The sequence below is a fragment of the Lissotriton helveticus genome, chromosome 11, assembly GCF_964261635.1.
Source record: "Lissotriton helveticus chromosome 11, aLisHel1.1, whole genome shotgun sequence".
In the NCBI taxonomy this organism is placed as follows: domain Eukaryota; kingdom Metazoa; phylum Chordata; class Amphibia; order Caudata; family Salamandridae; genus Lissotriton; species Lissotriton helveticus.
The window spans coordinates 1,007,307,776-1,008,263,929 of NC_136072.1; the positions used below are offsets into that span (position 1 = coordinate 1,007,307,776).

At 46.0% G+C, this 956,154-nt stretch overlaps 1 protein-coding gene across 2 annotated transcripts; it reads left to right on the forward strand.

The window, feature by feature from the left end:
* Positions 1-158,065: 158,065 nt before the first annotated feature.
* On the forward strand, positions 158,066-700,683 carry SSH1 (slingshot protein phosphatase 1). Of its 2 annotated transcripts, XM_078667402.1 has the most exons (15): positions 158,066-158,396; positions 261,945-261,982; positions 426,319-426,422; positions 473,382-473,446; positions 500,660-500,781; positions 514,970-515,038; positions 561,421-561,486; positions 576,621-576,815; positions 593,185-593,278; positions 594,138-594,266; positions 617,366-617,412; positions 629,348-629,494; positions 678,631-678,831; positions 679,375-679,990; positions 696,082-700,683. In XM_078667402.1, exons 1-15 carry the CDS (start codon positions 158,331-158,333, stop codon positions 697,291-697,293), a joined length of 3,171 nt encoding a protein of 1,056 aa, XP_078523528.1. In that variant the 5' UTR covers positions 158,066-158,330; the 3' UTR covers positions 697,294-700,683. The 2 variants fall into 2 exon arrangements, with proteins under 2 accessions (XP_078523528.1, XP_078523529.1); XM_078667403.1 differs by lacking the exons at positions 158,066-158,396; positions 261,945-261,982 and adding an exon at positions 424,735-424,947.
* The last annotated feature ends 255,471 nt before the right edge of the window (positions 700,684-956,154 follow it).

Sequence of the window (956,154 nt, forward strand, 5' to 3'; positions counted from 1 at the left end):
CCTATGTGTATTCCACCTAGACCGCGAGAAAGGGGAACTAGATGTTTGCAGGATGGCCAATCCTGCCAGGATGGAAGGGGTGGAGCTGTTCCCTGCCCTTACATTTTAAAGGGGTGCCTCCAGCATAATCACAAAGGAACTTGACACCAGCCTTTTGTAATCCTAGACTGCTTGGAGCCAGGAAAGGGGAATGGAAGGAACATTCCATAACCAGATGTGGGTGTGGACCAGAAGTTTATCAAACTTCAAAGACTGGCACCATGTATGAATTGTTGACCCTCAGACCAACTCTTCAGTACACTCTTGGACCTGCAGAGTACCCCCCATGCTTGTACTTTGAAGAACTTCCCTTTTGTTGAGGTCTACCTTGATCCCTCAGAGGACTGAGGCCTGCCTTGCTGCTTGAACCCAGGCCTACCAGACTGACAGCAAAGACTAGTTGGGTAGCCTTCTGTGTGAGGTACAGGGGCATAAAAGTTCCAGATACCTTGAAACATGCACCTGGCTTCTGTCTGGACTGAGTCCTGACCCCGCCCTAAGTGGTGATCAACCAGTCCTGGAGCCTTGGAGGGGGCACTTAAGGTGCTCCTCTTGCCAAAACTGGAACTTGGGACTGAGAACTGGCTAGAGACTGGGATGTACCTGTTCGCTGATCCACCCGAGGTGCATCGTCTGTCTGCCTGACTTCGCTGCAGCTCCAGAAACGTTCTTCTCCACAGCAGCAAATCCTGTTCAGCGGGACCTCTTGAGAAGGGTATCGGGCCTTGTAGAGTCCTCGTTGGCTACAGCCTGCAGCTTCATCTGGCTGGAGATTTTCGACTTTCGAAAAAGTGACATAACGTGGAAATCTTTACCGTGACTTCATCCCAGACAATGACCTCTCCTTCTAGGAAAGCGCTGGCAGCCTTGTCCCGTTGAACATTACCTTTTCTTCTAAGACCAAATCTCAAACTAGGCCCAATCCACCTCATGTAGCCAAACCACGCTCCATCCCAGTTGGCCTTAACTTTTAACTTTGCCCGGGTCTGGCGCAACCAGATACCAGCAGTTGGCGCCTTGATCTTTTAGGCAATATTTTTTACTCAAAACCTTAAAAATGTATTACTTCGGTTCTACTGATTGGATTTAATGCATTTTATTATTTCTTAACATGTACTATTTTTCTAAATTGTTTTGGGATTTGTCTTTTCTTGTGTTTTGACATTATTACTGTTTGTGTGCTGCATACATTTTTTAAATAGAACCTCTAAGTTAAGCCTGACTGCCTTTGTGCCAAGCAACCAGAGGGTTAAGCACAAGTTAATTTAGTGACTTTTGTGGTTCACCCTGGCAAGTACTGTGGTTGTAGCTTGAGTAGGGTTTCACACCTTTCTGCCAATAATCTAATTTCTTACATTAATAAACATCTACGACATTCAGGCACCCCACCTTCCACTTCTCACTCTTACCATCTCAGACAGCCTCCTCCAACCTAATCTACAGACCTCCAGGACACAACAAGAATTTGAAGAAGAAATCTTAGACCTCATCATCTCTGCCTCCGTTCAGCACACCAAAATCACATTTATCTGAGACTTTCCCTCTGTTAAAAAGACGTAACACTGTGTAGAACAGGAGTAGAGCTTTTTTAGTCTAACACGACCAACAGGTTCCAGCAGCTGGAGTCAGCTGTAGAATCTTCGTTCACCAACAGTAAGAACATTCCAAGAGGGAGAGGGGAGGAGGGAGGGACACAGGCAGGGATGAACCATGTAGATTACAACACACCTCCCTGAGCAGGGACGCTAACAATGCAAAAGCTAAAGAGGAGGGGGAAGGAGAAGAATGATGGAGAGGTAGAACAAAGAAAATCACAGCATATCATTAAATATCAATAACCTTCCGGTATATGCAAGTTAAGAACATGAAACAACTGAGGATAGACAATACCGATACAGCATAACAAAATGTTACCCAAAAATATAATCCATATGCCATTCAGGGTGAAAGTTATTTCTCAGTAAGCTCCTAGGAAGAACCGTTGTCCTTCCCAACTGCATACCAAAGGTACTGGATTCTACCAAAAGAGTGCTCTTATTTTCCTAGTTATGTCCCCCTCCATCCGGAGCGTTACTTCATATAACTTATGGGGTACACTAACCCTGGTATCGGCAGTTTCAACTTGGATGTACTCATTCAAGTCCACTATCTCCAGATTGTCCTTCAAGATCTTGCCAGCTATGGTGACTTCTGCTGCGCTGTCCGGCATTGTCTGGGCCCACTCCCCGTTTTGAGTTGTGTCCTCAAGATCCTCGGCATGTCTGATTTTTAGACCTGCTACCTTCTTTTTGGTGAATTGAGTTTTCTTATTTTTTGGAACGTGTTGATCGTCTTTGGACTTCACGCGTTCTTCCTTGTGTTCTGACCGTCCTCTTCTTTCCGATTATTGTGAGGAAGTCTGAAAGGTACGAGAGGAACGTGTATCAGTATCTTGATATCTATCAGGTTTTTTCAAATTATCCCTGTTCCTGAGGTTATACCTCTTTTCAGAGTGCTTCTTTTGAGCAGACCTTCCTCGGGACTGAGAACGCTTCGCTTTAGAAGTTTGTTTAGTATTCTCCCACTTCTTTTTGGGAGTAGTGAGAGTGTTTTTAATAAAGACCTTTTCAGGTCTTTCTGTTAGTTGGGTCTTGGCTGGTTTCCCACCCAAACTATCTCTACCTAGTTTTCATAGGATTTTTCAATTATTCTGGCCAGTTCATATGGTTGCTTAGTTACATCAAATTCTCTTAATTTTTGGTGGATCGCCACGGATACTGCCTCACCTTTAATATTATCTAATATTATAGCTGAGACCTGTTTGAAATCTCTCAGTAATTTCATACCCAGATTCAAAGCAGGCTCTACCCCGTATTCATTTTGAATCTGTTTCAGGACATCTGGTATAACCGCCATAGACGGAACACCATGTGTTTTTGTGTAGATTGCAGCAAAGACTGTACCCGAGTGTCACAGTCCTCCAGGTGTGGTGCGATCCCCATTGGTAAACAAATTGTTAAAATTCAGTGTTTCTCATGAGGGGTAGTATCCGAAAATACTGCCTCGATTTGAGTAATTTTTTGAGCTATCCAGAATGGAATTTGATCCCTTTTTGCGGCAATTTACCAATGACCGATTGTATAGTCTGTGGTGTGATTTTATTTGTGTTCCCCTGTTGAGGGGTTTGTTGTGGAATCCTTATAGGAGGTTGGACTGTCAGAGTCCGCATGACATATTGAACCAATTGTCTATGTATTTTGATTAGTTGTTTTAGTTGAACTAATAGTTCCGCACCCGTCATTTCTTCAATGGCAGGGTGTGGTGTATAGCTGGCTACTACCGGCCATGTTGCTCCTGGTCTACCTAGTGGACCAAGCCTGGTAATGTGATTTTGATGTTGTAGGGCGCCTTTAAACCAGAGCGCATGCTCCTGGTAAGTTAGTGGAATTTCAACATCCTCAAAAGGAGTGTATTCCGTTGGAGGTTCCTCTTCTTTGTAGAAGTGAAACACATGTGTTACTGAATTTGCTTCAGGGAAGAACATCTATGAATGGAATATGTTATGGTTTTCCTTAAGTTTTTCCGGGATGATTATAGCATCCGAGTCGTCTTGTTGGAAACCTGTAATGGCTAAGCCTGGTTGGGTTGCAGTTCCTGCAGCTCCACCGGTCGTGCTATCGTCGCTGTTAGGCGACATTGTTTTATGAAAGTTTGCAGAGCAAGTTTCAAGGAAGCAAAGATAAGGTGCACAATATTTTGGAACACTGTATCCTTCAAAGTTGAACAAACCAAAACCTAATAGATAGGATTTTCGTCCTACTCAGTTATGGCGGATATTTTATCCTTTCACCCACTCCAGATGTCTATTGGAGTATTTTAAGGGAAAAAAGAGGTTACTCTGGTATCTAGCGTTAAATTAGTGCCTTACCAAACGTTGGGCGCCATGTAGTGTAGTTCCTATATTCCCAATAGGCTCTGCGCATTGGAATAATATATCCTATAGATTAGACGTAGGACAGAGGTCGACTAGGTCTCTATCGAATATATTAGACTTAATTGTGAGTGCCAGCTAGCTCAGAGGTCACTAGAAACTTTCTCGAATAAACAAGAAGGGATTAGTTTCTGACAACCGCATAAACATGACAACTTTGTTTTCCCAAGAATAAACGTATCTTCAGAGTCGTGGAAACAATGGATATTTTACTCAGTCAATCGTGCATGCTTTGTTTCATCAGAGGTGCAGAGAAATAGAGAGACGGTCGTTTTCAATAAACGGATTTATTGAACAGTCTTCTTTCTCATGTAAGTAAAGTGAACTGCTACAATCGTAATACAGACTGCAAAGTATAATGCGTACAGCATGAAGAGTATTATAAAATAATACTGTAAAAGCATTGTATGATTTCTAAACCATAGATAAATACATACATACATACATAAATATCAAAGGCTAAAAGTTCTCAACTGGTGCTTTTAAAATACGACTACCCCAATGTACCTAACCTAAGTCTAGTACAAGGGAGGACGTAAGTGTGGTGTAGCATAGGTTTAGTTTCTTTGCCAAGAATCTATCCAAAATTTCTCTTTAGGGTCTAATCAGCTCCATACCTTAGTTTAGAATGAAGGAGGTCTGGTATCTCTGTCTCGGAACTCGATTTCCCAACACCCCACAAGGGGAGCTTGGAAACACTGTAGCTGGATTCTCAGCGAGAGAAAAGGACAGCTTCTCGATCAGTGCGTCAGCTGGAGGGTCGGCTTCCTTCGGCACTTGCTGTAGCGAGCTGCGTCGGGCAAGTAGATAGTCAAACTGCTCCGACCCACCGTGTCCTGGCTAGAGCAAGTGAAGGCATATTTATACCTTGAAGGTGCCTAGTTTGACGTAAAGTCGGGCATAATAACGTCAGTCAAGAACCCCAAGGGAATGGTAGTTCTTTGTAAACTCCATGAGTTCTTGGACAAATCAATATTCAAGGGGATCCGAGAGGTCCCCTTGGGGATGATTCGTTTGCACTCTACAAGTCTACAAAGTAAAGTAAAGCAAGGGGATGTCCCAGACTGCTTAAGCCGATTTTCCAAGGAATCGTTGTGGCTTTTTGGTACGGGTGGAAGTAGCCATGCCTGTATTTGGACTGCATGGGCTATGTCTAAATATGGGTATGATTTCTATGCCTATATTAGGGCAATGTGAATTGTACGTATATAAGGATATGAATCGGGAAATTTTGCTCGGATCCTAAAACGCCATACAACAGTTCTTGAAGCAAAAGCTACTACTTACTTCTTTTCCCCAACCCTCTGAGCAAAGCTGGCTCCCAACCCTTTATTACTGGCATCCGTAGACAAAAACGTTGCTTCAGTGGGATCAAACCTGCCTAAAAAATATGCAAATGGGTTTTTTGCTCTGAGCAGATTTTGTAAATGTTCCACCATACTGGCATAATTCTGTACAAACTTGGGATAGTACTCAGATAGGCCTAAAAAGGATTTAAGTTCATCTACATTGGTTGGTGCAGCAGTATTTATGATGGCTTCCCCTAAATTCAATTTTGGTTTGATGCTATCAAGGGAAATAACTTGCCCAAGGTATTCCACGGAGCTCACTCCAATTTGGCACTTCTCTTTCTTCAGTGTGAGTCCTGCATTACTCAACTTGTGTAGTACTTGCCTAAGCATTTCATTGTGATCTATAATGTCTTTCCCATGTATGAGAAAACTTCAGGGAAATCATCACAAATTGAGCAATCAACAAGAAGTACTTTATCTGGACTATTAGGATCTTATTTGATGCCCAGCTCCTTTTGGTGTTTCCAATCCAACAGATTAGAACATTTCTCTGTGATATAAACTTTACCCACTGGGTTCCTCCCCTTGTAACTGAAAGCTTTGTGGTCATTCCCAGTAACTGAATAGGGTCCCCATTATACCCACCCGGCTTGATGTCTGCAGTTTGCTTAAATTGTTAGGAAACATTTCTTTGAAGACGTTACAACTAAGCAGAGTATAAAGTGAACAAGAATCAGCAAAAACAGTAACTTGTTTGATGTCTAGCATGATACAGCACTCAGGAAAACTAACTCCCTCATCCATGTTTTCAAGTTGAAATACCAATTTGGTTTCTACTGGAGTTGCGGGTTCTATCAAACACAAAGTTCTCTCACGCATGTGACAGCAAACCCAGGCTGAATGTCCCCTCCGTCCACACTTGTGATATGTCACACTTCTAGCTGGGCAGGATGGACTATTTGCCAAGTGCGCTGGGTTACCACACCTATCACATTTAGACAGGATGGACTATTTGCCAAGTGCACTGGGTTACCACACCTATAACATTTAGACTTGGCATTCATACCACTCTGATTTTTGAACTTGCCATCCCTGTCTAGCTTGTGAATGTCTTTACTGTCTTGCTTGGAAATGGCATTTACCCCAGGGAAAGATTGTCGGTTTCTGCTGTTGGGCATCGGGGCTCCGCCCCCTTTACTTTCATTGCCAAGGACGGAGTAAATAAATGCAATTTGTTGGCACATAAATATTTTTTTTAAATAAAATGTGCACACATTTCGTGCTTTCTGGCTTTGGGGCTGATGCACCCTTTCACTCACTGTGCTTGCTTCCGTCTGTGACAGAAGCAAGCATTCCTTAAATGCTGCCCCTGGGCATGCCCAAAGTGTAGAGTATTTGCTGGGCTGAAGCTCTCACGGCCCTGAGGCCTGTGAGGTCATCAGCTCGGCAAAGACTAAGGGCCAGATGTAGGTAATTCGGTATGTTAGAATCGGTAAATGAGATGTAGGTATCCATTTGGTATTTTTTACTGAATCGGTAAGATTCGGTAAATACCGAATCGGTATTTACCGATTCGGTATTTCCCCAGCATCCCTATGGGCCTCCAGGCCCATAGGAATGAATGGGAATTACTGAATCGGTAAATACCGATTCGGTAAAATGGTGAACACATTCAAGGGGGGCAGGGTGTCACATTGACACCCTTTTGTAACCCTGAATAGTGCATGGGTACACATGTGGCACACATACATGCCCTAAGGGCATGTATGTCTGCCACATGGCACTGTTAAAAAAGCACAAAATTGCTTTTTTAACGGTTTTCGTTATTTACCACCAACTTGTAGTTGGTGGTAAATAATGAATCCTTACAAGCGAAAAGCACTCACTTGAGTGCTACCTACATTAAGGATTCGGTAATTTACCAAATCGGTATTTAAGAATTCGGTAATTTACCGATTCCTTAAATTAGGCCCCTACATCTCAAATGCCTAATACAGGTCGGTAACGGCCTAAATTCGGCAATTTCGGCTGTTACCGACCGGTATTAGGCTTCCTACATCTGGCCCTTAGCCTTGTCGACAAGTCTCCACCCTCTGATGCCCTGGCGATAAAATCAGCCAGGGCGTGTTTCAGGGAAGCCCTGTATCTCTGGGGCTTCCCGTCAATCAGGGAGGTGAGAGTATGGTCACCACACCTTTTCCCAGCACGTCACAAGGTGGGCTGGCCCCCACCCTGTGATGTACATGGAAAGGGTGGAGTTAAGGCTATGGGCATCGAGTCTGCCTAGTTTGTCCTCATGAATTTTGAAGACACACTTCGCAGACTCGAGGTGTCTCTTCCTTAGCTGCAGACATTTTTGGACGCCTTTTCCACCACCTGCAGACTCATGGATATCAGACACTGCAGTTGTCTAGTGCAGTGAAAGGATTGCCTTGAATTCACTTGAAGATTTCACCCGAGTCAGCCCTGACGATGCTTCAGACCGGCAGCCAAATGAAAAAGAAAAACTTTGCAGCTGGGGAAATGAGAAAATGAGTGACTTGCTCGGGCCCGGCCTATTTGAAGAAAGTAAAGTAAGCAATTCCATCAACCATCACTGCTGTATTATAATCTCAATAAAATGTATAAATGTATTGTATTTGCATGTTGAAATGGACACCTCGTTTTCATACTTTCTTAAAGTTTCTTTTTAGGATCAGGAGGGAGGAATTTTTATTTTATAAATGTAATGTAAATATAATTTGTAAATACAAGGAGGAACGTATGTACAATTCTTTTGAGTTTAATATGGGGTGCTATTTTAAGTAGATGGTTATCCTTGTAAACAAAATGATCCTGTGAGGTGTGCTTGTGACATGTTATGACTGGCATATTTTCTTTATGGGACTGGAGACAATGTGACGTGAGAGCGACCGATTTTTCAGGGCTGAGCTAGGATCGAGTCCTGGTGTCAGATCAACATCCTTGGTTCTGGGCAAATAACTTAGTCTCCCTGTCCTTATAATATGTCCTTGTCTCGTGCAACTGATGCTCATGTAAAGTGCACCAGTATCTTTGGTGGAGTTTGGCCTTTATAAAAGCTGCAAATAAAATACAGTGTGAGAATGTCAGAACTGACAATAAAAACGCATTTACTGAACTCAACAAAACAGTGAATGAATTAGCTTTGCAGAGTTGCCTTCTCTTTTTAGAGCAAATAACGTTGCATGTGTTTTCGCCGCAAGGTACCTTTGATTAATAGTAACATTAATTTACATATCTCTGTTGAAGCTTTTACCTATGCCACCTGAAGTGCAGAGCATGCATGATTGTTTTTTTTGCACTTGCATGACTAGTCAGCAGGATGATGGTACCTGGCTGTTTGAACAGTCACCTAATTAAAAATTGTGTCTCAAAAGAATTTCATTTCAACTGAGCTTTTTCTGCTTCTGCTCACCACAACATTGTTGTGCTCAATTCCTTGCTAATTTCCTTTATATATTGCTGCAACACAAAAATATGCCAAAACAGGGCCGGACTGGCTACCGGGCAGTTTGGAATGCTGCCGACCTGCTGCCTGATTTTACTGCAGTGGGGGCTGATTTCGTCCATGGAGACCTGCGTGTGCTTCGAAATACTGAAAGCAAAACGAATTTCGTTTAGCTCACGCAGGTCCCCATTAACTAAATCAGCCCCCAGCTCAGCAGCATTCCTAACTGCCCAGTAGCCAGTCCGGCCCTGTGCCAAAATAATGACTTCCATTAAACTGGGAACCATTGAAGTTAAAAACAGCTATTGTTTTTTTGCTCTTTTTATTTAAAAAAATGTTCTTGAAAATAAAGTATTTAAGTTTTAAAACAAGATTTGCGCAGGGAATCACGACTGTCCTCGCAAAAAAAATCCAGTGATACCCTAATGTTATGTTAACTCATACCTTTGCAACCTCACCACTCTCAAACTTCACCAGCCGCCACTGAGATTTGTTACTCACTTCCATTTCTTTTATGCAATCAGTGGTATGTTCTACTCCCAAAGCTATTTCAAAGGCCTGTTCGAGATTAGGGTTAACAGCTAATAATTTCTCTTGTATTTTGGGATTGTTAGTGCATCTCACTAATTGGTCCCTGATAAGTGAATCAGCTAAACTTTCAGACTAACAAGTGTTTGAAAACACCCTTCAATGCAGTAATATAAGTTCTCATTTTTTCATTTTTACCTAGAACTCTTGAGAAAAATATGTGTCTTTCTAACACCCAATTAATAATTTGTCCCAAATGCATCTCTAGTCTGTTCATACTTACCGGGTACACATTGGCATCAGCATCCCCCTCCTCAACTTCTTGTACAGACTCATTTAAGTTGTTGAAGGTTTCATGACCTTCTCTCCCCAAGTTATGCAATAACATGTGTTGTTTTCTGAAAGGAGAGACTTTGTCCCCCCAATAGCTATATGATAGGACTCAAATAAGTCTTTCTATTGTTTCCCAGGACTATTTGGTTCACCAACCTCATTTAGAAATGGAGGTGGTGAGGACATATTGATCGCAGCCATGGTTTAGAAATGAAACACACTAAAAAGAAAAGAATCTAAAAATATAGAAGTACAAATATTGGAAAGATATACATACGCACAAAAAAACTTCCCTGTGTATATTTAACTTTGCCAGAAGACAGACAGTAAGGTTGTTAACCTGTAAATAGGAATACACAAATAGTTAAACCCCCTTTTTTAAGAACAACCAAGCGCTTATGATTCAAACATAGAAATGGAAGAGATAGCTTGAGGAATAAAGGTTTCCTGGAAATGTTGTTTTCTAACTAGTAATGATGTAGGCAAGCGAGCTGTGCCCATCAGCGAAAGAAATGCGGCTGCCCGAGGCCACCGCAGGAGGCCAATCAAGAGGGCGGCCCTCTAGTGCCATCGGGCATTCCACACCCCCTTTCCTCCCAAAGGGGCAGGGACTCCCGGGGAGTCCCCTCCTGGGCACGAGCAGCTGACTATTGCACAGGAGGATGGAGGGTGATTCAGGGGACACAGGTGGGGTGTCGGCAACGCTATGACTGGGTAGGAAATTTCGCATCACCCTCCAGAAGGGTGCCATGTGGCAAGAACCAGTAAATAGGTTAACCCATGGGTGCCTTTGGCCTTGCGGTTTAGATCTTTTCAAAGGGAAGAGATAAGTTAGGTACCCAATCGCTTACAACATAGCATGTTAAGGTAGGCGGTGTTGTATGGTGATGCAGCAAATGGGTAACATATACCGTCTATTCAGCGACAGAGGGCCCCGGGGGCACGCGCGCTACAATGAAATGCAGTGCTGCTACCGGAAAAGTGGCAAGTGGCAACAACCAGTAAATAGGTAAGAGGTAGCTCTATGGCCTTACAGCTTTGGGAAGCCATCCTCAAGTTTGAGGTATGCGCAGGTGGGATTGGGTGCTTTTCAAGGTCCTTATGACCACTGTGGCTTACTGTGGCACGCCAAGCAGACCGTCCAAGGTCACCCTGTACCGCTGTCGCAAGAAATGGGGAAGCAAGGTGTCATGCACGAAAGACTATGTAATAGAGCATGTGGCTTGTCCAGTGTGCTACAAGAATTTAAATTAAGCAGGGCAGGTTATATTCCACCCCCGGGGCTGCTAAGTGTGTTCAGGTGAAGCCCCCGAACCCTATTGGGAATATGCTAGGGAGGGGGTAAGCAGGACTTAGTCAGTCCTTAAAGGTAGGCACCACCATTTGACCAGCAGTGGGCACGGCATAATTCAGACATTCTGTGAGTCGGTGGGCCCAGGGGGATCCACCACAGAAGGAGCTGAATTGGCGACCCCTTGCTCCTTGTCACATACTTATGTTATGGACAACCAGGTGCGGCATGATTTCGAAAGCAGAATTACTGTGCAAATGCTAAAGTATATTCCTTTTCACCTTACTGCCTAAGTGGGCAGGCGGGGGTGGGAGCGGTCAGCTATTTAGTGGGCTGCTGCCCCCTTAGATGTGGGGCACAAGTGTGCAAGACACACGGTGCAGCCAGGTGCGACCAGCATATTCAGGGGGCCATGTGAACCAGAGGGCCCGAATCTGCCCCGCCCGAGTGGCACGGGGCAGAGTCATGTGAAGCAATGCAACTTTCCCATGGGAGAATTAGTTCTTGGCACAAGTTCAATTGCCAGAAAGGCCTCCGTCATAAGACTCTGGCGTTCCAACATCAAGGGTCACTGGGATATAGATTGGGTCTCCTGACCATTTTTGGCAGGGGGCCTGTATATGACAAGTCGCAGGTGAGAACGGAGCTGTTTTGGTGGGGGGCCTTGTCGGCGACGGTGGCCGCCGCCAGAGCTGTGGCGGAGTTACAGGGCGATCTGGAAGCAAATGGGTACAGAAGGGTACCTCTGCACGGCACATAGGGGTGCCAGAGCGGCAGGTGTCAAGAATGCTGCCTGCCCTTGGATCGCCCGTAAGATAACCCACCATATTACATAGTGTTGTATGTAATAAACCTGTAGCAGTTTTTCCCAATAACAAACTTGTGTGGAGTGTATTTATTTGCATGCATGCTATGTGCTTGGGGGTGGGGAGTGTCGCCATGATGGTACTATGCAGAGATTTACATGCAGCTTCGACATCTTCTGTAACGCCAATTTGCAGCCAAACCCTCGCGACTGACGAGCATGCAGTGCCCCTCAGAGAAAAGGAAGGTAAGGCACCCAGAACGCCTCGCAGCTACAAAATAGAGATTTGACAGGCTTGCTGTGCCTGTCAGTGTGAAGAGGAGATGGAGAGGGGGCAGGACTAGCTCTCACACGACCCTTCTCCTACAATGCCTGGAAGAGACGCCTTTCCGCTTCAGAAAATCGAGTTGACAGGCTTGCTGTGCCTGTCAGCGTGAAGAGAGGTGGAGAGAGGACTGGTCCCACATGCCCCTTCGCTTCCGAAGCCTGGAAGACTGTTGGCCAGAGAGAGCGAATTGACAAGCTTGCTGTGTCCTGTCACCTTGAGACGGAAAAAAAAGAGGGCTCCCGGAACATCCCCCCAGAAGGCACCGGAGAGCGGAAAAGCTTCCCTAGTAGACGTGCTGTCCTGACGGAGCTGTTCCAAAGAGTATCGGCAGGCCGCCGCAGGACCCGGAGAACAGACCACAAACTCAACGAGGAGGTCATCTTCAACGGCAAGAACAGCTTGTCTCACATGTCGTGGGCACGACACAAGAAAAGGCCCCACTTCCACAAAGAAGATCAAGAGAGAGACTGAACCCGAAGCAGCACACAAGTGGGGCTACGCGAAAGTCAAACAGTAAATACAAATGAAGCAACCGCTTAACCCACCAGACAAGAATCCAATAGGTTGCTCAAAATTTGAGCAGGACAGTACCTTAGAAATCCTCAACTTTTGTGTAGGAATTGGTAATGAAGATGCCTCTCACCAAGGAGTATGTAGTAATTCACTGCCACTGGAGTACAGCTGTATACAGTAGGTAGAATACAGTTGGGGATGGTGGTGTGGCTGCCCCCACCCAAATGGTCTTCACCAGTGTTAAAAAAGATGCAACACTTTGTACAACTCTGTATTTGTGGTTACCCTTACTGCCATTTGATTCAGAGGGCATTTTACAAAAAGTGTTCTTTCTTGCACACTTGCTTACATTTGAAAAACCAAAATGGAGAAAAATGTAGTTGATATGCTGTGTCTCTAACCCTCCCCTCGTCTTTCCCACCTACATTCTCTGTCTACTTCCCCTGCTCCTACCCCCCCACTCGCCGGATTATCTCCCCTTACCTGCTTTTGCCCTTACCTATATGTTCCTTTTTGTTTTGTCTCAACCTTACTTGTCACTCTGTTGCCATGCTCTAATAACTGTGTAACCTTTGTAAAGATGTAACCTGCAATTATTGTCTGATACTCATGTAAAGTGCTCTGATACCGCCGGGTCTAGCCAGCGCTATATAAAACCTTTAAATAATAAAAATAATAATAATAATGACAAATATTCTACTATGTGGGTTTCCACGCTTATCCAATAAACGATATACATATCTTTTATGGGTGAGTCCGTGGCCGCAACCGGAAAGGCCACAAAACAAGGAAACATATGTGGGGCATCTTGGGAATGGAAAAGATTTCACTTTCTCCGACTCATCCGGAGGCCTCTTTTCATGACCTGTGGGAACTTTTCCTCACACTATTGACACACGGAGCTTACTTGTCCTAAATATCTGCGACTCCTGAGACTTGCAGACCCCCCCAGGCTGCCAGACTTAAACACTCCCGCTACCTAGTGTATTCCTTTTTACGGGCCCTTCCTAGCTCGACCTTAATGTTACCAACTCATGGAGGTATATTCTTTATCTGGAGGGAGGAGGGTGTGTTCTCTTCTTTGTTAATTTTGTCATTTATTTGGCCAAATATAGTAATGCAATTGCCGGGTTGCACCCCAATGACCATAGAGCATATTGGCTCGTTCGCTGTTTCCTTTGTTTTGAAAATCAATAAAAGAAATTTAAACAAAAAAATAAAAAGATGCAACACTGTGTAGAAAATGAGTAGAGTATATTTAGTCTCTCTGACTGCTGCCAGCCATTCTAATATTCTTAAACAAACAGTTATGAAATGTCCGACAACCACCCTCACCTTACTTTTCTCCATTTCATACTGCTCGAACCTTCAGTTTCTTAAAGCAAGAGGGCTGCCAATCAATATCCAGATCCTTTGGTTCACTGGTCAGCCATTAGCCTTCGGCAGAGTGCCCGACTTCGAACACCTCAATAAATCAAATGTTGGGGTTTTCTGCAGAACACAAGTCCCCGCCCAGGGTAGCCCTTCAACTTCCAGAGCTGAAAATGTGCTGTTGCTTCTCTCCCATACATTTGCCAGGGGCGGCCTTAGGCATGTGCAAGCTGTGCACCTGCACAGGGCCACCAAACCCCAGGGGCCACCACACCAATATATATCCTTAATATAATAATCCTCTGAGGATGGATACATATTTGCGTGGTGGCCATGGCAGGGATTTGGCGCCTCCGGCTCTGTTCCACTTCCAAACACCCTGACCCCCCTGTCCGGGGGTCTCCGCCCCACCCGGACCCCCTCTTCCAGGGCCCCCTACCTACGCTCCCTGCCCAGGGCCGCCATGAGCCTAGAGCCACCCCTGCATTTGCTGTTATTCCAATGTAGTGCTCGGGGGCTCCCCAGCCTTTAACAACTTCACCCTGGGTTTGTGAATCCACACGTCGAAAGGCTACCCTTGGCATGGACTTGTGTTCTGCAGAAAGCCCCTACGTTTGATTTATTGAGGTGGTCGGAGTTGGGCACTGTTGAAAGCAATGAGCATCAATCAGCAATTAAATCATCATGCAGCGTTTAAAAACATTGCTTTTGTAAAAACACTGCAATTATATCATCATTTATCCAAGTACACACAACACTCCTCGAACAAAGAAGTACATCAAAGCCTGATTCCAGGGATTCAAAGCACTATGTAGGATTGTGGGACACCCCCGCGCCGCACGGCCACCATCTGCTGCGTGTGCCCCCAGTGCCTGCCTCTGCCTCAGCGCCGGCCTCGCTGCCGCCCTGAGCGCTCTCCTTTGGTTTCCCCCGTTTTTGTCCTGAATTTGTGCTTGTTTTTCTAGATCGTGTATCACTGTCTTTTCCCCCGCTTTTGTCCTGAATTTGTGCTTGTTTTTCTTCCTGTGCCCCAGATCGTGTATCACTGTCTCTTTCCCCCGTTTTTGTCCTGAATTTGTGCTTGTTTTTTCTTCCTGTGCCCCAGATCGTGTATCACTGTATTTTCCCCCGTTTTTACTTAAATTTGTGCTTGTTTTGCTGTATCTGCCGTTTCTCGTCGTTTGCCCACCTCGCCGCCCCCCGCTCCCGCTTCCCGCCACCGCCTTTAGCCCCGCCCCTTTTCTCTTCTGTTTCCCTCCCCGCTCCCGCCTCCCAGCTGCTCCGCCCACCCGCGCACTTGGCCTTAAATGGCGACCGTGCGACGCAGGTGAGTGTGACCCACTTGTGGGACACCCCCGCGCCGCACGGCCACCATCTGCTGCGTGTGCCCCCAGTGCCTGCCTCTGCCTCAGCGCCGGCCTCGCTGCCGCCCTGAGCGCTCTCCTTTGGTTTCCCCCGTTTTTGTCCTGAATTTGTGCTTGTTTTTCTAGATCGTGTATCACTGTCTTTTCCCCCGCTTTTGTCCTGAATTTGTGCTTGTTTTTCTTCCTGTGCCCCAGATCGTGTATCACTGTCTCTTTCCCCCGTTTTTGTCCTGAATTTGTGCTTGTTTTTTCTTCCTGTGCCCCAGATCGTGTATCACTGTATTTTCCCCCGTTTTTACTTAAATTTGTGCTTGTTTTGCTGTATCTGCCGTTTCTCGTCGTTTGCCCACCTCGCCGCCCCCCGCTCCCGCTTCCCGCCACCGCCTTTAGCCCCGCCCCTTTTCTCTTCTGTTTCCCTCCCCGCTCCCGCCTCCCAGCTGCTCCGCCCACCCGCGCACTTGGCCTTAAATGGCGACCGTGCGATGCAGGTGAGTGTGACCCACTTGTGGGACACCCCCGCGCCGCACGGCCACCATCTGCTGCGTGTGCCCCCAGTGCCTGCCTCTGCCTCAGCGCCGGCCTCGCTGCCGCCCTGAGCGCTCTCCTTTGGTTTCCCCCGTTTTTGTCCTGAATTTGTGCTTGTTTTTCTAGATCGTGTATCACTGTCTTTTCCCCCGCTTTTGTCCTGAATTTGTGCTTGTTTTTCTTCCTGTGCCCCAGATCGTGTATCACTGTCTCTTTCCCCCGTTTTTGTCCTGAATTTGTGCTTGTTTTTTCTTCCTGTGCCCCAGATCGTGTATCACTGTATTTTCCCCCGTTTTTACTTAAATTTGTGCTTGTTTTGCTGTATCTGCCGTTTCTCGTCGTTTGCCCACCTCGCCGCCCCCCGCTCCCGCTTCCCGCCACCGCCTTTAGCCCCGCCCCTTTTCTCTTCTGTTTCCCTCCCCGCTCCCGCCTCCCAGCTGCTCCGCCCACCCGCGCACTTCGCCTTAAATGGCGACCGTGCGAACGCGCAGCGGTCACGCGCAGCGGGTGCGCCGAAGGCGCGCCAAAGGTAAGCCCGTCTGCGCCCGTCCGCGCCTGGACCGCGCCCAGTGCCAGGACCCCTGGCCCCCACCGACGGAAGCCGACCCGACGAACCTACAGCGCCACCGACCTCATCGCACTCAACACCGGCCACATCCCAGGATGTCACCGAGCCGCCCCGAAGCACACCCACGGACCCTTCAGCTGCCACGCCTGCAAGTTCACCTGCATCCGGACCTTCCCTGCACCCGCCAAGCCGAACTCCAGCAGCACCCACCTCAAGTGTATCCTGCTCAACACCCGCTCCGTCCACAGACACGCCGTAGAACTCTGGAACCTGCTCGACACCACCGCCCCCGACGTTGCCTTCATCACCGAGACCTGGATGAACGCCTCCTCAGCCCCAGACATCGCCATCGCCATCCCAGAGGGCTACAAGATCACCCGGAGGGACCGCGACAACCAGACCGGAGGAGGCATCGCCATCATCCACAGAGACACCATCCGCATCACTACCAACACCGATGACACCCTCACCACCGCTGAACACCTGCACTTCCAGATCCACACCAACCCGAAGACCACCCTCAGAGGCACCCTGATCTACCGACCCCCGGGTCCACGCACACGATTCAGCGAGGACATCGCCGACTTCGTCAGCCCGCACGCTCTCCCCTCCGCCGACTACATCCTCCTGGGGGACCTCAACTTCCACCTGGAGAACAACAACGACCGCAACACCATCAGCCTGCTCGACAACCTCGACAACCTCGGACTCAAGCAACTGGTAACCACCCCCACCCACCTCGCCGGACACACACTCGACGCCGTCTTCTCATCCAGCAAAGACGTCACCTTCAGCCACGCAACAGGACTCCACTGGACGGACCACAGCTGCGTCCACTTCACCTTCAGAAGAACGACGATCCACCACCACCAGCAACAGGTTGCTCGAAGAAGCTGGAATAAGATCACAGCCGACCAGCTCACCGCTTCCCTGAGCCAGCACCCTCCCGCCAACTCAGCGAACCCCAGCCAGGCCGCCGACAACCTCACGAAATGGATCAACGACTGCGCGGACGAACTCGCCCCTCTGAGAACCCCACCCAGCAGATCCTGCAGCAGAAAAACACCATGGTTCACCGACGAACTCAAGAGCTCCAAGAAGAACTGTCGAGCCCTCGAGAAAGCCTGGAGAAGGGAACCAACGACGGACAACATGACCACCCTCAAGCTCGCCACCCGGAAACACCACCAACTGATCCGCGCCACCAAGAAAAATGCATACAAGGACCGGCTGGACAACAACGCACACAACTGCAAGGAACTCTTCAACATCGTGAAAGAGCTATCCAACCCCAACGCCGGAAACAATGACATCACCCCGTCGCAAGAACTCTGCAACTCCCTCGCGTCCTACTTCCACAACAAGATCACGGACATACACAACAGCTTCAACAACCAACCAACGCAAGCCACAACCGCAACGACGCCACCCACCACCACCCTCCGCACCTGGACCCCGATCAGCACCGAAGACACCATCCGCACCATGAACTCCATCCATTCCGGATCTCCGACCGACCCCTGCCCTCACCACGTCTTCAACAAAGCCGACGCTGTCCTCGCACCCCACCTGCGGGACATCATCAACACCTCCTTCGACTCCGCCACCTTCCCCGAGAGCTGGAAGCACGCCGAACTCAGCGCTCTCCTCAAGAAACCCACAGCAGACCCCACCGACCTCAAGAACTACCGTCCCATCTCGCTTCTCCCGTTCCCGGCCAAAGTCATCGAGAAGACCGTCAACAAACAGCTGGCCGCCTTCCTCGAGACGAATGGATCCCTCGACCCCTCACAGTCCGGCTTCCGAGCGAACCACAGCACCGAGACCGCCCTCATCGCCGCCACCGACGACCTTCGAACTCTGATGGACAACGGAGAAACAGCGGCCCTCATCCTCCTGGACCTCTCCGCGGCTTTCGACACTGTCTGCCACCGCACCCTAGTACAGCGCCTCAGCAACATCGGAATCCAGGAGAAGGCACTGGAATGGATCACCTCCTTCCTCGACGGAAGAACACAAAGAGTCCGCCTACCACCGTACAAGTCAGAGGCCACCAAAGTCATCTGCGGCGTCCCTCAAGGATCCTCACTGAGCCCCACCCTCTTCAACGTCTACATGAGCCCCCTCGCGACCATCGCACGCCAACACAACCTCAACATAATCTCCTACGCTGACGACACCCAGCTGATCCTCTCCCTGACCAACGACCCCGCCACCGCCAGAGCCAACCTGCACGAAGGGATGAGAGACGTAGCCGAATGGATGACGACCAGCCGCCTGAAACTGAACTCAGACAAGACGGAGGTCCTCATCCTGGGCTCCACGCCCTCCGCCTGGGACGACTCCTGGTGGCCCCCCGCCCTGGGCACCGCACCCAAACCGACGGACCACGCACGCAACCTGGGCTTCATCCTGGACTCCTCCCTCTCCATGACCAGACAAGTCAACGCCGTCTCCTCGTCATGCTTCAACATCCTGCGCATGCTACGGAAGATCTTCCGGTGGATCCCCACCGAGACGAGGAAGACGGTCACCCAAGCCCTCGTCACCAGCCGACTGGACTACGGCAACGCCCTCTACGCCGGAACCACTGCCAAACTCCAGAAGAGACTCCAGCGGATCCAGAACGCCTCGGCGAGACTCATCCTCGACATCCCCCGACGCAGCCACATCTCCGGACACCTGAGAGATCTGCACTGGCTCCCGGTCAACAAGAGAATCACCTTCCGTCTCCTCACCCACGCGCACAAAGCCCTACACGACCAAGGCCCGACCTACCTCAACAACCGGATCAACTTCTACACTCCCAAGCGCCTCCTCAGATCAACCAACCACGCCCTCGCTGCCGTCCCCCGCATCCGAAGAGCGACAACAGGAGGAAGATCCTTCTCCTACCTGGCCGCCAAGACCTGGAACTCACTTCCGACCAATCTGCGCCTGACCCGAGACCACCTCTCCTTCAGGAGGAAGCTCAAGACCTGGCTGTTCGAGCAGTAGCGGCACCCCCCCCCCCCAGCGCCTTGAGACCCTACGGGTGAGTAGTGCGCTCTACAAATGACCTGATTGATTGATTGATTGATTCATCGCTGAATGACGTGTCAACATTTAGTCCTATTTCAATGTCTTTGCCTGTCCCGGTTTTTGGTTCCAAAATCTGGTCACCCTAGTTGATTGTCCGAATTGTGTATTTGTCTTTGTTTACTCTATTGCATCTGGAATGTCCAACCTTTGAGGACAGGAGATGTTTAGAGGTTAGACACCTTACTTTGGAATATGGGTACCTTGCCTCAATCCCCCTTCTATCCTTGAGTGAGAATTGCGTGATTCTGGACACTTAATCACCCTTTTCTTAAATATGAAACATGTAGCTCTTAAATCTAACGCGATTTTGTATTTGAAATATGTGAAGAGCAATTATAAATGTGCGTCATGTAAATAATTTTGTAATACCACGGTGAAAACCTCAACTTTTGATCAATGATTTTGTTTTGTTTCATGGCGTTACCATTGTGCCCAGTGCTCTATTCCCCTCGGCTAGGTTGACGCTATATAAGTATGGATACATACAAGCAATGGGCAACTTCCTTGAATATCTCTAATAAAGCTGCCAAAGTTCTACTGCTTAAAGGACACTCTCACCCAAACCTTGTCAATTAGTATACCTTTGTACCTTAATATTGCAGGTTATAAAGTAATCTGAAATTAGTGGATTATGACTGGTGAGAGGGAGTTCATGGTCTGATATTACTGTAAGATAAATGTGCTGCTCCCACTGTGGTTAGTAAAGTACTCACCCATAATGTAGAAGACTCTAGGGGAACTGAAAAGGGACAATTGTTATTACAATTGAAAAGACTGGAAGGAAACAACATGGCAGAGAGAGACAGACCCCATTCAGTGACTGTACATTGTATTGTTTTATAGAATTAGTACAGCACTAACTAACCCAATATGGGACACTAATTGCTTACGTACATAGACAGGAATACACAGCCTAGGATGTGAGATTGGAAGGTTGCTGTTTTTGTTTTAAACCTATGTAAGAAGTGTTTTCATGTTGTGTATTATGACTAATCTGCTCCTACACTGCTGGCTTTCAGAAAGCAATTAAAAACATGGATTTTGAACAATTAAATTAAACAGGGTTCCTTCCGTTGGGTTTCATCCGTTACCGCAAAGGCACCTCAGGGTAATAATGCGCTTTAAAAAACTGGTTACATAACTACCAAGATACAGTTATCATGCTAAGGGATGGGTAAGGGTATGTGAGAGATAGACGTGCAAATTGTAATTGCAGTAAAGACTAAAATGCAGGAAGCTACACACCCATAAGGGAAAGGGATGGGGTGTGTGTGTGAGTATATATATATATATATATATATGAGAAACCACAATCCTGAAGCGCCGAACAGCAAACGGACACAGCCAGGTACAGACCACAAACCAAGGATTTAGAAGAAAGTAATATGCTTTATTCCATCAATGGGGATGGCAGCATGACGCGTTTCGTCTGGGAAACCCGGACTTGATCACAAGTTCCGTTTCAGGTGCATGATGGACTAGCTTTGAACCTTACTATAAGGAATTAACATTTTGCTAAAAACTTTCTTCTAGACGCTGAACTCACAACTACAAGACTATAAAGTCCATCATGCACCTGAAACGGAACTTGTAAGCAAACGCCCACCTATGCGAGCATGTCAATAAAAAGGAAAATTCTACAGGTGTGCGTTCAGCGTTTTGATGTTGCAAGCCCAGGAAGAAGCGGCGTGTAGCCGCGAAACGCGTTGGCACATACAGTAAAACAAAAGCTGGAAGGCAGGTTGCTTTGAATAGCCGGATGGTGGAGCAGTGCGTGTGACCTCTCAAAGCTGGGGCATTTGTGAGGAAATGTTTATAACGCGGCCGTCCTGCCGTGGAGAGGAGCACCGTCCCTTGCAGGTAATGAAACGAGGTCCTGCAGGGGAAAGCTTGTTTTGCGAACTGTTCGTGAGTACTCAAGTGCACTGCTCAAGGAGCGATAATTGGCCTGCTGAAAAGCTTTGAACCTTACTATAAGGAATTAACATTTTGCTAAAAACTTTCTTCTAGACGCTGAACTCACAACTACAAGACTATAAAGTCCATCATGCACCTGAAACGGAACTTGTAAGCAAACGCCCACCTATGCGAGCATGTCAATAAAAAGGAAAATTCTACAGGTGTGCGTTCAGCGTTTTGATGTTGCAAGCCCAGGAAGAAGCGGCGTGTAGCCGCGAAACGCGTTGGCACATACAGTAAAACAAAAGCTGGAAGGCAGGTTGCTTTGAATAGCCGGATGGTGGAGCAGTGCATGTGACCTCTCAAAGCTGGGGCATTTGTGAGGAAATGTTTATAACGCGGCCGTCCTGCCGTGGAGAGGAGCACCGTCCCTTGCAGGTAATGAAACGAGGTCCTGCAGGGGAAAGCTTGTTTTGCGAACTGTTCGTGAATACTCAAGTGCACTGCTCAAGGAGCGATAATTGGCCTGCTGAAAAGCTTTGAACCTTACTATAAGGAATTAACATTTTGCTAAAAACTTTCTTCTAGACGCTGAACTCACAACTACAAGACTATAAAGTCCATCGTGCACCTGAAACGGAACTTGTAAGCAAACGCCCACCTATGCGAGCATGTCAATAAAAAGGAAAATTCTACAGGTGTGCGTTCAGCGTTTTGATGTTGCAAGCCCAGGAAGAAGCGGCGTGTAGCCGCGAAACGCGTTGGCACATACAGTAAAACAAAAGCTGGAAGGCAGGTTGCTTTGAATAGCCGGATGGTGGAGCAGTGCGTGTGACCTCTCAAAGCTGGGGCATTTGTGAGGAAATGTTTATAACGCGGCCGTCCTGCCGTGGAGAGGAGCACCGTCCCTTGCAGGTAATGAAACGAGGTCCTGCAGGGGAAAGCTTGTTTTGCGAACTGTTCGTGAATACTCAAGTGCACTGCTCAAGGAGCGATAATTGGCCTGCTGAAAAGCTTTGAACCTTACTATAAGGAATTAACATTTTGCTAAAAACTTTCTTCTAGACGCTGAACTCACAACTACAAGACTATAAAGTCCATCATGCACCTGAAACGGAACTTGTAAGCAAACGCCCACCTATGCGAGCATGTCAATAAAAAGGAAAATTCTACAGGTGTGCGTTCAGCGTTTTGATGTTGCAAGCCCAGGAAGAAGCGGCGTGTAGCCGCGAAACGCGTTGGCACATACAGTAAAACAAAAGCTGGAAGGCAGGTTGCTTTGAATAGCCGGATGGTGGAGCAGTGCGTGTGACCTCTCAAAGCTGGGGCATTTGTAAGGAAATGTTTATAACGCGGCCGTCCTGCCGTGGAGAGGAGCACCGTCCCTTGCAGGTAATGAAACGAGGTCCTGCAGGGGAAAGCTTGTTTTGCGAACTGTTCGTGAATACTCAAGTGCACTGCTCAAGGAGCGATAATTGGCCTGCTGAAAAGCTTTGAACCTTACTATAAGGAATTAACATTTTGCTAAAAACTTTCTTCTAGACGCTGAACTCACAACTACAAGACTATAAAGTCCATCATGCACCTGAAACGGAACTTGTAAGCAAACGCCCACCTATGCGAGCATGTCAATAAAAAGGAAAATTCTACAGGTGTGCGTTCAGCGTTTTGATGTTGCAAGCCCAGGAAGAAGCGGCGTGTAGCCGCGAAACGCGTTGGCACATACAAAAAAACAAAACCTGGAAGGCAGGTTGCTTTGAATAGCCGGATGGTGGAGCAGTGCGTGTGACCTCTCAAAGCTGGGGCATTTGTGAGGAAATGTTTATAACGCGGCCGTCCTGCCGTGGAGAGGAGCACCGTCCCTTGCAGGTAATGAAACGAGGTCCTGCAGGGGAAAGCTTGTTTTGCGAACTGTTCGTGAATACTCAAGTGCACTGCTCAAGGAGCGATAATTGGCCTGCTGAAAAGCTTTGAACCTTACTATAAGGAATTAACATTTTGCTAAAAACTTTCTTCTAGACGCTGAACTCACAACTACAAGACTATAAAGTCCATCATGCACCTGAAACGGAACTTGTAAGCAAACGCCCACCTATGCGAGCATGTCAATAAAAAGGAAAATTCTACAGGTGTGCGTTCAGCGTTTTGATGTTGCAAGCCCAGGAAGAAGCGGCGTGTAGCCGCGAAACGCGTTGGCACATACAGTAAAACAAAAGCTGGAAGGCAGGTTCCTTTGAATAGCCGGATGGTGGAGCAGTGCGTGTGACCTCTCAAAGCTGGGGCATTTGTGAGGAAATGTTTATAACGCGGCCGTCCTGCCGTGGAGAGGAGCACCGTCCCTTGCAGGTGATGAAACGAGGTCCTGCAGGGGAAAGCTTGTTTTGCAAACTGTTCGTGAATACTCAAGTGCACTGCTCAAGGAGCGATAATTGGCCTGCTGAAAAGCTTTGAACCTTACTATAAGGAATTAACATTTTGCTAAAAACTTTCTTCTAGACGCTGAACTCACAACTACAAGACTATAAAGTCCATCATGCACCTGAAACGGAACTTGTAAGCAAACGCCCACCTATACGAGCATGTCAATAAAAAGGAAAATTCTACAGGTGTCCGTTCAGCGTTTTGATGTTGCAAGCCCAGGAAGAAGCGGCGTGTAGCCGCGAAACGCGTTGGCACATACAGTAAAACAAAAGCTGGAAGGCAGGTTGCTTTGAATAGCCGGATGGTGGAGCAGTGCGTGTGACCTCTCAAAGCTGGGGCATTTGTGAGGAAATGTTTATAACGCGGCCGTCCTGCCGTGGAGAGGAGCACCGTCCCTTGCAGGTAATGAAACGAGGTCCTGCAGGGGAAAGCTTGTTTTGCGAACTGTTCGTGAATACTCAAGTGCACTGCTCAAGGAGCGATAATTGGCCTGCTGAAAAGCTTTGAACCTTACTATAAGGAATTAACATTTTGCTAAAAACTTTCTTCTAGACGCTGAACTCACAACTACAAGACTATAAAGTCCATCATGCACCTGAAACGGAACTTGTAAGCAAACGCCCACCTATGCGAGCATGTCAATAAAAAGGAAAATTCAACAGGTGTGCGTTCAGCGTTTTGATGTTGCAAGCCCAGGAAGAAGCGGCGTGTAGCCGCGAAACGCGTTGGCACATACAGTAAAACAAAAGCTGGAAGGCAGGTTGCTTTGAATAGCCGGATGGTGGAGCAGTGCATGTGACCTCTCAAAGCTGGGGCATTTGTGAGGAAATGTTTATAACGCGGCCGTCCTGCCGTGGAGAGGAGCACCGTCCCTTGCAGGTTATGAAACGAGGTCCTGCAGGGGAAAGCTTGTTTTGCGAACTGTTCATGAATACTCAAGTGCACTGCTCAAGGAGCGATAATTGGCCTGCTGAAAAGCTTTGAACCTTACTATAAGGAATTAACATTTTGCTAAAAACTTTCTTCTAGACGCTGAACTCACAACTACAAGACTATAAAGTCCATCATGCACCTGAAACGGAACTTGTAAGCAAACGCCCACCTATGCGAGCATGTCAATAAAAAGGAAAATTCTACAGGTGTGCGTTCAGCGTTTTGATGTTGCAAGCCCAGGAAGAAGCGGCGTGTAGCCGCGAAACGCGTTGGCACATACAGTAAAACAAAAGCTGGAAGGCAGGTTGCTTTGAATAGCCGGATGGTGGAGCAGTGCGTGTGACCTCTCAAAGCTGGGGCATTTGTGAGGAAATGTTTATAACGCGGCCGTCCTGCCGTGGAGAGGAGCACCGTCCCTTGCAGGTAATGAAACGAGGTCCTGCAGGGGAAAGCTTGTTTTGCGAACTGTTCGTGAATACTCAAGTGCACTGCTCAAGGAGCGATAATTGGCCTGCTGAAAAGCTTTGAACCTTACTATAAGGAATTAACATTTTGCTAAAAACTTTCTTCTAGACGCTGAACTCACAACTACAAGACTATAAAGTCCATCATGCACCTGAAACGGAACTTGTAAGCAAACGCCCACCTATGCGAGCATGTCAATAAAAAGGAAAATTCTACAGGTGTGCGTTCAGCGTTTTGATGTTGCAAGCCCAGGAAGAAGCGGCGTGTAGCCGCGAAACGCGTTGGCACATACAGTAAAACAAAAGCTGGAAGGCAGGTTGCTTTGAATAGCCGGATGGTGGAGCAGTGCGTGTGACCTCTCAAAGCTGGGGCATTTGTGAGGAAATGTTTATAACGCGGCCGTCCTGCCGTGGAGAGGAGCACCGTCCCTTGCAGGTAATGAAACGAGGTCCTGCAGGGGAAAGCTTGTTTTGCAAACTGTTCGTGAATACTCAAGTGCACTGCTCAAGGAGCGATAATTGGCCTGCTGAAAAGCTTTGACCTTACTATAAGGAATTAACATTTTGCTAAAAACTTTCTTCTAGACGCTGAACTCACAACTACAAGACTATAAAGTCCATCATGCACCTGAAACGGAACTTGTAAGCAAACGCCCACCTATGCGAGCATGTCAATAAATAGGAAAATTCTACAGGTGTGCGTTCAGCGTTTTGATGTTGCAAGCCCAGGAAGAAGCGGCGTGTAGCCGCGAAACGCGTTGGCACATACAGTAAAACAAAAGCTGGAAGGCAGGTTGCTTTGAATAGCCGGATGGTGGAGCAGTGCGTGTGACCTCTCAAAGCTGGGGCATTTGTGAGGAAATGTTTATAACGCGGCCGTCCTGCCGTGGAGAGGAGCACCGTCCCTTGCAGGTAATGAAACGAGGTCCTGCAGGGGAAAGCTTGTTTTGCGAACTGTTCGTGAATACTCAAGTGCACTGCTCAAGGAGCGATAATTGGCCTGCTGAAAAGCTTTGAACCTTACTATAAGGAATTAACATTTTGCTAAAAACTTTCTTCTAGACGCTGAACTCACAACTACAAGACTATAAAGTCCATCATGCACCTGAAACGGAACTTGTAAGCAAACGCCCACCTATGCGAGCATGTCAATAAAAAGGAAAATTCTACAGGTGTGCGTTCAGCGTTTTGATGTTGCAAGCCCAGGAAGAAGCGGCGTGTAGCCGCGAAACGCGTTGGCACATACAGTAAAACAAAAGCTGGAAGGCAGGTTGCTTTGAATAGCCGGATGGTGGAGCAGTGCGTGTGACCTCTCAAAGCTGGGGCATTTGTGAGGAAATATATATATATATATATATATATATATATATATATATATATATATATATATATATATCTATATCTATATATATATATACATGTGATCAAGTCTGGGTTCTCCGGACGAAACAAGTCATGCTGCTGCCCATTTTGGAATAAAGCACTTTTTTTCATCCCTCCATTGCTGTGGTCTGTACCTGTTTTGTGCTGGTATTCGTTTGGATCCGTGTACTGCAGGACTGTGGATTCTGCAGAAGTATTTTTTATTGCTCCAGGACCTCTACAGCCATGATGCGTTTCAGCCTTCCTTGATCATATATATAAGGCTGTTCGAGCCAGTGTGATGTCGCCACCCCCCCCCCCCCCCCCCCCGAAGAAGGTCGAAGCTCTCCCGGCGGCTGGTCTGCCGCTTTTAACATCAAGCTCACTGGGGTAACCACAGATTGAGAGGCGCGCAAGCACAAACCATCCTTTCCCCATTAAAAGCTTTATTCAGGACACGCAGCTTTGCATCTTAGTCCGCACTGCCACAGCATTCCGCCTGACGGAAGGAGGCCGAGGGGCTACATCTTAGGAGCTCTGTCCGGAGCACTTACCCTGGAGTTGCACGCTGCTGAACATCTTGGTGCCCATCCAGGGTTTTCGATTGTGCCACGGCAGGAGCAACGATTCAGGACTGTAAAGGTGGACTACGTCTCCCAGAAATGCGGAAATAGGCGTATAAGGGATTAAATGGGTGTGGCCAGCACTGCTCCGTGAGCTTCTGAGGAAGTGATTTCATCACGAAACGCGTCAGGCGGAATGCTGTGGCAGCGCGGACTAAGATGCAAAGCTGCGTGTCCCGAATAAAGCTTTTAATGGGGAAAGGCTGGTTTGTGCTTGCGTGCCTCTCAATCTGTGGTTACCCCAGTGAGCTTGATGTTAAAAGCGGCAGACCAGCCGCCGAGAGAGCACCACTCCTTGTAAAGGGAAGGAGGCCGAGGGGCTACATCTTAGGAGCTCTGTCCGGAGCACTTACCCTGGAATTACACGCTGCTGAACATCTTGGTGCCCATCCAGGGTTTTCAATTGTGCCACGGCAGGAGCAACGATTCAGGACTGTAAAGGTGGACTACATCTCCCAGAAATGCGGAAATAGGCGTATAAGGGATTAAATGGGTGTAGCCAGCACTGCTCCGTGAGCCTCTGAGGAAGTGATTTCATCACGAAACGCGTCAGGCGGAATGCTGTGGCAGCGCGAACTAAGATGCAAAGCTGCGTGTCCCGAATAAAGCTTTTAATGGGGAAAGGCTGGTTTGTGCTTGCGTGCCTCTCAATCTGTGGTTACCCCAGTGAGCTTGATGTTAAAAGCGGCAGACCAGCCGCCGAGAGAGCACCACTCCTTGTAAAGGGAAGGAGGCCGAGGGGCTACATCTTAGGAGCTCTGTCCGGAGCACTTACCCTGGAATTGCACGCTGCTGAACATCTTGGTGCCCATCCAGGGTTTTCAATTGTGCCACGGCAGGAGCAACGATTCAGGACTGTAAAGGTGGACTACATCTCCCAGAAATGCGGAAATAGGCGTATAAGGGATTAAATGGGTGTGGCCAGCACTGCTCCGTGAGCCTCTGAGGAAGTGATTTCATCACGAAACACGTCAGGCGGAATGCTGTGGCAGCGCAGAATAAGATGCAAAGCTGCGTGTCCCGAATAAAGCTTTTAATGGAGAAAGGCTGGTTTGTGCTTGCGTGCCTCTCAATCTGTGGTTACCCCAGTGAGCTTGATGTTAAAAGCGGCAGACCAGCCGCCGAGAGAGCACCACTCCTTGTAAAGGGAAGGAGGCCGAGGGGCTACATCTTAGGAGCTCTGTCCGGAGCACTTACCCTGGAATTGCACGCATCTGACCATCTTGGTGCCCATCCAGGGTTTTCGATTGTGCCACGGCAGGAGCAACGATTCAGGACTGTAAAGGTGGACTACATCTCCCAGAAATGCGGAAATAGGCGTATAAGGGATTAAATGGGTGTTGCCAGCACTGCTCCGTGAGCCTCTGAGGAAGTGATTTCATCACGAAACGCGTCAGGCGGAATGCTGTGGCAGCGCGGACTAAGATGCAAAGCTGCTTGTCCCGAATAAAGCTTTTAATGGGGAAAGGCTGGTTTGTGCTTGCGTGCCTCTCAATCTGTGGTTACCCCAGTGAGCTTGATATATATATATATATATATATATATATATATAGAGAGAGAGAGAGAGAGAGAGAGAGAGAGATATGTATATAGAGATATATACACACTTCATGTGGTAAGGCAGAGATACTGTTGAATGATTAAAGGATGCCAAAAGTGTAAGAATGGGAATTGTTAGGCTTACAAATCGGTGACATCAGCAATAGCCATGCAGCATTTTTTTTCATTATTATTATAACTGTTTTACTTTTTTTGTGGCAGTGATTTTGCCAGCTGCTGAACACATATACCATTTGAACGCGAAAGGAAGTGTAAGAACAATTGAGAGTGATAACTTGAGGAGAAACCACACCATCTTTATTTAAATGGCCAGATTCCACCTATTCCTAATAGGCCGAAGGAAGCAAACATTTTGAAAGGGGGTTCAAATCCCAAGCTCCTTTCGGACTCCTGAAGGCTCCTTAAGGCAGATGAGCATCAGTCGGGTGAGCCTAAGTCAGGTTGTGGTGGGTAAGACCTTATCCACATCGGATGGTGAGAGATGAAGCAATTGTTAGGGGGCTGTGCTGAGATACACCCTAGGCTGAGACTTAGCAGGAGCGGGAAAGGGGGAAAAGGATCTTAAACAGAATGTGGGTAAAGTTTCAAATTCACCCAGGGAACCTTCTATGCACAATTCCCCTGGATACTTGGAAAAACAACCTGCGAATTGTGAAACTAACTTTAGTGACTGTTTATTGTGATAGTGTCAATAAAGATCCACATCATTAAAACAAGTTTACTAAAATAAATTGCCCTCTCACTTGTAACCTGTTATATTTAATTGTTTGCCTTTGAAGCAATCGCTCTGGTGCAAATATCAGTAGTGGAGCAGGCACAGTGGCACCAAGTCCCAGGTCAATGAGAGTCTCTCTACACCACAATTAAGACTGTTTTATGAACCTACGAGGAAGTATCCACTGGAGTAACTATCATTAGTGCAGTATATGTAGTGATGCTAAAGCTTTTCTTTATGCAAAATTCAAGGCCCTTAAAGCACTATTGGATGAATCAAAATTCACAACTGAGCTTGGTCAACAGAACAATACATTCAATAATTGTGAAGGACATTAGGTTTCAAAAGAAAGACAGAGAATGTTTAATTTCAAACCATAAAGGTTTATTAAAGGTTAAAAGATTACAGGAGGCAAAAATCAGAATTAGTGCCTATCAATAATCAAAATACAAATCAGATAATATGGAGTTCAAATAAAGTCAGTCTTACAAAACAGAGTACAAGCCAGTATGGAGTTGCCTTAAAGAGAAAAGGGAAAGGGAACGCAGTTTTCTCACTAAGAAAGTTTCCCAAAACTCTTACTCTGCTCTTCTATAAGCAACATCGAAAAACAGTCTGACCTATAATCTCCCCATGCATGCTTGCAAACAATGCCTATGACCTTGAGTAATGTAACTGGTGCTCAGGTAAAGCTTTCCAATACCTTTGGGTCGAGTTTGCTCTATATAAAAACTGTAGAAAAATGCATAGAGAGGTAAAATCAAACCGTTAACATAAAGAAAAAGAAATAGATACTTATTTAGTGCTTGATTAGAACAAAGTAAAACCTGAAAAAAAAACGATTGTGGCTTCCCTGCTTGAAATGGTATGATCTTAGGCAAATATTTTATTCCATCAAAACTCCTTTTTCTTCATTATCACGTATGAAAGCACTTTAAGATATGTGAGTTCAGGATACCAGTTGTACAAAACAAATTGTATTTGTTTTAAAAGACTATGATGCTGCTCTATAACAATCTGGGCCACATATAGGGTTTACATGACAACTGTCTTGCCTCTTAGTTCATTAATGGTTTATATATAAAAACTATCATATGAGGTGACATATTCAAAGCTTCCACATGTTAAAGAAATATAATTGTTTTAAATTTTTAAGCAACGTTATCTTATTTTACACAATGTTTGTTTTGTGCTTTACATAGCAAACATTTTCAGGGCTCGGCTTGTGCACGGCTTTAAGAACAGAGCCATACATTTGGCTCGACGCTCCCTTTTAATCTGTTGACCTGCCCACACCTCATGCAGCAAGATGAGATACAGGGACCAGCCTATACTGCAGGTGAATGCGCTACTCATAAAAACATTCCATGATTATCACAAAGAAAAGAAAACATTTCTTCACATAGGAAAAAAGGCAAAAGAACATTGCATTCGATAATAAGGACCCCAGCTTCACCTAAAAATAACATTTTCATGCGTCACAAAGCAAGATGGCAGACTACAGCAGCCATTTTAAAATGTAGGCTTACATTAGCTATGGTCAATCTAAACAGAAATCAACATGTTTTCTCTACAAATAATATCTGTCTATGTAAGTGTTAAGGCAGAACGTTTAATAACAGTAAAGCGTCACCATTGGCACCGAGGACTGAGGCATCAGAGCCCCCATGCCCTAAATATAACTGTGTGTATTGTCCCACAAGGGGGAAGGGGACAATGTTTCTTTTTTGCTTGAGGGTTTATGGCTCCTTTGCTATGCCACCACACAATCTTGCTGCTTTTGGCATTTCTGCTGCTTGGGTACGTGCCATTGCATAATTCCTGAAAAGAGACAGTGTGTGCCAAGATGTCTCTCCTTCACTTCCGGTGCTATGACGTCTGGCAGTCCCACTGCAGGGCAGCCCAGAAGATGCCGACAGTTCAGTCTTCACCCACTGACTGATGTATTAGCTTTGACACTCGGATCTACTGAACTGCCAGTGCTTCTCGAAAGAACCCGCAGGATGTGGAATTATGTGATTAGGAAGAGAGGTGCTCTGAGGCCTTGGGGAGCTTATTTTACTACCATACCAGGGGCCATTTCACTTGCCTGTATTACGGCCCATCTTGGCACTCTTGCTTCGCTACTGAACGCTTTTTTTATTTTTTTGCATATTTTTGTTATATAGCGCGAACTCGACCGGAAGGTTTTGGAGCGCTTTACATAAGCACCTGTTGTTACACAAATACACATTACTTTTATTTTTTTTGGTAGGCACGAGGAAATTAAGAGGTAGATTTACAAGCCCCTTGTGCCTCTTTTACGCAGCTGTTGCGTCACTTTTGTGACGCAACGGCGGGGCAAAAGAGGCGCCATGGTGCGTAGTATTTACAACGTGATGCATCACGTTGTAAAGCCCTGTGCCAGAAGTAGGTGTTCCGGCGCAGGGGAGGGTATTCCGGTGCAGGAACGCCTCCTAAAAGTGACTGAGTGAAATCTACAAGATTTCACTCAGTCACTTTTAAGCCCATGCTGCGTCAAAACCCTGCGCCTGCTTGAAGCAGGCGTAGGGATTGACGCAGCATTGTACAGAAAGGGCACCCTGGAGCCTTGCTGGAGCTGCGTCGCGCTTGCGGTGACGCAACTCCAGCAATGCGCTGACTTTACGGCATAAATGCGTCATGCATCTGTCCGTTTTTGCCCCATGGTGCGCCGCATTGTAAATGCGGCTCATCCATGGTGGCGGAGCCCTGACAATAACTGGTGCATCCCTGCTGATATGCAGGGATGCGCCAGTTATTGTAAATCTGCCCCTCCGTGATTTGCCAGAATCACAACCAACGCCGAGACTTAATCCTGGTCCGCCTGTTCCAAAGTCGGCAGCTCTGACCGTTATGCCACATCCTCGCCCCCTTTGCCAGATATCAGGGCTGTCTTGTGTTGATTCTACTTCATGTCATTTTCTTCCCTCCTCACAGCACTTCCTGTGTCTTTATCTCACTCTTGCACTTACTGTTTTCATCCCTGTGCTCTCCATGTACATTGTTGTCCTATTTTGCTATTCACCCTTTCTCCCTCTTGCTTTGGGTCAAAGTCGGATTATGAAAACTAAATCCTGGTCCCCAAAGTGAGAAAATCTTTGAACCCTGAGAATTATTATATTTTTTTTCACAAATTAGCCTAGCTGACCACAGCCTCTGAATATTTTGCCACCCATTAATGAGTAAATATTCAACTATGGACCGCACAGCTCAAGCCCGCCATAAATCTATAGGTTTGTGGAATGACTGCTGGCATATAAACCTTTCACGGAAAGCACCACTATTACTTGGAAGAAAGGTCCAACGTTGTTGCAATAAAGTCAAATCCATGCCATATTTTGAGGACAAACATTAACTGTTTCAAATTATTCCCATTTATATGTATGTACATGTACTGCACGTGGAAATCCTGAAAATCAGGCATGGATCCGGCTTTTTTTTTGGTCTAATATAGGACACTCACAATTTAGAGAATGACCCAAAAGCTATAGGGCTAATCAAGAGACATTGTATTTAAACATAAGGAAATGCATCACATGTATCAAGAAGTCATTTTGCGATTCTCAAATAGCGATTTTTTGTGAATCGCTATTTGAGAATCGCAAAATGCTATGTATGTAGGATTTGCAATAAATTTTGCGAATCCTACATATTCCTTATTTGCGAATCGCAAATTACGATTCGCAATTAAGGAATACTTCCCATTCATTCCTATGGGCCTAAAGGCCCATAGGAATGACTGGGACTTTCATGGGCCTAGAGGCCCATAGGAATTACTGGGAAGACATTCTCAATTTGCGATTCGCAATTAGCAAATCGCAAATTGAGAATGCAATTTCAAGGGTGCAGGGGTGTCAAAAGGACACTCTGTTGCACCCCTGAAATAAGCATGGGTGCACATGTGGCACACATACATGACCTTAAGGGCATGTATGTGCTTCACATTGCACTTTGAAAATGCAAAAAAGTGAATTTTTCACAGAAATCGCAAATTATCACCAACTTGAAGTTGGTGGTAATTTGCGATTCCTTAAGGCCAAATTGCACTTTTTTAGTGCTTCTTACATTGCATTCAAGGAATCGCAAAATTTGCGATTCCTTAAATGCAATCGCAAAATAAGGAATTGCAAATTTTGCGATTCCATATTTTGCCTTATTACATACCATTTGGCAAAATTGCATTCGCAAATGCCAAAATTCTGCGAATTTCGGCGTTTGCGAATGCAAATTTGCTTGAAACATATGGCCCTAAAATGCTGATTTCTGCAGAAAGGAAACATTTTTCTTTCCATGGTAGACACATACATTATTAAACACTTCTCAACTCATGTGACAGACAGATAATGATTAACTTTCAAAGTTAGGTATAATAAACATTTATCACATTACTTTATGGTGTTTATAAATGGATTAGTAATTAAACTGAAAATCTGTGCACCTGCTGCAAATAAACCTCTACTCATTGGATTTAGAAACCTTAAAGTAAGTTAGATTACATAGGTGCTAGATAGCATACTTGGAAGAAAGAGGGGCAGATTTACAATTTTTTCACGTAGCGCAGCATTTGCGGCTGCTGCAGTGCGCTATGTGAAAAAATTGTTAATAGGAAAAGGAGAGTGCCTTATTTACTAAAATAAGGCACTCTCCTCCCCTCTCACTAGTGCCGGCGCTGAAATCAGCTGCGTGCGCCACGGAGACACCTTCGCGCCATGGTGCAAGGGTGTCTCTGTGAGTCTAGCATAGGGTTTGCACTGGAAGGAACCCTTCCAGTATAAAATATTATGCACAGACTCACTTTAACCATTTTCCCACTTTGTATGTGTGCTGTAAAATGCAGCACACATGCAAGGTCGGAAAAGGAAAGAGAAATTAAAGCATTTCTCCTTTCCTGCACCTACTTGAAAAGGGCGCAGTTTTCTCACGCTCAACCCAATCTACTTTATTTAGTAAATTAGGTTTAGCATGAGAAACCTTGGATGGCTGCATGGGAATGCCCATGCACCACCCATGGTACACCCCCATGGTGCAAAGTAATGCAAAGCAGCTTCGCATTACTTTCTCATTATTTCCAGCGCTTAACAAGTTTAGTGCTGCAAAGCAAATTAGGGAAAAAAAAGATTTTGTCGCCGATTTGCGACACTTTTGTGATGCAAACACAGTGCAAAATCTTTGTAAAACCCCCCCATGATGTTATCGAGGTCAGAGATGCCTAGCAGTGGTCCAGAAGGGTGAAATCCATCCGAGACTTTTGGGGAAAACCCCAACTATGGAAGGGATTCATATTTAGATTTAATGTAAACACATTTATCTCATGTTATTCTGAAGATGTAAGTCAAAATTCACCTTCTCTGGCCTAAAAGGCCAGTCAGTCTTTTACAGCATTTTCCGGCCATTAATCCTTGGGGATCGTTTGGAGTCACTGTCGCTCAGCCAAGTGAATTTTAGGGGCGGTGGGTGGGGCTCACATTAGGCCACAGACTTAAAAAATATATACTTCCAACGGAAACTCTGACTCACGTGTATAATTACACAGTGAGTGACTACTGCCAATGTGTAATGTATACATATGTATATATATATATACCAAACAAAAGTAACTCCTTCTGGAAACCAGGGACCCAAGAGGGTTGGTGCATGATTCGGCGGAGTGCACCGGCTTGACAACCTCCACAAATCCGAAACAGTTAACGTACATTCAGGACACAATCCAATGTGCAAAATGACATTTTTACTGTATACCCTCATTATGCGTTTTGACCGTCATGCGGTATTGATCCCATGAGATGCAACAGGAACTGCAGATGTTTATACAACTTTATAGTGTCAAGCACCGCTGCTGCTTTTGTTACTGCGGGCTGATATTGCAGCACTGCTGCAAAACGGTCCCACACAGGTCAAAAACCGCCCCCCACCCTTCCGGCCCACCGAGAAAACGCCCAGTGCCTGATACGGCCAGTCCGGCTCTGGACATAGCATCCACAGATGGGGTGCGGGTAGACCAATGGGATAAGCCATGGCTCAAGGGCACAGGTGGGTAATACCATGACTAAATCATAAATCGCAAGTGCAGGAGAAGAGTTCACAGACTCATCCAGGATAATGCAAATTGAAAGAGGGACAAAAGGTATTGTTCATGTGGAATGGACTTCACACAAATGTAGAGGGAACCAGGTGTGAACACCCGTCCACCAGAGGATGGGGGTGCCGGGTGGCTAAGAGGCAAGGTGGAGATTACCATATCAAGATGTCTCTAATCACTCCCCTGTGGGCAATCACATCACCCAGACAAGGGCCCAAAGTCAATTTAGATGCATTATCAACAACAAAAAAAAACAACAACTAAGATCAAAACAGTGAAAAACAGTGCTAGAGGATTTGCACTTGTGAAAGTGTGCAACCCGACCCATGCAATTGAAGAAAAGGGTAGGGGAACCTGTCCAGTTGCCTTTGTGTATCACATTCGAGGACCCCTTCCTTTCCTTCTGAAATATAAAATATAACAATAGTTCATTAAAAGATAAAACTTCGAACGTCCACTGTAGAGACAGTAACATGGATGGTGGCCAGCTGTGATAGTAAAAGCGAAAAAACTATAAAACGGAGAGGAAGGACCAGGCTAATCATGGTGTAACACATCAATACCCGGTAACAGCCTAATTCTCTTGGTCTCGAGATTGAGAAAGTATTTATTTCTTCTAGTAAGTAAGTAAGTGACTTATAGAGCGCACAAATGCCCAGGCGTCTTGGCGCAATGTGTTGCAAAAAAGAAGGTAGTGGATGGGTGCAATGGCTTCATTCCCTAGCAGGGAAAAGCCAGGTCTTTAGCATTTTTCTGAACCAGGTGCGGAATTCTGAAACTTTATAATGGTCGGAAGTTTATTCCACAGCTTCGATGCTCAGCATGAGAGACTTCTACCACCTATCTAGCCTTATGGATCATAGGGACCTGAACTAATCCTTTGTTGGCTGATCTAAGATCCTGATTTGGTAAATATCATTGAAAGAGTTTCTGTAGGTCCCCTGAACCACCCCCGTACAGTGCTTTATGCACCAGGCATAAAGCCTTAAACTCAATGCGCTGCTTGATTGGTAGCCAGTGCAGCTCCCTAATTCAGATATGTTGGTATTTAGGAATATTGAGCAGCACTCGAGCTGTTGTGTTTTGCAGTGATTGAAGTTTTAACAGTTGGCACTTGTCAACACCCAGGAAGAGTGCATTACAATAATCTAAACGTGAGAGGACTATAGCTACTATAACCAATTTCCTGAGGTCTAAAAGGATGAACGGTAGAACTATACCTAAGATTTTCAAACAGGAAGAAGCAGGATGATGTCAACTGATTAATCTGTCCGGCAAAATTTAGATGGACGTCAAACAGGAACTCTAGGTTCCTAACCTTTGCCGAGGAGTTTGGGCAGCGGTCTGCTTCTGTCGGCCACCAGGATTGGTCCCAACGTGGAGGCCCTACCCCAAACTCCATGACCTACATTTTGGTTATATTCAGTTTAAAGTACCTCTGATGCATCCATGCCATAATTTGCTTTAGACAGCTATGGAATCTCCTTGCCACCATTTCGGCATTTGAGGAAATGGAGATGACGATCTGCTTGTCATCGGCGTAAGTTACCAGCAAGAACCCATGGGCCCTCGTTAACTTGGCCAGCGGCGTACGTATATGTTAAATAAGGTTGGAGACAAGCCTGAACCCTACACAACTCCACAGGGAAGGGAAAACCTCACTGATGTCAAACTGTCCCAACACACCCTCGGTTCTCTTGTAGCAAGGAACGAGGTGAGAAGGGTTAGAGGCCCCTCTTTGATTCCTATTGCCTTCAGCCGCTGCGTCAATACCAGATAATTCACTGTATCAAATGCAGCTGATAGGTCAAGAAGTATCAGGATGTTCTACCACCTCTGTCCAACTGTTTACGTATTTCCTCCGTTGCCATGATTAGAACTGACTCAGTGGAGTGCCTAGGTCTAAAGCCATGCTGTGTTGAATCCAGAAGATCATTGGCATCCAAGTAACCAATTAGATCTTGATTAATTGATTTTTCTAGTTTTTTTGCTGCCAGTGGCAAGCAGGATATAGGTCAGTAGCTATTCACACCTAGTGGATCAAGAGAGGGTTTCTTTAAAATTGGTCTAATACAAGCTTTCTTCCAAGAGACTGGATAGGTTCCTGAACTGATGACGTTATTTATAGGCGGAGTTAGTATGGTACAGATCCTATCAGAGACCAGGTGTATTATTGCAAGGGGACAGGGATCAGTCGGGGACCCAGATTGTGTCACTAATAGCAGCTTGTTAACTTTGACCACCGTTAATGAAGAAAAACTGATCAATGGACAGATCGTGGTGCCCAAATGGACTCCTTCGCTTGTGGTAAGGGGGCTCCAATTGCTGCCGGGACCTTGCCAGCAACTTCATCATAAACCGTTTTGACCTTCTCCTGAAAGAAATTAGCCATTTTATCACATAGGGATTGGTCCGGTGAAAATTGATTCACCTGTTGCAGTTTGGACAAGGCGGTGATGGTCTTAAAAAGCTCTCTTGAGGAGTTTTTGGCAGCTTCAATTTTATTTGTAAACTAGTTTGTTTTAGTACTTATAATAGCTGTCTTATACTCAGCTAGTGCAAAGTTAAAGCTATGTTTGCCTTTATCACTATAATCTGCTCTCCATGCCCTCTATGCTTGTCTACACTTAGATTCAATAAGTTTGAGTTCTGAATTATACCAAGGAGATGACGTTCTCTTATTCCAGACTTTGGTTGTTCTTGCTGGGGCCAACAGGTCCATGGCTGATCGAATCCAGCCATCAAAATTGACTGCCGCCTTGTTACTGTCTGCCACTAACAAAGGCACGCTGTTAATTAGCGTATCTACAAGGTCTTCTTCCTTAATATTTTTCCACTACCTTATTTTGGCAGGAGGCAGTTTGTTTGACTGCAATCTTCCATTATCCACAAAGGACAGGTTAAAATGGATGGCCATATGATCAGTCCAGGTGAGGGGTAGCACTTTATCCACTGAAATATAATGTTTGTTCGTGAATATACCATCAAGTGTGAAGGGCCTTATGTGTAGGCTCTAAGACTAACTATGTTAGTTAAAAACCTTCAATGTTGTCTAGTAGAGTGTAAGTATCCACATTCTGATCACTCTCCAGGTGAAAGTTGAATCCCCAAATATAGTGAAGATAAGATATTCCAAACAGGATTCCATAAAGTCTGTATTCCTTGGATAAACGGGGCTTTCGGTCCAGGCGGCTTGAATATAAGTAGACCGGAGAAAGATATAGTATTAGACATTTTAACATTAAAGGACATATCTTCTGCTCAAGGCAGCTGAATAGGCTCAAAAATAGCTTTGAGCCTAGACCGGTAGATAATTGCTAAGCCGCCTCCCTTTTGCCCCAATCTATCCACGTTGGACAGTGCGTATTCTGTTGGTACAGCAATGATCCAGTCGGGCTCTGACGTTTCGTTGGCCCAGGTTTCTGTTAAAAAGACCACATCCGGGTTTGGTGTTTCTACCACCCATCTAGCCTTATGGATCATGGGAACCTGAATTAATCCTCTGTTGGCCGATCTAAGCTTCTGATTTGGTAAATACCATTAAAAAATGTTTCTGTAGGTCCCCCAAACCAACCCCGTACAGTGCTTTATGCACCAGGCATTAAGCCTTAAACTCAATGCGCTGCTTGATTGGTAGCCAGTGCAGCTCCCTAATTGAGATATGTTGGTATTTAGGAATATTGAGCAGCACTCGAGCTGCTGTGTCAACACCCAGGAAGAGTGCATTACAATAATCTATGCTTGAGCGGACTATAGCTACTATAACAATCAATCAATCAATCAATCATGCCATTTTGTATAGCGCACTACTCACCCGGGAGGGTCTCAAGGCGCTTGGGGGCAGGGGTATGCTACTGCTCGAACAGCCAGGTCTTGAGTTGTTTCCTGAAGGCGAGATGGTCCTGGGTCAGCCGAAGGTGGATGGGGAGGGAGTTCCAAGTCTTGGCAGCCAGGTAAGAGAAGGATCTTCCTCCGGCGGTGGCTCTTCGGATGCGTGGTACGGCTGCGAGGGCGAGGCTGGTGGACCGTAGCTGGCGGGTGGGCGTGTAGAAGGTCAGGCGGTCGTTGAGGTACTTGGGGCCCAGGTCGTGGAGAGACTTGTGTGCGTGGGTGAGGAGCCGGAACGTGATCCTTTTGTCGACGGGGAGCCAGTGCAGGTTCCTCAGGTGGCTGGAGATGTGGCTGCGTCGGGGGACATCCAGGATGAGTCGGGCGGAGGCGTTCTGGATGCGCTGTAGTCTTTTCTGTAGCTTGGCTGTGGTTCCGGCGTAGAGGGCGTTTCCGTAGTCCAGTCGGCTGGTGACGAGTGCCTGGGTGACAGTCTTCCTGGTCTCGGTCGGGATCCAGCGGAAGATCTTGCGAAGCATACGCAGGGTGTAGAAGCACGATGAGGAGACGGCGTTGACTTGTCTGGTCATCGAGAGGGAGGGGTCCAGGATGAAGCCCAGGTTGCGTGCGTGGTCGGTTGGCTTGGGTGCGGTGCCCAGGGCTGGGGGCCACCAGGAGTCGTCCCAGGCGGAGGGCGAAGATCCCAGGATGAGGACTTCCGTCTTGTCCGAGTTCAGTTTTAGGCGGCTGTCCTTCATCCACTCAGTGACGTCTTTCATCCCTTCGTGTAGGCAGGTTCTGGCGGTGTCAGGGTCTCTGGTGAGGGAGAGGATCAGCTGGGTGTCGTCGGCGTAAGAGATGATGTTGAGGTTGTGCTGGCGTGCGATGGCTGCGAGAGGTTTCATGTAGATGTTGAAGAGGGTGGGGCTGAGTGAAGATCCTTGCGGGACGCCGCAGATGACTTCGGTGGCCTCGGAGCGAAACGGGGGGAGGCGGACTCTTTGTGTTCTTCCGGCGAGGAACGAGATGATCCACTCCAGTGCCTTCTCTTGGATACCGATGTTGCTGAGGCGCTGGACTAGGGTGCGGTGGCAGACCGTGTCGAACGCAGCGGATAGGTCCAGGAGGATGAGGGCCACTGTTTCCCCCTTGTCGAGCAGGGTCCGGATGTCGTCGGTGGCTGCGATGAGGGCGGTCTCGGTGCTGTAGTTGGCTCTGAAGCCGGACTGCGAGGGGTCGAGGGATCCGTTCGACTCGAGGAAGGCGGTCAGCTGTCTGCTGACGATCTTCTCGATGACTTTAGCAGGAAAAGGGAGGAGCGAGATGGGGCGGAAGTTTTTGAGATCGGTGGGGTCCGCTGTAGGTTTCTTCAGGAGGGCGCTGATCTCGGCGTCCTTCCAGCTCTCCGGGAAGGTGGCGGTGTTGAAGGAGGCGTTGATGATGTTCCGGAGTTGGGGTGCGATGGTGGAGTCGGCCTTGTTGAAGACGTGGTGTGGGCAGGGGTCGGTCGGTGATCCGGAGTGGATGGTGTTCATCGTGCGGGCTGTGTCTTCGGTGGTCACCGTGGTCCAGGTGCGAAGGGTGGCGGTGGGGGGCATTGGTTCGACGGTTGGGTGCGTGGGTGGGGCGCCGAAGCTGTTGTGGATGTTGGCGATCTTGCGGTGGAAGAACGAGGCGAGGGAGTCGCAGAGGTCTTGTGACGGAGTGATGTCGTTGGTGCCGGTGCTGGGGTTGGAGAACTCCTTGACGATAGTGAAGAGCTCTTTGCTGTCGTGGGCGTTGTTGTCCAGTCGTTCCTTCAGGGATTTCTTCTTGATGGTGCGGATGAGCTGGTGGTGCTTGCGGGTAGCGTGTTTGAGGGCGGTCATGTTGTCGGTGGTCCGGTCGAGGAGCCAGGCTTTCTCGAGGGTGCGGCAGGTCTTCTTGGAGTCCTTGAGGTCGTCGGTGAACCAGTATGCCTTCTAGCTTCTGGGTCTGCTGGGAGGGTTCTTTAGTGGCCTGAGGTCGTCGGTGCAGGCGGTCAGCCACTGTGTGAAGTTGCGGGCTGCTTCGTTGGGGTCCGTTGTGTTGGCGGGTGGGCTCTGGCTGAGGGAGGTGGTGAGCTGGTCTGCGGTGATCTTGCTCCAATTCCTGTGAGGTACCTGTTGCGGGTGGTGGTGATCGTGGATCTTTTGAAGCTGAAGTGGATGCAGCTGTGGTCGGTCCAGTGGAGTCCGGTGGCGTGGCTAAAGGTGATGTACTTACTGGAAGAGAAGACGGGATCAAGCGTGTGGCCGGCGTAGTGGGTGGGGGTGTTGACCAGTTGCTTGAGTCCGAGGTTGGCGAGGTTTTCCAGCAGGGCGGTGGTGTTGCGGTCCTGGTTGTTCTCCAGGTGGAAGTCGAGGCCCCCGAGGAGGATGTAGTCAGTGGAGGGGCAGGCGTGCGGGCTGATGAAGTCTGTGATGTCTTCGCTGAATTGTGTGCGTGGTCCCGGGGGTCTGTAGACGATGGTGCCTCTGAGGGTTGTCTTAGGGTCGGTGTGAATCTGGAAGTGGAGATGTTCGGCTGCGGCGAAGGAGTCGTTGGCGTCGGTCGTGATGCGGATGGTGTTCCTGTGGACGATGGCGATGCCACCTCCGGTCTGGTTGATGCGGTCCCTCCTGATGATCTTGTACCCGTCCGGGATGGCGATGGCGATGTCGGGTGCAGAGGAGGCGTTCATCCAAGTTTCCGTGAGGAAGGCGACGTCCGGTGATGTAGCGTCGAGGAGGTTCCAGAGTTCCACGGCGTGTCTGTGGACGGAGCGGGTGTTGATCAGGATGCACTTGAGGTGGTTGCTGCTGGTGTTTGTCTTGGCGGGTGCGGGGCAGTTTCGGAGGCAGGTGAACTTGCAGGTGCAGCAGGTGAAGGGTCCGTGGGTGCGTCTCGGGGTGGCTCGGCAGCAGGCGTGGGTCCGGCCGGCATTGAGTGCGTTGAGAGTGGCGGGGTTGTAGGTCAGTCGGGTCGTCTTGCCTCGGCGGGGAGGGCCAGGGGTCCTGGCGCTGGGCGCGGGCCAGGCGCGGACGGTCGCAGACGGGCTTACCTTTGGCGCACCTTCGGCGCTCAATCGGCGCCCCCGCTGCGCGCGTCCGTTGCGCGGTCGCTCTGGGGGCGGTATAAGTAAGGAGCCGGGAGGGAGGAGCAGCTGGGTGGCGGGAGCGGGGCGGCGAATGGAATCACAGGGGGGCGGGGCCGCAGGGAGGCAGCGGCGGGAAATTCCAAGAAGCAGCGGGCAGCGGGAAATTCCCAGGAGCAGCGGGAAATTCCCAGGAGCAGCGGGCAGCGAGCGAAGGAATCTGCAGGCAGGAGGCGGCAAAGGCAGGCAGGAGCGGCAGCAGTGAGTGGGGCGACCAAGCCCTGTGGAGGACTGAGCGGTCACACTCTGTGGTCCCCTACGGTCCCCTTAAGTAAGGAGCCGGGAGGGAGGAGCAGCTGGGTGGCGGGAGCGGGGCGGCGAATGGAATCACAGGGGGGCGGGCGGCAGGGAGGCAGGGAGGCAGCGGCGGGAAATTCCAAGAAGCAGCGGGCAGCGGGAAATTCCCGGGAGCAGCGGGAAATTCCCAGGAGCAGCGGGCAGCGAGCGAAGGAATCTGCAGGCAGGAGGCGGCAAAGGCAGGCAGGAGCGGCAGCAGTGAGTGGGGCGACCAAGCCCTGTGGAGGGCTGAGCGGTCACCCAATTTCCTGAGGTCTAAAAGGATGAAGGATTCAAATTCAAACTTGTGCTTAATCACTGATCTAGTGTTAAGCTGTATAGCCTTTAGCACATTAGCAGCAGGTCTAGGGAGGTTGTTTTTCCCTAATGGGGTGTTATGTGGAGGACCAGGAGGGCGAGGTAACTCAATTGAGTACGTTTTTGTTCCTACTAGAAGGACTCTGGTCAGGTAAACTTGAGGGAAGGTTCATCACCGTAAAGGGAAAGTTGCATGCTGTATTGTGAAAAGGAAGCTGATCCCTCCTCCCAACCAGAGTTGAAAGATTACCCTGCTTAAACTTATTCCATGCCATTAGCCGCTCCCTAGTTTAGATCTGGTGGGGAAAAGGGGCATTGATCCTGGATCAAGGCGCTTTCCAGGCACTGATGGGCCTGCCTTTGGCGCACCCACGGCGCGGTCGCATCAGCATCCTGCTTATATCCCGTTTTGCGCTAGAACAACTAGCACACAGACCTTGCTATGGGCGGGCCCGCTCTTACATACGGGCACCACAGGTCGTCGAGAAGCGCACCGCAGAGGTGGTCTGGAAGACTGAGTCCCCTTCGGTAAAGTACGAGGTGCAGTGTCACAATTTTAGTACCTTAAAAACAATAACAATTCTTCTCAGCCATAATGTTGTATTCCCACCTCTGGAGTTGGGGGGATTTATTCAATGGCAAAGAAGGAGAAAATAGAACTATCAAGGTAGTGTTTCTCCTGAAAGTTTCTTGCTACTGGGTAATTTGGGTCCCTATTGTTGATGACACTCATATGTTCGAGAACTCTCTTCTTGACCAAGTGAAATGTGCTACCTAAATATCTGAGAGTAGTAGAGACAAAAGGTGGTCCTGACTTCCCTTCTTAGAAGGACCAAAGAGGCTGTGACTCCTGAAATAATTGGCTAAGTCACTGAAACGGCTGACACATAATTGCTATACCAGAGAGAAACAAATACTCTTCATGACACACCAGAGAGAAAGACACAACTACTGTATTATAGAGACAAAATATTTTATATATATATATGTGTGTGTGTGTGTGTGTGTGTGTATATATATATATATATATATATTCACATAATCTCTTATTAGGAAAATAGCAAAGTCAATAAAACATATAAAGGTATATCAATAAATGGTCACTCTAAGAAGGAATTCAAAGGAAAAGTGCTTGTGTGCGAAGTGAATGAGAGAAGGGGAAATTGAAATAGAAACAATTGAAGAACATAGTATCATAGTTTTACAGAGTGGACACTGGCTGCAATGATGCTGGGAACCGTAAACCAGTGTTCATGGGCCTGTCTACAAAACAGTCTTATTTAATTCTTCCATGTCCTTTTCTCAAAAAAGCCAATTCATTTCAAGAGTCACAGCCTCTTTGGTCCTTCTAAGAAGGTACGTCAGGATCACCTTTTGTCCTTACTATGTTGTACCCAGGTCCTTTGACATATTATGGGTTACCCCATTAGTTTGTAAAGGGTACATATCTGAGAGAGCAGGGGCATTCAAGTATGTTCACCACATAGGGGGAACTTCACTTGAGAAACTACATTATCATTATGGTCTGGCCTTGTCTGGGAGTAGAGTATTCCTTTCACATGGTGGTCTTCTAATAAGCTTTACAATGACCACATGGAAATAAACCCTGGAGGTTGTCTTCCGTGACCTGATTGTTGATTGTGATATCACGGTGGACCAATATGTCTCTCAGACTGCATCCCTTTCTATAGGTTATCCTGGGTCTGTCATGGATAGTGTGCTAGATAATCCAATTACTTTTGAGTATATCCCAGTTCTTGGCCACGATTTTGTGTATGTCCTCAGAGTTATTGTTGAATGTCATGATAACTCTGGGCGTCAATATCTAGGCTGGGGATAGTATCAACAAGGGTTTGTTCTCTTGTCACAGTCTTGACTTTGTTATTGGCTCTGTAAATAACCCAATGGTGATATCTCCTCTCCCTGAATCCTTGGGGTGACCATCTGCGTATTGCTCTGGAGAAACTAGAGATCTAAGAAGCATGGAATAGCAAGCTGGAAAGGTCCGCATTTAACAAAGTCTGTAACAACAGGGCAAAGGCATTATCCTTTGTGGAAGATAAAAGGAGATTGGCCAAACGCCGCCATGCATGGGTTGCAATAAACTAATATATAAGCTTGAAACCACAACCCTACCTAGCAGCCCACTTCCGACTATCATTAAAAAGGAGGTCCATGGCATTTAGATTTGGTGATCACTGCTCGAAGGACTTGGTTCCCACCTGGAAAAATAAACAGCAAACAAAGGCATGTTGTTTATGTGGGTACCATATAGAAACTTTAAGCCATCTATTGTGCGTCTGTGAATCTGTAAAAGTAGAAAGAAGAAACTTGTTGAAAACAGTCTTAATTGATTTAAACGTTCGCACTTGTAGACATGCGGTAACAAGTTGGATGGGTGCCTCATCAAATATTGTAATATGTCGGGGGTAAAATTCATGATATTAGTAGAAAATTTACTCACGAAAGCTGGAAAAGACAGCTCGGGACAGAAAAGGACCTTTTTTTACAGAAATTGTAAATATTTTAACAGAGTGAAAATACGCTTCGCTTTTCAATTTTTCATGTAATAGATTGTGTTTTATAGGCTTTATGGTTATGATAAACCAAATAAAGTTATCTTTGACTGACTGACTCTCCCTGAATCTATTAACCATGGTGGATTGCTCAGCTAAAAAAAAGTTTCTCTGTGTTGCAGTTGCGTCTGTCCCTCAGCAGCTCACTGTATGGAATGCTCCATTTGAGGGTGTCAGGGTGGCTGATGAGGGCATGGAGGAGGCTGTTGCCAGCCGTGGATTTGCGGGAAAGTTTAGACTGTATGATATCGTCAACAATCTCTATTTTAATGTAAAGGTATTCTACTGTGGTCTTGCTTATTGTGTGAGAGAAGATGAGATTATAGGTGTTACCATTGAGTTTGTCAATAAACTGGACAGCTTCACCTTCAGTGCCGCTCCACACAGAGAAGTTTTAAGGCATAGGCAAAATGAGCTCTGTCCGAGGGTGAGGGACCCAGTTTTTTAGTGTGCCCCTTGATAGAGCGAGCTCTGTTCTGCAGAGTCTTGCCCTGATGACTGTTAATAATTCTCAAAACAATTGTTTTAAATACCATTTTTCTTTCATTTTTTTAATGCAGGAGATGTGTGAGATTGTTACAGACATTTTGCAGAGAAATGTGTTAAGGTTTCATACAACATTCATAAAAAAGTTTGTTTAGATTGAAACAGGACCTCACATATTAGAAATAGGATGGTGTCACATAGATTATTTGCAGTAATATTCGTGAGCTGCTGCTGTGTTACAATATTGAAAACAGACATCACTTTTCCTGAATATTGGATGTAAACACATTTGGAATTTGGACCTGGCCAAAGAGGGCATGAAAGAGCTGAAACTGGATCTTAATTTCAAAGTTGTTCTGAATAGGGCCCCCAAATATGTTTGGCCCAGGACCCCCAAAATCCTTAAGACACCCCTACTTCTAAATGATGAACAGGATGTCAAAGTATTTCAACCATATTATGAGCTACTCAAATTCAGTGTTGTTGAAGAGGTCCTCCTCCCACCACCCAAGGAAGAGATTAGCAAAACTCAGAGCAAAGCATGTCCCCATCGTGGTCCTGAGGACTTGTTTGTACAGAAAAGAAAGATGTTGTGGGAGATGCAGTGTTTGATCATCTCCAGAATCATGAAAACACAAGGAGTTGATGGATGTAGCACTGAAACTTTTCAGACATTCAGCCCCAGTCACAGATCTGGGTTGAATCCATCATAGTTCTTTAGCTCACTTCGCCACCGTAGTTCAGACCCGGCTATATTCAAATCGGTCTTTTTCTTTTTAATTTTCCTTTTATTTATGACAGGTTGTGAACAGTACATAGTAATTCTTTGGGCATACAGAGTAAACACATTTTCTCCATGAAATTCGAGGGTCATTGCTTTTACCACTTTCAGTGAATATATTTATCACAAACTTAAACTGGTGCAGGTTCATCAATCGAAGGAAGGGGGGAGAAGAGGTGGAGTACAAATATTTCCCCTATGTTCAATGCACTTACCTCATATTTGCGTCCATTTTTTGGGGCATCCTCTAGAGACATACACTGTCTTTTCCCTAAATATACACCAGTCCTTAACTTTTATCCGCCATCTATAACTGGGACCTCCTGTGCCCACCACAATCTAGCGATGTTACGCTTGGCGATCATCAGTCCTAAGGCTGCCCATATTTTCTCTTTGCTGCTTAAGTCGGACGGCCTCCAGACATCTCTGCAAATCAGTCTTGAGCCTGTGCCTCATGGTAACAGTCCAGCATGAACTGCCAAGCCAGGTCTTCCCTGGACCGGAAACAAGCATCCTGGGACCCGTTCGGGGTAACACCTCTCATCAGCCAGGCTAGTTTGAATTCAGTGGCAAAGTGAGCAAGAGACCCACGTCTGGGCATACCCTGCCAATTTAGGGCGAACAAAGGAAACACAAGGACATGATGGACAAATCACTTAAACTTTTCAGACACTCACCCCACTCCTATATCTGGTTGAATCCATCATCATTCTTTAACTTAACACAGATCCCCACATTAACCATGGCCAGAGTGTGTACACGGACCAACTAACTCTAACATTGTGGAACATGGCGGGATTAAAACTAACTGTCCAGAACACAGACTCACTAAACTTCCTTAAGACAGGGGATGTAATTTGCATCCACGAAACTTGGAGTCAGAGCTCACGGTCATTAGATGGATATCAGGGACTATTCCAATCAGCAGAGAAAAACAGCATATACGGAAGGCCATCCGGAAGTTTAGCAACTTACATATCGACTCCCTTAAAACATTAAAGCAATTCCTCTTTTGAGGGAGTCAACGTCACTCGCAAATCCCCCCCACGTCCTCCTTATCCTGACATTTAAATCAATAAAAAATGTCCCTGTCAATGCATTTTGTGCAGAGGTCAAATGATGAGCACATCACTGAGGGGAGTGGGTGCGAGGTAGGCACACAGTGCCATCAATTATGGCCATAAAGTGGTCCAGCTGCTACAGCATGTTTGGTGTTAAAACTGCGGTGTATATTGGATGGCAAATGAGGAATTAGTGCCACATTGGCGGAACGTTCTATGTCACGTTTTAAGTCTAGAGAGTAGCATTTTGGAGTGAACCACAAACAAAGAAGTTTGGTGTACAAAGCAGGCAGTGTCATCGCAACGTGGGATGACGGAGGTCGCAAAACAGGGCTCTTCCTAATCATGAATGAGGGCCTCTCAGTGTCTTAAATTATGAACATATAGAGTTTGAACTGCTGGGTGATGCGTGCCCTAAATATGTGGTGTTGTGGCTCACAGAGGGTCTGAAATCCAGTACCATTTTAACTTAGAAACTTGTAAAATGCAGAAACATTTCTTCAGGGGTGAGCTTTTAAAATCGAAAAGGCGCGGAAAAACTCCCCAAGATCCTGCTGCCTGGTATCTCTCCCGGACGAGCCGGAAAGGGAAGAAAGCTGGTTAACTTCTTGCAGAGAATCCAACCAATCCTGGAGCTGCTGTCAGCATGAGATGCCATGTCATTCTACAATCCGAAGGAATGAGCCCCACACCCACCATCACAATCGCACTACAACACGGGCCGTTGGCACACAGGCACATAGAATAATAACAAGCATTTGCAATGCAATGGGTCCCCATTAATTAAGTTTGAGCTATTGGCATTGCTAAATATTGCAACACCAATTGCAACAAAAGTCTAAATTGTAGGCCCAAAAAAATGTGTATTTATATTTGTACTTATAATCAATTGTGGAGGGAGAAGGAAAGTGTGATCCATTCAACTTCCTTGTTTATAGTATTTATAATCAAATGAGAAGGGATCACTTGTCCTGCTTTAACCTGGGTTTGCAGGTAGCGTACTTCTGTCCCAATTAAAAAACCCTCATGCACGCGTCTGATGTTAAGCGAGAGCGGTATATCTTGATTCTCCGCTTTTTAGACTCGTGTGTGCATAATCATGGGGTTAGTGGTTTATGCACCCTCCACCAGGAGGAAAACCCTTGGTTACAACAGTAGTGATTAGTGATAGGGAAGTGTTGTGCCGTGAGAGAATAAAAAGGCTCGTATACCCTGTATCTCCAATTTTAATAAAACAGGGTGCGAGACTATTAAAATTGTGGGTGTGTGTATTGAGACAATTGAGGTATCTCACACACTGGTATTCATTGTTCTAAAAAGGTCGACATTTTCAGCCCTGATTCGCCAGCAAGGGTCGATTGGGCTTTCTTCAGGACCAAGTGAAGATGGAGACCAAGGGCGTCTCTGTGATGGTGATTACACTAGAACAGGATTGTATGTTCAGATGTAGTGAATGGTGAAGGGCATATTAGTCCTTCTCTATTGGTGGTCCCATAGGTACCTGTAATGAGTAAACACACGTGAAAAAACAAGGGTATTGGGGGTTCTCTGTGTAGGACAAACACAAACATAAAGCTGATTTTGCTAAAAATTGCTGTACTTCTTTGTAAAGCAACTAGAAAATGGCAATACTTTTCGTTCCACACACCGCTGTTTTTTTAGGTCAACTCACTCTTACCTTTCGCAAAAACACAGGTGTGTTGGTCTGCTTGGCAAAATTCACACTTATTCTGTGACCGTTATTCATTGTACAAATTTATTATCAGTATCATCTGTATTTATTCATTTTCACACTGAGAATTTATGCAGTAGTTTTCCCTTTTTACATGGGCAGTAGCTATATGGTGGTATATGCTCAATTAGCTCAGGAGCTAAAATGTGTCTCCTCTATTTGGTAATACTTGGAGCGTCTTGCTCTACCTCTTTGTTAAAAGATTCGGTATTAAACGTGTAACAGGTTTACCAAATGGTATCTCAAATGCCCCAATGGCGACTAACACACTCATTAGTGCAGCCCCTTTCTTATCGGATTGTCGATAAGACCCCCGTATTAGTTATCGGCTTAATATGTAGAAAATAACCGCGTCATACGGGACCCTGAAAACACATTCGTAATTGGCACACTAACGTTTTACCTTAAAACGGTCCGTGGCGTGCTGTCCACGGAGCCCTCGATGGTCTAAGGAGCCTTCTACAAATAAGCGATACCAAAAAGAGGTTTTGTTTAGAGATTTAGATACTTTACGGTTTTGTAGCAGTCTCTCGGTCTCTCGAAAGTGCCCACGTGCTACCTGCGGTCCGGTCAGTACTGTGCTGACTCTGCCATCGGGGTCCCGGTTCCATGGCTCGGTTTCCGGGTCACGTTTAACAAATGTTGGTATGGAAACGGAAAAAAGACTGTTTCTTGTCCCGAAAGTCCCGAATTGATTAAAATAGTAAGGGGACGTGGTGATAAATCTATTGGTATTAAAAACCTTACCCTCACAATTTATAGTGCGTTATTCTAGTATTTGGCTCTCATGATGAAGTAAAATTGGAAAAAGTTGGAAAAGAGGGGGATTTTTTGCCGAGTGTCTCGATTATTTAAGATAGACACAGGGGACGTGGTAGTATTTCTGTTAATGTTGAAAACATACGTCAACATTGTCCTCACAATTCATTGTGCATTTTTTGGTGTTTTGCTCGCATGGCGATATGTATTGGGCATGTGATTCGCATATCATATTGCACCTAACAGGGCTTCGTTAGTTTGTGAGGGAGAGAAGTAAAATAAGTGTATGCAGTCTTTGATTTACAGTTAAAGGGATATTTTTCAGATGGTACATATATATTAATATATTGGCTGCATGTACTTCAGAGGCAGTGTTGTTAACAGTCTAACGGAACTCAATTCGGTTTAGTGGCAGAATTACCATCTGTTAAGGCTGTGCCAGGGGATATTGTCATTTAGCCCTTCGCTATCTGTCTTCAATCTGTCCACCCATCGCTGTTCTTTTTCGAACAAGACTTTTTCGGCATTGTGACCTTTATTTACTAGGGTCTCCAATACTATCCATTGTAGATCACTAGTCGTATGTCCTGCTTCACTGTAGTGAGTGGCCATTTTTGTGGTTCCTTTTCTGCATTTTATGTTGCTTCGATGTTCTCCTATACGTAATTTCACCTTCCTGCAGGTCATGCCAATAGAACGTTTGTTACATTGACATGTAATCATGTATATGACATGGCTTGTATTGCAATTCGTGTGATTGCGGATTGTCCATGTCAGGTTTGGCAATAGTTTGATTTCTTTTGTTGGTTTTGTGAGTCCACACACAGAGCACGACCCGCAAGGGAAATGTCCTGTCACTGGTTGGAGGTCTCAGAGTCGAGGGACTTGAGTTTTTTTCTCTATTGGTCTGGTATGGACCAGCAGGTCTTTGAGGTTACGTGTCCTTCATTTGGTAAAGCATGTTTAGGCCACATAATGTTGGCTGAAGTGACAATTTTAAATTTTTGTTAATGATCTTCTTAAGATCATTTTGGGCAGAGCTGTACGTAGTCACACATGTCAACAGGTATTTTTCTTGTTGTCTTTCCGTAGGTTCCAACAGACTGTCTCTATTTTGATTTCGTGCTCTTTTCTTGCATTTGTTGATGATTTCCTGAGGGTAATCACGATCTTTTAATTTACCAAACAGGTCTTCAGCTTGTTTTTTATATTCTCCAGTTGTACTACAATTTCTACGTAACCTCAAAAATTGGCTGTAAGGCAGGTTTTCTCTCAGTGGACGTGGATGGAGACTTTTGAAAGATAGTAAACTGTTTTTAGCTGTGGGTTTGAAAAAAGTTTTGGTTTGCAACTTGTTCTGTTCTGCATAGATGGTGATATCTAAGAAATCTAGCTTGGTTCTATCTGCCGTGTATGTACATTTGAGCCATTCATCTCTGCTGTTGATCCACATGTGAAACTTTTTCAGGCTTTCAATGTCTCCTTCCCAGATCAAGGTAATGTCATCTATGTATCGACGCCAGAATAATATCTGGCGGTGGAAGGGGTTTGCGGTGTTGTTCACATGTTGCTCCTCGAAATTGCTAACGTAGAGCCCTGCTACGCTCGGAGCAAACGTGCTCCCCATAGACGTGCTGTGACGCTGTCTATACATTGTGTTATTATATTGATTTTTTTTTTCGGTCAATGCTAGTCTACAGCACTCCAACACTAAATGTCTCAGTGTTTTGTGATGCCAGTCCTGGCTGAAAAGTATTGTTTCCAAGGTCTCTAACGTTTTTTGCTGTGGGAGACTAGTGTAGAGACTCTCTACATCTAGCCCCACTAGTATCATGGTTTCCTCAGAATACTCGATGTCCTTCAACAGATTTAAGAGATCTCTTGTGTCTCTTAAGTAAGTCGGTGTCCGTTGTGTGATTGATTTTAGATATTCATCTGCAAATTGCGACAGGGGTTCTAGTACAGAACCGATGCCGGACACAATAGGTCTTCCAGGGGGTGGGACTCGTGCTTTATGGGTTTTGGGGAGAGAATAAAAGTAAGGAATTCTCGGTGTACTTGTCTCTAAGAATTTGGCTTCTTTTTTCGAAATCGAGTTATTTATCTCTGCGAAAAAAGAAGCCGAATCAGCAAAATCAGCTTTATGTTTGTGTTTGTCCTACACAGAGAACCCCCAATACCCTTGTTTTTTCACGTTTGTTTACTCATTACAGGTACCTACAGGACCACCAATAGAGAAGGACTAATATGCCCTTCACTATCCACTACATCTGAACATACAATCCTGTTCTAGTGTAATCACCATCACAGAGACGCCCTTGGTCTCGTTCTGCACTTGGTCCTGAAGAAAGCCCAATCGACCCTTGCTGGCGAATCAGGGCTGAAACATGTCGACCTTTTTAGAACAATGAATACCAGTGTGTAAGATACCTCAATTGTCTCAATACACACACCCACAATTTTAATAGTCTCGCACCCTGTTTTATTAAAATTGGAGATACAGGGTATGCGAGCCTTTTTATTCTCTCACGGCACAACACTTCCCTATCACTAATCACTACTGTTGTAACCAAGGGTTTTCCTCCTGGTGGAGGGTGCATAAACCACTAACCCCATGATTATGCACACACGAGTCTAAAAAGCGGAGTATCAAGATATACCGCTCTCGCTTAACATCAGGCGCGTGCATGAGGGTTTTTTAATTGGGACAGAAGTATGCTACCTGCAAACCAGGACAAGTGATCCCTTCTCATTTGATTATAAAAAATATTTATATTTGTAGCAATGGTGGCATGCTGCGCTTTAGATGAATATGTTTAAAAGTAAAGTGCGCCATACTGCGATTGCTACAATAGTTAATTGCGGATGCGTTAACAATTGATGTGTGCACTGATGGCTGGTGGTGTGTGTGCCTGTAGAAATTGTGCACTGATGGCTGGTGGTGTGTGTGCCTGGTGAAAGCATGCACTGACTACTGGTGGTGTGTGTGTGCCTGGTGAAAGCGTGCACTGACAGCTGGTGGTGTGTGTGTGCCTGGTGAAAGCATGCACTGACTGCGGGTGGCATGTGTGTGCCTGGTGAAAGCGTGCACTGATGGCTGGTGGTGTGTGTGTGTGCCTGGTGAAAGCGTGCACTGACTGCTGGTGGTGGGTGTGTGCCTGGTGAAAGCGTGCACTGACAGCTGGTGGTGTGTGTGTGTCTGGTGAAATCGTGCACTGACGGCTGGTGGTGTGTGTGCCTGGTGAGAGCTTGCACTGATGTCTGGTGGTGTGTGCCTGGTGGAAGCGTGCACTGACGGCTGGTGGTGTTTGTGCCCGGTGAAAGCGTGCACGGACGGCTGGTGGTGTTTGTGCCCGGTAAAAGCGTACACTGATGACTGATGGTGTTTGTGCCTGGTGAAAGTGTGCACGGACGGCTGGTGGTGTTTGTGCCCGGTAAAAGCGTACACTGATGACTGATGGTGTTTGTGCCTGGTGAAAGTGTGCACTGATGGTGTGGTTGTGTGTGTAGTTGTGGTTGTGTGTGTGGTTGTGTGTGTGTTTGTGTGGTTGTGCGTGTGTGGTTGTGTGTGTGTGTGGTTGTGTGTGTGGTTGAGGTTGTGTGTGTGTGGTTGTGTGTGTGGTTGTGGGTGTGGTTGTGGGTGTGTGGTTGTGTGTGGTGGTGTGTGTGTGGTTGTGTGTGTGGTTGTGGGTGTGTGGTTGTGTGTGTGTGGGTGTGTGTGTGTGGTTGTGAGTGTGGTTGTGTGTGTGTGTTTGTGTGTGTGTGTGGTTGTGTGTGTGGCTGGTGCTGTCATGTTCTCTGTCTCCCAACCGTCTACATGGACCGTCAGTAGATGGTGGATTTCTATCATACTCATCATCAAGCCATTGTAACAGCCACTGAAAGTACTATGCCTGCTCACTATACTCTCACAGAGAACAAAAGCACAGCCCTCATAAAGGAAGGAGGAGACACACCCAGACAGAAGTGGGTAGGAGGCAGGAGCTACCTCAGATATATCTTGACGTTCTGGGAAATGTACGGTGAGGGAAGACTTACGATAGGTGGGTCAGTGTGGCAGGGAAATATGTATATTTTGAAATATATGTGCAAATTGGACCATGAAAGGGATTGGAGTGTGACACTAGACTAAGTATCTTGCTTTCATGAATAACAAGAACAAGAACGACAGAATAAGAGCTGGGAAGACGCCATACACACAAGATGAAATATATAGGGGCAATGTGCGCTACATTTCACTAAAGAATGCCAGCAACAAAATACACAGAGCCACAGGGTGTTAGAAGGGCGGTCGGACAGTGGAACAAAGAAATATAGCAAAGAAAGTGAACTGAGGAATCGATGTAGAAAAGTACGAATGAAACGCTGCAGTAAGTCATGGGAAAAGACAGAAAACGTGCATGGGAAGGGAAGGAAGCAAGCTGAACGGCAGGGGTGTAAAAGGAGGAGAGAGGAGAGTAGAAGGGAGGGGAGGCAAAGTGGCGGGAAGAAGAGAGAGGGCATGAAGGGATCGAAGGCAAGGGAAAGAAAGGGAAGATGGACGCGATTAAGAGGAGCCACAGATGGACTTCAGAAAAAGATGGGTCTATGACGAAGGCCTCAATCAAACAGGGCAGTAAATACTTCCTACTTGTTGCCACTGTAATGTTGTGCACCAGGCCAAATACAAAGTGGCAATAACACCTTGAACTTAATAAAGGAAAGTAAGAACAGTATTGACAGCATAAAATAGTGTTTGAGGAGACTGATGGGTGCAGCACCTTCCTCTTCTGGAGAAAGCCCACAAAAACGATAAAGTGCCTTTAAAAATGTGAAAAGCTTTGAAATAAAATGAACTAGTATCCAAATAAATACTTAAGCAACACTGTTGTTGCTGGTGGGAACCAAAATAAAACATCAAAAGGCAGGTGGATTCGTATCACCCTTAACAAGTGGAAACCCTAGGTGACGCTCTGTAATGAAAGCATATATACAGGTTGACTTGGTATGTCCATGTAAAGAAACCTTGTGGCATGAAAAGTGACTGCTTGAATGGTAGGTCAAAAAAAAAAAGTAAAAAGGAATGATCCAACTACACTGTGACTGTAGGAATCGAAGGACCACGCGGCACAAATTGACATAAACCACACAATGGTGACTGGTGGTGCTGACGTGGTCTAAAAATAGTGATATAATCCAAACACACAAAGTTTTCACTCAAATATATACAAACTCCAGCAGTACAAAATCAATATTGTAATCAAACGTCCCGTAGGTAGATGCAGCTGCTGACCAGTAATCCTGGTCACAACTAGAGAAAAGAGGGATTGTGACAAGCCAAGGATAAAACCTTATGAGAGACATGGTGAAGGGACTGTCCAGCATGTGTATGTTGGTAGATATGAACATATGAAAATACCAGCCTCTCTAAAGGGAAAAGGAAACCGAGTACCATTAAACATGAAAATGTGAAAAACTGGAGAAAAGTGGAGAAAATGGAGATGGCGGAACATTACCTGTATGGTAGTGTGGCAACACACTTTGTGGTTGAAGCCAAAAACGGGTCAGAATTGGCCTCTGTATCTAAAGTGAAAAGATGGTGAAAGATGAAGCAAAGGCAGTGTAGAGCCTCAGGTGAACTGAACCGGAGAACGAGTGGTTCCTGCAGAGGAGTGAAATGGAGGACACGGTGGAGAAAACCTGTCATCCATGCAATCATGTTAAAAGGGGAGGGAAAAAGAATGCTGGCGCTGGCAGAGGTCTACCTTAATGATGCTCCCTCAGGGTCGGTCTGCGATGGGAGGGGTGTGCACCTAGGTGGGGTGCGGCAAGCTGGCGGGAGGAATCAGGAGGTGGGATAAGGGAGGGGGTGGCAAATGGTGAGCACTTTCGCGGCCGCTTTGATGTTCTCAGTGACCACGCGGCTCATTGAGAACATCAAAGCGGCCGCGAAAGTCCTCCCAAAGTCTGCAGGGGGACAAATGGTGCGCGCGCCCGGCGCACATGCACTGTGCCCGATCCGCCTGCAGACTTTGGGAGCATTTTTGAGAGCCCTTACTTAACTCTCGCAGGTCTCGCAGAGCAACACATACGCATTGGCTCAGCGAGACCTATAAAGATAATGACTATTTCATTAGTCTGAGTTTACCTGTTGTGCCTGCAGCAGGCAGGGCGATGCTCCTCCGCCCATTAGGAGGAACCGCTCCTGCAAATGGAAGCTGGTGGCCTCAACTGAAGTACTGTTATGCACCGACAAAAAGAGAACATGTATTAAAAGCAAAAAAAGGTAAAGCGATATTGCAGTCTAGCATACTGCTTCATCTTTAAGAAATAAAACTATATTTCAAAATGCTGGTACCTTCTCATTACATTTAAAATTTAGATTTTTACTTGTCTTTTTGCTTGTATAGTAAATTAATACATATGTTGACTGTTCTGAGCAGTAGGACAGTTCCCACAAGACAGACCCAGACAACCAGCCAAAGGAAACGGGCCCGGTACACAGGGACAGCTTTGGAAAGTGTGTCAGAGACAGGTACAGCTTTATGTTCAGGCTCACTTTGGGTTGACTTGGAACCATGGTGCTCCATAGAAGCTGGTGTATGTAGGGAAAACAGCACCCACAACAGAGGCCACAATGTCAGTGACCAGGGTTGTCTTAGACTGGATCAAGGCTATGGACAAGATTAAGTGAGGGAGGTTGAGGCACCACTATGAGGTACCTCCATACATTTTATATTTGACTGTGGAAGGTGGAATCCAAAAAGCATCAGAGCATTGCACAGGGAAAATACCAATAGTATATATAAAATCGAAACAAGCATTCTGAAGCCTGTAGCACTTGGAGAGAAAAAACTAAGGGTGACGGCGTTATGTTGTATTGTATTGTGTAATCTACAGCAGTTCCTGAACCTCTTGTCAAGGCCTCAAAGCGCTTTCCAAGGTTGGCGATCAATAAGGACCAAAATTGTGTAATGCATGGGAAAGGCAGCGTGGTGTTAGTGGTGTCATAAGCTTTCATGTTGTATGTGTAGTGCTCCATACTTGTCGCAGCAGGGCTCAATGAGTGGCGAGGATAGCCTTGTGGCCGCTTGTAAACACTAGCGTCATTGAGGTTGTCTGTGGTACATTCTAGCTATGTAGCAGGGGAGGGAAGTCATTCAAGAATGAGGCAGTGGAGAAGAGAGACAGTTTAATTGAATTTATTTATAGAACTCCAACAGTGGAAAATGATTCGGGGCACAAAACAAGCATCAGGGTAAATTTAAAAACCTCTTTTCCAATAAAAGACCGTTCTTACACCAGATTCACAGGTTTTCTCTGAAATTAACTCTAGGCCGAAAGAGGAACATGCAGGGCCGGACTGGCCGTTGCGGGCACTGGGCGTTTCCCTGGTGGGCTGCCAGGGTGGGGGCCGGTTTTGGGCTGCATATTGGCCCCTTGTAACAAAATCGTCTGAAACCGGCCCTAGCAAACAGCTCGCCCCCCACCTCCCACCGGAGCCTGCCGAGCAGTTTGCCAGGGCTGTTTTCAGTTCCCAGTTTGGCCCTGGAGACAGGGCATGTCAGCTGGGATTTAATGGGGGTTTCCGTCAGTCGCGGCTGCTCCCGGAAAGCAGTAGTGGAGTACGAAGGGGAGGACGGGGTGTTAAAAATAAAATTAAAAAAATCACTTACCTGCTGGCCACTGACTCTCTTCTGTCCTCTCCATCCTTTTTTTGTGGCTTCTGTTCAAACAGGAAGCAGGAAGCACCCAAGTCAATGCATCGTTGTGATTGATCTGAGCTCCGGTGCTCAGGCAGGGAATGGGAGCCTGGGCATGTTCTCCATCCAAGATGTTCATGAATGTTTAGCTGGCCCGAGAGGGCAGACCAAACATTCATGAGCACTGAGGAGGGTGCCACCACTCTGCCCAACTGCTGCCCAGGCCGCCCCACAAAACAGCCTCAGCCTGGAAAAATAAAATGATAATACCCCTGCGTGATTATTTTATTTTTCCTTTTTTGCAGTGCTGAAAGGCAGTGAGGTGACGCTCCTCCGCCTTAGTGGAGGAGCTGCCCTTGGGTTTCTGTATCACATTCTCATTGTAATGCATCAACTGTGGAAAAGGATGAGGAAAGGGCAGAAAGAGCAAACGCGCTATAGATGTGAAGGCTTTGAATCTGTGGGTTAGAATTGTAGGGTTAATTAGTGTCCGATGTGGTGCAGCCTTTTAACATAAACTATATGTGCATCTGTGATACCTTCATTTACCAGCAGTAACATCCCAGGGGCCTTTGCCAACGGGAAGCGTGTTGCCATCTTTCAGGTCTCTTGTCCAGCCTGACATTCTGTATGGACTTTCATTACGTCATAGTGCTGGAATCTATGTTGCTAGGCACTGCATTTCCCAACATTCCTACGGATGGGATGAGGCAGCGCCCAATCAGACTCAGTCCCAGTTGTCCATCCTGTCTCCGCACAAGGACTCAGGTTATATTCCATCTTCTGATCTGTCTGAGCCCTCTTGGTCTTTCTCAGTTACAGAATTGGCTAGAGATTGTCACGTGGGAAACCTCCATCATCCTTCCTTTCCGATATCCTATCCCCTTTGCACGCAGTCTCACCGAGGAGAAATCCTATTAATCTGGTGTTAAGGAATTTCATTTATGAGAACTGCCTCAGGTTCCTTATGGGGTCTGCTTGCCTTTTTAGAATGGGGGAACCCCTGTAAGTCACAGTAAGACCCGGCGTTTATGTTTTCTTCGCTGCTTTTACTGGAATCATCCCAGGTAGCGCCAGCCGCCTTTAAGCACCATCTTTCCCAGACCTTTCCAATTTGAGGGGATGCTCCAAGGAGGCGGTTGGAGACTGTAGGCGGCTGTTACTTGCTGGAGCTCTTCGCCTGCAATAGTGTGAGGAAGAAGGAAGGCATTGTTCACATAGTTTAGGGAATCTATCCGCTTTTCCCTAATGTTCTAGGAGACCCATGGGAAACTTTGAAGGGCTGGAGCATCTGCCATTGTCTATTCCTGGTATCTTGGTTCCCAGAAAGCTCGATTTCCACAGCTAGTGAGGAAGACCTTTGGACTGTGCGAGGAAGAAACTAATGGTATGGAACCAGGTCATCACCCACAAGGCTTGGCTAAGAGGAAGGCTTTGCTCCTCCTTAACTCCAGACAGTCTCCAGGAACATCCTGGAGAACAATTGCTAGCCATGTCGAGTCCAGTTGACTTCCCTCTCTGGTGGCCTCCGGGGCACAATCCCCACTAATATCGACCCTGCACCTCTAGTCATCTTATTTGGAACTGTCTGGTGACATTATGACATAATGCAAATACGTCACTGGTGCTCCTCGAGGAGGCGCTTCTAACCCATTGGAAGGAGCCGCTCTTCCTCGTCAGTGATTGGCTCTGCATCCTGACATTCATCCGAGGTAAGACTTCTGAGGGTGGGTCATGTGCACTTCTAAGGGAGGAGGGAGTTCTGATGGTGAGAGAATGCTGCGACTGCTGAGCTAGCATTCTATATGCTTGGTTCCAATTCTGACTAGATATCCTGCGAGGACTCTTGGGGGAACAGGTCTTCCTGAGCAAACAGTGCTCCTCTAAAGATTGTGCTTCTTGTAATCTGAACGTCACAGGCAATCTGCCTCCTCATATAGACTGCACTTCCAGCTGATATTGCACTTTTCTTTTTCAGGCCTCGCCTGAGATAACGCATATGCTGTCACTTGCAAGATATTTTGTTAGCTTACAGATGGCTTAGAACTCGTCCTTTGTTTAGCATTGGTTGGCTTCATCATACCTCTCATTTCCTTACTACTCTTTGGTCAGCGTGTGCCAGCTTCACTTCTTTCTTCAGCGTTTGTCCTCCCCTGGACCAGTACTTGTGGACTTGCTGCTTGTGCTCTCAGAGCTACTTTTTTTCTCTTAGTTGAGGCACTCTATAAAACTGCATGTGCTTGTAGGCCATATCTCTCATGTGCTCTTCCCCGGTCATGCTGTGTGTTGCTGCTTGCCCACACCCACCCTTCCCTCCCTCTCCATGTTGTTGCTTTCCCCCCACAAGCCTCTTTATGTGGTTGTTTGCCTTCTCCAAACCCTCTCTGTGTTGTTGCTTTCCCTTCCCGTGTTGATTTCCCTCTTCCTCCCTCCTGTCTCTTTCCGTGTTGTTGCTTGCTCCTCTCACAAACCCGTCCCTCTCTGTGTTGTTGCTTTCCCCCTCACACCCTCTCCATGTTGATGCTTGCCCCTCCCACCCTTCTTCCTCTCTCCAAGTTGTTGGTTGCCCTATTCTATACACGTTGCACTTACCCCCATCCCACTCTGTCCCATTTCTTGCTATCTCATGCCCCATCCCGTGTTGCTGCCTACCCCATCCCACGTTATTCCTTGCCTCCTCCCGTCCTGTTCTGCATTGGTGTATGCCCCCTCCGACTTTCCTACCCCATTCTCCACTGTTTCTTGCTCCTTTACACCCTCCTGCTCTAACCCGCATTGATGCTTGCCTCCTCCCACCGCGTGTCACTTTGTTTCTTACCCCCTCCCACCTCCTATTGGAAAAACTAGCATTAGAAAAGCAAATAGGTCTCTTCTACCAGACCCATTGTCTTTGTTAATGTTTTTAGCCATGCTGCACAGCAGCTTGGCGGAAAGCTAGCCATGTCATAGCAATTTTCTTACTGCTGGCAAGAGGGTGAGGTGGGAGGCACTTACACCCTCCGTGTTGCATGCCCTCTCTCCCTCCGAGATGCCTCCCAGCAACAATTAAGAAAGAAAGTGCTGCAGTGTTGGTCGCATGATAGCATTTTTTTCTTCTTTCAGCCATGCTGCGCTGCTGTGCAAAATGGCTATAAACATTGACAAAGCCAATAGCTTGCAAAGGCAAGACCTATTGGCTTTGCCAATGCTTGTTCTCATCTGTGTTGGGATGACCTAGAGGCAAGCCTGTTTTCACCAGGTGGGAGGACAGAGGAGTAGGCTGTAATTTACTCCCTGGAACCCTACTGATGCTCTCTTGCACAGAAAATGTATGGTTGCGGTCTGCCCAAACATAATCCTTGACCTCATCTGCAAGTCCTTCCGCAGTTCATTGTGGGCTGTTTTGTCATCCTCCAGGAGTGACCACAGTATTGCAATCCTCAACGTGGAGCTCAAGCCGTACAGCCCTTTGGAACATCTTTTTTTGCTACTGAGGCGAAGCATACCACCGGAACACCAGATTATCCTTTACATGTATCACTTTTGTGTGCCAAAGGGATCAGGCATTGAAGGTAAGCTTATGGCTAGGGTAATATTGGTAAAGATGGAGTTTTTTATGCTGGTACTAAGAGTGTCACTGTGCATAGCTGTTTATTGCCTGACCAAATAAATTTTTAGGGCGCCTGGTATAAACCTGTGTTAGTATTCTTCTGTACAGGAATGTTGTTACCATCCGAATAGTGCTTATAACAGAAGTGGCATCACCAGAATGATACCCTAATGCAGCCAGGAGTGAGACAGCCATGGGAATTCAGGGGAGAGACAAGATGAACTGGCAGACAGGGTCAGAATCTGCTAAAGATGTGTATGACATGGATATGGATATTGCATGATCAATTGTCCCAACCTTGTAAACCCAAGACTAGTGGCTGGGAGCTTCAGGACTTGCTACTCATCATAGCTTCAGAGAAACGATTCAGAAGTCTTGGAGAGGAGCATTAACTACCTCTAAAAGACACCATGCCCCCCAGAGATGTTAGCAAACATGTAAGCACTATGTCCCCTGAAACGCGAGAAAAAGCCTCATGAATATAGAGGATTTACAAGAGACTTGGCAAGACCCAGAGTGAATGTGCAAGTGAACCTGAGTGGTATGGACTGCCTCACTCAATGGACAAAAGCTCCCAGATCACATGCATAATACGATACAGATGATATGTACACATTTTAGCTTACAGCCACTGAAGATCTCATTATAAATAGCCTTTTCTTTCAAATCTCGGCAAACGCGTATTTGCGTAAGAAATTGCATATACCTTACATGTACCTGGCGTATGTAATGGTCTGTTGTGGGGTTTACCAGGGCCTTAGCACAAAATCACCATTTTAGTTACACGTTTGAACTTGACATCTTTTTCAAACAGTAGCTTTCTACATGATGTGCATGTACATGACCGCATACTTACAAATGGTTCTGCAGGCAGTACATTTCCTGGTAGGCTCATTATCAGGAGCCTAGTACACTCCGTCCAAGGCTAGGAACATTGAGCATGGTAATCTTGTTTTTAGTTGTGCAGCTGGAAACAGCTCTGAGTCGCAAAGACAAACACATCAGTACTGCACCTCTAACATAGTGCGATTGCAACAGTGGTTTTTATTATATCAACCACCGTGGAGCCAGAGGAGCACTTCCATGGATTATCCTGGGCTTCGTGACTGAGATACAGGTCAGCTGATTCCAGTCCCTATCCGGCCGTTGGCCGCCAAGTCTACATCAGACTGGCTGCCTCATACATCTTACACAGGTATGGGGTTTGGTCATCACAAGAGATCTGGCAGAGGGTACTCTCACTATGCTCTCGATAGTATAGGTAGGATTAGGGTAGGAGTATTCATATATTTACATATGCATTAACATATCCTATAATTACGCAATATTGTCATGATGGTTGAATTGTTAATCTTTTTCACCATTCTTATAATACTGGTAACAAAGCTTTGTTTTCTCCTACTAATAATTGCAGTTCATATTTTTTTACACAAGAATACAATTGCTTTAATACATGTTTGAAAAGCCAATCCGTATATTTCTTGTGTCTCTCTCTGAGTATGCAAAATTAACAAACAAAAGGGTAGACTTGTTTCCATGATTTCCTTGAGGATTGAGAGTGGTCATGTTCTGAGGTTGCAGATACCATCTGGTACATTGTCGTGGTTACAGGGCTGGATGGGGCACTGGGAGATAGCCAGGAAGTGGGACAACATACTCAGATGGTATGGATGGACTCAGTCCCTATATTCTGACGTGTATGTTGTTCTAACACACAGTCCTACTTATTTCGTAGGAACCGTATCATAGGTCTACCTACACATGACAACGGAAATCATGTCGCCCAAGAACTGATCACTCAGGCTCTTATCTGCCTCTTGAAAGGACGAGACAATGGAGACCATTGCATCTTTGGAGTAAGTTCCTCCTTGATAAATTGTGCCACTGATGATCTTATTATCTTCCTAATGATAGTGATGGAACAAGAGCAGAGATTGATGAAGGTTCTCGGACACCTGAAGGACCAATGTCTCAAGCTGACTCTGGACAAAAGCCAGTTTTGTTGCTCCATTTTCAGTTTGTTTGTCTTACTGTTGACAACTGTTGTCGAAGTGAAGGCAGATGGGCTCACAATATAACCTCATCCAAACACCAACCATGTTATATAGCTTCTTCTGTAACTATTATCGATTCTTCATGTTCAGCTTTGCCAAGCTTAGCTGTAAGCTGACCAAACTGATAAAAAGATAATTAAGTGCTACACAGACACGCCGTCGAACTCTGGAACCTCCTCGACTCCACATCTCCTGACGTCGCCTTCCTGACAGAAACATGGATGAACGCCTCCTCAGCGCCTGACATCGCCATCGCCATCCCGGACGGATACAAGATCATCCGGAAGGACCGCGTCAACCAGACCGGAGGAGGCATCGCCATCGTCCACAAGAACACCATCCGCATCTCGACCAACTCCGACGACTCCCTCACTACCGCCGAACACCTGCACTTCCAGATACACACCAACCCCAAGACCACTCTCAGGGGCACCCTAATCTACAGACCCCCAGGACCTCGCGCACAATTCAGCGAAGACATCGCCGACTTCATCAGCCCGCACGCCCTCCCCTCCGCTGACTACATCCTCCTAGGAGACCTCAACTTCCACCTGGAGAACAACAACGACCACAACACCACCACCCTGCTGGACAACCTCGCCAACCTCGGACTCAAACAGCGGGTGACCACCCCCACCCACTACGCCGGCCACACGCTTGACCCAGTCTTCTCCTCCAGCAACGACATCTCCTTCAGCCACGCCATCGGACTCCACTGGACAGACCACAGCTGCGTCCACTTCAGCTTCAGTAGGACCACCACTAACCACCACCCGCAATAGGTTCCCCGCAGAAGCTGGAACAAGATCACCACCGACCAACTCACCTCATCCCTGAGCCAGAACCCTCCCGCCAGCTCAACGAACCCCAACCAAGCCGCCAACAACCTAACAAGATGGATCACCAGCTGCGCAGACAACCTCGCCCCACTAAACCCCCCCCCACGTCAGACCCGGCTGTAAGAAAGCATCCTGGTTCACCGATGAACTCAAGAGCTCCAAGAAGAACTGCCGAGCCCTCGAGAAAGCCTGGCGCAGAGACCCGACTACAGACAACATGACCACCCTCAAGCACGCCACCCGAAAACACCACCAACTGATCCGCACCACCAAGAAAACCTCATTCAAGGAATGACTGGACAACAACGCCCACAACAGCAAGGAACTCTTCAACATCGTCAAAGAGTTCTCGAACCCAAACGCCGAAAACAACGACATCACTCCCTCGCAAGACCTCTGCAACTCGCTCGCCTCGTTCTTCCACAGCAAGATCGCAGAGATACACAACAGCTTCAGCACACAGCCAACGCACCCTACTACCGCACCAACGCCACCCACCATCACCCTCCACACCTGGACCCCGGTCAACACGGAAGACACCATCCGCACGATGAACTCCATCCACTCTGGATCACCAACCGACCCCTGCCCTCACCACGTCTTCAACAAAGCCGACTCAGTCATCGCACCCCATCTCCGGGACATCATCAATGCCTCCTTCGACACCGCCACCTTCCCAGAAAGCTGGAATCACGCCGAGCTCAGCGCCCTACTGAAGAAACCATCAGCGGACCCCACCGACCTCAAAAACTACCGCCCCATCTCGCTCCTTCCTTTTCCCGCCAAAGTCATCGAGAAGACCGTCAACAGACAGCTGGCCGCCTTCCTCGAGACGAATGGATCCCTCGACCACTCACAATCCGGCTTCCGGGCCAACCACAGCACCGAGACCGCCCTCATCGCAGCCACTGACGACATCCGAGCCCTGCTGGACAATGGGGAAACAGCGGCCCTCATCCTCCTGGACCTCTCCGCAGCGTTCGACACTGTCTGCCACCGCACCCTTGTGCAGCGCCTGAACAACATCGGAATCCAGGAGAAGGCACTGGAGTGGATCACCTCCTTCCTCACCGGAAGAACACAGAGAGTCCGCCTTCCCCCATTCAGATCCGAGGCCGCCGAAGTCATCTGCGGCGTACCGCATGGTTCATCACTGAGCCCCACGCTGTTCAACGTCTACATGATCCCCCTCGCGGCAATCGCACGACAACACAACCTCAACATCCTCTCCTACGCCGACGACACCCAGCTGATCCACTCCCTCACCAACGACCCCGCAACCGCCAGAACCAACCTACACGAAGGGATGAAAGACGTAGCCGAGTGGATGTTGAACAGCCGCCTGAAACTGAACTCAGATAAGACGGAAGTCCTCATCCTGGGATCATCACCCTCCGCCTGGGACGACTCATGGTGGCCCCCTGCCCTGGGCAGGTCACCCAAACCAACGGACCACGCACGCAACCTGGGCTTCATCCTGGACTCCTCCCTCTCGATGACCAAACAAGTCAAAGCCGTGTCCTCGTCATGCTTCAACATCCTACGCCTGCTACGCAAGATCTTCCGGTGGATCCCCACCGAAACCAGGAAGACGTCACCCAGGCCCTCGTCACCAGCCGTCTGGACTACGGCAACTCCCTCTACGCCGGAACCACAGCCAAACTCCAGAACAGGCTCTAGCGCATCCAGAACGCCTCAGCACGACTCATCATGGACATCCCCCGCCGCAGTCACATCACCGGACACCTTAGAGACCTGCACTGGCTCCCCGTCAACAAGAGAATCACGTTCCGACTTCTCACCCACGCACACAAAGCTCTCCACAACCAAGGACCCAGATACCTCAACGACCGCCTGACCTTCTACACCCCCACCCGACAACTACGATCGACCAGCCACGCCCTCGCCGTCGTTCCACGCATCCGGAGAGCCTCAACGGGAGGAAGATCCTTCTCCTACCTGGCTGCCAAGACATGGAACTCCCTCCCCATCCACCTCCGCCTGACCCAAGACCACCTCTCCTTCAGGAAGCAACTCAAGACCTGGTTGTTCGAACAGTAGAGGACCCCCCCCCCCAAGCGCTTTGAGACCCTCCGGGTGAGTAGCGCGCTATACAAATGTTTGATTGATTGATTGATTGATTGACACAGTAACCATGGAAACCAGGCAGGAGGATGCAGGCTCAGTTGGCAGGGAATTACTGATTTTTCCAGCAGCAAGTTACACACAGATCTTATCAGCGTGGACGTTAACCCACTGAACTATCTTCATCAATTGTCGCCTCCTCAAAAGTCAGGTCATGCAGGCTGTTGCAAATACATGTCAGCTCACCATGTCTCTATTTTTTAATAGAGTCTCATTTCTCAAAGTATCAGTACTTTCTACTTAAAATGACTCTAACACCAGAAGCAAGATGAAGAGATAAAGGGCCAGATGTAGGTAATTTTAATTTACCACCTCTTAAATACCGATTCATACCGAATCGGTATTTAAGAGGTGGTAAAATAGAGGGGGGGAGATGTAGGTATTTCAGGTTCGGTAAATACCGAATCGTTAAGATTCGGTATTTACCGATTCTGTAAATACCGAATCGGTATTGCCCATTGATTCCTATGGGCATTGCAGCCCATAGGAATCAATGGGCAATACCGATTCTGTAATTACAGAATCGGTAAATACCGATTTTAGCAAGGGTGCAGGGGGTGTCACTTTGACACCCTCTGGCACCCCAAAAATAGGCATGTGCGCCATGTGGCACACAGACATGCCCGCTGTGCCTTTCTCAAGGCCGGGTCACCCCCTTGCTCCCCACGCCTGCTGATCGCCAGCCTCCTTGCCAGCCTCCTTGCCTCCTTGACGCCGACACCGTCGCCCCCCCAGCCCCCCGAGCGGCCGAGCCACTGCTGGGCCGGCCGCTCGCCACTTTTCCCGCCGCTGGCCCACTGCGGCCCCGCCCACCACCGGCCCATTGGCCCAGACGCTAGCCCAGCCCAGCTGACCCGCCCTCCCGTCCCCCTTCTTATGACGCCCCCAGAGCGACCGCGCAGCGGACGCGCGCAGCGGGAGCACCGATTGAGCGCCGAAGGTAAGCCGAAGGTAAGCCCGTCTGCGCCCGTCCGCGCCTGGACCGCGCCCAGTGCCAGGACCCCTGGCCCCCGCCGACGGAAGCCGACCCGACGGACCTACGACGCCACCGAACTCTACGCACTCAACGCCGGAAGAACCCCGGGGTGCTACCGAGCCACCCCGAGACGCACCCACGGACCCTTCTGCTGCAACTCCTGCAAGTTCACCTGCATCCAGACCTCCGCCACACCAGCACTGACCAAGACCAAGCCGAACACCAGCAGCACCCACCTGAAGTGCATCCTGCTCAACACCCGCTCCGTCCACAGACACGCCGTCGAGCTCTGGAACCTGCTCGACACCACTGCACCGGACGTCGCCTTCCTCACGGAAACCTGGATGAACGCCTCTTCAGCGCCCGACATCGCCATCGCCATCCCAGACGGCTACAAGATCATCCGAAGGGACCGCATCAACAACACAGGAGGAGGCGTCGCCATCATCCACAGGAACACCATCCGCATCTCGACCAACACCGACGACACCCTCGCACCCGCCGAGCACCTTCACTTCCAGGTCCACATCAACCCCAAGACCACCCTCAGAGGCACCCTCATCTACAGACCCCCGGGACCACGCACACAATTCAGCGAAGACATCGCCGACTTCATCAGCCCGCACACCCTCTGCTCTGCTGACTACATCCTCCTCGGGGACCTCAACTTCCACCTGGAGAACAACAACGACCGCAACACCACCACCCTGCAGGACAACCTGGCTAACCTGGGACTCAAGCAGCTGGTCACCACCCCCACCCACTACGCAGGACACACACTCGACCCCGTCTTCTCATCCAGCAAGGACATCGCCTTCAGCCACGCCACCGGACTCCACTGGACGGATCACAGCTGCGTCCACTTCAGCTTCAGAAGGACCACGATCCACCACCACCAGCAACAGGTTGCACGCAGAAGCTGGAACAAGATCACAGCCGACCAACTCGCGACCTCCCTGAACATGAACCCTCCCACCAGCACACCGGACCCAAGCCAGGCGGCCACCAACCTCACCAAGTGGATCAGCGACTGCGCAGACGACCTCGCCCCCCTGAGGACCCCGCCCAGCAGACCCGGCAGCAAGAAAGCCCCATGGTTCACCGACGAACTCAAGAACTCCAAGAAGAACTGCCGAGCCCTCGAGAGAACCTGGCGCAGAGACCCAACTCCGGACAACATGGCTGCCCTCAAGCTCGCCACCCGAAAGCACCACCAACTCATCCGCGCCACCAAGAAAACCGCATTCAAGGAACGACTGGACAACAACGCACACAACAGCAAGGAACTCTTCAACATCGTCAAAGAGCTCTCCAACCCCAACGCCGGAAACAACGACATCACCCCTTCGCAAGACCTCTGCAACTCCCTCGCCTCCTACTTCCACAACAAGATCGCGGACATACACAACAGCTTCAGCACTCAACCGACGCACGCCACAACCGAACCACCGCCCCCCACCACCACCCTCCGCGCCTGGACCCCGATCAGCACCGAAGACACCGTCCGCACGATGAACTCCATCCACTCCGGATCTCCGACCGACCCCTGCCCCCACCACGTCTTCAACAAGGCCGACGCTGTCATCGCACCCCACCTGCGGGACATCATCAACACCTCCTTCGACACCGCTACCTTCCCGGAGAGCTGGAAGCACGCCGAACTCAGCGCCCTACTCAAGAAGCCTTCAGCCGACCCCACCGACCTCAAGAACTACCGCCCCATCTCGCTGCTCCCGTTTCCTGCAAAAGTCATCGAGAAGACCGTCAACAAGCAGCTGGCCGCCTTCCTCGAGACGAACGGATCCCTCGACCCCTCGCAGTCTGGCTTCCGGGCAAACCACAGCACCGAGACCGCCCTGATCGCAGCCACCGATGACATCCGTGCCCTGCTCGACAACGGAGAAACAGCGGCCCTCATCCTCCTAGACCTCTCCGCGGCCTTCGACACTATCTGCCACCGTACCCTAGTACAGCGCCTCAGCAACGTCGGAGTCCAGGATAAGGCACTGGAGTGGATCATCTCCTTCTTCGCCGGGAAAACACAGAGAGTCCGCCTCCCTCCGTTCAGATCGGAAGCCACCGAAGTCATCTGCGGCGTCCCTCAAGGCTCCTCGCTCAGTCCAACCCTCTTCAATGTCTACATGGGCCCCCTCGCTGACATTGCACGCCAGCACAACCTCAACATCATCTCCTACGCCGACGACACCCAGCTGATCCTCTCCCTCACCAACGACCCCGCCACCGCCAGAGACAACCTACACGAAGGGATGATAGAGGTAGCCGAATGGATGAAGAACAGCCGCCTGAAACTGAACTCGGACAAGACAGAAGTCCTCATCCTAGGATCCTCACCCTCCGCCTGGGACGACTCCTGGTGGCCCCCCGCCCTGGGCAACGCACCCCAACCCACAGACCACGCACGCAACCTGGGCTTCATCCTGGACTCCTCCCTCTCCATGACCAGACAAGTCAACGCCGTCTCCTCGTCGTGCTTCAACATCCTGCGCATGCTACGTAAGATCTTCCGGTGGCTCCCCACCGAGACCAGGAAGACGGTCACCCAGGCCCTCGTCACCAGCCGTCTGGACTACGGCAACTCCCTTTACGCCAGAACCACCGCCAAACTCCAGAAGAGACTCCAGCGGATCCAGAACGCCTCAGCACGTCTCATCCTGGACATCCCCCGGCGCAGCCACATCTCCGGACACCTGAGAGACCTGCACTGGCTCCCGGTCAACAAGAGAATCACCTTCCGACTCCTCACCCACGCACACAAAGCCCTACACAACCAAGGCCCGGGATACCTCAACAGGCGCCTCAACTTCTACGCTCCCAAACGCCAGCTTCGATCGACCGGCCACGCCCTCGCCGCCGTCCCCCGCATCCGAAGAGCCACCACAGGAGGACGGTCCTTCTCCTACCTCGCCGCCAAGACATGGAACTCCCTCCCGACCCACCTCCGCCGGACCCAGGACCACCTCGCCTTCAGGAAGAAACTCAAGACCTGGCTGTTCGAGCAGTAGCGGACCCCCCCTCCCTAGCGCCTTGAGACCCTTTGGGTGAGTAGTGCGCTTTATAAATGCCGTGATTGATTGATTGATTGATGGCACAGGTGTGCATGCACACATGTGCATGCACACCTGGATTCGGTATTTTACCACCCAATTGGATTGGGTGGTAAAATACCGATTCTTAAAGCCCTGTGGCACTCTGACATGTGCCAGCTACATCTGCATTTACAGAATCGGTATTTTACAGAGTCTGTATTTACCGATTCGGTAATTTTACCGAATCGGTAAATACAGAATCGGTAAAATACCGATTCTGTAAATGCATGCCCTACATCTCAAAATCCAATTACCGGTCGGTAACGGCCGAATTCGGCCGTTACCGACCGGTAATTGGCCACCTACATCTGGCCCAAAGTCTTCTCTTTAAATCTAGTGACTACTTTTGCTGGTTCTCAAGAGACTGCTGCAAATCCCTGCTCGTAGGAGAACGCGCTGTGGAAAGGATTGCTTGAATGGGCGGGAGCACGGGGCAGCATGAATTGCAAAAAATTAGAGCATCATCAAAACCAATAGGTGTGGCTATATGAAAGCGCTTCTTTACTCCCTGCTGTATGTTTGATTGTATAGATGGGTGAGTTGGTAAAATGAGTGAATTTTTGGATGGATAAGTAAGTGCATGAATGGATGAACAGGTAAGTGACATGTACTGTTAATCAATAGGTGAGGGGTACATGAATAAGGACATGAGGGAAGGGTTCAATTATGAGAGCAACTGTAAAATGTTCACTGGATGAATGGGTCAGTACATCAATGAGGGAGGGAGGGAGTGTAACGAAGAACGCAGAAAGGTAGCAGTTCAGATAATACATTGTGACAGTGAAAAAACTGAATAGTAAAAGCATTTGGGACAGGACTGTTTCCAGGCAGACAGGAAGGTGTAGGGGTGGCAGAGGTACCTGTCCCAATCTATAGGTCGGTGCGTGACCTCAGCTGGGACAGGTCTTTGGAAGGGTGGGCGCCTTGTAGTGGGGTCAGCTCATGTGTGTCAAGCAGTGGCGTAGAGTGATGCAGAGAGTGCAATAGAGTGGAGTGGCAAAGAGTAAAGTGGAACAGAGTAAGGCGAAATGGCGTTGAGTGCAGTGGTGCAGAGTAGAATTTTTTTTCAGGGAATCAAAAATTGTCTAGCATTTGTGAATAAATTCAAATCTATTAGGGACATCGAGGCAAGGATTATGCAATGTAATCTCATTCTTGCTTTAGTCAAATAGTAACCAGACTGGAACAATAACAGTAATCATGAATCACAATGAACTACAAAACCCATAGTTCATAGACAAAAAACTACCACCCAAAGGGATCTCATCTACCAATCACACCCTCTTATGATGCATAAACCATGTCAGCTACAGTAAGATCTCCTCTTTGTTCCTACGAGGGGACCTTGGTAACTCCAATAAGAAGTTCATTCTTGTTTCTGATCTGTGATGAAAGAAGGAGAAGAAAACTACCTATCCCATTGCGTCGACAAAATACGATACAAATCAGTATAAACAACACATAATAAATTGCACATCACAGCAATTTTTCCAATAAATTACAGGGTGAGATAATCAATGCCTTTGTGTTTGTTAATAATGTTCTTGTTCACAAATACTATGCTTCTATGGTAGGATTGGAGGCTTCAGAATATGGAAGTTTAAAGATGATTAACAATATTTGAGAAGGGATTACTTACTGGTTTATAGTAAAATTGTTTACATGTAAAATCTGAAGATCAGTCAGCCATGCACATAATATCATATCAGTTCTTGCATAACTAGAAATATTTGAAGGCTATAACATCCTGCACTGAATAGGCCCTGCAAGAAATTGGGTTACTTGCTGAAGGGGTGGAAGCCCCACTAAAGCAACTTCCACAATCCCTGTTAGGGTGAACCACAAAAGTCACTAAATCAACCTGTGCTTAACCCTCTCGTAGCCTGGTACAAAGCAGTCAGGCTTAATTTATAAGCAATGTGTAAAATATTTATGCAGCACACAAACTGTAATAAAGAGAAAACACAAGGAAAATCTCAAACCAATATAGAAAAATAGAGTATTTTGTAATAAATAAAATGATACCAGAACAAAAAAATACAATCAGTACAACTGGAGGTATTGAGTTTTATTTTTTTTGTAAAAATAGCACCGCTAACACAGAGCACCAATTGTGGTTAGCTGGTGACACTAGGACGAGGTCTGTATTCAGGCTGACCGTGTAAGAGTGTGGGCCGAATACAGAGATCAAGATAGTCCCACTATGATTTGTACCTTATGTCCTTGATGCAAAGCTTTCAGTCCACTCCTCCAGTCCGGATCTTAATTCAGCTGCGAGAGCATAGCCCCTAAGCCATGCTCTGAGGCTTTCATCTGGACAATTAATTTCTTTGATCAGGCAGGGGCCTTGATCACAGGTGCTGTGCACATGACCTCCTTCAAGGTGTCAAAAGTATTCTGGCACGCCTCTGTCAAGATCACCTTTCTGGGGTGTGTCTTAGAATTCAGTTTGGTCAAGGAGGCAACAATGGTACCAAATATCCTGTAGTATCCGGTGAGGCCTAAGAAGGATCTCACCACAGTCTAGGTGTTGATAGGCTCCCAAACCAAAGTGCTCTGAATGTTGGCCTGGAGAGGCTGCACCTTTCCCCCACTAACCCCATGTCGAAGACCGTAGATTCCTGCCCTATCTGGCACTTACTTGACTTGATAGTCAGACCTGCCTTCTTAAAAGGCCTGAGGCACTTCCTGGAGCTGGAACAGGTGGCCCAACTCATTTGACCTAAACACAGCAACGTCATCTATATATCTGGAAAGGTGGCATTGAAAGCCTCCATACCAGCCAGGGCCCAGTCGACCAACTTCTGGAAGTTGGTAGGGGCGTTTCTTAACCCAAAGGGCATCTCCCTAAATGGGAAGTGGTCCTGTGGGGTGGAGAATGCAGACCTCTCCATTACCCGCTCAGTTAAGGCAATCTACCAGGACCTGGAATTGAAATCAAACATGCTTAGGAACCAGGCAGCTCCTAACTGAACAATGAGCTTGGGGTGAGTATCAGTTTTAATGACTGAGTTGAGCCCTCTGTAATCCAAACAGAACCTAAGTTTTGGTGTGACACCTGGTGCTACGGCCTTAGGTACCAGTGCCACTAGACTGGAATATGGCCTGTTGGAGTCCTCAATCACCCCTAGCTCCAGCATCTTGGACACCTCTTCCTTGGTGCTGGATCTTACCTTGTCAGACAGCCTGTAAATTTGATTCTTAAAAGGCATGCTATTCCCAACGTCAATATTGTGAGTGCACCAAATGGCGAGCCCTGGGGTTAATGAGAAAAGCAAGGTAAACTGCCCCAGCAAGTGGCGACAGTCCCTCTATTGTTTTGGGGGTCATGGAAGAGGAGAGGACAACATCTTCCACTGACCCATCCTGCTCCTTGGAAGATAGGTCGAGGAGAGGTTCACTCTCCTCCTCCACCCAATCATCTGTCACAAAGAGCATGGTTACCTCTGACCTCTCAAAGTGGGGCTTGAAGCAAAATACCCTTAAGGGGTTCCTTAGAGTCTTCAGATCTACCAGGTAGGTAGATTGCATTGCTTCACTTGAGAGGGCCCGGTCCACCGGTCCTGCAAGGCCTGGGGTTCCACTGGCTCGCTCACCCACACTATTTGATGATGCTAAAACTCAACCAGAGTGGTCTTCTGGTCATGACAGAGTTTCATTACTTCCTGGCTGGCTTCCAAGTTTATATTTGGCTTTATTCTTCTAAACACGCTTCGTCTGATTCCTGAAAGCCAACATGTGGCTGTTTACATCCGGGGGGCTTTCTGGGGAGCTTGCTCACTCCCTCCTTAAAAAGGCTGAGAGGACCTCTGACAGGGCGACCATACAGAAGCTCAAAGGGACTGAACCATATTTCCATCACTGGCTCCTCCCTGTTAGCAAAAAACAGGCATAGTACGAGAATGCAAAACAAACAAGATGATGGACGGAATGTTGCACAATGGCAAAACATTCACCCCCAGTCACAGATCTGGGTTTAATCCATCGTTATTTTGCTCACCAAGCCACCCCAGGTCAGACATGGCCATATGCACATCAGTCTTGACCCTGTGCCTCATGGGTACAGTCCAGCCCGAACTGCCAAGCCATGTCTTCCCTGGACCGGAATCAAGCATCCTAGGACCGGTTTCTGGCTATCAGCTGTCTTCAGCCAGGATAGCTTGACTCCAGTGGCGTAGTGAGCAAGGGACCCACGTCTGGGCATACCCTTCCCACATAGGGTGAAAAGCAAAAAAAAAATAGTACGTGAATGCCCCACCTCCGCCACAAAGGCTCTGACAGGCCCAGGCACATGCTTTTTTGGGGCTTGTTGAATCTCCAAGCAATCCAATTGACCTGGGGATGATAGGGAGTGGGGAACGTGCATGTTACTCCACACTCATCCCACATTGACTTCATGTACACTGACATGAAGTTGGTGCCCTGGTCAGACACCATCTTTTAGGGAAATCCCACCCTGATATACATCCCGACCAGTGTCCGGGCCATTTAGTCACCATCCTCTGAGGTATAGCCTCCAGGTACCAAGTGGCATGGTCCACCAAGATGAGAATGAACCTGTTGCTTAGGGCAGTCTTGTGGTCCAGGGGGGCAAACAATGTCGAAGCTACCCTCACAAAGGTTGTGTCTACAACATGGAAGGGGAACCAGGTGAGCCTTCCACTTTCACCTTTACTTCCCACTGGCCTGGCAGGCAGGGAAAGACCAAAAACATGCACCTGAGGTCACTCTTATCCCGGGCCAATACAAGTGGGTTACACACCTGACAAAGGTCTTGTCTTGCCCCAGATGTCCTGCTCGAGGGTACATCATCAGCCAAGCGCAGTATGAAGGACATGCAGCACCAAAAACACATGAGTTGCATCACATTCAGAAACCTTAGTCTCACTATACAGGAGATCATTTTCCCAGTAAATCTGGTGATCACTAGAGGTGTTGACAGCTTCCTGGGCCTCAACCTGCCACTGTAGGCCCTCCAGAGTTGGGCACTGTTTCTGGGCTTTGTAGAATTCTCCCCAGGATGGCCTCCCTTCAGCTTGCCAGCCAGCTGCTCGGGTAGGACCCCGAGGGTGATAGAGCGCGCAGGTCACCCAACCAAACAGATTTACCATACACGTATCGGGCCCATATATTTCAATTCACCATTTTTATTAATCGGGCGACCTTACACTCTACTACCAGTAACCCAGTTCCTTCCTATATATTTTCTATTGTACCCGACTTACCAATCCACCGTTACGGGTACCTAAAGACCACGATGAATCAGGGAGCTAGCTGTGAAGAAAAGGCAAACAACACCAATACAAATGTTATATTCTTTATAATTTTATAAAGACCACAGGCTACGGGAAAGTTTTAAAACCTTTATCTAGATTTCAGATTCAGATAACATGAGATTTATTACACATAGGCAATCAATAACCAAGATAATGAAGAGCACATAACCATAAAGGAAATATATCAGGCTGATCATTTAGGGGTCTACAGTAAGGTGAAAATGAGGAAACAGCTAGGCAAATAATTTTCAGACTAAAGGACGGGGAAGAATAAAGATCATACTAGAAACTTCACAGTAAAATATTTCCCCATAATGAGGAACTACAGGTAAGGTGAAAATAGACTGTACTAATAAACTAGTGCAATTACTTTGAATCAAAAGATGGGTAAAACAAAGGACATCAGTATATCATGACCTGGAAAGGAAGTGTACTTAAGGGGTGGGTAGAAAATGGAACATACTAGAATAACGACAAATAACGTATGAGCTTTTCATTCAGTGGATTTGCGAAAAAAAGCATGGAAATTCAATATATGCAAAGATATGTCTTTATTGAAGCAAAAGACAGGAACATAGAAAGGTGCAGTATAGAGTTTCAGCACTATATTTACCTATAATGGTGTGAAGACCAACCCTGGCCACAGGTCAGTTAAGAACAGGAGGGACCCCAAAGGAAACCCGTCATCAGCAGGACAGCAGGTGCAGAATGGACACCCCAGGACAGGACAGGAAACCCAGATTAGGATCAGGACAGGACCACCAGGATAAGACCAGCACCCGCAGTTTGGAAGAAACGCCTGCGCTCCACCCTCTCTGCAGTTATCGGCCAGAACCCCGATTGGGTTATCGATTTCCCAGAAAAGTGCTCCGCCAGCACTTAAGGTTTGAAACCTCTAGAGTCTATGGAAAGTTCGGACAGAGTGCTCCGCAGCCCTCTGTATCAAGTCACCTATTGAGTGCGTTGGGTCAGTGACAGGTCAGCTATTCGGACAAGTCGGACAAATTCTCTAGCTAAACCTAGGCTAGTTATACTGTTTTCGAGTCAGTGTACCACCCCCCAAATGTTGCAAGTGTCAGAATCCCCAATTTCGATTGGTCCTCAAGTAGGATAGGTCAACACACCAATCACATTTTACTTCTACAAGCCTACATTTACATGGTCTGGGACCGCCTAGTGAATTTGGGGTTCCCATGACAAGCTCTACAGAATACAATGGATAAATTACAAATGTATCATTTGCAGTACAGTTCGGCTCCATGCTGTAGGGTCGCAGGTCACTTTCTCAGGAGCATCTTGACTGTGGCTGCCAGCTGGCTGAGTTCCACTGTTCAAGGTTGTCTTCCCTCTGCCAGGGTGACATGCGCAGTAGAGATTTTCATGATGGATTCATGAGTGTCTCGCAAACCCTCAAGAACGCGGTACATGAAAAGTAAGCGAAAACAAATTAAAACACAGAAATAAATTAATACACTGTATACCATGAATTGCTATTCTATACCCCTTACTTCATATAAACTATTTGTATTAGGGTTAGTGCAAATAAACGTACAACACGAAAACATTAGCGCAAGCTTCACCATGTGAGGATGCACAACGGCCATCTTAATTGCATCTGCGCAAGCGCAAAGGTTCCCACCAGAACTGCAAGTACGTCACGTCACGTGAGTGTGACTAACGCATGCGCAGAAAGAAAACCCGCCAAGCAGCGGCCATTTTAGGGACAAGCGTTATTGAGTTAGTAAACACATAGGCAAGCGTCTCTAGGGCATTCCCAATGTAAGATTATAAAGGAAATTAGTAAGACAAACAGGTTGGATTACTTTGTTACATTATTTGAGGTTCATGAATTCAAGCAAGGCGCGTAACGTGCGAATCCTTGCTCCATCAATCCCCTCTTTGATGATATTTACTATCATCACAAAACAATGGAATCAGATGCCAACTTTTCTCACACTTTATTCATTTCAATTTCTTCTAACATTCTGTTCAGTTTCTCTTTGGTTTCTTTGTTAGGGTGTGAATTCTTCACCCTTTTATAAATCTGATTATTCAGTTCCTCCAATTCAAGTTCATCCACACTCCGTTTCACACCTCTTTTATTCACAGTATACTTCTTCTGGTGTTTGCGACATTTGCAACAGACAAATATAAGGAATATGATAAAACCTACTACTGCAATTGGCATCAGTACCTTGTACAACAACCCTTTACCTAAGTTAGAAAACCAATGACCTACAGAGGAGAGACCATCAGTGAGTCTCTTCCAGGCGCTATCAACCTCCAGTGGTTTGAGTTCCTTTTCCAAATTTGTGATGTTCCTCACATACTTTTTGATTTGTACACTTTTATCCGGTATGTAAGTGCAACAATGTTGCGCTTTCAACATCCGGCAGACTCCGCCCTCTTTTGCTAATAAGGTGTCAAGAGCAAGTCTGTTCTGTAAAACCATAGATCTGATCGCAACCATTTCGGTATTGACCATCAGAAATCCACTTGCCGTGTCAGTAGACAACCGATCCACTATGGTTGACAATTTGCAAATTCTATGTGTGTTCAGAACCACTCCCACTGCAGGTATCAATGCACTAAAAATACTACCCATTATTTCACCTACACTTTCCCTTTTACTACGCACTAAACTATTTGTGTTTTCATTGCTTCCACCAATTTCATTCACGTGGTATATTTTCGGGAAGACAATGCCAAAATAGCAGCTTCCATACCAGTGATCCGGCAATTTGAAATAAGCCTTGTTTCCACATATGTAATAAATTCAGGGAAACACAGGTTCTGACCCATTTTTGAAACCCCAACCTCCAATTACCTTGTAATTGTGTTCACATTGACTGGAACCAATGAAAACGTTATTATAATAACTAGTCTTTTCTCAGTGAAGACAAAGCTTCCCTTTTCTCTCGAAATCCAGCAACAAAGCAGGACTAACCCCACCATTTGAGGTGCTTCCCATGTTTTCAGCCCACTTAGGAGTTTTCTGCCTTTTATCATTCGCCTTTCTTTGGAAACTTTCTCTTCTTTTTTCTGCCATGTTTAGAAACATTTTCTCTTGTTCATGTAATGAACAGGTCAAGTTATCTCTATGTGCTTCACCTAAATCTATAGTACCTATAGTCAGGAATTATTCTCCCATATAACGTGTCACGTCACTTTTTGTATGTACAGGGTTCAGATTTCCACGTATAGGAAGTTCAGAAAATATCACGTCTGAGTTAGAGTAATAGTACTGTAACTGTCCTCTTTTGTAAAATAAACTAGCTAGAATACTACAAGAGATTCCATATGTTAGTGGCAAGTGATGGTAGGTCACTCCCTCAGCTACAGAAGTAGGTAGCTTCATGCAAATATAGCAATCCTCTATCTCCATAGTTTCTACGTAATGCACTAAAAGATTAGCGAATACATTTAAATGAGTCTGGTTCTTGATTCCGTGATAATGCAGTCCTTCCTCATCTGATGTTTCTAAGTCCAGTTTTGTTTGTCTAATGCCAAGTGCTTTCTCATGTCCTTCTACGTTTTGTGATGTCGTTTCTCTTGCATTTTTCGTCACAGTCTCTGTGGTGTCAGTAATAGTACTTTTGCTCATCATATAAGGAATAGTAATTGTTAGTCCTATCCATAATATTAACACTAATGCTACACTACATATACATACGTTACAGCATGTTTAACAGCAATTACGTCTAGGTCTTCCATTCACATTTGAATCAGACATTTCTGCTCAAAAGAAGCTTCTCTCAACCCCTCTTTGTAACTTTGCACAGGTAGCTTACACTGAGCAATTTCAGGTTGGCTCTTCTTCTTCGGCAGACTGGTCAGCTGTCTGTTCTTCGTCACTTTCGTCAGTTATCCCAAGCTCCTCAAATTCCTCCAACACCAGGAAAGTCCATTCAGGATCTTGATACTTTTCGTTCTGTCTTTTTACTCGGGCACTTCTTCGCTTGGTGTTTTCTCCAGGTAACTCTGTTCTACTTAAAGCTTGTTTCCTTTGCTCAAGTTTTTCTTCTACCGTTTTCAGTCTCAGTCTCAGTCTCTTAATGTACCTGGGTTCTGTATTTTTCTTTTTCTTGATCTTTTAACTGGCACTGTTGTTGGGCTTTCGTCTAATGCTCTTTTATTTTCGTTCAGTTGCGGCACTTCTACTTCTGCTTCTTCCCTTCCTGTCTGACTAGTCCCAGGTCTTACTTCTTTTTCTTCTGCCTGGTCACTAAGCTGGCCTTGTTCAGGTGTAAACGGAGTTTGACTTTTGGGTGTTTCACTTTCAGTATCCTGAACACATTCGTCTATTTCTATCTGATCCTGTACAAGCACTTTGAACTTTTGATTTTCTTCCGCTTGAACTTTCGCCCTAATATCTGTCTGTCCCTTTTCGATTTCAGGTGTTCTTGGAGGTGTGTCGATCACCTGTTCTGTCCCTATCTGATCTTCTTCTTCTTCAGATTTTACGTGGATTTCGATAATCTGATTGTCTCCTTCTATTTCTGTCTCATCCTCACTATTCCACTCTCTGTCTGCGTAGGTCTGACTTCTTGTTCTGATTGGGTCATCAGTCAGGTCGATTATGGGTATCCACTCATCTTGACTGGTGCTCGGTTGTTCTGCATCAGATACTTCGGAACCCACGTCTGGAGACTCCTCAGCTGGACAACCTTCAGCGTCAGTCTTCTTTTCGTCCTCTGTCACTCTCTTGGTGTGGCTGGCATGGATCCACTTTGGTACTCATGCACACTTCACCGCTGTTGTGGTCACCAGGATCACTTGTCTCGGTTTTCCCCACTTCGGTGCAAGGCAATTCGAACGGGTGTGCTTCTTGAGCACCACCCAATCGCCTGGAATCAATTTTTGGGCTGGAGTTGCTGGACTGGCGACGGCGTCTTCCCCAATCTGGCGAGAGATAGAACGCACTTGGTCACCCAGTTGCTTTCAGTACTCAAGTACCAAATCATCAGAAATGCTTATCAGTTTGTATCCTGGTACCCATGCTTGTCTCATCACTCTTCCCATCAGGATCTCATGGGGACTCAGGCCTGTATTTCGGTCTGGAATACTTCGGATTCCCATCAGAACAAGAGGTAAAGCCTCTATCCAATTCATGTTAGTAGATTCACACATCTTTCCTAGTCTCGACTTGATAGTGCCATTAATCTGTTCCACCACTCCAGAAGCCTCTGGACGATATGCACAGTGCAGCTTTTGTGTAATCTTGAAAGCTTTACAGAGCTGATCAATTACTTAATTCTGGAAATGCCCACCTCTATCTGATTCAATTGTGACCGGAACCCCGTACCTAGGTATTAGTTCTCGCAGTAACAACTTGGCTACAGTGATGGCATCATTCTTTTTGGCCGGGTAAGCTTCTACCCATTTTGAAAATAGGCAGACAATAACAAGGACATATCTCATTCCTTTACAAAGGGGCAACTGAATAAAATCAATCTGCAATCTTACAAAAGGACCTCCTGACTTCCCAATTTTACCTATTTCAACTACTGTTTTCTTTCCAGCGTTGAACTGCTGACATGTCAAGCACCTCTGGCAGAGCGACTCCGCTACCTTCCTGAACTTCGAGCTGTACCATGCCTGTTGGAAAACACGAACCATGGCGTCCCTACCAATGTGTGCATCTCCGTGTATGAGTCTGGCCATAGAAGCAAGCAAGCGATTAGGCAACACAGGCATACCATCAGGGCCAACAATGACACCATCCTCGCTTCTTTGGTAACAACCAAGCTTTCTCCATTTTCCCTTTTCCTTTGGTGTCGCAGCATGCTGGCAATCTTTCAATTCATCCCATGTAGGCACATCCTCAAACACCATAAGTTGGCAGCTGTTTCCGTATCCCCCCAATTTGATATTGACAGACATTCTATGTCTGGCACAATGTTGGGCTACTTCGTCAGCGTATCGGTTACCTACTGTCACATGGTCATTGCCAGATTTGTGAGCAGCACATTTGACCACTGCCAATTCTTTTGGTAACTGGATTGCATCCAGCAATTCTTGTACAACTTTTCCATTTCTGATAGGAGTACCTGAAGAAGTCAGAAACTCCCTTTGCAGCCATAATTGGCCGAAGTCATGCACAACTCCATAACCGTACTGACTGTCAGTATATACGGTTACTCTTTTATTTTTCCCAATTTTACAGGCTCTTTCCAACGCAACCAATTCAGCTACTTGTGCAGACTTCACTCCAAATAGACAAGATGCTTCTATAGTGCGTGATACCGTGACTACAGCATAAGCAGCACTTAGGCCTACAAGTTCGTGTCTCAGACATGAGCCATCTACAAACAGCTCGTAATCTTCTACAGGCAGGGGCATTGTCAGGTTTAGTCAGAAAGGTCGTAGCCACATATAGACAAACTAGCCACTAACCTTAACTTGTCTGGCCTGCAGGGACCACTGCTTGAAGAGAGACCTCCCAGTTCCCGTAAGCGCCAACTTCCCCACAGTGAGGCATACCACTAGGAAAGAAAGCACTCTGGGGAAAAGGGAAGGGGATAAACAATATAAGTCTGGTCGGGACACCCCTCTAGGTCTGGTCTCAGATGAACGGCCTCCGTACCCAGAACAGCTATTGAGAGAAATAAAGAAGAGTTTGTTTACCACACACAGTGAGGTATCGATGTATCAAGATACAGTAACAATCCAAAATGCACTTACTCGAGGTCCCTTTATTTCTGCACAAGTGACCGGGTCTCTAAGATCAGATTTACCCACGAACTGTTGAATCACAGTTCATCCTCAGATATGGCACTGTTACGACTTATTAGTCTCAGCCTCAGTTATAGGAAAGAAAAATACTGTGGGAGGGTTCTCGTAGTTGACTTCACTACTGTTCCCTAGTTTGAAAAGATACTGTGGGGGTTATGCACTGCTTGTATTACACAATGCTACCAAAGTCTTGCTAGCACAGCTGCGCGATACCCCAACCTCAATCCAGCGGGCAGGCAAGCGTCCGCGGCTCTCCCACGACGTCCTCCGAATGCGGGCAGGCAAGCGTCCGCGACCCTCAGCGGCGTCCTCCAATGCGGGCAGGCAAGCGTCCGCGACCCTCAGTGGCGTCCTCCAATGCGGGCAGGCAAGCGTCCGCGGCTCTCCCACGACGTTCAGCCCCGGCGGAACACCCTCTTGCACCAGGCTTGTTCCGAGAAACAGGAAGGATTGACAAGCACCCTCCCCTTCCTGGGAGGTGCTTATGTAGCCCAGCCGCCACTGATCTCCGGACCGCCTGAACCCAGGGGTTTCTGGGAGATGTAGTGCGGCTGTGTGCCTGACGCCAGTTCGTACATGCCGAAATCGCTACAGGCATTTCCTTGATATCTGGGCGTGGTTTAGTACTGAACTCAGTCAGGTCAATGCAGTCATGCTCGACCTCTCCCTCTGCTTCTGCAATTAGTGAGTCTGGTCATAGGGTAGCTGGATTTAATATGTTACACCGAGTAATAACCACATTTGCAGCACCTACAAGAATTCTCTCATATTTAGTCAGCCGACTAGGGGTGAGATACTGAGTTTTAGTTCTGGTCAGTAAAATTACAACTGCATGTGGAAAATACACAGTTACTGGATGTCCCATAACGATGGATTCACTCTGTTCTAGACTCATGCAAGTTGCGGCTACTGCTTTCAGACATCCAGGTAATCCAGCAGCTACTGGATCCAAGGTAGCAGAAAAATATGCTACTGGACGTCTAGTCAGACCATGCTCTTGGGTTAGGACAGACAGTGCACAATTATCTTGTGTATCACAAAACAGTGCAAATTCTTTCGAATAATCAGGCACCTAAAGCAGGGGCTGTACAGAGGTATTCTCGTAATTTTGTAAATGCTATCAGGCTTTCCTCGTCCCATTCACCTGGGTCTTTTGCTCCTTTCTTTGTCATTTTGATTAATGGTTTTGCTAGGACTGCAAATCCCACAATCCATTGCCTGCAATAACCTACGACTCCAAGGAACATTCTGACTTCTTTCTGAGTATTGGGTAATTGCATGTTTCGAATTATCCTAATTCTTTCTGAAGTAACTTTCCTGATACCTTTCTCTATCTGGTGCCCCAGATATTTTACTGATTTAGTACAGAACTGTAGTTTGTCAGGTGATACTTTATGTCCTCCTTCACCTAGATGGTTCAGTAAGGCAATGGTGTCAATAACAGTCTTTCTGATTTTTAGACGCCACCAAGAGGTCGTCTATATATTGCACCAACTGAGTTTCCAGGTAAGACTAAAGATTCAAGGCACTTTTTCAGAATCTGATTAAATATTGAGGGGCTTTCGGTGTACCCCTGTGGGACGCGATTCCAAACGAACACGTGACTGTCGAATGCAAATGAGAAAAGAAATTTGCTGTCTGGATGCAATGGGATTGAAAAGAATGCGTGACATAGGTCAATCACAGGGAACCACTCAGCCTCCCAGGGAATTTGATACAGGATCACTGCAGGGTTCGGAACAATAGGACAGCAAGGAACAACAATTTTGTTTCCCTTTCTCAGGTCCTGTACTACCCTGTATTTGCCGCTAGGTTTCTTGATTCCAATTATGGGTGAGTTACATGGGCTACTCATCACTTCTTGTATGATGTTGGCTTCTAGCAATCTTTTTATTTCAATGGCCACTCCTGCTCTCACTTCTGCACTCATTTTGTATGGCTTAGTATTGGGGTAAACTGCATTTTCTTTCATGGCTATTTTAATTGGATCAACATTTGCCATTAGCCCTACATCCTTTCCAGTAAAATCCCATACTTCTGGTTTCACCGTTTGTTGGAGTTCTTCAGGTAAGTCTTGTATAGTCAGTCGTTTAATTTCTGTGTCAGGTCTGATTAACATTAATTTGTATATTCCATCTTCGTCTGGGGTTTGAATTTCGACACCTTTTGGTGTGCAAAAGATAGTACAATTCACTTTGCACAGCAAATCACGTCCCAGTAAGTTTACAGGACTGGTGTCACAAACTACAAATGTATGCATTTCTTTGAAATTCCCTATTGTAATCTCCATAGGCTCAGTAACTGGGGTACTAATCAATTGATTAGATACACCCACTACTTGGATTGCTTCTCCCGAGAGGGGTAGGTTTGGAACGTCTGCTGTTCTCACAGTAGAACGGGTAGCACCAGTGTCCAACAGAAAGGTGACATCATTGCCTTCAACCTTTCCTTCAATGTATGGCCCTGACTGGTCTACCGGCAAGGAGGCGCCAAGTACGCACTCCTCGTCCTTCCCCCTCAGGCCCGGTCAGTAAGGTTCATCGCAGAGGAAAGTGTCATTCAACAGAAATTGCGAAGTTTCTGCATTTCTATCCTCCCTTCCTCCCCAAATTTCTATGTCTTCACCTTGCGGTGTCTTTCCCTTATAATTCGGTTTAGGTGCACGAGGCAACTGACTCGCCTTTACCTGTTGCTGGGTCTTTCTTGGTTTTTCATTCTGCGTCTGTGGATTTAAATCAGGGGTTTGGGGGTTATTATCTTGTGCATATGGACACTCGTCTCTCCAGTGCCCTATCTCTCCGCACTGGTGACAGGGGAACTTCTTTTTGGCTTCCTCTCGACTCATTTTCATTCTGGGCTTCCCTCCACCCCCAGAACCTTGATTTTGGGATTTTATTGTCTTTGATCCACTGGCAAATTTCAGGTCTTAAACCGTTTACAAACCTGTAAATGAAGTGGGTCATATCCTTCATCTCGATGTTATCTATACCGCTGTACATTGTGAACACCTGTAACAGTCTTTCATAAAAGGCATGCACAGTCTCATCTCTTTCTTGTGTAGTTCTATCTATTTTGGTCCAGTCAGTTTCTTTTGCAGGCACCTTTCCCTTCAGGTATAACATTAGTTGCTGGTATTTTTTCATTACCTCATCAGAAGGAGCTCCTGAAACAGGATCCCTCGCGTATTCCTCACTAGGCCAACCAATGGCAATTTTACATTCAGTCCACAAATCCACAGGAACGACTATGTCAAAGAACTCATCCAGATCTTTCCACAGGCATTTTTGTACTTTCACAAACCTCTCTACAGGGCTGTACCAATCCACCTGCTTCTCTCGCAATTTTGGGAAATCATTTGTAAAGGACACAATATCCTGTCGGGACCATGGAACGTGCACATACTTCCCACCTGGCACTTCTCGCATTGGGGTATAACTGTTCTGGCTTGTCAATTTCCCTTAAAGCAAACTCAGAAGTCGTTTGTTTGGATCCAACTTCTTCCTTCTTCTTTGCCCACCTGGCATTCCACTTTTCTACGTCTCCCCATTTTTGCAACACGGTCAACAATTCTTTGATCTGCACCTTTTTCCCTGACACATTCATATTTTCCAGATCTTTGTCTGAAAAATCAGCTCTATAGGGTTTTTGTAATGGCTTTGATTTTGAAATATCTATTCCCATACTAGCTGCAGTGTCTGTTAATTTCTCATGGAGTACTCTGGTATTACGGGTAAGACTCTTGCCAATAAACAGCAGCTCTTCCTCGGAATAGGTATTTAATCTGTCTAACCCCACATTTCCGGCCGTCAGTTCTTCCATTTCAATTCTCAATTTGTAAATATCTAATGGTTTGGTCTGAGGAGTTTGTTTCTCTAGTTCTCGACTCCATCTCTCAATTTCTTCAGGAGTCACCAATGTGACACTCTTGGTACCTGAAGTTGATTCCATTTGAATCTCTCTCGTATTGAAAGGATTATGTCTCTTCTGTATACTCCTTCCTGAGTTCCTAATCGGCAAATCCATTAAAGAAGCTTCAGATTCACTTCACTCGTCTGATCATCTACAATTAAGGGCTCTTTTCTTGGCTGCACTATAGTTGGGGTAATGATTGGGGCTCCTGGACTCCCTTGTCTATCCCCATACAACGGAACAACTGGTCCAATAGTTACTGGGATTGTTAAGGCTTCAGGGCTTGTATTTAGCTGAGAGAATTTCTGAATTATTTCGGGTCTTTGTTTTGCTAGAGCCTCTCGCTCCTTTTCCTGCAGCATTCTTTCCAGGCTTATTTCAGGTATTATTTGCGGACTCAATGTTGGGGCAGTTGGATGCGCCATACTTGGTCCTTCACCATAATTAGGTTTTGGGAACAGGCTTCCTGTGTTTACGGATCTCGGTCCTTCCTCATAAGAAGGTCTTGGACAAAAGTCTCTTTCACCTGAATATCTTGATTCTCCACTAAATGGTGGTCTTAGACAGGTGTCTCCGGCACCTATGAGTCCTAGGCCCTCACTATAGGAAGGTATTTGACAGCTATCTCTTGCATTTACAGATATATTCCCTTCCTGGCACTGGGGTCGTTGGGAAGTATCCTCTACACTAGACGATCTGGGTCCTTCATTATAAGGAGGCGGATTTTTCATAAACATGTCATCCAATAAATCATCATCTGAATCCCCACTGGACACCCAATGCCTGGTCTTTTCTGTCTTTTTCTCTCCCGCAGGACCACCCATTGCCATCATTGGATATAGTCCTTCTACAATCATGTTCTGTCTCCACTGTTTCATCTTTTTATCTCGGGTCTCTTGCTTTAATTTCGGATAAAATTTTGTTAACCCTTTATCCATTCGGGGCTTATCCCTCTCAAAAGCCTCGATCTCCCATTCCTCTAATGCTTCGTACTGCGTTAATCTAGGTCTGGGATGTAAATCATTCATTCGCGTTCTTAAATTAAAAAGGATTCTTCCATTAAATGTACCTTCTAATGGAAAAGCTAAAATTCCGTCATCCTTTGTGTACTCCGCCCAATTTTCCAACCATACACACGAGTGGTACCCTTTATCAAACATCATGAAAGATGCGGGGGTATTAGGTGGCGGTATGACAACACCTTCTCTGGTTTTAATAGGTTTGTCCTTTTTGAAATAATTCTTTACTTTGCTCATTAAAGTCATTTTTCTCTTATTTCCATACATAATGTCGTATCTATTACTTTTCACGAATGTGGCCCTAGAAGATCTCTAGTGCCATCCCTTTCACAGGCACACAAGTCTTTGTCTTCCCACACAAAGAAGACTTTCAATCCAATGTTTCGATTGTTCATAGAATTTATTTCATGTTAGTGGACAAATTAATCATCATTGTTTCATATTGTTCATTCATTATAATTCATGCGTTTGTAGATCAGACATTGTCATAATAAAGCATCCAATGCATTTCGGGCATTATGTAGCATGCCCTTCATCAGGGACATAGACACTGTAAAGCAAGGAATAATAAAATCAAATCAAAAAATCCAATGAGTCTTGTTTACATCAATCATGACTTTCACTGTGAAACATCTGCATTATGTGTACATATAACAGTGTGTGAACTGTATGTTAACTCCAAGGGATCAGAGATTTACATGTTATGGTTAATACGAGTAAAGGAACAAAAGGAATTTTCAAAAAAAGAAAAAAAGTCGTAACTCACATGGCTGAGTTTGTAGCAATGCGTGTAGTTCTGCAGATTTAAAGAAAAAAGCGGTGTTACAAAAGCAGCCTCATCTGGTGGGGCAGACCATAAGGCAGAAGTCATTCTCTCAAGAAGACGGTCTAAAAGGTGTTTCAAAACTAACCTTGCTCGTGAATAGATACGCGATTACGTCCTTCTCTCTTCGTACTCCGCGATGGCACAATGAAATGCCGATCGCGTTCACCATTTACCTAGAGTTCCGGTCATGTGACGAATCACATGACATAGCCATAGAAGAAAGACTATTTTCCTAGGGTGGGGCGCCACCTACTCCTTTCTAAGGTTCGGCCCTATCACTACGGGTGGTTATGAAGCTGAATTATCGTAATGAGAAATATCAAAAGCCAGTTGCAAACAAAAATAGAAAAATAAGCGGGCGCAAGTGCATAATTGAGCATAAGGAAAAATATCAGGAATAGAACTCGTCACTGTTGGGGTGTTGGATGGGCTATTCTGTAGGTAGAGCTATAGTAGAATGTGCAAAATAGAAAGGGATATTAAGAATGTGAGGTGTATTAAGAATGTACAGTGTAAGTGTCAAAAATATATATGCGCTCACATAGTATACACAAGCAACAATCAGGGGAGCAATTGATTATAGGTAACATGCAAGTTCAATTCTTTCATTTAACCCAAGGGGTTTCTGACAGGATAAATTTTGAATCCAATGGTTCTCTCTCTGCAACAGGTATTTAGAATTGTCTCTGCCTTCTGTTTTCTGCACTGTTTCAAGAATGATGAATTTAATCTGGGAGATGTTATGATGTTCCTCAACAAAATGAGAGGATAATGCAGATTTCATGTTTTTCAAACGGATGTTTGACTTGTGTTCGGTTAAACGTACTTTGATCCGACGTTCCGTCTTCCCTACGTACATTTTGCCGCATGGACATCTAATCCCATAGATAACATTGCTTGATTCACAGGTGGCATTTACCTTAAGTTTAATAGGGTAACCTTTTGAAGGATGACAGAATATGTTACCTCGGATTACATTATTACAGCTTCCGCAGTTGAGACACGGTTTCGTGCCAGAGAATTTCTTTACGGGTGATGTGGTAGTAGGTGTTTTTTGTTGAAGAATTTCTCCAAGGTTCTTTGATCTCGTGTAAGCAAAGATGGGAGGTTGAGTAAATGACTGTTTGAAATCAGGTTCAAGATTGAGTATAGACCAATGTTTTAAAATGGTTTGTTTGTATTTCCTACTGGATGTTGAGTATCTAGATACCACCACTGTACGTGTTTGTTCAGATTTAGTTTTTGAGGTTAGGAGTTTCTCTCTATCCAGTGTATCAACCTTTTTCTTTGTTTCCTCTAGTAAGGGTTCAGGATAACCTCTGTCCAAAAATTTCTTTCTGACTTCACTTAACTTGACACCTAGATCATTTTCATCTGAGGTAATTCTCTTAACTCTTGTCATTTGTGAAAACGGCAAATTGTTAATCAAGTTGGGTTGATGAAAGCTCGAATATAACAACATGTTGTTTCTATCCGTTGGTTTGGTGTAAACATCTGTTTTGAAACCTTCTGGAGTTCTGGTAACTTTTACATCTAAGAAATTTACTGATATTTCTGATGTGGTCCATGTCAGTTGGATTCGTGCATCCAAGTTGTTAAATTTGGTAAGTTCTGTAATTAGTTTCTCCTCTGTGTTGGACCATAGAATGAAAAGGTCATCTATGTATCTGATCATTGTTTTGAGATTGCGAGACCATTCTGTGTTCAGAAAGATGTGTTGATTTTCATACCATTGCATGAATATGTTCGCATACGTGGGTGCCGCCGAATTGCCCATAGCCATGCCTGTTAGTTGTAGGTACCAGTCTTCATTGACCTTGAAGTAACTATGGTATAGAATAAAACACATCAGCTCCATGAGGAAAGTTTGAAATTCTTGATCAAGATCTGTGTTTAAAAGAGCAGATTCTATTGCCTCTAAGCCCATATCATGGGGTATGCTGGTGTATAGACTACAAACATCTGCAGTGCACATGATTATTTTTTCAGTTGGATCCAACTTGATTTGTTGAAGTATTTGCAAAAATTGTGATGTATCTCTGACATAAGTTTGCATCGATTGTACAGTCGGCTGTAGATACCTATCAATAAGTTGGCCAATCGGTTCATGTAGACTCCCTCTCGTCGATACTATAGGTCGCATCGGTGGGTCATAGGTGTTCTTATGTATTTTTGGTGTCATCCGCAATGTAGGACTCTTGGGATTAAGTGTAACCAAAAAATTCTTTGTACGATCTGAAATAGTGCCTTGTTTGTATGCGCCATCAATGATGTTTTTTAAAACTTTGGAATACTCCTGTGTGGGATTATTATCCAGCTTACAGTACGTGTTTGTATCACTGATGTGTTCTGTCACTTTGTTGTTGTACATATCCATGTTCATGATGACGATCGCGCCGCCTTTATCAGCTTTAGTGAATATGATTTTGTCATTTGACGCCAATTTTTGCAAGGTATCAAGATCCTTTTGCGTGGTGTTTCTTTTTTTGGGTTTGTGGTGTTTGATCTTGCGGAGGTCTTGTTTCACCAAATTTTCAAATAAGTCTAGCGTTTTGTGGCTGGTTGGAGCTTGAAAGGTACTATGAGGTCGTAGGCCTAACAGTTGGTCTTTCTCAATGCTCGGTCGGTCCGGTATTGTATTTTCGAAGAAATGCCTGAGTCTAAGTTTCCGCATCAATTTAAAAAAACTGACTTCAAGTTCCAGATTGCTCGTAGTGGTGGTGGGGACAAATGATGTTCCTTTTTGCAATAAATTTAACTCATACGGGCTCAAAGTTTGATCACTAATGTTGATTACTAGATTCTCTGAGGCTACGTCTTTTTGGATCTTTTCTCTTTCTCCTTCTCCTTGGATGTGGCTGACGTGCTGCGTGTGGTGGGCGGGTCCCTTTCTTTGTCCTTTTGCTGTTCCTTTTCCTGACCCTCTCCTGGGTCTCCTTTTTGGGTTTGGCCCTGTTCTAAAAAAGGACTAGTTACTGTGGTTTTACTGGTGGTAGGTTGGTCAGTTGTTGTTTGCTCCTGTGGTACCGGGATTGATTGAGGTTTCCTTGGTCTTTGGCTAGTGTCACTATCTGAAGAAGATGTCGCTGTATTTGAATTGTAAGGACGATTTTTGCGTTTTTGTGCATATACCTCAGCCCATGTGTATACTTCTCCTAGGCGGTAATCCAATGTATCTCTTTTGAATTTACGGATTTTCCGTTCATTGATTTCCTTGGAGTGTCGATCTATTTGACTTTTGATGTCCTCCAGGGTAGTTTTTAATTCGTCTGCTGTCAACATCTTTGATAATTCAGATTGTGTTTCCTCAATTTCCATGGTTAATTCTTCCAAAATAGAGGATAATTCTTGTATGATCAAGAGAATTAAGTCTAAAGAACATTTATTCAATATTTCATACCAGCGTTCCTGGAATTTTTTGGAATGTTTGCAAAGTGATGGTTTAAGTGCAATTCTGAGCCCCCTAGGTATGCGTGAATTCCGGTGATATTTTATAAGAGTACTAGCATGCAGTTGCTGATTCGTTTTCCTTTTTAGTAGATAGATTAGTTGTCTTATATTTTGCTCTTTTGACCGGCTCGTGGTTTCCTGCGTGAGTTCATCCCTGATTAGGGAGTAAATTTGATCAACATCCTTTGTTTCAAACGCGAAGGTGGAGGCTCTAGCCTCTGTGCTTTTGGAGATATCCTCATAATTACTCATGATTCAGGTTATGATACTTTTTAATGCGTGCTATTGATCCTTGGGACACTGAAGTGAATACAATAACAGAATTGGATAAATGCACAGCGGTTTGTTTTATCATAAAGTTCAACAGTTAATCGTTTTTATGGTGCACCGTAAGGTGGCGTCGAGGGTCCTGCGACGTCAAGCTACATATCACGAATGTGGCCCTAGAAGATCTCTAGTGCCATCCCTTTCACAGGCACACAAGTCTTTGTCTTCCCACACAAAGAAGACTTTCAATCCAATGTTTCGATTGTTCATAGAATTTATTTCATGTTAGTGGAATCAAGCAATGTTATCTATGGGATTAGATGTCCATGCGGCAAAATGTACGTAGGGAAGACGGAACGTCGGATCAAAGTACGTTTAACCGAACACAAGTCAAACATCCGTTTGAAAAACATGAAATCTGCATTATCCTCTCATTTTGTTGAGGAACATCATAACATCTCCCAGATTAAATTCATCATTCTTGAAACAGTGCAGAAAACAGAAGGCAGAGACAATTCTAAATACCTGTTGCAGAGAGAGAACCATTGGATTCAAAATTTATCCTGTCAGAAACCCCTTGGGTTAAATGAAAGAATTGAACTTGCATGTTACCTATAATCAATTGCTCCCCTGATTGTTGCTTGTGTATACTATGTGAGCGCATATATATTTTTGACACTTACACTGTACATTCTTAATACACCTCACATTCTTAATATCCCTTTCTATTTTGCACATTCTACTATAGCTCTACCTACAGAATAGCCCATCCAACACCCCAACAGTGACGAGTTCTATTCCTGATATTTTTCCTTATGCTCAATTATGCACTTGCGCCCGCTTATTTTTCTATTTTTGTTCGCAACTGGCTTTTGATATTTCTCATTACGATAATTCAGCTTCATAACCACCCGTAGTGATAGGGCCGAACCTTAGAAAGGAGTAGGTGGCGCGCCACCCTGGGAAAATAGTCTTTCTTCTATGGCTATGTCATGTGATTCGTCACATGACCGGAACTCTAGGTAAATGGTGAACGCGATCGGCATTTCATTGTGCCATCGCGGAGTACGAAGAGAGAAGGACGTAATCGCGTATCTATTCCCGAGCAAGGTTAGTTTTGAAACACCTTTTAGACCGTCTTCTTGAGAGAATGACTTCTGCCTTATGGTCTGCCCCACCAGATGAGGCTGCTTTTGTAACACCGCTTTTTTCTTTAAATCTGCAGAACTACACGCATTGCTACAAACTCAGCCATGTGAGTTACGACTTTTTTTCTTTTTTTGAAAATTCCTTTTGTTCCTTTACTCGTATTAACCATAACATGTAAATCTCTGATCCCTTGGAGTTAACATACAGTTCACACACTGTTATATGTACACATAATGCAGATGTTTCACAGTGAAAGTCATGATTGATGTAAACAAGACTCATTGGATTTTTTGATTTGATTTTATTATTCCTTGCTTTACAGTGTCTATGTCCCTGATGAAGGGCATGCTACATAATGCCCGAAATGCATTGGATGCTTTATTATGACAATGTCTGATCTACAAACGCATGAATTATAATGAATGAACAATATGAAACAATGATGATTAATTTGTCCACTAACATGAAATAAATTCTATGAACAATCGAAACATTGGATTGAAAGTCTTCTTTGTGTGGGAAGACAAAGACTTGTGTGCCTGTGAAAGGGATGGCACTAGAGATCTTCTAGGGCCACATTCGTGATATGTAGCTTGACGTCGCAGGACCCTCGACGCCACCTTACGGTGCACCATAAAAACGATTAACTGTTGAACTTTATGATAAAACAAACCGCTGTGCATTTATCCAATTCTGTTATTGTATTCACTTCAGTATCTATTACTTTTCCACTTATCTTTTCCAAACCCTAGATATCTCTGATCAGGTCTAGTCTCTGGAGTATACGTATGCCACATACAACTTCCTACAAGCGACTCTGTTTACAAAATCACTCCCAATCCAAATGCGGCTTTTAGTTTCGTGCAACCAATCAAATGCACGGTTTCAAATAATCTCGACCAATGGGTGCGCGGCCTTTCGCGAGACAGGTTCTCACGCTTCGGCACTCACCCCTCCTTTACAATTCCAGCTCCGCTACACACCCGCTGTTTCGAACAATACCAGCGCGGCACAGAGTGACGTCAGAGCAGCTCCGCAATTGACTCCCTCCCTCTCAAGGTAACGGAAACTTTTATTTCTTTCTTAAAGTGCAAGTGCTTTAGTTATTTAACAACGTGAACACATTCGCCACTGTACTCGAGTGTCTAGACAGGAAAGATTTGTTTCACTGCAAGTAAACTCCTTCTGTCTACTTTTCAAATACTACGAGTAGATCTCTTCTGCCTACCCTTCACTCAAGCATTAGAGAACCTGCTACTTCTTCGACTCATCCACTTCTTTTCGGGATATATACTGAGTCTAAAGTTTCACTAGCGAACCCTTTTGCTGTCATTCAAGCTCCGATGAACCTACTACTCCTTTCCCGTGTGACCCTTACTTGGTTATATCACAACTGAAGTTTCATTAGCGAACTCGACGCTATCATTTATTCAAACATACATTCAGAAAAAAAAACTAACTAGTGCTTCCAGTTCTGCCTAACCTGCGCCAATTTTCCTTGAGCCAGTGACCTCAAAGCGAAGTGGATTCTCCTCACCACTCGCTATTCAATTCCCCGGGGATTCTAGACAACCACGCAACAATTTATTAACGAGTGGGTTAGTACATGTATCAATATAACAATAGGAAAAACAATTTAAAACATTTCATAATTTTCAAAGCAATAACACATTTGTAAATACGTTTGAACGTTTTTAGCAGCAAAATTTTCACAATTAGCAGCAATAACTTTTTAGCAGCATCCGACCTACCTACCTATCTTAACTAGTCCTACCCAACTTTAACTAGTCCCTAACCATTTCTTCAACTAGTCCCTAACCATTTCTTCAACTAGTCCCTAACCATCCTCTGCCTACCAGAAAATTACTGATAGAGCGCGCAGGTCACCCAACCAAACAGATTTACCATACACGTATCGGGCCCATATATTTCAATTCACCATTTTTATTAATCGGGCGACCTTACACTCTACTACCAGTAACCCAGTTCCTTCCTATATATTTTCTATTGTACCCGACTTACCAATCCACCGTTACGGGTACCTAAAGACCACGATGAATCAGGGAGCTAGCTGTGAAGAAAAGGCAAACAACACCAATACAAATGTTATATTCTTTATAATTTTATAAAGACCACAGGCTACGGGAAAGTTTTAAAACCTTTATCTAGATTTCAGATTCAGATAACATGAGATTTATTACACATAGGCAATCAATAACCAAGATAATGAAGAGCACATAACCATAAAGGAAATATATCAGGCTGATCATTTATGAGTCTACAGTAAAGTGAAAATGAGGAAACAGCTAGGCAAATAATTTTTAGACTAAAGGACGGGGAAGAATAAAGATCATACTAGAAACTTCACAGTAAAATATTTCCCCATAAAGAGGAACTACAGGTAAGGTGAAAATAGACTGTACTAATAAACTAGTGCAATTACTTTGAATCAAAAGATGGGTAAAACAAAGGATATCAGTATATCATGACCTGGAAAGAAAGTGTACTTAAAGGGTGGGTAGAAAATGGAACATACTAGAATAACGACAAATAACGTATGAGCTTTTCATTCAGTGGATTTGCGAAAAAAAGCATGGAAATTCAATATATGCAAAGATATGTCTTTATTGAAGCAAAAGACAGGAAAATAGAAAGGTGCAGTATAGAGTTTCAGCACTATATTTACCTATAATGGTGTGAAGACCAACCCTGGCCACAGGTCAGTTAAGAACAGGAGGGACCCCAAAGGAAACCCGTCATCAGCAGGACAGCAGGTGCAGAATGGACACCCCAGGACAGGACAGGAAACCCAGATTAGGATCAGGACAGGACCACAAGGATAAGACCAGCACCCGCAGTTTGGAAGAAACGCCTGCGCTCCACCCTCTCTGCAGTTATCGGCCAGAACCCCGATTGGGTTATCGATTTCCCAGAAAAGTGCTCCGCCAGCACTTAAGGTTTGAAACCTCTAGAGTCTATGGAAAGTTCGGACAGAGTGCTCCGCAGCCCTCTGTATCAAGTCACCTATTGAGTGCGTTGGGTCAGTGACAGGTCAGCTATTCGGACAAGTCGGACAAATTCTCTAGCTAAACCTAGGCTAGTTATACTGTTTTCGGGTCAGTGTACCACCCCCCAAATGTTGCAAGTGTCAGAATCCCCAATTTCGATTGGTCCTCAAGTAGGCTAGGTCAACACACCAATCACATTTTACTTCTACAAGCCTACATTTACATGGTCTGGGACCGCCTAGTGAATTTGGGGTTCCCATGACAAGCTCTACAGAATACAATGGATAAATTACAAATGTATCATTTGCATTACAGTTCGGCTCCATCCTGCTGGGTCGCAGGTCACTTTCTCAGGAGCATCTTGACTGTGGCTGCCAGCTGGCTGAGTTTCACTGTTCAAGGTTGTCTTCCCTCTGCCAGGGTGACATGCGCAGTAGAGATTTTCAAGATGGATTCATGAGTGTCTCGCAAACCCTCAAGAACGCGGTACATGAAAAGTAAGCGAAAACAAATTAAAACACAGAAATAAATGAATACACTGTATACCATGAATTGCTATTCTATACCCCTTACTTCATATAAACTATTTGCATTAGGGTTAGTGCAAATAAACTTACAACACGAAAACATTAGCGCAAGCTTCACCATGTGAGGATGCACAACGGCCATCTTAATTGCATCTGCGCAAGCGCAAAGGTTCCCACCAGAACTGCAAGTACGTCACGTCACGTGAGTGTGACTAACGCATGTGCAGAAAGAAAACCCGCCAAGCAGCGGCCATTTTAGGGACAAGCGTTATTGAGTTAGTAAACACATAGGCAAGCGTCTCTAGGGCATTCCCAATGTAAGATTATAAAGGAAATTAGTAAGACAAACAGGTTGGATTACTTTGTTACATTATTTGAGGTTCATGAATTCAAGCAAGGCGCGTAACGTGCGAATCCTTGCTCCATCAAGGGCAGCAATATCTTCCGCTGTATGCCCAGGGGTGTCAATCTCAGGGTCAGCTTCCTTCTGGACAGTGGGAGTCTCAGGAGCGTGTTTCCTGTGCCTCCTGCCCTTCCTCTTTTTGGCAGGTATCTGGGTTGTTTGTCCAGGCTCCAGGTCTTCTGATATCCCACTCAGGCAACCATGGATCGTGTGGTCAGGCACACCCACTTAGGTAATACTAACATCTCCAGATGGAATGCAGTGCCACCTCCTTCCAAATAGTGGACTTACAACTTTCCTTGAGGAATTTGAGACCCCCTCCCATTTAAAAGGAACCAGAGCTACAGAATAGTGACACTCATGGTTGTCCACTACTACAACCAGGTGGAATATACTAAGAATTACCTGCTCTGAGGACATCAGATGGCACCTGACAGTAGTTATACTGGTGCCTGTATCTCTCAGAGCCTCCATCCCTTCCCCCTGATGGTGAACCACTGCTTATATTTGGTAGTATTGTTATGCATGTGGGACTTTGGCAACCTTTCTCTGTCACCCTGGCACTAGAGTAACCTCTGCACTTTCCCCATACTAAATGGGGCAACTTCCTTCCCAAGGGCTATGTAGCCATCCACTGTGTCTGTGCACCAGTGGGGGGGGGGGCTGCGGCATCTTAGGGCAGTGGGGATCTCCCTTGATGTGCCTGTACCTGTAGCACTCACAGCCTTTAGGGAAAAAATGTTCAGAGGATTTTCTCTCAGCATAACCACCTTTTTTTGGTCTGTTTGGAACTGCAGATCCTTCCCCTAAGAACTGTTTTGGGGGCTTTTTGAGAACTCTTTATTTATCTGCCCCCTCTTTTTTTCTAGTGGGGACACTGCCTAACCTTTTGGCGACTCCCCCAGGTACCTTCCTGGACACTCTAGTGCTGACTCAGAGGTCCGCCTCCTTTGCAAGCTGTTTGGGTGAAGTGAGCTTGCTGTCAATCAGGTGCAGCTCTGTAAATGAAGTATTGAACATGTGCGCTCTCAAAATTCGATCATATAACCCATAAAAATCGCTAACTTTACTGTCTTTCACCTAACCACTCCATGCCGTACTAAAGCAATCAATGAAATCCACCCACGACTGATCAGTTTGTGGCTGTTCTTAACCTGTATTTCTCTGGGGTGAGACCAAATTTACTGACACAAATGGCTTTCATGGGGGCATGCCTCATCTAGTAATTTAATTCTAATGTCAGTAGGGTCGGGTATCCCACCCAATATTTGCATATGCTTGCAGAAACTAGCTCCCCAAACCTCTTCTATGACCCTATACATTGTCAGGGCTATCTCATAGGCTGATTCTTCCTCCCCACCACACAGCTAGGCACCAGATCTTTAGGGATGTGGACCTTACTTTACCCACTGGAGACATTGTGCTGTTGCTGCCACCATTGCTGCTGGACCCTTTGACTTGTTTGGCTTTCAGGTCTTTTAGACTCTCTTCATGAACCTTTAGAGGTTTAATATCCTCCAAGGACCTCTGGGCCGCTTCCTCCTCTTTGACAGGCTCCTTTTTTGTGGCCTCCTCCTCCTCCATTTTGATTTTGGCAAGCCACAGAATGAACTCCCTTTCAGCCCTCCTGTCCTCCAGTTCCTCAGGGGGACATGCTGCTCTCGGATCAGGCATGGGACCTTACTTCTGTGGGCAAGTTGTCCTCAGAGGTCATGGTCAGAGGACTTCCATTCTCCTCTATTACTTTTTCCTTCTGCTCCTCCATATCCTCCTCTTGCTCCTGTGTTATAGTAAGCAGCTGCTGGGACTCCCTTCCAGGCCGAGAGCTTTCTGGAGCACGTGTCTTTTTGAGCTCCTGGTTACTGGTAGCCCCCTCTCCCTGCAAACTCCTTTCAGCTCAGCCACAGTATAGCTCTCCAGGTTGCTGAGATCCATCTCCATGCTTGTAGGCAAGAGTTGCAGGTGCAAAATTCAGGTGAGAATGGGATAGCTTTTGAAAAAAAAACGAAAAATAACCAATTAAGGAGAATTAAAAAAGGGGTCAAATCTTATGTTAGATTACTTATATGGGTTTTTAGTTTTGCACAAAATCTCTGAGTAGCACTGCACAAACACAAGTACTGGATCCCACTGCTGGATACCAATGTAAGAAATTGGTTGAGATGGGTGGAAACCCCACTCGAGCATTAACCACAATTCTTGTTGATGTGAACCACAAAAGTCACTAAATTAACCTGTGTTTAACCCTCTGCTAGCTTGGAACAAGGCAGTTAGGCTTAACTTACAGGCATTGTTTAAAGTATTTATGGCACACACAAACAGTAATAATGTGAACACAAAACCCAAGAAAAATCCCAAACCTATTTAGACAGATAGAGCAATTTTTCATAAATAAAATTATGTAAGAACAACAAAAATCCAATTAGCAGAGCCGGAGAAATTGACTTTGAATTTTTTTTGTAAAACTAGCACCAACTGTAGTTATCTGGACGTGCTGGACCAGGACAAAGTCACAAGTGCAGGTCGACTGTAATAGAGTGTGGGCTGGATACAGGGACCAGGTTAGTCCCACAGAGAGTTATACCTTATGTCCTTGATGCAAGGCTTCATGTTGCTTGTCATCGGTTCTGATCAGAAGCTGTGCGGTGAAGTCTTGCATTTAGTTTCATCATGCTATGTCCGTTCTTATCAGGAGTAGCGATGCTAGGTCCTATGTCAAGTGTCGTCGCAATCGTCGGTTCCAATAAGGAACTTTGAGGGGTTGCAATGTGAATTCCTGTTTCGAGCTGCATCAAATTTGAAAGAGACCACAGTTAGGTAGGAAGGAGTACACTCTGACGCCAGCCATTGCCCAGGACCTGTGGGCACCTATCGGGGAGCAGGACTCACTGCGGGCAGAGGCCACCAGCAGGGCTCAGGCAGGTCCATGTGCAGGTCCAGTGCAGCAGGTTAGCTGGGCAGTTGCAGGGCAGCCTCTGAAGCTTGCTGTGTCCCAGGAGCTCAAACAGGGGGTAGGTGAACGTACCCTTGGAGTCACTCTAGTTAGCCTGGAAATAAGGCAAGCAGGTCGTGTCTTCTCTCTCAAACAGAAAGGCAGTACCCCAACATGTGGTTCTGGAAAGGTTTTGCCCATCATCTGTCACAGCTCTACACTGTCTGGGTCAAAAAAGACAGGACAGGCCTGGTGTCAGATTACTTTGACTGTGCATGAAGAAAAGATGTTCCACATGTAAGTGGGGCTGGGTAGAGCTCCTCCCATTCATCATGCCAGGATGTCCACACCTAAGCCCGCTTTGTGTTACTGTCTGAAAGCAATACACAAACCTCAACAGCAGAGCCATGTACAGTTATGTGACCTGGGACACTGGCAGAATGCACAAATGGTTAGGACAAGAAAATGCCAACGTTTTAAAAGTGTAATTTTCAGAAGGTGACTTAAAACCCAACTTCACCATTAAAGAGGATTGTAAATTAAAATTAATTTGAGTTTAAACAGTATATTTCTCCTGTTCCCAATCTAATGTTATCACTTATTAAATGTAACAAGGTAACCCATTGTTAGTCAATGGGAGAGATAATGGGTTAATGGGAGAGATAATGGGAGAGGCCAGGCAAAAGTGAAAAATGACTTTAGGAGTTTTTCACTGCCAGGATATGTAAAGCTTCAGCAAACATGTCCTACATTTGACATACAATGCACCCTGCATATAAGCCTTTAGGGCCTACTTTAGGGGTGACTTATAAGGATTAAGAAGGAAGATTTAGACTTGGCAAAAGGTGCATTTTGCCAGGTCTAAATGCAAGTTTAAAACTGCACTACATGCTGCAGCGGCACGCCTGAGATATGTTTTAACGGGTTGCTTTAGTGGGTGGCACAATGAGTGCTACAGGCCCAATAATAGCATTTAACTTACAAGCCTTGGGTACAAGTAGTACCAGTTACTAGGGGCTTAAAAGTATATTAAATGTGTCAAATATGTGTATGTCAATCTTACCTTGTTTGAAGGAGAGAGCACAAGCAACTTAGTACTGATTAGCAATGGTAAAGCCAACAAAAACAATCTCAGCAAAAAAGAGGAATTGTAGCTTAAAGGTTTGGGGGAATATCACACCAAGGATATCAGGTATAACAGGCTCCATATTTAGACACATCAATGACAGCCTGAGATAGAATCCAAGGGACCCACTTGGCTAGCAGGGCCTTACTGGGGCTACCAGGCCTTTTTGTTTCTGACCGGGTGGGAGCCTGTTTCACTACGAGTGGGGGCCCTTTTTGTTGCTGGAAATCATCACGCAGTGTTTCTACTTTTAGCTCTCTAAACTATGCAAAAAAAATGGTTTTAAAGCATGAAGTGCAGTGAAATTAGCCCCCACAGTTATCAAACAAAAATGCCCAGTAGCCCCAGTATGGTTCGCTTGGCTAGCGTAGGTACTAAAACGGGACTGTGAAGTCCTAGAGGCGAAATAAAAAGAGGACCAGACAGAGAAGGTCTGAGGTTCCTCAAGGCATTTGCATAAGCCTGTAAACAAGTGACAACACAAGTTTGGAATCTGTGCAGAGAGATTGATAAGTGATCTGTTTTGAATCAGTTTTTGTTTTTTGGAGATTATAAAGTCACTTCTGGGGGAAAGTATCTACCAGCAAGATCAAGAGCATTAACAGCATAGGCTATTTGATATAATGCAGGGCACAATAGTATAGTTAATTTGACTGACAATGTTTCCTGGATAAAAAATAAATTGGGAACTGTTGGAGAAATCAAAGAACAACAAAAACATCCCAAAGGACTGAATACTTGGCTTTTGAGGTAGAAGAAGATATTGTAATTGCATTCATATAGTGCTTCCAACACCTGACGAGATGTTGAAGAGCTTTTTTTCGGTGAATAGCACACTACTCCGGAATCCAAAAAAGATTAGTGGGGAATTAGTATAGGTAAATATGAAATTAATTTGAGTGGCGGACATGTAAGACTGTTATTCGTATTGAAAAAGGAAAGTGGAGAGATAGAAGAAGGAAGGTTTTGTATTTGTATAGCACTGGGTACCCCTGATGATGCGTCAAAGCGCTTTTCGACGAGTAGCATGGTACTTCGGAAACCAAACAAGATTAGTTGTGAATTACTAGAGGGAAACATGAAATTCATTTGCAAGGTGGACATGTTAGTCTGTTAGTTGGATTGAGAAGGATAACAGAGGGATAGATGAGGGAGGGTCTACAAAGTGTTTATTTGGATATCACAGCAGCAGGTTGAGGTTTGGGATGAGTAAAAGAGTCAGAGGGAAGTGTTTAGAAGGCTTATTTGGGAGAGCTGAATAGTAAAAAGTTTGAGAAGTTCCAAGGAGCGGCAGATGAGGGAGGAGTCAAAAAGGATAATTTTGAGGAACATAGTAGTAGAATTGGGTTTGAGATGAGTCAGAGAGTGGAGGTAGAGGATATATTGAGATAGGTATAGGGAGAGAAATAGGGTTCTGGATTGGAGAGAGTAGTAGGCTGAGGTTTGAGAGTAGTCAGAGAGTGGAGGTAGAGGATATATTGAGAGAAGTATAGGGTGAAATAAAGGGTGATGCATTAGAGAGGCAGAATTAGGGGTAAAATAATAAATATAAAGATACATAAATACATTGAAGGTATAGATGTAGAAGTACAGTAATATATCTGGATTTAAGTTGTATATAATAAACAGAGACTTTTCAAGCATTACAGTAATATAATCACATTTATTTGTTCTTATAAAAAAAAATTCAATAGTGAGGCAATTGTAGCTGAATGGTTATGATAAAAATGTATTTATTCATGCAGTGACCTTTATACATGTTAAACATAGAATAATAAAACCAGAAGTAATATGTACATTTGTTTGCAGAACTAACGAGTATCTATATATTTATAAACATGATTATTATACACATTTATACAAAGGAATAGACATATCTAGGTACAAATATATAATCCAAATAACTGCTTATATACACAGATACATGCTGTATATATACACAGATGCATGCTGTATATTTATATTTGAGTATGGTGATTATGTGGGGAAGAGCCAACTCTTGAGTAGTCTTCTGCAGATAAGGTCGTTGGGAAACGTCCTTTCGGATGAAGCTGGATTTACTCTGTGCCAACACAGTGCCGGCGAAAGAACGAATGCAGCATTAGCAGGCATTCGTCCAGCAGCAATTCTTAACAACTACTTGATTTTTGGAAGGCACATTGGTGGAATGTTGTTAGATTTAAAGTTCAACGGGGGGCGTGGCTTGCGCGCCGCGTTGATATGGCGGTCTGCGCTTGAGCTCCGTGACGATCAGTGGCCGTCGGAGCTTTTTCAGCTGATTCCAGGAGCCCCATCTCTCGGGAGAGAGGTCTTTGCCTGCATGAACACGCTGGGTGTATTTTACGATCTTTCTCCGTTTGTGACAGCTGGTGAAAGGATGTTTTTTTCCGGCTGGGTGCAATGCTCGGTATTTCCGGAGAGTGGCAGCCATCTTGCATTCCTGTGACGGAGATTGGAATTTCTCCTCAGCTGACAGCGCGCTTGTCATACACTTGACAGGAATACGTCGGAACAGACTCTGGTTGGGTATTTATGACTCTTTTCGTGCTTTTTACGATGATTTTTCATCTGGTTCATGACTTTTTACCTTTTCAATATTAAAGTGTGACAGCGCTTTATTTCACTGCGCAGTGGCTTATTTTGGAGGAGTTCTGCTATATTTTATTTTTTCCTCACATATGTTTGGCAATATTTTTTGCTTGGCCCTTTTGGTTGTGAAGGCGTTTTATTATTGTTTTTGACTGTCAATTTACTAGCGTGTTGTGGGCTTCCTCCCATTCTCCTCATTCTCTGCTGTTCTTGAACACCTGCAGTGTGTGTGGCTTTGTCGCTTTTTGGGACGTTACCTTTATGGCTGAGAGTATGGGTTTGCCCTCAAATGCCAAGGATACTAAAGCCTCCTTAAAGAGATTGAAACAACCGTCTCCCACGCCTGAGTCTTCTCAGAAGGACACTGCGTCCACGCTAGAGACTATTCTGACGCGCTTGAATGATGTCCATGACATTGCTCAGTCAACCAAAACAAACACGGATATGCTGCAAGTTGAGGTGTCTGCCATAAGGAATGAATTTAAGGCTCTCTCCCTGCGTGTCTCCGCCACAGAGACACGTATTAGCGGTGCTGAAGATGTTGTGCAGAAACAATCTAAATCTATGGGCCAACTAGAACGTTCCATGGCGGCATTGAGGAGAGACCTCACTGAGCAAGAGGATCGCAATCGTAGATCCAACCTACGCATTTTTGGCCTTCCTGAGGAAGTTGAGAAAGAGGATTTCTCTATGATTGATTTTATATCCAATTGGCTTCCTGCTACGTTGCAAATTTCTTTCCAAAGGGACTTTGAGATAGAGCGGGCACATCGTGTCCCCACCTTCCGCTCCAAATCGGCCTCACAACCAAGGGCTATAATTTTTAAGCCACTGCGCCATCAGCATACAGAGCAAATTTTGGCGCACACGAGGAAGGTTAAGAATGTTTCCTGGAATGGCAATCGTATTTCCATTTCTCAAGACTTTGCCAGAGATACCGTGATAAGAAGGAAGGGCTTTCTAAACCTACGGAAGCGTCTATCTGAGATGAATATCCCTTTTTCCTTCTCTGGTCCCTCGAAGTTTCGAATTACCTTCAAAGGCCGTTCTAGAGTTTTCGATGAGCCTGCGGACCTGGTATCCTTTTTGGATAATCAGATGGAGCTTCAGATGGAGCTTCAAATGGACGCTTCGCGTACTTCTAGTACTTCCGGCACTTGAGATGGATGTCCAGGCCTGTCATGTGTTTGTTCTTCCTCAGATCTCTTAAGTGTGTCTTTTTAGATCTGGATGGTGGCATGATGGTCCACCGTTATTACTGCCTCTCTGTGTTCTGATGTTTTCTGTTTGATGTTGCCAATTATATGTGTGAGATGTTCTCTTTCTTCATTCTCACTACTCTTACTCCCTTTCTGCGGTTTCATTCGATACCACGTTTGAGCTATTCTCTCATTATTCTCTCTACTCTTCTGTGGGTTGCTTGTTTTCTATAGTGACTCTATTGTGTTGGTTAGTCCTGTACCTCTTTTTTCTCTTGTTGCAGACGATTCTGTAATTAGAGGTGTCGTTTACATCTGTTGCCTCTGTGCCTGTGATAATATATGTCCGAGTAATGTGTTTGGCCTTTCTATGAGCTGTTAGGTTTGTCTCTTTCATTGGTGTAATGGTGTCTGTGTACACGAATATTGCTCTTTTTTTCGTCACTTAGCTTATATGCGATGTTTTAATTTACTACGATGATGTGGTTCTTCTTCTTTTTCTTCGTTCTTTTCTTTTTTGTTACCAGTGTTTTCTTTCAGTTTTCTTTTTCTTTCTTATCTTCATTCATGTTTCGGTTCTTTCCTTCTCTACAGTTTCCGTGATATTTCTTTGTCTTCCTGTTTATAATTGGCCTTTCTTTCTCTTGGTTCCATCCAATGTGAGTTTGATTGATATATTTTTGTGTGCCTTTTGCTGTTATGTATTTTGACTCTTCCATCACTTATTTCTTTCCGGTACTGTCTTATGGATTGTTACAGGTATTGCTACAATGATCCCTATTCTTTCCAGTTATGTATCTAGTGCTTTGCTTCCTATACCTGTCTAATTCGCTTATTTATTTTCTGTTTGTTCATTTACTAAATACTTATTTCTTTCCTTAATGTATAATTTTACTAGATTTAAGGTTTCTATCACTAGTGCAGTTTACCGTTCTCTAGTATTTTAATGACTCTTCAGTTACATTTGCCATATTCTCACATGAATTCCTACATCACTCATAACTGCTCTACGAATTTTACGTCCATTGATTGATTTATTGTTTTTTATCGCTTTTTCCATAGTGCATATATGATTTACCTCCTTTTATGTATTGTTCCCCGATAGATATATTGCTTCTTCTAGATGTACTTTATTTACTCTTCACATGTCTATATACCTATCCATTATATTGTTACATGCATATTATACACAGGTTGTTCTCATGGAATTTCATATTGATATAGCTTTTAATCCTCTACTTTATCGTTATTCCATAGTCATGTTTTCTCTCTTCCCTATTAAGTATACTTCGTCCTGCTATACAGTGGGCTGTAGATTGCTGATTTCTATTATATTTGCTCCTTATGACGGCTCCCCTGGTTGCCGGTCCACGTTTCCCCCTAGTATGACTTTGGTCTTTTTCAGACCCTCTCTGCTGGCTCTTCTCTTTCTTCTTTCTTCTTCTCCCTTTTCTCTTTTCTCTTTTCGGATTTCCCCAATGGTTTCTCCTTTTTGCACATTGTTGTTGAATGCTTGGATGTTTGTCTTCATATGGGTTGCTTTCTATCTATTATTTTTAACCTATGTTATTGTTTTCTATACTAGTCGATGCCTGGCTTGAATGTGTTATCCCTTAATGTTAAGGGCTTAAATCACCCTGTGAAACGATCCAAGATCTTGGATTATTGCAAATCTCTCTCTTCAGATTTAGTCCTATTTCAAGAAACAAAAATATCTGCCAAAGAAGCATTATTCTTGAAGAAGGATTGGGTTTCAGATGTTGTTTGTTCTGATGCGTGTGGCAAAAGAAATGGGGTTGTCACTTTGGTTTCCAGGAACTCAGGATTGTCCATTGTTTCTTCTGACCATGATTCTGAAGGTCGTTGGTTATTAACTAGATTGTCTGATGGTTCTTCTGATCTTTATGTTATGAACATCTACGCCCCTAATAAGGATGATCCGGCCTTTTGGAAATCAGTTGCCAAAAAATTGAATGATACACCTCACTCTGGTAACCTTGTTGTTGGGGGAGATTTTAATTTGGTAATGGATCCTATTCTTGATAGGAATTCAGCTTTTCAATTTCGTCCTCCAAAATCCCATAAGCAAATGCTTAATATGTGCTCCCTTTCTCATCTGCAAGACAACTGGCGCCTCCATAATCCTACGGGTAGCGATTTCTCTTTCTTTTCTTCGCCTCATTCTACCTTTTCTCGTATTGATTACTTATTAGTTCATTCTTCTCTTGTTCCTGCTTCCTCCTCTCCGATTATTCATCCTATTTTGATTTCTGATCATGCCGCGGTTACTTTTAATCTCTTGTCCTTTGCTCCCAAATCGAAAGCTAGGTCTTGGAGGTTAAACACAGAATTTTTATATGAATGAAGGTTCAGTTTCTTCCCCGATTGTTCTCTGGGACTCGTTCAAATGCACTTTCCGAGGCCAGGCTATTAAGTGTATGCTAAAAGGAATGCTGATATTAAAAAAGAACTTGCAGATCTCGCTACCGGCATTAAAACTCTGGAATCTTCCTTTCGTCACTCTAAAGATACATCTTGCCTGCAGTCAATTAAGCTCCTAAAATACAAATGCAACACCATAGTTACCAAGAGAGCCTACATTGGGGTTCAAGCTCAGAAATCCAAGAGATTATTGTTAAAAAATAGAGCTGGAAAGATGCTCGCAGCTACGTTAAAATTCCAAGATTCTTCCTTTAAGTCTTCCCAAATCTCTTCTATTACTGATCATCTAGGTGCTAAAAAATTTCAGACCGGGGAAATTCTTGAGGTTTTTCGTGATTTTTACAATAACCTGTACTCACCTTCTGATCAGGCCTCATTTGAACAATGTCAAGAATTTTTAAAATCTGTTCCTATGAAATCGGTTTCTCTGGAAGATACTACTCTTTTGGGTGGCCCTATTACTACTGATGAAATTACCTCCGCAATTAAGGCTACTCGTTCGGGAAAAGCTCTAGGGCCTGATGGTTACCCTATTCTTTTCTATAAAACCTTTCTTCCTGTGATTGTTCCCAAGCTTCAGTCTGTGTTTGATGCTTTTATTCAGAATGGATCTGTCTCTGGTACTGCGGCGGATGCTACGATCGTGGTCATCCCTAAAGAGGGAAAAGACCATTCAGATCCCAAAAATTTTCGCCCCATTTCCCTTTTGAATATGGAAGCTAAGATCTTTGCTAAGATTTTGGCCAAGAGATTAGAATCCCTCATTCCTACATTGGTACATTCCTCTCAAACTGGTTTTGTGAAAGGCCGTCTTGCACGTGACAATATTCGCACATTCTGTCACATTCTTGGAGCTGCCAAACGTTCTACTCTCCCAGCTGCGGCCTTGGCGCTTGATGCTGAAAAGGCCTTTGATAAGGTTTCCTGGCCATTTCTGCGGGCTGTCTTATATGCACATAATCTTGGTGACTCCTTTATTAACATGGTCATGTCCTTATACGCCCAGCCTAGAGCTAATATACGAGTTAATGGTGCTACGTCTTCTTTTTTTAATCTTCGCCAGGGTACCAGACAGGGATGTCCCTTATCCCCTCTTTTATTTTTGTTATCCATTGACCCTCTCCTTAAATTGATTGAGCTGAATCCGGATATTAAAAGTTTTTCGTTTGGTCCTCACTGCATTAAAACTGCTGCATATGCAGATGACGTCCTTATTTTTTCAGACGATATTGCCGTGGCTATACCTGCTATCTCAGATACGATTGCACTTTTCTCAAAGGTTTCTGGCTACACCTTAAATAAAGAGAAAACAGAGTTGTTTCCCTTGAATGCCTATTGCTTCCCCACACATATGGGTTCTGCTGGCTTCAAATGGCAGTCTAAACACTTAAAATATTTGGGTATTTATTTCTGTTCTACTTTATATGACACAATTGCCTATAATGAAAACCAGACTATTCTTAAAGTTCGCCGTCTTTTAGATACCTGGTCACCGAAACACATTTCTTGGTGGGGTCGTCTTCAGACTCTTAAAATGATGATTACACCCATTGTTAACTTTGTATCCTCCATGCTTCCGGTGAAACTTTCAGATTCCTTTTTTCATGAAGTTGACGTTTTGACGTCAAAATTTTTATGGAATGATAAACGAGCGAGAATGGCTTATAAATTCTTACGGAAGCCCTATGATATGGGAGGGGTTAATCTGCCTGACTGGGATAAATACCAAACTGCCTTTTTGGCTTCCCAAGGTGCTCTTTGGTTTTCTTGTCCCTTTAATCATGTGCCTTCCTGGCTGTTCATAGAGCAGGAATTGGATTCTCCATTACCGACTGCATCTTTTGGCACCGCGTCTACCTTATCTATCCCTTTTTCCCGCTCTATCGTTTTAGACACTCTGTCTGCGGTTCGAAAGGTGGACAAGCTGGTAGCGTTTCCACTTCATAAATCTAGATGGTTGTCTATCTGGCGGAATTCTAAAATTAAAATTAATATTGATCCTTCCTTGATTTCCTACTGGGCGACTAAAGGGATATCGTTGGTTAAACATCTTTATGGTCCTAACGATGAGCCTCTACCCTTTTCCTCTTTAGCTCAACAATTCTCCTTAACTAATTTAGATTTTTATACTTTTCTTAAAATAAAGGTGGCACTTGCTAAGGTACGTCTTCATCCCACTTCTTCTACGGTTACTCTTTTTCATATCTGGTCATGTAGCCTCAAAGATTTATAAATTTTTATCTACGTCTTCTTCTTCCTCTCATACGGTTGCTCAACATAAATGGCTACATCATTTTGACCATAGTGTCATTGAACATATTTCTTCGGATACATGGCAGATGATTGGTAAACTTTCTCTTCGCAACAAAATCGCCCCATCGTTAATGCAATCTAAATTTTTCTCTATCAATCTTCTTCACTGGACACCTGTGCGCCTACATTCGCTCAATCTCAAAGATGATAATCTATGCTGGAGTTGTGGCTTATCGCCAGGAGATTTTTCACATATGTTTTTTAACTGCTCTTTACTCCAACCCTTTTGGGACCTCATTCATAAGCATATTATGCTCATCTTTGATATTAAATTTCAACTTTCTCTCCCATTAATTTTATTGGGCCCTCTTGCGGCTTCATCTCCTCTCCCCTTGGAGCACATGGAGCTACAATTATTGGATCTTCTATTGTCCGTTGCTGTGAAAGTAATTCTTATGGACTGGAAATCCTTCTCCTCTGTTTCGTATCATACTTGGTGGGCTTGGGTTTCCTTCCTACGCAGTGCTCATACTTCGGTTGACCAAGCTCATCTCTCCCCGTCGATTGCTAATGGGGTTTGGACTGCTCTAGACAATTAAATGGATTTGTCATCACAAGGGTTGGTTGACCAATATCCCTTTCGTATGTCTGGTTGACTGGCGTCTTGGTTGTTCAGATTTACTTCCTATTTTTAAGGGTTATTCATTGGGAAATCCTTCTTTCCTTTTTCCCCTCTTTCTTCTCTGTCTCCTCTTTTTTCCATCTGCTTCCTCTTAATCTCGCTTTTCTTCCTTATTTTTCTGCTTTCTTCTTCTTCTGATTCGATCAACTGATAGTGATACATTTGTGAATGGTTTCCATATATGCTAAACTGCTTGGTCTTCATGCATGCCTATTTTTATTTCTGGCAGATTACTTTTATTTACTATATATGGATGCATTTCATATGTTTTATTATTGGATTTCATCTTCTGATGGTCTGTTTTATTGCTCTCAAATGTATCACTTTTTTTAAATTCTGTATCTTCATTTGTTTATTTATAACAATAAAAGCGTTTGAAATCAAAAAGATTTAAAGTTCAACACCTTCCCTACTGTTGTGCAGACTGGAGTGGTAATCATAAATTAAACTATTCCAACATCCAACACCCCCCCTAAGGCAAGTAGTTAAAACCGCTTGAGTACTGATCAAATGCATCCTAAAGACGTCTTTGTTCAAAAGACAGCGTTCGCAATGCATGCGTGCTAAACTTATGCGGAATGCCATCATACATTTAAGGTAGTTATCCATGGATCTTATGTTTGGGGTAAAGAGTTCAATAGTGTGGCTGCTAGAGCAGAGAAGGATGTGCCACCTATGATTTCTTTTTCTTGTATGGTGGGATTTTGAGGCGAGGTGCCAGTCTAGAGCTGAGGCTCCTTTGTTGAATGTATTTGGTAATTTTATTCTGGATTCCTAAAGAGTTAAGTAACCAGATGATGTTCTCCCACTGGGTGATCGGCTACTGGACTGTGTCCAGCAGAGATGGCTCCTCTGTAGGTTTTGACCGTTCTTTATGATAAACCTTCAGCAAACAGATTTGTTAAGAAGTTGACAACAAAAGTTACCTCTTCTCCCAAGGGATAAAGATCCTGTTCAGCGCACCAGTGTGTTCACATGTCTCATGCTGAGTGATAACGTTTGTGGGTAGACTCTGACTAGGGCTTATGGATATTTGAAGAGAGCTTGGCTGGAAAAACCTGGCATTTGCCAGCAAAACCAGAAAAAATGAGGAATATGCCACCGGTTTCTTCAATGTGGTGGAACACCAGTAGGACTCATGACAATCTAAAAGAAGCATATAATTCATAGGTAGAATTCTTCCAGAGAAATTAGAGAAAGGATTTTTGTGGATGGAAAATGAGGAACTGAGAGGTAGGCAGCTTTTAGGTCTAGTCTGTGGAAGCTACTAGCAGGGAAAAGTGGTGGCAGCGCGAGGGGCAAAAAGGTTCTCAAATAAAACATACCTGCCGCCCGCCATCTTGCTTCCTTCAGCTCCCACCAACGCACACACAGGCTCTCAGACTATTCTACACCAATCCAGACACTGCTCTCATACCGGTATTACCCAGCATGAGAGAAGCGCCAAAATTGGGTAGAGCGGGCTGGTTTTACGCTCCGGCAGGGACTGGGAGCCTGTGCTCCTGAGCCCTGCTGATATCTCCCAGCAACAGTCTGGGGATATCCAAGTGTGAATGTTGGTTTGGCCATCCCAAGACAGCCAGCCAAACTGAACTGTGCATTTGAAGTGCCTTGTGTCCACCACTTCTCCTGCTGCTGTCCCTCAGTGGATGGCCCTGCCCTCAAGACTCTGTTGCGGCTCCGGTGTAAAATAAAATTACAATAAAGCAATTTTATGAAATACTTATTGTCACTTTATTTTACATGCGTCTGCTGGTTCCAGCAGCGGGGGACGCTCCTTTGCCATAACAGAGGAGCCACTCCTGGGTCTAAATGGACCATAACATTGCCTTCTTTCAACAGATTTCTCTGGAGATGACTACCCTCCATCTCGAAGTGTCTGATAACTAACTTGTAGTCTCTTTTATTGTCTATTAAGCATATATTGCTGAGGAAGCGACCGTTGGGGTGTTGCATCATGTTGCAAATCACTTCCTTTTAAATATAAGTTTGGATTATTTATTTTTATTTTTTTTTGTTTTTGTTTAAATGTTTTTATTAATTAACAGCAGAATCATGTGCATTAAAAGGACGATACTTTTGAAATTACACAAATTCCATAGCTGGACAATTAGTAAACTAGATTCATACATTACTCACAATCTGCACTTTCTGTACGTTTATGCATTTCCTATTCCACCATTGGGGACACCACCAGGTCACCTCGACATTTATTCCAGTTCTGGTCCCATTTTTGGAGGCACCCCCTTGCCACGAAGACTTTCATTTCTGCCAGCATGCATCTGTCCAGCTCTATCGCCCACGTGTGGACGCGTGGTGTGGTTGCTCCCCCCAACCCTTTCGCTATCTCCAGTTTAACAAGTGTGTATCCTAGCGTCGTGAACTGTTTTTCTACTTCTGTAAGGTCAGTTGCCTCCGAAATATTTAACAATTCCAGTTGTGATGTTAAGACAATCTCTTTATGTAAGGCCTTCTGCATGTGGTCCGAGGGCCTCCTCACATAGAACATGTAGCTTTGGGCAGCTCACAGAGTGTGGTAAAATGTGGCCTGCTGGCCACACCCCCTCAGACAAAGATCATCAGATCTGGAACCTATTTTCACTAGAGTCTGTCCTGTCATATATGATCGGTGCAGTATCCTAAGTTGGATCAACCTAAATGTTAGTGAAATGGCTTCCTCCCGAGGGGACATCAGGGCCTCCTGCCAATCCTCGTCACTAATCAATCCCAAATCGTCTTGCCATCTCTCCCTGAGTCTCGGAAAGGTATCCGGGAGGTTATTTCATAATTTCTTATATGCGAGAGATATTGCTTTTGAATTCAAGGGCCTGTCTAACAGCCTATCTTCAAGCGGTGAAGATTCTGGTATGTCTGTAAAAGATGAGAAGGCTCTCTTGAGAGCATGCCGAATTTGCAGATATCTATACGTTTCTCCCCGAGCCTGGTGATATTGTTCCTGGAGTTCCTCAAATGTGAGTATAGCCCCTTTTCTAACCAGATCTTTTACTGCTGAGATACCTATAAGGTCCCACTTATCAAACCTGGGCTGGTAGCACAACATACCCAGTTTCTGCGTATACCAGAATGGCGTTACCTTTGGGAGGATGCCAGCCCTCCTTACTAATCAATCCCAAATCGTTTTGCCATCTCTCCCTGAGTCTCGGAAAGGTATCCGGGAGGTTATTTCATAATTTCTTATATGCGAGAGATATTGCTTTCGTATTCAAGGGCCTGTCTAACAGCCTATCTTCAAGTGGTGAAGATTCTGGTATGTCTGTAAAAGACGAGAAGGCCCTCTTGAGAGCATGACGAATTTGCAGATATCTATACGTTTCTCCCCGAGCCTGGTGATATTGTTCCTGGAGTTCCTCAAATGTGAGTATAGCCCCTTTTCTAACCAGATCTTTTACTGCTGAGATACCTATAAGGTCCCACTTATCAAACCCGGGCTGGTAGCACAACATACCCAGTTTCTGCGTATACCAGAGTGGCGTTACCTTTGTGAGGATGCCAGCCCGTGTGTAGGGTGGGCCCAAAGAATTGCCCCTTGTTTTTTTTTATCACAAACATACAAGGCCCCCAAATAGCCAGAGAAAGATTGGATTCTTGATTGATGAAGGATTGTCTCTCTACAGTAAAGTGATGTGGTTTTGAGTAGGAGTTCTGACAAGAAGTGCCGAAACCTTCTAGGTGGAAACCTTGAACCATCTGGAGGACCATGTGCCTTTAGCAATTTGAAACTAGAAAATCAGGCTTATTCTGACTTCAAATTTGTTAAGGGAAACAATGTAATTACTCACCTCAAAAATAGTGGGTACATGTTCCTCAGGGGTGTTCTCTTCCGGGTAAACCCTGCCCCTGTATGGTTTAGATTGGGATGGAAAAAGACTTCTCACTGCTGGTAGTCTCCCCAAGTGCTTCATCTCCTAGGGAAAAGTCTAAAAAACGGCTAAGAGGGATTTCAGCCACCAGAGTTCAACCCTGTTCAACATTTATGTTACCCCACTTGCCAAACTCATCCGTTCACATGGATATACTGCTTTCTGTTACGCGGATGATACATAAATAGTGGTGTCATTATCATCAAAGCCAGATGATGTGGAGAAGAATTTTAATAACTGTAAGGCCCACATCATTAGATGGATGCAGGACAAATGCCTACAATTAAATACAGAAAAAAACTGAGTTACTACTATTGGCAAAAATATCTCATTCTGGAACGAGTGCCCAAATGCTGCCGGACAATTTCCATCCCCAGTAAGGAAAGTAAAAAGTCTGGGAGTCATGCTAGATGATTAACTAACTTTTACGGACCAGTTTAATCTCATTACATCATCTTGCTTCCATACTCCGAAGATTCTAAAAAAGCTCTTTCCGTTCATCCCGATAGATCTAGAGGAAACCGTGATCATAGCCTTGATATCATCAAACATAGATTACTGTAACGCCCTTTGCTCTCAAGGCCCTCTACGGCCTCGACCCTACTCATTTTAACAAATTCATCAGATGGTACATCCCACGACGTAACCTTAGATCACCGACTGCTTACTTCCTGGACATCCCTAGGCACATACAGTAAAATGGGGGGGTAGAAGCTTCTTTCATCTGGCCTATAAAATTATGGAACATGTTACCTTTTACATTGAGGACCTAAACCACTAGACAGATGTTTAGAAAAACCCTAAAAACATGGCTATTCCTACCCAGGTTCTAAGCCAGCGCTTGGCCTCACTATACGATCACACTGGCAGTCCCAGAGCTAAGACGCCTAGGCATTCACACGCTTTATAAACCTTTTCATTCAGTCATTCAGTGTCCTCTGCCTCTGCGGACCCTGTTAAAAAGCTCCTGGCTGAAGATTCTCTTGAGAGCAGCTTGAGCCTTATCTAATGAAGTAAAGGTGATGGCAAACTTTGTAACTTTATTTTTCACAACTTTTATTGAGTTTTGACAATGATCCATGGGCTTTTGGGTTGGCGAATATACACAGGATGATCATGTCAATATACCCCAAAACAATAACAAGAACCACCAAGTCTGACCACTCCCTACCGTCAAGCGCAACACAGCGAAGCATAACATAGAAATCAACTTTATCATTGGTCAGTCGCCTTCCCACCCTTCCCCATGCCTGTTTTTAAACAAACACCATAGACACACTTCTCAGTCACAAACCAAGCACTGCTCCACTCTGTGACAGTTTCAAAGCAGGGCCTGGCCTCTGAGGTTACTCCAAGTCTTCACCACGCGTGCTACTCACAACAGAGGCCACAGACTGAATGGCCACGAGCCAGGTGAGTTGTATCTGCTAGGCCGAGACAGTTTACGCATTATGTAACGTTTAGCAAGTACATTATTGGGATACGACAACATTGCCTTGTCTCATTTGAGCCATGTTTAAATAGGCCCTGCCATTACAATAACAAGAGATATCCAGCAATCAAAGCTTCCGCAATGCTGCATGAAGTGCTTTTTTGTTTGACCAAGATAGCAGACAAAAAGACCGACCCCTACAAACCACAGCACATTTCAGCACCGATACCACTCAAGAGAAAGGCCATGAGAATATGGTTTGAATTGTTGGCATCTGGCATTAAGTGGCGTAGTGATGTTGCAAACCTTTTTTTAAAATATCGACGATTATTCAGTTTGAAAAAATTAAACGTGTAAGAAATACTCCGATTCATAATATTTGCTTTTAACACACTTGAGAATGCAAATCATACGGAAACTTAGTTGACCACCTTCTCTACTGAGCGATAATTACTATGTGTTTTTCACGAGACAACCAGGAAGATCATCTTCAACATTTGTCTATCACATGGGCAGGTATTTGATTACACTTTCACTAACGCCATATAATCAACATATTCTTCCCTCATTGGGAACCCAGCTACCATGCACTCCCAGCAGTGGAGATTTGCCTAAACAAGCCTTTACGGTTACTTTTCTGTGGTAAGGAGACAACAAAAATGTCAAATGTTGTTAAGACCCCACGGGTCTCCATTGTAACAATGTTTAGCTCAGTTGAGAAATTACAACGTTAAGTTAAGTAACAAAATCTAGAATGTAATCAATGACGCCTTCAATAAATATAACAGTCCAGCTGGTTATTTTTACAACAGGGTTAAAGTAATTTACAAACCCCACGACGCGAGACAGAGAAGGAGTGATGTGACACCAATAGACTGTCGTGATACAACGCTCAGTTTTGGCTGAAACAAAGTACAACACTGCCGGTCGAGCCTACTAAGTTACTTTCAACAGGATGAAAAAAAAAACAAGCACTGGCATAGACAATAGGTTTCGCCTTTGGGACCTTATAAGTGTTTAGCCATGTAACAGTTGATATTGTTGCACCAATGATATTGTGCTGGATAACTAAACACTTATAAGGTCCCAAAGGCGAGACCTAGTGGCTATAACAATGCTTGTTTAATAAATGATTTGACAAATAATAGTTGTTAGGGCTCTTGACTTGCCTCATTAGTGGCCAAATCACATAGTTTTGGGTCAGTGAGGAGGAGGATGGTTCTACGCCTTTCTGTGGCGATAGCACAATTTACATTTCCTAATCACCAAATGGTCCATTGGGCCCAACCAGCTAGAAGGTCAGGGTTGATATGCATCCCTTCCTCCTTGGCAGAGAATGCGTAGTCCAAGATTTTGGAGAGGGGTCCTGAAAGGTCAAGATGTTTACCTTGACAGGTTCGTCAGGACTTGGCAATATAATTTTTTACGTCTTTTACATATTTACCCAGAGAGGATGACAGTTTGGGATCAATCTTTGGGATCTCTGAGACTTTTCAATCCAGCAAAAGGCAGAGACATTCCGCCTTAAGGCGGTTGCGGACATCTTTTGCAAAAGGCTTTCCGAGTCTTGCTTATACATAGGCTGCAGTTTTTGTAGAGGGGAGTCAATCTGAAGAACGAGGGTGAATAATGCTACTGGATCATAAGTGTTCAGGAGGAGATCACTAGTATAAGGAGGAGGCTTAGAAAAACCTTCCCTGGCACCCTTCAAAAGCCTAGGGTGTTTCTGAAATGGGCACAACAGGTGTTCTACATGGTTTTTGGAGACATCAGAATCACCCTTACCCAGGACCTGCTTCCCAGAATCCTCCGAGTATACTTCATCTTTGTCCCAAATGTGCTAGAGAGTAAAGAATCGAAATAGGCCTTTTTTAGGTCTCGTCTGAGACAGCGCATGTGCTATCTCTTCGAGACATTTAGTATGTGGCTTTTAAAAGTGCCACCAGAGGCTTTTGCTGGCCTACAGCTTGCGTTCACGAGCTCGTGCACGTCATCATTGTTTTTATTGCTGTAATCAGGCTCCTCTGCTAGTTATTGCTGTGAATCATGCTCATCAGCTCGCACTCCCCCTCCCTTCTCCCCCTCCCTCTTCGTCAGTTTCATTTGTGTCTTCTATCACTGTGAATGCTCCTGCTTCCACCAGGTACACACACCATCAGTCGTCAGTGCACGCTTTCACCAGTCACACACACCATCAGCCTTTCACCACCAGCCGTCAGTGCACGCTTCCACCAGGCACACACACCACCAGCCATCAGTGCACGCTTCCACCAGGCACACACACCACCAGCGGTCCGTGCATGCTTCCACCAGGCACACACACCACCAGATGTCAGTGCACGCTTTCACCGGGCACACACACCACCAGCCGTCAGTGCACGCTTCCACCGGGCACATACACCACCAGCCATCAGTGCACGCTTCCACCAGGCACACACACCACCAGACGTCAGTGCACCCTTTCACCGGGCACACACACCACCAGCCGTCGGTGCACGCTTTCACCAGGCACACACACCACCACCTGCCGCCGGTGCACGCTTTCCCCGGGCACACATGCCACCAGACGTCAATGCACGCTTTTACCAGGCACATACACCACCAGCCGTCAGTGCACCCTTCCACCAGGCACACACACCACCAGCCGCCAGTGCACGCTTCCACCAGACACACACACCACCAGCCGTCAGTGCACGCTTCCACCAGGCACACACACCACCAGCCGTCAGTGCACGCTTCCACCAGGCACACACACCACCAGCCGTCAGTGCACGCTTTCACCGGGCACACACACCACCAGCCATCAGTGCACGCTTTCACCAGGCACACATACACCAGCCGTCGGTGCATACTTTCCCCAGGCACACACACCACCAGCCGTCAGTGCAGCAGGCAGGCTCTTCTCAGAGAATCTTGGTAAAGATGCCTGGGAGGGAGTGGGTTGGGTTTCCTTAAACCATGCGGAGTATGCAGGTCCAGTGCATGAACTCCTGTGTGAGTGAGTCAGGCTGCCTGGGGCTCACTCACTCCACACTTGTAAATTGCGCTTGCACCAGGCTTTTTCTCATTTGCAAAGTTCGGCGCATGCGCACAGCTAGGCAGCCCCGACACCCCCGGGAATGACTGCTTCCTACAACCAGGATGGAAACAACATTCAGAGCAATGAAAACAAGTTCATTTGATGCAAAGAACTGTTAACAAAAACCAAGTCCAGCTACTGAAGATTTGGCAACTTAAGCAAAACAGCAACAAAAAACAAACAAGCATTGGCATAGCCAATAGGTCTCGCTTTTTGAACCCTATAAATATTTAGTTATGCAGCAGAATATCCTTGGTGCCACAACACCAACTGTTGCATGGCTAAACACTTATAAGGTCCCAAATGCGAGACCTATTCGCTATGCCAATGCTTGTTCAGGCTAGCTAATGGGGATGCCTCAGGGGGTCTTTTTTGCTTAGCAATGCCTGTCTTTGCCAAGGGGGGTGAGCCTTGGGAGTGGGGCGCAGGGGGTCGGGGTTTTCTGGCACTGGTAAAAAGGCAAAGAAGGTCTTCAGTTGTTGGGATAGTGGACTCAAGGATGAGGAAATCGACTTATTTATGTAATTATGATCATATAGTACTCAACTTCTTCTGGAGTAAGGTCAATGGCTTTATTATAGTTACTATGTGATATCTTCACACTAGGAATAAATGTGTCAGTGTCAACTTAAATTCCCCTCATTACAAAGCACCCACAATATTTATTGGGTACCTGCCTTTACCCATCTAAAGGTGTATCATGGGAGGGGGAGTAGGCCTCAGTGACTGACGCAGACTCAGGGTGAATATGTTGTTACCAAAGGTATTATAGCCAAAGGTTTTCGTGAACATAATAATTGTTGAAGCATTGTTCTACAATGAACAGGGGGTTAATTGTTGGTAACAATGTGTTAAGAATACATGGGGAGTGACAATGAAGCTCACAGACCACCTTCTGGGGTATCCTGTATCGCTAAGGGATGCGCTGAGCTATGCACTACAAATGAGAGTGGTCAAATCAGAGGAGGGCAGAGGAGGCTGAGAGGCAGCAATGGTGGGACCAACCAGAGAGGAGCCTCGGGGTGTAGGAATGCAAGGACCCATGCCGGTAGAAGCAGTGAGACAAGTAGGAGAGCTACTTTAACAATCAATTAATCTTTGAATAGTAACTGAAACCTTGAGTGCATGTTCTTAAGATAGGGAATATTTTAAAGAAATCTTTTATGACCAACGATGATACATTAATTTAAAATATTATTTGCACAATGAATTGTAGATTTTTTGACAACATTATTTTTAATAAATATGAATTTCCTCTTGCATTTGATACTTTTTTATATTGCACCTTTGCTTTGTCTTTAATCATTAACAGTGGTTTTTTTTTCTGAAATTGTAAAGGTATTTTGTCATAAGCAGTAGACAGACACAGGTAAGTCTCATTGAAGAGTTCATTTCCAACTCTCATCAACGGACTGCCAGTGGCACATACCGTCCAGTAACTGCCGCACACCGAATTCCCGGCTCGTGGAATGCAAGTTCTATTACATCATGGATTCCATGAGAAGACTCGCAGAGTAAACTGGGAGAACACTACATGGCTCTTCCCTTTCCAAAACGACAATTTAGAATTGTGAAAAACACAAATGTACATCATGTATGATATAAAAAAAACAGAAGACTTATTAAACAAGAAGACCCCATAGAGAGAAATAAAACAAAAATGAAACTTAACCACAACTAATATACCTACAGCAGATAAATGCAATAGCATTGGAAAGAAGGTGGAAAACTGCACCATACTAGTTAACCTGCAAGACAAGATCACTCTGTAAAACGCAGAGGAAGATTCTTCACTCTACCCCCACGCCTCAACTGAGTGTCTTGGTTCTGGGGTGTTAAATCTTCCTTCCTGTAAATACCTAACCTGTTAACTCCCCTGTCAGATTCCTCTACTCTCACCACATTCTTTCCATTCCACCACTTACCATCTTGGACTTTCACACTATCACCATTGAAATCTACAACTTTAACGGGAGCACTAAATTTGCTCCCACCCTTAGCTACATGTACAGGTTTCCAAACCTGAACCAAATCTCCCACCTTGCTATCTAGTGATCTGACCCTGTTTCTTGCATCGAAATATTTTTTCTGTTTAGCTTATACTTTAGTCACTCTATTCCTGACTTTGACATCCAAATCTTTGCTGTCACGCGCCTTCACCCACTTGTTCATCCACGCTGGTCAAAAGCAAGTAGTAGCTTCACCCACTTGTTCATCCACGCTGGGCAAAAGCAAGTAGTAGCTCTTCTTCCCCACAGTAATTCAAAATGTGAAACCCCAGTTGTCGCATGGGGAGTGGTGCGATAGAACCACAACATACTACTTACAGCATTAGCAACAACACACTTGTTGGCGATAGCCCACTGAATGCACTCCCCCAACACTCTCTTCATCCGCTTCACCAGCCCATTTGTTTGGGGATGATACAGTGAACTCTTAAGATGCTTCACATCACTGGCTTCCAAAAACATTTCCACTTCCTTGGCAACGAATTCGACACCATTGTCCGATACAAGATTTGGCTGGGAAGCCTTCCTTCAAAAAAGAACTTCTTTAAGGAATTCAACTACAACCTTAGATGTCACTTCACTGACGAATTTCAACTCAGGCCATTTACTATAAGAGTCCATCATGACTAAGGTAAATTGTGATGTATTGGCCAAAGCATGAAAAGGCCCTAAAATTTAAATTCCAACTTTTTCCAAGAGCCCCCAGGCAATTTAATAGGACATAAGATGGGAGGGGTGCTCCTACTTTCATAGACTTGTCACAACTCAAGCAAATCACACACTATTTGAACATAAGATCGACCTCACCATCCATGACTGGTCACCAAAAGCATGAACAAAAACTTTTTTTGGTCATGGTAGCACCTAGGTGACCTTCATGTGCCCCTACAATTATGTGATTCCTCAAAGAAACGGGTCAAACACATTTTTCCATCCTCATGAGTAAACCATCCTCCACAGACAAGTCATCTGCAACTTTTACAAAAGGTTTAAGATCAAAGTGCAGGTTACATTCTTTTGGCCAACCGAGCCCAACATAACTCATGACTAAACACAAAGTAGCATTGTCTTGCAATGCTCTTCTCCACTCTAGTTCAGAATAGGTCCGGGATAGAGACAGATCCACAGACACTACAATAAAATCCTCCTTATCATCATCAGTACACATATTAGATACTTTATCTTCTTGGATAGGTGAGTGGGACAAGAGGTCTGCACACCCATTCTCCTGGAATGTACACAACTGCAAAATCAAACTGTAACAATTTCGTAGAAAGCCTAGCAATGCGGGGTGTGAACCCTTTAGAGTTCCTCCCACTCAGGATATACACTAAAGGCTTATGATCTGTACAAATAACAAAACGTTTACCCCACACAGTTTCTGAACTTCATGACTGCCCACCAGCATGCCCACAATTCCCTTTTAATGACGGAGTACTGCCTTTCAGTATCTGAAAAAACTCGAGAGGCATAACCAGTAGTACTGGACTGCGCCCCTTTAAATTGAGTAAGTACAGTCCCCAAGTCAACATTGCTTGCATCAACTGTTACAACACAATCGAGATCAGGATAAAAAGTTCTTAAGACTTCTGATGATAACAATGTTTTTCTTTACCCAGTTAAAAACTTCTTGACACTCTTCACTCCATACAAAAGCAACTCCTCACTTCGACATGCAGGACAAAGGCCGTAACTTCGCTGTGTAGTTTTTAAAAAACTTTGAGTATAACTCACAGAACCAAAGGAACAACTTCAAAGGTTGCTTTATCAACAGGGGTTATGGCTTGTGCAATACTGGTGTCAACTAACGCAGGTTTGGGAGCAATTCATTCACTTGAGATGCAGTGTCCCAAATACTCAATTTTGTCTGTCAAAAAAACCACACTTGTCCCTCCTGAGTACTACTCCATTCATCTCAAACCTTTTCAACACATCATCCAATGTCTTGTCACGAGAGTGCCGATCTTGGGCACAGATCAGAATGTCATCCTGAAATATGGAAATCCAATCCATCACTGTTTGAAAGACCGAAGCTGCGGGGGCCAAACCAAATGGCATCTGACAATACTGAGATGTCCCATAAGGAGACACAAATGCTGTAAGATGCCTTGATTCAACCACAAACTCAACTTGATGGTATGGTGAGGCTAAATCAAGTTAGGAAAATATTTTAGCTTCTTTTACCCCGCTAATAATTCTGAAATGTTGGACAATGGATGGGAATCAACTCAGATCTCTTGGTTTAAGCAACGGAGGTCAACACACACTCTCAACTTCCCATTGTGTTTGTGAGTGACCACTAAAGGTGACAACCAAAATGAGGAATCAACAGGCTCAATGATCCCCTTTTTGCACAATGTGTCTAACTCTTTTTCCAGATCAGAGCGAATGCTGAAGGGTACATTTCCAAGTTTATGTTTCACGGGCCTGGCTCCCTACTTTACAACTATTTTATGTTTGAAGTGTTTGACCTGGCCCAACTCACCAGAGAATACATGGGGGTACTTGTTCACAAGGTTTTCTAAATCTTGATCATCCCTGATGGCCAACTCTTGCTAACTTGTGCCAGGTTTCAAAACCATCCCGAAAAGGCCCTGGTGAAACCAACCTAATGTATCTAGCCCCTTCTGTGCTGCGTAAATTTTATCAGCAATCTGACGCCCTTAAGATTGAACAATATCATCAATATAACCACACAAGTCTATACTATGCCCTTCATAGGATACAGTCTTGCGATCAGGTGGTAACAGCAGCCTCTTGGGCCACTTCTTGTTGAATAGAGTTTGAGTGATCATTGATATGCATGCTCCAGAATCAACAAGTAGCTTCAAAACTCTGTCACCCACCTTGATATAAACATATGGGACAATGTATGTAATAAGAAGAGAGAGATCCCTTGTTGTAGCCAAGGGAGTAGTGTACTCTTGACAAGTAAAACAAATATTCCCTTGGGTTATGGAAGGAACAGGATACAAGGTTCAACTCACAACTAGGTCGTACCTCACAAGGCGCACAATATTACAATTCGTCAAATCCCACCTAATATTTGAAACAATTGCTAAATAGTACTGAAGTTTTACAAAAATCTTTTATTATTAAAAAACTGGTTATAATGTTAAAATTTCAATACACTTCCTATCTATCACATTTTAATGCAAAACAATTTATAAAAACAATTCATAAAAGCAATAAATGTAAAATCCCCAATTACAATCAGTTTACACAATATACTATGATATAAAAAGAGAACAATGGTTAGACAGTATACTTTGTCTTTCGAAAGCCTATGGGGCAGTTTAGAAACCTGGCCTGGATACACTCATTTTCGTAGCTGCAGGTCCAAATTTTCCCTTGGATTATGTACAATGATATGTCGACTCGCTTCGATGGATATGATTATTATTTCATCTTTATCAAGACAATAGTTAGTTTGTTTTTCTCTGTACTCCATGTAGCACGCTTTCAACCCGGTTTGCCGCACAACAGCAAAGGTGCCCTCTTGAATTGGAGCCGGCAAAGAGGAAAAAGGCACGTCGGTCCGTGTGGGCAGACCACCAGTGCTCGTGGCCAAACAGGAAGTCTGTTGTAAGCAGTAGACAGACGCAGGTAAGTCTCATTTAAGTTTATTTCCAACTCTCATCGACGGACTGCCAGTGACATAGACTATCCAGTAACTGCCGCCCACCGAATCCCCGGCTCTTGGAATGCAAGTTCTATTACATCATGCTTTCCACAAGAAGACTCAAAGAGTACACTAAGAGAACACTACATATGTGTTACTATGCAATAAATTAAATAATAACATCCCTGATATAGAACTGCATTTTGAGGGTATCTGGTGTCACAGAGATGTAAGAAGATAGAAAAAAACTAGAAGGAGGCAATGTATAAAATAGCTGGTGAGACTCTTTGTACTACTACATGGAGCATGTATGAATACTTGTGCAAAGCATGGAGTGTCCAATATAGGTTTAAGGAGAATTGATCCATATCGGATTTTCTGGATGTTCAACGTAACTAAATCTACTCTTTTACATAGCAAGTGATTACCCTGAAACTTTCAAACAGATGCAGCACTCAAGAATCTGCAATGACCAGCCCTCCTGTTGCAGTTCATCACAGTCCAGATACTCTACTTAGGCAGGGCAAGATTTTTCTCCTAAACGTAAAAGACACATGATAGGCAGCTTGATGGTCATCTTTAAATGTTTATCTCCATCTCCATCAAGATATCATTGGATGAGATTAGTTTAGTATGAATTGGATGAACAGGGTGACAGTTTAATTTTAGTAGAAACATGCGGGGAAGTAATGCTTCACCCTGGATTTTATGGAAGGGGCTCCATTTTTCCAAATTTAAATGGCCCTTACAAACCTTCAGCCATTCCTGCCTATGGTTACCCAAATATGTGTATATGTGTCCCAGCAAGCCAATGGGCGCTGTTTCAGCTTTTAACTCATCGCTAGGGCTCAGATGTGTGTTTCTGCACCCAAGCAAGGACCCAGAAACTGTTTGGATTTGTTCTTAGGCTACAGAAAACCCAAACAAAGTCTGCCCCCTTGCTGGGGAACAAACAGAGATGTCCTTCATCTCCCAATGCTTCTCTTGGATAAAAGAGCGTGGGTTGAAAAAGAGTGGGACTAGGGGAAATCCTAGTCCATTGCCTGCCAATCCCCTCCTCCTGCTTTGTTTCTTCTGACAGTGGGGTGAGAACGATGGGGGAGGAGCAGAGCTGTTCATCCCTCCCTCTCTCCCACCTCCGTCACTACAGTCAGTGACCAATTACACGCTGTGAGAAGTTGGCCTGGTATATGATGTTCACTATTCTAGTGAGCACCTTGCACCAGTCCAAACAACCCTTATGGTGATTGTTGTAAAGTCAACCTTATAGACCAGCTATCCTAGTGGTAGCATGGACAAAGCAGTCTTAGGCTAAACTCAAGAGGGCATGTGAAGCCAGCTGTTTTACCATATGCAATCCCTTTAATACCAAGTGAAAGGACACCACACAGGTGGTATATCAATATATATATGTATTTATTTCTAACACAATCCTCTGAACTCTTTAGGAGGTCAGAGGCACCAGCACATAACAAGATACTTAATCAAAATACAATAAGTTGCACAAAATACAGTAATGCCCTAGGGGCACTTCGAACCATATACTAAAATAGTGGTATAAGAACCACGTCACGAACAAAGGAAAGGCCTATGGCCTTAAGAATTGCTGGGGCTACACTGTACTACCAATGGATGGACAGCAGGAGGCCCACGGGATGCGCGTGCAGTGTCTTTACACGCACGCGAGTTACCATAGAGTTAGAATGGGAACGAAAGCATTGGAAACTAGTTCTTTTAGGATACTTCCGGATGGACTAGGGAAAAGCTACTTGAAACTAGGACACTAGGATAGTCAATTCCCACAGGAGTACCGAAATACTCGCGTTACCTCACCCACAGGAAGCGGGTGCATAGGTGTCAAAGTGTGTCGGGTTTCGTCGCTGATTCCTATGGAGCATTGGAGAAAGATGCTGCAGGCGACCAGGAGAGAAGTGTCCGGGTGGATCCAAGGGTGGATCGAGGATGAAGAGTACCTGAAAGCTGAGGGGACAGAGTCTGGGTCACTTGCCATTGACCAGGATGGAACCAGGAAGGAACCAGGCGATGTCGCGACGCAATCAGGTGATGTCGTGAAGCTGGTCTCTGCAGCCACGTGGACCAGGAGGTGTCGACGACGACCAGGAGCTGGGCACAGACTGTCCCACGAAGGATCTCGCTGTCAGCGGTGTCGGCTTCCGGATTGGAGTCAACAAGCCTTGGCAAAGGCAACCCATGCAGAAAAGGAAGATGGCTTCTTAATCAGACCAGCAAGGTCTGATGGGCTGCTCCTTTTCAGGGGAGCAAGGGCCAGTCTAGAGCAACCAGACCAGCATTGTAAATCAAAGGTTTCGTCGTCACAGAGGCCACTAGCCAACGGGCAAGTGACCGGACAGACACGTCGAGCAGGAAAATGCAGAAGGGTCCCACGCAGAACTCGTGGAGTGTGGAGGGCTGATCTTCGGTGCAGTTGGTGCTCGGGGCTGGGGCTTCTCAATCCCCAATGCAATACTTCGAGGGTGCCTCAGAAGTTGCACGGAAAACAATTTGCTGGCTTTCCAAGATGGCCGGTCCCACGTCTCACGTCGCCTCCACGGGTCTCAGCTTTGCTGTGGCTGTGGATCAGGCTGAAGGAAGTCTGGAAGTCCGGGTCTTGTCAGGCTCTGTGCTCGGGCTCCGGCAGGAACGTCGACAAAGCAAACCGTTGATCGCTTGATGGTGCCTGCTTGTGCAGGGTGGTCACTCCTTGACCACAAGGGAGATTCTTCAGTCTTCTACGTCGAGTAGGATGTCGAAGGTCCAGAGTTTCGTATCAGAGTTTCAGTCAGGATAAAATCTAAAGTCTTGGGACTCAGCTCCTACCTATATACCAAAGTTAGGGGCTGGATTACCTGCTAGGTCCCTCCTATGGGTGGGACCGAGGAAGGGGGTGGTTACCCCCCTTTCCCTTTGTCCAGTTTCGTGCCAGAGCTGGGACTGGAGTGCCCCAGCACCGGTTTGAACTGGACAATGCATGGGACACCTTGTGTTCCCACAGGCAGTGTCTCATTTCATTCAGCCCTCCCTGCCCCAATACACTATAGCATGTCTGGGGTGGTGCTAGCACCTCCCAAGACAGGAAACCTATTGTCCGAGCCTCTCTCGCTGGAAGGACTCCCAGCAGCAGGAGGTCAGACTTGTGTCTGTGGCAGCAGCATCCATTTTGTGATGCTGAGGCTCTGGTTAACTTTAAACGGGATTAGTGGAAGTAACATGTCTTCTCCCTCTAGAAGGGTGGAATGCTACCCCCGTCACCAGAACTGGCGAGGGGGTAGTATTCCAAAGCGTAAGACACCTTACACAACATGTTTTGATAAAGCCAACCAAAGTTAGCATTTAACCGCGAGGTTCATAATGCACTTAAGAGTATATGGTATGGCTATATCATAGAACAGCTATAAGGACATGGTTCCGAAAGCTGCAGACAGGCTCAGCTCATGCTAGAGCACCATCTCACATAAAACCAAGCACTCTGCCTTCAGGATTGTTTTTTTTTAATTTTATTTTTTTTTAAATTTTAAACAGAGCTTTATTCATCCAAATAAAATTTTACACAGCTTGTTGCCACAACCCAGGGGCCGGCAGCGAACACTTCTGTTGGCTAACCTCAGAGAGCTAGTTGACACAGCCATTCAGCCGACATCCCGGGGGACCGGCGGCACATAAGCAAGAAAATATACATAAGCAACAGATTGTCATTCGTTCCTCCCCCATCCCATATGTAAAGACTGGATGTTCATAGCGCTGCCCGTGTTCCCCGTACTGGGTTGCAAGTTGCCACATCTGGAAAGGCCTACTCTGTGTGTCCTTTGTTAACTTCCCAATTAACTAAACCCCTAACAGTCCGACTTCCCCCCGCCTTCCCATCACACCCTTTACTTTTGTGTACCCCTGCTCTACACTACACCCAACCGTGCACCCCTATGGCCACAGGGAGGTCCACTATCCTGTAGAAGTGACCTAGTTCTGTAAATGCGCCTGAGCCTCTCCCTCCTCCACACCAGCCTCCCCTTCTACATCTCGCAATCTCAGATATTCCTGATGTAGGCCCCAAAATTTTTTAGGGCGCTCACAGGGGGAAGAAGTGCACTATAGCACTCCGTTTGTGTGCAGCAATATAACATGTCGTGCGCCCATCTTTTCATGGTGGGGAGTGGCCCTCTCATCCAACACATTACAATTACTCGTTTGGCCATCAGCATGCCCATATCTGTCAGTCGTCGCAGGGCCTTCGGTAGGCCCCTGGAGTGGCCCAGTAGTGCCAAGGCTGGATCAGGCGACAAGTCAGTAGCCAAGACCAAACTCATTTCGGCAAACACACCGTCCCAAAACTTGCGGATTCCGGGGCACCACCAAGCGAGATGCATAAAGTCTGCGAGCGGTGCGCGGCACCTATCGCAAACCGCCGACAGTCTAAGGCCCTACCTATGGAGCCTCTCCGGTGTATAATACACTCGTTGTAGATATTTAAAATTAATCAGCCTGTGTCTGCCGTTTAGTGATATTTTCCTGGTGCTTGAACAGCAATAGGCCCACATACCATCATCTATTGTGATCTGCAGATCACTCTGCCAGTTCATTCTTGCCTTCGAGAGCGACTGCTCCCCCTGCACTCTGTCCATTCTATATAGATTCGCCACCAGCCTCCTGGGGGAAGATGTTTTAATAACATATGTAAGCTCCGGGATCTCCTGTGGCTCCGCTAAGTCCGGGCCTAAGAGGTCCAGCAAAGCACTGTGGACTCTGTGATATTGGAAACGGAGTAGGAGGGAGGCCCCTTCCAGGGTCGACACGGCTTGGGCACAAGTTTTCACTGTGCCCTCAAGGAACAAGGCGCCGGCAGTGTGTATGCCCATTATGTGAAGTGCCCGTACCACTCCTCTCTCCGCTATGGGAGACAGCCACATTGTCCATTCAATAGGCATTAGGGGCGAATACAGCAATGCTCCGTCTCGAGCCCGCAGTAGTGCATGCCAAGCATGATTGGTGGTCGTGATCGAGTCCAAAATGCCAACTCTGCGGTCCACCGGTTGGAAGATCACGGCAGGAAGCGGTAGGGGGTCTGCGGACAGTCGTTCCATTCTAACATGAGGTATTGCCTCTTGCCCATGGATCCATGTGTGTAGGTGCGCGGCCTGAGCCACTCTGTAGTATCGTTCCATGTCTGGGGCGCCAAGTCCCCCTAGGTCGTAAGGGAGCATGAGCGTCGTCCATTTCACCCTGGGCTGTTTGCCACCCCAGGCCAGTCTGATCAGCAGTTGCGTCAGATTTTTAAAGAAAGCCTTCGAGAGCACTATTGGCAGGTTGTTAAATAGGAATAGCAATCTAGGGAGTATCACCATTTTCATGATGGCTACTCTACCCATCAAGGATAACGGCAGTTTACACCATACCTCCACTTCGTCTTCCAGTTTGCTGTACAAGACACCGTAGGTTTCGCGTATAAGAGTTTCCGAGTCAGTGTGTAGCATAACACCCAGATATCTAACTGGTTCGGTCGTCCATTGTAACGGGTATTCCATCTTGAATTGTGTCGTGCTCGGAGTCAGTGGAAACGCCACTGACTTTGCCCAATTTATCTTGAGACCTGAGAGGGCCCCGAAGCGCACCACTTCCCTCAGCAACGACGGGAGATTCATGTCCGGGTTTCGAACGTATAGTAATGTATCATCCGCGTATGTTGATATGATTATTTTGTACGTTGGGAAGCTAATCCCCTCGTGACTGTGATACTCCCTGAGGGCGCAAACCTGTGGTTCAGCCACCAGCGCATATAGTAGCGGCGATAGCGGGCAGCCTTGTCTGGTGCCTCTGCTGATCGAAAAGGAGTCAGATACTCGATCTCCTATGCGGAGTCTAGCCGTGGGGTGGTGGTACAGTGCCCCTATCATTTGCAAGAATGGCTCGCCCAGCCCTAGTCTCCGCAAGACCCGTACCATGAAGGGCCATTCCACTGAGTCGAAGGCCTTTTCCATGTCGAGGAAGATGGCTATAGCTTTCGTGTCCTGTCGGACATGCTGCATAGTGCCTAGCACCGTCCTAATGTTATAGGTAAGATTCCTGCCAGGTACAAACCCTGCCTGCTCCACTAATTCCGGAGCTAGTAGTGCCAGTCTTGTCGCCAACACTTAGGCGTAAATCTTGGCATCCACATTTAATAAGGACAATGGCCTGTATGAGGTACATGAGGTCGAGGGTTTGCCAGGTTTGAGGATAGTTACAATCAGTGCTTCCCTCATTGATCGCGGCATATTGCCCTCGACACACACTTCAGCAAACAGCGCAGACAGGTGTGGAAGGAGAATATCCTTGAATGCTTCATAAAAACCTACAGGGAGCCCATCAGTCCCTGGTGCACTGCCCGATCGCATGCTCGCCAGCGCCTCCACAATTTCATCCTTGTGTATTGGTTGCATCAGGAATTCCCGATCGGAATCCCTCAGAAAGGGTAGCTGTATATGGCTCAGATAGTCATCAATATCGTCTTCCATATTCCCGTTTTTGGAAGTGTTTAGCCCCGAGTAGTATGTTTTTAACTCGTTAACTATCTCGGCCTCCTCCGTAAGTAGTGTTCCGTCTGCCGTTTCCAGCTCGGATATCACCTGCGGTCGTCTGGAGTTTTTCAAGATCCGGGTCAGGAGGGAACCAAGGCGGTCCCCCTCACCGTATGAACGGGCCGTGGCATATTTCCCCATGTGCCGCACCTCCCTGTCTGCTTCTTCGTTGTATTCCACTATGAGAGACTTGATGTCTGCCGCCACGTTGGCGGAGGCATCGCTCAGCTGTCGCCTTTCCAGCTCTGTTAGTTGCTCTTCTAAGTGTTTTAATCTCTGGCGAATGGACTTGAGGACACTCAAGTGCTTCGACATCGCTATGCCCCGAATGTATACCTTGAATGCCTCCCAGACTGTGTGGAAGCTATCAACCGACCCAATGTTAGTGTCAAAGTACCTCTCTATTTCTTCAGCCATGTCCCCCCTAAACTGGTCATCTAATAGAGAGTACGGTGGGAAGCGCCATGTGAAGGGTGGGATTCTTTTCGCAGGAGTCTCTAGGGTCAGGAGAAGTGGCGAGTGGTCTGAGAGCGTACGCGCCAGCACCGTGCAGGATCTAACGCATCTAGCCACAGAGGAAGTTATAAGCCAGTAATCAATTCTGGTATATATGTTATGATAGGCGGAGTAGTGTGTGAACCCTCCCTTCCCAGTATGTCTACTTCTCCACACGTCTACCAGATCTAGTGTGATGAGTTCCGACTGAACCTTCAGTGCTGCGGCCGAGATCCTACGAGGCGGGCCTGATGACCTGTCCAGTTCTGGGTTTAGTACTAAGTTGAGATCTGCTCCCCAAAGCATCTGTGCATTAGTGTATGCACGGCAGTGTTGAGACAGAGTGTCGTAAAAGTCCGGGGAGTCATAATTAGGACCATAAACATTTACCACAATGAGATCGTATCCCTTCCCCGTGCATCTAGATATTAGATATCGGGCATCTGGGTCTGCTATCAACAACGACAATCTCAATTTGGCTTTAGGGTTTACCCATGTCAGCACCCCTCTAGAATGTGTTGTGAATCCAGCCACCGTGATGTTACCCTCAAGCCCCCTACTGTGGAGCATTTTACTGGTAAGCAGTAGGTGTGTTTCTTGGATGAGTGCCAGGTCCACATCATGGCGCTGTAAGTAGTTAACTACCTTCCTAAGTTTGCGGTGATCATTCAGACCTCTCACATTCCATGTCATTGCTTTGAGTGGCCCCATCTCCCCCTTCATAGTTACCCTGCTAGTTGTAGACATCGTATCAATGAGACTAATCTATGTAGGACAACAGGAAGCGCAAGGCTAGCATAGGCAGTGTGAGCAGGCATTAAGCACAACATTGTACCAAAAACAGTCCTCTGCCCCCCTCCCCCCTCCCACAGCAGACCCTCCCCAACTTGGCCTTGCCGGTACCCAACCCACCCATCCCACCCCCGCATCATACCACCTAACACGGTGACTCAAAAGTCAACAAAGCATTGCGCTCGGGGCCCAAGGTCGCCTGACTGCTCATGAACCTCTATATTCTCGGAGTGTTGTGTCAGGCCCCCTCCTCCCTCCGCCATGCACTCCCTGAGTTGTGGTCAGAGCTCTGCATATACCACCAATTGTCATTCAGGGAAACACATTTCCTCCCCCCGCCCCCCGTACTTCAGCATACCCCACACTTATACATCTCAATGAGGCATTATGTATATATGTCCCCCTCTGGCTTGAATTTGCAGTCTACAACATATGCGTCCTGTACAAGTCCCTTGAGACTCATCTTTACTTATCTGTAAGGTGTCTGTCAGTTCGCGGAGTGAGCCGATCAGTGATCTCCACAACGTCAGCTCGGCTGGAATTTCACTGCAACCAGCAAGTGTCCGCCGCTAGTCCAACCTGCAGCAGAAGGCCAGGGCCTTGGTCACTCCTGCTCATCCAATCGGCTATTATCACCATCAGCCTGACGATCCGTGTCACCGTTCCTCTTTTCTCTTGACCAGCTCTTCAATGCCTTCTGCAATTCGTTAGGGTCCGTGAAGATGTGCGAATGGCCCTGTTTGTTGATGCGCAGTTTGGCAGGATACAGCATTGCGTAGTCCAGTCCAAGTTCCCTGAGGCGTTTCTTGTGGGGCGCGAAGTGTTTACGTGCTTCCTGCACTCTAGCCGTGAAATTTGGGAATATTGATATCGCCGAACCTTCAAATCGTAGATCCGCTTTGGCTCCAGCCAGCCTGAGTGTCGTGTCCCTGTCTCTGTAGTTGAGCAGTTTCGCTATAATTGGGCGGGGAGCATCCCCGGACGCGGCTGCAGGCACAGGGATCGGTGCGCACGTTCCACCACGAACATCGTCGAGAACACCCACTCACCTAGCAGAGTAGTTAGCAGCCTCTCGATGAATAGTTCCATCTTGCCGGTTTGAGTGGACTCCGGCAGGCCCGTTATGCGAAGGTTACAGCGTCGCAAACGCGCCTCCAGGTCTTCAGTCTTGTCTTGGAGAGATCTCATCAGGTTCTCTACACGCTTGTGGGCCGTGTCCAGCTCTGTCTGCGCCTCTTCGACTGTTATTCTCCTTTCCGCCATGTCGTGTTTCTCTGCGTCCTTGTCCATTCGCTCGGCCATACGGTCCATCCTATACGTCATGGCGTCCATTTTGGTGCCCAGCGCAGAGATGCTGGATTGTAGGCTCTGTTCCATAGAACGGAGCATGGACTTAATGTCGGAGTCCACCACTTGCTCCTCCTCAGGACGCTCGTTCTCCCTGTGCTGTGTTGGAGAGCTCTGTACTTGCACTTGTCTCTGCGCAAAGGGGAGTCTGCTTTGCGTCTGGTCACCCTTCCCCATCGTGATGGACCAGACGATTCCAGAACATCAGAATTTAGGAGCAGGCCTTACCAGGGGCACCCACAGAGCGTCCAGGCTTCACCTCCAGGAGCAAGATTCCCCCGGGTTCAGTGCGGTGTCTAACTCTATCAATTTGGCTAGGCAGGTCCAGCAACGTGCAGGGGCCAGCGCCCGTTCGTCTCCGTATGTCAAGTTGTGCTAGGCAGTGACGCACCTTCACACCAGGCCAGGCACTATGAATGCAGACTTCAGCTCTTCAGCCTCTCTCCCACGTACTCAATGCTGCCGCTCGTGTGTGCTAAATGCCATTCCCTCCATTTGTACGTGCACACCGACAGCGCGTCCGTCCCAAGGGGCATTCACTACAGACCCCCCATCTGCAGCACCTACCGGGCCTCGGCTTGGAGGAATCACCAATGGGATTTTCGGGCTAAGCAGATAACTCCCCACGCTGCAGACGACCCACCGGTGCCTATATATGTATATAAGGGTACTATGTGATGCCCAGTTGCCTTCAGGCGTGTCCCCGTCCCGGCTGCGTTGCCCCCCAGCCTTGTCAACATGAAGCCTCCTTCACCGCCGGGCCTGTCTTCAATATGGCGCTCCCTCACGGCGTAGCACTTTCACCGCCACTCGGGGCTAAAGAGCGCTTTCTGATGCGGGACCGGCCCGGTCGGGACCGCGCCACAGGCCTCTCAGTGTACGTCCTCGTTGGGGGTGCTCCGGGCCGGACAGCGCAGGGACCGTTTCCCAGCTCCCGGGGCAGACCCACACTCCGCGGCCAGATGCAAGTGCACGTCGCGTGGATCTATGGGCTGCTGGGGACCGCGGCTTGCGGCCTATCTTCGCACGGCTCTACTCAGTGCGACGCGCACTTCCCCCGGTGTCGGGCTTACTCCGCTCCGGGACCGCCAGAGTCACGATCCCCTCCGACGTCCAATGCTGGGGGCGGGGGGCCAAATCTGCAGCTCAGAACCAGGATAATGGAGGATTATTGTTAGTGCCGGCGGAGCTAAGGAATTAGGTGGCCATCATCGCTGCCGGCAAGCTCCGCCCCCCCGCCTTCAGGATTGTTAAGGCCTGCCATAGGAGTGACTTACAGTTGCATATGTGTCTATATATAAGGGTAGGTATAGGAATACTATACCTAAGCAAGGGGTGATTACACGACCTTGCCCCAGCTGAGTGATCTGCCAGTTGTGTCAGTTTGGATGGCCAGCCAGGGGTGGCATAAGATATGCTGCAGCCCCTGGTAGGCCTTGGGTGCACCTATGCCCTGGGTACCTATACTACACTGTACAGGAACTCACAAGAGTGACCCAAATCCCAATTGGTGATGTACCTAAAGTACATGGTGTGAAATTTAGAGAGAGAACAGCAGGGCTGTGGGTCTGATTAGCAGGCCCACAGCCACATTAAGTCGAAAACCAGTGAAGCAAAAAGCAAAAGAATGGTCTGACCATAGGAAAGCAGACCCTACTCTCCTACATAACCCACCCCCAACGCAGGGACATTAGACTAACCTAACCAGTTGTGTCTTCATGTTCTAAGTGGAAGTACCTGGAGAGACGATCTGCATTGCCATGGTCAGTCCCGGGTCTGTGCTCCACTGTAAAGTCCATCCCCTGTAGGGAAATGGACCACCTGAGCAGTTTGGGATTCTCACCCTTCATCTGATTTAGCCACAAGAGGGGCTTATGGTCTGTCTGAATTTTGAAGTGAGTGCCAAACAAGTATGGCCTCAACTTCTTCAGGGCCCAAACCACAGCAAAGGCCTCCCTCTCAATGGCTGACCAACGTTTCTCTCTAGGGGTCAGCCTTCTGCTAATAAAAGCAATGGGCTGGTCTTGACCGTCTACATTAAGTTGTGAAAGCACAGCTCCCACCCCAACTCAGAAGCATCTGTTTGGACAATAAACTCTTTGGAGTAGTCAGGACTCTTCAAAATAGGTGCAGAGCACATGGCCTTCTTCAGGTCATCAAATGCCTTTTGACAACTAACTGTCCACTGAACCTTTTTTGGCATCTTCTTTGAAGTCAGGTCATTAAGTGGTGTCACAATGGACCCATAGTTCTTAACAAACTTTCTGTAGTAATCAGACAGGCCCAAGAAAGCTCTGACCTGTGTCTGGGTGGTTGGAGGATCCCAGTCCTTGATGGTCCGGATCTTACTCTCCAGTGGTTGAACCTCACCCCCACCTACAAGGTGGCCCAGGTACACAACCTTCCTCTGCCCTAACTGGCACTTTGTGGCCTTGATAGTTAGGCCTGCCTTCTGCAGGGCCTCTAAAACCTTCTTCAGGTGGATCGGGTAATCCTCACAGGTGGAGCTGAAGACAGCAATATCATCAAGATAAGCTGCACAAAAGTCATCCAACCCAGTGAGGACTTGGTTCACCAACCTTTGGAAAGTGGCAGGTGCATTCTTCAAACCAAAGGGCATTACCACAAATTGATAATGACCTCCTGGGGTTGAGAAAGCAGTTTTGGCCTTGGCATCCTCAGCTAACCTGATTTGCCAATAGCCAACTGTCAAATCGAATGTGCTCAGAAACTTGGCAGAAGCCAATCTATCAATTAGCTCATCGGCTCTTGGAATTGGGTGAGCATCTGTCCTAGTGACAGAATTGAGACCTCTATAGTCCACACAGTACCTCATCTCTCTCTTACCATCTTAGGTGTGAGGTTTTGGTACAAGGACTACTGGGCTGGCCCTGGGGCTCTCTGATGGCTCAATTACTCCCAACTTAAGCATTTTCTGTACCTCAGTCTTTATACAGTCCCTGACATGGTCAGCTTGCCTGTAGATCTTACTCTTCACAGGCAGACTGTCACCAGTGTCCACCTCATGGGTGCACCAGTTAGTCTGAGTAGGTGTCAATGAAAACATATGTCTAAAGGACTGTAGAACTTGTCTGCAGTCCTTTTGCTGCTGGTCAGTGAGGCTGCCAGCTAAGGCCACACCATCAACTGAACCATCATCAGGGTTCTGAGTCAACAGGTCTGGGAGAGGGTCACTCTCTTCCTCCTGTCCCTCATCTGTAGCCATGAGCTAGCCCATGTCTGCCCTGTCAACATATGCTTTGAGTCCGTTGACATGGAGCACCCTGTGGGGGCTCCTAGGGGCTCCAAGGTCCACCAAGTAGGTGACTTCTCCCTTTTTCTCAAAAATGGTGTGGGGTCCAGACCATTTGTCCTGGAGTACTGCTGGGGCCACTGGCTCCAACACCCACACCTTCTGTCCTGGCTGGTACTCAGTCAGCACAACCTTTTGGTCATGCCAAGCTTTTTGAAGTTCTTGGCTAGCCTCAAGGTTTTTAGAAGCCTTCTTCATATACTCAGCCATCCTGGAGCGGAGACCAAGTACATAGTCCACTATGTCTTGTTTAGGCTTTTTGAGAGGTAACTCCCATCCTTCCTTAACCAGACATAGGGGTCCCCTTACAGGATGCCCAAACAAAAGCTCAAAAGGGCTGTAGCCAACCCCCTTTTGTGGGACCTCTCTGTAAGCAAACAGAAGGCAGGGTAGAAGGATGTCCCATCTTCGCCTAAGTTTTTCAGGTAAACCCTTGATCATACCCTTGAGGGTCTTGTTGAATCTTTCAACAAGCCCATTGCACTGTGGATGGTAGGGTGTAGTGAATTTGTAATTAACACCACACTCCTTCCACATAGCAGTCAAGTACCCAGACATGAAGTTTGCACCTCTGTCTGAGACAACATCCTTTGAAAAGCCCACTCTTGAGAAAACTCCCAGGAGTGCTCTTGCCACAGCAGGTGCTGTTGTGGTCCTTAGGGGAATAGCTTCTGGATACCTGGTGGCATGACCCACTACCACCAGTATAAATCTGTGCCCAGAGGCTGTTTGGGGATCCATTGGTCCAACAATGTCAATCCCAACTCTTTCAAAGGGTACCCCCACCACAGGTAGTGGTATGAGGGGGGCCTTTGTTGTGCCACCTGATTTGCCACTGGCTTGGCAGGTCACACAGGAGCGACAAAACTCCTTAGTATTTTCTGACATGTGGGGCCAGAGAAAGTGAGGGACAAGCCTGTCCCAAGTCTTGTTCTGGCCTAGATGTCCTGCTAAGGGAATATCATGGGCTAAGATAAGAAAGAAACCCCTAAAGGCCTGAGGTATGACCAACCTCCTGGAAGCACCAGGCTTGGGGTCTCGACCCTCAGAATAAAGGAGTCCTACATCCAAATAAACACTATGGGTACCTGTAGCATTCCCAGCAGCCTCAGAAGCAGCTTGCTGTCTGAGGGGTTCAAGAGAGGGGCAGTCTAACTGTGCCTGCCTCAAGTCTGCCCTTGAAGGTCCCCCTGTCCCAAGAAACTCGACCTGGTCAGGTTCAAGTTCTTCTAGGACAGTTCCTCCAGGAGTCTCAGAATCAGCTTCCTGAGAAGGCTGATCCTCACTTGTAGGCAGGGGGGAAGGCACTGCCTTAACCCTACTGCTCTTTCTCTTGGATGGCACTTAGTCCATAGTTTCAGGATCCAAGGCCTGTTCAGTTTGGCACTTTTTGGCCTGTGAACTGGTCACAGCAAGGACATGTGCTGATATGCCTAACATCTCTGCATGAGTCCTATACTCCACTTCTGACCATACTGAGGATTCAAGATCATTGCCCAACAGTCATTCAACTGGTAGGTCTGCACTTACCACAACTCGTTTGAGGCCAGTTACCCCTCCCCAGGAGAAGTTAACAACTGCCACACTATGGGTAGTAGTGACATTGCTAGCATTGGTCACCAGGTAATTATCACCCAGTACAATCTGTCCAGGGTCCACAAAGTTAGGTGTCACCATAGTGACACTGGCACATGTGTCCCTGTAGGCCTGAGCCACTTTGTCATTGATTAAAGATGTGTGCCTGTACTTGCCCGGAGTACTGGGACTCACAGTTGAGGACATAGCCATGTCCACATTACCGACAAGAACAGCCTGGGTTGGTATCCTGACTAAGCCAGAATCCACCTCAGTACCCATGGTTAACCCCACTATAACCTTGGGTTGGGAACTACCACTGTTAACTGTACTAGGGGGTGCCGATGCCTTAGGGGCTACAGTGGTAGGGGCTGTACCTTTCTTGGTGCACTCACTAAACCAGTGAGAGGCAGATTTACAATAATTACACCAAGGTTTCTTTGGACCTTCTTTCTTCTTCTTCTTAGAAGTTTGGGACCCCCCTTCATTAGAAGTTTGGGGGCCTGATGAAGACTTCTGGTCTTTTGGTTTCTGATCCCCACCTTTTTGGTCTGCCTTTTTCTGATCACCACCTTGGTTCTGGGGTTTCTGCCTAACCCTGGTTCTGACCCATTTGTCTGCCTTCTTTCCCAATTCTTGGGGAGAGGTCAGATCTGAGTCAATCAGGTGTTGGTGCAACAACTGGTTTTGACAATTGTTAAGTATTTGTTCTCTCATGATCAAATTATACAATCCTGTATAGTCCTTAACTTTACTTCCCAGCAACCAGCCTTCCAGAGCCTTAGTGGCACAATCAACAAAATCAGTCCAGTCCTGAGTCTGTATCTTCTGGGTATCTCTGAACATCAACCTGTACTGTTCAGTGGTTAGGCCAAACCCATCAATTAGAGCACTCTTCAGGACAGTGTGATTGTTAGCATCATCATCACTAACTGTGAGGAGCTTGTCTCTTCTTTTTTCTGCAAAGGAGAGCCACAAGATTGCTGCCCACTGACTTTGGGGTACCTGCTGTACTTTGCAGGCACTCTCCAAAGCAGTTATCCATTTGTGAATGTCATCCCCAACTTTGTAGGGGGGGACAATCTTACTCAGGTGTCTATTGCCATAGGACCTGTCTTTATCCTTAGGGATATTGCTGCCACCAGTAGAATCTAATCCACTTAACTTTTGCTCCCTTGCCAAAGCAAGTTTTGCTTGGGCTAGGGCAAGTTCTTCCTTTTCTATTCTGAGTAGGACTTCCCTCATCCTAGCCTCATGTTCTCTCCTTTGAGGGGAAGTCATTCCCCTCTGAGAACCTCTAGAGCCATTGGAGTGGAGAGATTCACCTGAGTGAGATCTGTCCCTCCTATACCTCTGGTTAAACCCACTTGGAGGCCTGAATGGGGCTACCCCATGCTCAGCCCCAAATTGGCCTGGCTAAGTCTTCTGACTTCCCCATCTTCAGAGTCATCTGCCTCCTCATCATCCTCATTATCTATGATAGTAGGATCAGTGGTATCCTCTACTGAGGGCAGGACCTCATCTGCATTCCCTGTAAGACTTGAACCAGATGCTTTCTGAGCATCATACTATTCTAGGATTTCCATCAGGTGCTGAAGGGTAGGGTTGGAACCCTGTTTCAACCTCCTTGTGGTACACAAGTGTCTCAGCTCTTGGAAGTTGAGTATTTCATATCTATGGGATGCCCTTGGAGGGTCACTCCCCACAGGTAGAGTTACACTTGGCTCACCTGTGGCAGACATGATCTAGTGAGGTGTGGTGTGTGCACCTACCTACACTAAGTGTTTCCTACTGAACCTCCCTAGGAGTCGTAGTCAGGGTGTGCTAGGCCCTTTGGTCTACAACAACTAAGTTCAGTAGAACTTAAGTCTTCTAAGTCTTGTTTTATATGTACCTATAGGTACCTGTATGATCTTTCAAATGATATTGCAAAGATTACAATTGGTAAAACAACAGCAAGCTCAAATCCCAACCGCTGCACACCAATGTGAGAAGTTGGCCTGGTATATGATGTTCACTATTCTAGTGAGCACCTTGCACCAGTCCAAACAACCCTTATGGTGATGGTTGTAAAGTCAACCTTCTAGACCAGCTATCCTAGTGGTAGCATGGACAAAGCAGTCTTAGGCTAAACTCAAGAGGGCATGTGAAGCCAGCTGTTTTACCACATGCAATCCCTTTAATACCAAGTGAAAGGACACCACACAGGTTGCATATCAAAATATATATGTATTTATTTCTAACACAATCCTCTGAACTCTTTATGAGGTCAGAGGCACCAGCACATAACAAGATACTTAAACAAAATTCAATAAGTTGCACAAAATACAGTAATGCCCTAGGGGCACTTCGAACCATATACTAAAATAGTGGTATAAGAACCACGTCACGAACAAAGGAAAGGCCTATGGCCTTAAGAATCGCTGGGGCTACACTGTACTACCAATGGATGGAGAGCAGGAGGCCCACGGGATGCGCGTGCAGTGTCTTTACACGCATGTGAGTTACCATAGAGTTAGAATGGGAACAAAAGAATTGGAAACTAGTTCTTTTAGGACACTTCTGGATGGACTGGGGAAAAGCTACTTGAAACTAGGACACTAGGATAGTCAATACCCACAGGAGTACCGAAATACTCGTGTTACCTCACCCACAGGAAGCGGGTGCATAGGTGTCAAAGTGTGTCGGGTTTCTTCGCTCATTCCTATGGAGCCTTGGAGAAAGATGCTGCAGGCGACCAGGAGAGAAGTTTCCGGGTGGATCCAAGGGTGGATCGAGGATGAAGAGTACCTAAAAGCAGAGGGGACAGAGTCTGGGTCCTAGCCAGTGACCAGGATGGAACCAGTAAGGAACCAGGCGATGTCGCGAAGCAATCAGGAGATGTCGTGAAGCTTGTCTCTGCAGCCACCTGGACCAGGAGGTGTCGACGACGACCAGGAGCTGGGCACGGACTGTCCCATGAAGGATCACGCTGTCGGCGGTGTCGGCTTCCGGATTGGAGTCAACAAGCCTTGGCAAAGGCAACCCACGCAGAAAAGGAAGATGACTTCTTAATCAGAACAGCAAGGTCTGATGGGCTGCTCCTTTTCAGGGGAGCAAGGGCCAGTCTGGAGCAACCACACCAGCATTGTAAATCAAAGGTTTCGTCGTCACAGAGGCCACTAGCCAACAGGCAAATGACCGGATAGACGCGTCGAGCAGGAAAATGCAGAAGGGCCCCACGCAGAACTCGTGGAGTGTGGAGGGCTGATCTTCGGTGCAGTTGGTGCTCGGGGCTGGGGCTTCTCAATCCCCAATGCACAACTTCGAGGGTGCCTCAGAAGTTGCACGGAAAGAAATTTGCTGGCTTTCCAAGTTGGCCAGTCCCACGTCTCGCGTCGACTCCACGGGTCTCAGCTTTGCTGTGGCTGTGGATCGGGCTGAAGGAAGTCTGGAAGTCCGGGTCTTGTCAGGCTCTGTGCTCGGGCCCTGGCAGGAGCGTCGACAAAGCAAACTGTTGATCGCTTGATGGTGCCTGCTTGTGCAGGGTGGTCACTCCTTGACCACAAGGGAGATTCTTCAGTCTTCTACGTCGAGTAGGATGTCGAAGGTCCAGAGTTTCGTATCAGAGTTTCAGTCAGGATAACATCTAAAGTCTTGGGACTCAGCTCCTACCTATATACCAAATTTAGTGGCTGGATTATCTGCTAGGTCCCGCCTATGGGTGGGACCCAGGAAGGGGATGTTACCCCCCTTTCCCCTTGTTCAGTTTCGCGCCAGAGCTGGGGCTGGAGTGCTGGCGAGGGAGTAGTATTCCAAAGCGTATGACACCTTACACATTATGTTTTGATAAAGCCAAACCAAAGTTAGCATTTAACCGCGAGGTTCATAATGCACTTAAGAGTATATGGTATGGCTATATCATAGAACAGCTATAAGGACATGGTTCTGAAAGCTGCAGACAGGCTCAGCTCATGCTAGAGCACCATCTCACATAAAACCAAGCACTCTGCCTTCAGGATTGTTAAGGCCTGCTATAGGAGTGACGTATAGGTGCATATGTGTCTATATATAAGGTTAGGTATAGGAATATTATACCTAAGCAAGGGGTGATTACACGACCTTGCCCCAGCTGAGTGATCAGCCAGTTGTGTCAGTTTGGATGGCCAGCCAGGGGTGGCATAAGATATGCTGCAGCCCCTGGTAGGCCTTGGGTGCACCTATGCCCTGGGTACCAATAGTACACTGTACAGGGACTCACCAGAGTGACCCAAATCCCAATTGGTGATGAACCTAAAGTACATGGTGTGAAATTTAGAGAGAGAACAGCAGGGCTGTGGGTCTGATTAGCAGGCCCACAGCCACATTAAGTCGAAAACCAGTGAAGCAAAAAGCAAACAAATGGGGTGACCATAGGAAAGCAGACCCTACTCTCCTACACACGCAAATAAGTATTTTTCCCACCTCAAAGCAAGAGACCAATCCAAACTGCTAGGACATGTCTCCTCTATTTTTTTTTTAATGACTTTTTATTGTTTTCTTATTCCAACATACCATCACACCATTATCGTATTCTAGGCCATTGCGCAGATGGTCCCAAAATCAATCCGTAAAATCAGGAGATGCGACTCATTCTTCCCCTATCAACCCTGCCCACCTCCCTCTCTACCCCCACCCCCCTTGTCAGTGTGCCCTCGCCTATCCCCCCTCGTCTAAACATGCAAACAAGGATTCAATTTGTCCAACACGGGTTAACATAGAATAACACCATCCCCCGGTCTCAATGAACAGGAGGTTCCTTTTAGTTACTCCTGTGTGTTCTGAGCCCTGCCCTGAATCCGCAGTACTTCTTAACCTAGAGTGCATGCTGACCCGTCTCGTTGTGCGTTGAGGTATCCCCCTCCCCATCAGACTCTCCAGTGTTCCCCATTTTGGTCTCCGTGTTCTGAGCCATTCCTACATCCCCTTCGTCCTCCCCATCCTCTGCCATAGGTGACTGGAGCTCCGCTACCAATGCCCCCCACGCTCTTGCCGCCTCCAGTGCCTTATCATTACCGGTACGCCTGGCTAGCTGCAAACGAAGCGTCCCTTCACTGCCCGCCCAATTCAAATAACTCACCCTCCACCTGTGAAAGTTAGATCCCGCTCTTGCTTTCCAATGCATGGTAAGCTCCCTTTTTGCCATTATCAACCCCAAATCGTAAAATTGCTAGTAATTTTAGTGTTAGGGGTGTGCGGGAACCAAAGCAAAAGGCAAGTTCCCATCTCCACCTCCAGTGTACGCCCCGTTAATCCGTTCAAACATGCTACCACTTCCGTCCAATAGGATCCCAGTCCCGCACAGGCCCAAAACATGTGGCCAAAGTCAGCGCCTTCTTTATTGCACTTAGGGCACTGCGATGGAGTGCCCCCGAAATACTGGTGAATATTAACCGGTGCTAAATAGGCCCTATGTAAAGTAAAAAATTGGACCAGCTGGAACCTGGCGTTGCGCGTGCCCTTCCAGGTCCTCCTCAACAGCTGCGACCATGTCGTCTCGGGTATGGACCTGCCAAGGTCCTCCTCCCATTTGCCCTTTGGCTTATCCAAAGGTTGGAGCCCTTCCGTGGACAGTCGCCTATATAAGCAGGTGACGGCTTTGAACGTACCCACCGCCATAGTAACGTATTGACAGCCCAAAGAAGTCGGGGGTTCCGTCACTCCCATCTTCCACTGTTTTTGGATTCCCGCTACAAGGGCGGCGTGTAATAAAAAATCTCCCCTCGGCAAATCGAAGGCACTCTGCAAATCGTGGAAGGGTAACAGGGTACCGACCTTGTACAAATCTCCAATCATGTGAAGCCCGCACTCTTCCCAGCCGGCCAGTGCCAACCAATCCCCTCCATGTGGGAGGGCGGTGAAAATACCCAGGGGAATTTCCTGAGCATACGGAATAGTAACACCTGCTCGTTTCTGGCTTCGCAGCCAGCACAGTCGGAGGGTGAGCTCTTCAAGGGTGAGCTGCTCCAGCCCAATTTTCTGCTTAAGTACTATGAAGGACAGAACGTGGCGGGGAATTACTCTACCCTGTGGTCCGTCTGGGCCTCTAAACTCTCGGGCTATGGCTTGTGTGAGCCACTGCAGCCTTGCCGCTAAATAATACCACTCAAAGTCTGGGACCGCCAACCCCCCTTCCACTCTAGGCCTAATCAGGGTGTTCAGCGCTACCCGCCTTCTACCTGAACCCCAAATAAAACCCGTCACCAGTGCACGGAGCGTCTTGAAGAACGACACAGGGATCCATATCGGTAAAGTACGAAAGAAGTAGAGCAACCGTGGGAGTGCCACCATCTTTAGAAGCGCTATCCTCCCAGCAACCGAAAGAGGAAGGGTTTGCCAAAACCCTATACTACCTCTTAGCCCCCTCATCGCACCGCCCACAATTCCCTCCAAGAGGTCGGAGGGAGCGTGGTATACGCTGACACCCAGGTATGATAAGCACTCAGGCTCCGATCGTAGGTCCCCTAGCGCCAGTGGTTGCTGAGCGCCCGGAGTCAAGGGAAACAGGCAGGTCTTGTTCCAGTTCACCTTTAATCCTGACAAGTGGCCAAACTCCTGGAGCAGGGCCCGAGCTGCCCGTGTGGAGTCCTCTGCATCTGCCAGGTACAGTAAAAGGTCATCCGCGTATAGGGATATGTAATGAGTCTCACTGCGTAGCAAGACACCCTCATAAGATCGTCCCTGTCGTGCATGTGCTGCCAGAGGTTCAATTGCCAGTGCGAACAGCAGTGGTGATAATGAACAGCCCTGGCGGGTACCTCTCTCCACCAGGCACGCCGCTGATATTGCGCGTCCCGTACGTACTCTGGCTGTGGCTGAATTGTACAACAGCCGGGTCCAGCGTATAAAAAGATCTCCTAAGCCGAATTCCTTCAGTACCCGGAATAGATATGGCCACTCCACACTGTCGAAGGCCTTTTCGATATCCACCGATAGCACCGCTGCTCCCGAGGATCCCTCACCTCCTTCCCCCATAATCCGTAGTAACCGCCGTATACACGTCGCTGTATTCCTGGTGGGGATGAAGCCCGATTGGTCTGGGTGTACTAAAGAGCACATGTGATCTACGAGTCGCGTGGCTAAAATCCTACTCAGTATCTTATAGTCTACCTTGAGCATCGATAGCGGTCTGTACGCCGACCTAGATGTGGGGATTCTGCCCTTCTTCAGTAGCTGCACTATGATCGCTTCTCTGGTGGACAGGGGCAGCCTGCCCAACTCCCACGCCTCATTGTACACTGATTGCAATTGCGGTGCAAGGAGATCTATATATGTTGCGTAAAACTCCACTGGGAGACCATCTACCCCCGGCATCTTTCTTTTGGCCATGTGTTTAACTGCTGCTCTGATCTCTCCCAAGGAAATAACTGCTCCTAATTTGGCACCTTGCTCTGGTTCCAGTCGCGGCAATTGTGCTGCTTCTAGGAAATCTGTTATGGACAGAGGAGTCCCGGACTTGAAAGAAGAATTTTTTATTTTTTTTATTTTTTATACAGTGCGAAGATTTTGTAGCAATGAAAAAAAGAAAGAAAACAAATGAACCGGTACAATGTTTGTATTCACAAAGCACCTATATCAACCTTTTCATGGTTATATGATATGTATCCAAGAGAAACATTAGTATCATCAAAATATTTTTGTGCCCACATACGAGGGGAGGGAAGTGTTTGTGAGGGAAATCGGTGAACAAAATGGAATTTAGAACACAGTATTCATTTATATACACCAGTGGTCAGTATTTCTATATACATTCCTGAAATGATCCCCTTAAATCGGAGCCACACGGAAAGGCAATTGTCACTGTATTTTTACAAAGAACCAAATACTTTTGAGTAGCTGTACATATCTTGATTAACAATAGGAGTTGGTAAACGTAGTGAGAATAGTCAACGTTTCGACCCTCGGTGTAGGGTAGGTCGCCCTTACATACGGGTCTTCATCAGGACTGGGGGGACGGTGGGCAAGCCTCTTAGGGTAAAGGGATAGAAAACTAATTAAAAGAACAGGTCTAAAAAGGATCCCAAAGATTGTCATCGCGGGGGCACCCGCTAGACAATTTCATTAAAATAACTACACTGGGCGAGGACTTACAATCATGATCAATTTATTTGCTGAGCAGAATGAATGGCCAACATGGCGTTTACCTTCGAAAAGGAGCAAGTAGGCGGGCATCGGGATTGTCCCAACAGGCCTCGTACTTTAATCTAGATCCATGAAAGAGCCATAGTTAGGGTAACGTGTGCTCAGAGGGTTAAGCATACACAGAACGACATGGTACGTTCCATTCATAGTTAATTACCTTCGTTCCCAGGAGTCCAGGTCAGGACTGGTCCCAGGAGTCCAGGTCAGGACTGGTAGGGATTGTCCGTTTCCATAACAAAGGAGAGGGAGGACTAATCATTAAACATTCGGGATCATCCCATTAGGAGATGAGGTTTCTCGAAATGGGGCCTAACAGCAGCCGGTTGATGGCTTACCTATTACGCTCGTTTGTTTGGCAAGTTCAAGGTCCCGAAGCAGTCAATGCACGCGTTGTTCGTAACCAGGAAGCGAAACCAGCAGTGGGCGTGGTTACGTTTTATATCGAGTGCTACTGAAACTGAAAGCAGACTCGCCGATGGGTTGCCAAGTAACAGTGAACGCTATGCGTCACCCCGTGAGCCCAACGATAGTGTTTTCATCAAGTGCCACTAGAAAAAGACTTGCGGATGGGTTACCGTGAACACATTGTTGTGGGACCAAATTGCTATTATAAGTACCCAGTACGTGGTTACACGTTCATGGTTTACTGAGGCTAAAAACACTGACGATGCTAGTATAAGCATAGGATCTTGTAGTTTATGGGAATCGATGTTATTACTATGCAGAATCGGATCACAGGGCGGACAAATCTGTGTTTTCAAAAGAAGGCAAGGCTGGTGTACCTAACAAACAAGTTGGTAAAGACACAGCCACACATTGATATGCAGTTATTGACAGGATTAGTTGGGAAAAAGAACAAGGATAGTAATTTCAAAGGAAAAACAACAGAGTTGGTAAAATCTACATCATTGTGCATGTACCTACCCAACACGGTGGTAAAATACACGTCTCCTTGTTGTGTCATTGAGGCGTTGGCAGAGGCCAAAGAGTAGTAGATACGATAAGCTGGTTCAGAGTTAGAGAGATTTACAAAACAGCCAGTTGTGCGAAACTACTCTCAGACTCATTGAGGCCATTCTGTACAGAATCGAAAAAATCTATCCATTTGAGTTCCCTAACATTGAGGATAGGGGCAATGTTTCCGCCTCTTGGGCCAAGTTTCACTTGTTCGAGTACAAGTCACTTATGGGTTTCAGGAAGATGATTTTCTTTTGTACAGTGTTCAACTAGGGACGCCCCACTCACTTTACATCTCACCCTGCTGCAATGTTGTAGAAAGCGCATTTTAACGCGTTGTTGAGTTTGGCCCACATATATTAGGTCACAAGGGCAAATTATGCAATACACCACATCTGTGGTGTTGCAGTTAGTATGCGTTTTCAATTTGATGCGGTGATATTTGAAAAGGAACTCCTTCGTTTGAATAGTTGAGGGACATGCCTTGCAATTGCCACACTTAAAATGGCCCACAATGGGTGGAAGATTCCAGAGTGAAGTAATGGTTGGTGTGGATGTACTGTCCAAGTATGAGCATACCACATGATCGCGAATGTTTTTTGCCTTCTTAAACGAATGCAGGGGTAGACTATTGGACCCAAGATCTTCTGAAATTATTGTCCAGTGTTTGTTTACTGCCTTTTTAATTGCATGGCTCTTGGTTGAAAAAGTGGTTACACATATTAGACGTTGGTCTTCATTTTTGGTTCGTTCATTCGGTTGTAGCAGAGTCTCTCGGGGGTTGAACCACGCTCTCTTCCGTGCCTTCTTGGTTAGACGTTTCGGATAACCCCGTTCAATGAGGCGATCCATGAGGTTCTCTGATTGTTCCATGTAATCCTCCTTCTTGCTGCAATTACGGCGGATCCTCAAAAATTGCCCAAAGGGCAAATTGTCCCTAAGACCCCTAGGATGATGACTGGAGTAATGAGTTCCGTTCTGCTGGTTTTCTAAAAAGGGTCGTGTGTAGGACTTCGTCCTCTGCAATGATGGAAAGGTCAAGAAAGTCTATTTTGGTCTTATCGAATTGAATGGTGAATTAATCGAACAAAGGAAATCATCAAGATCACTTGGCGGTACCCTTAACCTACTCTGGTAAAGCAACGTGTAATAGTCCAGAAATTGGTCGTTGACCTCCTTCTGCAAGTAAACCAGGTTCCCTTTTGGCGTAGTCAGCGACACTATTGGGGTTCCTCGGACAGCTGGGTTGGCCAGCCAGGCTAACAGCGATCCTACCCTATCTCTCTCAGCGTGAGCGCGTACCATATACTTCTTATAATTAAAGCAGCGGAGCCGCTCAACCTGAACAGCCACCTTCTCCGGCGCCACCATCACCTCCTACTGATTGCCCACATTCACGTGACTATCTTTCTCCGCTTGTCGAAGGCAAGCCTCTTCCCGTTCTATTTCGTGCAGCAGCGTCTTACGCGTCCCCTTGGTGGACGAAATGCATACCCCTCTCACTATAGCTTTGAAGGCATCCCACTCATAGGCTCTACTCGTCGCTGTCCCTAAATTTTCTAAGAAGTATTGTTCTCTGCCCTCCCTGACCTCCGCACTGAATACTGGGTCCTCTAGTGTCATTGGGTTCAATCGCCATGTCGGGATCGCTTGTCGCAGTCACGACCAGATCACCGTTATCAAACAAGGGTTATGGTCAGAGAGTGTTCGTGCCAGATATCCACTGTGGTGTGTGAGCTCTAGGGCCCCGGGTGAACACAACACACTGTCAAGTCGTACATGTAAATCATGCGGGACTGAATAAAATGAGTAGTCCCTGTCCGTGGGATGATGTGCCCGCCAGGCATCCAGAAGGCCCCACGCTTCCTGCCATTCCCGCCGCGCCTTAGCCATTCTGTGCACCACTGATTGCACCAGTGGTGGGTGAGAACGATCCAACTCCACATCCATAACGGAATTAAAACCCCCCCCATGAACACAGTGCCAGCTAAAAATGACGCCAACCTCCCAGAGAGCCTCGCAAAGAATGCGGTTTGTTCAGAGTTCGGGCGTACACACTACAGAGCGTTACATCTCTTCCATCTAGGCGACCCAATACCGCCACAAACCTCCCCTCTGTATCTACCACCGTGTCCATGGGTTGGTAGGGAACCCCTGATCGCACCCAAATTAAAGTTCCCCTGGCAAACGCAAAGTAAGTAGTATAAAACAATTGTCCCCTCCATCTCCTCTGCAGTGCCCGCCCCTCAGTCTGATCAACGTGCGTTTCTTGTAAGAAGGCCACATGGATCCCCCTACAGACTAAATATGCATGCACTTTATAACGCTTCCTCAGGGAGTTCAGCCCCCGCACATTCCAGGTGATACATTTTAACTCAAGTCGGGTCGCCATAGGAGAGCACACAACATAGCACAACCCCGTACAGCCTAACGGGCACACTGACAAATCCCCAAATTTCAAAACATCCCCAACTAACCCTCATCCCACCCTTCCCCAGAACAGGCGCCAAACCGTTGCTACCCATCCAAACCCAATCCCCACTTAGGGGAATACTCTGGGAGCTACCAGAGTCTCACAGGTAATGTGAGGTAGAGGAGGTGACCCTGCACCAAACCGAGCCGGACAACGATCACACCGTCCCTGCGTGCCGGCTGTGCCTCGTACATGGAATCTCCCTCTTCTTGACAGTGCCACGCCCCAGGCGAGACCCCCCTCTCATGGATCTCCCCCCCCCGCCAGCCCCCACCCCGGAAGGAAACCAGGCCGCCCGCCATCTCCAGCAAGGCTACGCCCATAATCCTCATTAGTGTAAGACAGCACCAGATGCAAACCCCCTTACTGTATACATATCTGTGTCCAGCATAGTCACTCGTCCAGTAGGCCATCAGCAGTTCCCGGGGTGACCTGAGGCAGGCCTCCAGTGTCCTCCTCGGAACCCTCCGACATCACCTCTTCCGACCCCTGCCGGGATCCTGAATCCACCAACGAAGCCGCTTTCGCAGCCCCCGATATGGCAGAGACCGCCTATAATGCCGCCTGTCTCTCCAGCTCCGTCTGCGAGGTCGGTGGTGACTGTTTGTTCAGGATGCGTTTCCTATTACGACGGCCCCTACGAGGTTTCCCTTGAGTCTCGGCCTACCTTTCCCATTTTCCAGCACCGTCTGTTCCCGCACGATATTTCTCAAGCTAGTGCCATGCGTCCTCCGGCGTGTCAAAAAAGCTCGTCTTCCCGTCCATCATCACTTTCAAGTGTGCCGGAATTAACAGAGAATATTGTATGCCCTCCTCGCGAAGGGCCCGTTTGACTGTCAGGAAGGAAAAGCGGCTCCGTTGAACCTCTTGAGAGTAATCGGGGTAAAGAGAGACCATGGCATTGTCCACTCGATATGGGCCAGAAGTCTGGGCACTCTGTAATATAAGGTCACGGTCCATGTAATGCAGCAGGCGTACGACCACCGGTCGAGGGGAACGGCCCAGTGCTGGCAGGCGGGCAGGTACACGATGGGCCCTCTCCAACGTATAGAACTGCGTCAGGCCTTCGGGGACCACCACTTCACACAGCCAGGTTTCTAGGTAGGAGACCATGTTGTCCCCCTCGATTTTTTTCGGGTAGGCCCACCACCCTTATGTTGTTGCGCCTGTTGCGCCCTTCCGCGTCTTCGGCCCTCCTTTCCAGCTGCTGTACTCTACGCAGTAAGTCGCCTACCGCTCCATCCATCGTCTTTTGGGCCGGTTCCAGCTTTTCCAGCACAAGTTCCGTGCTTTTGACGCGATCCGCCAGCTTACCATGATCGGCCCGCAGTAGTCCCAGGCTCGTCGACACCTGCGCTATGTCGTGGCGTAGTGCCTCTTTCGTGTCCGATATAGCTTGGAGGATCTGGTCCATCTGCTGCTGCTGCAGCCCTGCAGCTGGGCTGCCGGTCAAGCCCTGGTCCTGGCTTTCAAGGGAGTCCTCAGTATGGTCAGGTGGTGCCGCCCCCGGCTGTCGTCGCGTTTTCCCCATGGTCCAGCCCCAAAAAACGGGCCCTCAGCGCAGGGTGAAAGGGATGGGCGCCTCCAGCTGTGCTCTCCGGGGGTTAAGATATGTGTTCCAGTCCCCTTCACCGTTTCCGCTCTCCCTAATGGTCAGCGGCACACAGGATAACATCTCCGTCCGCTGGGTGCAGAAAAAGGGCCAGAGTCGCCAGTTAGCGCCGGCCAGATAGGCGACCCCACCAGTCACCGTCCCTGGGGTCACCTAGGTTGGTTCTTCTCAGTTGTGCCGGTTCCCTGCCCGCTGCAACCTCTCCTGCCGCTGACCGGGCAATCCGCTCCCAGATGCTATCACCATTCCTCCAACTTCTATGTCAGTCGTACCGAGGCCATCAGGGCTCCCTGCTTACCACCAGGCGGTTACTCCAGACCCAACGCTGTCGAGCCGGGCCGGGCCCCGAGATGGCGTCACAGAAGCCAGGGGGGAGAGGGGGGGGGGGGGAAAGCAGCCGCTACCACACCACCCCCAAGCTGATGAGTGACCGCCTCATTCGCTTCGGGGCATCTCTGTCCCTCCTGTCCCTCCGAGGGCTGGGCCTCCAATGCCAGACGGGACTTCTCCTCTCGATTTCGCCCCACTGTGGGTCAGGCTCCCCGCTATCCTGGTGCGTAGGGGGCAGGAGCGCGAGGGGGGTTTCTCCGAGTCCGGCCCCCACAGTGCATTCACAGTTCAATTGCCCCCGCAGCTGCTCGCCCAGTCCACTTCAGCCTGCGGCCGATCCACGTCACCAGGCTCACACTCGGTCACCCGCCGGGACCGGAAGGGCCCCCGCGAGCTCCGACGTCAAGCTCCGCCGTCAAGGCACCAGCGCAGCATGTGTACCGCTGCTCGGAGTCTCTGACTTCCTCCCGCGCGGGCAGCCGCCACCCGGATCAGCAGTCCCCGGGCTGTCCTGTGCGCCTCGCCCCCCTGGGACACCGTCCGCAGCCCTCGGTCTCTTGGGCCCGGTCCAGACAGGTCTCAATTGCACAGCTCCGTCCGCCTCCTCCGGTGAGTCCTCTCTCCACGCGGCCACCTACCGCGTCCCACCTCGGCGCTAGACGCTGCTGTCGTCAGGAAGTCGTTCCCCCTTGATGGCCGGGTACTCGAGGCCGGGGATAGCAGTCCCTCCACAGGCCGCAAACAAGATGGCCGGCCCCCTCCGGACAGTGCGGCCGCAATCAGCGGGCATGCAGCCGCCGGAACCCCGGATTTCAAACTTCGAGGAGCGTGCGGGCACCCCTCAGCCCTGGGGGGTCCCCTCCAGAGTCGCAAACACCGCCACAGGAGCCTCTAATGCAGGATAAATAACGAGGCCGACACGGAGCTCCCAGCTCACGCGTCCATGCCCGATGGTGCTCAAGCCACGCCCCTCAGGACATGTCTCCTCTATAGTAGAGAAGGAGCATGTTTGTCGCCTGTTGGGCCCTATCAATGATGTAGCTTGAGTCTATGAGGCAGCAAGCTACAGGACCCAAGTTTGAGAATACCTATTCTACGTAGGGTACCTCACTAAGAGAAACAAACATTTTAATTTATGGACACTTTGAATTAATATGAGCCACAGGTAATTTTCTCAGGGATGAATTCTAGACCATTGTTGACAATCATTTCAACCTTGCTGGGAAGCCTTGCTGGTTCACATAATGAGGTGCAGCCTGAGTACTCTGCCATAATGGGCTACAAGAATAACAAAAATGTGATTGACAGAAAGCATTTAAGCACTATTCCAGTCCATTGTTTTTTTATTTTGCTCATTGTACCACTGCATATATGGACCATCGGCATGCAAACCATAATTGGTTCCACCCCAGCAGTGACTGACCTCCCTGAACTGCTACTCAATGTCTTATCTGTACAGAGACTCGAGCAACCCCAGGCATATTTCAACCATTATAAGCCTCACTAATGAGGTGTGGCTTTAGTCCTGTACAGTGCTTAATTTGAGCAGGTGTTTGCCAGTGCTCAGCACCAGCACTTAATTCTCAACACCAGCACTTATGACAGCTAATCACTTTTTGGCACTGTGTGTCTATTTTTGAGGTGAGCACATCAACAATATGTATATATTCAATATACATTAAAAATTGAGAATACCAGCTGTCCAGTGCATTTTTATAGCTTTCGGGTGGTCCAGAATAACCTGACCTGTCCCACTTGTAGGAGTGCGATAGTTAGTATTTGTGTTCATGGCAGGACTGGCCATAGCGGGGGCCGCCTCGTGGGGGCGGTTTTGGGCCCCTGGGGTGCTGTTTTTGTTACAGGGCCGTTTTTGCAGCATAGCTGCAATATCAGCCACTGTAACAAAATTGTCCGAAAGCGACCCTGGCAAACAGCTCACTGCACCCCCAACCCCCTGGGGTGGCCAGCCAAGCACTTTGCCTGGGCAGGTTTTGAATCCCAGTCTGGCCCTGGTTGTGTTGGTACTGGGATTGGCAGTGCTAACAGGGGCAATGGGTGGGGCAATCGGAAGTGGCCTTCTGAGAAGAGCCCTGGCACTTACATTTTTACAAAGCAATCACTTGTTCTGTGGCACAGCGATGAATGGCCCCAGGGCTGGACTGCGGTACCAAACCAGCCCGCTCCCTTTGTCTCCTCTCACAATCTGTCTACTTCCATCCACTCAGTCTCTGTATCTTCTCTCCTCTCCTTTTCCCTTCACCCATCCATCCTCTATTTCTCTCTCTTGAAGCTTCATCTAGGGAAGATTGAGAAAGTGACAGAGCGACCCCTCCCTTAAAAATCGAGTCTCAGGAGCTCCAGCCCCCAGATCAAAAGCCCGGTGAAATAAAAGGCATGTGCAGCTCCAAAAATCAGAATACACAGGCCCCACTCAGGCAATCCCACAGACAAAAAAAATGACGGATGACACATCAAAACAAGCATTTGCAATGCAATAGGTCTCGCATTAGGAAATGTAGAGCTATTGGTATTGTAAATGGCAATTTTTTTTATTTCTGTGTTGGTTTTTAAAATAGCTAAATTAATAGCTTTGACATTTACAATGCCAATAGTTATAACTTTTCGCAAATGTGACACCTATAGCATTTGTAATGCAATATGTGTTGTATTTACGTGACTTTGATGTATTGCTATTACAAATAACAATGGCTTTTAAATAATTAATACTTAAATAAAAGTTATTGTAATTTATAATAGCAATAGCTTAAACTTTTGTAAATAACTTTTGTGAAGATTATGTTCAGTGTATTTTATTGTGACGAAAATCCAAGAACAGAAGTGAAATAGTAACATCTTTCTGTGACATTTGTAATAAAGCTTGAAACATTGAGAGAACATATTTGAACCAGTTGTTGAATGGTTGCACCTGTAGGTTGATGTTGTGGTGGCGCCGAGTGATGGTGTTGCGTTCAGTGATGGTGATGCGCTTCCTCAATGTGTGTACAAGCTTGATATATATGCCCTCATTGCCCCGGTATCGCAAAGTACCGTAATGAAGTAACAGAAACTGAAATATGTATTCAACCTTATGTCTCCGATTTGGGAAACTGCGGGTGGGGGCAGATAAGTGCAGCATGCGCAGATTTACAAAGGAGTAAATTAAAGAACAGGACACGATGAAGCACGCGGCCTATTATAAATGTGAAATGCGCTGTGCTACAAAACATTTAAACGTTCCTCGTGAGTGTCTCTATTATTGAGCACACGGCTATAAATTGTAGTAGGACAAGCAACAGGAGACTCTGCAGACCTTTGTTGCATTGGGGATTGCTTTACTGTGTATAGAGGGGTAGGGTTGAGGTCGATGCCATTATTTGTAGCTGTAAATATTGGCCTCCTGATACTTAACAAAGTTTGTAGATGCGCAACGGTTAAATTAAAAGTGACATGCTAGAACTAAACAGTATTACTTGAAATAGAAAAGGCGCTTCCTGAATGTGTGTACATGCTTGATCTATATGCCCTCATTGCCCCGGTATCGCAAAGTACCGTAATGAAATAACAGTAAATGAAATATCTATTTAGACTTCTATGTCTGATTTGTGAAACTGCGGGTGGGGGCAGATAAGTGCAGCATATGCGGCTTTACAAAGGAGTCAATAAAATAACATGACACGCTGAAGCACGCGGCCTATTATAAATGTGAAATACGCTGTGGTACAAAATATCTGAACGTGCTTCGTGAGTGTGTCCATTATTGAGCACAGGGCCCATTGTAAGTCATAAATGCGCTGTCATTAAAAAAATGTAAAGGTTCCTGCAATGCGCTGAGTGAAAACAAAAGTTAAACGTACGGAAGGAGTAAACTTAAATAAATAACATACTATGATTAAACACGCAGCGTACTGCAAGTCTGTATTGCGCTGTGGTAAAAAAAAAGGAAATGTGCCTCTCACTGTCTCCATTAATGAGCACGCGGCTTATTGTAATTCTGCAATACGCTCATCTATGTTAATTGTAAAAAAATCCTGGAAAACTGGAGGTACGCTTTAGGTATGTACGCCTGTGAACATTAACAAAAAAGCTGTGTATGCTTAACATTACTAGTTGCTGCGCGGCTATCTCCTGATAATTCCCCCTACATTCCAATGTCTCCAAGTGCTGAAAAAGCGCGTCGAAAAAAATAAAGAAATCGCCGCATTCAAATGTCGTGACCTGTTCCCGAGGAGCGCGACTCGATCGCTGCCTCCCTGCCATGCTGTAATGATGGCATGCCTTAAGGTGTTAGCATTTCCTTTTTTTGTGAAAGGTGCAGCAATATCCCAATATCGGTGATATAAGACAACGAAACTTGGAAATGAAATGTATCATACTTTGTAAAGCAACTTACCCGGTGCAAATGGTCAGACGGAAGGTAATCCAAAACTTCTGCGCGGTGTAGATGAACGGCCGATATGTTTAGCAATGGGTAAAGGCTTCACTTTAAGTTCCGGTTGTAGATCAGATAGCTGTCTGTAACGGTCATAAAATAGCCGCGAACACATGCTAAGGGAACGTATAGGCAGTGTGTGAAAATGGCCAAGTGTTAATAACAAGTGATAAGATGTGCGCACGTACTCAGGGAAACGAAACTAAGCGTGGGGGCGGGACTTCCGTCTTGTGCGCGAATCAGCGCACAGGAGTTTGTTCAAGTCCCCGCCGGGCCGCCGCGCTGCCTGCGACGACCCGGAAGCGGTTGGCCAGCCGGCCAATCCCATCGCGGCCCCAACGGGAAGTCCAGCCCCATCGCGGCGACAGCGAGAGAGAGCTGCCCGAGGAGCCACGAGGGCTCCTGATTGAGTCCCGGTCCCGAGATGGGGGACCGGGTGAAGAGCGGCCGGGCGCATGGGGAAGGCGGGGCTCTCATGTGGCGAGAGAGCCCCGCAAAGCGCTACCGCCGCCCGAGAGGCAGAACCGCCGTCGAGCACCGCCAGAACCGGTGAGTGTGTTGAGGGAGAGGAGGGGTGAGTGGGGGTAGGGTGTATGTGTGTCTGTTTGAGTGTGTCTGTGCGTGCGTCTGTCTGTCTGTGTGCGCGTGTGTCCGTTTAAGGGGGGGTGCGTGTGTGTATGCAGTGCGTGTATGTGCGCATGCGTGAGTGAGGCTTTCTTTGTGCATGGGAATACGAGGCACGGCGACGTGCGCGCTCCCGAGGTACAATCTCGGCAAGAAAAAGCGTGTGGCACTTTGGTGTCCACATTCCCAAATACGGGCAACATTAGTTGTCGAAGCAGACTGTTACGCATTGAATGCAGGTCGTGCTTCCACCTAAAAACTGTCTACATTAAATGGAAAAAAATTGCCTGCACTTTACTATGGACGGATTATTCGAATAAGGGCATGATGACATCTAAACTGAGCACATCACAAAGTCTCGATACGCTGTAAACTTTTAAACTGGAGGTTTTCTGTGCTGGGTACTTGTGCAGAAAACCTGGAGCAAACTTATGTTTTCATTTCAGAAAATGTGTGTTGGGTCACAAAATTGAGACTGAATAAAAATTAAATATAATAAATGTCGATAAAAGTAGATGATTAAAAAGAAGAAATACACATTTGAAATTGCCGAAATAAAGTTTGTAATGCGGTGTTAAATGTACGTAGTTGCCGAACGTGCACAGAAATTAGTGGGGCGTTTTGGTAGTGGAAATTGCTGTTTGCTGCTGGTGTCTCAGAGAAGTGCATGTCCAGCGCCAGTGTCTGCAGCAGGCAATAAAGCCTGTTTGCTTCTGAGAGGAGGAGGATGGAGCAGTGATGTATGTTCACCTGATGAGCTCTGGCGGGGACCCTCGGGGGAGTGAGGAAGCCGCAGCGGCGGTGTGAGCTTCTGCCAGGACCCGTAGATGGAGCCCCCCAAGTGGCGGCGGTCTCCGGCCCCCGGCCTCTGAGACGGTGATAATCCCGCGGCCAGCGCCCCGCTCCTCCTCCCGGACTCACCATGGCCCTGGTGACGCTGCAGCGCTCGCCCACCCCGAGCGCCGCCTCCTCCGCAAGCACCAGCGAGGTAAGCCGCGTAGGCGGACAGGATGCCGGTAGGGGAGGCTGGGAAAGAACGGGGACGAGGTTGCCGGGTAGGCCGCGTGATGAATGATGCGGCAGCCGGCTCCAGGGCAGGGAAACTGAACCGCCGCTCCGCACTGCCCGGGGATCTGATGCGGATCAAGCCACCTGGAGACCCATATTTCACAATATTTATGTACAAGTGTCAGGGTGTAAAAAAACGTATACAGGAGTCGAATACAGCCCTACCGGGAAAGGACAGGATATTCATGTGTTGTGTCTGACACAAATGTGCTATCCACTGTCGTTAATGCTCTTTTCTCTTCATATTTGCAAGGAAGTAAGCATATAGTACTATGATTTAGTTTCCCGTTTCGCTTAAAAACGAAGAGCTGTTTGCATAAACCGTTTCTGCTTCTGTCAGTAGACATGCTTCTACTGTAAATGTAGAAAGAAACCAGTCCTTTCAGCCCAGGCGGAAGGTGAGAGTTGGACAGCCTCAAAAGGAAATTAACCCCCTGTGCTGCTACCGGGTGGAAGTGAGCTTGTCTTTGATGCTTACATCCCAGGCGAATTGTATTTGTCAACCTTTCTCTATTGGGGTTTATTTTTGCTAGCATGGATTGCAGTGGAACGGGACCGCACATACATGTTCTCATTTAATATATGTATTGGTAAACATCCATCAAGGGCATGACACAACACTCCTGAAGTTGATCACAAATCTTATTTGTATAACATACCTTTTGAGATCAAACGTAGCAGAATTTTCAATTCGCAGCGGTAGAAACAGTCTTTGACTCAGCAGTGTACACACACACTCACTCAGTTCTGTACGTAACTATCCCAATTCGTACAGGCTGCCTCCCGTTCAGGTCCTGTGGTTTGTCAAGAAATAAAATTTGCTGGGAAATGTAAATTATAAGTACAACTTTAGTTTAATAACAAAACATGTTTAGTGTAGTTCACCACCTCTGGCTAGCTATATCCCTAGTTTCACAGTCATCACTTCTGCCACACAATACCCACTCTGTTTTGCATCACATGAAATATTGAGAACAATTATAACAAGCATTTGCAATGCAATAGGTCTCGCATTTACTCGAATTTGAGCTATTGGCATTGTAAATGACAATGCCTTTTATTTACGTTTTGCGTTTAAAAATATAAATAAAAGGCATTGTCATTTAAAATACTATTAGCTTAAACTCTCGCAAATGCGAGACCTATTGCATTGCAAATGCTTGTTATTACATGGGCTGGGCAAAATGAGAATAGCTCGCTCCTTCTCCGAGACTCCCTAAAGAGGAACTGAGGCAAGTGCAGGTTCCATCTGTGCCACTCCCACCACGTGGCACCCAGGCAGCCTGAAATACTTGTCATTAATACTGTTTCGCGAGCGAGTAAACCTGTATAAAGCACCAACACAAACTGTCGCCTATACCCACATCCAGATTCAATATGCAGCGCTTGTCAAAACTGTGTGATCATCAGCAAGTGATTTTATTTTCTTGTCTCTGTGTTCGCTTACCTGTCAAATCTTAGCGTCCTTACTGGTATTGCAATATATATATTCTTTAATACTGGTGGCAAACCTGTATTAATAAGCATTCCTAGGTAAGGGGCTAAGGGAACAAGATCACAAAGTAACATTAACCAACAGTGATTGAAAGGTGATCCTACGCATCCTACCCCACAGACTAGCATGTGATTATGTGAACTGCTTGTGAATGGATTCATTTATTTGTACAGCACGGGTGGAAACTGATTCTAATCAAGGTGTTTCTTACTGACTGCAAGTGACTTGTGCACCAAACACGTACAATTCATGACGTATTTAGGGAAAAACGATAATTCTAGACTCCCAACAAACCAGAGAAATAAAACTGCAACTTTTATGAGGAGAAAGCCATGATAACAATCAGACCACCCCCGAGCTAGTAATGCGTCTGAAGCTGCACAAAACACCCTCTTTACACATTAAGTGTGTCCTCATGTAACGTAACTGGTGCTATGTAAAGCGCTCTGATAACTGATTCGGTTCGGTTCTAGTTCGCGCTATATAAAACTCTGCAAAAAAATAAATTAAAAAAAACATGGATACACTGAAAGCTCGTAATCTGACAACACGGAAAGATGTCCCCTGTGCGACAGCGACAGCAGAATGATATACATCATCACCCTGTCTGCAAACATTAGAATGCCCACGGCTGACCACAGCAGAGCCAATACAAACAGACTGGTGGGCTGGTGTTGGAATACGACAACCCGTCCCAAAATGCATAACAAAGACAGGGGTCTGGCTGAGGGAAACTTGGGGAGCTCTTAAAATGTGGGCAAGTGACACAAAATAGGATAGTCATCTCGGTTTGGAAGGCTCGCTAAATTGGAAATACATACAAAATAAGAAAGTGAAAGGTAGGTAGCGAAGGATACTAAAAATCGGTAGCAGCAGAGATGGGACAAGCAGGACAATGATTACTTGGTCTTGGAAGTGAACTTCATCAGCAGGGTCTTCTTTTTGGAATTCAAGACTGGGAAAAGATGCAGGCATCTGCGACTACAGGAGGTGGCGCCCACCACTCGCAGTGCTGCATGAGACCAGCTCATCGCCATTCTACTCCTACTGCGCGTGTCTGTCGTGCTGCTCGTGCAGTGCTGGGACAAGGATTGACATTGAAGAAGGACTGAAGAAAAGCTCACTGTTACCGAGCCAATCACTAGAACCACGATGATAACAACAAAAGAGGGACGAGCCGAAGGAGTAGCTACAGTATCAAACTGTTCCGCTTTCAGGGCAACAAAAATGCTTTAGGGAATGCGAGTTGATTAAAGCTTTGAAAAAATGAGACCGAATTTGAAGTTGGTGATATTCCACAAACTTTCCTCACAACAAGTGACGTGGAATTGTATTTTCTAATCGAAATTATAGACAACAGCTAACTTTTTATATACATATATCTATGCAAACATGCTTAATATTATAGGATAGAGCATAATACTGTAGACCCATAGTGAAAAAAGATACCTGGTAATTTTGCTTAGAATAATTAAATACGACACAGTCTAATATGGCCACCACTGTAACATGCGATCCTCCCATTAATTTTCACCGGCAGGTTCCAATTTTCGGTTCTCTGCTGGCTATATCTGTCATTCAAAGCAAAAGATAAGCTACTGCTCGCTAACGAAAGGGTGATTGACTGAATGCAGGTCACGATTTGCCACACGTTTAGTTAGGATGGCTTTCCATGCGCGAAGGTGTTTTAATCCCATGAGTCTAATGAGAAGAAGAAACCAGGAAGTCAGGCATCATTGCCCGTGACATGGGCGGGGCCTGTGACGCGGCTGGAAGAGGCCGGTGTTGCTCGTTGATGCGGGGCTCCCATCATGGAGGGAGAGCCCCGCGGTAGCGTGAAGATCCAGAGAAGTGCCCCGCGTGTGGAGATGCGCCGGAGAAAAGGAGCTCAGCGAGGAGACAAAAGAGCACGGTGAGTGGAGGGGGGATATGTGTGTCTGTGTGTGTGCGCGAGCGCGTGAGCCCCGTGAGTGGTGGGGGAGGGGGTGCGCGTGTGTGTGTGTGTGTGTTTGTGTGTGTGTGTGTGTGTGTGTGTGTGTGGGTGTGTGTGGGTGTGTGTGCGTGCCTGCCTGTGTGTGTGTGTGTGTGTGTGTGTGTGTGTGTGTGTGTGCGCGTGGGAATGTGTGTGCGCATGCATGACTGTGTGTGAGAGAGGCTGCGAATGCGAGGCAGGGGATGTGCACGGCGCCGTGCGCGCCCTCGAGGAGGAATCTGAGACAGCGAGGCTCGTGCCTGAACGCTGTCTCACATTCCCCCGAACACGCCGACAAAAGGTCCTTCGCTACGCTCGACCTAAAAATGAATGGAAAAAATCAGTTAAAAAATGCACAAATAAAGTAGCTTCAAGTACAGCAACACTTGAAAGTCTGAGTTGATACAACTTTAAATATTGATGCAGTATCTTCCTAATTCACAAATACCCTTTCAATGTAGTTCTGTATCTATAGATGTATTACTTTACTTCTACTTTAAAATAAAATAACCTTTGACCATCTCCAAAACAATTCTCTTTGTCTCTCCCTATACATCTCTCATTATATCCTCTACCTCCACGCTCTGACTCATCCTACATCTCTTTCTACTTCAATATACCCCCAAAATAACCCTTTCTAGATCTTCCCTCATTGGCTCACCCCAAAACTCATTTTACTGCTATGATGTTCCAAACGACCCTTTCTATATTGTTCCCTCATGTATACCTCCTTTGTCTCATCCCAAACCTCATTTTACTACTATGATCTCCCTAATATATTTCTAGGGAGACTTCTCTTCTCCAGCTCACCTTTTAATCATCCCAGACCTCATCTTATTACTATGATCTCTCAAATAACACTTTCTAGACTCTTCCCTCTCCATTATTCTATTCAATCCCACTAACAGACTTGCATGTCTACCCCTCACATTAACTTATATTTCCCTTTACTAATACACCACTAATCCTTTTTCGGTTCCAGAGTAGTGCCTTGATGCCCCATGAGGCACAGGGTCAGACTGATTTGCATATAGCCATGTCTGAAATGGGGTGGCTGAGTGGGCTAAAGAATGGTGATGGATTAAACCCAGATCAGTTGACTGGGGGTGAGTGTTTGATTTGCTCAAACGCTCCGTCCATCATCCCCTTTTGTATCGCTTCATCAGGGGTAGTAAGCACTATATAAATATAAATATAATTGCACATTTCATAAGATAAAAATAGACGCAAATCAAAATTTAAAACGGGAATATAGAAAGAATAACGTATCACTTCCTATTAAAAATTAATAATGTAATTATATTTATACATTTCAGTCATTCACAATTGACTCCAATACACTTAGAGAAACAAGTCACTCAATAAGCAAAACATCTGTGGTAAAGGGATAGCAGGTACACAGATGTACTGCAGAATTTAACTGACATCATATTGGTTGTGGAAGTGACATCAGACCGCTTTTTAAGTTGGATAACATTAGATGAAGTGACATCACATTATGAGGCCTTTGCCCCAGGGTTGTTATCCTTTGATCTAGCCAGACCGAAAACAATGTAGCCACACTCCAATATGATATAGATTACTTTGACCTATATATTTCCTTTAGGGAGAGGCTGTCCAAGATAGTAAAGCTTTAGTATTGTTTTGCAGATTTCTGAATAATGCAGCATTTTATGATATCAAAAGGGCATTTTTGGATTGGAAGTGGTATGTTAGAGGTTTAGTTTCTGGACAGTGTTTGGTTTTAAGAAGTCGATTAAAGGTGGAGACTGAGATACACTCTTTTTGATAGGGCATGGCAGCATCTTTGAGATGATGAGTGGAATGGGGAGGCAAGGCCAGACAAAAGGGACCGCGGCTAAAGTGCCCTGAAGGCCTGGGACGTACGGGCAAAGGGGATGAAGAGTGGAGGAGGGGTGGGGGCTTAAGACTAGGAAAGGTTCAGCCGGAGGGAGTGGGTGGCGGCGTGTGGTCAGTTTAGATTACGGAAACACAGGAAAACCTGTGTACGACATTGACAGGTTTCCTTTAAGGGGGCCGAAGTCTGTGAAGAATGCGTGACCTTCTGCAAGGTCAAAAGAGAGACTGGAAGGCTTCGGTCAATTCTGAGGTCTGAGATCATTGCACACTTTCAGTGGAGAGGCGCAGAGAGCCACAGTACTATTCAAAGCTCCAGAAGGAAGCTCAACAGCTTTATGAGCAAATTCTGCGGGGCATAGTTTAGGTGTTTTATAAGACACCGGCTCATCAATCTAAAAAGTGCCAGGCTACTACTTAGGGGACAGGGTGCACCTTTTGGGTACATATTTTTCTGAATATTGCAGATGCTTTTGAATTACCAGAATGCTCCCAACAAGGGCGAGCTGCCAAGGGTCAGAAACCACTGGCAGTGTGGCCGAGGCACCACCGTTATTAACCTGCATCACCAACACATAAGGGCTGCCGGTTGGCCGCTGGATGGTAAAGAAATGCCATAATGGTGGTCTTTGGGATTTCTGAAAGCAGGGACACTGATGGGCAAAAGGGATAGTTGCAAAGCAGGCCCTGCACTTGCAGCCCAAGCACGGCCGCAAAGCGGTCAAGAAGCTGCCCAGATGTCACGCAGTGGTAGCAAACCAAGCCTAGAAACTAAGGCGCGCAACCCGAAGAGCCAGCACATCAATCGCACAGACCTGAACTTGTGGCGGATTGTACTGTCAAAGATGAATCATGGTATGACAGATTAGGACTGGATTCACTGATGTATGATTGATTTATGGCTGTCTTAAGGAATGATTAATGGTGCATATTAATAACCAATATCTGTTGTGATGATTTATGACCCCAAATCTTGTGTTTGACAAATGTTAATGAACTGCAGTCTTGTTACCACCGCCTGGTAGTTGGTTTTATGGAGGGACAGGAGGGTGGAGGGAAGAATGGCTTAGAGGCCCGTGGGAAGACCAACTAGCGTATCTAGGGCGGATTGATGAGCAGGCCGGGAGGGAAATCCGGACCCCAAAGGTACTTGGGCTAACACCACTCGAGGTCCTGGGACACTTAGGCAAAGGTGACGGAGAGAGAAGAGCGGAGGAGACTGGGTGGTGTGAAACGAGGAAAGGGCCAGCTGGCCCATTAGGGAATAAAGGACATGTCTCCCCCCAGTTTATCCCTTTCTCTTTGAGCCCGGGAAGGGAGGGGGCAGGTAGCATTACGGCAGCGCAGGAAAATCTGCACACAACATTGGCTGGCTTCCTTTAAAGGAGACAATACCTGTGAGGAAGGAGAGACCTCCCATGAGCAGGGACATCTTAAGGAGTTAGGGGACCGAGGCTAAATATTTTTGGGAGCCTCTGTTTCTAACCACTTTGATTTTCTTATCCACGTTTACCTAATTCACATTTATTGAATTATACATTAACATTTCAGAAACAGTAAAAGAAAAAAAATAAATGATATGCAAGTATTTCCAATTTACTAAAAACTGAACGGTCTCAACCATACCCTTTAAGATCCCTCCTTTTCTTGATCTGACCTAGCACACATAATGTACCACGAGGCAGCCCTCTATGATGATATACTGTGTTTGGCAACATTGTATGACCAAAAGAGGTAGACTTTTTCGCATTTCAAACATGCTAATTTGCATAACAATAACTCCACACTGGAGCCAGACCTCGCAACCACAACACACTCTGACAGTTGTCTCGACCTAGGACAGAACATTACAACACTTAAAGGAAACCCTATTGTGGGATAGCGATACACTCCGGAAAGTGGGGAACCTGCGGGATTTGGAAGATGGGACTTCATTGGTATCAGTAAGCTAGGGGATGTGTATTTGCACAGGGATTGGAATTAAGAGTTGTGTGATGATTATGACACATTTGCGGTTTTCTCCTGATAAATTCTGGCAGGTCTAAGTTGCTGTTATTTAATGGGAAAAAACTCCATGAAAAATGCCAAAGGTGCAAAATTATGTATGCTTAAAAAACGTTTCTGTATGTTATGCTCCAATCAGTCAATCAATCAATAAAAACTTTATTCGATCTACAGTTAGATTATATAAGCACAAATCACAGGCAAACAGTATGTAAATACACCCCAATATCAACCATCTTAATTTAAATATAAAAAACAATTGAGGAGTGAAGAGAGCAACCTTCATAATTGAAGAAGGGCGAATATTGTTCAGACACACTTAATGTGCAAAGTAAAACAGTGTCTTTTTCAAATTCTATCAGTGATCATACCCTGAATAAAATTCCCTTTATGTAAAAGCCTTTCTTCTCAAGTTACTCCAGTAATAAATTCTTTAGGTCTGTGCAATATTCAACCTTGCCCAACAGATTCTCTGTGCAGAAGACAAGAAATGAGCAATTGAATACACACTAAAATGATCATGAAGCATGTTTTTAAAAACCCATACAGCTGGTCGAACCTGGTTAAAACATTTCCTCCTGAACAAGGGTAGAATAAAATGCTTTTGAGGGACCTTAAAAAAACTGCTAAACATTACAAAATGTAAGTCCTCCTGAGGAGGCTTTCCGTCACAACCACAGGGACCTAGGGAACTATATACATTACCATCAGCCAAAATATCACTTAATAAAATAGGTAAGTAATCGGCAATGGGAATCCTTTGTAACTGTTGTTAAAATAGGGCTCCATTCCTTGAGTAGTTTAAAGTGGAATATACTTTCTAACCGGAGATATCAGGAGTGCTTCCTTAAGCTAGTACTTCACAGACAGTAGTTTTGCGGGTCCTTTCAACATCGACTTTGATCATGAACTTAGGGGAATCAAACAGCTCAACCCTACCCATCTGGTAGAAGCAGACCCGAACTTATTTAAACCATTCGATTTTCTGCCACCTATCTAAAGGCAGGTAATCCCACAGAATTACTCTATTGAAGATGCAGCTGGTCCTCAGCCAAATGTTGAGCCACGTCAAAAGGGGCAGTATTCCTATGAAGTTGAGTGAAACCTGAGCTCCAATTCTTCATGAACAATGTACGTGGGGACACTGAGCAATTTCATGCAAAACTAATTTTTAAACCCCTCAAGTGCAGCTATGTCCAAGTACCCCCACACCTCTCTCCCATAACCTGCTGAGGATATGCATTTTGATTCATAAAGCTTGACCATGGTTCCCACTCTCTGCTTTCCCAGTCTGGAGGCAAAGCCAGCAATGGCAGAGGTAAGTCTAGTCAGTGTGTTTAATATCCCCTCCAACAGCGGCTTCCTGGAGCCCCTAGTGTCATAATGCTAATCCTAGGTAGGGAACATAGTCCACTTTTGCAAGCAGATGCCCATTGGCCCGAATCTGCAGAGATCTAACATACTTGCAGCCTGTCCCATTACAAATGATTTGCATAGTTGGTAGATAAGTCCAAATTCTTCATGAAGGTGACAAATGAGTTAACATGCCGCTGCAAACCTAGTGTGGTGCTGGCCAACTGCAATGCATCATCTGCATATAATAATGCAGGGATAGCTCGAGAATCCAAACTGGGTGAATCAACCACACATTTCAGGAGATTCTGTTGTAGGTTGCTAATATACAAGGTGAAAATGAAGGGTGCCAGGATTTAACCCTGGCTCATCCCCATCCTCACCTTGAACCTTTCTATACAAGAACCTTCTGGGAGATATCGCACGACCACGGTCATATTTGTGTGCAGGTCCCTCAGGAAGAATACAATATTTGAATTTACCCCCATAGTTAACAGCAAAGGCCATAATTTATCTCTGTTTACCCAGTCGAAGACAGAAGTGAATTCCATTAATGCCAGATGGAGACAACCTAGCTACTTGTATTTATCAAGTGTGGTAAATACCCCACACTAGTACGACAAATTCATAATGAGGACCTTAGTATCTTGACATTGCGCTGTGATTAATTTGATTGTAATGTGCTAAGGTTATAGAACCTCCGGCTGTTGCTCTTCAGTGAAATGTCTGGAAACCGATGTTTCTGTGCATGGTACGCCTTCACTACCAGCTGAAACATTATGCTTTTTCACACTGTATAGTGCCACTGAAGGGTTCATTCTCAATACTTTAAGAATACTAAAACACTCCAACCTCTAAAATGATCTCTGAATGTGCTTAAAATAGCTAATTCATACATTACTGATGTGCAACACGTCCTGTCCACACGCTGAGATTTTTGGCGATACTTTCTTTTAAACTATATATGCGAACACATCATTTTTGTGTTATTTTGTTTTTGTATATAATAGTGATTAGCTCGATCTTAGATTCCACCTCAGTCACTCTCTGTCACTGCCACTTACTTGTAATGTCTGCGGCAGTCACCATTTTCCAAATGCAACTTTATTAGTCAAGCACTCTAACACTGGTAGAATCGCTAAGGCTCCTATACAATAAATAACATAAAAACATTGTTAATGCTACAGTTCTACATATTGAGCCACCATTAGTTTGAAACTTTATATAAATAGGCCGCTGCAGCTAAACATTTTTTTAGATCATTCTGCACTTTTTTCTGACAACAGAAAACATTCAATTTTAATAGTCTGGATTGCATCTGATGAACCTTATTTATTTATTATTTATTTAACAAACTTATAAAGCGCAGCTGTCACCATTGCAGGCATCCTGGCGCTGATAAAATCTGTTGAGGCGGAAAGAGGAACACAAGGAATGAGGGCTTCAGACAGTTACCTTGGGGAATAGCCAGGTTTTAATCATTTTTCTAAAAGGCAGGAGTTCAGTGATGTGTCTAATCTCAACCGGGAGAGTATTCCAAAGTATGGCGGCTGCCACTTCAAAGGATCTCCCCCCAGCTCGGATCTTCCTGAATCTAGGGACCACTACCAGCCCAGAGTCTGAAGATCGAAGACGTCTGGTTGGAGAATACCAGGCAAACTTTGATTGCAAAGGGGCAGGGCCAGATCCATGAAGAGCCCTGAAGACTATGCAGAGGGCCTTGAATTGTATCCCCTGTGTCTGATCGGCAGCCAGTGAAGTTTGCCCAGGGCAGACGGTCCATGAGATCTTCTCGGAAGCCCTAAGGCCAACTTGGCCGCCACAGATGGAGCCTGTCCAGCAAAAAACCAGGAGAGCCAAGCAGGAGGGCATTAAAATAGTCCAACCTGCTGAGGATGGTACACCTAACCACTTGGGCACGAGTATGGATAGGTAGGAGAGGCAAAACTTTCCTCAAGGATCGAAGAATGGCAAAGCAGCAGGCGGACGTCTTTTGCACGTGCGTCTCCATACTAAGCCTTTGGTCCATCATGACCCCAAGATTACGGACTGATTTCACAGGTCTTACTTTGGACCCACTTTCCGGGGGCCAAAAGTAGTCTGGGAATGGCCGGGAGATCTTAGATCCGGTGCTAAAGAGCACCTCCGTCTTCCCAGCATTAAATTGGAGGGAGTTGTCCTTTAGACACCGAGACGTGACACGCAGGCAGTTGTGGAACATCTCCACAGATGTAGATTCCTCCCCTTGTTTAGCATTTACTTTTTTCACTGGTATTATGACTTGGATAAGGTACCTTTTTTCCAGAAAGATAACATTTTTAAAAAGCAAATGCAGCCAGGTAAATATTTGTAAATTTGGCTGAAAGTACTTGCTCAAATAATGTGAGGTCTTGGGACAGAGCCCACTTTTCCCATGTCTCTGCCCACGAGATCAAAAGAGAGGTGGGTCAATAGTCCAAGGATGACCGCAAGTTTTTTTTCCACACGGAACAGGACTGTGGGCCTTGCAACCGCTACAAACTAGGGGATAGGTTGGTGGAGCCACTACCATTAACCTTCGACCTAAGATACAAGTACGGCCGGTAGGCTTCTGGAAGATAAAGAGTTGACATAACAGTGGTCCTTGGGTGGCCCAATGGTAGGGACAATTGGGGGTAATGGTATGAGCCAAAAGGGATAATCGCAAAGAAGACTTGGGACTTGAAGCCTGGGCATGTCTGGAAAGTGGCCTCGGATGTCACACAACTGTAACGTGGGAAGCCCAGAAGCTACGGCGCGCAACCCAAAGGGCCATCACATCCAGCGCACAGATCTGAAATTGTGCTGGATGGTAGTGTCACGATTATTTACAAAACGAGAAATTAAATTAAGATTTGCTGATATATGACTATAAAATTAATTTATGGCTGTTTTAAGACATGATTTATGGCACACATTAATTACTGATCTCTGTTGTGATGATTTATAACGCAAAATCTTCTGTTTGACAAATGTTAAGAAACTGCAGCCTCATTACCTCCACCCAGTTGTTGGTTTTATCGAGGGACAGGCTTGTGGATGGAAGAATGGCTAAAAGGCTCCCAGGAGAACCATCTAGCCTATCTGGGACAGATTATAGCTCCTGGCAAAATGGACAAGGAGGGAAGGATATTTGTGAAGGGATGAAACTGGGTATTGTAAAAAAAATCCCTGCAGAATTATTTGTTTTGTGGTTGAATGGTGTGAAAAAACAAGAAATGTATTCACATTTTACATTAGAGTGCTATTGTCTGCTGTCAAATGTTTGTAGTTGATGGTATGAGGGAGGAAGTGGAGAGGTAAGGAATGAAGGTTGTGATAATTAATAGGTTTGAGTTGACAGGGTTGGTAAACTCTGAGTTTCGGTCAAAAATGAAGGCTTCATTGGACAATATAGGATGTTGGGAAGTGGACTTGGTTTTCCCCAATCTGAGGCCTAGTACAGAAATGATTATACCTTGCAAGTGCTATGACATGAGGGTTATGTTTGCATTTGGTTGGCTATTGAGTTACTATATTTGTAAAACTTACTTTACGTGTATCCCACATATATGGTAGATATGCCCTATTGAAGGGCATGCCAGAGAGGACTCTGATCAAAGTAATACTTTGCCAATCATAAGGACTTCCTTTACTTTGGTCTTCAGGTGAAGAGTCCCATAGAGGAGTTCTTCTAGGGACATGGACCCTGTATTCTGGGGACTGATAGATCATAGCTAAAATAAATGCGGTTTTTGTGTTGATTGATGGAGCAAGTTACGAAGTTCTTGAAGTATGAGTACAGAAAGTTAGGAACCATCATACACGTCAACTCTTTAGTGTGTGCCAGCTCCACCACTCTCTGCCTCGCTATTTTTAAGGACAATTTTGTTTCCCTGTGAAATACTTTTGATGATGATGTTGATTACGTTATTATCAAATATTGTTTCTCTTAGTGATACAATGTCACAACTTATATAAAGTATGCTTCTAGTCTGAGAGTGTGTTGGTAAAGCCCATTTTATACAAACGTTGGTTTCTACCGAAGATTTGACATAGAGTAAAGCATAGGGTCTAGTCTGTGATTATTTTGACACTTTGAACTGTTCTTTGTTCAGACTTTGAGAGGCATTCTTGAGCAGTTAGTATCAATCAGGTGAGTGTAGTTTTGTGGGAGATTAATGTGGTGAGAAGGCCCTTTTAGTTCATCCTTACAGCTTTAGTTCAATATTTTTGAATGCCATATTGTGTACAGAACAGAAATCTACAGTAGGCTATCATTGGTTGGCTCTCTGTTCAATCTTATTTCGTTGCTTTTTTGATGGCTTTCCTTCCTTTACTTGTGTTTGTCCCTTCCCTCAGCATAGCTTTTTAATCAGTGTTTCTGCCTGCTAACTGGATAAGTTGCATCCCTTCAATCCGAAAACGACTTCATTTTCTTTCAGCTTTCCATTAGAGTACATGTTTTTCCCTTTGCTTGTTTTTGTTTAATATTTTTGTCAGTTGAGCGTGAAAGGGTTAACATTTTTATTGTTTATTGGCTGTGTTAGTTAACTGACTGTCTGTGGGGAAGTCCAAGAAATGTCAGCTGTCTTAAAAAAAGAAAAAAAGAATGGGTACCTGTTGAACTAGGGAGCTTTGTTGGTCCTGTCCTCTATTTTGGGGCCACGGGCCAGAAGTAGAACTTGTAGACTGAAAGGCTATAATTGTCTGACCTCTAGCTGCATCCCGGAAAACAAGACCCTAGGGGGCAGGGTGAGCCCACCTTGACACCCAGACCCAAGCTGGAGGATTCCTCAATGGGCCCCCTAAACACTGAAGTGCAAAGAAAAACCTTTGCCGGTGTGCCTTAGTCTACAACTATTTTCTGGGGCACTGGATTCGATGCACCTAAAATCGTGTTGGTAGTCCGCAGCCTCAGCAACTAGGTTGCAGACTCCACATTTTAAGATGATGCCATGATCTTGAAAATTAGACCATAGACTGTTAGCACAATCTTAGTGGTAGTGAGGCCATAGACTACCGGCACTATGTTCAATGTGTCACATTATTCCCCTTAATAATATATGGACTACAGACACATTTGGAGCCTGCATATTCAGTATTCTTTTGTATGCACAAATGCACCCCTATATGTGTCTTTTAATCAGTTAGAATATGTAGAGAGTTGCTGATACTGAACACTGTTTTTCTCAGCGCACAAGATCCATGGCGTCTCTGACAAGACTTTGGACCCATCATGCTTAGCACACCTGTACTGTCCATGTACTGTTTTACATTATAAAGACAATTCTGAGTTTTTCACTGGTTGGAAACCCAGGTAATCCTCCTACACAACAATTAATGCCTTTTCATTAGCAACAGACAGCACATCCGCCATTTTGAAAAGTTTAGAAGGCTGGAACTCTTGTGTGAGGGTGGAACCGCTCCTTTCAAAGACTGACCTTGGCAGACAAAACCCAGACAAACTTGGCAGGACCATCACCAATATCGGCAGTATGTAATATAGATAAAGAGGTGGTCTCTTCAGGAGACGGAGGAGCAGAAGACCACGCCAAAGGACTCCCATTGTCTGGGAGTTCTTCACCTATCCTCCAAGCCGAAAAAAGCTCTACATTACATTGACCTGCAAGATCTGTAAGTTAATGCTGAGCTGTGGCCACCAAGGACTGTACTCCTTTGGACAACCCACCATATGACAACACCTCAAGGCGAAGCATAAAACAGAGCATATGAGGTGCCAGCTGAGGAGATCCAGGGCAAACTGCCAAAAGTGCCAGAAGACATGCTTGCACAGTCCATCGGAGAAGAAGGAGATCCTACATCTGAGTGTTTTTGCCCATCTTATTGTATGGAATGCATATCCGGTGTGGTGAACAGAACTAACTAGCATTTTCAGTTGAACAGGTCTTGCATTAGTGAATGATTGAGCTATTGGCGTGGCAGATGTTAATGTTTGTAATTTTTTTATTTTTGTCAAAAAAATATACTACTAGTAGCATAAGTAATAAATGAAAAGGCATGAAGCAACGAAAGGGTGCAGTACCATAGGCTGTTACTGGGTGCCCCTGTGTAGATGTAAAGGCACCTCTATTAGCCTTATAAGGTACTGCACCCATAATGTAATTATGTGGCTAATAGAGGTCCCTTTACAACTTCACAGGGACATCTAATAACAGCCAGTGGTAGTGCACTCTTTTGTGTACTACATCCTGGGAGTGGAATTTGTAAAGATTTAGAGGATGTGAATTGATGTTGATGCCCTGCATGCATGCGCTCTTAGGAAGGGAAGAGAGAACTTTTAAATTTAGCGAAGAACTTGAAAATAATTCTTCAGCTGCATGGTGGAACCTAAAAAAAGTTTTGGAATCCTGATGCATGGCGTTTGTGAAGCGAACGTGGGGCTGCTTTATTAAAAGCTGTGTGGGCTTCACAAACCTACAGCTTGTTTTTTAAAGTTTTTTTTAAAGCAGCCGCGTGGTGTTAGTGAAGCGTGCACAGTGCTGCTGTTAAAAAAAAAAAGCCATGTGGGCTCCAGATACCTGCAGCTCCATGGTAGGAGCAAATAAATGGATATTAAACAAGACTCGTGGCTTCTGTGAAGTGGGTGTGTTGCTGTTGTAAAGAAAGCCACGTGGGTGTCACAAACTTGCAGCTCCATAGTGTAAATAAAAAATAAAAATCAAACCAGACGCGTAGGGACGTAATCGGAAAGGCAAAGAAAAAAATTGAAGCTGATCTGATGCGTGGTTTTGAATCAATAGGCATGAATCAACACACACGGGTGCAGTACTATATGCTGTTACTAGGTGTCCCTGGGGAGTTGTAAAGGTACCTTTATTAGCCTTATAAGGTACTGCACCTTTAATGCAATTATAAAGAGAAAGATTACATTACGGCAGCAGTACCTTATGTGGCTGATAGAGGTCCCTTTACAACTCCACAGGGACACCTAGTGGTACTATACCATTTTGTGCACTACATCATAGAAGCTTACCTTCTAAAGATTTAGAGGATGGGAAGTGATGTTGATGCCCTGCCGGCATGCACTCTTAGAATGGGAAGAACAGACTACCCCCCGGACCTACTTAATGGAGGACACAGTGCGGTCACGCAGAGCGGGTATGCTGCTTGCATGCTGAAGTAGTGTCAAAGGCAGACCCGTCTGCGTCTTTCCGTGCCTGGAACGCGTCCAGCACCAAGAACCCTATCACTCCGGCCACCCACAGATATTCCTCTGCAGAACTCTGAGCCCTGGACCCCAGACCCGGCAACAACTGCTGCCTCACATCTCCTCAATCATAGGCAGGACTGTTCACCTGCCACCACTGTCGTTTCACCTGCAACTCAGGACCTCTTGCACTCAAGGTAGCCCGTGCCACTCCCCCCTTTGCTGATTGCGACCACCCCAGAACCACTCCGATACCTCCTGCTCAACTCCCGATCTCTCCGCAAACATGCCACCAAAGTCTGGGACTCCATCTCCATCCTTGCCCCCAAAGCGATCTTCATCACAGAGATCTGGCTCAACCTCTCCTTCGACCTCTCTACTGCACCCAAGGGCTACAAGACGACACGTCCCAATGCAACAACAAACCTCAAGGAGGCATTGCCATCATCCACAATGAAACAATCCGCTGCACCACCCCCTCAGACGATAACACACTGATCATGGAACACCTCAACTTCCAACTATACACCAATGACAGAACAACCATCAGAGGCACCAATCCCTACATACCCCAGGACTACGCACTGGCTTTTGTGATGTCATCATTGAGTTCAGCGCCCCACTAGTCATTAAGTCCAGGCCCTATATCTTACTCAGAGATCTCAAGTTCTACCTGGACGACCCCACTCTCACAAACTCCACCAAAAGTCCATAACGCATGGGCAACATCGGCCTCACCTAGTGGTCACCGACCACACACACAGAGCAGGAAATGCATTGGACCAGATTTTTATGGCCAGCGACAGTCCAATACAGCAGGGCCATAGAACTCTCCTGGACCGACCACTCCATCGTCTTCTTCACCTTCGCAGGATCACTCATGCTTTGCCACCAGCCCCTCTAAGCCCCCTTCTGCAGCTGGAACAAAGTGACACAGACCCAGTGGATGGACATACTCAGCCCCACCCCAGAACCACAACCCTATTCCACAACTGCACAAAGAAAGTCGCCAGCTGGATGTAAACCAATTGACTAAAGCTCAACACTGACAAGACCGAAGTGCTGATCTTTGGCAACAACTCCTCTCTTTGGAACGGCACCTGGTGGCCTGCTGAACTCTGATCTACTCCCACTCCGACATACCAAGCCTGCAACCTCGGCAACCTCCTGGACAACAGGCTCACAATGAAGCAACAGATCAACGCAGTCTCCTCCACCTGCTTCCACATCATCCACATGATCCAATCCAAAGAATCTTCAAAGGGTCCCCATCAGTACAAGGAAACCCGTCACTCAAGCCCTAGTTGCCAGCCGGCTGGACTAGGGCAAAGCACTACATGTAGGGGGGCTGGTGGCAGTGCATGAGTGATCCTGCGAAGGTGAAGAAGACAATGGAGTGGTCGGTCCAGGAGAGATCTGTGGCGTGGAAGTATTTGATTGTCGATGCCCCGTAATTCATTGTGTTGCACTTGTGACAGACTTCCTGTGCAATGAAATAAGAGAAGGCTTACCTGCAGCCCCATTGCCTGCCGCTTTGTTTTTCTAAAGGTTCATGAGGAAGGGAGGTGTTCCCGAAAAGCGTCGGACCGGATATATTTCTTTCCGGTTTTCCCAAAGGGAAGTTTTTTCCTTTGTGCACTCCCAAGCTTCAAAATATTTCCTCCACACGCTTTTCAGTAATAATTTCTCTTTAATTTCACAGCAAGCCAGCAACACCTTACACGTTTCGGTCTCTACGGAGACCTTGCTCACAGGAAATATTTTGAAGCTTGGGAGTGCACAAAGGAAAAAACTTCCCTTTGGGAAAACCTGAAAGAAATACAATCGCGGTTGGGTCCTGCCGCGCTTTGAGTGCACCGCCTGAGAGCACCCGGATGCTTGAAATTTGGATCGATTTGGTGTATGTATGTGTGTAAGTATGTGTATATGTGTATATATATATATATACACACACACACTTGCCGTGGTGTTAAAATGGGAAAAAACACTGTTAACCACCTCGGTCAGAGGGGACTCAGGGAGAGGCTTGGTGATTTCAGGACAGGCTTGGCTGTCATTGTATCCTGCTTTATTGGAGTCTGCAGCTGAGATTCCTACATTAACACTCCCCCCATTTCGCCGGCCCGAGTTGCTTTCAACATTGAGCATCTTAGGAGTTGCAGTCCGGTGATTTAGAACGTTCTGCAACAGGTGAGCAGCATTGCTTGGGGGAGGAGCGGACTCACGTCATCTACTAAAGAGGCAGCAGGGAGAAACTTACCGTGATGAGCTTGTCTGGTGTTGGGCGCTGAAGAAGGCGACACGCCGAAATGCGTTCGCCGCCACTGGAACTGTTTTGAATAATAAAGCTTTTCCGACCAGCTCCCCTCCGGGCTTCTGCTTCTTCATTTGGAGGAAGTGTCTGCTGATATTTTCTGCGCTTGCCAGAAGCGCAGTACAGAAGCCCCCGCAACCCAATAGGGTCCGGACCTCAACTGGCACGCTTCACAGCATATTGGTTTTTACAGGGATGGAATGTGTCCGGAACCCGCCTTTCCACCAGGAGGACCCGAGCAGTTGAGGTATTTTACCTCTCTTCGTGGCATTTTGCTTCCTGCATTTAGCTCCTGCTCATTGGCCTTCCTGTACGAGGGGCTGTGACGGTCAGAGAGGACTCAATGAGAGGAATGGTGATTTCAGGACAGGCTTGGCTGTCATTGTATCCAGCTTTATTGGAGTCCGCAGCTGAGATTCACTACATTAACACTCACTCCCATTTCGTCGGCCCGAGTTGCTTTCAATATTGAGCATCTTGGGAGTTGCAGTCCGGTGATTTAGAACGTTCTGCAACAGGTGAGCAGCATTGCTTGGGGGAGAAGCGTACTCACGTCATCTACTAAAGAGGCAGCAGGGAGAAACTTATCGTGATGAGCTTGTCTGGTGTTCGCCGCCACTGGAACTGTTTTGAATAATAAAGCCTTTCCGACCAGTTCCCCTCCGGGCTTCTGCTTCTTCATTTGGAGGAAGTGTCTGCTGATATATATACACATATGTGTGTGTATATATATACATATATATGCTCCTGCAGCATGCGTTGTGGATACCCCAGTGAGCACTACCCTGACTGCCCATGCACCCACGAGTATCCCCAAACCCCCTGAAGCCCCGGCGACGAAGTCTAGTAAGGCCAAGCTGCAGGGAGGGAAGGGTTCTGGCAATATCATGAGCACATCAAAGGGGAATGGTATTGGCAAGGGTCCTGTTGGGGCACGTCCAGTCTCAACCTCCACCAATCTATCCAGAGCCACTCATTCTGAAGCTTCTGTGTCAAAAACTGCCCCAAAGTGCCCCACGGTTAATTTGCCCCCAGATTGCCATCCGTATGTTGTCATCCTTACAAATGTACCAATTCTGAAGGATGAACAATACAAATCCCTTTCATTGGTTAAAGACCAACAGACCACTTCCTAGGGGTGTTGACGGGCTGATCTTGGGAGTAAGAAGAGTAGGGTGGGTGGGTTATGGCAATAAGCAATTTGAAGGGGACTGTGTGATTAGTTAATTTTAAAGACAGTAGAGTAGCACAAGTTATTTGCAACCACAGGGATATAATTGGAGGTTCCAGCATTGGTGTAGTAGATTTGACCTACTTCTACCCAAGGCCTGTTGCAATCTCTATTGGCCCTTATCCTGGCAGGGGTTGGAGTAATAGTTCATCTTTTCCCGACAATCCTGTTGGTCCCCAGTTTCACCCATGTGCTCCCTGGCCTGGGTTTGACTGGAGCCCTCCAAGATATTGAACCGATGTCCACCATGGGGAGGCTACTCGGGCACGGAGTACGGGTGTAGTTGCTGCAGCCCTTAAGTTATCTGCAGTCGGCGACATCCCGTCCGCTGGCTCGGTGGCCCCTATTATTGTACAGGGAGACAACGCGTCCCATTGGAGATTAAGCAGGGGCAGTGGAATAGGAACCCTGGATCAGTTGGAGGGTGGAGATGGTTCTGTATTCCGCGGCGAGCTAGCTGTGGCGGATCCAGTCCTTAGGATTCTCAGCTGGAACGTCGCGGGAATTGATAGGAAGTTGGGCTTGTCGGATTGGAGTACCCTTGTGGAGGGTTACTCCATCTGTATCTTCCAGGAAACTTGGTGCACGGAGCCTTGCTACAAGGTAGGATATTCAACCTACTTTGTCCCAGCTGTTCCCCCGGTGGCAGGGAAGGGACGCCCTTCGGGTGGCCTCCTTATCTGGGTCGCGATCTCCTTAGAGTGTAAGGTGGAGGAGCACCCCACCAACTCTCCCGACCTTCTTAAAATCACCTTAAAGGATTCCCGGGGTGTCCTGCTTTTGGACATCTTTAACATCTACGCTAGAGGAACGAAGGGTGGTACACAAACGACCACCATTGCTCTCTTGGAAGGACTGCTTAGGCAGCGCCCTCTTAAATCCCATATTTTGGTGGCGGGTGACCTTAATTGCACGTTCGAGCCCCTTGATACGGACGATGTACTAGGCACAGATGAGGAGGACTCAAGGAGGGGGATCCCTGCTCTGGCCTTGCCCCCCCTTAAGAGGTGGACTCCAGTGGCTCTACAGATTAACTCCCTCAATATGGAATTCGACCTAAGGGTAGTCAATGGGAGGTCCAAATCAGATCTGAAAGGGGCCCACACCTACAATAGGCCAAACCATACATCTAGAATAGACTACATTCTTCTCGATGTATGTTTATGGGGTGCCCTAAAGGATATGGAGATCAAGTCGACAATTGAGAGTTACCACAATCTCCTTTCTCTTGTCCTCTCCCCCCAGTGGTTTAAGGGTAGGGAGAAACCCCTCCCCCATATGGCCCCCAACCCCAGGCAGTTACTATTTCTAACTGTGGCCGACGGTTGAAGTGGGCTAAATTTACCTTATCCCCAGAGAAAGTGGCAGCCGTAGGGTCTCTCCTGATTGCAGCTTCGAATAAACTAGATTTATCATCCCAAGTGTCTGAGGAGGTCTCGTTGACCTTCTGTAACCTAACCAGGGAATTAAGTAATCTATTTATTCTCCCTGGTAGGTGCTTGGAAGCTAACACCAGGGAGAAACCGCCTATCAAACAGGGATGGTACACAAAAAAATGCAGGGCCATGAAAAAAGCCTTAGTGGGAGCAGTCAAATCTAAATCTCAGGTAGCTACCAGGCTCTCAAGGAAGGATTACTACCGGACCTTGAGGGCAGCGAAAAAGGAGTGGGAGGAGAAGTTTTAGGCGGACCTTTTGACAGCTAGCATAGGAAGGGACGCCAGGGGTTTCTGGAGCCTGGTCAGGAATAGGGGTAGGCCGGTTGCCACGCTGGTCACTTGTAACATTCCAGCTCAGAGTTGGTACAACCACTTTGAGGCCCTTTATTCCCTGCCTGATGGGGTCATCAGCGATTCCTTACCCCCGGTGATCGAGGCATTGGTTGGTCCCCTCGATGTCTTCACCGCTAGGGAGGTTGAAGCCGTAATAAAGACCCTGGTCCCACTAAAAGCTGCAGGACCAGATGGGATTCCCGGCGACCTGCTTCGAGCCTACCCCAAAGAATGGGGCCAGTTGGTTGCTTCTTTATTGAACGCAATTTTAGGGGGAGGTCCTGTACCCGACTCTTGGAAAGGGGCGGAGGTTGTCCCGATATTCAAAAAGGGATGTCGGGACAGCCCTGCCAACTATAGGCCCATAAGCCTTATTGACTCCTCAGGGAAGGCGATCCTGGGGAGGGTCCTCCAATGGGTGGACGACAATCAGATTCTGTCAGATTTTCAGGCGGGCTTCCGGTCGGGAACCGGGACTATCGAACAGGCTTTCAGACTAATGCTCCTGCACTGGAAGGTGGTGGTGCTGGGCAAGGGCAGTCTTTATTTGGCTTTTATAGACTTGAAGACTGCCTTTGACCTGGTACCTAGGGAGGATCTGTGGAGGGTCCTGCAGAACATGGGGTTGCCCCCCTAAATTCTGTCGCTCCTAATTAAACTGCACTCAGGGAATTATGCGCAGGTGCGGGGGGGTACGGGGGGGGGAAAAAGACCGATAGGATCCCGGTGTGCAGGGGTGTCCGCCAGGGATGTGTGCTAGCCCCCACCCTATTCTCTTTGTATGTGAATGGGGTGGTGGAGCACTTACAAAAAGAACCGGCTGATGCACCCTCCCTGGCGGGCATCCGGATCCCTACTCTGCTCTTTGCAGATGACACTCTCCTCATCTCAAAGACCCCCCAAGGCCTGCAAAAGCTTATTGACCGCTTCCATGAGTTCTGTTCCCTGAGGGGATTGGTGATCAACATTGACAAGACCAAGTATTTGGTCATGAATCCCCCCAGGAAATTAGGGCGTCCACCGGTCCTGAATGACTGTCCACTGGAGAAGGTAGCAGAGTTTGATTACCTGGGAATTCGGCTTAGCGACTCCATGAGTTGGACTCCGCATATTAACAAAATGCTTCTCAGCCATAAAAGGGTGGGCGGTGTGCTACTCAGGGAACACTGCTCTTCCCCCAAACATTGCATGGCCCCTGTTATTGATATTTATAAAGCTAGAGGGGTCTCCGCTGCACTATATGGGGCAGAGCTGTGGGGCACTTGTAACTTGGAGGTATTAGCCAAAGTGGAGAGCAAATTTTTGAAAGATCTGATGGCTCTCCCTTTGAGCACACCCACAGTTCCCGTACTACTGGACCTCGGATGTAGCTCGATTGTGGATCAGGCACGACTACGGCCCTTGTTGTTGTGGGCCCGCTTGTGGAGGGTCCCCGAACTTGCCTCATACGCTGAGGGCCTGTCCGAGGTGATGGCCATGGGGAGTTGGCACAGGGTAAAGTAGTTGAGGGATGTCAAAAGTCTCTTGGGAGAGTTGGGATTGGGCGAAGCATGGGTTACTCGCTCTGCCCCACCCAAAGCCACCCTGAAGAAACTGTATTGGGATTGGGTCTCCTTTAAACTCATTAGCAACCCACGACACTGTAATTCCACCGCAGCTTTCTTACGAATTAAAGACGTGGTGGCCTACGAACCCTATCTTGATTTCCATCGCATTTTATAGGGCACTGTACTTTAGGTTCAGGGTGGGTACCCTACCAGTAGACAATTTGCTATTGAGATGGAAATCGACCCCCCAGCATTCCCCTTATTGCGCCCTATGTTCCACGCGGGTGGAGACGGTTGCTCACATCCTTTTTGAATGTCCAGACTATTGCAACCCAAGGAAGCGTTGGCTCAAACCAGTGTGCAGATCATTTGGCACCCGCCAGTATTCGGTGGCCTTACGCATTTTATTAACAGATACTTCCGCCCTTGTAGTTTGTGGCATCTCAAAATTCTTAAAATGGTCTTGGTTGATTCGTTCAAATAGGCTTTCTGTATCAATGTAATTCTTTTTTTAATTGTATTTATTCCAATGTTTTTATCGCCTTTTTTAACCCTTTGGACGTATTGTTATGTACATTTGGTGAATGCCCTTTTTTTTAATAATGTTTGTTGTATGTACTGCTTTTAAGATATTTTTATGTATCGAAATAAAGCATATCAACCAACCAACCAATATATATGTGTGTGTGTATGCTTGCCATGGTGTTAAAATGGAAAAAAAACACTGTTAACCACCTCACAGATTGCATATGAATGTGAAAAAGGAAAACAACTTGGCTAACAGTCCCAAGGTCTCTTCAGTGTGATTTTTACCTAACTGCATCGTTTTAAACAGTTGCATCTTGGCTTTTGTGAAGTACAGTTTCTACGACAATTGTATAAGAAAAGTCCGATCCATTAACCATGTATGTAGATGCTTAGAATGCAACATGCTATTTATTATCATATTTAAAATTGAAGGAGGTAAGGAGTATAATGACGCACTCAAGATGTCACTACTGATTTATGGGCAGTTGCCATGCTCAGTAACAATAAATGGCATATTCCACTCTGTCCATCTGCGTATATATAACTTTCAGTTAGCCTTCATTGCCCACTGGTCTGCGCAGGTGTCATTTTTGCTTTCATATACTACAGCTTATTGCATGGAAAAATGGATCCGCCCGCTTTACCTATTGACTTTCTTCACTGCAAGCGCTGTTTGTATATGACTGGGAAGCTCAGCTGACTCTTCTCTTTTTACCTGGTGTGGTAGGTCTCCTATTCTTCCATTGATGAACTAACTCAATTGTGATTTGGCGGAGGTTCATCTCTATGAGGTAGCTGTTGTCCTCATCAAGAATGGGTGTTCAGCAAGTGTGTGGTATCAAGTTGTGGGTGAATTAGAGCTTAAATTGTGGAAGGGATTCACAGCAATGCAACCTGATCACTACATTAATGCAGTATTTACGGGCTGGATACTTGTCTGGTAGCACCCCCCCTTTCCCCCAGCGCCTTGAGACCCTCACGGGTAAGTAGTGCGCTCTACAAATTCACTTGATTGATTGATTGATTGATTGGTAGCGTTGGGTTAGCATCTGTCACTATTGGAGTGTTTCATAAGCTGGGATACTAAGAATGGGTTTGTAGATTTTGCTACACCTTCAGCCAGTGCACCCTCTAGCAATTATGGAAAATAGATATAACTTTGTGTATGTTTTGAGCTCCAATTTGGTTCCTTTATTTTAAGCTTATTTATTTGAATGGAGCTGGGGTTATTTATTTCTATTTATTGTTCAGGTATTTGTTTTGGTTCAAGTGTCCTTTTATAGAGTTAACTGGCCACATTATGCCAGCCTGCTCTAAAAGGCTTTAAACTGGGCTTTTGAGTCATTCGGTCAGCTGGATATTGAAGTATTTATTTACAGAGATGTCATAGAGAGAGTGTGTGTCATTTGTCCCCTTCTCTGGTCTACAAAGTGTTAATTGCAGTATTAACATTAGGTCTGTGTTTGAGAGTGTAATGACAAAGGCAGCTTGGTTTCTATTAATTTTGTAAAGTACTTGTATTTGGTTATCCCTTGCCACTATGTATAGTGTGTTCTTTGAGAGTTCCTAACCCAAGTATAACCCCAAGTATGTGCATGTGGTTGGACAGTATGCAGCTGCAAATTTAGGGGCTTATTAGGATAGCGGACTTTCCGCATCCTCTGGGCCGGCGGAAGCCACCGCCGGCCCGGAGGATGGGGAAAATCCGCTGCGGACCCACCGCCACATTAGGATGGCTGGTGGGTCCTGGTTTCCGTCCGCTGCTTTTCCGCCACGGTTGGCTTACAACCGCGGCGGAAAAGCTCTAATATGGTGACGGTGTCTCTCAGACACAGTCAGCCAGATTAGGATGGGATGTGAAACATGCTTTTCCGCGGCGGCTTTTCCGCCGTGGAAAAGCATGTGTAACTTCACTGCGGGGGCCCGTTGCGGGCCCCCTAGGTGAAGGGGGCGTGGGGGGTGCACATGGGGGATACCTATGGTACCCCCCTGCATTTGTATGCGGAAAGCGGCAGGCACCGCGCGGTGCCTGCCTCTTTCTGCATACAAATGCAACACCTGCATTTTTGACATTGCTGCGGGTGCAGCCAGGGTGGCGGTCACATCCTAATCGCACAGGAGGGAACGCCGCAGCCCATGCGGACGTTCCATCCTCCTCAGTGATCGCGGACGGACGAATTTGCCCGTCCGCGATCATAATCGGCCCCTTAGTCTTTAGACTCATTGAACTTTTTGGCAAGCTGCTGTGAGTATGCTAATGGAGGGGGGTCTGGTGGAGAACATTGACATGGAACCAACATGGGCCTCTTCATTCTGGTGTGGCTGAAGGTCTTGTTGATGGACATGGACCCTCAAAGATAGGTCCATTAGTAAAATGGGAAGGTTAGGATGATCGTGAAGACACACATAAGTTAGTGTTATTCGCTTCCGAAGGGGAGTATGTGACCTTTGCTTTGGCTTCTATAGTGGCTACACTGTGCAGGTTTCTGTAAGCATAGCCGGTGGATAGGCAGGTGTCTGCTCCTGGGTGCTAGGCTGAAAACGCTGATAAGAATAGACAAAGCTCCTGCTTTTCTACTCAAGACAATGTGGACATAGAAGGGGTGCTTGGGGATGATGTTGCTAATGGCCCTTGAGCTTGAAAGCTTTGAGAACTTCAAGAATGGGAGTTAGTGAGAGGATGGAGAATCCGTGTGGAGATCTGCTTCGTGAATATATGTGGGACTTGGGTGATTGAAGGAAACATGCATCGAACGGGTGCAAGTGTGGCCTTAGGGATGGCTTAACCATGTTGCTGGCAATAAAGCAACATGCTCCAAACACATAACCGACTAAATAAAGAGTGGGGTGAGGTGGACAATGGTGGAATGATGGTGTTCATTAGTAATCTGACCAGTGGGGCTTGTGGCACATGGAGCATATCAAGTCAGATTCTGGGCAACCGACGGATGTGTGAGGACCAGTTACTCACTTCAGTAGTTTACAATAACGTGGTTCAAAAGGAGCAAATGTAGGGCCCTGGGCAAGGTATTCCAGAGTTTGGCGGTCAAAAAGGAAAAGGAGCGACTACTCTTCTTACCATGCGAACCCTGGGTAAGTGCAGACGGTTTAGCATGTTAGAGTGCAATGATCTACCCTGATGGCGTTTGTCATTTGGAGGTGCAAAAAATGTAACAAGTACTAACATTTAGGATAGGATAATGTATATAAAGCGCACTTATACCCACTGGTGTCAAGGCGCTAAGCGAATATGGGAGGAGGAAAAAGTACCAACATCCAGCTAAGAGGCAAATAACCAGGTTTTCAAAGGTTTCCTGAAGACCGGAAGAGAGTCCTCCTTGGAAATGGAGGAGGACAAAGAGTTCTAGAGTTTGGCGGCCGCCACAGAGAAGGAGCGACCGCCCCATCTGGACCTGTGAAATCTGGGATTTTTTTTTTTTGTGAGGAGGATCTCCAGGTCCTCCCTGGATTGTACCACTGAAACATGTTTTTTAAGAGTGAAGATCCCTTGCTGTGCATAGCCTTGTACACCATACTTAAGACCTTAAAAGAAACGCGCTTCCCAATGGGGAGCCAATGCAAGGCTCAAATTCCTTCCCTGGCTGACTGATACTTCGGGATGTTAAAAATCAGTCTTGCTGCAGAGTTCTGTTCCACCTGAAGCTTGTTCAGGGATCCTGCATTGATGTTAAAGTACAGAGCATTGCAGTAGTCCAGCCGGGAGTAGGCCGATGCAGTTCAGATGGAATATACAACAGTACTTTCCTCAGGGCTTTTAAGATGTAGAAGCAGGTGCTGACTGTACGGCTAACCTGGGCATCAAAGGTCGGACCCTCGTCAAATATGACCCCCAGATTTTTTGCAGTTTTTACCGGGACACGAAGGGGACCACAATTTGCAGGCCACCAGGCATGAGACCAAATGGAATTCTGTGGTCTAAAAACTAGCACCTCGGCTTTGCCTGCATTGATCTTTAATGAATTGTCCTTCATCCAGCACATAATGCTGGACATACATTGATTAAACTTTCGGGCAACTGATTGCGAATCCTTTGTTATGGAAACTGATTTGTGTGCCATCTGCGTAGGAGAGCACCTGGAATCCGAAGGATTCCACCAACTCTGCTAGAGGAGTCACATAGAGGTTAAAAAGAGTGGGACAAAGCAAAGATCCCCGGGGGACCCCACAGGGAAGGCCGAAGGCCTTTGCTCTGAAGCCTCTACAACTGATGATGCGAGTTCTGCCAGTCATGAAAGAGTGGAGAAGCTGCAGGGCCCTTCCTGTAACTCCTGCTTCCCCAGTCGCTGGATCATGCGCATTGGGGAGATGGTGTTGAATGCCGCAGAGAAGTCGAGCAAAATCAGCACCGCAGATCCGCCTTGGTCAACCTGCGTGCGGATACAGTCGGAGGCTGCTACTAGGGCGGTTTCGGTGCTGTGACTGGCACGAACCGTTCTGAGAGCTGTCGGGGATTCCCTGGGATTCAATGTGTTTCATCAGCTCAACATTGATAAATTTCTCCAGGATTTTAGCCGGAGAAGGGAGATAGGTCGGAAGTTCTTCAACTCTGAGGGATTGGCGTTGGGTTTTAAAGAAGAGGTGAGACAATTGCTTCCTTCCAGGTGGCCAGGTAGTTCTCTGACATGAATGAATTGTCCTTCATCCAGCACATAATGCTGGACATACATTGATTAAACTTTCGGGCAACTGATTGCAAATCCTTTGTTATGGAAACTGATTTGTGTGTCATCGGCGTAGGAGAGCACCTGGAATCCGAAGGATTCCACCAACTCTGCTAGAGGAGTCACATAGAGGTTAAAAAGAGTGGGACAAAGCAAAGATCCCCGGGGGACCCCACAGGGAAGGCCGAAGGCCTTTGCTCTGAAGCCTCTACAACTGATGATGCGAGTTCTGCCAGTCATGAAAGAGTGGAGAAGCTGCAGGGCCCTTCCTGTAACTCCTGCTTCCCCCAGTCGCTGGATCATGCGCATTGGGGAGATGGTGTTGAATGCCGCAGAGAGGTCGAGCAAAATCAGCACCGCAGATCCGCCTTGGTCAACCTGCGTGCGGATACAGTCGGAGGCTGCTACTAGGGCAGTTTCGGTGCTGTGACTGGCACGAACCGTTCTGAGAGCTGTCGGGGATTCCCTGGGATTCAATGTGTTTCATCAGCTCAACATTGATACATTTCTCCAGGATTTTAGCCGGAGCAGGGAGAAGGGAGATAGGTCGGAAGTTCTTCAACTCTGAGGGATTGGCGTTGGGTTTTAAAGAAGAGGTGAGACAATTGCTTCCTTCCAGGTGGCCAGGTAGTTCTCTGACATGAGTGTGTTGTTGAAGACCTTATACAGGAAGTTGGCTATTCAGTCAAGAGCAAGTCTGAGTATGGAAGGCATACAAGGGTCTGAGGGAGCTCTGGACTTTAGGCCAAATAAGAATTCTTTGGTTTGCAGAGCTGTGATTTGTGCAAAAGAGGACAGGGCATACTTCCCAAGAACCTGGGTAAGCTTCCCCTTCGGCAGATCTTCACTTTCCCCTTTGGCTACCTCTGTGGTATGTTCATCATCTGCAGTCGGGGTGAACTCATGAGAGATCTTTGGGACTTTATCCTGGAAGTAGAGTGCTACTCTGTCACAGAAGTCTTGGGAGGGGTTCAGGAGCTGTGTCCCTGGTGGATCAGCAATCTCCTTTATGACTTTGAATAGCATGCTGGAGGAATTGCCTGCCGACACTATCTTTTCAGTGAGGAAACGAGATTTGGCCTGAAAGATGGTGTGTTTATATTCCCCCTGGAAAGATTTCTGCTTGGCTTTTTCCCGAGGGCAAGGGTCAGCACACAATATCCGCTCTTGCCTACGGCATTGGCGCCCGAGAGCCATAAGCTCTCCAAAAAATAATGGAGCCGAGGGTTTAGCTCTTTTAATGACACCATTTTAGAATGGAGAAACTATGTCTAAGGCCTCGGTGTTCCAATTACGAGAACCCTCTGCCGTGGGAGGATGAGCGATGTGGTTCCCATCAGAAACCGAAGCCAAGGCGGCCTTCCAGTTGGTGGCAGTAACCTTGTTCAAACCCCTGCAATGTATATGTTTTAGGGGGAACCCTTGTTTGATTTAGTGAAATGAGGGAAAATTATATTAAACTCGACCAGCTATTGGTCAACCCAGCTGGGAGGCTGAACTACCTCAATCTTTAGATTGTTGTGGTTAGCAAAAATGCCATCCAAGGTATGGCAGGCACTATAGGTGGGAGAACGGACGAGTTGCTCAAATCCCATAGATCTAAAAGGTGAGCAAAGTTTGTTTTCAAGATGGAAATTGAAATACCCTAGAATGGTGTAATGAGCTGTGGTGACAAATGGTTTGAGGGTTTGGCACATTGTGTCCAGAAAAGTGGCCCTAGGCCCTGGAGGACAGTAAACCAGAAGGCCTGAAAGATTAGTTTTCTAATAGCTTAATTCCGAACATGGCTGCTTACAGAAGAGAGCCAGGGGCACCTTCCACATAGCTAAGGGAACATCTAAGGGAGTCCCTGACCACCAGGGCTAGGCCACCACCTCTTCTGTCAGGGCGGTCGCATCTAAGAATAATGTAGCCTGGGGGCACAGTGTCTGCCAAGTCGGGACCTGAGTGATCCTTGGCCCAGGTTTCTGTGATAAAAAGACAATCCAGATTGAGTATCTGGATAGTTGGGGCAATCTCGGTCTTGTGTTTGGGCATATAGCTAGCATTTATCAACTCCCTCCTGATTGAGCTGGATCTAAGCCCAGTCTTGATTTTGGACTCGTATGCCTTTCCTACTCCCGGCTCCTGGGCCCATCCCAGGGACCCGGGATGGAGGCCGGACAGTTAATAGGGCAAAAGTTGCAGTGCCGGCATCGCTCTGCCTCCCCTGTGTTGAAGTTGATCCTATCTGTACACACCCATGTTGATTTTTAGGACGCAGCTCAAGCAGTTGTGTCTTAGAATAGGTTCTATCCGGTATACTATTGTCATCTGTGAGAATATGGACAGCAAGCCTGAACCCCGTCCAAGTGAGGGCGAGCGCAGACAGGCTTGCCTTTGGCACGCCTTTGGTTTTGTGAGGAGTCTTTTATAAACACATCAAGTCCTTTCGAGTCTCACCAGGTATGTAAGTCTTGTAGAAGCATCTCTTTCCTCATCAGGAAGTTACACTCCCCTTACAAAAGGATCTTGTAGTTGGACACTCAACTGATACCTGAGATCCTTTGCTCACTTGATATACCCTAACCATCCAAACTGTTCTAATTTCCCCTTTTTTTTGGCAAGAGGTGAGTTTCTTGTGCCAATGCGATGTCTGGATATTGAGCATGAACGAAGTGTTGTGCTTTCTTCCTTTTAATAAATGAATTAACCTATCAACATTGATTGAAATGATGTGAGGTCTCGTGGAATTTGCTTCACTCAGGCATATCAATTCATGAGAATCTTTTCTAAGACAGTAGGTCTAACAAAAACTCTTTGATGGATGGAGAGAGCATGGACAGAAACGTGTAGGGTGAGTAAGAGGTATATAAAAAACAACCTGTGGAAGTATAACAGGGGGGGTAGGAGGGATTTATTTGAAATAGTCTACTGCTGAGTTACTGTGCTAAATACAAACTGTCTCTGTACCCCAAGACTTGAGGTGCAGGACAAAACCACACTAATACACTCATGGGAGTTCAGGTTCTTGACCTGCCAGCTAGGAGATGTAGTATCATTGTTATCCCCTAAAAAAGGGGAAATTAAGGAGTCTCCATGTGGTACAGATCCAATCAGTAGCTTTCACATTGCCTGGCTAATTTTGTTTGACTTTTATGATCACACAGAACATTTTATACAGGTACCTCATGAGTCTTCTCAAGTTCACTCTGTATACACATCATGGAGGTCAGTGGCTTCTAGGACCCACACAGACACATCTGTATGGCCATAAAACTAAGAATTCTCACCCTGGGGTGTAGTGTAGTTCCTATTTCCCTTATAGGTTCTGCGCATTGTAATGACATACACGATAGGCTTGGCATGGGACTGAGGTCAGTATGCCCCCATCATGTATATTAAACTTAATTACTGTGTACCAGTTAGCTCAGAGGTCACTAGAAACTTCTTGAAGACAAGAAGGGAATAGCTTCTGGCAACCACATATAATAAAACCCTGATCCCTCAGGATCGCGGAAACAATATACTACTTTTCATTCAGTCACTCATCTCAGAGAAGTACATAGAAGAAACAGTCGGGTGTGTTTAGAATAACATTTATTTCACAGTTGTTATTCTAGTACTGGTTATATGTTCTGCGACAACTGTTGGACAGTAGCCGAGAATTATGGCCAGCAGTGCAGTTAAATAAAAAGGCATTGTATAGTTCTACCATTTTGCAATAGTAATGAACACATAAATGAAATACAGAATGCATTAAGATAAAGCCTATACCCCTATGATGCCTAACTAGATGTACCTAAGTGTACCTAGCATGTGTGTAGGTCTTAGAGAGCCAAGAATCCCCCTAGGATTTAGTCTAACCCCATTACCTTAGTGGGACTTCATCCTGGTCTCGAGCTGGACACTCCAGGATGTGTGGATGGACTCCTGCCAGCTGGAGCTGTGGCTTGACGCAGGTTGCAGCGCCTCCGGTCAGAGTGTCGGCATGGAAGTCTCGGTCTCTTCTGCATTTCTTGGGCAAAGGGAGGTATATTTATACCTGATAGGTGGATTGCAATGTTCGTATTGACGTAAAGTCAGTCAAAGGAAATCAACCCTTAGGGAATAGTGTTTCATGCATATTTAATGAGTTCTTGGAGAAATCAATAATCCTGTGCTAGGGAAAATCCTAAAAGCTTAAGGGTCTGTTTCTAAGAATTTGTTGTGACTTTAGGTTAGTCACTGTTGTACATGGAGATGACGTATTTAGGATGGACCTGTAGTGTAGTTCCTATTATCCCAATAGGCTCTGCGCATTGGAATAATATCTTCAATAGTATAGACATAGGACAGAGGTTAACTAGGTCTTCTACTGTCGATATTAGACTTAAAGTTTAATGTTTGCCAGCTAGCTCAGAGTTCACTAGAAACTTTCTCGAATAGACAAGGAGGAGTTTAACCTCCCTGGATAGACAAGAAGGGATTTAGTTTCTGACAACCATAGAACATGACAACTTTGCTCTCCCCTAATCAAGAGTGTATCTCTAGAGTCGTGTGAAAACAAAAGACAACTTATTTTACTCAGTCAGTTCAGTGCATTCTTAGTTTCACCAGATTGTAGAGAAAAGGAAGAGACGGGCGTGTTCAATAAAAAGATGTTATTTATTGATCAGTCTCTTTTCTCATACAAGAGAAATGAATCGCTATTATTGCAATACTTATAGTTAAGTAAAGTGCATACAGTAATAGAATTATAAAATAATACTGTAAAAGCATTGATATGGTTTCTTAGCCATATGATACTTAAAATGGATAAAATAGATACATACATATATACATTGACTAATCGTACTCAACTAGTGCTTCTAACTACGCCTACCCCAATGTACCTGACCTAAGCCTAATACGTGGGCGGGAGTAGATAAGTAGCAGTTTAAGTTAAGTTTGCTTTGCCAAGGGTCTGCTTCAAGAATTCTCTGCAAGGGGTTATTCAGTTCAGTACCTGGGATTTAGAAGGCTGGAGGGCTGGTATCTCTATCTCAGGTCTTGATATTCCAGCTGCCTGCAAGGGCGGCCGGAAGCGCCGGAGCTGGATTTCTCGGCAGGAGAAAAGGCAGCGTCTCTCTCTCAGCGCGTCAGAAAGGAGGGGCAGCGTCTGTGGGCTTCGCTGTCAGCTGGGCTCCTTGGCAAGTCTCGCTGCTCCAATCTTGTCACCACCTCGTGTGTTTGCTTAAGGCAATGTCGGTATTATTTATACCTGAAAGGTGCCGAGATTGACGTAAGGATGGACATAAATACGTCAATAAGGATGTCATACGAACTGGTCGTTCGCACATTCTTTACTGAAGTTCTCGGCTAAATCAAAACAATGGCTGTGGGGATTTCCCAGGTCGTGGTAGGTTTGATTTGTTTTGAGAACACCGTATGCATATTAGGGGGCTGGAGAAATAGTGCTTGCCTAATGAGATGGCATGCGCTATGACCTAATCAGATAACGGGTTTCTGTGCCGTTGTATGGCTAATCAGATAACGGGTTTCCGTGCAGTTGAATGGCTGCTAGTTAATTATTAACCAGACAAGGGTCAGAAATAGGGGGATCGATACAGTACCCATAGTAAATACATCACACCTACTCCACGTAATCTATGTCCATATTTACAAATCTAGGCATAGTAAACAAAACTAGTAGTGCATGTGTATACCGAACCACCCCAAAATACAATCAAATGCATTTTGAAATTTGGAAAATGCGAAATACACGAAAAGATGAATATAGTTACTATATGCACTTCAAGCAGTATAATAATGCTAAATCTAAACGCATATTTTGAAATCAGCATGAACGAAATGCGGAAATTACACATGAAATGGCTCTTAATACAGAAGAAAAAATTCGAGACCATCTCATCACAAAATCATAAATACCTGTGAACATGCTAGAGGGTAGCTAATGTCTCTAGAGTAGCTAAAAATAGAAATTTTGTTCTCTAAGAATAGTTTTACTTTAAGCAGAAGATAAGTGTCCCAAAAAATCGTAAATGTTTTTGGAAATGGAAGGGGAAAAAATGTCTCGCTCTCTGTAAAAACTGGTGAGAAAATTTCTTATTGCTTTATTTTCAAAGTTGAAGGCCAAATTCAGGGTGTAGGGAACGCCGTGTGCTAGTTTGCTCAAAGTCATTCTTTCTGCTCTGGTGAAAACATCATATTGTTGAGACTTTCGAAAAAACTGTCAACTGCTTCCTGCGAAAGTTCCACTAACTCGGAAAATTTTTATAACATGCATTCATGAGCATGATTGCCTTCATTGATGTTTCGATCAGCATAGCTGACAGAAGGTCGTACCTGATCGATGCTGCTTTTATCTTGTACTTCACTACTCTTCAATCGCAGTGGTGAAGTCTCCACGAATGCCGTCATCAGGATTGGTAGCCGCTGGGGACAGTACAATGCATGAGCCGTTACCGGACCCAACAAAGTCTCTGCATCCATTGGCACATCCGATTGTAGTGTCAGACAGGTGTCTAACACGCATTCTTCGCCGCATAGCAAGCACCTTAATACAGGCATAACACAACTTTGCCACATCGGTCTAAATGAAAGAAACCAAGTCATGTTCAGGTCTCTAAGCCGGGCTATTCCAAGGACTTTAGTTATGCGGTCCCTGTAGCGTATGGCTAGGATCGTTTCTTCCATTGTCGCTGGTGTCTTGTCTGTGACGTGGTTTGCCATAGCGAAGTAACAGGATCAAAAATAGGATGCCTGTCACTAGTCCCAAAAGGATAGGAAGTCCGCCAAGGATGGAATGGACAAAATCAGGAAAAATACCCAGAATGGCTTTGAATGGGGTTAAAGCTCCCGAAAACACTGTCTTAAATACACTCGAGATTCCACTTGTATCAGAAATATTTAAGATTTCGCTCAGTATTTCTGCTAAATGTATGGGGGAATTGGTTGATAACAGTGAATGAATCTCAGCAGTTGTCCTTGCAACTTGGAGATCATACGTTTCTTTTGATGACGTTAACTGGGTTGGCGTCTGTAGGAGCACAGTCTTCATTCTGCTTAAAGTATCAATTCGAATAGAAGAAATTTTCAAACTGGGCCATAACCTTGCCTCCCTATCTCGAGCATCGTTTGGGAACAATACCCGTTCACAGCACATGACCTTCGTAGTCACGGTTATGAGATAAGGTTTTCCGGGCAGCAGACTGCAACATCTGCGATCTACAATTAGAATTGTAACTCCCGTTCGAGAGTCTCCTAAAGAATGGTTCTATTTGTGTTGCAGGTGTGCCTAGCTGGTGACATGAAAGGTTATTTGTAGTCCCTTCACAGGCTCCATGCAAACTAATACCCTGACACAGAAGTGTACCGCTTAGTGATCTTGCACAATTATTGCCACTAAGAAACACATTCTGGCCTTTATTACTAACACATGTGTGTGTATAGGGCAGGTTCCATGTTGACTTAATGTACCCTTTACCCAACCTTTCATACTGGCCTGCCTGTATATATTTTTGGCAGTATTGAAACTGGAAAGTTGTTATCGGAATATTTATTATCCCATGTATTATCCATTCAATGACAGGTCGTTCTGACATTGTCAATGGTAATCTCTCAAGTTTTTCAATGCTCAGAATTGTATAGTCAGCACCCTTCTGTGCCAAACTGATTTGTTTATCAGTAAGGTTAAAGATATTAAATAGTGACGTTGTGTTGATTAAACGCCAAGGCACATAGCCTGAACGCAGATTTTGTAACGTCCAGCCAAGTTGTACAATAGAACGCAATTGGGACTGACCGTGTTGTAACATCAGTAAGTCTTGCGATATTATATCGATTGCTGAAGACACAATACTGTCCAGTGAATATATTCTGGAGGACAGAGTCATTAACCCATTGTCCACGACAGAAAGTGATTTTTCCAAATTAATACGGTCAATTTCCCGTATTTTTTCTGCTGTCTCAATTTGAGTTACTTTCCAAGCTTCATTGTAAGCTGCATATATAGAGGCCGCTATGAAACGTTTTTGACGCTGTTTGCGTGGTCCCATAATGAAATCACGCAAGTCAGCACCTTCTCGAAGTAAAGTTAGGTGTTGCTTAATTTCTGCCAGGGTGGATGTTTGTAGCCATTGAAGGCAGAGCTTGCCCACACTGTAAGTAGTTACTATCCCTGGATGTTGTCTTTGGGAATATCTAGGGTCTGGCCTGGTCAATTTGAACCCCTGTATTTTGTTAAGTAATCTGTCGTGACAGTTATTTGTATCAGTGGGCCAGATCAACCATTGTTTCCAATCAGGATGTGTTCTGTTTTGGTTTAAAATATGGTTCATGTCTATCTCAACATCTATAGAGCTATTACTGTTCGTTGTTGGCTTTGGAATAGACGGTTTGTTTAAGTCTTTGATTTTGGCTAAGCCAAGACAGGTAGTTTGTTGAATAGTGTCATTCAAAAATATAATTTGTTCTGGGATCATGCAGGCTCTGAACAATGATTCTATACCTTGTACTTGCCAATCTTTTGTACCCCAAACAGTTTTTGTTTCAATGTTATTGTTCCAGAAATCAAAACCAAATGTATTCATTTGCTCAAAAAATGAATCTGAATATATCAATTTTGTGTTTGTAAGCATGGTCTTCATACCTGTCTTATTCGACAATTTGAAATAAAATGTTTCTGCATTACTTGTGTTAAACCCTGAAAAATATGAATATTTATCATAAAATGTTTTAGAACTACCCTTTGGAGGAGTAGCACAATGTTCCCATTGGTTATAATTTAAAACATTTCTAGGTTGTGCAGATTTATGGAGATAATGGTTACCATAGTGGTTGTAGCAGAACATAATTAGACGAACCCTGCAAATAATCATGTTCTGTAAATTTAGCAGACATTACTAGGTCAGACATCATATCATTTATACTTTCAAAGTCCCAATCATCAGCAAATGTGCTTGGTTTTACAAAGTCACTTAACGAGATCTTAAATTGATGTGGATACTTCAGGATTTCAACCGGGCCATAGATTTCATAATCAGTGTTGTCCCATGCTACACCGCCTGGTATAGGATTGGCTGTGAAGTTCACTGAAGAAAGTTCTCTTTTCTTGACGTGTGAAGATGTGTGTGGTTTAAGGACCAAGTTGATTTTCTGGCTTGCTGTGTCCATTTTTGCATATTTTCCCTCAATGAAATGTCCCAAGCATAGTACCATGATGAGCCAAAGTATGAGGACCAATGCACCCAATGTCACCCAAATTTCAATCCATGGAGAAGTCAGATAGGTTCCCTTTAGTTGATGAAAAAGTTCCTTTGCTTTGTCTTTAAAAGTTTTTGTTGATGGCTGTACTTCTGGTTCACTTGGATCTTCAGAAAAATCATCGAAGTTGATGAAGTAGCCGGATGCCGTTCTGTCAATTGTTCCAATTGCTTCTGGATTACTTTTTACTTTTTGATTTTGCTTTGTTTCATTAGAAAATTCTGTAATTACATCATCGTAGGTCGGTGTTTCTTGATGAAAAGCTTTTATTTGGGTTTTAAGAGGTTCAAGTTCCATTGCTTTATTGCATAGTCCTTGTTGTTTCACTGTAGATTGTTCAAATGTGATCAGTCTTTCAGTTTGAACCTCTGTGGATGTAGCAAACTTTGGTGTTCTGCTACTTCTTGGGAGTCCACTTGGCCTACTATTTGTTATCGGCCACATGATTGTGGTTTAACCAGGTCGATGGATATGACTCGGTTCTCCTTTTTACCAGCAAGGGGCGGTAGTACTACTGATCTTGTCCCGTTGATAGACAAGACAGGAACTGCTTTTCTGTAAGAAGGCCCAAATTCCTTCTTTACCACGATCTTCTCTCTGACCAGATCCCCGGCTTTTGGAATCCAGACAGGCCTTGCTGGGACAGGTGGTTTTTCTTCAGTGGTTGTTGGCTGCTGTTTCAACTTTATGTTGCTCAGGTCTTTTCTTGTTTCATTTAAGTCCTGTAAAATAGCCAAGCGATCTTTGATATCAAAGCATTTTTCTTTAACCACTGAAGTCTGACTATCTAAGTCCTGGATTAACATTCTAGTCCCAAACAATAGTTCGTACGGACTGAGTCCTTTCAGAGAATTTCTTGGCAGGTTATTTAGACTACGTTGGACACTTATTAAATGTTTGACCCACCCAGCTTCTGAACCTAATATCTTTGCTGTTATAGATTGCTTTATGCCTTGGTTTTTTCTTTACACCATCCCGTTTCCCTCAGGAAGGAAGTGAGAAGAGTCCCGCAATGCAATGTTCATTCCGGCAATGCACCCCCCATAAGCTGTTTTAGAGCTAAAGGAAAGATTTTGGTCAGAACGTAACATGCTTCTAGCGTATATGCCATTCTAGACTCGCAAATCTTTGTATAACAGTTCCGACGTCAGCCGAAAGTTGGGGTCTACTATATAAGTGAAAATAGTCTCTACATGTTAATGTGACGCATTATTCATACTGGTTTTTTTTGTTGTTGTTGATTTGATACATTCGGGAGTGAAACGCCATGGTATTAAACCGTTTCTCACGCCACTGCGATCTCTGTTGCAGTCTGGGCAGTTTTTTACAAAAATGTGATGATGCAGGCTCATGCCTGGCCACCAGTACACTGATTGTAATTCTTCCAGAGAATCTTTTAGCTTAAGGTGTCTGAGACCCTCACCCATATGTGCGTCTACTATTAACAAGCCTCTCCTGTTCATGTTTGGAATCACTCTATCCCCCACTCCAGGGATTCGAGCAAAAGGAACGGAGTTTGCATCGATTATGTATGTATAATTGAGTGGGTAATTGATCGGTAGTGCTGAACAGTCGCCTTTTGATGACATTTTTACTGCCAGCACAGTTTCTCCGTCAATGTATTTTACTGCACGCTTTTTTGTAGCTACGGAAGCCGATTTAGTTGCTACCGCTGTGGCTGTCTCAGCCAATGAATTCCCTGCAACGTGAACGCCATCACGCCGATGACTCAGTGAATGTATCACGTGAGTTTTTGGTAGTTCTTTCTGTAAATGAACTACTTGTTCCCAAAGCACTTTTTGCTTTATTGTTGCACCTGTGTCATCTTTGTAACCGTTTTGAATCCATTTCTGTAAATCGTTATTGTATGATTTGACGCAGTAATACGAATCGCACACTATAAGTGTCGGGAATTCGCGATCGGCATTATCTAGCGCCATTTTTAACGCTATTATTTCAGTTTGTTGTTCTGAATTATTTTCCACTGAGTGTGTTTTTGTAAGTAGAGGTCTTAATTTAACTCCGCGCCACACTTCTTTTACAATTTCGCATTTGACGTTGTAAGCCAGCTCTCCCCAAACTGAGGGTTGAGCATGACCGTCTGTATATATTACACAGGCGTACTGTCGTAAAGGCAGAATGTCGATTGGCAGAGGGTATTCTCTCTCATATTCTAGATATTTTAATTCTTTCATTTCCGGGTCAAAATAGTATTTAATTTGTCTGTAGCAACATAATTTACCCATTGTATCCATTCTGGATTCAGTGCAGTTGTCGGTAAATTACATGGTGTTGTTAATGCCTCAAAAGCTGATTCTGCTGTTCTGACTGTAACCTGTCTACCGTCGGCTTGGTATTTTTCTTTTGCTACAGCTGTTTGAACCGCATGAACAATGTTTTCCTTAATGCTGAACCTTTTTTCAGCTTCTGTGTACAAATGTGATTTGTATGCAATTGGTACCTTCTCTCCTTCATTAGAGGTCAGGTATGTGAATCCGCATCTTCCTGGGATGACTCGAATCACAAGGTTGCGTGTGCTGTCACGTGTTTGTAATTTTGTTTTAACTAACATATCTGTTTGTAAAGATCTCAAAATTTCTGTGTGTTTTTGAGTCCAATTGATTCTTTTAAAATCTGGTTTTATAAGATCATAGAGAGGTTTAACTCTCTCTGCATAATTTATAATGTAAGTTCTTCCGAAATTTAGGAAACCTAGAATTGATTGTAAGTTTTTTAGTGTTCTAGGTGCTTGGATTACAGCACATTTCTCTAGGAAATTGTCAGCCAGGCTTTTGCCTTCACTTGATAGTTCATATCCTAAAAACAGGACTGTTAGATGGGCAATTCTTGACTTTTTAAAGTTGAATTTGTAACCCTCTGCTGCGAACCCAAGTATTATGGTGTTCACTCTCTTCAAGTGAGTATCCAAGTCATCATCTGTTAGATAGATGTCATCGACATAAGATAATGCCTCATCATCATATATTTGTAGTAACTCTGTTACTCTTGCTGAGAATAATCCTGGGCTGTTCTTGAACCCCTGGGGCAAACGACCGAAATTTTTTTGCGCGCCATTTATTGAGAACGCGGTCAAATATCTGCTCTCAGGTTGCTATGTTTTGACAGAAGAATCCATTAGAGATGTCTAATGTTGTTTTGTATTTTTTGCGTACTATGTTATTCATTAGTGCAGCACTATGCGAGTTTTGTACTGCAAAGGTTTTGCAACATGAGTTAAGGTTTCTGTAGTCCAAAACGAGACGATATGAATTGTATGGTTTGGAGACAGGAAACAAAGGATTATTCATTTGTGAGGTGCAAGTTTCAATCACCCCCTGGTATTCAAGTTGATCTAGGATCTCTTTTACCCGTTTTTAGGTTTCGCCCTGCAATCGATCGCGAAGCGATCGTCGCAGCGAAACCTATTGTGATCATTTCGCCTTTCAATGAGTCAAGGGAGACAGGAGACAAGTGATGTGCACGAGCAACCTTCCGAACTGGGATCAGGTCGCGCGCGCTTCCTGTCTCCCATGGCTCCTTGGAAGCAGGCACACACATGCACTCACATACACACATACAGACCCCCCCACCCCCCCACTGCCGTGCATACACACAGTCACACACACATAGAAATACCCCCCCCCCCCCCTGCCGCCGCTCTCACACACACACATCCCATACCTGGGCTCTGCGTATCTTCCGGCGTGTCTTCTCCTCACAGCTAGCGCAGGGACAGCCAACGTGCACGAGCACGGCGACGGCGTCTCCCTGCGCTACAACCGTGGTTTCGGTTTCGCGGCCGAACCTTTTGTTAACTAACTTTCGACACTTGCTTCTCTCGTTAAAATTCAATATCTTAGGTCGGTCATTAACACCGGCCCTGCTGGCGCGTGTGTGTACCCTGCGCCATCACCCAGCGCACGCCCAGCCGAGGCGGCCGCCGATGCCAGCTGGAGAGGCGCATCCTTGGGAGGCAGGAGGACTGCACGCGGGAAGGAAGGTGTGCGCGGCAAGAAGCAAGGTGTGAGGACGGGAAGAAGCAAGGTCTAGGACAGGAAGAAACAAGGTGTGAGGAAGGATAGGAATCTCCGCCTGACGAAAGGTGCGTGAATGTAAGAATCTCATCCAGCGGAAGGGTGCGTTTCTTGCGTGGACAGTAGCAATCTCCGGGAGAGGAAAGGTGTGCGGAGCGAGACTCCACAAGAGTGGTCAGATGGGGCTAGAGAAGGATTTCACGCACGTGGAAAGCGTGCAGACAGCATAATTTGAAGCAAGCAGAGAGGTGTGCAGACATTAACCTTTCTTGCAAGAGAGACGCCAAGAAATCAACATTTGCTGCGAGCAGAACGTCGTGTTGGCGGTAAGATTTTCCAGAAGTGAAAGGTGCTCAGACATCAGCGTTCTCCACAAGTGCAGAAGTGTGCGGAGGGAACGCCTGCAGTGCTTAATTTGTGCCGGTGCTTAGCACCGGCACTTAATTATTAGGGCCGGGTCTACAGGCATGTCACAAATTGCACGATGATAGATATATATATATTTAATTTACCCTGTACTGTACGGTGCAGCCCCAGCGTGTTTTTCACATCTCTGTCTCCAATCTCCCGAGTGAGTCACGGACCAGTGCTTAACAGTGCAACTTGGGACTGTGACCCTTCTCAGTCACTGTGACTTAGCCTTAGCCTGCCCTGATCTGCGAGTGAGCCCCCAAATCAGGGGAGATTCAGGCAGCGTAGGCAGATTTATTTCACATTGCCACACCCCAGGGCCCAGCATAACCACTGCAGCAGCGCAGCACGAGCCATCGTCGTTCGTTCAGCCCCACCCCGCCCGAGGACGACGTGGTTGAGCCTGAGGGCAGGGTCAGGACAGCGCAGCCTGAGCCTGGGCAGGCATAGACCAGCCAGAATAAGAATTGGAAGTAAGTTAAAAAGCCCTGCCCGCCCAGGCCAGCCCATGGCTCTCTGAGACTCTGCATTGACTTTTCCAAACATGGTGCACCCCCGCGCACAAATTAATTAATTTATTTCAGAAGCATATGGCATTATAATGCTAGTCTGCCTTTTTTATGTTGAAAACCTTATTATTAAGTTTTAACTTGGCATTTTTTCAGTCTGGTTAAAATGAGGTGTTCGTCTGACAGAGCCAAAAATTATTTGCTGATGCACACTTAATAAATTAGCATGACACAAGATCTGTGGCTGAAAATGTTGTCATCAAAACAAATGTAAGCCTGTTTCAATTTTTTCAACGGCGTTCATAGCAAACCATCAAAATGGTATTTTCATATTAATTTACTTAGTGTTGCAAACATTCAAAGCCTTCTGAACCTTGTTGAAAGCAGCCATGCAAAAAGGTTTTACTTACCATTGAGATATTTATTAGGAGAATAGCCATCATAAATGTTCTTGCCTTCAGGGATTCAAAGGGAGTACTGCAACTGGGTGCTCTCTGTCTGTCCACACCTCCAAGTCAGTATCCCCAACAATTTTACCACTTTCAAAGCATCGCTGAGGGTCTCACTTACAGTTATCGTCAAGGTACAACACCATAGTCCTTTTGGGCTCATGGTAGAGAATCTAGCAGACAATGCCCAGGACTGCAGGGAGAGCAAACCACCGAGCCCCCACTCAGCAGCCTCCAAGCTACTTTAGTTTGCCCTTAGTGTATATGTTACAAGGACATTCTTTGATGATTGAATAATGTATTGTTTAGTGATTGTTATTTTACATGATTTTGAGTTTATTAGTACGAATGCTAGTAGTTAATTTGAGAAGATTTTACAATTGTTTGTGAGGGCAACAGTGCACAGAGGCCAGTCTGAAAAACTTAAATTTATTTTATTTTATTTTATTTGTGCGTTTTTATATAGCGCACACTTTACCCGAAGGTGTCAGAGCGCTTCAAAATAGGAACAGAACTGATACATGAGAACATTACAAGTGAACAAAATACAAAAGCAAACGTTACATTAAATGAAGCAATAATGACAATCGTGAGCCAACAAAATACAAGAGGTAGCAAACGGTGCATTACAAAAGTGACAATCGTGAACCAACAAAATACTAGAGCTAGCAAACGGTGCATTACAAAAGTGACAATCGTGAACCAACAAAATACTAGAGCTAGCAAACGGTGCATTACAAAAGTGACAATCGTGAACCAACAAAATACTAGAGCTAGCAAACGGTGCATTACAAAAGTGACAATCGTGAACCAACAAAATACTAGAGCTAGCAAACGGTGCATTACAAAAGTGACAATCGTGAACCAACAAAATACTAGAGGTAGCAAACGGTGCATTACAAAAGTGACAATCGTGAACCAACAAAATACTAGAGCTAGCAAACGGTGCATTACAAAAGTGACAATCGTGAACCAACAAAATACTAGAGCTAGCAAACGGTGCATTACAAAAGTGACAATCGTGAACCAACAAAATACTAGAGCTAGCAAACGGTGCATTACAAAAGTGACAATCGTGAACCAACAAAATACTAGAGCTAGCAAACGGTGCATTACAAAAGTGACAATCGTGAACCAACAAAATACTAGAGGTAGCAAACGGTGCATTACAAAAGTGACAATCGTGAACCAACAAAATACTAGAGGTAGCAAACGGTGCATTACAAAAGTGACAATCGTGAACCAACAAAATACTAGAGCTAGCAAACGGTGCATTACAAAAGTGACAATCGTGAACCAACAAAATACTAGAGCTAGCAAACGGTGCATTACAGGAGGAAAAAATGACGTGTGCATTGCATTGGGGATTGACGCATGCATTGGGGATTCTGAATAGCATCCTATAATACCCAGGCCCAGCCCTCCTGACTGGCCATATTCCAAGTACTGCATATTACAGATTGAATCCTCAGGCTCACTGGCAGTGGCTCAGGCTTTAAAGTTGAAACCTTTTGCATGCACGACGACGCAGTCCGTTCTAAAACCACTTCTTGCAAAAAAAAGTTTGCAAGCATGCGACTTAGCATGGATGGAATATCTATGTTTATGCATGCAGCACAGAAACAGTACTGGTGCAACAGCAACTGTTGTTCCTTTGAGTTTCTTTCTGTATGAAGATCCAGGAGAATGCATTCTGTGGCTACATGTCTGTCTTTGCAGTGGAGCTCATAGCCTCTTTTGACAAGCTGCAGGCCATACTCCAGTACATGCTCACTTCTCGGCCACAGACCGCAGTTCAGGTGTCACGAGACCTAAGCAGGCAGCGGCTAAATCGTGGGGCCAAATTACATCGATTTGAGGCAGTAATGGCAATTGTGCAGCACAATTTGCAACAATTCAAAAGTGCATTAAAAGACATTTTCACCAACCGACTGCTACAAAAAGAAATATCCCTCTGGCTCTGTCCGATCTGTTGAAATGCAAATCCTAAATTGCCTATCACTGCTGGTGCACATTAATGCAATCTGCTGCCTCTGGCCTGTGCCTATGAACAATTGAATAACTGAATGGAAAGCCTTGGGATGGGAAGGAATGTATTATCTGACTGGATCAGTCAGTCTACTGATCAGGTTTCCTTTTCAGAATGATGTTTCGCCTACATAATAAGTTCACAGACACGACGCGTCACGCCGGCATCCTGGGCCAGTGACATAATCCTGTCTTGCTGCTCTGGATGGCACAGACAGGAAATTAGAACCTCCTACTGTGGGTGATGATGATGCATGATCATCCCTTGCTGAAATTCAGATCAATCGAGTATTACATCTGACATTTAGCCGTGCCAGTTGAGGATGTGGGTGGAGCCAGTGGAGGGGGTGGGGCCAGTGGAGGAAATGGGTGGAGCCGAAAAAAGTAGGTGTGCCCTCCAACAAACATTTGAGCACCTGTACTTCATATTTTACAAATTAAGCGGCAGGACGCGGGGGCACTCTGCTCGAAGGGAAAAGTGCATGCGAGTGTGACAGAACACAATTGTACGCAGCTGAGAGATACGCGGAATGCAGGATTTATGGCATGAAAAACATCTGTGGGATCGAAGCGAAGCTGTAACATCCGAGGACTGTCGGATTTACCACAAATGGTAGGATTTGCTGCAAGTGACGAGAGTCACGGAGAAGATATATTTCAAGAGTGGGTTTGTCGAGAAAGTAGGACTCACCTCGAGCATAAAGGTCTGCAACAAGTAGGATTTTTCACAAGCGAAAACGTTTGGAACTGTGGAATGCGGAAAGATTAGCAGAAGGTAGGATTAATTGCAAACAAAAATGTGTGTAGGGTTGAAGTTATTGAGGGTGTGTGGGTACTAGGATTCATTGCAAGTGAAATGGTGTCAAGTGAGGTCTGTAACCAACAAAGTAACTGTGGAATTGCAATAAGCCGAAATGTGTGCAGTGGGCAGGAGTGACTGGAAGCAGGATGTGTTGCTGAACTGGACTAAGCAAAAATATTGGTGACCAGAACGACTGGCCACAAATGAAAAGGTGTGTCGATGCCAGGATTCACCATAGTCGCAAACATTTTTGGACTATAGATTTTGCAAAAATCATTAGGGTGTCTTGGCAACAGAATTAGCAGTCCTCAGAAAGGTGCGTATGACAGGATTTGCCTCATTTCAGAAGATCAGTGGACAACAGAATTGATCATATCCATAGTGGCTTTTGAACGACTCAATTCACCATAACTGAGCAGGTGCATGGATATCAAATTCACAAGAAAAGGTGAGAGTAAGATCATTTGTCACCATTGAAAAGGTGATAAAAATACACAATTCACCTAAATCTAATAGTTGGGTGTATAACACAGTTTGTTCACCTCAAAAGAAAAGAGGAGTCACAACAAAAAGGTCTTAAGAGAGCACAGCAGATCTTTACTTGAAACGTGTACCGACAACAGAAAAAGAGTGTGGACAAACCAAGATGGAAAAGTTGTGCCATCTGTATTAAAAAATTGATTGGAACACCAAGTTCGAAACAATAAAGGCGTGCGCACCCCTAAAGGTATTTGGGACAATTCCATGGAAAGATTGTTTTGGAGATGACCTGCCCACTGGATATGGTCTTGGTTCGACTTGTGCTACGTACGAGCCACCAGAGGCCGTGAGTAGTGAACCTGGGCCTTACACACAGCAAGAACTGGAAGCAGGTGTGGCAGACGGCAATCTGGTGAACCGACCGCAGGAGACGAAGTAGGTACAGGAGCTCTCTTTTTGAGAGAAAAAGTACGGAAGGGAGTGTACATGTTGTCTTTAAGTGATGTTTCACTTTTCACTGCGATCTTATTATGTTAGGTTGGTTATGTGTACTGCACAGTATGGGCATACAAAGATAGGAAGCGTAAACTGGAATGAGAGCAAAGAGTGCTGCGGATGGAGTGGTCTTTTCTGAAATGGTAGTATTTCACCAAGAGTCTATGTGCTACTGGGGTATGACAAAAGAGGTTGAAGTAGGTGTGTGGAAGTGAGGGGTGATAGTGCGAAGAATCATGCTTGGCAGAGAGTTTCGTCACAGAGAGGTACCAGGGTGGATCACAATTATGTATTTTTTGCAATTTATATTAATTTTTACAATTTATTATACATACACTGATGTCAGGTGCTGTCAAGCTCTTGTGTGCTGTGCAGGATGAGCTGCTAATCTTCTCACAGGGTTGCAATACTATAAATGACCATGTGTCGAGACCCCACGCACCACACCCAACTCTTCCAACACAAGACCTTCTATAACAAGAAATACAGATCCAGAGTTCTGCCTGCACCCACTCGGGACACTTTGAATGCTACAATGCCACAAGAGGGGTACTGAGAGCTACACAAATGCTATATTGCATAATATCACGTGAACAGCCAGTAGTGACAATTTGCTACAGCACTACTCTCCCTTATTGTCATATCAGACAAGCACTTCTTAACACCTTCGGTGCGGGGCTGTTCCCCCCGCTGTGTTGTGGGGCGGGCGCGTACAGTGCCCCGGTGCTCATGACGAAGTCAGCTCGTCATGAGCCACGGCTACGCCCATGTTGTCAGTCATGCTTGCCTCCTACGCGCCCATGTTGTCAGTCCTGCTTGCCTCCTGCGTGCCCATGTTGTCAGTCATGCTTGCCTCCTGCGCGCCCATGTTGTCAGTCATGCTTGCCTCCTGCGCGTGTGTGTATGTGTGTGTGTGTGTGCAAATGCAATAGGTCTCGCATTTGTGAGAGATTAAGCTATTGGCATTGTAAATGACAATGCCATTTATTTATCTGTTTTCAAAACCAACACATAAATACAAAATTTGTCATTTACAATGCCAATAGCTCTAACTTTTACAAAGGCGAAACCGTTGCATTGTAAATGCTTGTTTTGCTTCTTGCTTGATTGGGTACTGCCTCTGTGCAGTAGGTTGTGATTTTAACTGGATTTTGTGAGGAGGAGAGTCCTCATCCCATCCCACATGGTTTTTATATAATGCAGGAGCTTGGGCTACTGCCCACTTTCTTGCAAGTGTATACTTTTTATGAATTGGAATATGATTTGAGAAGGCAGGCATAATTATTTCTTCGCCATGAGGGCACTCCCTGACAAACTCTGGTGGCCAGTCTCTTTCAGCTAGAAGGATGTCATAGCCCTTGGAGAGATTATCCCAAAAGAGACCCCTTATTTTCCTAGTCTTATCCCCTTCTATACGCAATGTTATTTCATATATTTTATGAGGTTTGCTAACTCTGGTATCTGCAGTTTTCACCTGAATGTATTCATTCGTGTCCACTGTCTCCAGATGATTCATCAGGATCTTGCGAGCTATGCTCACTTCTGCTGCGCTGTCTAGCATTGTCTGAGCCCATTCTCCGTTTTTCAGCTGTGTCCTCAGTATTCTCGGCATGGTTGATTACTTTAATACTGGCTACCTTCTTTTTTGGAAACTGTAATTTTTTATTTTGATGAGCAGGTTCCTTGTCTTTGGACTTGACGTGCTCTTCCCTGTGTTCTGACCGTCCTCTTCTTTCCGATTTCTGCAAGGAAGTCTGAAAAGATTGAGAGGGACGTGTATCAATATCTTGATATCTATCAGGTTTCTTCAGATTATCCCTATTTCTAAGGTTGTATTTTTTCTCAGAGGGCTCCCTCTGGGGAGACTTGTGTCCTTGGTCCGGAGATCTTTCTCTCCGCCGAGGAGACCTTCCTCTGGACTGGAATCTTTTTTCTTTAGGAGTGGATTGTTTATTTCCATCCCAGCTCTTTTTTTGAGTGTTTAGATTATTTTTAATAAATACCTTTTCAGGTTTTTCAATTAGTTGGGGTTTCACTGGTTTTCCACCCAAACTATCTCTTCCTAATTCTTCATAGGATTTTTCTATGATTCTGGCAATTTCAAATGGTTGGTCTGCTATATCTGTCTCTTTCAACCTCTGGCGGATCGCCACATTTGCTGCTTCTCCCTTTATATTGGCTAGTAATATTGCCGAGACCTGCTTGAAGTCTTTTAGTAATTTCATACCAAGAGTTAAAGCAGGTTCTGGACCGTATTCATCTTGAATTTGTTTTAGCACATCTGGTATTACTGACATGGATGGAACACCATGTGTTTTTGTGTAAATGGAAGCAAAGACTGTACCCCAAGTGTCACAGTCCACCACATGTGGTGCGATTCCCATTGGAAGACAGATAGTCAGAATCCTGTGTTTCTCAACCGGGGTGGTATCTGGAAATACCGCCTCTATTTGAGTGATTTTTTGTGCTAACCAGAATGGAATTTGTTCCCGTTTTGCGGGTACTTTACCTAGACAGGACTGTATGTTCTGTGGTGTAATTTTATTTGTGTTCCCCTGGTGAGGGATCAGCTGTGGAATTTTAATAGCTGGTTGGACTGTTGAAGTCCGCATTACATATTGGACTAATTGTCTGTGTATTTTAATTAATTGTTTTAGCTGTGCTAAAAGATCTGGTGCAGACATTTCTTCAATGTCTGGATGTGGTGTGTATCCGGTTAGGACCGGCCACGTTGCTCCTGGTCTACCTAGTGGACCGAGCCTGGTGATGTGATTATTATGTTTTAGGGCGCCATTAAACCAGAGCAGGTGCTCTTGGTATTTGAGTGGTATTTCCAACTCCTCGAAAGGAGTGTACTCATTAGGAGGTTCCTCTATTTTGTAATAGTGGAAGTCCTTTGTTACAGCGTTTGCTGCTGGAAAGTTTATCCATGAATAGAATACCTCTGTCTGCCGATATTCGTGTGCCTCAATTACGAATATGACTGTACCACCTCTCGGTGTCAGCCCATTTTCTATAAGTTTTAAAGTTATAGATTTCCTTATGTTGACCGGGATGAGTATTGCATCCGGGTCTTGCTGTAGGAGACTATTGTCAGCCGCTAGGAGTTGAGCTGCTATTCTAGCTGTCTCCTTTTCTTCTTCAGCTTGTGACATTCTAATGTCAAGAAAGTTATTTTATTTATTTGCAGATCAGGTTTCTATGGAAACAAAGATTAGATGCACAATATTTTGGAACAGTGTATCCTTCAACGTTGAATAAACCAAGAACCATACATAGGAGTCTCCTCCTACTAAGTTTGGCGGATATAACCTTTCACCCACTCCAGACGTCTTTGGAGTATTATGGGAAAAAAAGGGGTCTGTGTGAAAAAGCACGACTGAGTTACTCTAATGTCTTACGTTAGATTTATCGCCTATCCAAACAGTTGGGCGCCATGTAGTGTAGTTCCTATTATCCCAATAGGCTCTGCGCATTGGAATAATATCTTCAATAGTATAGACATAGGACAGAGGTTAACTAGGTCTTCTACTGTCGATATTAGACTTAAAGTTTAATGTTTGCCAGCTAGCTCAGAGTTCACTAGAAACTTTCTCGAATAGACAAGGAGGAGTTTAACCTCCCTGGATAGACAAGAAGGGATTTAGTTTCTGACAACCATAGAACATGACAACTTTGCTCTCCCCTAATCAAGAGTGTATCTCTAGAGTCGTGTGAAAACAAAAGACAACTTTATTTTACTCAGTCAGTTCAGTGCATTTTAGTTTCACCAGATTGTAGAGAAAAGGAAGAGACGGGCGTGTTCAATAAAAAGATGTTATTTATTGATCAGTCTCTTTTCTCATACAAGAGAAATGAATCGCTATTATTGCAATACTTATAGTTAAGTAAAGTGCATACAGTAATAACAGAATTATAAAATAATACTGTAAAAGCATTGATATGGTTTCTTAGCCATATGATACTTAAAATGGATAAAATAGATACATACATATATACATTGACTAATCGTACTCAACTAGTGCTTCTAACTACGCCTACCCCAATGTACCTGACCTAAGCCTAATACGTGGGCGGGAGTAGATAAGTAGCAGTTTAAGTTAAGTTTGCTTTGCCAAGGGTCTGCTTCAAGAATTCTCTGCAAGGGGTTATTCAGTTCAGTACCTGGGATTTAGAAGGCTGGAGGGCTGGTATCTCTATCTCAGGTCTTGATATTCCAGCTGCCTGCAAGGGCGGCCGGAAGCGCCGGAGCTGGATTTCTCGGCAGGAGAAAAGGCAGCGTCTCTCTCTCAGCGCGTCAGAAAGGAGGGGCAGCGTCTGTGGGCTTCGCTGTCAGCTGGGCTCCTCTGCAAGTCTCGCTGCTCCAATCTTGTCACCACCTCGTGTGTTTGCTTAAGGCAATGTCGGTATTATTTATACCTGAAAGGTGCCGAGATTGACGTAAGGATGGACATAAATACGTCAATTAGGTTGTCATACGAACTGGTCGTTCGCACATTCTTTACTGAAGTTCTCGGCTAAATCAAAACAATGGCTGTGGGGATTTCCCAGGTCGTGGTAGGTTTGATTTGTTTGAGAACACCGTATGGATATTAGGGGGCTGGAGAAATAGTGCTTGCCTAATGAGATGGCATGCGCTATGACCTAATCAGATAACGGGTTTCTGTGCCGTTGTATGGCTAATCAGATAACGGGTTTCCGTGCAGTTGAATGGCTGCTAGTTAATTATTAACCAGACAAGGGTCAGAAATAGGGGGATCGATACAGTACCCATAGTAAATACATCACAGACCGTCTTCTGCGCCCAGAGCATACATCAGATAAGGGACAGCCTCTGTTGCTCGTTATTGTGAAGGGAGGGCTAATGTAGGTGAAAGGTCCTTAAGTGGTTGAAAGGGCCTGCCTGTCTTTGTGGCATGAAGGATTTGTGCCTCTGAAACGGTGCACCTACGTTAGAGCCTCAATCTAACATATAACAGGGGTGCCTCTCAACTCACTAAATCCATACAAACATTCCAGTTGGTCCATGCACTCAAAACATGAATATTGAATTGCTTCAGGAAAAATCTATGGTTTGAACTCTGGACAACAAATTAGGATGCCTTCAGAGGCAAACTAGATTTGTCTCTGGTGGTGAAATGTTGGATGCTTAAACTTGGCCCCCTAAAGCCCACTTCTGAGTAACCCCTTAATACGGTCCTGTTCAACCTCCTAGGCCTTCATTTGGGTCTTCTCTGTTGGCTGCTGGAAGTGTTCATGTTCATCAGTTGGCTGAAACGTACCCATATCTGTTGTGTCTAGCATATCCAAAAAGACATCCAGTATTCCAGAGTCATCATATTCTGAAGTTTGCAAGTTATCCACATGGTATCAGGATCGAGGAAAGCAGATTACCATCTTCTTCAGCATTGGCATCAGAGTCAGAATTAATTTCCATTGTTGTGCATTGTTTCATGAGAAATCCTGGGAAAATAAATGTTTGTGTTCACTATATAAAAATAGATCATGTTTTTTCAGTGCCATAATGGCTTGTCGAGCCTGCTGGTGTCTGAGAAAACAGGCTATTACTAGCTTAGGTGCATCTCTCCTGTTTTCATCACTGTATATAATCCTGTGAGCCCTTTGCAGTTCTAGTGTTGGATCAAACACTACTTTAATAATGCCCGGGATAAAGCTAATGAAGAAAGCCATCCTATTACTATTATTGAGCTTTTCAGGAATGCCTTAAAAAAGGAAATTGGATTGTCTTTTCTGTCTTTTAAGATGTGTATGTTTTTGCATATATAGCAGGGATCCTTTTCCTGGTCCGTGGTGGACATCATTTTCCGCTCTATTGATGTAAGCCTGCCTTCAGCTACCTTTAGGCATAAATAAAGAGGCTATGTCTGTCTGTATCAAAAGGGCTTCATTAAAGGTCTTCCTCATGTTTTTCTCCACAGAACCCATGGTGGTTCTTGTGGCAGTCAGCACTTATAATATCATCCTAAGGTAATCTTTTGTGCCGATCTCTTGTTCTTTACTTGTTTTCAGGTCCTTGCCTCCCTCTGCCTTTGTGAACAAGAAGTACCTTACTGGTTTCAGCTCTGCATTTTTATGTTCTATATTGTGCAACCCGTGATTCTGATGATACTTTTGTATCAGTGGCATTTCAGTAGTCTGATTAATCGCAATATTGTGAATAATGAGAAAGAGAAAAGGAGTCTTGCCGTTATTGTCTCTCAGTTTTCAAAGATGTTGCGTAATGGATATGGGGCTATGGTCTCCTTGTAGTGGGTCGGTCCCTCCAGCTTTCGGTGTGAAGCCATTGTGCTGATCAAAAGCCTTATATATAGCCTTATATATTCCACCCATTTCTGGGATTTGAGTGCAATCCATAACCTCAGGACATTCTATTGGGCCCGCGCAGTCCATCACAGTGGCAAGCTCCTTGGTCAGTTCAGAGAGCAAATCTAATCAAAGAAGTTGAGTGTCCCTGTGTGTCTTCCTGACATGCCCCAAGGAACATAATGTCAATCCGTGTGGAACAGAGAGCAGTATAGCTGTAGCCTGCCCCCTGTGGCATGGTACACTGTACCATGCTGAAGCCTAAGTACGCAATCTTCCATAGTGTTAGTCAAAATGGCTGTCACCATGCTACCACATAGTTCTTTTTCCTTGGTACCACAATCGTATGGCTCTGGTTTCCACAGTCTTCCTCATGCTTCTCAGTTCTACCAACCTCTCCTACTATACAGGATCCCGACCTAGTGCTCTCCACCCTTGGCCGCATGATTCTTCTCTTATGCAGCTAAACATATCTCTTCACGAGGCAAGATTTAACCCTTGATTGTCTGCCAACAGTGCTACAGTAAGTGAACAAGAATCACAGTGAGTCTGTTTTACAGCCATAGGTACCTTTGTCGGGCCATAGCATTCCCTGGCTCTGCGCCACAGTTGGTCTGTGGTCAGCATAGTTGGATTTACGGCCCGTTCAATTGTTCTAAGCTAACCCCTACAAATCCCTTAATAGCTAGTTGCAGAAACAGCCCCCGCAGAACCTCAACTTTGATCTCCAGTGAGCAGGTTGTGGCAGTGCCTCATAGATGCTCCGCAATCGTCCTAGGCTCCACTCGCTTCCAGTATTGCCATCTGTTGTTACTAGGTGATGTTGTAGGGAGAGCAATGACAGTGGTTCCTATCTCCAGGAACATTAATTATTGTTTAGAAAAATAGACAGGCTTGGATTGTATGGCCTTTTCAGTTCTATGGGTAATCCTCTGAGTTACACAGTGATTGGTTGCAGGTGGCCCTACTAGTGCTCACACTGACACTTGGGAAATCTGTGATTTCCAACAGTTTACACACTTTGAAAACCCATTCTTCAGGCATATACTAGGTTTTTGCAATTTGAGAGGTAAAGCTATTGTCTGGCTTGAGAAGAATGTTAGATGGCCATGGTGGAGAAAATAATCCTCTGACTGTTATTCTTGGCGCAGCAGCTCCTTAATAAGTGACCTGCCCATGCACCAGCTAAGTGTAGGTACTGGTTGGGAAGTCTGTCACTTTACCATCTGTGACTTGCCTATGGAAGATTCGAATGACAACTTGTATGTAGTAATGGGAGAAAGGAAATATTTAACATACGTATTTAATATGTTCCGTAATGGAGACAATATCTCTGGTTCTCTACATTTGACTTTCTTTAAAGATGGTGCAAAAGCTCCTAGATTAATTGGCTCTTCTCTGTCTTCAGTGGTCAACTGTTTAAGTAGGCTTAAGTGATATATAAAGATAAAAAATGAAACATTGGGACCAGTAATATGTGTTGCTATGTTCCCTGCCTAATCTAATTTTAAGTTATCTCAGCCTTAAAGGTTTGGTCCCTCTTTCCTGTGGTGGTGTCCGAACCCTGTCTTGTGATGTGCAGTTACAGTTGTTTTCTATACTGACCTGATGCTTTTCGACAATCCGTTACTGAACGGTTTCTCCTTTACATGTATATTGGCTATGGTATGATAGTTGATTTGATGCACAGGACCCAATATTTTTGTTTTTGTTTTTCTGGATATCTACAGAGAGGATATAATCAATTATGATATTACTAATGAGTCTATCTCTGCAGGAGCCAAGACTAAACAAAGCCTTAGATAAAGGATATGAGGATTTAAAAATGCAACAGTGAGCTATTTCTCACGGTAGTGTAGATGAGATGGATTACAGATATGAAAAGTAAACTTGTGATTGGTAGGTCTAGATGATTTGTTTGTGGAGTGGCACTGGGGTGGTGCATTTAGAGGCTGACTAGAAATAAAAGTTGTATGGATAGTTAAAATTCAACAATACAGTCAGGCTTTATTGTAAAAGCATGTATATTTCTTTGTCCGGCATTTATGGAACATCCCCCCAATACTCTTTGGGTCAACCATCGTACATTGTTAGGTGTAATTCATACATTATATTGTGTGCTGCAAGTATCTAAACCAGCTTTCAGCCAGATTTAGTCTGAGAATCAGGGTGTCTCCATTTCTGACCTATATCTCTTTTGAATATACTGAGCCCTGGCCATATGAAAGTCCTTTTGTGTTTATTAACCCCCTTAGCATCTTTCACATTCAGTAGCACGATATTGAGGGTTAAATCAAGGGGGGCAACCTAAAGTCGTTAGTAATGTGTTTTTCATGGCATTCCAAAGTTTGTAGATAACTTCACAGTACCACATTGTGTGGAAGAAATTACCCACCTCTGGTTTGCACCTAAGGCAGGTATGTCTGGGCTTCTCTGCATTTGCTAGAGGCACAAAGGGATAGGATATATTTGGTGGAGATATTTAAAGTGAATAAAGCCATAGCGAGTAGATATTGCTGATTCTCTCAGAGCGTCAGTGCAAAGTTCAACTCCTCCTCGGTTGGCCCCAGGTCTCCTTCCCATTCTTCACTTAATTTGGTAAAGGTATCCGGAGTAATAATAATAATAATAGATCGTCATAATATTGATATCCATCTATGGTGAAGTAAATAAGCGATGGTGAGTTTGGCCTCTAATGGATTATAGTCTGGTAGCTCCGTATTATGTGTCAAGTATGGTTTGATTGCATGCCTTAGTTGCAAGTCCTTAAAGAATAGAGAATTTTCCAAACCAAATTTCTATCTTATTTCTTCGAAAGACTGAGTATATGTCCCCGATTGGATATACAGAGATACAGAGGCAGTCCCTTAATCCCTGCAAAGTACTGAGCCATGGAAAATGGGCACTGACCCAGAGATCAGCCTCAGTTGTGATTCTGTCATCCTATTCAATTTCTTTAAGTGATAGGTGAGGTTGAGCTAATAAATTGAATTATTTTGTATTTGACCAAATACCTGTTGATCCACATTTCAGTGAAGAGGTGTAGGTAAGCAGTAGGAATAAGGAAGTGATCTATGCAGAAGGACAAGTGGGCCATTGAGAAGAAAGTGCATCCTCAATCCTCTGGAGGACAGTGTAGTGATAAGTCACTAAAAGCCATCACAGTGGAGAATAATCCAACTGTGTAAGAGGACGGAGGGGTGTCCAAGGTCTAGCTTTGTCTCAAATTCCATCCATAAGAACGTCGGAAGTCCCTACCTATATTTATAAAACCTGGCATGGCTCCCATCACAACATTGCTACGGTGGCCTACGAAATCCTGGGATGTTATACTTCCAGATTTTAAATATCTATCACAAAACCTATTACAAGGAGTCCAAACTACTTGGAGAGATGCTGATACGGTTCCTCATATTTATGTCTCGCAAGTATTGCCCATATCTAGATCCCCAAATCTAAAGAATTTACCTGCCTGGACTTCATTTTATTCAGCTTTCACCTTAAGCAGAATCTCTAGTTTTTATAAATGCTTAGTGATACAAGCTTGTCGTGTAGTGATTATACAGGGCGTGCTGTAGCTGGGTGTTTATTACAGAGCCCTCCCACTGCGCCTTAATCATAGTGTTATGCAGCAGTTCCGAGTCAGCTTATTGCCCGAATCCTGGGCATAATCTCCACTGTCCCCTGTTGCTGTCCAGATTTTATTGTTTCTTCTTCTGGATCTTTGTCTCTGGGCCAATCGCTGGGTCCTTGGTCCAGCATCAGTTGAAGGTGTCCACTGCAGAGAGGGTCTTTCTTCAGCTCAAGACGACGTGTGAGCTGAGGTGTCAAAAAGAGAGTCTGAACCAGGAACCCTGGATCTCTGACCATCCATCGCTACAACACTACCACCCTCCTCGCACTCAACCCCGGAAGACTCAGAGACTGCCAACAGGCCTCGCCAACCACGACCCACAGCCCGTTCTCCTGCCTCCACTGCAGCCAGACCTTCACCACCACCCCACCTTCCATCACCACCATTGTGAGCACCAACAAAACCCTGAAATGCATCCTCCTCATCGTGCGCTCCATACACAAACAAGCCATGGAAATCTGGAGCTTACTTGACTCTCTCTCGCCCGACATCGCCTTCTTCACGGAGACCTGGACCAACACCTCCTCCACCCCGACATCAACACCGCCATCCCAGACGGATACAACCACCTGAGAGAAGGCCTCGCCATCGCACATAAGAGCGCTCTCTGCCTCACCACCTCCAGCGAAACCTTCCCCTCTGCCGAACACCTGCATTTCAAGATCCAGACTAGCCCCAACGCCACACTCTGAGAACCCTTCATCTACAGACCCCCCCGGCCCTCGGACACACTTCACCATCACCATCGCACCCCATCTCCCCAACAAACTAAATACTGATTGGAGACCTGAACTTCCACCTCGACAATCCCAACAACCCCGACTCCACCATCCTTCGCGACAACCTGTCCAACATCGGACTCAAACAACTCGTCAACCCACAGAGCAGGACACACCCTCGACCCCATCTTCGCTGCAGGAAACAGCGTTCGCTTCAGCCACACAACACAACCATCCTGGACCGACCACCACTGCGTACACTTCACCATCGACAAACCCAAGGCACCCAAACCAGCCCCACTCCCACCACGAATGAACTGGAGGAAAGTCACAGACGAGCAACTCCACGCCACCCTCACCTGAGACCACCACACCTGGGTACCCAACGCAAACATAGCAGCCAGAGGACTCCACACTTGGATCTCCAACTGCGCAGCCAAGCTCGTGCCGCCACGCAACCCCGACAACCCACGCCCCAGGAAAGCTGTCTGGTTCACCACCGATCTCCTTCTCCAGGCATCTGCAGGTGCGCCTGGTTTGTTGAACTGGAGAAACACCAAGACCACCGAAAACTACTCCACCTACAAGGACGCCATGACGGACTACCACAACCAAATCAGAACCACCAAGAGGAACCTAATACACAACAAAATCATCGCCAACTCCAAGGAACTCTTCAGTGTCATACAGGAATTCACCAACCCACTCAGCGAAGCCTCAGACATTACCCCGTTCCAAGATCTCTGCGACAAACTTGGAATCCACTTCCACCTCAAGATCAAAAACCTCTATAACTTCGTAGACCATCCACCAGACGCCACAGCCGGCCATGGCCCCCCTCTCCCCCAGGACACCAGCCAGCCCACCATCTCCAACTGGACACCGATCACGACTGAAGACACTGCCTCGACCATGAATGGTATCCACTCCGGGGGGGGGGGGGCACCGACCCCTGCCCTCCTCAAGTTCAAGTTCAAACGTCTTTATTTCGATATATTTAATCATAAAAGACATCATAAAACACTTTCTTCTTCTATTTACAACATTTACCATAAAAATAAATATTTAAAAGCTTAATTTAACCATAAATTCCCAACCACATCTCCTACCAGTACAAAATGACACATTTACACTGAGATACTAAATAGTTAATTGATTAATATACATAAAACAGGATTAAATTAGCATATACAGACGTTCCAAGAAATACATTACTGTTTAAAACATCAATTGATCAACAAACAAATGTCAGCTGGGTGCCTAGCTCTAATAACCCAAGTCCAGCCCAAAAATGTTCTTGTCCTCCGCAGCCATAAAGCCTCCTGTCCCACCCGTGTTCTCAGATTTTTACAAATTGGTTTTAACCATTTTCTCCGGGGGGCTAGGTATGCGGGACAGACAAAAAAGACATGGTCAGTAGACTCTATCTGATCACTACACCACGGGCAGGTGGCCATGGACTGACCGCCCCATTTCTTTGTTAAGGATCTTAGTGGTAACGCCCCGACTCTAAACTAGTGATACAGCTTCCTATCAATACTCTTGGTGATAACATCCCAGTAAATTTCAAACGAGGGGTCGAGCTTATGATTCAGGAACCTACCAGTCAGGGAAACTGAATCAGACTGGGCAATGAGCTGATTCCTTTGGGCCGCCCAATATAGATCTTTAAATGCCCTTTTAGGGGGGAATACGTTACTTCCGGGGTCCAACCACAGCTAACTAAGGCCCATATTCTCTAGTATGGATTTAACAGTCGTAAACCACGGGAGACTACCAGAACCCACTATAGATCTAACATCTTGGATTTCCTTCGCAAAGGATGCGAGTTCCGGGGTTGACCAAATCCTCCTCCACAGGGCAACAGTCCTGAAACGTGCAACTTCTTCAATTGGTTGACAGCCTAGATCCAGTAACAAGGGTGTCATAGGAGTAGATTGGGGCAAACCAACAAGACAGCGCAGAAATTTATTTTGTACTCTAACTAGGGGGGGACAAATCCGAGTAACCCCAAAGGTCCGCACCATACAATATTGCTGAACTTATTTTAGCATTATATATTTTAAGTGCAGGACCAATTCTTTTTGTTATTGAGGTTCTCTGTTCCTTGATAAGGCACCCAGTCAGATGGGCAAACTTCAGAGAAAGTACATCAATCTGAGCTTTCCATCTAACCCTGTTTTCAAGGACAACCCCCAGGTAGGTCATCACTTCCACCTGCTCTAACCCAGTACCATTCATACTGACATAACCCGCCAGCGGCCTATTTTTCGTTAGCACCATAAATTTGGTTTTGCTCACGTTAACCTGAAGATCATTAATCTTACAGAATTCCTCAAATTTATTCAGTGCTATTTGTAGCCCCTTTTAGTTTTGGAGAGGATAAGGGTATCGTCAGCAAAAATGAGGGGTGGGAACTTTGTGCCACCTAGAGCAGGTGCATCAGTCGGTGTGTCTGCAAAATACTGCACAACTCTGATGATAGATAATAAAAACGGGGTCGGAGCTAGTACACACCCCTGGCGGACACCACGAGTAACCGGAAATCTCTGGGTAACCTGCCCCTGCCTGCCCCATCTAACTTGTGCAAAATTTGCCTCGTGCAGTCTTATAACCAAATCCAAGAGATCACTAGGCATACCTATACTCTCCAAAGCCTCCCATAACTTGGCTCTAGGGACAAGATCGAATGCAGACTTTAAGTCTACAAACGCAGCATAGATTGTTCCTCCACCCAGGGACACCACCTTCCAGTAAATAAGGATAAATCTGAACACCTGGTCGATCTTGCAGACACAGGATCTAAAACCGAACAAAGACCAAAGAACAAACCCCGCCAGTGGATAGTGTGGTCCCAAGTCTGGGATCCTAGTGTACATGGGGTGATAAACCTAGAGGTTGGTACTGCACATTACAAAATTAACATAAATCAATTATTTGTAGGAGACAGTTTTATATAAGTTTTTTTATTTTAGTGTAGAAAGCATTTATGTACATCCATAACACATAATTATTTTATAAATATAATACACATAATCAATTTGAAAGCGAATAAAAAGTGGCAAAATTACCTACTTATTTCGAACCTACCCAGTAACATTTTCATACTTCAATCATACTATCATTCTTTCAGTTTTTCAAAACCTAATCCTACCTAAAAATCAAACATTCCACTCTCATTCTTCAATCAATACAGGTTGTTCTGTTGTATGCCACACAAAGATGGTCAATATGTGGCATAGAGCAGAATATTGTTCCAGACAATTGATCTTATCACGGCATCTAATCGATACTCTATAATGTGTCGTATTTCTGGAACCACGGGCCGACGCGCGTTTCGGTGAATGGCCGGGTGGGCCACACCTTCATCAGGGCTGGGAAATGTTGACTGGGCGAGAACAGGATAGTAGTCTAAAAATAAAACACAATGCCTTAGTATGTATCTACATCACAGTCCAATTTATCAAGGCATTTCTCATTCTAATGAATTTCTCTTTTCCAACATCGATAAAATTTGAGCACATAATTGTCTTTTTTCTGCTCATGTTTTATATATTTGTCACAATGACAGCGTGCAGTACCAAACAAAACTAGGGCCACTCCCTAAGTTAGTCTCCCACAAGGTGAGATCTATAAGAGGCAATTTGGATAACCTCGGCTGAGCAACCAAAAAGAGAGCATTTAAACAGTTTTAACATCTTTCATAACTTCCATTTACTCACATTGTATACCATACTCATTCTCGAACACATGTTGACCAAACACAAGAGTATTAGGGTTATTGTACTACAAGTTCGTAGTTCAGAAAAGCGACGTTTAAGGGCCAGACTTTTAGCATCTCTAGGACCTAACGTGTCTAGGATATAACATAAAGTAAAGTAGGTGGCAACAACTAACAACCGGATAGGATCGAAACTACTCAATTTAACTGCATATTAATGGTTTTTGTTTTAAAAAACAATACAAAGGCTAATGGCATGGTCTAGGTTTCAAATTTACCTGCAATAGTCCGAAACGGATTCCTTAGAGCAAAGGGCGCATAGAATGTTTTTTCACCCCTATTTCCGCAATGCAGGACCGCCCTATCTGCAAGTTATCACCTAGTCCGTTTTTGATTGCCCAACCCGCAAGCAGCTGATTGATTGCCTGTTCGGCGCGGGAACTTGGGCTATTTAAACCCGAGTAGGCTTAGTGCCCTTGCGAGTCCTGCCCCGTTCGAGGATAGGTCGCGTGGGTCAATCGACGGAACCCCATCTATGGACTCCCTGCCAAGAACACCGAGTAAGTACGCTTTGTTGAGGATCCCCGCTGACGCCAAATTAGAATGCGCAAAGAAGGTTCTTTCATCCTGCCTTTCTTCACTTTTAAACCCTAGGCGGCTCCCCCTAAAGACCTCCAGACTAAGCGCGCCTGCAACAGAACTCCAACGTAGGACGTTTGGTCAGGAATCCTGAGTAAGTGCTCTTTTTCCTAGTCGCCGGTCTTTAATAAGTAAAATGCGCGTAGAGGCTTTCCTCACTCTGCCTCTACCTTTTGTTTCTATTTTTAAACATTAGGCAGCTTCGTGCAAGGACGAATTAATTAAGGCAACTAGTGATATTTATCAGTCCAGTAAAATCAACAGAATTTAAACTACGGACAGCGTGCCCTCCAAGTTAAGTAAGTGTGATTATTTGATGGTATGGTCTCTCTAAACAAAATGCGCCAGCACGCCTGATTTATTAAATCACTGTTTTTCATTAGGCGGATATATGCCAGCTGTGTTGGGTGATGCAGATTTGTCCTGACTAGCCGCCCCTGATTCAATATTCACGGTGTGTATAAATTATAAAATAATGGCATCTCCGCATTAGGTTAATAATGGCTAGTATGTATATTTATTATAATATCCTTTTACCCTAGGGACTCATGCCTGATGTTCCGGGGGAAGAGGAAAAAACTTGCACTGTGTAGCAATCCTCAGGCCATTTTCCCATCTATAAATTCGAGTGTAGTGGAATCCTATCTTTGATAAAATAAATTTAAAGACTCAGGTAATGGAACTAAAAACATACTGACAGCCTGGTAGGAATTAACCAATGAGGATAATTTATAAACGGAAAGCATTTTTGTCATCTAACAGTGTCCTGCATTGCGGAAATAGGGGTGAAAAAACATTCTATGCGCCCTTTGCTCTAAGGAATCCGTTTCGGACTATTGCAGGTAAATTTGAAACCTAGACCATGCCATTAGCCTTTGTATTGTTTTTTAAAACAAAAACCATTAATAGGTAAATTATGCCCATTTGGGCATTAATATGCAGTTAAATTGATTAGTTTCGATCCTATCCGGTTGTTAGTTGTTGCCACCTACTTTACTTTATGTTATATCCTAGACACGTTAGGTCCTAGAGATGCTAAAAGTCTGGCCCTTAAACGTCGCTTTTCTGAACTACGAACTTGTAGTACAATAACCCTAATACTCTTGTGTTTGGTCAACATGTGTTCGAGAATGAGTATGGTATACAATGTGAGTAAATGGAAGTTATGAAAGATGTTAAAACTGTTTAAATGCTCTCTTTTTGGTTGCTCAGCCGAGGTTATCCAAATTGCCTCTTATAGATCTCACCTTGTGGGAGACTAACTTAGGGAGTGGCCCTAGTTTTGTTTGGTACTGCACGCTGTCATTGTGACAAATATATAAAACATGAGCAGAAAAAAGACAATTATGTGCTCAAATTTTATCGATGTTGGAAAAGAGAAATTCATTAGAATGAGAAATGCCTTGATAAATTGGACTGTGATGTAGATACATACTAAGGCATTGTGTTTTATTTTTAGACTACTATCCTGTTCTCGCCCAGTCAACATTTCCCAGCCCTGATGAAGGTGTGGCCCACCCGGCCATTCACCGAAACGCGCGTCGGCCCGTGGTTCCAGAAATACGACACATTATAGAGTATCGATTAGATGCCGTGATAAGATCAATTGTCTGGAACAATATTCTGCTCTATGCCACATATTGACCATCTTTGTGTGGCATACAACAGAACAACCTGTATTGATTGAAGAATGAGAGTGGAATGTTTGATTTTTAGGTAGGATTAGGTTTTGAAAAACTGAAAGAATGATAGTATGATTGAAGTATGAAAATGTTACTGGGTAGGTTCGAAATAAGTAGGTAATTTTGCCACTTTTTATTCGCTTTCAAATTGATTATGTGTATTATATTTATAAAATAATTATGTGTTATGGATGTACATAAATGCTTTCTACACTAAAATAAAAATACTTATATAAAACTGTCTCCTACAAATAATTGATTTATGTTAATTTTGTAATGTGCAGTACCAACCTCTAGGTTTATCACCCCATGTACACTAGGATCCCAGACTTGGGACCACACTATCCACTGGCGGGGTTTGTTCTTTGGTCTTTGTTCAGTCTTTCTTCCCCCCTCGACCCGCCAACATCCAATAAGAAGCCCATTGGGGAACCCCCTTCTTTTGCCACAGGATCTAAAACCGGCCTGCATGGGGGATAAGATATTCTCAGTATCCATCCAGACCTGGATTTTAGCCAACACCATCCTAGATATAATTTTTCGGATTGCGTCTATCAGACTAATTGGACGGTAATTCCCCGGGGCCGAACGATCCCCCTTTTTGAATATAGGAAGAATTTCAGCCCCCAACCAAGAGTCCGGAATCGGAGCCCCATTCGCAATTGCATTCGCAAGTATAGTAATGTACGGCACCCAAATCCCGTGAGCATATTTAAATAAGTCTGCCGGAATACAGTCCATGCCTGGGGCCTTACCGGCTTTTGTTAGACCCAGTGCAATCTCTGCATCTTTGGACTCAAATACTGCGGGAGGGCACCGCAACCTTGGCAATGCAGCAGTTATTATCGAGCCACCAATAACCACTAATTCAGGACCCCTAAACTGGGACTCAAAATATTCTACCCAGTCCTCCACAGCGACATGATTAGAGGGGGTTTGCAGTTCAAGGCTGCTACCCCATTTGACAATCTGCCAGAACTTGGTCTGGTTAGTAGACAAGCTTGCCTCATATAAGTCCTGCCAGTGACGATCCTCCCATTCTCTCTTTGCCTCTCTCTGGATCTTTTTATACTCAAGCCTTGCCTTCCTGGTATCTGCACTAACACAGGTTTTTAATGCAGTAATCAGGACACTATGTGCCTGCCTACACTGTTTGTTATACCATTATGTCCTGGTTTCACGGCCGAGATATCCGCGGGCTTGGTATATTTGGAGAAAAGGGCTTTCAAAGAACTAAAGAGCTGTTCATGTAGTACACTTATATGCGCCAGATTGTCCAAGGAATCAACCAATGCCTGCATGGCATGCAGAGTATTTAAGACTGTGTGGGAGATCTTATCCAAAACTGCGGGGTCTTCCACTATCCTGCTCCACCTCACCCTCCGCCTATCATTTGTTAAGATGGCCTCTGCTGTAGCACACTCGGTGACTATAGTACGTACTGAATTACTTTCAAGCTTCAAGCTGAGGACCAGAGGGTTATGGTCACTCTCCGGACGGGCAAGGACAGACATGTCCACCAAAGATGACCAACACTCTACTTGTATAAGGATATAATCAATTCGACTCGTTCTGATACCATTGTCGAATGTGGCCCTACCAATTTTATCAGAGAGTGATCGGCCATTTACTGCTCTCAGCCCCCATTCGAGACAAAATCCTAACCAGTGTAGTGCAGCCTCAGTCCCATTCTTAATAGGTTTTAGTTCAAGGGGTGGAACATTCCAGAACTTATCTTCTTCTATAGCAAAGTCCTCCCCACCCCCCACATAGGGCTCAAAAGTACAATTAAGGTCCCCGGCCACAATTACGATCTTGTCCCTCCCTATCGAACCAAGTAGAGAATCAAGCTCTTTTAAAATGATCACCGGACTCCGCCCTCCAGGTAAACCACGGGCATAAACATTAACAATAAGGATTTCTCGGTGGTTAGGTCTGGTGAGCTTTATCCCAACAATAACTGGGTTATACACAATCACCTCAGTGGGCCTGTATTTAACTAACTGCCTTACCCAGATAGTTAGGCCTCCTGACGCTCTACCCTTACTGGCCCTTATGGCAGGTTTATAAAAGTTGAGATATCCTAAGCGGTGTATAGGGTCTGTAGCCCAGGTCTCCTGGAACAGTAGGATATCTTGAATATCCACAAATTCAGCCCAATCGCCAATTGCTACCCTGCTTTTCAACCCTGCAATATTCCACGAAACTATTTTAAGGGGGGCGTCCTGGCTGGCCAGCTGAGGTGGAACTGCATTAGAATCTAGTGAACTCTCAACCACCAGCAAAGATTCTACACCTGGCAACTCTACGGTACTACCACCAGCAGAGACTTTCTCCCCCTGAAAACCCTTCTCTAGTTGTAGGCTACCGGGTTGCTTTGACAAGACGTTTCCACCAGATACATTGGGGAGTCAATCCACACCCTCTAAATCTGTGAGAGGATCGAATCTATTAAACACGGGAAAAAGATGCGCCACCTGATTAGAAGGATTTGCAGCATAGCGTCCTCCCCAACTATGTTTAGGATGGGGAATGTAAGGGCCATATTTTGTGCATGGATAAAAGTAGTCAAGGCCCAAAGATTGGATATCACCTTCTCTTCCAAACCTAGGTGCTCTTCGGATGTAGTCTACCACCCAGGGATCCCTAAAATTCACTACGATGCAGTCCCCCTCTAGATCCTTGGGATTATGGCCCACCCAGTTCACCCTTCTAACTCCCAAGATCTCTGTATTTGAAGAAGGTAGGAAGAGTTCTATTCCTGTTTAACCAGTAGATCACCCTATTTTTCAGCTCCATATGCGACTCTAATTTTTCCCCCCTATTGCTCGCACTCCCACCAATATAATCGTATATGGCGCAGACTGCTGGGGGTGATTTATACAGGGGAGACATTCTTTGCGGACCTCCTTCTCCTGCAAAGATTGGCCATTAGTCTTTCTACCAGCTTTCAATACACTCGATGCAGGCTGCAGCCTAGGCACCGCCTCCATCACCCTCCCCCCGGTCCTAGTGGTATCAGAATTTGTTTTACCTACTGGCTGTTTCTTCAGGCACGATGGTTCCGACTGACTGTTAGACTTTACGCTAATGGCCTGAATGGCCACCCTAGAATTATTATCAGATCCCGGACCCTTAGTAATAATATCTGGGACCTTTGTACTAACCATACTTCTTGCCAGATCAGCCAATGTAAGTGAGTGACCTGTGACCTGTTTCTCAATCTGGTCTAATTTGGAGTTAATCATTCTAGTTCTCTCTAAAAGTGGTAACATCAAAGATTTCACCAAAATTTCAATTTTACCCAGAAGTCCTCCATCATCAATAACACAGTGGGGGGAATGGTGGATAACTTCTATTGGAGCCCTAAGTGGGTTAGGGGGCTGGACAACAACTGGTGGTGGTGCCGAAATACTATTGTTCTTTTGTATTTTAGCCCGGGCACCCTTCAGAGGACCACCCCCTCTTTTCTTGTTGTTAGGCTTATTCTTAACTGATGTCCCCTGGTTCTGGGATGGGCAGGATGAACTATGAACCAAGGGAGAATTAGATACTCCTGTATTACTACTACTAGAGACCGGACTGGAAGGAGATAAATTTACAATAGGACAGCCCACATCATAATCAGCAATGTCCACAAGCAGGGGGCTAATGTCACAACCAGGTTGAATTGTAGGTACAGGGGAGACCACAGTCCCAATACGTCCTAAGGACGAACGCTTCCCCGTTATTAGGTCTAGGGACAAACGCTTCTCAGCAAAGGCAATCTCCTTTTCAATGATTGTGGTAGCCCTTTTGAAAAATTGGTCCAGGGTACCAGTAACTACCCCACCTGAGGAAGAAAGAGTTACATGTCTATCCTTTCCAGACCGTAAAGACATGATAACTTCTTCCTTAGCGCTTTAACATAGGTATACAATTCATACAATATCAATAGGATACTTAGCTAGCGTGGAAACATACAGGAGTTCATGAGGAGAATGCCAGTGATAGAGGGGGGGCCCGGCCCGACCTTGAGCGTCCTTGGACGGCCTTAGACGGCCCGCCCTTTGCCCGGGCTTCACCCGGCGCGCTCCCGCGACGCGGGAGTTGAGGCAATGATTTAAGCGCCTCCTGGCGCGACTGTCCCGGGTGTGGCTTCCGGCCGCAAAGGCAGCTGGGCTTGGTAGTTCTGCTATACCACCGGCCCCCCTCCACACTGCGGCCGCACAAAGATGGAGTTGGAGTGCGGCAGCGGGAGGTGGGCTAGCACGGCAGGTCAAGCAGCAGGGTCCGCGTGAATGAAGGGCAGCAGGTAAGAGCCCACAAGTTCGCCACAAGGTGAAGTGATTTCAGCAGTGAGCCCTCCTCACATCTAGGGGGGGGGGGCACCGACCCCTGCCCTCTTCACATCTAAGGTGGGCCCACCGACCCCTGCCCTCCTCACATCTACCACAGAGCCGCAGCCACCATTGCACCTGAACTACAATGCACCATCAACACCACCTTCAATACAGGCACCTTCCCAGACGACTGGAAGCAAGAAGAAGTCAGGCCCCTGATCAAAAAGCCCACAGCTGATCCCGACCCCAAGAACTACCGGCCCATATCGCTCCTCCACTTCGCAGTCAAAGTAGCAGAGAAAACAGTCAACAGGGAACTGACATGATTCATAGAAGAAAACGCCATCCTCTACCCGTCCCACTCCGGGTTCCGAAGCAACCACACCACCGGGACCGCCCTACTCACAACCACAGACGACATCCGCACCCTCCTGGACCAAGGCCACTCTTCAGCCCTTATCCTACTCGACCTATCCGCGGCCTTCGACAACATCTCCCACCGCACACTAGTCACCATATTTGCACAACGCTGTCATACAAGGAAAAGCCCTGGACTGGATCCGATCGTTCCTCACAGAAAGAAGCCAAACGATCAGACTACCACCATTTCTCTCAGATCCCACAAAAATCACCTGCGGAGTTCCACAAGGTCCATCACTTAGCCCGACCCTCTTAAACATCTACATGGCCCCCCTCGCAGCCATCGTCCGACAACACGGTCTCAACATAATATCCCACGCGGACGATACCTAGCTCATCCTACCCCCCTCACCAAAGACCCCACCACCACCAAACTCAACTTCCAGAAAGGAATGCAAGAGGTCGCAGTCTGGATGACCAACATCTGCCTGAAACTGAATGCCGAGAAGACAGAAGTCCTCGTCCTTGGAACCTCCTCCTCAGCATGGGACAACATGGAGGCCGTCCGCCCTCGGAAGCCCACCTATCCCCTCAGACCACGCTAAAAACCTCGGCATCCTACTCGACTCTTCACTCACCATGAACCGATAGGCCAACGCCGTCACCTCCAGCTGCTACAGCACCCTCCGCATCCTCCCCAAAACCTTCAAATGCATCCTCCCTCAGTCAAGGAAGACAGTCACCCATGCACTCATCACCAGCAGACTGGACTTTGGAAACACAGTCTACGCCAGCATCAACAAGCCCCTACTGTGCAAACTCCAGCAAATACAGAACACCGCCGCCAGACTCGTCCTCTGCATCCCCTGGCACGAACATATCAGCCAACACCTACGAAGAATCCACTGGCTCCCCGTGGAGAAAAGAGTCACCTTCAAAATCCTAAACTACGCCTACAAATGCCTACACAACACAGACCCAAATACCTCAACGACAGAATCAACTTCCATGTACCCCCATCCACAGAGCCAGAGCAGGCGTAAGATCCTTCTCTCACATCGCAGCCAAGACCTGGAACAAGCTTCTAGCGGACATCAGACTCTCCCCCTCCCTGAACACCTTCAGGAAGACCCTCAAGACCTGGCTCTTAGGCTGAACAGACCTGCGGACCCCCCCCCCTCCTATCCTCAGCACCTTGAGACCCTCACGGTTGAGTAGCGCGCTTACAATTCCCCTGATTTGATTGAGATTGAAAAATCACTTTTAGATTGATGGAAAATAACATTTGTACGATTGCAACTGTTTTTGGGCTTATTTAATATAATATGGAAACATTAGGATTTTCAGTGATTCAGACATGACATCACCCTTCTGTCTAGTCGTTCGAAGGATTAGATCTCAATCTTGGAATTTAAGCATGCTGGCAATGATGGGGTGAGGATGGAGTCCGCTTACTCTACTCGCAGTGCTCCCTTTCCTTTTCTTTCCATTTATTAAAGTATGGTGACAGTTCTTCCAGAATAATCGACCTGAGCAATTTCTTCAGAAAGTGTTCCAATCCCTGTACTCTGTCCTACCAGGAAGCGTCTGGATCGGCTCTCTGCCTCGTCCGCTCGTTGCATCAAATCTTTGGAGGATGTGACCAATTGGCAAGATAGGCATTCCCCTACTTCTGTGACTTTTTTGACCGCATTGCGTAGGTTTCCTCTCTGGAAGGGTTACACACAACCCCACCTCTCCAATTCTAGTCTTGATTGTGTCCCTTGATTCCTAGATTGTCTGAAGGATTAAGTCTGTTGATGCAGTGGAGCTCGAGTGTTGCAGGTCTGGGGATGCTTAGGCTAATGATGAGTCAATGGCATTTTGCATTGCCAGTAGTGGCTTGCTTCTACAGGTGGGGTTTATTCTTAGCCATGGGCTAAAGAGGGAGGGCAAGTTATTGCAACGGACAATATTTTAGTTCACATGTCAGATCTATTTGTGGGGCTCTAATATTCAAAGCGTTCAAACGATTACCATATTTGGGCTTGGGGGCAGTTGTTAGTCCCAAGTACCGTTATCCCTCATTCAATGAAAACTTGATGGCCGGCTCAGAGTTAGGGGGGAAGTTGGGATGGATTAGCATATGTAATCGTCACAAGTAGAGTTGATATAGCCCAGGTTTCCTGTAAAAGAATGATATTGTGCTTATTAATCAAAGATATCCAGGTTGTCTGGTTTAGTTTGTTATTAATTCCAGTTCTATTTCAACTGAGGATGTTAACTGAGTGCAAGATCGGTTTAGTTACAAAAGCTGGCCCAGAGGCAGAGCTCGCTAGAAGGGTCAACTGTAGATGCCAGATAAAGTCAGTCAACTGCCACTGATTTTTGTAATGCTTCAAACCTATTATGCAACTGCAAATGATTACCTGGAGATTCAATGGTATGTAATTGAAGTTCAGAGACGTATTGAAACGACCATAAGACCACAGTGCACACATTAGCAACTAATTGCTACATGACATATGTACAGGTTTCCATAACAACAGAAATATTTATCATCCATCTGAAGCAAGTCCCTTCAATCCTTCCATGAAAGATCCTGCTACTTCTGGTCACTAGAAGGGAACATTCTGTTCCAAGAGTTTCTTTCAGCCTAGCTGTATTCCATTTCATGGCTTAAATACCTAGTGTCACCAAATCCTTCAGAAGGCCTGCTAACTTGCAACCTCGCCAACTGGTCAACTCGCATCTGGGAGCAGGAGGATTGTTTTACAGGTTGGTTTCAAAGTCACACCCATTATCAGGACAGGTTTGCACCATTTTGAATCTGATAACATCTCCACAGTCTTTATGCTCTTCCTATCAAAGGCGAGCTGGCATGGTTGGAAGATTCTGTTGATCCAAAAAGGCTTGAAGGACTTTTATGATAAGCACTACTGGTGCCAAGGCAGTCCTCCTAGTGCTATGCAACACCTCATATTTCCCTTATATTGACACCAGAACATTAACGGCCCGTTGCCAGAATATCACTGTTTCTTAGCTTGCTTAATTCGGGGCACTGAAATCTCCCCTTGCTTTGTACATGCGTGCTTCTAACGAGAACTCTGCTTTCTCCACTCCAAATGTAATCCTTCAACTTTCCCCACCCTGGACTCCAGTGCCTCCAGTACACACATCTGTGTTCTCCTTCTCCTCTTCACCCTACCTTCTCAAGTATGGATACAAAAACGTGTTTAACTCTTTCTGATTACCTTTCTGTCATTATCTTGGGCCTGAAACTGTCATGCAGCTATCAACAAGAAGTCAAGCTCTAGGGTCCTCCGCCTCAAACTGCATCAGCCTGTCTGCCTGACTTCTGATGCTTGAGAGGGTACCAGTTATATCTGCTGTCTTCCTCCTCCAAGTGATCCGAACTCTGCACTGATCTAGCACTGACATGTTTACTTCTGGTAGACTCCTGAAAGCTGCAGCCACTAGCAGCTCCATAGCTCCAGATGCCTCCGCTGTATCACACCTACCATCTTGGATATCCCTGTGTGATGATTGGGAATCACTTAACTAATCTGCCTTCTACAACATCAATGGGGCATCACAACTTCAGGTGAGTTCTGCTGTTTTTGCAACCCTTACTACTGCAGCACAATCCAGACTGTGATCCATTGAGCTCCACCAATTTCTCTGGCCCACCTTAGAAGTTTAGGGAAGCAGTGCAGTCCTGCATGCCTCACTGCTCCATCCTGGTAAAGGTTCATTTTGGCTCCTCTGGTTTTTCTGCACTGGAACAATGCTGGTGATGAGAGTACAAGAAGACATGGATGAAGCAGGACTTGAAATTGGAGCTTAGATTTCCTATGGCCACTGCAGAAGACTTTGGTGAAAAGTGAGAGATTGAAGTAAGCATGCAATATGAGATGCAATGAGAAGAGAGAGTTTAGATAATGGGAAAATGAGAAAACAGAAAGTGCCATGCAAATTCCATGTGGGTTCAGGATATGGCATTGCCAGATTGCCGGAATCATGCTAAAAGATATTTAAGCCTAATTGGGACAACTGAGAATTCAACAAACCGAAAAGAATTTCTATAATAAAGTTATTGAACACCATACCAGCCTTTTGTTTGATTGTTGAGGTCAGCGAAATGTGTGCCAACGTTCACCACTCCAGACATTTTACTTTGACTCATATTAGCTTTGGGTGGATTGGTGGACAGAAAGTTCTATCAATGACCTCCATGTTGCCTTATCTTTTTTTTTTATCTAAACCATGAGATTAATTTATGTTGAACCCAAGATATAGTACAGCGAGGACCAACACTGTTACAAAGCATAATTCTATTCTTATTTTTTTTATAGCTAATTCAAATACACTATTTATATGTTAAATCATTATTATTCATATGTTGAATAATCCATAGAAACAATATACAATGCTATTAATCAAATACATTAAATTCAGACAAGTCACAAAATAAAATCAACTACTCATAAAAAGTAGTATTGAAGAATATTATAACACTTTTTTCATTGCACTCTACACTGTATTTATACAGGAGCCAGTTGGATCAGTTATTCACCAAAAAGGCAACATATTAAATGGGCCTTCTTATTAAAATCTGAACACGATTGTGAGATTTTCATTATACTTTCCCTGCAGGTTATGGCCCCACTTTGGTCGCTAGAGGCATTAATCTCAATGACAATAATTGAGAAGACCATGTAACTAAGATGCGTAATCGCAGTTGCATGCTTTGTTGGATACAAGCAATACACATTCCTGTATTCATTCTCTTTACATTGACTTAGGGATAGATACATATTGCCAAGCACTCTGATTTCTAATCACATCTATAGTTGTTCTTCTACTGTGACAATTACTATTACTCTTAATATTATTACTATTTTGGTAAGACAGAGAATCTTATTTTTCAGATTTGCAACAAGAAATCTTGCAAATTCAAACCTACTCATAATCCAGGGCGACTAAATCAATTCTTCCTTGAGGAAACTAGTATGCTTCCTCCTCTTTCAAACATTGCTTCTATCCATGGAAAAGCATGTCAATTGACTCTGCATGCAAATCCCTTTAAGATATTCACATTTACGATGCATTACATTTTTTCTTATACATTACAGCACAGTAGTGCTTTTGAGTACACTGTGTCCTTTCGGCGTTTATTGTTAATTTGTACCATATAATAAATTGTACAATGATGAGAGATGGTTTCAGATGCATGAATTTTAGAATTTAATATTTATATGAGTGAGTATGCTAATTGGGTAATTTGGAATCTGAAAAAGAGTTGTGCCAATAAAAATGGGTCTTTACTTGGTGCAGCAATTGTCAGCTTCTGCAAACTGGATAATGTTCGTAGCTTCCATTTACAACCCTCCTATCCCATGCGCCATATTTCCATCTTCTGGCATCTTTCTGCACTGTTCTGGCTTAAAATATTTTGTAGTATACTACAGAGCTCTCTGTAGCAATTGTTTCAAAAGCCTAGATGTGCTTAAAGTAGTCTTCAATGTTATAGTAGTGATAAGTTAACATAGTCACTGATTCACACTCTACACACCCCTAGGAACATTCTTACACATTACACACTCACTAAGCCATACCCTGCAGACTCGCCACTCTGCTCCGTATAACCTCATCCATGCTTTGTTCACCTCCATCAATGGAGAAATGTATAAACTCTAAATATAAGAGGAGGATCATCTGTCACATTCTGCAGCAGCTTAATAACCGAGTCTGTGGCTTGAGCAGGACCTTTCGCTCAAGACTCAAGCAAAAACGACTGCAGGCACTTGCTACAGCCTTCTCCGCTCCGCTCGCAAAATCCTCCCTCTCCTCCCGCAACACTCGAAAAAGCTATTGATTCAGGGTCTAGTTCTTTCTAGACTAGACTTCAGCAATGCAATCTTCCTGGGTGCTCCGGAAGCCACAATCAATAAGCTTCAACAAACCCAAAATGCGGCTGCTAGACTCTTAATGGGCGTCCCCCTCAGGTCATCAGCCAAACCTGCTCTCAGAGCGCTTCACTGGCTACCTGTGCGAGAGAGGATCATTTTCAAATCACTATGCATTGCCCATAAAATCATGCAAGGTAAAGGACCCCCGATTTATGAGAAGCCTAGTCACACCGTACAAACCCAATAGACTCGTGCGGTCTGATAACAGGTGCCTAGCCACGGTGCCTAGATTCAAGAAATCTCGCACCGGAGGTCGCCGCTTCTCTGTGAAAGCGGCCTCTCACTGGAACTCGCTGCCACTGCAACTACGTGCGGAGTCCGTCCATCTCTGCTTTCGAAAATCATTAAAAACCGTCCTTTTCCCCACATAACTGTCCTTCGCCCCCTCCCCGCCCCTCCACAGAGTCTTGTTCTATTTCAGCGCTGGGATGCCTCATGGTAACCACGCGCTCTACAAAAATGATATACAATACAATACAATACAATGTAGGAGATTTGACTCATTTTTGCAAACATTTTGAGAGCAGTACTGGTTATGTTTGTTCCCCTAGTCCTTTGAATGACAGAGGTGATGGCAGCTGTGTTTCCAATCCTTGTGTGTTAAGAGTTTTTGATACTGACATCACCAGTGGTGCTGGTGATTACAAACAACAAAGGAGTAGTTGTAGAATTAGCACTTATCCTATTCATTATAGAGATTATCTGTATTATTGAATTTACTTTTGCTGTATGTTGCAGTCATCTTTTACTTCTACACTCTTGTTCTTGTTTTTGGTAAAAAAAAATGTACTCTTATAAGAAGGGGTGTAGTATGTGGGTATGTATATTGTAGTTAGCTGTGTTGTGTTAGGTACTTGCTGTAAAGTTATGTTCCTATTGAAATGTATTAGGTCACTGTGACAGGGATTCTAGATTGTAAAGTGTTTTCACTAACTGACTCCCCTGCTGCCTATGTGAGCTGTCGTGGGTCTGCTGTACTGGAATAAACCTTCCTTTTCATTCGGCAAGGTGTTTGATCTTCATTTACTATCCACCTCACTAGAGTTCCCTGTAGTATTAGCATTTTCTGCGTATTAGCTGAACATGTTCTTCCAACAGTTGCATGTCTGATCATAAAGATAACTTCAACTGGCACCGTATTGAATGACCAATATCATTAACAAACTATCAACAGTGCCATCAGTAGTTTGCATTATTTACGTGTTTCATAACCCTCTCGTCCTTAGTCATGTGATAGAAGGGCAATTGATTGCCCGCCTTTGGACAATGACCTGATTGGGGTGATGTGGTTCAGGTCTCTATTTAAGCCATAATTGCCATGTTAAAAGGTTCACGTCTCAGTGCCATCTTTCTCACTGTGAAAGGGGATGGATGCATTTGTAGACACTATATTAAAATGAACTAAAACAATGGTGACCTTGCACTCAAGAGGCTTAGGTTGTTGTGTGAACGACAGAATAATTCCATTTTGGTAGATTGGATATGCCATCTAGGTTTGGGAGCCTGTATTATCCAGTATTGGGGTATCTTTCATAGATTCATATGCTTAGAATCTTCCCCGCCGACGAGGTGGGAGTCTCGCGGTATAACAAAACATATACATAATAGCCATAATAATATTATACAATAGGCTACTATAGACAGCAAAGTCACTACATTAGCCTAGCTCAGTCCTTTTGCAAAAGGAACCAAACTTGGAACACAGCCAATCAGGCTGCAGCACCCTCTCAGAACCTGCCACAGAGAGGCAAACCCTCAGATTTTCTACCGCACCTCGTGTGACAGGGAGTCTCCCTGAGCTCTGCTCAGTTTTTTCCTTACTTTAGCTACCTTTGTGAGTAGATATATCTGATTCTTCAAAGAAAAGCTTGTTCTTGCCTTGCTCTTTATGTGGGAAGAAAAGATTACATTTTGAGTATCCATATAAAGAATGTGTATATTGCCTTTATCCAGCTCACAATGTCAAGGATTGCAGGATCTGTAGAACCTTCCCTGACAAGACCTTGAAGGACAGAGAAGGGAGTCTTTTTGTTTGACTGGAAAAGCTTAAAGCTACATCAGAGGTGGTTTCTGGAGATGAAGGCAGCGTAAATCCTCAGGCGTCCACCCCTCAGGCCAAGAAGAGGGATAGATCTAGAGATCCCCCTGAGAGAAAGAGTAAGACAGTGAAGAAATCTCTCTCAGAGACTGGTCACTCTTCGCCTAAAAAAGAGAAGCCTTCATTCTCTTCAGAGGTAAAAATGGGAGAAAAGGTGAAGATTTCTCTGTAAACTGCCTCATAGCAGTAGAAATCCCTTTCTGAGCCTCAGTCGACGTCGAAATCTCCTCAGAAGGTGAGTGATTCCTCGACATCGCCCAAGAAAGTCCCATTGTCGACGAAGACTTCGCCGACGGCACCGTCGATTGATTATTTCATCGCCGTCGACGATGCCAATCTCGTCGACGCCTACGTCGTCATCGACATCCATGCCGTCGACGATGCCACCGCCTCCGACGATGATACAGCTTCCATTGACGTGTACACCGTCGAAGATGATACAGATCCCGTCGACGAGCCCACCGTCGACGACACTACCGTCGACAAGCCCACTGTCGACGGCGATACTACTCTAATTGACGAGCCCACTATCAACGACGGCAGCGACCTTGACGACGACATCGTCAGCAATGGTTTTTCCGTCGACGACCTCAATGATTTCAACGTCGACGGTCTCTTCTATAATGGCAATTTCTATGGACACTGACTCACCTTCCATGTACATTTCGTCAACGCTGAAGCGTAAAAGACCTACATCTTTGCATATTTACGCCAGTGTTAACTTCAAAATTGTCATCTTCAAGACAATTTTATCAGTATGTTTCCCATATCTCACCTTTACCTCCTAGCCACTATCTGGAGGAGTCAGATGATGAAGAACCCTTTGGCCCAGCACATGATCCTTCTCTGCGCCGAATTAAATATCAGGAGGACGAAGATGATGAGGAATATTATGAGCCCTGTGAATCTCTAAGAGGCCCTCAGGAATCTTTTCATCAGGAACCTATGGTTCAAATGCCTGCGGCTTTGATGCAAGATCTCACTGCAATATTGAGTGATCATAATGCACACTTCCCACCAATACCGGTTCCAGAACAACCTTCTGCGCCTACAGTTTTGCAGGTTGCGAGTCCTGCTGCCCCTGTCTTTGTGCCTCAGGTGGTTTTGCCTACTCATTTCCTTCAGGATGAGGATGGTGACACTGTGGCTGAAGGAGAGATGCCAAACTCACCCACAACGGTGGATGAATGGGATGAGTACTTAATTTCCACGCCATCCTCACCAGTCCCTCAGGCGGTTGATTCCCCTCCTGAGGATATTGGAGGTTTTCACGCTATCATGGAAAGGGCAGCAACTAGATTTCATCTTCCTGTATCAGTACAGAAAACAGAGTGTTTTCTTTATGATTTTAAAGATCAAAGGAGAAAATCGGTTCGTTCAATCCCTATAATAGATCATATTTGGGAAGAAGGAACGAAAATAATAAACTCCATTTTCGATACCTGCGATTCTCCCTAGAATCTATTTAAAAAAAAAATATATATATATAAAGCACCGGATGATGCTCCTGCTAAAAATATAAAGCACCGGAAGATGCTCCTGCTTGCCTATCTGAGACCCAAGACCAGACTCTGTTATTTCACAGGCAGCCCAACGGAAGTCTCGTAATCCATCTATTCCAGTAACTACGCCACCAGATAAGGATGGGAAACGCCTAGATAACATCGGTAAACGCTTTAACACTATGGCGGGTGCCTCAGTTTGTGCCACAAATTCTTTGGCGATTTTAGGCAGATATGGCCGCCAATTATGGTCTGACATTTCCCCTTATCTCGAATATCTTTCTGAGGATAAGAAACAGGAAGCAAGAAAAATACTTCTGGAAGGCGAAAAGGGCTGCGTCAGAGATTATTGATATCTCTATGGATATGGCTTCTTCGGGTTTTCGCCAACTTGCCGGAGCAGCAACCCTTAGACGTCAGGGTTGGTTAAAATCCACCAACTTTCGCCCGGAGGTCCAGACAAAGATTCTGGACATGCCATTTGATGGGGACTTATTATTTGGGAAACACATAGATGAGGCGTTACAAGAAATCAAAAAAGATACTGATACCGCCAGGGCACTGGGTACTTTACAGTACAGAAAGACGCCTTTTCGAGGAGCGAGGGGCAGAGGTTCATATTAATTTCGTGGAGGATATCAAAAATACCAACATCAGGGCAGTCAATGACGATATGGATACCAAAAGCAGCAACAGCAGCAGTTCTATAGAAATCCCCCAGCGGCCGCTTATAGACAACAGAGCAGAAGACGCCAACCTCAAGGCAGAGACTCTGCTAGAAAACAGTTACCACCTTTTTTTTTTTATTCAATGAAATTTTATTGAGTTTTCTTACAACACAAAAAACATAAAAGAGCGAGCGAAGTATTGTATGTAAATCACGTCATTCATGTAACCAATACTAGAAAAAACGAGTGTTGGAACGGACAACATATTTCAATCGGACCGGATGTCATGCACAGCATATTATCCACGAGTTTGCTGGTAGATCAAGTTCTAGCAAGGATCGAATTCTGCACAGTACAAGGCCCGCAGAATAAGGATAGAAAAACAGAAAAAGAAAAGGAAAGCAGAGAGTGAAGAGGTACAGCAGGAGGAGAAATTGAGAGGAGGTAGGCTAGAGCTCGGTGCCAAAGAACTAGAGGTAGTGAATAAAGTCAATCAAAAAGGTGAGAGCCTTCAATTAGATCCCACGGGAGGTCTCCAAGGACAGTGAGGGGTGTGAGATGATATGGAGCTTGATCATTTTGATCTAGCATCTCAAGGGGGTTTAAAAACCTGTGGGTTAGCGTCATGCGCCTTCCATAGTTTCCTGTGTCTGAGTTTCCAGGGGGAGGTATTTAGCACAATATTATCTTCTCCTCTTAAAAAAAATTAACAATTCTTGCCATTTCTTGAATGTGATTTTACCAAAGCTTTTCCAATTACAAAGGATTATTTTACACGCAAGTGTTAACATTAAGTCAAGCAGAAAGCGTTCATCTTTTCCTGTCAAGTCAGGGTCAAAAAAGCCCCAGGATATAAGATAGTTCTTTAACCGGGCGGATGTTAAAAGTCAGTGAAATGTATTTGAAAATTTGATTCCAAAACTTTTGTAGCATTGGGCACATCAGAAGCATGTGCGATAAGTCACCTGTGTGGGTGTTGCAGTTCCAGCAGAGTGGTGATTGGATTAGCTGTATTCTAAATAAACTAACAGAGGTCCAATATGACCTGTTTATGATCATACATTTTGTTTGTGAGAGAGTAGGGGAGATTTTGTGTTCGAAGGGCATTATGTGTATTTGCTTCAGTCCAGTGTAATTGTTTTACTGTTTGGTTCTGCTTCCCACTTTGCCACGTTTTTCAAATGTTGTTTGCGTGGCTCTCGGATCAGAAGTTTGTAAATCCTTGAGACAGACGGGAGTGAGGGGGTGTTAAATTAGAGGTAAGACCTGGACTTTCAGTTTCAGGAAGTTATAAAAATCTAACTCTGTTAATCCCTTACTTTTTTAAGTGTGGAGAATGGAATCGGACCCGCCTCATTATATAGGTCTTTAAGGAAGTTGATCCCTTTGTGTGACCAATCTTTCCAGTAAACAGTTTCTTTATGTTCGAGGCATGTGGGCTGCTAAATTCATATCTAGTGCATAGATCGCCGCCTAGTGTTGGGTCCGGATGATTGCACATTGTTGTCCTGGAAGAGTCTTCGAAGTATCACGAGATAGGTGGCTCCTCCCCTGGACTACAGTGCGCATGGGCATCGGCTCCATCCCCAGATTGTTTTTTTCCGCCATTGGGTTCGGATGTGGTTCTCGACGTCCCCGTGTCGGAACCGAATAACTTTGTTCTTAAGGCCAAAAGGCCTTCGTTACCAGCGTCGGTATTGTTTGCGCACGGTCTCGAGCGTCGTCCGACTCTCTGAGCCGGAAATCTACGGAGTCTAGTTACTCTTCGCACTTCGAGGCCCTCTCGTCGCAGCAAGACCCGACGACCTTAACATGGAGCGGAGCCCGTTTAAGTTCTGCCCCGTCTGTGGATCCAAATATCCACACATCGACGTGCATCCGGTCTGTAATAAATGCCTGGCACCGGACCACAACGAAGACGACTGCATGGCCTGCTCAAAATTCAGGTAAAAGAAAACGCTCAAGCATCGGCGCGCGGCGCGCCTCGAGGCCCAGCGAGAGACACCGGCACCCGACAACATATTCGACGACCCTGCGGAGGAAGGCGGTAGCCATCACCTCCAAATTTCACCACCGTTGACGGAGGTCCAGTCCGATCCCGAGGAACAGGTCAAAGGACAGGACCAGGACATTGAATACGTCGAGGAGGTAGGGGACGACGAAGAAGTTTTTGGGGCCGCGGAAGATAGCTCAGAGGAAGAGCTATGCCCCGACGTCTATATTACACAGGCTCAGGTCACGGGATCGCCACTCGGCCTTACCCACGACCCTGCACCGCTATCCCCGGCCCCGCATTCTAGCCCGGCCACGGACACTCAAGCAGAGCCACCATCCAAAGTATCGAAACCGAAACCGAAACCTTCGGTTTCTACAACACCCAAGATGGCCGACGTCTAGGCAAAATCGAAACCGAAACCAGCGGATTCGACAACACCTAAAATGGCCGACGTCCAGGAAAAAACGAAACTGAAACTAACAGACTCGACAACATCTAAGATGGCCGACGTCCCACAAAAAATATCAAAGCCTGCTCCTTCATCGACTCCGTCCACCTCCGGTCCACAGAAGTCGAAGAAGGTTATCGAGCCAACAGCGCCGCAGAAGGTGCACAAGGACTCATCCTCCAAGAAGGCCGTCCGTCAAGACTCGGCCTCTGTTGCTCCGGCACCGATGTCGAAGTCTGTTCACACGCCTTCAGACGCTCCTACGGCGCCGTCAACTAAACGCCCCGTCGAACAAAAGTCGACTACAGGCCACGACCCAAAGATCGCAGCCACTACGCATCGGCACAAAGATGTCGGAAATGCAGCATCGGCCTCGCCAAAGCCTACAACGCAGCCGCGCCACGTTGCAGCTGAAGAATCGTCGACGCAAATACCGTCGACACCGAGGGACTCCGACGCCACCGGACACCGAACGTCGGCTTCGACACCCTCCGCCTCCTTCACTAAACAAGTCACCGACTCACTGAAACGGATTCGAGAAAAGACTTTGTCGGCGACGGCTCCCACGCCATCGGCTCCGAAAGAGGTTGACACTCCTCAAAAGTCATCAACCAAGCTTATTTACACTCTTCCACCAAAGGTGCCACCAAAGGCCTTTGCACCTCAATCGGTGCCAAAGACTTCGGCTCCTTCGACGCTTCAAGCCTCAGAACAAGACTCTGAGCATTACATCAATGCCCAAACAGGGAAACTGACCCTTTACAAAAGGAAAATCACTTCCCAACCACTGGAATCCTATGTTATTCCACTGAAGAAAAAGAGGCCAGCACAGGACATTCCTGCCCTTATTGAGCCTATCCTACCACCACCCAGAAGAAGTCCATCACCTTCCCCAAACCAATCAGGGGGAGAGGATGATGAGGAAGACGACCAATACAATTTCCCAGTGGACAATGACCCTGATGTTCAGCAGGACACATATGACGACACTGGGGACCAAGGTGGCCAGCAGGTGGTACAAGATCCACAAGGTTTTGGCCCACGTACATCTCCAACGGAGGATTCTGCAGCATTTAATGCTTTAATCGAACGGGCAGCGGGAAATCATAATGTGGACATGCATGCTGACCCGGTGGAGGAAGATTTCCTGTTTGACACTTTCTCTGTCTCTGAAAGAACAGTTAAAATTCTTCCTATGCTCAAAGGTGTCCTTAAACATGCCCCAGAGATCTTTAAGGAACCAACCAGGGCACGAGTGGTGAACCCACGTATCGAGAAAAAATACAGGCCAGCACCTGGAGATCCTGCATATATTCGTGGACAGTTGCCTCTAGACTCGTTGGTGGTCGCCAATGCCCGCAAAAGGGCAAACTCCCAAACTACGGGTGAAGCTCCTCCCCCTGACAAGGAGTCGAAAGTGCTTGAGGCATCTGGCAAAAGGGTGGCTGCGCAGGCTGCCAATGTATGGCGTATAGCGAACACACAGGCACTGTTGGCGCGTTACGATAGGGCGCATTACGACACCCTAGAACAGCTCCTTCAACATCTACCTGATGAGTATAAAGAAGCAGCAGAAATGCTCATACAAGAGGGAAAGCTTATATCAAACGCTGCAATAAAATGTGCACTTGATGTGGCTGACACAGCGGCTAGGGGAATTAACACTAGCGTCATGCTGAGGCGACAAGCTTGGCTTCGTATATCTGGTTTTAAGCCTGACATCCAAACTACTATCCTCAACCAGCCTGTCAATCCTGACAGACTGTTTGGCCCAGATGTAGACACCACACTTGAAAAGATTAAGAAAGACAACGAGACTGCTAAGTCCATGGGGGCACTTCAGTCACAACAGTTCAGGGGCGGCACTTTTCGTCGCTCAGGAGCACGTGGTGTTACCAGAGGACACTTGGGTCAACAATCACAATTTTCAAAGGGAACTGCACAATCCTCCTACCCCAAGCAGGGTAGAGGAGGATACAGAGGTAACAGTGCCAAGGGCAGGGGCAGAGGAAACAACAACTCACGTTCCTCTGCCTCCAATAAACAGTGACTCTCTGTCACTGCCCCCCGACCATCCAACACCTGTCGGGGGGAGACTCCAGCAGTTCCTGCCAGTCTGGACATCCATCACTACAGACAGGTGGGTGCGAAAACTTATCCAATACGGTTACTGTTTGGAGTTAACGTCCACTCCTCCCAACATTCCCCCAAGGCACCGTCCTATGTCGGCAGAGCACTTGCACTTATTGCAGCAGGAAGTCTTGGTGATGCTGCAAAAAGGTGCAATCGAGCTCGTACCAGTGGAAGAGGAAGGTACAGGAGTCTATTCCCTGTACTTCCTCATCCCAAAAAAGGACGGATCCCTCAGACCTATTCTGGATCTACGCCCCCTCAACATGTACATACTGTCAGAACATTTTCACATGCTGACACTGCAACAAATTCTACCCCTGCTAAATCAAGGGGACTTCCTAGCAACCTTAGACCTCAAGGATGCTTATTTCCACATCCCACTCCACCCATCCCACAGACGGTACCTCCGGTTCACCATTCAAAACAGGCACTATCAGTTCAAAGTACTACCCTTCGGGGTAACTACTGCCCCCAGAGTGTTTACAAAATGTCTGGCGACAGTGGCGGCGCACCTCAGAAGGCAGAACATACACGTCTACCCGTACCTAGACGACTGGCTTGTTCAAGCAAAGTCGGAACAACAGTGCGCCGCGGACATGTCCCACACTATTCAACTCCTGCACAGTCTGGGGTTCTCACTCAACTACCCAAAGTCGCACCTTCAACCAGCCCATCTGCGGCAGTATCTGGGCGCGACAATAAACACCCTGACTGCTATGGCTCAGCCAAACCCAGCCAGGATCAACTGCATTCAGTCACTGATCCAGAGGTTCAGACCGCAACACTCCCTGCCAGCGAGAGTGTTCATGCAGTTGATAGGCATGATGGCCTCCTGCATTTTCATAGTCCCGCACGCGAGGTTGCACATGCGTCCTCTCCAAGAATGCTTGGCGAATCAGTGGACACAGGCTCGGGGACAACTGACGGACCTAGTGTTGGTGACCGGTCGGGCATACAACTCTCTGCATTGGTGGAATCCACACAACCTTTGCAAGGGACGACCGTTCCAAGAGCCTGTGCCACAGATTATCCTGACAACGGACGCATCTCTCCAAGGGTGGGGGGCTCATGTGCTCCACTACACGGTGCAGGGACTGTGGTCCACACCACAACAGAAGTTGCACATCAACTACCTGGAATTGATGGCAATCTTCATGGCGATGAAGTCCTTCAAGGTACATTTGTGCAACAAAGTCGTGTTGATCCGGACGGACAACATGACAGCCATGTACTACATCCAAAAACAGGGAGGTACTCACTCACCACAGCTGTCTCATCTGGCTCAGAACATGTGGAAGTGGGCCATTCAGAGGAATATTTTCCTCATGGCGGAACACCTCCCCGGCAAGGACAATCAGATGGCGGATCTGCTCAGCAGGTACAGCCATCAAATGCACGAGTGGGAGATACATCCATCAGTGCTCCACCCGTACTTCCAGCAGTGGGGTCTTCCAGAGATAGACCTGTTTGCCACAAGGGAAAACGCAAAATGCCAAAGCTTTGCCGCCAGGTTCCCTCACCCGGAATCGCAGGGGAATGCGATATGGATGAACTGGTCAGGCAAATTTGCGTACGCTTTTCCCCCTGGTGGCAAGAAAGCTAAAGCAACACTCGATGACTCTCATCCTGGTTGCTCCAACATGGGCACGCCAACCATGGTACACCACGTTTCTAGAACTTTCCGTGGTACCGCATCAAAGGCTGCATCTCACACCCAGCCTCTTGACGCAGAACCATGGCGACATTCAGCATCCAGATCCGCAACAGCTCAATCTGGCGATCTGGCTCCTGAGGTCTTAGAATTTGGCTACCTCAACCTGCCTCCTGAATGCATGGACATCATCCGGGAGGCACGGAAGCCCACGACCAGAGCTTGCTATGCTGCAAAATGGAAGCGATTTGTCATTTACTGTACAGACAACAATATCAACCCGCTAATGCATCCATTCCTAACATCATCTGCTATTTGTTACATCTTTACAAATGCAATCTAGCGTACGCTTCCATTCGGATCCATCTATCCGCCATAGCGGCTTATCTCCAGAATAGGCAGCACCTCTCTGTTTTCAGGGTGCCTGCCATTAAAGCCTTCCTAGAGGGGCTGAAACGGGTCATTCCTCCTAGAACTCCACCAGCTCCTGTGTGGAACCTCAATGTGGTCCTCACTAGGCTGATGGGCCCACCTTTCGAGCCACTGCACTCATGCGAACTTCAGTTTCTAACGTGGAAAGTGGCTTTTCTCGTTGCTATCACGTCGCTCAGACGTGTTAGTGAGCTGCAAGCGCTCACTATCCAAGAGCCATTCATCCAAATACATTCTAACAGGGTGGTGCTCCGCACTAACCCCAAATTCCTTCCAAAGGTGGTGTCACAGTTTCATATCAACCAAACTATTGACCTACCTGCATTTTTCCAAAACCCACAAACTGTAGCAGAAAGAATGCTTCATACATTAGACGTTAGGAGGGCGCTAATGTACTACATTGACAGAACACAACCCTTTAGGAAGACACAACAACTTTTTGTTGCCTTCTCCGCACAACACAAAGGCAACCCCATTTGCAAAGCAGGAATAGCCAGATGGATTGTTAAATGCATTCAAATCTGTTATCAAAAGGCTAAACGCACTTTAACAATACCCCCAAGAGCGCACTCCACACGCAAATTGGGGGCCTCCATGGCTTTCCTGGGGAACATTCCTTTAGAAGACATTTGTAGAGCAGCCACATGGTCTACACCACACACATTTACCAAGCATTACTGCGTAGATGTGCATTCCAAACAGCAAGCAGCTGTGGGACAGGCTGTTCTCAAGACACTTTTTCAAGCTTCTGCAGCTGGCACGGGCAACCGCCCTTAATGGAGGGACTGCTGTGTATTCTATGCACTAGATATGAATTTAGCAGCCCACATGCCTCGAACTGAATATGCTACTTACCAGTATGCATCTGTTCTTGGCATGTAGGGCTGCTAACATTTATATCGCCCGCCCTCCTCCCCGGTGCCCGTAGCGGCTGCAGACACTCTCTTGCATTCATCATTAGCATGGACATCCTTTACACTATTTCACTCCATCTCTGCCACAATGGCTAAAAACAATCTGGGGATGGAGCCGATGCCCATGCGCACTGTAGTCCAGGGGAGGAGCCACCTATCTCGTGATACTTCGAAGACTCTTCCAGGACAACAATGTGCAATCATCCGGACCCAACACTAGGCGGCGATCTATGCACTAGATATGAATGTTAGCAGCCCTACATGCCAAGAACAGATGCATACTGGTAAGTAGCATATTCATTATTTTTATCGCAGGATTGTTCCAGATCGCCTGTAAATTAGAGGCACCCATTTTTGTTGTGAGGATAGTCTCTTGTCGCTTTAGGGCTTTTTTTGTATTTGTTATGATGTATTTAGAGCGTTCCAATTTATTTGTCTGCATAGTCATAGCCGCTTGAGGAGATTCCTTTAGTGAGCTCTAATTCCACATCTACCCATTGTGGTTTGTAATTAGGGTAATCTAAGAACCATGTGGCTCCCTGTTTGCAGAGTAATGCTATTTGATAATTTCTGAAATTCGGGATGCCAACTCCTCCCATGCTCTTCCCAAGCCTTAATTTACTTGTGGAGATCCTTGCTTTTTTCCTTTGCCATAGGAAGTTACTAATAGCCTTGTCCACCTTATTTAAAAAAATTATCCGATAACATCATGGGGAGCATACTAATGAGATGAAGGATCATCATTTTGACCGTTTCAACTCTTCCCCACCATGTTAAGAATTGTGGGGACATCCCATCTAGAAGATTTGTGATTTTTTTTTAAAATGATGGATTCGTTAACCTCTAGAGTGGAGATGAGGTCGTTTGTGAATTCCAGTCCCAGATACTTTATTGGCCCAGGTTGCCATGGCAGTCCAGATTCGCCCAAGATCTCTCTGGAGCCACATAGATTGCGTAATTTTACTTTGGTCTTATTCCTATTGAGGGTATACCCTGAAACTTCGGCATAGGCTTGGATCGACTTCATGAGGGCCGGAATGGCGTTTGCTGCGTCCTTGGTCACGACAAGAATGTTGTCCGCGTATGCTGGGACCTTGAATGTGTTTTTTCCAAAATCTATGCCTTGGATCTCCTCATTAGCCCGTAGATGTTGGAGGAGGGGTTCAATCGCTAGTAAGAATAAGGAGGGCGATAATGGGCAGCCTTGCCTGGTGCCCTGTTTTAACGGGAAAGATTCTGAAAGCGTTCCTCCCTCTCTCACTCTAGCTCTTGGTTCATGATATAGTGCCATAATCATCTTGATCATGTTCTCACCTAGATTATATTTCCTGAGTGACGCCTCTAGGAATGTCCAGTCGACTTTATCAAACGCTTTTCCAGCGTCGAGCGTTATTGCGACCGTCGGTGAGTTTAGTAATTTGGCTTTCTCGATCGCATGGCAAAATATTCTGGTGTTCTCACTGGACAACCTGGTTTTTAGAAATCCTGTTTGAGAGGGGTTGATGAGTTTAGTTATATATTTTTGTAATCTGGAGTATAAAATCATTGCATATAATTTGCAGTCAAGATTTATTAGCGAAATTGGTCTATAGTTTTTTGTCAATTAATCATCTTTCCCTTCTTTTGGGATAACTGTCATTATGGCTTCCGATGGTGTACCAGTTATTTGGCCGGAGGTTGCAAACTTTTGGTACAGGAGTAGCAGAGGTTCACCTACGTGTTCCTCGAACGACTTCTAAAAGGATGCATTATACCCGTCGGGTCCTGGGGCATTACCAGTTTTAATTTTTTTAATGGCCAGTTTGAGCTCATCCATCGTGATTAATCCATTAATGGAGTCCCTCTCATGATCACTTAGTGAGTACAATGCTGCCTTTTCTAAATATTCTTGTGTTTTATTTATGTGATTTTATTTCGGTATTGGGACTATATAGCTTTTCGTAAAACTCTTTAAAAGTGTCTGAGTTTTTTGGGGTTCGTCTGAACTGTTCCTTTTCCATCCATGATACCTTTGATCGCGTACCTCTGAGCTTTGAATTTTAAATAAGAAGCTATAGATTTTCTGGCTTTGTTTGCTTCACACAGGCGAAGACTTTTTTGTTTGTTTACCCAGATACGTGCTAATAATTTTGTTATATTCGTTTTTTTTATTCTGGTTTTCTGCTAGAGTCCCGGGTTCGTCAGTGCTGATGTGTGTTTTTTCCAGTCTTAAAATATCTTCCTCTAGCTTCTGTAATTTCGACTTAGCCTCCTTGTTCATCTTAGATCTAAGTTTTATAATTACTCCTCTCACAGTTGCTTTTTGGGCCTCCCATCTAGAAAGATGAGAGGTGTCATTCACTTTGTTCTCAGCCAGAAAATTAATGATGGAATTCTCAATCATTTTTTTTGTGATCCAGTGAGTCTAAGACCTCATCATTAAATCTCCAGAGAGATTCTTTGGTTTGTGAGCATGTCAGTAAGCGTCAATGTAATGCAAGAGTGGTCGGAGACCACTCTCGGTTCAATGGTCGATTGGTCGACCCTGCTTATATCATTCCCTGATATCTAAAATAAATCTATCCTTGAATATGATTTATGGGGAAACGAGTAAAATATGTAGTCCCTCTCCGTGGGGTTTTGCAACCTCCAAGCATCTAGCATATTGAATCTTTTGCATGAGTGTATCAGTGCCTTGTGTGATGTATTAACTTTGAATTTACAAGAGGAGTTCCTATCAAGACAAGGATCCAAAGGTAGGTTAAAATCTCCCGCGATTATGGAGGGAGCAGAGTCCGGGATCGTGAGAATGTTATATTCCAGGTCTTCCCAGAATAAGCTGTCGTCATTAGTTGGGACATAGATGTTGGTTAAAAAGAGGGCTGAGTTTTCTCTCTGTAATTTAGCGGTAATCCACCTTCCTTGCTTGTCTGTAACAAATGATATTAATTCTAACCTAGATCTTTTTGTTATCATAGTTAATACTCCATTCTTCTTCCCTACTGCACCTGAACAAAGAACTTCTGAATAAAGGCTGCCTTTCAACAAATCCGCTAATTTATTATCTAGTTTTGTCTCCAGTAGGAGAATGATGTCAGCTCTCTGCTTGTCAATGTAGTCCATAATGTTCCTCCTTTTCACTGGGTGATTCAAGCCCTTAACATTTAAAGAGAACATTTTAATCTGCTTAAGTAGTGAGTTCATTTTTGTGTCTGTTGTGTTGGTAAAGAGGATCGTAGAAGACCATCTCCGCGAGTAATGTGTGTATGTGATCCTTTTTTTTAAATATTTGTAAGACAACATATTCTCATTGTACTTTGGCTACCAAGCGGAAGAAAGAAGAAGGAAAAGAGAGAGAAAAGAAGAAAGGGACAGGTGAGATAAAGAGATGCATGGAAAGAAACAACAAAGCAACGAAGCAACGAAAAATAACATCAGGAGGGACATATCTTGTCAAGGTTTCTAAGTCTGGCTTAACATATAGTAATAATCTCATTAAACCTGTCAACGACCCCATCAACTGCCTCCACTCCCCCTCACCCCCACCCCTCCCTCCCCACCCACCCCCCAAATGCGTGGAGTATGACGTGGTGATTGCAGGAAAATGTAAACTCCCTCCCAGAACAGGTAAAAACGTATGTTTTGCAAAACCCTATTAACATTTAACCCTATGCGCGACATCTTCTGGGTACTCTTTAAATGATGCTGAACCATAAGAGAAACGTACAATATCAATGATTGGGTTATATGAATTAGTGTTGTGTTGAATTTGTGTTGTGGTGTCTGCTTGACGTACGTATAAAGGAATTGGTAGTGTCCCACTAGGGCACAAGGTAAAACTCGAGTAATGTCTAAGTATTCCAGATCCAATACCTAAAACAATTGTTAGTACATTATCAGTTTAGTAAATAGTGCAGTAATGTAAATCATGGAGGTAATATAACCTTGGGGTAGTTCGACTAGCAAACAAGTAGTATTAGAGGAGTGTTGAATGTCATGAAAGGTGTTGTAAACTCTTGTTAATTCTAGTACACTCTTGCTAATCTCTTGTTAGCCAGAAATATAATGGGATCAAGTTAGTGAGTGTAGTTAGGATAACCATGTATAACAGGATACAACAAGAGATCATACAACCGTGATTCAAGCCTCAAGCCTCGGGTCTGCTCAGTTCACACTGTTGCCCCTCTGAACATGATTGAGGGTCTTAGACGTATCCATTGAGAGATCATCAGTTGAGAGGTCTTCAAAACTATCTAAGAAGTTTTGAGCCATCGCAGAAGACATGAGAAGATCCTTGGGCAATAACATGGGATCTAGCTGGGCCAGCGAAAGAATATTGGAAACCCAGTCTTTTCATTCTTGGACTGAGCGCTAGGAAGCTCTTTCTTGTTTCAACTGTTGCTTTCGAGTAGTCCTGTGAGATGAAGATTTTGTTTGAGTTCCAAATCAGATGAGTTTGATTCCTCATAAAAGCTAATATTATCTCCTCATGCTGATACCTTAGCGGTTTGCAGACAATTGGTCTGGGTTGAGACTAAGTAGGGTTTCTCCTCGTTGGGACTCTGTGGGCCCTGTCAAATTCCAGTGGTTTGTCAAATTTTATTTTTGTCATTAGTGGCAACCATTTCTCTAGGAAACCAATACAGGAGCCCGCTTCATCTTCACTTCCTTCAGGAATTCCAAAGATGCGGAGATTCCCCCTTCTATTTCTGTCCTCCAATTCTGCAATGTGCTTGTTAAGAGTCAGATTTTTGATTCACGCTTGTGATCATTTTTTTTGTTGTCACCATATTGTCTTCCAGCTGACTGATTCTATTTTCAGCTTCAGTAATTTTATTACTCGCCTCTTTCACATCTGCGGATTGCAGATATCTCATGTTTAGTAGACTTAGCAATTTCGTGAACTTGCGCAAGTTTTACTAAGATGGTCTCCATGGTAGTGTTGATGTCTGTCTTGTTTCAGTTTGAATGGAGAGTCTGGTGATGGCGGGTCCGATTTCACTCTTTTTAGGTTCGCCTTAGAGTCTTTGTCAGCCATGTCGGTACAGATCCTTCCTTTGTACTTTGAGTCTTTTTTTATTTTTTTTAATTTTTAATTAGCAAGACTTTATGACAGTTCCAACAACATTACATACTTGCGCCTACAACCCTGAGGCCGGCTTAAAGGGTTCCATATGTTTGATATGTACGCAGTCGTGCATGCCTTCTCCGGCCGGTTGCATTCTACGGATCAGAAAATTTGTTGGAGCTCCAAAAACAATTAGTATACGGACATTATAATCACTTGCATTTTATATTTTATGTAAAACAAAAAAGAAAAGAACTTAGTACGTGACTCAGTATTAACAGACACAATATTTCTTTTGCTTCTCGGTATCAGCTTAGCCCTGTTGGGTATCTCATCTGCAAGCCTCACTTGACTCCACCTCCCCTTCTGCCCAACCCCTCCCAACTATTCTTCCTGTATCTTATAAGGCATAAGGCCCTTGTGCATGCCTCATTCAATACTCCGTAACACTTAGACATTTTCTGTCTCATCCTCAGAACTATCGCTATCATCCTCCGGCAGTGGCTCGCAGATGTCCCCTCTGTAGGAGTTCCAATGCTGCCAGATCCCATTCCACTTGCGCGGGTTGGCTCTCACCTTGTATACCGCCCTCTCTGTTATCATGAGTGTGTCCATATTCCTGCTCCATTGCGCCAATGTGGGGAGCTCCGCCGTCCCCCATTTTTGCGCAATGTCCCGTTTGGCTGTCATGAAACCTATCGTGGCCCACAGCCTACCATAGTATGTTAAATCAGTAGGCCCCCAGACATTCAACAGGCTCACACGTGGGTCTAGTGTTAGAGTGGTTTTTAATGTCTGTGCGATGGTACGAAGTACTCGCTGCCAATATCCCACTAGACATGCGCAGCTCCAAAGTGTATGTAAGAAAGTGCCTTCTTCACCGCACCCCCTAAGACAATAAGGATGATCTGCCCTCTGCATTTTATGTAGAGTCATTCTCGTGTAGTAAATCCTGTGCAGGATTTTCAGTTGTACCAGGCGGAACCTAGCTGATATACCTGCCTCACGTGGGGATGCAATAGCTGCGTTCCAGTCAGATTCGTCAAAATCCCAGACGTCCTCCACCCATTTATCTTTTAGCTTTCCCTGTGGGTCAGGTAGATTATTGAGCAGTTTACGGTACGTTAGGGAAGTCGCACCCTCCTGCATACAGTCCGTAAGCAGACGGTCTTCCAGCGGTGAGGACTCTGGGGGTGTGGTGCCTGGTGGGATCACTGCCAGAAGGGCATGTCTAATTTGTATGTATCTAAACAGTTCTGTGTTTCCCAACTCATACTGCTGCTGAAGGGAGGCGAATGGGACCACCCCCTCTCTAGACCACATGTCTTACTTTGAGTCTTTAAGTGCAAGTGATCGAGCAGGTCGTGTGGCACGTGCACGTGCCAAGTTATTAATTGGTACACAAATGGCTTTTGGAGATAAACCAGATAAGATGTGGTGCGAGTTTCTCCTGGGTAGTGGCATGCAGGAAGATGGATAGCTGATGGTTCTCTAAGTTATTTGCAGACAGAATGCAGTTTATTTGCAGTTATTTGCAGACAAAATGCAGTTATTTGCAGTCAGAAAGCAATGGAATGAAGTCAGGATATGGTCAGATTACAGATAGATTGCTGGCAGTATTGCAACTTTCCTCCATTTTGAGGTCATTTGCAGTCAAAATATAGTTATTTGCAAATAAATGCAGTTATTTGAAGACAGAATGCACTGGAATGAAGTCAGGATATGCTCAGATTACAGTTAGATAGCTCGCAGTATTGCAACTTTCCTCCATCTTAAGGTCAGGCGCAGAGAAGAGGCATCGGCATTGTGTCATAACTGTTTTATTCGGTAACATTGCTAGTATCGCTAACGTTGGTTAGATATAGTAATTAATGCATTATGCATTTCCTTGAACCTCTTTTTCGTATGCCACTATTATAATCTGCTTATCTTGTAGTAATTGCTGTAAAAGAATGACAGCTTCTGTGACCAGTACATAAAATGGCTGCCACCGCTGCACGTATCTCTTGAAGAGCTTGCAGAGCTTAATGGAGCTTAATGGCTGCCAGAGTAGTGAAAGAACAATAGATAATGGAGCAGAGTAATTCAAAACTGATATTTAAAAGTCTCTTTATCCGGTTACATAAAATAATTTTATCCAGGATACTCAATTTACTCACTTCACAACTGTGAGGGTGCAGATTGCTGATCACTGTGGCAAAGCGGTGGCGTTTTTGTTTTTATGATTATCCGGTGGCACTTGATGTTTAAAAGACGTCTTTGATCTGTTTGATCTGTTTCCTCCGCCGACTAAGTTCAATGCCGGGTGACTAGAAAGGCTGCAATAATCTCAGCGGTGGTCTCGGGGTTGATCGCAGTGGTTGCGGCGGACCCGGGTGTCTGTCATCGGGCTTTTCGAAAGTGCCTCGTTGTTTTGGCAGCACAGCCTGTGCAGCTCCGATTCGTTGAGGGGTAATTGTGCCGTGCCGTACCATGTTCGAGATCGTGTCGGCAGCCTCATGCCGTGGGTCCGATGCGACTGTAGTGCATTCCAGCAGCATCACTGCGGTGTCACGGCGGACTAGGGAGCTTCACGGCAGCACCTGTGGGACCTTCCAGCACCACGTTACCGTTGGCAGCACCACGCCGACCCTTCAAGGAATGCTAGGGATCATTCGCATCGTTCACATCAGGAGCATCGCTTTTCGCCAAAGAAAACAGGTTTTTACTTTGATCACCGGTGATTACCCGTTCTGTTAATAAGGAGCTGAAGGCTTAAGCCGCCATCTTCTCCGCTCTCCAAGCCACGCCAACAGTGACAATCTTTTAACACCTGCACCAGATCTGCCACAACTAGTCTACAAAATTCCGGATGTATCCCGACATCTCAAAAATTGAAAGAAAATAACCACATACAAGTGGGTATTGGACATTATCAAATTTGGGCACACCCTAGAATTTATCCCCTCCTCATCCACCTCTAAAGAAGCATCCACCACATCTTGCTCTTCTCAGAAAGGAGGTAAAAACCATGCTTTCGAAAGGAGAGATAGAAAGAGTGCCTCGCTCTCAGGTGGGGAAAGGATTTTATTCCCTCTTTTTTCTAATAAAGAAAAAGTCAGGGGAATGGAGGCCTATCCTAGTTTTAAGAAAACTGAACACATATCTTCAAAGGAAATCCTTTCGCATGGTCACACTTCAGGAAATCCTTCAGCTTTTGGATCATGCGGACTTCATGACAACATTGGATCTCCAGGATGCGTACTTCCACATCCCACTTCATCCCAAACACCGGAAATTCCTTCAATTTATTGTGAAGGTGTACATTTCCAATTCCAAGTCCTCCCATTCGGCTTACGCTCAGCTCCGAGAGTCTTTACCAAATTCCTAGCTCCAGTAGCAGCTCATCTCAGACTGCATGGCATCCAATTATTCTCTTATCTGGACGATTGGCTAATAAAGGCTCCTTCATTTCTCCAGGCTTCTCTCGCAAAATCCACATGCCTGCAGGTTTTTCACTCTCTGGGACTGTCTCTGAACATTCAAAAATCAGTCCTCTATGCTTCCCAAAGGATTCAATTTCTTGGGGCAATGTTGGATACCATCCGAGACAAAGCATTCTTGTCCAAACAAAGGCAATCTCGCCTTGCTTCTCTGGCGTCAGACCTCCTAAAAAGAAAGTTTGCTTCTGTAAGGATGATCAATTCCTTTCTGGGAATACTACCATCAGCAATTCTGCTAGTATCCTCATACCCGTCTGAGAATGAGACCAATTCAGGAAGAACTAGACAGTCAGTGGCTGCAAATCTCGGGGTTGTTCGACGACCTAGTGCAAATAACTCCAATTATGCTAGAAACTCTTTCCTGGTGGATGCGTTCCAAAAATGCCTCTGTTGGGTCTCACTTTTCAGCCTTCCGTACTGGATTTCATCCTCACAACAGATGCCTCCCTAGAGGGGTTGGGTGCACATCTTCACGATCTCTGCATAAGAGGGAAATGGTCTGCTGCAATGGCAAAGATGCATATCAATTTTCTGGAGCTTCGAGCCATTTATCTGGCGTTGCAGTCTTTTCTCCCAAGACTTCAAGGGTCAATTGTTCTGGTCAGAACCGACACCACCACTTGCATGCATTATCTGAAGAAGCAAGGAGGTACCCGGCCCCACATTCTATCTCAAGAAGCTCAAAGCATTTGGGAATGGCTGCTTTCTCACGATATCAAAATCAAGGTGGAACATCTACCAGGCTTCCACAGGCTTCCACAGCACTTTAGCAGACCTGAAAGTCCTGTCACTTATGGGAGCTGGAGCAAACAATTGTGGAGAATATATTTCAGAAATGGGGCAGGCCAAATCTGGATCTCTTTGCGTCCAGGAACAATCAAAAGTGCCCATTCTTTGCAAGTTGGGAGCCAGAGAAGGGCTCTTTGGGGAACGCCTTCATGATGACATGGATGGGGATTTTTGCTTATGCATTTCCCCTTTTCCCGTATATCCCAAGACTTCTGCTCAAGCTCCAGATGGAACCATGCTGCATGATTCTCATTGCACCGAAATGGCCGCGTCAACATTGGTTCACCGAGTTTCTCCTACTATCCAAACGCAGACCATACCCTCTTCCAGCAATCCAAAACCTATTGTCAATGAGCAGAGGCCAGATTCTTCATCCTCGTCCAGTCCAGTTACAACTTCATGCATGGTTTCTGGATTCACGGAGTTTAAGGAGATACATTTACCTCAAGACTGCAGAGACATTCTTACTAGAGCAAGGGCTCCTTCTACTTTGAAAACTTATGCTTTAAAATGGAAACAATTCTGTTCCTGGTGTAGCAACAAGAATATACATCCTTTAAAATGTACGCCAGACAAGATTCTGCCTTATCTTTTATCGTTATCTAAATCTGGTCTTATGTTTGCTTCGGTTAAACTGCATCTAGCGGCCATTTCTACCTACAGGCGCTCTACATGAGTGGAATCCCTTTGTTCTAATCATCTGATTAAACAGTTTCTAAAAGGGCTTTTCAGTACTTTTCCACCTATTAGGGCTCCTCCTCCAGAATGGAGGCTTAATTTAGTGCTGCAACAGCTAATGAAGCTTCCATTTGAGCCTATTCACAAAGGTGATTTAAAGTATCTCTCATGGAAAACAACGCTCCTAGTGGCACTCACCTCTGCTCGAAGAGTCGGTGAAATACAGGCTTTCACTATCAAGCAACCTTATTTGAAATTTACCAATGACTATATCCTTCTAAGAACTAATCCTACGTTCATACCTAAAGTTCCCTCTTCATTCCATCTTAACAAGCCTGTTATATTACGATCTTTCTTTCCTAATCCATCCTACTCTGCTGAGAAATCTTTATATACCTTGGATGTCAAGAGATGTTTAAAGTTCTACATTTCACGTACTGTGTCCATCAGAAAATCCAACCAACTATTTATTTCCTATGGTGGTCAAAAACCAGGATCAGCTCTGACGAAGTCCACTATTGCAAGGTGGATTGCATCTACTATCCAATTATGCCATTTCAAAGCGGGACATCCTTTGTCAAACAAACCTAAGGCTCACACTACTAGGGCAGTATCCTCGTCTACTACTCTTTTTGTTGGAGTACCTTTGGAGAAGATTTGCCGTGCTGCAACCTGGGAAATTGTGCACACGTTTACACGGCATTACTGCCTGGATCTGGCAACAGAGGCTGAATCAGCAATGAGTCAAGCAGTGTTGCAAAACCTTTTTAAATAAGGTAAGCCTCTGTAAGGAGGTGATTATAGCTTTACAAGTTGAAATGTTCATTATTGTATATATTTATTTTGATGGATATGTTTATGAATTGCCCTTTATTAGGGTTAAAATGTATACTGCATTATTGTATGTTTGCGAGGTATCTATTGTGTTTTCTTATGATACCCACCATCCACTATGCAACTAAGTATTGTTTACTGCTAGCTATTCTGATTCTTAGCAAGTGACTCTAGGAAAGATACCCCAATACTGGATAAGAAAATGAGTTACTTACCTATAACTTCAGTTATCCAGCATTGGTATCTTTCATAGATTCACATGCGAACCACCCTCCTCCCCGGAGAGGCTTACCTTATCATCATGGCATACTTACTGTCACTTGTGCTACAAAAATCTGAGGGTTTGCCTCTCTGTGGAAGGTTCTAAGAGGGTGCTGCAGCCTGATTGGATGTGTTCCAAGTTTGTTTCTTTTTGCAAAAGGACTAAGATTGGCTAATGTAGTGACTTTGCTGTCCATAGTAGCCTATTGTATAACCCTGGGCGAAGTTGCCTACTTCGCCCGTTGCAAAGTAGGCGTAGCAGGCAACACTACGCCCACTCTGTGGGCATAGCGAAGTTGCCCGCCACCCGCCTTCCTCCCGCCCTTCCCTACATACCTAATTTGTGCAAATACTAAAAGAAAAGTAAATAAAAGGCACTTAGTATTTACACAAATTAGGTATGTAGGGGAGGGGGGCAGGCAGCGCGTAGTGGGGCTACGCGAAGTGCGTAGGTGGGCGTAGTTTCTCGCTCACTTTGCGTAGCTTCGCGTAGCCCCACTACGCATACTACGCCCTCCCTTACTATTGTATAATGTTATTATGACTATAATGTATATGTTTTGTTATACCGCGAGACTCCCACCTCGTCGGCGGGGATGATTCTAAGCATTTGAATCTATGAAAGATACCAATACTGGATAACTGAAGTTACAGGTAATTAACTCGTTTTCTTCTGCATTTGTGTGTTTGCAGATTTATCTTCTTTCCTTCATTCAAATCAAGTTACACTGTCTATGTGGGCATCTAAAAGTTAAATGATACCCTTTCCTTTGATTTTGGTGATTAAATATAGCCACCAACAATTAACAGAGGGTGCCAAGATCAAACACAACTTTAACTTTGATACTACTACCTCTAACATTTGTGGAAAGGGAAAAGCATAGTGGAAAAGTCAGTGACGTGAACGGGTTTTTGAAAAAACAGGCATGGAGTTGGTGGGCTTTTGATCTGTGCTAAAAACCTGACTCAGTGTACGCTGGAGATACCGTTCTTTATTTTCATGCTTTAATTTGAGTAATGCACATAGCACTTTATTGTTCAGCCGTGCAGTTTGTTTCTAATATTGCTTATATTCTCTCCTCTCTTGATGGTAAAGCCCTAAGTACAAATAAGCCATAAAAAGTGTAATAATCTGGGTTTTTAGTAACGCTTTTATTTGTACTGACACGAAATCAGTGGCACTGAAACTGGTCAACGACTACTCTTGAATGAACGTTCAAACCATCATCCTGTGTTCATGCTCTTGTTTTTATTAATACCCCAATTCTTGTTGTACTACACTGATGCGTTTTACTGTATGCTTTTACGTTATTTTTTATCTAGTCCTCTATGGTTTCTTAATTGCATTAACTGGTGATCTTGTTTTTGTTGAAATTCCCTGATTTGTATTGCACTTCTCTGGTGCGTCTTATTTTATGATGTTTTGCTCTTCGTGTTGCACGGTTGGTACCCCTAACTCTTACCTGAATGATTTCCACTATGTTGTAACTTCACCTACTTGCACATTGTGTTGTACCCTTACTGGCATCAACTCTGTACAGCACTCTGATACCGCTATGGGTCTTGTTCTCGATTTATAAAACTATTCAAATAAATAAAATAAAAATACCAAAAGCAAGCACTGGCAAAGCCAATAGGCCTGACATTGAATGCCAGTCCTTTGACTTTGTCAGTGCTTGTTTTCGTTTGTCATGGTTTTATGGTTTTTGCAAAACTATAGTTAGGGAATCTGCCTGGTCTGTGGCAACCCCAAAAACACTGAAGGAGGTGGTTCTCATGGAAGGGAAGAATGCCATCACTTACAGTGAATTTACCCAACTGATGAAGTGGGCTGACCCATTGCCACATGCTGTATTCTGTAGTGGGCACAAGAAAATTGCGAATTATGCAATATTAGATTAAAGGATGAGGATGGCTAGCTCAAAGCCCCTATTTGTTAGTATGGTATACATATAATTTTAGTAAAATGCAAAGGTCTTGGCTATTGCTAGACCTAACAATGGCGGGTTTCCTACACAATGTGATGTTAATTTTCTGTGATTCACACCAAGAGAACTGCAATTGTTGTTGTCCCCACTCACTCTGCAAAATTTATTAAGCAGAACTTCTTTTAAAATGCTTCTAATTACCCAACTGTGGTCTCCGAGCTCTTACATAGAGCGTGCATATGGCGCATAGCAAATTGCAGGATAGTGCTTTGTACAGTATGGTGGTAGTGGAACATAACCCATCTGCTCAGGATCGGACATGTCAAGAGCACCTAACTCAATGGGGACACAGGATTAGAAAATGTGGTGTAAAAGTAGTCCGTTTTTTTGTATTGAGCGTTTTTGCACACTGACTCCTTTGCACCCCCACTTTTATTTTGGGCTTCACTGGATGTATTAATCAGTTGCACATAATCTAGGGCCTCATTAATAATTATGAGACCGGCGTTCTTTTGTGACTCCATATGAATTAACATTTTGTGATACCGTTTATTAGCATATCAGATAGCAATTTGGGAAGGATAGCAGGCCTGCATTCACATTACCTGAATTCCCACATTGTTTTAAAAGCAACTCTGGTATGTTAAAGCCACAGAGACTGTTTAAAAAATATATATTTTAAAGGGCATTCACTGAATGAGTCTGGTAAAACATGCAATGGTTCCCTTGACCCCTGTCCTTTGTCTCCAAATGCCAAATCCACACATTTACAAAGTGAAAGCTGGTCCAGGCAGACACCATCCAGTTTCCAAATGGGAGACCATGGCCTTTAGTGAGTCAGTTTCAGGTCAATTATTTGTTTGTGATCACAATCGAGGTTGTAAGTCATTGGTACATTCAATTAAAATTCTTTTGAAGGAATGGGACACCCTTTTACTCTCCATCCTCCTATTGAATTAAAATGGGGTTAAAAAATGCATTTTATGGGTTAGAGAATGAATTCCATTGTTCAGTATGTAATGATGCATTGCATTGTGTCCATTTGCCTTCTCCAAGCCTGTGGTTTTGCGAATCGAATTTTTCGCATTCACAAAAAGGCATTGCACAATGGTTCTATAGAATGTGAGCCAATGACGGAGAAGGCATTTGTTCTTAGACATTGGACAAACAAGCTGAAGAAAAATGTATTGAAAAACATTTGGATTATGTGAGCTGTAAATGTCCATCTTTGTTACAATGTGAGATTTTAGGTTTAGTGTAATGTGGTCATGACATATTAAAGCGATCAGTAGGTTGGCTGCTTAATTTTGGACTGTGTGGAGCCTACATTTAAGCTATTTCAATAATCCAGATGAGACATGACCATGATGAGGATTAGGATGTTGTTCTGAGAACAGTGGACCATTGGCAGAACCCCTTTCGGTAAACATTGATGATGTTAAGCAGTTTTGGAGACCACATTTAATTGAGAGGTAAATGATATATCCATTTAAAACATAAATCCAAACTATCCATGAGGATTGGAGGAGACCCCCCATTTTTCAGGCCTAGGAACACGAGTTCTATTGGTTAACCATTAAGACACAGACAATTGTCCTACATTCAGGTATGAACTTGTGAGAAACAAAGGGACAAATTATGGAGATTGACAAATGTATCATCTAGCTGATGGTGAAAATACCTATTGTCTGCAGTAAAGGTGATCACTGGTATTACAGGAGTCTAAGATGTCCGGAAGTGAGGCTATGTAAATGTTAAAAAGGGAAGGTGACAGGACAGAGCTCTGTGGACCAGCATTGATAATGATGGCTGTTCTTGGGATTAATGTGTCCAGTTTGACTTGACAAGAGCATTTTTGTAAATTTACTGAAATCATGGCAGTGCGTGTGCTCTGATGTGAGCCTATGTGAACAATCATTCAGATAGCATCTGACTATCGATGGTGCTGATGGTAGCTGAAAGGTGCAGAGAATCAATGCACTGGGGCAGACCTGGTCTGAGTATAGTGGTTCTTCCCTGATGTTCAGGAGAGTGTTGCTAATGACAGTGGGCATCTCACGAAATTGCTTGTTGTTAAATTGTAGGGGTGGTTGGAAAATCGGGTTTTTACAAACATTTGATTTGTAATAGTGATCAAAACCTGAGAGGATATATAGGTCACTTTATAAACTGATAGCTTTTTTGGAGAGAGAGCGGTGAAAGTTCTCCCTCACAGACTTTTTGAATCAACTATGCCATCCCATTTCAACGCACATTGAACTAATACTAATGACACTAATGACTAGCACGTGATGGAACGTAAAACAAAAACATGACCATAATAATAATCCACATTTGTAAAGCGCACAAATGTGGATTATTATTATGGTCATGTTTTTGTTTTACGAAAGTTCTCCCAAAGTCATTGAATGAAAGTTCTCCCAAAGTCATTGGTATTCCTAGTTCCCACATTCCCATTAAGAGGCAGTCACAGTTTTCAGATGCCTTGTAAAAGATAGTGGCAGTTTTCATAAGTCCTGTAATGGGATGTATGCCACAAATTCGACCAGTTTTCTTGTGACCTACCATTACTTCCCTCCCTACTTTGAGTCAAATTAATCAGAAACAATCTAACTGCTTCTTCAACAATAAAGAACACCATTAAAATAAGCTGCATGAGGATCAGAAATGTTTGATGCAAGGGCTATGCAAATAAACATTTAATTATGTCCTGCTTTCTTTAAATATATTGGTATTACACATTAGAAAATGATTTATACATAAGAACACAAAAAGAGTGCAAAAAGACCCAAATATAATAGATCCAACACTGTGACAGAGCTTACTCCTGAGGAGACACAGTGCCTCAAATGCCAAGAAGCAAATGCAAAGATCAATCAAAATGAAAAGAAAATAACAAATCAAATTAGAAATAGCTTCACAGCACTTAAAACAAAAGCCTACTGCCCTCGTCATAACTTACCATAACAATCAGATCAGATATGTGGCAACAGAAATAGCATTTCCCAGTGCACCAATCAGGTCTACAGCTTGTCACTATATCCAACGCACGAGTAGTACATTCAAGATGAAGGTTTTACACAAAGTGACCATAAGGCCCAGTAATAAAATTAGAAAGATATACAAAATTACAGTTGACTAAGCAAAACACTGTTTCTCCTAAGATGGCCAAACCAGTTTTCTCAGAAAGCTAATCTTCTATATCTACGGTTTGTCACAGAGACTAACCAACACCAAAACCATTGCCTACCATTGTAATCTGTGAGATTCCTAGTAACAAAATACCTGGCTGTAGGCTTTAATATAGAGTAATTACAATTCGCCCTTAAAGGCCTTCTGACTCTAACATACGCTTTTCACAACAAATATGTCACACCTACTACCTTTATTGCAACATTTGATAATAAACAGATCAGTCCTTTATCCATGATTATTGGCTGGCCACCATAACCAAGCTTTGCCACAAGCCAATAATTGCAATACAAGTACTCTTTTTATTGGAAGTGCACAAATCTGTCTCAATCACAAATGACGAACCAACATGTGGGTGGAACCTAAGCCCCGCCCTCAGTAGTACTGTGAAAGCTCTATTTTGCACATCACATGAGGGCGTTTGACAGCTATGCTGTCAAGCCAAACCTAAACATGGACATACATTAGTGTAGCCCTTGGCATCCCATACTGCTCTCAAACACACACCTGCACTTTGAAGGCCAAAGTTAATGATGGAAACGAAAGAGCATGAGTAGAGTGCTGGGACTGGAAAACAGCAATACATTCCTAATGAATGCCCTCCTTCCATGTGTGGTGTTGCCACCAAAAGTCAAACAGAGCAAAATATCTACTTATCTATGATATTTTAACAGCATTGCAGTGACGTGTGTGCCCTTGAATGGTCAAGCTTTATACTTTATGCATATTAGTGAGATGTATCTAGGCAGCCATTCTGCTGCAGGCTCAGGTAGCTACACAAACAAAATAAGCACAGCTGATTAGAGGTGAAGCACACAACTTCTGCCCATGTACTCCTGTACACCAACATGTGTGTGGAACCTCTCTGTAGTATTCCTGAAAACTCATTTTTAGTTTGATCACATAAGGTTTAATAACAGCTGCACAATCAAGCTAGACCGACAATGAATTACAAGTCATAGATCTAACCTGCTGAATAATATTGATATATATATATATATATATATATATATATATATATATATATATATATATATATATATATATATATATATTTGATATCCTACCAACGTATAAGCCACAAATACAGTTGTTCATAAGTAAAGTAAGATAGCCTGGTTGTAGCAGAAGGGTAACGTATACCAGTAAGGAAAATGCAAAGAAAATTAATACAAGGAAAATATGCAATTCATAGTTATACAAAACATATTGTGGAAACAGTCTGGACTCACTTTTAACATGCGCAGAGTAGACCTTAAAAGAAAGCAGGGGACATGCAATGTGGATCCGTAGACCACTCACATCCAGCATCTGGACAGAATGCAGAACAATGTCATAAATTCACCCCAGTACAGAGATCTGGGCCTAAATCCATCGTTTTTTCCCTCAACATGCCATTCCAGTTTGGTCCAAACTGGGGTGGTGTGATAAGCAAAGGAATGATGGATTTAACCCAGATCCTTGTGACTGGGGGTGAATGTTTGCATTGTCCAGCAATCCGTCCATCAATTATTTCTTTTGCATATGACATTGACTCTGAATTGGGGCCTGCGTATTCAAGCCACAAAACCAATATTACATTTCTGTGCCCTCCTTCCACGGTCAAAAAACCGAGCAAAAGAGCATGCACCCGTACCTACAGAAGATTTCTAGATGTTTTAAATTGCCATTTTCACATTTTGAAACAATTTTCTTATTTTTTTCTCAGGAGGTTGGAAGTGATGAAGAGCGTAGGTCAAACCTAAGGTAAATTAATCTTTGTTTCTAAACAAATATTTACAGCTGTCAAATGTTTTGACCACAAACGTTTTTATTGTGCATTTTAACTGACGTTCTGGTTGTATAAAAGTGACTGCTTGTTAGTAATAGTAACATATTTTTTTCTGCCAGGATGTTACCAGTGTAACTTTAGTGCGCTTCAACAGGAGACAAAGTATAAGCAAGCCAGAAGGCTTTGGTAAAGATCACGGTTTTCAATAGCTTGCGGAACGACCCATGATCAAAATGTGGACCACCACGTTTCTGTGGGATTGTTCCAGTGGTGGGTGTCAATCCTTAATGGACAGCGGGCATGACCGGTGGATTGTAGCAGTCTTATTAGGCTGAAAAGCAAATATGAGATGCATAGCTTGGGTGATAACGTCGCCAAGTGTTCCTACGATAAACATAGATTTGTGAAAGGCAAAGAAGCCTTATGAGAAGCTACTAAACATGTAAGGCCAGGTGGAGTGAGGTCCTGGCGTGATCGACAGTCGAGAAAGACAGCTGTAATATGTTGTTCTAGCTGAAGTTTGTTAACGTGTCCTTTAGCTATTCTGGGGGCATAGGTGATCTAGTCTTGCCTCTGGATGATGAGGGAAAATGTTGGTGGGAAAGGACATTTTTAATGGTTTGATTTTACAAATCTTCTACACTTGGCTTTAGTGATCAGTAAAAGGTTGGCACCTTCATCTCAGACAGTTGCACCCAATAAGTGAGACAAATGTGAGACGAATATGATACTTAGACCCCTGAACATTATCTTCCTAAATGTTAATGGTCTGATAAACTATGTTAAACGAAAGACCATGCTAACCTACCTAACCTGTAAACAAATGGACATCTCCCTCTTACACCTTCTGAGGTCTGAGACTGAATATCTCAAGAGGGATTGGCTTAGGGGGGTTCTTTTTAGCTGCTGAGACCCCTAGCTGAAGTCCACCACTAATACCTCTCAGGCCAGTTCAAAGAGATGTGGGATTGCAATCTTGTTGAAAACAGCCCTCCTGTGTATTATAATGCTATCCTGGATGAGGGAAGATGCTTATTTGCTAAGCTGAGGCTGGGCACCAGAGTGATCAGAGTGGGCTGGATCTTAGCCATGAATGTGAACAAAACTACTTTCCTCCTCTAACTCAAAAGCGCATAACTGAGCTGGATACCACACGTTATCCTTGGGGGAGACTGAAATCTGGCCCTGGACGGAGTTATGGAAGGGCCAGGACTGTTTGATATAGCCAATAACAAAAAATAGGGGTTTTCGGAGACGTTCTGGAAGACCACTGACTCCTTGACAACTGGCCTCTCCTAACCCCCTCAGACATGGAATAATACTACTTTTTGAATGCACACAGTGCTCATTCGAGGTGAATTCCTTCCAGATCTCCCAACCAGGGATCCCACTGGTGCTAAACTGAGACATTTTTGAGTGATCCTTCAATGGTCACATGCCTGTCTGCATGTGTATTGAATGGAGCTCAAGTAATTCAACAAGCAATTCACGATGTCTTAACAGCTCGTACTACCGAAGGTTCCAATGCTAAGTCCATCTGAAATCGCATGTAAATTATTTGAATGATAACAAAGACTCAATGAGCTCAGCACAAATCTTAAGGGCGGCAGCTAAAGCTACTTTAAGAGAATAACTCGTGAGGGTTTCCACAATAGCCAACAGATGCGGGTTGGATCAAGACAGCCCTAGAAGAGCATATCAAATCCCTAATAAAAAATGACACTGCCACCCCGACTGAAGTGGTCAGGTGGAACCTTGAAAGAGCAAAAATGGATCTGAGCTACGTATATGCTGCCACACTTAAAGCAATATATGAGGAAGGGGAAAAAGTGGGCTGACTTTTGGCTGTGCAGCTCAATAGATGGGAGCAATGGTAGCCATCCCTGCAATTAGGTATAGTAAGAGCCAACTGGTTATAGGACTTCAGGATATAGCTATAGTGTTTGCTATATATTACAAAGGGCTCTATTGCTCTGTACTAGAGGAAGACTGGGACCAGGATCCTTGCTGGTCTGGCACTCACTCGTGTTAATGCAGAAAGCAGGGCGCGTCTACAAGGAAGGATTACTGAGGATGACATTGCACAAGTTATCTCCAATCTTCCTTATAATAAGGCCACAAGCGCTGACGGCTTCCCAAATCAATTTTATAAATAGGTCAAAGATGAAACAGAGTTGCTCTACGAAGCCTATAAGGAGGCGAAGCAGTCTAGAAGCCTATCGCCCGTTTCCAATAGAGCACTGGTTGCAGTCCTCCCAAAGCCTGGTGGGATCTGTTGCAATACTGTAGTTATTGTTGGATCTCTCTACGTTATGTGGATATTAAGATCCTGGAAGGAATATTGTATAACCGGCTTAAAAAAGTAATTCCTGGTCTTATTCATCATACACAGGTGGGTTTTGTAAATGGCATAACGTCCTGCAATCCTATGCACACCTTGTCCCATCTATTCTGGCTTTCTAAAGACTCCCATAAGAATACTCTAGACTTGTCACTCGACACTGAAAAAAAATTTGACAAAATCGAATGGAAATATGTTTCACACCCCTGAAAGACTGGGGCTGGGTGTTGACCTTATTACCAAGGTTAAGTGGTTATATAAGGCTCCTACCACTCGGGTTAACTGAAGAGGATTTCTGTTGGATCCTTTGCCTGTTCGCAGGGCCCATGCCAGTGGTTCCATTTGTCACCCCTGCTCTTCTTATTGGCTCTGGTACCTTTGGCCGCAGCCATCCATCAGTCAGCTGCAGTGATAGGGATCCCTACCTCAGCGGGCCCCTCAACACTACTATTGTATGCAGACAAAATATTACACTCAACGATTAATGTGGCTCCCTTTCAGCCACTATGTCCGTCATTTAGGTCTTCCCAGAAATATCAAGATATAAAGTCAACGAGGACAAGACTGAGGCATTTCCTACATCTAGTGTCACAGTACAAGCTGCCATTGCAGATTATAAATGTCAGTGAAAATCTTAGCATCCTAGGGGTATACATCAACAGAGGTCTAGAAATAATGATACAAGATAATCGGAACTCTCTTGCAGTCAGTACTAATGCGTGTAATGCAAAGTTGTCAATGTAAAATCTGTCATGAGGCACAATAAGAGCTTTTATGATCGTTGCAATCCATTGTTAGCGGAATTAAGGGCTTTGTATAGGGTAACGTGAAGCCGAAGCTTAGAGTGCGCTGAATGTTAGTCCATATGAGATGTGAAGGCTTGAGTCTACCTTATGTTTTTTTTTTTTACAGAGTTTTATATAGCGCGAACTTGACCCAAATGTATTGGGTATCAGATCGCTTTAAATAGCACCAGTTGCGTTACATGAGGACACGTTCATATTTTACTTTTTTTTTTAATTAGGCACAAGGAAATTAAGTGATTTGCCCAGAATCACAGGATGTTCAGCGTCGTTGCTGAGACTCAAACCCAGTTCCCCAGATTCGAGGTCGACCGCCCTAGCCGTTAGGCCAACTCCTCTCCCTCTCTGTGTGGACAATCAGGATGTGACACAAACCAAATTTTATAAATTTTTCTCCAATTAGAAATTTCAAGTAATAGTTGTCTACATAGCAGGATATCACATAGTACATGGTGGTAGAAGAAATCGGATGCTATCACTTCACAACTTAACTGTGTGCCACCTTGATAATCTTGTTTTATTTGGGACTAGGCTGTACGTCCTACACCCTAATACAGGGCCGTTTCTACCATTAGGCAAGACTAGGCAGCCGCCTAGGGTGGAAAAAAGGCTAGGGCGGCAAAAGGGGAATTTTATTTTTTTATTTTAACCTATGAAAGTAAAGCTAGGCGGCCGCCTAGTCTTGCCTAATGGTAGAAACGGCCCTGTCCCCAGCAGATACAAGAAGGTGGCAGGGGATGGGGGTAATACAATGCTGAAGCAGGTTTGCAGGGCCGCGTGCGGCCCTATCTGGCTTACCAGCGGCACCTGATGCAGCCGGCTCCCGTCTGTTTGTGTCTGGGGGCCATCCACACCCCCTTCCAGGCGTGAGGCAGTTCTGAATAGGGCAGAGGCACCGTATAAAGAACAGAGCTCCGCAGTTCCCTGTCAGCGCTCTGCCCGCTGAGAACTAGCCTCCCTGTTTCTCCCCTGCATCAGCCTCACCTATCCTTCGTTTTCCAGCAATTGGGGCATCAGCCCACCAATAGCCCAAATGCCACCTCTCGGCACTCAGCGGAAGCTTCTCGCTGCCGGGAACTCCAGCCTGCCCCCGAGTAATGCCGACCCTGATAGTACAATGCAGCACCAGACTATACCTGCGGCCCAGTGTCAGGACCGTCCGCCGGCCTGCTGCAGAGGGCAGAGGCTCGTCCCTAAATGCAGGCGGGGTGCAGGGGTGTAATGCCACACTCTGCGGGGACTACTCTGCGGGGACTTTGCTCAACCAGGGCCGCCGGACACCGGATTGATCAGATAAACACGCATTCATGTGGCACGTCTATGCTGCCATATTCGTTGACCACGCCACCTTCACATGATTGTTGATATTTAAAACCTAACAGGAGTCTAGTTAAATCCTTGTTATGCATCGGGTATGGGAAAAACAGGCTCTAGCTTCTTGTAGGCGATTTTTTCACAGTAAGCACAAACTCTTCAGCAAATTCAAGGACTTCATGTGTTTGAAATGGGTAATTATTTTGTGGCGATATACATATGGTGAAAGTACATGCAAATGAGAGTGAATGTGCAGTTGATTAATTAAAAAACTGCTGGATTTATGGTGTGTTGGGTGGGTGGGGGGGCAGGGCTCAAGTTGAGAGTAGATCGTCCACTCCAGGTTTTCAACAGGACTACAAATCCCTGAGTGTAAAGCGAAAACTTGAACTGCGCGATCTACTCTCGCACGGACAGCTCAGAACTCCAAATAATTCCGCTATAAATAAACACATTTTGTTAATTTCAGCCAGCGTCTCTTTCAATATTACTAAACAAATTAGAATTGATAATAAAATAGAAGAGAAATACATTAGTTCAGTCCGTTATAAAACAAAAAAAAATCTATATATACACTAAAATGTAAACGCTCCATGGTGTATAGGCCATGCACGCTGCTGACTACCACTACCTAATGCGTCAGAAGAGGAAGTGTGCCTCAGCACGCTAAATTGATGAACTCGAAAAAAGTACTGGTGATACAAGACATCTCACAAACACACACATTCTGTCACTGAAAGAGAGGTGCTGAGGGGGTGCTACCCATGGAGAGGCATTGCGGACTGGCACTGTTTAAATGATAGTGAAGGGCACTGAGGACTGGCACAGAGGATTGGTACTCACAGACTGTCATGAGATTGGTACTCACAGAGGGGCCCTGTGGAAAGGTACTGAGCAAGGTGTACCGAAGACTGGCACTGAGGACTGCTACTAACAGAGGGGCACTAAGGACTGTCACTGGAGAGGGATTATGCAGACTGGCACTGAGGATTGGTACTCACCGAGGGTCTCTCAGGACTGATATGGACCAATTGAGCATTGAAGACTGTGTTGAGTGAGGGCTACTGAGGGTAGGTACTGATGGAGTGAGCCCTGAAGACTGTGTTAACTGAGGGGTCCTGAGGGCAGGTACTGATGGAGTGAGAATTGAAAACTGTGTTAACTGAGGGGTACTGAGGGCAGGTACTGATGGAGTGAGCATTGAAGACTGTGTTCACTAAGGGGTACTGAGAGCAGGTACTGACGGAGTGAGCCCTGAAGACTGTGTTCACTAAGGGGTACTGAGGGCAGGTACTGACGGAGTGAGCCCTGAAGGCTGTGTTCACTAAGGGGTACTGAGGGCAGGTACTGACGGAGTGAGCCCTGAAGACTGTGTTCACTGAGGGGTACTGAGGGCAGGTACTGACGGAGTGAGCATTAAAGACTGTGTTCATCGAGGGGTACTGAGGGCAGGTACTGACGGAGTGAGCAATAAAGACTGTGTTCATCGAGGGGTACTGAGGGCAGGTACTGACGGAGTGAGCATTAAGACTGTTCATCGAGGGGTACTGAGGACAGGTACTGGGTGAGTGAGAAATGCAAGTTACTATTTTTTTTGGTTCTGGTTTTGAAAACAAGGTGCACTTGACGCCTCTGTGGTATTTAAACACAAGGCTCTAATGGGCATCCGTGTACATAGTTCTGTGAGTGTATGGATACCGTAACGGTCTGGCTTGGGCCTTTCGTTGAGGTCGTTTGCAGGACTGACTATTGTGATTGTGTTTCCTGATAGTAAATGAGAGTAACATAGAAGTGTTCGGCAGTAGAGGGTGTGCCTCTCTAGCCTAGATGACAAGGGGAGAGAGTGATAGTAGCAAAAGGGAGGGGGGGCGGCATTTTTCAATTCTCGCCTAGAGTGGCAAAACACCTAGAAACGGCCCTGCCCTAATATGGCGTCTCTTCATGCCCTGCTGTTACATCAATTGTACCATTTTCCTGGATCAAGGTTTAGCAAGTAATAAACATTTTTGCAAACTCCCCGCCTCCCTCCCCTGCGGACGGCCGCTCTGGAATTTTGGAAACCTAAATCTATACGGTTGTAACTAAAACTTGGCTTCTACGTAGCGGAAAGTGAGATGTCTGTCCAGGTGGGTGGGTACTTCGTAAAGTGGGGGTAAATGGAGACCCAGCCCGGCCATCCCCTGATCTTGGCTGCAAGAGTGGGGGCTCCTATCCAGGCAGGGGATTAGTGGTGGAGTGTGATGACATTTACAGAGCTTCATGTAGCAAGGGTGTCGGCTGCTTTGAAAGCTTCCAGCAAGATGTCCCAACTCGTAGCGATCGGTTCCTTTCTTAGGCCTCTTTTTTCCTCACGTCGGATAGCTACACTTTCAGCCAGCCCCATTTTCCACCTCTTCCTTCCACCTGAGCAGTGTTGGGGCCACGGGGATTCCCAACTCCTAGTAACACCTCGCTTTGCAAGGAGTAAAACCATATCCGCGAATTTGGCTCGCACTTTGTGGTCTTTTCGCCTTCTTTTTTTTTTTTTTTTTTCTTGAAAATTTGTTTTTATTGTTGCCATCACAAAGTAAACAGTAACGAGTAATCATTGCATCATCGCAGCGTCAACATTCAGCTGCCTTCAATCAGTGGAGCAACTTTTCAAATTTTCATTTTCACCCCAACTCTGAACAAACTACATAAAAGGGTCAAGATCAACGATCCGCATCTTAAAACAAATACAGCATCAGCGTGAGTAGAGCCTCCATGTGCATTACTCCTAGTTCATGCCACTAGCTAATCTGCTTACGAATTCAGTATCTAGTTCCCAGACAACCCCCCTCTATAATGCCCACCCCGGAGTACATTATATCAGTCCATCTCACCCTCCTCCTCAGAGCTATCTACATCCTCATCCTCTGGTAACGGCTCACAAATATCCCCTCTATACGAGTTCCATGGCGTCCATATTTTATTCCACTTGCGCGGATTGAGTCTCTGTTTATAAACCTCCCGCTCCGTCAACATAAGCATATCCATGTTCTTACACCACTGCGACAGCGTCGGAGTAGTCGGTGCTCCCCAGTTCTGTGCAATATCGCGCTTCGCCAGCATCATACCAATGACCACCCAACGCTTCCCAGGCAGTGACAGGTCTGTCGGGCCCCACACGTGCAGTATGCATACCCGAGGGTCAGGTGTGAAAGGGGTTTTTAGTGTCTGGCTGATTGTGCGCGCTACGCGCCTCCAGTAAATTTGTAGATTGGGACATTCCCATAAAGTATGGAACAGTGTACCCTCCTCCCCACAGTTCCGTAAGCAATATGGATGGTCAGCCCTGTGTATTTTATGGAGTGTTGTGCGGGTGTAATAAACTCTATGCAATATTTTGAATTGGACCAGTCGAAATCGCATGGATATGCCTGCCTCTCTGGGTGACGCCAATGCCTCGTTCCACTCTGACTCATCCAAATCCCCAAGCTCCCCCATCCACTTTTCTTTCAGGTGCACCAGCGGATCCGGCAAGTTGTTCAACAGTTTACGGTAGGTGAGGGATGTAGCACTAGTCTCCATATAGTCCGTAAGCAGCCGGTCTTCTAATGGAGCCGACTCTGGGACCGACGCCCCAGTTTCCAACACAGACATGAGTGCGTGTCTAATTTGTATATATCTGTACGTTTCCGTCACTCCCAGGTCATATTGCGCCCTCAACGTGTCAAAAGAAAGTATGTCGCCTCCCGACCATAGATCGCCCACTGTGGATATCCCGATGGAGTCCCACCGATCAAAACCCTTACTGCTACGCAAATTACCAAATGCTCTGGAGTCCCATAGCGGTGTGAGTTTGGTAATCACCCCCTCCCATCCAAGCCGCCTCTGTGCCCCATACCATATAGTCACTGTGTGCTTGGTCGGACCTTCCAGCTTCCCAACCAAACCCTTGTTTTAGAGCGGGGCCAGGAGGGTAGCCGTGCCCAATTGTCTTCTATCCGCCACATATGCCGGGTCATCGTGGGTGCCATGAATCCATTGGTTGATCACCTTAAGGTGTGCTGCCCAGTAATACAGTTCAAGGCTCGGGAGTGCTATCCCCCCGCTATACCAATCTCTAATTAATTTCAGCTGTGCTACTCTAGCCGGCTTGCCACTCCAAAGCAATGTAGCCAGTTGTGCCGTCACTTGGCGGAAGAACAACAATGGAACCACCGTCGGCGTGTTCTCCAGGACATAAAGGAAGCGAGGTAGTGCCAGCATTTTAAAGAGTGCCGCTCTACCCAGCAAAGTCAGGGGGAGGGCCTTCCAATGGCGCACATCCGCCCTCAATCTATTCATCAGGGGAACCAGGTTTAGCTCTAAAAATGTCTCAGATTCCTGTGTGATTTGAATTCCCAGGTACCTGAAGGTACGTGTTTCTATAATCAACTGGCATCCCTCAGGCAGTACCGGGGGGTCACCCCGAATCATGAACAGCACGGACTTGGACCAGTTTAGTTTGTAACCTGATGCTGCACCATGGGTCTCACAGAGGGCCAGCAGGACCGAAATGCCAGTGTCGAGGTCCATGAGGTATACAAGCATGTCATCAGCATACAGGGAGACCCTGTCCTCCCAACCATCACCCCATTGTATGCCCCTCAGCAACTGGGTGGATCGGAGAATTGTGGCCAGGGGTTCCAACACTAATGCAAAAAGTAGCGGTGAAAGCGGGCATCCCTGCCTTGTGCCTCTCGCCAGTGGGAAATCCCTCGAGATACAACCATTGGCCGCCACCCTCGCCACGGGCTCGGTGTATAACAACCTGACCCATGAGATGAAGCCGGGGCCAATACCCATGTGTTCCAGGACTGCAAAAAGATAGCGCCACTCCACCATATCAAACGCCATTCGGGCATCCAAAGATAGTACCGCTGCTGGCTCTTTCAATCGTGGGGCGCGTGCCAGCACCCCGTGCAACCTTCTCAAATTCAGCGCCGTGCTCCGGTGTGGCATAAAGCCCGACTGATCCGGAGGGATTAGGTGCTGTAAGTGCGGTAGCAATCTAGTGGCCAGTAGTTTCGCCAGAATTTTATTTTCGGCGTTGAGGAGCGATATAGGGCGGTACGAGCCGCAGTCCTCAGGAGGTTTGCCAGGCTTCGGAATCGCCACTATGGTGGCCATGCGTTGGTCAGAGGGTAAGATCCCCCGTTCCCGGCTTTCCTCGTACATTTCGAGTAGGGGAGTGGAGAGTGACTCAGACATAATCTTGTACCATTCAATCGGCACGCCGTTAGGGCCCATTGCTTTCCCAGGGCGCAACGCCGCAATGGCTAGTTGTATTTCTTCGGACGTCAGGTCCGAATCAAGTTCGTCCCTAGCGTCCGGGAGGAGAGTACGAGTCGGCACCCCTAGGAGTGATCCCTCCACCACTTCCCGTGTGACTTCAGTTTCCGGGGAGTAAACTGACTCAAAGTGGTCAGCGAGGAGTTCCACTATCCGATCAGGCCTGGTCTGCAGCGCCCCTCTCGAGTCCCTGAGCTGTAGTATGGCCCTTTGACCTCCACGCTTCTTCTCTAGCCATGCCAAGAGTTTACCTGCCTTATCCCCTACGTCATAGATCCTACTTGCTGTTGCCGCCATCCCGCCCAACACTTTACGCCGTAGATGATCGGCGTGTCTTTGCTGACACATCCGGAGCGTGTGACGTGTATCCTCACTCGGGTCACTTTCATGCGCCCGAGTCGCACTGGCGAGTTGTTCCTCTAGGTCTAATAGCTCCCTGCTGTGCGTGCGTTTATGTTGTGCGATAACCGAGATCCCGCGAAGAACTGTTTTATAGGCTTCCCAGAAGGTTACATGTGAAGTCACCGATCCCTCATTTTCAGTGATGTAAGATCTTGTACTCGCTTTTAAAGCCTTGGTTATTACAGGCTCCTTAAGATACCCCGGGTAAATAGGACAGATGCGTCTGTGGGTCCTCACCTGGCCGGACAGAGTCAGAGTCAACGGGGAATGGTCCGAAACTCCTCGTGGTTTGATGTCAGTTTCAGTGATATTGAGAAGGCCCCCTCCCAATGTGAGGAAGTAGTCTATTCGTGACAGGCTATCGTGAACTGCCGAATAATACGTGTATTGCTGGTCTTCCGGGTGAAACTGTCTCCATATATCCACGAAACCCTGCGCTTCCATGAAGTCTAACAATTTGGAAGGCCCCGGTGTACGTGTGCGCACTGGGTAACGGTCTTGGGAACTGTGTGCCACTGCGTTGAAATCACCCCCCACTACTAGATCTCCTTCCGGGAGGTGTAACAAAAAGTTCCCCAGGTCTGGGAGAGCGATGGTGTGTAGAGCCGGCGGTATGTATACCGAGACCACATTAAGCGGCCTACCCTCCCATTGCCCATGGATCGCCGCAAAGCGTCCCTGCGTGTCTACGCTAACTGAGTGTACAATAAACCTGGAGGAGCGGTGCATTAATATCCCAGTACCCCGGGACCCCTTAGTGAACTCAGAGTGAACAACCATACTGTATCCTTTCCTATCCATGGCCCGTACGGCCGTTCCGGTCAGATGAGTTTCTTGTAACAGGACCAAGGCTGGGTTTAACCTCCTGATGTTCTGTAAGACCAGTCCCCGCTTTATTTTATCCCCCAAGCCCCTAACATTCCAAGACATTAGGCTCAATGGTGATGCCCGCCCCATGTTAGTGTCCTCCCCCATCGTAACAGATGAAGCGACAAGCCAGCCGGCTGCCGCCATACATGATACATCTTGTGAAGTGAATTTGCAGTTCGCGCAGTAGCACCTCTACTCTACGCATTCGCCCTACACGGTGCAGTGATTGACCCAGCGCAGTACTTAAAAACCAGAAACTTATCCTACCCCCAACTCCCCCCCTCCCTGCCCCCCTGCTCAACGGACTCAGAACTGCCCGCCCCCCCAACTCAGCAGAGTGCTTGATCCCAACCCAAAACACAGTACTTGCTCGCTGGGGTGAAGGACTCTCCGGTATCGGCGGCCCCCAACTTCTGCCGCGGAGGCCCTCAGCCCAGTATCCAAGGCGGCATTGCCGGTCTACAATGCAGTCAGGTCAGCCATCCAGCAACTGCGAATCACTATTCCTCATCAGCACCCTCTTCACGAAGATCAGACAATGGGGAGAGGGCCTCCGCTCCCTCCCCTGCGGACTGTGAGCTCTGTCGGGATCCTGCATTACGGTGTTTGTTCTGCCTGTTAGAGCGACGCGGAGGATCCACCTGTCTCCAACCCTCCAGCCATTCCTGCGCCATTTCCGGGGAATCAAAAAACCAAGTCTTATTGTCTGCCACAATCCGAAGTTTGGCCGGAAAAAGCATTGAGTACGGAATTTCCCGAGCTCTCAACTCCTTCTTCACCTCGAAAAAGGTCCTCCTCCTCCGTGCGACCTCAGCCATGTAGTCCGGGAAGAATGCCAAGGTAGAGTTCTGGATTTTGAGAGGGGGGGAGATTCTCGCCGCTTGCAGGATGGCATCACGATCTCTGAAATTAAAGAGTCTCGCTATGATCGGTCTGGGGTTCATGCCCGATTTCTGGCGCCCTCCAGGGACCCGGTGTGCCCTTTCCACCGTGAAGAAGGCCGAGAGGCCCTTAGGCTGCAACTTTTGCTTAATTAAATCCTCCACGTACAAGTCCATCGCTCTCGTGTCTTCCGACTCCGGCACACCTATAATACGAATGTTGTTCCGTCTCGAGCGCCCTTCCTGATCATCGAGCTTTTCACGCAGTACCTTATTTTCCTTCAAGACGCGTTCCATCCCAATCTGCAGCTCAGCCACATCTTCCACCAAGGATTTAGTCACCACTTCCATATTGCTCACTTTCTCCGACATCTTATGGAAGTCCGCTCTGATCAGCGTTATTTCGGCCGATATGGACCCAACTGTGGTTTGCACCTGTGTGAGTGCCCGCATGACGTCGTCAAGGGTGGCCTTCTTGCCCCCCACGGCCTCTGCAACTTTGCCTTGCTGCGATTTGGCGTCTGGGGGAGATGAAATGGGCTTCTCGTACGCAAACCGATCAAGGCGCGATTGCGATGCCCCAGGTTTTGGGCCCCTGCCGGTCATCACGACAGTGGTGTCCGCCTCACGCGGACGCAGCCGGCGTCTCGGTCCTCCAATACAGTGTGTCCTGAGGTGGGTACCCACACCAGACGCCGTCTGGTCTACCCCTCCTTCCTTGTTGCCTCGAGGCGTCACGCAAGGACCCACCTGATCTTCGTGGGTATACTCCAGTCCACCCAGGGCCCGGCGGCACCACTCTGTACCGGGTCCCCTCAACAGTTCACAGTGGGAGCAGGGGAATGTATCTGTCCGACTCCGCTGCAGGCCGGTTGTGTCAACAGACTCCCTGTACTGTGCGGGGGCACTGCCACCTCAATGTTGCATGCCTCGTCACCGCCCCGCGTCCCTCGGAGCACTTGGCCTGCACCCCCGTGAAGTCTCAGGGCCAGTGGCAATTGTATTGAGACGGACCGCGGCCGAAGAGCCAGGTCCGTGAGAGCGACTTCCAGCCCTCTGAAGCAAGTTTGAATGTGCCCCTGTATCTGTCCAGATGTACGGCGGTATTGTGCGTTCCTTTACAGCGGGAGGCCCCCCGCGGTTTATTATGCGCCGCTCGGCGATGAGTAGGCACCGCTGTCCCAGCTCCGCCTCAAGTGTGTGAGGCCGGGTGGTTGCGGATAAGGCAGAGCCGATTACGCGACCCCAAGATGGCGGCCCCTCTGCCGGAGCCTCCGCACCTCTTTCTGCCGCCCGACTCAGCAGGCCAGCCGGATCGCCCCTCTCGTCACCTCTGTAGCACGGCTAGGCTTCAGGGCACACGTTCCGTGCCAGTGAAGGTCGGCGGCGCTGTGCGGTGCAGAAATTTTTTCTCCGCCTCCGTCCGTCCCAGGCGAGCGTTCCCCGAACTCCTCCGCCCGAGGTGATGCACTTCCTGTCCGTCTCTCAGTGTAGGACAGTCCCAGGTCCGGACCTCGTGCACAGGCCCACACCGGTGCCGGTTGTAACTCGCGATCCCAACAACGGATCGAGGTGCCGGTTGGCCAGGATGTTGCCGCTTGGTCCTGGGCTTCGTCGCCTTCCCGCTTGGGAGCAATTAACGACGGATAAATAACCGGATTGTCTAGGAGGCCGCTTCAATCACGGAGCTCTCCTCCTAAGCTGCCGCCATCGCCGGCTGCTGGCCACGCCCCCCCTTTTCGCCTTCTTTAGAGATCTTGTATATTTGTCTCCACTGTGTGCCATCCCATGTCACCCTTAACCTCCTTTAAGGTAGCAGTTATTCCACCCCAGTATCGCCCTAAGCTGGGGCAAGACCAAAGCAGATATAACAGATCTGTGTCTTAGTCAGGATATCTTGGGCAGGACAGCAGAATGGTAGGAAAGATGGCATGTATTTTATGCGGAGTCAGGTATGCTCTCTGCGTTACCATATACTCGATTAATTTAAAATGGGTGTTACGGGATACTCGTTTTGGATATTCTAAAATCGTTGCCCATTCTGAATGTGACATAATACACATCCTACATGGCTGTCTAGACATAATCTGACTTTTTTCCCTGATTGGGAACACTTAAAGTATGACCTTGGAACTGCCCCTGCCCTTAACAAAGAAACTGGTTATGCTACATTGCACTACTGCCCTACCATCGCTAACATGCCCAGAGAGACACTTAGTAGCAAAGGCTCTGACCACTGCCAAGATTTCTATATTGAGACATTGGCGGCGACCTCAACTACCCTCTTGAATGGCTGATATAAATGTACAAGGCAGACTTCCACGAGCAGCTTATATATAAAATACTGGATAATGCATTAGGCTTTCTTAGTATTTGATCCCAATTCATTAGCACCTACCCATAATGTATATAGGATGGGAAATACTCTTAGATATGGGTGGGGCTTTTACACATGCCCGCCCTACAGCATATCTCCTCACCATCTTCCCCCGCTAAATTGATTGGAATCATGAACCGCCTTCATGGATTAATTCTCTCGCCTTCTTTCCTATTCCTTATTCTGTCCCCTTATTTCGCATAAGTTTTATAGTGATGAGAATTCTTACTCAAAACAAAGACCTGGCGAACCCACAGCAGCATTAATTCGGACTGACCATACCCCACTCCTCATCCCTCTCTTCTTCCTCCTTCCTTTTCAATTCACAGGGACAAGTTCCAGATGTTAACTCTGCACATGCCCTTTAATGCTTGGCTGCCACTAGTGTTACATCCTTCTTTCGCAGGGCAACGTAGATTGGAATGTCCTGTTAGACAATGGTGCTGAAACTTGAATGGTCACTGGTTTGCAGATACAGTGCTTAATTTGAGCCGGTGGTTTCCGATGCACGGCACTTGCACTTAATTGTCAATACCGGCTCCTATGATAGATAGTCTGCCACATGGTGGTGCTGTTTGTCTAATTTAGAGACGAGCACAACAACAGTTGTTTGTTCATTCAAAATATCTTAACACCATTGGTGCTCATGACGAGCTCAGCTCGTCATGAGGCACAGTGGCGCTGTAGTCATGACGAGCTCAGCTCGTCATGAATGCCACGGAACGCCCACGCGGGGATAATTCCCCAGCTGTGCTGAATGTTCCACGAAAACAGGCGTGGTCATGAAGAGCTCAGTTCATCATGCGCACAGCGCCACCGTGCACCGTGACGAAACAAGCTCGTCACAAGCACTGCCCTCGTGCCCCCTCCGAAGGGGTTAAAAATGACTAATCCTTGGCTGCCAAGCCATTCTTATAGCTGTGGAGGCCTGTTATAGTCTGAATTGTCGCACCTGTAGGAGTGTAATGTATATTGTTCTGTTGGTATTGTCACTGGCAACACTGGCAGGAGGTGCAAGTTGCAGTGGCCTCCGGACAAGGGGCCGGCACGTATTTTTTCACAAATGAAGCACTGCGGATAATATTCCCTGGTCTCTTGGTACCGCCTTGAATGCTTTATCGCCTTGAAGTCACCTCTCTCACTGTTACTGTTTCAAGTTTAATGATGAAGATGTGTATGACAGATGGATGTGTAGTGCAGAGTTCCTAGATTCTCTACTCCTTTCCTTTCTCACACCCTTGGTGTACTCCGCATTCTTATACTTTAGAGCTTTTCTGACCAGTCCGTTTGTCATATTTTTGTTTAGTTCAAAAAATATGTTTATTGAAGAAAAAGCAAATCTCAATACAAAAAGAAAGAAACATTGTATAATCACATGAAATACCTTTTGAATACAAGGAAGAGTTAGGTGTAAAAGCAATCAGAAATGGTCTATCAAAGCAAAAGAGATTGGTAACAATAGAAAAAAGAAGTCATATAATGTGTAAACTGTAATACAAGGGAGGAATAATTAAGCATACAAAAAATTACAATATCAGAAAATTATGGAGGTTTGAAGAATTTTTTGTTGTACAGGAGTTAGAGAAGATGAACTTCTGGCACTCGCTTCAATAAATGTTGTAAGAGGTAGCCACAGACCCAGACGTTTCGTGCCCATGGTAATAGGATACACAAAAGCTGTATCTAATCTGTGATTATAGCAAATATCATACCACCAAGCTTGATAAGATAATGTGGTGAGGTCTTTCCAATTTTTAGTCATTTGTTGAAAGGCAACTTCCAGTAATAGGTCTATAATTTGTATATTAGATGTTAGATCTGACCATATCGGGGATAAACTGCCTAAAAATATGTTAGACACGGAAACAGGAAAGTGAGAGTTAAAAATTTAAGTTGATTTGGGTCCAAACCTTTTCCCCAAAAATATGAACAGGCAGACATGTAAAAAGTAAGTGGTGAAGGTCTGCGTGAGGGGGGAACATGTCCATCAGCTTCTGAAACACAGGCATGTTGTTTATGCAGAACAACTGGAGAGAATAATATCCTATTGTAAATTTTAAAAAGTGTTTGCGTGGGGTGAGCAGATCTCGAGGATTTCCTAATCTTACTTCATATTTTATCCCAAAGAGTAGTTGGCCATTCAACTTCCAGGTCTTGCTCCCAGGAGAACTCTATCTTGAATTTGTCCCGTGGGGTGAATGAAACTTGTAAGAGAAACTCCCCCTAGAGCCCACCTCACATGTCCACCCAGCCCCGCCATCACGATTCCAGCACATGCCATCAGAAGCATGCCCTAACCCGTAACCTCCTGCTACTGGCCTACTGTGACACCCGCTAGGGATCACAACTCTGGTATGGAAACGCCTAATTTGGCCCACAACTCTGGCCAAGCTAGCCCCTACCATAGGGATGCAAATCAACCTAGCCGCCTTTACGCCATCCCAACAGCTTGCCTCCTACCAGCCCTCCGCCCACATGAACCCACCTCTAGACTACCTGCACATACCATCAGAATCGCTCCCTGGCTACTGGACCCCGGCCTACCAGCACATACCTCTCTTAGAGATATTGATATTCTCCACCGCAGATCCTCCGAGTTAACACTGAGCATCCACAGATTGATTCTGGACCTAAAGCACCTCCTTCACATCACTGAACTCTCCTTCTCTAATCTACGGCTCTCACAGAATGCAACCCACATCCCCCTCACAATGCCCCTCCTCCACCCTCTACCACTATCCCTGAGACACTTGCGCCCTCGTAAGCAACCCTGCCACCTCTCTGAGGAGAAAATTCTTGCTCTCTTCCACACCTACAAACCCACCCCTGGCACATTTAATCCTTCAGAACTCACGGAGGAAGAAGTGGCTGACCTCCTCAGTAGCTACAACTCGGCCCTGACAACCCCATGCCCCTTAAACCTGAGGGGAGAACACCCTATCTGCACGGTTGCAACCAACCCTAACAGATCTGCCACCCTCCGCATCAGAGGGGTGGTCAATAGCAACCTAGCTAAAGTTCCCATCTCCGCTTCTGCAATCGACACCCACTCTTACCCCTCCCTAGCCAGCCTCCTAATAAACTGCCGGTCAGCAGTAAAGCATGCATCTGATGTCGCCGACCTCATCCTGAGTCATAAATCGGACCTCGCAGTCTTGACTGAGTCTTGGCTCAAGGACTCCTCATCGCCCTACCTCGGCCTCCTAGTCCCGCCCAACTATAACATCGTAAGGGTGGACCGGCCCTCAAAGAAAAAAGGGGGTGGCATTGCCTGTATATACCGTTCTAACCTCCTTGTTACAGAACTGCTGGTGGTCCCCAAGGACTCCTGCGAATACCTTGCACTCGCCATCTCCAGAAACACCTCACAGCTGTGCAGACTTCACATCTTTAACCACCCCCTGGCAAGAACGACACCTTTACGGACCTTCTCATGAAAATCATCACAGCCAAGGTGTCCCCAAACTCTAACGACATTTTTCTTGCCGATTTTAACTTGCATTGGAACGATCTTAAGGACCCTCCGGCCAATGCCATCAGAGACTTCTTGGCCGACCAAGCCCTTACCCAAGCCTGCTCCCTCCCTGCTCATTCGAAAAGTGCCACCCTAGACTGGATCATTGCTAAAGAATCAGCGGTCAAACTTATCTCCATTGATCCTCGTGATTGGTCTGATCACCACGCCATCACCTTCCTCCTGCCCAGCACCCATAAATCATGGACACCTCAACGTGTGTGGGACACCAAGAACCTCGTCCACGAGAAACTGGCAGCGCGTTGTGAGTCTGACCTCCCCCACCCTCACCCCCCACAGTGCACATTGGTCACCAACATAGCGGACCGTTATTCCGCCACCATAACCGACATTCTAGATGACCGGGCACCTCTAAAATTAAAAAGAACCCAGATCAAGGATCGAAATCCCTGGTTCAACGGATCCCTTAACATGGAGAGGAGATCCCTTCGACAGACTGAACGAATCTGGAAATGCCCATCTGCAGCACATCTTAAATTCCTTCGACAGGCCAGAAATGCCTACAATAAGAAAATCCTTAACACAAAAAAAGAATTTTTCAGAACTGAACTGGAGAACGCCAAAAATCGACCTTGCAAGCTGTTCGACTTGGTCAAACACCAATCCAACAAACTAGCGAAAACCGCCAAAGAAACACCTAAACCCCTAATATCAAGCGAGGAATTCTCCACCTTCTTCTGTGAAAAATCTCTGTTCTAGGTAATGAACTTAAATCCGCATCCCACCACCAAAATCAAAATCAGCCAGCTCCACCTCTTCTCTCCGCATTGTCCTCCCAAACCTCACCAAAAAACCGAGCGCACTGGTCCAATTTTAAAGTCTATGACGATCACTCTATCTCAAGAATTCTTGCCTCCTTAAAACCAAACCATCACTTTAATGATCCTCCCCTCTAACTGCCTAGCTGCCGCCTCTCAGGCTATCATCCCTTCCTGGACCGCAATAATTAATGCCTCCCTCCTACAGGGCTCCATTCCTGATTCGCTCAAAACTGGCCAAGTTGTCCCCATCCTAAAAAAAACCTATGCTGGACCCTGCCTCCGCAGAGAACTATAGACCCATATCTAACATCCCACTCCTTGCCATAGTTCTGGAAAAATGTGTGCAACAGCAACTAAGTCTACATATCAACAACTTTCACCTGCTAGATGACTTCCAATCAGACCTGGGCACAGCACGGAAGCCACCCTCCTCCACATTGTGGATGACGCCCTCCAAGCCCTAGACCTAGGCAAAACCTGTCTCCTAATCCTTCTAGACCTTTCCTCCACCTTTGATACGGTGAACCACAAAATTCTCCTAGAACGCCTTAAACTCAGGATGGGATTGGATGGCACCGTCCTTGAATGGTTTAGATCCTTCCTCCAAAACCGCTCACAGAGAGTCCTCATCAACAGTGATATATCCGCCCCCTCGCCGGTTTCTGTTGGAGTCCCCCAACGATCAACCCTCTCCCCCACCCTCTTCAATCTTTACCTTGAACCTCTCACCGAGGTGCTTCGTGCCGCCAACATCTCCTACCTTACCTACACCGACGATACCAGGTCTTCATAAAAATCTCTTCCCCTGAGGACATTCTCTCCCTTAACGAGGCCCCGAAACTGACAGTTCATTGGCTCACTGCCAACCAGCTGAAACTCAACGCAAATAAAACCAAATTTCTTCTGATCTCCCCACCCAAACCCAATCCAGACATCCAGGAATGGATCAAGACCATCACGGCACTAAACTGCCCTCCTACCATTGTTGACTCTGCGAAATCCCTTGGAATAACCCTTGACGGCAGCTTGAATATGCAAGGCCATATAAACTCTATGGCCAAAACGGCTAGATTCCACCTGAGCTACCTAAGAAACCTAAAACCCTTCCTCGATGCGTCTGACCTTAAAACGGCAAACCAGGCCCTAGTCCTTTCCAGACTTGAATATGGATGCTCTACTCTTGCAGGGCTACCCAAGAACTCTGGCCCCATTGAAAGCCTGCCTCAATACCGCCGCCAGACTCCTAACGGGCTCAAACAAATGTGACCACATCTCTCCTCATCTCAAAGCACTGAACTGGCTTCCCCTTGAGGCCAGAATACAATTTAAACTGGCCTGCATTATTCACAAAGCTCTGTACTCGAATTCCCCCTCATTTCTCGCAAAAATCTTGTGATATCCGGAGGAGCCAGAAACCCCCGATCTGCCAAAGAACTGCTGCTGCAACCGGCACGCTTCCGGAAGAAAAAACCTACAATCAGGCCTTCTCTGAGGCCGCACCAAGAATCTGAAACTCTCTCCAACCCTCCATTAGAAGACTTCTGTCCTTGGCACACTTTAAAAAGGAGACCAAAACGTTCTTAATGGGAAAATATCTCATCTTATGAATACCTTTCAATCACCTCATCGACATGTTCCACCCTCCACCTCGGCATTATCCAAGGCCTCCATCGATGAAATGTTTTCCTGCACTCCGGGGCATCCCCTCAAGAACTGAGACTGCGTGTATATTATACCTTCCTGCTTTAATTTTTAACTACTTTAATATTGATCCCACACGTAGCTTGGACCTTTGACGGCGCGCACCTCCTGTATAATGCAGCCCCTTGTATTTTTTTATCTACTTGCTTTAATTTTTCCAACATGTAGCTTGAACTATATACTGCGTGCTACTCCCGTACAATGTATCCCTAGCTTTCCCAATGTGATCCTTCCCATCCTTACGCTTTGTATTCCTCCCCATCAATCCTGTAAAGCGCTCTGATACCCTCATGGGTCTGGTTCGCGCTCTATAGAACAATAAATAAATAAAGTAAGTAATTATAAATGGCAGAAGCTTTCGGATTGACTTGTAATAGGGAATGTAATATATCAACTGGAGAAGGAAAAGGAGTACTAAAGGAGGTGGATGATGTGCAGCGAGGGTATGCAACGGAAATAGCTTGCTTTAGAAGTATATATTTAGAGTGGAAGGAGGATGGAAACCCAAATAGACTTTTAATGTGCGGAAAGGACATGAATTGGTCTTGTTGATATAGTTGGTGAACCCATATTAGACCCTTTTGTCTCCACATTTTCCAGTAAAGAGGTTTATCGCGTATCGATATCAAATTATTATGCCATATCGTGGAATTGGAGAGAAGAGTTCCATCTATGGAAATATTGAAGCCCGCAGGTTGCAAAATCTTAGATGTAGATTTAATTGTGGGGGTCGACAGATGTGGTTTTCGCGAGAAAGAGAGATACTCTTGAAAGGAGAAAGGAGATAGAAAGGAGAGCTCAAGTTTAGTCCATTGGGGGTGATGTGCAGAGGATTCTGAGAGCCATCTAGATGATTGTTGGAGCAAAAAAGATTTTTGATATATGGGGAAGTTCGGGAAATTAACATTCTCTTCTGATTTTGGGCGAATCAGTTTGGATTTGGACATGCAAGATTTTTTATTGCACCAAAGAAAAGAGGATAACAAAGAGTTTTTTTTTTCCATCAAGGAATGGATAGTGGAATGTTAGCTATTGTATAAAAAACTATGGGGGACAACATGATTTTTATAATGCCAAGACGGCCCCACGAGGATAATTACAAAGGGTGCAATTTAGCAGTTAAAGTTGATATTCTCTGAATACAGTTATCCATGCATCTGGAGATTGTATTAGAGATGGAGGAAATAAAATTAAGTCCCAAGTACTTAATATATTGGGGACACCATGCAAAGGTTGAAAGGGCGAAATCATCTTTAAAGGTGTACTTTGTCAGGGGTAATATTTCACATTTATCTTTATTTATTTAATTTATACCCAGAGACAGCTGCAAAGGAATCAACTTCATTTAGAAACGCAGGAATAGGGGTTTGGAGTTGGGACATAATTAACAATAGATCATCCGCATATGCTACCAATTTAATGTGAGTGTCATTAAAGTTAAAACGCTGAATATCTTCATTCTGACGAATTCACAAGTGATACGGTTCTAAGGCCAGGTTAAATAGAAACTGAGACAGTGGACAGCCTTGGCGAACAGCTCTCCGCAAGGTGAAAAAAGAGTAGGACATACCATTGGCACTCACTGCTGCTTTTGGGTTAGAATACAGAAGCAAAATTAAGGAAATTATTTTAGGTCCAAAGCCGAACTACTTGAGGGTTTGAAAAAGATACGGCCACTCCACTCTACCAAATTCTTTCCCAGCGTCCAATGCTATGGCAGACAGAGAGTACTTAACATGGGAGGATTTGGATAGAATATCAAAAATGGGTGTTGTCTGTGATATATCGTCCATTAACCAAACCCGATTGCTCCAGTCCCAACAATTCAGGAAGGTGTGAATCTAGTCGGAAAGCTAAAGATTTAGAGAAAATGTTATAATTAACATTGACGAGAGAGATTGGTCTATAGTTTTTACAGTATTTCAAATCTTTCCCCTCTTTGGGGATAAGGCATATGAGAGCTTCAAAAAGTGCCGGAAGATTTACCCGAAGACAGAAAGGACATTAACAGTGAATGTCATTTTGGAATTAATAAGGAAGCAAAGCGTGTGAAAAATTCAACTGTACACCCATCCGGGCCAGGAGCTTTCTTTTTTAAAATTTTTATTTGCTTTGGAACAATCATCAGAAAGACAATTTTCAGGTATGACTATTAAAGGTACTGTACTTAGTAAGCCCACGATACATAGAAGGTCGACCTCCCCTATCCCACCCACCTTGATCAAAATGCAAACACGACAACACATCTTCCACCCCACCCTAACGGTCATCCCCAGACTCATCACTTGAGCTATCATCATCGGATTCGGGAAATGGGTCACATATATCTCCCCTGTAAGTATTCCAGTCCGACCATATTTTAGTCCACTTTCGGGGGCATTTTCGGCTCATATAGACAGCTCTTTCAGTAATCATGTTGGCGTCCATGTCTCTGCACCAAGTCTCCAGCGAGGGCAGATCAGTAGCTCCCCATTTCTGCGCCACAATCCGCTTGGCTACCATGAGGCCTAGTGTCGCCCAGGTTTGCCCATGCCGCGATAAGTCGTTGGGTTCCCAAACATTTAGGAGGTTTCTTCGTGGTTCAGGCAGTAAGGAAACATTTAGAGTCTGGGACATCGTTCGTAGGACTTTGCGCCAGTAATCCGTTAGTAATGGGCAATCCCAGATTGTGTGGAAAAAGGATCTCACATGACCACATCCCCTTAGGCAATTACGGATGTTGTGCTCTGCCTATTTTGTGAAGTGTACTTCTAGTGAGGTATGCACGATGCAGAATTTTAAGCTGGATGAGCCTCAGCCTGGCCGGAATTCCCGCCTCTTTGGGTGAGGCAAGCGCCGCCTGCCACTCTCTCATCCATGGCGCCAATGTCTGCCGCCCACTTATCCTTCAAGGCTGCCGTGGGGTCTGGTTGGTTATTAATCAACTTGCGGTATGTGAATGAAGTAGCACGTTTAGGCATGTAATCCGTGAGCAACCTATCTTCTAGGGGAGAAGCCTCGGGTATGTCTGCATTTTGTGGCAGGAGTGCTAGGAGTGTGTGTCTAATTTGTATGTAGCGGAATGTTTCTGTGGGTGCGAGTTCGTATTGTCTTTGCAGCTGATCAAACGGGATAACCGTCCCCTTGTCCCACAGGTCGCCCACTGAGGAGATGCCTATGTTAATCCAGTGTTCAAAACCTCTGCTGTTCCTAAGTGACCCTAGCTGTTTCGTGTCCCAAAGTGGAGTGAGTTTGGTGATGGTCTCCCTCCACCCCAAGTGTGCATGTGCCGCATACCACAGCAGGACTGTGTGCTTCGTTGGCCCCTCCAGTTTCATCGCCCGTATTTTGTTATATAAGGCGGCCAGCATACTGTCTATACCTAGCTGCGCCCTATCTGCCTTGTATGCTGGGTCGGTTTGAGGGGCGTGTATCCATTGGTTTATGACTTTAAGGTGCGTCGCCCAATAGTAAAGGCGTATGTCAGGGAGTGCAATGCCACCGTCGTACCAGCTGCGGTGCAATTTAGCTTGCGCCATACCGCCGGTCTATTGCCTCAAAGGAGCGTGGACACCAGTGTCGCTATCTGTTGGAAATATCGCAAAGGTACCGGAAACGGTGTGTTCTCAAGTGCATATAAAAAGGGGGGCAGGGCCATCATTTTGAACAAAGCTGCTTTCCCTAGCAGTGTTAGGGGTAGTGATTCCCAGTGTGTCACGTCTCTACGCAAGCGCTCCAGGGGAGGCGCCAGATTCTTGGAGAAGAAGGCTGCAGGGTCTTTCGTTATATGTATGCCCAGGTATTTAAACGATTCCTGGGACATTTCCAACGGGCAGTGAGGGGGAAGCCGAGGTATCGGCCCCTTAAGAAAATACAGCACTGACTTCGCCCAATTAATGGTATAACCCGAGACTGTCCCAAAGGCGTCACAGAGCTCGAACAGGACTGGCAGAGCGACCGTTGGGCCCGTGAGGTACACCAGAACGTCGTCTGCGTAAAGGGACACACGGTCTTCCCAGCCTTCCGCCCATGTAATACCACGCAAAAGAGGGGTCGCTCTAAGTCGTGCTGCTAAGGGTTCTAGTACTAATGCGAAGAGAAGCGGCGACAGAGGGCAACCCTGTTGAGTCCCTCTTGTCAACGGTATTGCGTTTGAGAGTCGACCATTCGCCGCTACGCACGCCTCTGGGTCCGCGTAAAGGAGCCGGATCCAAGCACAAAATTTGGGGCCGAAACCCAGGCGTGGGAGAACTGCGAAGAGGTAAGTCCATTCTACCATGTCAAAGGCCATTTTAGCGTCTAAGGAGAGAACAGCTGAAGGCTCAGACAAGACATGATCCCGTGCCAGTACACTATGCAGGCGTCGAAGATTAAGCGCAGAGTTCCTGTTAGGCATAAAACCGGACTCGTCTGGGTGAATTAAGTTGGGTAGGTGCTTTTGTAGCCGGTTAGCGATCACTTTAGCTAGTATTTTGGGTTCTGCATTAAGCAGTGATATGGGGCGGTATGACAGACATTCCGACGGGGGCTTCCCCGGTTTCAAAATAGCCACAATCATAGCCATTCTCTGGTCCCAAGGCAGTTTACCTCGTCCTAAACAGTCGTTATACATATTAAGTAGATGGGGGCAGAGAGCTCGTGTCATAACTTTGTAGAGCTCCAGCGGGATCCCATTGGGGTCCAGATCCTTTCCGGATTGCAATGATTTAATCGCAGGGCACACCTCCTCTATGGTAAGGTCTGCCTCAAGCTCCGTGGAGGCTTCTGGTTCAAGGCCAGTGCTTAGTCTGTAAAACCACCAATGGGGAATTCTTTCGCAGCATAATGCCTGTTCCTCTAGACCCAGTGGAGAATTCAGAGTGCACCACCATTTTGAACCCCCATCTATCCATCGCCTTGCATGCCGCGCCTGTGAAGTGGGTTTCCTGTAGTAGTACCAGCGCTGGGGCCTGACGCTTCAGTGCTCTCAACACTAATCCCCTTTTAATTTTATCCCCTAGTCCGTGGACGTTCCACGTGAGCAGTGTGAGCGGTGCTATCGGGATCATCGGGGTCTCCACCCGGGTACTAATATGGGGCGTGTCTGTCGTCACTGAAGGGTGGAGTGTCATTTGGGAAATGTAACTCTATTATGTCGTATAAGGGTCGAACCTGCGTCAAAAACCATGTCTCGGGGTCTTTTCCGATGCAAACTAAAACCAACAAACTGAAAATCTGAACTTTCCAATCCCAAAATTCAACCCCCCTCCCTGCCTCCCTGCCTCCCTGCCTGACGGACTTTGAACTGCCCGCCACCCCAACGTAGCAGAGTGCTCCATCCCAACCCACAACAGTGTACTTGCGTGTAGGGGGTACGAGGTCCGGCAAGAAGTAACCCTTCCCGTCAGGCCGGGCCCACTTCTGTCCAGTGTCCAGAGCCGGCTTGTAGACAATGTCTGTTACTAAACAGAAGTCTTAGTTACATTGCGTGTTTCTCATGTCCAGTTCAGCCATTGCCGAGGTCCTTCGCGTCCACTCCTTGTGAGCTGTCCTGCTCCGGCGTGAAGAGTTCCTGGCTGTCCCCTCCCTCGTTGTCGGTCCGTTGTCGCGGCTCTTTGTTTCCACATCTGGGTCTGCCTGCCCTTCTCCATCCCTTAAGCCAGTCATAGGCCTATTCCGGTGTCTCGAAGAAGAATGTCTTCCCTTCTGCTACAACTCGCAGCCTTGCTGGAAACAGCATCGAGTAGGGCACCTCTCGGTCTCGTAACGCCTTTTTAACTTCTAGGAAACAACGACGTCGTTTTGCCACCGCCGCCGTGTAGTCAGGAAAGAATGAGATTGTTGAGTTTTGCAAGCGAATTGGTGGGGAGACTCGTGCCGCCTGTCTCGAAAATTGAAGAGGCGCGTAAGCACCGGTCTGGGGGGTGCCCCTGACTTGGCTCTTCCGCCTGGCACTCTGTGTGCCCGTTCCACCGTGAAGAAAGCAGAGAGTCATTTTGGTTGCAGTCTGGTTTTTATCAATTCTTCCACATACAGGTCCATGGCCTGGGTGCCTTCACTTTCCGGGACGCCCAAAATTTTAACGTTGTTCCTGCGTGAGCTCCCTTCCTGGTCATCCAGCTTATCGGTCAGTATTTTGTTCTCCGATTCTAGGCGTGAAACGGTCTTCTTTAAGATTGCTGTTTCGCTGGTTAAAGTCTTTGTAGTCCGCTCCACCAGCTTTGTCTTTTTTAAGTGCCAAGAGTGCAAAGTGGAGTTCCTTTTGTGAAAGGTCTAGTTCTTGATTGGAAAGGTCGGGTTGAGCTGAGGAGGTTAGATTTATGTCAGATAAGAACTGAGAAATGTGCTGTTCTGTAGGAGATGCTTCTGAGGCGTAGAGGATTTGATAGAAATTAAAAGATTTGTTTAAAATGTCATCATCTTTATATTTCAATTCCTGTTGAGCGTTCATAATAGATTCTATATTTAATTTGTTATGTTTAACTTTCAAGTAATTGGCTAAGACCTTGCCAGCTTTGTTCTGCCCGCCTTAAAACTTTGCACTGGACTTCAGAAGGTAAGTAGAGGCGTTATTCATTGATTCTTTATTAAATTGAAATTTAACGTTAATAAGTTCTCACAAACATTCTTTTGATCGAGATGAATAGAAAGAGTGTTCAAGTCTTTTTATCCTAGCCAGAGGAGAGGTGGTGAGCTCTTTTGACTTTTTACGTTTTTTAGAGACCTAGCCAATAATAAAATTCCTGGCTGTTGCCTTGAAGTCGTCCCAAATCACATGAAAGGGAATGTCATCGGTCTGGTTGATGAGAAATATTAATTGAAAAATGAAGTGAAACATGTAGTTGAGGCAAGATGGCCGCTGTAGAGTTGTGCTGAGCAGTCACATTATTTTCCTCTCCTGCTCAATACTGAATTAATGGGATAGGATGCTGTGTTTCCCCTGATGGCCTACGAGTTTTTGTGGCAAGGTGGAGTGAAGGAGTACTGCTGAATTAAGAACCAGTTTCGTGGGGACAGCTTGACCTGGAACTGGTTAAAGCGGAAAGTTTTCACGCTGCTGAGAGCGATAAGCGGCAAAGAGAACCTGGTGATCGAGATGCCCCCCTGACCACCGCGGCAGGACCGGCCGAAAGAGGTGGCGGATTCAGCGACAAAAGGAGCGGCGACTGGGGAGGCAGGTGGTGCCTGCACTGCCGGTGAAAAAGAAGACTGAGCTCCGCGGAAAAACTGCTGTGCCCCCTAAAATTGCTTCTGACAGTCGCACAGCATCACGGAGCTTCAACACGGCGGATCTAACGCCGAAAGGAGGAGATGCGGGTGAAAGTAAAAGTAAAGACAAATATACAGGGATGCGGCAGCCTACCTTAACGGAGGTTTTCTCCACGAGGGGTCCCGGACAGCCTGATGATTTAGCGAAGACGCTGGAGCCGGGAAAGAGCGACCTCGTGGACGCTGCGGGAGCAGTGGATGCCGCGGAGAATCTAGTTGCCAAGCAACCGTGTCAGAGTGCAGAAGCGGCAGAGGCAGCAGAGACTAATGCGGCGGCGTCAGCAGGAGCAGCTCTCATGCCGGTGCAAGTGACGGTAGGCAGAGGCAAGGAGAGGCATTCAGATACTCCCCTGGGGAATGCTGATATGCTGGGGGCTCTGATGCTAGTGGAGGCTGAAATGAATGCAGGAATAAATGCCCAAAGCCAACCAATAAATACCTGGGGCAGCATGGAAAGCCTGGCAGAAAAGGATATGCAGGGAAGGAGTAAGACCAAGCACAACATGGAAAAGGTAGACCGTGGCTCAATTGAAGGGGAGTGCTTTTTTCATTGAATGAGGACTCCGAGTCAGTAATGTCGTCTGAAGGTAGTCTAGAAGAAGATGAAGATGAGGAGGATACAGACTCAGGGTCTAGCACATCCGGCAAAGAGTCCACGCAAAGGAAAAGGCCTTCAAGATCAAGGAGGTGCATCTCGGGGTCTCTCCCCCCCCCCCCCCCCCATCATGATAGGCGATTACTATGGGACTATTCGGCCACCTCCCAGGTCTATCAGGATAATGGCAGTAATGGGGGTCCTACTCCTGAGACCTTACCCCGACGAGACTCATTTGAAATACTATTCAGCACTCTCAAGCAGATGCAAGCAGAGGCGAGAACAGAAAGTCGCAGAGCAAGGCAGGCCTCAAAGAAGATTCAGGGCTCGCTGAGTAAAGTAAACAAGTTGTATAAGGAAGTTGAGGTCAGAGTAACAGAAGTAGAGGAACGCACAGGTAAACTGGAGGACGACGTGGGGAACTGGTAGGCATTCAAGTCAGAGCAAGAGAAGCTGGCAGAGGATATGAGCTGGAAGATGGAGGACTTCGAAAACAGGCAGAGACGGAACAATGTTAGACTTTTGGGTGTGGCAGAAGGGACAGAAGGGCAAGATATCAGACAGTTTGTAGTAAACCTGCTTAGGGGGGCCTTTCCAGAGGCAGTGGGATACAGAGGTACAGAGGGCGCATCGGTTTCCTTTTACACTAAAGAAAGGTCAAGGTAAAGGTGCGGGTGGCTCGCTTCCTAGGGCAATTCTCGTTAATATAGGGAATTTCTTGCTGAGACAGGAGATCATCGACAAGGCAAGGCCAGATAGTAGACGTACATTTGAAGATACCACGTTCTTCGCTAGGCCTGACTTCTGTCACGTCACTGTTGAGCGTTGATGGAAACTCAGGCAGATGATAGCACCCTTTCAGGCTCTCGGATCTGAAGCTTATCTCCTCTTCCCTGCTACGCTCAAGGTAGTAGTCAAAGGAAAAGTCTGGATGTTTTCCTCAGAAATCAAAGCCCAGCAATTTTTGGAAGAAATGAAGAAACAGAAGGGTGGGTAAGGGGCTGGACTCTGAGGTTGATTTGCTGACTTGGTAAAATATCTATCAAGTTCTTGCAGGATGAGGGGAGACAGGCTGTACTCATTCTGCTTGACCTAACTGCAGCATTTGACACCATCTCGCATGTCATTCTTATCAACAAAATGCGCGAGATTGGTGTGACAGATACTGTACTGACATGGATCATATCGTTCCTTTCCAATAGATCCCAAACAGTTTCACTAGGCCCCTACTCCTCCAGAGAAAGACCAATCGCATCAGGAGTCCCCCAGGGGTCCATACTTAGCCCTCTTTTTTTAAACATTTATATGACCCCCCTCCTTGCACTGATAGAATCCCACGGAATCCTCGTTACATCGTATGCTGACGACACTCAGCTTGTCGTTACCATCGATAAAAAATGCACGGACGCAGTCTTTAGAGTTAAGAACTGTCTCTCCGAGGTCTTTCTATGGCTAAATAGCAACCACCTCAGATGCAACAGTGCCAAGACTGAGATTATACCCCTAGGGAAAGACTTGTCCTTTTCCCCAAAAGATTGGTGGCCAAAAAACTCAGAAGCCCCTCCTAGTGCTGTCTCCTCGGCACGCAATCTCGGCATCCAATTTGACGCATCCCTCAGCTTTGATGACCATGTTCGCATCACTGCAGGGAGCTGCTTTAGCCTTATTAGAACTCTGAAGAAATTCTTCGACTTCCTCCCCATCTCCGCCAGAAAATCAGTCGTGGTTGCCTTAGTCCTCTCCTGACTCGATTATTGTAACGGATTAATGGCAGGAGTGAAGAAGTCCACCTTGAGGAAATTGCAAAGTGTTCAGCATGCGGCTGCTAGACTCGTTCTCAAACTCCCCAGAAGGTCCTCAGCCTCAGCTGCCCTCAACACCCTCCACTGGTTGCCTCTTCACAAAAGAATCTTGTTTAAACTCCTATTCACTGTATTTAAAGCCACTAGGAAAACTGGCCCCCTGTACTTTACCAAGCGCTTTACGTACTACAATCCTACGCGCTGCCTGAGATCCTCGGGAACCCACCTTGTCGTTATCCCCAGATTCAGGCTAAAAACGCGCGGGGGGAAGACTTTTTCTTTCCTGGCATCTAGAGCCTGGAACAACCTCCCCGTTAATCTTAGACTAGCTGCCACTGAGAGCCACTTCAGGAAACTCTTGAAAACCTGGGTATTCCAGCAATCCGACTCTTCAGTCTTCGCAGCCATCTGATCTGTTTATCACTATGTCTCTTTTCCTGCACGCTCAGCGCCAAGATGCTCCTCCCGGAGCGATAGTTGCGCTTTACAAAATCCCAAAAATATCAAATATCAAAATATCACGATCTTTCAGGGTGTAAGAATCGGGGGATGCACAGGGCAGTAGGGTGGAAGGCAGGGGAGGGAAGCGATTTGCACAATTCAAGGCGACCACACATAGGTCTCACGACCTATTTGCCTGTAAGGGGGTGGGGGGTGGGGGGAGGAGCGGAGTCAGGAGGGGGGGTGGGGGAGGTATAAGGGGGGAAGAGGGAGGAAACGGTACACAAAGACATGGTGATTGGTTGGCTGCACAACACACCTGGGTAAGGAGAAAGGTACAAGGTTTACAATGCATAAAAGATAATTCATGGTATCAACTGGTGTGGTTTATTCTTAATGAGCTAGCAGTACTATTTGTCGGATACAGGATGTATTTCGATGACATGTAGAATAGCCTCGATAAACGTCTGTGGGCTTAATGAGATAAATAAAAGACTCAGAGTGGCTGCCCTTCTTAAATCATTACATCTGGACTTGGTTTGCTTACAGGAAACCCATATTGAGGGCATCAAATCATATCTATTGGAGCAGATGGGGTATGAGGTGTTAGCAAAATCTAACCAGGGGACCAAAACTAGAGGGGTGGCAGTGCTTGGTAGGAGTAGGGATACACTGGTAAGAAGGAAAAAGGAAGATCAATGGGGGAGATGGGTCCTGCTGGAAATAGTGTTTAAAGGGGAGATAATCACATTGGTTTCGATTTATGGGTCCACAGACGATGATCCGGATGTTTTCCAATATTTGGATGCGGAACTGGCACAATGGCCGGAACTAATCATTTGTTGTGGTGATTTTAACCTGCATGACCCTGATAGTTCCTTTTTGTATTCTGGAGACAGTATTTAGGAAGGAAAAAGAAAACTTATAGAGCTCTTTCGAGTATGGTGGCTCATAACTCCTTGGAAGATCCATGGGTAAAGTGGCATCCGAATCTAGATGGAAGTACTTTTTTTTCAGCCCCCACCAGGTATTGGTTAGACTCGATTATTTTTTAATTTCAAGAAGCTTGCTTGATAGGTCAAAAATTGAAAGACAACCCCGTATTATCTCGGACCACAGTCCATTAATATTGACACTAAGAGTGGGGCAAGATCAGAGAAAAAATATACAGTGAACTTTTGAAAGAGCATTGCTGCAGGATCAGGAATACCGGGTATACATGATGAAGTAGATTAAGGACTTCTGGGATATAAATAGAGGGACAGCACCACCAGGGATAGTATGGGATACATTCAAGCCTGGGGTTAGAGGGAAGACATTGAGTTTTGTACTGTCCACTCAAAAAAAGGAGAAGTCGAAGGCAGAAGAGCGGCGGAAAAATCTTATGAAAGCGGAAGAAGAATTAGCTATAGCTATCCAGCAGCATTCTCCGCTTGAACAGTGTATGCTTAAAGTTATTGCACTTAAAGCAGACTCCCTGGAAGGCATGGCTAAAAAAACAGTTGAGAAGTACCTGGCCAAGAAGGAGAATGCTTACGAGCTGAGCGAAAGAGTGGGTCATATTTTAGCCATCCGGACTAGGCAAAGAGGAGCGACGTCTGATATTAAGGAAATAGTAGATGCGCAGGGTAATGCGGTTACCGAAATAGATCAGGTGAGGGAAGTGTTTAGACAATACTACTCGGATCTTTATTCAGCTGATAACTCTGGAGATGAGGTGGAAATAGATAGATACTTAGGGGAGGTGATGCCCTCAGAACATTTATTGGAAGATAAGGCGGGGTTAGAAGCTATATTCCCGCTAGAAGAATTGGTCTTGGCCCTGGGGAGTCTACCCTCAGTAAAGGCAGCAGGCCTGGATCAAATTCCGGTGGAATTTTTTAAAGTATTTCAATCAGTGCTTGCAGAAGACATGTTTAATATTATGCTGCTGGCGCAGAAGGGGGAGTCGATTCCGGAGTCCTGGGGAGGGGCGGATATCATTGTAATAGCAAGAAAGGTAAGCCTCTAACCACTCCAGCCTCATACCGCCCGATTACATTGATGAATGCTGATGTTAAGGTGTACTCCAAAATGCTTGCTAAAAGATTATCACGGGTGGTTGAATCTTTGGTCAGCTCCTCCCAGCATGGGTTTATCCCAGGTAAAGGGACGACACAACATATCAGGCAGGTGATCACGATGTTTGATGCAGCAGGTACCCTGGGAGACCCTATGGCAGCCCTGTTTCTTGATGCAGAAAAAGCATTTGATAGGGTCTCCTGGGGCTATCTATGGTCAGTTTTGAGGTGGAGCGGCATAGGGGAGGGTTTTATAAAGTCCATACAGACTTTATATAAAAACCCGACAGCTAAGATCAGGGTTAACAGGGGACACTCTACAGCAGGTATGATCAGTAGAGGGACCAGGCAGGGTTGCCCATCATCTCCCCTGTTATTTGCGCTGTATCTTGACCCGTATTTACGAAGGCTAGAAAGAAACCAAGAGATTCCAGCAATGAATATAAATGGCTGTTTGATAAAAACGCTTGCATACGCAGATGATGTGGCCATCTTGACACCCAACCCCATAGTCGCTATTAGGGCAACCGAAGCAGAGGCTTATCGTTTCGGACAGGTTTCAGGTATAGTCTGAATAATTCCAAGACGCAGATCGTGGAAAACGCCTACTCCAGTTGTAATGATGTTAGAGTTGTGGGGTCGGCGATATATCTGGGAGTGGCCATATCAGCAAGTTTGGATACGGTAGTAGGAAATTATATGGCCCCTTTAATGTCGCAAGTAAAAGCAGATCTAGAGAGGATGAACAATTTACATCTGTCACTATTGGGCTGCACTAATGTTATTAAGATGGTGATCCTCCCCAAGTTTCTTTATTTATTTAGGTCCATCCCTTTGTTTTTTGAAGCCAGTTGGTTTAACGCGCTGGAGGCAATGTGTAATAGGTTCATTTGGGCGCAGGGTAAGACCCGCAGGGCCTATAGGTTTATCTCACTCCCAAGAGAGAAGGGTGGATGGGGAGCCCCGGATTTCAGACTTTATTATATGGCAGCAGCTTTGCAATATATGCAGGGGTTGATAGGAGGGACCGACCTTGATGAAAGGGTTAACAATTTTTCTACAGAAGTTTATGTTGCTGTACTTGGGTCAAATGTTGGCAATTGTTTTTTAAACTGCATTGATTTTGGTTATTTCAAGAGAACAAGGTTCAAGACAATTACGGCTGCTGTAAAAATTTGGAATGCTTTTTTAAAGAAGTCTAAGTTGGGGAGATATAACAGATATGTCAGGTTGTATAATAACAGATCATTCCCTCCTGCAATATTTTCAGATCAAATAATGTTAGAATGGGCGGCAAAGGGGATTCGACAAATTGGTGACCTACTCAACTCTGAGGGGATGGTACAGTTTGTAGATTTAAGGAATACATATGGTATCAATAATAGAGGTTTTTTTTAAGTACCTTCAGATTAGGAGTTTTTTAAATAACAAAGTGGGAGGGCCAGCGGGTTTTGATAAGAATGAGATTTTGGAGAAAATAAGGCTCCTAGGGGATCGCACAATCCGGTCCTTTTACGCAAGCTTGGTAAAAGAAAAATCTGATGATATGGAAAAACATAGTAACAAGTGGGCGGAGAAACTAGGTGGGGAAATTGTTTGGTTTCACGAATCATTGGACCTAGGGCGAACAATTCTGTGCTCATCCCCCTTGCAGTCTCAACATTACAAAACATTATATTCGCTCTATTTTACCCCTGCTAGGATAGCAAAGTGGGGTGGCACTGCAGGGATTACCTGTCCCCGATGCAACTCTGGTGAGGCCGATAGTGTGCATATATTTGCTACGTGTCCCTAACTGCACACATTGCTTATGGACATAAAGAGTTTTCTCACGAGGTCATTGGGGATCCAAGTTATACTTACTCCATCTTGGATTCTTTTAGGGGTGGGCCCAGACGAGAATGAGCGGCAGCGGGAATTCTTGTTTGTTGCAATGGCAGTCTACAGACTGACCATCGCCAGGGCTTGGTTCGACAAAAATCCGCCGGGAATGCAAATCTGGTTGGCTAACCTGCTGGCTGCATATAATATGGAGAAGAATATTTATGCACTGGAAGGTAGGAGAGGAAGGATCCTAGGTTTGAGAATATGGGAGCCCATAAACAGATGGAAGGAGGGATTGGGGGTACACCACAGTTGTTAAAAGGATTTATGAACTTATGTCTTCAATGGAATGGTAATTGAGGAGGCTGGATTATCTATGGAAATGTATTGTATGTATATAAAAGATATGAAGTAAAGAATTATGAAGTTATAAATGTATAATGTATAAAGTGTGCTAAATGTTAAAAAAAGAAAATAAATATAATTAAAAGAAAAAAAGAAAAATGAAGTGAAAGAAGAAACAAAAGTCTTATCCAATAGGAGGGAGTTGTTAAGACGCCACTTCCGTGGGGTTCTGGGTCTTTGTAAAATGTCTAATTTCATAATGATTGGAGCGTGATCAGAAATCAGGATAGATGCAATATCTGCTGCCATTAATGACTGTGACATATTATGAGAGATGAAAAAATAGTCCAGTCTTGACTGGGTATGGTGAGCTGGAGAATAATAAGTGTATTCTTTAGTAGTTGGGTCCCATAATCTCCAGGCATCGATAAACTTGAATTGTTTGATAGTTTATACAAATGATTTGTGGGCTTTGTGAGGGACAAAGGAGATCATAGAATTACGATCTAGAAAGGGGTCATGTACTTGATTACAATCGCCTGTGAGTATGAAGTTTTCATCAATACAATCTGCAAGTTGATGTGCTAAGGTCGACCAAAAGGAGGGTTCCCCAGTAGTCGGTGCATAAAATTTAACAGGTAAATTGGAACTTTATCAATCAGAAGCTTAGTAAATATCCATCTACCATTACCCTCAGAGCTTTGTGATAGTTCTTTAACAGAGAGTGATTTACGACAAAGAGTAAGAACTCCATTTCGTTTGCCATCACCTGGCGAATAGAAAACCTCCCCAACCCAACCTCTCTTCAGCTTAATAGATTCTTCTGCTGTTAGATGAGATTCCTGTAAACATGCTATATCTGCTCCAAGCTTGGCCAAGTGGGTCAGGACCTGTTGTCTTTTAATGGGAGAGTGAAGACCTTTCACATTCCAAGAGACAATGTTTAAAGACATATATAGAATACAAAGAAAAGTATGGAACAAATAACCATAAGAATAAAAAAATAAAGAGGTATGAACCAGACGACAGAGCAACTAGCTGTAAAACAAACCAATTTTATAGAGAGGAAATATATACAAGAAAGGTAAAAAGGACTTGCATGTGACAAATGGAAAATGCAAAAAAGGAAAACATTTTACACAGTATCAAGATAAGCAAAATGAACTAGGAGTAAGCCAAGGAAAAAAGATAATAAGAAATATAAAGAGTAAAAGATAAGAAGTAGAAAGAAGAAACATTATGCAGATACAAGTTGAAGACGAATGTCAATGAATGAATAGAAAAGGGTACGTTTGTCATAGTTTTATAATTGACATGCGTTAACAAACCTCGTCAAGGGCCTTAATGCTTATTCTGCTTGTACCTTGCTATTAAAGAATGATTTTCCGTTGGATTGAAATCATTGTGAAGCAAGATATGCTGAAGAGTCATAACCACCCTCATATTTTCTTGCCCATGGATAATTATTTTTGATGGTGCATATAGATATATGTTTTTGTCATTCTCTATAGTGCTGCGCAGCCAACATTGACGATTGGTTCCTCGATCTTCGTTTCCTGCCTTTAAATCCTAAGTAAATAAATAAAAAACGTTGCTTTTGAGTCCAAAACTGTTTTTGCACCAATGCCTGTAACCTTTAACAGAAAGCTGCATAGGTACAAAGTTCTGTAGTAATCACATGTCCTAAATTGGCCAGCGTTTTGAATGAAAATTTGCCTTTTCAACTAGAAAGTGGCAGGACTTGTATTAGTCTAAAATGCTCGTGTGAGGAAAAGCATGTGCTTTCTATTTTTTCACCACTCTGACCTGCAGTTGCTTCAGGGAGTTTCTTTGCAGAGAAAGGTCTTTTACCCCCTTTCAAAATTGTCGAAACCGTTGCTGACTTATGCTGGATCAAATCTCGGTATTTTGTTGATTATTCTACTGCAGTGTATTGTTTGTAATTTAGCGTACACTCTTTTAAATGAAGTTCTTTACACAGCTAAGCAAGTGGCACAATTATCCTATTGTGTATAACGTGCTTGTAATAACCATAAGCCACTGCGAAAATGTCAATGCTTTTCTTGGCGAGTACTTAAAAAACCTTGGAAATACAGAATTCCCCTGCCTGCCAGCGAGTTGGTGCATGTCCGTGTTATGCTTGGTTACCATTTTCTGTAAGTAGAGGTGTGAATTAATTGATCCACTGTGGTTACCTACACAATTGATGCACGTGCATGCGTCCTTGGGAATGCATGGTATACTGAGTCCCAGTGGTGCACATACAAAGAACACTGAAGTTGCTTCCTGAATCTTACTGTAAGCGATATAACATTGCTTCTAATAAGTGAATACTTCCGATTAGAAGCTATACCACTGTTGCTTCGTGAAGTAAAAGAGAATACTGTTTTGTTGCAAATATTTTTAATTGTGCTGGAGAGAACTTTCACAATTTCACACACCTTGCGCATGGCTTTCTGTCAAAGGGCGTGGTTAGCAGAGTAACAGGGTTTCAGCGCACTTCGCCAAGGACTCCATGACCAGATATACTTTTAGAATCCTCCTGGCCAAATTCTGACCCACCAGCCACAGACACAGATCAGATGTCTTGGGATTCTGAGCCCCTGCGTGCGTGGAAATCTCAGTGGCATAATTATCAAGATTGCATCAGGTTCAGTGGCACCAGAGCACAGAAATGTTAGGGGCACGCTATATTTTGGTTATAGCTGTTACCCTGTTGTGTACCACCAAACCAAGGGATGGGGTCCAATTGTCCATTCTTGCATTAGGCCTGATGGCATACTTGCTACGACCCTGGGAAGTCTATGGGCCAGATGTAGGTAATTCTATTTTACCACTTCTTAAATACCGAATTTTACCGATTCGGTATTTAAGAAGTGGTAAAATAGAGGGGGGGGGAGTAGGTAACACAGACTCGGTAAATACCGAATTGTTAAGATTCGGTATTTACCGATTCTGTAAATACCGATTCGGTAATGCCCATTGATTCCTATGGGCATTGAAGCCAATAGGAATCAATGGGCATTACCGAATCGGTATTTACCGATTCGGTAAATACCGATTCCAGCAAGGGTGCAGGGGGTGTCACTTTGACACCCTCTAGCACCCCAAAGACTGGCATGTGACACAGACATGCCCTAAGGGCATGTCTGTCTGTCACATGGCTAGGTGTGCATGCACACATGTGCATGCACACCTGGATTCGGTATTTTACCACCCAATTGGATTGGGTGGTAAAATACCGAATCTGAAAGGCCTTTGGGACTCAGAAGAGTCCCACCTACATCTGGGATTTACCGAATCGGTAAAAATACTGATTCTGGTAAATTTACCGAATCTGTAAAATGATGCCCCTACATCCCAAATACCCATTTACCGGTCGGTAACGGCCGAAATCGGCCGTTACCGGTCAGTTAAGTCTCTTAATAAAACCCAGTTTAGGAAGATGCTCATCTGTATGGCCTTAAAATTAACCTTTTTTCAAAACATTTTTTTTTTAGCCCTCATCACCTTTGATCTGACTTAACCGTTTAGAAGTGATAAACACTGCAAGCTAGTTACACTTACATTTCTTCAACGAATTTTCCGAAATAATCTTGGACATTCAGAATGGGCATCCAGGGTGAAGATCATTAACACTTTGAGAGAGAAAGAGGCTGATGTAGACCCCGCGTCTGCCTCCAGTGATACATCTCAACACTCAGAGGTGCGGTAGTCAGTTGAATAGGTGCAGGTATGTTTTGTTAATACCTACTATAAGAAATTGTTTGTGCACCTATGTTATCTACCTACTTTAATTCTGGGCAGTTTTCAAGAATTAGATGAGGTGGGCTCACTCACGTAATGTGACGGTCTTCCGTCATATGCCATCTCATCCCACCCTGGTAAGATGGTACTACTAGGGCGGACTCGACCTCAAGGTAGATGGTCTTGAGCAAGTTCTTAGAAATTAATTATCTGGATATTTATCTTGGATCCAGTTTTCTCTCTCCAGATGTCGACTAGGTTCACTTCCTCCATAATACATTTATTGCCATTCTAGGAGTAGTACTAGGTGAACGACTAGTCGAGCGATCTAGGTCTTTATTCATCAGCGTATTGAACTCTCCCCTGCAGAAAATTGGTGCCTTGTAATCTAATAATGTCTCAACAGATGTCTTGGGGGGCGTATGTTTCCTGTATTTGGTCCATAATATCCTTCACACGTTACCAAACTTTCTTCCCAGGCTGCAGCAGTGCTATTAACCATCTCTCACCTCGAAAGCAAGAATTTTAATATCCTAGTTTGCCCTAATTAACATGGCAACCCACTTATTATGTGCCACTTGCGATGTGCACGCCACTTATTGGACCCACTCCTGATGCTTGAACACCTCTTTACATTCTACTTCTGTGAGGTGGGTTTCCTGTAAGATTATAACCTCAACCACACTCCCCCTTGGGTGTTACATTGTAACTCTCATTGTCTTCCTCACCCCCTCACTTTCCAAGTGACCAATCTTCCATTTTTATTTTGCACCCTGTTCAGAAGCCTTCCAACAAAAAAACACTTAAGCTGACCTGCTCTGTAGCATAAAGGATAAGAAGTTCCAAAATGCAAAAGACTTCGATTTGTTTTAATATTTACCCCTATGCTTGTGCATTCCCTCCTTTAGAGAACCCCCCCATTGATCACCTGACCAAATTCATCCATTGAGTTGCTTCTCACCACCATCATAAGGGCCGTGTAACAAAACATATCTACTGAATTGCCCCTTTCCCACCCTATTTCTTAAAAAAAAAAAGAAAAAACAGTATTACCTCCTACCTTCCAGCCGCTTTATTTCTTGGGTTAGTCTGTCTGTTTCCTCCTCATTTTTAATGATATGCATTCTGTTGTTCCACATAGCGTTTAATATTGTGGGGAATTTGTGGTTGAACATTTACCCCTAAAGTTTGCAGCTCAATCCTTTTCTTACCTACCTGTCATTGCCTTTCTTCTGTTACATGACAAAGGGTCAGACCTTATCTCACAAGCAAAATCCTTATATGTGAGCAATTTATTCCTCAAAACAGTTGCGAGTATTGCATCTTTCACTAAAAAGGTGCCAACGTTTACCAAAACTCTTTCTATGCCTGCTTCTCTTAGGATTGAATCTGAAAGGGTCTCTATGAACTCTCTGTATTTCCTGTGCCAAGTCTCCTAGCCGGGGGCAACCTTCCCCTTTAAACAAACACTTGTATCAAGCTAATCACAAAAGCCTGTATGTCTCATCCTACTGCACTTTCGGGCACATTCGTAATCTTAATGTTGTTTCTTCTTGCTTGGTCTTCCAATCTCTCAAGAGCTTCTTGTATAGTTTTATCTCTTTTTTTCAGACTAGCTAACTCCCTAGTATTGCTTTTAGCTGCTTTACTAGTACTCACAACGTGTTCTTCCAAGAGAGATGTTCTTTCAGACAGTTCATCTAGCTTATCACTCAAGGTATGACATGTCTCCTGTATGTCCTTCTGATTTGCCCATGAAATGGCAAATCCATCTCTGATTTCCTCCTAGACACTCCTCAATATATCCTCAATTCTCTCCTTATCCTTTCCTCATTCCGTCTCCTGGCAGATTCATGCTGCTTCCCTGGGTGTTTATGATTCATTCCTTCCAGCATGTTCAAAGAGCCAGGATCTACCTGGAGCATGCCAGCCTCCTTACTAAACGCTTGCGTCAAAATTGCAAATCTGTTAGTGAGTGGAATCAGGGGTCAACTTTCTCCAGCCCTTACATCTCCCCATACTTGATTTCCTCTAGTACCATTACTCAGCATTCTTGGAACACCTTCCATCTCACCTGTCTTCGACTACACCAAAGAACACCCAGCCTTCTCAGTTCTCAGGTATCACAGCATCTTTACCTACTATGCAAGGTCCCTCTTTATTCTTTACAGCTTGTGTTCTATCCACCATATTCCTGGTGTTCTGGGAGGGTGGGCTTATAAGCTTAAAACTGGTTCTCAGGGATGGTGTTGGGTTAGGAATGATATGACCCGTTACTATCACCATGGACGTTCTTGAGACAAGAGGGTGTTTTGATTTATTTGAGCGCTTTAAATCCTCTATATCAGCTGGCATCTTAGGTCGGCTACTGCCCCCTAGCAAGTTCACAGGTTTGTTTATTGTGTCTGAGACATCATTTGGCAGCCCATCAAACCTCAGTGGATATCTGGCACTCGCCTTTGAGACCACTTAGGTGTTACCCCCTTCTTTCACACCATACCCTTTGTCCGACTCCTTGCCCCAGCCCCTGAGGCCAGACTCATAGAGTACTTTAAGCCTGCTTCTCCTTATCAAGCCGTCCTCCGCATAAATTGGTGCTACTCTGTATGCACCTACGCACCAAGGAATCGAGTCTCTCCTGGTGAGCTCCGTCAATGCAGCTTGTGCTCTCCATATTCCCCTGCAGCCGATTGCCAATGCTGATGCTGTCACTTTTCCACGGAAGGAAACTCTCCTCACTGCCGCGTGATCCCTCGCCAGCTTCTTAGAAACTGGACTAGTGGACTCGAGGAGGACTGCATCATAGAAATATGTCCGACTGGCGGTTCAGTCCCATTCCCTCAGTCCTAACTCCAACAAACACTGCAGACTCTGTGAACTTCGATTTCACCAAGGTACTATTGCAGCTGATAAAGCTCTCTGAGTGCTTATCTAAGGAAAGGGGCATTTCTGTTTGAAGAATTGTCATTTCCCTAATGTGTGGTGGGAGTGTCTTGCGGCAGCTCTCAATCATCTGCCGCCATGTCCTCCTCTCGTCAAAAGTATGCCTTTTGGAGCAACCCTTCTGGTTAGCTAGATTGACTTCCACCATTGTTGAAAATAACCATCTTTTGTTTGGTATTGCACCAGATTTGTGCCTTCTTTTGCTGGTCATAGGACTCTGCATGCTTTACTCCGGCTAACCAGTGTTATAGTGCTTGTGCTCTCCTCTCTAAACCTGTAGATAATTGGTATACCTCCTAATTGACACTTTTAATTTACTTGTAAGCCCCTAGTATATGGTACCACTGCTACTGCAGTGCTGTTAGTGAGCTGCAGCACTCCTTGTTCCACCCACTAAATTAGCACTGTAAAATATGTCTCCCCACCTTCCCTGCCCTGCAGCTTGGAAGTGCAGTTTTAACTGCCATTTCGACCTGGCTAATCAAACTTTTCCCTGGCCTAAATCTTCCTTTTTATACTTATAAATCACTCCTAAGATAGACCTCCAAAGCCCATTGTGCAGGGTGCATGTTACTTAATAAACATTGGCATATGCGAGAGCTTTTGACTTTGCCAATGTGTTTTAGCCATGTTGTACAACAGTGTTGCTTGTGTTCAGCATGGCTGAATGTTAGAGGCGTAGAAGAGAGTGGTGTGGAGTGGAGAGTCTTAGAGTGGAATAGAGCGGCATAAAATGAAGTAGAGAGATGTGGAGTGGCAAAGTGTCATAAAGTAGACTAGAGTCGAGGCACGAAGAGTGGAGTAGAGTAGAGTGCAGTGCAGTGGCGTAGAGTGGAGTGGTGTAAAATGGAGTAGAGTACAGTAGAGTGGTGTAAAGTGAAGTGGTAAAAAATGGAGTAGAGTGTTGTAGAGTGGAGTTTTCTGGATTACTGTAGAGTGGGGTGACGTAAAGTGGAGTATATTGTCGTAAAGTAGAGTGGTGTGATGTGGTGTGGCGTAGCGTAAAGTATGCATGGTGTGGTAACACACTGCCATTATGGACAACACATTTTCAATTGAAATTACTATTACCTCTGCACAGACATACTGATGAAACGATGCCGCTATGCAGTGATAATGTGTGGAAATCAGCATCACCTAGTGCAATGATTTGTTTTAATAGTATCGAAGTATTTGTTTCTACCACACTTCAGAATTACAAAAAAAAATGTGTTCATAATTCTGACATATTCTGAAATATGTATACAGTTAATTTACAGGCATTTAAATTTTATTGTGTGGTAGAAAAAAATAACATCCTACAGCCTTTCCAAACCCATTCCCTAGCAAGATTGTCACATAAGTCTTCTCACTTTTCAGTCAGAGAAAGAAAAGTAAACACCACCCCCCTCAGAAGACAGAGCTAACATTTGACCTCTGTCATTGTCATTTATTTATTGTTCGAAACATAATGTTCCGTCATCAAACAATAGAACAAGAATAAAAACATTTAAAACAATTGCACTCTTTAAGAGCATTAAAACAATATTAAATATAAAAAAACTTTTTTAAAATTACATCAGACAGTTAAGATCAGGTAAAAAAAGAGTACTTCTAGCGCATGATTTTATGTGAATGCTGGCGCTTTACATTCGATTGACCAAACTATGTGCAAAAATCTGGAAACAGCCACCACCCTCCGATAATTAAAATCAGATAAGAGAAAAGCCGATCTGGATCATATTTCATACAACTTCCAACGTTTTATGTCAATTTAACCAATCTATGTGCAAAACTTTTAAAACACCCACAATCGAGGAGGTGTCGCTTTTGCATACTCTATATGCTTCTCCTCTAGCAGGTAGACCTAGGGCCCTGTACATTGGAACAATCCATTTAGACCTTGGTTGTGCATAAAGGGTGCAAAAAAACAAAGCATGCTCCTTGCTTTCATGTGCATTTTTACAATAAAAGCAATAATCAGATCCCTGGTTTGTCTTACTTCAATTGAAAGTATAGGTTGCCACAGGAAGAGACCCATACTTATATTAGAGGTACAGGGACCGAGCATGTGCTGGGTGGATGAAGTCCAAGAATTCCTCAGCTGTGAACAGTGATTTCTGTAGGAGAACGACACTCTTCAGACTCCCTTGTGAGGCTGAGTGGTCCCTAGATCTGATGTCTTTATCTTTCATAATTTTTTTAACTAAGGCGACATCGCTTTCTGGATGGATTGTTGCTCATTCCAGAATTTCCCCAGACCCAACTCGAACCAACCCTTCTTGAGTGCCCCTAGCCATCTGATTTTTCCCGCCCTATTTGCCAAAATAACATCCTGCGGGCCTTCCTCGAGATGGCGCAACTGATCAGTGCCCCAAATTCGAGTCCAAAACAATAGGGATCTCAACGCCAACAATGATGAGATCCACCGATCCAAACAGATCGGCACTAACGGCATACACTTTCGCCAAGCTCACCAGGATTCTAAGGAAGTTATTTTCTGTTGTGCTCAGGGGAATAGTGTTGCAATGGTACCATAATTCCACACCATATGAAGCAACCCCCCCTTACTTGGGAATATACATTTCCATTGCTGACCGTATGGGTGACTAGGCTGCTTTTGTAGCCATCTTGAGTATAGCTCCAGCCCGCTCCTTTACAACTTGTGTACTCTGAGATTTGTGAGTCCAAGGAACCGGACTCATCTAGCCTGATGCCCAAGTAATCAAACACCCAGACCCTTTCGAGTACTTCAGGCCCCACCTTAACAAACCCACTCGCCCTGCCTTTTTTAATGTATGCCATATTTTTGGTCTTAGAGGCGGTGATTTTGAGTCACAATAACTGCAAAAGTAGTTAAAGCTCTCCCTCAGCTTTTGAAGACCCCTCTTATGGCGCACAAGCAATTTTCCCCTGGCCAGGTCCACCGCCCTCCATTTGACCAGGAGAAACTGAGCCTGCTCAACTGCACTTACCGTATGCCTGAATTCTGCTTGGAGCCCTGCCAGAATCAGCGTATCCTCACTCCAATCCAACAAGTGCTCAAGGACCTGCTTGCAAAAGCTTTTTGGGAGATTGTCTAATAAGCTGATTGGGCAGTAGTTAGAGGGCACACCAGGCTCCCCTTCTTAAAGTTTGACACAATTTCTGCCCCTTTCCAGGATGGGGTAATTGCCCCTTCTGCTGCACTAGCATTGGAGACCACATTGATGTAAGGCACCCAAACCCTAAGGTCTGCTTTGAAGACATATGTGAGGACTTTATCAAGCCCCGGGGCCTTCCTGGGCTTAAAAAAGGACACAGCATCTCCGAATCCCATTGGAGCCCTCAGGTGCAAGGATAGGGGCGTACAGGCTCCTAAAATGTGCGACCCACTCACAGGGTAGGATGGATGTTTCTGTAGGGTTTCTTAACCTCCCTTCTTTGCTACTGACTAGGGACCAGAGAAACTTCTGGTCGTTATTCACAGCAGAGTTTAAGCAGTCAGCCCACAAATCAACCTCCCATGCTGCTTTTGCTGCTCTTAAGCTAGCCTGATAATTCACCCAATGCACACTTATGACTTGCCTGTGCCTTTTTACACAAGCCATTAAACCATCCCTTTAGAGGCTTTGAGTGCCCTCAGCCTCTTTGGTGAAAATGCTCTTCAGCTTATAAAAAAACATACAGTGCTCGGCAAGGATCAGATCGTTTTCCCCCCAATTAGCACATAAACTCTCCATATGTGTAGTCAGGATTGAGTATATGGCCCTAAGTACCTCTGAGGAGGAGGCCACTGCTTCCCATCTCAGATTCCTCCTGTTGTTTGTGGCTACAACCTGCCTATTGGCATGCTCTGGGGGTGTAGGGCATGGGAAAGTAATCCGGTTCTCATCTCTAGACATGTCACTAGCCAAGCTGTTTGGTTCAAAAGTGAGATTGAAGTCCCTTGCTACAAGCACACGATGGCTACTTGAATACTCCCCTATTACTCTATCCAGCAGTTGCAGCATTTTAGATTCCTGTCTATAACTGTTACCCCTAATACAAATATTGATAATCGTGAGGGGTTGTGAATTTCTCCTTGAGAAAATCAATCTTTGGATGTCGGGAGAGTCCAAATGAAAGGGCGTGATTTAATTGGATAGGGTGGCTCTGGCCAAAACTAGTAGGCAACCAGAAGGGCGCTGGGAAATTGACTTGATTGCAAATACTTCATAACTTTTATAGCCACACTTGTTTACTTGCTATAATGCTGTTTTCTGGAACAGAAATATATATTGTGGTTATAAACAAAACTGCTTCAGTCGGTGTCCCCTAATTTGCCCCTAATTCCTGCAATGTTCCAACTTAACAGGCACATCTGTGATAATGGAAAAGGTGGGTTGAACAGTGGGGTCTCAGCACCATCCCTGTGCAGGCCTCTGGGGTGCTAGGGGACACTGGTAAAATAGCTAATCCGGGACTGGTCGAAAAGTCTATGGCTCTTGTGGCCCTTAACAGGGATCCAGATCAAGATCTAGTGGCCAGGTAGTATAGATCCTATCGCTGTCACTAACTCTAACTTGGCTCACCGCCTCCGCGCTGGTCTCAATGCTAATGGGACCCTTCTGGATAGAAGTAGGTCAATAGGTCAGTCCACTTCGGTTAGGGTAGAGGGAAATGTTTGTGGCGCAGACTTTCACCTCTGTTCAAACCCTACTCCCCGCATCCCATTTTGCTAGCAATAAAGCACAGACTGCGCGGCAGACCCATTCCTATCCCTCAGGCGACGGTAGAAAAACCGCAGAGGGTGGAGAGAAGTACTGTGATCTGCCTGGTCTTGGTGAGGCCAGGGGGTGAGTAGGTGGTGAACAAGAGAGGGGGTCCCAAAAATGTATAACTACACCATCACCCCTAAATAACTTGGGTAAAGGCCTCACCCACGTGACTCTCTTGGCCATCGATATGTGCCGGGCATCCCAAGAAGAGAGGCTGGCATGAGTACACAACCAGTGCAGCATTTTATTTTTTCGTTCTACTTAAGTTTCCTGTGCTTTGGGCACATTGGACAGTGTAAAAACATAGGGGCAAGTGCCTGGAGGCAAGTTCAAGGTAACAGTTTCACGCCCTTGCACTGTGGCCCTGATTAAGCAAGGTACCTCTCTCGCCCCTCGAAACTCCTCTTCAGCACCCACTATTTGGACAGATGGGCAATGTTCGGGTCGTCCTTGCACACTAGGCAGGAGGTTAATGCTTGTAGCTGATGGTCTTGGTCCATGGGGCAGCTGCTGGCATGCGGCCCCTCCCTTGGAGTAATTGTTCTTATTAACAAGTGTCAGTAGGGGAGGATCAGATGTTGCCTGCTTGGCGACCACTTCATCCTTCATGTTCCTCATTGCAGACTCAATCGCACTCAGGCGCTGATAGATAGACTCTAAACCCTCCCTTACCAGTGCAATGAGTTTGTCACACGAATCCTGGGTGCCTTCAAGAGGCTTAGCTGGGGGTCCACCACCCGGTGCACCCACCTTCACCTGTCTCAAAAGACAGACTCTTGGCTTTCGGTATCATGGCTGTCCTTTTCCTTTTGCTCCCTGTTCCTTTTACTATTGCAAGGCTTCCATGGCTCAATCGGTAGGGCTGACTGGGTGCAGGTGTGACCTCATCTGGTTCTTCTGTTTGGTCGACAAACACACCATACGACAGGCTAGGCTCAGCTTCCGGATTGGGAGTGGGTGCTTTAGCTTCCGCTAGGAGCCCTAGTGCTAGGCTGATCGGGGACCTGGGCTTCCAGGAGTAGGCCAGACACAAGACTGGGTCAAGGAAATTCAGCGTTCCACCAAATCAATTTATTGACTAACCCCACTGCTCTCTTAGTAAATCCATTGAGTGTAGCACCCAGTAGCACCTTCACCCCAGACTCTGCTGCTCTCCGATTCCCCATGTTGGCCCACATAGTCCAGTAAGCTTAATACACGGGAAGAGTAAGAAATAGAAAAAAAGAAGTTACGAAGCGACATTATATTTGTTACGCACAGGTTGGAACAGAGCAGTCAGCAATGTTAGGTGATGGAGGGGCCAAGGGGGGGGGGGGGTGGGTGGCTGCCTATTCCCCTTCCTGGGCTGCAAAGGATACCTGCCTGGTCACAGCAAGGACCCAAGAAGTGACTGCAAGGGTCTGTTGGCTGACCTCCTGTTTGAGCTACAAGGACACAACAAGCTTTCAGTGGCCTATCTTCCAGCAACTGCCCAGCTGACCAATTCCAACTGGATCCGCCTGGACCCTCCTGCTTGCCTCTGTTTGATTGAGTCCTAACCCCCAGGAAGTTCCACCTAGCCCTGGACCCTTGGCTGCTGGTAGTGTGTACTCCTTCTGTCCTTCAATTGCAAGAATTGGAACTTAGAACTGACTGAAAATGGGATCACCGTCAAAGCTCTAGTTGTTCCATTTGAATTGCCAGTCCAACTCAGTTTGCTGGGTTGCCCCGCTAGGAGCCTTCCTGCCTTTGTCTATAATCACATCGGAACCCTGCTCTTCTGCAGTCAAGCCCTGCTTCGGATCTGTCTTGCAACTTGCTCCGTCAACAACGTGTCAACGACTGCTTTTTAGATCTCGCCTAGGCAGCACATGCGCTGTCTCTTCGAGACATGCTGTATCTACTCTGTGGGTTTCAAGCACGCCCATTGTTTTTCATTCATTCTTTTGAGTGCTGTTATGAAATCCTGGCTTTTCATTGGTGTATTGGTTGTATTTGTCCCTCCTTTTAGTGTTTGATTCCTCCCATGACTACTGCCCCTATTGCATGTACTCGTTCCCTCCGGTCTATATATGTTAGTTTTGGCGCACAATATTTTTTTCTTCTCGGCTTGTATTTTCAGAATGTGTTGTTTCTGTGCTTTTTGATCAAAAAGCGCCGAGCTGGTGGCATTTGTATTTTCCAAACAGAAGGTAGCATGTGTATGCATGTGTGAACAAATGTTGCTTAATTATATACTTTGGAGCCCACGCAGTTTTTGGTTGATCAGCAGGGCACCCTCTTCAATAGTCGGCACGCTTCATGTTTCAAATTATTATATATGTTTCCCGAGGAGGAGGCGTTGTGTCTGTTTTTGGAGTCGGCACGGATTTTATTTGGTTTAAATATATTTTTTGGGCCTGGGTTGCTTCCTCTTCACAAGTCCCCCTCCCCTCTAGCCCCCATCTCTCACCCCATCCTTGTTTGTGAGTTACTGTCATGTTGCACTCCTGCACAATCCCAGGCAAATTTTAGGATGAAAATGAAAACCGTTTTGTCTCGAATGTGAGAGCAGGCTGCTGCAGGATGGTGTTTTCAGCTCCGACCTTACCAAGGCATATTTTAGATTGAAAACAAAAGCTCCATGCTGTCTCTAATATGAGAGTAGTCTTCTGCAGGCTGCAGGGCGGGTTTTCAGCTGACCTTACATCATAGATGACGGACTTTCATTTTCACTGTGATAAATGTCCATGTGTTATCCTGCCGAGGGTGCATTTGGCCGCAGCAGCCGTACAATGCTCCCGCAGACGGCTTATCTATTTAAACACAGTTGCCTTTTTTTTTATTACAGCTTTTGTTGATGAAATGTTCTTTACATGAATTTTATTGGTAATACAGTATAACTTGTTTAGATTTGCCAATGTTTTTTTTTGTTCTTCAGCATTGTGGATGCTTCCCATTATCGGTGCTTACCCGATCTTTTACTTGCTTCATTGTTGCTAGCATAGATGGCTGGGGGAATAGCAGAATCATTCAGGAACTCATTATATGGACTGCCGGGCCCGCTGGCCAAGATTTATATAGTCCAAATCAGGAGTGCTATAATGTATGGGGCAGAAATTTGGGGTCATCTTCCTGCAGGGGGACTGGCCAAATCTGAGAATAAGTTTATGAGGCAGCTCTTGGGTCTACCGCTAAGTACCCCTCTCATCCCCCTACGTATGGATCTTGGGATTATACCCATAGAGGAGGAGATTGGACTGCAACCCTTGACTTTCAGGCGTAGACTATGGGTGACAGCCGAATTAACAGTCTATTAATCTGAACTTAAGGCGATTCTGGGACTCCCAGGGGTGGGAAAACTATCCTGGTTTGTACGCATAAGAGAGATGTGCTTCAGATTAGGCCGGCCAAACCTATGGACCCACCCTGAGGAAGTGTCTCCGACAATATCGCGTATAGTACTGGTTAAAGCTTACAGTCTGCTTAGACTGGCTGAAACTCGGGGACCACAAAACTAGGCCGCCTAACTTCTGACTTTCTTAATTTTAAAAAACAGTATCTATTTGAGTCTTTCCTTGATGTTGTTCAACCATCCATGGCAAGAACCTATATATACAGTACAGATTGGGATCCATGCCGGTTCATGCATTTCCAAACAAATGGTCAAAAGCTTCTCCCATTCGATGTCCTGCTTGTAACAGCCAAGAAGAGTCAGCAATTCATGTTTTCTTCTTCTGTACTGGCTATAATGTAGCCAGGAGGTATTGGCTCTTACCACTTTGCAGGAACTTGGGGTATAGGCAGTGTCTGGAGCCCTTTAGAGTTTTGAGAACTGACACCCATCCCCGATTGATTTTGCTGTGTCCCTTTTCCTCAGTTCTATGTGGCATAGGCGCCATAAGTTTTTAAATCTCCCCCGCTTATGTTAAACTCCCTTTTTGTATTTTCTACTGTTTTAACACTATTAATTAATAAAATCGCAGTTTTAACTTCTTTTTAAATTTTAACATCTTTGTAACTGTTATCAAACTTGATCAATTCATTTGCATTCGGGTTATATTTTATGTTTATTGATTGCCCAAATCCAGTGATGTATGTATTATAATCTCTGCTTTTATGGTCTATAATGACCGAAATAAAGCTTGGAAATGGCTATAATGGCTTATTTTTTAAATTTTCTTTTAGTCTCCCTAATGTAAATCTCTCCCTTGTTGCTATCTAAAGCCTTCCCCCTTCCTGTTGTGCTTGCCCTGGTGCTACGCTCCACAGGCTACATCCACCCTCCCCCATGTTGCTTTCCCATTAATCCTCACACCCTCCCTCGTGTTGCTTCCACATTACCCCGTCTTACTCCCCTGCACCATTACCCCCCCCCCCCCCCCCCCCCCCACATTGCTTCAGGAACACTGCTGTGCTGTAGGAAACAAATGTAAATAATAAAAGGAAATGTTGGTCTGAAGTAAACTTTTGGCTGCAATGCATTGCGTTATTTAATCCTTTAAAGTAAATTGCATCTAAATTGTCACTTTTGTTCCTCAAAACACTTGTGTGTCCTCACAGCAAGAGTCTCTTAACATGTACATTTTAATTTTGTTTCCTTGTACTGTCCGAAATATTCGCCTCGTGTGCTTGCGTGAACCCCAGCCATAATACTGGTTCTGTTATGTTCTGGCCAGCTTGTTTCTTCGTCCATGTCTACTGTTCCCTACTTCTGGTGGCTCCAGAGCATGCACCGAAGTAAAAAGTGAATAAAACGCTGCACATGTACCCAGCATCTTACAAAAAACATCAAAATAAGGACAGCATCAAATGGAAAAAAAACTATGTGCTGATAACTAAAAGTAGTATACTTTGATCCACACCACGAGGTGCAAATGTAATAGATACTCAAGCTATTCACATTCGAATTCATTTCATATAGTACAGTTGCTCCTTTTAATTAATTACAAATGCCTAGCAATATCTGCTTGGTGCTATAATATTTCTAAGGGAAGGTAAGGTATGTGATGTTCTTGCTGTTGTTGTTCCTTATTTAAACGAGCCATATTAATGGGAACTTGTTTTTATAGTGCCTTTTTCCTGCCCAGCACAATTCCTCTTGCATCATCATCATCTTGCAGAAAAAGCTTGCTTAATACATTGAGTACCAGCCACTCTTGGTACCTTTTCTCCTCAATTCTACACTGCTCAGTGTTGACCTACAGACGTTTGTGTCACTCTGTGATTTACCACGCCATGTATCTGTGAGCTGCATGGTTAAGCACTTGTATGGTTGCAAAGGCGAGACCTTTTGTTTATGCCAGTGCTTGTTCTCCATAGACATTTTTAAGTCCACAGGTATACTTTGCACTGGGACCAACCTCTTCCTTTCCTCTGACCAGCGATTCATTGTACTCAGCCTTAACATTTGACTTTGACCCGTTCTAGCACAAGCACATAACCATGGTTGATGCATTGTGCTTTTTGGGGCTACTTTTAATTCAAAAATTAAAAATTCATATCTCCAGTTCTACTCACTAATGTTTTGTCATTTTTTTTTTTAAACAAATTTTATTTGATAGATTGCACATATAATGCGACACCACGCTATTCGGGGGAGACAGCCAATTGGTAAAGGGCATCAGTGTCTTAGCAATCTTTACATCATTTTATTAGGCAACAATATCAAACTAAACAATGTAGATGCCCCCCCCCCCACCTCCCCCCCTCCCCCAACACACCTGTCCCCCGGAACACCCCCCCACACACAGTCACACAACTCTGTCTCCCTTAGTCAGCACATGGTATCTCTGGCCAGCAATGTATACATATCTGTAATGTTGGCTCAGCACACACTTCCCACCATAGCCTCCTGCTCTACTGGGGGTTCCAGCCACAAGCCCCTGTAGTCGGCCCACCTCTTCCAAATTCGATAGTGTTTATGCGGGCAGCCTCGAGCCACATAGATTGGCTGCTCCAATCCCATGCAATAGTCCAATCTCTTCTTCCACACCGAAACAGAAGGAGCCCGGGTATCCTTCCAAGCTCGTGCAATATCCCTCTTGGCAAGGGTCAAGCCCAAGACCAATAGGTGCTCTTGTACCTGTTCCCCCCCAACCCCCTCAATCACATGTAGGAAGCCCAGTCCTGCCGTGCGTGGGAGTTCCCACCCCAGAACCTCGGCCAGACAGCCCCACACCCCACTCCAGAATCTAGCCAAAGAGGTGCAATCCCACACCGTATGAAGCAGTGTCCCTACCTCCCCTCCACATCTCAGACAGTTCGGGCTTACAATGAGACCCGCCTTCCACAGCCTCACCCTAGTGTAGTAAAGTCTATGAAGATATTTAAATTGGATCAGTCGAAATCTCATCGCTATCGCTGCACCTCTAGGGGCCTCCAGTGCCTCCCGCCAGTCCTCCTCTTCTAGTTCTCCAACATCCCCTTCCCATGACTCCCTGAGCTTCTGCAATGTCGAGGAACAGTGTGTGGTGAGAGTCTGATAAATAAGCGAAATCTTTTTTTCACCCAAGTCTCCCATGAAGACCTTGGCCTCCACGGGGCTAAACTCTGGGAGGGAATCCAAACCTACCAGGCTCGGCACAATGGCGTGACGGAATTGTAGATACTGGAAAAACTGGGATCGAGGCATACCGTATTCCGTTTGAAAGTCCTGAAAGGATTTAAGGACAGTACCTGTCATAACATCTCCTAATCTCGAGAACCCTATATTGTCCCATCCCCTGAATCCCTGAAGGGACTCCAGAGCCAGAAGCCGTCCATTCTGCCACAACGGGGTTTCCGCCGTCAATTTGCCCCACCATCCCATGCGACGCAATGCCTGTCTCCAAACCCGAAAGACTAGTTGAGTTGCCGGCGGCAGCCTCCTGCGAAAGTGTGCCGCGTATAGTATCTGATGCAGGGAGTTGGCACCCATCAGATGACGCTCCAGTGCATACGGTGGATGGCTCCTGTCCCCGTACCACCATTCATTTAGAACAAGGAGAGGAGAGGCTTGATAATATGAAAGGACATCCGTGGATGCGAGACCCCCACAGTACGTTGAAAGAAAACATATCCGCAGCACCACACCTCCCTCCCAAAGGAATTGCCCCAACGCAGAATCTACTTGACGAAACCACTGGGAAAGTATAGGATATGGATGATTTTGTAGTTGGTAGAGTAATCGGGGGAGTGCAACCATTTTAAAAATGGCCAACCTGCCGTAAATAGTGAGAGGCATACGGGACCAAGTTTTCATGTCAGTCCGGACCCGGTCCCAGACCGGTACCAAGTTACGTTCCCATGAGACGGCAGGAGCCCCTGAGAGAAACACTCCCAGATATTTGATGCCTCCACCTGCAGCGCCGAGGCCCAGTCTCCCACCCCGGCCTGATCCCCCAGTACTCACAGGGTGGATTTACGGGGGTTTAGGTACAGGCCAGATGTTTCACCAAAGATTTGCATTATCTCCAAAATGCGGGGCCTTGACCTATTAAGGTTGTTCAGAAAGAACAGGACGTCATCTGCGTATAAAGCTATCCTGTCAGACGGGCCCAACTCCCACTCCAGGCCGCTAAGTTGTGCGTCCATGCGGACCCAGGCCGCCAACGGTTCAATTGCCAAAGCAAACCGATATGGCGAGAGGGGACAGCCCTGCCTGGTTCCCCGCTCGATCGCGAATTTAGTAGAAATGGCACCCGCTATCCTTACCGAGGCCGTCAGATCAGTGTACAGTAGCCGCAGGTAGGACAGGAAACGAGGCCCCAGGTTTAACCTTGGTAGTAGCGCAAATAGATACACCCAGCTTAGGGAATCGAAGGCCCTATCGATATCAGCTAGGAGAAGAGCCGCCTGCACCCCACGCTCCCGGACTGCCGCCACTGCCACATGCGCCCTACGAATGTTATGCCTAGTGGCCCTATGGGGCATGAACCCGGCTTGATCAGGGTGTACAAAGCCCGCAATATGGGGCAGAAGACGATTGGCCAAAGCCTTGGCCAAGATTTTTGCCTCGACATTTAATAAGGAGATCGGCCTATAGGAACCATGTTGGTCCGGTGGCCTGCCTGGTTTCTGAAACATCACTATTTCGGCATGTCTTCAATCTGCGGGTAAGCTGCCACAGTCACGTGCCTCCTCCAGTGCCGCCCTGTAATGTACTTCCAATTGAGTGTGGTATTTCTGGAAGAACTCGCTGGGAAACCCATTGGGTCCTGGGGCTTTCCCCGTATTCAATTCACTGAGGGCCGTCCCCAGCTCCTCCAATGTCAGCGGTAGTTCTAGATCCTCACGGACCTCGTCCGACACTGCCCGGGGCGGTAGGTTCGCTATGAACTTGTCCACCATCTCCGCCGGGAGACACTCGTTCGGGGAATATTGGTCCGCATAATATAGTGCAAAGCTTTCGGCCAATAGCTGTGGGTCTATGAGCGGATCCCCAGCAGCGTCCAGAAGCCCTGGCAAAGTCTGAGCTTGAGACGCGCCCTGACAAAGCCGGTGCAGCATCGTTCCAGACTTGTCCCCCCACTGATAAATTCTACTGCGCGTCGCCAGCCAAACCTGACAAGCCTCATCCCTGAGCAGCGACGAGTAGGATTGCTGGGCTAATATAAGTTGTCCCACCATCTGATTCTCTCCACCCGCACTACAGCGCCTATCCAGGGTCTCTACTTCTGCCTTGACATGCAACAAGTCTGCCTTTCGCCGTCTACGCGCAGCCTCGCACCATGCAATGTCCACTTCCCACATTGTGGGCTTCAGGGCCTCCCACACCCTCTCGGCCGCCAGGACCGATCCGATGTTTTCCGCCAAGAACTGAGTAATGGCCTCCCCTATATGCTTCCGATATTTGTCGTTGTGCAGGTGCCATGTGGACAGGCGCCACCGAAATGGCTGCCTCGCCCTACCCAGCTGGAGCTCTATGCTTACCGGTGAGTGGTCTGAGAGCCCCCGCGACAAGATGGCCGCCGAACCCACCCTGCCAATAACTGTTCTAGGGACAAATATATAATCCAATCTGGAGAAGGAGTTATGAACCGCCGAAACATAAGTGTATTCCCGCCGAGTTGCGTGCAGATACCGCCATGTGTCCACCCAATCCAAATGTGTAACCATGCCACCCAATCTAGTAGCTGCCACCGGTCCCCGTCCACCTCCCAACCTGCACCTGTCCATCAAGCCATTCATGACATCGTTCCAGTCCCCTCCCACCACTGCTAATGACTCGGGAATGTCGGCCCAAAGTGTAAATAGCTTCTCTATCAAAGACCACTGTAGAGGAGGGGGAGCATATACACTACCAAACACAAAGGTCTCTTCCCCAATCGTGCCCCGAATAAATATGTATCTACCCTGTGGTCTACCCACTGGTTGAGGTGGACGTACATGAGCCTGCGGTGCACTAATATGGCCACCCCCCGGGAACCTCTAGTAAAACCTGCATGAAAGACTTGTTGATAAGCAAAGCGCAGCAAACAGAGGGTTTTATTACCCATGAGGTGGGTCTCCTGTAGTAGTAAAATATCTGCGCACTCTCGCTTGGCCTGTCGCAACACAGCGCCCCTCTTAATTTGATCCAACATACCCCGCACATTCCAGCTGAGGACTCGAAGGGATGCTCTGTCACCACTCACGTTGGCTTCTGCTCCCCCCATCAATGAACTATGAAGGGGAAAACCCTTGTGCTGAGCCCCATGTGTACAGACAAAACTGCTAAAGAGACGCCTTTAGTGTCGTGTGACCCCCCCCCCGGCCCACCCCTCCTTGTGCAACAACAAACTGCCCCCCCCCAACTCCCGATCCCCAACCCCATACCTCAAGACCTCCGAAGTACCTGGGCATAGGTAGCCCAAGGCCCAAAACAGAGGACCCAAGCCCAGCCCCACCAATGGATCCCCCCCCACACTACCCACCATCTAATCTCCCCCTAACAAGTCCCAACCAGGGATAGGACCAGCCTCCCACAATTCCCCCCTCCCCCACCCCGCAAACCACAAATAGCACTCTACAACAAACTTTCGCAGTCCTTCTTGTCGAGGCATTCTACCAAAGCGATATTAGCCTGGCCCCGGCAAAGGAATACCCCGGCACAGTTGTAGCTTCTGTATCTACTGGACCTGCAGTCAGGGTACAACTATAGGTGGATCAGCAGCACTCTTAGAACTCCCCTCCGCCCCTTTGATTCGGAGCGCTTCCGGGACCTAGACCGCCAGTTCCCTTTACTCAGCGACTCCCGGACAGACCGCGGTTGTTCTCCGCCCTGCGAGGCGTCGGAGTCTTGGCCCGATGGGGTGTGTGCCCGCACCTTCACTGTCTCATCGGTCCATTGAAAAACCTCCTCGGGAGAATTGAAGAAATGTGTGCGGGACTGAAACACCACTCTCAGACGGGCCGGATAAAGTAGGCGTACGGAAGTTTTAGATCCCGTAGTCGAGCCTTGGCCGCCATAAATGATTATCGTTGCTGTTGCACCATCTTCGTATAGTCAGGAAAGATAAGAATCCGCTGATTCTCATAAAGGAGAGATTCCTTAGCCCGTGCCTGTTGCAGGATAGTGTCCTGATCATAGTAGTTTAGTAATTTGGCAATCACCGGTCTAGGGCGGGACCCAACCGGCGGCTTCTGAATCAGGGCCCTGTGTGCCCGCTCAATGATAAAGCAAGTTGAGAGGGAGTCTGGAGGGAGCCAGCTCGTCAGCCACCGCGTCAGAAACGCCTCCATATTGCCCTTTTCACAGCCCTCCGGGAGCCCCACAAAGCGCAGGTTGTTCCGTCGGGCCCGACCTTCCACATCCTCAGCCCGAAGCGCCAAGTTCTTCTGCACACTCTCCATGTTGGCAACTTTACGCTTCAGGGTCGCCACATCGTCCTCTACCCCCGATATCCTCGTTTCAGCTTCGGTGATGCGGGCCACTGCGCTGCGCAGATCTTGACGCAGCAGGGTGACGTCCGCTCCTACAGCCCCAATTTTTGCATCTAGAGCGTCTCGGGATTGGGTTATGGCGGCTAGCAGCATCGCATTGTCAGGTCCGGGGTTCGGGGACCCCCCCCCGCTGCCCCGGCGCCCCCATTAGGTTCCGTATACTTATCGATGGGCCCATGCTTCGTGGCACCCCCTATCCTCCCTCCACGTGTCATCACGGCCGGCACTCTGGGGCACTCACCAGCACAGATGGTCTGCCGACCAGGGCCCACACTGCTTACCTCCGGATGTGTCGGAGCGTAGGATCACCCCGCTGTAGTTATCGCCTGGTCCCTTTCCGATACCAGGGGCAAACCCTTCGTGCCTCTATCCTCCACTGTTCGGGCTACTACCACATGTATAGGCACCTCTCAGAAGCCAACTGCCTCCAGGGCTAATATGCCAGGCCCAGCAACCACACTGCGCCCCCAGACGCTCGGTCCCGGCTCACACCGCAGGCTCCAGCCCCCGGGGTCACTCCCCTTCCGATCAGCAAGTATTCTTTTGGGGGAGGGTCCCCCGCCGCTACCCCAGGGGGCTACACACCACGAGCGGAGAGCACAAGGAGGATGTCCAGTGCTCGCTATTCTTGGCGCTGCAGGCGCCTCCGGGGGCACATCCAGTCCAGGATCCCTTAGGCCCCAATCAACTACGAGGGCGTCTCGCAGCCCCGGCCCACCATCTGACCGCAGCTCTCCCCCATCTGCGTTCCGCCAAAATGTCTAGTGCCTCTTCCAGCCCCGCTTGTCCCGGCACCGCACCAGCAGTTGAGGGCCGACCTGCCCCCCGAGCCCTCACAAAGCCAAGGTTCTCCACACTGTGGGTCCCAGCTTCACGGCTCTCTTCCGGCCGGACGGCCTCCGGGTTCCAAAACAAAGCCCCAGGAAGGATCTAGCCCTCGGCGGCAGCCCACACACCTCCGCATGCCACCGGGGACGGCCTCAGGTCTCTGCCGACAACGGTCGGAGCGCCAGCTCACCAGTCGCGACCTCCAACTGCTGCCCCTAGTGCGCCGCGGCCGGGGACCCGAAAATCAAGGCCCCGGCTGCCGCGACGCGGACCAAGCCTCAGTCCAATAACTCTCGCAGCCAGCCGCCCAGACTCTCTCGGGATCCGCCGGACCACACCGGAGCTTCGTCTGCAGTCTATCCACCTGCGCCCCGCTTCTGGACTGCACAGCGGCGTGGGGGAGCAGGATAATTCGGCGGATATTCGGCAGGCGGGACGGAGCTATTCTAAGCCACATCCGCCATGCTAGCCAGCTTGGCCACGCCCCCATGTTTTGTAATTTTGGTGTCACTCTATTCATTAAAATATTCTCTATTTTTCTTGTGGGTTTTTTCACTTTATTTTTGTTTGAGCACTGCATAAATACCTAACACATTGCCTCTAAGTTAAGCCTAACTGCTTTTCTCAAGTTACTAAGGGATTAAGCGCAGGTTTATTTACTGACTTCGGTGGTTCACCCTGACAAGGATTGGGATTATCATTTGAGGTAGGTTCTCAGAAGCCCTCAACTAATACCCCAACTTCTTACAACCACAATTTGCACTAATATCAACCAACTACTGGGGACTGAACCTCTATGCTGAATGTTCATGTTTTGGTTTAAACCCCGTGGAGTACACAGATCAACCCACCACCCCCTTCGTTCTTTGAAGAGATTGCATCTGACTTTCTTCAGTATAGTTCCATGTCCCTCCTCAATCTCATACCACGTGACTGTCACTTTGTCCCTCCTGGTATGTTACCTTGGCTACCCTACACCATTATCTTCTGAATATGTCACCTGCTGGCACGCTGCTCAGGCTCCCTGCAGCCCATGACTGGCCAAAATTAAGTTTTCTCCTCTAGTTGATGAAACCCAGCTCTACACTGTGATTGGTAAATATTCCAGGTTCCAGCCCTGCCCAACCTGCAACATCTAAAATTGGGTTCCTTCCTCCATCATTATGCTATGTATGATATCTCTGCTGGGAGGGCCCATAGCAGAGACGTATCTTGGTCGTGGTGGAAGTTACAGGCATGTCACCTGAATTGTAAGGGATGACTATTGACGGGCACCCTTTGCAGATTTGGCAGACATACTACCTGTGTTCTGAATACTTTTCTTGTGAACAATCTTTTATTTTTTTAGGTCGAGCCTAGGCAGCGCATGAGCTGTCTCTCTACTGAAATCAGTCTGTGGGCGTCCAGTCCACCCCCCATCTTGCTATTAGCTGCATGCATTGTCAGTCATGCATTCTTTCGATTTGTTTAAGGCATGCATTTGTCATGCCTCTTTCACTGTTGTCCCTCCCCTAGTGAAGCGACGACGTACAATATTATCCCACAAGTTCGTTTTATAGCATCTGTTTGCCAAAATACTTGTTCGAGGCATGTGTGCTGTAGATACACATGCTTTGCATACTCCTGCCATCTAGTGTTTGGTCCGGATGTTTGCAAGTTGATTTTGAGAAGTCTTTACTAGTCATGAGGTAAGGTGACTCCTCTTTTCGGTAATAGTGCGCATGGGCATTGACTCCATTGTTAGATTGTTTTTTTCCACCATTGGGTTTGGACGTGTATTGCTGCGCTCCGTTTCGAAACATTTCCTCTGGTTCCCCTCGACATGGTCTTCTCTACCCTCAACGGTATTGTTTCCGTACACGTTCCCACTTCTCCGCGTATTGGTAGAACATCAGAATCAACCTTCTATCGGAAAGCTTCATGGACGGCCTGCGAGGCCTAACCGCGCCCGTTCAGCTCTCCCTTGATGCAGCAGACTCCGTTTAAATTCTGTTCTTGGTACCACGCAAAGTATCCGTGCACCATCTCACACGAAGTGTGCAACTTGTGCTTATATCCCGAGCACAAGAAAGAAAATTGTGACGCTTGCAAATCGTTGCGATCAATGGAGACTCGTTGCGATCGTCAGGCTCGACGTCGAGAGATGCAGTGTCAAAGCATCGAAGACACACTGGACATCTTCTGTGAAGACTCCAGCCAATAAGACATCGAGGTATCAGCTGCAGAAGAGTAGGAAGCCTTCTCCGAACAAGACTCAAACTCGGAGCTCGAGATAGACCTCGACACCGAAGAACTGTCATAGGGACCAGGTGATGTGAGTACTGAAGACCCCTTGCTCCCACAAAGACCGAAAAAACACAAGGCTTCTGCACCACCTCTGCCTTCTGGCCAAGGTCGGCACCGAGACCACGTTTCCGAAGCCCTGCCTTCGGACCCGGCTCTGAAACAGCCAGTCAAGCCTTCCAGCCCCCAGGTCGCCAAAAGTCCTCCTCGGAGCCAAAACCATCCTGTTGCAAGCGTAAGTCCAGCTCAGAGCCTTAATCCTCTGTGCTGAAACCCAAGCGACCTTCAGAGCCAAAACCTTCCGCGCGGCAAGGCCAGCCTCCGTCCGCACCGAAAACACTGGCACCGAAAACGTTTTTTTTTTGCAAGACGTTTATTAAGTACTGCCAAGTGCACACAGCGTCACGCCTACAACCCGGAGGCCGGCCGCTAATTGTACAGATTCTCAGGATGGTATGATGCATAGGAAAAACTATACATACATCGCTTCGTAGATGTTATCCGAAGACAATGACAGTATGCATATTTCATATGAACATTCAATTCGTCTTACTTTTTTACAGTTATTGTTAAACTTCAGCATGTGCGGGATTTAATCTATAAGTGGGAAGAGTTCGTGCGCCAGTATAACTCTCTCCCGCCCGAAACCAGGCTTATCTCTTCCACCACACTCTTTAAAAATGAAGTAAAAGCTATCCTCATGGCTAAATACACCTGAAATATTATCTTGACCACTGTTAGTACTCTGCACCGATCTATACTACATGTTTGACCCTTTTGATTATTTGTATGAACTGTCTTATTACTCACATGTTTGGCTTTGTAGCCACCTATTTGTACCATTCTGTACTCATGTCATGTTGGGCTTAGTTGCCACCTATTTGTATTAATTGACCTATTGATTTATCTGTTAACCATGCTCCCTCATGTACTTCTCTTTGTAAAGCGCTCTGATATCTGCAAGGATCTTGTCCGCGCTATATAAAACTTTCAAAATAAATAAATAAATAAATAGCGGTGGGCCTACATCAAGGTATGGTATACTACACACAGCACATTTCAACTAAAAACATAATAGAGCTGGAATAGGCTACTATCTCCTGTAAAGGGCACGATTTTGTCTACCATAAACATAGCATAGGACAATTAACTATACAGCGCCACTCAAGAGTGAACCCTCTACATTGATGGCAAGAGCGGCCCATAAAGTGAGGAAGGGGGAACAGTAATGTCAGCAATTGAGATCACATCCGCACACTACATCCTCCCCTTTGTCAGTGCCCATGTGGGCTTCAACAGTATACCATCAGCGCAATTCCCAAATCATCAATCACAGGCCTCCTCCGCAGACATCTCTAGCAAATAGCAGTTTAGTGGAGCCCATATGTCAGTAGGTCTAGAGGTGGCGGGTAACAGTTCAGAGTAGGTATGCAATTGTTCCTGACAGTACACCATGTCTTGTATCCAATCCTTGAATTTGGGGGCCCTTCCTCTCCTCCACCTGCACGCCACTCTTCGCTTGGCCAATAGCATAGCAAGTGCCACATACTTGCGGTGGGCCGCCTGGAGCGGTTCCACATAACCCAGTAGTGCCAAGATCGGGGACGGGACTACCAACGCGTGAATCATTTTGGATATGGCCTGAAAGACTTGATCCCAATAGTGGTGTACCTGATCACATCCCCATGCAAGATGCAAGAAATCAGCCCCCGGGACCCCACATCTGTCACAACTGTCAGTGGCCCTTAACTGGAATCTGTGCAGTCGTACCGGTGTGTGATATAATCTGTGTATGAATTTGTAGTGAATAATCCTGTATCTACTGCTGGATGATATGCGCTCCGTTTGCTGCAGACAGAAATCCCATTGCCTATCAGTGAGCGTTATGGCTAACTCCTGATTCCACTTGTCTCAGGCCGGCAAGGCTTCATAGTCCATATTAGCACGGATTGATTTGTATAGCGTGGATACCAGTTTGTTGGGGTTATCATGCAAAAGAATGTTTTGTAGTGGGACAAGTATAGGAGGTTCATGTGGGAAGTCAGGTGTAACCGCCTGCAAGCCGTGCCGGAGTCTAACATAGTAAAACACATCTAGCGGTGTCGGCTGTATCCCTTCATAGAGCTGCTCCCTGGAACGAAACTTGCCATTATGGTACAGATCCCCCCTTGTTTGAACATGTATCTTCTTCAATAGTTTCTGGAAGCCCGCTTCTTGTAAAAGCGGCAATTGTGGGTGATAAGCCAAAGGCAACAATGGGGCGTATAGTAGCTGCAAGTCTAGACTCGAGCCTATGTGTCGCCACGCAGTTACGGTGCTCAATACTGTGTTGGGGGTCTTATCTCTACCCTCTACCTCTGCCTCTACAAGGCACCTTCGATTGGAATTGGGTGGGCTAGCCAGTGTTCAGCTGTCAATTGAGGCATATATCTAGGTTGTCGTATCCAGAAGTAAGCAAAGTGGGCCTGGGCCGCGCGGTAATAAAGTTCGAAATCCGGTATTCCAAAGCCTCCCTGTGAGTAAGGTCTGATAAGGACCTCCCATTTGAGTCTCGGTGTTTTCCCGCCCCAGACTAATTTAATTAATTTGGTGCGTAGCAGCCGGAAAAAAAAAAGCACCAGGATGGAATGGTATGTTCAGAAAGAGATACAGGAGTTGGGGGAGTATCACCATCTTAATTAGGGAAGCCCTCCCAGCCATGGACAAGGGAAGGGTGATCCATCTGGAGATATTATCACTAATTTTATCCATCACCGTGCCGTAATTAGCCCGAATCAACGCCTCCCTATCTTTTTCAATGTGTATTCCCAGGTATTTAAAATCTCCCTCACACCAGGCAAGCGGATAGTCCAATGCAAACTGATGTGTCGAGGCGGTAAGTGGGAAAATACACGACTTCGTCCAGTTAATCTGGACACCGGAGAGGACTCCAAACCGTATGAACTCCCTAAGGATGGGATTCAGGTTCTCACAAGGGTGCGGAACATAGAGCGTAATGTCATCGGCATACATTGAGATTAGTATCCGCCTTTGAAAACAGCGCAACGCACTGTCCCGATGATGTTGACGCAGTTTAGCTGCAAGGGGTTCTGTGGCTATGGCAAATAGGAGCGGGGAAAGGGGGCAGCCCTGTCTGGTCCCCCTGGAGACCGGGAATGCCGAGGACAGTTTGCCATTAATGAGGACCTTGGCCACCGGGTTCGTATATAATAATCTAATCCAGGAAATGAAGATAAGTGGAAAGCCCATGCGCTCGAGTACCCGGAAGACATAATCCCACTCCAATGAATCAAATGCCTTAGTGGCGTCTAAAAAAACGGCCGCCATTGGCAGGTCCTCATGAACTGAATTATAGACTGAAAAAAAGGTGCGGAGGTTATGCGACGTCGCTCTGCCTGGAACAAACCCAGCCTGATCCGGGAGTATTAAGTCAGGCAATAGAAGGCTAAGGCGTGCAGCAACCAATTTGTCGAGAATCTTCACATCGCAGTTTAATAGGGACAGGGGTCTATACGAATCGCATTTATTAGCAGGCTTCCCCGGCTTGAGGAGGGACGTGATGAGAGTGATTCTCATGGAGGCAGGGAGGTGGCCAACCTCCAAAGCATCTTCATACACTTCGCGCAGTACCGGTGCCATGAAATCTATAAAGGTCTTATAAAATTCAATAGGAATTCCGTCCAACCCGATAGCCTTACCAGACTTCATGTGCATGATAGCCTCCCTCACTTCATCTAGTTCGAACGGGGCACTCAGAAAGGCTCTCTGTGAATCGCTCAGCCACCCCAATGATACATCTGCCAGGTAGTCATCTAGTGTCAGGTCCCCTGTTCTGGTTGAGGAATACAACGCACCATAGTGTCCTACAAATTCATTTAACATATGAGTGGTGTCCCTGAGCAGTAACCCTTCTGCTGTCTCCAATTCGAGTATGACAGTAGGCGAACGCATAAGTTTAATCGTTGCAGCCAAGGCCTTCCCAGGTCTCTCGCCCTCCCCATACCTTCTGGCCACCCAGTGTTTGTTCCTGAACTTCACCTCCCGTGCAGCTTCATCAGTATATTCCGACAACTTATCCCGTATTACCGTTAGTGTATCACTCCCAGGGCAAACTCGGAGTGTATCCTCCGCATTTCTAAGGTCTGATTCCAAAGTCTTCAATCTATTCAAGATACTCTTTAATACCCCGGAGCCTTTCGAAATGCATAGCCCTCTGAGCGTGACCTTAAAAGCATCCCATATAGTTTCAACATCTTTTACTGACTCTTTGTTACGTTTAAAAAAATCTAAGCATTCATCTCGAAGCTCTTCTTGGAATTCAGTGTCCAGTAGCATCTTGGGCTGCATACGCCAGGCTATAACAGGGGGGCCCAGTTCAGTGCCCCGCAACGTGACAATTACCGGCGAGTGATCTGAATATGTTCTGGGGAGATGTGCCGAGTGCACCAGTGATGTGTAAATTTGGGGCGTCAATAGTATATAATCCAGTCTGGCCCATGACCTCGCCTGAGCAGTGAAGTGTGTACCTTCCCCCTGTGTCCCATGCATAGATCTCCAAGCGTCTAAGAGATTATTACCTTCAATCGTTGCACGGAGAACCTCTCTCCCATTGGTATAGTGATGGGGAGCGGGGTGTGACCTGTCTAGGACAGGGTTAAGGGTCATGTTGAAATCTCCCCCCCAGATGAGGTGTTGTGGTCCAGTGTCCACAATTGCTGCCCACAGGTCAGTAAAGTTCTGCGGGTCATCTACGTTAGGCCCGTAGCAGCGGCCAGTGTCACAGCCATACGACCCAATCGGCCCCACATCAAGCAAAATCTCCCCTGTGGATCCGACTTAGAGCCCGCCAAATGGAAAGGTGTGTTTCTTTTTATCAAAATATCCGTACCCCGTGCATATGAGGAATATGAGGAGAATACAGTGTACGAGGCCCATCTTGCCCCAAAGGAGTGCAATCCATGCGGCTTGAAATGCGTTTCCTGGAGGAAAGCTATATGAATTGTATGCCGATCAAGATAGCCCAGTATTTGTCTTCTCTTCCTAGGATCACCCAGCCCTCTCACGTTCCATGTGATTATGTTCAAGTTTGTGTCTCCCATACGTGCAGGTGGATATATGAATCAGAAATCGAGGTAACCTGAATGGCGCATCCACCACCAGCAAGTAGCAGGCTCCGCTCGAGCCATGTGTGTCTAATACGCCCCAGGAAGAGCGGAGGACCTAGCACACGAGCAGTGTCTCCGCCCCCAGTGGTGTTTCGCTCAAATGTAGAGCCCACACATCGCATAACCGGCCCACTCACATCCTTGACGCATTTGTAAAATCCCATATCTAAACAAAGAAGCAGCTCTTCGATACCTGTCGCACATGCATTGAACATAAACCAAACAGTTTCCCCAACTCTGTATCCCTCCCGCCCACTCGCAAAAGATCCCAGCAAGCACATAGTGTGCGCAGAAATAGCAGTAGCAATCTCCTCCCCTCTCTTCTCAGGACATCTATGCAGCACATCTAGAAAGACCCAAATCTTTCTATCTGCATTCGTCCCATGCAAAACCTCTCGCCCGCCTCCCCCCACCCACTGAAGCATCCCCAACTCGCCAGCATCCCAAGCCCTCCCCCCACCCAGCAGGTGCCCAAACCACCCGAACATCAACAGAAATGGAACCAAGTTCCTTGGGGTACACCCATTAGGGGTCATCTGAGGGGCACGTCCGTCCACCTCCATTCCTCCCGCTCCGTGTAAGTCCGCCCCTGAAGTCCCTATTCAGAGGGGAACGGGAGTAGGGGGGGGGGGGGGGGGGTGTCCGGCATACATTACCGCCTGCAGTCCGGTACCCGTCCGTGGTACCCTTCAAATCCGTCGCAGCTTCCATATGCAGTAGTAACACCGAACCACGTAACGAGACAAGTGCCATGTCCCATCAGCGTGTTTAATCCCAGCAACAAAGAGCAGTCGTCCTTCTAGTCAGAACTCGAGTCACGTTGGCCATCAGAATCTGCAGGTTGTCTCCCATGTTTAGGCAAAGTTTTGATGTAATCCTCGACTTGCTGCGGGTTGACAAAAAAATGTTGTGTGCCCTGATGCGTCACTCGCAGTTTGGCTGGGTACAGAAGAGCATAATCAATGTGTAGGTCCCTAAGTTTCCTCTTAACAGTAAGGAATTTACGCCTTTGTTCTTGCACCACTGGGGTAAAGTCAGGATAGATAGAAAATGTCACTCCATTGTGCGTGAGGTTCTGGTTGGCCCGTGCTGCTCGTAGCGCCGCATCACGATCTCTATAGTTGAGCAGGCGCGCAATGATGGGTCTCGGCGCTGTTCCTGGCTTGGGCCTAGGCCCGAGGGAGCGATGAGCGCGCTCCACTATGAATTGGTTCGAGAAGGCCTCCGCCCCCACTGCCGCTATAAGTATCTTCTCAATGTAGAGTTCCATCTTCCCCGAGTTGGTCGACTCTGGAATGCCCGTGACGCGAATGTTATTCCTTCGACTCCTCGCTTCCAACTCCTCATTTTTGGCAGCAATTACACGCAGCACATTGTCCATTCTTGAGAGTCTCGAGGCATGTGCCGCCGTGGTATCGTCATTCTCGGATATTCGTCGCTACACTTCCGTAATACGTTCTTCGTGAACATCCATTTTCTGGACTATGCCGTCCATTCTGGCTGAGAGTCTATCAACCTTGTCGACGACAGTGGCAAAGCCCAGTCGCATCTCATGTAGCATTGTGGCAATGTCCGGCACCGTGGGGGCTGAGGTGGGCAAGTCTGTAGACGGACTCCGAGGTTGTCCGCTGTCCACCGCATTCCTCGTCACTTTTTTTTGCATCGTGGGCTCAAACTGCAGCTTGGGCTGCCTGCTGTCTGGTTTCCCCATAGCACCGAGGAAATAAAAGCGCTCCGCCGCAGATGAAGGTTGATTCTACCTGGCGCAGCTTGTATTCAAAAGGGCACCCCCTCGTCAGCGTTGTGGTGTTCTACAGTTGTGCTGCCTCCTTTGCACCAACAGTCGACCAAGGAAGCCCCGGATGCATCTATGGTAGGAGGTCGTAGGGAAAGAAATCACTACGTCTGGGCGGGCATCTGCAACGGAGCAGCGAACGCCGGTAGCAATATCTCCGAGTTCTGCAAAATACCACAGTGCAGCCGGCAGTGCCTCGAGGCCCCCCGCCGGAGCTCGAGGAGCAGGAGCGTCTCTCGTTTTCAATGCCGTGGGACTGTCAGGCACACAGGGGAGCCCGTCGCCGCAGTGCTCACCCGATGGCGGTATTCAGGCCAGGGTGAGACACACAGTGTGCGAAGGCGCTTATTGTACCGCGACGGTGCCCCAGCAACTCTCCAGCCGCAGCGGCGAATCCCAGTCCTTCAAGGTCAGAAGCGGTACTTTTAGCGCTAGGTTTCACCCACAACCACACAAACCGGATTCGCCCAGGGATCCTCACCAAATCACAGTCCTCAGTCCAGCGGGCTCCGAGGGGAGGGCAAGGAGAGGAGCCGCCACCCACCTCCACAGGTGGGCCGAGGAAAGCTGCCTGTCCCCACTCCGCAGGCCTGGTCGCCTCGTGGTGCGCCTCGGTGTCCCGTTATTCTCCGACCCGTTTCAGGGCTCCACAGCCGCAGGGTGCCTCCGGGCCGGATTTTCAAACTGCAGCAACTGCGCTCCCTTTGAAGGTGGAGCCGCCAAACTTTCACCGAGTGTTAAGTAACACTCACTCTCTCATCACGGGGATTTTCGGACGGGTGGGAGCAGGGTAAGCAGGATAACGAAGGATAAAAACGCCGGGCTGCCGGAGCCTCACTAAAGTGCGGCCATTCAGCTCGTGCGCCCTCTAGCGCCCCTCACTGGCACCGAAAACTTCGGCACTGAATCACAAAGAGACCCCTTCGGATCCGAAAGTGGACACTATTCCTTTAACACCAGACCCAAAGCAGAAGAGGCTAAATATTAACCCTGAGACTGGCCATATTTACACGAAACCACCTCAAAAACGCAAGCTTCAGGATGAGGACACTTCTTACAAGATACCCTTGGAGAAAAAATCGGTAGATGGAAAGGACTTGTAGCTACAATCACCTCCGTCTCCACCTCAGAATCCTTTACACATTACTCCTCAGTATTTCCCACAATCCCACGATGACGATGCAGATGATGGGGGGATGAATCTCCCAATAGATCCATGGACAGATTATACAATTGATCCCCCAGGTGATTCTGATCTAGACCTTTACCCAGCCAAACCATCTCCTCCAGACGACAATGCATCACACAATGAACTCAGTGTCAGGACTGCACGTTACCGTGGGGTTGAACTTCACAAAGAATCACTAGAAGAAGATTTTTTTGTTTGAGATTTAAGCTTCTACACACTGGTCATCACAGACACTTCCAATGCGTAAAGGCATGATGCAACATGCTGATGAGATTTTCAAACACCCAGTCAGAGCACGCATCTTGACTCCTAGAGTGGACAAACAATATAAGGCCTCTCCTACAAATCCTATATTTATCAAGGGACAATTGCCGTTAGATTCCCTAGTAGTATCTAATGCTCGTAAGCGGGCGAATTCTCAAATATCAGGAGATGCTCCTCCGCCAGATAGAGTCTAAACTAATTGAGTCTTCTGGTAAGCGCATAGCTGCTCAGGCTGCAAATCAATGGAGCATTAGCAATACGTAGGGCCTTTTAGCCAGGAATGACAGGGCACACTGATACGAAACTGAGCAATTGCTCCAATATCTCCCAGATGAGCATAAGGCTAAGGCACAGGACTTAGTAAACGAGGGTAAGCTCATTTCTAATTCCGCTATACACCGTGCTCTAGATGCTTCAGACACAGCAGCTAGAGAAGTTAACACCAGCAACCTGATCAGGAGACACGCTTGGTTAAGGATTCCAGGGTGTAAACCTGAAGTCCAACAATCAAACCTTAACCCACCCTTTGATAAAGAACACCTTTTTGGTCCTAACGTAGCTCAGACATTAGAGAAAATGAAAAAGGACACCGAAGTAGCAAAATCTATTGGAGCACTCTAGACTTCCTCCAGCAGAGGCTCCTTTCATCGCTCCTTTTACAACCAGTCCTCCCCCTCCAGAGTTTTTTTCCGATGAGGTTATAGAAGCAACAACTTCAAGGGTAGGGGTAAGGGCAACACATCCCGTAACTCCCCTTCTCCCAACAAACCGTGATTTGCCCATGCTTCATTCATATTATACCACACCTGTCGGGGAAGACTTCAACAATTTCTCCCCATTTGGTAGTCTATAACATCAAAAAAATGGGTGCTTGGAATTATCCAACATGGTTCTTGCCTGGTGCTTACCAGCAATCCCCCAAACATTCTACCTCGATCTCACAAGTTGTCTCCAGAATGTGAGAAAGTGCCCTCTTTCTCCATGGTTGTCCCCACTTTATGCTGAATTGCTGATGTACTTTGACTGAGTGTGCCCTGGGCCCCTGCTAATCAGGTACCCAGGGGCTAGGTTCTTTCCCCAAAACTGCATTGAAGCCTAAACCCAATTTGAATCTCTGGCCACAGGTCAGCCCCTGGTAAATGGTACCACAGGTACCCAGAGAAGCCCTCGAAGGGCTGCAGCACTTATTGTGCCACCCTTAGAGGTCCTGTACCACTACACCCACACACTGCCTTTGCAGGCTGTGTGCTTTGGTACAGAACAAAGTGAAGAGTCGACATGGCACACATCTCTGTGTGCCATGCCTGTAACCCACTGCCTTGGCATAGGTCAGTCACCCCTCTTGCTTGGTGCACTATACCAGTGGTGAGGGTACAGGTGCATGAGCCCTGTACCCCTACAGTCTCTAAGTCCATTCTTAGACATTGTAAGTGCAGTGCTGCCTTTAAGAGTATATGGTGCTGGGAGTTTGCCATTATGAACTCCTCAGCACCAATGGCTACACTGAAAACTGAGACGGTTGGTATCAAACCTCTCAGCACATTAAACCCACACAGATGCGAGTGTGGGATTTAGTGAAAAATGCACGCAGAGGGCTTCTTAGAGATGCCCCCTGAAAACTAACCTACCACTAGTGTCCAGGCTGAGTGGCTGCTTTCAGCTGCCACCCACCACCAGACATGTTACTCGACCCCTGGGTCAAGAGCCGGAAACAATGCACATCCTGGGACGAGCTGCCAAGTCTCCTCCCCCATATGGCTTAGTTCAAACTGGAATGGCCTGGTGAGCAAAAAAACGACGGATTTAGGCCCAAATCTCTCTACTGGGGTGAATGTATGACATTGTTCTGCATTCTGTCCATCAATTGTTCTTTTTGCATTCCTCCTCCAGGATGGGCAGGGTTCACGAAGGGGAAGCTTCAAAGGCTTGCCGCCTTTGTGAGCTTCCCCAGGCCACTTGCTGCTCTCAGCAACTGGTCCCCACTGGTTCTGACCCCACTTTGGGCATGAGAACTGGCGGGAAAAACAAGTTAGGAAGAGAGGTTTGCCCACCTCTGCCAACTCCATCCCTCAGGTGGGGGGGACGAGGTGAAGCACAACTCTCAGTCTACGCCATCTTGAAGATGGGTGACTGAGCTACCTAGGGGCAGGCTCATGACCCCCTCCCACTGGAGGGTGGCATAATGGGGATATACCCACTCCAGGGAAGGGACCTATTGGTCCCTGCCTTTTACCTACCTGTGACGCCCCAAAATCTAGTCCTTAGGGGCACCCCTGAACCTTGCTTCCTCAGACAAGAACCTGCAAGAAGAAGAAGGACCGAACTGTCGTACAGCAGCTAACAAGAGGAAGACGCCCACTGACTTGGCCCCAGCCCTACCAGCCTGTCTCCCCCTCGAACCTGCTCCTGCGAAATCCCGGTGTGTCCTCCAGCGATCAACCTCGAAAACCCCAGAGGACCTGCCTGCCTTCAACCACAAAGTCTCTGTCTCCCGTGAACACCAGATTTGTTTACCTGCAGCCTCTGGCTCCGGCCAGACACCGCAGTTTCGTCCCACTCTGCACTCGCCGTCCATGGCCCGAGCTTGTGTGGGCAAACACCACGAGAAGGTCACCCCGGCGATCCTGACCTGAGATCCGGTGACCCCTGACCTGCCTCAAGCCTCCAGCCGACGCCTGCTGCCTAAATCCAAAAGGTCCCCAACCACGACCAGGAGCTCGTAGGAAGATCCGACTGAAAAAGGCAGCCCTGCACCCGACGCCCCACGGCCTTGTGTGCCCAAACCGACGGTGACTAACCAACCCCTAACTTCCCAACTTACCTCTCGAAGTGGTGGTGGCATCCAGAAGACCTTCGTCCCTGAGCCTGCAGTGCCTTTGCAAACCGGAGGTTCCCCATTGAAACCAACAAGGCGCCCGACGTCGAAACAGCACCCTGCACCCAGCCGCCCTAATGCCGATGAGGGTGCTCCTTTGGTGCTACTTTGTTTCCCCATATGCCCTCAGGTAAAGTCCAGGAGCTTTTCTCCCAGAACCCAGTGTCCTGCTTGCAAGCAGCCCCCAACCGGACGCCCCCTATCCCCAATTGGACAACATTGGACCTTAGCACTCATCACCCAGTTGCCATAGTGCCGCTGAGGATGTAAAGAGAGTGCATTCTTGACCCTGCGAGAACCCTTGTTCTAACCCCAAAAGCTCAACTTCAAAGACCGATTACTTACCTGGTAACCATTAACTTCATTTCTCTCCATAGGAACCTATTAACTGTTTTTCTCTGAAAATTGTTCTAACTGTGGAGTTGAGTTGTTAGCAAACCTGAAAAATAGCAATTGTGCAAAACTGACTTTACTTACCTTTTCTCTAGGAAATGTCCCAGTCTGATATCTAGGCCTATCACACTGAGTAGAAAAAGTGATCTCAAACGTAACATAAAAGTAACTTACCCTTAATTCTCATTGCAAAATCGATACAAAGTATATGTACAGCATTTCACAGTATTGCATTACCAGTAGTTCAAACTATAACCATTTCAAAGTACATTTACAATTGCATTTCAAACTGTATATTTACTGCCAAGTATTTATCAACGTACCTGTGCCAGGCTTGCTTGGTTCTAGAAAATAAAATAACTAAAATAATATTTGTATACAAAATTAATTGGTCTGAAGTTCAGTCTTTGAGTGTGTGAATTCATTTGCTGACTGAGTGTGTACAGCAAATGCTTAACACTGTCCTCTGATACTGCCTTACAGATCGACCACACTACCACAAATAGAGAGTGAGGTGCTATCTAACTTTACCTCTGCCTACCATTGGGGATCCACTCGACTCTGTGCACACTATACCTTCCTTTGGTATAGTGTATGCAGAGACAGCTTCCTACACAGAACACATACACTTGCTGAAACAGGATGTCCAGTCCCTCTTACTGAAAGGGGCAATAGAGCTGGTTCCAATACAGTACCAGGGCTTGGGGGTTTACTCTGTACTTTCTCATCCCCAAAAAGGATGGTTCCCTAAGACCTAGTCTGGATCTCGGAGAGTTAAACCGTTATATACTGTCAGAGCATTTTCACATGGTGACACTTTAACAGGTACTCCCACTTTTACAAAGAGCAGACTTTATGTCTAACCTAGATTTAAAAGACTCATATTTTCACGTTCCAATTCATCTGGCTCATCGCAAATACCTCAGATATGTGATAGCGGGCAAGCAATACCAATTCAAGGCGCTTCCCTTCGGATTGACTACAGTGCCTAGAGTTTCTACCAAATGTCTGGCGGTAGTTGCTTCTCATCTCAGAAGACAACAAATTCATGTCTTCTCCTATATGACGACTGGCTTATCAAAGCTAGCTCTCGCCACAACGGTCTACAGCACTCAAAGATCACAACAGATTTACTTCATCAACTGGGGTTCACCATAAGTGCTCAAAATCTCACCTGCATCCATCACAGATGCAGTCTTACCTAGGAGCCAGTCTAGACTCAGACAAAGCTCTAGCTTCTCCCAATGTAGCCAGAATACGCAATATTCAGGCTATGATTCTACAATTTCAACCCAACTAAGCTGTACCAGCCAGAGTGTTCATCCAAATGCTGGGAATGATGCCGTATTGTATCGCAAGGTTACCCCATGCAAGGCTTCAGATGTGCCCCCTACAAGAGTGCTCAGCACGTCGGTGGAATCAGTCACAGGGTCCATTAACCAATCCAGTGTTGGTAGAGGGCCGTACCCATTGCTCTCTGCAGTTGTGGAACCCACAAAAAGTATAGCAGGCCGGCCTTTCATCGACCCTATTCCACAGATCATGCTCACAGCAGACACATCTCTAACAAGTTGGGGGGCTCATCTCAAAGGTTACACAATACAGGGACTGTGGCGCAAAAAGCACAAAACTCTCCACATCAATTATCTAGAGCCTTTAGCAGTTTTTTTGACACTCAAAGCTTTTCAAACTCACCTCATGACTAACACTGTCCTAGTGCGAACTGACAATGTGACAGCAATGCATTATGTCAAAAAAAGAGGGGGGACACAGTCTCTCCAACTGACAACACTTGCTCAAGCCATTTGGAAGTGGGCAATCCATCACAAGATTTATCTTCTGGCCAAACATCTCCCAGGAGTAAACAATCAAATTGCCGACCTCCTCAGCAGAAGGAGACCGCAAATTCACGAGTGGGAACTTCATCTCCAAGTTCTCCTTCCGTATTTTCGACAGTGGGATTTTCCACAGATAGACCTGTTCGCAACAATTGAAAACGCAAAATGCCCACGTTTCCGCTCCAGGTTCCCACATCCGCTCTCAAAGGGCAATGCCCTATGGATTACCTGGTCAGGGATATTTGTCTACACTTTTCCGCTTTGCCCGCTCATTCTGTGTGTGGTTCAGAAACTCAGCCAAACATCCCTCACGCTAATTCTAGTAGCTCCCACATGGGCCAGTAAACCATGGTACACCACCCTGTTGGAGCTGTCAATAGTTCCACATCAAAAGCTGCACCTTACCTCCAGTCTCCTCACACAAAACCTTGGAGAAATCAGACATCCAAATCCCAAGGAACTGAATCTAGCGGTCTTGCTCTTGAAGTCATAGAGTTTGGTTATTTGAACTTATAACCAGACTGTATGAATATGCTAAAAGAAGCAAGAAGGCTTACCACCAGAGCTTGCTTTGCAGCAAAATGGAAACAATGTGTTTTATACTGCAATAACAACGATATCAATCCTTTAGATGCTTCTATATAAAACATTATCTGTTACCTGTTACATTTACAGCGAACAGGACTGGCGTATACTTCTATTTGTGTGCACCTTGCAGCAGTAGCTGCCTATTTACAAAATAGGCAAAATCTGTCACTATTCAGAGTTCCAGTAATTAAAGCTTTTATGGAAGGCTTAAAAAGAGTAATACCACCACGGATTCCTCCTGCCTCAGTGTGGAATCTCAACATTGTTCTCACAAGGCTCATGGGTCCATCTTTTGAAACATTGCACAAGTGCCCTTTACAATTCCTCTCATGGAAAGTTGCTTTCCTCATTGCCATCACATCACTGTGGAGAGTTGGTGAGCTACAGGAAAAACCTTAAGAAGAACCCTTGCTTCAGCTACACAAGGACAGGATAGTTCTCCGCACCAACCCTAAATTCCTTCCCAAAGTTGTTTCTGCCTTTCAGATAAAGCCTGAAACCGGTCCTAGGATGCTTGTTTCCGGTCCAGGGAGGACCTGGCTTGGCAGTTCGGGCTGAACTGTTCCCATGAGGCACAGGGTCAAGACTGATTTGCATATGGCCAGGTCTAAACTGGGGTGGTATGGTGAGCAAAAGAATGATGAATTTAACCCAGATCTCTTGACTGGGGGTGAATGTTTTGATTTTTTTCTGCATTCCGTCCATCAATTGTGTGTCTTTTTGCTTTCAGATAAAACAATCGGTTGAGTTACCACTTTTCTTTCCTCTGCCTGATTCTGTAGCAGAAAGCGCTCTTCACACGTTTGACGTTAAAAGAGCTTAACTGTACTATTAATAATATCATGAAACTGCTTATTTCGGGCACAGCCCATAAAACACATTCAATCAGTACAACATGAGTGCTCTTAGGTACATTGTGAAATTATGCAATATAAAAACATAAAAAGATCCTAATTCAATTATCGTACTATAAAAACAGATTAAGAATCAATATGTCGACAGCAAACAGGGAAGAAAGGCCATCATCTGAGAGGATCATTTGATAGTCTGCGAATGCAAAAGATTGTACAATTTGTTCACCACTATCAGCATTACATTGTCGTATTTTTTAAATCGATGGAAAAATAGATACAATCAGTAAGGAATATGGGGCAATACTAATAAACGGACAAAGTGTCCTGCCCAAGTGAATGTGTATCAGCTCTCTGTCAAACTTTGAGATTAAGAATGGCCTTCCTTCTTAATACCCAGGTAATGTGCAAGTACCACAGTACTTGCACTTAGACCGCAAGAGCTAAACGTTCTATAGTGTCACTCCTCTTCCCAGTAATGTCTTACACCCACAAGATTACAAGTGGCCAACAGCCATTTTTTACGGGCCTTCCTATAGAGGGGACAGAATAACATAAAGTGGGTCTCTGTTTCCTCTACATTTGGACAGGTTGGGAAGGAATTAGTTCTTGGGAGATACGTTAGCCCGTATCTCAGGGGTAGAACCCCGCACCTATATTGGACATACAAGCATTTTTATTGATATGGGTGCATTTTATTCATACATGGTTCAAACCCTGGTGTACACGTAGGGTTCAAGAACTTGCTTGTAAGGGTGTTGGTTTGATGCACTTCCCACGTCTGAGCTAAAACTACGTCCCAATAAGACTTATAACTCTTGAGTCATCACCTTTTACTATTGAAACCGGGGATAACCATAGCTCACTCATGCATATTTTAATGTGTTGTTCCGTGGATATGTTTCCGCCATGGTGTACTCCAATTTCTATCCAGAGCCAGACCATCTTTCACAGACTCACTCTAGGCTGTCAATTCATGAGAGGACCATAGTCTGACCCAGTATAACAGAGGTTTTAAGACGGCTGTTAAGTGAATAGGGTTGAGAGCCAGATCTAGTCATACTGCGATGGAAGGGGAGCTTTGGGGACGTTTAAAGAGTGTTTTAATAAACCTATTTTCTACTTTTGTTAATTTTTCTCCGTCTGCATAACCCCAGATCTCTGCTCCATATAGTGCTGATGCTACGGCTGAGGCTTTTGTATATGGTTAGAACCGGGGAGACGGGTCCTCCAAATGCTGCCCTGTAAAGCCTCACTATAGCAGAGGCTTTCTGATGGAGAATGGATTGCTTTTTCCATCTGTGGGCTCCATGCTTGGGTGTCACTTAGCCTCATCCCAAGATAGTCGAAATGGTAGACTATCTCTAGGGGTAGACCCTCTACAGACACTATAACTCTGCTTAACTGTACTACATAGAGAGGACAAAAGACTTTCGCAAAACAAAATAACTGTTTGTTGCATTTGCTCCACCTCACAAAGGCCATGCTATCTCTAAATCTGGTATTGCCAGATGGACTGTAAAATGCATTCAAACATGCTATGCTAAAGCTGAAAGAACTTTAATTATACCTCCTAGAGCACATTCCACTCGTAAAATAGGGCTTCTGTGGCCTTTTTAGTTAACATTCCGCTAGCTGACATATGTAGGGCAGCTACATGGTCTACACCACACACATTTACCTAACACTATTGCGTAGATGTGTTAGCTAATCTAGGCAAAGCAGTACTTAAAACATTGTTCCAAACAACTACAACACCTACAGTTTAACCACCGCTTTTGGAGTATACTGCTTTGAAGTCTATGCAACGCATGTGTATCTACAGCTCACATGCCTTGAATGGATAATGTTACTTACCCAGTAAGCATCTGTTTTTGGCATATATAGCTGTAGATTCACATGCTTCCACCCACCTCCCTGGGTACCTGTGGTTGTTTCAGTTCTTCATTATGTGTTTATACGCATGGACATCTACATACAACACTTCCTTACTCCATTCTCACCCTCATGCGGGAAAACAATCTAACAATGGAGCCGATGCCCATGCGCACTATCACCGAAAGGAGGAATCACCTTACCTTGTGACTTGGAAAAACTTATTCAAAGAAAAAAAAGTGCAAACATCCGGACTCAACACACAATGGCAGGAGTATGCAAGGCATGGGAATCCACAGCTCTACATGCCAAGAACAGGCGCATCCTGGGTAAGTAACATTATCCTTTTTAGGCCGAGCATTTGAGACCTCTTGTATAAACTTTAGTATAAATGTGTATGTACTTTGTGGGCTCTGGAGATCAGCCCTAGGACTTGTCTGCTTCCGCTTAGGGACTTTATTTCTGTTCAACTGCCTCTATTTAACTGTCTTGATAGAAAACGACCAGCAGAGGTCAGTAAAATACCAGAATTGCTTTCTCCTGAGGGACTTTATTCTTTTTAATTTTTCTGGCAACTGCCTCTATTTAACTTTTTTTTTTAATAGAAAACGACCAGCAGAGGTCAGTAAAATACCAGAATCACTTTAGCATTCTCTAGATTCCAGTCCATAGAAATTGTCTTCCACGAGCACCTTTAGACAATAATTTTTTTTTTTCAAATCTTGTATTTTCAGTAATATAACCATCGAAGGGCCTGATTTTATATTAAAAACAGAGCTTTGGATCAAACCATTTCCTGCTGAAAGGCAATATTTCTCTCCATGTGTTCCTTTGCCTGGCAGGTCACGCAGTTTGGTGCTTACTTTCCCGCCATGTTAAAGAACAGTAGATGTTTCAGCACCCAGGCTAATGTGCTGCATATCTAAATACATATAAGGTCCTAAAGGGCGAGACCAATTGTATTGCAAATGCTTGTTGTTATTTGGGCTTGAAAAGGCATTCATACTATCCTTCGTGTTTGGTAGGAGTTTGTGTTGTTGTCGGACTTAAAAATGACTTGCGACCGTGTTTATTTTTTTTGGCTCACGTTTAAATAAATTTTTGCCTCGGGAAGGCATTTATATGTTTGTTCCCGGTCACATTGTATTTTTTGGGGGGTGTTTGGAAAGTCATTACGAAGAGTGTTGGAACTAGCCCTTTTTGCAGGGTTATCCCCAAACGTTTTGCTTCTTCCTCCTTTGTTTTTGGTGGCCTGTGGTTGTTGGCAATAGAATAGGACTCTTTACCACTGCTGATCAGTGCTAAAGTGCATAATATATATAAATTTGGTATTATGATTGGTTATCCATGATTGGCAGATAGATTTCATCAGTAGGTCCCTAGTAAAGTGCACTGAGTGTGCCAGGGCTGGTGATTCAAATGCTACTAGTGGGCCTGCAGCACTGATTGTGCCACCCACATGAGTAGCCCTAAAATGGTGCCTCAGGCCTGCCACCGCAATGCCTGTGTGCAGTTGCTAACTGCCATGCTGACCTGACCAGTGTGCACACTGGCCAGGCCTAACCCTTCCTTTTCTGTACATATTGGACACCCCTATGGAAGGCCCTAGGTACCCCCTGGGCAGGGTGCAGTGTATGTGAGAGGTAGAGCATGAACTAGTGTGGGTGACATGCTTTGGTAGTGAATTACAGCCATTTTCATTTTTCACTATTGAAAGGCTATCTTGCCCATAGGCTATAATGGGGAATGCTGTGTATAATGTTTATCTGCATACCTTCCCATAGGAGCAAGATAGAAAATTAAAGTATAGTATCCCCGAACTCAGAATTTAATAACACATCTTTTAGGAAGGATGGTTTTTAAATCCTGTGTTTGAAAACAGCCCTTTTAGAAAGTGGCTGCTTTCTCGTCTGACCTTTCTGTGTGCCTTGGCCTGTTTGTAAATTGACTATCTGGTTTGTGAGTGACAGGGGTTGGGTGGCTCCCAGAGGTTGAATGAGTCATCCCTGGGCTGAATAGCTCCATCTGCATCTTGAGTGGTGGGAGGGGATAGCACCTGGGCCTGAAAAGGCTTTGCCTGCCTTCCACAATGCTGGCTCCACCTCCTGCTGGGCGGCTGACGACCCTGCCCCTCTCTCTCAAAGGAAAGAAGAAGTCAAGTAAACAAAGTGCTCCAGGACTGACCAGAACTGGTTCTGACTAAGCCAGGGCCCCTCTGCCCTCAGAGAACAAAGAGAATATTGGTATAAAAATGGCTACCCAGACGTGAGATAGTTAGATCATCCTGAAATCAAGAAGGAACCTCTGCCAAGGAGAAATCTGGGAGACTGAACAAGGACTGACCTGCTGTAAGGCTGACCTGCAGTTGCTTTTCTGCCAAGGAGAGGGGAAGGACTTTGCTGTTGCTGTGTCCCCTTGCTTGAAGAGATCGCCAAGGGCCTGAGGAGAGCTGGCCTCCTGTTAAGAAGTCCCAGGAACAAAAGGACTTCACCCCCAGCTTCCCCCCTGAACTCTGCTACATGAGTTCTGCCCTTCCTAGAGTGTTTGAGCCATTTGTGGGGCCTCTGGAAGTTGTTGCAAGCTGTTTGGGGAGCTGGAAAAGAAGAAGAACAGAAGATCTACAATTTGCAAGCATCGCTTGCTTGAAGAACGCATCGTCGACAGTGCGAGAAAATTCCCGTCGCCGTGAAGGTCGTCGCTGAGCCTGTTGGCGCTGCAAGAACCGACACATCGTTCGCTTGCGGAGCGCATCGCCCCGGTGCGGGAAGATTCCTGTCGCTGCGAGTATCGTCGCAGAGCCTGTTGTCGCTGTGAGAAACCGTCGCATCGCTTGCTTGCGGATCACAGCCCGTCGCTGTGAATATCTTCGCAAAGCCAACGCATCGAGGGGACGCAAGAGGAGAAGATCAACGCTCCGCCACGCATTGTCGTCGTGCCGGAGGTCGTCGCCGTCTCGAAGATCGTCGCATCGTGCCTGTGCGAGGCACTTCCTACCGAACCTGCGCACTGGAATCCATACAAGGTATCGCATCCCTACTCATACAGACTGGATTCGTCGCAACACGCCCGCTGCGTGCAGCGGCGTTGTCGCAATGCCTCCCCAGGGTCACAGGAGTGACACATCGCTTTTTCAACGCTGCAGCTTCCACTTGGAACTTTTGTCGCATCTACAGGTACTTTGGGCTAAAAGTGACGCAACTGTGGATTATTTTGACGCAAACCCTAGAACTCTTTTAAACTCATATTCTGGAACTGTGTTTGTTGGATTTTTGTCGTTTTGGTCTTGTGTAGTTTAGATAAAGATACTTTATTTTTCTAAACTGGTGTGGAGTCCATTTGTGGTGTTTTCACTGTGTTACTGTCAGTGTTGGCACAAATACTTAACACATTGCCTTTGATAAGCCTGTCTGCTCGTGCCAAGCTACCAAGGAGGTGAGCAGGGGTTATCTAAGAGTGTATCCCCCTTACCCTGACTAGAAGCAAGGGTCCCTATTTGGACATTGGTACCTACCTCTGCCAACTAGAGACCCTCAGATCTAACAAAGAGCATCTGTGTTTCTTTAGAGGTTGCGTTTAAATATACTTTTTGCTTCATAAAGCATTCATGCTCTCTTTCGGTTTGTTTTGCGGTCGCGTTTTAATTCGGGGTGTGTTGTATTTTGCTCTGAAACTGTGCCTTAAGCAAGATGGAATAGGCCATGCGCTAAAATGATTACATGCAAACACAAGGAGATGATGGATGGAGCGCTGAAACTTTTCAGACATTCACCCCCAGTCACAGATCTGGGTTGAATCCATCATCATTCTTTAGCTCACTTCGCCACCTCAGTTCAGACACTTCAATATGCAAATAAGTCTTGACTCTGTGCCTCATGGGAACAGTCCAGCCCGAGCTGCCAAGCCAAGTCTTCCCTGAACCGGAAACAAGCATCCTGGGACCTGCTTCTGGGTAACACCCTTCATCAGCCAGGCTAGCTTGAATCTAGTGGCAAAGTGAGCAAGGGACTCACGTCTGAGCATACCCTGCCAACTTAGGGCGAACAAAGCAAACACAAGGAGATGATATTCGGAGCGCTGAAACTTTTCAAACACTCACTCCCAGTCACAGATCTAGGTTGAATCCATCATCATTCTTTAGTCACAGATCTGGTTTGAATCCATCATCATTCTTTAGCTCACTTTGCCACTGGATTCTAGCCTTGCTGATGAGGATTTTTATCCCGAAACCGGTCCCATCACATCAACTGAGGAGAGTTGGTGAGCTACAGGCATTAACTTTAGAAGAACCAACCCTAAATTCCTTCCCAAAGTTGTTTCTGCCTTTCAGATAAAGCCCGAAACCGGTCCCAGGATGTTGGTTTCCGGTCCAGGAAAGACATGGCTTGGCAATTCGGGTTGGACTGTTCCCATGAGTCATAGGGTCAAGACTGATTTGCATATAGCTGCGTCTGAACTGGAGTGGCGAAGTGAGCTAAAGAACGATGATGGATTCAACCAGATCTGTGACTGAGGGTGTCTGAAAAGTTTTAGCACTCCGTCCATTATCTCCTTGTGTTTGCGTGCCCTAAGTTGGCAAGGTATGCCCAGAGATGGGTCCCTTGCTCACTTTGCTACTGGATTCAAGCCAGCCTGGCTGATGAGGGCTGTTAGCCCGAAATCGGTTCCAGGATGCTTGTTTCCGGTCCAGGAAAGACATGGCTTGGCAATTCAGGCTGGACTGTTCCCATGAGGCACAGTGTCAAGACTGATTTGCATATAGCTGTTTCTGAACTGGGGTGGCGAAGTGAGGTAAAGAACGATGATGTATTCAACCCAGATCTGTGACTGGGGGGTGAGTGTCTGAAAAGTTTCAGCGTTCCGTCCATCATCTCCTTGTGTATGCTTTGTTCGCCCTAAGCTGTTCAAGCTAGCCAGGCTGATGTGGCCTGTTAGCCCGGAACTAGTCCCAGGATCATTGTTTCCGGTCCAGGGAAGATATGGCTTGGCAATTTGGGGTGGACTGTTATCATGAGGCACAGGGTCAAGATTGATTTGCCTATAGCTGTGTCTGAACTGGGGTGGCAGAACGATGATGGATTCAACCCAGATCATTGACTGGGGGTGAGTGTCTGAAAGTTTCAGCGCTCCGGCGAATGAATGTCTTAACACAGGCTAGTATTACATTTAGCCCGAAAACATAAGCAAACATGGACAATGCCGCTCCCCCGCGCTCGTTTTGTAAACTGTATTTTAGTGTGTTGTGCGCGCACATGATGTCAGAAAGCACATTGTAATAAAAAATGATTTATTTCTTATTTTTCATATCAGCACTATCCTTAAGGAAATGCGCTCCCCCACCCGCATTTTTTAAACTTAATTTTACTGTGTTGTGCTTGCACACGATGTTGTACATATTTACAACATATATGAGCAATTATTCCATTTCAACATATCAGCAGTAACACTACCACCATTTCTCTGTGGTGTATTCCCGGAAAACCTTTGGCTCAGATAAGAGACTTGGGATTCCTATTAATCTGCATGTCTGGTCAATAATATACTAGCAAAAAAAGACAACTCTGTCTAAGGATTCTACATAAATGTAATCCCATACAGGGTGATCCTTTCAGTTGGTGGCGGCCAGGGAGTTGCGGGAAAAAACATCCTCATTGTGTTTTCAATGAAGAGCAGCCCGGATTTTGGAAGACTTAATAAATAACACCTTTCTGAAGCTTGGCTTCAGAGGTCTCCAGGCTAGGGAGGTTAAGCTGATCTTCAAATCTATTCTAACGTAAACAAAAGGGGCTCCATAAACCCCCTGGTTCCGCAGACCACGATAACTGTGGCACAGCTAGCAAAAACATGTTAATGTTGTTGGTTACAACTACACACACTGGGCTCCGTTTCAGGGATACGATGCGGTTTCATTATTTTGAAAGTCACCCCCCCCCCCCAAAAAAAAACACTTATGTAAGTAATACTGTAGACAGGAGTTTTAGAAAGCCTAGTTTAAAATGCGCACCTTGAGGCGTCCTATGCATGCAAGAAAAGCTTTGCAAAAGTATATATGTTCACTGTGTGCTCATGTATTACATTTCACTCGAAAGCATATGCAAATGTGAAGAATGGATTGAATAGGGCATGTGCTAAAATTGTTAGATATGCAGGTGAACGAATGGCTGAACACAGGCAACGCAGATACAAATAGATCAAACTACTATTTCAATGCAAGGTGCCCTTAAAAACAGATTTTTTACCCTTGATTCCTCCAATACAAGTTTTTTTTTAAGTTTTTTTTTTAAATGTATTGTTGTCTCCATCATGTGCTTCTTTTAAACAAATATGAATGCTAAAATGAATGCCACCGGCTAGCCACTGCCCTTATGCTGTTTATGTAGCAAATGATCTGTGATGCAAGGTAGTTCACCTCAGTTAATATTGTTGTTTTGGGAGAGGCGATTCTGCCCTTTGTGACGTGGCGCTACGGGATGTCTGTCACCACGGGAGATCTACCCCCTCCCCGTCCTTCAGGGACACACGGGCCAATGCCTTGACTGACCATGGTGTCTTATATTCGACAATTATTGACTCAGCACAAAGTGGTGATCCTTTGGTGGCGTCGAGGGAGCAGCGGAAAAGGCGTCCTCGTTGCATTTTCAATGAAGAGCAGTCCAGTGATTACATTTCAAAGTTCAACACACAAAAAAACATGCTTTTCCGTCTTGGCGTCACCCTAACATATGGTGATCCTGGCCAATTTACATTGGGTACAGCCTGTTCTCTGTCGAGACTTTAGCAATCTTTATAGCACAAGATAAGATCTTTTCACATGGAAGAGCCAGACACATTGTGACATTACTTAAGAAAAAAGAAAGCTTTGTTTTCTCTTTGATGTCCTAAACATATGTGGTACTTACGTGATCTGGGTTTAATGCACTGTATGGGTGATTTCTGTGTCTAACTTACTAGGCGCTATGCACTTCACTTTCTTACCACTAATAAAATCAAGAATACAATAAAGAATACGGCGAATTTTGAGAAAACACACTGCAATGGATAAATGTAATGTCTTGCACACCTCACATTACCACAAGTAACAATTATAAGGCGGGGCTACCACCAAGCCCCTCCTAGTACTATTCCATGGCTCCCCAGGCTGTGCAACACTGCTTTGGGATTGGCCTCTCTTGCATTCACTATTTCAGGTGACTCGCATAGTTACGAAAGGTGGCGGCAATACAAATTTCAGAAACTTCAGTCTTCCAGGCAGATGGCAGATTAGTCACAAATTCGGGAGCAGAAACCTAAAACCAGCAGTTGGCATGTTTCTTGTAAAAGACAACGTATGGCCGAAGGGATTTACACCGACTTTGCAGAATTAAAATAACTACTCCACAATAAGTTGGTGAAAAGAATAGCAAACCACAAGTAAGTTGGAGGCTCTTTATTCTTGACCAGTCCCGACAACTCCCAGGCAGCAACTGCCAGACCCCTACATTCTGTGTTCCACACAGGGAACATGGACATAAAAATATTCTGTAATGACACAAAGGAAGGACCCAGCAGTTGGCTGGGTGCAAATGCTACTCGATGGCCTAAACGTTTCCAAATGTTTCTGCTGGCCAAGTTTCAGTGGGAATATAGATGTGTTGGATATAAGCAGTGCTTCAATGCATACTTTTTAAATGAGCTGGATTTCCTCAAATTCTTTGAGTCTTACTTGTGCACAAGACTTTGAATGTGCTAACGACCCATGTTTCGAACACACCTCATACATACAATCTACACCACATAATTCGACATCACACCACAAAATTAAACAGTACTCCACATGATTAAACTCTACTACATAACACTCCAAAACACAAAATACCATACCATATAATTAACCTCCATAACACACAGTCCCACCCCACATAATTCCTATTCACTAAAAATCACGTCATTTCTATCCCATACATCCACTTCAAAACACATTAGTTAAACACATTTCCATTTACAACGCCACTTCCTCTAACTCTCGCAAATGCGAGACCTATTGCATTGCAAATGCTTACTATTTCCTGATATTTGTGGGAGTCGCCGTGACAAATACTCGCATCCAAGAGCAATGCATGTTGCAGTATTAAGTAGCTTTCATTTCTTTCTTAGCTCATGATTGGAGACTAAGCGGATTTCTGTTATCTCTGAAGTTACAGAACGTTTAACTTGAATATAAATATCTCCAAACGGGGGCAGCAGTGTGCAATTTTTGAAACGGCGTATACCTATAGCAGTGGGAACAGTATGCCGGTAAGGTGCTATTCTGGAAGGCCCCACAAAATAACCGCCTGTTAGGAAAGCCCAATATATCTTGTAGTCTCGCAGAATCGGTATTTATAGAACTATAAGCAGTCTACAAATGTAAAAGAGGCAGTTGGTTAAAACGCTGTATAGGACCATTATGTCTGTACTAATCCCGTTGAAAAAAGTACATAAATAAAGAAATTACCATACAAGGAAGAACCATAAATGGAAGGTGACCACGCCACGGTGTAGGCAACTTTGGCATTATGTGTAGCTTTTTAGTTAACTACGTTAAATATGATTTTGAGTAAATTTCCTTTTTTTCCCTCAAGTGAGGATTTGATGGCATGAAATGAAAAACACGTTTTTTTTTCCAGTAAGTTTTATTGAAAATTATATTTACATGGTGCAGAGGATATACAGGATATACATGGGAGATAACTGGAGACAAGGGAAAAAGGACCCGATGGAGTGATGTTCTGTAGAAAAAAACATTTCCCTACGAATTATACGAATATCTATACCATTTTAATGTTTAAAATATGTTTTACTTTTCACATAAAGGAGAACAATTTTAAATCTTGCATGGATAGGTGTATGTCAATGCTTTTACCAAAACTGCGCTATCCATGTATGCCCTGCAAATATTGTGATAAGCTAGTATCCCATTTACAAAATCTACAGTGCAATTATATTACATTTGCAAAAACATTGTTTAATAACTTATTACTCAATTTAAATCCATTATATGGTTTTACTCAACATACGCCTGTCGCTGTGTGAGATATAGGAAAACAACATTCACGTACATGCATGTTCTTGTTCAAGAAGCATAGTTCAGAATGATGATAACTCACCTGTCTTCCAAATCATAAGTCGAAGGGCTGTGAACAATACATTACAAAACATTGATGAACTTTTCGGCGGACTTTTAAAATCATGCTTAGCACCTTCTTTAGGATCAAGAATGTTCATGAAAATGTATGATCCCTCTAATGCAATGTATGAGCCCGTTCTGGTGCTGTTTTCCCTTTTTAGTGAGAATTATCACCTTAGAGTCTGCATAGCATGCATACTTATTTCAGAGTCTCAAATCCCTACCGTAAAAATGTTTGTGAAACATCAGCAAATTCTTTCCTTGTATCCCTAGTTTTCTCTCAAAGTCATTACCACTGTCTGGCGAGCCATGGAGAAATTACCCTCCTGCCTCAGTAAACAGCAGCACTACTTTGTGACTCCATGAAAGCATTAAAAGCGCTCATAAATGCAACTCCATATGTAGTGCCCGTATGTGCCAGTAAAGTCTGAGACGCACATCCCACATGACTCCAGTGGCTCGTATGTTTCTCCTCTCAGTCTTGATGGGTATGGTTTCACAGCAGAATGTGGTTCGAGGAGTCATAGTAAACTATTCTTCAGGATTTTGGCTCGGCCTGGGGCTAGGATTTTGTAGAGATGTACTATTATGGGCATGCTGTGTCTGCCGATTCTAAAAGGTTGTGCCATTATGTCTTTAGGGAAGATACATTTCCCTGGTGTAGCTCGTAGCTATGTTGATGGGTGTCCTGGACTGTGTGGGATGAGTTGAGCCTCAACTATTTTTTCCCCAGAATTATTTGGGTATCATGGAAGTCGTCTGATAGTTCAATAGTTGTTGAGCCTGAGGAGCCGGGAGAGGCTTTCTTGAGGAGGACAAGGACGAGGAGGAGTGGCAGGGTGATGAGATAGTGTTTTAGTTCCTTTGCCATGGCTCCCCAGAGACCTGTTGATAAAGGCGGTCACTGGGCTAGCTTAGATGGCTGCAGCTATGGTGGTGAAAGGGTCTGACCTCAATGTTAACATGGTCTAGAGCTTTTTTCATGAGGGGCAGCTCTTGTGTTTGTGACAGATCTATTGATGTTGCTGGTACTTGGAATCTGGTGTTGCAGGTGGTTAGGTGACTAATACGTTTCCAGTGATGAACGTAAATTGGGTGTGGCATAGTTTTTGTGATTGGGTAACATAGAACATGCTGCATTGAGGAGACGTGCGTCTGTGTATCACTTTGCACAGAACTTTAGTATCACTGATAGCTTTCATTACCTTCTAGGAGAGCCATCTTTTTGGCTTCAATTATTTATTTTTTTAGTACAGGCTTGTTTTTATTCAAGATCTGGGTAGGAAGAATAGAGGTGTGTGTGTGTGTGTTTGTGTGTCTTGCGACAGACATGCTCCAACTTGTGGCGTAATTGTTTCAGCCAGCCCAGGTTGTTGACAATCGGGGGATCTGGATTCACCTTTCCAGATTTTGCCTCACCATACGATGCCTTTGGATATTTTTTTTTACAAAGGATACCTTTCCGAATTTCATAATTATTTATGCCTGCAATGGATTTTAGAACATATTGTGTTCAGTACTTAGTTTGAGCCGATGGTTGAGTGTGGGGTCCACCCTGTATTTTGGGGACTGGGGCAATTCATCTTTTGACTTTGAAGCAGAACAAAAGAGAGAAAACGAGCAAATGTGTGAAAGAAGGATGAAGACAAACCTGGAAATACTTACAAAGTGAGAAAGCAGGAATGAAAACTAACTTTCAACTTCATGAGGCATGAGGTGGAAACAAAACTAGACAGGCTTTGTGTTCGGGTGCTCTGACGTTCAGCAGTGCCACTGGTAAGCTTTGGAGGAAAACTTTGGGCCTCAACACTTAACTCTTTTACAAGTTAGGCACGGATTCAATTCGCTCAAATTGTATAAAGTCAAAGTGAATGAGCTATAAATAATTGCAATTTATTCTTAATGCGTCATCATAAATTTGGGATTGTCAGTGGTCTTGCAGTATTTGTTTTCCACCTGGAGGGAAATGTATTTTGTGTGAGTGCTGCAAGAGGTTCGTCAGTAGGGGAAGGAGCTTTAGTTGAGGTAGAAGAAGGTGGGGACATGTCTGACGTAAGATTATTTTGTGTATGACGAAATGATGTGAAGGGGGTAGTGAATTTTTCTGACATGAATGCTATATTGCTGATACTGTTAAGGAAATGGCCCTTGATGAAAGTGGCCAAAACCTTGAAAGCTGAAACTTTAGCAAGTTTCCAGGAACCCTCTAAAGGAGGAGGTTGTGTTTGTCTTCTAGCCAGAAAGTCCATTTGCCAGAGATTAGGAGAGGTGAGAAATTATTTTTGGATTTGTTATGCAGTATCTTTTATGAGGGTAATTTATGCAGTACTGTACAATGGAACAGATGGCTTTAAATTCTGAGTTTTGGAGGGATACACAGGGCGTTCATATTTTTAGTACCACAAATAGGAAGTTGCCTACCACCCCATTCACTGCAGTGTCATCATGAGCTCTCAAACATCGCACAGACTTATTGTGGGCACAATTCATTTTCACTCACGAGGAAGACTGGGTTTATCAGCAAAACGTTGAAATAGAGATGTATTATGAACTATGGATCTGTATATAAAAAATAACTGAGTGCGTGTCTGGGTGTATTTCCGAAGGAGCATGTGATCTGTGTGAAAGCAAGGAATGATGACAGACTAGAGCTTAATTTCAAATCCATTTGGACACTTAATATATACTTAGGTGGGCTAATGGCTTGTTTTAAAAATGTAAATTCATATTAAAAGTCATGTAATGCAATTAGACTTGAAATACGAATTGTGATTTACTACCCCATAAGTTTGCATTAGCAAAATGTTTTTTTTATGTCTGGAAAAACTAACAATTTGCTCAGAAGGACTATGAGTGTGCGTTCGTTCCCTGGATAAGATGGTTTTGAAAATAGGTGTAAACCCAAAAGCGTTCAGCAGTCATGTAATGTATCAAATCATATAACCACCGTAGATGATGTTGGAGACTTATCCCTATCAAGGGCAGGAGTAAAATCGTATTCATGGTGGAAATGAGGAAGGAAAATGTTCCGCATTGAAGGCAAACAGCAAAGCGATCAAAGTGCAAATTAAGTTTTGCAAAACACGTATACACATGCAGCAAGCATCGCAAAACCAGCAGGTCTTGCATTTGGGTCTTATTCGATGCGATCCATACTATACAACAGTAGCAAGATGTTGAGCAGCATACGAAAAGCTTTTTTTTTTTTTTTTAATTAAAAAAAAAGGCACAATGACGAGGCAATGTCATTTTGTAGGCACACTCATGTTCTACTACTCATGCAGGTGTAATTTTTTTTAATTTACCCATTCGAGATGGATCACTAAATAAAACAAGGAGTGGTAAAGCCATTTGGGACCTACTGGCTTTGCCAGTAGTTTCTAGCACTCCTGTGCAGCATGGCTATATACAAAAAAGAAGGGACTATTACGTGTCTGCCTGCTCCATTTGTAGGGGTGCACAACACACTTCCATGCAACTACACGATGACACTGATGCTTTTAAAAAAAAGTTATTTATTTACTGATCCAAGTTGGATACTAAATACAAAAAAAACGTTTTTCAAAAGCATTTTTGTCTTTGTTTTTGTTTTTAGGTGTGATGGGAAAGGAAGCAATAGAGGGACGAAGCAGCACAGGGTGGGCAGAAGCAACAGGGAGCTTTGGGGGTGGAAACAACACGGAGGGAGGAGGAAGCATCACAAACAAGAGAACGTAACATATAGTGCTGGTTGTAAGAGAAGTACACAGGCTAGTTAGCCGAACGTGGATCTGTTGGAGGGGGGAAGCGCAGGGGTGAAAAAGTAATGTGGGGCAGATGCACACTAGGGTGAGCACAACATGCGCAGGATTAGTACAAAGCAGAAAGAGAGCAACAGCAAGTAGTATTGTGGAGGGGAACGTGCAATACACGAGGGACACAGTTGGAAACCACCTGCACTCTCATGGAGTGCTTACTCAAAAAAGAAAAAAGTAGAAGGCAAAAGGTAATGCATCCCTGCTACAGGAAAGGGACAAACGCAAGACGAGAATCCCATACAAGCTGACAATAAAAAGAATGCAAAGGAGAGTGACAAAAAAGGCCAACCAATAGTAGGCATAGGGCTGGCTTTAAGTCCATTCTAAGCTGAAAGTAAGTCTTTTTGTCAACAGACCATTCGTGCAGCCTAGTAGGTGAGACCTAATAATGAAATCTAGGTAGCCCAAAAGGGCTTTTAAAGGTGACAGACCAGCATTAATTGCTGCCTGGTTCTCCTCCAGAATGAAAAAATACATTTAAAATAAGACCATTTGTATGGGTAGGGGTCAGCAAAGGGGAGGGAAAGGGTGTTCTGATGGAAACTGATAACGGCAAATGTCTTGCCCTGACTCATTCTCGCTCCTGGGGCTGTTCTCAGTAAAGGTCACCTTGTGGTTTAAGCCCTTGGCAGCATGTGACCCCTTTGGAGCCATTCTGGGTCCCTTACCGGCTGTGGGACATGGGTCTACCCCTGCTCCAGGATCTGCCTAGGCTGTTCGTCATTGACATCTGTACGGATGCGACGGGTGCCACAGGAGGATCTGGTGCTGATTCCAATGACTGATTCCAATGACTGATCCCAAGACGACTTCAACCCAATCTTGACTGATGTTACGGTACGAAATTACTCAAGCGCAACTGATTGCAATACAGCCTGACTCCACTAGCAGAGGCTTCATTATGTTTTTTGGCTCTCACTCTATACCATCAGGGGATAGGATGACTGTGGGGAGGAGGATGGCAACCTCCCCCCTCATCATGGCGATCACATTTTTACATGGACTCACAATAGGCCAGTGGGATTGCCACCTGGAACACTAGTGGAAGAGTGCGCATCATTTGCAGTAGCGGCCTAGTGGGCAACCGAGGTCCTGGAATTGCAGCTGCGTTCAGCATAGACCTAGACTAACCTTCGTACAGACATTTTGCAGCCTGGCTAGCCACGCTTGAACTCTTGCTTACCTTCAAAAACACCGTCGCTTATACCTTGATGGATTCCTAGTCAAAGACATGTTTTTACCCTTTGTGAAAAGACCGGTGACGAGACATCCTAGACAGGTACGTGGCGATTATGAATTTTCCACTAAATACTGTACCCCCGGAGAGCATGGTGGTTCAGGCTTCACCAGCAAGGTGAACCCCTGTTAATTACCTTCGGATAGGAAGTCCAGGACATTAAGGCATTTGGAAAATGAATGGCCTTAAGGCTAGGCTGACTGCTCAGATTGGTCAATGCAGTCTGTTTTTTGGATCGCTACACGCATACCCTCTGCAACATGGCCAGCAGGATATTGCTGTCAATCTTAGAAGACCTTGGGTCCCCTCTGGCTCAAACCATTCGTGATGGTCAGGACGTGGCCAAATACATGATTTGTGATGGCCTACATATTATTGATTACCTGGGAAGGGCATTTACCACAAGCTTTGTGCTACATGGCCACGCATTGATGCGTTCCACAAGATTTTCTGGAGATATACTAACGTCTCGCATGAAAGTGCACTTGGTTGGGTCATGTCTTTTCAGTGAAAAAGCTGATTCTGTCCTGGAACATTTTAAGAATTACAGAGGCCCTGGGTCTCTTGACCAATGCGCAGCAGTTAAAAAAAAATATATATATATATTGAGCTTACTCTAGGGGGCTGGAGTATAGACACCGATATTTGCCCCAACCACTGTAGCAATCTCCCCAGTTAATTCAAAGCCGAGGGGAGGCCAATCTGGCAGGCAACGCACAGGCCAGGAAGCGGACATGTCTTCTTCCCTGGTAGCAATAGCCACTTTAGTTAGCCCTTAGGGGCGCACACTCCTATTGTGGGGGGTAAGGTGCAGGGTGGCTATCAGTATCTTCCAACAGAGGGCTATATTTGATGGTTCACCATGGCTATGCCCTGCTCCTGTTTTTTGCTCTGCCAAATTGTCCCCCTACATCTGACGACTTTCAGAAGAGCACCTCTCCATTCTGTTACAGGACATGCAAGTGTTGCTCACCAAAGGCGCTATCGAGAGGGTTAAGGACTTAAAACGAGGAGTTACTATTGCTTTTTCCCTGTAGCAAATAAGAGCAGAGAAATCTGGTCTATACTCGACCTTCAACCTCTGAATGCCTTCCTGCAGAAGGACAAACTCGGAATTCTCATGCTATCCCAGATCTTGGCTGCTCTGATGACTGGATGGTTTCCTTGGATTTGCAGAACGCATATTTTCATATACCTGTCCTTCAGTCACACAGACATTACCTGCAGTGCTATATTGGCCAGGAGCATTCTTAATTTGCTATTCTCCTCTTGGACTAGACCAGCTTTCCTCAGGTGTTTGCAAAAGTGATGCTAGTGATCATGGCACTCGTTTGGAATACCAGTTTTCCCCTACCATGATGACAGGCTGTTGAAAGTGGGCTCTCCATAGCAGTCATACACCACCACCAGACGACAGTGAACCTCTTAACATTGTTGGGGTTCACTATCAGTGAACGGATAGCACACCTAACTCCTCAGCAGAGCCTGCCATTCATTGAAGCTATTATGCATACAGTGTAGTTCAAGGCCTTCCCTGTGCAGCAACAAGACATTTAGCTATGATCGAGATGTTTCAGTCTCAGTCCTGGATCTCAGTGAGAGCAGCTCTGAGGCTTTCTGGCATCCTAGCCTCCTGCATCTTCCCAGTTGACTGTGCCAGGTGGCACATGCGGGCTCTGTATGTGGCTCCAGCACCGAGAAAATCAATCAGATAAAATCCAACTTTCAGAAGAGATGATACACTATTTGCAATGGAGGCTGCTCGAACACAATTGGGACGGCAGCAGGTTCCTCTCCCTTCGCCCCCGGAGATGATGATGTTGGTGACTGATGGTTTACTACTAGGTTGGGGAGGTGATCTGGTGGACGTGGAAATCGGAGGATTCTGGTTTTCAACGGAGCCCCAGATCCATATCAGTCTTTTAGAGTTGTGGCATTCGTCCAGCACTGAAGGCCTTCCTGCTGTCCTTCAAGGAGACTGCTGCCATGCCGCACTGCAACAAGCAGCGCGTTGTTGGATCGTGTGACCTTTGCCAAGAATCACTGCGCCTCTGGAGTTGGCTGAAGCCACAAATTACATCTGCATCACAAGAAGAGAACCTGGCTAGATCTTTTCGCCATCATCGAGAACATGCTATGCCAATAGTTTTGCGAGTTGGAGTTTCCACAAAGACACTCGGTAGAAGATACATCGTGGCTGGAATGGAATATGAGACTCCTGTACGCCTTCCTGCCCCTGCCTTAAGTAATGAAAAAGATCAGGAACAGACGGGGCCAAGTCCTTCTTGTGACTTTGGATTATGCCAGGAGAGTACGGTTCCCTGAACTCCTGGACTTTAGCATCTACCCTCCAATCAGGCTGCCATATGGGGAGGATCTTCTGTTGCAGCAGCAGAGGGTCCTTCATCCGAACCTGCACAATCTACACATTGTCGTGTGTAGATTGATCAGTGTGAGAAGTTGGCCTGATGTATGATGTCTCCAGTTCTGGGTGCACCTTATATCAGTCCAAACAATCCCTTATGATGGTGGTTGTAAGTCAACCTTATAGACAAGCTATCCTAGGGGTAGCATGGACTAAGCAGCCTTAAAGGCTTAACTTCAAAGGGCGAGTAAAGCGAGCTGTTTTACCATATACAATCCTGTAATATCAAATGAAAGGACACCACACAAGTTATATATTATCAAAATATATGTATTTATTCTTAGAATAATCCCCACTACTCTTTATGAGCAATGAAGCACAAGCGTTTAAATAAAAGCACAGTTAAACATAGACAAGTTGCACGTTTTGGATGAGGCCGGTGGCCACTCAAACCATATATCAATAAAGTGGTATAACAATCACTAATCGATCTGGGGTATGGCCTAGGGCCTTGGGAATCGCTTGGACTACGATGCACTAACAGCAGTTAGGGCGGGAGTAGCCCGCGGAATTCGGGTGCAGTGCAGAAAGCACAGGCATGCATCAATGCAAAGTCAATGGTGCGTAAAAGTTATTGAGTTACAGTTTTAAGAGTCTTCCGACTGGCCTAGAAGGACAAAACTTTAGACTTAGACACTAGAGGTGTAAAACACTACAGGAGCACCGGCGTTCAAGAGTTACCTCACCCACAGGAAGCGGGTGCACAGGTGCAAAGGTGTGTCGGGTTTCGTCACGAAGATCTAGGGTGCCTGAAGATGAAGATGCTGCACGCGTCCAGAAGAGAAGTGTCCGGTGCGATTCAAGGGTGGATCGAAGTTGTAGAGTACCTGAAAGCAGAGGGGACAGAGTCTGGGTCACTAGCCAGTGACCAGGAAGGAACCAGGCAATGTCGGGCGCAATCAGGTCGATGTCGTGTAGCTTCTCTCCGCTGCCACGTGGTCTCTGGGGCACCGAGGATGTCCTGGAGTGAATCACGAGCTGTCCCACGAAGGCTCTCGCTGTCGGCGGTGTCGGCTTCAAAATCGGAGTCAACAGGCCTTGGCAAATGCAACCCACGCAGGAATCGAAGATGGCTTAACACTCGGACCAGCAAGGTCTGAGCGGGTGCTCCTTTTCAGGGGAGCGAGTGCCAGTCTGGAGCAACCTGACTAGCTGTGTAAATTCAAGGTTTCGTCGGTACTGGGGCCACTAGCCAACAGGCAAGCGACCGGACCAACGCGTCGAGCAGAAAGATGCAAAAGGGCCCCACGCAGCACTCGTCGAGTGTGGAGGGGTGAGCTTCGGTGCACAGACTGCTCGGGGCTGGAGCTTCTCAGACTCCAATGCACAGCTTCCAGGGGGCCTCAGATGCTGCAGGGTCAGCGCTTCGTTGTTTCTCCAAGATGGCTGCTCCCACGCTTCAGGTCGCCTCCACGGGTCTCAGCTCTGCAGGGACTGTGGATCGGGCTGTTAGAAGGCAGGCACGCTGGGTCTTGTCGATCTCTGTCGCTCGAGTTCCGGCAGGAACTGCAACAAAGCAAACGTCGAGGTGCTGGATGGTGCCTGTTTGCACAGGGTGGTCACTCCTTGACCACAAGGGAGATTCTTCAGTCTTCCACGAGGAGTGGGATGTCGAAGGGTCCAGAGTTTCGTTTCATAAGTTTCAGTCAGGATAATCTGATGTGCATTGGCACTGCTCCCACCTATATTCCAAATCTGGGGGCTGGATTACCTGCTAGGTCCCTCCTATGGGTGGGTCCTGGGAAGGGGGTGGTTACACCCCTTTCCCTTTGTCCAGCTTCGCGCCAAGACTGGGGCTGGAGTGCCCCAGAACCGGTTTGACTGGAATCTGCCCAGGGACACCTTGTGCGCCCCAGGCAGTGTCTAGTTTCATTCAACCCTCCCTGCTACAATCCACTATCTCCTGTCTGGGGTGGTGTGACACCTCCCTGTGACAGGAAACCCTTTGTCCAGGCGTCCTCGGCCGAGTTTCGGTCAGCAGCAGGAGGCCAGACATGTGTCTGTGGCAGCAGCATCCATTTTGTGATGCTGGGGCTCTGGTTAGGATTAACCACGTTTTCAGTAAGTAACATGCTTGCACCCTCTAGAAGGGTGGGATGCTATCCCCATTACCAGGACTGGCAAGGGGATAGTATTCCAATGTGTATGACACCAAACACGACATGTTTTGATAAAGCCAAACCAGAGTTGCAATAACCGTAAGGATTATAATTAACTTAAGAGTATATGGTATGGCAGTATCACTGGAACAGCATTAAGGAATTGGTCCCAACACTTGCAGACAGGCTCAGCTCATGCTAGAGCACCATCTCACATAAAACCATGCACTCTGCCTCCAGGACTGTAAAGGCCTGCCATAGGAGTGACTGAAAGGTATAGATGTATCCAGATATAGGTTTTGTATACTACATCTAAGCAAGGGGTGAGTACACCACCTTGCCCCAGCTGTGGGAACAGCCAGTTGTGTCGATTTAAGTACCAGCCAGGGGTGGCAAAAGATATGCTTCAGCCCCTGGTAGGCCTTGGATGCACCTATGCCCTGGGCACCTATAGTGCACTGGATAGGGGCTGACAAGGTGTCCAGTACCAAATTGGTTATGTACCTATAGTACATGCAGTCCATTTAAAGAGAGAGCAGATAGCCTGGGGCCCTGATTAGCAGGATCCCAGACCAACTAAGTCGAAAACCAGCTAAACACAAGGCAAAAAATCAGGGGTAACCATAGTCAGGTATCCACCTTCCTACAATCAGGCAGTTGACTGCTTATGATCTGTCACCTGATGTTGTGGATGTCATCCACGCTGTCCAGTGCCTTTTCACGGAGTCCATTTACGCTGAGCTCTTGGGCAAATTTGTGACCTGGTGTGGAGTCTGCAAGACACACCCTTTGCAATCCAAACTGTCTGATGGTTTATTGTTTGTTTTGTCTTTGGCCCAGCAACTCCTTGCTGTCGTCGCCACTAAAAGTTATTTGTCGGCCCTTTCAGCTTTTTTGTGTTTGCCGTTCCCACCATTCTTGTTTAAATCGTCTGTGATTCACATCGCTTTTGATGCTACAGTGGGACTTGGTCTTGACTTTACTGACGTGTCTAATGTGTATGCACTTCAAGCTGTTTGTTGCGTCTTCTAACCTTAAAGACTGTTTTCATCATTGCGATCACCTCAGCTCTTGTCTGAGTAAGCTTTAGGCCTAATTAGTGGAACCACCCTACTTCACCTTTTTTCTGGACAAACTGTTACTGAGAACACAGCGGTCTTCTTTCCAAATGTCATGACCCCTTTCCACGTTGGGCAATCTATAATTCTCCTGGCGTTTTATACTCCTCCTCGCCATCGGTTTGACCCCAAAAATACTTTCCGCTTCTACATTGATTGTACCAAGGACCATCGGGTGAACGGGCAGCTTTTTGTGGGGTTATCTGGGGGCAAAGAAGTGAAAGGTTGTGCAGAGGAGGGCTGTGTTGAGGTGGATCGTCCTCTGAATTAAGATCTACTGTGTACTGGCTAAAAAGCTGCCCCTGTGAGTACTGAGAGCCCATTCACGCAGGGCTAAAGCTGCTACCACTGCATTGACATGCAGAGTGCCTGACCATGAAATCTGCCAGGCTGTGACGTGGGCATCTCTGCACACATTCACAAAGCTTTACAGCCTTGATAACTAAGTTTGATAGAAATGAGATTTTGTTTGCTGGGTCTTGCAGGGCATTTTAGTTCACTCCACAGACCTTCCACCTTTGGGAGGTAGTGCTTTGGTATCTATTTGTAAGATGAAGAACAAATCACTTACCTTAGGTAACACTCTTTCTGGTGGATGCTCTATCTAACCGTAGATTCCTCGCCACCCTCCCACCTCCCCGTTCTGTGGAGTGGTCTCCTTTTACCATCTAGAAAGTTCCCAGGTTAGAGATCTGCACACTAATACTGACAATTGTTTTATGATCCACATCTGAGGGCACAGAAAGTGTCAAGCAAGAAACTGAGTGCCGCGTGAATGGACAGTGCTTATATGCAATACGAAGCCATTATGGAGCCACCCAAAGCCACTAGTAACACACTAGAGTATTGCTGAAAAAGCTTTTGTATTCATTCTAGCGCCTGGGGAATTTTCTTAAGGTGAAGAATCTGCAGATAGATATTGTATCCACCACTAGAAGTATTACCTAAGGTAAGTAACTTGTTAGTTTGTATAGTATTATTCGGGAGTCGCTGCGCCTTGGTGCCGACCCCTGCTTTTCACATACCTGCTACCATGATTGAATTGAGTACTCTTTGTATCATTTTACCCCATGACTGCTATTGTGTATGCAGTGTTCTGACTGTGCCATTTCGGATGCCTCTGCCAGGGTTCGAATGCTTGTGTTAAATCTGGATCCTTACCTTTCATTGGGGTATTGTCCCAGTGCAACTTTTACTCTAGGTTTGTTGTGCTACTTATGTTTTTTCAGATATCTTCCCAATCCAAGATGGCCTCAAGGAAATTCCAAGTCAAATGACATATCTAATTAATTAGGTAGAATCAAGGTGAGTTTCATCGTGCCACAATGGTAATTATGTGCTGATTGCTCTGGATCAGTATGAACTGTAATTTGGATCCAGTTATCCTTCCTTTTTCCAATGCCTATTCATGGCTTGCCTTCCGAAGTTTTTTAATCTGTAGACCTTTCCTCTGAGAACTGGATTTTTTAAATCTAGTTTTCCTGGACCCGGATTCTCGGAATCTTCTAGGAGCATCAGTCCCTGTATAGGAGAGTGAAGAAGAGCATCCGCATTCCACTTCAGAAATTCAGCATATGAAAAACATCACTGTTTCCATGCCTACCATCTATACTGACTACAAAACCACTAGCTCACTTCATCCCAACTTTATCTCCCCCATGCTCCTCAGGAAATTAAATCAGCCAACATAAATCTAGGTTATCACGACTGTAGGAGTAAGTCTGCATCACTCTAGGCTACAGCCTTCCTTTGTAAAACAAACTCCTGGTCTATTCCAGCAACACCAAAATAACAACACAATTTCTGACTCTCCACAGAAAAGACTTGGTGCAAGTCCATACATTTATGTGATCTTCCCTTTATCCTAAAGAAGTCTATTAAATGCAAACTGATTTTTGAATGGGTTTTTGATGATGGTTTTCTTGTTTATAGCAATGAGTAAAACCTGTGAAGTGTTATCAGTAAAGAAGGCTGATCCCACCTACTGGCTGTTGGTAGGTTGAGCCTTCTAGACAGTACCAGCTTACTGGTTGCAAAAGGCCTATTGTCAGTTTCCAAGAATGTATAGTGCGCTTAAAGCCCAACCAGTGATTACCATGATCACTCTCAATGTGTTTGCTTCTTATTTGGTGGCTTGCCTAGTTTATCTTGTGTTTGTCTCTCCTCTTGAGTAAAGCCTCTCTAGTTATGTCCTTTCAGTGCTCACTTTTAGGGAGCTCCTTTGAACTTTTTGGTGAAGCATCGTGAGAGTGCATGTACTTTCTGGCTTTCTCTCTACTGCTTCTTTACGCCCTGTGCTGCATATTGTTCTCTCTCGTCTGTGTGATTTTTCTCTTCCCAGTGCTCCATGTTGGTCTCTGATCCTTTCATTATACCTCCCGCTCCACCCCCCCCACCCCCGGAGCTCCATCTTGCTGTCACCCATGTGCCTCTGTCTTTGCCGTCATGCTTGCTCTTTGCTTCCAGTCCACCTACTTTAGATATAAAAGCGCCTCAGTGCTACTCCACTTTCATATTATATATTTTATTTGTTGATCCATCTCGGATCAGTAAACGAAAAAATTAGTCCTGCAAATGCATTATGACATTTGCACGTGCCTACAAAATAAAGTAGCTGCTTCATTGCCCTTTTCTTTAAAAAATCCTTTTAATCACGCTGTACATCATCGGTGTTTTTTCAGATGCTTTATGGCATGAACAAAATGTTTTGGCAGAGCCAATACGGTCTCCTAGGAGAGCCCTTTTGACTTTGCCAATGATTATTTTGTATTGGTTCTGTGTCTGTTTTGTAGAGATGGAAAAGGAGGAGGCAAGAGAGAGTAATGTAGAATTGGATTGACATTCAATTGCATTTCATAATTCTCATCATGGTTGTTCATAAAGCGCTACAAGCTAATATGCATCAGAGTGCTAAGGGTTATAGTCAATTAGCCCCTCAAATTGGATGGTTTGAAGACCTTTTTTGAAAATCATTTTACAATGTGCAGGTCCTATAGCCTGAGGAAATTAATTCCATATAGATTCTTTAGAAACTGAAAAATGTGACCTGTTCACTTTATATCATTCAGGGAAATTTCCAGTCCTGGTATTTTTTAATGTCAGCTCAATGCCTTCTGGGCATTTTAGTTTTAGTTTGCGTTCACTGATCCTACAATTAGACCAACACACCTGATAGTTATAATTTGTAGGTGAAAAGTTAAGAACTGGAAACACTAGCCGTAGTGACATGGAGTGTGGTGGTCATCCTAAACGCAAACAATCTACATCCTGTTCACTGTTTAATTTTAATAAAAAACAATTTACCACAGGAATGTAATAATCTTTTCAGCCTGTAAAGTTCTCCTTCAGGTATTCAGGAGAACCAAATAACATTTTCATGATTAAATTTGTCTATTTATGAGGAAATTAACATCAACACAAAAAGAAAATAGAAAAGCCCGACCCCCAGTTACCACCCACCACTCCCTAGACCATGCATATCCGAAGCATACATAGCACTTTATTTACCTATTCATATATGACTGTTAGGGTTGACTGTAACACTGCACTTGTTCCATTGAACTGTTAATTCACTTTTAAGAGCACAGCAACCATACTCCAGATTGAGGGAATCCCAGTATCACCATTTATGGGCAGCAATTGACCTTTACCACAAACATACTTTTTACCAACCTCGGAATGTCATTTTAATTTTTGCCAAGCTTTGGGCAATGCACAACAAACGTAAGTGATCCTATGATTCTGTACCTCCTCCAGCACTTACCTGAGCTCTCATTATGTACCACACGTAGAATATGCAGGTGTTAATAAAAACACATAACAATTTAGTGTAATGCCTGGTTTCCTGATACATTCATAAATATCCTGCAGGATCTCTCAAACACTTTCTCCCATTCGTCTTCAATCAGTTCACTTCCCAATTCTTTTTCTCACTTTTTCTGGAGCGGAGTCTTCACCAGCGGTATCATGGGTTAATCGAGCTCCTAACTATCCATTTAATGCCAGTAGTTGCGTAAATGCTCCATCCCTCACTGAGGGATGCAAGGACCAATGTCGTATTTATAAAAAAAAAGGAAATGTTTCCTTTTCGGTGAGCCCACGTTCTATTTTGATTGCCTCAAAGCTCTTAATCTGTCCTTTTTTTGGAGAGTGAAATAAACAAGCCGCTTTTTTTTGTTTAACCATTTTTGGAGCTCATCTCCTCTAACGTGGTGTAAAGTCTGGTTTATAGCAGATAAGACTGTAAGTGATGCAAATGAGGTAACACCCATAGCTGATATCACCTTAGTCTGAAATCCAGTAGTCGCTCTGGTCACAAGTGACGTGTGTAATTCCCATCTTCTATGATTTCTTGCCAGAGGCCTATTCACAGTGAACTAACTGAAAATCATTGTTCTATAAAGCACCACTGATTTTTTTCTTGTATACATTTTACCCCTCTCAGTTATTTACCTCAGCTGAGCTCTCGGAGTATAAAATCGAATTACGAGCTCCAGTCCTCCCTTCCTAGGTGGGAGGTAGGGAACTATCTGGACCTGCTTGGTCAATAAATGTCGTATTTGAAAGTGCATGCTCTGAAATAGGTATAGAATTATTGTGAGTGTGCATGTCATTCGATAGAAGGGAGTAATTCAAGGATATGATCTACCCTATTAAACACTTGGCTGCGGCGGTAATTCCTCTGCAGCGCTAGGGGGGGAGGAGGGCCGCAAGGCGCTCCCATGCTCGTGACGGAACCGCTCCATCACGAGCCTCGGGCGCGCTGTGCTTGAGACGGAGCGGTACCGTCACGGCCCCGACCGCTCAATAGAACGCACCGCGCAGGCACGAAATTAGCGGCGCACCGAGCGGGCCGTGACGAAACCGCTCTGTCACCAGCACAGCGCGACCGAGGCTGGTGACGGAGCGGTTCCGTCACCAGCTTGGGAGGGGTTAATAGACTGATTCAGATCCCTAAGTAGGTGATAGCTTTTTATGGCCATTTAATCAGCAGATTTGGACTTGAGGCTCTTGTTTGATTTGGGCGGCCAGTGCAAGTGCCCTAGATTTCTGTAAGTTGATTTGAAAGCCTGATGTTCTGCGGTAACATGCTTATTCTGGCAGCACTAGGGGCACTGGGTCTGTAAATGAGACCATGATACTGTTGGTGAATACTGCAAGCTTAAAAATGGTGTCTCTGTCACACACTTTTAATTTCTTTGTTGTAACAAATACACCCAGCAAAAGTTCCAGAGTAAGTGTGAAGAGCAGGGGTGACGGAGGAAACAAGTGCCTAGTACCAACTTCTAACTTAGAGTACCCTTAAAGATATGCCATTGATCCTGCTTATTGCCCTGAGCTCACTAATATCAGCCTAATATCACCCTAGTAACCCACGGTCTGAAGCCTAGTGTTTTCATCTAGGCATGAGGTAGGTCCAGTTGACTCTGTCAAATGCTTTTTCAGCATCCAGTGACAGGAGTACAACCTCCTGGGGTTTGTGCTGTGCATTTTCTACAACAAGAATAATTTCCTTTGTATTGTCTGTTGCCGTCCCAAATGAAGCCTGATGGATCAGGATCAAACAAATCTGACAAAAGAGAGTTCAGCCTTGCAGGTAAAATGCCTATGAAGATCTTAGCATGCAGGCTTATGAGTGATAATAGCACGTTTGAGCCACATCGTTCATATCCTTTCCCATCTTAGGGATAACTGTTATATTTGTGCCTGCACTGCAGATGTAATGCCAATATAGGTAATATATACACCAGTGTTGGACAGAATGTTGTGTAGAAACTTGTTGTATAACCATTAGGCTATTTTCCAAGTTTCAACCTGTAGAAACATGTTATAACCTTTTTTGTTATGGTGGCGTCTAGTGTCTTCGCATGAAAGTTTGAAATTCACCCTTCCTTTAAATGTAACCCGGATGTTTACATCTTCCTCTTCTACAGATTCTTCTGTATACAATGTTTGCTAAACTTCCCGAAAGGTGTCTGCTTTGTTCTACCCAAGGCATATTCTGCTGTACCAACATTAAGTGCTCATACGTGTATTCTGAGTGCTAAAATTTAGCACCATATTTTAGTGGACACGCTTGCTTTATGTTAATTCCTGAACCTATGAGGTGTTATTTTAGTTTAGTTCTGATCTGCCACTTTGTTCTATTTAAATTTAACGCCACAGAGATGAAGGCTCATTTGAGGACTTCTTTTAGCACATTCTATAGGATTGCCATCTCCATGCCCTCCTTGTCACTGTCTAACATGAAGTGTTGAATTGTGTTTGTGATCTCAGCTTTGTGAACACTGTCTGGTTAAGAGATTATCTTTCAGGCGCCACTTCCTTTCCAGGGTGCCTCAGTGTACCTGTCAGTGATAAAGCTATCAATATATGATCTGATAATACAACTTGGCCTATTGAGAAATCCATCACTCTATGCAGTATGCTATCACTAATCAAGACATGTTCTTTCCACCCGTTTGTTGTTGACTACATAATAAAATGTGTAGTTATTTTCTTCTGGTGGGGCTTTAATATATGAACTAATCCAAGCTCCTCCACCTGCTCTCCAAACCCCTTCAACACTGTTCATGTTCAGTTAAAGTTTTGCAAGCATAATAGAGCTACTCCTGCTTTTTTGATAGGCCCTAATTAAAACGTTTTATATGGAACAATCTTAACTTAAGTTATCCACATTCCCTCTTAACTAGGTGTGTTTCCTGTAACCTGATTATGCATAGACTATGTTGAGTAAAAGAGATTTAGAGTCTTGGCCGCATCTCAAAGCTTGATGATGGAGGTTTTCGCTGAAAAGCTGGGATATTTAACCTCTCTTTTCAAAGTATCTTCTCCAATCCAATTAGCAAAAATATGATCTTGTGTACATGAGACTCACTGGCTTTCCATTATTTTATTTTAGTGAAAGCATCCTCTACCATGTTAGAATCAGAATCTGATAGATTAACAAGACAGAATTTTAGATTTATGAAGTAGTTCATGAACGTTCATGAAGATATATAAATGAATCCATCCATCCGAGTGGCGGTCGCCACCGGGTAGTTCTCTTTAGGGCCATATTTCCATAGGAAACAGACTTGATAGTTTTCTCATAATTTTGGGGCTATTTGACTAATCTTAATATCAGCAAAGATGTTGCGGCAGACATTTTGGAACTTGTGGCCTTGGTCCCCTGTCCTGTAAAAATATTTTTTTAAACATATGAGCAGCAGGGTAGGGATACTATGACCCACCCTGTCCCTGAGGCCAAAAATGTAAAGAATAAACCTGCTGAATCTTCGGATCTGCAGAGCATCTGTGGTATCATTAAGAAAAAAGGGATGGGCGAGGGGTCGCAGCTATAATAAATTCATGGGAGGGGGCATGTGGCTCCTCCTCCCAAGGCATTAAAAGGCCCCACAGATCACAAAACCCCTGGGGCTGATATTATTTTTTTAGTGGAGTGGGATCGTGGGGCCCCCTTCCCCTAGTCATAATATGGCCCTGGAGACCACATCCCACAGTGCCTGATGACATATAGTGTCCCGGGACCCCTTCCCCTGGGCTAATGTGCTGTTCCCAGCCTGCAAGAACATGGGTAGGAAGAAAATAAACTCCCTGGCTACACTCTTGCGAGCAGTGAGCACAGGACTTCTCCTACCAGGTTAAAGCAGAAACCAAAGCAGCTCTAGCTCAACAGGAGCAACCCATTAGAGCCGGCTCCCACCATACCCAACATTTTTTGCAGGCAGGCCAGCCAATGGGGCAGCAGGGGCCATGGGCCTTCATCACAGCCCACAATGTTAAATGGTTGTTGAGGCCCTCATCTGGGACCTAGATACCCGACCATATACAAAATACGAAAATTAAAAGTGTGGCTGGCTTGCGTGCAGGAAGCCAGTGACCGTGAGGGACTTTCGGCTCCTCCCTCAGCCCCAACAAAGAAAGAAAACTGTGGGTGTCTCAGGTGGGACCTGGACACCTACAAAAATATTATTAAAAGCAATACAGAATGATAAATGAGTGGCTCATTTATCATTCAGTGTTCCTGATGAGGAGTATCCCATAATGCCCTTCATGGGCTTATTTACATATATTTTGTTGCATGGTGGTGCTCCAATCCAGGCAAGGCCATAACCAATATGCAATTTCAGTGTTATGAGGGGCTGCAGGGAGTGCAGCAGTCCTGCACAAAAATACTATACAATATTAACCTTATGTTTCCTAGGGTTTACATAACATTACCCTAGGAAACGTTGTTTATATTTCTTATTCCCAAAGCTGGAGATTTTGCACATCAGTCTGGAGATGTAAGGACTTCTTGTGGTCGGTCTCATGGCTGCCTTACGTGGCTTGAGAAGTGTAAAAGAAAGAATTTCACATTTTTTATGTTGTTTGGACTACAATTGCTTTATTTAAATGTGTGAAAGACTGTTGCACTGATGTCCTTACTTTACAACAAAGTATTGTCTTATATATTGATATAATCACTCCTTGACAAAGGCAATTACACTAGATATATAAAGCAACGGAAAAACTTCGAAATTCACTGAAAACAGCAAAGGTTAAAGTGATGTTAGGTCAAAATGTTACTGACTTACGACATGACATTTTAAACTCAACCACTGAATTCACCAGTTTTAGTTAAAACAAGTAACTAAAATTAACTCCATGTTGTAAATGGATCTCTCGCCTTCGCATGCACTGCTTTAGCCTCACATATTACATCGCTCATGACCTGTTCAATAACATCATCGATAATGCCACTGATGACATTTGAAATTACTTCATTTATGACAACAGTATGCTTGACAGAGGCGCAAGTTATTGTTACGTCATGGGGCGAGTTATAGTTACTTCAGTTAACTATAACTGGCTAATTTCATTGTTTGTTTTAGTTTAACATGTTATATAAAAGGAATCGGGACATTAACAAAGAATTAAATGATTTTTGGCTGGAAAGGGCCCAGTTCACACATAGTGGGGTTCATGGTAGCATTGACCTTAGAGCAGTGATGCAAAGTAGGGTTGGTTGGCCGCTTGCAGCCCTCTTTACCTTTACATGCTGCCCCCCATGTGAACAGCAAGACAAGCTGCTGTTTACTTGCTGAGCACTGATATTCATAAAAAAAGTTAAATAAGCACCACTACTCAGACTTTTTTCTTTTTTTAATAAACTGGCAAGCATTTATTTGCAGGTTAACCGAAGTTATGAAGTAACTTAGGTGGTGTCCTGCACCACTTAACTTTACTAACACTTTTATTTGTAAAGGCTGTTTGCAACTAATGTGTAAAAATATGATTGTTTCTTCAAAATTCAAAAAAGTGTATTTCATTAACATGCATAAGCGTTTTACCATACCACTGCATTGAAAGGTATTTTTTTTTAAGTGATAGTTTTCAAACATGTATTTAGAAACATCCATGCCTCCCTAATCCACCAACAATGGCAATAGTGAACTAAGAGGCAAGTCCGTTGTCATGTGCACCCTCTGGGTGGCCTAGGTTGCTCAAATATGTGGACACATTATAATCAAACACAGGAGAAGGTTTTATACAGCGCACATTCTGAAATCATGTATTTCAAGGCCCTTGTATATGCCATAATGAAGAAAAAAGAGGCAAAGTGAAAAATAAAATTGCCTATGGTCACGCAGTTTGGTCAAGGGGAAAGACGGGATTGAGCCTTCTACTAGTGCCATATCTCTAAATAAGAATGCGAGTTTCGTACCCTTAATATGTTTACTCTTTGCAATGCATGGCAAAGCTAATTCTCTCAATTACTGAATACTGCTCAGAGGCTTGTATTTTTGTGTATATTTTTCTTTAAAGAAATGTGTAGCCTTATGCACCATTCCCTAGATTTGTCTGTTTGTTTGGGTAATTTCTTAAGCTCATACCATCTTGAAAGATTTTGAATACCTCTGTTAGAGCTTTCTGATTTGTACTACAAGATAATTATTTACTTCTGCTATTGCTGTACTTCTCGCACCTAATTTGAGTTTGCTCATCTTTTATTCGATGTGTTTTGCCACACTGTCGCTAGTTGTCTTGATTTGTGTTGGATTTCCTTGAAAAAGATATTGTACGAAATACTTGATTTTATATCATAGCTTAGTTTCCTATTTTGAGGATGAATTCATCCATACATGATTTCAGTATATTATTATAAAATGTTGTAATTCATTCAAGTGATTCATCTTGGAGCATGGGTCAGGGTTTTTAAGCAGTAGTTGGAAATATTAATTCAGATTCTTAATCTTCTGGTGCTGTATATTTTATCATTAAAAGTGTCTTTATCTTACTTTCCTTGGGTATATTGCAATCCGCTAGTTTGTTGGCTAAGGTTCCTGAGGCCGAGATTTACATCGGCGCCTCGCTGCTGGTCGCGCTGGCCGCGCTCTCCCCAAGCGCCTAGAGACCACTGGGTTATAGTGCGCTATATAAATCAAATAAATAAATAAATAAATTGTACTGAAAGCTTTTAAAATCCCCGTTTTGGATTTAATTTAATTTAATTTTTTTCACATTTCCCTTGTTTTTATCACGCTCCTGCCCCTTACCTTGCACCATAATTGACTGGAAACACCACCACTGTTCGGCGGGTCCGGGTTACCGGGAGGTTGTGGGTGCCAGTGCCATCTTGGTTTGGGAAGGGAAGCGTGAGCGCCATTTTGGAGCGTCCAGGTGAGCTGGGACGCCGAGAGGACGCTATTTAGGGCGAGCACTAGGAGGTGAGAACCTGCTAAGGTTCCTGAGGCCGAGATTTACATCGGCGCCTCGCTGCTGGTCGCGCTGGCCGCGCTCTCCCCATTGTACTGAAAGCTTTTAAAATCCCCGTTTTGGATTTTATTTAATTTAATTTTTGTCACATTTCCTTTGTTTTTATCATGCTCCTGCCCCTTACCTTGCACCATAATTGACTGGAAACACCACCGCTGTTCGGCGGGTCCGGGTTACTGGGAGGTTGTGGGTGCCAGTGCCATCTTGGTTTGGGAAGGGAAGCGTGAGCGCCATTTTGGAGCGTCCAGGTGAGCTGGGACGCCGAGAGGACGCTATTTAGGGCGAGCACTAGGAGGTGAGAACCTGCTAAGGTTCCTGAGGCCGAGATTTACATCGGCGCCTCGCTGCTGATCGCGCTGGCCGCGCTCTCCCCATTGTACTGAAAGCTTTTAAAATCCCCGTTTTGGATTTTATTTAATTTAATTTTTTTCACATTTCCCTTGTTTTTATCACGCTCCTGCCCCTTACCTTGCACTATAATTGACTGGAAACACCACCGCTGTTCGGCGGGTCCGGGTTACCGGGAGGTTGTGGGTGCCAGTGCCATCTTGGTTTGGGAAGGGAAGCGTGAGCGCCATTTTGGAGCGTCCAGGTGAGCTGGGACGCCGAGAGGACGATATTTAAAGCTCGCCTGCTGCGCGCAGCGGTGACGCGCAGCGGTAGCGCCTTCCCTGCGCCGGAGTCGCGCCAGAGTCCTGCCCGTCTGCGCCCGTCAGCGTCTCGGAGGCGGACGAGGTGGGACTCTGGCCTTCATTCAGGTTCTCTTTTTGTATTTAGGGTATTCCCATTGTCTTGGTGAGTCTTTGCCCCTTTGCTGGGTTTTGTGATGATTGTGTACAGTGCTGCTGTGCTGCTGGCTTTGCGCAATCATTCTCCTATCTGTCAATGTGTGTTTCCCGGTGGTCGCCGCCTGAGGAAAGGCTGCCTTGCTTGTGGTTGGCGACCAGTGGTATCGCTCATAACAGTCCGGCCACCTCCTATTCAGCACTGTCATTGTGCTCTGTTGAACACCAGGTCCCTTGTCAGACACTCTACGGACATTTGGAATCTTCTTGCTGACTCCAATATATCCTGCCTGTTCTTAACAGAAACTTGGTTGGGGGAAGGCTCAGGACCGGTTTTGGCCTGTGCCCTACCTCCGAACTTTACTATCTTAAGAAAGGACAGAGCTGGGGGTAGGGGAGGTGGAGTCGCTCTCATTGTGGACAAGGCCCTTGTATGCACTTATTTTCCTGTGGAGAATATCGCAGGCTGTGAAGCCTTGGGCTTTACACTTGGCCTCTCAGCTTCTCAGACGTGCACGGCGATCCTCGTTTATAGACCACCCGGGACTATCGGCTCGTTCTTTGATGATCTGCAGGCCGCACTTTCCACACCCTGCATGCGATCAGCGCACTGTGTTTTGTTGGGGGATCTGAATTTGCACATGGACATGATAGCGGATCCAGATGCGTCTAAATTGCGGGATATTACTGCATTGCTTGGGCTTGTCCCTTTTATTGACAGACCCACCCATATTAAAGGCCACACTCTTGACCTAATTTTTTCTACGACACAGGTTAAGGTGTCCCCGATGCTCCCTGTATTATGGTCGGATCATTTTTTAATAAACTTTGATATCCCATATGAGACTAGGATCGGCCAGAGAGCACAGAAGGGTGTGATCCGACAGTCTAGATCCTTTCACCTAGTTACGGCAGAAATGCTGTCGGATCCCCTTTGTCGACATCCCTGTAAACTTACAGGTGATTTAGAGTCTGACCTGGATTCGGTGCAGAAATGGCTGAAAATAAGATTTGAGGAGCTAGCACCAGCTAAGTCAGCCAGATCAGCCCCCAGCCACGAGTCTGCCCCTTGGTTTACTCCTGCATTACGGAAAATGCGCCAAGACTGTAAAACGGCTGAAAGACTGTGGCGGCGTAAATATGAGCCAGAGGAAAAAATAAAATATCGGGATGCCATAAAACTCTACCATAAACATATCTCCGAAGGCAAAAAAGATTATTTGGAGCGGAGAATAGATCAAGCGGATAACATGAGTAGGGAACTTTTTAGAATAGTAAAGGAGTTCGCTGACCCTGCCACTTGCGCCCCTACCCATTCCCATACAGAAGAATGGATTAGACAGCTTGCTGACTTTTTTGTATCAAAAATCAAAGCTATTCAGAATTCCTTCCCCTCTGCTGATGCTGATGCGCTGGCATGTAGGCTGAGCTCCGTATCGTCAGCAGGAGCAGAGTCAGGGCCCAGACTATCGGTTTTCCCACCGATGTCCTGTGCCACATCTCACGATTTGATGTCCCGGCTTCAGTCTGGTTCACCTCTGGATGTATGTCCAGCAAAATGTTTGGGTAAAGTGGTTTCGGCAGTTAACATCTTGCTGAACCCCCTGCTCAATCTTTCCCTGAGTTCGGGAGTGGTGCCACAGGAATGGAAACACGCACTGATTCTGCCGCTTCTCAAAAAACCTTCTTTAGATCCCCTGATGCAGGCTAACTATAGACCTATCTCCCTGCTTCCTGCTCTGGCTAAGGTGGTTGAGAAACATGTACAGCACACACTTACCAACTTTATCGAGAGTAACAACATTCTCCATGATTCTCAATCCGGTTTCCGTGCGAACTATAGCACGGAGACAGCCCTCCTGGAAGTTACCGAAGCCATCAGAGAAACCCTTGATCGTGGAGGGAAGGCTATGTTAGTCCTGCTTGACCTGTCGGCGGCCTTCGACACCGTCCCACATGACGGTCTCCTTTTAAGACTGCGGGAGATCGGGCTGCGTGGGACGGTGTTGGATTGGTTTCAATCCTTTCTGTCGGGCCGTCGACAGGTGATCTGGGCACCACCGTTCTCCGCCGAAATGCCACTGCTAGATGTGGGGGTTCCTCAAGGGTCTATTCTGAGCCCCACCCTTTTTAATATCTATATGGCCCCTCTGGCGGAGGTAGCGGAGGCTTTTGGTGCCCAGATCTTATCATACGCTGATGACACCCAGCTCCTGTTTACTTGCAGGAAGGGAGAGGTTTTTGATGGCGAGAGAATCAAAGGCTGTCTGAGTGCGGTCTTTGCGTGGTTTCAGTGGCACAGCCTGAAATGCAACTCAGATAAGTCAGAGCTGCTTTTCTTTGGTTGTGCCGCAGACCCCTGTTGGAAATCGTGGTGGCCTCAGGACATGTTCCCACCGGAGAAGGCGTCTTCCCAAGTTAAGAATCTTGGGGTAGTATGTGACGATGTCCTTTCTTTTAGACCCCATATTATGGGGTTATCAGGGAAATGCTTCAGCATCCTTAAGATGCTTAGAACATTTCTTCCATTGCTCTCTCTGCAATACAAAAAAATTATTGTCCAGGCATTGGTAGGGTCCCGACTCGACTACGCCAATGCGTTCTATTCAGGACTGCCCAAATATCTGCTGGCTAGACTGCAAATAGTGCAGAACTCAGCGGCAAGAGCCATATTTGGCTTGCCACGGAGAGCAAGAGCTTCAGAGCTGCTACATAGGCTGCATTGGCTACCTATTTCGAAAAGAATTGTTTTTAAAATCCTCACGTTGGCTTTTAAAGCCCTTCACTCAGTGGGCCCGAATTACATCAGGAAGCGCGTCACGTTTTACACGCCTCGGAGGATGTTGCGGTCAGCTGAGTTGGCTAAAGTGGACGTACCGTCTTATCAGACGTGCCCGGTTGGGAGGACGATCCTTCCAATATGTGGCGGCATGCCGCTGGAATGAGCTTCCCATCACTCTCCGCAAAGCCAACAGTCTCCTTTCATTCAGAAAGGAGCTAAAGACTATGCTCTTTTTGGCATAAGTCCTAGGACCGCTGTGTTTCGCTGTTATTGTGTCTCTTTGGTTTTCAGGCTTCTTTGTCAAAGCGCCGGGACACCCCTTGGGGTAGCCGTGCGCTCTAAAAGAGCTATATAACATAACATAACATAACACTTACACTATTTAGATATGGTGGATCAGGTTCCCCTCCAATCTAATGCACTCCCTTTGTTTTGTTTGAGAGGACATGCAAATTAGAAGTCTAGTTCATTCAGGGCTTACCATAATTGTTCTACAACTAACTAAGATCAGAACACCCTTGTGGCCTTTATGTAGGTACCTAACGCTCACCAACACCCCACATTTGAGCGTGTTTCAGCAGTTTAGCCCATGCCTGTAGAATCCTTAATATTACACAATACTGCAGTATTTGAGGTTTTCCCTCATGTATGCCTTTGACCTTTTGAGAATCCACACCTCTGTCATCATATGAGTTCAGTATTTCTATGAGTATTAAAGTAGCCTGTATACACATCCGAAAAGAAATAAATGAATCGATGCAATTGGGTTGTGGTTCTAAAAAATTTGGGAAGCACTAGTTTTTACAGCTCTCGAAATGTTGTGATGCTTGTTGGGCATTCAAGGTATCTGCGGGTGCCGAGAGGTCTCACAATTGTATTGAGAAAATCTAGATTATTGGGTGGAAATGCCATGATGTAAAGTAGTTTCTGGTCCGCTGTGATTAAAACATGTTTAACCGTATTGAAGCACACCATAACCTCGAATATGATAGTCCAAAAGTGCCTTCATACTGAGAACAGTTACAGTGAGCACTGAGACTACTATTTTCAGAGGGTGCAAACAGAATCAGAAGTGGGAAGCTCTTTAACTAGAAATGATATTTGCACAGTTTCTCCATTGATGTAGCTCGATTCCTTTACTACTTCACCCCCACTTCTGGCGATGAAGTACGTGATAGTTAAATAAGTTCTAGCTTTTGAATTGAAGAATTTGCCCTAAATTAAACTTATAATTTCAGATCATTCACACCAAAGGTGACTATATTTTGGTAGGCGATAAGCTGATTCTTATTTCCTACATTTTGCTTCTAGAAAAAGAAAATGTTATCTTGACTGTAGTTTCCCTTTAAAGTTGCATTTTCGTTGCTTGAAGTTTTTTAATGGTCTTATGGATTCAACTTTTCTTAAACTTCCATTCGTTAATTCAGATTTCGTTTTCATGCTCTCTTCCAAGTTTCTTTTCCACGTAATCCTTGAAACAGCCAATTTAATGGAAAGTATCATCAAAGTGTTTCAAATACATACCTTTCCTTCGTACCCGCTCTGTGTTTCTGTCAGTCAGGTGCTAATGGAGACCTCCTGAGGTCCGCATAGACTGCACCTTCTCTGCTTCAGCTGCTAATGAGGAGAATGTGAAGTCTACGCGTCCAATTCCACCGTCCCCGCAAGCTCAGCTGCACATGGTGTCTCCACCCATCAACGCCTATAAACCTGGCAGTGTGCTATGTAATGACTTGGAGGCTGAACAGGTTCATGAAATGTTTGGCAAAAAATTAGAAGAAATCGATGTTAATTAATCAGTCTCTATTTAACATTTCAAACGTTGTGTATGCGCCATGTGATGGATCTTTGAATGGATATATTACTACTCTTCAGCTGTGTGGTCTGTCATTGTGTCCGTAATAATGGATCTAATCTAGTTCATTAAAAGTTAGCATTATCTTCTTTTCGGAGTACTGCGTGTATGGTGGCTCTGCAACTGCCCCCCGCCCCCAATTTATATTTATTAAATGGTGAAATACTGAACTACTACACAGAAAATTGAATAAAAAGGGAGATGACAAGAATCGCTGAGTAATAGTATCCATGAAAGGCAAATCTGCAATGTTAAATTATTTGCTAGAGATGAAAAAAATGGTATTGGCTGGGCAAGTTTGTGTGCCCACTTAGGTAGGGACACCTGGTCGATCAAGAAGCCAGCCCATTGCAGGAATTTCTCCTACGATTGTTTGCAGGAAGATGCAGATCTGTCAGAGTGATGTCACCCTTGCTTAGGACTACGGTACGAAAGGGGATGGTGATGGACGGAGCATCTGAACCAATCAAACACTCACACCCAGTCAACAGATCTAGGTTTAATCCATCACCGTTCTTTAGCCCACTCTGCCACCCCAGTTCAGACATGGCCATATGTAAATCAGTCTGACCCTGTTCCCTCATGGGAACAGTCCAGCCCGAACTGCCAAGCCATGCCTTCCCTGGACCGGAATCAAGCTTCCTAGGACCGGTTTCTGGCATTACAGACGTCTTCAGCCAGGTTTGCTTGAATCCAGTGGCAAAGTGAGCAAGGGACTCACCTCTGAGCATACCCTGCCAACTTATGGCAAACAAAGCGGTAAAAAAGGGGATGGACGGAGCATCTGAACCAATCAAACACTCACACCCAGTCAACAGATCTGGGTTTAATCCATCATCGTTCTTTAGCCCACTCTGCCACCCCAGTTCAGACATGGCCATATATATGGAAATCAGTCTGACCCTGTGCCTCATGGGAACGATCCAGCCCGAACTGACAAGCCATGCCTTTCCTGGACCGGAATCAAGCTTCCTAGGACCGGTTTCTGGCATTACAGCCGTTTTCAGACAGGCTTGCTTGAATCCAGTAGCAAAGTGAGCAAGGGACTCACGTCTGAGCATACCCTTCCAACTCATGGCAAACAAGGCGGTACAAAAGGGGATGGTGATGGACAGAGCATCTGAACCAATCAAACACTCAAACCCAGTCAACAGATCTGGGTTTAATCGATCACCGTTCTTTAGCCCTCTCTGCCACCCCAGTTCAGACATGGCCATGGAAGGCATGGCTTGGCAGTTCGGGTTGGACTGTTCCCATGAGGCACAGGGTCAGACTGATTTGCATTTGGCCATGTCTGAACTGGGGTGGCAGAGTGGGCTACAAAAATGTTGCATATCTGCGCTGGGATTTCTCACTTTTAATTAACTCACAAAACCATCAGATAAATTGCAAGCAAAAACTATGTTTTTTATGGTTTCCTTCCCTAAGTCTTTGGCCTATGCCACGGTCAGAGAATTTCAAAGCTGTACCCTCATATGGCATGCTCCATTTTTGTAGAATCTAGTCACTAGAAAGCAAGGGCCATTTGTAGAATGGCCAATCCTGGAGGATGCCCCCTGCCCCTTTTGGATGAGCTCCTCAGAACTATTCTATGGTGACTAGTATAGTACCATTTTAAGTGTTGCTACTTTGCTGCTCTTGAATGGACTTTGTAAGCATCTGCTATAGCTCTTTGTATAGTCGTCCATTCCTCCCCTTTGCATTTGCCATAATCATGGGTGGACTCAGAGCATACACTTTGGCTAGTTATGTAATGGCGGCTCCCCTGCGTCTCCTGGGTAGACATCTCAGAGCGGATACTATGACTGGCTGTATAATGCCAACTCCCTACTGCTGCTTTGAAAACTCTTCAGAGCATATACTGTTCCCCTCGTATTAAGGATGCGCCTGTGCTGCTTTTGGTTGCAAATTGACAGAGCGTTAACCTTGACTAGTTTTAGAATCCTAATTTGTATGGGTTGCTCTTTAGCCGCTCCTCTGTAAACACCTCTGAGCACTAAGACTTGTATTTTGTCCGTTCCTTTGACTTGCTTTTAAGCTGGTCCTAGGTCTTCTTCCCAGAGCATATATCATGGACGGTTGTATTATCCCCTTTCTTACGGGCTGTTCTTCGACTGCCTCTGTATGGACCCTCAGATCATAGACCATGGTTGGTTATGCACTTCCCTTTCCTATGGGTTGCCTCTCTGCTGCTCCTATATGTCATATTATTAGACCATAGCTGCCTTTATAATGCCCAGTTCTATGCTTTGCTTCTCTGATGCACCCAGGTGAGCCTCTTCGTTCACGTTCTATGGTTATTATAAGATTGGACCTCCCAAGAGTAGCGTCATTTACCTCCCAGCAGTTTCCACTGGTTCCTTCTCAGTGCAGCTTATATTCTAGAATACAGGCAACCCTAAAAACAGTTGGTATGTGCAAGTTTACTGCACCCATACTCTAATTTACACCAATGCGTATGCGCAGCGAAACGTTTGCTGCAACATCATGTTAGCTTTTCCGCCTTACACCTATGAAACCAATTTATATCCCCGACGACCATACTGCGTTAATAGACATTTTATTAATTAATGCACTAGAACCTAATGCTTCTACTAGTCTTTTTACCTTTTAATAAGTTTGAAGATGCAGTTACAAACACACTGGAAGAGGACAACCATAGTTGTCACACATTACATCAAAACACACACCTAATGGGCCACATAACAGATACGCACACTTGCCTCCAAGAAGTAGGGTTGTGCTAACTATCCGCAGCTGCAGTCCTGTAACTCGTCAGAGTTGTGAAGTGATATATAAATGCAACTGCATTGCAATACTCGTGGTGATTGTCCGCATGCAGAAAATCCACAGCCTTAGTGTTAGTGTCTTAAAGAGACACATGAGAAAGATGAGGCAAGACCTGAAAAATATATACGTGTGATTTATTTTTGAAGTTTGCAGAATTCCAATCATGGCCTGTCTTTCAGCCTGCCAGGAAGCACAGCAGGGTTGGAAATGGTGAGCCAAAGAAAGGGGTGATGGCGGAACTTGGAATTGCTCCTTTGGGTCCCCACCTATGTGATGTACCTCTTATGAATACTTACAAAAACACTTACATACCCACCCAGCCCTAGTATGCCCAGATTCTGCAGGATCAGGAAAGACTAGTAAAAAGAATGGATCTCTTAGTAAATTATCTTTGTTTCTTCCTAATGTTCCCTCACCCGCATGCCCGATCTTAGCCGAAGCGGACACTGCACTGTATTAAAGTGAAGTTGCTTAAGGCTGGCCAGTGGGTTTCCCTGGGTTCCACAGCATAACAGCTGCACTTATAACATGGAGCAACCTGCCTTCCTAGCGTCTTTAAATCATGTCCTTCAGCAATATGCGGGCTTGCCTTGGTTACTCGGGGGTGACTACAACATGGTGCTGGACGCACAACTGGACCGCTCTTACCCGCCTCTGCGCGCAGCGGCAGCGACCTCGCTGGCGCAGACATTTAGAGACTGGCTGACTCATTGGGGCATCCAAGACCTCTGGCGTACACAGCATCCCAAGGATAAAATATATTCCTTTTACTCGCCGGTACACAGCCTACACGTTAGACTAGATAGGATAGTGGGCTCCCAATCACTGCTCCCGCTCATAGCCAAATCGGATTACTTAGGCAGGACGCACTCCGACCACAACCCCCTGCTATTCCAAATTAGTTGGATGGCCGATAGACCCCCGGTGCCCACCTGGCGGCTACAGGCGGCAGCGCTGGAAGATGCGGAGTTCCGGTCCTCCCTGGGCAGCGCCATTCTCTCCTATTTTGAGGAAAACGGAGGCACAGCGGGTGACACTATGATGGAGTGGGATGCCCATAAGGCAACCATACGGGGACACTGTATAGGGACCGCGTGGAACATCCGGGCACAGGTGTCTGCGTCCCTGACCCGCATTGAATCTGAACTACAGCAGTACGAAAAAGAGGGGGAGGGAGCAGGCAGACATGCGCCTAAGTTAGCGGAACTGCGAGGCGAACACGCGATCCTAATGGAACGACTGCGGTGTCACAATTATGCAGCGCACACGGCCCGGACACACGCGAAGGAAGACAGGGCGGGTCGCTTGCTGGCCTGGCTGATACAGGCCACAAACCGCAGGACGCCGATTGGCGCCATTCGCTTGGATGACGGTACTGTGCTACACACACAGCGCGAAATACACCAGGCGTTTACCGAGCACTACAGGGGCCTTTATAAAACCGTGGCACCGGCCAGGCCCATGCGGTGGCTGACTTCTTAGGGTCGGTCGCATTGCCCAAGGTAACTGACGCGCAGAGGGAGGAACTCGGAACCCCACTTACGCTGGAGGAAGTTGGGGACGCAATTCAAGCATTGGCGACCGGGAAAACGCCGGGGCCGGACGGCCTGCCGGCTGAGTATTACAAGGCGAACAGAGAAATCCTGTCACCACTACTGCTCCAGATGTATCAGGAGTCGATAGCTGAGGGCCGACTCCCGTCGTCGTTGAGGGAAGCGTTTTTAGTGTCCCTACCCAAGCCTGATAGAGACCCGCTGTCTATGGGCTCCTATCGCCCACTGGCGATGCTCAACACGGACTGTAAAATACTGGCCAAGATGCTTGCTGAGCGATTGGCGCTGCTAGTCCCGCATCTAGTCCACCCGGACCAGAACGGTTTCGTGCCGGAGAGGTCCACTTCCCTGAACGTTAGGAAATATTTCCGAGTGGCGGCGGAGGCGGCAATGGTGTGGCCGAGAGCGGGTGCTTAATGCTGGACCTGGAAAAGGCCTTCGATAGCCTCGAGTGGGGGTACCTTCGAGCGGTGCTGGAGGAATATGAGCTGGGCGGTGACTTCTTGGAGATGGTTGGGCTTCTATACAGGAACCCTGTGGTCCGCGTTCGACTGGGGCCATATGTCTCGGAGGAGGTGGCGATAGGCAGAGGCACCCGACATGGGTGCCCCCTGTCGCCGCTGCTCTTTGCGCTGGCCATTGAGCCGCTGGCGGCGGCCATGAGGCAACAGCTGACTGCTGGGATCCCACTGGGCGATGGCGTGCACCAGGTGTCCCTGTATGCGGATGACCTCTTGGTCTTTGTCAGGGATGTGAATGATATGCCGGACCAACTAGCCCCACTGCTAAGCCGTTTTGCCGACCTTTCGGGGCTCAGAGTCAATGCGGGTAAATCCTGCCTCTACGCCTTCAATGCTGAGGCGCGAGATCCCGAGTACAGCCTACATGACACGAGAGTGCAATGGCGAGCGGATACGTTTAAGTACCTGGGGATCCAGATATACCGGCGGCCGGTGGACCTGATGGACGGGAATCTAGGCAGAGCAGTTACAGCGCTCAGGGCGCAGATGAGTTTCTGGTCCACGCTCCCCCTGACGACCACGGGCAGGGTCGCTTTGACCAAAATGGTGATGCTTCCCCGCCTCCTGTACTACTTCACGACTCTGCCGCTGTTTGTGCCTGCGGCCTTCTTTTCCAGGCTCAATGGGATCCAGCGTGACTTTGTGTGGGGCGCGTCCAGGCACCGACTGGCCCTGGGGAAGCTATTTCTCCCCACAGACAAAAGCGGCCTAGCTGCCCCCTGCTTTGAACATTACTATCTGGCAGCGCAGCTCCAATGGGTGGCACGCTGGTTGGCGGACAGGGGAAGGGAGGACACTGCCACAGGGGAGCCGCCTTATGCCTTGGAAAGGATCGCTGCACTGTTTCACCCCCTGGCGGACTAGGCCAAACCTGCCCCGCTCCTGCTAGGGGTGGCATACAAGTGCTTCCGTAGGGCACTCTACCTCACGAGGAAAGTGCTGCCATACGCGCCTGCAGTCCCGTTGGAGGGCTCTCCGGGGGGGCGAAGGCATCCTCACACATCGCATGCTTGAGCAGTGGCAGGCGGCGGAGGTGCAGACGCTGGGCGACCTATATCAGGAAGGCGTCCTGCTCCCCTTTGAGTCGCTGGTTGCGGAGGCTGGGCTCCCCCCTGGGGGATTCCTGATGCATAGATCGCTCACAGCCCGAATGACGGCGAGATGGGGCGACATAACGGAGGAACCGGCGCAACACCTGGTGATACGGTACCTCCATGTCATGGGTAGGGGCAGACACCTCATCAAATGGTTTGCTGCCTCCCTGCGTTTACACACAGAGCTGGACCTGGCTCCCCTTCGCGGGAAGTGGGAGCGAGACATAGGGAGGCCGCTGGCGGACAAAGAATGGGAGCGGATACTTAAAAGCCCGGTGCGCATACCCAGGAACATGCGCTTCCGCCAGATCCAGGTCTATATCGTCCACAGGGCCTGTCTCACTCCGGCTTTAATTAACAAATACTTTCATAGGATGGACGCGTCTTGCCCCCGCTGCGGCGAGCTCGCTGCAGACCTCCTTCACCTACTGTGGCGCTGCCCGCGGCTCAGCGATTATTGGACGGAGGTGCACGCCCGGCACAATGCACAGGCCGTGAGATCCCTTGCGACTGGCCGGAGTTCCTCTTACACCATTTTACACGGTCCCCAGCTACCAAGGTGTTGTCCCGTTTCCTGGACCTGGGGATGGTCACGGCGGTGAGACTCCTGACAAAGCGGTGGAAGGCAGGGGACCCACCCAGTGTGCAAGCGTGGACCCTCTCCCTACTCTCGTGGGGCCGCGCGGAGTGGACCGCTATCAGGAGGGAAGAAATGGTAGGACTCCGCAGGGAGCCCATGGCGGAGCGCTGGGAGGGCATGCTCAAGACACTGCAGGCAATAGGGACTGGCGAGGTGGAGGAAGGGACTGGAGAGATGGAGGAAGAGACTGGAGACAGAAGGTGAAATGGCTGACCAAGATAGGGGACACACAGAAGCCGCCGCTAGCGGCAGCAGCGACACTAGCAAGGCTGGCAACAGCGCGCAGGAGGGAGCCCGTGACCGGAAAGCGGCACGGGGGCCATAGGCAGTGGGAATACATGAGCGCCAGGAGCCGAGGACCATGGAGTGGGGGGTGCGGGTAGCCAACCGGACAGGATGGGAGAAGAGAAATGTATTTACTGTCTGTCAAGGGGGGAAGGGGACCTTGGGAAGGGGAAATGAGGAATTGATTTGTATTGTACCCAAAGGGCGCTGCTTCATCTAGTTATTACTGTTTATTGCAAATGTTTTGGTTGCAACTGAGTTACGTTTACACGAAATGGCACCCCGAGTGGAGAGGAGACGCAAAGACTTACACGAACTATGGCCATGCACGAAGGCCCGAGACTCAGTCGCCTGATGCTTATGTCATAATGCAGCGGTGTCTAAATAGAGAATGGTGATGTCGGGGTACTGATAGCGGAACACTGGGATAAACCGTTTAATGTGCATGATGCGTACAATATGTTGTTATTGAAATGGAATAGATAAAAATGCCAATAAAAAAAAAAAGAGTTGACAAAAAAAAAATAACAGCTGCACTTATAATCTCAGAAATCTAACACAGTCCGGCAAACCTAAAGGTTGGGCTTTGTTCTTTGCCACCTAGACCTGAATAGTAAAGCACATAATTTGAAAAGCCCAGAAGGTGATAGTGAGCCCTCTACCAAACACTTATTTGAATAAATGCTGCACCCATTGTATTGGAGCACTTGTTTAGCACTTCATACCGTGTTGTGGGGTTCTGAAGCATGGTATTCAACTCTACACCATTGGAGAGTGTGTGGTTGGCAGAATGTTTTATTTGTTTTAATTCTATGTAGGTTTAATATTATGCATGAATAACCAGAGAGGTGCTCCCATCTTGTCTTGGGGCACAGCACCTAGCAGTATGATGTAGGTGAAGGTATGTGAGATAGAAGCGCAACTTATATTTTAAATTAGGTGGCGGGTGTAATTAACCCTGCAAGTCCTGTGTTCTTTTCCATTGATTACAGCAGTTGGGTCTCCTTCTCTGAAGTTTTGAGAGTCTGGGAGTAGGATAGGTAGAGATCTTCCTCATTGTTCCGCTTGAAAGTAGTCCAGTTTAGTTACACTGCAAGGGGGACTAAAGAATATAGGCTGCTACACAGCACCAGGTTAGGCAGATGTGCAGCGAGATGTTATATGCATGTACAGAAAAAGACGAGAAATCCTAAAAAACACACTGATATATTTGGCAGCATGCGTAATGCAGAGATGCTGTCAAATGAGTGGAAATAGGCCAAATGAACAATGGAAGCTGATGACATGAGTAGTAGGCATGCAGCTTTTTTAAGGCAGTAATATAGCCTTGAGAAGCACTGGTAAAAATACTTTTATTTGATCTGTTAAAATCATAAAAAGAGTGGAACATACCACCATGATGAAAACGTCATAATTCAGATACAGATAAAAATTACATTAAAACATTTTTAGTATCGTAACCCTCGTGTGGGATGGAACCAAAGAGCAGTGGATTATCATAACAGCGATGTAAACGGGTCCATGCTTTCTGTTGAAATTAAAATGTTAATGCCAACGGAAAATGGAGAGGGAGCAGAGATCAAAACTGCTATACATAATTTTCAATCCATTTTCTTAGGTCACTATAGTTTCAAATCCTGGAACATTTACTGGTAGGATCATGTTTGTGCTTAGGGCATGACATAGAAAGGGGCTTTGGAAGAAAGGGAGTACAGAAACAGGTAAGAACAGTTGAGTTAGGTTGAGTTGAGTTGAGAGTTGAGAAGCATTGACCGCTCGAGCAAGGAAAGAGGTGGAATAGCAAGTAAAGACCGACAGCCTGAACAGAAGCCACACTAGCCCTAGTCTGGTCATAACTCAAATCCAAGCTAGGCTGACACCCTGCATGTCTGTGTGAGAGACAAAGCACTGGGTAGGTTGGTACCCTGATAGAACCACAACAAATTGGCTGACACTTCATTCGAGCCTAGTACTGTTTCCATGCCACTTGCTTCTTCCCGCCCACCTGAGAAGGCATTCTTATGCTGCCCTTGTAGAATATCCTCCTTACAACTTCCATTTTTCTATAGAAGGACATTTCCGGGTGAAGAAAAAAGCAGTTGCAGTTTTGGTGGAAGGAGACTTCAATTGTTTTGGTTAAGCTTGCCCATGTAGGTTACACTGAGAAGTGTAGGCATTGCGGTAAAATGTAGCTATTCATCCCTTTCCCACCCTCGTTTGTTGAGTGTCACCACTTTGGAAAAATCTTCACACCTGGTGGACCTTAAACAACTGTCACATCTATGCATGAAAAACTGGGCAGATTCTGATGCGATTCGGTTTCGGGAATGTATCAGCATAGAGGCAATGTTTACTGTAAGTAAGTTAAACCTGCTTGTGGAAAACGTTTTAGGACGTGGGCCCTGAAAGTTTTAAGTCCAGAATCTCCAGGAAAGTACAAAAAAAAGTAATCCACGAACCACAAAATAAAAATAATAATAATAATAATCTGATTTATGAAGTGCACGGTTGCGGCCAAGGGCTGGAGGAAAACCCAGAAACCTACAGCCCCTCAGTCCTCAACTATAAATAGATACCAATCCAGTGAACTACCACCACCCTCCCTTACCCAACATGACCTTGTTCCAGAGCAAATTGAAACAGCCATGTGTTGAGCTTCTTAGGAAATTTCTTTTCCGAAGGTTCCATATCCAGCTGTAAAGGCAGAGGTTCCACAACATCGCGGCTAAGAAACCAAAAGAGCAGCCGCCCCTCCTGGCCTTGGAATGTCTTCATTCTTTGAGAACGAAGCAGCCTGTTGCAGCTGGTGCTTACTGATTTACAAGGGGGAGTGGAAAAGGCTGAAATTGGAGCTAGTAACGCGCATATGTTTTTAAACGGACAATAGAAGAGTTGTGTGTTGGCCTTGCACTTGGAGGGTGTATTGCAGTGTGGTCGGTTCAGTGTAAGATGCTGAAGGCCAAGTTATTGATTGCACGAGATGTTCAAAACAGGAAACTGAATCACATCCTGGCAAGACTGCAGCTTCCTGGCTCCGCGTGCGCTGTACCGTAGGGAAGGAAGTGAGGAGGCCCGTGGCCCTGGCAGCCAGGCTGTAGGTGCATCACATCTGCCGGGAACTACTCCGAGAGTTTCCAGTGAATGTCTGCCACGCGGATGTGTTGGGTTTCATCACTGTGGTGTGCGTGACACGCTGATAAATAAAGGTGCTTTATTTTACCTGGAGCGAGGTGTGAAAGAACTGTTGACACAGACACTCTTCTGGGATGAGAGTGATTGGGAAGGGCAGGGGTTGGGAAGCGGGGACCATTGGCCTCACACACGAATGTACTTCTTTTAATCTCAGTAGTTTTTTTAACGTTTTTATATAAAGTAATTGTGTAATGTGAGGTCACACGAGGAACGCCTGCTTTGTTCCCTACCCACATGAGCGATTGTTTCATTGTGTATGCCAGAAAAACAACTTGAGAAGCTGAGCTAGGTGATGTAGGTGATAGATGCAGGGAAGGGTTCTTCACATGCTGACACATGAATTTAGAATGATGGTCCCCTAGAATGGCATTTTCTAGATGCAAGTGTTTTTTCAGTTTAAATGACCAGCTAGGACAGCTCAAAGAATTCAAGCTGGCAACTTCAAAGAATAGAGACACACGTCGACTCTTGAGTCAAAGTCAAAAATATTTATTGCATAATTAATTAAAATTATTACAATTTGCACATGCTAAAATATGAATTCGAATTTAATGCATTTTGCTAAAATTGTTTCTCCTCCCAGGATAGGAAGTATTGCTGAAGTGATTTTAAAAACTTGCTTCCTGGGATACTCCCCTGTCTAAAATTCTCAAATTAATTTTGCGAGTTCATGCGAGCTTTTGCAGTCCCTGGCGTTAAGGTGGCCGTGTGTCCCTTCTATTGGCCTGTCCCCTATTCAGCCTGACTCAAATGTTTTTTCACCTCTGCCAAAAACGTTGTCCCCTACACGCCATGATAATGGAACTCCCTCCCAGCCAACATGTTACAGCTTGTCTGCAGGAACGGATCTTTAGCTCATTAAAGATGGATTTCAGAAGTCTTTGCCTCTGTCCCTGAAGTGCCGGGCAGACGCACAGAAAATGGGCTAATGATTCAGATTTATACCCACATAGTCTGCATTTCTCAGTCTGATGGACTCCTTTCCAAGAAGGTAGTAGTTCCTTCGAGATATGCATGCCCATCCTATAGTCCATAAAAGCTCTTTTTAGATGCTCCTTGAATTGGGAGGATAAATAAGCTTGTGGTTTTCCTGCTGTGAAGGAGTTTATAATGGACCAGCTATGTCGCCGTTTTATCAGTGTACCTTTGTCTTCTTGAAAAGATTTCTTTTTTGCTGATATGTTGGCCATTCTGCTAAAGCAAAAATATGGGACCCCCTCTAAGACTTACTTTGGGCCAGGGAAAAGAGAGGACAGAATAAGCAAAATACAGAGAGATTCCCCTGTGGCCTTATATTTTCATATGTGACATAGTTCAGACTATAATTTTTTGTTGATAAAATCCCATTAGACACACAGATAACATAAAAAGCTATATTTCGTTAATTTCTTTTATTTCTTTACTTTTTTACACATAAGATACTTTCATTTTTTACTTTTTTGTTGAATATTTTCATTATATAAACATTTAATAAATACTATACATAATACAAGTATCAAAAAAGGATACAAACAATATTTAAAGAAAAAACCCTATTATCCACACATACAAAAACAATCACTCTCTATTCATACATACTTGATACTGTTAACCACACAACATACAATTCAACCAAAAATATTCTGTGTTTGAGGTAGTCCAGATGGTTTAGAGGACTGAGTACGCCAGGTCTACGCGTTTCGGTGGGTTGACACCACCTTCCTCAGGACCAACAGATTTTCTCCCTTTGACTCTTGTGGAAATAGGGTTTCTATAATATCTAAGGAAAGATATTGGCCAGGGATACAGGTGTCGCTTGAAGGCATCAATTCGGTCAATGGGTGAAAGATATTTTATATCCTGGTATCAAAAACGTCAGAGATATCACTTTAAGGTCTGCTTCTTTTTATGATTTCTTTATTTTAATAATGTAAGGACGAGATCTTTGTCACCTCATCAGAAGTTCATTAAGGGTCAAGGGGAGGTCGTAAAGGCGTTGTCGTGTTTATAAGTTAATGTCCTGTGTCCTCACCGCAAGGCTGTCTCAATGAGGTGTTGCGGTACGTGGCGGAGCATGACGACTCTTGACAGAACGATTAAAAGGACTTTAAATTGACAAACCAGAGGAATAGGACGGGAAGTAAAAAAGAAACAAACAAAGGGAAGGCGGCTTCATTGAGACGTTTTTGATACCAGGATATAAAATATCTTTCACCCATTGACCGAATTGATGCCTTCAAGCGACACCTGTATCCCTGGCCAATATCTTTCCTTAGATATTATAGAAACCCTATTTCCACAAGAGTCAAAGGGAGAAAATCTGTTGGTCCTGAGGAAGGTGGTGTCAACCCACCGAAACGCGTAGACCTGGCGTACTCAGTCCTCTAAACCATCTGGACTACCTCAAACACAGAATATTTTTGGTTGAATTGTATGTTGTGTGGTTAACAGTATCAAGTATGTATGAATAGAGAGTGATTGTTTTTGTATGTGTGGATAATAGGGTTTTTTCTATAAATATTGTTTGTATCCTTTTTTGATACTTGTATTATGTATAGTATTTATTAAATGTTTATATAATGAAAATATTCAACAAAAAAGTAAAAAATGAAAGTATCTTATGTGTAAAAAAGTAAAGAAATAAAAGAAATTAACGAAATATAGCTTTTTATGTTATCTGTGTGTCTAATGGGATTTTATCAACAAAAAATTATAGTCTGAACTATGTCACATATGAAAATATAAGGCCATTCTGCTAAAGCCTGCTTTGTCCATCCCGGCTTCCCATGCTGCTTCCAACTCCAGCTCTTTCACACAGACTTTCAGGTACTTTCCCCAAGTGCACGGGGTTCCAGACTCCTCTTGATTTTTTTATTTCTTCCCAGCTTAGCCAGTCCATGGAATCTGAATCTGCAGATCTAAGTTTGTAACACAGTTTTACGAAGCTGCTCATGCTCCTATATTTCTGGTTTTGCAGGCCAAATTGGAGCCTGACTTGCGAAGCTGAGGCACATTTTGGGAGAATAAAAACCGCCTTATAGATTTTAGTTTGTAGGTCGTTGAGTACATCTGCTTCCTTGCCACACCAGGTGACCAGACCATAGGACAGGGTGGGCAAGATTTGGGCCGACATGACTTCCAATAGATGCTTATAATTTGGACAATCCATTTTTACTTTTAATAAGCGGTAAGCGAATATTAGGGTTTGAGCTTTTGCACGTATGGCTGTTTTGTGCTCCGTTTTTTTCGCTCCCTGAGATATTATGATTCTGAGGTATTTGTAAGACCCTTGTTCTTCTACCTTTGCCCCGTTCGCTGTCCATGTATACCTAAGTTTTTTAGGGTCTACTAGGCGGACCACTTTTGTTTTTTCTTTGTTTAGGTCCAGACCTTCCTTTTTCAGGTATGCTGCTAGTTTGTTTAGTGCTCTTTGTAATCCTATTGGCGTTTTACTCAGCAATACTATATCATCTGCGTATTGCAGACAAGGAATACGATGATTGGACAGCGCTGGTGGGTGAACTTCGTCCGTCTCCTGCACATTTGAAAGGTCGGAAAGGAAAAGGTTGAAAAGAGTGGGCGCTAAAACACGGCCTTGTTTTAGGCCTTGGTGCGTTGGTATGCTTCTTGTTGTATGGGCTCCATTGCCCAGTTTCACTCTTGCCTAGGTATTTTGATATAGTGCTTTTATTGCCTTTAAAAGATTGGTCGGCACACCCCAGATCTTTAGTTTTCCCCATAATCGCTCTCTGGTGACCCGGTCGAATGCCGATTTGATGTCGACAAAGCAGGCGTACAGCCGAGCTCCCTTTGCTATCGCTCTTTCCATTAGCAGTGACAGGCAGGTCAGGTTAGTAATTGTTTCCATTTTCCGCCTGAAGCCTGTTTGGGTCCGGGGGATTCTATTTGTTTCTTCGATCCAATCTTGCAGGTTTAAAAGAATGCAAGAGGCGTAGAGCTTTGCCTCCACATCTATTAGAGATATTAGCCTGTAGCTTGTTGGTTTTCGGTGGTCACCATGTTTGAAAATTGGGTGGATGACACTGCCCTTCCAAGATGACGGGACCTGGTCTTCTTTATGGATGTGGTTGCAAAGTGGCGCTAGACTCTCTGCCCAGAAGGCCGGGTCGTGTTTAAAGATGGCGTTTGGCAGCCCGTTTGGGCCAGCTGCGCCTTCTGCCTTTAGTCTTGATATTATTTTACATAGTTCCCCTCTATTGGTTAATTCCGGAAGTAAGAACGCTTCCTTTAACCCCTCCTCCATCTCTGAGCCTTTGGTCTCTATGTTGTTTATTCTGATTGAATCTTCCTCATTTGTGTTTATTACCCTGAAAACATTTGTCAGGCCTGCAGCTGATGTGCCTTATAAGGTTTGTACATGCAGGGTCCAGGAATCAGCTCCCACTCCTGCTTCCTGATGGAGTTTTGATCCTTTATTTAGATCATTTATAATGCCCCAAAAGTCCTGACTGTTATGTTGTTTCTCTGCACTTAGAAGTTTATACCACAACATTTCCTTGTAGGAGGACTTTGCAGCACTCAGTGAATTTCTGTAACAGCTTCTGGCTTCGATCAGGTTTCCCTTATTTATCTGTAACCCCATTTTTTTTGTCAGGCTAGTGCTCGGACCTCTTTAGCAACCCTTCTTTTTTTTATTCTTAATTCCATATTAAACCAGGGCTCCTTCTTGAAGGTGCACTTACTCTGTTTCCCTGATGTTGCTGGAAACTTGTAAAGCAAGTCCGAAGTCAATTGCTCCCAATTTCTTACCAGGTCTTCATTTTTTTGGGACCCCAGATTGAGTAATCGGGCTTTTGCGGCAGACTGAATTTTTTCCAACCCTTCTCCTCGCCATTTTAATTTCTTTAAGTTGTATTTTGAAGTATGGTGTAGTAGACTGGGCATATTCGGTGCAGGGTGGGCACGGTGTTCAGGGTAGTTATTTGGGGGAAATTATCGCTTTCTGGCCGTTGAGTGATTTGAAATGTCTCAATGCCTGGGATGAGCTCATCACTTACTATGTTGTAATCAATTGTAGAGTTAGCCCTTCCACTTAGGTATGTGGTGCCTGCCGGCCTGTCTCCCCTTGTGTTTCCGTTCAAAATCGTCAGACCTAGTTCTCTTAAGTTGGTTACTAGCCTTGAACCACCCCTGGTCAATGGCACGTTTCCTTTTGCCCCCTTTTTACCAATTAGATCACAATTGAAATCCCCAGAGACGAACAGTGGACACCCTGAGTGTGTTCTTTGCAACAATTTTATCAGTGAAGTTAAAATTTCGTGCTTTTCTTCAGGTTGCTTCCTGTCTGGGTGGATATAAACGTTAACGATTAGAATTTGCCACTGTTCGGGCCCAACTGTCGGTGATTCAGAAATTTTAGTCACTTGGACCCAGTTAAACCCCACGTCCAGTACTTCCGCTTCCCAGTTGTATTTTTGTGCTATGTAGGTTGATAAACCCCCCCGGGGGTGCCCGAAGTTCGAAATTCTTTCTTCCAAGATATGGTGGTCCTTAAATCCTTATATTACAGTGGGTGATAGTTTCCATGACTCCTGTATCAGGATTACGTCTTGTTGATGGAAGAAGGCTTGTGTGTCATGGTCCAGCTCCATTTCAAGCCATGTACGTTCCATGAACAAAGTGAGAGGCTCTTTGGTTTGTTGACACTCTGCTTGTCCTTCCTCATACCGGATGTCATGGAAGATTTTTGCTCCGGGTTAGGTGGCCTTATTGCCCAGGACCGTAGGAACCCAAGACCAGTCCATTCGTTCCCGGCCACGCAGACTTGTTGTTTGCTCCATTTCTTTTCGGTATACCCCATCCCTTGTACTTGAAGAAACTGGTGAGGTGGCACGTGCGCCTAGCAGACAGGAAAGCTGGGATCCTCTTTTCCCGCTCCCCTTTATTTTGTTGTGAGAGTTGATTTGTAACGGATAGGGGTATCCTGCGCGTGTATGTTGAACGATCGATATACCCCATGTTTCAAAATGGGGTTTTGTGGAAAATATCTTATCTGCGATCGCCTTTGTGGCCCATGTTGTAACAGTGTCTTCGGTGTCTGAATGATGACTTTTTAAAAAAAAATTCGACAGCCAGAAGATCCTGTGTTGTTATCTCGCTTAGTGCTAGTGTTGCGTGAAACAATTTTAACAGGTTGCCTCGATTAAGGATATCCTGTGGTCCCTTTGTTGGGTATTCTGGGGTAAATATTAATTTGTGTTGCGGTGAATCAGGGAGGTAAGGGGGTTCTTTAGACCATTGTGAAAAGCCTACTTTAATCGAAGGAGGATTGATGGGTTCACAAAAATCGGATTTTATGAAGGAGGCTTCCTGCTCCTGGTCCATTTACACCAACTTCGTTGCGATTATGGTACTTTGATTTTGCTTTGCTTTATATTGCTCTTTAGGAAAGAATATGGGTTCCTTATGAAATGGCTCGCAGCTACGCTCATTTTCCAAAACTGTAACACATATACGTGATTGTACGATGTTCGACTTTTGTTCCGATAAATTTTCTTGTTTTCCGTTTATGATTGTTCCCAATTTTGCCGATATGTTCTGCTTGCTGGCAGTTGTTGGGCTGTGGTTTATGTCTGTTTTGGGCAAGCTTTGCTTTCTGGAATTTTCTCCTGATTCTCGTTTTGGCTTTATTTGCTCAGGGCCTCCGTTATCAGTAATATTGATAGGGTCAGTAATTCCTTGCCGCGTTTTATGGTCTTTCCTTAAGGCTGAGCTTGTTACTTTTTGATGGCTGTGGTCGGTGAGAAATTTGTAGTGCAGGGTTGGTTTGGGAGTATTTTTGTAATTTCTTGACTTAGTTCTCCCTCCCTCCAAGGGATTTGAGTGCCCCGCTTGTCTGGCGAGTGAATTTGTCTCTCCTTGTCGCCTTGCGGCATAGACAGCACTAACGCAGTGTTTGTTTTAAAAATCGGGAAGAATTCGCCTTGATCTATGTTTTGTTGCTGTTTATACTTTAATCTTGCTTTTCTGGCCTTTTTCTTTTCTCTTTGTTGGTTTTTCCTCCCTTATGGTTTTTTTGGGGTACTGTTTTGCTTCAAGGACTAATGCCGACCTTTCTGGACCTGCTTCCCCTAGGTTATATTCTGTGTCCAGTTGCGGGTTGCTGCTTATCTCTCTCGTCGTGTTAACAGAGGGTGACTTTTCCGTATTTAGGTCGTATTCTTTTTCCACCGGATAGCGGGAGTGTTTTACCTCTCCTAGGATGGCCGTCAGGATTGTCGGCAAACTTGATAACTTTTCGATAATTGTTCCGCATCCACAATTACACGGTTGTTTGTTGAGGCAGGTATAAGCATCTAATTTCCCCTGATTTGTTATTAGTGACGAAATTGCATCCAATTTTGTATTTATGCCCGCAATATGGCCCGCCACTAACGTAATAAGGTCTATCTGCACCTCCATTTTATTAGATTGGTAGTTCAGGACCTTTATGGCTTGATCTAGAGAGCTTAGTAAGGTCCTCGTCCATGGTGTGGAAGGGTGATCTCCTTGAGTCTTACTTAGGTCTTTGAAGTCTGAGCCCATCTTGCTGCCTGATGAGATAGTTATTGGATCAGTTGGATTTGAATGACTGTAGTTTATTGGCATGATGTTGCTGTCATTTATTATAAGGTTTTGATGGTCTCTTTTTTCCGCTGGGCATCGTGGGGTGGACATAGCCAAGCCAGGGCTTAGGTGTTGATGTTTTGCACTAGGTTCGGTTTGTGGGGCTCTGCCTTGGGTATCTAAGTACATAGAAATTCTCTCTGTTAGTTCCTCCAATTCGGAGTCGTTTGATAGAAACAGTGGTTTTTGCCATAGGTCCTCGTCGCGCGGGGATGTAGGGGCTGAGTTGCTGTGACTTGCTGGTCCGTCCTTTGGACTTATTGAGCCTTTAAGAGCCATTACTTCAACCGCTTTAGTGGACGTTAATTTGTTGTTCACCAACCGGCTGGTATCCTTTACAAGGGGATCATCCACAATATCCTTTGAGTTTTCGGTGTAACCTTTTGCCCCTGAATGGGGGTTTGGATGATGCACTTGGGCGGTGACGACCGTTGATTTCCCCTGTGGCGGAAGGCCCCTAGGCTGCGCGGAGGGATTTGACCCTTGTTGATCATTGGTCCTGTTCGGCCGGCTTTTGGCCGGTGAGGAGGGTGCATTAATTGGGGAAATGGGTTTCGGCAAGCTATTAACCTCGGCTGTTGGTGCGTAAATCGCAGCGATTGGATACTTTAAGCAAAATAATTTTAAGAGCCCCGGCTTTCGTGAGGGATTCTGTGTGGTTTCTGGTGTAGGTGCTTAGACCAACCTCTCCCTTGGACTCAATTGGGTCCCTTTCGTTTTGTCTTCCGCGTTTAGCTTCCTTGTTTTTTTTGGGGGGGGATTTTTTGCATTCTGCCGGTTGTCGCAGTTTCCCAGATCTCATTTCCCCAGCTAGAGCTGGGAGGTCGCTCCTATCACCTCCTTTTGCTCTTCCTTGTGGCTCTTTACCCCCTCCTTGCACCCCTATGTACCTTGGTGGAGGGGTACTAGGGTCTTGGCTTGGGTCAGTGCTGACGGACACGGGAGTGTATGGAGGATGAGCGGCGGTTTTATGAGTTTGTGAGCCAGCAGGTGGTAGGCTGGTTTCCCCTTCCTCCCACAGATGGTCTTCGTCCTACTGGCTCTTCAATTCGGTTTCCTAACTAACTGTTTGTCTGTCTTCCTTGGGCTGGGCTGCGGGCTGCTCTCCACTATTCGTTGCCCTTAACTCCCTCGTGACGCAAGGGTAGTAGCCACCTGCTGTCTTGGCTCTTACTTGCACCCCCTCAAGCCCCACTAAGTCCTGGGGGGTACTGGAGGAGGGCCGCTGCAGTCTACAGTCTGTCAGCAGTGCTCCGGGGTGAATACTGGTATGTACGGTGACAGGTCGGGCGGGGCCTTTGCACGGGGTTTTGCGCGGGTCAGCGCTCTCACCTTGCTCCTTTCGTCGGCACCCGTCTGCTTCTTGCCGCGGCTCTCCGCTCTCCGCTCTCCTCCCTCCTCCCCCCTCCGCTGGGGGTCTCCTGCAAGCCGATTACGAGCCGATTGCCTCCCCCCCCCCCCCCCCCCCCCCCCCCCCCCAGACCACCACACCCCCACCACTACAGGTCCAGGGCGCTTGTTGATTTTTGAGCCCGGTTCTAGCCCTGGTTCTGGGTTGGGTCTGGTTCGGCTCTGGCTCGGGTTGAGGGACGGCTTGGGCTCCGGCTCAGGCTGCTCGGCGGTGGTGCTGCACGGGGTGTGGCTCAGTGGTGTGGCCGGGTTCGCTCGGGTTGCTCTGGGCTCCGAGCTCGGAGCTTTTCTCCGGCGGCTTCTCCTACAGGCTCCCCCGCGACTTTTATTTTGCGGCTTTTCACGGCCTTTGCGTTTCTCACTTCTCCCGCCGTGCGGCCGCTCTCTCCGCTCTGTATGTCTGCTCGGCACCGGCTCCGGCGTTCCTCTGGCGTTCTCTAACTCTGGCTCTCTGTCGCCACCCGATTGCACTCCTTGCAACCCACATACAATCAACCAGTTATTGTCAGTCAGACTCGTCGTTAATGTGCGGCCTGCTTTTGCTGACTCAGCAGCCCCAGCAACCTAAGGTGGCCTGCTGCACTTAGTGCTCCATACATAGTATGCAGTTCGCACGCAGGTGCACAGAGTGGTTGAATGTGAGGAGGGGCAATGTCCTACAAGTGGCGAAATCTTGAGTGGACCATGTTGCCCTGCTGTACCTCAGTGATAACTCTAACTTGCATATTCCCGCCTGTGCGTCAACGTTTTCATATGTAGCAGTTATAAACATGCGGATTTAACCAGAGCATGGGCACAAGTGGTACATTAATGCTCTGAGATAGCATCTCTATGAAAATGATTCCAGTTTACTTTACGGAGTTTTTGTAACTTGAAACCTGTGAGGCAGTGCAGTCTTTCACATGTGCTGTGGCAACAACTGAGAATGTGAGCTTTGCACTATGATAATAAATAGGTGCATGCATGTTTATTGTTCCAGTTGTTTTAAGTAATATGTTTCAGTGGACTCCATGTAATTTCCCGGGCATTGCATATGTAGATGGTGTTATTACTGCTAAAAAAAGAAGAGGTTCAAACACTATAGTTCACAGGCAGATGTAATTTCAAAGATGACTCATTCCTGTGAAATCCAGATCCCACATTATGTATTTATGGAAAGGTTAACGTGTTTTACTTGTGAGTGTGTGGATGTATGTGGTGGATGAATGATCATGCCTTTGTGCTGTGTTTCAGGCTAGCTCTTATCTTCATGCCTTTGGATTTGTGCAAAGGGATTGGCTGGAGGGCCTGTCTCTGTGCAAACTCACCGTGCATCTAAACCCTGTTCTGGTATATGAACTGTCATGCAAATCCATTAGATGGTTCAAATGTTATTAGCAAATCAAAGGATTTTGTCCCCGCAACCCCCACATCTTTTAACTTTACCCCCTGTTGTAAAATCGGCATGAAACCTGTGATCCCTTCACTGAGGCTACCTTGACATGCCAACAGACATCCAAAACGGATGAATTTTGTGGGGATTTATTAACAAATGAATACTCCTACCTTCCCTTTAACCATGCCCTCCCTTATTGACGAATCTGCAAGAATATCAACTCACAATAAGTCAGTTAAATATGCGAGTATCAGCCACAATTCATGCATTACTATGAATTGGCTCCAAATTTCTAAGCAAATCAAATATTTTTTGCTCCCTCTTTAGCTATGACCTCCTTATCTGATCTCATAAAAAACAGAAATCCTTCCGCAGGGCTTAACTTGCTATCAGCCTGCAAACAATTGTGCAGCTTCATTAAAAGTACCAGAGTAATCAGCAAATTATCACTTTTTTAATCCCTCGATGGATTTGCATAAAACTCAGAATATCAAGTGTAAGCGTAAGATGCTAAGTGTCTGTGTCTGCCAAGTAGATTTGTTAAACTGCACCAAAGTTATTAATCAAATAAATAAACAAGCATTGGCATAGCCAATAGGTTTCGCCTTTGGGACCTTGGATAAGTGTTTAGTTATCCAGCACAATATCCTTGGTGCAACAACATCAAGTGTTGCATGGCTAAACACTTATAAAGTCCCAAAGGCGAGACCTATTGGCTATGCCAATGCTTGTTAACTGAGCTAATAGCTTGCCCAGTTTCTTCTAGACTAAACACTAGAGGGTTTGTGCTATATGCAGTTCTAGAGCAATTATCAACAGATGACTCCTTGTTTCCTGGGGCTTCATATAATTGGGTGAAATGATTGACCCAGGTTTGCTCATCACTAAACACATCTTCGGTTCTTTTATCTCTGTTTTTCTCATTGGCACCAAGTTTCCAAAATCCCACACTATCCTTAGCCTTAGCAGCTAATAACATTCTCCCAACATTCCTCGTCCCAAAGGGCTCTGGCGTTGAGCTGGGTCTTCTTATATTCGCTCCTAAGGGGCCTAATCACATCTGGTGTCTTGTTCTTAATAGCATCTATAAGTGAAATCTCTGATAAGCGACACTCCTTGTTGTACCAAGGTTTGGACCCTACAGCACTAATTTGGTGCATCAACCTTTTTTTTGGCATTTTCGACACGTAGGGTACAAGAGATGTAAAAAACCTGGTATGTGTATCTATAAAATCATTGTCCTCTACTGGATGGGATAAATGATTGGAAAATGTATCTGCAAAGAGTTGATAGATGCTAGACAATGCATCCCCATTTCCCAATATGCTAGACCATTTAAGGGAACGCCTATTATTACTCATTACTGAGGCATCATGGGATTTCTTCTCCAAGGGGAGAACATCTGACATTGGGCTACTACTAGGGAGCAATAGGTGGTTTATTGACAACTGCAACGGCCGATGGTCACTTTCATACCTTGCGACAATTTCAAAGTCCATCAGACAAGACCAAATATCAAGGGATACCAGCATATAATCTATACAACTATGGGAATTATTTTTAACAAAGGTGGGGGCCTTGGGGGAATCAGATTGGAAGCGGCCATTACAAGCCCTCATTCCATGTACTGCAACTAGTTTTGTCATTTGCACAGCTAGGGTCGTGCAGCGCACTCCCTCCGTGTAGGATAGAGAGGGGATATGGTTAGCACTGTCCTCATCTCCAAAGACATCACCAAACCCCTGGATTGGTTCGAAATTACAATTAAAATCCCCTCCGATCAGAATGCTTGGCGAGTCTACATTATTAACAAGGAGGCTGTCCAGTTTTTCCAGGATTGTTGACTCGACAGCCCACACGGTCGGTTGTATACATTAAAGACAGTAATGCGCCTACCATCCCTCAAGTTAACTTCCAGGCCCAGTATGTCGGCTGAATCTGTCTCTAATTGCTTAATATTTACCTTGAGAAACACTTTAATCCACACTAAGTCCCCCCGAGGGTCTCCCTCGGGTTGACGCTACCGCCTCTATATTAAAGGTTTTGTACCCTACTCTGTGTGGTACATCAAGGGCCCAAGTTTCCTGTAGCAGGCAAATATCACTGGAGTCTATATAATTAGACCAATCGGGATCGGAGAGATTTTTAGCCAGACACGCGATGCTCCAGGATATCACTATAAGGTTAGGATGGCTGATTGGGGTTTCCTCTACTGGTAGCAACCCCTTATTTATAGCATCACGGATACAATTTCTTGTAGCAGGGGTTGTGTCTAGAGTTGTAGTTAAATGGTACTCAACCACCTCATCATAGCTTATACTTGATGTGCTTGCTGCATGGCTATTAGCTCCCTCAAAGTTGGACCGTTCTATGGTCATAGCTACTCTTGCTTTATTGCTAGCAGGTAAAGATGTCATGGGCTCACCTGAGGATCCACTATCTGCAGTGGTATACTTATTGTGTGGGTTCTTCTCGACCTCAGGATCAGTGTTCCATCTAACAATAGAGGTACTCCCTGTGATAAAGTTTTTGAGGTTCTCCTGGACACCATTATGATTATCACCGTGTACAAGTTGGTCAACCTTAATTGCACCAGCATTATGGTCCTCAACGCACAATAAACGCTTGTTATTCACCCACCTCTCTTTAGCAGAGGCAGAAAGTAGACCACTTTCAATAATCACTTTAGTGGATTTATCCCAGCTTTGCTCCGAGTTTGTGCTTGTACCGCCTGAATTCTTTTCTTGGGCATTATGAGTTTTGAGTTATCAAGTTATGAGTTATGAGTTATCTAGTTGTTAAAATTTGGTCAGAGTAATTGGTTGGAAACCCACAGTGCCTATGTAACCATGAGACCGTTTTGTATTTGAGCGAATCATGTGATTCCAAAGGGGATTGATCCTGACTAACATATAGAGGGGGAACGTTAGAAAGGACAACAACATAGGGTGCACAATCTGGCGGGAGATTAATGGAACAACTTTTCTAGGGTACTAAGGCTCCAGGCAAACTTACAGGCACCGCTGTTGCCTTAGCGATTTCGCTTTCCACTGGCGGGACTGGTATATCTAATTTATTTCGACTAGGCCCCCCAGCATGTGGTTTAGGGACAGTATCATTACATGATACACTCCTCTCTTTGGACCCAAGACTGTCAATCTTACCAGTATGCGCATCTAATAGTCTACCTAACCTGGACACTTCAGCTATAAGTAGGTTTATTTTGTCTACCAGTGGTTTAACAATAGATTCAAGTTTTCTCTCTATAATACTAGCTAATAGATCCAGTTGCTCAGTGTTAACATTAGCAGCATTGTTCTTAATTAGAGTCTTGTTGTCACAAGCAGTGTTCTTTGGTGTATTTTCAACTCTTCTCTTGTTGTTATTTCCCCCACGCTTAGATTGTTGTTTTCTACAGGCCCTCATTGTTCTCAGGGCAGGAGATCGGCGTTGCGGGATATCATCAGAGACTATGGAAAAACCTGATTAGGGGCCGGTGTTGCTGGTAATTCTGTTGGTATGACATCAAGGTCACAATTTACGTCCACAATTACTTCGGTGTCATCGATGGGAGTTGTAAGGGGTAGGTCAGCTTGACTTTCCCGGCCCAGCGACTTTCTCCGGTCATTATTGATCTTATTTACCACTTTGACTAAATAATTGTCCATAGTGGATTTGTTTTTGGACATTTTGAATGCCGGTAGTTGGTCCCAAGGACTATGGGACTATGATGAACGGATAGTTAGTGACAAACAATACTGTTTTTAATCGGCACAGATACTCTAGAAGCGCACAAGGTACTACGTTAAAAATAATGTCATTTAAAAAGTTTTTAGTGTAAAACTTACTGAATAGTCGTTCACAACAGCCACGATGGGTTGCCCAGCCCAGCCTCGTCCTGCCACAGACTGCCCGCCCTTTGCCCGGGCTTAGCCCGCGCGCGTCCCGCGAGGCGGGAGGGTTACTGCGCTCTTATGGCGCAGCAGTAGCGTCAGAGGTGCAGTGGGGCAGCTGGGAGGTGTAGTCCAGTGAGCAGCGTGGCCGTCTCCCTCACGGCAGGAATAGCGCCGCTGGTGTCTGCAGCGCGGCCGTTTCCCTCACGGCCTCCGTGTGTGTGCCTGCTCTGCCCTGTGACCCTCCTTTTTAAGAGTCCAGTACGGGTTTTGTTTGGCTCATGTGCATTTATTTATTATTCCATATTCAACAGTACCTGAAGGGCCCAGAGTTACTTCTCATTCCTTCTCCTCACGGAATGAAAGCCTGTCACAGCCCTTCCCAGCAAACGAGCCTCTTAAAAAGGGACTTCTCTCAATTACTCCAAGACGCCCTGCTGCCGTTTTCGTTTGTCCCGGGATTTCACTGCATGTTTTCGGAATTTACCAGAGGATTCCTTTTCCGCCCCTCAACGTGCGGTAAAACTCGGCTTAGATACTCCAATTAGGCTTGCCTAGACCTCCGTAATTCCAGCGTTCTGCTGCTCTGCTGCTGCCGCCATTACCGGTGAAGGGGGTGCGGCCACCTACTGCTATCCAGCGGTGTGGTTCTCCTTGCTTTCAACTTCTGTGACATAGAACATCAGTAACTGCTTATTTAAAAGGTTCATAAGAGTCAAGATCTGATCCGGCAAAGGATTCTTCAGAAAGAAGTTTTCAGGATGTCTGTGTCGTGCCCAGACCAAGGGGCACAGGACCCAAGGTCAGGGGTGTGGGAAAGGGGACACCGGACACCACTTCCGGTCAGGGGAGCAGGGCGGGACAGAAGAAGACCGAGAAGGCAAGGGGCATGCAAAGATGAGACTGCATTTTGGTATGCAGCTGGCATACAAGAAAACTGCCACAGACAGACTTGATGCAAATCCTCCTTTGGCATACGTCAGGCTGATGACGTTTGTACGGTAGTGCTAGTGTTGCTAGGAGTCAAGCTCAAGGATGGTTTCAGTGTCAACACTGGAATCAATCTTGTTTTAGGGACCGGCTCCAGAAGATCTCGGCCTTAAGGCTTAGAGTCTAGGGGTGGAGGCTTTTTGTTCTGGAGTTCGAGGAGTCTTAGAAGCCAAAGGTACCTTTTGAGTTGATGAGTATCAAGAACAGAAGGCAGTGCCAACTTCTAGATCGTGCTTTTTGGGCGGTCCTTGCCCTGGAGCAAAGGCTCCCGTCGAGATGGAATCCCCAGGGATGATCCTTGGTGTGAGGTACGTGTGAAATCCTAGGTGAGTTTTTAGTCCCAGATGTGGGTCCTACAGGAGGACGCTGGAAAATACTGCTCTCAAGACTGAGCCTTTAGATGAGACATACTCAGGACACTACTTCTGGGAGGGGGGGGGGGGGGGGGTCAGCCCAGTTTGCCATACGAGTAAGGTTCTTCGACATCCTCAACGCCTTGTCCTAACAGAGACTCAGGAGAGCTGCTGCACTACAACTGATAACGCAACAACCATTTGTCGTGTACATGCCTAATGGTCTTCTTGAAGAGAAAGGCGTTACAAACCAAACATGCAGGCTGCACTTGGTTCCTTGAGAGAAAACGTTTGCAGACTCAAAGCTTGTTAAACCAAAAGGAATTAGCCGTTACAGTTGGGGCAGAACTTAAATGGTGTTTCCCCATGTTCCCAGACTCTAGAAGTCATTGTCAGATGACCTTATCCTAGGATAATCAGCATGATCTGGCGTCCAAGTATCTGATGGTCACACAAGGTCCTCGCATGTTGTAGCTTCAAGTTCAGCTTCAGTAGCAAAACAATTCTGGAACACTGAAGTAGAAAGTGTGTCACAAAGATCTAAGATGGAGTCTGTATCATAGTGCATAGTGAGTTTCAATACAGGTGGCACGTTATCTTGAAACCGAAAGCTCTTCTACGAAAAAAAAAAAGATATCAATTTGTAGAGTTATGACCCCAAACTAGATAGCAGGAGTGCACACAGCAAGTGACCTAGAGCAGCACATGCTGCCAACTTCGGGAAGCCGTGATCAGTTGGGGGGGGGGGGGGGGTCTATGATTAAGGCCTTGGAAACTGTGGGTCCAACAGTTTTTGCAAACAAAACAAATTACTAAAACTTTGTTTAGAACTGCAGAGGAATGGCCAGTGGGAATAGTATCACACTACCGATTTGAGACTTGTAATCATTATTGTAACTTACATTGCAGTCAAGAGGCCATCTCTGGAGACACTGATAGCTCAACATGGGAACAAGATACAATGACAAAGAAGTATGCTCAAAATAGAGGAATCACAAATAGGAAAACGTCCCAAATGCAGGTTTTGGAAAAGAACAATTAGCACTATGATGAAAGATCAACACAAGATTTTCAGAAACCAGTCCTAACTTTCTAGAAACCACAAACACTGAAGATTGGATAAGCACTTGTAAAGCTGCTTCAATTACCATGGATAAAAACACTGGTTTAAAAGAATGCATAAGAAAAATAGTTTATTCATCAGCATTAGCCAGTCTGTGCATTTTCCATACAAAAATAGCTTAAAATCCATACTAGATGTTTTATTATTGGCAGCATGAGCAAAGCAGATCCTGCTATGTTTCCATGCTAGTTGGTTAGCGAACAGCTAATAATATAAATTGTGCGCTTCTCTCAATTTGCATCTTTCTTCACATTAAAATTACAGAAAAAGTATCAGTCTCAATGTGTAAGAAACTCATAGGTAAGGGCCTCAAGTACTGGGCTACTTTGAGGCAGCATGCCAAAGTCAATATTTAAATATTTCCCACCCCAACCAGCGACTGTGGATAAGCAAAATTTGCCAAGGGAAAAATAAGCAAGAACGCCAGAATCTTCTAGGACCTCAAGCAAAGGACACGAGATGTTAACTGAAGAACTGAAATGGCACAACCAACCTTCAATGTATGGATTAGAAGAGCGAGGATTGCCAGCTCCATCACTGCTAAAGGTTTCATTAAAAAAAAAAACAGGCCCTCAGTCGCCGGAAAGTGCTCAGGTTGCCTGTCATAATTCAAGACCGGGTTTCACACACTAATAATTTTCTGTGAATAAGTGATTTTTTTTTACCTTCAAGAATACATATCTGCTTACTTGTCAGGTCTCCCTATATCAGAGAATCATTACTCCTTATAATCAAGTGTAGTTGGCAGAAGAGAAACGGTTTTGCGGATGAGTGATATTTTTCCTTGACAGATACAAATTAATTTGTGGTTGTTTACTACACAGACGCGCCTGATGCAATGGTACTGTAAATGTATGCAACTGGAATTCAACTGTAAGACACTCATTTACAGTTAGTTGGTTATTAACATGCTGTACACAAGGAGGTCGACCCCTACAGAAGTAAACTAAGTGGCCAACTCGACACAAACCATATAGCGATTGGTCACATTTCTATATATGAAAGAAGAAAAAAAAAAAAAAAAAGAAGACCATCCCCAGAACTCATCCTTCCTTTCAAACTAACACAAATGTACCAGCAGGGGCAACTGCTTCCCAATGGGAAAGCGAGCCGGGTCAGTACCGATATAAAAAGACCTTGGGCCATATGTACGAACACATTTTCCAATAGACACAGAATGGGTAAAACCCTTTGATACATCTGGCCCCTTGTTTCCAAACTGCTTGGTCCGTTAGCACTTATTCGAATTATATGCAACCTGCTGGTCCCAAAACGGGTCCAGCCTTTCTATGTGCAGAGGAGTGGTGGCTAGTTTAAAATGCGCTACGTTTAAGTATTAGCATTGTGTCACACCAACAGGCTGAAGTATTACCTAGCACAATGCTACTCGACCTTGGAATAAAGAGAGTCTTTCTAGACGGATCTTAACCTGCGGCTTACTGACTGCAAACAAATCGTACAGCAGCACGTACCTGCCACGGACTTAGATGATTGTCTGGAGTTAGGGAATCGTAGCACCTGTTACTTAGCACTACAAATCCAGGTAGCAGGGGCAAGCTACCTATTTAATCAGATATGTTTATGTGCTATTTATTACATTACCAGTGTTGATTGGAGTGGTAAGAAAGGAAGGGGAGACTTTGCAAGTCTCTTGTGCCATGATGACCATTAATCAACTATGGCACAAATAAAACGCACCACACTGCATCTATGGGTTATGCTGTGTAACTTTTTACCGTATGAAAAACGTAGAACATTGGAGTTTAATCAGTAAACAATAAGCTAAATACAAAAGGAGAAATGTTAATCTTTAAAGTTACTGCCACAAGCAAACTGAGGCAGTAAGCAGTCTTCCTCATTATTCCTGTACTTCGGCAATTTCCTCGATTCAAAGATCAGATTCAATTATTAACTGGTGAAAGTACGTTTACTAGTACATTTTTCACAAGTAGCATAGTCTACTGAGCCACATTTATTTTGACTTGCACGGCGTATATATAAATACACAATCTATTATGATGAAGGCTGTATCAAAATAAGTATTGAACGCAGACATCAGGAACACGTTTCAGTCAAAGAAATAAAAGGGTAAAAGTTCTCTCAAACGTGCCGCTGAGGCTTGCTCGGAATTTGCGAAAGCCCATGTTGACATCCTCGGAGCCTCTCAAGGTTGATTACTTTATTTACGTTGGGTAGCAGGATTTACTGAATATTTAAGATATTAGCAATGTGACTAAGAAAAACGAGGTGCCCCTGCAGTGCTAGCTCTGAGCATACCCCGAAACCTCAAAGCTACAACACGCTGTTTACTCAGCTCTAACAAAAGCTTGGTGTGGGTCACATATATGGCATTCCGACTCCAAGCTACACTGGCCTCTTAAGAACTATTAGAAGATAGACAGTTCACAGCTTCTATGGGGCTGGTTGGGGTGGTGTAAGTCATGCATTAAAAATAAAGTCACCGATCTGGAGGACTATGGCGTGTTGTTCTAACCCAGAAGTTTATTCCCGAAGAAGCAGTGTTCATCATAACAGTTTGGAATACATATATTGTGGCCCTTTTCCACTTAACACTTCTGCCAACAAGCCTTAGAACCATATTAAATAAGAGTGAAGCAGGAAGGTGGAAAAGTGCCCAGCTCACGCAGTGATAAAGTGTTAGAATCTCCTTAGGTGCCGAAAGCTATCTCTGTGGTCACCTCTTTCACACTTATGAACTAAATAATCGCATAAGTCGAAAGATGTCTTCTAAAACTGCTAAAACAATGCTACTGGTGACGGTAATATTCTGCTCAATTAAATAGTTAATTCACTTATTGCCCCACTATTTTTCTGAATCAGAGTCTATTGTACGTTTGTATATTCTATGCAGTGACCGATTTCAGAACTAAGTAGTAACGGGTAACATGTGCTCCTTTATATTTTCAATCAATCAAATGTTTATCATGAGAGCAAAATCCGATTTCAAAGTCCAACATAATGTCACATTCTCATATAAACAACCGTGCTAAGTACAGAAACGATACAAAACAAATGCCCAACCTAGTCAAACGATTATAACAGACTGAAAGAACAGTTTTAAGGGAAAACGCTCCTTTTGTTTTCTCCTGACAGCGGTTTAAGTTTCGTTTCCCGGGTTCCCTGCAAAGAGGTCAATCTCCAATAGGAAACAAATGCGTGTATCCAAAGAACGTACAGTGCTCCAGATAATTACCCTTTCGAAATTGTTGCATTAAGGGCATCACACGGTTGTGTCGTTAAATATAGAAAATAGGCGGTGCACTAAGACATTAACATATTTCAGGCATGAATGTAAGAAAATGTGTGTACAATATTAGGCCGTGCCAAAGGTGCCACGAGTATACTCAAATGTCTTTGCTGTAGAACATAAGAGCAATTTACATCTGATAAATGTATTCAGAATGCACAGAGAAACCATAGTCCAAAGGCAGGACTGGTCACTCACTGAGTTTGTCATTTTCAATAGCAGTCCAAAGAAATTCCATTCAAGCCAAAGTGCTGAATGCATCGTTTCTTTTACAATCAGGGCCAGGTCGTGCCTCGCAGCAATAACCGGGCATCACCTTCATACCTTCACCGACTGTCTTCTGGCGGGCGGGGCTCTCCTCCTCACACGGGAGCCTTGCTCCCTGCAGCACTCCTCCGGCGGTCGCTTTGGGGCCGCGGGCGGGGTTCCTCTCCTCCTGGGCAGCAGGGCTCCCTCGCATCACGGGAGCCCTGCAAACCGGCCGCCATGCTTCTTCTTTCTTCCCCCCGGGCTGCGGGGGCGGGCACTTCCGGCCGGCCGCGCTGGGATTGGCCGGCCGGCCAACCACTTCCGGGTCGCTGCGGGCAGCGCAGCGGCCCTTCTCCTTAGGTAGGCAGGCGGGGGCTGATTTTTACGGGCAAATGACGGGTGGGCACCGGCTCTAGATAACCATCAATCGGGGCGGGAGTGGACAGGGACGGCGGGAGGGGGCGGGAGTGGACACGGACGGCGGGAGGGGGCGGGAGTGGACACGGACGGCGGGAGGGGGCGGGAGAGGACACGGACGGCGGGAGGGGGCGGGAGAGGACACGGACGGCGGGAAACGTGCACAGGACAGCGAGGGGGGGGCGGAAATGGACAGCGCATCAGTGAAAGGGGAGGGAACGGGAAAAAACGTAACTCCGCCCTGGGAAAAAATCTCGGGAACGCCCCCGAATCTGGTCCGGCCTTGACGGACAGATCTCTGTTCCAATGGCTAGCCTCCATTTATGGAGCTAGCCAATGGGACAGGGGGGCGTATTCCATTCTCCTTACTGGAAATCAAGAGATTTCTCTGGAGGCGGAGCTAAGAGCTCCGCCCTCCAGCGAAACCTAAAAATCAAGAGATTTCTCTGGAGGCGGAGCTAAGAGCTCCGCCCTCCAGCGAAACCTAAAAATTATTTATTCAATGCATTTCTATAGCATAAAAGCACAGGTAGAAAGACCAATATACATTCATTAGCCTTTCCCGACAATAAATACCCCTTAGGCCACAAATACATTGTTTTAAGATTAAACGCGATGTCGCCTAAGGAATCATTACAATAAAATAACATTAATAAAACTTTCACTTACAGTACATTACGATCACCCAAAGCAGAACAAGTCATAATGTCTTTACAATCTGTCTACAACCACACAGCCTTTCAGCATAATACCCATCTTATTTTTAAAACCCGCCATATAAAAAGCACCATAGCATAACAAACCAGAGGGCAGTGTAAATGCTGCAAGAAGAACAGCGCTGGTCTACACTGTCTGAACCTAAACACCTTAAAAAGTGGCAAAATGATATATCTTCTAGAGCCGTTATAAAAGGTGCAAAAGAAGAGAATGTGTAAATTAGACTGGGCAGATGCAGCATCACTGGGGAAGGACCTAAATCTGATAGTGAATAACCTTTCGCTGGATAACCCTCCATAGGCTGTAGGCAGTTTAAACGAAATCTGGTTAAAACAAAACCATGTTGCAAGTTCTGAATTAAAGAAAAGTAGGTTTGTAGACCTTCTTGTATATTCATCAAATTGTAGGAGGTCACAAATATTTTTTTCTATCAGCCACCAGTCTTTTTTGCCACATTATTGGCTAAGAACATTTGATTTAGCTTGGCCTTGCAGTAACCAGACATAAGTTGGGAGAAGAAAATAGGAATGCGTGATGGTTTTCTGCAAGCCGAAGTCATGCTGTGCCTTCACAGCGACGTCATTAGAACAACTGTGTCTTTAGTACGCATTCGTTCAGCAGGATTTTGGAATAGGTTAATTTACCATTCCAACTCCAGTAAGCGCAACAGTAGGGAAGGTGTTGGACTTTAAATCCAAAGCTGCCCCCTCCCACCCCCCCAAGGCAAGTCGTCCTAACAACTTGCGCGCTGAACGAATGCGAACTAAAGATGTGTTTCTTCTTTTGCTGTTGCTGTAAACACAGCACAGTGGAATTCCGGCTTCGGGCCGAATGACGATTCCCGAAAATAGATCAGGGAGCCCAATCACCTCACATATCGATTTCACAAGCGCAAGCCAAGTAATGTCCAGGGCTGCGTGCAGTTTCAGGCAATCCTTTAGGACAAGCTGATTCAATAGAGCACTCCCCCGAGTCCAAATAGCATGCCAAAGCAAAAGTATTGTTAGTTTAATTTTGTCAACAATATAGGGGGAACCTAGTTCTAGTCCTTGGTTAGTAGCGTATCAGGGACCTTCTGCCTTGTTTCTATATCTGCCTTCTCCAGTTAGACCTGCGAGAAATTTGAGATTCTAGCACTTAGTTTAGCTTGCTAACAGCCTGCCAATGCATTAACCAGCACCAACGTTATTAGCCCATGAAAAATGTTTTAGCCCCTTTGGTGGATTTGCACAAAACTTGCTATATCCAGAAAAAGCACTCGACATGTAAGATGTCTGCCACATTGCATGCGACTTTGCAAAAGGATTCCATAGTTAGTAGGAAATGAACACTTTATTGACCCCTTTATTAACTTTTTTTTAATTCGACAACTTGGGATTATTCTATGTCTACCCTGAGTGCCCCTACCACTGGGCATGTTAACCTTTTGATCCCTCACATAAAACTCTGGGTAGATTTGTGTTTGCTTGACCCCCAAAGGACTGGAGGAGTATAAGAAAATATAAGGGGTATGTGATCTAATGTACAAAGAAAAGGATCCTAGGTAGCACTAGTCCAGAGGTAGGTTGTGAATCCTTATAACATCAGTAAACATTACTGTCATTTGTAATGTCCACCCAGGTGTACTTCAACAAGGAATACTCTGAGTTACTCAGTTCTGTTGGAAAAAATGTATGAGGTTTGCCCTCATGAGAAAAGGAATGCAGATTTACTTGGTTCCCCAGTAGATCTTTGTTTTTCACAGAACGATTATACCTTACAAAACCTATTTCATGTTGACTTTATACTTACCATTTCCTTGCCCAAGGCTTCAGTTGCTTGTTATGTTTATCCTTAACATAAGAAAATAATGGCAAAATGTTGTTCAGAGTCTCATTCCCAACCTACTCCTTATTCAACTCCAACATCCACTGTTGGTATGCTTAATGTATCTCCATACAGCGGATATGTTGCATACATGCAACACCTAGGCTTCCTGAACTGAACAAGTAAGATTAGGTACGGTATATGTTACCATTATATTGTGGCCTTAAAAGCTAATTGGGTGAATCTTTGATACTTCTCTTTTATGCTTTAGCAGTAGGTATTGGTAAGAATTGACCAGCTATGAAATCTGTTAATTGTTTTATTTTTAATTTTAGGCTGGCCGTGTTTTTCTATTAAAGCAGGACCTCATTGGCCTTCTGTAAATGTTGACAATTGGCCTTGGCTTGCTCCCGCAGTTGTTTTTATACTTTTTGCTGCACAGTTTATTCACGCTTCTGACACCACTTGGTGTTTTTTGTGTATAGTAGGTGATGAAGTTCTTATCCTTGTATGTGGAATAACATCTCATACCACTAGTTTTTTATTAAGTATTTTATGTTTACTTTCTTATAAATATTAATAGGTTCCTTGGCATCATGTAGCCTAAGCAGAAATACTCCATGTAAGTATATAAATTAGGTTTGAATCCTGAAGACCTTGTTTAACACAATGTGAGATCAGCATATAAAATTAAAACTCACAAAAGAGATACCAGAAGAATCTACTTTGAATGAAATTATATTAAAAAAGAGCTTTCTGTTTCCTAGTATAAAACACCATTGGTCAACATGTGACATTTCAAAGGCGACGGTGCAAAAGCATATTAGGTATTGGCAAAGGAGATTGGTATATGGGATAGTCAGGGTTATTGAGATAAACTCTTTCCATTGAAAGAGAGAATGTTCCATTGTAGTTTATCTAGAATATTTAACCTCCAAACAAGCAGAAACCAGAAGTATATTGCAGTAAGTCTCATAGGGGCCAGAGGAAAAAGACAGCTATAAGGAACGGAAGCGTACTCCACTACCCAACTTTAATTAGGTGAAGTAGCCCTAAATTGCAGAGTTGTTAGTTTTTTTCTGGTGTCTGAATGCTGTTGGGCCAGACAACCCTCTGGGTCTCCACCTGGGAAAGGTTTGGTATGTTGGTGCTAAATGGCTTTCGGCTAATATCACAGTTGTTCTGTGGCGAGAGCTCTACCCCAACAGTTTGTCACCCGCCACTTGTGTTTCTCTGTTATCTTTTTAGTCTTGTATAATGCACATAGAGTCTGAAGAGGCGAAAAAAGACTCAGGATTTGGAAATGGCTAAAAGAGAAAGGGCTAATCTCAGCAGTTCTAGAAAGGGGTAGTCAAAATAGTAATGTATTATTAATCAACAGGAAAAAAAGCCTTATTTGCTATTATTGATCACCCCTGGCCAAAAAATCGTGCCAAAACAATCAAACCTGCATCAAGCTTGACTTTCTGGCCCCTAATCATTCTACTTGTAGATCTTCACATCTATGCAATACTCATTTCTTAACTTTCTAACCTTTCATACGCACATTACCTCTATCTCCATTCCCAAATAAGAGTGTATGGTATTTGCCATATAGTCTTCAATTTGAAAAATATTTTCAAAACATTTCTTTGAGAGTGCCTTCGACAAACGTACTTTTTTTTGCTCTACACCTTTCCTCCCCATGTTCTTCGCTAACTTAAAAACCTACCGTAGGGCCAGGTGATAGTGTTGAAATGTGCTTTTTGTGAATGCAATGAATTAAGAGTATATTAATGCTTGAAAATTAAGCAAAGTTGGTTAATAGTGACATTGCAAACTGTGATTGTATTTGGTAACCATTATTTGTGTAGATTTTATAAACCATTATTGTGATAAGCTATGTTTTGTTATTAACGTGTGAAGTGAAGATTCCTCTATTTGCATGGCCAAAGAGTGCAATTTGCACTCTGCCGATTCTGAGGTTACCAATACGCACCGGAGTGTGATACAACTTGCGATGATGCGTTGATGGTAATGTGTTGTGGTCCTCTTCCTGTTTGTGCTCTGCTGTCATGCTCATTGAGCTCAGGCATAGGGCTAGAGGCTTTGCTATTTGCTTACATATCTTTTAGGTCGTTTATCAGCATCCGTCTGAGGGACAATATTTTTGTGTCTGTGTGTCAGATAGCATTGACAGCCTGCTGCAGAAAGCACTCCGAAAACTAGAAAATACATTTTCTTTGTTCCCCTACGGAAGCAGTGAACTGTAGTTCCCTTGTTTACTGCACGAATTTGAATGAATCTGTCAGCCATGATGTGGCAGTCTTTTGGGTTTGTGAAGTGCCTTTGAACACTTAATTCTGAAACATTCTGTTCATGTGTGTCGGGTTCCGGATGTGTAGACACACTGAAAGCCCCCGCAATCCCTGAATACCTACCCAGGCGAGCAGAATGGAACTACAACACGTGGTAGGGATCTGGCGAAAACAGCTAAGGTCAGCCAGAGAGATAGAAACAATCATCTAGAACTCAACCCCCTGCAAGGGAATTGTCTCAGTTGAGGAAGGGTAGACCTCTATCTTGATGTGGAGAAAGGGCTTACTGAACCGGCTGAGTGAAAGATATCGAGTATAACTGGTAAGTAAAACATACCTGACGCTTTGAACATTTACATGATCTCAGTGCTTGAGAGGCTTACTGGTTTTGGTAGCGGGTGTTGCTTTGACAAGTCTTAAGCAAAGCTGGACTTCTACTGAGAACCCTAAGGACGCCTCCACAAACTCAACAGTCATAATCTACGAGGCAAACAATAGAAAGAGCACATAAGCCCACCCCATTGAGTAAGGGTAACCTAACCGGGAATATACCAATTGGAATCAAAAAGGAGAACACAACAAATATGGGGGGAGTGAGAACTAGTGCCAACTGGTGTGTAAGTGAAGAGTCACAATAACGTATGACAGACACTGTGCCAGGCAAAGGCAAAAAGGCCATGTGCCATGCATACGTCGCTGCTACCAGTAACACGGAAATTACCTGAAACTAGGAAGTGATTAAATTGACTATGTGGCTGTTAGTAGTTTCCCCCTGACCCTCCATATACCATATACCCAACCCTCGTGCACCTAATGACTGATTGTGTGTCTGTGCTTAGCCTGTATCCAATCGTTGTCGGGCTGAGGATTTGTTCCATTTTTAACGTGATTTGTGTTTGAAAGAAGTGGTAACATGCTTTTTGAATGCCATGCCCTCTTTAAAGTGCTTTTCAATATTCTTATCTTGCAAAAATCGATATAGATGGTTTAGTCAAACAATATATGATTCCTTTGTTGCCGCAATGTTTAAAACAATCATTTGGGAGCTCGCCAATCCCACTTGCCCACTATTCTTTCTCAAGAAGGAATGGACTTTCTCAGTTTTCTAAACCCTTCGTTATTTACTTATTTTGTTTCTAAAACATATAAAGCACAGCCGTTCAAAGTCAAAGTTTCATGGTGCTTTAACAGACCCAGTGCTATAATTCGCAAAATACAACTTATCAGAGAAAGGCGATGGAAATATCTAACACTTCCTAAACTTTAGAAGAGATAATTGGGCTAGTAGCAAAAGAGAATTTAGGTTTACAGCTGCTACAGCTGAAAATGCTCTTTCACGAGTGGTTTTACCAATGGTGGAACAGCTGATCTTGGGTACTGGTACAAGAAAGTCATTATTGGATCATAGATAGCGATTATTTTTGTAAAGCCGAAAGCAATGTGTCAGCTGAGTCTGATGATAATCAAAAAGTGCTTTATGAACTACTTGGAGATTTAAACATGGCTCTCTGCTTCAGTGCAAAGATGCTAGAGAGGGAGAGACCTGATCAGTTCTCTTGAGTCTAAGAAGCACCCTGGCCCCTGAGCTCTGAGTAAGTTGTAGCTTATGCAGTGCACATGCGAGTAACTCAAGGTTAACTGAAGATGTTCAGAATTTAAATCTTGTGAGGAAAAGAGAATACATGCTTATTTAATTTCAAAAGACAAAGTTGGTACTTACACGAACTTACCACCAAATCTTTTTGATTAATCAAAATTAGCGAGGAGTGGAATTTTAGTCCTAGGTTTTTTACACCATTTGCCATTAGAAGTTTATCCCCCGGGAAGGACGACCAGAACAGAAGGTACCAAAATGAAAGGAACGAAAAGGTGAGGTTTAAGTGATTCCGACACATCCAGAACTCAACTTTTCCCAGACAGTTATGTAAATAGATGGCACATTGTTTTGGATCGTCAGTGGTCTTTCAAATAATATGGGTGTCCTCAGTATGCTTAAATAGGGAAAAACCAAAAGATTATGTAAAGTATGCCATTGGGATTATATACAGATGAAAACGTTATGGGGACATGACTGAGTGCTGGGGAAGTCAGCAGGCTGTGTTCTGAAATGAAAGAAAGAAGGGACAACAGCACTGCTCTCCCCAGAATACAACTGTGCCCTTGTAAGATCGTAGCAATGACTGGTGATCAATGGCATTGAGTGCCATCAAGAGATCCAAACGGGTCAGGGCATATGGTATGTTTTGATCAGCATACGGGCTGACTAGGTAATACAGCCAGCTCAGAAGTAAGACTGCATGGGAAGCATGATGATAGTGTTTTGTACAAATTTAGTTGGATAAATAGTGCTCACTCTAGTAGCAATGCATGGAACTGCAGTTGGGAAATGGGTGTATATTTAGACTTAGACAGACTACCCAGGTGATCAAAGCCGCGAGGCCAAAACATGTCTGTTACTCATGCTGTGCACAAAATAAACAGACATGAATGCAAGGCCCTGAGGGAGTGCTTCTTATTTTCTTTGATTTGGTGTATTTTTGCTGGCCTGTTTCTCCAGTGCAACAAGCATGACACCATCGCTGGGCCATGGGTGGAACGGAAGCACAAGTTAATATCATATATGTATATGCCTGTCTATCTGTCTGTCTGTCTATCTATATACCTTCCTACCAACCTAACCACCTACCTAATAGATATGTATATCAGACTTTACAATGCAGAGTAAAGGTTTAATTGTAAGTCCTGTGTGGTAATACAACCAAATGTAAAGGTCAGCAGCTTCTTAAATACCCACAGGGTGAAAGAATAGCGGGTAAAAACCAGTGTTGTTACGTCTGATACTCTATCACGAACGGTCTGCAAACCTTGCATCAAGAAATAATCATTTGATAGCCATTGGGAGCCCAATCTAGCCCAGTGAGGATGAGGAGGAACCCACAGGCATGGATGTCCCAAGGGTATGGGGTATTTGGGGCTCTACTGCCGGGCAGTTTCTTTTCCGAACCCTTCACTCCTACAGCAAAATTGATTTATGGAATAAAAAGCTAGCCTAATCTATTCATTCATAATGAGGATGATACAATTTTTTCTTCCTAGACTGATGTGCTCCGCCCCCCAACAGACATACTAAATGCCTACATATACATGTCTCAATATGTGCCACTGTTAATCAGTCATATCCACAAATCCTTCTTTGAGTAATCGATTAACACTGTGGTGTCCTGCATACAATATTCACATTTATGAGACAACCTTTGTTTTGGGCACCAACAAATAAATATACATTTCAACTGATGAAAATTCTTACGAATCTGATTGTTCTTATCGTTTTTTTACTCACTAAAACTATGATCTTATCCTTCTTATGAAAATCAGCGTCTTGGGTCCAGTGCTTAATTTGAGCCAGTGGTTTGCTGTGTTCTGCAACTGCACTTAATCAACACCACGGTTTATAGCACCAGTTAAGGACACACTCATTTTAGTAGGCAGGGGGAGACTAAGGGATTTGCCTAGGATCACAGGATGATGAGCCTCTGCCCAGACTCAAACCTGGCTTTTCACAGCCGAAATCGGCAGCTCTTGCCACTACGCCACACCCTCTCCCCACTTGCAGGGGGTTACAAGGTTACTAGTTGGTCTAATTTGTGTGCGGCAGTAACAGGAGACCGGAAGATAGTGCAAGCTTCCTCCTGACTAGGGCCCGACATTTACTTTTTAACCACTGCTTGGGTCTCAAAAGAATAGCGCCTTTATGTTTCACTCAGACAGAATAAGCCTTTTTTGTGTTGGTTTACTTTGTTATTTTGTCTGACAGGAAGATATGAACTATGCTAGTTAGTCATGTTCATGGATTTAGATTCCACAAGCATTGTAGAGTGTGGTGTGTTGTAGTTTCACTCATTGTTCTTTGTTCATGACATAATGTCTGTAATCATTTGATTGCTCAGACCCTAAATAAGGTGGTAGATTTGACTAATTATTCATCCTAAGGAACAATCAATGAAAGCCCAAACCAATTGGAATCAGTTTATTCTTTTGAGAGATTGGTGTTATGTAGCCTCATTGAATAATGTCTGTAGGTCATTTCAAAACCAAGCAAAAGATTTGCAGAGAAAGGCTATGTTATTTCTGTGTGAAGCTGTAAAGACAATCGTTATGTTAAGAAAACTATGTTCAGAAGCAACATCGGAGTATTCCAAATCAACTTTATGCTTTATGAACAGAATAGCACATAAGCTTTGTATTGTGAATGTAAGAAGAGGGGCAGCAGAGGGCTGGTATCACAGTAGTTCTTGGATATAAACGTCTACTAGATTTATTATCTAATTGCTTGTCGGAAGCAACCTATTTCGATGTGGTCTGTAAAATAAATTATGGAAAATAGGTTTTTGAAATGACCATAACTCTGAACCCAAAAAGTGAGTATGTTAAAGAACATTTATAAAGTGCACTGCTATAGCTGAGGCTGTAGACACTGGCTGTGGTGTTAGACAAGGCCTTTGCTGTAGTCCTGTCTCTTGTTTTTTGTCTAAACAAGACTCGTCTGAGCTAGGTTTAGAAATGGAGAGATGCTTAGCTTGTGTCTGAATTTCTAAGTCTGCATCTATCCATAGTTCATATAAAGTAACTTCCAAAGACTGTACACAAATGAGCCCAGACAAATAACTTCTGTGGTGGAGAGAACCTAATAGCTATGGGAAGGATGTGCTGTTTTGCAATATCTCAGGGGTGCTGTGCTTCCACTTGCAAAAACATTTTAATTTCATCATAGCCTCTACTGGTACCCAGTGACATGCCATCCTACAATAGGTAGAGTAGCTCCAAATATTTGAACCATATAAGCCATACTTTACTAAATCTTGAAGAAAATCATCCAAACTAGTCAAGTATTCCACTTGCTGAAGGTTCATTAAACAAAGCGGTGGATAAAAAAGTATTTTAGTGTAAGTACGTATGCTAGACCTTTAAATGTCTGTTTGTAATATTTAGTATGGATTAATGTTTTGACAAACAACCAGAGCTCACTCTGATACTTTGCCTTTTTCTAAAATGGTGAATATGGTGCTTTACATTTTGAGGGAAATTAGTTTAAATAGCATTAGTTGCGCTTGTACCTGCTACTTATACATTACATTATTGGGAGCTGAAATACTCTTGAACCATACTAAGACTTACATTGCAGAAGTGTGTGTTCTTAGTAGCTATAACATAAGTTGTGTTACTGGAGGAACGTTAGGTGATATTGTATCTGTGTCCCTGTAACCTGCGTTTTACTAATTGTGTAATAATCATGATTTGTTTTTAAAATACTGAGAGTATATCCCTTGGATGTTTGTAGGATGACATCAGCTTATCTATAGCATTCCCACTCTGTATTGTACGAATAGACTATTTTTAGGAGACTCGCTTATTGCCGTAGATTGTAGGGATAAGGTGCCTTGCAGAAATCACTACCTCTCTGCCAGGAAAATAGTTTATCATTGAGCAAAGTCATGCAAGTTGGTCATGACCAGTTAATAATCATCAGCTCACAAACATACATTAACCAAGTGTTAGAGTGGAGAACTTTTACATTTTCAAAGAGAGACACTGTGGTGTAAGTGGAGCTCTAAGCAATAGGTCACCATCTGCTGAGATGTTTGCAAATCTGTGATCCCTGATTTCTTGCCTAGATGGGAAGGACAATGCAGTGGAGCAAAGTTAGGATCTTTAGGGATCTGGAGTCCCTGTGAGGGTCAGGGCGTGACCATTCCCATCTTGGCTCATTCGCTGCTTTTAAATAGTTACTGACGGGACATTCTGTGTCGAGACCCCTCGCTAAATTTCTTTGGTTGACAGTGTTTGAGCATGTGTGCTATGGTAACTAACTTGCTAGAATAGAAAGGAGGGAGGGCAAAGGTGTGTCTTCTTGCTTCCAATTTAATTACTATACTGCAGAGTGAAGAGGATCCCTCTCTACTGCTTTTAAATGAGAACCCAAATACTGTTCTTATAGCTATGATACTTTGGTCTCCCTTTCTACAAATACAGGAAGAGAAACCATGCATTAATGTTTGCTCTTTCTGTTCATTATGTATAGTAATTTGGAGTTCTGAAAAAAATGAAACAACAACAGTTTATGTAATGTTGGGGATAATACTTGTAACATTCTTTTGCTTTCTTTGTAAAGTCAAGATATGTACTGTGGAATTGTTATTCTTATTTACATTTCATTGTAATTTTACAAAAAAGACATATTAAGATAGTAAAAGTATTTGGTAACACAAAAGGCATGAATGATGTTCCCCAGTTTAATAACTAGAAGATTTCTTCTATTACATCTAGTGTTACCACATAATATCAGTCTGCTCCCGGAAAGGGATTTAAGTTGATTTGAGGATTTAGAAAGCAAATAGATTTAGCTAATGTCATACACTTTCTAGTTTCCTCTCCTTATCGATAAACAACAGCTAAAGGATGTGTTTCTGCTTTTGACATGTCGATAGCCAAGAACGGACTCTGCTTCAACCTGGGTGAAAGGCAGATCATCTTACTTTAGCCCTCAACCTCTGCTGTTCCTCCTTCTACCCCCATAAAAAACAATTTTCTTCCTTCCTGATGTGGTTTACCTAAAGCTAAAGTAAATCATCCATGGCTCTCTCTAGACAAACACTCCTCTCATATCAAGGATAGGCGTGCCAGTGTGAAGGAAATCCTTGACTTGGAACAGGAAAGTGCAATTTATGTGCAAGCCTTGGTGTACAGACTCGTATGGTTTCCACTTCAGCATTCTTGTTACTGCCCTTGCGATGCAGGATGGGTCCTTTGCATGGAAGCTCATTGGTGCTTTCTAGTGTTTTCATTGCAATATTTCTATTTTGTGGAATACAGCCAAAGATCAAGAAGACTGTTCTTTCTGTGCTCTTCTGTGTCATGGCTCCAGAGATGGAAGTCATCACTTTCTAAGATTTGGACAGGAGCAATCAACATCCAATGAATGGAGGGGTGGCCTACCAAGATGGCTGGCAGAACGTGCTACTAAGGAGCTCTATGTCCCCGCCGCTAAATCCTTCACCATCCTGCTCCAACATACTAGAAATTTGTCCTGCCATGCTGCGGTCCCCCTTTCCCACTTCTTCTGAAAGAATGTGGAGAGCGTCAGCTGATTTGAAGCAGTGCCGAAGGAGTTTTCTGGGAGGCAGATCAGACGTTGTGGGCCACGTGGCTTGGGCCCAGCAATCCCGCACTTCAAGAAGCTGTAAGGGGACTTCCGGAGGGGACTGACAGTGTCCCCGGGAGATCCTGACTGGGGGCTTGTGAGAGTGCAATTTTTGGGGCCCCCTTAGATGACAGTGAGCATTGGGCTGCCTGTTCCGACAGCGTTGGCCAAACCCGTGGCCAGAGTGACGCTCGGGAAGTGAGAGGGGCTGCTGGAGGGACCTGACGCCTGTAGAGATCATGCCCGGGAGCCTATCAGTGTTCAGCAGCTAAGCCCTCGTGGACTATTGGATGCCACATGCTGAACGGTGTCTAAGCAGGCGGAGCGGGCTGCTTCATGGTTTGCGCTGGCCTGCCTGTAGCACGTGACTGTTCCCCCTCATTGATGGGCCATCGGGTGTTGGAGGACTTAGCCTGGTTATGTGGGGACTCCTGGAATACTTCGGGTCGTGCCAAGTTGACAATGAGTTGATTACAGGCCCTGAAGTAAAGGGGCTTGCTATCGAAGTGTTTTAAGGAGGAGCTGCCTTCCTGGTCCTAAGGGTGCCCAGTGACCGATAGTATGACGCAGGCAATCAAAACCCTGCATCCAACGCTGGGGAGAGCCTGTTAGCCTGTTATTCTTGGGGCCTGCAGGGGAAACTTCGAAGGGACCCCTTGGCAGCCTGGGAAAGGCATGGAATACCATGGCTGGACTGGACACGTTAAATACGCAGGCCTCGTGAGTCGATCCATCCAGGGTGACAAGTGTGGGTTGCCCTGGTGGTGAGTGGGTCCTGGACCAACCTCGCTGTTTGAGCTTCATGTGGGGACGTTGGGCACCTACCTACCAGGGCTTTCTGGACACTTGGACCTCTTGTACCTTTGGCGGGGCAGGAGGAGGAGGTGGAGCCTGGAAAGAACTTTCGGCCACTGGCTTGCCCTCCACAAATTGCATATGCCCTTTCAACATTAAGCTTTTCCCATAGCCTGCTGCTCCACTGGGGGTCACTGTCCTGTTGGGTAGCTCTTTCCTGGCCCTCACTATGACTCCTGTGTACTTGCGACTCCTGGGGTTTGCTGCATCTTGCCTTCTGTGCTTGGCCTTTGCCTACATGCTGGTTTGCTCCTATTTGTTGAGGGAGTTGTGATATGCTTGGGCATCTGGGATTGTACTGTACCCCCTATCTCTGATTCCTGCCTCTGACTGGCAGGGTGGACGATCGGAGGCCTTGAGACCTGATCTGGGTTGGGTGATTGTCGCTTACTGGTTGCAAGTCCACAGCGGCAGAATGGGGAGGGACAGGCCTCCGAGACAACAGCAGGGAATACAATTACCCAATATACTACCCCTCGCAAGGCCTCACATAGAATCTCTTTGTAGGAGTGTCCGGAGGCACTAGAGCGATCTCCGCAGCAGCAGGAAGAGCCCTTGCTGGGTGTTCTCTTGGGGGCATTTCAGGGTCTCTCTCGAGTGGAAAATGATGGGAGTGTCCATAGAAGTGAACTTACCGATAGCGGACCTCCGCAAAGTGGTGGACAAGGTGGAGAATAACATGTAGACAAAGGTGCAACAGCTCAAACAACAGGTCACCTGATTGACGAAGGTCTCCATTACCTTAGAGGGTAGAGTAGAGGATGCTGAGGGTTGCTCTTAGAGGAACAATTTGCACCTACTGGGCTCCCGGAGAGGGCGGAGGGTCAGTCTGCTGAGCGGTTTCTGAAACATTGGGTGTGGCACACTCTGCGACCAAGAAACTTGTCCCACTTTTTTGTTGTAGGGAGGGCATATAGGACACTGGTGCCGGATCTTCCCCCAGGTACCTGCACTCCCCGAGGGACCTCATTGCTTGAATACTGAATTACAGAGATAGAGATTCTATTTTGAAAATTGCCAGGAAGGTTCCTGGTCCTCAATTCGAGAACCAAAACATTACAATCTTCCCTGACTATGCGCAGAGGGTGCAGGATCTCAGTGAGTCATTCCTAGCTGTTGATTGATTTGATTTGATTTGATTTGGACTTATAGAGCGCATGGCTGCCCTGGAGCGTCCCAGCGCTAATCCTGATCTGAACCTGGTGAACTCAAGCGAAAGCAAGGTTAGAGGGTGGTAGGGAACAAGAAGGTTTTAAGTGCTCTTCTGAATTTCAGGTGATCCGGTTCCATTCGGAGTTCTCTAGAGAGAGCATTCCATTTGTTTGACACATTCAGTGAGAACCGTCGGCCTCCTGTTCGTGCTTTCCTCACTCGTGGAACAATGGCCAGATTAAGAAGAGGTTGCGAGTTATGGACCACAAATATATGCTCCTCTGCCCAGCTCAACTCTGTGTCATTGCAGCGGGAAAGTCTCATTCTTTGAATGCCCTGAGGACGTTTGGTCCTGGTTGGACATGTCAGATGGACCCTCGATTCGACCTTTGAGTGAGGCAGAGTCCTTTCATAAGTGGGCGGTTTGGGCGAAGGAGTCGAGGGAGCCTTTGTCAACACTTCTAGGCCAAATATTCAGGACGAGTTCTTTTATCTGAAAGTGCAGGATGTCCTCCTGCCTGCATTGGACTCGCGAGTGCTGGGAGACTTTAACTGTGTGCTAGATGGAGTCCTCAATTGTCGCCCCCCACATCCTAAAACTATGCCATGGATGACCACTTTGCTACGGGAGGTTACGACTCGATTCGCTTCCCACCCTGCCTTGAGGGAATGTACCTGTTATTCCCTGACTCGCGACACTTACAGTAGGCTTGCTCGTATATTACTCTCTGGCCCCTTTGCTCCACAGTCCTCGGGGTAGCGCATTTGTCCTGTTATATATCTGATCATGCTCCTGTCTGCTGCAAGCTTGAGTGGGTTGGTGGTGTTCGGTCGCTGTTAACGTGGAGATTCCCTCAAGAGGTGTTGCAGGACCATGTGGGCGGAGAGACCTTGACTGGTTCCCTGACTGACTTCTTTAAGATTAACTGGTCCTTTACACATAGTTGGTCTACTGAGACGATGAAGGCTGTGATTTAGGGGCAGTATATTGTTCTCTCTTGCAGGGAACGGTGATCTTTGCAGGCTAAGCTCACCGAGAAGAAAGGCAAGCTGGCACGTATTCAGCAGCTTCCCTCGGATGATCTGAAGGGGCGGCAAGGGGAAGTACTGGGTCAGCAGCAGGTTGCAGTTGTGCGAGATAGACTGGAGAAATACACTGAAATCTTATTGTCCGCAGTTTCATAGGGGGACGCACTGGTACAAGAAATGGCTCACTTCCCCATTCTTCACCTTCGATCTTCTTAGGTGTGGGAAGTTAACACACAAAGGGGCATAGTCGATGTCATAAGGTCCAACTAGGAACAGGTATACCATAATCTGCAGCCCCCTGGCTCTAAGCGCGTTGCTGCTTTCGTGACCACCCTACTTCCGCGTTTGGAGGAGACTGTTACCCAGGATCTGGATGCAGCTCTCACCTTAGAAAAAATGTTGACAGCTCAAGCCAGCCTGCCAAAGTGAAGGCTCCGGGCAGTGATAATTTCCCTCTGAGTTTTATCATTCATTTGTCCCTATGCTTCCACAATGATTGCTAAAGGTATACTTGGAGGCCAAGAAGTCTGGGATCCCCCCCCGACAGTGTGTGAAGGCTGCATCTCTTTGATCTTAAAACCTAGATCTGATGCGTTGAATCAACCCGCCCCTACCCCACTTACAATGATCAACATAGACACGAAGGTGCTTTGTAAAGCACTGCCACTCTGGTTGCGCCAGGTAATCTCACCGTTAATTCATGATGACCAATGCGGTTTCATATCCGGGCGTAGCACCACAATGAACTTTCCGCGGCTAATGCATGTGCTCCTCCAGGTGAAGTTTAGTGATCAGGAATTGCCAATAGTCTCCAATGATATTGCTAAAGCTTTCGACTGGCATGATCTTAGGAGTGTCCTGGAATAGATTGGGTTCGGTGTGGGTTGTATGTTGGTCACACGGCTAGGGTACGACTCAGTAGGGTATGCTTAGATCTGTGGAAGGTGAGTAGGGGCACTTGTCAGGCGTTATAGCCCCACCTGTTTGAAATAGCAGTGGAGCCTCTGGCCATTCAAATCCGACAGGTCATGGCTGGATGGGTGATCAGAGTGGGGCCCGTCAATCTCCCAGTGTCCCTATATGCAGACAACACCCTTTTCTTTCTGTCGACCCCTCAGAGTTCCCTTCCTATTATATTACTTAGATATCTTTAGATAGGGAACTATCGGGCCTTAGGAGTCATTACAGGAAGTCTTAGGTTTTTCCATTGGGAGCATCAGTTGGTTTCAAGCTGAACACGTTGCCGGAACTGCCCCTATGTTGGGAGATGGAGTGGTTCCATTACCTAGGGATTATAGTGGCACACATCCCCCAGAAACGCATGCAGTATAATATCGGGAGGGTCACTGAGGGCCCGGGGTCCACCGTTCAGTTCTGGAACTGCCTCCCACTCTCCCGCATGGGCCAGGTGGTAGTTTCCAAGAAGGTGTTTCTCCCGCGTTGTCTGTATTCTATTCAACATGTGTTAGATACTCTTGGACACCAGTAACGACAGAACCTATTGTTTGCATGTTGGGTAATGTTTGTTGGTAGAAGGGCTGCAAAATGGATTTTAAGTTTGTGCATTTACTGCTGCTCCTGGCAAAATGGTGGGTAGTGATTACTTGGGATGGGTTTGATGGGTCCCAGTGTGGAAAGATGGATAGCGAATGTGTCTGAGTGGACAATGATTGACGATACGCTTGAAAACATGTGACTTGAAGACAAGAATGAAGAGGACTTTAGGGTGTGGGCGGATCTTCTGACCTAGTTGTACACCCAGGGGACACTCAATTGCACTCAAAGACAGCTCCCTCTGCAATGAAGAGTAATTTACCTGGGTGGTCAAGGACCTAAGCTTCTAACCAAAAGACAAGGATAAAGTTCCACCCAGGGCTGCCATCCATTTCTGCATCAAGTAACACATCAAGCCAGAGCCAAACAACACCTACGCAGAGAAACAACCAACAGCTGACAGGTGAGCTATGACAGTAAGTGCAGCAATTGCAAGGCCATCGGTGAGGTATTTGCTGGAGCAGAATAAACGTGGATGCTCCAATGGCTACGATCAACTGCCCACCATCTTCCATGCTTCTCTTAACATAATCTTGACCCGAAACTTGTATTTTACCTGTATCCTCACCATAATGTTGACTGAAACCTTTAGTCTGAGTGTGAACTTGAACTTAGCCCCTTTTCTACCCTTTATCTTGACCCTATTTTTCACACTTTTTAAATCTAATTTCAATCAAATGTATTTCGCTGAATTGTATTTCTCTGATTTTGCATTTCAATTAAATGGGGTTTCAGTGATAGCCTTTGATTGGAATGAGTTTTCTTGGAAATGTACTGGTATGTGATTACAGGATGCTGACAATACCCTCTGTAGGACAAACTGTCCTGACCGTATGATGTTCATGGGGGACAAGCTGTCCTGCCAGTGTGATATGATGGTAAAGGCTGAAGGGATCGCCCCCGAAGGGTCACTTGATACACGCATGCACGCGTCATCCTTCGCCAGAAAGGAATGAAGTAATCGTCCTCTCGTGAGCAATTAAGTATTGTGAGGAATTTGTATGGGCCACTGTCCCTTGGCACCAGGGGCTTGAAAGCCCCATTCATTGTCATCACTTTGAGAAGATCTTGACACGTTGGGAATAAGAGCTGCCTTGATGCTGCTACTGCAGTGGGGATGGAAGGGGGTCTCGGTGGGCGGGGAAGTGGGCATCGAGTACTGTATACATTAAGTTTTGTGCCCCCAGCCCTCGGTTTCCCGTCAAAGACGTGTCTTCCCTTGTGATGTAGTGTCTTGAGCCCGGGCACGTGGGCTGAGGCTAGCGGGGAACAACACTGCCTTACTGTTTAGTTAAACGTGCCAAGCTTCTGCGTAGAAAAGTGACGCCCTTTTGCAGAAATGTTGGTTTTCATTTCGAATTCTGAAGCTGCCACTTTCAGCTGTAGGTCGCGCTACCTTCTGTGGCGCGAGAAGCGCCGTGGCGGTGAAACAGGGGCCGCCTCAGCTGCTTCCCATGTGAATGCCCCTTTCATCGGGAGGCGCTGGACGAGCGCCTTGTGCGAGCCCGGAGACAGGGCTGGCTGGGCTCACAGCACTCCCTCTGCCGCCTCTTCCTTCCCTGCTCCCGCCAGAGGCTACCAGAGCAGAGGGATGGGCGCGAACTCTCGGGTGTGGAGACTGGATTTCTGATCCGGATACCTGGGACTTTAGAATTTGGTCCGACTCCAGCGACAATATTTTCAGCACATTATAAGCATCATCTTGAACCGATATGGACGTAGAAGATCAGTTCTGCACAAGTTCATTGTATTTCTATTAAGGAGCTTCCATTGCTGAACTAGCATCTTTAAGGACAGCTGTATCTCCCTGCAGCGGATGACTTAGTTGTGGCCTCAGCGAGGTATGTACCTTAATGTAACGCGGCAGCAGAACTGGTGAAAAACTTAGAAGTCGTTTATACATCAGAATGCACAATTTGCACCCTTGTTGCCACGGTAGAAAGGAAGCTCTAGTATTGGATATACAATAGGCACAGTGCATGTTTGAGGAATTTTCGAAACACTCAAGGAAGACGCAAGACGCAGAATGAAAAGGAGAGGACCCTTCTACTGAAAACACTGGTTAATAATATATCGACTCCTGCAATGAGCCCTAATACAGGATAATTCATAAAGTGTGCATTGTTGTTAATGCGTCAAAAAGGTTAAATCCATGAACCAAGGGGGTCTGATTCAACCACTGTAATGCATCTGGGCTGAGGCCGCCCATCTGAGTGTTCAGAAGCGCTCCGAGCCCCATTGCTTCTATGTGTCTGTGTCACAACAGAAGCCACAATGCCGATCTAATTGACTCACTCTGCCGCTAACATGAGCAAGGGATGATCTCACAGAACTTGAACCGCACGCCAGATTGTTTTTTCAGCTTTTTGAAATGAGAGCATTATTGATGGCTTTTACGAAGACTGGATCGAGCTTCACAGATGCAGCAGCATCTTAAGCGCATGGACATTAGTGCTAGATAATGGGATGAAAAGGATGCTGTTTGGGCTTTGGATAACATCTCAGGAAAGGCTGAATCCGTGCAGTTCCTGCATCTGGAGATGTATTGGATTGGTGGTACCCCCCTGTTGGGATGCTTGCTGCTTTGTGGCTGCAGCTGGATGATCTGCATGTTCGCGTTTAGGTCCAGTTATAAGGCGCTGCACTTACCAGAGATTCATGGACCGAGTGGAAGCTGGTAACCATGCACATCATTAAAGATTGCACCCAGGACGCCCTGGTGAAGATGCTTCCATGCTTTCTAGGAAGTGACATCATCACACAGAATCAAAGATACCACCTGTAAGTAGTGTCAGAGTCCCTAACCCACTAACCTGACATTCGCAGTCAAGCCCTTTGAAAGGGGAATGAACTGCGACTTTGGGTTTAAGTATATAATAACGCTAATATGCTTCCATTTTGATGTTCCTAGAGCTTGTTGCATGCAGACTCTAAATAAAGCTTTAGGTCAGAATAACTTCCCACTTTGAAGGTCAGCTGTTTTTATAATTCAGTTGATGTATTCATTTATAAACGTATTTCAGAGGATTTCTTTAAATGTTGTGATTTTGTTTTGCTCAACATATATCTGTTTTCTGGTACTATGTACCTTTCAGTGTGCACTGATAAATGCTGTTTAACTTTATAAACATTAAGATGGATGTATGTGTGTCCCATTTATGTAAGTTTTATCAGATGTCTTGCACTTTAATAGAATATAAAAAATTGCCTACAGATGGCACTTTATAAAACTTTCAACAGATCAGTTTGAAATTGTGTGTGTCGTGTAACAATATATACAGTCATTCTTAATGTTCAAACTTTTAAACATTAACTGTACTATACCCCTATTACTAATGTGCAAAATAGATCATTAATGGTTGTTGGCACACTGGTAAAATGTTCTTTTGGCATGAGGTGCGCAGAAGGTTCCAAGACTCCCAGGGATTTTGATTGGTTTCTGTGAAGATGTTTTGATTCTAAAAAAAAATTCTTAATTTTACAGAGGAGCCGTGCCAATTTTGATCACGTCCTTTTCCTCGCTATCTGAAATTTAAAGGGTCTTTCTTATCCACCTATTTGCCAGGTTGTTTAGCCAATCATGTTCTTTGACCTGAAAGATGGTGATCATGTGTTTTTATAGGTTAGTTGATAGGTGCTCCAAAAACAAACTAACTTATTGACTTAACACTGTGAATGCCCCCAGGAAAGCGAAACATGTCCGAACCCACTGCACTGGGATGGCAATTTTAAATAGCATTTGAGGAAATTGAATGTACATTTTCCTCTCTGTCTAAGAATCATGGTTACCTTAATAAAATATGTCCCATTTGTTTCTGTGCCGCAATGACGGTAAAAAATAAATGTATGGAGCAAGCTAACAGTTCAGAGCATAAGATTGTAATGTGATAGATGCCGCTTGATTTCTTTTACTTTTACAAATCATTGTAATTCTAAAAAAACTACAGTTAAGCAATGACTGTTATGAAAACGTTTGTGCATCCTTCCATGAAATACTAATTAAGGATGTGAAGATCTTTCCGGTTTTTATCAGTGTTCTAAGCAAATCTGTGATTTTGTGGGCATAAGGTGTAGTGTTTGTTTGCATTAGTTTTTAATTGGATTTGTTTTCTGCCAATCTTTGTTGACAAGGCTTATGTGTATGTCTTTCAGCCTAAGCGAGAGCTTTTTTATGGTGAAAGGAGCCGCATTATTTTTACAGCAAGGGAACAACACGCAAGGACATCGGAGTCTTCTTCATCTTCATAAACATGCAGGTCAGTCATTGCTCCTTCTTGAGAAAGTTCACAAAATCATGTTGCTCTTTTTTAATATGAGATAAATTGTCACCACCATTGAAATGAAATAAATGAAATACCAGCATTTGTAAAGCGCACAGCTACCTCCGGAAAGGTGTCCCAGCGCTGGGGGCCGTCGGGAAGATTAAGCGAGCTAACTGCCCCTGGAGCCGGGGATCGAACCGTGAACCCTGTGGTCCGGTGTCAGGAACCCTGGCTGCTGCGCCACACCTCTTCCACGTTCCACCATTGCACCTTCCTAATCTGGATCCCACTTTGGAACCACGGTATACAATAGCATTGTAGCCTGTAGATGAGGCATCTACTAGTCTTTAAAGACCCTCTCTTTGAGTTGACAGCCTGTGTCACAGGCAAAACTCTATAACGAGGGAGAGAGTAGTAGGCTAAGTCTAGGATGCTATTAGAGTAGACCACCCTCTGACGAGAGCATGTTCTAAATTAAGCAGAGAGAATCAGAAAGACAAACACTAGGATGTTAGACACAAGGCCCACACTAGCTGTGATTCTCCTTCTGCCTCACTACTGTTTTCATGGCACTTCCAGCATTCCATTGTTCTAAGTAAGCAATAACAGCTGTTAACTGCTCACTCTTGCAAATATGGGTCTGAGCCTCAGGTGAAAACGCATAACAAGGGTTTGGTAATGAACATAAACATCATCTAATCAAGAATATAAAGTATTAGCATTCTAGATGGAACAATGGGACGCTACCAGCCAATCAGAATGCTCCCTTTGGAGCCTGGAACTAGCGTTGTAAGCCTCTCAGGGAGCATTCTATGTCTCCCAGCTACCTGTCCTATGTGGTAGCTGGTTCATTTAATACTCCATGGCAGCCAGGCTAACATTCTTCTTCAACAAAGCAAAAACTAGAGCTTATACAGTCATGTTTGAAAGGACAATTTTTCTGGAGGCTGCAGGAGGAGCACGCCCGGGGAAAGAAGACTTTTTTTTGTCCACTGTACAGGTAAGAAGCAGCTCCTGCATCTTGCCAGCACCATCAGGGCACTAACGGCTGTTAATTACCACTCCCCTTGTTATGCGTCCTTGCCGGTGTCTGATCCCCATCTTTGCTTGTATGGGCTCAGTCGGGCTATTACAGCCCCAGTGGAGGCAGAGGTAAAGGTAGTACTCCTGTGTCCCCAGCCACCGCCAGATCCGTGGGTCTCTGCCTAACGCTCGTCTATCTTCATTTCCCCTCGATAGTTCTGTGTGTGTATGTACGTATAAACTTAAAATGCAGCGTAAATATGCTAGCACGACTTCTGTCTATTTTAAAGGTGTGATGTGTGGATGCTTTATTACTAATTGCTCTGTCATTGAAACTCAATTTAAACCATCCTTACTCCGTTTCTGTGAGGTTTTTTTCTCCACTTGAAGGAGTGGTGTGTTGGACTCTGGGAGGCATCTTTTCCTGCTTGCATTATTCTTTAAACACATGCTCCATTCAGTGTCGAGTACAAGTTTCTTTTCAGAGGGAATGCTTGTTCTCGTTTCTTTCTCTGATATGACTAAGAATTCTTTGCATTCTTTCTCATTTCTGCTTAGAAAAGGGCCAATTGTTTTGTCTTGTGCTCGTTCTCTCCAGTGTCTGTGTCATGTGGCTCTCTTCCCCAGGGACTCACGTTCCTTTAGATTCACGCTTAGCAGAAAAAGATTTTGCTTCTGTATACATTAATGAAGTATTCCCTCTTGGCATGCCTTAGCCACCAAGACTGGGAGAAAGTCCACGTCCTTTCAGAAAATATCTTCACTCCAGTTAATTCATCATTAATATTGTGACCCCCGAGTACTTCCGGAACTACAGTTCTTCTGTTAGTGCTTGTAGGATAAGGTCCCCCTTGGCAGGGAACATCTACAGGGTAGAAGCTATGGCAGGTTTTTAGGATAACGACAATCTAAAACATTTCTAATTTAGATGTATTATATACACATATATCTTGTTAAGGAACAGGTCCAGTCCCGCTTTCCCTGACTGCCACCTTCAATCCCAGGCCTGACCTGTCAGTCGGCAAGCGGCAGCAAGTACTGGTGTTCCCCTGCCGCCTTGGACCAGCTCCAAGGTCTTCTGTCCCCCAGGAGCCTGGGGTACAACGGCGAAGGGGAGAAAGCCTTGCCGTTTCTCGCTCTCTCGCACCCTGCTCACGCTCTCCCCTTTATTCCCCACTCTCCTGCGCCCCACCCAGGACCTACTTTATGGAGGCCTCAGCGCAGCTCCATCGTGCAGGTCCAGTTCAGCTCTCCCTGACTGCTGCTAGCGACCGCAGGCCTGCCTGACCTGTCAGTTGCCCAGCAGCAGCATGTGCAGGTGTTCATCTACCCCTCAGGACCCAGCACCAAGGTCTCCTGTCACCTAGGAGCCTTGACTGCCTGGTTCAAGTTCTCCGGCACCCCTGTCCTGCCTCCCGTTTTCTTTTTTTTTCCTGCTCTCTTGTGCCTCTCTCCCCCTCCCAGGACCTACTTAATGGAGGCCGCAGTACGGCCGCACTGCCAGCTCGCCAAAGGCAAGCCTGTCTGCGCCTAAACCGCGCCCAACGCCAGAAGCCCTGGCCCTCTGGACTCCCACAGGTACTCCGCCACCGATCTTCATACCCTAGACCCTGGTTGCAACAACAGCTGCCTCCCACCCCCTCACTTCACAAGAGGACCGTTCACCAGTATCCACTGCCGCTTCACCTCGACTCCTGGACCGATCTCCTCTGCAGGATCTCGCACAATGCCGTCCGCACTGACCAAGACCCCACAAGACCAACTCAGATGCCTCCTGCTCAACGCCAGATCGTTCTGCAAGCATGCCACCAAAATCTGGGGTACTATCTCCACCATCACCTCGACATAACCTTCATCACAGACAGGTGGCTCACCCCAGCATCAACCTCAGATATCGCCACAGCAACACCCATTGACTACAAGGCCAAACACCGCAACCGACCGCACTAACTGGCACAGAGGCGGTTTAGACATCATGCACAAGGAGTCAATCACCTGCACCATCACCGTTGACCAAACCACGCCAATCATGGAACACATGAACTTCCAGCTCTGCACTGATGGCAACACCACCATCAAAGGCACCCTCACCGTTAGGACCAAGGACTGGACTGGGCAACGCCATCGCTGAATTCTTCGCCCCGCTCGCCATCAAATCTGAACACAATGTCTTCCTGGTAGACCTCAACTTCCACATAGACGATTCCACTGACACCATCTCCACAAATCTACTGGAGAGACTGGACAACATCGGCCTCAGGCAACTTGTCATGGACTCCACGCACAAAGCAGGACACACGTTGGACCCCATCTTCACGTCTAGCAACAGAATTCGATACAACCACACCTCAGAACTCACCCGGTCGGACCACTCCATCGTACACTTCACCATCGCCGGACATTGCCTGCACCAACCCCAACCAACACAGCGTCCCCTTCCACAGCTGGTCCAAGGTCACTCAGCAACAATTGATGCACGCCCTCTGCAGTCATTAGCTCATAGGCACCACCAACATGGACCACGCAGTACAGAACATCAACAACTGGATTGCCAGTGCCACCGACCAAGCCGCTCCCACCAAACCAGACAAAACACACAGACCCGTCAAACAAGCCAACTGTTGCACCCCAGCCGCCAACTCACCACCATCATCAACACCTTGCTAACTATGGCCACCTTTGCCGATGCCTGGAAACGCGGCGCGATCAGACCCCTTCTCCAGAAACCCTCAGGAGACCCCAACAAACTCAAGAACGACCGTCCCATACCACTACTCCTGTTCCCCGCCAAAGTAATGGAGGAGGCCTCAATCTACCACTTACTGAACACCTAGAAAGAAATAACTTGCTAGACCCCTCTCAATCATTCAGAACCAATCACAGCACTGTGAAAGCTCTGATCGCCCCAACAGACGACATCCGCACCCTACTCAACAGAGGAGAATATGCCCCCCTGATCCTGCTTGACCTCTCCGCCACCTTTTTACTAAAGACAAGTGATGCCAAAGGTATTTTACTTAAAGAAAAATTATTAGCAGGGACAGATACTAGAAATTATCTGTCTCGAAACATTATGAATTGTACAGAGTCAATCTATCATAATAATATAACGTTCATCTAGTGGCTATTAAAACCAACTGAAAAAAAGATACACAAACAATAGTTATGATTTGTAACTTTCTTTTTTTTAAATCCTTTTTCATTTTTTTATCATATGTACAAATCAACTAGTCACACAATATTTCATCTTGTGAGAAAACAATCAGCACAATCAAATTTTCTTTTTGTTAACCCTTAATCCTTGGGTTATATATGAAGCCCAATTAATTATATACAAGGAAAAATACTGGCAATGTCTCTTCTGGCCTTAATTCCTTTTCGAACACCAAGATATCAAGGAGCATGGGAAGCAATAATCAATGTCTTTATATCTTCAAATCAAATTGTACTCCTAGGGATTATGTCCATGAAATGTCAAAATCAAGAGGGTGTCGAGATTGGTGATAACTGTCGACGCGTTTCGGCCTGTCAAGCAGTTTTAGGCCTCATCAGGACAATGGGCATCAAAAAATCATAATGATTTACCTAAAACAAAAACCAAAATAACATAATAAGTAGATACATCCTTCTAAAAAACACGACCGTGGGCTTCACAGACACAGGCACCCAAGGGTGCCCCTACCACTACAAAGAGAGAAGGTTCCTCCTCTAGTTTATGGTATCTTGTTATATTTACACACCGAAAGGAAAAAAAAAGTATTCATAGTCACACCACCACCAAGTGAATCTACTCTTTTATACATACATTCAATACCAAAACTCATTCATCCCGTGCGTACACCAATAGTGTCGTGCTAAGCCAATTGCAACAGCTAAGCGAGGCAAGAAGCTATACATACCACAGCATAGTTTCACAAATTTCCCAGCCCAGTTCCAGCTATGGTATCACGGAGCTATGAATTTAAATCACTCCAGGTAGACAGCGAGTAAGAATTCCTCTGTTAAACACAGCCTGTGTTTGTCTGTATATCTCGCCACACTGGTAAATCAAAAACCTGAATGATCAAATAACACACAGTGGCATCGTCAATAACCCTAAGAAACTAAAAACAAATTAATAACAACATAAATCTACAGCACCTCACAAATGCTATCCTACTCTGCCACCCGCAAAAAACATCCACAGAGGGAATGAAGTCTAACTTGCATGTCCCTGAGGTTCACATGTACCTCCGTCAATACCCAAGCACACTAGTTGAATTCGGGCAAAAAGGAATCAGAGCGGTATTACTTCACCTTATTTAGAGCTCGTATTATTCTTCACGGTCCCATTGTGTTCGCCGGTTGATTTAAGACGCAAACACGCAATCCAAAGAAGCCCAAGTCTTCTAATGGTCGGTGCTCCTAAAGGCTTCCTAGAAATAGGTGCCGGACTTGGACCATTCAAGCCAATGAACCCGCCTTCCCAAATGCGGTAAAAATAAAAAACAGACTTCAACCCAAACAATCGGCCCAAGCTAACATGGCCGCCATCAAAATACGCTCGCCGGCGGGGGCGTGGCTACGCAAGCGGAGATGGCGGTCGCAGCTTGCTAGAGCTCCCGCCAGCCCGCCATTAATCCGACTACTTATCCTGGTCCCTGACCCCGAAAACCCACATCCAAAGCGGGGCGATTGTGGCCGGGGGTGCCGGGGACCCTCCGGTGTGCTCAGCGGTGGTCCCGCGCTCCGGAACCGGACTGGGCTGCGAGGCGAGAGGTGCGGCCTGGAGGGCTGAGGAGCAGCCAGGGCCTCGATTTTGGAGCTCCCCGGCCGGGGAGCCATGCAGTGAGTCGCCTGGCCTAGTGGCGGCCGCGACGTTCAGCTATCCGGGGCACCGAAGACGCGAAAGGATTGCGCAGGATTCCTCTTCCAGGGCCCAGCTGCATCGAGAGGAGACACAGGGGCAGCAGACGACCGGAGGCAGCCGAGACGGCCTGGCGGCCCAGGCGCAGCCGGGACCTCGATTTTCGCGGCCCCGCGTCTACCAGGGGCCTACGGTCTCGTAGGGGGTCGGACGCCTTGATGATCCCGCCCGGCGGTGGGTGGCCCGAGACACAGATGACCGGCGGGGTGACTGGCGGCAACAGTGAGTAGTGGCCCTCCCCATAACCCCCCCGGACCAGAGGAGACACCGGCGCTGTGGCGCAGGTTACACTTGGACTATCCACCTTTCAAGGGGAGGGTTGCTGGTCGTGGGAGACCCTGCTCGTTGGCGGTCATTGAGGCCTGCCCCGCTCTAAACTTGACATTGGGCCATACCAGAGCGAACCCTCCAGGACCCACCCGGGGGCCAGCGACAGGACATTGCTTTCCCCTCCCCCCCCCCCCCCTTCCATTGTATTGGATAGACTTCGACGGGGGCGGGCGGAGTCCCACACATTCAGCTTCATCTTGGGGCCCTTATAACCTCGCCAGTCATGACCAGAGGAGGCGGTGGCCCCACCAAGCAAGTGACAATCGATAAATTTACGGGGCCCGGTGGGGGCCCTGGACCGTCGGGGGGTGCTCCACCTGGAGGGGGGCCGGACAATGCAGCCCTTATGGCGGCCATCACCCAGTCAAGGGACATGCTAGACGCCAAGATAGGGGCGGTTGGCGCGGATGTGACCCTGTTGCGCCAGGACCTGAGGAATGCCGTGGCGCGAATCACCGAGACCGAATCCAGGGTGTCGGTGGTAGAAGAAGACGTGAATACCCTTAAAAAGAAAATGGCGGCGATGGAATCTGCGCAACGAAACACAGCGCTCCGGGTGGAAGATGCCGAAGGGCGGGCACGCCGCAATAACCTCCGCTTTATTGGCTTTCCGGAGCGCTGTGACAAAGGCAACATGGAACAATTCCTCACACAGTGGCTGGAGTCCTGGATGCCCCCAGGGACGCTATCTACTTGCTTCATTATTGAAAGAGCGCACCGCGCCTTGACGCAAAGGCCACCTGAGGGCGAGCGGCCTAGGGCGGTAATCGCTAGACTGCTGAATTATCACGACAGGGACGCCATACTGAGGGAAGCTAGAACCAAGGAAGCCCTCCTTTATGAAAACAGTAAAATTATGATTTTCCCTGATTATACTAAACTTGTGCAACAGCAGCGTCGTTCTTTCTTGGCCGCCAAGGCAAAGTTGAGAGGCCTTAAGCTCCAATATTCCCTGTTGTACCCGGCGCGCCTGAGGGTGATCTTCCAATCACAGACACTGTTCTTTGATACACCGGAGGACCTTTTCAAATGGACAGATGAAACGGTGCGGCTCAGACCGAATTCTCAACCAGGGCTCAATCCAGGCTCTCCTGAGGGATCACCACGGGCGCAGAGACACCGGACGACGAAGAATGGTCGGAACAAACGTTCCAACTCGCGCAGGCGCGCGGCCTCGGTCGATGGCACACAGAACAGTGGTAGAACCGAGGATTCGGAACAATCTGGGACAGATCACTGAGGGCTCCGGGGCCTCGGCTCCCCTGTGCTACTGTTAATGCTGTGAATTCTGGTTGGGCTCACCGGGTCGCCTGAGACCCATTGATTACCTGGCTATGTTTCTGCCCTGGGACAGTACTGCTTCTGTCTCCTGATCGTGGATAGAGTTGTGGGGTGGGGGTTCGGGGACTACGTGATGGGGGCTACCACTCTCCCGTTAGAGAGAGGGACACTGAGGGAGGGGGGGTGACTTTACTGTTCCTTTTTGGGGATGTTGGGATCCATTGGCATGGGTGGGCCCGGGCCCTATGTTTTGGTCTCGAGACCACCCATGCCGCGACAGGTACTTCATAGTTCATTGAGGAATAGGGCGGGGGGAGGCGGGATGTGGGCGGTCGGGGATGTGGCCGCTGAGTTGGGGATGGGGACTGTTTGGGGCTGTGGGACTGAGGGGTTGGTGGGTTTCTTTTTTGGGGTAGACAGTAGTATGCATGTGTGTGTCGCAATAATGTTCCACGTGGTGTGCGGTGGGTGGCGCGGGGATGGAGGGCTCGTATGGGGGATCTTGATGGACCATGGCTGAATCGACTCATAGACGCCCTGAAGACTCTATGCGGGTGATTACATGGAATGTTAGGGGTTTATTAGACAAATTTAAACGCGGGGCTGTGTTACGCTGGGGGAAGAAAGAAGCTGCAGATGTGCTTTTGCTTCAAGAAACTCACATGATGGGCACGAAGACTCTGGGCCTGCAGAGGTTTGGTTATCAACAGGTTTTCCATGCGGGATTTTCTAGGGGGTCCAGGGGGGTGGCCATATTGATTCACCGCAGGGTGGCGTACGTCCATGAGAAGCAGTGGGTGGATCCGCAGGGTCGCTACCTGTTTGTTAAGGGCATGGTGGGCACGGAATCTGTGGTATTTGGCAGTGTTTACGCCCCCCCCCCCTACAGTGGGCCCTGGCCGAGAGGTTGTTTGCAGTGTGGGAGGACATCTCCGGATCGCTGGCAGTGATTGGGGGTGATTGGAATGATGTGATGGATATATGTGTGGATCGCCGAAGGCGCCTAGAGGAGACCGCGATCCCCCCCCCCTTCCTCTCCACCCACCAGATTGCATGCAATGAGTGAGGGGTTGGGCTGGGTGGATGCTTGGCGACATATGCACCCTGCAGCCCGAGAATATACTTATGTTTCAGCTGTGCACGGCTCGTTCTCGAGGCTTGATTGTGTGTTTGTGCCTAGGGAATGTTTGTATAGGGTGAAGGGCGCTGACATCTTGCCGAGGGGCCTATCTGACCACTCCCCCGTCTCAATTAGGGTGGAACTCCTCCGGAGACGACAGCCGTTTAGATGGAGGATGTCCTCGTGGCATCTCCTGCAACCAGCATATACTAAACACCTGCGAGAAACCATTGACCACTACTGGCGAGAAAACCTGGTAGAGGGTACTGATGTAGAAGTGGTGTGGGAGGCTATGAAGCCTACCATACGGGGGGTGGATATCGCATGGTGCTCGGCGGCCCGTCAGAAGCATCGAGAACAGACTACCGAGGCGGCTGCGCGAGTGGCGACCCTGGAGCAGGAAAGCTGCGAGGGAGGTGGTGAAGTCGGGATGCGGCTGCTTCTGCAGGCACAGCAATCATACGTCCCTCTTGATGGATGAAGCCAGACAGGCATGGCTGGCCACCAGAAGTCGGGTGTACCAATGGGGGGACAAATCATGTTCAATGCTCCATAGACTGTGCCAACACAATTTCCAACCCCTCATGCTGCCAGGTCTCACGAATGGCGGTGGGGAGGTCCTGACCGACCCAAACGAATTGGCGGCGAGCTTCGCCACGTACTATACAGCCCAATACGCTCCACGCGACCAATTGTCTGAAGGCGACTTAACTCGTTTTCTCGCAGAGTTGCCGCCTGTACCGGTTTCAGATGAGACCAAGACGGCCCTGGATGCACCCCTCACAGCCGAAGAGCTGGGAGACGCACTGGGGCAACTCAATACTGGTAAGGCCCCTGGCCCAAATGGCTACCCATGCAAATTTTTTTTTAAATTTCATGTGCAGCTCGGATCTCATTATCGCCGGGTGCTTGAGGTGGCACGTGCACGGAGGGTATTGCCCCCGGACTGGCGCCATGCGGAAATAGTGGTCTTTTTGAAGCCGGGCAGACCCCCAGATAGCCATGACTCGTATAGACCCATTTCATTAATTAATGTTGAAGCCAAGATTTTGGCCAAGGCCCTGGCGAACCGTCTGGCTCCACATATCTCGGACTTGGTCCATTCGGACCAAGCAGGTTTTATGCCTCACAGGGCAACGCGACATAATATCCGACGCGCACAGGCGGCGATCGACGCTGTTGGGGTCTTGGGGGACCAGGCGGCGTTGTTGCTGGCCGACATCAACAAGGCCTTCGACTCTGTTAGCTGGTCGTACCTATTTGCATTACTGCGCTGTCTTAACCTGGGCCCAGTTTTCCTGTCATACGTCAAACTCCTTTATACAGACATCACAGCCTCGGTGCGGGTCGCCGGGGCAGTATCGGAGATGTTCCCCATCGGCCATGGGACCAGACAGGGATGCCCTCTTTCCCCCTATTTATTTGCATTGGCCATGGAACCTCTAGCTGCCAGAGTGCGCCAAGATGCGCTGATACGGGGCTTTCAGTGGAATGCCACCCTGTCGGATAGGATTGCGTTATACGCGGACGATGTCCTCTTCTTCCTTACCGACTTGCAGCACTCGGGCCCGCGTGTCCTAGAGGTTATGCAACTGTTTGGGGAGGCTTCAGGCTTATATCTGAACCTACATAAATCCACGCTGTGGGTACTGGGAGGAGGCACGGTGACGGATCCCTGGGCTTCGGGGTTGCGAGTGGCTACGACCGGTCTGAAGTACCTTGGAGTGTTTCTTTCGGACTCGGCGGACACTGCCTGGGAACGTAATCTAATGCCCGTCTGGGAGCGGGTACAGACGGATGTCAAGACTTGGTCTCGGATGCCCCTGTCAATCTTTGGCCGATCCGCTATTTTCAAGATGGTGGCGCTACCGCGCCTCCTATACCAACTACAGAATCATCCGTATCCTATCCCGCCTCAATGGTTTAAGCAGGTCAACTCAGTGTTGGGCCGCTTTCTTTGGGCTGGGGGTGCCGCCAGAGTGGCGCTGCATACGTGTTTTTTGTCCACTTACTGTGATCAGATTTACAGTCGTATTATCAAGCCGCGCATCTTCTCATTCTGAATGAATGGTGGTATGGTGACGGTGGGGATCCAGCCTATGCCCTGGAACGTGCTTTGATGGGCGATAACTCGCTCCACACCATCCTCTACTCACCCCGACTGCGTCGCTCGCTGCCGAGGGTTACTCGACTTGTCTTTGCAGTGTGGCGACAGGCCTTGCGTCGCATGGGCTGGTGGGGCAGACTGACCGCGGAAACGCCCTTGTGGCGTAACGGCATGCTGCCCGAACTGTCCAAGCTATCAGGCTTCGATGGCTGGGACGCGATCGGTATCTCGCAGCTGGGCCATGTGATGTCCGGAGCGACGCTCAAGTCTTTCCAGGCCCTTAGTACCGAATTCGATATGCCCCAATCTCAATTTTTTCGATATCTACAATTCCGGCATGCACTGATGCCCAGTCTTGCCAACCTTGACTCACTCCCGGAATTTAGCCCAATTGAAGCGAAGGTCTTTATGGGTGACCTTGGGGATAAAAAAGTTTCCCGCATCTACCAGACAATGGTCACCCATTGCTCCTCCACCCTTCTTCCACTGAAGACGGCCTGGGAGGCTGATATCGGTCAGCTGGATGAAGATGATTGGCGAGAGGCCTTGGAATCCCCGAGGGGAGCGGCTATTGCAATACGGTTTCGACTCATACAATTTAAAATTCTTCATAGAGCCTACTATACACGTGAGCGCCTGTGGAAGGCAGGTCTGATTGAGTCCCCGGAGTGTCTGCGATGTGGGGTGGAAATGGGTACGTTGCTCCACACAGTATGGTCGTGCCCCAGACTGGTTGGCTTCTGGAGGGGTGTATGGGACTGCTTGTCGGAGGTGCTGGGCTGGACCCTCCCCCGTACTCATCGTCTGGGCCTACTGCACATCCTGGAGGGGGTTGGTGGCAATGTCTACAAGAGACACCTGCTCCTTCTGGGGCTCGTGGTAGCCAAAAGAGACCTAGCCCGAGCATGGAAAGATGTGAGGCCCCCCCCCTGAGTGCATGGAAGGCTGGCATGGACTTCTGCATGGGTCTGGAGAGACCGATCTTTGAAGCACGGGGATGCCCCCGTAAGCACTTTAAGGTATGGAGGAGGTGGGCGGACTACAGGGGCTTGACACTGGACCCCCCAGCGGAACAGGAGGAAGACCCTTAGCCCCATGTGGCCCGGTGACCCCGTTTCCCACACACACAATTGCCACATCAGGACTTTGCATCGGCACAGTACGTACACACATGCTTAGGGTTAGGGTGGGTTCCAGGGAGGGTACTGGGAGTTGGGTGGGTAAGTAACCGAAAAGATAAAGAAGGGGAAAATGTTTCTTTGTATCCTTGAGTTACATTGGTTCCTCGACTGGACACTCAGTCCTATTTCATGATTGTATCGGTATGTTGGTGGTACCATCCTGACTGTGGGGTACCACTCTATTTCATATGCTCATCTTTATCAATAAAATTGTTGTGGAAAAAAAAAATACGCTCGCCGGCCACTCGTTCAAAAATTCTCGGTGCACTTTCATCTACTATTCTCATAATGTCAACGTGTTCGAAATTAAAAAGGGAAGAAAAAAGAAGGAAGAAATGTAAACAGAATCAATCCTCTCAAATGACCATAAATAAGTCACTAAACAAAATCAAACCAAAAGAAAAAAGAGGGGAAATCTTTAACCATTATCACCGTGAGATACCTAGCCCCTCTTCCATTCTAAAACCTATTGTACAATGTATGATACAAATAAACAATATATATATATCAAATATACATCATATACAAGTACACAAAAACACATAAAAAACGGCACATTTCATAATTACATAGAGTTACAAGTCTGTATTCACGCCAAAACAGATAGCACATTTCAGCCAATTAGAGACCATATCTCATCTTTATCGTTAAGCCCAGTTTTAGAAGTCTGATATTTCTCAATTAGTCTGGCCTCCAGATGGTTAAGCTTAGTCTCAGTGTCTCCTTTATTTCTATTTGTTACCACGCATAATACTGTCCAGTATATGTCGTTGAATGAGTGATTGTATCTCTGATAGTGACTAACCAAAGGCGCCCCTATGGTCATACACTTAATTCTTGATTTGTGTTGTAGGACCCTTGTTTTCACAGTCTGAGTCGTTTGTCCAATATAAAATCGATTACATGGACACATGATACAATATACAAGATTTTTCGAATTGCAATTGGAGAATGATCTTTGGGTGTGTGAATTTCCATTAATGTCAATCTCTTTTGAGTCCTTCGTCATCTCACATGCCACACAATTGTGGCATTTGAAATGGCCAATTATCGGGGGAAGTCCCAATAAATCCCTCGTAGTTTTAGGTACCTGTTTCACCGAGTTGGTCTTTGCTCTTACTAATTGGCTACGAACATTAGAACCCTTCTTGAATGCAAATAGTGGTTTCGGGATATCAATTTCACCCAGCAATTTCCAATTTTTTTAAATCACTTTTTTCACACTATTTGCTCTTGGATCATAAGTTAATACACATGTCAATGGGGTATCGCTTTTGTTTTTATCTTTAGGTACCAATAGAGTCTCTCTAGGTGTGTACCATGCTCTTTTAAGTGCCACTTTAATTAGTCTCTTAGGGTACCCTCGTGCAGTCAGTTTTTCTTTTAAATGATTGGCATGTAAAAAGTACTGCTCCTTGCTACTACAGTTCCTCCGAATACGGAGGAACTGTCCATAAGGTAAATTTTCCTTCAAAGACCTAGGGTGGCCACTATTAAAGTGTAGTAGTGTGTTCCGGTCTGTCTGTCTTCCTTCTTTTTTCTTCCCTTTTTTAATTTCGAACACGTTGATATTATGAGAATAGTAGATGAAAGTGCACCGAGAATGTTTGAACGAGTGGCCGGCGAGCTTATTTTGATGGCGGCCATGTTAGCTTGGGCCGATTGTTTGGGTTGAAGTCTGTTTTTTATTTTTACCGCATTTGGGAAGGCGGGTTCATTGGCTTGAATGGTCCAAGTCCGGCACCTATTTCTAGGAAGCCTTTAGGAGCACCGACCATTAGAAGACTTGGGCTTCTTTGGATTGCGTGTTTGCGTCTTAAATCAACCGGCGAACACAATGGGACCGTGAAGAATAATACGAGTTCTAAATAAGGTGAAGTAATACCGCTCTGATGCCTTTTTGCCCGAATTCAACTAGTGTGCTTGGGTAACGACGGAGGTACATGTGAACCTCAGGGACATGCAAGTTAGACTTCATTCCCTCTGTGGATGTTTTTGCGCGTGGCAGAGGAGGATAGCATTTATGAGGTGCTGTAGATTTATGTTGTTATTAATTTGTTTTTAGTTTCTTAGGGTTATTGACGATGCCACTGTGTGTTATTTGATCATTCAGGTTTTTTATTTACCAGTGTGGCGAGATATACAGACAAACACAGGCTGTGTTTAACAGAGGAATTCTTACTCGCTGTCTACCTGGAGTGATTTAAATTCATAGCTCCGTGATACCATAGCTGGAACTGGGCTGGGAAATTTGTGAAACTATGCTGTGGTATGTATAGCTTCTTGCCTTGCTTAGCTGTTGCAATTGGCTTTGCACGACACTATTGGTGTACGCACGGGGATGAATGAGTTTTGGTATTGAATGTATGTATAAAAGAGTGAATTCACTTGGTGGTGGTGTGACTATGAACACTTTTTTCCTTTCGGTGTGTAAATATAACAAGATACCAGAACCTAGAGGAACCTTCTCTCTTTGTAGTGGTAGGGCAGCCTTGGGTGCCTGTGTCCGTGAAGCCCACGGTCGTGTTTTTTAGAAGGATGTATCTACTTATTATGTTATTTCGGTTTTTGTTTTAGGTAAATCATTATGATTTTTTGATGCCCATTGTCCTGATGAGGCCTAAAACTGCTTGACAGGCCGAAACGCGTCGACAGTTATCACCAATCTCGACACCCTCTTGATTTTGAAATTTCATGGACATAATCCCTAGGAGTACAATTTGATTTGAAGCTATAAAGACATTGATTATTGCTTCCCATGCTCCTTGATATCTTGGTGTTCGAAAAGGAATTAAGGCCAGAAAAGACATTGCCAGTATTTTTCCTTGTATATAATTAATTGGGCTTCATATATAACCCAAGGATTAAGGGTTAACAAAAAGAAAATTTGATTGTGCTGATTGTTTTCTCACAAGATGAAATATTGTGTGACTAGTTGATTTGTACATATGATAAAAAAATGAAAAAGGATTTTTAAAAAAGAAAGTTATAAATCATAACTATTGTTTGTGTATCTTTTTTTCAGTTGGTGTTAATAGGCACTAGATGAACGTTATATTATTATGATAGATTGACTCTGTACAATTCATAATGTTTCGAGACAGATAATTTCTAGTATCTGTCCCTGCTAATAATTTTTCTTTAAGTAAAATACCGTTGGCATCACTTGTCTTTAGTAAACTGTATTCTACCCAGATGCCTATTGGTTTATCGGGTTCCCCCTGTTGTTAATAATGACTCCCCGCCGCCTTCGACACGGTCTCCCACCACCCAGCTATCGATCGCCTACACCAGATGGTAAAACAGACGAAGCGCTGAGATGAATGCTATCCTTTCTTACAGGAGGCACCGAGAAGGTGTGCCTCCCTCCATTCACATCGCAAGCCAAGAACAACATCTGTGGTATTCCCCTAGGCTCATCCCTCAGTCCCAAACTCTTTAACGTCTACATGACTGCACTCGGAGACATAATCGGATCGTGCGACATCAACATCATCTCCTACGCCAACAACACACATCTTATCCTATCTCTCTCTACCGACCCCTCTGTAGCGAAGACCAACTGCCACAACTCAATGAATCAATTATCTTATAAAGCAGGACTACTCACCCGTGAGGGTCTCAAGGCGCTGTGTGGGGGAGGGGGTGTCTGTGGTTCAGTCCAAGAGCCACGTCTTAAGGTCCTTCCTGAATTGGGGCAAAGATGGTGATTGAAGTGCAGAGGCAAGGAGTTCCAGGTCTTCGCAACAAGTTAGGAGAAGGCTCTTCCTCCAGCCATGATCTTGCATATCCGTGGGATGGCGGCCAGGGCCAGTTGGGCGAAGCAGAGATGTCTGGTGGGAGTGTAGATGGAGAGGCATGAAGGATGTCTCAGCATGGATGAAGGACAACTGCCTAAAACTTATCACAAACAAGATGTAAGTTCTCATCTTTGGTGGCCCTTGGAAGTCAGACCTACCCCCACGCTGAAAGACCATGCCTGCAACCATGGCTTCATCCTAGACCGTGAACTTACCATGAAACGTCATGTCAACGCTATCTCCTCAGCCTGCTTCCATACGCTACACAAGATTTTCAAGTGGCTCCCCATCAGCACCAGGAAGAAGAAATGCATGCCCTCATCACCACCGGACTGGATACGGCAACGCACTCGATGCAGGCACCATCACTGACCTCATGCAAAAACTCCAGACTATCCAGATTGCAGCAGTCAGACTGATATTCAACCTGCTCAAGAGAACCCACACCACCGAGCACCTTAAAGACCGCCACTTGCTCCTGGTCCTGCAGAGATGCCATTTCAAGCTCCTGACCCACAATACAAAGCCCTCCACGACCAAGACCTGCTTACTTGAACCTCCGGCTACACTTCCACCGTCACCCCAGGAACCTCCACACTGCACCCCTTGCCCTCGCGCAGATTCTTCGTATACACCACTGCTGGTGCTCCTCTTCCCATCTCACCACCAAAGGAGAGAACACCCTCCCCCTCTGCACCTCGACCTCGCTGACCGACTTTAGGAAGGGGCTCAATATCTGGCCTTTCAAATGAAACCTACAGCAAGTGCTTGGATACACTTGCGGGTGACAAGCTACATACTATAAATAACACTATATTGATTAAGAATATTCTTGAAAATCTGGCATATCTCTGGCACTCTTGGTCCAAGATTGAATAGCCCCAGGAGGAAGTGCTGCCTCAGTCATCAGTAAATTAGAGTAGCTGGTTTGTTGCACTGACTAATCAAAGTGTAGGCTAGGTGGGTAAATGCAGAGTACTGCACCTTACATAGTCTCTGACTTAAACAAGGCTGATTCAGAATTCTTCATAGGTTGTTGGCTTTTGATCTTCTTATTCTTTGCTGCCGATCACATTTGCTTATAATGAATGCATTTGCAGAGGACTGCATTTTGCGACCGACTTTTCAAGGAGGGGCTAATGGAAAGAATGGCCTTTGACACGTAGCCCTCTTACATGCGGCTGCAGCCGGTCATCCAACGCAGGGACCGCCAAGGTGCGGCTAAAGGTCTACCTACTTCACTAACCCCCAATCCCCAACCCACCATAATACCGGCTTTTGTGAATTCTGACCCTTCCCAGGGGCATCCTGCTATGGACGAGGAGCCTCATGTTCACAGTCTGAAGCTGCCTGTGTCGCCCTCTGTGTTCACTGGGGGCTGTACCCTTACGTGGGGCTACTAAAACTGGAGGGATTGGCGAGTTTGGGCCCTCCAGAAAGCAACCATGGAGGAGAGATATTAATGAAATGATGCTCGAACAGAGGTGGGAATGTTTCCTAATGGAGATTTCACACACAGTAAAATTGCACACCAGTGAAAGGAATGATATCCTTCAGTAAGCTCTGTCTGACTTGTCCTCACTTCATCTTGGAACCATCCAAAGCCACTTTCAGGCAAGATGTGAGAACCCAGCAGACTCATAAAATCGCCATTGAGCTTGTAGGAAGGGGCGACCAGGCCTGGCCTTGTGAGTGATTTAGACATGAGGGACTTAGTGTTTTTAAAGCAGGGTGGATTTATTTTACACAGTTCACTTTATTCCAGGTCTAGGGCTGCAACCCTGCTGAAGAAACTTGAAAGAGAAGACGAAATTCCTTTATTCCCACTGCATGAGAGACCGAAGACATCCTGATTGTTTTTTTGGAACGAGTCTTGCAGTTCCTTTGATATTTCCTGTTGCCTCTCATGCTCTTAGTTCTGGCTTAGGATTTCAGGGTCGCTCTCCCTGTCTCCCCCTCAGTCTCTTCCTTGTTTTACAGCATAAAAAACATTGCTTCCGTTAAGGCATTTATTGGACATTTTAAATGCAGGAAAGAGAAACATTGAGGAATCTAAAGCGCTAGATTATATTTCTTTTAACCACTTCTTCCAGTTTTGGATTCTCACGAGTATTTTAAACTGTCCTGCGCTCATTTCTTCACTTGCAACTCTCTCCACGTTTCCACTTCGCTCTCAGGACCAGCCTGGCCTCTTAATAATCCAGTAAACTGCTCTGCTTTAGTTTCTTGCTCGTGCTTGAAAAACTGATAGCAGTGGAATTCCTGCTGGCACTTGATACAGCTACTGACCTTGGTCATGGAAGTTATTTATTCCACCACTGATAAGTTTGGAAGTGGATGAGCTTTGAGAATCACTGAATGGCTTCCACCGTTTTAGAGATGACATTGTCTGCCACTGCTCCCAACATTAAACTCTAGCTGTTAGCTTTTTTTCACTCTTTCATTTTTATTTTTAACAATTACACGCATTCGGGGGTCTAGAATTCTAGCTGCCAAAGTGCATCCTCTGAGCTCAACATGTGAATATAAAAGAAAATGCTAGATTTTTTTGTGTGGCAGGACACTGTCCCAGCACGCCTCTTCTTCAGCACAGCAAACCATGAACTTCTCAGCCCTATTTAACAGTGATGTTTGTGGTTATTGAAAGTTTGTATTTTTGACGATGGGGAGAGTTGGAGATGGGGGTTTAATTGTGTGCATAATACAAACGTTAGAGATTTACATAGTTTTTTTTTTCACAACAACATTTTTATTTTGATTGATCAGGTAAGGCATGTACGCAGTGCTCCACAGTCAGGAGGGCCTGCCAATTGTCAACATTGGTATGAGTAGCACCGAAACCCAATCAAAGAAACAACCCCAAACAGCCCCCCCCCACCTTCCAGCCCACCCCATGGCCCAACTACCCACCCCTTATCCCTCCCTAACCCTGCGCACGTGATCTCAATAAGCCTCCAAGAAAATGAGTGTTCAGCCAGGAAACTCGTGGTCCCACGGGCCTATACTCCATTGTCCACATCTAGACCATCCTCCGGTTCCACTGGAGGCCCCAGAGTCAGTCCCCGATACTCCGCCCAACGCTTCCAAATTTTGTAATGTTTCCGGGGGCATCCTCTGGCCTCAAACACAGGGCGCTCTAGTCCCATAAAGTAGTCCATCCCTGCTTTCCACGCATTCAACGGGGGGGGCACGGTCCCTCTTCCATGCTTGTGCCAAGTCCCCTTTCGCCACTATAAGACCTAACAACAAAAGGTGGCGCTTGTAAGTATTCCCCCCCACGCCCTCCAGTACATGTAACAGGCCCAGTCTAGGGGTACGGGGAAGATCCCATCCCAGCACCTCCGAAAGGCAGCTCCACACACCCCTCCAGAATCTGGTCAGGCCCACACACGACCATACAGTATGCAACAGGGTACCTAGCTCAGCTCCGCACCGCAAGCACTCCGGGGATCCAATCAAGCCTGCCTTCCACAGTCGCTCCCTCGTGTAATAGGCCCTATGCAAATATTTAAATTGGACCAGCCTGAGACGCACCGCGATAGCAGTCCCTCGCGGGGACTCCAAGGCTTCCCTCCAGTTATCCTCATCCAGGTGTCCAACGTCCCCTTCCCAGGCTTCCTTCAGTGTGTGTAGAGTAGAGGAACAATGGGTGACAAGGGTTTGGTAAATACGTGAGACCTTCTTGTCTCCAAGATCCCCCATAAAGACTTTCGCTTCCAGGGGGCTAAACTCCGGTAGCGAGTCCAGGCCCACCAGGCTGGGCTCAAGCGCGTGGCATAGCTGCAGATATTTGAAAAATTGGGTATTGGGCATATGGAACTCGTCCCTCAGCTCCTGAAACGATTTGAGGGATACTCCGGACACAACGTTTCCCAGAGAAGAGATCCCTATAGAATCCCATCCGCCAAACCCTGCCAGCGCGGCCAAAGCGGGGAGCCGCCCATTACGCCACAGAGGAGTCTTCGCCGTCAATCTGCCCCACCAGCCCATGCGACGCAGCGCCTGTCGCCATATCACAAAGACCACTTGCGTGGCACGAGACAACTGCCTCCTCAGTGCAGCTGAGTACAAGAGCGTATGCAAGGTGTTAGCTCCCATCAAGGAGAGCTCCAATGCATAAGCCGGATCCTCCCTATCTCCGTACCACCAGTCATTCAACACCAACAAGTGGGAGGCCTGGTAGTATGACAGCACATCGGACGTTGCGAGGCCACCACAGTAGGTGGACAGAAAGCAGGTACGCAATGCCACCCTGGCTGCACCACCCGCCCACAAGAAGCGTCCCAGCACTGAATTAACTTGCCGGAACCACTGGGGTGCGACCAGGTGCGGATGATTCTGCAGCTGGTACAGGAGGCGCGGGAGTGCAACCATTTTGAAGATCGCAGACCTGCCATAAATGGTGAGGGGCATGCGGGACCACGTTTTAATGTCCGACTGGATCTTTTCCCACACCGGCAGGATGTTGCGCTCCCCAAGAGATCGCCATAGACTCTGACAGGAACACGCCAAGATACAGCAAGCCTCCAACTGCTACCTGCCAAGCCGACGCCCAAGAGCCCGCATACGCCCCGTCTCCCAACACCCACAGGGTGGACTTACGAGGGTTAAGATAAAGACCTGATACCTCGCCAAATACGCGCATAATTTCTAACACCCGAGGGCCCGATCTATCCACGTCCGTGAGGAAAGAGAGGACGTCGTCCGCATAGAGTGCGATCCTGTCGGTGAGTCCCCCACCCCACTGAAAGCCGCGCAGCTGTGCGTCAATTCGCACCCAGGAGGCCAAGGGCTCCATAGCCAGCGCAAACAGGTACGGGGATAGCGGGCAACCTTGGCGGGTCCCCCGACCGATTGGGAACTTCTCGGAAACCGCCCCAGAGACTCGCACGGACGCCGTGATGTCGGTGTATAGCAGCTTGAGATAGGAAATAAAAACCGGTCCCAGGTTAAGATGGGGCTGGAGCGCAAACAGGTAGGTCCAGCTCACGGAGTCAAACGCCCTGTCAATTACTGCCAGTAGTAGGGCTGCCCTCTCTCCCGTGGCCCCCATCGCGTCCACTGCCGTCTGCGCCCGCCGAATATTGTGTCGCGTTGCCCTGTGCGGCATAAAGCCCGCCTGATCCGGGTGGACCAGATCCGCCACGTAAGGGAGAAGACGGTTCGCCAGTGCCTTAGCCAGCAGCTTAGCTTCGATGTTAAGCAAGGAGATAGGGCGGTAGGAGTCATGGCGATCCGGCGGCCTACCCGGTTTTTGAAACACCACCACTTCAGCATGGCGCCAGTCAGCTGGCAACCTCCCCAGCTCCCGCGCCGCTTCCAAAACGTCTCTGTAGTGGGACCCTAATTGGAGGTGGAATTTCTTATAAAACTCGCACGGGAAGCCACTCGGCCCAGGAGCTTTCCCGGGATTGAGCTGACCTAGCGCATCACCCAATTCCTCCGCTGTAAGAGGGAGGTCCAGTGCCGCTCGCGTATCATCAGAGACGGTTTTCGGGGGAAAATCAGCAATGAATTTATCCACTTCAGCAGCCGGAAGAGAGTCCCGCGGCGCGTATTGCCCCGCATAATATCGAGCAAAGCTAGCCGCCAGCTCTACTGGATCCGTCAATGTAACCCCGGCATCATCCGTGAGTCCCGGCAGCGTCAGTGGCTGCAGGGTACGCTGGCACAGCCTATGGAGCATAGTGCAGGACTTGTCTCCCCATTGATAAACCCTACTTCGCGTGGCCAGCCACGCCTGCCGGGCCTCATCCAGCAAAACGGACGCGTAGGACTGCTGTGCCTGCAAGAGTAGCCGCACCACCACATCGTCTCCCCCACCTTGACACCGCCGCTCAAGAACCTCCACGCGTGCCGCGGCAGCTACTATGGCTTCCTTACGTCGGCGACGGGCCGCCGCACACCACGCGATGTCAACTCCCCGCAACGTGGGCTTCATGGCCTCCCAGACCACCGTCATGTCCACATCCGCCCCCAGGTTTTCTTGCCAATAATGGGCGATCGCCCCGCACATATTCAGCCTGCTGGAGATGCCATGAAGACATCCGCCACCTAAAGGGTTGTCTCTTCCTGCACAGCTCAACATCCACAGCCACTGGGGAGTGGTCAGATAGCCCCCTGGGCAAAATGTCCGCCCCACGCACTCTGCTCAGGAACGCACCGGGCACAAATATACAATCCAGGCGCGAGAAGGAGCCATGCACAGCTGAAACGTAGGTATACTCACGAACTTTAGCATGCAAGTGTCGCCACACATCAATCCAACCCAGCCCGTCCACCATTGCACTCAGGCGGGTGGGGGCAACCATAGTCTGAGTCTCCTGCGGTCTCCGATGGTCCATGCTCACATCCATAACATCATTCCAATCACCTCCTAGTACAGCCAGGGACTCCGGGATCTCCGCCCACACCTCAAACAGCCTCTCAGCCAGGGACCACTGCAATGGGGGAGGCGCATATATACTCCCAAACACAACAGATTCTGACCCCACCATTCCCTTCACAAAGACGAACCGACCCTGCGGGTCAAGCCACTGCCTCTCATGCACATAAGCCAGCCTGCGGTGGACCAATATGGCGACCCCCCTAGAGCCCCTGGTAAACCCAGCGTGATAGACCTGGTGGTAGCCAAAGCGCTGTAAACTAAGCACTTTCGTCCCCATCATATGAGTCTCTTGTAGCAATAGGACGTCTGCAGCTTCTCTCTTGCCCCAACGTAGAATTGCCCCCCGCTTGATTTTATCCAGCATCCCTCTGACATTCCAACTCAATATATGCATGGACGCCCTAGGGGGTCCCGGAGGGGATGCATCAGCCATAATCCCAGGGAACACCAAACCAGAGCAACCACTAACAGGCCCGGGTAAACCACACAATCAGAAATGAAGCAGTAGAAATCACGTGCAACCCCCACCAGCCCCCTCCGCCCCCCCACCCATCCTCCCCCGGAACGCCCCCCTCAACCCCCCCATCCTCCTCCCTCCACCACCCCCCCTATACCTCATAGAACACTGAAGTATCTGTCGCGGCATGGGTAACATCGGGCCCAAAACAGAGCGCCCAAGGCCAACCATACCAATGGATCCCAACTACCCACTCAACTAGGAAGAACCCCCCCTCCAACTCCCTCCCTCGTAGGAGACAAGAAGCCCCTGCATATAAGCTCCCCGAACCCCACCCCGTAGCCTCAAACAATCGTGGAGAGGCCATGCAAACAGTCATCATGTGCTCTGTCCTCGGCTGTCCGATCAGCGGAGGGCAGCCCTCCGAGCACCCCCGGCAGGGGCCTGAGACCCCAGCAGATAATCTCACACCCCAGCGTCCGTCAATGTTCCTTTCCGGAGTGATCAGAGTCGGCAGCTGTCCCATCCTGTGCTTCACTGCGAGAGGAGGAGCGCTTCCGCGACCTAGATCTCCTGTGCCGCTTGCTCCGGACAGTTTGGTCACCTCGCTCCTGTGACGAGCTCCGCGACGAACCCGGGTTCAAGCCCGGCTGGGCATGTGGCCGGACCCTCACCGTCTCGTCGGTCCATCTGAAGACATCCTCGTGGGTATCAAAGAAGTGGGTCCGTGACTGAAACACCACCCGCAGGCGGGCCGGATAGAGTAAGGAATACTGGAGCTTCAGGCCCCTCAGTTTCGCCTTGGCCGCAATGAAGGAGTGGCGTTGTTGTTGTACCATTTTTGTATAGTCCGGAAAGATCATGATCTTCTGGTTCTCGAACGTGAGCTGATCCTTAGCCCTCGCCTCCCGTAGGATGGTGTCTTTATCATGAAAGTTCAGAATCCTAGCAATCACCGGCCGGGGCCGCTCCCCAGCAGGCGGCTTTTGTGTTAGAGCCCTGTGCGCTCGTTCTATCACAAAACAGCGCGACAAAACATCCGGGGGGAGCCAGCTCTCCAGCCACTGGGATAAGAAGTGTTCCATGTTCCCTTTCTCGCAGCCCTCCGGAAAACCCACAAAGCGAAGGTTATTCCTACGCGCCCGCCCTTCGGCGTCCTCCACCCGGAGCGCCAGGCCTCTTTGAATGTTCTCCATCGCTGCCACTTTTTGCTTTAGGGTCCCCACGTCGTCCTCTACGCACGAGATTCTGGACTCGGCCTCCGTGATGCGAGTCACCGCGTTGCAAAGATCCTGACGAAGCAGAGTCACATCAGCCCCCACCGCTCCTATCTTGGCGTCCAGCATATCCCTGGATTGGGTGATCGCCGCCATAAGCGCTGCGTTGTCCGGCCCTGCGCCCTGGCCACCGCCAGACGCCCCGGGCCCCCCACTCGGCCCGGTGAATTTATCAATGGGCCCTTGTTTGGCGGACCCACTGCCCCCTCCACCTCTGGTCATGTCGGGGATGTATGGGGGGGCAGCTCCCAACAGTCCAGGTGCGAAACGTCTCAGGAAGGGCCTACTGCGCCACCAGGATCAACTAGGGCCACTCCACCGTATGGGCTCCACTGCCCCAAGGCACACGAGTCCAACACGCAGTCGTCTACTAATGAGCAGGGACGCCTCCGGCCTCCAGGCAAGTCCGGCCGTATGGCGGGGGGTATAATGTGGCTCCGGTCCAGCTATGCCTCTCCGTCCCTGTGGCACAAGTCCAGGCCCCTCAGCTGCCAGCGGGCCGTCTGCTCCCCCACACCACCGCCCAGAGTCTTGGGGCGGTCTACTGGCACACCAGCAGCTCCACCGCCACTAAGCAGCTCACACGGGGGCCCCGGGGACACTCACTGTTCACTTCTTGCCTCCGCCGCCACTGCTCACGGGCACACTCGGATCAGGGGGTCCACTGGCCAAGAATCCGGGCAAGCACTGGCACACCAGCCGTTCCACCGCCACTCGGCCGCTCACATGGGGGCCCCGGGGACACTCACTGTGCACGTCCTGCCTCCGCCGCCACTGCTCACGGGCACACTCAGATCAAGGAGCACCAAGCCGTGCAGACTGGGTAGGATCTCACCCCAGTGGGCCACAGAGCCGTCGGTCCCTCCGCTTCACTGCGCAGGCCTCCTGTGCGCACCACTATAAACTGCCGGGGACCTCCAAACTCGAGGCCCCGGTCTCCGGATCTCGATGTAGGCCGCAGTCCTCCTCTAGAGCCTCCGCAGCGTCAGCAGCCACACCTGTGCGTGAGGGCCTGGCCAAGGCCCCACTCTCCACTCCGCTATCGATCAAAGCCCCAAGGCAGGGGCCCAACAGCCGTAGCGGCCGGCCAGCTCCGGATGTCCCCGACCGGGGGTCGCCAAAATCAAGGCCCCGGCTGCCCACGCCGGGACTAGGCCTCAGGTCGCCACAGCCGCCAGCTCCACCGCCGAGAGTCCGGGAGCGCAAATCGCCGCACCGAAAGGCGCCCCCGCCGCTCACCACCACAGCAGCAATTGTGGGCTACAGTGCGGGTCCGGGGGCCAGGATAAATCGTCGTATCAGGATCGGGCTGGTGGGAGCTCTAGCAAGCTGCGTCCACCATCTTCGCCCGCGAAGCCAGATTTACATAGTTTTATAACAAGTTTCCCCACTTGCCCTCTGCCCCAAAACAATGTGGTATGAATGATCGTGAGGGGGGCCAGGTAACTGAGCATGTAAAACATAAAATCCCCCCCACATATTGTACTCTTAGTGGTGGAGGATGAAGTGCTGCATTATTTGAGCAGGTCTTGAGTTTGAAAACTTCAAGTCTGTTTAAAAAATAGATTTTTATTGTGATGAAAATCCATATTTTGACAAACAATGCCCCCTCCAAAGAGTTCCGCTTGAATAAAGGCTACAAGTAACAACTTCTCTTCATTGTCTCCAGAGATTAAATAGAAAGCTGGGCAGGGGCCGACAGAGCACTCCAGTTTGACATAGAACACAGAGGGCCTGATTCACAAAGGTAAACTTACACATTTGTGTAAGTTTACTCTTTTTAATATGTCTTCACAGAACTGCATTTTAATAGTAAGTTTATGACTCCGCAGCCAGGGCGGAGAACTCCGCACATACGAAGATAGGATATGCCTATCTTTGTATGTGCAGAGTTCTCCGCACCGACAGCGGAGTCACCAGAGCCACAAACCTATTATTAAAATGTAGTTTTGTGAATACCAAGAAGAGTAAACTTGCACAGACGTGTACGTTTACCGTTGTGAATCAGGTCCAGAGTGTTTTGACTGGTAGCACTGAAGTTGCTTCATGTGGTATACCGACCACACTGCTGTGAGGGCGGGTGCAGTGGGAGAGATTTTAAAGAATGACATCTCGTGGTACAATAGCTCTTGGTGCTGTTCATACACGACGAGGAAGGCACAGAGGATGAGATCGAAGATGATGAAAGGAAACGGTCTGCTAAGTTTGTGAACTTGGCTTTTGCTTAATTGAGCGAAATTTCAGGAAATTACACATAGCCTAACATGACAGCTTTGCATTTCAAATAAACTAAGTCTGAATGCAAAATGTATCCCTGTCTCAATATTTGCCACCAGGGCGAATTTTATGCTAAAAAAAACTGTGCGAAAAATGCAATTCCCACAGCATATAAAAGCTTGCACTCTGGTTGTTTGTGTTGTTCCTGATCTATCATTTTGGTGCTGTTATGCATCTTGGTGTAGTGACGTAATTTCTAACCGTGGGCGTAGTTTGCGAAGTAGCGCTATGCGTTGTGCACTTCGCGAGCTACGCGAACTGCGTAGTGCACTGTGCAAAATGCTGTTCGCACTGATTGCACAGTGCCGGATGCTTGTCCGCACTGTGCAATCAGTGCAAACTGCATCTTGCACAGTGCAAGTGGTCGTTTTCTGCCGCTCTAGTAGATTTCTGCTCGAGCGGCAGCTTTTTCAAGCATACGCGACCACTCGCAATGAGAAACCTGACCTCCCTGCGTTGAGAATCTCGCCAGGAGGTTTATTTTCCACGCTCGCGATCGGCAACTTGATGTTGCTGATCGCGAACGAGGAAATGGTCACACAGGGATATCATTTTGCTTGCTCGCAGTTGCCAACTTGACATTGAGGACCGCAAGCAAGCAAAAAATGACCGCTGCTCTACGCTACGCTACGTGTGTTTGCACTGTGCTACGTGCAATTCGCATAGTGCGAAGTAGCGGAAACAACGCGAGCGTAGCGTAGTGCTTTGCCCAGGGTTAGTAATTTCAGGCATTTCATGCAACAAGCATAATACAAAATTCCAGAGATTACGTGAATTATGCAAGCGTAGTTAAAATTTCGCCCCATCTAAAAGACACCCTGTGGGATTTCAGTGAGGAAGAAGATAACAAGCATTTGCCATGCAATAGGTCTCGCATTTGCGAAAGTTTGAGCTTTTGGCATTGTAAATGACAATGCCTTTTATTTATGCGTTTGAAAACCTGCAAGCTGCGCGTAAACAAGCACTTTGCACTTATAGTCCATGCTTATGAGAAGCAAGGCTGGCAGTCTCTTTTACTGCCAGCCTTGCTTCTCATAAGCAAGGACTAAACGTTCGAAGTGCGTGTTTATGCACCGATCGCAGGTTTTAAAATCAAATGAATAAAAGGCATTGTCATTTACAATGCCAATAGCTCCAACTCTTGCAAATGCGAGACCTATTGCATTGCAAATGCTTGTTTTCTTTGTTATGCTGGGCTTCAAAACGCTAACACTAAGGGGCACCCGAGATCTGGTTGCAGCAGGGAAATACACCAGTAACCGGTTTCTGCAGAAGTGAACTCATAACTTATAGAAGGGAAAGGCGCTCAGAAAAAAACAGCATGAGGGAGTTACGACTGGTTCAGTGGTAACCCTGACAATGGTACCACAAAGCACTAGAAATCTTCCCCTTTTGTGGCACGGGTGCTGCAGAAGGGAAATAAGAGCACAAATTCAGGTTTTTGTATGGGAAATGTTGCAGATGTTTGAGTGGATGACTGCATACTCCCAAGGTCCGAGGCTGGTTCATCTGCACAACTCGTTGCTTTGGTCATCGCTTTTTAGGTCTCGCCTATGCAGCGCACATGCGCTCGCCTACGCAGCACGCATGCGCTGCATAGGAGGACCTTTAGCCGTCGTTCTACTCTTTTTTTGAAGCTCATACTCGTGCTTGTGGCCGCATCCACCTTGCGGGAGCGAGCAGGCAAGCATGAATATGTGCTTCAAAAAAGTACACCCACCCACCCACACACGCACGCACCAATCTCGGGCTAGCAAACACATGATTGCAGTGCCTTGGATTTTGGATGAATATGCTTGCGAGGCGGATCTAAAGTTCTTTGAGGGTCAGACACTTCTCTCAAGTTCTCTAAATCAGTATTGTGCATTTTACATTGTTGGCCCATTGCTTTGGGTCACTGTTTAACTGAAGTCACTCCAGCACTCCCAGACTAATGGAGGCCCTTACACCGTCCCTCCGACGCTACTAGCTCGAGGGCACCCACAAACTCACCCATGCGCTCCAGGTGACCTCTTCGATTCTATTTATCAATAATTCCTGGATAAGTATGTAGTAAATATGAGGCGGAATGAATGTGGCCTCTGCAGACGCCATAGCATGGCGTAAGCACCTAGCCAGGCCGCTTTGAAATCTGGTATTAATTACGCCACCTAGAAGAAATTACTTTAACAATTAAATACAATCATTAATATTTACATTACATTAACAGGCGGCATAGAATTTAAAATTTAATAAATGCATATTTTCAGTGTAGTGTGCACTGACTGAAACGTGTAACGTATGTGAATGTAAAGGGAAGTCTATGTATTTTCCAAACAAGCAACTGTGCAGCTCCCACTAGTGGTGCAATGAGGCTCACAACACTTGACCTGAAGCAATTTACAGAGCAGCCCAGTTACAACAGAGGGCAGAGCTCTGCAGATCTCTTATTCCTGGATTTTATACATTTTTGCAGAAAGTTTTCATCATGTTAAAGGGCTAATGAGGCCATTACTCTCTTGTGTGGCTTGTTTGTGAATATCAGCTCTGAGAGCCGCCAGTCGCCCTTCACTTTTGACAGGATTTGAAACATGAGATATCTTCTACTGTAGCAGAACAGAGAGACACGCGGGTAAAAATACCAGAGCTATCGTAAACACGATTTTTTCTCTCATTTTGTGTAACAAAATAGTTCTCACCAAGAACTATGTAATAGTCTTGTGCACATAGTATTTTTGGTTTGAGACTGCTGGTGCTGTTACATTTTCTTTGAATTGCGTTTGTGGACGTGAAGCTGTCTTCAGCAATTTCAAGCTGTGAGAAAGCAAATATTCTGGACTAGTACACAGGCACTGTGCATGGGCAGTCACAGAGTACATTTGACATGTGCAGTCGTTGTTCGTCGCACGTCATCACTCTCGCTGTCAAACTCCTATTCGCGCCTCTCATAGTTTTGCCCCCTCCCTCGCTAGCCACAACAGAGATCCTTTCACCGCCACCGCCTCCCCCAACTCTTCCACTCTCTCGATTCACTTCCATCTTTCCAGTTTCCCTAGTCTCTTCTCCATCTCGATCTCTCTCACCATTCCACCCTATCGCTCCAAGAATGCAGTAGTGCGCGCTTGCCTGCTTTCTATATTAAAAGAAGTTGCACGCTCTACAAAAGATATCCTACACTTTCCAGTGGAAAAGCTTGAAGAGCAGTGGAAGAGCTTGTGTGGGGTATAGGAGGAGTTCTGCCGTTTCCAGGTGCTTTGTAAATACACTAACAGTCTATGCGAATTAAAACAAGCATTGGCATAGCCAATAGGTCTCGCCTTTGGGACCTAATACGTATTTAGTTATGCAGCACAATATCCTTACTGCCACAACATTAACTGTTGCATGGCTAAACACTTATAAGGTCCCACAGGCGAGACCTATTGGCTATGCCAATGCTTGTTAGGGACTGTGGTGGTCAGAGGGACCCTAAAATTGCGGGTGCTAAGAGGTATAGCTGAAGCACGTAAGCGTGAATCAAACGCACCAGCACACGGTTTCCTGGTCTGCGTTGGGGTTTTAATGAAGACAGGAGTTGCCCACCGTCCCTGTTGTTGCCTGTCACCGCACTCCATTCGCGCATGCTGGGGGGACCCTCTGTGTTCCCCGCCGTTCCACCGCACTATGTAAATGGGGGGATTTCAAGGAAACGCCAGCATGATGAGGCAGCTGACATGTGTTTGCCTGCGGCCATCTCCCTCTCCACCTCCAGCATGAGGCAGAGCCGCCAGTGCGCCAGGGCAGAGATCGCTTGGTGCCGGGGATGACGCAGAAGAGGCAGCTCCCCTCAAAAAGAGTTTCAAGACAAAAATGGTGCCACCTAGACCCGGACCAATGACTATTGTCGAGCCATTGGGAGCAGCTTAGCCCTGGCAGTGGAGTCCGCCCGGTCCCAAAATATGTGCTGTGGTCTTCTGGTGAGAGCGGTAACGGTGCAGGCTGGTGTGAGAAGTGACGTGGCGGATATGCGAGGCTGCGTGTGGTTGGTGGGCGGTGACGTACCGTGGGCTGCCACAGACGGGAACCACTGTATGGCCTGGGGAGGCGTGGTGACTGCTTACGTCAGCGCTTCCTGGTACAGCGGGTTGCAGGGCTCAGCGCTGGGCGTGTGAGCGTGACTCTGGCTGGTCCTAGCAGGCGGCGCGCGCTAAGTGCGGCCCGGCTCCGAGGGACGGTGCCTGCGGTTGAAAGGGCTAGAGGGGCACGCGAACAGGCTCATGTTCAGCTGGATGAATAAGGAGAGCGCAGAGATGCAGCGGTGGTGTGCAGCCTTTTCATGTTTGGTTGGTGCCGTGACCGTGCAGAATCTCCAGTCCGCTTGGGCGGGGCCTAAGGGTGACAGGGAGGACACAAACCCTGCTTCCAAAGAAGCGGGACACAAAAGCAATGACAATAGATGTCGCCGAAGGCAAACCGCGCATGTGCTGCAATGCAGGCGAGACCTAAAAAGGAAGGAGTGGGGGAGAATGATAAAGATCGAAAAAGAGAAAGAGAAAGAGGAAACTTGCCTCTAGTCCTTGAGAGCAAGTTCATGTTTTTGTTATTTTGGCATCTATCTGATGCAAAACATCTTAAAAAGACCAGTTATCTAGGATTTGATGTAGTAGAATTAACGTTTTATTGTGTAGCCAAATGTGAAAGACACGCCTTGGAAAAGTTTTGGCCTTAATCCTAATTGTTTACTTTGACGTTGCAAGTTTGTGTCTGTGAGACTTGTCATCTGTAGAATTAACTGCCTTGTTGAACCGCTGTTTACCATGGCTGCTGAGATACTAAGTGACTTACTCTTATCAGACATTTACCGAATTCATAGATACGGTTGAAGGGGTCCAATGCGTCAATACCCTGAGATTAATATAGTCTTGTTCAAAACCCTTGTAACATTTGAACAGACTCCAGGCAACAAAATCCAAGGAATTGCAGTGCTCCAGTCCTGACGGATCCAGATACTTCAAAGACCCAGACAAGGCTCCCGAAAGTATTAGTCATTGTTGTGCTTGGAACGGCTGTTTCTAACTTTCTTGAATTGATTGTTAACTCCACTAAAAGACAATCTGCACTGGGGCTGCTTAGGTCAAGCAAAATCCCTGAAAACACATTTTCTGGCTAGTTCGCTCTCTTTAGACAGGCCGAATCTCCTGGCCACCAGACTGGAGATGGGCAACAGTTTTATGTATGTAAAGTACACTTTTGTCGACAGGAAATTCCTGGGTGTTGCAATTCAGTTTCAAGTGCAATACGCCTGCCACAGGTTCGTGCGGCTGCCATGTTTATTTGCAAAAGTCGTTGAGGTGGTAGCACAAATCAGACCTTCAGAAGTGCATATGCACCTTTTTCCTGTCTCATCATCTGAACCATACTTGCCAAATTCACATTGTCCAGTCCCCAAATACTTCTGCTCACTCAGTATTCTAAAGGTGGTAACATCTGCCCTGCAATGATTTTAAATGTAGAATGTTTTATGGTAATACTCGGTACAAAAGGGGAATAGGGAGAATCAGTCCCAGAAACTGTGGTCTTTCATGTTGAGCTTGGGAGCACTCACTTGTCTGCAGTCCAAGGCTAGCCGGGTAGGCTCAATAAACAAGCATATGGTAAAGGCACAGTATGGTACTGTGTGTCTGCTGCTTAGTAAGCACATCGAAGCACAAAGACTTAGCTTCACTGCCAACACTGGGCTCTGGTTTCCTCTGAGTCAGCAGATTTGTAGACACAACAACAGGCATTTATCGAGTTTGATATTACTCCGACCTTGAAATCAGCCCCCCAACATGGAAGATATTATTATAATTATACAAAGTGGTGTACATTAGGCATTCCTTTATGTTTCTCAATTAATACACTGAAATAGATATTCATCCCGACCTGTAAGGCCCCCTACCTTCAATCACTTCGGAATTCACTATGCAAATGTTTAACCTTCAAAAATTGCTGGATCTCAATTATTAATAGCTCTCTCCATCCTATATTTGTAGGTTTGCTTCATTTATGTTCTGATCATTGGCCCATAGTATTTATGTCAGTGCCCTTGACTGGGGCTTGATAACACAATAACTTATTTTGTAAACGTACCACTTTCATTTATTTTCTTCTCAACCTGTTTCTCTCCTAGTGCTTTTTTAAAGCTCCCCCTTCACTTCATAAGAGGATGGTTCACACGGTGGATTTCAGAACGTTTGTCAATTTTCTCTTTAATAAGAAAACATATCTTAAGCAACCTAGACGTCTATTTTTTTCCTCTCTCATGGTTTCTGGGAACATTTCCTCCGAAATATTAGTTTCTAGGGGGTTGGTATGTTCTATTGAATTTAATTGTATCAAAAGTCTGTCAGTGGCTGCCGAAGAGGTGACTTTTTCAGAGCAGATTAAGTCTTGCTTTTATAGACATCTGCAGGATTTATGAATATTATTATTTGTGCATAAAGACCAAAACCCATGGATCTGGCACAAAAAGCGGATTACAAATTTGACAGCTTTTTCAAACCTATTCAGGTTTTTTTATTGCACCTTTGCTACCTGCAATCCTTGTTGGTGACGTTGATTTTTTATTCATAGTTTGGTGTAGAACTATGCAGGTAAAAATATTTTCGTGTCCTCATTTTTCTTTTAATGAAACAGAAGTCCAAAGGTATAAAGAGTGAAGGAAATGTAGAAAAAAATATGGTCAAGATGGAATAACAGGGAAAGGGAGCATACTTGTAACCGCAGATTCCTCACATGCAGAATATTCCCAGGTGCCAGACTGGGACCAGAGACTTCTTCCAGCAATGCTCATGCTTGCTGGTAGATTGTAGAGTTTCCGGAGTGGTTTTTGACCCTGCAGCAAGGAGCGTCCTTCATGGAGGCTATCCTGCAGATTTTGTCTGTGATTCCAGGTCCCTCTGGTGTGCCTTTAGGCCCCACAGAGCCGCAGGGATCGTGTTGAAAATTAGTACGTTTTGGTGAACATTATCTGCGCCATCTTGCCTCTTCCCCTGATGCCACACTTTTGTCGTGCGCGCCCGCCATTTTAAGATGCCCCGATCAGAACGGACCCTTTTGCATGCCGCTGGCCCCTGACATAGCCCTTCGCCTTCACTAAGCCTGCACGCTGACCAACCCCCCCCGCTTGCACCTGCCTTGAATCATAAACCCCTTCTTCGGCGCTGCTCTGCCCCAGGCCCTCATCCTGTTCCCAGCGCGACACCTCCCTGCTTTCCTTTCATGATCTCCGGCCCTTAGATGCAAACCCCCTTTTTCCCCGTGTGCCCGTTTTGTCCTCCCCGTTCCCAAGCCGACACCCAGCTCTGCCGATACCATCCTTGCCCCTCCCCGTACAATAGAAAGCTTCCCCCATCAAAGAATCCCCGGGTTGATCAAAGCCCCCACCCCATGAGATCCGATCAAACCCCCCACATTCCGTGAATCGGCGGATTATCCAGCTGCGCGATGCTCATCACCTGTTGTGACTAGGGTGGGGACTTCAGCTGTAAATGTGTGTGGGAACGGGCCCAAAGGGGAGTTCCGAGAATGTCTTTTCCGTACATCAAAGCTTTAACATGTATGTGTAAACTACAATAAAGTCATAAATGTGTGTATAAGAGGCCAGGCCTCAGGAATACCGTTAGAGCACCTCAGAACGATACCTTCTGTCCGTTTCGTTGTGTTCTCCTCCGGAGAGAATAAAAAACCTTGTTTCCTGCTTTCCAGTCTCCAGCGCCTGCCTCTTCATTGATTAAATAACTAGAGGGTCACAGAGGCAATACTGCCGGGCAAATATCGATTGTCCCCGACCCGACTCAGGTTTTTACAATTGGCGTCCCAAGCGTGGGGCCCATCAGCGACTCGTGGATCCAGTGGGAGAGGTCCCGACGACAGAGTGAACGACTGCAACGATCGGGAGAGCTCTTGCCCAATAGACCCTCGTCTGGCAGCCGATCATCCGAACTTCACTAGTTCCGAACAGACCTCTCTCGAGTGATCTACGGTCCTGACTGGGGACCATCAGGAGTGCCGTAAGAAATACGAGAAAAAGAGGACGATCGGGCGCTGGATTCGGAAGACAGGAAACTGTCCATGCGGTCCGGGTAAGGTCGTGTTACCACGACAAGTTGCGAAAATTTGCTTGATTGTTTGTTTGTTTAAAAAATACTAGTATTGCTCTTTTTTGTTTATTTTGGAGATTCACTGTCTGCAAACGGAGAAACAACAGGCTCTCTCTCTTTGTAAGCAGTGGAGGATAGGTAGGGCAGCAACCGTGCTTATTTTTTTCTCCCCCACTCAATAATTGCTTGAAACTGAACTGTTGTTCGCAAAACTATTGTTTCCTGGAGATTCCCTGTCTGCAAACAGGGAAGAGACCACCCTTTTTGCAGATAGTGAAAAGGGTAGGTAACGCAGATCTTTGCGGACCTACTCATTCTCCCCATTGTTATTTATTGGTCGTTTGGTTTTTATATATTTTTTTTTGATCCATGAGGTATTCACTGCCTGCAAACAACGTTGAATAGAAATATTCTGTACGGCCTTTGCACCTAGTGATAAGATAGGCAGTGCTGACTTTTTAGTCCCTCGTTACGAGCCGTCATGTCTGTCTTCTCCCCACTGATGAATAGCCTGTTTAGCCCGGACCGCGTATTAGAGGTGGACCATATAGCTCCATTAGAAGGCACCCCTAATAAGGACATGTTCATAAACTATGGGTTAGTCACCATAGCTTATAATAAATTATGGCACAGGTATACCGAAGATAGCCAAGACAAACAGTGGCCACTGGCAGGATCCTTTGACCTTGATAAAATAGAAACGTTAGAAATAGCCCTTCGAAATAATAAGACAACGCCAATTATGCTCGACAGTCTCGGTATGTGGCGCAGAGAGGCTACGAAACGACAGAGAAAAGACGAGGACAAACCAAGTAGAGAAATATACCGACAGGACAACCCCAGGACGCCGCTACCCACAACTTATCCCCCGACACTATGCAAAGGACGACCAGACTTAGGGTCAGACCAATGCGCTTTTTTGTAGGTATGTCGGACACTGGAAAGCCCAATGCCCGACTCTACTGAGCGTGAGTAAAGGCAAAGGGCCGACAAGAACGACAGACCGACAGTACGAGAAAAGGCGCGAGACAAAGAAGAACCCGACTTACATAGACAGACCAGACAGAACCACCACGTTTGATTATGCCCGATGGCACAGATTTCGCCAGGAAAATCTCAGCGGCATGCTCACGTTCTCCTAGGTCGGGCAATGTCAAGACGGGAACCCAGCCTCGTTTAAAATTCACAGACGGAAAGAGATAATTATGACCAATAACTGTTTTTATATTTGTCTTGGGTCTTTGTATGTCGTACTTGTACTGTCCCCCGTCTGAGTTTGTGTGTATGTAATGTACAAATCTGCGTCATCCCTCTACACGTGTTTCCGTGTTACTCGACCTCTGTTAGCAGAAACTTAGCATAAAAGCAACCTGGAAAGAAAGAAATGGTAAAACAAAATCCGTAGACCATTAATGAACTTGAACTTTTAATTTAACACAACAAACAAGGAATAATAACGGTAAACTGTAGAAAATGAAAGTCAAACAGAACATTCGCCCCCCCCCCATTCTGGAACCTTCCAAAGTAGGGCAGGGTTACGGCTACGCCCAACCAACGGCAACCCATATAAGGCGGGCCCCGCCGCCAACTCTTGGTCAGGAAATCTTAACGTATGGGGGAGCCGGAGGAGAGGCAGGAGCCCGCAGCCTGGGCATTTGCAGGTAGTCCCGCCACATGTCTCCTTGGCCGGCCGCAACGGGCCTGGAAAGACTAAGGTAGTCCCGCCACATGTCCGGAGAAGAACGAGGCACCTCTTCCTTTTCTCTTCCGTCACAGCCGCAGCAGTCCTGGACGGCGGGATGTCCTGCACGTACCTCCACAACAATTTGTCCAAGTTGGGCTGGGAGGGAGAGGCGACGCGGACGAGCCTCTCCCACCTCCACCGGTAGGAGGTTTCCCAGCCCCTGGCCCGACGCCGAACACCCCCAGTCAGGCGATGGTGCCCATACTTCCACAGCACCGAACACACCATGGTGGCACCCCAGTACTTGCGCAGCACCGAACGTACAATGGTGGCACCCCAGTACTTGCGCAGCACCGAACGTACAATGGTGGCACTTGGGGAACACCGGATGTGGAGAGGCCTTCATGCGGGGCGATGAAAAGGAGCGGCATGGAGTACACCGGGAGAAGGAGACGATGCGAACGAGTCTCCCTTGCCCCCAGGTGGGGGCATCACAGCCGCACCCCAGCCGAACGTCCCGCTTTCACAAAACAGGGACCTCTTCCTTTCACTCCGAAGGGTCTCTTCCACTCTTGCAAACTCGACGAGAGTGGCCCCGGTAGGGCCTCAAAATGGCGTCTGGGTCCGCTGGAAGGTGGGCCCCGGCCACTAGAGTAACTTTGACCAGCAATATGACTCGAACATTTGCCCCCGGGAGGACGAGCCCCCATCTCCGACAGCATCTCCGCAGCCTTGAAGATCATACAAAGGTCCCCGGCGGAACCTTCGGCCTTTGCAGGTTTCCGGTAAGGGATGGCTGCCTTGATCGCCAACGAAACAAACATGACATTGCCACACCTTCTGTTAGCGTGAATTCTAGAACTGCCGAAAAGGACTCTGGTCCAAACTGCCAGTAATGGAAACATTTCCCCCTGATGCTGCTTCCGGACTGTGTCGGCCCCGCCCAAAATGGCGCTGGTATCAATCGGAACTTACGAACACCTCGTGGTGTTCCTTCGCACTAATATAAACTTGATGTTCTGAGATTTTATATGATCCTTTGTACACTTGGCTAGAAAAGACAAAGAGAACTCACTCGACGAATAGTATGAAAAGATCCCCGTTACAAATGTTGATTACGAATGTACAATGTATTATATTTTTATAACTGATGTAAACCCCATTTACGACGCACACGTACGGTATGCATATAGGAAATCTGATTACAACTGTTATGATTATGCTTCTAAATTATGAAAATATATGCCCCCGAACCCCCAGCCAATTAATAGACGTTTTTTTACAAATGAATGAGTAAAACTTTCCGATGTTTTTATTGCTGCAAACGACACCCCCCACTGTACGCACTTTAGCCATTTCCACGACCGGCCAAATACGACCGCACCCTCATAATCCATATGCTGAAATGATTTTGCAAAATAAAGTCTTTGAAACTATGGACGGGTATTGCATGCTTTATTTTAAAAATATGGGATCGGTGGGAAAGTTCTTTTTCTGTGCACCCTACTCTGCTCTCTCTTTAAGGTTAAAAGAAGATGGTTGCCCAGCCCTGGAGGACGGATCGGATCGACAACACGACACTCCGCCTTCAAAGTACGCGACTGACTCGTGAACTCTCGCGTAGAGGAAGACCTTGACTTCCAAGGATGGGTAAAACGAACGGTGTAAATGAGGGAATGTAAAAGGAGGGTGAAATGAAATAATGTAAATGTTAGACAGTACAACGTTCCAAAGTATCAGGGAACGGAGCTGACCCAAGAACCGAAGAACCTTAGAACGCCACAGCGTTGAAAGAGGTTTAAGGACCCCGATAGTGAGATACATCCTTTGACTAGATACCTCGCACTAGGCACCTCTGGTTTCCTTTTTATGTTTCCCCGCACACGCCCTACATGAACACACTACCCCCCCCCGACTCCAGAAACCATATCCCCGGGGACCCTGCCCCAAGGAGGAAAGACGAGTAAGAGGTAAGTAAAGGACTTATGAATCCATGTATTTGAATGCGCGCGAATGCTGTCTCCCCCACCCCCCCCCTTTTTCCTCCTTCTGCAGGTTACATCAGAGATTACAGCCGAGGTGTGGCGAAGATCTGAAGCCTTGCCACGTCTAATACACGAAGCGGACTAGCGCCGCAAGGTGGTGTCTAAGCACGCCTGCAAACTACTCACGTATCGAACAAACCCGAAAAATTAGCACAACCTGATATAAAGTGATCACCCTTAAACCAGACCGGACGAATGAACCCATGTCACGTATGATGCGAAACTATGAGGGAATGTGTGTGTGTGACTGAGGCGTTGACCCAACTGGTCGAAAGACCGAGAATGCGAGAAAGTGCGACAAAATGGTACCTCCTTTCTTCTTTCCTTTTTCTCAAAGCACGTCCCCTCTACCCTGTCTAATGCTCAAACTGCATGATTACAAGATTCTAACGCAGACCCGTGAATGCCCTTTACTGTGTAATGCACTAAATAGCCTTTCTTGAATACACTGCCACCCTCTCTGTTGCACGTGTACTATTTAGCCTGCCGTTGCACTCTCTCTCTCTCTCTCTCTCTCTCTCTCTCTCTCTCTCTCTCTCTCTCTCTCTCTCTCTCTCTCTCTCTCTCTCTCTCTCTATTTTTGCACTCCCACTCTTCCGAGTGATTAGCCCCGAAATTGGCAGACTGCCACCCCTAGCACCCCACCTAATTGGCTTCAAATACCGTCAGTATTTGCACAAAAACTTGTCTTTAATACAATCACCCTGAGACCGCGTCATTACCTCTCCTTTTCCGCTAGAAGTCAATGAACCCAGGTGGGGCCGTAAGGGAAAGGACAGGTAAGACGACAGAGGTTCCCTAATCTGACCCGAAATAAGGGAACTACATGTCAACGGCTCCCATAGTATAAAACAAGGACCTCAGAATACGCGACCCTCCCCTCCCCGAATTGTCGCAATACCCAAACCGGAAAAATGACCACCCCCGTTACCTCCCCTGTATATGTCCCTGGTTGTTTCCCATAAAACCCCTGTCCTTCCTAATTAAGTAATCGGGCTGTAAAAGGTTACGTAGGACCCAGAATGATGTTTTTACAAGGTTAACAGACTAGTCCAAGGTAAAGAAATCATCAAAATGAACCCCGCAGTAGTTGCAAAGCAGGATGCACCGATAGAAAGGAAATGTTTAGCCATGTTCGTCTCTCAGCAAAATACCTGTGTAGTACCATGTTGACGACTCACTGTACCCTTTTGTAAATGTAAAACTCTAGAGAACGGCATATCTTCGCCGGATTTGTCTCACAAGGGTGGGTTACCATCAGATGAACTGTCATGCCTGTAATAAATAATTATGAAGGAAAGTCATAGTAAATCCAACAGAACCCGTCACCGGTCATTCATATGCCAGTTGTGAACACTAAAATAACGGGCATTTTTCATTCTTTGCCTGGAGCTGGGAGAGAAATAGACTTTTTGATTATCTTCATCTGCAAATTTTCTAAAGACTGTCTTTTCAAACTTGTTTAAGGGTACCGCTGTTGGAGGAGAAAAGGACCGGATGTGGGAGCACGAGGCCCGACTGCAGACTAAGGAACACCTGCGACATTAGCCAAGGCGAGACCACGACTGAAAAGAGCTGCAGGACGAGGCACTGTTTTCGACAACATGAGAAGAAAGGGTCGACCTGATGCCCCTGCTCGATGTCCAATGCCTGTCGACAAGTCCCCGCTCTCTGAATTCGGTCACACGCCCGCCTATTTGAAGTCTCTCGTTCCCCTAGTTTGTTCCTAATTTGGCCTTGCTCCATCCCCCTTTCCCTCTGACCTACCCTATGGACTGTTTTGTACGCTCTTCTTCCATCCGAACTTTCTGACAATCACCTCAAAGGACACAGGGCGAAAAGGACCTTTCCGACCAGAAACGCGAGGAAAGGGTCGTGCCCTGCAACGCAGAACTTAGAACAGAGCTGGACTTGTAGCTCCACCGCCGGTGCTCAACAGCGCCAACGAAAGACCACAAAGAACAATGAGAACTCGTAAACTGCTATGCCTCATTTCTCTCCCAGCCGCCATTGTATTGATCCATGCTCCAATCCGAATCTGAAATATGTAATAACCTGCCAGTTCACGTTCTCTCGCTGCGGAACCGTTTTTTGTATTACACTCCTATGACTTTCCTGCTGAACAAGTTTATCGAAGTTTATCAAATAGGCCCACCTCCTAAAAACTAGAAATGTTAAAATGTATTGTTTACAACTCTTTTTCACCTAGGGTTCCTACCGTTCTCTTTCTCATGCCCACCACAATAGAACCGAATAGAAAATGAACCAGCAAGATGTCTTGAATATGTTAAAGGGAGGACTGTTGAAAATTAGTACGTTTTGGTGAACATTATCTGCGCCATCTTGCCTCTTCCCCTGATGCCACACTTTTGTCGTGCGCGCCCGCCATTTTAAGATGCCCCGATCAGAACGGACCCTTTTGCATGCCGCTGGCCCCTGACATAGCCCTTCGCCTTCACTAAGCCTGCACGCTGACCAACCCCCCCCGCTTGCACCTGCCTTGAATCATAAACCCCTTCTTCGGCGCTGCTCTGCCCCAGGCCCTCATCCTGTTCCCAGCGCGACACCTCCCTGCTTTCCTTTCATGATCTCCGGCCCTTAGATGCAAACCCCCTTTTTCCCCGTGTGCCCGTTTTGTCCTCCCCGTTCCCAAGCCGACACCCAGCTCTGCCGATACCATCCTTGCCCCTCCCCGTACAATAGAAAGCTTCCCCCATCAAAGAATCCCCGGGTTGATCAAAGCCCCCACCCCATGAGATCCGATCAAACCCCCCACATTCCGTGAATCGGCGGATTATCCAGCTGCGCGATGCTCATCACCTGTTGTGACTAGGGTGGGGACTTCAGCTGTAAATGTGTGTGGGAACGGGCCCAAAGGGGAGTTCCGAGAATGTCTTTTCCGTACATCAAAGCTTTAACATGTATGTGTAAACTACAATAAAGTCATAAATGTGTGTATAAGAGGCCAGGCCTCAGGAATACCGTTAGAGCACCTCAGAACGATACCTTCTGTCCGTTTCGTTGTGTTCTCCTCCGGAGAGAATAAAAAACCTTGTTTCCTGCTTTCCAGTCTCCAGCGCCTGCCTCTTCATTGATTAAATAACTAGAGGGTCACAGAGGCAATACTGCCGGGCAAATATCGATTGTCCCCGACCCGACTCAGGTTTTTACAATCGCCAGTCAGACTTTCACCTGCAGGTTAACCACGGATACCGTACCCACTACCTGGCTTGTTCCAACTCCGATGTTGACTTCTACTAAGGAACCATGATCCAAGCTGGTGCCTTCCATCAATGATCCCAGCGCCAGTCTCTGTCCCCAAGTGTTGACCTGCTCCAGGCCTATAATGTGCTATGAAATCACAAAGGCACAACCAGTGTTTATACAGCTAGATTTTGAACCAGTCCTCTGCCTCAACAACAGTATCAACAGAGGATTGATTTTTTTTTTTTTAAACAGATTTTATTGAAGTTTCAAGCAGTAAAAAACATACATCATTTTCAGAGTATCCCCAAAGGCATGTTGCTCGATTTATGCCCTATGTGCCTATGCAGACAAAATAGAATATTGCGTTGTGCACTTCCAGTAATCTCAGTGTGCAGTGCCTAGCCGTTTTGGTGGCAGGTGTCACATCGTCGCCACCTAGCAGCACATTTCCTCAGGGTCAACAGAGGATTGATGCTCTTGTTTGCTCTAATTGGGAGCCAGCGCAGGATACCAGTGTCCCTCAGAACACTGATGATGATGCGGTAGGGAACAGAATGCTGCCTCCTTTTCATACTGATGATGCATTGTATCTTGACTTACAAAATGTCAGTGGCCAAAATACATCTCTTGAAGAAGAGCTTCACCAATGGGAGAAAGTGCTTCATTTGTGGTGGTGGCTTTAAGGGCAGCTGAAACACTAGAATTGTGGTTGCCCCCTATTGTGAGGAAATAACCAGGGTGAGTTTCATTTGAAGCATCATTGCCATTTAATTAAGCCCTAGCTGATGCCATTCTGGCTACATGGTCGACCAAGCCACACTCAACCCAAACTCCTTCCTGACCACTACTCTGGATGGGAATCGGAATGATTTGATGCTTTAAGAAAGAGAATGTTTTCTTCGGCTAGTCTGTCCTTAAGTGTATCAACACTAAGTGTATTGGGTTGAGACACCTATGCATTACAAAGTAAAACCAGCAAGATCTTCCTGGCCACCCCAGATACTTCTGGGCTACTTTGGCTCAAATGGTACAGGATTCAGGATGTAGCTGAGTATGTCTTCCAGGCTAGTGCTACAGACTCCTTTTGCAGAGGTATTGGCACCAGTGTGATACTTAGTTGGCATGCCTGGATGAGACCAACGGTTTTCTTGAGATTGACAAGCATCCGGAATTGATATGTCCTTCAGTGACTGTAGACTGTGCAGAGAAAAAGCTGATTTGGTGCTGAAACGGTTGAAGGACGTTCAAGCCACAACATATTCACTGGGGCTATTGACAACAGCTAAAATTTGTCCCACAAAAACAGAAAATTCAGACACTATTCCAGGAGGCTGGCTTGCATACCTTGCCTGGCTTCCCAGTATGCACTACCACAGCTGACTCAGTCCTTTTGGAGCTGTAGCACCAATAGACCCCATTCAACCAGCAGGGGACAGCAATCCTCAAATTATTTCTCTCCTGCCACAGTTGCTGACAAACCGCTTTAGTTTGCCGTCCCAGGTTCATGCCTGCCTGGTTTTGGGCAGAACACTGTATTTCCTTCTTGATTGGGAGTTCGTCACATGGGTCAGATAGGTGATTCAGATTCAGATTACTGAATAGCGTAGCGAACAAACTGAGTAGGCATTGTCTGGGGGACCATGAGTGGCTTCCGAATTCCGAACGATGCAGGGCATCTTCAGTGAGTGGGGCACAACTTGGCTAGATCTATTTGTCTCTCTCAAGAATGTGCACTGGCAACAACTGTCTATGTTAAAATCTCCTGCAAGACGCTTGTTAGGAGACGTATTCTGGCTGAATGGAAGGATAGACTCCGGAATGCCTTTCCATCACTACGTCTCCTCCCTCAGGTTCTGAGAAAGATCAGAACAGACTGGACCCAAGTCATACTCATCGCCCTGACTGGGCCAGGAGAGTGGGGTTTCAAGTGCGCCTGAGTATTTCTCCTCTGATCTAGCTTCCACTGTGGGAGGACCTACTGTCTCAGCAGCATGGCTGGGTGCTAGATTCAAATCTCCACAACCTGAATCTCCATTTATGGAGATTGACTGTTTGGCAAGTGAAAGCCTTTGACTTGCCGTACGAGGTGGCTGATGTCATCTTTGCTGCCAGATGCCCTTCTATGAAGCCGATCTACACTGAGTGCTGGAAAAAGTGTTGCTTGGCATGGTGCTCAAAACACCAACACATTACGAGCCAAACTTTCTGATGTTCTTTTGTTAGTTATTTTGTTATCCCAGCAAAGCCTCGTAGAGAACAGTGAAAGGTTGTTTGTCTGTTCCTTCAGCCTATCTGTGTTTACTTGGCTACCCGGCTTTATTTAGTTCACCGGTTGTGATTTGGTTAATAAAATGTTTGACTCGTATCTCATTCCCCCAGCCACCAGACCATTTGTTAGGCCTGAATGGCCCCTGAACTTTGTCTTGAAATTTCTTATGTGCATGCTCTTTGAGCCTCTGCTCAACTGTTCCTTAAGGCTAACACTAAATGACATATTTTTGTTGCAATTACCTCAGCATGCTTCACAAGTGAACTACAGGCGCTTGCTGTCTCACCGTCCTACTCAACCTTATTTACAGAAATATTGGTAGGGAGGATTCAGGCCTGAGGTCCTTAAGAGGGTTTTAAGCTTTTACATCAACTTCACAGTGGCCTTGATGATCAGCTCTTTGTGTGATTTTCTGATGTAAAGAAAGAAAAAGTGGTGCAAATTGGGACCCTATCAAGATGACTAGCCCTCTGCATCAATATCTGCTACGCACGCGACAAAAAGCAGTAACCTCAAAGCGGGCAGGACCATTCCACTAGGGCCAAGGCTCTATAATAGCTTTGCCGAAAGGGCTACCGCTTCTAGATATCTATCAGACTGTAACATGGGCATCCGTACACATTGTCAAAAACCTCACTGCTTTGACAGCTAGGTCTGACTGCAAGTTCGCTTCACCCACTTAGTTCTGCAGGGCAGTTTGGTCTGAGTCAACAACTCAGACTTTTCATCTTTGGGAGGTACTACTGAAGTATCTATTCTTAAGGCGAGGAATCTGCAATTAGAGGTATCCATCAGAAGGACAAGCTATGTTCCTTTGGTAACTCTGTTGTTGATAGATACTTTCCCTAAACTTAGATACTCACTGCCATCCCACCTCCTCATTCTGTAGAGGGGCCTCATTACCATTTAAAAATGTAAATGTATGTATTCTTGTAAAGCGCACTATCACCTTTCAGGCATCCTGGCGCTGTATACCGCTGTGGAACCCTTCCTGGCTTTCCCTGTGAGATGCACTCTACTGGGCACCCCCAAGGTGAAGCCAGGCATCCTAGCGCTTTCGAGGCCGTTGTGGAAATTAAGCAAGCTATTGCCCAGAGTTGCAGAGTGGGACCCATGATTAGAGTAGGCACTGAGGTGAGAATTATCGAGTCCGTGGACATTGAGCCCAAGACCCTGCCGTGTCGGGAATTGAACCCTGGTCCCGGGCCAGACCTCTGCCTCAGGGTCTGCCGCTCTAATCGGTGAGCCACACTTCTCCACACTTCTCCAAAAAGGTCCCAAGTTAGGAATCTGCACACTGTCTCGGACAGTATGATCTATGCTCCACATCTGAAGGCGCAGAAGGAGAAAGACACAAGAAATTGGTGTCATCATCCAGTGGTGGTGCCTATATTCGACTCTGCTGGTCACTTCCTGGTTGTTAAGGAGTCATCCTAGAGCCAAATGGAGCCACACACAGGTATGTGCGAGCATTGATATGAAATGCTCTGAATCCAGCCTGGTGCCTGGTCATATTCTAAAGGTAAAGACTCTCTGGTTAGAGTATCCACTAGAAACAGGATTTTTGAAGGGAAGTAATTTGTTCTTCAGCACACTTCAAGTGGCCATAATGTAATCATATAGTAATCAGCCTTCCTATTGCTGGAGATTTTTTGTTAACCCTTTATAAACATATGTTTTACATTTCTTACAACTACATCATTACATCTTAAGATTTTGTGCTAACATCCATTAAAAAATGTAGGTCACAGAGCTTTGTTTTTGCACTTGGCCCCTCATTGGCGACTGGTATTTTATCCATTGACATTAAGAGTTTGCTACTGTAGGTAGGCTACCGTTATTATCCGGAGACACTTGTTTATTAGTCCTCTTTGATCCTGCAGGCAGACTTACATAAACGTATAACTTCCTCTGACGCCAACTAACTTTCTGTATATTGTTGGAAAAAAGAGTCTCTTGTTTGCATGCCTGGATCTCAAACATAGCCAATTTTATTTGCAGATTGCTCTGATATCCCAACAATATTTTAGTATATTATTGCACTGTTCAAACGTGTGTATGTATGCATTGTACCTCTCACAGTTGCCATGCTTATCTCTTGATAATGTTTTCAGTTTTGTTCTGGTGGATAAAAAACGCCTCTTTAGAATAAAGTGCTTATTTATTTTTGTTAACTTGGTTGGCAACATTATGTAGCAAATTAGGATATGCTTCAACCATTTTACAGACGCCTCTGTCGTAGCATCCTCTTTTCCCTCATACAAGCCAGAATGGCGTCAAAATTACAATCTACAGCGTTCTCCCAAAATAATAAAAGTTTTCATTCAGATGATGTTTTTCTCCAAAAAACGTATAATCTGTGTGAATATGTATAAAAAAATATATAATATATATATGTATATGTGTTTATTGTGTGTGTGTGTATATATATATATATATATGTGTGTATATATATATATATATATATATATATATATATATATATATATATGTATTTTTCCTTGCACATTCCCATCATATCACCTTATCCTATACAATCTGATGTCTTAGCTAGCTGATGTGGGCAGCGCTCAGTGGTATGCGTACTGCATCCTCGAAAAGATGAGGGATTGCTAAATTGAGAAATTCCGTCTGATGCTTGAGATACTACAACACCTGCCCATTTTGTACTTGAATTAGAAGGAATGGTCTTCTGTTTTGTGGTGTTTTTTTTTGTTATTTTGGATTGGCAAAACTATACAGATCAGTTTAGGGGGGACATGCATCATAACATGACATAGCTTTCTTTGAGGATTATGGTAGTTGTCAAATCTGATTTCTTGGGAAATATTTCCCAAAAGCAGTGCTACAGATTTGAAAACGCCAACCCTCCTGCCTTCTTAATTTTCCCAGCCAAGTCTTGGGGTCCTGACATCGAAAGTAAAATAGTTTATTACAGATAAATACTTTTCTACCTCTTTCCGATGTACATTATTTAACGCTTTTCCAAAAAAGAGTTAATTTTTGCGAGAAGCGTTTGTGCAATGTGCACCAATTTTCACATTGTTAATCCGAGTCTCTCTTAGTTGCATAGATGGTTCTGCCATTTGTACTGCGAATAGTCGAGACATTTGCAACAATGTCATCAGGTCTAATAATACTTAAATGCTGAAAGACTTGATTTCCTTTTTTAAACCTAAACTAATTGTATGAATGTTCCAATAGGTGCGCTGCTGTTTCCAAATAGATTTTATACCCGACATGTGATCAAATCGAGTCTTGAACGGGATCCACAAATTACCTGTAAGGTTCACGGTGCTACTATAATTGATGGCCTGTCTAGTCAAGGTCACTTTGTCATAAATGAAAGAATGTAGTTGCTGCTCGTGGGTGGCTGGTCCTCTGTGCAATCATGCATTTGTTTACAAAATGCCCTAATTATCCATGTTATGTTTACTTTTGTTTAGGTGAGTTTAAACACGTCTTGTTTTTAATTTTTATTTTTCATCACATTTAACAGGTGATTTGCCTCAGCACCTTCAGGTGATGATCAACCTCTTGCGCAGCGAGGACAGAATAAAATTGGTAAGGCATAAACAAGTACAGTTGGTAGATTTTATATTCAGAGTCGGGTGCTTTGTGCTTCTAACTATGAAAATATTGACATCTGTGTGATCTGCAATTCATGGTGAACTATATGCATATACAGGTGTTTTATTAGCAGCATATTCTAACGTGACCTGTGTAACTGCTTAGCAATTGCAAATCTACACGTACATTTCTAAAAGTCTAGCAATCTTTTATGTGCCAGCTTTGTTTTAAGGTCACAGATATTTAGGCATAGTAGTCAGTCGGTTCTCACTACATCTTGGAAGAATGATGTTTGCCCCAGCCTTTCCTGGAAACATAAGTGACATCACAAAGACATAACTGTGATGCTGAGTGCAGGCAGCAGCATCTCCTGGGAGACGGCTTCAGTGAGCTTCTGAGTGAGAGGAGAGGGCCAGAGTCAGCGAGCAGAGCAGGGATGTTCACTGGAGGCCCCTGAGACAGAGACATGATGAGCACTACTGCACAGCGGAGCCAGTGCCTCAGCACTGCACAGGCAATCTGATAACACAATCCGCATCCTGCACATAACACCCAAAGGAAATTCAGTAGCAAAGACTGCCACGGCAAACCAAGAAACCACATCGAGCTACTGGAATCAGTGGCAGTAAACCAAGGCTTTGAATACCATCCGCTGAAAGAGACATGAGCAGCAGTACCATACAGCAAGGTGAGACGGGAGCCGTGTGATATCAGTCTTCTTGTCTTTAATAAAATACAGATACTCCCATGGGCCCTGCAAAGCAGCCGTAGGGGCGGCGGTTCCATGGGAGCGGGTTCTTTAAAAAGTAGTGAGCAAAGCGAGGCTGTTGAAGAAGGTGTGGCGGGGGGCTCTCTTTCTCCTGGGCTCGGCATTTCAAGGGAAGGCGAGGGGAGCATCCTAGGGTGGGGCCAGCAGCCTGGCTGTTGGGAGAGGGTAAAGATGAACTCCACAGGAAGAAGTGGACATGCACGTTTATTCCAGGTTGTAACACCGGCGGAAGGAGGCGGACAAGAGACACAACCTTCCTAGCTCCGCCCTCCAGCGACGCTCCTTGCTCCAATCACTCAGGGCGGCACTCCATAAGAAGGCCTCCCTTCATCAACATGCAAAAGATATCATGGCATAACGTGCGGTAGATAACATGGCATGACGTGTGATAGATAGCCTGGCATAACGTGTGATACGTAGCATGGCATAACGTGTGATTGATAACACGGCGTAATGTGTGATAGCATGGCATAACGTGTGATAGATAGCATGGCATACGTCTGATAGCATGGCACAACGTGTGATAGATAACATGGCATAAGATGTGATAGATATCATGGCATAACGTGTGATACGTAGCATGGCATAACGTGTGATAGATAAAACAGCGTAATGTGTGATAGCATGGCATAACGTGTGATAGATAGCATGGCATACGTCTGATAGATAGCATGGCACAACATGTGATAGATAACATAGCATAAGATGTGATAGATAACATGGCATGACGTGTGATAGATAGCCTAGCATAACGTGTGATACGTAGCATGGCATAACGTGTGATTGATAACACGGCGTAATGTGTGATAGCATGGCATAACGTGTGATAGATAGCATGGCATACGTCTGATAGCATGGCACAACGTGTGATAGATAACATGGCATAAGATGTGATAGATACCATGGCATAACGTGTGATACGTAGCATGGCATAACGTGTGATAGATAAAACAGCGTAATGTGTGATAGCATGGCATAGCGTGTGATAGATAGCATGGCATACGTCTGATGGATAGCATGGCACAACATGTGATAGATAACATGGCATAAGATGTGATAGATAACATGGCATAACGTGTGATAGATAGGCTGGCATAACGTTTGATATATAGCATTGCATAACGTGTGATAGATAGCATAGCATGCGTGTGATGGATAGCATAGCACAACGTGTGATAGATAACATGGCATAAGATGTGATAGATAACATGGCATAATGTGTGATAGATAGCCTGGCATAACGTGTGATAGGTGGCATGGCATAACATGTGATAGATAACACGGCGTAACATGTGATAGCATGGCATAACGTGATAGATAGCATGGCACAACGTGTGATAGAGAACATGGCATGAATAAATACACGAACATACGAAAGGAATTATACCAAAGCCAACAGAGAGTACAGCTGCTGTGATTCCCACGTACCTGCTTGGACCACTGATCAAGGGTGAACTGTGTGTGTGTGTGTGGGGTATCCGTGTTCATGTTGTGTCTTCGATCTGGGAAGTGGAGCTGGAATGTAGTGTAAGTGTACCTGTACTAAAAGCCCCTGGCTGACAGACCATTTTACTTCCTGCTAAGTTTTTGATCTCCTCATTAACCTTCCTGATTGAAAGTTAGTAAAATAACTTTCCCATCACGCAGACGTGCATGGCTATGACATGTCAAAATCTTGATGTTTGACATGCTTGTCAGTTTTGCAAATTGCGCAGACATTTGTGTATTCGAGCTTTCGGGGTGGCTCAGTGAGCTGGACTTTTGACGCTGACACAGGTAACGTGCGTCTCGAATACCAGTAAGACTGACTCAGCCTATCATTCTTCCCAAGTTGGAGAATTCTATTAGTTACACCAGTTTGAAAATGTAACTATTGTATTCAGCATTTTATGGAAAGCTAAATAGTATTATTAAAGCTCTCTGAGCTCAAAAGCTGGTATAAAACATTGATTTAAAGGATCATAGTCGAACTGCACTTCTTGCCACTCTTAGTAACTATGTTCTAGTTAATGACATTTAAAGATTGATGCATGTCACAGTAACAGAGTTGTTGCATCGACACACATAGCTGTTGTGTCCCCATGTCGTGTGCAACACCTAGCTTTTCAACCTGCATCCGCTTACTTTCTGAGGCTCATAATGTTCTTTTCCCATTCTACAATGAAATGATGTGACAGGGTGCCGCTGGGCAGCTGTTCACGCCTAGCCCTTCATGCTGCATATCGTGTATCCTGCCCGGGTTTGAGGGGCAGTCTTGCTCAGCTGTTGGCCGCACAGTACCTGTGTTATGTTAGGGAGGCTTCTTCTGCTGCTACCCATGTCATACCTTTATTTCCTTTGTGTGAGGGAGGCTTGCAGTGTTGCTTCTTATTGTGCCTGTTTTGTGGGTAAGGGTTACACAGGTACGTCTTATGCTGCACCTCTTTGTCTTACTTAGCCCTGCAAAGCTGGGCCCATCCTCTGGAGCGGCTCCTCCATGTGGGCGGAGGAGCATCGCCCCACTGCTTTCTCGCAGTGCGAGAAGCAGAAGCATAAAATGGTATTATAAATTCTATTTTATGTTTCTGCTTCTGCGAGAAAGCAGAAGGGTTTGGTTGGGGCGGGCTGGTGAGCAGTCCTGTTCTAGGGTAGGGGAGGAGTGGCTTGCCCACTCTGAGGGCACTGACTGTTTAGTTGGCCCCAGGGCAGACCAAACCAGTCATACACACTCTGCATTATCGCCATGTAGGCTGCATGCATGGCCCATACCTGTTTTGCATGTGCATTGAGCTGACAGTGCTGTTACACGTGCAGTACACAGTTAATGTGTGAGTGAAGCTTGCATGCTCTCTTAGAGGGGCATTGACCCTGGTGCTGTTTTTGCTTTACATCCTGTTTCAAGTGCTTTCTAAGGACCCCTTCAGCTTTGAGAACTGCACTCAGACAGAAAGTCCTAAATAATCCCGGGGAGAGACTGCACTGATGGGATCTGAGATACCGGGGGGGTGTGTAGGAGAGCAACAGTGTGAGCGGGTGACCGAAAAAGACACATAAAGGCAGTGAGGGAAAAAGGTGGTATGATGAGGCAGGAAGTGTAGGGATTCCTTTGGTGCTCATGCTCTGCATAGTTCTGCCTCCCTCCCCTAGCGATCAGATTGTTAGACTCAAAGGAAGTATTTCTGGCTCTTCAGTAAGTTTGGCCGTGCAGTTCTTATGCTGGGCGACAGCCTAACATGCACCAATACATTGTTGTTGCGCATTCCTTCCTGCATGCAGAATTCAGCAAATCCGATGACCTCTCCCCCTCCCAACCTCCCCGTGGTAATCGGAGTATATAGAGCACTATGCATGCCACTTTTGTTCCTCACAGAAGCATTTTCAATATGATATCTCTTGATGCACTGATCCAAGATTAATTTCTACATATTAGCAGAATATCTAATAGTCCCAGGACCATTATGATTTTGGGCCAAAAAAGATTATCAGTGACTGTAACCATCCCCTAGCTGATTTATCTAACCTGTCCAGCAATGCAACCACTGATTTATGGTTCACTGTCCATGCATCCTTGCTCCCCTGGATAATAACTAAACATTGGGAAGGAGAGTACTGAAGAGTTATGGGGATGTCGACTAGTATCTGAACATTACAGGTCTGTGCAGGATATAAAATGGAAATGGATACGTTATGTGTAAAAACAAGCTATAATGTCTAATTGTCCCTGAGTTCCGAACATACAACAGTATGTTATCCACATACATACGTGTCAGAGAAGTAGCAGACTCTTCAGTGGCTCCAATATGAGGGTAAATACGAAAGGCAATGGCCACCCCCGCCTTGCCCTTATCAGCTATGGGGGTAAAATAATAAATTTTTGGGGACTCTGGCCATAGCTCCATGTTTGGTAGCATGATGCAACATAAGAAGTGGTCTCCCGGTCCATATTGATGAATCACGTCTGCAGTGTAAGCTCATTGTACAGTATTACATGCCTTGTCAGCATCAAAGCTGGCAAAGGCCACAGGACCCTGATTATCATGTATGCACTCAAGTAAAAGAAAGACTCTTCTGATGTTGTTGGATGCGTTCCAGGGGCCGTATTACATATACGGCGCACTTTCCCTGTTTGCGCCACCGAGCACCTTTAAATAAGTGCGCTGTACACAAACGGGGAGAGTGCGCGCTGTCACAGTAAATGCACAGTCCCCAGGGAAGCCAAAAACCTGTGCTGCCCTGGGGGCAGCGCATTCAAGTAAAATATAGAGAAACTGCTTCAAAGCCACTCAAAGTGTCACTGCCCAGGCGGCAACCCGCTTGCACTTTAAAGAAGGATTAGAGGTCCCTTTTCATGTGAGTGTAGTGAGTAACCCCCTTTGCCCCCTCCACAGGACTGCCACCAGGCTGCTTTCTGACAGTGCATCACCTTTTTATGTGGCGCACTTCCAGTGCGCCTCCTGACTGCTTCTTTGCCTTTGCGCCAGCGTTCATAATGTGGTGCGGGCACAGAGGCAAAGAGATTTCTCTCATTTGCATGGAGCCACGCCCCCATGCAAATGGGGAATGCCTTTTGTGGTAACGCTGACACTATAAGTGCTCCAGTGCTATCTGTATTACAGAAGGGGCCACACAAGCGTCTGCGGCATCTTCTGTAATACCAAAGTGTCCTGGGCCTCACAATGCGGGCGCACATGCCCGTTGTGTCCCCAAGGCACTTTTGTGTAATGCGCCCCCAGGTCTTGCTAAAACCTGCCTGATTCTCCCCAAGTGCGATACACATAACCCCAGACAGTCTCGTAGCCAGTATTTTACCTTGAATTGTATTATCACCATTTATAATTGAAAGAGTGTGATAGGAATCACTTAGGGGTTGTTTGACATTGCACATTTCATTAAACGTGTCCTTCAATGGAGGCCTAAGTGGTCAATGTATGCTTTTGTACAAATTTCACTTTCAACCTGTCCTCACCCAGGGTATTGCTTGAGTTCAGTTGTGTAGTCACCCACCTTATATCCTCCATAGTTATTATGGGTCTACTCCACATTGCACTCTGCTCCTCGTCTAACCTATGTATATTTGCTTCATCTAATGGAGATTACATCTCTGCCACATTGGTGCACCTGTGTCCCTTATATAGGTCTTGGTAGTAGTCTACAAACCTATCCTTTACCAATGTCTTATTAGTCTGAATTTCACATGTATTGTCGTGATTGGCTGATATCGTTTTTCCCTGTTCACTAGCCACGCCAATAGCCTGATTATTTTATATACTTTTTCATGCTGTTTCGCTATACACATCTGTAGTCGTTTTTCCATGAGCTCCTATGCTTCATTCAGATGCGCATCTTAGCTCTCAATGTGAGAACTACGTTAATCTACTGAGACACCTCAGCTACATGCCCTGAATTTTATTTTCCAATTTCCTGACCTTATTGGTCAAATCTGGTCTTAGCCCATACATTGTACCCCTAACTATAACCCTTTAGGTACTGAGGAGTTCTTCCTGGCCCCAGTGCTGAGCCCTTTATTGATGCTTGGGGCACTTCGGACACACCTTCCTAACTTTTGCCCCACAAAATGTGTCCATGCAAAATTTGTTTCCTTTTTTTCCCCACATGTTGGTGATTCCAAAGATACCCAGGGTTTGTAGATTCCAATAACTGGAACTGACGAAATAGTCAAAATATAGCCAAATTATGTTTTTGGGGGAAAATCATGGGAAAAAATGCTATGCAAGAAAGAATGTTTTTTTCTCCAAAAATGTCATCAACAGAAGGTATGCCGTGCTATGATCACCATCTTCCCAGCTTTCAGTACCAAGCAAAATTGTGCAAATAAGCCACAGATTTTGCATTTTTCTAAGTCGTAGCCAATATTTTCTAATTTGGGGGCTTTCTACTTACATGCAGTTTGTGGTGGAAAGAGGTGTGAAACCCAATGGTGAACTCTCAGCAAAGTATGGGCTGAGTGTGATTTGAATCAAACAAAAGTACAGAACATTTAGGAGATGTTCCAGGGTGCTAGACAACACCAGCCCTCCCAACCTATGAATCAGCAGTAGGCCACTCTTTTTGGGATAGAGGTTGCACCACAAGGGACAGCTCTCCGGTAATCTTTCCTCCCCTGCTGCAGTCGGTGAACATTGTTAAAACGAATTGGATACAACGCATGCCATTACAACGCAGTCATTACAACGACTGCGCTGTTACATCGCATACCATTACAACGCTAGTCGTTACAACGACTTGCTGGAGGGGTCAGAAGGTGTTGGATATAAAATCCAACACCTTCCCTACTGTTGCACAGACTGGTGTTGGAATAGTAAATCATACTATTCCAAACTCCTTCGCCCCCCCCCCCCCATAGCAAGTCGTTGTAATGACTTGCGTTGTAATAGTATGCGTCGTAACAATGCGGTCATTGTAATGGCATGTGTTGTAAACATGTGCGTTGTAACATCTCATATTCGCTGCAGTCACTACCAAACCTCATTCATTTGACCCACATCCAGTTGGTAAGAGGCAGGATTCGACATTTCCTTCCCCGGCTGGTGATCCATCACTTTGGAGAGATGGGTTTTGCAAATTAACATTTCACTTCCTTTCCACCCTGCCTTTTCCCCCACTTCAGAGCGACTATCAGCAGACCATTGCCCGGTCTTGTTACAAGAAGTGAATCTTCTAAGTGCACTGGTTCTGTCAAGAGGGTGTCCTATTTGGAGAGAGTAGATGGGTGCTATTTGCGCTATTTCCTCATCTGCAAGAAGGACAGAGGCTTCTGGCCTATACTTGACTACTACCCACTGACTGCCTTTCTGAGGAAAGACAAATTCAAAATGCTCACTCTGTCTGAGATGCTTTCTACTCTTGACATAGTAGACTGGATGGTGTCCCTGAACTTTCAGGATACTTGTTTCATATTCTCATCCTGCAGTCTCACAGGCGTTACTTGTTAACAATATGGTCAAAAAACTTTGCTTGCCATGCTCCCTCTCTCCCTTACCGTAGCACTTCGGTTGTTCACAAATATGATGTGGTGGTCACTGACAGCCTTCAGAGGTTAGGGACACGTGTCTCAAAACTCAAAGCAGGCTGGCCGGAGTCACTTGTAAGACAACCGAACTCCTGATGCCGTTGGGTCTCTCCATCAACGAGCCGAAGTCCCACCTGAGCCCCGCACATAGATAGGGGCTATACTGGGCGCAGTGGCATTCAAGGCTTTTTAGGAGGTGCTACATATCTTAACACATCCAGGATATGAATCCGATGTTTTGGGCTCAGTCCTGGGTCTTGGTGAGGATGATTCTAAGGCTTCTTGGACTACTATGTTTTGTTGATGTTAAAGGAGCATATGAAGCACTCTGCTGAAAAAGGGCGTCCTGCCACTAAGACTGCCAGTAGTGGTTACTCCTGGTAAGCAGCAGTGGGGTGGGAAGGGGGGAAGAGGAGGAGGAGGAGGGTGGGGTTTAAAAATGACAACTAACTGCTGCTGCCACCTCTCCTGCGTCCTCTTACTGGCTTCTTTTCTGCAAAGGAAGGAGGAAGCACCCGGCTCCCAGCCTCCCGATAGCCAGCATTGTGATTGGTCTGAGCGCCGTGGATTGTCATTCAGCCAGAGAATGAGAGGCTGGGCATGTTCTAATGCAGCCTGCTTGGACATACTTGCAAAGTGAGCATGAATGTTTGGCCGGCCACAGCTGGCCAAACATTCATGCGCACTTGCATAGTGCCCACCACCCCTCCCCCTGCTCTGAGAGCAGAGCAGATCTGGTCCGCCCCCCGAGACGCTGCTGCAGGAAAAATAATATGATATTGTAGAGTTATTATCATTTAATTTGCCTTTTTTTCCACTGTGAAAAGCAGTGGAGCGACGAGCCGCCACTGAAGACTACACAGGACAAATAAATGAAAGTGTGAAAAGACTTAGGGTGTATAACCAAGCCTTTTGCTTCTTTGAAATAACCGACAATTGGGTTCCTTGTGGAGAGCCAGAGGCAGCTTATTCCATTTCTTCTGCGAAAGATAAGAGAATGCTTTGCCTCACCAGCTTTAACATTGTATACAAAGAATGATACAAAGAAGACAAGCAGCAGAGGATTTAGGATCATTCCTATAATTGGACTTATGCAGCAGGCAAATAATTTAAAAAATTGTTCTTTTCCCAAATGGGAGCCAGTGCAGACTCTGTACAAAAAGAGAAATATGGGCTGACCTACGAAGATTCAAATTCAGTCGGGCATCCGCATTTTGTATTCTTTGAAGTTGGGCAAGCTCGTTTAAAGGAGTGCCATAATATAGAATAACATAATCTAACTTAGATATGACAGGTGAATGTGTTCTAGCTTTCCTTGCCTCGAAAGCAGAGCTTTAAAAATTTCCTTTAGTTTTCATAGTGGCAAGAAGTAGCAATGAATCTCAACTGCATAGCCATTGGTATGTCCCTCTTTAACACGACTCCAAGATTCTTAACCAATGTGACCAGGGTAAGGCCAAGATTGGAGGGCCACCAATCATCTGTCCTTGGGTGATCAAATTTGCCCAGGAGGAGCACCTCGGTCTTGTCTGAGTTAAGCCGAAAACAGCTAGTTTTTTGCATGTTTTCTTTGCAAGTAAGGATATCGGAGCCAAATGAGAGAACTAAATTGGCCAACGTTGTCCTGTAAATATTAAATAATGTATGTTTCAGAGAGGAACCCTGTGGCACTCCCTTCTCCACAGGAGAGGCCAAATATTTGTAATAGCTAGAGCATGCAGCCGATCTTTCTGATAAGAAGGAGCCGCTTCAATGCAGATTGGGAGATTCCATTTTGAAGTCGCTCAATAAGAATTGAGTTGGTCACGGTCCGACTCTAAGAATGATTTGAGTTTCTATACTGGCTGTACATCATCATGTGGATGATCAGCCCTTTGTAAGGTTCTCTGGAGCAAAGAAAGGGGAGGTAGCACAAAAAAGGACCCTGTCAAGATGAACAGTCCTTTGGGTCAAATCCTGCTATGCCCAATATGGTGAGTGTAAACATTCTGTCCGATTTGGTTAGTGAAAGTGCTCTGGGCTTCATACTGATAGTAAGCTTCACATCCATCTCCGAGAGCAGAAAGTACTGCAGAGAGCATTTGGTGAATGACCCGAATGTAAGCCCTACGGAGGAACTTCCTACGATAAGGAAATAGTACTAGAAAAAGACTGTGTAGATGCTCAGCAGCCAAACCAGGAAGTGTGACCGAGTGCAGCTAATCAAAAACCGCAAGAAAATCACAGTTGTTGTCCCTAATGATGACTGCTTGAATTTCATTTAGAATATTGAAGTCCTTGTTGTTGTCCTGAGAAGGCTGTGGAAATAGTGAAAGGCTGAAACGTCTCAGTTTATTATGAGGGACTGGCTACGTTCAAATCCAAAAACAACAGTTGATGGACAGAATGCAGAACAATGTCATACGTTCACCCGAGTACAGAGATCTGGGCCTAAATCCGTTGTTTTTTTGCACTCCACACCACCCCAGTTCAGAAATGGCCATATGCAAATCAGCCTTGACCCTGTGCCTCATGGGAACAGTCCAGCCCGAACTGCCAAGCCATGTCTTCCCTGGACCGAAATCAAGCATCCTAGGACCGGTTTCTGGCTATCAGCCGTCATCAGCCAGGATAGCTTGACTCCAGTGGTGTGGAGAGCACAGGACTCACGTCTGAGCATACCCGTCCCACTCGGGGTGACAAATGCAAAAACAACAGTTGATGGACAAAATGCAGAACAATGTCATACATTCACCCCAGTACAGAGATCTGGGCCTAAATCCATCGTTTTTTTGCACTCCACACCACCCCAGTTCAGACATGGCCATATGCAAATCAGCCTTGACCCTGTGCCTCATGGGAACAGTCCAGCCCGAACTGCCAAGCCATGTCTTCCCTGGACCGGAATCAAGCATTTGTCACCCCGAGTGGGACGGGTATGCTCAGACGTGAGTCCCGTGCTCTCCATGCCACTGGAGTCAAGCTATCCTGGCTGATGAAGGCTGATAGCCAGAAACCGGTCCTAGGATGCTTGATTCCGGTTCAGGGAAGACATGGCTTGGTAGTTCGGGCTGGACTGTTTCCATGAGGCACAGGCTCAAGACTGATTTGCATATGGCCATGTCTGAACTGGGGTGGTGTGGTGAGCAAAATAACGATGGATTAAACCCATATCTGTGACTGGGGGTGAATGTTTTGCCATTGTGCAACATTTCGTCCATCAATTGTTGTTTTTTATGTTCAAATCCACCCAAAAAGATGCTTGAATATGGAGGAATTTCGGGTAAAGAAAAAAACAAAATCTCTTGTTTAGCTAGATTTTGGTGCAAATAATGACACTGGAGCAATAAGTGTCTCACCTTTGAAAACTTACAAGGACTCATTGGATTTAAATGGACTATTGTTTTTAACTGTTGAATTACAAGTATGGACATTCTAAATAAATACATTTTGTATATGATGCATATCCAAGGGAGTAATATGGTGGTGATCTAATGAATAGCAAGTGGTGTTAAATATATATTAGAGCACTTTCCTGTGAGCAATAACTACGGTGTTTGTAATATTGTTTTGTTTTGTTAAAAGAAATGTTGCTACCATTTTTCCAGCACTAGGACTGACATTTTGACATATTTACATCTAAATGTGTCACTTAAACCACTGTTGATGTGGTGTGGGCTTGTGGCAAGAGTGAAGTACTTCCGCACTGAGGTGGGTACTGTGAGAGTACTCCCTCCCCCAGAGTAGCTTGCAGTAGATGGTTAAGATATTGTTACACTACTTGAGCAAGCAAATTGACTGCTTGTGACTGGTAAGCTTTTACTGATTTCTTGTGGCAAGAGCCCTTATCTTGACCATTTCCAGATATATCATTTTAGGAAAAGTGGCAGAACAAAACTGGAAGTAACACGTTGCTGATAGAATTCTCAGCTTAACTAGACTTTTCTTGCCATGCCTAGAAGTGATTGAATCAATCCTCAGCTCTCTGGGAGAGCTAACTGAACCCAGAACGCCCTGACTTATCCCAGGGCCTTTGACATTTTTTTAACATTATTGTAAATCTGCTTAAATAGCTATATCGGACCGAAAGTAGCGTGGGACAATCAATATCTACCTGTATCTTTCAGAGATGTGACAACAGTTGAGCCTGCCTGTATGGTTTTAGCAGGGGCTGTTGGAGCTGGAAGGGACTCTCCTCTTCTTGTCTTGAGACATCACTGTATTTTGACAGTGTGAAGGGAGGAGTCTCTCTTCCTTCCCACGCGATAGCAGACACTCCCAAAGGTTTCACAGTCTGCTTGTAATGTTGACTTGTAATGGTGTTGGTACAAGTGATTTGGGGAGAAGCTGGTGCATAAATAGAGGTCTTTGGCCAGTTAGGTAGCCTGCAAAAGACCGCAGACAAAGATACTCCAGTTCTTTCGCAATGCCAGCCTGAGGCAGTATGGTTGGGTGTGGTGAGCTCTCATGGACGTAGAGCAGGCTGAACCCCATGAACAACCTTCTACCTGGTCCGTAACCATGCCATGTGGGAGCCTGGTAGGGTCTATACACGATAGAGTCCCTCCACTAGCACCTTGCAAGGTCAGCTTGACCTCTGATGCCGAGTGTGAGATACAGTAGGGAGAAAGAAATAGACCACTACAGATTACCACTCCATAGAGAAAGTAGCAACGTTCTCAAAAGGTAACCTCTTCATATAGGTTGATTAGATTGCGCCAGACCTGATCCCCTTAAAAAAGGCCAACATGTCTCTGACAGTGTCAGTAATATCAGAGAGAGCTGTTGTGACTGACTTAGTGCCATCCCAACGTCCCTGTGTGCCAGGCTGCCTATGTGTTACTGGTGGGAAGGAACTGAGGGCTTGACAGGTACTTATAAGGGACAATCTGGACCCTATGGATCTATGTCCAGAAACACCAATTATTCCCTCCTCTTTTGCCACAAAGATGTGCAGAAATCGAGTGAGAGTGAGGAAGGTGAAAGAGAGCAAGTGAGATGGGTAAAAAGAACAGGAGAGAAGTAGAGGAACAGAAAAAGACACTAAGAATCATGAGAAACAGGAAAACAGCTGGTGAACCGAGCGATAAAGGGTGAGAGAGAGGCAGAGACATAATCTGAGATTGTTGCTTTGTAAGAAAATTTACAATATCCAAAGAAAATGAATCCTTTTGTAAGGCCAATGGGGTTCTGGCACCGCATGACATATATCAGATTGGTTGTTCCAAAAACTCCAAAGGGTCGGTGGAAGTGTGGGCTGCATTGAAAGAGCCAGGCTTGTCACTGAATCATCCCTGGCCTTGTCAGACTTCCGGGTTCATGGAGTCTAGGGTATTGGAAGAAGTGAAAAGAACCATAAAATCCATTTGAATGGGGCGCTAGGTGGCGCCGGACCAAGATGGCCGCACTGTTGTGAGGCTCTCGCCCAGTCGAGCCCCACTGCCATCCTTCATGCCATCCTGAACAGCCCTAGCTTCTCCTGCTCACCGGCATCTTAATCCCCTCATCACGGGGACTGCTCCGGTGTCTGCGTCTGCCGCGCCGAGTTCCCGGAGCCGGCTCTACACGGCCTGGAAGGTGACAGCGGCCCCTCGCACACATCCGGCCCCTCGCCTGCTCGGGGGACTTCAGTTGCGACAGCCCGAGGCTTCGCGGCCTGGACGGAGGGTCCCCTCCCCCCTTCCTGCGCGGAGCGGGATCCGGCTGCCTGCTGCGGGCCGCCTCAGAGCTAAAGTGCGTGTGCTCATTTCCCGGATGGTGTGCCAGATCTCTACCGGACCCCCGTGCCTCCTGTCGCATTGCTGACTGCATGTGGAGCCACTAGCGAGGTACGGACGGAACACAGCTGCCTATCCCCGCCTGCCCTGCTGAGAGGGACGCACTTTATTGGCGATTGCTGCGCCGCTTACCAGAAGAGACGCCCGCTCGGCTGCCAAGCCTGTCCCCAGTGATTCCCCTCTGCACTACGTGGGGATCTCCCGCTCAGCCTGCTCTCTGGTGTGCTGGTGCCGACTCTGTGGGGCAACACTCCTCACCCGCCATCTTCCCGCCTACACATCCGGGCGCAGCCATCTTGGGCGGGCTTGCTCCTAGCGCTGATCCTTCGCCCCTGACGCACAGTGGTGCTTAGAGGTACTGGCTTCCAGTCTTCAACGCTCGCCCTAGTAGTCCACTGGTGGCAATCTTCTTCACTCCCTGAACGCCTGCTGTCCATCCACGTCGCCAGCAGTGCTGGTTCTAGTGGGCTCCGCTCAGGCACGTTTGCGTCCCTCTCCTTGTTTCTTCTCCTCGGAGGGCTGGCGACCATTTCTGCTGCTGCGCCCCGGACGCCACTTCGAACCATGGGGCGCAACGATACTAGGCAATCGAAAATCCCATTTGAATCAAAAAAGACTCCCAAAGTGACGTCGGAGGCGGGGAGAAGCCCATCTGCATCGGCCCCCCCAGAGGAGGACTGGAAAACTCTACTGCTGGGTATGAGGCAAAGCCTCTCGTCCATTGACTCCAAGATTGATACCATCAATACCCGTATGGACAGCGTAGTAACGAAACTCGAACTCCATGATACACGGCTTCAGGAGGCTGAGGAAAGGATATCGGGCTTGGAGGATAATGCCACTTCCTCGCATCGCCAACTCACGCACATGGACAAACTGCTCAAACTGATAGCGGACAAGAACGAGGACTTGGAAGCGAGATCGCGCCGTAACAACGTCCGAATTTTGGGCCTTGCGGAATCTACCAACACGGGGAAGATGGAGGTATTTGTTGAAAACCTTGTCACAGACTTGTTTGGTAAGGAATCCTTCTCCCCGCATCTCATAGTAGAGCGTGCCCATCGCTCCCTGGCTGCCCCCCCTCCACCGGGCCTCCCTCCCCGGCCCGTAATAGCGCGCTTCCTCAACTATAGAGACCGCGATGCAGTCCTGCGCCGGGCGAGGGAATTGAAAACTGTGTCTTATGAGAACACAACGCTCTCCTTCTTCCCGGATTTCACTCCAACTGTCCAGGAAGCCAGGCGCAAATTTGCGGGGGTGAAAAAGAAACTGCAGTCCCAGGATATTTCTTACGCCATGCTGTACCCGGCGAAACTAAAAGTCTTTCATCAGGGTAAACACCATTTTTTTCAGAACCCACAGCAGGCCGAGGACTACCTCAAACACTGCAAGAAGGCCCAACAGAGAGAGGTATTCACCTGCAGACGATCTAGATCGCCCTCCCCGCTGTCACAGCAGGACTGACAGTACATGCTGGCCCACAAGTCGCTTTTTTCACTTTGATAGGATCCCGATGAACTGGACATCGATGTACTGTGGTGAGATCTATGCTTTATTATACCTATGGCTGGACTGAATGAACTCTGAGTGCTCACTAGACCACCTCCGTCCCGTTGAGCTAACTAGGGAGACCTGGTTGTAAGCGGGTGAGAGTAGGGAGGTGGTTGGCAGGTCTGAAGCCCCTAGCTCGGACCCCCCTATGGGTATTCCCCTATGTTCCTCTCCCCTATTGCGGGCTGAGGTCTCCGAAGCCGTCTTTTCGGCCTTTGTTGTAGGTTGGGTAAAGTTATGGGCGGGTGGGTGAGACAGTAATGCACGGCGAGTTGGGGTGGCCGTTGTGGGCGGGATGTTGCTCTTGATTTACACTGTTAATGATGCTCAGTTTTCGAGGGTGTGGGGGGGTGGAGGGACGGGCGGGGTGGGGGGTGGGAATGTTTATTCACTGTCCTGTGCACTGTTGTTAGCCGACTTCGTGTCATGCTTAGCTGTACACGGTTATACCTGGTAGAATGGGTGACGTGAGACAACCGAACTCTTTACAGCAATTTAACCTCATGACATGGAATGTTCGGGGGCTCAATGACCCACGCAAGAAGAGGCAAATTTTGAGTTACCTAGATCGGCACGGGGTGTCCATCGCCATGCTTCAGGAAACGCATCTACGGCCAGACGGATCCCCTATGTTTGCTACTAGGTGGGCCTCCAGTAGGGTTTTTTCCTCTTACTCTAATTATGCCAGAGGGGTTACAATCCTGGTTAGACGGGGGATTCGCTTTATACCTGCTGGCACCGAATCGGACTCGGGTGGGCGCTACTGCATGGTGTGGGGGATGCTTTATTCACACACAATCCTTCTTGCATGTTACTACGGCCCTAACACAGACGATACCTCATCGCTCCTTACCTTGTGGGGCAGGATTCAAACCCTTGGTATTAACCATGTCATATTGGGAGGGGACTTCAACACTTCCCTGATGCCCAACCTGGATAGGTCCCACCCCCAGGCTCTCCACTACACGCATTCCCAACGCACACTGTCCGGACTGGTCCGGGACCATCACTATATAGATGCCTGGAGGCACCTCCACCCCACTCTCACTCAGGGTACTCACCACTCGGCGATCCACTCTACATGGGCCCGTCTAGATTATGTATTTCTCTCGGCTGGCCTTCTGCCTTGGTTAACGGATGCGCTACACTTGGCCAAGACTTTCTCTGACCACTCGCCTGTACTCCTTACCATGCGCATACCGGTCACTGTCTCCCCCTATCTGGGTTGGCGCCTTAATCCTGCCCATCTTACAGACTCTGCGTTCAAGTTTGAATTAGAACAGGACATTCTTGACTTCTTTGAGCGTAACACGGACTCTGTCGCGTCTTTCACCACCGTGTGGGAGGCCTTCAAGGTCACGGTCAGGGGCTGGTGCATTGCGAAGGGTGGGGGCGTCCTGAAATCTCTAAGAGAGGACTTGCGTAAATTGGAAGCTGAACTCCAGTTACTCGAACGGGACATGGCCAGAGACCCACGTGATCCCCTGGCCAAGGCTCATCTCAGGGGCAAACTTAATGAATACGCTGAAGCGGCCGAAAAGGAATGCAAATTTCTGGGTAAACCGTACACCGCCCGACTCTATGGAGAGGGAGACAGGCCCGGAAGAGCATTGGCCTTGGCGGTCAAACCTATTAAGTACCAGAACTATGTCTCGTCCCTTCTGGACGAACAGCAGACTCCTCAATGCGAGCTAACGGAGCAGATGCGCATTCTGACGCAGCATTACTCGGCACTGTACACTTCACACCGGCAGTCCACCCTCGACTTGCAGTCATACCTTGACGACACGGCTATCGCTTGGCTTGGCACCTCCCAGCAGAAGTTCCTGCATCACGAGCTTGAGCTAGACGAAATCAAGGACGCCATCATGTCTATGAAATCTGGCAAAGCGCCGGGTTCGGACGGGCTTCCAATAGACTTCTTTAAGGCGTACATTCACGTCCTTGCCCCTATTTTGCAGCGAGTCTACTACTCCGCCCTGGAAGAGGGCGAGTTGCCACTCACGATGCGGGAGGCACTCATAGCTTCCTTGTTGAAACCTGGGAAGCCACCAGAGCACTGCGATTCCTACAGACCTCTGTCGCTGCTCAATACTGACGTGAAAATCCTGGCTAAAGTGCTTGCGACACGCCTGAATTTACTGATGGAACGCCTGGTCCTACCAGACCAGGCTGGATTCGTCCCCAACAGGGCGACATCCCATAATTTAAGGACCCTGCAAGCGGTACTGCAGGACATTAACCCTAGGTGTGAGGCGGCAGCGGTCTTTTTAGACGCAACGAAAGCTTTTGATTCCCTTGAGTGGGACTACCTGTTGGCCCTTCTGGAACGGATGGGGATTCCTTTCTCCTTCCTGGGATGGGTTAGACTGCTGTATTCCAGACCCCAGGCCTCGGTGTTGTTGAATGGCTCTCGCTCAGCCCCATTTGAGATCCACAGGGGCACCAGACAGGGCTGCCCGCTCTCTCCGGTCCTTTTCGCGATAGCCATTGAGCCACTGGCGGCCAAACTCCGGCAGCACCATAATCACCGATCCCTGATCTATCCGGCCAGGCAGTTGCTCATTGCCCTGTATGCGGACGATATGACCCTCTACATCGACAGGCCGAGGGAGAACCTTAACCCTTTACTTCGAGAGATAACCAAGTTTGGAGCCATATCGGGGATACAGATCAATTGGTCTAAATCGGCCCTCTTCCCTCTGACTGACAAAACCGTCCCCTTCCCGTTGGATTACCCCCTGATGTGGGAGGCCGACGAAATAAAATACCTAGGCATCGTCGTGACCAGGGACCGGGATGCCCTTATCAGAGCCAATTATGGCACTGCAATCGACAAGATAACTGACACCATTACTAGGTGGATTCACCTCCCCCTTTCGATGGCGGGACGCATCTCCCTTATAAAGATGGTCATTCTCCCCAAACTTCTTTACCTCTTCACCAACATCCCATATTCTCCGGGTGCCAACTTCTTTCGAATGCTGAATTCGCAGCTGACCCGCCTAATTTGGGGTGGAAAGCAGGCCCGGCTTGGTCTCAAGACACTGATGTTACCATTCCACCAGGGCGGGTTTGATGTCCCGAATTTCCAACTCTACTACGACTGCGCCCAGGGGCACTTCGCCACCTACTGGCTACACCCCCCTCCCTTCATGGCTCACCTCGCGGTGGAAGATGGCTATATGCGGCCGGTTAAACCGTCAGGGTACCTCTACACTCCCGCCCGTCCCTGTGAACGCGACCCTACCACGGTTGAATGTACCGTGCGAGCCTGGAACCGCATTGCGGCCCGGCTGGAGGTAGACTTTCTATATTCGCCGCGCATGCTCTTAGCACACGATCCCAGATTGAGCGTGGCGTGCGAAGAAATTGGCCGTCAGCTTTTGAGGAAATACGCAATGCACACCTGGGGAGACCTATATCTCGGGGGCCAATTTCGCACCTCGTCCCAGTTCTTTGGAGACACAGCACCCTCGGTTATGGACTCCTTCCTGTACACCCGCTTACGCCAAAATGTCCGGACGGCCACACCCGATTTTCCTGCGGAACCGGACTCGGTAGCCCCGTTACATGCTCTCCTGCAGCCCGAACCCCCGAAACATGTGGTATCTATGCTCTACACCAGCTCCCGGGCCCCCCCATCCCCCCCGACGCTCAAAGCGCGAGCAGACTGGGACAGGGACCTCGGAGACCCACTGACGGATGAGTTGTGGGAAGAGAGCTGTTCGCACACATCTGCGGTCACAGGCAACGCGCGACTCAGACTAGCGCACTATAAATTTCTGCACCGACTCTACCATACCCCTGCTAAACTCTTTCGCTTCGGGTTGCGCGATAACGATAGATGCCTGCGCTGTGGCTCCGAGGGGGCGGATTTTTTCCACCTGTCCTGGTTATGTCCGGACGTGGCTTCGTACTGGACGGATATATTTCAGGCACTGGGGGACATGACGGGAGTGGACACCACGCCTTGCCCTAGGATCGCACTACTTGGTCTCCTACCCTCTTCAGTTAAGAAACACCGTAAATTCCTGGCATTGGGTTTTCTGCTTGCTAAAAGACATGTAGCATGTCGTTGGGGTAGGGGCCGTGCACCCAAATTTAAGATATGGCTCTCCACGATGACAACATGGCAGGAACACCTGCACGCATATGCTGATCTGCTCCCCCCGAAGTCGCGCCCTAAGGAGCTTTGGGCCCCTCTGACCTCGTATCTCCTTTCACTCCCAGAGGCGGTCGAACCCCGAGTGGCCGATGAGGACCCTGTTGACTAGATGTACCCCCATCCCAACACCACCCTTCCCCTCCCCCCACTACCTTGGCCCCTCTACTCTCCTCCTCCCTTCTTTGTCCTACTGGGCGCTGCCCCCCCCAAGCCCGTAGCTGCGCATCTCATACAGGTTGGAATCACATTGAGAATCTGAACACACACGGGTAGGTCACTACTTCAGCAGTAACACCCAGCCCCTCCCTGCCCCCCCCCCCCATTCCGCACAACGCTGCCTTGCGGTAGTTAACCCCTCTTACAGATGCTGCCATACCGAAATACCCACGCCATGGTGAGAGTCACCGAGGTCATGACCTATACATCCTGTACAGGACAGGGCTTGCTCCCCCTCCCCCCCCCCCCACCTTCCTCCGCCTGACTGACGGATCTGCACCTAGATCAACGTACTTCTTCCGCACTGTTTAGAGCATCAATGTTGGGACTGTTATCTTTGTTGATAGTTCGTATGCATTATCAAAAAAACGAACCCTCATACCGTATTGCTGTTTTTTGTACATGGCCAGTTTGTCACATTGCTGTCCCACTGAGACATGATTGGACTACTCCTCCCAAAATGGCCGGCATGGAGGGTAGATGGGGATTTGCTGTGGATATATTCTGCCTTGCTTCATCGTTACTGTTTTCATGACCCCATTCGCCTCTATGTCAAAGTGCATATGTAACGCTGCCGGCCTGCGCAGGACAGGTTGTAGGCCATTGGCTGTGTACAATCTATTGCTCATCAATAAAGGTTTAAAAAAATAAATAAATAAATAAATAAATAAAAAAAATAAATAAAAAAAAAAAAATCCATTTGAATTTGCATCCAGCAGATTAAGGTAGCTAATGATCAGGCAAATCTTTTGGTGTGACTCCTCCATTTGAGACATGCAGACACAATGGACAGAGGGTCTACTGAAATGTTGGAAGGAGCAGTCTAAAACCAGACACCCTGATTTGAACTCCGTTTCTATATTCAGCAGCCAGTTAGGGGTGAGTCACTGAATCCGAAGTCCACCGAAAGTGGATCCTTTCTATTGGTTCAGTATGTTTCCTTGCATTGTAGTGATTCAGTATTTAGAGAATGTTGGCAAGTATGCATAAGAGCGATGTGCCTAGTGGCTGTGGATCTCAACCTGTACTTTAGCAGACAATAAAAAATTAGCTAGATATCGCGCCAAGAATTCTCAATTCTATTAAGGACACGGAAGCGAGGATTATGCTTTCTCTTTCATTTATTGCTACACATAGCAGCCAATGAAATTTAACTTTGTACATCAAAAAACGACATTTCCCATGATGCACACAACACATCACATCCTGTCAGAGCCCTTAAGAGCCAGTCAATACCGGATATCCTCCTCTTTCTTTGCTTCGAACATTAAAAGTCCATGAAATAACTCAAGTCCAACAATAACATCCTCCAACGTGGAAGAACCATCCAACTGGAAAGAAACTTCTTCTTAACAGGAAGCATACTTAGTCCATCTTCTTCTCAGAACCTGGAAGAATGAAAGTAGAAACCCATAAATTCTGTTTAAAACAGATTAGAAACACACAAATATTACAACATTTGTAATATAACCGGGTGGGATAATCCTTGACTCCGTGTATTTAATAGAATTGAAAATTCTTGTCGCGATAGCTAGCTAATTTTTCATTCTATTACAGGACCGGATCATGCTAGTTTAACGCTGATGAAACACTACAGAGGAAATATCACCCACCGGCTTATAATAAAACTGTTTAAAGGTAGATTCTGAAGACCAGTCAGCATAATGCATAATATCCTGAACAGTAGAGCCTAACATAAAACTTTTAGAGGCCATGGCGCCACAAGCAGAATGCGCTCCAAACACTTGGGTATCAATACCCGCCTCCTGCATAACATACTTTAACCATCTAGCTATTGTAGCCGCAGTAACAGGCCTGTACGGTTTCTCCAAAGCAATACAAAATTGTGCTATACCAGCAGACCGAAGAGACCTTGTACATTCCTCATAGGCCTAAAGACATTGCACTACACAAAGCTTAGCATTACTAGGAAAAGCATGGTAATCAACACTTCTAGACATTGTCTTGGTTCTGTAAGTAATGTTAAAGGAAACTCCTTCCGGAGTGTATGCTCTACCTGTAACGTCCAAAGCCTTAACATCAGATGACCGTCTACAAGCCGCCAGGCATAAAAACATGGCCAATTTGTCCGAAAGTTGTTTTCGTGTTAACATGTTATTCTGAGGCCATTCATTAAACAGGGAAAGAACAAGAGAGACATCCCATAAGGAAGTATACTTAGGTATAGGTGGATTCGCCACTCTAATACCCTTCAGAAGCTTATATATGAGCGGATGCATACCTACAGGTATTCCCTCAATTTGGGAATGACCCGCCTAGATAGCGGAACAGAAATTATTAACGGAACGATATGCCAAACTTTCGGAAGTTTTCTGAGAAAGAAAATTCACAATACAGGGTAATCCCGCCCCCACGGGATCCACGTGTTGTTCCACGCACCAACGAACCCAGCCAATCCAGGCTGAAGTATATCTCTTCCTGGTGGTTGGGGCCCAAGCCTGGTTGATAAAGGCTGAAGCTTGCTCCGAAAAACCTGGCATTTGCCAACGTTGCCGGAAAGTGTCCAGGCCATCAGGGACAACTGCCCGATACCACCATCGGGTGCATCTCTCCATGAAGGCCCTGGAGCATCATCAGGGATTCCGGAATCCTCCTGGGGAAGTCGCAGCTCACCTGCAGGAGACTTGGAAATCAAGTTTGCGACTTCCACAGGGGAGTCACTAAGATCACTTCCGCCATCTTTTGCATTATCTGCCTGTACACCCGAGGCATCAATATGAACGGGGGAAAGGCATAATTCAGAAACTGGGACCAGTCCTGAGTGAAGGCATCCGTCGCCAGAGCTAACGGATCCGGTCTCCAGCTGAAAAACTGAGACATCGGCAGATTCAACCTGGACGCAAAAAGGTCGATCTGGCATGGCCCCCAGATCGCCTGTAACCAATGAACTACCTGAGATTGGAGTTGCCAATCGCTGTAGTCCTTCAGATGACGTGAGTGCCAGTCCGCTAACACGTTCGACTGGCCCGGAATGTACTCGGCTATGACCGCTATCTGGTGAGTTAGGCAATAGTTCCAAAAGTCTTTCGCTATCTCTACTAACATGGAGGATCTTGTGCCTCCCAGTTTGTTGATGTAGCGAACTGCCGATATGTTGTCCACCCTTAGTAGGATGCAACACAAGACTTTCTTGGGTGACAGTGATCACGAATGAGCCGGCGAGCAGCGCTAAGCAATTGATGTGGAGATCTAGCTCCTGAAGGGACCACCGTCCTCCCATGGAAATATTTCCGCAGCGCGCTCCCCAGCCCCAGCGGCTGGCGTCTGACTCTGTTACAACTTCTGGAAGAGAGCCGAAGATGGCTCGACCGTTCCACGCTTCCACGTGGCCTAGCCACCACTGAAGTTCCTGTCGGACCTCCGATGACAGAGAAACCAGGGCCGTGTACGAGAGACCCTTCTGCAGATGTTTTAATCTCTGAAGGGCTCCTTAGTGAAGGGGACCTGGGAAGATCGCCTGAAGGGATGACACTAGGAGACCCACTATCCTGGCAATGACTCTCAGTGAGACTGTCTGTTTGAACAACAGAGATCATAGCTCCTTCTGTATGTCCCGTAGTTTGGAGCGGGGAGGCTCAACTGAGCCTTGTGAGAATTTATAACAAAACCAAGAAAGTCTATTTGCTGATCTTGCAGCATAGCAATGGTCATATGCAGGTGGCGCACCGCCATCTCCGGCGTCTGCGCCATGATCAGTATGTTGTCTAGATATACTATCCTACGAACCCCTTGCTCTCTGAAGCAGGCTATCTCTGGCTTCAACACCTTGGTGAAGCACCATGGCGCCGAGGAAAGTCCGAAAGGAAGGACCAAATATTTATACCATCGGTCTCTCCACTGGAATTGCAGAAATCTCCGATGTGGAGGAAAAATCTGAATGAACAGATAGGCGTCCTTCAAGTCCAGACGGACCATCCAGTCTCATTGTTTCAGAAGATCCGCTAAGAGATGGATACCCTCCATCTTGAAATGTTTGTAGACCATGTAATGATTGAAATCTTTTAAATTGAGTACCAACCTGTAACCTCCACCTTTCTTCTGAACCAGAAAAATAATGCTGCAGAAGCCGCGAGGGCCCTCGTTGCAATTCGCGATCGCGTGTTTCTGCAGCAATTCTTCGATCTCTGAATCTATAAAAGCGCATTCTGCTTGGGAAAAAGACAGCTGCCTGGGCTGCCTGTCCTGATAAGGTACCTGAAAGAAATGTAGATGAAATCCCTGCACTGTTTGTAATATCCAAGCATCCTGAGACAATTGAATTCAATTGCGAAAGAAAAAGTGAGTACGAACCCCCAAAGGAATGGGAAGGTGTCAGGGGCACTCACCTGAAGATTCTGGGGCTCGAAGCCACCACGATACGCTTCCCTGTTGAAACGTCTTTTGTTGAAACGTTGCCTAGTGGGGTAGAACGATCCCCCGCGGGTGGAGTCCCAATCTCCTCTACCTCGACCAAAGTTACCTCTCTGGGGACCCTGGGAGAATTGGCGGCCAAACGAGCGTCCTGACCTCGTCCGGCCCTGTTAAAAACACCAGCCTGAAAGACTCTCTTTATCCCTGATTGAGCTTTATCCAGAGTCGTGAAGGTGCCCACGTACTTGGCCACATCCTTTAACAAACGTTCACCGAACAAGTTGCCGTCCGCCAGAGGACCAGGTTCAGTTGCTGCCAACTCGGTGAGGTTGGAATCCATCCTCATAAGGGGGGACTTACTGCGTTCCGTGGATATGATGGTCCAATTCGCATTACCCAAGAGGCATATCGCCCTCTGGGTCCAACACGCCAAGACATGCGGGTCCATCGCAGAACCAGATTCCTGAGCTTCTAAAGCCATCACCAGGATTTTTGCCAGGGGCCCCACTACGTCCAGGTGCTTGTCCTGGCAGCCCCTGCCAGGCACGATCAATGCCCTTCTTAGGGTCTTTGGCGCACTTTTTTAGGAAGGTCAGCAGGCTAGAGTCTATGTCCGGGGTCTCGGCGACCTTATCAGCAATGTCCAGCCTAGGACATTCTGAACGTTGCCTATTCCTTACCTCCTTGTAAGAACTTTAATGGAGGTTGTCATGCAGATATGCGGCAACCTCCGGAGCCGGAAGCCAATCGGAAGATCTTGGATGAACAATGTCAGCAGGATTAAAATTAAAGGGGGTAGAGAAAGGCTGCGAAGGCTCCACATTCTTGGACTTCTTGGTCCTCTTCTGAGGAGGGGACTCATCTGGAGTGTCAGTAGACGTAGTGTCTGTATCGGTATCAGTTTCCGGAGCCTTGAACTTGCTGGCATCAGGGGCAGGCATTGAGGATAAGGTATAGGAATGTGCCCAGGACTAGATTGAGAATCAGAGGGTGCCAGGTCCTTCGTAGGATTTGTTGGGTAGTGAAACCATGACGCTTAGCGGACTTTTCCAACTGCTTAGTGATAGGTTTTAGTGCAGTTGCACAGTTCCTGGAACTGTCTTTTCAAGGGCCTTGTTGACAGAATCCTGGACAGAAGCATCCAGGGCCTCAACAATATTATCTTCAATGGAGGGGTCAGTCACTTCCACCTCATACAGGTTGTCATCCTCTTCATAGGTAACCCAATCATCCATGGTAGCACCAAATTTGTACATATATTTGCTCAAGAGGCAAAAAACAGAGAGGAGTAAATGGGGGAGCCACCCAGAGCACAGAAAACGAATTACCAGGTACCTAGCTCCTCAGCAAAGGCTGTAGCAAACATTATTTCAGCCCTCAGGGCGTGGATGGAGCAAAAAGAGCAGTCTCTGATGTTCAGGAGGTGTGCTCCCTCCAGGCCCAACCTTTATTACAGCCTGCCAGGCGTAGGGGTGCTGCTCGGGGGAAAACCGAGCTGCAATGACCAAAAACGAGTAAAAAACAGGCAGTAGCGACGTGCGTAGCCCAATCCTACCAAAATATAGGCCAATTGGGCCACGCACGTCGAAACTTAACAGAAAACGAAAGTGACTTGCTCCTAGCGCTTCCTGCTGATTAAGGGAGCCTGTGCGCTCATAAATATGCTAATTAACACCCGCCGTCGGCGGGGCAGTACCGGTAAGTGTAGGAATGCCTGTTGATATGACCGCGAACGGCCGCACTGTTCTTTAGCCCGCCGAGTGGGAAATACAAAAGACTAAGCTGCTCTGAGGCAGCGAGGCACAGCCGCACTCTCCGATCGCAGCGGGAGCGGCGGGGGGTGCAAAACCCAAGCACGAAGCGTGCGCTGGCAGCACTGTTCCGACCGGGACTTCAATAACGGAGCGCCTGACTCCGTACACCACAAGGGGGGTCGGCACCTTAACCGAGCGAGCGCGGCTCGCGTGCAGAAATACAAGCAGACAAGCAGATCACACCAGCGCGATAGGCGCGCGCATCAAATACAACAAAGAAAGTAACTAGGAATGCATTGAAGCCAATGATCAAATATTTGTATAGAGGCACTTAACTGGCTGCGTGAGCAGCAAAGAAAGAGGAGGGTATCCGGTATTGACTGGCTTTTATGGGCTCTGACAGGATGTGATGTGTTGTGTGCATCATGGGAAATCTAGTTTTTTGATATACAAAGTTACATTTCATTGGCTACTGTGTGTAGCAATAAATGAAAGAGATAGCATAATACGAAGCCTCCGGTCCTGTAATAGAATTCTTACCCGTCATCAGACAGTATTAACAAACAAAAAAAACATTTTTAATATAAACATTAGCTTATATCAATCCTCTGGCCATACAGACTCAGACCGGCTTTTATGTTACCGATACATGAATATCGCTTGCCAACCTCAAAACTGAGGGTCTTATTTAGAGTTTGGCAGACTGGGTTTGCGTTCTCTATTTAGAGTCAGGCGAACTGTCAACAACCTGCTGGTGAAACCTTAGGCAGACATGGAGCGGTTGATTTAAGTACCTCAGACCATCCACCTTATTCAGGGCTGGCATTCTGACAAACTTTTGTTCTGTTTGGGAACGTCCGGAAAAGCCTGGTGGTCCTGAACAGGTAATAATAAAGCAGCTTACCTGTTGTGCATATCTTCCCCAGAATTTCAAGGAGACATATTGAAAAAAATCTTGCAGGTGAGTAAGTCTAGATTTTCCATACCTAATTCCACGTATACGTACCTATGTGCTGTATAGCTTCTAAGCACATAGATGTGGAGTTATCAATATTTAACCTATACCTGCTTATATGCACTTACCTTTCGATATTTTGTCTCTTGATATTATGTGCTTGATGTTCTTGTACCACGATATTCTGGGGGTCGATGTCCTGTAGTACAATTGTCAGAAAGTGCCACCTCCAGTCACTTGTCATCTATGGGAATGTAATATCTATAAAGGGTAGGACCTAGACATCACCTGTTGGAACTGGAACACTAATCAGCTTCATCAATAACTTGCCTGTGTGAGTTATCTCTGGGGTTTCTGGACTGATCAATACTCACCCACGCTTGGTGTGCAGAACAGTCTTGTCATGGGAGTCTGAGCTTTACCCACCACATACAAATATAAATTTTAGAGCTAGGCAAATAGAAATTTTACACCTTGACCGATTAGAACAGTGTTATTCTATAATCTCTTTTAGCATGAGGGCATTATTTTTGGGGTATAGATTGTAAGGGACATCAGAAGGAAGAAGGATCATGCCTATCTGTAAACCCAGCTAGCTAGCCAGCTCCTAATATAAAAAAAGTGAAAGTTGATTAACTTTTCTATCCTTACTTTTCAGGCTGTGCGTTTGGAAAGTGTGTATTCCGACAGAGTGCGGTACATGGTGGTTGTATACAGCAGCGGACGACAAGACACAGAAGAAAACATTTTATTGGGAGTGGATTTCACCAGTAAAGAGAGGTATCCTAAAGTGTAGTTATTTTTTAAGGGTTCATTATTCTTGTAAACTTAGTATTTAGGAGTTCCACCATCTATTGAAGGAAATGCTTACAAAGCTCATAGACCTTATTAAAACGAACTGCTTTTCTTTTAGGCTCAGAGGCCCTTTGAAACTAAAAACAGATAGTTTATCACAAAGAAATGTCTCCAGTATTATGTTTTGTGTTGGTTTGTGTAAGCAATTGGGTTATTGGTTGAGAGGGGTGGAATCCCCACTCAGGCAACAATCACAATCATTGTCAGAGTGAACCACAAAAGTCAATAAATTAACCTGTACTTAACCCTCTGTTAGCTTGGCACAAATCAGTCATACTTCTTTTAGAGGCAAAGTGTACAGTATTTATGCAACACCCAACCAGTAATAAAGTAAGAACACAACATAAGAAAAATCTCAAACCAATTTTTGAAAACGAGGGTACATTTCAATAAATAAAATGATACCAAACCCAAAAATCCAATCAGTAGAACTGCAGATATTCAGTTTCAAAGACTTAAGGAGATATAGCGCCTAATGGCACAAGGGCTCCACACCCCGCCATCTAGTCATGTTAGACCGGTGGAAAGTCTTAAGTTCAGGCCAACTATGATGGAGTACAGGCCGATTACAGGGACCACGTTAGTCCCAATGAGAAAGTTCCCTTCTCAAAGTCCGGCATATAGAGTATCATTTACGATGGCGGAGGCCACAAGAAGTGGGGAGAGCATTGCGGATGGTTGTTGCTTTAGATCGAACATGCTAGAGCATCGCAGACAGTCGTTGCTGGCGCTTCACATTGGCGGTCACCACAGCCCGACGTTGCTGTAGTACAAAGTGTTGATCTTGCATTGCCGGTCGACGCTGGGGGTTTGCTGTAGCACAAAGAGTCCGGTTTACCGGAGATTTCCCTTGGCGGTTGTCATGGGCGGTAGAGCGTCAGTGCAAATTACCCCATTCGTGGCTGTGAATAGCCCTCATCAGAATTTCATCTTTCTTTACAGGAGGAGGTTAGATGATGTCAGCCAGGACCTGGGAGGCACCTCTTGGGGATCGGGAATGTGTTTCAGCAGAGGCCAACAGGGCTCAGGCAGGTGTACTTCCAGGTCCAGGCAGATCCAGTGCATGGAGGCCTCTGGAGCTTGTTGTGTCCCTGTAGCTCAGACAGCTGGTCATCCAACTGAGCTTTGGAGTCACTCATGAAGCCTAGGATGAAAGGAGAAGGCCCTTCTCAGAGATCAGAGCAGGCCTCACGGAATGGGGTCAAGGCAGTCCCCAGGAAGCAGGACGGTCCTCTGGTATCAGCAGGGCAATCCTATGGGGAACAGGGCAAGCATCAAGCAGCAGTGCAGTCCTGTGGGTAATAAGGCAGGTCACGGAGTGTACTGAAGAAGAGTATCTCTGGAGGTTCAATATTTATACATGGTAAACACACGTCTTTCTTTTTAAATACAATGCACCCTGCTCTGTGAACCTTTAGGGCCTACCTCCGGGGGTTGACTTAAATAGCCTTATTACCCACCGTAGTAGGCAATACCGGCCATTAAAGGCCCGCTCCAGCATTTGCCAAAGCCTTTAACCCCTTGCATGCGCGGCGAATTTTCACGCTGTGCGGCCGTTTTAAAGAGTGGGCGGGATCATGACGGCCCCCAGCTGTCATCAGCACACGCCCACCGTGATGCATGACGGATGGGGGCCGTCATCAGCATGGAAGGGGTTAACTAGAAAGCAGGCCTTTAATGGCTGATATAGCCCGCTATGGCAGGCTGTAAGGCTATTAGAAAAATCCTCCCCTTGAGGGCAGAATGTCCAAATTAGAAAAACAAAGGCCTTTTGGAGCTCGAGGGGGTTGAAAATCCTGAGGCTCTGATGCCTTTGTTGGGTGAGGGTTCATGTCCCAAAAAAATGCATTTTTTTCACGTACACAAATACTCTTTCCATAAGTACGTGTGTTTTCTATTGATAGGTAGCAGTACACTTCTGGTTGGGTTATTCACTGCCAATAGACCCCTTGTGTGCATAGATTGTTCAAAAGCCATGCACAGGGCCACGGTAGTTAGCTGTTGAACATTCACAGCAATAGCTGTGAAAGGGGGCTGAAGTCAGCCCCTGGTTCTCCCTGGGATCAGCTAAACTGCTTTTTCTCATTTAACGAAGCCAGGGACAACCATAAGCCGAGTACCCCCTCCTCACCTTCTCCCCCCATTTCTGAGGCTCCAGTGCCCTCTGCCCACTGCATATCATTTGGAGAGGCAGGGTAAAGAGAAAGGCAGAGTCTGTGTATTAGATCATTAAAATGTTGAGAACAGCAGGCCTATATCGGTTTATATTGGCTGCTGCTTTTCTATTGCCTTCAACATTCCAATGTTCTAATAAGTATTAAAAAGGAAGGCTCGGGCACTACAGGCTGCAGTGGCATGTCCAAGATATGTTTTAATCTGTTTAGTTGGTGGCACAATGAGTGCTGGAGGCCCTCTGGTAGCATGTGATTTGCAGGCCATGGGTACAGGTAGTATAATTTACTAGGGACTTACAAAGTAAATTAAATGCACCAATTAGGTCTAAGCCAATTGTATTATGTTTTAGGGGGAGAGCACAAACACTTTACCACTGAGTGGTAGGAAAAGTCCTAATGTCAACAAAATTGGGTTCAGCACCAGAATGCAATAATCTGGGGAGACCCTGCGAAAAGGACCAGGACCAGCAATTTGTTGTTTCCTTATTTCAGGGTTCGTTTTTAAAGATATATTAATTTCACTGGTTGTGATTTTGGGTCATTCCAGATGTATGCTGCTCACAACCAACTATGATTTGGTGGCATTTAACACTCTTAATGAGTCAGACTTAACTAACACCCTCTGGTCCTTAAAGTTCAGATTCTCTGACTGGTCCTTGTCCTGTGAGCCCTTTGCAAAGTTCACATAAGGTGGTTGTGTCTCATATCCCACCAATTATAGATATATTACTAACATTAGGGTGAACACCGGTTCCATCTAAGCATGGGTTGGTAAAACTGCTATTGAAGAAAAAGCAACGTTGGCTGATCAGCTGCGGCCTAATTTTCCTACTCCTATTTCCTTACAAAATCTTGCACTTTCCATTGTTTCTCCATTTTGGAGCTTACCTTGAATGAAGATCATGACATCTTGCATAATTGCCCAGCTGGTTTTTGCGTGAGCAAAAGATGCTAGTGGTCTTGGTACAAGATGATCTCTAGAGAGTATTTGATGTCAGTGGCCCCAGTGCACTGATTTTCGTATGCCATTTAACTCTAACTGCTGTTGAAGAAGCTTCAAGAGATAAGTATTGGGGATACTGTTTATAAACTGTTAATACCTTTTGTAAGCGTGGAAACTTTAATATTTTCACTCCCAGAGAAAGCTCTCAGAATTGAAGTTATTTATTCATCTACATTGTATCCCATCCTGTTTAACCCCTTCCATGCTGATGACGAGCTCAGTTCGTCATCTGCATTACCTACCCTGTGCGGATGACAAGGTGAACTCGTCACTAAACATGTTGATTTTGAAATTCCAGCGCACAGCGGGAAAACCGCTAGCGTGCAAGTGGTTAACATCTATGGCCAACCACTGACCAGACTTACTCAGTCTTTTAGTAAGTTTTTTATGTATGCCTATGACACCCAGATTGTATTCTATCTTGATAAATGTAAATGATATCCAGTAGCTAGATTTCAAAGATGCACAGAAGCTGTCAGTGGTTAAATGACTGAAATTTGGCTAAAATTTAATTTTGACAATAGAAGAAATTTTGTTAGTGGAAGATGAGCTGCTGTTTTGCTCAAGCAGTTTATGGTCAAGGGAATTAGAGAATGTACCCATCCCTGTGGACTTGGTGCATAAACTCGAAGTTAAATTTGAAAAACACCCTTTAATGATCCGTTCCATTTCTGCATGGGCATCTACCTGTTTTTAATCGTTTTAGAGTGTTTCGTAAAATCCTTGCATCCAATACTATTAATCTGCTACCTAGGCTCTGATGTGGCCTAGACAGTGTTGTGGAAATCCTATGTCTTAAAAGGGAGCGCTTTTCTTGCATACGGACAATGAGAATGCTGCTGCAGAGTTGGTACTGTGCACCTCCAAATTCTATATTCAGCCACACCTGCTCTAAGGGCAGAATTACATTCATGGCCTCGTAAATTGTGCATCCAATAACATATGTAAAAATAAATTACAATTGAACTGCAAAATTGCTGCACTCAGAAAACATAGTACTCATTTAAGTGCCTAAATATAATAGGGAAAGAAGGAGCGGAAGCACGTTCCTGTCCTTTCCCCTAAGAAAATAGATCACCCTGCCAGGCTGTTTAGTAAACACTCCCAGTCTAACGATGTTCAGGAAAAAACTTAAAACTTTGCGTTTCGAGAAACCCCTGTAAAGGACTACAGTTTACCTTTTATCTAGCTAGTCAGTTTACATGTCACAGAGAAACTCTAAAGGGGTGCACTAGTGCGCGATACATGACATAAACAAACAACGGAAGAAATAGGGTGCTCACACAGATCATGCTTAGAACAAGTAGTGTCTTACATGCACAATTAATGGCAAATGTGCCTCAAGTTTGCGATTGTTGGGCCAGCTCCATTAGGTAGTTATTTTTCTATGTTTTTTTTTAAATTCTTTGTCTTCCGGGTACTGCCAATAGAGAGTCTATCCATTTGTAACTTTTTTGGTCTGCCCTTTCAGTCCTGCAGTAATTTTAGTAAAAGTACCATTGTCTGGTCCTCTCCCGGGAAGATGTCCACTTTCTGAACATACAATGTACAAAGCCCTACTAACCTGCACCTCTTTTTGCTGTTGCCACAGCATAACAAAAAAGCTGGAAAAGACCTGGCAAACAGAGGCATTGTTCTTTCATTGAGATGGATATGATGTGATTGGTAGTCACACCCACAGAAGTTATTTTGTAGGCTTTATGCAGCTTCTCTTATTCGCCAGATTTGCTAACCCTCTTTCTGTAATAACTAATGTCCAGAGTGTATGTCCTAGCCTCATCAAGGGAACTTATAGCTGATGCATGTTGCATCAAAAGGAGCTGTTTGGGTGGCTTCCATCAGAATTGTAAAGTTAGCAAAATTGCCACTTCCTCCATTGCACCATTTTTATAAACAGGAAATTGGGGACTCCTTTGAGTTCAAAATTACGTTTATTAAGGAAGAGCATGGTAATAATACAGATCAGGAACAATACTAATAAGGAGCAATGGTGAAGAAATAATAAGGAGGGAATAGGGGGGAGGGGAAAACAAAAACTTACAATGATGGAGTAATAAAAAGGAGATCAATGCAGTGCAATACAATCAATACAACATACAAAATATAGAAGTGAATCATAATTAGGAAAGCACAAAAAGTGAAGGGCATAATAAATAAGTAATGTAATAAAATGCAAATACGGCTATGCAATAATATAGAATAATGAAATAGAAAGAAACGTAAAGGGTATCAAGGAGGTTTAGGGACTTCCTGCTGCGCAGGTCGAGGGCGAAAAGAACGAAGTGCACATTTATCTAAAAACAGTGTAATAGGAAGCCATAAGTCAGCACGTTTAGTTGCCATCTGTGGAGGGAAAACAAAAGCAGTATCGAGTCTATGGTTGTGACATACATTATACCACCAAGCTTTAAAAGTAATACTGGAAGTAGATTTCCAATTGATCGTGATCTGTTGAAAGGCAACCGCTATTAGTAAATCGACAATTCGAACATTAAGGTCATGACAATCCCAACAAGGAGACAGGCTACCCAGAAAAACATAAGCATGTGAAAACGGAATATTAGTGGAAAAAATGTCATTAATTTGTGCCCAAACTTGCAACCAAAAGGCATGAACATTCTTGCAGAGGAATAACATGTGAAACAGGGTAGCGTGTGGGGAAGTACATGACCAACAGGTATCAGGTGTGTTAGGGAAACGTTTGTGAAGGGTGTAAGGAGTGTGTAATAGACGGTTATAAATGAAGAATAGGGATTGCGTTAAGGAAGCAGCCCTGGAGGATTTACGAATCTTTAACCAGATCCTATCCCAAAGGGGGATCGGCCAGGAGAGGGAAAGATCAGTCTCCCATTGCTCCTCAACTTTGCTTTTAAGTCTGGGAATAGTGTGTACACGAAGCTGTTTATAAAGAACAGAAGCCTTTGGAAGGGTGAGTAAAGCGGAATGAAGGTGAGCGACAGGGTCTGGAGTAAGTGTAGGAGGAGGAGTGGCAGGAAGTGTAGTATACACGGCCATGACTGACGCCTTAAGGAGAAGATACTGGGGAAGACAAGTGAGGGGTAATTGAAAGGTGAGACGAAGAGTGGAGAAGGGTAAGAAAGTGGATTGTGAAAACAATTGGGAAACCCAAAGCAGTCCCTTGGATCTCCAAGACTTCCATAGGATGGGTTTACCTCGGATCAGAAGGTATTTATTATGCCATATAGTAGAGGAGAGGAAGTCAGCAATACAAGTAGGAGCCAAAGGGTGAGAGGAAAGGAGGAGTTTGAGGGTGAACTTATGAATAGGGGTAAGAAGTGAGGCGGGCTTACGGGAAAAGGAGATGCATTCAGCAAAAGAGAAAGGTGAGAGAAGGAGGCGCTCTACCTTTGTCCATAAAGGGCATGGGGAATCAGGGTCTTGTAACCAGAAGGAAGACTGACGTAGCAAAAAGGCCTTATGATAAGCAGAGAAATTCGGAAAGTTGACCCCAGCTTCAGAGGTAGGACGACTAAGTCTAGCTAAGGACATTCTAGGTTTGCTTTTATGCCAAAGAAAGGAAGAGAGAACTGAATTAATTTTTTTGATGAGTTTGGCTGGAATGGGAACGGGAATATTGGATAAGGTGTAAAGAATAATAGGGGAGATCATCATCTTGATGGTATCGAGGCGACCCCACCAGGACAAGTAAAGGGGATGCCACCTAGCTGTGAGATCAGATATTTTCTGGATGCACTTGGTTAAACAAAGGGAGACAGTGTCACGAATTGAGGGGGTAATATGTAAACCTAGGTATTTAATATTGGAAGGACTCCAGGTGAAGTTTGAGGCAGTGAAATCATCCTTAAAAGTAAACTTTGTTAAAGGTAAAATTTCGCATTTGTCGTTGTTAAGTTTATAACCAGAGACTGAGGAATAATGTTGTACTTCCGCTAAAAAAGCAGGGATGGAAACAGTAGGATTCGAAATAAATAATAAAATGTCGTCCGCGTAAGCAGCTAGTTTTATGGAAAGCTCTGTAGTACTGAAACCAGTAATATTAGGGTTCTGACGGAGTTTGGATAAAAAAGGTTCGAGGGCCAGATTAAAGAGGAAGGGTGAGAGGGGACAACCTTGACGGACACCTCTACCAAGATCAAAATAAGGAGAAAGTTGGCCATTAGCGAAAACTGCAGCCCGGGGATGAGAATATAATAATGAGACCAGGGAGATAAATTTAGGACCAAATCCAAACCAATTAAGGGCGTGAAAAAGGTACGGCCATTCGACCCTGTCGAATGCCTTTTCAGCATCTAAGGCTATGGCTGCAAGGGGCGATCGGAGATGAGAAGATTTCGTTAAGATGTTGAATAGGAGTCTTGTATTATCGGTAATGTAACGGCCTTTAACAAAGCCTGATTGTTCATCTCCAAGCAGGTCAGGGAGCAGATGATCTAATCTCATTGCCAATAATTTAGCGAAAATTTTGTAATCTATATTAACTAATGAAATGGGTCTGTAGTTTTTACAATATTGAACATCTTTTCCAGGTTTGGGAATTAGACAATATGGGCGTCGGAAAAAGTACCAGAAGAAGTGCCTATTTCAGTAAAAGAGGATATAAGGGAGTGAAGTTTTGGAATAAGAAGCTTCGAAAAATGAAGATAAAACTCAACAGTAAACCCGTCAGGGCCAGGGGCTTTGTTCAGTTTCAAACGATGAAGAGCAGCAAACAATTCTGTTTGTGAGGCTTCAGATTCTAAGGAGGAAAGGTCAAGAGGGAAGGAAGGGGGGGCCTGAATGGTAGAGAAAAAGTGAGTAAGAGATTGAGGAGAAGAGGGTGTATCTGAAGTGTATAAAGACTCATAAAAATGTGAGAAAGTAGCAAGAATGTCAGCATCTTTATGTTGCAAATGGGCATTAGCATCATAAATTGATTCAATAGTGACTTTATTTTGTTTGATCTTTAAGTAATTAGCAAGAATCTTCCCGGCCTTGTTCCTACCACCATAAAACTTGGCACTAGATTTAAGCAAGTACAGAGAAGCATCTTCAGTGGACTGTTCATTAAATTTAATTTTGGCAGCAACCAGAGATGTCAGACTATCTGAGGAATGAGAAGTGAAGTAGGCGTGTTCCAATCGTTTAATGTCATGAAGAAGGGTTTTGGTAAATTGGCGTGCAGATTTACGTTTTTTTGCGACATAAGTAATAATAAAGTCACGAGCAGCGGCTTTAAAGGTATCCCAAAGGGTGTGTTTCGAAATGGGTGGGATATCATTAAAGAGGAAAAACTCATCAAAAAAGGCAGAAAAAGAAGCAGAAAAGTTGGGATCTAAAAGAAGGGCATTGTTGAAACGCCATCTTTTAGGACCATCAGTTTTGGGTAAAACTTCAAGACTGACCAATACAGGGGCATGGTCAGAAAGTAAAATCGGGCCAATTTCTGCTGCCTGGAGAGTTTGAGTAAGTGCGTGGGAAACAAAAATGTAATCAAGCCGTGATTGGGACCGATGGTGAGGGGAGTAAAAAGTGAATTCTTGTAAAGTTGGGTTACACAAACGCCAGGAGTCCACAAGCTTATGTTGTGAAATGGCTTGGGTGAACAATTTGTGCGATTTCGTAGGAATATAATTGGCATCAGACTTCCTGTCCAGAAAAGGATCGAAAGGGTGATTGCAATCTCCCGCAAGGATGAAGTTATCGTCCATGAATTGGGTGATGCGTGGAGAAAGATCAGCCCAAAAAAGGGGTTCACCGGCCGTGGGACCATAAACATTAAGGAGAGAGATTGGAACACCTCTAAGGGATAGTCTGACATGAATCCATCTGCCATTAGTATCCGATTCTTGGGATATAACCGTTAGAGGAAGTGACCTACGACATAAAATGGCAACACCATTGCGTTTCCCATCACCCTGTGAGAAAAAGACGTCACCCACCCAACCTCTCTTGAGTTTGTCAGATTCTAGGTCCGAAAGGTGAGTTTCTTGAAGAAACGCAATGTCAACATTTAATTTAGCTAAGTGAGATAAAATGCGTTGACGCTTAATTGGGGAATTAATACCCTTAACATTCCATGAAACCAAATTCAGAGACATAGTATATACATAAAAGCCATAAATTTCTTAATCAACGATTCAAAGGAGTAATGAGGAATAGAAGCAAAGAAGGTAGAAAGAAATGAAATAACGATGAAAAAGAGAAGAAAAAAGAAGAAAGAAAACTGTGGAAGATGGGAAAAATATACATGAAGAGAGAGATTATAAAGAGGAGAGAGATGAAAGAGTGATGAGTAGTGAGTAAGAAGCAGAAAAGGAGTACAGAATAATGAAGACAAGAATAAGAAATAAAGAGGAAAGAAAGGAAGGAGAGATGGAATATAACCTGAGGAGAAAGAAATCACCATCGTAAAGCAAAACATGAAGTCATTGATAAAGGAAGGGGAAATAAGGAGGAACAAAAAAAGAGGAGTGAGAACAGAAAGAAGAAAGAGATCGAAGAATAATGAGTAAAAAGTGAGAAATAAAAAGAGAAAGTGGAAGGATGGAGAACGGGGTGAGGGATAGAAACGAAGGAAAGGAAGGAAAGACGAGATATAATCTAAGGAGAAAGAGACCATCATCGTAGAGCAAAACAGGTAATCATTGATGAAGGAAGGAGAAGTGAAGAGGAACAAAAAACAAGAAAGGTACAAAAAACATGAAGAAAACATACCTACTAAAGGGGAGTACGAGAAGAAGAAGTGGAGGGGGGAAGGAGCCAGGTAGGGAAGGCAACACAACTGAGGGCAGCCGGGCAGGGAACCAGGGAGATGTCATCACATGAGGAGGGGTTCCTGTGGGGAGAAAGACGTGGTTAAACTGAGATGATAATACAGACTGAGATGATATTACAAAGAACATTGACAATAAAAATGAAGATAAGGGAACAGAACTTAATGAAAACCATTACAATATGACAAAGGAGTGAAATGAGCAAGCAAGCAGAGAATTACAAAAAGGGGAAACCACAATAGCAAAACGCATGAGGAGAACATGAACTTGCTACCATAACCAAAAAGGCAGCCAGAACTCAGGCAAAAACATGAGGCGAGCAACAACACAGCAATGAGAGAACTAGAAACTCCAAACAGGCGTGTGATGTGAACAGTCAGCCAGGAGAAGAGGACGAAGGACCAGAGGTATCCATGGTAGAGGTACGGTGTGCATTGATGAAGCTCTGCAGTCTCACTGGATCTTCATAGGTGGTGGTCTTGTTGTTGTAGGTTACCTTAAACAAACAGGGATGGTATAGACCATATCGGGCACCCATGGCACGTAGAGCCTCTCTCATGCTTAGGAAAGCCTTCCTACGGTTAGCAGTCGCTTTGGCATAGTCCTGGGCAAAGAACAATGGAGAATCAAGCCAAGACAATTTGGGAAGAGCCTTAGCAGCTGCTAGAACTTTCAACAGGTCAGTGTACTCTAGGAAATAAAGGATAACACCTCGTGGCCTTTGTGACAGGGAGAGGGATGTAGGCACACGGCCTAGACGATGCGCACGTTGGATGTTGAGAGATGTGTCTTGTGGTAGATGGAGCAGTTTAGGAAGAAAGGACTTAAAAAAGGCAATCGGGTCAGACCCTTCAAGATTTTCCGCCAGGCCGTAGATGCGAAGATTGTTGCGCCTGCCCCTATTTTCCAACTCCTCCACCTGCTTTTGAAGAGTTCCTACCTGCGATGATAAGTGTGTAACTTTAGCTTGAGATTCTTGAAAAGATGCGACAGATTGCTCCACCGAAGAGACTCTCGTTTCAATTTGAGACCAATTGTCTGTGAGAACTTGGAGTTTGGCTGTAGTGTCCTCCATAAAAGGGCGCAAAGTTCCAATTTCTTCAAGGAAGGGACGGAAAGATCGGATTTCCTCCAGTAATAGCTCCATGGATACAGGCGACGATGGTTTAGGTGGAGAAGGAGGGTGTTTTTTTAGCCGCTTGGCAGTTGTTTTTTCTGAGGTGGTAGGAGAGGGCGTGTCCATGAGTGCCTCCGAGCCTGAAGGCGGAAGAGAGTCTTCTAATTGGGAAAGAGCTGAAAAAACTTTAGAGTTCTTGACAAAAGCCACCTTAGTAGGTGCTTTAGGGGAGAAGCGAGACATGTGTTGTTGTTTACCCATGTAAGGAAGCCAAGAAACGAAGAGTGTAGGTTAATCAGTGGTAGCAAGTAAGAGCATCCAACACAACCTCAGTGAAGAGGACGCAAGGCCGAGGTAAATAAGAAGGAGCTCAAGAAGAGACGGCTTGTGCGAGTATTAGCAGGAGAAGTTAGTGAAGATATAACTGCATACATGGGGCTTGCTATGCATGAAGACTGGAACGTGCATTCAAGTGCAGCACATAGAAAAATGAAATTCTGCTCTGAAAATCATTGGGGACCGAAGTACAAATGAAGAGCATCAGGAGTAAAGAGAACCTCCAAACCGCAGAGTATAATTAGAACATATCACAAGTGCGCCATTGTAAGTCGTGGAAAACAGGAATGAAGCGTCTGCCACGTTGAAATAATTCCCATGTAAGTGAATTGACTGGTGGGGACAATAAGTAATCTATTGACCCTGCTGAAATTGAAACGAAAATTGAGGGAAAAAAGTCGTTTCAATAGGTGACCATAAAATAATGTGTCAATGAAAGTCAAGCCATAAGTCGGATTGAAAGCGTAGTAAACATACCGCTGTGGAGGCAGAAAGACTCCGGTGCGCGCAAAATGGCGGCCGCGCTACGTGAGGAGATATGTTGCTGCCGGCGTATGGCGTTGAGCAAGTTAGACATCAGGCGTGGACCTTGAGAGAGATGAAGAAGCGGTCTGCAGGTATAGCGATGAAAATGCGCATACTGAGCAGGGAACCGCAGACGCCTTCACCAGAGGACTTCTCCGCGGCCGGACCCGCAAAATGGCGGCCACAAACACCGGAGCGTCCCTGAAAGCGTCGCTGCAAATATCTCTGCTTCCGACGTCGGAGAAAGGTCGTCAGGGGTGCCACTGCATGGCAGAGGTGCTCCGACGTGAAGATAGGTCCACAGTACAGGAACTGTGTGCTTGGAGAAGGAAGTCTCCCGGTAACTCTCCGGAGCCTCACTCAGGCGCTGCCATTGCCTACGGCGCCAAGCCACGCCCCCCCGAAATTGGGGACTCCTAATCTAGAGACTTCACAAGAACAAAGTTTACCTGTGTTGCTCTGTCGCTTGGGCTTGCAGTCCAACACAAGCATATTCTGTAAGTAATGCTGTAAATGCTGACTGCAAGTAGGAAGACATTGGCAACGTTGACTGTGAGAGACAAACTTATGTGAAGTGCTGGAGAAATGATGCTCAGTGCTAAATGTGTAATTTGATCCATGAAAACAAACGAAGAAGCTCCATCATCAGAACCAGTTGCTCCTTTTCTACTAAGAAAGTACTTTACATAGCAGAGTATTGGGCTTTGGAAGATGTGCATCAGGCAAGCTCCGATTGTGCCCTCGAAGTAGACAGTGAGTTAGCTCTTGCAGATCATTTAAAAAGATGATCTGTATCGAAAAGAGCTTTTGATTCCTTTGATTGCACATTGCCTAGACCCCCAGTTATGGATGAGTAAAATCACTTACTCTCTCATAGGTCACGCCACCTGAGAGGTAAGAGCCTTGAATTTCGAGGTGTGCTCACCAGATTAGACTGACTCTTTGGTACAGAAAGAATTTCATTTATATTGTTGACTGAGATACTTGTATACTGTAGCACATCCTTACAGCCTAGACCAGGATGGAAAATATTAGTCTATTCCAGAGGTGAATCAGCACATACTTATTTATTTTCACCCACATTTCCTATCTGTTTCCACAATGACTGCAAAAAGATCTGGGCAATGGCCAACTTTCAGACATTAAGACAGTTATAGATATGTACAGGTTTGATAGGCTTTCAACAGATATTTGAGACCTACCAGATGTTAAAATAATAACCTTCGAGGGATTTCTGTAAACAAACTTGAAAAGGTGTAAACATATGCACATGATAAACATTTTTGGACAAAATATGACTGACCGTATCTTTCAACATTTTTCAAATTGTGCAATGAGCAGAAGACGGCAACGTGGAATTATTCAGACACTAAAGAGCTTACGGACAGTGTCAATGGGAAATGAGATCGCTGGAATAATAGTATTGCAGTCTTAATTCCTTTAGAGTTAATGGTACAATAATGTTAAACCCCACAAGTTTAATACCACACTGCAAATAAAAGGTATAAATGAAGCAAGAGAGCTGTCACTAGATGTTTGGGACATACTGTGGTCGTAAAGAAAATCAACTGTTGAGTTCTGGAAACCCTTTCTACTTTTGAGTGTTTGTTATGGAAGAAGGTAATGAGTATGTTTTACGGCCAGTGTTTCCATTGTTAAAGTGCTGAATATTGTGAAATTGCCTCATCTTGCTCCCGAAAGATATCAAATTGTCATGTCTTCAAACAATTGCAAATGTAGGTATTTATGTTCTGAATTTCCTTTTCCATAATACCATCACTACACTTTTAGTGGGCAAGATGGCAACATGTCTGTTGGAGATTACATCTTGCTCCCGAAAGTGAACATATATCAAATTGTCATGTCTTCAAACAATTGCAAATGTAGGTATTTATGTTCTGAATTTCCTTTTCCATAATACCATCACTACGCTTTCAGTGGGCAAGATGGCAACATGTCTGTTGGAGATTACCGAGTGGTGTATTCTGGTTGATCGGATTCATCCTAAGGTTTCATGGAGAATAGTTTCCATAGCATTGTAGCTCAAAATTGACTTGTGCCAACAAAAGAATGTGTGATACTGTGGTATGATGCAAATAGCGACTTGCCTGTGATGTAAAGTACATGCAATAAGCAGTCTAGCTATGTTGTGAGATTTTTGAGATCCTGTATCATTCATGACTCATACGTCTAAATTAAAGTATTGGTTTCTTTCTTACAACAGCAAGCAGTGTACCATTGGAATGGTGCTACACCTCTGGAGTGATACCAAGATACATCTTGATGGAGATGGGTATGGATCAAAATAAAAATAAAATAATATTTCTCTGTTTTCATGTTAAATAATTGTATTACTTGTTCTTTAGATAGACATCTAGAGTGGGTGAGTAGTGAGAAACCATTTGTTCTACTTCCTCTTTGGAATTAATCTTTGTTCAATGCTTTTATTCTATGTGAGAGAATACTATGAAGCCACTTAAATAGTGGCTTCATAGTATTAGAGTCTGAAATATGCCCACCTTGATCTCTTCCATCTTCCCTTCTCATTTATGATCTGTTATCCGTTCCTACTTTGTATCCTTAGGTGCAAACGTCTTTTGAACCTGCTTCAATAGCTCTATTCAGCGCACTAAACTAAACTCTTGTATACATCATTTTTTCTGACGTCTGATTTTGATACAACCCAAATGCTGATTTTGTACTTCTGCTTAGAGAGTACACGTTTCACATGCTAAATTGAACATTTTTGAAAAAAGCCACTTTCCTTCAACACTGTTCTTTACTGCTTTTTTATTCACGTGTTGTAAGTTGAAAAAATAAACACGCTCTACTGTGATCGACAGTCACTTGTTCATCCTCATGTGCTAGATTTAATAACATCTGAAATAGAAATGCTAATTGAAATGAGATGTCAACTTTACCAACCAGTCCCTTCTTTCTGCACACTGGGTCTTGCACATCCATCCTTAAAATGGGAAAAGGCAAACTACTTGGTTTGCGTTTTACTGTCGCATACATGCATATGTCCTGGAGTTGGTCCATGTCTGTGATCAGCAATAATACATTTCAAATAAAAATCACTGACAGAAACCATTTTGTTAGCCAGTAAAGACAGCTCCTGAACATGCCCTTACTAACTCTAGTAAACAGTTTTTTTAGTACTGCATTAAATAGAAAACACATACAGTAGGCTTTTGCTGCATTGTGATGAAGAGACTTTTAGGTCTTTCCCCTGGATGAAGCTGCCAAATTTCCTGGGTGGTATTCCTCTGGGCACAGTTGTTTATGCTTTGTTTCTTTACACGTTCCTTGCTTCTATGTCACCACCATCATACTTGTTGGGATGATGCTGGATCTGAAATCTATCTCAAAAGTCACTGGATAAACACTGAAAAAACAGGGCTTAACATACTGTGCCATATCTAAAATGTCACACTCAGAAAGGTGAGAATTCTCTACTACTACTGCAACATATTTATGAAGTAGCTCTCGCAACCAAGGAACTACACAAGATAATCATTGAATTCCTGAACCCAGATTGCTCACATACCACAACTAGCCGCATACATAAGATCTATGAGACTTCTCTGCTGACCATTTCATCACCAAAGCCAAACACTTGTAACCTATTTTGAAGCTCAAACCGAGGAAGATCCTCACCTCACACGGCATCAACTAAAACTCCACACAATCTACTCTCCATATCTCTATCTACTAATGATTCTCACAAAAGGCTATCGCACATCATGATACTTGATGGAGCCCTGTCAGGATCATTCAAGCACACCGTCATCAGTAGCACATCAGCCATCACAGACAAAGCCATTGACAATAACTTTGCAGAGAGTGGCCTATTTCTGGAAGAACTCAAAACGTCATATATCAAGTCTATTCGATAAAGGAAATGGGCACTGACAAAATGGTCTTTTTGAACTATTGTCCTGTCCCTGTCAAACTGATCAAAACTGTTCCCTACATACAATTGTCTTCTTACTTGGATGAAAACAGTCTTCTCCCAGACATTTAGATAGGATTCCATCCAGATAGGAGCCCAGAATCTGCATTCATTGACACAAAGGACGAAATAAAGGCTATAGTGGATTCCAGTGGAGTAGCAACATTTCCGCCATTCAACTTGTCTGCCACTTTTGATATGCATCAGCATCATTCTGTACACCAGAGACTTAGGTCCATAGTATTCCATTGCACTGTTGCTTCCTCGATTGTTTCCTTACTAACATGCTTAGATTTTAATTTACCTTCCTTCTGCTATTATCCTTTTACTTTGGCCTGCGTCAACATCTTCTAGAGAGAGATTGATCATTGGACAAAAATTAATTATCTGAAACCAAACACTACAAAAACTGAGATATTAGTGTGTGGTAAATGGACCGCCACCCACACATCTACCATCTGGACAAAACCGTGCCGCCCACCTCCTACACCATCAACCCAAGTAAGGAATATCAGCTTGATAAGAGATATGAATCTCTCCCTGTTTCCTCAAGCGAATCAAGTTACAAAGGGATCCTTTTACATGATTAGGTGCCTAAGTCAAATCTTTCTTTACCTAAGATTGCACTAATAAGTACAAGTCATCATCAATCAAGTACTTTTGTGTTTAGATTATGCCAACCATGTATTATCTGGGAGTACATCCCCCAGTGATTTGGAAACTACATAGAATCTGAAACAAAGCTGTGGGAAAACTACTGAACCTTAACATCGTTTTGCTGATTTCACCTACCTGGGCTATCTGGTTGAATATCATTCAAAGCAATGTGCAAAGTATGCCATATGAAGTTCTGGTCCCTGTTTCCTTAAGAAAAATGATGTCTAAAATGTTTAGGATGCTGTCACTGGTGATGCCATGTGTGATCCATCAATGATTTTACCAATGATGTAATTTGAGATGCCTTTAGAAATGCCATCAGTAATGTCTTTTAGATGCGAGCAGTGACTTCATGTCTGAGGTTATGAGCAGTGCTTAGTGGTTTGCCTAGGTAAATTTACCTAGACAATTTAAATAGTTTATATGGTCAGGCCTGACAGCGCAACTGTCGCTAGACAATTATGTGAGTATCACTAGAGAGAGGCTTTGGCTCAGCCCACATGTTGGTAGCCAGGAGTGCATATTTTGTGTGGGCAGAAAAGTGCTTGCCCTCCACTGCAGTTGTGATCATTTTATTTATCCAGCTAGCAGAGGTTGAACTTACAGGGGTGCACACATGACACAGTAATACTGAAAAATTCTCCTAGATAACTAGATCATTTATTGTGTTTGTCTTTCTCTAGCAGCAGCAGAGATAAGAAGAGGGTAGTAATTAACCCACATGGCTGTTTTTCTAACTTTTTACCCATCAACAATATTATATTACAATTCTTTACTTCCACACAAATACATGTTCATTCCCGTGTTGTTTACTTGTAATGCTTCACATTGCCATACAACATTCCTTAAAAGCCAAACCTATTGGCATTACCAGTGCGTGTTAGTGTTTGTTTCATACCGGTAATGACACGTTAACCTCATTTTAGTCAGGGAATTTCTGAAGTTTATTATTATTTTTGATTTCACTACAGAAAATCACAATCATAACATGTCTGAAACAGCAAACACTGAGGTTAACCTATTGCGGGCTCCCGAGCACTACCTCCCTAGTGCTGCCAACGGCCGACGCAGCCCCGCCCATTCCATCAAATGCCCGCACTGCGACGGAATGTCCGCCGCGGTAAACAAGTTAAATCTCAGCAAGTGAATATCCACCCCAAGGTCATAACACAGTTGTTAATTAATTCATTAATTCCGTTTGTGTGGCGGGAACTGACGCACACAGGAAGCGATATTACCAACTTCCGGAAAAACGCTACGGAGGTCAGCAGACTAGCTGCTTACCTTGCCCCATAAAAGAGATGCCTGCCTCAACGCGCAGCGGTCGCGTGCAGTGGGCGTGCTGCTAGCGCTCCGAAGGCATGCCAAAGGCAAGCCTCCAATGAATTGAGGGAGCGACTTAAAGTTCATAAATGTATCACAGGTTCAACGATGTTGATTGCCAAAGTTTTTGTTTATTCATATATCAAACAGAAATGACGACAGATTCTTCGTTTAATCCCAATATTTTTTTGCAAACCAGAATCCGGTATTAAACAGCCGACGCGTTTCGTCCAAGAGCGGACATCACAATGTTTGTAATTCACGGAAGCAGATTTCTTCACCACAACGTTTATCAATGTGTTTGACAGCAATTCCCATTCTGTATTAACAATTCAGTAAGTATTCAGGCCTCAACATCCCTTCCCCTGTTCTGTTGCCACTGTTCTGACCACACTATATTCAGTCTTTCGGTCTAAATCTCTATTCATGCATCTTACGTCCAACTCTAACAATGCTGATCCAAAAATTCCATTAAATCCGATCCTCTTCAAGCATCTCCAAGTTCTAATGTCAGTCAGTCAGTCAAAGCACGCTTTATTCGATTTTAAAAAAACCAAAAAAAGCACATACAATACATATGAATTAAAATCACATTTCATAATTAATACAAAAACAAGGCAAGCCCAAATTTGACTAAACTACATCGTGTCTGACACTATTTTTAAAAGATACCTTATTTACAATAAAAAGTTCAGTGGTGCTCGTTTGTTTCTAATACGAAAAGCTTCTGCTAGGAAACTGGCGACACTAAAAGTAATGTAAATATTGTCCAACATCTGGAGGTAAATTAAAGCAGGTCTAACTTGAATGAAGCCCGCCTCCCTCAGCACAGGTAACAGATGTTTTTTCCTAGCAGCAGTATAAAACCCACAAAACATCGTAAAATGCATGGTATCTTGCTCAGAGAAATTATCACAATCACAAGGGGGGGGCATCTTTCGAATGGTTCCATGATGGATAGCAACCTAAAGAAAATTGAATCAAATTAAACCTGAATCTCGCTAATAAAAATCTATGAAGGGGTCTTGTAACAAAATTCAGGTATGGTTCCAGGGTTGGGGTAGTGATTAACATAGAGTGTGCTCTTATAGATGGTTTCATTATTTCCCTCCCCTCTCTATCAAGGCGGACCCTGTCTGTAAAATGGACTTTAATCCACTTTACGTCCTCTTTCTTAATATTACGAGGAGATAGAAAAAGTTCCAATCTACCTAAGACTGAAAATGTATTTTTTAATATCAAAGTATTTTTATTGAGTTTCAAAACAGAAGAAACAGGCAGGGTATAGCAATAGACAATCAGCAGGCAAAATTGGCAAGTGAGACAGACAAGCATGTCTTCTCTAATAAGCGTTAGGTGAGCAGGTTGATCATGCCCAGATGGAGAGGCAGTGCCCGGAGATCGAGATAAGCCCCTAATCGGAGCAGCAAGTGAAGAAGACAACCCTGGAAACCCACCCCACCCCCCCAACTCCCAACTCTAACGCCCTCCCCCCACCCCTACCAGTACGCCATTGTTCCATAGTGATCGTGTGAGTCATAGCCAGCTAAAGTGTGTCAAGGTGCCTCGGGTCGTGTTTAGTCCACCATACAATCTGTGAGGCGTAAGATGCGAAGGTACTTTGGGCAGGTGATTTCATGGAATTCCCTGGATAGCAGCGTCAGAAGCGGCTGCCAAGTAGTTCGGAATGAGTCAGAGGAATGGGTAAGCGTGGCCTGGATCCGTTCCATGCCGAGCGTGAACCACAACTTGTGTAGCCAGCCCGTATGGGTGGGTGAGATAGTAGAACCCCATAGCGATAAGATGTGTTGTGACGCTGCTTGCATAGCGATACCCATCTGTTTGCCGCGAGTTGATCTCAAGGGGAATGTAAGCGCATTGGGAAGCCCTAGGAGTGTGTAAGCTGGGAAGCGGGGGACCTCAGTGTCAAACGTGGAATCGATGTCGTCCAAAACAGCCTTCCAGTACTCCTGCAAGGCGGGACATTCCCACAGAAGGTGAGTCAGTGTACCCCGGTCACCACAGCCCCTCCAGCACAGCGCGCTACGAGTTGGGTTGCCTTGATTGAGTCTCGCTGGGGTAAGGTGCCAGTAGATAGCCAGCTTTATTGCCGATTCCCTAGCCTTGGTGTTGCGGGTGGTGTGGGCGGCTCTGTAGTGTATGTGGTTCCATTCTGTAGAAGAGAGAGTCCTTCCGAGTTCTGCTTCCCATCGTCGCTGACCAGCAGTTTTTGCAGTGTCGGCAGCAGGGGAGAGCATTCGATAAAGGTCTGAGATAAGGTGCTTATCCGATGCCTTGGACACGAGCCAGCGTTCGAACGGCGTCATTTGCCGGCCCACCAGAGGGGCGACGTCCGGCTGCAAGAGCCAGTGGCGAATTTGGAAGTACTGAAACATGTGAGGTTTATCCACTCCATAGTCCCCCGAGACGTCGGCGAGTGAGAGAAACCCCTCCAGATCAAAGAGGTGTCCAGCCGATCGGCAAGGCGTATCACGCCATTGCCGGAAAGCTCGGGCATCCGTGCCGGGCGGGAACGCGGGGTTGTCGAAAAGAGGGGTAAGTGGGGATGGGAAGGTCGTGAGGCCCCTCTTGACCGCCACCATGTCCCAGGCTGCCATGGTGGTGCGCGTGATAGGGGAGCGGAGGAGATAACGCGGTCTGTGCTGGCGGGCAAGAAATGGTATCTTCCACAAGGAGGTCTGAGCCATTGCTCTATCCTGGAAGAGCCATCTCTCCTCCGATTCCGGTCGGTACCACTCCACCAGATATCTGAGTTGTGAGGCCTGGAAATATTGCGGCAGATTCGGGATCCCGAGGCCGCCTTCGTCAATAGTTCTGTACGCCACCTGTTTATGGAGTCTGGCGCGTTTCTTCTCCCACACAAATTGGTGAATGTCGTGTTGGAGGTCAGCTAGCATACCCGGCGGTGGTGAAACCGGGAGGGTCTGGAAGATGTATAATATCTTGGGTAAGACCGACATCTTTACCGCCGCGATCCTGCCAAGCAGGGAGAGGGGTTGCCTTGACCAACGTGCGAGGTCGGTCTGGATCTGGGACGATAGAATAGAGTAATTGTGATTGACCGTCGAGGTCGTGGAGGAGGTCAGGGTGATCCCCAGGTACGGAAGCCGGGCGATGGACCGCAGGTTGCATCCGAAGTTAGGTGACGGGTTATTAGGAAGAGCATGACTGCCCAGGGGCAGTATCAGGGATTTTCCTTGGTTAACCTTGAAACCTGACACCGCACCGAAATGTTCCAGCTCCGCCAGGAATGCCGGTATGGATCTGGACGGGCTGTCCAGAGCAGCGATTATGTCGTCCGCGTACAATCCTATTACGTGGGGTTCGTGGCCGAAAGACATTCCCGTGATGTGAGGGTTGTCGCGGATTTTCTGTGCTAGAGGTTCCACGTAAAGAGCAAATAAAAGAGGTGAGAGAGGGCATCCCTGGCGGGTACCTCTCTGTATCTCGAAGGGGTCTGACTTGAGGCCACCCATCCGGACACGAGCCAAGGGACGGTGATAGCAGCTCGCTATCCAGGCCTGAAACCGGTCGCCCAGGTGATAGCGCCGCAGCACAGCCCGTAGATAGGTCCAGTCGACACGGTCGAAGGCCTTCTCTGCATCGATGGCCAGGAGTGCAGAATCCGAGCTCTGAAAATGAGCCTTGTCCACGAGGTGTAGGAGCCTCTTGGTATTGTCGCTACACTGGCGGTTCGGGACAAAGCCCGATTGGTCCGGTTCAAGGATGCCCGGGAGGCAGGGACCCAGACGGGCCGCAAGCACCCCCGTAAACAGCTTCAGGTCCAGATTGAGTAAGGAGATGGGTCGGAACGCGGAGCAATGCGTCGGGGGTTTGCCCGGCTTAGGCAGAACCACTATGTCGGCTGCAAGCATATCGGGTGGTATGGAACTCGGGCCTTCAAAAGAATTAAACAGTCTGGCGAGAATAGGCGCCAGGGTGTGGCCAAAGGTCTTATAAAAGCCCGACGAGAAGCCATCGGGGCCCGGAGATTTAAGCGGGCGGAGGCGCGCGATGGCAGCAAGAATCTCGTCAGCGCGGATGGGGGCATCCAGGGCTTCCGTGCTCGCCGGGCATAATGGCGTGATGTGAGCAGATTGTAGATAGGCGTCGATGTCCGTCGGTGACGTTTTGTCTGCGCTATATAGAGAGGCATAGAAGGAGCGGAAGGCTGAGGCTATCTGCGCGTCCTCAGTAATAGCATCGCAGGCGTCATCCATCAGCGTAGTGATTTTGGAGCGTTGGAGTTTGGCTTTCAAGGCGCTGGCCAGAAGCCGGCCGGTGCGGTTGCCCCCCACGTAGTACGTGTGACGGAGGCGAAGAGCAGCAAATTCTGCCCTGTCGGTGTCGAGGCTGGCCAGTTGAGCTCGGGCAGCTTTAAGTTGGCGCCATATTCTCGGGGCACATGTGCGGCTGTGAACCCTCTCCAACTCCGCAACTTTGTTGGAGAGGTCTTCCCTCTTTTCTTTTCGAAGTTTGGCGTCCGCGGCCGATATTGCTATCAGCTCCCCCCTAACAACAACCTTTAAGGCCCCCCATAAGGACGTCACCGACACAGCCGGGGTGTCATTGGTGGCCAAGTAATTCGATATGCATTTATGAAGCTGGTGGGTAACCACCGGCTTCTGTAAGAGGGTTTCGTTAAGCCTCCACGATCCCGGAGTACGTGGTGATCTGGGTACTTTGAGCGTCAGTTCCAACGCCTCATGGTCGGAGAGGGCCGCCGGGACAATCGACACTGTAACGATCTGATGAATGAGGCTCGAGGAGCCCAGGAAGTGGTCGATGCGCGCATAAGTGTGGTGTACGTGTGAGTAAAATGTATACCGTGTTGCGATGGGGTGTGTCTTCCTCCAAAGATCTGAGATGCCTCTGTCCTGCAGCCAAGTTATGCCCTTTTGCGAGAGTGCCCCGGTGTCTCCATAACGGTGCCCCGATCTATCTTTGTTAGTGTCCATGACGAGGTTGAGGTCCCCCCCTAGAAGCATGTGGGTGTGAGGAGCTTGGAGCGCCTCTGAGATTTCGGACAGCAAGAAGGGTTCCTGGCCTGTGTTGGGGGAGTAGATGGAGCCAATCGTGTATGTAGTAGTGCCTATGTGGAACGTATGGGTCAGAAGGCGTCCCCTAATTTCCCCTACTTTGGCCCCTACCTTGCCCCTGAAGCGCCGCGAAACAAGTATAGCCACCCCAGCTTTCTTTGACGGGAAAGAGGAGAAGTATTGCTGTGGGAAGGCGCGGGAGCGCAGCCGGTGCCAGTCCTTAGCTAAGAGGTGGGTTTCTTGCAGCAGGCAGATGTCGGCTTCAGAGTTCTCTAGGTAAGAAATGATAGCCCTGCGTTTGATCGGGTTGTTGAGGCCCTTGACATTAAGAGACAGGATTTTAAGTGCATCAACCATCACCAAGGCACGTGGAGATAAACAGGCTTAGTAGTGCCAGACACTGCGTGGTAGCGGAAAGTGTAGGCAATCCCTGATACGCGGAAAGGTCCCCTGGCGTACTGGTCCCCTCCCACAGTTCCCTCCCCCCGAGGCCACCCTAACCCCAACAGAAGGAACCTGCCCAACCCCCAACAATTTCGGAACCCCCCTCCCCCGGTTCCCCCTCCCCCTCCCAGAACAACCCCCCCAACAGAAACTAGTAAAAGTCTCGGGCCTAAGTGTGCAGGGCACAGGTCCGTAGAAAGTCAATGAAAGGGGTACCGTGGCTGCAGCCCAATTGGCGGCTCCCCGGCCCAATCCCCAGTTAAGCTAATTGCGAGTGAGAGAACACCCCCCAAAAAGGTCAATGTTCTACAAATCAGGTGCTGTGTTATCTGCCACTTCCTGTACAGCCGCTTCACGTTCCTGGGCGACTGTGACCGGGTCCGGTTTCGGGATAGGTCTCGGTATTCTCCTCCTGCGCACCGTCTGCCAGCCGTCTTTTATAGGACGAGATGGGTCCTCCTGCGACCGGGACGGAGAGGCGTCCCTGGAGGCTGAGCCTTCTGGCATGTCGATCCCTAGCAGGGAACAGGCATCACGGAGCGATCGGAGCTGATGAAGGGAGCCATTCCATTTAAAGATCAGACGGAACGGGTGACCCCAGGAGTAGGGTATCCCGGCGTCTCGCAGGAAGTTCGTTGCAGGTCGGAAAGATTTGCGCTTTTGTAGGGTGATGTTGGAGAGATCCTGAAAAAGGGCTACAGGGTCATCCCGAAATCGGATGGGTTGCGCTTTCCTGGCTTCCCTGAGGATGCGTTCCTTCAGAGGAAAGTCTGGGAGGAATGCCAGAAGGTCCGGAGGTGGTGCAGGTGCTCGGCGTGCCATGCCAACCCTGTGAGCTCTGTCGATTCGGATTTCGAAGTCGCTCGGCTCGCCTAGGATGTCCCTGAATAGGTCCTGGAGGTAGGCGGTCACATTGTCCTTCTCAGCTTTCAACGGGACGCCCCTGACCCGTATGTTATTCCGCCTGGAGCGATTCTCCAGGTCTTCGGAATGTGATTGTAAATCCACCTGTTGATCCTGAAGTCGCAGGATTTCCTGCTGAAGTCTATCCACCTCCATACTGCGGGATTGATCAGCTTCCTCCAGGGAGGCAACCCGTTCTCCTAGGCCATCAATGTCTCGACGGAGTTCACGCTGTTCCCCCGCCAAGTCCTGTTTCAGAGTCTAAAAGTCCTCTCGCAGTGTGTTGAAGAGGGAGGCCAGGAAAGCTTTAGTGATTGGAGCGGAGTCCTCGTCCGGTGTTTGAGGGCTCGCGGGAGGTTTCGGGGGCGACAATGGGTGGGTCTTGTCCCCTTTCGACGCCGCCTTATGCATGAGGTCCACAACGTTCCGGGTCCCTTTGCGATTAGAGTGCGTCATGATGTCCACGACAGAATATGAGGCCCAGCCGTTGGGTGTTGTCGGGAGCTGTCGAGCTGCCACCCAGCCGCGGGGGCGAAGCCGACCGCCAGGGGCAGCGGGCGATGTAGAGCCGGCACGGGGTCAGTGCGGATAGTCAGGCTCGGTGTCCCGTGAAGAGGATCCGCAGGCCGTTCCAGGGGCGATGAGCTGAAGTAAGAGTCTCTCGTGAGGGGCGTCGAAGGTATCACCTGGGGTGTGTAGCGGCAAGGGAGGCCGCGATGGCAGAGATGGCCAGGTTATTCCAAGCTGGGGCCGGCTTGCTGTGGCGAGAGATGTGCGCTGCGTGGCAGGAGGAGCGTGGTGGAGGAAGAGTAACGCGGGCCCAGAAAGAGCACCCAGGTGACAAGCGGAGGAACTGTGGAAAATGACAATGTATATGTACATAAGCGGCGTTCATTTGTGTTCACCCTCGCCACTGTTGAAGGTAAAGCGAAAGTCACGAAACAGTGGCCCCGCCATCTTGTTCCCTTTTAGGCCCCATCACGAACATAGATAGTAGCCATCTGTGTGTCATGACCTCTCTGCCCATTGCCAATAGCCAGCATCTCTCTCTCTCTCTCTCTCTCTCTCTCTCTCTCTCTCTCTCTCTCCAGCCTCGCAAGCACCCCGCGCCCCGACAGCCCCCGGTCTCTCCTGTTCGGGCCATAAACGCACCGCTAAACACGACCTTGTCTCCGTGCTGAACCCCTGCCCCCTCGCTTTTTCATCCTACCCATAGAACGGGCCCTTTTGGTAACCTCTTCCTCCCTGCCCGATTGCCCGGCCTGATCCCAGGCCATCACCTAGCCCAACAGATGCAGTTTATTGCTTCCTACAGTAGGACCTCGCCTCACATCAGAGGAGCGGTGATTAATCAAGGCCTTCACACCCCTAGATCTCACCGACACCCCTGCATTCCTCCCAGGAACACCCTTCCTCTCTTCTGATGACCCCCCCCCCCCCGGCTACACCTGGCCTCTCGACCCAGTCCCATATCATAAAACTAGGTCTCGTGGATGTACCCCCACCGGACCCGCATAGCGAAACGTGATCTTATCGCCTGCCCAACCTTAGATCTGACCACCTCCCCTTGCCCTCGTGTCCTGTTAGGACGTCCGGCTGCAGATTACAATCACATGTTACATTTGGGAGGGGAAAACAACATCAGAATGACCGGTATGGGAATAGGCCTGAAGCTGGGATTCCAAACATGCCTTTTTCGTACTTCAAAGTGTCTTTATTACAATAAAGAATGTTTGTACATCATAAACCTGTGTATAAAAGACGGAGCCGTAGAGAAACTTGCCAGAGCACCTCGAGAAGATACCCTGTTGTCTGATTTGACGTGTTCTGTTCCGCCGGAAATAAACTCCTGTTTCCTGCCTTCCAGTCTCCAGCGCCTGCCTCTTTATTTGGGTAATCGTGAGTTGGGTGAGAAGCGGCTAACGCCGGGCAAACTAGAAAAAGGGGTAAAACGACCTGATCTGCCTGTACCCTTTTTCATCAGAACAGCGCCCAGATATTAGCAGGAGGAAGGCCTCGCAGTCCGGACGGCGGCGCAGGTGCCTCAGGCGTGGGGAGGGCCACAAACAACCCTTGTGATGGAGTGGGGGGCCCGGTGGATGGTAGGTGGCAGGTAGCTGGTAGGAAGCTGGTGTCAATGGCTCCGGCGGGCGACGGCCCGGTACAGTTCCCGGCAGGTCTGTGTCTGCGCCCACAGCAGTCGAGGGTCACCCAACAGGGAGTGCAGGGGCCGGGGGAGAAGAGCGCTCGGTCGTCCCCAACCCCCCGCCACAGTCCGCAGGGCGCAGCTCACCTCGTGCCTCAGAGTATCTTCCCGGAATGCCGTCTGTCCAAGAGGCCGCTGTCAATGCGTGGAGGTGCGGCAGGGGGGGGGTCCCGCTTCGTCGGTGCTTCTCCTCCGCCGGCTGGCGAGGAGGCAGAGAGGCTCTGGGGTGTGTCGGGCGGATAGCCGATGTTGCCTCGTGTGACGTCCGCGGTGGCGGGTGCAGTAGGCGGGGGTCCCCCCGGCCGCCCAACAGGCCCACGCCGGGGCGCAAAGTAGCTGGAGGCCTCCGGCGGAGCTCACCGTGATCAGGAGGGCCGGGCGGGCAGGCCCCAGTGCAGGTGCGGCCCCCCCGCTGGTGGCCAGAGGTGCGGGGGGGGATTCCGGTGGGTGGAGAGCTGGCGAGCGGCGCCCCGCCCGGTGTAGGGCTCCGCTGGATCGGCGGGGTCAGTCCTGCGCCACCGCCCGGTAGGCCCACGCCGGGGCCTAAAGTGTTCAAAGGCCCTCCGCCGGGGCTCACAGGGATCAGGAGGGTCGGGGCGGGCAGGCCCCAGTGCAGGTACGTCCCCCCCGTCGGCGGCCAAAGGTGTGGTGGGGGTTCCTGCGGGTCTTGGAGATCGGGCTAGCGGCGCTCCGCCCGGTGCAGGGCCCTGCTGGACTGCGGGGTTGGTCCTGTGCTACCGCCCGGTAGGCCCGTGCCGGGGCCTAGAGTAGTCGAAGGCCCTCCGCCGGGGCGCCCAAGGACTGAAGGGGGCGGAGTCGCCAGCACCGACACCGGCGCTTTACCTCCGGCGGCAGCGGAGGAGGTGGGGGAAGACCAGCGGGGTGCGCGGGGCCGATGGCCAGTGCCCCGCGCGATACGTGCCTCTGCAGGTCCGCCGGAGGGAGACACGCACGGCCGCTGGGTAGGCCCACGCCCGGGGCCTGGAGTTGTCGGATGTCCGCCGGCGGGGTATGACACGTCCGAAGAAGGCTGGACGCAACGCCCCTCCCGGCTCTCCGTCGCTGGACGCCGAAGTTGCTGCTCCGCGTTCGGCTGCGAGCCCTCACGGTGCTCCGGTCTAGCGCCCGCAGCCGCTGATACGTGGGTGTGCGGCGGAAGGGCTCAAACCTTCGTCGCCAGCACACAGTCCTCACCGGCAGCAAAAGAAGCGGGGTATCGGCTGTCCCTAGCCCCCAGAGACCCGGCCTGAGGTCTGCCAAGTAAGCAGGGGTGGCAGGCGCTGGATTTGGGCAGGTGCTCAAGGGGGTGGCAGCCTGAAAAACGTGTGATAGGGGCACAGGGCCGGGGAGCCTCGCGATCCACGTCCTCTCAAGCCGCCATCTTGGCCACGCCCCCCAAAAATGTATTTTTTAAATACTTCAACCAAGGTATTTTCATGGCACGGTCCAAAGACATGACGTCCTCCAGAATAAGATGGTTCAAGGTTAATTCTGGATTCAGCCATGTCCTTGCCCAAAGTAAGAGAGGTGCCAGATTCAGCTTATCTGTAATATAACCCAGACCTACTTCCTCGTGAATGGAAAACGTAGGGGTCGATTTTGGAACTGAGAGCAATAGTCTAATTAACCTATTTTCTACCCTTTGGATTTTATCTTGAGTAACATAGCCCCACAGGGTGGCCCCATAGGTGGCAATAGGAATACACTTGGTGTTATAAACCTTCAAAATTGCTTCCATTGGCCTGGCCCCCAGCCTTTTGGTGAAACCCAACAGGGCAGTTGTTGAACGGGCCAAGGCTAAACTCTTCACCTTTAACTGTGGGGCCCAAGACCCCCTTTCATCGAAAAGGACCCCCAGATAGGGGAAGACCGGAACCCTGGAAACCACCTCACCCTTGCATATAAAAGTTTTGGATCTCAGTTTTCCTCTCTGCTTGCCCACTATCATAGAATGGGATTTTTTCGCGTTTACCTTTAGGTCAAGTTTTTCCATGAAGGAGCCAAAACAATCCAATAGTGTCTGTAAACCGATGCCCGTGCGTGCAATCAGTACCGCGTCATCCGCGTATAGGAGGGCCGGGATCTGCTGCCCTCTCACACGCGGCACATCTGCCCCCCCTCCTCAAGATGTTTTTCCAACCCATTTATGTAAATGGTGAAAAGGAGGGGGGCCAGGATACACCCTTGGCCGACCCCTTTCTCTGACCTAAAAGTGCCCGTGCACATCCCCTCATTTTTTTTTTTTTTTTTAAATTTTTATTTTTGTGCAGGTGAAAAAGAATATAGTCACAGCAAGCTCAGATTCAGCATAAGAAAACTTACATCATGGTTCTATCTCCACAGCCTTCATGCCCACAGCCCGGGGGCCGGGCGGCGACTTTTGTTTTCGTTGAGTAACTTGCAGTTATTTCATGACGTGCGAGCTCTTTAAGTAACTCCCCGAACCTGCTTTTTGAGTTATTTTCCCCCCACAACTCCCCCCCCCCCCTCCCACCCTCCCCTATCTACAAACTGGTTGGTTTCCATCTCAATGCGGTTACAGTTCGGTCACATGCGCGGCCAACTAAGTGGCACTAGTCCATCAATACCCTTCGTGCCCACTCCGCTGACGCTCGTCTCCTATCCCATGATACTGTACATAACCTTACATGTGTTGTGACCCTAAATTTCTCAGCATACCAGAGTGCCCCCAGTTACATATCTGCATCAGGTGGTCTCCCTTTCCCTCCGCTGCACACCATTCGCCTATGAGGGACCTCCCAAGCGCCCGTCTTCTAGGCCATGGTATTGTCTCCATTTACCCCATACCTTTCGGAACTTTCTGGGACAACCTCTCGCTTTGTACGTCACTCGTTCTGCGGCCATATAGAGGTCCAGCCCTCTCCTCCATTCCTCTACTTCTGGCCTTTCCGCTGCCCCCCAGTATTTGGCAATGTCCCTTTTCGCCACTACTAATGCCAGCACCAAGAAAATAATATGCGGGCGCGGCAGGTCTACTTCGGTCACCAGTCCCAGTAGCGCCAGCTTCGGGTCCAGGGTCAGCTCCACACCCAGTACCTCCCCCAGTTCCGTGAAGATGTGAGACCAATACTTTTGAATCTCCGCAGAGGACCAGATTGTGTGGTAGAAGTCCCCCTGTTCGGCCCTGCAACGAAGACAGGTGTCATCTGTTATTCTTCCCATCCTGAGGAGACGCCTCCTATCAAAGTACGTCCTGTGCAGCACATTCAATTGAATCAGCCTCAGCCGTGACTTAATGGCCACTTCCCGGGGGTGCATCAGGATCAACTCCCAGTCTAAATCTTCCAATTGCCCCACTTCCGCCTCCCACTTGCCCCTGAGTGTCGGCAAACTTCCAAACATATTATTTGTGAGTGTTTTATTTGTGGGGGACACTGCCTGGTGTAGTATTTGTTCCTGCAAGAGTCTCCCTTCTAGGGGTGAGTACTCCGGTATATCTTGTAGTGCTATCTTCTGTGCTTGCCAAGCATGGACTAGCTGCAGGTACTTGTACTGTTGTGTGTGATGTAATCCAAACTCCTCCCGGAGCATCGCAAAAGTCTTCAACTCACCCTGCCTGATCACGTCCCCGATGGTAGATATCCCTATATCGTCCCACCTATGGAAGCCCTCTAGTTTTTGAAGTTCCGTGAGCCAGTTGCAGTGCCACAGTGGTGTCTGGCGTGTAGGTTTCTCCTCCCACCCCGTGGCCCTCGTGGCCCTTGTCCATGCTCGAATCGTGATCATGGTAGCGGGCAGGAGCTTCCTCCCTGTCCTCCCCCCATACATATAGTGAAGAATATTGTGTGCAGACAGGCTATGTCTTTCTAATGCATACGTCGGGTGGTCCGCCGGTGTATGCAACCAGTCGTTTATGGGGGTCAGGTGTTCCGCCCAGTAATATGCCTCCAGGTTCGGCAAGGAGATCCCACCATTGTATTGGTGCCGTTGGAGCGTTTGGAGCGCGATGCGTGGTTGTTTGCCTAACCCTAGGAACGATCGCACGTCTGCATGGATTTTGGCGATCGTGGTGGTCGGGAGTGGGTAGTATTCATTCTGAAGTGCGTAGAGGAATTTCGGTAAAGTAATCATTTTGTACATCGCCGCCCTACCCAGGAGGGGTGAGCGGTAGTTGCCTCCATCTCGTCATATCCTCTACTGCCACTTTCATTATTCGTTCTACGTTGGTCTGAAACGAGCGCCGTTTGTCCAGCGTGATATAGACCCCAAGGTACTGGAACCCTTCCGTGGTCGTGAGCAAACGGTCCGGTAGAGGCACGTCTGTCACTGGTCCCTGTGGCATGTACAAGACTGATTTGTGCCAGTTGATGGTATGGCCTGCCATTGCCCCAAAGCCCTCCAACTCTCTGAACAACGTCCCCACTGAGACCTCGGGTTTCGTAATGTACAGTAGGACATCGTCGGCATACAATGAAACCTTTTCCTGTGTCTCCCCTGAAGTACCCCATGTAAAACCATGGATCCTTGGGTTCTGCCGAATTTTGTCCGCCAGTATTTCTATCGTGAGTGTAAAGAGTAGCGGGGACAGCGGGCACCCTTGTCTGGTGCCCCTCTCTACCCGGAATTCACGTGATAACCATCCATTAACTCGTACCCGCGCTCTCGGCGCCGTGTACAGTAGCTCTATCCATTTCTGGAAGTGTGGACCAAAGCCGAACCGCCTAAGCGCCGCCATGAGAAAGGGCCAGTGTACTGCGTCAAACGCTTTTTCAGCGTCCAAGGACAGGAACCAGTGCGGCTCCGTCCTATCTCTCACTTCTTGAAGCCAGTTGTGTGTCCGTCGGAGGTTAAGCTTTGTTGCTCTATCCGGCAGAAACCCCGACTGGTCCTTGTGTATAAGGTCAGGAACGACCGTCCGGAGACGTGTCGCTAGAATGGTGGCCAGCACTTTCACCTCCATGTTCAGCAATGAGATTGGGCGGTACGAGGCACAATCCTCCTCTGGCTTGCCCTGTTTGTGGATCGGTACTATGGTCGCCAGTGCGAGGTCTCGTGGGAGTGACCCCAGTTCGTAAGCTTCAACATAGAGGGCCAGCATATGGCGCGTCAGCAAGTCGGCCGTTTTTTTTAAAAATTCCGCCGGAAACCCGTTGGGTCCCGGTGTTTTCCCCGTTTTTAACGTGTTTATGGCCACTCTAACCTCCTCCAATGTGATGGCCGCCTCCAAAGGGGCGCTGAGTTCTGCCTCCAGTACTGGGATATCCACATCTTCCATATACTGTAGGGCCTCGTCAACTGTTCCGAGGTCTCTGCCTCTATAGAAATCCTCATAGTGGAGTGCAAACTCCTCTGCTATGCCCTTGTCTGTAGTTTCCATGATGCCCCCGCCCCTCCTGATCTTTTCCACCCACCTTGCTGCTCGTTCTTTCCTGCTGAGCCATGCCAGAAGTTTGCCTGACTTGTCACCGACATCGTATAGGCGGTGCAGTGTTGCTAGTGATTGTGTCTTCGCCTCATTAGAGACCAATTGCCTATACTCCCTTTGTTTGTCTTGCAACCGCCTCAGTACGCCTTCCCCTTTGTGTACATGGTATTCCCTTTCTAGCGCTAGGATGGCAGCTTCTAGCCCTGCAGCCTCCCTGTGCCGTTTATGGCGCTCATCCCGTAGTCTCCCTCTGATTCTGTCCCTCAGCACCGGTTTCATTGCCTCCCAGAAGGTAATATTGGAGTCTACAGAACCCTCGTTCTCCGCCACGTATACCTTTACATCTGCCCTCAGTCCTCGTGTTATCTCGGGGGTTTGTATGTCCCAAGCTGCCAAGCGCCACTCAGTCTCTCGCCTCACCGTGTTTTTCCCTAAGTGTGCGTACAGAGGCGAGTGGTCAGATATCCCCCGTGCTTTGTAGGCGAACACGTCACCCTCCGCCAGGTATTGCCTTGCCATGAAAATGTAATCTAGCCTGGAGAAGGTTTTATGGGCCCCTGAGTAAAAGGAGAACGTCTCCTGTGTCGGGTGTCGCCAGCGCCATGCATCGGTGAGTCCCATCTCCGCCATGTATTGTGCCAACGCCGTTTGTGTCCCCCCTCTGCGTGTTGCACCTGAACGGTCTAGGTCTTCTGACATGACGTCGTTGAAGTCCCCCCCCACTATCTGCATCGTGTCAGCCGTGTCCAATAGGATGGATGCTATTTCCCTGAGTGTGCGCGATTGGAGTTTTGGCGGGGCGTATACTGAGATAATTGTCATATGCCGCCTGTTCCATAACCCCTGTATTCCCACGTATGTCCCCTGTGGATCGCTCCACGAGCGTGTGACGGTAAAGGGATGTGTTTTGTTGATTAGGATTGCGACTCCCCTGGCACCTGACGTATAACCCGCGTGAGTCAGTACTTTATACCTCCCCCTCGCCATGAACGTGCATTTTCCTGCCCTGAGGTGTGTTTCCTGTAGGAGGATAAGGTCTGGGGCGACCCTTTTGATGTACGAGTTTACCAACCCTCTCTTTATTTTGGACCCTAGTCCATTGACATTCCACGTCAGAATGGAGAGCCCCCTCTGATGTCTCTCAGTAGTAATCAGTGTATCTGCCATACGGTGTCGATTGTCTGAAGGTCAGTAGGAGACCATAGCATCTGTTTGCGACCACGTGGATTATTGTGCATCTGACTGTTTCCCCATGAGTATTCCAGTAACCAACATCCCCCCCAAGATCCCCAACTTGTGTTCCTACCCACTCGCCAACCCCAACAAACTAGAAGACCCCTTCCCCCCTCCCCCTCCCCACCTCCCTCCCCATCCAGATGTGCCCCCGAGCGGGACATGACTTTCAGTAGGAGTAGGTCTGTCGCCAACCCCCAATACCCTCCCTCACAAACTCTCACGGAACAACTGTCAAACTAAACAATGCGCTGTTCCTGTAAACAGAAAAGGTTAACAAAGGAAAATAAAACAACAACGAAAAAGGGTTGTGGCCACTTGCGTGTCATATCCGTGTCCCGACCGACCATTCAGCCGTCCACCTCTTCCCTGGTCAGGAGTGTGAGTCTTGCGTGGTCGGTACCGTGCTGCAGTTCTTATCAGGTATGTCCCGTTCTAACTGCCGTATCTCTGCTTCCAGTGGATGTAAGGAATGTTGGTCACTGTCCGACATCTCATCATTCCTGTCCGAGTCCCTGATGCGCTCTCTTTCCCCCTCCGAACAGGCCTGGTCCCGGTGCCTCGATGGTGACATGTTCGCTCTGCTCGACGTCCCCGGTGACTCCGATCTCCCTCTCCTAGCGCCTGCCGACGGGCGTGGCTGGTACGGGGTCCCCGTGTATCTCGAGTGTAGTCTCCTAGATTTCCTCCTCTGCCGTTGCGGTGAGCCCCACCGCGCCTTTGCCTGTGCCGCTTTCGCTAGTTCCTCTCTCCCCGCAGTTTCCCGACTGTTAAGGATCGGTCGCTCCTCCAGCCATTCCCATGCATCGTCCGGGTGGGTGAAAAAGTGTGCTTTGTCTTTGTATATGATCTTGAGCTTTGCCGGGAAGAGCAGCATATACTTCATGTTCAATGACCTCAATTTAACTTTCACTGCGTCGAAGGAGCGCCGCTGTCGTTGGACCTCTTGGCTATAGTCCGGGAAGATCAATATGTTGGTGTTCTCCAGCCGGATATTGCCCATCTTTCTCGCTTCACGTAATATCAAGTCTCTGTCCGCGAAGTTCAGGAAGCGGGCGATCACAGGTCTGGGCCTGGCACCCTCTGGGGGTTTCGCAAGGAGCGCCCTGTGCGCCCTTTCGATCACAAAGCAGGACGAGAAGGGGGCGTTTGTGAATGTGTCCGTAAGCCATGTATGCAAGAATGCTGCCATATTGTTCCCCTCGATCCCCTCTCTAAATCCCACAAAGCGGAGGTTATTGCGCCTGGCCCTATTTTCCGCATCATCCACCTTCCAGAGGAGCTGTCTGTGTGACGCCTGAAGCTCCGCCATATCTTTCTTGAGTGTCGTGATCGAGTCTTCCGCCTCACCAATGCGTGTTTCAGTCTCGGTCACTCTGGCGGAGAGATTCTTGAAATCCTGCCGCAGGAGCGTGACCTCCGAGCCTACCTCCCCAATTTTCACCTCCAACGCCGCTCTGGAGTCCTGTATGTCGGTTCTAGACGCCTGGATCGCTGCTAGTAGCCTGTCCGTGTCAGTGGCTCCCTCTGCTGCGGCACTCGCGTTGTCTCTGGATGTTTTCGGTGCTGCGAAGGTGTCCAGCGTGCCCTGTTTGGGGGGCTTGGGCGGGGGGTTATCTTTCTTCACCATCTTTGCTGAGTTATTGGTGCGCCCTTTGCCTAGGCGTGAGTGCCAGTTCGACGTGGTTGCCTCCTCGTAGTATCCCTCACAGTGCGTCGCTTGCGCCGAGGGGCGTCCACCTCTTGTCCACTCGCCGAGACCGGCTCTCTGTGTTGGGCGGCCCCACCGCTCACCCCCCTCGATAACCGATCCGCTTTGTGCACTCGCCTGGCGTCCTGTCCCCTTCTGATAGGTCCGTCAATGCCCCTTCTGGACTCCTGTGCCGCTCTGTGGTCCGCGGCCCCTGCACCCCAACGGGCGAGGGCCAGGCTCCAGTGGCACGGCAGTGGCAGCGCTGCGTCCGGTGTCCCCGCTGTCGCCCCAACTCGCCACCGTGCCCGTGCTGCGGCTATCGCTTCAAGCTCACCACCCCAGTGCTACCAAACGTGGGCCGCGTAGCTCATCGGGTGTCTTCTCCCAGTGTGATCTGTGTGAGTGGTTTCTACCCCCAGGGACCTGTGTGGCAGTATGGGGATTCCGGTCTGCAGTTCTGCTCCCGGAGCTCAGCTCTGTCTATTTTGCGCCGCCGGTTCCCTTGCTTCCAAGCCTCCACTCCGGGTGTAGTTGCGAGGGGGGGGGGTTCTGTCCCAGTCTCCCCCTCCGGCGAATTAGGCTGCCACGTGCACCTCACTGCGCGGCTTTGCTCCCTCCGCCTCGCCGGTCCCCTGGGTGGTCGCCCTCCTCACGCCCCAGAGCTCGCCGGAACAGTGGCCGCCATCTTAGTAAAGTAAAGTACGGGCGCCTCCGCTTTCTCTGCCCCTGAGTCTCTCCGGCACTGGCCGCCCCCAGGTACCTCCTCTGAGCCAACTCTCCACCGGCGACGGACAGGAAGGCAGGTATTCTGGCCTCTAGCTCCTCCGGGCTGTCCTCCGCTCGTCAGCAGGTTTCGTCGCCCGCCATCTTGAGAAAGGGCGCCTCGCGCCCCGGCGTTATCTTCCGCCCCGGGCGCCCCAGTCGGTGGTTCGGTGTCCTACTCACTCCATATTCTGGGCGCCTGCTTACGTGTCCTTCCGGTTCTGGGCACCGTGTCCCCCACGACTGTGGGGCAGTTGTATCCGCCGGTGCACCTCTGGCTCACGACGGATCTGGAACCGCCGGGACGGCCGGCCACCCCCGGTGTTACCTCGGCCCCTCCCGGGTTCACCTGCCGTTCTCCGCCACCGCGGGTTCAGTCGCCCAGGCAGGCGGTGTTCTTCCTCCTTGATTATTCACTGCGCCGCCATCTTGTTCGGCGCCCTTCCCTCGCACATGAACGCCGCCTATAACTCGGCGCTGCTCACTCCAGCGGCTCCGTTTGTGTGGAGCGGACCTCTCGTCCCCCTCCAGGTGATCCCCCACTGTGTTCGGGCGATTTTTCGGTCGTGTAAGTGGAAAGTATGACGGATCTTTAGGCGTCGGCCGGGAGCTCCCGGGAGACACGTCTAGTCTCGCATGCTGTTGGCCACGCCCCCCACATCCCCTCATTTGTAACCCTTACTTTGGCAAATAACTCCTGGTGTAAGGAGGCTATAAAAGCAACCAGGGAAGAGTCTATCCCCATCTCAAGAAGGATTGACCACAGTTTGGACCTGTTTACCAAATCGAAGGCCGAGGAGAGGTCCATAAAGGCCAAATAAAGGGACCCCTCCCCGGCCACCACATATTTGGCAATTAAAAGGTGCAAATTCAAACATTGGTCCAGGGTGCCTCGTTTCTCTCTGAACCCATATTGTATGTTTGAAAGCCCTCCGCAAGCCTCCAAATTTTCACTAAGTTTAGCCAATATAACTCTGCCTAAGATTTTAATGGCCAAATCAAGGAGGGAAATGGTTCTATAACACCCCGGATCCTCACGTTTTCCTTTTTTAAAAATTGGCACTATAATGGAGGTTGCCCAGGTATTGGGGAACACCTTATCATTCGCTGCCCTGAAGACTTTAGTTAGTACCTGGGACCAAGTTTTCGGAGAATATCTATATAGGTCCGCAGGTACGCCATCCGCCCCCGGGGCCTTATTTTTTGAGGTCTCCAGAATAGCCTTTAAGACTTCCTCCTCTAAAAAGACTATTGGGGGGAGACCTGCGCTGTCAATTGGCGGGACGGGGCTGTACCATTCTTATCGCCGTAGACGTCTTTAAAGTGAACAACCCACTTCTCGTCCGGGATGACAGTCAGTGGCTACATTTTGTTCTCCTGCAAAAAAAGGGTGATTAATAATCTCCCAAAATTTCTTGCTGTCACGCAAGACATCAACAGAGAGAAGTCTGTCCCACGCTTCACTTTTAATTTCATCTTTTCTCCCCTTTAAGGTCCTTTTGTATTCCCTCCTCAAATTGGAATAAGCATCCTATCCCTTGGTATTGCTTTTAATGCATGCATTAAACGGGTATGTATTCGTGAGCAATCAGCATCAAACCACTTTGATGTACTAGCAAGTCTCTTAGTGGGCATAACTGTCAAATCCTTCGTTATTTGAACACATATGGATTCAAAAGCCCGAACAATTTGACTATTGGGGGCCTCTTGATCCAAACATAGCTCTACGTCTCCCTCAATTTTAGGCAATAAAGTTGCCATAAAATCATCTGGGATCACCTTACCCCACTTGAGTCTTCTTCCCTGATCGGAGGGCACATGTACCCCCTGCGCCTGTGGGCGGCCCAGTCCCTCACGTTTAAGATCCCCCCCAACGCATCTCCAATATCACAGGGTTATGATCACTGAAAGGTGACTGGACTGTTCTATAGGTTAATACCTTTGTTTGTGGCACCGGCGTGGTAAATATATAGTCGATTATAGACCCTTGCGGTGTTCCTTTATAGGTGGGAACTCTTTCCCTCCCATCCGTATTTAGGGATTCATAAAGATTAAAGCTAGCCAATAGAACTTCCAACGCTTCACCAGGTTTTGTATGTTCAAAATGGGGTGTGAACACCCCTGGAGGTCCAACTTGTTCACCCAGGTGGCAGGGAAGATTGCATGAATGAATATTAAAATCACCTAACACGATGAGCTCAAATGCGGTGTGCTTATTAAGACTGAAATTATATAAAAATGTCTCTAGGTGTGCAATGTGATCAGTGTCCATTGCCCTCTCCCAGGAGTTATAAAAATTAATGAATAAAATGGAATAGATCGAAGAAACAGTCCATTCCACAATCAAGAGATTAGGGGAACCTGAATCTAACTGCTTAAAAGACCCCGCAAGATTAAGGGAAAAAAGAAAAATTAAACCCCCCTTAGCTCTCCCCGCTTGGCTGGGTGTCGCTGGAACAAAGAAAGTAACAAAACCATCCAGCCAGACATCTACTGAGGTTTCCCAGGATTCTTGAAAAGCTATGACGTCAAAGGAAGTAATAAAATTGATCCATAACGGATCATCCCTTTTAGCTCTTAGGCCCGCTATATTCCAACTAAGGAATTTACATAGGGCTGTATCCTCCACCTGCATAGGCCCGGTAATGGGGGCAATTGGGGAAAAGGAACGGGTACTGGGGGCTCGCATCAAATCAGACCTATTAAAGGAGGACCCCAACCGTCATTCACAGTCATCTAGACCAGAGAATGCTTCAAATCTATTCGATGTTTCAAAAGGGGTGAAAGGCAACAAATGGTTCATTCCCCTAGCGCTTTGCGCATGGTCCATACCTCTATAATTATTCCTATTCTCCCTATGTGGTACAATATTCCATCCAAATACATTTTTTGATATTTTGGGATTTGGATCCTGCCACATATATTGATTGTTTGGCATTCTGGGAGGGTTACTCAAAGGGCCAAAAGGTACCCCAACAGATGTTATAGCAGACACCTGGGATCTAGGATAGAAGTAGGTTAGATCACAAGGAACAATAAGTGAGCTAGTAATCCTTGGCATCCAATTAAGGATGTGTGTCACCGCCCCTGGATCTCTAAAATGTATGATTATTAAATCCCCCTCTATATCCTTTACTCTGCACCCCAGCCAGGGGAGTCGCCTTACATGAACAATCTCATTATTAATAGAACATGGGAGCGGTCTATGCTGGCCAAGCCAGTGTATAGTTGTATTTTTTAATTGGCTGAAGCCTTCCCTCTTATTGTCTGCCAACCTGGGGACCCCCGTGAGTACAACCACAGAGGGAACCGCCTCTGGTGGTAGTTCGACTTGGCGGCCCCTCTGGTTTCCTACTCTTACTGGGTGTTCTCTCCCCCCTACCTCCTGCTTATTTCCAGCAACCACTGTGCTAACCCCCTTATGAGTATCCTTCTTACTAATTTGGGTAGGTTGATGAGCTGCCTTAGATGGATTTGCCCCTTGGTGAGTACAGCTCGCAAGGTTGCTTGATGGATTTAAAGCCTTTTGTGTGAGGGCTGTGGAGGTAGGGGCTGCAGCTATGAGGGATAAAACGGGCTTTGCAGATGCTTCCAACTTACCTGCTTTGTTAGTGATAGGCGTTTCTATAGCCCCCAATTGATCCTCTAACCTCTTCAACCTCTCTAATATGGGAGATGTAAATGCCCTGAGTAAGTGTTCAATGTTGTCGAGGGAGAGTGTAGACAAATGATCGTTAGGGGGAGAAATGCTACTAGGTGTTAAATTGGGTCCGACTACAATCGATGTAGGGGTATTTAGGGAGGATGACATTTCATGTGGGGCAACCTGGTCCAAGTCAAGAGGTAAAATTAAATTTTTTGTGGGTGCAGGGATGGCAATAACCGTTCTACCCTTTCCAAAATCGGTGTGACTGATTTTGGCTCTTTGCTGAACCCCTCCCTTCCTCTGTCTCTTATTTGGTGGTGGTCCGACAATTTTAACAACCCCCTGCTTCCCAACTTTCTTTTTCCCAAATGGTGCTCGTAAATTGTCAGGAATGGTTTCAATTAGAGTGGTGATATCACTAGTACCCACAATATTACTTTCTTCCGTACTGTTAATAACAGACAATGAAGGGGTCATTTCTCGCAGGAGCATGGGATATCCATGCATTGATAGCGAGTCCTCATTTCCTTGTAACAATCCCGCTCCCATTTGATTGATTTCGGGTGATACAACCCTGGAGGATCGATTTTTAATAGATTCAATGGAGCGTCGGCGCTCCGCCCTTCGTTCCGCCAAATCACAATCCCTATCTGTGTCACCAACCGGCTTTCTGAAATACTTGTCCAAAGTGCCTTTGTTGTTTCCCCCAAAGTCCGGTGACAAAATTTTTCCATGCATAGCAGCCATAGGGTTTAAGGAAATCAATGTATATAAATCAATTTTGAGTGTAGGCAATCCCGCTAAAATAGATGCAATATGAGCACACAACAGGAGTAGTATAAATCAAACGTAAAAAGGTAACAGGCTTACTTGTACAATACAATGAGTGAAAGGGGACGAAAGGAGTTAGAGGGCTGGCCCTGCCCGGCCACCTTCGGCCCCCGAACGGCCACAAAACGGCCCCGCCCTTGTCCCGGGCTTCTCCCGGCGCGCTCTCGCGCAGCGGGATTGATGCTTTCCCTAAATAGTGAGGTAATGGGCGGGGGGGCGTGGCGATCAGGGAGAGCAGCCCAGGTGTTGGTAATTGGGCTCGCAGGGACTCCTGGACTGTGGAGTCCCTGCTCTCTTGCTCGCAGCCCCGAACAGGTCACGCTTGTGAAGGGTGAAAGCAGCTCCTCCGCTTCAATGGTCTTTGCAGGGACTGGTGCGCTGCGGGACCCGCGCAGCGGGTCCGGCGAGTTGCTGCAACAGATGAGGGTTAAAGTCACCAGAATGCCCGTCCGCACACAAGCAGTCTTTCAGTCTCGATTAGATTCCCAGGAAACTGCTCCAAGCGTCCGCTTTTCCCTCCGTAGGCGGGGGGGGCGTGGCGATCAGGGAGAGCAGCCCAGGTGTTGGTAATTGGGCTCGCAGGGACTCCTGGACTGTGGAGTCCCTGCTGTCTTGCTCGCAGCCCCGAACAGGTCACGCTCGTGAAGGGTGAAAGCAGCTCCTCCGCTTCAATGGTCTTTGCAGGGACTGGTGCGCTGCGGGACCCGCGCAGCGGGTCCGGCGAGTTGCTGCAACAGATGAGGGTTAAAGTCACCAGAATGCCCGTCCGCACACAAGCAGTCTTTCAGTCTTGATTAGATTCCCAGGAAACGGCTCCAAGCGTCCGCTTTTCCCTCCGTAGGCGGGGGGGGCGTGGCGATCAGGGAGAGCAGCCCAGGTGTTGGTAATTGGGCTCGCAGGGACTCCTGGACTGTGGAGTCCCTGCTCTCTTGCTCGCAGCCCCGAACAGGTCACGCTCGTGAAGGGTGAAAGCAGCTCCTCCGCTTCAATGGTCTTTGCAGGGACTGGTGCGCTGCGGGACCCGCGCAGCGGGTTCGGCGAGTTGCTGCAACAGATGAGGGTTAAAGTCACCAGAATGCCCGTCCGCACACAAGCAGTCTTTCAGTCTCGATTAGATTCCAAGTTCTAATGGCGGGAAGTCTCGGCCGGCGACATCGGGCGTCCTGCAAAGCCAATGTGCACATTGGCTTTGCAGGATGCCCGATGTCGCTGTCGGCTGTTTAATACATGATTTTGATTTGCAGAAAAAAAAATTGGGATTAAACGAAGAATCTGTCGTCATTTCTGTTTGATATATGAATAAAGAAAAACTTTGGGAATCAACATCGTTGAACCTGTGATACATTTGTGAACTTTGTCGCTCCCTCAATTCATTGGATGTTATTTTGGACAGCATTGGATCTTAAACGGTAGATCCACATGAGGTTTTGAGCTTACTGTGGACAGACAAGGGAACAATATCAAGGAATTGATCAAGAAATCTAGTTTATTTTCTGTGCTTATGTTGTTAACCCTTACCGTTTTTTTTTGTGTAAGCCAAAGGCAAGCCTGTCTGCGCCCGTCTGCACCTGGACCGAACCCTGGGCCAACAACCCCTGTCGGTCACTGTTAGACCTGTCTGGCCCTTTGCGTAGTCCCTCCAATTTATTATTTATTTTGTTCCCTTTTTGCCCCTCATAACCTTATTCATTTTTGTGTCCACTAGATTTTTCAAGGTGTTGGTCTAGGGGATTAGTGCTCTTTCGCCCTTAAAGTTTTTCACATCAGGCCTAGAGGCCTTTCCTGACCGGAATTTCTTTGGAGTCACAAAATGGTGGCTACCAACTGACATAACTGACATACCTAGAACCTGTCCCATAGGATAGAATAGGGCATTCCAGAACCTTCTGGTCCCTTCTGGACCTCTGAGGGTCAGCCTATAAAAGGCGGAATGCTGGGCAACCATTTTGTCTTGCCAGTGAGGAACAGCTAGAGTGAAGGCTGAGGTCTGGAAGGGGTAGGGTCCTTAAGGGTGGACTGCTCTACAAGGGTTGCCCTCTGTCTGGGTTCCCCGCCCCCCATACCTGTTGTCCTAGCCGAGTTAGTTTCGTCCTGCTGACCCTGGTCAGGGAGGTGCCCAGGTTAGGTGAAGGGGTCAATCCCAGTGGACTGTGGAGCTGCGGAGATCCCTGCTGTGGGAACCAAACAAGGAGTTCTCCTGTGCACCTGTTCCTGTCCAGTATGGAGGGTTAGTGGATTACTGCTGTAACTGGAGATCTGGGGGCCCAAATGTGAGGGATTCCACCTCTAACCCCCTCTCTCCATGGTGTGAAGCAGGTTCCTGCCCTGCGTGACGCCGAGACCCCCCTACCGGTGTTTGGTCCTGCAGCGTGTGAGCAAACCTCCCCACTCGTGAGGAGAAAGAGTGGGGTGACAGGGTTATTGGGGCTGAGCCGTCTTCCTTGATTCCGCCGTGAGCGGGACCCCTGGGGCGCTGATCGCGCTTCCGTGACAGCGCTGCTTTAAGAGAAAAAGGGGACTAGCGGTATAGTGCCCGGCGCCACTGTGCATATTCCAAGTTGAACTGGTGATCCATCACAGGAGGGGCCTAGGACCGAGCAGGCCGCTGCGGAGCAGACTCTGTTGGCTGATCCGCTTACTCCCCGCGCATGCGCGATTGCGTCCTCGCGGGGGAAAACCTGTCAGCAGCCGGTGAGGAGATCTTCGGGGAGCAGCCGCCGAGCACCGGGCTTCCCGCTTAAGCGCTGGGAGCTACATCAAGGCGGGCCCCTGCTTCTCTGAGAAGAGAGGGAGCGGGGCGGCCCGGTTTCCAAAGGAGAGCGCACTTCAAGCGGAGAGGTGCGACTGGTGTGTCCTCTTTCCCTGACTCCGCGCTAACGAGGAGGAGGGACGAGGGGCCGCAACTTCGGCCGGAGGAGTCTGGGTCCTTTTGTCTTTTTCCCCCCAGCAGACGGAGACACCGGCCGGTGGGCCCAACATAAAACAAAGTAAGGAGAGGTCGTGAGGGGGAACTTGGAGGCTTTAGCGTCTCTCTTAAAGGAGCAAAGACTTCCGGTTGGCTATATTAGGATTGGGCTAGTACTGGGTAATGCCCATCTAGGTTCTTGAAAGGATCTTCTGAAAATTAACTTTGAATGTAGGATGTTCCCCGTTTTGTAATTAAATAACTATATTCCAACCTCCCCTTGCTTAGAGAAACTAAAGTGAGTGAGGCTAGCCCATTCTTCTGGAGTCAAAGGTGGAGAGGGGGTAAAGGTATAAAACCCTTCAGAGGAGTCAAGTCTAGCAAAGTTTGGCGACTAATGTAATGTGCTGTTAATGCTGATTAATGACATAATTTGGCAACTTTGAAAATCTTCATAATTTCATGGATAAATTTAATGTACTGAACTGTGATATCTGAAAACAAGAGAGCAGAGAATATTTTTATAAACAAGCTCGTATTTTTACACAAATTTTGGTGTAGTGTCATTTTTGCGTGTTATTGCATTGAATTACTGCTGGGTGGTCTGCAACCTTTACACATGTGCCTCTAGTGATTTTGTCTTACCCTAGGCCAGGCTACCCTAGGTGACCTGACATATTTAGGTTCCAACATGTTGGTGTCTAGCGGTGGGATCTTGACTGTGGTTGCAACTACTCTGTAGTAATTTAGTGTAATCCTCTAGCCTACACCTGGAGTTTTCTCCTAGCGGCCCTCCTAATTCTTACTTTTGTTTTTCCAAATTTGTTCCTGGTGGTGGGGTGGAGGTAGCTTCAGGTTGCCCTTGCCACTCTATTCTTTTTGTGTGCTTAACCTTGTGTTGCCTTTTGCAAAATGGAATTTGCACTGGAAAAACTGGACACTTATTCATTGGCCCAGCTAAAAGATTTCTGTCAACAATTGGGAGTGTTCTTTAAGCGTGGTGCCAAGAAGGGGGAACTCCAGACCAGTTTGAGGGCTTGGGTGGAAGCGCGCAATGAGGAGGGAACGGTGGAAGAGGAGGAATCGGACAGAGGTACTGTCATTGATAGGACTGCGGAATGTCCCCCGGGGGTGGGTGAGATGTCAATCAGCCCCAAGGCAACCTCACGGGAGGGTAGCAGTGTCATCGAGAGGGTTGTCAGAAACCGAGTTAGCTGACAGGAGAGAGGATAGACTGTTAAGGTGGGAAATAGCAAAAATGGAGTTGGAAGAAAGGAGGGAGGGGAGGAGGTTAGAACAGGAGAAGGAAGAGCGGAGAATGGCTCATGAATTCAAACTAAAAGAGTTAGAACTCCAGGCCCTGCAACGGGGACCCTTTCCAACTCCAAATGGTGGCAGCGAAACCAGAGAACCAACCAGGGAGTCCAGACCCTACCTGCCTAAGGATATAATTGCCAGCTATAGTCAGGGGGATGACATAGCCAAGTGGCTGGCAGCCTATGAGGTCTCCTTAAGAGCCCATGGGATCCAGGAGAAGCACTGGGGGGGGGTGGGTTGTATAAGTACATGCCTCCTACTGGTCGGGACACCTTGCTGGCCTTGGAATCAGAGGAGCAGACCAACTACCCCACCATGAAGCTAGCATTGGTCAGGAAGTTTGGGCTTACCCCGGAAAGGTATCGCCAGAAGTTCAGGAGGAGCCACAAGTTAAGCACCCAGAACTGGGTGGACTTCCTTGATTATGCAAGAAAGGCATTAGAGGGCTGGGTCAAGGGCAGTGAGGTGAAGGAATATGAGGGGTTGTATGATCTATTTTTGAAAGAGCACCTCCTCGAGAAATGCTTTCCCGAGCTGCGCCAACACCTGGTGGACAGCAAGCTGACCAATCCCCGGAAGCTTGCAGAGGAGGCGGACATCTGGGCAAGTACCCGGGTATCCTCAAAGGGGACTGGAGGGGATTCCCAAAAGGCCGGACAGGGCGCCCCTCAGAAGAAGGAGGGGGGAGATAAGAAGCGGGAGTTCCCTAAAGGTCCCCAAAACAATTTCCAGGGAAAGGGAACAGGTTTCACCCCTAAGGCAAACCCGCCCAGGAACCCTAATCCTGGCCAAAGCCAGCAGCCAAGGGTTCTCCACTGCTTCGAGTGTGGTGGTGTTGGACATTATAAGGGAGATGTCAGATGCCCAAAGAGACCACCCCCTCCCACCGGAGGAAAACCACCGGGAGTAGCTAGTGTAGCGCTCGGGGAGGAGTTGCCCTTAGATAAGGGGGGTGAGTGGGCGGGTGTCACCTTAGTGTCCCTGGGGGAACAGGAGATGGTTCCTAAGATTCAGGTGCCCCCAAATACTGTTAAGTATGGGCAATGGATCACCATCAATGGCCAGAGAGGGGAGGCTCTGAGAGATACAGGAGCCAGTATGACTATGGTGAGAAGTCAACTGGTGTCTCCAGAGCAGGTGATTCCCAATGTACTCCACCCCGCCGCGACACTATCCCGTGGCTGAGGTTCCCTTTGAGTGGGAAGGGGTTGCAGGTTCACTTCGAGTTGCCGTAAGCCCTGCCGTGCCAGTTGATTGTCTGCTGGGGAATGATATGGAGCACAACGCTTGGAGAGAGGTGGAATACCGGACGCACTCTGCGATGCTGGGTACACCTGACTGGGCCTGTGTGAGCACAAGGTCTGCGACTGCCCGGAGAGGGAGTTCGCTTGGGTTGGAGCCGGGAACAAACGCCCAACCCGCTGCCAAAAAGGGACAGACCCGAAGACAGGAAGAGCCTGCTTCGACTTCAACACCCCATGTGACAGATCGGCCACCTGCGGTGGTGGACCAGGAGTCCGTGGAGGGGGAAGTAGTCTCTCTGGAGGACCTACCCATCCCTGCTGAGTGGCATGTGGAGGGGGGGCCTACTAGAGAGGAATTCTGTAAGGGGCAGAGGCAGTGCCCTACCCTGGAGGGACTGAGGTGACAGGCTGAAGCCCAGGCAGCAGGTGATGTTACGGGACACTACCATATTTACTGGGAGGATGGACTCCTCTACAGTGAACCCAAGGTACCCTTACCTGGTTCATCAAGGGCCTTGGTAGTCCCGCAACAATACCGAGCCTTTCTGCTGGAATTGGCTCATGCAATACCCTTGGCAGGACACTTAGGTCAGGACAAGACCTTTGCTCGGCTTGTCCCCCACTTTTACTGGCCTCAGATGAAAGTGGCGTCCAACACTTACTGTCGGACATGTGTATCCTGCCAGGCCAGTGGGAAAACAGGGGTGAAGCTGAAAGCTCCCCTGGAACCACTTCCAGTCGTTAGCACCCCCTTTGAAAGGGTGGGCATCGACATTGTAGGGCCATTGGATCCACCAACAACAGCTGGTCACAGGTTTATCCTGGTTCTGGTGGATCATGCCACACGGTACCCAGAGGCAATTCCTCTGAGGACTGTCACTGCACCTGTGGTGGCTAGGGCCCTGATGGGGATCTTTACCCGAGTGGGATTCCCCAAGGAAGTTGTGTCCGACAGGGGGACCAACTTTATGTCAGCATACATGCGGGCAATGTGGAAGGAGTGTGGAGTGACCTACCGGTTCACCACTCCCTATCACCCCCAGTCCAATGGACTGGTCGAGAGGTTCAACAAGAACTTGAAGGGCATGATCAGAAGTCTGCCTGAAAGTCTGCGGAGGAAATGGGACGTCCTCCTACCCTGTTTGCTATTCTCCTACAGGGAAGTGCCACAGAAGGGAGTGGGCTTCAGCCCCTTCGAACTTCTGTATGGGCACCCTGTACGCGGTCCTCTCAGCCTGGTGAAGGATGGTTGGGAAAAGTCTCCCAGGAAACCCCCCCAGGATGTGGTGAGCTACATGCTGGCCTTCAGGAGCCAAATGGCGAAGTTGTGGAAGCAAGCTTCTGACAACTTGGAGGCCAGCCAGGCAGTCATGAAAGAGTGGTATGACCACAATGCTCACCAGGTGGAATTGGAGCCTGGCCTACAAGTGTGGGTGATGGAGCCTGGAGAGCTTAGTGCCCTCCAGGATCGCTGGACAGGCCCCTTTGAGGTGTTGGAGAAGAAGGGTAAGGCCACATACCTGGTGGACCTTAAGACCCCACGACAGCCCCTACGGGTGCTTCATGCCAACCGACTCAAACCCCACCATGAGAGGCCCGAGGTCATCTTAATGATGGTGACTGATGGGGGAGAGGAAGCGGAAAGTGAACCTCTCCCAGACTTGTTCTCGTCTCAAGAAAAGGATGGGTCAGTGGAGGGAGTGATTCTCTCTCCCACCCTAACTCCTGAACAGCGGGAAGACTGTCGCCAGATACTGGAGCAGTACTCTACGTTGTTCTCCCTTGTCCCGGGAAGGACTCACCTGTGTACCCATGATGTGGACACAGGGGACAGCCCACCAGTGAAGTCAAAGACCTACCGGCTGTCCGACAAGGTGAAGGCTAGCATCCATGGAGAGGTTGCCAAGATGCTAGAGCTAGGAGTGATAGAACCTTCCAACAGCCCTTGGTCCAGCCCGGTGGTGCTAGTGCCAAAAGCTGCTCCACCAGGCACCACGCCAGAATTGAGGTTCTGTGTGGATTACCGGGGACTGAACTCAGTTACAAAAACTGATGCCCATCCGATCCCTAGGGCGGATGAGTTAATTGACCGGCTAGGAGCTGCCCAATACCTAAGTACCTTTGACCTCACTTCAGGGTACTGGCAGATCTCCTTGACAAATGGAGCAAAGGAAAGGTCAGCCTTCTCCACGCCTGAGGGACACTTCCAATTTTGTGTGATGCCCTTTGGGCTAAAAAACGCCACTGCCACTTTTCAGCGGCTGGTGAATCAGGTTCTCTCCGGAATGGAGGGTTTCTCCGCTGCCTATCTGGATGACATTGCTGTCTTCAGTAGCAGTTGGGAGGACCATTTGCAACATTTGCAAGCAGTTCTCCATGCCCTGAAACAAGCTGGATTGACAATCAAGGCCAGCAAATGTCAGATTGGGCAGGGGTCGGTTGTGTACCTTGGACACTTGGTGGGTAGGGGGACAGTGCAGCCCCTGCAGGCAAAGATTGAGGCAATCATGGCCTGGGAACCCCCCAAGACACAGACTGAGGTCCGAGCTTTCCTGGGTCTCACAGGCTACTACCGTCGCTTTGTGAAGGGGTATGGCACTATTGTAGCGCCCCTCACAGAGCTCACCTCAAAGAAACAACCTCGACGGGTAGTTTGGACGGAGGCTTGTCAGCAAGCCTTTGAAAAGTTGAAGCAGGCAATGTGTGCAGCACCGGTCCTGAGGGCCCCAGACTTCTCCAAGGAGTTCATTGTCCAGACAGATGCATCAGAACATGGCATTGGGGCAGTGTTATCGCAACTGAATGAAGAGGGCCTGGATCAGCCTGTAGTCTTCCTATCTAGGAGACTGCTTCCCCGGGAACAGAAGTGGAGTGCCATTGAAAGGGAAGCTTTTGCGGTGGTGTGGGCTCTGAAGAAGCTGCGGCCATACCTGTTTGGCTCACACTTCCTGGTTCAGACTGACCACCGACCCCTTCGTTGGCTAATGCAGATGAAGGGGGAGAATCCCAAGTTGCTGAGATGGTCCATCTCCCTACAGGGAATGGACTTCCGGGTGGAACATCGGCCTGGAGTGGACCACGCCAATGCAGACGGTCTCTCCAGATATTTCCGCCTTAGTGATGAGGACTCCCAAGGGGTTGGGTAGCTCTCCCCACTTTCAGCTGGGGGGGACGCGTGTTAGACCTGTCTGGCCCTTTGCGTAGTCCCTCCAATTTATTATTTATTTTGTTCCCTTTTTGCCCCTCATAACCTTATTCATTTTTGTGTCCACTAGATTTTTCAAGGTGTTGGTCTAGGGGATAGGTGCTCTTTCGCCCTTATAGTTTTTCACCTCAGGCCTAGAGGCCTTTCCTGACAGGAATTTCTTTGGAGTCACAAAATGGTGGCTACCAACTGACATAACTGACATACCTAGAACCTGTCCCATAGGATAGAATAGGGCATTCCAGAACCTTCTGGTCCCTTCTGGACCTCTGAGGGTCAGCCTATAAAAGGCGGAATGCTGGGCAACCATTTTGTCTTGCCAGTGAGGAACAGCTAGAGTGAAGGCTGAGGTCTGGAAGGGGTAGGGTCCTTAAGGGTGGACTGCTCTACAAGGGTTGCCCTCTGTCTCGGTTCCCCGCCCCCCATTCCTGTTGTCCTAGCCGAGTTAGTTTCGTCCTGCTGACCCTGGTCAGGGAGGTGCCCAAGTTAGGTGAAGGGGTCAATCCCAGTGGACTGTGGAGCTGCGGAGATCCCTGCTGTGGGAACCAAACAAGGAGTTCTCCTGTGCACCTGTTCCTATCCAGTATGGAGGGTTAGTGGATTACTGCTGTAACTGGAGATCTGGGGGCCCAAATGTGAGGGATTCCACCTCTAACCCCCTCTCTCCATGGTGTGAAGCAGGTTTCCTGCCCTGCGTGACGCCGAGACCCCCTTACCAGTGTTTGGTCCTGCAGCGTGTGAGCAAACCTCCCCACTCGTGAGGAGAAAGAGTGGGGTGACAGGGTTATTGGGGCTGAGCCGTCTTCCTTGATTCTGCCGTGAGCGGGACCCCTGGGGCGCTGATCGCGCTTCCGTGACAGAGCTGCTTTAATAAAGAGAAAAAGGGGACTAGCGGTATAGTGCCCGGCGCCACTGCGCATATTCCAAGTTGAACTGGTGATCCATCACAGGAGGGGCCTAGGACCGAGCAGGCCGCTGCGGAGCAGACTCTGTTGGCTGATCTGCTTACTCCCCGCGCATGCGCGATTGCGTCCTCGCGGGGGAAAACCTGTCAGCAGCCGGTGAGGAGATCTTCGGGGAGCAGCCGCCGAGCACCGGGCTTCCCGCTTAAGCGCTGGGAGCTACATCAAGGCGGGCCCCTGCTTCTCTGAGAAGAGAGGGAGCGGGGCGGCCCGGTTTCCAAAGGAGAGCGCACTTCAAGCGGAGAGGTGCGACTGGTGTGTCCTCTTTTCCTGACTCCGCGCTAACGAGGAGGAGGGACGAGGGGCCGCAACTTCGGCCGGAGGAGTCTGGGTCCTTTTGTCTTTTTCCCCCCAGCAGACGGAGACACCGGCCGGTGGGCCCAACATAAAACAAAGTAAGGAGAGGTCGTGAGGGGGAACTTGGAGGCTTTAGCGTCTCTCTTAAAGGAGCAAAGACTTCCGGTTGGCTATATTAGGATTGGGCTAGTACTGGGTAATGCCCATCTAGGTTCTTGAAAGGATCTTCTGAAAATTAACTTTGAATGTAGGATGTTCCCCGTTTTGTAATTAAATAACTATATTCCAACCTCCCCTTGCTTAGAGAAACTAAAGTGAGTGAGGCTAGCCCATTCTTCTGGAGTCAAAGGTGGAGAGGGGGTAAAGGTATAAAACCCTTCAGAGGAGTCAAGTCTAGCAAAGTTTGGAGACTAATGTAATGTGCTGTTAATGCTGATTAATGACATAATTTGGCAACTTTGAAAATCTTCATAATTTCATGGATAAATGTAATGTACTGAACTGTGATATCTGAAAACAAGAGAGCAGAGAATATTTTTATAAACAAGCTCGTATTTTTACACAAATTTTGGTGTAGTGTCATTTTTGCGTGTTATTGCATTGAATTACTGCTGGGTGGTCTGCAACCTTTACACATGTGCCTCTAGTGATTTTGTCTTACCCTAGGCCAGGCTACCCTAGGTGACCTGACATATTTAGGTTCCAACAGTCACTTATCAAATGCAGGGACAAGATTGACATACTCTAATATTACTCTCTTGAGTCTTAATAAAACCAATCCAAAACTTCCTGGCATCAGTTCGACCTACTCACTGCAACAGAAAGTTTCTCTTCGCAAAAACAAAGGCGTACTCCGAAAATAAAAATTTCTCACGTGGGCAAACACCAGCCCCCAAGACATTCATAGGTCTGCTTATCAACACCCGCTCCCTGGTAAAACATAACATAGAATTTACAGAACTGCTGACTGCACACAAAGTAGATATGGCTTTCGTCACTGAGACCTGGGCAAATATCACCTGTGATCTTGACTTGGCCCTAGCTATACCTCAAGGATTTACAATTACTAAAAATGGCAGACAAGACAAATGGGGAGGGGGATTAGCGATCATATTCAACAACTCTCTGGACGTAAAAGGCTGGAAGTAGCTCTGACTGCAAACTACTTTCTTTTAGAATCACCTTAAGTACAAACTATACCTTCAATGATACACTACTATATACACCTCCCAGCACGAAAAGTAAAAACAAATTTGAGGAAATCATCAGCCCAATAATAGAAACAAGCACTAACTCAGATGACTACTGCATACTAGGTGATTTTAACTACCACCTTGAAAATGTAGAAGACTACAACACAGCATCATTAATAGAGATGATGGCCAGCGCCTCGCTGGAACAGAAAGTCATGCATCTTACACATGATGCCGTTCATACTTTGGATGGAATATTCACATCCAAGTCCCATCTTAAACTACAAGAGGTTCTGCCAATTCCATGGTCAGACCATAGAGCCATCCTTTCACCGTAACCACCACACATCACATTCCCAGCCACACATATCACATAAGATAATTAAAGGACGTAATTGGGGGAATATAGGGCCCCAGCAAATGCAATGCATTTTAGCATCCTCTAAACCTGATCTAAAATCTAAAGCAAACCTAGCAACAAGCAGTTTCACCAATTGGATAGAATCCGCAGTGAACTCGTTAGCTCCGGGAAAAAGCATCACCAGCAAGCGCTCTAAGAAATATGAGCCCTGGTTCTGTGACGCCTTACGCAAACAGAAACAACTCTGTAGAAAAGCAGAGAGACTCTGTAGAATTAAAAGCGCAATAGCCGCTAAAACCTTATACTCCCTATCACTGAGCACCTGTAAAAAAATTATGATGGACAAAAAAAGCAGCTGCTTCTCAGATAAAATACAGCAGGCAGGCAACTCCAGCAAAGCACTATTCGCAACATTGAAGGAACTAGTCACACTTCCTGAACCACAAAATAAGGATGTTGGTGTGGAATTCTGCAACCAACTTACAGGGTACTTGAAGGACAAAGTGCAAACCATCTTTGAATCCCTCACAGACTGGGACGACGGCATGGCAGTCACTCCAGACACAACCCCGCCATGCCCCATCAAGGTATTGGACTCCTTCACTCCACCTAATATAGAACAAGTCTTGGATGCTCAGACGTGAGTCCCTTGCTCACTTTGCCATTGGATTCAAGCAAGCCGGGCTGAAGACGGCTGAAATGCCAGAAACCGGTCCTCGGAAGCTTGTTTCCGGTCCAGGGAAGGCATGGCTTGGTAGTTCAGGCTGGACTGTTCCCATGAGTGCACAGGGTCAGACTGATTTGCATATGGCCATGTCTGAACTGGGGTGGCAGAGTGGGCTAAAGAACGGTGATGGATTAAACCCAGATCTGTTGACTGGGTGTGAGTGTTTGATTGGTTCAGATGCTCCGTCCATCACCACCCCTTTTTGTACCACTTTGTTCGCAGTAAGCTGGCAGGGTATGCTCAGACGTGAGTCCCTTGCTCACTTTGCCACTGGATTCAAGCAAGCCGGGCTGAAGACGGCTGAAATGCCAGAAACCGGTAACTTGGAAGCTTGTTTCCGGTCCAGGGAAGGCATGGCTAGGCAGTTCGGGCTGGACTGTTCCCATGAGGCACAGGGTCAGACTGATTTGCATATGGCCATGTCTGAACTGGGGTGGCAAAGTGGGCTAAAGAACGGTGATGGATTAAACCCAGATCTGTTGACTGGGTGTGAGTGTTTGATTGGTTCAGATGCTCCATCCATCACCGCCCCTTTTTGTACCACTTTGTTCGCCATAAGTTGGCAGGGTATGCTCAGACGTGAGTCCCTTGCTCACTTTGCCACTGGATTCAAGCAAGCCGGGCTGAAGACAGCTGAAATGCCAGAAACCGGTCCTCAGAAGCTTGTTTCCAGTCCATGGAAGGCATGGTTTGGCAGTTCGGGCTGGACTGTTCCCATGAGGCACAGGGTCAGACTGATTTGCATATGGCCATGTCTGAACTGGGGTGGCAGAGTGGGCTAAAGAACGGTGATGGATTAAACCCAGATCTGTTGACTGGGTGTGAGTGTTTGATTGGTTCAGATGCTCCGTCCATCACCACCCCTTTTTGTACCTCTCAGATAAAATACAGCAGGCAGGCAACTCCAGCAAAGCAATATTCACAACATTGAAGGAACTAGTCAAACTTCCTGAACCACAAAATAAGGATGTTGGTGTGGAATTCTGCAACCAACTTGCAGGGTACTTGAAGGACAAAGTGCAAACCATCTTTGAATCCCTCACAGACTGGGACGACGGCATGGCAGTCACTCCAGACACAACCCCGCCTTGCCCCATCAAGGTATTGAACTCCTTCACTCCACCTAATATAGAACAAATCTTGCTGGCTATCAAATTAATTAAATCCGATCACTCTCAGACCCCTGTCCACCCAGCATATTTCACATGGCACCGAACATAATCAGCGAACAACTTAGTATACTTTTTAATGAAATGATCATCTCAGGTGTCTTTCCAGATGCATGGAAAAGGGTGTCAATTCTTCCTTTATTGAAAAAATCCAATTTAGATCCCAGTGATAATAGCAATTACAGACCAATAGCAACGATTCCCTTCCAGGCCAAGGTTTTGGAAAAAATCCTCAACTTCAGCTTGCAACCTTTATCTCCACAGCAGACTTGTTGGATTCCTCTCAGTATGGCTTCCGACAAGGGCATGGCACAGAAACTTCCCTAATTATGGCAGCAGAGGAGATCCGGGCAATACTGGACACGGGTGCCAAGGCCGCATTGCTCCTGTTGGATGTATCGGCGGCTTTTGACACCGTGAACCACAACATTTTAATCAGAAGGCTCCAAGAGGTAGGAGTCAAGAACACTGTTCAAAAGCTGATTAAATCCTATCTGAACAACAGATATCAATATGTTCAGATTGGCAACTCCTGCTCAGAGCAGTTCACGTTGCCGCGTGGGGTGCCGCAGGGCTCCTCATTAAGCCCCACCCTGTTCAACCTTTACGTGACCCCTTTAGCTAATATCATCAGGCAATTTGGTTTCACACTAATATCTTACACGGAGGACACCCAAATTGTGGTGTCCATTTCAAGTAGCCCCGAGGAAACAGCTGATCGTTTCAGACAATGCATGTCCCACATTAACCAATGGATGGGGATGAATTGTCTAAAGCTCAATGGAACCAAAACAGAGGTCCTCCTACTGGGAATACCTCTCTTTGGTCACAGAACTGGTGGCCACCCAGCATGGGAGCTCACCCTACCCCAGTACACAAAGTGAGGAACCTTGTCATCATTTTTTATGACAAAATGACCTTCCAACACCAGGGCAATAAAGTTGTCTCCCTGGTGTTTCTAACATTAAAATCATTTCATTAAGTACGCACCTTCATTCCCCCTGAAGCAGTAAAAACACTAGTTATGGTTCTAGCCATGGCCAGACTGGACTACGGAAATGCCCTACACTTAGGCCTGCAAAAACAGCACATGATAAATCTTCAGTGAGCAAAAACTGCGACCGCCAGAATGCTGCTGGACACTCCCAAATTCGAGCCCATCTCAGAAGTCTTGAAAAAACTTCACTGGCTCCGTATGAAGAAAAGAATAGATTTCAAATCCCTATGCCTGCGTACAAAGCTGTGCACGAAAATGGACCAGCGTTCTTGAAAAAACATCTCACCTGGTACCATCCACCAAGACACCTACCTACGTTCAACACAGAGCAAACTCCTTCAAACACCAAAATTAAAAAATGCTCGCTGAGGAGGAAGAAACTTTGTCCTGAGCACAGTGAAACTATGGAACTCGCTCCCGATAAATATTAAAAGCTGCCCAACTTTGCTCGGGTTCAGAAGGCTATTAAAGACCTGGCTATTACAAACTAACACAATCTTTTTTTTCAACAAGAACTCTGGCATTCCCCTCTGCAGACCGCATAGACGCCCCAGGGCATTGGAGCCCTGATAAATCCTACAATCAAATCAAATTAATTAACAAAAACACTTTGTGTAAAATAGTAATTGCTTTAATTATTTTATCTTTTCATGTCCATACCCATGGCATAAACGTTCCTACTGTTTAATTCATCATAAAGTCATTCTTTCCTCTACACTGAAAGTGTTTAAAGACACAACACACCTCTTCATCAGTGATTCAAGACCACGAACCATTTATCATTTTGCTCACTGAAAGCTGTGACGAGCAGTCGTATTGGAGGGGTCAGTGGCACAGCTGATTAGGACTGTGTCCAGGTCCCTTTTAAAACCTGAAGTCAAATCAGACAGCTCAACAAGTCGGTGAGCTTAGTTAAGGCTGTTGAACAGAAATATTATCCCCTTTTGGAATCCGCAGTGCTTATTTTCTTTGTCAGATATAGGTATATTTGTTGCACTGTTATATAGCACAAACTCAACTCGAAGGTATTGGAGCTCTATACAGGAGCACGAGTTACATTACAGAAGGACACATTTTTTTTTGGTAGGCACAGGGAGATTACGTGATTTGCCCAGAATCACAGGATGTTGAGCCGACGCCGAGACTCGAACCTGGTTCCTCAGCACCAAAGTTGGCAGCTCTGGCTTTTACACCACATCCTCTCCCCTGAGAAACTAGTTGTGTACCCCAGCACTAGGCAAACTGGAGCAACTCATGATTATGGCTCCCGGTTTTATGGTATGATCTGTATTCATTTTAGGTTTTGTGAAAAAATGAAGCTAAAACTAGTATATTTCCACATTTATTTTACCAATAAATGTACGCTTCTATTTGAATATCTGACATGTTTCAATGATATGAAGACCCACTGATGGTAAATCAATATACGCATATGAAAATATTAAGGTTTTAATATTAAACATATGCTTATCTGCTGAAGTTTCCGCCTCATTGCTAAGATTTCTTAATTTTTAACTGCCTATACCTGTCAATCCTGTCTATTGGCCTGACAGTCATGACTGACAGTATTAAAAATCACTTAAAGAACATAATTTACGTTTTTACCCACATTTAAAAATAAATACAGATAGGAAATTAAATGGTGTTCTGTCTGTATTTATCTGTAAAAATCAGTAAAAACAGAGACCCTTGCTCATGATTAATAATAATCTGACCCTTTCCATCTGCACAGCTTTGCTTCTGCTAAATGCACACAACCATCCATCAGTGCAGACTTATGTTGGACAGAAGACACTGGATTATCGACATTGAAATGTGTAGGACAGTGCCTCTTTTTGTATGGTTACCCCCTACATTTTGCTCTAAATGCTGATGCTTATGATTCTGCACTGGAGTCTGCTTCCCAGGCCCCGGTGCCAGTGCTCTCACAAAACTGTTATGTTCGACTTGGTAATCCCAAATTGGCAAAGACTTTACTCCCTTATAAGTCCCTAGTATATGCCTCCAGGGGGACCCAGGGCATAGATTGTAAAGGGATCCCTTGGGCTGCAGCACAGTTTTGTGGCACCCTGGGCGACCCAGTCAATCTACTGACAGCTAGCCTGCCACTGCAGACTGCAAGAGCAGTGGAAAGTGCTCAAGTTCTACTGTGCCCTCACCATCTGTGGCAAAGTCAAATGCACTGCCTCTAATGTAGGTCATGCACCCCTTAGGAAGGCCTCCTGATCCCATAGGGCTGGGTGCATTATATTAAATATGTGGACTTATAAGTGCAAGCCGGTATGTCTCTATAGTGGCATTCCCCATTGGAAACTACTGTAAGTGTTAACAGTCCATAGGTTAACATGGGCTATCAACCAGTCACTCTTGGATTGGCAGCTCCATTATGGTACCACTAAAACATGTCATGTTTGGTATCAAACAGCATGACTTCTAACAGCTGAAACAATTATTGTGCCCTGTGTGACGTGGCATGCACTCAGGTGGCACAGTTTAGGTTGCTTACCTGCTTTACCCAGCTCTGCTGTATTCTGACTGACCAGCCCATGCTTTCCCGCGCTGGCTGCAGCCAAGACAGGATTCTCACCTCCTACCAGGCAATACGATCACTCCCAGGAGTCAAGAACAAAGGCTTAGGCAGGAAGGATGTCACACCTCCCTCCTCTCATTCTGGCTATTGAAGTGACACATCAAGGTGGTGAGCTTAAAAGTCTGCACTGCATCTGATTTGAATCAGGACTGACTCCCAGCGAAGGAAACAACCCTCACCCTCCCCACCGTGCATTTGTACCTGGGCAGGTGAGAAATTAGCCAAGCTGGTAGATGTACACCCCAGAAGGTTGGCCCAACCTCCAGAGTGAGCAGCCTGGTCTGTACACCACATTTGAAATCTGCTATCTTTTGGAGTGGCAGAATAGAGGGTTCTGAGTAGAAAAGGTAACCCACACCCCGGATATGGTCACCTCGGGATCAGTTTAGCTGCAAACACGAGCTGCCCATTGGCTACTAGCTCCTACACACGTAACTCCCCTCAATCTAGGATTTAAGGGACCCCCCTAACACCATACATCCACCATTGTCAGTTTCCTAGACCAGCACACTCAGACTATCCACCTGGGTCCATTCCGTTCCCAAACCTTGAAATTTACTAAGGGTGTGCCCCAGGGCTCTTGTTTGAGCCCAACTTTGTTTAATATCTATGTGGCCCCCCTTGCCAAGGTTATTAGGGAGTATGGTTTCACTCCTTTCTCTTACACTGATGATACCCAATTGCTCTTGTCCCTTGATAAGGACTCTGAGTCTATTGATCAGCGCTTTGCTAAGGGCATGTTGGCTATATCGGAGTGGATGACCAACCACTGTCTGCAACTAAATGCGTCCAAGACAGAAATCTTGTTGTTTGGGTCAGCCCAGAGTTTCTGGTCCCCTAGGTGGTGGCCTACAACATTGGGTCCTGCCCCACTCCTACTTTGGTGGCAAAAAACCTGGGAGTACGCTTAGATGTATTGTTATCCATGAAGTACCAAGTTATGACTACGGCAGGGACTTGCTACCATACCCTAGCCTGTTACGCAGAGTGTTTCGATTGGTTGCCTCTCTCTGTACGAAGAACCCTGATTCAGGCTTTGATTATTGGCCGCTTAGATTACTGTAATGCTTTGCTGGCATCTGCAAAGGAGTCCCTATTAAACAGACTGCAGATTATACAAAATGTGGCGGCTGGCCTGGCCCTTAAAAAAACACCTTGCACCTCTTCAGGGCCATTGTTACAACAACTTCACTGGCTTCCCATCTACCAGAGAATTAATTTTAAGCTTTGCTGTCTCACCCATAAAGCCTTATATGGTGCGAGCTCCAGCTACCTGTCAGACAAATTTAAAGTCTGCTGTCCGAATTGCCATCTTAGGTCGGAAGGTAAAGGGTTGCTGGTAGTCCCCCGGTTTAAGAAGTTAAGAACAGGAGGCAAAACCGTTGTCCATCTAGCCTCGAATTTTTGGAACACCTTGCCCGAAGACCTATGCAAATGCTCCAAACTGCTCTGCTTCAGGAAACTCCTGAAAACAGCATTATTTAGACCTTAAACCTGTCTGCCCATGTTTTATCTGACTTTCCTGCTACGATAGCGCGGAGATACCCCTACGTGGGTGATTCCTGTGCTCTACAAATCCCATACATACATACATACCTCTGATCTGAACTACTTGCATCAAGGAATGACCAAGAGGAGACCCATGTCGCCAACAACACAACTTTGCCCACAGCACCAAAGCAATAGGGGGATACTTTGTTCCTGTGACAACAGACTTGGAACTGAGTGAACAACCCTCGCCCTTGGCTAAAACTCGGCACTCCCGAAGAGAAGGCCCCCTGTGGGAGCTAGAAGCACCCTCAGACTCCCCTCGACTAGAATCGCTGGCCATCAGGACCTCTGTTGGATCGCCCAAATCCAGGTGGTCCAGTGCTTTGTAGGAGTTGTATTCTGACCTGCTTTGAAGTCTCAGGCCTCTACCACACCCCCCCGGACCCATTGAAGTTCCATTACCTTTTCGCTGTACTCACCTCTGCCAAGGCTTGTAGGTTGCCAGTCAAGCCGCCGACCCCTTTACGCGATGTTGCATCAAGAGGGAACATCAACCGACCTGTGACGGTTGTCAGCAACCTCTCCATTGTTGTCCTTTTGCATCTTTTTTGCCGCAGCATCATTTCAGTAGTAAAAGCAGCTCTCTGCAGCTCCCGTTCAGCACCACTGACAGCCAGGGCAACACTGCACCCGAGCGCCACGAGCCAAGCAAAATTGAACTGACTGTTGTGGCTTAGTACAGAGACCTGCATCACCTTTATCCTGCAAGGGTACAACGCAACTCAATCTGCAAGTGACAGATTGTCTCTAGTGGATTTTCCCATTGACCACAATGTTATCTTTTTCATGTATTTTTCTGCACTGACTTAATATTTCTTCAAAAATCTACAAATCTGGTTAAATGTATGGTCTTCTGTTTGTTTTGGTGTCTTAATTAAGATAAAAGTACACTTTATTTTCATAAATTGGTGTCGGTTTTCTTTTGAGTCAATTACTTATCGCCCATGTAGGTTCTCTGAAATGCTTAACACAAGCTCCTCTAGTAAAGCCTGACTGCTCTTTGCCACTCTACCAGGATTGAGCTAAGGATTTGTTTTAGTGTGAATCCAAGGACCATCTTCAGTTATTGTGATAATATTACATGGTAATGCTACTCAGCCATACCACATAATATTCAATTGTCTTACAAAGTGCTAAATAACTTGACATTTTAACTTTGGCAACACAGTGTAAAGGGGTCGCTCATTAATTTTTCCAACCTGGCCTCCGGGCTTTTCCATGGTCCAATTCTAGGCTACCAACTCAGCGGGTGGGAAGGCGTTGCTACAGCGCAAGCATTCCTCCAAGCACTGGGAGTCTTTCTTTCACATGTATGGACATTGTGCAACTTGTTAATTGGGAGTGCAATGGTACATCAAGATATGAATGTCTTTACATTACCACGACAGGCTACAACTCCGTCCTCAGTCGAGGATAACATTCGCGACACAACGGAAATGGGGTTTGCCAGACTATTAGTTTACAATGAAGAGGTTAAATCTAGTTGATTTAGATTTGCTAGCGTGCTCGGTTGCTCCTAAGGATGTCCCAGCTCTATATCTATATAGATCAAGATGTCTCCACACCCTAAAGTCAAGCTCATGCTTCTGCAGCAAATCTCCAAAATAAACGTGGGTCTGTCTCTCCCTGGCCTTCCCAGTAGCTGTTACGTCATAAAGGGTTCTTGTAATATCGCTAGTGAAGCTCAGAGCAATATATTAAACCCTCTGTCTCGTTTCTTAGTCAAGTCTGACTTCAATCTTAATAAATAAATGTTTATTTTTGTCAAAAACTCGAAAATAACTTCTAAAATCTAGTTTGCTATATACTTAAATTTGCATAGGAAATTGAATGTTTCTCTGAGACTTATCGAACCATGTTAATGAAAGAAATGTTTCTTAATTTTTAATGATTGTTAATCGGATGGTAAGGAATTTCAAGTTCACTTTAGGTTCTGTTTACTCTGATAAAGTAAAACAAGACAGAATATTTTAGCGACGTTGTAATAAGTTGCTTCTTTATATTGCAGTTTTCTGATGCCACACAATAATCTGTTTTTCATGTGTTTCTTTCCTTTAGCGGGTTTAGTGTCTCCACTGCTGGAAGGACTCATATTTTCAAGCCGGTGTCTGTACAAGCCATGTGGTACGTACGTTTTATCCCTGGTGTGTAGCTACTAGTTAAAAGCTTTGCTGTTTAACAGATCTGTCAGCTGTACCACTGCAGCTTAGCTTACTGTAATGAAATTTAAACGTTTATTATACAAAGAGCCTTTTAAGTGTCCCTTTGGTGATGTCACACTCTAAAATATGAGACTGTGGGGTGGAATAGTTATGACCCCTCTGTCACACTCTTCAGTTTTATGGTCAATAGAAGTTATTTTAACGGCCGAGTGAAAATAATTTATGGGATGAAAGCGGGTGTCTGCCCTAGCTTTAAATCATTTCAAGAGCTATAAATGTATTGACTGGTTTAGAAAAGCAGCATGCGGACTGTAAACAATTACCGTATAAAATAAGCATTTACTGTAAAGTGATTTTGGTTATTTTTTTGCAAATACAAGGCATATTACATTTTAAGGTCTTGTGTTTAACAAAATGACATTTTTCAGTTCCGTGAGGCTTTAAAATACGCCAGAGCCCGCACTACTTTTCCAGCAAGTGTTGCAGCTGAATTGGGGCGGCAGGCACGTGCAGACACTCTTGTGCCTGTGTTTGTAGGCCTTACGTAGTAGTGTTGATATTTTTCTGACAAATTGCGCTTACGTTATTGCATTTTTGAAAGATCTGTAATATAATATACATTTTTTAACATCCTTTTTTTTAAGGAGTAAAGTAGGTCGGCTCTGAAGCAGTCATGTGGTCTGGAGACCGGCACAACTCTGCCTACCCAAAAACCCCGAAACGTAATCTCCTCCCCCCTTCCAGGAGTGCCAATAAACGTCCACGTTTGTCAAGTGACCAACATTTTTGCCTATCCCCTTTGGGAGACAGTCAGCCTGTGTTGCTCATCTCTGAATGGGAGATCCTGCTTTTAGGTGTGGGCGAGCTCCTTCCAGTTGAGCTTTTCGTCTCCTTTTTAGGTCACGCCTACCAGACAGCACAAGCAATCGTGTTCCGAAAGACATATTGTGGATTTACCAAAAACATACATGTGCTTGCAGCAGCTCGCCTATTGCTTACCATAGGCTTGCTTTACTGTCACTCTTATTTGTTTGTTTTCTATTGGATGGTTTACCCTGTTTCAGCCTGCCTGTCCATATTGTGTTCTTATATCCTCTGTAACATAGCCTCTTTACCATTTCTCTGATTGGTTGGCTTCTATGCTTACTCTGCTGTCTGTTAGGGTCCTGCTCGAGTGCTGCCCTCCCTCCACGTTGCTCTCTCTCGCCCATGTGCTTCTTTGTCCTCATTCGCACTTGTGTTGCTTTCTCTCCTGTGTGCTTCCCCGAACCTATGCTCCACTTTACTCTTTTGCTCATTTTCTCTGCCTCAAGTTGCTTATCACTCAGCCTTCCGTGTTGCTTTAACCCCATGTGCACTGTGTTGCATCACCATGCGCCCCCTAATCTTTTTTTGAAAGCACTTTTGAACTACATTTTAAAAGAGCGCTTTCATGCAACTTTTCAAAATGTATTTACTGATCAATCGTGGATCGGTGAATAAGAAAAAAAGCCTGTGTCCTTCTCTAGGTGCATGCACGTATTTTGAACGCATGCATATGGCTACAAAATGACGCGGAGCCGGCTTCATCGCATTTTTTTTCGCTATGCTGTACAGCTGCCGCAAAGCGTTACAGCAGTGCTAAAAAACATTGCCAAAGCCAGTCTGTCTCACAGACGCGGTCTATTTCCATTGCCGATGCCTGTTTCTGTCTGATGTTTGTCATTGGGTTGTTCCCTTTGCTTTATGCTGTGTCACTGCCTTGCCCATGAGCTGAATGGTTGTAACCTGGTGTGGCATATTGCACTGATTGGCTTTCTGTTGGGGTCTCTACTTTCTCCCTAATGTGGTCCTTGTCGTTTGCTCTACAGTTTTTCTTCATTGTTCTGCTTGGATGTGGTTACCCCCTTCATTGCTGGGGTGATTGGTTCTGCCTTCTTGCTGGAGCTTTGCCTCACCCTACTTTAGACTTGGTATTTTGGGGGTTTCCTGACCTACTTCCTCTGCTTCACTTTGTGACTTATGTGATGGGGTTTGCATTTCTACTCCATGCTAGAACCTCAGCTGCTTGGGTTTTCTTGTGCCTCTTGGTCTCCTTTGAGTTTACTCCTCTTAGATTTGGAATTTGTTGTTACTATTCATGTGTTCCTTTGAGCCTCTTCCTGCCCCTGTACATCGGTTTGTGTTTCATTCTCTCTGCTGTGGGAGTTTGGGTACTCTGGCCTCCCCGGTAAGTCTTTGGATGTTTCGGTGAGTTTCTGATCCATAGTGGATTTTTGCCCCCCTTCCTGTTTGTTTGACAAATTCTTTAGTTTTGAGCAGTCCCATGTCTTAACTGTATCCAGGGGTGTGGCCCTTTTTAGGTCGAGCCTACAGCAGCGCATGCGCTGCTCTAGTAAATCGACCTCTTGGAATCGCTCTGGACTTTTCACACGCTCCTGCGTGTGAAAAGGCCTGCGGCTTGCGGTTACGAGCAGCAGCGCGCAGTGTGCACTCTGTCAGATTGCACACACGCGCGCAGCTGCTTTCACTTCATGGTCTCTTTAACTTTTCTACAATTTGCATTCGGTTGTAAGCTGCAGTGAATCCAATGCTTGCAGGGCCGGACTGGTCGTAGCGGGCACCGGGGGTTTTCCCGGTGGGCCGCCAGGGTGGGAGCTGGTTTTGGGCCCCGTTTTTGTTACCGGGGGCCTGCACTATCAGCCTCCGGTAACAAAATCGGGTGAAATCGGCCATTGCAAACAGCTCGGCAGCACCCCCTCAGCACCCCAGGGGGGCCGGTCGAGCAATTTGCCAGGGCTGGTTTCAGTTATCAGTCCGGCCCTGAATGCTTGCCATCCTCTAACAAACGGAAACAGGGCTTGCAGCTAAGATGCTTGTCAGTGTTGTTGTAGTATATGGTAATTTTGCACTGGAATCTATTTGAAATGCGTGCGCACCTTGTTTTCAGAAGAAGATAATGGATAATATGCTCAAGTCAGACTAGAACCTTGCTCCCCAGCACCAAAGTACATAAAGATTGCCATTATGCCACATCCTCTTCAGTACATGCTAGTGGAAATCTCCTGTCTATGGCATCAACGGAACTAAACCGATTATAGCAACACAAATAAACATTCATATATTTTTTTTAAATAACTTTATTATTTTGTGTCCAAGTAAGGCAATTAGTATTATCAGAAAAACATTTTGCACTGAGGTGCTTTAATGGACTGCAGAACACTGATGTCCTGGAAGAACCCACACACTTTTATGGAAATGCAGCACTCTTCAAGAGGCACCGGCTTGGTTTTATTTGAAGAGCTTAAGGCCAACAGGAAACGTCACTTAGCATTGTTCTGCAAACTGTTAGCCTGTGAACTCTTTAATGTCAAGAAAATACAAATGAATCCACACATCGTACACCAAACAACAGGGTCGTTGATGCTGCGTAAGCAGCTGCAGGCCGAATGAGTGAAGCTTTTGTACCTTTTAAAATCGAGGATGCTGTTTTCATGGCTCTGGTTGTACTCAGAACCTTTACGGGTTGTGCTTAAGCACACGCGCATACACACACGCACCAAAACCTCGCGCTTCCCTTTTATAATTTGCTGTTTTCTTGTTTGAAGTGTCTAGCCCTGGACTTCAGAGAGAAGAGTAATGTTGGTCAGTGCTGCCAGATATCAGGCATCTAGGCTTTAAAATATTATCCCATGGTGAGCTCTCGGCTCTGGTAATGTTGACAAACCAGATGTCCACAGTACTTTGGGTAACAGAAATAACTCCTCTGTTGGCAACGTTAGAGCATAATTGCAAAGTTACTTTGTTTCCCCGTCATATAAACCACAAACACACAAAACTAAATAAATGGTATAAATGCTTTTTCACAAAACAAGCATTGGCATAGCCAATAGGTCTCGCCTTTGGGACCTTATAAGTATTTAATTATACAGCACAAGATCCTTGGTGCAACATCAACTGTTGCATGGCTAAACACTTATAATTTCCAAAAGGCGAGACCTATTGGCTATGCCAATGCTTGTTCATATTGCGAGTGATTGCCTTGATCTTTTGAAAATGGTGTGCAGCTCTGGCTTGCCCCTCACATCCTGTTCCTGCAACATGCCGGTTGTGCTTTTGGTACCCTCTTTGGTGGCCCTTCTCTTCCAGGTCTGCAGTACTTGCTTGGTATGAGCTGTAAGGTTTTGCTTTCTTTGCTGCTTCAGTGCGCTCACTTCTGAGGTTCTATTTTGGGCTTCTGGTTGCTTCTGTGGTGTTCTATTATTCTGACTATGTTAGATATTCTACTTTGGTGCATAGGATGCCCTGGGAAAGCTTCTTCAGGTTGCTGTGTTCTTTCCAGTTAGTCCAGTGTGTTATAATTTCTGGTGCTTTTGATCCCTTGTGCTCCTTTTTGGGGTGGGAGCTTGGCCTTGCCTGGGCCTGCTTTGCCTACTGCTGGATGCCTTCTTTTTTGTGTCCCTTTTTTATGTGGGATCTAACCACAAGCTTTGCCTTATGATTACAGTTGCGCACTGGACAAGTACTGCTCCTGCACTTGTCCATGAATTATTGGTTGATTGCATCGTGTTCTCCGGTGTTTCTCAGTCCACTTGCCTTTTGTTTTTGAGATCTTGCACTTGCGTGGTGCTCTGGCATGGGATGGTGCTTCTGGGTGCATGGCGTTTATGCTTTTCATCGCCTGGGCTTATCTCCTTCAGTGACATGCTGAGTACTAGCATTTGTGTGGTGTGTCCTTTCTCTGAGGCCTCCATGGAATTTGTTTTTTACCCTGACATGCCTGCTAATTTGAGCTCAGTCTTCCCTTTTTGTTGTTGGACTCTGATCTGCTACATTGTTGTCGACTATAGGCTCTTCTTTTGCCTTTTCCCTTCTTTCTCTATGGTAAATTGCTCCGACCGATCTGTTCATGTGCCTTATTTTGGGTGTAACGTAGTGTCTGTGTTATTCCCCTGCAAACTACTGGGTGTTATGATTTTATTTATTTTATTTTTAAAGTTTTATATAGCGTGAAGGGTTTGTTTTGGAAACCACTGTGTCCTGGCTAGATCTGGGCCTCCTCATTTGGTATTACTTTTCCTGCACCCACCCTGCTTGTGGGGTTTCATCACGTTATCTTCCCTGTGCTCTCCTTTTTGCTGAACCTAAGAGTATCTGCTTTTCTGCAAGATCTTTGTGCAGGTATCTTTTGGTCTATTTCACTGCAATGCTGGCTGTGGGTTATAGCACCTACTTTTGGCTTCCCTGGCTCTCTTATTGCCTCTTGAGGGTGTCTACTGGGGTTGGCCCCTAATTTTGGACCCTGCTCCCCTTGGTGCACTGGTTGTACCCCATGCACTTTGGGAATCTAGTGCTTGTTGGCCTTGTGTGTTTGGACCTTCCTCCTTTTGTTGGTTGATATAGCCTCTTAACGTAATGACTGGGACATGAAAATAATGAGGTTATACTTTCATTATGTACCAATAAATCCATTAGTCTGATTCTGATGCCTCATCCCTGCCCTTAAGATTGTACTGTTTGCCTATGAGATCCTTTGCTTTCTGAGGGGGTGTGGCCAAGCAGGTGACGATGGTAGACGTGCACTGCTGAGGCTCCGCAGCAGACGGGCACTCTCACACCTTTCCAGCGTCGGTCCCGATCAATAAACGGGAATTCTGAGGTCGGAACATGAGGGGCACCGGACGACGGTGGGCCATCACTGCAGCGACATCGCCAACGGGGTGTATTGGTACCGACAGGACACCCGATGGCAGGCGACAAGATGGCGGCAACCCGCGACTCGGCCTGACTCACAGAGGGCGGCAGGCGCGGGGAAAGACACGACCCGGGAAGCTCGCACTGCAGGGACGTGGAACAGCCTCCGCACCTGGTGGCGGCGCTCTCAGGGCGAGACGCCGCCGTGGACCCCCCCGAGGAGCGAACAGATCCCGGAATCCCTGACCGCGGCAGCAAATGTGGGCGGCAGCGGGGAGGCGCGCCGGACCCCACACGAGGGTGCGAGGCAGAGCCGTACCGAGTGGCGGCAGGTTGGCGGTGCCAGACGGACCTCTTCTCCGGCGCCGTACTGAGTGACGGCTGATTGGCAGGGCAAGACCGATTTCTTCTCCCCTGCCGCAAGACACCGGACCACCTGTGGGGGCCGCGACCGCTTGACTGCAAAATGGCGGCCGCTGCAGACATCGCCTGAGTAAAGTACTGAGTGGAGGCGGCCTTGGACACGGTGAGTGGGGTAGGGACCCCCCCTCTTTCCCCCCCGATACAACACCCACCTACGCAGGCTCAGACCGCAACGTGACTCACCCGGAGCCCACCTCGGCGTACAGATGGAGAGAGGCACCCCTTCACTTGCGTAGCAGGAGCGTGCGTCACACCCGGCGACGGGGACAGTAACCACCAGCGGCACCCACTCACGCACCCCCCCTTTTTGAGGAAGCATACCGGTGTGGACCCGGGGGGCAGAGCAACCCACTCACCAACGGCTCCAGTAGACGACACAGGGGGGCATAGCCCCAGCACCGGTTCCGCCCCGCAGCGAGTCCCACTCGGTGCTCACCTCTGCACATGGTAGGGAGGGGATACCCCCCCCCCCCGGACCCAGTGGCTGGCACACGCGCCTCAACTAGCAGATCGGATAGAGGGCAAAGACTATCCAGTACCCATATAGGAGGACCGAGGGACCCACAATAGCGCCCGCCGGGCCTCAGTATAGCGGCGCCCGGCTCCTAAACAATTCAGGAGAGACAATGGGGAAACCTCGGAACACGCAAACCACCGTGGTGCCAGAGACAGCCCCAGAAAATATGCCGCACCCCAAGACGGGAACTAAATCGACAGCGACCCCTTCAGACCAGTCAATATCAGATAAGTTGGATCGCGTCCTGGCAGCCATTGAACAATCCAGAGTGTCTATGGAGGACAGGATGGGTACTCTCGCGACCGACATCAGCCTCGTCAAGGATGACCACCGGAAATTAGCGGACAAGTTCAACGAAGGAGGAAGGATCATAGCGGACCTGCAACCGGCGGTAAAGGACCAACAAAAGACGATCTGTGACGTCCTGACCCGTCTGTCTACGATAGAGGAGAGTATGGTCGACCTGGAGGGGCGCTGAAGGCGCTGTAATATACGGGTGCTGGGCCTGCCGGAAAGTATCGAGGGACAGGATCCGGTTGGCCACATGGAGACATGGGTGAAATCCTTCACCCGGACGTCGACCGGTCAGCCTTCTTCTCCATTGAGCGTGCCCACAGAGTTCCAGCGCGCAGGCCCCGGCCGGGGGCCCCACCACGCCCGATGCTAGCGAAATTCCCACATTTCAAAGACCGGGATGCAATACTCAGAGCCGCGAGACGATCTGGTCCCCTCCGGGCCGAAGACAAACAAGTGATGGTCTTCCCAGACTACGCACGGGCAGTGCAGCAGCAGAGATCGCTCTTCCTGGAGGAGAAACGAAGGCTTAGAGCAAATGACATTCAATACTCCCTGTTATTCCTCGCCAGACTTAGAATTATCTACAAGGACTCTACCTTATTCTTACCGTGCGCGGTGGAGGCGAGAGGCTGGGCGGACTTGCCCTGCCCGCGACTGCCGGGGTCCGGTCCCGGGCTTGGACAGAGACACAGGGCATCACGAACCAGGAGGCGCAACCCCAGCAGTGGGCGCAAGGGCGGGAACACTATGTCACGAAGCCCCGCATTCGACTCCCCAGATCTAGAACAAATTATGCAGGAACGCCGGGAAGTCCTGAGAGCCGTCTCGTCGTTGCCAGCCTCGCCGCACTCGGACGACCTTGATGGGGCCCCACGGCTTTTCTCCTCCGCGGGGGAGGACGACCGACAAAACATCATCCAAAGGAGACTCTGTCACTCTGCCCGGAGTTACGCCTCAGACTGCAGATCTCATAAACTGAGAAACACGCAGAGCCATGCGACAGAGTCTGTCGTAGCAACATTGTTCCTCGCCATCGCATACACGTTGGAGGGCCATATGCACAGTTAGACCGGGGACCCCACCTGCACCACTGTAGCTCACCCATGACACACCCACCACACTCCTCCATACCCACCAGGGACCAGATGACGCACAATGATCCTGCACAGACCCGTCTGAGGACCACCCTCGCATGCATGCACCACCACCCCCATGTTTGCTAATTGTTAGTTGACGCTCTCTTTCCCCAAGAGGGTTAGTTTGGACGTATCGCTCCCAGCGATAGGTCCCCAGTATTGGGACAGTTTCCCGATCCCAGTTCGCGGTTTCCCCACCCCATACACCATGACCTTTAGTAACTTCCCATATGTAGGGCAGGGGCGTATACCTACAACCTCGCGATGCTATGTGCGAGACACCCATCAGCCAGAGACGGGAGACTCCACTCATACTAAGACCCAATGCTATCCTGACATAACAATGTACCTAGCATGGCACACGTGGACGTTAAGTTTTTAACCCTGAATGTGCGGGGGATGCATACGGCCCGAAAGCGTTATGCAATCCATGCGTATATTAAGCGGCAACAGGCGCAGGTCATATCCCTTCAAGAAACTCACCTCACGAGGGAGGAGCTGGGGAAACTCAAGAAGAAATGGCATGGCATATTTTGCGGCACCACGTACTCCGCCTTCGCGAGAGAGGCGCTGATCTGGCCTGGTGTCCCCTTTCGTGAACTCGGCAGAAGAGTAGACCCCGAGGGCCGCTACGCGCTACTGGAGGGGTTATTAGAAGGGCAGCCCATCCTTGTGGGAAGCATCTATGCCCCGAACATAGATCAGACACCCTACTGGGGGACCCTGACGAGTGCCTTAGCGGGATTCACACAGTCCCCATGGATATTGGGAGGGGATTACAACTGCTCCTTAGATCTGGCGTTGGATAGGTCCCACCCCCCCACCAAACATTCCCCAGCCCACGCGTACACAGGGCATTCCGGGCCTGGACTGCCCACTGGTCCCTCACGGACGCGTGGAGACACATCCACCCGGCCACCAAAATATATTCATTCCACTCGATCCCTCACAACTTATGAATCCGCTTAGACCGCTTTTTATGTACACGAGCCCTCCTACCACATATCCGACACTCAGACTACCTAGGCAGAGTTGTTTCGGATCACGACGCGCATACAGCGTCACTTGCATGGCGCCCACCCACACCGCAGATACCTACATGGCGTCTCCCCAAGGACTGCCTCTGGACCCTGTGTTCAAAAGTGAGCAAACCGAAACCATCCAACACTACTTCGCAGAAAACAGGGGCACCACAACGACTAGGTCCCTAGAGTGGGACGCTTTCAAAGTTGTCTTAAGGGGAGCATGCATCAGGCAAATCACAGGGGTGAAACAGACCTTAGAGAGGGCGGTCCAAACTACAGAACAACAAGTAGCGCAGTTATCTAAATTGCCTGATGAACGGGAACTCCCCCCACGCAGCTCGCGGAGGCCAAAACCAAATATGAGGAGGCGTGTGCCAATTTACGGCGCTATAACTTTCGCACCTATACTACTAAGGCCCACAATGAGGGGAACCGTGCAGGCACCCTGCTAGCATGGCTCATCCGCCAGGACAAGCAAGCACAATCAGTCACTGGTATTCGTACCGCCGCAGGGGATATAGTCTACGCACAAGCCGACATACTATTGGCCTTCCATGACTATTACACCATGCTTTACAGGGAACCAACCCCAGACAGGGAGGACCACATTCAACACATATTACACACGGACACCATGGCCCAAAGCACGGATGAGGAACGCACTGCACTAGATGTTCCAATAATAGTGGTGGAGATCAAACTCGCCTTTTGGCTAAAAACAAGGCCCCGGGACATGATGGTTTCCCCATAGAGCTCTACGCCACATTCTCCTAGCAGCTAGCCCCGCAACTGGACACGTTCTTCCAGGAGGCGTTAGAGGTGGGCCTGCTTCCCTAATCCATTCGAGCATCTACACTGGTGACGTTCCCCAAGCCAGATCGCGATCCTCTACTCCACACTTCCTACTGACCCATCACCCTTCTGATCACTGATTGCAAAATTCTAGGGCGAATCCTAGCAGACAGACTTGTGGAAATCCTCCCCAGATTGGTACATCCGGACCAGAGCGGATTCGTCCCGGGGAGAAATACTTTCCAGAATCTACGCCGACTGTTCCACATCCAGGACGGGGTGCGGGACAGGTTCCCACGAGCGGCGTGCCTCGTACTGGACCTCGAGAAGGCTTTTGACACCTTGGCGTGGCAATATCTCTTTGGGGTACTTAGGAGGGTGGGCATAGGACCCCAATTTATCGCATACACGCCGCTATTATATACTAACATCACCACAAGGGTACGGATGGGCCGCTCGGTATCCTCTCCCATCCCGATCATGCGCGGCACACGCCAGGGGTGCCCCCTGTCCCCCGTCATTTTTGCCATTGCTATGAAGCCACTGGCAGTGAGGCTACGAGAAGTGGGCACACACTGGGGTATCCCATTGGGGGCCGCACGCATTGTGTCTCCCTCTACGCGGATGACCTCCTTATTTATGTCAGGGACTTTACAGCAGACCTCCCCACTATCTGGACCACGCTCGCAGATTTCGAGAGGGCTCGGGGATTACGGGTGAATTGGGAGAAATCCTCTCTCTACCCCCTATACCCGAATACCCCACACAGGGAAATTCATCTGGGAGATGCCACACTGGCATGGACGGGGTAACCCCGCGCTATTTAGTAATCAGACTCTACCATGCGCCCCGGGATCTCTTGGAGGGTAATCACTACCGAGCCCTCCGGGGTCTTAAAAGCCAAATAGGCTTCTGGCAGACCCTACCCTTGGCTCCCATCGGGAGGGTAGCCTTGTCAAAAATGATCATGGTACCTAGGCTTCTCTATTACTTTGCTAATATCCCAGTTGTTCCACCGTGGACCTTCTTTCAAGAGTTGAACTCATTACTAATCTCCCTGATCTGGGGGAAAGGCCGCTGCAGAGTCGCCTTGTCGGCCATACAGCTGCCCCGCGATAAGGGAGGGTTGGGCGCACCGTCATTCGAAGCCTATTTTTTAGCGGCGCAGCTGCAGTGGCTATCATGCTGGACCGCACAGCGGGACCTAAGAGAAATTGAGTCCCCAGATGGGCAACTGACAGTTCCGGAGCTGACCCGAATGCTACTCCCGGGCACAAGACCCAACCCGGCTCATCCGCTGTTGGTCAAGGTGGCCAGATCCTGTACACTGCGGATCCACCGCATGTCTAAGGGGGCACCGGTGTATTCCCCATTGCTGCCCCTGGCAGGGCTCCCAAAAGGGCAGGAGTTCTATACCGCGAGAGAACTTCAGATCTGGACCGACCACCAGCTCACCGAGACAGAGGCCATGTTCTCTGACGGTCAATTGATCTCGTTTGCAGACCTGACCTGACCTGACCTGACCGGCCAATTCCTGACGTATCGGCAGATGGTGGCAGACTGTAGGCAGACCTGGGATCTACGAGACAGAGAGCCTGCGACTCACCCGGTGTTACACACACTACTTCATATGGGAGCGGGCAGACACCATGTCACATAGATCTATAAATCCATCACAGAGCTCACACACGTATCGCTGTCGAGACTGCGGCTCCATTGGGAGGAGGATTTAGGCCGCAACCTTCATGATAGGGAGTGGCTGACGGCCCTTGCACATCAAAAAAAGTGTCCTGCAACCAACGATTCAAAAACGTCCAGTTCAACATACTACACCGCACTTACCTAACACCGGCACGGCTTAAGCGATTCTACCCGACTTCTTATTTCAAATGCCGCCGTTGTCATACTCCGGACGCCCCATTCCTTCACATGTTTAGACATGCCCGGACTACAAATCCTTTGGACGACGGTACACCTCACACTACAAACCGTCACCGCCCTAACAGTTTTTCACACATGGGAGGCATGCGCCCTAGGCATCTTTAAGCGTAATAAACGAAAGAAGGTAGAGACCAAATTCGCGCTGTTGGCCATACTGTTGGCCATACTGTTGGCAAAACGCAGTATAGCAATGTACTGGCGCGCGCCTGAGGGTCCCCCAGTAGCAGCTTGGTGGGGGCGTACATAAATGGGCCGCAGCCGAGGAAAACCTCATCCGCCGGGAGGAGGCCCGCGGCATACGAAGGTGTCCTATCTCATTAGAATGGGCAACGCTCCTACATAATTTTAAGCAAGCGCACGCAGCCGGTATAGACCCCACGCAAGACCCACAGGCAACACCGAGATCCCACGTCTCCTCACCCGTCCACGCGCGTTCCCTGTCCCTCCCACCCCCCACCCTACCTGCCCCCCCTAGGCCACTTCCCAGGATTCGCGCCATAGGTCAGGTCAGGACAGTGCACAGTATCTGAAATTCGCGGATTGACGCGGAGCATCACCACTATGGCTCCTGCCGTATGCGACCACAAGCCCCTGCCCCCTTACTCCCCGAGTTATGAGTCCCCTAGTTCAGTTCTGAACCTGGATTACCATCTTACGATACCCTTTACAAGGGACTTTGGACTAAAGACTGTCATACGGGTCAGGGTACTGTGGTGCTCATACCACCGACCATTTCCTAGATGCCTCCTGGCACCTCTGTCGGAGGTGATGAGAAGGCTCCCCCTCCATCAGTTAATGAGCCAACTGCTTGAGGAAACACACTACACCACCGCTAGTCCTGACAACGAGACTCATTAAATATTGCGTCCCGGCAGTTGCGAATGATTATTGTGTGACATGTTTGTATGAAATGTAAAATCCAATAAAAAGGTTTTTTTTTTTTTAAATGATATCCTTTGCTTTCTGACTAACCCAGACAGCTCCCATCCTGCATTGATTGAAGAGTTGGACCACTTTCACCAGGTGGCCGGATTTCAGATAAATCACCATAAATCTAAAGCTATGGGAGTGGTGAAGAACCAGGAGGAAAGTGAAAAAAATTGCCTCTGGTTACAAACTACAAATTGCATCAACAGGATTTGACTATTTGGGGGTGACCATCCCTCCCTACACTAGTGAGATATACCACAGTAATGCACCGCCTCTCCTGCATACCCTGTTTAAAGATTTCTAACAATGGGGTTCACTAGAGATTTCATGGTAGGGCAGGATTAACAGCATCAGAATGAGCTTTCTGCCATAATTACTTTACTTTTACCAGTGCCTACCAGTGAAGATCCCCCTGGACTCTCTAAAATCTATACAAAAAAGGTGGGCCTTTATTTGGAAAAACAAAACACCTTGCATAGCCAAAGCCGTTTTGGAGCCCAGCGGAGGGAGGAATGGGAGCCTCTGCCTTGTAATGATGTATACTGGTGGCTCAACTTAAACAAGTCCTCACTTGGTGCTCTCCAGACGCAGAGAACCCCTGCTGCCACGTGGAGTAGGACTACTCATAGCTGTCTCTGCACCAGTTGCTGAGGTTGTCACCGCGAGCACGCCGCTCCATGGGGACTTTGGCATGGGCGACAGAGATGACATTGCAGTTCTGGAACAAGGTGGTCTGGACCAGACAAGAAAGATGACCAGGGTGGAGGATATCATGGCAGATGGTGATACTAACAAAGCACTCTTGTCTTTACAGCGCCCTAGACCAATCTGCCCCACATGGCACAATGGTAAAACGTCCTTTCTCTCACTTTGACAGAGGTTGACTGGATACAAATATGGGGAAGAACAGCAAAACGTCCCTTTGTCTCCGAATGCATTCAAACTAAAGTTGTGGTGGCACTTGACCCCAGTCCATCTGAAAGTGATGTGTAATGCTCCTGCTATTTGCTGATGAGCTGCAATTCATTGGGGACCAATGTTCACATGTGGTGGGACTGAACAAAATCCAGCCTTTCTGAGGCCCAGTTTTAGAACGTTTAAAGGGAATCACAGACTTAGATCGACCCCGACCACCACAAATAACTCTTTTGGGCCATATGGAGATAGGCACACTTTACCCCGTCTTCTGAGCGGAAGAAAAATCAATATCCCCACTTGTGTTAGCAGCCCGACTAGTGATAGCCTAGAAATGGCAAAATACCTCCTCGCCAACAATAGACCAGTGGTGAGTGAAGGTATAGACGATACACACAATGGAATGCCTCACAGCCACCCTGAAAGAAACATTGCCTTAGTTTGACAAGATATGGACTTCGTTTCATACCTACATCAAAAGAGACAGGGGGATTCGACATCCTCCAGCACTGGTTTAACTGGCTGGAGTCGAGTCACTGTAAGCCAACAACTTGCCGGATCCAGATTAAAGAACTGACCAAGCTCAAATGAGATTCTGACCCCTTACAATTTGCTCTCTTATTTGCCCCCCTCTGCATGTAGGTATATATTTGATGTGATTCATTGGATGTACTGTAATGGCCTCAAAAATAGTTTAAATAAAGTTGTTTGAAAAAGAAAATAAAGTAAAGGACCTGGTATACCTAGGCCTGCTGGTTATTCCCATTCCAGTTAGGCTTGAAATACCTGCTCTCTAATATGAGGATGCAGGCCGGAATAAATCGGTGTCCCCACACCAAACAAATGTGGTTTTTTTTAAAGTACATTTTTTACCATTTACCCTGTTTAGTGCACTAACCTATCCTAATATCTGTAGCCTCGGTCACATCATGGTTATGGTATGAGTAAAAGGAGCAACATTTTAAATAAGACCAGTAGAGGATAATATGCTATCTGTGTGAGTGCAAAGTACATGAATAACCAGACCTGCCTACAGTTCCTTCTGCCTTACGATTCCAGCTGCACCTTAATTACTGACGAAGCACAAAGAGGTAATATCACCTTTGGTTCTGATTGTTGTTTCATGCAGACAAGAGTGCCTTAAGGTTGGGCTGAACAGCTTTGTTTGACATGGAGTCAATTTTTGTTAAGCTTTTCAAGATGCATAAAATGTTTGTTTCTGTTTCCAGCTACAAATACAGTTTTGAGTTTACTTCACATTGCTAAAAGAATAACAGATATGGAAAACTCGATGTTCCAAGCATTTAAAACTCATATCACGTTTTTAGCAACTTAATTCTTCTTTTGTTATCTATTTAAGTAAACTAATGCTGTCAGTATTTTTTTCAATCTCAGTTGCCAGCTTGTGCTTGATTGTGAGCATCTGTCTTGTTTTCTCAACTCTTAGGTCCGCACTGCAGATCCTCCACAAGGCCTGTGAAGTGGCCAGGAGATACAACTACTTTCCAGGGGGGATGGCTCTGGTGTGGGCCACATACTACGAGAGCTGCATTTGTTCCGACCAAAGCTCCATCAATGAGTGGAATGTGATGCTGGACCTGGAATCAACTCGCCCCGATTCTCCTGTTCTCTTTGTGGATAAGTTAGTCCTTTCTCACTTTTTTCCAGAAATTACTTAATATGCTTTTCATTGCCCCTACACAGATACCACAGACATACAGTCGCGTGAAGCTTTGCTGGTTGTCATAGACTTAGACCAGATCATAGTAATTCCCCTTCAATTACTTAGGAGAAATAGATGCATCTGAACAGCTGTGCATTCCTGCACCTAGAATACTAGGCTCCCATCCCTGGGTACAATTGAAGTTAAATGGAGTTCTGTGATAATTTTTGCGTGTGAGGGTGCTTTGGTGCTCCTGTGTTGCTCATCAGTACACAAAAATTCCTCATCTGCTTGAGCAATCAGGTTTCTGTATTCTGCCTGGCCAGAGTAAGTGCAGGTAAGCTGCTCGTTTTGGTAGGCTGAGAATCCGTTTTTAATATGCCTTTAATTTTCACATATTTACAGTAGGATGTTTCGACATCAATTGTTCTGAACTTTGAGAAAGTTTGCAAAACATACACTCAGATAAATTACTTAGGTTTATAGCATCATTCCCACTTTACGCCATTTCTGCACGCTTGAAGAGGGCTTTCTAGTTAGAGGACATTACTCCAGCTCAACAACCTATGAGAACCCCTTCACCTGCTTCTGTCCAGCATAATCCTACCAAAAAACATTCAGCAGCACTTGTCTCAAAATCTCAGGTCTCCGGGCCACCACTGCTGTCTAGTCATGGGCGGCACTGAAAACCCTCAATGGATGCCCTGCCTATGGGCTCGGACCAGAACGTGCATGAGAAGTCAAAGCCATCCAATTCGGCTTCCCTCGGACCAAGACCATTAACCGGCATCGAATCAATCAATCAATCAATCAATGCATTTGTATAGCGCGCTACTCACCCGGAAGGGTCTCAAGGCGCTGGGGGAGAGGGGTACGTCACGCTCGAACAGCCAGGTCTTGAGCTGCTTCCTGAAGGAGAGATGATCTTGGGTCAGCCGAAGGTGGATGGGGAGGGAGTTCCAAGTCTTGGCTGCCAGGTAGGAGAAGGATCTTCCTCCGGCGGTGGCTCTGCGGATGCGTGGTACGGCGGCGAGGGCGTGGCTGGTCGATCGTAGCTGGCGGGTGGGCGTGTAGAAGGTCAGGCGGTCGTTGAGGTACTGTGGGCCCAGGTCGTGGAGAGCTTTGTGTGCGTGGGTGAGGAGCCTGAACGTGATTCTCTTGCTGACGGGGAGCCAGTGCAGGTCTCTCAGGTGGCCGGAGATGTGGCTGTGTTGGGGGATGTCCAGGATGAGTCGTGCGGAGGCGTTCTGGATGCGTTGGAGTTTTTTTTTTTATTTGGCTGTGGTTCCGGCGTAGAGGGTGTTCCCGTAGTCCAGTCGGCTGGTGACGAGTGCCTGGGTGACGGTCTTCCTGGTTTCAGTGGGGATCCATCGGAAGATCTTGCAGAGCATGCGCAGGGTGTTGAAGCACGATGAGGAGACGGCGTTGACTTGTCTGGTCATTGAGAGGGAGGAGTCCAGGATGAAGCCCAGGTTGCGTGCGTGGTCCGTTGGCTTGGGAGTGGTGCCCAGGGCAGGGGGCCACCAGGAATCTTCCCAGGCGGAGGGCGATGATCCCAGGATGAGGACTTCCGTCTTGTCTGAGATCAGTTTCAGGCGGCTGTTCTTCATCCACTCGGCAACGTCTTTCATCCCTTCGTGTAGGCTGGCTCTGGCGGGGTCGTTGGTGAGGGAGAGGATCAGCCTGGTATCGTCGGCGTAGGAGATGATGTTGAGGTTGTGCTGGCGTGCGATGGCTGCGAGGGGGCTCATGTAGACGTTGAAGAGTGTAGGTCGATCTTCGATACCAGGCCAACAGCCACCATCTTTCACCTTGGTACAGAGTGCGTAGTCTACACCCACGCTGAAAGCGTTGGAGCCGAAATAATCCAAGCCGACCTCCAAACTCGTTTCCAACACACAAGTGGAATAATCCTCCACAAGTTACAGCAGAAACTGGACATGTGCCCGAAGAAACTTCATATTGTGGCGCATACTGGTTACACCTTCCTCTCCTTGACCCCCTAAAAGGAAGCTTACTTTTAAAGAATCTTTAGACATGCCAGTTTCTCCAAAAAGGAAGACTATGGACAAAGTTACCAGCCCTACATCTCTTCCACCTCCCATACCAACTCCACTTCCACTTCCACCACCTTCACCCCCACCTCCACCACTTTAACCCCCACCTCCACCCCTTTCACCCCCACCTCCACCACTTTCACGCTCTCCTGCACCACCATCTCCTCCAGGAGAGCCACTAGATGACCCACATCAAGGATCTCCATAGTCAGACACTGGTGGGTATGGTGGGCCACAGGGAGATGACCCCTGGGACAACTATGACCCAAATCCCCCTGCTGACACGATCCTGATATTTATCCTGCACTCCTTTCTCCTCCTGAGGATGTTACCTTTTACCAGGAGAATATAACGAGGGTTGCTGCTTTTCAGAATGTGGAACTTCATAAAGAACCTTTAGAGGATGACTTCCGCTTTGACACGCTTTCCAACACACATAGGGCTAGTCAACACCTGCTGATGTTAAAAGGTATGCTTATGCATACTGAGCACATATTACCGACCCTATTAGGGCTAGGGTTGTCACACCTAGGGTAGATAAGAAATACAAATCTGCACCATCTGACCCTATTTACATTGGAGGACAGTTACCATCCAGACTCCCTAGTTACCACCACAGCACGCAAGCATGCCAACTCTCAGGCCACTGGAGACACTCCACCTCCTGAATAAGAGAGTAAAAGGATAGATGCTGCGGGGAGACAAGTTGCAGATCAGGCTGCCACCCATTGCCGTATTGCAGACTCTCAAGCGCTCCTAGCACACTGACTGCACCCACATGGACACAATGGAAGATCTACTTCAAAATCTCCCAGAGGATCATAGAAAACATGGTTAACAGTTAGTGTCTGAAGGTAAAATTATCAGTAACCGTTCCATACAGTGTACATTAGATGCTGCAGAAACTACAGCCAATGGAGTAAATACTAGTATTTTACTTAGGTGACACGCTTGGCTTAGAATCTCAGGATTTAAGCCTGAGGTTCAACAAGCTGTCTTAAACATGGCCTTTGACAAGGAACATTTGTTTGGCCCTCAGGTGGATTCCACGTTAGAAAAAATTAAAAAAAAGATACTGAGACAGCCAAAGCTATAGGGGCATTTCAGACACCTGCTACCGGTGTTTTTTTTCTTTGTTTAGGAGAGCGTGGACCCTCCAAATCCACCTCTTCTGAGACTTTCACCTCCCAACAAAAGCGACACGGTCAGGGCTCATACCCTAAGGGCTTATACCATGGTTCCGATAGAGGAAACAAAACACCCAAGGTAGAGGTAAAGGTACCTCCCTTAGAGTGGAGCAGTGACTACCCTATCCTCTCTCTCACCCTGATCACATAACAGCTTTTGGGGCCAGAATTCACAATTACCTACCCGCATGTTAATCGATCACATCAGGGAAGTGGCTATGAGCCATTATTCAACTGGGCTTTTGTCTGGAGCTCATTGCCACACCACACAACATTCCACCTCGTGTTCACAGGATGTCACATGAGTATCAAACATTACTCAAACTGGAAGTTCAAACTCTTCTCGTCAAAGGTGCTATGGAGCCCGTCCCTCTTCAACATCGGGTATACTCTCTGTACTTCCTAATCCCCAAAAAGGACAGGTCATTAAGGCCAACTTTAGATCTCATGCCATTAAACAAATACATCCTATCAGAACACTTCCATATGGTTACCTTCCAGGATGTCATTCCGTTTCCTAAACAAGGTGACTTTATGCCAACACTAGACCTAAAGGACCCCTACTTTCACATACCAATACACGCAGCTTATCAGAAATGTTTAAGATTTTTCATAGTGGGCAAACATTACCAGTTCAAGGTTTTGCCATTCGTGGTATCCACCGCACCTTGAGTGTTCACTAAATGTCTAGAAGTGGTCGTAGTATATTTCAGAAGACAAGCTGTCCACATATTTCCATACCTGGACAACTGGCTATCAAAGACAGGACTCTTCATCAGTGGCAACAGGACACTTAGATGACAATAGATCTTCTCCACAATTTGGGGTGTACAACCATATTTAGGAGCAATCCTAAACACATAATCTGGATCAATTTACCCCAATCCCATAAGAATTCAAAGCTTTCAGACAATACTGCCCCAGTTTTCAGACCAACCAGCAACTCGCAATGAAAAGTGGTCATGCGTCTGCTTGGGATGATGGCTTCTTGCATTGCAATAGTTCCCCACGCATGATTACATATGCGTCCATTACAACAATGTTGAGCTCGTCAGTGGTCAAGTTACAGGTTCAGTTGACAGATCTAGTTTTGATAGATGGCCACACTCACTGTACTCTGCAATTGTGGAACACCACCAACTTGTTGAAGGGGCTGCCTTTTCTCGACCCTGTCCCCCACCTCACTCACAACTGACTCATCAAAGATGGTATGGCTTGCTCACCTTCAACACCTCACAATACAGGGCCTCTGGGATGTCAAGCACCAAACTCTCCAAATCAACTATTTAGAGCTTAAAGCTGTTCACTTAGCATTGAAAGCTTCCCTACCTCACAAGGTTTTCCTAGTCTGGATAAACAATATGATTGCAATGTATTATCTTCCAAAACAAGGGGTACACGGTCTACACAACTCTCACAACTGCCTCAGACCATCTGGAACTGGGCTGTACATCACCACATACACCTACTAGCAGAATACCTACTGGGAACAGATAACAATGTTGCAGATCTGCTCAGACGGATGCAGCAACAAATGGGAAAATTAGCCACAAGTCCTCCTAGTCTACTCCCAAAAGTGGGGCTTCCCTCAAGTAGATCTTTTGTCCACAGAGAAAATGAAAAATGCCCAACCTTGACCTCCAGGTTCCCACACCCACTATCCATGGGCGATGCACTATGGATGAGTTAGTCAAAGAGATTTGCCTACGCTTTTCCACCTCTCCTTCCATTACTGGTTCTGAAACTCAGGCAGACATCTCTGACAATGATCCTAGTAGCTCCCACTTGGGCTCATCAATCTTGGTCCACAACATTACCAAACCTTTCAATAGTTCCACAGGAGAAGCTCCCTAACAGGCCAGACTTTCTCACGCAAAATTACGGATAAGTTAGACACCCAAATCACAAAACTCTCAACCTAGCGATCTGGCTCCTGCGGTCATAGAATTTGGTTATCTTAACTTAACAGCAGAATGTATGAACATTCTTAAAGGAGCACGAAAACCTACCACTGGGACCTGCGATGCAGCAAAGTGGAAATGTTTTGTTTGGTACTGCCACTCAAAAAGATAGACCCTTTCACAGCTACAGTACAAAACATTATCTGTTCTCTACTTCACTTACAAAAGGCGGGTTTCCATATACTTTTATACGCTCACATCTCGCTGCCATGGCTACCTATCTTAAAAATAAACAACACCTTTTCCTTTTTAAAATTCGAGTCATTATAGTCTTCCTTGACTTCCTCCTGCACCTTCTTGGACTCTTCATATATTACTCACAAGATTCACGGGACCTCCTTTTGAGCATCTCTATTCATGCCCTCTTCAATTCCTCTCATGGAAAGTGGCTTTTTCAGTCACCAAACTTCACTCAGATGTGTTAGTGAGCTGCCGGCATTAACCTTTGAAGAACCATTCTTCCAAATACACAAAGACAAGGTGGTACTTATAACCAACCCGAAATTCCCGCCTAATGTAGTCTCACAATGTCACATCAATCAGTCCATTAAATTGCCAGCTTTCTTCCCTCATCCTGATTCTGTTGTGGAAAGAGCTCTTCATTCATTTGCTGTCAACAGAGCACTTATGTTCTACATTGATAGAACTAAAACTTTCAGAAAGTCTATACAACTTTTTGTCACCTTTTCACCACCACACAAGGCCAACCTTATATGTATGTATGTATTGCGACTTATATAGCGCACGTATCACCCGAAGGCATCAAGGCGCTTGCTTAGGGAACCCGTCCTGGTATTCCCCTGTGAGATACCCCGGCAGGGTATCCACAAGGTGAAAGCCAGGCATCCCGCCGCGAGGGGCCATAGTGGAGATTAAGCAAGCTATTGCCCAGAGTCGCAGAGTGTGACCCCGTGAGTCGAGTAGGCACCGGAGCGAGAATTGTCGAGTCCGTGGAATTTTTTTGAGCCCGAGACCCGCCGAGGCAGGGAATCAAACCCTGGTCCACGGCCGATCTCAGCTTCCGGGTCTGCCGCCTCTAACCACTGAGCCACGCTTCTCCACCAGACCAGGCATAGCCAGATGGATAGTAAAGTGCATTAAGACTTGCTATGCTAAGGCCTAAAGACCTTTACCTGTTTCTCCCAGAGCACACTCACAATCCATGGCCTTTCTAGGAAATATCCCGTTCGAGGCATGTGGGCTGCTGAATTCATATCTATAGCATAGATCGCCGCCTAGTGTTGGGTCCGGATGATTGCACATTGTTTTCCTGGAAGAGTCTTCGAAGTATCACGAGATAGGTGGCTCCTCCCCTGGACTACAGTGCGCATGGGCATCAACTCCATCCCCAGATTGTTTTTTTCCGCCATTGGGTTCGGATGTACTTTCGTTCTCTCCAGTTCGGAATCGACAATATTCTCGAGGCCAAAAGGCCTTTTCTCGTAACGTCGGTATTGTTTGCGTTCGGTGCCCGGTTCTGTTCGGACTCGCCTCCCGAGTTTGACATCCAGGGAGTCGCGTGGCTCTTTGGTGATCGAGGCCCAGTCGGCGCAGCAAGACCCTCGACGACGCGACATGGAACGGAGCCCGTTCAAGAAGTGTCCCGTGTGCGGATCGAAGTACCCACACATCGACGTCCACCCGGTGTGCAACAAGTGCCTGTCGCCGGACCACGATGAAGCCAACTGTATGGCTTGTTCACGGTTTCGTTCAAAGAAGACGATTCGGCTTCGGCGCGTGGCGCGTATGGAGGCCCGGCAGTCAGCCCCGGCACCGGTGGACATCTTCGACAGCGGAGAAGCAGACGAACACGATGTTCAGCTGCAGATTTCACCTCCAGCGGAAGAAATCGACTACGACTTTTCAAGTGGATGTCGAAGGCCTACCCGTAGAAGAAGTCGTCGACGAGGTAGGAGACGACGATGAGGCCTATGGGGCCATGGAAGATAGCTCAGAGGAAGAGCTATGCCCCGTTCGAACACTTACAAAGGCTCAGGTCGAGGGATCGCCTATCGGCCTTACCCAAGACCTTCTACCAACATCCACGGCCCCGCCTCCCGGTCCGGCTACGGACTCTTCGACGGAGCCGCCATTACCGAAAACGAAACCGAAAGTGAAACCTTCAGTGTCCACACTACCTTAAGTGGTTCAACCGCCTTCGAAACCGAAAACTTCTGCTCCACCGTCGACAGCCTCGTCCTCCGAGGTGTCGGAACAGCCCAGGCCGAAGAAGCCTGTCGACCCGGCAAAGTCGGTGAAATCCGTCCAGCCAAAGCAGACCAAGGGCGTCGAGCAGAAGTCCAAGAAGGCCGTCGAGACTCAGTCAAGCAAGGGCGTCGAGCCGAAGTCCAGAACGGGCGTCGAGCCGGAGCCAAGCAAAGGCGTTGAGCCGAGGGCCGCAAAGAGCGTCGACCCAAAGTCCAGCAAGGGCATCGAGCCGAAGTCCAGCAAGGGCATCGAGCCGAAGACTTGTGCCTCAAAGGCGGTTGCCCAGGCCGCCGACACAATCAAGCCTCAGACCAACCAGCCCAAGGCATCGACGCTCGAGTCTTCACACGTTGGTGGACCACGATCGTCTATCGTGTCGACGAAGCCGTCCGCTTCCTTCACGAAGCAGGTCTCGGACTCCCTCAAGTGTATCAGGGATAAGGCTTCAGCAGAAGACCCCAAAACGCCTTCCGCACCAAAGCAGTCGGTCCCCGCCTCCAAGTCATCGACGCCAATCCTCTTCACGTTGCCGCCGAAGGTGGCTCCTAAGGCCTTCGCGCCACGGGCGGCGCCCGACGTGAACTTGCAGAGTGCTGTGGGGTCGACGCCTACTCTCCCGGCTGGGGGTTTGAAGCATCGACCACCATTAATGGAGGAACAGTCGGAACGTTTCATCGATGCCGACACTGGGAAGCTTACGCTTTACAAGCGGAAAATTACGGCGACGACGCCTTTGGAGTCGTACACCATTCCTTTGAAGCGCAAGAAGCCTGCTTCGGATTCACCGGTCTTGGTCGAACCACTGACTCCTCGGACTCAAAGAGTTGCCACGCCCTCGCCAACTTATTCAGATGCCGAGGATGCTGGGGATCAGGATGAGGAATACAGCTTCCCGGCCCACACGGATCCTGATGAACAACAGGACGCATGGGTGGACACAGGTGACCAGGGGGATCAGCAACCCGCCCTTGACCCTCAGATATACAATGTCAAGACCTCTCCCACTGAGGATTCTGCAGCATTCAATGCCTTGATTGAAAGGGCGGCAAAAAACTACGACGTTGAAATGCATGCTGTCCTTGTGGAGGTGGACTTCCTCTTTGACACTTTTTCAACTGCTGAAAAGACTGTGAAAACCCTCCCGATGCTAAAAGGGGTCCTCAAACATGCTGCGGACATCTTCAAAGAGCCCACACGGGCAAGGGTGGTCAGTCCTAGGATTGAAAAGAAATACCGACCGGCACCTGGCGATCCCACTTACATCAAGGGACAGTTGCCGTTGGACTCCCTGGTCGTTTCTAATGCACGCAAAAGGGCGAATTCGCAAACCACTGGTGAAGCTCCTCCCCCGGACAAGGAGTCCAAAGTGCTAGAAGCATCGGGAAAGAGGGTAGCAGCTCAGGCGGCCAATATCTGGCGTATCTCTAACACGCAGGCACTCTTGGCTCGGTACGACAGGGCACACTACGACACACTGGAGACCCTGTTGCAACACCCCCCTAGACCAATATAAGGAGGCTGAGGAGATGCTTATCCAGGAAGGGAAGCTCATCTCCAACGCTTCAATTAAGTGTGCACTAGACGTTGCGGACACTGCAGCCAGGGCGATTAACACCAGTGTGATGTTAAGACGACAGGCATGGCTCAGAATCTCCGGATTTAAGCCTGAGACCCAAACTACCATCCTCAACCGACCAGTTAACCCTGACAGATTATTTGGTCCTGAGGTGGATACCACCTTGGAAAAAATAAAAAAGCATACCGAGACTGCGAAGTCCATGGGATCTCTCCAATCCCAACAGTTTCGAGGGAGCACTTTTCGTCGCTCAGGCAATAGGGGTGTTTCCAGAGGCCAAATGTCCCAGCAAACACAATTCAATAAAGGTGGGGCGCAATCCTCTTACCCCAAACAAAATAGAGGAGGTTATCGGGGCAACAACGCCAAGGGCAGAGGCAGGGGCAACAACAACTCCCGTTCCTCCGCCTCCAACAAACAGTGACGCCCTGTCACTGCCCCCCGACCATTCCACACCTGTCGGGGGGAGACTCCAGCAGTTCCTGCCAGTCTGGAAATCCATCACCACAGACAGGTGGGTCAGGAAACTTATCCAGTTCGGTTATTGTTTGGAGCTCACATCCACTCCACCCAACATACCACCAAAACACCATCCTATGTCCACAGAGCATTTGCACTTATTGCATCAGGAGGTTCTCGTCATGCTGCAAAAGGGCGCCATAGAGCTCGTACCAGTGGAGGAGGAAGGCACAGGGGTGTACTCCCTGTACTTCTTGATCCCAAAGAAGGACGGGTCCCTCAGGCCTATTCTCGACCTCCGGCCTCTAAACCAATACATTCTCTCGGAACACTTCCACATGCTGACGCTGCAGTAGGTTCTTCCGTTACTCACTCAGGGGGACTCCCTCGCAACCTTGGACCTCAAGGATGCTTACTTCCACATTCCACTCCATCCATCACACAAAAAATACCTCAGATTCACCATTCAGAATCGGCATTATCAATTCAAGGTCCTTCCTTTCGGAGTGACCACAGCCCCCAGAGTGTTCACCAAATGTCTAGCAACAGTGGCGGCGCACCTCAGGAGACAACACATCCATGTCTACCCTTATCTGGACGGCTGGCTGGTTCAGGCAAAGTCCGCCCAGCAGTGCGCCGCCGATATGTCCCACACCATTCACCTTCTTCACAGTCTGGGCTTCTCCCTAAACTATCCAAAGTCGCACCTTCATCCAGCCCATGTGCGGCAATATCTAGGTGCAACAATCAATACTCTGGCAGCCACGGCTCAGCCAACTTCGGCGCGGATCAACAACATCCAGTCGCTGATCCAACAGTTCAACCCGCAACACTCGCTCCCCGCGAGAGTGTTCATGCAGTTGATAGGCATGATGGCCTCCTGCATTTTCATAGTCCCGCACGCGAGGTTACATATGCGCCCGCTCCAGGAATGCTTAGCGCATCAGTGGAATCAGGCTCAGGGACAGTTGAAAGACCTAGTGTTGGTCACCGGTCGGGCATACGACTCTCTGCATTGGTGGAATCCACACAACCTTTGCAAGGGCCGACGGTTCCAAGAGCCTGTCCCACAGATCATCCTGACGGCGGACGCGTCTCTCCAGGGATGGGGAGCTCATGTACTCCACTACACAGTGCAGGGACTATGGACAATACAGCAAAAGAAGATGCACATCAACTACCTAGAACTGATGGCAATCTTCATGGCACTGAAAGCATTCAAACTACATCTGTGCAACAAGGTCGTGTTGATCCGGACGGACAACATGACGGCCATGTACTACATCCAGAAGCAGGGAGGTACACACTCTCCACAGTTGTCTCATCTGGCTCAGAGCATGTGGAAGTGGGCTATTCAGAGGAACATCTTCCTCATGGCGGAACACCTCCCAGGCACAGACAATCAGATGGCGGACCTGCTCAGCAGGTACAGCCACCAGATGCATGAGTGGGAGATACATCCATCAGTACTCCACCCGTACTTCCAGCAGTGGGGTCATCCACAGATAGACCTGTTCGCCACAAGGGAAAACGCAAAATGCCCAAGCTTTGCCGCCAGGTTCCCTCACCCACAGTCGCAAGGCAATGCGATATGGATGAACTGGTCAGGCAGATTTGCGTACGCTTTTCCCCCAGCACCTCTCATACCGCTGGTGGCGAGAAAGCTAATGCAACACTCGATGACACTCATCCTGGTTGCTCCAACGTGGGCACGCCAACCATGGTATACCACGTTTCTAGAACTCTCCGTGGTACCGCATCAAAGGCTACACCTCACGCCCAAGCTTTTGACGCAGAGCCATGGCGACATTCAGCATCCAGATCCGCAACAGCTCAACCTGGCGATCTGGCTCCTGAAGTCTTAGAGTTTGGCTACCTTGACTTGCCTCCTGAATGCATGGATATCATACGGGAGGCAAGGAAGCCCACCACCAGAGCCTGCTATGCAGCCAAATGGAAGCAGTTTGTCATTTACTGTGCTACACACAACATCAACCCGCTAGATGCATCCACTCCCAACATCATCTGCTATTTGTTACATCTTTACAAATGCAATCTAGCATACGCTTCCATCAGGATACACTTATCCGCCATAGCGGTTTATCTCCAGAACAGGCAGCATCTCTCCGTTTTCAGAGTGCCTGCCATTAAGGCCTTCCTAGAAGGCCTGAAGCGGGTCATCCCTCCCAGGACCCCGCCAGCTCCTGTATGGAACCTCAATGTGGTCCTCACCAGGTTGATGGGCCCAACATTTGAGCCTCTACATTCATGTGAGATTCAGTTCTTGACATGGAAAGTGGCTTTTCTCATTGCCATTACGTCTCTGCGACGTGTTAGTGAGCTACAGGCGCTCACTGTACAAGAGCCATTCATTCAAATTCATTCCAACAGGGTGGTGCTGCGCACTAACCCTAAATTTCTTCCTAAAGTGGTTTCGCAGTTCCATGTCAATCAGACCATTGAACTGCCCACATTCTTTCAAAACCCAGAAACAGTTGCCGAAAGAATGCTCCACACTCTTGATGTCAAACGAGCCTTGATGTACTACATCGATAGGACCAAAGACTTTAGGAAAACACAACAACTCTTTGTTGCCTTCTCAGCCCAGCACAAAGGCAACCCCATTTCCAAAGCAGGTATAGCCAGGTGGATCGTTAAGTGCATTCAAATTTGCTATCACAAGGCTAAGCGCACTTTAACGGTCCCTCCAAGAGCCCACTCCACCCGAAAGTTGGGGGCCTCTATGGCTTTCCTTGGTAATATCCCTTTGGAAGATATTTGCAGAGCAGCCACATGGTCTACACCACACACATTTACTAAACATTACTGTGTAGATGTGCACTCCAAGCAGCAGGCAGCTGTAGGGCAGGCTGTTCTTAAAACACTTTTTCAGACTTCTGCAGCTGGCACAGGCGGCCGCCGTTAATGGAGGGACTGCTATGTATTCTATGCTATAGATATGAATTCAGCAGCCCACATGCCTCGAACTGAATATGCTACTTACCAGTATGCATCTGTTCTTGGCATGTAGGGCTGCTGACATTCATATCGCCCGCCCTCCTCCCCGGCGCCTGTAGCGGCTGCAGACTTTTTAACACTTACTCTTAGCATGGCCATCGCTATCACTATTACACTCCATCTTTGCCACAATGGCTAAAAACAATCTGGGGATGGAGTCGATGCCCATGCGCACTGTAGTCCAGGGGAGGAGCCACCTATCTCGTGATACTTCGAAGACTATTCCAGGACAACAATGTGCAATCATCCGGACCCAACACTAGGCGGCGATCTATACACAGATGTGAATGTCAGCAGCCCTACATGCCAAGAACAGATGCATACTGGTAAGTAGCATATTCCTTACCGTAGTCCAGCCTGCTGGTGATGAGTGCATGGGTGACGGTCTTCCTGGATTCGGGGGTGGGTCCATTTGAAGGTCTTGCTGAGTATGCGGATGGTGTTGAAGCATGTGGAAGCTGCAGCGTTGGTCTAAGGGTCTGCCAAATGAACCATCTTTATCCACTTTAAATCTACCTAAGAAGGAGATTGTCCATGTTATCCACACTGCTCGATCAGTCGTACTGTGTGTGTCATCAAAGAATAGTAGCAGCAGTAACCAGGGCTGACCCACCAAAGGGTGTGACTACAAGAACCAGAGTGAAAATGTGTTAGTTGGGAGCATGATCAACCAAAGAGCTGAGGAGAAGAGAGTATGCATCCAGGGCAGAGAAAATTAAAAGCATCACATTCATTTTTGTGTGGGTGTGTGGCATTGTGTCCTTCCCAAATAAACAGTGTTGATTCCTTAAAGCTACTCCTAGTGTCAAGGACTGCCAAATATGTATGCTAGTCTCCATCATAAGAGTATTATCTCTGACGCAATTGTGCCCATTCATGGTATAAGTCTTCCATAGCCATGTTATTTTCGTCCTTGACTATTTTGGGCATACAAGTCTAGTAATTACATACTTGCTGCCATCACTGACACCCCCACTGACATATTAAGAGCATGACTGGCCTGATTTTAGCCATTCCTGACAGAGTGGCAACCACTTCTTCCATAACAATGGCCATAACTGATGTATGTTGGGCATCCAGCTGTGGCACAGTGCCAGCCCTGGTTTAATGGTGGGCATTATTGGCATAACATAGGCATTCTTAGGAAGCATGGCCTATGATTCCTATACCTGGGTATTTGAAGCATAATTTGTCCATGAGAGGCATTTTTACATGGTTTAGGGACTGTGTATTTTCTAACAATAAACTGATGCAAGAAGTGGTTGCTAATCCCGCTACTTGCTGGTGTCCAGCAATGATAGAGGCCTTCGTCCTATTCTAGACCGGCCTTCTCTTCATTTCTTCCTCTAGAAGGAGAAGTTAAGAATGCTCACTCAAGTCATATCTGACCTCGACCCGCACGCACTTTCAGTTTGACATGCTCCCCCTTGGCCTTGCCATTGCCCCGTGAGTGTTCACCAAGGGAATGGCCGTTGTTGCAGCTCATTTGCGAAGATCACTGGTGCCAGTCTTCCCCTATCTCGACGACTGGCTGTTGAAAGCGCACTCGCCCCTGGCTGTCATCTCCCACCTCCAGACTACATCGGATCTCTTGCATTTGCTGGGGTTCACTATCAGTGTGCCTAAGTCACACCTGACTCCCTCTAGAATGCTCCCTTTTATCAGAGCTGTTCTGGTCACGGTGCAATTTCAGGACTATCATCCCGGCCGGATGTAAGGAAGCTCCCCAAGCACCTACTTACAACATTGATCCAATCCCGATGTCTCTGCCTTGGGTTCTTTTGTTCCGGGGTCCAGATGACATCAAGGATTCAAAAACCAGAAATACAGAAAACAAAAACGGACTATCGTTCCTTCGTACAGGATGGATCAATAAACCAAGAACCAATCAATATAAAGGAAGGCGGATGATGACAGCGGCCCAATTAACGCTGGAGAAAGCAATCAAGAAGGAGGAGATAAGGAGGACATGGAGGGCATTTGAGGTCGAGGAGAGTGGGAGAAGAGAGACGGAGGAGACGGGAAGGTGTTCAGGATCGGAAGAAGGACTCCGGTCGAACAGCACAGTCGAAACGACGCCGGAGACAAGGAAGACCCCAAGCTGTGGTGTGAAGACTGGTGAACTCTTAAGGACGCGCAAGAGCCGCCGCAACTCTGGAGAGTTGTGGCAGAGAGCGGTAAGTGACTGGAGAGGAAAAGGTTGGGCGTCTTAGGTGGATGTCAGTCATTAGCTTCCCTCAGACCCGGGTTGGGATAACCCTACGCACAAAACCTCAACTTGATTTCTTTTGTTAAGTAACCGATTTTACTCCTCCCATCACGGTCCATTTAACAATCCTTCACAGTGGTGTGGTGGAAGTAAATGGTATACGCTGAGAGCATAAGTTTACTGCTCCCTTTTTGTTCTGCTTCTCTTCCCTTGTTGGTGAGGCGCAACCCTTGGGCCTTCCACCTGAACTCCATTCCCAGAGGACCATAGGACTAAAGAAGAAGTGAAGAAACTGCTCTACAATTCTCCTACGACACGAAGGAAACTGAAACCAGCTATAACAGTTCTTGCAAAAGAACATGTGACTCTCTGTTGTTACCACCCAGTCTAAACCTACTACTACAATAAAACCTTGACTATTCACCCTATACAGCCTCCTTGCTTCTGTTTCCGCCCATCCCTCCAACACCAGTGAATCCATGTTATTCAGAATATGATACAGATGTTTCAGCCTCTACTGGATTTCGATAAGACTGACTGTGAGGCTTGGACTCATGGCTTCATGTATCCTGCTTGTGCTTGTGACACATTCCCGCTGGCATATGCGGGCTCTGCGGGAACCTGAAGATCCAGTGGGCTCACCATCAGGGGAATTTCTCAGAGATGGTCCAGATCTAGGAGGGAACGGCAAAAGATCTGCAGTGGTGGTTAACAAACCACGATTGGGTCAGCAGCAGACCCCTCTTCCTTCCCCAACCATATCTCACATTGATGACAGATGCGTTACTCCTGGGATGGGGCAGCCATCCGGGAGAGGTAGAGATCAGAGGTCTCGCGGTGGAATCTGGACTCCACATTATTTTTCTGGAGCTCTGGATGATCCGGTTGGTATTAAAAGCCTTTCTACCGTCCACCAAGGGAAGGCTAGAGCAGGTTTTCACAGACAACACCACCACCATGTGGTACTGCAACACACAGGGCTGAGTGGGGTCGGGATCCTTTGTCAAGAGACCTTGTGTTTCTTGACATGGCTAGAACAGCAGGGAATTTTCCTGGTGGTTCAACACCTGGCGGACTCTGTGAACACCAGGGCAGATAAACTCAGCGGAAGATGCCTAGTGGATCATAAATATCGTCTCCATGAAGGTGGTGCAAGGTCTCTTTCTGCAGTGGAGAGAACCTTTGTTAGATCTGTTTACCACTGCTGAGAACACGCAATGTCAGCTGTTCTACGTGCTGGAGTTTCCAAGGCGACTCTCGCTCAGAGACACTTTTCGTTGCGAGTGGAGTTTAGGCCTCCTGGATGCCTTTCAGTCCATACCACTCCTGCCCAGAGTTCTCAAGAAGATCAGTAACCACTGTGGTGGCGTCTGTATAGGCACCGCTCACTCCGTTCCGGCGCGGACAATGCCAACGATGCCACTGGGAGCAAAATGATGCCTCTTATGGTGCACAAGGGTACTGCTTGCAAAACATTTCCGGATTAAGTCTGACATCTGGGGATGATTCTCTAAGGTAAGGCATCTGCAGATACATTCTCTCTACCAGACAATATGTTGCTGAAGGTAAGTAACTTGCTTATTTATGTATATTATGTGAAGCCACTGATAGTAACACATTCATAAGTTTGCTTTATAACAATCCTTGTACTGAACTACGCTTCTGCCTTTTAGGCCGACAGAGGGAGAAAGAACAGAGTGTATCCTTAAAGCCCAACTCCGCAGTATCATGATGAGTAAGGACCTGGAAAATGTAACTTGCAAAGAAGTGAGTCACATTATGTTTTGCATCAGTTATTCTTCTGGTGCGTAAAATGGCAAGGAGGTCTTTTTAAAAAAATGTATTTAGGAACGGTTTCCTCCATTTACTTGCTATACTAACCAATCATAATATGCTAAACCCTAGTCACTCCATCGGTATGTTTCATTAAAGGATGAATGGTGTCTCAAATATGACTACTTCAGGATCATATATTATTTGTATGGAGGTGGTGAGCATATGGAATAGAGATGGGCAAGGCAGGTGGTGCATTTGGGCCCACTGTAGAAGGAAGCTATGTGAACCTTACTCTGAATAGCACGCACAGCCACAGGACCTCCAGCTCTCTGCCTGACCAAGTAATACGTTCTGAGCGACTGACATGTGAGAAAATTTGCAAGATCACATGTTCCTGTTTTTTTAGACCTAGAAAGTCAATGTGATAGAAATTCAATTTGTTTCTGTAGTTCATGTGGGCATGCATGGCTTTGTACAAGATAATCTTGTACTGTCAGACTGTTGCATCATGTAAGATTGTGTGAGACTTTATCTTTAAACTTAGACTGAGGCAACAGCATCATTATTTTCCAAACTTCTGTGCTAATGATTTATGTCTGTTTTGTCCATGCCCATGATTAAGAAGTTTTACATATTCCTTTAGAAAAGCTACAGTAAAACCCATGTTTTTACATTTGACATTTCCCTCCCTTTCATCCATTGCTACTATTCACTATCACAGCTATAAATAGCTTGCAGTATGTCCCCTAACATATGCTACTGCAGGCGTAATGGTGTATTAGTCTAAAATCACCAGACTTGCGTAAAGAAAAGCTTTCTAAATCAACCATTCTTGATATTTGTGTTTCAGATTCGGACTGAACTTGAGAAGAAGATGAACTGCAACTTGAAGGAATATAAGGAATACATTGACAGTGAAATGTTGCTTATTCTGGGGCAAATGGATAAGCCTACTCCCATCTTTGATTATCTCTATCTGGTGAGTGGAGCCATCGTATGCCACTAACTAATGAACATTTACATAACTTTTATTTATTGTTTAAATGAGTTTTTAACATAAGCTCATGGCACTCGATGTGAATTCATGCAAGCTTGATGTTTTCTGTGGTGAGCAAGTTGAACATATATCAGTTGTTTTCGTGCAAATACTTCAGGCTTGTGTGCTGAATAGCGTGCAAAAGCTACCAGTGCAACATGATATTTATCACAATTATGTTTGTATGTACCTGTAAGGAAATACCTTTTTTTGCATGATCGCCTCAAAAAGATTTGGACGGATACTTCTTGTTCTAAATTCTTTTTATTGTAAGAAGAAGCAACATTATAAAAGACATGACGTGTGATGCAACCCAATGCGTGGGTGTGTTCTCGATCAATACAGTAGCATTGCTGTACCATTTCCGGTCTTTCAGCCGCAACATACAGAATTAAACACTCAAATATCCTTTGTAGTGCTGCCATAGACCGTTTTGAATGTATGTGGGCAGTCCCTCACACACAAATTGTTCAGCCCCAATACACTAATCCATATCTTGAGATCATTCCTCCAGTCGTGGTATTGCAGGTACCCCTCCTCCCCAGTGTTGTGTGATATTACTTCTGTCTATAACTATACCCAGATTGCAAAATAGGCAATGGTACATAGTGCTAGGCGGGTCCTACCATATACCCAGGGTGCTGAGCTTCCCACTGGCGAGCAGCGGCTGGCCTATCACTGCGGACAGGTTCCTCATTATCTCTCGTCCGTGTCAATGTAACTTTGAGCACTCCCATAGAATGTGTAGGAATGTGCCCCTCTATCTACATTCTCTGTTCAGTCGTCAGTACCGGCCCGTCAAATCTTCAGCATCAGTACTGTAGTGTAGTACCCCCTATATCGGATGTTTAACTGGTTTAAATAAAACCCTGATTTTATTGCCACCTCCCTAAGCCCCTGTAGTGCCTCAATCCACTCCTCTTCTATCAGTTCTCTGAGGTCTTGCTCCCATAGTCCCCTCATGGCCTCCAGTACATCGCAGAGATTGTTTACAAGCTTCTAGTATATAAGGGTAATGGCTTTATGCCGTAATCATTTGTCTAGTATTCCATCTTCTAGTGGGTTTGCATCCTCCACATATGTATTTTTCGGCACGTCTTTACAGATGGTGTGTCCGAAGTGCAAGTAGCGAAAGTCCTCACTTCCAGGTATCTGAAATTAGCCCCTCAGTGTCTGTAATTTCTCCATATCGATATAAACTCATATATCATATATTGTACTAATTCCAATAGGATCCCAACATTCAAACCCAGTCAGACGCTGCGCCTCTCCAAGATTCCCATAGTGGAATGTCTTTAGTCCGCACAGAGGACCACCCCATCCCATGTGCTGAAGAGCTTTGTCCCAACACCACCCTAATATATGTTGGCCAGGCAATACTCTTTTTTCCCATATATAGCAGTCACATATCCTTTGGGGCCCATCAACGTTCTTTCATGCCGTAGAGGATTCAGCCTGCGAACAGCCAGTCATTTATTACAACCAATTGCGCTGCCTGGTAATATTTCCTAGGGCCAGGAGGGCCATGCCGCCCTCATACACTCCTTAATTTAGAGAGCGCTATTCTGTGGGCACCGTCATCCCACAGCAGTTGCCTCAGCTCTTTATCTACACTCTGAAAGAATCTTCCGGTATAGCATAAGGTGTGTTTTGTTGCGCATAAATACATTTTGTAGGACCATATTTTTATATAGACAAGTAGCAAAAGTGGGAGTGTTTTACACTGTGCAGCATCACTTCTAAAGTTCTTCAGGATATTATAGAGGTTGTCCTTAAGGAAGTCCCCATGAGGGCCAAGTAACTGGATGACCAAGTATCGGAAGCCCTCTTGTCTGTACCCTCAGCTCCCATTTTGTCAATATAGAATATGTAGAGAACCGATTTTGGCCAGTTAATGAGAAATCCATGGTATCTCCCTCTATGTGTATTCTGCATTACTTTGTCGATCAAGCGCTCCGGGTCGGAGACATACAATAAGATGTCATCCACGTACAAGGAGTTTCTCTTCAATCATATTATATCCCCTCACAGACCCCAGACCAGTGGATCACTTCGCACCCAGCATACTAATGACACTTTCGCCAGCACATAAAGCATAGGTGACAATGGACAACCCTGTCTGGTGCCTCTATGAGGAGGAAACATGGCAGAATATTCACCATTGACTCTAACACACGCCAGGGGGTCCTTATAGAGCAATTTCACCCATGTCAGATTGCTAGGCCCTATATTCATCAATCCCAACACCCGGAACAAGTAAGGCAACTGAAGGGAGTCAAAGCTATTAGATGCATCCAACAACACCAACACCATTGGTTCAGTGGACCTGTCGATGTAGGCTGTAAAGCCGAATAGTCATCTCAAGTTCAATGTTGTGCTTCTGCCAGGGACAAAGCCACATTGGTCCGGATGTACAAGGGTAGTTATCACCCGGGTCAATCAGGTCGCTAGTGGCTTTTCAAAAATGTTAGTCTCTGCATTTAGGCGAGAGATTGGCCGATCGGAGGAGCATAGGTTAGCGGTTTTACCTAGCTTATGTATAACTGTAACTATGGCCAATCCGAGTTCTCTTGCCTTGCAGCCCTTCTTCTTTGCTGCAACATACATTATCAGGAGATGGGCAGGGACCTTGCCTGCAAGGCACTTGTATAGCGCTATGTGTAATCCATTGGGTCCTTGAGCCTTACCTGATTACAGGGTCCTAATGGCCTTATCTATTCTCACTGCTTCATAATGTGATTCCAGCTTCATCCTGTTGGTGTCAGTGAGCCTAAGGATTGATTAGTATTTAAGGAAATCATTCACCTTTCCATCGTAGAAAGTCTTGACAGAAGTATAGAGGTGGGTGTAATGCTCAGCAAAAACTCAGCAATATTTGCATTGCCGCTAACCCTCTCACCAAAGCCGGTTTGGATGTCACTCACACATCTCATCATTTCATCACTCCTGCCCAATCATGCTAACAATTTGTCCACTTTGTTGCCCACCTCATATAATCTTTTCTGTGTTTTTTGGTGGTGTGCACGAGATGCATATGATGCCAGCCCCTGAAATTCTCTACATTTTAGATCTAGCAGGTGTTGTAAGTATTCACGAGGGCACTGAATATATTGTGCTGCTCCAGTGATCATATTTTCTACCCTTAGCATCTGTTACCACCTGTCTCTGCGTTTCACCTTGGTCAAGGATATCAGCTGTCCCTACAGTACAGCCTTGAATTCCTTGAATGCTTCCCATAAGATAATCCCAGAGTCAACCGTATTTATGTTATCATGGGAATAAGTCATTATGATAGCATCCCCATATCCGTGGGGTATGTCCCCTGGGCACTGTGTTATTATCTCTATAGTGAGACTTAGTCCTCTTTAATAAAGTTTTTGTCGCACTCGTTTGTTTGTTATTTCAATATTAATTTTTATTTCATTTCGCGGAAATTGTTCTTCATCTCCCACTTCACATTCTTGTTTAATTTTCAAATATCCCTATGCATTTCGGCCTGAGCAAGTCTTCATCTGGGGAATATCTATGAATGAAAAGAAATTGCCACTCAACTTATAAAGGTCACTACGTTCCTAAAAAAATGGTGATTGTAAACAAGCTTGGTGCTCGAGTGAATGTGCTCGTGTTTTATCTAAACGAACAATAATCATGTTATGTGCATGTCGTACTTTTCGTGGGTGTTATGGGTTCCTCATAACAGAGGTAGACCGTGTATGTTAACGTTTCTACTCAGTAATTATTGGTGCACAGGCGGCGCTTCAAATGTGAGTTCATGCTCATCTGGTGGCTTGTTAATAATAGCCTGCCGGGTGCCGGTTCTAGATAGAGCATGTATGTTGACGTTTCTGCTTAGTAGTTTATTGGTGCACAGGCGGCGCTTCAAATGTGAGTTCATGGGAATAAGTGTCAGTGACCAAGTGTAGTTCGTCGGCCGCTCTTTCCCTTTTTAGGTTTCGCCTGGCGATGCAGCGCGAAAGCACGGTCGCCAGCGAGGTCTATTGTCAGCGACTTGCCTCCGAAGTGGGACAGACCGGGGCACGCGCAAGGTTTTTGGCGATTGAGCTCTGTGGACGCGCCCGTCGTCGCAAGCCTCCGCAATGTAAGTTTCCCTTTTGTTTTTTTATGCACACACGCGCTCAGTTTAACCTTCTGGTCCCCATATTATGCTTTTAAATAAACTTTCCCCATCGTTGGAGAGGCCCGCAACGGCGGGTCCGCTCAGGACATCAGGACATCAACCTGTACACTGTGCCTTCATCGGCACAACCAGTAGACAAACTGAGAGTCCCCCACTCACCCGGTCTGCGGGGGGAATTCCTCCTTAACGGCGGCTGGCTGCCGCATGCTTCCGGGGCACTGCAACGCCTCTTTACTTCTGCCAGCACGATGCAGGGCTCTCTCGTCAGTCATGGGAGCCCCGCACTGCTATTGGTCGATCTTCACCCGGGACCTGGGATTTCAGCACCCGCACTCCCTCTCTGGCGCCAGGGCTCACTCTGCACTACTGGCACGAGCCGCAGGGCACGGCGTGCAACGTGCGCATGGCGCTCTTTAACTTTTTTCATTTGTGCGCGCCGCAAAAATGCTTTTCTTTTTCAATTTTTTTTTATACATTAGCACTGTATCTGGTTATAGGAAGAGATAAGGTTGAGCTCTTTTCTTTTTTATTCCAATTACTTGATGTCACCCAACTGAAGAACTGAAACATGATTGTTTAATTTTGTGCAAATTGAAATCATAGCGGGGTGTGAGCGATAGCGTGCAATCAGTGTGTGTCACATTCTCATGTGAGGAGCATAAAAATGAAGTGCTAGATTTCGATAAAATGCCAAAAGGTCAGTCCCATAATGCCGGTGCGCACCCAAGCTGCCCTAACAGTCCTGGACAATCTGTTTTCACATCTGCGGCTCGGCGGTGCTGACAGCAAGCTGCTTACAAGCGTGAAAGCACTGGTGAGGCCAAGCTTCAAAACCAGCGCTCGAGACCCTTTAAAGGAGTCCTTTCAAAAGGTGACACCTCGCTTCAGACAGCCCCATTGCCTGTACTCGGGCCTGAAAGACGGGACGGGTCACCTTGTGGCCTAAAAAACATTTCACGCCAATCGGGCCTGAGGCCACCCCACCCCATCAGGGAGTGACCAGGACCTCTCCAACAACGCCAGACGGACTCTTAATGTTCCCAGTTTTTTCGCCATCCCTTGACGTTTCATTCATATTTGGTCGCTGCCAAGCCCCACCCCAAATCGGCATGTCAAAAACAAAAGTAATGTATCAGCCTATTCTGAAGGGAAAAAAAAAATATACCCCCTTCAACAGAAATAATAAGTGCGGGAGTGCCGAAACCTCTTTTAAAACACAAACACTTTGTAATATATAGTTATTAAAGTCGGACATTCAGCTATATGTCTGGTGAGCGGTTTCTTCCAGCCTATAAAGGCAGTCTGCAAGCAGACAACCCTTCAGCCCTGGTGATGTAAGGGTTTCTGCTAGTGCAATCCATCAACTGTTTACAAGGGCGGGCTCATAGCATGACCTCTGACCTACAGCAGGGGCGCGCTCCACGCTTGCGGGCCAGACCTAGCTGTGAGCACCCCCCCCCTCCATGCCTGGAAATACTTAATAAGATCAAAGCATTCCCCCCTGCTTGCAGAACAAAGGCAAATGTTGTAACTGGGCAATCTGGGCTTTAAAGAATAACTACAGCCAATTTACATGCAATGGCTTTATTGGGGGACCGATCAATTAATTTCCAACTGGGCTATCTTATGTTTAATAAAACATCGAAACCGGCTGGGTTTTAGTTCTGGACTTGCATGCTTACTTAAAAGGCAGCGGGCATCTTCTCCGGAACAAGAAATAAAGAGGGCCTGGGGACGCATGAGTCTTGCGTTAACCGAGATGTGAGGCAGACGCTTCCTTAGGCCCACGGAGTACTGAACACTAACTCTGCACAAAAGGAAACCACACTACACGGGCCCATCACCCTGCTGCCATTGCAACCCCCGCGTGGCCATCTGTGGGCAAACAAACTTTCCAAATTCAACGTAAACAAAGGAAGCACACATAATTTTCTATATCGCTTTCTAGCATTCCTACAAAAGGTGTTTAACCCCAGAGATACAATCAATACAACATCTACTTGATAACAATTTGGAGTTTAAGTGCAACATAACCAGCAACAAAAAACAGGCACGTGACTGGACGGCCCCTACATTTTGCTTGAAGCAAACCAATACAAGTGTTTCATACTAAACTCGGCTCCAAGTATCCACAGTGACAACTTTTTGTCGGTTATTTTGCATACTTGTGAACAGGTTGCATATTCTTAGCAAGCCAACCCTCACAGTCAGACAGGGCATCTGTTTGGTACTGTCCACTTCTGTGAACTGTCCAATCATGCAAGGTGTGTGCAGTTCGTTCTTCAATGGGAGTGGCATTGTCGACGAGACAGCCCATTAAATGTAACATTGGACGCTGGATGGAAGGGTAATCGCATTCACATACTGTAAGCAAGCATTTGCAATGCAATAGGTCTCGCAGTTACGAGAGTTTCAGCTATTGGCATTGTAAATAACAATGCCTTTTATTTATATATTTAAAACAAAAACAGCAAAAAAAGGCATTATTATTTACAATGTAAATAGCGCAAACTCGCGTAAATGCGAGACCTATTGCATTGCAAATGCTTGTTAGTAATTTAGGGTCTAGTCTCCAGCCCGATGATCCCTTCTCTTACATGCACCCAACTCGGCATATTGTGATGAATGGTCCAAGATCTCTCGATCCAGAAATCTAGCATTATGGAGCCAGCACATATATAGATCCTGAGTAAATAAGTAATCCAAATGTGAACAGGAATTATGCACTCCTAAATAGGAAGAGTATTGTGACACAGATGGATGGCACCTCCTCCACTCATCCCCCATTCGGCTTACTTCCACAAATCGTCTCAGCTGCGGGTCCCCACTATGCTCATTTCTACTATGGTGGTACACTGTCTCGTCTATGACCAAATTGAAGTCCCTCTCCCAGGATAAACTGACCATCTGCAAGCTACAGTAGGAAGACCTCTAATTCCTCCAGTCTTGCTGATTGTAGGTGTAGCGGCAGGTAAAGCAATCCCACCACTCTAGTAACTCCATTTCACGTCCCAACTATCACTGCATACCTACCCTGGGTATCATTCACAGCCCTGACCACTTCAAACGGGAAAGCCTTCTGCATCAGTATCACAACCCCTCTGTAGCCAGTGGAGTAGTCTTCATGGGCCAACAAGCAATAGTTCCCCTTGGTTAACATGCAACATTTGTCTCCCAATAAATGGGTTTCCTGAAGGAGTACTATATCTGAGGCATGTCTCCTAGTATAGTGGTGCACTATACCCAGAACTGTAGTTTCTCACTCGACCCCAGCAATCCACTCATCAAATTTCTGCTTCCCAGCAACCGCGCTGTTCCAGATCATGCAAAATACACAACCATAACTAAGTCTCAAATGTCCACCCCCCCCCCCACCCATCAGTCCCATGCACATCCCTCCCCATCTCCTAGCACTGCGGAAAGAACTAATCACCATCCCAATTCGCTGGGGGCCTGTTGCCCCAAAAATGATAAACTAGTCCTAGTTAGCTACAAAGAATAATGTCACAAGCATGAAAGATTACAATTAGCTTAATCCCCAGTGATCCAGATTATGGAATTAGATAATGAACAAATAGAGTATTCGAAAGGAAATAAAAGAGAAAAAGAAAGGGGAGGGAAATTAATAGAAGAGGCAAAGAAAGGGGAAGATAAACAGAATGAAGATGACGGAGGGGCTACCTGAGCGGACGTGTGCTCCGAGGGCACGCTGAAACGAGGAGACCTCAGTGTGCAGAGTAGTGCCTGCAGACTTTCTTATCTTTAGGGGGGGGCATCTGTTTCTAATTAGCATGGCTTCGCTAAGGCCATGCTGATTAGAAACAGATGGCCCTCCCTAAAGATAAGAAAGTGCTTCACGACAGCTGTGTAGCAGACGACCCAGTCCGGAGAGCCGTCCAAAAGGGAGAATAGGCAGTGACCAAAAAGCTTCCTTTTACAATGGGAAGCCAGCGTTTCGCATAAACGCTGACGCGACCCAAAGAAAATGATTGGCGGGGCTTCAAGCCCCCTTCTGAAATCTTCTCTCTCACTGTATGTCTTGCCGCGCAAGCAGCGCATGCGTTGCAACGTTAGGCGAGACCTAAAAACATTTTAGAATGACTTGAGCGTTTTTGTGGCATACAGTGACTATTGAAAGTACAGTGAGGCAATTGAAACTACAAACAAGTAATTCAGTTGTGCTATTATTTGTAGGGGTAAAACTCTTGAGATGAGGCCAAGCACACACTCAACAAGAAAGAAAGAGACAGTACTAGTATACATTGACATTATAACTTTTAATGATAATTGCACAGCAGCAACATGATCGTCTGTGTATATGTAATTAACCCTAATTCATTACTACTAACTAGTCTGTAAAATCTGTGCCTACACACCAGTGTAGCTTGTTTCATCCAGCTGTTGCATAGGTAATTTAACTTAGCATCTTTTTCTGATAAATTGCAGCTCTTTAGCAAGATGTTAATTGGACGTGTTTACCTTTATTGAGGAGGGACAACCAGATGTAATGTTCTTAAATGAGACTTGGCTTCACAAGATCTCTATGCCAGATGTTGTTTTGGCTATCTCTACTAGCTACATCACCAGGTATGATCAATTAGGCAGAAAAAGAGGAGGGATCACCATAGTATACATTTCTCTATTAAGCTGTGTAATCTTGACGTTCCTGGTATGAGACAGTGAAAGCTACTTTTAACTCTTCGTCTACATATGCATTTTCAGAGGCCCTCATTTATCGCCCTCCTAAGTCTCCGACTCAGTATTTGATAGATATGCCCGAAGCGTTAGCCTGTCATGCTCGCAAACATTCTAGCTTTACACTGCTAGGTGATTTTAATATTTTCTTTGTTGACATACATTGCACATAGGCAATTTATGTACTAGATGATTAAGCCGCAAACCAACTGACAGTTTTTTAAATCATCTACACATAAGAAGGGTTATCTTCTAGATTCTGTGTTCTTCAATGTACCTGATAACTGTGAATAAGCCTTTTCCTGTGAGTTTGTGGTCCTGACTCTGGTATCTTCTCTTGATACCCCCAGCCCTTCTTTTAACACGTCTAGTATAGATAGACGTTAGTCTAAGTTGAGCTGTGCAGACTTTGGATGTCCACTAACTCTCATAATGCCAGACTTCAGAGAGAATGTAACTGAAGCAGACCTTCAATTAAAGGACTGGATCACCTCTAAGCTAGACAAAACCGTTGTGACTGGTCATGTTTTGTGTCCAAGGGGGCCTGCCCTTTCTTTTGACTCCCATCTTCAGGTGCAGAAAATGGAATGTAAAATCATAGAAAGACAGTGGAGGAAGACCTGTGACACCCCTAGTAAATGTGAATACAGAAAGGCAATTAAAATCTATCATTATGCTATTAGACGAACATGGGCAAGTTTTTAGCTCAAACGATTGACAATGCTGCTAACTCAGTGAAAGAAGTATTTATAATAGTTAAACCTATGATCGATCCATCTTCTAAAAATCCAGAAGTGCCGCCCTCGCTAGCCTGCTGCAATGATTTAGCCAGATTTTGTTCTAGGAAAATATTGGATATATGCATGCCTCCTATTTCTAGTCTACCTGAGACCCCAAAGAAAATCTCTCCTTTTTCCTTCCTGTAGAAGATGATCTGGTGGTACTGTTCAACAGGATCAAATTAGGCTCTCCGCATAAACTGTGCACCCCATTCCCTCCCCACTAATATTATCAACCAGCCTGCAGCAATTACCCACCCTGCACCAAGGCACCTCTCGAATTGTTCCCTTTGTTGCCTGAAGCTTGGAAACATGCAATAGTTAAACTTTTGGTTAAAAAAAAATGTTCCTTGGATCCCTTCGAACGGGAAAATTACAGACCCATCTCACTTCTTCCCTTCACTGGTAAGGTTTTAGAGAAACATGTTAATAACCAATTGTCAGAATTTCTAGAGCAGAACAGCCTTTTTAGGTCTTGCCTGGCTTATGAGCCCGCATGCGCTCCTCGCCTGCGTAAGCTATAGTCAACAAGTCAGTTTCGAAAAGGGGACTTGAGCCCCGCCCCTCATTTCCATTGGGCAGTGTTAGCGTTTGTGGTAAACGCTGGCTTCCTATTAGAAAGGAGGGTTTTTCGTTGCCTCGTTGCTTTTTGGTCCGGCCTACCCAAACTGGCTCACCTGATTCACGGCTGTCATGAAGACTTTTCTTATCTGCTTGTTTATTTAACAAGCAGATAAGAAAAGTCTTCACGACAGCCGACAGCCGTGAAGCAGACGAGACCACGCGCATGCTGTGTGCATGCAAAGCAAGCAGCGAGACTCCTTTAGAAATGTGACACCTCCCTCCTGCAATGACGTCTTCCCACCCGCCGTCCCTCACCTTCCCCGTGTCAGATAAACATGGGCGCACACAGGATGATTCACAAGGCCATGTAATTACTGTCGGGATCTAGAGGTTCCCGCCAGGACTGTGTGTTCCAGTTTCTAAGGGCGTCTCATGCGTTGATCCCCTAAATATTGGTTTCAGCCGTTTGAGCTTGAAACAAGCCAACCCCGCGTGCGTGCATGTCTGTGACTTCATGAGCGCTAGACCCAGTCTGGATGGGCCTTGCTCAGGCTCTTCCCCTCCTCCCGTTTGCACCCCCCATTCCCTTTCTGATATCCCGACCCGTCATTTTACTCCCTACCTCTACTGTCCCAAGCGCAGTGGGGTGATTTTATTCCTGGGGAGGACCCTCCCTTTGTGCCCCCCTTTAAACGATACTAGTTTGTAAGTGGGGGTGATGAGAGCCGTTGGCAGAGTAGCTTTTGTTGAAATTCCACCCACATGCGTTTTTAAGATACAAAAGTTGGGTGGATGCAAAACCCGATGTGGGGGGAGATCCCCTATTTTCCCCTCGCTTTCAGGGCACATTGGCACGAATTCAAGGGCACGCTCGTCCCGGCCTTTTGTTTTGCCTTCCATTGTCAGTGGAGGTTTGCAACCTCCCATGTGGAAAGACAGCGCCTCTTGTGCGTGCACAATGCGATAGCCCATCAACAGCAGCAGCAGCCCCTGCAGCGCCGGGAGGGCCTTCCACCCCCAGAGGCTCTCCCAGCCTCTCTGTTGATGCTCGCCTTGCTGCCCAGCTCAGCGCAGGCGCGGTGGCCCCAGGTCTGTGACTGACCGCCCACGGAGTATGCGGCCCGCTGGAGAGACCCGACCTCCGTCTGTGTGAGGCGCTGTTGAACCGGAGAGCGCCGATGCAGGTCTGCGAGGAGCTAGAGACGCCAAGATCCATGCAGCGGCCGGAGCACCGGGCAGAAGGTGAGTCCCGCCTGCACCAGAGGTCAAGCAGCAGGCACCGGCGGCAGCAGCACATGCCCGATTCCCCCGGCCAGTGCCCTGCCTCGAAGCCACGCATTCCAACCAACATCGGCAGGGAAGCATCAAAACTCAGACCGGCTTCTGCAACACCACGGACGCCATTTCAAGATCACCCACTTGGCTGGCTACAGTTTTTAATATCACCATAATCGCGTTGCCCTACGCTTGCACCTGAGCAGAAACGGACTTGCGAAAACAATTACCTACTGGCCCCGGTAGAATTAAGTAAGCCTCTTAATTTTATTCCCTGTAAGCTCGTATGTGAAGTGGGTTAACGTTATTTGTGCTTATTTTGGTTCAGAGCATGCAGTCAGTTTAGAACAATATAAATGAATACTTATTATGTTTGTAGTGATGTCTGTCCTTTAATTAAGTTAATGCCATTTGCTTTGCTAATGCTATTGTATAGCAAAGCAAATGGTTTTAACTTAATAAAAGGTGAGACCTATTGCATTTTCAATGCTTGTTCATTCTTCTTAGTAAGGATTCCGTCTTGGTCACAGTACTGAGTCTGTACTTTAGGCTGTGGCCAAGGACCTCAAACTAACATTAACAAAGCTGTACTGCAGCGTTAATGTGATTAGATCTTCGTGCCGCTTTTTTGACACTTTCCCATGTGATTTTGCTTGAGAGGTTTCATAACTCTGGGGTGACATATTTGCCATGAAAATGGTTTGCCTCGTTCCTTCAGGATCATATTTTTCCGATCTGTGACAGCCCTTTTACTTCGACTGTTTGCCTCGGAATTGTGGGGTTCCTCCTGGATCTCCTACCTTGTTCAATATTTATATTCAACCCTTTGCAGACTAAAGATCATTCGGTCTCACTCTATTATCTTATGCTGCAGACACTCAGCTGGTCATATCCAGTAGCCCAGAACATCGCTCAACAGCAGCTCCACCAAATGAAAACCTCACAGCTCTTGCTAAATAGACGGCTAAAGGCTGTTTAAAACTCAATTGTGACAGAAACAGAGTTTACAATAGAAGGTAACAATCTAAATTGCTGCGTCACTGATTGGTTCTATCCAATGGTGCAGGTCCTACGTACCATGTTACTTAAGTTGCTGATGAAAAGCAGCATTAGAAAAGATTTTTGTACTCTGAAATAACCAACTTTGCTGCACTCCTAAGAGCAGGAGGGCAAAAGAGAATATCTGCTTGTCAAGCAGACTAAATAGACTTTAAAACACCTTATCCCAGACAGCAATCCTTATGTCCCAGTTGTTGGGCAATACACGTTCCACAGCCTAATATTGTTCAATAGTCATATACGTGGAAGCAAATGATAAACATTTGGATTGTAATGACTCATGCCTTTGCAGGGCCCTTAATGAAATGCAACTCCCATGCTTATTTATGAGTGGAAACATTAAAATGCACTCTCTTTGTTTTCTTTGGATGCCTTAATTATGTGCTTGCTTATGCTCACCTTTGTTGTGCTCAAAAACAATCTAACACAAAGTATTACATGCCACTGCTGTTGTCATATGAACTTGGAGTTAGTTCCCCTGTTGTTGTTCCATGGCATTGTGAATGCTTTGAGCAGAGCAAAGCCTTGAAACTTTAGGATAAAAAGGGGATTGCCTTTCTAAATGTATAAGTTTGAAATTGGGCAATTTAAATTTCTGCAAAGTTCCCCACACAATTTCAGTTTCATACACTTTGGAACAAAGTAATTTACAAATAAAATCTATCTCCGCTAACAGCCACAACATCAATGTATTCAACATTTTTAGATCACTGTGAGAGTCTAATGGTATATATAACTAATACTCACTTAAATCACGGCAACTGGTTAGTAACAGATTGAAAAAAAGTCACACATTACAATTTAGTAACAATTGGCAAGTAGTTTTTAGAATCTCTTTAAAAAAAAAACAACGTTTTTTTCCTGAGTCAGGATTCAGGATGACATGAGACCATATCTGAAAGAAACAGGTTAGTATTAGATTCCTTACCTTAGAATATCCCCAGGCGTCAGTCTGGATCCGGAAACTTTTGCGTAGCAGTACCCCTGCGCGTCGGTAGGCGTCTGCAGGCGTCCCCTGCGGCTCCACGTCGTCGGCGTCGTGCGCCGTGATGACGTCGCTGGAGTATATAGACGCCGCCTCCGCGCGCTGACGTCAGTTCTTCTTTTTTCCGCGCCCGTTAGCGCAGATCCGAAGAGCAGTACTCCGGTCTTTTGACCAAAGTTTTTTGATTACTCTAACTCTTTAGGTGCCGGTAGGATGCCCGGTTTTAAAAATTGTGACGGGTGCGACCGCCTGATGTCGGTCACCGACCACCATCGACTCTGCCTCCGGTGCCTGGGCGCCGACCACGACGTGGAGTCCTGCGTCGACTGTCGGGCCTTGACGAGTAAGGCTAGACGGGAGCGGTCCCGCAAGCTACTCGAGCTCCGGCTGTCGGCCCCGCGTCGGGAGCGGTCCCGCTCCGGGCGGAGGTCGAGGGAGCGGTCGAGAGAACGGTCGCGGAGCCGCCACGAGCGCTCCGGAAGTCGTCACCATTCCTCCAGTTCCTCAGGTAAGCGACACAAGAAGTCGGGGCGTCGTCATCACACCCCCGACGCTCGCGCGATGCGGCCGGGGGTTCGGGTGGCCCCACCCCCGCGGCTCCGCGTGGGTCGCCGAAGCTGCCTGCTCCATACCCGCCGGTCCCTGGGCAAGGCGCGTCGCGCGAGGAGATAGAGGAGTTCCTCATGGCCATGAGGGCGCTGTCTCCTCCGACGGGCCCTACGGCGCCTGCGGGCCCGGTGGTCCCGTCCGGGGGCCCGAGCGGTTCGGGTGCTCCTGCCCCGACGCCGTCGGGTGCTCCGGCCCCGACGCCGCCGGCGGCTCCGGCCCCGACGCCGCCGGCGGCTCCGGCCCCGGCGCCGCTGGGCCCTTCAGGGTCGACGCCGGCTGGTCCTCCGGCCTCTCCGGCGCCGATTCCATCGGGGCAACCCGTGGTGCCGCCTCTGCGCGGCGCCGTGACTCCGACGCCGGTTTCGGCCGGCGTCGGGGCTCCGGCGCCGGCTCCGGGCGGCGCCACCCCCATTCCCTCTCCGATTCCGGACGCGGAGTCGGACCGGCGTCGTCCGACGCCGAGTCCGGCGCCGATGGGGCCCATTGACCCCGAGGAGCCGGTCTACATCGTTGAATCACTATATGGTGATGATGAAGATTATGGAGAGGGTTGGGAGGGGTCTGAGGACCCTCTGTCACGCGAGTGTCAGTACGACGTGGACTGGACAGGTGACTTGGGTGATGCCAGTGGTCTGGACGAATCTCCTAACCCTGGTTTTGTCTCGCCTCCCACTGTGGCGTCGGAGGCTGGGGCTGCTTATTCTGTGGTGTTGATGAGGGCTGCCAAGGCCTTGCGCCTTGAGCTCCCGTCGCAAAAGTGAAGCCTAACATCCTCACCGAGGTCTTCAAACTGCAGTCATGCCCACAGGAGCCTCTGCTGCCGTTCAATGAAGCCTTGACGGACGTTCTTTTGGGCACGTGGTCCAGGCCCGCTTCAGGTTCGCCTGTTGATAGGAACGTTGCCAGGCGCCACCGTCCGTGTTCGGACGACCCTAAGTTCCTGTCCACCCATCCCACCCCTGAGAGTCTGGTGATCCAGGCCTCAACTTCCCAATCCGCGTTCCCGTCGGCCCCGCCCGACCGGGAATCTAAGAGGTACGACCAGTATGGCAAAAAGGTCTTCTCGTCCCTGAGTCTGGGACTGCGGTCTTGCAACACCGCTTGCCTCTTGGGCCGCTACACCCACTCTCTGTGGGATACGGTCGCGGAGTGTCTGCCGCAACGCCCGCAGGAGGTACGGGACAAGCTCGGCCAGGCTATGGTTGAAGGCCGAGACGCGGCGAGGTATTCCATCAGGTGTGGTCTTGATACGACCGACTCGCTGGGCAGAGCGATGTCCACGACGGTGGCGATTCGTCGCCACGCCTGGCTGAGATCCGCCAATTTTTCGACGGATGTCCAAAATGCCTTGATGGACATGCCGTTCGATGGCAGTCGCCTGTTTGGCGACAAAGCGGACAACGCGCTTGAGCGCTTCAAGGACTCCAGGGTCACGGCCAAGTCCTTGGGTCTCTCGACCCAGCGCCAGCAAACGGGTTCGTTTCGCTCCTTTCGTGGCCAAGGAAGGGGCGGTCCCACACGTGCTGCCAGCCACGCACCGCAGAACACTTCTCAACGCGGTGGTGGCCGTGGATTCCGCCGTGGAGGCGGTCGGGGACAGCGGCGAGGTCAGGCCACACCTCCCCCCGCAGCAGCCTCCAAATCCTCCTAGTCCGAGCTTTCAGGCCCATGTGACGCCAGTGGGTGGCAGGGTTCGCCATCACCACTCCCGCTGGCGCACTATCACATCGGACAGGTGGGTGCTGCAGCTCGTCCGAAGGGGCTACTCCCTCCCCTTCGAGAGCACTCCTCCAGCCATGCCACCGCAGAACCACCGTGTGTCGGGGGACCACTTGACACTTCTGCAGGAGGAAGTTACGGCCCTCTTGGCCAAGGGGGCCATCGACCGCGTTCCAGGGCCAGAAGTAGGGTGTGGTTGCTACTCCCACTACTTTCTGGTACCCAAGAAGGACAAGGGGGGCCTGCGTCCTATCTTGGATCTACGGAACGTCAGCGGCTTCCTCCGGAAGGAGAAGTTCAAGATGTTGACTTTGGCTCAGGTCTTGGCTGCTCTAGACCCACAAGACTGGATGGTAGCGTTGGACTTGCAGGATGCGTATTTTCACATCCCCGTCCTGCCGGGCCACCGGCGTTACCTGCGGTTCACGGTAGGCCAGGAGCACTTTCAGTTTATCGTGCTCCCATTCGGCCTTACCAGCGCCCCACGGGTGTTCACGAAAGTGATGGCGGTGGTCGCAGCTCATCTGCGCCGGTTAGGGGTTTCAGTCTTCCCCTACCTCGACGACTGGTTGTTGAAGGCGGGCTCGCCCCAGACAGTCGTCCACCACCTTCAGATGACGGCAGACCTCCTGCACGAGCTGGGGTTTTCCATCAATGTGCCGAAATCACACCTGTGTCCCTCTCAAAAGCTCCTTTTCATCGGAGCGGTTCTCGACTTGGCGCAGTTTCGAGTTTATCCTCCGGAACGGCGGGTCCGGGATATACAGGCTTTGATTCCCATCTTTCAGCCGTTATCCCGGGTTTCGGTCAGGTTGACGCTGCGGCTGCTGGGGCTGATGGCTTCCTGCATCCTTCTGGTGCATCACGCCCGGTGGCGGATGCGGGCTCTGCAGTGGGACCTGAAGTTTCAGTGGGCCCAGCATCAAGGCAACCTATCCGACCATGTCCTGATCTCGGAGGGCGCTGCGAGACAGTTGCAGTGGTGGCTTACGGACCGCGATTGGGTCAGAGGCAGATCCCTCTCCCTTCCCCAACCGGAGCACGTAGTTGTGACGGACGCGTCCCTCCAGGGCTGGGGAGGCCACTTGGGAGAGGCGGAGATCAGAGGCATCTGGTCTCCGGCGGAGTCCCGGCTCCATATCAACATGTTGGAGCTGCGGGCGATTCGCCTAGCACTAAAGGCATTCCTCCCCTTTGTCAACGGGAGTGTAGTGCAGGTGTTCACGGACAACACCACCGCCATGTGGTACTGCAACAAGCAGGGCGGAGTGGGGTCGTGGACCCTTTGCCAGGAGGCTCTGCGTCTCTGGCAATGGCTGGAACGTCCGGGTGTGACTCTGACGGTTCAACACCTGGCAGGTTCTCTGAACGCCAGGGCGGACGAACTCAGCCGTCGGTGCTCGGTGGATCACGAATGGCGTCTGAACTCGGACGTGGCGAAAGGCCTCTTTCTGCAATGGGGAGAGCCTTGGTTAGATCTATTCGCCACAGAAGAGAACGCGCAATGTCATCAGTTCTGCGCGTTGGAGTTTCCAAGACGGCACTCGCACGGCGACGCCTTTCGGCGCGAGTGGAGTTGCGGTCTGTTGTACGCCTTTCCGCCTATACCACTTCTGCCCAGAGTGCTGAAGAAGATCAGGCGCGACCGGGCCCGAGTTATCCTTGTGGCTCCGGACTGGGCTCGAAGGTACTGGTATCCCGAGCTACTCAGCATGTCAGTCGGTCCCTCGATCCGCCTGCCCCTTCAGGAGGACCTTCTGTCGCAGCAGCAGGGGACGGTCCTCCACCCGAACCTGTCCAGTCTCCACCTCCATGCGTGGAGATTGAGCGGCGACAGTTGAGGCCATTTGACTTGCATCCTGAAGTCTGTGATGTGATTCTGGCAGCCAGGCGTCCCTCCACAAAGTCGGTATACGCCTGCCGGTGGAACAGATTTGTGGCATGGTGCACAGCAAAGGCTGTGGATCCCCTTTCTGCCCCTCTCTCCGAGGTTCTCCTCTTTCTTCTCTCTCTTGCCCAGCAGGGCTCTGCTCTGGGCACTATCAAGGGCTACCTTTCTGCCCTTTCCGCCTTCTTAAGGCTGCCTGATCAGCCATCTTTGTTCAAGTCCCCTATTGTAACGAGATTCTTGAAGGGCATCACGCACATGTATCCACCTGTTCCGTTCGTGATGCCTCAGTGGGACTTGAACCTGGTTCTGACTTTCTTGATGTGCGCTCCCTTTGAGCCGCTTCATTCCTGTCCTCTCCGTCTCCTGACTTTAAAGACGGCCTTCCTGGTTGCCATCACCTCTGCCAGGAGAGTGAGTGAGCTCCAGGCTCTTTCTGTCAAACCTCCTTTCATGTCCGTTCATCCAGACAAGGTGGTTCTGAGAACTAGACCTTCTTTCCTGCCCAAAGTAGTTTCTGCTTTTCACATTGGGCAGTCCATCACCTTACCCTCCTTCTTCCCGCCTCCGCATCCTTCAAAAGATGAAGAGCGGCTCCAACGTCTGGACCCAAAACGTGCGCTTTCATTTTATATGGATCGCACACGCCAGTTCCGGGTGGATGACCAACTGTTTGTTGGCTACGTGGGTGAGAAGAAGGGAAGGGCGGTACAGAAACGGACCATCTCTCGGTGGGTCGTCCTGTGCATCAAAGCGTGCTACTCTTTGGCTCGGAAGGAGCCTCCTGTCGGGCTGAGAGCCCATTCCACTCGGGCCACGGCGGCTACTACTGCTCTGGGCCGGGGAGTCCCTTTGCAGGACATTTGCCAGGCGGCTACATGGGCCTTGCTGCACACCTTTGCGAGGCACTACTGCCTGGACAGTCAAGTCCGGAGGGATGGCTTCTTTGGCCGTTCGGTCCTCCAGGACTTTCTGGTGTAGGATTGTATTGGTTCGCAGACCCACCTCCGGGGTTACTATTGCTGGGGTATCTATTCTAAGGTAAGGAATCTAATACTAACCTGTTTCTTTCAGATGAACAAGTTACTTACCTTCGGTAACGATATATCTGTAAGAAACAGTAGTTAGTATTAGATTCCTTACCGCCCCACCCATCCTCCCCGTTCTGCGAACTGATACCTAGGGTTAAGGACATCCCTTTCAGGGCCCTAGTTTCACATGGCACCAGTGTTGGTTCTCACATGGCTCTGCGTGTTCTGGCGCGGAAAAGCTGTGTGCAAAGAACTGACGTCAGCGCGCAGAGGCGGCGTCTATATACTCCAGCGACGTCATCACGGCGCACGACGCCGACGACGCGGAGCCGCAGGGGACGCCTGCAGACGACGCCTACCGACGCGCAGGGGTACTGCTACGCAAAAGTTTCCGGATCCAGACTGACGCCTGGGGATATTCTAAGGTAAGGAATCTAATACTAACTACTGTTTCTTAAAGATATATCGTTACCGAAGGTAAGTAACTTGTTCGTCAAATCCAATAGTAAGAACTTCATAATACTTCCCAATGCACAACACATTGCACATTTGTGCACCACTGCCTATAGCATCACATACTTCATCTCTCAATGTACAACATAATGCACATTTGAGCCCCACTGCTTAAACACTGCACTTTGAGACAAAAAAGTACATTCCACACCTCTCTCTCTCTCTCTCTCTCTCTCTATTCTCTCTCTATTCTCTCTCTATTCTCTCTCTATTCTCTCTCTATTCTCTCTCTATTCTCTCTCTATTCTCTCTCTACTCTCTCTCTCTCTCTTTCAAATGCACATCTTGTTCTTGGCAAGCTGTTCTTCTCATCCCACTTGAAGACTGCAAGATTACATCTAAGAAACCTTCAAGGGAAAAAGGCATATGCAGGATGTCGTACATTCATGGTAGGGTAAAGTAAAACACCAAAGTCAATTAGGGGAGAGGAGTTGATTTAACGGCTAGGGCGCTCGACCTCGGACCTGGGATCTGGGTTCGAGTCTCGGTAACGACGCCAAAAACCTCCTGTGATTCTGGGCAAATCACTTAATCTCCCCGTACCTAAAAAAAAAAAATGAAAGTGTGTCCTCATGTAACGTAACTGGAAAAATATGTAAAGCGCTCTGATACCCGATTTGGTTCGGGTCTAGTTCGCGCTATATAAAACTCTGCCAAAATTTTTTTTAAATGATGGCAGTCAAAGGCCATCACGTGGTGTCAAACCATAAGAGTGCCTCTAGCACTACACCCTTTAATTATAAAATCTAGCAGTGATTGCTCGAGCCGTAGCACTAGGGGGAAGAACTGGAATCACATTCCGGGCCCTTTGTATTCTTTCTACTAGGAAGCAAGGAGAAAGATCTAATCTTCAAGGAACCCATCCGCTGAGGTTCCTTCAGAGCACTCCAGATCTGAGGCTGTTTCACTTAGAACGCCCCTCTGCTTCCTGTGCTCTGTCTTCCAGTTGTCTCATCACTAGTTTTTGTGCAGCGACAAAATCTCCCAACTGATGCTCCCTTTCCCACAAAGCGTTCACCTCCACTTCAGTCATTTTTACTTTATCTGTGATTTTCCTCGCATCCATATGGAGCAGGCTTGCCTCTGTAGTGAATGAGTTAATTTTATTTTTCTAGGGATTCTTTTGAATTCCTAATTGCTTGATCTGCTGCTGGCTGCCTGCCTATTAGGATGCTTGATGATAGTAATGTGTTGTGCCATTCTTACCATATCTCACAACATTTTGTTATATTCACAGTGTTAATGAGTTCGTGTTCAGAGACCTCCAAATCTTATAATCCAATGGCCCGTTCTTTATCTGCAAAAGACACGAATTCCCTCACGACCTCTTAATATCTATACACAACAACTTTATATTTTCTACAAGCTTATTTTAAACACAAGGTGACTCCATATATTTTTATTTTTAGCTTTTTTATTTATTTCTTGTCATTTCTTTATATTCTTACTTCATTTCATAGAAATACTTTACAAAAAAGCACATAAAATTAGTAAAGGCAATTAATATGAAGATATCGTACAGACAATAGAAACTAATGCTAATTTACCAAATTCTCATGCAACCACTTTCATACATACTACATTCACTCTTCATTCTGTGTCGGAGGGATCACGTATAGTTGTGTGATCTAATACGCAAGGTCGACGCGTTTCGGTGGGCTATGACCACCTTCCTCAGGACCTCTTAGCAGAATAACCGATCTCTCCAAAGAAAATTAAATGTTCTGTATCGATATCTAGAGAACTACGGCGACGCTGCTCATCATTTCTATTCAAACTTCATTTATAGCAGTTTGTATGCTATCAGCTGTATCATTCTGTATCTAGATGATAACATGTGATGATAATGACTTGAATCACCCACGGAGGTAGGGAGCAGCAACCTTCAATGGGTTGGTCCTATGAATGTGTATTTCTGTTAAATTTATAGAGGACAGCTATTATTCTATTCCTTTATATTCTTTGAACCACTGGTACGTGTTCTTAATGTCCTGGTTTGTCCAATACGTTTCTGTTTTTGATGACTCAGTTTATAGGTCGTATGGACATCACGAAACCCTCGCTGTGGAATCCCGTAGGGACCTATATGTGCTTTTTTGTAAAGTATTTCTATGAAATGAAGTAAGAATATAAAGAAATGACAAAAAATAAATAAAAAATCTAAAAAGAAAAATATATGGAGTCACCTTGTGTTTAAAATAAGCTTGTAGAAAATATAAAGTTGTTGTGTATAGATATTAAGAGGTCGTGAGGGAATTCGTGTCTTTTGTTGTTGCTTTGTTCCCCTCTTTCCCTGACCTTGAAAGCATATTCAGAGGGGGTCCCATATTCATGTTAATCCGTTCTTTATCTGCATCAATCCTTTAAGTAATGACACATTATGTCTTCAACTTTAGTAGGAAAACTATTTGATGCAGAAAGGGGGAGCAGTTGTGGTTCCATAATCCTAAAGGCAGAGTGTCAACTCTCACAGGGACAAAAAAAGCTGTTTTCCAGACTGTCCAGCCCTGCTAGGATTATGAGGACAGCTTCACACACCTCGAACCCATTGTTGGTAAGTCAAGCTGTCCGCATTGTCACGCAAGCAGGATCAGATTGGTCCTCTACCCGCCTGCACCTGGTGTGCACAGTGGGTAACGGGTGAGGATCAATTTACTACAGCCACCATCTTGTCTTCACTCTCTGTATCGCAGCAGGTCTAGCGAGCCCTACAGCACCAGCCCTGGAGCAAACAGTGGGTTTCGCCTCCGACGCAATCACCATCTGTTCTGCTCCATTTGCGCCAAAGTGCACTGCGTCTGCCAGCGACACCGAACCACTCCACAGCTCACGTTCACCATTTACATCCAGGATATGTAGGATGTTGTTGGATTTTAAGTTAGAGACGCAGAATTTCGGCAGGGGTCATCTTGTTTGGTCACACACCCTCCTTCTTGTATAACAACTTCCAGACTTGTGTACAGTTGCTAACACTGAGTGCTGTTTACACCGCCTGCCTAAGATGGCACTCAGACTCCAGTATCCTTCTGTCACTGTGTTGAACATTGCTTTTTTTGTTTATTCCCGTTTACTCCTTGTTTTTTTTTCTTCTTGTTAGCTCCTGGTTGGGTGGGCGATAACATTAGCATGTGTTGGCTGTGGGGGTTTGGGGCGGGTTTGGGGAATGGTGTAGAAAAGTACTTAGTATAAATGATTGTATTTGGTACTGAAGCGGTACCAAAACCAAGTCTGAGTCATTCAAATATGGTGGCGGAAATATAATAATATATTTGACAAGGTACGTTGCCTATTACTGTATCTGGTATTTGTAAAGTACAAACTAATCACCCGTAGGGGTCTCAAGGTGCTGGGAGCCATCGGGGAGATTAAATTAGCTATTGCCCAGAGTCGCAGGGTGCTGAGCTGAGCTTCCGCCGGCACCGGGAATCGAACCGTGAGCTCCGTGCTCCAGAGTTAGCTGCTCTGGCTGCTGCACCACACCTCTGTTTCTAAGTTTAGTGCTAATAAAAAGGGACGGGTATTATTAGGTTTTACTTAATAGATCCACTTTGGAAGGGTGAATGTTTGAGTTGACCAGGCCTGGATTCTAACTCATGACCTGCAGATCACATTAGATATTAACAGCGGTGGTTAACTCAATGAGCCATCTTGTCTTCATCAAGGTATATGAAAATAGTCAGCAAATTGAAGAAGCGTCCTTTAATTTGTGACTATTATAAACAGGTATTTTCTGTTGTAAAGGGCTGAAAGTGTTTTAAACTGCTGTGTTTTGTCATTTTTGCAACAGGGTTCAGAATGGAATGCCTCAAATCTGGAAGAACTCCGGGAAACTGGGTAAGCAGTCCTTTGTGTCAGTGTGCACTGCTCAAACATATGAGGGATAATTTTAGATTTTGAACAATACAATTAATTCAGCTTCTCTTTTCACTATTTAATTTTGTGGTATTTTTTTTAAATTTGTATTTGTTATTGGATATAAAATATTATTTAAAGAGCAAAAATAATAGACATCCAATTCACATGGAAATCTGAGCACCTGAATGTTACATTTTGTGAGAATCCACTGCTTAGTATTCACCTGAAATAAGAATGTTTTAATAAATGCTGCTAAATTATGTAATGCAAGCATGCAGCTAAAAAGCAAAAGAGCAAAGTTCGGAAAAGAATACCTCAAAACAAATGTGAACAAATTTAGAGTCCTCTACCTTGGTCAATTGAGCAGGCGGTATTTTGGATGTCTATCAGTCCTCACTTCCACGTGGCACTTGATAACGTTTCCCTGGCCTGTGTAAGTTGATGCTTTTATTCCAGGATCCTGCGACCACGTATGGCTTCTGATGGATCCGCACTCCTTAGTTAGAGCCATATTGTGTATAGTTGCTAATACAATATCACATAAATGTTAAGTACAGAGGTATTTTAATGTTGATCTTTTAATTGACTGACCATTGGTTTTCAAGACATAATTAGGAGCCTAAGGGGCCGATTGATATGTTGGCAGAGAGTCAACTTTTTCGCGACAGAGTTCCCTCCCCGCCAACATAGTGGTCAACCCGCCCGCCCGTTTATATGTGGGAGGGCCATAGGTTTCGCTACAGGAGCAACTCCACTATCACTACCATAGTCAAACCTCCAGGCTGTCAGGTAATTTCCTATATGTCTTTCCATCCAGTTAGGATGGGGGACATATAGCAGTTTTTTAACAGGCCATCACCGCCAAGCAAACCCAGGGAGTAAGTGACAGTGAAAATGAAAAAGTACCCTCTCGCCATGGGATAATGCCTCCCATGGCGTGGGTGGCATTTTCCTATTTTATTTTCAAAAAGAAAATCCTGTTTTCGGATATTTTTTTTGTTTGTTTTGTTTTCTCAGTTTGTTGCAAGGTTCCGTCATGTAAACTGAGCCCTGCAGCAAACTGTGAAAAGCATTAACTGAACCACCATGACGGCTGTTCCTGCCAATGCTCTAGAAATGATCGCCAGTTATAAATCAGGCCCTAAGTCATGTTCCTTTCATCTCAGGCCACATCAAAATTCTTTTGTCACATGCTTAAAAGGTAACATTTCTATAGGCCATTGCTAGTCTGTATTGACTAGCTCAAAAGCGGTCTTATTCCTTTTTTGACTGTTTCACCAGCCAAGAGTGGATCCCGTTTTAAGATCACTGAATTTGTATGTCCATATTACCTGCTGCTTCATGGCTTCTCTCTAGTGGAATGATTTGCTGTGTGTTACCGAGAACTTTCCATTGTAAACAGTGTACATGTTTTTTGTTTGTAGTTGTTAATTGTACTACAATTTCTATCCTCGTATGCGAAGGTCAGTCACAAGATTCTTTCTTTTTTTTTCTTGAAAACCTCGGTTGTGGCTGTACAAATATTTGTACCAGCAATACATCACTTGCGTGGTTTTAAGTACCTGAACAGATTGAGTATTTTCTGCCGTCAATCTCATCATTTATATATTGTTTTCATCCCTGACCACACACAGTTTTCTGACTTTTTTTTTCTTCGATGTAAACATTTCATCATTTTATTGCCCCTTGAGATAACTCAATCGTACATTACATTATCATTTTGTGTTTAAGATTATATTGTAGTTTAACCCCTTCCATGCTCATGACGGAACGGTTCCGTCATGAGCGTCGGTTGAGCTGTGCTCATGACGGAACCGTTCCGTCATGGTTCCATAAGCCCAATGGAACGTTCAGCACAGCGCGAAAATTCGCGCCGCGCTGAAGCGGTTAATTTAAATCCAGAGTACCTTTACAATATTCTCAAGACCTTGAACTCAGGTCTTTGGTTAAGTCCACGGTTCCTCCACACAATATTTGGTTCCTGTCAATTGGCCTGGTCTATGACTCTGGAACTTTCCACTAGGCTGCATTTGAACATTATCCTTCCTTCAGGAATGAGCTGATGATACTTGTGTCATTGGTTTGCTGCGAGAACATTTACTTTGCCTGTTTTATTCCTTTTTTTATTCACTAGCCTTTTCTCTTCATCATACCTATTAATCTGAATTCAACGCACTAGTTACATACATGCTCTGGACATATCTACATATACAAATGCACACTGGAAAACTACAGCTTTAGTTCAGCTATGATGTAGTGAGCACAAAAAACGAAAAATCTCTGAAATTGGTCAATGCAACGGGCAATGCACACCATAAATCACGGGGCAGGCGCTGCCATGCTCCACGGGCCTCGTGAGAGCGCTCTTTGTCGTAGATCTTTTCTTGTATCAGCCTTGACAGTGCATGCAGTATAATGTGTAAGGTGGAGAGTGTGTTCTTAAAATTACCTAAAGGAGATCTCCATTGTAGCGCCAGCCACACGAGGAGCAAAAGGCCCGATGATGAAGCATGACACCAACATGGGTGTGTGAGGGTAACACTTCTAAAAAAGGAAGATCCCCCTGGAACCATATATTCCAGCCACACCTTTTTTTAACGTTTTCTATACCCTCTTTACATAGGAACAAGTACCCACACTGATTAGACAATTCATCAAATATTACCATCAAATTGAAAAAAACAAGAGTAGGTTAAACATGCTAAGTGTAATTATGTGAAACTGACACAAACCGTGCCAAAGAATTTGTAAATCATAAATGTTTTGACCTGCGACACATCCTACTCTCCCCACTAAATCTACATGAAACCTGATATAACTGAACTGAGTGTAATTTGCAAACTGCCTGCCACAATTGATAAAAAAATCCTTAAACAGCAACAAAGCTATAAGCAAGCAAAAAGTTTATTTCCCCCACCCTCCTAACTTTTTTCATCTTCACGCAACTACATGAAATTTGGCATACTAGATCTCAGTTTATTATGTTAAGCAGTGGCAAATTTGACGTTGATACATTAATAGGAGCCAAACAATTGTGGGCAAAACAAGAAATGGATTTTCCGTAGAAAGTGCAGTAAAATCCTAACTAAACATACACATGGGGTAAATTCCTCCCTGTCGTGATTTATAAGGCTATTGAAAGTCACAGAAAAGCTCGGGCCCATAGAGAGGAATGAGGCTGAAGGCCAAGTTCCTTAATAAGGCCGTCAATTTACAAAGTGAGTGTGATATCCTTTTAATGTACTGCAGAGGGAATTTTATTACTTCTGCTAAATGGTGCCGCCATCCCCCTTCCCACAAACAACTCAAAATCCTCAGTGTCTTGCTCCTTCATGTTCATAGCAGATTAGAGGAATACAAGTGCAATCTATAGTGCAAAATTAGACCCACCAAAACGTAGTAAATTATTTTTGAAAAAGAATATTCGAATCAGTTTAATGTTATTTAGGTTGAAAAATGGTTTGTCTTAGATTGTGTAGAAATATGCAGGGATTCTACCTTTCCTGTTAGGACGTATATCGTGAACAAAATAAATATGTTGTCATAAATATTCAGCTAATCACTTTTTACAAAAAGGTCAGAAGTAGGAAAAGGCAGCTCTCATTTTCCTTTTTTTTAAACTGCAGCTGTAATGATGCTCCATGATCTGCCATTCACCTTGGCTGCTGGCTCTGGTACAGGCAATGTGGTGTCAGAAGTCAGGTGTAGAAACCTATTGCAGTTGAGAAGCTATGTCATTTCTTTTTTATAGGTGACTAGTGACGTCACAACTCAACTGTAAAAAGGAAATTAGAGACAGGCTGGCCCGACACGGAGCAAAAGCCCAATGATGAAACATGACGCCTATCTAGGTGTGTGAGGGTATTTGTTCCTACAGTGCAATGTTCCCTGCAGACTCTGTGGACCTTAACTGACCTAAGCAGATAAATCCATACTTACTGGAAACTGTAAACCCTGGTGATCATGAAGGAGCGCATAAGGGACTGCAGAGGGCAGGCTGGAGGGGCAGGGCATCAGACTCATCACAGAAGGTAGACCGGAAGAGGCAGGGACAACACAAGGGATCGTGGATGGTGGGCCTTTGGGGCATGTACGGCAAGCTGACTTCTGTGGGGGGGGGGGGCAGAAGCAGTAGAAGGGATCACGTAGGGATGGTGGGAGAGGCAGGGGCAGCACACTGACCACGGAGGGCAGCCTGAGGCTGTAGGAGCAGAGGAAGTAAACTGACCTTTGAGGGCAAGCAAAAGTGACACGTGCAGCACAAGGGATCACACAGGTGGAAGGGACAGATGCTGCAATAAGACCTCAGAGAACAAGCCGGAGGGGCAACACAACAGACCATGGAGAGTAGATGGGAGGGGCAGTGGCAGCAAAAGGACCATGAAGGGCAGGCTGGAGGGACAGGACCAGCCAGCTGACCTCGGAGGGCGGGCAGGAGGGAAAGGGACAACAGGCTGACCTCCGAGGACAGGAGGGTGAAGAAGGGGCAGTACAATGGACTACAGAGGACAGGTGGTAGAGGGCAGGTCAATGCAGCCACACAATGGAGGGTACTGGGGAGGGAGGCAGAGGCAACAAACCTTTTGTATTAGGTTTTATAGCATTTAAAAAAAATGTATTCAAGTAATTGTTTTACTTAATGTTTTAACTTTTTTTTCTTTTACTTTTATGGTTTGTGTACCAATTTGGTGGTGGTCTTTTAACACCTTGGCTGCGGCGTGAATTCCGCCGCGGTGCACGACATTCCATTCGCTGGTGTGGCTCGGACGGCCCCCGGCTGTCATGCGCACACGCCCACTGTGACTCATGACGGCCGGGGGCTGTCATGAGCACGGAAGGGGTTAAGTGTGTGCCCATTGTTTCTGCGAAATTATCTTTGTTGGTATGACCTGAAAAGACCACTTTGTGGGCCTTTTTTGTGGTATGTCGTAAAATACAACATATTGCAGTCCTGTTCCTTGTATTGCTGTTTTGGTACATCAGTAGGTGGTCTTTGTACTTCTTCGCCAGCTGAATGTTCTCTCTGGTGCTCAACCTAGGAAATGTCGTTTGGGTGCATCAATCTGAGGTGGTTCCACATTCTGGAGATGCTCATTGGCGAGTGACTAGAATGACCCCAATGAAGTTTATAATTTCACAATGAGATTGGGACATTTCAGGCATTGATTTTTATTTTATTTTTCTGCTTTGGAGGAAACATAAAAAAGTTGCCACATAACAGATTCTTTCTCTGGCCTAGTCAGTGGCGGTGCTGTAGATATAGGCACCACAATGATTTCTTCTTCCTGGAAGGGTTTGTTAAGTTACTCCTGATTCTTATTCTGGTCAATGGCTCCTTCTCCCCAGTTTTGCGAGATGCCATGGTGGATGTGGAAAACAAATGTATTTAGCTCAGGTGGTCAGATACTAATGGAAAATGCTATTCAGGAATCGTCTTCCTGTTTTTCCTATAGCCTATGAGCGTGTTTTAACTATTGTTCACTTTCTAGCCAATCAAAAGGCTGCTTTCATTTTATTGTTTTTTGACCTCCCATATTGTACCACAGGACTCACACATGAATTTAAAAAAGAATAAAACATTTACTATAAAGGGATCCTTGCATGTAAACTTTGAGCCCAGAGGTTTCTGAACGGACGCAAATGTGACTCACAGTGAAACACCTTCTTATTGGCTGATGTCATTGATTTGATGAATTCACAGAAAGTTCCCATCCCCTTGCTCTTATTAGGGAGTGGCATTTTTGAGCATTCAGACTATGTCAACTCTGTGCTCTTTTTTTGGTGTTGAAAATTATTTGGGGGATTCATCAAAAACAATGGTGTCTCAGGAGGAACCAAGATAGGAGCAGTCCCAAGAAGAACAGCAAGAGGAGCAGCAAACCTCAGCTCAGCCCATTGTTTGTGACTTTTTCGCCATACCAGCTGGGGAGAAGAAAGTATCGGCCAAGCTGGTTGCTTGTAAGCTTTGTGACAATGAATTTTCATGGGGTACTGGAAAAAAGAACTTTTTTGATTTATTGGATATGTTGAAATACCTAAAAACTTGGCATATCGCAGAGCTCGCAGCAGAAAGGAGGAAATGCCAAGAGGACATAGGAGTTCCAACGCAAACTGCTCCTGTACACTCTCTCCAGCCTGAGGACTCTTCCCTTCTGATTCTGCTGCTGCTTTGACCTGTTATTGAAACCCCCTCTACCACTACCACTGGATTGCGGTGGATTTTATAGATTGTTGTACATTTGCGTCTGCTGAAGAGCAAACTACTCCAGACAGGGATCAGCTGCTCATGAGCAAGTCTGTAAAGTTTTTTTTCTGCAAATTCTGTTGGATCCAAGTATTGATATCCCTTTTTTTAACTGTTTTTAGTTAAATCAACCGCCCAAAAAAAGAAACAAATTGTTAAAAAAAAGACACAAAAAGGTTCTCCTTAGAGCCACTTTTCTTGGTTAAAAGTAGGGGTTGGTGAAACTCGTGGAGTTAGACCCAGTGAAATTCAGTGGAGCTCAGCAAACTGGCAGAATCGGCCAATCACGCAGATTTTTAGCGCCGGGAGCTTGTTCCACACTGCAAAATCAGCATGAATGGCACCATGTGGCGCGCCAGAGGGCGCTAATTCTGTGCTGTGGCTTCAGTAGATTTTCTACTCAAGTTACAGCTTTCTCACAGCCAACAGTCCCGACAGCCCGCGACCGCCCTTGTTGACAAAATCTCACTGAGTGCTATGCTAGCAGAAGCCAATTCTCGCTCGCCAACTTACCGTTGGTGAGCCGTGCGCAAGAAAAAAATCCACCATGCGGCAGTTGACCAAGTTTTGCTGGAACTCTGCATTAACAAAACTCCACAAAATCCGTCTACCCACCCCAAGTTAAGACAAAAAAAAGTAATGTTGTTTGTCCAATTTTATGCCATTCACTGCATGCGTTTGGTCTTGGGGGTCTAGCTTGTGGACAGGCTATTAGCCCCTACACGTAATCCCTGCAGCGGACATCGTTTTTCAGGGGCTGGCCCTGTTCCCAACTCTATGTGGGCTCTCACCCACCCTGCTGTTATGGCATTGCAGCGAGGAGGCTAGGCCCTGCGTCCAACCCCCCATCGGCGGTCAACCACGTCCTGCATATGCCTTTGACTGTTTGTAGCATGGGGTTGACTGAAGGTCCTGGCCTCTTTGCTGCATATAGCAGAATGCCAGGAATGGGAGGGTTGTGAAAGTACTGTGATAGTCTTGGCATGAAAAGTTTTTTTCTTTTTTGGGGGGGTCTCTTTATGAAGTCATTGAGGCTGATTATGATATTGGGCAGACACTGTGTCGGTCTGGAACTGCACAACCTTAGGTAAGCAGTTCTAAACTCAGGATTAGGATGTTGATTAGAATGTTACCTCCCATAGGGCGCCCACAAACATCCATTTTCCAAAGGAAGCTTGTGCGGTGTGCAGAAACGGCCCGCAGCACAAGCTTCAATTGAAAAATGGAACCATTATGAGTGTGGAAGCTTAATTGTGTCGTAATTATTAATTGTAGTTACACACATAGTTTACCTTTTTTTCACTTTTCTTTTATATACACCTTTTCTACCTTTGTGGAGAAACACTAGTGAGTGACAGGGGGATCTTCCCCTAGGTCCTGACGAAGAGGCCCCGCGCCTCGACACATGTTGACCCACATAGGAGAGAGAGCCCATTAAATAGCTCCATCTCTCCGCTTCACTTTTCTTTTAATAATACCAGCCAGTGTTTAATAAAATTTCTTTTTTCCACTAGGCCAGGTATTTTTTAATGTTCACTCTTATATCACTCCTGACCCCACTGACACTCACTCCCAACACATAGCACCTTCACCTAAAGGTGCTCCAGCGTATCCGCTTGTCGCAGCACTGCCCCGCCCCGCAGCGGGACGGGAAGACCCCGATGATGAAGCATGACACCAAGGGCCCTTTTGGTGTGTGAGGGGTATTTTAACAAAGAAGGTGTATTCCAATGGCATCCGGATATACACCCACCCATTGTGAGGCAACAGTATACTTTACTCACCATTACTGATTCTTTTGTACAAGTTGTCGTTGATCACTTCTTCCTCCAGATAAATCCTCCCACCACTGTCCAGCTATCTGTACCATAAGGTGTAAATAAAAAGCAGCACCCTGGAATGGGAGCTGGTGAGGCATAAATAAGGCTGTGGAATCTGTGTGATGCATGCTTCAACACATCAAACCCTACTTTTTGCTGTAGAAAATATGGTCCTTTGTCATACCATGCAGACCATTCCATGCCTTGAGTCTGTAGGAGTGAGCAAAGGACAGCACTACTATTACAAAATCATTACAGTGAGCAATGTTTGTTGTGAGAAAGTTATACTAGAGTTGAAGGTTCACCTTCTGTCACAGAGGACGCTTCCGAGAACTAAACCCACAAATGCAGTCTATTTGCTGGGCTCTGAATACCAAATAGTACCATTGTACGCCCATTTCAATGGTTTGAACATGGGCCTTCAACAAGACACTGTATAGCAACTGCATGAAGAATCTGTGTCCCGCACTTAAATAAGGTGAAGGGAGTCTTAGGGTACCATTTGGTTGTGGCTTCACATTACTACAAGAGGCTGACACTAAGAGGGAGAGAGAGAGATGGGATATTTAGTTGCAATCTGCCTAACACCATGCACTGTGTTCAGTTGTATGTGCTCTGGCATATACGGCTCAAAGTGGTAACTTTTATACTTCCATTTAAACAAAGAAAAACTCCCAGCGCTTGTGCATACATAGTACTTTTCTACCCCTAATTGCTATCTTGAGGTAAGACGAAAGGCGTTTAGCTTGCATATACCCAGATACCATCTGCGTGCAGGATATCACAGCAGGGTTGGGGAGAAAGGACTAGAAATAACACAGTCCAAGGCCCAGAGTAGGAGGAAGAGTCATGAAAAGGAGTGAAGGCATTTCTTCCAGGGCCATCTACAGACACATCCAAGGGCTGAGGGGAGAGGAAGAAGCGAGCTGTGCATTGTTCTACAGTGAGACCGAGAGTAGGCTTCGACACTATTACTGTTAAACTCAACATGTGCATTCTAGAAATCTAAAATTTGATACATTTATACCTTTCTCTCGAATCGGCAACAGACAGTCTGGGCCCAGCCGTACTCGGCCGCAGTACCACCATTGGAGGTGGGAGTCCCCCAGGGGTCGATTCTAAGTCCCACCCTTTTCAATATCTATATGTCCCCTTTGGCGGTGCTGGCCGAGGCCTGCGGTGCCCAGATTGTCTCATACGCCGATGACACCCAGCTGCTCTTCACCTGTAGCAGGAACAGGGACTTTGACGGAGAGCTTATTAAGAACTGCCTGGGCGCCGTGTTCGGCTGGTTTCATATAAACCAGCTGGAATGCAACCCAGACAAATCTGAGGTCCTCTTCTTTGGGTGTTCTCCGCACCCATGCTGGAAGTCCTGGTGGCCGGCCGATATCCACCCTCCCTCTGTGGAGACGGGGATGGCAAAGAATCTGGGAGTCAAGATGGACACCGCCCTGTCCCTTTAAACCACAGATTCTGGGTCTGGTGGGTCAATGCTTTAGGTTACTGAGAATGCTCAGGAAATTCCTCCCTCTCCTGTCCATTGCCCACAGGAAAAGTATAGTGCAAGCCTTGGTAGGTTCCAGGCTCGACTACGCCAATGTGCTCTACCTCGGCCTCCCTGATTATCTTCTTTCACGGCTGCAGGTGGTGCAGAATTCGGCCGCCGGAGCTATCTTCGGCCTTGGTCGGAGGGCTCATGTGGCTGTCCTGCTGAAATCCCTCCATTGAGTTCAAGACGCTGACCATGGCTTTTAAGGCACTCCATGGCACTGGCGCAGGTTACCTAAGGAAGCGGTTGGGTTTTCATGTTCCATCTAGAGCACTTCGCTCTGCGTCCCTTTCACTGACTACTATCCCGGCAGTTAGGCGTGCTCGCATTGGGGGTCGCTCCTTTGGTTACCTTGCACCCCGAGCCTGGAATGCACTGCCACTAAGAAAATCCGTGACCCTACTGTCTTTTAGGAAGGAGCTTAAGACGTGGTTGTTCTTTAATTAATCCCCCTCTGCCATGATGGTTGTGTTGTGCTGGGTCTGATAGCGCCGGGACACTCGGTCCGAGTAGCTGAGCGCTTAATAAAACCCTATATAACATAACATAACATAACCTTTTTGTAACCCAATGATAGAAAATCTAATAAGAAATAAATATAAATGCCTACAAGTACACTACAAGTTTACAAATATAAACCCAAGCCACATCTGCCAAACTCTTTATTCTGTATAATATAGCATGGACAAGAAAGTACATTGTTAAAACAAATTATTGAGAATGCGTTGTAAAACATATGACGCTGAACTAGTAGCTGAGCTCAACGTGTTCGAGGTTTCGTAGTACGTTCTAATAAAATGGAACATTTCTCTTGACATCTCTCTAACAGAACATTCAAAATATAATTCCATTCCTACTTTAGTCCTTACCTTTATTAGCCAGCAATGTGTCTGAGGTAAGCTATAGCCCCTTCTTCTTTGTTCTTGATGGACCTGTGTAATGGTGTCTATCAAAAAGGTTTTGACCTTTATTAATGTTCCATGATTCTTTAGACCTTAAGTCATTTCACTGTAGTTAGTCACCTAACCCTATAAGCGTATCTGCTCTAGGGTCTGACCCGCTCATCTCAGCATGTCTGGGCGGATGCATACTGTTAATCGGGTCTTCCAATCGAATCAGCACTCTGCTACTCTGATACCTCTTTATCTCTAGTAAACAGGGCGTTTCAACCTTTAACAGGGATTGATAGCAGGAATTTGGAGTCTTAACCCTCATCCTACCATTTCAATAGGAGAATTCGGGGGTCTTATCTCTCATTGCATATATACATCAGGGGGCCTCATTACAAAAAGGATTAATTACTATTCTATCTCCAGTTCTGGAATATTTTGGGATGTGTGCTATGCACGTGGACAGTTTTCTATAATTTTCGTCAGTTTCAATACTAAAAGATGCAAAGTATTACCTAGAGAAATTATTTCATCATTATTTGTCGAGGTTATTTTGTATTATGCGGAGTAATCGTCACTGACCACTTTGTTGATGCCATCTGGGCTGCATTACTAATCCTTGTTGGGTTATATTTATTAGGGCTTGCAATGTCTAATGTTCCAATAAAATTAGAAAACGTTCAATGGACATGTAAGGATTATATATCTCAAAGCTGATTGAACATACAGTAGGGCAGAAGTTTGCTTTCCAGAAATGATCCTAAAAATTGCCTATAAAGAAAATAATATCGTATCTCTTGTTTTGAATGGAACCTTTTTTGGAGTGTAAATGACTGAGTTTGCCCTCTGGGAAGGAAGAATTGCACTAAATGAATGATGGCACGGCCAGCGAAGCAATCCATTTTCATGTAGATTTTGTATTGGATGGAAGTCTACTGGAGAGAAAATTGGAACAAATGTCAACAAGAAAGCCGGATTTGTATAAAGAAAGTATTAATTTTGGGGCCATAAAACAGATTCCAGCTTCACCTGGCGTTGAAAATGGATTGATTGCTGCATAGGGGGACAGCAGCCAAGGGTATACGTACATGCAACTTATGTACATGAGACATCATATTACAATTGTCCCTCTGCAAATGAAAAGTGGCATAAACGCATGCATCAACGTTCTCCTGTTTGCATTGTTTTTTGTTAATATAATGCTGTCATAAACTAAGTCCATGTTAAGTGCAGTCTAGTACTGAACTACTATTGTCTTGCAATGTAAACACTGTAATAAAATGCTCTGCCATAACGAGTTTCTGGATTAGATACAAGCGACACTTTCACACCATCTTGCCAAACTATTTTTCTTTTTAGTACTTTTTTCTGGTCATGTTTCTTAATATTTGTTATTCTATTTTTGCAGTGTTGGATATATTTTAAATGTCACCAGAGAAATAGATAATTTCTTTCCTGGCATGTTCGCATATCATAATATAAGGGTGTATGATGAAGATACTACTGACCTTCTTGCTCACTGGAACGAAGCTTACAATTTCATAACTAAGGCAAAGTAAGTATGCTTGATATGACAAATCTGCTACGAGTTTGACTTTTGCCAATTTTCCCCTTGCTCTGACTTCTAAAAAAAAAAAAAGGGGGATTTAAAAAAGTGATTATAAATGAAATAGATCTCTGCTCATGTAGAACTGGATTACAACTACTAATCTGTTTTTGATTGGCAACTGGAAAAATGTGATAATTATTTCCCCACAAATAGTACATGAAAGCCACCTGGTGTGGAAATTTCTAAGTTTGAGACTTTGCATAATGTTAGGCATGTGTTGTTATATTGTCCCATAGCATACAGCTTTCTCGTGTGCTGCATCCTGATTAGTGCTAGTGGGGGAAGCCGTTGCTCTTAAGTTGGATTTAAAGTTCAGTTCTTCCATAGAGTTTGAATTGCTTTTTCAAGTACCTTTGTCTAAAAATCTGTGACATTTCATATATGCAAAATCGTTTTAGATCAAATTAGTTTTTCCATGCCTTATACTCCAGGTATACTGTGATGACAATTAAGAACTCCTGTCATAATATTCAAAATAAAAAAAAACAGCAAACATATGAGGACGTGACCATGATGCTTGGGAGGGGTGGCAGGTGTTGGAGTTCTGAAAGGCCACCTAAGTTGCTCCTGTGGGATTCCTTTTGGGCCATTAATGATGGGTAAGTGGTGGTGAGCCTGATGCATGGAGTACAGCATAGGAATGGGATTGGTACAAAAACCAGTACTGGCAGCGAGTATCGATACAATTGAAACATGAGGACCCACCATCTCGGGCCTACATACACTACATTAAAGAAAGTCACCACTGGCCTTGCATGTCTGTATAAGCCAATTGGTGAGGAGTGCTGCTGGCAGAAGCAGTAGGGAGCCAAACGCTCAACAGAGGGTGTGAATCTGCTCATGCAGAACTTCAAGAGCCTCTGTGGATTCTGCGGACCCATCTATAACAGTTGGTGGCTGTCGAAAATGGTTGAAAAAAGGCACTGGAAATGTCTGATTTCTTTAGAGCTGGAGTACCCTAAATGGTGGTAAACACAGAAATGTCACCATATTGGACTTAAAAGTATGATACTCTGCATTTGCCAATACTAATGGTGAATCCATAGGGCATTAACAGCAATTTAAGGCTATTTCATGTGGCAGCCGTTGAGTGGGCACCTTCGGACACTGCCCCTAATGGGGGAACAGGCACCTGCATGGTATAGATCTGCTTGCATAGCAATAAATGACTGACTCCCCTGTGCTTTAGATTGAAGGCATAGTGCAAATAGGAAGATTGGTGAACATTTTGATGAATCATGAAAAAAGTAAATGTTTAATGTACAACACTTGATAGCTGTTCTGACATACAGGAGGATCTAGAAAAGACAGCCCAGAGAAAGGACACCACAGGCAGGAGCCTATGACGGTAGCTAGGAAGGGTGATGTTAACGGAAAAAGATCTCTTGTAGTGCATGCCAAATCTCCAAGAAAAGCTATACTAAAACTGTTTATTGAACAACTTACTATGTCCAAGACAGAAATGAAGGCGGCATTTGACATATAGTGAAGGATATCCAGGTGATAGGTAAAATATTGAGTGTGAATGAGGAGACAATAGCTGTAATGATGATAAACTTGGTAAACACCTTTTCCAAGCTGGGATCCATAACTTTAGGGAGTGAGGAACCTCAAAGAAAAATGTGGTAATCCAGACCATCGCTCCAGAAGTGATAACATAAGGATGAGGCGTGCCAAGCAAGGCAAGCAGGCGTGCCAAGCAAATGATGGAGAAGACTGGGATTGAAGGGTAGTGTTGCACTGTAATCTGTCAAGGTCCTAAGTGATCTGATTTAATGCCTGTTATCTATTTTGAGAATTGGGGCACAGAGACCTGACCCAGGCCACGCCCAAGAGGCATAGTGGTGAAGCTGGCTTCTCCATCCACAAATAATACGATTTTAGTTGAAGTTAGATAGATGGATGCTACCAACTACAGATACTACACAATCCAACTATTTCAAGATCTCTCTCTGATTTTTTAACTAAAAGAGAGCACTACAGGAGTTAACAAAAGAACCAGAGAACATGCACATCAAGTACAGATGGGTGTTATTGTTTGCTCTTTGCATGAAAAACCCAGAAGAGGGGAGCGAAATACTGGACCCTGGATGGAGCAGCTGACGAGTCACAAGCTGAAACAAGAATAGATCGGAGAAAGCTTGCAGCAATAAGATAAGGAACAGGGATTATCACTATCATGAAATGGTTGTGGACACATTGTAGGAAACCCTGCTGACTGTAACCCAGCAGAGCGTTTAGAATTAATTGCTAGGCTGGTGGGAAGGAGGTAGCGAGGAAGTACCTCTTTGTTTCGGTTATTTCTATTTTCCACTGTTAACATTCAGTTATGATTAGGAAAGGTTTTTTCCCTTGCTAATATAATGACTAGGAGGGTTTGGGAATCCTTGGAGCCTTTTATCACTGTATTGTTTGTTTTGCAGCATTGTAGAACATGATGTATAAAGGGGAGAGACAATACCTGTCCTTGTATGGTGAGGCTGATGTCTTGGAATGCACAGGGTTTAAATGCCCTGGTAAACAAGGCATAAGATCTGATATACACTACAGGAAGCTCATGTTCTAAGTGAAGGCAGTAACTTTTACGAATCATAACGTATACTCCATTCAGCACTATGCTTTCGCTAAATGAAAAGTCTGTGGATTGCTCAAAGATTGAGCTCTGAATTCGTACATCATGTGTTTCCACAGGAACTGCAAAAAATACCTGCGATGGGTTTGAAAAATCGGAATCGCTAAATATGCGTCATTCTGTCTGAAGAGATTCCAGAGTAGAATGATTACCTCCATAATGAAATGTCAGAAGACCTTCCGCTCATGGTACTCTCTGAGGAAAGGGGTCTCCAGCCTTTCTTATAGTGAGAGCTACATTTGGTCATTGAAAACTGTTGTAAGCTACTGCCAAATATAAGGATAAGATAAATGTAGAAAGAAGTTAAATAACTTGAAAAAGGAAGCATAAACCATTAAGTGGACTGGAGCTTTATTGGAAAGGTTTAAATTTTAGGTCCCTAAGGATCAGTTTTGTCCCTTTGCTCTTGAGACAACAAAAGGGAGAAAGAGAGAGAAATAGAGAATGTGAAGGCATCTCTAGAACCTTGGCATCTACTTGCATCTTGTAAAGGGAAAAAACCTCCAAAGCATTTTGCCATTGTCATTTCGGATACCGCTATCCTTGAGACCTTGATTCCTCACCCACCCCTCCCAAAAGCTTTTGCCCAAAAATATTTTTTTATAGAAGCGTGAACTTTATCGAGGGATGTGAATGTAGAAAAATACATGTCCAGGTTTTTCAGAAAAGGATCTCCAAACAGGCCTCTTATGCCACCAGACCCACCTCTGATGTGGTCGGGTTCCCAAGTTCCCAAGTCCTCTCACATAAGCAATGAGCTGAAGCTCTCCATTACCCAAATAATCACTGCGCATTAAGCTGAGCCTGACATAATGACAGATTAGATCAGCATGCAAGTCTCTCATGCCACCTTCGCCATGTCAAGAATTTTTTTGATCTGGTCTGCCACTTTAAATAACTTATCCTGGCAGGCACACTAGGAGCTGTCAACACCCTGTCATAACCTGCCCATCAATCGCTCGTGTTGCTGCCATCTTGGACCCTAAATCATTCCTCCACATTCCACCCTTAAGCATCTCCTTAACTCCTTGTCCAAAGGCGTCCTAATCCAACTGGCTACATTCTGGACAACCTTGTCAACCAATGGTCAGTCTGAAGAATTGGGATGTGTGGTGTCTTCAGGGTCCAAAGTGAAACAAGGCTTAAGCGCACAGCGTTGGGTTGAAAGGATGGTAGGTGGGAGAGCTGATGTTGGGCTCGATAGGATAAAGGTGCTCCAACAGGTGACGCAACTGGCCAAATGCGTCCGTAGATGCTTGAGGTGAGTGTGTTACGCGGTGCGTAGACACATCCCTGTATACTGGGCACACTTATAATAGTTCAGAAAAACTGACTCCAAAGGAAAATTTAAGCGAAAGGGTTAACAAAGAGTCAACACGAAGGTTTCATCATATGGTTAGTTTTTAGTGGTTCATAAGTTCTTAAATTGGAAGCGTTACATCACGCCAAAATAATTGTATGCAATCCAGCACAGTTTCCAAATAATGCCCCAATGCATTTCGGACTAATGAAAGTCCTTTGTCAAGGAGCCCTGCGAAAGGATACAAAAATGCAACTTAGATCAACGAAGGATGGACGGAGGGTAATCAAGTGACATGCTATGTTACAGTGATATCGGGTTCAACATGCATTAAAGAGGAGGGTAGATGGGCTAAACCGGAAACAACCAGTGCATGCGGGAGGGAGTGATAGCGATCCGATCATGTTGAAGAATCTTAACAAAGGTTGGTAAGTGGACGGTTGAAAATTAGGAATAAGACGATACGGGTGTGCTAGGAGGAAGCATGCGGGTGAACGCTAGGTGAAAAACAAAAGTGACAATAAGTAAAAAAGTGGGTCTCACGTTTACAACTTAGCAGAAGGCTCACGTCGGTGCTGCAAAAAGGGAAAGGGGATAGTGAGAAGTGTGCCTCACATAAAGTGAGAGGTTCAAAAAGTGCTCGGAACGTGCAACTGTAGATCACTTACTATGGAGCTGTTTAAACGGTGAACCGGGTGCCTGGAACTTCGCGGAGTTACTGCGAAGTTCACAGGAGGTGAAGGCGGTTGAAATAGACAAAGGACAACGTAGTGGGGGAAAGAATAAGAGCGGCCATCTTACAGTGGAGTGTGGAGATTAAAGGGTGTGATAGGATAAGTATGCAGAACAGAGGACACAGTATCAAACATGATAAGATAGGTAAATCAATTATAGGTAACAACTGAGTTCTGTTCGGTCATTCAGGCCGAAGGGTTTCAGAGACTGAAGTCTATAAATCCATGAGGTTTCTCGTTGGAGAAGTGTCTTATTATTGTCTCTGCCCTCAATGTGGGCAACGGTTTCCAATACAAGATATTTCAGTTGTGCCACACTGTGGTGGGCTTCATTGAAATGAACAGCCACGTTGGATTTAGTGTTTTTGGTCCTGATATTAGACTTGTGTTCATTAAGTCTGATTTTGATTTTTCTGCTCGTTTTTCCCACGTAGGCCTTGCCACATGGGCATTTAAGCATGTAAATAAGGTTGGCCGAATCACATGTGGCATCTACCTTGAGATTGATGTTAAAACCTCTCATAGGGTGGTTCAGGGTGTTACCTCCAATGACGTTATTGCAATTGCTGCAGTGGTGGCACGGGCGAGTGCCCGTGTGAGTGGTTTTTGTAACGGCTGGTTTTGATAATATTTCTTTGATGTTCATTGGTCTACTATACGCAAAAATGGGGGGTTCTTTAAACAGGTCACCAAAGTCTGGTTCCGATGATAGTATGCGCCAATGCTTTAGGATGGTTTTCTTGTAAATCCTACTTGAGGTAGAGTACCTGGATACTAATGCCATTCTGGAACTTGGATCCTTCGTTTTGCTTTTCAGGGTTTCTGACCGTGGGATCAATTTCACTTTGTCATGGGCCTCTTTGATGATATCAAGTGGATATCCCCTGGTGGAGAATCTGCTGGCCATTGATTTAAGTTGAGTGTCTCTTTTGACGTCATTAGAAACAATCCGGGTCACTCTGAGCATCTGACTAAACGGTAAATGCCTCTTCAAAGAATCCTGGTGAAAGCTGCTGTACAACAGGGTGTTGTTACGGTCGGTTGGCTTCCGATACAGATCTGTTTCAATGCCCTCAGGGGTGATTTTTACCAGTACGTCCAAGAATGTGATTTCTTTGTCAGAAATATTCCAAGTCAATTCGATCCGGTCATCTTTAGAGTTCAAAGTGTTTAATGCTGATTCCAAATGGTCTCTAGTGCCTTTCCAGATGAAGAATAAATCATCTATATAGCGTGCATATAGTTTCAAGTTGGCATTCCAGTCAATGTTGGTGAGTATATGGTCAAGTTCGAAGTTCCCCATGTAAATGTTCGCGTATGTGGGCGCGGCACAATTGCCCATGGCCATCCCGGACATCTGAAGGTACCATTGTTTTTCAAAAGAAAAGTAGCTATGGTAAAGGGTGAAAATCATAAGTTCCAAAATAAAAGATTTCATGGGGTCCGTGATGTCAGATTTCAAAAGTGCTAGTTCAATAGCCTCGATCCCACCAGCGTGGGGGATGGAGGTGTATAGACTCTTGATGTCGGCCGTGCACAACAAAAATTCCTCATCCTCGTTAATTTCAATAGAGTTCAGCTTATTGATGAAGTCAGTGGTGTCTCTGGTATAGCTCTTTAAGCTGGTAACCATCGGTTGTAGATACCGATCGATAAATTTACCGATCGGTTCATGAACTGAACCCCTTGTGGATACGATCGGTCGAAAAGGTGGGTCCATGAGGTTTTTGTGAATTTTGGGGAGCATCGTTAGAGTGGGACTCCTTGGGTGATCCACTATCAGATATCGCCTGGTTCTATCGTCAATGACATCCTGTTCTTTGGCTTTATCCACAATGTTAAGTAGAACCTTCTTGTATTCATTGGTGGGATTGCTCTCAAGGGGTAGGTAGGTGTTGTGGTCAAGAACATGTTCTCTTGCTCTACGATTATAAAGATCCGTGTTAAGGATGACTAAGGCGCCTCCTTTATCGGCTTTCAAACATTTTATTTCCGGGTTGTTGGCTATGTTTAACAGGGTGTCATGGTCTTTGCTGGTAAGGTTTTTGCGAGTCTTTTTCCTGAAGTTAATCTTGGCGATGTCTTGTCATACAAGGGTCTCAAAAGTGTCAATGCTCTTATGGCTGCTGGGAGGCATGTAATCACTAGGAGGTCGTAATCCACATAGCAAGTCTGGTTTGGTTTCTTTAGATGGTTCCAAAACTCTTTCAAAAAAGTGTTTGAGACGTAGTTTTCTTGTTAGCTTAAAGGTACTAACTTCTAGTTCGAGGAGATTGGTGTTACTGGTCGGAATAAATGACATCCCCTTCTGTAGGACTTTAGTTTGGTTCATAGTGAGGTTGGTATCTGAAATGTTGATGACTAACGATTCTTCCTCGTTTTGGGTTTGCCTTGTAGTTGTGGTGGAGTCTTTTCGTTGGTTTTTGTTTGTCCTTTTGCCCCGTCTGGGTCGTCGGTTCTGTCTGGGCGTGACTCTAAAAAAGGCACGGCTGTGGTTGTAGCGGTTTGAACAGTGGAAGACGCTGGTGTTTGTCTAGGTTCATCACTGGGTGTTGTCCGTTGGGTTGATTGAGACCTTGGGGGACGGTTGGTGTGATCACTGTCAGAAGAGGAAGTGTCAGTATTTTGGGTATACGGTCTGTTCCTACGACGTTGGGCGTAAACCTCCGCCCAAGTATAAACTTCCCCGAGCTTATAATCTAATGTATCGCGCCGGAATTTGCGCAATTTCCGTTCGTTGATCTCCCTAGTGTGACAGTGATCACACCAACCGTCCCCCAAGGTCTCAATCAACCCAACGGACAACACCCAGTGATGAACCTAGACAAACACCAGCGTCTTCCACTGTTCAAACCGCTACAACCACAGCCGTGCCTTTTTTAGAGTCACGCCCAGACAGAACCGACGACCCAGACGGGGCAAAAGGACAAACAAAAACCAACGAAAAGACTCCACCACAACTACAAGGCAAACCCAAAACGAGGAAGAATCGTTAGTCATCAACATTTCAGATACCAACCTCACTATGAACCAAACTAAAGTCCTACAGAAGGGGATGTCATTTATTCCGACCAGTAACACCAATCTCCTCGAACTAGAAGTTAGTACCTTTAAGCTAACAAGAAAACTACGTCTCAAACACTTTTTTGAAAGAGTTTTGGAACCATCTAAAGAAACCAAACCAGACTTGCTATGTGGATTACGACCTCCTAGTGATTACATGCCTCCCAGCAGCCATAAGAGCATTGACACTTTTGAGACCCTTGTACGACAAGACATCGCCAAGATTAACTTCAGGAAAAAGACTCGCAAAAACCTTACCAGCAAAGACCATGACACCCTGTTAAACATAGCCAACAACCCGGAAATAAAATGTTTGAAAGCCGATAAAGGAGGCGCCTTAGTCATCCTTAACACGGATCTTTATAATCGTAGAGCAAGAGAACATGTTCTTGACCACAACACCTACCTACCCCTTGAGAGCAATCCCACCAATGAATACAAGAAGGTTCTACTTAACATTGTGGATAAAGCCAAAGAACAGGATGTAATTGACGATAGAACCAGGCGATATCTGATAGTGGATCACCCAAGGAGTCCCACTCTAACGATGCTCCCCAAAATTCACAAAAACCTCATGGACCCACCTTTTCGACCGATCGTATCCACAAGGGGTTCAGTTCATGAACCGATCGGTAAATTTATCGATCGGTATCTACAACCGATGGTTACCAGCTTAAAGAGCTATACCAGAGACACCACTGACTTCATCAATAAGCTGAACTCTATTGAAATTAACGAGGATGAGGAATTTTTGTTGTGCACGGCCGACATCAAGAGTCTATACACCTCCATCCCCCACGCTGGTGGGATCGAGGCTATTGAACTAGCACTTTTGAAATCTGACATCACGGACCCCATGAAATCTTTTATTTTGGAACTTATGATTTTCACCCTTTACCATAGCTACTTTTCTTTTGAAAAACAATGGTACCTTCAGATGTCCGGGATGGCCATGGGCAATTGTGCCGCGCCCACATACGCGAACATTTACATGGGGAACTTCGAACTTGACCATATACTCACCAACATTGACTGGAATGCCAACTTGAAACTATATGCACGCTATATAGATGATTTATTCTTCATCTGGAAAGGCACTAGAGACCATTTGGAATCAGCATTAAACACTTTGAACTCTAAAGATGACCGGATCGAATTGACTTGGAATATTTCTGACAAAGAAATCACATTCTTGGACGTACTGGTAAAAATCACCCCTGAGGGCATTGAAACAGATCTGTATCGGAAGCCAACCGACCGTAACAACACCCTGTTGTACAGCAGCTTTCACCAGGATTCTTTGAAGAGGCATTTACCGTTTAGTCAGATGCTCAGAGTGACCCGGATTGTTTCTAATGACGTCAAAAGAGACACTCAACTTAAATCAATGGCCAGCAGATTCTCCACCAGGGGATATCCACTTGATATCATCAAAGAGGCCCATGACAAAGTGAAATTGATCCCACGGTCAGAAACCCTGAAAAGCAAAACGAAGGATCCAAGTTCCAGAATGGCATTAGTATCCAGGTACTCTACCTCAAGTAGGATTTACAAGAAAACCATCCTAAAGCATTGGCGCATACTATCATCGGAACCAGACTTTGGTGACCTGTTTAAAGAACCCCCCATTTTTGCGTATAGTAGACCAATGAACATCAAAGAAATATTATCAAAACCAGCCGTTACAAAAACCACTCACACGGGCACTCGCCCGTGCCACCACTGCAGCAATTGCAATAACGTCATTGGAGGTAACACCCTGAACCACCCTATGAGAGGTTTTAACATCAATCTCAAGGTAGATGCCACATGTGATTCGGCCAACCTTATTTACATGCTTAAATGCCCATGTGGCAAGGCCTACGTGGGAAAAACGAGCAGAAAAATCAAAATCAGACTTAATGAACACAAGTCTAATATCAGGACCAAAAACACTAAATCCAACGTGGCTGTTCATTTCAATGAAGCCCACCACAGTGTGGCACAACTGAAATATCTTGTATTGGAAACCGTTGCCCACATTGAGGGCAGAGACAATAATAAGACACTTCTCCAACGAGAAACCTCATGGATTTATAGACTTCAGTCTCTGAAACCCTTCGGCCTGAATGACCGAACAGAACTCAGTTGTTACCTATAATTGATTTACCTATCTTATCATGTTTGATACTGTGTCCTCTGTTCTGCATACTTATCCTATCACACCCTTTAATCTCCACACTCCACTGTAAGATGGCCGCTCTTATTCTTTCCCCCACTACGTTGTCCTTTGTCTATTTCAACCGCCTTCACCTCCTGTGAACTTCGCAGTAACTCCGCGAAGTTCCAGGCACCCGGTTCACCGTTTAAACAGCTCCATAGTAAGTGATCTACAGTTGCACGTTCCGAGCACTTTTTGAACCTCTCACTTTATGTGAGGCACACTTCTCACTATCCCCTTTCCCTTTTTGCAGCACCGACGTGAGCCTTCTGCTAAGTTGTAAACGTGAGACCCACTTTTTTACTTATTGTCACTTTTGTTTTTCACCTAGCGTTCACCCGCATGCTTCCTCCTAGCACACCCGTATCGTCTTATTCCTAATTTTCAACCGTCCACTTACCAACCTTTGTTAAGATTCTTCAACATGATCGGATCGCTATCACTCCCTCCCGCATGCACTGGTTGTTTCCGGTTTAGCCCATCTACCCTCCTCTTTAATGCATGTTGAACCCGATATCACTGTAACATAGCATGTCACTTGATTACCCTCCGTCCATCCTTCGTTGATCTAAGTTGCATTTTTGTATCCTTTCGCAGGGCTCCTTGACAAAGGACTTTCATTAGTCCGAAATGCATTGGGGCATTATTTGGAAACTGTGCTGGATTGCATACAATTATTTTGGCGTGATGTAACGCTTCCAATTTAAGAACTTATGAACCACTAAAAACTAACCATATGATGAAACCTTCGTGTTGACTCTTTGTTAACCCTTTCGCTTAAATTTTCCTTTGGAGTCAGTTTTTCTGAACTATTATAAGTGTGCCCAGTATACAGGGATGTGTCTACGCACCGCGTAACACACTCACCTCAAGTGTCTTCAGGGTCCAGCATATCCTTTGGGTTTTTTGAATAATCAATCAATCATTCTTGAAAAGCATGACTACTCACCCGCGAGGGTCTCAAGGCGCTGGGGTGGGGACTGGGTCTGCGGTTCAGCCGAAGATCAAGGTCTTGAGTTCCTTCCTGAATTGCGGAAGCGATGGTGATTGCCTGCGGTGCAGAGACAGGGAGTTCCAGGTCTTCGCAGCGAGGTAGGAGAAGGATTTTCCTCCAGCCGTGGTCTTGTGAATCCGTGGGACAGTGGCCATGGCTAGTTTGGCAAAGCGGAGATGTCTGGTGGGAGTGTAGAAGGAGAGGCGGTGGTTGAGGTATGCGGGTCCGGCGTTGTGGAGGGCATTGTAGGCATGCTTGAGAAGCTTGAAGGAGATTCTCTGTTGACAGGTAGCCATTGAAGGTCTGTCAGGTGGCTGGTGATGTGGTTGCAGCATGGGATGTTCAGGTTGAGTCTGGCGGAAGGATTCTGGATGGTCTGCATTTTTTTGGGAGTTTCTGGGTGGTGGCGGCACTGAGTGCGTTGATGAGTATTTCTGAAGCTTGAGCAATACTCATAAAAGATGTCCTGGCTTTAAAGAACCAACAGTTTCCTCAAATAACCAGGTTTTCAAATCCATATGAAACTTGATGTGATTAGGCTCAGCTCACACAAGGCTAAAGGGAAGTCTTACAAAGTTTAGGTGACAAATAGGAAAAAGCCCTGCCCCCTTTATGAGAGTTGTTAACACGAAGAATGACACATAGAAGGACATTAGAGCATTTTAAAGATCGGTTGGGAGTGTGTTTCCTAAGCATGGTAAGGATAACCTTCAGAGCTTCTTGTTAAAAGGGCCGTGAGCAATACGTGTGCCCTTAAATATGACTTTCTCATCTACTGAAAGCCAGTGCAAAGCACAACAAGACTTGAGTGGCCAGATTATTGTGTAGCATGCCAGTCAAAATTACTGGACATGTTTCAAACGGGTCAAGATTTTGACAGGAAGGCCTGAGTACAATGGTTAGCTGTAGTCCAGGAGGGAAAGAATGGTAGCCTGAACCACAATCTTGTGAACATCAGTTGGCAACAAGGGAAGTACTTTATGGAGCACTCATAGGTAAAAGAAACAACACGGAGAGATAGCATTGATGCTTTTCCAAAGTGAGCTGGTTGACCCCATTTAATTTCATGGCATTTCTATACATCCATTGGGCAACCGAAACAATGTATGCCAAAACTCTTAATTTGCCTAGGCAGAGGAGATATATATATTTTCTGAGTTTTATATAGCGTGAACTTGACCCGAAGGTATCGGAGCACTTTACATGAGCACCAGTTGCGTTACATAAGGAAACATTCATCTTTGTTAGGCAGGGGTAGATTAAGTGATTTTCCCAGAATCGCAGGATGTTGAGCGTCGTTGCTGAGACTCGAACCCGGTTCCCCAGATTCTTCTAGTGAATGCCTACTGTGCATAATCTTTGAATCAGGATATCCAGGAGAATTACTAAATCATCCAATACCATCAAGAGAGCTATCTCTGTATTATGTATAAACCACAAACTAACTTAAGTTGTATCTGAGATAATGTTGGCTTCAATACCTGCTGAGAGTTGTTTATTAAGGGCCAGATGTATCAACATACCCTTTTGCGATTTCTTAATAGCAATTTTTAAGGAATCGCTATTTAGAAATCGCAAAATGGTATGTATATAGAAATTCGCTATTATTTAGCGATTTCTTAAAATTCCTTATTTGCGATTAGCAAATTGCTAATCGCAATTAAGGAATAATTTCCCATTCATTTCTATGGGCCAGGAGGCCCATAGGAATGAATGTGAAATTATTCTCAATTTGCGATTCGCAATTTGCTAATCGCAAATTGAGAATAATTTCAAGGGTGCAGGGGTGTCCAAAGGACACCCTGTTGCACCCCTGAAATAAGCATGGGTGCACATGTGGTGCACATACATGCCCTAAGGGCATGTATGTGCATCACATGGCACTTTGAAAAATGCCAAAATTGAAGTTGGTGGTAATTTGCGATTCCTTAGTGACAATTAGCAATTTTTTTTAATCATACATTGCATTTAAGGAATCGCAAATTTTGCGATTCCTTAAATGCAATCGCAAAATAAGGAATCGCAAATTTTGCGATTCCTTATTTTGCACCACATTCTGCTTAATACATTCCATTTAGCAAATTTGCATTCGCAAAGGCCGAAATTCTGCGAATTTCGGCCTTTGCGAATGCGAATTTGCTTGATACATATTCCTATTCAAGTTCCTATTCAAGAATTATTTCAGGAAACGTGAGCAGGGAGGTACATCTATAATTACTCAACTTCTGGGGATCAGCAGAGTTTTTTTCAATAACGGGGTGACCTGACCATCTTTCCATATCTGAGGGCAAATTGACATTTCAAGAGCACCATCACACAACATATTAATCGCACAGTGAAATGTATCCATTGCCATGTGGGAACATGAGGCTGGGCATGGATCTAGCAGACATCCTGATTTCGTAGCTAACAAGTATGCATGAGCTGCTTCTACACTGAGCTAGTCAAAAAGCGCTTATGTAGATGCAATGATGGGGCAAACATCGATCTCCTTTGTCTCCTCTTTTCCACACAGTTTAAAGAAATGTGTGATGTTATTTAGCTTTTCTCGAAAATAAATCCGAAAGAATGTGCACAATTCTTTAGAGCCAGGCTCACTAACTTGTGTAAAAGGAGGATAAAGAGATGCTTAACAATTTGAAAAACTTCCCAGGACTAATCTCATCAGTCTTTATGTAAGTTCTTTTAGACCCTAAAAGCATACTAAAACATTGTGTACAAACAATAGCAGTGTCAAAAAGATTTTAGTTTGATAAAATAATGAAGATCTTTAGCAATTTTTGACAAGTAAAAAGAAATAAATAGAGCAGCTAACACATTTCCTTTAAAAAGTACAGTACTGCATTTGTCATAATATCTCGATCCAGGGGCCATCATGGGACTCTTGCAAGTAAAATAGACAACAATAAAATGAGGTAAATATCCAGTTAAAACAGCACACCCTGCTTTTTCCTTTATAGCCACACTGTATAAAGGTATCAACTGACTCCTAATACCACTGCCTGGCTAGTGTCCCATCTCTAGAAAACAATAAGCCACCCAATATGCCCTCACACCCCAGAGAGTGCACAGTGGTTTACTCCATCTTTGCCTAGGTTTGGCATAAGCAGGACAGAAAAAGAGAACATGTTCAACACCTCAGTGGAATGTTTGCAAATATCACATGTTGGAGAAGTAGTTTGGTGACGCTTCCATCTGTATGTAAAATTATTCACTGGAAGTGTTCCCAGTCTGAACTTAATGTACAATGTTCGTGCCATTGGTGGCTGAATCTGGTCAATTTATGCTTCCTTGGCAAGGAGGACTTTACAAGCCAAAAGAGTGCGATTTTTGTTGCTGTTAATTTATTCTCTAGTCCCAGAAAGCTCCTTTAACTCTACTTTTTGTATCTGCCCTCATTGATGTAGGGTTGCTCCAAAGGTCTCTCAAGCCTAGGTCAAATAGATGGAGTTTGACATGGTTTAGCAGGTGAGAAGGTGATAATTCCTGTGGCCCATAATGTACTCCAGAGATAACCTGTAATGGTGAAGCTCGGGAATCGACCACAGCCTCACCCAGTAAAGAAGCGGTTTTAACACTGCTAAGTCACCCACCCTTTTTAATCCTGTGTCATAAACTAGTGGGAGCATGGGTGTGCTCTGCGCTAGGCTAAATATAGATCTCAAGAAGTTGTTTTTTGTAGTGATTAGACCTTTGGTGTTGGAAGAACCCAAGACTTCAGCACCATATAGAGCAGCAGCCTGTGCGCCGTTGCCCTATGTACCTCAGTAGTTTGGGATGCAGACTTAAGGGTTGTTGCCCTGTATCTCTTAGTGATAGAGTGTAAAAGCACTGCCTCGCTCTTTGCCGTCTGGGCCATCCATGACCTGATCTTATTGTGCAAATCCCCAGGTAGTCGACTATACCTACTACCTGGAGAGACTCCCCATTCAGCTGAAAGTTCCATCTACTAGATATGTGTGGGTTAAATACCATGATCTTTGTTTTAGAGGTGTTTACCTCCAGCCCACGGATGAGACAAAACTCCTGGAATTTATTCAAAAACATTTGGATCCCAGAAGGGGGTGCAGTAGAGTAGAAGAGTATTGTCTGCAAATAAGAACGCTGGGGTGGAGCAGACATCATTTTTTGGGCGAGTCATTTATACACTCACCTAAAAAAGAAACCACACCATTAATATAATGAGAAAAGAGTTGGCATCAGTCATATTGTCACCCGGACTCAATCTAACCTGTGCTATGGTGTTACTATGGAGTCTTATGAGGATGTCCAGCAAAGATAGAAGACTACCCATAGCAGCCAAGGTGGATCAGAGGTGCTGCCTTGGTACCACGTCAAAGGGTGCCCTGAGGTCCAAAAAAGGCCAGATGGAGGTGATCCCTGGAGAGCCTAAGGTATTCTATATGTTATAAGGTCAGACCGAAAGAGTTGGTCAACTGTACTGACCCAAGAGCGGAATCCCGCCTGGAATGGTGTCAAAATGTCTGCCTCCTCCATTCAGACTTGTTGTCTAGCCAGGAACTGGTGGCAAAAAATCTTTTACAAATTATCTAAGATACTAATAGATCGGTAGTTGTTTGAGGAGCCACCGTCTCCCTTTTTAGGTCTCGGCTAGTAACGCGCTGAAAGCGCGTTCTCGCCAGAGAACTATAGTCGGCGTCTCAGCAGTCTGAGAACGACGAAGTGAGACAAGACCTGGCCGCGCGCAGCGTTTCTCCATAGGATAACGTTGTGCGCGCGGCCAGGTCTTGTCTCCACAGCATTGCATGGCAGACCGGATCGCATCGCGCGCCTCTCTGGAATGCAGGGGGAGTCTGCAGAGGGGCGCGCGGCGCTGATAACAGCACTGTCTTGTTTAGAGGGAGGCACGGCGGGCGCTCTGCTGATCGTGGCAGCTTATGGCCCACATTAGTCTCCATAGGAACCGGCGCCGAGCAGCAGCCTTCAGCCCGGCTGGGGCACCTCCGATGGTAAATACCCGAATGCATGTTTACAGCGAGCGGCTGCTGAGGTGCGCACTATTTACAAGCACAACTCCGAGCCACAAGCCCTGCTCGGGTTGTTGTTGTGTGCAAATGTGTGCCTTCGATGAAGGGGCAGGGGTTCGCAAACTCGGAGAATGTTAGAAGATGAAATGTGGGCTAAACTGCAGAGTTTGAAGCGCCCTGTTGTAATCGCGGCTTCAGCGCCTAAACAGCATGTGATTCCGATCAAAACAGCTTTACTGCCTGTGCCTCAGACTGTAAATATGCGTTATGTAAAAATGAAGTGTTGTGCAGCATATTGCCCAACTGCACGACAAATGAGCGCCATACCCCGTGCTGTTCTCCCTACGACACCCGCGGTCGATATGTTCAGAGCGCGCTTCGTCAAGCGCCCTGCTGCTCACTGGAGGGAAGTCCCACTTATGGATAATGTAAGGCCATCATATTGTGATGCGTGCATACATGCAACCCTCGGCAGTGTCAGATACAGCAGGAAGAGTTCGCTGTGCATTCACCCGGTTTTGTTTATGATACTTCCCACCTCTCAGAATGTGGGAACACGAGTAAACAACTTACATAGAACGCAGGTTGACACATTTTCGGTTCTGGTATAAACCCCGTGTCAAGTTTTTGAATTGTTGACTAATAAAACGGGGAGTCTTGGGAAAAAGTTTGGGTTTCCAGTTTTTTCAATTGTGTGATTCAGGGCAGCGCAATTTATCTTTTTTTACGTCTCTTTTATATAGGTGGAATCTCGCAAAGACCTCCGGAACGCTTCCCAATCGAATATATGTATTTCTCTGAGGCAAAAAGGCACATTCCTTGAACGTCGAGTGTACCCACACACACCTCGGTGCAGGTGCACAAAACCTTGCCAGAGGTGCGAGGACTAGCTTCCTTTTACAGGCTCGAGGCATTAATTGCCATGTTTTAAAAGTAATTATTCCTCCCTTTTAATGAGAGCGAGCACCGTGTTTCCCCGGCACGGATCCCTGTGTTTGGCAAGTTACCTTGTACGCAGGGGCTTCCCTTTTTCAATGTTGGTGAATAATAGGATAGCCCTTTGACTTTCATTCAGAGCAGATGTAGCTTTGATCGCGCCAACACTGTTACCACAGCAGACGGAGCCCAGGCCGATGCAGGCACCTGCAGCATCGATTGCGCCAGCACAATCACCACAGGAGCTACAGTCACTACCACACCGACGCAGGCACGAAGAATGAAGTGCTTCCTGCCAGGAATCCCGTTTTAAGAGACCCTCTGCTGCAAGGACCGCTCCACTCGCTCCCAAGTAGGATGCTTTCTCTGGATGCCCCCTCAGTTCCAGGAACATACTGGGTGTAACTAATTGGGGTCCAATCACTTTGTGGCATCCTTGCTAGTCCCTGCCCTTTATTGTCTCAACTACTGGTTGCAGGGCAATTGGGCACCTCGTTTTGGCTTTATTCAAATTGGCTCTTGTTCCGCTCCCTTAAACACTCTCCAAGCACGTGTTTGAAGGGGTTTGTAGCAGACAGTAATCCCACTAAGCATTACATTCACAACATTAGTCTGCAATGTTTTCTGTGCTGCACATGGAAGTGCAGTCCTTCTCATGGAGTGCGAGTTGTTGTTTGCTGTGTTCAAATATCACCCCTCGCCTCAGTTAATAATGTTAGGATGTGTTCATAGTGTGCATAATTAGGCGCATGTATTAATCGCAACCAGGAAAACAAGCATTTGCAATGTAATAGGTGTCGCATTATTAAAGTTTGAGCTATTGGCATTGCTAAATAATGCAACACCAATAGCTTTTGTTGCAGTTGGTGTTCCAATATTTAGCAATGCCAATAGCTCAAACTTAATTAACCCAAGACCTATTGCATTGCAAATGCTTGTTAAAGATTGGAATAATTTCAGCATTTTTCCAAGATTCTGGGACCTGTCCACTTGCCAGTATATAATTCAAAAGTTAATTGATGTAGGGGCCCCACACCTGAGGTTCAGAAGGAAACCGGTCCCCTGCAATTCTATCTGGACCCGTAGCCTTCCTGGGTAGCATATCCGCAATTGAGCGAATAGTTTCTTTAAGACAAAACTGCTGGAGGGGAGTCTCGATTAGGGGTTCCTGTTCCCGAACTCGATGTTTAAGAGTATCCAGGCTTGTGTTTTGGAGAGCATAAACGATTACAAAATGATCGACTCATTGTTGAGGTTGAATTGATAATTCTAATGGCCTAACAGAACTTGTAGTGTAGTTCCCATATTCCCAATAGGCTCTGCGCATTGGAATAATATTTCCTATAGATTTGACGTAGGACTTAAGTCAGTAGGTCTTTATCGAATATACTAAACTTAATAGAGAGTGCCAGCTAGCTCAGAGGTCACTAGAAACTTTCTCGAATTCACAAGAAGGGATTAGTTTCTGACAACCGCATAAACATGACAACTTTCTTTGTTTGTTTGTTTCCCCAGAGTCATGGAAACAATAGATAACTATTTTACTCAGTCAATCGTGCATGCTTCGTTTCTACAGAGTTTGCAGAGAAAGAGTGAGACAGGCGTTTTCAATAAAAAGGTTTATTGAACAGTCTTCTTTCTCATGCAAGAGAGGTGAACTGCTACAATCATTAGACAGAATGCAAAGTATAATGCGTACAGTGTGAATAGTATTATGAAATAATACTGTAAGAGCATTGTATGGTTGCTAAGCCATATAAAAATACATACATAAATAACATAGACTAAAATACTCAACTGGTGCTTCTAAAATACGCCTACCCCAATGTACCTAACCTCGGTCTAGTACGAGGGAAGAAGTAAGTAGGGTCTTTTGCATAGGTTTAGTTTTGCCAAGAATCTACCAAAGGTTTCTCTAGGTTCTAATCAGCTCCATACCTTTTTAGAATGAAGGAGGTCTGGTATCTCTGTCTTGGGACTCGATTTGCCAACACACCGCAAGGGGAGTCAGAAAAACTGGAGCTGGATTCTCGGCAGAGGAGGGCAGCTTCCAGATCATTGCGTCAGCTGGAGAGTCGGCTTCCTTCGACACTTGCTGTAGCGAGCTGCGTCGGGCAAGTGGGTTGTCGAAGTGCTTCGAACCACCGTGCTTTGCCATAGCAAGTGAAGGTATATTTATACCTTGAAGGTGTTTAGGAATGCCATGTTTGACGTAAAGTCGGGCATATGAACGTCATGAATGAACCCCTAAGGAATAGATGTTCATTGTAAAACTAGTTCTTGGAGAAATCAATATTCAAGCAAGGGGGAAGTCCCTAACGGCTTAAGCTGGTTTTCCAAGAAATCGTTATGACGTTTGGTGAACGGATGGAAGTAACCATGCCTGTATTTGGGTTGCATGGGCTATGCCTAAATAAGGGCTTGATTTCTATGCCTATAAAAGGGCAACGTGAATTGTACCTATATAAGGGCATGAATCGGGAAAATCCATTCGGAATCTAAAACGCCATACATTTTCTTATGTACGACATTACTAAGTTCTAAACACGTTAAACATATCTAAACATGATGTGTTAAAACCCACCCAAAAATACATAATAATGCAATGGTACTGGTTGTACACAAAAGCGCATTGGTGCTGTACGCATTTAAAGCAATGTTTCATTCTAAGCCCTCATCGCAGCCACCGACGGCATCAGGTCCCTGCTCAACAACGGGGAAACAGCTGCCCTCATCCTCCTGGACCTCTCAGCAGCCTTTGACACTGTATACCACCGCACACTAATACAGCGCCTCAGCAACACCGGAATCCAAGGGAAGGCCCTGGAGTGGATCATCTCGTTCCTCTCCGGAAGAACCCAGAGAGTCCGCCTCCCCCCCTTCCGTTCCGGGGCCACCGAAGTCATCTGTGGCGTTCCTCAAGGATTCTTGCTCAGCCCCACCCTCTTCAACGTCTACATGAGCCCCCTCGCAGCCATCGCTCGCCAACACAACCTAAACATCATCTCCTACGCTGACGACACCCAGCTGATCCTCTCCCTCACCAACGACCCTGCCACCGCCGGAGCCAGCCTCCAGGATGGAATGAAAGACGTCGCAGAATGGATGAAGCTCAGCCATCTGAAACTGAACTCAGACAAAACGGAAGTCCTCATCTTGGGACCATCCCCCTCTGCCTGGGACGACTCCTGGTGGCCCCCTGCACAGGGCACCGCCCCCAAGCCCACGGACCATGCACGCAACCTGGGCTTCATCCTGGACTCCTCCATCACGATGACCAAACAAGTCCATGCCGTCTCGTCATCTTGTTTCAACACCCTGCGCATGCTCCGAAAGATCTTCCTGTGGATCCCCACCTAAACCAGGAAGACGGTCACCCAGTCCCTCGTCACCAACCGACTGGACTACGGGAACGCCCTCTATGCTGGTACCACAGACAAGCTTCAGAAAAGACTCCAGCGCATACAGAACGCTTCTGCACGACTCATCCTGGACATCCCCCATCACAGCCACATCTCTGCCCATCTGAGAGACCTGCACTGGCTCCCCGTTAGCAAGAGGATCACGTTCAGACTCCTCACCCACGCACACAAGGCTCTCCACGACATGGGCCCCAAATACCTCAACAGCCGCCTCACGTTCTACACACCCACCGCCAGCTCCGATCCGCCAGCCTCGCCCTCGCCACCATCCCACGAATTCGCAGAGCCACCGCTGGAGGAAGATCCTTCTCCTACCTGGCGGCCAAGACGTGGAACTCCCTCCCCACCCACCTACGGCTGACCCAGGACCATCTCTCCTTCAGGAAACAACTCAAGACCTGGCTATTCGAGCAGTAGCGGCTCTCCCCCTCCCAGCGCCTTGAGACCCTAGCGGGTGAGTAGCGCGCTCTACAAATATGTTGATTGATTGATTAACACGCATTCTTCTCCGCATAGCAGGCATCATAGAACAGGTAAGATGCAATCTTGCCAAATTGATCTGAATGATAGAAACCATGTGGTATTCAATTCTCTTAGACGAGGTAGTCCCAAAATGTGGACGATGCGCTCACGACACTTCATCGCCAGTAGAGTGGTGTCCACGGTGAACTAGGTGTCGCTTGTGGATTGACTTGCCATATCGCAGCAGTAGGAGCAAAAATAGTATCCCTGCGGCGAGTCCCAAAATGAGAGTCAATCCCCCAAACACAGAGTGTACGAAGTTTGGAAATATTCCTAGGACTGCTTCAAAGGGTACTAACAGTCACCTAAAAACTGCCTTAAATACATGTACACTCGTATTAGACATGTTTAAGATAAGACTTAACATTTCTGAGTAATGTACAGGGTAATTTGTAGTTGAGGGCATGTATCTCTGCAGAAGTCCTTGCGACTTGCAGATCATAGGTCACTTTGGCCGAGGTCAGTGGCACAGTTTTCTGTAAAAGAATGGCTTTCATTCTGCTTCAAGCATCAATTCGTATAAAAGAGATGTTCAGTGAAGGCCATAAAGGCGACTCCCAGTCTGTCTTGGTTTTTGGAAACAATGCTTGCATAGTGCAAGTGACCCTGGCTGACACAGTTACTAGATAGGGTAAACCTGGCAACATGCCACAGCAACAGTGATCGTTCAACATGAGGCAACTTCCATTAGAAAGTTGTCCAAAAATTGGATCAATCACTGCAGCTGGTGAACCTTGCAGGTGGCAGGATAAGTTGTTAGAGGAACCATCGCAGGCCCCCTGTAAATTAATACCAGGACAAAGGTTAGAACCGCATGGTGCCTTTTCACAATTGTTACCACTAAGAAACACTTCTCTTCCCCCACTCCAACATCTGCGTGTGTACGGTAATTCCCACGATGTCTTGATGTATTCTTTACCCAACCCATTCATAGGTGCCTGCTGGTAGATGTTTTAGGCAATACTGAAAATGGAAAGTTGTAACAGAGTGATTGTTTCGTGTATAATCCATTCAATGGCTGGTTTTTCAGCAACTGTAAATGGCAATCTTTCCAGTTTTTCAATGCTCAACACCATATAGTCTGCTCCCCTCTGTGCCAATTTGATCTGTATATCGGTGAGATTAAATTCTGAAAACAGAGACATAGTATTGATTAAACGCCAAGGCACATAGCCTGAATGAAGGTTTTGCAACAACCTAATAGCATGATAGAACATAATTGCAACTGACCATGTTGAAACATGACCAAGTCCTGTTCCATTATGTCTATGGCAGAGGATACCATGCTGTCCAAATAATTTATCCTTGACGACAGAGTCGTTAACCCATTGTCAATTGTCAACCACAGAGGGAGTTTTCTCTAAATGTATACGATCAATTTCTTGTATTCTTTCTGCAGTCTCTGCTTGCGTAATCTTCCTTGCTTCATTTTAAGCAGCATAGATACCGGCATATATAAAACGTTTATGACGCGGTGTAGTAGGTCCTTGCAAGAAGTCCCTAAGATCAGCCCCATCTTTAAGTAAAGATAAGTGTTGTTTGACATCGTTTAGTGTAGATCTATGTAGCCTTTCAAGGCACAGTTTCCCTACACTGTATGTTGTTACTATTCCTGGATGTTGTCTCTGAACATATCTTGGGTCTGGCCTAGTGAATTTGAACCCCCGTGTTTTATTCAGGAATCTATATTGACAGTTGTTTGTAAGTCAACCTCCCCCTCTGAAGTGTTACTATCATGTCGGTATAGACGGTTTGTTTAGGTCTTTTATCTTGGCAAACTCAAGACAAGATGTCTGTTGCACAGTGTCATTCAAAAATATAATTTGTTCTGGGATGATGCAGGCTCTAAATAAGGCTTCTAATCCCTGCACTAGCCAGTCTTTTGTGCCCCAGACAGTTTTTGTCTCAATGTTGTCTTTCCAAAAGTCAAAAGCTAGTGAAGACAGGTGAGCATAAAAGGCAGCAGCATAAATGTGCTTGGTATTTGTCAACAAACTTTTTATTTCTGTCTTATTAACATTTTTAAAGTAAAATGATTCTAGATTGGAAATATTAAAACCTGAAAAGTATGAACATTTTCCCAAAAATGTTTTTGAGCTACCTTTTGGTGGCGTAGGACAATGTTCCCATTGGTTATACATCAATACATTTCTAGGGTTTGCATATTTGTGCAAGAAATGACCATAATGGTTATAACAATACATTTGTTCATAATCTGATGAACCTTCTAAGTATTCATTATGTGTAAATGCAGCAAACATTTCTAAGCCTGACATCATATTATTAACAGTCTCGAAGTCCCAATCATCAGAAAAGGTACTAGATGAAACAAAGTCATTCAAGGAAATCTTGAACTGGTCTGGAATCTTCAACAGCTCCGCTGGGCCAAAAATGTAATAATCAGTTCTGTCCCAAGCTATACCCCCTGGTATAGGAACGGCTGTGATGTTCACTGATGACAAGTCTCTCTGTTCACGATGAGACGATTTGTGTGGCTTGAGTAGTAAGTTGAAGTTCTTACATGCTGTGTCCTTTTAAACATATCTTCCATTTATCAGCATTCCCAAAGTTATTACCCAAGTCAACCAAATTAGAAGAAAAAGCACAGCCAACACAATCCAAAGTTCAATCCATGGTGAAACCAGATAAGTCTTTTCCAGGTGATGAAAAAGGTCTGTTGCTTGTTCTTTAAAAGTTCTTTTTAACTTCGTCGTTTCAGGCTTGCTGGGATCCTCAGAAAACGTATCAAAGTTAATGAAATAGCCAGAGGCAGTTCTGTCAATTGTTGGGATTGCATCAGGATTTGTTGAAATCGCTGGAACCTCACGATCACTTGTTACATTTGTGTATTCAGATGATACTTCATTGTAGACAGGCGTTTCTTGACGAACTGTTATTTAGGTTAGTCCTTCATTTCGCACTGCAGATTCTTCAAAGGTGATGAGTCTCTAAGTTTGAACCTCTTAATTAGTAGCCAGAGCTTGGCGTCTGCTACATTGGCGGAGTCCACTTGGCCTTCTTCTTATGATCGGCCACATGATGTGGTTTGACCAGGTCGATGGACAGGAACCTGTTCTCCTTTTTACCAGCAAGGGCGGCAGTAATATTGTTCTTGATCTGTGGATTGCTAGGACAGGTACTGGTTGTCTGTAAGAAGGCCCAAATTCCTTCTTGTCCGTGATCTTCTCTCTGACTAGATCCCCAAGCTTAGGAATCCAGACAGGCCTTGCTGGGATGGTTGGTTTCTCTTCAGTGGTGGTTGGCTTCAGCAACACGTTACTTTGTTTCGTTCTTATTTCATTTAAATCCTGTAAAACAGCCAAACGGTCTTTGATATCAATGGGTTTTTGGTCTACCACTGGTCTGACAGTTGAGGTCTGATATTAACATTCTGGTCCCAAAGAGGACTTCCTATGGAGTGATACCCCCTAGAGAAATTCTTGGCAGATTGTTAAGACTATGTTGGACACTTATTAGATGTTTGACCCACCCGTCACCCGAGCCTAATACCCTAGCTGTTATAGATTGCTTTATGTCCCGGTTTTTTCTCTCGACTAAAGAATTTCCCTCAGGATGGAATGGACTAGAGTACCGCAATGCAACGCCCAATTTGACCTTGGCCTCTTTGTAAGCTCGAGAGATAAACGCAGGACCCTGGTCAGAATGTAGCGTGCCGACTGCGTATGTCCCGATAAAGACTCGCAAACCTTTTGTAACATTTTGAGCGTCAGCCGAGCGCTGAAGCCACATCCAAATTAATCTTGTCTTAATAGTTGTGGGACCGCATTTGTCCATAGGGACGCCTGCGTCTAGAAAGTCTAATGCTGTCTAACAATGGTGTCTGTACTGGGCTGGCTAAAGTTTAGTAAGGTATCTGGCTGCGTTCTCTGCTGCGATCTCTATTGCAGTCATGGCAGTTAATTGCAAATGTGTGAATGTGAGCATTCATCCCTGGCCACCAGTACGTCTCTTTCAATTCTAGTGTAGACTTAGAGATCCCCTGATGCATCAGACCCTCTCCCAAATGTGCTTCGTGTATCAAAGCTACTCTACGTTTCCTGTTTCGAATTACCCTATCCCCCACTCCAGGGATTCAAGCAAAAGGAACAGAGTTTGCATCAATTATATATGAGTATATGCGTGGAAACCTATTAGGTAATGCTGCACCGCTGCCTTTGCTTGTGACATTGACAGCTAGCATTATTTTGCCGTCTATTTTCGTTTTTGAACGAGTGATTGCAGCTACGGAAGCAGTTTGCACAGCTGCCTTCGCGGCTTCATCAGCTAATGAATTCCCTGCAGCGTGAACGCCATCACGTTGATGACTCAGCGTATGTATCATGTGAGCGTTTTGTAGTCTTGTCGTAACTGAACTACTTGTCCCCAAAGCAATTTATGCTTGATTGTGCCACCCTTTGCATCTTTGTAACCGTTTTGAATCCAGTTTTGCAAGTTTTCATTGTAAGATTGAACACAATAATACGAATCGCACACTATGAGCTCCGTATTCTCAAGCGCCATCTTGAATGCTTGTAGTTCAGCTCGCTGAGCTGTACAATCTTCTAGAGACTGTGTTTTAGTGACCATTGGTCGGAATTTGCCATCGCGCCAACAACCTTTAACGATCGCGCATGCCACACTATAGGCTTGTTTACCCACCGTAGCGGGTTGAGCTGATCCGTCAGTATAAATTATACATTCATACTGCTCTAGAGGCAGAATTTCAGTAGGCAGAGGACATTCTTGTTCATATTGTAGAAATGATTGTGTTTTCAAATAAAGATCAAAAAAATATTCAACGTCTGTTGCAGCAAGAGAAATAACCCATTGTATCCATCTCGGATGTAAAGCTTTAGCATTTGGAATGCTTGCTTTTGTCACTGCCTCTAAGGCAGGTACAGGTGTAACGAACATTATGCGCTTACCCTGTGCGAGGGTTCTCTCTTTTGCTACTGGAGTTTGAACCGCTGTCAGAATTTTTTTTTCCGCGTTAGTAAATTTCATTTCTGCTTGTGTGTACAAATGTGATTTGTAAACTATTGGTACTTTTTCACCTTCGTTAAAAGTTAAGTACGTGAATCCGCATTGTCCTGGAATGATTCGGATCCCTAAGTTGCGTACGTTTACACGTGTTTGTAAATGTTTTGTTGCTAACGTCTGTTTGGAGTGAACGCAAAATTTCTGTGTGTTTTTGTGTCCAATTAAATGTTTTAAAATCAGGTTTGATTAATTCATAGAGCGGTTTAACCCTTTCTGCGTAGTTTAGAATGTAAGTTCTTCCGAAATTTAGGAAACCTAGAATTGACTGTAAGATTTTCAGCGTTTTTGGAGGTTGGAGCAGTGCACATTTCTCTAGAAAGTTTGCTGCCAGGCTTTTGCCTTCACTTGAAAGTTCATATCCTAGAAACAGGACGTTTAAATGGGCAATTCTCAATTTCTTAAAATTTAATTTATACCCTTCTGAGGCGAATCCAAGTATGATGGTGTTTACCCTGTTCAAGTGCCTATCCAAGTCATCGTCTGTCAGATAGATGTCATCGACATATAATAATGCTTCATCATCATAGGTTTGTAGTAACTCTGTTGCCCTTGCTATAAATAACACAGGACTATACTTGAATCCCTGTGGGAGACAACAGAAGTGACGCTGTGTCACCATAGTTGAGAAAGTGGTCAAATACCTACTTTCTGGTGCAATGTTTTGACAGAAAAAAAGGTTAGAAATATCTAATGTGGTTTTATATTTTTTACGCACAATGTTATTCATTAATGCTGCACTATGTGCATTTTGTACTGCAAATGTTTTGCAACAAGAGTTTAAGTGTCTGTAATCCAATACTAAACGATATGTATTGTGTGGTTTGGATACAGGAAACAAAGGATTGTTCATTGATGAGGTGCATGTTTCAATCACCCCTTGGTATTCAAGTTGATCTAAGATCTCCCTGACCTGTTTTTAGGTTTTGCCTAGCGAAAGCTGCGCTCTGCGCAGCTTTTTCGCGCAGGCGAAATCCTGTTGAGAACTGTAGGGTGCTTTGGGTCGGCCCTCGTCATTGATTGGCTGGCTCCGTAAACGGAGCCTTGCCATTGGACGAGGGGCCTGTCCGTCAATGCCGGACCAGACACGGGGGCGTTCCTGACATTCTTTGCCTTTTGCCGACGTCACGCGACGCGGGAACGCCCCCGAGTCTGGTCCGGCGTTGCCGGCACCTCCCTTGCTCTACTGTCATCACCACAACACTGCGCCCATTTTATCCCAAGCTAAACACTCGGAGAGGCGCAGTGACCGGGTCTTTGAAGGCCGCTCTCCCAATGAAAACAAGTTTTCTCTCCGAGTCAGCACGAGCAGGAAGACGAGCAGCGCGCCTCCCAGCTGGCCTCTCGCATCAGCATCCAGAGCTGCCCTGCGCGGTGTGTAGCTTCAGTGGAGCTTCAGAGTGCAGAGTGGAGCTTCAGAGTGGAGCTTCAGAGTGGAGCTTCAGAGTGGAGCTTCAGAGTGGAGCTTCAGAGTGGAGCTTCAGAGTGCAGATTCAGAGTGGAGCTTCAGAGTGCAGAGTGGAGCTTCAGAGTGCAGATTCAGAGTGGAGCTTCAGAGTGCAGAGTGGAGCTTCAGAGTGCAGATTCAGAGTGGAGCTTCAGAGTGCAGAGTGGAGCTTCAGAGTGCAGATTCAGAGTGGAGCTTCAGAGTGCAGAGTGGAGCTTCAGAGTGCAGATTCAGAGTGGAGCTTCAGAGTGCAGAGTGGAGCTTCAGAGTGCAGATTCAGAGTGGAGCTTCAGAGTGCAGATTCAGAGTGGAGCTTCAGAGTGCAGAGTGGAGCTTCAGAGTGGAGCTTCAGAGTGGAGCTTCAGAGTGGAGCTTCAGAGTGGAGCTTCAGAGTGGAGCTTCAGAGTGGAGCTTCAGAGTGCAGAGTGGAGCTTCAGAGTGCAGATTCAGAGTTGAGCTTCAGAGTGCAGAGTGGAGCTTCAGAGTGCAGATTCAGAGTGGAGCTTCAGAGTGCAGAGTGGAGCTTCAGAGTGCAGATTCAGAGTGGAGCTTCAGAGTGCAGAGTGGAGCTTCAGAGTGGAGCTTCAGAGTGCAGAGTGGAGCTTCAGAGTGCAGAGTGGAGCTTCAGAGTGGAGCTTCAGAGTGCAGAGTGGAGCTTCAGAGTGGAGCTTCAGAGTGGAGCTTCAGAGTGGAGCTTCAGAGTGGAGCTTCAGAGTGGAGCTTCAGAGTGGAGCTTCAGAGTGGAGCTTCAGAGTGGAGCTTCAGAGTGGAGCTTCAGAGTGGAGAGTGGAGCTTCAGAGTGCAGAGTGGAGCTTCAGAGTGCAGAGTGGAGCTTCAGAGTGCAGATTCAGAGTGGAGCTTCAGAGTGCAGAGTGGAGCTTCAGAGTGGAGCTTCAGAGTGGAGCTTCAGAGTGGAGCTTCAGAGTGGAGCTTCAGAGTGGAGCTTCAGAGTGGAGCTTCAGAGTGGAGCTTCAGAGTGGAGCTTCAGAGTGGAGCTTCAGAGTGCAGAGTGGAGCTTCAGAGTGCAGATTCAGAGTGCAGAGTGGAGCTTCAGAGTGCAGATTCAGAGTGGAGCTTCAGAGTGCAGAGTGGAGCTTCAGAGTGCAGAGTGGAGCTTCAGAGTGCAGAGTGGAGCTTCAGAGTGCAGAGTGGAGCTTCAGAGTGGAGCTTCAGAGTGGAGCTTCAGAGTGGAGCTTCAGAGTGGAGCTTCAGAGTGGAGCTTCAGAGTGGAGCTTCAGAGTGGAGCTTCAGAGTGGAGCTTCAGAGTGCAGAGTGGAGCTTCAGAGTGCAGATTCAGAGTGGAGCTTCAGAGTGCAGAGTGGAGCTTCAGAGTGCAGATTCAGAGTGGAGCTTCAGAGTGCAGAGTGGAGCTTCAGAGTGCAGATTCAGAGTGGAGCTTCAGAGTGCAGAGTGGAGCTTCAGAGTGCAGATTCAGAGTGGAGCTTCAGAGTGCAGAGTGGAGCTTCAGAGTGCAGATTCAGAGTGGAGCTTCAGAGTGCAGAGTGGAGCTTCAGAGTGGAGCTTCAGAGTGGAGCTTCAGAGTGCAGCTTCAGAGTGGAGCTTCAGAGTGGAGCTTCAGAGTGGAGCTTCAGAGTGGAGCTTCAGAGTGGAGCTTCAGAGTGGAGCTTCAGAGTGCAGCTTCAGAGTGCAGCTTCAGAGTGCAGCTTCAGAGTGCAGCTTCAGAGTGCAGCTTCAGAGTGCAGCTTCAGAGTGCAGCTTCAGAGTGCAGATTCAGAGTGGAGCTTCAGAGTGGAGCTTCAGAGTGGAGCTTCAGAGTGGAGCTTCAGAGTGGAGCTTCAGAGTGGAGCTTCAGAGTGGAGCTTCAGAGTGGAGCTTCAGAGTGGAGCTTCAGAGTGGAGCTTCAGAGTGGAGCTTCAGAGTGGAGCAGCAGAGTGGAGCATCAGAGTGCAGAGTGGAGCTTCAGAGTGCAGATTCAGAGTGGAGCTTCAGAGTGCAGATTCAGAGTGGAGCTTCAGAGTGCAGAGTGGAGCTTCAGAGTGCAGAGTGGAGCTTCAGAGTGCAGATTCAGAGTGCAGAGTGGAGCTTCAGAGTGCAGATTCAGAGTGGAGCTTCAGAGTGCAGAGTGGAGCTTCAGAGTGCAGATTCAGAGTGCAGAGTGGAGCTTCAGAGTGCAGATTCAGAGTGGAGCTTCAGAGTGCAGAGTGGAGCTTCAGAGTGGAGCTTCAGAGTGGAGCTTCAGAGTGGAGCTTCAGAGTGGAGCTTCAGAGTGCAGATTCAGAGTGCAGAGTGGAGCTTCAGAGTGCAGATTCAGAGTGCAGAGTGGAGCTTCAGAGTGCAGATTCAGAGTGGAGCTTCAGAGTGCAGAGTGGAGCTTCAGAGTGCAGATTCAGAGTGGAGCTTCAGAGTGCAGAGTGGAGCTTCAGAGTGCAGATTCAGAGTGGAGCTTCAGAGTGCAGAGTGGAGCTTCAGAGTGCAGATTCAGAGTGGAGCTTCAGAGTGCAGAGTGGAGCTTCAGAGTGGAGCTTCAGAGTGCAGAGTGGAGCTTCAGAGTGCAGAGTGGAGCTTCAGAGTGGAGCTTCAGAGTGGAGCTTCAGAGTGGAGCTTCAGAGTGGAGCTTCAGAGTGGAGCTTCAGAGTGGAGCTTCAGAGTGGAGCTTCAGAGTGGAGCTTCAGAGTGGAGCTTCAGAGTGGAGCTTCAGAGTGGAGCTTCAGAGTGGAGCTTCAGAGTGCAGATTCAGAGTGGAGCTTCAGAGTGCAGAGTGGAGCTTCAGAGTGCAGAGTGGAGCTTCAGAGTGCAGATTCAGAGTGGAGCTTCAGAGTGGAGCTTCAGAGTGCAGAGTGGAGCTTCAGAGTGGAGCTTCAGAGTGCAGAGTGGAGCTTCAGAGTGGAGCTTCAGAGTGCAGATTCAGAGTGGAGCTTCAGAGTGGAGCTTCAGAGTGGAGCTTCAGAGTGGAGCTTCAGAGTGGAGCTTCAGAGTGGAGCTTCAGAGTGGAGCTTCAGAGTGGAGCTTCAGAGTGGAGCTTCAGAGTGGAGCTTCAGAGTGGAGCTTCAGAGTGCAGATTCAGAGTGGAGCTTCAGAGTGCAGATTCAGAGTGCAGATTCAGAGTGGAGCTTCAGAGTGCAGATTCAGAGTGGAGCTTCAGAGTGCAGATTCAGAGTGGAGCTTCAGAGTGGAGATTCAGAGTGGAGCTTCAGAGTGGAGCTTCAGAGTGGAGCTTCAGAGTGGAGCTTCAGAGTGGAGCTTCAGAGTGGAGCTTCAGAGTGGAGCTTCAGAGTGGAGCTTCAGAGTGGAGCTTCAGAGTGGAGCTTCAGAGTGGAGCTTCAGAGTGCAGAGTGGAGCTTCAGAGTGCAGATTCAGAGTGGAGCTTCAGAGTGCAGATTCAGAGTGCAGATTCAGAGTGGAGCTTCAGAGTGGAGCTTCAGAGTGGAGCTTCAGAGTGGAGCTTCAGAGTGGAGCTTCAGAGTGGAGCTTCAGAGTGGAGCTTCAGAGTGGAGCTTCAGAGTGGAGATTCAGAGTGGAGATTCAGAGTGGAGCTTCAGAGTGGAGATTCAGAGTGGAGATTCAGAGTGGAGATTCAGAGTGGAGATTCAGAGTGGAGATTCAGAGTGGAGCTTCAGAGTGCAGAGTGGAGCTGCAGATTCAGAGTGGAGCTGCAGAGTGCAGATTCAGAGTGCAGAGTGGAGCTTCAGAGTGCAGATTCAGAGTGCAGAGTGGAGCTTCAGAGTGCAGATTCAGAGTGCAGAGTGGAGCTTCAGAGTGCAGATTCAGAGTGCAGAGTGGAGCTTCAGAGTGCAGATTCAGAGTGGAGCATCAGAGTGCAGATTCAGAGTGGAGCATCAGAGTGCAGAGTGGAGCTTCAGAGTGCAGATTCAGAGTGGAGCTTCAGAGTGCAGAGTGGAGCTTCAGAGTGCAGATTCAGAGTGGAGCTTCAGAGTGCAGAGTGGAGCTTCAGAGTGGAGCTTCAGAGTGGAGCTTCAGAGTGCAGAGTGGAGCTTCAGAGTGCAGAGTGGAGCTTCAGAGTGCAGAGTGGAGCTTCAGAGTGCAGAGTGGAGCTTCAGAGTGCAGAGTGGAGCTTCAGAGTGGAGCTTCAGAGTGCAGAGTGGAGCTTCAGAGTGGAGCTTCAGAGTGCAGAGTGGAGCTTCAGAGTGGAGCTTCAGAGTGGAGCTTCAGAGTGGAGCATCAGAGTGGAGCATCAGAGTGGAGCATCAGAGTGGAGCATCAGAGTGGAGCATCAGAGTGGAGCATCAGAGTGGAGCATCAGAGTGGAGCTTCAGAGTGGAGCTTCAGAGTGGAGCTTCAGAGTGGAGCTTCAGAGTGGAGCTTCAGAGTGGAGCTTCAGAGTGGAGCTTCAGAGTGGAGCATCAGAGTGGAGCATCAGAGTGGAGCATCAGAGTGGAGCATCAGAGTGGAGCATCAGAGTGGAGCATCAGAGTGGAGCATCAGAGTGGAGCATCAGAGTGGAGCATCAGAGTGGAGCATCAGAGTGGAGCATCAGAGTGGAGCATCAGAGTGGAGCTTCAGAGTGGAGCTTCAGAGTGGAGCTTCAGAGTGGAGCTTCAGAGTGGAGCTTCAGAGTGGAGCTTCAGAGTGGAGCTTCAGAGTGGAGCTTCAGAGTGGAGCTTCAGAGTGGAGCTTCAGAGTGCAGAGTGGAGCTTCAGAGTGCAGATTCAGAGTGGAGCTTCAGAGTGCAGAGTGGAGCTTCAGAGTGCAGAGTGGAGCTTCAGAGTGCAGAGTGGAGCTTCAGAGTGCAGAGTGGAGCTTCAGAGTGCAGAGTGGAGCTTCAGAGTGCAGAGTGGAGCTTCAGAGTGCAGAGTGGAGCTTCAGAGTGCAGAGTGGAGCTTCAGAGTGGAGCTTCAGAGTGCAGAGTGGAGCTTCAGAGTGGAGCTTCAGAGTGCAGAGTGGAGCTTCAGAGTGGAGCTTCAGAGTGCAGAGTGGAGCTTCAGAGTGGAGCTTCAGAGTGGAGCTTCAGAGTGGAGCTTCAGAGTGGAGCTTCAGAGTGGAGCTTCAGAGTGGAGCTTCAGAGTGGAGCTTCAGAGTGGAGCTTCAGAGTGGAGCTTCAGAGTGGAGCTTCAGAGTGGAGCTTCAGAGTGCAGAGTGGAGCTTCAGAGTGGAGCTTCAGAGTGCAGAGTGGAGCTTCAGAGTGCAGCTTCAGAGTGCAGAGTGGAGCTTCAGAGTGCAGCTTCAGAGTGCAGAGTGCAGCTTCAGAGTGCAGAGTGGAGCTTCAGAGTGGAGCTTCAGAGTGTCAAGAGCAATGCCAATAGCTCTAACTTTAACAAAGGCAAAACCATTGCATTGTAAATGCTTGTTTAGCTTTGTGCAGGCGGTTGATTTTTCAACTGGATTTTATGGTGAGGAGAGTTCTCATCCCATTTTACATGATTTTTATATAATGCAGGAGGCCTGGGCAACCACCCATTTTCTGGCATAAGTATATTTTAAATGAATTGGAATGTGGTTTGAGAAGGCTGGCATAATGATGTGTTCGTCATGTGGGCACTCCCTGACAAATTCTGGTTGCCAGTCTTGTTCACCTAGAAGAATGTCATAACCCTTAGAAAGTCATTCCCAAAAGAGTGTTCTCACTTTCACTGGTATGTCCCCCTCCATCCGGAGTGTTATTTCATATAACTTATGTGGACAACTAACCCTGGTATCTGCAGTTGCAACTTGAATGTATTCATTCAAGTCCACTGTCTACAGATGATCCTTCAAGTTCTTGCGAGCTATGGTGACTTCTGTCCAACATTGTCTGAGCCCATTCCCCGTTCTTGAGTTGTGTCCTCAAGATCCTCGGCATGTCTGATTTTTAGACCTGCTACCTTCTTTTTGGTGAATTGAGTTTTCTTGTTTTTCTGAACGTGTTGATCGTCTTTGGACATCAAGCGTTCTTCCTTGTGTTCTGACCGTCCTCTTCTTTCGGATTTCTGTGATGAAGTCTGAAAGGTACGAGAGGAACGTGTATCGGTATCTTGATATCTATCCGGTTTTCTCCACTTATCCCTATTCCTGAGGTTGTACCTCCTTTCAGAGGGCTCCTTTTGAGGAGACCTACCTCTGGATTGAGAATGCTTCTCTTTAGAAGTTCTTTTCCTGTTTTCCCACTTCTTTTTAATAGGAGTAGGAGTGTTTTTAGAAAAGACCTTTTCAGGACTTTCTGACAGTTGGGGTTTAACTGGTTTACCACCCAAGCTGTCTCTACCTAATTCTTCATAGGATTTTTCAATTATTCTGGCCAGTTCTTGTGATTGCTCAGTTACATTAAAATCCCTTAACTTTTGGCGGATCGCCACGGATGCTGCTTCACCTTTAATATTAGCTAATATTATTGTGAGACCTGTTTGAAATCTGTCAGTAATTTCATACCTAGATTTAAAGCAGGCTCAGCCCCGTATTCATTTTGAATTTGTTTCAGGACGTCTGGTATTACCGCCATAGACGGATCACTATGTGTTTTAGTGTCAATTGCAGCAAAGACTGTACCCCAAGTGTCGCAGTTCTCCAGGTGTGGTGTGATCCCCATTGGTAAACAGATTGTTAAAATTCTGTGTTTCTCATGAGCAGTAGTATTAGGAAATACTGCCTCGATTTGAGTAATTTTATGAGCTATCCAGAATGGAATTTGTTCCCGTTTTGCAGGTAATTTACCAACGACCGAATGTAGAGTCTGTGGTGTAATTTTATTTGTATTCCCCTGGTGGGGGGATGTTGTGGAATCATTATTGCTGGTTGGACTGTAAGAGTCTGCATGACATATTGAACCAATTGTCTATAGATTTTGATTAGCTCTTTGCTTTGATCTCGTAGTTCCACATCTGACATTTCATTAATTTCAGGATGTGGAGTATAGCTGGCTAAAACTGGCCATGTTGCTCCTGGTCTACCTAGTGGACCAAGCCTTCTAATGTGATTTATATGTTTTAGGGCGCCTTTAAACCAGAGCGCATGCTCCTGGTGAGTCAGTGGATTTTCAACATCCTCGAAAGGAATGTATTCCGCTGGTGCTTCTTTGTAGAAGTGAAACTCATGTGTACTTGGATTTGCTTCAGGGAAGCCTATCCATGAATAGAATACCTCTGTCTGATGATATTCATGTGCCTCTGTCACAAAAACTACACTACCACCTCTTGATGTTAGGCCATTTCTCATACGTTTTATAGTGATGGCTCTCCTTAAACTTGGAGCAATTATTATAGCATCTTCGTCGCTTTCTTGGAAACCTGAAATGTTAGAAGCTACCGGATAAGCTGCAGCTCCCCCGTTCTCAGTGTGCTATCCGTCTTTTTTGTTAATTTGAAAGTTTGCAGAGCAAGTTTCAAGGAAACAAAGATAAGGTGCACACTATTTGGAACACTGTATCCTTCAACGTTGAACAAACCAAAAACTAATACATAGGATTTTCATCCTACTTCACGATGGCAGATATTATCCCTTTACCCACTCCAGACGTCTATTGAAGTATTAAGGAAAAAGGGATATCTGAGAAAAGCACGACTAGGTTACTTTAGTATCTAGCGTTAAATTAGTGCCTTACCAAACTTTGGGTGCCATGTAGTGTAGTTCCTATATTCCCAATAGGCTCTGCGCATTGGAATAATATATCCTATAAATTTGACGTAGGACTTAGGTCAGTAGGTCTCTATCGAATATACTAAACGTAATAGTGAGTGCCAGCTAGCTCAGAGGTCACTAGAAACTTTCTCTAATTCACAAGAAGGGATTCGTTTCTGACAACTGCATAAACATGACAACTTTGTTTCCCCAAGAATAAGAACATATCTCTCAGAGTCTTGGAAACAATAGATAACTATTTTACTCAGTCAATCGTGCATGCTTCGTTTCTACAGAGTTTGCAGACAAATAGTGAGACGGGCGTTTTCATTAAAAAGGTTTATTGAACAGTCTTCTTTCTCATGCAAGAGAGGTGAACTGCTACAATCGTTAGACAGAATGCAAAGTGTAATGCATACAGCGAGAATAGTATTATGAAATAATACTGTAAGAGCATTGTACGGTTTCTAAGCCATATAAAAATACATACATATATAAATAACATAGACTAAAATACTCAACTGGTGCTTCTTAAATACACCTACCCCAATGTACCAAATCTAGGTCTAGTATGAGGGAAGAAGTAAGTAGGGTATTTTGCAAAGCTTTAGTTTGCCAAGAATCTACCAAAGGTTTCTCTAGGTTCTAATCGGCTCCATACCTTTTTAGAATGAAGGAGGTCTGGTATCTCTGTCTCGGGACTCGATTTTCCAACACACCGCAAGGGGAGTCAGAAACACTGGAGCTGGATTCTCGGCAGAGGAGGGCAGCTTCCTGATCAGTGCGTCAGCTGGAGAGTCTGCTTCCTTCGGCACTTTCTGTAGCGAGCTGCGTCGGGCAAGTAGATCGTCGAACTGCTCCGAACCACCGTGCTTTGCCATAGCAAGTGAAGGTATATTTATACCTTGAAGGTGCTTAGGAATGCCGTGTTTGACGTAAAGTCGGGCATATGAACGTCATGAATGAACCACTAAGGAATAGATGTTCATTGTAAAACTAACTGAGTTCTTGGAGAAATCAATATTCAAGCAAGGGGAAGTCCCTAACGGCTTAAGCTGTTTTTCCAAGAAATCGTTGTGACGTTTGGTGAACGGATGGAAGTAGCCATGCCTGTATTTGGGTTGCATGGGCTATGCCTAAATAAGGGCTTGATTTCTATGCCTATATAAGGGCAACATGAATTGTACCTATATAAGGGCATAAATCTGGAAAATCCATTCGGAATCTAAAACGCCACTCAATAAACGGGGGCATCCATAGGAAAAGATGTGCCAATAATTCTTCGAATCACAATTTGCTGGATGCTTCAACTAGGGCTTGCCAATTAGCAACCACCCAATATTGTTTGATATTGTTGATCAGCTGTTTGTAATTTATTCGGGCAACCCAGATTCCCTCGTGGTCTACAGCCTCAATTACTATGCACTTTGCTTGGCAGACCTCTTTATTGTGCCATGACGAAGGCTGCCCAAGTGAAGAGATATTTATACCCTTAAGGGCCATAGCAGTGAGACTTTAGGACACTAAACAAAATGGGATGGTGATCTAATAACATACCTTCACCTGGATGATCAATTTAAGGGTCTCATTGAATGCATTGTAGATACCATCTAGGGTGGTCAGGTCAAGGAATAATGTAGACCATTTTTAGACTTCCTGTTATTGTTATTGTTCAAGCTAACCTTAGTTTCTAACTTTTGTCCCAAAAGATTTAGATTCCAGGGAAAGAAACCTCCCAATTTAAGCCACAGAGCTCTGTGGTCACTATGCATACATAGTAATATTTAAAAATCAACTGCTAAATGCTATAGCTCTAAATCCCAGAGGACATCATCAGTTCTACTGTGGCTGGAACCCTGTGAGAATGTGTGAGCACACGTTGGATCTGACAGAAATCTGTTACATGCACGAATACCATGATTCAAAGTTAAAGTAAAGAGTTGCATTGCTTTCACTAGATAGGAGGGAAGGTCTCGGACCTCCTCTTCCAAGCTAAAGACGGATGATAAGCTATCCAATGGATCGAAGGTAACATTAAAGTCACCTGCAATAACCAACATACAGCGAACATCTCTCAAGGTCGAAAGGCATGCCAATTGGTGTAACGTGGGAGTTTCCTTATTACGGGGAGATTAACAATTATAGTTGAGCCAGAGGAATTCTTGACACATACAATGAGGCTGCCGGAGGGGGGCGACCGGCTTTAGAGGGAATGGTTTCAATGATATAGTTACAAAACGCTATTCTAAAATTTTTTCCAATGCCCATGTTTCCTGCATAATAATGATGATATAGATATCAATGAATAAATCAAACTCCATGTCCATAGTTTTTCCCTTGAGGCCTAAGATATTCCAGGACAACAGTAGTGTTGTGGATTCTTTGACTAGGGCACTACAATAGGCTTGTTGGGATGCCAGACTGCAACGACCTAACTGTGGGATGATCACATATAAGTGACTGGGCATGAACGTGGGTAGACGGGATACAAGACAGTTGCAGTGCCCGTATGTGGGGAGTCAAGGGAGGAAAATTCCCTCTCCCTTTACCCCTATTTAGTCCTTGAGGTGGCTCTAGTTGTACAGGGGTCACATAGGGTACAGGGTCCTTGTGGGCCTCTAATGCCCATAGCGTCATTCATCACTTTCAATTTCAGAAAGCAGCTTAAACCTAACTCTGCCTAAGAGAGGAGTTTTGCTTGGTGCCACTATTCTGCCTTGGGCAAGAATTCCACCTGAGGGAACATGTGAATCTGGCCGAATGATAGAATTGTAAAAGGACCACAGTGGGGCATTATCTATACATGTCTCAGGATCCACCCAGCATAAATGTGGACTTTTACAGTTCACTACCACACAATCACCACTTTTATTCTTGCTTGACGTTCCCAACCAGCCAACCCTCCTGACTAATAGTTTGTCACAGAATTCGTGGGTCCTAAATTCAGTGTGGCCGGACAGCCAATGGCATACTGTGTTCTTCAGTTGGGCAGTTGTTTCTTCCTAATCAGGACTTAGGTGTGGAACATTGTTCACGATCTCCACATATGGACAACAGTCAGGAGGGAGATTGAGGAGGCCTTGGTTAGGACAAGTATGCCTCCTCGGTCCAGTCCTGCCCAAATCGCCTGGTGCATGTCCATGACCCCTCTTGGAACTCACGTGGGGCAGCTCCCTTCTCACCCCATCCATCCCCTGCTTCTTATCAAGTAATGCGGGAGCTGGAACAGAGCTGGTAGAAATGCTAGATTACATTTTGAGAGGATGAACAGACTGCAGGCAGCCATGAGTCAATTTTGGGGCAACAGGCGCAGCATTGTGGAGGGCCTCCGAGGGTGATTGTTTAGGCTGCTTTGCTTTTTGAGGTGGGTAAAAGGGGTAGAGAACTGGAAGACAGAAGCTTCTAGCTTGGTCATTCTATCCAGAATTGGGGAAAGAGTAGCGGTCAGTAGGGCTTGAATTTTGCCCAAAATGTGATCCAGATTTACTTTAGAGACTAGCTTGTTGCCGCCAAACTCAAAATGGTTGGCCACGTTAGAGAAGGCATCTGGAAGGGTACTCGATGTAGACACAATCTTGGAATTGGCCCGAGTAGATCTCAAATCCTGTTTTTTTGCCCAGATCATGGCCTCCTTTTTTGGCTCTCCTTCTCTTTTTTTGTTGGTGGACCATGTTTTGGGCATTGAACTTGCTTGGGGGAAAATGGACTACTGATTGGGGGTCGCAACAATGATGGTGGGGCTTAGTGGTATGGGTGATACCTCCCTTGAGCACGACTTACTAGTCACCACGAGGGTACTTGATAAGTGCTATCCTAGTACCCCCATTTCCAAGGATAGGCGTCTCTCTGCCAATACAATCTCCTTGGCAATAACCTCCACTGCATGTACTAAAAATGGTAGTGGAACCCTGGACAGACTTAGAGAGGGCCACTTTCTCTCCAGGGATCTTGCGCTTGGAAATTGTTATCATGACTCAACAGCAGCATGTGCAGTTAATAATACTCTCCGCTTCACCACCTGGGGCCTGCAGGTAACTTGTGAAATATTGCAGTGACAGTCTTGACTGCAGTGTCACACCAACACCAATGGCAGCAGAAGCACCAACATCAACAATCACAGTGACAAAACCGGTAACCTCTGACCTCCTTCCCCTGTTCTTCCAGCCTCAGCCTCAACCCACACCCACACACAAAGGTTATAGAGAGTGGAGATACAAGGCTGTCGGTGGTGGTAGCAGGACTGTACTGAACTACCACTGAACTACAACTGTTAGATCACTCCCTCACCACCGCTGGCCACTTGATCGGTTGGCTGATTATTTGGTTGGTGGTAGTAGGCCTTATGTATTCACTCCGGATGCTGACCAAGCTTATTCTGATTAATTTGATTAATCCTCCCAAAGCCAGTCACCTACCAGCAATATCAGCAGCTAGAACGTAGCTATTGCACACACCCTTGTGCACCACAGAACTTTCACAAAATGGTTTGTTGTGTTTCACAGAATGACCTGGGGGTACTATGCCTCCTGATTCATCACAGAGCCTCCAGCCACTGCCAGCCGATAACCTCTGCCCCAGCCTGCGATCCTGCCGTACACCCATACACCCACAATTGCCCGTCTCCACGAGCGGGTCGGACGCAGTGACAACGGTCGGGAGGCAGCGGCAGCAGAAGCAGCTAGGGCAGCAAGGCTGCAAACAGCACCCGCACAAGCAAGAGAGGGGCATACAGGCAAGCAGAGGCTCAATGCCCTCCCTAGTTACCAAGGGTAGGGCTAGAGCAGGGGAGGACCACAGGAACCACTGACAATTCAAACCTCAGAGCTGCTGATTTAAAGCAGGAAGTTGAAGCTGGACGTTCGGTGAACCGTTGGGAAGAACGCAGGACACTGGACGCAGTCTTTCCTCGTAACTGCCTCAACCAAAATGGCATGTGGGCAGGCATGAGGACGACATCAGGGGGGGAGCCTAATTTTTCACCTTCTGAAAATGTATCCAAGAAAAATACTTTTTTCGCCGACCTGCATAGTTTGGGTACATTTTCAATTACTATAGGTATTTGCTTTTAGGCAACTCCTCATCTGCCTCTCTCCATTTACAATCAAGAGCTTTACAGTTTTCTTTTAGCAGTAGGCAGATCAGAGGACAATCATAGAGCGGATAATATTCTCCTTATATTTTTTCTTTAAGAGGGGCTATACTATCTAAGGGTTTGCAAGTCAAAGTGTTAAAAGAGGCGTTCAGCATCATATCATTGTTGTTGCTCTCAAATAATGGCAGTTAATTGAAAGATTTATCCAAAGACCGCTGAAACTTTATACCAGCTGTGTGCTGATTTTTTATTATGTCTTTACATAATTGGCTTGGGGTTATCATTTGGATCCTGATAGGATTTCAAGATGATTGGGCCATGGTAGGTCCTGTAGGTTCACTAACCTTAATTATGATGTTACGGTGAAGAATACATCAGTTACATGTACTTTATAATGAAAATGACTAGGTAAAAGTTGTTTCAAATTCTAAGCTATTAGAGAGTTAAACAGGGCTCTCGTGCTACTCCTGTATGGTGCATCAAACCAAATATTGTAATCTACTAGTAAGCAACAATTCGATGACTATCGCATATGGTGCAATAAAATCAGCAAGTAAGGAAATTAAATTCAGACCAACAACCTGGAAGACAGTATTATGGAGGCACTACCACCAACTCAAAGTATGGAGTTTACATTAACTTGATCTGGAGGTGTGAGTTGTAAATTGCTGCTAACCAGCCGCCCATGCAGTCTTGTCTATCTTTTTTGATAAAGTTATATCCTGGGGTAACTGCTATATTGATGTTTGGAGCAGGTGAATTTCTCAACCAAATCTTAGTTAAGTAAAGTGATATCCAGTTTTTCTGTGCCCAAAAATAGGGGAATTGCATGGGAATGGTGGGGTAATGACTGGCAGTTTGAAAAGCATGCAGTTAGGTGGAACTGAGGCAGATGCACATGATCCACTATAGTAGGTTGATGATACTTTTAATAGGTTCAGGAGTAATTAAAAGAGTTTGCCCTTGTGCCTCTAACATGTGTCTCTCAATAGTTGTATTTGAATGCCTTTTTCTGCCAGTGTCATACACATCATCTGATTTCCCAAAGATTCTTCTTCATCACCATTACCATCTGAGGCTGAAGTAGGGACCGGGCTAAGCCTAAATTCTTTGCAGCATTGTTGTTGAAGGCATCGGAATTAGATCAGTCCCTGCATACCTCACCTTCCTGTGTACTTTTGGACCAGGCTAGGAAAGCCTCTTTGAATCGATCAACGGCTTCATCTTTCTTATGCTCCTCCTGCTTACGTTTGTCCTTAGCCTTGGTGGGAGTCTCTGGGTTTCAGGGTTCACGAGTCCCACCAGCTGGTAACAGCTCTTCCCTCAGATGAAGGGTTTTGAGAATAAATGTACCCCAAGCCAATATTTTCTTCCCAAAGGGGCCCAGGCCACTGTCCCCCACCCTAGGTATAGAGGTGTCCATGCAAATATTGTTATCCCAAGGGATGAATTCCTTGACCTCCTCTTGAAAATAATCCTGCATACCTCTCTGCAGAATGGGTATAAGAATTGTAGACTTTAGGGATATAACACCCATGCAAGATAAGCAATGTGTTCTCTGAGGGTAAGTTGACTACCATGGGACACCAGCATCCTGAAGTCTCATGATACATAGTGCACAGAGTGTAATCAATATGACTATTTTCACCCTGTATAATACTTTATATAAATATATTGACACTTCTATGCCTGTGTAGTGTCCCAGAAAGGTCCCTTAAGGGAACAGTCGACCTCAGACTGGGACATTTATCTACAAGCTGTAATACACTACACCTATAGTGCCCACAGTATATGGTGCAGGGATCAAAATCAGAATTTTGCTGGTTCGTGATAGCATGATTCAAAGTATACTGCTACAAAGTTCTGAAGCATGTGGGCATCTCCTCTTTACTAGACGTGCCACTCGTACAGAACCCTTTGGAGAGAGAAAGTCAATGAAGTACTCCTTCTCTCACAAATGCAGAAAAAACTAAACAATACCCCCTTAGCACTCTAATATCAGTTTACACTATGTTTTAGCACAAATTCTCTGGCAAGTGTCACTTGAATTGGTCCTCAGAAAAATTATAGTCCAAATCTTCTCCAATCAAGGTTTCACAATTCTTCCATATTTATTAAATCTTCTGATATTCAATGTTGATGGTACATCAGCCAACACGTGTTTCGTCGTGCATCAATACAACACATTGACTTCCTCAGGGCTGCAACCGAATAAACAGTACCCAAAATTATTATACGATCTACGTATGGCATACATTTAGAGGTGAATAGGGTACCAATCACCCACAGCATTGGGTCAGAGCTCTGCACAGTGTATAGGTCTATATAGAAAAAAGATGGAAGATAGTTTTGCCACTCCAGTTTGAATTTTCACCCATAGTATGTGAATAAAGTTTTTGTAGTCCCATTAAAGAGGAAGGGAGTAAAAAGCACCTAATTCTATGCAGTTAAGTAAGACATTCACCTAAATATCCAAAGATTTCTCAAAATCAATAACATCCACAAACTCGATCCTTATATCCAATCTAAGAGAGAAAATCAAAATTAATTCTGTGCTTTCATCGCCACTCCTCTTTCACATCCTAAATACCCATAGGTAATCCACTAATTAAATTCTATATACAGAGTCCCTCACAGATGTTCTCACCTCCCCACAGTTCATGTCCGTACCTTATTCGATATTAACATCTCCAAATTACCTTATAATTAGCTTCTAATGTCCTTTGTTGATTATATTTGCATCAGCACTTCTTCTTGTTCTTTTACTATTCTCCACTAGCAGTTTCGCTGAAAACAAATATAATCGCATTACCGGTTCTGTTATATTCATCGCCGGTAATATTTCTTATCAGAATATTCAAATTACACTCACCATCTAAGTGTTGGTCTTTATTCAAAATAAATGTCCTCCTGTCTTCATATATACACTTGTAATCACCACCACTGCAATGATAAGTAACTTCTATTATTGTCAACAGTTACCTATTCTTTCCAATTCAAATACCATACGTGTAAATTGTTAGCACTCACCAACGGCAAATAACTACTTGCATTAAGGGGTCCTCAATCTCTCATATATATCTACGGCAATAGTGCTCCTAAAACATAATGCACAATTCTAAATTAATTATTCTCATACTTGAACATATAATTCCATTAAGGCCCACTGCTCACCTTATAACTGTTTCCAAGGTTATTCGGACCCCCACCTATCGTTATATTCTGTTCCTCCTATCTAAAATAACAGTAAGATAGTATAAGCCCTTGTCCGCTCTTTACTAACTCATTACCGTATAGATGCTGCTAGCACTTACCATCGGCAAAAGCCAACTTCGATATGGAGGTCTATTCTCCCGTACTATTACTAATGTTATCCCTGTAACGACATAGAGTAAATAAGTCTAAGAAATCTGCATTTATTCTGCCAACTACATCACAAAGCCTCTATATCGTGTGCTCACCAAATCTGTCTTCGAAAGATTTTCCAGACCTCCACCGCTATATCTGCGATTCCCTAAAGTTAAATATCAGAAGGCAAAAATGAGAATGGGCATGTCTAGGACTGATCAGGATATCACATCTGATAGAAAACCAAAGATACGTTCTGTTACACGTACCTAACTCCGGGCAGCAACTATCCTTACTGCTCCGTTCGGCGTTCTACTACCGCGCCATCTTGTAATGTCTATTTATCCTTGACAATAACGGGCGCCATATTGTAGTGTGTCAATACGTCTCCATAAAAGTAACATCTAGGCGTATTTCGTCCCTCTTCGATATTTGTACTAGATAAGCTAATATTCCTACCGGAAACCAATTTATTCTCATACGCCTTCAGTTTCAAAAATTATTGTCACACCTCGTATTCTAACCAATCATAACGCTATACTCCGTCTTCTAATACACACAGTTTGCAGTATATGCTAGTAGCCAATAGCGTTTATGATCGAGTTCTATCTATCATGGCCAACATTAGCCTATATTACACAGTCTCCATCTACATGAATGCCCTTTACTAGATTTTCCATAATTGGGTTACATATACCATGCATAGGAGGGTGATCAATGCGCATACACCCATATCCAAATTACTCATAATCTAATGATCTAAATAATTAGGGGTATGATTATCTGTATTAGTCGTTGGGTAAAAGGAGAGTGAGAAAATTGAAGGGTGCCTGTGCATGCCTGTTTCCATGAGTCACAATCATAATACAATTCTCTATTAATGCATTTCCAAACTTTCAAGGACACATTCATTTATACATGACATGGATATTCTACATAGCTTGACTAATCAGCAAACTTAACATATTCATATGCCTGTTACCAATGGTAATCTGTTACCCTGATACCTATTTTTCAATAATGATACAAGTCATAATGTGATATACTAAATATCCAAATCGAAAAGACAAGGTTCTTATAGCACAATACATTGCATCACTGGTTTATACTCTCACCACATCAGTTCCCAGCTTCTTACATAGTATACATATATCTTCTACATATCCCATGGCACATCCAATACCTTTAGTTGTATACTCATACTAGTTCATACATATGTCTCTCATTCCTGTCCCAGAAAAAATTGATATTCATTATCAATGTTAAGGCCCCTTTCTACCGCTTTGAGCTTCATAATCCAAATAACTTCTTTACGCCTGAGTTTCAGTAGTCTATTTCCCCCCCTGGGGTCCTGTGACACCTGTTCAATTCCATGATAACTAAATTGGTGTTCATGTTTCATCTCACTATTTTGTATGCAGTGTGCAGCAATGGGGTACCTTGTGTCTCCATTCTTCCAGGCTCGGAAGTGCTCCATCATTCTGTCTCTCAACCTTCTAATTGTGCTGCCTACATAAATTTGTCCGCATGTACATGCTATTACATGTACCACAAAACTGGTTTCACAATTTATAAAGGTGTCAATCTGATATGTCTCTGATCCATTATAGCTGAAACTCTGTACTTTTTTCTTGGCCCATCTGCATGAGTTACAACGTCCACATTTGTGGAATCCTCTTGTCTTACTCGGTAGCCAAATACTCTTAGTTTTAACCGGGTAACTTGGGCTCAAGTTATTAGCCAAAGTTTTACCCTTCTTAATGGTAATTGAAGGTCTCTCACTAATATATGGTATCGAGTCTTTATCCGCTTTAAGCAGATGCCAATGTCTGTTAATAATAAAATATAACTTGTTGGATTCAATATTATAATTAAGGGTGGGCGTAGTGTGCGTAGTGGGGCTACGCGAAGCTACGCAAAGTGGGCGAGAAACTACGCCCACCTGCGCACTTCGCGTAGCCCCACTACGCGCTGCATGCCCCCCTCCCCTACATAGCTAAATTGAATTAAATGGGCCCATATAATAAATAAAATACACTTACCTTGTCCGCGGCGTCCCGGGGCTCCCTCTGCTCGTTCACGGCGCCATCTTCTAACCAATGCGCATGCGCAGGCGGCCACGCATGCGCATTTCTCGCGAGAGAGGAGGGAGGCGGGTGGCGGGCAACTTCGCTACGCCCAAGGAATGGGCATAGTGTTGCCTACTTTGCCTACTTTGCAAAGGGCGAAGTAGGCGACACTACACCCACTTCGTGGGCGTAGCGAAGTTGCCAGCCCAGGGTTAATTATAATGTGTTACCAAGCGGACCTTTTGGTCTCTTTTATAAACATTATTTTTCGATATAAGAGTCTGTGACCGTTTGAGTACACATGCCCGCCTCCTGGCCTTGTCTGTCACATCCATCTCATAACCTCTAGCCTCAAATCTCCTTGCCATGTCATGAATATTCTTGTGGAAATCCACGTCCTCAGAACAGTTCCTCCTGGCTCTAACCATCTCCCCGTAGGGTATCGATTTAATCTGGCAATTAGGGTGACAGCTTGTTGCATGTAAGATTGAATTGCAACTTGTTTCTTTTCGGTACATTCTCGAACATAATCTCATATCCTGGATGTAAAGCTCTACGTCTAAAAAAGTAATCTTCATCTTATCAAATTGTGTAGTAAATCGTAGGTTTACATCATTGTCGTTTAAATATTCAAAGAAACCATTCAGTTGATCAAGGGTCCCAGTCCAGATCATCAGGCAGTCGTCTATAAACCGACCCCAGTATTGTATATATTCGACCCATTTGCGGCCGCGACTGCCCCAGATCCACTCCGCCTCAAACCACCCCATAAAGAGGTTGGCAAAAGACGGAGCGAATCTGGAACCCATCGCGATCCCAAGGCATTGCTTGTACCAATTCCGATTAAATACAAAAACATTATTTTTAAGCACAATCTCTGTCATCTCAAGCAACATCCTTGTATGCTCCAGTAGTTCTGCAGGTCTCTTGTTTAGGAAGGTATCTACAGCTGCAAATCCCAAGTGGTGCTCTATATTCGAATATAGTGAGACCACATCCAATGTGACTAAATACATACCATCCTCCCACTTGACATCTGACATAATATTAAGTACATGTTTTGTGTCTTGAATATGTGAGGGCAAACTTTGAACGTACGGTCTCAAAAATATATCAATATACTCTGAAAACCTTTCAGTCGGGCCACCAATCCCTGAGATAATGGGTCTCCAAGGTGGGTTATCTCTATTTTTATGAACCTTTGGTAAGGTGTATAAGCAGGGAGCTCTTGGTGTAGATATTGTCATATAGTTAAATTCATCCACATCCAGTAACGTTAGGTCATACCATTTCTTGAGTCTGTCATTTATACAGATTTTCAGGGGTCCAAGTGGGTTTCCCCCTAAGGGTTCATAGTACCTTGGGTCATTTAATTGCCTAGCTGCTGATGGACCACTTTGCTCCCACTTGATGTCCACGTTTGCTGCTGACAAAAAAATGGTATTGCGCTGTTGTACACAAAACAAAGTAGTGGCAAAAAAATGTGCCCATTACTTTCAAATTAATCAATGTCCACAAAAAACTATAAGGGAGAATATTTGGCAGAGGAGAAAGACTATTTATTTTCTTCTTGAGCAGTGAGGAAAGAGGAAGAGATAATACATACGTTGACATAGATTGTGATTGGCTGTTATGGACTAATTGTTTTTTCTCTGAGGGTGATGGGAAATGTAGTAGTGTTTTATTTCCATTACAGTGGCTACTGGAGAATGAAGTAACGGAGGGAAAGCATAATCCTTTCCTCCAGCCATTAAATAGAATTCAGGAATAATTGTTTAGAAGATCCACTGGCATAGTCCCAGGCCAGTATGACAAAACTGTCCACGTAGAGAGTAGGAGAAGATGCAGCATAAACAATGAAGCAGTATGCCGGAGTAAACTTGCTAGCCTGTTAAGCCAAATGGGATAATACGTTTTCAGAGGAAGACTGCCATTGCTCCTGAATTCTGTGAGCAGAGCCCTCCATGCTATCTACCTTTTCTTCAGTTGTCATGGCTCCTTATTGGAAATAGAAGCCTGTGTTTTTGAACCAGAAGACACTGTGCCATAGTCTGGTATAATTAGTGTAGTGCGGCAGCAGACAAAGGCTTGCTGCACTGCTTCTAAGTGGGATATGCACAAGAGGTCCCTGGTGCTGTATTAAAGCATACCGTTTCACCAAGGCCCAACACAAAACTATGAACACTGTAAATTTTGTGATGCGTGATTCCAGGGTAGACATGGTTGGATTTCAGAGAATAATGTGATGTCCATCCATATGCATATTTCAAAAGCTTTTAAAAAAACTGCATGTATGAGACAACTCAGTTCCACTTTATACAAGGTGCACCAAGCAACTTGACGTGTCCTGACTTTTCACTCTTTTCTCATTTGAAATCTGTTCAGATATTCATTACCAATAGGGTATGAACATTATTTTGCAACTGTCATCTACTTGCCTTCAGTGAGCTGATTTGGAAGATATCCTTTTTAATGCCTGATGTGCCAGGACATTCACTACATCACAGACTATTTCTGCTTCTTGTGTAAAGGCAAGTTGGTTATGCTCATTTATGCTGCAATTCAAATCCATTTCCATTTAATACTGGAAGCAGCATTGCTGCCTCGTGTTCTGGTTCGCATACATCTTTGTTAATGTACGTAGGTCATTTCCGAATTCAGGATCAAGTATTGGATCACCGATTGGATCATTCTTTGTTTTCATTCTGCAGTCTACTTCATTTGGATTGAAAAAAACTCGCCTTGGTCTTAGTTTGTGAGAGCTTTAAGATTTTACAGTGATATTACTACTGCTTGTAGCTTGCAGCAAATACCCTCTTTTTTTAGAAGGCTCTCTTACTGGAAAGAACTGGAATTGACTTCTGTATTATATAGACGTCTGCTTACTCCAGAGGTGAGGAGGCATCTGAAGCACTTCAAAAGCATGTCCACATCAAGGTCTTTTTGGTGTCATGAGACTCAATTTCTGTAGGTGTTACTCAGTGGATTAATTTGAGTGAATCCTAAGTTCTGTTACGCTCATGTTTGCTTTTAATGTAAAGCTTGGCTAAATATTACCATCTTGATTTGAAAGTTGTCCTAATTATATTCTGTCCACACAGCTCTGCTTAAATTTGCTTGCTGAAAAGAGAACAGGGTAACAGATTAAGAAAATTTCAATTCGCATTTCACTCTCATTTGGATAAAAAAGTACTAACCTAATGAAAAAATCATATTTAGGAACATAGGAAAAGCTGCTTAGGATTTGCATTATATTATTTCAAGATTATTGAGCAACTGAAGCCCTTCTTTTAAAGTGTCATAAGCGAGGAAGGTCAGCTCCAGTGTTGAATATTGTAACTCTCTGGCCCCATGTACATAGAATGCAGTGACTGTTTCAGGTACATTGAACGCAAATCCTAATTCAGGGAGTCTTTCAAACCTTGGCGTGTTTTTAAATAATATGCCTATATCATGCCCACACTGAAGTGATATATCCATAGCATGGGCTGAAATATCACGTTAACATATAACCTAGAGGTGGTGCACAACAACCTATAAGTAATTACAGTATGCCTGTCTAGGGGACACAGAGCTTACCTTTTAAAACTTCCTCAATATCATTTCAGTAACAACATTCCTGATGCTGTAAACGTAAAGGAGGCTACTCCACTAAGCGTGCACAAGATATTAATGAGTAACATTACACTTTCAATCTCTTTTCTTTTTGTTTGAAAGTTTATCTTTCTGCAGATTGCTAAATATTTAAAGTGATGTATTAAGAGGTTATTATCAATGTCTGTTTTACAGGAAAAACCACTCCAAATGTTTAGTGCATTGCAAAATGGGTGTCAGTCGCTCCGCATCAACTGTCATAGCCTATGCAATGAAGGAATTTGATTGGTCCTTGGAGAAAGCATATAATTATGTGAAGCAGAAACGTAGCATTACAAGACCAAATGCTGGATTCATGAGGCAGCTATCTGAATATGAAGGTATTTTAGATGCAAGGTAAGGCAAACATTTTTCTGCAAAGTAAAAACATCCTAATCTGTTTGCTGTAGTTATTATTGGCTTGCAAATGGCTTAACAGTTAGTGGCATTCAAAACAAAAACACAAGTTTGCTCAATTCTGAAAGTAAGATTGTGGTAAAGGCGTACAAAAAGAATGTTGAACTTAAATTATTGCTCTTCTCCACTTAAATAAATTACCTTTGTTTATAATGCACATAACTACAGATGTTGCATGATGCAGACAGTCATCCCCCTTTTTATGCATTCCTTTCTTGAAATACAAAAACTGATTTCAAATGTTCTTCTGTTCCCCTTTCTCAGACCCTCTACACCCTTCCTGCTCACATGCATGTAGGTCACTTTAGAGGGCATCCATAGTTAGCCATATTTAGAGAACTAGGAAAATGGGAAACTGGGAGAAGATGTGATTAATATGTGCCATCATATTCTATCTTCAAGTGGTATATTAAAAGAGAATTTATTGTTTAAGCTCTTCTATGAGATTTCATGAACATTAATGTTGATGTCCTCTTCCAACAGCAAGCAACGACATAACAAGCTGTGGAAACAGAGAGAATGTAACATGGGAACCAGTGAAAATGACACCACAATGCCAAATACATTTCAGTCTGAAAACATGGATGCAGCATCCGAGCACGGTCAGTGTGATGCATGCAATATGGATGCAGGATATCATTGCTCGAAATCACACAGTAAAGACAATCTTGCAGCGCCGGAGGTTAGCTGTAACTTTAGATCTCTTGCTGAGTCTCATCTGGAAAATACAGGACAAGATGGAACAATGCTGATTGAGGAGCTAGAGAGAGATGCAATGTTGGACGATGAATCATCTGTAGACAAAAATACCATCATATCCTATGGTGTCAAAGGGAAAATCAACCCCAACCTAAAACTGGAATCCTTAGCTGGGAAGATTGACTTTAGTGACAAAGACGTAAGAAAACAATTAGACTTTCAGAATAATTCTGACTCTAAAAGCATAGACTTTAATTTAAACCCAGAAAATGCTACAAGCAAACAAGAAAGTCCAAAAAAAGCCCAAACAAACATTTCGGATGGTAATGATCAAAACCAACTTAACACAGAAAATGCAAATAACAACAATAGTAAAAGGAGTTATCCTGAAGATTTTGAGGTATGTCAGGTTTTTGCAGTTATTTAGCTACAACACACGTGCTCTTTTAGACTGATTTGGAGCAATGCATGTTCACACCTTGCAAATGTGGTAATACTGCATCACAACACAGAAAATATTTCATTTTATCACTAGCTTTTAGTTTGTGGTAACTGCCGAAATGAATATAAAAACTCACAGAAAATGGTTTTTCTGCAAATTACTTCTCATATGTCTGTATAAAGTGCAAAATATGTGGTAATAACATTGTTGCCGGTGGCGGTATCATAAATACTGCTTCGGCATTCTTACAGAGGTTTAACTGTCCATCCGAAATGAGTTCCTGAGTGAATAGTGTGATTAGTGTTATTCTTTTGGCCTCCTGGTTGAATTTTGTTATAAAACGACTACTGTGTTCCTAGACAAACTCTCTAGTTGATAAACTCAACGTTAGACAAGATTAGTGCAGGACAAGTACTGTCAGCATTTATTTAGCAATGCCTTAAAGTTACATGTTCTTCTATCGGGCACATGTAACACATTGTAATAATGTTAATGAATATGTTTTGTTCATTTTGAAAATTCTTTTGTTGCCCTCACCTGCCACACAAATGTACAAAACATTGAAACTCACATAGCATTTGTGACTTGGTTTATTTGGGACTCAGAATATAATTTTGACAATGTTCAGTCATTATGCATTGTATATGACTTTAATGTTAGGGTTTATAAAAGTTGTGCAGTACTTTTGACTGACATTAAAGAGAAGCTGGAGACTTGGTTTGAAGTGTTCATAAAAACCAGAGCATATTAATAAATACAAAATAAGAGAAGGCCCATCAACGTAAAAGGGATGAAAGCAATATTTTAATATTCATGTTTACTTTTATGATAACTCTATTGAAATCTAAAGATAGCGTAGTGCACATATATTCAAATATTATTCCAAAGGAAATCCACCAGTGATAACCAGAGGCCTCTGTGAGGCTTGAAGGGTAAAGAGGACTGTGGCTGTGCACCTACAAAACATTTTTGACCTTGTAGTCTGATACATTTTGACAAATATGATCCCTCTGGGATATAAATCTACCAAGCAATAAAATATATTTTTATATTTTCCTTAATATGCTTGCTTTCACTTTTGAATAGCACATCTCTCTTTAGGGGGAGCTAGCTCTGGTATTTTTTGCAGCGTTCTGTGAAAGTCTTGTTTGGACTTAGGTAGACAGTATTTTATCAACAAAACGTTTTTTAGTTTTACAGAATGAGATCTAACTCGAACTTGAAATTGCTTCAGATTTAGTTTCATTTTCCACTGTTGCATTCCAGAAAATAACTATAAATAATCTGAAATAAATTTGTAAAATGTATCCGACCTTGACTTTTTGATTTTTTCTATTAAAGACGATACTACGATACAACCAATGTTAGGTATTAAATTCCTTTACCGATAAGGCACAGGTTAGTAAGTTATGCATATAGTCTGTTGACATTTTTATTTCTATCCTATAATTAATGTATTAGCTCAATTATCAAGAATTTCTCTGCCATATGATTATAATAAGATCTACGAAAAAAACAGAAACGCTTGTGAATCTGAAACCAGACAACATTGAAAGGTAGATTCCCCACACCGATCCAATTTCTCCACCTTAATTTTTTGTAAATAACAATGAAGGGTCTCGCATATCCTCATAGACATCTGTCTACATGTCGATCATGTCTAGGAACTAAAATCTGTTGTAAGATTGCAACTGTTGTAGTAACTGTGGTAGTTACAATCGGAGTATTAAAGCCCCCCATTATTAGCAAACCAAATAAACAAGAGAAATAACAATGATGTACAGGCACCCTCTCAGTATATTGAACATCCAGAATTCGCATGTCCAAAGTCTTGAAAACAGAAATGAGAAGAAAACTACAAAGAAAGCTTTCTGATGTATGACATGCAAGAATATTCCCTCACGACCTAAATACATTTGAAAATAACAATTTTTTACTTTAACAATTATTTTGACACAGGGTGACAGCATTAACTCATTTCATATACATTCTTTATTATTTTTTATATACGAAATATTTTCATCTTTTTTTTTTTCTTCTTTTACTTTCTAATTATCACAATCATTTGATAAAACATGTAGTACTTCATTAGAACAATAAAAACCATATCCGTACAATGCAGAGAAAGAAACAAAAAGCCTATTCAAATTTTGTCAAGAAAAACCTAATAGCAACTATCTCACACACCCTACATTCACTCCTTATTATGCGTCTGAGGGATCGCAAGTTGTAACGCGAAGTTGTTACGCAAGGGTGACGCGTTTCGATGGTGTAAAAACCACCTTCCTCAGGACCTTCTAGCAGAACACTCAAATATTCATAAACTAATCATAACCACTGCATGGATGGATATCTGTAATGATAAATAACATACATATGTATCATTAATCTAATTTTTCTATCTGATGTTTACATCGTACATTACATAATTGCTCTTACTTAAATTACCCTGTGTAAATCAACAAAAGATACTTAATCACATTTCTTATTTCATTATTTTTGTCTTTCATCGGTGATCCAGAAACTAGCAAAACAGCACATGTCATACACTGCCAAAATTGAGAAAAACAGTGTGATGTAAATTTAAATAAAGAATAAATATAGTAAGAAAGATTGGAAAAAATTACCGAGAAACTTTATAAAATTTGTTAACAAGACTAGTTGTCATGTAGCTTGATTTGGAGGACACATATTTTGATAGATATCCTATTGATAGTTACTAAAGATGCCATTATTCCTAATTTTAATTATCACAATTATGGTATATGTTCTTACCCTGGTGTATCTGGTGGGGTAGAATACCGCTTCAATTATAGGTTCATCTCAGAGAATTTGTTGCCTAGGAGTGTTCCTAAGTTAGATTAAATCAGGAGTATGCATAAATCCGACACATTTGTGGGCATATTGGTAACATGATTATAATTATATATTCTTGCTGGTCCTGTCGCTTACCAAAAAAATGGTCAACCCGATCATGAAATGATTTGAAGTACGGGGATTGTCCGGAGCTGGTAGCCCTTTGTAACAGGTACAGATTACCTAAAAACGATAGCTATCCTTAATAAACAAGTGAGGGTTCTATACTTTTGTATGGTGTGACTTGAATATAAAGTATTCCTACTAACCTTTTTGTTCACTGTGGTAACCATAAGATACTTTGTGCACTAACGTCGGCTGGGTTCTATTCCACAGTCCATTTGATTTAGATCCCTTATTCAATGGCAATTAACTGTGACAAAAAAATAATAATCAAAGAATCATGATGAGGGTCGAGCATCAGATTCCAATCTTAATATCACTCATAGGTCACTCCTAAGCCACATGGCCTGTGGCTTTTAACTAATTCACAATTGCAGACTTCTGTGCGTTAAAGTTATCTCAGTTGTAACCTATCCAACTCAGCCCCACATACGACTGACTATTAAAAGTTGCTTACTCGCTACCTTCAGATTTTAAAAGGTGCTCGAGAGCTGGGGCTATACGGGTGGCTTCACTTACTTTTGTTTAATCTGACGCGCGGCGTATATCGCTCCATCCGGCACTTCCTCGTACGACCCCGTAGGCTTGAAAGAGCTCTCGTAACATCTTCCCTTAAATACAAACCCTATGGCGCCAAAAAGATTTTGTTCACGTGACCCAAATGTACACGGGCGCCATTACTAAGTGGTGTCATTTTCGTGTTGTATATGTTAGTATTTTCTTGCGTTTTATAATGCAACCGAATCGTCTGTGCTATTTCTTATTTGTGGAACCACCCGACTCTCATCAAGTATAGCGAATTCTGTGCACTTGCCGATGCAATAGCGATGCAACAGTCACGTCCCTTACATTTCCACGAAAACATTTTTCATATGTAGGGAGCAGTCTCCACCTATTAGAGATAGCATACGTATGTGGAACGCCAAACAATATCACAGGGATTTTTGTAAAAACGCAACAGTTTAAATTCTCATGTAGTTTCATGTAATAAACAGCCTGCAAAGACTAGTTCTATGAGCACCATTACTAAGTGGTGTTACTAACTCTTGTGCTGACTACACTTAGATGGCCATTGGAATTAACAATTAAGCTGACCGAGGCAATATTTGAAGAAGTCACAGTTAAGCCATAATAGGACCTCCTCTGGCTGGCTCTGTGAACTACGCAATATGAGGGGTTCAGTGAGTTATGAAAGGCCCCCCGACAGTGTCTGAAATGCACCATCTCAATCCCCAAGGATGCACTTATGTAAGCTCTATTTTGAGGCATTTCCCAAGTATGGATTTAAAACAAAAGATGGTATGAATTATCCCAACATGACAAAGAATCATATATGGATGATATCAATATGTACTCTGATTCGTATATTTCAATTCAGAATGTTAAACCCGGAGACTCACTCTCAACCAAATCAGGTTGGGGTAATTAACATGATATTGTCTGCAAAAGTCCGAGTTGAATAATTAGTATAAGACCAATTCTTTTTTGAATAATGTATGCAGGAAAAGTTTATTCTGTCACATACCAAGAAATGTTTTCCTTAAGACCTGTCCTAACGCTATCAAAGCGGAAAATCCAATAGCATTCCCGTTTTTTCCTGGTTCTTTCAAGTTGTTCTCCATTTCTGTATTGGACCTTTTCCAGAATGCACCATTTAAGTTCTGATTCTTTATGGTTAAGATCAACACAGTGTTGGGTCAAAGGTGCTGTCATCTTATTGGTCCTTACCGACGATTTATGTTCACTGAATCTCAGTCTAAACTCTCGTCCCGTTTCGCCAATATATGCTAGTCCGCATGGGCATACAATATAATAGACGACATTTTTACTTCTACAATTTGTAAACGATTTTAATGCCATAGTCATATTATTGTGCTGAAAGGTGTTACCAACAATCGCAGAGTCACAAGCATGGCAATTGCCACATCTGTGATTGCCACAAATGGTATCGCCGTCAGTCAAGGTTGTTTGTTTCTCTTGAGATTGAATTTTATGCCTTGTATGGACCAGCCGGTCCCTGAGATTTCTATTACGCCTAAATGCTACTAAAGGTTTCTCCAAGACGGTTTAATTCTCAACTTCAAGGATTCTCCAATTCTTGTTGATTATGTTCTTGATTTTGTAATTTAGTGTGGAGTGATTTATTACACATGTGATCTTATCTTGAGTTTTATTTCTTTTATGTTTCAGCAAAGCGTCTCTGTCATAATACTTCGCCCTTTTAAAGGCTTGGCGAACTAGGCGATGGGGATAACCCCTTTCAATTAGTCGTTCTCGCAGAGATGCGCTATGTGTGTCATAATCAATCAGAGATGTACAATTTCGCCGAATGCGAAGAAATTCCCCAAATGGAATTGAATCCTTCTGACAGTGGGGATGAAAACTACCAAATTGGAGGATGGTATTTTTTGCAGTAGGTTTGCGATAAAGACTTACTTTTAACTCTCCATCTCTCCCTTCAATTGCGATATCTAGGTATTCGACTCTTTCGCGACTGAAGTTCGATGTGAATTTTAAATTGTTATCACTGGCATTGAGCCAAAGAATGAAGTCTTCTAGTAGTGTCATTTCTCCCTGCCAAATAAAAAAAATATAATCAATGAACCGTCTCCATACGGAGACGTTCTCAAAGAAAGGGGCATTCGTATTGTAGATGTTTTTTCTCTCCCATTCGCCCATATAGGTATTTGCCACACTTGGTGCACAAGATGCACCCATACTTGTGCCCTTTATCTGCTTAAATAGATTACCCTCAAATTCAAAATATTTATTCAGGAGGACAACTTCCAGACACTGGATGATAAATTCATCCGGTCTGTTGTTGGGGTATCTCTGCAACAATGAGGTGACTGCCTGTAACGCCTGACACTGAGGAATGTTGGTGTACAACGCCTCAATGTCAAGTGTTACTAGGAAGTCAGTCAAAGGGTTGAAGGCTAAACCCTCAATTTTGTTTATCATGTCTCCTGTATCTTTTACGAATGATTCATATTTCTGTGTTAGGGGACATAAGAAGGTGTCTACGTATTTAGATAATGGCTCAGTGTTGGAACCGATGGTGGAAATTGCCATGCTTGTGACTCTGCGATTGTTGGTAACACCCTTCAGCACAATAATATGACTATGGCATTAAAATCGTTTACGAATTGTAGAAGTAAAAATGTCGTCTATTATATTGTATGCCCATGCGGACTAGCATATATAGGCGAAACGGGACGAGAGTTTAGACTGAGATTCAGTGAACATAAATCGTCGGTAAGGACCAATAAGATGACAGCACCTTTGACCCAACACTGTGTTGATCTTAACCATAAAGAATCAGAACTTAAATGGTGCATTCTGGAAAAGGTCCAATACAGAAATGGAGAACAACTTGAAAGAACCAGGAAAAAACGGGAATGCTATTGGATTTTCCGCTTTGATAGCGTTAGGACAGGTCTTAATGAAAACATTTCTTGGTATGTGACAGAATTAACTTTTCCTGCATACATTATTCAAAAAATAATTGGTCTTATACTAATTATTCAACTCGGACTTTTGCAGACAATATCATGTTAATTACCCCAACCTGATTTGGTTGAGAGTGAGTCTCCGGGTTTAACATTCTGAATTGAAATATACGAATCAGAGTACATATTGATATCATCCATATATGATTCTTTGTCATGTTGGGATAATTCATACCATCTTTTGTTTTAAATCTATACTTGGGACATGCCTCAAAATAGAGCTTACATAAGTGCATCCTTGGGGATTGAGATGGTGCATTTCAGACACTGTCGGGGGGCCTTTCATAACTCACTGAACCCCTCATATTGCGTAGTTCGCAGACCCAGCCAGAGGAGGTCCTATTATGGCTTAACTGTGACTTCTTCAAATATTGCCTCGGTCAGCTTAATTGTTAATTCCAATGGCCATCTAAGTGTAGTCAGCACAAGAGTTAGTAACACCACTTAGTAATGGCGCTCATAGAACTAGTCTTTGCAGGCTGTTTATTACATGAAACTACATGAGAATTGAAACTGTTGCGTTTTTACAAAAATCCCCGTGATATTGTTTGGCGTTCCACATACGTATGCTATCTCTAATAGGTGGAGACTGCTCCCTACATATGAAAAATGTTTTCGTGGAAATGTAAGGGACGTGACTGTTGCATCGCTATTGCATCGGCAAGTGCACAGAATTCGCTATACTTGATGAGAGTCGGGTGGTTCCACAAATAAGAAATAGCACAGACGATTCGGTTGCATTATAAAACGCAAGAAAATACTAACATATACAACACGAAAACGACACCACTTAGTAATGGCGCCCGTGTACATTTGGGTCACGTGAACAAAATCTTTTTGGCGCCATAGGGTTTGTATTTAAGGGAAGATGTTACGAGAGCTCTTTCAAGCCTACGGGGTCGTACGAGGAAGTGCCGGATGGAGCGATATACGCCACGCGTCAGATTAAACAAACGTAAGTGAAGCCACCCGTATAGCCCCAGCTCTCGAGCACCTTTTAAAATCTGAAGGTAGCGAGTAAGCAACTTTTAATAGTCAGTCGTATGTGGGGCTGAGTTGGATAGGTTACAACTGAGATAACTTTAACGCACAGAAGTCTGCAATTGTGAATTAGTTAAAAGCCACACGCCATGTGGCTTAGGAGCGACCTATGAGTGATATTAAGATTGGAATCTGATGCTCGACCCTCATCATGATTCTTTGATTATTATTTTTTTGTCACAGTTAATTGCCATTGAATAAGGGATATAAATCAAATGGACTGTGGAATAGAACCCAGCCGACGTTAGTGCACAAAGTATCTTATGGTTACCACAGTGAACAAAAAGGTTAGTAGGAATACTTTATATTCAAGTCACACCATACAAAAGTATAGAACCCTCACTTGTTTATTAAGGATAGCTATCGTTTTTAGGTAATCTGTACCTGTTACAAAGGGCTACCAGCTCCGGACAATCCCCGTACTTCAAATCATTGGAGAAGGTGACCACCGCGTTTGCAGAGCTCTACTCGCTCAGCGCTGTGCTGTGGCTCGCGCTGCTATTTTAACTCATCCTATTTTTATATTTGTGTTTATTTTCTTTTATTTCTCCCCTGCTTTTACTGTTCTGCTGCAAACCCCCCCTCTGGCCCTCACTGCATATAAAACAACTTAAGCACCGCTATTTTGCGGGTCCGGGCTCCGGGGGCTTCGGGGTCACGTGACTACGACGTGACGCCGCCATCTTGGGAAGGCTGTTCCCTTGCTTTGTCTGGGGGTTAGCGCGCTAGCGCTTTCACCGCCACTCGCCTATTTAAGGTGAGCCTTGACTCGGGGTCAGCCTGGAGAAGGTGACCACCGCGTTTGCAGAGCTCTACTCGCTCAGCGCTGTGCTGTGGCTCGCGCTGCTATTTTAACTCATCCTATTTTTATATTTGTGTTTATTTTCTTCTATTTCTCCCCTGCTTTTACTGTTCTGCTGCTAACCCCCCCTGGCCCTCACTGCATATAAAACAACTTAAGCACCGCTATTTTGCGGGTCCGGGCTCCGGGGGCTTCGGGGTCACGTGACTACGACGTGACGCCGCCATCTTGGGAAGGCTGTTCCCTTGCTTTGTCTGGGGGTTAGCGCGCTAGCGCTTTCACCGCCACTCGCCTATTTAACGCTCGCCTGGAGCGTAGCGGTCTAGCGTAGCGGTCGCGCCTTCGCTACGCCTGAGTCTCGCCAGAGTCCTGCCCGTCTGCGCCCGTCAGCGCTAAGGCAGGGCTAGGGCAGGGGACTCTGGCTCTCACAGGATGTTATCTGCTGAGAGCTTGCGCTCGATGCGACACGAGTTAAGAGATTGCCGTCATGGCACCTTGGATCCTCTTAGTGGGCCTTTCCACTGTCCCACCTGCTCATTCCAACTTCCTAAACCGCAGCTTATTGTCAGTCTCCAATCTAGACTGCCTGGTGCTCACAAGCCTAACCCTGTTGCAGGCGGAGCTACCCTAACCACCCTGAAAATCTTTCATCTCAATGTCAGATCTCTAACATGTCACCATCAAGAAGTATATTCGTTGATCTCTGATGATGATCCGGATATCTTCTTTTTTACCGAAACCTGGCTACATGATCAATCCATGGCGGTTATTAATTTAGCCCTCCCTGCGGGCTATACCATGTACTCTCACCATCGTAACGCTAGAGGCGGAGGCATCGCAGTTGCGGTAAAATCCCATTACCTATGCGCCTGGAAACCAACTACCATAGCAGGGTGTGAGAGCGCTCATTTTAATATCACTGTGAATCCCCACTTTACTTTCTCGGGATTATTAATCTACAGGCCTCCTGGTCCTGAGGGTGCCTTCCGGCTCAGCCTTCCGGAAGTAGTCGCCTCTTTAGTTATGAAAACTGTGAATTTTGCGATTATTGGCGACCTTAATTTGCACATGGAAGTCCCACTCAGTAACTCGGTCCACTGCCTGTTGGCGGATCTTGAAGCTTTCCAACTAAGCCAACTGGTACAATCACCCACTCACATAGGCGGACACCTGTTAGATCCTTTTTTGACGAATCTGACCACCAATATCTCAGTGCTCCAACCTAGACCCAGGCCTGGACCGACCATTACCTGATCGAAACCCGCATCACTACCCCTACCTCTCCCCACAGAAATAATTTTCCTGACATCCTCAAACGTCCTTGGCGAAATCTAGATCTTGAGCATTTTCATCAGCTCCTGATGAAACACCATCCCCAACCCCCTATAGAAGTTTCCCTTGGCTATGATAATTTCTGCGAGTGGTTAAACCAATCTTTGGATACTCTCATACCAGTCAGGTGGAGTAAGACCAGATCTAGTCCCTCCAGTCCGTGGTATGATGAATCCCTTAAACAGCTCAAATCCTCCTGCAAAAAAGCGGAACGTGCATAGCGCAAAAAATATGATGCTGACCTTAAGTCGGCTTATAGGGCCTGCACTAGAGTCTACCATCTGTTTAGCTATGGCTGCCTTCTACTCTCAGGAGATTAAGAACAGCACTAATCCCACCAAGGTCATATTTAGGGTATGCAATGATCTTACTAGTAAAAAGACCAATACTACCTTTCTCGAAGCCTCGTTGGCCCATTGTGAGGATCTGGCCTCGTTCTTCGTGGAAAAGGTAGAAGCCATTTACAGGTCTTTCTCTCAGGCCCCTATTAGGGAAAATAGCATTGCTTCTACGGTTTCTAAACCACTGCTTATTATTCCCAGTCCCACAATGGAGGAGTTTAAAGCCTTAACGACAAAAGTCAAATCTGGCTCCCCGGACGACCCTATGAGACCTACTCAATTTCGGGAACTCGCCCAGTGCTGCTACCCCGCAATGCACAGTCTGATGGATCTGTCCTTTAACACCGGCACGGTTCCCAGGGCTTGGAAGCAGGCGACTGTGATCCCAATCCTTAAAAAGCCTGCCCTTGACCCTACCAAATCTGAACACTACCGGCCTATTTCCCTTCTTCCCTGGCTAGCAAAATTAGCAGAATCTCATGCTAATCAGATTTTATCTTCTCATCTGCAGGAATCCAATATTCTGGATAATTCCCAGAATGGGTTCCGTGCGGGCCACAGCACCGAGACCGCGCTCTTGGTCATTAGGAAGATGCTGGACCAGGGTCAGACGGCGGCACTGATCCTATTGGATCTAAGTGCCGCCTTTGATACGGTTTCCCATCAGATCCTTCTGCACCGTCTCATGGAGGCCGGAGTCGGAGAGCTGGCACTTGAGTGGTTTCGATCCTTTCTTTCGGATCGAACCTTCAAAGTATCCACACCTCCTTTTGTCTCGGCTTCTCGCCCCATTCATCAGGGTGTCCCGCAGGGATCGGCCCTCAGTCCTACCCTTTTTAATTTGTATGTTCAGCCATTGGCGGAGGTAGCCCATAGTTTTGGTCTCACCATGGTGTCATACGCCGATGACACACAGCTGGCGGTGGCACTTAATGGTGATTCCAATATGGATGCCCCTAACTTTCAGTCAGCCCTTAAAGCTGTGGCAGGCTGGATGGCGAACAACCGACTACAACTTAATGCCTCTAAGTCCGAGGTCATTATTTTTGGTAGGGAAGGTGGACTCTGGGGAGATCAATGGTGGCCATCTGAATTGGGCCCTGTTCCCACCCCCGTTGCTGAAGTCAGAAATCTCGGGGTGTGGCTCGACGACAAACTTTCTTTCACCTCCCACACTAAACGTGTAGCTGGTACATGTTTTGGTGCCCTGCAATGCCTCCGACCCATCTTCAAGTTTTTTGATGCGGACACCAGACAGATCATAGTCCAAGCACTGGTACTTACCAGACTGGACTATGCCAGCTCTCTGTTTTTGGGTGTGAATCAGGCAGAACTGGCCCGCCTTCAGAGGGTGCAAAACGCGGCGGCCAGGATGCTTGTCGGCCTTCCGAAGTTTGTCTCTGCCCGTTGTACTATTCGAGACCTACACTGGTTGCCTGTTGGGCAAAGAATTAAGTTTAAAGCTTTGTGCTTAACTTTTAAAATTCTTAAGTCTGCCTCCCCTCCTATCCTACTGCAGACAATCCAACATTATGTTCCTTCCAGAGCCCTTCGATCCTCAGACTCAAATCTCGCCATTGTGCCCCGCTTTAAAAGAGCTAGAATGGGTGGACGCTCTTTTTCAGTGTTGGCGGCAGCTCTCTGGAATTCTTTACCTACTACTCTTCGTTCCATCCCAGATCTGCTCCCTTTTAGGAAGGCACTAAAAACCTTCTTATTCTCTTCAGTTGAACATTGCTTTTCTGGTCATCTCTGCTGTGTTGTGTTCTACCATCTCTGGATAGCGCCGGGACGCCTCTTGGCTGCGGCATCTGAGCGCTATACAAATTAAAATAACATAACATAACATAACATTTCATGATCGGGTTGACCATTTTTTTGGTAAGCGACAGGACCAGCAAGAATATATAATTATAATCATGTTACCAATATGCCCACAAATGTGTCTGATTTATGCATACTCCTGATTTAATCTAACTTAGGAACACTCCTAGGCAACAAATTCTCTGACATGAACCTATAATTGAAGCGGTATTCTACCCCACCAGATACACCAGGGTAAGAACATATACCATAATTGTGATAATTAAAATTAGGAATAATGGCATCTTTAGTAACTATCAATAGGATATCTATCAAAATATGTGTCCTCCAAATCAAGCTACATGACAACTAGTCTTGTTAACAAATTTTATAAAAGTTTCTCGGTAATTTTTTCCAATCTTTCTTACTATATTTATTCTTTTTTTAAATTTACGTCACGCTGTTTTTCTCAATTTTGGCAGTGTATGACATGTGCTGTTTTGCTAGTTTCTGGATCACCGATGAAAGACAAAAATAATGAAATAAGAAATGTGATTAAGTATCTTTTGTTGATTTACACAGGGTAATTTAAGTAAGAGCAATTATGTAATGTACGATTTAAACATCAGATAGAAAAATTAGATTAATGATACATATGTATGTTATTTATCATTACAGATATCCATCCATGCAGTGGTTATGATTCGTTTATGAATATTTGAGTGTTCTGCTAGAAGGTCCTGATGAAGGTGGTTTTTACACCACCGAAACGCGTCGACCTTGCGTAACAACTTCGCGTTACAACTTGCGATCCCTCAGACGCAGAATAAGGAGTGAATGTAGGGTGTGTGAGATAGTTGGTATTAGGTTTTTCTTGACAAAATTTGAATAGGCTTTTTGTTTCTTTCTCTGCATGGTACGGATATGGTTTTTATTGTTCTAATGAAGTACTACATGTTTTATCAAATGATTGTGATAATTAGAAAGTAAAAAAAGAAAAAAAGATGACAATATTTCGTATATAAAAAATAACATTTTTATATGAAATGAGTTAATGCTGTCACCCTGTGTCAAAATAATTGTTAAAGTATAAAAATTGTTATTTTCAAATTTATTTAGGTCGTGAGGGAATATTCTTGCATGTCATATTTGTGTTCCTCTCTTTCCATGACCTAAAATATATGTATAGAGGGGGTCCCATATTCATGTTAGCTTTCTGATGTATATCATGCAGTGTTGGAGAGAAGTACTTTAAAGACTGTAGAGCTCTCTGGGCATCAAACTCATGTTTATTCTAATTCGCCCAGAAATTCTAATGTTTTTCATTCTCCATACAGTACATCCAGTATAGCTTTATCCATTACTGCTTTAAGAAAAACATAATTGGTTGCCCCATCAGACCACTTTTGTTCCCAAATAAGTGAAACCATCTCTCACCCATGTAAGTTTCCAGTCTTTAGAGTATGAGTAAGTCATTGACTGAAACCGGTATCAATAACGTTTTCAGAATCGAGCTGTACAATAGCAATTATTTGATTTCTGCTCCTTGTTAAGTTGAGTATATCAGTCACCTGTCTTATGTCCAATATATCTTCTATAACGAAGCCTGTTTGAGGATGATAATTCAAACATTGATACTTCAGTCACACGAATAGCATAAATCTTTGCCATAATATTAACATTAAAGGTCAGCAATGGTGCTGTACTAACATTCTTTTACCTTGGTTCATTATTATTTGACTTTCGCAGTACCACATCAGTGGCATATTTCATTGAGTGAGCCACATTTCCCTGTCTTAATGCAAGTATTTAGTAGAGGCTGGAGAAAGTTCATCCCTAAAAACCTTGTAAAAGTTAGACGTGAAAATGCCTTGTCACAGGGTTCCAGGAGGAAAAATAATCTCCAGTATATAGATTCCCATACAAGTCATAAAACATTTTTGGTAAATACCTAATTTAGAATTTGAAATCTTATTCATACGGGTCAACAATGGACATATGTTTTTGAGTTCCCTAAGAGGCACATGACCTGTTAGGTAATAATGTACAGGACGTTTTACCTGGTTCCCAATACCTGTACTATGTACAAAATGCAGCTTTTCCAGTCTGTATGCCCAACAGGGTATATCTTCTGTTCTCAGTTTCCTCAGATTTAGTTTCCACCAACTCTTGCACATCCTTCCGCAAGGCTTTCTCTTATTTGTAAAACTAGCAATGCTAATTAAATGGCTATACCATAATGCCTTAGGTGATTTCTCACAACTGGTGACGGGTAGTTGAACCCAAATTATCATTTATGTCATCAGGAATTATTTTTTCCAATATGACTAAATAAAACAATAGCATTGTTGAAGGAATACGTGGCCCAGAAACCTTTTTTTACAAGTTCAATCCGATTCTCCCACCATCAATTCCATCTTAACAGGTTTACGCTCTGAGACAACAAACCCAAAGTATTACAGTTTTTGTTAAATTGTGTAGCAGCTTATTACCAATAGCTTATTATTGCTTTATTCTATATCACAATGTGGTTTAATTTTCTAAGAATTCCTCTTCTATTTTGCATGAATTGATTTATTTGCTGCTGTACGAGAGTAATCATTCATGCCAGCTGGAATATATCGAGTCTGGTATAACTTTTGGACGTTTCAAGTGCAGTCAAACTTTTAAACAGATGGCTTTTGATCAACAGCCAAGGCATCTGAATTGACAGAGAAAGGCTCGCCTAATAACTTTATTAGAAGGCTAGATTTGAAGAAACCTCTGGGGACACAATTTTTGACTACAGGAGGAGGTTAGGAGACCTTCTGGTCTGGTTTTCATGCTTGGTCACTAAATCTTGGGATGTGGTACGCTCCATTATCACAATAATGCAGCACAACCTCTGGAGCTTAAATGCAGAACTTGGCAAAATTTGGTTGGAACAGCTGATGAGCTTAAAATAACAGCGCAATTGATAATCTCTTGGAGAAAATGAAGGTCCGTAACTGAAAATCCCTTCTGTTGGCTGGATTTTACACTCCTTTTTGTGGAAAAGCTGGTGACAAGAAAGGGAGCATGGACAGGGATTTCTCTCTTTCTTTAGACCTTTTCAAAAAACATCCTCCGGACTTAGACCTTGCATCCCCAGCAAGGTTTTCACCCTATCCTCCGTGTTAACCACTTGTGGTACTGGGTCTGTCTGCTTAAGAGAATGCAACATGTTCTGTTCTCCTCCAGTCTTTTTTTGTGTTGGTGTATCCCTCAAGCTGAGGACTGCACTTTTTCCAACATATGCAGTAGTCAAGTATTGAGCTATCTCCTGATTTTATTGTTTTCCCTGTCACTTACCCATTAGGAAACACTGCTTGTCTACTTTTCAATTTGGACTTTAGATAAAAACATTTAAAAGAAGAGGCAAGATTTTGTGAGGGAACATTTATCGTTTAATGGTTTCATTTTAAGGGTACTTTTTACACACTTACTCCAGATACACCCGTTCATTCCACCAAGTCTTAACCTGACTACAGGTCTACAGTGTTCCTGTAGTAGCACAATGCACAGCAACATAGTTCTTTTCATGTTTTCCTAATCATCAGGTATAACATCCAAGCATCTCGCCAGCAACTCATGCATGTGATGACAGTTTCCATGACCTCTATTCTCTGCAAAATAATGTTCTGCTCTCATATATGTGCATGCAGAAGCTGTGAACACACAGTATGCCTCAACGTGGTCCAGAAAACTTTGTGGCTCAACAAATATTATGCCAGATAAAGTCAAACAGAGTTTGCTCCCCATTTCGGAAATATGGGAAAGACCTATCTTGGCTCTGGATGCTTGTTTGTCCTGTAAGTATTCCAAAGTCCCATCGTCCAGTACACCAGCACGCAATGATTAAAAGACCATTGTATGCAGAGAGTTGTTGCATTATACCTAGTGGGCGATCACTTACAACACTAAATTCCACCCTATATAGGTCTCACTCCATGTATCATCCTGGCTACCAGGCATCATCTTCATAGGGTGTCAAAGCTCATGTTGGTTATACCTGCTGAGGCCACTCCAGTAGCAGTTGCGTGCTACACAAATACAGATGACATATAAAGTATTGACACATCATAATGTGAAAGTTGTTCTTCTAATAGAACAGCGCTACCTGATTTTCATGGACTAACATGCAAGTACTGACAGATTACAGAGAGACTATTACATTTATCGTTTGCTCTAACACCCATTAAGCATTTCTTTTTTCTTTTGCAGGTTGATGCATTATTTGGAATCCTAAGAAAAGTCAAGCCTTCATATCAGTCTTGCACTGATTGCATGTATTCTTCAGGTATGGCATCTGAATCCCTAGGGCAATGTGAAATGCTGAATAAAGCTACTGCCCCCTGCTCTGCAACAATCTGCACACAACCTTCACTTTTATTACATACAAGTTCTTCATTGTTAGACCAAATTCCCAGTAGGCCTACAAATAAAACATCAATGCCTCCTTTGGATGACCTGTTATTTCAGCCAGTTGGGGAGGTGAGTGGTCAAGACATCTCTGTTGCTAAAAACGATTCCAATCATCACTTTAGTGCAACTAAACCAGTACATACTGTTTCAGCAGCAGCACAGCCCAGTTTGGAAGATGGCTCGGTTTGTAAAAAAGACAGCAAACAAGCAAAGGATTTACGGTATGTATTATTTAGCAAAGAATTGGAAAAGCCAACATCCAGCAGTTATTTGATGCAACATCAAGAATCTATTATTCAACTCCAAAAAGCTGGTCTAGTTAGGAAGCACACCAAAGAACTAGAACGTCTGAAGAGTGACTCAGTTGAAGAGCGGTCTTCGTTGAAAGACAATACCACACACCAAAGTGACACACTAGCAGAGGAAAGTTTAGACCAGGTACAGCAGGACTTATTGTGTGTGCCCCAACAGACAAATCCAGGTAGAAATGCAAAGGACAGTGTGGAAAGATCCGAGCACATCCATAATTTGGATGGAATGTTGCATAAAACATCCACACCTTATGTATTTAGGACAGAGCAGATTAGTAGCTTCTCAAAAGAATTTCTGAAAACAATATGCTACACTCCAGCATCCTCCTCAGTGAGCTCCAACCTAACTCGGAGTTCCAGCAGCGATAGCATCCACAGCATACATGGGAAGACCGGATTGGTTAAACAGCGGACTCAGGAGTTTGAAACTAGGTTGCGATTAGCTGGAGTAACCCTTTCCTCCTCTCTGAAGCGATCTAACTCTCTAGCCAGGCTGGGAAGTCTCACCTTTTCCTCTGAAGATATATCCGGGGACATAGATATGCTGACACTGTCTGATGTAAGCGATGCCAAATTTAAAGAGATTTCAGTAGTTCGCAAATCGCATTCGACTCCGAAAAAGAAAGAACCATGTTTCAGTCTTTTAGACTTTCCTGGCACAAGAAACTTCAAGGACAAATCTGGCACAGAGAAAAGCTGATGTTTTTGATTAATTTGCACATCAAGTTTGTGGAACAGTTCAAGCTGGCATTGAATGTTTAGCTGCAATGCTTCTTGCCTTTTTTTGCAAGAAAAACCTGAATTGAATATCTTGGGTAAGGCAATCAAAAATGCTGTGCAACCCTTAAGAGTTTATTAATCCAAACAATGCTGCCATTGTCATTTCATTTGCCAAGTAAATGCACAGTTGCTGAACAAGTTGTTTTGCATTTTCTCATATCAACAAAACCGTGATCGAAATATGGACTTATTTGCAAAGCAAACCTTGCACGTTTCAGTCAAGCACTTCTGTAATTCTACCTCTTTTGCTGCAAAACACTTATTAAGTTAATGTTTTTAAAACATGATTTTTTTTCATATCTGTAAAGCATTCGGCAAATACACCTGCAAAAGCTCCAAATGAATTGTGGGTTAATTCTGCATTGTTCTTGCCAGCTTCAGATACTTTCCTTTGAATTTAATGTGTTTCTATCACTTATTCACCAGCACAGATATAGAATACTTTTTCTTAAAAAAGTCTGTTCAACTATTATCAAAAAGAAGATTACTTTTACGTGTGTGTATCTGTTGTCACTTTTGTTGATAATGTTCTATGCCAGTAATGAATGAAGCAACTTGGATAACATCAGTTGACGATGCATTGCAATGTCAAGGGTTTCATGACCACATCTTGTGGCTAGTACATTCTTTAAAGTTATTTCTTTGAGCTTTAACCCCTTCCACGCTGATGACGAGCTGGGCTCGTCATGAGGTAGCCTCCTCGCACGCTGATGACGAGCCCAGCTCGTCACGTAAAGTGCGCTTTTAAAAATCTCATCGTACGAGCGGAATTCCGCCCGCACACATGCGGTTAAGGGCTAGGAACTGTATTTTACGTGTTACTAAATTCTATTTTGTGAAACTTTTGAGAATGGGGTAGGCTCTTGTAAAAGTTCATACAGTAACAGATCCATTTGTCGAGTAATACCTTTACTTTCACCCTGAAAAAATACATAAAGAGACAAGCAGTACATCACGTGTGACTTACACTAATAATGTCTTCGTTACAAGTGGACGTTAATTCCGATGGTCCCCAGTAACATGAGTTACGTGGCCCACTGGAATTATAGGTTTAGTGGGACCACTGCTGCACAGTGTTATTCCACCCAGACCATTCACCTGCTACAGGTGGGTGAAGAATCTTAGTGAGGTACTTGTAAAAAATCTGCATCATTAGGCGCAGTAAATCCAATTTCTGCAAGTTTTTCCTCAAACTTTATAATCTGTTAATCCCAGGTTTTCCCTCCATACAAAATTACCAAGGCTATGAGGGAGGGAAATAACAGGAATTTTTACAGTCCACTTATAAACAGGCCCTATTATGAAACCCGCATCTTGGTACTTGGATTGCAAAAGAAAGAATGTTGGGATTTTCCGGTTTTGGTAGTATCAGTACATGGGTAGTGGACATCTTTGAGGGTAGCCAACAGGTGTATAATTTGTCTAGTGGTTTCTATTACTTTATTTAGCCTGCAGAGGCCTGCATTCCTGTTTGTTTGCCTTGTTCCTATAAATCTTCAGACAGCTTGAGCTTGATCAAACTGTGGCATTCACAAATGGAGGGAATGTGCTAATCTTGTAAAGTTTCTCTATGTTACAGCATGAATATAATTTACCTGGGTCTGTTGTACTTTACAGTATCTGAACTTGAGGACTATGCTCGCTATTTTAGCTATGCTACATGAACATGGCTGGAGAAGTGTCAAATTATGATATCACTGTGAATGCAAAACCTACTAAGACAGAAAATTCCCAGTAGTTGATTACAAAATTGCTTCTTAGCCTGCTGCTGAGAAAATATCTTCTGGGTACTAAAGATGTATATGTTGAAATACCCACCACATACGTCCTCTATGATCAACACAGAAATGTCTTGCTCCACGTTTTCATTTCCAAAATGAACATGTGAATGGACACATTTCATTTTGGTTACTGTTATTGGCCTACTTAATATAACACATATATAATATTCTACCATTCCTTTCTCAAATTGCATTTTTTGTGCTAACTACTTTCTTGCTTTTGATGGTGGCTTACACTGTTTTGAAAAATTTGACAGTGGAAATTGCGCATCCCAAGTGGCATCGCAAAAATACATTTGAGCTGTTGATTTTGTTAAAACAAATTGTGTTGGATTAATGTATTTTATGTATGAGATTAGTGCTCCTTACAAATGCCACATTCGTGCAAATGGGCACCTGATTCACAGTACCAACGCAATTCTAATTAAAAGATAAACTGTAGTGCATTTCTGGATCAGCAAGAAAGAGCTAGGAGTCAGCAGAACAAATTACCTTTTACAGAAGAGAGTCGGAGATGTATTCTGTACCAAAATACACATTTAAAAAAAACTTTGCTTCAATAGAACAACATTTATTGTGCAAAGATTCTACTTACAATCTGTCATTTTGGTCATAGACAGATGAAGAGGTATATATGTATGTTGCGATATTATTTTTAAAGTGATTCAAAAGTCCTTCTCAGTAATATGAGAATATTGTTTTGTAAAACGTAGTTTCCATATATTATTTTGATATGGTCATACTGTCTCCGTCAGTTAGTGTGGTTATGATCATTATTTTGGATATGTGTTGTTAGTTATGTGTTCAGAAAAAAACACCAATATGAACACATCTTCAATAAACTCAGCAACCCCCAATAATATATGGCAGTTTTATCAATAGAGTTTTTTACGCTCCCATTCCAAGGAGTGTTTTATGATGGGAAAAATATTCATGGAAGTAAAATCAGCATTGCAAGTAGCTATTTCCTGTAAGCCCTTGCATTCTACGAGAATATGCTAGAATGTGGAACAGTATATGGACTGTCTTGAGGAACTGGTAAGAAAAATGAAGTTTTAGGCAGACCTGTTTATTGTTTAAGCTGCTGCACTAGGCCATTAATGGAGTTTTAAGACGTTCTGTTAGATTTATTAATCAAGGAGACATGGCTTCTTGAGCTATACACTCAGACGTCTAAAAGCAGCTGTGACTCTTGCAACTGTAAGTTGTCATAAGGTTGGGGCCTTTCGTGGCCTGCTTGCCTGTGTCCTATTTTGGGGAATATAGTATTTGTGCCAAAATCTATCCCTTAGTTCAGAATACCTTTTATATTTAAATTGAGTAGCTCCAAAAGTAAATTTGTGTAATCTTTATTGTGACATTTGTTTCAAATTTGTCTTTTTTCAATTTTGCCATTTACTGTTAGCTCAATGAGCTTATTTCACTGTGTACATTTCCATGTTAAATTCAACTTTGCTTTTTAGATTAATCGTGCTGTAAATTGCTGTTGTTTTAGGGCACATGTTTACGTATTAAAATATACAAATAGATAATGGGAGTCTGTGGTGCAGCTTTTGTAGAGAAATGATGAATGTGGTTTATATTTGAATGGATACTTATTGTTATTTCTTTTGAAAGCTTATTTATGGTGTGTTTACATTGAACACATGATAGTTAATCGGTCTTTTACCACAAGCAACTAATGTCGTGAGTCAGTAAAACAGAGACAGGAGGTGCTTAATTGTGGATAATAGGGTACAGACTTGTCTAAAATACAATGGAAATGCACTAATTGATTTAATTGAAGGTGGGTATTTAATGAAAAAAAATCTGTAGTAATGGTAATGGGTGTATGCTACCTTAAAACAGGTCAATCTTTGTTGCAATTGTAGATCTCTATTTAAAAAAGTCTACTGATTCTTAGGAAGGATTAATAAAAATCCAATAATGCGGTTATCATTTTCTTTTGTTGACAGAATATGTTCTGTTCGCCTTCCAAAGCCATCTGTTCAACATTTTATTTAGCAGGCTTTTCTTTTGGCAATAGAAGTGTGATGTTCTCCCTTTTAGAAAGCAAGCCCACATTACACCCAATCAGCTCATACGTACAAGACTGAGAAGTTTCTGCACTTTTAGTTTCTGCAAAATTGGTCTTATGAGTTTGCTTGGAAAGGCTGGAAAGCTTTCAGTTCTAGACACAGTTTATGATTGGACTGCATTCATGTGTGCAGAAAACCTTTGGGCATTCTTGTTAGTTAGCACGCATCCTTTGGAAATATAGCCAAGAATGGGCGTGGCTCTCCAATTTCAAATACTGTGTGCATACATACACCCTTCTTATGTTTCAGTTGTATTACACTAATTTTGGTAACTTGAAATCTGCTTGTGTTACTAGAACAATGTGTAAGTATGATAACAGGCACCAGGCTATAGAGAGTAATTAATTTTATGATTGAATTCTCATGCAATATGTTAATTGGAATCTATAGTGACTGATGATTATACCATTGATTTAGATAAAGTTTTTTTCGAAATTAAAAGTGTAGCAATATCCTGTGAAAACACTTTCATTTTTGCAGAAATATTTTCTGATCCTATCATGCAGTTCCACTTGCTAGCCATCAAACAAGTAGAAATAATAGGCTAATGTTTGAATTACGTATGTATCACAGATGCTGTAAATGTAAAGTTGCAAAGCAAAACTCAATTACTGCTGGTCAGTACAAGATGAATGGAGAGGGACATTATGCTTGACTTTAAATCATGTGCCTTCAACCTTGAAAAGGCTAATTCCTAAAAAAAAAATGCAAGTAAATACATCGACCACATGTGCTTCTAAATGGGAAGTAGTTCTAGTCTGGAATCTGTCATTAAAAAGATATGTATCCAAAATACATTAAATTAATATTCTTCATTATTACCTTTTGCTCTCTTATTATCCCTCTCAGCAGTGTGGCTAGAAGATGGAATTTCACCTACATTTCCAGTCTTTCGAACGCCATTAATGCTTTTAAAACCACAGTAATGCCGCAAAAATCCCTTCAAGTACCCTTCTTCAGGCTTGCTTATTTTTCTCAGGTGAAGGAATAAACCTCCTTTTAGGCTGACCTGAATATGCCTTGCCTATGATGATAAGAGGCAATGGTACAATATGTGAATGTTATTGTTTCTACACTGTTATATATTTGGGCTGCTCTGTCTAGGCAGGGAGATAATATACTTGTCCACCTGATTATACTGCCATTGATCCCAAGTGCTCGCTAGAATATTTTGATAGGTGATGCTGCACACATTTCTGTGTTCTTTCCCTGTGTACTGTATTGATCTTTTTACAATTATGTGCCTTACTTGTTTATAAATACTGTGTATTTATGCTCTGTTTTATAGTTTGTTTTATAACATTGCTTTACTGCCTTCAGTGATTGTATATGTCTTATCTGTATTTCTTACATTTATTGGATTTCTCCCTAAGATCATTCTTGCTAACTTTATGTCCTCTAATGTGTGGTTCAAAATTTAAGGTTTGAAAGTTAAAATCATAGATACTCTAATTTCCTTTGCACCCTCTGAACATTTAAAATGAAGCCTACATTATTTGTAAGACAGACTCTGCTCTGACTTTGCAAGATGAAAATTGCTGTGGTGATGCCACACACATGATGGCGCCTTATTGTGAACTTGTACTTAACTGAAAGGACTTCAACTGCGACGCTATGGACACTTGTTTCTAATTTCTGAGTATATTGTGTGCAGCATATTTGCATTCATAGTCTTGAGAATATTGCTGTACCTTTAGTGTTTTTGAAATGAAGACAACTCTACATGTTTTAAATGTTTTATGGTACAGACACTATCTGAATCTGTTACAATGTTGTGTTAGTCACTGTGCACCTCTTATGTAGTCTTATTGCAGTAATGCCATTATTTTTGTATTGTATATAAAGAGTAGAAATAGTATGCACTTTTTACTCTAGTAAATTGGTGTAAGCTCTATGATATGGATATATGCTTCTTTTGGGGGGGAATAAAGTTTGTTCTTTACAAATGTTTTCTGCCTTCATCATTGTGAGGTTTGTGTGTTGTATTTGCTTATCAGAGTGAACGTTTACAACCTAAAATATTGAACACAGCTAACTAAAACACAATTGTGTGCTATCACTTTAAGTGGAAGTTTTAGTACTTCACTAAGGTGACTGCCAAAATGCCTCCAGGTTTTGCTTTATATGCCCTTTACACCAATGGATTTACTCTGGAGGAAGCAAAACTGGTGTTGGCATGAAGTCTTCTAAAACTGCATTACATATTGTAAGCTTGTTTGCTTCCTTGAACATACAGGTTTTCATTACAACATGTAGCTTTATTGCTTTAGTCCCTCTTTGCCTACGCAGATTACAGGTATCAAGCCAGTGGTCTATATTAGTTACTGTATTTTTTGTACATAAAAAGTATTATGAGGGGGGGCGTGGCCAACCCCCGAGAAAGATGACCGCACTGTGAGGCGGCTCTGTCCGAGCACACCCGTCCGAGCATAAATCTGCCTAAAGATCCGGAAATACTGGTATAGCAATAGCTCTATCGTGCCATAACCCGCTGTGAAAAACTCCACCCAAAGAAACGGTCGGATTCAATCAGTAGCGACAGAGAACGACTTGCCTGCGTGTTTAGTCCGGTGGCAAAGCGCGAGTGCAGGGGGAGGAGCTCTCTATACCCGGCTGCACCCGCGGCGATCAGCGCTGGGACCGGAGGGAAGTGCAGCACCTGGCGATCTAAGAAGACCCATGAGACAGTAAGATCCGAGCCGGTTGGAGCCTGAACCCCGGCGGCCTCGCCAGTGTGGAAATCATCAGTTTGCTGCATGCTGGAGTTGGGGAACGGCCCCGACGAGGCCTGGGCAGAGCGGGCACAACGTAATTGTGAGCGACGTTGGACCGTCTCATCAGCTGAGGTCCGAACATACTTGAAGACCTCAGAGGTGAGAGCCGATTAGATTGGATTCCTCCTCAAGCTTGGTGGGTGCGGGGCGACCGGATGAAGAAGGCGAACAAGTACCTGCGGGACCCTGCTGCCTGAGCTAGCTGACGAGATGCAGGCTCAACCGTCCTAACCGGCGCACAAAGTACCCTGGTTCGAGTTTCACGGCTGTGAGGCCATAAATGATCCTAATAAACGCTGGGACAGAACAGGAATCAAGTCGGCATTGGGTGGTTTTTGGTCTCGACCCGGGGGTGCGGAGGCGGCCCGTGAAGGAAGCCGCGAGTGTGCCTGCTGGAGTCAATTACATCCACCTATTACTGGATTGGCAGCTAAAACCTGAATAAATAACACCCAGGGGGATGCTCGATAGCTGCGAAAGCGCACACAGCTCCAGCGGCGACAGGACTGAAGTAAGGGTTGAACGGGTACTGCGCCGCCTTTGGGGCCCAGTCACAGGGTTGCCGCCAGCTGCATTAACAGTCAGGAGACCTACCGGGACTCTACATAAGCATTCATTGCCTCATTCCTAGTGGCCCTGTCTAACTCTCGCGCTCCCCAAGTGCCACATGCAGAGAGGCCCAGAGACGATTGGACAGTCATTCAGCCTGGGCAGGACTAAAGGGACATTCAGGACGTAGGCACCTGCAAAGTGTGTAGTAACTCACGGCAGTGATTAACGAATGTAGTGACAGAGTGTTGGGCCGTCTGCATCCGCACAAGGGGCAAAGACAACCTGGTGAACCTCGACAACTGACGCAAAGGGACTCCCTGGCCGGAAATAGTTGGCTGACCTGACAGCACATACGTCCCCCAACATGGCTGGAGGTCGTAATGCCAAGTCCACCATGCAGGCCAAATTAGATAAATATGCCTGGAGCAAGGGTGCGGGTGCTAAAGACAAAGTACATGATGATGGGCCTGAAAAGAGGCAAGAAATATCTGAAGAGCCGGAATTAACCCTTCATTACATAATGTCAGCCATTAGAAGGAAAGGATGTCACTGGAGTGCAGAATTGAAAATGTCTCTTCTGAAATCTCATTGATAAGAGCCGATATGAGATCATGAATACTAGACTCAAAGAGGTTGAATCAACCACAAGTTCCCTGGTCAAAGACACATCCACCCTTCAACATACAGTGAGCGACCTACAGTCTCCCAATGATAGGATGGAAGCTTAGCTGGATCAATATGAGGGGCGTTCAAGACGCAACAACGTGCGTATTCTTGGTGTCCCAGAAAAAGCGGAAGGGCAGGCGGCAGACTTGTTCGTTGAGGAACTTGTTACGAACTATCTAAAGCCTTCAAGATTTTCAAAGATCTTTACGATTGAGCAGGCGCACAGAGTGCCTGGGGGTAGACCGAAACACATTTCTCCCCCGAGGACTATAGTAGTGAGAGTCTTTATAAAGACATCATTCTACAAACGGCTCGCACAGCACCTCCAATTGAACTCGAAAACAGTAGGGTGTCCTTCTTCCCAGACTTCATGCTAAAGGTGCAGCGTCAGCGACGAAGCTTTCTTAAAATTAAAAAAGCCCTGCATGATAAGGACATTAAATACGCGATGCTCTTCCCGGCCAAGTTGCGAGTGGAATCGGAGGGAAAGGTCTGGTTTTTCGTTAATCTCTAGGAGGCATGGGATTGGCTCGACGGCTGGCGAACAGCAGTAAAGAAAGGTCACCAACACCAACTAAATAGACCAGGGAAACCGCGAGTGGAACAGAAAGCACGGTCCTCAACAGAAGAGAGCGCAGCGGTTGATGTCAACTAAGAGGACAAAATTAGATTAACTGAACACAAAAGTATGATCCGTACGGCCAATGTTAAGTCATGTTTGGCAGTATATTGGGTTGAGTAAAAGCATACTATACCCCAGCTGCGGTTCACCATACTCGAGCAGGCGTCAGCTTTACCGCATGTTGATGTTGCCAGACATCTGGCGCAAAGAGAAACGTTTGGGATTCGGTTTTTAAACACCATGAGTCTTTGTGGTTTGAATGATAAAATTGAATTTACTTGTTTTTTATGAACACAATTTTATTGTTTTTTTTTTTTCACAACAACTTTTTATTTTTATTTGAGGTAAAGCAGAGCAAAAAGGCGTGGTTCTCCACAATCAGGAGAGCGCCACCAAACATTGCAGCATAGTGTACACACATCATAAGAGAACGAAGGAAAAGAAGAAGAAGTCAAAGTAAGGATCCCTCTCCCCTACCCCTGTCCCCCCCAACACCCCCATCACCCACCCCTTATCCCACCCTAACCCCATGCACGTGCAGTAGACACTCAGTAACATTGGTCGTAAGGCATGACACAGCAAGGAGGCACCAGGCACCATTGTCTACAACTCTTCCTCTGGCACCTCCGGGGGATCAAGAAGCAGCCCCCTGTACTCCGCCCATCTCTTCCAGATCTTAAAATGCTTATTGGGACAGCCCCTCGCCTCAAACACAGGTCGTTCCAATCCCATATAAAAATCTAAGCCGGCCTTCCATGCACACAGGGGGGGGGCCCGGACACTCTTCCACGCCCTGGCTAGGTCCCGCTTAGCCACTATTAAGCCCAGCAGCAACAAGTGGCGCTTGTAGATGTTCCCACCCACGCCCTCGAGTACATGGAGTAGGCCCAACCGATGGGTGCGTGGGAGGTCCCACCCCAAAACCTCAGACAAACAGTTCCATACGCCCCTCCAGAATCCGATCAATCTAGGGCATGACCACACTGTATGCAGCAGCGTACCCACCGTCGCGCCACACCGCAAACAATCCGACGAGCCAATCAGTCCAGCCTTCCAGAGCCTCTCTCGTGTATAATAAGCCCTATGGAGATACTTGAATTGAATGAGGCGAAGCCTCATCGCTATCGCGGTTCCACGTGGGGACTCCAGGGCTTCCCTCCAGTCGTCTTCGTCTAGGGGGCCTACGTCAGCCTCCCATGCGGCTTTCAAAGGCAGTAAGGTGGAGGAGCAGTGGGTCACCAACGTTTGATAAATACGAGAGATTTTCTTGTCACCCAGGTCCCCCATGAATATCTTAGCTTCGATGGGGCTAAACTCAGGGAGCGAGTCAAGGTCCGCGATACTGGGTGTAAGTGCATGTCGGAGTTGCAAGTAACGGAAGAACTGGGTCTGGGGCATTTCGAACTCAGCACTAAGGTCCTGGAAGGACTTAAGAGTAGTCCCGGACATGACCTGTCCCAATGTCGATATCCCAACAGCATCCCAGCCGTCGAACCCAGAGAGAGTCATCAGGCTGGGGAGTTGACCGTTACGCCACAACGGTGTCTCAGCAGTTAGCCTGCCCCACCAACCCATACGACGTAACGCCTGCCGCCACACCGTGAAGACCACCCTCGTGACGCATGGCAATATTCACCGCAGCCGAGCCGAGTAGAGCACCGTATGCAAGGTATGGTCGCCCATCAATGAGCGCTCCAGGGCGTAGGCCGGGTCCCCTCTATCACCATACCACCATTCATTAAGTACGAGCAACTGTGAAGCCTGATAATATGACATCAGATCTGGGGTGGCTAAACCTCCACAATACGTGGAGAGGAAGCACGTCTTCAGGGCAACTCTGACTGCGCCCCCGGCCCACAGATAGTGACACAGGGCGGAATTAACTTGCCGAAACCACTGGGGAGGGATGGGGTGAGGGTAGTTCTGCAACTGATACAATAGACGGGGAAGGGCCACCATCTTAAATATCGCCGATTTGCCAAAAATGGTTAATGGCATCCGGGACCAAGTTTTAAGATCGTTTTGAACTTTGCCCCATACAGGCACAATATTACGTTCCCACGTAACACTGGCGGATTCAGATAGGAACACCCCCAAATACTTCAGACCATCAGTTGCCTGCCGTAAGCCTGACGCCCAGAGGCCCACCTCCGCCCTGCCTCCCAGCACCCAGAGGGTAGACTTGCCTACACTCAAGCTGAGACCCGAGACCTCTCCGAAAATCCTCATCATCTCCAACACTCGGGGCCCCGAGCGGTCCAAGTCAGTAAGAAAGAAGAGGACGTCGTCCGCATATAAGGCAATTCTATCGATAAGGGTTTCAGACCAAACAAAACCCCGCAGCTGTGCATCTATGCGAACCCACGACGCTAGCGGCTCCATGACCAGCGCAAACAAGTACGGGGACAACGGGCACCCCTGACGGGTCCCCCGTCCGATGGGAAACATCCCCGACGTGGCCCCAGCGACTCTAACGGACGCCGTGACATCTGTATAAAGCAGTGAGATGTACGACAGAAGCACCGGGCCCAGATTAAGGCGGGAGAGGAGCGCGAAAAGGTACGTCCAACTGACGGAATCGAACGCCTTATGTATGTCTGCCAATAATAAAGCCGCCTCCTCTCCCAGGACCCCCATCGCGTCCACCGCCGCCTGCGCGCGCCTAATGTTGTGCCGCGTCGCCCGGTGGGGCATAAAGCCTGCCTGGTCTGGGTGGACCAAGTCCACCATATAGGGAAGTAAACGATTCGCTATCGCCTTGGCTAGAATCTTGGCTTCTATATTTAGTAACGATATGGGGCGATACGAGTCATGTCGGTCAGGGGGTCTACCAGGTTTTTGAAAAACAACAATTTCGGCGTGGCACCAGTCAGGCGGCAGTCCGCCCGCTCTCGTGCCGCCTCTAGAGCAGCCCGGTAATGGGTCCCGAGGAGAAGCTGGAACTTCTTAAAAAATTCACACGGGTAGCCATTCGGGCCCGGAGCTTTACCGACATTCAGTTGACCCAGCGCCTCCCCTAGTTCCTCCGCCGTAAGCGGAGCATCTAGGTCCCGTCTAGCCTCGTCGGAAACCGCCCGAGGGGGCAAGTCGTCGATAAATTTAGCTACGTCTTCAGCGCTGAGACTATCTTGTGGGGCATATTGTGACCTAAAATAATCGGCGAAGCTCGCTGCAAGGTCAGCCGGTTCCGTCATCGTCACCCCGTCCTCACCAGTGAGGCCCGGCAGCTCGATCGGCTGGAGACGCTGCTGACACAACCTATGGAGCATGGTACTGGACTTGTCGCCCCACTGGTATATCCTGCTCCGCGTGGCGAGCCACGCCTGTTTAGCCTCGTCCATTAGGAGAGTGGCATAGGACTGCTGCGCCTGGAGAAGCAGCCGCACCGCTACCTCGTCCCCTCCACCCCGACTCCGCTGCTCTAGCTCCTCTACAAGTTTGGCAGCCGTAGTGGTCGACTCCCGACGAGCACGGCGGGCTTCAGCGCACCAAGCAATATCCACCCCCCTTATAGTAGGTTTCATGGCTTCCCAGACTACCACTACATCCATATCCTCTACTAGGTTCTCACGCCAATAGTGTGCAACAGCTTCCCGCAGGTGTTGGACATAAGAGGGCTGTTGGAGATGCCACGAGGACATCCTCCACCGGAAAGGTTGTTTCTTCGTCAGAAGGTCTATTGTGACTGAGACAGGGGAGTGGTCCGAGAGGCCCCTTGGAAGCATCGCCGCGCTGCGCACTCTACTCAGACAGACGGCAGGCATAAACACATAATCCAGCCTCGAGAACGAGCCATGCACTGCAGAGACATATGTGTATTCTCGCGCTGTCGGATGCAAATGCCGCCACACATCCATCCATCCCAATCCCTCAGCCATAGCCTGCAACCGGGTTGGGGAACTCGCAGAAGGACCAGCAAGCATTCCCTGCCGCCTCTGACGGTCTACATGCACATCCATTACCTCATTCCAATCGCCGCCAATCACCGCCAAGGACTCCGGAATATCATCCCACACCGCAAACAGCCTCTCGGATAGGGCCCACTGCAGAGGGGGGGGGGCATACACACTACCCAACACTACTGGCTCCCCGCCCACCATGCCCTTGATGAATATAAAACGGCCTTGTGGGTCCGCCCACTGCTTCTCGTGAACGTATGCAACTCACAATTTTATTGTTTTAACCATGTAATTGTCTGTTTTCAAAGAAATGATTTCTATTACTATGTCATTTTCTTTTCTTGTTAATTTTTTACTTAACATATACTATAGAGTTCACCATTGATTAAAATCACGCAGAATGTTCAACTTCAGATGGATGCATATGGGATTGAAGAGGGCATTGCGGCTCTCCATGTTCACACAACGTTGTCATTAGTTTCACTTGAGGTGATTATCTAGCTCTTAGCTGGGATTACTGTCACACTCTAAGCCCCCATTTGTTCATTTGTCATATGACGTGATAAGTTATTCACACAATCATTCCGTTCAGTAGCATGGAGACCACATTAGCAGTAAATTATCAGAGAGAATTACACTCAGCATTCACATGATTTTGGTCAATTCATACAGCATATACATTTTAACACACTTTATTGTTATAGCTGTTTTTCATCACGTAGTTAACTTCTGAGACTTTTTTCTGCTGTATGGCTGAGACGGCGGTACGCGTAGTCTGACGTTTATGTATATTGGTCCTTTATGTCACCCGCTGTAGTTGAAATACAGGAGAAGAGGTACTTTGCGGTATGATGTGCGTGTGGGAGAGAGGAGCTTTTTTTCAAAAGAAGTTTAAACCATTAAGGTAAGAGCATGAGGGTTTATTCGCCCACAGGAGCATTGAGGAACCACGCAGCTTTGTTTACCGCGTTCCTTTACTTTGCAGTAAAACGTGTACCGATTGACGTATTGAATCCGTGGAAGAGGAGGGAGACAAGTCTAAACAGTTTGAAGTACGTGACATTTATTATTTTCGGGTTTGGGTTTTCGTGGCTCTTACGTAACTGGATTTACATCCGGTTTTAAAGTCGGTCATTACTTTTTAGCAGCGTATACGCGCACTGCTTTTACACTGCAGTAGACGCTCAAATCTGTCTTGAGGCATCCTTTTAGGTGAGTCGCTCAGGATTCAATAAGTGGAGACTAATTATCATGCTTTGTTTAGTTATGTCCGTCTTGGGGACGGTCTCGTTGGTGCACAGGGTGCTGGCACATTGTTCATTCTGCGTGATTTTAAATACTTGGGACTCCGTACCAGAAACACAGCATTTGCATGGTCATTGTTTGTTTCTTTCACTATTTATTCCACTCAAAGGACCATTGGTTTGGCTAGATAACTCCTTGGATTTGCACTTGAAATCGCAATTGTAAATGTTCACCTGAAAAAACCATTTGTTTTAAGTTTGTATCTCAGAAACATTGTATTGCATATACCTTTGCAGCATTCACCTGATGGTGTGCGCACCGAAATGCATTGGGAACTGTTTTGATGCCGTTTTGTTTCGTCAAGAACTGAAAACTTGACAATGGAAATAAACAAGAACACAGTGTTTTGAACTGTTACTACTGCGTTTGTAGTAGTATTGGGTTTCTAACTAAATGTTGTTGGAAAACAATGGTTGTATCAACTATGGAATATATTGTGAGAAACAATCTGATTATTTGAGAAATTGAAAATATAGAGCACCTATATTGGGCCTGTGTAAAGTGCGCCCTTAGGCTCAGACAGGTGCTGTTTGACATTTGAGGACATTGGTTACCTGGCAGGGGCCAGCCAGGCTTTACAGAGGGCAGCACCGATAAACATTTTTGCTTACTTTGTAAAATTTCATCACATTAGTTTTGAATTTGAAATAGATTTGGTGTGCAGGTTACCTACACTTGCTTTGATATTAACTAAGAGGACAAGTCATGATTCTTCATTTCTATTACAAAATGACAGGGACTCTTAAGTTGAGCCTCACACAAACTTGAATCCCCAACTGGCTTGCATTTAGGAGGAAGGCGAGATAAAATGGACTACTGACCATGAAGGGCAAGAGACAACGTAACTTACAGTAAGATGGAGCTAATTGAGAAATCAGGACACTGATTCAGTATTTCTATAATGAAATTGCTGGACGGATGGGGGTTGACACACGCAGCACGCGTTAAAGGGGTGGTCGATAGGCACTCTGCAAGTTTGGGGTGGCGGGAGGTTCCGAAACCGCCATGCCGGTAGGGAAGGAGGTAAAGTTCTATGCAATGGGGGGGGATGGGTTTCCAATCACCGAGAATCTCAGGCAAACACCATATTGCATACATGAAGGATCTGTCAAAATTCATTGGTGAAAGGAAGAGGGTTGGGAACGTTTAGTTAGGACAGTAGATAGTTTGGACAAGGTAGACACTACACGGAAAGCTGGAGATAGTACAATCCATCCATTGGGAAAGTCGAGATTGATAACTGGCAGGTCGAGATGGACAAAAGGACCTACACAAAGAAAAGAGGTGCGTAGAGGTCTTCCCTCGACGGCGCAGATTAATAACTCATCTAAACATGGTTATAGCATCAAAACAAAGGCTTAACTTGTTGTCCTGGAACGTAAATGGGTTAGGGGATAAGATAAAAACAGGAGTTGTGCTCCAAAAAATAAAACGTCATTCCCCTGACGTGATTCTACTCCAAGAGACCCATTTATTTGGCAATGCATGTAAAGTGCTAACGAAATGGGGACTCAAACTTGTAGCTCATTCATTATTATTATTCTTTATTGCTTGATTAATTCAAATCTTACAATGAGACAACAAATGCAACCAACTATAAAATTCCAGGTTAATAAATGTAGGACAGGAAAAAATAGTAAAAGCAGGAATAAATAATGGCATATTTTTTAGGTGAATTACATTTGATGAAATTCATTTCATAATTCTATTTACATTTTAATATATATCATACAGTACGTGTAGATTTAAATTTTTTCTGATCTAATTTCGATCCTATTCTTACTAAAAACTTTGCAAAGGCAGCATTCATTATTATATCATTGGAGTGTAAACATATTATCAGAGCTTGCCTGCAAGTCCGTACTGCTCGAGCATTTAAATGTTTCTTAAGTATGTTTTTTCTTTCAATTTCCAATTCTGGGCAGACACACAGCAGGTGAGTAATGTTCTCCTCTCCTAATTTACACAACCTACATAGCGTGTCTTCTTCTGACCTTAGAAACAATAACTTTAAACCGCTGCACTCCTGGGTAACTAAAGTAAATCACAAGGGTAAGTAGGTACAAATGTTATAGGTGCTCAGGGAGGTCACCTTCTGGATCCACAAGGTGCTGTAGAATAATCGAAATAACTGGCCTTACAAGGAGTAAGGACTATAAAGGTGCGTTGTAAAATGTAAATCCGGACTTCAGAGATGATTGTAGTCATAGTAGTCTTGTATTTAATTCAGATTTCAATTTAAGCAAACTTTTCACATTACAATCATATTACGTCATATGATGATGCAGTTTTGCATATGATTAACAATCATAAAATCCAAGGTCATATAGGTAATGTACTCCAGAAGTTTTAGTAATCCCCGATGCATTTCGTGCAAAACTGCACTTCTTCAGGGGGCTAATTTTTTACTCAGGCATTTTTTGTTTGTATCACCCACCCCCCAGCCCCCCCCCCCACGGTCCTTCATCCTCGCGTTTTATTCACTGTCCCTGTAACTTCGTTTACACTCAGTCCGCTTTCTATGAGCACAGCTTTTCACCCACATTACAGGGCATGTGCGCATGCTCGGCGTCTTCCGGGTTCCCGTAGACACGGACCGGACCTTACCGCCAGAAGCTCGTCGATTTAATCATAACTCCTTTGGTCGGTAAGTGTTTGATTTCCTAGTGCCTTTCACCTCGATTCTCATTTGCCCCGCATGACGGTCAGCTTCACGTTTTGTTTTATTCACCGTTATACCCCTCTCACTCCACGTGATATTTTCGAGCGTTAATATATTACGCTTCCTCGTAGATCACATTAATGAACACTTGTAGAGTTATTTTTAAGTTTCCTCGAGGCACGCCAAACATTCCCGTTGTATACTGATTACGTGCACGGTTTCCTTGTTTTTTCGTTCTGCTGCCAGCCTCCCCACTCCTTCATCTTAACAACATCACTACTCAACCTTGTAGTATTTTTTCTTTGGTTTTTACGTAGCCATATCCCACAGATACTAACTTCACAATTCCCATCGTAGATTCTTTGTTTTTTAGACTCCTGAACTTTATAGCGTCCTACATATATTTTTTTCTTTCACATAGATTTCCCCTGAAGAAGTGCAGTTTTGCACGAAATGCATCGGGGATTACTAAAACTTCTGGAGTACATTACCTATATGACCTTGGGTTTTATGATTGTTAATCATATGCAAAACTGCATCATCATATGACGTAATATGATTGTAATGTGAAAAGTTTGCTTAAATTGAAATCTGAATTAAATACAAGACTACTATGACTACAATCATCTCTGAAGTCCGGATTTACATTTTACAACGCACCTTTGTGCATTCTAGAGTGCCCAGGGATAGTCCTTACACCTTGTAAGGCCAGTTATTTCGATTCTTCTGACCTTAGCCATGGCAGAAGATGACATAAGCCTGGTAGTGCGCCAGAACGAGCTTTTGTGAAGATTTGTTTATATTTCAAAGTCGGGGTTTCTAAGTATGATTTTGGAAAACCATTTATGGCCAAGCGTCCTTTTTTTTTGCAAATAAGTCTTTATCCCTTAGCAGCGATAGATGGTTTGTTATTTTAATAATAGCTTTTTAAACGATTCGGGAGTTATGTATTCCCCCAGATTGGGGTATCAGCGTATTCTTCTAATGCAGTGTTTAAGTATTTCCAGGCATGTGATTTCCTATTTACGTTTATTTCCTGCCTTAATAATTGAGACATTTGATTTTCATTGTCATTTTTTATTCTATTCCATACTTTTGTAAATTATTCTTTTCTCGCATATAATTGATTAATAAGTCCAAACACCAGCCTTATTTGTGCTGGTGAAGCATTATTAGGCAAGTAAAAAGGGGTTTTGAAAGTTTTTGTGACCGCATTATTGATGATCACAGTGTCTTTATCACACAGGGCTTTGCTACCAAATGTTATGGTAGGCAGCAATTTTGCCGATATAACTTTTGAGAATGGTCTGTAGCTCAGCTCACCTAATGATATCTGAAGATTCTAAATGCAGCTATCAAAGCATTTGCTTTCCTTTCGATATCCGTTTTTGCAGGAGAAAATTTCCGCTATTATCGAATAATACTCCCAAGTATTTGTATGATTCTACTTGTTGTAATTGAATTTTCTACAGAAACCATTTGGATTTATATTTTAATCTTGAATTTTTGCTGATCACCATAACTTCTGTCTTCGTTTCATTTATCACCATTCTGTTTTCTTTTGAATATGATAATATTCAATCTATTAACCGTTGTAACCCCACTTTTGTTCGGCTTCGAAGGATGACATCGTCTGCGTATAGTAAATTTGATATCTGCATGTTAGCTAGTTTAGGAGGGTGTGCAGTTACTTCATTCAGTGCATTAGTAAGATCTGCTAAAAACAAGTTCGAAAGTAAAGGGGCCAATACACACCCTTGCTTTAACCCTGCCGTGGTTAAAATTTCCTTTGTTAGCGTCGAGCCATCCCCCATCCGTACTCTAACCCAAGTATCCGCATAGAGAAGTTGAATTGATTTTAAAAGGGACACTGGGCTATCTTGTAGCTCATTCAGCATTCGGTTCGGGTTCCCGGGGGGTGGGAATAATGACTCGTAAGACATTACAGATGACGACTGAGCGCACATGGACAGACAACTTGCGGCGGTTTGTTGAAATCTTAGGGAAGTGAGAGGGACGTATGTTAAATTTAGTATCCATATACCTACCACCGGAACTTCAGGCCCCAGCATTCAGAGACATTGGTGACCGCCTGCTCACCCTACCAGAGGGTAGACTCCTAATTGGGGGTGACTTTAATTCAGTTGTTTCTGATACCTTAGACAGGTGGCCCCAGAAGACTCTACCACGTGCTCGTACACAAATTCACAACTTTATGGAAGCATTTGGCCTAGTAGACACCTAGAGGATGCTCAATCCTGGGGAACAGCTGTATACATATTATTCAGGGGCTCACCGCAGTATGTCCAGGATCGACTATATCATAACGCTAGCAGACCAGATAGAAAAAATCAAAGAAGTGAGCCACCTGGCCAGAGGTATGTCAAATCACTCACCGGCTGGGACTGGATCGAGGTGGGAGAACCCAGAATTGGTAGAGTAGCCCCTATTAATCCGTGGTATCTTAAGAACCCTCAAATAAAAGAGAAAATTGTACAAGACACAGAACTGTATTTTCAGGAAAACAAGCATTCAGTGGATTCGGCCCAGACACTGTGGGAAGCCTATAAGGTTGTAATTTGTGGGGCCGCTATTTCTCAAATTGGCAGGGTTAAAAAACATAAGCAGGAAGAATTAGTGAATTTAGAAACAAATACGAGAAGTAGAGGGGCAGCTTTGAGGCGCGAACCTAGACGCGACAAGGCACGCCTTAACATTAAAAACAAAAGAGTATTCTGCAGTGGCCACTGATGCTGCCAAGACATTACACAGGGCAACGCTCGGCAAGATCTATGACGTCGTGGATAAAGCAGGGAAACTGCTGTCCTGGTTGGACCGTAGGGAACAAGCAAGTAGAGTAGTGGCAGAGCTCGAATTGGAGTCCGGGGAAAGACTCACTGAGCCACAGGACATCGCGGATGCCTTTGGTGTCTATTATCGTGGTATATATACTTCTCAGACAACATAAGTGGAAGAAGACATGCACTCCTTTTTGAGGGATATTTCCTTGCCTGCTCTCTCTGAGGAAGAGAGGTCAGAACTTGACCAGGAGCTGAACACCACAGAGGTCGAGAAAGCCATATACGATTTACGTGTGGGAAAAGCGTTGGGCCCAAATGGCTTACACATTGAATTGTACAAGCTAGCCTTGAGTAAGATCGCACCCTATCTCACTGGAATGTTTCGGGAGAGCAGAGAGGTGGGATTGCTTCCCATTGACCAGAGGTTGGCTACGATTGTGGTAATTCATAAGAGTGGCAAACCCAAGAATCTGTGCTCGTCGAATAGGCCGATATCGCTGCTCAACGCAGAAGATATTGTCGGAAGTCCTATCCACTCGTTTAATAAGCATCATAACACAACTGGTACACCCGGACCAATCGGGCATTATGCCAGCCAAGAACACTTCTCTTAACTTGCAGAGATTACAGGGAGTGCTGGACCGAGCCAACACGATTGCTGAAGACGCAGTGGTGGTGCACCTGGACACGGCCATGGCATTCGACACAATAGAATGGTCCTACATGTTTGCAGTATTAAAGAAGCTGGGATTTGGCCCGAGCTACTTGGGATGGGTCCACCCCCTCTATTCCGAACCGCTGGCTCAAATAGTGGTCAATAGTAGAAAGTCTCCAGTGTTCGAACTCGGTAGGGGTACCAGGCAAGGCTATACCCTCTCCCCATTATTCTTTGTCTTAGTGCTTGAACCATTGGCGATGTGGATACGGAAGGATCCCGTCATTAGGGGGCTCAAATGGGCAGAGGGCTGAGAAGACCGTACTTCGTTACACGCCGACGATATTCTATTGTATTTGGCATCCCCCTCAGTCTCCCTAAATAGAGTGCTCCACATTTTCATGGTATTTGGAAGATTCACTGGTTACACGATTAATTGGTCCAAATCGGTCATCTATGTTCTTAGTGGAGGGCTGCCTTCCCTGCCAATGGGGTTTCAGTATAGCAGAAGCAGAGACGGGTTTAAATATTTGGGGATCAGACTCTCTAAAGACCGGACTCACTTCTATGATCACAATCTTCTGCCGCCGTTTCAGAGACTCAAAAGTGATGTCCAGCACTGGAGGTTGCTCCCATTGACCCTGCTGGGGCATGCAGCCTTATTTAAATTGATGGCCCTTCCGTGGTTTTTGTATGTCTTAAAGACCATGCCGTACCCAGTGGGGGCTGACTACTTTAGATCCCTAGATGGTGTCCTGAGAGAACTCCTGTGGGATGGCAAACCGCCCAGAATCGCCATGCAGAAGCTTACACGAGGGTGGTACGAGGATGGAATTGGCCTCGCAGACATTAAGAAATATTATTGGACAGCGCAATTAGCCACAATAAATCAGTGCACATTCAGATCACAGGGAGATCCCGGATTTCACATGGACAAGTGGCTGCTCCCGGGAGGAACTTTTGCAGGGGCACTATATACTAATCCCGCCACAAAGAGATTGTCAGTACCTACTGAACATGCGATCCAAATGTGGCGGGCTGCTTCAAGGAGTCTGGGATGGGAGGGCAATATCACGTTGGCCACCCCACTCTGGGATACTGACCTACTTTGAACACAAGAAAACCTAGGGGTCTAGAAAACGGTACCTTTTATACCTTTAAACCACAGCACAAGCTTGCTGGAGAACTCTAGTAGGGATAGGAGAGAGATGAAACTGAAATGAAGAGAGGTGAAAGTGATTGTAACAGAGAAACCCGCTCGGTTTGTGAGGATTCCCATCAACCGCTTGTATGATCAAATTCTATCATTTGGTCATCCTCAGGGATCTGGCGTCTCTAGATCATTGAGACCCAAGAGTCCCCTGTAGTTGAGCGGGGTCAATGCCCACAAGCACTCAATAACCAGTGATAGACTGAAGATGGGTATAGGTGCAGTGCAAAAACAAAAAGTGGTGAATATAAAATAGAATAGAGGGCAGAACAGTGGATTTATTAAGAAGCTGTCCTCTTCCTAATTAAAATCAACATGAACAGTGCAAGGATGCAGTATGGAAGCAAATTACTGCATGTAAGGCCAACATGTTTCAACCTCATCGGGAAGGACCCAAGGTTTTCATCAGGGCCCTGTTCACAACGTTGCTACTGCATAGTGACAAAACAAATAATTACAACTATAACGGATCCAATGTGATAACCAAATAAAGGATACAGCGTTTAGGTTCAGAACTCCGCCGTACAGAAGGTTCCAATCAGTGATCTACAGGAAACAACACAAACACCCCAAATATCAGAACATCTAACATTTAAGTCCTATAACCTCCAGTGTTGCTAAAAGGTCAAAAAGTACCACTCACCCTGTTCTGCCGGGGAGTAGACCTCACCTCACCTGGACTCTAACTCAGGAAAAAGGGGAGGCCACGCTCTAAAAAGAAATGCGAGGCATCAGGAATAGAATAAAATGCAAAGGTAAAATAACCCTGCCTGTCAAATCCTGCCTCCACACAGTGTGTCATGCCTCTATTTCTAAATATACTTATTTTCACAGCTCACTCGAGAAAAACTAGCTCTACCTCATAACATTGCTCTCAACTTGTAATTACAGACCAAAATAATGGCCGATAAACTGTAGTGATAAAAGTGCTACGAAGTAACTCTCGTTATACACTGCTATATGATGGAATCACAGTGCTTCACAGAAGCGGCATGCCAGGCAACCTATCTCGAATACACACTCAACTGTGAATGTAAAGCCTTACCTCTCCGTCGTTGCCCCAGTCGAAAACTGAGTCAGGGGGAGGCAACGAGGAAAGGAGGTGTCGGTCATTTAAAGCCGACGACGGGACCCGCCCATCGGGACGTGCACTCTGCTCCCGTCAAACCCCAGATCGCGTTAAAGTGCTGACCGCTTGTATTGGAAGGCGCGAGGCGCCGCCATTCCCTCTTTGCACCGCTGTCCTCCGGGACCATTGCTCGCAATAGTGTGCTGACTACGCACATGCGCAATGGTGCTAGTCAGAGTCCCGCGAGAACCGCGGACTACAGAATGACGTCAATCACGTCTCTTCTGTAGTTCGTTGTCTAAAGGAGCCCAGGGAAAAGAGAGAAACAGCGCTCCAGCTGTAAAGAACCTCCTTAGTTATGCTAGAAACTGTATAGAGAAAGTAAATGTCTACTCTTAGGCAAACATAGTCCTCACTCGCCACTGTTTGAAACCCAGCCAAGTTATTTTAAGATAAACCTTCTCAGCTGCGCGTAGCATATATGGTGCTAATGATCAGTACTCCCATAATAATTATTACAAAGTGGTCCAAGGGATTTCGTCGTTGAGTCCCTGACTCTCTAGACGTAATGCATAAATCCATTTCTGTTCTTTCAAGTAGAGAAACCGTGTGAGGTTCGTAACATGATTGGGTATAAATGGTTTCTCTAAGACTACCCAACTGAACTCGTCCTCTTTGTGGTTGTGCTCCAAAAAATGCTTGGTTAATTTGGACACCGTTTTCTTACATTTGAAAGAACTTTTATGTTCAAGCATGCGGGTGCGAACTTTGCGGGTTCTCATGCCCACATATCTTTTGTTGCACGGGCAAGTGAGAATGTATATTACATTTGTGCTGTTGCAGTTGGAAAAATGCTTCAGTATCCATGGGCGCCCAGTCCCTATATCAATTTGACTTGTCTTCTGTGTCAACCCACACATAGAGCAACCACCGCAAGGGTGGTGCCCCTGTACAGGTGGTAGTTGCCACAGAGTGTCATTAGTCTCTCTCCGTATCTCCCGTGGCCGGGTGTGTATCAAGCAATCCTTTAGATTTTTTGAGCGCTTGAAGGCAAACAAAGGGGGTTCAATCTTGTCAGTGGTACTGTTAAGAATGCGCCAGTGGCGTCTGACAATTTTCTGCACTAGATTCGACTTCTCATTAAAAGTGCTAACAAAGGTCAGTCTGGTTAAAGGTGGCTTCTCCACCGGCAACTCCAGGAGGGCCTCGCGGTTATTATTGCTTGCTCGTTTCAGAGAACGCCTTACCAGGGTGGTGGGATAGTGTCGATCCACCAGTTGTCGACAAAGATTAGTGGCATGTTTGCTATAGGTCGCTTGAGTGGAACAGTTCCTGCGAACCCGGAGAAACTGTCCATATGGAAGGTTCTCACGCAGGGATCTAGGGTGTTGACTCTCAAACAGTAGAAGTGAGTTCCTGGCCATGGGCTTGCGGAAGAGTTCACTCTGCAGGCCCTCAGATGTAACAAAAATCGAGAGGTCCAGGAAAGTGATCCTCTCCTTACTCGTCTCGATAGTGAATTTCAGGAATCTATTACGGCTATTCAGCCACTCATGAAAACTCGCAAGGGATTCTGTATCGCCTCGCCACACCATAAAAATATCATCGATATATCGTTTGTAACAAATAATCGATGATAAAAAGGGGTTGTCAGATGCTAGTATTTCTTGTTGTTCAAAAGTATGGACATATAAATTAGCCAAGCTCGGCGCAAAAATGCTGCCCATGCTTGTCCCAGAGATTTGAAGGTACAGATTCTCTTCGTACCTGAAGTAATTCTCTTTCATCGCCATTCTGGCTAGCGTCATAATGAAAGGAACCGGTGTTATGGTATCCAACGTGGCGGAGTTCAAGGTGGAACAGATGGCGTTCAAAGTGTCATCCTGGGGAATGGAAGTGTATAGAGATACAACATCCATGGACACAAGAATGTCGGTCTCTTGGTTGAAGTCAATCCCTGGCAAAAGGCGCAAGACATCTTTTGTGTCCTTTAAATAGGAAGGCATGGTTAACACTATGGATCTCAAGAAATAGTCAACAAATTCTGATAACGGCTCCAAGACAGAGCCCTGTCCTGAAATGATCGGTCTGCCAGGAGGTGGTCTCTGTGCCTTGTGCACCTTTGGTAAGGTATAAAAATAAGGGACTACGGGATGATCAACCTGTAAAAATTGAGACTCATGTGGGGTGATCCAGCCCTCTGCTAAGGCTTCTTCCGTTAATAGGCGAATTTCACCCATTAACCTCTTAGTAGGGTCAGCAGTCAATAGTTTGTAAGAGCTCTCATCGCTCAACTGACGCTGACATTCTGCTCTGTATACCTCAGTGTCTTGTAGCACTATGGCCCCGCCCTTGTCGGCAGATTTTATGACTATCGACGGGTCTCGCATGAGAGTTTGTACAGCCTGCTGGTCTACCCTTGACATATTGTTATAACCATTAATGGAACCGCCTGTCCAGATGGCTTCAATATCCTCTTTTACAGCCCTTTCAAAAGTAGCTACATGTGGAGGAACAGTGTGAATGGGAGGCAAAAAGGTAGATTTGGGCCTCAAACCTGTGTTTTTGTCAATGTCTTCGGAAGTCTTATCCCTGAAGAAGTAGTGTAGCCTCAGCTTGCGGAAAAACTGAGCTAGTTCAGTTTGTGTTTTAAACGGGTCTCCTCTGTCGGATATGACAAACCCTAGGCCCTTATTAAGGACATGTTCTTCACTGTCACTCAAGATGCGACTGCTCAGATTAACAACAAGGTTCTCCCTAGGTACCTTTATGTCTGAGGCGCAGTCCTTATCGTCTGGCTGCGAGTCCCCGTGTGTGGTCCTGTTGAGTCTTCCCAGTGCACCTGTTGAGGGGGTGGGGGTCCCCTTCTTCGGCCTCTTGACCTCCTGGGGCCAGAACCTAAAAAAGACTGGTTGTTAAAGTTCTGGTAACCAGGAAAGGGGCCCATCGGTGGTTGGAACTGGTAAGGAAAAGGAGGTGTAGGGCCCCATGGGGATGGTTGCCACCACGGCGGAACTGGTCCTGGTTGGAAACCACTGTAGTTCTGAAACCCCCGGGACCTACCTCGCCCTCTATTTCCTAACGGTGTAGGATTATTGGTCCCTTGATCACTATCAGAGTCCGTGCCGGAACCTGAATAATTAGAGCCATACTTCCTGCCATTGTTTTTGTATTCTGGTGCTTTATAAGAATCACTAGTGTAGGGATATACCACCTCTAGTTTGAACTTTGCCAGATCTTTCTTGAATTTGTCAATCTTTACTTGTAGGATATGTTCATAAAAGTCTTTGTTGTTTTTATCCGACTCTTCCTTCTGTTTTTTAAAAACAGTAGTGGTAGAAATGGTGGTTTTAATGTGTGCCTCCAGGACTTGGATCTCTATCAGTAATGTGTCGCATGTCCGTTTCGCAGTGCTTATGATGAGAATAAGCCAATCCCTCGTGCATCGCCATGCGATGAGAGACCAGTCTTTTAGGAACTCTTTATCTGATAGAAAAAGGCGGGGAGCATTAGTAACCAAAAGGCCTGGTGGTGCACAGCTAGCCCTTGCGTATTCGGCCATCACTAACCCGTGTGCTTGGGTCCGGGAATGAGCCTTTTTCAACGTCAATGCCTTTGTCCAGTCATCCGCTATATGTACTGTTGGTGTAGGGATGGAGTCTAGGATACTAGGCATATTGTCCATAATGGATTGGAAAACAGAGTCATCATATGCCAGACCACTGCGTTCTGCCATTATGCTAGAATAAATAGTAGAGTGAGATGAAATGTGTAAAGGGAACCAACATCCCCCGAACAGTTGTAGAAAATCAAGGAGCCCAATGCGATATAAATATACATATAAATATACCTCGTGTTGAATTATCAATCTAGTATAATCCAATAAAGACCCGCAGCCGACAGCTGCTCACAAAGTACTAAAAAACACGGAAAACAGGGTCTCAGGGGAGTTTAGAGACCATGCCTAGGTTGTACCCCCATCACAATAATTTGAACACAAGAAAACCTAGGGGTCTAGAAAACGGTACCTTTCATACCTTTAAACCACAGCACAAGCTTGCTGGAGAACTCTAGTAGGGATAGGAGAGAGATGAAACTGAAATGAAGAGAGGTGAAAGTGATTGTAACAGAGAAACCCGCTCGGTTTGTGAGGATTCCCATCAACCGCTTGTATGATCAAATTCTATCATTTGGTCATCCTCAGGGATCTGGCGTCTCTAGATCATTGAGACCCAAGAGTCCCCTGTAGTTGAGCGGGGTCAATGCCCACAAGCACTCAATAACCAGTGATAGACTGAAGATGGGTATAGGTGCAGTGCAAAAACAAAAAGTGGTGAATATAAAATAGAATAGAGGGCAGAACAATGGATTTATTAAGAAGCCAGATGTGCTGTGGTTTAAAGGTATAAAAGGTACCGTTTTCTAGACCCCTAGGTTTTCTTGTGTTCAAATTATTGTGATGGGGGTACAACCTAGGCATGGTCTCTAAACTCCCCTGAGACCCTGTTTTCCGTGTTTTTTAATACTGACCTACTTGACAACTTTTGGCACACCCGTGGATTCGACCGCTGGGACTTAATAGGTAGCTCTAAGGTTGGGGATCTATGGAAGGCAGGAAGAATCATTCCCTTTGCCCAACTGCAAGTGGAGTATGAATTGGCCCTACTGAGTATTTTAGGTATCTACAAATCCGACATGCGCTACTCGCAGCGATAACAAAGGGAGAGATGCCACCAGACTGCACCCCACTAAAAGATAAAGTCCTAGACGTGAATGTCCCGGAAAAAGCCATATCATTAATATATTAAAAAAAATTGTCAACAACATGACCGACCCTCTTTATCGACTAAGAGCCAAGTGGGACTATGATGTTGCCGGCCTGGAGGATGATGTGTGGCTTGAGGCCTTGGCCTCTCCTAGAGAAACTGCCATAGCCTCCAGGCTCAGGCAGCTGAAAATACTCCATAGAATATACCTAGCGGGACCTATGTTAGTAAAGATGGGATATAGCAAGGAGGCAGGATGCCCGAGTGGATGTGGAGGGCACTTTTATACATATACTCTGAGAGGGCACTTTTATACATATACTCTGGGAATCCAGAGATATCCAGAGATACTGGTCGTCCTTGAAGAAGTGTATGGAATGTGTAATGGGCCACATGATCGACTGTAATATTAAACTATGTCTCCTAAATATCTTGGGCCCTACTGACCTACGCCCCAAAGAAAGGATATGGGTGACCCTTGGGATGGTAATTGCCAAGAGGAATATCGCTAGACAGTGGAGGACGAAGGAACCACCAACACTGGTTGAATGGCATAAAGACATGGACTGGTGTATGGTAATAGAGAAACCTGTGTATGAATCCAGGGTAAGTCCTACCAAATGGACACAGATTTGGGGAAAATTGAATACCTACAGGGGAGTAATATGTGATTCCCAGCGCCTGGGCTGGATGCTGTTCCGGGATGGCAGGGTATTAGCAGCCTCAATGTAAATGGTTTATTACAAGTAAGTGATTTCAGATGTATTAAGTTTGTGTCAGTGCAAAACTGAGTGTACGTATGCCCGAATGCTGACTAACGTGTATGCACCTTGCCCCAAATAAAACGTTTTATTAAAAAAAAGTATTATGAAGTAAAATATGCAAATGTGTTCACTGAATTCCTTGTATAAAGTGACTCACAAGTCATTCATGTGTCTACATATAGCTACTATAGTTAATTAAAAGTACATAGCCTTTGCTCATTTTTTATACATTGTACTCTGACAGCATTTGTGCCTAAAGTAAAGTCCACATTTGTAAAGCGCACAATCACCCGTAAGGGCCTCTAGGCGCTGGGGGCCGTCGGGAAGATTAAGCGAGCTATTGCCCAGAGTCACATGGTGCTGGGCTAACCTGCCGCCGGAGCCGGGGATCGAACCGTGGTCCCCAGATTCCAGCGTCAGTCGCCCTGGCCGCGGCGCCACACCTCTCAGTTCTACTCTAGTGGGTATGGTTCTTCTCCTGTATTGTAAGCAAATATAATAAACATGCATCACTTTCTTCACGTTATTCCTAGGGCGAGGTGTAAGACAAGTGTGCCATTGAATCTTCTCTATAGCTTGTCGAATAGATTCATATAAATCTAATCCTTCTTGAGCATTGTTAATTGCAGTATCTGTTTCAAGGTTCAACCAGCATGCTTTACGTTTCTGTGAAAGCTGTGGTTAATGAACACAATTTAATGGACATTTATATTAAATACCTATTAAAAGTTGATAAATGCATTTTAACATCAATTTTATTGAATTGCTATATTTCACCTGGTGTTCGCTATTGTTAATTGTAATAGTTAATTAGCACTTGGATAGCATGCAAGCTACCTTGACTGTGGCACTGTAGGGCATTTCAGAAGTCAGGGTATAATTTTTACAAACATTTGTGATCCTGGTGTGGTAGGAACCCTTCCTTCTAATATAGAAATTATTTTAACATTATATACCTAATGTTTCACTAGTTCTTTTAGGTGATTTTATCCCCGGAATTTGAGCTCACTACTGTAGAGCTGATGAAGTGGTTAAGTTATGCAAATCCTGGGGTATACAGCACTCTTTGAAGTTTGCCCAAGTAATGACCTTATGCTATAATAATACTGAATGTTACAACAGTGTTACTAGTCTGTTAGTTATTTTGTGTTGTTTTATTCAAAGTGTTCTACTGAGAACAATTTATAGACATAACTACTACAGAGTCAAAAGTATTTCTCATTTTAGTGATCTTGAAAGGATGGAAGTCGAATTTGCCTTTTTGTCTTGATTCAAACCTGCGACATGCACATCAGGCATGGAGCCAAGCTATCTTATCAACGCCACCTATATTACATCACGGGTCTTCTTCGTTACTTTATTACATATTTGTCTCAGGTTTTTCTTGTCTTTGTATCCTTTTTCATAGATGTTAGACTCGAACATAATCACCAACCTCAGTATTATGTCCTTAAAATACAAGATCATATTGTGAGTAATTTAGGACATACAAATGGATGCTATATGAAGAATATTATGCGGTCAGCTGCCAATATATTGCTATTCCATGATCTTATTTGTCACTCCAATGTTAATAATCCCTTTATGGTAGTACTATTGAGAAAGTTACCATCTACTGTGCCTTTTGAAGAATTTCAGGATCTGGTGGTTGGGATTTCGACTTATTTATGGTATTAATATTTTTATGTAGCACATAATAGGCCCTAGGGCATCAGAGTGCCTTAAATAGGGCTACATTTGTCATCAACCGATTTACAGTAAATTAAAGCACACACTGTACAGATATTATAATCTGAGCTAAATAAAGTATTTAGCAGGTATACAGACAAACGAAAAATTGTAGCAGATAATTTACAGGTTAAACAAAAGTTACACAACATTATGTGAATGTTGAGATTTGACATCAACATGAAGGGAACATTTATGCAACACGCCGACTATAATTATGTGCTATATCTGGACCAGGAGTCATTGGAGTAGGAGTTAAAATAAAGAAATAGGTAGCCAGTTTAACCTGTCCAGCTCTCATGTTATGTTAAAATACTTCTAAAGCGCAAACAGTTACCCACATGGCGTTTCCCAGTGCCTTTTTAGCAACAGACAGAGTTTCTCCCAGCTCAGATGTTACAGATCAGCCATGTCTTAAGTTTTTTATGAAAGTAAAGTAGTGAAGAACTAAATCTCAGATGATCCGGCAGAGTGTTCCAGAGCTTGGGGCCCAGGAACAAAAAGGAGCAGAATCCCATCTGAGTAAACTCAGTCTTGGGTACGGTGCACAAAGAGAGTTACTAGACCACAGATGGCGAATAGGCTGACACCATTTTTATCAAGCCATTGGTGTAGTTGGGGGAAATTCCAGCCCTTGCCTTGAAGACAAAGCACAAGGCCTCAAATTGAACATTTTTTTCCACATCTAGCCAATGGATTTAACGATGTAGAGTTGTAGCTGAAGCATATGTGGTAATCTGTAAATGAGCCTGTAAAAAAGCTGCATTCTTCACCACCTGCAAGAGTTTCAAGAAGGCTTTATCCGCCCACAAGTAAAGAATGTTACCATAACCCAGAAGAGATTAAATACTGGCCTGGATGATGGTCCTTCAGGCAGGTATGAGGAGCATCCTGATGAATTTGTGTAGCCATTTCAAAGTAGAAAACAGGTCACAGATACCTTTGTCGTAAGTAAGCCTCAGCTAGGCCCACCAGTGCAAGGGGTTCGCCCTTCAAGGTACAGAGTCCTCAGACTATAGGAAGAAGTTGCCACGGAAACTGGAAAATACAAAAGCAAAGTTTATTAAACCTTTAAAGGTGGTACTACAATCCACACAACACCCATCAGTATTGTATAGAGTAGCACACCAAACTAAAGCACATGGCCCCTTTTATACACAATGAAGGGGCTCAAAAGAAGGCGGTACAAAATACAAGAGCAGAGTTTATGTACATGTAAGGACATATTGGAGGGCACAATCGATAAGTGGGTGGAGCTAACGGCTCCCAGAAACTAGTAAACACATTCCTGTCTGGAACTAATTAGTAATGGCTGCAAACCCTATTGCGCATGTCTGGGCATGCTAGGACGGGGACCCTAAATATAGACTGTTGCTGGGCAGATTCCAAACACGGTTAACAAAGAGGTAGGACAAACCTCGTGGCGAGCACATGGCAGTGTATGGCATATAAAATGGCCGCCACAAATACAAGATGGAGTTGCTTCATTTACTACGACAATGGTCATTTACAACAGAAGACCCTTTCAGCATTTGCTGAAGACATTTGGCTTTCTGGGATAATCTAGATACTCATCCCTTATATCAATGACCATCATCTTGGCTATCTCTTTATTCAGACTATTCCGCATCCTAATTTCTGCAACATTTCTCTTATTTGGTATACAGGCAGTAAGACACATAGAACATATCATCGGACCACATTGGATACATACACAACATGTCAAAATTATTGCAATTATCACACATAGAGCAGTTAATACTTTCCAACCCCAAGCTGAGATTAGAGTCCAGAACCACCCTGCAAAAGTCCATGTACCATTCTCTGTGTGAAGGTCTGCAGCGATTTTATGAAGTTTATTAATCGCTTTATACACTGATGGTGTGTGGTCAGGAATAAACACACAACAACTACTACCTATAAGGCGACATGCACCACCTTTATCTGCTAACATAACATCCAGAACCATTCGGTTCTGTAAAGCAACAATTCTAGCAATTTGCTATTCTTCCGTGAGATTTCCCAGGGCTGCAGCTGTTTGATCTGTAACAGCTTCTACAACTCTAGTTAGTCGTCGTACTTTCCTACTGTTTAACCGCATGCGCGCTAGTGGTTCTCCCGCTGCGCGCTGCGTTTTGAAAAAAGCCGCGTTACATGACGAGCTCAGCTCGTCATCAGCGCACTGCAGGTTAGCTCGTCATCAGCCCCGAAGGGGTTAAAGCAGCACCTACAAAGAAGAACAATCCTAAATTGAAGTCTACATACTGTTGTAGGCTAGTGTCAGTTTGATCGATGTCAGCAGTATTCAGAGTTCTCTTATAACGATTTACAGTAATATTGCTGAATAACTTAAGATCTCGATGATACAATGGGGGTGCCAGAAATACAGGAGGCAACAAAAATTAAACATAGCATACTCCTGACCACCCAGCTGGCAATCGATAATATCCACGATTCCCACAGACAAAATAAGTGTTATGTGAGGCTAGGAAAGTACTATTGTTCAATCCATCTATATTCAAAACAGTAATACAATCACTGATACCAACAGGAATATGTCCAATACTCTGTACACATAATTCTGCTTGTGCTTGAGTAACAGAAATAACAAAATGTTCACTCTGTGCAAAGTTCCGTGTGTTGTTGAAGATATACGGTGTTGAAATATTGTCCGGTCGATATTCCTCCCATTCCCATTTAGTTCCATTCGCTTGGGGGATACCCATCTTTGTCCTGATGACACTCTTTATTCAACCGGAAAAGCAGTCTGCCTACTGTAGGCTTCCTAGTTGCAAAGAGCAGAGTATACCAGGCTCGACAAGAGCCATTATGCGAGAAGGGAAGAGGTATAAACTGTGTACCTCCCTTCTTTTGATGTGCAGGCATCATTCCACAAATCCAACAGTTCGTGGCGTTTGTAGCGACGTGGATGTGATGCAACATCTGAACAAAAGTGTTATTACGATAGGACTGTCGATGCTTCAATTCTTGACATGGGAGCATAAAGAAATAATGCTCCTCTGGTGCAGGTGTGGTAATAATAAACAACTCACGAGCAGGAGTTGTCTCCTCAACAGACCATGTTACCATTGCAGCAATCACCAAAACAACAACGAACCCTACAGCACAGAAAATCTTCTTTTCCATGTTCATTCATGCACAAAACAAATCTTCCTGAAACTAAAGTAGTTGTCAGAGCTCTTACCCCTGGGTAGCCGTTGATTTCTTCACCACGGGCCAAGACGGGTGTCACTACTCTAATGCAGGGCTGATCCCCCCCCCCCCCCCATGCCACATCGGCTCTCCGTTTCACTGACCCAGGGAATGCTCAGACGACTTTCACAAGCGCTGCAGATTCTTTTCTCGGTCTCAGATTATATCTCATTGCTCCAGGGACTGTCTGGTCCGGGAAGAACTCCTCAGATCCGTCAGGCGTCACAGCACGGCCTTTCTCCGCAGTCAGAACCTCTCGATGGTCGGTCAACACAGCAGGCTCCACCAAAGTCGGAAGTACTCGGCGACAATGGGTACCGTGGACCCAGTTTCTCCGGTTCGTGACTCGAACTGCTGTTCTCGTGGCAAGTAGCACTTGCTCTGGCCCACGCCACCTCGGCTCCAAACTGCTCGATCCCTCAAAGGATTTCAGGAGAACGAAGTCACCAGGCCGGGGGTTATGGCCCTCACCCGTGGATCGGTCAGGGAGTGCTTCTCGGACCTGTTGATGAATAGAAACCAAGTTATCAGTTAATCAATATAGAAAACCAAGTTATCAGTTAATCATTCAATAGGACACAAGGTACATCATAGACAGAACTCGGCTTAGGAATTCCCCAAATATTCATAGTTCTACCGAAAAGAACTTCATAAGGTGTGAGACCTGTTCGGGAATGAGGCACTGATCTAATTGACAACAATGCCAGTGGCAACGCATCTGGCCAATTCAGAGAAGTAGAAGCCTGTATCTTGGCTAATTTCAGCTTTAGAGTAGCATTGTATCTTTCCACTAATCCTGCTGATTGTGGATGAAACACTGCATGAAACTTCTGTTTAATTCCTAATCCTTTCAGGACATACTTGATAACGTCCCCTACAAAATGAGGTCCGTTATCGCTCCACAAAAATCTACAAACTCCATAGCGAGGGAAGAATTCCTTCAGAAGCACCTTTGCCGTACTAATTGCAGTGTTGTCCTTTGTGGGGTACGCCTCAATCCATTTACTGAAGGCACATACCACCACCAAGACATACTTCAGATTATTGCAGCGTTCAAGCTGAATATAATCCATCTGCAAAACTTCAAAAGGTGCAGTCGGTGTAACAAACCCTCCTGCTGGAGTTCGTGTCCCTTTTCCAGGATTGAATCGTAAGAAGATCATACAGGACTGTACTACTCTCTTAGCTGTGCTAGCAATTTCTGGATGCTCCCAAACCTGCGGAAGCAATTTCACTATTTATTGCTGAAGCTCCAACATGTGCTAGCCCATGTGCCATCTGAACCATAGGTTGTACAAAAGCTATAGGCAACTTCCATTTATCCATCTGTTTATTTCGCCAATAACCTTCATCATCCAACTCTCCATCCTTGGACCATTGCTCACGTTCTTTGTCGGAAGCGGTCCTCTGTATCTATAATACTTCTTTCCTAGCATCGTGCCACCGCTCAGCTTGTGACTTCACTACATACATAGAAGTAGCGTCAGGCTGCATCGCAGTCTCACGTGCCACTCGATATACAAAAGCATTTCCTTGTCCCACCTTATCAGTCACTTACTTGTGCGCACTACATTTCACTATAGCTATCTTCTTTGGATATGTTAGTGCAGTCAAAAGATTATGCACTAGTTCTCCGTGCATTATCTGCATCCCGTGTGATGTCAGAAAGCCTCTTTCCTTCCAGAGCAGGCCAAAATCATGCGCCACTCCAAAAGCATAGCGGCTATCTGTATAAATATTCACACACAAACCTGTACTAGGCTCACATGCACGTGTCAAAGCTATCAGTTCTGCTGCTTGAGCTGATTTCTGTGGTATGTGAGCTGTCTTCACTATTGTATGAAGCGTAGTAATTGCATATGCGGCTGAAGTTGTACCATCCGGTAACTTCAAACAAGACCCATCAACCCACAGTTCTCCATCTACATCTGGAAGGGGCGTATCTTGCAAATCGATACGACCTTTTGTCTGTTCCTCAGTCAGGAAAATACAATCATGTGTTTCTTGCGCCTCCGGCTGAGTCGCCGGAAATGGAAACAACGTGGCTGGATTTAGCGTTGCACATCTCTTCAATGTAGTATGAGGAGCTAACAGCGTCAGCTCATATCCTGTCAGACGAGCACTAGTTAAATGCTGCGTCTTTGTTTGATTCAAAAGGGCATCAACAACATGGGGTACCAGCACCAACAGCTTATGCGATAAGACTATCCCTTCACTCTGGCGTATTGACACAGCTGCTGCTGCAACCGAGCGAAAACATCCAGGCAATGCTCGAGCAACAGGATCAAGTACTGCTGAAAAATATGCACAAGGACGTTGCTTATCACCGTGTGTCTGTACTAAAACTGACAATGCACATCCTTCTCTCTCATGTACGTACAATGTAAAGGGCTTCATGTAATCTGGAGTACCTAACACTGGTGCGGAACAAAGAGCGTGCCGTAACTGTCGAAAAGCATTCTCACATTCATCTGTCCATGGAAGGGGTATTGGAGTGTCTTTTGTTAGAAGTGCTAACAAAGGCCTAACAATGTATGAAAATCCTAATATCCATTGCCTACAAAATGAAGTGAGACCTACAAATGCTTGAACTTCTTTCTGTGTAGAAGGTACTGGTGTGTCTAAAATTGCTTGAATGCGATCTGATGTGAGTGCACGCCACTCCTTAGACAAAAGGTGACCTAAGTAGGTTACCTTTGGTCTACAATATTGCAATTTCTTTCTCGATACTTTATGGTTATGTAAGGCAAGAAAAGAAAGCAAAGACAAGTACACTCCTTACATTGCTCAGGGGTATCGGCTGCCAACAAAATATCATCAACATACTGTATGAGCCCACACCCTCGGGTAGAACAAAAGAATCAAGTTGTCTCTTTAATGCTTGACTGTAAATACTAGGACTCTCAGTGTAGGCTTGAGGAACCCTACAAAATCTATACGATCGATTATTCAAACTGAAACCGGATAGATAGTGGCTATCAGGATGAATAGGGATAGAAAAGAAGGCGTTCTTCAAGTCTACAACAGAGAACTTGGTTGCAGTAGGTGGGACTAAAGTAAGAAGTGTTGTGATGTCAGAAACCACAGGATACTGTGGCACCACTATCTTATTCACCTCCCGCAGGTCTATGATGAACCGGTAAATCCTAGTATCTGTGTCCTTCAAAATTGAGAGGATCGGGCTGTTACAAACATTAAATGGAACTTCTTCAACAACCCCAACTTCAATGAGATCTTGTACAATTCGTATGAGTGCCTCCTCACCCTCCTGTGAGATTCGATATTGCGGCAGACGTGGCAACAGAGCTCCCTCCTTTACACTAATATGCACCGGAGGAATAACCATCTGTCCCACATCAGTATCTGAAGCAGCCCACAAAGTGTCGGGTAGGGAAGCTAATGCAATATCTTCTTTAACACTGCAGACTCTATCCATCACAGGGTAATTATCATTCAAGATCACTCGTACTCCTTCAGGGGAACATCTTATTGTGGCCCTGAAATGTTTAAGCATATCAAGACCCACAATATTGTCTGGTGTATTTGGGGAGAGCAAAAAATGGACATGGTGCAACAAACTTATCACCATGAAATGCAATTTGTTGTGACAATGGGCTAAGGGAAGGTGTTCCATCGAACCCTATCGAAGTAATTGTTAAGCCAGACAGGGGAGCCCTCTGAACCAATTGGTTAGACAAAGAGCTACGAGTAGCTCCTCTATCAACCAGAAACTGATCAGTAGAACCCAAAACATGTGCTGTAACATAAGGACCCTTCTGATCTACTGGAATTCAACTGATTCCTTACCCCATCCTACGCAATCCTATGCATAAGCAGAATCATGTAAATCAGACATCTGATATTGATTGCGCCTATCAAAAGTATTGGACCCATTTTGTACTCGTACATTAGACTCAAACCTAGCGCGATCATTCGTGTTACCCCTAGGACCGGAATACCCCGCACGATTTCTCATTGGTCCCCGACCACGAACATAGCGTTGTGAACGCAACAATGGACACTCATCTGCCCAATGACCAAATTTTCTACAAAACGCACATTGATCAGCAGTCAAAGAGGGACGAGCATAAGAGGAACTATAAAATCCTCGTCCACCTCTATCGTTACTTCTAGGAGGTGGACCATAAACCTGAGATAACATAACCTTTGTTTTTAATTCTTTAGACTTTTTATCCTCAGCACCCTTCGCTTCTAGTTCCTGACGCTCGTAATATTGAGCCATCGTCAGGATAGATGCCGGAGACGAAGTAGTCCAAGAGCTTTCACTAGCTTTTAAACGGCTAGCCACTCCTGGTAATAGATTCGTAACATACTTATCAACAAACAAATGTCAGCCCGTATCGTCCGTTAACGACTGACCACTTTAATCATGAAAAGCTTCCTCAAAACGCGTGAAAAAATCTGAAACTGATTCATCTGCTTTTTGCTTACAGGTTGCTAGAATAGTCCAATCAATCTTTTTAGGGGGAATAATCATTTTCAACTTAGCTAATATTGCTCCGGGGAGATCTAAAATCAACTGACATGGCTTTTTCGCTGGTTCCCTGTCCTCATCTTCCCTCTCTAGTTCTTTCCATAATGCCCCGTACGCTGCACGATCATCGACTTTACGTACAGATCTCCACATATCAGGCGGCAATATGAGGCCGAAAAATAAATAAATATCAACTAATGTCATGGTACAAGAATTTAATGCTCCCTCAACTTCCTCATAGAAGGCGGCAGGATTTTTACGCGGATCAGGCAATGCAGCTTTAAGTGCCATGACATCTGCTCTATTCCAGGGAGTATATACCCAATTATAAATAAAATACCCTTTAGCATCTACAGAATATTTATCGTCGCTTGTACCCGCTCCTTTAGGAGGAACGTATAAAGGCGCTGCCTCTCGCATAGGCTTTGCATGCACTATCGCGGTCTTATCTGTTTAAAAAATAGATGATTGTTTCCCGCCGACCGAATCCGTTTGTGTATCTGCATTTGTTTTTCGTTTCTCTTCCCGCATACGAAGCGCCTCAGTTCGTAGTTTGACCAGCCGTCTTATCGACAGCATAGAGCGAGTATCTGGTTTCGTTCGATCTGCACCGGAATCCTCATCGTCACCGGATGGAGCGGACGGAACGGCATACGGAGGCGGAGGACGATCTAGCAATGAAAAATCATCTTGTGGTTTATTAAGGACAGGATAAAGGGGTTTCCGAACAGCATATTGGCCAGATATCTGTAATCTGCGCTCCTCCTGTCTCTCTTCTAGTTCTTTTACTTCTTTCTTTCGTAATTCTTGCGCTTTTTCATACACATTCTTCCGTTGCTCTTTTTCAATCAGCGCTTGCTCACGTTTCTCGTGCTCACGTACTTTCACCCACATTCGCACACTCTCAAACATGTCTTGTCTAGATTTTCGTTTAAACATACACTGTTCCACATACTCAATCTTCCGCATATCAAATGACCCATACTTTAGCCAACGCAACTCAGGATCCTTTCGTGTATATTTTCTCCCCAATGTGCTGTACATTATAGAAGAAAGACCATATTTTAAATACATATCTCTATGAGGCGTCCCCTCTGGGGGAGCCGGCTGCGATTCCTCAAGTCTTAACCGGTTATCTCCACAAAAGCAGCACATCCTACGAAGTGCGCTAAAAGCAGGCATGCCACAAAATATTGCAAAATATACAATATTTATAATCAAAGTAGCACTTAAAGTATTTATAGGTTGTGCCGTTCACATCAAGAATCGCATGTTAGAGAATAATCTCCTCATTACCTGCCTATATGTGTTGCAACAAATATATTACACATACACATACACATTACGACTAGTCATACCAAATCCAAATTGCCACAGCAAGCGTATCCTAAAACTGCCTTGCCACTCCCAGGCTTCCAAAACCCACAGCAAGTACCGTACAACGGTTCTTACCAATCCCAGGATTCAGTCTCCAACTGCCAAGTTCAAAATTCGACCAAACGGCCACTGCACGGCAAGCCAACAGAAGAGATCTCAGTCGAGGACCGGCACCACCTGGATGGTCAGATCGGAAAGAAAGGAAATAAACGCCATGGATTGCAAGACTCGGGTCTCCTCTGGCATGCGATCGCTTCTGCGGCGAGATTCCAATCCTTCGTCATGACCACTCCTTCGGGCATCCGAGTCGCCAATGAGCCCCACGTGTCGGGCGCCAAATTGTCGTAAGTAAGCCTCAGCTAGGCCCACCAGTGCAAGGGGTTCGCCCTTCTTGGCACAGAGTCCTCAGACTATCGGAAGAAGTTGGCACGGAAACTGGAAAATACAAAAGCAAAGTTTATTAAACCATTAAAGGTGGTACTACAATCCACACAACACCCATCAGTATTGTATAGAGTAGCATACTCCTAAAGCGCAATGCCTAGAAGAAGCGCTGTGTGCCTAGAAGCGCTGTGCCCAGAAGAAGCGCTGTGTCTGCTGCGCGCTGCAATTCCCTAGCGCGGAATCACTGAAGGCTGCTACCGCCGGATGCCCCAAGGCCATGTTGAGACTAACTTGTATCTTAGTAACTGGTAACTTTCATGAAATAGAACAAGAAAATCTGCTTTAGAAATTGCACCTTAGTTAATATATGAATTTAATCTTTATTCATTTTTCAAAGGATTACAGTACAAAAGATCATACATAAAACAATCTCGACATAATAAGACTGATACCGTTGGATATCATGAGACTTAATGAGCGTGATCAGACAAGTCAGCATGTTTGTATTTAAAGTGGTACATGTCTTTCCTTTCAGCCATTCCTTTTGTATGATGTGTGGAAGATGTTTGGGACACACAGAATTTGACCTTTCGCTGGAGTAGTGAAGGTAGGGAAGCAGCACTAGGGGGCCGTACTAGAATAATGGCCATAGGTTTCAGCTGCAGTAAGTCTAAAAATGTGTTTTTTGTTTCTTTGTTTTTTTTGTAGAAAAATTGTTGGTCCTGAGGAGAACCCTATAACAGTCGGGGTTCGAAACGCGTCGACCGACCTGGTCCCTTAAAATTTAGCATTGTAAATAGGAAAGATATTGACTTTAGAGTAGGATGAAACAATACAAATAACTGTATTTGGGTTATTTGACTTTTCTTTGTCAGTTTCGGTGACATTCGGACCATTGTGTGTAGGATGTATGTTTGGGTGAATGTGAAATGAATGCTATTTGGCCAAATGTATGATATAAATGTTGACAGTCAAAATTGTTTGAAGCACTGTAAATATATTGTGAGATTGTTTTATGTATGGTCTTTTGTACTGTAATGCACAACAAATCATTTTGATCGTTTGAAAAATGAATAAATATTAAATTCATATATTAACTGAGGTGCAATGTCTAAAGCATATTTTCATGTTCTATTTCATGAAAGTTACCAGTTACTAAGATACAAGTTAGTCTCAGCATTGGCACTTGTTCTGGTTTATTGTTAAAGGGCTCAGCTTTGCTGAGTGTGAGCCAAGACCCATCGCTGTTGTTTGGCCAAGGCCATGTTGGGCCCTGCTTGCAAAGCGCCGTGAGCTGTGGGGCTATTGAGTTTGAGTTTAAAATATTTCTTGAGCGCACGTACACCGAGCGGTTTCATGGCGCTGTGAGGTACTACGAATCCCTGAGGGACAGAAGAACCAGGTCACCAGGGAAGGGTTTCAGAGGGGAAGGCTTGGGTAAACAGGAAGGTTTTGAGTGCCTTGCAAAAATGTGAGTACTGGGAGCAGGATCTCAATTGGGCGGGGAGGGAGTTCCAGAAAGCAGGAGTGAGTGTGGAGAATTTGGAGCCTCCCCATTTTTTCCGTTTAAAGCGGGGGACTACAAGCAGTTGTTGGGTGGATGAGCGTAGCTCCCTGGGAGGAGCATAGGAATGAATTTCGGAAGTAATAAAAGCAGGGGCTGAGCCGGCCCCGGCCTTGAAGATGATGCAGCCCATCTTGAACTGGGCTCGTTCCTGTATGGGGAGCCAGTGTAGGGGCTTGAGGAGGGGCGTGACGTGGTGTGATTTGGATAGATTGAAACCCAGGCGAGACGCCTGGTTCTGGACCAGCTGAAGACGTCTGACGATGTACGCTGGCATGCCACAGTAAAGGGCATTGCCATAGTCCAGGCGGGAGGTAACCATCGCCAGGACTATGAGTTTGAGTGCGGAGGGGGAGAAAAACCGAGAGACTTTGCGGATAGTGCGGAGGGAGAGAAAAGATAAGGACACGACAGAGCTGACTTGGGAATGAAGGGAGAGTTTGTCATTGAGTTTGAATCCAAGAGTTTTTACAGAGGAAGATGGAGTAGGAGGGGAACCTAGGTAAGGGGGCCAGAAGAGAGAAGACCAAGGACTGGAGCAACCACCCGTCAGCACCAACTCCGTTTTGTCGGGGTTTAGCTTCAGGTGGTTGTGATTCATCCAGTCCTGGATGAAGGTCATAACTGAATGGAAATTGGATATTGACTCAGGGGAAGAAGATAGGGAGAAAATAAGCTGTTGGTCGTCCGCATAATTGTAAACGGAGACCTCCAGCTGTTGAAGGGCGAAAAAGAGGGGGGCGATGTACAGATTAAATAACAGAGGGGAAAGGGAAGATCCCTGGGGGACCCCGCATTGTACTGCACGGAAGTCCGCCGAGTAGTCACCCAGTCGGACTGCTTGGGTGCGGTCACGCAGGAAGGAGGACAACCAGACCAATTCTGCCTGAAAGCACTGCAGGAGCCTACCCCGCGTTTCGGCGCCCTTATGCAAGTTTAAATCAAAGCGGGTGCCCACCCCGCGTTTATCTGCTTCCCGAGCGAGTGCCTACCTCGCGTAGCGGGATCCATAATGGAGGGAGCCTACCCCTTGTCGCCGCCGGGGAATCACCGCCACGGCCCCAGTGCCGCTGTAGGAGGCGTAATCCTGCTAAGTCACCGCCGCGGCCCGGCGCCTCATCGGAGGAGTGCCCGCTGCCGCCTGCGCCCCCGTGGCGGCCCCTGGTAGCCAGGAGAGGGCCGCCGCAGTGCCGAGGAGGGCTGCACTGGGCTCGTGAGCCGGAGAGGGCCGCCGTCACATGACGGGGCACCGGCCACGTCATCGGCCGCGCCCCCTTTACCGCCGTGCAGGCATTGGCGGAGGCTGCCGCGCCCCTGCAAGCCGCGCTAGGATTGGCAATTGCAGGCGCCCCATCACGCTGTGCGCTGATTGGCCGCCTGGCCGAGACGCGAGAAGAGGCTGTCGGAAGCCCCCGGTCCCAGGAGGGAACCCGGGTGAAGCCGGAAAGAGGAGGTGGCGTTGCGGGGCCCCCGTTCCAACGAGGGAGCCCCGTGTAGAACAAGGAGCCAGGCGGGAGCCTACCCTGCACTGGCTCGGTAGCCCTGAGGACTCCTGCAGCCTGGGGAGAGCCTGCGGGGCTCCCGTGAGTGGAAGGAGAACCCCGCAGAGCCAACGGCTGTTCGGAGGAAATGGAGGGGGGGCCTCGAGGCACATTGTCGGTGCCTGCCCCCCCTGCCGCATTGGAGCCAGTGAGAGCCCGGAGCCAGAGGAAGATCCTGAGGAGCCCGGTGAGTGGTACTCAGCTGCTTGGTGGTTGGGGGGGTGTCTGGGCACAGCCGGTGCCCGCCCCCTGGCGTTAGGGTCCTGGGAGGGACTCCATCATGAGTTGTGCAGCCTGGCCTAATGTATTGACCACAGCTGCCCCGCTGGACAGTGGGCAGCTGCGACAGGAGATGCCCGGGGTGGGGCTATACCACACAGAGTGTTGGGGGCCACCGTTTTGAGGGGACATTTGACCTGGAGACCCCCTTTGTGACTGCGCAGTGGCGCCAGCGGTGACTCTAAAGGTTATTTACTGGTTAGGTATTGATGCCTGGTTCCACTGGATCGCCCCACGCTGATGCTCTTGGGCCTAGATATAATTCATGTTACTGTTTTTACGCCTAGTGCAGCGTGCGGATGCCTATGCCCACTCCTGGTTTCGCACCTAATGTAGTGGGCTGATAGGTGCCCACCTAATGTGTTCTCGTCTGATGTTCTAGGCCTAAGGATACTGCCCCTGTTTTAGCCTATACAAAGGGAACCTAGGCTCATGACTGATGCCCGGTACTGGTGTAATTGTGCAGCTATGCTAATGATGTTGCGCCTAGTGTGGTTCAGGCCTGTTGCTAATGTTGTTGATGCCATTTATATGTGCACAGTGTTACCGGCCTAATGAGTTCATGTATGATGTGCTTTCCTGCCTCATGTTTTATTTTATGCTGACCTGCCCAAAGTCCGATGCCTAGTGTTTCTTTCCCTCACATTGATATTGCTGATGTTCCATGCCATTTGGTAACGCTTTGTTTTATTTCAGCCCTGGCAACTAATGGACTTACCTTTGTCTTCTTTTTCCCATTACCTGTGTAAATAATCCCCCCTGGTATACATTGCCCTGGCGCCCGTTGGCGCCCCACTGTGATTACTGTGTCTTACTTTTGCAGGTTGGAGACAATACAAGAGTTATTCTTTTTCATCCAAACTGGTGTTATGTCTCTTTTTGTGCTGTGCCTGGTGTGTCGTCTGTGGGTACTGCGTGGATGCTTCACACATGTCCTCAGGAGTTTGGCCTGCCCACTATGCTCCATGCTATCCCCGTAGAATTGGTCCCCCCCCATTTCTAACACAGTTTCCGTGAGTTGTTATTCATCCATGAGGCAACCTGAGCCAAACAGGAGTTCAGGGACATGAAGCTGCGGTCCTGAGTGGATGATAGAGAAAGATGATTTGAGTATCATCCGCATAAGAGAATAGAGTAAGACTGCAGTTTTCCACCAGGTCAGCCAGAGGGCGCACATAGATATTAAAAAGTGCAGGACTCACTGCTGACCCCTGGGGAACCCTAGACGTTAAAGCATGACTCATGGATGTTGAGCTGCCAGAAAAGACCTGGAATGTATGGCCCTTTATGAAGAACACAAAGATAGTGTGCCTGCCTTCCTAAAAGCATATCATTGGACACAGTATCCAAAGCAGCGCTGAGATCAAGTAGAATCAGCGCAGCTGTATCACCCTTGTCTAGGAGCTGCCTTAGATGTTCTGTGACAGGTGTGGCTTGGGAGCATCAAGATGGCGGCTGCACTCTTAAGAGACCTCCATAACCCTCCGTCATCCGCCACCATCAATCACAGTGCCTTGCTATTACTGCACAGGTCTGATATATGCTGTATCTGATGGAGACCTCTAGCTGCAGATTCCTTAACTTGTGATTTCTCCCCAGGCGTCAGACTGGATCCAGAAATTCTTCAGCAGTCCCTCTGCACGCCTGGGGATGGTGCCTTATGACTCTGTGATGACGTCTGTTCCGGTTGTGATGTCAATGGAGTCATATAAGTCCCTTCCTGCAAGCAGACTTTAGTTTTATTTTCCGTACTGCAACACGGATCCGGAGTATCAGTTCCTCAGGCCATTTTTTCAGACCTATTTTGACGGTGGGGACAGTGTGCCTTTATCCAACTTAATTGGGCTTTAAGCTTTGTGGGTCCTGTACTCAACAAATGTTAGTTACAGAACTGCATTACGTTTGTATGTGGTGTTTGGGAGAACATTATGACTCTAAGGATTGTTGCTCCTGCCAGAGACTGGAGCCAAAGGTGCTCAAGGAATAATGTATGAAGTTTCTGGTGGAATATCTGTCGCGGTCCTCAGAGACCTAGCAGCCTCGTACTTCTTATGTGGAGGTCAGTTCCTGAGGCCGATCATCATCTTTAAAAACAGAGGTCCATTCACGGTGCCGTTCCACGAGCCGAAGCCATTCTCCCAGACGTCGTACTTCAGAGACGTGCGAGGGTAAGTACAGGCGTTTCAAGTCGTAGCCACCCCTGGCTTCACTGCGTCGAGACTCTGTCTCCCTTGGCTCCTCCCGCTCACCTGTTGAGGAGGCCAGATGCGACTCCAGCTCGCGTCTCCCCACTGGGGCATCAATAGCCCTGATGAGGGAGTATTATAACTCTCTACACCTCATCTTTAGTCCTCCACCTTCCACTGGATCACTCACAGTCCCCAAGGAGGTGAGTGGAGCCACACCTTTCTCCGCCATGTCGGTTGGGCTTTTTGAGTCTTTAGGTCGGCACCAGTCGGCAAACTCCGCTACGGCACCGGTGCACAGCCCTTTGGGAACTCCGCCTTCGGCGTCTGTTATCGATCAGCCGAGATGGACGTCGGCGATTGAAGTCTCTCCTCCTCCTCCTATCGACGTTGAAGTGTTGCCTTCTCGACGTTGATTGCTGTCTGATGTGGAGTTGGTTTAGCAAACTGGGAAAAATTTGGTATTTTCACTTCCCTCTCAGGGTGAGACTTCAGAGAATCACTTTTTAAAGGGTGATGCAAGGAGACCTGGTCTTTTTCAGCCTATCTCTGAGATTATTCCATCTCAGGTGGAGGAGATTTGGATATCTGCTCTTGGTGAGGCTAGTGGGCTGGTGTACTCTCCAGCCTCGGCGCTTCTTTCCCTAACTTCCATTGTTACGCAGGCAAGTTCCTCCTTTGCAGATATGCTGAGTAGAGTGGTTGCAGTGTTGGAGTTGTCACTAGCTATGGTGGAGACGTCTACCTACGCTCTAATTGGCATCCTTTAACAGGGTCAGTCTGAGGAAGAGCCTGTTCTTCCATAGGGTGAAGCCATGTTCGACATATTGTTAGGAACTTGGGCCAAGCCGGATTCAGGGTTCTCGGTGGACCGCGTTATATCTCGCAGGCATCTGTCTGCTCTGGTAGATCTAGTTTGTCTACTCCAACATCCTACCATGCGTAGCCTGGTAGTTCAGGCAGCTACAGCCTCTCATGATATGGATTGTACACCTAAGAATCCATTAAATATGGTCTCTCAGAGTCAAGATGCATATGGCATTAAATAGGGTCTCTCAGAGTCAAGATGCATATGGCAAACACTTTGCTTCTGCAAGTTCTGCGTTAAGGTCTACCAACACGTCTTGTGTTCTGGGATGTTTTTCCCAGGCTCTGTGGGATACCTTGCTGACTATGTTGCCATCTCTTCCGCATAGCCTTGGTTCTGATCTTGAAAACTTGATTAGAGATGGCCAACAGGCTGACAATAAGTTGAGGCATGGATACTACTGATTCAGTAGGCTGGCATCTTTAGTGGCGCTCCGATGTCGTGCGGCAGTGTAGTCGACTTTAGTCGATATGCCCTTTGACGGTGCTCATCTTTTTGAGGCTCAGGTCGATTCAGCATTGAGACGCTTCCATGATGGGAGAAGTGATAAAGAGTCTTAATGGCTTATATGTTCTTTAATTTTGACCTGATACTTGGGTTGTACACATGATGTTTCTTTTCTGAAAGGGCCTAGCTTGATAGGGCATTGGCATGTCCCTTTTGATTACCAAAACACTCAGGAACCTATTTAAATTCCAAAAACGGCAGCACAGCCACATATCTCAGTGAGTCCAATCAATTAAATCCTATTATCCATATTCTTTTTGTACTCCTTAATTTAATCCATTTCTTTTTTCTGCCGTTTTTTCGTTGTCTTCAATTCATTTTACTCATTATAGTTCAATAGGAGATGGATCCCACAAACACAGGAGGCAAGGTGATTTCCAAATGTCACGTATTTTATTAAGTTACCCAATGCATTTTGGGACAAATCCCTTTGTCAGGGGTATCTACAATGCAAAAATGAATATACATTAACATCGTTGTTACACGTCAACCTCTGTAATACACTTAATATAATTATGTCATCATGGTATCCGTAGTTTGTGCTCAATTCAACAGCAACCATACTGGAAACACAACGGTTGTTTAAAGAAAAACATTTGCAACTGTCCCCTTACCCTGTTTTCACATAAAGCCACAGACGCTCGACTAGCACCCCTTCCCTTCTTAAAGCGAACACGCTTTCAAGCTTTTCAAACTGTTTTGCATAATACTGCGTTGTTGCGCTTACCGTGACATCTGTAGGTCGTCCTTCAAGATAAAGAGCAACACGACCTCGCGTACAACCAGCTTGTATTTAATCAAGCGTATTCCATGCCATCTCATTGGGTTCACATTTTAAAAGTGCAGAAGCGCACGTCTTTCTCCCCGTAATAATAAAATCAACTGCTTCTCAGAGGTTCATCTATTTGTCATGGAGCGCCAATTACCTGCAGGTGCTCAATCAAATGCGTCTCATTACGAGAACTGCCAATCACTCAACAGCAGGCTTCCGGTCGTCGTAGATATTCAACAGTCATTCTTTCTGCCATTCAAAACTGCATTGCCTAGAATCCCTTGCAATGTGTCTTTTCAAACCTGTGATTCCCCCCAGCACCTCCGTTGCTCATGTTTATGTGCCCCTCAACTAAAATCATGAATATGAATAGGCATATCACCTCAATATCTCAGGAACAATTACTAAAGTTCAATAATGCTTATGTAATTCAACTTTTCACACAAACTACGGATACCATGATAGCATAGATTATATTAAGTGTATTACAGAGGTTGACGTGTAACAACGATGTTAATGTATATTAATTTTTGCATTGTAGATACCCCTGACGAAGGGATTCGTCCCGAAATGCATTGGCTAACTTAATAAAATATGTGACATTTGGAAATCACCTTGTTTCCTGTGTTTGTGTGATCCATCTCCTATTGAACAATAATGAGTAAAATGAATTGAAGACCTCGAAAAAATGGCAGAAAAAAGAAATGGATTAAATTAAGGAGTACAAAAAGAATAAGGATAATAGGATTTAATTGATTGAACTCATTGAGTTATGTGGCTGTGCTGCCGGTTTTGGAATTTAAATAGGTTCCTGAGTGTTTTGGTTCATATTGCGGTGCAATTGGGCGGAGTGCTTACCTGGCATGCATGTCTACAAAGTGTAACTGGTTAATAAATTCAGAGGACGTACAATAAATAAAGGTGTGCATCTCACTTTTTTTGCATTAATTACCGCCGTACCTGCGAGTTTGCACCCATCAAAAGATTTGGACAAAAAAGAAAAAATGAAAGGATTCATGGACTGAAAGCAAAGGACTGAAACAGAGATGATATACACAGGAGTCGTGTTTTCCTGTCATGTTTAATTGAAAGTCAGCGAGGCATCCAGTTGTTCTCACAAACTTCAACTTTTGAAACCTTGAATTACATAAGTATTATTGAACTTTAGTAATTGTACCTGAGATATTGAGGTGATGTGCCTATTCAGATGCATGGTTTTAGTTGAGGGGCATATAAACATGAGCAACGGGGGGACTGCGGGGGAATCACAGGTTTGAAAAGACACATTGCAAGGGATTCTGGGCAATGCAGTTTTGAATGGCAGAAAGAATGACTGTTGAATATCTAATATGACTGGAAGTCTGCTGTTGAGTGATTGGCAGTTCTCGTAATGAGACGCATTTGATTGAGCACCTGCAGGTAATTGGCGTTCCATGACAAATAGATGAACCTCTGAGAAGCAGTTGATTTTATTATAACAGGGAGAAAGACGTGCGTTTGTGCACTTTTAAAATGTGAACCCGATGAGATGGCATGGAATATGCTTGATTAAATACAAGCTGGTTGTACGTGAGGTTGTGTTGCTTTTTATCTTGAAGAACGAACTACAGATGTCACGGTAAGCGCAACAACGCAGTATTATGCAAAAGGGTTTGAAAAGCGTGTTTGCTTTAAGAAGAGAAGAGGTGCTAGTCGAGCGTCGATGGCCTTATGTGAGAACAGGGGAAGGGGACCGTAGCAAAAGTTTTTCTTTAAACAATTGTTGTGTTTCCAGTATGGTTGTTGATGAATTGAGCACAAACTACGGATACCATGATAACATAGATTATATTAAGTGTATTACAGAGGTTGACGTGTAACAACGATGTTAATGTATATTCATTTTTGCATAGTAGATACCCCTGACGAAGGGATTCGTCCCGAAATGCATTGGGTAACGTAATAAAATACGTGAGATTTGGAAATCACCTTGCCTCATGTTTTTGTGTGATCCATCTCCTATTGAACTATAATGAGTAAAATGAATTGAAGACAACGAAAAAACAGCAGAAAAAAGAAATGGATTAAATTAAGGAGTACAAAAAGAATAAGGATTATAGGATTTAATTGATTGAACTCATTGAGTTATGTGGCTGTGCTGACAGTTTTGGAATTTAAATAGGTTGCTGAGTGTTTTGGTTCATATTGCGGCGCAATTGGGCGGAGCGCTTACCTGGCATGCACGCCTACAAAGAGTGACCAGTTAAATTCAGAGGACGTACAATAAATAAAGGTGTTCAACTTGCAACTCACTTTTTTTGCATTAATTGCAGCCCTACCTGCGAGTTTGCACCCATCAAAAGATTTGGACAAATAAGAAAAAATTAAATGATTAATGGACTGAAAGCAAAGGACTGAAACAAAGATGATATACACAGGAGTCGTGTTTTCCTGTCATGTTTAATTGAAAGTCAGCGAGGCATCGAGTTGTTCTCACAAACTTCAACTGTTGAAAATGTGAATTACGTAAGCATTATTGAACTTTAGTAATTGTACCTGAGATATTGAGGTGATATGCCTATTCACATTCATGGTTTTCGTTGAGGGGCATATAAACATGAGCAACGGGGGTGCTGGGGGGAATCACAGGTTTGAAAAGACACATTGCAAGGGATTCTGGGCAATGCAGTTTTGAATGGCGAAAGAATGACTGTTGAATATCTACTATGACCGGAAGCCTGCTGTTGAGTGATTGGCAGTTCTCGTAATGAGACGCATTTGATTGAGCACCTGCAGGTAATTGGCGCTCCATGACAAATAGATGAACCTCTGAGAAGCAGTTGATTTTATTATAACAGGGAGAAAGACGTGCGCTTCTGCACTTTTAAAATGCAAACCCGATGAGATGGCATGGAATATGCTTGATTAAATAAAACTGGTTGTACGTGAGGTCGTGTTGCTTTTTATCTTGAAGGACGACCTACAGATGTCACGGTAAGCACAACAAGGCAGTATTATGCAAAAGGGTTTGAAAAGCGTGTTTGCTTTAAGAAGAGAAGAGGTGCTATTCGAGCGTCTGTGGCTTTATGTGAGAACAGGGTAAGGGGACAGTTGCAAAAGTTTTTCTTTAAACAACTGTTGTGTTTCCAGTATGGTTGTTGATGAATTGAGCACAAACTACAGATACCATGATAACATAGATTATATTAAGTGTATTACAGAGGTTGACGTGTAACAACGATGTTAATGTATATTCATTTTTGCATTGTAGATACTCCTGAATAAGGGATTCGTCCCGAAATGCATTGGGTAATTTAATAAAATAAGTGACATTTGGAAATCACCTTGCCTCCTGTGTTTGTGTGATCCATCTCCTATTGAACTATAATGAGTAAAATGAATTGAAGACAACTGAAATACTGCAGAAAAAAGAAATGGATTAAATTAAGGAGTACAAAAAGAATAAGGATAATAGGATTTAATTGATTGGACTCATTAAGTTATGTGGCTGTGCTGCCAGTTTTGGAATTTAAATAGGTTCCTGAGTGTTTTGGTTCATATTGCGGCGCAATTGGGCAGAGTGCTTACCTGGCATGCACGCCTACAAAGTGTAACTGGTGAAATTCAAAGGACGTACATTAAATAAAGGTGTGCAACTCGTAGCTCAATTTTTTTGCCTCTTTTGATTACACCAGGTTGGTGTTTCCGTGAGTGCAGATGTTATTGATTCAATACTGTCTGTAACAGTTTAAGTGGTATAAGGATAACTGAAGTATATTCTTTTTCTATTTTCCTCTGATAATGGGCTTTATGGTCCTAGATTAGATTAGATGTTTATAGAGCACCTGGTTACTCTAACGGAGTGTCCTCACGCTAAGAATTCTTCCACCTTGTCAGAGGCAATCCCCTGTCTGCTGCCTCAACACCAATCGGCCTGGGATAAGTTTTTAATTTCCTACAAAACAGCACTTCTGAAGGCTGCATCCTAAGATCCAGAGGCAGTTGGTTCCATATTTTTTCTGCTAAAAAGCCTAACGATCTACCTCCCAACTGGGCTCTTTGCACTTTTGGAATAGTCAGCCTAGCGGTGCCCACAGACCTAGGATTCCTGATAGGTCTATAAGGGGTAGTTAAGGGAAACTGATAACTTCTCATTTAAAATTCTATGACAAAAGCATAGGGCATTAAAAGTCACTCTGTCCTGCACCGGAAGACAGTGTAGTTCTACGAGAGCCGCCCCAACAGGAGCTCGCCTTGAGATGTTCAATAACAAACTGGCTGCGGCATCCTGTACTCTCTGCAGCATTCTCATTCTGCCTTTAGTAACCTCTAAATATAGAACATTGCAGTTATCAGGTGGTGCACAGATAGCTTTTGTGTTGGATAATTTTTAGCTTATGCTTCCCGGTCAGGGTGTAATGCCAGCTTAATTATGTGATGGGTTCCTTACCTGCACATAGGAATTTGTTCCATGGAAGTGTGATCCTTATTGCAGGAGATATTACGCTGGGCAATTTCAGGTGTCTGATTTGTATTCTTCTGAAGACTTAAAGTCATGATTTCCTCTGGTTTTGGAGGTGATAATTATTCTTATGTTCAATTTTGGAACATAGTTGTTCTGTGAGGCCTGTTACTAAGTTCATCTGAGATGCAGTGCCTGAATATTTACTTTACAACTTTAGGTAGTTTCAGCCTGTTCAGATACTTTTGACAGGCATTATCTTAATGCTAAGTCACCCATGGTGTTTCATTGACTGTGCAGTATCTCTCTTGATATTATATTGTACTGTACTTTTGGACTAGTTTTTCAGTTCCGTATGTTGTATTTGTGTCTACACATGCTGAGATATAGTTCTGCTGTATGTAATAAAAAGGATAGTACATTCTTTAAAAAAACATTTTTATTGTGAGATACTATTTCTTCTCTCTTTGCTGTAGGTTTTCGGTTCGGATCTATACATATGAGTGAAACAGGGATATATGGATCTGGGTAAAATTGATCAATATTTAGAGCAGATTCATAACTGTTTATTTGCCATCTTCCGGTTTTTACAGGCACTATGCATTGTGTGAACCTTCGGGTGGTCATTTTGTCACCAAAAATAATTGCTTTGTTTTAGAGATAGACTACGCCGTTCATCTGTCTGGATACTTTGATTGATCTTCCCAAGCTTGCAATGAATGGGTTACTCATCCTGGTTTTAAGGGTATGTGTTTTGGAAGCCCTTCTTTTTTGGATTATCAGGCCAGATTTCCTGCAGATATTTCTTTACTGATGTAGAGAATGCGGGTTAATTGACATTCGCTTTGCCTTTGCTCCTTCCAGTCCAAGGACTCACTTACCCTTTGGGGTTAAATCCTATTGTCTGACAGTTGTCAGATGTCTTCTAACAGGATATTATCCTGTTCCCCTTGAGGCTTTGGTTTTTCTGTGCCTGCGGGGTTGTTTCTTATTTACATTGTCTGTGGTTATTGCCACATTTGTTTATAGAGAGCCATGCTCTTTTTCGTTTAATCCCTACATCTGTCTGTTGTGTGGTCAATTTCGACCAGATGCTCTCCTTGACAGCTTTCTTGGGATTAGTTTGCAGATCCTCCTCCGGGTGGGTATAGCTATGTTTTTTAATTCACAAATTAAGGAATCTGCGTCTAGATGACTTCGGTAACATATTATCTGGTAGAGGCTCAGTCTAGCCACAGATTTCTTAACGCCTTGTCCACCTCCCCACTCTGCAAACGATCTGTGCTGTTTGGATTATACCCTTTTCAGTACTATTTTTTTATACAAGTGATCACTATGTATAATTCAACGGAGCATTTGGGCTTACTTCTTAAATCTGGACTTGGTATTGCCATACCTTTCTTTTCCATTTGCTTAATCTCAACATTGGGTCTTTCATTGTGGGTCTTGTCTTTATTTCCATTTTCTAATTGTTTTTAAAGCTACATTGATCTTTTTTGGCACACTTTTTCCTCAGGCAGTTTCTATAGTGGCTCTGCGTTTTGGTGTGAAAGGTTTCACAGAAGGAACTGAAGTTTGCGTACAGGAGGGGACTTATATGACTCCACTGACGTCACAATCGGAGTCGACTGTCATCACCTAGTCCTAAGGCGTCATATCCCAGCGCGCAGAGGGACTACTGAAAATGTTCTGGATCCAGTCTGATGCTTGGGGAGAATTCACAAGTTAAGGAATCTGTGGCTAGATTGTGTCTCTACTGGGTAATATGTTACTGGAGGTAGTAACTTGTTCATCCTGACAATGGCTGGATCTAAAGCAAGGTGACATTTGCCAACTGGGACCTGCAACTGGAGTGAGGCTGCAGTGTAACTGGGATACGATCTGCACTGCTGCCCCTGGACACCTCTGAGCAATTCTAGACCAAGCCTGACCCCTGTGCTGGCAGACAGACTCATCATGTGAGGTGTGAGGGGGCCTCCCAGCAGGGTGAGTGGCTCTACATGTCCCGCTGTGAAGGCGGTGCCGGGAGCTTGGGCCCATCTGGCAGCGGCTAGACGTGAGCAGCTACCTGGTGGCACTGAGGGAACTTCCACCTTGGTAAAAACACTGCCTGTAGTTAAGCGTGTGGAGCGGCTTCCGTCTCAGCTGGTGCCAGCGGGCCGCTGAACCCTCCTCCCAGCTGGCCTACTCTGAGTACAACTCTAAGAGGCCTAGTCTTTGCCTGGACTGTCTGCCTGGATCCCGACTTACCAGGGCAGAGTGTGATTGGACCGCCCACCAGGACTGAGGCCTTCCCCTCTGCCTTGTGGGCCTGGAGAGCACTTGAAACTGTGGCATCACTGGAGGAGAGCCCTATGGGCGATCTACGGGGGTGCTGGAGTCTCTGGCCCACCTCCTTCTCCATTGAGACTTGCTGGTAGCACCTGGGCTATGCTCAATAATCTGTTTTGACATCATTATTGCCCCTGTTGTCTTTGGTGGAGCGTCACCGCATGCACCCTCCTCACTGTGGGGGACTGCTGATGCTCCACCTTCCTGACTGTTTGGGTGTGATCTTTGAACTCTCTCAACCGCCTCCATACTTAAGGACTGAAGATCGATGTTCCAAAAGGTTGATGTCCATACTGCGGCACAGTGAAAAATTTCACAACTCACCTTTCATTTGCATTGTGGGGACCAAGGCAAAGTGTCATCGACATCGCATATACAGCTCCTGTTTCGTCTACTCCTGCTCCCCTCGGCGTTGCCTACCTGCTATTTGCAGTGGAATGTGCACACCATGCGCTAGCCCCCAAACCTCCCCTTGTGGTACAGCACAGACCCATGATAGCAAGGTTTTTTGATTTCAGGGACAGAGATTGTATCCTGCATTAGGCTACCCTAAGTCAATATATCGGTGACACTGGAAAGGTATAGATACCAAACTCTTATGTACACTGTCCTTCCTAGTACTGGTGCTATTCCAGACCAACCACTGTTTATCCTATTTGTATTTTATGATATGTGTTCGGCTCTCACACTTAGGTTTGCATGTTGATCAGACCAATGTCTAATTGTATTCTCTCCATGTAAAGTGCTCTGATACCCTCAAGGGTCACGTTTGCGCTATACAAAACTTTCTAAATAAAAATAAATAGGCTAGAGCGCGCTCTGATCTCTTGTATCAAAACTCTAAAATACTGATTTTCCAGACTACACCAGTGATGTCCAGGCCAAAAGGCGTTCCTATGAAACAGTCAAACAGGAGCTCAGAACTCTTCAATTATCCTACATGCTTCTGTGCGCAGCACGGCTTAAAGTAATCTTTGAGGGCAACTCCTACTGTTTTTGAGTCACCGGAGTCCGCTTAAGACTGGCTCACGGAAGAAACACAGCTGCGCAACCCCCTCACACTTTGCCATCATCCGCTGGACAGGCCTTGTCTTGTGCACTGCAACTGACCCATCATCATAACAGCTCCGTACCAGCTCCAGAGCTAATGGACCCAATAGCAGAAATAGGCTGTCCTCCTTGAGCTCGGGGTCCTCAGGCCCCTCCACCGACATGCAGATCAGATTCACCCTGATAAATTAATAAGACTCTCTGGCGCAAGCTCACTTGGAGGAGCGGCTGAGTCAGACCCTTTTGCCTATTTGAATAAGATGTAACAGACCTGGTTCAGAACTTTGGCAAACAGCCTTTCCATAAATTTCTACGGCCGTTTCATGATTACCTATGCAGACTCAGGCACAGCAATACACTGTCCCTGCCTACTGGAGGTCTCCATCACTTCACACCTAATCAATACACAGGAGTTTGATTTGAGGTATTTGTTGTAGGGTGACTATTGCTTCGCGGGGAGAAGTATGGGGTGGGAGGAAGTTGAGGGGGTGGGATGTTCATTGTTCAGATGCATGCACAATGCTGTTTTTCTCGTTTCTCTTGTGTTTATTACTTTTTTTCCTTAGGTTGTCACATTCGCCTATCACCATTTAACTGGCAACAGGACTTTTTGCACGCACATCTCCACTCGCGGGATTCACGACCGACAGGTTCACATGGAGCCTTATGACTCCTTGCTCCTATTCGGATGACATCACTTGCCCTGCCGTGACTCGTTATTGTATTATATCCTGGAATGTCAATGGTCTCCTAGATAAAATCAAGCACCCCGCAGTATTGTGCTATGACCAGTGCTTCGCCCCCTCTGTCCTGATGCTACAAGATACTCATCTCCTGGGCACAAAGTGTCAGTTTCTAGCTACGATGGGCTGTTAGATAAAGCGATACCTGGGCTTCATGACTCAGCGTTCATTCCCACCTGTGTGTCGCAAAGTATGAGGCTTGCAAGAGGTTCAATGGGCAATGTGATAAGGAGGGGGGCAAGAGACAGCCCTTGCGGGTGGCCATGGCGTATAGGGAACTCGTCCATACTGCTCCATTGACCTGGATTCTAGCTGTCAGATTAAAGTAAAGAAATGGCACAAGGAAGCGGAATCAGGGTCTTAATCCTGCCTTCTCCAAACCTGTCCAGATATCCACAGTCTGCACTATAGAAAGGTTTTTCAAAGTCGATAAATATCACAGCCAAAAAAGGAGACAAGATGTGACGATGCACCAGCACAACTTGGAGGCGTCTCAGGCAATGGCTATTGCTCCCTGAGAGCATAAAACCAGATTGGTCTGGATGAATTAAGGACCACAGACCTCTACGTAGATGCAGCTAACAGTCTCAAAAAGTTTTACTTCACAATTTATTAGAGATAAAGCTACATAAATAGCGATGTGTACTATTCTGCAAGGGCTTGTGCTAGTGCCGAAGAGGTGCAGTGGGTCTGATGGTCCCCATCAGTAATTTCTGGAATAACCCTATTGGCCCAAGGCCAGGAGACCAACCAAAACAATAATTTCCCATTTTATCTCCCCACCCATACACCCACGCCGTGGATCTGTGCCAGATTTGCTTCACGGCTTCCAGGGAGAAAAGTTTAATTTACTCTCAAATCAACACCTATTGTCTGGTGGTGCTATGGAAAGCTGAGACTCTACGTAGAGGGCCTGAGACTCTATTTGTGAGACACAGTTGTCCCTCTCACTCCGTCTAAGGACACTCTTCACGTGTCCGCCTACGGTTGCCTTGCACACCACCCAAAGGATAGCTGGTGAGCGCACCAACCCAGCATTGTTTTGGAAGTAACGTGTGACCTCTTGTCCAACAGCTGAGGCACCATATAGGGCAGCAGACAGTGTCAGCCTGAACAATGTGGAGCAGGAATGGGGCGTGGTCCAAGATCCTACGTGGGCGAATCTGCACATTAGACACCAATAGCCTTTCTGTGGTAGGCATGAAGAGTAAATCAATGCGAGCATGTGTGTGGTACGCATTGAATGTGTGTGTATAATGACGCTGTCTGGGGTTTCAGATCTTCCATATATTGCCCAGACCCAGAGCGTTCCCCTCTTTTTGAAGAGATCTGGCTATAGTGCGACGGATGTCAGAGGCAGGGCCGGGGAATCCATAGATGGGTCAGGTAATGCATTAAAGTCGCCCCCAATGAGTATTACCAGGTGGTTGCTGTGATACCACTTCGAGGAGTGACGTCAGGAAGTATTCCAGGACTACAGGGGGTGAATACAAGGGTTCAGAGGATAGCCCTCCACCAGGCCTGTTTGTGCAATGTATCGACCCTGAGGGTCAGCCCAAGTCTGAGACACCACCAGGGGAATGGTACAACACAGGAGGATTGCTACAGCCTGAGATCCCCTGGTGAACCCTGTGTGGTGTACCATCTCCTAGCGTGCAGAGGGACTAATGAAAGATTTTTGGATCCAGTCTGGTGCTTGGGGAAAATTCACAAGTTACTGGGTAATACATCACCGAAGGTAAGTAACTTGTTCATCCTGACAACGGCTGGATCTAAAGCGAGGTGACAGTTGCGGACCGGAACCTGCAACTGGAGTGAGGCCGCAGTGCAACATGGCGCCCTAGATTCTTGCTTCCTTGTTCGACTGGCCCTGTAGCCCCAACAACACTGAGTGTCGCTGTAGTTCTGCGGAGGTGCCAGGTGCGGTGCAGCGGCACAAACTGGAGGACTGACAGGGTTGTAAGACCCAGATTGAGGAGCAGAGGCCGATGCTGGCAGGTGAGACCTGTGGACAAGGGAACCGGGGGGAGGATTCCTGCCCCGGTTCCCTCCCTTCCCGAGGTCTGCAACCTGTGTGACGTCTCTAGTGGGGGCTATGAATAGCCTGAGGGGGCTGAAACCAGGCCCGGTGATCCTCTTGACTGGCCCTGAGGAGCGGATCCGCCGACACTGGGATAAGATCTGCACTGCTGCCCCTGGACACCTCTGAGCAGTTCTAGACCAAGCCTGACCTCTGTCTAGCTACGATGGGCTTTGACAGAGTACACCCCGCAGGGTTCACCAGGGGTTCTCAGGCTGTAGTAATCCTCCTGTGTCGTAACATACATTCCCCTGGTGGTGACTCAGACTTGGGCCAACCCTCAGGGTCGATACATTGTACAACCAGGCCTGGTGAGGGCTATCCTCTAAACCCTTGTATTCACGCCCTGTAGCACTGGAATACTTCCTGATGTCACTCCTCAAAGTGGTATCACAGCTTCCACCTGGTATTACTCTTATTGGGGGTGAGTTTAATGCAATACCTGACCCATCTATGGATTCCCCCGGCCCTGCCTCTGACATCCGTCGCACTATAGCCAGATCTCTTCAAAAAGAGGTGAACGCTCTGTGTCTGGGCAATATATGGGAGATCTGAAACCCCAGACCGTCATTATACACACACATTCAATGCATGCCACACACATGCTCGCATTGATTTACTCTTCATGTCTACCACAGAAAGGCTATTGGTGTCTAATGTGCAGATTCGCCCACGTAGGATCTTGGACCACGCCCCATTCCTGCTCCACATTGTTCAGGCTGACACTGTCTGCTGCCCTATATGGTGCCTCAGCTGTTGGACAAGAGGTCACACGTTACTTCCAAAACAATGCTGGGTTGTTGCGCTCACCGGGTATCCTTTGGGCGATGTGCAAGGCAACCGTAGGCCGACACGTGAAGAGTATCCTTAGACAGAGTTAGAGGGACATCTGTGTCGCACAATTAGAGTATCGTGCCCTCCACATAGTCTCAGCTTTCCACAGCGACACCACCAGACAATTGGTGTTGATTTGAGAGGAAATTAAACTTTTCTCCCTGGAAGCCGTGAAGCAAATCTGGCACGCATCCACGGCGCAGATGTATGGGTGGGGGAGATAAAAATGGGAAATTATTGTTCTGGTTGGTCTCTTGTCCTTGGGCCAATAGGGTTATTCCAGAAATTACTGATGGGGACCATCAGACCCACTGCACCTCTTCGGCAACAGCACAAGCCCTTGCCGAATAGTACACATCGCTATATATGCAGCTTCCCCGCGTCCTGCGGAGGAGATAGCTGGTCCTTTTCTAGATGCGGTGCCACTGCCCTTTCTTTTGTGCTCTGAGCATCGGGAGCTGGAAGAGCCCATCAAGGCTGAGGAGGTAGCTGATGCTATATCGTCAATGGTGCTGAGCAAAACGCCAGGCCCTGACTGTTAACCTTTAGAATTCTATGCCAAATACTGTGACGTTGTCCCTCACTTCTTCAGCCTTTGCAGGGAAACAACGCAAGTAGCCTCCTTCCACAGATCCATTGCCCACGCCACGATGTTTGTTATACCTAAAACACCTCTTTCATCAACCTCTTGTTCAGATTACTGCCCCATATCTCTAATAAATTGTGAAGTAAAACTTTTTGAGACTGTTAGCTGCATCTACGTAGAGGTCTGTGGTCCTTAATTCATCCAGACCAATGTGGTTTTATGCTCGCAAGGAGCAATAGGCATTGCCTGAGACGCCTCCAAGTTGTGCTGGTGCATCGTCACCTCTTGTCCCCTTTTTTGGCTGGATATTTATCGACTTTGATAAAGCTTTCTATACTGCGTACTGTGGATATCTGGGCAGTTTTAGAGAAGGCAGGATTCAGACCCTGATTCCGCTTCCTTGTGCCAGTTCTTTACTTTCATCTGAAAGCTAGAATCCAGGTCAACGGAGCAGTATCGGACGAGTTCCCTATACACCATGGCACCCGCAAGGGCTGTCTCTTGCCCCCCTCCTTTTCACATTGCCCATTGAACCCCTTGCAAGGCTCATACTTTGCGACACTCAGGTAGGAATGAACGCTGACTCATGAAGCCCAGATATCTCTTTATACAGATGACGTCCTGCTATAGCTCATGAACCCTGCCACCAGCAACCCGTGATGCCTCCGAATTCTGAATCTTTTTGCAGACATGCCCTGGATGCAGGTCGGCTGTGCTAAATCAGTGTTGGTACCATTGGCTCTATAGCGGGACTGTGTGGATTGGCAAACAACCATCCCCATATGCTGTCTTAACTTCTGTCTGTGAGGCCCGCCAGCACTACCACAAAAGTACAGGAGTAAGAGAAGTGTAAGTGGCTAGAGGTGTTACCACTCAAGAGGGTCAGTGGACTAGTGGTTGGGACAGATACTTGAATGATCATTGTCTTTTGTAGTATACTCATGCCATATCAATTCAAATTGACTGGAATACACACCCTCATGCTGCTCTTCCTTGGAAAGTACAGGAGGCGTTGGAGTAGGCCTTTGGGGAACCTTCTGTACGCTTTCAGAATGGTATTCCAGCATTTGCAAGTTACAGATCACTAGCATTTGCAAGTTGCAGATCACTAGGTGGAACAGCACATGAATAAAACAGGCAAGCAAGGAAGTGTCCATGTTAATATTCTTTTTTCCCCTCCTGGAATCCACTAACTTCCTGATGGCTTTAAGTGCTACGTTGAGAGCTCTGAGCAGTTGTTTGACAGACGCATGCATGGCTAAATCATGTGTGCCTCAACAACGTAGTAAAGGCATACTTGGTAAAAGTATGAGTAATAAACATCACACCTCAGCCGTTCCCTCAAGCCCTAAACCCAGCCCCATCCCTGCAATCTACCCACCCAAGCCCTTCCCAGTTCTAAACACTACCCAGCCCTCCACCCTGTGCTACCCCACCCCAACCCCCATCCTGAGCCCGAAAACTCAGCGCAAAATCCTTAAAACTACCATGACCCCAGCTCCCCATGCCCTGAGCCCTAAAATTGGTCCCCAGCCCTGAAAACTGTCCCTTCCCCATGCCCCTCGCCCTAAAAGTGTCTGGCTCCCGCGATTCCCAAGATAGGGTTACGTGTTCTGGGTTGTCTAATCATTGGTAGCTTCACGGAAGACGGAGAACGAATGAGACACTATAGCTAGTCGGTAATGGATTTTTGGTACGGATGTGATAGGTTGGTACACCACCTATTCACTGAGGTCCTGTTTTCCTGTGCATAGTTCTGGGTATGTGCAGAATTACCGCAACATGGCACCCAACGTTGTTTCTTATCTGAAAGATGCTTGAGTAGTGCTTGTGCTTGTCTACAATACCCTCATGTCTGCCTCTGGAGGCGGCTGTGACGTGAATACCTGCTATATTGAAGTTTTTATAGGTTATTTCGAGCTTGAAGTTACATAAAAAAGGTTACTCTCTATTATTAGCCTGTGCTGTGCTGCCTACGTTAATTTGTATATCCTACTTTTGTGATGGGGCATGAGATTGCCGCACACAGTCGTAACCCGCTCAGGGACTACTTAAGGATTTATGGGGTCCCTGATACTGGGGTTGATCTAATTTTTGTAGTTGAAACGGGTCCTATGTAGCGTTCAAGGTCTTTTATTCTTGGGTCACCTTTCCGGCAGTTGAAGCAGATGATAATCTGTTTCATGAGTATACTGCCACTGCGATGCCGGTATCAGACCCTGGAGGTTCCGCTATCAGCTTGGCAATACCGTATTTGGTTTAATGGCACCGTTCCTCACTCATTTACACTTGCCCGGTTAGGTCCTTTATCAGTTGAAGGAGCCTCATGGCCGGTGTTGGCCTTTCAGCCCTAAAAACTACCCGAGCCCTAAAACTGCCCCAGTCCTCAAAACTACCCCCCCAACCCAGCCCTAGCCCCACTTACCAGGCCTCGTCACAGAACTTCCTCTCCCAATCCTTCCTGTTCCTCTTCCCACCGATCCGCACATCTAGACTGCTCATTGCCTTAACCACGCATATACAAAGTTAAAGCATATGCTTGATTCAGGCAAGCGTTTTCCTGCTTGTGTGGAAACTGCATGCGTGGCTCAGCCTGCGTTGTAAAGGTCATTTCCTGCTCTGGTCAAGTTTGTCCTTCACCCATCACTCCTTCAAGACTGTACTGTTGAATCCATGAACTACCTTTGCACTGATGATGTGGAACTCCATTCCTATTCGGATCAGAGACCCTGCTGCACATAGGGAAGAAATTGAACACCTTGTCCTTGTACAACATGGCTGTGGAATTGATATCACCTAAAGCCCAGGACATAGGAATTGCTGTGAGAGGCAAGAAGTTGGAGTGTGTATTTAGTCCATGGGGCAAGTAGACTTTATCTTTCGCCCTTGTCCACCTAGTATTATTGCGAAGACAATTCAGTCAGATTGTAATCTGATTCTTTGGTATTCACCTTTTCACCATTAATTGCAATAAGCGTTCATGCACTGCCAGAGCTGTGGCTCACAGGTAATCAGGGAGGTAAAAGTAGATCCAACCAGTTGTATGAAATGCCCTGTGATTGTATCTTGGAAATCTCATCTAGAGCCAATTGACCGAGACTGCACTCAAGGTTGAGAGTCCGTGAGGCTTTGCTGTCGTTTAATGGCAGGGCGTGTAGTAAGGCTTATAGGTCCATTGTCGACAATTGCTAAATTAGCATGAGCTTCGCTGCCATAAACCTGCTTTTGCGCACGACACTGCAAGCATTATTTCGCAATACTTATTTGTGCCCCTTTTACACATGAGAACTGTCTGCTTTGCAGGTTCTTTGCTGTGCTCTGAGGTTTAGTCTGCACATGATGTTCAAGGTTAAACAACAATGCCCCTTGTTATTCTGTTTTGATCTGTCCCTCGCACCTAGACATAACAGGCTTCACACAGCTGCACCTCTGGAAATCGTGTACTTTAATATTGCAAACACAAGCTGTTTTCAGACACACGGAGAAACCCCTTTCCAGAGAGAAGACACATGTTTGTCCTGCGATGTGAACATTGCATCTAGGCCGTGAGGTTTTGGGGGTCTGCTGACAAAGCCCAGAGGTCTTCTGTTTTATAATAAACTATTTCTTTTCACGGGGAGGGGGGTTAGGTCGTTCCGTCCTTTTCCATTGTTTTCTATGACATGACTTCCCCGTTTGTGTTTTATGGAATTGTAACAATGCTGACTATATTGTGTTTATGCATTCTGCTGCTAGTATTGGCCCGTGTACTGCACATAGAGCGCGTTAGTTGAAATAAACATTTTAAACTATACTGCGTCTCTGATTACTTGCATTGTGGGCAAGTATGAGTGGCTGAGCGAAAGAGTGTCTGGCTACCGCGATTCCCAAGATAGGGTTACGTGTTCTGGGTTGTCTAATCATTGGTAGCTTCACGGAAGACGGAGAACGAATGAGACACTAGTCGGTAAGGGATTTTGGGTACGAATGTGATAGGTTGGTACACCACCTAGTCACTGAGGTCCTGTTTTCCTGTGCATAGTTCTGTGTATGTGCAGAATCCCCGCAACATGGCACCCAACGTTGGTTCTTATCCGAAAGACGCTTGAGTAGTGCTTGTGCTTGTCCACAATACCCTCATGTCTGCCATCGGAGGTGGCTGTGACGTGAATACCTGCTATATTGAAGTTTTTATAGGTTATTTCTAGCTTGAAGTTACATAAAAAAGGTTACTCTCTATTATTAGCCTGTGCTGTGCTGCCTACGTTAATTTGTATATCCTACTTTTGTGATGGGGCATGAGATTGCCGCACACAGTCGTAACCCGCTCAGGGACTACTTAACACCTTCAATGCTAAAGCTATTCTCCCCTGGTGCTGAACTCTTCATATTTCCATTGTTCTTGACGAGCTGAGCTCGTCATGAGCACACGAGCAGTGTACTGCATGACGAGTTGAGCTCGTCATGAGCATGGAAGGGGTTAAGGACTTATGGGGTCCCTGATACTGGGGTCGATCTAATTTGTGTAGTTGAAACCTCTCCTAAGTATCCGTTCAAGGTCTTTTATTCTTGGGTCACCTTTCCGGCAGTTGAAGCAGATAATAATCTGTTTCATGAGTATACTGCCACTGCGATGCCGGTATCAGACCCTGGAGGTTCCGCTATCAGCTTGGCAATACCGTATTTGGTTTAATGGCACCCTTACTCACTCATTTACACCTGCCCGGTTAGGTCTTTTATCAGTTGAAGGAGCCTCATGGCCGGTGTTGGCTGGGTATGCACCGCACCCGCATGGGTTGACACACGTTAATCTCGATGAATTGCGGGCGTTGCATGATTCCTTAATTCGTGTACATAGAGCTGCTTTACAGTTCGTGCCCCGTGCTTTTCAGGCAGCTCCACCAGGGTTTGTCACGCACCCGGCGGTGACTGGTGGTGTGACTATCAGTTCCGTTATGGTTGATTCGGTAATGGGCAAGCGTCCGACAAATAAGGATGAACTACCTTATTGGGGTGCCTAAAAATTTGGACAGCTTGTGGCTGTTTTTCCTAATACCTCTCCTGTAGAGAAACATTGAATTTTGACTATTAGTTTGCCTAAGGATTTGATTCCAGAGTTAGCTGATTGTAAAACCCGGGGAAAGGTGTTTGCAGCTGTATACTCGAAGAGTTTCAGCACGCCATCCATGACTGTCCTCCCCTCCGGGATAAAGCGCGTTCAAGATGAACATGGCGCTGAAGCGGCCGTGGAACTGGGGTTGCTTCTGGTGGGAGTATTCGAAGTGGTGGCTGATTTGATTCTTGCCAATGTCAAGGACGATGCTGTAAGCTTCCAAGTCGCTAACGGCTTGGTGGCTGTCTCTGAACTGGACAAACCATGTGAATTACCAAGAATTATTGCACAGGCTTATAAAACAATTGGCCGCAATAGTTTGGGAAACAAACCGTTTAATCAAGCGCAAACACAGGCACTAACCTAAGGTTCCATCTGATACAGATGGACGCCCAGTCTTTTCTAAAAAGAACTGGAGAAATAAGAAAAAGGGGCAAGACCAACAACAGAAACAAGTTTCTTGTGCTAGTTCCCCGACTTGTGAATCTTCTGAGCGTACTTATGACTTGCGCGGCCGCGCGAAAATTAAGACTCCTGATAGATTTCAAGTCCCTGATCAGCGTTCTCCTCGTTCTTCACAGGACACATCCGGCTCACAAGCTGGTGGTGGGGTTAGCCAGGATCGAGGCAAGAGTCAACCAGTTCCAAGGGGACGTGATCAGACTCGTCAGTTTGACGGCAAAGGGAAACAGGAAGAGCAGCCATGTTTCCGAACCCCTTTTCAAAAGAAAAAAGTTGCTGCTTTAACAGCGAGAAATACATCAGACAGTGAGAACACGGCTACTGGATTGGACTTGGGCAGTAACCCTTCTAGACAGCGCAGCGGAACTTACAATAGTGTGGGAGGCACTATGTCCTTGTCTGGAGGTGACAGCTACAAAAACAGCCCCGGAGTTTTCGCTGCACGTGTTGTCTCTTTGTTAGACAACATAGACCCAGACGCATATTCGTATGTTGATGATATCTATCTCACAGACGACGAATTATGGCCGCATCTCTGTCAAGTAGACCGCATAATTCTGCAGTTTGCAGATTACGGTTACAAGTTTAATTTTGCCAAGTCTCACATCACATGTTATGCGGTGCTCTTCTTGGGCTACGAGCTCAACAATGAAGTTCGAGGCCTGGCTCCCCAGTTCCTGGAGAAATGCGCACTGTTGCAATCTCTAACCATACTGAAAAAACGTCAGTCTTTGCTGAGATTTTTAAATTTTGGGCGTACTTATATTCCAGATTATGCCCAGCGTATCAAGCCACTTTATGCCTTGATACAACCTACTTTTTCAAAAGCCAGCCGGTTACCGGAACATTCTGCTATATTACTTTCTTTACAATCTGATTTACTTGAATCTAAATACTTGCTAACACGTGACAACCACACTAACCTGGTGATACGAATCGTACCAGGCTGAGTGGGTTTCACTTACTTGACGTACAATGAAGGAGACAAAGTGGCAATCGCATACAAATCACATTTGTACACTTCGGCCGAAATGAGGTTTTCAACTGTCGAGAAAGTTTTGACAGCTGTCCAAATGGCGGTTCTGAAGGAACGCGCTTTGGCACAGGGAAAACACATTTTGGTGGTTACTCCATATCCTGCTTTAGAAGCAGTTACAAAGGCAAGCGTGCCAAACTCAAAAGCTTTACATCCCTGTTGGATACAATGGGCTACTTCTTTGACGTCACTGGATGTCACTTTTATCTTTGACGCTTTTCTTCAGACACAGGAGTTCTTGCAGTATGAACATGTTCATCCACCTCCCTTGTCTTTACTTCCTTTGGAAGACTATGCGCGTATTATTTACACCGATAGTTCGGCTCAACCAGCTACGAGTTCTAAACATGCTTACTCTGCACTGTGTGCTATTGTTGCAGGTACAATGGTGAATGGAGAATTCAAATCTTCCATAGTGCACACTCAGGCACTGGGAGACTGTACTGCACAATTGGCTGAGCTGCGTGTCTTAGTTCTTGCTCTTGAGTTTGCTGATCCAAACGTTTCGAATCTTATTGTCTGCCATTCTTATTACTGTGTTCGGTCTTTCAATGACAACTTAATCTTCTGGTCTCAAAATGAATATCGAGATTCAAAAGGCAGCACAATTAAGCATAAAACGCTTTGGGCTTGAGTGGCAGATCTTAAACAATGTTTGCCACTCACACATGTTATACATACTCTTGGCTACTAGCGTGTCGGGGCACACACTGTTAGGAATAGTTTAGTTGATGAAGCAGCCAAATCTGCAGTAGCCACGTGTTCCGTAGCAGCCGTTACTAGATCCATGACGAAGATTGATAATGACATTTTGGCAGCTATCGCTGCAACAAAGGTGGGCCTTAATTTACCGCAGGGTTTCCCTGCAAAATATTCGTATCAGTTAACTCCTGAACAAGTTCTTTTTGCTAGAATACCAGATGTTGTAGATCGGCTGATTCCCAACGCAGACCGCAGACACACTTTGATTAAAACCGCACACGAAGGCATGGCCTCGGCACATGCTGGAGTGTCTGCTACTGTTTCTATTCTGCAGCAGCGGTACTGGTGGCGTAGTTTATATAAAAAGACCCGCAATTATGTGCTTTCTTGTGACATTTGTTAGCAGATCAAGCCATCTGTGGTTTATTCTTGGGCATTTCTCTTGAAGAATGAATGGAAGGATGCTATTAGACTCCCCGAGATAGGTAGGATGTTTAGAGAAATGCTGAGAGAAAAAACGGGAGATGAAATGGGATTTATGTTTAAATTTGCTGATCCGAAGTATTTCAAAAAGGTCAGATTAAAGGTGTTAAAATCGATGGCAGAAACATGGTGCCGAGTTAGAAGAGCTTTAAAAATTCTGTACTTAAGTTGGTCAGCCCCGATCTGGGATGCGCCAGGTTCTCCAATGTGGTCTAAGTATCTTCTGGCTCGACCACTTAAAGAGGCGGATATTTTAAGGTGGAAGCAGCTGTTTCCGGATGGACATTTACTTTCTTGGGCCTCGTGTGAGCAGGAGTTGGGTTTGAGCCTTTCAAGATCTAAATATCTTCAGATCCAGAGTTGGCACAGGGCGTCGGGTGAAGAAATAGGTTGTTCAAATGAATTGGAGGAAAAGCTTCTGTCTAGCTCAGTGTTCAAAAAAGAAATTGCGCTCTAGTACTGGCTGATACTTGAGATGGAGGACGGTGCTTTTACGTTACCTGAAGATCTGTGGGGAAGATGCTTGCCGGAGACTGCGATGGAAGATCAATGGCAAGTATCTATGTCTATGCTATATAAAATAGTCACACCTGCGTATCTCAGGAGGAACCATTTCTTTACCATGCACAGGGCATATTGGTCTCCTCGAAGGTTGTCGAAATTTGGGTCAGGAGGAGTGGTGGGTGTGTCCTAAGTGTGGCAGTCCAAATGAAGATGACCTCCACATGTTTGTACGCTGTTTGAAGATCCAATCCTTTTGGGGGGCTGTGATTAATTGCCTGTCTAATATCTTGAAAGTGCGGATCAAGGTAAGCGCTGAACTGATAATATTTGGAAGATTAGATCTGCAATGTAATGTTACTATGGGCGGTGCAAAGTTAGTATTTTATGCTATACTTTTGGCTCGTAGAGAGATATGTAAATTATGGGTATCTCCTGTCTCACCAATGGAGTGTGGCTGGCTCCAATCGATGAAATACATTGCTAAACTGGATACTTCAGATCAGATAAGAAAGAGATATGAATTCTGGACTCCATTTCTGTCTTGGTGTGGTTGACGGTTCGGGAATTTAAAAAATGGTCCAATGATTAATGCCTTTCAACTGCTTTCGGCTGGCTTTTAGTCCTTCCTGTGTAAGCAGGAGGACCTGGGGGTTGGTAGGCGGTAGAGCGGAGGACCAGGTCTTCCAGAAGGAATACAAGGGTGCCTCTATGGAAGGCTTCACACTGTGTTTGTCTCCCCTCCCTCCCCCCCACTTGTCCAGTTTATATGAGGCATGAAACCCAGGGTTGGTTAAGTTAGAAGAAGGGTGAAAAACAGCCAAATGAGGACTTTATTAAAACAAAAAAAAAAGCTGTGGTTACACCTCCTCCACAAAGACCGCTTAGCATTGCTAATCGGCCTTTTGCTTGTGTGTACCTTGATCACGGCGGTCTCTCTCTTCAGATACTGCATATAAATATATTTTAGTTGCAGTGGATTCGTGCACAAGATTTCTCTGGGTGTGGCCACAACGCACTGCTGACTCTCGAACTGTCATCAGGGATTTGCGTGTCTTTGTAGAGTTTATTACCTGTGGCACCTTTCATTCTGACCAAGGTCCAGCGTTCGCCTCTAAGGCGTACAAGGATGCTATGCTGTCTATGGGGGTGCTGGTGCAATTTTCGTCTCCATATAGGCCTGATGGCAACTCATTTGTGGAGCAAATGAACCGTGACTTAAAGCAATCCTTGACAGCTAGAGTCTTAGGTACTGGCAGGAGCTGGTTAGCCCATTTGTATGGTGTCCAACGTGCACTTAATAATCTCCCTAGAAGTCCTCTGGCTGGGCGGACCCCATACAAAATGCTCTTTGGCATTAAAATGTTTGTTCCAGACCTTGATGGGCTAGACGCTGTGGCTGTTGCTGCAACCTTTGACGTAGATAATCACTCTGCTATGTTACAGAATCAACAAGAGACCCGTGCCAGCCTTGCTACTGAGCATTTGTCTTCAGCAACAGACGCAGCGCTACAGAATCCAGTGGTCGGCTTGCTCTACAAGTTGGAGTTCACCACAACACAGGACCTGTTCCTTAAGGTGCTACACTTGTGCCTGGTCGAACCCTCCTATATTCCTTACAGGATTGGGCAATAGCCTGTCTTTCAGGCTGTTTATTTTTCTAGACCAGGTTCACCACTTTTAAGGTATTCATTAAAAATTCAGAAATCAGAGAGTACACTGTTTTTCCCTCTATAAGTCTCAACCCACCCTGCTGACAGGCTAGAGTGAAGTGGAAAGCAGAATAGAAGGATAGAACACAAAAAAAGGTGTAGAAAAGAGTGGTGACACCTCACGGGAGTAACACCATGGAGGCCCTGCAGGAAGGTACTCGCCTGCCGCCTAGGTTCTCATCATTGGCGTACACCACTCGAACAGAAATTGTGAAGTGTAAAGGAAAAGAGATAGTGGTGAGGGTGCTAGGGCAACAGTAACTGCCCGTGCACCAAGATTTGTGCACTGCAGGACTGGACCTAACTTGGTGTGGGGGGTGACACCGATGATGTCACACCGCTACCGTGAAAATTAAAAATGAGATATACCTCGCTGGCCTTCTCAACTTTATTCTTGGCTGCGAGGTTACTCGTAGTTAAAACGCCGACATGTTTCGTTGCCAATTAGAATTACTTACGGCAACTTCTTCAGGGCTTTGGTCTGTCGTTACGCCCTGCACCCGTTCACTGGTGTTCCTTTTTACATACTGTGGAAGGCATACCTATACCTCCTTTCAGGTTATGTCTATGTCCCTTGATCTGGATATTTTGCCGAGACAACGCCCGGTTCCAGCTCAACATGCGAGACTGACGGGAGCAGCTCGCAGTAAAAATATCCAGATCAAGGGACATAGACATAACCTGAAAGGAGGTATAGGTATACCTTCCACAGTATGTAAAAAGGAACACCAGTGAACGGGTGCAGGGCGTAACGACAGACCAAAGCCCTGAAGAAGTTGCCGTAAGTAATTCTAATTGGCAACGAAACATGTCGGCGTTTTAACTACGAGTAACCTCGCAGCCAAGAATAAAGTTGAGAAGGCCAGCGAGGTATATCTCATTTTTAATTTTCACGGTAGCGGTGTGACATCATCGGTGTCACCCCCCACACCTAGTTGGGTCCAGTCCGGCAGTGCACAAATCTTGGTGCACGGGCAGTTACTGTTGCCCTAGCACCCTCATCACTATCTCTTTTCCTTTACACTTCACAATTTCTGTTCGAGTGGTGTACGCTAATGATGAGAACCTAGGCGGCAGGCGAGTACCTTCCTGCAGAGCCTCAATGGTGTTACTCCCGTGAGGTGTCACCACTCTTTTCTACACCTTTTTTTGTGTTCTATCCTTCTATTCTGCTTTCCACTTCACTCTAGCCTGTCAGCAGGGTGGGTTGAGACTTACAGAGGGAAAAACAGTGCACTCTCTGATTTCTGAATTTTTAATGAATACCTTAAAAGTGGTGAACCTGGTCTAGAAAAATAAACAGCCTGAAAGACAGGCTATTGCCCAATCCTGTAAGGAATATTGGAGGGTTCGACCAGGCACAAGTGTAGCACCTTAAGGAACAGGTCCTGTGTTGTGGTGAATATTTAGAGAGGGGGACGACCTGTTCCTAGTATCCCCTAAAGCTCCTTGTTGTAATAAGTATCTAAAAGTTGGAGATCTGGTCCGAGAAAAGGTGGAGAACAAAAAAGAATTTGGTCCCTCTTATCCTGCACTGGTTCCAGTGCTTGGCCTGAAGGGTACTCGAACAGTCATTTTACCTACTTTACCAGGTCATAAAGACAACAGATACACCTCAGTGGACAATGTCAAGTTACAACATCTGGCCAATTCTGAGTAGTGTGACACCTGCTGTTTCCTGTTCCACAATTTAAAGAACTAAAGAAACTATAATATCTTCTAATTTGCCAAATCACACTGTCATCGAGATGGTCACTGATATTAAGCCTTCTACCGTTTCTCCTGTAACAAATGATATGACGGATGCTGAATACACATATCCCACAAGTGGCTCTGCCCATGATTTGCCTTGGCAGATATTCGTTTGATGCATCCTCCACATTCTCAAGTGACCCGACAAAACTGTCAATTTTTTTATCTTGGTTTAAAAAGACTTATTTGGTTCCTCCCTTTTATTGGTTGGCTCTGTTTTTAATTTTCCTTTTTATGTCCATTGGGTTTCTAACAGTTTTTTTTCAACTCATCAATGGTCACTACTTGCCTGAACATTTTGATGCAAACTTTATCGATGGAATTCTGGCCCCATATTCATCTTCACACATCATGAAGCATGACCAGACTCTTGTTAACATTTCAGCATTCCCTGTTTCAGGTGGTATTGTTTGGGATAAAGTGGGTTTCCAAATTCATGGTCCTACAGAGCATGATTAACGTACCATACGTGTTTAGAGTCTCGGTGATGTGGTTACACAAGACATTCATGCAGATGATTGGGATGTGCATGCGATTCAAGTTTTCAGATTCAAAATATTCTGCTGCTTTTGATGCTGAAGACTTGTATATGAATTCTTCACTTCAAACACAAGACTAGTGCATTACGCCCTGTTGCAAATTACACTCAGTTGGAGCATTGCCCCACACCAGTAAAGTTTACCTACTTTACAGAATATAGCCCATCCAATCCTGAATCTTTCTATTTCAAAATGAGTAGCCCCTCCTTTCAGAAACTCATGTTGACACATAAAAAATTAATATATGCTTCTTCCTTTCCCCATAATCTAGCCATTAAGGGTTATGACCATTAGAAGGAAGCCATTGATCTAAAAGCAATTTGGGGCTCTAAAGAATGGCAGGTGCCGGGTTCTGAGGCCCTTCATCATGCACGCCTCATTCTCACTCCAATGCTATTTTTGAATAATACCATTTACTAAACAACATGTTTTGGTTTGGCGACTACTAAACAAATGAATGACCTAGCAATTCCAAACTTAGCAGATTATAACAACTGGCGCTTACACACAAATTATACCATTGAAGATTTACAGAGTTTATTGAAAAATAATTCATTTAATGCTTCTGCAATGGACCCCCTGGGTTGGTTAATCTGGCCTAATAATTCAAATGCTTGCCAACTCCGTTTTCTTAACTTTAGTTTAGGTTATACATCTTCCCGTCCAGACCCGGCCTAGATTTTCTGATTCCATACAGTTACGACCTACTCTGTCGGTAAACTGTGTCAACAATGGTTACAGCACTCAACATTGTCATCTGTTAAACAACATTTATCCTTACTATCAAATAATATTAATTTGGCCGACTTTTTTCCTGGGACCAAGAGCTCTTGGAACAAAGAGATGTATATATGCTGCTTACAATGACATTTGGAAACTATCACAAATTGAAGCAGCATCACGTTTACGGGAGATAGACCAGGAAAACTTGGAAAAAGTTTTAGCTGTTGTTGACAATAGCATTAATACACTGTATTCCCGCATTTATACATTAGATAATATTGTTTCCTCTGTTATTGACATTGTACAAGATGATGTTTCACTGTTATATCATGGTCAAAATCAATTGCGCTCAGTAATGCAATTTGCTTGGACTTTGCACACGTTGAAAATGGGGAAAGAGCCATGGGATTTTTTGAATGCCAGCGCTTTATCTGTCCCGTTTAATTTGACAAACAGCAATTTATTTCCAGGAAAGATGCCACTTATGCTCTATTGCACAGTGAAAAAATAGACCCTTTACCATTTTCTGTAGCGGAATCGGATTCTGCAGTTTGGTTAATCCATGCGGTTATAAATTTACAGTTTTCATTGTTTCAATTTACATCCTGTATGAAACATTACCCTGTGGGCCGTTTTGAACCTCTTAGAGGTGCATTTTTACAGGAACTGTGGTTTCTTCCTTTCACTTATCGATGTTTAAGAGACAACACTGAGGTTTACCTGACAGGGGAGGATTGTGATTCCACTGTAGGACATTCCCTAGTCTGTAAAAATATATAGTTGCAAGGAGCCTGTAACCTTTCAGCTCCGAATCTTGCGTGTGTTTTAAAAGGTAAACCAATGCCAACCATAATTCTCACGTTCACTCTGCTTACTAATGGTAGCTATCTTATTTTAAATAACCAAAAATGCTGTGGCTTGCAAGCTTTCATTCCTTACATTGTAACAGTTTCCCAGCACGTATTTGCTGCAAAAATGTGCATTTCCCACCCCCGCATGGGCCGCTGGATAGTCCACTGTGGCGCTCAATTCCTACTTTGAAGGCAGATTTTAACAAGCTGAGCAGATTAAAGGCGCTTCTAACGCAACAAGAAGTTGCATTGACTTCTGCATGTGAAACCTTCAAGCTCCAGGTGGTGAGTGCGGCTTCTGAGATTCAAACACTTTTAAACACAAACCTCCCACAACATTTTGGGGAGTTGATTCATCGTATTCTTAATGCATCGCATAATCAAAGCCTGGCTAATTTTTTTTAACGTGTGTTCTGGCCACGTGACTTCATTTCAGACTATATTTGGTGTGATACCTGAATTCATTCATTCTATCTTTTCAAAGCATCTTTGGCGGTTTACCGTTACTATTGGCATTGGCAGCAGGTGTCTTGCTTCTGTTGTGCCTGCTTCGCAATGGCTGCTCCTCTTGTGGTACTGCGCAGGCCAAGCCAGCTGCAACTGCTCCGTGACCGGGTGCATGAATGCTTCGGTACACTGCCTCTTGCGACGCTCAGTGTGTCCAATGGATTATCATTTAGTTTTGCGTACTTTACTTGCGTGCAACCTGTATTTTCGTGCCGCCGCTGTGATTTCACTGTGGTTTTGGAGTTATGTCTCACCAACACTGCATATCCAGTTCCGTATTTTGACCAGATAATGGGCCCATTAGAGGCTCATGAGCAGGATTTCAATGGGATTGGCTTAATGGCGCGTGCTGCTGCACTTAGCATTTTGGCACAATGGCATATCTGTGAGGCTTCACAGAATCTCCTGCTGCAGAGCTACATTGAATACCACGCAAGTTATCCATCAATGTTAATGGAAGCCCCAGACTATGAAGAACATTCATGTTCCTTCGACCTACTGAATTGGTTAGCATCTCACTTTTAATCAGGTACATTTTGCCAGTAGACATCGGTTGGTCTTCTTGATGCCTTGCTTTCAACGTTTTTCTGCTATTACTCCCTCTTCTCACTCTCGTCTTTTGACAACTGCCAGGAATTGTTTTGTTTTTTACACAAACTTTCGTTTTTGCTTTTTCCAAATGTAATGCACACGCCGATTTTATATCTGCTCAGACCTTTTGAACTTTGCTTTCTTGTATGATCTACATACGATGGCCATATCCGGGGGAGGGTGTAGTAAGGCTTATAGGTCCATTGTCGACAATTGCTAAATTGGCATGAGCTTCGCTGCCATGAACCTGTTTTTGTGCACGACACTGCGAGCATCTATTTCGCAATGCTTATTTGTGCGCCTTTTACACATGAGAAACTGTCTGCTTTGCTTGTTCTTTGCTGTGCTCTGAGGTTTAGTCTGCACATGATGTTCAAGGTTAAACAACAATGCCCCTGTTCTTCTATTCTGATCAGTCCCTCGCACCTAGACATAACAGGCTTCACACAGCTGCACCTCTGAAAATCGTGTACTTTAATATTGCAAACACAAGCTGATTTCAGACACACAGAGAGACATCTTTCCAGAGAGAAGACACGTGTTTGTCCTGCGATGTGAACATTGCATCTAGGCTGTGAGGTATAGGGGTCTGCTGACAAAGCCTAGAGGTCTTCTGCATTATAATAAATTACTTCTTGTCTCGGGGAAGGTGGTTAGGTCGTTCCATCCTTTTCCATTGTTTTCTATGACATGACTTCCACATTTGTGTTCTATGGAATTGTAACAATGCTGACTATACTGTGTTTATGCATTCTGCTACTATTATTGGCCCGTGTACTGCACCATAGAGCGAGTTAGTTGAAATAAACATTTTAAACTATACTGCGTCTCTGATTACTCGCGTTGTGGACAAGTATGAGTGGCTGAGCGAAAGAGTGTCTGGCTCCTGCGATTCCCAAGCTAGGGTTACGTGTTCTAGGTTATCTAATCATTGGTAGCTTCGCTGTAGAGGGAGAATGAATGAGACACTGTAGCTAGTCGGTAAGGGATTTTGGGTACGGATGTGGTAGGTTGGTACACCACCTATTCACTGAGGTCCTGTTTTCCTGTTCATAGTTCTGTGTATGTGCAGAATCCACACAACAGGCGGAACAATTGTTGAAAATACCTGTGGTATATTGTGAATAAATACCAACAACAAAGAATCTACAGAGTTCCCCGGAAAGAGTCAACTAAATGACTAACGTAAACCTCTCTCTCATTGAGTTCAACAGAAAAAGTGAATGTTGTGAACCCTTTACGGAATTTGGGGATGCCTCACACAGGTCACCGGTTGGACGACTATTGTCACCCCACCCGGCGATCGTCCAGCGTCATCATCGGTATCCTGCCCCTGCGACAGACTGGCGGTGCAATGCCTGTCGGGCAGCAACGGATGCTGCACTTTGGCGGGGTTCTTTTATTCCTTAGCCAAAGGGTGTGTGAGTGTGAGGGGCCTAAAAAAGTGCAATAGTGAGCGTGGGTGTGGTCTAAAAAAAGTCAGTAGAGTCCATGGGGCAAAAATTTTTAATGGTATGGCTCACTGCTTTATTAAAAGGAACGATAAGGGGTATTGAGGCGAGACAATTAAAGTAATCGGGCCTCATTCAACCCTTAGTGAACGTGTGGTCAACATGTTTCTTGCCACTCAGGCAATTCATCAGGACCAAAAAGAAGCTCATATAATTGCTATAGATCCCTCAGTAATCAGAGGAATCAAGTATACGACCTGGTGTGTGTCGTAGGGACAATCCTTCGTCCAGTCCCTCCCCAGAACCGTGGTCCCAGGGTCGGAAAGCTCTCACGCTGACCTGGTGGGGCCAGAACTGGGTGTACGGAACCTGTTAGTTGCTGGCAGAGGGCGTCTAGTCACCTACCCCTCCCACATCGGTATTACCGCAGGACAGCCGGTCATGTTTCCCCCTTGTTGATACAATATTGTGAATAAATCTCAACTGTGGCAGAGGGCATCCATTGGCAGCCCTGCTGGTGACACTGGTATTTCAGGAGCACCTGGAGATAAGTAAAAAGGGGGCAGACAGTCCCCGAATCATATCAGCTTCCCTGGGCTGTGGAGGCAGTCAGGGGGTGTCAAACTAACATCATGGGGTGTTGTCTCAACATACCATGCTTCTTTTCTGGTCAGATGATTACCAGGCAGTGGGTGCCTAAGGGGTAGGCCGTTACTTTGGGGTCCTTTTTCCAGGTTGTCCATAGATGTCACCATCTGCATCCTTCCCTTTGAGCTTAGCGGTGTTGGTCCAAGCTCCCGGTGTTTCCCCCATGTCTGCTCCTCCTCACTATTTTAACATGCCTTCTACTGATTCCTCTCCTCTGTATCTTAGCCTTCTGTCACTTGTGACCAGTCCAAGAGAGCCTGCTTATTATCTTGTACAATTAATCACACCAAAGGTATCCTGCTACCAGGGGTGCAACTGGACCCAAACTTTGTGGGAGCTAACACTCCCAGCAATGGGGTAGGACAAGCATTTCCAGAAATGGGGTTGAAGCTAACCTCATAGCCCTTATATGAGGAAAAAGAGGTGACAAATTGTGCAATTTAAACATATTGGACAAACCTGATATTATAACAAACATATTTTTGTAGATTAGTTCCTAGGCTTCAAACAATTGCAAGTTCTGAAAAATGCTCCTGACACATTGTTGACTGAAGGTACAGTTTTAGTTTACAGGGTTTCTAAAATTATTTGGAAGGTGGAAGGAATGCAGGTGTGCCAGGCACACAGCAAAGGCAAGTGGTGAGGCCTACTACTGTGCTGATAGGGCATCAGGATGGTCTAAGATACTGCCACTTCAGCAGGTACTGTGGCTAGCAGACACTTTTACTGTCATTTCTTCAGGCATGTCTGTTTCTGTGACCTTCATCACTGCTGCCTGTTCAGATCTCCGATATGATATTAAGGTCTTTTGACCACTGTCTACTCTTCAGGCCGCAGGTCAGCTTTCTTGGATTTAGGGCAGATTTCTTTGAAGCAACGCAGACATTGGGTCTCATGTTGTTTAGTCCGGTTTTCCTGCTACCTACTCATGGGTCGTTCTTCAGAAGAAAAGAAAATGTACTATACATGTTGCTCAACATTTAAAGGATGAGCAGTGGCTATTCCTATAGGTGTGTGCTGTACAGATTTGGACAATTAGAAATAATATAGATTTAGTTCAATGATTACATAGTGAGGAACAGATATGCATCAGTTTAGTATCCATGCAATGACACATTTAAAGGAGTCCACTAAACATGTACGGAGTGAACAAACCATAATAGAGCCCGTATTAATTTAGGTCAAATATAATGTTGCATGAATATGCTCTCCTAGAACGGATACATTTTTCGACAGGACAACTGCGCAAAGCCCTGGAAACAGTGCATTTTGCCACTTGACTTGTGGCACGCTACAAATTGCGATTTTTCTTAAACCCGGTCGCCCCCTAGAAGACCCAGGCTCTTACCGTCCCTTTTCATTGTTGAATTTCGAACCCAAGCTTCTGGGGAAAGTTCTGGCCGACCTCTTGCTTATTACTCATTATATGAATTTGATTGATTTGAACTTCATAATTAATGCATTCATGTATTGATTACTGATTGACACAAATGTGATGATGTTTAATTTGTAAACATTTTATCCTTTAATAAAACTTTATACTTTGAAATTTAACCTTCTCTCTGTCTTCCTTGTGGGGCTTAATCTGCTTCACGTTGGTTAACTGTATTGATGTGATGACTAGCCTCAATTGTGATTTCTATTAATCAGATAGTGCTTTACCTCCTCAGAATATGCACAAAGAAAAACTCTTACATTCTTTTTCCTATTTTATTCTTACGTGCATCATCTGAACCCATGGCTATCATATGTTAAACATGTTGAATGTGAATTTTAGTCATATTTTACTTTCCTCAAATTTCAGGAATTCTAAGCCTTTTCTGGGTGGCGGTGTTTAGAGACTTTCCACATGGATCACTGGAGGTGCTGGTAGGCCTTTCAATCTGATTAGCTTATTGGTGTTCACCAGTAATTCTTTTGTATCTGAATATAATAAAAGACAATTTAGACCATTGTATTCATTAGGATTCCTGATTAAATGGAATCAAATTCAACTTCCTCTTGATATCATCATATGATGAAGTTATATTCATTATTTCTTATCAATAACCTTTGGCCTTCATGCTGGCTTTTGAATTCTCTGGACTCCGTCAGCTTTTTTCAATTTTACGTGAATTATGAATATATGAACTACGGGCCAGATGTAGGTAAATGGCATTTACCGATTCGTAAATACCTAATTTTACTGATTCGGTATTTACAAATCGGTAAATGCCATGTAGGTAAATATTCTGTAACATTTACCGAATCGTTAAGATTCGGTATTTACCGATTCGGTAATTGCCTTTGATTACTATGGGCCTTGAGGCCTATAGGTATCAATGGCAATTACCGAATCGGTAAATACCGATTCGGTAAAATTACCGAATTGTCAAGGGGGACAGGGTGTCACTTTGACACCCTGTTGCTCCACTGATTCTGGCTTGTGTGCCATGTGACACACATACATGCCTTAGGGCATGTATGTGTGCCACATGGCACAGGTGTACATGCACAGATGTGCATGTACACTGGAATTTGTTATTTACCACGAAATATTATTCTTAAGGGCCTGTGGCACTGTTTTCAGTGCCACCTACATCTAGATTTACCGATTCGGTAAATTTACCGAATCTGTATTTTACAGAATCTGTAAATTTACCGAATCGGTAATATTTAGGCCCCCTACATCTCAAACTCCAAATACCGGTCGGTAACGGCCGAAATCGGCCGTTACCGACCGGTATTTGGCCACCTACATCTGGCCCTTTATGCCTTCTCTGTGGGCTTGCCTAAGCAAAAGACAGCTATTGGGGAGACGTATATCACTGTTGGACTGCCCAGTGGCTTGTCTGCTGTGGAAAACATACTTTTTTTACAAGTCTACAGAGGACACGTCTAACCTAAAATCAAAGAACATGCGTCCAAAAAATGTACCTTAAATTTAGTTCAAACATTTTCCATAACCATACCCAGCCATGATATCATCTGTCTCTTGTTGGTGATACACCACTGGATACCACCTATAGCTACAAAACAGAAAGGTATGTTGCACTACCACATCCAGATTTGTGTTTCAGTTTATGGTTATGCCATGTGACGTATGTATGTTAAAAGACATTAAAAGACATTTTACAACTTTTCAGTATAATATCAGTTGTTGTACAATTAACTATGTTGTGGATATTAGTTGTTTTTGTCATTTGTGGCCCAATAACTCTAAACAAGGGTTAATATTAATGAGCATCGCATTTTTAAAAAAAGCCCAACTAAACATTACAACATTGTGCTAAATGCTTATTACGCTCAAATTCTGGACATTCACTCCATCATAAACCTGCCGCCATATTCTATAAAGAATGCGCACCACTGTTAGTTCTGCATGTTATAAATATGCATGAGGAATCGCTGGAAAAGTGAGTACTTCCCCCATCGCTTCGAGAAGTGCTCATCACAATCCTAAAACCTGACAACGATCCATTGAAATGTGATTCCTATAGGCCGGTGTCTATTATTAATGCAAAAACAACAGTTGATGGACAGACTGCAGAACAATGTCATACATTCACCCCAGTAAAGAGATCTGGGCCTAAATCCATCGTTTTTTTGCACTCCACACCACCCCAGTTCAGACATGGCCATATGCAAATCAGCCTTGACCCTGTGCCTCATGGGAACAGTCCAGCCCGAACTGCCAAGCCATGTCTTTCCTGGACCGGAATCAAGCATCCTAGGACCGGTTTCTGGCTATCAGCCGTCTTCAGCCACGATAACTTGACTCCAGTGGTGTGGAGAGCATGGGACTCACGTCTGAGCATACCCATCCCACTCGGGGTGACAAATGCAAAAACAACAGTTGATGGACAGAATGCAGAACAATGTCATACATTCACCCCAGTACAGAGATCTGGGCCTAAATCCATCGTTTTTTTGCACTCCACACCACCCCAGTTCAGACATGGCCATATGCAAATCAGCCTTGACCCTGTGCCTCATGGGAACAGTCCAGCCCGAACTGCCAAGCCATGTCTTTCCTGGACCGGAATCAAGCATCCTAGGACCGGTTTCTGGCTATCAGCCGTCTTCAGCCAGGATAGCTTGACTCCAGTGGTGTGGAGAGCATGGGACTCACGTCTGAGCATACCCATCCCACTCGGGGTGACAAATGCAAAAACAACAGTTGATGGACAGAATGCAGAACAATGTCATACATTCACCCCAGTACAGAGATCTGGGCCTAAATCCATCGTTTTTTTGCACTCCACACCACCCCAGTTCAGACATGGCCATATGCAAATCAGCCTTGACCCTGTGCCTCATGGGACAGTCCAGCCCAAACTGCCAAGCCATGTCTTTCCGGGACCGGAATCAAGCATCCTAGGACCGGTTTCTGGCTATCAGCCGTCTTCAGCCAGGATAGCTTAACTCCAGTGGTGTGGAGAGCATGGGACTCACGTCTGAGCATACCCATCCCACTCGGGGTGACAAATGCAAAAACAACAGTTGATGGACAGAATGCAGAACAATGTCATACATTCACCCCAGTATAGAGATCTGGGCCTAAATCCATTGTTTTTTTGCACTCCACACCACCCCAGTTCAGACATGGCCATATGCAAATCAGCCTTGACCCTGTGCCTCATGGGAACAGTCCAGCCCGAACTGCCAAGTCATGTCTTTCCTGGACCGGAATCAAGCATCCTAGGACCAGTTTCTGGCTATCAGCCCTTCAGCCAGGATAGCTTGACTCCAGTGGTGTGGAGAGCATGGGACTCACGTCTGAGCATACCCATCCCACTCGGGGTGACAAATGCAAAAACAACAGTTGATGGACAGAATGCAGAACAATGTCATACATGCACCCCAGTACAGAGATCTGGGCCTAAATCCATCGTTTTTTTGCACTCCACACCACCCCAGTTCAGACATGGCCATATGCAAATCAGCCTTGACCCTGTGCATCATGGGAACAGTCCAGCCCGAACTGCCAAGCCATGTCTTTCCTGGACCGGAATCAAGCATCCTAGGACCGGTTTCTGGCTATCAGCCGTCTTCAGGCAGGATAGCTTGACTCCAGTGGTGTGGAGAGCATGGGACTCACGTCTGAGCATACCCATCCCACTCGGGGTGACAAATGCAAAAACAACAGTTTAATCTGGACAACAAAATCCTGGCTAAAGTCATTGCATCGAGACTTCTTCCGATGCTACCCTTTATAATGCGTCCTGACCAGTGTGGATTTGTACCTGGTAGAGCTACGTCTTACAACCTACACACCTTTTTTGCACTGATGCAGGAAATTGACCCCTCGCTACAAGCCGCCATGATTTTTCTGGATGCCACGAATGCATTTGACTCATTCAAATGGTCATATCTATTTGCGCTTCTTTCCTGTCTAGGCTTTAGCTCCAAATTCAACAAACTGATTGCTCTGTTTTACTCTAGTCCCACGGCGAGGCTCTGGGTTAATGGAGCGATATCCCCTTCTTTACCCTTTTCCCGAGGCACAAGACAGGGGTGCCCATTGTCCCTCCTTTTATTTGCATTCGCTATGGAGCCCCTGATGGCCCGGTTAAGGCAGCACCACGTACACTGCTGTTTGGCATTTGTTCCCCGGGTGATACTTGTCATCAACAAAGTACTTTATTCGGTTAAAAATATAACCATAAAAGCGTAACATGTAATATTACATACACTATAAAATAACAAAAATTCAATAAAAATGTAATTCCATAAAAACAGTAAGTGAAGCAGTGCGATAAAGAATTGTTACCAAATAAAAATGGATTAGATCATTACTTTTCTTTAAAATAGTGTCTCTATCCATACATATTAATTCATTAAAGTTTGACCCAGGGGTGGTTCAAATTGATTAAAAGAAGGGGTTAAGCGGCCACTCGAAACAAATCCACTTCAACCCTTCATGTAATTGTATAGTGCTTTTTAACATGGGGACGGGACATATAATGTTCTGGGGTAAAAATCACTTATGCTCCAGGTGGATATGGGACCATCTCCTATTTGTGGCTGCCATGATTGGAGATGTGGGACTACATATTTGCTCCTAAATTTTACAAGTATCAAATCCCCTGCAACGTCTTTTGGTAAAGGTCCTAGCCAGCCCACCCTTCTGACAGATAGTATAGTACCATCGATATTAGTTGGCAGAGGTCTATTTTTGGTTAGCCAGAACAAGACTTCATTTCTTAGGTCCTGTTGTCTTTCATTGTTCCCCTTGGTCAGTTCTGGTACTCCTGCGAGGACGCACACAAATGGAACGGCCTCCGGTGGCAAATGTAGGAGATTGGTTTTGTATCGCATATTCTCGCTGTTTGCTGGTAGCCCCTTATGTAACCTAGGTGCTTTGTTCGGCCCTGCTCTGGAGTAAAAGCTCTGTGCTATTGTGCCTTCTTTCGAGGGGTTCAGAGCTGTCTTTTGTGAGTTGACTAATTGATTATGAGTAGTCTTGCTTTGTATAACGGATTTTGGCATTTCCGTAGGGGCTGGGCGCTGTGACTGGGAAGGTCCTGCCAGGGTTTTTGTGAGTGGCGAGTTAGCCTTAATCGCTTCCTCGACACCCGTGAGCCTATCCCCTAAGCTGATTATTTTTTCTATCAGGGGTGATATTAATGTTTCCAACATTTTTTCGATCAGGGCCAATAGAGAAGCCTGAGCAGGTGCTATACTGGCAGTGCTGACAGTGCTGGGAGTGTTGGGCAGTGGAGAATTTGGGTTTAGTTTGTGTTGCTTAGCATGGCTCCCCATTTGTTTAACCCCATCTTTCTTCCTTTTGATAGAGGAGACCTGTGGTGGCCCTGTAGGTTTAAAATTTGACTCTGGTAGTACTAGAAGGGGGGGTACCCTGGGAGTTTTCAGTTAGTTGGAGTTGTCTGCAGGGCTGGGGAGTAATGGCTACTATAGTGCAAATAGGGGCATTGATTTGCACATTACCTGATTCCACAGTAACGTACGTGGATTTGCATAATTGATTTAGTTCGTCCAGTAGCGATAAATCTGATTGTGCATCAGGAGACTGTACAAGAGAACATATGCTAGGGGGACGATCCATCGCGGGGGATCGTTCTATTCTCTCTAGTTCACTAGAAATAGGGAGAGTTACCCTTTTGATGAAATAGTCCATTGTCCCCTTAAGGGTGTGACTCTGGGAGGAAGTATTTCTGGTCTCCCCCTCCTCACGGGTCATGACGAGATGGGTTCTATCAGTTACAACTGGGTCGGAATCAAACCACCAGGAAAACGTTCAGCTGAGTTACAGCTCTACCCGGGCCTGTAATAAACTGGGGAGTAACAATGGATGACAGTACCTTATGTCTTTAATTTACTCCCAATCCGGGTCAGCCATTGTAAAGGGGGGTGCCCCGTCCCGGCCTCCTCTGGCCCCTGATGGCCACAGATGGCCCGCCCTCTGCCCGGGCTCAGCCCGCGACGCGGGGGCTCTAGCTGGTCTTTAGAGCACCTCCGGGGGCGGTACAGGGCGTGCGCGACTTCCGGTTGCTTGGGCGCTGCTGGGTAATGGAGTCAGCCGTGCCGCGATGTCCCAAAGATGCGGCGGCCGGCGGTAACTTTGCTGACAAGCAGCGCGGGAATGCTGTGGTGCTCCTGTGACCCTCCTCCGTTCCCTGGTCAGTGGCGTTTTGTCCCCCGCTCCCCCGGGGCTCTAGCTGGTCTTTAGAGCACCTCCGGGGGCGGTACAGGGCTTGCGCGACTTCCGGTCGCTTGGGCGCTGCTGGGTAATGGAGTCCGCCGTGCCGCGATGTCCCAAAGATGCGGCGTCCGGCGGTAACTTTGCTGACAAGCAGCGCGGGAATGCTGCGGTGCTCCTGTAACCCTCCTCCGTTCCCTGGTCAGTGGCTTTTTGTCCCCCGCTGCTCTAGCTGGTCTTTAGAGCACCTCCGGGGGCGGTACAGGGTGTGCGCGACTTCCGGTCGCTTGGGCGCTGCTGGGTAATGGAGTCCGCCATGCCGCGATGTCCCAAAGATGCGTCGGCCGGCGGTAACTTTGCTGACAAGCAGCGCGGGAATGCTGCGGTGCTCCTGTGACCCTCCTCCGTTCCCTGGTCAGTGGCGTTTTGTCCCCTTTATATGCGGATGTGGTGACTCTGTATGTCAAACGCCTGGTGGAAAATTTAGATCCCTTGATCAGGGAGATTACGCGGTTCAGAGGACTCTCAGGCATACACATACATTTGGGGAAATCGGTAATCTTCCCACTAACAGCAGTTACAGAACGATTCCAATCAGAGTATCCACTCTGCTGGGCGGAGGCCCCAGTAAAATACCTGGGAATCAGGTTGAGTTTTCTATTTCGAGGAACTTTGGCGCTTCAATTACAGAAGTCTCATGGAGTGGGTGGCGAGCCGGGTAAAGCCGTGGGAGGGATTGCCGCTGTCCCTGGCTGGGCAAATAGCAATAGCCAAAATGGTCATCCTCCCCAAAATCCTCTAGGTATTCATTAATCTTCTGCTTCCTCATAGCAGCGGCTTCAGACGTAGATTGCAATCGTACTTGGAATCCCTTGCCTGGGCCGGAATACACCCCAGGATCTTTTGGGAAACCTTAACCTTACCCTTTGAGCAGGGTGGATTGGGCGCCCCAGAAATGAACCTTAACTATAACTGTGCTCAAGCTTAATTTGGTTTCCACTGGATATATCCAATGCTATTTATGGCACATACAGCGCCAGAGTACGACCAAGCGGCCCCAATACCGTTGAATTCAGTCCTTAACAGACCACAGCACAGACCGCAGTCTGAGGAGGACATGGTCGGCTGCACGGTGTGGGCATGGCATGGGCTAAGACACAGGGGGGGGGCTGGTGGAACTGTACCCCCCTATGAGCCGCTGCTCAGAAACCCTACAATGCCGTTCTGCATAGCGCTGGCAGGGGAGGAGTTAGGAGTGCCTGACAGAATGACTTACTATCAGCTCCGACCTGCATTGTGCAGTAGTTTCACTTCCTTCCAGGCAGCGCCGCCTACGTTCCAGATGCTGTAGAACTTCCTGACTAATCCCTCACCCCGCAAACTGATTAAGCGGTTATTTACAGGCATGCAACAAACTGCACCGATATGCGTTCCCAGGGCACGGTGGGAATAAGCGGCCCCGCCCCCCTGTGATTCCATTCGCCGCCCCGCTCCCGCCACCCAGCTGCTCCTCCCTCCCGGCTCCTTACTTAAGGGGACCACAGAGTGTGACCGCTCAGCCCTCCACAGGGCTTGGTCGCCCCACTCACTGCTGCCGCTCCTGCCTGCCTTTGCCGCCTCCTGCCTGCAGATTCCTTCGCTCGCTGCCCGCTGCTCCTGGGAATTTCCCGCTGCTCCTGGGAATTTCCCGCTGCTCCTGGGAATTTTCCCGCTGCCCGCTGCTTCTTGGAATTTCCCGCCGCTGCCTCCCTGCGGCCCCGCCCCCCTGTGATTCCATTCGCCGCCCCGCTCCCACCACCCAGCTGCTCCTCCCTCCTGGCTCCTTACTTATGACGCCCCCAGAGCGACTGCGCAGCGGACGCGCGCAGCGGGAGCGCCGATTGTGCGCCGAAGGCGCGCCAAAGGTAAGCCCGCCTGCGCCCGTCCGCGCCTGGCCCGCGCCCAGCGCCAGGACCCCTGGCTCTCCCCGCCGAGGCAAGACGACCCGACTGACCTACGACGCCGCCACTCTCAACGCACTCAATGCCGGCCGGACCCACGCCTGCTGCCGAGCCACCCCGAGACGCACCCACGGACCCTTCACCTGCTGCACCTGCAAGTTCACCTGCCTCCGAACCTGCCCCGCACCCGCCAAGACAAACACCAGCAGCAACCACCTCAAGTGCATCCTGATCAACACCCGCTCCGTCCACAGACACGCCGTGGAACTCTGGAACCTCCTCGACGCTACATCACCGGACGTCGCCTTCCTCACGGAAACCTGGATGAACGCCTCCTCTGCACCCGACATCGCCATCGCCATCCCGGACGGGTACAAGATCATCAGGAGGGACCGCATCAACCAGACCGGAGGTGGCATCGCCATCGTCCACAGGAACACCATCCGCATCACGACCGACACCAACGACTCCTTCGCCGCAGCCGAACATCTCCACTTCCAGATTCACACCGACCCTAAGACGACCCTCAGAGGCACCCTCGTCTACAGACCCCCGGGACCACGCACACAATTCAGCGAAGACATCACAGACTTCATCAGCCCGCACGCCCTCCCCTCCACTGACTACATCCTTCTCGGGGACCTCAACTTCCACCTGGAGAACAACAAGGACCGCAACACCACCGCCCTGCTGGAAAACCTCGCCAACCTCGGACTCAAGCAACTGGTCAACACCCCCACCCACTACGCCGGCCACACGCTTGATCCCGTCTTCTCTTCCAGCAAGTACATCACCTTCAGCCACGCCACCGGACTCCACTGGACCGACCACAGCTGCGTCCACTTCAGCTACAAAAGTTCCACGACCCACCACCACCCGCAACAGGTACCTCACAGGAATTGGAGCAAGATCACCGCAGACCAGCTCACCACCTCCCTCAGCCAGAGCCCACCCGCCAACACAATGGACCCCAACGAAGCAGCCCGCAACTTCACACAGTGGCTGACCGCCTGCGCCGACGACCTCGCGCCACTAAAGAACCCTCCCAGCAGACCCAGAAGCAAGAAGGCATCCTGGTTCACGGACGACCTCAAGGACTCCAAGAAGACCTGCCGCACCCTCGAGAAACAATTCAGAAAATGGGGTGGTGATGAACAGAGTGTCTGAATTAAGCAGACCACTCTTACCCAGTCCAAAGATCAGGGCTTGATCCATCACCGTTATTTATCTCACTGCCCCATCCCAGCTCAGAACCTGGCTATATGCAAATTAGTCTGTCCCTGGCCCAGTGCATCATGGGAACAGGGCAGACCAAACTACCAAGCCAATTCTTCACCAGAAAGGAGACAAGCTACCGGGACCGGTTTCTGGCATTTCAGCCTCTTCGGCCCGGCTTGCTTGAATCCTGATGGAGCAGTGAGAAAGGGACTCATGTCTGAGTATACCCTGCCACACCTATAGTGGCCAAAAACAATTCAGAAAATGGGGTGGTGATGAACAGAGTGTCTGAATTAAGCAGACCACTCTTACCCAGTCCAAAGATCAGGGCTTGATCCATCACCGTTATTTATCTCACTGCCCCATCCCAGCTCAGAACCTGGCTATATGCAAATTAGTCTGTCCCCGGCCCAGTGCATCATGGGAACAGGGCAGACCAAACTACCAAGCCAATTCTTCACCAGAAAGGAGACAAGCTACCGGGGACCGGTTTCTGGCATTTCAGCCTCTTCGGCCCGGCTTGCTTGAATCCTGATGGAGCAGTGAGAAAGGGACTCATGTCTGAGTATACCCTGCCACACCTATAGTGGCCAAAAACAATTCAGAAAATGGGGTGGTGATGAACAGAGTGTCTGAATTAAGCAGACCACTCTTACCCAGTCCAAAGATCAGGGCTTGATCCATCACCGTTATTTATCTCACTGCCCCATCCCAGCTCAGAACCTGGCTATATGCAAATTAGTCTGTCCCTGGCCCAGTGCATCATGGGAACAGGGCAGACCAAACTACCAAGCCAATTCTTCACCAGAAAGGAGACAAGCTACCGGGGACCGGTTTCTGGCATTTCAGCCTCTTCGGCCCGGCTTGCTTGAATCCTGATGGAGCAGTGAGAAAGGGACTCATGTCTGAGTATACCCTGCCACACCTATAGTGGCCAAAAACAATTCAGAAAATGGGGTGGTGATGAACAGAGTGTCTGAATTAAGCAGACCACTCTTACCCAGTCCAAAGATCAGGGCTTGATCCATCACCGTTATTTATCTCACTGCCCCATCCCAGCTCAGAACCTGGCTATATGCAAATTAGTCTGTCCCTGGCCCAGTGCATCATGGGAACAGGGCAGACCAAACTACCAAGCCAATTCTTCACCAGAAAGGAGACAAGCTACCGGGGACCGGTTTCTGGCATTTCAGCCTCTTCGGCCCGGCTTGCTTGAATCCTGATGGAGCAGTGAGAAAGGGACTCATGTCTGAGTATACCCCGCCACACCTATAGTGGCCAAAAACAATTCAGAAAATGGGGTGGTGATGAACAGAGTGTCTGAATTAAGCAGACCACTCTTACCCAGTCCAAAGATCAGGGCTTGATCCATCACCGTTATTTATCTCACTGCCCCATCCCAGCTCAGAACCTGGCTATATGCAAATTAGTCTGTCCCTGGCCCAGTGCATCATGGGAACAGGGCAGACCAAACTACCAAGCCAATTCTTCACCAGAAAGGAGACAAGCTACCGGGGACCGGTTTCTGGCATTTCAGCCTCTTCGGCCCGGCTTGCTTGAATCCTGATGGAGCAGTGAGAAAGGGACTCATGTCTGAGTATACCCTGCCACACCTATAGTGGCCAAAAACAATTCAGAAAATGGGGTGGTGATGAACAGAGTGTCTGAATTAAGCAGACCACTCTTACCCAGTCCAAAGATCAGGGCTTGATCCATCACCGTTATTTATCTCACTGCCCCATCCCAGCTCAGAACCTGGCTATATGCAAATTAGTCTGTCCCTGGCCCAGTGCATCATGGGAACAGGGCAGACCAAACTACCAAGCCAATTCTTCACCAGAAAGGAGACAAGCTACCGGGGACCGGTTTCTGGCATTTCAGCCTCTTCGGCCCGGCTTGCTTGAATCCTGATGGAGCAGTGAGAAAGGGACTCATGTCTGAGTATACCCTGCCACACCTATAGTGGCCAAAAACAATTCAGAAAATGGGGTGGTGATGAACAGAGTGTCTGAATTAAGCAGACCACTCTTACCCAGTCCAAAGATCAGGGCTTGATCCATCACCGTTATTTATCTCACTGCCCCATCCCAGCTCAGAACCTGGCTATATGCAAATTAGTCTGTCCCTGGCCCAGTGCATCATGGGAACAGGGCAGACCAAACTACCAAGCCAATTCTTCACCAGAAAGGAGACAAGCTACCGGGGACCGGTTTCTGGCATTTCAGCCTCTTCGGCCCGGCTTGCTTGAATCCTGATGGAGCAGTGAGAAAGGGACTCATGTCTGAGTATACCCTGCCACACCTATAGTGGCCCAAAACAATTCAGAAAATGGGGTGGTGATGAACAGAGTGTCTGAATTAAGCAGACCACTCTTACCCAGTCCAAAGATCAGGGCTTGATCCATCACCGTTATTTATCTCACTGCCCCATCCCAGCTCAGAACCTGGCTATATGCAAATTAGTCTGTCCCTGGCCCAGTGCATCATGGGAACAGGGCAGACCAAACTACCAAGCCAATTCTTCACCAGAAAGGAGACAAGCTACCGGGGACCGGTTTCTGGCATTTCAGCCTCTTCGGCCCGGCTTGCTTGAATCCTGATGGAGCAGTGAGAAAGGGACTCATGTCTGAGTATACCCTGCCACACCTATAGTGGCCAAAAACAATTCAGAAAATGGGGTGGTGATGAACAGAGTGTCTGAATTAAGCAGACCACTCTTACCCAGTCCAAAGATCAGGGCTTGATCCATCACCGTTATTTATCTCACTGCCCCATCCCAGCTCAGAACCTGGCTATATGCAAATTAGTCTGTCCCTGGCCCAGTGCATCATGGGAACAGGGCAGACCAAACTACCAAGCCAATTCTTCACCAGAAAGGAGACAAGCTACCGGGGACCGGTTTCTGGCATTTCAGCCTCTTCGGCCCGGCTTGCTTGAATCCTGATGGAGCAGTGAGAAAGGGACTCATGTCTGAGTATACCCTGCCACACCTATAGTGGCCAAAAACAATTCAGAAAATGGGGTGGTGATGAACAGAGTGTCTGAATTAAGCAGACCACTCTTACCCAGTCCAAAGATCAGGGCTTGATCCATCACCGTTATTTATCTCACTGCCCCATCCCAGCTCAGAACCTGGCTATATGCAAATTAGTCTGTCCCTGGCCCAGTGCATCATGGGAACAGGGCAGACCAAACTACCAAGCCAATTCTTCACCAGAAAGGAGACAAGCTACCGGGGACCGGTTTCTGGCATTTCAGCCTCTTCGGCCCGGCTTGCTTGAATCCTGATGGAGCAGTGAGAAAGGGACTCATGTCTGAGTATACCCTGCCACACCTATAGTGGCCAAAAACAATTCAGAAAATGGGGTGGTGATGAACAGAGTGTCTGAATTAAGCAGACCACTCTTACCCAGTCCAAAGATCAGGGCTTGATCCATCACCGTTATTTATCTCACTGCCCCATCCCAGCTCAGAACCTGGCTATATGCAAATTAGTCTGTCCCTGGCCCAGTGCATCATGGGAACAGGGCAGACCAAACTACCAAGCCAATTCTTCACCAGAAAGGAGACAAGCTACCGGGGACCGGTTTCTGGCATTTCAGCCTCTTCGGCCCGGCTTGCTTGAATCCTGATGGAGCAGTGAGAAAGGGACTCATGTCTGAGTATACCCTGCCACACCTATAGTGGCCCAAAACAATTCAGAAAATGGGGTGGTGATGAACAGAGTGTCTGAATTAAGCAGACCACTCTTACCCAGTCCAAAGATCAGGGCTTGATCCATCACCGTTATTTATCTCACTGCCCCATCCCAGCTCAGAACCTGGCTATATGCAAATTAGTCTGTCCCTGGCCCAGTGCATCATGGGAACAGGGCAGACCAAACTACCAAGCCAATTCTTCACCAGAAAGGAGACAAGCTACCGGGGACCGGTTTCTGGCATTTCAGCCTCTTCGGCCCGGCTTGCTTGAATCCTGATGGAGCAGTGAGAAAGGGACTCATGTCTGAGTATACCCTGCCACACCTATAGTGGCCAAAAACAATTCAGAAAATGGGGTGGTGATGAACAGAGTGTCTGAATTAAGCAGACCACTCTTACCCAGTCCAAAGATCAGGGCTTGATCCATCACCGTTATTTATCTCACTGCCCCATCCCAGCTCAGAACCTGGCTATATGCAAATTAGTCTGTCCCTGGCCCAGTGCATCATGGGAACAGGGCAGACCAAACTACCAAGCCAATTCTTCACCAGAAAGGAGACAAGCTACCGGGGACCGGTTTCTGGCATTTCAGCCTCTTCGGCCCGGCTTGCTTGAATCCTGATGGAGCAGTGAGAAAGGGACTCATGTCTGAGTATACCCTGCCACACCTATAGTGGCCAAAAACAATTCAGAAAATGGGGTGGTGATGAACAGAGTGTCTGAATTAAGCAGACCACTCTTACCCAGTCCAAAGATCAGGGCTTGATCCATCACCGTTATTTATCTCACTGCCCCATCCCAGCTCAGAACCTGGCTATATGCAAATTAGTCTGTCCCTGGCCCAGTGCATCATGGGAACAGGGCAGACCAAACTACCAAGCCAATTCTTCACCAGAAAGGAGACAAGCTACCGGGGACCGGTTTCTGGCATTTCAGCCTCTTCGGCCCGGCTTGCTTGAATCCTAATGGAGCAGTGAGAAAGGGACTCATGTCTGAGTATACCCTGCCACACCTATAGTGGCCAAAAACAATTCAGAAAATGGGGTGGTGATGAACAGAGTGTCTGAATTAAGCAGACCACTCTTACCCAGTCCAAAGATCAGGGCTTGATCCATCACCGTTATTTATCTCACTGCCCCATCCCAGCTCAGAACCTGGCTATATGCAAATTAGTCTGTCCCTGGTCCAGTGCATCATGGGAACAGGGCAGACCAAACTACCAAGCCAATTCTTCACCAGAAAGGAGACAAGCTACCGGGGACCGGTTTCTGGCATTTCAGCCTCTTCGGCCCGGCTTGCTTGAATCCTGATGGAGCAGTGAGAAAGGGACTCATGTCTGAGTATACCCTGCCACACCTATAGTGGCCAAAAACAATTCAGAAAATGGGGTGGTGATGAACAGAGTGTCTGAATTAAGCAGACCACTCTTACCCAGTCCAAAGATCAGGGCTTGATCCATCACCGTTATTTATCTCACTGCCCCATCCCAGCTCAGAACCTGGCTATATGCAAATTAGTCTGTCCCTGGCCCAGTGCATCATGGGAACAGGGCAGACCAAACTACCAAGCCAATTCTTCACCAGAAAGGAGACAAGCTACCGGGGACCGGTTTCTGGCATTTCAGCCTCTTCGGCCCGGCTTGCTTGAATCCTGATGGAGCAGTGAGAAAGGGACTCATGTCTGAGTATACCCTGCCACACCTATAGTGGCCAAAAACAATTCAGAAAATGGGGTGGTGATGAACAGAGTGTCTGAATTAAGCAGACCACTCTTACCCAGTCCAAAGATCAGGGCTTGATCCATCACCGTTATTTATCTCACTGCCCCATCCCAGCTCAGAACCTGGCTATATGCAAATTAGTCTGTCCCTGGCCCAGTGCATCATGGGAACAGGGCAGACCAAACTACCAAGCCAATTCTTCACCAGAAAGGAGACAAGCTACCGGGGACCGGTTTCTGGCATTTCAGCCTCTTCGGCCCGGCTTGCTTGAATCCTGATGATCGAGAAAGCCTGGCTCCTCCGCCGGACCACCGACAACATGACCGCCCTCAAACACGCTACCCGCAAGCACCACCAGCTCATCCGCACCACCAAGAAGAAATCCCTGAAGGAACGACTGGACAACAACGCCCACGACAGCAAAGAGCTCTTCACTATCGTCAAGGAGTTCTCCAACCCCAGCACCGGCACCAACGACATCACTCCGTCACAAGACCTCTGCGACTCCCTCGCCTCGTTCTTCCACCGCAAGATCGCCGACATCCACAACAGCTTCGGCGCCCCACCCACGCACCCAACCGTCGAACCAACGCCCCCCACCGCCACCCTTCGCACCTGGACCACGGTGACCACCGAAGACACAGCCCGCACGATGAACACCATCCACTCCGGATCACCGACCGACACCTGCCCACACCACGTCTTCAACAAGGCCGACTCCACCATCGCACCCCAACTACGGAACATCATCAACGCCTCCTTCAACACCACCACCTTCCCGGAGAGCTGGAAGCACGCCGAGATCAGCACCCTCCTGAAGAAACCTACAGCGGACCCCACCGATCTCAAAAACTTACGCCCCATCTCGCTCCTCCCTTTTCCTGCTAAAGTCATCGAGAAGATCACAACAGACAGCTGACCGCCTTCCTCGAGACAAACGGATCCCTCGACCCCTCGCAGTCCGGCTTCAGAGCCAACCACAGCACCGAGACCGCCCTCATTGCAGCCACCGACGACATCCGGACCCTGCTCGACAAGGGGGAAACAGTGGCCCTCATCCTCCTGGACCTCTCTGCTGCGTTCGACACGGTCTGCCAACGCACCCTAGTCCAGCGCCTCAGCAACATCGGTATCCAAGAGAAGGCTCTGGAGTGGATCATCTCGTTCCTCGCCGGTAGAACACAAAGAGTCCGCCTCCCCCCGTTTCGCTCCGAGGCCACCGAAGTCATCTGCGGCGTCCCGCAAGGATCTTCACTCAGCCCCACCCTCTTCAACATCTACATGAAACCTCTCGCAGCCATCGCACGCCAGCACAACCTCAACATCATCTCTTACGCCGACGACACCCAGCTGATCCTCTCCCTCACCAGAGACCCCGACACCGCCAGAACCTGCCTACACGAAGGGATGAAAGACGTCGCCGAGTGGATGAAGGACAGCCGCCTGAAACTGAACTCGGACAAGACGGAAGTCCTCATCCTGGGATCTTCGCCCTCCGCCTGGGACGACTCCTGGTGGGCCCCCAGCCCTGGGCACCGCACCCAAGTCAACCGACCACGCACGCAACCTGGGCTTCATCCTGGACCCCTCCCTCTTGATGACCAGACAAGTCAACGCCGTCTCCTCATCGTGCTTCAACACCCTGCGTATGCTTCGCAAGATCTTCCGCTGGATCCCGACCGAGACCAGGAAGATTGTCACCCAGGCACTCGTCACCAGCCGACTGGACTACGGAAACGCCCTCTACGCCGGAACCACAGCCAAGCTACAGAAAAAACTCCAGCGCATCCAGAACGCCTCCGCCCGACTCATCCTGGATGTCCCCCGACGCAGCCACATCTCCAGCCACCTGAGGAACCTGCACTGGCTCCCCGTCGACAAGAGGATCACGTTCCGGCTCCTCACCCACGCACACAAGTCTCTCCACGACCTGGGCCCCAAGTACCTCAACGACCGCCTGACCTTCTACACTCCCACCCGCCAGCTACGGTCCACCAGCCTCGCCCTCGCAGCCGTACCACGCATCCGAAGAGCCACCGCCGGAGGAAGATCCTTCTCTTACCTGGCTGCCAAGACTTGGAACTCCCTCCCCATCCACCTTCGGCTGACCCAGGACCATCTCGCCTTCAGGAAACAACTCAAGACCTGGCTCTTCGAGCAGTAGCATACCCCTCCCCCCAAGCGCCTTGAGACCCTCCCGGGTGAGTAGTGCGCTATACAAATGGCATGATTGATTGATTAATTGAGTTAGGCATACCTATATCAGAGTAGGGGTGGGCGTAGTGGGTGTGGTGGGGCTACGCAGAGTGCCACGGAGACAGAACCAATCTCCACACACTCCACATAGCTCCGCGCCGCCAGCCCGTACTATTAAACTATTAAAACGTTAAAAAAGAACAATTTAAAACACCTTACCTTATTGGCGGCATCCCTGGGCTTCCCTCTTGCTCCATTGCGCCTTCTTCTTGAAAACTGTGCATGCGCGGGTGCCCGCGCATGCGCAGCTTTCAAGAAGTCGCGATGGAGGAAGAGGGAAGCCCAGGGATGCCGCCAATAAGGTACGGTGTTTTAAATTGTTCTTTTTTAACATTTTAATAGTGCGAGCGGGAGATGAGTGGGAGGCCAACTCCGCTCCGCCGCGAGTGTGCGGAGATTTGACTGCTCCGCCTACGTCGCGGAACGCGAACAGGCAAAATTCCGCTCATTCCGTAGGCAGAACGGAGTTGTCCGCCCACCCCTGTATCAGAGGACCAATGGGCGGTCTGCTGCACAAATGCACAAGAGCTGTCCCTCAACTACAGGCTGTGTATAATTCATTTTAAGTTCTTATATAGGCTATACAAAACGCCAGAATGGTTACACAAAGTCAGCTTGAGCGATGATGGCGATGCTAGGGCCAGGAAGTGTCCTTCTGCAACTGGCCTGGGAATGCCCTGACATTAGTCATTACTGTGGAACCATTTTTAATGCTATGTATGAGATGCTAGAGTTTCATATAGTGCGCTCCCCCTTGACAGCGCTGCTTGGTTATGTGAGGTTTGTGCCTGCGGGCAGTAGGAAGCGAGTGCCCATGCTCTTGTTACTTGCTAAACGTCGAATTGCGATGTGTTGGGGCCACCGCCAGGTACCGTGAACTGCAGATAGGCTCAGAGATGTGGTGTCCTGCCATGGGCTGCTATCTGCCTACTGGGAACTTATGCCCGTACAGGCATGCTCCATGAACATCTGAAAGCAGCTGCAGATCTACCTTCAAGTGAAAGCACGGGATCAAAGTGATCCCCCTCCCTCTGACCCAGGGGTGGTCGAACAGATCTAAAAGAGAAATGTATCAAATGGATGGCAGTCGACAAAGATGGTTTGACAGTGCACAGTTGAGGAGGCCGGCTCCCTCCCCCTCTTCTCCCCCTTTCCCTCCCTCCTCGGTTCGCCTCTTTTCCGTTCTATGTTGAGAAGGCTTCATAACACCCCTGAATTCAATGCAGGATGTAATGGAAGATATAAAACGTGTACTTAAAGTGGTGGCTGTTATGTATACACAAATATTGATGAACAAAATATCGCCATTAAAAATATATTTTTCTATTAATATTAAAACCACAAATATCGTAAAGACAAATATTGTTACCTATAAATATATAAAAAGTCAAAAATACCAAAACAGACAATATCGACTATACTAATATCACAAAAAATGAATCTAAATATTTTAAAATAAAATAACTATTTTACTTTAAACAACAAATAAAACAAACCCTACATAAATCAATACATTTTCTAAGAGCATTATTGAAGTTTTATAACAATATAATAAACTTTAAACCCAGAAAAATTAAAATACATTTCAAAAATGCAAATAATTAACAAACAAAAAACACTTTCCATAAGACATGTAAAATAAAACTGTCCATTAATAAATACAATTAAACGTCAAAAATACATCAAAAACTCAATGAACACTAACCAATAAAAACACCTGTACAGCAAACTAACTAATAAAAATAGGACATCAATTAAAAATAAGATCAAAGGAGCAGAAACTGTCAACACTTAATACACCAAAAAACACTTAAGGTGCAAGACAACAACACTCTTCCTGGATTGCCAACGTAATAACATTTATCTTAAAATAGTGGAAAGTAACTTATTTAAAAATTCATAAAAATACAAATAACTAACCAAAGTCTATTTTTATTTATCTACCAAACTTTAGGTACTACAGAAAAAGTACATCGCCGTACAACCTTTATATTAAACTTTATTTATTATTTTCCCCCCAACAAAACAAAAAGGCACAAACTTCAAGTTGCAGTGCTCGGTGCTAAATGTCACATGCACATTATTACACCATAATTATAAATTTCTGTCACAAAAGGTCATTCCTACAAACAGACATTGCTGTGATACATGTGTTTATTGAACAGGCGTGTGGATCTTATCCGTCATGTTCTATCCCTCCACATTAGCGTCCGCACCCTGTGTGCGCACCATTGTGCGACCCCTCGCTCCCCCGTTGAATCATTCCTGTCCCGTGGTTGGGAATTGGAATTAGTGGTCTTCTCTAGAAGATATTGTTGCAGCGGCTGCCATATGTCGCGTGGCCTGGATGTAACAGGCAGTAGTATAGCATATAACTTGCAGTTTGTGTTACAGTGGAGTATACTATTTAGCCAAACTTTCTGTGTAGATGTGTGTCTACTTCCCCAGTGGATGGCTATCTCCCGTTTGGCCACCAATAGTAAAATTGCGATGAATCTGTGCACAGGTTTCGGGATCTCGCGAATATAGCCCAGCATTGGCCTACAGCGCTTGCTAGACATTACATCCCGATATTTAAAAGATAACAAACTCAGCATTAATAAAGAAAAAAAACAAAAGTCATGAGCGTGAATACCCACAAAAACAAAGTAATTCTACCACTGGCATCTGGCAACGCGTACGCTGGAAGCCGCACAAGAGTATAAATACATGCGAGTCATCATCGATAATAAAGGGAACTTTACCGCTCAAGGCGAACCCATTAAAAAAATGGGGATAATGACAGCCGCGGCACTAAGAAACTTAAAAAATAAGATCTCTGGCTCAAACTTCTCCTCGCTGACTGGGGTGATCCAGGCGAAACTCATACCATCCATCACCTACGGAAGTGAAGCCATGAGAGGGAGAGATGCTGAAACAATGGATGGCACCACTGCAAGAGCGTTACAAATGATTTATGCGATGCCAAGATACACATCCCTGTACAACTGAGACTCGAGTTCGGGATACAGAGACAAGAGCTGGCCTGTAAAGGAGCATATATTAAGAACTGGTATAAAATTAGAAAGGGGGAACCAGAAAAAGCAAACGCCTACTTATGGAAAGAACTGCAAGCTAAGGAGGCATGCCCAGCTAGACGCTACCTGATAAACTCACTCGATCAATTAGGCCTACAACACCTCTGGGAGACATCGGGGAGTTATGCAAGGTTTAAAAAACTAGATAACAACACTGTCAAAAGAGAGTCCCTCGTACAAGATCAAGCAACCTTGTCAGAGCGAGCCACCAGCTGGTTCACCATTCAGTCCTATATCAAAGCCTTGCCTCAAACATGCCTCCATACTGGCTTCTCCAAAACCACAACGAGAAGTTCCTGAAATTCCGCCTAGGTATATTACCATCTGCCTATCACCTGCCAACGTGGTTACACCCACCGAATCCAGCAGCATGTCGTCTCTGCGGGGATCGGAAGGAGGATATCCTGCAGCTCCTAACTATCTGTAAGGAACTATTTTAGGAGCACCAAGCGCTATTTAGACCACTTTTCAATAGGAAAAATATACGGACCTTCAGACAAGCAGTGTTAGCAAGCTTCTACGGCGAGGATGTCCAACTGAGCTGCCATTTGGTAAAATTCCTAACTGTTGTGGAACAAGAATACAGAGACAAACTAATCAACAAATGGCTGTATAACGACTCTAACAAATAATCCTAAAGGCGATTCCGGATGGATGCGGCCACCATAAAAAATGCAACAGATGAGCCGATCGCGCACTGCACTGGATGGCTCCTAAAAGCCCGCCACTGCCGCACTCACACTTGAATCACGTCCACTTCGGATTCTCCAAATTGAACGACCTCAAAAGCGACCTTGGGCGGATGAGGTCCCTAACAATATTTTGCAACAGATGATCCGACCAAGCTATTGACTAAAATGCTACCACAATCTTTGGGTTTTAACTGTACTGGAAATCCTTCTATCTGCGATCTTTGCACACAGAACTTGCACTTTATTCTGTTCAGATCTGCGATCCTTGCACCCAGAAATTGCATCTTATCTCTTTCCAGCTAGGGACTCGGAACCATAATACCCTTGTGATGTAATTTTGAAATTTTAATCAACCTCTCTTCGACTTTATATGCGTAACAAAGCTTTTGTAAATTCGGATATCTCAATGTTTAGCCTATTTATTTGTGCTTTATTAAGTAAACTGTTGCAATGGTTTTAATTAATCATGCAAATAAAGTATGTTATGTTGACTTGACATAGCCCAGCAATCCCACCCCTGGGTTGGGCTCAATGGTGTGGTGCACCATCTGTGTTATTGTTGTGAATATTTCCACCCAGAATCAACCAATCTTATCGTAGTTCCAGGTCATATGCGCAAAATCTGCCTGGTGTGCATGGCATTTGGGGCACGTGTGCGAGCGGAGTGGGTCGATTCGTGCAGTTGTGCACATGTCAAATACGCCCTTCATAGAAATTTTAAATGAATTAGTTTATGCCTGTTATTGAGGGATACCTTCAGTGTTTGTGTGCAACAGTATTCCCACTGGAGTCTAGTATTGGGTTTCCCAGGTCACACTCCCATGCTTTACAAATCTTAGTATCTCTACAGGGGACAAGAGTCATGCTGGCTCTGTATAGCTTAGAATTGAGGTGTTCACCCCTGTAGTCGGAGATTATAAGTGTTGGCGGAGAGAGACTCTCTGTCTCCAGTGGGAAACCTGTGATCCGGGATCGCAAGACCCTCCACATTCTATTTAGTATGAACTGATCCATAAATGGAGCCCCATAGCATCGAGCGTCACCACCATATATCATTCAGATCAACCAATAAAATTCAATAATCAAACACGTGAAAAAAGACACATAAAATGTAAGTACAATCAAACTAAATCAAAATATCAGCTAAACCTTAAGTGTAAAAACTAACACTAAAAGTCGTCAACCCCTACAAACTACTGACTAATAAACATTTAAAATAACATTAATAAAATGTCTTTCCCTCAACAGAAAATAAACCACTTGATCCACATGAGAACTTCAACAGAAAACTGAAAAAAACTGCAATTATAATCAACAACTCATGTGAGTATATAATGCAAAACAATTGTTGTATCATTTTATGTACATTTGCAAAGTGAAGTGAAATGAAATTTATTACAATTTATTTAACTATATTATTAAAGTATTTTCAGGCGAAATAACAGAAAATAGCAAGATATATCACCTCACAGCAAGGCAGGCAATTACTCTGCCATTGGGCTGCACTTACTGCCAAGAAAGCACAAGCACCAAGAATGTTAATGGAAATTTATAAAATACTACTCTAATAAATGTTATTTGAGGGCTACTGCGAAATATTATGTTGTGATTAATGTAAGAGAACTCAACCACCTCCAAATGTCAGCGAAATGGAAGTAAGACGTACTTCAAAATTTAAAGAGGCAACCACTAGTTCCCAAGAACCCACTACTACATTTCTAAACGATATACTCCCTAAAGTACCTGAACACATCACATGACAGCTACCAGCTATACCCACTTTAAAACGCTTACTAGCACAAATTAAAAAGCTACCAGTGGTACTCCTGCTGCCTTTAGAAGATATGAAACCATCCAAATACTTGAACACAACCAACACATAAAATGATGAACCTTTCATCTTAGATCATTGGTTCTCAACCTTTTGTCTTCTGATGACCCCCACCTTAAGGATTACTAGTACCTGGGGACCGCCACTGTATCATTATTGGAATCTCCCCCCACTGCAAAAGAAATGTAGACAAAAAACATTAATCAAACAAATACACAAATGATGCCACATTTTATTTAATTTGCAAACACATATATAAAAAATAAATCACAATTTTAATTTTAATAGAAATGTTGGAGCTTTTCTAAATTCAACAGAGGCCACGCATCATCCATACTATATTCTGTTTGATGTCCCTGCAACGCTCCCACAAATCAATCTAAGGATACAAATTTAATATACCATTCAATTTCAAATTCCTTCACATTTACAGTAGGTTTCAAATCTTTCAATTGTACAGTTAGCTTCGTTATTTATATACACTTTATTAATCTGTCAATATTATTTCATTTTCCAAGTAGTCATGGACTCCCTGATGATGCTTTGTGGACCCCTAGTGGTCCCCTGAACACACGTTGGGAACCACTGTCCTAGATGACAACCAAAATAATGTTAAACACATTTTAATATTTGCTACAGCAGATAATTTATTAGGACTAAGCAAATGTCAAGCATGAATGATGGACAGACATTCAAAATGTCCCTTAAACCATTCACTTAGATATACTCCATACATGATGAATATGAAAACACTAATTTACCCCTCATATATGCCTTCCTACCGTAATAAACAAAGTAGCCGTTACTATGAACTACTAAACCACATTAAAATTAAAACAAATTAGTCCCCACATAAAATAATAATTAACTTTGAGCAAGCCATGATAAAAACAATACTTAAATTGTACTCATACACAGCCATTCATCGCTGTTATTGTCACTTTAATCAAAGCATTTGGAGCCATCTCTAGCAATCTGCACTAAGTGAAGAGCATTCAACTTACAGCCAGTTTGAAAATTAAAAAAATGCATTGGACTAGCCTAAATCCCTTTAACCGAGGTAGCTAACCACTACAATTTATGTATAGAAAGCCCATTTTACTAACAAATTAAATGCAAACTAAGTCCCCTAATGGGCTACTTTGAAGACACTTGGGTTGGCAGACTGTACCACTCCAGACATAGATGCCAACTCAAAGCTCTAAAAGCCGCCTTGGAATAGGGCGGACACAGGACCGCCATCTCTGAGCCACCGTGTGTCTGGCAGTCAATAACCACAAGACTCGAAATCGGGCCCTAAGCTACCAAGAACTGAGCTATCAGTAACCCAATTTAAACCTAAAATAAGTAAACAAACAAGTGGACAAGCTATAGTGTAAAGTTACTTATAATCAATAGCCAAAATCCTATTATAAAACACCTTGCTAACTACACACTAACCAAGAAACCTTCACAAAGGTCCACACTACCATAACTTAAAGATTTTTAAATACATTTTAAGCATATTATTTGTATACATCAGTCAAATAAAACATACAAATAACAAAAAAGAAGACTGATATATAAAAATAATGTTTAATAATTAAAAATCAGCACATCAATAATCATATTGCATAACTCCAACACTAGAAATCGATAATAACACATTATTGCAGCAAATACACAAACATAATAAAATATAACCTTTCCCACACACAAATAAATTAATATTAAAGTTCTTTAGCTGTAGACCTCAGTCCACATCCATGTTGTCAAAAGGGAATCCACCAAATAGGAAAAAATGAAGTCCATAAATGCCCCCAAAAATAAAAAATTAAACAGTCCAAGGTAAATCCATCACAGTAATCCAGAGCTATAAGGAACCGTTAAAAACCCGACAAATGGAAATAAATAAACTTTCCACAAATCCCAAAAATCAAAGAAAATTAGAAATACTAATATTGATTTACTAGACACAAAATGAGTTTCTTCTAAAAAAATAAATGCAGAAACTACAGGTCCATGGGAGGACTTCCAATCAGTAAACCTGTAAAAAAACATGGAATTCCCACCTACAAAAAAACTGCATTTTCAAAAAGAATATAAACATTACATTACAACTGTAATAAACACAAAGCATGACAATATCTAGAATAAAACTAAACTACTACTAAACTCTGAATAGGCCTAAGATACAACACTACAGATTCACTCAATATCACTATCCAACTTTGCCCTTCACCTCTCCATAGCCCCTCTCTCACATGTATTTCATTTGTTTTATAGCGCCTTTCATACCACTGTAGGGTGTCGGTGCACTTTATATCACACACAAATAAAGAGACAATGAATCATACATGTGTATATCAGTGTATAAAAAATATTACATAAGACAAAGGTGAGTACAAAGTGTTAGATTCAAATGTCATCCATATTGATAGGCTTTTTAAGAGTTCTTGGTCTGAAGAATCACAAACTCAGGGTACAAGACATAACACAGGGGTTAGGTTTGGCTTTATTTCTACTCAAACAAACCATTTTTAGCAACATTAGGATAATGAAAGATTGGGAAAAACATAACCTTCTAACCTGTATCATGCAGACGGCATGCAGCTCTTTGATGGCAGTTCATATCTCACTGTGCTATATTACAAATGCAACTTATGAACTGCAAGTACCAAAAGGACCTCTATGACAAAAGCAGTAACCCACTGAGCTATCCACATAAAATACAGTTCTATGATCCGCATGGCATACATTCTTTGCAGCAGGCGTGTTAACCCTCTTTGTGCTACCTTAGATGAGTCAAAACTGCCGGTAGACAAAACTTGGATTCCTCTCCAGCAGGGACATAAATCACCAGAGTTATCTTGACATTTTAATTGTTGCCTGAAAACCGCTTGATATAAAAGGAACTCTGCAGCAGCGGATGCTTTTAAACCCATACTAATTTGCAAAACACAGCGCTCCCCAGCTCACTGATAAATCAGAACCCTAATAACAAAACCGCTCCCACCATGGGAACGCCCGATGCCTGTTACGGCCAATCCGGCTTTGCATGACATGCATGCACTGAAATCCCTGTGACTACGTTTAGCAGGAGTAGTCAGGGGCGGCCTTAGGCATGTGAAAGCTGTGCACCTGCACAGGGCCACCAAACCCCAAGGGCCATCACGCCAATATATATCCTTAATATAATAATCCTTTGAGGATTGAAAACATATTTGCGTGGTGGCCCTTGGAAGGGATTTGGCGGCCTCCGGCTCTGTTCCACTTCCAAACACCTTCCTGAGCTCCTGGGGGCTCTGCCCCGCACGGAGCCCCTCTTCCGGGGCCTCCTACCTACACTCCCTGCCCAGGGTCGGCTGTAGCCTAGAGCCTCCCCTGAGTCAGTTCCTGATCAGGTGCTGAGATGTATAAAGCCATGAGTTCAGGGAACATCTGAAAAGGGGGGGCCCTCGGCCCCCCCGCACGCATGGCGGCGTGGCGACCGTCGCCCCCACTGTCTCCCTTGTTGCCATTCGGCGGTGGGGGCGTGCCCTGGGGGGCGCGGCCCACCGCCGATTGGCTGGCGGCTTCCTTGACCCGGATCCTGGGAAGTGGGTCCGGGTCAGGGGGGGCGGGCTAGAGGAGGGGCCACCTGGCCCCTCGGGAATAAAGAGATAGGGAGCGCCCAGGAGACCCCCTTGTCCCTGGACGCTCCCTCGCCGAAATGGTGTGCCCCGCGCTCGGGGCTTCTTTGTTTTTTTTAAATTTCCCGCTTTATTTTTCAGGTTCCTGGCGGCGGACGAAGAGCCTTTGTGATCCCTTTGTCCCGGACGAAGCGGGAACGGGTGCGAGGTGCTCCTTTTGACTGGCAAGGAGCTGCAGATGTTCATGGGCGTCTTCGGAGCAAGGAGGGAGCCCGACCCGATTTCAGCATTGGGCGGACCTCGGCGCGTAAGGGAGGATTCCATGCCGGAAGCCCACAGCATGGTGGGCAGCCTGTGACTGTCCGTCTCCACAGTTCCCAGAGGCACACCGTTTTGGCAGAAGTGAGGGATAATGGGTAAGTTGCCTCTGTTCGAAACGAGCTCTGCCGTCTAATGGCATTGGCAACACAATTGAAGTCTCGAGCGAGAAAAAGTGTCTGCGGGGCTCCTTTGCGCTGTGAAAATTAATCTGATACCTCATATGAAAACAGCATCTGCAGGGCGTCCGCACTCTGTGGCGCAGCGATATCTTTTGTTTTTAATATTCATTAAGTTACTGGGGAAACTTGTCCAGGCAGCCCCTCTTTCTGACTTTTCACCATTAGTTGTATATGTGGTATAACAGTTAGTAAATATATGCAGAATTACCTTACGTGAACGATTAACATACGTGCAATATCCGCATCTTTGTGCTGCCTTACGCCGTATGGCTTCCAAGCCGAGTCGGCACAGTCATTCAGATTATATGCTCAGTCAGTTCCCGGTCTCTTTTGTGCAATGCGCGTACACATTGTTCGAAAAATCATTCAAAAGTCGGGTTCAGCAAGTAGGTCTTCCCATGATGGGCTTGCCTAATGAATAGGGTTTTTTTTTTTTTTTGGATCGGTCCGGTTGGTGACTTCTGCAAGGGTCTCCCCGGGATGCTTGCGTGCCCTGTGCATGTCGTTTTACATTTAATAAGGGTATCTATTCCTAAGGAGCTTACATGTTTATCATAAATGTATTTAACACCGGATCCGCCTACCCTATAGAAGGTTTTGTAGACATCGTGCTCATCAGTAAGTAAATTGAATGGTGAATGACCATTTTACTCCATGCATTACGAGCCTCCGCAAAAAACGCCTGCATGCAGAGCAAATTAAATAATTTGATGTGGGTCTGCGTCTTGGAGGGAATGTTGATTCTTAAACCGCAATGTTGTTCATGGTAGTGGGAAAGTACCTCTAGATGGCACCATTGCTTTAGTACGTTTATGTCCACTTTTGACACTTGTGTGCGTTCCTCTCTCATGACGACTAGAGACAGTTCTTGGCCCCTCCATGGCGACTCCCGCTAAGCAAACACGTGCCATTTGGAGGCTTAATGCTGACGAGTGTTTACAGCAGCTACTGTTTGCGCTGCTACCTGAGTGTGCTTAAGTGTATGTATTGAGGCAGTATTGAAAACACGTTTTTAGTGGCTCTTGTCATGGGGGAGTGAAGGAGTTAATATTTAGTATGACACTGCATCTCCATCAAACCTCAATCACATGCCTACAGTGTAATTAATACTCGAAGCATTGCCGTACTTTTATTTGATTCACCAACTACTCGAGTGTGGGGTTGATGGAGATGGTAGGAATAATATGAAGGGTGCACTCAGTGTCCTGTGGGTGGCTGTGAAAATAACACTTCTTGCTGGCTAACTGAGACGTATCTTCCATTGGTGCAGCAGGTGCAATGGCACCGTAGCCCACTGGACACTGATTATTGTTGTTTTGGTATAATTCAGACTACAGCCAGGAGAAGCCCATTTCCTTACTTGCACTGGGGCCCACAGCCCACTGACCAGGTTACTGCTGGCAAACGGAGAGCGGCTCTTCACATTTCAAACGTGGAGGGCGTTCGGCTGGATCAGTGCTTAATTTGAGAAGTGGTCTCTGGTGCTCGGCACCGCACTTATTTGGGAACATTGGCACTATAACAGTCTGCCACATAGTGATGCTGTGTGTGTAATTTAGAGATGAGCAGAACCACAGCTGTTTTATTAATTCAATACACATTAAAAACTATTAATCCTGACACCCAAGCCATTTGTATAATTTTAGGTCCTGGAATAATGTGAATAATCACACTTATAGGAATGTTATGGTTGGTAGTTGCATAGGTGTGGTTAAAAGCTGCATCGGCTTCCTGTCAAGGGCTTTGGCAAATATTTTATTACAATTTAAGCACTGACTGTTGGAAATGGGTTTATTTCCAGTCCCTTCTTATGATCCTTAAATGATGTTTTTTAGTTCATCTTCTGTTGTACCCTGCACTTTATTTCCCACTTTTATCCTGTGAAAGTATCATGTTGCTGTATATTTCCCTTCCCTGGTTGGGAAAATAACTCTGCTTGTTGTCTCTATGTATAAAGATAGGCAGAGCTTGCACCATACTTTAAACTTTTATCAATTTACAGGAATTGAAAGTACGAATAGTGCAGGTTTGCCTGACGGTGTAATGTAAATATGGCGCCCGTGTGAAGCGCTCCAACACCTTCTGGTTGATTCTGCGCGATATAATGATGCCAAAAATAAGTAAATAAATTAAATTAGAAAATAAATAAAATATCATCTCTGAGGTGTGGGTGACCGAGTGGGACCGTGGTGCTGCCATACCAAAATAACCAACCAAGAGGCGCCGTTTGCTCTCTTGTTCAAAAGGTGTCCTCATAGCTGCCAAAGTTTTAAAAGTGAATTATCGAATGCATGCATTAATACAGAGGGAAGGGATGTGGCCCGTCGGCATAGAAGCCCGACGCTGGTGCTGGAGGCCAGGGTACCCGGGGTCGCGTATACATCCTGTGATTCTAGGGCAATTCACTTAATCTCTCGGTGCCTGAATTTGCAATGTGAATACTTTCCAAAGAAGTGCGGGGGAAAGGATAAGTCAACGTAGTTAATGTTGCAACCACAAGTAACGGTGTATGCTTTTAATCCCCGCAATTGCTACAACAAGGTCGCAGCAGGGAAATACTGGAATCACATTCGGCTGTTCGTTTCATTTTTAAACTATTGGGTCTGGGTGACAAATATAGTCTGTCCTGATTCACTGACATAGTGGCAAATGGTGCTACTTAATGGGGAAAGTGTTGTGTAGCATTGTTTATTTTGTCATAGTTGATATTGCTACAAGGGGCAATTGGTCGCCTCTCTTGTCTGCTGGTTACGATCTTGGGAGAAGGGCCAGTACTATGTGGCCAGATGTATTGCAGCGCCAGATGTCGCTTAGGGGACAAATAGGGGAGGTACTAGTGCTCCAACTTCCTCTAGCTATCAATTGTGTCTTGGACCCACATTTACATTTACATTGATATTTTCAGCAAAATGAAAACAATGTTGGGCTAGGTGAAATGGGTCAGTCTTTGCACCTGTAACAGTAAGAGTAGGTCAGCGTTGTCCTTATCCTGGATATACTGGTGGCATCAACTATTGTTGCTCCCAGAAGCCTGGCTTCGCAATCATTGCAGGGAATTACGAGCAGCACTGATTTGGTAAAACTGAATGTTCAATGATGCTGCTTCCAAAAACTACAGTGAAGGGTTTCCTTTAGTGGGCTTGTGAGTTACCGCATTTTATGGTTCCACTGTGTGGTATTAGTGGAATACCAGACGTAGCTAACTACCTCTTTATTGTATAAACTATTCAATGAGTGGGTCTGTTCAGAGGGTGGCGGGCCCACGTAAGTTCTCCATGCTGATGCCCTCTTCCTTGGGTTCCTCCTTGCGAGTAGCGTGTGTTTAAGTGTAGGGCTTGACAATAGTGTGAAAGCCAGTTTCCTAGGTTGCGCGACACACAGTGCTCTATGCGGGAGCTGTTTGTTACCTAAATTTGAGAACTACCCAGGGTTCCCTGCTTCTTTATGGAGTAATTCATGCACTTGCTGTCTGAAGGGGTTTAGATTAGGGTTGAACTGGGTGCTCCCTTGGGTAACTAAAAGCTTTGATAGTGAAAACAGAAATGGTAAATAAGGTTAGGGGTGGGCAAGTGTGAATAGGCCTCTGAGAAATGCTTATATGTATCCCATCCAATTACAGGGCGGAACTGATGGTACCCATGGGGGGGGGGAGCTATGGCATTCACTGGAGCCTGCAGGCTTATTCTTAGCCAGGGTTATATTAATAGGCACCACACGGTAGCATGGAGTTAAATGCGCTACGGGTGTCACAAACTGATGCTGCTGACCACTCGCAACGGAGAGTAAGGTGGGGAGTGCACCTGGGGTTCATCTCAGCTAAAGCCTAGCTTCGGAGGGCATTGAATGCAGAACGGGTGGGGCAGTTTTCGTTAAGAAGCCGGAAACATTACCTGAATATACAATATTATTGCACGGCATTTCACAATATGTATTGTCCTGAAGTAATAATGGATGGGCTATGGCATTCACGGTGGACTACAGGTCTAAGCTTTCATGAAGGTCATACTACCAGGCACCCTTAGGTAGCCCTAATGTAAATGTCAGCAAGTGTCATAAAGCCTAGCATCTGAGTACGTGGAATACAGGCAGGTGTGGATCAACTTGGGGTATGAAGTCAGGAACATTACCTAAATAGACAGTACGATCCCACGGCATTTCACACCGTGTATGGTCCTGAAGTAACAATGGTTGGGCTATTGCATTCACTAAGGACCACAGGTCTAAGCTTTCATGAAGGGCTTATTACCAGGCACCCGTAGATAGCCCTAACGTGGATGTCCGCAAGTGGCACAAGCTGTCACTTTAATGCACACGAATGAGTAGTCATCTGGCGCTAAGGTTATCTAAAACTTACTTAGCAAGTAAGTGATGGTAATGTAAGACTAGCACGTGTACAGCAGTTATCGCCAGAAACACTAATGGTTTGTGTTTATCTTTTCCACTTATGTATGGCCGGGTCCATGGTGGACATCTGGAGTGCTCCACATCACAACAGCTGCAACAGGTGGACAGCTCAAGGGATGCTTACGTCAGTCACGGCTGGGTCCAGGGCGGATATCGGAGGGGTGCTCCACACCGCAACATCAGCAGCGGGTGGACGTCAAAAGGGAAGCATACGTCGAAAGAGGACACCAAGGGCCCAAGTATTGCTGGCAGGTGTAAGTGCTACCCATTCCCTAAGGTGGAAGCGGGAATTGTCACCCAGGTTTTCTTGGTCTTTTCCTGGTTCTGGCAGTTTCTCAAACCTGTGACGCAGGGGAGGAACTCATCACCAGAAGTGGAGGTGCTACAATGTGCCAGCACAAGCAACAGGCTGGACGCGGGACAGGGAAGAGTTGGTTTGGGGGACTGTGCCTTGGTCAGTTCTGGAACTTCTTTCAGGGACTCTTAGCTCAGCAGCCCGACCCCCCGTCAGTGGTGATACTTCACCTAGGGGGGACTGACTTGGCCAAACTTGGGAGGCGAATACTCATTGATGAGTTCATCTCCACTGTGGGTGGGTCTTCAGGACTTGCCCGGGTGGCACAGTAGTAGGGTCTCAACTTATCCCGTGGTGGCAGGGGCGAGGGGCGGACTCGGTCAGGGCGTTGAATCACTCGATAAAGAGGATCAACACACAGTGGGGAAAATTATTTCAAGCCCCCCTCGGTTGTAGACGATCCAACATGGGTGTATTTGAGGTGCATAATTCTACCTGGTGAGGGGAGTCCATTTGACGGAGGAAGGAAGGGTCCTGTGGTCTGATAATGTCAGGGCCCGGTGGAAAGGTTTTGCTAAAGTGAGAACTTTCTAGGGTAGGTCAAGGCAGGGGGAGGCCAGATCGTCGGTTAACAATGCTGGCCTGTGGCGGTAAGGTCATTATCGGTGAGCACATATTTGAGGTCTGAGGGGGCGGGCATCATCCTATGGAGGTTCCCGCCCAGGGGGAGGGGCCTGCGGGCCACTCCCACAACTCCAGGGGCAAGGTAATGGATGCTGCAAAGCAAAGGAGCGCGGGTAGGAGTAGTTCACGCTTTCCTTAGGCTGGTAGCCACCCCGCGCGCGTGGACTCACGACGCCACCGGCGCAGAGTAAGGGCCCTCCTTTAGTGGGTAAATGGAGTTCAGGGCGTAGACCGGGCAATTCCCGGGGTAACACTGCGCATGCGCACATCCAGAGGGGAGGCGCAGCTTGTAGGACCTGACACCGGTAGTGACCCTGCCATATGGCCAGAAATGTACAAAAATTCTAGATGAGGATGTTTAGTATAAGTTAGGAAAACAACATGTATTAGAGTTTTGTTAAAGTCAGGCTCTCAAACTTGTTGCTAAGGATTATGTACCTAAATGTCCTGCTGAATTTTTGTATAAATTGTTGATTATGCAATTAAAAACCTTTTTTAATTTCATACTTTAATAAATACGGCCGGGCGACTAGCGCCCGCCTTCCAAAAAGTAAAGACGTCTCGTGTCCACGTTCCTGGGTATTGGGTGCCGGATTGGGGGGGAGGCGGCAGCTAGTCGCTGACCATGTGAAAAGGGGGGGCCCTCGGCCCCCCCGCACGCATGGCGGCGCGGCGACCGTCGCCCCCACTGTCTCCCTTGTTGCCATTCGGCGGTGGGGGCGTGCCCTGGGGGGCGCGGCCCACCGCCGATTGGCTGGCGGCTTCCTTGACCCGGATCCTGGGAAGTGGGTCCGGGTCAGGGGGGGCGGGCTAGAGGAGGGGCCACCTGGCCCCTCGGGAATAAAGAGATAGGGAGCGCCCAGGAGACCCCCTTGTCCCTGGACGCTCCCTCGCCGAAATGGTGTGCCCCGCGCTCGGGGCTTCTTTGTTTTCCCACCCACCATCCCTTGGAACAAAAAGTTTGGTAGCAGTTCTTATGTCTGGTTGAATGGTAAGTTCTGGATGTACGGTCCACGGGTCTCACAGGGTAATAGAGATGAACTGTTGGTGTATTTTATTGATGCTTTTGTCTAGGAATTTTTTCCCCCTTTTAGCAAGTCATGTGTGAAGTGAACTGTATTTAATGCTATGTGTCTTTAGGCCTTTTTTCCCTTTGTAGCTATACGTTGATACTGTTTGAAGTGAACTGTATTTAATGCTATGTGTCTTTAGGCCTTTTTTCCCTTTGTAGCTATACGTTGATACTGTTTTATTAGCCAGTGTAGCTGTCCTTTAGAATTTTTTCCCATAGGTCGTCGTATTTATTAGGTATGGGGCATGCGGTAAGGTCATTATCGGTGAGCACATATTTGAGGTCTGAGGGGGCGGGCATCATCCTATGGAGGTTCCCGCCCAGGGGGAGGGGCCTGCGGGCCACTCCCACAACTCCAGGGGCAAGGTAATGGATGCTGCAAAGCAAAGGAGCGCGGGTAGGAGTAGTTCACGCTTTCCTTAGGCTGGTAGCCACCCCGCGCGCGTGGACTCACGACGCCACCGGCGCAGAGTAAGGGCCCTCCTTTAGTGGGTAAATGGAGTTCAGGGCGTAGACCGGGCAATTCCCGGGGTAACACTGCGCATGCGCACATCCAGAGGGGAGGCGCAGCTTGTAGGACCTGACACCGGTAGTGACCCTGCCATATGGCCAGAAATGTACAAAAATTCTAGATGAGGATGTTTAGTATAAGTTAGGAAAACAACATGTATTAGAGTTTTGTTAAAGTCAGGCTCTCAAACTTGTTGCTAAGGATTATGTACCTAAATGTCCTGCTGAATTTTTGTATAAATTGTTGATTATGCAATTAAAAACCTTTTTTAATTTCATACTTTAATAAATACGGCCGGGCGACTAGCGCCCGCCTTCCAAAAAGTAAAGACGTCTCGTGTCCACGTTCCTGGGTATTGGGTGCCGGATTGGGGGGGAGGCGGCAGCTAGTCGCTGACCATGTGCAATATCGTGAAGTTACCCATCCATGCCTAATACCAGCCACAGTGACGTGTTACACCAGTTGTCCATGTTGTGCACGGACAGTTATCAATAACACTTTTTCCCTTCTCTGTCTGACTGGATCGATGCCAGGGAGGCTGGCTTTCATTAGCTTCCTATTCTGGAGTACACCTAACCCATTAGTAATAGCATATTTTGCTTTGTAATGCAGATGACTCATCCTTGTATGTCCATACCAGTTGCACAATGTACATTCTAGGCTGCCCACCACATATGGAAACCTAAACGTGTGATATCGTTCATATTATGTTCATTTACTATCACCACTGGCACTGTTGGCTTTCTGTGACTCAGCCACAATTGGGTTGTAGCAGTTGCCCCTGTTTTACAGTACAGCCTTGCTTTTATCTCCCTCGAGTTATGCAAATGTCTTCTGGTAAGGTGTAAGGGCATTGAATGGTACAATACTTCAATGCTACATTTTGGTTTTTAAAGCCATTTTAGAAACAACAAGCTTGCTATCACCAGTAGACAGTTCTCACACACACTGCCCCTTGAACTGGAACAAAGCCAAGGCCAGACGCTTCTATCCCAAGGTTTGGTGTAAATATCTCTTGCAAGGGACTTTCCTATTGGCTACTTTGATACTGCCCAACACCGCCTAACCTACCTGGGACTTTTTGGGTGTTGGTGTGCGGACTAGAGAAAAAGAGAAAAACCCTCCCTCACAGTGAAGACAGCCAATGGCTGAAGCGAGCTGTAAACGACGCACCACTGCGCACTGGATGAAGAGGGCAGAATGAAAGCCCCCTAAAAGTAAGTATATTATATATGTATGTAACTTTAGAAACATAAACGACTTGGCTAGTTCCAGACCTAAACAAACAAAGTGAAACGATGGGCCACCAGGACGGTCCTTGCAAAAACAATACATAACCGTGCGCGTAAAACATTAGCGTCCTCCTTTACATGAGAGAGAAGGTACTTACACTCCCGGCAGCTTCCTCGCCTTTAAAGGAAGGTTGCTGCTAACGCACGCGCTGCCTTTCACACTGCTGGAGAGCGGGCGGGAACCACGGGCGCTTCATGGTTACAAGCCTCAATATTTACCTTGGCAGCGGAGGGAATGTAGTGTCGAGCCCGATGCGGTTCCTGCCGCTTACTGTCTCGGGAAACTTCCAACACAGCTTTCTACGCTTGGGGTTGGGGAGGGAATGATGCAGGCTTGCCTCCTTACACAAAATGTACAAAACAGCACGTGTACAGTATACAAAGCAAGCCCGCACAACCAAGTGGTACTCACGCTTACGTGTTCGTAAAGTACGCAACGCAAGCCTACATTTCAACAGGGATTAGTGAAGTGGCTCTACCCCGGAAATGTATGGAACATCAGGTTTCCATCCGAAAGGCAGTAGCTTTTAGGGCATTCATAAAGCAGGAATGAACTTCACGCACTTGTCCGGGCACTTACCTTGCTTAGACGGTGCCCAAAAGTGTGAAAATGTGCAAACTCCAAAGATGTGTGTTGGAAGAGAGGCAGTGTACATTAAAGATAGTCTGAATTTAGGGAAAGAAAATCAGTAGAAATAAATGCCCTGGCTCAATCCTTGATGACGCTGCAAAAGCCTAGGGTTAGGAACATGCACGTTTCCAATGTAATGAAAGATGTACATCACTCCTCGCGCACCTTAAGGCAAAATATTAATTCCCTAAGAGTAGCAAACACACACATGAGTAAATATGATTAAAGCATGAGGGACGTTGTACGACCAGTTCTTTACCTTGGGCCCTGTGTGTACACATCCATACAAGGAAACCAGATCAGTGGTGAAACAAATTATGTCTACACCTTTCCTGTGAAACACGTTCACTGTCGTGAAAGCAGGGTACCTGGTAAGAGCGATTTCTGAGGGGGCAGGTGATGTTTTGAAATTGTCCTAGTGAAATTGTGAAATGGGCTTAATAAATGTCCACTGATGAAAGCACGCAAGTGCTGTACGTAAGTGAAGCAAATCTTTTGAAGATTAAGAGTGAGCATCAGATCATGAGGCAAAGGTGTGACTAGCTGATAACATCCTTTGGATTTAGGAGTCATGGTACATCCTATTTTTCGGTCCTGGCTAAGGACGCTTTCACTGCCGGTTGTCTATAATACAAAATGCATAGAGGTTGGTCTTTATTGGATAGATTTTGTTTCTGTCTCAGTCCCTGTTCCTTATTTGATGGCTTGTTCCCTATTCTTGTGTTGGTCTCTTTCATGAAAGATTTCTCCTTTACATTTTTTATGACTGACTAACATATCCTATGTGACTATTGTTAATGTATTTCTGCATTCCATAGGAGAGTGTTGCTTTCCTCTCTCTCCTGCAAGTCCAATCGTGGCTGCCATTTTCGATCGTTTATTTTCTCTTTTACAATGCCTGTGGAAACAATCATTGGCAAAGCCAATAGTTTGGCATCGCCATTTAGAGGCAAGACCTACTGGCTTGTCCCATGCTTACACAAGAGGGAATCACCTGTCTGACTGTTTTACTCCAATTGTGTCATGCAGAGTCCATGGGTGCCAACTAGTGAGAATTGATATAGATCATGTCCTATTATATGCCTATTTTAGTGACTGTTATCACCAAATTCTTTCACAGTGTTTTTTGGAGAAAAGTTACTCGATCTGTTGTTATCAGTATCTTACTAAAGCATACCACCTCAAGCTTAGATGAAATGCCCTTTTAATATCACTTTGCAATTATTTTGGCACATTTTCTCCTTATTTTAGAGGCAGCATCAGATCGACTCCCCACAAGTTCCCCAGCTTTGCTGCAATTTTCCCCTGGCCACTTGCTGCAATCCCTGCCCTCTGATGACAGTTCTATACATGTGGCTTATCTACGTTGCCAAAGCTTTAAACGTCTGTCAATTATCATGGACACTGCAGCAAAGCTTTAGATTTGCACATTGGCCCTCTGCAAGTGTCTAGAAAATTGAACAAATGGGGGAGTTTGGTACAACAGTTGTGAAAATAGATAAAACATGAAGGAATTTGAGAACACATTTGCAGAGATGGAGGAGTTGGGACAACATTTGAAAAAGATAAGGAATTTGGGTCAAAACTGAAAAATATGAGTTTGGTTTGAGTGAAGTAGAAATTAAAAGAAAATGCCTGTTATACCTGTCAGTCTTTGAGTCTTCCCTCAAACATTTTGCTTTTCTCTTCCTTTTTGCTGATCTCGTTTTTGCTGGCCTTATGACTCTGAGCACTATACCACTGTTAACCAATACTAAAGTGCATATGTTCACACCTTCAAACATGGGAACATTGGCTTATCCCCAATTGGCATATTTAATTTACTTATTAGTCCCTAGTAAAGTAATACAACATTTACCTAGTGCCAGTATATTAACTGCTTCTGGTGGGCCTGCAGCATGGACTGTGCCACCCACTTAAGTAGCCTTTTCAAATATTTAGCAGGCCTGCCATTGTAACCTGTGAGTACAGTTTTAAACTGCCATTTTGACCTGGCAAAATAAACCTCTTTCCAGGCCCAAACCTTCCTTTTTAATACATGTGTGACCTCTAGGGTAAGTAGCCCTAAACAGCACACAGGGTAAGGTGGAATGTATTTAAAAAGTAGGGCATATAATTGTAAGCTTTACACATCCTGACAGTGAAAATCTCTTAAATTTGCTTTTCACTACTGTGAGGTCTACCTTTCACATAGGATAACATTTGAGTTAGCTTATTACATTTAACTAATTAACGCCCCCGCAGAGACGTACACGGACGTCCTCCAACTAGAATAGCAAGTGATCGCTACCAGCGGCACTTCAAACCCACCTTCTCCACCGGCTGGTGAAGAAGGCCAACCTTCTAAAGTAGAAGATCATTCTGATAAACCAAGCTAGGTTTTCGTCTGACACCTATGCCAGAAAAGTTATTGAAGATCCCTCTCTAGCTCTATCACGTTTCAGGCTGTCCTAATTATCCCCTGTCCTGATGAAGACCCGCCCCAGATGCCAATAAAACTGCACTACCTCACAGGGTCGAAACGTCGACGTTGTTAATGTCAATGTGTCCATATGAAGTCTCAACAAAAAAGAAAAAACTCTAAGACTGTTGTGGCTATTTATTTCAGAAGTGGACACGCCTGTGTTTATGTTTCTCTGTATTTGTATTGAATTTATGTCACTATTTTATTCTTTTTACAGCACCGTCATCAAGACTCACTACCAGTCACTTAACTTAGTGCACAATTATATGTTTTTGTATGTCATTCTATGTCATGAACATCCGCATGTTTTGATTAATACATTTACTGGTATCTACTACATGAGATATCATCCTAACCAAAATCATGGTTGTGTGTCATTGCATACTGCAGATTTAGTGTGTATTTATGGTCTATTCTAATTAATTGAAAACAAAGAAATTGCTCCAATCCGAACAGAACCATTGTTTCAGGTTCTGAGGGTTACTGGGCTACCTCATTATAACTAATGATTATTTAATTTAACCAGCAGTAATTTCCAAATGGTCAGGCCTACCTTTCCCATAGGATAACATTGGAGTTACCTTATTACATTTAATAAGTAGTCATTTCCAAATGGGAGTAGGTACCCAGTTCATGTTTGGAATTGTAATGAAAAATCCTATTTCGTGGTAAAGTCGGATTTTAAATTACAATTTTGAAAATTGCACTTTTCGAAAGTTTTTATTGGCAACAGGAGATACCCTTAGACCTGGAGGGACAGGGGTAATAATGTAATCTCACAACAATGTCCCAAGGGGCATAATTTGAAATGACCAGTTTCCATCATTCATTCAATGTAATAGCTCCATTTAGGGCACTTGTTACTCAATTACAGAAAAAGCTACGGCCAACTGTAATCCAAAAGATGTTATTTAATATTTAAGAACACAATCATACATACACAATTATTTATGGTAGCATCAAGTGTACATGCAAATTGCTAAATGTACATGAACATAAAGTGCTCGTTAAATTTAAGTGGATGTACAGAGTGAAACACATAAAAGGAGATCACGGCAATGGAGAAAAGTAATAGTTCAATATTGTGCATGGAAACAAATGGAAGAAAAAGTTCACATTTGTATATCAGTGCACAATAAAAGCCTATTTTGGCCAAACTTTTGGCGACAACGTTTCCACCTTTCACTTCACAATTTAATAGATCATCATCAGGACAGGGGGAGCACAAAAATCATGATTGCTGCCTGACAGAATTCCAATTGGTGGTATTAAATCAATGAAGTCTGCTAGAGCAATCAATTGTAATGTTCCACAGGCGTGCGTTGGTGGTTGAACAAATAAAGTCATCAATTTGGAATGGGTTGTAGGGAGAGTACTCTTTTTTTGATAATCAATGTTTATTGAGTTTTAACAAGGAAAACAGCATAATTGTGGACTACATCTTAAAAGCAAGACCAAGGCAAAAACACTTCACATTGGCATAAAAGGATAGACACACATAAGTCCAGTATCGGTATATCCACTTTCAATCTGGAGATCAAATCAATCCACATTAGTCTTCTATCACTCCAACCCATTTGCCCCACATTCAGCGAAAGTTCTTAGGACATCCCCATGCCACATAAAGAGGTCGTTCCTGCACGGCACACCAGTCCACCCCCCCTGAACGCCAATATGGTTGCGGTGGTATTCAACCAGTGAGCAGCAATGTCCCTCTTAGCTACCACCAGTGCTGTATTAAGGAAGAGTTTCTCAGCCCTGTTGCCCTCCAGCTCCTCAGTGATGCCCAGGAGAACACGTGTAGGATCAAGAGGAACCTCCCAGCCCAAGACCTCTGTGAGTATTCCTGTTAGGGACTCCCAGTACCCCTGTATCGCAGGGCAAAGCCATACCATGTGGTAGAAGTCTGCATGGGAGTGGGGTCAGCGGGGACAGAGGGCATCAGGTAGAAGCCCCGCGCGGTGGAGACGCAGCGGTGTAAGATAGGCAGCATGTAGGAAGTATATTTGGACCAGCCGAAGCCTCGATGAGACCGCAATTGTTTTAGGGGGCCATCAGGGCGTCTCTCCAGTCAACGTCCTCCAGAGCCCCAAGCCAGCCCTCCCATTTGTCCAGGAGTTGAGAGAGGGAGTTAGGGGTATTGTTGGTGAGTGAACATAAATGCGGGAGATCCCTCCTCTTCCCAAATCACCGGTCATGACCTGAGCTTCAGGTGGACTATACCCAGGCAAGGAAGTGCAATCTGGGATATAGGAGTAGAGGGCATGGCGCAGCTGCAGATTTCGGAAAAATTGAGAGGAGTGGAGGGAGTGCCTGGGCCTGCAAAGCCTGAAAGGAGCGTCAATGGGTACCACTCCAGACATCGCCCAGCAGGGAGATCCGATGAGGTCCCAGGGCCCAAACCCTCACAAGGAAGCAACCTCTCGGAGCTTGGTGCCGTACCACAAGGGGGTATATTGGGTCAGCTTGCCCAACCAGCGGGTATGACGAAGTGAGGCCCGCCAGGACAGGAGCACTCCGCGTGTGACCTCAGGGAGAGCCTTGGGAACAACAGCATCATACAGCATCCCCTGGATTGAGGACAAGCCCAGGGTGTGCAATTCCAGGCATTATGCCGGGTCGGACCAGCCGCCGCTAAACCAATCGTGTAGCGTAAATAGCTGAGTCGCTAAATAATAGAGATAGAGGCTCGTCATCCCAAGACCTCCATCAAAAGGTGGGATTCGGCATTTGGCCAGGGCCAGCCTTGGCCTCCGTCCCCCCATAAAAACTTAGTGGCCAGACCGTCCATTTCACGGAACCAAGACCTAGCAAAGGAGAGATGTTTATTCTGAAGCATGTAAAGGAAGCGAGCCAAAATCATCATTTTAAATAGGGCTATCCTGCCCACAGGATTTAGGGGCAGCGTACTCCATTTAAGGAGATCAGCGTGGACCCGTTTAACCAGTAGGGTGACGTTTAGTGATCATGCGGCGGTCGGGGAGGAGGGATACCCAGATTCCCAAGTACTTGAAGGATTGCCATTGAAGGGGAATCATCGACTGCCAATCAAAGCACTCACGTGACAAGTGAAGGGGGACCAGAACAGACTTGGCTGGGTTTAGCCGAAGGCCAGCGGTCCACTCTAAGAGGTCCAATGCTCGGGGGCATCTGGGCCGTGATTGGGCTGGGTCTGCCAGAAACAGCAGAACATCATCTGCATAGTGCGCAATCTTATATTCTTCAAAGCTGGGCCACCTCCATCCAGTAAGGGAGTGGTCATATCGAATAAGGCAGGCAAGGGGCTCCATTGCCAAAGCAAATAGGATCGGTGAGAGGGGGCATCCCTGCTGCGTACCCCTTCTAATGGTAAAGGGACGGGATAGAGCTCTATTGACAAGGACCTGCTCTCGGGGCTGATGATATAGCATCTTCACCAAGTTGCGGAAAGGGATTCCAAAGCCCATCTGCTCCAATACTGCCTCCAAATAGCCCCAGTCAACCGAATTGAAAGCCTTCTCGAAATCTACAAGAAGGAGAGACAAATAGGGGGACAGCAAGTGCCGGTTCGCATGAGCAAGATGAAGGTGTCTAAGACAGTGTCTAGTCCCTCGAAGAGGCATGAAGCCGCATTGATCTGGATGAACCAGATTAGCTAGGTGCTGTTGTCCAGGACAGAGGCGTAGATCTTAAGCTCAGTATAGATAATTGAGATGGGATGGTAGTCCGAGCAGCAGCTCGAGGGGGTTTGAGACTTAGGGATCACTACAAAGGTAGCTAGGTTTGCTCCGGGCAGAAAAAGCCACACTCCACCGCTTCGTTGTACATCGCGATGAGAGGTGAGACCAAGGTGTCTCGGTAAGGCGAATAAAATTCTTGGGGGAGCCCGTCCAGGCCTGGTGTCTTACCGGCCGCCATGCGTGATATGGCATCAGACACCTCCTCGGGAGTGATCAGAAGGTCTAGTGCCTCCGCCTCAGGTTCACTAAGGCACGGAAGGAGGGACTGTCCCCACCGGAGAAGCTCGGGGAGTGAAAGAGCAGGCATCCGAGGCAAATAGAGGGTAGCATAGTAAGTGGCAAAGCTTGGGCCACCGCTATCGGAGCACGATTGACCTCGCCGCTCGTATCAGCTACCTCCAGTATTATACGGTTGGCCATGGGGTAGGTAGCAAGACGGTGGAGGAGCTTCCCACTTTTATCTCCCCAAATATACACGCAGGCCAAGGACGATAGCCAAAGCAATTTGATAGCTTCCAGGGAGGTCTATCTGATCGGTTCAGAGCAGGAATATCGACGGGGAAATATCGTGGAACAAAAATAATGTATTAATTAATGTGTTAATTAATTAATTATAGTTTATTAATTAGTTAATTAATTTCAATTAGTTAATTAATAATTAAGTATGTTGATTGTTTAACTTATTTTAGGTGTGTGTTGTGGTGTTTATATATGTAAATGGTGTGAAGGGTGGTAAGTAATTAATTTTTTATTGATTAATTATTAAATAGTTTGAAATTAATTTCTATTAATTATTTAGTAATTAATTGTAATTGTGTAATTAATTTTAGGCGTGTGTTGTGGTGTATATATGTGTCAATGGTGTGAAAGCTGGTAATTAATTGTTTAATTAATAAATAATAAAACATTAATTTTAAATAGTTAATTGGTAATTAATAATTGTAATTGTGTAATTAATTTTAGGTGAGTGTTGTGGTGTATATATGTGTAAATGGTGTGAAAGTTGGTAATTAATTAATTGTATAATTAATAAATAATAAAAAAAGAATTTAAATTAATTAGTAAATATTAAATGTAATTGTGTAATTAATTTTAGGTATTTGTTGTGGATTTTATAGTGCTAATTTTTTTTTAATCTTTGTTAATAATAATATATTTATATATTAATTATGTTAAAATTAGAAATTACATTTATTGAAAATGTTGATATTTTTATTTTTTATTGTTTTGGGATCCTGCGCTTTCCCTACTGTTGCACTCACTGGAGGGGGAATAGTATTTTTTATCCCTGCGCTATCCAGTGCTTTCCCTACTGTTGCACTCACTGGAGTGGGAATATTACATTTTACCCCTACGCTGTCCAGCGCTTTCCCTACTGTTGCACTCACTGGAGTGGGAATAGTAATTTTTACCCCTACGCTATCCAGCGCTTTCCTTACTGTTGCACTCTCTGGAGTGGGAATAGTCATTTTTACCCCTACGCTATCCAGCGCTTTCCCTACTGTTGCACTCCCTGGAGTGGGAATAGTAATTTGTACCCCTACGCTATCCAGCGCTTTCCCTACTGTTGCACTCACTGGAGTGGGAATAGTAATTTTTACCCTACACTATCCAGCGCTTTCCCTACTGTTGCACTCACTGGAGTGGGAATAGTAATTTTTACCCCTACGCTATCCAGCGTTTTCCCTACTGTTGCACTCACTGGAGTGGAAATAGTAATTGTTACCCTCCTGCTATCTAGGCCCAGATGTAGGTAGCCCAATACCGGTCGGTAACGGCTGAAATTACCGAATTTCGGCCGTTACCGAGGGGTATTGGGCATTTGAGATGTAGGAGGCAGGTTTAAGGATTCAGTAATTTACCGAACGGTAATTTAAGGAATCGGTAAATTACTGAATTCTTAAACACCGATTCGGTAAATTACCGAATCCTTAATGTAGTGAGTGCATTTTTCATTTAAGGATTTGGTATTTACCATCAACTACAAATTGGTGGTAAATATCGAAAATCTTTGAAAAAGCAAATTTGTGCTTTTCCAAAAGTGCCATGTGGCAGACTAACATGCCCTTAGGGCATGTATGTGTGCCACATGTGCACCTATGCACTATTCAGGGGTGCAACAGGGTGTCAATGTGACACCCTGCTACCCTTGTAAGTCTTTCCCCTATTACCGATTTGGTATTTACCGAATCGGTAATTCTCATTCATTCCTATGGGCCTCCAGGCCCATAGGAATGAATGGTAATTACCGAATCGGTAAATACCGAATTTTACCGATTCAGTAAAATTTACCTAATTTTTTCCTACACAGCATTTACCGATTCTAAAATACCGAATCGGTAACATTCGGTATTTTAGAATCTGTAAATGTAGATTACCTACATATGGCCCCTAATGTTTTACCTATTAATGTTTTTATTTTGTTATTAAATGTATGTATTTTTTTTATAATAGTTTGATGTTATTAAATATAGAATATATTAAATATTTTTATTTATTTCTAATTGTTTATATATGTTTTTATTTTATTTTTATATAATTAATAACGTTTATAAATTAAATAAAGATAATAGTTACTAAAATGTATTTAAGTAAATATATGTATATTTACACTTTTTTGTGTTTATATAACTTAAATGTAGTTTATTTGTTATAATTAGTTAAAATATATAATAAAATGAATTTAATTTGTTAATAATAATAATAATAATAATATTTAATTTAATTTAAGTTGTTATTTTTTAAAGTCAATATTTTTTACATCTATATTTTTTACATTGATATTTTTGAGTCGATATTACTGTACTTACCTTTTTAAGTATAGGGAGGCGATATTTTTGTTATCGATATTTTTATATCGATATTTTTTTCATCGATATTTTTGATATCGATATTTTAACATGGATTCGTCTGATCTCATCCCTCAGGAACGCACGTCTCCTGTCTTGGGCATCAGTTCTGTCGTCAGGGGGAAGTGTCTTGAGCTGGGGGGCCTGCGCTTCCACAAGCGTGAGCTGGGAGTCACGCGTCGCGTGGGTGATTTTAAGTTGGCCCTTGGCGAAACCCTGAATGGTGGCCTTTCAGGGTTTTGGACGGGACGATGGGGAGAGGGAGCCTATGTGTAGCATCACTGGGGAATGGTCCGACAAGCCCCTGGGAAGGATAGAAATTGCTTGAATCACCCGGCAATCCTGGGCCAGCAGAAAAACATAGTCTATGCGCGCATGCGTGCGGTGAGAGGCCGAGGTATGGGTGAACTGTCTCGCTGTCGGGTACCAAAGTCTCCAGGCATCCCCGAGACCTAGGCTAGCAGCCCATGTCGAGAGGAGGCCGGATTGGGCAGTCCTGGAGGTGGAGGGGGGAGAAGCGGTGTCAAGGCCGGGGTCCATAACTGCGTTGAAATCACCCCCAACAACGGGGGCAGGGCAGCGACTTCAGAGGTAAGTCTGTGGAGTGTGGAAGCCAACAGGGGGGAGGGAAATAAACAGCAAGTAGATTAAGAGGGCGATCTCCCTTCCAGAAGAATAAAAGAGCCCTGAGGGTCATGTGTCACTTTACACGCCACTAGAGGAAGAGTGCAACGCACCAGGATAGCTACCCCTCTTGACCCCCTACTAAATCCAGAGTTCCAGACTGCGCCATAGCCATGTTGCACAAGGAAGGGACAGTGGTTGCCTGGCAGATGGGTCTCCTGAAGCAGGAGTACGTCCGCGGCCTGACGCTTGGCATATCACAGGACAGCTGCGCGATTGATCTTGTCTAGCAGGCCATTAACATTCCAGGACATTATATGGAGCGACGACGCCCCGCTATAATCGCCGGACAGGGGGAGGCAGTGCAAGGGGCCGGGCCGCCGGCCAGCATGTCAGAGGTCGTGGAAGTGAGACTATGTCTAGAGCCAGTGGATATGGTGTCATAGCAGTGTGTTCCCCCATATGTAAAGGAACAAGGTTGGTGCAGAAAACAAAGAAGATAAAAAACAGAACAAACAGGGGCTGCAGCCCCAAACCCCCCAACCCCTCCCACGCCCCACCCCACACTTCAGGAACAGAAGCATCTGTCGCCCGAACAATAAACAGGGAAGGAAAAGAACCAAACTAAAACGCTTGGAAACAGGGGAAGTCGCGGAGGACCCCTCCTCGTAATAAGATGTTCATATCTATAGCCATCGGTGACAAGTTAATCGTTAGGCAAGGTGCTGGCATTGGGAGACACCAGCCAACATCTGAAGAGACTAAAGAAAAGTTAACAACTCAACGAAAAAGGGAGAGTACTCTTGGAGGAGAAACAGCACCTACACCGAAGAAGTGTTGGTGATCATTATTGCAAAACCTTTGCATATAACGTTCGTGAACATTTCCACACAAAGGAGTACCCACCTACCCAGACCATAGCACTTTATTTAATGCAGGAGGCCAAAAGGCATCACCATTGGTGCAGTCATCACTACACCCCAAAACCTATAATGCTGGAACCAACCAGGGTGAAAAGTGCTACGCAAACAAATGATGGACGGAATGCTAATTAAATCATACATTCACTCCCAGTCAAGAGATCTGGGATAAATCCATTGTTCTTTTGCTCACCATGCCACCCCAGTTTAGATCCAGCCATATGCAAATCAGTCTTGACCCTGTGTCTCATGGGAACAGTCCAGACCGAACTGCCAAGCCAGGTCCTCCCTGGACTGGAAACAAGCATCCTGGGACCGGTTTCTAGGTATTACCCTTCATCAGCCAGGCTTTGCACCCTAAGTGGGATGGGTATGCCCAGACGTGGGTCCCTTGCTCACTTTGCCACTGGATTCAAGCTAGACTGGCTGATGAAGGGTGTTACCCAGAAACCTGTCCCAGCATGCTTGTTTCAGGTTCAGGGAAGACCTGGCTTGGTGGTTCGGGCTGGACTGTTCCCATGAGGCACAGGGTCAAGATTGATTTGCATATAGCTGGGTCTGAACTGAGGTGGTGAAGTTAGCTTAAGAATGATGATGGATTCAACCCAGATCTGTGACTGGGGTGAGTATCTGAAAAGTTTCAGCTATCCGTCCATCAGGGGCTCTCGGGGAAAAAAATCACTCCTGAAGGCATTATGCTAACCTCATGATGGCAGTGAGGCATTGAGTCCTCAGTATTACTTTAAATGGGCCGGTACTGAGTACCAGCGCTTTTTTATTTTGTGAGGGAGAGTACCGGCACTTCTAGAGAGAGAAGTAATACTTTTTTTCAAAAATTCTTTTTATTGAGCATCAAGATAACACATAATTCAATAAGCAAGACTCACAAGAGCACCCCAGTACAGGCAGGGGACGGGATTGCAAGATAGACAGCTATGATGGACTCAGATTCACACGATCCCTCAACCTGTCACCGCACTGTACAGCGTAAAGGATGCGAAACTACTAAACATGAAACAACCCCCCCCAAAAACAACCCTCTCCACACCCACCCTCAGACCACAGCAGGCAGACCTCGAGACAAAAAAAGCTACCAATGGGGCCCAGCTGAGCACAAAGTCCTCGTAATTGTCCTGAAAAATGTCCGCCAGACGTTCCATAGAAAGGATCCTCCACAGTCGGGCGTGCCACAGTGATGTCGCCGGAACGTCTGTCTGCTTCCACGCAGCTGCAACAGTAAGCTTGGCTGCCCCCAGACAGCCCACATGATCACCTTATCAGATTTAGATTGCCTGGCCAAGGAGGGATCCCTAATGCCAAGGAGAGCAAAATCAATAGAGACCGGGATTGGGTAGCCCAAAATGTCTTTGATGTGGGATAAAATTTTGTTCTAAAATGGCCGAATCTTAGGGCAGTCCCACCAGATGTGCCTGAAATCCCCCTGCAGCCCACATCCTCGCCAACACAGATCAGAAGTGCCAGAGAAAATACGCCGAAGCCTAGTGGGGTAGAGGTACCAATCGTGTAATGTTTTATAGTGTGCTTCTCGTAGGGCCATGGATTTATTTTGCTTAGCAATGTCCCTCCAGATGTGAACCCATTCCTTCTCTGGAAGGTCCCTACCTAGAACTCGTTCCCAGAAAGTCATATAACGTGCCCGTGGGGAGGGGAGAGTGCGGAGCAACATCCCATAAAGAGCGGAGATGGTGCCTTTCATAGAGCCCGCCATATGGACCACAAACTTCTTTATGTCTGTAAGATCCCTAGTCGCTACCTCTCTAATGGAAGGCATCGTAACCCAGTGCTTGAGTTGAAGGTAGTGGTACAATTCACTTTGAGGGAGTGCAAATTCCTTTCTACATTCCTCAAACGACAAGACTTCCCCATACCGAAATAAATCAGAGATTTTGAGACAGTCTCCCTCTCTCCGGCAGTCGAAGGGACCCTCATGCAGAGCTGGGGGAAAAGCAGGATTAAAGTAAATGGGCATGTAGGGGGAGGGGAAGGAGCTCCACCCCTCTCTCCTAGTAACCCTGTCCCAGATGAGCAAGGTCGTTCTGGTGGGGGTGGTAAGATATGCATTAGGTGAGCGGTCACTTCTGGGTTTCCACAGCACATCCCATATATATCGTCCTATGACAGCACGGTCCATATGGAGCCAGTGCCTATCAGATTCTCTGGCAGACCATTCCGCTACTACCCACAACTGAGCAGCTTGATAGTATAAAGTGAAGTCAGGAAGGGACAGTCCTCCCCCGTCCCGAGGTCGCCGGAGCACATGGTGAGGCAGGCGTGCCCTCCCCCCTTGCCAAAGAAATTTAGTGACCAGAGTGCGGATATTCGGTAATAGAGAGCTCTCTAACTCGATAGGAAGAGCCTGGAACAGATATAAAAATGTAGGCAAACCCGTCATTTTAATGGTGTTAATACGCCACAATCAAGAGAGGTAGATAGGCGACCAGCGCTTGAGGTCACGCTGTAGTTGAGTCAGCAGAGGAGGATAATTTGCTTTAAACAGATCTCCCACCCTCGCCGTGAGATACACTCCCAGATATAGCAAGGAATGTTTGGCCCACTGGAAAGGTGTCAGAAGTTTCAAACGAAGAACCTCAGCAGGGGAAAGGGTGAGATTAAGTATAAAAGATTTCGTAAAATTTATTTTGAAGCCTTCTACCTGATCAAATTCATGTAGTTCACGCTGCACTGCCTGCAACGAGGACATTGGGTTCGTAAGCGAGAGAAGAATGTCATCTGCAACAAAAGAGGCCTTATCCGCGGTACCGCCAAAAGGGATGCCCTTGATCTCATCATTGGACCGCAGTCGGACCGCCAGGGGCTCAATACTAAGAGCAAATAAGATGGGCGAAAGAGGGCACCCCTGTCGGGTGCCCCTGCTAAGGACAAAGGGTGAGGAAGAACATCCATTAACTGTCACTCGAGAGGTGGGTTGACAATAGTTGGCTTTCACCATATTAAGAAAGGTGTCTCCGAACCCAAATCTCCGCATGGTTAAAAAGAGGAAAACCCAATCCACCCGATCAAAGGCTTTTTCCACATCGAGGCCTACTAAACTTGCGGGTAGCCTATACTTAGATGCCTTCTCGATCAGGTGGACTGTGCGCCTGATATTGTCATGCGTTTGCCTCCCTTTTATAAAGCCCGATTGATCGGGCTGTATTAAGTTTGGCATCAAATCCTCTAAACGGGCTGCCAGGATGGCGGAGTACATAGCATCCAAGTTAAGAAGCGCGATGGGTCTGTAGGAGCCGCATAATTGCGGATCCTTACCAGGCTTGGGGATCACCACAATCACAGCCTCCGCCATGGAGTCAGAGACCTGCGCATCTGAGGCGATGGCCTGGTATAATGTTGTAAGATGAGGAAGGAGCTCCGCCGAGAAGCATCTACAAAAATGGGCTGTAAGGCCATCAGGCCCTGGAGCTTTATGTAACTTAAGTCTCGTGATAGCCTCCCAGACTTCCTCCTGCGTTATAGGGGAGTCAAGCGCTGCAGCATACCCTCTAGATATCCGTGGAAGGACAAGGTTGTCCAAGAAGCGTTGTTGTCGCGCCGTATCCGGAACAGAGCCCTGATATAGCAGACCATAAAAGTCCCTAAATAAATCAGCTTTAGCAGAATCATTGTGTGCAGGATGGCCCTGATGGTCTAAAATCCCCCCAATAAAATATTTTTCTCTTTGAACCCTAAGCTGGCGGGCCAAGTGCGGGCCTATCTTATTGCCCTGATGGAAGGAAGATCGACGAAGCTTTAGCAAAGTGAAATCCACCCGGTTGGAATAGATGGCCCGTAGTTTGCCCCTGAGCGTGGTGAGTTGCCTCTGAAGAACTCGGGTTGGGTGAGCTTTGTGCGCTTGCTCCACTGCCTCGAGTTCCTTTTCAAGGTCCTCCCTTTCCCTCGCCCTTTGCTTGTTCAATATCGAGTTAAGTTGAATGCACTTCCCATGAAGGACGGCCTTAAAGTCATGCCAGGTGTTCTGCGGGGATGTGTCCTGCGGGTCATTATGCTCTAAAAATTCAACAATAGCAGCTCTTAAGGCCTCTTGGGCCTCTGAATCGCGGGTGAGGACTAGGGGAAAATACCACCGAGGAGATCTTGGAGCGGTGTCAGACCAATGCAGGCCCAGGGAGACCAAGCTATGATCTGAAATGGCCATCGGGAGAATCTGGGCAGCCTGGAGAGACCCTAACAAAGACTGACTAACAAAGATATAGTCAATTCTAGAATATGTCCGATGTACATAGGAGTAATGTGTATAATCTCTTGTAGTGGGGTGTAGTGAACGCCAAGCATCTAATAGGCCCAGGTCAGTGAATTTCTCTCGGACTTTGCCAGAGAAGGTACTAGTGGAAGCCCTACTGGAGCTGGAACTATCAAGAGACCCCCTCCAAGTAAGATTAAAGTCTCCCATCAGCACAATGGGGCCTTCGGCAAAGCCCCCTATCTGCTCAAGAGCACGTGAAAGGAAGACCGACTGCCCTGAGTTAGGAGCATATAATGAAACAAAGGTACAGATGTTACCCTTCAATCGTCCTTTAACTAACAACAGCCTCCCCTCCATATCATATTTGACAGCCTCGAGTTGAAAGTGGGCTGAGGTATGGAAGAGCAGGGCCACCCCATTGTGTTTCGTAGGTGCAGAGGAAGTGTAAATCAATGGATAGCTCCTGTGACGCAGCCTAGAGACCTCAGCCCTGTTGAGATGGGTCTCCTGTAGCGCCACCACCTCAAATTTGCGGTCAGTCAGGTATTTCCACACCTTTTGATGTTTCTGGGGGGAGTTCAGCCCCTTAACATTCCAAGAGGCAACATTAACCATCACAGAAGAAACCCCCCTCTCTCCCTCCTGTGCCAACCCACTGACCATCCCCCCATCGAGCAAGCCAGATTACAGTACAGACATCAATCACTCCCCCTCTCCCCCCATCAAGATAACAAACCAGCCACATACAACCACCAAAAGAGAAGGCAAAGAAAACTTCCCCCCCCTAGACACCACTGGGATCCCTCCCCCGTCGAAACCCCCCCCCCCCCAACAAAACCAGAAACTGGAAGCCAGCTGGCCCGTAGGACCGCGACTCAACCATCCCCCAGGAACCCTGGGAAGAATAATGGGTAACACGGACAAGGCCTGCATCTCCCGATGGAATAAGCAGAAAATCCATAAAGCGGTGTAGAAGCATAAAACCAAGAAAACAAAAACCTCAGTGTCCATTGAGCAGTACTGTAGGCTGTCATCACCATCTCAGTTGACCCTCCTACCAATAAGCCCGACAGTGGCGCCATCGTCGTCCAGGGCTCCGTGGAAACCCCCAAAGTCAAACGTCGAGCAGGCAGGCAGGCAGAAAGACTCACTAGGGATAGAAAATACTGAGCACAGCTCAGGCTCGGGCGCCATGAAGGGGAGATCTGCCCTGTTCAGTCTTGACTACTTCAAGGCGTGTGCCACCCCGGGCATGCCAGACCTAAGAGGGAGAGCCTCAGAAGTCAGGATAAGCACAACCAAGGACGTCCGCTAACTCCTGGGGACCCTCCGAAAACCCAACCATCATGGGCATTCCGACAGCAGGATCCGGTCACTAAGCCCGCATCCGAGAGGACCCGAAGTCTCCACCAGGCCACAGTCTGTTAGCTCTTCCTCGAGACAGTGTTCCAGGCGTGGGGGCCACCCCTTGGCTGAGCCGCCCCTGCAGAAGACCCCATATCAGAAGCCCCCTCCGGGAGGGGGAGCCCCAAGATCCGCAGACCCTCCGTAAGCTCAGAAATATGGTGGGTTTTGTTACCATATTCAAAGACGAGGCCAAAGGGGAAGGACCACATGTAGCGGATTTTATCCTCTTGCAGCTTGGCGGTAATAGGCCTCATCTCCTGCCATCGCGCCACGGTTGCAGAGGCTAGGTCTTGGTAAAGGGAGCAACTATTTTCCTGGAAGGATACCTCCTCCTTTTTCCCAGCAACCGAGAGTATGGTCTTTCACCCTGAAGGAATCGAGCTTGACCAGAACATCACGAGGCCTTTTGCGGCTCCCTGCCTGGAGCGCACCCACGCGATGGACTCTGTCGATTTTGGTTTTGAGCTGTTGAGGAGCAAGAATCTCGGCGAAGAGACCAGTTACAAAGGCCTCCAGGTCCGGGCCTTCCGCCCCCTCCTCCAAATTCCTGATGCGAATGTTCTCCCTCCGGGTTCTATTCTGCAGGTCTTCCGCTTTAAGCAGAGCTTGCTGAAGCTGGGCTTGAAGTGCCTGTTGACCATCCTGCAACTTAGCCTGCGACGCCACCAGATCTTGTGTCTGCCCCTCTATCTCTAAAAGGCGAGTGCCCACTGCCACGATGTCCTGTCGAAGAGTGGTAAGCTTTTCAGTAAGGTCAGCCTTCAAATGGTCCACAGAGGAGCGAGGTCCTGCTTAAACTCACGACACAACTCCACCTTAAAATCGCGGAGGGTGGCCACCAGGGCCTCTCTCGTGAGTGCCATGTTAGGCTGGTGCACAGTGCCACCCAGGGTAGCCGTCTTCTCGGAGGCCTTAAAGTATTTATTTATTTATTTATAGCATTTGTAGAACGCTCTGTAACCCTACGGGCATCCTGGCGCTTAGGTACATAGCTAAAAGCTTTGTGGGGACAGGAGCAAGGACGAGATGCTGAACCGGGTAGATTTATTTATTGTGATGGGTTTTAGAAGGATTTTTTGGGAAAAGCCAAGTTTTCACCTTTTTCCGAAAGGTCAGAAGGGATGCTGATGAAGTATAAGGATGAGTATCGAAGAGATCGGGTGGGCTCATACCACTTAATTTTGTTCTGGAGTGGTCGGGGGCCTAGCCCGTGAACTGCCCTGAAAACAATACACAGGGATTTAAAGCAAATCCTTTGGTGTATGGGCAGCCAATGTAGGTCGGCCAGGGCAAGAGTGGTAGAAGATCTGCGCTCACAGGAAAGTGCCAGTTTGGCTGCAGCTGCCTGGACACTCTGGAGTCTGGAGATGAGATAGGCAGGGGATTCCAGCAAGAGAGCATTGCAGTAATCCAGGCGGCTGAGGATGGTGCTCCTGACTATGTCGGCTCTGGTCTGCGGGGGCAGGAGAGGTAGCAGTCTTCGGAGTCCTCTTAATAGGGCAAAACAGCAGCTAACCTGCTTATTGACGTTGGTCTCTAAGCTTAATTTGTTATTAATAGTGACTCCAAGATTTTTTACAGAGCTCACTGGGGTGGGTGAGTCCCCTAGCGACTGAGGCCAGAAATCTGGCGGTAGATTTTTGGGGATTTTTCCTACTGTGCAGTGCAGTATTTCAGTTTTCTCACTGTTGAATTTTAGTGCGTTCTGACTGAGCCAGAGAGACATGTCCAGCATACAGGTGTGGAAAGTTTCCATTGAGCTTGCTCGAGCTCCATCCAGCGAGATTATCAGCTGGGTGTCATCTGCGTAGTTTGTTACGCTGATGCCATGGCTTTTGATGATCCGCATCAGGGGTTGCATATAAATATTAAAAAGTATAGGGCTAATAGCAGACCCCTGTGGGACTCCGTGCGGGACTTTCATGAACTCGGATTGATAGGGAGGGATAGAAATTGCCTGCCACCTGTCCGTCAAGTAAGAGCGGAACCAGTCGAGCGCGATCCCTTTAACTCCGATGTTCCTTAGTCTTTCTATTAGAATTCCGTGGTTCACCGTATCGAACGCGGCGGACAGGTCAAGCAGAATCAGAGTTGCTGATTCTCCCCTGTCCGCCCTCATTCGCAGGTCATCCATAACTGTCAGCAGGGCTGACTCCGTTCCATGAACTGGTCTGAAGCCAAACTGCTCCTCTTCCAGGATGTTATTGGTTTCTAGGAAGAGGGCTAGAGATCTGCTGACCCATCTCTCTATGATCTTTATAGGATATGGTAAAAGGGATATGGGTCGGTCATTGTTGGTAGTCTTCTTGGGAGGCATAGGAACTGCTCCGCCAACTGTGTTGTTCCAAGGAAACACCAAGGCGTGGTGATAAGGGAAGTGGCGAACAATCCGTGGCCCCTGGGAAGCTCTTTATAGTCAAATAAGACAGAATCGCAGCCGATGGACCAGGGGGAGCACCACAGCAAGCAGCGTTATAGGGCCCCTACGTGGCATGTAGGAGCCCCCTTTCAAAGCTCCACCAGCAACAGCAGACGGCCTCCCCAGCAGTGCCTGCAGCCCCACCGCCCGACATCCAACGTGGCGGCCTCAATGCCGTGTCTCTCCCGCCGCCGCCAACAAGCCCTGGGCCGTCGCCATCTTAAGGTCAGGCATGGGAAAGAAAGCTGTCCATCCGGCCACAGACTACATCAAGTGGTGCCAGAAAAGATATTGGCTGGGGTGAGGGCACACGACCTCATTGACTTACAGACCCTGGAGACTTCCTCCGATGCCACCTCGCCCCACCGAAGCCGCCACAGCATGGAGCCGCATAGACTGCTCCGCTGCCAACTCGCATCACTCCGTCTTCATCTAAGGGCACCGCCGCTCCTTAGCAACGCATGCGGGCGGCACTGCTGGGGTCATCCGGTAGGCCCCCTGCAGTGGCATACGAGGGACCTCCACTTCACACGGGCACCTCGGGTCCGGCGCCAGTATCCACAAAATGGCGGCCATCGCCCAGGAGCTCCTCCGACCGGCCCCTCAGTCCCCACCGCACCCTTCCAACGGCGCTGGAAACATCGCTAGGAGACCAAATCGATTCCACCAGGCAGCAGACCGGTATGAGGCTAAAAAACACCGTCTGAAAGCGCCAAGTAAGCCCCTTAACCGATCGGGAGCATGCGGAGCTGAGCAGGATCACGTTCGCTCCGCCATCTTACTTGGCGACGCCCCGAGAAGTAATACTTTTAATTGCAGAGTACCAGCACTTCTCAGAAAGCAAGCACTCTGCTTCAGAGTACCTGCACTTCTAGTTGTCTATATCAAGCACTGGTCCTCAGCATGTTGCCTCCTCGCCACCCCACGGTGAAACTGCCAATCCCAGGGCATCACGCCACCTGGGCATCCTTCAAAAAGAAGCTCACGGCACATCTCTTAAAGGAGCGCTCTCGTCCCACACATATTAACACTCACCTGTCAGCTACCTGGCCGTATACGATCTGATTCATTCTCACAAAATGGCGGGTGTGTATTACGTTTACGGAGATGGTTGGAGACTTTCATCAAGCACAACTGTGTATTTTTTATCCAAAGAGGTGCGAGAGAATAACGCCTCGGCAGATGGAAGCGCGCAAAAAAATATATATATATTATCTGATGTATCTCCATAAATCTCGAAGGTCTCGGGGTCTAGCCAAGAGAGATTCGACCCGTGCTTAATCGTTGAGAGGTAAATAAATAACCCAAGGGTCACATAATCAATAAAATCTATGTGAAAAGTATTTCTGGATAGAGTACTGTAAAAAAACGTTAAAGTGTGTGCCTTCCTATAAATCTGGCAACGCCCTCTCGCACATGGAGCAGGGGCAGTTTGAGTGAGCGGTGAACAGATTAAGCACAGTTTAGGAAAATATGGCCGACACGCGCCAAGAATAACTCACAATACCATTAGGCTTCATTAGAAATTTACAACATTACACTTCGTGCTAACAGGCAACGAGGAAAACGTGGGAACAGTCCAAAGGGCAGATCCCTTTTAAATCCCTTTTAACGGGCTGCGTTCCAGCCTTGAGATGAAACAGTTGCTCCTTTACTGGGGCTGGTGTGTGACTCACAGGCAAAGTCAAAATGACTATTTTTGGTGTTGTGCATTGTTCTGTGCAGATCGATTTATTTTCTGCCCCATCCCTTTCCGCAGATTAACTGCATGTAGAGGATTCAGAAACATGACGTAAGCTGTGACGAGAGCACGTGAGCTAACCGAATCGTCAGTGCAAAGAGTTGAAGCACGCCCTAAGGTTCCAGGAAGTGGGAATATGTCTGGCAGTGCCCAAATCAGGTGGTAAAGCCCAGGGCTTTGCAAGAGGTGCAGGTGTTAGAGAAAGATGATATAAATACATCGAAGGTAAATCTGCAGTGGTGCTGGAACAATTTTCACAGCATGGGTGCTGGCACCAATGTTAACTTATGTTACATCGTAGGGATTGTGAAAAATCCAAGCATCAAACAAAGAACAGGTGTAGCAAATGAGCCACGACTTTTCAGCATTTTAGACCATGGTGTCATAAATATATTACTAAAGCATTGTGTGGTATGGCACACCATTTAAAGTCAGCACATTTTCTATTGTAATGGTTACCAAATGTGCAGTTTTAGTGAAATATCTATATAGCACACAACTGATAATATGTGGAAATCGTTTTTCAGCAAATATTTACCATTTGCACATCACCAATTAAAATGTCTTGATTTGTTTTGATCCAATTAAAATCTTTGGTTTTATGTTTTTAATGCTCTTCCGAATTTAAAAAAAGGGGCTTCATTTGTGCTTTACTAGCTGCTAAAATATTATTTTGAAATATTTGTATTGTTATTTTGCAGGTATTTGAACATGTTAGAAAAAAATGACATTCTTCAGCCTTTTCTTCGATCAATCAATCAGGGGTTTGTAAAGCGTGGCTACTCACCCGTGTTGGTCTCAAGGCGCTGGGGGGAGGGGGCTGCTGATCCATTAGGTGTGGCAGTTCATTGGAAGAGCCAGGTCTTGAGGCCCTTCGTGAACTCGGTCAACGATGCGGATTGCCTGAGGTAGAGGGGTAGACTGTTCCAGGTCTTGGTGACAAGGTAGGCGAAGGATCTTCCTCCGGTCATGGTCTAGTGGATTCATGGGATGAGGTCAGGGCGAGGTGAGCGGAGTAGAGTAAGAGTTGTCTGGTGGGTGTGTGGAAAGTAAGGCGGTGGTTCAGATATTCTGGTATTGCGTCGTTGAGGGCCTTGTAGGCATGTGTGAGGAGCTTGAAGGTGATTCTCTTGTTGACAGGGAGCCAGTGGAGTTGTCGTAGGTGTGTCATGTGGCGGCAGCGGGGGATGTCGAGGACCAGTCTGACAGCGGCGTTTTGTACGTTCTGTAGTTTCCTGAGCTCCTTCTGGGTGACGCCGGCGTAAATTGCGTTGCCGTAGTCCAGTCTACTGGTGATAAGGGCTTGGGTGACCATCTTTCTGGTTCCTGTGGGGAGCCATCTGAAAGTCTTTCGAAGCAGGCGGAGCGTGTCGAAACCAGAAGAGGATACTGCCTTGATTTGTCGGTTCATAGAGAGCGAGGAGTCCAGTATGATGCTGAGGTTGCATGCGTGGTCCGTAGGGGTGGGGGTATTTTCTAGTGCGGCGGGCAACCAGGAGTCATCCAAGACTGAGGGGGTGGGACCCAGGATGAGTACTTCGGTCGTCCCCCAGCAAGATTGTTAAATAGTTAACTTTACAAAATCCTCTCACTTTACAGTCAGAGAAGAGAAGTAAACACCGACCACCATGATAAAATAATAGGCAGCAAGTTATCAGAAGATATAGCCTGACATCTGTCCTCTATCTGAACGCACAGCAAATGTTACAAAATGAAAGTAAAATTTAAAGACATTTTTAACGCTCACTCACCTTCTGTACTCTATCATAGTTATTTTGGGGGTGCTGCTGCACAATCTGCATCACCACTTCCAGCTCCTGTGTGTATCTCTGTGGAGTTAGAAGCCTTCCCAGCTGTAGCTCAGCGATGTTCTGCTGCTGCTATAGGCTATGTTTTGTATTGGAGTGTGCACAGGGTCCACAAATTCTGCTTCCACAAAAGAGTGCATTGATTGGTTTGGATCATGATCCACTTCATATTGGTGTAAGCCTGGCACACTGTTTAGGGACATCCGGTTGGCCCCATGTTATAAGAGGGGGTTTAGCAAACCAACAGTGTTATTGTTTCTCAATGGCAGAAAGACATTTGATACATTTGACTTGCCATTTTTGCCTGTTGTAAGGTAAATGGGGATCGGACTGTCTTTCCTTGCATGGGTTAGAGCTCTCTATACAATCCCTGTAGAGACAGGGAAAAGGCCAATGATACCCCATCATTGTAATTTGCTTTAGGGAGGGGCACAGAAAAGGGATGTCTTTTTCCCCTTTGACGTGTGCTCTCACCTCGGAACCATTGCCATTGTGGATTGGACCTTTGATCTGGGTCATTAGATGGGTGTCCTCTTGAGAGGATATATTTGTATACAAATTACAAAGATTTGTATTTGACTGACACTGAGACCTCCATCAATAGAATATGCTGCACATTCAGAAGTTAAGGCGCATAGCCCTGTCTTACCATTAACTGGGTAAAATCAATTATATTTCCATTCACAGACGGGACCCCTTGTCCTCGATTTGTTTGTGGCTTTAGCATTTTCAGAGACAGTTTTGTCTATCTGGGAAATACAGAGGATTTCCCATGGAATAACATATAGAAGGTGTTGATGATATTTAGAGAGGGCATGTTATGCTGAAGAAAACTGCCTCTGTCTCTGCTGGGCTGGTGGACATGTATCAAATGATCAGCCATTCAATGTTGCTCTATTTATTATAGAATATACATTTTTGGGTCCCAGATTTTTTTTCTTCAGAACTTGATTGCAGTGCTCTGTATTCTACTCTGGGGTGGTGGGATGCATACGGTATTCTTAGCAGCATTACCCAGACAGATATTTATTATGGTATAACTTTAGCTGATATGAAACGGTACTGCCAGGCATTTTAATTGGTGGTTTTCAATGTGAGGGCATTTTCCACACTACACAAGCCCTCTTTTGTAATGGAAAGGCATTCTATTGGAAATGGGACACATCAATAGAATTTATGTTACTAAAATTTCCAAAAACATGTTTACACCCATGAGGGTGGGTATAGAAGCCTGGCATACTGCCTTGTCCAGAATAGGGTAGAATAGACATATTACTGAAGATACTCCACAATGGGACAGTGAAACTTTGTGAGAACTTAGTAAACTTTAAGGGTTTAGACATAGTGAAACAATTGCAATGTTGAAAATCTGGGATAGTTAGAGTCTAAATAGCATTATGACATTTTAGTGCTTAGGTACTGACTTTGCCCTTGAAAAGTCTTAATTTGATAGATTTACACAGGTGAAACACGTTATGGAACGATATGGGAACCAACTTTGAGATGTTCAGGATACCTACCCACTTGAATGAAAATAAGATTTTGGTGGAATCCCCAACTAGAATCGTGACATCTAAAATATATCAGATATTGGTTAACAATACCCATGAAAGCCCGAACAAGCTGGAAGAATGTTGGGAAATGGATTTCTCCCGATTGATGATCCTGAGTGCATCCCTAGCGAGTTTGCTATTAAGTCAGCATTTAGGTCAGTTAGATTGAAAACTCTCCGCCAAATGTGTTCAACACGTACCCACTTGCTGAAATTTTGGAGAACTGATAATGAGGTAAGCTTAGGGGGCTGTGTGGTGATGAATATAGTCTAGCTAATACATGGGAATGGTTCACAATTTAGGTGTTTTGTGGGAAGATCAGATAATACTTGCTATTATTACATGACCCAGCTGTAGCTGGGTGCCACAATATTGCTTCTGGACATATGGCGAGATTGGCAAATTATGGGGCTGCCAAGTGTGACTGAGGTTTAAACGGTGGTGCACAAATATGAATTGGTGCATGACTGCTAAAAGAATTATTTAGGCCTCTTGTGCCTTCCCACAGAAATCCAACAGTGTGGGGACAATGAGAAACATATTATGGACGTGATTGCGCTCTGGATTCCTATATGTGTTTGCAATATAATCAATAATATGAAATGTTGCTGAATAATCCTGGTGGTAATTTCTATAGTTGAAAGCCTACCATATTTATTGAACTCTACTATTACAGATTTGCTTTAAAGTGGAGGTATTTTCTGACGCCTGTGAGCACATCCCTGTCTTGTTGTACCTGTGAGTATTTACTGCTTTGAATTGATCATATAAGAATAAACATTGTTAAACAAAACGGTGTCCAATACCATGAAGGAACTGAATATGACAAGAAGACATGGGTCACTGATGTCTGTGATCTACAGGGCAGCAACATGGTCTGAAGCCAAATTAGTCTTTAAGAGAGGATTGCACTTGTTTGTAGCATGGAGGTGGGTGTATATAGCTTTCTCAGTTATTTTTTAGAGGAATGGTAGGTGTGCAATTGAATAATAGGTGGCCTGGTATTCAGGATCTAAGCTGGGCTTTTGAAGAAACTCAGCATCTGTCTAGACTTGGGGGCTCCTTGGAAAGGTTACACTGATGATGTGTAGTATTGACGTGAATAATGCTTTTTTGAGTAGGTGGTAGATGACAGCTTGCCATAAAGTTCCTAGATGGTGGGCTTTAGTGACCTGAGTATGTGGGCCAGGTACTGTCTGGAAAGGGCATTAAGTTACACCCACTTTGATCTGCTGCATGGTGGGATTGATGTGTTGACATCAGGTGGTAGGATTCTGTCAACATAGTGCCAGAGTTTCTCTATCTTAACTTTGAAGAAGTTATTGATAGCAGAGTATATCTCCTTGGAAGGGCTGACTGTTGATTCTACTGATGAGAGTTGGCAATGTTGATGGATCTGTAGGGATCTTTACTTTGTCAGTTGCCTTGCTGAAGGTGCTTTTTAATTAACAAAGCCTTGGGGGGGGGGCGTGGCTAGCAGCCGATCATGGCGGCAGCATAAGGGACAAGCTCCGCGGCTGACGCAGTCTCTTCGTCGATCCGACATACCATCCGTCACTTTTACAAGCCCTTCAGGCGGGTGCCGGAACCCAAGACCGGGTGGAGTGAGCAGCGACAAGCGGCGACAAGATCCGACGTCCGCTGCCCGAGATACACCGAAGCCTCGGATTGGCCTCCCACAATCTCCTGAGCCGGGACCTCCCCTGGTTGTGGACCCAGCAGGAAGTGTATGCTGACCGGGGGACCGAGACCGGAAGTGCCCGCGAGGTGACGGAGCCGGCAGACTGGAAGCGAGCTGGAAGGTCGGAGGTGGGGACCCGTGCGGACCAGGGGAGCGGTGACTGGGGAAACGCTCTCTGGCGCTCCAACCATCTCTGCGGTTGCTACCAGCGGCACCGGGAGTCAGGGAGACGGGGACGGAGAGGACATCCGCCATCTTCTTGCTTGAGGTAGTGGCTAAGCGCCCGGCGCTAAATAAACGCTTCTCGCCATCCGGACTGCACCGTTAAGGCCTGATCTTTGAAGAGTTGGACTAGACAGGGTGTCCACACCGCTCCACGCTTCCTGGAGCGTAGGGACACGAGGAGCGCGACACTTCACGGTATGGCGGGGAGAGGCCCCAAGGGCGGCGTCACACAGACCCGCATTGAACGCTATACCTCCGACAAGCACACCGTCTCCCCAATGGGGAAAGAGCAAGGTGGAAAGACGGCCGACACCCCGGGAGGAAAGAAAGCGACTTTGGACGATGTCATGCTCGCCCTGGCCCAACTACAAACGACCGTCGGCGCCATATCCACGGATGTCTCCCTACTCAGAGCAGACCTCCACAAAATGTCGGAGAAAGTTAAGGACATGGAGGTGGTCACAAAATCTCTTGTGGAGGACGTTTCGGAACTTCAGCGGGAAATGGGGAGGATGGCGCAGGACAATAGAATGCTCCGGGAGAAGCTGGATGAGCAGGAGGGGCGCTCGAGGCGCAACAACATCCGCCTTATAGGAGTGCCGGAGTCGGAAGGCGTACAGGCCATGGATCTTTTTGTAGAGAACCTGATAACGGAGGAACTGAAGCCGAAGGGACTGTCCAAATTTTTTTCAGTGGAACGGGCACATCGGGTCCCGGGAGGTCAACCGAAACCGGGGGCTGCCCCACGACCCATAGTGGCACGTTTGTTCAATTTCCGGGACCGGGACGCGGTCTTACAGGCGGCCAGAACCTCCCCTCCTCTCAAGATCCAAAACGCTACCGTCGCCATCTTCCCCGATTACACTGCGGAGGTCGCCCGTCGGCGACGTACGTTCTTTGAAGTGAAGAAAGAACTGAGGTCCAGAGAGCTGCCATATTCAATGCTCTTTTTGCGAGACTACGGGTGGTGGCGGAGAACAAAACGTGGTTCTTCGACAACCCTGAAAACGTGCTGGAGTGGCTGGAGGGCTGGAGACCGGGACAGAAACAAAGACGGACGAATCGTCCCAAAAAAGATCGAGCTGGAGAACACCGCCAGGACTACCGGGCCTCGGGAGGAAGACCGGACACCGGTGACTCTTTGGGTGCAGAAGGTGGCAGGGAGGAAATCGAGGAACAATGACCATCTGACAATCGTTTTGCCATGGTGACTTTAATGCTGCGTAAGCGCTTCCCGCCATTGGACACTGGGTGAAGGGCCTCCGAGGGTGTGAATGAGAGACTGCCGGCGGCGGAGAGTCCCTCACCCCAACGCGCAAGTACACTGTTTTGGGAATGGGGTATGCACTCTGCTCAGTTGGGGGGGCGGGCAGTTCTGAGTCCGTGCAGCAGGGGGGCATGGTGGGGGGTGGAAAGGGAGTTGGGTAAGTTTGCACCATGGGTCTTTTTGGTCCTGCAGGTTCTTGTTTTAAGCACACATAGGTCTCTAGGCATGTTTCACGTCACTGAGGCATTCTGGTCTATTCGGGACACTGAGAGTATTGTATATTGGCTACGGTCACGCCTGCCTTGCACGTGCCTCCGCAGGCCGCCTCGCCAGCGGCGGAGGGGCCTTGTGGCTGATCACTGTTTTTCTTATGGCTGGAACAGATAGTCGCACCATATCGAACCCGTTGCTTGTCATGTCATGGAACGTCAGTGGTCTAGGGGATAAGATTAAGAGGGGATTGGTGCTGCAGGGGATTAGAAGACAGGGACCTGCTCTCATACTCCTACAAGAGACACACTTGACTGGGGCGGCCACGAAGGCCCTGGATAGGAGAGGATATCACATGATAGTGCACGCTGAGTTTACTTCGGGGTCCCGCGGCACGGGTATCCTGCAGAAAAAATCATCCCAGTTTATTGTAAAGTCTACAGCAACCGATGCTCATGGCCGCTTTGCTGCAGTTCATGGTCAGTGGGAGGGGAAACTGTTAAACGTAGTTTCTGTGTACATACCACCAGCGTTACACTCTGAGGCATTGCCGGATCTAGGTAAATTTTTGCTGACTCTCCCTGATGGGGACCTACTCATAGGCGGGGATTTTAACATGGCATTCACGGGCACCTTGGACCGGTTCCCCGCGCGCACACACACAGAAGGGCCCAGCAGGCTCCAGACCTTTTTAGAAGCACAGGGGTTGGTGGACATATGGCGCACGCTACACCCTAACCAGCGACAGTACTCGTACTATTCGGCCACACACAACAGCCTCTCTAGGATAGATTATTTCTTAGCATTGAACAACGGGCATCTTACTGTGGGCGAGACGACTAATCAGCCACGGGGCGTATCGGATCACTCACCGCTCACCTTGACGATCACCACCATGGACACGAAACAACGAAGGGTATTTCCGATCTTCCCTGGTTATCTTAAGGTTCCCCAGATCACTAAAGACCTGAAGAAGGTTACGCGGCTATACTTCGAGGAAAACCGATCCTCGGTAGACTCTCCCTCTACGTTATGGGAAGCGTACAAGACCGTATTTAGGGGTCAGGCCATTGCCGTGATTGCGAATCATAAAAAGGCACACAGACGCGAGGCCCTGGACTTGGAGTTGGGCCTTGAGAGGGCCAATACCGCCCATATGGCGAGCCCCTCGGAGGACACACTCCATGATCTCCAGGTCCATCAGCGCCGCCTCACTGACCACATGAGGAGGATTACGGTGTCGGACATTGCGGCAACGCAACACAGGGTCTACGACATCGGGGACAAAGCCAGCAAACTTCTGGCGTGGTTAGACAAGAGGCATGGGGGGGGGAGGAACATCCTACAACTTACTGACCCGAGTGGCAACGTCCATACCCGCCCCGACGAGATAGTGGAAGTCCTCGCGGATTATTTTGCTGGGGTGTACACCCCTGAGACTGTGGTGGGAGAGGGCGAGGTTCGGGTTGCCCTCGAGCACGTCCCCCTGCCGGAATTGACGGCAGAGACGTCAAATGGCATAGACGCGCCACTAACGGTGGAAGAGATTCAACTGGCTATCGGCGCCCTTCATCCGGGTAAGGCTATGGGCCCCAACGGGATTCCCATTGAATGGTTTAAAATTGAGTCTGTTGGGGACTGTGCACTGGACGGGGGTGGGATTGGGAGGGGGGGATGGGAGTTCGGGTGTTGGGGGGGCATGTTGGGTGGGGGGGTTTCGTGGGTAATGTCATAACATGTTGAGGCGACTAGAGCCTTCTATCATAGCGCAGGCGGAGTTAACGGATGGCTATTCATTAGCGGTACTTTTGGACACTTGCTTTCCCGCCCTGCTACTTTCTCTTGAAATGTTTGTTTGTCCTTACATGTTGTCATGAATAAAATACTTTAAACCTAAAATTGAGTCTGAGTCCCTGAGCGCGCCCCTACTTCATATGTACGAAGAATCTAGGGTGGAGGGTAGGCTGCCACCGGATCAACGGATGGCGTCCATCATTGCAATACCGAAACCAGGTAAACCCCCAGCGAATGCTCGTCGTATAGACCTATTTCCTTGCTGAACCCAGAGGCCAAAGTTATTGCTAAGGTGTTGGCGAGCAGGCTCCTGCCGTGCTTACCTCAACTGATCCACCCAGACCAATCCGGCTTCATGCCACATCGCAGTACTGCTTTGAATCTCCGCAGGGTACATGGGGTAGTGGCACGAATCCCTCTACTACAGGGTCCGGCCGCGATCCTTTCATTGGATGCCAAGATGGCGTTCGATATGGTGGAGTGGAACTATCTTTTTGCAGTGCTCGCACGCATGGGCTTTGGCCCGGTGTTTATCTCCTGGATACGCATGTTATACAGAGACCCCATAGCCAAAGTGGTGGCAAACGGCCACACTTCCAGGGCTATATCTCTAGGCCGTGGCACGAGGCAGGGGTGCCCGCTTTCACCCCTCCTTTTCGCTTTGGTTTTGGAACCGTTGGCAGTTACGATTCGCACCACGCAACTCCTGAAAGGTATTCAATGGACTCCGCACTGGGAGGATAGAGTGTCCCTCTATGCGGACGATATGCTAATTTACCTCACAGAACTGGGGGAAAGCCTTCCTAACCTCCTGGCCCTCTGTACTGCACATGGGCGGATCTCGGGTTACACCATCAACTGGGCGAAGTCTATAATTTTCGAGCTACGGGGACCACTCCCGCCACTCCCGGACTCCTGTCCGCTAGAACTAGCGCGCACGTCCTTCAAATATCTGGGGATTCATATCACCCGGGACGAGGCAGAGTTCGCACGACTGAACTTGCAGCCCCCCTTAATCCGCCTCCGTAGTGATGTGCAACATTGGAAAGAACTCCCCTTAACGTTACTAGGAAGGGCAGCGCTCTTTAAAATGATGGCTCTGCCACGCTTCCTATATGTCCTTGAAAATGCTCCATATTTGGTGCCAGATAGCTTCCTCCAGAAAATAACGGCGCAGATCTCAGGCCTGCTCTGGGGCAGCCAGCCAGCCCGAATCGCACACACAAAACTAAACAGGGGATGGTACGACGGTGGCATTGCGCTACCCAATGTACAGCTGTACTACTGGGCGGCCCAGCTGAAAATCCTTAACCAGTGGATACACGCCCCGCAAGAGGACCCGGCGTTTAAGGCAGACAGGGAGCAACTGGGCACGAACAGTTTGTTGACCCCACTGTACCACCGTGGTGTAGCGGCGAAGCTGACGGGGCCTACGAAACACACAGTGCGTCTCTGGTATAAGGCACAGGCAAAGTTGAAATGGGATGGAATCATCACTAAACTTACACCTCTATGGGACGCGAAGGCGTTGGGCCACTTGCGGCGCTCCAAGGGCTTCACGCAGTGGGATAATATCGGCATCTCAACAGTGGGGGACATGTGGACAGGGGATGGAATAATCTCCTTTGCAACCCTACAGGAGCAATATGATTTGAGGGAAACAGAACTCTACAGATACACTCAGATCAGACATGCACTGCGAGCGGCGATCCCGCCTAACACATCCCCACCCGAATCCTCCCCTCTGGAAGACCGTCTGCTCACGGACTACTTGCAGGAGGGGGCGACTTCGATGACGTACCGTAAATTAGTCAACAACATGCCTGATCCACTGGGGAAACTGAAAGACAAATGGGTGTTGGAGGTGGGCGATCTGGATGAAACTGAGTGGAACGCAGCCATGGCATCCCCGCGCGAAGCAGGCATTTCCTCCAAATTCCGCCTGGTACAGTTAAAAATCCTACACCGGGTTTACTACACTCGCACGACACTACACAAGTTGCACAGGGCTGAGCATCCTTATTGTCTTAGAGGTTGCGGGGCAGAAGGCTCGTTCATGCACACGATCTGGGACTGTCCGCTGATGGTTAGTTACTGGCAAAGAGTATTACGCACCATGGCCCAAGCACTACACACCACCCTTGCTCTGGACCCGCGAATGTGCCTGCTGAATGTCTGGGGGCCGAATGACCTCACCTTTTATGCAAGAACTTGGGTAACGGTGGGGTTGGTGACGGCGAAACGAGATATAGCACAGAAATGGGGGTCGGCTGACCTACCCACACTGGCCCAGTGGATCCGTAACATGGATATGCTCATGCTGACTGAGAGGGCGGTATATAAATTGAGGGGTAACCCGCGCAAGTGGAATGGGGTGTGGCAGACCTGGAACTCCTACAGGGGGGACATATGTGAACCACTGGAAGAGGATGATCTCGATGGATCTGAGAGCGAGGAGGACCTCTGATTGAATGTGAGGATGACTGTTAGGTGCTCTACACGGGTGCGGGTTGGACTTGCCTGAGGGAGGGTAGTGTGGAGGGATGTAATAAGGCAGGGGGCACAGGAACACTTGATAGGTCCCTCTATAGGTAGACTGGGAGGCAGGATACTGATGATACTGCCCCACCTACATGCCGAACTGTGTGTGCAGTTTTTCTTGTTTAAGTTGTTTATATGCAAACCACATCAAAAAACTGAAAAAGCAAACTGTATTTTTCACGATACGTGTATATTCCTTTTCGTCATGTCACTCGACTTGCCGGATTTCCACTTGGAACTCGAGGGGCCGTTACACCTTTTGTCATTCTCCGTTTCCTGAGTTCTCCATAGGTACCCTGCGAATGTGTATGACCATTTGACTGATGGAGATAACTGTACTATTTGTGTTTTGCAATAAAAAAAAAAAACAAAGCCTTGGGACCTCTACTAATCTAACCCCCAGTTGTGGGTACCAATCCTTACTACCATTTTAAATGCTGCAAAAAGAGGTGACTTGCCTAGCACTTGGTCCCTATCTACCATTATTCCGTTTTTATAAAAAAAGGGAATAGGGATAGTACCCTCTGTTATAGACTCATATCCCTATTGGACTCGTCAGTTAAAGTGATGGGACGTATTCTGTTGAACAGACTGTCCACATGGGCAGACTACAATAACATCCTAAATGACATCCAATGTGGTTTTTGTCCTGGGAGGTCTACAGTCGAACAATGCTTGAATTTATACATGATCATTAACAAATATACAATTGCTCGATCTGGTAGTATATACCTGGCCTTCATGGACTTGTCTTCCGCTTTTGACTGTGCAAACAGAAACAAGTTATGGGAGACTCTATTGGGTATGGGTGTGGACAAAGACATTGCCCTCTTGCTCCATGAGCTTCACAGGGATACTAAAGCAGAGGTACGGTACACAAATGACGGTAAGGTCACCTGTCAATTCCTAATTTAGAGAGGGATGCGACAGGGTTGTATCTTGGCCCCTTTCCTATTTAATTTATATATCAACGATTTGGAGAGGGAACTAGTTGACACTCAGGTAGACTTCCCTCAGGTGGGACGGTGTGGCCTGCTGGTATTATTGTATGCAAATGACGCCGTCCTTATGGCCTGAACACAGAGGGGCCTGCAAACCCTACTCAACTCCTTTGTGAAGTTTATGGAGGACTGGGACCTTTTAGTTAACAACTCAAAGTCATATGTGATGCAGGTGGGGCCAAGCTCAAGGAAGTCCTTCAACTTTAAGGTAGGGTTCACACTGGTCCCTAAGACCTGTGCCGTCTCTTATTTGGGGGTCATGCTGGATGCCAAATTAAACTGGGGCCCTCTGAGAACCAAAAAGAAAGGGGAATTCCTACGGGCTAATGCAGCTGTTTTTAACTTCGTATTGCGACTGGGTAAAAAACCAATACGTGCAATCTTGGAGATTTACACAGCTAAGTGTTTAGCACAGGTAACTTATGGCAGTGAAATTTAGGGTTATACATTGCATGAGGAGTTACAAAGAGTCGAAAATAGATTCCTGAGACAACTCCTATCTGTACCTCAGGGAACCACCACTTTTTCTGTACATGAAGAACTAGGTATGTCTTATCTGTCAGACCTGTTGTCATTCCGCCCATTATCCTATTGGCTTAAAGTTTGATTGAACAAGGGGACCACCTTACTCAAAGACATCCTAAGGGATTGTATGGTCCTTGACTATGCTCACCCTTTTCCCTGGTTCAAATATATTCGGGAAGGGTTCAGGACTCTTGGAAGTTTGGATCTTTTTAGTGACCCGGATTCAATCAACAGGAACGACTTACTTTGGGCTAAAGAGTCTTTTTGCAGACTCTGGGCCAGATGTAGGTATCCAAATACCGGTCGGTAACGGCCGAAAATACAGATTTTCGGCCGTTACCGACCGGTATTTGGATACAGAGGTGTAGGGCATTAAAAAATACAGATTCGGTAATTTTACCGAATCGGTAAATTTACCGATTCGGTAAAATCACCGATTTGGTAAAATTACCGAAGCTGTATTTTGAGATGTAGGTAGCACTGTAAACAGTGCTACAGGGCTTTAAGGATTCGTTATTTACCACCAACTATTAGTTGGTGGTAAATAACGAATTCCTATGTAAATTACAAATATGTGCATTTACACCTGTGAACTACCTGCACTATGGCACTTTACTGATGACTATTCACCATCAAGGCATGGCAATTGTATGCTCCGTTAATCTCTTGGAACTGTGATACGTTGATGATTTTATTCTCACAAATGGTTTAGGAAGACTTCAGCTTCTGGTGAGACTGTGGTTTTTTATAAAATCTTGTTTATATGTCATGTATTATATTTTTTATAACTACATTGTAGTAACATTGTTATGGTTTTTATCAACCCAAACAATAAAGATTTGTGTACCTTTGCACTTTGATATAAATTCAAACAATGCGAAAACAGGGTTTGTTTCAACTAACTGGTGCAAAAATTGAGTTTTTACACTGGTCAGTCCAAACTTTTCCTATTGTAGTACGAAGTTATGTTAATGACTTATAATGCCTGATATGTAAAAGGGCTTGTTCTCCTGTTATGTACTTAAGTGCAAACCATAAGTTAATACATTTTTTAACAACAATATAAGGTAATAAAGAGACTTAGTGGCTACTTTCATTGTATTAGAACAAGTTACAACCATTAACCAATATGTCCCATAATTGACAATTAATTACACAAATTTTCAGCCTTCACAAACTAGCGGCGCTAATCACATTACACTTATTTAAATACATTTTAATTTATAGCTGTATCGGTTACCCATCCTGTCTATCAGAGTCTGACATAACTCATTGATTGACATTGCATAAAATATAATATACAGAACTCAAAATATGAAAACCTTGTACTGACTGTGTCCATCAACTGATTGTGTGGAGTTTCCCAGGCAAAAGGCTGTGGTAGTTGAAAGCAAGAGAAATAACCTACATGAACATTATTAGCTGACTGTTTCGGTTATCCCAGGTCCAACTATGACCAGTAGTATTTTGAATGGTTCAATAAGGATGGGTTTCCAGACCACCAGATATTAGGGACTGAGAAGATGATTAAGACTGGTGCTCAGGGGCCGAGAAGGTAACGTATGCAGCTTGAGGGTGCCCTCGAAAATGGGGGCGGTAGAATACGCACAGAGGAATTTAAAATACTATCGACCACATGCATCATTGTATCATTTTGTGATTTCTTAATTGCGAAAATTAAGGAATCGCAATTCAGAAATCGCAAAATGCTATGCGTTAAGAAATCGGAATTTTTTTTGCGATTTCTTAATTTTCCTTAATTGCGATTCACAATTTGCGAATCGCAATTAAGGAATCCCTTCCCATTGATTCCTATGGGCCTAGAGGCCCATAGGAATGAATGGGAAGCTATTCTCATTTTGCGAATCGCGATTAAGGAATCGCAAAATGAGAATGCTATTTCAAGGGTGCAGGGGGGTCCAAAGGACCCCCCCCCCCTGAAATTTAACTTTAAGAACATTTTTCACACACACATGCCCCAAGGGCGTGTGTGTGTAAAATGAAACTTTCAAAACTGCACTTTTGTACATTTTTTGAAAGTTTTCGCAAATTAGCATGAAGTGCAACTTCATGGTAATTTACCTCTTCCTATTTGCGAATTCGCAAAAAAAAAATGTTCATGCATTGCATTTAAGAAATCACAAATTGCGATTTCTTAAATGCAATCGCAATTTAAGAAATCGCAACATAATTGCGATTCCTTAAATTGCGAAAAAATGAAAAAACATGATGAATCCCAAAAAAGGAAATTACATTCGCAAACGGCCGAATTTTGCGATTCGCACCGTTTGCGAATGCAATTTACCTTGATGCTTGTGGGCATATGTGCGTTACAAGGGACTGTTAAGGCGGGGATAGAATGTATATGAAGATGAGTGCTGTCTCTCAGGGGAACAACAAGAACAGCTGATGCAGGTTTGTGAAAATATGAAGAATAGGCTGCATGTACGTGATGAAAAGAAGGTGTTCATGGTTACTTTATAATTGTGTAAGAAATTGTACTGAGAGTTATCAATAAAAAAGATGTTTTTTTAAAAAAAGAATGAGGATGGGTTGAATTTAGTTCTGATAATCAGTGCCTGCTCCACGGACTTTTCCTATTATTGAGATCATAGCAAATTCTCATCATTGGCTTGAAGACGTTCAGTCATCCAACCACTGAAAGACCTTCACAAGTTCCCACTACAGTCCTGCAATGTCTTAAAGACAAACCTCATCGCCTACAAGGCCACCTGAAACAACACCGTGCATGTCATGTCTGGCTGAGAAACTTACCAACTCATGCGGACAGTTTCACATCAAGAGCCAGGCCATCACCTGGCTGGACACACAAAAATGCATGTACGCACCCAGGAGCTTGAAAAACACCCCCTTCTACAGCATAACTGCTCTGGCTATTCTACAGTCCAGAAAGATATTGAATATGTAGCTTTCATAACAGCACTACAACCAAGCACGGTATGAATCTACCAGTTACACGTTTCACTCTAAGTGATCCTGAACTGTATCCCTCGCCGCAGCGTCAGAGGTGTTGTGTGAGGAACTGATTTCCTTGCCCTCACGGAGCCACAGGGGGAAACAAGGAACCTGCCTTGCTGACATCGCCGCAATATCGAGGCCGACACCGGGGACGAGCATTTACATCTTCAGGACTCGTAGTCCCAGGATTCCCTTGACCGTCCACACCTGAATCGGGGCTTTGAGCACCGCCCCTTGCTGACGCTATTTAGCTTTTCGCCTCTTCCGCTGCGCGGGAGCGTCCCGGGAGAAGCCCGGGACAAGGGAGGGGCCGTCTGCGGCCGTCCGCGGATGATCGCGGTAGGGCGGGCCACCCCTCTAAGTTGTATGTGAGGTGAGTGCACATTTGTATTATGGGGAAACGTACTACTGTCACTTCCGCCCAGGCCTCCAAGAACTCGTCTACCATCTCCTCTTCTTTTGAAAGCATGCTTGAGAATTCCTTTAATCTGGTCACAACAGAGATCGAAAATACCGAAAGAAGAATGTCAATGGGATTATCAGCACCCTACTCAAACTCTCCTAATGGCTCAGAAAATGGCTGTGTTTCAACCTCACTGCCGCTATCGCCGAACATAATAATTGTCAAACCCACCCAAAATGTTAACTTACCTGTGGGCTCGACAACGGATAGTAATGTGATTGCCATTTCTGATTCCCAGCAGGATACAGAAGCTATCATCGATCCCATTAGCTTGGTCCCCAATACCAAAATTATAGGAGCAAAGAGGAAGAGAGGCCCCTCAAAAATGCCACTTAACAAGAGGAAACAACCACCCCGCAATAAAAACCAGCCAACTCCGCAGAGTATGTGGTCATGTGGAAAAACTGTAACAAGCGAGGCACCAGCCAGCATGCCTGTGCAACTAGATGATATGACTGTAGACTTAACAACAGTGGGAGCGGGATTTAATTCCATCTGCACACAGACTGATTTAATTTCTGCAAATGGCACACAAGACAGGATAAACGGAAACCTAATTGATACCATAGCGGACTCAACTTTTAACCAATTGAAAAGTCTAATGGACAAGCAGTTTAATCTTATTTTTAAATGTTTGGACAGATTAGAAAGCCTGGTGAAGAAAGTAGACGCTAAAAGAAAAGGGGTTACTATCATTGACCAAATCAGGGGTGAACGGCTTCTGAAAGACTTGGAGGCTGTTAATAGGGGTACTGGGGGGGGCAGGGGTAACTGCAATACATCTGGTAGTATTAATGTATGTGGCATGTCTGATGTTGATAAAAAATCACCCGTCCTCTAATGCTACGTCTAGTACTGCGGTGGGCACACTGTCGCTGCCACCGCCGTCTGTAGTAGACAGGCCCCTATGTCAAACCTCTTTGCCTATGGCAGTCCTGCCTGCCCCATCTGTGTCAGCTCCCGCAAAACCGGTGAAAGATTCAAACTTCAAACTGACTACTGTTATACGGGCTAAAAAACATGCTGATACTGTCCTCCATTTGCCCCCAGAAGCTTGCCCCTATGTTCTAATTCTAGCCGGTGTACCCCCCCTGAAAGAAGAGCAAAGTGAGTCCTGGGACCAGCTTAAGAGTAAGTGTATTGACTGGCTGTTCAGGTACAAAGGGATGGGTATGGGGATTACCATTGAAATTCTAATGGTACGACGGGTGGGATGGGTAGGACCTTCGGTCAAGAATATCATGGGCGACTGTATAGTCGTGAACTTTAGACACCCTTCCCTGGTGAAATATATATTAAACGGTAACATCAATCACTTTAACTCCCCAACTGTCATATCTTCATTACCCTTAGGGTTCTTTTACAGACCTCCGCAGAAAACCCACAATTTAGTAACACCAATACCTTCTATACAAAACCGGTTTCGCGCCCTATCTGACCTGGAGAGCCAGGACTGACCACCAAAAGAACCCCAGATTACATTAGAATGGCCCCAGGATGCTGATATGGTCAATCAGGTCGGGATCAAATTTGGGTCCACTCACACTCCTCATAAAGTCGGCTCGGAAGCATCGTTGCCATCCTGCCCTGTTATTGACGACTTTAGTTCCATAGATCATAATTTAACCATACTTAGTTGGAATATTGCTGGTCTAAAGTCAAAGATGGAAATGGCAGAGTGGACCGATAGGATCAGCAAATTTGATATTTTAATGTTCCAAGAAACATGGTGCACCAGTGGCTTGCTTCTTGAGGGATTTTCCTGCTATAATAACACTGTACCTATCCCTGCAGCCGGCAGACCTAGTGGGGGCTTATCCATATGGATAAAGATTACCGCAGGGAGTAACATTAAACCCCTGGAGACAAATGATAGTAACTCCCAGGCTATAATCTATTCTAACGGGATCACATTATGTTTAATACATTTTTATAATAATGATTTTACTTCACAACCCAATAGGAATTTTTCCAATTTGTTTGATTTTATTGATAAGATTGTAGTTAAACAAAGGTATGGCAAACTGGATGGCATCTGCCTGGGGGGTGACTTCAATGCGCATTTGCACAAAGGAATGGACAACTCAGCTTTGATATCTGTCCGGGTAACTCCCTGCAAAAGAGGGGAAGAATTGTACAACCACTTAGCCATTCGGGATTTAACTAATGTCATGGAAAAAGTTGGCGGTACGTTAGACAAGGGTCCACTGCCTATCTTTAGAGGACGTGGTTGCTCGTCTACAATTGATTACGTTTTTGGTTGGTTGGTTGATAGCTTTATTTCGATATGCAGATATCATAAAAGAATTTACAAAAATATATAAAATAGCACATCGTAAAAAAACTGTACAAGTTAAAATTAAGTCAAGTAAAAGTTTTCTGAATTATACAACAATAAATTATTTAAAAAAGGATTACATTGATATAGACAGTCTTTTTAAGCGAATCAACCAAGCCCATTTTAAAAATTTGGACACACCACAGACTATGGGGGAGGATGTGTCAGTTAATAAAATCCATAAAGCCACCGTATAGTTACGAGTTCCCAGTAGCCTGCAGAGAGGTTTAAGCCAATTTCTTCGTGGGCGGGTGTAGTCAGGGCACTCAAAAAAGAAATGAGCCACAGTTTCTGGCCTAGTTGTGCATAGTGAACAGTATGGTGATACCTGCGCGGGTGTATTCCATCTTGAGAGCAAGTCTCCTAAAGGTAAGGTGCCTACTCTAAACTTAATATAAAGTGTCCGGTCAGCAGGGATTGTAATTAGGTCCAAATAGGGCTCAAAAGCAACAACGTCTTTTATTTTCAAGTAGGCTGCGGTGGAATTGCAGTGACGTGGATTACTAATGAGCTGGGCAGATACCCACTCCCAGTATAGTTTTTTCAGGGTCGCCTTTGGCGGGGCAGATTGTGTAGTCCAGCAAGACCCCAAACCTAGGTCTCCCAGGAGCTTTTTGATATCCCTGAGCCACTTAATCTTATTCCATCCACACATTCCCATCACCTCTGACAGCCCATCCGCATATGTTTTCAATTCGGGAACTCTCCACAGACGAGCCCATAAGAGGAGTGGCCGGAGACGAGCCTGGTCTTTAACTGCTTTGCAACCCGCGTCCAAAAGCACCGGAACTGTTGGAGTGCTCATCGGGATGGCCAGGAGGTCCTTCAGAAATTTATTCTCTGCCTTGGAAAGTACTTCCAGATTTCCAAGGCCCCATAGCTCAGCCCCGTAGAGAGATGCCGTGACAGCTCTGGCTTTGTCAATGTCAATTACTGGAGCTACACATTGCTTGGAAGAATTACGGTACTCACTCAACAATGCTCCCCCCACCCTTTTGTGACTCAGGGTCATTTTGTTGATATGGGGTGACCAGCTCATGACATCAGTCATGCGGATCCCTAAGTAATCAAATTCTGAGACTCTCTCAAGGGGAACAGAGTTAAGTACTGGAGGACGACCAAGCTTGCGTGGAGGGTGCATGATCAAATATTTCGTTTTATCCACGTTTATGACCAACCCTCTTTTTGAGCAAAAGTCCTGAAAGCGGTTCAAAAGTTTTTGGAGGCCCTGGGGAGTTTTTGAAATAAGGAGGGTGTCGTCCGCAAACAACAGGGTTGGGATCCTCACGCCCCCCAAGGAGGGGGCGTCTGCTGGTTCTTCAAGCAGGTGCTCTACCATACCATTCACATACAGGGAAAATAGTGTGGGAGCTAATACACAACCCTGTCGGACACCCATATTAACCGGGATCCTATCGGTCTTTTCCCCGTTCTGGCCCCATCGCACCTGGGCATAGTTGTCATTATGTAGTTTGATGAGGAGCAGTAAGATGTAAGGGGGCAGCCAAGACCCTGCAAATCCCTCCAGAGGTCCTCCCTAGGAACCAGGTCAAAGGCAGTTTTCAGGTCTATAAAGGCCAAATAAAGACTGCCCTTGCCCAGTTCCACCACCTTCCAGTACAGAAGCAATAATCTGAACAATTGCTCAATAGTTCCTGTACCGGAACGAAAACCCGCCTGCAGGTCGCACAATATATGTTTTTCTTCCACCCAGTGAAGAATCCGGCCCAAAATCGCCTTTCCCGCCACCTTCTGAGTAGAGTCAATGAGGCTTATAGGCCTATAGTTCCCCGGTTGGTCCCGACAACCTTTTTTAAAAATTGGGACTACCTCTGCCACTTTCCAAGACTCAGGACAGGACCTCCATCTAGGATGGCATTCAAGATAGCAGAAATCAATATGCCCCATTCGCCCGGATAGGCTCGAAGAAGATCCCCTGGCAGCCCATCAGGACCAGCTGCTTTCAGGGGTATCAGGGATTTAATCAGCTTCATAACCTCCCGTGCAGTAAAGGGGTCAGTGGCTCTATCCAGTGCAAGTGGGGGAAGGGAAAATGGGTCATCAAGTGGCCCTTCTACAGCTGAATAAAGGGCCTTAAAGTGGTTGACCCACGTCTGTGCTGGGATCGTACAAGTCCTCAAGCTGTCATCAGGGCGATTCCTACTGCCCACCATGTCCCAAAAGCCTTTAGCATCTCTTCCCCTACTTGCAGCCAGGAGATCCTGCCAAAAGTTATCCTCCCATTCCTTTTTGGCAAGTTTCAGACATTGTGAGTACAACCTTCTAGCCTCCCTAGTCCTTGCTTGGCACTTAGATTTCACTGCTTCCACGAGCAGTGTCTTGGTTACCCTGCACTTGTGGTTATACCAACCCTGTCTTTTACGTGGACGTGTCTTCCCGCCATTATGACTGAACGGGACAATAAACAGATTGCTTATGGCCTGAGTTAGACTACAAAACCGGTCTTGAAGCTCCACCGGCCCGCCCTCAAGGGAGTCCAAATTGTCTGAGGCTGTGGTTAAGAGCTGGGATATGCTGGACATCTTCTCGACCGATTACGTTTTTATATCTTCCTCCCTTGCGAACTGTTTGGTAAAGGCCAATGTTTTAAGTACTGTTCACAGTGACCATAACCCACTCCTGACAATTTTTAAATTTGCTAACAAACTCATAAAACGTAAAGAAATAGGGGCAAAGAATCTGGTTGCATCAACCGACAAACTTAAAGTAATTTGGAAGGACATAGACAACAAGGCCCTCCTAGCACGCATTGTAAAATCTTACCCCATATTAGTAGAAACGTCCTTGTCCAGTAGATGCCTAGGCCTGGAGATCATTCAGGCTTTTACTGCGTTATGCGCGGGCATTAAACAAGAAATTTCTAAACCCGTTAGTAACTCAAGTAAAAACCCTAGATGGTTTAATGGCACTTGTTCACGGGCGAATCGAGAACTACGTGTATCACTCTCAGCGGATCCCAGGGACAGGACTCTGGTCAGAGTCCTGAGAGAACGCTATAAGAAAGCAACAAAAACACGTACAGAGGAGTTATTGAAGGAGCGGTGGGATTCTCTGGCCCGGTCTGCTGCACTCAAGGATGTCACTGGGTTTTGGGGCAAGGTAAAATCTATGAGGTCTTTGGGCTCAACCATCACCGCGATAAACTGTAATATAGCTAGCAAAACGTGGGAAGAGTATTTCTCGAAAATATATAAAGCATCAACAATGACTGCTGTCGGGGAGGAGCCAAGCTCGCGACCGCAATGGCCGCTCTGTAGCTCGGCTCCGTCAGCCTTCCCGCCCAACACGCAAATCCTGTCAAATATCCTGCCCCGAGACGACACACTCGGGAAGAAACGGAAACGTAAAGCGTTGTTTTTACTCACCGTCTGCTCTGGGGGCTCCTGCGTGCTGTGGTTCCGAGGCTGTGCTCTTGCTCGGCCCGGCCTTCGAGATGTGGAGACCGGAACCTCGCCTGCTTGGATCGGCCGGGGTGGCGGTGTCGACGGCGGCCCCTGACGGGAGAGAGAGCCGACGGTGAGAAGCCGTTGTGCGATTGTCCCTGTGGATACTGACCAGGCCTGTTCTGGAGGCCGGGAGGCCCGTGTGGAGTGCAGTGCGCCGCGGACGGGGATCGACTGTGCAGGGGGTGTCTCCCCCGTTGCTGCTTCGTCCGGTCATCCTGAAGCCCTGCGCCCGGAATCGGCTTGTGATGCCCGCGAGTGGTGGTGCAGGCGGACCCCCCGATTTGGTGCCACATCTTTCTGCACCAAGACTGCCATTAGTGGGGCCTGTGTGAACTCCAGGGGGGTCCTCGCTTGGGGGCCCGCTCCGGGAGTTGTGGAGGGTGGTGATGCTGCTGAACCCTCAAGATGGCGGCCGACGACTTGGGATACGGCTTTCCTCGAGACGGCGGACTTGTGTGGTTGGATTGCGTGGGGGCCTGGTCGCATGAGCATGAGCCCACGATTGGTGATGTTCTTGACGCCCTGCAGTCCCTGCATGCGGCCTTGGCCCCCAATGCCCCGGTGAAAGGTTTGCGGTCCGCCGCCATCTTTGATGGACCGTTCTTCATGGCCGTGGATCGGCTTTGTGGTGACGCTGCTTCGTCCCCCTCGATTGCTGCGAGGAGTGCTGCCGCTGTCCATCACCCAGTCTACAAGTCTGCGGACCGACTCTTCTGACAGATTGGAGTGTGGAGTGTGGGGACGTGGGTTCCAAGTTGGGGCCCGTTCCTGCCCGAACGTCCGAGGAGCGTTGTGGACTGCTGTTCCGCTCTACTTTGGTGAGGTCGTACTGTTGTTCTGCGGGGGACCCTCTGCTTTCCTATTCGGCTAGACTGAACTCCTGGTTTTTGTTGCTCTTGTCATTGTTGAGAGACCCGGACTGCAGAGAACGATTCTTGTTTTGTTGCTGGTTACTGGGGCCCCCTGGTCTGTGTCCTTGCTTTGTTTTGTTCCGATTGGATGACCTCTCCATCTTGCGGTGTTTGCTACCCACTGCTACCTCATATGTGATAATGATGTCTAAGAAGGGCCAGGGGTGAGCCAAACATAACCCTGAGACCTGCTGGTGAACGGATTGTGCTGTGGTCGACCCTCACTCATGATAATATGGACGATCCCCTTGTGAGTTTATGATACCTGAAACTGTGTCGATCTCGTTTAGACGCTGTGTAATTCCGTGGGCGGGGGGCTGGGGCCAAACGCCTCGTTTTATGGTTCCCTCCCCCTCCCTCTTGATTTCTTCCCCCCCTCCTTTTTTCCTCTTTATTCTTTTCTTCTTCCTGACTTCTCTATATTTCGGGTTCTGATTTAGGGCGACAGGCACGCTGCTAGGGGGGGTAGGCCGTAGCCTTCTGCAGGGGTGCAGGGTGGGTTGGGTGGGTTGGGGCTTCTTTCTTTTTCTTTTCCTTAGTCCTATGGCCCTTTTGTATCCCTTTATCGGAGCGCCGCGTCTGTTCCTGTCTCCCTTGGTATGATTGCGGGTGGGTACTGGAGGCGCGTTGTTCTCTTCTTGCGCTTTGCGCGTTTCGATCACGATTCGCATGCCCACCTTGCTGGTGATATCCTTACTTCTTTGCGTGCTTATTACTGTGGGGTGCTTGCTCCAGCGCGGCGTTCTCTCTTTCTTGTTTACATTATTTCTTCCCTTTCTCCTTCCCCTTTTTCCCTCCTTTTTCTTTTAGGTAGTATGGCGGGTGATTATACTCACTGTCGCTATTCCGGTTCCTCTGTTCTGTCTAAAAAGTGTAACTGGGTGATACATAGACAAGCGTTGAGCCACGGTGGGCGCTGCTTTGCTATGTGGCGTCTATTTCTTGTATGGTGTACACTGTTGCTGATACTTATCCGCATTGATGCCCTTATGTTTTGCTGTTGCTTCGTGGCCCACTCTGGGAACTCGGATATTCATACACTGCAATTGATCCTGCGATACTCCTTATTAAAAAAATTAACCTTCTTTGCTCCTGCTCGATGGCCGTACTTATCCTTTCTAGTTTGACTTAGTTGCTTTTGTATTGTTGGCTGATTCCGGTGACCATCCTTCCGGAGTCATCGGCTGCTCATATTGTGTCATGGCCGGCCTGAATGGTTGTAGGCCCGTATTTGTATATTTCTTACTGCACAATAAAGGTTTAAAAAAAAAAACAATGACTGCTGTCAGCTATTGTCCAGTTAATACGCTTAATATTTCTGTAACTGAAGTGGAAGATGCCATAAACCAAAGTGCAGGAAATAAAGCGCCAGGTCCTGACGGATTATCAATTGACCTAATTAAATCTGATAATCACTTCAAGTAAATGGGTTGTGCACCGCTCCTAGGTGGTTTTGTGCTGCTATAACTGTGCTCTGGGGTATCACCTCCCTCCAAGGTGTATTAGATACTCTACTGGTCGCACACCTGTTCAATCACAGGTGTGTCACCCTAGGCACAAGTATTGAATGCTGGATCCCAGCTTTTATTAACAATATCGTTCATACTGTAGTTTGGTTCATTGGTAATGTTTAATTCTTGTTTTCACCAATTCATTCACATTGAATTCCATTCAATTCATATAAGGCGTAAACATAAGTAATTCCAATGCATTTCGGTGCAATTGTGCACCTTCATCAGGGAACGCCTTAATGAAAACAGGATTATTTCCCGTTACGCGAAGCTCCTCCGCTCCATGTAGCTGCTACGCTGTTTGTTCCTGTTTTCATCCAGCATTCAATACTTGTGCCTAGGGTGACACACCTGTGATTGAACAGGTGTGCGACCAGTAGACTAATTAAATCTGAGCCAGATTTATGGTCGCCCTTATTGTGTAATGTTTTTAACAATCTGTCCAATACTACAATCCCTAAAACCTGGTTAAATAGTATCACCGTTCCCATCTTCAAGAAGGGCGATAGACTTAATCCTAGTTGCTATTGCCCTATATCATTGATCGATAATACTGTGAAGATCTTAGGAAGAGTGATTTTTAATAAGATCAGGAATTGAGCAGAGGAAGCTCAAATTTTAAGTCCATGCCAGCTGGGATTTAGGAGTAGTGTGGGAACTGTAGAACAGTGCCTGAACTTAAATCTCATATTGGGCAAATACACTATCGCCAAAAAAGCCCTGCTATATCTGGGTTTTATGGATTTAAGTTTGGCATTTGATTTTGTTAACCATTCACGATTATGGGAGATTCTTTTAAATTATGGGTTGGATGGGGCACTTGTATACTTCTTGGCACATCTGCACAGAGACCTGAACGCACGGATTAGGATAAACAAAGAAGGAGAGGTTTCCGGGGATATTTTAATTGGTAGGGGGGTTAGACAAGGTTGTGTCTTAGCCCCCTTACTTTTTATTCTTTATATAAATGAATTAAATAAATCCCTGTCTAAATTAACTTGCGATGTCCCAAAAATTAATGGTAAACTGTTTCCCGTGCTTTTATATGCGGACGATGCGGTCCTGATGGGCCGCACACCAAAAGCACTTCGCACTTTAATAACGGGCTTTGTATCCTTTATGGCAGATTTGGATTTGTGTACCAATTTTAATAAATCGTATATAATGGCCTGCGGGCCCAAAAAGCACCACATTCGCCATATTGTGTCCGGAAAAGAGCTTTTAAGAAGCACCAGTATTTTTCCCTACCTGGGTCTAGTCTTTTCAGACTCAGGATCCTGGCAGCCACATGTGGCGCTTGGAAAAAATAAACTCGGTAAGGCTATAAATTCAATCATTAGCCTCCGACAGCCAAAGCAGGCGGAGGTTGTAATACCGTTACTACAGATCTATAGAGCCCAATGTGTACCGACGGCGACTTATGGCGCAGAGGTGTGGGGGTATACAAACTGCAGTAGTATCCAAACTGAGGAAAATAGATTCTGTATAAAGGTATTAGGGGCCATAATTTCAGCACCTACCTTCATTTGCCATAAGGAATTAAATCTTCATTATGTGGAGGATTTCATCAAGTCGCGGCCAGTATTATTCTGGCTAAAGATATGGCGAAATCCTGCCGCACTTTTAACACAAGAAATAATCAAAGATTGTCTTAAATGTGACAGGGGTAGTTATATACCATGGCTAAGAGCAGTGAAGAATAGCCTAGCCAGCGTAAGGTTGGAGCACATTTTCTCCATCCCTCTAGTTACAGACGGTATAAGTCTATAGTCTGTGAGAGGGCATTGTATGATTTATACTGTGTGGAAAGAGAAAATATGGAGCTCTATAAACCGTCAATCATTAGATACACCCCTCTTCTGGTGTCACCAGGCAAGAAGAATAATATGCCACAGGTATACCTCAGAAAAAATCTTGGGAGATGGAATAGGAGTTTGCTATTTCGTCTCAGGGACGGGAGTATAAAATACTCACTCTGTTTTCCGTTAGGTTTTAACATAAATTTGGAGAACCTGCCTTGCCTGTGTGGCATCCGTTGCAAACAAACTTTGTTACATTTTCTGTTTTTCTGCGGTTTTTATGTCAGATATACCAAACAGTATTTGATCCCTTATTTTAAAGTACATGCTATTATAGATTTTAACTTGGCATTTCATGAAATATAGCAGCTAGGTAGTGATGACATGATTTTCAGAGTAAGCTCCTTCCTGCAATCTGCGATACATTCGCGAGTTTCTATTAACATGCCATAGATAAAGTGAACTATTTGCACATATATCTGCTGTTTTTGCACATAGTCTAAAGTTTACATTGATATCGCTAGAACTGTTGTTTATATAATGTATATACAGTAATTATTTGCACTTTATTGCTACCCTTGCACATTGGTCTCATGTCGATACTGAAGTCTTCATCCTTAAACCCGTTTTTATGGATGTGTTTTATGTGCTTATATATTTATGTACTATTGGTTGTGATGATTTGCACTTTTATGGATATTTTAAAATCCGAATAAAGACCATTTGACTTTGACTTTGTATCCCTCGCCCGTCGTCTGTTTTGGAGCAATACTTAGCTAGGTTTGTGCTATACACGCACCACTACATAACTAAATGCATTAAAATACAGTTCTTTTAACATAGGCAACTAATGCTTTTCTTGCTTTATCTAACACTGATGTGGACAATAGCAGTGCCGTGGACCTTAACCAGTAGACCCTTCTTGCAGTCCATGCCTTGCTTCAGTCTCACCTAGCTCAGCCAGACATAAATGATTCTGCTTTCGTCTGGTGTCAGACTCTTGCTTTCCTGATTTATTTTTGCCAAGATCAGACTTAGAACCATGTTGTATTCTAGGGTTCAGCTCTGTCTCTGTTATTTTATGTATATGTCAAACATCTGGCTAGAATCATTAAGTTATTTGGCTTGACATTTTAAATTTATGTAGCTGAAACCCTGGCGATTTTCCTACTAACTTTACCTGGTGCCTACAAGACGTTGACCAGTCGATAGCTGACAATCAGCACATACTTGAACCCTAGTTAGACTCCAGGAAATACATTTGGTGCTAACCTTAATCTATAGACTCTGAAACTTTAACCACAGTAGGGGAACGATTGCCCAGGACCAAGTTAGGACTTCACACATGAAGATGTATTCTTTATAGGATAGAGCCCTGTTTAGGCGCAGGTGGGCTGACTGTCTTGCTGCTACGCTGGCTGCTTTTTAAAAAAAAATAGAAATACTGAAATCGCTGCTATTGCTCAACTTTGCACATTGTGTTATTACTGCTTTTAACTGATTTAAGAGTTTTAAAGTTAAGTATTCCTCACATTGTTGGCACATCATTTGAATTTCCCCACCTCACGACGCTCCCCAATAGAAGCACTTCCGGTCGGTTACCGGTCTAGTGCTGGGGATTGACAGCCGCTGCACAGCAGCGCTGATTGGCGGGTGGGTGGTGACTCTGCCTATATAATCACAGTGGGACCTCGCGCACAGACGATAGAGCCCTGTTTAGGCGCAGGTGGGCTGACTGTCTTGCTGCTACGCTTCTTGCTCTTTTAAAAAAAATAGAAATACTGAAATCGCTGCTATTGCTCAACTTTGCACATTGTGTTATTACTGCTTTTAACTGATTTAAGAGTTTTAAATGTAAGTATTCCTTACATTGTTGGCACATCATTTGAATTTCCCCACCTCATGACGCTCCCCGATAGAAGCACTTTCGGTCGGTTACCGGTCTACTGCTGGGGATTGACAGCCGCTGCACAGCAGGGCTGATTGGCGGGTGGGTGGTGACCCTGCCTATATCATCACAGTGGGACCTTGCGCACAGACGATAGAGCCCTGTTTAGGCGCAGGTGGGCTGACTGTCTTGCTGCTACGCTTGCTGCTCTTTTAAAAAAAATAGAAATACTGAAATTGCTGCTATTGCTCAACTTTGCACGTTGTGTTATTACTGCTTTTAACTGATTTAAGAGTTTTAAAGTTAAGTATTCCTCACATTGTTGGCATATCATTTGAATTTCCCCACCTCACGACGCTCCCCGATAGAAGCACTTCCGGTCGGTTACCGGTCTAGTGCTGGGGATTGACAGCCGCTGCACAGCAGGGCTGATTGGCGGGTGGGTGGTGACCCTGCCTATATCATCACAGTGGGACATCGCGCACAGACGATAAAGACCTGTTTAGGCGCAGGTGGGCTGACTGTCTTGCTGCTACGCTTGCTGCTTTTTAAAAAAAAATAGAAACACTGAAATCGCTGCTATTGCTCAACTTTTCACATTGTGTTATTACTGCTTTTAACTGATTTAAGAGTTTTAAAGTTAAGTATTCCTCACATTGTTGGCACATCATTTGAATTTCCCCACCTCACGACGCTCCCCGATAGAAGCACTTCCGGTCGGTTACCGGTCTAGTGCTGGGGATTGACAGCCGCTGCACTGCAGGGCTAATTGGCGGGTGGGTGGTGACCCTGCCTATATCTTTCGTGCTGGATCAAGCGCGCAGCGGGCGAGCCGGCGGCGCACCAAAGGTAAGCCCGTCTGCGCCCGTCCGCGCCCCTCCGGGCCCAGGGGCCAGACCCCCTGCCCGTGGCATGCTGTACAGTTTCTCCGACCTGTACCAGCTAAAAAGCCCACCGGCACCACTGGACAACAATGTAGCCACCTGCCTCAATGCAGAGGAATTACTAAGGCTCTTCCCTCAGAAGGCCTCTGATCCACCGCGGAGGGCCGCTACCCTCCAAAAACCTTCCTGACCCTCTCCTTTGCTTCTCTAAACACCCGCTGACTCCAAAAACACCACTTAGAGGTTTTCACCCTGCTACAAGATGAGACAATCGACTTCCTGGGTCTCTCGGAGACCTGGCTGGAAGATTCATCAACCCCTGACCTGGTAGCCGCCATCCCGCCCAACTACGCAGCCATTCACCTTAACAGGCCAGGCAGCACACGAGGGGGTTGGGTGGCCATGCTGTACAAAAAACCCTGAAAGCCGAGACCCTGCTCGCGGAAAGCATCGAAGGGGCAGAAGTACTAGGGGTCAAACTCCACTCTCTCTCACGGTGTGTCATTGCCATAGTCATGTACTGTCCTCCAAAAACACCACCCAAGTTTGTTAAGTGGTTGGCGGAACTGGTACATGACCTATGCTCCTGCTGCCAATGCCTACTCATACTGGGCGATTTTAACTTCCATTGGGAAGCATCCCCCAAGGAGAGTCAAGCCAACCTCCTAGATGAAGCTCTGACCGCTCTTGGCCTGAGTCAATCCGTCACTGGCCCTACTCACGCTAAAGGTCACACTCTGGACCTAGTCTGGGCCTCACTGCCCCTCACCAGCCCCCCTGTCATCCAACCCTGTGCATGGTCCGACCATTCAATCATCTATGGCACCATTCAACCCCCCAAACTAGGATCCCAACCTCCTCCCAGATGGAGAGTAATTAGAAGCAGAAACAAAATCAGTGCAGACGATCTCGTCCCTGCCCTCAGATTGTCTTGCCCGCCAGACTACCCATCTGGAGACATCAATGCAAAAAATCGTGCCCTGGTGGAAAGAATTAATAGTGCCATTAACAGACTTGCACCCGCTCGCAGGGAAAGGATCAAAGATAAGGGGAAAGGAGCTCCGTGGTTTAACGATAATCTACGCAGTCTGTAACAACAGCTTTGCCAAGGGGAAAGAGCCTGGCAAAAAGCATATGACCCCTCCGCCCTCTCACGTTATCTGGAAGTCTTTACAACATATAAAAATGCAATACAGACCGTGAAAGCGGCCTTTTATGAAAATAGGATTGTGTCTGCCTCTAACACGCAGAAAGAAACGTTTAAAGTTTTAAAGGAACTTCGACAGGTTAAAGAACAGAAGCCTGCCTTGAACATGGAGGACTGTGAGAAGTTCCAAACCTTCTTTACCTCCAAAGTGGAGGACCTCCTGACAACCATTGAGAACACCCCCAAGCTTACTTGCTCTCTAAACCCAGTCTCCATTGGCCACCAACTAGAACCAGCCCTTACGTCTTTCCCCCTGCTCACACACGAGGCCTTGGGGCCACTCTTTGGTCGTGTGAAATCTGGTTCCCCAGCCGACCCCTGTCCACTCAGGCTCTACAAGGTGGCCCTCCCCGAGATCGAAGACGAGACTCTATCACTCCTGAACCTGTCTCTGGAAACAGGAGTAGTCCCGAGCGATTTCAAGGAGGCGCGCGTGATCCCCCTCCTAAAAAAACCCGGGGCCGACACTAAAAATCTGAAGAATTTTCGGCCTATATCCCAGCTCCCTTTCCTCGCCAAAGTCCTTGAACAGCACGTGCTTGCCTCCCTCGCTTACCATCTAGAGGCTAACCATCTCCTGCAATTCAACCAGGCTGGCTTTCGACCCCATCACAGCACCGAACTAGTGATGCTGGCAGTCCTAGATGATCTGAGACTGAGGGCTGATTCGAAGGACCCATGCACCCTGATTCTGTTAGACCTATCTGCGGCCTTCGATACCGTGAACCACGAGCTACTCCTGTCGTGGATGTCTAACTTCAGGGTGCAGGGCATAGCAATGACATGGCTCTCATCCTTCCTAAAAGATCGCTCTCAGAGAGTGCAGTTGGGGGATGCAGTATCCAGGTCAGGCATTCTCCCAAGCGGAGTCCCTCAGGGATCCGCACTGTCTCCCCTCTTATTTAATGCTTACCTACAGCCCCTGATAGCCGCGCTCAACCAGCTGGAGTGCCAGATATACAACTACGCAGATGACACCCAAATTATCATTCGGATAGACAACTCCCTACCAGCCCACCAGAAAGTTCAGAACATCTTAAAATTCACACTAAACTGGATGTCGGCCAACCACCTCAAGATCAATTCAGATAAAACGGAGGTGCTGGCCGTCACCAATGACGCCAACCCCTGGAACTGTCTCTTTTGGCCTCCCGAGCTGGGCAAATACCCGGAGCCAGCTACGGCTGTTAAAACCCTGGGAATAAAAATTGACAACAAACTAACTTTGGCTCGACAGGTATCCACCACAGTCGGGGTTTGCTCCAATATAATCAGGCAGCTGCGAAAACTGGCCCAGCTACTTACCTTTGAGATCCTCAAATGAGTGGTAGTAGCACTTATCTTATCTCGACTGGACTATGGTAATTTGCTCTACTTAGGACTCCCAGACTACCAACTGACCAGACTCCAGACCACTATGAACGACGCGGCTCGGCTTGTGTTCAGAGTCCCACGTCGCACTCACGCCTCCCCCCTCCTGCGCCAGCTACACTGGTTCCCCATCAGACAGAGGATCAAGTTCAAGGGATTGTGCATCGCACACAAAGCCATTTATGGCAAGGCACCAACATACATCAGAAATAGCCTAACGAACTATGCCCCAACCAGAGTTCTTCGATCCTCGGAAGCTGGGATGCTAGTTTGCCCCCGCACCCGCTTGTCTACCATGGGAGGCAGAGCCTTCTCGTCTATCATTCCACAGATCTGGAATAGGCTGCCTGATAACCTTCGTAAGGAACACTCCCTGTTGCCTTTTAGGAAACAACTCAAAACTCTCCTGTTCAAGGAAGCCTGGGGCCCACAGTAAAGTACCGTCTCCCCACCCCCAACCTTAAACAGGCCCCTCTCTCAAAGCGCTTAGAGACCGCTGGTGATAATGCGCTATATAAATATAAATTACAAATTACAAATTATGCCTCATAATACAACAGTGTTTTAGAGCTATTAGCTTCATTTAGGAATATGAGACAGCACCTTTATTTTTCTAAGTGCCGCACAATGTGACAGTTCTACAGTACCATTGATAACATTTAAACTGTGTTATGCCAGTTAAAAAATGCTTTGGAAAAACGCTTTTGGCAGACTGCTGCCCCTAATATGTTAAACAAGCCATGCTATTATTGAGTTCAAACAACCTCACTTCATTGGCTATTGACAACCCAGATATTCCAATTCAAGACCTTATACACCATCCATTGGTTCCCACGACCAAGGCCCCCTTTTCCAGACCAAAAGGTCCATGGTAACGTTCCTGGTAGTAACTCCTCTTCTTCAGAGGGTCATATATGCCCAGGGTCACCCAAAATCTAGAGAGAATACTCCGGGGGCATGCTATATCCTGTATAAGGATGTGCCTGTGAAATTTACTGTCTTGTCTATTTCGAAGAATTACGACCCTTTGTAGCTCCAGAAAGCATCTAAAAACTTGGCTATATTGAAGTTTGGAATGGTGACAAAGTTCAATAAGAGTTCTACAGTTAGTGGGTCTAGCTTATTCCCCAATATGCCTTTATTTGGTAATTGGTACACTCTAATAACAAGAAACCGCTAAACAAATTTTACTAAGCTGTTTCCAAAACATGAGTCAAATTCAAACATAGAGCCACAGATAGACAAAGAGTCCCGCACCTCCCCCCCCACCCCCACCCCCACCCCTCCACCAGCCCCGGGACCCACCTACCAGCCTTAATATTGTGTTTGCAAGTTCACAACTTGTGTTACTAAAAGTGCATCTGCAAGGTGGACGTTCTAATATAAGCTCGTAGGAAAAGCATATAAATATTACTTATGAAGTGGATGTTGTCATAATAAGAAAAAAGATAGTTCAAAGAAAGAAATGGACACATTTCTTATGAGCACACTGGTCTAAACTCAGCGCACCTCCGAATCTGTACTATAAAACATCAGTCTCCGATCTGTCGGCCAGACACCTAAAGACTGCCTTTCTATTACTACTACACTAAGTAACTTTAAGGTTATTTAATTCATGCTATAAACAAAGGGGTTTTGACATTAAATGACTGTTAAAGTCACTGTCTCATTTATGGATATTTTGTTAATGACACATGGCTTGTTTTGATTTTATATCTCTTTTAGGGTCTCCCCCTCATTGTGCCCTTGCTCATATGGCCTGTTTTGATAAATAATTCTAGTTCATATATTCAAGTATTTATTTGAATAGCTAGTGCATAGGATAAGCATAAGAGTTTTAGGGTTGGATTTAAAAACATTTTGCGCTGGGTTAGCATCACAAAAGTGACGCTAATCAGCACAAAATGTTTTTTTAAATCTTTTTGCCCTGGAAAGTACCTCAAAAGTAAGGCAAAGCAGCGTTAAGCACTGTTTGCGTTACTTAGCGCAAAAGGGGCGTTACATGGCTGTTAGAAACGGGGGTCTCTAGTTGGCAATGGTTTTGCACCTTTCCCCAAATAGGGACCTTTGCTTCTAGTCAGGGAAATGGGGATACACTCCTAAAATAACCCCTGCTCACCCCCTTGGTAGCTTGGCACGAGCAGACCGGCTTATCTTAGAGGCAGTGTGTAAAGCATTTGTGAACACATACCGTAACAGAGTGAAAACACTACAAATGGACACCACACCAGTTTAGAAAAATAAGTAATCTTTATCTAAACAAGACCAAATGACAAAAATCAACAATACAGTATCAAAAATATGACTCTCAAATGGTAGAACTAACTCAGTTCAATGCAGATGGTTAATGTGACACGTTTCTCTCAAAGTATCTTGGATGCGTTACGCAAAAGGGTCGCAGGGAAGGTGATGCGTTGTTCCTTACACTCAGAGGAGTGAATGCTTCGGTTTCTTACTGCAGCACTGGGGAGGTGATGCGTCGCTTCCTTACTGTGTGGGGAGTTGATGTGTCCTTTTCCTACTGCGTTCTGTTGATGATGCGACAAGATGGCGCCTCGATGCGATACGACGTTCTGGTGCGATGCGACAAAGATGGCGTGTTGATGCGGTGCCACGACTCGGTACGATGCGTGCAAGCCCGGCTGCCTTGCATTGAATTCGGTGCGCCGTTCTCAGTCTTCGGAGATCGATACACCTCCTGCGTCATGCGGCAACTTCTCATGCTGAGATAGGCGCTGCAAATCGCTTCTTAGGCGATGCGGTGGCAACAGCAGCGGCGGCGACACGCTTCCTCGGTGATGTGGTGGCGACAGCTGCGGGGGCGACACACTTCTTCCTCGTTGCATAGACTTTCCAGCTCCCAATGACAAATAGTCTCCAGAGGTCCCCAACAGCAGCAGGCACCTCTCTGCAGGATATAATTCTCAGCAAGGAAATTCAGGGGAGCTGGTGGTGAAGTCTTTGTGTCCATGAAACTTCAGAACAGGAGGCAAACTCAGCTTCAAGCCCTTAGAGATCTTCTTCAAGATGACAAAGTAAAACACAGCGAAGTCCTTTTCTCCTTTCCTCGGCAATGAAGTAGCCACTGCAGGCCAACCCCAACAGCAAACAGCATAGGGGCAGTAATCTTCCTTCAGCTTCTCCGGCTCTTCTCCTTGGCAAAGGTTCTTCTTGATTTCCCAGAAGTGATCTAAAGTTCTGGGGTCTGGGCCCCTCTTTTTATACACATAATTTCTTTGTTCTCTGAATGCATAGAGTGTCTGTACCCAGCCAAAACCAGTTACATCCTCCCTGGTGTAGCTTCCTGGCGGGAGGTGGAGACAGCATTATTGAAAGCAGACCTGGCCCAGGCAGGTGAAAGGAAATCTCCTCCCCCTAATCTAAATTCAACCCTGGTCCCATTCAGCCCAGCCCTCACCCATCAGACTGCCGGAGCCGCTGCCCTCTCCCAGCTCCTGTCACTCACAAGCCAGACATGCAATACACAAACCTAGCAGAGGCACACTGGATGGTTAGGCAAGACAACACCTACTTTCTAAAAGTGGTATTTTCAAACACAGAATGTAAAAATCACCTTCACCAAAAGTGCACTTTAACATTCTGAGTTCAGGCATCCTAAACTTTATTTTCCTATCTTGTTCCATGGGTCAGTTATGTTTATAAGATGTTATAATCAAACTGCCCATTCTTGCCTATGGGAACCGATAGCCTTGCAATAGTGAAACACAAAATTGGCTGTAATTCACTATCAGGGCATGCACACACATCAGGGCATGTCCTACCTTTCTCATACAATGCACCCTGCCCACAGGGGTACCTTGGGCCTACTTTAGGGGAGATTAATATGTAGAAAAGGGAAGGTTTAGGGACTGGCACGTGTGTGCACTTGCCAAGTTGACATGGCAGTCCCAGACTGAACACAGACTCTGCAATGGCAGGCCTGAGCCACACTTAACAAGCTGATTCTGTGGGTGGCACAATCAGCGCTGCAAACCCACCAGCAGCATTTGATTTACAGGCCCCGGGCACACCTGGCGCACTGTACTGGGGTCTGACAAGTAAATCCAATGCAATAGGGAGCACTTGCTCTTCGGCACTGCATAGCAGTGGCAAAGTGCCCAAAGCATTTAGACCAGCAAAAACATAGCAAAAACACAGGACGCAACAGCAAAAAAATGGAAGAGAGACCCACACCAATGGTGCCAGTAGACATGGTTTAGTGCAAAAAGTTAGCGCCATTTCAAAGGAGGCGTTGAAAGAAGAAATGTTTTTATTTCTCCTTTCTTTTCCGACTTTGCATGCATGCTGCACTGTGCAGCACACATACAAAGTGGAAAAAGTTTTAAATTAAGTCTAAGCATAGTATTTTGTAACCAAAGGGTACCCTTCCAGTACAAAACCTATTGTAGACTCATGCACACACCATTGCACTAGGGTGCAAAGCTGTGTATGTGGTTCTCTGGAGCCTAAATCAGATGCGTTCTTTGACTTTTTTGAAAATCTGTCCCTTAGACTTTAACACAAGTGTGCAAGAGAAGTGTCACATAATTGTTCTCACTACGCATCATGATCATGAGGGTTCTTAAAATAAACACTTTGGATGGCATAACTGAGCTATTCACAGCCATCTGCAATTGAAAGATTACGACTTTGTTGACATCCCAGACTACAAATCAGTGCTGCTCAGAGGAGAGCCACACCAAAGCCATCTGTGCCATTTGCCTCAAGATTTCTTCATGCTATTCGACAGGTCAAGGTTTTGAAAGGGTTGCCGACCTGAGGACGCTGACATCGACGGAGGGTGTTTGAGACTCCTGTAGCACCAGCGCCTTGCCGCACCCGCTTCGCGGGTGCCGCTTCACGTCGCTAGGATTGGTTCCCGGTTGTGGTTGTGGTGGTGGCGTGGAGCAGAACAGCTGTTGTAGGGGTGGAGCGTTGCAGGGACTCACTGATCCAGGAGTCCCTGCGTGGCCCGAGTGACCCGGCCTGCTCCCCCTGCTAGCCCCGCCTCCGGGCTGCAAATCAGGTTAAAGCGCCCGCTGACCAGGCGTTCTTTGGGAGTACTGTCAAGGTTTTGAAAGGGTTGCCGACCTGAGGACGCTGACATCGACGGAGGGTGTTTGAGACTCCTGTAGCACCAGCGCCTTGCCGCACCCCCTTCGCGGGTGCCGCTTTGCGGCGCTAGGATTGCCGTAAGGTTCCCGGTTGTGGTGGTGGCGTGGAGCAGAACAGCTGTTGTAGGGGCGGAGCGTTGCAGGGACTCACTGATCCAGGAGTCCCTGAGTGACCCGGCCTGCTCCCCCTGCTAGCCCCGCCTCCGGGCTGAAAATCAGGTTAAAGCGCCCGCTCACCAGGCGTTCTTTGGGAGTACTGTCAAGGTTTTGAACGGGTTGCCGACCTGAGGACGCTGACATCGACGGAGGGTGTTTGAGACTCCTGTAGCACCAGCGCCTTGCCGCACCCGCTTCGCGGGTGCCGCTTCGCGGTGCTAGGATTGACGTAAGGTTCCCGGTTGTGGTGGTGGCGTGGAGCAGAACAGCTGTTGTAGGGGTGGAGCGTTGCAGGGACTCACTGATCCAGGAGTCCCTGCGTGGCCCGAGTGACCCGGCCTGCTCCCCCTGCTAGCTCCGCCTTCGGGTTGCTACACACCCTTAAAACTCACCCTCCTCTACCGCAGCGCGGGACGCGCGCGGGGCGAAGCCCGGGCAAAGGGTGGGCCCTCTGAGGCCCTCGGAGACCGCAGGAGACTGGGCTGGGCCCCCCCATTTCGCCGAACATACTGAGTTTAAGACGCTTTGTCTAGTGTAGCAGTAAGCTGTGGGTACCAGCATTCAGCTAGGTTGTTTGTAAAATCCGTTGTTTGTACTGTGGGCCATACCAGTGTGTTAGAATAATTCCCCATAGTGATTGAGGATGTCGTCTCCCATTAATGATAAGCAACCAATAATAGGAGGGGCTAGCCAGCGTACGCTGGATAATTTGATAGTATTCCACTTCTTTTACAAGAAAGAACCCCCCCAATAGTTGCTGCCAGTGACCTGACTCTAAATGAATTAGCTTTTAATTGTAATATGACGCCAGAGGTAGAAGTCCTGCCCGACACTTTGCCGCCACAAGTGGATTCAATTCACACAGTAAAGGAAACATCTATTTATTTATTTTATTTATTTATTTATTTTATATTCTTCTATAGCGCCTGAATAAACCCCCGAAGGGGTATCTCCGCGCTTTGCCAGGGAGAATATCCTCAGATGATTATGGGTGGATGAATGTAACATATTGACAGAGAGGGATCAGTTACTGGGGAATAGGTGCGTTTTTAAGACCTTACGGAAGGTCAGATGGTTGGTGAGTACTCTCATCTCAAGAGGTAGGGAGTTCCAGAGCTTTGGTCCAAGATGGGCCAAAGCTTGCCCTCCTTGTCTGGACTTTTTTATTCTGGGCACCTGCAAAAGCTGCTGGTTGCCAGAGCGAAGGGTTCGTCCAGGGGCATAAGGCAGGAAGATGTTGGCCAGATATTTTGGGCCTTTGCCTATCACACTTTTGTGGATAGTGCATAGGGTTTTAAAATGCACTCGCATCCTCACTGGTAACCAGTGGAGCCTGATCAGCAGAGGGAGGGAGGGAGTCCTAGGGGGAGCGTTAAGGACTACCCTTGCTGCCGTGTTTTGGATCACTTGCAACTTTTTGAGCTGCCCTTCATTTGCTCCTAAAAGAAGGCCGTTGCAGTAATCCACTCTGCTGATGACTTGTGCCTGCACGAGTGCTTTCCTATGGCAATCTGGCAGATAGGGAAACACTCTTCTTAGCATTCCGATAGCTCGGAAACAGGTACTAGCCACCTGATTTACGTGGTCCTTGTAAGTGAGTGTCTGATCTAGTAGCACTCCAAGGTTTCTCACCGTGCTTTTGGGGCTGGGAACAGGGCCTAATTCCAGGGGCCACCAATCCGGTGTCCAGTGTGTTGCTGCTTGTCCAAACAGCATGACCTCCGTTTTTCCTATATTGCATTGGAGACAATTTAATGACATCCATGCAGATATTGCTCTCATTCCCTCTGCAAAAGATCTTTTTATTGCAGGTGTCAGGTCTTTAAAGGGAAAGAGGAGTTGGGTGTCGTCAGCGTACGACACCGGTGTAAACCCAAATGATCTTGCTAGATTGGCCAGGGGAGCCACATACACGTTGAAAAGTGTAGGGCTTAAGCAGGAACCCTGTGGCACTCCCTTATTGAGCTCCCTGTAGATGGATTTGTGGGAGCCCAGCCTGACCTCTTGAGAACGGCCTGATAGAAAGCTTTCCATCCAAGCCAGTGCCACACCCTCCAGTCCTACGCCCTTTAGTCGCTCAAGAAGCACTTTGTGAGACACCGTATCGAAAGCGGCGGAGAGATCCAACAGCGCCAGAATCATAGAGCTGCCTCCATCCAGTGCCATTCTGATGTTGTTGGTCACTGTTTGGAGGGCTGATTCGGTGCTGTGGTTCGGCCTGAAACCAGATTGAGAATGGTCCAGGCCCTCCGTCGCTTCGAGATGTTGTGACAGATAGGTGTTCACATGCTTCTCAGCTATCTTGCTGATGTATGGCAGGAGTGAAATGGGACGCAAGTTGGAAAGGTCGGTCCATGGGGATGCAGCTTTAAAATCTAAAACCCCTAGAGAAAGGCCCACCGCCCAAAAGAAGGAAAAAGAGGGGGGACTCTTTCCGGAAAAATAAAAATAAGATTGTTTGCAATAACGATGGGCCCACCAAAATACCTACTCTTAATGTATCTACACCACCTATAACGATTAACCCAATACCTATCTCGACAAATGACCTATCTGGCAAAAATCTCATGAGCAGCATAGAACAATTAATAAAAGCATTTACACTGCCATTAGTGGAGAGAATGAAGGGGCTAACCCACCAACTTGAGAAGATAGAAAAGGTTATTGGGGAAATCAAAGTGGCAATTAAGGACTTATCAAAACCAGCTCTAGAGCCCCAAATCTCTGTTTTGCCTTCAACCACCAATGCCAATGCCCAAAACGGAACAAAAACCTCCAATTTGCCCATACCAAAACCTCGCAATATACTGCCCCTCAATGCAGCTGGGTCAAACAGTAAAAATAACGCAAAGATGACAAAGGAAGGAGTTATAGCAAAACCACTTGGAAATGCCCCAAAACTGAATCCTCTTGGTAATGCCCCTAAATACATTGGCCAAGATAAATCTGCCAGGACACTTCCAGCCAAGAGGCCCAGAGTGGAAGCAGTTCCGTATGTAGCTGTTCTTACCGGAGTGCCAGTCCTAGAGGACGGTTGTGGAGAAGATCAGCGTGGGCTGAAAAATAAGGCCATTTATTGGCTGAGACAGAATTGCCCACTTCCCCCACACTTAAATGGGTTAATTCTTAGTGTTAGGCGTCTCCCCTGGCTGGGCCAAAGAACTAAGGACCTAATGGGCGACATTGTTATAATAAACTTTCGGGATGATAAAGTCGTCAGATATATTGTAAATGGGTTCTCCCAAAATGCTGGTAGTTCAATCGCCGTACGAGATCTGACTTACTTTTATCCCAGAGGAATAGTTGCTCCGGTTTCTAATTTCAGGCCCCCGGTTCACTAACAAAGCAACTACATTGACCCCTCACCTTGTCACCAGAATTTCGGTTTTGGGCCCTCATTCCAAATGCAGGTAGGCAGTTCCAGACCATTCTTTCAACATCAGGCTGATTATTCCTTGCCCACCTTTATTCGTTTTTCAGCATTAGCGGGCATGGAGGGAGTCGATTGACTTTGTGTAGCAGATAAGGACATTGGTGGTCTACAAAAGGTTCCCCCCGCACTTGCAGAGTCAACCAAAAATAGTAATGCATATGTTCCTCCCTTAAAGCATACTTGGTCTCAAAATATATTGACGGAGAATGTGGTTGAAGATGATGGGCAACTAATCCCTCCACAAGTCCCAGGCTGGGAAGGTAAAAGGGGGGAGGCAGTTGATGAGGCAATTAGAATAGTGTCGTGGAATATAGCTGGCTTGGCTGCTAAATTTAATAATAATGAATGGCGCCAGTATATAAGTAAATTCACCATAATATGCTTACAAGAAACCTGGGCAGTTGATAATAGCTCCTTACATATACAAGGGTACAAATGTTTCTTTGTTCAGGCAAGGAAATCCAGACCAGGTAGAGCTGTGGGCGGGTTATCTGTATATGTAGATTTGAACCTCCATGGCACATGGTCAACCTTAAACTGTAACTCACATGATATCCAAGAGGTGCGGTTTAATGGTAAAGGACTCAAATTGACAATGTTCAATGTTTATAATAATGTGGCGGGTGGAGGATGTGATGTACTGATAAGAGAACTGGAGTATAAATTGTGCCAGGATTCAACCTGTGAAGCCAGGGTCCATGCCCAAAATATCCTAGTCATGGGGGATTTTAACTGTCATCTCTGCCCAGCCCTTTTCCCAATAGATGAAATATGGTCACGATGCCCAGAGGAGAATGGAGCCCATTTTGAACATTCACCAGAAGGTCATGCTCTAACAAAATTCTTGCATAACCATGACCTGGTTCACACTATGGATATGGTGCACTTACCACAAGATGAGATCTTGCCACCCACTTTTAAGGGTAGAGGATGCTCGTCTTATATCGATTACATTCTTGCTTCAATTGTTTTTAAAAATAGGATTTCTAGGGTTGGGATTGACTGGAACCCATTCAGCGACCACAATCCCTTGGTGTTAGACGTCCCCCATCGTGCCTGTCCAAGTGGGAGCAAGCACGTTGCGATAAATGAGAGGGTCACTGACCAGGGTAGACGCCTCAGGTGTCCAAGATTGATGGAGAAAGGTTCTATAAATCACTGATGGAGAAGGGGAAATTAGCTTTTGAGGCATGTCTAGACGTGGCAATAAAAGGACAGCAGCTACTTACAGCATTCAAATATATTGCTGATTCAGTAGATGGGCTGTTAAAGACTAGCACCCCGATAAAAGTGACTGGTAGTCAACCACGGTGGTTTGACCGAGAATGCTCTAAAGCCCTGAGGGAACGGAAAGATAGTATAAAAATAAGGCCAAGGGATGCCACACGAGTTGCCTCCTGCAGGAAAAAATATAAGAGTGAGCTGAGTAGGAGGAAAATGGCATTACAAGCAGAAGGTTGGGCGGATCTAAGGGAGGCGGGGGAAAAGAGGGATATGACCGAATTCTGGAGAATTATTAACAGACCCACTTTCCAGGATGATACGGTCCCCAAGTTAGGTACAAATATAACACCTACCACGTGGATTACTCATTATAGGGCTCTATATAACCACGAAGCGTGCATACCGTATGAACAAGGGAACGCTGACCAAGGCCAGCCCGTAGTTTTCTCACTAAAGGAAATCAAGGTCGGGATCGAGGGGTTGTCTAAAAACAAGGCTCCAGGCCCAGATGGAATCCCGTCTGATTTGTTCCTAAATTCCGTGGAATTATGGGCCCCTATAATGACAAGAGTCATTAATGCTGCAATCCCATATGGCTTACCGCCTTCCTGGTCAACGGCCATTATTGTCCCTATTTTTAAAAAGGGCAACAGGGATGACCCCCAATGTTATCGCCCCATTTCCCTGATTGATGTATCCGCTAAAATTTTGGGAAGGGGATACTAAACCGGCTGTCGGAGTGGACTGAGGCAAATAATACCATCTCAGATACACAGTACGGTTTCAGGATGGGTCGGTCCATGAGCGACCAGTGCTTGAACCTTTATATGTTAGCAGCTAAATACACTAAGGCCAGTGAGGAATCCATTTACATGGGGTTCATGGATCTGGCAGCTGCTTTTGACCATGTAAATAGGGACAAGCTCTGGGATATGATGACCAGCATGGGGATAGAGGTTGGCCTTATTAACATCTTAAGAGAATTGCACAGTAACACCTCAGCGCAAGTCAGGTATAATATGGAGGGTGGATGTACCGACTCCTTTTATTGTAGAAGCAGTATCTCCTACAGCTGGGATCCGATTGCCCACGAGTAGGGACGCGTCATGTTCCTGTGTTACTTTACGCAGATGACGCGGTCCTCCTCGGGCGAACACCAAAGAGCCTACAGATTTTAGTTGATGGTTTTGTATCTTTTATGGGTTCTTTAGATCTTTCTGTTAATCTTGGTAAATCGTATGTTTTATCCGTTGGTAATAAACCATGCAACAAATGTACATTTACGATAGGGAGCCACAATATAGAGAAGGTCAAATCATTCTCGTATCTAGGCTTACTATTTGACGGGTCTTTAAAATTTAACTACCTGGTGGAGGAACGTTGCCGCAAGATGAATGTCACCAATGGAGCCATTGCAGGCTATGGTCGGAGGTTGGGGAGGTTGTGCCCTGAACAGGTGCTGAACTTGTATAACTCCATGTGTTGCTCCAAAGTCACCTATGGGGCAGAGGTGTGGGGCTTTGTTAATACTTGTCAACTGCAGCGGGAGGAGAACAAATACCTACGCTCCATCCTGAAAGCCCCACATAGTCTAGCTGCAGCCATTGCACACAGGGAGTTAGGGATACCCTACCTTGAGGACTTGGTGAAAGTTAGGCCAATCCTAGCTTGGTTAAAAATCTGGATAAACCCCGAGGCGACCTTAAGTAGGGAAATAATGAAGGACTGCCTGGGCAGAGAAAAATGGTTGCGAATCCCGTGGCTCAGTTATGTTAAGTCCGTATTGGACACCCTGGGCCTCGGGAATCTCTTTGCCGATCCGGCAGCAATTATCCCTCACCATAAGATGACTGTTAAAAAAGCGTTCTTGGCACACACAGCCACACAAAAAATAGAGCTAGATAGGGCTAAAACCACGGTGTGCGCCTACAACCTTGTAACGACCACAGAAGGAATGGAACCTTATTTATATCTGATACACAATGCACAGGATAGGTTTTTAATGAACCGTTTTAGGCTCAATCTTTTACCATATTTATTGGGATCACCATTAGGGTATTCCCCCACAATTGAGCAGAAGGGAACCTGCGGCTGCGACAATAGGTCTCCGCAGGATTCCCTTCATTTTGTATTGTTATGTTCATTTTATTCTGAACCTAGGCGTAGATTTTTGGTAGACATCTTAAAAAAATCTAACATAAAATGTGCTCAAGAGGCTTTGATCTTCCTACAACAGGCGACTGATCCCCTTACACTGTGCTGTATTATTAATTTTTATTAAAGTAGCGGTTCGATTGAGGGTAACTAGAGGGGGGAACTGTGAGATTTCTGAGACTGATTTTAAAGGTTTATAATGTTTTTTCCTAAACACACTGTGATTTAGTTGTATCCATACCGGGATTCATGCTAATTTAATTGTTTTTTTAATGAAATGAGTGTACATTGTATGTCTGTACTTTTATGGTGATTTTTAATCATCGAATAAAGAATCCTGACTGACTGACTGACTGATATACATGTGTGTACTACATCGGTCATAATACTCTCAAAAGGTCCTGCTGAAAATGGAAAGGGCATCCTCTGGCCTATGCCTGCGAGGATGCGGGCAGGTGGGCTTCTTCTTTCACATCCTTTAGGAATGCCCAATGATACAAGCCTTTTGGTCAAAAATCATGGATTATAGGCGACAAGTAGGAGGAGAACTACAGAGCTCAGCAAAGAGATGTGTGCTCAATGTATGGGGAAACGTATGCAAAAGAAACAATTGATGGAGGGAATGCTGGACAATGCAGACATTCACCCCCAGTCACAAGTATCTAACTTAAATCCTTCATTCTTTTGCTCACCACACCACCCCAGTTTAGACCCAGCCATATGTAAATTAGTGTTGACCCTGTTCCTTGTGGGAACAGTCCAGCCCGAACTGCCATACCAGGTCCTCCCTGGACTGGAAACAAGCATCCTGGGACCGGTTTCAGGGCATCACACTTCATCAGCCAGGCTAGCTTGAATCCAGTGGTGTAGTGAGCATGGGACCCATGTCTGGGCGTACCCTTCCAACTTAGGGCAACATATGCAAAAGAAACAATTGATGGACGGAATGCTGGACAATGCAGACATTCACCCCTAGTCACAAGGATCTGGGTTAAATCCATCATTCTTTTGCTCACCACACCACTCCAGTTTGGACCCAGCCATATGCAAATCAATCTTGACCCTGTTCCTTCTGGGAAAATGTCCAGCCCAAACTGCCAAGCCAGGTCCTCCCTGGACCGGAAACAAGCATCCTGGGACCGGTTTCAGGGCATCACCCTTCATCAGCCAGGCTAGCTTGAATCCAGTAGTGAAGTGAGCACGGAACCATGTCTGGGCATACCCTTCCTAATTAGGGCAACATATGCAAAAGAAATAATTGATGGACTGAATGCTAGACAATGCAGACGTTCACCCCCAGTCACAAGGATCTGGGTTAAATCCATCATTCTTTTGCTCACCACACCACCCCAGTTTGGAGATCCCCACTCTGAGATTGTGACGGGGGGGACAAGAAATTGTCAGAGGGTTTGGATCAAGCCATTGATACAATGTTTGTGTACAAAACAGTGAAGTTTGTAAACGCCACTGTATTTCATGTAAAGTTTTTAATAAAAATAGATATTTGTGAAAAAAACATTTGTCATGCCGAGATAATTTTGCATCATCTTGCAGACATTACCATGGTATGGAAAACATAAATGAAGGTATGAATGTGCGTTGACCATGAAATACTGAACTCTCATTATGGCAAAACCTTTGTTGCTTAAAGATAAGATAAGTAGGGATCCTTAAAAATGCAATGTATAATATCTGCTTTCATAATATTTATATTCTCTGCTTACGCCTTCGCTACCATAATAAAGATTTCTGCAATTATTTAATACATTTATTCTCGACTGAAATTGGTGCAGTTGTGGTGAACGCTTGCCAGAAAGAACAAGCAGGGACGGCTTTTGTGCTGGTGGCGTACTGTGCGCAATCTTTTTGGTGCCTCCGCCCCATGTGACCTCCTACCATGTGCGGCCAGCATAGGTAAGAGCGGTGGGGTAGGGTGGGGCAGGGGTGGTGGGTAAGTCGACAGACAACGGGATGGGTAAAATTAAATAAAAAAAGAATAAAATCACTTACCTTGCACTTGCCAACTCGACCCACCCCGCCCCACCGCCTCACCCCTCTTATCTGTGTCGGTCGCGCCTACCTCCTCCTCGGATTCTCTCCCTATCTGTTACAGGTCTAGTCTTCCTATTGCCCTTCCGCCCTTCCTACTTCCCTCTACTGTGATTGGTTACTGTGATGACGTACTTTGGAATGTTGTGCTAATATTTATATGACGTGCACCCTTGACCCTTGGACTCTGTTACCTTCCTCACAGCTGTTCCCTCCCTCCCGCAAGGTCATTACTCATAATAAATACTTAAGATAATATACTCCTGCTTTCCTTCGTTATTGAGTACACATTCTACAACATATTTGGCGACGAGTTCGGGAAGTGTTTTCAAGAGACGAGCTTGCGCAGGGATTTCTTCTGGAGCGACGTAACCTTATCTTCAAGGCAAGTGCTCTTATAGCGAGTTAAAATAAAATATTCGGATAAAATTTTAATTTTAATTTTCTCCATTGATTTTCGGATCGACCGCAATCTGTGACCGAGATTTTCACGTGGGTGGAAAAGCCGACGAGGGCATTGTTATCAAGGGAATTGAAATTGCAGTTGGCGTGTGACGAAGCATTCAAGAAACCAAAAGGCAAGTTACGAAGTTCTTTTGTTTCATGCCGGTTGATTCTACAAATAAAGTGTGATTACGTGTTTCTCCACAGCGTGAAGCAGTCTGTGGGGGAATTCGACGGCAGTTGATGAGTGACAGTTCAACTGTCATTCTTCGTTCCACACGTTGGTTCAACCGTCATTCCGATCTCCTAAGCTGTTTGTCAAACAGCGCTGTTACGTCACGACGTCATTGACGTGGGCAACGTGACGCCATTTTGTCTATTGTCATTCACAGCAGCGCATCGGAGCCGAAGGTAATTAAAACGTGTAAACATTCACGCGACTTATTTTAAAAGGGCACAGTTTGTACTAGCAAAATATAAAAGTAAAACGTTTATGCTTACAAGTGCTCTGTGATTTTTAACCATCAAAAATTGATTTGTTTATTAAAAAAGAGACCTCAGATACCAATCTGGAAAACATGGCTAGTGAGTCGAACTTCAATGCTCCTGCAGTTTTTTCTAAACGAACCTGGTAAACCGGTTATGAAATGGCGCAGTTGGTACAGGTCATTTGAAAACTATTTGATTGCCATTAATGGTAAGAAGTTCGACGCTGAAAGAAAAACAGCTATTCTTGTTGGGCTGTTGGGTGTGGCAGGGCAAGAAATCTTTTATAGTCTGCCAGAGTATGAACCACCACCAGGTCAATTTATTCCATTAGATGAATTCCAAGAAGCCGTCAAGAGGTTGGAAAGACAATTTGATGAGGAGGAAAATATAATGGTGGGCAGACACCGTTTCACTATGAGAAAACAAACTGAAAATGAAAATGTCGAGGAATACATAGCAGCTTTGAGAGTGTTAGCAACTAAGTGTGACTATCAAGATAGAGTGGATGAATATATATGCGACCAGTTAGTCTTTCACTGTTATGAAAGGAAAATTCAAGAGCGGCTTTTAGCATGCAAAAGACCTACTCTTTCCGAAGCTATTGACATTGCAAAAGGTATCAAAAGATCATTAGAAGGATCAAGGGAAATAACTGGAGCTACAAATAAATATTCAAATGTTTATTTAGTGAATGAAAAAAAGAGCTATGTAAAAAAAGGAAATGTTTCTAACAACAAATTTAAAGCAATTGCTAATATTAATACATCTCAATTTGTATGTTATAGATGTGGTTCTCACAATCACAAGGCTGATTACTTGAATTGCCCGGCATTGGGGAAGAAGTGCACAAGATGTCTTAAGGTAGGGCATTTTGCGGGGGTATGTGGTACTTTTGGCCAAAAACGATCTACACCCACAAAAGTAAGCTGCTTAGAAGATTTCGACGAAAATATGTGTTCTAACATTGTTCTTACCATTGAGGGAGAATAAAAAAATATCAAAGGCCCGTTAGGGGTGGCCACTGTAGGAGAAGTTCAGCTTAAAATTATGGCAGATTCTGGTTCGCCAATTACAATAGTTTCTGACAAGAAATTTCTTCAGTATTGGCCACAAGTGGACTTGATTGAATCTGATGTCAATCCAAAAGCCTTTGGGGAATCAGACATCAATATCTTTGGGTACTTTGAAGATATTCTAAATATCAAAGGTAGATGTGTTAATACTAAGATATATGTCTCAGAACGTGGCAGGGACATTGTGGGATGGAGAGACTTAGCAAAATTGAAAATAATTTTGAAGCCAGGTGCCGAAGACCCCATCGTCCTCGATGAGGGATTTATACCAAGCATAAATATTTCTGCGCTCACATGCAAAAATGAAAGCATATCCAGTATTCTTGGTAAATATGATTCACTGTTTGAGGATAGAATAGGCTGTGTAAAAGGCTTTGTACATAAGATAGTTCTAAAAAAAGATGCTGTGCCGGTAAGACATAGAGTTAGGTCTCTCCCACTATCAGTAAAGAATGATTTAAAATTTGTTCTAGAAAAATTGGTCAGTGAAGGCATGATTGAACCAGCAGATTCTGCCGAATGGGTTTCGGGTATTGTTTTGATAAAAAAGAGGAATGGTGAGTTCCGCCTGTGCGCAGATCTGAGGTCACTTAATAAGCACATTCTGGTAGATTGTTTTCCCCTTCCCAGAATTCAAGAGATCCTAGCTGCAACTGCAGGTTCAAAAATGTTTTCCCTTATCGACCTCAGATCAGCGTACCACCAAGTCATGCTTGATGACGAATCCAAAGAGTTGACCACGTTTATCACACCCCTTGGAGCTTATAGATATGTACGATTACCTTTTGGTTTGGCGTCCTCAGCTAGCGTCTTCCAAAAGCTAATGGAGAATATGTTTGGGCAGATGACGGGCGGACAGAAGTTTCAGGATGACATTCTCATACATGCTGAAACCGTAAGTGAACATAATGTCATTCTGGAAAAGGTACTTGGTAAGTTACAGGAGACGGGTATGTCTGTTTCAAAGAACAAATGCGAATTTCTAAAAACTGAATTGGAATATCTAGGCCACGTACTTAGCCAAGTTGGTATCAAACCAAAAATGAATTTAGTCAGGGCAATTTCTGAAGCCCCCAAACCAGAGGATAGAGATTCGATGAGGTCTTTTTTAGGACTCAGCGAATACTCTTCAAGATTTATAGAAAACTATGCAGATGTAGTTGAGCCGTTGAGAGCTCTTTTCCGCAAAGGTGAGCAATTTAAATGGGATGTACAACATGATGTATCCTTTTCAGAAATTAAAAAGTCTATTGTAAACGCCCCAACGTTGAAGCCTTTGATGCAAAGGGAACCAACATTATCACTGTAGACGCCAGCTCAGTGGGTATTGGCGTAGTTTTTACTCAAAGTCAATAAACAGGTTCACTCTGTAGCGTTTATGTCACGTAGATTGACAGAGACGGAGAAGAACTACAGTACTATTGAGCGGGAAGCTCTAGCATGTGTGTGGGCAGTGGACAAACTGAAAATGTATTTATGGGGAAAGGATTTTGAACTAGTTACCGACCACAAGCCTCTCACATTCATGTTTGATGGGTACGGAAGAGGTAACGGTAAGGCCTCAGCCAGGTTGGTGAGATTGCTGGCAAAACTGCAAGAATATAATTTCTCTATTAAACATATATCAGGCAAGGACAATATTCGAGCAGATTTTCTTTCAAGGCTACCCACTGAAAATATCGAGATACAGAATGAAGACGACACTGAGTGTGTAGTCTCATCCATATCCAGCATTCAAGTAACAGGTAATGCTATGTCAGAAAATGAGTGGTTAGAAGCCATGAATTCTGATACTGTTTTAAGGAAAGTTGAAAATGTCATGTCCCACAAGTGGCCCCCTGGTCGAAATTTGTCTCCAGAATTCAAAACCTTCTTTCAGGTGTCAGAGGAATTAAGTTGTGTTGATGGGTTTCTAATGAGGGGTGACTTATTAGTTCCCCCATTTAAACTGAGAAACAAATTGATAGCTACTGCCCACAATACTCATTTAGGTGCCACGATGACCAAAAAGAGACTAAAGGAACAATATTGGTGGCCCCAAATGGACATTGATGTTAACCTATTTGTGGAGAAATGTATTGATTGTATCAGATCTGACAAGCACTGGAAACCCAGAGTTCAAGAGATGCAACTAGTATCCATCCCTAATTCATCGTGGTACAAGATTGCCATCGACATGGCCGGACCGTTCCAAGTTTTGGACCGGGAATCCAGATTTCTCATCGTGTTGAGTGACTACTACAACAAATGGATATACCATAAGTTTGTCCAAACTATTGACTCAGATTCTGTCATTGACTTTTTGGACACGTGTTTCTCCATTGAAGGAAGCCCACGCATACTGGTATCAGACAATGGGAAGCAACTCACTTCCAATAAAATGACAGAATTTCTGAACTCTCACGGCATTCGACAGGAGAAAACTCCGTTATACTCCCCAAAATCTAATGGACAAATAGAAAGAGTGAATCGATTTATCAAGGATGGCATCCAATTGGCCATATCTTCGAATATTCTTGTAAAAAAATTCATCCAGAACAGAGTTTTTGCATACAATTCTACCCCAAACAGTGTAACAGGTTTCCCCCCGTTCTTTTTAATGAGGGGGAGAAGATGCGATAATGAGATTGTGCCTAAAATTGAGGGGTTTGAGTCGTGTTTACCTGATCCTGTTGTCATACGCGATGAACAGATTCACGTTAAGCAGAAGATTGTTGATAACCAAGCCAAAGCTAAAGTCTATCACGACAGGGTTCACAAGGCAGTTAACAAAAAGTTTAGCAAGGGGGATTGGGCTCTTATCAAAAGACATGATGGCCAACTCAAGGGAGAGTCCAAGTACTATGACCCCGAAGAGGTGGTCGAAGTCACAGATAGTGCCATTTGTTTGAGGTTTCTGGGATGGCGCAATAAAAGCGACGCCATAAAATTGAATAAAAGCCAAATTGAGTTATGGTTTAAGGGCATTGACAACAGAGTAATGGTTGACGGGGAATTTTCATGGTTGAATACTTATTCAGGTGAGGATGATCAACAAGTTACTTTATCACACGAAGAATCCTTTTGTCAATCTGTTAACTATGACATGGGGGAAATGCATAGAGATGATGTAAGGAATTCTGTTACTGATATTGAAGCCAGACATGGTGATGGCAGTGGAACTGAGAGACAAGCCATCACAGACTGTGAGTCTGATCCCAAACCCAGTACCACCAGTGTATCCGGTGCAGAAAGTGGTGTATGTCATGGAGGTTGGGAGGGTAATTGTACCAGGTATGGGAGAATATCTAAGTTACCTACAGGACTCAAAGATTATGAGTTAATATAAATGTTTACATCTTAATTCAGATAAAAGGGAGATGTTACAGGTCTAGTCTTCCTATTGCCCTTCTGCCCTTCCTACTTCCCTCTACTGTGATTGGTTACTGTGATGACGTACGTTGGAATGTTGTGCTAATATTTATATGACGTGCACCCTCGACCCTTGGACTCTGTTACCTTCCTCACAGCTGTTCCCTCCCTCCCGCAAGCTTGTTACTCATAATAAATACTTAAGATAATATACTCCTGCTTTCCTTCGTTATTGAGTACACATTCTACAGCACTATCATTCGGTAAAAGTGTCCCTTATCTCTCCATAGCCCCTCTCTCAAATACATTTCACCTGTTTTAAAGCCCTGCTGTAGGCTGGCTTTACTAATCCACTCAGCTATCCACTTAAAATATAGGTTTGTTCCTTGCAGCAGCAGCAGGAATATTAACCCTCAGCCTTACTTTATGGCACGTCAAAACTGCCCTTAAGAAAAACTCTAATCTCTCTCTCTAGCAGGAACATTAATCAGAACAGTTATCATGACATTTAATTGCTGCCTGAAACCTGGACGCACAAGGAAATCTGAAGCAGGGGCTTTTAAATCCAACTTTAAAAATAAAAAAAAATTGTCTTTATTAATGACATTGCACAGGGATGACATTGCGTGTCCATCATATACATGTTACAGTGCGTCTTTAACAGACCATTGTGAACAAATTGTTACTTGCCGATCCATTAATCTGTCTGCATGTCACATTCAATAGTATTATCTTTAAATCCTACCTTATTGCTATTCACAGCTCCCTCTCTGAGGTCAATGCCCCCTCTAGGTCAGCGCCCAGTGCAGTCGCACCGGTCACATTGGGATGTATGTCGTTACAACGCATGCTTTTTCCACGCATGCCTTTACAATGCAGGTTTTACAACGCAAGTCGTTACAACGACTTTCGTTGGTGGGCGCTGGATAGTGAATAGTTTAATTTACTATTCCAACTCCAGTCCCCGTGGATAGTAGGGAAGGTGTTGGATAGTAAATTAAACTATTACCTATCCTAGAGCGCCCCCCAGTGCAATTCGTTGTAACAAATTGCGTTGTAAAAGTTGCGTGGCACAGTGGCAAAGGTAGTGCATGGTAAAAGTTGCGTTGTAAACGCTGTTTACCGTCACATTGCCTTAAAGCCGGCCCTGAGAACAAGTCTCAGTTGTTACCTTCCCAAATGCCTTATCTCCATGTAAGTAGAAGCAGATGCATTGGCTATTAGTTGTCATTTCCTTTTGCTCAGATTAATACGTTGCTCCATACCTGCGCTTGTTTAAGAGTCAAGAAGGATCTACCAGGTCTTGTTCATATAAGGTTTGTGAATATGTCACATCCTTGTGATACAAGGGCAGTTTTTACTACACTGATGTCCATAGAAATACATTAGATTCTAGTTAATTATTCATAATAATTTTTAGGGTACATTAGATATGTGTTTAGACATTCTACATCTTATTTGGCTGCAATGTTCTTAATTTGTTTATATCTTCTCACTGAATATGTGGGTTACATTAATAGAGCATTGTGAAGCTTTGTAGTTGAACAATGATTATAGTTTCTTTATCCAGTCCAAAAAAATGTAAAAGTTTGTAAAAGGTGTTTTCATCCCACTATGAATTCTTGGGGATCCGTTCTGAGCTGGACTGATATTTGAGGTGAAGATAGAGGGGTGGGCGATACCAGTTCTAGCCTGTTTGTATGCATCAATTACCAGCCATTGTGGCTTTTTAGACCTGGAATATGGGACAGCATGTGGTCCTGGTCTGCATGTTTTCTCCAGTCCAAGTCGGTTTCAATGGAGGAAATTGTGCATTGATGCCCATTAGATTTTACTGGGTGCATACCCACTCCTGGTAAAACGTGGAATCCGATGAGGCTCTGTCACCCCAGGGTACAGCTCCAGGTGAGTCGCAATGGGGCCCACAAGAGGCATGTGGTATGTGTGACTCTGCCTGTGTTAGAGTCGAATCCCCTATTAATCCTAGGACATAGCACACCTGGGTGCTTAACTAGTGACCCTTCTCCCACACAATGCATCTGCCTTGTTCCACATATTTCATATTATTTTCAGAATTCTTTTTTGTATTACAATACGTGCACCTAGGCCCATATTTATCAATATTTCACGCTGCGTGAAAGGGAGAGGGCAGGAATACTCCGTATTTAACATTATACAGCTCATTACTGGGCTGGCACCCAAACTTCTCCCTAGCGCCAACGCAGTCACCCTTGTACAATGGTACAAGGGTGCCTGCGTTGTAGGTAGAATTGTTTTGTGCAGGAATGGGCACCTTCCTGCACAAAAACAATCCTCAGAGGCTTTTTCCTCTTTCTAGGTGTGCTGTTGAATGCAGTACACGTGGAAAGAGGAAGCAATAAGGAGAAATAAAGGTATTTCTCCCTGTTGCACCTCTGGTACAGAGGTGTACAATTCTGACGTATTCCCAGGTGTACCAGTGTTTGTAAATCTGGGAATCTGTCAGAAGGCATGGGTGGATGCACCGAAACACCAACTCTCCATCCATTGGACGCCACCCTGCAGCAGATTATTGCGTGGCATTGATTTGTGTTGTCTTACGTTACTCTAGATTTATCAAGCAATGCAGGGCCATGCAAAGTGGTCTTGCGTGGCTTGGTAAATCTCATTTAGGTTTCGCATCCCCTTTGCATCCCCTTGCGTGGTGCAAGAGCGATGTAAAACCGTGAAAAATATGAACCCAATTTCCGGTCCTCTCCCTGTATTTGCCTATATGCCAGGTAGTCGCCATGCACCTGGGCTTCAGATATGCAGGTTATGTCTGCTATGCCTGTCCTGCCTGATACAGATTTGGTGAGACACCTAAAATGTGGGTTGCCATTTCTAGTCTTCCTGGTAAGATATTACAAAGTTGGTTGTGAAGGTAGATGTAGCATGGAAACCCCAAGAATGGGCCTTATTTATTAGCCCCTTGCGCCTCCGGTGCGTCACTTTTTGTGACGCTCTGGTGGCGCAGGACCGTGCTCCATATTTACCTGGCAGCACTAAGCCACTTTTTTTGGCTTAATGCTGCCTTGTAATACCATTCCCATTAACACAGTTTTCTGCGTTAAAGGGGCGTGCAATGGGTAATGCAGGGTGCGTTCCCAGCAACATCCGTGCCTTTTGACACTGTCTCAGAGTTACAAGAAATCGTAACTCTGAGGCAGTGCCAAAAAATGAGGCCTCCCCAGGGGAGGCATCAGGGAGGCACAACAAGGAGAAATATATTTATTTTGCCTAGGTTTTCCTTTTTCTATGTGTGCATTCTGCAGCACGCATAGAAAGAGGAAAAAGCCTCCTGGGAGGTTTCCCTTCCTGCACAAAAATAACCAACCCACAATGCAGGCACCCTTAGACCACAGTGCAAAGGTTCCTGCATTTGCGCATGGCAGCCCATTGTACACCAGCACAGGGGAAAAGGACAGTAATGCGCTGTATCTGATCGATATTGGGCGTTACTGCCCTTTAATGTTTGCCGTAGGGCAGTGCAGCAGGAAGGCCTGTGGTGCTGCTCTAATGCAAAAGCTCATAAAAGAGGCCCTATATCTCTTACCTGAAGACACCAGGGACATGATAGCCACTCAGCGACGTACGTTTCTCTCAGTGAAGCAGCTGGGTAGCAAGAGCAAATGTGCTGACTGGTATGCAGGTCTCCAGGTGTCTTTGTTAGTCATTCATGAAGTATATGAAGATGTTCTGATAAGATTCTTGGAGAAGGGGGCTCTTAATAGACATACATGAGATTGGAATTTTTTACTCAGCTAGTAACATGACAAGTCCTGAAAGCTATTCACTTACATTCTCCTTTACTGTGTGGAGTGAAACTTGACAAGCTCGCCATAAGTTTTTAAGACTCCTCTTACTGGTTATTTCAGTTAGTGTGGTGGTTAACTGGATCCAGAATTATTAGAAAAGGGGAAATTACCAAACCAAATGAACTCAGCTCTGTTTATGTGACTTATAGGGCACCTGCTCTCTTGCGTTACATGGATAACAAACTTAAGTCGATAGGCATTCTGGAAGCTAACATCACGTATTCTAATTCATTCAAAATTTGGATATCAGCCCAGAGCTGTCCAGTCCTTCAGGTAGATATGGAACACCCATTGTTAGACCTGTCAGCCTTAGGGTGGTCTTTCCCTATTTTCTTTCGCTTTTGCCTCATTTTTCCCACCTTCTTTTTCTTGGCCTTAAGTCTCTGGGCACCTTCCCATTGCTAATCAATGCTAAGGTGAAGGTGCTCTCTTCCCCCAACATGGCTGCCACTGACCCCTGCTACTGCAGCGTGGTCTTTTTAGATGCACTCTAGTAGCCAGGAGCTGGCTGGAACCACTAAACATTGTTGCAATACCATCCTGCCTACCTGCTCATAGCTAGATTGAGGAAGCTCCTGGAACCTTCCAGAATAGGGGAGTGGTCACCAACTGCCCACTGCCAACTGCCGCCATAAAAGAAAAGGGAGGGAAACTTTCCAGTCAGTTGGGGCATCACTGACCTGGGGAACCCTACGCAGGAGACCTAGGCGGAAGGGCCTAGTCAGGAACCTATACCACTGGGAGTGACAGGGTTTAGGCGCTGCCCACCAAGCTGAGTAAGGAACACTGAACTAGCCCACTGATCTGGCCCGGCAGGAGGGGAACCCAGGGACCACCTGAAGTGACCTGCTGAGGAAAACCTTCAACTCACAACCCCCCCCCTCCTCAAGAAACCAGGACTTTACCTCAGAAGGGCGCAGGACTCAACTGGCATCGAGAAGACCCCCTTTCTGTGCCCCCAAGGACTACTGGGGATCAACCAGGTATTTGGCCTTGCCACCTCTGCGCCCCGCGTATCAACCTGTGCCCCCAGTGCTGTCCTGCCTGAAGTGATAACCTGCCTGCCAAGCGCTAAGGAGAAACCTGTCCCCGCGCTTTCTCTACCAAGCGCTGCATTCCCCCCTGAGCGCTGTAGCCTGCCAAGAACTGCTGACATTGCTCTTGACGCGCCGGTGATGAGTGAGCGCGGTGACCCCCTGAGGCGCTAAAGGTGCCACGTGCCATTCTGCCCCATTGCGCTGCGCCCGGAGAGAGAAGCAGCACTGACCGTCCCCCAGAGCGCTGAGGTGAAGGAGCGCGGTAGCGGGGCGAAACTCACCGCCGAGGGCCGGCGCTGTTCGCATCATCCCCGCTGTGTCAGGAGGCCGGTCCACACGACCGCGGCCCCAGAGCCCCCTTCGCGGAGATCCTCGCGCCTCATGGCCTCACCCCGGCGGCCCTCAGAGCCAGCGGAGGGCCGCCCTAGGCCTCAGTAGGCCGAAGAAGCCCAACACCAGCCTCATGTGACGGGGGCGCATCTAGGACTCCGCCCCTGGCCGCGCCCTCATTGGGCCGTTGTGACGCGCCCTTGTAGAGGTTGTTCCCGACCGGTACCCGGCCTCTGTCGACAGCACGCGGCCCGGGGCCGACTGCATCGCGGCGCGGGGGCTCTTCAAGAGTTGCGAACCTCCCCGATCCGCCCCCACACTGCACTGGGCCGAGTGAGACCCCGGAGTCCTCCTCTGCCTGCCGAGATCATCGCAAGGGGCCCTGGGAAGGCCCGAAGACTACAGGTAAAGCCCCGGGGAGGGCGGAGAATCCACACAAACGTGGGACCTCCCTGGAGTGAGGGGGAGGCCCGTGGCCGCCCCACCCCCCTGGAGAACTTGAGACTGTGCCCCGTTGGCCTTAATTGACCCTGAAAATACCACATCTGGGCCAGAGCCGGCAATCCCCCTTCCACAACCATTGGGGAGAACTAGTTGCTTCCACTCACCATAGGCCAGCCCAGAGGTTAGGTATATGGGCTGAGGGATTGTTTATTGTTGCTTGATGCAGGGTTTTACTTGGCTTGATGAAATGCATTACCTACGTTCAATGAAATGTTTACCTTCCTTTGATGACCTGCTAATTCCTGCAGCTAGGGAATGTTATTGCTGAGTAATGAAACGTCATTCCTTGGATGAAATGTTTATTCCTGCATAAGGAAAGGTTGACTAGATGCCCACAGGGGTATAAAGAAATGTTTTATTCCTGTGAAATGAAATGTATGTGCATGCCTCCTTAACGGAATCCTTGCAGATGCTCACTGGAAGATTTTACCAATGCTACATGAAATGTTTTAATCCTGTCTAGGCAGTATTTTCTGAAGGGCCTACAGTTACTCACTATTTAATATTTATTTATTTATGTATTTATGGCCAAGTGCTGAAAAATATGCGTTTTAAGGAAAGGTAATGAGTTATTACTACTGTGATTTTTGAATTGCCCTGATCTTGATCTTAGATAAAACTTATTTATTTGAATCAAACCCACTGGTGTGGTTTCAGTCTCTGCGTGTACTTCTTGTCTCAGTGGATGGGTGTGCTGTGTAGTCACTTTACACCTAAGCTTCGGGTGCCTACCCGCTCGAGCCAGGCTACCCCCGGGGATCTGGTGAACCCAGTTCCTACACCAATGGTACGGTCCTTTCATGTAAAACAAAATATTGTTAGTTTAAAGGGCAATCAGGTAGTTGTGATTTGCTATTGTTATGCCAATTTCTATCCAGTGTATCCTATTTCTAAAAGCCAATTACTCCATTGCTAAGGTTAACAGAAGATATGACAGTAGGCAATATTGTCCGTTGTCTCTTTCTATCTGCCGTTGATCAGAGATAATTCTACCCTTTTTCTCATATGCTGGTGGATCCACATGCACTAGCGGAGCCAAAGCCAACATCTGTCCTATGGAGGACACCCTACAGGTAGTCTATTCCAGCGTATTGCATACCTTCACAGTGATGAGAGAGGCTACCATGGGCTAGCTAGGAGAGGATTTAAAAAAGACACCTGAGGTTGGTTGCCATATTTTTGTCAGAGATTGAACCAATCTGGTCATGGGGAGCGAGATTCCCAAGTAGTGTTTGTACTCCATATGCCAGCAATTTTCCTTTGCAGTTGGGGTTCATCATTGAGAATGAGTGGTATGAGGACCTATTTATAAAGTTTGTGATGACTTTGACTTCAAGTACTCTAATGAACTCAAGCGTCCTTGTTGGCAATCTGCTGGCTGATGGACATGGATGCATGTACCAAATGCAACCTAAAATGAGTTATACATGTCTATTGATAAGTCATCAGACCCAGCTGTGTTATTCCTCACCAAAGCTTTGCTTGCCCAACTCCCCAAAGCATTCCAAACTGAATGCGGTTTCCAACTTCTCTCTTGAGCAGGATTCAAACATGATTCAAACATGGAAATGTTGTCTCCTCTAGAAATTCATCAGTTTGTACTCGGTGCAGCAGCAGAGATTGGGAGACGAGATTAGCTAATACTCTGACAATAGCATAGTGGTCTGAAGCTTTAAGAGGGCCCAGAAGCAATCACTGGCTGCTGGAGAAGTGATTTGAGATTTGTGTTCTTTCTAGGCGACAATTTGGCCAATAGCCTACCAGATTTGCAACATGCCAGTGCCTTGTGATGTAGACCCATTACAGGTCCTGCTTTAGACTGGTAGTTCCCACCCCTCACAGATGACCCATTTCCATAGTTGTTCCCAGCCCCATGAATAGCTTCAGGTAGCTTCAGGTATCCTAATGTAGATAGTAATTGCCAGAGACCCTTTGCGACGACCACAGGGCAAACAGGGGTTACTGGGCCCAACCCTGGGAGTTGAGGCCTTTTACTACTGATGTCCCAGTGCCCGACCTACTATGGAGTCTGAGCAACTGGGCTAAGTACCCCTTCTGTACTTGACTCTCAGGATAGTGTGGTCCGAGCAGTCCAATGCTCCCTAGGGTGACCAAAGGGGTAGGATACAGCTCACAACTCAAATACGTGCAGAAGCAGAAATAAATAATTGTTCAGCCAAACACTTACTTTTATGAAAAAAAGAAGTATGTTATTTCTACTGCCAACCACACAAAGAAAAAATGCGACATTCATAAACAATTACATAGTCGCCCAAGTGATAGTGTTTTGAGACAATTCCCTGTCCCACTCTCTCATTGCGTTAGCGATAGCGGTTATTCCCCATTCACAATTGGTAACATCCAGGCTATGCCCCACTAGCTTTCTGAGTCTCAAGAGTCTGCTTTAAATCTAATTATGAAGTTAATAGGGTTCCAGCTCTACAGCGCTAACTAGCAGCAAGTTCCCCTGGGTCAGACAGGCCCGAAACCAGTCTTGCCCACACCGCAGGCGTGTCGCATCTGGAGTTCCTGAGTGTGCTCCTTCTGCAGGCATTTGAAGTAGCTTTCTTGGAAAAGGTTGTGCACCGGGCATAGTGCTAAATATACATTTAGTAGCGCTTACACCATGAATCCAATTTATATATACATGACACAAAACTTCATATCTTTTTAGAATAAATATATATTTCTTTTATTCAATTATTTCTTTTCCATTTTATATTGTTTTTTATGATAAATTATTTATTATTTCTCACATTCAATTATTTCACATTATAAAATCAACATGTAAACATGTACATAACAATTTCATCATGAATCTATTAATGTCTCTATCTTTCCCTATCTATTTAAAAACCACAATTCTCAATTGGTATGTTTTGGCCTAAGGAACATGAATTTTCTACTATCGTAGATAGAAATAGTGCAAATGTCGTACTAGAATGTTAGATAGAACGTATATCTTGTTATGATCTTAAATACATTGGATAAAAAACCAAAACATTAACTATTTTAGCATCAAATATACATCCAGTTTTGGCAAGGCATTGATTAGAGATGTTAAATTGCACCAACGCGTTTCGGCGTTAGCCTTCCTCAGGGTGTTCACACCAAAATGTTGGCAATTTCTTCCAATCGTTGTCTCCATAAGATTTTGGTTAGTCCTTGTATTATATCTGCATAAACAATTCTAAACTTTCCAATGATACTTTAGCTTTCTATCTTTCTTTCACAGTTAGGGGATAAATCCTTCATTCTGGTTCCAAAATTTATGCAGTAGAACTAATGTTTCTAAATCATTTTCTTTAGCTCTTTACCCTTATTTTCTATATTCAGTATGGTGATCGATAAAAACTTCTTTCAGACCGTGCAGTTATAAATATAATTCTCTGGTTATTCTGATGGATCTGCGTATTATCTAGTAACTGCCTATTCTTGACCCCATTGGTAATTGGACATGTAGTGAAGATAGTTCATGATGGCATCTTCGTAGCAAATGTTGAGCGACCAATGTGTATGGAACTGATCAAAAAAAGATTTGAAGTAGCTGCAGCTGAGTTCAGGTGAGTCTGCGCGTGTGGCCCATGCAGCTGCACTCATCAGGTGCAGAGTCCCTCACTCATTGTCGAGCTCTCTGCAGCTCCTCCTCAGGGTAAGTGTCCAGGTCATCCCCCGGTGGGAATCCTGTTGTGGGTCGCTTGCCTGGGTGATGGTGCTCTGGTTTCTAACAGCGTCCTCACTTCTCCGGTGGAGGATTACAGTCCATGTTGCAGTTCTTGATGATCCGGTAACCCCCTCTGAGATACAAGGTCACTGTATTTCACAGTACATGGGCTCCTGCCAGATCAGCATCGGGGAGTCTTTGGCGGTGGCCTCACCTGGCATACAGAGTTGTTGTCCGCTACCACACAAGGCTACGGTGCTTACCGCACAGCAGCCCCTCCGGGTATACGGGGTTGCTGACACTTCACTACGCACAGGCTCCAGCCCAATCGGTGCAGCATGGCACATGGCTCACTTCAAAGCGGCCCTCCCCAGGCATATGGGGATCGCCTACAGTGTCTTCCACACAGGTAACAAACCGATTGGTGCTGCAGCCATTTCTTCACACCTCGCAGAGGAAGTTCAATCGACAGGGCTCCCCATTAGACCTCGCTTCCTCCAATCCTCTCCTCTTTCTTGCAGGGCACACTAGTCTTGGCAAGCATGCAAGTGCTGTTGCTCCAGTGTTCATGGTCTTGGATTACCTGAGTGATGTCCCCTCACACAGCAGGGAAACTAGCAGGCGTTGGCCCCCATTTCTTGTCAGAGACAGACATATTGCAGAGCTTCCCCTCCTCACACAGCCCGTCTGCTTGCTTGGCAGATGATCATTTTTGGGGTCTCAAACTTCCGTTCTTATAGTCGATTTCCAGATGCCAATTGTGATATAGAGTCTGAGATATTAAAGTTTTATGGTTGGGGTCTGCTTCTTTTGAAGTGTCCTCTTCTTTGCTTTCTCTTACTCCTAAACACATTCTGTCACAGCAGGAGCAACTCCAAAGCTGATAGTCCCCACTACACAGACCTTGGGAATGACTAGAGTTCACACTTGGATGTCAGCCACCATGAGTGAGCATGTAGGCCCCGCTCCAGTGACACAGGTTAACAAGCATTTGCAATGCAATAGGTCTCGCATTAGCATGGTATTGTAAATGTCAATTGTTTTATTTATGTGTTGGTTTTGAAAATAGCGAAATTAATAGCTTTGTCATTTACAATGCCAATAGTTTTAATTTTCGCAAATGTGACACCTATAGCATTTGTACTGCAATATGTGTTGTATTTACATGACTTAGATGTATAGTGATGGCGATCGATAGAGTGAGTGATGGAAAACATCTGTCCTACGTGATCAGACCCCAGCTACTTCAGGATTTTGCTAAAAACCAAAAACAACTACTGAGGGTGGTGCAAGCATATGGGAACCTTCGAGGTGATGCGTGCAGAAAGGAACTCGCGCTGGACTAAATGAAAGTGGCCTGGGGAAGTGCCTTTCACGTTTAGCTGACAAGCTTAAACAAGGGGCAGAGTGGAAGTGTGAGAACAGAAGGGAGGTTGTGTGCATAGAAAGGGCAGTGTGTGAGCAGAAGGTACAGTGAGCAGAAGGTTCAGTTGTTGAGCAGAAGGAGCAGGGTGCAAATTGGGCAGTGTTTGCGAAGAAGGGTCAGGGAGCAGAGGGAGAAAGGAGGAGAACAGGGACCAGTATGATCAGAATAACCAGGAAACAGCATATGGGATGGGGCATGTTCCGAGGAGAAGGGCTAGTGTATGACCATTAGTCAGTGAGTCAGCAGAGGAAGCAATGTGTGAGCACAACTGGTAGGGAGCAAAGTATCAACAAAGGAGGTAGTCTGTAGACAGAAAGTGAGTATACAGGTGGATTGTGGGCAGAGAGAGCAGTGACTGGCCATAGATTTTCTAACTGTATATCCAGGGCTTTAAGTGGGCCGGGTCCGGAGACTGTTCTCTATCAGACTCTCCATTTTTGCCTTCACCATTAGGGTGAAAAAAGATCTTAAGTCGGCAGCTGTACATCTCTTCACTGCCTGTGATGCAACTTCAAATACGGAAGGACGGAGGCCGCGAGGATTGAGGATGTGAGAGGCACTTGGCCTAAATAGGCGATTGTGGGAGTTGGGAAGCAAAGGGGCGGATGCGAAGAGGGACTGCGGGGCTTGCAAAGGGAAGGGGACATAGGCAGAAGAGGAACTGTGGGGAATGCAGGTGAGAGGAAATGGGGCCAGCGCCTGCGATAGGGACTCGGCAGAAGAGGCACTCCGGGGCTTGCGACAAAAAGGCAGAGTGCCTAAAGTGGGATTTGGGAGCGAATAGGTTGAGGGACTGGGGATGACATCGGTCCGCTGGGTGACTCGCCAAATGAACCAACTAGTAAAGCCCTAGCAACAAAAGCATCCGTGTAAAACACTAGATGATGGGAATGGGGAAGAACTCTTACCGTAGTCTTTTCAACCGGTGCGGGAACCCCCGCATATTCAGAGTCAGTGAAGACGCCGGTAATTGACGATGAATGCAATGTGTATAACTAATGGAAAGAGGACTATGTGGACTAACGACGCCGATAGTGTGCCCGAAAGTGGATGGGCTGGTACTCACAACAAGCAGAGTACCTGCACTTATTGAAATTTAAAGGGAGAGTCCTGCACTGCTCGGTGGGAATGTAATACTTGTAATGTGGGGGGTGGGTGCCCACACTTCGCAGTAGCTCACAGGTACTCTGGGGCAATTAGAAGCTACACTTCTTTACTTCTATTTCTATCGCTAATCGGGCGCAGCCCATAGTCGTTGCTAGGAGTGCGGAAATATGGACAGTGGTGGGAGAAAAACTATGGGAAACAAGCGACAATTGGGTTGGAGATACGGTGCGGGGGTGGGTGCGGCGGGCATAGGGAACAGCAAGCGATAACAAGCATTGGCCGCACGAACCGGCCAGGAGTTGTGTGGTGTGCGCAGAAATTAAATGAAATAAAACAGAAGCCCGCAAAAGTGAAAGCAGGGGTGCGCGCGCACCACCAGTCGTGAAGATGGATGTGCTACCCACAGGCTTTTCCCGGCCACAAGCTTGCTATTAGGCGCACAAGCACGCGCGACGTGCACAGCAAGCCAGATGGCAGCTGTGCACGTCACGCGCGCGCTTGTGCGCGTGATAGTAAGATGATCGCCGGCAAAGGAGCATTTCTTAGAGCACCCACTGAATGTCTCGGCCAGACAGCGCATGCGCTGGATCAGGCCGAGACCTTAAAAGGACCTGTTCACCATTACTGATCACTACACAGTGCTGCAACCACCACACTTGTGCTGCTTAACTCCCGGTGAAGGGAGTAGCCTCTCATCACTATAATGGTAGCACATTGGGTACCACCTTTAGGTCCTATAAGACTGCAATATGTGAGACAGGCATATGCCATGGTACACATACAGGGTATGTGTTTGCTTATAGTAACAAAAATCAGCATTAGGGATCCAGACATCAGTGCAGTTGTTGGGCACTCAGCACAGGAGTGCACGTCCATTACTGTGCAGAGGACGTTTCCGTCCCAACAGTAATAATCATGTAACTAGAAAAAAAACTTTGCACTTCCCCCTCCATGGTCAATGGACTCCTTTGGAACTCTGACGCCCTTTCACAGCAATCCCAAACCAAATAGAATCATAATCCACATCTCTGTAAGTCGCTACCACTCATGGAGTGAGATCGGTGCTCAGTATCAGTAATATACACCAGCGGGTAAGGTCCCTCAGGAGAAGCATGGTCTGCACCTTCCCATCGGACCTTGTCCACCCAATCTCAGGCATGGTTGTACTTCTACACCTTTGATGACGCGTGAGCAGAGGGCACAGATTTGAGATATACTTGCCTTGTGGCCAAGACTTTCATTGAGACCGATCACAAGAAGTGTGCATGTGCTACAAATCCCATTTCAGACACCTACATCTGGAGGGAATTTCTGACCTTTTGGGACTCTACAAAGGTTTCCAGGAATAGTCTCTGGAAGCTGTGACCATTATCTTTGGAGTACGTCTGGAATTCTTTGTGAATTCTATATTCGCATGAGCAGGTAACATACACATGTATTTTAAGAAAATGCGATTATCAGTGACCCTATGTTGAAGCACTTGTTACATTTTTTTCTTTCCCTACACAAACATACACCTGACACCTGTCCTAGGGAGTGTTCACTTCCTATTTCCATCTTGGACGCAGATTTACTCCCATGCTTGACAGGAGTAAACCTCTGATTGTATCCATCGTGAGAACGTGCCCTATACATTTTGTAAATATCCACAACTTAATATATTTTGAGTGTTCTCCTATTTTACAAGACATTATCGTACCGGAACACCCATTCTCTTCCTCTAGGAGCTGATTTACTCCCTCGTCCTATGACACCATACTGTTATACCGGGATATGGCAGTAAACCAAATGTAGGTGGGAAAAAACTAGAACTCCTCCTATGGTTCCAAGATACCTAGAGAGGGCCCTGTAAATGCTACACTTCGTCTAGCTGTAAGAGCCAAATGTGGGGAACGCTGGAGAATTGTTATTTTCTTTCACCTGTTAACATTGCTATATTACATCATTTGTTTCACTAAATCTTCTCCCAACATGCTGCTAAAAACGAATGTTGCTTTCTTTATTACAGCTCGAAGAAAAGTCTACTGTAAAATATCTTCTTGGTACCGGAGTACAAAGGGAAGAATGCAGACCTGTTACCGGTGTGTTTACAAGCAGGACATTTCTAGCCCCACTGTGATGAAAAGTCAGATCCTGTTATGCAGTTGCCATGGCAAAGGCCAGCAACATCTGCAGTAAGAGCTTCATGTGCTTCCAATAAGTGCCATTCAGAATGTTTATGGAAGGTGTTGAATCGGCTAGTGAACCTTTCAAAGCCTGAACAAATAAAGTCATAGAGGGCCCATGTAAAACATGGCCCTGGCTAAGCCTGCACTAATACAGAAATAATATTGGCTCCATGGAAAGGCCAATATCAACTTCCCACAGGACAGTGCAGCAGAGAAATGGTTCAAGCTGCCATCACTGCCTCCTGAGAATGATAAACGAAGGGATAATGCTTGAGACTTTGCATTGGCTCAAATATTTGCATAAATATGTGTATACCCCTTTAAAAATAAGGCCAACATCTAGTGTGTGGCCTAGACTGGATGAGAGGTGATTCATAATCTTTCTCTGGCTAAGGGTTAGGGCTACTCCAGGGGCCAGAGGTAGGAAAATTGTATTTGTAAAAAGTGATCAGAAATTGCGCATTGACTTTTGCGAATCCAGTGAGATTTTACAAACCAACGTATGTAGGTCGTTTACAAAACCTTCATTCCGAGTGGGTTGCAATTCTACCTACCTTATCAATATTCATGCGGTAGGTTGGATACTGTGACTCACTCTGATTGGATACCATCACTGGGATGGTGGCCGGCTGGGGTTAGCAGAATACCATGCCTGTGATCACCTATAAACTAAGTATTTTTTTTAAATGTAACAATTTTTCCTTAAAGAAATAGGCCTCCAGTTACCAAAAAAAATACATTTTTAAAAACATTTGTTAAAGAGTTGGCAGTGGTACCCTGGACCACTGACCACTCCCTAACAACATTTCTTTTATATTCACAAAGGGAAAGGGATCCCAAAGGGAGCCCTTATCTTTTGTAAATGGGTTACCATTCCTTGTGGAGTCGGTGAGATATCAATGGTTTGCAACCAAAATTGCAGCTGCAAACCATTAATATATAGATTGCAAATTGCACTTGTAATTTTCAGATTCAGTAAGCCTTTACCTCAAAATAGGTTTAGTACATTTAAAAAGCCAATTGGTGGTCTCAAATCCTGTGATTGTGCGTCTCAGAGGCTTTACTTCCTGTCCCAGGTTCTCTATTCACACTTTCTCAGTTTTCTGCCACGACACAGTCCATGTTATATAACGTTACACAGTTTCTGTATAGAACAGCAGTTGTCAAATCCTTGGGCCTTTGATGCTTTTGGTTCCCCGCCAAACTGCTTTCTGCAGCTGTGGGTGTGTCCCACACAGGGTCAGCCTGCTGAAGGTTGAGGTCTTGTGGCCCTCCACCCAATACATGTCCTCAATGATAGAGAAAGCCTGTCATGTCAAATTTTTATTTATTTCCCCCTCCAGCCACTCTAATTATGCAATGCTCTATCTCCATCCATACATCTTAAGCTGGAGAGTACCCTGCCCAATTAAGAGAGTTTTTGCGGCGATGGACCTCATATTTGGGAAACCAGATCCCTTGGGCGTGCTTTCGGCCCCAAATATTTCAGAGGGGCCATTACTGGATCCTAGCCAGTGGATCCAGCCCCAGAGCCAGTCACGTCCATTGGATCCTCACATTGATTTGGACTGCCACTGGTCGTGCCACCTCGACATTCCCCTGTGCTGATCCTGATGCTGGCGGCACTATTAGCGCCCTTCTGTGGCACCATCCCCATTCTGAAACCTGACTCCGACACAGAGCCGGAGGGGTGTTGTCTGACACCAATTCCACCGCCAAATAGTGCCATGCCTTTCAGGCCCGAGCCCTATTCTTATGGGCTAGGACTCAGGGAGGAGTGGTATAAGGTTTTGGAGGACGTTAGCGGACAGGATACCTCTAAAGATATTCAATCAATCAATTAGGGATTTATAGATCGTGCTATTCACCCTCAAGGTGCTGGGTGGGGGGTCAGCTCTGGATCAGTCGAAGAGCCAGGAATTGAGGCACTTCCTTAAGGTGTGCAGAGTAGGGGAGCGTCTGATGTTGACCGAGAGCTCATTCCCGGCCTTTGCTGCGACGTAGGAGAAGGCTCTTCTGCCTGATTTGACATGCTTTCTCCCCCCTACCATGGCTATGGAGGAGGAAGCAACATTTTCAATGGAAGTGAGGAGGGCGGCAGAGGTCCTGGACCTTAGCTAGCCCTCAATGACTATCAAGACAAATGTCTTGTAAGAAGTGCTTCAACCGAGAGTGTCCTCTTCTGAGCCACTTCTTCCACTTAATGAAGCTCTTACTGAGGTCCTGCTTGGGACTTGGTCCAAGCCCAACACAGGAGCTTCCGTGAACAAGACGATTGCCTGCTGCCACCACTCCACCCCAGGGGACCCCAACTTCCTCACACAACACCCCTCCCCAGAGAGCTAGGTGGTCCAAGCCTCTGCTTCCCACGTAAATCCTGGTGCATTCCCAACCGCACCACCGGATCTGTTATCCAAAAAGCTGGACAACTTAGGTAAGAAGTTGTTTTCTTACACCTGCGCGGCACTGCGGCCGTGAACACCACATGCCTTTTGGGCCGGCACTCCCGCACTGTGTGGGATACGGTTGCTCAGCTGCTCCAAGCGGTTCCGGAGAAGGTCCGGGCCATACTCTCCCAGGCAGTTGCCGATGGGATAGACGCAGCTAAGTTCACTATCCGATGTGGGCTGGACTCCACCGATTCACTGGGCAGATCAGTTTCGTCGACAGTGGCCCTACGGAGCCACACCTGGTTGAGGATGACTATCTTTACTGGGGATGTCTAAGCATCGCTTATGGACATGCCCTTTGATGGCTCCCATCTCTTCCGAGACGAGGCAGATTCAGCCCTGGAGCCCTTTAATGACAGGGCTACAGCCAGGTATGTGGGCCTTTCCATGTCCTGTCATCACCCCCAATCCACCTTTTGCTCCTTTTGTGGCAACAGAAGGAGCTTCAAGCTGTATATATACCTGGCAGGCCACAGTGACATGCAAGCTTCCCAGCCTGTCCGTGGCCAAGGACATGGTACCCACAGACCCCATAAGTTGGGGAACCAGAGATCAGGCCATTCCACCACTCCCCCAGCAGTCACAGTCTTCAAACCCTTATAGTCTGCCTTCTTACCATCATGGAGACCCAGTGGGGGGCAGGATACACCATTACCTGCCCGACTTGTTGTCTATAACATCAGACTAGTGGGTTTTGCAGATTGTCCAAAGAGTTACTCTCTCCCCTTAATGATTACCTCTCCAACCAAGCCACCTGCTTACAACAGGATAACGGAAGGCCACCTATCCCTTCTCTGCCAGGAAGTGACAGCTCTCTTGGCCAAGAGAGCCATAGAGAGGGTACCGATGCCAAAAGTAGGTTGTGGTTGCTATTCCCACTACTTTCTGGTGCCCAAGAAGGACAAGGCCTTCGTCCTATCCTAGATATTAGCCCTCTGAATTACTCCCTCAAGAAGGAGAAGTTCAAAATGCTCACTCTTGTTCTGGTCTTGTCTGCCCTTGATCTTGGAGACTAAATGATAGCGTTGGATTTGCAGGACACATATTTTCACATTCCCATCCTGCCTGCCATAGCCTTTACCTGCTGTCCATGGTGGGCCCAAAGCAATTTCATCGCGCTTTGCTGCCTTTTGGCCTCACCATCGCCCCAAGGGTTTTAACCAAGGTGATGGTGGGGGTTGCAGCTAATCTTCCCCTATCTTGACCACTGGCTGTTGAAGGCAGGCTCTCCGTGTGCTGTTGTCTCCCACCTCCAGACTACGACTGACCTCTTGTATTTGCTGGGGTTCACTATCAATGTGCTGAAGTCACACATGACTCCCTCTCAGACACTTCCTTTCATCTGAGTTGTTCTGGACACATTGCAGGTTCAGGCCTATCTTCCAGAACGTCGAGTCCAGGATATTCAGGTTATGATACCCATGTTTCAGCCTTTATCCTGGATTTTGGTGAGACTGACTCTGAGGCTACTGGGCTTCATGGCCTCCTGCATCCTGCATCCTGCTTGTGACACATGCCTACTGGCATATGCAGGCTCTGCAGTGGGACCCAAAGTTCGACTGGGCACAGCATCAGCGGAATCTCTCTGGCATGGTCCAGATCTCTGAGGAAACTGCAAAAGATCTGCAGTGGTGGTTAATGAACCGCAATTGGATCAGCGGCAGACCCTTCTTCCTTCCCCAACCAAATCTGACAGTAGTGACAGTTGCGTCACTCTTAGGATGGGGCAGCCATCTGGGATTCATGGAGATCAGACGCCTCTGGTCTCCAACAGAATCCGGGCTCCACATCAACCTGTTGGAGTTCCAGGCGTTCAGGCTTGCATTAAAAGCCTTTCTACCTCCCATCAAGGCATTCACGAACAACAACAACCCCATGGTACTGCAACAAACAGGGCAGGGTGGGGTAATGAATTTTTTTAAGATTTCGAACATTTGGGACCTCAATCTTGTTCTCACTTTCCTTGTGTGTGCTTCTTTTGAGCCTTTGCACAATTGTCCTCTCAGGCTTTTTAACATCAGGACCGCCATGTTCATGGCTATCACGTCTGCCTTGAGAGAAAACGAGCTTAAGGCTTTGTCATAAAACCTCTATACTTTAACATCTACCCAGACAAACGTACGAGATCTTCTTTTTTCACAAAAGTGGTCCCTGCCTTTCACCAAGGTCAATCCATCAATCTGCCTACTTTTTATGCTCTGCTACATCCCTCTAAAGAAGAGGAGCAATTACACCGCGGGGACCCAAAAACAGCATTTTTGTTCTACCTTCAAAGCATGAAAGAGTTCCGGGTGGACAACCAACTCTTTGTGGGGTATGTCGGAGCAAAGAAGGGAAAGACTGCGCAGTAGTGGACCTTCTCCTGATGGATCGTGCTTTGCATTAAGATCTGCCACGCATTAGCTAAGACTCCCTGAGGGTTTGTGTACTCATTCCAACAGAGCCAAGACACTGACCACTGCATTGTCACACTGAGTTCTGGTCCTGGACATCTGCCAGGCAGCAAGGAGAGCTTCTCTACACACGTTTACCAAGCACTACTTCCTGGACAGTCAGGTCTGTAGGGATGCACACTTTGCACCTTCTGTCCAGCAGGACTTTTTGGCATGAGATTGTTTCGCAGACCCATCTCCGGGGAGGTATTGCTTGGGTATTTATTCTGGGTAAAGTATATGGGGCTAGAAGTCTCTATCAGAAGAACAACTTACTTACTGATGATAACTCCTCATCTACTAGAGACTCTGTCTACCCACAGAATCCTTACCAACCCACTCATCCTCCCCGCTCTGTGAATGGCTTTCTAGGGACAGGGTTTTCCCTCTTTCAGGTCCCTAGTTTTCCACACTAGTGGCCAGTGGTCTTTGTGGCTCTGGGCTTCTGGCAAGGAAAGTCGGAAAAAGAAACTGATGGCAGCACACTGAGATTATGCCTATATAGGCATTGTACACACCACTTACGGCATGGACGCTGCTGATGTCGCCATGCAGAGTCAAATGACACCACCTACCAGTGTGCAAGAGTACTACTCGTGAAACATTTCCGGAACCAGTCTGATGCCTGGAGATAATTCTAAGGGAAGGAATCTGTGGCTAGATAGAGTGTGTACCAGATAAGGCGTTGCGGAAGGTAAGTAACTTGTTCTATACACCAACAATAAGTTCTTAGCTGCAATTAGAATCAACTGCAATTTTCCTGATGACAGGTTAGTTGACTTCCAAAGTCCCATAACTCTTCCCCTGGAATTTACACCAGGTTCCTGAGTTATATGGTGCTTCTCCCCAATCACACAATCACAAACATGCTGTTAGACTTGGCATATTTGGCATCTACAGGAGGTAGAGACTTTTTGCCTCTACCTCCTGTATTTTTGATGCTGTGCTGGATTTCGTTTTTGCTCGCTTAGATGCTTTGGGCACTTTGTCACCGCTGATCAATGTCAAAGTGCAAGTGCTCTCTATTTAAATGGTGTTTACAATTGGTTCTCCCTGATTGAGATAATTGATTTACTGGTAAGCCCCCACTAAAGTGCACTGAGTGAACCAGGGCCTGCAAATCAAAAGCTACTAGTGGGCCTGCAGCACTGATTGTGCCACCCACATGAGTAGCCCTGAAAAGGTATCTTAGACCTGCCAGTGCAGTGTCTGTGCGCAGTTTGTTAACTGCAATGTCGACCTGGCAAGTGCACCCACTTGCCAGGCACTAACCTTCCCTTTTCTTGCATGTAAGGCACCCCTATGGTAGGCCCAAGGTACCCCTGGGCAGGATGCCATGTATGTGAAAGGTAGGACATGTACTGGTGTGTGTGACATGTCCTGATGGTGAAATACTACCAATTTCATTTTTCAGTATTGAAAGGCTATCTGTTCCATAGGATAGAATTGGAAATACTCTGTAACATCTTACAAGTATAACATCCCATTGGGACAAGATAGAGAAATAAAGTGTAGGCTCTCTGAACTCAGAATTTAATAACACATCTTGTAGTAAAGATAGTTTTTAAATTGTGTGCTTGAAAATGTCAATTTTAGAAGGTAGGCATTTTCTTGTTGAACCATTCTGTGTGCCTCTGCCTGTTTGTGTACTGACTGTCTGGTTTTGGAGTAACAGGGGCTGGGAATGTGTATTCACTGCATTAGCTGTAGACAGTCACTGGGCGGGTGGTGAGGTGTGTCTGGCCCTTACTGGATGACTCAGAGCTGAGCCTGAGCTGAATGCGGGTTGGCTGCATTTAGAGTAGTGGGAGGAGTTTTCCTTGCACCTGAATAGTGTCCCTAGTAAAGTACTCTAAATGTGTGAGGGCTGGTAAATCAAATGCTACTAGTGGGCCTGCAGCACTGATTGTGCCACCCACTTGAGTAGTCCTGTAAAGATGTCTCAGGCCTGACACGCAGTCTAGTACGGCCATGTCGATTTGGCAAGTGCACCCACTTGCCAGGCCCTAACTTTCCCTTTACTTACACGTGAGTCACCCCTAAGGTAGGCCCAAGGTACGCCTGTGGGCAGGGTACAGTGTATGTGAAAGGTAGGACATGTGCTGATGGGTATAACATGTTCTGATAGTGAAATACTGCCAATTTCGTTTTTCACTATTGAAAGGCTATCTTGCCCCATAGGACAGAATGGTGAATGCTTTGTAACATTTGGAGTTTGGTATCTCTGCACTCAGGGTTTAATAAGACATATTTTAGTAAAGATTGTTTTTAAATTGTGTGTTTGAAAATGCCACTTTTAGAAAGTGGCTATTTTCTTGTTCAACCATCCTGTGTACCTCTGACTGTTTGTGAATTGACTGTCTGGTTTCAGTGTGACAGAGACAGAGGATGTGCATTCTCTGTAGACAGCCTCTGGGGGGTTTGGGGTGTGCCTGACCCTTCCTGGATGACTCCGTCTTGAGCTGAATATACCCTTGCTGCATATAGAGTGGTGGGAGGCGATTTACTTTGCACCTGAATGGAGCCTGTATCCCTTGCACAATGCTGTCTCCACCTCATGTGCTCATGTGGTCATAGTGCCACAGTGAAGGCAGAACTTGTCTGGACAGAGACCCTTGCACAAAGAGAACACAGACATTTTGGGGTATAAGTATTACACCTGGAACCCCAGACCCTTAGATTTCTTCTGGACTCAAGAGGAACTTTGGCAAGGAGAAGAGCTGAATAGCTGTAAGGAGGAGCACTGCCCCTTTGCTGTGTGCTGTGTGGGGTTGGCCTGCAGTTGCGGTTTCTGCCAAGGAAAAGACAAAGACTGGAACTTTGCTGTGAACCTCCTTGAAGAAGATCTTCAAGGGCCTGTGTGTGCTGGCCTCCTGTTCTGAAGTCTAAGGGACACAAAGGCTTCACCCCAGCTCCCCTGAATTCTGTTGCTGAGAGTTCTGACCTGCCAGGAGGTGCGTATTCCAGTTGTGGGCCTCCACAGGGCTTGGTCGCCCCACTCACTGCTGCCGCTCCTGCCTGCCTTTGCCGCCTCCTGCCTGCAGATTCCTTCGCTCGCTGCCCGCTGCTCCTGGGAATTTCCCGCTGCTCCTGGGAATTTCCCGCTGCTCCTGGGAATTTCCAATTGCCCGCTGCTTCTTGGAATTTCCCGCCGCTGCCTCCCTGCGGCCCCGCCCCCCTGTGATTCCATTCGCCGCCCCGCTCCCGCCACCCAGCTGCTCCTCCCTCCCGGCTCCTTACTTATGACGCCCCCAGAGCGACCGCGCAGCGGACGCGCGCAGCGGGAGCGCCGATTGAGCGCCGAAGGTGCGCCAAAGGTAAGCCCGTCCGCGCCTGGCCCGCGCCTGGCCCGCGCCCAGCGCCAGGACCCCTGGCCCTCCCCGCCGAGGCAAGACGACCCGACTGACCTACGACGCCGCCACTCTCAACGCACTCAGTGCCGGCCGGACCCACGCCTTCTGCCGAGCCACCCCGAGACGCACCCACGGACCCTTCACCTGCTGCACCTCCAAGTTCACCTGCCTCCGAACCTGCCCCGCACCCGCCAAGACAAACACCAGCAGCAACCACCTCAAGTGCATCCTTATCAACACCCGCTCCGTCCACAGACACGCCGTGGAACTCTGGAACCTCCTCGACGCTACATCACCGGACGTCGCCTTCCTCACGGAAACCTGGATGAACGCCTCCTCCGCACCCGACATCGCCATCCCGGACGGGTACAAGATCATCAGGAGGGACCGCATCAACCAGACCGGAGGTGGCATCGCCATCGTCCACAGGAACACCATCCGCATCACGACCAACGCCAACGACTCCTTCGCCGCAGCCGAACATCTCCACTTCCAGATTCACACCGACCCTAAGACTACCCTCAGAGGCACCCTCGTCTACAGACCCCCGGGACCACGCACACAATTCAGCGAAGACATCACAGACTTCATCAGCCCGCACGCCCTCCCCTCCACTGACTACATCCTCCTCGGGGACTTCAACTTCCACCTGGAGAACAACAAGGACCGCAACACCACCGCCCTGCTGGAAAACCTCGCCAACCTCGGACTCAAGCAACTGGTCAACACCCCCACCCACTACGCCGGCCACACGCTTGATCCCGTCTTCTCTTCCAGCAAGTACATCACCTTCAGCCACGCCACCGGACTTCACTGGACCGACCACAGCTGCGTCCACTTCAGCTTCAAAAGATCCACGACTCACCACCACCCGCAACAGGTACCTCACAGGAATTGGAGCAAGATCACCGCAGACCAGCTCACCACCTCCCTCAGCCAGATCCCACCCGCCAACACAACGGACCCCAACGAAGCAGTCCGCAACTTCACACAGTGGCTGACCGCCTGCGCCGACGACCTCGCGCCACTAAAGAACCCTCCCAGCAGACCCAGAATCAAGAAGGCATCCTGGTTCACCGACGACCTCAAGGACTCCAAGAAGACCTGCCGCACCCTCGAGAAAGCCTGGCTCCTCGATCGGACCACCGACAACATGACCGCCCTCAAACACGCTACCCGCAAACACCACCAGCTCATCCGCACCACCAAGAAGAAATCCCTGAAGGAACGACTGGACAACAACGCCCACGACAGCAAAGAGCTCTTCACTATCGTCAAGGAGTTCTCCAACCCCAGCACCGGCACCAATGACATCACTCCGTCACAAGACCTCTGGGACTCCCTCGCCTCGTTCTTCCACCGCAAGATCGCCGACATCCACAACAGCTTCGGCGCCTCACCTACGCACCCAACCGTCGAACCAACGCCCCCGACCGCCACCCTTCGCACCTGGACCACGGTGACCACCGAAGACACAGCCCGCACGATGAACACCATCCACTCCGATCACCGACCGACCCCTGCCCACACCACGTCTTCAATAGGGCCGACTCCACCATCGCACCCCAACTCCAGAACATCATCAACGCCTCCTTCAACACCGCCACCTTCCCGGAGAGCTGGAAGCACGCCGAGATCAGCGCCCTCCTGAAGAAACCTACAGCGGACCCCACCGATCTCAAAAACTTCCGCCCCATCTCGCTCCTCCCTTTTCCTGCTAAAGTCATCGAGAAGATCGTCAACAGACAGCTGACCGCCTTCCTCGAGAAGAACGGATCCCTCGACCCCTCGCAGTCCGGCTTCAGAGCCAACCACAGCACCGAGACAGCCCTCATCGCAGCCACCGACGACATCCGGACCCTGCTCGACAAGGGGGAAACAGTGTCCCTCATCCTCCTGGACCTCTCCGCTGCGTTCGACACGGTCTGCCACCGCACCCTAGTCCAGCGCCTCAGCAACATCGGTATCCAAGAGAAGGCACTGGAGTGGATCATCTCGTTCCTCGCCGGTAGAACACAAAGAGTCCGCCTCCCCCCGTTTCGCTCCGAGGCCACCGAAGTCATCTGCGGCGTCCCGCAAGGATCTTCACTCAGCCCCACCCTCTTCAACATCTACATGAAACATCTCGCAGCCATCGCACGCCAGCACAACCTCAACATCATCTCTTACGCCGACGACACCCAGCTGATCCTCTCCCTCACCAGAGACCCCGACACCGCCAGAACCTGCCTACAAGAAGGGATGAAAGACGTCGCCGAGTGGATGAAGGACAGCCGCCTGAAACTGAACTCGGACAAGACGGAAGTCCTCATCCTGGGATCTTCGCCCTCCGCCTGGGCACCGCACCCAAGCCAACCGACCACGCACGCAACCTGGGCTTCATCATGGACCCCTCCCTCTCGATGACCAGACAAGTCAACGCCGTCTCCTCATCGTGCTTCAACACCCTGCGTATGCTTTGCAAGATCTTCCGCTGGATCCCGACCGAGACCAGGAAGACTGTCACCCAGGCACTCGTCACCAGCCGACTGGACTACGGAAACGCCCTCTACGCCGGAACCACAGCCAAGCTACAGAAAAGACTCCAGCGCATCCAGAACGCCTCCGCCCGACTCATCCTGGATGTCCCCCGACGCAGCCACATCTCCAGCCACCTGAGGAACCTGCACTGGCTCCCCGTCGACAAGAGGATCACGTTCCGGCTCCTCACCCACGCACACAAGTCTCTCCACGACCTGGGCCCCAAGTACCTCAACGACCGCCTGACCGTCTACACGCCCACCCGCCAGCTACGGTCCACCAGCCTTGCCCTCGCAGCCGTACCACGCATCCGAAGAGCCACCGCCGGAGGAAGATCCTTCTCTTACCTGGCTGCCAAGACTTGGAACTCCCTCCCCATCCACCTTCGGCTGACCCAGGACCATCTCGCCTTCAGGAAACAACTCAAGACCTGGCTGTTCGAGCAGTAGCATACCCCTCCTCCCAAGCGCCTTGAGACCCTCCCGGGTGAGAAGTGCGCTATACAAATGGCATGATTGATTGATTGATTGGAGGTTGTCCCTGCTGCTGGAAGAAAATCAGAACTGAAGAAATCGATGCATTGCTCTCCTTGTGGCAGTTTTTCCGCCGCAGCACCGCTGTGCGAGAAGAATCTCCATGCATCGCTGCACCACTGCAGAACCAACTCAAAGCCTGTCACGGCTGTAAAAACCGACACATCAAGGGTTCGCGGCTGAAGAAACCGACACAGCGCCGCTCGCCGCATCGATCGCTGCCGTATCCTGGATTTCCACACATCACACCTGTGTGGCAAGTTTTTCTGACGCATCACCCGTGAACCAGAATCATCTTGGAGTCGATACATCACTTGCCCCTATGGCCCAGATTCGATGCATCATTTCTGCGTGCATTTCGCCTCTCCAAGTTCTCAAGAACTGACGCATCTCTTTGTTTTCGACGTTTCCCATCTCTGTGGCTGTTTGGCCTTGTGAATTTTGTCACATCTACAGGTACTTTGTGAGAAATCACGCATCCATAGTTTTCTATGGACCAAGTTGTTTGAAACCTTTTTAAAGTCATATTCTTATTACATGTATGTTTGTTTTTTGTCGTTTGGGTCTTGTTGAGTTTCAGATAAAAAATACTTTCTTTTTCCAAACTGGTGTGGTGTCCATTTGTGGTGTTATCCCTGTATAACCGTGTGTTTTCAGTACAAATACTGTCTGCTCGTGCCAAGCTACCATGGGGGTGAGCAGGGATTATCTAAAGTGTGTATCCCCCTTACCCTGGCTAGAAGCAAGGCTCCCTATTTGGACAAAGGTACCTACCTCTGCCAACTAGAGACCCCCATTTATAACAGATGCCATTCACCATTTTAAACTTGGCCCTGTGCGCCACATTAACCACCCAAAAAGACCCAATATGACTGTTCTATCCTCACTTATTCTAATCTCTAGCATAATAGCCAACTGCTATTCTTTCCTATAAAGTCATGTAATGTAATTGAACAACACTTCTATTCTAACACCATAAATATATATACACACACATATATATGTATGTATATATATATATATATATATATATTACCTACTGGCGGTCGCCAGTAGGTATATATAGTTAGGATTTTTTCTCTATGGGATGTTTGAAAATTCTATGTCGAATAACTTTGGCGTTTGAGGACGGAATTGGCTGGAATTTTCAGGAAAATGGCACATTGTTTTTCTGAGCAGCCCCTGATTTGGGGGGGTTTTGTCAAGGGGGGGCCGAGAAAAAAGGGGGGTCCCAATACGTGTTTTTCCCATGCAATTTTCCATAGGGCGGTTGGCCTCACTTTTAGCTCGAACGGCTGAATGGATTTTCACGAAACTTGGCAAAATTGTAGGGACTGGTAGCCCGATGTGCCTTTGCTAGGTCTCAATATATGTGCTCCAGTGGATTTTGAGAAATTAACGTTCAAAAAAATATATATATCTGTAAGCGCGCTCCGGGCAGCGCCCCGGTTCGCGTACCTGACGCGTAATGGAACTTCGCGAAGCGAAGCTGATTGGCTCTTCGGTGTCTGTCAACATTCTAAACAGTCCGGAGCGGCCGCCATCTTGTCTCTCGGTAGGATCGAGAGACAAGAGGAGGCCAAAACAAAGGGGGAAATGACCACAAGGGGGCATAGAAGATCCTCCCTGACCCTCTAGGTTTGATGTGGAGGCTTTAAAAGGGCCCCGCGGGGCAAAAAAAAAGTATTTTTTTGGGGAGGTTTTTTTGGGGGGAGCGCTCGGTACGCGCACCGGGAAGGGGTCTGGGGAGCGTACTATAAGGAAAAAAGAATGATAGACTATGATATTTTGAAATATTGTATGTTTATTGATTGTTCTTTTTGTTGTGTTTTTTTTGTTTTTTTTATTTATTTATTTATTTTGGTTGTACTTCATGAATTAGATATAAAAATGAATATTGTCTCAAACAATTTTTAATTATTAAATAAAAATGTATTGGTCAGAATTTTCATAGTTCAATAAAACTTCCAGCATTACATCATCTGGAATCTCCTCAAACATGCATGTTTCTATGTCTTGTAAGCATTCAATAAATTGTTCATCCAAAGACTGATCCATAAAATTTTCATCTAAAAATTCTTCATTTAAAATCTCCTCAGATGTAATGTCGAAGGAAACATTGATTTTTTCGTGCTCCACTTCCATTTTTTTGCTGTAAATTGCATAAAAAATAACTATATCAGAAGAGTTAGGGCACTGTTGGGTTTAAGTTCAGACAGGTAGTTTGGATTTTTTAACAGTGAATTTATCTTTGGGTAGTGTATGGTATCAGACTGGAAGTAGAAATATAAAAAAGTGTATGTGATGAAGCCTAAGTAAATTCATAATTATACAAGAGAAGCCTAAATCCATCCATAACTATAACAGAGAAGTCTATCTAAATCTATAACTATTACAGAGTGATAGTATAAAACTATCAGAAAAAGTTTTCCAAATTAACTTTAAGTGCACAATATACTTCAGTTTTCAAAATAACAACTTACCTTTCAAAAAGCAGTTTAAGTTCTCAGTGAAAATTTTCTTGAAATCTACTTCAGGAGGTGGTAGTCAAAATGGCTGTGTTTCTCTCTCTTTCTTTATATATATTCAGGTACATAACCAATCAAATGTCAGGTAAAAAAAGTAGAAAATGAAAGTAACATTTTAATTGGTTGTCAATTCCAACACTTCAGATGTGTTTTGTGAAGTAATTTACCTCAGGGTATTTAGAGAGGTCTACAGGCTAAATGGCTAAATGGAATTCCAATCAAATTTGTGAAAATGGTAGGGATTGGTATGTAGTATGAGCTAATCTATATTTGGTGAAAGTGTCTCCAGTGGTTTTTCTGTGAATTACTTTCCCACCTTTTTTTGAGCGAGCGCTTCCCGGTGCGCGCCCCGGTACGCGAACCGGCAGCGTTACGGGATTCCTCCATTTTGTGTTTCGGTAGAATTGAGATACAAGATGGAGGGCAAATAATGTTCAGAATGGGTAGAAGGGGGCACGGTAGACGTATCCTGACCCCCTAGGTTTTCTGATGGTGGCTGAGGAGGACCATATGTGCGGAAAAAAAACATTTTTTTTCAAATTTTCGCGCGGTTAGCGTCCGGTGCGCGTACCGGGTAGCGCTCCGGGGAGCGTATTTTGGTGAAAATTAGTGAAAAAAGTTAGAGTAAAATAATAATTGTGAGTCATAAGATGTAGGGTAGCTCTGAAAAGAGCTTTTGGGTCCTGTGGCTGATGTAGGTACCTACAAGTAGGTACCAATGCACAGTCTTAAATTGAGGATGAAAATTCTGTTCCCCTCATCTGAGAAGTGAACTCCATCTGCTCTGTAGATATCTTGCATGTAGTAACGCAAGTTATTGTTGTAGATGGAGCCCATTCCATGGTCTCTCATATAAGCTGAAACAGACTTATTTACATGCTTCCTCGATTTCTCAATTTGTGGACAAAATTGGTTGGACCACTTCCATTTCTGTCTTTGGCATATATTTGAATATACCAAGGCAGTTTGAGGAAATAGTGCCATCAATTGCTCAAAGGTGTCCTTTAAAAGCATTTCCAGACCTACCCCAGTCAAAGTGCCCAAGTCATTTCCTCCACAGTGCACAATTAACAGGTCAGGTTTTGGCAAATGCAAAAAGGTTTTCACCAAGGGTATCAATTGGTGACATTTTAATCCTCTGTGGCCAATCCACTTGATTTCCACATTTTGTAAATTGAGGTTGTGTAAATTTCTGTTATCAGCAAACCTTTGAGCCCAGTGGATATAACTATGTCCAACAATCCAGACAGAAAACATGGTGAGAGAAGGTTCTGCTGCAGTCAGATGAAGTGTGGGAATGAAATGGCAGTTGAAAAAATAAGAGTTTATAATGAAAAAAACTGTGTAGTTTCTGTGCTAATGAATCAGTAGCAGTGATTGGTGGATTTTGATTGCTGGAAACAGAAAGTTAGGGTGCATGGATGAGTTCTTTGAAAGATGTAATTTGAATGGTCAAGAAAAAATCATTTTATGAAAGATTGCACTGGATACGCAGGTGTACTGAGAGTTCAGAGTTCAATTGAAACATTGTTGTGTGAAGTTGCAAACATGAGAGGTCTTTCAGGAGGTGGTTGCTATGCAAAAAAGGCAGAAAGGGCAGAGGGGGGAAGGGTGTTGATTTGAAAAAAGTGAGGGAAGAGTTTTGATTGGGTGACATGAGAGATATGTGTGATGAATTACAGCATTTCTGTGCTTTTTTTGGCTGCAGCCTCTGGAGTGCATACCCTTTGTTCTGCTGAAGACAAATTGGTGTGTGTCTGAGACTGTTTTGAAACTCAAAAAGTATTTGCTAAGGTGAGAAAAGATTCATTTAATTTAAATAGAGAATAGTATGCTTTAAGGAGAAAATTATGAAGAAAGTTGTGTATTTAAAATGTTGCTTTGTGTCAAGTGTTTTAGAAATGGATTTTGTTTCTTTGAGTTACATAGCCATGTTTAAAGTGACGCAAAAATAGTGCAAGGGTCTTACAAAAATGCTTTCATGTGTCTTAGGGCATTTTAACTCACTTCCCCATGAATGTAGGAATATAATTGCTTTACAAGATGTGTTTAAAAACGTTTTTTGAACTCAATTAGGTTTCTTGATATGTACTGGTAGAGTTTCATAGGTTGATTGGGGCATATTTACAAGGCTTTTGAGTTCATTTGATGTAATTTTTCCCATTTTATTTTAAGACATTTCCTTGTGGTGCAAGGTCCTTGTAAATACGCCCCCATGTGTGCTTGGCAAATTTAGATTTTGATTCTTTGAGTCACATAGCCATGTTAAAAGTAACGCAAAAATGATGCAAGGGCCTTAAAAAAACGATTTCATGTGTCTTAGGGCATTTTAAGTCACTTCCCGATGAATGTAGGTATATAATTGCTTTACATGATGTGTTTAAAAACGTTTTTTGAAATCAATTAGATTTGTGGATATGTACTGCTAGAGTTTCCTAGGTTGCTTGGGGCATATTTATAAGGCCTTTGAGTCTCTCTGATGTTATTTTTCCCATTTTAATTTAAGACCTTTCCCTGTGGTGCAAGGTCCTTGTAAATACGCCCCCATCTGTGCTTGGCAAATTTAGATTTTGATTCTTTGAGTTACATAGCCATGTTAAAAGTGACCCAAAAATGGTGCAAGGGCCTTAATAAAACGCTTTCATGTGTCTTAGGGCATTTTAAGTCATTTCCCGATGAATGTAGGTATATAATTGATTTAGATGATGTGTTTAAAAACGTTTTTTGAAATCAATTAGGTTTATTGATATGTAGTGCTAGAGTTTCAAAGGTTGCTTGGGGTATATTTAAAAGGCATTTGAGTCCCTTTGATGTTATTTTTCCCATTTTAATTAAAGACATTTCCCCGTGGTGGAAGGTCCTTGTAAATACACCCCCATGTGTGCTTGGCAAATTTAGATTTTGATTCTTTGAGTTACATAGCCATGTTCCATACAGTGCTCACCTTCTGCGTAGTCTTTGATATGCTAGACTCCATCTGCACAATGAGATACCTAAGCAAAGGAAACACAGGTGATGTGATTGTGAAATGAGGAAAAGAAATTCCACATTTTTCAATTACATCACCTGTGTTTCCTAACTTTACGAATGACATTGTGCAGATGAGGTTTAGGCCTGTCCACGGACACAGAAGAGGTCTGGCCTTTGTTCAAGAGTGAAGTGGACATGACTCACTTCATTGGTAGGCCTGCACATGTATTATCTCCTCTGTACTCTTCAACAAGCGTAAATTTCATCTGCAACCCTGAGTAGGCCTCACCTCAAACAAACCTCTGGATAGGCCACACCTTATCGTCATCCTGAATCAATCATTTAAAATGTTAGGGACAGATTTATGATAGGTGTATGCCACTTTTGCGCCACTGTGCGTCACTTTTGTGACGCAGCGGCGGTGCAAAAGATTTGCTATGTGGCGACATATTTACAACTTGATGCATCTAGGCAGATGTGTCATGCTGTAAAGTCCCGTGCCACATGAAACCGATGCAGCAGGGATGCAAAAGATGCACCATGTTGCAAGACAGGCCTCACTTCATCTCCAACAAGATAAGAAGCTGAATCTTCTGTAAATGTCAAAATTGTTGTATACAGTGCTCAACTTCTGTGTACTCTTTGATATGCTAGACTCCATCTGCACTATGAGATACCTAAGCAAAGGAAACACAGGTGATGTGATTGTGAAATGAGGAAAAGAAATTCCACATTTTTCAATTACATCACCTGTGTTTCCTAACTTTACGAATGACATTGTGCAGATGAGGTTTAGGCCTGTCCATGGACACAGAAGAGGTCTGGCCTTTGTTCAAGAGTGAAGTGGACATGACTCACTTCATTGGTAGGCCTGCACATGTATTATCTCCTCTGTACTCTTCAACAAGCCTACATTTCATCTGCAACCCTGAGTAGGCCTCACCTCAAACAAACCTCTGGATAGGCCACACCTTATCGTCATCCTGAATCAATCATTTAAAATGTTAGGGACAGATTTATGATAGGTGTGGGCCTCTTTTGCGCCGCTGTGCGTCACTTTTGTGACGCAGCGGCGGTGCAAAAGATTTGCTATGTTGCGACATATTTACAACTTGATGCATCTAGGCAGATGTGTCATGCTGTAAAGTCCTGTGCCACATGAAACCAATGCAGCAGTGATGCAAAAGATGCACCATGTTGCAAGACAGGCCTCACTTCATCTCCAACAACATACCGTCCGTTTAAACTGTAAACATTTAGGAATGTGTAGGGGGCATGGAGAAGCTGAATCTTCTGTAAATGTCAAAATTGTTGTATACAGTGCTCAACTTCTGTGTACTCTTTGATATGCTAGACTCCATCTGCACAATGAGATACCTAAGCAAAGGAAACACAGGTGATGTGATTGTGAAATGAGGAAAAGAAATTCCACATTTTTCAATTACATCACCTGTGTTTCCTAACTTTACGAATCACATTGTGCAGATGAGGTTTAGGCCTGTTCACGGACACAGAAGAGGTCTGATCTTTGTTCAAGAGTGCAGTGGACATGACTCACTTCATTGGTAGGCCTGCACATGTATTATCTCCTCTGTATTCTTCAACAAGCCTAAATTTCATCTGCAACCCTGAGTAGGCCTCACCTCAAACAAACCTCTGGATAGGCCACACCTTATCGTCATCCTGAATCAATCATTTAAAATGTTAGGGACAGATTTATGATAGGTGTGTGCCTCTTTTGCGCCGCTGTGCGTCACTTTTGTGACGCAGCGGCGGTGCAAAAGATTTGCTATGTTGTGACATATTTACAACTTGATGCATCTAGGCAGATGTGTCATGCTGTAAAGTCCTGTGCCACATGATACCAATGCATTATTTACAACAAGGGGTGGTGATGGACAGAGTCTCTGAATTAAGCAGAGTACTCTCACCCAGTCAAGAGATCAGGGCTAGATCCAACACCGTTTTTTAGCTCATTGCACCATCCCAGTTTCAGAACCTGGCTGTATGCAAATTAGTCTGTCCCTGGCCCAGTGCATCACGGGAACAGGGCAGACCAGACTACAACAGCCAATTCTTACACTGGGAAGGAAACAAGCTTCCGGGGACCGGTTTCTGCCATTTCAGGCGTCTTCGGCCCGGCTTGCTTGAATCCTGATGGTGCAATGAGCAAGGGACTCACATCTGAGTATACCCTTCCACGCTTAGGGTGGACAAAATTATTTACAACAAGGGGTGGTGATCTTTGGACTGGGTAAGAGTGGTCTGCTTAATTCAGACACTCTGTTCATCACCACCCCCTTTTCTGAATCGTTTTTGGCCACTATAGGTGTGGCAGGGTATACTCAGACATGAGTCCCTTTCTCACTGCTCCATCAGGATTCAAGCAAGCCGGGCCGAAGAGGCTGAAAGGCCAGAAACCGGTCCCCGGTAGCTTGTCTCCTTTCTGGTGAAGAATTGGCTTGGTAGTTTGGTCTGCCCTGTTCCCATGATGCACTGGGCCAGGGACAGACTAATTTGCATATAGCCAGGTTCTGAGCTGGGATGGGGCAGTGAGATAAATAACGGTGATGGATCAAGCCCTGATCTTTGGACTGGGTAAGAGTGGTCTGCTTAATTCAGACACTCTGTTCATCACCACCCCCTTTTCTGAATCGTTTTTGGCCACTATAGGTGTGGCAGGGTATACTCAGACATGAGTCCCTTTCTCACTGCTCCATCAGGATTCAAGCAAGCCGGGCTGAAGAGGCTGAAATGCCAGAAACCGGTCCCCGGTAGCTTGTCTCCTTTCTGGTGAAGAATTGGCTTGGTAGTTTGGTCTGCCCTGTTCCCATGATGCACTGGGCCAGGGACAGACTAATTTGCATATAGCCAGGTTCTGAGCTGGGATGGGGCAGTGAGATAAATAACGGTGATGGATCAAGCCCTGATCTTTGGACTGGGTAAGAGTGGTCTGCTTAATTCAGACACTCTGTTCATCACCACCCCCTTTTCTGTATCGTTTTTGGCCACTATAGGTGTGGCAGGGTATACTCAGACATGAGTCCCTTTCTCACTGCTCCATCAGGATTCAAGCAAGCCGGGCCGAAGAGGCTGAAATGCCAGAAACCGGTCCCCGGTAGCTTGTCTCCTTTCTGGTGAAGAATTGGCTTGGTAGTTTGGTCTGCCCTGTTCCCATGATGCACTGGGCCAGGGACAGACTAATTTGCATATAGCCAGGTTCTGAGCTGGGATGGGGCAGTGAGATAAATAACGGTGATGGATCAAGCCCTGATCTTTGGACTGGGTAAGAGTGGTCTGCTTAATTCAGACACTCTGTTCATCACCACCCCCTTTTCTGAATCGTTTTTGGCCACTATAGGTGTGGCAGGGTATACTCAGACATGAGTCCCTTTCTCACTGCTCCATCAGGATTCAAGCAAGCCGGGCCGAAGAGGCTGAAATGCCAGAAACCGGTCCCCGGTAGCTTGTCTCCTTTCTGGTGAAGAATTGGCTTGGTAGTTTGGTCTGCCCTGTTCCCATGATGCACTGGGCCAGGGACAGACTAATTTGCATATAGCCAGGTTCTGAGCTGGGATGGGGCAGTGAGATAAATAACGGTGATGGATCAAGCCCTGATCTTTGGACTGGGTAAGAGTGGTCTGCTTAATTCAGACACTCTGTTCATCACCACCCCCTTTTCTGAATCGTTTTTGGCCACTATAGGTGTGGCAGGGTATACTCAGACATGAGTCCCTTTCTCACTGCTCCATCAGGATTCCAGCAAGCCGGGACGAAGAGGCTGAAATGCCAGAAACCGGTCCCCGGTAGCTTGTCTCCTTTCTGGTGAAGAATTGGCTTGGTAGTTTGGTCTGCCCTGTTCCCATGATGCACTGGGCCAGGGACAGACTAATTTGCATATAGCCAGGTTCTGAGCTGGGATGGGGCAGTGAGATAAATAACGGTGATGGATCAAGCCCTGATCTTTGGACTGGGTAAGAGTGGTCTGCTTAATTCAGACACTCTGTTCATCACCACCCCCTTTTCTGAATCGTTTTTGGCCACTATAGGTGTGGCAGGGTATACTCAGACATGAGTCCCTTTCTCACTGCTCCATCAGGATTCAAGCAAGCCGGGCCGAAGAGGCTGAAATGCCAGAAACCGGTCCCCGGTAGCTTGTCTCCTTTCTGGTGAAGAATTGGCTTGGTAGTTTGGTCTGCCCTGTTCCCATGATGCACTGGGCCAGGGACAGACTAATTTGCATATAGCCAGGTTCTGAGCTGGGATGGGGCAGTGAGATAAATAACGGTGATGGATCAAGCCCTGATCTTTGGACTGGGTAAGAGTGGTCTGCTTAATTCAGACACTCTGTTCATCACCACCCCCTTTTCTGAAACATGATACCAATGCAGCAGTGATGCAAAAGATGCACCATGTTGCAAGACAGGCCTCACTTCATCTCCAACAACATACCGTCCGTTTAAACTGTAAACATTTAGGAATGTGTAGGGGGCATGGAGAAGCTGAATCTTCTGTAAATGTCAAAAATTTTGTATACAGTGCTCAACTTCTGTGTACTCTTTGATATGCTAGACTCCATCTGCACAATGAGATACCTAAGCAAAGGAAACACAGGTGATGTGATTGTGAAATGAGGAAAAGAAATTCCACATTTTTCAATTACATCACCTGTGTTTCCTAACTTTACGAATCACATTGTGCAGATGAGGTTTAGGCCTGTTCACGGACACAGAAGAGGTCTGACCTTTGTTCAAGAGTGCAGTGGACATGACTCACTTCATTGGTAGGTCTGCACATGTATTATCTCCTCTGTATTCTTCAACAAACCTAAATTTCATCGGCAACCCTGAGTAGGCCTCACCTCAAACAAACCTCTGGATAGGCCACACCTTATCGTCATCCTGAATCAATCATTTAAAATGTTAGGGACAGATTTATCATAGGCCGTGTGCCTATTTTGCGCCGCTGTGCGTCACTTTTGTGACGTAGCGGCGGCGCAAAAGATGCGCTATGTTGCAACATATTTACAACTTGATGCATCTAGGCAGATGTGTCATTTTGTAAAGTCCTGTGCCACATGAAACCTGCGTCAGGTTTCATATAGGCGTTTTGTTGCAGGGTGGGCATTCATTTGCATGAAAGCCCTGTAAAACTAACACAGTGAAATTTAGAAGATTTCACTAAGTCAGCTTTATAGCATTGCTGAATCAAATCCTTACGCCTGTTTGAAACAGGCATAAGGAGTGATGCACCATGCAATGTGTGGCTTGCTCCTGTGCATTGCAGTAGACATGTTGCGTTTACGACGTGATTCCTGCAATGTGCTGCTTTTGCGGCACAGATGCGTGACGCATCTGTGCTGTTTTTGCTCAATGGTGCTCCACATTGTAAATGCGGCACACCATGGGTGGCAGAGCAGCGGTGCACGTTAACTGGTGCATCCCTGGGGATGCGCCAGTTAACATAAATCTGCCCCTTTACATTTAAGTATGAGCAGGGTACACAGAGTCGGTGAGGCTTATCCAAGGTTAAGAACAGATGAGTCCTGTTCACTGAAAACTTGGACATAGGCCTCACCTCCTCAGCATCGCTGGACTTGGCTAAATAATAATTGCAAAATGTTACTCTTGTTAAACAATTTTAATATTATAGTCTCTGAGATTTGTCTCTTACTCTGCAACATCTCATTGTTGTTCTCTTTCTTTAAAGATAACAACAACATCAACCATGAGTGATAATGAGCAATCAGTTGATCTTGATCTTATCATTGAACTTGTCATTGAAACGTCAGTGGAAGTAGATCCCTTGGATGATTTAAATCCTGAGGATGACGAAGAACATGATGAGGATGCCAATTTGTCAGAATTGTATGACATAGGGTGGGAAGCTGACCTGATTGAGCCTATGGAACTATAAACATTTATTTTTAAAAGTTACTGGAAATGAAAAGTAAAAATGTAAACCGTTTCATTTAAAATTAAACAAAACTTCAAAAACAGGTTGTGTGTAGTGTCTTTAATAAAATAGTCAAATATGCTCATAAAATTAGTTCAGATTCACATATAAAACAGCACAGGTCAAATGTAGAAGCATTCCATTTCTTTGCTACTATTTGTGAATACTATTTTTGCAAATGCACTAAAAATTATTCTATGTAAAAATGACAAGTAGTGTGTTAAATTTTTGACGACTGTTATTGATTTACTGTTTGCTAATAGTGGTTAATAACATTTTTAATTATATTTTACCACAGATTCAACTGCAGATCATTTCAAAAGGAGAGAATGCCATCTAAAGAACGAAACCGAAAGGCTACAAAACGTCAAAGACAGCAGCTTAATAAATTCTTGCAGCAGTCCTCTACAATAAAAACTCGTCAAGTCACCAAGAAAGCTCCGGGTAAGACAACAAAATCATTCATAAGAAACATTTGTAGAAAAAAAAGTAGTACTACAGAAAATGTTTTAGTCCAGAAAAAGAGAAGCAATTTAAACGGAAAGGGAAGGCCAATCAAAAATGTTACTGCTAGAGCAGGAGATAACTCTGTGCATGGTAGTAGAAGGAAAAATCAGTTTAGGGACATTCGTAGACGAATGTTCCGCAACAGGATAATTGGCAATTTGTTAAAAAATATTAAGAAAGGTCAGCAGAAAGTGGTTTTTTATAAGAGAAAAAAAACATTGAGAAAGTTATTGATCAGGCATTTGAAATTAAGCGAAAGTTATTTATTTTGATAATCAATAGAATTAGGAAGCTAAACAAGGCAATTTATGATTTCAAAAGAAATAGTAGATGGAAGAGAACAGTTAATCGTAGTAATTTTTGTGAAGTTTTTTCAGGAGAATGGATGCATAGTTCAAGTTGTGAGGCATTTTTTAATGAGAGTTATTTCCAGGATAATGATTTGGTGCATGCAGTTGACACCAGTGGTCGAGCTTATGAGGTGAAAGATGGTTGTCCAGTTGAAAAAGAAAAAATTGTGACAACAGAGGCAGAAGAGGTGTTAGGTAATGAGGTTTTAGGAAGACATGCTAAGGGACCTGTGTACACCTGGAAGTGTAGTAGTATTTGCAGTGTGCGACAGGATTCCATCAATTTGCTTTGTGATTTTGTACGGACATTTAATAAGAAAAGTTTGAAGCAGAAAATGATGTTGTTGCAAGAATTAGATCCTTGCAGAGTGAGAGAAGTGACAGGTTTGCATGGTCATTCACTGGCTTGTCTTTCCAGGAGAGTATGCCAGAGTGTTTTTCATCATTTCAGGATGCTAGCAGTGCATCATAATAAAGTGAGGAAATTAGTTAGAATGTTTTATTATGCTAAGAGTCCAGCAGTTATGCTTAAACAATTATGCACTGCTCTTTTGCATGGTTCTGAAATAGATGTGAAGAATATTTGTGAAGAAATTGAGTTTTGTTACTTTGGAAGTAAAGAGGAGAATGTTGAAATTGACCCAGAAGAAGAGGGTAATGTGGAAGATAGTGTACAGGTTTCCAGTACAGATAATTTTCAGAAGGAAATTGCCACGTTTCAGGTGAAATCAAGTGAGAGGCCTAATTTCACTTGTGTGTGTTGTCGACGCACTTATGATAAGAATCAGACTAAGTTAGTGGATTTATATGCGAAAAGTGAAAGGGAAAATAATAGTGAATGGAAGGATTTCGCAACATACTTGATGGTAAAAAATTGTTTTGATTTGGGATTGGATCAACGTGTGTGTACTTATTGTTGTAACAAATTAAATCAAAACCGGATGCCTGCTAGAGCGGTTCATAATAATCTGGAATTGGTTGAGATTCCTTCTGAATTGAAGGATTTAAATACTTATGAATCTATTTTGATTCAAAGTATCCATCCCTTTCAGGCTATTGTAAGAATGGAGCCAAAGACAGGGAAATTGCCTCCATCAGATTTACAGAGAGGATTAAAGGGAAGAGTTGTTTATTTGCCTCTAGATTTGAAGAAAAACATTAATACAATTGGAGTAGAAAAAGTGGAAGAGGAACCTCTGGTTATCTTAGTTAATGGGGTTCCGACAAAGAGTAAGAAAATATGGCAAGATTCAGTGGATGTTAGGAAAGTCAAAAAGGCAACATTGTATTTGAAAAAAAGCAATAAGTACTATAAGAATGTATATGTTGCAGAAGAGGAAGTAAGTGAAGAAGAGGATAGTGATTTGTGTGCTGGTCAAATTGAGAAAGTAGAACCCTCTAAAAGTGAAGAAATATATGAACATTATAGTGTTCATCCTTTGCATTCCAAGGAAGTCATGGGGAATGCTATTGAGTTGTTTCAAATGAAAAAAGCCAAAGGGAGTCCCATTAGTGTTTGGGAGGAAAGTTTGGAAGCTCGGTGTTTCCCACAGCTATTTCCAACAGGTCAAGGAGGAAGATATGATGAGCGACCTCATCAAATTCCTGCTTCTGAATACCGGACTTTATGATTGTATGCAGAAGATCCTAGGTTTCGACAATGCATTCCGTATTTGTTTCATCTCCTGTTTGAAAGCGATCTGTCTGGACTGTCATATGCAGTGAACCACATCTTGAAAAGTGGTATACAGATGCAAAACATCTCGGCAAGTGACTTTATGGATAAAGTCAATGTGCAAGACAGTATTTTGGATTCTCACCTGATTAATGTCATGGCGTGTCAGCGTGGTACTAATGAGTACTGGTACCGTCGTCATGGTGATTTAAAATGTATGCTGAGGAACTTAGGAACTCCCACATGGTTCCTCACTCTCAGCTGTGCCGAGTATGGCTGGGAAGACTTACTTGAATTTCTACGAGAGGCAAATGGAAACATTGAAAATATCGAATTCAAGACACCCGGAGAACTGTGCTCTTTGGATCCAGTGAATGTATGCAGGTACTTCAATCATAGATTTGAAGCTATGATGTCTTTCATCAGGAACAAGAAAAATCCACCTCTTGGAGAGGTGTTGGATTTCTTCTGGAGAAAGGAGTACCAAGCAAGAGGTGCTCCTCATATACATATGCTGCTGTGGATCAAGGATGCACCTAAATTTGGAACAGATCCAGAAGACTTAGTGATGAGTTTCATAGAACAGTATTCTACATGTGCTGTTCCAAACGCAAAGGAAGACAAAAGCCTAAGAGAACAAGTTTTACGCTTCCAAAGCCATCGTTGTGGAAAGTACTGTCGTTGTAAATTCAGAAACAAGGACAAGTTCTACACCAAATGTCGTTTCGCCTTTCCACGACCGGTGATTTCTAAAGGAAGAGTGAACAGTTTGATGTCTTCGCTGCGACATAATGTGATGAAGAAATCACCTAAAAACACATACAATTTGAAAAGGAACGAAGAGTCCAAGTACATCAACGACTACAACCCAGTGATTTTGTCCATGTGGAATGCTAACATGGATATACAGTTTGTGGCTGATAACTGTATGGCTGTGGCTCGGTATGTGACATCTTACATCACCAAAAAAGAAAAGACAGAATTGAAGGATATGTGGGAGGACATTTCCCATGAAAAGAGCCTCAGTAAGAAGTTGTACAGTTTCAGTCTGAAGATGTTGTCACATCGAGAAATCGGAGCTTACGAATGTTCTGACCGGTTGTCTTCAGCAAGTCTCTATGCCAAATCCAGGAGTATCGTTTGGGCGAGTCTTGGTCTTGCTGCAACGCGTAATTGAATACTGAAATCTGTGCGGGAAATTGAGTATTTGGCGGAAAAGGAGCCAAACAGTACCGATATTTTGAAGACCAACATGTTGGATACATATTATCCAAATAGAAGCAGTCACCTCGAGAATGTTTGTCTGTATGAGGTTCTACAAAATTACATATTCAAGAGGAACATCAAAGAAGATATTGATAAAGGAGTGTATGCTGTAATTGGAAGTGAGGGATGTCTGGTCAAGCAAAGAAAATGCCACTTGGTAAACCATCGAAAATTGAGTGGCGAATCTCCTGAAAAAAAATAGTTTTTCTATTTAGCACTTTTGCAACTTTTCAAGCCTTGGCGTGCAGAAGAGGAACTGCTTGGAGATTTCCTCTGTTACGAAGACTCTTTCAATGCCGCCAAGGAGACCATAGAATGTCCTGTTTTTCCCAAATATCTAGAAATGTTGAATGCGGAAATCGGGCAGGAAGCAACGATTGCAGCCGAGATTGCTAGAGACAGTTCTCAGGACAGTCAGAGTTCTGTTTCATTGAGTCAGGATCCACTAGGAGGACCAGTTATCGAAAATGAAGCTGCCACTGCCATGATTGAAGTGGAAAGAGCCATGGCACGTGCTCAGGAGGATGCGGTTAACTTAGAAGACTTGGAAAGACAACTCAACGTTGAGCAGAGGAAAATATATGACGAAGTTACCAACCAAATTGATCATGGATTAAGTCATGAGAAGAAAGAGTGCTCATGTACGTCGTTGAAGCCTGTCCGACTGTACGTGAGTGGAGAAGCGGGAACTGGAAAAAGTTTCCTCATTAAAGCAATTTCATGTTATTTGCAGAAAAGGACTGAGTCATCGCTGTCTTGTGTTGTCACCGCTCCAACTGGACTGGCAGCACATAACATTAAAGGTATTACTTTGCATCGTCTACTGATGCTGCCAGTGGAGCATGATAACAAATTACAATACCACAAGTTATCTGGAGATGCTTGTTGTGAAGTTTCAAGAGTCTTGAAGAAAATGAAACTTCTTATCATTGACGAAGTAAGCATGGTTTCCAATGTCATGCTTGCCTTTGTGCATTTGAGAATGCAAGAAGTTCTCAAAACGGAGTATGATGTGTTATTTGGTGGCAAACACATCATTGTTTTCGGTGATCTTCTACAGCTGACACCAGTGAAAGGACAACCTGTGTTCAAAATGCTCACGCATGAAGATTCCAGGAAGTGCCTAGGGAGCATTGGCAACGTTAATATATGGTTAAACTTCAATTATGCTGAACTGCGTGAAAATATGCGTCAGGCGAAGGATGAAGATTACAAGAATATTCTACAAGATGTTGGAATCGGAAAAGTGACCGAGCATGGGAAAGAAGCTTTACATGCACGATTACTGTCAAATTTGTATCCAGAACAAGACGTTGTGCCTGAGAATATTTTTCAGAAAATTACTGAGAAGAAATCTGGAATATGTTTGATGCCAACTCTTGCACAATGTGCCATCTTCAACAACAAAATGTTGTATTTAGAAAACCAAGAGATTGTGAAACTGGAAGCTATTGACAGAGTAGAGCATATGGGATCAACAATTAGTTTGTCTGAGAATTTGAAATCAAAATTGGATTCATTAGAGAAGACTATATCTAAAACTGCAGGTTTTGAAAAGACTCTGAATGTGTGCTTAAATTGCCGTATAATTTTAAGAAGGAATTTACATGTTGAAAGAGGTCTGGTAAATGGATCAATGGGTAATGTTGTTGATTTTGTGAAATACAGAAATAGAGATGGAATTGAATTTTTAAAAATTAAATTTGATGGCATTGAGGAAGTACAGCTAATTGGTCGTTGCTCTGCTAGGTTTTTGCTTGTAAAAGACTTATATGTTCGCCGTAAGCAGTTTCCTGTTTGCTTGGCATATGCGGTGACAATCCATAAATCGCAAGGTTTAAGTGTAGACAGTGCATTTGTGAATATTGGCAGTTCTGTGTTGAAGGAGGGTATGGCATATGTGGCATTGTCACGAGTTAGAACTTTATCGGGATTGTACTTGATTGAGTGTGATGTTACAAACATTTGTGCGGATCTAGACTGTGTTAAGGAATACAATAGGTTAAGAAGAGAGTATGCGCCACATTTGCCTCAATATCCTTTGTTTGAGAAACGTGTGGTAGGCCGGAAACGAAGAAATGTGACCAATAGTAGGGAGGTTGTAGCAAAAAGACGAAAAGTCGATGAACCAGAAATTATAAGCAGAAAGAAAAAGGATTTTGTTGAAGATGTTGTTGGTTTTCAATTTGAAAACAGTTCTGGTGTCAACTGCTATGCTAATGTAGTGGTTAATGTTTTGTTTAATCTAGAAAATGTAAAAGAAGAGATTGTGGTCAATTCGGATCAAAAAATGTGCAGTTTGTTGAATTCTGCGTTAGAGAAATGTAGCACTGATAGAACAAAAATAGAAAGTGTGTCTGAAATTCGAAATCTGTTAGACAGATGTTCAGGTCAAACACAATTCTCTCAAAATATTCAGCAAGATTGTCAGGAGTTTTTAATGTATATGCTTGATGTATTGCATGATGAAGGTGTAGATGTAGATCACCTGTTTGGGCTTTCTTATCAATGGCAGCATGACTGCGAGAACTGTAGGGTATCAAGTACTACTAGTGTAGACTCAGAAAAATTTATATATTTAACTTTGCCAGACAGTAAATCAGTGTCCTTTAATAAGCTAGTAAAAGCAGCTGATCACAACATGGAGTGTAGCCAATGTAAGTCTGAAATGTTGTCAACATTATTTATACGGACATATGGCCAGTATGTCATTTTAATGTTCCAACGATGTAGGCCTGATGGAACAAAATTGCCAACTTTAATTAAAAATTTTGTGGCTTCGCAGTTGTCAATATCAGGAAGGACTTTTGTAACTGCAGCAATTATATATCATGACGGTCCTTCAACAACATCAGGACATTACACAGCTTATTTAAAGTCTAGAAACGGCTGGTCATTCTGCAATGATTCTGTTTTAACTTTAAAAAAAAAATTGCCTTTTGGCCTTAAAAATTCTTACCTGGTATTTTTAAAACCAAAATTTTAGGGAAGGAATCTCGGGATTTGCTCTGAGGAATTTCAAGAGGTTCTAATGGCTCCTACACTATTTGTCATATAAACAAAAGGAGGTCTCCTTAAAAATTCATCAGGGGACAAGGAGAAACAGTATGAAAAATAAACAAAAGGTCCCTACGGCCCAGGGTTGGGAAGAGGACTGGCAGCTGATAACAGGACCCACTAGTCCCAGCAAGATTTAACTTTTCAAGTTATACAATGTAAGTAGAAAGATTTCTGACAATGAAGTTTTATATTAAAAACATTTCCATTTGATATATTATCAACAAACACATTCAATGCATATAAGTGCCATTACAATAAAACTTTAAAAACTGTGATGTTTCACAGCAACAATTTCTTAAAAATTATACAAAAGATCACATAAAAGAACCAAAAAGTCAACGCAGCGTTTCGGTATGTTGCAATACCACCTTCTTCAGGACAGTTCTCTCAATACCAGTATATGCTTTCGCCTAGGATTTTCATCTCTGGCCAGCCTGGAGTATTCTTTGGGGCTGAGAAAAGACTTTATACTTGTCTTACTTCTACCGCTTCCGGACACTTCCACCTTCAAAGAGTAGAATAGTGAATTCCCTTGCCCTCGTTTCGTCTTGTGATGATCAGATTTCTATGTCTTCGTCTGATTCGACGATATGAGGCTATGATATCAAATGAAGGCAGGGAAAGGGGAAAACAGCCTTTATTACACTACGGGTTATTTTAGTCCTTGTTTTCTTTAACTACATATACCTGACTTAGTAGTTACCTTAGTGATGTACCCTTTCGGGTTCTTTATGTACGGAGGAGCCACCGATTATTTGTACATTAAAAACGGATAGCTAAACAATTAATTACACTTCAACAGATCCAACCGTGGTTTTGATTTCCACTTTTTGATATATTGGATGCTTGCTTTCGGCCGGTGGTTTTCTAATTCACCATCTGTATGGATGTGGTCGGCCTCCCTGCTCCTCTCGTACGTCTCCCGTGGCGCGAAACGGGAGACGTACGAGAGGAGCAGGGAGGCCGACCACATCCATACAGATGGTGAATTAGAAAACCACCGGCCGAAAGCAAGCATCCAATATATCAAAAAGTGGAAATCAAAACCACGGTTGGATCTGTTGAAGTGTAATTAATTGTTTAGCTATCCGTTTTTAATGTACAAATAATCGGTGGCTCCTCCGTACATAAAGAACCCGAAAGGGTACATCACTAAGGTAACTACTAAGTCAGGTATATGTAGTTAAAGAAAACAAGGACTAAAATAACCCGTAGTGTAATAAAGGCTGTTTTCCCCTTTCCCTGCCTTCATTTGATATCATAGCCTCATATCGTCGAATCAGACGAAGACATAGAAATCTGATCATCACAAGACGAAACGAGGGCAAGGGAATTCACTATTCTACTCTTTGAAGGTGGAAGTGTCCGGAAGCGGTAGAAGTAAGACAAGTATAAAGTCTTTTCTCAGCCCCAAAGAATACTCCAGGCTGGCCAGAGATGAAAAACCTAGGCGAAAGCATATACTGGTATTGAGAGAACTGTCCTGAAGAAGGTGGTATTGCAACATACCGAAACGCTGCGTCGACTTTTTGGTTCTTTTATGTGATCTTTTGTATAATTTTTAAGAAATTGTTGCTGTGAAACATCACAGTTTTTAAAGTTTTATTGTAATGGCACTTATATGCATTGAATGTGTTTGTTGATAATATATCAAATGGAAATGTTTTTAATATAAAACTTCATTGTCAGAAATCTTTCTACTTACATTGTATAACTTGAAAAGTTAAATCTTGCTGGGACTAGTGGGTCCTGTTATCAGCTGCCAGTCCTCTTCCCAACCCTGGGCCGTAGGGACGTTTGTTTATTTTCCTACACTATTTGGCCTTGAGGATAAGTGTAGTACAGAGTCAAAAGTTATTTTTGAGTTTTAAATAGTTCCTGGAAAAAAAGAAGGTTTTCTTACAGAAAGTGGTGGGCACGGATTAGTTAAAGGACAACAGAGTATTTCCCAAAGCAAACGGTGTTCTTACCATAACACTTAACGTCATGGAAAAATAACTGCACTTTGAATGAGTTCAGAAAAACTGTTTCTTTTTATAAGCTAATTCAAGCAGCCAATCAAAACATGGAGTAGAGGTAATGTAAGTCTGCAATGCTGTCTAGATTATTTGACCAAACTTTTGGTTATAATGTCATTTTAAAATTCCAACTATATAAACCTGATGAAAGTAAGTCTTCAACTTTAATTACAAATATTGTGGCTACACAGTCGTTGATTTTAGGAAGAACATTTGTAACTGCAGCTATTATATGACATGATGGTCCTTTGACAAGATCCGCTTATTACACAGCTTATTGAAAATGTAAAAAAAGCTGCTGTTTCGTAAATGATTCCCATTTGACTACGATACGATGTTGCCTTTTTACTTAAAAATATTCTTACTTTCTGTTTTCAGAAAAGAGAATTTAGGGTAGGTAACTGGCCTATAATGATTCTAGGGGTTGATATAATTGTATCTACTGTTTTAAATTGCTTTGTGATTAAAAGTGATGTAGAGAATTAAATAATTGTAGTAGTCATAGAGGTAGTGTAAGTCTGCTTCATAGTAAGCAGTATCAGTGTCATAGGAAATGTGGAACATGAGTGAGCAAGAAGGGTGAGATATTACTAGTACAGGATTGTGAAAGTGATCTTGAACGTTTTCTTTCTGAAAGTTGCGGAAATACAAAATGACTGGATTTGCTTAGAAGAATTCCAAGAGTTATAAATGGCTCTTACACGATTTGGCCTTGTGGAAAAGTGCGGTAGAGAGCGAGAAGTCATTTATTGTATGTAACATATTTGTCAAAACGATGGAGCTTTTCTTTCAGAAAGTGGCGGGCTGAAAATAATAACAGCACAACAGAGTGTAAGCTGTTCATAGGATATCCTTCGACGTCATGGAAAGTAAGTTACTTTTCAGGAGTTCTGATTTCTGATTGGTTATGTTATATGGGTTTTTTAAACACAATCATTTTGATTGTGTTTTTTTCCCCCCGCTGTTATATGATGAATACCTTCAAGTCACTGTTTTTAGTGAAATTTGATAAATTCTGAGAACAGCAAAAATAAACCATTTAACATGTATAATTAATTCTGTACTTTTTGTATTTATGATATACATTTAGAACTGTGTAGTAGGCATGGAGAAGCTGAGGCTTCTGTAAGTGTCAAAGTTGTTGCATACAGTGCTCACATTCTACGTAGTCTTTCATATGATAGACTACATCTGCACAATGAGATACCTAAGCAAAGGAAACACAGGTGATGTGATTGTGGAATGAGCAAAAAAAATTGCACGTTTTTCAATTACATTACCTGTGTTTCCTAACATTACACATCACATTGTGTAGATGAGGTTTAGGCCTGTTCCAGGAGACAGAGGAGGTCTGACATTTGTTCAAGAGTGCAGTGGACATGACTCACTTCGTTGGTAGGCCTGCACATGTATTATCTCCTCTGTACTCTTCAACAAGCCTAAATTTCATCTGCAACCCTGAGTAGGACTTACCTGAAACAAATCTGTGGATAGGCCACACCTTATCAGCATCTAGAAACAATCATTTAAAATGTTACGGGCAGATTTATGATGGCCGTGTGCCTCTTTTGCGCCGCTGTTCCGTCACTTTTGTGACGCAGCAGCAGTGTAAAAGATGCACCATGTTGCAAGATAGGCCTCAGTTCATCTCCAGCAAGATACCGTCAGTTTAAAATGTATATAATTAGGACTGTGTAGGGGGCATGCAGAAGCTGAGGCTTCAGTAAGTGTCAAAGTTGTTGCATGCAGTGCTGCACTTCTGCGTACTCTTTCATATGCTGGACTACATCTGCACAATGAGATACCTAAGCAAAGGAAACACAAGTGATGTGATTGTGAAATGAGCAAAAGAAATTGCACGTTTTTCAATTACATCACCTGTGTTTCCTAATATTATGAATCACATTGTGCAGATCAAGTTTAGGCCTGTCCAGGGAAACAGAGGAGGTCTGGCCTTTGTTCAAGAGTGAAGTGGACATGACTCACTTCATTGGTAGGCATGGACATGTATTATCTCCTCTGTACTCTTCAACAACTCTAAATTTCATCTGCAACCCTGAGTAGGCCTCACCTCAAACAAACCTCTGGATAGGACACACCTTATTGGCATCCTGAAACAATCATTTAAAATGTTAGGGACAGTTTTATGATGGCTGTGCACCTCTTTTGCGCTGCCGTTGCGTCACTTTTGTGAGACAGCAGCAGTGCAAAAGATGCACCATGTTGCAAGATAGGCGTCACTTCATCTGCATCAAGATACTGTTAGTTTAAAATGTATATTTTTAGGACTGTGTAGGGGCATGGAGAAGCAGAGGCTTCTGTAAGTATCAAAGTTGTTGAAAAACTGTTTGTCCTTCAATCTTTTCCCTTGTCTTTTCTAATTTTTAAATACATGTTTTAATATTTTTCAAATGTTTGTTCTCTCTTTCACAGATTGAAAGTATAAAAATAACAAGTGACTAAGTTAACGACAATTATAAGGTAAATGTTTTGTACTCTTTTCGTTACATTTCTATCACATTTAACTTCTATTAGTTCCACTACTTCATTTCTTTAACCCTCACTTTCCTGCCTTTGCTACTTCCCTCATTCCTTTCTCTATTACTTACTTACTCTACTCCTTCCACTCTTTTTCTCAGTCCCTCTCTTCTCATACTTCCTCACTCTTGTTCACTCACTCCGTCTCTATTACTCTCACTGTCTCTGACTGATCACTCTTTCACTACTTGTTCATTATGCTTTCTCTCTGTAGTTCAAGCACACTAAGGGGCATATTATCAACACAGCCAATAAAATTATCGCTGCTTTTATCGGCAGAAAACTGCCGCAAAAGTGGCTTTAGCGGCAGTTTTCTTCCGCAAAAGCGGCTTTAGCGGCAGTTTTCTGCCGATAAAAGCAGTCATTATCGGCAGAAAACTGCCGCAAAAGCGGCTTTAGTGGCAGATTTCTGCCGATAAAAGCAGCGATAATTTTATCACCTATGTTGATAATATGCCCCTATGTTATTTACATTTCTTTGCTGTTTCAATCATTCCTTTTCTGTTACTTCTTCTTTTCTGCTTTCTGTTTTTTCTCTCTGTTATTCCACATGTTTTAATCTTATTTTGAACATTCACTCACATTCTCTAAGAAACTCTTGTTTATTATTCTTCTACTCTACTTTTATTCTTCCACTTCCTTATCTATTTTGTTTTTCACAATTATACCCTCTTCCATCTTTTCTTCGGTAAATAGATCTATTAAACAGTATCTCTGTGTTACTCCCTATAGCTGTCTTTCTTTTAACATTACTCTCTGTTTCCTTCCCTTATACTTACTCTTCTTTTTTTTTTTTGTTCGCTCCCGGTTCGCGTACCGGCGAGTGAACCGGGAAGCGAACCAAAAGAAATAGAGGTTGCCAGAGTGCTAAACATTCTAGCAATTTTTTTATAAAGGGGAGGTAGTTCTGAAAAGAACTTTTTTTTTAATTATTTTTGTTGTTTTATATTTTTTTATTATTTTTCTGAACATTTTTTTACTTTATTTGTATTTTTTGAACGGTTTTATATTTTTTTGGGTTTTTTTTGGGAGGGGGAAACGAAAACGATTCATTGTAAAGGGCTCAACAGGAGCAACAAAAAAAAAAGATAATTTATTTTCTGGGGCGTTTTGGACAATCATGATTGTCGATAGCTCTGTTGATTAAATTGATGCTACTTTCTCTGTAGCAAATCAACTGACCGCAACGCACGCACACTTGTTTGACTTCCCGGAACCTCATCTGTATATTTGGGACCGTCTCCCTCGCCTCTGGTCCCGTCACTTCCTCTACAACTGATCTTCTGGCCATAGAAGGGGGATTATCTTGCTGGTCACGTAACTGCGCAGCACTGTAGTTGATAGGGTGCCACCTCTCCATATGGCGATGCATTGTATAATTGCCATAACTATATTTTTTATCTGTCCCTCTGGACAAGACTTTCTTACAGATAAGGCAAATTACATACCGGGCATTCACTTTTTTTTGGCCCCGGGGATATTTAAAAAATTGCCAAATATAATTTTCTTTGACATGAGACCTCCTGGGCTCCTCAGGCAAAAACTCCCTCTGTTGCTGCTCTTCCTCTTCTTCCTCCTCTTGCTGAATGATAACTTCAGCAGGTGGTCCTCTCTTCCTAGGAGGTGGTGGTGGTGGTGGGGATGCACCAGCTGAAGCTACACTTACCATTGCTAAGTGAAGAAAAAAGGTCTTCCTCTCACAAAGATGAAAGTCAGAGTGAGGAAACAAGGAGGGGTTTTCATCATTTGGGAAAAACAATAGTTCTAAACCAATGAAAAGTGTTACTTTTAGGTCACATGACCTAGCCTTACCTCATTAGGAAACCAAAAGTGAAATGAACCAATGAAAAGTGTTATTAACAAGTCACATGACCTGTTATGCTTACGTTACGCGCTTCGCGCCGCGTCCCGGATCGCTTCCGGGAAGCTGCGCTTCGCGCCTCGCTTCGCGTACCGGTTCACTTCCGGGTACGCTAACGCGGCGCGTCATATGACGTATCACGCGACAACGCGATACATCACGCTTACGCGACGCGTCACGATGTTGTGTTCTAACGCGGCAGTTGCGCAAACGGAACATTTACCGGTTCGCGGACCGGGTCGCGGCACCAAATTGAGCTAACGGGAAGCTACCCGGTGCGCGGACCGGTAGCGAAACAAAAAAAATAAAAAAAATATATATATACATAAAAAATTGTATTAAAAACATATAAAATATATTTTTTGATTTAAAGAAGAATACATTTTAAAGCTTTTGATATTTGCTATTAAAAAAACATTGAAATCCACTGAAAAAACCATAGGTTATAGACCATATATAGTTAGGAATTAGCATTTACAAAACCTTGAAAATTCACAGAAAAAACCATAGGTTAGAGACCATATATAGTTAGGAATTAGCATTTAAGAAACCTTTTTTTACTCACACAAAACCATTGAAATTCCATATATAGTTAGTTGTACTAACTATATATCGCGCACCCGCAATCCACTGCTGATCATGTCACATATTACATCATTCATGACATGGTCAGTGACATCACTGATGACATCACTGATGACATCTCAAATGACATCACTGATGACATCACTGATGACATCTCAAATGACATCACTGATGACATCACTGATGACATCTCATTTGACATTACTGATCACATCACTGATGATATCATTCATGTGATAATACAATGAACCTCTTCAGACTCTAATATAACCTTAGATACACTCAGTGTAAACAGACACTCACAGACTGTCACTCATCCATGGAGTTACTCACACACCTAGTCACTCATGCAAAGAATCAATTACACCTTCATTTCCTCAACTATACAGTTATACACACCTTACTTATTCAAACATATACTTACATATATTTACTCTCTTATACAATCCGTGATACAAGTTCACAATGATCCATACAGCCACTCACACATTCACTGGCTGTTATGCACAGTTATTTATATATGTCAACTCTCACATGTACTGTGTTTTACATATGTACTTACTTTGACATGTAGCACTGAGATATCCATTCACTCACCAATACACTCATGCACACAGTCAACCGCCCATACAGCTGTTTCCATATGCACTTTTGAACCCATACATCTAGTGAATCAACTGCTCACACATAAATGCACAGAGTCATACACCTCCCAGCCACCCACACACACACTCAGTCTCCCATACAAATACTTGGGCAAACAATCAATAATCCATATAGTTACTCATATAGCTAATGATCAACACATGCAGCAAATTACAGAACAACAGACACAATGATGCACAAATTAAGACAGTTTAGTCACTAACCCATGCACTCAGTAAGACACATTTAATCACTCACTCATACAGTCAGTCATGCACCTACTAAATCCTTCATCCAGACACTTATAAATCCACTCATTATTCAATTTGTAAGACATATTTTAACTTTACAGAATTATACAGTCACTGGATGTTGTCATCAGTGATGTCATCAGTGATGTCATTTGAGATGTCATCAGTGATGTCATCAGTGATGTCATTTGAGATGTCATCAGTGATGTCATCAGTGATGTCATTTGAGATGTCATCATTGATGTCATCAGTGATGTCATTTGAGATGTCATCAGTGATGTCATCAGTGATGTCATCAGTGATGTCACTGACCATGTCATGAATGATGTAATATGTGACATGATCAGCAGTGGATTGCGGGTGCGCGATATATAGTTAGTACAACTAACTATATATGGAATTTCAATGGTTTTGTGTGAGTAAAAAAAGGTTTCTTAAATGCTAATTCCTAACTATATATGGTCTCTAACCTATGGTTTTTTCTGTGAATTTTCAAGGTTTTGTAAATGCTAATTCTTAACTATATATGGTCTATAACCTATGGGTTTTTCAGTGAATATATATATATATATATCCCCAAGTTGTCTCCCTCACGAGAAACAAAGCAGATCACACTCCGATATCGTGCAAGGTTTAAAGTAATTTATTATCCAAATACTCCATTGAATTGAAAACACACCAACGTGTTTCGAACTCAGCCGAGTTCTTGATCACGTGATCAAGAACTCGGCTGAGTTCGAAACGCGTTGGTGTGTTTTCAATTCAATTGAGTATTTGGATAATAAATTACTTTAAACCTTGCACGATATCGGAGTGAGGGCAAGCTCTCAGACCAATGGGAGCACAACAGGATACTTGAAGGTGTGGGCGGAGCAATACCGTGGACAATAGAGGCATCTGAGGAAGGCCAAAGTGCCGAAATGCATTATGCCTGTCATGTCCTAATAAATGGCTACCAACCTGATCTCCCCGAGTGGCCTCTTACCTTTCGACGATGGAGGGGTGCTTTGTGGATATATATATTTATATATATATATATATATATATATATATATATATATATATATATATATTTCTATATATATATTCGAAACCAAATGCCTGCAGCAATGAGAGGTCACTCGACAAACATCCGCCCTTTCGGTAGTAATATGCAGCCTGTCTTTCACATCCACAATCAGTGCATTTCGCCGACGTGTTTCGAGGCATAAGCCTCTTCTTCATGGGCTGCAACAAAGTACTTCTGAGGCTTGCATTGATTCTTAATTTGCTTTATTTACTTCCATGCCTGCCCCCAGTGGGCGTGTGTTTAATATATGCATTATGGGACAATGAGTTCTCAATGCGGGCTGTAAATTGTAAACTTTGGTAAGTTCAAAAGTGCGATGTATTTTCAAGCTTCATTATTCCTTTAAGTAAGTAATGAATGTTACAGCAGACTCTTTATGCATTAGAATGTTGTGCTGATACAATCCTGAACAGTTCGGGATTTCAGCCTCTTCCAACAGGCAAACACAGTTCATACCAGCTGACGATGGTGCACCTCCCCGCGGCCAGGCCGCCGCGTGAAATATTTGATACCATATGCCTGCAGCAATGAGAGGTCACTCGACAAACATCCTCCCTTTCGGTAGTAATATGCAGCCTGCCTTTCACATCCACAATCAGTGCATTTCGCCGACGCGTTTTGAGGCATAAGCCTCTTCTTCATGGGCTGCAACAAAGTACTTCTGAGGCTCGCATGGATTCTTAATTTGCTTTATTTACTTCCATGCCTGCCCCCAGTGGGCGTGTGTTTAATATATGCATTATGGGACATCGAGTTCTCAATGCCCGCTGTAAATTGTAAACTTTGGTAAGTTTAAAAGTGCGATGTATTTTCAAGCTTCATTATTCCTTTAAGTAAGTAATGAATGTTACAGCAGACTCTTTATGCAATAGAATGTTGTTCTGATACAATCCTGAACAGTTTGGGACTTCAGCCTCTTCCAACCGGCATAAAGAGTCTGCTGTAACATTCATTACTTACTTAAAGGAATAATGAAGCTTGAAAATACATCGCACTTTTGAACTTACCAAAGTTTACAATTTACAGCCCGCATTGAGAACTCCATGTCCCATAATGCACATATTACCATGTCATGAATGATGTAATATGTGACATCATCAGCAGTGGATTGCGGGCGCGCGAGTTATAGTTAGTACAACTAACTATAACGGAGGAATTTCAATGGTTTTGTTCAAGTGAAATGTCCAGCTAACTATAACACCCCTAAAACCTATGGTTTTTTCAGTGAATTTCTATGGTTTTTTAAATGCTAATTCCTAACTATAACGTGTCTGAAACCTATGGTTTTTTCAGTGAATTTCAAAGGTTTTTTAAATGCTAATTCCTAACTATAAACATGTCTGAAACCTATGGTTTTTTCAGTGAATTTCAAAGGTTTTGTAAATGACAATTTTTAAATGTATTAATTGTTATATCTATTTTTCGATACTGATTTACATTTTTTAAAACTATTTATTTTTATATATATATATTTTTTTTAAATTACATTAAAATTACATTATACATTACATTACAAAATATATGTTCTCAGAAAGAATTACTTTAGTTTAAATTCTTTGCAAATAGGCAATAGACGTTTAAGTACAGTAGTTACAGTTGTTGCAATGGGCAACACAATTTCAAACACAATGCAACATTGAGCTCAATGGGGATTTCTAGTTAAAGGCAATTAGTTACTTTATGGATTACTTTTCTAACCACAGGACTGGATCCTAGTTCAGTCCTGGGACATCTCCTGTAAATAGTTAAGTAAAAGCGTTTTGGTTACAGTAGTGATTTTTAAGGAATATTATTGTATTTTAAAAGTTGACACTTAGAACTTTTTTCACATAGAATCACCAATGTTATCCTATGGGAGGAAATTCACGTCGCAGGTAAGTAGTGTTATAGTTACTTTTTCTTACTCCGTGGTGGATCCTGGATCCAGCTCTAGTGCACCTCCTGTAAACAGTTGAAAGAATGCGTTTAAGTCATACAGGCGATTTTTAAGGAATATTTGTAGTTTGTGAAAATCGACAGAAACTTTTCTGATGAAAACCAGACAATCGATTCCTATGGAAGGAAATACAAGTTACTGGTAAGTACGGTTAGAATTACTTTTCAGGGTCAGTACTGGGCTAAAATGTGCAACACTGGGTTCTCTCCTGATAACAGGTGAGTAAATCAGAATTCGTTGTTTGGAGGATTTTAGGTTAATATTTAAAAGTTCCAATACTCCACACTTAAAAGAAACCAGTCAATGTTAGCCTATGGAAGGAAATTCAAGTTACTAGTAAGTACGGTTAAAATTACTTTTCAGGATCAGTACTGGGCTCAAAGATGCAGCACTGAGGTCTCTCCTGATAACAGGTGAGTAAATCAGAATTCGTAGTTCGGCTGATTTTAGAGGAATATTTGTAAGTTCCAAAACTCCACACTTGGAAGAATTTCCAAGTGAAACGAGTCAATGTTAGCCTATGGTATGAAATTCAAGTTACTGGTAAGTACATTTAGAATTACTTTTCAGGATCAGTACTAGGCTCAAAGATGCAGCACTGAGGTCTCTCCATATAACAGGTGAGTAAATCGGAATTCGTAGTTCGGCTGATTTTACTTTAGTCCAATATATGTAGAGCCACTTTCCTACACCATCCCCTCCCTTCACCACTGTGTAAACGCGCCCTGTGTCCGTTTTAATTTGGGACATTAAGTCCCCTTGAATCCTGAGGGTCCCTGGGGTCCAAGTAGCCCACTAGGTACCTCCAGTAAGCGCCACAGAGCTGCGTTGCAGAGAGGTGTAAAAAGGGGCACAGCCCAGGCCACCTCTCTGCAAAGCAGTGCAGTGGCGCTTACTGGAAGCACCTGGTGGGCTAGTTAGCCTCCAGGGGCCCTCCGGATTGAAGGGGAAATATTTCCCCAACTTAAAACACGCCACAGGGCGTGTTTGAACACGTCACCTCAGGCCCCATCCCCTCGCCCCTGTGTAAACGCGCCCTGTGTCCGTTTTAAGTTGGGAGATTAAGTCCCCTTGAATCTTGAGGGTCCCTAGGGTCCATCTAGCCCACTAGGTACCTCTAGTAAGCGACACAGAGCTGCATTGCAGAGAGGTGTAAAAAGGGGCGTGGCCTCTGAAGCCCTCTCTGCAACGCAGCTCCCTGGCGCACACTGGAGGTACCTGGTGGGCTAGTTGGGGCCTGGCCTAGGGGGTCAGGGTGTTTCCACCCTGCCCCCTTTTCGCGTTTTTCACGTTTTTTTAATTAGGTTTCTTGTGCCTCGGTTCTACCGAGGCACAAGATGGCTGCCAACACTTCCTGATTTGGAGTGTTGACAGCCAATTAGAATACAGCTCGTTCACGGCAGGGTGCGCTTAGGGTGCACGGATCCAGCGTGACCATAGATATAATTGTGATTTTGATTTTCTCAGGAACTACTGAACGGGTTTACACCATTTAAGCAAAAGGCACACGTCTGAACCAAGGTCTACCTTTCTGCCAAATTTGGTGTAATTCCGTTCAGCAGTTCGGGCTGTAGCCGCGATGAACGGTTCCTATGGAAAATTGAATGAGGAAAACACGTTTTGGGTACCCCCTTTTTTCTCAGCCCCCTCTTCACGAATCACCCCGAGACTTTCAGGATAGGAGCGGACCGGAGCGCCCCACTAGTTTAGAAAATATCGCGAAGATTCGTCAACCGGCGCCAAAGTTATTCCAAATAGAATGTTGCGGATTTCCTATGGATAATAGGTCCTAACTATAACTAACTACTGGCGACCAGCCTTTATCAATCTAGTTGGCGCCATTTCATGCACTCTACATATAGTCACTCCCATTGTAGGTAAACGATAAACATAGAAGACACACTCTCCAATACGTCTCTACACTGTATGGCTAACAGAACCTATAAATATGTGCTGCAAAGTTGTGTCCACAATATTAGTGAGGCAATATGTTGGCATATAAAAATTCACAATACATAATTTAGACAGTTTACAACAATTGCCTCATACTGACTGACATAGATCAAATAGCATTTGCAGGCATTGTGAAGTGAAACGTTATACTGGGAATATAATTAAAACAGCTGAATGTGCCGCCAAACTAAAACCTCTTGTAACGCCTGAACACGTAAAAATCATGTTTACAATTAAAAACCTTCATACTGCTAAAAGTCATTCAATTGTTCCAAGGAGACAGTCTTAGCCCCGAAGTAGATACCGCCTCTGATCACAGCAATATGTGACGCGCCCTCTGACCTCCATTTAGCCATCGGAGTTACCTCTTGAACTGTATGAAGATGCTGCATTCCAAGACAGTTATGAAAGGGCATGGCAGCGGAAAGAATGGTAGCCGCACTCCGGTTTTTAAATGTATAACAAGTGTGCAATGTCAGATATCGGCATAAATGCCCACAAGTCACCGGAATACAAATCACAGGACTACCAATCCCCATGAGAATTCAAAAGATTGCCCTCAGGAGATACCGGCAAATGTAGAATACCGGAGGTATTTGAATAGAGGATACAGTTTTGAGCAGGGCCGAGGCGAGAGTCTCAAAGTCTAAATGATTAGCAGTGAAATAATAACCAGGCATACACTCCGGGTTGAAGGGGGCCAGTGGAAAAATAGGTGAATAAGCAAAACAAGCCTCACCGCTTCGGCATAGGTGTCAGCAGTGCCCAGTCACCAGTAGGCGCCAGTCTCCTGGGCAAGGCATTTCTTGCTGGGAGTCGTGAACCCCGCGCTGGCAGTCGCGAAAACCGCACCGCTGCAGGACTCAGTTCCTACCCAGCTGCCAACCTTGTTCCTCTTCCTGGACGTCAAACTGGGGGCTCCACCCATAGCACTCACGTACTCCTCCAAAGATTTTGCGGTCATGGGGGAAGAGCCACAGACGACTGGTGTTCTGCAAAAAGCGTGACGGCCGCTCATATATGTATATATATATTAAAACAATTCCCTTTCAGCCTTAGTGTATCACATACATTTTGCATAATTTATTTGTGTAATTTATGTGGCACTCTGAGCCTGAAAGAGTCTTGTTTTCACTTATGCGGGGTGCTTCCTTGCTTCTGGGCCAAGCTAAACTTCTGTGAAGAGCTGTATTGACCGCAAAACACACGTCAAGGGTTGCTTTTATTCATTCCAAATAAGCTTGGATGGCAGTTTACCAATCCAAAGCTGTAATACTGTGCCTGGAGTGGTAAAAGGCTTATGTCATTTCACATCTCTGCATGGATGGCACTGTGCTAAACCTATGCTTAAAAACTGTGCTATATGAATGGCAAAAGACTTTGGGGCATTTTTACCAGGATGGTGGCGCAGGGCAGCGCAGCAAGTTACCGTGCTTCGCTGCGCAACAAGGAAAAGGCAGAATGGACAGGATTAACGACATGCAGGAAGGCGCACCTTCCTGTACAAAAACAATCCATAGAGGCGTTTTTCATCTTTCTATGTGTTGCTATAGAATGCAGCACACATAGAGGGAAAAAAACGAGGAGAAATAAACATATTTCTCCTTGTTACGCCTCACCTGGGGAGACATAAGATTTTGACGCATTCCCAGACTTACAAGACCTTGTAAATCTGGGAGTGCGTCAAAAACCATGGGGGTTTGTGGGAGCACCCACCCAAACGCCCATGGAACCCCTCCATTGCACAGAGTAAGGCAATGCAGCGATTTGTGCTGTGTCGTATTACTCCATATTTGTGAAGGCAGGGCCAGCTTTAGCGCTGGCAACGCCCAGTGCGATAATGTTTGTTGGCGCCCCTCCAATGACATTGCTACATATTCCCTCACCACCACCTTTTTACAGTGCTCCTCAAGTATCTAAACCGCTCTCTCCCACATTAATTAATTTTGTTTTATAACCCCACTCATGAGACAATGAATCATAGTGTGTGAATCAGTGCATAGGAAATGTTACTGTAAGGATGCGAGGCGGAGCGCTACCGAGGACTGGTGGTCTCCCATTACTGATCCTGTCATACCTCCTTCCTTACAGACTGACCCCTGGGATACAGGACTGGACGACGTGGAAGAAGAGCGCGGCGCCTTTAATTGGGCGTACTCTGAGGAGTTGGTGATCCCTCCTCCTGTATTCGTCTGCGAGGCCAGATTGGATAAAGAGCAGGAAGTACAGACAGAAACGTGTGACATCACCTCGGAGGAGGAGGAGGCGAGGAGCGGCGTCGGAGAGCGGTTGAAGAGAAGCGGAGAAGTCGGAAAAGAAGGACACCGAAGGAATTCCGAAGAGCAGGCCGAAAGAGACGAACCCCACGGAGAGCCAGGAGGCCAACGACCCTGTGAGCGGCCGTGCCACTCTCCCGGGGGAGGAGCGTGGCTATCCCAGGTACGGGACCGTATGGCGGTGTGGGTGGGAAGACGGCGTGCGTGTAAATAGTGTATAGCAAACCCCGTTTGTGTTTCCTCGTACCCCTCTCCTTTTGTGTTCATTACCCCGCGATTAACCCTCACTTTCTGTACCCTCCCCACGTCACCGACTACATAATAGTAAATCCGACACTGGTGACCTTTATCCACTTCACACGGCCCCAAGGTGCAAGTCCCCCCAAAGACTGTAGAACTAACGGTTCCCTCTCTGTTGGTCTTCCTTTCTATGGGCTCCGGAACATCGAGACGCTACCTTGACCAGACCCTGAGGACAAGAGCGGAAGACCAAAGACCCCGGAGAAGGAGAATACCCCGATTCAAAGACGGATCCCAGTCACTTTGCTAGGGAGAGACTTACGTTTAGGACCAGGAGAACATTGCAACCAAACCCTAAACGTACTATACCAATAAAACCGTCCTTACTCCCAAGACCTGTTGTCCAGTCAGTTTCTGCTTCAACACCGGAGTTGCCTATCAGACCTGTCCCAGAGCCTATTCTCGGTCCTAAGGTTCACCCCTCACCCCTACACCCGGTCACAGTTACATAAGACAGAGGACAACAAGGTGTAGGAGTCACATGCCATCCATACTGGTAAGCAGTATAGTTTAAGACTGCTTGGTCTGGAGAAGCATAAACTCAGTATTTAAAATGAAATACCATGGTTGGGGGTTGTCTTTACTAATAAGAAATGATTTCTACCCAAATGAACCCTTTTGCGACAGGATAATGAAAGATTGGCTAAGAAAACAACATTCTAACCTATACCTCGCACTCTCCATGCAGCTCTTTGATAACAGTTAATAGGTCTGTATTAGGATTTTAATATATACAGTGCAATTAACAAAAGGATCTCTGTAGTAACCCACTGACCAATTTACATTATATGCACTTCTGTCATCTGCATGGTGCACATTCTTTGCATCAAGCATATTAACCCTCTGCGCTACCTTATGATGGGTCAAAACTTTCACTAGACAAAACTCTGATCTCTCTCCAGCAGACCCATTAATAACCAGAGTTAGCTTGACATTTTGTATTATTGCCTGGAAATTGATGGACCCAAAGAAGCTGCAGCAGGTGCTTTTACATCTACAATTTATTTGAAAACACTGTGGCCCCGAAGTCAGCACCCAGTGCTGTGGCAACAATCGCACCACCCTAGAGCCGGCCCAGTGTGAAGCCATTCACAGCCAGGCAAATTGGCTTTGTATGGCTTCATAAAAATTACTAGGGGCTTGCGTTGTGCGTGATACATTGCGTGATGCAAGCATAATACAAGGCCCTCTTAAATATGCCCTTTTGTCCCTTTCTAGCTTGTAATAGATGGCACTGGCCTAATCCTACCTTTAAAAACTTCTAGACGCACAGACATTTGAGGTGGGCAAATTTAGAGTGTAGTTGATATTCTAGGTTTCTATATATATTATCTGCTCTCCACCGAAACTTGGGAACTACCCAGAATTCTCTGATTCATATATATATATATATATATATATATATATATATATATATATATGTATATATATATATATGTATATATGTATATATATATATATATATTCACTGAAAAAAACTAAGGTTGCAGGGATGTTATAGTTAGGCTCAGGTTTCACTTGTACATAACCAGCGAAATTCAGCCGTTAGAGTTAGTGAGGTAACTATAACTCACGCCCCTGCAATGCACTGCTTATGACCATACATATTACATCACTCATAACATGGTCAGTGACATCACTGATGACATCTCAAATGACATCACTGATGACATCATCCAGTGAATGTCAGTGTTTTTCAGAAAGTTTATGTGTGTTAAATATATATATCACAGTGTAAAGTGAATCAGTGAGTGTATGAGTGTATGAGTGCCTGCTTGGTTGATTCAGTGGGTGCATGACTGACTGTATAAGTGAGTGATTAGGTGTCTCTGTGAATGTATGGGTGAGTGACTGGTTATGTGAATGTCTTTATCTGTCTGTCAGTTGGTGTCTAAGTGGCTGTATGGGTGTGTATGTGGGTATGTGAGATTCTGTATGGGTCTGGTTGGTTGTCTGAGTACCTCTATGGGTGTCTGAGTATCTGTGTGGGTGGATGAGGGTGTGTGTGACTGCCGGTATGGTTGAGTGAGTGGGTGAGTCAGTGGCTGTATGGGTTAGTGAGTGCATGTGTGAGGGGCTGTATGGGTGAGTGAGTGCATGTGTTACTGGTATATGGGTGATTAACTGGGTATGTGAAAGGCAGTATTAGTGAGTAATGGGATATGTAAGTGACTGTATGGGTGAGTGAGTGAATGGGAAAGTGTCTGGGTGAGTGTGTGCTTGTGTCAGTGACTGTATAGGTGAGAGAGTATGTTAGTATCTATATGAGGAAGTGAGTGAGTATGTGTGTAACTGTATGGGTGAGTAAGTGGCTATGTGATTGACTGTATGGATGAGTGAGTAGGTGTGTGAGTAGCTCTGTGAGTGACTGACTCGGTGTGTGAGTGGCTGTATGGGCATATCAGTGAATATGTCAATGGCTGTATTAGTGAGTGACTGGGAATATGAGTGGCTGTACGGGTGAGTGAGTGGATGTGTGTGTTGATCTATAAATCAGTGAGTGCCTGTGTAAGTACTGGTATAGGTGTGTGAATGGGTTTGAGAATGGTAGTGTGGAAGTTGGAGTGGGTGAATGTGTAGTTGATGTCATCAGTGATGTCACTGACTATGTCATGAGTGATGTATTATGCGAGGTCATAAGCAGTGCATTGCGGGGACACAAATTTATAGTTAGCTCCCTATCAATGAAGGCTGAATTTAACTTGTTTTGTATGAGTGAAACCTAAGCCTAACTATAATTCCCCAGTAACCTTGTGTTTTTTTCTGTGAATTTCTACGGTTGTTTTTATTCCATTTCCTAACTATAACATCCCTGTAACCATTGTTTTTTTTCAGTACATTTCTATGTTTTTTTAAGTAGTAATAGTGTTTGCAAAGTGGTGGAGAAAGAGGGCGGGTCCTCTGACCAGCTTTCAGGAATCCCTCTATGTAGGACTTACAGGAGTTACCAGCAGGGTTTATTGGCCCCCCAAGGTCCCTCAGGAGTAAAGTGGACTGCTGGAGTGCTCCCCCATTACCTCTGTCATTTTCCACCCTGGGGACCACAACCCCCAGGGCCTTTTTTGAATGGGTATGGGGGGCTGCGCCGTCCCCCTACCTGGGTTAATTTTGGCCCTGGGGTACACATCCCCTGGGAGCTGGAATATATATATATATATATATATATATATATATATATATATATATATATATATATATATATATATATATATATATATATATATATATATATATATATATATATATATTATGTATTACCTACTGGCGGTAGGTAATTATAGTTAGGATTGTTTTCCATAGGAAATCCGCAACATTCTATTGGGAATAACTTTGGCACAGATTGAGGGATCTGCCTGTAATTTTCCTCAAATTTGCCTCGCTGCGCTCCGCTCCTTTCCTGAAAGTTTGGGGGGGATTCGTCAAGCGGGGGCCGAGATAAAAGGGGGGTCCCAAAACGTGTTTTCCCCATGTTAATTTACGTAGGGCAGTTGGACTCACTTTTAGCCCGAACGGCTGAATGGATTCCCACGAAACTTGGCAAAATTGTAGGGACTGGTAGCCCGATGTGCCTTTGCTATGTCTCAAGATATGTGCTCCAGAGGATTTTGAGTAATTTAGGTTCAAAAAAATATATATATCTATAAGCGCGCCCCGGTACGCGCACCGGGGAGCGCACCCGGCGCGTAACGCGAGTTTGCGCGCGGAAAGCTGATTGGCTCTCGGGTGTCTGTCAACATTCCAAACAGTCCGGAGCGGCCGCCATCTTGTGTCTCGGTAGGATCGAGACACAAGAGGTGGCAAAAACAAAGGGGGAAATGACCATAAGGGGGCAGGGTAGACCCCCTGACCCTCTAGGTTTGATGTGGGGGCCATAAAAGGTCCCCGCGGGGCAAAAAAAAAATTTGATTTTTGCGAGGGAAGCGCCCGGTACGCGCACCGGGGAGCGTACCGTTACGCGTACCGTTGAGAAAAAAGAATGACAGAGTTTTTAAAAAAAATTTTTTTTTTTAATAAATTAGAGGTAGTTCTAAAAAGAACTGTTTTTTTAATTCTTTTTGTTGTTTTATATTTTTTTTATTGTTTTTTTGAACATTTTTTACTTTTTTTGACTTTTCTGAACAGTTTTATATTTTTTTTGTATTTTCTTTGGGGAGAAACAAAAAACAGGGAATTGAAAATGGCTCAACTGGAGCACAAAAAAAATCAGGAAAAATTATGGTTTCCTCGGGCATTTGTGGTTATCCATAGCAACATTCATTAGTGTGATGCTTTGCTGACCATAACTAATTGTTTTGTTGCAATACATACAAACAATTTTGTATCCCCCAAACTTTGTTTGTATATTTGGGACCGTCTCCCTTGCCTCTGGACCCGATGGAGTGGGTTCTTTGGATGTTGAGGGTCTGGATGTTGATTGGGGTAGGTTACTGCAGAGGTCCCTTACCTCTGCTGCAGAATAGTTGTTAGGATGCAAACGCATCATGTGCCGAATCATAGTATGATTCCCAAAGGAATATTTTTTGTTAGGGTTCCCCCTGGACAGCTCAGCACCACAGATCAGACAAGTCACCTTCGCAGCGTTGACTTTTTTGAAACCCCTTGGGATTTTGTAAAACTCCCATATGAAGTGCTCTTTTGGTTTGTATGGGGGATTATCTTCAGGCAGGAACTGCCTTGTCTGTTCCTCCTCTTCATCATCTTCCTGCTCTTCTTCTTGACCACCAATGTGATCTTCTGGTGGTCTTTTTGATGGTGGTGGTGGTGGTGGTAGGGCAGATGCTCCAGCTGCTGATATGACTGTAGCCATCTCTGTAAGGAAAAAGCAGGTCTTCCTCACTCAAATAACAAAGTGAGAATGAGGAAAAAAGGTGGGGGCTATGATCATTTGGAAAACAAAACTGTTCTGAACCAATGAAAAGTGTTATTTTCAAGTCACATGATCCGGGCTTTCATCATTTGGAAACCAAAACTGATCTGAACCAATGAAAAGTGTTATTGTCAGATCACATGACCCGACGCGCTTACGCTACGCGCCCCGGTGCAGGCGTGCCCGTAGTCGCGCCCTGGGGCGCGCCCGGCGGCGCTTACATTGCGCGATCGTATGCGCTCGGGTGCTTCCGGGTGCGGTTACGCCGTGCATCATATGACGCATCACGCGGCTACGCGATACATCACGATGTTGTTTTCGTTCGCGGCAATAGCGCTAACGGGACGCTCACCGGTACGCGCCTCGGGCGCGCTGTAACATTGCGCTCACCGGTGAGCGCATCGGTACGCGCCCCGGGAGCGCTACGGGGCACAAAAATAAAAAAAATAAACATTAAAAAAAATAGTATTACATAATTATAAAATATAAAATTCATTATAAAAAATATTACATTTCATACCTATAGAGATTTGCCATTAAAAAACCTATGAAATTCACTGAAAAAACCATAGGTTTCACACCAGTTATAGTTAGGAATTAGCATTTAAAAAACCTATTAAATTCACTGAAAAAAACATAGGTTTGACACCAGTTATAGTTAGCTGGAAATTTTACTCGCATAAAACCAATGAAATTCCCACGTTATAGTTAGTTGGACTCACTATAACTTGCGCGTGTAATGCACTGCTGATGACGTCACATATTACATCACTCATGACATGGTCAGTGACATCACTCATGACATCACTCATGACACCATCCTTCTGACAGAGTGACAGACCTCTTTTCACTGTATTGTAACCCTTGAAACACATATTCAAAAATAGAAACTAAATTTTTCAAAAAAATGGAGATATCCATACCAGTTACAACAACCAATTCAATAATTCCACCATCTATATACACATCCACTCATTGACCAATAGTTCTATATAGTCACTCATACATATACTCACTCATCACATGTAGTGATACACCTATACATCCTGTTACACACCGACAGTCATCCAAAAGATACTCTCACACATACTCACACATGCAAATAAACTATTGAACATCCATTTATTTGCATATACAGCTATACACACACACAACCACCTTACTTCTAAGGAAACTTACACATACTTACTCTCTTAAACAATCACTTATAGAAACACATACTTATTTAAACAGGAACTCTTACAATCTCTTACTCTCACATATACTCACTTGTATACATCAATATTCACATATATTATATTAAAACATATATAGTTACTGATAAAGATACTAGTGAGACAGTCATTCAGTCACTAACACACACATATATACAGTCATCCACCCATACAGTCCTGCACATATGCTGTCTTCAAAACACATACAAACAGAGTCAGTCCCTCATGCATCTATGTGCTAAGTAATACCCCCACCAAACCATATAGACACTCATACTGATATTAAAACAAACATCTAATAACCCATATACCTACACATGTAGCTACTCACCAACCCATGCAGCCACTTATACACAAAGTGAAACACTAATCCTTATATTTAAATATTTAAACATTACTCACTAATATATGTATTGCCTAAGATACACTTAATAAGCCAGTTAACCAATCAATTTTTTTTTTAAAAACATCCATGTAAACACTTATTTAAACATTTATTCTTCCATCAACTTTTACATATACATATATAAAACATATGTATTTTTCAGAAAGACACACATTCACTGGATGGTGTCATCAGTGATGTCATGAGTGATGTCACTGACCATGTCATGAGTGATGTAATATGTGACGTCATCAGCAGTGCATTGCACGCGCAAGTTATAGTGAGTCCAACTAACTATAACGTGGGAATTTCATTGGTTTTATGCGAGTAAAATTTCCAGCTAACTATAACTGGTGTCAAACCTATGGTTTTTTCAGTGAATTTAATAGGTTTTTTAAATGCTAATCCCTAACTATAACTGGTGTGAAACCTATGGTTTTTTCAGTGAATATATATATATATATATATATATATATATATATATATTTTTTTTTTTTCAATAATGGGAGGGGGCCTTGTGTCCTCCCCAGGCCAATTCCGTCCCCAGAGACCTCATCCCCTGGAGCCTGCCCCTTTTATTTTTATTTATTTTTAAAAAGGGAGGGGGGACAAGTGGGCCCCATCAAGGGGTGATTTCGGCCCCGGGGAACCTATCCCCCAGGGCTTGCACCTTTTCTTTTTTTTTTTTTTAAAGAAGAGGAGGGGGCCGCCCCCTTTACTGGGTGCCCTGGTCCCACCCAGGGTCCGCAGTTTTTTTTATCGGGACCGTGGGGGGAGCCTGAAGGCCTCCACCATCCCTGCTGGCTCCTCACATCCTGCGACAGCCGGCATTACTTTTTGACAGAGGGAACTGCTAACATGCAGCTCCCTCTGCCCAAAAGCAATTCTGCTCTGCTTCGGGCAAGCGAAAGCATTTTCTGCTCTCGCTTGCACGAAGCGGAGCAGAGTTTGCTGTGGCTTGGCAGGAGCGGTGGGCACCCCAGGACATTGTTGGAGCTGGTCCTGGTGGGTGGTGGTCCCCAGTGCCATCTTTGGCTCCAGGAGGGGGGCCACGCAGACCCCACCTTTCTTTATATTTGCCCCAGGGAGGTGGTGGTCCCCGGGGCTGTGGGGGGTCCATGCATTCCCCCATTTTCTTAATGCATAAAGCCCCGGGGAGGTGGCAGACCTCAGGGCTGGGGGGTCAAAGAAGACCCCCCGATTTATAAAAATATAAGCCTCGGGAGGTGGTGGTCCCTTGGGCAGCGGGGGACGCTGTAGGGGCTCCCCCACATTCACTGTGAAATAAGCCCCAGGGAGGTGGCGGTGCCCGGGGCATAATGAGCCCCAGAAGTGGGGGGCCTTGCGCTCCCCCTCCAATATTAAAACAAAGCCCCCAGGGGGGCTGATCCATCCGGGGGCCAATAATGAATGAAGCACAGGAGACCATACTTCGTTTTTGTAAATGTTTTCGGCAGGATCAATGCTTTCTTGGGCCCTGGGTGGTCCCAGTAGGACCCCACCCCCAAGAGGCCTAGGAGGTCAGGGTGTTTCTAACTTACTGCCTTTTCCTTTTTTTAAATTTTTTTGTAAAACATGGCTGCCTGGTTGAGCCCACCCCGGCGACATAACAGTTTCCCTGCCTGCACCGGCACGGGTAGGGAAACCTGTGTTGTTGAATCTCTCACCAAGCAGGAGCAAACACAAATTCTACTCCCAGCGGGCGGGAGCTTTAAAATTGCTCCGGCCCGCTGGGAGCAGACTTTTGATCTGTTTCCCTGCCCTTACTGACACAGGCAGGGAAACAGATCAAAATATTGCTCATGCCTGGAGGGAGCAGCAATACTAGCAGCTCCCTGTGGGTGGGAGCAATGCCGGCATGCCGGCTCCCGCGGCATGGGATAAGCTAGATGGAGCCACATGGGCCCTTGGGCTTCCACTGTGCCTCCAATGAATGTATGGTGGGTGCCCTGGGTGGGCACCAGGGCACCCATCTTCAATAGTGCAGGTCCCGGGAGATGGGGGTCACTGGCACAGATAATGGCTTGGGGAGGGGGCCTCACTGCCCCTCTACCTTTAATTTTAAGGAGTGGCCCTGGGAAATGGGGTTCCCAGGGCCTAATAAGGCTCAGGGAGGCGGGCCACGGCCCCTCCCCTTTATTAAAAAAAAGGCCCTAGGGGATGGGGTTTCCATGGCCTAATAAGGCTTGGGGAGGGAGTCCATGTAACTACAATCCCCTTTCATAAAAAAGGCATTGGGGAAGGGGTCCCTAGTGTCTTACAAGGCTCATGGAGGGCGGTCATGCAGCCCCCTCCCCTTAAATAAAATAAAATGTACCTGGGGGATGGGGTCACCAGGACCTAATATGGCTTGGGGGATGGGGTACCCAGGGACTTATAAGGCTCATGGAGGGGGAGGGTCACATTGCCCCCTCCCCTTTAATAAAAAAAAATGTCTCAGGGGGATGGGATCACCAGGGACTAATAAAGCACGGGGTGAGGGCCCATGCGGCCCTCTACTCTTTCATTTTAAAAAAGGCCCTGGGGGATGGGGTCCGCAGTGCCTAACAAGACTCGGGGAGGGGGGGGGAGGTCACGCAGTCATCCTCCCCTTTAATAAAAAAAAGGCCCTGGAGTGGGCTCCCCGGGGCATACAATGCCTTGGGGAGGGGGCCTCCCTCTCCTTTAAAAAAAGGCACTTGGGTATGGGGTACCCAGGGCTTAATAAGGTTCGGGGAGGGGGGCACGCATTTCCCCTCCTCCTTAAAAGAGATATGGTCCTGGGGGATGGGGGTCCTCATGGGCTCATGGGAGAGTGTTGCATAGCTTTAAAAAAAATACAGTCCTGAGGAATGTGGTCCCCAAGGCCTGTTAAGGGCTTGAGGAGCAGGAACTGTGCGCCCCCTAAATAAAATAACTGCCCTGGTGGAAAGAGTCTCCAGGGCCTAATGAGGCTCCGGGAGGTGAGACACGTGTTCCCCCTCCCCTTACAAAAATTATAAGGACCTGGGGGAAGGGCTCCCCAGGCCCTAATGAGGCTCAAGGAGGAAGGCCACCATGTGGCTCCCTCGCATTTAATTTAAGAAAAAATAATGGCCCAGGGAGATGGGGGTCACCAGGGCCTAATAAGGCTTCAGGTGGGTGGCCATGCGGTCTCCCTCCTCTTTCATAAAAAAACTAGGACCTGGGGGTCCCTAGGGCATAAAAAGGCTTGGGGAGGGGGGCTGTGTGGACCCTCCCCTTTTTTGTATGTTTTGGCCCCGGAGTGGTCTCCCTGGGGCCCATAATGGCTTGGGAGTGGGACCTCGTGGCCCCCCTTCCCTTTAAAAAAAAGGCCCTGGCTTATGGGGTCATCAGGGCCTAATAAAGCTCAACAAGGGTTGCCACACTGCCCTCCTCCTCCTTAAAAGAGATATGGCCTTGGGGATAAGGTCCCCAGGGCCTTTTAAAGGCTCGGAAGGGGGCTGCATGCCTTCCTCTCCTTAAAATAAACACAGCCCTGTGGAATGGGGTCCTCAGGACCTTTTATAGGCTCGGAGAGGAGGACCATGCAACCCCCCTTCCCCTTAAAAAAAAACAGCCCCAGCGATGGAGTCACCAGGGCCTGATAAGGCTCGGGGAGGGGGGCTACTTGGTGTATCTCCCCTTCAAAAAACATAAGACCCTGGGGGATGGGGTACCTAGGGCCTAATAAAGCTCAAGGAGGGTGGGCACTAAGCCGCCCTTCCTTTTAGAAAAAAATGCCCTGGGGGATGGGGTTCCCAGGAACTATTAATGCTCGGGCAGAGGGGCCACGTGGCACTCCTCCCCTTTAAAAAACATAAAGCCCTGTGGCCATGCGCAACAGGGGTTGGCTTTATGTATTATAATAAAATATTACTTCAGGTTAAGAAAACTCGAGAAATTTACTAAAAGTATTGGAGGCTAAAATAACGTTATAGTTAGGTGAATATGTCAGGGACAACATTATTGTTCCCCCTTGTTCAGTATGTGTCAGTTGCTACATACAGCCCTCTTGCTGGAATTAGAGAGATTGCTAAAAGTATTGATGCAGACTAGTCTCTTGAGTGTTTTTTTTAAGTGGTCTTGTTTCTAAGAGGGCAGTCCGGTTCGTGTTTCTTGCCTTTTCAGCCGTGTAATCTACCAAGGGTTTTGCCTGGGTAAAAGTTGGATGGACAGATCTTGAGCATGTTCTTTAAATTTCTCAGTTTAGGAGCAGTTTCACCTCAATTGAAGAAAAGGTTGTCCCTGAGTGACTTCTGGTGAAAGCTGTAGTAGGACAGGACGGCATTCTTTGCCATTGGTTTTCTGTAGAGCTGTGTTTCAAGAATACTAGCACAGGGAAATATCAATAGGTCCAGAAAAGGGAGCTTGTCTTCACTGAATTCACAAGGGAATTTCCTAAACGGATTTTGGGAGTTCAGCCATTCATGAAATGATCCTATTGATGCTGCATCTCCGTTCCAGGTGACATGGGTGTCATCGATATAACGCTTCCAGATTTTTATGTTGGAGCATTACAGATTCTCATCAGAGAGAACATGCTTGATATCGAAGTTTCGTCAGACTTGGGGCAAAGGTACTGACCTGTCTAAGTACCAGAGGTTTGAAGGTATTGACAGTCCTCAAAGTGAAAGAAATTCTCTTTCATTGCCAGAGTGGCACACTGCATACTGAAAGAGACAGGCATGAGCAAGTCAGGGGGACAGTCTGTGAGCAAGGACTCTACAGTGGCAAGAATCTGATCTTGAGGAATGCAGATGTAAAGTGACTCAACGTCAAAAGAGATTAGGAACTCAGTGTTTGTGTCAAAGGGTAAACCTTCTGGATGAAACATGTGAGAAGGAGGGTTAAAGTACAATTTGTTCTTAAGGTCTGTTGTTAAAGTCTGTGTTGGACTGAGGTTCTGCATCACCTACGTTAGTTCTATCTTTAAAAAAGTAGTGCAGAAGTATTTTGCAGGAGAACTGGGCCAATTCCTTGTGAATTAGGAAGCCGTCACCTTTGAATGTGGGCACAAAGCCCATCCCTTTGTTCAATAGGCTTGTTTCTTGTGGTGTTAAGGTACGGCTGCTGAGATTGATAACCAGTTCATCCCTTCTTGTGTTAATGGAGAAAGACCAGGATGTTGGTAAAACTGGGATTCACGCTACCCTTGTGGTGATCCTACGAGCCTCACAAATGGCTACACTCAAAAGCCTTTGGGAAAAGGTAATTCAGGTAGTTGGTGGAGGTTTGTACCTTCTTAATCCTGATAAGATTCTGGAGAATAATATCCAATGATTGTGTTCCGATAAACAGTGGTTGCTACTTTTTTATTTTCTGAGTTGCACCTGGTAATTCTGAAAAAAGCCAAAAACAGCCGACACGTGTTTCGCCTAGTGGCCGGTTGGCTGAGGGCTTTTTCAAGGCAGGATTCTTTATTAATGTTCATGAAAACAATCATTCAGGTCTGGAAAACAAAACAACCTTCTCATGCCCGGTTGTGGGTCTCCCTTTGTCCGTGTTTGTTGGGGGCTCCATTGTGCATGAGCATTTTGTTGTCTTCTACCCCTTGATCTCCTTCTGCCTTGCCCTCAAAAAGTATGTTTGTAAAAAAGGGGGAGTAGGTTGAAAGTGTTGCATTGGGTAACCCCAGGGTGTTGGGCCTCCACCGATTGTCTGTCCCGTCACCTGCGTCCTTTTCTGAGACAGAAAGAGTAGTTGGACCCACTGGATCCTGAATCAGAGCTGCCTGATCACTCATCTGTGTCTGATGAGGGTTTGTGTGTGCCCTGCTTTTGCCATCTTGAGCCTTTCTCTTTTTGATTCATGGATGATGGAGTGTAATTATTACTTGTGTATGGATGTCCTTTCTCTAATGAGAACAGAGCCAAGTCCTTCTTGAATGTATTCATTGTACATGTTAGTAAGCAGTCTTTGTGGTCTTTGGCTGTTTTATTGGTGTCTTCCATCTTTTTTGTATGCAGGGTCGCGGCCACAATTGTTTTTAGGTGTGTCTCTAGGACCTGAATTTCCACGACGGTTGCATCCGCAACCTGCTTGGCAGTGCTGATGTTTAGGATGAGCCAGTCCATGGTGCAAAGCCAAGCAATCTGAGACCAGTCTTTACTGAACACCTTATCATCAAGAAATAATCTTGGGGTAGTAGTATCTATCAAGCCCATTGGTGCACAGCTGTCCCATAGATAATTAGTCATCACTGCCCTGTGAAGGATTTGTGATTTCCTAAGATTGATCAAGTTGGCCCAATCATCCGATTAGGCCAAAGTATGAGTAATCAATGTATGTAGTAGGCTTGGGGTAGTGAGAATAGAATGAATTATGGAATAATCAAGTGACAGCCTTGTATATTTAGCCATCTTGGTAACTCAGTCAGTAAGTCAGTGAAAGAGTGAGTGTGCACCAAAAAAGGAGTCTCAAGCCTATGCAATATAAAACCTAATTAGGATAATGGCCCACAGCCGCAGCTGTGCACATACAGGTAAACACAAAAAGAGGGCCAGGGGAGATTTAGGGACCCACGGGTGTTCACTCCCAACTAATATATCTTACACAAAAAGAAACACCCAAGTCTAAATGAAAATCAGAAACCTAGCCGAGCAAAAAGTATTATTCATTTTTAAGGACGAAATCCCTCACACACCAGAGGTTGCATGCTTCATCATTAGGAGTCTTCTCACACCAATACAGCAGATCACGGTGTGGGCTGACCACTCCATCTCTAAGAAGGATGAGCTCTTTGGATGTTTTGATATATGGTAGAAGACGTATGGAGACATTATGGGTGGTGAGGCTAGCAGAGCATGGAAAATGGGAACAGAAATGTGATGGTGGTGACTAAAACTGACTCAAGAGAAGGCGTACAGCTTTATTCTTGCATGCCTGAATCAGGATTAAAAAAGTGAAGAGATACTGGAGCGGTCAACTGACCCTGCTTTTGTGTATCATTGGTCAATATGTTTCTGACAACTAGTCCCTCATGGGAAGTGTATTGGTATTCATCTGGACCTTAAAATATCACTTCTGCTCAAATAACGTGCATACAAAGGAAAAATGCAGAACCAAAGTTAGTGGTCCACAATATTTCAACAGCAGATCCACTATGTTATGACTTGGAGGGAGATATAACCACGAACTTTGGTACTGTATTTTTCCTTTATATGCTCGTTTCTTGAGCCCACGAAAGTGGTATCAACAAGGGTATGTGCTAATTCAGATCTTCTAAGAATTAGAAGCATAGACATCTTTCCAAGACTTACTAAAATCTAAGGCCAGATTTATCGAACCCTGGTGCCGTGCAACACAGCAAGACAACTTGCTGTGCTGCATCAAATGGAGAGTGCAGGAATGTGCCACATTTACCATATTATGACATATTTCTGCTCTCTCCTTGCGCTGGTGCACTTGTGGTTGCCTAGTGCCCAAGCATGCACCCTTGTGCCATGGTGCATCTGGTGCATCTGGTTCTAGAATTTCTTTTATCCCTCCCTGGGTCCCAGGATATATGCAGTCACAAAAGCCTAGTATGAGGTTCTTTGTGTATGGGCTGAGGGAGCTCCTTTGAAATGCAAGTGTGTTTCAGGTGACAACTTGCCCCTTCCATCAAGTCAGGATGGCCCATCCTACTATCACCCAGCCCCCCCCCCCCTTTGTGATACTGTCTGGGAGGAATACACTAAGGCCAACTGTCCACTACATCTAGTTATGTGACCCAGGAACAGGCTGCAGGCACCAAATCATTAAGACAAGAAAATGCCAACTTTCTAAGAGTTTTGACTTAAAATCCAACTTTACCACAGAAGAGGACTTTAAATTACAATTCCTTAAACACCAAACATGACATTCATACTTGCTCTTTAAAAAAAAATCACTTATGTAATGAGGTAACCCAATATTATCCTATGGTAGAGGTAGGCCTCACGGTAGTGAAAAACGAATTTGAGAGTTTTACTACCAGAAGTTGTACCTGGAATGAATACCAGCTTCCCTGCTTATCCAAATTGAGTGATTCCATGCAAACACTTTATTTCACAGCCTCCTTTTGCTTCATTATAACATATGACAGCGATTTTAAATACTTGAGTTCAAGATGTAAGCTGTACATGCACCTCTTATGTTTGATTTAATATACTATAAGGTTCCTCCATCTATAATAACAATCTAGTTGACGTTTAGGGTTTACATAACTACTGACATGCTTCTTAGTTAATTAATGGCATTAGCATTGGGGTGGGACGAGCCATTAATTTTCCTAAGGTCATGTTAAAGAAATACACTTTTTGAATTTTAAAGAGACTGCATCATATTTTTATATTATGTTTGCTGCACGATCTACATGCCAAACATTTGTATGGCTTAGGTTGTGCGTGGACTTTTAGAGCCAAGCCAGACCCTTGGCGTGGCTCTGGCTCACCCTATTAATTTGCTTTGGCCTCATCTCTATTTGGAACTCAGCTTAGTACATGAGGCCATCAGCCACTTGATAAAATGATTTGTAAAAGAAAAGGATGGATAAATGGAACCATGCATACATGCACCAATTTGGAAAACTCAATGGAGGCTTCTCGTATTAGAGACATAGAAGAGTGCATGCAATTACCATGCATTTAAAATAAGTGATCCCGGTGCAGGGACTCCAGGCCGTTGTATGGTATGTGACCGTAGTTGTGAATTGCCAAGTTGAAGTACCAGGCTCAGGTGGGACAGGCAGGGGCATAGCTTCAGGGAGTTATTTGAGGTGTGATACCCCGAAAATACATTCACGGCTTGATAGTGGTGTCTGTGGGCCCTGAGTCAGGTCTGCAATACTCGCTCAGATGAAAAAGGGACAGGCTAAGTTAGAATGGGCCATGGAACAAAGTACTACCCAGGCCGAGGCGGACCGGGCGGCCTTCACTCAGGTTATACAGAATCAGGCTGACAACCTCCTGAAATTGGCCGAGGGGCAAACACAACTCCTGACGGTGTTGGGACAAGGACGAACGAGTGCTCCACCCCCTGGTACCGTGGTTCCCCTTCAGAAGTTTTACCTTGGAGAGGATCCCTTGGCTTTCTTCTTGAACTTTGAAAGAGCCGCCAGAGCCAGTTAATGGCCAGGGGACAGATGGCCCTTCTACCTCGCTCCCCTCCTAACGGGAGAAGCCCAAGCAGCCTATCAAATGGTTAACAGAGATGGGACGACTGCCTATGCTGTGGTCAAACAGAACATACTTGACCGATTAGGGGTGGATGAGGAGACCCATAGGCTTA

Coding starts and splice junctions, on each gene's coding strand:
- SSH1 (XM_078667402.1), top strand. CDS start 158,331: ATGGCCCTGGTGACGCTGCAGCGCTCGCCCACCCCGAGCGCCGCCTCC. Junction 593,279..594,137: donor AAAATGTAACTTGCAAAGAA/GTGAGTCACATT, acceptor TTTGTGTTTCAG/ATTCGGACTGAACTTGAGAA. Junction 629,495..678,630: donor AATTTCATAACTAAGGCAAA/GTAAGTATGCTT, acceptor TCTGTTTTACAG/GAAAAACCACTCCAAATGTT.